This window comes from Hesperophylax consimilis, chromosome 8 (assembly GCF_061612785.1).
Source record: "Hesperophylax consimilis isolate HC1 chromosome 8, BYU_Hcon_1.0, whole genome shotgun sequence".
Lineage (NCBI taxonomy): Eukaryota > Metazoa > Arthropoda > Insecta > Trichoptera > Limnephilidae > Hesperophylax > Hesperophylax consimilis.
In genome coordinates, this window is record NC_142843.1 from 2,883,590 (window position 1) to 3,839,805 (window position 956,216).

A 956,216-nucleotide genomic window follows, 5' to 3' on the forward strand; every position below is an offset into this window, starting at 1 on the left:
CGAATTGAGTTAAAAGTTTCCCAGCACATTGTAACACCGGCTATTTTACGACTGGTACTGAAGGAAAATGGGTTTTTCCCAAACTTTAATTAATTTTGAAACACATAACATGATTTTGAAAAACAATGTATGACAGACATCAGAAGTTAGGCACGTCGAGCGGCGGATTAAAATCAGACTATTTAGAATTTAGAGCAACAAGTTTTAATCTCAATGATCAAATTTAAATATTATTAGTTTAGAAAGTTCTACTTTGGGATGTTCGATAATCTTACTCAGAATGATTTGGAAGGGAAATTTCATGTTAATCAAGGGATTGTAGAAATTATTCCAAAATTATTATAGTCTCTTTGAGGTAAAATAAGTTAGGTCATTCAGTCAAGGGCAACATAAGTTAATTTTATCGGTCACCATGAAACAGGCAGTCTTTATGGTGGTTTGAATGGATAAATCCTTCTAAATGTACTTTAGTACCACGTATTTTATAACTAACTAACTAACCAACCATAACGCCATTTCTTTATAAGGGTAGGCAGAGAGGAAAGATCGGGAATGGTTAGGGGAATGTTGTGACTCTAAAGCAGATGATGGAGGAGGGGAATGAGATGAGAACAGGAAGGAAGAAGAAGACGGATTCTCCACCAGACCGCATATTCATCACACTAAATCGAATCAAGAATACATAAAAAGATTCCAAATTCTAGGTAAAGAAACTACATTGATTTTGCAGTAAAACTCCACAACATCCTTCCCCCAGATATAAAACGAAAAGAAAAGTTTTTCTTCTTTCGTATGGTCATAGGGCAACATCTAGGTCAGAAAGCCAGTCTAGGGCCTCAGGCGTCGCCTTGCAGACGTGGATCTCTTCAATCCCGCCGGGGAATGATTGCAGCGGGCATTCTCTAACCAAATATTTGTTGGTCTTCACCGCACCGCATTCACACATCGTTGACTTTTTAAGGCCCCACCTGTACATCACGTGGGCACAGCAGCTGAGGGAGGACCTTATCCAATTGATGGCGGACCAGAGTTTACGAGGCAGTGAGAATGAGTATAAATCATGAATACAAATCTGGATGAAAGAGGTCAATGAAAAAATTAAATCACTTTTATCTGCCTCACCATAGGACGTAATGAGGAGCACTACGAAGTACATTTACTTACACAAATTTACTATAAAATTTTATAAAATGTGCAATGTTTTATATAGTCGCTAAAGTAAATAATTTGGGAAGTTCCTAGCCAGTCAGACCTGGTCACCAAGTATGGCTAAAGTAATGTCAAGGTATTGATAGTTTCTTCAAATCTCACTCTGCTTCTCGCCTTCCAGGTGGTGAATCAAACTATTTTTATTTTTATTTTATTACTATTATTTTTGTTGGTTTCTGGTTTTCACCGTTCGAGTGTGTTCTTGGCCATCATTTCAAATTATGGAAAGAGAGAACGCGAATTTATATGTTAATTTTATTTCATAATTATATTATGGAAGAAAAGTTCAGACTTCAGAGAAGAGATGCTTAACGGAGGAGAGGCAATTTAAGATAAGACTTGATAGAAGAGAAGATAATATTTGTTTAGAGAAGATGTGAACTAAAGTTCCCACTTTGAGAACACGGCAAGTACAATTTGAGTCAAGCACGTGAAAAAGGCGAGAAGTTACGGAGAAACGAAAAATGCTTGTAATAGGGGAATTGTTGGAATTATAGTTTTTTTAAAGTCAGTTTACGCACGTAAAAAGATGGTTGCTTTTTAAATATTTCTCAGTTCTGAAAGACTGAAATTTATTCAAATATGAAATTGAAAATTCTTATGTTTATAACTAACTAGTTGATGTGTGCCCAGCATTTCTCGGGGTAATGAAAGGTTTTGGAGTAATGTGTTGAAATTATGAATTCTAATGTACCTGAAAACTGAATCGTAAAGAATTGAAAAAGTATTTTTTAAAGTATTTGTTTCACTTGAACTGCCTTGTCTTCCTCAGACATCCTCGACTAACATAACACCCCCTTTTCACTCATCACGTACGCGTCATCTTGTCGCACTTAAGTATTTGACTCATTTGGTCTTGCCATGTCTTTATCGGACGTCCCTAACATCTTCAACCAGTCACTTTCACTTCATACATTATCCTAAGACCTCTTTCTTCATTCATCACGTATGCATCATTTAAGTATGCCATGCCTTTCTCGGACGTCCCCAATCTCTTCAACCATTCACTTTCACTTCATACATTATCCTAAGACCTGTTTCTTCATTCATCAAGTATGCCTCATTTTAGTATGCCATGCCTTTCTCGGACATCCCCAATCTCTTCAACCATTTACTTTCACTTCATACATTCTCCTTAGACCTCTTTCTTCGTTCATCACGTATTCCTCATTTTAGAATGCCATTCCTTTCTCGCACGTCCCCAACTTCTTAAACCACTCACTTTCACTTCATACATTCTCCTTAGACCTCTTTCTTCGTTCATCACGTATGCCTCATTTTAGTATGCCATGCCTTTCTCGGACATCCCCAATCTCTTCAACCATTCACTTTCACTTCATACATTATCCTAAGACCTGTTTCTTCATTCATCAAGTATGCCTCATTTTAGTATGCCATGCCTTTCTCGGACATCCCCAATCTCTTCAACCATTTACTTTCACTTCATACATTCTCCTTAGACCTCTTTCTTCGTTCATCACGTATTCCTCATTTTAGAATGCCATTCCTTTCTCGCACGTCCCCAACTTCTTAAACCACTCACTTTCACTTCATACATTCTCCTTAGACCTCTTTCTTCGTTCATCACGTATGCCTCATTTTAGTATGCCATGCCTTTCTCGGACGTCCCCAATCTCTTCAACCATTCACTTTCACTTCATACATTATCCTAAGACCTCTTTCTTCATTCATCACGTATGCCTCATTTTAGTATGCCATACCTTTCTCGGACATCCCCAATCTCTTCAACCATTTACTTTCACTTCATACATTCTCCTTAGACCTGTTTCTTCATTCATCAAGTATGCCTCATTTTAGTATGCCATGCCTTTCTCGGACATCCCCAATCTCTTCAACCATTTACTTTCACTTCATACATTCTCCTTAGACCTGTTTCTTCATTCATCAAGTATGCCTCATTTTAGTATGCCATGCCTTTCTCGGACATCCCCAATCTCTTCAACCATTCACTTTCACTTCATACATTCTCCTTAGACCTTTTTCTTTGTTCATCACGTATGCCTCATTTTAGTATGCCATGCCTTTCTCGGACGTCCCCAATCTCTTCAACCATTTACTTTCACTTCATACATTCTCCTTGACCTCTTTCTTAGTTCATCACGTATGCCTCATTTTAGTATGCCATGCCTTTCTCGGACGTCCCCAATCTCTTCAACCACTCACTTTCACTTCATACATTCTCCTTAGCCCTCTTTCTTCGTTCATCACGTATGCCTCATTTTAGTATGCCATGCCTTTCTCGGACGTCCCCAATCTCTTCAACCACTCACTTTCACTTCATACATTCTCCTTAGCCCTCTTTCTTCGTTCATCATGTATGCCTCATTTTAGAATTTTTAAATTTATCGATCTTTCTCGGACGTTACCGATTTTAACTACGATTCTCTGTATCTCATTCCCGACTTCTTCCATGCGAATCACTCTCTTGGTACTACTTACAACTAACTCCTGGAACTAATTAGAACTGACTTTGAAATTTTCAACGAAATCTAATGAATAGTATAAGCGTAGATAAAAAACATTTTATCGTAATTGCTCTGGCTGACTACTGTCGCCAACTTTTTTGTTATCTTCAAAGAAATAACATTTAAATTAGACAGGAAAGCCATTTCGATTTTGAATTTCGGTCTAAAGGTTTAAACCAAATAATAAGTGTTGTAAAAATAATATTTATTTATTTGTTTTATCCAGGAAGCAAACACACTGTGAAAACAAACAGTATTAACACAAACAGATCGGCGTCAATCTTTGCCAGCTCGCAGATATGGCTAATAAAAATAAACAATGATTTTAGATGATGCGAGATTTGTAACTTTTCCGGTCGGTTTTTTGCTTTTGGCCTGAATGGCGACCTAGATATATTTTTAACGGTTAATAATCCAGAGGGTCACAGTGAAATCGATAACTTCACAATACCGATGATTTTAGACCGAATACTTGAGCACGGTTGCGCTGTTGATAGCTAGACCTTTATTGATTATGCAATAAATAAGAAATCAATGTACGCTGGCAACACTAGCGCATCTTTCTATGAATTGAGATTCCTTAACGTCAGACGGTGTAATTTTTGACAGTAAAAAAGGAGTTAATTAGTTCGTGAGATTTTTAGTCATAAATAACAAACAACTTTAGTTTATTTATTGTTTTGGTATTTAATTCGTAGAATTCCATTTAATTTTTTAAATAAATTTAAAATAAATCAAATTTAATAATGTAATAATAATTATTAAGTTCTGCAAGTATTTCTGTTATTTTTACAGTTTTTAATGTGACAACTGTTTCGGCTTTTGAGGCCATTATCAAACTCTCTGATAATGTTCAAACCAAACAGTTTGATAATGGCCTCAAAAGCCGAAACAGCTGTCACATTAAAAACTGTAAAAATAACAGAAATACTTGCAGAACTTAATAATTATTAAAACATTATTAAATTTGATTTATTTATTGTTTTTGTGTTTAATTCGTAGAACTCCATTTAATTTTTTTATAAATTTAATTTAGATTAAATTTGATAATATTATTATTAAGTTCTGCAAGTGTTTTAGTTTTTTATTATTGTGACAGCTGTTTCGGCTTACAAGGCCATTTTCAAACTGTGGTTAGTCCACATTGAGACGACGTTTTTATACTATTTCAAATTTAAATTTTGAAGGTGCATACATTGATTTATTACTGGTTACACCGATGACATGATCTATTGTTGGTTAAACCAATCTATGTTTTCCCCTCAGTAAATGGTAATGGGTTCTTAATTATTTACTAATGACTTTATTGCTATGAATTATTTGGGTGCATTATACTGCTTGGGTTTTGTGAAAATACTAAGAAGTGGTGAGTAAATTATTTTCCGTACTTTATTAATTAGTGTTAAATTTGGGTCATTCGTTCGTTTCCAAGAACATATACGATGTTATAATAATAAAAACACATCCTCAAAATTCGCAGAACATCTCTTGGTGAATAATCATACCCCACTTAACAACAAGGGTCCTAAACCATTGCATATAGAAAAAAAGGGCATTAGATTAAATTTACTTGAACAATTAGAAATCAATAAACGATCGATCGATTGATCGCCTCTCAGTTGAATTAATTAAGCCTATGGATCGTGTATACGATTTCTTTCAATTCTAAGAGCTTCGTTAGTTTACCTCCATTCTTAATATGCCAATTATTTTGTATAACCAACGATATTATCCAAAAAAGTTTGCATATTGCAACTTATCCGACACCTTCGCCACGCTGCAAGCAGCGGTTTTTGTTTGCCGAATGTCGGAATCTATATATCGCTAACTGCCCTATCGTATTGATATAGGGTTTAATCTACCATGCTAGATACCCTGGTGCATTCAGGTAGGTACTAGACAAACCTTCAGAGGCCACGAATAACCCGACAATGTTTGAAACTCTGATGCCTCCTAATGAGATGTCAGCGATACTCTAATCAGCGTTTTACATACTGATCTTTGCTTTACACTATCATTATTTTGGTTCCATGGCAACTTTTGAAAGTGATTTAAAAGTTAACCTATTTAACCTAGATTTTTTCATCAGATATCATGACTTTATATCACTTTTCAAAAGTGCGTCGAATTGCCACTGTCCAGAGTTATCCTGGCTACTTTATTCCGTAATTTTGTACAGATCATTGCTGTAACAGAAGAAATAATATAATAACATCTTGAGTATAACCATAGATCAAATAAAAGCATCTGTCTTTTCCTTTGTCGTTTCCGCCAATCAAAAATAGATTCGGAATTCATAGTACCTTTCGAACAGTAAATACACATTCACAATCAGTTATTAACACTAATATGTGTATAGTTATTTTTAATTAATATTTTCAAAATAAAACGAAATCATAATTCAAAATAAAAACACGCAAAATTTCCGCATAATATGGTTACGTAAAATGAAAGACTACAGATTTCAAATAATGTCCGCCATTTCAAACTGTACGAAAATTGGTACCAAAATAGTACACGACCTTTTTTCATACCGAATCCACATGTAAAGACGGCCCAGTTTGGAAAATGTGTAAAAGAAGCCTAGTGTAAAACGCCCATTAGTTTCGCCCGGGTGAAGTACTACTTTCTGCTTGAAATGTTACAATATCCGTATTTAATAACCTTCCTCTTCGCATCTCTTTTCCCTCCCGTTCCCTTCAGCCTCACAACAAACCCTGCTTTCGAACAGTTGTGACTTTTGTACAGTATTTAGACTAGTAGTTCTGTGAACAGTCAGACATTGATAGAATTGTTCAATGGAGTAAAATAAATCGGATTGAGTTTAATGTTTCTAAATGTTTAATTTTGTCATTCACTAGGGCGAGTCGTACCTGGTATTACCGGTATATATTGAACGCCCGAAGTTTAAAACGTGTCTCGACAATGAAGGATCTTGGAATCATGTTTGATAGTAGGCTGACATTTTATACTCATATTGAGACGGCATGTGGCACTTCACTGAGAATTCTGGGCTTTGTTCTACGCACTGCAAGGAATTTCAGAGATAACCGGGTGCTTATAGTTTTATTTAATTCCTTAGTAAGGAGTAGACTTGAAAGTGAGTCGGTGATTTGGAGTCCACACCAGGTAAAGTATTCTCTCATGTTGGAGAGAGTTCAGAAGAAATTCTTGAGATTTCTCTCCATGAGGGAGTATGGCTACTACCCGTGGCTCTATCCCACTGACTTTCTTTTGGTATGCTCGGAATGAACTACTATCTACGGGTCAGGAGAGCTACACATTTCTTTAGACTGATTCGTGGATGGTTTGAAAACTCGGTCATCATGGAGAGCATTCATTTCTATGTTCCCGATGGTTATCTACGTCACCGACAACATAGACCAGGGGTGTCCAAACTAGATGGGACCCAGGGCCAATAAAAAAGACTAAATACATTGGTGGGCCGCAAAATTCGTCAGTTTCGGGAAACGTTCAGCGAGGAGCTTAAAAAAATCAATTCCTGTTTCTGTTCTGCCCTTGTAAAAGGGGTCTGATTGCAGATCACACAGTTCCAATTGATAATCAATCTTCACACTCGCAACTGCGATCGTTAATGGATGAGTAAAGAGAGCTATATCACTCTCAATTTTTTTTAAATCTGCAAAACGCCGCTCAAATTCGACGATTATTTCGTCCATGTATTTGAGGTGGTCCAAAAAATTACATTCTTCAAAATTTTTCATCTCTAAATAATGTTCTTTACAACTTGAAAAAAAAGAAAAATCATTTTGTTGTAGAGACGTTTTGAACAATTTCAGTTTACTTCTGAATCCATTCACATTTCCGTACATGTTGGCTATATTGAGGTTTTTACCTTGCAATTTTAAATTTAATTCATTCAAGTGTTGCGTCATATCAGTTAAAAACGCAAGATCAGCCAGAAACTGAGGATCTCGCATTTTATCTTGTAGTTCAGAAGTGTCAGATGATATCTCATTTTTTAGAAATAAAGGTATTTCTTTTCTTAAGGCGAAAAAGCGTTGCAAGCACTGGCCAGCACTTAGCCATCTGATTTCCGAATGCAATAGTAAATCTCCATAGTTTGCATCGATTTCACTTAAAAAGTCTCTAAATTTTCTATGTGTCAATGCCCTGTTTCCACCTCTAATCAAATTGGTTATCCTTATAACAACTTTCATAGCATTCATTTGACGCAAAGATTTTCCACACAAGGCTTCCTGATGTATAATACAATGCAACAACGGGCAATCAATGCCATTTTGGGTTAGAAGTCCCGCGAATCCTGTCACTGTCCCGGTCATAGCTTTTGCCCCATCGGTCACAATACAAGAACACTTACGAAATCCTCCATATTCTACTATAGTTTTGTTAACCGCTTCAAATATATCACTGCCTTTAGTTGTTCCATGAAATGGTATTAAATCCAGCATTTCTTCCGTGATTGTAAAATCTTTGGAAATGCAACGTATAAAGATTATTAATTGACTGACATCGGTCTGGTCGGTACTTTCATCCAAACATATTGAATAGTATTCGCAATCTACAAAGTAATCACATATTTTTTTTGTAATATAATTACCCATGTCCTCTATTCGTCGCGCCACCGTTTGATGAGATAATGCAACAGATTCAAACTTTTCCGCTAATTTCGGCTGCATAAAGCGTTTAGCCATTTCAACTGCGCATTTTTTTATAAAAACTCCATCACTAAATGGTTTTTTTGCTCTGGCTAATTGTAATGAAACTTCATATTTGGCAGCCAAGCTTTGTTCATTCTCAGTACTTACTTTTGAAAACATACTTGTTTGCTGTATTAGTTTTTTTTTGTACTCAGCCACCATAACTTTTCTTGCTTCACCGACATGTTTTTATACTTTTCTTCATGTAAAGAAGTATAGTGTCGCTTAACATTATATTCTTTACTTACAGATAAAACTTGCATACAAATCAAACACTGAATTTTATTGTTATTGTTGGAGATAAAGTAGTCTAACTCCCATTTCGCATTGAATGTACGATTTTCTTCACTTAACTTCCTCTTCTTTGTAGACATGATGAAAAGTTCAATATACTCAAACACAAAGCGAACAACGTAATACCAAACTTTAAAATAATGTAAAAGTCTTTAATAACCTGAGAGTAACCTTGCGCAATCAAAACTTTCATTGCGTTGAATGACAAGTGACAAACAAATGCCCAATGAACGATGCTCGGTAGGTACCTATTTTGAGTTCGGGGAATTCCCCGAATTCTCGAGTCAATAGTGATGTGAGCGACGTGATCGAACATACCCAAAACGTTTGAATTTCGTCGCGAGAAAAATAGTTTGCTCATTAATGTATTTAAAACTTCGAACAAAGAAGATAATGAACTAAAATCTGAATAATAATTGCTTTCATACAAAATGTGACAAGAAATAAATAAAGTAACTAAGTTAAAGCAATTATTAATTAAAATAAATATAGTTTAAAAAAACTAAAAAACACGCTTTTAAATAATATCGAACTAAAAACTTCAAAATAATTTTTAAAATAAGCTTAAAGCAATAATGAATGAAAAATGATAGTATTATTGTTAAAAAGCGTGGGCGCTTTGTGCCATATTTTTCGTATATCGTGCGCCCGACGCTTTTTCACAATAATACTATCATTTTTCATTCATTATTGCTTTAAGCTTATTTTAAAAATTATTTTGAAGTTTTTAGTTCGATATTATTTAAAAGCGTGTTTTTTAGTTTTTTTAAACTATATTTATTTTTCACTTTTTAGTTTCGTATGCTACAAAAGCGTGTTTTTTTTAGTTTCTTTAAACTATATTTATTTAATGGTAGTTTCTTTATTACCGACTATGGTTCTAACAGGTAACTTTTATTCCGGAGAGGGAGCCTGAGAAACGGCTACCACTAGGGCCGAGGAAGGCAGCAGGAGAGTTACATACAAGCAAGCAAACAAGCAAGCAAGCAAGCAAACAAACATACAAGTGAAGTTAATATAAAAGCGTGTTAATAAAGTATTATTATATGCAGTGGGTACACCTACAGACCTCTTTGTAGTCGGTGTAACCGAACCGGACTTTTTTTTGAAGTCGGTTAAAAAAAGGTTCAATGGGCCTCAATAATCAAAACCGCGGGCCGCATGCGGCCCGCGGGCTGTGGTTTGGACAGCCCTGACATAGACTATTTTATCTCCCGCCCTGCAGAACTAACTTCCCAATGGTCATGCCTGTGGGGAGAGCAATCTTGCTGTTGAACAGAATCAATTCGGATATCGACATGTTTTGCATCAATGAAGCTTCCTTTAAAAGGCAAGCTCTATTATCACTAGTATAGTTGATATACACACTTTTAATATTAATCTAATTACTTATTACTAACATATTTAAAAAAGCATTGAAATTAACAATTTTTTGATGTTTTTGAAATAAATAAATAAAATTGAATTGAATTGAATTGAACAGTACACGGAGAAAAATTACCAATATTGAATATCGCTAATTTTGTTGGAATCTCTTCACATTATTCGAAATCCAGTTAAAAACAGGATTACCCGTCCTTAACGAATGAATTGATAGGTTTCCTAATAAACTAAAATACGAATGTATAATCACGATGACGGAACATGAGTTCATAAAAATTATTATACTATATTATCAAGGCAAATGCAGGTGCATGAACACGTGTTCCGATATATTAGGAATTTAATAGAAGTTTATCAGGAAACGGCCTGGCATCCCGTTTTAAACTGGATTACCGATAATTTGAAGAGATTATTAATAAATTAGCGATACAATTTTTTCTCCGTGTGTACTTATAATATTTGTAATAACTTGACTTGACAGCTCGCAACAGTCGAAAAACTCATGTGCTCTGGCGGAATAAAAAGGTACTATTAAATACAGCTACCATGTTGATGGGAAACATACAATATAATTAAATTAAGAATATCGAAACAAAACGCAAACGTCTAGCCCTTTTCTTCTACATAAGATTACGTGGCGTCAATTACACAGGGCATTTAACCGTGAATTTCTCAAAAAGTGACAGTCTCCTCTCACATGAGGACATTTACCCCACTTTGAATTTCCCTCGGGGTTCTTTTGTGACTCCTTCGCTCTGTGTGTGAACTTTCAACCTTCAACTCGCTACACTTTTCAAAGGAATGATTATTTCATCGCCGGGAACTGTTTACGAAAGCGTCGGCGATCAAAACAAACCTCTCTCCACCGGAAGGGGTTTTTGTCATTTAAGTTTGATAGAGTTCTACATCACAAAACGGAATTTTTTTATCATCAAATGCATTATGGAATAAAGAATTTATTATATTATTATTATTATTATTATATTATAATATACTGAGTAAAATAGGAGCTAGTTTTATATACGAATATCTACATTATTAATTTTTATCCGTCTAATCAAATATGCTTTTGTGATCATTAGTTTTATTTAATCATTGATACAGAAAATAAAATGGTAACAGTCGCATACACACGGAGAAATATTAGTATTGCTTATGAATTAAAAATCTCTTCAAATTATTGGAATTCTGGCTAAAAACGGGATTGTAGGCAGTTTCTTGATAAAATTTTAGTAAATTCGAAGTAATGTCAGAACACGTGTTAACGCACCTGCGTGTGTCCTGATTTGGTTTCCTTTTGGTTCCATCATAACTCCTGTTGAGATGAAAATTCAACACACTTTTAAAAATTGATATAAAGTCATTAGAAACGATGAATTTTTTTTTAATCTAACCTAACCTAACCTAACCTACTTAACCCAGTTAATAAAGTTTTTGTTTCATCACTTTCCATGACTTTATATAACTTTCTAAAGATGTGATGAATTATCATTGTGATGGTTTATCCTGTCACCGTCGTGATTATATATATTGATGAAATGCGAAAATGTTAGAATTTTTATGAACACATGTTCCAATACCGTGATAATACATTCGTATTTTATTAAAAGTTTGTCAGAATTCATTCGTTAAGGGCCTGCAATCCCGTTTTATTGAATTTAACCGGATTACTAATAATTTGGAGAGATTCTTAATAAATTGGCAATAAGTTCTCATTTTTCTCACCGGGAATGACACTACCATTGAGTTATTGCTATCTAGGTATTTACATTTTGTAATTTTTATCAATCTTACAATTCCAATTTTTGAATTAATGTCATTATCTTCAATTTTTAATTCCCGTATTTATTGGCGTGATTGCAAAATTCTACCCGAATATATTTACAATCTAGATGGTGTCTCGGATACAAGTTTCCCATTTTATTTACATGCGACATCTATTGACTTTCGAAGAAGCTTTTACACCTAATTGTAATCATTGGAGAAGATAATACAACAGCTTTCAGTGAAAATATGAAACAGAGAGACTCAGAAACTAAAAAAAGGGTAACGGACGCAACGGGGACTTGAACTCTGGTCTTACCATTGTTGGCACTCTATCAATTGAGCTATTGTCACCTAATTAAATTTCTTAATTAGTTTTATTCTATGCGAATACAAGAGTTACATTTTCCATTGTCAGTTACAATGATACCTCACAATAATAAGTTTTTCAAGGCATGAGGCAAAAGCAACAGAACATTATGGTTGTGATATTTCTAGATATTCAGATAAACACACTGACAAACAGTTGAAGGCATTTTAAGTCCCTTCATAAACACAACAGGTCAGCAGATCTAGATGTTACCAATCGTTTAATCGAACTTTCTCGGTCAAATCGAGCTGTTTACTATGATCGCTCTTTTCGTGTAGCTGGCCCACTCATTTGGAATAAACTTCCCCCAGCCCTTACCAATATACAAAATTTGGCTGAATTTAAACGGGTTTTAAAAACAAAATTATTCAAAAAATCATATTTAATAATTTAAAATCATTTATATTCTCATGAATCTAAGCTTCTTTTTTAATATACTATAAAAAGCCAGGTTTTGAAGTTTTCCGGTAATTGTTTGGTTTCGGTTTCCTCCTTCTTTTATGTTTAATGTCCACCTTATATAATATTTTAATGTTTTCCTGTTTTATATAATATTTTAATTTTAAAGTTCTTATTTTTCGTGCACTGTCACTGTCTTTTATTGTTATCCTCTACTAAAATAGCACTGTTATTGTTAAATTTTATTCTCTGCTTTTGTGTAAACCGTTTATTCTTTATTTCATATTATGTAATTATTTTTTTTTAAAAGGAACACAATAGGAAATTTTATTTTAAGTTTATTATAGTTAAGCGCACTTGAAGTGAAACAACACAAAACTGCGCTATATAAATGTTATGTTATTATATTATTATAACAGCACTATTGCAAAAAACAGGCATCACGCACCCCTCTCCTACTTCTTAACCTTCCCACATTATTTATCTCTTATAATATATATATAATTCTTAATGTAAGTTGCCCAGTAGACTTCCCAAGAAAATGTAATCATCCCAGCCCTTGAACATCTCGCTCTCCCCAGTCCACCCTAGTCCATCCCACCGACCCACCGATATTGTTTTTCTCACCCTCATCACTTGTACTCACCTTTATACCTTCATCTCACCCTCTCTCTCCCTTTCGGACTAAATTTTACATAATATGTCGTAGTCTTCAGGCCCTGCGAAAACAAAGGACCTTAAAAAAATAAACCTGCTTTAGAATGTGCGAGAACTTTCAAATTTTTGTTTAGAACTGCTTAACATGTTTTCTGAAATTTATTCCAATCTAGTTTGTTTTAAAAATCATATTAATTTTTTAGGATACTTTTAATTTAGTGAACTCCGCAAACCCTCGTTAATAACCTAACCTTTTATCTGAGATAAATTTTAAAATCCCAAACTCGACAACTAACGATAAATCAATTTTTCATATTCATTAAGCTCTGCTAATATCAGACAAAACGCTTTTATAATCAGAGCGTGTAACTTATTTAATAAGAATTTTAATAAATTATTATAAGCATTAATTACTCGCCTGAAATATCCATATAATTTGAAAAAATCTCCCGAGCAAAAATAAATGCTGCCGCCGGGAATTGAACCCGCACCTTCTGATGTCCGGTCAGGTGCTCTGGACCGCCGAGCTACGTCGGCTTATTCCCAACCCGCCAAATAATTCAGTATGTACAAGTACTTCAATCGACAATTACTGCTTATTATATTTTTTCACCTGTAAACAACCAAATTTATTTTTATAGAAAAGGCTTTGTTTGTGCTGAATTTCCCATTAGATGGCGTCGAGATATATTATATCTACATTTGTTGGTGAAATATTTTGACTTGTGGGGGGGGGGGGTGTTTCACCACTTCTACAGGTCTCTTAAAACCCACGTTCACTTCTTCCTCTCCTCAAAACAGCATCATTAAATTTGTTATTTAGCATCGCTAAAGTGTGGAGTTAATGGTAACCCAACGGTCATTGGCTTATTATTGCCTCCACAATGTCCTGCAATATTTTGCCGCAAATACTTACTGTAAATAATTTAAACAAGATGAAATGAATAAGTGTTTGCTAGAATTGGGTGATAGTTTGCGTAGGAATGAACAAGGTATTGAAAGAAGGAAATCAAGATGACCAATCCCTACCACTATATCTTTGCAGACAACACAATCACAATATAGGGAGTCTCACCGCGAATCTTCGAAGGAATTATCGCCACAACAAAACGATTGAGTTCTTAAAACAATATTATGCCCTTCAATTAAAATAGATTATTCACACAAAAAACGCCAATAACTTGTTTCCAAGATGGTCTCAATCCTTCTTCTGTTTTCAAAACAAAAGCACTATGGTCTTGCAATTGTTCCAAATTTCAAATACTTTTCCAGCAATGTGATGGTTAGGAATAAGTAAGAACTGGATAAATGACATCCCGGTAGGAACTAAGCATATTCTCAATTGAAAACCAAACATTGGTATTAATTTTATCATTTACTTCAAGATTAATCAGTCTTTCTAGAATTTTAGATTATGTGGCCCTTTTTAGAGGAGTTCATTGACTCTCATGTGCAATGCTAAATAAACTTGCTAAATGCTAAAGTTCATGAGAAATGTCCGGTGATTCGAATCTGCGACCAATTTGGAATTCGAAATTGAGTTCCAATCTCCTTTTGTTCCGAGAATAGAATATCCCGCTTCCGCCACTTTCCGGTGCACACTCGGGAATGTTCACTAATTCCTATCATTGCGCATTGGTATAGGCCACATTGGATGGGAACTTCATTTGTATTAGTTATTACAGCTTGTGATAGTTCAAGCTACAAGGCATTGAAGGCACTTGTGTAGACAGATCTTAGAGCTAATAGAACTATCAGACAGATGTCAGTAGTATACAGGTTTGCCCCTCCATGTTCAAAACCCAGGTGGGCTACAAGTTAGGTTTCTAACAACGGAGAGATTTTGAAAGAATTTTAAGAGAACGTTGGCTTCCAGACTATCCTACATACATGTTCATAATCAGTGGTGGCTCGTGAATTTCGGGTATGATTAGAGTGTCAAGTTTGAAAAATTCGACATTATTGATGTTGTTTATTCCAGATTTTTCTTATTCCCTTTTTTCCATCAAGATTTTGCAGGTAGTTTCATTTTGGCCGTACAAAATACCGAATTTTAGAAAAATAAAAACCGACTTTTTCTAATAATGCCATTTTTGTAATATTAGCACTCTAGTGCACCCAAAAGTCACGAACTGCCACTGCCTAGTTAAAATAGTTTTTAGTTTAAATAAGTACAGTATTTCATAATTGTGGAGAGTGTGTTACTTTTTACAACGATCGTGTACAACTCAATTTTGAACAATTTGGCGTCGTTTCTTATTATATACTATTAAATTGCCAATAACTAGTAACTAAATTAAATTGATAAAATATAGCAAATTTTTAAATTTTTTTTTTTTTTGTGACATACATAATATTTTTTTATGACATATATAATAATGTTTTATTCAGATTCCAACTTAATAAATATCGATTGTAAATGTAGATTATTGACATCTCGCAAAGATTAGCTCTGGCGATATGAAATCAGCGAAAATTCTGGAATTTCTATAGCAAAGCAACCATTTTCAGCTTACAATATTATTTTCACCATGAGCTGCAGAACCTTGAAACATTTTTGGTGTCAAAAAGTAAGACAAAAAAAGATAAAAAGTAATAGTATACAATATATTTTGTTTTATATTATTTTTCAATATAAGGCATTGTTAATAGTATTGTTAGTATTTTAAAACTCTGGCAAAACCGGGTACTTTGTAAGTAACTACAAGAAAATTTTAATAGTACATTATATCCATTTTAATAGCACATTATATCCATTTTAATAGCACATTATGAACAGAAAACTGAGTGCAAGCTTGATGATGTCAGAACTCGTCGACAGAGAATTTTTAAAATAATTTAGCTAAGATATTTTAAGAGGAGATCCATTGTTGTTCTCTAATCTTTGTTCTTCGTCTCATCATACAACAGACTTTCACTGCCTAGGGAATATAATCACAATCATATTACCTTTGAATACCAAGAAAATTCAAAATACCATAAGATTATATAATCTACATAATTAAACCACGAAAAAAAGTGAAGAATAATAACCGAGGTAAAAATAGAACGATGAAGAAAGGAAAAAACGTGTAATTAAAAAAAAAAAGAATTGAAGAAGGAAAATTCTAGAAAGTTCAGAAAGGATAAGCGGGATTTAACATAATATAATTGCGTTAATTAAACTAATATCATTATCCATGAAAAAATAACAATGTAATTTTTTAAATTGAAGAATGAAAAACGGCTGATCGAGGGGGGAAATTGTCACCGAAAATGCTTCATTAAAGATGAAGTGGAATTTTTTTTCGGATTCACTGCCTAAATTTAAAAGTTGCATCATGTCAATAATTTTATAAACTTTTCAATGCGCATACACATATACACACACACACACACACACACACATATTCACATACATTTATACACTAAACACCTCACCTGGTAATTTCTGATTATACATACCACATATGAGACATTACAAAGAAACAAATCACAGGTACACACATCATAGGTGAAATATTTAATATTATAAATGTAATTTTTAAATTTGTAACCGACTACTGTACTAAAAACTATTAATGAAATACGACAGAAGGGGTAATTCCACAATTTAAACCACAAGTAAATTATGTGGAAATAAATAATTTTTATTCTTAAAATCTTTTAGGTTCATTGATCAGTCATGATAATTTTACAATAAGTCTTTGCTTTTACGATATATAACAAGGTGACTTTTTCTATCCCAGTTGAAGACTTAAGTGGAACAAATCGAGGGCCTTTTCATACAAAACTTAAATTTGGGTTTGAGGACAAAATGCTTGACGAAAATGAAAAATTATGTTTTGAATAAAAAGGTATGGCAAATCTTGTCCGGATATGGACTACTATATTTATTTGTGTTTTAAATTATAAAATAGAGGCCAATAAATAATTAAATTTTGGATAATATTAGAGGCGTCTTTGGCATTTTTTATGAGTAAAATTTAATGGTAAAAAAATAACCTTACCCAACCTACTGTTTTACTATAGTGAAACATTAAAAAAAAATTGTTGTTTAGGTAGACATTTTAGTTCATTTACAACCATTTTTTTATTTCAACATAAAGCGGCAGTTTGTAATTTGAGTTTACGCTCATAAAAATATTAGTTTTATTTAAAAAAATATATTTCATCATATTTACACAGTAGGTACACAGAGCAAAATTATGTTTTCAAATAATTATTATTAACTTGTTGCTTCTGAAGACAAAAAATATATTTTTTTAAAGCTCTGTTTTTTATGATACAAAACCTAAATAAATATAGTAGCACAAATACGTAGTAGATATTTCCTGCATGTTTTGAATATAAAATAATTTTGTAGTTCGGTTAGATATTTTGGCCTAAAATCAAAATAAATTTTGTATGAAAAGGCCGCGCAGTCGATTCTCTTAACAGCTACATGAGGAATAGGATGAGGTATTCGAATGCAACGTTATGTCAGAATATTAAAGCAATCGTTGAAAAACTTCCGTAGATATAAGATTTTGAACAAATGAACATTGACATTTTTATTATCACTTTTTTTTTTATATTAACTCCACACCCTGGGAGGCCCTGAAGAAAATAATTTCCCTCAGGGCCTATGTCATCTCTGGGGATTCTGTGTGGAGGGTCTTTTTGTGGAGAGGAAGGAGTGAACATGGGTCTTGAAGAGTCCCATGTTGTAGGAGGGAGGAAACACAGAGGCCGGCAGTTCGTTCCACAGCCGAGCTGTTGAACTTAAGAACGAATCGTAGAAGCGACCCGTTCTCATGTGACAAATGTCAACTGTGTACAAATGTTGGGCGCGCGTTTGGCGTGTATCCCGACTACGCACCGGTGCCGAAGGGATCAATGACGCTAGTTCCTCAGAGCATCTTCCATTGTAATATCGATAGAACAAGGACAGCATACCTACCTGACGCCTGTGCTCTAAAGATTGCAGTCCGTCTGTTAAGATTGGGGAATCTATCAAACGGACCGCCCGTTTCTGCACAGAGTCAATGGTTTTTTTCAGGTATTTAGGGGCTCCGGACCAGAGATGGATGCCAAATTCGACAGTAGGGCGCACTTGCGATTTGTACAGGGTCAGCAGTTGTGTACTATTAAAGTATCTGCGGGCCCTGTACAGTACGCCCAGCTTCCGAAAGGCCAACTTTACTCTGGCTTTGATGGAGCCCCCGTACCTGAGCTGGTCACTTAATTTATGTTAAAATTTATGACTTATTAGTGACTAGCGACTTACAACTAAGACTTACAGCTAGAAATTATGTGCTGGAACTTATAAGTAGTGACTTACATCTAATCCCTATGGATAATGACTTACAACTATTACTGTAACTAAGACTTATAACTAGTGATTTACAACTAAGACATATTTGTAACCTAGAAAAAGATGTCCATTTACATGATTTGGTTTACGACGAAATATTAATTAACTATTAGTATCTAAACATTTTTTATTTTGTATTTTCTCGATACATTCAACATTTCAACGATCATTAAAAAAATCTGTTGCGGGTCTGTCTGTAACTCTAGTTCAATGAACTCGGACTTGTTTTGAATTTAAGTGTCAATTTAAAAATTGGATCTGAGTGTGTAAAGAAGCACCTATATTAAAAATAAATTATTTGAATTGTAATTTTCAAAAAATTGAACTGATGTATAAAGAATTGAGACAGGCGAAAAAGTAGCTACATTTTTTACTTTGACTACACACAGGAGGATCTGGGAAAAATAATTTTCCCTCGGGGCCTATGTCATCTTTGGGGAGGATGTGTGGAGGGTCTTTTGAGGAGAGAGAAAGGTAAACATGTTGTAGGAGGGAGGAAACACAGAGGCCTGCAAATGGTTTTACAGCCGAGCTGATGAACCCAAGTCAACCGTGTACAGTTTGTCGTGTTTTCCGACTATGCACCAGTGCCGAAGGGATCAATAACGCCAGTTCCCCGGAGCATCTTCCATGATAATACAGGTAGAACAAAGGACAGCATACTTACTTGACGTCTGTGCTCTAAGGATGGCAATCGGCTTGGAAATCTCTCAAACGGATTGCCTGTATATTGGTAGATTTTTTAATCTCTATTTTTCGATTTTATATCCGGGTTAAATCTTCCCCATAAGAAAAACTAAACCTTTCCACACACTTTTCCACAAATGATCATCTAGTCAATCAACATTATGCAAGTGCATTTTATTAGCAAAATAAATACAAAAAAATACAAGAACAACACGTCAACTCACCAGAGATCAAATGGGAAAATAATTCACCGACTCCAGATATGTTCATATCAGAGGGTTCGGCTCGGTAGAACTCGTAACAGGGCCTATAAATCCTACTGATCCATAAACATTTATTTATTTTTTTATCTGTAGCAGTATTATTATTTCTGTTAATAAACTTACAGCTTCACAAATCCTACAATTAGAGTAAACCCCATCATTTTCCACTACTTTCTTCAAATACTGCGTTTTGCCATCGCACGGACCATTCTAATATTCTTATGCCAATGCAATACGCACACAACATCGAACATGACCTGCCTAAGGTGATTGGATTCGCTTCACTGAAGTCGTGGTCCCGAACAAACTAATAATAGCCCCTCCACACACGAGATATTTCCGAATGGCTTCAAATTTAGTGCATAGATCACTGGAAAACGTTTCGCGTGACCCTTTCTGACCTTTATCCTTAACACGATTTACAGAAACGCATTCTTCAAGAAGAATTGCGGTTTACCTGGATAACACTGAAAGGAACTACTAATTATAACAATGATTGTATTATTTCTCTAGTGCCGTTTTCGTGAGAAAATCACGTTAAGGGCGCTACTTTAAACTTTAGTTTATTTATTGTTTTGGTATTTAATTCGTAGAACTCCATTTAATTTTTTGAAATAAATTTAAAATAAATCAAATTTAATAATATTATAATAATTATTAAGTTCTGCAAGTATTTCTGTTATTTTTACAGTTTTTAATGTGACAGCTGTTTCGGCTTTTGAGGCCATTATCAAACTGTGGATATGTCCACACGGCGACGACTTATTTATATGATTTTATTTATCCCCACCCATTTAAATTTCTATAATGGTCAAAAATGATTCATTAGAAATGGAATAACCAAAATATTTGGGAATCCAGCAGTGTTTGCACACCTGTTAAAATTAATGACCTAAGGGTTTTCTTAATTGTTGGTATGTGGGTGATTATGTTAAGGAATTAAATTGTTTGGGTTTTTTGAAAATATTAAGCAGGGGGGAATTGATAATTTTTGTTTGATTATTAATTAGGGTTATGTTTGGATCATTAGTTCTTTTATTTATCTCTAATTGTTCTAGTAAATTTAATCTAAAACCTTTTCTTTCTATGTGTAAAGGTTTAGGCTCGTTGTTGTCAAGCGGGACGTGGTTTTTCTCCAAGAGGTTCTCCCTCTGGCTAATTTGTTCGCTTTTGGAATCAGCTCATATTATATGTTTCATATAAATCATTGTGTTTCCTTTCCGTCATGGTGAGAAATATGATCTAAACGGTGTTAAAAAGAGAAAACACCACGCTTTATATTCAAATCTAAAAGTTAACCACAGAAAAATTAAAATGTATCTCCATGAAACCAAAGTTTCCGACACAATCTGAAAAAAATGTTTGAAACTTTGTGAATTTTTTTTTTTTACATAAAACGACATTGAATTGGGGTGAAAATAACGTTCAAAAAACTTTTAATGTTTATATTCAAAATGTCAATATTTCAAAAAAGTTTATTTCTAATAATAATATTTGAAATCGTATTTCATTACCTTTCAAAAACAGTTTTTAGTTTTCTGACACGTTCAGAAATACTCAATTTTATTTTATCGCAAAGCGGACATACTTCTCACCTTCTAACAGAGTATGCCAGAGGCCTGAGGGGCTATAAATTTATACAATAAACCTATTCGCTTAGACTAATAACTTACTACTAGTGGCTTATAACTAAGATTAATATCTAATTACTTACAACTTTAGACTTATAACTAGTTGGCTTAGAACTGAGATTAATGGGTATAGAATACAACTAAGACTTATAACTAGTGACTTAAAACAAAAACTTATAACTAGATCCTGAAAGCAGGTTGAGGCAGCCGTTATTAAGCAGAGTGAGGCATGCGGGAACCACGACCTTTTCCATACTATATAATACTCTGGCCGTCAGTAAAGCAATTTAGGCTCATAGCGCACTAGCGGCTAGGCCGCAGCGGCCAGGTCGCGGCGGCCATCGAGATAGATACATTAATATGAAATCGCCATAGGGCACGCGAACCTGGCCGCACGCGGCCAGCGGCCACTCCAAGCCACAGCGGCCAGCGAGATCGAAGCGACGCATTTGCGGCCCGTGTTCAGTCGCTGGCCGCTGCGGCCACTGAGATCTATTGCATTGTAGTTAAATCACCATTGTGCGCGCACTAGCCGCGGCGGCCGCACGTATTGTGGAACTACAGCGTGATTTGTGATCATCGCGATGTCTTTCGATACGGAAAGATTTATAACCGAGATTGAGACAAGGAGGGCGTTGTGGGACATGTCCTGTGAAGACTAAGCCAACCGAGACTTAAAAAGGATGATGTGGGAAGAGATCATAGAAATATTTGCTAATGAAAAATTAACAATAACAGAAAAGGAAGAGAAGAAAATTCTATCCAATCACCCGAATCAGACTACTCTCAGGCCTCGCATGATTCAGAAATAATTGAAAAGTTTTTTAATAATTATTGAACAACTGCACCTTTGATTATGATAATACAGTACTTAAATACTTTTATGTACCTACTTGTTTCACTTATCTACCTGCATCCTTTTTCATAAAACAGACACTGAGATAAAGAAATAATTTGAATAAAAGTAGATAGGCATAGGCTTACCTTAAAGTTACAACAAGTTTTTCCTTGCAGAAATGCAGGGGCGAAATTTAGCTACAGTGCCGGTGATTGATGGACTTAATTTTCTTAACAGTTCTTCGAACGAAGACTTGCTCATCCGCAAATAATTAATGAACTTGTCATCATATTGCTGAAGGTCGGTGAAATAAGTATGAAATAATCCCTTTGTTCGCCTTTCACGTAGCAAGGGATGAACCCAATATTTTTTCCTTTTCTTTTTCCGCTTCTTACTTATAAGATACAAAAAAGCGCGCTGTATGTGCAACTGACGATCGTAGCCGCGGTTTTGGCCGCGTTGCAAATCGCAACCCCTGCGGCCAGGCCGCGCGTCGTAGCCGCGCTGCCAGGTCGCTAGTGCGCGTTGGCCGTTAGAGTTAAGCAGTTTAGATCATAAAAAAAAAACTGATTTATAATATCAGTTTTTTCAAAATTGCCTCCAACAATTGCGTTAGGTTAGGTTAATATTGTTAAAGACTGGATATTTATTTTCATTTGAGTGAATAATAATTTTTTTAAATGGAAGAACTTCTTGGTTAGAACATTAAATTATAATATTTAACAGCTCAGTTGTCAGAAAAATGCGCTGGCAAGGCAAGTTTTGGGTTTAATTCGATTTTGCGACTGCGTTTGAGAGTGATTAATATTGTTGATTAAATATTACAAGTTGAGTTTTTACTCAATAATATATAACATTGTTTTTATTTTATTTTATGAAATTCATGGTATATAATTGACATTTAAAAGTTATAATAATTGAATATTCATCCTTGACTTTCCCCATCTTCATGTTTATAGACCTCATCTTCATGTTTGTTGATTGTGATTTCATTATCTTCATGTTTTCAGACCTCATCTTCATGTTTGTTGATTGTGATTTCCTTATCTTCATGTTTTCAGACCTCATCTTCATGTTTGTTGATTGTGATTTCCTTATCTTCATGTTTTTAGACCTCATATATATTTTTGTTCTTGTTTTTGTTTGTGCTTGTACTTCATAATTGTTGGAATAAGTTTACCTAATCTTATTGCAGAATAAGACCATAAGTTTGAATCTCACAATTTAATTAATTCATGACCCAGCCGTATCTTACATCCATTCATTATTTGTTGTAAGAAATTTTTTTTTTAAATAAAAAAAATCTATGACATAATAATATTTGACACTTGATTTCGTGCAGTAACACTGATTTGTATGGACAATTAAGGTGGACTGAATAATTAAGACGTTTTAGATCGCAACATCAAACAACTTCACAACGTTCAAATTAAAAAGGGTGCGTTGAAAGCCTTTCTCGACAGAACTTGAATATTCATATTCGACAACATTTAGGACACTGTCCCGACATACTCAAAAGCAGTGGGGGTTTTCTCTGCGGAGGAGCAATTTGCAGTGAACCCCAAAACAGTAGGAAATACGAAAAAGACAAACATGGCTTTGACAGCAAAATTCATTCATAGGAGCGGAATGAAATATTTCATGCGAAAAATATTCGATATTAATTTCAATCAATTTGGGAGGCGGTCCGGGAACAATTTATTGGATAACTAACACCTCTGCCATCGGTAACCCCAAGTGGTTCGCTACGTTTGGTGACTAAGCAGGAGTGCCCGGGTCCTTCGGGTGTCCAGGATGCGCCTGCCCATCAGTTTGCATGGCGTGCCAGATAAGGAGAGGCTGGTTTGGAGAGACCCTTTGACCTCTCTCGATCCATCGCCTTGCACCGCTGTGGGGGGATTATATTCATATGTCCGTCGCTCCTGGATACACTGATCCTTGGATTCCTACCCAACCCTCATACCTTTTAACTTCCCGCAGCACCCCCAAAGATGTGTGGGGTTAGTGTAAAAAAAAAAAAATACAGTGTGTGGCAAGCCTACGCACGGCGGAAGTGAAACTTTTTTTTATTATTCTCTCTCTCTTTTCATTTCATTCTCTCTTTTTTCTGTCTATTGACATATTTATAAGTAGCATATGATAAAAAAAATTAAAAGTTATAAAAATATGGGATTCGAACCCGGGTCCTGCATAACGAGTGTCGAACGCTCTGCCTCTAGACGGCGAGGAGAGATATTTCTCGCGACGCGGCGTTATCGGCCTTGATTAGTAATTTTAATGATTCAAAATAAAAATAATTAATCAAAATACCGAGCGACTCTACCGCCTCGATTTGTAAGCTATATTTCGACCAAAATATCATATAGGTACCGTAAATTGAAGTAAAGGTAAATTAACAAATTTATGTAATTTTTTACTACATTATTACAAATCGTTGATAAAAAAAAATAATAAATCAAAATACCGAGCCACTCTACCGGCTCGATTTGTAAGCTACATTTCGACCAAAATATCAAATAGGTATCGTAAATTAAAGTAAAGGTAAATTAAAAAATCTATCTAATTTTTTACTACATTATTACAAATCGTTGATAAAAAAAATTAAAAGTTATTTAAATATGGGATTCGAACCCGGGTCCTGCACAACGAGTGTCGAACGCTCTGCCTCTAGACCGCGGTTATTAGGTATTCGACCAAAATATCATATAGTCAAAATATCTAAAAGTCGCAGCACGAGAGCATTTTTGTTTGTTTTCACATTTGTCACATGAGAACGGGTCGCTTCTACGATTCGTTCTTAAGTTCAACAGCTCGGCTGTGGAACGAACTGCCGGCCTCTGTGTTTCCTCCCTCCTACAACATGGGACTCTTCAAAACCCATGTTCACTCCTTCCTCTCCAAAAAAAGACCCTCCACACAGCATCCCCAAAGATGACATAGGCCCTGAGGGAAATTATTTTCTTCAGGGCCTCCTGTGTGGAGTTAATATATAAAAAAAAAATTATGACTTTTAAAAAAAATATTATTAAAAAAATCACAAAAAGAAAAAAAAAATAGTTAAAGCGGGGATTGAACCTCGATTCTTCACGACGACAATCGGGCGCTCTGCCTCTAGACCGCGAAGCTGAGTTTGGAGAGTGACCTAAAGTAGGTATATAATATTGGCTAGGCTCCTATAGCGAAATGATCACGGTTTTTCAAGACGGTCATGAGTTGGTTTTACTCCGGTCCTCGAAATTGCATAACGCGCGTAAAGAAGTTTCACTTCAAAAAATCTCGTAGAATGATAGGTTCGTACCTCTCTACCTCTAGGGCTAACATAATTTTGTCGCGGGACACCATCTTAGGGTACTAGCATTTTAGAATAATATTTGGATGATTAGTAAAGCGCCGTTTTTTTGGGGCGCTGTACAAATACGCTGTATAAATAATTCATTTCTACAATGATCTATGTTATTACTAACTATAGACTAGTAAAAATATTATCATAAATACATGAAACGAAAATAATTTTAAGTCACTGTAATGATTTTTTTTAGAAAATATATCAATAAATCAACTTAAAACCAAGCATTTTCGTTTCATTTACTTAAAATGTCAAGTCACAATGTGTTTGCTTGTTTTGAAAAACAAAGTAAATATTATCAATTTACGTAAACAGATTGCAATCACCGGTTCGTCGATCACTAATACAAAATTATTTGTACAATGCATTCAATTGATGAAGGTGATGCTAGAATTTACATATGTGACTATTCTTATTTATTTAAATTTTGTACAGGCAGCTAATACATTTGCTAGACGTCACTTTCGAATAATGGCGAAACGCAATAAAAAATGAGAAATTTTTATCGGATGCAGAAAACATTTTTTTCATTATTTTTGTTTAGTAAAAAAATTGTTTTCATCACTTTTCCTAGATTTTTAGAAAAAACATTTAATTTTCGTATATCGTCATCTTATTAGGGGAAGGTTCTAGCTGAAAATTTGTTCAAAAATGACCTTCGAATGCAAAACCATTTTTTTTCTCATTTCTATAACAAAAACAACTTTCAGAATCATCAGTTCTAACAAAGTTTTTAAAGCTTCAATTTATTTTACAAGGTTCCAACAACACTTTGAACTTTTTGCAATTGCCATTTTGTTGGTTTCTGACAGTTGATCGTTTTTACAAGGCGCAGTTTAGTTCGGCACTTTAGTTGGATAGGATTCTAGAATTGTCAGTATAAAAAATAGAAATATTCTAACTTCACTTTACCACGTTCAGAGGTGTCAAAGATGATCTCTCATAATCTATTAAACATTTTCTGATTTTGAGGTTCAATTTTGTGTAAAGCATTTTAGTTTAACATATTTTAAAAGAATATATTTAATTATAACGTGCCCCTGTCTTGGAATGACATTAGGGAAAGGTAGTTAGAACCTTATGCAATGAATGATTATGGCCAAGATGGTTGTGTTGTATATGATTATATCTGCACTTTAGGTTTGTTTTAAAATTGTAAGTATACTAGTTGCGCGTGAGGTCTTAAAAATTGAATAGCCTTAAAATGTGTACCCTTCACCCCCCCTTTGCCCCTTGTCCCCTTTCCTTGACCCGGCCAAACGACAAGAAACATTATTATCGTTGCATCTTGGTCCGCGAACATTCGTGTCATTTGTGAATACCCGCATATGTTGAACTCGGCTGTGACTATTTTTTTTGAGCACACATCGTCCAGTGAAACGTTTTTACCCGCCGCAGTGAATGTCACTGTTTTGTTTTGTGTCAAGTGAGCGAATGTTAAAAAAATGGAATTGCCCTTAATTGTATGCAAGCTGATAAGTGCAAATAAAGGAACCAGCGGCTAAGGAGGACGAGACCAGAGTAAGTCTATGGCCTTTCCCACTCATTTCCTCTTGCAAACACTAAGGCAATTCAATTCGTTTTTGTTTTGTCTAAAGTCTTTATCGCACCACCGCAACCAACCCCGCACAATTGCGAACGAAGGATTTGCGCACCACCATATACGTCCTATTAAAAAATATTTTTTTAGGTAAAATTAATTTAAATAATTTACACAAAATTGAACATTAAAATAAGAAATTGGTATAAAAATAGTGAGATATCGTCATTTGCAAACTTTGACATTCATATCTCTATTCAACTGAGGTGACGATGTGGTAAAAAAATTTAATAGACTTTTATATCCTCTCTAAACTTTGATAGTATCCCTATTGAGAATGACCACGAACCGCCACTGCTCAAAAGCATCCCACCGATAGCTCCATCGTAACCTTTCCCTCTTTCTTATAAACGACTAGCTGATGTTTACCCGGCGTTGCAGGATATTATCCTTAAGAGATAGACTAAAAATTATATTAATTCCTCTAAAAATTTTCTATAGTCCTTTTTCAGATATACAATTGCGTAATACATTATTTTGATGTATCTCTTAAGGTTTAGCCAGCGTTAGCAATTTAGTGCCCGAAAATATAATTTTTCGACTTGATTATAAAACATGAACTTTTCTCTACTTTTTATAAATATAATAATAATAATAAATTTATTTCACATAAAAATCATACAATAAAACATGCGGAAACTTTGACTAGCCAACTAGGAATGGATCCTGTTTTAGGCCAGTCAAATTGACAAGTTTAGTTCATATTATAATTTAGTACTTAATATAAAACAAAACCGGTAAATTAAATAACAGCCAGATAGTAGTAATAAAAATACAGATCACCACAGGAGTTTTAAGGTAGAAAAAATGGGAAGGGTAGTTTATAAGTTTATAATATAGTTGGATGATTAGAAAATAATCGATAGCATTGATAAATAAAGTAGAGATTAATACAGAATTGACAATTGTGTTCAGAGGTGATAAATATGTGTTTTTGTATTGTATGTACTTTAAAAAATTATGTGTCAATGTTTTGACAATAATGTACATATATATTTTTTATAATTTTTTTATAATGAGATTATCTATTGATCAACATATCTTCACTTTTTACCCTCCCTAAATCAAGGAGCTAGTCATTGACCAATTTGCGCAAAAAAATTGTACTTTTCGTTTTCCAAGCATTAGGAATGATAATAATATGCATGTATCATATATTTAAAGCTTCCAAAAGAAATTATCTAAATGATGGTGAAAATTCTATCAATACCTGTTGCATAATTTAGAAGAACTAAGCACACAAACAGACAGGCGCGGATAGCGACATTATTTTATAATATTTTAATACACAATTGAAAGAGAAAATACTGTAGTTTTCTCAGCGGTAGTATCACTCGCATGCACTGTTCTGTACAGTATCTACCACCGGGTCAACTCGCAATATTAATGCTTTGACTCTGCGAGACAAATTGGGGTTGTATGGTTATGTTACGTGATCTATTACACTTAAGACGTAAGCCTTCGTCCATTGTAACGAGGCGCATTATTATATTTTATTTATATCACTATAAATTCTACCTGACGTAAATCATTTTTTAGGATATGATGTGATGGGTTATATTACAATCTCCGTTTAATAAACTAAACCCAGGATTAGGAAGATGTGTGAAGGGTTTAGGAAAGCGATTAAATTTTACAAATTGATATATTGTTTTAACCACTAAATTTATTTAATCTCTTGACCGTTATTCGGATGACCGAAAAAGAAGAAAAAACTATTTATATTTTGAAATGTGATTTGAGATTTTCACGTATTATGGTGATTTATTTTTGGGATGTTATTTCTTCTTCTTACTTTGGATTTTTATCGATGTCCTGGGAAGACCAACAACACATAGAGCACACCTAATTACGGAGGCGATCGAAATTAAATACCATTAATATCAATGAAGATGACAGGGCTAAGTTTAATAGCTTAAAACTAAACGCAAAACACCATTTAAACAACAACAACAATACGGAGAGTGCACACGCATTATTTTTATCCTAACAAAATCATCTAAAGCAGTCATAAAAAGTATTAAATTCAAAGTGTTTCACCTAATTATATTAAATTAACACTGGCTTAAAGTTTACTAATTGTCAGAAAAGCATATAGTGCATTAAAAGTTTATAAAACAAGGATTAGTGTAATCAAGTGACAGTTGTTATAAGCCCCCCGCGCCCGCACCTACACCGCCCGCGCCGCCAGCGGTAGTACTTACACGCCCTACCAAAAATCCAGGGGTTCACAACTGTTTAATAAAAAACTTGTTATAACAATGGCTTTGAGTGATAAAGTTTCGCAGTACATTACCAAAGTAAATGCGATAATCAGTGGATTGATCTCAATCGTTCATGAGCCTAGCAATAAATTCTCCAAGGAAAATATCGTAAAAATAATACCAAAAACAACCGAACTTATGGCTACGATTGCAGAATTGGTAGTCGATTTTGGAGTAATGCAAGGAGAATTAAATTCAATGAAAAATAATACGCAACTCAGCAGCACCAACCCGATTGACATTAATATGGGTGATATTGTCACCGAAATGGAAGATAGGGCCATCAGATCTAACAACTTCATATTATATAACGTTCCCGAGAGCTTGTCTGATGAAAAGGCAGTCATCATTACGGAAGATAGAGACAAAGTTTCTTCGGCTATAAAAGCTATCGACCCGTCATTAGATCTAATCAACGTCAAAGTATTCCGACTGGGTGCCAAGAAAATTGCCAACAAAAATCGTCCAATTAAATTGGAATTTACAAACAATATCGCACCGAGAACTCTCCTACGTAATAGCACCAAATTTAAAGACGGAATCAAAGCAAGTAATGACTTAACCATCCTCCAAAGGAATCAATTGGTGGAGCTTAGAAAGCAGTTATTGTTCCGTCAAGAGAATGGTGAACCAAACCTTACCATAAAGTACATAAACTCCAAACCAACTATTGTTACAACCCTTCCAAAAAACGACACAATGTAAACAAACTGAAGTGCTATTACCAAAATGTCAGAGGCATGAAAACTAAACTTAAGGAATTTAAAATACATGCCCCAACACTGCCACATGACATCCTCATTCTTACGGAAACCTGGCTGGAACCATCCATCAACTCTGCTGAGCTTGGTCTACCCCACCATCATATTTACCGGTCTGACAGAAGTCAACAAACCAGCGCTAAATCTAGAGGCGGTGGCGTCATGATAGCTGTCAACAAGATACATCCTTCAAAACTTCTGAAAACCAAAAATTCTAATGTGGAGCAAGTTTACATTTTACTATACGGCAAAAATCAAAAAAATATCATAGGCAGTGTTTATATTCCGCCATCATCAGATATAAGTGTATACAAAAGTCATTTCGAGGATATTGAACAACTGTCGTTTAAATTTCCAAATAGTAAAATCACTATCATCGGTGATTACAATTTACCAAAAATCAACTGGGGTACCCGCGACAATTCTACATTATCTCAAAACTCTAGCTTAACTGACACAGAAAAAGAAATAGTTGAATTATGTGATTTCCTTAACCTAGTTCAATTAAACAATGTAAAAAATGACAATAATAGATTACTAGATCTTGTTCTTTGTACCGACTTGTCAACTGCGGTTGAAAAGTCACTCGATTCAGTTCTTCCCCCTGATTCTCATCACCCACCTTTAGATATTACTGTATTATGTAACCCTATAAAATGCCAAATTAAAAACCAGACACAATATCCTAACTTTAACAAAGCCAATTATGTTGCAATACGCGATTATCTATATAACACTGACTGGTCTATACTAGAAGGAGGTAATCTCGATGAGAATATTAAAGCCTTTTACGATCATCTATATAAAACCATAGAAAACTTTGTCCCAATTAGTTATAAACTATCTTCAAATTTCCCTCGCTGGTTTAGCAAGGACCTCATTAACATAGTAACTGAGAAGAAAAAAGCGCATAAAATTTACAAAGAAACAACAAATCTTTCTGATTTTATAATTTTCAGCAAGCTGCGAAAAGATTGTAATAAATTATCAAACATTTGTTATAATAATTACATTAAGAATGTGGAATTTTCGATTGGTAACAATGTAAAACATTTTTTCAACAATTGTAAAGCTCAAAATAACAACAACCTTGGCATACCTGAAACTATGCACTATAAACTGAAAACTTCCTGTAAAATCAAAGATATTGTCAATTTGTTTGCAGATTTTTTTAAGGATGTATATGAAACAGATATCCCTGATGAAGACATTCCAAACTTTGAGTCCGATATAAATTTACAACTATCTCAGATACATATTGAGATTAAAGAAATTGCAGCATGTATCAAACTACTGGAACCTAAATCGTGCTCAGGGCCAGATAAAATTCCCCCCGTATTTCTAAAAAACTGTGGGAGTAGTGTCTCTTACCCTCTGTACCTACTATTTAATCAATCACTTTTAACAGGCAAGTTCCCACAAATATGGAAAAATAGCTTTCTCACTCCTATATTTAAAAGCGGAGACAAGTCTTTAGTTGAAAATTACAGACCAATATGCATACAATCGTCAATACCAAAAATTTTTGAAAGGTTAATTCTCCAAAAAATATGTTCTTGCATAAAATTTAATATCTCATCATTTCAACATGGTTTTATCTCTGGACGATCTACCTTAACTAACCTTACACTGTATGAACATTTTATCTCTGGTGCTCTTGCTAATAGAGAACAAGTTGATTCAATTTACACGGATTTTAGTAAAGCCTTTGATAAGGTTTGCATTAAAATTCTTATAAATAAATTGTCTAAATTAGGAATAAGTGGTAATTTATTATGTTGGATTAAGAATTATTTATCAAAACGTGTACTAACTGTCTGTATTAAAGAACACTTATCTTACGAATTTGAAGCCACTAGTGGTGTGCCTCAGGGTTCGCACCTTGGTCCAATATTGTTTATACTATTCATAAACGATGTCACTTCCATATTCACTGATGTTAACATATTATTATTTGCTGATGACATGAAAATATATAAAATCATAAAAAATATATACGACTGCTTGTCCCTCCAATCCAATTTTATAAAATTCGTAGAATGGTGTACCATTAACAAACTTACACTTAACATAAAAAAATGTCAAATCATGAGTTTCTTTAGAATTAAAAACCCTATCAAATATAGTTACTCTTTTAACAATCACAGTTTATTGTCAGTACCTGTAATAAGGGACCTTGGAATAACCTTCGACTCTAAACTACTATTTACCAATCACATTGATATAATAACGGGTAAAGCAATGAAAATTCTGGGCTTCATTGTAAGAATTTGTAAAGATTTTAAAAATATCCAAACATTTAAAATACTATATACAACTCTGGTTAGGAGTCATTTAGAATACAATTCCCCCATATGGAACCCTTTCTACAAAAGCCATGCAAACTCCATTGAAAGAATCCAACGCAAATTTCTCAGATCAATTAATTTCAAATTAGGTATTCCCGCGGTTGACATAAACTATGAATCTTTATTACAAAAAATGAGACTCTTATCGTTAAAAGATAGAAGAATACTCAATGATCTTATTTTTTTATTTAAAATAAACAATAACTGGTTTGACTCCCCTGAATTGGTCTCATTAATAAATTACCATGTACCTAGTAGACCGACTCGACTCAAAACACCTTTCCACTGTGACAATACTATGACGAACGCAGAAAAAAACTCAACCATAAATCGCTTGCATATTTTAGGCAATGAATATGCTAATATTGATCACGCTGCCGGTAATCTGTCTTCATACAAAAGATGCGTTAAACTAAATTTGTTTGCTAGTACCACGTAAATACATCATGTAAACATAATATGCCTACCAGTACTTCTAAAACCATTAATGCACTTGAAATCATAAGTACTTGTAAAATTTATCATATCGGTTAACATAATCCAGGATTTATTACTTTTTATATTTAAATCATTGTCGGTACCTTGAGATAGGTATCTTATTGGTACATTTTATTGTTTTATTTCAATCTTTAAATTTTTATTTTTATTTTTACTTTTTCCTAATAAATTATGGTTTGTACTTTAATACTTTATATTTTAAACTATTCACTTTACAATTTACTTTATATACATTATAGTTTTTATACACTACTTATTACCTTACCTTTTACCTATTTTCTTAAATTTTACTAACATTTATACTGTTATTCTTCTTGTTGTTGTACTATTATAAGTATGTCAATTATGTTAATGGCACGTGTTGTGCCGTATATGTGTAAATAAATAAATAAATAAATAAAAAATATGTTTTACAAATAAAAGAAATACTTTGTTTTAACCACTTTTTATCAATAATAATCTATATGTTTCATAGCCAATGATTTTTTCGTCAGGATAAATCATCAGGATAATATCCTGACAAAGAAGTCATTGTCTTTGAAACATGTAGATTATTATTGATTTATTGTGGTGGAAACAAAATATTTCATTTATGTATAATCAAAATGACGCCAAAAAGTAATTTTACAACTATAAAAGAAAAAATATCTTACTTTAATACCAGCTCTTAGAGGATTCGAGTTGGCATCACGGTATTACATTTACATACAATCTTACACAACTCCCCTGATGATGGACACTGTTGTCCAAAATTTTGGCTAAATAAAGAGATAGAGCAACACGGCATAATACCCCAAATATCAACTATCTTTCTTCAAGAAAGTGTTCTTCAACAAAAACTAATACTATTCAATGATTTGGAACATTATTATAAGCAATAATTAGTCGCCTGAAATATCCAGACAAATTGAAAATATCTCCCGAGCAAAAATAAATGCCGCCCACGGGAATCGAACCCGCACTTTCTGACGTCCGGTCAGGTGATCTGGACTACTGAGCTACGTCGGTTTATTCTCAACACGCCAAATAATTCAATATGTACTAGTACTTCAATCAACGATAAAAACTGAATGTCAACCTATCTGTCTTTATTATTTACTTTGCTTCTTCTTTCAAATAGCGATTAATGATTAGTTATGGTAACACATATAATACTTATTTTTTCTTTAATTTTGAAATATTTTGTATTTGTATGTAGAATTACTATATGTTTGTGATTACTCTTATGTTTGCTTCACTCAAATGTAAATTGTTAACCTCGATACAGGCTTAGTCCTAGTAAGGTTGATTTTTATGTGAAAAAAACGTGTTTTATATATAGTGAGATGCAATAAATAAATAAAATAAAACGATTACTGCTTATTATATTTTTTCCCCGTAAAAAATGGGATAATAAATTATAATAATTTGTTATGCTTTGTGCTATGCAAAAAAACCTTTTCTTATAAACATCAGTTCATTAGATTGTGAAATGATTTGAAGAGATAATTTCTACTTTGTCGTGGCGGCTCGTAAATGTTGAGAGGATTGAAAAACATGGAACTTATGATATTTTTGAAGATTCTGTTTTGTGTGTGCAAAGATTTTCAGGAATTTTCAGCAAAGTGTGGGAACTACCGTATGTGAAAATGTTCATGATATTTTTTTATCACTGGATTTTTTAAATATCTGGCCCATAGACTAAATTAGACTAGACAGGGCATATTCATTTAAAATTAACCCCAACACAATTTTGGTTTGGTTCACATGCACATTTATGAAAAGGCCCACGCATTATGTCGCAATGCGAAATGGGCACTGTGCATTGCGTTTTACCTTTTGTTGGTCTATTTTGCTTCTCAGCTATGCTGGGCAAGTTCATTTTTTCAATCACAAAAATAACCGGGTTCCAAATATTTAAATTTGAATTATGTCCATATTATAACACCTCTGACAACAAATTCTCCGTGGTTTCGCTTACGAGTTTGAACGCTTGTACAAGGAGTTTAAACAGAGTTGGGTTGCTAAGTTCATCTCCATATTTGTGACCCTACGCTACGTGGCGTTATTTTTAAAATGAATTTAACTAGACAGGGCTAATCTAGTATAATACATCAATGATCTGGCCATATAAAACCGTCTTGTTCCTTCGTCAAAAGTTTAAATAGTTGCAAGCATCTATCAATCTATATATACATAAAAATGAACGTTTTTTTTGTTTGTCCCGTACGCGTTCAGATACCATTCATTCGATTTCACTGAAAATTTCAAAGTTTGTTCTTATTAGTGCCAGCAGTGTTTAGAGAGTGATGTGAATGATAGAAAAAGTTGGAGACGCTCGAGAAAGACTTGACGCATATCTATGCACTGGAACGAGACACAGAGTCGAAATCAAGTCGTCATAATGCAGTTTTTCAACAGTTATAATGTGGAGATCATGATATTACATGATGTGAATGGTGAAAAAAGTCGGGGATGCCAGAGAAGACATGAATCAATTAATAATTTTTGGTAAAATGAGTCGTCATATTTGGCTAATTTATATAGCGCCGTTTTCGTAACAAATCACCTCAAGTGATGAAAGAAGAAAGAGGTGTGACCAGAAGTGACTTTGAAGTGAATGTTTGAAGAGATCGAGGACGCTAGAGGAAGACATGGCATCACCAAGTGAAAAAATACATATTACAATACAATACACCCAGTTTTCAGGTACTAGAATTCACAAGCTCAAAAACTTTATCCCTAACCATTTGTAAGTATCGGGGTAGCGCCGAATACATTATACATTTTTACAAATAAATTGCGAAACTATACCAACTTTCATACACGTGTGCGTGACCCTTTTTTCGATCAAACATTAGAAAGTATTATTGAAGGGCACACGGAGAGCAGTTGCTATATAATCCGAAATAATTGCTTTCGTTTCAGTACGAGTGCCTGACGTGCAGCACATTATCGCAGCTTTATCGATGGCTTTGCCAATACTTTAACTTTATTTCCCAATAACCGACACAGACTGAACCTTTTCGTGTACATCGAGCATAAGGATGCGTCTACAAAGCGCCAAGTGCATTAAAATGACACCTCACCACAATCCAAAAGATTTGGAATTTCCCAACAAAACAATGTTATTTTATCGTGTGACATTTTTACTCGGGGTCTTGAATTTGTTTGTTGGTGTGTGGTGTCTGGCTGTTACGCCGAATGTGTCAGATATGAAGGTACCTACCGAGCGTCACAACGTCAGGGGGCGCCTGCATCGGAAAAGTGGAAAAAAGGCGCGAGTCGCACAGTTCCTCCGGCCCGGGCAGGGGGCGCACGGCGCATGCGCGTCCCGGGCAGCCCTACCCACCCACCCTGCCCCACCGGCAACAATATGCGAAGACCTGTGGATTGTAATAACATCTCGCCAGTTGCGCCGTGGCATCCAAGCGGGGCGGACGCACGCACGTTCCTCTCTCCGAAGCAACAGTTTATCTGAACCGCACGAGTATAACGATATACATACATAATAATACATCTGGAAGTTTTGCAAAGCGCTTTCTGTTGGCGGCGCGTCTTGCGACCAACTTGATAAGAGGAAGTCGGCTGTGGAAAGAGGCAAAAGGCATTTGTTCGAAAGTTTTTTAACTTTCGTTTTCTTCACAATAAAAAAGAGTTTTAATTATAAAAAAAAAAAAAAAATTTGAAACCATATAGTGAGTTATTTTTGGGGTATTATGCCGTGTTGCGCTACCTCCTTCTTTAGCCAACGTTTCGGACGGCATAAGAGTGTTAATCATCAGGGCATATGCCACATCTGAGATGCCACATCTGCCCTGATGATGGACACTGCAATGATGTCAGAATCGTTGGCAAAATAAGGAGGAAGTGCAATACGACATAATACCCAAAAATAATCATATTTGATACCTATCTAATGAATACATGATCAATGAATTGCATTAATTGTAATTATTCAGAATCCAATTAAGCACGTACTTAATTACAACTCTTTTTTGTTGAAAATGTTTTTCAATTAGCATAGCATCTGCTATTATTGACATAACTGCGTACAAAAGCCTTCTATTTTCACAATCATCTTTTAAAATTCGTGATTACAAGTTAGTGTAAAGTTTGAATAAAAAGAATTTGAAATAGTAATGTGGTAAATAGTGTAAACAGCAGTTTGTTTGACAGTGAATAGATAGAATGAAGTGATGATTTGGTTGCAGTGATGTTGGGATAGTGAAAACTGGACTTTTCCAGGCAGGAGGATCGTTCCGTTAGTGCGGAGACTTATTTCTCGTTTAAATCAGCCGGCAAGTATCCTTGCACTAGGTAAATATGACAGATTTTTTACAATTTTCTTTTTCAGTCCATTTTTTTGTTTTAAATCAAGAATAAAGTCATCATTATATCATTTTATCGTAACAATTACTATATAAACTATAATTCTACAGCACATATTTGTTCATTTTTCTCTTTTGTTTACGGGAATGAATTAATTCTGTCTTCCCGACATCCAATAGAGCTAAAATTCGGCAGATAGACTCGTTGTCGATGACAATGCACTCTTTTATGGTGAAAATCAATATATGTTATACAGACATTTCCCTGAAATTGAGTAACATTACTTATATTAATTAATAAACCAAATAAATGTTGGACCTAACTCCAATAACCTAGTTACGATATAATCATTTTTGTTTGCTTAAAGTAGCAGCTATAAAATCGTAATAGAAAATATCTGATATTAAAAAAAAAAACTGAATAAGTGTTGATAGTGACTATTGCCATTCGAGCAGCTTTATTTTTTCTTCACATATAATGAGATTCAAATCACAACATCCAAAATGAATTAAGTGATTTCTGCTAGTACGCCCACGATAATAGTGGTGACCGGATAAATCATCAAAATGATAATTCATCACATCTTAAAAAACTTATATAAAGTAATGAAAAGTGAAGAAACAAAAACTTTATTAACTGGGTTAAGTAGGTAAGGTTGGGTTTAAATTTTTTTTTTCATCCTTTCTAATGACTTTATATCACTTTTTAAAGGTGTGTTGAATTGTCACTGTGTTGAGTTATCATGGAACCGATAATAGTATGTACTTACTTGCTTCCTAAAGACAATGGTGCAGTTTTGTTAGAATTATTTTTTTTTCAATCGGTATATCGACTGTTACTAGGAAAAAATGCAGTAATCATCGTATTAAAAATGTACAGGTTGGCAAATTGCTTAACTGTAGTTTAACAGGATAGTACTTAAAAAATAAATAATTATATACAAAAAAGCAAAAAAAAAATCAAAAAGCTCACTATTAATAAATATTATTATTAAGAGCTAACATTTTTCCGATTTTATATCCGGGTTAAACCTTCCCCACAGGAAAAACTAAACCCTTCCACACACTTTTCTACAAATGATCATCTAGTTAATCCACATTATGCAAGTGCATTATATAAGCCAAATAAATACAAAACAATACAAGAACAACACATCAACTCACCAGAGATCAAATTGGAAAATAATTCACTGACTCCAGATATTTTCATATCAGAGGGTTCGGCTCGGTAGAACTCCCAACAGGGCCTATAAATCCTACTGATCCCTCAGTATAAATATTTTTAAAATCTTTCGTTATCCTACATGTATTCAAAATGTCCGACTTTTGCATCTTTATATGTACATTTTTTGATAGATCTAATACGCCTAATTTTTTAATGGGAGAGCTAGGTATAATGCCAATAGCCGAAATAACAAATTGAAATAAAAAAATAATAATATTATTATTAAGAGCTCAATAGTGAGCTCATAATAATAATAATATTTTTTAGTGAGCTCATAATAATAATATTTTTTAGTGCGCTCATAATAATAATATTTTTTAGTGAGCTCATAATAATAATATTTTTTCAAGAGAAGGAAGGGTTGATAGTTGTCATTTTAGGATTTTTATTAATTAATGTTTATGTTATGATACATGATTTAATAATTGCAGCATAAATGTTGGTCTAGTCGTTTTCCCTCGCTGTACATTTAGGACAACCTTGCTTAAAAATATTGAAAACAATTTTTTACTACGAATAAGATGTTAGAAACCCGACCACTTTCTCGTGTACGCTTTATGGGGTAGGAAAGAAAATATTGATACATAAAAAATAAATTTTCACAAAATTGAATGGTGACCGCCTTTTAAAAATTCATATAATTGTTAATTTGTTCAGAAAATTGACTAATTATAATACTATCGTTTATTTAAATATAATATGCATACTCTATCCATTATTAGGTAAAGAAATTACATATAGTACGTGCACGATTTCAAAGTATTTTTAAAGATGCAGATTTTTATGATGATGGAGTACATTATAAGCTATTTGTAAACTGCTCGCCAATTTATTTATTTTAAGTAAAAACACCTTTCACACTTAAGGTATACAAATATGAATAAATAGTTATATTCATATATAAACTGATTTCTATGAAGAAAGGCATACAAATACAATACTGGATCGGTGGTTCAATCCAATATTGCATTTGTATGCAATTATTGAAATCATTGAGTTCATAGATAGACAAAATTATTTATTCATATTCATTTTGCGTAAGTACGGGCGAAACAAAAAAATTATCTTAATTATTTAAAGCACAAATTGCAAAATTGTTTTCCCTTAAATAATCAAATCAGCGCCCTCTATGAAAGAGCAGATTATGAATTATTTTGAGAATATCAATTTTAATAATAAGTGGCAATTTTGCTGAAAGTTGATAAAGGTACAGGCGTTCGTGTAAAAATAAAACTGTTTAAAACCTTGTGGTTTCTTAAATCAAAACGGTACCAACTAACTTATAAAACGCCCCTCGTGTATCGATATTTATTTGTAACTTCACATTCAAATCATAACGTAACTGTTAAAGGTTTTATCTTACTTATATTTTAAGCGAATCCATTATAAACTTAACTCCTCCGGGAAGAGAATGATTTCGGAGTAAATCTAATCTATAAGGCCTACAATACAAGCCCCTATTAAGTCTTATATTATTTACAGAGATTAGTAGGTTCTTAATCAAAAATACTTAATTCGGTTTTATGACTGTATGTCTCTGGTTCAATGATTAATCTAGACAAGTCGAATTTCGTGATTTTGAAGACTTTGCGCTTTTTCCATTTTCAGGAAAGCGTTATTTACTATGTAAAAAACTAGATAAATATTTTTTATTTTATTTTTCTATATATACATTACAGTGTCTACCAAATTATTTACTATAATATCTATAATATATATTTTTTAAACAAATTGTTAATATGGCAGGTATTGTTTTATTTTATTTTTATTTTTAAATTATTTTTTTATATTAAATTTGTTCATTCGAAGGTAATGTTCTGATCGGCTCTCTAATATGTCAACAAGAAATTTGTCAATTTTTGTTTTTGATAGGATGGATAAAGAGGCCAATTCTTCATAAATACTTTAAGCTATACAACTTCTAAAATATCCTACGATTTTTTACTGGTCTGCGCTAGTGTAATATTATTTTTGAAATTGATAATATTTTCTTTTGAAATTTGAATAAATTGTTTTGAATACATTCATATACTAGCATACCTCTTCAAACACAAAACTGCTTTTGATAATGTCCAAACTACTCATGATACTAGAACGAAAGGACATAATCACTTACTTACCCCTTTCGGTAAAACAACTTTTGGCCAGAGAGATTTTAGATATTTTTCAACAAGGCTTATAAAATACCTTTCCACTAGCCATTAGACTGAACACAATTTATTTGAAATTCAAAACAGACACCGAGTCTTCAACATCAAAATCATCAGCCAGGACAGATATTTTTTTTTATAAAAAACCCCTTTATAAGATTGACCTCTGTCATTTAATGTAATGAAATATTGTTATATATGTCATCTGAGATTATAATAAACTTCCATTTATTATTTCACTAACTATTTTATCTTAACGTTTCCATATACATTTATAATATTTTTATCCCTGTATGATAACCTACACTTTCTTTTATGTCTTCCGTGTTTAAAAATGTATACAACTTTTGTAATTTGTAAATGTAAATACTCATTTATGTATCCAATACGTCTGTCTCGACACAGGTATATCCTAGTGAGACAGATATCGGAAAATACCTGTAAAACAACTTTATATTGATAAAAATAAAACAAAATATATATATGTAACCGTAGATAGCATATCCACTTGTGATTCCCTTTTTTACAAGGTCAATAGGCTTATGGTACCCCCAAAATATATATGTTTTCAGGCGGAAGGAAATGTTGAATAAATCTATTTTTCAAAATTCTATTATTTCTAGAAAAAACCTGAAAAATCTCTCATAAACAATTTTCTTTATCGAGAGAGAGAAAGTAGATGAGAAATAGGAAAGACAGGAAATGGTTGGCTTTTTAGATATTATTAATTTTTATATCTTAAATATATATAGAAAATATTAACAGGTTTTAGATGTAGGATTTTCAGATACTTTTAATACAAACGACGCGAAATACCGCTTGCGATTGCTTCGTTCCTTTCCCATCATAATTCGTGTATCTGCTCGCACTTGTTTTCTAACGTGTGTACACAGCATTAGGCACAATTTAATGGTTTGGGTAAGGTTTCATGGGTAATATCTATAACCATATTTAAAAAATACTATTTCCGATGTGGTGTACCTAATTATTATTTTTTTTAATTTGTTTGATACATATAACTTTGCAGCTAAAAATTCAGAATTACTTTGTCAAAAGGTGGTATCCAACTTAGCTATACAGGGTGTTAAGGGACGTACATGACTAACTTCAAACAGTGATTATTGACATTATCTGACGTAAAAAACGTAAAAGAAACTTTGGTGACATGTGATTTTTTTCACCTTTTTTAATTTTTTTTTTTCATAATAAAACAAAAAAAACTTCTAAATGTCGTTACTGGTCACTCAGCCTAGGAACAACCAAAAAAACCTACCCCGATCCAAACTGTGTAATATCTACTAATTTTTTTAAGTTTTATGTTAAAATAAACATTTAATTTGCATTTTTAGACGAAATAATGTCAGGAATCACTATTTAAAGTAAGCCAAGTACGTCTCTTAACACCCTGTATTTAGCTTGTCTATTTACTTGGCTTAGGTTTAATGATTGTGTACTTGGAATATCAAAATGACATGCGAATTAAAGCCATTTCTAGTAGCTTTGATTCATGGAACCTGTAGTTTACCAAATCATTTCTAAAATATCTGCAGATCTTTATTTACAAATACAATAAAAATTGTACTGTCACTTTTTCGGTTTTACTGTGAAAATTGTTTAAACATGTTTTAGGCATTTATCTAAAAATCTTTCCTTACGTAACCCAACCTAAGCTATTTCAATTAATTCTAATTCAAAAGGTATTTCAGTCGTTTGATGTTGAAATCGATACTAAAATATATCTGTAAATGATGAGGTATTATTACATCTTACGTAAGGGTTGTTGATTACGACATCCTTGAAGACTGAACACTAAATTACAAAAATAACCAGTGTTTGCGATCGATCGGCAAATCAATGCATGATTACTTTGAGCTTAATTAGGATCAAAGTAACTAGCAATAAGGAACTTCAGAGAAAAACACGATGGATCAAAAATATATTCTTATTGATGCAATAGATTAACGAACCCCGATGCTGAAGATAATATAAAAGTTTTATTACAAATAATTAAATTTACGTACGATAAAGAAATGTTACAAAAAACGTTACACAACTGCAAAAAATTGGCCGCTCCCTCACGGGTCGGTAAGAAATCAACATAAACTGCGTGCAGAAGGTGTCAAACGGAGAAAAATTAGTATTGCTAATTTATTAAGAATATCTTCAAATTATTGGTAATCCGCTTAAAAACGGGACTGCAGGCCTTAACGAACGAATTTACAGGTTTCCTGATAAACTTTTAGTAATTTACGTGGTTTACTGGATTGGTCACCCTTCTTTGGAATAGGATGAATGACCGCTAGTAAGACCAAGGAGGTATGTTGTGAAGGGTTTGAAGGGGGATGGAGATTGAGAAGGTGAAGTACCTGGCTGTTCACTAATTAAAACCATTTCAAGCAACATAACAGTGTTGTAGCTACCTTAGGCATGGCTCTGGTGAAAAAAAAACCTTCAAAATTACAACGTTGCTTGAAAAGCAGAAACCTTACAACAAAAAAGAAACAAAATGGCCATTTGATGACTGAATGGTCAATGTACATGTGAATTTCTGCGAAACAGCTGGGCCTAGGCGTGGCCATTATTCGTCTAATTGATTCGTCAACAATAGATTTTAATCGATCCGTCAACATCAATTATTCTGGAGTTCCAGCCCAGAGGTGGCTACCAAATTCAAATTTTGGACATACGTGATATCTGTATAGGGTCAATAACAGCTGGTCAATATTACAATTCGCCTAGCACTTAGTATAAACTTCAATAGACCTCCGACACTTAAGCCTGTCTGAGATAGGTACTCAATCCAAACATCTCAATGGTATCTTTGTTATAAATTTTCCTCCCATTAAAGTGTACTTACTAGACCAGTGGTTCCAAACCTATTTTATTACACTTTTCAAGCAAAATATTAAATATTATATATAATTAATAGTTCTTTATTTAAAATATGTTCAAATGTTATTGTTCAAATGTTTGACAGATGCTAAGAAGAATTAATAGAGTGAATATTTGTTTCTGAGACAACGTGCGTGGTTTCACTGAACTAGGTCCAGCGGACATACTTGAGCGGCCCGTTCATATACATACTCAATGGACACCCTTTTCATAAGCGGTGCTACACTTTTGTTCGATAAGTATAAATAACGTGTTTTATATTTTTACAACAGCATTTGGTCGATGTCGTAATTTTTCAAGTATAAATGTTCCATGTTTTTACATAAACTGTTGTAAATATATACATGTTGATAAACAACAAACATAGTTGAGCAGTTTTCAATTGTAATAAAGCAAAAAAAAAACAATTTGGTGGAAAACTAATATCTCTAAATAGTATAGAATAAAGTCGCTACCCGCGTCTGTCTGTTTGTGCGCTTAGTTATTCTAAACTACTCAACGGATTTTGAAAAGGATTTCACTATCATCTAGAAAATTTGTCTGGAAAGTTTATATTTATAGAAAGTAGATAAAATTCGATGTTTATCGTAGAATTCAAAACCACAAAACTTTACTTCAAATCATTCACAACCCCCAGCAATGCCATGTACAGTACATATCAGCTAGTATGTACATAAAATTTCGTTCCTTAACCGTATAAAACGGTGCACATTCAAAATAACAACCACAGCGCGAAAAAAGAAAGCGCCACAGGCGAAATTTTTATTAAACCTAAGATTAATTATTATTTTTTTGATAAATTAATGTTTTTAAGACAAGATTTTATTTATGCATAGCACAAAGGATAACAATTATTTTTATAAGTAATAATTGTTCGCCTGAAACACTCATCCACATTGAAAAATAAAGTTGGTTGTTCTCAGGTGAAAAAAATGTAACAAGCAGTAATTGTTGAATGAAACACTAGCATATATTGAATAATTTCGCGGGTAAGAGATAAGCCTCCATAGCTCAGTGGTCAGAGCTTTCGACCGGAAATCGAATGGACACGGGTTCGAGTCCCGTTGGCGTCATGTATTTTTTATCAGGAGATTTTTTCAATGTGGATGAGTGTTTCAGGCGAACAATTATTACTTATAAAAATAAACCTAAGATTAGTTTATTCTTATCATTCAGAAAATCACATTACAAAAAAATTGTCAAGAAATATTTTTAAACATAAACCTATAAATTGCATCAGATGTAGATCTCAACCAAAAAGCACTTAATTATCTACAATGTTTATAATTAATCAAGTGCACAAAGTTTGTCTTTCGCCCAAATTAGTTCTAAAATCGCTCCGCACAGCACTTTTAATTCTCGATCGCCCTGCAAGCTCCTTAAATCGCCCACTGGTGGGCGATAGTACCTAGGTTGAGAATCATTGTACTAGACGGTCATTAAAATTTATTTATACTAATAAGCAATCTTGAAATAGACGAGTATAAAGCTTCATCCAAGAGATAGGTAATACCAATGACGTGCAATGCTCTATGATCAAAGCTAGGTTGTGTGTATTTTTTCAAGTTCGAGAATAAATAATAATTGTAAAGTAATTAAATATTTGAAAATTTCAATTTTTATCATCATTTTGACGTGATCAACTAAATAAACGATCATTCAAGTTCGTTACTTTATGTTTTAAATAGTCTTCATGTACGGAGAAAAATGAGTGTCGCTAATTATTTAAGAATCTCTTGAAATCATTGATAAGCCGGTTAAAAACGGGATTGCAGGCCTTAACGAATAAATTAATGGGTTTCCTGATAAACTTTTAGTAACTTACGAATATATTTTCACGATGTCGGAACATGAATACGTGTTCTGACATCATGAAATATTCGTAATTTACTAAAAGTTTACCAGGAAACCTGTTAAATCATTCATAAGGTCTGCAGTCCCATTTTTAACAGGAATACAAATAATTTAACCTAATTTTTAATAAATTAGCAATAAGTTTTCTCCGTACAGTTTACCAATAATTTTAAAAGATTCTTAATAAACAAGCAATGGTAATTTTTATCTGTGTGATTCGTTTCTTTATCTTAAGGTAGGCACAGCATTTGAGTGTTGAACGCCACTGGGTAAATACACACAGCATTTCCAGAGCAAATTCCTGATTAAAAAATACTCATATAACTATCAATACAACATAAAACAAAATTATATTGTAAACAGTGCAACCATAAAGTAAACAATCTAAAAATATGTTTAGTACTTCGTTTAATTCTATAATTTTCTTCTACAATGGTAAAGAAATCTGTTTATTTAATAGAGGTTTTATACAGTTTTATAATAGAGGTTTTTGACCGATGATTTACTTTCTCCCTTCTTTTTAATAATAGGTTCGACTCCATCTATAGATTTTTTTCTTCTTTCAAGTAGTGATGAGTCGTTCATGAACGAGCCTCACAATTGATCTAGCACTTTTTATACTCGAACGACTCCTGGTAAACTGCACCACGGCTCAATTGTCTTCACGTCTCTTTTTTGTCAGGACATATTTTAGGAAAAAACGCCACTAAAACACTATCCACGTATTCATTGTTATTGACACCTGGACTTGGACATACGTACTATGTACCTACACATAGTAACTACCTAGCATCTTATTTTTCTCGTGGTAAGAATCCTACGATCATCGGCGAGCATAGTTGAGGGGGCGAGATAAACGGCTCCTGTTAAAGTGAGCCGTCGTTCAATTGAGTCGACACTTTAAGCCGTACAAAAATATTGAGCTAGTACCGTGGCTCCCGTTCTTTATATATTTTGACTACCCCAATTTTAAATATCTGTTTTATCCAGCCATAAATCTAACCATCCAAATTCCTTTTACAAAAGACCTAAAATTTTCCTTAATTGGGGTCTATAATCTGTTTGCAATTAACGGCTACCGAAAATAACAGATATTATCTTTTTATAAAGATTTCCCGTAAACCTTTTAGATCGTGCCGGGCTACCATTGTTGGCGGAAACTTGGAGGTACGTGGCCACGAGCCATATAATACCTTGCGATGGAGGCAAAGATATTGTTATTCGGGTGTTGCAAATGCTACAGAAGGGGTGATCATTCTTTTCAAGAAAGCTACACATTTAAAATGGTTTCAGAGGAGAGCGTTATGCTATTCTTTTTATTTTTTCACGATAATTTGGAATGTTTACGGCTAAAAGTATTATCGTGATTATTTTTTGGGTTGCTATGCCGTGTTTCGATTCCTTCTGCTTTAGCTAACGTTTTAGACAACGTCTCCATTATCAGGACATATTAGTAGGTTATGGTGAGGTGTATGTTTATGAATGTAGAAGGGATTCCGTATTGCGCGCGTTAATTACCTTAGAGCCGGTATATGAGAATAATAATTAGTTACATTATTGTGGTTTTCCGCGTTTTGTTTTGGTGTAGCCGTTCAGTACCGAATACCAAATTGGGAGGCGGGTATGGGCACCGCCGTTGAGGGAACCATTTATTGGATAAACATCTCCTTTCATCCCAAGTGGTTTGCTACGTTTGGTGACTTAGCAGGGATGCCCGGGTTCATGTGTGAGGTTTTTATGTCTGTCAACTGCCACTGCCCCCCAGATTCCTACCCACCCTTCATACACTTTTCCTTCCCAGATCTTCTTCCCCTTCTTTTCCTTAAAAAGAGTCTCCACACACCATCCCCAAAGATGACACAGACCCGGAGGGAAATTATGTTCCCCAGGGCCTCCTGTGTGGAGGAAATATAAAGAAATATACATCATTACATTTTATTTGTTTCGTAATAAATTAATTCAAACATTGAAAACAATATTATACCATCGTTTAAACCATTGTTAGTAAGATAACACCTTACTTAGTTGACACATTAAATATCCTATTGTCCTGTTGTACCTAAACGTAAGGTTCTGTACCCAACATTCTGATGGTGAACTAGTTACAAAACTGAACTATTATCCACTATTGACTTTATTAAACATATTAGGTAATTAAAAATTTTGTTACTTTTAACAAAGATATTTTTAATAATTTACAAACTTCATCCGATTTATTGTTTAGTTATTTGTACTATACTTTTGTTTGTAGTAAAAGATCAATGGTTTTGTTGCTTGTGTGGCACGTAGCGCCGTCTTGTTGAAATTAAACGTTGACCAGATCAATACCATCCAATTCCGGTCATACAAAATCATTAATCATCTCTCGATAGCGCAATTCATTCATCGTAACTGTTGCTCCAGCCTCATTTTCGAAAAAGTAAGGTCCAATGACTCCGCCGGACCATAAACCATACCAAACAGTCACATTTTGAAGATAGAGAGGCTTGTCAACAATAACTCTTGGGTTGACGAAGCCACCGAGGTGGAAATGAACCTCATCACTCAAGATGATTTGCATTTGATTCACTCAAGTGAATTTTAATAATTTCAATCCATTGTTGAAGCGCGTATCGTTCCATTTTTATTAATGGCGTAGTTTCTACTTGTGTTCAAATGTCAAAAAATGACAGCTTCAAAAGTAAAATCTACCGAAATAACGGGCTATTCAAAATAACAACATCTCTTATTGGAAAACCCTATATTTCTAAATTTCATAGCATCTCGAAAATCTTCTCAAGAATCAAAAGAATCAAAAAAATCAAAAAAATCCAGTTAAAACACTGCGCCTGAAGTGATTTCTTTTTACGAAAACGACGCTATGCTAATTATTATTATGAGCCGAGTTCAAACTCCTGGATATTATGCCGAAAGGCCAAAATCCATTATTAACCCTAGTCCTAGCCCGTCAGTCAAGTTCGTGACAGGGCCGGCCGGATCGGCTCTAACTGGAATAAATGTCAAATGTCCCACTGACATGTCATGAGTTATGATTTAAATATAACACGAAGGTGTCCAGTTTGCAAATTTAGGTACTACGGAAAGGAAAAAGCGAGGAGGTGTAATAGCAGTTGACAGGTGACACTTTTAAGATGAGATCAAGAGATCAGACTGAGTGTGTTTTGGAAATAAATATTATGTGTCTGGAATATTATATTACTCTTAATTAGTACCATTACAGCGTTACAATGTACAGCATCAGCGCAGATATGTAGATTTTGGTAAAGTATGTATTTATGCTTTGCGATGTTTACTTTGTTATGCAATGCATAATATAAACACTACTATTGTGTATAATAGGGCAACACTATTAAGTTTTAAAAATAAACGTGTATTGTTGGACCCTCTGGTTGCCGCAAAAGTAACCTTGTACAACCTTGTGCGTGACCCAAATGTGAAAGCTAGGTACCGGGGTTGTCGTGGAGGACAAAACAGGAAAAAATATCTATGCAAGAAGGAACAAGACTTTAAAACTAACAATAACTCTAATAATATTAACTCTCTATTAGAACAGGGTATTCAAGTGGTCATACCAACTGACAAACGGAGCGTCCTAGCTTCTGAAGCCCTACGCGATTCTGATAAATGTGACAATCTGAACTTGAATAAAATTCGATCAGAACGACATGCGAATTTTAGAAGCAGACGGCTTGCGGTGGGTTCCTGGAATGCACGTTCTCTGAACAACAAGTTAGAGGAGGTGGATGATGTTTTTAAAGATCAAAAACTCCACATACTCACCATCACAGAAAGCTGGCATGAAAACAGTGAATCTTATTCAATCAAAAGACTTCAAGCTCTTGGGTATGTCGTTCTGGAGCAGGCTCGACCCAGAGCTACGGAACACTCTAATAGTATATCACACGTAAATCATGGGGGTGTCGTGATAATAGCCCGACAAGGACTGCGGCTTACCAGGGTCAAAAATGGCACATTCAGTACATTTGAGTACATTGGCTGCCGTGTTTCTTCTGCGGGATCGTCATTTATACTATTAACGCTGTACCGACCCGGTTCGAAAACGATCTGTGTAGAATTTTTTAAGGAGTTTTTGCGTTTTTTGGAATGGGCAGTGGGTCTTTCCGAAACTCTCATCATCACGGGTGATATAAATATTCACCTCGAGCGCGAGACATCACCCAACGCTATCAAATTCATTGACCTACTGGATAGTTTTGGACTCCGGCAATGGGTCAACGAACCAACTCATGATGCTGGTGGAATTATAGACATTTTTGTATCCATGTGTAGTAGCCCACCACTGACCGCTAAAGTCTGTGATAAAGGCTTATCAGATCATCGACTTGTCCGCACCGAAATTCATTTCAACCCGCCAAAAGTGTCCTATAAAACAATAGAATCGAGGGAATGGCGTAAATTTAATTTCGAAAATTTCCTTGAAGATCTCAAAAATTCTTCTCTATGCATAGAAAGCAACTGGGAAATTAAGACGACGACAGATCTAATCGAGGAGTATAACACCACTCTTTCAAACTTATTAATAAAATATGCTCCAACCACCTCGAAAACGCGGAAAGTTCGAAAGTCTGACGGCTGGTTCGACGAAGAGTGCCGAAGCCAGAAAAGGCGAATGAGGAAACTAGAGAGGTCATATAGAAGAAACCCAGATGTTACTACACGAGATCAGTGGATAAATGCTCAAAATGAGTACAGAAGCAAAATAAGTGCCAAAAGATCCGATTATTGGATCAATAAAATTGACTCTGAGCGGAAAAATCCACGACGTCTCTGGAACTCGGTCAAAACTATCATCGCTGGTAATACTGTTCCAACTGCTACAGAAATTACACCGCAGGCCTTTTCTAAGTTTTTCTGTGAAAAAATAGAAACCATACGCGCCTCCACATCTTCTGCCCCTCCGCCAAGATTTACAGCCAATTCCACAAGGATACTGTCATCTTTTGAACCTACAACGCTGGAAGAAGTAGGAAAGTTGATCCTTAGTTCGCCAAACAAACAATGTACTCTTGACCCTATCCCAACGTGGCTTCTCAAGAAATGTTGCAACGTGTTATCCCCTTTCCTGGTTCACGTGTTTAATAAGTCCCTAAGCACAGGTGACTTCCCGGAGCCACTTAAGTCTGCTGTAGTTACCCCAATTATTAAAAAACCACAGCTTGATGCCGACAACCTGGGTAATTATCGACCTGTATCAAATCTGCCTTTCGTAGCTAAACTACTAGAAAAAATTGTGGCTTCTCAAATAATCTCCCACTTAAATCTTAATAAATTAATCACAAATCATCAATCTGCATATAGGAGGTTCCACTCAACAGAAACCGGATTACTTCGTGTCCTGTCAGATATAACCCTTGCCATAGAGTCAGGTAAGTTAGCACTTATTTCACTTTTGGATATGAGCGCTGCATTTGATACCATTGACCACGACTTTCTCATTAAGAGACTAGAAGTAACGTTTGGCTTACATTCTAACATCAAATATTGGCTAGAATCCTATCTATCCAATCGCTCGCAAGCAGTAAAGGTTGGAAATAAACAGTCCAACTTCTCAAAACTCTCTTCAGGGGTACCCCAGGGATCCGTTTTGGGTCCACTTCTCTTCATTCTTTTTACAAATGACGTCGCAAAAATTATCGAGTCATTTGGCCTTTTATCTCACTGTTATGCTGACGATCAGCAAATATACTTTTACTGCTCACCAAATGAGATCGACGGCCTAAAAATTCGCACAGCTGAGTGTCTAGAAGCAATCAATCTCTGGATGTCCTCAAATAAACTTAAGCTAAATCCTTCAAAAACGGAGTTTCTCTGGGCAGCCACACATAGACGCCAACATTTAATAGAAAACTCACCAATCGCTATTTCCGGCAACGACGTAACTGCTAAAACAACCGTCAAACTTCTGGGAGTTTATCTGGATTCAGACCTTTCTTTAAAAAGTCAGGTAAATAAGACCGTTAGCACGGGGTTCTTCTACCTTAGACAACTTAAGTCAGTTCGTAGAAACCTTTCAACAGAGGCAACTAAATTACTTGTGAACTCATATATAGTATCACGTCTTGACTATTGCAACGGCATTTATGCAAATCTTCCTAAATGCGAAACTGATAAACTACAATCAGTGTTCAACGCCGCAGCAAGGCTTATCACCGGGGTACCCAAGTTTTCGCACATTTCGGAACACCTCCGAAATCTTCACTGGCTGAAGTGTCCTGAAAGGATCCAGTACAAGCTATGCTGGATGGTGTTTAAAGCTATCAACGAAATGGCGCCACCGTATATTACTGAGCTATGCATTCCGGAAAATACTGGTCTAAGGCAGTCAACTCTTAGATCAGCGACATCATCTGCAATTGGAAGGTTGAAAGAGCCTAAGCGAAATCCGAACACTAAGTTTGGTAATCGTGCATTCGGAGTATCCGGCCCCAAGGCTTGGAATAAACTTCCTATGGAATTGAGATGTATAACCAGCCCAACAGAATTTAGATCCAAACTAAAAACTCACTTTTTCAGACACTCATTTCCATAAATCCGTCATTCTATCCAAATATTTCTTTTTTTTCATTTTTTTATACCGTAATTGTTACATTATCTAGCGATTCCGTTCATTCAATTTTGCTATTGACTTGCCTACCAGTGGACAATGGACAATATCAGCGGGAACATAACAAGTTAATCGGTTTAATTGTTGGCAGATGAATCATCTAAATGCGTTTAAGATTGGCGATTGATTGATTTTATTCATTAATTTAATTCATTTAACATATAATATATCCAGCTAACAATAAATCCACCCTAATATAATAGAACTTCCTTCTTCTTCTGGCGTTAGTAAGATTAAATTGTTAATTTTAATTTTAGTTGTAAGTTGCCAAATATGTAAATACTCGTGTATATGTCGTTAAGATAGTAGTTATAGGCCTTAGTCGTAAGTCACTAGATATAAGTCTTAGAGATAAGTCAGTAGTTCTAGTATTAAATATTTAAGAAATATATTTGTACAGCGCCCTTGAGGTGATTTCTCACGAAAACGGCGCTATATAAATTAGCCAAATATTATTATTATTATTATGTGGAAGGGTTCCATGAAATATTTATAGTTACCTATGTAACCTAGTTTTTGTTTCATCACTTTTTGGAGGTGTGTTGAATTGTGAGGTATGGAACTGGCAGAGGAAGAATGAAAGTATACTGAATGCTGTAGAAATGAGATCCCCGAGGCGTATGTGTGGTAAAACCATGTATGATCGTGTGAGAAATGTCGAGATAAATGTAAGGCTGATGTAAGCGTTATGAGTAAGATTAAGAAAGGGACAGATGGTTTGGGCATGTAGAGCGTACAACGTAAGTAAATAGAATACTTGACGCAAATATGAACGGTAGAAGAAGTTGGGAACGTGAGAGGAAGACATGGCACGATCAAGTGAATCAGATACTGCAGACGGGCTATGATAAGAGTCAGAATAATATATAAGTATGTATGAGGCGGTGTATGAATGGAGGCAAGGAGCGTGTGTCAAGATAAAGTTGTTTGGCGGTCCGTCCTCTCTGTCTACCCCTGCTGAGAAACGGCGTGATGGTTAGTTAGTTAGTTAAGGCGATGCACTACGTCGTGTAATATTTGAAATTGAGCCGCTATCAATAACAACCCTTACATAGATGGCGATAAGGTTTAAATTCCCGCTTAACACCATCCACCTGTTTTGATTTATGCAAGAAAAAAACATGGCCAAAAAGTGCCTTTTATTTTATTTTGTGGATGTTCAGAAATAAATATATTGTTTTTCGATTATTTTATAAATTACTTAATTTGCCACATTATAAAATAAAATTATAACTGAAAATGGGTTCGTAAGTAGGAGATTTTGAACTTTAAAGCAGTTTTCATAGGCTTTATACATTATTTTTTTCTGGGCTTATAAAAAGACTTATCTAAAAAATACTAGATTATTTAAAAGGCCAAGATGTATTCTACTCGCAGTATTTAATTAAAGCATCTGAAACGTTTCTAGGCGGCAAGTGTATAATAAAACTTTACAAAAAGCAGGTTCTCTGTTGCAGTTCACTCCTAAGTCGTTTTTCAAGATGCCCAAACACGTTGACAGTTGGTTAAATATAATATGAATTCATTGAATCCTACCAAATATAATGTTTTCGATTACGTAAAACGTGACTAATACCATGAAACCTTATATCATAATATTTTTATAGTTCAGGAGAGCTGTGTTAGTTCTATGTTCATGTTGAAGCTATAAATCATCGTCAATGTTGATGTTCAAAACATTTGTGTTTTGAATTATCAAATATATTAAATGAATTTATGTTTAAATATAACGTATTATTACATATTCATATTATTACATTTTTTTTTTCGTAAAATTTCTTTAAATTGTTTAAGTATTTTATTACCATTAGCTAGAGTTAATAGCCGCTTTAATGTTTTTTACATGAGCAAAAAAATCAGTAAGGTTGTATGAGGTTATCCAGTTTTTTTTCGATTTCTAAAATTTATTAATGTAAAATAAAAAAATATGTATTTCACATGAAATTTATTAAAATTTATGAGAGAAAACCAAGGCGCACAACTCATGCCGCTGGAAGCTCTAGTGTAACTCGTGTTGCCATAATAATGTTTTGTCAGAAGTTGGGGTAATTATTCGTATTATTGGGTATTTATCTAAAGTTTTGGCCTGTTTCGGATTTTGTAACACTCTCCAAAACTTTGGCTGAAGAAACATGAATTGCAACGTGGCAAAAAGAAACAATCAAACACAAAAATAACAACGATAATACTTTTGGCCCTGATAATCTTAAATCACATCTTAATTAATGCCGTTTATTTTCACATAACCTCCTCGTTGCTCTCTTTCCATGGCTTTTTATTAAAACCTCGGCTTTGGTAAAAAATAGAAATGTTAGTTCCAGAGTCAAAGAACTTCCCGCTGTCGAAGTGTATAATAGAGGTGGGCGAAGCGGCTCAGTTGTGAGACAGATCACCAGTTCCATCTCTATGTAATGATCCGCTTCGGTGAACCGGCTCGAAAGAACCAGCTCCGGTCCCCCCGTCATCACTCTTACTTTAATTTTAATATTTCATTGTTACAAAAGTGAATCCCAATATCATTGGAATCCTATTTTAATGACAATAAACTAGTAGTTTTGTGAACGGTAGACCTCCCGTCAAAAATCGTACATTTATGATTTTCTCTTATTTTAAATCAAAATCAAAAGTTTCCTTTGAAATCATAAGTTTTGTGTGCTGGTAGTTAAATACTTAGATATTCTAAAATACGACTGAAATGTGCACGCATACTATGAACCCGTGTATAATCAACCCGGATCAATAGTGACCCGCGAGCCGTGAGAGCTGTTGAACAATCACACGGATCTCCGTTCACCTTGTCGCTGGCTCACCAGCTTACTCGTTTCCAATGACCCGCGAGCCGTGAGAGCTGTTGAACAATCACACGGATCTCCGCTCACCTTGTCACTGGCTCACCAGCTCACTCGTTCCCAATGATCCGCGAGCCGTGAGAGCCGTTGAAAAATCACATGAATCTCTGCTCACCTGGTCACTGGCTCACCAGCTCACTCGTTCCCAATGACCCGCGAGCGGTGAGAGCCGTTGAACAATCACACGAATCTCCACTCACCTGGTCACTGGCTCACCAGCTCACTCGTTCCCAATGACCCGCTAGCCGTGAGAGCCGTTGAAAAATCACACAAATCTCCGCTCACCTGGTCACTGGCTCACCAGTTCACTCGTTCCCAATGACCCGCTAGCCGTGAGAGCCGTTGAAAAATCACACAAATCTCCGCTCACCTGGTCACTGGCTCACCAGCTCACTCGTTCCCAATGACCCGCAAGCGGTGAGAGCCGTTGAACAATCACACGAATCTCCGCTCACCTGGTCACTGGCTCACCAGCTCACTCGTTCCCAATGACCCGCTAGCCGTGAGAGCCGTTGAAAAATCACACAAATCTCCGCTCACCTGGTCACTGGCTCACCAGCTCACTCGTTCCCAATGACCCGCGAGCGGTGAGAGCCGTTGAACAATCACACGAATATCCGCTCACCTGGTCACTGGCTCACCAGCTCACTCGTTCCCAATGACCCGCTAGCCGTGAGAGCCGTTGAACAATCACAGGGATTTCCGCTCACCGGGTCACCGGCTCATCAGCTAACTCGTTCGCAAAACGTGAAGATCGGTGTGTGCGAACCGGATCTTACGGATCCGAATGGAGATCCGGTCGGCTAAGCCGAGTCGTTTGCGAACGGCTTATTTCTAGTGTATAATAACTGGAAGGAAACAATCTGTTAGAAAGGAGTGAAAAAGCGTGGCGCATTTTTAAATATTCAGTTCGCTGTAGTTACCATGGAAACATAAATAAGAAAAAAGGTCAAATAAAGTGTACCAAGTCGGAATAATAGACTCAGTGAAGGGTGAACGTGTGACTAGAATATCTTAACAAAATACACTGTATTATACAAACCCATTTGAAAAATATGAAAATACAATAAAACCTTATGCTATTTTTGAAAATGAATAATTTAAAATGCCTTTGTATTAAATTATTTCAAATATATATTATTAATTTTATAATATTATAGCAACCTAAAAAGAATTTAAAATTAAACAAACACATTCCAACTTAAATAAAATTTATTTTTCGGAATAACTTTATTGAGTAAAACCTCAAATTGTAATATTTAAATATTGAAGACAATATTAGTGATTTCTAAACGAAAATCTGAAACAGAAAAGTCCCAGATGTGACCGTTTCCTTTTCTGATTTTTCTGTTTCAGATTTTCGTTTAGAAATCACTAATATTGTCTTTAATATTTAAATAAAATTGTATAGTATGAAAAATATGGGAGAATTACAACCAGTTCCACATATATTTTTGGCACTGTGCAGTGTGGAAGTTTGGCAAGTTTGTCAGTTTGACAAGATTGGCAGTTTTGAATTGTGTAGGAAGTGAATTGTAAATGATGGCCTGATGTCTGAGGTGTTTTTGCCCAAAGTTTATTTTAGGTAATTGTAGTTGAGATTGTGCATTACGAAAGTGAACACATTTGCATTGGTGTAGAAATTACAGACAGCCAAATCAGTGCAAATTTCAAGTCATCAATTTTCACCGTTAAAGAGCCTATTTGCTGATAAAATTAAATTCAAATGCTTTATGGTTGAGTTAGAACACAACTCTATACGTTACACACATCTATTCTGCCAGGTAGATTAATTTAAAATGCATGTCTCGGGTTTTGTTTTTTGCAAAGGTAGGTCAAAACAAGAACAAGTCTTCACCGGTCATCGAACCATTGCCCTCCATTTAAGATTTGGCATAATATCTTGCTTGCAACCAATAACCACGAGGCCTTTTTTATACCTAGACCTCTCGATCAACAATAAATTATCGATGCTTCGATACCATCAATTAAGTCGCTTCTTCGACTCGTTCTTGAGTTCAATAGCTCAGCTGCGGTTACGATTTGCCGGCCTCTGTGTTTCCTCCCTCCTACAACGTGGATATAAGACTCATGTTTACTCCTTGTTTTCCTCAAAAATGACAGTGAGTCCCTGAAAGAGTTATTGTAAAAAAGACGAATGTCTGAATGTAATTTCTCTGTTTACTTTAAAACGGAAAAACAAATCAATTACCAAAAGGTATCGTTCGTGAAAAAGCAGAAAAGAAACGCACACTTCTATGTTAATATTTTGTTGCAAACAAAACTTCCTGGAAAAAAAACAAACCTCAAAATGACAGTAGGACACAAACAGATGTTTTAAATATGCATTTTGAAAACAACGTTGAGGATTTTCGTATGTTTATATGTGGATATACGGAGAAAACTTAAGATATAATATATGGCTAATTTATTGAATCTCTTCAAATTAGTAGTTACCCGGTTTAATTGATAAGTTTCCTTTCGATTAATTCTTAATTTTCGAGTTTCATCATTGTGTTATTATCAGGGCAAATGCAGGTGATTGAACACGTAATTTACGCATTTCGTCTTTGTATACTGGCAAATGCATGTGCTCGAACACATAACTTTCGCATTCATCATTGTGTATTATTAGGCCAAAGGCAGGTGCTTGAACACATAATTTTCGCATTGCGTCATTGAATACTATCAGGATGTTCAGATTTATTACGAATGTACTAAAAGATTAACAGGAAACTGCCTGAAATCTCGTTATAATTTTTGAAGTGAAACTTCTTTACGCGCGTTATGCAATTTCGAGGACCGGAGTAAAACCAACTCATGACCGTCATGAAAAACCGTGATCATTTCACTAGAGGAGCCTAGCTAATATTATATACCTACTTTAGGTCACTCTCCGAACTCAGCTTCGTGGTCTAGAGGCAGAGCGCCCGATTGTCGTCGTGAAGAACCGAGGTTCGATCCCCGCTTTAATTATTATTTTTTTTCTTTTTGTGATTTTTTTAATAATAATTTTTTTTAAAGTGATAAAATGTTCTCGTGCTGCGATTTTTAGATATTTTGACTGTATGATATTTTGGTCGAATACGTAATAATCGCGGTCTAGAGGCAGAGCGTTCGACACTAGTTATGCAGGACCCGGGTTCGAATCCCATATTTTTATAAATTTTAATTTTTTTTTATCACATGCTACTTATAAATATGTCAATAGACAGAAAAAAAAGAGAGAATGAAATGAAAAGAGAGAGAGAGAAGAATACTAAAAGTTTCACTTCCGTCGTGCGTAGGCTTGCCACACACTGTATTTAAAAAAAAATCAGGAATCATCAAGTGGAGAGCCTCACTTCCTCTGAAGGGAGTGGGTGAGGAGGAGAAGATTGAGAAGTAGGTTGGGAAGTACCGGTCCATTTAGATGTTGTCATCAAATACGGCTAAAGTTATTTAAATCAACATTTCGATTCTGAATGGTGGTTTTTTACCAGGATGATACTGAAAGTATACTTTTTTGTTTTTTGTTTTTGTTTTTGGGGTGTTATGCCGTGTTGCGCTAACTCCTTCTTTAGCATAACACCCCAAAAACAAACAACAAAAATGCTTTTGGCCGTGAGAATCTAAGAACTTACCTGAAAGTATACTTGTATTCGTTTTCGGATTCATCCTCGGGAAGTGAAAAGGTTCAATTACTTTAATCAATTCGTATACTTTCCTAAATCTGGAATCCCATAAATACAAACGTTTTCACAATAGTAATATTTATAAATCTGTATTCACAAGTCACCAATCAAAACAAGGAATTCAATATAAATCGTATTGTCAAATGTTTTTCGAGAGATCTGTTTGTTCAAAATAAATCTTTTTCATAATTTTATTTTATTTTATTTGGGAAACAAACAGTTATACAAATATATTTTAATAAAAATAATTTTTACCAAGTTGCATAAACCAGTAAAGATTCCACAGAAGATTCATTTTATATATAGGTAGAAAAACATATGAATATAAATAATACAATACAATATAAATACTAACTAGTAGAAAGGGAAAATCTCCAAAAAAAATAAATATAAAAAACTACAGATTCAACCCATACAAAAACAATACACACATTAACACTACTAAGTTTCCCGCAACGATCAAACGCTACTCTCTTAGGAATGCTATGAATCCTGCGAGGCTCGTATTGAACACATCGATATTTGTGCATAATCTATTAAAGGTGCTACAGCTTCTTCTTATAAATACATTTTCAAGATAATTAGTATTGCTCTTGGGAATATAAAATGTGTCCGGAGATCGAGTTACTCTTAATGGACATCTGAAATGAATATTTTGTAAAAGGTATGGGCTATCAATAAAATAGTGGATTATCTTATATAGCATTACTAGGTCTCTGATATCTCGGCGTTGATCAAGAGTTTTAAGGTTCATGGACACATTGTTTTCATCATTTCGCATGCGATAAGAGACATCTTTCAAAAACTTTTTCTGAACTCTTTCTATGTTTGATTTATATGTAGAACTATGAGGGTTCCACACTGTTGATGCATACTCTAGGTGGCTTCGGACGTAAGATATGTAGAGAATCTTAAATGTTTGTGGATTTTTGAAAACTGAACATTCTCAAAGTATAAATCCAAGTATAAATCAAGTATAAATCCAAGCATTTTCAAAGCCTTCGACGTAATATGCTCGATATGAGATTGAAAAAGAAGCTTACTGTCCATTAGGACTCCAAGATCTCTAATCACATTTACCCTGTTTAAGAGTTTGTTTTTAATTTTGTAGGGATATAATATTGTGTGTTTCTTTCGAGAGTAAGATTTGACGCTGCATTTGTCTGCATTCAAAAGAAGGTAATTTTTTTAAACAATATTCATTCACCTGAGAGTCAAGGTCATGCTGGAGTTCTATGCAATCCATCTTAGACTTTATGATTTTGACTATCTTTTTGTCATCAGCATATAAGTATAGCTGAGAATTACGGATAATTTAATAAATAATGAATATGTTACATTCTAAATCGAAATTACGATGTTTTATTAAGCGTCGAGAATTTCCGAATGAATTTGTCTTTGTTAAATAATAATGATTTTTGAAGTCAAGCTATCATTAAATAATCAAACATGCTCATTTGACTGTTTGTGCATTAATCCTATTTAATTTTTTAATGATTATTTATTTTACAATCTGATTTGTAAAGATTTTTGTGCTTAAATAATTGCTAGACAAAATGTCAGCAAAGTATAATCAAGTCATACATTTTGTTATAAAAAAAACATTGAAAACAAAGTACAACTACAGTATAAACAAAGTACACATAAAGTAAAAAAGTATAAACAAAGTGCAAACAAACTGTAAGTAGACGAAGTAAAAACAATGTTCAAACAGAGTATAAGTAGACGAAGTAAAAAGCGAAATAGGCACAAACAAAGTATAAGTTAACGCTATCGGTTGCGATAAAATAAGTATCTCAATGATTAAACTCATACTTCCGTATGCACTCAGCACTATAACAACCATTATTAACCAATCATTACGGACAGGTATAGTTCCAGCACTGTGGAAAAATGGTTTAGTCACACCAATTCCGAAAAAGAAACCAATTTCAAGTATTAGTGATCTCAGACCGATTAGCATATTACCAGCATTATCCAAGGTACTCGAAAAAGTTGTGTTTGAGCAAACAGTAGTCTACGCTGAAACATGCGGGATTATACCTCGTCATCAATCGGGGTTTCGTAAAGGCCACAGCACTACAACAGCTCTGCAATGTATTACAGATGATATTCTTGCCTCCACTGATGCAGGCAAAGCCTCGATACTAGTTCTGCTGGACTTCTCTAAGGCATTTGACTTACTGAGCATTCCATTACTTATTGCAAAGTTGCGTTACTTTGGTTTTGACGATGAAGCAATAAAATGGTTTCAAAATTACTTCAAAGATAGAACTCAGCGCACAGTTTGCAAGGATAGTAATGGGACTCTAAAATATTCATCTGACATTATAATAACAAGAGGGGTACCCCAGGGATCGATACTAGGGCCATTGCTTTTTGCTATATATACCGCTGACATGATGCAATCTATTGAACACTGTGGTTCGCACATGTATGCTGATGACACACAACTATATTTATCGTTTGACGTAAGTAAAACTCATGTGGCAGTGGATATGGTAAATGGTGACCTACGTAGAGTTTGCAGTTGGGCAAAGGAGCACGCGTTACTTCTCAATCCTCAAAAAAACTGTTGCTTTATTAATGGGAACTAAGCACAAAATATCATGCGTAAAAAATGGAGGACATGTTGTAAAAATACATGAAACCACCGTTCCCTTTGTTGATGCTGCGCGCAACCTTGGAATAATGGTGGACGGTAGATTGAGGTATGATGAACATGTTAAAAACAGGTCACAGTGGTGCTACTCGAGGCTTCGTCTATTGTACAATATAAGAGATAACATATCAGTGAAACTACGCAAGATTATTACTGATAGTCTTGTTCTCTCAATATTGGACTATGGAGACTCAGTTTACGGTCCATCTTTATTGAAAAAAACCCAAAAACAAGTACAACGAGTCCAAAATGCATGTGTCCGATATTGCTATAATGTCCCGAGACGCGAGCATATCTCGCCTTACCTCTATCGGCATCGAATACTGAATATGTCGAACAGAAGGAAGTTACATCAAATGTGTCAACTGTTCAACTTGATGAATTCAAAGGTTCCTTCCTATCTGTTTGACAGACTGCAGTGGTCCCGTGACTCACATGCACATAGTACACGCCAAAGAGACCATTTACTTGTTCTCCCCAAACATAAAACTGCTGTTTTTGAGGGTAGTTTTAGCTACTCATCGTCAAAACTTTGGAATAAAATACCACTGCCTATTCGAACAACAACATCGTTGCAGTGCTTTAAGAAGCTCTGCAGCGAATGGTTGCTGACAGCACAGTCAACCGCACAACATCATCATTGATCGAATTTAAAATGAAAGGGACACCTACTTGTGATTATTATTTATTTTTTATTTTTATCTATGTATTTTATGTAAATTTAATCCTGAATTTATATTTTATTTTATTTTAAAGAAATTTGTATTTATCGATTTATAACACATTATATTAAAGGCACTGCTGAAAACCAGCTACATTCCCGGAGAAATCCGGAATGTACAGCTGAGCAGTTGCCCTTTTGACAATATAATCATCTAAATGTATGTGTACAAACTATATGCAAACATGTAAAAAATTATTGTCAAATAAACGTTTTTATTATTATTATTATTATTATTATAAGTAAACAAAGTAACACAAAGCACAAACAAAGTAAAAGTAGATCAAGTAAAATAAAGTACAAACAATGCATAAGTAAACGAAGCAACATAAAGTAAAAACAAAGTAAAGTACAGTACAAACAGTGTTTAATTAAACGAAGTAAAATAATGTATAAACAAAGTATAAGTAGACGAAGCCAAAACAAAATATACCTAGACAAAGTACAAATAAAGTATAAATAAACACAGTAAAACAAAGTACAAACAAAGTATAAGTAAACACAGTAAAAACAATGTACAAATACAGTATAAGTAGATAAAGTAAAACAGAGTAGCCACAAACAAAGTTCTCCACAACACAAGTAAATTCTTAGCGCGGATGATAATATAGGCCAGTAACTACATCGTTTATAAAAAATATGAACAAAGTATAATAAATATGAACAGGTACATTCTAATCAACGTTAAAAAAATGTGTTCACATTTCAAAAAGCACACTTTTTATTAAAAAAATATAAACGAAACATAATCGTAGTATCAAAACATGAAACAAAATCAATCCAAATTTGAAACCGTATCCATTGTGTATTTAAATTTCATTGCAAAATAATTAAAATGAACAAAGCATGTAAATTAGATTTTCCAATTAATCATCCATAAATTCACATTATGCAAGCGTAATTATTCATCGACGGATATTATATTATTATTCAATCTCTTATTGATGCTGTACTCCTGGGAATTATTCGAGTTAGATATTTCCCTCCATCTTGCGTGCTTGGGTAAGATATTAATACAAGACCAATAAATTATGGAAATAATAAAAGAAGGAACTTTACAACTTAATGTTCTGGAAGAAAGTCTATTTAACTCTTTACGTAAGGCCTTTGGTGGGAAGGGTTTTGTTTATTGCTTTATTACAATGATGAGGTGGGGGCTTTATAGTAGAAACGAAACAGTTTATAACCGTAAGCATAAAAAACCCTCGGTAAATCTTTTAGCAAGCTTACAATTTTTTGTCTGTACATTACAACTGGGACTTGGATACGCGATAACGCAAGTTCATCATTTCAGCAGAGATATTGAAAGAAGGGTAAATGCAGGTAACTCCATTAATAGAGGACTGAACGCAGTTGGCGCTAACAAAAAAATTGTAGAAAGAAGCGAAGCTAGCAGTCCACAATGGAGTGATGGTACCTACCCCGATGTATGGAAGTGAGGCATGGAACTGGCAGAGAAAGTATGAAAGGAGACTGAATGCTGTAGAAATGAGATCCCTGAGGCGTATATGTGGTAAAACCTTGTATGATCGTGTGAGAAATGTGGAGATCCGCAAAGAGTGCAAGGTTGATGTAAGCGTAATGAGTAAGATTAAGAAAGGAACGCGTAGATGGTTTGGGCATGTAGAGCGAATGAGCGAAGAAAGGAGTGCAAGAATAATATACGATGCAAATGTGAATGGTAGCAGAAGTCGGGGACGCCCGAGGAAGATATAGCACGATCAAGTGAATCCTCGAGTTGGGCTATGTCAACAGTCAGAATAATAGAACAGTATGTATGATACGATGTATGAATGAGGCAAGGAGTGTGTGCCAATCAATAATAGAATATGGAATTATTGCTTGGGGAGGAGCAACAAACTCGGCTATCAATTACATAGAAACCGCACAGAAAACGATCTTAAAGGTAATACATACTAAAAAAACATAGACTGACTGATACAGACCAAATATTCAACAGCTGTGAAGTACTAGATATACGCCAATTATACGTTAAAACACTACTAAACTACATTTTTGACAAAAAAATAAATTTTAACATACACAAAATAGCACTAACAGACCAGTTAGACAAGCGTACAAAGAAAACATAAAAACTCCGACAGTAAATTCAAGCTTTGGACAAAGACACTACCAATACCATGCAATAAAAGCTTTAGACAGTTTAAAACTTGAAATTAAAATTGAGGAAGGTAAAAATAAATTCACACACAAAATTACGAAATGGATTAAAGAACAAAAAAGACAATATTACCAAAATTTCATAGCATTAAATAAAAATAAAACCTACACGTAACACACAAAACCAATATAAACACACATCACTCACAAACACACAAGATTTATTTTTTAATTTTAAATGTATTATTATGTAAGTATTTCGTATTTTTAATTTTAAATTTATTATTTTCTTTTTAAATGTATTATTTTCTCTCTAAATGTAATATGTAGATTATATTTTCATATTATAAAATGAAGGCCTCAGCACGGGCAAGCCACCCAGTGAGGCCTACATTACTGGAAAACATAAATTGTAAAAAATAATGTACCAAATAAAAAAAAAAACACATAGTTGTTTGGCGGTCCGTCCTCTCTGCTTACCCCTGCTGAGAAACGGCCTGATGGTTAGTTAGTTAGTTAGTTAAGGAGAGGAAAGAAGGATAAATGTATGAGGGGTGGGTAGGAATCTGAAAATCAGTGTGTCTAAGAGGGGGAAACGGCGTGATGGTTACTTAGTTAGTTAGTATTGCAGTAAAGGCTAAAATACAAGATTAGTTATTAGTAGTTATCGCGACCTGTCAGGATTTTGCAACAGTGTGACCAATACTGACAGTTACAGGGCACACGGAGAAAAATGATCCTGCTGAAGTGATAGCGTGCCAACTTCCTGATAAAATATTAGTCATTCAGAATATATCGAGAACACTTGTTCTTTTCCTAATACATATGACGGAATGCGACGGTATCAGTATGTCAATATCAGTATTTGTATGAACACGTGTTCCGTCGTCCTCATAAAACTTTCGCTTTTGACTGATACTTTGTTAGGAAGTCTTTCTATTTCTATTATAGGCCTGCAGTCCCATTTTTAATAGGAAACTAATAATTCGACTAGATTTTAAATAAATTAACAGTATTTAATATCAGTAAGTTTTATGTTTTGCATGTTACAGGGTTAAAGTATTGGACATTTATAATAATTCAGTTATGGACAGAATCAAAATCTGTGCTGTTATTTTTTATGTTTTATTGTAAATGTATATGTTACTTAAAACTAATCGCTCATGTGGATATTACTCTGCATTCTGTAGTATATAATTTTATAAAGGTTTTATTTTTAAAAGTATTTACTTTGTGGCTTCCCATAATTATAATACAAGCACATAAATTTGTTTTAAGCCAATTTATTTTTAATAAATCTCTAATGATTTCAGAAGCACCCGTGTTACAAATAAAGCGGTTAAATATTAATTTGTGGTTATATTGTATTACTTTTTAGTTAAAAATTTAATAGTGACAACGTTATATCGGTTAAGATAGTTTAGATTAGCAAGGAAATTAGTTTTGAAAGTAGTTTAATTTTAATTGCAGTCATCAAATAAGATTTGGTTGTGAAATTTCAGGTTAGCAAACGTGGTTAGGAGAGTTGATGAAATAAACCAAGTCAACCGAGATTGGGATGATTTTTCACAAAAACGACGCAATTCGAATTATCCAATTAATATTTTTACTAACCGACTCATTCTGTATTATTTTTTACTACTAACATTTTTACTTTAAACTACGAGGAGTAACAATTTTTCCAACTTGTATTAAACTATGAAGAGGTCGTAACAATCTGTCCAACTTGAATCAAACTATGAGGAGGTAATAAAAATCTGTCCATCTTGTATTAAACTATGAGGAGGTAGTAAAAATCTGTCCAACTTATATTAAACTATGAGGAGGTAGTAACAATCTGTCCAACTTGTATTAAACTACGAGGAGGTAGAAACAATCTTTCCAACTTATATTAAACTAAGAGGAGGTAGTAACAATCTTTCCAACTTGTTTTAAGCTACGAGGAGGTAGAATTTTTTTTCCAACTTGTATTAAACTACGAGAAGGTAGTAACAATCTGTCCAACTTGTATTAAACCATGATGAGGAAGTAACGAACTGTCCAGCTTGAAATTCAAACTTTTTATTATATCTCCCTGTCTTGTCACACTATGAAATTCACAAGAAAAAAATATTATTTTTTTTAAATAATTTTTCTCAGGGCCTATATCATCTTTGGGGATGCTGTGTGGATGGTATTTTTTGGGAAAAGAGCGTGAAGAAGTTCTGGGAAGGAAAAATGTATACAGGGTGGGTAAAAATCTAGGAATCAGTGTGTCCAGGAGCGACGGACGAATGACCTATCCCTCCCGCTGCGTCGTAAGGCGATCGGTCAAGAGAGATCAGCTGGAGAGGTCGTAGGATCTCCCCAAACCAGCCTCTCCCGATCTGGCAAGTCACGCAGCTGATGGGCAGACACATCCTGAACACACCTCACCCGATGAACTCGGGCACCCCTGCTTAGTCACAAAATGTAGCGATTCACTTGAGATGTCCTATAGTCAAATTAGAATCCATGATATAAACTACTCATCGATAGCATATAACGTATTCAAAACAAATTTATAAAATATTTTTACCTACAAATTCAACATTAACTTGGAGTTTACATTTCAATATTAAAAACAAAATCGAAAAGTAACTCATTTAAAATCTTTACGAAGATTTTTTAAGAATTCATTGACTGTTTCAAACTTTTTTATTTAATTTTGATTATACCTGTACACGCCATAGGGTATTTTCACGATTTAATTTTTTATTTTCGAAAAAAAAAACAAAACATTACGACTGTTAAGGTATTTTTATTTTATTTTCATTTCGACGAACAAATTTTCCATAACGATTTAAAATGTGCAATTTTAAATTTGCCACCAAAACAAAGTGTTGGTGAATTCGGCGGCGTTGAAGTCACGCCGGGCATCATTGGTGACAGCCGTATTACCAGCAAGTGGAGGCTTCTATGTCGTAATGACGTTGTAGCCTGTTGGAACGGTTTAGGAATGTGCGATTTTTCAAATCAGTAATTATGAATTCAAATATGAATATTACATATTTTAGTACAATGATTAGAATCAGAAAAATAAACTTTAAATCTTCCACACATTGCTTATGGTATTCTTAGTTTGTGAAAATACCCAATTCCAAACGCTTGGTTACAAAAAATGCATCATTTAAATGGCCAATTAACCGTGCTTTTCATACCTTCAATAATATTTGTCTAATCTCAACATCGGAATTTTTTCGGATTCACTGTCCATATTTAAAAGAAGCACGATGTCAATAATATTATATGTTCAATGAGCATACATAAACATACACAGACACATACACATACACACACATACACATACACATAGACGCGCGCATACACACACACACACACAAAGTACACGTACCAAATTTCAAAACAATACAAGAAAACATATCATGATATATTCAATATCTTTTATCACTGTAACCAATGGTGACCGGATAACTCATCAAAATGATAATTTATCATATCTTTAAAAATTTATATAAAGTCATGGAAAGTAATAAAATAAAAACCTTGTTAACTGGGTTAAGTAGGTTAGGTTAGGTTAGGTTTAAATTATTTTTTTTCACCGTTTCTAATGATTTTATATTACTTTTTAAAAGTGTGTTGAATTTTCATTGTGTTGATTTATCATGGAACCGTAACCAACGTATTTTTTATTCCTATAATATAAAATAAATAGCTTAGTGCATACGTACTTTACAGCATATTTATAAAAATATTAATTTTACCGTTTTATCACAATGTTCACATATTTAAAAAAAAAATAATTTGAATCTAATTAATAATAATTCATGTTATAACATTACATACAAAGAATTGTGGTTATTAAGAGAAATTTTATTTGCCTTAAGGCCCGTAGTAAGCGTTCAAAGATGGTTTGAAAGGGAGATATGTAAATACGAATGTTGGAGGAAGCGCTCTAATATTAAAAAACCATAATAGTTAAGCGAAAATGGGGAAAATATTTAAAAAAGCACAACTCGTTTGAAGTAGAGCAAGAATCTCTTGACAAATGCTTTAGTTGCATTTAAAGAAACACTGTGATTTTTTTCATGCCATATTAAATAACAGAACAAAACGTGTTTTTAATCATTTTTTTAGCTTACTTTTGCGATTTTTTTCTATCGAGGGAATTTCATGTAATTAACGTTTCGGCATTACAAATGTAAAGATAGTGTCTTATATATATTTTTTTGGAACTTAAATTTAAATATTAAAAAAGAAGTTTGTTATAAATAGGGAGAAATTGGGTATGCGGGAGCTTAATAAATCATTTTTCCATCGCTAATCGTGTCTATTTAAAACACTTTACGTCTTTGAAGAGTCTAGTACTCAAATGTCAGAAATGAGAGTATTAAGTATTAAAGTCAGAGGCGGATTTGCAGTCTTGGCCGCCCTAGGCCCCAGACCATGTAGCCGCCCCTTTCTCAGTACCCATCATAAGTGCGGCGAGGGCGGCTGCAGGGCGTGGGGGCGCGCTGTGTGCTGTGTGTGAACACGCTCTTGCATATCGCTATTTCGTACGTACAATATTTAGGTACTTAGGAAGAAATTTCCTGTTATCATCTGTATCTTTTTTGTCACGATTGGCCGCCCCTAATATCTGGCCGCCCTAGGCCCGGGCCTACATAGGCCTAAGGGCAAATCCGCCTCTGATTAAAGTACTATATCTTACGTATTAATTTGATGGAAAACATAATTAATTGTGTTAATAAATTCTGTTGAAAGTCGAAACTGAACCATTATTACATCAACGCTCTAAATTACCTTATTGAACATTAAAATGATAAATTCCCTGTCAAAAAATATTTGTAAGATATTTATTAGAATTAATGTAAATCATAAGTCTTTCTTTAATAACATCGCCATAAATTGGAGTCAAACCAATCTGCAGGCATATCTATCTAATTCCAGAGAAGATTGAATACTTTACTTTACGATGGCAATCCATTACTTTTTTTTAATTTCAATTTTTATTTGATATAATTTTTATTTTTATTTAGAAAACATATAGTGAGTTATACACGTTAATCAATTATATAATCAATATAAAATAAAATAAGTTACTTTTAAAATTATTATAAGCAATAATTATTTGCCTAAACAACCCTTATAAACTGAAAAAATCTTCCGAGAAAATATAAATGCCGCCCACAGGAATTGAATACGAATTTATATTTTTTATCGGAAGATTTTTTTCAATTTATACGGGTGTTTAAAGTAAATAATTATTACTTATAATCATTTGTTAGCCTTTGTGATTTGCATAAAAACTTTTTCTAGTAAAAACCTATTTATCTTAAGTCAAAATATTTCTCCATTAAATGAAGATATAATGTCTCGAAGCCACCAAGTAGGAGATTTAATGTCATGTAAAAATAAATTTATAAATAATTATTCAGTTAAGTTCCATTTACAATCTTTGTTTTGCATGGTTATTTATTACGAAGCAAGACGATATTAAAAGTAATGTTGAAACGAAATTAATTAATGAAAAGAAAAAACGAACAATGTAGAAATAACTGTTCAGATAGAATATTGTAAGGTTAATTTGATTTTGATCAAAGCACGGGTAAGCCACCCAGTGAGGCCAACATTACTGGATAACTATGAAATGTAAAAAACAATTGTACCAAAAAAAAAAAAAAAAAACATAAAAAATGTTTTAAGGTTTCAGTAGAAAACATCAATATCTCTTTGGGTATTGTATGATTTGCAGATACGTCCGAGTAAAGAGTTTTCTAGATTTTGGAAAATCACTCGATCGATAGCGTATTTTAGAAAAAAGAGACTGACATTTACGGGCGTTCGGTTTTTGATTCGGCCGCACTCATTCTCACATTAAATGGAAATTAATAAATAAATAACATTAGACGTGCCTTTCAACAAATGTTCCATTTAGCCCAACCGCCCAGCGCTCCGCCTCACTTACACTTGCCTTAAATCGTAGATCTCCATCCCATTTTGGATACGCAGTTTTGTACGAAAATATGTACCCCCAAATTGTGAAAATATTTTGTTCATACTCGCTCCGTTATTCATTATTCTCCGTTAGTGGCTTTGGAATTCGATAGAAGCTCAATCAAGTAGCGATTAAACATACTAGTTGATTGCAGGAAGTTAAAATTAATTCATAATCATATTCATAAATATTAAATATATAAAAAATCATCAGTTTTCTATCAAATTGGCATAGATTTCACTTGTGGGACTTATACTTACAGCGGTCAGTTTTAAAACATAAGTGTTGGATATGGGTAGTTAAAACTGTTACTTGAATGCTAGAAAATAATTATTTTATGAGAAAAATTAAAATACATTTGACACTGTTGATTAGGCAACTGACAGACCAGGAATGGATTTAGCGAGCAAATCCAATACTGATATAGTATTCAAGACGCAGATACTAAAATAATACAAAATAAACATAATTTTGAATACGAGAAGTTATAGAACAAATACGGACTAAATAGCAAACCTTGTTTAAATGAGTTGTAAATTCGAAAATTTCACCATCAATGAATATTTTTAATTAAATTTTGAAGTTCCTAGATGAGAAAAATCTATTAGAATATATTTCATTTCGGGAAGTTACTGAATATTTTGAATAGCTCAATGAAAAAATATCTTCTTGAAAATTGTTTTTCTGAAAGGTCAAAGCGAGGATATTCCTCACAAACTTCACGCATTATTATTATACAAAAAATAAGCCAGGTAAAAACCAGATTTTCATTAAAAAACCACATAAAGCTCATTGTTGAAAGGTGTAAGTTTGCGAAAGAATCCTGGGTTATTGATATCAAAATTCATTCCAAAGAAAAGTCAGAAAGTTTGACGTTAAAATATTCCGCGTGGTTTGCAGGTGGCAGGTGACTCCTGAAACAACTTAAAAATTCGGATTTCGCATAAATTATTTGAAGTTTTCGTTATGTTGAAAGGAGTTCTAGTATTTTGTGTCCAGCGTTTTCAATAACAGACAGTTCACTGAAAATTTCCCCTGTCAGCATTACTTAACTGATTTTTTTGTTTAAATATTCCAACATGAAAATAAAACGGAAGAATTATGATTTAATTATGAGAATGGAAGAAATTCTGTATAATTTAGTCTTGAAATATTAAAAAAATTGTAACATTTCTAGAACTGAAGCAACGGAAAACATAACATTGGATGTTAAGCGATGTTTATTGCTAAACAAAAGTGGATTACATTTTTATTTAGGTGTTTCTAAGGTATTATTTAACTAGTTGCAATTTGAGAACGTATAATTTAACTAGTTGCAATTTGAGTAGGTGTAATTCATTCCATGGTTATTTTTTTTCTTTTCTTTTAGTTTATAGATTTTTTTAAATATTACAATTTTCAACTACCATACTAGGCTAATGCCCGTGTTATGGTAGCCATACAAATTATACAATGTGAAAAAAAAATTACAAAGTGTTAAAATAATATAAAGGCGAAGATACAATATACAATTTTTTCAATTAATTTTTTGAAATAGTTTTAGGAAGTCTTTAGAAGTTCTTTAAAGAATTTTCACCCCTTTCAAACATCCAGCCTTGAACACCGATAGTAAAAAGGGATATCTTATTAGTTGATTTTATATCGGTCCTAAATGCGTTGTATATTTTAGGGGCGATGAACCAGAACTGTCGTTGATCGAATGAAATTTCGTATAAGTCTAATTCCTTCCCTGAATAATATTGATACGTTAAATTCACGCCCTTGTAATTTATTGTATACCATATTATACATGTCGTACTTACTATTATTTGCTTTGTTGGTGACGAATTAAAAAAAATTTAGACCAGAAATTTTCTCAACCAGGAATGGAATCGAATTTTTCTTCAAAAATCCACAGATTATGAAATGGCGAGTGGAGAAATCAAATTTTGGACGGTAGAATGTAATGAATTAAATTTCTACTACTAATGGGGTGTATAAAAAAGTTGAGGTTTTGTTTCACCAACCGTCAAACTAATTTTCTCAGTCAACTTCCTTGTCTGAAATTTTATCTGAAGTTCTGAAACTTATTACTTTTTTTTTTTTTTTTTTTTTTATTAGTAAAAAAAAGATACACGAATTACATAATATAACAATTACATCATATAATTACACAATATTATTATTTATTAATTACATAATATAAATATTTGATGTACCCCCATAAATAAGCAGGGCTTGTGTGTATGGGGGTGTTGTTATATTTGTTTGTATTTGGTACGATTCAGTTCAACTGTTCGGAATACTTTTTAAGGTGGCTTTTGAATTCGTTTATATTTGCATTCATGTTTCTAATTTTTTCTGGTAATGAGTTAAAAAATTTAACTCCGAGATATTCATGGTTGAACTGTCCTATTGTTTTTTTACATTTAGGAGTAGAAAGTATTGACGTTTGTCTAAGATTTCTGTTATTTTTAAAGGGTGCAATTTTATTTTGAATATTGTTTTTATAAATTTGTAATGTTGCATGGTAGAAGTATAATGCACTTAATTTTCTGACCTTAAATTGTTTGAATAAAAGTTCGGACGAATATGAATAGGGTTTTTTTAATATGGTTTTTATTATTAGTTTTTGTGATATGTAAATTGTTTGAGTTTGATTTTTATATGTACCGCCCCAGCCTATAATGCCGTATTGTATAATTGATTGACAGAAAGCGAAGTATGTGGTTCTTAGTAAATTTTCGTTTAAAATATCTCTTAAACATCTAAATATATATGTTAGTTTCCTTATTCTGTTGTTCAGAATATTTATATGTGGGGACCATTTTAAACGCTGGTCTATTGTTATGCCTAGGTATTTAATATCGGTCTTGCTTTCTATGTTTGTGCATAACATATTGCATTTGTGGTTTTCTGTATTTTTCACAGAGTGGATAATTATGTTTATTTCTTTAGGTGTTTCTTGTTTTTTAATGAAAAATGGTAAATAATAAGTTTTTTTAGAGTTTAAAGTCAACAGGTTTTCATCAAACCATAATTTTAGTTCATTGATATCTGTATTTGCCATGTTATTTAGTTCTGACCAGGTGTTTGCTTTTAGTAGTAGGACTGTATCGTCAGCGTAAGAGACAATGTCTCCATATTTGGAAATATTGAATATATCATTGACATATATAATAAATAACAATGGTCCCAAAACCGTGCCTTGGGGTATTGAAAAGTCGCTATATTTTGAATCGCTGACTTGATTGAGTAATTTTACTTGTTGAGGTCTTTTATATAAATAACTAGTTATCCATGCTAAGACTTTTCCACTAATCCCTACTGATTTTAATTTACTTATTAATTTTTTATGTGACATGCTGTCGAAAGCTTTTTTGAGGTCTATAAATATGCCAAGACATTTTTTATCGGAATCTAGGGCCGTATATAAATAGTTGGTTATTTTTGCTATCGCGTCGTGAGTACTTGTATATTTTTTTAATCCGATTTGGTTAAATGTTTCTAAATGTTTCATTCTTTCTTTCACAAGGGCACGTCATACTTGGTTTTACCGGTATACCATGAATGCCCGAAGTTTAAAACGTGTCTCCACTATGAAAGATCTTGGCATCATGTTTGATAGTAGGCTGACATTTCATACTCATATCGAAATGACGTGTAGTGCTTCACTGAAAATGCTGGGCTTCGTCCTACGCACTGCGATGAATTTTAGAGACACCCGGGTTCTCCAAGTGCTATACATTGCGTTGGTTAGGAGTAGGCTTGAGAGTGGGTCGGTGGTTTGGAGCCCACATCAGGTGAAGTATTCCCTTATGTTGGAGAGAGTGCAGAAGAAATTTCTGAGATTCCTCTACCTGAGGGAGTATGGCTACTACCCGTGGCTCTATCCTACTGACTTTCTCTTGGGCATGCTCGGTATGAACCATCTACGGGTCAGAAGAGATGTGCATATTGTATCACACTTCTTCAAACTGATTCGTGGATGGTTAGTAAATCCGACTATCATGGAGAGTATTAGTCTCTATGTTCCTGATGGTTATCTCCGTCACCGACAGCATAGACTGTTTTATCTCCCGGCCTGCAGGACCAACTTGCCAATGGTCATGCCGGTGGGGAGAGCAGTCTTGCTGTTGAACAGAATTAATTCGGATATCGACATATTTAGCATCGGTGAAGCTGCCTTTAAAAGGCAAGCTCTATTGATGCTGGTATAGTTTATACACCGTTTACTTATTATGTAATACCATTTTACAAATGTACTTAAAAACGAAATAAAATGTAATTTTGTAATGTTTTTAAAGGAATAAACTAATTGAATTGAATTGAATTGAATTGAATAATTAATTATTTTATTTTCTTCTAAGAATGTCCAAATTTGTTTTTTTACAATTTTTTCATATATTTTTGATATATTCGAGAGAAGTGAAATCGGGCGATAATTTTGTGGATCTTTACGACAGTCTGTTTTATAAATGGGGGTTATAATTGCTCTTTTATAGTTATTGGGAAATTCGCCATTTGCTAGACTTAGGTTTATTATATGTGTTATGGGGTGAATTAAGTATTCTTTCATCGATTTTATTGTTTTAGTATCTATGTTATCAAAGCCGGGGGCAGAATCTCCTTTTAGTTTCGAAATAGTTCTGTCAATGTCGATTTCTGTGACTGGGTGAAATTTATTAATTTGACATTGTGTTATTTGTTGTGGATTAGATAGATTGGTCTTATTTATGGATTTTGCTAGGTATTTTCCCACGTTACTAAAATAGTTATTTAAAATATTACAACATTTTTTTGTGTCATTTTGTACGTTATATATTATTTCCCCATCTGAGATTTCTGATATGTGCTTATATTTTTTCTTTTACTTACAATTAAGACATTAATATTTAACATCTGCATACCACTAGTTTAAAAAATTATATATTTACTAGCTGTACTCTGCCACGCGTTGTTGCTGCAAGGTTTAAAAAAAAAGTTTTTACCTGTCACAGGTAACATCTATATAATATAGTTATATACAAACACACGCGACTTTAAATGCAATGTTGTGTCAAAATTTCAAAGCAATCGGTGAAGAAATTTCGGAGATTCAAGATTTTGAACCAACGAACATTTACATTTTTATTTATTTAGTTTAAATCGCCATGTGTTGTGTCGTCTCTAAATGACTTGCCTATACGAACCTTTGCTTTTCTTTGTGGTTCCACGCAATCCCCATTACTTAATAAACGTGTTTTAAATTTTACACAACTGACAACCAACCTTTTAAGATACATTAATGATTGTTTGTGGCGTAGATCCCACCTGCATTGCCTGTCCAACGAACCTCGGGAAAGCTTTATTTTTGTCTAAAACTGTTGTTTGTTTCAAATTCGGAACTATATTGTCCGGTGAAATAATCCGCTACAAACCAAGGTATCTCATTTGATGTTACCACAAAGTTGTTTGGATGCTGCAACTGTTCTATTTAAATTTGTATGTTGGTAAAATCAAAGAAATAACATCTCTGAGAGGATATTAAAGGCACCGGTGTTTAGTTTGTTCCGTAAATCATTGTGTATCCCTGAGCCAAATTGCGCCAAGAATTCTTACGTTACTCGGAAAAAACAATGGCATTGGCATTCTGTTACAATTTTCACTATCAAAGATATTTTATTTTCAAACAAACAATTCAACCTTTTTACGAAAACCGCATTAAAAAGTTGGAATTTCGAACATGTTTTATACTTGCACAATCATTTAAAATTGTCTCCCGAAGTTATTGCACTTTACCCTGGACACCATGCATATAAACATTAGGAAGGTCACCGTTTACACGAGATTTCAAAAACCGCCCCTACACCTTTACGTTGGAGTTTCAAAAAAGTTATACGTCTTTTATACTTGTACTATCATATAGAATCATCTCCCGAAGTTAGTTATTTTAAAACTACTTAAATTACTTACAATCAGTTAAAAATGGTATGGTTAAATTACTAGTTTCCAAAAATATTTTTTCACAGTGACGTAAAATTTCATTGTTGTATCGAAACATAAATATCTTGCCTGTGCAGGCTTTACTATGGGACAAAATATTAATTCAGCATATTTCTGACTCTGAATACAAATATAAATTGTAACATAAACACAACACTAGGTTCACAAAGAATAAAGACATGCTTATTCCAAAATATAGCAATGAATACGGACAGCAAACCTTAGAATATAACGTGCCCAAAATGTCCAACATGTTGCCGAGTAACATAAAACTTAATTTCCAAATAGATTCAGATATTTGCTGAAAACATGGTTCATAAGTAGAAATACTTTATACTTATCATCACTATCAATCAATAGTTTTATTTATTAGCATTAAGGTTTAGTATTATTTTAGATTATGTGTGCCAATAATAATAATCTGAATATCTTATTAGAAGCAACAGCATTATGTATATTTATAATTTTTTATAAATTTCCGACTTTATGTCCGGGTTAAATCTTCCCCATAGGAAAACTAAACCCTTCCACACACTTTTCCACAAATAATTATCTAGTCAATCAACATTATGCAAGTGTATTATTTAAGCAAAATAAATACAAAACAATACAAGAACAACACGTCAACTCACCAGAGATCAAATGGGAAAATAATTCACCGACTCCAGATATTTTCATATCAGAGGGTTCGGCTCGGTAGAACTCCTAACAGGGTCTATAAATCCTACTGATCTGAAATTCTTTTTATCTCATTTCCTAAATAATTTTATGTTTACATATTTACATTATAATTGAACAAACTACTTAATTGTAGTTTAATGGGAATAAAAAAATAGTGCACTTTACCTCAGACGCTTATAATATAAAGAAGACCAGAACGATGTGCGTTTTTTCTTTTATTCAAAACTACCTATAATCTTTACTATAACCCCGCTATTAGAGTGTTATGTCGCCTTAAGCAAATCTCTCAATATTTTCACAAATATTTTGTTAGATAATTGAAAGAAAATTTGTGTTTTCAATTATCTATCTTAATGTTTGTAAAAGTTAAGAATGATTTATATTTTCCGAAATGTTTAGTGTGTTTGAACTTGCGCCCTTATGCTTCTTGGAAACTGAATTATATAATGGAGTTTCACAAAACAAATACAAAAGCAATGAACTCAAAACTCATATTTCGAGAATTAGAATTATATAATAATATTATTTCCTTTGAGGAAGACGTAGGATATTTAGACGGCTGACATCTTTTGTATATCAATTGATCGGATTGTGAAAGTGGGAAGCTAGGGGGTGTCTACCCTTATCAACAATTATTTCATTATGTTAATGGCGGGGGAGGGGGGGCGACGCTGTGAAGGGGGTTCATAGAAGTCGCCCGGGGAACCGATCGTAATATCCTTGGTAAACATTATTATGCTCCTAAACTACTTACGTGTTGAATGACAGGAAGAGTTTAATTCAGTTTTGTATAAGGTTGTCAGGGTGAATTTAACTGATTTTATTCATTGAAGAAGAAAATAAACTAAAAATGAAACAGAAAATAAAAAGATTACGGTCGCCACCAGTGACGGCTCGTGACTAAGTTCGAATAATTCGACATTATTGTTTAATACAAAAAGATATATTATTTTTTCTAACTCAGCAAACTTATTTTGTGGCACCATTTTAATTAAAAATTAATAAAATACTTCGTTTTAACCACTTTTATTGTTTATTACCAACATGTTTCATGAGCAACGCTCACTTCTTCAGGGTTTTTAATAAAACTAATTATAAATAATTTTTAATAAAACTAATTATGTTTATGTCTATTATTTATAATTAGTTTTATTAAAAACCCTGAAGAAGTGAGCGTTGCTCATGAAACATGTTGGTAATAAACAATAAAAGTGGTTAAAACGAAGTATTTTATTAATTTTTAATATATTATTTTATTTTTTGTATGAAGATTTTCAGAAAATTTTAGTTTGGCAGTGCACTTTTTTTAATATTAAAACTCAAAACACACCCAAAAGTCACGAGCCGCCACTGGTAGCAACTGGGGATCGAACCTGGGTGGATCTATCTAACACTCTTACTTACTGAGCTATTTTTTTTCGATCTTATATCTCAATTTGGGAGGTGGCGTTAGGTACCGCCGCCCCGGAACCATTTATTGGACAACTAACATCTCTACCATAGTGGTTCTCTAAGTTTGGTGATTTAGCATGGGTGCCCGGATTCATCGAGTGAGGTGTGTTCAGGATGCGTCTCCCCATCAGCTGCGTGGCGTGCCAGATCGGGAGATGCTAGTTTGGAGCTCTCCAACTGGGCTCTCGACCCATCGGCTTAGGCCGCAGCTATGGGATAAATTCATACGTCCGTCACTCTTTGATACACTGATCCTGAGATTCTTACCCATCCCTCATACCTTTGACCTTCCCAGTACATCTTCTCCTCCCTTTCCTTAAAAATACCCCCCACACACAGCATTCCCAAAGATGACATAGGCCCTAAGGGAAATTATTTTAACAAAGAATATTGTGGGGTTAATTTAAAAAAAATTAAGAATTAATATCTAATTTTTTTTTTTTTTAATATTACCTAAGTCCACACAGGAGGCCCTGAAGAAAATAATTTCCCTCAGGGCCTATATCATATTTGGGGATGCTGTGTGGAGGGTCTTTTTGTGGAGCGAAAGAAGTGAACATGGCTCTTGAAGAGTCCCATGTTGTAGGAGGGAGGAAACACAGAGGCCGGCAGTTCGTTCCACAGCCGAGCTGTTGAACTTAAGAACGAATCGTAGAAGCGACCCGTTCTCATGTGACAAATGTCAACCGTGTACAAATGTTGGGCGCGCGTTTGGCGTGTATCCCGACTACGCACCGGTGCCGAAGGGATCAATGACGCTAGTTCCTCAGAGCATCTTCCATTGTAATACCGATAGAACAAGGACAGCATACTTACCTGACGCCTGTGCTCTAAAGATTGCAGTCCGTTTGTTAAGATTGGGGAATCTATCAAACGGACCGCCCGTTTTTGCACAGAGTCAAGGGTTTTTTTCAGGTATTTAGGGGCTCCGGACCAGAGATGGCTGCCAAATTCGACAGTAGGGCGCACTTGCGATTTGTACAGGGTCAGCAGTCAGGTCAATATATCAATTGAGAAATAGGTTTCTTAAAAAAAATATTTTCCTTTTATTTTGTCAATTAGCATTTTTAATGTACATACAGGTACTTGTACATACATACATAATGACATAAAATATTAGCGGTAACAAAAAATTCCTACAAAACTGTGCATGGGTTTTATAGTATGTGTATGTAAAACAGTGGTGGTTAATTAAAAATAAAATCCCACAGATATATTAATGTGATTTAATGACTTTAGAGGAGTTGCTGCGCTTTCTGCTTTTTCTTCATACATATATATAAAGAACATGGCATGTTTTAGATATATAAAAAAATATCAATAATGAATCATTTAGATATTCGTTTATACCTAGATTGCGTGCAGTTGGCGATACTTTGTAGATGTGTTCAACTGCACGGAATATAGTTAAAGAAGGATATAATAACACACCTTAATAATAAATATAATTAAGGTTAGCATTATACTATTCTTTTGTATGTATGTTATTATATATATTTTTTGTATTCATAATAATTTAATTTTACTATTACTGTTACACTCAATTATTTTGTAAATCAGTTTTTGAAAGCCCATATGGACGTATAATATAAATAAATATTTTTCTTATGTAAGTTGTCGTTTTTAATCAAATATTACGTAATAAATCTCAAGTTTTTACACTATTTGACAAGTTCTGCTTCTTTTTCCAACTACCTGACAGATTACCTTCGTTACTGTAATAATAAAAAATATCGTGAAATCTATTTGAGCAAATCGCACGAACCTAAGAGTACCGGAGAGTAATATTTGCTTTAATCGAATATCGTCGATGGATTATTGATTGCATCGTTATCGTAAACTTGCAAAAAATAAGTTCACGAAAATATGACAAAAATTAATGTGAATATTACAGGTACAATATATTTTTCAACATGAGTAGGTTTCAATTATTTGCGAGAGCTACAAGTTTGCCTAAAAAATGAATAGTTAACCTTCGCCCACGACCACAAAAATAGCATCGGAGTTATAGCATAAAGACTTCATAAAAGTGATATACTACCTACACAGATCTATTTTTTTTTTTTTTTTAAGAAAGACACACATTCCCAGGTTACGAATAACCTGACAATATTTGAAAATCTCCTACTACCACCACAGTAAGCCGAAAATGTTGCTTGTGTTGTGATGGAGGACTTAGCCAGCCGAGGAATTGAACACACTACGCCTGGGTGAGACCCAAACGCGATGTCAACTCGGCCACCGACCGGTCGATATAATCTATGCGTTAATAGATGGCGCTAATTTAAATATTTTGCGAAAAAACTCAGTTTTTGAGTTAGGCTTTAAAATATTAAGCCGAAAATACAACATTGTTTCAGTGATTCAATCCAATATTGTATTTTTATGCCTTTCTTCGAAGAATTGAGTTTTTATACATACAACGGGTATTGAAGGCAACGAGCCGACTGACAAACTAGCAAGGAAAGGGGCGAAAGCACCACTTGTAGGATCAGAGCCGGCCGTAAGAGTAGCAGCTTGCCACACAGAATTACATATTGATAGGTGGGTCAAATCCCAGCACCGCAAAGAATGAGAGAGGGCACCTGGAATGAGACAATCCAAAGTACTCATAAAAGGTCAAGACCCTAGACAAACCAAGAAACTATTCGATATGGACAGAAACTCGTTGAGGGAACTTGTAGGACTTCTAACGGGACACTGCCATCTCAGGAGACACAAGCAGATATTGGGAGTGGAAAACACCAACAGATGCAGGAAATGTGAAGAGAATGAAGAGACTTCAATTCACCTTTGGTGCCAATGTCATGCCCTGGTGGGAACTAGGCTCAGATACCTGGGGAGACATACAGTAGAACAAGAAGACATAGCCACATGACCAATGACAACCCTGGTGAACTTTATTAAAGGGACTGGGTTGTTGTTAAAGGATTGAGGTAAAATGGGATATAGCACAATGGGCCTATGGCCTAAGTGCTCACGGGAACTACGTGTAAACCGTCTTAAAAAAACATACAAAATCATTTATTCACATTGATATTCCGTATGCACATGTCCAAACAAATAATTTATCTTAATATGTAAAAGCATTACTTGCAAAAAGTGTTTTTTTTGCAAAATAAATAAATTAGCGCCATCTATGAACGCGTAAACTATAACATATGTTTCGTTTACCCTTAAAATAATATTGTCATTTATTTTCTCCCTTTCAGGTTCAATAGTTATTCACAGATCATATATATAATTCCATTACCACAACACCATCCAATATACTAATTTTAGTTTTATGTCTGTAATTGTAACTCTGGTTCAATGAACTCAAATTCGTATATAATTTAAGTGTCATTTTAGAAATTGACACTGATTGATCAAGTCTTATAGTACCTACTTATTAGTTAATATTTTAACTAACTCTTCTGATATTACCTATTCTTTAAACGATTAACGAATAAAGAATAGGTAATATCAGAAGAGTTAATCTTATAGTATCTACTTATTGGTTAATATTTTAGTTAATCTTATAGTATCTACTTATTAGTTAATATTTTAACAAACTCTTCTGATATTACCTATTCTTTATACGATTAACGAATAAAGAATAGGTAATATCAGAAGAGTTAATCTTATAGTATCTACTTATTGGTTAATATTTTAGTTAATCTTATAGTATCTACTTATTAGTTAATATTTTAACAAACTCTTCTGATATTACCTATTCTTTATACGATTAACGAATAAAGAATAGGTAATATCAGAAGAGTTAATCTTATAGTATCTACTTATTGGTTAATATTTTAGTTAATCTTATAGTATCTACTTATTAGTTAATATTTTAACAAACTCTTCTGATATTACCTATTCTTTATACGATTAACGAATAAAGAATAGGTAATATCAGAAGAGTTAATCTTATAGTATCTACTTATTGGTTAATATTTTAGTTAATCTTATAGTATCTACTTATTAGTTAATATTTTAACAAACTCTTCTGATATTACCTATTCTTTATACGATTAACGAATAAAGAATAGGTAATATCAGAAGAGTTAATCTTATAGTATCTACTTATTGGTTAATATTTTAGTTAATCTTATAGTATCTACTTATTAGTTAATATTTTAACAAACTCTTCTGATATTACCTATTCTTTATACGATTAACGAATAAAGAATAGGTAATATCAGAAAAGTTAATCTTATAGTACCTACTTATTAGTTGATATTTTAATTAACTCTTCTGATATTACCTATTCTTTATACGATTAACGAATAAAGAATAGGTAATATCAGAAGAGTTAATCTTATAGTACCTACTTAATAGTTAATATTAAACAAAAAATATTTTATTGCAGTAATTTTATCTAGCTTCCAACCAAAATAATATATATTTCAATTATTTTTTTCCATCTAGTACACCACTACAAAGATTAACTCTTCTGATATTACCTATTCTTTATTCGTTAATCGAATCACATGCAAAGTACTCGGTTATAGGTAATTCACAGGCAATTTAATATAATGCCTAAAAACATTCAGAAGGAAATGTTAACACGCCAAAAAGAAACTCGTAAAGCCATTTTCGGTAATTCCTTTGCAAAATACACGTTTTATCTTTAGAAAACAAAGTAAAAATAAACAAGTTATCGTAAAATAACATTGCAGGGAAAATACGGGTGGTTCTTTTTTGCACGGTTTTTGTTCATCTTGTATTTATTTAAAAAAACGTTCTAAACTCAAGCAACTATTTTAATAGTTATTTTTGAGATACTAAATATTTGGCGGTAAAAAAAGTAAGGTTAGGAAAATACTTGACGTTGGAGGTTAGGTCACGTTAATTTTGAAAGAAAAAAGGCGGAAAATCAGTTAGGATGGAATAAGACATGACAATGGAGATTGAAGAAAAAAATCGTTAAAAATCACGGGATAGTCTGAATTCTTGATGTTTCCATAATAATTCAACACAATGAAAATTCATCGCTCCTTTAAAAAGTGACATAAAAGTGATGAACTATTATGGAGATTGCCGTGTTTAATTCGTCTGAGAATGCTGCATCATAATTGTCTGGTAATCAATACGTTCCAACACCATCGAGGTGAGAATTTATTGATGAATTTGATTCCATTACCACTCACTGGCTTACCGTAACCAGTATTTCCATTCCAAGAGAAATTGGAAATTCGAATTTGCCGGCTTCAATCATTGAAGTCCCAAACTTGCTGATACATAGGGACACTCAAGTGTGACGTACAAAGGAAGATGAATTGAGTTAAGACAGGGTTTAAAGGACTTACAGACTAAAGTTTCAAAGGCATGTCTACGCTATGTAAGATACCGTTTGGGTGTCAAAGTTTTCTTTTATTAATAATTTCTTCAGATGGTACATATCATTATTTACATTTAAATTTTCAACCTAATTATTACTGGCCTGTCTGCACCTAGCCTCAATGCATGTAACAACAATTCAATGAATAAAGAAACTTTAAAAAAAAGTGTTTTTTTTTAAATAATAGGAATCTACTACGAGTATGGGGTATGAAGGAAGCTAATTCAATAATATAATAAATGTGTAGGGTGACCTCGTTTTAACCCTCTGATGGGCATGTGGTCTGGCCAGGCCATTTAGATTATTTACTTTTTGGCAAGTGCATCGAATGGTGCTATTTCCGATAGGTTACTTAGTTGGTAGAGTAAAAAGATAAAACTTCAAGGGCTGTACCACTGTATCAAGATCAAGGTGGATCTGCGATTCAGATATCAACTACTTGCTCACAGGTCAAATATAACCGCCGAATAACAAAATACGGCGGTATGTTCTCTCCGCAAACTCCTCCGGGACACAGCATTATTATTAGGAAAAATAATTGTACATCTGATTTCAACTGAATAGGCCTGCAGATGTCGTATGTCGAATTTTGTTACACGGCCGTACATCCATTCTGCATACTTTACTAGGGAGAAATAATCGTTTACGGGATCAAGTTTCCAAGGGACGAACTTGCAGGGGGATCAACTCTGCTGGGGATCAACTATTGAGGGAATCAACTGTCAAGGGATCAAGAGTTAAGGAATAGATTATGACTGTAGACGACGGTTACTATATAGCCGTAGCTTGCTAAAAGTAGGCTCTTTGAAACATATATATTAAATGAAATTACAAGTGAAAACATGTTTTTCATAACAATCCTTATGTAGAATGTAGAATCAGGTTTCGTTGTTTATTCGTTGGTAAATATTTTTCGACCTCCAACATAATATAATTTTCAACTCCCTCTCGTCCCAAAATAATCACGTGAAAGCTCCATCATTCGCTTAGCGATGGGTCTGCATATATTAGGAATTAAATAAAAAATTATTATTAGAATTAATGCGATCAATTTAAAACACATATATTATTTTTATTGATAAAATAATCACAAACGAGAATTATGTTATGTAGAAACAATGGATAAATATTTTTTTCGATATCATGGCGTCGCTGATTTTTACAGAAACTAAATTCGGTGCTTTTTCTTATTCTCATTTTTTAAAATCCAAATAGAAAAGTTTTCCGCACTCGCAATCGAGCGATTAATTCGAGACATAATTCGATATATTCCGTGGGTTTTTCGATTATCAATATGTTAGAATATGTCCATCACTAGTTCCGCTTAAGAGGTCTTCGGGGGTAAATATAGATATATACTTCGGCACGTATTCGGCGAATCGAAAATCTATCCGGAGATTCCATTATACCATATCAATCTCGTGTCCATGTAACCTAACCCTCCCGCAAACTCCAGATTAAGGGAAGTATTTTCACCCCTTGCGATTGGTTGCTGAACATTTCTGTTAATAATATTCGATAGCTTGTGTAGCGTTCAATAAACATACAGTCCTTGGTGTTTGTGGGTTTTGTTGCTTACCTAATTGACCCAGGAGAAATCGAAAAAAAGCAATCAATATAATATTACACGTAGATAATATTATGAAAATAGTGGAGAAGATCACAGAACGCATGAACGGTGAAAAGTTAAATATTTTTTATAGTATGAACGTTTCCTATGTACTTTAGTAGTCAGTATTCAGAAGAAGGTGTTTGAATTTAAGTTAACAACTATCCAACATGAAAGTGTTGCAGTTTGGTTAATTATCTCGTTTTTAATTATGTCATTTTCATGTGAGGAGCAAGACTTGAAAATGATTACATCCTTCATACATTCTTATTATTCAAGGCTGGCAGTGAGCTGCCGAGGCCTTCAAATACTGATCACTACATGGAAGAAATACAATTGGACCCAGGACCGAGCCTTCGGGAACTCTTAACTCAAAGTTACTAAACTACAGTTTAAGAAAGAAATTGCGTCTTTTCGTCCTGATAGTTGGATTAGAATCTATCATTACGAAAACCAAATTCCATATGAATAAATAACATTCAGCAAAATCAGTATTTTGCTTTGTCTACCGTAATGCACTCATTCCAAGAATATATTAAACCAAACCCCAATTTACCCGCTTCATGCCTATAATAAAATCTGATTTATAAAAAAATGCTCCTACCGTTAAATGAATTTTTCGGTATATTGATTGATTTTTCTCGAAAAGACCAGCACGTTTTCTCTAAAAAAATCATTGTGTCCAAATTTAATGGGTCTGTAGTTCTGTGGTCAACTTTCATGTGTTGATTGTCAATTGATCAAAAGTCCTTGATTGGACTTTTTAACAAGTTAGCTAGATTCAATCAATAATAGGAAATGTACTGTTTTCGTCGAAGGTTTAGGTATTTTCTATTCACCAAAACTTATCCCACTGTTTTTGCACACATGCCTAGCATATTACAAATTCACATTTCTTCTCATAGGGTTAGCTGTAAGAAATAGGTAGCACTATAAGCCAAACCCATTAAATACGAGGGTTTTTTGGGTGAAGTAATAAACTAGTTCATTATTTCGACATTTTGACTTGAACAGTCCGAGTTGATTTATCTTGGGATATTTCAATTTGGGAGGCAGGTGGGGGTACCGCCGCCCCGGGAATCATTTATTGTATTTATTTATTTATTTGTTTGTTACAAAAATATTACAGCATAGATTTTGACTGTCCAACTAGGAAGGTCTCCCGTTCTAGGACAGTCAAATTGACAGTGAATATACTTAATGGTGAAATCACCGACACAATTTATTTTGAGAGATTACAAGAGTGAAAGCGAGGATACATGTATCCTTTATATTACTATATTTTAATACATAATAAAATAAACAGTAAAATAAAATGAAAATAATAGAAATAAAATTAAAATAAAAGAAAATAAAATTAAAATAAAAATTTAAATTTGTAATAAAAATTTAAATTTGTAAACAGAAGAAATAAATCAGGCGCTTGTATCACATAATTATCATACAATATTTTTTAACATCGAAATAAGACTATAAGACTTAAGAAATAAATCAGGCGCTTGTAACACATAATTATCATACAATATTTTTTAACAGTATTTCTGACTCCAACCTGCCTAAGTCTAGTAACCATAATAATATAACCAACACCTCTTCCGTAGGTCACCCCAAGTAGTTCGTTACGTTTGGTGATTTAGCAGGGGTGCCGGGGTTCATCGGGTGAGGTGTGTTCAGAATGCACCTACCCATCAACTGCGTTGCGTGCTGGATCGGGAGAGGCTGGTTCGGGGAGACCTTTTGACTTCTCCAGCGGGTCTCTCTTGACCCATCGCTTTGCGCTATAGCTGGAGGGATATCATTCGTCCATCACTCCTGGATACACTGATCCCTAGATTCCTACTCACCCCTCATACCGTATTTTGTCCCAGAACTTCCTCTCCTTCCTTACCTTAAAAAAACCCCACACAGCATCCCTAAAGATGAAATAGACATGGGGAAATTATTTTCCTCCTATGTGGGGTTAATGTAAAAAATAGTAAAAAAAACTCACCGTGTCGAACGACCCGAAGGCGGTTCCAGTTCAACTTAGTTTTGTCCGTAGAAAAACTCGATGATTGCATTGGTGATTAAATCCAATATTGTATTTGTAGATCTTTTTGAAAGGGTTCCATGATAATTCAACACAGTGACAATTCAACACACTTTTAAAAATGATATAAATTCATTAGAAAAGGTGAAAAAAATAAACCTAACCTAACCTAACCTACTTAACCCAGTTTTTTTTTTTTGGTTTTAGGCATTTCACCCTGAAAAGAGTGCTTTGTGCCGGTAACAGTTAAAAATAAACCCAGTTACTAAAGTTTTTGTTTCATCGCTTTCCATGACTTTATATAACTTTTTAAAGATGTGATGAATTATCATTGTGATGATTTATCCGATCACCATTCATAGGTAAAAAGATTCCAAAAATATATCTATTTTCTGAATAAATAAATATATTTTCTGACAGCCACATTCAATGCAGTGTGTACGTAATTTTATAGAGTTATTCTTTGCTGAAAACGCATTAATCTAAAGAAGAATTCATAATGTTCGTAGTTATAAATTATAACTACAAAGACGCTGGAAACGAGAGAACAAAATCTCCTCTCGTTTCCTATATCCGGAGGAAAACTCCCTGAAATTGAGTTTTAGGTAGACAAGCCGTCGAAAATGTACACGAATTATGAGAATTAAAGGGAAGGAGTTTGAAAAGGGGTTGTCTTCATGATGAATTTATCCTAACATTTGTCAACTTCATGATAAAATAATAAAGGTTCTATTCAGTGGCGTGGATAAACTCACGGGTCCTAAGGCAGTTTGTAAAATGGACCCTACCCAAATCGCTTTCATCCATTCTGGTGTCAATTATGGTTACAAGAGATTTAGTTCAATAATTTAAGTTTAAAAATAAGATTAATCTGGTCTGAATAAGTTTGTTTGATATTTGTTGCTGAGATACTATTACAGCCACTTAGATAAAATAACCTTCGCTGACTGATCCAGGGAGAGGATTGAATCAAACTATATTTGACGTAGTTGATGTTGTTTTATTGACCGTGTGTGAATATTTCAGACCTGTGGTTAAGCAATGTCAAGTAAATGCCAGTGATTGCTTCGTTTCGTCAATATAAATGCCACAGGTAATTGAACCTCAAAGGGTATTAGCATCAAGCATGGTTGCCGCACAGTGGGTGAAATTATAATTCTATTGATATCTAAATAAAAATTAAATATTATTAATTTTTTAAAGTGAATGCCACACAGGAGTCCCGACTGCTTCGAAACTGGAGCCAGTGAGACTAGCATTCCCATTCGAGGTATATTGTGAGGCTGAAGGTAGTGGCGCGGGGAAGGAGGTGAAGAATAGGAAAGTGGAGAATAAGAATACGAGTAATTTTTAATTAATTAATTGTGAAACAACACAAATATCAAAATAAAATTCGATCAGATTCGTAGTCGAGAGCTTTATCCCTCGACCAAGCAGGCCGACGAATATGAATACAGCTTCAGTACGCAGCATAACACTTCCACCAAATTGTCTATACTTACACGGCAATACCGATCGTCCGTTTAATTTAAAACAACCGCGAACCAAATGCATGCGTTTTATCGGCTTGCCATTAATTAACGCGTATTCTAATTAATTCTTATGTTACTGATATAACTGAATACGTTTCCATGGAATTTGCAAGCATGAGTTTTACCATTTATTCAACGCTATAACACACTGTGCGTCGGTCCATTGACACGGAATAATCTTGCTCAAACGTTCAAGAAAATAATGGGGAGCGTTGGTGTTTTAAGATCAATTTAAAACGAAATCATTATAATGTTTCCGTTGAGAGCTTATTTGTAGCCTCTCGTTCCGATACATGCGTTTTATATGAGAAAGACGGAGAGATTACAACAAAGCTATCGGCGGTATGCCTTTGGAAATGCTGTAGGAATGCGCACATAGGTAAATATTTACATAAAATCGCGGCCAAATCATAAAAATTATCAAAAGCTATTATTATATCATATTTATATTACTTTCCACAACATCATACCGCCGCAAATTTCTGGTTTCCATCTTCTCATCAGACATATACGATCGTTGAAACATAACTGTATTAGATTTTGTACGCCCGCGTAATTTTTCATAAAACGTGAATGAGATTTATTTTTATTTGCGAAGAGTCAGTCAAATTACGTCGGCGCGTGGAGAAATTTACAACACACGTCGCGTTATTAAAAAGCAACCGTTATAAAATTCTCTCACATGTAACATAAAAGGTAAATTCATGTACGTATTCAGTTTTCCGACGTCCAAAAATATTTATGTCAGAATTAAGCAAATTGCTTTCTAATGTTTTCATTCGAAATTTTGTGTTAAATTTTTGAAATGTTTTCTACGATACTGTGGAAATTGAATTAATAATTCAAAGTGGTTGAAAGGCTGTGCGTTTTTGTCTGAAAATCACCAGCATGTAAATATTTTATCGCATTTGAAACTGAAAATGTTAACCTCAATATCTCCATACAATTATTGCAGGGTTTCTAAAATTCGTAACATATATAAAAATTCATCCTGCGCATTGACATATGAATATTAGTAAACCTGCCCTAAGTGATTAAAAGCGTATTATCCCCACTCCCCATACCGGTTCCATTGGAGCCGGCTGTGCTCGCGTATGGCCTCAAGTGAAATTTGAAAACGTGACGTCATCATTCTTGTGCGAACTATGGTCGAGGCATCATCGGTTCATTTTACGAAATACCACTGCAAAATGTTGACTTGTGATATGAAAACTTGTAAAAATAGATGTGAAAAAGAGAATAAACCCAATTGTCGTATTACATTCCATAAGTAAGCATTATTTTACTTTATTTTAAGCTTATTCACACCGTATTATATGGATCAGTTTTAGAAACATGTACTATCGCATCACAATGTAGCGATTCTCAAGTGTGCTCATCGTTGTTTACTGGGGTAAGTAAATTATGAAACATTTGTAAAAGTGTCTTAACTAAATACTCTGAAACTAACTACGACTCTGAAAATAGAAGCTGCCTTACTTTGCCGAATTTGGACTTCGCAAATTAGTTCATAACGTGGCGAGTAATTTGCGCTCCCATGTAAAAATGTATATTCATTCAAAAGCAGATTTTACTTTTAAGAACTAAATGGTGATATTATAATGCGAGATGCCTATTTACTGTCAGATTGATTTATTGACGAATCACAGTCAGCCTTACCCCCTTCGTTCTTCAACAGTTGATTTTACCCCTCGCCACTATCTTCTCGTCTATTAATTCCTATGTCTGTGATCCTGCGTATGTTTGCACAAGCAAAACTCGAAAAGTAGTCGACCGATATCGCTGAAAATATTAAAGTTTGTTTTATTAGTGCCGGGAGTGTTTAGAGACTGTTTTGAGTGATAAAAGAAGTCGGGGACGCCCGACTAATACTTAACGCAATATCTATGCACTTAAATGAGATACAGAGACAAATTAAAGTCGTTGTAATTTATTTTTTTAACAGTAACATTGTGGTATACAATAGTGAATGGTGGAAGAAATCGGAGACGACCGAGAAAGTATTGGCAAATCTAGTCGTGCTCAAGTACCTACATTTTATTGATTAATTAGTGTTATTTCTAAATTTATTAATTTAATTATAAATCGTAAATTCATTGGTTCCAGATTGGTAAATAATTTATGTATCGCAATGGTGAAAGACCACCATTCAAAATTGATAGGTTGCTTGAAATGGATTTGGCCGTGTTTGGTGACGAATTTGAACAGCTAGGTACTTCCCAAACTCTTTTCCATACCTAGTACCTTCGGCCTCACAAAATACCCCACCTGTAGATGCTATAGTCCCACTGGCTTTAGACAGTTTGTAACTCTTGTAAGGTACTCACTTTTTCTATTTTTAGCTCACTAATTTAATTGTGTAGACGCTGTGATGCTACTGTAGGTTGTGTGGATTAAGGAAGATGGGGAATAGAAGGTTGGGAAGTACCTGGCAATTTAAATCTGATCAAATAAAGCGGAGGCATTTTTATTTTTTATTTATTTTTATTTTTTATTAATAATTTTTTTTGTTACATGCATAAAAATATAATTACAAAAATCAAGTATTACAAAAACAAGTATTACATTATTAAAATTATTATAGTATTACAAAAAGCATTTCATTCACGGGTAAAGAAGGTACTATAAAAAATAAAAAAGGTAGCTTTAAGATAAGAAAAATAAAATGATACAATTAAATAAAAAATATAATAGAATAGTATGCATATATACCAATAAAAAATCCCACATAGGCATCGCCAGTTCGTGGGTATACTTATTTTGTTTAGTGCAGTTTATAAAACAAATAATTCCGTTTTTACAAAATTATAATTAAGAAGAAAAGGTTAAAAAATATGAAAATTAAGGATTTGTAAATTTACAAAAGGTAGGATGTTATAGAAGGTAAGTATTTGTGTCAATGGTAGTGATCCAAGTATTAAAGCAACGTTTCAATCCTGAATTTTGGCTGAATAATATAGACCCCGACCTTAAGTTTTCCACTTTATATATTATCCCTCGATTTCTACAATACTCGATAGCTAACCTCATATATGGGTAACCTTATTCTAAGTAGTGCAATCTATGGGTGAGCTCATGCACTTATATCACAATATTGGATGATGCTATTGTATATTTCTGCACAGCATCTATCCGCGGAATGAAATGGAGAAATCTCATCAACCGGAATGGTTCTCCCTTGTCTGCGTAAAACATTTAGATTTCATAATAAAGATCATATCATACATCCCCCACAAAGGGACTTTGTGATAAATTAAATAGCTTTCAGTCTATCTACTCTTATGCTCGTGGGCGGAAGGAATACACGTGAAAACAACCCACAACATTAATTTTACTCCTCCTTACAACGAGATTTTATGTTACACTTTTATTAACTGACCAAAGGCTTTTTGATTTATTTATTTATAAATAAATTTTGTGGTTCTGTGCGCCTTTCGGCAGCGATATCCTGGCGAAATATTACAGAGAAATAGTTTTTTTTTTGTCTTGCTTCGATCGAATGCGATCATCGAATTTCAATATTCGTAAAATTTTAACTGGTCATCGGGAAGTTGTGACAACATTTTTATTATTTGTTTTAAATTTTATGTTTATTAATGTCAGACGGAAGGTAAACGTTAGAAAATAACAACAAATAATAAATGTGTTCAACAATATGAAAACATATGAAAATTTTGTAAAATAAAACAACACAATAAAGTTTGAGTCCAGTTAAAACAAAAAAATCGACGGCTTGCTAGTCGATAGCGTTACCCTTCCGTGGTCGAGGGGTAACGCTATCGACTAGCAAGCTGGAGGATGCGGGTTCAAATCCCGGTGTGAGCAAGTAATTTTTATTTTTTTTATTCGTGTTTTACAAATTACTCATTAAAAATAATATTTAGTATATTTGCGGTACGTTCCAGAGTGGAATATACTATCAGTATCACCCTCGTGTAAGACCACCTTACACTTTAGAATTGAAACGATGCTTGAAACGGCCTTGGCCATGTTTAGTGACCAGATCTGAATAGCCAGGTACTTTGCCCTTCCTCTTTATTATCTCCATCCCCTCCTCACCACCATCAGCTTCACAACATACCCCAATTGGGGATGCCATAGTCTCATTGGCTCCAGACGGTTGGGAGCAGTTGGGACTCTCAGTTGGGAAGTTATATTTTATTGGACACATTCGCCCAAGAGGTTGGGATGGATAGGAATATGGAAAGTTTCGGCGTTTCATACATAGTCATAGTAGATTTGATTAGTTCTTTTATTTTGAACTTGAAATGAACCCTTTTCAATTTCACTGGAATTTTATTTTCTGAACATGTTTTAAACATGCAGTAGCGTTAATACTGTGTTTCCATCAACATTATTTTCCTTTTCTTCACCAAAATTTTCGATTCTATCTTCACATAATATTTTGAGACCAGGTATATAAACAGGTTTTGTAATGGGCGTTTTACACGAGATTTTTTTTTACTGATCTAACTAATCCCTAATAGAGACTATATCGGGACCAACATGAAAAATTCTTTGCCATATTCAATTTTGCTTTTTTTTTGTTTACATTAACCCCACACAGAAGGCCCTGAAAAAAATAATCCAGTCGGGACCTATGTCATGTTTTGGGATGCTGTGTGGAGGGTTTTTTTTAAGGAAAGGAAGGAGAGTAAGTTCTGGGAAGGTAAAGGATGTGAGGTTTGGGTAGGAATCTAGGGATTATTGTGTACAGGAGTGATGGCTATGTGAATATATTTCTCCCACTGGGGCGCAAGGCGTTGGGTCGAGAGACGAGTTGGAGAGGTGAAAGGGTATCCTTATATGTTGGGACGGTACTAAATCAGTCATTTTCGTTTACCGTTACCGTAAAAAAAAAATCACCAAAAAAACACGCAAAATTCATTATACCGTACAGTAATAATATACGTCATCAATTTTTAATAAACACATTTTATAATATTTTGAACATAAATCGAAATAGCATTAAACATTTCCACATATTATTGTCACGTAAACCATTGACAAACTACAGATATTAAATAATATCCGCCATCTTAAAATGTACGAAAATCGGTACCAAAATAGAAGGGATCCTTTATATACAGAATCCATTATATAAAAATACGACCCATACGAAAACAGGACGAAAAAAAGTATTTCGTAAAAGGCTGATTAGTCCCCACAATCTTGTGCCTACATCGCAGTTACAACTTCAGGTGGAAGCGTAAAAAAACCACTTCATTTATAATTACTGTACTCTATAAGATCACTGCATATCCGGTAAACTGCATCCAATAAATTTAAGCTGGCCGGTGAATGATTAATAGGAAAATTTTTAATAAATCATAATTTTTTTTTTTTTTATAAAAATTTAAATGTATAAATTTTTTGTTATATTTATAACCACCATATTGGGCTCATGCCCGTATTATGGTAGTCATAATGAGTTAAATTACAATGTTAAGATTTACAGAAATATCACGTTGTGAAACAAAAAGTAATTAAATAAATACAAAATAAAATAAAATAGACAAAATTTAATACAATATAAGGATGTAGAAAAATAACATTTTGTAAAACAAAATATAATAGGTGAAATAAACATAAAAAATGAGAGAGAGAAAAAAAAGAAAACATTTTTAAGGAAAAATAAGTCTCGATATATATATATGTTATAAAATTCAATGTTCGTGCTACTGAAACACAGAAACGAGTCCCGGTACGATCATGGTGTGGTAGCCCTCTATCCCCCATCCATGAAGAAGGTTTTGACTTGAAGGGCGTACTTTTGAAGGGCTGGAAGTTTCGCTCTCTGTAAATTTCTAGAACAGTCCAAAACATTCAAGATTATTCTAAAGCATTCCACAACATTCCAGAACATTCTTGAGTAATCTGGTATGTTCGGGAAAATCCTGGAACCTCCCAGATCATATTGAACTAAAAACGGAATTACAGGCAGTTTCCTGAAAAACTTTTAATAAATTCGTAATCGTGACAATACATATTATAAACTAAATATTATAAAACAAAGTCACTATCCACGTCTGTCTGTTGCTCTTAGTTCTTCTAAACTATGCAACGGAGTTCGATATGGTTTTCACTATGATTTAGAGGATTGTTTCCGGGAGGCTTATAAATATTATATATGGATGTTATATTTGTTTAAAGTAGAGAAAAGTCAAGCGACGCCCGTTACACGTCAGCTAATATAAGCTAAAGGCAGAATGAAGCTTTTTGCCGATAATTTCATCGGGATATTCTCTCTCTCATTTGTTAATAAATTGTAGGTAACTATTCAGGTTCCTTGTTTGTTCAGCACTCAACCGATAATGTTGGATCACTGAGTAATCTTGTACGTACATTGTTAATCAGGCAGTGTTCATATTTGCAATTGATAGCTGTATTATATCTTCTACGTATACTTTACACATCGATGGAGCGATGATTTTTTCCTGGAAGCCGATAAGCGTAACTTAACCCATAACCTCTCAGGCCTCTGGCATATTGACCGTTATATTTAGAAAAGACGCAGTCTGATGGTCGGTAAATTTGTTTGTATTTGCGCCATGGAATATTTATAAACGTATCCGATAGCTAAAACTGTTTTTGAAAAATGATGTACGCTTTCAAATTTTATTATTATTAATAAACATAAAGTTTTTATTTTACGAAAATTTCGAACGCAAACAAAAATAGTTTTACTGTGAAATTGTCATTTCACTTTCTTGTCGTTTCATATAAAAATAATTAAGGCGATGCACTACGTCGTGTAGTGTTTTAAATTAAGCCGCTATCAATAACAACCCTTACGTAGATGGCGATAAGGTTTAAATTCCCGCTTAACACTATCCGCCTGTTTTGATTCATGCAAGAAAAAAACATGGCCAAAAAGTGCCTTTTATTTTATTTTGTGGATGTTCAGGCATAAATATTAAATTTTTTTTCGATCATTTTATAAATAACTTAATTTTCCACATTATACAATAAAATCGTAACCGAAAATGGGTTCGTAAGTAGGAGATTTTGAACATTAAAGCAGTTTTCAAAGGCCTTTACTTTATTTTTTTCTGGGCTTATAAAAAGACTTATCTAAAAATTATTCTATTTTTTCAAAGGCCAAGATGTTTTCTACTCGCAGTATTTAATTAAAGCATCTGAAACATTTCTAGGATAACCAAATTTTCAAACCAAAAACACATGATTTTGTATTACTACGTATGGCCTCGCCTTAAGTACTAAAAATCACAAAGTTTTTTAGACAAAGAATTGTCACTTTGAACACAAATCATTTCAAAATTTGTCATACAAGATGGTAGCCAAGCAATTTTTCCTTACCCTTGTTTTGGCTTCAATGTCATTCATACAAAACCGCACTAATGCTTTGTCGAGAGCCTTTTAGGCTCATTATACTTTAATTTAACAATTAATAATATAATCACAAAGCCAACCACGGTACAGCCCGTAGCGCGCGATTTGTTTTGAAGTGTCACGTGATCAAGTCAGAGCCATCGAGCACTGACAGTTTGCAAATGGCAGCGATTGTAGTTGCTACTCGTTACTGCTGAGTTATGTTGTTTGTCGCAAGCATATTAAATAAACAATTGACTATACTACCAGTGGGGACTTACTTAGCGATAGCACTGACATACTCCTAGACCTGTAATAAACGGCCTTGCGTAATCATCTGTCAAAACAAACTAAATATTACTTTAATTGATCGTCGTCTAGTTTAGAATCCTACAAATTTGAATCAAGTTCCAAAGAAAAAGTCACCCAACGTGATTTTTGGACTTTGAGAATTTGAACAATTCATCAAATTTCAACGTTCATTTTTGGGTTCTGTGAAAGTCTTATTCAAGTTCTGTTATTATATCATTATAAGCTAGTTACTTGACAGAACTGAAATAATAACATAACTTGAAAAATCTTTCACAGTACGTGAAATTAATTTAATTAATTTCGATATTTGAAGAATTATTAAAATTCTCCGAAACGGTTCCATGATAACTCAACACAGTGACAATTTAACACACTTTTAAAAAGTGATATAAAGTCATTAGAAACTATGAAAAATTTTTTTTTTTAACCTAACCTAACCTAACCTACTTAACTCAGTTAAAATAGTTTTTGTTACATCACTTTCCATGACTTTATATAACTTTTTATAGATGTGATGAATTATCATTGTGATGATTTATCCAGTCACCCTCCGAAACAACCCGTCCTTATTAAACCTATAGGCTATTAAATAAATCATTTTGTTCACCTACGTTATCAAATCTACTGTCATTAGTAAAAATGCAGCTGGAAATTTTAATGGTCACATTCTGATATGCCTATGATCTGTCATGTTTGTCAACCGATTATAATAAAAAGTACATGATCACAGAATGTGATCACTGAAAATTTACAGCTGCATTTTTGCTTATGACGGCAGATATCCTTACGTCGAATTGACGTCTTAAGGATTAATTGGTAATCACTTTAGTAATGAATACACCCATAAAGTGTTTACTCAAGTAATGTGTCACAATTAAATTAGCAGATTTAGAGAGATTCGTTTTTATTTACTTAGTAATGTCTCAATCCAGATTGATTATGATAGATTCAATAGATTACGACAAGAACTAAATAGCGCCGCGGAAAATATATATTAATGTTTAAATTATAGCTTCTCTGTGAGATGAAATATATCTGAGCAGTCGGATATCTGAATATTTTTAACCTTGAACATGGATAAAATATACCTACAGTTAGATCAAGGTTCAATAGTATGTATTATTGTGACAATTATACTACGGTTTCAGGCTACATTTCTGTTACAAATAGATTACACACCATTGGTAAATCTTATGCCATGTTAGATGATGTTTTATAATATCTACGCCGTTACAGAAACTGAATTATCAGTAGAGTGGTTTATGAGTTGGTTATCCAGCTTTTTATTTGAGATTTAAATATTATAATATTGTTGTGAGTTTTGAATGAGAATGGTTTTTTGTAAAGTTTAGTATCAGAGTAAAGGAGAAATTTTTGCCCAAATGTTGTATTTGTGGTTGCTTGTTGGATATGTTTCTAACCCTGAGTTCTAGTGTATCTAATGTATATGTTAGTTGTTATTTCTTGTGTTTTGTATTTATGAATGAAAAGGGATATTGTTTTAGAATAGCGATAAAAATCAGGATAGAACATAAATCAGGAAGCAAAGTTTTCCTCAAATCCTAAAAAACCTCCATAAATATTTAGCTTGATATCATTGATGGAATTCGGCTGCAAAAGAGAGCAATTAGCTCATCGCCGGTTGAGACCCATCGATCAATCAGCCATGGTGTCAGGTGTCTGGTAGGTGACAGGTGACAGACTGGTCATCACCGAGGGTGCGTTATCTCCCCAACCGCGGCCCACAATCACTCAAGTGGCAGCTAACGGAACAAATTTTGCACGCCACTTTTCTGGCGGGGCACTAAAGAAAATAATATATTGATGCCTAATGTATTTTTTTATTTATAAATTTAACACCAAAATGGAAACAGCAATATAAATAAGTTTATTTCGAGGAATCAGTCTAGTCATTCATCTGATATGATATCATAATTTCAATATGAATCCAAAATGGCGCTTTAGTTTTCATGTATTTATTAATGCCCTTTTTAGGGGTTTTTGCATATGAATAGTATGCAGATAGGAAATATTGCCGAATAACAAAAGACGAAGTACAGAGTAAGTACAACAGAATTAATTCTTTGGGAGATTATGTGTCCAGATGATCATCTGTCTGTGGATTTAGAGTCGGGTCGCCGGCAAATGGAGGATCATCTGTCGGTGGATCAAGAGTCGGGTCGCCGGTAAATGGAGGATAATCTGTCGGTGGATCAAGAGTCGGGTCGCCGGCAAATGAAGGATAATCTGTCGGTAGATCAAGAGTCAGGTCGCCGGCAAATGGAGGATCATCTGTCGGTGGATCAAGAGTCGTGTGGCCGGCAGTCGGAGGATCATCTGTCGGTGGATCAAGAGTCGGGTCGCCGGCAAATGAAGGATCATCTGTCGGTGGATCAAGCGTTGGGGTTCGCCGGCAAACGGAGGATCACCTGCCAGTGGATCATGTGTCGGGTCACTGGCAAACGTATATCCATCAACCCACACACAACTCATTTTAGTTTTTAGTGAACTTTATTTTAATTATTTCTGACTAACGTATTACTAAACTCTCAAAGGTTTCTAAAATAATTCATCGGGAAGTTACCAATTCACTGTCTGAAAAAATAAAATCTGGTACTTACAGCTAATTTTATACTTGAAAAACGTTATTGAAAAATTTCAAACCGTGTTACAAAATGTATTTTGATTATAAGGTACTGTTTTCATTAATCATAAATATAAATAACTAACATCCACCAGTATTGGTCTAAAAAAATATGCATATTATCGTTACAAATTTGTCGGAATTAATTAAAATGTGAGCCTCGAGCAAGCCCCTGTTATTTGAGCCTCGTGTCGCCTTAATGCTGGATTTTTGAATAGACGACTACTCAGTTTTTTGCGTTTCCTTCCTTATTCCCGTCACACCTTTAGCAGAGCATACCCCTAGATGAAATAGGCCTATAAATTACCTCACAACGTCCTGTGATGAGTTGACATAAAATAGATTTATTTTCATGGTAAGTGAGTATATTTCAATTTATTTTTTCGATTGGGGCTTCCTACCATCTGCATGGGGTACCTGTATTCAAAAAGGAACATTTTAGATTGATATGTAATAAAATAATATCCTCAGTGCCATTCACAGAGGATATTATGTAAAATAGGAAATTACATTTTCCTCCGAATTCAATAAACCCATTCAAATTTTTTGCACCTTGCTTTGAATAACGTCGTCAAACCATTCCCTGAATAGAATATTTGTATTTATATATCAACTTGTAGGGTAACTTTTCAATGTAATATTTTTTAATGGCTTATGGGAAAGTCAATGCTCAAAATAATCACCCGATGAACCCGGGCACCCCTACTAATAAGTCAACCACTTGGGGTGACCTATTTAACGGGTGTTGGTTATCCAGTAAATGTTTGCCGGGGCGGCGGTATCCATACCCGACTTCCAAATTGTAAGTTATTCAAATATCTTATTGCGTTGCGTACATTGCGTACGTGGGCCCAGTGTGTGCCTACCTTAATTCGGTTACAGTTAATGTTGCACATTAATATTGGTCGTAAGAGGATGAGTCAATAATAACTTCTAATGACTTAATGTAGATTATAATACTAAGGTTATAAGATCTTGGTTTTCAGTACTCGACGGCTTCACCAAAACTAAACGTTGAAAACCACATTAATACAACTAATTATTTCACTGAACTACTGGCCCCGAGAGTATGAGTATTGTATGTAGAAGTGGTACCGCAACACGGTACCACTTCTACATACAAAAACTCACCACAATCTGGACATTTGCCCTGACGTTGGACACTAAAACGCTACCCAAAACGTCGACTAAAAAAGGAGGAAGTAAACAACAGCGGGGGTAGTAACCCAAAAATTAATCACGATAAAATACTATTAAATTTTGCCTAAAAATCGATTCAAAGGACACCCTTGAAAAATGAAAGTCAAATAAGTACAATAATTAAAAAAATAAATCATAATGTTTCATAGCTAAATAAAATTCACGGAATAACGCAAAAAAATGAAAAATCAATTAAAAAACAGACATTTTTGTAATTTTAGAATATTTGTCGAAATGATAGGTACCTATAATTTACGAAAATTTTTTCAATAAGCAATCTTTTTCGCGTCTTTCCTTTCTCTCCTGATTCCGATACAAAATTGATGTTTTTATCATACTATAGGAATTGGCTTTTTGGGACGAATTCTACAGGGATGTCAAAACACTCCCAAGCGACCCCATTTCAATGAATATTTTCTCATCACAGAATTTTTACAAGACAGATATTTTTTGAGTAGGTATTGGGAGATATATTTTTATAGCAGCACTCAAAATATTCGTTTTGCTAAACAGGTTTTAGAGCACCCTTCGAAGAGTCAATAATTCAATTTTAAAAGGGTTTTTATGACTCGGTTGCAGGCTTTTCTTAAAATATTTTACTATAAGATGATTTTCAAAATAAAATGTCAAATAATAGATACGTGATTTTAAACATACTTTTTCACTGATTTTAATAATTTACCGAGGCGAATGGTATGTCAGACCAATATTATTGTAGTGTTGGTAAATATATGTAGTTTCAATACCACTCAACACATGTCGTTAGGGTGTGTAGATTCAAGGTAGGATATTTAGTTTACTTAGTTTTAAGATTGTGGTAGTAGTAATACTACATGACAGAGGTAACATGTCGGACGTTTGCCAATGACGCTGGCCAATATACAGGCGAGCATTTCAGTCAGCGATCTTTATCTTCAGAATAACTTAGAGCCTCCTATAAGAACGGATGTTAAGTCCAGTTAGATATTCATTGTAAATATCCCACGATAAGAAACATACCCGCAGTATCAGACGAACCGAAGTAATGATTGAAATCTCACGATCATCAAGTGAATTGCAAATTAAGGAGACACCACAATAATTATATATTGTAGTAAAATACACACTAAGCATCAAGTACTGTATTAATATATCTATATTTAATTTAATCAAGTTCAAGAGAATTTTTAGCGCACTTAATTATTAACGATTTTCACAACAACAACAAAAAAAAGTATGTCTTCATTTTCGTTTGTAAGATAGCTAAAATGTGTAGGTAACATATGTTTAGCCATTTTCAGCTTCTGCCACAAAGTCAGTGACATTATGTTTTCATACACGTGTAATGGGGTTTGAATAAAAGTCGACACCCTATACCTACCTACCAAGAAAATCAAATAAAAATTACGATTTTTTTCCCAAGCGATGATGTTTTAAGTCCTTATTCTTACCCCGTGGGAGGTGATTGATTTATCGTAGGTTCTACGATAAAATTTCAACGTTATGTCACCTTCCGCTGAGTGTCGCTGGCGTAGCTAATGAACCGGAAGTCAGTTTGAAATTCTAAGAAAATTATTGACATAATTTTTAGGAAAAATGCCATCTTTTGACTCACCTACGTGATGGATTACGCGTAGGGGTTATTTTTTTGTTAACTTTGTAAGTAATTTAGTGAACGCTTTTTTTATTAAAACCATACACATGTTTCAACATAAACAGAACTTTATTAAGAAAACGGAAAGCAAAGGTGATGGCGTTTTACCAAATAATATAACCCCTAATAAGTATCTGAGATCCTCGAGTTTATCATAAGGCAAATTCAGTAATATACGAATACAGATTATATCCTAAGCCTCGATAGACCCCGCATTTTTTAGCTGACTAGGAATGTTTTTCGGATATTTGCTTTTGAGATATAAGGGATTGAATCTGTGTTTTTATTTTAGTAATAGTTGTTGAAATTCTAATGGACTTTTATTTTTATTTATTATATCAAAACGAAGACAGTGAAAAGAAACAATTTTTTTTTCTTGTGTCAATAGTCTTTTCGACTGAATCAGATATGATTCCTACTTCTGATATTCCTGCCCCAAAAGGAAATTCTCTAGAGGTAACCGTCCATTCTCTGCTTCTAAGCCCTTCAAGCCGTTGGAGTTTGTGCACCCTTAGAGGGATTATCAATCAAAAATGTATCATGGATTGAACTGTCATCCGTGTAACAATGAATTATTGGTGCATATGACAAAAGGTCATTAAAGTTAGAGACGGAACCGATCCCTGTGGGACGCCAGCTAAAGCATGTGTCTTAGAGTATTTACGAGTATCTTATTTCCATAAGAAAATAAATAAGATATATGTGATTAATTGGAAAAATCTTGGTGGTTTTATGTAATTTGATTTATTGTAACATATCTAAAATCCTACTGATTTTATCCTTTATTCAAGATGATATAATTTTATAACATTTACCCGACACCATATCCTGCGAACTATCTTAGTCAGTGTCACCATCTTGTACTATTAGATCGTAATACTTAAAAAGAAAACGGATATCCGATGTTGGGTCGCTTTACATAATATAATACTCTAGTCTCTTTTTGAAAGTCCGTAAGTAATGGCGTGGAAAATATAACAACTTCTCTCGCGTGAAATGTTTCAAATATTATTATTGCGATATTTTAATAAGGGTTTTCAAATTGGCCTTTACTCCGGTCCGAAATTTGTAAATTATTCAAATTCCCATCAAAATGTTCTTGTAAGTCCATCTTTAATCTACAAAACTTATTTTATTGTTAAATAAGTCTTTTAAGTGACAAAGAATATTTTTCCAAGGCAAGATTATCTTTATTCAAAAAGCCGACCAAAAACTAATGTTATAAGGTTACAACGTTTGAACATAGGTTATTTTATTAAAATACTTGTCGTAATTTTGCTTTAATTTTTTTTGGATATTTGTTTTCTTAATATGTATTGTGTTCTTACAGATGTTCTCACATAGGCGAGAACAATTTAGTTATAAAAAAACTTAGTTATTATACAAAATGGGTAAAAAAATTACAAAAACATGGTTAAATTTATCAATAATAAATATTCCTTCTGAAACTGTCTATATTTTTGACGAAAATGTCTACTTCAACGCACTTTATCTTACGAAAAATTATAGTCAATTAATCAAGTCGACTCATTTGGGTCAGAGGGCTAGTGTGGCAGTATTATTTTTAAATGTATTCAGTTGAAATATGCGAATTGGGAACATTGATTTCAATATTGCTTAGACTGTTGTAACGAGATGAGGCTGAATTATTACATAAACATTATATTAACTCAATCAATTTGCCTTGTAATATTAATCGTATTAATATTGAAGTATTCAAGATGTACGTCGTATGATCCCAGATGATCAATTAGACTACATCTGAATGATAACAGTCGCATAATTTTTCTATAGATTCTACGATGTTTACATATTTACAGTAATGTGGATCGGTAAAAATAATATTTATGTACCTGTGCATTTTCTGTACTTACAGAAAAGACTGAAGGTGTTAGGTGTAAGGTGTTTGGACGGGAACACGAAGAGATTTGAAAAAGCTTTTAAAATTATATGGTTATGATCTGGATTCTACTAGAAATTTCAGTGATACCGTAGGCAAGCAAATGTATGTTTTTAAGCATTTTCTCCAGTTAAAAATGTATTCCCTCGATTTATAAATTAAATACTACAATTGACACGGGATTCACAGCCTCCTTATCCCCTTTTAGTTTCTCCTGAGTAGGTACCACTTGTGTCCTACCCATTTCCCTGTTTGACATTTTCAATTATGTCGTTGCCTTTGGTACTTCCTTTTCCACTCGTTTTTTAGAGTCCTTGTTTGAGGCCGATCAAGCAACAATATTAAAACTATTAAGAATAACTTATTGAAGCATATAAACCTGTTGTAATATTTTATCATCGAAGAAGATAATATCAAAAACTCTCAATAAAATATGAAAGAGACAAATACACAAAAAATAAAAAAGTTACAATCGCAACTAGGGCTTGAACCCAAATCCTCTGGCCTGTCCTACCAACGAATCTTAGAGATGCCCCGTCCCGTTAAGACTAGAGTAGAGATTCTTAGCCTTATCTAGTACACCGCCCACTTTCCACGTTTTAATAATCTACTAGTTTAGTCCTCTATCAGTGGACAAACCACGTTTTCCGTTTTTAATGGTGGAAGTGGGTGAATTTTAACTTTCAATTTTGAAAGTAGGACCAGACAATCTGGGTTCGAGCCCAGATGCAATCAATACGTTTAAATTTTCTGTTTCTTTATCTCCTTTATATTTGCAGGGAGAGTTGTATATATTATCTTTATTAATTTATTTTTTGATCTTGATTTAATTTATTTTTTGATCTGTAATTAACGTTTGCTCATGGTTATATTAAAAATCCCAGAGCACATCTTCGCCGCTTTATTATTTAAACTCTGAAAAAAAACACATGATAGTATTATGATGGGTATCTGGATAAAAAACGATTAGAAAAATAATTATAACATCGTACGCCACAACTCATATTAAAAAGTTTTTACGGTGAAAGAGGGTAAACTTCACAACTCAGAACTTTAAATGCTTTTCAAAGACTTTTTTTTCATCCCGGCCGCACTTGCGGGATAAGTTGAAAGTATCCAGATTATCGGGGAACGGAAGGGATGGAATGCCGGGAGGTTAGGGGGAAGGTATTATGACGTTTAATGAGCGGGTAGAAAGGGAGGATAATCGAAGATTGTGAGGAAATTTTGAGGCTTTTGAGGGTTCAAAGAAGATGGAAATGCAAATAGGGGTCTCGGAATAAATTTAGAAGTTCAATTTCTACTGTTAATGAATTTTAAATTTGTACAAAGATATTGGAAATACAAGTATTATAATACAGAGCAACACTAATGATGTATAATAATAATATTAATACTTGGCTAATTTTTATAGCGCCGTTTTCGTGAAAAATCACCTCAAAAACGCTGTACAAATATGTTTGTAGCGATGCTACGAGAATTTTCTGGAACGCTCGCCAGTACAAAACGCATTATAGCGGGAACACTCTAGACACAATGCGAGCGTTCGGCGGTCACAACACAACATTCTTTCATTGTCTTCTTACCAGATCCCCCAATATTTATTAAATAATTAATACTAGAACTACTCACTTAAAATAAGTGACTTAAATCTAAGACGTATATCTAGTCACTTACGGCTAAAGCCTTCAACTACTATCTTAATGACATATGTAGAAACATACAACTAACACATTAACAATTAAATTTTACTAGCACTAGAAGAAGAAGGAAGTTCTATAATATTAGGGTATTTTTATAATTAATTTAGAACATGGGTGCAAAATGCGCCCAATGAGTTAGCTGGATATATATATCTTAAATGAAAGAAATAAAAAAAATGAACGTATTCTGTTCTCACTGATAGTGTCCATTGGTAGGCAAGTCCAAAGCATTTGATTATGCTAACACCATCTTATTATATGTTATTTAACAATATGACAAACGAAGCACGTACCTACGTATCTCATGGCGTGCGTATTAATGTCATTTTACAAACAAAACATTTTAAAATAATACATTCTCCAAAAGTATGCCAATACAACTGCAATATTATTTAAAAACATTCGCAGACCCATGAAAAATAACAAGATATTATAATTGTAGGTTTGATAATTATTCCATATAAACTGAAAAGCGTAGACCCTCGATGAATCACGAAATCAGACTTTACTTTGCAAGATAAATCCTAAGAAATTTACGTAAAAAAGCCAGACGCGCAACTGAAAACAGTTTTTTATTATTTTTTTGATTAGTTTCAATGGAAAAGTTTGTATATAATGTAGGTATAAAGTATAGGTATGTTGTATTCCCACGAACAGTTCTCCAACTCCTCGTGGAAGGGGATTTTAGAGAATAAGTTCTTTATATTAAATCAGGGATTTATTCAATACTTCGCGTATTACAAGAGTAACTTCGATGGTCGACCTAACTAGGAGCTGGCTAAATGAGATCTGCAAACACCATGTTTGTCTGGAAGCAGCCTAACTGGCCCTATTGACTACTGACTACTAGCTGCCATCTTGCGGACTTCCAAGCAAGCTCTTTGCACTGCCCTCTATGGGTGCATCTGTGAAGCTCTTAGCTAACTCACTTCCCAACAGTAAAATATGAGTATAAATTAAAATTCTTCACAGCCCTTCTCACTAGGGTTTCCTGTTCCTACCCGAAACGGCCTGTACTGTTTAAACTTTTGTATTTGGTTTCAAGTTGTCTTTAAATCATCTTCATAATGTTTATAAGTTAATAATTATATGTTTTTACCTTTGTTTTAAATATATTCATTTCCGTTATTTTTTGTTTGATTTGGTAGAGCATTGTATAGTTTCGGAGCATTGAACTTAATATTTCTCTGTCCAAAAGATGTATTCGAACTGGGATTAACCAGTATATTTTGGCTTATTACTCTGGCTGAGTATTTATGGGCAATGGAGTATTAAGAAATGTTTTATACTTGAAATTTTTTTAAATATTTTTTCTGTCGGTGTTCTAACCGGAATTTTCAGAACTGTCTTTAGTGCTCCTTTTTGGGCTATGTTGAGCCGCTCTGTGTGGGTGCTCAAGGCATTCAGTTATCCTGTACTCTATTAGTGATTTACACCAAGCATAGTACACTTTTTTAATGTCGTTTATGTTGAGGATATTACAAATGTTTAGAAGTAATAGTGAGTTTTTTTGTAAGTAAATCAATGTGTGAGTTCCATCGGAGATTATCATCGATTTCAATTCCAAGATATTTGATGCTTTTGGAGTGTGCTAAAGTGTGACAGAGGCATGATATACCTTTATTTAATTGATAAATTCCTTAGCATGTGTGTAATTTGAGATTACAGTCACCCGACAGCTGTCCTCTGGCTATTATAGAAATTTTTTTTCATTAGTTTGACAATATGGTACACACATAATTTAGTATTGTGAAATTATTTTCGATATATTTTTTAAAAAGGTGTGCCATTATTATTTGCTGTTGAAAGTTTAAGGTGACTAAGTAATTAACAAAGGACATGCGATGTGTCATAAAGAGATATGTTGTAATTTATTTGAGTGATGTGTTGATCAATGATAGGTGTTTTCTGTTCCGTGATCGTGTTTAACAATTTATATAATAGATCATATTTATATAAATATGTAAAACAAATACAATATTTGGAAAAAGAAATTTCAAATACATGGCGATTAAAATATACAAAAACCTACACGACAAAACGAGACGATAACAAATCTGTACAAATTTAGAATCTTTGCTAAACATTGGATCATCAACAAAGGTCATTCAATAATAAACATTAGTCAACTAACGACAACTCGCAAGTTGTTGCAAATACCAACCTGATTTAAATTTAGAATCTTTGCTAAACATTGGATCATCAACAAAGGTCATACAATAATAAACATTAATCAACTGACGACAACTCGCAAGTTGTTGCAAATACCAACCTGATTTAAATTTAGAATCTCTGCTAAACATTGGATCATCAACAAAGGTCATTCAATAATAAACATTAGTCAACTAACGACAACTCGCAAGTTGTTGCAAATACCAACCTGATTTAAATTTAGAATCTTTGCTAAACATTGGATCATCAACAAAGGTCATACAATAATAAACATTAGTCAACTGACGACAACTCGCAAGTTGTTGGAAATACCAACCTGATTTAAATTTAGAATCTTTGCTAAACATTGGATCATCAACAAAGGTCATTCAATAATAAACATTAGTCAACTAACGACAACTCGCAAGTTGTTGCAAATACCAACCTGATTTAAATTTAGAATCTCTGCTAAACATTGGATCATCAACAAAGGTCATACAATAATAAACATTAGTCAACTGACGACAACTCGCAAGTTGTTGCAAATACCAACCTGATTTAAATTTAGAATCTCTGCTAAACATTGGATCATCAACAAAGGTCATACAATAATAAACATTAGTCAACTGACGACAACTCGCAAGTTGTTGGAAATACCAACCTGATTTAAATTTAGAATCTTTGCTAAACATTGGATCATCAACAAAGGTCATACAATAATAAACATTAGTCAACTGACGACAACTCGCAAGTTGTTGGAAATACCAACCTGATTTAAATTTAGAATCTTTGCTAAACATTGGATCATCAACAAAGGTCATTCAATAATAAACATTAGTCAACTAACGACAACTCGCAAGTTGTTGCAAATACCAACCTGATTTAAATTTAGAATCTCTGCTAAACATTGGATCATCAACAAAGGTCATACAATAATAAACATTAGTCAACTGACGACAACTCGCAAGTTGTTGCAAATACCAACCTGATTTAAATTTAGAATCTCTGCTAAACATTGGATCATCAACAAAGGTCATACAATAATAAACATTAGTCAACTGACGACAACTCGCAAGTTGTTGGAAATACCAACCTGATTTAAATTTAGAATCTTTGCTAAACATTGGATCATCAACAAAGGTCATACAATAATAAACATTAGTCAACTGACGACAACTCGCAAGTTGTTGGAAATACCAACCTGATTTAAATTTAGAATCTTTGATAAACATTGGATCATCAACAAAGGTCATTCAATAATAAACATTAGTCAACTAACGACAACTCGCAAGTTGTTGCAAATACCAACCTGATTTAAATTTAGAATCTTTGCTAAACATTGGATCATCAACAAAGGTCATACAATAATAAACATTATTCAACTGACGACAACTCGCAAGTTGTTGGAAATACCAACCTGATTTAAATTTAGAATCTTTGCTAAACATTGGATCATCAACAAAGGTCATACAATAATAAACATTAGTCAACTGACGACAACTCGCAAGTTGTTGGAAATACCAACCTGATTTAAATTTAGAATCTTTGCTAAACATTGGATCATCAACAAAGGTCATTCAATAATAAACATTAGTCAACTAACGACAACTCGCAAGTTGTTGCAAATACCAACCTGATTTAAATTTAGAATCTTTGCTAAACATTGGATCATCAACAAAGGTCATACAATAATAAACATTAGTCAACTGACGACAACTCGCAAGTTGTTGGAAATACCAACCTGATTTAAATTTAGAATCTTTGCTAAACATTGGATCATCAACAAAGGTCATTCAATAATAAACATTAGTCAACTAACGACAACTCGCAAGTTGTTGCAAATACCAACCTGATTTAAATTTAGAATCTCTGCTAAACATTGGATCATCAACAAAGGTCATACAATAATAAACATTAGTCAACTGACGACAACTCGCAAGTTGTTGGAAATACCAACCTGATTTAAATTTAGAATCTCTGCTAAACATTGGATCATCAACAAAGTTCATACAATAATAAACATTCGTCAACTGACCACAACTCGCAAGTTGTTGCAAATACTAACCTGATTTAATTCTGTTAAATATTTTTGCTTCCAACTTATCAAAAAAATGTATCCATCGAAATTAACCTTATCGAAAAACTAAATAATCTCGACAGGAAATCCATCGAGACAGGTACGATAAAAAATAGGTAACTAATAAATAAAATAAAATAATAAAAAAATAAATCCTTCAATTATAATTTCCCGCAAGTTTTTACGGGTCTACGCTTTTCATATATAAATTTATGTTTCGCTGACAATTTAAAACTCTGTACTTATTAGTTGCAGGAGTGTTTAGAGAATGTTTTAAATGGAAGAATCAGTCAGGGACGACCGAGAAAGACTTAATGCATTATAGTTGCACTGAAATAAGGAACAGAGTAGAATTAAAGTCGTTATATTGTAACTTTTAATCATTAATTGTAACTTTTAAACATTAAGAATGTGGATTTCATAAAGACATCGCATGATGAAATGAATCGAATACTTCGTTTGGAAAATATTTGGCGTACGTGGTGAACGAAGAGAGGGATGCAAAGAAAATGTATGACGTGGAAGTGAATAGCAGAAGTAGTCGAGGAAGCCCGGAAACTTTTTAAATTCTTTACAATAATATTATTTCCACCTTAAAAATGCATACAATTTTCTAGTACACTAGAATTCACAACCTCAAAACCTTACTCCAAATCATTCACAACCACAAGCAACGCCTTGTATATGTCAGCTAGTAAATTATAAATTTTACTGCTTTTCTATAGTTCTTAGATACATAATATTATACCGAGCTCGATCTTTCTTCATGTTATTGGTATTGTCCTTCCCGGAATGTCTCTTTGGGAATAAAATTCATTTAATAAGATTTACAACTGTAATATATATAGATGGTAACATTTTCGTAAGTGTATAACCATGTATATAGTTCAATAGATTTTCGTCGATGCTTCACCGAGAATTCCAAACTGGAAACAAGATTTTACCAGTAAATTACTTCATTCAACCGGTATCGAATTTCAATTACGAGATAATATTGACCCAAGAAATGATTTTGATTATTGTTTTATAGTTTAATGGGTCTAAGTCCAATTTGAAGTTACGCAACTTGTATAACCTTTTAAGAAACAACGTTATTTAGGCGTGGAACATTATAAATGTAACATATATATTATTAAGGCGATGCCATACGTAGTAATGCAAAATCATGTGTTTTTGGTTTGAAAATTTGGTCGCCTGGAAATTTTTCATATGCTTTAATTAAATACTGAGAGTAGAATACACCTTGACCTTTGAAATAATCGAGTATTTTTTATATAAGTCTTTTTATAAGCCCAGAAAAAAATAATGTATAGGCCTATGAAAACTGCTTTAAAGTTCAAAATCTCCTACTTGCGAACCCATTTTCGGTTATGATTTTATTGTATAATGTGGCAAATTAAGTTATTTATAAAATGATAGGAAAAAAATTAAATATTTATGCCTGAACATCCACAAAATAAAATAAAAGGCACTTTTTGGCCATGTTTTTTTCTTACATAAATCAAAACAGGCGGATAATGTTAAGCGGGAATTTAAACCTTATCGCCATCTACGTAAGGGTTGTTATTGATAGCGGCTCAATTTAAAATATTACAAGACGTAGTGCATCGCCTTAATTTTAAAACTTGAGAATGGAACTAAACAAAATTTATTTACGTATATTTTTTTCATTTATTTCAAAAATAGTTTATCTCTACAGTAAAAATGTAAAGCTTTGTTTGTTAAAAATCTTAAATATCCGAATTTTTTTGGAATAACGAGTAAAACCAAAGCAAAGGCAAGGATGCCGGGTTCAAGTCCTAGATGTGACCGTTTCTTTTTTTTTAATGTTCTGTTTAAAATTTTTGTTTACGAATCGCTAGTGAATAAATATTACAATTTGAGGTTTTACTCATTAAGTTATAAAAAAAATAATTAACCTATACTTACAGAAAAAATCAATAGATGTCGCACATTAAAATAAAAATAACATATTATCATTTATCTAAGACGCTGTCTAGATTGCATTTAGTTCGGGTTGAATCTTGCGATCATACCTAAAGATACCAGTGAATAAAAATGTGCGGTGAAAAAATGAAAACAATGTTGGTAGTTATTATTCGAAGTATGATACAATTAAATCTGAACGAAGAAGATAGGGTTCCATTAACTTAGTTGGTAGAGCGTGCCTAGGAAAGGCAAGGATCCTGGGTTCAAGTCCTAGATGTGAACGTATCTTTTTCTGATGTTTTTGTTTCAAATTTTCGTTTATGAATCGCTAATATTGTGTAATAATCGCTAATGTCTAAGTTCATAAAACTGGGAAGACTTGCAAGACGGTGGCTAGGTCATGTGGAGAGAATGACCGAGCATCAAGAACCAAAGTCCCTGCTGAGCTCAAGACCGATAGGGAGAAGTAGCCTGGGAAGGCCAAGGTTAAGATGGAGCGACAACGTCCTCAAAGATTTGTCTGCCTTGGAGCTTTGAAACTGGAGAAAGCTGGCGCGGGACCGAGATGAGTGGAGGAAGACTCTTGAGGAGGCCAAGACCCACCAGGGGTTGTAGAGCCAAAAGTGATGATGATGAATATTGTTTAATGCGTAATTATTAGTTTCAGTACAAACAGAGGTAAGTTTCAGTACGTATACTGAAATTTGAAAGTTTGTTAGTACTTTTTAATGAAGGTACTTCCAATTAATCAAAACCTTAATTCCATCCACGATTTGTCGGGTCCTGGTTTGCGATGGAGGTTAGAAAACAATCGATTGGTGGAACTATTAAGTTGAATGTAAACAGGTGGCATGCGGGTTACCAGTTGCCAATAGGCTGAGGGTAGTGACCACAACTTCACCAAACTATACAATTATTCCGATCCCTCCTCGAAACTAACACGGATTGGGCCGATCTCTAATTCAAATGGCTTTAAATTAAAACCTCCAATAATCCAATTTTCGTCGAAAATGAGTTAAGTACTGAAATGTACTAAAGATAACCTACATTTTTTCTGTTAAAATATTGCATCTTCTAAACCTACGGTCAAGAATAAGTTTTTAAGAGCATATATTATATTATCTCCTTAAGACGACAAAATACCCTAAAATAATTTGAGAATATTAACGACGTAAGTGAAGAAGGCGTCTACAAAAATTTTCGGCGCGCGGCCTAGCGTATTGGGAGGACCAAAGGTCGAATTTGCTTTGGCATAGAAAATTGATCTTTCTGCGGGGTTCATTTTAAATTCTGATAAACTTATTACTAAAATTTCAGCTGTTTCTAAATTAATATTTCGTCAAGATACTCATTCATCGTCTAGAAAAATAAAATCTGGTGCTTACCGTTATTTTTATTGTTGAAACGTTGGAAAGATGAATATAATTTATCTTTCTTATCTTATCAATACCAACCTCAACATTTTTGATCTTGGTCTAAAGCCAGTCAACGAATAGTTATAGAATACCTTCGCTAGTTACAATATTGCAGATCAAATAATGCGGCTACAGCAGAAAGGTATGCAAATATGCTTGCAATGGATTCCATCTCACGTAAGAATACATGGGAATGAAGAAGCGGATTTGTTAGCAAAAGAAGCATGTGGACACATGTATGACTGGAAACCAGATGCCGAAGATTACTGCCAAAAAAATAATTTAACATGTTATATGATGTGGAATCAACATTTTGAGACTTTATCTACCAATAAGGGTATATGGTATAGAAAACTCCAAAAGGAACCGTTATAAAAGCCCTGGTTTACTGAGGTTAATCTGAAAAGATCAGAAATGAGAATAATTTTTAGATTAAGATCCGTACATGCACTAATGGGAAGTGTATTGTGTTTGATAGGCCTCTCTGATTCTCCAATGTGCTCAATATATGTGAAGAAATTGAAGATGTCCAAAATACATTAAGAGGACATAAGACGTCAAAATAATATCAGTTATGGGCGTTTTTAGTGGGCGCGGCTATAGCCCTTAGAGTAATACTATAGCCCAAAACATTTCGTTTACGCCCCGCGTTGGTCAAAATTTCGCACAGTGCGACATAGTTTGATTTCACACGGACAAGTTTTATAATTATAAATTTAAAATGATAATAATAATTTTCATTATTGTTGGCATTAGTTAATGAATTGCATAATTTGCATGGTGTTTTGAAAATCGTGGTATCTACATACAGTATATAATCATCTGCAGTATGCAAGGCATCCCAAATAATCATAAATCACAAATACTTTTTTGTTATTATTTTTTTTCTTGATAGAACAATCCCGATGAGTTAAAAAACTCACTGTAGGACGGGAGGAACTTACAATACATAGGTGGGAGTAATTAGGTACAATTTTACATTGGTATTTTGATATCAAAATTATAAGTTTCACATACGAAATAGTACAAAAATAGAAAAATAAAATATTTTTACTAATAAAACTTTGACATAGAAAATAGTTCGTACATTACAGTTTTTTTATATCTCAGATTTTAGATTTTATTTCTTGCTAGAGCAATCCCGATGAGTTACAGAACTCATTGTAGGACGAGAGGAATTTACAATACATAGGTGGGATTTAATGGGTAAAATTTTATGTCAGTATTTCGATATCAAAAAACCTTCACCGTCCAATGCTTTGTTTTTCTTTTGAAGTGGAAAAAATATGTCATCGGAAACCAAAATGAATGTACTTCTTATACTCCAAATTGAATAAGCTCAGGAATCGCTGGAAGTTTATCGAGTGCGTATACATGTATATACCTACATATTTATAGATATATAAAATTAATTAAGCTGTCATTTTACAATTATGTTCTGTAGAAAATTTAGCCCAAAAATTTACTTTTAAGTGTTTATTTATGTAGTACCGTCTCAATTCCGTTAAGCATTTTCCTTGGTGCCGTCATTTTGTTCGGGATAAAACTCATTTTGTCTTCTGTTTTCCCATATTTAACTGAAACGTACGTATATATTAGCCAAAAGATTTATTATAAATTGGTTCAATTTTACCTTAAATTTGAAAATCATTTCAACGTAAGTAAGTGCAGTAACTTGGGGAGATAATTGTACAATTCTATCTACAACAAATGATCTAACAATCTAAACTTAAAAGATGAATAACTCTTTTTAATATTCGAATGACTTTAGGTACTTTATAGGTAACATATGTCTAATTGTCTGTATGGAGAAAAACTTTCGATGTAGAGTATTTGTTTTATGGAAAAAAAACTTTCGAATTTCCAAAATTTTATACCGGTCACTTTGTATAATACCTTATACTAGGGCAGACCCAGTTAATTCTTGAAAAATCTGTTTGCATTTTAAAGTAAAGCAATTTTTGGTTAAAATATTATATTAGGTATTTATGGCATGTCTGAGTTCTTCACAATCAGTTCCAATTTTTCTGTGCCCAAAAATTGGTGTGACTGAAACCCAAATAATATAATTTATATGTAAAAAGAAACTACATTGTTTATAATTATTATATTTGAAATACTTTTTATATGAAATAAGTTTGACTTGATAATCATTTTTAGGTGTGACAATTACAAATAAAAATCGCACATAACAGCGGAACTTTTTATTCAAAAAAATATTTAAGGTAATATTTAACTATTAAAATAAAGAAACTTAAGAATTAAAAAACTTCTACCAAATAAACTGTTTTCATATTTTTTTAACAATGTCCAAATTTATCTGAAACATGACCACTGTGCACATTTTAAGTATAAACAATTGAAAAAAAAAATGTTTTCTTTTATATTGGTGAAACATAAAAAAAACCTTTACTCACTTGACGAAGGAGTTAAATTATAAAAAACAGAAAATTTCACTAATAGATTTAAAAGTAATCGTTTGATTAAATAAATAAATACGTAAAAGAAATCACCGTACATTCGGGCCGGAACAGGGACGACCTTTCCGGCTTGAGCTCTGGCCGACACTGAGCTGGAACGGTCTAAGTACTTCAGCACCTGCACACGAATACAGTTGCGTGCGTTACAGTATTAAAGTACTTACGGCTGTGTTTCCTTTAGCGGTATAGAAATTGGAAATTTCAGAGTGTTATATTTTAATTAATTCTTATGAATACATTGATAAAATTTCTAATGTTTCTAGAGGGATTCGTCGGGAAGTTACTAATTCATCGTCTACAAAAATAAAATCTGGTGCTTGCCGCTTATCCTACAACATTTTACAATTAATAAAATGTACATACCTTTTTACATAGTATATTTAATGATAAGGTCCTGTTTTTATTAATCTTAAATATAAATAACTTGCATCCCTTCGAATCCCTCTAGAAACATTTAACATTTTAGTAATAAGCTCATCAGAAATAATTAAAATGTGAGCGTCGGGGCAAATCCCCGTTATCAGGGTATTGTGTCACCTTAACAAAGTGCATTAAGTATGAACAACAGAGAGTGACAATATTGATGACCTCGGACCCATCGGAAGTTCAGAATTTAATAGCCTCAACAGAGTTCCATGCCATTTCAAGAATCATGAAATTTATTCGATCATGTAAATTGGAAAATATTTGAAAGTGTAATCTTGAACAAAAGGCACCTTTTAAAGAACTTATAAATTATAATTACAATATTTTAATATTGTAATTTTAAAAACAGATGAGGCAAAAAATGACAACATTATGTGAGTCAGAAGCCTCGTTAATAAATAAGAAATTAAAAAAAAACCTTCGCTAGTTCGAAAACAAACCGTATTATTTTAAGTAAATTGAATCTTAAACCGTTCGCCGGTTTCGTTGAGTCAAGCGGTCTGTATCGATTCTCGTGAAAAGTACATTGTTTGCTCGATTCAATCGAACCAAAGGGGGTGGAATTGAATCTTCTTCAAACACACAATTCCCTGATGCAAGCTCAGGGTATCGATTCTCCAATCCAGGTCGCTAGCAATGGCCGTCGAAAGTACATACATTGGTCGACATTCTTAATCTCGAATCATACATAGTACTTACATATGCCAAACGTCAAAAGTCATTTCACTCGAACAACGATTGGAATTACTTCGTCGAGAATCGAGACCCAGCTTCTAGAATTTCATTCTGCAAATTTGAATTTATCTTATTCCCAGAAGGCTTTCATTAAATGCAGAGCGGAGCTCCATTAAAAAAGAAGCGGAGTTAAAAGAAAGTCAGATGTTTGGTGACTTAGAAAGTGTGCTCAGGTTCATGTGATGAGGTTTCTCCAGATCTTAGCGGCGTATGCGTCTGCCCACCAAATTCATGGGGGGCCGCATTGGGAGAGGTCTGTTGAGGTCTTTCACCTACTTAACTGGACTCTTGTCTTATACCGCAGTGGGAGGGATGGATTCATACGTCTGTCACTCCTGGACATGTTAATCCCCAGATTACTAATCACCTCTCATACCGTTTTCCTTACCAGAAACCTACACACAGCATACCCAAAGATGACACAGACTTGATGACCAAAGTTGAGCTAATATAAAAATAATATATTTTTTAAATTCTTTTGTCGGCCCCTGTGGTTGAGTGGTTGCAATTCTTGGTTACGAATCCGCAGGTCAAGGCTGCAAGTACATTTTATTTCATACTTGTGTTATTCCCTCGTGAAAGACCACTATTCGGAATCGAAAAGTTGCTTGAAATGGCTTTGGCCGTGTTTTTTTCTACCTTCCTCTTTCCAATCCCCTTTCACTCGCCTCTTCCTTCTGCCTCAGAATATAGCCCAAGTGAGGATCCGGCTCTAGACAATTGGGAGCAAAATTATAGTGTTAAGATGGTCGATGATAGCTACCCTTTGATAGGAGAGGGCAGACGAAGAAGGAGAAGAATACAGTGAGAAAAATCCAAGAAAACCGATTATCGTGGTATTCAAACTCTCAGCTCTGAAAATCTTGATAAAAATCCGATATTTGAATACTCAAATTGTAAACACACTGGTAAACGGCATTGATAAGTCCCACGCAATAAAATTTTCCTTGTTTTCTCTGAAAAATAATTTAAAAATATTTACACAAATAGTAAATATTGTTACATTATCTTTCTAGTACTTTTTCTCGTAATCCCATGAAAAGCGAAGTTGCCAGTGAAAACACGTTTGATATGAGATTAAAAATGTTTTTCACGAAATTAATCTTTTGAAAAACATACAACTTGCAGTCTTACAGTCAACAAATGTTATCTACAAAAAACATAGCAATAATTCGATGGCTTGAAATCGAACAATGCTATCTACAAAAATACATTTCTGGACTAATTTATTATGTGTAGGTTTGTTTTTAAGCCTTCGCATTATTGTAATGTTTTTTCTATACAATTTACTGACTATAAGGCCGAGAATTATTTGTAGATAACGTTGTTTGTATTTAAGCCCTCGAATTATTGGAATTTTTTCTGGACATACTACAGAGTTTTCCAATAAGAGGTGTTATTTTGATATTCAATCGTAAAAGATCAATGGTTTCGTTGCTTGTGTGCCGCCGAGCGCCGTTTTGATGAAAGTAAACGCTGTCCAAATCAATACTATCGAATTCCGGCTATAAAAAAATATTAATCATCTCTCGATAGCGATCCATTCACCGTAACTGTTGCTCCAGCCTCATTTTCGAAAAAGTAAGGTCCAATGACTCCGCCGGACCATAAACCGTACCAAACAGTTACACGTTGAAGATAAAGAGGTTTTTTAACAATAATTCTTGGGTTTTTCGAGCCCCAGATGCGACAATTTTGCTTGTTGATGAAGCCACCGAGGTGGAAATGGACCTCATCACTCAAGATGATTTGCATTTGATTCGCTCAAGTGAATTTTAATAATTTTAATGCGTTGTCGGATCGTGTATCGTTCCATTTTTATTAATGGCGTAGTTTTTACTTGTCAAATGTTAAAAATGACAGCTTCAAAAGTAACATCTACCGAAATAGCGGGCTATTCAAAATAACACTTCTTATTGGAAAACCCTGTATATTTGACCCTAAGGCCTAGAATTATTCGTATGTTTTTGTAGATATCGTTGTTTCGGTTTAAATCCTCGAATTGAAGCTTTCTTATCACTTGTCTTTATAAGTCGATTCCTTGATAGATTTAATGTATACTTTGATGTGCTTCACTAAAACACAGATATTTAATGAAGGAGCTCGAGTCTATATCGACGAGAAACATATTTTTCATTTTTCAAATCTGCCAAATCCATTAGGATTTATTCAGGTGAAGCATTTTCGTTGATAACGGGTTCCATATGTATCTATTTAATGCAAAGGTCGAGGTTCTACTAAAGGGGAAGTTTTTTAAAATCAGTAAGGGTAGCAACCCCAATTATATTAATGACTAAACATCTTCACATACATTTCTACAATTGTTTAAAGAATGGCAAACGACACATATATTTTTAATCTCAAGCACAAGCTTAAACGATTTATAAAATATTTAAGTATTAAAATTACCCCATTAATTACTAAATTATGCAATACCTTTAAAATACCAAACAGCAAGTCCCGAAAACCCTTCTGGATGGAAGGAGAAAGGCTTCTCCGATTACCATTGCTCGAGGAGATAAGGGGAAACTTGCATAGCAATTGGCTGACGTATCACATGTCCATCTCGTACACGACCCCACTGAGGGACAGCCTTGATTCTCACTGCCTGGTCATGGTGGTCCTAAGTGGTCCTGGTCTCTGACTCGCCATCAATAGGATAAGGTGTTCCCACAGCCGCTGTGCCCACATGATGCATATGTGGGGCCTTAAATAGTCGAGCCGGTTTATGCGGTGCATGGCAGACTACCGAACGTGTGGTCAACGAATGCCCACTCCGTTCATTCCCCGGCGGGATTTATGAGGTCCACAGAGCGACGCTTGAGGCCTTAGACTGTCTCACAGACCTAGATGTCCCTCTCTGACCCCCACCATATGGAAAGAGAAGAAGACTCAATTACAGATACCAAATTTAACGAGTCGAAACAATCCAAAGCCAATGGGACCATACACGGATAAAAATGAGTATTGGTATTCCGGTTAGAAATGGGATTGCTGGTCGTTTCCTGATAAACTTTTATTAAATTCCCAATACATCGGAATACGTGTTCACGCACCTGCATTTGCCTTGATAATATACAATGACGAAATGCGAAAATATTAGATTTTATATAAACACGTGTTTCACATATTCGTATGTTACTGAAAATTTACCAGGAAACCTACCAATTCATTCGTTAAAGGCCTACAGTCCCGTTTGTAACAGGATTACTAATAATTTGACGAGATTCAAAATAAATTAGCAATTTCAATATTAGTATTTATCTCCGTGTACCATCAGCGATTTTTTAAGGGTTGTGATGATGAAGGAACGTTGGAGGGAGAGGAGACGGGAAACAGGAAGGTTGGAAAGTTGGAAAGTACCTAACTGGGCTATTCTGGGCGGATCAGTAGACATAGTTTTATCTATTTCAAGCAAAGTTACAACTTGAATTAAACCATTCGATGGGCAAAAACCGATAGAAATAAATTGGAGTCAATCTTCAATTTCCTTAGAGAGTAGGGTTACATTATCCATTTGCTTTGAACAAAATCGAGCAGCTGTCAATTAATAACCGTAATAAAAAGTAATAGCTGAATTCTATAGCCCATTATTGGAAAATATCACCTTAAGGGCACTATACAAAGTTAGGAAATATCCTAAAACTAGTACATTAAACTATTTGTATGATAGCCACCGAATACTGTTGGCGATATTAAAACTGTTCCCTGTTTAACGTAATGGTATCCATTTCGACAGTACAGGAATCAGTATTTATTTTAGATACCTATGTCAATAAAAATTGGATTACCAATGACTAGATATTAACATTATTTATTAGGTACACCTACATAAGTCACTCTTGACTGCAAACTTTCTTTCCATGACAACATTAATGACATCGTAAACAAATCACACTACTCTGCTTCATTCATAGAATAATTTCTGTCTTTAAACATATAAGTACATTTAAAACTCTTTACTGCTAGTTGGTTGGCCCTCACCTTGAATATGCTAGTGTCATTTTCTATGCTGTCCACATTTGTCACATCGAATCCATACAACATCGCTTCATACGAGGAATTGCTTGGAGGATGGGACTTAAAAGAGGCGAGTACTCATGATGAAATTGAACACTGAAAACACAAAATTGAAACTTTAAACATTTCTTCTTTAGAAAAACGTAGAAAGACTCTGATCTTATTTGCATATTCAAAATCATCAACAATATTACTGACACACCTGCTTTGTTGCAACTCATCCAGTGTAACATCGCTTCCCGTAGAGACCGAAATAATTTATTGTTGTTCCTCAATCAACATTCCACTAATTATGGTTACCATTCTACTTTATCCAGAATGTCGAGATTTGTCAACTCACCGTCAAGTCAAAGCAATGAATTTTTTGGTGTAAGCCCAAATGAATTTCGACAGTCGAAACGTAATGCGTAATTTTTAAAGCCCTTTAAACCTTCTTCATGCATTGTAATTGTAAATTTTTTGTAACACTTGTAATTGTCTTCCATCTGTACTTTTTATATTATATGTATATTCTCAATGCTCATCATTTATATATGCTCTCTTTTCAATGCCATCTCTGTTTCTTATTCGTGTAAAAAAGATTATATTGTTAATGGACTATATGTCCGTAAATAAATAATTAATTCATACGATTTTTTCACTGTTCCTGTCTCAAAATTTATAAATTAATTTTATTTTAGCCCTTTGTAGATCCAAATTTACAATTTATTATTATCAATTACATACATATATTATTATATTTTTACTATTTATTGCACTTTCTTTTGTTTTATATGGTTTCTACAATACAGCATGAATCTATCAATTGATGTAGACTTCATGGTTACATAGCATTATATTATTGTTTCTTTTTATAGTAAACAATTTTGTGTATTGGCTTTGTCCTTTTTTGGCAGCCTGATTTTCGCGTTCGTGTGATATTCTTGATTTCGACATGCATAATTTCGACGGTTAATTAATAATACCGGTTGGTATTGGTAACATTGATTTAATTGTGATCGGTAACAATAATGGGATTACATCTTTTTAATTTTGATTTCGGCAGGGTGAGTTGACTAATTATTTCATGACCTTTGTTGATGATCCAACGTTTGATCAAGATTTTTGACTTGTTAACATTTAAATAGATTCGTTTTGTGAGGCAGGTTATTGTGTATTTTAATCGCAGTGTATTCGAAATTTTGTTGTTCAAATGTTGTATTTGTTTCGTGTGTTTTGTGTAGAAATGAGTTCAAAATGTTTTTTTGTGTAAGTTTATCAAACATCTAGTAGTACATAGGAGCACATAACAACCCGAAGAAAGATATGTATTAGTTATAAGATATGTATTAATACAAAAAAATAAATTATTAATGATTTCTAAAACAAATTTTTTTGCCAATTACCCGGTCTTTCCCGTCTAATGAAATTTTAATTCCTACTTTGAATAACCCTCCCCCACTCTTACCCCACCCCGCTCCTTCTACCTCTTCTTTCTAGACCTAATTTTAATTATAACTTTAGTATACTTGTGCTCCTGATGAAGTGAACTTGGTTCATGAAACATGTTGAGATTTTGTATCGAAATAAAGTGATGTAAACAATGTTATTTGTGTTTTAATAAAAAATAAATAATGCCATCACAAAGTGAAAAGCAATTAGAAGAAGTTTTTTTCGAAAAATTATTTTTTTGTACTCAAAGCATGTTCTTCTGTGACATTGTACATGAACTCTCTTAGTAAAAAAGCGAATACACGAATTTTTTTTGAACGCATAAAAAAATCACTAATATTATTATCTATAAATATTGACATATTTGACATTTGGCCGGAATGGAGGGACGTTGAGTCCCCGAAACATCGATAGGGAGATAATAAAATATATTTCAATACCCAGAAGGAGATAACACACAATTTCAAGGGTTTGCTCAGTTTATTTTATTGCCTACGATGGGAATTCTACCCTCGGAAAATGGTTAATATTCCACACTTAATATATTATTTACGCTAGAAATGCCTTTCAATTTAATACAGTTCAATTCAATTAAATTCACTTCAATTTAATTCGAATCGATTTTCAATTATATTCTAATCCAAGGCTGCCCAACCCCAGGCCCGCGGGCCACAATGTGGCCCGCGAACGAATTATAAGTGGCCCGCGTGAACCATTTTCAAAAAACCCGCCAATCCGCCAATTTGAAAAAGTGTCGCGGGCCCGCGGTAAAACAAACAATGCAGCTTGCGCGGCGCGGTCACCAGTGTTGCCAATGAAGGCGATTTATCGCTATTTAGGCTACTCAGAACGAGAATCAGCGACGAAAAAATCTAACCAGTTGAACTTACTTTTTAAACAAAAATACACCGGTTTTTGATATAATATTTTATGCGTCCCGAAATGGAATCTTGTAGCCACCCCCCCTCCCCATGGAATTCGAAAAATTGTTGTGGGGAATCACATATGATGTTTTTGGGTGCGCGGAACTTTTTCTCAGCGAAGTTCGGTAACAACCCCCCCCCATGGATTTCAAATATTTTATGGGGAGCACTCATTTTGAATTTTTTTTGGGGGGAATTATGTTTTATAGAAATTCTCTAACAACCCCCATGGAAATAGGAACCGTCAGGTATTCAGTGGCCCGCCAGTGATTTAAAATCGTCAATTTCGCCCAACTGTTAAAAAGGTTGGGGAGCCTTGTTCTAATCGATTTGATTTGATTCAATTCAAATCAATTCAGTTCAATGCAGTTCAATTCAAGTCAATACAATGTAATGCAATTCAATTCGATTAATTTCAATGGCATTGATTCGATTCGATTCTAATCAAATTAATTCAATAATATTATAATCGAATTGATTCGATTAAATTCAATTCAATTTAGTTCAATGTAATGCAATTCAATTCAGTTCAATGCAATGCAATTCAATTCGATTCATTTCAACTCTATTAATTTCAATGCCATTGATTTAATTCGTAGATTTGAATGGTAACCACTGTCGTCATTGAATTTATCCCATTAAGCGCGCGCTCTGTCTTTCTTACACTTGCCTGATATAGTAGTAAATCGCCATCCAATAAAATCGTAATGAAAATTTCATGATAATGGTGAAACATAGTTCTGCATATAAACGAAATTTAAGCAATCTTTTGTCTGACTGTTAGATCACGAATGTTGTCATAAAACTTAACTTCTGTTTGATTTTTTTATGTTTACCCATCTGTTTGTAGCTTTAAGTAAATATTTTCATAGCTGTCTTTCAATTCAATTCAAATCAATCCAATTCAGTTCGGTTCAATTCGATTCAAATCAATTACATTCAATTCAATTCAGTTTGTTACACTTCATTCAATTCAATTTCAATTATATCAATTCGATTATATTATATTTGTTTTGATTCGATTCAATTCAATTCAGTTCAATGCAATTCATTCAATTCGATTCATTTCAATTTGATTAATTTCAAGTTGTTAGATTCGATTTTTTTCAATTCAAATCAATTCAGTTTAGTTCAATGCAATTTGGTTCGATTCGAATCGATTCGATTCAATTCAATTCGATTTGATCCATTTGTTGTATGTTTGGGTATATTCTAAAGTAGTAAGTATACGCCTTATGTATATATTTTCCTTTAAAATATGTTAAAACTTAAATACATCATGTATCAGGTAAAAGGTAAAGTGAATAGGTAGAAATACGGGTTCGAGAAAGAAAAAATATTTTGCTGGTTATGAACGAGTTGTTCTTTGAAGTAGATAGCGCTTGTGATGCTACGTTTATTGTTGTTATTTTATTAGAGTGCTAACTGGTAAAAAAAACTACTTAACAAAAACTAACTAAACTAACATCAGGGCTTGAACAACAAATATGAAAATTTTGTTTAGTATGGTTTGTGTAGCTAATATGGAAAATTTGTTTATGTTACACATTTAATAATAAACCTGTTATATTATTATAACGTGGAACGAGTGGCTTTGTGGATGTTCATAAAGAAAAAAACACAACTCATTGTACAACTCTGAAATGAGAGTATGTTACTTTTAGAATGTTTACACCTAAATTAAAACAGGCAGTGCGGCAGTTTAGGATCGCAGGGTTCTAACGCAAATAAAGATTGGAATGCTCATATGCCCACCTGTATGCTCGACTAATATGCCCAACTGTATCTCATAAACGGCTAATGTACGAGATAGAGTTTCGTGTCACTAACAAATATGATAATGTCATTACCGAAACCAAGCTTAATTTAAAACACTAGTTTTTGTAGTTAGGCCCCTGTGATCCTAAGTCCCAGAGTGGTAGAACATATTTGATGCTTAAGGCGATGCCATACGTAGTAATGCAAAATCATGTGTTTTTGGTTTGAAAATTTGGTCGCCTAGATATGTTTCAGATGCTTTAATTCAATACTGCGAGTAGAATACATCTTGGCCTTTGAAATAATCGACTATTTTTTAGATAAGTCTTTTTTTAAGCCCAGAAAAAAATAATGTAAATGCCTATGAAAGCTGCTTTAAAGTTCAAAATCTCCTACTTACGAACCCATTTTCGGTTATGATTTTATTGTATAATGTGGCAAATTAAGTTATTTATAAAATGATTGAATTTTTTTTGAATATTTATGCCTGAACATCCACAAAATAAAATTAAAGGCACTTTTTGGCCATGTTTTTTTCTTGCATAAATCAAAACAGGCGGATTTAAGCTGGAATTTAAACCTTATCGCCATCTACGTAAGGGTTGTTATTGATATCGGCTCAAATTAAAATATCACACGACGTAGTGCATCGCCTTAATAACAATTTTGGTTAAAGTTTGTTGAAATTTTAGATCTTAGGAGGCGTGTTTCATATAAATTTACAAATTATTGCAATCTTTAAAGCACATGCGAATAGTAGGTATGCTGTCCTTGTTCTACGGGTATAACAATGGAAGATGCTCCGAAGAATTAGCCTCATTGATACCTTTCACACCGGTGCATAGTAGAGAAACACTCCAAACGCGCGCCTAACATTTGTAAACGATTGATGTTTGTCACCTGAGAACGGATCGCTTCTACGACTCGTTCTTAAGTGGAACGATTTGCTAGCCTCCTGGTGATTTTTCACAAAAACGGCGCTTTAAAAATCCTAATATTTTTATTACAACTTGAGTCTTTTTAAGGCCCATGTTCACTCCTTCCTCTCGTCAAAAAGACCTTCCACACAGCATCCCCAAAGATGACGTAGGCTCTGAAGGAAATTATTTTCCACAGGTCCTCCTGTGTGGACTTAATGTAAAAAAAGATGAGAAAAAAATTCGGTCGAGATTAATCACAAAAATAATTTGAATGAGTATCAAATTATTACTCATTCCATTGATACATCAGTTAACCCCTGCGTATTGTAAGTATATTTCAAAATACATGGATTGCTGATTTTTTTCACTACTATCGCGAATAAAAATTGGCGGTTTTCGTTTTTAAATTGCTGACAGATGCATAAACACTGTAACGCTCTCCGAAACATTGGCTATGGAAGCAGAAAGCGAAACACGTCATAATAACCCGAAAATAATCACGATAATAGTTTCAAGACGATCAAAGTTGTTTGGATCAGCTGATAAATATTATCACAGCTACGTGATAATATCATTTTCTTCTACACGTGTCGATTGTGAGAAACAGGAAAATGTTGTTTTGTTGTTCGTTGTTTATTACATTTATAAGTAGGATTTACATATATGTTTTACTACGTTTGTCTCACTACCGATACCCGGTCTCGGGACAGGCTAGTTTGCAAATATTTTATTTTAATAATAGGTACCAACATTTAAGGCCCATTTTTATGACATGTTTGAAGTAAACATATTTGATAGATTTATGTAATTCAGAGTGGTTTTGGTATTTGGTGACAACAATAGAGAACTAAGAGAAATTTTAATGTAGCTTTGTGTGAGTTGACTTTGTAGTGCACGACTTTTGTTGATGACCCAATGTTAAGTCAAGATTTAAAACATGTTTAGATTTTTTCTTGTCTTGTTTCATCGGATACATTATTGTATATTTTATTTGCAATGTATTTGAAATTTCTCTGTCCAAAAGTTGTAATTGTTATAAGTATTTGGTTCGTTGGTTTGAAACCGTGCATTTCGTTAGATTTGTGTATTTTTATTAAACTTTACTTGTTTAGTTTTTAATCAGACGAGTTTAAAAGGTTTTTGCGTAAATTTTACGAACATCAGATCTATTCATTAAAATTTGTTGAATATATTGGAAGCTTGAAGATGTGTTCGGTGTTGAAATTAATCTATGTAATAGATTTATTATGGTGCCGGGATAAAACAGCCATGAATAAATGTTAACAATATTTTATATCTCACACAAGTAATTAATCAAAATAGACACAGCAAGGATTATTTAAGTAATCGCTGCGAGTTGTTTTTATTAGCACGTTAAAGATATTATGTAAGTAGTAGACTGCCTGAGTACCTTCCCTCTGTTGCTTATATAAGGTACGAATGCTTAGAGAATCATCCAGCGGGTAGGTAGATGGGCAGTACTAATGGTGTTTGCTAGTAGGTTCCAATGCGATTCAAGTTGCACCTAAGAACGTTCCCGAACATTCTAGTTACTATCGCTACAATATGTTGCCGCCCGTAACGCTGAAGATTCTAGCGGTCGCCCAATGCGTGTAGGAATAGCGCGGTAGTTTCAGATAGTCTGGCTTGACCTCTAGGCAACGGCTTAGGTGTCCAATAGTTTCTACGACGGTCTAGGGTACCTAAGTACCGGTGTCGAGGAATACTGTGTACTAAGTAGTCCCCGACACCGTCCGATTCGAGTAGTGGCGTACCACTACATATATATATTCAGTGCTTGGTGTTATTGGGACTTGTATAACTTTAATGATTAATTTTTGAGCCGTCGATAATGAATCTATTGCGCATAGTGTTTCACCTCCCCATGCGATTATTACGTACTCCATGATCGATTAACAAAGATAATAATATTACACAATAGTAGTGTTGCAACGAAACTCTCAGCGGTAGTAAAATGGTTATATTTTCTCTCTAAACGAAATAATATGATGTCATTAACATTTAAATCATGTTGACCTCGAAATGAATGCATTTGGGGGTAGGGCGTTGTTTAAGTAACTACCCAGCTCGCTATTCCATATAATAATGGCTATTCCATTCCACTCAGCGGGGCAGAGATCTCTGCTCCAATGGTCTTGTTATCATCCCATTCTACAAGTACATGAATTCTGCCTTATACCCCCTTTACAAATCGATCCGCTTTTCATGGAATGGACATATAATTATGTCAAGATGCCCATTATATACTAATAACTGCTTGAAAAACTTAATAATATGGCGCGGTTTGACTTTTAATACAAATATTTGAATCTTTATTGAACGTCTATTTTCGTGTATGAATACAAATCTTGGAAGTAAAAATTAACCCATTTCCCTGTATCTGGTCGAAACTCGTTGTCGATGACAATGCATTCTATCAACTTTTTGTAGCAATCACGCGGGTGGACACATACGCATTTTTCTGAAATTCGATTACAGCAAATACAGGCAATAAATGTCGATCTTATCCAATCGGGATTTGGCTCAGTTGTCGACTCCAGTTCCTGGGGATGAAGGATCAATCCTCAGTCAAACGATTTTTTTTAAGAAATTTGAAAATACATGCACACGGAAAAAAATGAGTATTAAATTCTTTCTTTAAAGGCCTGCAGTCCCGTATTTAACCGAAATACGAATTACTTGAAGAGATTTTTAATAAATTTGCAAATATTTTATATCAGTATGTTTTCGCCGTACATCATAGCAAAAATCTATACTATTATGAATTTAAACACCTTTAATTTTGCTCCACTATTTTAAGTTAGCGGACTTTTACGGTTTCACCTTATGCGAATATCTTCAGCCAGGTACAATTTGAACTAAATCTGTGGTATATATAGCATGGTTCCATGATAACTCAACACAGTGACAATTCAACATACTTTTAAAAAGTGGCATAAAGTCATTAATACGATGAAAAAATTATTTTTTTTAACCTAACCTATCCTAACCTACTTAACCCAGTTAATAAAGTTTTTGTTTCATCACTTTCCATGACTTTATATAAGTTTTTAAAGATTTAATGAATTATCATTGTGATGATTTATCCGAAGACCATGTAGCATGTGTTAGAGATAAACGTTATTGGCGTCATATTTGGAATGATTATAAGTTTTTTTGTTGTTGATTGATGGATCTGTAATAAAACGAAAATGTACGCAAAATTCTCATCATATAGAATGTAATATTAATTAATTAATTTTCTTCATATGATTTTCCTGTCAAAATGCACCAAGCTGTCTGCTTATGGATTCGTATCAGAAAACATGATGAAATGTCATACATTACATCGATCAAGCGTATCTTATCTTTTCTCGGCTTATCAATACAGATAAAGGCATTTTCGAGTGTGGCCGCACTTAGTAAAACTAATTTTAGCGGAAAAAGTACGCACTAGGAACCTTCGTAATTAATGTTTACTTAACTGTGGCCTTAATAATGTGACAGGAGGTGAAAGATTTATAGATGAGAAGAGGAATATGAATTTGATAGACAACGTTTGGCCTTTATTTGATTTGAAAATAACGTCGTATTAATATTAAGTATGTAAATACAAATGTTCTTACTTATAAACGTGTTTTAAATTTTACTAGACTTATAAAAAACTATTTTTGTATGTTTGTATGTTCATCAGTTGTACAAAATTTTAAAAAATATATACTAAGACTGTAAGCGTTCAAGTATAGTTTCAAGCGGAGTTTCAACTTGTCAAATATCAAAAAATGACAGCTTTAAAAGTAACATCTACCGAAATAGCGGGCTATTCAAAATAACACCTCTTATTGTAAAACCCTGTATTATTATAAATGAATAAATTATGAAATAACATAAATTCAACATTGAATTGAACACGCAACTTTCGAATTGCTAGTCGACTCCTCTACCACGTAGGCCTTTCTGAAGTAAAATATCTATATTATAAAATAAATATACATAGTTTGCAATGAATCTCCAATACCTACTCCCACATTCACTCAATGTTAAGTTCAATTACAGATATGTTTTCGTAGGCAGCCAGTCCTTGAAACCCCATGAGAAGAATTAGGAGGCCAATGTAGGTTAATGCGAGATGTCACGGTCAGCCAACCACCCCCGCCTCCATTTCATCCCTTGTGGATTCAGTTCCTTCATTTCATTCTATCGAATTACCAGATTAATCTCATACGTCATCGCATATGCTGGATACAGAGTTAAACTTCTGTAAAAGTGTTCGAAAGATGGTATTGATCGTTTGCACTTGTAAGCTGACGACGCGTCTGCTAAAGTTTTCATGTTATTGGTTATATATTATATGATTAGGTGTTATTTTTTTTTTAATGATAATCTAATGTTTACGGACAAGTTGTTTATGCAAAGCAAAAAGGATAACAAATTATTAAAAGCACTAATCATTAGCCTGAAACACCCATACAAATTGAAAGAAACTTTCTACATAAAATAAATGCCGCTGACGGGAATTGAACCTGCATCCTCTAGATTGCCGGTCAGCTGCTCTATCATTGCGCTACGTCAGCTTATTCTAAATCCGCCAAACAATTCAAAATGTAGTAGTATTTTTCATCAAAGAATTAATGCTTATTAGATTTTCCACATGAATACAACCTCTTTTCATATAGTTTTTAATTAATTTTAATTTATCAACCCATTTATTCTACGCAGATTCTTTCAATTTGTATGGGTGTTTCGTGCCAGTAATTATTGCTTTTAATAATTTGGTATTAGGTTTTATTCACGAAGGAGTAATTATTTTCATTAAAAAAAATACAACCATAAGTATACATATTTTTCCAAACTTTTTGAAAAATATTTTTGTACGAATATTTTTACCTGAATTTTTTTTTGAAACGATAAAAAAGTGGTGACAAGTAACGTCATTTGTAATACATTTGTCTAATAAAATGCGTGTGTTTTTATGTCTTTTTTGCCATCAATAAATTTTGTTATGTTCGTATCATAATTTTGATACATAAAAACATTTTTTCGTTTATAATAATAAAATTTGAAAGCTTATTTTATCACCTTTCAAAAGCAGTTTTTTTTAGTTTTCGAATACGTTCAGAAATAATCCATTTAATTGGATTTTATCGCAAAGCGGAAATACTTTGACTATATGTCAGGAGTTTTAAAGACTCATGTTCACTACAACTTCTCCCCAAAAAGATTCTCTACACAGCATCCCAAAAGATGACATAAGCTCTGGAGGAAATTATTTTCCGCAGAGCCTCCTGTATGGAGTGAACGTTAAAAGAAGTAATAAATAATATTACATAAGTGCAATATTATCCATATATTTCTATGGTATTGGAAAGGAATTATCGGAATTTAATGAAAAACCGATAAAGGCAATATTGTCTGCACATAGTCGTATAATGGCACCCAAGCGCGGCAATTCGCTCATAAATAAGGACTGCAATACCTGCTACACTTTTAACCAGTAAATACCGACTTAATCCCTCTATTTTTAAGTTGAATTGTATCGTTTAAATATCCACATAATACCTGCAATGCATTACGTTTTCAACATCCGTGGAACCATCAGCATTGGGGGAACCAATGTCTCTAGAAGGTGACCTGTACAGTAAACTGAGATTAATTACTATTTTTTTTAAATAAAAATCTCTCAATGAATTTGATGTTAAATATTTTTTCGAAACTAATAAAAAAACTATTAATTTTATTGGAATCACTTAATGACTAAAACCTCAAATTGTTATATTTATTTATTGACTTGAATTTTGCAATCATTGAAAATGAGAAAACTAAGGTAACGTTGTTAAATCTTATTCGAAGATACAGTTAAATATGACCGAATGAGATAGGGCCCCATTAGCTCAGTTGGCAGACAGGCGTCTCGGCAAGACGAGGACCCTGGTTTCAACTCAGATGTGACCGTATATTTTTTATTTCAAATTTTCTTTTAAGAAGCGCTAATTTGTCTTCAATAATAAAATAAAATAACTGTTTTTCCTCGCTGAAATTATTATTACCAAATAACTTTATGCCTAAATTCTGTGTTTTAATCAAAATTCCGCTACTGGTACAACTGAACCCGGAGTCGGGGTCGTCGTTACATTCCCCGATTTGTTTATGCGCTTATAGTTTAATTTATATAAGATTTAAAGACATACAAACATAAGAGTTTAGAAAACAAATAAATTATCTGTCGTTGAGTATTTTTTTCATAAACCTAAGACGCAGATAAAGGTATAAGTCAAATAAGTACAACTCTCTCCAGTGTGTCCTACATATAATTGTTTTTACAATTTTTTAGTGGTATATTATAAACAGGTAAAATACATATTATGGTGATGTATTGTAAACCAAGGTTAAAACACATTTTGAAAGATAATATTTTTATTTTTTCTGCTTCTACCTGAGGAGGTTGGAAAAAATAGTTCGTTCTAGAACTCTCGACTCTTGCTCGGAATAAGGATGGTTTTCCTTGGCCAAATCAATTGGGACAATTCCTGAGCCGAAAGGTTCCATGGCTTCCGGTCGTTTATTTTCTTATGAAATGACTTTTCAATATTTTGGGCAGATTAAAATATAATCTTTTGTGAATCTAGTCACTAGTTTTATGTGGAAAACTGATTATCTAGTATTTAGGAATATATGTATTCAATTTATGTTAGTTGATTTGATGGAATCAATCTGCCCGTCAGATATGTAAACGAAATTTGAAATATTACACCTATATTCTAAGTGGTGACCGGATAAATCATCAAAATGATAAATCATCACATCTTTGAAAAGTTATATAAAGTCATGGAAAGTGATGAAACAAAAACTTTATTAACTGGGTTAAGTAGGTTAGGTTAGGTTAGGTTAAATTTTTTTTCATCGTTTCTAATGACTTTATATCACTTTTTAAAAGTGTGTTGAATTGTCACTGTGTTGAGTTATCATGTTCTAAAACCAAATAGTTTTAATTTAATTATTTCATTTGAGAAATTATAATGTAAGTTTGAAACTAGTCAGATTTAAATTACAATTAGGTAAGTAGTACTCGTACAGTCTGTCGAAATAAAGTAGGTAAAAATAGACGCCGCTCTGATGTTTGAAAGGGAGTCTTATGTTACTTTAAAAAAGTACTATGGTTATAAATACATATAATAATAATAATAACATGGAATTTATATAGCGCAGTTTAGTGTCATTTCACTTCAAGTGCGCTTAACTACTCGTATAACAAACTTTTAAAAAAAGGTAATGCAGTATTAATGGTTCTTAAAATTATTCCTACAGTGTGCCTTACCCAATACAGATCTAATATTATAACACTAAATACACTGTTTATACAAAGAGATGACCAAACTTAGAATAACAATAACAGTAGGACAGGACAAAACACGAATATTAAAACTAAAACATAACATAAAACAGGAGGCAGTTTGTGCTCAGAAATGAGAATTTTCTGAGCAGACACTTTAAAAAGGTACAATAAGGAGACAACCGAAACCAAACAATTACCGGAAGTTTTAGAATATGGCTTATTATAAAATATTGAAAAGAAGTTAAAATTTATAAATGGTAAGATTTTTTAAATAATTTTGTTCTTAAAGCTCGTTTAAATTCAGCCAAATTCTGGAGATTAGTAAGAGCTAAGGGAAGTCTATTCCAGATGAGAGGGCCTGTTACACTAAAAGAACGATCATAGTAAACATCTCGATTTGACCTAGAAAGTTCGATAAGACGACATATATATCATATATTGATATTGATCAAACGGAGTTAGTTAGGTTGTCAGAATTGTGCGGTAATTTCTGAAAGGAGATGATTTCAGATCATATTTTAAGGAAATGTAATATTGATGGCTTGAAGCAGTCTTTCTAAAAAGTGGGCGATAACGCCCCCTTATGGGTGCTAGAGGCTTTTGGGAAGCAGTAGAAGGTACACAGAAAATTAGGGGGTACTAAACAAATCTAGAAGGGCGACGGCAGATAAATTATATCATACGGAATCTAGTTGAATAAGATAATAATAGTTTGTTTTACTTCCTTATAACAAAACTGACAAATTTTTTAATTAAGTAAAACACTAATAGGTAATGGAATTATATCTTTTCTATCACCGTTATTGGTTCCTCAAAGTTTATATGAAAAACTGTATCGGACTATCCACTTTCAGTTCGTGCTGTGTTTGTGGCAATCAAGTTCTAACAAGTATTTGTTAAACTAGGCGATTTTTACAACCCTCCATGAATTGACATGATTGTCTTACATGTTCTAACTTGCTCATTTATCCTATCCATATAATAATGCGTTTAAAAATTATATTTGCAATAACTGTTTTTAAGATACGCAGCAGATGGTAATGTAAAAAGATGTGTTAAAAAATATGGGGGCACTAGATTTTTTTTAATCACAAAGCTGGCGGTCATCGAAATAAGTTTGAAAACCTGTGGCTTAAAGTATAAATATTGTATCTCCATAAAATATAATATTGAGAAAACTGAGTTTAAAGAATTGCAAACCCGGAAACATTAGATTTTGTGCTGTAAAAGTAAGTTTTATGTTACATATGAAAGCATCTGTAACTTATGTAAATTCAAAACTGTGGTATGGACTTTCGATTAGCATAAAAAAAAAGTGGGTGTGTCAAGCCTACGCAAGACAGAAGTGAAACTTCTAGTATTCCTCTCTCTCTATTTTACAGTATAGTAACCAAGAAGTATACTAACCAAGCAGCTGATGCTTGGCGTGGCGCAGTTCGCTGGTGTCTGAGAGAGAGGAAAGAAGAGAAGAGAGAGAAAGTTCGTGAGCGGCTCCCCCACCTCAACAAGCGCATATGGTGAGAGAGGGACAGTGAACGGTGAGCGGTGGTGGGGGTACCCGCATTTTCGTGTCGATCCTAACTCGGTTTTACTCCGTCCCCGAAAATCCATTACGCGCCTAAAGAAGTTTCACTTCAAAAATATATGTTAAAAAGATACAGTCAGGGTTTCCCAACCTTTTGTACTCTAGAGCAAATTCTAAAATATCGGTAGGGTGGCGGGCACCACATATTTTTAATCGACAAACTCGGGGCAGCAATCGCAATCAAAATGAAAACAACGCGGTCCCAGGCAGGGAATGCTATTTGCACATCACTCCTTGCACACGCCGAAAACTCGAAGTGAGCCGGTGATCGCCGAACCGATCGGGACGGTACAAGCAAGTGAGTACTGTCAGTTTGGCTGTCGGGGCCATGCTTATTGCTTTCACTGACAGACAGAGCTGGCAGAGTCATGTGCCATGTGTTTTGGCGCCTTCGACGTTTATCGGCTCAGTTCGTGGCGTTCGTTCATTGCTGGTGTGCAAATAGAACTCCCCGTTCCAGGCTAGCGTGAAGAGTGCAGTCTGGCTCGCCTCTAGACAAGTTGCGACAAGTACTGTCAGCAAAGAAACCACTCATACATACAAAATCGCACTCAAAAAATTAAAACTCTAACAAATAAATAAAAATAATTCACATTTTTAATTAATGTTCATGAAAAAAATATTTAACGGTCAAATAGTGGCGGGCACATACGAATCGTGCACGGAGTTGGGAACCCCTGAGATACAGTATATCTGTGCCTCTGAGATCTTGTGTTTTTTAAATGCACAAATGCATACATCAGATTAGATGTTTGCAAATTTAGAAAAAATCATTAACAAAACTATACGAAGGAAGCGCACACTAAAGAAAATTTAATTTGTCATTTTTCCTGTCGAGTAATCAATCATGTCAAATTCGGGATTCAAACATAACCACACATTTGAAATAAATTGAAATAATTATTGTTCTGAAATTGGTTTTAGTCGGTGTTGCCAAAGTAATTAAAACTTTTAGTTTACTCTTTTCCCAATAAAAATAGATTAACATCGAATTACTAGATATTGTAAATGAGTAATTTTGAACGGTTGCACGAAATTGGTTTCGGATTAACGATTTTCAGGTCCATAAACCAAAAATTCGCAGAAATGGCTAAAGAACCAACTAATTGATTTCCCGGTAATTAATATTTACATTTTCAAATTCAGTTTGAGCTAAAATTGTTTTGACGAACTAATATTTTTGTTCTGTATGACTAGGCGGCCACCTACATTCCGTCAAAGAAAAGAAACGGGTATTTTGTGAAATTTAATATCGGATAAATTTGACTGACACATGGATTAGGATCATGATATCAAAAAAGAAATAAAAAATTACTATTGTGATAAGAAAAACTCTTAGGACGGGTTGTTTCACATAATTTGAACAATTCTTCAAATTCCAAAGTTAATTTTCAATTTTGATTTCAAGGTTCTATTCAAGTTCTGTTATTATTCTATTCGTGTGAAATAACTGGCCAATTATGATACGATAATAGAATACGAATAAAAGCTCTACATAACTAGACAACTAACTTAATTTTATGAGTTTTTCAAATTCTGTGAAAAAACCCGTCCCTAATAATCAAGATTTAACTTGATGGACACAAAAGACAAATATGTACAGAGTACAATTTTGTAGACACTATTACCAACTCTTAATGTTCATGTTAGACACTTTTAGATCTATATGTTTATTTATACTGAATTTCTTTACTTGTTAATATAAGTTTGTCTTTTCCGTGTATCTACGAATTTGTTTACACAAAAGTAACAGAAAAGTTTAACAAAAGAAACTGTAATTTAAATAGCAAAAAACCCTCGCTATTGTAAACAGGTTCCCATTTTTATTTACAGCCTACAATTTTGTGATTAATATGACCAGCTCTTTACTGTTCACGTGAGTCACTCTTTAGAATCATCTGTATGTTTGTTTACTCTCATTTAATATATTAAAAAAAATATTAATTTTAAGGAAAAGTCTTAACCTTTTGTGTCCAATATCACCCAAAGCCAAATTTATAACAATAACAAAACATACTTTGAAGAATGTAGAAAACGAGCCATGCACCTGTAAGTGTTAAACGTGCTTAAAAAATATGATAACGAGTAGTGTGCAATTAACGAGACCACAATACTAAATTTAATATATATAAAGCCAGTTTTCAAACATAAAACCAGTTCAAATGTTAATCCAAATGAAAAATAATACGTGGCTCGCTTTTAATATATACTCATCCATTTGTATATCTGATATTACATTCATGAAATGATTTAGATAATTTCTTTGGGAACTTTTGCTGTAAGTAAGTTGTCAGAATAATTGAGACGAAGTTCGCTACAATTAGAAATCAATAAGGAAATGCGAACGATTTCTATTATGAGAAGCTTAAGGCTTACTTTGTCAAAGTTTTTGTGTTATTTGGTAGCTAAGTACTTACCAGAAGAAAGAGACGTAACTTATTCAAAAGAATCTGAAAATTTGTTACAATAGGACGTGTTTTTCTCACCTTATAAAAAAGTTTTAATTTTCTTTCAAATAAAGAAAAAATACTAACTAGTTTCTTATTTTCTCTCGTTTTGCTAGTTCCTTGGAAATGGGTCTCAGACTTTGCGAAACCTTGAAAGGAAAACACAACAGAGTTTTTCAAATTTTAACTAAACACAATAGACACCGCATGGTGGGTCACGGCATTAAATTCCGTTACAACAAAATAACACGTTCTGTCAATTTAATTTGGCATCCTAATATATTCTTATACATGGGTCAATCGATCATTTTACACGACCGGGTCGATCCAGACTCACTGGCGAAGTGATCGGGTACTTACACCTAGAAAAATGTCAAAGATAGATAGATAGCCTTGCCGCTATCCGCCACGCCGCGTGTTGACGTTTGACGTAGGTAAACCAAAGATGTATAAATTATGTAGACTTTTTCGAGTATCGTTCTCAAGACACAGAAATAAAGATGATATGAAAAGGACTGATAGAAATTATTCATCAGCACGGGAGATCCCAATAATATATAAATGTTACAAAAAGGGAAGATAAAAAACATTTATTTATTATTATTTTATCACTGCTGTTTCAGGTTCCAGTAACCGGAGACTTACATGGATAAAATTGAACTTAATTTTTAAACGGTTACCTTTAGAACTGGTTCTCGGCGGCAAAAAAGTTTACCGATATGTTCATTACTTATATGTATAATCGGATTATTTTTTTTGTCGCGAAAACGAGATTCAAGACGCCCAATCTACAAATGTATAATCTATGGTCCCCCGCCACGCTTATCACCTGTACTGACTGAGCTGACAGTTAATCGATTAAATGATCCAATCTTTTTTAAATAGTAACCCGGTGATCGGGTTAAAATGATCTGGTATTTCATGGATTATACCGTTATACCTTAGTTCGTCCTGCACTTTCTAGTTATTTGTTAAATTGTTTTATTTTAACCACTAAGAATTAATTGCGTAAAGCAGTAAAAATTCTCTGTAACTGTAAGTGCTGAATTATTCGAATTTGTACAGTTTTAGATAGGAAAAGTGAAGGAACGCGCTGTAGGTGACGAGAAACTGAGCATTTTGCTGGCAGGAACTTAAATTGCTAATTCAATTGTGCCTCGAAGGTGGCGTTTGAGAGGGTATCACGTGTATTAGAAGGCAGCTCAGTCCAAAGAAGTGATTACTTCACACCGTAAAGGAAAGTGCTAATAACGTGGAGTTGTTGAGTGGTATGGTGGAACTTTAGTGGTTCTTTCTTCACTTACGCGGGGATAGGATACATTTGCTTACTGATTCATTGAAATTACCCTGCATAATGCGGAACTTTAGTCCAACTTAAGTAACCAGAGTGTGACTCCAGTCTGATATACACCTCTCAGCGTTGTTCCAAAGAATATGTATTTATTATCAACGTCCTGGGGTTCTAGCACATTAACTTTACGATAGGCGTAACTATCAATGATTTCATACCAATATCTCGAGCACGGTTGCGCTGTAGACAGCCAAATCAATTTTTATAACGCCATAAAGGAGAAATCAACATACGCTGGCAACACTAGAGGAATCATCAATGAATTTGAATGACAATCCAAAACGTTAAACGTCATAAAGTTACGTACAAATATTGGTTGTTTAGAAGAATTAAGCGCACAAACACAAGACAAATGCAAAAAAGCAACTTTATTTCATTTAGAAACTAGGTGTAGTTTACGGCTAAGGAAGAAGGTTTTTGAAAGCTCGTATAAACTGAGACTCTTGTTTTAAAGGTCAAATTTGCGAAATTTCATTGATCTCGGAATAAAACTGTAGATTTGTATAAAATACCAGCTCATGTGCCACACCGGGAAACTCTTCTTATATTATACGGTGTGTCCGGGGGAGTGGCGGCTCGTGACTTTTGGGTTACTAGAGTGCCAACATTACAAAAAATGACATTATTGATGTTGTTGCATCTGAAAAAAGGTTTTTATTTTTTTTCGAAAATTTAATTTTTTGTCGGAAGATTTCCAGGAAATTCGCACGGCTAAACTGAAGGTTTGTGAAAATTTTCATACAAAAAAAAAAATATATCGTTTTCAGCTGCAACAATATCAGAAATGCCATTTCTTATAATATGAGCACTCTAGTACACCAAAGTGCACTAACTTCAGAAGGTGGTTCTACATGATGGTAGAAGAAAAAGAGATAAATAACTTTTTTCCCCGTACTAAAATATTTATCCATAGAAGAATATTTATTTTCCGATACAAACAATTCAACTTTTCAAGCTAAAAACTACTTTAAAACGTTAGAATTTTGAAAAAAGTAATTCATATTTCTACTTCTAAAATCATATAGAATTACTCCCCAAAGTTAGTGAACTTTACCCCGGACCCACTGCATTACATGGTTATAAGTGCATTATGATTAAAGTTCAGATAACATAATATAAAATACACAAGTGAATATAATATACTGCACATTGCATAGTGCAAGAACTAAACAAAGATAAAAGGGGAATAAGTGTTTATATTGTAGATGAATAAAAATATGTAAAATGTAAATTATCTCCTACATTAAAATATCATTCAAGTATCTCTTGAATACGGGTTAACTTATATTAATTGTCTATAATTTAGGTGAATTTGTTTCCAAGTGTATGTAGATTAGAGTTGAGGCGTATTTATCGTGCCCAGTAAAAGTGCCGGGTATTTCCATGCGATACTTTGTACTTGTGACAGATCTCCAAAATACCTGGTTCCAAAATACTCATGAGTATTTTATACCGGGACTAAATATTTTTAATAGGTACTTTTACCAGGTATTTTTGATAGGTATTTTTGATGGGTATTTTTAGTAGGTATTTTTGATGGGTACTTTTAGTTGGTATTTTTGATAGGTATTTTTGATGGGTATTTTTGATGTTTATTTTTAGTAGGTATTTTTGATGGGTATTTTCAGTAGGTATTTTTGATGGGTATTTTTAGTAGGTATTTTTGATAGGTATTTTCTATGGGTATTTTTAGCAGGTATTTGTGTTTTCCAGTGTAGTTCTGTAACAACCCCTCCCCCCTCCATGGATTTTAAATATTTCGTGGGGAGCACTCATTTTGAAAAATTTTTTTTGGGAATTATGTTTTGCAGAAATTCTCTAACAACCCCCCCACGGATTTCGAATAATGAAAGGGGGAATCAAGTTCAAGTAGAATATTTGTGGGGAATATGTGGGCAGAATTATAGAATTACTCATTCTGAATCAATCCTCAGAGGTCGGGATTAAATACTTCTGACTATTTTGTCACCGGTATTTTTACCAGGTATTTTCCTGTACCTGTACTCATTGTACCCACCTCTAATGTAGATAAGAAATTGGTGGGTGTATGTGGTAGTTAGTCCCAGAATATTGCAGAAGTTCACAACACTCGGAATAATGCTGCAATAAATTAATAAATCTGTTCTGTTTCCGGGCTTCTCACAAACTCTCTAATGAAATAAAATTCCGGCTTCAACAAAACACTTTTAATGTGATAGATTTACAATGGGCTCTGATATTCAAGCGGTTGGAATAATCTGGAATCCGACCTTGAACTTATTTACTATCCACTTGGTCTAAACGCCATCTATGGGTAACCTATTAGACTAATTTAGTGCCATCTATGAGTGAGCTCTTGCACTAATATGAAGGATATTACAATATTCTGTCTTTCTTTGTTGTCTGCTTTGTTCCTAGCATTGATCTAAAGGACACACATTGTTACAAAATGTCTGACACAAGTAACGCCACATTTAAAGTCTCGACAAAGTGAGGGCGACAGCATCGCCCACGGCTTTACAAAATGTCGGCAACATGTGCTTGATGTGTGGCGGTAGTGGCCAAGATACTTGAATAGTCCAGTATAAACTTCAATATGTATAAACACACATTACATTATTTATGTCAGTGTGTTTGAAAACAGAGTAAAATGTAACTACCTCTCAAATTAATGTAATAATATGTATCTACCTCTTTCACTGATACTCCACTATTCTCTTCTTAGTCTTATTCTCTTATTAGTCTTATAGACTACTAATAGTGCGATCTATGGGTGAGCTCTCACATTAATATAAAGGATATTAAAAAAGGGGCATAGCATCTTGGTCTTCCTGGTGAAGAAGCCGGTGAGTGAGTAGAAACTTTGATTAAAATGGGTTTATCTTTGCTCATATCTCAACTGCCAACGACTAATCTACTTTCCTTTTCATCTCCTTTCCCTTCACGCTTCGCAACATCCCTTAAATGAGGATTCCATAGTATTTATATGTCCGGGCTACTGGAATTACACTTGTACTGTACTACGTATGCAAAAACAGTACTTTAATAATCATCAGGCCTAATTCATCTTTGGGATGCTGTTCGGCGGGTCTTTTAAAGGAAAGGATGGAGAGGAAATTCTTGGAAGAAAAAAGGCACGAGGGGTGTACAAATTGGGGGCTGTGTGTCCAGGAGTGACGGAAATACGAATTCATCAATCCCACTGCGGTGCAAGACGATATAGTCGAGATAGCCTGGCTGAAAAGGTATAGCCATAGCTGCTGGGCAGACACATGCGCCACCAAAATCTGGAAAAACCTCACTCTACTAACTTGGGCACAGCTGCTAAAAATCACTTGGGGTGACCTTGTCAAAGGTGGTGGTTATCCAATCAATTAAAAACAAGTTAAAGGTAGCTCTCCGTTTAGGGTATTTCCACTGTTTTTGTTTTGCTGAATTAATGAAAAAGATTTTTACCTTGACGAATTATTTTTTTATTTTTTTTTTAAATTTATTTAATATATATATATATAAAGTGGGTACAGGATATAATATGAGTACATAAAGAATATATCTACATTACAAAATATATTTATGTTCGCAATCTCACCAATGAAGAAACTGGTTCTTGTGCTTGGTGAGAGAGTTACACTAATTATAAGAAAAATAGAATCATTATGCTATAAGTAAGTATATATATATATATATATATGATAGGAACAATATATAAAGAGACAAAATCTAAATACAGTGGAGATGAGTATAGACTGATAATAAATATCAATGAAAATCAATGTGACTGATAATAAATATCAATAGTAAATAAATTTACTATAACAATGTTGTTGCCAGTTTAAATCGTTTAGAAATATGCGGTATTAGATCGTTCTTAAAATCAAAAAATTATACATTTTAAGAACGTCGATCACATTAAAAAATATATATCTTCGATAATCCATAATTTGAGAAAATACCCGTTTAATATCAAAAGTAAGAGAGTGAAGTGGGGACACACTAATCCATCATTTAATGTTTTGATCCCAGATTAATAAATCAATATTCAACTACTTGTAAAATTGTAAATGAAATTACAAGTTTCAGCGCTGTCAGTCTGAGGCCCGCAAATTTCCGATATGAAAATTGCTCTAATTCAATTATAATCTTAAATTAAGTGAAACTTACCCAAAGCTTATTCGAATTACAAACTATAAGCTTTTAAGCAGACTTTGCTCGTGTCTTTACAAAATCAGCGAACCCTATCTTGCTTCGAGAGTACTCCCTTAAATATCCGGTCATTTTCCACCAAGGTTTTCTTTCGCTTTTCCGGTGGAAGCTAGTAGCAAAATGTCACAAAATGGAAAAGAACCTTTGTTGCAAATGGCGGGTCAAGTTCATAATTACAACGAGGGAAGTGGATGTAACTACTCCTTTCATCGTTTCGCTAAATGTATTAAATACTTGAAAGAAAGAAACTGGTCGCGCAAGACGGGAATTCCTTTTAATTAAAACTCAACCTGTTAGAACCGATCTATAAAACACAAGGACCTATATTGGCACTTAGAAATTTTAATTGTAACTGCGGCTATCGACGATATTTGATGATATTAAAGGATGAAACAATAGTGATTATGAGGTAAAAGATTTTTATTTTATTTTTTATTTTATTTATTGTTTGTTTGTAAATATTACATAATACAATTAATGAACTTAAAATGTCCAACTAGGCGATTGCCCGTTTTAGGACATTCCAATATGATAATGTTTTTACATGTAAATTATGGTATATTATAGTGTTGACTATTCTGTTGTTAAAAAAAATACATATGTATATTCATATTCTAGAATACTTCCAGTTATATCACGACATATTTTACTATTATTTAGCTGACATAATAACTGAATTAACATAACATAAGCTGAATTAATAGATAAAAATATGTATTTTCTAATACAGCGTTTTGTTTTTTTAATTCTAGCATATCAGTAATGAACCTTTCTTGCGAGGATTCAATGTCAGTTAATCGTTTTTTTAGAAGGTCTTGCTGATCCGCTAAAAATTTAAATGAATCAAGGATTTCTTTGTTTTGTGCGATAATCGAATCATATTTTTGTTCCACAAAATCCATTATTGTTTTTTTGAAATTGTTTAATTCTAAAATAAACTTTTCTGACGTAAGAATGCCGCTTGCGCCATCTATGGTTGATGAAGGAAATTTCTCTGCGTCTGTTGACTGTTGAGTTAGATGTTTGGTAGGTTTGCCGGTAGATGGTTCTTGATCGATTTTTTCATCACAATAATTCATATTTCTGGTCTTTTTTTTAGAAAAAGCTTTAGAGCATTTTTTACATTTCCACTGAGAATTACGAGCACCACGTATGTTTTCACCAATCTCTGCACAAACAAGATGATAGCCATTATCACAGACAACACAAGATATGAATTCGGCTGGACTGTCAATATTTTTGTCGCAAACGATGCACAGTGTATTCATGTTGAAATAAATTGATTTCGCCGTGAATAAAATTGATTGAATGATGTTTAATATTGATAGTTTCAACACAGTTTAGGCACTTTTGTATTTTTTAACAGCTGGCTCGTTTTAGTACAGAATGACAGATTTATTTTTATTATTTGGTTTTTTTTTTTGACAGTTAACATGCAGTTTCTTTGTGAAGACAAAAAAACATGAAGAAATAGCACTTCACAAGATATAAATGCACTGATTTGGAGCGCGGTCTTTGATTTCTAATAGTTTAGATCTTTGAGTTTAGTACACTTCAATTTTATGTTGATTTTTATTAAATTATAGCAGACGTAAGAATATGTCAACACTAGACTCAGTAGGTAGGACTCATATGATGACTAGGACTCATTTTAACAATTATGAACAATAGAGGGTTACCGAGGCAACCCGCCGTAAATAATAATTTTGAATACATTAAGTATTTTTTTATGTTCTTTTTTTGACACGGAGATTATGTAGTATTTACGTAAGCACACAAGGCCAATAATAATAATTGGATGACTTGTATAGCGCCGTTTTTGTGCAAAATCACCTCAAAGGCGCTGTACAAACTTATAATACATTTCTACAGTGATCTATGTTATTAATTAACTATTTATGTAGAAAGTATACAGTACAATACTTACCTGATAGGTCACTTGAGATTAACACTTAATTAACATTATCTAATTGTTTATTGGCGAAATTTAGATACAGGATTTAGGACTTAATTGAAAAATTGAATATAACTGGACTTTCTCTTAGGAATGGTATATTTAATCTAAGGGTACGACAGCTTAAAAGGGTAAGTTTTTAGTTTAGACCTGAATTTTGTTGGACTTGTTATGGATCTTAGTTCCGGAGGGAGTTTATTCCAAGCCTTCGGCCCAGATACACAGAAAGCGCGATCACCAAACTTAGTATTTGGCTTGCGCTTAGGTTCTATCAGTCTGCCCAATGGCCCATTATGCAGTATTCCATGAATTACGTAATTTATTTGCAAAAAACAGAAGTCACTTTGAAAAGAACAACTAGATTTGTCGTTGGATGATCTGCAGAACAGAACAGAACGTTGGCACTTTACATAAACCGTCATTTCATCATCATCTTAAAATTCCTACAGCTGAGGAGATACATATACATATCGGTATCGGTAGTCAATGTCCACCGAATTATTCACTGAAGAATTCACTGGGTGAGAACCGGCGGCTGTCGTATATGGAGGAATAATAAAAATAATATAACCTGGATGGAGGAATTTCCCAAGATCGCTGACGAAGAAATTGAGTTCAACAAAGGGCGATGGAGTTTGGACTAGATTCCATAACACAATATTGAAGATCGAACCGGGAACAAATCCCAGTGGGAATGGGAGATTTTTACTACATAAAGCGTAATTTTATTTAATGTAGGTACTTCTGAAGGTACCTAGTAAAGTAGGCAGACAAAAAATACACTGTACCTCATTTATCTACGCCTCTCAAGGGCTGACGCGATTGCCAATCGGCTAATTGCTCAGCAGTTATATGATATATGTTTTAGTTCAGGAGATATTTTCATTTTGATAGAACCCTACATTTAATTTTTGGGGGGTGCACAGAGTGGTAGCAAGTGGGGGGGGGTGGAAACTTTTATAATATTATTCCTTGCTGTAGGTACTTTATGTACTACACTTAAAAAAATTTAGCTTTCCCCTAATTTGTTCCAGTTAGAATCGATTTTTTGTCTTCTGGGCTTTTTTGTCTACTGGGCTGTATTGATGCTTTCCACTTTCAACGGCTGTACGACTGTGCATGTCTCTATAATATGTGACAATTTCATGTTAAGAGTTCTACAAGCTCTCTCGGTAGGTTCAATCAATTCCGCAAAGCTCTTTGGCACATTTCGGGTTTGGACCTTAGATCTATAAATCTTTTTGATTGCTTGTAACATCAATTTGACAATAGTACTTCTTGTTTTATCCATCAGGGACAACCTTTGTTTATTGCAAACGATCATAATAATTTTATTCCCACTAAGCCAATCAGTACAACTTTTAACCATTAACTTGGATGAACTAAAACCTCAGCTAAGCATTTCATGTTACATAACAATAATGTTCTAAAATATAAATAACAAGCTGAGGTGTACCCGGCGTTCCTCGGAAACTTGGGATAAGGAAGGATTGGAATAAAGTTTTGAGGTTCTGAATTCTAGTGTACCTTCCAACTGGGGGCTTTTTTAAAGTGACAATAACATTATTGCATCATAAGTTTTATCGAGAAATCCACATTTTCACTGTTACAAAACTACATTACGTCGACTTTAACTTGACTTCATATCTCTTTCCAGTGTAGAGATAATGCGTTAAGTCTTCTTAGGACGTTCCCGACTTCTTTTATCATTCAAACCACTCTCTAAACACTCCTGCCACTAATAAGAACAAACTTTGAAATTTTCAGCGAAATTGGATGAATTTTATAGGAACGCGTAGGGAACAAATAAAGAAGCATTCATTTTTAAACATTTATACAATGTATAAATTCAGTACCTACTTAAAGTGGTAGATAAATAGGCGATCGACTTTCAAAAATACGTCTCGAGAAACACCGAAAGCACGCAACAATCCAATTAAACTTGGAAATATAAATGTCAACGAACTTTGGCTTTAAAACTTTTATGTTAATAATAAAGTGCCTATTTAAATACTCAGATCAAAACACTAATTTATTAACCGATTTCCTTTCCTTTAGGGAGTAATATTTTTTTTTGCTATTTGTTTTTGTTTTGTGGGAACTAATTAACTGTCATGCCATTTTTTCGCAGGGATGAAAAACGAGGATAGAATTTCGCTATCTTCTGGTAAACTTTCCTTCTTTCAAACAATTTTTATTTTATGTGAATTTCCCAACTGCTCCCGACTGTTCGAAGTTAGTGGGACTATAGCATCCCCAAGAAGGTTGGGAGGTACCTGCGTATCATATAAAGCAATTTCAATTATAAATAATGTATAAAAATAAACTATTTATATCAGGCACCACTTATGTTTAGTATTCTTCCAATTCATATTAAGTCTATCTATTCCTTAGTTAAATTTAAAAAGTATGTTGATGTTTGTATTGATATTTTTCATCCTCGTTCTTTCTTAAATAATAAGATTTTATGTAAGTCCCATTTGCTAAAAACTGAAAGTCACCCTATTTGTCTTTATTATCTACTTCATTTCTTCTTGGGGATAATGATTAATGATTAGTTAGGCTTCAAATACTTTTACAATATACTGTCAAATTACCCATCTAGTAATTTATCTATTTTTTTTATTCTTTTTGAAATATTTTGTGTTTGTACCTAGTATTTATTTATGTTTGTGATTACTCTTTGTTTGCTTCACTCAAGTGTAAATTATTAATCTCGATACAAGCTTAGTCCTAGTGAGGTTGTTTTTTATGAGAAAAAACATTATTGATGTTGAGTGAGATGTAATAAATTAATAAATGGCGGTCTTTAAACAGGGCGATACTAAGAGTACATTCTACGTTAGATCCAAAATTATACTAGCCTGAAAATAATATACTTACCCGTCATACGCTTTTCCTTTTTTTATGTGAATACCGTACAAGAGTCCTAACTGCCCTTTACCGTCTGAAGCCTGAGAATGTGAATGTAGTGGGAATGGGAATGATATGGGCAGTAGGAAGATTGGATCAAGCTGTTCAGAACTGTTCACCAAACACGGCTAAAGTCATTTTAAGCAACCTTTTAATACTGAGTGATAGTCTGTGAAGTTACCCAATTTAATCAAATAAAATTTATGGTTTCGAATCGGCGAAATCCAGATTGCTAGTCGAGAACTTTACCCCTGAACCACGGAGGCCGTCAAAATCTTCCACGTTAGATCCATAGATAAATAGCATTACTCGTGAAATATTTGAGTAAAATAATTTCAACGTGATCTAAATCCATTAACACCTTATTTCTATTCAGGATAAAAAAAATGAGAAATTTAGTTGTAAATAGGAACCACAAGCATTAACTTTTCTTCTGCAGAGATTGAGGTGATCAATCTACCCTTTCCAGAAATGAATCCTTGGACAACCTAGCAGGTTCTAAACCAACCCTAAAGATGATCATTTTATTATCACTGCCATTCAGGAAAAAAATGTGTCATTTTCCCTCCCTAAATATTGTGTCAAAGTTTGATAAATTGCGAAAAATGTCTGCAGGGATCTCTTCACCAGCGGATAACGATGTATTTTTACAAAACGTCAAACAAGTTTAACGTCTCATGAATGAATAAAGATAACATTATTTTTTCTTCAATCGTCCCCTCATTTAGTATGGCGATCCCCACGCGGATAAATATATTTACATAAGATGCGCATTGCGCAGGTGTAACGTGAAAAGACACTAATGCAATATAATTGGAGTCGCAATATAAATCTGAAATGGAAGGAATTAAATCTGAAATGGAAGGAACAAATATGTCAAGTAGTAAACAATATTAGAAAATTAATATATATATTTTTAAGAATTAGAAACTTTCTGTCGATAAAAAATCTATATTTAATTTACTATACCTTAGTTCAATCCACTTTACAATACGCTATTATTAGTTGGGGATCCGCGTATAAATATAACCTTCTTCCAATTGAAATTATACAAAGAACAATTATTAAAATTATATTAAAAAAATCCTTTGACTACCCAACAGAACGCCTGTTTGAAGAATTTCAAGTACCTACATTTAAAGACCGAAGATATTAAAAAATATTAAAGGACGAAGATATTAAAAACTCATTAATCCAAATTATAAAAGACAAAGATAAATATCAATTTTTAAATGAAAACAGAACGCGTCTTAGACATGTTTTTCTATGCCCAAAACTAAATACGTCTTTTGCACAGCATCATTATACTTACCAGGGAAGAACTTTTTTCAATCGTCTACCAGAAGAAATCAGAAGCATTAATGATAAAACCCGAATACTGCTCTCTGTCAAGAGACACTTTAAAAATATTCTGAAAAAAAAACTACTGTCACTTAATTAATCTCACAAATATCCTTAGTTTTCCATAACTTCCTTTTTTTAAAATTTATTATATTAATATATTATCCTTCACTACTATCAAAAAAAATACTACAGCAAACATACATTTATGTACAATGAATTATTTTAAGTACTAACTAACAACAACATTTATGTACACTCCCCTTCCATACACAAGCAAATGCTTTCAATGGAAGAGTAGTAAAAAGACCCAAGATATAAAATGAATTATGTACCATGTTAACATATTATTAAAAAAAAAATAATAAATAAAAAAAAAAATGAGAATCGGTTTGTGGTTTAATTTTGGACCAAATCAATTTTCGACTTACCCTTGGTCTTTTCGATCGATATTATGGAATTGAGGGACACAAGCTTCTGTAATAGACGCAAATTAAACATACTGAGGGAATACTTAACTTGTACACTGCACAGGTTTTCTTAACAGACTGCTGATGTATAAATAAATTCTTACAATGTCACTGAATTTAGGTACTCTAGACTTTCGGACAGGGACAAGTAATTGAGTAAAAGGTAATTGGGTGGAGGAATGTAAGAAACATTTGTTAAAGGGAGATGCATACAGGGTGTTGAGAGGCATACTTTACGTTTTAATTTTGGCCTCTTGTGACTTTTTTATATTTTTAATTCAAATTTTTTTTTTTAAATCTTTGAAGTATCGACACTATCCGTCAGCCGATAAACCCTCACACGGACCCTAGCTGTCCAATTCCTATTATTTTCTATGTTTTTGTAGAACATAAAAAAATATTAAGAAGTCACCCGAGACCAAAAGTTCATTTACATTTTTTTACTCCAAATAACGTCAGTAACCACCGGTTACAGAAAGTCAAGTGCGTTCCTTAATACCCTGTATAGTTGCATTAACAAAAATTTTATCTATTTTTTCGGAATAACTTTATTGAGTAAAACCTCAAATTGTAATATTTAATTATTGAAGACAATATTAGCGATTGCTAAACGAAAATCTGAAACAGAAAAATCAGAAAAGGATACGGTCACATCTAGGACTTGAACCCAGAACCTTTGTCTTTCCGGAACACCGCTCTACCACTGAGCTAATGGGACCCTATCCCCCTCGGTCACTTTTAACTGCATCATACTTCGAATAAGAACTACCAACATTGTCTTCATTTTTTCACCGCACATTTTTATATGCATTTATATGCAGAAAAGTCAATAGATGTCGCACATTGAAAATAAAAATAATAATATAGGTTTATCTTAAAAGACGCTGTCTAGATTGCATTTAGTTCGGGTTGAATCTTGCGATCATACATAAAGATAGTTGCCAATATGCCAAGTTGCCGTTCCAAGTTCGAACCGAAATACACAAAAGAGTCGAAGAAACGACCCGTTCTCATGAGGCCAATATCAACTGTAAACGGGTGTTCCGCTCGTATCCGTCGAATTTCGCGCACGTGCACCGGTGAATAGGGAATCAACGCTGCTTGCTCCTTCCAACAAGCTCTATTGAAATACACGTAGAACAGACTTATTATTTATTTATTTATTTATTTATTTAGACGCCGTAAAAGGCTTTTACAATATACATGATTTATGTTTACAGTGGTTCACAGGAGCGAAACAGTATTATGTTAAACAGAATAATTACTGAGAAATTATGTTGAAAATTAAACAAGAATAACATCTGGTATACATAGGTACAATAGCATTTTTATTTTCAATCCGTACAGTAGTTTAGTATTGAGGTTATTGTTACCTTCAATATTGGATTTGGTTGAATTTGCTGAGAACTAAGAGTTAGCTCTATTGAAACAGGGCTGTCAGTAAGACATCTCATAACAATTTTGGGAAAAATTATAGTTTTGATTAAGTATATAAAATTATTAGATAACACTCTTCTGTCTGATATCTGATGTAAGTGCATAGTTTAGGTTCTGTGATAACTTATGAATAGAATGGTATTATGCCTAATAACTTTGATAATTACGACAGAGGTATGTTATTATAGCCTTCTTATAACTATATTCCGTGCAGTTGAACACATCTACTACTTCTGAGAAAGCATTGCCAACTGCATGCAATCTAGGTATAAGCGAGTTTCTAAATGACTCAGTCCTGATATTGTTATTGAAATTAAAAATAATTTTGGATCGAGTGGTTCTAGTGGGTATATGGAAGGTAATTAGGCTTAATATATCAGGGCTGTCTATAATACCATTGACAATTTTAAAAATAAAAGTCAAATCGGAAATAAGTCTTCTATCTGAGAGTTTAAGTAAGTTTAATTCTTTCATCAAGTGATTGTAATTTATTGATTCTATAGGTAGACCGAGTTTATAGTTAATGTATCTTAGGAATTTATGCTGAATTTTTTCAATAGAGTCGGAGTGGATTTTAAAGTAAGGACACCAAATAGGAGAATTATATTCGATTTGACTTCGAACAAGTGAGGAATATAAGATTTTTAGTGTTGAAATATTTTTAAAGTCTCTGCCATTTCGGAGAATGAAGCCGATGCCCGAATTATGCCTAATTTGCATCTGTACATTAGAGATGGCGATCGGTACGTTAACGACGGATTGTTAATCAGACGGACCGCCCTCTTTTGCACAGAATCACGTAGGCTTATGAATTATTTAGGGGCTCCAGCCCAGAGGTGGCTCCCAAATTCAATTGTTGGACATACTTGAGATTTGCACAGGGATAGCAGCTGGTCACGAACCTTAATACAGATGTTCGTAAAGACTATATTGGTAAATCACAGGTTTTTGTCGATAAACTGTCAATCATTAGTTGTTAGTTTTCAGGTTTTTGATTTGGCCACATAAATATTCAACATGAATATATTATCTTAACACTACACGGAGAAAATAAGTATTGCTGATTAATTGAAATCCTAATAAGTTATTATAAGCAATACTTAGGTCGAACTAATTATTGCTTATAATAATTTGATAACCTTTGTGCTATGCATAAAAAAACCTAGCCTTATAAACATTAGTTCATCATTTAAAAAAAATAATAGTTAAAATCATGTTGAAAACAGGATATCATGCCGTTCCCTAATAAACTTTTAGCACATTCAAAATTTTAACGGAACACGTGTTCATGCACCTGCGTTTGTACTGATAATACTCAATGACGAAATCCGAAAATATTTGAATTTTTTTGAATATATGTTTTTTTTCCAACAAATCCAATTATACTATTCCCCCAATAAAAACCTCAATGGTACAAAGACAATTTAACTTTCTTGCTCCAAAAATATTCAATAATTTAACGTTAGAAATAAAATCAATAGCCAAATACGACAGTTTCAGGAAAGCGCTCGGGGATTTTTTGATGTGTGTTTGTTATAGTGTTAGTAGCCTATTCCAAGTACTGAGATAGAGGTGTATAATATATTGTTTATATGCGTGAGGATGCGTCATATGGGTGTATGTATACATGTGTTGTTATATGCATATAGGTATGTCTGCTGCTATATACACATGTGTGCTTGCATGCACACATATTAAAAATTATATACATAATTATGTACATTTTTACAATCTAATGCTAATTTACTTCTTTCTCCTTTCTAATTTCTATCTTCTACTTTTTATTACAATTTTTCCAAAATTTTAGCTTCATCTATAGTTACTAATTTCATATGTTTACACTAGATTTCATATTTCATAGAAAGTAATTACACTCAATTGGTCACCATGAAATAGGCAGCCGCCTAGTATGGTGATTCATTATATCTTCTTTATGTAAATTTCAAAATAATGTAACATGTATTAAATAAATAAAAAATAAAAAATAAATAAATGTTCCGACATCGCCATACAATTTTTGTGTTTTACTAATAGTTTTTTAGGAAACCTGTCAATTCATTTATCAGTCCCGTTTTTAACCGGAGTACGAATAATTTGAAAATTATGTTTCGGAAGACTATTTGCTTAAATAATATGCTAAACGTTTAGAACTCTGAAAAAGCATTGGTTTTTACGAACGTAAAAGCCCTTTCGTTCACCATTAGTTATTTTTTTAAATAATTTGTAACAACAAGTTTAACACTTAAGTGTGTTAACCCTTTTTTACGTAATAATTTTTGTGAAGAAACTCAATTTTCTTCAAATTTAAGTTATTTTCAAAATTGGAACTGACTGTGTGAAAAAGAATTTAGACAAGCGATAAAGTAGGTACCTACCAATAATCTAATATTTTAACTAAAAATTATTTTAACCCTTTCACACCCGCATTATTGTTTCCACATATATAAAATATGTAATGCTTGATAATACATTGGAAAAATTTTTGATAATTTTGGGTATTTAATTTTTTTTGGAAATTATTCTATGTTTATTTGGATTAACATTGGACGTCAGACGGCAAAATAAACATAAAACAAAAGTATTACAAATAACTGTTTCATGTCAAAAATGCACATTTACACTGTAGTGATAATCTCTAAGGTTTGAAACAAATAACATTTTAACTTAAATTCATCCAGAAATAAAAAAATAATCAAGGATAATAATCTTTAAAAATTCGCCATACTAGTCGAAAATATGTCCGTCACTACCAGTGTTAATTTGAATCAACGTTGAAATTCATTTACAATATTCTGGCAAATTACTGTGAACAGTGAATTGAACTGATGTTATTATTATACAACACATATTGATGCGTTAAAATATTTGTAATTTCGTTTAGAAAATATTGATATCTCACCTTAAATGAAGTTATCAATGACGGCAGAAATTCGATGAAACTCACACACAATCAGCATATCTCAAAATATTTATCGTTTTTGTGGCGGAAATAAGGATTTCAAACGAGCGGAAAAAATAGACGCTACAGAAAAGACTACAAGCTATAAGAAAACAAAAACATGGCATTTCTAAATCGCTACCGTTACGGTAAAAAAATCAAAAAGTTCGTGTTATTTTGAACTAACACTGGGGCTGAAAGGGTTATGTTGTCTTTTCAAAATCGGCCCGTGATTATTCACGGGGCTGCGCTACTGGGTACCTACTATATCGTTAAATATACTAATTTTGGTTTTCGGTGCTTGAAGTGAAATATTCTTGCGTGAAATTATTCAGTTCAATTAACTCAAATTTGCTTTGAATTTAAATGTAATTTTCAAAATTACAACTAAATGGGTGAAGAATTCAGACAGGCGATAAAGTGGGTACCTACCCATAATATTAAAAAATATATTACTATAGGTAATCATCAATTTCAAAATTGGAACTGATTTGTCAAGAATTAAGACTATACCGTGATTCTTCGCGGGTTCTGCGCCAGCATAATACCAAATTTGATACCCTTTATGTGCATGGTATTTTAGCAAATCACATTTAAAATAAACTCTGAATGATACCTGACTTGAAGTATATTTCACATGATCATTGAAAATCTTTTTAACGTGAGGCTCCATCAATATTTTTTGTATATAAAAAGGTAGAGAGCTATCGCAAACCTTCATTTTTCATTTCTATTGAATTAGATTCCATTTGTAAATCAGTATTTCAGTACTTAGCAATATAAATATATGATTCCTCTCAAGACTCGCATAAAATGATGATTTGATTAATAAAATGTAAGGAAATTCATTAGGTCGGAATAATTGGATGAAATATTCCTTGAGATCTTCTCACGTCATCCCACTGCTCCTGCCAGATGACCACTATGAAGATTTGATATGAGGGTAGGTAGAACGGTCCCTTTCTTTATCTTAATCAATCTAACTGACTCACTTATAAGTTGAAATGAACACGCCAAAAACGCACCTTCACTTATGTTATCGATTTAATGATGCTTGATCCCGCGACAGTTGACCTTCCGACAGTTTATCCCCTGACACTTGATCCCCTACACGGAAAAATCATAAAAAAACATTGCTAAATTATGAAGAATCTCTTCAAATTATTCGTTATCCGGTTAAAAACGGGATTGTAGGTCCATGACGAATGAATTGATAAGTTACCTGATAAACTATAAGTAAAATACCAATGATTCGTCACAATGTCGGAACACGTGTTAATAAAATCCTAACATTGTCGCATTTCGTTATTATATTAAATTGTTAAGAAAAAGAAAAAGAAAAAAATGTAGGTGCATGTGCACGAGTTCCAATATTATTACGAATTTACTAAAAGTTTATTAGGAAGCGGCCTGCAGTCCCGTTCTTACCCGTATTACAACAATTTGAAGAGATTTCTAATTAATCAGCAATACTCGCCTGGACAGTTGATCCCTCCGAAAATTGACGCTCCGACAGTTGATCCCCTCAACAGTGGATCCTCGGATACTTGCTTCCCAAAAGGATTTATCTGTTGTACTTCGCCATTGGTAAAGTAAATATGCAGAAAGGCTATACGACCGTACAACATAAGTCGATACACCTATATCTACAGGTGCCTTGATTGTAAATCCGCTGTACAAATATTTTTGCTAACAATAATGCCAGAGACACAGTATTGTTAGCGAAAATAATTGAATAGCCGATTTTCACTTTAGTTATACGGTCGTTTATCCTCTCTGCATAATTATTTTACCAATGAGAAAGTGTAATAGAAATAATCATTTGGTGAATCTAGTGTCTGGGGGACCAAATGGCAGAAGGATCAACTTTCCGGGGGATCTATTGTCGGGCAGTCAACTATCGGAAGATCAAGAGTCGGGTCACCATACTATCATACATTTTTTTAATAGAAAATTAATGCTGAGTATGACATACGAGCTTTACTGTGTCAAATAAAGAACAGGCTTGTTAACTTAACTCACACTATTTAAAACAATTTTTAGAATCCATACAGGCATGGTAATTGGTCACCCGCCATTAACAATCTCCTGTCTGCGCATGCGCTGATTTATCCCCCATCCCTATTTCACTCAATCACACTAAATACTTAGGCCCTTTTCGTACAGCAAAACGCAAGTATCCGTTACATATGTTGTGTATTCACTTCACAAACAACTTTGTTGCTAAATCCGTACACTTCACTACTGAAATCACTAGACCAGTGTAGCCACAACTCTGAAAACGTAAAAACTAGCTTAAATAACCTCACTCAGAACTGCTGTAGTTGTCATTTTGTTTGTCATCATGACTGTTTTGTTTCTTACGTTGCTCTTAAATTACCGCATTGTTTAATATTATCTGATACAAATGAGGATGAGACCATCATATTTGCTAGACTATCATAAACGGGATATTCTCACAGTCAATTCTAGGTAGTATAACCTCATACGCGTACGATACAGTACTCATTGAAAGTGATAATACATGGGAAGGAGTAAAACAAAAAGCAACAGAATACATAAATCTACTCAAATACTGGTTTGACATAAAACTACTATCCCTAAATAGCGAAAAAACCCATGTATTGCCATTCGCAATAAAATCAAACGATATTCCACAAAATTGTGACATAATTATACACGACAACTTTAAGGAACATAATACAAATCACTGTACAATAAATTGTTCCACACTACAAATTACAAATAAAATTAAATACTAAGGAAGAATAATGGACAAAAACCTTAACTGGAAAGATCAAATCAACCTTACCATTAACAAAATAAGGAAATTAATTTATATTTTTCTGAAACTGCGTAACTTTCTATCATTGGAAAATTTAACTTCAGTCTACTACGCATTAGTACAATCGAATCTTCAATACGGTGTAACCAGTTGGGGATCCGCATACAAAACTAATCTCCTACCTATTGAAATTGTACAACGTCTGATTGTTAAAATAATATTGAAAAAACCGAGAGATTATCCAACTCAACTTATATTTGAAGAATTTAAAGTACTAAAATTTAATGATCTTATCATTAAATTTTAGTAACTATCCACAATACATCCAACCATCCAATCTCTCATAAACACTCGGCATTTCATTCAATGTTACATATATTAGTTTCCGTACCACTGTCTAACACTAATTTTACAAACGAATTATCTCTTATTAAACAAATAGCGACAAATTATGGCTATGATCCAAACTTAATCAATAAAATCCTAAATAAGAAACAAAAACAAATATCGACAAATAAATTTCTTTACAAAAGTACCCCGATAAACAATGACACCCAAAACTATCACTGGCGTAGGATTCTATTCATAAATAATTTTTCTAACCTAAGTGTTAGGAACCTTCCTTCAGATATAAAACCAGCTTTCTATACAAACAATAACATCGGAAGATTTTAAATTAATACTAAAGATAAAGATGATCAGTTAAGCCATTCGGGTATCTATAAACTAAAATGCAACGATTGTCCTGCTTTCGATATAGGGAAAACAGCACGAAATGCCAATGTCAGAATAAAATAACACTACTTACGATGTTTAAATGGCAAAGGTTTCTCTAAATTCGCAAACCACTTAATCTCAACAGATCACACATTTAATAAAATCACATGTACTTCCATGTTACATAAAAACAGTTTAGGTATTAAATTAGACAATTTAGAAGCTTTAGAAATTAGGAAATCATTAAATACAAATATGTCGGAATTTTTACTTAATAACCAAAATAATTTATCCAATCAAAAAAATACACCCTATAGCCCAATCTTTAACTTGTTTCCGGCTATTCACCTCAACCCATGATACTATATATTGTTGTTCTGAGATGTTTAATTAATACCCACTATTATTATTGTGTTTAATTTCTATGATAATGTAAAAAATCCTTTATAATCTATTACCATTAATTGTTTGTAAATTTACTTGTTATTACATGTATATTGTTGTCTCCCTTCCACTTATTGATTATCCTTTGAATCGCTTTCAAATAATGTTATCTTTGTCTAATTATATTCTTTCTCCCTCTGTCTGTCAACCTATATATAACCAACAACTCTGTCTTAGTATTTAGTTATTATTATATCCTGATGAAGCTTGGTCTAAGCGAAACCGGTCGATGTGTAAAATAATAAATATTCGTGGTTAAATACAACGTGTTTGTTTTATTTTAAAAAATAGAATTTATTGTACTGATATGTTATTTCTTGCATAATTTTTGTAAATTTTTGAAATGTGTTATTTATTAATTTTACGCCATAACAGGTATAATTTTGACATGATGAATAACATGATAAAGAAATAATAAATATAAAATTACAATTGACAAAAATACATATAACAAACAATTTTTTTAATACATTGATCAGATAAATTTACAATGAGACAACTAAGGTTCAAGAAAAGGATTTGAATAGGTTTTTATTATGATCCACAAAATTCACCAAGTTAACATTAAACATGTCAGTAACGCCTAAGTATTCATTTACCACAGTGTGAAACTATTAGAAATGTATAAGGTTTTCCAATAAGAGGTGTTATTTTATTATGTATGTAAATTAAATTTTTATTTATTTTATATACATAAACACACACTTGCCCCAAACAACACATCATTTCTTATCACTTATCACTTTCTTATCACTTCTTTTATTTTATTATGTATATAAATTAAAAATGACAGCTTCAAAAGTAACATCTACTTAAATAGCGGGCTATTCAAAATAACAACTCTTATTGGAAAACCCTATAGTTGTGCTTATGCATACTGCGATAGAACAGAGTGTTGTGTCGTGTTGTTCTTGTAAGTATGTGTAAGTTTATAAGTTTCAGGAGTTCAGAACAGTCTAATTTAGAGTTTAGTATTTTAAATAAGAAGGTTAAATCAAATATTATAATCATAAATCATATATTTTATATTCTAATGTATTAGTATTTAATAAGAAATGATAATTTGCAAAAGTACTACGGACGTTCAATAAAAATAAAGATAATTTGCTGTTTAGCATTCATAACACCACCGATTGCTGAAACCACAGACCAAAGAAAAGAAACTCTTAACCTAAATCAATTCTTTCGCGTCATTTCGCACGGCTGACTTCTGCTAAACGAGAGGTGTTTAGTGGGTTCCGTAACGTGCTAGGAATAATGGCAGTCAGCACTATTTCTACTCTTCGCTTGAACGAATCACAGCATATTTTGATATCAACAAATTATTGGCATTATTAATCAAACGCGTGCCAAACTAATTTTCCGCATGAGAACGGGTCATTTTCTCGGCTCGCATGTAGTGTTGTTTTCTATAAATATTAATAAAATTAATTTAAATATTGAAGATATTAGCGATTCTCAAACGAAAATCTGAAACGGAAAAATCAGAAAAATATACGGTCTCATCTAGGACTTGAACCCAGTACCTTCGCCTTTAACAACGAAGCTAATAGGACCCTATTTCCTTCGGTCTTATTCAACTGTATCATACTTCGAAAAAGAGCTACTAACATTTTCTTAACGCATATGTTGTTGGCTGCTATCTTTATAAACTACTATTTTACATTGATGAATAGTTCGGTTTTGGGCTGATTTCCAGCTTTTGTGTTTCCTCCTAGATAATGGGTCTCATAAAGTCCCAATTTCATCCACTACTACTTTAGGAGGCCCTCTGCACAGAATCCCAAGACGGTTGTAAGTAAAACTTTCCTGGGAAGACCCAAAACGCTTCGAGCTCGCCTAATTACGGAGGCAAGTAAAATCCGCAAAAACTTCATTATATTAATTAAACTTACTAAAAACTTCATTAAGTTCTTGGTATCTAGTACTTGAAGGCAACACCAAAACTAAACGGCGAAAACCACATTAAGTTAACTTTTCTTAAATTTTTTTTTTAATTAACGGCAATATAAAGTAAAGTAAAAAATACAATATTAAGTAAAATAAAAATATAAATTGATGTAGTTTAAAACAACAACCAACAAAATATAAAATAAATTAAACAAAAAGTATTTATGTTTGTTGTCTGTAGGTTGCTTTGGGGTTACTTCATAAATTTAATGATTTCCTCATCTTCATGTTTAGTTAGCCATAATTTGATGTCTTTTTTAAAACTTTTCTAAATCCATGGTGTTTTTAATTTCAATAGGAGGGGCATTATTTAATTTTATAGCATGGAAAGAGTGTTTTTTCTGGCCGAACGATGTATTTAATTTTGGAATGTTTAGTAGATTTGAGGATTTCGTCTTTGTAGTGTAGGTGGTTGTTCAGCAAGGTACTCATATTTTTCTTTGAAATTGAGTAGTGCTTTTTTGAGTACAGTTTTATAATGCTTTTTTAAAAAAAATCTTTTGATGGAGTTCTTATGGATACTTTCAGGATTATTTTTATTATTACTTTTTGTGTTTTAACGAGCTGCTTCATGTGAAGGTTCGAGGCAGATCCCCATCCAATAATCCCATACTAGCAGTTAAAAACCCGCTCCGCGGGTTTTTTTCTGCTAGGCCCTGCGGGCGGCTCTTGCTTGGGGTTCGCCCATTTTAAGTGATATTAACAACAGTTACATTTAATAGATAGATATTAGAACATTCACAGAGAGAGGGTGAGTATATATATTGTTAAAACACGGAACAGGAAGGAGTTAATTAATAATAACATTCTAAATTTACGCATAATAAGAATGACAGTTGTTTGAATAAATGAAATTTTACGTATTTGTGATGGATTATTTCAAATGAAACACTATTATTGACTACATGTCTACAACTGATATTAACTGTTATCGTACCTAATATAATTAGCTCATAGGAGACTTGCAGTGCTTAAATATGTGTTACAACCGTCAATGTCTATAAGTTGAATCAATATCGTTTAGTTTGTCACAATTAAAGAGAGTTTTAACAAAGTTGACTTAAATAATAGATTATTACATATTGATTAATTGTACCCGTGTTTATGAATAAAAGGAGGGTAATTGTGCGGTGACATTAGCAGTCGGTTTAATTAAAAGGTGTTAATTTTACTCCAACTGGTGGTAATTCTTTACCTACAACTGTTACTGTATCTAATAAAGTTTAAAGCTAGATTATATATACACCTTCATCAGGAGAGTAAAAATCTATATATAAAGGTAGATTATTACAATATAGCGCCCCTGAGGTGATATCTCACAAAAGCGGCGCTATGCAAATTGTCCAATAAATAAATAAATATAATGTTTACATTTTATTGTGTATACACCGAAGTCAAAAATTAAATATAGATTGCAATTCAGAAAGAAGAAGTGGAAGGAGGGGGAGGAGTAAGAGTAGGCTGGGTTTATAATAATTAGGAATTACAATATCGTTAGACGGGAAAGACCAGTTGAGTGGGAAAATATTTAAAAGAGAGTTTATAAAAAAATTCTTGTTAATTATATCTGCTTTTATATTAATATGTTTCCTCATTTCAAAAATTTCAAAATTATTTATCGTGAAGTATTTTAAGACCTGAAAAAAACAAATAGCATATAACCATAAAACAATATATTCATAAGACAAATAGCATTTAATAACGGTTATTCTAATAAATTGATAGTTGAAATACTAAATAAAAAAATTAAACACATTCTCTTCAAACGGTCTTTCTAAAGATAGAAATAAACAATGGCGTAGAATTCTGTTTGTGGATAACGATACTTCTAAAATTATATATATATAAACAATCCTGGTACCATTCAACTGGCGTTTTACACTAATAACAATGAAGAAATATATTCTTAATAATAATGATAGCAAAATTCAAACAAAAAAAACAGGAGTTTAAAAACTCAATTGAGATGATTGTAATTTCTTTTACAAAGGTAGAACCAATAGAAACTTTGAAGTCAGAACTAAAGAATATCGCAGGGCTATAAATGGAAATAGTGAATCTGAGTTTGCAAATAATCTTTTAAATAATGATCACACTTTCGATAAAAATTCAGGTCTTAAAATACTTCACTCAGGATATAAAGCATCGCAAATAAATCATTTTGCAATTTTAGAAATTAGAAAACATGCCAATATAAAATCAGATATAATTAATAAGAAAAAAAATATAAAAAATAATGATAAATGCCATTACAAAGTGATAAGCTTCCAGAAGAAATCTTCTTATAAAACGCTTGTTAATGGTAAGTATTTGGTTCGTTTTTAAACCGCCAGAGGTGCGCTCTGTCGGCCATCTTGAAGAAACGCGTGAATTTTTATAAACGTCAAACATAATCACGTAACTGTGGAGAATTTTCATTGTAATGTAATTAATCCAATGGATTATGAACTTTCTAAAACATATTTTCTTCGATATTATCCAAAAATTATATGAGCAGAAACGATGCTTATGAAGAAATCTCGTATTATTATGAGGCGATCCTATTTTAGTATGGAATTGTGTCTTAATATTCAAGTTACCCGAAACAGACAATTTAAATTTGACCAATCAGAGGGCCTACACCGTCCAGACGCTGGGACAATAATACTATCAGATTCTATGCATGATTGGTACAGAGCATAGTAGACTTTACATAGATCATTTTTATTTAGTATATTGTGTACGTTTCTAAAGTAGTACATGAGCTTTGTAAGTTTCTTTGTAATGCTATTTATGTTAGTATCCCATCGAAATTTTTCATAGATTTGAACGCCGAGATATTTAATTTATATTTATATAATTTATAACTAATTATTATACTGAAATACCGGACTATTGACGCCCACAACACCTATTAATTAGATGTTAACACTAAACGGAGAAAAATGAGTATTGCTGATTTATTAAAATCTTGTTTAAAACGGGATAGCATGCCGTTTTATAGTAAACTTTTAGTACATTCATATTATATTCTAACACATGTTCATGCACATGCGTTTATCCCGATAATACACAATGACCAAATGCGAAAATGTAAGAAGAATCTTACTAAATAAATTATTAAAAAGAACAAACTTTAACACTTTTGAAATAATTTGTATAGGTAAAGTGAAAAAAAATATTGCGAATATCTTCATGTTTTAGGTAATCCAGTTAAAAACGGGATTTCAAACCGTTTCCTGATAAACTTTCAGTAAATTCCTAATATATCGGAACACGTATTCATGCACCTGGATTTGCCTTGAAAATATATAATAACGAAATATTATGATTTTCAAGAACACGTGTTCCGACATCGCCATAATACATTCGTGTTTTACTGATAATTTATTAGGACGCCTATAAATTCATTCGTTAAAGGCCTACAGTTTTTAACCAAGAGATTCTTAATAAATTAGCAATATTTTATAAAGTAAGTTTTTCTCAGTTTATATTTCGTTGTATAATAAAATGGATTAAAAAATTAATCTGTGATGATACTTCAATTTTCATAATGAATTATCAAAATAATATATTCAATGGATACAAGTATCATAAATAAGTGGGCATTATTTAAGCATGAAGATTGTTATCTTGGAACCAAACAATATATATTTTGTTGATAGAAAAGGGAGATCAATGACTGTCTAGAACAGTTTGATGTGAACAATCTCCCTACTAGACTTTGTTCAGACGATTGGAGTGAGTATCTCAGACAGACGGAGTCTTCAAAGAAGTCCGTGTAAATTTGGCTTTAAAAAAGCTGTGTGTTCTGTACAGTGCTTGCAGATTGTTTGATAATGACCAGCTGTTAATCCTATATATATCGTACGTTCAATAGCACTAGTATAGTCACCTTTGAACTGACGCACATATTTGAATCCTTCTGGAATCTTCGCAAAGACATTAACATCTTACAATCTAACTGATTACTAACTGTGTTCGTACAAACAGGTCTCCAACTCGTCTTGGAAGGAGTTTATAATTAAATGGTTCTTTTAGATTAATCAGGGATTTATTAATACTCCACGTATTATAATGGTGACTCGATAGTCGATCTAACTAGAAGCTGGCTAATTGGAATCTGAAACGGTAAGTTTCTCTGGGAGCCTTCCCACTGGCCCTGGCGACTACTGGCCTCTGGCTCCATCTTGCGGACTTCCACGCAAGCTCTATGCACTACCATCTGTGCGTGCTTCTATGAAGCTATCACTTCCCAACACCTAACAAAAGTGTTTTGTAAAGATTTTAATAACCTCAGCCAAGGTCCTGGGTTCAATTCCTAGAAAAGAGTGTATCTTTTCTGTTTCAAATTTTCAATTGAGAATCATCGCTAATATTGTCTTCAATGATAAACATTATTGTCTACATCAGATTTCGAAAACCTCTGCGCAAAGCCCGGGCAACGCCGGAGACTTAATCGTATTATTTAATCTACTCTGTAAATCGTTCAAGTTGCAAGGTATATAAAATTGTTTAACGGAAAATAAATGTAAATCTAAACATTTTAAATATTGCAAGTTAGTTTATAAGTTCGGGGAATTTAAATTTCCCTATTTTCTCAAACGCTCGTATATTTTACACAAAAGGAGCTAAGACTAGTATACGGAATAACCGCCGTTTTCCCATAAAATGAAATAAATCAAAGGGATTACAATACTGGGGAATTATTCTGTTCAGACATATTCATGATATTATATTTCATCCTTCGGGACGTAATGTCTTAGCTAGCCCTTTGTGAATTTGCCGAGATGTGTTCGCCGTAATCTATGAATAATATTACTTTGTTCGTGAAATTCTTTGATTAATGATCTCATCTTTTCTTCTCTTAAAATAATACGAATATTTTAATTACAATACGTTTTTTACAAATGAAAGGTTAGTCTGGGGCATTGACTTTTGAAACTTTGATTCCCACAAAATTTCGATAAAAATTAACAAATTGGAAGACATAAGTGTAATTTAACATACCAATTTCGAAGAAAATTAACAAATTGGAAAACAAAAGTGTAATTTAACATACCAATTTCGATGAAAATTAACAAATCGGATGACATAAGTGTAATTTAACATACCAATTTCGATGAAAATGAACAAATTGGAAGACTTAAGTGTAATTTAACTTACAAAATTTCGATGAAAATTAACAAATTGGAAGACATAAGTGTAATTTAACATACCAATTTCGATGAAAATGAACAAATTGGAAGACATAAGTGTAATTTAACATACCGATTTCGATGAAAATTAACAAATTGGAAGACAAAAGTGTAATTTAACGTACCAATTTCGGTTGTCGGTGCATGAGCGAGTGATTTGAAAAATTGAATTCCTACGTGATATGTAAAATTATTTAAGTTAATTGAAAATGTAATTTTCAAAATTGTGACTGAGATCAATTCTGATAACCACTATTTTTTTTAAATTTAAGCTTGGAAAAGATACGACTTTACACACAGAGGACACTTTATTAAAAACTAGCTGACGTTTACCCGGCTTTGCTAGGGGACTTATTAATATAGGTTCGGGCTAATGTTTTGAGTTTTTAATAATCTCATAAGGTTTAGCCAACGTTAGCAATTTAAGCGCCCGAAAATATTTTTTTGACTTGATTTCAAAACATTGACTTTTCTCTACTTTCTATAAATACACGATGCATTAATTATACAGGGTTTTTCAATAGGATGTGTTATTTTGATATTTAATCGTAAAAGATCAATGGTTTTGTTGCTTGTGTGGCATGTAGCACCGTCTTGTTGAAAGTAAACGTTGTCCAGATCAATACCATAGATTCCGGCTATAAAAAATCATTAATCATCTCTCGATAGCGCAATCCATTCACCGTAACTGTTGCTCCAGCCTCATTTTCGAAAAAGTAAGGTCCAATGACTCCGCCGGACCATAAACCGCACCAAACAGTAACACATTAGAACACGTAAAGAAACAGTAACACATAAGAAACACATAAGAAACAGTAACAGTAACACACCAAACAGTAACACATAAAGAAGTTTTTCAACAATAACTCTTGGGTTTTCCGAGTCCCAGATGCGACAATTTTGCTTGTTGACGAAGCCATCGAGGTGGAAATGGGCCTCATCACTCAAGATGATTTGCATTTGATTCACTCAAGTGAATTTTAATTATTTCAATGCGTTGTTGAAGCGTTTATCGTTCCATTTTTATTAATGGCGTAGTTTCAACTTGTCAAATGTCAAAAAATGACAGCTTCAAAAGTAACATCTACCGAAATAGTGGGCTATTCAAAATAACACCTCTTATTGGAAAACCCTGTATATATGAACGTTCTGGAAGGGTTTGTCTAAATGATAGTGAAAACCCTATCAAAATCCGTTAAGTGGTTTAGAAGAACTAAGCGCACAAACATAAAGAAGGGGATGGCAACTTTGTTTTATACTATTCAGAGATTTTTCATATTGCATGGTTAATAATTGCAGCTTAATTATTACTTTTATTAGAACTCTCTAATTTTTCAACAAATATAATTATATTGTAAAAAAATTGACAACATTTTTTTTGAAAGGCAATGAGATTAAAAAATCCTACAATTATAATATTCCATGAAACATTACGGATAGTTTGACGGCAATTTAAATAATTTTCTGTTCAAAATATTCTGCTATAAGTGGCTACTTTAACGCTGTCTGAATTTTCCAAACAAACACAAGAGTTCATTCATTGAACCGTAGTACACAGTCACAATCGAAATTAGATTTATTTTTTTTTTTTTTTAAAGTAAGACCAACATTCCTGGGTTACGAATAACCTGACAATATTTGAAAATCTCCTACTACCACCACAGTAAGCTTAAAATGTTGCTTATGTTGTGATGGAGGACTTAGCCAGCCGAGGAATTGAACATACTACGCCTGGGTGGGACCCAAACGCGATGTCAACTCGGCCACCGACCGGTCAAAATTATCAGTATGAATTCTTCATACACAGGTTCCATATCCACGCACATAGCAAGACATCTCTTATATAATTATATCTCTAATTATAAAACCGTGATTGACATATCCCTTCATAAAAAATGTCCTCAATTTTATACCCCTTCGTACCAAATAAATGTTTTATGCATCCCTCCATAAATCATGTCTTCAATTATGATGATAATTTATTTATACTCTTTAAAGATAGAATCGTGTTAATATTTATTAAATAAAAATAATAAAATCCTCTTTTCTGCACCCTTCTACTTTAAAGTCATGTATTCTACATCCTTGTGTACATGGTGTTCGGAAACTCGTAGAACTCTTTCCGAGTCGATTTTGTACAATAACTCTCTTTGTTTTGATCTTTTGTTTTCGAGTAAATTTAAACAAAAAAGGTCGCTAGGTGGTAAATATCTGATGTTTAATGTCTTTTAAATGCGTCAAAGCCTAGTCGATCCGAATTCAAAAGTTTTTAACCCTTTGGTTGCCGGAAAAAATGGGAAAAATAAATAAAAATATTAATGCTCAAATTTAAGATAAAGCTTTTTTGGGTTTTCTATGTGATGTAGATTCACCATTTTCCCGCTTATACTGCGAGTTTCCGGACACTGTGTATATTTTAATATCATGTCTTTTGAACTTTTATGCATACAAAAATCGTGCGTATTTATTTATTTCTGTGCTTGTACTAACAGTTTACGGGTAAATAGATGATAAGTGCAAGTAATGTACAAAGAAGTTCCTTATAAAAACATGGTAATAGGCTAACTAACTAACCATCACGCCGTTTAGACCGTGAGAGGATGGACCGCCAATCAACTCGGTCTTGGCACACACTTCTTGCATCATTCACATTCATACATTGTCTCATACATACTCTTCTATTATTCTGACTTTTGACATGGCCTGACTCGAGTAGGTACCTGATTCACTTAATCGTGCCATGTCTTCCTCGGGCGTCCCCGACTTCTGCTACCATTGGCATTCGCATTATATATTCTCCTTATACTCCTTTCTTCGCTCATTCGCTCTACATGCCCAATTCATCTATGGTCCCTTTCTTAATCTTACTCATTACGCTTACATAAGCCTTGCACTCTTTGTGGATCTCCACATTTCCCACACGATCACACATGGTTTTACACATATACGCCTCAGGGATCTCATTTCAACAGCTTTCAGTCTACTTTCATCATTTCTCTGCAATTAGAAAAGGATGTGTACATAAGGTTAAGAGGTATTTTTATGTGAACATTATTAGGAATACCTGTTCTAAGGTGTTCTAGTGTTTTAGAAAAAGTGTTATCGAATATTAGGTGAGTAGCCCTTTAAACTAAATCATAATACTATATATGTATAGAAATAGTGACAATATAGTAAAAATAAAGAAAAATTATACTCTATGAAGTAAACCTATTGAGGCTATTAAGACGAAAAGAGAAAAAATACAAACTATACAGGGTGTTAAGAGTCGTACTTGACACATTTTAGGCAATGATTCCTGACATTATTTCAAATAAAAATACAGTCGAAATCTTAACGACGTAAGTGAAGAAGCCATGCACAAAAAAATGCGACGCCCCGCCCAGGTGTATTGGACAGACCTAAGGTGGAGTTCGCCCTCGCAAATCTCTCAAATAAAGTCGGAATCTTAACGACACATGTGATGATCATAACGACATGGTGCCAAAAAATATTCGGCGCGCTGTCTGGCATAATGGACGGACCTACGTTCGAATTTGCCCGAGCAGGCCAAGAAAGAATCATTCCGTGGGGTTTATATTAATTACTCATTATAAACGAATAACTAAAATCTCAAATACAGAGTTTTCCAATAAGAGGTGTTATTTTGATATTCAATCGTAAAAGATCAATGGTTTCGTTGCTTGTGTGGCACGTAGCATCGTCTTGTTGAAAGTAAACGTTGTCCAAATCAACACCATTCAATTCCGGCCATCAAAAATCATTAATCATCTCTCGATAGCGCAATCCATTCACCGTAACTGTTGCTTCAGCGTCATTTTCGAAAAAGTAAGGTCCAATGACTCCGCTGGACCATAAACCGCACCAAACAGTCACACGTAGAGGATAAAGAAGCTTTTCAATAATAACTCTTGGGTTTTCCGAGCCCCAGATGCGACAATTTTGTTTGTTGACGAAGCCACCGAGGTGGAAATGGGCCTCATCACTCAAGATGATTTGTATTTTAATCTCAAGTGTATTTTAATAATTTTAATGCGTTGTTAAAGCGTATATTGCTCCATTTTTATAAATGACGTAGTTTCTACTTGTCAAATGTCAAAAAATGACAGCTTTAAAGTAACATCTTCCGAAATAGCGAGCTATTAAAAATAACACCTCTTATTGGAAAACCCTGTATTTCTAGAGGAATTCCTCGGGACGTTACTAATTCGTAAAAAACGTTTTATAAAATTTTCAATCCGTTTTACATAAAATATTTCATTGATTAGATGCTGTTTTTACTAATCGTAGGTATCGATATAATAAATCTTATCGTTACGAATTCATTGGAATTACTTTAAATGTGAGCCTAAAGCAAACCCCCGTTATTAGAGTCTTGTGTTGCCTTCAGTTGAAAAAAAAATGTCACCGAAGAACTAAATTTTATTTGAATATTTTAATCCAAATAATGCAAGGAATCACTTGTTAGTGAGTCAGGTATGTCCCTCGGTAAAGACAATAATCAATGTAATTATCAAAAATATTTATTATTTACTTTTTAAAGTAGATCTAATTAAATAATTTAAATATTTATCACATTGTGTTATATGTTTGATTTGGAGTAAATAGGTTTTTAAAAATTGTATACCTTCAATTTTTATCCAGACTAAGATTTTAAAATTTGTATTTTGAATATTTTTAAATGTAATACTTTTCATGCCTTTTTGTATATAATAACAAAATATGCTACATGAAAATTTATGCCAAATGTATCTTTTCATAAAAAATATGCGTCAGGTCAAGTAAGTATGTAGGTAAGTTTAGAAAAGCGGAATAGAGTATAATGAACACACTTTTATAATGTAGTGTTAAAACCCGTGTGCCCTAGCACCTTGATAAAATACGTACGACATAAATAAAAATAAATTAAGTAAGACACTTTAGGTTGAAGCATAATAATAAAATATGTCAAAAAAACACGTTGTAGTAATTTATTACAATTTTCTAGAAAAACACAAGAATATTTAGCAAAAATAAAATCCCTCGAGTGTCACAAAACAGGGCAAGATAATACCTTTTTGTTGGGGCAATTAGCTTCCTTCATAACATTGAGATGCATAATTCATATTTAAACATAAAAAGTTGTGGAAATTTGTTTTCTTCATATTTTCTTGCCACTATTTCACTCCGGCGCTATGACAGTACTTAATCTCCGTTTCCCCTGTAATTTTCGCCGGCAGTTTTAAAGCTGCGTAAAAAGATTCAAAATAAAATTTCATTAGGTCGAATAAAAACACGAGGTCAGTAGAAGCACTGCGCCCCCCAGATCCACTGAATACATAATCCATGGAAGTGTCATATCTGAACAGATTGGAAAGAGGTTTTTTTTTTTTTTTTTTATAGTGAATACCTCACAAGAGTCCCAACTGCTCCCGTCTGGAGCCAGTGAGACTATGGCATCCCCAATTGGGGGATGTTGTGAGGCTGAAGGTAAGTGGGGAAGGGAAAGAGGAAGGTGAGGAAGTACCTGGCTATTCAGATCTAGTCACTAAACACGGCTAAAGCCATTTGGAGTAACGTTTCAATTCTGAATGGTGGTCTTACACCAGGGCGATACTGGTAGTATCTTCCACTCTGGAACGTGCCGCAAATATACTATATATAATTTTAACTAATTAATTGTGAAATAACACAAATTAATCAAATAAAATTTATTTGCGCACGCCGGGTTCGAACCCGCGACCTTCGGAATGGCAGTCCAATGCGTTACCACTGAACTATGCCGGCCGTCATAGTGCATAGGTGCAGCTTATTAAGAGTTATAATAAATAAATAAAAACATTTCGAATAATTGGCCCAAGGAAGAATAATGAAGGCGAAATAAGACTCTTTTAACGGAGGTTTTCTCGACGCTCACATTTTAATTATTTCCGGTGAACGTATTACTAAAATCACAAATGTTTCTATAGAGATCCCTACAGATGTAAGTTATCTATATTTAAGATTAATAAAAACAATAGATTATCATTAAAAAAATTTAAAATTAATTAAAATTTTATAAAACGTTTTTCAACTATAAAAGCACCAGATTTTTTTTTTCTAAAAGGTGAATTAGTAACTTCCCGAGGTATCCCTCTAGAAACATTTGAATTTTTAGTAATACATTCATCAGAAATAATTCAAATAAACCCTACGGAATGTTAGATTTTCTAGACTGCTAGGGAGATGTCGACCGTAGGTCCATCCATTGTTTTTACACGACTGAATTTTAGAAATTTGATAAGGGAAATTCAACCGTAGGTGTGTCCAATATACCTGGGCCTCGCATTGCATTTTTGTATGCACGGATACTTCAGTTACGTAGTTAAGATTCTGGCTTTATTTTAGTGTTAATCTGCTCAAGAAATAATTTAGACATTTGAAAATGTTTGATTCATCGCCTTCGAAGTGTACATAATCACCGCAATTTTTATTTAAGATGGAGGTCACATTATGCATATTTTTACATAGTGCATGATACGAAGAAAGAAAAACACACCCACAATACATTTCTTTAGGTCCTTCTATTCAGTGGGCTGACCAGTAATCTGAAAGGGAATACGCGAGACGCCAACAAGATACATTTATAATGAGAGTGAGAGATGAATTCATTAGGGTGCTCCCTCCTCCCCCCCCCCCAGGGCTGTGGGGCCACCTCAGGGCCTTCCTGCGGGGAAAAGGTTTATCAGTGTCTGATTTTTTAGCTAAAATTTTCTCTCCTCGATCAGAAATTTTAATTTTTTTGAGAAGCCATTATAATTGCTTAAAAATATGCTGACCGTAGGGGAAATAGCGAGCGATTCACAGAATTTGTTAATAGATATCAATATTTTGATGCACTCTTTTTATAGCTATTTTTATTTTTTTAATGTTCTTGAACATCGTCATAAATTGTATTATATACTAACTGACGTTTTCCCGGCGTTGCTTGGGGTCATGAAGGGTTTGGAGTATAGTTTTGAGATTGTGAATTCTAGTATACCTGAAACCCGGGTGCATTTTTGAGATAGAAATAATATTACCGTAAAGAATTGAAATAGTTTACTTTTTTAAGTATTTCACTTTAACTGCCTTCTTCTAGGACGTTCTTAACCATTTCAACAAAAAAATCATATTCAAAATACATAAATGACCACCTCCTCAACAAGTACGTACTTAAAATCCCATTAAAAAAAAAAGCGCGCAAGTTATACCAGCAAACGAAAAACGCAAATTTTTATTCGCTAGAGATTCTACGAAGTATACAATCTCTTATGCGGCACATAAGAGATTGTATACTTCGTAGATTCATTAAAAAGAAGTCTTAGAAAGTAGATGCTAGGCTGTCGGGCTCTCGGAGCAGCCTGACGCGTTTTGGTCGGTCTCGTCGTTCTTCGACAATTACAAGGGATATTTCATATATTCCGCCCTTAAACGTGTAAATAAATGTTCCTTACTGTACACAAGTTGCTTAAGTGTACTAAAAACTAATTTTAATGTGACCAGTGTGGACATATAGCGACTTTAAGAATAGGTGACAAATAATATTGTTAATCCTAAGATGTGTGAATTCCAGTGTCTATAATACGAGACCAGTGTTTTGAACATTCACCAGATGTGATCATCCCTTCGGCCCTTGCCCCTTGCCCCTCGTCTACCCGCACCAATACTGCAAACCCCGCTGTCCGACGCATACAGTGCCGTTATAGAATGTGGGCCATATGACATTGCTTAGGCCACAGAATCATCGTTTCTCGGAATCTACCCTTAACCCGTACAAGAAGAGAGTCATTTGGCGACTCATGAAACCCCTGCCGCAACCTCCGCTCCCCACCGCTCGAGCCCTTCCGCGCGTGGAATAATGACATCGGAAATGAAGGATGAAATCGGACTGAACCCGCGCTCTTTGGTTTGCTGTCTACATGGAGTGTTTTAAAACAATTATACAGTGATAAAATATCTATTTTTAGTGGTAGTGTATTTGTTTAGCCATTCTGGAACAGTTTTTTCTTTGGTTGAGTTTAGGATAAAGTTAAATGTTATATTAATGTTATATTAAACGTATAAATATGTATTTTTTATGTGTGTAACGATATGTTAAGTTGTATAAGTAAGATTTTTAAGTAGTACTTGGAAGGGAATGGCCGACAAAGATGTCGATGAGGTTCGCTATCCATCACATCGCCAACCCTTCGGTGGCGCAAAGAGGAGGACGGAACGTGATCAATGTCAAATTGGCACATGGAACATTAGAGGAGGAATGGAAAGAAAGATGAACGAACTGTGTGATACAATGGTGAGCAAATGTTTGGACGTACTGTGTATAACAGAGAGTATGAAAAAGGGTAGCGGTACAATGCAGCATAATGATAGGCTCGTCATTTGGTCTGGGAGACCAGATACGGAGAGGGCTTGTCAAGGTGTTGCAGCGCTACTGTCTCCCAGAATGATTGAATGTATGTTGCAGTATGAATGTGTTAGTCCGAGAATAATGTGGATCAGATTCAAAATCGGTTTGACAAGGGTGTTTCTTGTTATTTGCTACGCCCCTGTTAATTCTGAAAGCGATGAAGTGAAAGATGATTTTTGGACTGGTGTGAATGATGTAATGAGACTAACAAATATGAACAAAAGGATTATAATGGCAGGCGATTTGAATGGGTTGGTGGGAATTAGACGTGACGGATTTGATTCGGTCTAAGGTATGTTTGGGGATAAAAGAACGAATGACAACGGGTACAGAATACTTGAAGTATGTTTAGAGTGGAACCTGTTTGTGTCGAATACTTTCTTCGATCATAAAGGTATCCACCAATATACGTGGGAAAGAGGAAATGAGAGGTCGATTATTGATTTTGTAGTAATTGACTCTAGGTTGAGAGCTGTTACCGAGGACACAAGAGTTTTCAGAGGGGCTGAGGTCGAAACTGACCACTTTCTTGTAGTGTCAAGAGTAAACCTCTTTCGCGGTTGGCGCTCTAAAGTGAAAACGGTACTAACTCCAACAAGAGTCAAAATAGAAAAACTACAAAACGATAATGTGAGAAGTAAGTATGTGAATTGTGCAGAGATAAGATTTAATGCGAAGGAAATGGATGGTCTAAGCATAGACGAAACATGGAACCACCTAAAAATGTGTCTTTGTGAATCTGCTAGGGAGGTTTGTGGAATAAGTACGCAAGGTAGGAAGAAAGGTGATGCGTGGTGGGATGATGAGATCAAAGCACTGGTCTCAGAGAAGAAGAAAGCATGGTTATGTCTGATTGCGACTGGCAGTGCTTCCAGCGAAGAGAAGTATCGAGCGAAAGAAGTATATAAGGAGTGTAAGAAAAAAGTAAGAGTTGGAGTGAAAGAACGAAAGAAACGCCTGGAAGAGGAAGAAGGAATGAAAATGACAAACCATTTCCAAGAAAACATTAAGTTGTTTTGGAAAGAAGTCAAAAGGTCCCGGAGTGGCCCAGAAAACGGAAGCATGAAAGTGATAAAATCAAAAGATGGAAAAATGTTGACGAATGAGGAAAAAATAAAAGAGAGATGGATGAATTATTTCGAGGAAGTCTTCGAAAACGAAGTGAGTGACAGTGATTCCAGCGGTGAATCAGATATGAATGACGATGGAGTGAATGTTACCGAAATTAGCATGGATGAGATAGAAAGTTCGATTAAATGTATGAAGAATGGTAAGGCTGTCGAGTTTGACAATATTTCTGCTGAATATTTTAAAGGAGGTAGCCGTATAATTCTCACATGGTTGTGCAATCTTTTTAACCAATGTTTAAAGGAAGGTTATACGCCTTTAGATTGGAGAAGGGCTGTGATCATGCCATTATACAAAGGTAAAGGGTCACGTATGGAATGTGGGAATCATAGGGCTATTAGCCTGCTAAGTTCAGTTGGCAAGCTGTATGGTAGAATTTTGATTGAAAGAGTAAGAAAGGAAACAAAAGATAAAATATGGGATGTGCAAGGTGCTTTTATGAGTGGAAGGGGGTGCATGGACCAGATCTTCTCATTGCGTATGCTCACTGAAAAGTTTCTGGTAAAAAACCAGAAACTTTTCTGTGCCTTTGTAGATCTACAAAAAGCATACGACCGAGTCGACAGGAAAAAGCTATGGAAGGTGTTGTCCAAGTATGGAGTGAATACAAATCTGACTCAGGCAATCGCGTCTCTGTATGAGGGAAGCGTTGCATGTGTTAGGGTGAACGGTGATTTTACGGGGTGGTTTGATATCACAAAAGGCGTTAAACAAGGCTGCGTAATGTCACCATGGTTATTCAATCTATACATGGATAATTGTATGCAAGAATTGAAAGAGGTGGGATTGGGCGCGAATTTGAATAATTTGAAAGTATGTTGCCTGTTGTATGCTGATGATGCGGTGCTGATTGCTAATAGTATAGAAGATCTACAGTCTCTCGTGTCTAGAATGAACGAAGTATGCATGAAGAATGAGTTAATGATGAATGCAAGTAAGTCTAAAGTAATGGTGTTTGAAAGAGAGAGTAAGAAAACAGTGTGCAATATAATTGTGAATGAGGAATACTTGGAGCAGGTGGATGAGTTTGTGTATTTAGGAAGTATGTTTACGAGAGATGGGAAGGCTGACAGAGATATTGAAAGAAGGGTAAATGCAGGTAATTCCGTTAATGGAGGACTGAACGCCGTTGGCGCTAACAAAAAATTGTCCAAAGAAGCGAAGTTAGCAGTCCACAACGGAGTGCTGGTACCTACCTTGATGCATGGAAGTGAGGCATGGAACTGGCAAAGAAAGGATGAAAGTAGATTGAATGCTGTTGAAATGAGATCCCTGAGGCGTATGTGTGGTAAAACCATGTTTGATCGTGTGAGGAATGTGGAGATCCGCAAAGAGTGCAAGGCGGATGTAAGCGTAATGAGTAAGATTAAGAAAGGGACGCTTAGATGGTTTGGGCATGTAGAGCGAATGAGCGAAGATAGGAGTGTAAGGAGGATATATGATGCAAATGCGAATGGTAGCAGAAGTCGGGGACGCCCGAGGAAGACATGGCACGATCAAGTGAATCAGATACTCGAGTCGGGCCATGTCAAGAGTCAGAATAATAGAAGAGTATGTATGAGACGATGTATGAATGTGAATGAGGAAAGGAGTGTGTGCCAAGACCGAGTTGTTTGGCGGTCCGTCCTCTCTGCCTACCCCTGCGGGGAAACGGCGTGATGGTTAGTTAGTTAGTTAGTTAGTTAGAAAGTAGAAAAATAATTTTTGATAGAGTTGGCTATGAAATTTATTTACTAAAATATAACTTCTAACTCAGAAGTCAATGATCAGCCGTCCACTATCTTTCAAAAATAAGTTATGTTTGTGGCTTTTATTTTGTATTTTTATCCACACAATATATAGCATATAAAGAAAGTTGTCGTCCAATAATATTTATAAAATTAAGGCCACCTTGAAAGGTTGTATGTAATCAAAACTGAGGTACAGATTAATAAATAACATGTTACAAAGCGTTCTTAGTTAACTAATTTAATTACACACACGAAGAAAAAAATTATTACTGCTGATTTATTAAAATCTTGTAAAAACAGGCTAGCATGCCGTTTCCTAATAAACTTTTATTGCCTCCATAATATATCGGAACACGTGTTTATACACCTGCGTTTGTCTTGTTAGTCCACAATGACGAAATGCGAAAATATTAGCATTTTTATGAACACATGTTCCGACATCGCCATAACACATTCATGTTTATTGATAGTATAAATATAACGTGCCTTATATTTTTCATAGACGTTTTAAGGCGTTTATTGTGCACTAAAACTACAACAAGGAATTATCATGATATTCAAAGGAGTGTAGGGTTATATGATTGCAAAAGAACATATATCGGGGCATGCAATGTTGAGCACATGGACAGAGAAAAGAGCGTGTTTTAGCTTCAAATTGTTAGGAAACCTTTCAATTCATTCGTTAAAGGCCTGCAGTCCTGTTTTTAACCGGAATACGAATAATTAGATTAATAAATTATCAATATTTTATATTTGTAAGTTTTCACTGTGCAGTTAGAAAAATATTCTCGGGTATATGAATATCTATAATTATAATAATAATAATAATTGTATGATTTATATAGTGCCGTTTTTGTGCAAAATCACCGCAAGGGCGCTGTACAAATATATAATACACTTTCTACAATGATCTACTAGCTACATATGGATATAATATACAGTACTATTCTTACCTGGTAGATCACTTGACATTAACACTAAATTAAAATGAATGAATTGTTTATTAGCAAAATTTAGACACAGGATTTAGGACATAATTGGAAAATTGGATATAACTGGACTTTCTCTATTTAATTTAAGGGTATGACAGCTCGAAAAAGGTAATTTTTTTAGTTTAGACCTGAATTCTGTTGGACTTGTTATATCAGTATAGATTATGTAAGGGCCTTTAATGGGCGTAAATAAGTACATTTGAGATGATAAATTCTATCTTCGGAAAAGATGTACTCAAAAACGATAGATCAAATGATAAAAAGTTGTGCTACAAAATCGACTCCAAATGTAGATTCACCAGTTTCCAGCTTATACTACTAGTGTTCAATTCCTTTGCTGGATAAGTCCTCCATCACAATACAAGAAACATTTTCCGCTTACTGCGGTTGTAGTAAGAGATGTTCAAATATTGTCAGGTTATTTGTAACCCGGAAATGTTTAAATTTCTCTTTTAGAAAGAAAGAAAGAAAAGAAAATATCCGACCTTTGACTCTTACTTTTGAAGTACAGATAATATTCAATTCGGCTTTGGGTTGACATTTCCTAATTTATCATTAAAAAGCTCATTTATCTTCCAACAAAACAACGCAAATTCAAAATAATGTATTTATTTAAATTTTCAATCATGTTTTTGCACCATTATTTCTCGGGCATTGTCCCAAAAAGAGGTCTGCCCGTTTAACTAGCGTTGAGCATTACGAGAATTCAAATTTGTTTTGAAATTAATTTTGACATTATCATTCAATCATTTACATTCAGATTTGAAATAAAGACGAATTACAGTTTCAGAAAGGAGATGGTCTATGATTAATCATGAAATGAGTTTTGTATACAACAGTTAATGGAAAGTATAATATTACTAAAACTATATATACATTTACTATCTACACATTACTTCATTTGCACTCTGGGTTTCCGTCTAGGAATATAGTTTGCGAATCAGATCAGAATGTTTTTTATTGAAAAGGATTCTGACTTTTCCTTGGTCTTTTCAACCCATATTATGGCCTTGGGAAACAATGCTGGTTATCACTGCACGAGCTTTCGTAATAGATTCGAATTAAACGCACTAAAGGAACATATTCACTGCACCGGTTTTCTTAACAGACAGTTGTTGCAATATCACTGATGTAAGTATTTTACACTGTCAGACAGGGCTAGGAAATTGGGTAACAGGTAATTGGGTGGAGGAATTCAGGAACATCTATTAAAGGGAGATGCATAGAGTTGCGTCAACAATCTTGCATTGCTTGAATCATATTCTTCTTTGATGTGAACTGCGTCACGTTTTTTGATCCACTTCATCGTACAATAATTCCCTCGAGTTTCACCGAGTTTTTCTTTCATGCACTTGTTTATTGTATTAAATTCTATCTAATAGGTGTAAATCATCTAAACTTTCCTATCTAAATGTTCAGCATACATCAACCTCGCATTATTTTGGATCCTCTCATGCAACGATCATTCAATGTATCGACTGAGCTTAGAGAACTCCAAGTTTAACTCGACCGTTTTACATTTCATCTGTTAAACTCTTTTGTATGTTCCGGTTCATTTTAAGATAATGGCCGTTTTGATTGTTTAGTAAAGTTTTTTTTTCAGATGTTAATTAATCGTTATTTTTATAAGCAATAATTGTTCGCTTGAAACACTCATCCACATTGAAAAAATCTCCTGATAAAAAATACATGACGCCAACGGGACTCGAACCCGTGTCCATTCGATTTCCGGTCGAAAGCTCTGACCACTGAGCTATGGGGGCTTATTTCTTACCCGAGAAAATATTCAATATCTGCTAGTATTTCATTCAACAATTACTGCTTTTTACATTTTTTCACCTGAGAACAACCAACTTTATTTTTATATGAGAAAGGCATTGTAAGTGCTAAATCTCTCACTAGATGGCGTTGATACAAATTGTATACATTTTTTTTTTTTTTTTTTTTTAGGTGAAATACTTGGACTTGTCAAATATTAATTATTATTTTTTTGATAAATTAATGTTTTAAAGACAAGATTTTATTTATGCATAGCACAAAGGATAACAATTATTTTTATAAGCAATAATTGTTCGCTTGAAACACTCATCCACATTGAAAAAATCTCCTGATAAAAAATACATGACGCCAACGGGACTCGAAAAAAAAAAAAAAAAAAAAAAATGTATACAATTTGTATCAACGCCATCTAGTGAGAGATTTAGCACTTACAATACCTTTCTCATATAAAAATAAAGTTGGTTGTTCTCAGGTGAAAAAATGTAAAAAGCAGTAATTGTTGAATGAAATACTAGCATATATTGAATATTTTCTCGGGTAAGAAATAAGCCCCCATAGCTCAGTGGTCAGAGCTTTCGACCGGAAATCGAATGGACACGGGTTCGAGTCCCGTTGGCGTCATGTATTTTTTATCAGGAGATTTTTTCAATGTGGATGAGTGTTTCAAGCGAACAATTATTGCTTATAAAAATAATTGTTATCCTTTGTGCTATGCATAAATAAAATCTTGTCTTTAAAACATTAATTTATCAAAAAAATAATAATTAATTAATCGTATTTATTTGGACTTTCTTAAGAAAGCACGCCTGAAGAAAGTTTGAAAAAATAATTGTCATTGAGATTGTGACGTATTTTTGGACGAATTTTATGATTCATCCTATAAAAAAAGATAAGTATATAAGAGAATATTAGTATCATACTTAATTATAAAGTTTTTTAAACATGTTTTGAATTTATTGACGGGCGTAAATGAATAAAAAAATAAATAAAAAATAAAAAATATTTTGCAGAAATATCATGTCGGAAAAAATCCTTCAAAGAATGCGGACCTAACCACGTAATGGATTAACAGTTAACTTAGTAAAAGAAAGCAGAAACTTACATTTTCAAAGCCACAAGTGGAGTTCCCCAAGGATCTCACCTTGGGCCAATTTGTTTTTCATTATTTATAAATGACATTGTTAGTGTACAGGTTCTAGTAGTCATCAATGATTTGAACACATAAAAAACGATACTTAATGTACTTGCTTTACCACTGTAACTATGTACCACAAATAATTAATATTAGTGTATACATCACTAACATTTATTTAATATAAGAGTAAGTGTAAATAAATAATACCCCTCATGCACCTAATTTTGACTGCGTTGAATCTATTTTCAACATTTTGCTTTTGGTTCTATGTTCCACAGTCATGCATTAGGGCTAGTGCATATGCACAAAATTTTATGAAATGCCAGCCTCAATTCTTTTGACAAAATTTAATTAGCAAATACTACATTCAACCCCATACTAATTAATTTTTCTGCATTCACCCTAATTGTCAATGTTTTTAACAGCCCCTGGTCTCTCGAAAACAATATTACTATTTCCATTTGGCACTCATCGACTTGTTTCAAGGAATGACAGGGTTACCTCGCTGCCTAGGATTGCGGCTGATATAATTACTACCCTGTGGACTGCCAGCCTCGTTTCCTTTGAGGACTATTTACAAAGTTATATTTCAAAGTTACTGCGCGAGAGTTTGACGTTCCAATTTTCCGTAGTCAATGGAACTATGTTAACCTCATCTGGTGAATGTTGTGAATTGTGCTGCTGAATAATGTTTAAGTAATAAAGTAGACGGAGAAGATCAAAAATTAAAAGGCTTTTCAGAACTAGTCACTAAACATAGCTAAAACCAATTCAATGCATATTTGGACTCTGTATGGTGTTCTCGAAGGAAGACGATACTGAGAGATTCTTTCACTTCGGATTGAGGTGCTAATTAAATTTCCATTTCACTTATACATACTTCAGAAAAACACAAACTCATCATCCTTTCCATTTCACGTATACATACTTCCGAAATACACACACTCATCATCCTTTCCATTTCACGTATACATACTTTCCAAATACACACACTCATCATCCTTCCCATTTCACGTAAGCATACTTCCGAAATACACACACTCATCATCCTTTCCATTTCACGTATACATACTTTCCAAATACACACACTTATCATCCTTTCCATTTCACGTATACATACTTTCCAAATACACACACTCATCATCCTTTCCATTTCACGTAAGCATACTTCCGAAATACACACACTCATCATCCTTTTCATTTCACGTAAGCATACTTCCGAAATACACACACTCATCATCCTTTCCATTTCACGCATACATATTTTCCAAATACACAAACGCATCATCATTGCCATTCCACCTAAACTTACTTCCCAAATACACAAACGCATCATCATTTCAATTCCACGTATGCATACTTCCCAAATATACAACCTGCTCCAATTTTTCATCATTTACAATTACACTCCGTACTGTTTTCGTAGCCTCTCTTTCAAACACCATTGTTGTAATGTTTGAAATAAATTTGAAATAAATCAAACAATTAAATTTCGCAACATAGGAGCGTAAGAGCGTACCCACTCTTATCATATTGCTAATGCGTGTGTAATAACCATCCACAAGAAGTTCACCCTTCAAATCAACCCTTAAACAAATCTCATTCAAAGTTGTAGCAACGTTCCTTATTCTCAGTATCACTTAGTTCTTCCTAGTAATGAAAATGCGGAAGAATTTTCACCCACAAAGTGTTTATGATATCAATCTCATTGGTCCTTGGGGCGTTATGGAATATTCCCTTACTCCAGGATGCGATGGCGTTCTGCGTATTCATGGTCACATCAAAGCAAATAATACGCGAGATAAGGCAAAGTGGATTTTAAGTGAATGTAAGCAGCCATTGCTTGGGAAAGCGGCACTTCGCCTAACGAGCGTGTCGTGGCATAAATATCATTTTCCTTGTGTCATATACGATTAATTTTTCTTCCCGCTTTCATATAGATAAAGGGTTGGGGCATATTTTCGAAGAGATTGAATGAATATCTTAAGTTTAGATCTCTTAATACACGTATATATCACATTAAGCAAAAGATATTCGCATTATAAACATCTGTGACTCACCGTAATTTATTGTTATCATGTTTATTTGAAGAACTCCATTTTAATTTAAAAAAACATTAATATAAATGTATATTTTTGTATATTTTCTTCTTTACTTTTACCCGCTAAACTGTTTAAGAAGTTTGTCAGCAGGTCAATTTCACAGTATTAATTATAACACTAATGCGCACATATATCTAAGCCACAATATAGAAAATATACACCGAAGAATAACATTTGAAGTGATTATAATTAAAAGGAACAAAATACTCACGGTTATACATACTGGGGACGCCCACGCCGAGAGTACCTGGAGGACCTGCTGGTGGACGTGCGCTGCTCATCATATGCACAAGTCAAAAGAGCCGCACAAGACAGGGAAGAATGGAAGAGGAGATTAGATGAAATTGCTGCAAACCAATCCCAGGATTGAAACCAGAGAGAGAGATACACACTCAAAGACACATACATTCTTAATCAAACTTTTAGGCATGTTTATACAATTACATACATACAATTAATTGATACTAATGTATTTGTAAACAATATCAACATGAAAATTCTAGTAACCATTTTTAAATTATTTTTTTGAGTTCAGTGCAATTTGGTTTGCTTTATATAAATGAATTGGCATCTTATTAAATGTAGGTTAAAGATAAGTGATGTATTTAAACAATTTTTGGCGTGGAAATACCTTCATTTTTGCTAAATCTGTTATGTGTAAGATCTTCTTTTTCATCATATAAGGAATCCGAAAAAAGGTTTTGGCCATTAAAAACTGTTTTTATTATTTCGATCGACGTAATTTATAATTACACAGCAGAACTTGTTTATAAATAATCTGTTTTAAGGTGCAATGTAATACACAGTGATCTTTGAAAAAAGGTGATGCACAATATTGCATTATTTTGCACATTTCTGTATATTTTTTGCTGTTTAATTTTTAACAGTTCACTTCGCAACTCTAAACCATTTTTCTGCGCTGAATACTTTTTTTATTAATATTTTCATGTTAAATAAATTCAATTATAAATATTACAAAATACATACAAGTATGATTATTTCTTGATAATAATTTTGACAGTGTTTAAAACGAGCAACATAAATATCCCCAATAATATAAAATGTCTTTAGCACTCTTCTCTTATTATAGAAAAGCCTTTTATTTTCACAGCTTGAATTATCCCAGAGAAAATAAATTAAAATTGTGGATTGATTTTACCCTCGAATTTCCGCGTTTTTTTCACGATATCATGAAAATTACTAAATTTGAGCCTTTTTAATTTCATTACGTTATTATTTTTGCAAGTCTTAAACATTATGCGAAGGAATTTATATAATTTAAAACCTTTACGATATGTGCAAAAAAATTATAAAATAATTTTCACCTCCGAATTTCAAACAGAAAATGGGACAAAACAGCCTTTTCTTTAGTTTTGTTCTTGTATTATATTTTAGGTATATTTTAACATTGTTGTAATATATTGTACAACGTTCAATGCCAACCTTTCAAGGGGTAATAGGCCTGCTCACGACTAATCAGTACATTTAAATATTGGTCAGTTTTTTAATGCCTAACTACAAATTTCCATATTGTACAATTCTAATTTATGTCGGACAATCCTAAATAATATTGTTATTATTATTTTTTTAATGATAAGCTAATGTTTATAATACAAGGTTTTTTATGCATAGCACAAAGGATAACAAATTATTATAAGCAATAATTAGTCGCATGAAATATCCATACAAATTGAAAAAAGTAAGAATGATAGAGTAAAAATAATAATATTTGAAAAGTCAATTCACCAACCGATGTAGATATCATATGTCTCGACGCCATCTAGTGGGAATTTTAGCACTAACAAAGCCTTTCCTACAAAAATAAAGTTGATTGTTTACAGGTGATAAAATATAATAAGTAGTATTGTTGATTGAATTACTAGTACATATTGAATAATTTGGCGTGTTGGTAAAAAGCCGACGTAGCTCATTGGTCGTGAGCACCTGACCGGACATCAGAAGGTGCGGGTTCAATTCCCGTCGGCGGCATTTATTTTTACTCGGGAGATTTTTTCAATTTGTATGGATATTTCAGGCGACTAATTATTGCTTATAATAATTTGTTTAATGTTGTTATTGATCAAATCCCAAAAATAAAGTAGATGCGCTTACCGTTTAAAATCCTTTTCCAAAGTCATCAATTAAAAAAAAAAACATCTTAAAATTTATATTTTGACAAATTGACCACTCTGGCCTGGCATGTTATTGCAGAAACAGCTCATTTTTAAAATGGTTTAAGATTTTTCATATTTTACTTTTACACACGAATAGACTTAATTTGACAGTTATTCCACAAATAATTATTCATCCTTGTTAAATATGTTTTTTGTGTGGACGACTATGTAGCTTCAATTATGCTCCGTTACCAGCCTCAGAACAGACTTTGTCTAGTGAGGAGGGTAATGAAAAAAAAAACATCTGTACAGAACCAACCTTAAATAAACGCCCGGGTTGCCGGCACTGAAACTGAAACTGAACTGAAATACTTATACTATTATAACGAACACAGAGATTAGAGAGTATTTACAAGTTGACAGTTTGTAGGTGAGAGAGACTGAACTACCTGCTTTACCACATTAAATATAGTATTGTCAGAGTTACCACTATTATTATCCCACAATCCTAGACTTGTAGAAAAGTCAAAAGTCACATTAAAATAAAAACGGATATACTTCAAGACACTATCTAGATTCCATTTAGTACGGGACAAATCCAGCAATCATACATAAAGATATCAACCAATAAAAATATGCGTTAAGAAAATTAAGACGATGTTGGTAGTTCTTAGTCGAAGTATGATACTGTTAAATATGATCGAAGAGGATAGGTCGGATTAGCTCAGTGGTAGTACAAAGCCCCGGCAGGTCTGAGGTCCTGAGTTCAATTCCCAAATGCGACCGAATCTTTTTCTGAACTTTCTGTTTAAAATTTTTGTTTCAGAGTCGTTAATATTGTCTATATACTTATACACAATAATACAATTTTTCTGTCATTCTGGTGTTGTATTTTTGTCGCCAGTTGTTTGCAATTCTTGTTTTGAATTTTATTATTATTATTTTATGTATTTTGTGTGTAAAAATATAAATTAACCCTATGTAATGACATAGGATATGCATAAATAATGCAGAAATGTGTGCTCCTGGTATTTAATACCCATCGATATATATATATTTTTTTTTATGTGACACCTCACAAGAGCGTCCCTGCCTGTGCAGTGTACAGACAGGATAACTATGTCACCACCCGGTTGGGCGGCGTTGTAGGAAGGGATTTGTTAATGCGGGCCTTGAAAAAGCTCGCATTATAGGAGGGAGGAAAAACAGATGCCGGTAGCTCGTTCCACATACGAGCCGACTTACACAAAAACGAGTCGTAAAAACGGCCCGTTCTCATGAAGCCAACGTCAACCGTGAACGGGTGTTCAGCTCGTGTCCGTCTAGTTTCGCGCACGTGCACCGGTGCATCAGGAATCAATGCTGCTAGCTCCTTGGAGCAGGCTCCATTGAAATACCTGTAGAACAGACACAGCATGCCTACATTGCGTCTATGCATTAGAGAAGGCAATCGGTCTTTTAACAACGGATTGTCAATCAGACGGATCGCTCTCCTTTGCACAGATTCAAGCAGGTTTATTAAGTATTTTGGGGCACCAGCCCAAAGGTGGCTTCCAAATTCAATAGTTGGGCGGACTTGAGACTTGTACAGGGTCAGCAGCTGGTCACTGTTGAAGAATCTCCTAGCCCTGTACAAGACGCCCAACTTTTTGGAGGCCTGATTTACTCGGGCTTCTATGGATCCCCGATACTTGAGCCGGTCTGATATAGTAACTCCAAGCATTTCAATGGAGTCTTTATTGGGAAGAGTGCTCCCATCAAATTGCACCAGACAGTCATTGATCTCCCTCTTTGCCGAAATCAGACACGCTTGGGTTTTTGTGACGTTGAAACTGACCAAGTTGGCCTTACCCCAGGCACGAACCATCTCGAGGTGGTGTTCAATTTTTTGCTTCAAAACTTCCCGAGCTGTTCGGACATCATAGGTGGAAGGGGGCCTGTCAAAAAGATAACCCTCGTAAACTCTTTATGTTTACTAACCCCATATCATCTGTGCTCCTTATATTTAGTACCTATTGACAGGCTTACGTTAATTAACCCTACTTCATCTGCGCTCCTAGTATTTAGTACCTACCGACAGGTTTACGTTTATTAACCCCATGTCATCTGTGCTCCCGGTATTTAGTATCCACACAGCGGCAATGTGGAAATAAACGAAAATTAACCCCATGTCATCTGTGCTCCTGGTATTTAGTACATATCGACATGTGGACGTTTTTGTATTTATTAAATATTTAGCGCAGACCCATGAATAGGATATCATAATAACAATTTTGAAAAAGACACTTAAACTTAATTTTCTATTGAATTATCATATTATTACAGAAAGGTAACTTAATCGTTTATCTGAATTTTTCCAATAATAAGTTCCAATTTTGAAAATTACACTTAACCCTTCAAGCCTCGAAAGGACATTACTAGCCACAAACATCACATTCCATTAGAGGTTAGAAATCGGCAGGATTTTTTGATTGACAGTTGAAATATTAAAAAAAACTCTCAATTCTTTAAAAATTATGGAAGTTTTTTTGTTAACATTTTCATGTTTGATATTAAAAATTTATTTTTTTAAGAAATGTAAATGATTATTTCAAATCGAGCATTTCAATCCAGTTTCTTAAATAATATTTATTTTTATAGCAAAGAAATATATCTCGGGAGCATTTAAAATTCCATGAAATTTCATCTTGTCATTGGAACTTGTAGGTTAAAATATTTTAAATCCTGAAGGATAAAATGCAAAGTAAATGCAATTTATAGGGTTCATTGAACCCACCCGGTTACAGACACTACCGAAATTAGTATTTTTGATAAACTTTACTAGGAAATACTTGACACTGTGATGGTACTGACAAATAAGATTAAAGATAATACGGATAAGAGAATATTGACACTATATCAACATTTACCAGCTTTTCTTCTTGCCTTAATCATATTGACTTACGTTTGACGAAATAATCGTCTCATCACACATTCAAACAGATTAAGTACCTCTAATCAAACATTAACACATTCGAGGTAAACTTTTAGTGTAGTAGTGTACACTTCTTGATTTTTTTTTGTTCCTTTTACATATTTTTAAAAATTTTAACTACTATCCAAAACTCTTCAAATCTATTAATTTGAAAACCAAATATATCGTTCCAAAAATATATTCTAGCTACGGAACCCTTCAAAAATCACGAGGGAATAATTTAAATGATGTAAAAAAATTGAAAATGTATTATTTTTTTTATTTATTTATTTTATTTATTGATTTTATTTTAGTAATTTGTACATTTAAGTTTACAAATGACTAATTTATTGTTACATATAAATATACTTTTTTTTTTTCTTGCTTGATGTGGCTCCTACACAACATCTTGAATTTTTCAATTGGGGCAGACTTAAGGTTTTCCGGCAGCGCGTTATAGTATTTCATCCCTTTATATAATATACTATTCTGGGTATCGCTTTGTCCTTCTTTGGTAACCTGATTTCATTGCACGTTCTAGTTTTATGTTTGTGTATGTCCTCGTTGTATACAATTTTATTCGAAAAATATTTGGGTAGCAGGTTGTTTACTATTTTGTGTAAAAATATCATCGTGTTCAAGGTCAACATCTGTTTCACCGTTAGCCAATTTAGTTCGTTTAACATTTTATTTACTTTTGAATATCTATTTCGTCTGAGTATTGTTCTCATTGCCCTATTTTGGAGAATTTGAAATTTATTTTGCTCTCAGTAAATGTACTATATTTATTATCTAAAACGGCCTCCATAGTCGAGGGGTAAGGCTCTCGACTAGTAAGCTGGATGTCGCAGATTCAAATCACGGCGTGCGTAGTAAGTTTTTTGTTTAAAATTATTAAAAATATTGTGTATGTTTGCGGCACGTCTCAGATAGCAAGATTCTATCAGTATTTCCCCGGTGTAAGAACACTATTCACGATTGACATGTTGCTTTAAATAGCTTTGGACGTGTTAGGTGACAAGATCTGAATATCCAGGTTCTTCCCCACCTTCCTTTTTTCTAGCTCCTTCTCTTTCCCAATATCTTACATACATATCTTAACATACTCTAATTGGGGATGCCATAATCTTACTGGCTCCAGATGTTTATGATGAGTTGATACTCTTGTGCGGTTTCACATAAAAGAAAATAACTCACAAAATTCGTTTATCTAATGCACAAACTTTAAAAAAAATAATTTTTGTTTTATGTAGATTCTTCAAATAATTACGCTTTCTTCACAACAAAACTCTTATAATCAGAAACGACTGTACAGGACAGCCCGGTGGCTAACGTCCTGTCTATTATACTGTCAAAAATTTTCCGCTTCTCGAAACCTCACGGCTTCTCGTACCTTGGTACCCACCATGGAGAAATCTCTCGGATAACTAATTCTATAACCTCTATGTCCTTTGATATATCTACACTTGCCAGCATTTTATAAAATTATTTAATTTTTTTTCGATATCATGTTCTTGAAATTGTGAAAGTAAATTAATACGAGAGAATCACAATAATGTTCGTAAAAAACACTTCAAGTTAAATTTTGTTGCATAAAAAATTCTTACGAAAATGTACAATTGAACAACACAATATGTTGTCTTGAGTGAAAACTTCAAAAGATATGATAAAAAAGTCATTTTAAATCGAGGTGAACTAAAATTTGTCAGCAGAATATTATGAAAAAATTGTAAGTATCATAGTTTCGCTATGATATTAAAAAAATATCAAGTTAATCGATTTTGAATACTATTTATAACGCGTAAAATTCGACTTGTCCTTGAAATGATTATAAAGTTTTCTCTGAAACTTTAATTTGAAATAACACTTATCATCTTTTTAAATATTTTTTTTTACAATAAAAGTTTTTTAAAATACTGGATATTTAAATTTGCTTAAAATCTGTGACACGTTTCATCATTATTAGATTTATTCTTATCTTTAATATTTACTTTATGTCATCAAAATTTGGGTGAGTGAGTTTATGTTTTATTGCATGTTTGCCAAAAAATCTCTACTATAATGTGTGTTGCATTCGTTCAGTTGATATATTTTTGCCTTCGTGTGAAGTTGGGTACAGTACCTATCCATTTTCTATCAAGAAAAAAAAACAGCGAATTTTCACTTTTTCGATTTGTACGAATGGCCGATTAACGTTGGCTAAAGAAGGGGAAAGCACGACACGGCATAATAACCCAAAATTAATCTTTATAATTTTTTTTTTCTTGGGCGTTACAATTTATCAAAAAAAAATTATCGGTTTACAAAAAACCAGACAGTATTAGAGTTTTTCTTTCAACTTGGTTTGTAATTGAAATTGTTGAAATTGAAAGTTGAAATTGTTGCTTGTGCCATGATGGAAGACATAGGTAGCAGAGAATCGAACCCGCGACGCGCTGATGCGAACCCAACGCTCTAGACCGCTCTGCCAAAAGTCGATATAAGGTAAGGTTAGTACAACGTGTGAAAGTAAAATTTAAAATAAAATAAATAAACGAACGACAAGACTCAATTAATGTATGATTATGCTAACGTCTTCTGTCATAACCTTGAGATAATTATCACAGCCTTATTTAACAAGCATTAAGGTCGTTCCAGACGAGGGATATTGTATGGAAACGTATGTGGGCGTTACCTATCTCACGATATCGCTTGCCATACAATCGTCAATAATACGTCGTTTAAGTCTGAGTCATCGTTCGATTTTCCTGCCAAATCCAAAAGTGTGAACAATTGTTTCAAGTCGCTTGCGATTTTTAGTCCCTTAATTATTCCCTACCCGAAATTAGTCCCTACGACGTCCCTAGTGTGTTGTTTATTAATGCGTACATAGTACCTACTATCATAGCATCTACTTCAATGAAATAATGTATTAAGTGGTCGGATGATATGATGTTCAGATTTATGGATCTATACCAAAGCTATACCTGTCTTTGGAATCAGAAACCAGAAGTTTACAAAAATAAAAACACCCGTGACACTGCAATTAATAATATTATTTTTGAAATGTTACTAGTAAATTACCAGTTATTATTATTAAATAACAAGTCTCTGAATCTAAATAATTATTATTATACCTTCATAACAAATTTTGGGGCATCAACTATTGCAAAGAAAACTTCTTTTATAAACAATGATATCGTATTTTTGGAACTCTGTGCATTCAAGCCAGACTTGAAAAAGAATCCCCGTTGCCAGGTATCTTAGCGTAATTTGTAACCTTGTTTGTGCCGTGACAGCCGCGCACATAACTATGTCCTATTTTTGGATTTTTTCTTGAATCTTATATAACAGTATGTAGGGTAAATTATAGGGGGTTTACATCTTCCGAAAATAATGACAACATTACTTTTACCCATATTCTTGTGAGGCTGGTATCATTGTAAACCTGCGCGCGATACCACGCATCCATACTTAGATTATATTATAATCCATTTTCTAGTACACGTACGAAGTTTTTGCGCTTTTTTATATTCTAATATTCGTTCCGTAAAAGGTTAGAAATTATAGGAACGCACGCAGCGATAACTTTACTAGACGCCATCTTGATTAATAATATCGGTTCGAGTTAAATTGAAACGTCTCAACGATATCTTGTTCAATTTTTGTCGTTCAACTAAAATCGCTTTGTCTGAACGGGGTAAAAGTCGTCATGACGAGTATACAAGAGCAGACTCGACCAGTGAAAAATTACGAGTGTTTTAATAATAATAATAAGTTTTTTACTATCTTCCTTTTTGTATCAAATATAATGATATCCTTACTGGGATATCCCGTGGTGAGAATTTCATTTATATAAAGTTAAAACTTTGTAGTATAGAAGATTTAAAAGTAATTATAAATACGGTAAGTAGTGTTTTTTTCTTAAATAATTATGAATACATTTATTGGCGTTTTTTTCCGTTGAGTGGTGTCGGTTTCAGTAAATTTCTGATCACCCTATGTTTTGATTATGTCATTATTTTTTTTTTTTTTTTGAAATACTGGCATACAGAGCTCCGAAAAGGCCAAAAAGGCCCCTTTCTCTTTCATCGTGAGTTTAAATTGGCTGTAGGAAAAATTTCATTATTTGTTATGATTGTAGATTTGCGAAGCTAAAATTATTTATAATTTATTTGTCTCAGGATCATTGCTTTTCAAAACCAAATTCTGTCAATTTTCCCTATTTTAATGTAAATTTTTTTGGACAATTTAGGAGAGACAATACCGTCAAAAATTAACCTTACGAATGTACACAGTTATTAAACTTGAAACTTCACGAAATTTTTCAAAAATGTATACAAAAAATGCTCATTTCAAATATAGAATATATAATATATGTTAATAATTGATAAAAATAAAATGATTTTCTGATTATAGGGAGATACCCACCGAAAATATCTGTAAGATCAGTTTTGATTTTGAAAATGATACTTAAATAAACCAAATTTGACTTAATCGTGAAAAAAATTCACCAGGAATAACTAACATTTCACACACATACAGCCGGAAAAAGTGTTTTTGATAATACTCGTACGTGTCGCCGTGGCCTATATTATATTCGTTGATCTGCTAATATTATAATTTATATTTCCCCTCTCCTGCCGTGCCTCGCACTTAAATTGTATAGCTTCCATGTGCAGCCTGAACATAATATAATTTATAAATAGTATATTTTTACGACTAGGAGAGATGAGGTGGTTTTGCACAAGAGCGGCGCTGTATAAATAGTCCAAATATTATTGTTATTATTATTAATAAAGACTAGATATGATGGACTCGCCGAACGTCACAGCCGTGCTGCCAAGGTCTGTTATCTATGTGAGGATATTATGTCAGCGCTCTTTAATAGCAGCAGACACATGTCAGCACTTTTTTAGCAGCAGACACATACCTTTACGGATGACGAACCTTGTGCTGGAACTGTTGGTGGACGCGGTAGTCTCTCTCGCTGCAGTAGCTGGTCCAGTTTCTTCACCACCTAGGATTCTTGCTGCAGAGTCTCCATTTTTTATCTTCGTCGAACGTCACAGCGGTGCTGCCAAGGTGTGTTATCTATGTGAGGATATTGTGTCAGCGCTTTATTGGCAGCAGACACATACCCGGATGGATGACGAACCTCGTGTTGGCACTGTTGGTGGACTCTCTTGCTGCAGCAGCTGGTCCAGTTTCTTCACCACCTAGGATTCTTGCTGCAGAGTCTCCATCTTCTATCTTCGTCGAACGTCACAGCGGTGCTGCAAAGGTGTGTTATCTATGTGAGGATATTGCGTCAGCGCTTTATTGGCAGCAGACACATACCTGGATGGATGACGAACCTCGTGTTGGCACTGTTGGCGGACTCTCTCGCTGCAGCAGTTGGTCCAGTTTCTTCACCACCTAGGATTCTTGCTGCAGAGTCTCCATCTTATATCTTCATGTCACCTGTTCCTGTTCTTCATTCTATTTTGCTTAACTTCACTTTATTTTGGTAATATTTATATTTTTGTAATACCCGCATCAACTGTAAAGCGTACCTGAGGTGATAACTCACTAAAGAGGCGCTATAAAAATTGTCCAATTATTATTATTATTATTTATACACGCCCACTGATATTAACATATTCTCCGTGTATGACTACCTTTAAGCTTCTCTTCTTTACCTAATTTTTTTTGGTTCGTTTTCCGAATATTCGGTATTATTATATTAAAGAAGCTTATTCCGTTGGCTCATGATAATTTTTATTTTAATATAACACAACATGAGTTTTCACAGACAAAATGTTTTTTTTTACTGTTGATAATCAAAGAAAACGCTACATTTTGTTCGACAACCTCAGTAAAACCATAATGCCAAAGCCTGGTGACTTAAGCAAAATAGCCACCAGCCGCCACTGCATAAAGTTCTCATAATGATGGAATGTAAATCCGGTAGCAGAGATGAAATTGAGTTATTTTTTTTCAATTTGCAAACGTAATGTCAATTTAAATTCTAAATAATTTTCAAATGGAACCTCCTCGATTAAAATCATCAACATTTATGCCATTTCATGGTGTGCCAGTGATCGCTTGTGAATAATTCTAAATGTTTAAGTAAGTTAAAAAATATTTATCATCTATCTATAATAATTCTGGATGGTAAAAGTTATCTATCTTTATGAATAATTCTAGATGGTACAAATCAAAAGTTATATCTCATCTACGAATAATTCTGGGTGGTAAAAGTTATGCATCATCTACTAATAATTCTGGATGGTAAAAGTAATGTATCATCTACGAATAATTCTGGGTGGTAAAAGTTATGTGTCATCTACTGATAATTCTGGATGGTAAAAGTTATGTATCATCTACTAATAATTCTGGATGGTAAAAAGTATGTATCATCTACGAATAATTTTGGGTGGTAAAAGTTATGTATCATCTACTAATAATTCTGGATGGTAAAATTTATGTATCATCTACTAATAATTCTGGATGGTAAAAGTTATGTATCACCTACGAATAATTCTGGATGGTAAAAGTGATGTATCATCTACTAATAATTCTGGATGGTTAAAGTCATGTATCATCTACTAATAATTCTGGATGGTAAAAGTTATGTTTTATTTACGAATAATTCTGGATGGTAAAATTTATGTACCATGTATGAATAATTCTGGATGGTAAAGGTTATGTATCATCTACGAATAATTCTGGATGGTAAAATTTATGTACCATATATGAATAATTCTGGATGGTAAAAGTTATGTATCATCCACGAATAATTCTGGATGGTAAAAGTTATGTATCATCTACTAATAATTCTGGATGGTAAAAGTTATGTATCATCTACTAATAATTCCGGATAGTACAAATTAAAAGTAGCGTATCATCAGGTGAAAGTGAATGATAGTAATAATTGAGGAAGTCGGAATAAGACACGGCACGATCAAGTGAAGCATATATTTAAAAAATATATATTTCTTAACAATAAATATATTATTTCCACCTTAAAACTGGCACCCAAGTTTCAGGTACACTAGAATTAAAACTTTACTACAAAAAATCATAATCCCGAGAAACGTCAGGTACACGTCAGCTTGTATTCTCTATACCAATGGTATTCATGTTTTAATTTACCATAGAACACTTTGCCATCAAGGTTGTTTTTGAAATATGAGAGTTTATGTTAATTAATTACACAAAGTTGATTAAATTACGAGCCTAAAAACACTTACTTTACTCTGAATTCGTTAAAAAAATACGCCTGCGTTTTTATTATTCCCTCAGGGACTTGGAAACTAAGGCTTTCCCGCTGAAACAGGAAGTTAGGGGAAAGAGATGCGTCCCCCACTTTCAATCCAATTGTACAAAGTCGTGGAGTGGTCCTCACAGTTGACAAGATCGGCAAATGATAACTTGAACATTTGGTTTCTCTTTTGAAAAGGATCCAGCGTCATTTTGAAATGGTCTTTTCTAAACCCATTTTTTTTAAACTTTAAGTAAGAAAAATATTTTTTTGATTTTGATTGTATGTGATTGTAAACATAATTAAAAAATAATTGATTAAAATCATCATTTTTAAATATTTTTTCGAAGCATGAATCTAAGAATCAATTGTTGTTGTCTATTAACCCTTCCAGCGTTTGATGGTCATATATGACCGAGCGTTAATATTTATACAAGTTTTTTTTATCTTTTTTTTATGATGCGGAAACACATTATTTTTTGACAACATAAATAATAATTCTTTCCAGTTTTTCTCAAATATTTATACTGGAATCCATTAATAAAATCCTAAAAATAGCCAAAATGAAAAATTCATATTTCGCGCCGCTATCGTAACAAACGGTTTAACTTTAAGCATTATTTTATTTATTTTTTACTATATAAACAAGATAAAAGTGAAGGTACAATTTTCTTACGAATTTCCAAAATATTTTTCCCAAACCAATTGTGTTTAAATATCGAGTAGTCTCTATTTTTCTATGATTGGAGTAAAAAATTTGATTTTCGTTTTTGACAACATTTTTCACGTTTGATATTAAAATTTTATTATTTAAAAATAGTAATATTTATTTTGAATGCATATACCGTAAAGATAATTTAATTAAGTTTCTAAAACAGTATTTCTTTTTACGTAAAATTAAAAAAAAAGATGTACTCGTATATAGCGCATTTGAAATACACAGAAAACATTGCAAATTGAACAAATGTGATGAAAGTATCGAAGGGTTAAAGCATTTAGTTTTTGTATTACCATATAAATAAAATACCATGAATATGATTTAACACCACTGTTTCGATATCTTTTGGAAATGTTATCCGTGAGTTTCTTGTTGACGAAACGAATGAGAAAAAGGAATGGAAATGACACTGCGTGAGGATACCACCAGGACTTTGGAATGTCCTACCTTGGTGATGGTCTCCTTTTTTTCCCTCTGAAGCAAAAAAAAAACTACATGTCGAATTGCTTTACTCTCCACGCAACGCGGATTTAAACTTGTAACTCGTTGTTGGGTGCGCTATAGAAAATGTACTGAGCAACAACTCTTCGTCTCCCGGTGACAAAAGGGATTGGACCGGTGTGAAAGTTAGGTATGGATTAAATTAAAATTTTAAAATTAATACTTGCCCGAACAACCACTATTTATTGACATAGTAGACACTGACCAGTTTTCACTTTTAGCCAAGCTTTAGACAGGACCTTGAATCAAATCAGCCTCTTCTCAAATCAACTTCTATGAATTTTTTTTTATGATTCAAAAACATTTTTTTTATGATTCAAAAACATTTTTTTGAACTTCAAAAAAATGTTTTTTTTTTTTTTAATTTACTAAAACATTTTAAGATGTTTAAATAAAAATAAATGGAAAAAAAATTAAAACGATTTTTTTTGTAAAATCCCATAAAATTTAGGAGGCTGCTTTGAATGAGTGTCCCGTTCTTGTAATGTAGGAGGTTTTGATTAAATCGACATTTTAACTTGGATGAGAATTTAATAAACAATAAAAAAACATTAAATACAATTTTTTTGCTGTATTTCATACAAGTTAAGAGGTTGATTTAATTCAGTGTATAATTTAGGTGGATTTTGCCACATATATTATGTTTACGCGGCTACTGCACGAGTCGGTTTTGCATTTATGCCCAAATTTGTAAACATGCGATGGAGTATTGATTGTTAGTTCTAAAAGAATTAAAGAAAAAAACTACTTTGCTGAGAATATAAACTAGCGATAATAATATAAGCTTCAAAGGAGATTGTCTCTTCATTGACCAAATTAGTAGTCAATTTGGAACGGGATAGTAATTATTTTGCTTCCTATTTGACTCTTAAAATTTACTATTATTTTTAACAAGCTTATTGCCACAAATATTTCATTTTTCGACTCATTTTCCAAACAATTTTTTTTTCAAAAAAATCAAAAATTTATCAAAAAAATAAAGTTCTCTTGTTAAACATTTTAAGGATAGGAAGGAGAGAGAGTTCTGGGAAGGTTAAAGGTATGAGGGTTGAATAGGAATCTATGGATCGGTGTGTCCAGGAGCAACGAACGTATGAATATAACCCCTTCCACCGCCGCGCAAGGTTGTAGAGTTATAGTTGGAGAGGTCAAAGAGTCTCCCCAAACCAGCAGGCTCATCCTGAATGCTCCTCACCCGATAAACCCGCGCAACCCTACTAAATTACCAAACGTAGCGATCCACTAGGGGTCATCAATGGCAGAGGTTTTAACCACTTCTCAACATCAGTTCGAGCTGAAACTCAGCAAATAGACTTGTTGTCAATGAAATTTAATTCTGTCAACTTTTGGTGGCAATCACGTACACACGCGGACATATATGCATTTATTTGAAATCTCGACATTACTGCGGTTAATATACGAAATAAATATCGGTCCCACCCTATCGGCATTTGGCGATGTTGGTAGAATTGTCGACTCCAGCTCCAGTTGGGTAGGAAGGTTCAAAACTCAGTAAGACGAATCTTTTATGTTTTAAAATTCAAATATTGTTGTAAAAAAACCTTTGTTTTTAACAGTTAATTTTAACCCATGATTATGATTATTGATTTTGCCATACAAAATATAACTTTATGATATTTCACGTCACGATAAAGGTTAAAAAAATAAACGTTTTAAATATCTCTCTTTTGAATGCAGGTAAGATTTGGTTTATCAATACATATTTCCTTTAGTTCTTCCGTCGTGTACTTCTCAACACAAATTCTGAAGGCTTTTAATATCGAGCCACAAATAATGTAAAGCTTTCAGAGTGTTTACTCTGAAGAGGTATCAGTTTCGAGAATTCCGAGAAGGGGATTACCAAATCCAAGGCGAAATTACTATTTTTCAAGTTGACAAATGTCTCGAATTCGTTTCATTTCGAGTGATGAAAGAAGGTTCTGTTTGCAGGGGAAAGGGAGTTCATAACAATAAGAGGGGTAAATAATACGATCCGTAACTGTCTTAGAAAGGTTGATGTTATGGATTACTCCCCAGCTTCCACCATTCATCTTCGTGTTCTCCTGCTAGTTTTTTAAGAAATATTATTTTATTGAAGGAAAAAGTGAAACAGAAAAAAAGATAACAGTCTCAATTAGGAATCGAATTTGAAACATAAGATCTACAAATATGACTTTAATTCAGAATTTACTAAAGTCATCAATATTTTCTTGAGTAATCTGTTGTATTTCTTCATTGAAAAATGATTTGTTTATGATACAACTTAACTGCATTATATAAATGTGTATATTTGTAATTTTTAATACATTTCTTTGTGTATATTTTAATAATAATGAAAGAATTGTTTAACGAAAATTTAAAAAAAATAAATAAAATTACGTATAACTATTAGGTCCAGTGGTCGAGTGGTTAAAGACGTTGTCCCGGTAAGACAGAGATCATGTTTCGTTTAGATTTAATAGTATTATCTTCATCTTGAATTATACATTACATTGATACACGGAGAAAAATGTGTACGGCTGATTTATTGAAATCCTGTTAAAAACGTGATTTCAATCCATTTCCTAGTAAAATAGGTCAATTCAGAAAATATCGGAACCCGATTTATAAAAGTTTTATTGCATAACTATGAGTAATGGGAAGTTATAGTTAGAGAAAAATGAAAATTGCTAATTTATTAACAATCTCTTCAAAATTATTCATAACTTGGTCAAAAACGGGATTTCAGGCCGTTAACGAATGAATTGATAGGTTTCCTGATAAAATTTTAGTAAAATACGAATGTATTATGACGATGTCGGAATAAGATATAATAATATATTCTGTTGCTTATATTTTTGTTGATTTTTCGTTGATTTTTGTTTATATTCGGTTTCTATAATTATATCAAATTTTCTTATGTTACAATATTTTGTAGTATTTTATAGTATTTTTGAAAATATTCTTTTTCCATTTTTGTAACTAGGTATATATATTATTATCTATATATATAAGCACATAGACTAGCTCCCCAGTTTGACCCGAGAATATTTCTCTACAAATTGGGTAAACAAAAAAAAGTGATGTCTTCATAAAATGTAATATATTTTTATCTCTTGTGAATATTTACCTTTTTTTCTAAAATAAAAAATATTAAAAAAAAGTTTTCAGAAAAATCAAAAATTTTTCGCAATTTCGTCATTGTACGAGGCATATCCAGAATGTAAGTGTACTGAATTTTTGTAGGTTACAATTTTCTTTATTGAAACACAAAAATTACATGGTTACCGAAGTACATATATAAGTTATTTTTCGACATAGTCGCCATTCCTCTCAATGCAGGTGGTGAAGCGGGGTATCAACTTTTTGATGCCTTCCTCGAAGTATTTCCCGCCAACCCCTTCGTCCACTTCTCCACCTCCCCCTTTACCTCCTCGTCTGTTGAAAACCTTTTTCCACCCATGTACAGCTTCAAGGAGGTAAAGAGATAAAAATCTGAAGGTGCTAGGTCAGGGAAATGCGCGGGGTGGTTTAGGACATCCCATTTAAACGAAGCAAGCAGTTCCTTCGTTGCGTTGGCCGTGTGTGGTCTGGCATTGTCGTGCAGCATGCTGACTCCCTTTGTCAGCATGCCTCTCCTCTTGTTTTGAATCGCCTTCCGCAATTTTTTTAGGGTCTCACAGTATCTTGCAGAGTTGATGGTCTCCCCTTGAGGCAGATATTCAATCAAAAATTCAATCAAAATTATGCCTTGACAGTCCCAAAACACGGATGCCATAATTTTCTTGGCTGAAATTGTGGTTTTGAACTTTTTGGCGGAGGGTGAAGAGGTGAGTACCATTTTTAAACTCGCGATACCACTTGCAGATACTCGTACAATTCATAGCTTTATCAACATATGCAGTTTTCACCAAATTATAAACCTCCAACGGAGGTTTTCCCTTCCAAACGTGATAACGGATGACGCCGCGTATTTCGCACTTGGCGGGAGATTGTATTGACATTTTTCACGAAACGTGGTGTAGCGTCGACACTTCTCAACGTACTGACCTTGAACCGGTCTCGTTGCGGAGGGGAAGAGTCAGGCTACATGTAAGTGTAGCCAACATGTCGAAAATAAAATTCATTCGGTCGTGAGAGCCTCAGTACACTTACTTTCTGGATACGCCTCGTATATTATCAAAGAAAATGTAGGTACATGAACACGTGTTTCAAGGAAAAGGCCTGCAATCCCGCTTTTAACCGGATTACCAATAATTTGAAGAGATTCTGAGATCGTGCATAGATTTTTATTTAACTTTCTCATATTGTAGTCAAAGTATTTACATTATTCCACTCTTCGTTCGTATTCAAAACGTCTTGATCTTTTTTTAATGGACCCTTTTATGCATAAACCACCCAACTCACAAATTGATTGAGTTGAGATAATCGCTCTTAAATTTTTGCAGAATTAAAAAAATATATCATTCAATATGAAGATAATACTAATAAATCCAGGATCTCTGTCTTACCGGTATAACGTCTTTAACCACTCGACCATTTGGACATAACAACTTTTTAAGGTTATACCCATCAAAAGTTGAGTATAATTTAGACTTTTACAAAAATGCCGATTGGTATCGCATATAAATCAAAATTGGATATGTTTATCCGAGACACTATCTGGTTTACAAACCAATTGTTTATAACTTTGTAATCATTCGAAAAGATAGCTGCATACCAAAATATTTTTACATAAGCCTTTCGTAGTTACAAATATTCAGGATTCCGCACAATCGGGTTTTTCACAAACTATGCATACCGTTAAAAATGTCTAAAGATTAAATATTAATTTTTGTGATTCTGATCATAGTACTAAAAATGTGTTATTTTAATACATTCATTAATAATAATCGATTAAAAAAAGATCTAAAACCGCACATTCTTAAACAGTTCCAATTGGCTACAGCGTAATACGATGTAGAAAATGCTATGGGGCATCTGTCTCCAGCGTTGGCCGGTGACAGCAACGCCATATTCACGAACAAAATGAACATGTCGTTTTGGCAAATAGGCAAATCGGCACAATTTAAATCTCTTAGAAATTTCATTTGTCACGACAAAAATAAAATAAACGTTCATTAGAAAAATAAAAGTATCGTTCGTTATAATCTAAACGTTGATTGATAGTGTTAATTTAATTATTTTATGAAAATAAACTTTTACAAGTTATGCTTTAATATATCAGGATGAATTCTTTTTGTTTGCATACGTTACATATTGGATTTCGATGATACAACCTAAATCAACCAACTTGAAAATAATCTAAATATACTAATTTCACATGAGTGATAATTTATTCTCAAAATATAAACATAATATAATGTCTTTTTTTTTTTTTTTTTTAAAACTTCCGATTTAGTTGTCCGGGTTAAGTCTTCCCCAAAAGAAAAACTTAACCCTTCCACTCACTCTTCCACAAATGATCAGCTAGTCAATCAACACTATGTAAGTGCATTGTATAAGTAAAATAAATACAAAACAATACAAGAACAATAACACGTCAAATCACCAGATATCAAATGGGAAAAAAAATTCACCGTCTCCAGATATTTTCATATCAGAGGGTTCGGCTCGGTAGAACTTCTAACAGGGCCTATAAATCCTACTGATCCCTCAACATAAATATTTAAAAAATCTTTTGTTATCCTACATGTATTCAAAATGACCGACTTTTGCATCTTTATATATAAATTTTTTGATAGATCTAATACGCCTAAATTTTTAATTAGAGAGCTAGGTATAATGCCAGTAGCCGAAATAACGAATGGTAATATTTTTATAGTCTGAGAATGCCAAATTCTTTTTATTTCATTTCCTAAATCTGTGTATTTTCTTATTTTTTCACTAACAGATTTTTGAATATTACAGGAATTTGGAATAGCAACATCAATGATATAAGTTATTTTTTTAATTTTGTCATGTAAAACTATATCGGGTCTATTATGACTAATCGCTCGGTCTGTTAGTATAGTTTTATCATAATATATTTTATAAAATTCGTTTTCTAAAAATGAATTTGGTTCGTATTCATAATATGGTACTACATTACGGCAGTCAATCAAGTTATGTTTAATTACCAAATTTTGGTGAATTATTTTTAAAACTTGATTGTGCCTAAATGTATACTCGGACGGTGCTAATATAGAACATCCCGATATAATATGTTCTATAGTTTCCGGAAAAGCCAAACATTTTCTACACAAATCATCAATTTGATTTGTATCTTTGATTATATGCTTTCTATAATTTTTAGTATGACTCTATCCTGAATTGCAAGCATAAATCCTTCTATTTCTGCGCTCAACTCTCCAATACTCAACCATTTGTTTGACTTAATTTTGTCAACATACGTTTGGTTGAGATAATTGAAGTGTTTTGCGTGTAAAATTTTATTTGACCAGGAATCTAATAATTCCTGGTTGGGATTTATAAAAATGTTGGCATTCTCATCGTATAAATTTAAAGGTGTAATATTTCTATCTGCCTTGCAAATTATTTTGTGCATTTCTGAGCTATGAGCTTTCCTATGGAAAAAAGTTCTTAGCATTTCTACCTGATTATGTTTCAAAGAAGTTATTTTGACTATACCTCTACCTCCTAAATTTCTAGGTAAATTAACTCGTTCTATAGCTGAATTTGGATGATGGCAATTAAACTTTGTTAGCGTAGTTCTAATTAATCTTTCTAAGTTATCTAAATCTGTATTAGACCATTTAATTATGCCAAATGAGTACGTTAATAGAGGTATTGCCCAAGTATTTATTGCTTTTACTAAATTTTTAGCAGATAGATTGCATTTTAAAATTTTCCTTATCCTAGTTTGAAATTTAATCCTAATATCATTTTTAATACTACTATGGTCTAATCTATTTGATTGTGGGTATCCTAAATACTTATAAACCTCATCCCTTTTCATACTAGTAATTTGGAAATTTCTAAATATACTCTCGTCCCCATCTACAATTTTGCCTTTCTCTATATGGATCGTTCTACATTTATCTAAACCAAATGTCATTTTGATATCATCTGAAAAGTTTTTAACTACCTCGATCATTTTCTCTAAATTTTGTTCAGAATTCGAAAATAATTTTATATCATCCATAAATAATAAATGCGAAATTGTACTACTCTCCCTTGTATTACCCTTAACTTTTATTCCAAACTTGCTTTTAATTAACATTTTAGATAGAGGATTCAATGCTAAGCAAAACCAAAGAGGACTCAATGAGTCTCCTTGAAAAATCCCTCTTTTAATTGAAATGCCCGGTATTACTATTTTCTTACCTTTTAAATTGATAAGTAAATTGGTATTCCAAAAGGACATAATATTTTCCAAAAAGCTAATAATAATGGGGTTAATTTTATATATTTTTAATACTTTGATCAGCCACGAGTGCGGGACACTATCGAAAGCCTTTTGGTAGTCTATATAGCAAGTATGTAAATTACGTTTTCGAGTTTGAATCTGTTTTAGAATTACAGAATCGATAACTAATTGTTCTTTACATCCCATATCTTTTCTGCGACAACCTTTTTGTTGTTCAGATAAAATATTTTTTTCATCTAAATGAGTATATATTAAATCTGTTAAACAAGAGGTTAAAATTTTGTATATTGTCGGTAAACATGTAATGGGTCTGTACTGAGAAGGATTATTAATATTTTCGCTTTTGGGTAACATATAAGTAATACCCTTAGTTAGAAAATTTGGAAAATTTTGAGGTTGACTGACAAATTTTGAAAGATTTTTTGCCAAAAGAGGATGTAAAGTAGTCAGACGTTTGTACCAAAAATTATGTATCCAATCGCAACCCGTGGCTTTCCAATTATGAGTATTTTTAATAATTTTGGTTAACAATTCAACCGATATATTAGAAAAACTCATTTGTTCAATACCTGAAAAATTGAGTTCTTCATTTTCTATCCATGGAGTTGACTCGTTATGTTTTATATCTTTACTCCAAATTTTAGTCCAAAAATCGCGCATATCTGATTCAGATGGTAACGGAATATTATTATTCGAAATAATATTTTGTTTATCGTCAAGTTTGGAATAAAATATTTTTTCATTTTTCTGAAATAATCTATTATTATTATTTTTATTATACGTATAATTATATCTTTTTAATCTACTAGCTTTTACGCCTAATTTTTGTTTTAATAAATCCAATAAATCATTGATTATATTTTCATTATTATGACTATCAATGTTATAACCAAATTTTCTACCAATTTCATCTACATGTCTCAAAATTTTCCTACTTCTATTTCCATTTTTATATTCTATTACTCTAGCTATGTTACTTCTTAAAAATACTACATCATTTTCTAATCTGATCTGCCATTCTGGTTTACTATAACTATATGATCTATCGTCAGAGGATGATAATTTAATTCCTAACTTATTACAAACAGTAATCGCACTAGCGTATACTATTGTATGAAGATCTAAAAAACTAATTTCGTCAAATATGATTTTTGGTAAAATTATGTTATTTAATTCAAAAATTAATTTAGATAATTTCTTTGACGTATGCAATTTCGGTAATTTTGGTCTAACTGTTGGCTCTACATCTATATATCTGTTTATATTATTATGAAGTAAGTTAGCTAATTCTACTACATTTTCATCAACAAAGTTTAAATTTGCAATGTTGATTTCCCTAAGATTATAAATAACGGCTAATAAATTTACATAATATTATGTCTTTATTACTATTTACTTAAAATAATTTCTTTATTACTAATCACATAACATAATGTCTTTATTAATATTTACTTAATATAATGTCTTTATTTTTAATCACATAACAAAATGTATTTACTAATATTTACTTAATATAATGTCTTTATTACTATTTACTTAATATATGTCTTTATTACTAATCACATAACATAATGTCTTTATTAATATTTACATAACATAATGTCTTTATTACTATTTGCATAATATTAGGTCTTTATTACTATTTACATAATTTTAGATCCGTTTTAGCTACCTACATATAATTCACGCTTAACACACATGTTATATAATTATGTTTCTATTTCTCACTGCAATGTACTTTCTGCATCTCAAAATACATGTACCTACCATATTATTAATTCCTTATAAATAACTACAATAATGCACTGTACAGTGTACACTCCTTTTCCGACCACAAGCTAAAGCTTCCATGGAAGATAGTATTCAAATCTCACAATATGTACAAACATAGTGTAAATACTATTTTATACGTAGTACTTACCTTATTTCTTCAATAAATCTTATAAAATAAATATTGGAAATACCATATAACTCACAGTCATTGACCATTGTCCGTAAAATGGGAATTAAATTACACAAATAGATTGATTGCCAAAACAATTGAATCACAGAAGTCTCTCACTGAAACTTCTCACTTAAACTCTTAGCAAGCATTTACAGCGTGACTTACAAAATTAGAACAAATTAAACAAACACTTCATCTTAAACCACTCTGGACCGAAGCTAAATTAGTTACCAAGTGAGGGCTCATCTGTTGAATTAAATTTTGTATGAATACCACACAAAAGTCTCAAAAGCTCGATGCCAGTGTGGCTATGGCATCACTATTTGATTGGCCCGGTCCTGTCCCTATCAGTGACACACAGTCCATAAAGAAATTAATAGAAAATAAAATAATATATTTTTTTGTCAACATGTAATTTCCCACAAATCTTTTAATATTGTAACAACAGTTCAAAATCGACAAATTATTTATAATAAAATCAATTTACCATACTCGAACTAATAACTCGAATAATTTTATCATGCTCGAACTTGTAAAACTCCACATTACACATTGATAGATTAAGGCGACATAAGACTCTAATTGAGAGTTTTTCACATTTTAATTATTTCTGTTGAATGTATTACTAAAATCTCAAATGTTTCGAGAGGGATCCCTACGGATGAAAGTTATTAATATTTAAGATCAATTATAACAGGACCTCACAATTAAAATATTTCATTTAAATGGGTTGGAAATTTTATAAAACATTTTTCATCTTTAAAATTAGCGGAAAACATCAGATTTTATTATTCTAAACGATGAATTAGTAACTTTCCGAAAGATCCCTCTAGAAACATTAGAGATTTTAGTATAAAGTTCATAAGAAATAATAAATAAATAATAAATTTTAAGGTACAGTCTCTTCTTAATGCATGTCACTGTTATCTATCATACACTGTGACATTCGAGTGTGTAGGTTTATATTAGCTTTACGCGTAAGTACACGTAAACAAAAAAATATTACTATAAGCGGTGATTAATTAAGTTGTTTTTATAAAAAATAATTGTACAAAATAAAAAAAAAGTTATTTATTTATTTTTGGCTTGGCTGACAAAACGGAATAGTTTACATTAAATAGACAAGTTTACCATAGACAAGTAAAGTATTTTATAAGTACCTAAATACATGGTATTTTGAGCATATTATATCATAGGTAAGTTGTTTAGGATCATAATAATACATAAAATCATGAACTAAGCATGAAAGATACAAGTAGGTACAACACAAGTAAGTAGTTAAATTATCATACGGAGAAAACTCCCTGCTTGTAAATATTACTAATTTATTAAAAACCTTTTCAAATTATTCGTATTCCTGTTAAATACGGGATTGTAGGCCATTAACGTATGAATTGATAGGTATCCTAAAAAAACTTAAAATAAAACACCGATGTTTTGTCACGATGTCTGAACACGTGTCCGTAAAAGTCTTCATATTTTTGCATTTCGTCCGAATATATTATTTAGACCAACGCAGGTGGATGAACACGTGTTCCGATATTATTGCGTATTTACCATCACTTTATGAGGAAGCCGCTTACAGTCCCGTTTTTAACAGGATGATTAATTAAAAATAATATATCGTGTATTTGCGGCACGTTTGTGGAAGAATTAGAATTGAAAGGTCACTTGAAATGGCTTTAGCCATGTTTGATGACTAAATCTGAATAGCCAGGTACATCCCCATCTTTCTATTCCCTATCTGACACGCTCCCTACATCGTCATCCTCACAACATATCCCAATTGGGGATGACATAATCTCACTGGCTCCAGACGAGTTTTCTCCAGAAAGTTATAACTTATTATTTATTTGCACTTCTCTTGTAACTACTACAAAATTTGGACTTCTGCGTGGAGCTATAATCTCACTTTCCCCCACAGACATATGAATATATAGACTAGAAATTAAAGGTGAGGGGTAAAATCAACTGTTGAAGAACGAAGGGGGTAAAGCTGACTGTGATTTGTCAATAAATCAATCTGACAGTATATAGGCATCTCGCATTATAATATCACCATTTAGTTCTTAAAAGTAAAATCTGCTTTTGAATGAATAGACATTTTTACATGGGAGCGCAAATTACTCGCCACGTTATGAACAAATTTGCGAAGTCCAAGTTCGGCAAAAAAAATTCTTCTATTTTCAGAGTCGAATATTTTGTTTACGTATTTAGTTAAGACACTTTTATAAGTGTTCATAATTTACTTCCCAGTAACAACGATGCGCACACTTGAGAATCGCTACATTCGACCAGATGTATCTTGATGTGATAGTATATGTTTCTACAACTGATTCATATTATACGATGTGAATAAGCTTAAAATAATGCTTACATATGGAATGTAATACGACAATTGGGTTTATTCTCTTTTTCACATCTATTTTTACAAGTTTTCATGTCACAAGCCACATTTTGCCGTGTTATTTCATAAAATGCCTCGACCATAGCTCGACGCTAGTTCGAACAAAAATGATGACGTCACATTCTCAAGATCCACGGGAAGCCATACGCGAGCCCAGCCGGCTCCAATGGAACCGGTATGGGGAGTGGGGAATAATACGCTTATAATCACTTAGGGCAGGTCTACTAATATTCATATGTCTATGCTTTCCCCTTAAAAACTTTTTTTTTTAGTTAAAAAGTATCCTATTTTCTTGCTATAAGAAATCATGAATATTTACAGTTCCAATGACTCTATTTTGCAAAAGAGAGAAAACATTTGAAGTACTTATAATGGAATATCGGAAATGTATTTGCGAATGGAACTATCGATATTATTTATTGTGGCAAATATATCCTCCCGTTCAAACAAATATTATATATGTCAAAGGAAACCGGTGTCCCCAAACATATTCTTATCTCAACAAACAGAAATAGGCACGTTTGTTCCCGGAAAACCAACATAAATGCAAATACAAGCGCCAGTGCTCTGATGTTTTATTGGTGAGCTCGAAATACGTTTCTCTTCTAAGTCTGAACTCGACTCCAATTTTCATTATAATTTTGAAATTTGCCCATTTAAATAAAATTAATATTTAAATTCACCATTCATTTCTCAATAATTTTAAATGATGGCCAAGAACACCCTTGAAGGGTGAAAGCCAGAAATAATGTAAAAAAAAAGGCTTCTTGCTTTTAGGGGTCAGTGTTTTTCTAAAATTATTTTTGGGTATTTAGCCGTACTGGACTTCCTTCTTCTTTTGGCACACGTTTCAGACAATTTAACAGTGTCAAACATCTGGGCAGAACCTTCAACATTATCAAAACCGCCAATATTTATATTATTAGTAGGTTAGAATATACCTGCATACAGATTATATAAAGGAGATAAAACAGATGCCTGTCAATTGTTCCACGTAAGAGCGATTTTACACAAAAATGAGTCGAAGAAACGGCCCGTTCTCATGAAGCCAACATCAATTGCGAACGGGTTTTCATACAAGGGGAATCAATGCTGCTAGCTTCATATAGCAGGCTCCATTATGATACCTATAGAACAGACTCGGCATGCCCGCATTGCGTCTGTTCATTAGAGATGGCTATCGGTCTGTTACAATGGATTATCAATCCAACAGCCCTCGTTTGCACAGAATCAATTAGCTTTATCACAATAAGCATTGTGGGGCTCCGGCCAAGAGGTGGCTCCCAAATTCAATTATTGAACGTATTTAAGATTCGTATAGGGTTAGCAGCTGTTCACTATTAAAGAATCTGCTAGACCTGTACAAGACGACCAGTTTCTTAAAAGCCAGATTAAAGTTTGTTGATTTCATCATGTTCCGTGTTTGTTGACTACTTTTAATGATTTCTTCATCTTCGTGTTTGTTGACCGTAGGTTGGGATTATATTACTTCATATTTTTTTAATGAATTCCTTGTCTTCTTATTTAGGTTCTTATCCATATTTTAAAATTGTTTTTAAATTTGTACTCCTCTACGGTATTTTTAATTTTATTTGGATTTATAATTGTATACCATGGAATTTATGGTTTTTCTGGCCAAAAGGCGTATTTAATTTTGAGGCCTTTGGTAGATTTGAGATACAGATGAAGATACTCATATTTAATTAAAAAAGAGTTTTACAAAGTTGGGCAATGAAGTGTAAAGAATATCGGTAAGGAAAAATTGAACTTATGTGCACTTTGCACACTCGGCACATTGGTAAATGATAACAAAACACAAAAAACCAACACAAAGTGTATTGAAGAAAAAAACACAAACAAATCAAAACAAAGTGTATTGAAGAACAAAACACAAAGAAACCAACAAAAAGTATATTGAAGAACAAATCCCAAACAAACCAACACAAAGTGTATTGAAGAACGAAACACAAACAAACCAACACACAGTGTATTGAAGAACAAAACACAAAAAAACCAACACAAAGTGTATTGAATAACAAAACACAAATAATCCAACACTAAGTGTATTGTAGAACAAAACACAAACAAACCAACACAAAGTGTATTGAAGAACAAAACACAAACAAACCAACACAAAGTGGCTTGAAGAAAAAAACACAAACAAACCAACACAAAGTGTATTGATGAACAAAACACAAACAAGCCAACACAAAATGGAGGATAACATTATTTAGATTGCAATAAAAAATATGACTGCTTTTTAATTTTTTTAAATATCACTAACCAAAAGCTGGGATATTTTTACATGGGATTTAAAAAAAATATTATTCTAAACATTTTACTTCTTCGTTTTTTTTCACTTCGCTTTTACATAAAAATATACTATTTTATTTTATATTTTGAATGTAATGGCAAAACGTCTATTTTTGTACCAATCATAAATATTAAGTAAACTCTCGTCAAGTAAATTTGCTCGCATTTAAGTAAAATATTAAGAAATAATTCGAGGGAAATTTTGTTCGTCGATCTAAATAAAGAAATACATTTTTTTTCTATGGGAGTGAAATATCATTGAATCTGTTTTGTATCATAAAAAAATGATAAAATATATCGCAAAAATAATTAAGGGAATTCGTTTTACACTAATTTTAGCATATTTTTTCTGTTCATTTCACCAAATATTCACCCAAAATCTGCAAACAAATCGTAAAGACAATATCAATCCTTTCTTCATGCAATAATTTTATCAGTCTAATGCTACGTATACATTCGCGAGCCGAATTACAGAACAACTTATGATATAACAACGAACTACAAACCTCAACTTATAGGAAAGGAACAAAGCAGTTGCTTCGTTCCTTTCCCGTAATTCGTGGCTCGGTTCGCATTTCGGTTCGCAAATGTATACGTACCATAAGAGTCGATACCTTTTCCGTTCAAAGCAAAGCAAAACATGTTAATCTAAACGATACATAAAACAGAACAAGACACATAAAATAAAAAAATGTAACGGTTGCAACGAAGAATCGAACCCAGGAGCTCTGCCTGACCGGGACAACGCCTTTAACAACTCGACCATTGAGATCTGACTATTTCACATAACTTTTATAAGTGATCCATTTTTTAAATAAAAAAATCAAAAATTTCCTTTTTTTTATCTAAACACTTAACTTGAATTACTTATGACGAAAAAAAGAAAAATTTTATTAGACAAATGTATTAGAAATATAACTGCCACCTTAGTTTAGTGTTGATTCATATAAAAAAAAAAATTAAAAATTCACTCATAAATTTTTCACAAATTGCGGTCGGAACCTTTGGTTTTATAGAGTGTACATTTTTATTTAATCTGTGGTTTGTTTCTATATTTGAATGTAAAACTTGGTATTTTTAATTTCTAACAGCGTTTAATTCATATTTCTAACTAAAACGGTTATATTCAGCTGGTTCGAAAATCAAACAAACTGACTTCGGATAATAGCTGTTTGTTAAAAAAATCGAACAAATTTGCCTGAAAAGTTAACAATCTCAATCTCAATCTTAAAAATCAAGTATTTTCCTTATAAATATAAGATTAATTATCAGGTTTTGTTGATCCTAGGTTCGATTCTCAGCTGCGACCGTTACCCTTTATATATTTTCTGTATCTTGCTCTGTTTCGTGTTTCATTTAGATTGATTAATATTATATTATTCTTCAATAATTAAACCTATTAATGATTCATCCAGTAAAATGTATGTCTACGCAGTGGCGGATCCAGGGGGGGGGTCACGGTGGTCATGACCCCCCCCTGGGTCCCAGCCCAGGGGGGGGGGGTCATGACTACCTAGGTCCTGGGCCCATCCAGGACCTAGGTGGACCACTAATTAAAATTGTTAAACATAATGTTTTTATATATTTTTTGTCACAATATAAATTTTATTTAAGTACTTTCAATATTTAATTAATTTAATATAATACTTTGTTTGACGGCAAACGCATTATTCGGGAACGAACGCATCGAAAATTCGAATGTTACCGCGTCACCGCGCACCGCCACCGGCGCGCGCTTCGGCCGCCACCTTTCATATTATTATGACACATTTCGTGTAACCACGTGTGACGCTTGCGCGCGCTTTGTTTCGACTAACGTCTAGCGTCTAGCAAAACCTAACCTCAATCGGAACGACTAAACTTTATTAATAAAGTGTTTACTTTTATTTGTTTACTAAGTTTAAAAAAATAAGTTCCAATATAAGTAATAATGTTCTTAAAAATTGTTGCTGCAAATTCAATTCATTACAAGAAATGGTAAGTAATCTAATCAGTTTCTTCATTATGCCAGTGTATGTGTGTTTAAACTCAAATGTTATTTGTTAATGTTCTAAGGCTGGGGTTAGACTCGTAAGTTTTTTTCCTGTAAATCGCTCTTGAAGGCGAGTTTGGCCAAATTCCCAATGTAAACGACACCAAAAGTCACTTAACATAATTTTAGTAAGTTACAGAACTTATTCTTTCGGAAGTTTTTTGACAGGTCTGGACAGGTCTAACGCGCCCGCGCGAATTACCAGCCTTCCTATACTTCCTAAAGCAATTCTTAAGGCGAGACACAACCTCGTTCATCGAGGTTTTGCCCAAGGCTAACATTTTAATTTATTTCGGCGAAATTATAATTGAAGCACCGCGTCATGGCAACAATATTTATTTCAAATTACTTGCCTCGTGCAAATCAGGCCAAAATATGACGGTGCAAGGCGCTCGGTTTTAAAATTTATAAAGCACAAGAATCGAAATATTTCCAGCGTTTATATTCCTCTTAAATATGGAAGTACAGTACTTACATTTATTAATAACATTTGCTGCACACGATTGGTCCTAAAGGAGTTCAAATTTTTAATTCATTCGGCCTCACTATTGAGAAGAGCACGCTGGAAGGCATTATTCTACTCTTCGATAGACTGGATAGACACTTCATACCTACAGTGAATATTACAGTGGAACGATTCAAATTCTTTACCAGGAAGCAAAGAAATAACGGTCAACAAGCTGTTATTATTTGTCTATTTTGTCGTGACAAGCAAAGTGTTACAATAATAATGTCGAGTCAAATTCTGCAAATGCAGAATGCTACGGATATGGTTGGCGAGTGGAAACGTTTTAAGCAATCATTTCTTTTATATATGATGGCGAATAACTACAACGAGGAAAAGGAAATTCAAAAAGTTGCAAGATTCCTACACACAATACTATGTTGAAGACACACCTGACACCATGTTATATTGTGGTGAAATAAGAACACGATTAATAATTGTAATCTGTACTGTATTGGTTGACAATTGACATTACACGAGCCTACGCCGCCCGGGCTTGCGGAGCAAAAGACAATCTTAATGATATACCTAGTGTTACCATATCCAACAATACCTACTTTTTACTTGTATATATAGGAGTTATTGTTGGGTTATTCGTAACCCGGGAATGTTTGTCTTTCTTTAAAAAAAAAAAAAAACTTGACCACGACTACGTGACCCCCCCCTGGCGCCAAAGCTGGATCCGCCCTTGTGTCTACGGCTTTCTAATAATCAAAGGGCTAAATAAATTATGTTATCTTGGTGTGGTGTTTTCAATTAGTGATCTCCAAATAAACTGAACAGCACGCCCAGGTAACTACTTATAAGGAATAAGGGAATAAGGCCATTAAAATTATTTTCCTCTTTAGTATCTTCTTGAAATAAAATATTTATCGCTGCCAGGGAAAACATCAACGACAACATGTGTAGGGGTGGATTAGGGGGAGGTGTTCTGGAAGTGTTAAGAGGAAGTGGGACCACCCCCAAGACGGCTTGTCTGTACAAAAAGAGACAATTTCAAGGATTAGTCTTTATCCTAATGAGTGTTTTAATATTTGATAAAAGAGCTTAGGGCTTAAAACAAGGAAAATGTCATTATAATTAATGTTTACAAGCGTGGATTTACGTTTAAGTAACCGGTAAATATTTTAACCGGCACATCATGTAATACCTGAAGTACTAAATTTAATTTGCCATTTCTTGTCTTAATCGAAAAACTGAACACACCGTTTTATTATAACATTCTAGCAATAGTCCACAATGTCTGGAGCCATGTGGTTTACGGTAATCTCAAATCGAAGAATGTTCTGAGAAGCAATTAGGGAGGGGAAGGAATCGAAGAAGGGAATGTACCTAATTAGTCAAACCAGTCAGTGGATGAATTGACATCGCTTTTGGATCCCATACAAGAGTCATGAGTTCAATTTCTCGCATGGTTAAGTCCTCCATCACGACGCAAGTATTAGGGGTAGTAGGAGATATTATCAGGTTACTTGTAATCTGGCATTGTTTGTCTTCTTTTTTAAATAAAAAATATCACATTACATTGCTACATTAGACATTTTTGCTAACGGTTTGCGTTTGCTCTTACCCGATTTTGAACCCCGTGTAATGTTTAACAATGAAATGCGTTGAAAATATAACTAAAATTAATATTTTTTTAAATTTTAACGGGAACGACGCGTAAATCCTAGTTATAGCGTATAGATTAATATAATGGAAAATTATACAGACGATTAACGGAAGCCTCTATTCTAACTGGTAGGCGAATTCTTAGCTTTTTTATGATAAACTAATGTTTATAAGACAAGGTTTGTATGCATAGCACAAAGGATAATAAATTATTATAAGCAATAATGTAATGCCAATTCAATTGATTCAATCAATCAATTCAATTGATTGATGTACTAGTACATATTTATTTTTATTCGAGAGATATTTTCAATTTGTATTGATATTACAGGCTACTAATTATTGCTTATAATAATTTAGAATTCTTAGCTTTTTAGTAGTCCTGTTACCTATAATGTACAGGTGATTGATTGATTCCTGGAGTTATTATGAGCAGTGGCGGTTCGTGGTCTTTTTAACAGGGGGTTCAGAAATTCAAGAGAAGATAAACATATCTAATTAAAATTTACTTACTGTTGTCCTTCGTCAAATAGTCGAATACGGCAGCAGTCACACAACTTAAATAAAGTTTGTGGGAGGGGTACCTACATATTATTGTTTTTAAATCACTTTACACTAGACACAATTACTAGATAATGAGAAAAGTTTTATAGGAATTAAATTATATTTATAATTATTAATAAAGGAAAGATCATTTACTCCAATTTTACACCACGATGGGTCGCCTCCAATAACTCAAAAGGGGAAGCAAAATAACCGATTGGTTTCCTCGCAACCACATAACCAAGTACACCTCGCGTACCACTCACGTTTAAAAACTCGAGTGAAGATTTCTCGGTTTTCGCGGCACAAGCCTGGTTTAATGAGAGGTCAGGACGCGGAGGCCCTTTATTTTTAATTTCCAACCTTTTTTCATAAGTATTGGCATTATTTTTTTATATAGACAACACTGTATTCCGCCATTGTATAAAAAAATTATGACAAAATATTCGCGGCAATCAATAAACGCAAACGCATAACTAAACATATACGCAAACGCTTTCATTTTGAAATCCGAAAGAATACTGGAGATGGAGAACTGGAGAAGACAAAACACAAAATTGCATAACTAGCGACGGCAATGGGGCGTTTGCCGAAACTTTCGCAAATATAATTAAGGAATATAACGACTTATCTAAAAAAAAAAAAATACGAAAACAGAAATCAAAATCGGTCTACTTCAATAGGTAGTAGATTTACAAATGCCATAAGCAAACGGTTGGAGAAATGCAGAAACAAGAAAACAAAAATATGTACAAAAATGACTACAAAGTTAAATACCATAATATAACATAAAAAATAACACTAAGTCAGTCCGCGAAGTGCTCGGGTTTCTTCGGTTACATTCGTCAATGTTCGGAGGTCACGTGATATCACAACGCGTGTTCGACGCACACAATTTGTCTTAGTTTTGCAAAGAAAGACCAAATTTTGTATATGTCACCGTTATAGGGTTTGTACCGGCTAAAATTCTTTTGTATGAAGAGTTTGGCGCGGATTTCAACTCGCACAAACTTGGAATATGTATCGTATTTTTCGGTGGCGCGGGTTTTGAAGGCGAAATTTTAATAGCGTGCTATCTATAATGTGCTTATATTATTATAAAACAAATTTGTTTTATTTTCTCATCTTTTTAATGGGGGTTCGCCGCACAAACGCACTTTAGAGAAAACCGCCACTGATTATGAGTGAAGTATGTTGACATAAACATATACTAAAAACACTTAAAGAATCAGTAAGTATTGGGCAGGTGGGTCGGGGGGGGGGGTGATTACTCGCTGAAACATTTTTTTAACTTAAAATAAGGTTCGAAATTACGAGTTAGTCAATGTTAGTCAGGTACGTCTTTCTACATTCTATTCCTAAGATAGTAATTTATTGTTCATAAAAATAACAGCAATGAGAAAAACAACGAATACATTATATTTCAGAGAAAGAAATATATATGTTTTTGTTTATTAATGTATTTAGAATTAGCGGCACAAGTGGCATTTATATACATGCCAGTTTGTGGCAGTCTTAGTAAAATATAGAAATAAAAGAAAAAAGAAAAAAAATAAGATAACTTAAGTAAACACGACAAAATAAAAAGAATAAAAATATGTTTAAAATAAAAGTTTTTTTTTGCAATCAAATATCAATGTATATCATGGTCACCCTACATGTTTACTACATTATACTGGAATTAGATTAATAGATGTCCAATTCGTATAAACGATAAAAATTGTGCTATTTTTATTATTTTTTTAAATTATTAACCTCAACACAGGCTTGTCCTAGTGAGGTTAAACATTCTGATGTTTAAAAAGATACAATGTAAAGAAAATTCAACAATAGATCAATATAAAATTCATTAAAAAATGATGAAGGAACAAAAACAAAAAACCTGTTATGCAGTGACTACAACAGTGCTAAAATGTTTAATTATTACAGCTTAGCTTTACATTTCAATAGAAAAAAATTAAAACATCAGCTAACAAAGCATAAGAGTTAGCAATGGTGCGTAATCTATTTATAACACAAATTTAGCCTGAAACAAAATAAAATATTATTATTTTATATTGAAAATTAAACAAAATGAAACAATAAACATGTTTATTTTTCAGACATTATATTATTCTCTGTGTTGTGGAGGACACTTTTCAAGGGTATTTTCATCATTCAGTACGGTGGAAGAATTTAAAATATTAATTTAAACACATTTCAAATTTGAAATATTAAATACATATAAAAGCAGCACAATATCAACGTAATAAAATCTAGGGTAAATGTTGATTCAGTAGAATAGAAGACTATAAAATATTTATATTAAAAAAAGAAAATATATACGCTGTATAAATATTTTCAACATAATAAAATTAAGAATATTCAAGACCGAAACATTTTCGTAATAATTTCCAATGACCTTGAGAAATGAAAAAAACATTATTTTATTTTATTTATTTATCTTTTTTATGTGAATACCGCACAAGAGTCCCAACTGCTCCCAACCGTCTGGAACCAGTGATACTATGGCATCCATAACTTGCGTATGCTGTGAGGCTGAAGAGTAGTGGGGCGGGGATGCAAATGGGGAAGAGGAAGGTGGGGGAGTACCTGGCTATTCAGATCTGGTCACAAAATATGGTTGAAGCTATTTCAAGCAACTTTTCAATTCTGATTGGTGGTCTTACACCAGGGCGGTACTGAGAGTATCTTCCACTCTGGAAAATGCCGCAAGTATACCATATATTATTTTAAAGTAATAAATTGCGTAAAAAGCCGGATTCGAACCCGTGACCTTCGGTTTGCTAGTCGAGAGCCTTACTCCTTGACCACGGAGGCCGTCAAATTAATACCTTCTGGTGTCAGCGCTTTTTTAGCAGAAGACACATACCTGGACGGATGACGAACCTCGTGCTGGCACCGTTAGTGGACTCGGTGGACTCTCTCGCTGCAGCAGCTGGACCAGTTTCCTCACCACCTAGGATTTTTGCTGCAGAGTCTCCATCTTCTATCTTCGTGTCACCTTTTTTTTATATACATACATTGATAGTTACATAAAATATTAAAAATGTTAAAAAAATATTGAAATAAATGTACATAATTTAAAAAAAAATCCCACGAAGGCGAAGCCTGGGTGTGGGTTATTATAAGTATTTTTATCTTATTTCCATGGTTTAAGTGGAGATACAATATCAAATATAAATTTAAGTTATTTTAAAAGAGTAACTGTAGAGATGCAATACAAGACATGCGTTCCTGTACTTCATTTTACTTAACTTAACTTCACTTTATTTGTGAAATTTTTTTGTAATACCTGCATCAACTGTAAAGCGCCCCTGAGGTGATATCTCACAAAAGCGGCGCTTTACAAATTGTCCAATAAATAAATAAATATGTAAATAATCCTGCGAAGTTCATTAACTTTCCATAAACGCTTTTCTCAGTACTTCGGTCGACCCAGAAAAAAGTTTTGCCTTAATTTGTATGGTGTATTATTTTAGACCCGCATCTGACAAACGTTAAGATATTTTATGTATCCTTATTAATGAAAGATAAGAAAAATTTAATTTGTAATTGAATATTCAATGATCGTATTATTATTTTGTAGGTATCTTCGAAAATACTATTATAACATTATCGCCTACATAACATAAACCCCGAGTACACGTGTTGTTTAGGAAACATGTTTAATGTATTTTTTGATAATCCAATCACAAAATTAAATTTGCGGCCGGTAATATTGGTAGTAGAACTGTCAAAATACAAATATTTCAAAATTATAATACTATTTAGACAGAAAGACTTTTTCAAATTTTGGTATTACAATATATCGATATAAGTAATGCAATTAAAACATAAAAAATATGAACGCAAACAGAAATAAAGTTTGTAATGTCGCATGCCGGTGGTTTTTATCCTGTAATCTATAATCAGTAATTACTAAGTATATTTATTTAAAAATCTTATGAATCTTGACAAATATTTTCATTTTTCTTAATTTTTTTTTACATTGACCCCACGCAGGAGGTATTGAGGAAAATAATTTCCCTCAGGTCCTATGTCATCTTTGGAGATGCCGGAGAGTATTTTTAAGGAATGTGAAGAAGTATATTGTGGAATATTGCGTAAGGATATTGCGCATTTCTTTCATATATCTATTTGTAAAATAATATTCTTACGTATATATTTTTCCCCTATTTATAAGTCAAAATATTTGTATATGTTTTTAACTAGTCTCTAGTCTCCTTCAACGGAAGCAATCTTCCGAACAGGCCTTCCATTGATATGCTTGGTGTAACTATAAGGCTGGCCGCATACATACGTTTTCCGTATTCGATTTCCGAATTCGTTTTTCGTATTCGGACATCCGAATGCACGGAATCAGTAGAAAATACATTAACGGCCCTCGCTACTAAATGTTTCTAGCGCGAATTCGAATATCTAACTCGCTGCACCTGGCAGCTGGCCGGTGCGTTCCATTCAATACAAGACACGCACAGAGCAAAACAAATTATTATTAATTAAAGATATTGTGATTATGAAAATTATGTTAAAATATATTTTAGAATGTAATGCAATATTACAATAGCTTGATTCATGGAGGAGGTTCTCAGTAAAAACATTTAATATAAATTTTTATTTGGATTTTTTTTTTGATAAATACAATTATAAAGAGTTACAAAAGGCTTCCCTTTGTTCCAGCCTGGTTTCGCAGTGCGGCGGGGCACTGTTAATACTAAATTGTATAGTTTAATTTGAGGTCACGGGTTCAAAAGCCGGCGAGGACAAAACAAATTTAATTTAATTTATATAAGTATGTCATATTATAGAATTAAAATAAATTTTATATAGTTACATATAATGAATCTGTACCTCGTTTAAAAGTGGAAGATACGTTCAGTATCACCCTGGTGAGAGACCATAATTCAGGATTGAAAGTTGCTTGAGAACGGCGTAGATATGTTTAGTGACTAGATCTGAATAGCCTGGAACTTTCCAACCCCCCATCTTCCCTATCTCTAAAAATGTAGACCACATACATAAGGAATATAAATGAAATTTCTTTTCAGGACACTTCAATGAAAATGTTATTGATCTTCTTAAAAATTCTTACATGTTTTGGTTTTAACTGAAACCAATTTTACTTTACTTCTTTTCGGTATTATGCACTTTGAATTACTCAGGATTTATAATAAGCATGCAGCGATTATGTCCAGGATCAATTAATTCGGGTAGCATGCAAAAATTGTAAAAGCGATTCAGCTGTTCAACCATATTAGTCTGCCGAAATTCGTCATCCCGTAAAATTTTTTCGATTTTTATCCGAGTTCAGTCCATACAACAAACATACAAATAGCTTTTTTGTTACATGTAATTGGCCCTGAACCTGGTAAAACCAATCGTGAGATGTATTTACCAGAATTTCTCCATTTTTGCTAACATAATTTTTTTGGATTTTACTGCTTCTTATATGAGCATGCTGCGTGCTGCGAAAGGACATTTAATTTCAATCATGGTGTATTCAGAAGAAATTCCATCTGGTGTCGCACCCATATACGGATACTCTTCATGTATGAAAAGACCACACTTTTCTATGGTAATGCTTTCTAGTTCTGCAAGCTCCTTCAGGACATTGTATTCATGTTTGACTTTGACTTTGGACAATACCCTCAACACTACATCACTTGTTCCTGTATTCTCTCGGAAAACCAAACTGATTGCTAGAGAGTATATTATATGTTTCTAAGAATGATACCAATCTCGACATAGCTAATCTCTCTATTACTTTTGAAAGAGTATTGAGTAAGAATATAGGTCTGTAATTATTAACATCTAGACGATCTCCATATTTAAAAAGGGGAATTACTTTAGCTTTCTTACAATGAGAAGGGAACATCCCACTCTCGAAGCTAATACAGTGTTTTCCAATAAGAGGTGTTATTTTGAATAGCCCGCTATTTCGGTAGATGTTACTTTTGAAGCTGTCATTTTTTGACATTTGACAAGTAGAAACAACGCCATTAATAAAATGGAACGATACACGCTTCAACAACGCTTTGAACTTATTAAAATTCACTTGAGTGAATCAAATGCAAATCATTTTGAGTGATGAGGCCCATTTCCACCTCGGTGGCTTCGTCAACACGCAAAATCGTCGCATCTGAGGCTCGAAAAACCCAAGAGTTATTGTTAAAAAGCCTCTTTACACTCAACGTGTGACTGTTTGGTGCGGTTTATGGTCCGGCGGAGTCATTGGACCTTACTTTTTTGAAAATGAGGCTGGAGCAACAGAATGGACAACAGTGAATGGACTGCGCTACTGAAAAAAAATTAATGATGTTTTATGGCCGGAATCGGATGGTATTAATCTGGACAACGTTTACTTTCAACAAGACGGCGCTACGTGCCACACAAGCAACGAAACCATTGATATTTTACGATTAAATATCAAAATTACACCTCTTATTGGAAAACTCCTGTATTTACAAGGTGAGATATGAGACAAGCTAATTCGGATACATGCATTTTATACACCATAACACTTAAAGAATCAATACCGCACGAGAAAGACATTTTTAAATCATTTATCACATTTGTGACTTCAGAAATGCTAGTTGGTTTAAAATAAAAATTGTCCCCTGTAACGTGAAGTTCAGATTTAAAATTATTCACCAGACACATATCAATAGTTTTATTAGCACTGCACAAATTACTAGCGAAGCTTGGACCAATGTCACTGAAGAAGTAATTTATATGATTAGTAATTATATTTGGACTCTCTTCTATTGAAGTAATAATACTATTAATTTTCAATTTTTTAAGGTAGTTTGTTTCTTTAGTTGTTTAGTGACTAGATCTGAATAGCCAGGAACTTTCCAACCCTCCTTTTCCCTATTTCTAAAAATGTGGACTACATACATTAGGAATATAAATGAAATTTCTTCTGAAGACACTTCAATGAAATAAAATGTTATTGATTTCTTCGAAACAATTCCTTTTTACATGTTTTGGTTTTAGCTGAAACCAATTTTACTTTGTTTCTTTTCGCTATTATGCACTTTTCTAAATACTCAGGATTTCTAATAGGCATGCAGCGATTGTGTCGAGGATCAATTAATTCGGGTAGCATGCAAAAATTGTAAAAGCGTTTCTTGACATTATCAAGCTCGAAGTCATATTGGGTACGTAATTAGTGTCGCCAGTATCCCGTTTGCAAAAGTATGCCCGTTCCTTGCATAGTGAGTGGTCTCCAAATACATGTTTTGGACCATTCAATATATCCAAATAAAACTGTTTTATTTTTCCTAATTCAAAGTCTTCCGGTACGTTATTGCACAACGTACAGCCGTTCTCAGGCGTAAAATACGGCTTGACACAATCTTCCTCAATGCTAAGGGATACTTCTAACAGTGATTTAAGTTTTTTGCAATAATTTCGAAGTAAGTGATTTCGGCATTCGATCTTTTTGACTGAAACATTTTTATACGATGTGCTTCTTTTATTTTATTGTAAGTGCTGGAATATTTTATATACTTTTATATTTTAAAAACATCAAATTGTTTATTACTATATTTATTAGAAACCCGAAAAAAAGTTAACAATAAATTAATTCTTAATAATATGAAATTGTTTATTACCTAGAAACCCGAAAAAATGTTAACAATATATTAATTCTTAATAATATTAAATTGTTTATAACCTAGAAACCCAAAAAAATGTTAACAATAAATTGATTCTTAATAATACTATTTGACACTACACAGCTTCGACGGAAACGCACAGATGAAACATAAAAAAAGGCGACACACTATTATAGTCCCTACGCGCAACGCATAGAGTGGAATATTGTTGAAACGTCTCATGGAAGTGTAATAATTACGCGGAATTTCGAACTTTGAAAAAATATTGACACGACGGACCGTAGAAAGCGTGCATTCACGGCCACCTCATAGAGCCGAATGAGTAGGAGAATTCTTCGATGTTCATTATATAGTATTTAACGAAAATAAATTGTTAGTAAAAACATATATCTCGACAGAAAAATGTATTTATGATAGCCTAGAGTGGCTACATTATCGATATTTTGACGATTAATAACTTAGATTGTCGTTTGAATCTGACAATTCATAATTCTTCATACAACGATTGAGATCGCTAGTAAGGAAGGCCCTTAACTGCCGCACACGTTCGTTTTAGTTCCGAACGGAACAAATTCCTTACGCACGTTCCGAATGCGAGCCGGCGCGTTCGGAGAAACCGAATGGAAAAAACCTAATGACGTCATGTGGAACGCAGCTATTGCATACAGTTTGTTTGTGACGACGCAAACGTTCGGAAATTTCCGTTTAGTAATTCAGTGTTGCCAACGGATCTTGACCTAATATCGCCGTTTCTCATACATAAGGTAGCGTAAAGTAGGCGAATTTGCTGTTAGGTGGGACATGTTTAAAATTGATGTTTTTACGTGAAAATAAAAATTTCGTGGGGGGGGGGGCTAGAGAATTTCAAAAAAATAAATATTGTCCCCAGAAAATAAAAAAAATTCATTGGGGGGGGGGTGGCTAGAGAATTTCAAGAAAATATAAAATTTGTCCCCAGAAAAATAAATTTCAAGGTGGGGGGGTGGCTAGAGAATTTCGGGACATATTTAAAATTGATGCTTTTGAAGTAGCTTAATTGGCGACCAGTCGCCTTTTAGATTTTTTCGGCGCCGATTCTCGCTCTGAGTAGCCTAAATGGCGATATATCGCCCTTGTTGGCAACACTGGTACTGACGTTTATACATTCCGAATGAAGAAAAACGAACGTTTTCGCTAGTCTCACGGAATGCCGAATACGGAAAACGAAATCGGAAATCGAATACGGAAAACGTATGTATGCGGCCAGCCTAAGTGACCAGCTCAGGTACGGAGGCTCCATCGAAGCCAGAGTAAAGCTGGCCTCTCAGAAGCTGGGCGTACAGTACAGGGCCCGCAGATACTTTAATAGTACACAACTGCTGACCCTGTACAAATCGCAAGTGCGCCCTACTGTCGAATTTGGCAGCCATCTCTGGTCCGGAGCCCCTAAATACCTGAAAAACCTGGACACACCTCACCCGATGAATCCGGGCTAAGTATTGATATGAATCCTGCTAAGTCACCAAACATAGCGAACTACTTGGAGTGACCTAAGGCATAGGTGTTGGTTATCCAATAAATGGTTTTTAGAGCGTTAAATAAGAGCGTAAAAACTATTACGCATTTTTTCGGGAGCGTTTTGGTAAATCTTGAATGCCCACTGAAAGCGCGGTATTCTCCCTTTCTAACGCTGCTGAAATTATATTTACCACGTAATACAAAATGAATGCACACTCAAAGCGCGGTATTCTCTCTATCTAACGCTGTTGAAATTATATTTCCCACCGTAATACAAAATGAATGCACACTCAAAGCGCGGTATTCTCTCTATCTAACGCTGTTGAAATTATATTTCCCACCGTAATACAAAATGAATGCACACTCAAAGCGCGGTATTCTCTCTATCTAACGCTGTTGAAATTATATTTCCCACCGTAATACAAAATGAATGCACACTCAAAGCGCGGTATTCTCTCTATCTAACGCTGTTGAAATTATATTTCCCACCGTAATACAAAATGAATGCACACTGAAAGCGCGGTATTCTCTCTTTCTAACGATGTTGAAATTATATTTCTCACCGTAATACAAAATGAATGCACACTGAAAGCGCGGTATTCTTTCAATATAACGCTGTTGAAATTATATTTCCCACCGTAATACAAAATGAATGCACACTCAAAGCGCGGTATTCTCTCTATCTAACGCTGTTGAAATTATATTTCCCACCGTAATACAAAATGAATGCACACTGAAAGCGCGGTATTCTCTCTTTCTAACGATGTTGAAATTATATTTCCCACCGTAATACAAAATGAATGCACACTGAAAGCGCGGTATTCTCTCTATCTAACGCTGTTGAAATTATATTTCCCACCGTAATACAAAATGAATGCACACTGAAAGCGCGGTATTCTCTCTTTCTAACGATGTTGAAATTATATTTCCCACCGTAATACAAAATGAATGCACACTGAAAGAGCGGTATTCTCTTTTTCTTACGCTGCCAAAATTATGTTTCTCACCGTAATACAAAATGAATGCACACTGAAAGAGCGGTATACACTCCTTCTAACGGTGTTGAAATTATATTTCCCATTGTAATACAAAATGAATGCACACTCAAAGCGCGGTATTCTCTTTTTCTTACGCTGCCAAAATTATGTTTCTCACCGTAATACAAAATGAATGCACACTGAAAGAGCGGTATACACTCTTTCTAACGGTGTTGAAATTATATTTCCCATTGTAATACAAAATGAATGCACACTCAAAGCGCGGTATTCTCTTTTTCTTACGCTGCCAAAATTATGTTTCTCACCGTAATACAAAATGAATTCACGCTGAAAGCGCGGTATTCTCCCTTTCTAACGCTGTTGAAATTATATTTCCCACCGTAATACAAAATGAATGCACACTGAAAGAGCGGTATACACTCTTTCTAACGGAGTTGAAATTATATTTCCCATTGTAATACAAAATGAATGCACACTCAAAGCGCGGTATTCTCTTTTTCTTACGCTGCCAAAATTATGTTTCTCACCGTAATACAAAATGAATTCACGCTGAAAGCGCGGTATTCTCCCTTTCTAACGCTGTTGAAATTATATTTCCCACCGTAATACAAAATGAATGCACACTGAAAGAGCGGTATACACTCTTTCTAACGGTGTTGAAATTATATTTCCCATTGTAATACAAAATGAATGCACACTCAAAGCGCGGTATTCTCTTTTTCTTACGCTGCCAAAATTATGTTTCTCACCGTAATACAAAATGAATTCACGCTGAAAGCGCGGTATTCTCCCTTTCTAACGCTGTTGAAATTATATTTCCCATTGTAATACAAAATGAATGCACACTGAAAGCGCGGTATTCTTTCTATCTAACGCTGTTGAAATTATATTTCCCATCGTAATACAAAATGAATGCACACTCAAAGCGCGGTATTCTCTTTTTCTTACGCTGCCAAAATTATGTTTCTCACCGTAATACAAAATGAATGCACACTGAAAGAGCGGTATACACTCTTTCTAACGGTGTTGAAATTATATTTCCCATTGTAATACAAAATGAATGCACACTCAAAGCGCGGTATTCTCTTTTTCTTACGCTGCCAAAATTATGTTTCTCACCGTAATACAAAATGAATTCACGCTGAAAGCGCGGTATTCTCCCTTTCTAACGCTGTTGAAATTATATTTCCCATTGTAATACAAAATGAATGCACACTGAAAGCGCGGTATTCTTTCTATCTAACGCTGTTGAAATTATATTTCCCATCGTAATACAAAATGAATGCACACTCAAAGCGCGGTATTCTCTTTTTCTTACGCTGCCAAAATTATGTTTCTCACCGTAATACAAAATGAATTCACGCTGAAAGCGCGGTATTCTCCCTTTCTAACGCTGTTGAAATTATATTTCCCACCGTAATACAAAATGAATGCACACTGAAAGAGCGGTATACACTCTTTCTAACGGTGTTGAAATTATATTTCCCATTGTAATACAAAATGAATGCACACTGAAAGCGCGGTATTCTTTCTATCTAACGCTGTTGAAATTATATTTTCCACCGTAATACAAAATGAATGCACACTGAAAGAGCGGTATACACTCTTTCTAACGCTGTTGAAATTATATTTCCCACCGTAATACAAAATGAATGCACACTGAAAGAGCGGTATACACTCTTTCTAACGCTGTTGAAATTATATTTCCCATCGTAATACAAAATGAATGCACACTGAAAGAGCGGTATACACTCTTTCTAACGCTGTTGAAATTATATTTCCCATCGTAATACAAAATGAATGCACACTGAAAGAGCGGTATACACTCTTTCTAACGCTGTTGAAATTATATTTCTCACCGTAATACAAAATGAATGCACACTGAAAGCGCGGTATTCTTTCAATATAACGCTGTTGAAATTATATTTCCCATCGTAATACAAAATGAATGCACACTCAAAGCGCGGTATTCTCTTTTTCTTACGCTGCCAAAATTATGTTTCTCACCGTAATACAAAATGAATTCACGCTGAAAGCGCGGTATTCTCCCTTTCTAACGCTGTTGAAATTATATTTCCCACCGTAATACAAAATGAATGCACACTGAAAGAGCGGTATACACTCTTTCTAACGGTGTTGAAATTATATTTCCCATTGTAATACAAAATGAATGCACACTCAAAGCGCGGTATTCTCTTTTTCTTACGCTGCCAAAATTATGTTTCTCACCGTAATACAAAATGAATGCACACTGAAAGAGCGGTATACACTCTTTCTAACGGTGTTGAAATTATATTTCCCATTGTAATACAAAATGAATGCACACTGAAAGCGCGGTATTCTTTCTATCTAACGCTGTTGAAATTATATTTTCCACCGTAATACAAAATGAATGCACACTGAAAGAGCGGTATACACTCTTTCTAACGCTGTTGAAATTATATTTCCCACCGTAATACAAAATGAATGCACACTGAAAGAGCGGTATACACTCTTTCTAACGCTGTTGAAATTATATTTCCCATCGTAATACAAAATGAATGCACACTGAAAGAGCGGTATACACTCTTTCTAACGCTGTTGAAATTATATTTCCCATCGTAATACAAAATGAATGCACACTGAAAGAGCGGTATACACTCTTTCTAACGCTGTTGAAATTATATTTCCCATCGTAATACAAAATGAATGCACACTGAAAGAGCGGTATACACTCTTTCTAACGCTGTTGAAATTATATTTCCCACCGTAATACAAAATGAATGCACACTGAAAGAGCGGTATACACTCTTTCTAACGCTGTTGAAATTATATTTCCCATCGTAATACAAAATGAATGCACACTGAAAGAGCGGTATACACTCTTTCTAACGCTGTTGAAATTATATTTCCCACCGTAATACAAAATGAATGCACACTGAAAGAGCGGTATACACTCTTTCTAACGCTGTTGAAATTATATTTCCCATCGTAATACAAAATGAATGCACACTGAAAGAGCGGTATACACTCTTTCTAACGCTGTTGAAATTATATTTCCCATCGTAATACAAAATGAATGCACACTGAAAGAGCGGTATACACTCTTTCTAACGCTGTTGAAATTATATTTCCCACCGTAATACAAAATGAATGCACACTGAAAGAGCGGTATACACTCTTTCTAACGCTGTTGAAATTATATTTCCCATCGTAATACAAAATGAATGCACACTGAAAGAGCGGTATACACTCTTTCTAACGCTGTTGAAATTATATTTCCCATCGTAATACAAAATGAATGCACACTGAAAGAGCGGTATACACTCTTTCTAACGATGTTGAAATTATATTTCCCATCGTAATACAAAATGAATGCACACTGAAAGAGCGGTATACACTCTTTCTAACGGTGTTGAAATTATATTTCCCACCGTAATACAAAATGAATGCACACTGAAAGCGCGGTATTCTTTCTATCTAACGCTGTTGAAATTATATTTTCCACCGTAATACAAAATGAATGCACACTGAAAGAGCGGTATACACTCTTTCTAACGCTGTTGAAATTATATTTCCCACCGTAATACAAAATGAATGCACACTGAAAGAGCGGTATACACTCTTTCTAACGCTGTTGAAATTATATTTCCCATCGTAATACAAAATGAATGCACACTGAAAGCGCGGTATTCTTTCTATCTAACGCTGTTGAAATTATATTTTCCATCGTAATAAAAAATGAATGCACACTCAAAGCGCGGTATTCTCTTTTTCTTACGCTGCCAAAATTATGTTTCTCACCGTAATACAAAATGAATTCACGCTGAAAGCGCGGTATTCTCCCTTTCTAACGCTGTTGAAATTATATTTTTCACCGTAATACAAAATGATCATAAGAGCATAACTTTCATGAGACTGTGTCGGAGTGGGAAGTATACCTAAAAAATATCACTCAAAAAGACTCTATGGTTGTTTGTTGTCTGTGAAGAATTCTCCCGAAATTGCCTGAGGGTTCATATTGTTAAAATATAGCTTTGTTTACATTACTATAAATATTTAATATGCGAGTTAAGCCAAACATCGTGTTTTCCATCTTTATTTTCTTATAGCTCTGTCTTTGCTCTCTCTTCGCTCTTTCAACAGAAATAATTAATTTCTCCTACGCGTAGTTGGTATTATTTTGGCTGATTGATTAGAATATAACTATAATAATAAATTTATCAAATGTTTTATTTTTTAAAACTGTATATTAAAGTCGAATAAAACAGCAAAACATTTTTATTTTTAATTTAAATAATACCACTACGTAACACTTTTATTTTTTATAATCATGCCGACTGGATTTTGTTACAACCATAGCTTCTTCAGGGCTGTACGATACTGTATTCATATTTTAAATCTACACTAAGTAACATTTGTTATCAATAAAGCTTTCACATAGGGTTGCAAAAAATTGGACTGAGCTCCAGTGGATGAGGCAGTGGGAGAATGTATGGGGAAAAGAGTGATATTTGTCAATAGGGAACAACCTAAGTATCGGGCTTTTAATTAGGTTAATTTGATTGTTGATGACCTTGCTATTAATGTTTTTGGCTTACCGTAACTCTAGTACCTCCAAATTATCCAGTCTTATCCCTATTTCTAGTTTATATTCCCTTTGCCTTATTTATGCTATGGTTGAAGCGAAACCGGTCGGCAAATTTATAAAAATAAAAGTGGTGTTTACTAAGTGATTGTTTCATGTAAATTATAAGTTCACATCACAAAGTATTTGCTTCATATGAACACATAAGCATTTTTTTACATTATTTCCACACATGTAGCCCTGAGGAAAATAATTTCTCTCAAGGCCTTTGTCATTTTTGGGGATGCTTGTGGAGGGTCTTTTTTTGGGGAGAGTGAGTGAATTGTAAACATGGTTCTTGAAAAGACCCATGTTGTAGGAGGTATTAAACAGAGGCCGGCAGATCGTTCCACACCACAGTTATTAAACTCAAGAACGAGTCCTCATGAGATAAATATCAATATGTCAACTGTGTACAAATGCTGGGCACGTGTTTGAGGTATTTCTTGACTATGCACCGGTGCCGAAGAGATCAATGACGCTAGTACCTCGGAGCATCTTCCATTGAAATACCGGTAGAACTAGCATTTCTGATGTCCATGCTCCAAAAATTACAATACACTTATAGGGAATTAAAACTACTTAAAATAATAGTGTTGTTACAAATCGATTTAAAAACAAAATTTTGTCGACGATATTTTAAAAATTTGGATTTCGATTTTTTTTATTTATTTATTAAAAAAGTGGTTTCATACTTGGCAAGCTTACTCATACCTTAAATAATAACTCATATCATCGTAAAGTTATAATCATGGTTGTACTGTCGACTAATACTTCTTATACGTTAATCAATAATTCATACACATATTACACCAATATTAATTTTATACTCGTGGAGAAAACCTGACAAAGAAGCTTATTATTTTGTTTACAAAATTGGAATTCCCTTACTTAATCCTTTATTTAATATTTAGCTAGCTAGGTTACCTGCACTGAAGTAATTCACTTCCTCCGCCCACTTGAAAACCGCAATTTTACGTTCAGCAACACGAGTTTCCTCACTGCAAAAATGTATTTTATTATATTTACCGTAGATCCGTATGAAGTCTGGGAAATTTTATTTGAAATTTTCTTGCATTTTTCCTTTGAGAAGAAGAACGGAGATGTATTACTGGGGTAATTACCACTTGAAGGTGGCTCGATGCAAACATAAGATCTCTCGGCTTTTTTACACAAAACCTTGCACTGATCCTTCAGAGCAGCCGCTGGTTTATACTTTCAACATGAAAACACGCGCTATACAGGATATTTAAGGAAGCACCCAACAGACTTTAACCAGCGATTTCTGATCTTATTTGGAGTAAAAATAACACGTGTCATTCTGCTGTCCACGTGATATATACAGCATGGACAGTAATGGGCGTCTTATGGGCGGGACCCATATGAAAAAATCTTCGCTTTACACGATTACTATTTGTATACTTACCATTACATGCAGATAGTTGCCACTGGAGTAGAAATAATATTTTGGTACGGTACTAAATCATCGGAAAATGCAAAAACATTAAAAATAACCATAGATTCAACAAATCATAAAAATGCAAGCGAAATTTACAATACACGTTCGTAAACAGTATTGGCGGCTCTTCTATGGAGGTCTTTTGGTCAATGACCTCCGAAAAATATGCTGCAATAATATAAAATTAAAAAAAAAGGATTTATCTAACAACCCGTTTATTAATTAAGCGTAAAATATTGATACGGATTCGTATAGTAATAGTGCCATCTAGGGTCCAAATGAAAAGCTATTGCATATACCAACCGTGGGTCACTTTAAATTCGGTCCCCCAACTACATCCGTTCTTCTTCTTTGCCATGCAGATAAAGGAGGTAAACACTATCAATTCTGACGTATGCTTAGTACCATAAAAAAATTTTTTTTTTGGGGTTGGTTTCCATCTTGAATCATCATCATCATCATCACTTTTGGCTCTACAACCCCTGGTGGGTCTTGGCCTCCTCAAGAGTCTTCCTCCACTCATCTCGGTCCCGCGCCAGCTCTCTCCAGTTTCGAAGCTCCAAGGCAGATAAGTCTTTGAGGACGTTGTCGCTCCATCTTAACCTTGGCCTTCCCAGGCTCCTTCTGCCTATCGGTCTTGAGCTCAGCAGGGACTTTGGTTCTTGATGCTCGGTCATTCTCTCCACATGACCTAGCCACCGAAGTCTTCCCAGTTTTATGAATTTTGTGACGTTTAGCTCCTTAAACAGAGTATAGAGCTCATTGTTATAACGTCTGCGCCAAAATCCATTTTCTAGAACCGGTCCGAAGATGCGCCTCAAAATTTTTCTTTAAAAAAATCCAGTGCTCGCTCATTCTTCTTAGTTAGAACCCACGTCTCGGCTGCGTACGTAAGCACTGGTCTAATTAGTGTCTTGAATATTAGTTATTAAAATGAAAATTAGGTTTATTATTGTTGACGTAATTTGCATGGATTCATTTAAAATGTCAATTTCTGTGGATATCGTATTGAAAGAAATTGCAAACAATTTATTGAATCATGACAAACATTTTCAAGTGCCTGTGTCAATTAGTTTCTGTTACAGGAGATAAAAATAAAGAAATTAAAAACGCTATTTTAAAGCGAAAAGTGTAAATAGTTAGATAAATATTCTTAAATTTACAAAAATGTAGTATCGGCTTTAGAATACGTTTTTATAATATTAACAACGCATTAGCAATATGTAATAACAATTTATATTCTTTATTTTTCTCCCACTTCTGGACCCCTAGAGCCGCCTCTAATAAACAGTGATAAAAACACATTACATTGGCTTTTTATCAATATTTTAATTAAAAACTAAATAAACATTAAATATTTCCAGATAAAATAGTTACGTAAAACGGTGACAGATGACATTTTATATATATTAATGTCCGCAATTTTTAACTAGAAGAAATATAACACGTACTTTTTTTCCATTATGAACACATAAATTAATACGAGCCATATGGAAACTGGACAAAAAAGAGCATCGCGTAAGTCGCCCATACATAAAAACAGTGATCCCAATGAAGTTTTACAACATTTAAAATTACATTTTTACATTTTTTTGTACCTTTGAAAGTATGTATATCTTTACAATGGATTTATATTGAGGTAGAACTTGCAGACAAGCAGCCATGTGGTAGATTCGCGGGACTACCTATCTATTGTCTAAATATATGTATTATGCCAAATGTGTTTTGTTTGAAATAAATAATCTTATACCTACGATTATATTAACATATTAAATACATTTATTAAATCAATTGCAATGCATAGTAAAAAAAAACAAATTTAATTTGAAACACGTCTCTGAAGGTTGGTTGAAAAGCGTAGTCATTCTCTCCAGAGGCATTAGCATTGATAGGTTGGTCCTCCTTCTTGGAAAAAAAACCTGTAATGCATTGCTTTTGTGAAGTTATCGGGGACACAAAACGTAATAAGTTCCAGAATATCAGGATTTCAAATGTCTCCGTTGAGCAGCTTATGTGCTACTACCACCATTGCAATTTTTCTCCTAACGCCTAGAGTCTAGGCCCTAGACGATCAAGTCATAGGATTCCAGCAAGAAAGTCAGAGGGATATAACAAGCCTTTTAAACATTACTATATCATCTCCCCGAATCGTAAACTAATAGAGTCCTCTTTAGTCTTTATATGTACACAGTTTAACATCATGAGCAAATAACAAAAAAATAACGAATTTTATGAACAGTACTGTGCCATTAATAAACATAGAAAATAATAAAGGTCCTACATTAGACCCTTTAGGGACCCCAGCATTTGTGAGGTAAGGTTTAGAAGCGACCTGCCCGTAAACTACGTACTGTTTTCTATTAAACAAATAATTATGAAAGATCATAAGCATTCGGTGTTATATATCAAATTTTTCAAGTTTGCCGAGTAAAATAAAGTGATCTACTTTGTCAAAAGCTTTAGCAAAATCATTATACGAAACTTCAACTTGTTTGATGTTGTCCAAGATATTTGATACGTAATCTGTGAATACCATTTAGTTAGTTATTGTAGATCTGCCCTCTATAAATTCAGCTGCTGTTTTATGAGAAAATGTCTAACCTTACAATAAATATGTTTGTGTACGATAATTTCATATAATTTGGCTGGTGCTGAAAGAATCGCCACAGGTCTATAGTTGGATACACACAATTTATCGCATGTTTTTAGTAAGACTTTTGAGATTTTCTATCGTCCAGGGAATTTTCCAGAGTTTAAGTGTGACCTTTGAGATTTTCCATCGGTCAGGGGATTTTCCAGAGTTTATTGTGTCCTTAGAGATATTCCATGAGTCAGGGAATTTCCCAGTGTAAAGTGTGACCTTTGTGACTAAAGATATTGTAATTTTATTGTTTTGTTTTAGTGATCGACTAACTGCTGGGTGCAATCTGTTAGCCATAAGTTGATAATAGTTTGTCAGATGTTGTTTGTTTTCACAAAAAACGGCTCTACGCAAATCATCCAAATATTTCCATTATTTTTAGAAATATCTGATCCAATCTCTATTAAACTCTTCTCAGATCAGCACAAATTTTAATAAAACATTGTGTCAACAATATTTTTCATCATATTTATAAAAATCAATAATACGGAGAAGATTTGCGATAACATTATGAATCCCACTGAAAAAACGTTTCAAATGAAAACAAATTTTAAATAATGATCGTTTGAAAACATTTTTTTTCGTTTCAAGAAAATAACATACCTTACCTTAAAGGGTGCTATCAACTGATTTTATACAATATTCTGAGATTAAAAATATATTTATTTTATATTTTAATACAATCATTTCGTGGGAGGGATTTTTATTCTGTAACATTCCTTATTTATAATCATTAATGCTAGTGGCAAATTCACTTCTAGGAATTGATAGATACCTTAATTCTACAGTAGATTGTTGAACATCTAGAAATATAAATAAAGCCAATATCGACTTCCGATGCTTATCAATAATTTACCTTTTCGAATGGACAAAACAAAACTGATTTATTATTTACTCTTTGCCTGTTTTTTTAGGTACCTAGAAACTAGCGACAAGGGGGTATATTTGTTCACCCTTTGCCCCACCTTACCTATTTTATTCTCCCTATGTGCCTACAATTATTCTGAATCTTATACATAACTAGCTGTACCCCGCCACGCGTTGATGTGGCTTATCTGCGCAGATAGAGAAACAATAGCGGTTGTTGCTTTTACGTCCAACAGATGACGCTGTTTAAAAAAAGTAGTTACGTTTTTACCTGCATCAGATGACATCTATATAATATAGGTATATAAAAACACATGCGTATTTGAATGAAACGTTGGGTCAAAATTTCAAAGCAATCGGTGAAGAACTTTTGGACATTTAATATTTTGAACAAACGAACCTTTACATTTTTATTTTTATTGATAGATAGATAGATTCGGTTTATCACTCGGCTTCGGTCGAGTTTTACTTTAATATCAACACATGACTATAAACGATGTTTTTTACAAATATTTTTTTTTCAGCACATATTTTAGAGAAGGAAGCAATTCTTCTCAAATTAGGTGACTGAACCTTTTTTTTACTTCGAATTCTTACCTTTTTAATATGATTTATTTTATTTGATAAAATAAAAATAATATTTGTTTTTTTCAGTTGACTGGATTTTAAATATACTAGTCCTAGCAAGTGGTCGTACGTGACGTCATCGTTCTAGTATATTCTGTCTTTTTCGTTTTCAAATAACACATATGTTTGCCAATATTATATTCTATTATTCTTAATAATAATAATAATATAGAATGTATGTATCTGCATACAATTTACCATTACCATTAAAAATTGTGCAATTGATTTGGGTTCAAAGATCATCTTTTCTCAACCTCTGCAGGTTGTGCAATGCAATACAACCATATTTTAAAATAACCAAAAAATAAATTTGAAAAATGATTAGAAACATAAATTAGTCAAACTAACAATATATATACGCCATAAGCTTCCCATGCGGTGGCGGAGAAGTACTCTGAAATAGTGGTCCCGTCCCTCCAGGAATATTTCCGTAGCGCTGCAACATCTCGGCAGGCGGAATAGTTGTCGATATGCGATTTTAAGCTTATGCAATTGTCATGCAGTGTAATTTGTCCACAGTTCCATCGATGTACAGAATGCGTTAAATAGTATCCTTTTTGACGTTTTTTTAGAATTTAAACAGTTGTTTTCATTGGTATGGGGTTTGAATGACGCTAATTTAATGTTTTACGTAGTGTTAAAGTGAGACAACATATAATGTCCAAGTTAGACTTAATATAGTTTTCCTCAAACCGTTGTATCAATCCTTGAACTACATTAAGGGTGAGAACAGAGTGTTACAGTTAAGAGAATTGTTCTAGAACCACGTTACCTGCTCTCACACTAATGACTAAATAACATTGGCGCAGCCTGTAGGATATAACTCTAAAGGATCATCACTTGATGTAAAAACAAAAGAGGTCTTAGAGTGCTTGGAGGAAAATAAAACTTTATAAAAAAACAATGTTGTTTCATATGTGAGACGCTCAGCGGAAAAGTGGCACAACCAACAAAAAATCATAATCAGTGAAAACTTCAGATTGTTAAAGATTTAGTCATATCTGGGTTACGATAACCTGACAATATTTGAGAATCTCCTACTACCATTACAGTAAGCGGAGAATGTTGCTTGTGTTGCGCTGAAGGACTTAAAGACCCGAAGAATTGAACACTCTACGCTTGGGTGGGACCCAAACGCGATGTTAACTCAGCCACCGACCGATGATGATCAAATGATGCCACCGTGGCCAGTTTTGACTGATTTCAAAGGATGGCGATATATAAATCATTCTTCGATTACTAAATTAGTGACTTATCTTTAACAATCCGATGTTTTCACTGATTATGATTTTTTATTGGTTGAGTAACTTTTTCGCTGAGCGCATCATGTTTTAACGTGAAGTTCGGGCGAAGCCGGGTAGTAAGGCAATATTTCATAAATAATATATTAAATAAGTTTGTTTGTTTGTTTCCAGGCGTGGTGCGGGATGCCGGCGAGAAGGGGGCTGCTTGCCCCGCAGAATACCTTCCTGGACACCATCGCCACCCGCTTTGATGGAACACGTAAGTCTTTATTCATTCTACATTCTGTTTATGTACGTCACTGCCACGGACACTGTATACACGAGATAATTATACTGGGCATCCGGGAGTAAAGTACGGTAACTTCAGGAATAATTCATTCTACATGATAGTACAAGTACAAAAATTTAAGTTTTAAGGTAGTTTTAGAAAATAAATTCCTCTATGGGAAAATAAACATTGATTTTTCGAAAAAAATTGTGTATCTTTTTTACTTCTACCATCATGTAGAATCACCTCCCGATGTTAGCGCACTTTACCCCCGAACACTCTGTATGTATTTATGAACAAAAAATTTTACACAATTTTCAGATATTATTTTTATACTGATGAATTTGATTGTGTATCATGTTCCTAGAAATATCTTTGGCTGCGACAATAATGTCAAAAATATGTTTATAAATTCCCTCAAACCACGCGTATACAGTTTGGTAACAAATTTTGCAGAAGTACCAGATATTTTTAATAGTCCCAAAAAAGGTACACAAAAGTATTTCATCACATATTAACAGTTAAAATATTGTTTTATTTGGCATCATTGTTAATTTTAGTTCATTTAAATCATGTTAGTATGTTTACAGTGCTTTGTTTTGTAAAATTTAAAAAAAAGTCAAACCCCATAAGACAAAGTTTTTATTCTATATTCTATATGAGATAAATATGTTTTTTCTTTATGGTTTGACTGAGGATTGAAACTTCCTCCCGGGAACTGTGGAGACAACCACAGTAATAAAATAAAATAAAATCACAGTAATAAAATCTGAGCCACATCCCAAGCCCAGAGCGACATGTTCGTGGAAGCTGGTGACAGCTTGTCTGACCAACGAACATATGTTTGATACTAAACTCAGTAAATCTCAAGTATGTCCACTGGACCTAGTTCAGTGAATCCACAAGCGTTGTCTCAGTAACCTATCTCCTCTTTCAATTCATCTATGTGCCCTTGTGCATCGCGTCGTGTGGATTATGGGTATTCTTATAGAATGCGGGACAATAGTACAAGTTTGTTTAATGGATACTTTAAATCCATCAATGAAATGGCCCCACCCTATATCTCTGAACTATGCTTCCCGGAAAACACTGGTCTGAGGCAGTCAACGCTTAGATCAGCAACATCAGCAGCTGTAGGCAGACTGATAGAACCTATGCGCAAGCCAAATACTAAGTTTGGTGATCGCGCTTTCCGAGTATCTGGGCCGAAGGCTTGGAATAAACTCCCTCCGGAACTAAGATCCATAACAAGTCCAACAGAATTCAGGTCTAAACTAAGAACTTACCTTTTTAAGCTGTCGTACCCTTAAATTAAATATACCATTCCTAAGAGAAAGTCCGGTTATATTCAATTTTTCAATTAAGTCCTAAATCCTGGATCTAAATTTCGCCAATAAACAATTAGATAATGTTAATTACCTAAGTGTTAATCTCAAGTGGAATACCAGGTAAGTATTGTACTGTATATTTTCTCCATAAATAGTTAAGTAATAACATAGATCACTGTAGAAATGTATTATAACTTTGTACAGCGCCCTTGAGGTGTTTTTGCACAAAAACGGCGCTATACAAGTCATCCAAGTATCTGATAGTATTATTGTCCCAGCGTCTGGACGGTGTAGGCCCTCTGATTGGTCTAATTTAAATTGTCTGTTTCGGGTAACTTGAATATTAAGACACGATTCCATACTAAAATAGGATCGCCTCATAATAATACGAGATTTCTTCATAAGCATCGTTTCTGCTCATATAATTTTTGTATAATATCGAAGAAAATATGTTTTAGAAAGTTCATAATCCATTGGATTAATTACATTACAATGAAAATTCTCCACAGTTACGTGATTATGTTTGACGTTTATAAAAATTCACGCGTTTCTTCAAGATGGCCGACAGAGCGCACCTCTGGCGGTTTAAAAACGAACCAAATGCCTGGCGCAAATATTTAAATATGCAGCTAACAATACTTGACTACTTACCATTGACAAGCGTTTTATAAGAAGATTTCTTCTGGAAGCTTATCACTTTGTAATGGCATTTATCATTATTTTTTATATTTTTTTTCTTATTAATTATATCTGATTTTATATTGGCATGTTTTCTAATTTCTAAAATTTCAAAATTAATTATTTGCGATGCTTTATATCCTGAGTGAAGTATTTTAAGACCTGAATTTTTATCGAAAGTGTGATCATTATTTAAAAGATTATTTGCAAACTCAGATTCACTATTTCCATTTATAGCCCTGCGATATTCTTTAGTTCTGACTTCAAAGTTTCTATTGGTTCTACCTTTGTAAAAGAAATAACAATCATCTCAATTGAGTTTTTAAACTCCTGTTTTTTTTGTTTGAATTTTGCTATCATTATTATTAAGAGTATATTTCTTCATTGTTATTAGTGTAAAACGCCAGTTGAATGGTACCAGGATTGTTTATATATATAATTTTAGAAGTATCGTTATCCACAAACAGAATTCTACGCCATTGTTTATTTCTATCTTTAGAAAGACCGTTTGAAGAGATTGTGTTTAATTTTTTTATTTAGTATTTCAACTATCAATTTATTAGAATAACCGGTATTAAATGCTGATGCTGAAATGTATTTGTCTTATGAATATATTGTTTTATGGTTATATGCTATTTGTTTTTTTCAGGTCTTAAAATACTTCACTATAAATAATTTTGAAATTTTAGAAATGAGGAAACATATTAATATAAAAGCAGATATAATTAACAAGAATTTTTTTATAAACTCTCTTTTAAATATTTTCCCACTCAACTGGTCTTTCCCGTCTAACGATATTGTAATTCCTAATTATTATAAACCCAGCCTACTCTTACTCCCCCCCCCCTCCTTCCACTTCTTCTTTCCCAATTGCAATCTATATTTAATTTTTGACTTCGGTGTATACACAATAAAATGTAAACATTATATTTATTTATTTATTGGACAATTTGCATAGAGCCGCTTTTGTGAGATATCACCTCAGGGGCGCTATATTGTAATAATCTACCTTTATATATAGATTTTTACTCTCCTGATGAAGGTGTATATATAATCTAGCTTTAAACTTTATTAGATACAGTAACAGTTTTAGGTAAAGAATTACCACCAGTTGGAGTAAAATTAACACCTTTTAATTAAACCGACTGCTAATGTCATCGCACAATTACCCTCCTTTTATTCATAAACACGGGTACAATTAATCAATATGTAATAATCTATTATTTAAGTCAACTTTGTTAAAACTATCTTTAATTGTGACAAACTAAACGATATTGATTCAACTTATAGACATTGACGGTTGTAACACATATTTAAGCATTGCAAGTCTCCTATGAGCTAATTATATTAGGTACGATAACAGTTAATATCAGTTGTAGACATGTAGTCAATAATAGTGTTTCATTTGAAATAATCCATCACAAATACGTAAAATTTCATTTATTCAAACAACTGTCATTCTTATTATGCGTAAATTTAGAATGTTATTATTAATTAACTCCTTCCTGTTCCGTGTTTTAACAATATATATACTCACCCTCTCTCTGTGAATGTTCTAATATCTATCTATTAAATGTAACTGTTGTTAATATCACTTAAAATGGGCGAAGCCCAAGTAAGAGCCGCCCGCAGGGCCTAGCAGAAAAAAACCCGCGGAGCGGGTTTTTAACTGCTAGTTATTATTATTATTATTATTATTATTATACCAAAAGCAGCCTTTATCTAAATATTTTTTTACATTACCTCCATACAGGAGGCCCCTCAGAGCCTATGTCATCTTTGGGGATGGTGAGTGGAGGGAATTTTTACACGCATATAAATGAGTACACAAATTAGCCAAATAAAATTTACGTGCTCCGGGATTTGATCCCGCGACCTCGGCATTCAAAGCCAAGTATCGCAATCACTCAACCACGGATTTCGTCATTATAATTGTGAATTTAGTCGTCTTCAAATATTTATCATTTACTATACTCAATTTTCTCTCAATTTGTACATTACAGACAGGGCGATGCTATTTTTGTATAAGGGATGCTATTTTTGTATAAATAGGGCACAATAGTCTCAACTGCCCAGAGCCAGTAAGACTATTAGGATCCCCAATTAGGGTAGGCTGTAAAGCTGAAAAGGATTGGGAGGAGAAGGAGATAGAGAGGAGGATGGTTTTGAAGTTCAGACGCTTTGACCTACTATATGCCGGTATCAATGACCGTAAAAATTATATGTAGCCATAGACATATGAATATTAGTAGACCTGTCCTAAGTGATTAAAAGCGTATTATTCCCCACTCCCCATACCGGTTCCATTGGAGCCGGCTGGGCTCGCGTATGGCTTCCCGTGAATCTTGAGAATGTGACGTCATCATTCTTGTTCGAACTAGCGTCGGGCTATGGTCGAGGCATTTTACGAAATAACACGGCAAAATGGTGGCTTGTGATATGAAAACTTGTAAAAATAGATTTGAAAAAGAGAATAAACCCAATTGTCGTATTACATTCCATATGTAAGCATTATTTTAAGCTTATTCACATCGTTAGTTCGTCAGTTGATACATAGGCTGCGTTATTTCTCACTCTGCATATTTCAGTTTGTTTATACATTTTTATTACAAGTTAAGTACGAAAAGTTAAGTTCGCGGATAGTGTTTTGCGAGGGCTTCCGCCCTATAATATTTTTTTTCCGGTTCTCTACCGACAAGATATAAAAAAAAACAATTTAAAAAACAAGTCTCACAAGTGAAACACGCACGTCAAACGTCAAACGCGATCTTGTACACTATTATATTTAAAAAAAACCACTATTTTGTGCAGTGTAAAAGAACTAAACCATCCTATCCGCTCTTACCGTTTAACGGTGTATAAATAACATTATTTAAGTGCAATATTGTGTTATAAAAATATATATTTACAAATGCCACAATAATTAATTTGAAATAGCGTAATAATTACAAGTTCGCTAAAACCAACACCGAAGAATATAAGAGCAAAATTCGCCACTCCGTATAAGAGGCCCATAGCAACGTGGGTTAATGCACCATATCCGATACTGTACTTGCCAGCGCCCGTGGTTCGATCCTTACACCGGCGAATCTTTTTTTTTAAAATAAACTTACCATCAGCTTGCCCGCCAACAGGCGTCGGTATCAGTTATCAAAGGAGCTGCGGAGTTTGCCAACCAACAGGCGCTAAAAATTAAACATCCCGTGTCAATAAATTATTTTATATAAATATGTCTTGTAAACACTGTAAGAGTGAAATACTCTCCGGTGATGGCATTAAATGCTCTACATGTCTGCTTAACTACCATTTCTTCTGTGTGAACATGAAAGAAACTAACTTTAGGAAGATGGGTGTTAAGCGTGATACCTGGATCTGTATTGACTGCAAAGATGATCTGAAAGTCAACCAATCTTCGAGCGGGAACAGAGTGTCTACTGCTTCTCCTGCGTGCGGTATGAAGTCGCCTCAGAACCCGGATGTCGAGCAGATAATGCTTATAGTTCGACGATGTATTGCATCAGAGTTCGAATCTTTTCACGACAAACTCAACATTCTACCGGAGTTAAAAAAGTCCGTAAACTTCATCTCCGCTGAATACGAGGACCTAAAAAAAATGTTCTCGGAATCACTAGCCACCATCAAAAGCTTACAGGCCGAAAATACGAGGCTTCACACAGAAATGCGTAATCTTAACACGCGCGTATCCCAAATTGAACAGATGGCCAGAGAAACCAATGTAGAGATTCAGTGTGTTCCTGAAAATAGATCTGAGAACTTAGTATCCATCATCAAACAACTTGGAAGCGTAATTTCCCGTCCCATTGCTGAATCTGAAATACTTCACTTACATCGGGTCCCCAAGGTCCATCCTGAATCCAGCCGACCCAAGTCAATAATAGTGAAGCTTCCAAGCGTGAGGGTAAAGAATGAAGTGCTGGCTGCAGTTGCCAACTTCAATAAAAAAAACAAGACGAACAAACTAAATTCTACACACATAGGCATCGATGGCACGAAATCACCAATTTACGTCAGTGAACATCTCTCTCCCGCAAATAAGGCCCTGTATGCAGCTACTAGGATGAAAGCCAAAGAAACACATCATAAATTCGTATGGATCCGAAATGGACGGATCTTTGTACGAAAAAATGAAAACTCTGCTCACGTACTGTTGATCCGCGATCATGACTCCTTGGATTCTCTCACCTAAATTTCCCAATTTAATTTATCTGTAGAATGTATAATCTATCAAAATCTTAACAAAACAAAATGGAACTGAATTTTTTTTATCAAAACGTTAGAGGAGTCAAAACTAAAACAAATGATATAAAAAATGAAATTTCAATCAACAATTACGATATAATCTGCTTCACTGAAACATGGTTAAATTCATCAATATTTAGTAATGAATTGTTTGACGAGCGTTACCTAGTTTTTCGAAGAGATCGCGAATCCACTAGTTCAGCATCCAGAGAAGGCGGTGGAGTTTTAGCAGCAGTCGATAAAAAATTAATAACAACACGCAAATCATCTTGGGAAAGTGATGGAGAAGATTTATGGTTATCAATAAAACCGCACGAATATTCTAACTCACTTATCTACATTTGTGTATTATATATTCCTCCCAATTTATCTGTTGATGATTACTGTAATAGAATCAAGAATATTCAGGATATTTATCTACAACATAGTAATCCGAAATCTAAATTTATAATTATCGGCGACTTTAATTTACCTGAGATTAAATGGACACCAGACATAGCATATAACAACAAAACACTAGCTCCGTCCAACTACACTAGTCATAAAGCTCACTGTGTTGTCAACTTGGCCTCAATGTGTAACCTTCACCAATTCAATTATATTCTTAATGGAAATTCTAATATTCTTGACCTACTTTTTTGTGATGAAACTAATATTAATCTGTCTAGAACAACAGGGTTATCAAAAGTCGACAATCATCATCCCCCTTTCGAAATGATTTTAAAATTTGAAAAACTGAAATACTTAAAAGATAATCATTGCCCTATTAAATACAATTTTAAGAAAGGAAATTATGAAGCTTGTCGTCTAGATCTGTCAAATGTTAATTGGATCTCACTTTTCAGTAACTCGAATGTCAACAATAAGGTACAATTATTCTACGATACTTTGTGGGATATTATTGATAAACATATCCCGAAAAAAAAAACACAAATAAGAAATCACTACCCCAAATGGTTTAGTCAGTCTCTTATTAAGCTCCTCAAAGAGAAAAATAAAGTAAGACTGCGGGCCAATAAATATAAAAACCCGCTAGACTATGCTGAGTTTGGTATTCTAAGAAAAAGATCGAAAAAAATGCAAAAAGAATGCTATTTATCATATATAAATTCTGCTGAACAAGGCATAAAAGTAAATGTAAAAGCTTTCTGGGCATACTCAAAATCGTTGCGTACTACCAATTGCATTCCTAAATCAATGCACCTGGATTCTATATCTGCAGATAATGGACAACACATTGCCAATCTTTTCTCTAATTATTTCGCATCCGTTTATACTCAATCTAATCCCTTGTTATATACTGCCATGCCAAAAGTTTCACAAAACAACCAATTTAATCTTGGAAAAATTAATGTTAGCAAGGAAACCATTAAATCTTGTTTAGAAAAAATCGATACATCCAAAGGCCCAGGACTTGATAAAATACCTCCCTTGTTTGTAAGATGTTGTTCCAGCTCGCTGATTAACCCACTTCTTTTAATATATAATGAATCATTATCTTCAGGAACTTTCCCAGACTTGTGGAAAAATGCACATATTGTTCCAATACATAAATCTGGTGATAAATCTTTTGTGAAAAATTACCGACCAATCAGCATTTTATCTTGTTTTGCGAAAGTCTTTGAATCTATAATATATATTTCTGTATTTTCACACTTTAAACCGCAATTATGCATCAATCAACATGGGTTTGTTCCCAGCAGATCTATAAATTCAAATCTTCTTGACTTTTGTGATTATGTTTGTAATGCTTTCAATGAAAGAACTCAAGTAGATGCCATTTACACAGATTTTCAAAAGGCATTTGATAAAGTTAACCATTCTATTCTACTACAGAAGCTTGATCGAATAGGTATTCACGGTGATCTTTTTAGATGGCTTAAGTCTTACTTAGAAAATAGAACACAATTAGTACTTATTAATGGGTACGAATCACCTCCCATAATTGTAACATCAGGCGTACCCCAGGGGTCCAATCTTGGCCCACTGCTTTTCTTAATCTTTATTAACGACCTTGGCCCCATGTTACGCTGTGATTTTGTTCTATTTGCCGATGATCTCAAGATTTACCGCAAAATTTCCACTGATTGTGATCATGTTAAGCTTCAAGAAGACCTTTGCACACTAAATAGCTGGTGCATTCAAAACGATATGTTTTTAAATATTGAAAAATGTTACATTATTACTTTTACTCGTAACAGAAAACGAAAGGATTTTGCATATTCCATTAATAATGTACGATTAAATGCAGTCACCACTATAAGAGATCTAGGAATCACTCTTGATTCAAAGTTTATGTTTGATGTACACATAAATGATATTATAAGTAAATCAATGAAAATGATTGGATTCATTCATAGAATATCGAAACCATTTAAATACCCCCAATCCATTATAACATTATACAACTCGTTGGTCAGAAGCAAATTGGAATATGGGAGTGTTATCTGGAACCCACATTATATAAAATATTCTAAAAGTATTGAATCTGTGCAAAAAAAATTCCTAAGACTGTTATCATATAAACTTGGATTAAATGCCTCACTCAAATCTTATGAAGAACGTCTACTAAACTTCAAATTTACGACATTGGAAAAAAGAAGACAATTTGCAGACTTAATATGTTTATATAAAATTATTCATGATAAACTTCTTACCACTAATTGTCTGAGCAATATTCATATTAAAGTCCCTAATAGACATAATTTAAGGAGCCAAAATATATTCCATATTGATATATTTAATAATAATATTGCATATTTCAATCCACTATCTAGAATGTGTCGTCTGTACAATACAGTTGAATGCGACCTTATAGATATATTCGCAAACAGTCTCGCATATTTTAAAAAACAAATTAACCATCTTCTACCATGATATGTTATGGAGAACAGTTAAGAGATATATTTGCTTTATTATTTTCTTTACTTTTCTTCCTTATCCTTTCTCTGTACATTTACTATATTTTATATTTCATACTTAATATTCATGTTTTATATTTCTTTTTAATTATTATTATATTTGTATTTTTTTTTCTTTCACCACTAGCATCTCCGCCTAATATCAACTAAACCTTGTTTACGCATGCTGTGAACATTTTTAATTGGGGTGTTAATATATGTGCACATTCCCACCGAAATAATATAAATGTTATAATTGTTAACACTCTGTAAATGTTTCAAACAATAAATAAATAAATAAATAAATCGTATAATATGAATCAGTTGTAGAAACATAAACTATCACATCGAGATACATCTAGACGCAAAATACAAAGCCGTTTGCATAAGAATCAGGGATGTGCCTTTGCCTTTTGCGCTTTAGGTACCACGTGTTAGGTACGCGCTTGTTTCGTATGTACGGTACTGCTGGAACAAGAAGGAGTGCATATCACGCAAAGATATTAGAAGAACGAGATATGCTATGTTGGCCGCCGGACCGTAGCCGGAGTACTACCTAATTAGGGTACTTTGAACGGTATCGGGACGTGTACGCACAGAAATCTGTTCTATGTATTAGTGCGGATACCTTAGCGTAAGCGAAGGTGTGCAATAGTATTGGTGAACAAAACCGGCGACACTGGGCAAAACAATTCCACTCAGTACGAACTGCTCATAGCACATCTCGTTCTTCTAATATCTTTGATATCACGTAATGCGCTAGGTTATCGATGTGTGATAGAAAATCATGTTTTTTGTTTTTAATTGAAAAAATGTCATCGGACGGCAAAATGATGTCCAAATTTTTACTCCAAATACTCTTAGGAATTGCTGGTAAAAACTGTGTGTATATAATTTCATTTGTTTTTTTAGTTGTTTTACTTTTCTTTCTTAAATATTTCAATATTTTATTATTAATAGGAACATAGCGGTTGTGACAACCCTCCAACATTGGTCAAATGTAGCGATTCCCAAGTGTGCGCATCGTTGTTACTGGGAAGTAAATTATGAACACTTATAAAAGTGTCTTAACTAAATACGTAAACAAAATATTTGACTCTGAAAATAGAAGAAATTTTTTTTGCCGAATTTGGACTTCGCAAATTTGTTCATAACGTGGCAAGTAATTTGCGCTCCCATGTAAAAATGTCTATTCATTCAAAAGCAGATTTTACTTTTAAGAAATAAATGGTGATATTAAAATGCGAGATGCCTATATACTGTAAGATTGATTTATCGACGAATCACAGTCAGCTTTACCCCCTTTGTTCTTCAACAGTTGATTTTACCCCTCACCTTTAATTTCTAGTCTATATATTCATATGTCTGTGTATGTAGCAAATAAAAAACCCACTGCCGCGGTTTATAAACGTCAATGGTTCATTTTTTAAATACCAGAGGGCGTCACTTCCGTTTATAACAATCCCAAACTGTACAGTCATTAAGATAATCAGATGATTGAAGTTGTCGACTTTTGAGGTTTCTTCTAAATTCAAAAATAAATGTTGCTGCATTCGTAAAAAGTTGCAAATAAAGGACTGCTCCTCGAACCATCCAAGACCAGAAAGACATCATATGACGCCGAAATACTACAGTAATTATTGATTAATCAATGCTTTAAAGCTTTTTAAATTAACTTCTAACAATCAGATTTATTCCAAATTGAAATTAAACTTTCAAGTTCTTTAACCAACTGTGTATCTGAATCTACTTTTAAAATAACGTCAAATATTAATCCCACTTCTGAATTTTGGCTCGAGTAAACCTGACAAGAGAACTTCACCGGCAATTTCGCAAAAACAGTCGTAAATAAAGATGTTTTTATAACAATTGTTATCTGGGAATAAAACATTAATGGATCTCATTTCTTCGTTTCAATAATAAACACTCCGTCTCTCCGACTTTTGTAAAGGCTTTTTGTTCTGTTTATTTTAATATCTCAAGAACCAAGTTTAAAACTACTTTCAACTGTCGTAGCCCGAGGTTCTTCATCATTCAGATGTTAGAGAATGTTGAAATAACACTCTGAACTTTAAGCTATTTATCGAAAGCAACATTAATACTACATTATCATCAATTAATGGATTATTTAGTTACCTACTGCTTATATTATAAAAATGTTTATGGCGAAAATTATTATCCCTATTTATCTATTGGTTAAAAATATGACTATAATGAAGAGGTTAAATAGATTGCATAGTTGATTTATGTACTTGACACGTTTATCATCAAATATGCCATCCTAAAAAGACCTCCAGACTCCCCAACTACAGGGTTTTCCAATAAGAGGTGTTATTTTGAATAGCCCGCTATTTCGGTAGATGTTATTTTTGAAGCTGTTATTTTTTGACATTCGAGAAGTAAAAACTACGTCATTAATAAAAATGGAACGATACACGCTTCAACAATACATTGAAATTATTAAAATTCACTTGAGTGAATCAAATGCAAATCATCTTGAGTGATGAGGCCCATTTCCACCTCGGTGGCTTTGTCAACAAGCAAAACTGTCGCATCTGGGACTTGGAAAACCCAAGAGTTATTGTTGAAGAGCCTTTCTATCTTCAAGGTGTGACTGTTTGGTGCGGTTTATGGTCTGGCGGAGTCATTGGACCTTACTTTTTTGAAAATGAGGCTGGAGCAACAGTTACGATGATTAATGATTTTTTTATGGCCGGAATCGGATGGTATTGATCTGGACAACGTTTACTTTCAACAAAACTGCGCTACGTGTCACACATCAACGAAACCATTGATCTTTTACGATTGAATATCAAAATAACACCTCTTATTGGAAAACCCATTATGCCTATTGGAAGAATTCAATGTTGTTTCACATAAAGCCCGCGCATTCCCAATCTCTACCGATTTAAAACAAATTTCTGTATAACTTTTTAAGTTTTAAATTCCAAAAAGTATACGTTATTTTTGAAGATATCTATACATTTGTTATGTCGAAACGTTAATTATTTGAAATTCCCTCGATAGAAAAATATCGCAAAGTAACTAAGGAACATGATTAAAAACACGTTTTGTTCTGTTGTAAAATATGTTATAGGCTTGAAATTTACAGTGTATCTTTAAATGAAACTAAAGCGTTTGTCGAGAGATTTTTGCTCTATTTCAATCGTGTCGTATTTTATTAAATATTTTCACCATTTTCGCTTGATTGTTATCGTCTTTTTAATATTAGCGCGCTCCCTCTAATTCATATTTACATATCTCCCTTTCAAACTATCTTTGAACGCTTACATCGGGGTTGTAGTATTTCTTCTTTTCTCCATTCTTTTATTTGTTTAAAACAATATAAAATTTTCTTCTCTCTTGGCTATGACCGATATTTAATTTTTTCTCTAAGGCTTTGCATATGTGTTCGCAGGGATGGAAAATTCCTCCCCTACAACACATAAGCCTCCATGAAAATTGGACCCTTTTCTTTGATATCTACAGAAAGCTACTTAAAGCTCTCTTGTACTATATATCTTTATAGACATATGTACTTAACTAATTAATACGTTATTTACGAACTTGAACGCAAATATTTCCGTATTTATATTGTAATTAAATTCCATCAAACGTTGTGTAATTTTTTGATTTATGATATAGGATTTTAATTACCTTCATTTTTGTGGTAACCCCCTTGGTTCTGATCGAGGCGTCGAGTTTCACAATTTAATTGGTCTTTCCATTGCAAACCTAGACTTAAATGAATTCCCTGAATGAGCTAACTTTCCTATTGTAATTATTCTGATTCCCTGCACCCTAACAAAGTCGTAGTTAAACGCTGATAAAAGATATTATACATGTTTATTTGGACAGGTAATTAAATATAACTCAAATGGTTAATTGTTAGTAAATTTGATTTTGGTAAACTCTTGTGTCAGTTTGGCGCCACTCCTTTATGATTTTGCTGCTATAAGGTACATGTAAAGATTGATTTAGTAGGTTAATGTAATTAGTTAATTGCATATTTGACGAACTCGGAATAGCCCATTTGCTGGCATAATTTGGCTCCAAATCCTCCTGCAAGTAAACGAGATGATCGTGAGTCAACAAGAAATTCGCACAATCCTTTGACACGGCTCTTTGATTGATACCTAAGTTATCGCGTCCCAAAAAGCCTTCCACGTCATCATGCACTGCCTTCAAGTTTCCCCTCGAGTCCCGATACCCCCAAATTCCGACCCCTCCTTGGACTACAATTTACTTAGGGCGAACCGGTTTCGTCCTATATACAATCATATACTCACGGTTGGTGTGGACTTACGGGTCGTGAATCCTCATTCCACGTTTAAGAGAGGATGCGAGAGTGGTCCGGAAGACCTAAAATGCAAGCTGTATGCAGGTCCGCATCCTCCAGTAAACAGTACATACGAATAAATATATGTATACATACAGTTTAGGAAAGGTTTATAACTCGCAATACGAGGCTATCTACCTCGCATTCCAAGCTCGGATCTCGCACGAAGAGTTCTGCGAAACTCTAGGCTTGGTAACCGAATATATACGTAAGAATAAGGTTATACTAATAAATACTAGTAGAATAAGGTCTTATTGATAGTTTGTTTTGGAGAGCTATCGAACTCCAGGCTTTTTGTTTGGTTTTGACGTTTTTATTTAAGAGAATCGTCATCTCTATTTGGTTTGGTTAGTGGTCTTGTTGTAGGAGCGACCACTGCCTCCTGTTTGATGAACTGTATTTGTTTTAAATTTTACCTCCAGGTTTCAACATTAATTTTGTTCATCTTATCCCGTGATTTTCCAATTGTTTCAAGTAGTTGGTTGCCACATTAGAGAGTACTCGACTCTAAAATGTCTCAGGCAACTGATGGGGTTTTGTATGAACACCCAATCAATAACATTCAAATGTTTTGTATAATTATTCGATATAATCTTACTAACCCGTGATTTTTCAATTGTCGATTGTGAATGATGGGTATTTGTAAGCACGCAGCTTCCAGCTGTTTCAGGTAACTAATAAAATCCTATGCGACTATCTAATCAATGGTATTCAAATGTTTCATGTAACTTTGCGATATAAATCTTGCTAACCCGTGATTTTCAATTGTTGTTTGTGAATGATAGGTATTTGTGAATACGCAAAAATCGCTGCACATTGTACAATGACATCCTGGTAATTATCCTTATAACCCTGACAAATTATCTAGTTATGGCCAAGGTCGTTTTCAAACTATGCAGTTGACTGACCCAATTCTTCAGTGTATGCTTTGTTTTATCAACAAATTGAACAATGTAAACATCTCATCTGACCCACTAACCCAGATGTGAGATTTGTTTATTTTAAAAATTCCTTAGAAGTCACTCGTGTCTCTTTACCTTTATTGTGCGATATTAATTAAAATATTTATTTTTTTTTTCTTTATTGAAGTTAAACTATTTTTCATTTTCCGAATTTAGTAAATTTACTAGGTTAAATGAAGAATAAATATATATATATAAGTACACATATCTCGATTGTCAAAATATGTTAAATAAGAGTACATATATTAATAAATAAATATAAAATATATGATTCTACAAAGTCTTGAATATTAATAAATACATTTTTTTTTTTCAATAAAATAGATATGTCCTCAGGTAGGTATCTAAGATCGCTACCATTTCGATGTTCTGATTAAATGATAAATATATATATACCAGTAGGCACATACATTACTCATATATATATTCTTTATATACAATATATTACTTTATTTTTTATATAGATAAATACAAATATTACATCTATTAGTGTGTAATTCCTTTTTGTTGTTTTTTCTTTAATATTCAATTGATATACTTCCATTTCACAGCCCTTCTGTGTCTCCTGGGACCTGAAAATTATTTATAAAAGGAAAACTTACCCTAATCAAGGTATTTCCGGTTGGGTGGTACACAACAACCTTGATGAAGAAAACTACCTAATTAACTGTATTTTCCGACTAATTTCAAATAAACCCTTTGACTATTTATTCCTATATAATATTTTATTCTTGCTTGAATCATATAAATTAGCTGATAATTAATTTTTCTTCCGAACGAAATCCTAATCCAGAAAACCCGTTGATTTAATAACACCTTTCTAGTTTAGGCTTTTGAATGATAGCTGTTTCAAATACTTTTTTCGAAATGGTAGATTGATGTTTAGAATTCCGGTTAAAACGACAAACACTTTTAACACTGTCGCTATACGCACGATGGATTTTAATTGATCAATTTTTTTGATTCTAAATTTCTTTTTATTTATTTTTTATAAGAAAATTTTTTCCGAATTGCGCAGACTTTTAATTATCTCGATTCTTAATAAATTAGTTTCTTTTCCGAACTATTACTTTTAGAACAAAGGTTTGAGCATTTGTTGTTATTTCTTTTCGAACTGTCTAGATTGTGTTTATTTTAAACTAAGACGTAAATATTTATTACTATTATTATTATTTTTTTTCCCAAATTGATGTTAAATTATAATCTATTTTTAAATTTCAATTCACGAGCACATCCACTCTAGATGAACGACAAAACTCTCAATCGAATTTTAATTTCACTTGAAAGGAATAATTATTTTTAAATTTTGATTTAATTTTTAATTCAGTAATCACTTTTTTGCACTTCACTAAACACTTTTTAAGCACTGAGTTTAAATTATATTTATTTTCACTGTTTAACCAAATTAAACTGACTCAACAAAACTTCACTGATGGGATTTTCAAAGGAATTTAAACTGAATTTAAAATTTCTAACTTTTCACAAAACTTCCTAAGTCCAGGAACTTGTTCAGAATTTAAACTTAGACTTTTTCAAAATTTAACACTTAGATTATTTCACTAGAATTTTACTAATAGACGTAGTACTGCGACTTAAACTCCGTTTTCAAACTCTCGACTGACTGTCCGAAAACTGGTGTGTACCTTTATTTTACACCCTTCTCAGATTCCAAAAGACGTATCTGAATTTCCTCTGATGATCGATTCCATCTTTTACCAACTCGCAAATCCGAACATCCCTGCCATTAATATCGATTGTGCTTCCATAAGATGTTCTGCTTTCCGGCTCTGGGCGGTGGTTAATTTTTATCTCACGACTCTAAATCGATAGGGTCCGAATTGGGTAAGTCTGTGTTAATCGCCCAAGCTCCCTTTGTCCTCTGTTCATACAAAATGTAGTTAAAATCTCATGATTTTGCGTTCCTTTTTTTTCTCAATTCGCGATAGGTCCGTCCTCAATAACATATATATAGATCTCAATTTCATGCATCTCGTACGAAAATTGTTTAAATCCATGTCGAAATCTTTACTACGCATTTTTGAATTTCGATTTGTTTAAATTCTACTTAATTTTATTGTCACTTATATGAGCTTTTCCATTTCCACCCGTACTTTCTATCTTTATGTCGCAGATTTGAGTTTTTCCTTATCTTTTTGGATTTTCTTTTATCCGCGACGTTTTCTTGCACAATGTCTTCTTTATTCTTATGTTATTTCTCATAACTCTATAATTAATTATTTTCCAAGTCGTATTTATTTATTTCACGGATAAATTTGAATTGTATCACTTTTCTCCACTTGGATTATTCTTTATCTCCGTTCTTTACCCTTTCTTTTATCTTTTCTCCACTTTTCCCGATGTGTGTGGTCTCCAGGAAAATTTCATACTTCATCTATTATTAATTAATATATCATTTTCCACACTTCTATGGGAGATATACCTAATTTGACTCTGGGATATCTGTCACTTTTATTGTCTGACCCAATCTCCGCCCATTCTCCATCCCTCACTTACAAGATTTCACATAAATTATACGTCTGGACATATGTTTACGTCTCAGATTTTATGTACTACGGCCGTAAATTTAGTTTAATTTTAGAGCCATTAGTTTTAATCTCTTTCGCTTTAAATAAACATTCCATAAGGTCCACGTTAAAATTAATTGTCTCTCCAATCGTTTATTACCTTAACGTAAATAAAAATCATGTTCGGATTTCGATTGTTTATATTCCAAAATACACATGAGACCGTCAACCTTTTATCTTGTTTCGATCCCTCTGTAATCTTGTGTAGCTCTAATATCTATCTAACCTAATAATTATGTAAAATGTCTACTTTTCCTGAATCTAATCTATCGCTATATGTTTAGTTTTACTGTCTTCTTCTGATACTCAATTTTCATGTCCCTAGGACCTTTGTAGCAGTTCAAAATCTCTGTATTATCCTTCCATTCGGTCGCCGCACTTTTCTAAAATGTCTATTTTTTTTGCGAGATTTTCATTCAAAATTGATTTACCAATATGTCCGTTTCATCTTATTGATAACGATTAATTTCCATTGTTTCCAAAACTCTCACCTCTCTTTAGTACGATTTTTTCGAACTCGACACCCTACTTCTATCATAAATAATTGCACTACAGTTGAAAATTCCGCCAGTAACTTTCCTTCGCTTTTCCCGTCCTTTTTTATACTATCACGTTTATAATTTTTTTCATTGCATATTCGTGTGTGTGTTTTTCCAACATGAAAACTTCAAAGCACTCGATTACCATTGGTTCGCTACCTCCTAAATTTCTCAGTTATTGTAAACATTCCCAGGAGTTTGTCACCTTGAAAGTCGATGCTTACCCTAAAGTGCGTTCACCTCTAATTTCTGTGGGAATCGAAATGTCGTTAATTATCTATTTTAATGTCGGGTCCATAGTTCATTCCTTTGTCTTTCGTAGACACACGCCCCTCCGTTCACTGATTGGTTACTCAAAATTTTATAGCTCTTTGTTCAGATCTATTGGTTGACAAAATTCAATATTTATTTTTAGGCCTAGAAAGGGGGTTTTCTTTCTCGTGCTAGACGATTTTACGACCTCTCTGCTTTCGTCCCGGAACCTTGATTTAATTCCAACTATTACAGGTGTCTACTGCAAGCAAGCTGAATCAATTCTTTCTCCGCCAGATGTCGTTAGCATGTCCGTTTTCATAAATAATTTGTATATTTTTTTTGCAGCTATGGTTTATCTGTTTTTTCACTGTGATTTAAAGCCTTTCATCACAGGGTCTTAACGACTTGAGTTAAATTTCATCATTCAAATTATAAAAGAAAAAGATACTTATTCATAACACAAAATCGTATTAGACTTAAATGAATTTTTCCATGACCCTAACCTAAGCTAATCACTTTAACTAACACAAATGTTTTTTTATCAAATAAATTAACGGAAGAACCCAGAATCATCTATCTATCTTCATATATATATAATTATATATATATATAGCAAAATGAATATTTAATAATAAAATCGCATTTATATAGCGCAGTTTAGTATCATTTCACTTCAAATGTGCTTTATTTGTGTTTGAGTTTCTTTTTTTGTGTCGAATAGACTCAAAACTACTGGTACTATTACGTTGAAAATTTTAAAGTTTATTTTTTTAGTGCCAGGAGATTTTAAATATTTATTTGAATTGTAGAAAAAGTCGGGGACGACCGAGGAAGACATCGCATGATGAAATGAATCAAATTCTTGTGTGTGATAAAATGTGGCGTAAGTCATGAACGAAGAAACGGGTGTAAAGAGAATGAATAACATGGAACGGAATTGTAGAAGAAGTCGAGGATACATCTAAACCTTTTCCTCTTTAAAAATGCATCCAATTTTCCGGTGCACTAGAATTCACATCCGCAAAACCTTAGTCCAAACCAAACCATTCTCAACCCCGACCAACGTTGGGTACACGTCAGCCAGTTGATGAGAAAATTCAAACATTGAACTCTGAAAAAAAATATTTTTTTAAAAAATCTGACAAAAATCTCTCTCCTCCATATCCACTTGAATATAATCGTACAAATAATCATATGAAACTTTATTCTTATTATTTTTATCTTCCGAAACATTTATTTTTCTGTTTCTAAATGCGTAAAACTTTTAATTGATTGCTTTACTACCGTCACTAAATAGCATCTCTCGATATCACATTCAACTCAGATAAAATCACATTATTTTCCCAATTTAAAAATATTTTAAGTCAACTTTTCTTTGAACCCGTAAATAATTTGATAAAACTTCCGTTGTGGTTTTTAAAAAGTATAAACAACCACGTTATTAACCAACTAATGACATTGTTATTTAATATCCACGTATAAAAATATTTTGTGAGTTATAACGTGATGAATATTATTTCCACGAAAAAGATTAAATAGTACAAGATGAAAAATATTTCAAAGGTTTTATACCTAAAATAGAGAAATTCTGAAAAATATTTCAAAGGTTTTATACCTAAAATAGAGAAATTCTGAAATATATTTTTATAAGGTGTATTATTACAGTTTTAAAATAAAAGGTTCTTCCGCCTCTCTCTCTTTGGTTTCAATCCTGGGATTGGTTTGCAGCAATTTCATCTAATCTCCTCTTCCATTCTTCCCTGTCTTGTGCGGCTCTTTTGACTTCTGCATATGATGAGCAGCGCACGTCCACCAGCAGGTCCTCCAGGTACTCTCGGCGTGGACGTCCCCTAGAGTTTTTTCCCCCCTCTCTCCGTCTCCTCTTCCGCCTACCACCCCCATATTTATCTTTCAAAGCTTCTAGTTCCCGTCGTAATTTTATCATAAAATTCAACCATAGACTTGATGACTTTCGGCTTTCTTTTTGAAAACTAATTCCCATCACTCATATAGAAAAAAAACTCCATGAATCATACTTGCATATATGGTTCATAACTTATATAACATAATCATACTTGCATATTTTTTTCATAACTTAAGTTCATACTTGCATAACAGTGTAAATGGGAGTAGGTAGGTGTGTATTCGCAAAAACTTGATGGAGCTTTTGGCCTTATTATCAAATGCTGCAATTGTCTTACTTGCCCAATGTACCCATCCTGAATTGTCACCATGACTGGAATAATTACTGCAAAAAGAAGATGTCAAAATCAACCTTTTAAACTCACAGTATGCTCAGTGTAAATAAATACCTCAGACAGGAGGGATTAATGTGTGATATAAAGGAGACCACGGAATATAAATTTGTTCATCTTGAAGCTGGTACACTTTGTGGTTGGTGGGGACCAACAAAGGCTTACTCCTTTTTCTCTCATTTTCTAATGGGTATCTTGGGGTGCATTTAAATTTAAAAAAAACCCTTTACAGTAAAAATGTTTATGTATCTATTTATTTGTTTGCTTTTTTTAACCGAATTAACAGTAAGCATGAGATTGAAATAAAAATCAGAATCAAATCAATCATACTTGATGGCTTTCCGAAACAGTGTTCTCACTGTACCGAGTTCAACGCGATACAATTTTTTTCCATTCTTCAGCAGTTATCATTAGGTTACAGATGATAAACACTTTGAAACATTCCCGGAATGAAAAAAGTTTTTAATTTACTGTTAAAATTCTGCAGTGAAATTTTCTATTGTTCTAATATTTCTTTGGAATTTGTTTTCACACCAAAGTTTTCACTCATAAAGAAGGAACGTATATTTTTTTTCCATTTAAAATACCCTTTCTTATCAATTTCTTAAGTTATTTACAACATTAATTAATTAATTAAAGTTACCAATACTGAATCCGGGAAAAAGAAAAACACGTAATAATAAAAAAAAGTTGCTTGAGAAAAAACTTTTCTTGGTGATGTTTTCTGTCGGGCACGGTGCCCTCTGCACATTACTGTAGACCAGGTCTAGCACGGACGATCAATAAAGGCCTATGTCAATACGATATTAACAAAATCCGTCATCTGTGGTCAGTTAACGATATTTGCGAGTACGGTAAGAATATGATTTCTGACAGTCGGTGGACAAAAGCCGCTACTTTAGAGCAATTCCAAAGGTGTCAGATAAACTGACAATATGCACAACTTTTTTGATAATGTCGTTCGTCATGCAAAATAACTGACTTATTAATTAATGGAGTTGAACTAATCAAGTTCTTAAAATTGAAAGATATCGTACATACGATCCATAGACTTAATTAATTAATCTAATATGCCATCAATTGATTCCGTTTCAGATTCGAGAAACAAAAGCTATTAGTTATGACTAAATAACTCATGAAATAATTAAAGCTTTTTAGCGTGAAGTTATTATTTCAATTCGGCATCTTGACCATTTATTAGTATTTTCAATTTGTACGTAGTCGTCTGACATTTTGGAAAGTCGATTATTATAAAATGCCTACAGTGTTGCCAGCGTATGTCTATTTATAATATAATGCATCATCAATATCTGTATGATTATCAACCGCGCTACCGTGCTCGGGAAATCGGAATAAAATCATTGGTAGTTACGCCTATCAATCCGATACTGTACAGTTATCGAATTCACTAGAATTTTCGCTAGGCCACCTGATGGCAACTAAACATTTGCTTGAATATAATTTAAATATATTATCCAATCATTGTGAGTTTATGTGCTTAGAGAGCGGTTTCAATAACACACATTATTAGTATCTAATTAATCTGTAATCAAACATGGCGTTAATAATATCAATATTTAGAATATCAAATCTGAATGGATATTATTTAATCGAAGTGAATTTGAATAATATCCTTAACAACGTTTTGATGCGAATATTAGTAACCGCTTTCAACGGTTTTCTGATAAAATGTCGTTCATTTAAGTATTTAGAATATCGTATATCGTTCAGTGGGTTTTGCTTGTCGGTATTTATTTGTTGAAGCAACTAAATGCTTCTCCTTTAAGCAAATGTTTCTGCATTCCCCCACCCGACCTGTTACCCAATTAACTGTCCCTGTCTGATAGTGTGGAGTACCTACATCATTGACATTAGCAACAATTTATTTATACACGACCAGTCTGTTAAGAAAATCTGTTTACACGTTGCGTATTCGAGTCTATTACGGGGCATAATATCTATCGAAAAGACCGAATGGTAAGTTACAATCCCTTCCAATTCTTACTGTTAACCATACCTACCCCAATAGTTGTGTCAAATATTGATTACTAGTGTTATTTAGTCACAAAAAACCACAAACTTATTCGTATACAATATTGCGAATGAATTGACGAGACATTGTATTTGAGATAATCTTTTATCCGAATTAATGGTACTAACAGAGGAGTTGAGCCCACGACGCCTGGGTGAGACGCATTTATAAACTCAGCCACTAAGTTCAGTACATTATCTTTACATATGTCATCTTTGGGGATGCTGTGTGAAGTATATTTTTAAGTAAATGGATGAGAGGAAGATCTAGGAAGGAAAATGTTTAAGGGATGGGTAGGAATCTAGGGGTCAGTGTTTTTAGGAGTGACTCTTGTGTATCCATCACTCCCACTGTTGGGTCGAGCAAGAGAGTCCAGCTGGAGAAGTCAAAGGGTCGCGCTACTCAGCTGGTGGGCAGATGCATGCGCCACTAAAAACTGGATAAACTTCACCCCCCATGAAACCGTCACCCCTACTAAGTCACCAATCGAAGCGAACCACATGGATTGACCCATGGCAGAGGTGTTGGTTATCCAATGAATGGTTCCCGGGGCGACGGTACTCATATTCGAGTTTTCAAAATCTACCCTAAATTATTTATAATTACGGTAACTGTAAAAACAGTACCTACGTTAAAAAATTTGATAAAATTAATTAAAAATCATTATGTTCGATAACTCAATATGTACTAAGTATTCGTAGGGCCTTAATAATAATCAAATTAAATTTTACATAACTGATAAACAACTAGTTTGTATACATTAACGGTTTTATCAGTTATGTAAATTCTTAAGATTTAAAACACGTTTATTAGTTATATCCGCATTTATTCGGTTATCCGCTTTCATTTCTTGAAAACAATTGTTAAAATGTGAATGTTTCCAAGGTTTTCGAAAGGGTAATAAACAAGATTAAGAAAGGGTTGTTTTAAATGGTTTATGTAAAGAGGTACTTAATATCAACGGTATAAATAAACCATAAACAATAATCATACAAATTACAAAATGACATCAGAAAGTATAAAATGAACACAAAATTTATTAGGATAAAAACAATTAGGGTGACCGGATAACTGATCAAAATGACAACACAACACACCTTTAAAAAGTGATATAAAATCATGAAAAGTGATAAAAAAATCCGGGCATTACTTGACACCGGGCATTACTTTGGATTTGTTCCTGAAATCCTGGGGAGACCCAAAACTTATAGAGCACGGCTGATTACGGAAGCCATTGAAATTCATAAAAATCCCGTAAACATTAATAGAGACGATGGAGTTAAGCTCAATAGTTCTTGGTATCCGGTAATTGACGGCTACAGCAGAGCTAAACGAAGAAAAACCACTTTAAATAAAAAAATGATACGTTAATGTTAGCTCAGAGGGTTGGAGCTGGCAACACGGTATCACAACCTCATACTTAAGCTCCCATTTTAACACAACCTCAAATAACACATCTGCCCTGATGATGGACACTGCAACACGGCATAACACCCCAAAAACAAATAATAAAAATACTTTTGGCCGTGAAAATCTTAAATCATATTTAAACTGTTTGTTTCATTACTTTTGATGACTTCATATCACTTTCTAAAGGTGTGTTGAATTGTCATTTCGATGAGTTGTCACGGAACAAAAAATAAGATATATAAGTATATGCAAAACTTATAACTAGACTTAGGTTAAATTAATATTCATTGAATATATATGATATAGTATTTATAGCCAGTGAAAATTATTTTGGAAATGGTTGTTTATTATTTTATTTATAAATATCATTGTATTCAAGCATCTGTTTCACTGTTAGCCCATTTAGTTACTTCAATATATTAATTACTATTGAAAATCTATTTCTATTTCTTTATTAATAATTTTTTCACATTTCTCTATTAACAATAATTTAGCTTTCTCCACATGTCTTCTTATGAATTATCATACATATTGTCTATTTGGTATTTAATTTAAGTTTATTTATCCATCTGGATACACTATTCAGCTCATCATTTAAAATATTTATTAATTCTTCATAGTTATCTCCAATTATGTATATTAGTGTATCATCGGCAAATTGTCGTACTTTGCATTTAAAAAATATTTTTACCAACTCAATAACATAGATTATGAACAACAGAGGTCCGAGGACTGTTCCCAGTGGTACTCCTAATTTATGCTCGATTGGTTATTTACTTTTGTTACTTGTTTTATATTATTGTAGGATTATTTTAATCTTAATAAATAATAGGTACTATAATATGAGAATAGTATTTCAGTAATGAAACTGATTCCATCCCATGACAGCTTCTCAATACAGCCTTAATAATTGAACATGGAATATCTGAAAATCAAGTTATTAAATCAGACGTATTATGCAAATAAAGAACATTTCTACAGCGCGGCGCCAGAATGCCATTACAGATTATTCTTCAGGATTTGCACATTGCGCTGAGAAAATCTTATTTCCAAAGGAACGAAATACGCCAGATGGGACATACACTAAAAAAAACATTGTATCTTATTCAAATTGCGCTTCCCACGAATACCTACATCTAAGAATATTCTACAGTTAAAGAAGATTTGCAACACTGTTAGTTTCACAATAGAGTTTTCAATCATGGGGTCTAGAGAACAGGGACCCCAGGAATCCCGGACTTTTTTCAGTACCATAATCCCGATGCTGCTCTTATCTTTTCACGACCTTGTTTCACTACCTTGTGGGAATATCTGTTTTTATTGGGGGCCTGCCGTTTATTGCACCATATTCTTTAGACCTTGGAATACAGAATACAGGTCATAAAAAGATAGGATAGGTCACATTTGTAGCGTTTTTTCTTAGGTGTGAATATAGTTTTATTAAAGCCTGAAAAAATACGATACTGGGATTGCTCAGGCAGACGAGTTTTCACTTCTCAATTTTAGCTAGTAATAGAAGCATTTAGTCGTCTTGACGCAACGTTTTTGTAAGCTTATTCAAGGGTTTCTTTAACGGTAAATAATTTGGGCAACAATGGCTTTGGTCTTCAATTGAAAAAGTCACTTGCATGTCGAATAAATGAAAGTCAAAAAATCACATATTCAGACTCGTATTTTTCTTTTGATCAAATACAATATTGTTAGAATTTAATACCTTATCTACCCATAATTCCTGAAACATAATAATAAAAAAATCGTTTTGACTTCTTTTTTATAATAATTTAAATTCCCGGTGCCTGCAATATGTGTGTATTCCCAGTTCTGAAATAATTCCCATTATTGAAAGTCCAATTTCACACATTCAATATTGAGAAATTTATTTAACCATAAAACCCATCTTGTGTATCGCACATCTTCGATCCCTTCTGATTTTGATTAGCCGATTGTGCTTTGACTAGAGCTGGAGTGGCTCCACAGCGGGAAATTAATTCTCTCCACAGTCAGCGTTCATACAATTTTTCAAGAAGAGGTTCATTCGGTCCCAATTTGTAAAGCAAGATGCGGCGGGCGGATACTTCTGCTCCGGGGCGTTTAATCCAGCTAATGGGGATTTTTGTATATTTTTTCGTCATTGCTTACAAATCAATGGGGAACCATATAAATTCCCATGCCAAAGTTTGTAATCTCGAAGATGTATTATGCAAACGATCTGTATTAGGGTTTTGATACAAAGAGCTGACATACGAATCTAGACAAAAAATCTTTATGAATTGGGGTAACATTTTAGTAACAAAGGTTTTGTTATGCCTTTCTCGCTGAGAGGAATTCCCGTGTCGATTATGGGTTGGAAATCAAATTATTTAATTTTTCACTTGTAGCAAACACTTTGTGGGTATACATAATTATAATAATTAAAATAAAATAACTTTGTTTGAATACCACTTTATTGTATATATTTATAACCAACCGGTTTCAGTTCAACCCGAACCTTCATCAGGGTTAATAAAAACATATTAAATTAATTACAGAGGTGTATGGGTACTTATAGTTAAGCTGGAAGAGGGAGAGAGAGAACATCAACTTTGGTGGGGGTGGAAGACTTAGGTAGAAGAGAGGGGGTAAACATGGGTGCAGGGAATGGAAATATATTTAAAATGGGGCTGTTTGTTAAATCTAATTGTTTATTTAATAAATTGATTTTATTGACTTTAAGGGATTTTTTTATCTCGAGTGCTTCTAAATTGTTGAGGCGTAGACCTATCCCGTTTCTATGTAATACTTCTATACCTGAAGGCTTATCAAATGAGTGATTTTTATCTATTAAATGTGTTGCAAATTCCGAAAAACCTATGTTGTTTAAGCATCTCAAGTGCTCAACTATCCGCGTTTAAACATTTCTTGCAGTTCTACCAATGTAAAATGCTTCGCAATCATTACATTTAAGTTTATAGATGCCAGAATGGCTTAAATTATTTTCTTTATCCTTTGAGTTAATTAAAAGTTTACCTAGGTTATTATTGGTATAAAAAGCGGCTTTAATTTCTGTTGGAAATTTTAAAACACATGAGGACGAGAAATTATTAATGTATAAAATTCTACGCCAACCGTGGTTTTTATTTACTGCGATGTTTGGGATACTATTGTACAGGAATTTATTACAAAATATGAGTCTTTGTTTTTTGCAAGGATTTTATCAATTAAGGTATGGGTATATCCGTTATTTATGGCGATAGATTTGATTATAGGCAGTTCAATATTAAAGTTAACTTTAGATAGCGGAATAGTGACAAGTCTGTGGACCATAGAATGGAAGGCAGAATGTTTTTGCGAAATGGGATGGTTTGAAGTACTATGAATGACTGTATCGGTAAAAGTAGGTTTTCTATAAATTGATATATTTTTTTAAATATTTAAAGTAATTATTTAAGACATTTGCCATTCATTGACGTTAGAGTACATAGACAAGCCCTGAAGCCAAATTTGGGTTCCGTTTTGGTGGCCTGAAGGCAACCACATGACAACCTATTTCTTGAAAAAAAAGTACATCTTGTTTTTACTGTCGTCTAGCACTTGCCGGAATATCTCAGCAATTATGGTCAACTGTGCGATAAATATATAAATGGTAAAGATAATAATTACTAACATCGCATCATATTTCACAGGTATACCCTATTTTACTTAATTTTAAGCGAAATCATTTTATTATGAACAGTTTTTAAGACTAGTAACACTATCATGTAATTCAATCAAAACGTAATGTGTCCATAGAGCTATCCAATTAGAGGCACTATTGGGAACTAATATCTAGTCAAAACGGGTTTCACAATTGGAATGCGATAAGCGGTGCGTGTGGACTGGATTCGGTAGTTTTAGTTAGAGAGTTGGAGGCAAAAAAGTGGAACCTGTTTTTTCGCTATATGTCTCATCTAAATATAATACATCCATCAATGTGTAAATTATACAAAAATAGTTTAAAAAATACCATTTATTGTTATAAAATATTCGGTTTTTGTAACCAACCTTTTTCACGAGATCTGGGATTCAAGCACGTCTTTTTCAGTTCAGGGTCAGTTCCTCTCGCCGTAATGTCACCTCTGCAGTTTTAAGTTAAGGGCGTTAATCCACATTATGCTCCGTCATTTTTTTCAGCTAATGTTTCGCATAGCTTTGTTGAGTTTCCAGTTGAATATGGATAAAACGAGGAGTGAGTGACGGCCTCCGTGGTTGAATGATGGTAGTTACCTGGTTACCTGGCTTAGCTAATTTTATTCGGCTAATTTGTGTAATTTCTAAATTTATTGATAAAATAACGAAAAACAGTATATTTGCGGCACGTTCCAGAGCTGTAGACACTTTCAGTATCGCTTTGGTGAAAGACCACCATTCATAATCGAAAGTTGCTTGAAATGTCTTTAGTCATGTTTGGTGACCAGATCTGAATAGCCAGGTACTTCCCCACTGTCTTCTTCCCCGTCTCCTTCCACACCCACTACCTTCGGCCTCACAACATATCTGATACGGAGAAAACTATATGTATTGTAAATTTTCTAAAAATCTGTGCAAATTATTCGTTTCCCTGTTAAAAACGAGACTGGAGACCTATAAAGAATAAATTGACAAATTTCCTCAAACTATCAGTAAAGCAAGAATACGTTATAAGGAAGTCGGAACACGTGTTCTTAAAAATAATAATATTTTCTATTATATTTATTCGTACAAGGCCACCTGCGTGAATACGTATTCAGATATATTCTGAATTACTAATATTTTATTATGAAATGGTCATGCAGTCACATTTTTAACAGTATTTTCATTTAAAAAAAGCCATACTCATTTTTCTCCGTGCAATTGGAGATGTTATAGTTTCACTGGCTCCATATGGTTGGGAGCATTTGCGACTAGACTAAATCGGGCTTATCAAAGAATTGTATTAATTTTCCCTTTATAATTTGAAGTCCAGGTAAAATTGTCTCATTTTTCATTTTTAATGAACAACGGTGTGGGATTTTGGGAAAATTACAGAGAGACTGGACATGTAATGTTTTAAAATTAATTTTACTGGCAATTTCCCTCCGGCGTAATTCCATTCGAGTTTTGAAACATGTAGAATTAAAAACCGTCCAATGCCAACATAATTATTATTGTTCCCTCGATTGCGACAAATTAAACACTCTGCATGGCTTTTTAAAATTACATACGCTTGACATGCTAGAAACTGTGGGTTTGCTGTTTAGTAAGTTTTAATTGGATATTTAAGAGTGATGAAAATATTGCCATCTTGATTTAGTATGGCATCTGGGTGAACTGTTTTGCTTCTTTTCGGGAGCATTTAACCACTCGTGTTTAATGTTGAAACAGATCTGTTATTATTCACATCTCAGTTTCAATCCAAATTGTATTTTTATTTTGTTCCTTTCCTTTTCTTAAAGTCTTAAATTGAAAGAAACAAGAATTGAAAAAAAAGACCGACGCCAGTGTCATTTGTTTCATGATTCTAATTTTCTCCGTCATTGAGAGTTCATGTTATTTCACTTCTCGTATCAATTAGTCTCGTGAAAAGTCCATAAAATAGTGTAAGTATCATCCCACAGTGCATTATTGTCGTTTGGTGAATGTAAACAGAGTTTGTGTTGTAAGGATCTAATATTAATAGTGATTGTATAAAGCAACCTACGGAATGTTCAAGAAACCAAAAATAGTCCAAAAGAAACCAACGACCAGATTGAGGCTTCCTTTCCTCTCTCCTCATATTCCTTATGATAATAACACGATTGATTGATCTCAGTCCATTTTAAATACCAATCAGGTATCAAATAACCAGTTTGAATAGGGACAGCAAATGCAAGATTAGTAAACTGACTATCCAGTAGAATGATAGAACTCATGAGCGAAAGATGCAGCACCTCTTAGCTTCGAAACTCACGCAACTGGTACAAACTCAGTTCCAGCGTTGTTTTGGGCAGCAGACAGAAAATACCATTTTGCGATTCTTCATTCTTTAGCAAACGTTTTTGAAAGCGTTACAGTAACATTCGTTACAATGTCTATCATCAGGGCAAATGTGTAGATTGATGGTGAAGTCATACAGATTACATAAATTGTGTCATTCTATCAAATGAATGTCCCTAATTAGTTTTAACATATGTTTGAGACGTACATGAAATACAATGCTTTTTCGCTCGCTTTTACAAAACAAATGTATCATATAATTCCCCAATTACTCGTGCTCTTCAAACATTCAATAATATTTGTCTTAATTAAAACATAGACTTTTTTTCGGATTCAATGCTCAAATTTAAAAGTAGCATCATGACGATAATATTATAAACTGTTCAATGCGCTTACATATACACACACACACCCACAAATACACTCGCACACGTCACCCGGAATTTACTATTTATATTATGTACCTTATATGAGGCATTACAAGGAAACAAACCTTCAATATTTAATATCTGTAAATTGTAACCATACACTATATTAAAAAAATGGCATTAAAAATGTCCTTTAGTTTAAATGCTTTCTTGGCTTGGTCTCAGGTTACACAAGTAAACATCCTACAAACGTTTTTTTAGAGTAATTTTAGACACTTTTTGCAAACGCATTACAAATGACAATCGTGAAATATAAATTAAAATAGATTAAAAATTCCTTATTATTACGATTCTTGCACGCGGACTTACTAACTATTTTCTGGTAAAGTTTTGAGGTTCTAGTGAACCTCTCAACTGAGCGCATTTTAAAAGTGGAAATAATATTATTGTATAGTAATCAGTATCGTGCCATGTCTTCCTCGGGCATCCTCGACTTCTTCAACAATTCACTTCTAAGTCGTACATTGTCCTCAAAACGCTTTCGTTGTTCATCACTCATGTTTCATTTTACTTCATTTGCTTCATGGAATATCATAAAATTCACACTTTTAAAAACTATTTGATGTCGACTGTAATTCGACTTCGTATCTCATTACTTATTTATTTTCACATATTTATTTATTTATTTATTTTCACATATACGGCACAACATGTGCCATTCACATACTAAATTACAGAGAATAGTACAGCAACATAAGGAATGCAACAATATAAATGTAAGTATAACGGTATAATCAGTAAATAGTAGTAAGGTTAAAAGTATGAAAAACAGAGATATAAATAAAATATAAGTAGCAATCTGTAGTATAGTATTAAGTCAAAGTAAGAAATTATATGTAATAATATACAATAAAGTAGTATAAGCAAGAATGAAGTGCTTATAAAATGTCTGAAAGGCAATAAGGCCTAATTAATTAATTAATTAATTAATTACAGTGCAGAGATAATGTCTTGTTGATTTATCGATCGTCTCCGACTTCTTAAACCATTTAAACTACTCTCTAAATACACCTGGCAGTCATAACAAAAAAAAATCATCGAAATCAGATGAATAATATATGCATGTGTACGGAAAAACAAAGAAAAATTAATTTTAATATAGAACATAGATACATTGAAGGAATAACTCTTTGAAAATTACTAAGTTTTTAATGTAGTTCTACAAAATAATATGAATGTAACAATTTGCAAATATCGAGAGCATCATTTTGTAGAACTACGAGGCGTATCCAGAAAGTAAGTGTACTGAATTTTTGTAGGTTACAAATCTTTTTATTGAAACAAAAAAATTACATGGTTACCGTAGTACATATGTAAGCTATTTTTAGACATAGTCGCCATTCCTCTCAATGCAGGTGGTGAAGCGGGGTATCAATTTTTGATGGCTTCCTCGAAGAAGTTTCCCGCCAACCCCTTCGTCCACTTCTCCACCTCCTCCTTTACCTCCTCGTCGGTTGAAAACCTTTTTCCACCCATGTACAGCTTCAGGGAGGTAAAGAGATAATTATCTGAAGGTGCTAGGTTAAGGGAATGCGCGGGGTGGTTCAGGATATCCCATTTAAACGAAGCAAGCAGTTCCTTCGTGGCGTTGGCCGTGTGTGGTCTGGCATTGTCGTGCAGCAGGCTGACTCCCTTTGTCAGCATGCCTCTCTTCTTGTTATGAATCGCCTTCCGCAATTTTTCAAGGTCTCACAGTATCTTGCAGAGTTGATGGTCTCCACTTGAGGCAGATATTCAATCAAAATTATGCCTTGACAGTCCCAAAACACGGATGCCACGATTTTCTTTTCTGAAATTGTGGTTTTGAACTTTTTGGTGGAGGGTTAAGAGGTGAGAACCGTTTTTAAACTCGCGATACCACTTGTACACACTCGTACAATTCATAGCTTTATCACCATATGCAGTTTTAACCTCATTATAAACCTCAAACGGAGGTTTTTCCTTCCAAACGAGATAACGGATGACGCCGCGTATTTCGCATTTGGCGGGAGATTGGATTGACATTTTTCACGAAACGTGTTGTCGCGTTGACACTTTTCAACGTACTGACCTTGAACAGGTGTCGTTACGGAGGGGAAGAGTCAGGATACACGTAAATTTAGCCAACATATCGAAAATAAAATTCATTCGGTCGTGAGAGCCTCAGTACACTTACTTTCTGGATATGCCTCGTACATTAAAAATGTAGTAATTTTCAAAGCGTTATTCCTTCAATTGTATACATGTTCTGCCATAAAAAAATATGTCCACATGACAGCTGTATAACCTTCCGAAAGCATTGTCAAACAGATAATGTTGACATTGTATAAATTTCAACAAAACCAAAATAAGATTTATTATGAAAAAATGTTAACGCAACATCTCGGGTGGTTTTAATAATTAAATATTATAAACTATTTTTCATACCGACTTTTGAGAAAACCATTTTTAACTATTTCCAAATAACCTTTATATTGGATTTTTCGTCTTCATTGTATCGGTGGAAAAGTTCAATTAGTTTTACAAGTCTTTGATTCGAAGTCGGTAAATAACAATTGAACCGAAGGAAAGCTTTGTATTTGCGCTCGCTTCCTTTTTTGTATCTTAATTGGTTTTCTTATATCGATAAAATATCAATCGGTTATTAAAACTTGATTTTAAAGGATCAAAAATATTTCAATATTACTTGTCAGTTTCTTTTGCAAAATAAGATTAGCTAACGAAAAATCGCCCAACCTCATCACTTATTTAGTATTGAAAACCACAAATTGTCCCTCTTGGTAAAATTATTTGAAAAAATATATATTCGTCGCTTATTGCTTGAGACTTCATCACGCACCGTAAGCCAGTAAGGTAGTTAGCATACCTACACGGTCTATTGAAATCCTTTTACGGCCTCGGACCACTAGACCCTATTTCACTCCACAAGGGATTCCACAAGGGCTCTTGTCTGGCCCTATCCTATAAGACTTACTAAGCTCCTTGTAAAATTTAGTATCAAGACAAAATTACAAAGTCGTGAATTTCTCACATATATTTTTTTATATGTGAAATTCTTGATCTGTAGCATCCCCAGTTGGGATATCTTGTGAGGCTGGAGGTAGTGAGGAGGGAAAGGAGATGGGAAAGAGAGAGGCGGGAAAATCCCTGACTTTTGAGATCTGGTCACCAAACATGGCCAAAGCCATTGAGAGCAAGGTTTCATTTCTGAATGATCGTTTTTCGCCAGAGCAATACTAAGAGTATCTTTCACTCTGGAACGTGCCGAAAATGTACTATTTATTATTTAAACAAATACTTGATTTTTTTTAATGACAATTTAAATTACTTTGAAAAAAATTCTTCGAAATAATAACACATTCTTCTGCCTCTGCGTTTATAAATATATAACTATAAAAGCTGAGTAATATTTATCGTTTTTTGGGAACGAATTTAAATCAAGATATTAGAGATTTTCCCAAAAACTTTTCAATACGATATAGTAATGAATATCCTATCTCCTTAAACTAATAATATTATGGCCTTAACATTTCCAAAAGGATTTTCCATTTATATTCACTACCCCTCTAATAAGACCACTTGAGAACCGATTTCAATACCAATTGTTATTTTTGAGAGCCAAGTTAAAAGTACCTAAAGTAATGATGTTCATCGACTGGAAGTTCTGAGAACTGCAGACCCCGCATCCAAAAAAGTGTGTTTCTAATTTTCTGTTTTTTTAATAAATCAAAAACCAAAATTTCCTCTGAAATCGTATGATTTGTAAGTAGGTACTTAAATAAGTATAAACACAATGTTTATAATTAAGTAGGTATTCAAGTAAAAGCTATGTAATAATTTTTAATTTTTAAATCTGGAATTATTATACTACTAGTCCAAAGAGACGTCAGGTATCTCAATGACAATTATTTTCATCAAACTTTATTCAGACAGGTAGGTAGCTATCATGATATTGAAAAGCTCAGTGAAAATAAGCCATCCATTCAAAGTAAGGCCTACTTAAATTATTAAGTGGATACAGAAGATTTTCTAAAACGGAAACGGAACGTACAAACAAATGTAAAGAGAGATTGAATGCCAACGGTCGAGTTAAAACATGCCAACTATATTTTATATTAGTTTATATCAATCGTTGTAGATCTTATAATTAAGGCAAAAAATAGCTACAACATTATTTCATAATTTGAATAATTTTATTCGTAATACACATCCAAAATAAATATTTAACTGTACATTGGATCGTTTATTTGTTTTTTTTTTCTAATATGCAGTCTTACATGAGTGTATATAGTATTGTTTGTTATTTTTTTACAAATTAATTATTATTTATATATTAAATTTTTAGCTTGTTGTTAATTTTATAAAATAACTCGTATTGTGTCTGTAAATATCACTAATTAGTTGACTATTTGTTTACATTACAACCAATTTAATATCACAAATTAGTTGACTATTCGTTTAAATTACAATTAATATAATTTTCAAATTAGTTCACAATTCGTTTAAATTACAATTAATGTAATCTACAAATTAGTTCACAATTCGTTTAAATTACAATTTTTTTAATCTCACAAATTAGTTGATTATTCGTTTAAATTGCAATTAATGCAACTTTAGTTTACATTTCATTAAAATTACAATTAATTTTATATCATAAATTAGTTGACTATTCGTTTAAATTACAATAAATATAATTTACAAATTAGTTCACAATTCGTTTAAATTACAATTAATGTAACCTACAAATTAGTTTACAATTCGCTTAAATCACAATTAATGTAATCTACAAATTAATTCACAATTCGTTTAAATTGCACTTTTTTAATTTCACAAATTAGTTGATTATTCGTTTAAATTGCAATTAATGCAACTTTAGTTTACATTTCATTAAAATTAAAATTAATTTAATCTCATAAATTAGTTGACTATTCGTTTAAATTATAATTAAGTTAACCTTTCTTATAAGTTGAATATTCGCTTAATTTACAATTAATTTAATTTTAACAATTTAAATGACTGTTCGTTTAATATATCAGTTCACTTATAAAACTCTTTCACAAGGAGCTAGTTTGCAAAATTTACAATAATCTTATTTACTTTTTCACCAAAGCAAGTAGGGTTTGCGGTTGTATAATTTTATCTTGGTCTACCCAGACTAAAAATCTATTTAACCGTTTTGTAAACGCCTCATCTATTCGTACCTAACGGCCATTGGCTTTATGGGAACATAAATTTAAAATTTGAATTAAGACTACAACGGTGGTAAAAATGCTCCAACCAATTTGTAGCTTCCGAATGAGTGTGCAATATAAATATATTCCAAGAAATGTGGAAATCAAAATATATTCCAAGAAATGTGAAAATCACAGTTGAAGATGATGAGGAATTAATTGAAGCTACCGTGTAGAAAGTCTATCGTGAGTTTGTGTGTAGTTTTTATGATTGTGAAAGTACAAAGCGCTTTTGCTTGCTGTTAGTAATTTGTGGAAATTTCATAGTCACTTATTTACTATGATTTGTGGCCAACCATAAGTTTTCAAGGAATTCTGAGAAATTCCTTTAATTTTTTGTCAGCATTTTAAAACGACCTGCCAAATAGAATGCAGTTTTGTTAAGACAATTCCGTTGGAAAATTTTCGTGTTTGAAAGAATAACAAAAAAAAAATAATCTCACTAACTTGTGCTACCTATAATAAATTATGTGCATGTCGTTTAACAAAATTCAAATAGTTTTTATTTTTCCAATAATTTCTTAAAAGTTTATGTGACTAGTTTTATTGCAAATGATGCAAACAATAATATTACAAAGATGCAATTTTTCTATATTGTTATTTACAGTAAAAATAATTTATCATTTTTTATTGGAACAACTTTTCTTTTATGCTATCAATGTAATAATATCACCAAAGAAGAAGATAATACTAAAAATACTCAACGAAAAAAGACATATAAAAAAGATAACAGGAAAGATGCTGGATTCGATTTCCAGTTGAGAAGGTTACCATTTTATTTTTCTGTGTCTTGTTCTGTATCGTGTTTCGCTAAGATTTATTAGTATTATCTTCTCCTTATACTCCAGAGGTAAGAGTGTTACTGAGGTAACCAATAAAAGTAGCAGATATTCTCAGGTCAGCTGTTCCACAGAACTTGAATAGAACTTTGACAGAACTTTTAAATTACACGAATCGTTCGAGTTCTGTGAAATGACTCGAACATACATGAAAATATTATATATAAATGAAATGACATGAAAATATTATATAGACTCTTATTGCCATTAGAAAATCATAATAAAATTGCACGAATCATTATGCAACTGAATTTTGCGTGCTTAGTTGCATTGTTGAAAATCCTATGCATTTTTTATATATCTTCCGGTGTCGTATACTTTATTTAAACTTTCATTTTTCCTTTTACATAAGTTTGTTTCAGGTCTACTATTAATGTTATAATGATAATAATTGGATGATTTGTATAGCACCGTTTTTCATAAAAATCACCTTAATCACTGTGCATTTGCACATAACATTTTTTTACAATACTCTATCTTATAACTAACTATAGACTAGACAAACTATTACCAACTCATGGCTAACAGATCGCATCTACCGGTTCGTCGATCACTAATACAAAACTACAGGCTTTTCCAATGAGAGTTGTTATTTTGAATAGCCCGCTATTTCGGTAGATGTTACTTTAGAAGCTGTCATTTTTTGACATTTGACAAGTAAAATCTACACCATTAATAAAAATGGAACAATACACGCTTCAACAACGCGTTGAAATTATTAATATTCACTTGAGTGAATCAAACGCAAATCATCTTGAGTGATGAGGCCCATTTCCACCTCGGTGGCTTCGTCAACAAGCAAAATTGTCGTATCTGGGGCTCGGAAAACCCAAGAGTTATTATTGAAAAACCTCTCTTTCCTCACCGTGTGACTGTTTGGAGCGGCTTATCGTCCGGCGTAGTCATTGGACCTTACTTTTTCGAACATGAGGCTGGAGCAACAGTTACGGTGAATGGATTGCGCTATCGAGAAATGATTAATGATTTATGGCCGGAATTGGATGGTATTGATCTGGACAACGTTTATTTTCAACAAGACGGCGCTACGTGCCACACAAGCAACGAAACCATTGATCTTTTACGATTGAATATCAAAATAACACCTCTTATTGAAAAACCCTGTATATGAACTATATATTTGACCAATGAACGTGATGCTGCGTTAGAATGTATTCATATTATTTATTTATAGTCTGTACATGCAGATAATGTATAGGACCATACTTACCTGAGAGGTCACTTGAGATTAACATTGTTTATTGTTTATTAGAGAAATTTAGATAGAGTTCGCAGGCAGAAAACATAATTAAAACACATTTAATGAATTGAAAACACCATTTATTCAGGAATACATTTCAAAAATATATACGTGTATTATTTATTAAAAATATTTGTGACAAAAAATTTAAAAAAATAACACGGGAAAAGTTTTATCGTAATATTATTTATATTTTAGAGAATCTCAGCAATAATCTCGAATCTGATGTATTTTCTAATGTATACGATATTAAATCATTACTCAATATAATATTAAGGCGAAGCTTAATGCTAAATCACTATTTTGATTAATTTTTATAACGAATTGGTGTACATTATGAATACCAAAAATATGCTCTAGATAAATTGAAGGTTTTTCTATCGTTTCGCTTGAGTAGAATACAAATAAAAAATAAATTACTCAATAAAAAATATAAATGTAAACTACTAAAATAAATATTTTTTTAACATTAATGTATGAACGCGTAAAGAAAACAACTTCTTTAAATACAGTATTATAGCTAAGAATATCTAAGAGAGTTTCACTTGATAAACTTTTTTGCTTTCTTATTAAATTATTTACAAAATAAATAAAAACCAGTTTTTTGCTTGAAATCGAACGACGAATCGAATGCCTATTACCTACAATATAAGGTATGCCAAGAATATACACATTTTGGCTTGTAGCTTCCTCTTAAGACGCAATTAAAATATAACATGATTTTTAAATTAATCGTTACCATATTATGAACGTCATCAGTCCGTATTGTAGACAGGATTACTTAAATTAAATTAATTCTGTCAAAAGGATCAAAAAGATGTTTTGCAAAAAATTGATAACCCACATCTAAAAGAGCCAACTGCCGAGTGGCGGGCTGCGGTTGTGTTTAATACCTAACTGCGAGTTTCTTTATTTTTATTGGCAATAAAAAATAATGACCTTAATAGCAGTGGCGCGCCGTGGTTTTTCAAATGGTAACATTTTCGTAGGTATATCAAATTAATTTTGGTGTTAGGTTCTCTGGCGGCCTTTGTGGTCGGGAGGTAAGGCTCTCCAATAGCAAGCTGGAGGTCACGGATTAAAATCCAGGGGTGCGCAAGTAAATTAATTTTAGAAATAAATTAATGAGTAAAACAACAAAATTTTATTTTATAAGACCACCATTCAGAATTGAAACTTTGCTTGAAATGGCTTTGGCCAATTTTTGTGACAAGATTTGCCAGGTGGCTAATAACCCCGCCTTCCTCTTCCCTATCTTCTTCCCTTCCCCGCTACCTTCAGCATCACAACATACCCCAACTGGGGATGCCATAGTCTCACTGGCTCCAGACAATTGGGAGCAGTTGGAACTTGTGTGCGGTTACACATTAAAAAGAAAAATTAAACACTGTAGGAAAGGCAAATGGTTTTTGTAAAGCTGTTTTTTGTGTAATTAATTCCTTGACGTTAATTTTTTTCAATGTGCTAATCAATTAATGTTGTTTATAGTAAAATGTACGTAGTTATTAATGCTTTTGGCGTTTTCATGATGACTCATAACATTATATTTTGTTTAGCTGTGCTTATTTTAGTATGTTGATCCTATTAAGTCTTCAATGATCATGGTGTTAATTTTTTTAGTTGGAAAGTGTTAACTTTTTTTAATATGTTGATGTAAATTGTTTTATAATTGCTTTGTTACTTGTTAAAAAATCATATATTTTTAGCAAACTGTAACTCTAGTATTGCTTGTAAAACCCAGATCACGTAGCGCCAAAATATTAATTGAAATCGTCGGAATTGCAAAATTTTACAGTGCACGGACATCGAACCTACATACCTACGTATGTCTCCATTTCCTGTATCTTAATGCTTTTAAAAACAGACGCTTGACAGAATTTACTAATTGGTATAATGAAAGTAATTTATAACTTTAATCGATTTGTTCAAATCGGACAAAATTCAGTTTTAATCAATCATATTCATTTTCAGACTGTTACGTTTTCAGACTGGTACATTTTCAGACCGGTACGTTTTCAAACTGGTACATTTTCAGACTGGTACATTTTCAGACTGGTGCATTTTTGCTGAAAGCTATCGTGTTTTTTCATTTTTTAATAAACCTTATAGGAACCTTCACATAATTTAAAATAGTTCCGTAATTCCGTAAATGTAATGAACTCGTACGGTATTTGAAGACCACAGGGGAAAAACAAGTCAGTTAAAGTCCCCAATTAAAGTAACAATGCCATCTATCCACAATGCAAAATTGTTTACAGCCTTTGCTGTCAAAACTATGGCTATTTTCTTGGGTTCTTTAGGTATGTCTGGCAAAAACCATGAGCATCCACGCGTAAATAGACAAAATCACCTATGTCTATGATTTCAGGCTATAATACCCATCCAAAGTGAATGTATATTTTTTAATCAAAGTCAAATATCTAATACGGACGTGTGCTACTTCATTTATTTGTGTTTTAAATTATAAAATATAGGTCATTTAAGAATTTAATTTTCTCATGATTTTCGAGGCAACTGGCAATCCTTTGTGAGTTAGTAATAATTAAAAAAAAATCTTTTATTTACTGTACGAATACGGTGAAATATAGAATAAAAAGTGATTTTAAAAAGATATTTACAGTAACCACGTGATTCACGTAGGAAAACGTTAACGCCTAGTTGTATCTTCGCTTTTACAAACTTATTTTCTCTTTTCTTAAATCTTATATTCCTCTAGGATAATTTAAAACCTGTTAATTTGACTGTCCTAAAACGGGAAACCTTACTAGTTGGACAGTCAAAAGCTTCCTTACATAAAATGTAATGAATATTATTAAAAAAAATGTCATTTCTACTCACAAAAAGTAATTTTCAGAATGTTTTATTTTATTTTTCATTATATTAACACAGTAAAAAGAGTTAAATTATTTTGATTTTCTATAAATCATAATTTGAAATACAGGTTCAATGTTCAGTTTAGTTGGGTATTTTGGACTCTAATCAAAATTTAAGTTTTGTGTAAATAAGACCGCGCAGCAGTTCCTCTTAAACGTTCCTCCTTCTTGTTAAACTCGATGCTCGTTAAAATCAACGTGTTTTTACTTGCGAAGCATGCCACCTGTCTTCAATACGACCATCAATCAAAATGTTTGGGTATCCTTTAATATATAATAAATATAACCTTTCTTATATAACTTACCCGAGGCATTATAAATTAATCAACAGCTTACCTCCAATCCGTGGCATGTTGATTTTGGCCGGCCGCTATCATTAGGACAGTTATTGTCTTCGGGTATAGCGTGTCGATTACACGTATGATTTATGATTTACCGAACCGCTGTTTGCACAACTATTCCTGTATTAATAATGGCTAACCCAGCCCCTGGCGGCGTGACGTCACAGGAAAACGTGCTCTTATATGCGTTTTACACAAGGCTCTTTTTCATTATGATTCCCATATAGAAACTACAGGGTTTTCCAATAAGAGGTGTTATTTTAAATAGCCCACGATGTTATTTTTGAAGCCGTCATTTTTTGACATATGACAATTAAAAACTACGCCATTAATAAAAATGGAACGATACACAGTTCAACAACGCATTGAAATTATTAAAATTCACTTGAGATGCAAATCATCTTGAGTGATGAGGCCCATTTCCACCTCGGTGGCTTCGTCAACAAGCAAAATTGTCGCATCTGGGGCTCGGAAAACCCAAGAGTTATTGTTTAAAAGCCTCTTTATCCTCAACGTGTGACTGTTTGTGCGGTTTAAGTCCTTGGACCTTACTTTTTTGAAAATGAGGCTGAAGCAACAGTTACGGTGAATGGATTGCGCTATCGAGAGATGATTAATGATTTTTTATGGCCGGAATTGGATGTTATTGATCTGGACAACGTTTACTTTCAACAAGACGGCGCTACGTGCCACACAAGCAACGAAACCATTGATCTTTTACGATTGAATATCAAAATAACACCTTGTGGGACTTCTTCCTCTCACATGTGGCAACACGAACTTGAATTAATCCGCCGCTAGACGCAAGCGAGCATGAGAAGAGAAATCTTCATTCCGGTTTCAACGTTCGATCCTACCGCCAATCTCTCTACTTTGTCTGCCACCGTCTCCGCGTTCTGTAAAATTGTAATATTCGTCCTCTCGAATAAATTTAATTAATAGCGCAGACACTCATTTCAAACTCCCATCTTCTGAACACAATTTACGGTTCGGGCAGCCACCGTAAATTACAAATACACATACACACACACATTGCTACCACAACCTCTCGTTGGAAAACCCTGTATATCGTGACCTACATCTTCAAACAAATATTTTTTTTCATAATTACTACGAATTCATACAGAGAATTACTGCCATTAGAGAAAAATATTATTTTGGAACGGTAGATTCTAAGTCGACAAAAAATTGCAACATATTGAACATAATCGTAGATCACATGAAAGCGTCTGTCATTTGTGTTTGGGGTTGCCTTTAACAAATCATTTAAACTATACGCGTAATTCACAATGTCAAACAGTAATAAAAGTTCAAAAGCATTAATAAAAGTATGTTATAGACTTTTATAAGTATTTAAATATACCTATAACGAAACAAAGATGCAGAATTTTCACATAGTATAGTAATGTTAAAACAGTTACAGACTATAAATGTCAAATAATTTCAACCATCTTAAACAGTACGAAAATCGTCATCAAAATAGAACAAATATAATAATATTGACGACCCATATGGAAACTGGACGAAAAAAAGAATCGTGTAAAACTCCCAATGAGAATTGGACCCAGAAAATACTTCGAAAAGAAATCTACATTCCCAGACCTAACCTAACCTCACATTCATCTTCCTTTTTATCGCTCAATTGGACGATCCCTACATATGCTCAATCTGCCAGGTATCATTTAGAGAGGCATGCATAATGCAATCGTGAAAAGTTTATACAGCCAACATAAATATGAAATTAGTTGTTTATTTTGCAGATGTAGGAACGTATTACATGTTTAAACGTCAACAGTTAATAAAATAAATATCTTGAAATTTTATTCAATTAATCGAGGCCAATAAGAAAAAAATGGGCTTGCAAAAAATGATAGATCTTTATTTAAGTACCTACCAACGGCCGAGTAGGCGGACTGCGGTTTTCTTTCACGCTTTCGAAACCATTGGCGTGCTATTGCTTTTTGATTTCAGCCACAACGTTTATTTCTCTTGAACTGTAGTACCTACCTACAGACCTCTTCGCTAAGTTTAAGCTGTGATAATTAAGATTGTGCCTTATTGAGATTTTGATAATCAAGTATCATGTATAATTGAAAATTAGATTCAAAAGAACACTTGATTATCACAAACTAATTCGAAAAAAATACCCTAGTTCTCCCAACCATCTGAAGCCAGTGAAATTATGGCATCTCCAATTAGGGTGCGTTGTGAGGCTGAAGATAAAGGATTTCAAGCAACGTTTTAAATCTAAATGGTGGTCCTACACTAGGGTGATACTGAAAGTATCTTCCACTCTGTAACGTGCCGCAAGTATAGTGTATATTATTTTTAATTGATAAATTGTGAAATAAAACAAATTTATCAAATAAAATTTACTTGAACGCGCCGGTATTTGAACCCGCAATCTTTGAATTGCAAGTCAAGAGCCTTATCCCTCAACCACTGAGGCCAGCTCTTGATCGCATATTTGTCAATAATATTGCCTTAATCCTAAATTATTATTTACTGTCTGAGGCAAAGTTAAAGGAGGGTGTTTTTGTTGTCCGGACATTCGGAAACTAATGAAAGACAATCAGTTTGAAAAGGTGTAGAAAAAAACTGAGAAAGAGGCGTGGATATCATTAAAAGAAGTTGTTTTTATTTATTGTTTTTATTTTAGTAATTTGTACATTTAAGTTTACAAATGACTAATTAATTATTGCATACAAATATACTATGTTTTTTTTTCTTGCTTGATGTGGCTCCTACACAACATCTTGAACTTTTCAATTGGGGCAGACATAAGGTTTTCCGGCAGCGCGTTATAGTATTTCATCCCTTTATATAATATACTATTCTGGGTATTCGCTTTGTCCTTCTTTGGTAGTCTAATTTGATTGTACGTCCTAGTTTTATGTTTGTGTATGTCCTTGTTGTATACAATTTTATTCGAAAAATATTTGGGTAGCAGGTTGTTTACAATTTTGTGTAAAAATATCATCGTGTTCAAGGTCAACATCTGTTTCACCGTTAGCCAATTTAGTTCGTTTAACATTTTATTTACTTTTGAATACCTATTTCGTCTGAGTATTATTCTCAATGCCCTATTTTGAAGAATTTGAAATTTATTTTGCTCTCGGTCGTTGCACAGGAAAAGGATAGTTGAGCAGTAATTAAAATGTGGAGCAATAATGGAGTTATAAATGGTGATTGCAGTTTTTTCGGACAGTTTTTGGCGAATTCTTCCCAAAAAAGATATTTTTTTACCAATTTTCTTTTGGGTATATTCCGCATGTTTGTTAAAGTTCAGTTTGGAATCTATTATAACTCCCAAGTATTTTATATTGGTAACATTTTCAATAATTTCACCATCAATTTTGATTTTGCTTTCACTGGATGTCTTCTTATAACCAATTACCATACATTTTGTTTTTTTTGTATTTAATTTAAGCTAATTTATTTTTAGCCATCTTGATACATTATCTAGTTCATTATTTAAAATATGTATTAGTTCTTCATAGTTTTCTCCAATAATATATATAAGTGTATCATCGGCAAATAGTCGTGCATTTTGAAAATATTTTCACCATGTCATTAATATAGAGTATGAACAATAGAGGTCCAAGGACTGATCCCTGTGGTACTCCTAATTTATTTTCCATTGGTTTTGAAAATTTATTATTAATTTTTGTTACCTGTATTCGGTCTCTCAAATACTCTTTTATTAATTTAATGGCTAGAGTTGAAAAACCAATTTCTTTAAGCTTTCTTATCAATATTTCTCGATCTATGGTTTCGAATGCCCTTTGAAAATCCATGAATATTGCTAAGATAAATTTATTACTATTCATTCCTTCTTTCCATTCTTCAACGATTACATTTAACGCTGTTTCACAAGAATTATTACATCTGAATCCCGATTGTTCTTGGTATAAAATATTGTGTTCATCTAAGTATTGCAATATTTGTTCTTTTATTATTACTTCAAGTATCTGTTCATATTTTGGTAAGGTGTTTATTGGTCGAAATTCTTCACATTTTCTGGTATTTTTAACCTTTGGGACCGGTATAATGGTAGATAGTTTCCATGACTGTGGAAATTTTCCCTCTTCAATTGTCTGATTAATAATATTTAATAGAGTAGATCCAATTACTGGAAAAGCATCTTTTATCAGACTGATAGTTAATCCATCTGAACTATTTTTTGATTTAATTTTGTTTAAAATGTTAAATAAATATTCTGTAGTTATTTTTCTGAAGACCAATAATTCTTTGTTTGAGTTGTTATTATCATTTGTGGGGTTGAAAACAATGTTGGGTATTAATTTGTTAATTTGAGTGATGCTTTCTATGAAATATTTATTAAAGCTATTAGCCATGTTTTCTTCGTTTATATCTTTTGGGAAGTTTACTATTTTTATGTCGTTTTTGTTATCGCCATTTACTAATTCTTTAATGCTTTTCCAAATTTTTTTGGGATCCCCTTCTTCCGAGTTTATTTTATTTTTTATGTACTCATTATGCGTTCTTTTTATGTCTTTAGAGTATTTATTTCTCATTTTTTTGTAGTTATTCCAATCCATAGTACTATTAGTAAGGAGTGCTCTCTTGTAAAATGTATCTCTATCGTGCTGCATTGTGCGTAGTTCTTTTGTGAACCATTTATTATTGTTTCCTTTACGTATCTTCTGTTCTGGAACTACTTCATCAATGGATTTTTTAATGTTTAATATCATCTGGTCAGCTTTTTTGTTATATTCCAATTGATTTATTTCATTCCAATCAATAGTCTCTAAGGTCTGAATGAAGAGTTCTTTATTGTATCTTTTGTAATTTTTAAATGTTATTACTTGTGTTTCTTTAATGGAGTTGTAGTTTTCTCTGTCATTTAATAGAATTTGAATCATATTATGGTCGGTAATTTTAGGTTTATCTAATACATTAACACATAGGTTAAATTTATTTGAGATAACCAGATCAATCAATGTTTTAGAGGTATTAGTTATTCGTGTGAAATCTTTAACTAATTGTTTCATACCTGCAGTTTGAATAATAGATTTCAGTTTATTTGTGTATATGTCTGCATTTGCTTTAACATTTATATTAAAATCTCCAACTTTGATATTAATATTTTCATCTTGCAAATTTTCCATGCTCCATCTTTGAAAATATGTTAAGAAGTCGCATTTACTTGTGTTTGGTGATCTATAAATAACAGTATATACACCTTTCTTGATTCCTGATTTAATGCTGATGGCTAAAATCCAACAATTTTTTTCATATTGGTGATTTGATATCACTTCATATGGAACTTTATTACTTAAGAGAATCATCACTCCTCCTGTATGTCTGCTATGCGAGTCACAACGGATGGTATTATAATGATCAAATATAATTTCACTATCTTGGATATCTTCAGTCACATGTGTTTCACTCATCATAAGCATAAAAGGTTTCTTCTCTTCTAAAAGTATTTTGACCTCTTCGTAATGTGCTATGATGCTTTGTATGTTCAAGTATATAATTTCATATTTCTCGTAACTTTTGTTTATAAAAAAGAAATTCTGCTCATTTTTGCTTCTAGTTTTCTTTTATAAATTGGGCATTCCTTACTCATGGCTGAGTGACTACAATTTAGTTTCAGTCCTAATCTTTTACTCGTCATTATACAATTGATGCACTGAATATCCTCATCCATGCAATCTTTTACGTCATGATTTTTTGCGCATTTTGGACAAGATTGTGTGACTAAGTTTTTGGGGAACAATAAGGACCCGGATTATGAAGAAATTGAAAATAAAATGTTGAAATGTTTTAAAACCTTGGGGTGCTCCATGAGCTTGAAACTTCACTTTTTGAACTCCCATTTGAATAATTTCCCAGAAAACCTTGGTGCCGTAAGTGAAGAGCAGGGCGAGAGGTTCTACCAAGACATCAAAGAAATGGAACGGAGGTACCAAGGACGATGGGATGTGAATATGATGGGAGACTACTGTTGGATGCTCTATAGAGAACTTCCAGACATCCCACACAGGAGTTTTGAGGGAAAAAGATGTAGATATTATAAAGAACTATAAATCCTTATTGTATATACATATTATTTTTATCGAATTCTATTTAAAAATGTAAATAAACCATTAGTAATATATATATATATAGTTATTTTTTCATTTCAAAATGCATTTTTACCTATATGTACCTACTGCGGGTTTCGAATAACTTTCATTTTCATTTTGCGGAAAATCCCTACGTGCTGGAGAAAAACTGAGGGCATACTTGGACTCAGCGCACCAAAATACACACGATTCACCCATTACGATGAAAAAACTATCAAAAAGTGTCAATTGGCAGGCCTGTGTAATCTATGAAGATAACTCGGTACCGATGCGTCTTTCATACTTCCCATTAAACCACAAAGCTACTACAGTCATTCCAAAATTGTTTAGATTTGTCATTTACCTCGTACTAACTTATTTCCAGTGAAAATCAAACCTTACCCTTTAGACAGCTGTTGAATATTTGTCTACCATATAAGCCTGGAGCGTAATGAATTTTAATTAACATAAAGCTTATGAACGTCTTAAACAAAGCTACTTAGGAAATAGACAACTTTTGCAAACCTCTTCAACAATTCTGGCGTGTAATTAATATTAATATTCAAAGTTTGGTTTCATCATATTATAGTATATTTTAATCCAACGTTTTCGACTTTCTGGTAAGCTTAATGTATGATTAGTGGAAGTCTTTGCATTTCTTAATGTACGATTAGTGAAAGTCTTTGCAATTCTTCATGTATGATTAGTGGAAGTCTTTGCATTTCTTCATGTATGAATAGTGGAAGTCTTTGCATTTCGTAATGTATGAAATGAATTCCTCTGCCAATTCCATGCCTCACTGCCATACATCGGGGTAGGTACCAGTACTCCATTATGGACAGCTAGCTTCGCTCCTTGGACATTTTTTTGGTAGCGCCAACCGCGTTCAGTACTCTATTAATGGAGTTTCTGCATGTTACTCCGCTTGTCAAATTAACAATTTCAACTTGCCATACGACAACATAAAATAATATTATCGAATACTTTCCAAAGTATAATTAAAATAAAAGGTTTGACCATTTACCGGCACTTGTATTAAAATCTTGTTATTTTAATACGTAAAAATTGTATCTCCTAGTATTGTAACTGAATACTTTCTCGCTAACACCTATTAAAGCATCCCTATCGACGAATGCAGGACATTGTAGATCTGATTCTGGTTACGCAAATTATAAACCAACTAATAAGTGGCCGGCTTTCCGCTACCTACCAAATGATGTGCCACGGGCGGCCTATATAAGTCTACGTACGGCCTTGAACGAGCAGATATCCAGATCAAGCCTTAGAATCAATACCTGATACTGATAGTGAGATGTGTCGTCGCTTTCAGCGAGTTTAATTGTTAATTTAGATTTTTTCCATCTGAATATTGCCGGATACAAGATCCCGTGTCGCATTTCACGCGAGTTTATTATATTATTTACGTATAAATGTTTATTAATTATTATTATATTGTAACTACTGAAGAAAGGTCTTTGTTTGCGAACCCATGTGGAAAATAATTATAACAAACAAATCTATCCATTTTCTTACTACCCATAGTCTATTGCAATTTTAAGTCTTAAATTAATATTGCATTTATGTTTGCTTAAATTTCAATGAAAAAATTTTAAAAAAATCTTGTAAGAATGACGAATCCAATACTTTTCAAGTCCACGCGATTTCTATAAATTATGTATTTATTTAATGAAAAATGTATCAACACAGTTGCTAAACTAGCGTAACACAATTTTAAATACGTTATTTGTTTAGAATTGATCGGAAAAGTTAAATTTTGTCTGTGTTATTGCCGATTTTAAAAACAAATCGTAAAGAAAATTTATCGAAAAGCTTCTTATAAAATAAGCTCTTTAAAAATTTCACAAAAAATCTTTTGTCGTTTATTTTTATATTTTCTTAAGAAGGCTTGCTATAAAATCAGATTGCGATTTTGATCTGATTGTAGAAAAGTTTCGTTATAAAAACATTTTTACAATTTTTAAAAATACTTGCTTAAAAGCGAAAATATTCCTCGAGCAAAAATACATTACAATATTATAACATTTTTGACTCTACATGACTTCACCGTAGAGAATGCACCGTTTGATTGGAGATATAATAAAAGAGAACTCACGACAATCTAAATTCGGATTGTTGATAACTCAGGGCAGTGACAATTCAACACACCTTTGAAAGTGATGAAAAAAAACTTGATTAAATGGGTTAGGTTGTGATGTTTTGAATATCCACAAAAATAAACGATAAATAATAAACGAACGTGCTCAAAAAATTTTTTTGTTTAGACAACGACGGAAGATTTATTGACAGACAGGCCTGGAGTAAACAGATTCCCACGGGAAAGGAGAGACCGGAGGGACAGTCGAGTCTCGAACTTGGGTGCATTAGCAGCCCCGAGAAATGGATACAAATCAGAAGTGTTGTTTGAAATTACAGTTAATTATTGAATTCAAATGGTATTAGAGAATATTGCGGAATATTGAATTAAAGTGAAAGATTATTGATCCGGTGTTTGTGTGAAGTGAAAGTGGTTCGACTCAGTGAGAAAACAATTAATAATAATGACAATAATAATAATTGGATAATTTGTAGAGCGCCGTTTTGTAAAAACCCACCTCAGGGGCGCCAGGTGTTGTGCAATCGCGATTGTGTTATAAAGTTGTGTTGATTTAAACGTGATTTCGTATACATTTCGAACTAGATTGCTTGTCTTAAAAACATGAAAATAATAAAAATAATGATTGCGTTTTTAAAACAGAGTGAATGTACTTAAAGGCGGGAAGTGTTTAATCGGGCTAGGTTATTGATTTGGCGAGATGGCATTTATCCACGGAGACCGAAAACCAGAGAAACAAATATATCATTAACTGTGGGTTCGAATCCTGACAGATTAGGGAGGTACAATTTTATTTACAGGAATATTTAATTACCCTTTTATAAGCGTAGGGAGGAGGTCGAAAATTAAAGTGATTTAGCTATATAGTGTAACCAGGTAAGCTTCACGCTGAGAATGAGAGGTGACTAACTGGGTGAGTTTTTTTTATATTATTTATTAAATTCCAGAGGACCCCTTTTAAAAGACGGATACAACTAAGTTTACGACACCTGCCGCCCAAACAATGTTATCATTAAAAGGAATACCCTAGACGGATTGTCAATCAGCTGTGAGTGAGAGACAGGCCAATGACCTTTTCATATATAGGCCGAGAGGCGCGGTGTACAGTCAGTCAAAGGGGGAAGTTTTGCTAGCGTATGCCGTCCCGAATTGAAAGCGATCGGATGCAACCAGACGGAACAAAATGAAAACTTTTCTTCTGTTATTTGACTTTCTAATTTAATACTTTTCATCTATTGTTTGACTTTCTAAGTTACGAATTGGGATGCACAAAAACAAATCTAAAGTCGAAAGAGGGAGATGGTAATCTCCGAAATAAAACTACCAACCGAACAACTTTTCTCAACAGGTACCTTTCGAGAGGTAGGCAGCCTCTTTAAATTAAATGCAAAAATCAAACCAATTATCCGTTTATACCTACCTGAGAGGATAGGTATTCAGTAGGAGTTACCCATACCTAATACACGAGGATGCTAGTAACCTCATAAAATAATTACTAGAACCGAATATTAAAATACAGACAGTCCTCATCCTAAATTTGGCATTTCGAGTAGACCTTACATATATCTCACATGATAATTGGCTGAATGGGTAGGCACACAACCTATCGTTAAAAAGCAGGCTAAATGTCGACAAGATCGTCGTGTGTTATCTATGTATTGACCTAGAAAGGGATGTAAATCCCCGACGGCGTGGGAGTTACAATGTTTTCTAGAGGTGGCTCGTAACTTAGGACCTTACGTGTCACATTTTCGCGACTAGATTCGTGACAAGGGATGTCATGGCTTTCCCCTTCTACACTCAGTAAAGTAGGTTATCCTGGAGGTGTTTGAGATTGGGGCAATTCTGAAATTGGTGATGAGACCTGGTTTTCTTTATTCTGGCGTGAAGGTTGCCGATTTGGAACAAGGGGAGACCCGGCCGGTTGTGATATCCAGACACGCAGATATCGATCGCCTTGCTCAAATTATCATCCATCAGTTTTGTTTGGTAAGAGGAGGAGTCAATCTTAGCTTGAAAAAAAATCATTTCCTTTCCTCTCCTTCCCCTCCCAAAATATATACATGGATGGCGCCGACAACTAACACCATAAACTTATCGTATGTATATCACATATATAAAATCTAACACTTTATTATATTCACATTACCCTACGATAGATAGAATCGAGTAGCTAGTGGGGGGGGGGGGGGGGGGGCAGGCGACTTAGAAGATAAGGTTTATAAAATGGTTTTAAAACACAGCGGTAATGGATTCAACTCACTCTATCTCAAAAGAACCAAGGGATACCACACATACATAAATAACTAGGTTTCTAAACCGAGAAACAAAAAACCAACACAACGTTCGGTGAAGCCTTTTATACTGAACCGTCACGTGAAATGAGTACGTTCAAGGTCGTACGTCACGTAGACAAACTAGGATGTACACTCTTGAAGGGGTGTGTAATAAAGAAAAGACGGCAGGGAGGACCTTCCCTCCCCGGATATATATATAACCAAAGCCTTATGGAAAAGTTACCTACGGGACTTAAGGAAAATTATCGTAGAAAGAAGAGAAGGAAAAGTTTAAAGAAGAAAGGGCAGATCATTACAAGGTTTATAAGCTGGTTTTTTTTTTCATCACTTTTAATGATTATAATATATATTTTTTCAAACGTCTGTTAAATTGTCACTATACTTTGTTGTGATGATTAAGTATAATTATGGTCACTGATGTACAAAAAAGATACTCTCATCCGGTTTGACGAAGAAATGGTTGTTGTGAGAATATATACGTAACAATATAAGATGGTAATTAATTAGTCGGGAGTCGGGACGTCCTGGACAGTACCATGCAAACACGCCAAACACAAGAGTAAATCCATATCGCCAATTAACTGAGCTCTTCATTCTTCATAATAACTCTAACTCAAACATTGACATTTTTTCGGATTCACTGCCCAAATTCAAACGTGGCATCATGTCAATAATTTAAACTGTCCAATGCGCATACATACAGACACAAAAAAACACCCACACATACATTACACACGTCACACACACACCTATATACAATACACGTCACCTGGTAATGAAGGAATAAACATACAACTTAGCAGACTACAAGGAAATATATAATAGCTACTCAACATGAAGTATCTTATTCCTGTTTATTGTTTAATCTCTGTAAATAATGTATCTACTGTTTGTTTGATAAAAATATAGAAAGTCCAAATAACATAACGCATATAGGTATATATTATATGTACACGGTGTCCGGAACCTACTGGTACAATCGGAAAACAGGGAAATTATCATAATTTTTTATTTATTTATTTATCTGTTCCCAAACTTTACGTCATGAGGCTGGAGGTAGTGCAGAGGGGAAGGAGATAATGAAAGGGAAGGTGGGAAAGTACCTGGATATTCAGATCTGGTCGCAACACACGGCCAATTCCATTTTAAGCAACGTTTCAAATGAATGAATGGTTACTCCAGGGATACTGAAAATATCTACCACTCTGGATCGTGCCACAAAAATGCTACATATTATTTTTATTGAGTAATTTGTGAAATTAATCAAATAATTTTCACTTGCGCACGCTGGGATTTGAACAAGCGACCTTTGGAAACAGATGAGCCCAAAAAATACAAACGTTTTTCCTTATTTTGGCAACTAAAGAGTAAACAAAAACTTACGATGCCGGCTCTACGCTTTGACGTAAGACATTAAACAACTGACGTTAACCTCCTGTCGACCGATTTCTTTTATCAATTTATTCTAAAAAAATCTAATTTCGGGCTTGATTTACTCGAAAACGAAAGCTCAAACCAAAAAAAGTTATGACACAAAATTTATTTATTTATTAATTAACGTCCTTTTTCGGGGCTTCTACATGTGAATATTAAGAAATATACATCATTTATTGTACATAACTGAATTGCTTCATTAACAACATTTTATATTTGTTTAAAGATAAATTGAAGATGTCCACTGACTTGGTATAATTGTTTCCCTCCATTAGTATTCTGGGCAAAGGGGAATACAAATAGTAGTTAGTCCCAGAATTTCTGCACTGTAATAAATCCTGACTTTTATTATTACGTTGTGGAATCCGGAAGCTTATCAATTCTAACAATACCGGACTATCAACTAAATCATTTAAAATTTTATGTAGAAATAACAAGTCAGTGAAAATTCTACTGTTTGACAATTTGAGCATATTCATATAATTTAACAGAGTGTTGTAGTTCAACATAATTGCAGGAAGAACCATTTTAAAATGTTATAAAACGTAAGAATTTGAATATTATGATGTGGGTTCAAGACAGGAGAATTGAACTCAAGTTGACTTCTTACATATGTAAAATATAACAATTTAATACACTTTTAAAATTGACTACAAATATGATGAAGATTCACCCCACTTATAGGTACCACACACCGTGTATACTATATACAGGGCATTTCTTTAATCAGTGATGTTGGTCTCTAGTGACATTTTTTGTTTTTCAATAAACAAAGTAAATTATTTCACATGTCACCACTAGTCTTCTTACCAAGAATTTTATCAAAAAAAAAATTGTTAGATCTGAAATTTTACATGCAAGGATGTTTTCATGCAATTTGTAATTAGTCAAAACGTCACAAACCCCCGGATAGAGACAATCAAAATAATAACCGCAAATTGGTAATTTATTAACACATAGCGGTCAGGAGCGCAGGAACACAGAATAGTGAGCGACCGCCATACTAATGGGTCATAAGCCACGCGAGAGAATTATGGCTTACGGTTTTCCTCGTTAAAATTTTCCAGTCAAAGCTTGCAGAAAATTTACGCTCAACGATTTATGACCTGAATTATTTTCGAGAAGGGACATCCACTAACGAATTTTATTTGATCATTATTTTAAAATAGTGTATTTAGGAATAATTAATTAAGCTATTAATAATTTTTTTTGCTCTTTAACATACACGTAATGTTAAATTGTTTGGGATTATGTTAATGAGGGGATTTTTCTAAGAAATTACGCTATACAAATCATCTAATTTTGGTTTCCGTTTTTCCTACTATATATTTTATCATCTTAATTTCTTCAAAAGAATATCTCGATATTCTTAAATATGTTTCTAACATGATTCTAGACCAAAGTATGTCGTCTCAATTCTCAGGTTCATTTTTTTACTATAATTTTTCCAACGCGTAAGTGTTTTGTATCGAGTTCAATAACATTTTTTTGAAATATTAACTCCTATGTCATATTTGGAGAAGCTGTGTTTGGAGTATTTTTAAAGAAATGGGGGAGAGGAAGTTATGGGAAGGAAAAATGTTTGAGGGGTGGGCAGAAAACTGTTTGAGGGGTGGGCAGAAAACTGTTTGAGGGGTGGGCAGAAAACTGAGGATCAGTATGTCCAAGAGTGACGGATGTATGTATTCATCCCTCCTACTGTGGTGCTAGACGTAGGATATAGAAAGTACTGCTGGAGAGGTCAAATGGTCTCCTGAAACCGACCTTTTCCGATCCGGCCCGTCACGCAGTTGGTGAGCAGCAGAGATGTGCAAAATGGGTACCCAAAACCATTTGAAATGCAAAATGGAAATGGGTCAAAACTTTTCCATTTGAAAATGCAAAATACAAAATGGTTTTTAGAAAAGCATTTCAAATGCAAAATGCAAAATACCTATTTTCAAAATGCATTGAAAATGCAAAATGGTTTCTCAGGTCAAACAATTAAAATAATTATAAAATTTTTAAACAATTTTGTCGTTTAATAATGGACATCAATGTAGAACAAACATATTACATGGTGGTAAATCCAAAAACACCACGACTACAGATTATGAAACCACAAAAAATTTGCGCGGGACTAATGTTGCCAATGTAAAAACATAGAAACTGCTATCTAACATTTAATATTACAGCGTCATGGCCCCATGTTCAGTATTTGAATCAGTATTTTTTGTAATGGTATCACTCCATGGCTCCTACCAGGGAGCAACTTGACAAATGTAAATTATCTCTCATAGCGAGGTTGAGGACCGACTGATATTTGGGGCTTATGAAAAAAAGATGAGTGGAGATAGTAGGAAGTATGTTGCAAAAAAGCATTTAAAATGGAAAATGCATTGAGAAAAGCATTTAAAATGCAAAATGGTTTTTAGAATAGCATTTAAAATGCAAAATGGAAAATATCCATTTTGCATTTTGCATTTCCATTTGAAATGGATTTATTTGAAATAAAACACATCTCTGGTGAGCAGACACACCCACAACCAAGACCAAGACATAGACAAACCTCACTCCATGAAACTGAACACTGCCGCTAAGTCACCAATACCTATGACAGAGATGTTGGTTTTCCAATGAATGATTCCCGGAGCGACGGCACCCTATACCCGCCTCCCAAATTGAGGAACATAAGAAAATAAATAAATTGTTCAAAAGCGCATAAGAGTATAATTTTGACAGAAGTTTATTTACGCCAATTTGGTTTTGCTCTTGAGTAAAATATAAACTTGGTTTTGACCCACTTCTGACAAATCGAATTTTATGAAGTGATGATTAAATAATCTAAACATAGAAAGAGAGTATAATTATCAAAACATTACGAAATTTCATTGTCATCACACCTACTGATTTTTTTTCTCATTTTGACTTAACTAACTAACTAACTAACCATCACCCCGTTTAACCGCAGGAGTAGGTAGAGAGAACAGACCGCGAAACCACTCGGTCTCGGTATACTATACACTCCAAGCCACAATGACATTCATATATCGTCTCATACATACTGTTGTATTATTCTGACTCTTGACATGACCCGACTCAAGTATTATACTTTTTTCTTTTTTTTTGTATTAGGCAATTCACCCTAAAAAGAGTGCTATGCGCCCTACTGTCGAATTTGGCAGCCATCTCTGGTCCGGAGCCCCAAAATACCTGTTCAGAAACGGGCGGTCCGTTTGATAGATTCCCCAATCTTAACAAACGGACTGCAATCTTTAGAGCACAGGCGTCAGTTAGGTATGCTGTCCTTGTTCTATATATGTATTACAATGGAAGATGCTCTGAGGAACTAGCGTCATTGATCCCTTTGGCACCGGTGCGTAGTCGGTATACACGCCAAACGCGCGCCCAACATTTGTACACGGTTGACATTTGTCACATGAGAACGGGTCGCTTCTACGATTCGTTCTTAGGTTCAACAGCTCGGCCGTGGAACGAACTGCCGGCCTCTGTGTTTCCTCCCTCCTACAACATGGGACTCTTCAAGACCCATGTTCACTCCTTCCTCTCCACAAAAAGACCCTCCACACAGCATCCCCAAAGATGACATAGGCCCTGAGGGAAATTATTTTTTTCAGGGCTTCCTGTGTGGAGTTAATATAAAAAAAAATATCTTCATCGGACATACAGACTTGCTTCCCAGATGCCCAAACCATCTAAGTGTCCTTTTCTAAATATTACACATTACGCTTGCATCAGCCTTGCCTTCTTTGTGGATCTACACATTTCTCACAATCATACACGGTCTCACATACGATCTCATTTCTTTAGCATTCTGTCGACTTCCATCCTTCCTCTCCCAGTTCCATGTCTCACTGTTATACATCAAGGTAGGTACCAGAACTCCATTGTGAACTGCTAGCTTCGCTTCTTTTAAGAGTTTTTTTTGCTAACTCCAACCGAGTTCAGTCCACCATTAATGACGTTAATGGCATTTACCCTTCTTTAAAAATCTCTAAAAGTGTTCCCATCTCTAGTAAACATACTTCGCAAATACACAAATTCACTCCTGCTCCAAGATTCATCATTCGAAACTATATTACACACTATTTTCGTACACTCTCTTTTTCAAACACCATGACTTTAGACTTGTTATTATTATCTTGGCAGCGATACGAAAAAATTCAAAAAGAGGGCCATTTTTGTATATTTTATGTATTTACTTATACAGGGTTTTCCAATAAGAGGTGTTATTTTGATATTCAATCGTAAAATATCAATGGTTTCGTTGCTTGTGTGGCACGTAGCGCCGTTTTGTTGAAAGTAAACGTTGTCTAGATCAATACCATCCAATTCCGGCTATAACAAATCATTAATCATCTCTCGATAGCGCAATCCATTCACCGTAACTGTTGCTCCAGCCTCATTTTCAAAAAAAATAAGGTCCAATGACTCCGCCGGACCATAAACCGCACCAAACAGTCACACGTTGAGGATAGAGAGGCTTTTCAACAATAACTCTTGAGTTTTCCGAGCCCCAGATGCGACAATTTTGCTTGTTGACGAAGCCACCGAGGTGGAAATGGTCCTCATCACTCAAGATGATTTGCATTTGATTCACTCAAGTGAATTTTAATAATTTCAATGCGTTGTTGAAGCGTGTACTTGTCAAATGTTAAAAAATGACAGCTTCAAAAGTAACATCTACCGAAATAGCGGGCTATTCAAAATAACACCTCTTATTGGAAAACCCTGTATAACTAGAAATAATGGAGTGACTAAACATTTAAACTTCAATAATTATTCAAACAATTCTGAGACCTCCATTAAATAGAGTTCATTTGCACGGAATTTACCAACGAGATGTTGATTGTCCTGTGCCTTCAAAACTTACAGAACCTACCAAATTTATTAGTATAGGATTTCTCGAACATGTCCCATTTTCTCTAATCTATAAACTCAATGCTAGATTAGTCTTTCTGAGCGCCACTTCATCTATTCAGTGAATCAGTTTACTTCTGAGTGGACGCAAACAGACCAAACAAATTAAGAAACTTAAATGTGGGTTCAAAAGAAACTAAGCAAAATGCGTGGTTTTGTAAATACGTTTTACGATTCTTGAAAAAAGATGTATGCATGAAGTTTTTTTTATGTCGAGTGTTCTTTACTTTGGTTTACATAAACTGGCCTTGAGAAATTTAGAGAAATGAGTCGAAGCGATATATTTGTGACTTGCGTAAATTCACAACACTCGCCATTTTTTCGCGGGAACACAAAGCAACATGATATTAATGTGAATTTGATTTCACAAGACCTTCCACAGATTCATCGAATTCAAAATCCAAACGTACTTTTTAGAATTTATTTAAAAAAATATATTGTTTTCATGTTCAATTAAATAAAAATATTTTATTAATAGGTAGGTACCTACTTTATTGCTTGTATTAATTTTTCACACAGTCAGTTCCGATGTTTTTAAATTACACATTAATTCAAAGCAAATTTGAATTCTAGAGTTCATTAAACTGGAGTTACATACAGGCTCAGTTAAGTTGAAATTGAAATTTACTGATTACAAGTACTCTACAGTCTACAGTCTAGACTTCTATTTAATTACTACTCCTATATACAATTTTTCAAATTGGGTAATACCGCTAATGCACTTGAGCTATGGTTACCCAAATTTAAGGAGAGACGCTAATGCACTTGAGTTATAGTTACCCAAATTTTGGTAGAACCGCTAATGCACTTGAGCTATAGTTACCCAAATTTGGGTAGAACCGCTAATGCACTTGATCCACAGTTTCCCAAATTTGGGTAGAACCGCTAATGCACTTGAGCTATAGTTACCCAAATTTGGGTAGAACCGCTAATGCACTTGATCCATAGTTTCCCAAATTTGGGTAGAACCGCTAATGCACTTGAGCTATAGTTACCCAAATTTGGGTAGAACCGCTAATGCACTTGATCCATAGTTTCCCAAATTTGGGTAGAACCGCTAATGCATTTGATCCATAGTTTCCCAAATTTTGGTAGAACCGCTAATGCACTTGAGCTATAGTTACCCAAATTTGGGTAGAACCGCTAATGCACTTGATCCATAGTTTCCCAAATTTGGGTAGAACCGCTAATGCACTTGAGCTATAGTTACCCAAATTTGGGTAGAACCGCTAATGCACTTGATCCATAGTTTCCCAAATTTGGGTAGAACCGCTAATGCACTTGATCCATAGTTTCCCAAATTTGGGTAGAACCGCTAATGCACTTGAGCTATAGTTACCCAAATTTGGGTAGAACCGCTAATGCACTTGATCCATAGTTTCCCAAATTTGGGTAGAACCGCTAATGCACTTGATCCATAGTTTCCCAAATTTTGGTAGAACCGCTAATGCACTTGAGCTATAGTTACCCAAATTTGGGTAGAACCGCTAATGCACTTGATCCATAGTTTCCCAAATTTGGGTAGAACCGCTAATGCACTTGAGCTATAGTTACCCAAATTTGGGTAGAACCGCTAATGCACTTGATCCATAGTTTCCCAAATTTGGGTAGAACCGCTAATGCACTTGAGCTATAGTTACCCAAATTTGGGTAGAACCGCTAATGCACTTGATTCATAGTTTCCCAAATTTGGGTAGAACCGCTAATGCACTTGATCCATAGTTTCCCAAATTTTGGTAGAACCGCTAATGCACTTGAGCTATAGTTACCCAAATTTGGGTAGAACCGCTAATGCACTTGATCCATAGTTTCCCAAATATGGGTAGAACCGCTAATGCACTTGAGCTATAGTTACCCAAATTTGGGTAGAACCGCTAATGCACTTGATCCATAGTTTCCCAAATTTGGGTAGAACCGCTAATGCACTTGAGCTATAGTTACCCAAATTTGGGTAGAACCGCTAATGCACTTGATCCATAGTTTCCCAAATTTGGGTAGAACCGCTAATGCACTTGATCCATAGTTTCCCAAATTTTGGTAGAACCGCTAATGCACTTGAGCTATAGTTACCCAAATTTGGGTAGAACCGCTAATGCACTTGATCCATAGTTTCCCAAATTTGGGTAGAACCGCTAATGCACTTGAGCTATAGTTACCCAAATTTGGGTAGCTGCAGATGATTTTTATGAATTGAAATTAATTTACTTTGAACTTTCCGTAGGCAGCTAATAAAACCACAAGCTTGATTACGCTAAATAAGTAATATTCTAGATAATGTTTTGTATCATGTAGTTTGCATGTAGACATCATTTTAAATTGTCTTCTATAATTGAACATCTGTTTACATGTAAAAAATATAAATTCTTTATGTTTTTGACTAAAGGCATTTCCAGTAGACCATAGAAAACACACAGAATATTCAATATTGCTATAAATAAGTACAAAGTAAGATTCATTTTCGGTAACTAACATACAAAGTTCACTCATTTATAAATTTTGACAATTTTATTAAAAAAATTTCCTTTGTACGGTACGTGGGTGGGATACATTGATTTATTGACTTTAAAAACAATAAGCAGTTTTATTTTTCCGTATTTAACCTGTCCGGGAGTATGGACGGAATTGAACGTCAACGTGCGCTTTCGCCAAAGGAGTATGGACGGCCATTCACGTCAAGCATCGCAAACTAAAATTTGGCGCCACTTTGCTGTAAATGTGCATCGTACTGCCATCTGTGGACCTATTCCTACAACTTTACACCATTTTAAAACACTTAACTTCATTATCGACAGAGATATAGGCAGTTATTCATTTTTGATGACGTCACACATACAAATTCGAACGTAAACAGAAATCTGCAACTGTTGATTTCGGCGCGCACGTGTTTTGATGATTTGCTCGCGGATTTTTAATAGTTTGTTGGTATATCTAGGCAATACAGTTTAAATTTAATGTGTTTTGTGTTTTTAGTGAGATTATGAGTTCATAGCGAAGTGCACGGCATTGTGTCAACACATAATTTTTATAGTTTTGAAACTTCTAACCTTTCTTGTGACGTATCCTTGTGTAAAACAGTATGAAAATAACTTTTTTTGTGTTTTGTGAATTTTTAAGCATTCTGATCGACGTGTTTAACCTTTTTTCCTTGTTATTTGTATTTGTCAGCGAGAAATTATATTAATTTGTGGTGATTTTTCTTAACGAAATCATACTATTTAAATCTTCAAAAACCTACAACCTCTAACCTTTCTTGTGACGTATCCTCGTGTAAAACAGTATTAAAATAACTTTTTTGTGGTTTTGTGAATTTTCAAGCATTTTGATCGACGTGTTTAATCTTTTTTCATTGTTATTTGTGTTTCTCAGCGAGAAGTTATATTAATTTGTGGTGATTTTTCTAACGAAATCATACTATTAAAATCTTCAAAAACCTACTCAAGATGGATTTACGAGATGATGAAATCACTGATATTTTGATGAACAGTGACAATGAAGACGAAAATATCGAAACCATCGATGACCTGACATTATTCTCCGATGATTCCTCTTCTGATGAATAAGGAAACCTCAAAGAAAAGAGACAAGATACATGTGCTATGAGTGTGACGTTGCTCTTTGTGTACATCCGTGTTTCATAGATTTCCATACAAAAAAAACAGTATTAATTAAATACTAATTTATGTAGATAGCTTAAAATTTTCTCCATATACTTTCCAATAATAGTGCTAAGTGAAAATAATTGTGTTGCATACATTTTTTTACCGTTTTGTTCCTGTGCCAATGGTTTGTGACTCCTAAAAAACAATCCCGGTTTTTTTGCTATAAAATCTGAAAATGGTGAGTAAGATTTTTTTAACCATTTTTGGGTCATTGATACTATCATTATGCATACATTTAATCAAAAAAATATTTTTTTTATTTAAAAAAAAAAAACTCACTCCCGGGAGCACGGCCAGTATCACGAAACTTACTCCCGGAAAGGTTAATATTCGTAGGTATGATTTATGTAATGATTTTTTTTTTCGAATTCGCTTTGTACATTTCTCACAATATTTATTTATTTATTTGCAACAACAGTATAAACCAGTACATTGAAATATCGGTAATTAAAAATTACAAAAAAGTGAATAACAAATACATTTACAAGTGGGACAAAAATAAACAAAGTTTCAAATGTAGTTTTACAATGTTAAGTCTTGAATAATAATATTTCACGTTTAAATACGTTGTAGGACATGTGGAAAATATCCACATTTCCTGCTAGGCAGTTAATTAACCTAGTGATTCTTCCCAAGGACATCACCATTGGTAAGTTAGTTCTGCACCTAGGAAGAATCAAAAGCCTTTGTTGGCAGCCTCGCGCAAAATTATCCGGGACGTAGAATCCTACTTTAGCCAGAATTTCTGGTATTTAGGCTAAACAGTTTAGAAGCTTACACGCCATCAGAAGTAATGCAACATCCTTTCTGGAATTAAGGCTGCATACACACAGCATTACCGAGATAAATGCTGTTGGAAACAGCCATGGGTAAAAACCAAACTCTCTCATGTAGAAGTATCGTAAAAACTTCTTATGTATCTTCTCAACCATTAGTACATAGACAGTGTCCTCTGGCCCCCATACCTGAGATCCACTCTCGAGAATGCTACGCACCAAGCTAAAGTAAAGCAGCCTTATAACTGCAAGGTTGGTCAAGTCTTTTGAATTGTGCATAGCAAAACCCAACATCTTAGTGGCTGATTTACAGATCTTTTCAATATGAGCGTTAAATGTTAAGGCGATGCCATACGTAGTAATGAAAAATCATGTGTTTTTGGTTTGAAAATTTGGTCGCCTAGAAATGTTTCAGATACTTCAATTTAATACTGCGAGTAGAATACATCTTGGCCTTTGAAATGATCGAGTATTTTTTAGATAAGTCTTTTTATAAGCCTACAAAAAAAATAATATATAAGGCCTATGAAAACTGTTTTAAAGTTCAAAATCTCCTACTTACGAACCAATTTTCGGTTATGATTTTATTGTTTAATGTGGCAAATTAAGTTATTTGTAAAAGGATCGAAAAAAATTTAAATATTTATGGCTGAACATCCACAAAATAAAATAAAAGGCACTTTTTGGCCATGTTTTTTTCTTGCATAAATCAAAACAGGCGGATGGTGTTAAGCGAGAATTTAAACCTTATCGCCATCTACGTAAGGGTTGTTATTGAAAGTGGCTCAATTTACAATATTACACGACATAGTGCATCGCCTTAAGCGAATGTCGTACACAATTCCCAAGTCCTTGCAAGTCACCATGTGTTTCAGTAACGTATCATTCATTTTGTAATTAAAATATATGGTCTTGTGTGCTCTTGTAAAGCATATGACTGGACATTTTTGGAAGTTATTTGAAAGTTTTTGAAATTTCATGGTTTCTATACATTTTACCTATGTCACCAAGAAGCTACCAGATAGAAACGAATGCGGGTAATTCAGACGCACTTAACTCTTGGGCCGCAGTTCATAAACTAATCGCTTGGGGCGTGTGTAATATGACGTGTTCAGGTTAAGGATAGAGTGAGCTTAAAAGCCCCCGAGTAAGATCATAATTCAATTCCTTAACCTTGTTTACTATAAATAGAAAGTTAGTTTGTGAAACTAAATTTATTTGTTTCCTAAGAATTTATATTTTTAACCCCTAGGGCCTAGAGTCTAGGCAAAAAAATATCACGTGACCAAATATAAACAGATCGTTGTATTTTAACGAATTTCGAATTGAAATACTACAAAGCAGATGAATGACTGTAATAAATATAGTTATGTTACAAACGGAAATTTCGCTCGGGTAATTAAAAAAACTCTTTTAATTAATAAAAGGTTTTATTTTGCCTTAACCCCTTCAGTAATCATTTAAAAATTAAAAATGGAAAAAAAACACCTTTTTTATAGTTTTTTTTATCAATGAATTTTATTTACTCAAAATATATATCCTCATATAAAAGCCATTTCGGGCCCAAAATGGGACTGAATATTGATGTTGTGGTGCATAGTGTGAAAAAATAATTAAAAAATTTCTTTGGTATGAATTCCGAATTCTGGCCGCCCGAGTATACTCGGGCGTGGTCCTTAAGAGGTTAATCTCGAAAGTGTGTTTTTATAAAATAAATAGTTTATTAAGTTGAAGATACTCCAAGTATTGTATTGGTGAAAGACCATCATTCTGAATTGAAATGTTGCTTGAAATGGATTTAGCCGTGTTTGATGACCAGATCTAAATAGCCAGATATTTTCCCACCTTCCTCATCTCCTTGTCTTTTCCCTCCCCCTCCCCTCACAGAAGCCAGACTTTTGGGAGCAGTTGGAACTCCTGTGCAGTTTAAACATGAAAAATAAATTTAATTTTTTTTATTTCGTTGATTTACGTACAATATCGTATTTTAAAGTTTGATTGTAAGAATTCTCTTCTTTTTATTATTTATTTGCTTACATTAAAATACTAACAGATAATTTAATAGTATAATACGCATTACTTAAAACATAATATTACAATACTTAACTTAATATTATGATACTTAACATAGTATTATTATACTGAAAAAAAAACTGTCGTGTGTTGAAAATGAATTGTGTTGAAAATCTATATGTTGAACTGTCGTGTGTTGAAAATGTATGTGTGGATAATTTTGTTTTTGAGCTGTATTGTGTTGAAAGTGTATTGTGTTGAAATATCACCTTAAAATGTGCTCTGAGAAATGAAGTGCTCTCGGCAATCAACACTACAGACCAAGAAAAAACCTTGTAAATGTTAATTTAAAGCGCTTGAACTAGTCCGATTTTAAAGTGATTTTACCATTCATTAGATGAGACGGTTAACTACACTTTGTTTTTGAGTTTAGTTTCGATTACTAAATTTTAGTAGTTTTTATATTTCGATTAGCACGACAAAAAACGAAGCCGTAGCCGGTTTTTGTGTATGATTTGATTATTTTTTTCCTACATTAGATAAAACAGATGATTTTACAAAGGATTTTACTAAAAAACTAAATGTTTATCAGCTAATGACTCGTTAGGTTAGGTTAGGTTAAGTTAAAATGATCTTCTTAAAAAACTGAAAGCATGCCAACTTCTTGATGAAATATTAGTCATTCAGAATACATGTTCTTTTCCAGATATATATCAGGACGGAATGCGACAATATCAGTAAGTATGCCAATATCAGTATTGGTATGAACACGTGTTTCGCCGTCCTCATAAAATATTTTTGAATTTGTTAGGAACTCTTTCAAATCTTTCGGTATAGACCTGCGTCCGATTTTTAAGAGGAGAACGACCAATATAATTTAACCAGATTTTCAATAAATTATCAGTAAATTTCACCGTGTAAAACTTTTTTTTTTAAATTTATTTCTAACAAAACACATTTGGCATAATACATATATTTAGACAATAGATAGGTAGTCCCGCGAAGCTGCCATATGGCTGTTTGTCTGCTGGTTTTACCTCAATATATAATTTATATATAATGATATTATAAGTACTTTCAAATGTACAAAATTATTTTAATAGCCTTCCCAAAAAAAAAATTTAAAAAAAAAACATATTTCATATCATTCAAGAAAAAGGTCAAATTATTCTTAAAGTTAACAACCTCATAGGTACTCATATTTGGTATCATTCAAGAAAAAGGTCAAATTATTCTAAAAGTTAACAACCTCATAGGTACTCATATTTGGTATCATTCAAGAAAAAGGTCAAATTATTCTTAAAGTTGTAATGATCTGGCCTTTCTACTTCAAACTTTTCCTTCTCTTCTTTCTACGATAAATTTTCCTTAAGTCCCGTAGGTAACTTTTCCATAAGGCTTTGGTTATATATATATCCGGGGTAGGAAGGTCCTCCCTGCCGTCTTTTCTTTATTTCACACCCCTTCAAGTGTGTACATCCTAGTTTGTCTACGTGACGTACGACCTTGAACGTACTCATTTCACGTGACGGTTCAGTATAAAAAGGCTTCACCGAACGTTGTGTTGGTTTTTTGTTTCTCGGTTTAGAAACCTAGTTATCTATGTATGTGTGGTATCCCTTGGTTCTTTTGAGATAGAGTGAGTTGAATCCATTACCGCTGTGTTTTAAAACCATTTCATAAACCTTATCTTCTAAGTCGCCTGCTCCCCCTCCCCCACTAGCTACTCGATTCTACCTATCGTAGGGTAATGTGAATATAATAAAGTGTTAGATTTTATATATGTGATATACATACGATAAATTTATGGTGTTAGTTGTCGGCGCCATCCATGTATATATTTTGGGAGGGGAAGGAGAGGAAAGGAAATGAATTTTTTTCAAGCTAAGATTGACTCCTCCTCTTACCAAACAAAACTGATGGATGATAATTTGAGCAAGGCGATCGATATCTGCGTGTCTGGATATCACAACCGGCCGGGTCTCCCCTTGTTCCAAATCGGCAACCGTCACGCCAGAATAAAGAAAACCAGGTCTCATCACCAATTTCAGAATTGCCCCAATCTCATACACCTCCAGGATAACCTACTTTACTGAGTGTAGAAGGGGAAAACCATGACATCCCTTGTCACGAATCTAGTCGCGAAAATGTGACACGCAAGGTCCTAAGTTACGTGCCACCTCTAGAAAACGTTGTAACTCCCACGCCGTCGGGGATTTACATCCCTTTCTAGGTCAATACATAGATAACACACGACGATCTTGTCGACATTTAGCCTGCTTTTTAACGATAGGTTGTGTGCCTACCCATTCAGCCAATTATCATGTGAGATATATGTAAGGTCTACTCGAAATGCCAAATTTAGGATGAGGACTGTCTGTATTTTAATATTCGGTTCTAGTAATTATTTTATGAGGTTACTAGCATCCTCGTGTATTAGGTATGGGTAACTCCTACTGAATACCTATCCTCTCAGGTAGGTATAAACGGATAATTGGTTTGATTTTTGCATTTAATTTAAAGAGGCTGCCTACCTCTCGAAAGGTACCTGTTGAGAAAAGTTGTTCGGTTGGTAGTTTTATTTCGGAGATTACCATCTCCCTCTTTCGACTTTAGATTTGTTTTTGTGCATCCCAATTCGTAACTTAGAAAGTCAAACAATAGATGAAAAGTATTTAATTAGAAAGTCAAATAACAGAAGAAAAGTTTTCATTTTGTTCCGTCTGGTTGCATCCGATCGCTTTCAATTCGGGACGGCATACGCTAGCAAAACTTCCCCCTTTGACTGACTGTACACCGCGCCTCTCGGCCTATATATGAAAAGGTCATTGGCCTGTCTCTCACTCACAGCTGATTGACAATCCGTCTAGGGTATTCCTTTTAATGATAACATTGTTTGGGCGGCAGGTGTCGTAAACTTAGTTGTATCTGTCTTTTTAAAAGGGGTCCTCTGGAATTTAATAAATAATATAAAAAAACTCACCCAGTTAGTCACCTCTCATTCTCAGCGTGAAGCTTACCTGGTTACACTATATAGCTAAATCACTTTAATTTTCGACCTCCTCCCTACGCTTATAAAAGGGTAATTAAATATTCCTGTAAATAAAATTGTACTTCCCTAATCTGTCAGGATTCGAACCCACAGTTAATGATATATTTGTTTCTCTGGTTTTCGGTCTCCGTGGATAAATGCCATCTCGCCAAATCAATAACCTAGCCCGATTAAACACTTCCCGCCTTTAAGTACATTCACTCTGTTTTAAAAAACGCAATCATTATTTTTATTATTTTCATGTTTTTAAGACAAGCAATCTAGTTCGAACTGTATACGAAATCACGTTTAAATCAACACAACTTTATAACACAATCGCGATTGCACAACACCTGGCGCCCCTGAGGTGGGTTTTTACAAAACGGCGCTCTACAAATTATCCAATTATTATTATTGTCATTATTATTAATTGTTTTCTCACTGAGTCGAACCACTTTCACTTCACACAAACACCGGATCAATAATCTTTCACTTTAATTCAATATTCCGCAATATTCTCTAATACCATTTGAATTCAATAATTAACTGTAATTTCAAACAACACTTCTGATTTGTATCCATTTCTCGGGGCTGTCAATGCACCCAAGTTCAAGACTCGACTGTCCCTCCGGTCTCTCCTTTCCCGTGGGAATCTGTTTACTCCAGGCCTGTCTGTCAATAAATCTTCCGTCGTTGTCTAAACAAAAAATTTTTTTGAGCACGTTCGTTTATTATTTATCGTTTATTTTTGTGGATATTCAAAACATCACAAAGTCAACAACCTCATAGGTACTCATATTTGGTATCATTCAAGAAAAAGATCAAATTTTTCTTAAAGTTAACAAGCTCATCACACATCACCACTCTTTTCTTTTTTCTTCTTTGTTTATTTTATTTTTTACAGATATATATTTTTCATTCATTAGCCATATCTTAACATTTTTCATGCTTAAACTCTCGTATTCCTCAGAGGCATATTTATTTTAGAACTTATTAAAAATCACTAGTACACAGTCAGTACTCCAGCGTTCGGCTTCCATACTTATTTGATATTTTAGGTATTTTCAGGCCTTTTTCTGTAAGACGTGTGCTGTGACTCTTTATAAGTGCACCAGTGGCTCTTTATAAAAACGATCTTCCCAGTTAACATTAATGGGAAGGAACTAGAATATAACATTTAAAAAAAATATATTGGGAGCAGGCCCTAAGCAGAATATAATAATTGCACATTGTGTCTTTGTCTATATATAATAGGTGATACAATTTGTTTTATTATAGAGGTTTGAAAATTTTGTACATACTTAATAAAACTGAAATTTAAAATTGATAATGTAGGTTTAATTAAAACTCACTGCTGCCAAACATCTACTATTCGTTGTTTAACCTCGACCTCATGTCTAAATAAGAAACCCGAATATATTTCAGCCATGAATTTTTTGTTCCATCAGATTTTTGCGGAATCGGGATTCATTTGGTATTTCACTCTTCGAATTTTAAATGATTTACGGCGAGACCTTATTGATTTAACAAGAGTAAAATATCACCATAAAATAAACATTGGTCACAAAAAATTATTGTTCATATTGCTATTGTTAGCATCCAAGCTTTATTTGCCGATAAATCCTGCTATCTGAAACAACGCCTATCTCTTACGAAAACAATTTGCGGAAAAGTCGAAAAATCGCACGGAAACAACGGTAAATTGATAACAGGATGATAACAGTGATTCCAAAACTGTGAGATATTCTAAAAAACTGTGGAGGTAATGCATTGCCTCAGTAGCACTAGAAGGCAGTAAAGGCATGACAATTTAAACACTAGAATAGTGGACCTCCAGATCAAAAAAGCATATTTCTAATTTGGTCTTATTTAATACGCCTAAACCAAAATTACATCTCAAATCAGATGATTTGTGTGTAGCTGAATAAAAACCAACTAATTACAAACCAAAATGTACAACTTTTCCAAAGAAACGTCACTATCTCAATAATAATTTATTGTCGTTTAAAACTTGCTTCAGGCAGGTAGGTACCATCAATATAGGGCGTTCGGTATCATAATATTGAAAAAATGCGAACAAAGTCCAAATAAACACGACAATTTCAAATCCCGATAAAACGGTGACAAATTTACAATGTTTGTATTAAATATGTGTTATATCATTTAAAAAACACTCAATCGTCAAATATGTACTAATGTATTTTACAAATAATAATATAATTGTCGTGGGTATCATTACTGAAGCAATGGACATATTTTTTTTTCTGAAAAGACGGCGTTAGCGAAGAAGTTTGAAAAGTAACTGGTTATTTAGATCTGGTCACAAACTGATAACTTACGAGTATATCACTAAACACTACCCTACATCATCGATATAATAATAATTCGTCAAATAAGCTACATACATAGAAATAAGATTTCCCGAAGAGGGGTGGTGCTGAGCAAAAATATTTGAAAAGGGGCCGAACCAGATAAATTTGAGAATCTCTGCTGTAGCCCCTCACCGTTTCATTTAATTCCCGGTAGCAACATTTTAAAATTTATATTTTCGTGGGTGAATTCGCACCATAAAAGTGCTGAAGTTACGTTGTGAATTTTTCATTGGTTTTCTTGAACAATCTATTTTTTCAACCTGAGACAATATTAACCATTCTTGCTTCCATTACCGAAATTTCTCTGGAAATTATTTCAACTCCCTTCTATGGCCACGTGTGCTTTCGAAAACAAATAAACAAATACTAAACACAAAAACGACAAATGGCACGCAGAAGCGGTTCCTTGGTATGTGCAATTGTGCATTGCACTGCTTGTTTTCAGTCTTCATATAACTTACAACGACAGCTGTGCCCCAACCATCGATAGACAAACGTACGCTCCTGTCATAATTCCCGCCAGGTCAATATTTGACCTGTCTTCTAGTACAAGACTCCTGCGCAAGCGCAAAGGAGTCGTGCATGTTTCGTTGCACACAAAACTTTAAATCATCTGGCGGTATCGGGACACCTCGCTTCGTTGAAACGACGACATGAGCAAGACAGGTTGCTTTTGAGGGGCTAATCACGTATTGGAGCAGTACAGATACACAACTTATCCCATTCACTACCGACGCATGCGTGAAGCGCCTCAAAGGCAAATGAATTTTGCCACACGTACACTTCGGAGCGGCGGTACCACGCGCCACTCCAAACCGCCGCGCAGAAAAGTAAAGTCTAAAAGTAAGAAAATGGTTTACAAAGCATTCCACTGTGAAACATTCGACTATCTAGAATGAAATATACGTGTGGCAGAGCCTAAAGCGTCTGGAATATATTCATTTAGTAATACTAATTTACAATGTTAGCGCTACGACATTCATACATTGGCACTCGTGCGCGGTAAATTTAAACAGTTTCGCGAGATTTTCAGCTTTATATGTCCTTTACAGCGTTGTGTGTCCTTTACTCTCGAGATGATTTAGCGAACGCTGAGGGATCAGTTTTAATTATTAAATTATTTTACAAATGTAACTTAATGGAGTGAATGAATTGAATTTGCTACACCTATATTAAATACAAGGTAAATTTTAAAAGTGAAATGCACTGCTGGTAATTTTGCTCACGAGCCGCCTCTAATAGCAAGGACATTGGAATAAATTCTCTTTTTCTTAATCAAAAGCAGTAGTTATGTGCCTCACGACACTTTTTGCGACTGTTCATATTTCTTGAGAGTTTCAATTCATTCTGATGGTATTCGCGTGTGTCGAGTTTAACGGACGAAACATCTGTTGCCGATCGGTGAAAAGTTGTGGACACAACCCAAGTAAACAATGGCGGGTATTTTCACATCGAGAGACAGGTAGAAAATTTAGTTCGCCTTATTTTCGGCACGTATATTCAGCAGAATTCTGTATCGCCCGCGTGAACGTTATTTTATTTTTTATATTCATCATCTGCGAGTGGTTTTTGTCGGTCCGTGCAGATATGGGGAAAAATCCTCTAATCATCCCTGCATAAATTCAAAACGTGTAATGAACATAGGTCGGAGTTTTTTTGAATTTAATAAAAAATATCGTAGTCTATATTCTATTGTACCTTTCTATTAACAAAACACGAAAATTACAAAATCCTGGCTTGAACAGACATTGTAACTATTACAATAATATTATATCAACAATAGTCATTTTCAATTGCGAGCTGAATAATTATAAAGGAGTGTTTTTTCTGACAAGTCATAAATATATTTTATTTTGTTGTTCATGTAGTGTCATGTATGTGTCCTAATTCTGTTATGACTTTATTTTATTTTGTGTATCTACATCCTGTCTTCTTTTTTATAATATTATTTTTTGGTTAACACAAGAAGGAAATTTGGAAATTTATTTGATAACCAACACCTCTGAAAAGTGGTTCGCTACGTTTGGTGATTTAGCAGGGGTCCCCGGGTTCATCGGGTGAGGTGTGTTCATAATGCGCCTGCCCACCATATCGGATGAAGCTGGTTTGGGAAGACCCTTTAACCTCTCCAACTGGTCTCTCGACCCATCACCGCAGTGGGAGGGATATATTCATGTCCGTAACTCCTGGATTCACTGATCCCTAGATTAAACCAAACCTAACCTACTCTACTTCTCGTACCTTTTACTTTCTCAGAACTTCGTCTTCCTCCTAAAAAATACTTAAAATTATAAATAATAATAATACTTGGATGACTTGTATAGCGCCGTTTTTGTGCAAAAACACCTCAAGAGCGCTGTACAAACTTATAATAAATTTCTACAGTGATCTATGTTATTACTTAACTATTTATGGAGAAAATATACAGTACAATACTTACCTGGTAGGTCACTTGAGATTAACACTTAATTAACATTATCTAATTGTTTATTGGCGAAATTTAGATACAGGACTTAATTGAAAAATTGAATATAACTGGACGTTCTCTTAGGATTGGTATATTTAATTTAAGGGTACGACAGCTGAAAAAGGTAAGTTTTTAGTTTAGACCTGAATTCTGTTGGACTTGTTATGGATCTTAGTTCCGGAGGGAGTTTATTCCAAGCGCGATCACCAAACTTTGTATTTGGCTTGCGCATAGGTTCTATCAGTCTGCCTACAGCTGCTGATGTTGCTGATCTAAGCGTTGACTGCCTCAGACCAGTGTTTTCCGGGAAGCATAGTTCAGAGATGTAGGGTGGGGCCATTTCATTGATGGATTTAAACACCATCCAGCACAGTTTGTACTGGATTCTTTCAGGGCACTTGAGCCAGTGAAGGTTACGAAGATGTTCTGAAATGTGCGAATATTTTGAAACCCCGGTTATGAGCCGTGCTGCTGCATTAAACACTGATTGAAGTTTGTCAATTTGATATTTTGGAAGGCTGGCATAAATACCGTTGCAGTAATCGAGACGTGAGACTACGTAAGAGTTGATAAGTAGTTTTATTGCTTCTGTAGGAAGGTTTCTTTGGACAGACTTGAGTTGTCTTAGGTGAAAAAAACCGGTGCTTACAGTCCTATTTATTTGACTTTTAAACGAAAAGTCTGAATCTAAATTGACACCGAGAAGTGTGACTGTTGTTTTTGGGATGATATCGCTGCCGGAAATAGTAATAGGTGAATTGTCTATGAAATGTTGACGTTTGTTTGTGGCCACCCAAAGAAACTCAGTCTTGGATGGATTGAGCTTCAGCTTGTTTGAAGACATCCAACGAGTTATTGCTTCTAGACATTCAGTTATACGAATTTTGAGACTATTGATTTCATTTGGAGCGCAGTAAAAATAAACTTGCTGATCGTCAGCGTAGCAGTGACTTACCAATCATCTACACAGCATCCCAAAAGATGACATGACAGGCCCTAGGGAAATTGTTTTCCTTGGGGCCACCTGTGCGGGGAAGGTGTAAAAAAATTAAGCAAATGGTTGTAGTTTTGGTTTAATAAAAAAAAACTTTAAAAAATTATAAAATTCATTTTCGATAGATTAATAAAAAATAATGATAAAACAGTAGCGTTTTTGCGATCCTCAAAATGACAACTGTCTGTCCTGGCTGAATAAATTAAAAATATTCCCTACGCAGGCAGGCTGCTATTTGAAGTTTGCGTTGGTATTTTTTTAGAATTTTAAGAGTTGTACCTACTTACTAATCAGATTAGGATCCTTAAAAAATGATAATTAATGTTGTAATTTATGTTCGTAATGCTATAAACATATTTACTACAACCAACTAAGCAAGCCTGTTAAAGGTGACAAGAAAGCCAAAACTTCAACTTCCTCACATTCAAAATTGCAAGAGGAATATAATTCACCTATTTGGTCCCCATCATAAAATGATCACTCTAACAATATGTAACGAGTTCAGCAAAAATTTCGTAGTTACATAAATTTTAAGCTTAAAATTCCAATTGAATACATTAATTGTTCCAGTTTAAAGAATCAATTGCTTCTATTAACGCAGTTTGACAAGAGAGTTATTTCAGGCCTGGTTATATTACAGAGTCATAATGAACTTAATTGACAGCCCTGCCATCGTCGCCATTATTAAATTCCATGTATCGACTTGGAACATAATACAAAATGTAACATTATTCTGCAATACATATACAACGTACTCACTAACCAATAGGATGCTTGATTTAGGCAACCAGTTTGGGGGTACTATTGATTTATTTAGTGACACAATTTATAGAATGAAGTTATGTAGATAGTTTCGACTCCAATTTCTAACAACATCGTGTAACTACATAGCCCAACTACATGATGTACATAGCTACATGAGATAGTTGGTCATCACTCCTCAAATGCAACTGATAATCCATCTAAATTATTATTGACGCAAGACGCGTTATAGTAAGAGGTCGCATATCATGGCGTTGAAACCTGCGCTTCTGGTACATATGCAGTTAGACTGAATCATTCCGGCTGCTGTCCGCAGGGTAAGTTCGGTCTGACAACAATCATCCTCCAATAAAAGAGATCACTAAAAAGGATTGCGTTTTAAAATTTAATAATTCACTTAATTGTTATTATTATTATTAGATAATGAGCCGGCCACATTCTGTCTACTTTCACAATGAGTATAATACATGGTTTTCCAGTAAGAGGTGTTATTTTGATAATCAAAGAAAAATGCCATTTTATAATATAAATGATCAAATGTTTATTTTATTATAAAGAAGAAGGTATGCCGTTAATAGTAAAAAATAACACCAGTCAAATGACCACCACGACCACGCCTACAAGACCCCTTTTCATGTAATTTTCCATAAACAAATCGCAAAGTGGCTGCCTTAGGTCCTCGATAGCCTCACGAATTCCATCTTTGAGGTCTTGAATCGACGCTGGGCTGTTGGCGTAGACCTTCTCTTTCACGTGGCCCCAAAAGAAAAAGTCGCAAGGTGTTAAATTACAAGATCTCGGTGGCCAATTGTGATCACCTCTTCGATAGATAACACGGTCCGGTTATCTCAAAGATAGGTATAACCATAACTTTTCCCTTAAAAAATCAATGGTTTCGTTGCTTGTATGGCACGTAGCACCGTCTTGTTGAAAGTAAACTCTGTCCAGATCAATACCATCCAATTCCGGCCATAAAAAACCATTTTATGGCCGGAATTAAATACACATAACACCTCTTATTGGAAAACCCTATAGTAATTGTGTTAATTTATTTTTTTCAAATAAGTCAATAATTTTGTTTCTCTAAATGAGAATCCAATCGAGATTTAAATTGTATATATTTGTACCATCAAAGACGTTGTGAAAGTTTGTTCCATGCTACCACTACTCTAAACATTTGTAAAAAAGTTTTACCTGAGATTGGATGCAAACGGAGTTTTATTCATTTTATTAGCGTCCCGCAGATTTACATGTTTGGTGGTGGTGAAAATTTATTTATTTAATATTAACGGTATAAATAAACCATAAACTAATACCATAAATATGCGCAATTAAAATGGCCAGATAATCGGATCACCCCTTTCAATTCTTTCTTTGAATGTTGGTAATTCTAAAGTCAATCTTCATATAGCCGGTCTTTCAAAGGTCTAGATATGTTTGTGAATCCACTCTAGCGATATACACATATAAATTTACCTAATTATTTAATTAATACTTACCATTCCTCAAAATATCTATATGGAAACATATTAAACTGCTTACTACGGTTTAAAGCCAATGAATCCACCTAGATTTAACCGTTTATCACATATTTTTAGGTTCTATAAATTTGGGCTACATTTTTGGAAAGTTTACATATATATTCCAGGAAAATTCTCAAACATGTTTTTTTTATTAATTTTTAACATCGTGTCCGGTGTTATTGATTTTGCTCTTTTTACGAACCCAGCGATATGGGGTTCCCATTTCAAGTCTTGTGATAACCCCTTGGTGCTTCTTATTGCACCTTTTTTTACTATTTTACTCTGAATAAATTTCTAAAAACGCCATTGATGGGAGATAGCCAGCCTCCGTTGTGTAATATATAGCACATTCAAATACACTTAACGTCATCTACTTACACGACTGAATTTAACTCCTTACAATACATTGCACATAAGCAATACAACGCATTGCCTAGTAACCTAAAACTTCCGACAACGAACAAAAAAACATTGGCAAAAGCTCTTAAAAGCTATTTCCTCAGCAGTTTTATTAACGACTTACACATTCTTGTTTTGGAACTCCAAAATAACTTACGCATTTATTTCTGTAATTTATTTATGTTGTCTTGTCTTTAATCTAATGTTGTCTTTCCCGAAATAAGTTTTGTAAACTCACTGGAAATAATACATTATAAATTTGTTTTTTTTTTTAAATAAATAAAAAGATATTTGTGGCACGTTCCAGTGTGGAAGATTCTCGCAGTATTTCCCTGAGACCACCAATTGAAACGTTGCTTGAAATAGCTTTCTTCGCCAGCGTTTGGTGATACAGATCTGAATAGCCAGATATCTCATCACCCTCCTCCTTATATCTCTTCCCACCCCCACTACCTTCGGACTTACAATACACACCAACTTGGGATACCATAGTCTCACTGGCTCCAGACGGTTTGGAGCAGTTTCACAATAAAAAGCCAAAAAATATTAAAAATCATAAAATCTAATTAAAATGTCGGAAGCAATGTCTCCGCACTAAACAATCCACGTTATAAGACAGAGGCATGTGAATCCGTCAAAAACTTTTTTCATCAGACTGCAGCTTTAGGTAGCTTTTGTCGTTGAATAAAGGTTTTAGTTTGGTAGCAAACACCTGTAGGCCCTGACAGCCATAGGTGCTGTGTGTCAAATATGTAAATCCCTCGGGAAGATAATGTCCCGGGGCTGGTGAAGGTCTAGAGGCTGGGAGTTTGGGGTAGGTAAGGAAGGCGTCATTCTAAACACAATACCTACCCCTAACTTTGCACCCACTGTGAAGTGTAAGGGGATAAGGCCCACGGGGGATGCTCGGTTAACACGGAATTATGTATTCATTTCAAGTATAATATATGTTTTAACGACTTCCTTGGCTAAGAAGAAATATCAGAATGTGAGGCAAGTTTCAGACTCGAAACATCGTTCATAATGGGGTTAAATATTTTTACTGATTACAAATGATATTCAGTCTTTCCAGACCTCCTCTACGAATTGTATTTCTTTAATCGAGAGATAAACCAACCTCAGATAAACTGATTTCTTCTACATTAAAGTAGAAAGTTTTTTCGAACGCAATTTTTTTCATATTTACTTGAAAAAGCAAAATATTGAATCGATGGTTTGGAGCCCACGCCGGTTGAATCTAGTATTGCATCATGTTGATTAAGTTAAGGTTAGGTTAGATTAGGTTAGATTGATTAGATGGGGTATTTTTGAATCGATGGTTTATAGCCCACACCAATTGAAGTATTCCATCATGTTGGAGAAGGTTAGGTTAGGTTGTTTAGATGGATAATATTGAATCGATGATTTAGAGCCCACGCCGGTGAAGTATTCTATCATGTTGGAGAAGGTTAGGTTAGGTTGGTTGGATGGGGTAATATTGAATCGATGGTTTGGAGCCCACGCCAGTTGAAATATTCCATCGTGTTGGAAAAGGTTAGGTTAGGTTGGTTAGATGGGGTAGTATATTGAATCGATGGTTTGGAACCCACGCTGGTTGAAGTATTCCATCACGTTGGAGAAGGTTAAGTTAGGTTAGGTGAGGTTGGCTAAATGAGGTAATATATTGAATCGATGGTTTGGAGCTCAAGCAGGTTGAAGTATTCCATCATGTTGGAGAAGGTTAGGTTAGGTTAGGTGAGGTTGGTTAGATGGGGTAATATTGAATCGATGGTTTGGAGCCTACGCCGGTTGAAGTATTCCATCATGTTGGAGAAAGTTCAGAAGAAATTTCCGAGATTTCTCTAACCGAGATAGTATTGTTACTATCCGTGGTTCTTTTCTACCTACTTTCTCTTGGGCATGCTCAGAATGAACCATCCACGGTCAGAAGAGATGAAAACATTGCTTTGAAAACTTGACTATTATGAAGAGCGTTAAGTTCTTTATTCCCGATGTTTATCTTGTTGTTAAATAGAATCACTTTGGATATTACATTATATATTATTAGATATCACAGCCTAAGCCGCAAGATTTGTTCTGCTCTTATAAAACCTGCTTTATATGTAAGTCCATTTGTTTTTGTTACTAAAACTAATTATTTAACTGCTTATTAAAAATGTAATTTTCTAATGTTTTTAAAAGGAATAACAGAATTCTATTGGATTGAAAATCTCCTTATAAATTTGAATGCGTATTGATGTGAAGTTAATATTTATTTATTTATTTAGACGCCGTAAAAGGCTTTTACAATATACATGATTTATGTTTACAGTGGTTCACAGGAGCGAAACAGTATTATGTTAAACAGAATAATTACTGAGAAATTATGTTGAAAATTAAACAAAAATAATATCTGGTATACATAGGTACATTAGCATTTTTATTTTCAATCCGTACAGTAGTTTAGTATTGAGGTTATTGTTACCTTCAATATTGAATTTGGTTGAATTTGCTGAGAACTAAGAGTTAGCTATATTGAATCAGGGCTGTCAGTAAGACATCTCATAACAAATATATCGTGAAGATTATACGCTATATTGTGGTCTCATAATTCTGATTTTAGTTTATTAATTTTGGTAAACTAATTTTTAAGACAAGATTTTTTATGCATAGCACAAAGGGTAACAATTATTTTATAAGCAATAATTATTAGCCTGAAACACTCATCCACGTTGAAAAATCTCCTGATAAAAGATACATGACGCCAACGGGACGTGAAACTTACAATGCCTTTCTCATATAAAATAAAGTTTGTTGTTTCAGGTGAAAAAATGTAACAAGCAGTAATTGTTGAATGAAACACTAGTATATATTGAATTATTTCGCGGATAAGAGATAAGCCGCCATAGCTCAGTGGTCAGAGCTGTCGACCGGAAATTGAAAGGACACGGGTTCAAGTCCCGTTGGCGTCATGTATCTTTTATCAGAAGATTTTTCAATGTGGATGAGTGTTTCAGGCTAATAATTATTGCTTATAAAATAATTGTTACCCTTTGTGCTGATTTTAGTTGATGAAATTTCTACTGAATAACTGTTGAAACACGAAACATTTGAACGAATATATTTGATGACATGGTTCATATTATCGAGTGAATCACCATAGTTGTCGGTTGGTATCGAATCAATACAAACAGTTCTTTTCGACTCTTATGCAGTTATTTAGATCGATTTGTTGCATTGGCCAAAGAGACATTGCTGTAGCAGTTAATATAAGATGCAGTATAGGTCAAATAATTAATAAAGTTCAATTGATTACGATTAACTTATTAAAACTTTGAAGATAATACTAACAACTCCCAATGAAAATATGAAACAGATAAAGTCAAATAAAATAAAAAGGTTACGGTCGTGACGGGGACTCGAACCCAGATCCACAATTCTTACCGGGACTGGCCTCTGTGCCAGTTGAGTTATTGCCACATAACTAAATTTTGTTATTTTCATCAAATCACATGCTTCCACCTTGAATTATTGAAATTATCTTCAATTGTATCGGTGTGATGTTAATTTAGATTTTTTTTTAAGTTCATTCTTTAATACATCAGATATTGTCTAGACGTAAGTGTCAAGTGCCAAACTAAACGCAACGTTCTGTTATAACTCGACTATTTGTAATTTCATCTGTCTGTAGGTTTCGAAAATCTGTTGAATCCACTTTATTATTCAAGCTTTTTTTTTTTTTTTTTTTTTTTTTTTTTTTTTTTATTGGTTTTCAAGTTACAATCCCGTTAAACTTCAATAAAGCAGTTTGTCAACAGGATGTTAATGATCAATTACATACATACACACATAATATTATTACTATAACCATACAATTAACACAACTAAATTAATATAAACTATCTCTATTTAGTAACCATTGTTTCAGCATATATCTCAATCTATTTGTGGAATCGCAATTTTTTATATTAATGGGTAACATGTTAAGCATTTTTGGCACGTTAAATTCTAGGGTTCGCCGTCCGTATTTATTATTATATTTTGGAACAAGCATTCCGTCATTCTTTGTAAACCTTGTATTATATTCATGTTGCACTTTCCTTTTATAATCAGACTCAGATATATGTTGGATCAATATTTTGTACCATAATAAGGCCTGCACCGGTAATATTGTTAAATTTCGATACAACAATGAAATGTTTCGTCTCTGTGAAAAAATATGTTTTTGAGCTAATAACTTCACCATAGAATTTTGTACTGATTGCAGGTGGTTTAAATTAGTTTTACAAGAGTGACCCCAAGTAGTTAAACCATACCGTAAAGTTGATTCTGCGAGTGATAGGTAAATAATTTTTAAAATATTCACCGGAACGAAACATTTTAGTTTGTATATCCTACCCACTATCGCTCTCAGCCGCTTGCAAGTTTTGTTTATTTGTGAATCCCACTTGAAATGACAATCAACAGTCACCCCCAAATAAACGTATTCATTTACCAGTTCAATACTTTCACACATACATGGCTGTAGAATGTTTTGATGAATACATATAAAGTTATGTGAAATTATTTTAGGCATGATCTGAAATGAAGCATGTGGAGACCGTATGTGCATCAATTTAGTTTTCTTGGTATTAATGATTAGACCTGCGTCATGTGACCATTTTATCAGGGACGTAAAGTCATGTTGCATATATTTAATCGCAATGGATAATTGTTCATCAGATATGACAAGAGCAGTGTCGTCAGCATATACAAAGTGTCTTACATATTTAAATAATTTTTTCATTATTGATACAAATATAATATAAAGGGTTGGACCCAAAATCGACCCCTGCGGGACTCCAGCACAGATTTTTTTCCTCCCACTCATTTTTTCTAATATTTTTACACATATATGTCTATTAGATAAATAATTTTTAAACAAATTAAGTAGGTTACCTCTAATTCCAATTGCTTCTAAGATTTTTAATAATTTTTGTGGGTCAATTGTATCAAACGCTTTGGAGTTATCTATAAATAGTACTAAAACATGTCTTTTATGGTTTAATTCATTATTAATATAATTTGAAAAATCCTGTAATAAATGCTCTGTGCTTTTTTTCTTTTGAAAGCCATATTGTTTTTGGTCTATAATGTCAAATTTTTCTAGGTATTTATTTAATTTTAAGGAAATATATTTTTCAAAAATTTTTTCAAGTGCAGGCATTATACTGATAGGTCGATAGTTTCCTATTTCTGAGTGCTTTCCTCCTTTGTATATAGGTCTAATAATAGCACATTTAAGATCATTTGGCAATTCAGCTTCTATAATAAGTCTATTAACTAAGTGCGTTATAATAGGTCCTAAAATATCTATATGTCTTTTTATGTCGTACATTCTTATGTTGTCCATTCCCAAGGATTTTGAATTTTTCATTTTCTTAACAATATTTTTTATCTCAGTGAGAGTTGCCTTTGGTAAATACATACTGTGAGGTAATTCTATTTGATTAACATTGGATGCCTTAAAATCACATCTGTGTAACATTTGGCTTATACTATCTGAGAAATAATTTACATATTGGTTTGTTACATTTTCCACCGTCTGTTCCTTTAACACATATCGTGAGATGACTTCATCACAATTACTTTTAGTTTTTCTTCCCAACAATTTATTTATTTCATCCCATGTTTGCTTAGTATTATTGAAACTACGTTTGAATTTATCTTTAAAATAACAATTTTTTCTTTTAGTAATTAATTTGTTGACATTATTTCGCATGTACCTGTATTCATTTTCATAAGTTTTATTACAAGGAGAATTTTTCCATCTTCGAAACAATAAATCCCTTTTTTTTATTAACTCTAAAATATCTGTAGTTATCCATTTTTTGATCGCATGTGGTCTTTTGGTTGGTTTTTCAAAAAATGACACAGTGCTTTTTTCATATAAATTAATGAAATTATTTTTAATTTGATGATACAAAAAGGTACTTTCTTGTTCATTGAGTAAAGAATTCCAATGTATTTCTCGGATGTGATTATCAATATGTTTTTGGGACAAAATTGTTATCTTTTTCATGTTTTTTAATGGTTCTTTTTGCACATCATATTTAATATTAACGGCTGTCATATAGTGATCTGCTATGGAAATCTCGCATACACACGCTGATAGCGAGTCCATTTGTTTAAGCCCGTTACTGTACCTAACGTATATATGATCTATGCATGATTGTGTTATGCGCCCGCTAACAATTGCTTCACGCGTCACATCGTCTATGCATTTGATCAAATAATTGCTTGCAAGAATATTTTCATATGAGTTTACTACAGGATCATTAAAATTCATCAAGTTTATATTAGTGTCCCCAAAGAACAAAACATTGTCTCGAAGGCCTATGAAATCCGTCAGAATAGATTCAATTTCCCTGATAAAAGATAGTTTGTTAAGATTCGGTGGTCGATATATCGCTAATATACTCAAACTTTGTTTATTTGGAAGAGTAATTACACCAAAAACATTTTCAAAATAATTTGATTCTAGTGGTGATTGTTTAAATACCATACTGTTTCTTATATATAGCGATATGCCCCCACCTGATTTATTATTACGACAATAGTTGTAATTTGAATAGCCCGGAATCTCATACATATTAATTTGGTCAGCTTGTATATTTGTTTCGCTAATCATTAAAATATCTATACGCTCCCAACAATTTCTTAAATAAACATGCAAAACATCCCAATTCTTACATAATGATCTGATATTTACATGAATACAAATTAATTCCCCTACATCACTTTTTTTAATATTTATCCACTGTTGTAGATCGTTAGTTCTTAAAAAATCTACTTCATTATCTTCTTCTAGATAATTACTTAAAGCAATGTTTTATAAAATAATTAGTTCAAATTCTGTGCTATTAATATGATAATTTATTACAACCTCTCTGGTTACTATACCTAAGTATTTATTTGAGTAATGATTGAAAGGTAGGTTTACATATGTCATTTTTATATTTATTTCAATTTGAATGCAGTTTGTAAGAAATATTGGGTAATCTAAAATATTAACAATAATGAATTTCTTCAGAATGAGTACTGCAACACCTCTATTATTATTTTTGTTTATTGTCGTCTGAATATATTTAAAATAAGAGTGCTGCCGCTGATAAGCAATCGGCAGTGACTCATGATTTGTAAATGGCTTGTTTAACACTATGCCGTCAGGCTGAATATTTAAATTATTGATTTTAATTAAAATAGTTAATTTATTCTGCATTGTAATCAATTTTTTGTTTGGCAACTTTTAACATATAATTTCTAAACTTACATGCTATACTATTTGATAGGTGATCCGTAGGGAAATTTTTTTGTTTCTTTTGATTAGAATCCCAGCAGTTGGCACATTTGGGGGGGCAGTCCAGAGATTTGCATTCCCGGTATTGGTGAGCTCCGGCGCAGTGCATACATCTTGGATCCTTTATTTTATCTAGGCATTTATGTGCAGTATGGCCAAATCTTAGACAATGGTAGCATTGCGTTAAAGGGTAGCAGTCTTCAACATATATCCTCAAGAATCCTAAGTTGACACGTTTTTTTCTTATAAGGTAATCTCTCATGTTTCCATTTGTTTCGACAATTATATTGTGGGACTTATTTCTTTTGTTGTCGGTGATAGCTTTCACCTGAAATATATCAGGATTTTGATCTGTCATTATTTTAATGTCATCATTTTGGAGACTTAAGTCTGTTAAAAATTCTTCTTTTGTGTAATTTGTTTGTATTCCTTTGAATATTACACACGGTTTTTTTCTTTGTATTTCTTCTGCCGTAATGTCTTTTTTTGATATTTTGTTTATTTCATTTTTCAGTTTGGTTGCATCTTCTTTTTTAGGGCAAGTTATAATTAATCTGTTGTTAGTTATTTTTTTCATGCTGTTTACTCCGATGCCCAGAGCAGATATTTTAATTTTATTTTGTATTGTTTCCTTAAGTTGGTCTTGATTTTGGTTCGTATTTAATGATGTTATTATAATTGGAAAGTTTTTTTCTTCAATCTCTTCTTGGTGATAGTTGGTTTTTACTGCTGACGCGTACGTTACTCTTTCATTTTTCGTTTTTAGCATTTCCTTCAGCATTGTATTTTTTTCTTTCAGTTTTGCTAGGTCTATCGCCATATGCGAAATATTTTCCATAATAGAGCTCATTTTTTTCGAGATTTCTATTTTTGTTTCTTTTGTGATTCTTGATTCATCGAATAATGCGGTCATTTCAGCAATTTCTTTCTTAGCTTTGGATATGTAGTCATGCGGATCAACTTCTTCCTCCATCGCAACGTTTTATTTATCCTGTTTTGTATTCAGGTCTCAACGTGTTAGTGCGACTAACGTACAGTTACACGCGTCCGTTGCCTGCCAGGTTGCAGACTGTACTGCTAGCCTTGCTTTGAGAAGGTGGCTAACTTTGACAAAGCTTTTCAATATTATGGTACCTATCTGCCTGAACAAAGTTTGCCAAAGATTTGTAATTGAGATAGTGACGTTTCTTTAGACAAATTATGTAATTCCATACTTGCAAAATTTTTGATTTCAAACGAAATATTGCTTTTGATTTTGATTGAAAATTAGAAACATACGTTTTTGGACGCGAGGTCTACTGTTATCCGTTAGATCTCTCCAGTTCATAATCTTGTTTACCTTTGGTCTTTCATTTCAAAAAATGGAGTAGAAATACAAACAGTATTACAGAAGTGACATGCGGTACTTATGAAACATGTGACTCTTCAGAACATGTTGAAGTACTTAATCCGCGGAGTAATTGCTTGAATTGGAGGCGGCCTACAATTACCAGGCTGTTAGTTGCTGCCGCTGGGAACAATGCATGCATATAATATTCAGCCTGCCGGGCTTGCTCGTGCTTTTGTTATAATGCAAATCGCAACTATGTCAAACGACGGCCCCCGTAGTTGAGGGGTAAGGTTAGGTTAGGTTAGGTAAATTTTTTGAAATTAATCTGTATTGTTTCACAATTAATCTATATTAAATAATATATGGAATGTTTGTGGCACATTCCAGAGTGGCAGATACTCTCAGTATCACCCTGGTGAAAGACCACTATTCAGAATCTTGTTGTTTTGAAACGTTGCTTGAAATAGCTTTAGCTGTGTTTGATCTGAAGAGCCAGGGACTACCATACCTTCCTCTTCCCCATCTATTTCCTGACCCCACTTCCTTCAGCCTCGCAACACACCCCTATTTGGGGATGTTGTAAGATGATCTGGCTTTAGATGATTGAGAGCATTTGGAATTCTTGTGCGATGACCTACTCCTAAAATAAATACAAAAAAAATTGTTTTATTAACTGTGATTAAAATTCTGACACGAATATTATTTAAGGCTTTTTGCCCAAAGCGATCAAACCTTCAACAGAAATAAGAGGGAAACCAATAATAATGATTAATGATACTTCACCATTGTTTATTTATGGAAACAAAGAAATCCAGTGTTAATTTATTTGGGGTATTTTAAGAAAGCGGCACGAACTTAGGTAGGAAAATTTAACGAGTTTTCGTATTTACAAAATTTGGAATTATCAACAGAAATTTTATTGGGTAAATTGGTAGGGATTTCAAAAAACATACCATTATGTATTTATGACAAAAATCATATTATATGCCTGAGTGTGAAGTTGATATTTGACACTTAGGCATATAATATGATATTTATGACATAAATCATATTATATACCTGAGTGTCAAGTTGATATTTGACACTCAGGCATATCAATGATATTTATGACATAAATCATATTATATGCCTGAGTATCAAGTTGATATTTGACACTCGGGCATATAATATGATATTTATGACAAAAATCATATTATATTCCTGAGTGTCAAGTTGATATTTGGAAGCTCTTTCTAAGAGTCGAACGATAGTTAAGAAAAAAAAGATTTTAGTTTTCAACTCTATTTTATTCATTTATTGCCACTTTTTAATGGCTATTCAGTTGTTTTATGTGAAATATTTTATTTTACACAAATCTTAAAAAACTGAACAAACAGTTTGATTAAGAAATCTTTCATTTATCATATTTATTTGTTAACAATAAAATACTTAACATTTGTTATTTTTTAATGATAATCTAATGTTTATAAAAAAAGGTTTTATGCATACCATAAAGGATAACAAGTAATTATAAGCAATAATTAGTCGCCTGAAATATCAATACAAATTGAAAATATTTCCCCAGTAAAAATACAAACTAGTAACTTAAAATTTGACTCAATAGTATTATATTATAATAATTAACTTAATATTAAAATACTTAACTTAATTTTACATACATTTTTTGGAATAACTTAATGAGTAAAACCTCAAATTGTAATATATTAATTATTGAATACAATATGAGTGCCCTGGCGAGGCAAGGGTCCTGGGTTCGAGTCCTAGATATGACCGTATCTTGTTCTGATTTTTCTGTTTCAAATTTTCGTTCAGGAATCGCTATTTATTTTTATTATTCTTGGATATGTTAGTATTACAAAGGTATAGTCACAGACATAGGAATTAATAGACGAGAAGATAATGGCGAGGGGTAAAATCAACTGTTGAAGAACGAAGGGCGTAAGGCTGACTGTGATTCGTCAATAAATCAATCTGACAGTAAATAGGCATCTCGCATTATAATATCACCATTTACTTCTTAAAAGTAAAATCTGCTTTTGAATGAATAGACATTTTTACATGGGAGCGCAAATTACTCGCCACGTTATGAACAAATTTGCGAAGTCCAAATTCGGCAAAAAAATTCGGTTCTATTTTCAGAGTCGAATATTTCGTTTAAGTATTTAGTTAAGACACTTTTATAAATGTTCATAATTTACTTCCCAGCAACCAACCAGCTTTGTGTTTCGCGTCCAGACGTTTCTCGATGTGATAGTATATGTTTCTAAAACTGATCTATATTATACGATGTGAATATGCTTAAAATAAAGTAAAATAATGCTTATATATGGAATGTAATACGACAATTGGGTTTATTCTCTTTTTCACATCTATTTTTACAAGTTTTCATAGTACAAGTCAACATTTTGCCGTGTTATTTCGTAAAATGAACCGATGATGCCTCGACCATAGTTCGCACAAGAATGATTAGGTCACGTTTTCAAATTTCACTTGAGGCCATACGCGAGCACAGCCGGCTCGAATGGAACCGGTATGGGGAGTGGGGATAATACGCTTTTAATCACTTAGGGCAGGTCTACTAATATTCATATGTCTATGGGTATAGTGTATTATCCTCTACGCTAGGAGTTCACCTGGGTTGTGGATTATTATTATTATTGTTTTTTTTCGTATGATGGGGGGGTCAGAGGGGGACATTTAGGTCTGCGAGCCATTCTAAGGGCCTCAGGCGTCGCCATGTGAACCGCATCAATCCCGCCGGGGAATAAATGGAGCGGGCATTCGTTGACCACATGTTCGGTGATCTGCACCGCACCACATTCACACATCGCTGACTCTTTAAGGCCCAGCGGCTATGGGAGCACCTTAACCTATTGATGGCGGGCCAGGTTTTGCGAGGCAATGAGAACCCAGGTTGTCTCGGTGGGGTCCTGTATGAGATGGGCATTCCCACGTTGGCCGTTTGTCTTGAATAATTAATATCAAAATACTTGTAAAAGATGTAGGTATTTTAGTGCGATATTAAGGAGGTAGATATTTATTTTTAAGAAGATATTAAGATGGTTTTGATTTTCGAAATAGAGGTCTCTTTTTTAATATCTTCGGGTAATGCGTTAAACATTTCAGTATTTGTATGCCTCTTTGCTCTATCTCAGTACACATTTTTCGATTTATTAATTTTTATTTTGTATTGTTCTGAGCTACAATTAAGTAGACTACAATTAAGAAGACTACAATTAAGTATACTACAATTAAGGCGACACAATACCCTGATAACGGGGATTTGCCCCGACGCTCACATTTTAATTATTTCTGATGAGCTTATTACTAAAATCTTAAATGTTTCTAGAGGGATTCGAAGGGATGCAAGTTATTTATATTTAAGATTAATAAAAACAGGACCTTACAATTAAATATATTATGTAAAACGATAAGTACATTTTATTAAATGTAAAATGTTGTAAGATAAGCGGCAAGTACCAGATTTTATTTTTCTAGACGATGAATTAGTAACTTCCCGACGACTCCCTCACAAAAGATTAGAGATTTTATTAATGTATTCATAAGAATTAATTAAAATAAAAACACTCGCGAAAATTCAATTTCTGGCCAGATACATGAAAGTCGACCGCCAGTACTCCAAAAATCTGGATTGTGCGTAGTATATTTGTGTGCGCGTTGGTAAGGAGTTACTACGTAATGATTCAGACGCCGTCAAAGTTCCGGCCTGTAAGGTTGTGTGTCACCCGGCCCGTCGCTCCGGTCATTTCTTTTACGTATTTTTTTTATTTAATCAAACGATTACTTTGAAATCTATTAGTGAAATTTTCTGTTTTTTATAATTTAACTTCTTCCTCAAGTGAGTAAAGGTTTTTTATATAAATAATAAATATAAATAATAACCAATACAAAATAATACATTGTTAAATGCGTAAATGTGTAGGCTGTACTAAAGTATTGTCGTTATGTTATTATTTATCATTTCTAGCCCAAGTAGACTTTTTTACTATTAATCCTTTTTTTCACGACACTTGGCGACGCGGCTGTCTGTCCGGTTGTCACAACCAGCGGCACAGAATGTTATAGAGTGCCCCTTCACTAGAATCGTTTTCCTAGTTTTATTTATTTACGCCCTACTGGGCTTTTACATTAATTTCTAATTATACAGTCATGTTAGTTGTAACAATGGAATATCTAATAAATTGTGGTAAAATAAAAGGAGTTTTTTACTAAGGAGTGGTATTCTCTTATATTTCAATAAAGTGTTTGTGAAGAGTTCGTTTCATTACTAATACTTCAGGGCAATTACCGATTCGCGATCGTAATTATTCCGGTAGTCCCAATTTTTTTATATGTTTTATAAACTGGTCCCCTGATGTAAAATCTGAGTTTCCGACCTTGGCACACCTGTGCTCGCGCCGCCATTTTGAAAAAAACCGGCCGAAATCGCTCCAAAATCTAGTTTTTCCAAAATATCTCATTCCCAATGCAAATTTTGGCTAAATTAGCTAAATAATTAAAGTAAAACATAAAATTACCTACAACTTTTGTGAAAACAATTTTCTTCAATCTCTAATAGGTACCGAGGTAGAAAGTCGTAAAGGTGCGTATATTTTTGAAAAAAACAAGTTTTTTGCGCGACTAGCTTTGATTTTTTGTAAATATCTCGTTTCCAGTACAATTTTGTGTAAAAATTATTGATACTAATTTTGTAGAAAATAAAATTTCATAAAATAAATAGGTATATAATTTATGTGTTTTAATTCTAATACGTATCCAAGCTCTAATCCACCAAAACCAGTTAAATTACCCAATAACAAATTTTTGAAATTCGAAAGTTTTTTTTCCATAAAACAAAAACTCTACATCGAAAGTTGAGAATGAGATATTTTGGAAAAACTAGATTTTGGCGCGATTACAGCCGGTTTTTTTTTAAATGGTGGCGCGAGCACAGGTGCGCCATGGTCGGAAATTCAGATTATACATCATGGGATCAGTTTATAAAACATATAAAAAAATTGGGACTACCGGAATAATTACGATCGCAACCCCCTTTTTGGCGCTATGTGTACTGGCCTATAATACGGAATCCCCAAATATATCGACAACATTCTCACATTTATAACCCAGATAACATGTAGGTACGTTTATCATCAACAAATCAATACAAAAACCGACCAATATCATATAACAACAAAGGCAAAGGCATATGGCAACCAAGAAAAAAAGAACAGGTATCCGCTAGTAAGCAGGGTGAAAAAAATCAAAGGCAGAATAAAGAACACAGAAAAAATGTGCAATTAATGCTTGCTTCTAGACTCAGCAATATACCACCTCTATCTATATTACAGCAGGTAATTTATACACTTGTATATACCCGTCTATACGTACTTATACGCTCGTGTGTATAATTCCAAAATTTGATTGAAAAGTGAATTAACATAATGTTTCTAATATTGTTTTTTATTTCATCACGAAAATACTTAATATATCAATAATCCGATGCCGAAAGGACCGATTTCACCGGAGAAAAATTCTGAGCAAGTAATAACTGATTTAAACATATAATTTTATTATGAACGTATTGAAGTCGTAAAAAATTTTCAAATACATATTTCCCATACATATTGTTTTCAATTATATATCCGTAATAGAAATTTTAAACCGTTAAATATTTATGTTATATACAGAAAGCCTACCTCAAACATTAACGAATTCTTAATGTATCATGAATCTATTTTAAATAACTGTACAGATGATACCCTTATCTTTGGTGATTTCAACATTGACATTCTTCAAAAAAATAATACATCTCTTAAATACATCAACACGCTAGACTCATACAACTGTTTCATATGTAACACATCCTATCCTACACGAGTAACAGATACCTCTACTTCTCTAATAGACCATATATCATCTCAAACAGACACAATATTTCCTCAACTACTGCAAATATAGATGCCTACCTAAGTGATCATAATATTTTGATATTAGATTACCAAAACAGCTTGAAACATCACACTAATAATAGAATACATTATTTTTCAAACAACACCAAAACCGATAAAAACATGTTAAAACATATGTAGAATCCCACAACTTTCCACACGAAACCACAAGTAATGCCAATGAAATCTATAATAATTTTGATGAATACATCAAAACAGCAATAAAATCATCCCAACATAAATCTGAGTTACGCATAGGAGACCAACGGAGGGGTAATACTCCGTGGTTTGATGCAAAATTAAATGCACTTATCAAACAGCGCAACAATGCGTTTAAAATCTGGAAAAAAAATCAGCAAAGTGATATATTCACAGCACTGAGAAATAAAACAAGAAATCAAGTTACCAACTATAGAAGATATGCTAAAACCAAATACTACACGACTATATTTAAAGAAAACCTGCGTAATCCGCGACAGACATGGAAAATAATAAATGCAATTTTAACAAATAGCTCGACACCCCAGAAAGATGAAATTGAATGTCTTCTCATTAAGAATGAAGAAATAACATGCCCAACACAGATAGCTTCAACTTTTAACAACTTCTTTATATCAGTTGGGGAAAACTTAGCAGCTACAATTGCATCATATCCAGATGATTCTATCACTATAAACACGGATCAAAAAGCAATCCAGTCCTTATACATGGCCAAAACAAATAAAACAGAAGTTCTCAGTATCATCTCTCAACTAAAGTCTAATGCATCTCCAGGTTTAGATGGAATTACACCAGTGTACCTGAACTTTTGCAAAGATATATTAGCTGACCACCTTGTTTTTCTTATTAATCAATCCCTGAATAGTGGAATCTTCCCAGATCAACTAAAGATAGCAAAAATAATTCCGATTTACAAAGATGATTGCAAAAAAAATCCCTCTAATTACCGTCCCATATCCATCCTCTTTGTCGTCTCTAAAGTTTTTGAAAAGGTTATTAAGCTTAGGCTCACTAAATATCTCCTATCAAACAATTTACTCGCATCCCAACAGTATGGATTCAGAAACCAATCTAACACAAAATGTGCTGCCTTCGATTTTGTATACGCCCTCCAAAAGCATATAGACCAGGGTAAGCATGCTGCAGGCTTATTTATAGATTTAAAAAAGGCTTTCGATACGGTTGACCATGGGATACTACTAAAGAAGCTAGAACACCTAGGCATAGTAGGCACTCCCCTGAAGTTACTGTGTAGCTACCCCTCTAACCGACACTGTCAGACCTTTGTTGGAAAGGGGACAAGCAGCATGGGAACGATAAAATGTGGCATGCCTCAGGGCTCCGTACTTGGACCATTACTATTTTTAATATATATAAATGATATTGCTAAATGGGGACTTAAGGGTACAATACAACTCTATGCAGATGACACAGTGATTCTTTATCACAATAATGATTTAAACGAACTTGAAAAGGAAATGGAAAGGGATGTAGCTTGCCTGGCAAACTGGCTGAGATTAAACAAACTTAGCCTAAACAAAAAAAAACACATTACATACTGTTTGCAAATAAAAAAAATGTAAGTCTTAATATAAGTCTTGATAATAACCGCCTTAAAAGGGCTGATGTTACAAAATATCTTGGCCTTTTCATTGATTCACAACTCACATGGAATCACCAATTTAAACATGTTCTATCCAAAATTACTCCTATAACTGGTGTTTTATATAGACTTCGCGGGTTACTTCCTCCCTCTCTATTAAAATCGATTTACCATGCTATGATTCACTCACATCTAATATATCTCGCCGGAATCTGGGGATTTGCTACAAAAAAAATGATTTCAGAAGTCCAAGTCGTCCAAAATAGAGCCCTGCGAAATATTTTCAGTTTACCTTGGGACACACATGTCAAAGACATCTACAGAAACACCCAAATACTACCTTTTAATACCATTCCCACTTTTGAAATAACGAAAACTATATTACAAATAATTCAACACTCGGCACATTCCAACACTACACTCTATTACAATTACGACGTACACCAACACAACACAAGAAATCACAACAAACTACATATACAAAATCAAATCAACAAAATATGGACTAAGATCCCTGGAATACATAGCTCACACAAAATATAATCAACTACCCAACGAGATCAAATGTGCAAGTCAATGTAAAAAGACCCAAACTAACATGCTCAAACTTCATCTTATTTATAACTATCTGAAATAATAATGTTGTGTATGTCCCATCATATGTCCATTTAATACATACAGCTATATGTTTCATATAATGCGTATCATTCCCGCAATGAGTTTATTAACTCCTGGGAGTACAATGCTTTATATAATATACTATATTCTGTATTGTATATTTTTAATAAAAAAAATTAAAAAAAAAAAAAAATTGACGTAAATAAAGTAAAAGTTTTGTTTACACAGGAAGAGAAGAAACCCGTTATTCTGGAAGGAAGGAGAATAGAAGACATATTTTTTCTTTAACTGTATTAAATAGAATTTCGCAGCACGACTCTTTTTATGATTGTATTTATCTAACTTAGAGATAGTTGAGCGTATACTTCGAAATGACAAGTTCTGGGAAGAAAAAATGCTTATTAAATTAACTAATTTTTAAATGGATTGCATTCTTGTCGAACTTATCGATCCTGGAGTCACAAGGTCTATGAATGTTCGTGATCCTCCACATATCTTAGATATTGTATGTAAAGAACGTCAATTTGGAAAGCGTCGTTTAGATTTCGACGAAATGCTATTTATTGAATAATTATTTTCGTTTTTTATATAAAATTATTTTTACTATTTCTAACTTATATTATAATAAATGATGGCCTTTATACAAAAAAAGTTGCATCTTATGCTTTTTACATTACATAATTATTTGTTTTATGTAACTTTTTGTAAACGATAATAATTAATATTGAAAATGACTGATATTTTATTTATCTTATCAATATATTCAGATATAATTATGATCAGATATTATGAAAATGATTCGTGATTGAATACCGTATTGCTTTGACATCTGTCAATGAAGAACACGTCGGTTACGAGTCATAAGTTACTGCCTACCGTCTAGCAGTATGGTTGATGGTATCGACTAATTCATCAAACAAGTTTGATGAATTAGTCGATAAGAATCATAAAATCATGAGCTCCTTCTGCAATAGGTAACGTTTCTATAGAAATTTACCTAAAACATGCACATTCAACTTAATATTACTATTCACATAGTTTGAAAGACGCCCATTATTAAGCATTTCATGTTCAAACCTTACTCATGGGTACCATCTAGTGGATTTCATCGCTGCTCTGACTTCGAACTGTTTGTGGTGTCGGGTGTTCCCCGTTCCAACGTACTTCATTCCTCTGCACCCCGAAATATTATAATATTTAATGCGAAGCGGAGCGCGTGTGAAACTAATTTGCTTCGCCCACTTAAAGCGCGTTCACGCCCATAACTGATATATTTTTAGGATCTTATTTCGTCTTAAGCAGTTTGTCAACAGGATGTACATGTCCAATAACAATGCAAATATGTATATTATTATTAATTATAAATATACGTAATATTGTTTTTACTAATAAGATATTCAGATTATTATTATTGGCATACATAATCTAAAATAACACTAAATCTACATGCTAATGAATAAAAACTATTGATTGATAGTGATGATTAGTATAAAGTATGTCTACTTATGAGCCATGTTTTCAGCATATATCTCAATTTATTTGCTTTCAGTCATTTATAAATATTGTTTATTTTAATTTCCCATTTAAAATGGTTATCAACAGTCACTCCCAAATAATAAACAGTTTTGTCTTCCACTATATGCCAAGTAGGGTAGTTGTAGTTAACAGGTTTTTTGGTTTAGTAATGAATTCTTTTCGTCAGCTCAGATTTAGAAATAAATTCCTTTCTGAACTTGGCTTCAAACTTTACTCCAAGCTTTCACCACACTCGCTGAGACTGGAAAGTTGACAAGTGTACCCAGCCTCCTATACATATGCAGTAATTGTACGGACGGTAAATTGTCTCGTACAATTTCATTTCAAAGCTGTAGAAATTTTTTGTTATGTTCTTAAATCAACATCCTGCAGCAGGATCGACAGCAAAATCTCCCAACACAAATTCAAATGCGCAAACCATATAGTATGTTTTGAAGGTACAAAACATGTGAATGTTGTTTTTCAGAATTAGCAAATACTTGCAAGATTAGAATACCGTTTAAGAGTTTATCAATGATCAAAAAATCCTTTCAACAAGTTAATTTTATTGAATCTTTTGAATGCATTGGTAATATGGCTGCAAAGCATTTCGTACCGCGTTTTAAACAATTAATTATTCTTCGCCGTTAAAATATGTTCTGGTTATTTTAACGCAGCAGAAATTGTCGACATAAAATTCGAGGCAATATTAACTAGCAGTAAACAAAATTGTTTTTTGGTATTAAAAAGAGATATGGTTGATTTTTTTAACAGTGAAAGGACTGTATTTGTGTTAGGTAAATTATATATTTCCTTACAATGAAAATTCCTGTAATATTGTGTTGGCAGATATTTCATTAAATTCGTAATAAAATTTATTTTCAGCCATGTTATAAGTCCGAGTAAATCCGGCTTTATAACAGATGGCTTGTATACGGCTACCAGGTAATTCAATAGTAACAAGCTGCTTACGGTATGTATATCTCAAGTGCGCCCAACAATTGATTTTGGGAGCCACCTCTGGACTGGAGCCCCACAATACTTGATAGACCTACTTTATTCTGGGCAAAGGAGGGCGGTCCATCTGATGAAAATCCATTGTTAACAGCTCGATTGCTATCTCTAATGGACAGACGCCTGTGGGTTTTCTGAGTCTGCTGTACGGGTATTTTAATGGAGTATATTTCAAGGAGTTGGCAGCATTATAAATAAACTCGACGTACACGATCGGAACACCCGGTCACAGTTGATATTGGCTTCATGAGGACGGGCCGCTTCTTCGACTCGTTTTTGTGTAAGCTGTAGTAAAAAAGGTTTTTTACACATGTAAAGTGAAATTCTGAAATTATTTTTTTTTTGCGTCACCTCCCAAGAGCGCCTTGGTCTATACACTGTAAAGACAGGGAGACTATGTCGCCACCCAGTTGGGCAGAGTTGTGAGGAGGGTTACGTTAGGGGCTGTAGAAAATTATTTATTAATGCGGATCTTGAAAAGGCCCGGATTATATGAATGAGTAAAACAGATACCGGTAGCGTGTCCACATACGAGCTGACTTACAAAAAAAACGAGTAGAAACGAATCAACTGAAAACGGGTGTTCGGCTCGTGTACGCCAAGTTTCACGCACTTGCACCGTTGCACCGAAGATCAATGCTGATAAACTCTTTATAGCAGGCTACATTAAAATACCTGTAGAACATACTCAGCATGCCTACATTGCGTCTGTTCATTAGAGATGCAAATCGGTCTGTTCGCAATGGAATTTCAATCAAACGGCCCGCCTTCCTTTGAACAGAATCAGATAGATTTATCAAGTATTGTGGGGCTCCAGCCCAGAGGTGGCTTCTAAATAAAATTGTTGGGCGCACTTGGGATTTGTACAGGGTTAGCAGCTCTTCACTATTTAATAATCTCTGTACAAGACGCCCAGTTTCTTGTGCGCCAGATTCACTCGGACTTCTATAGAGTCCCGTTACTTGAGCCGGTTTGAAAAACTTATTCCAAGCAACTAAATGGAGTCCGACAAAGATGATATACGAGCAGTTATGCCTTTCCTTTCCTTTTCCTTTCGAAAAGTTCCGCGAAAAACTCCAAATTCATAGTAAAAAAGAATTTCTAAAATATTATTTTTTATAAAAATAAAAAATATTAAAATAGTAAAATATTAAATTTCAGGATCAATGAAAATCCTTGTCACGTTATCTTTAACGAAGTTATAGGTGGAGATATCCTGCTGTCAGCGATAACTTCGTTTGAAGCCAATAGGCCAAATCCGTGAGTTTAAAATCCAAAATAAGATTTAGTCCGCTCGAGGGGACACGTTACGCCTCGTTACGTTTTATATTTCTGAATCGGGCTTTCAGCGATGTTACGGGAATTTCAGGAAATGTCCCAAAGCTCTTTTCTGATGGAAACAAAAAGAACGAAAAAACTACATTTTCAGACAATTTAAAATAATTTAAAATAATCTAACCGAAAACCGGCCACAATAACACTTGCTCCGTGCAATTCTCAACTCTAAAATTCAAAATAGCGTTTTTCATTAAGAAAATAAGTGCTCAATCGACGTAGAAAGTCAAGGGCTTTCCGCCAATTTATCAGTTTCATAATATTAAAACTTAAAATCAACGTAATTATATGGTTTAGTGTTTTTGAAAGTGACAGTTCGGCCCGGTCCAAAGGACCCGGTCTTTAAGTTAGTGTTTTAGTACTTAAGTCAGTTCTAATCTAGTAAATAAGAGACCACCCAGAAGTTAAAAAACATTTCCCATCGAGTGAAATCTGGCACGGTCAATTCAGCATAGTTTTAGATTCCTTTTTTTGTGTTAATTTTGACGTTTATGTTTGCGGTAGTTTTTGACAGTTGACGTTTGTTTTCGCGGCTGTACCGAGTGAAGTTTATAATATTATTAACTAGTGCTTAGTAGAGGATAATAGTTATATGTTTACAAAGTGAACAATAACGCAGAGAAGACCACTCCAGAATTACCTTCCATCATCTATGGATCAACCGGACGATAACGTACGCCGAAGGAAGAAGAGAGGCGGCGCCCCCCCGCACTCTCCCACAACCGCCGCCGCCGAGATCCCGGGCACCAGCTGCAGCAGTCCCAGGCTAGAACTAGGTGATATTTCGGACGAGGATTCGGACAATTCTGAAGAATACTTTAGATCTGGGAAAGAAGCTCTAAGCGATGTCCAGATGGCGCTGGAGGAATTGCAGGACACTTTAGCTGAAAAGCAATGTAAGGTAAGCAAGGAGCAGCAACTAAAAATTGCCAGAAACGTAACCTACGTAATTGGTGCTGTATCACAACTTACATTGGACAGAGAAAAACTGAGAGCTGATCTGACTACTGCCCAGGCTGGTTTGAAAGTGGCCCAGGCGGAAAAACGTTCGGTTGAGGACTGCAACCGTCACCTCGCGGAGAAAATTCAGCAGCTAGAGGCGGACCTAGGACCTGTGATGCGACGTGTCGCTGAAGCTACTGAGGCGACCATGTCATTTGCGGACATCACCAAAATAAAAACTAAAGATGCGACTCCATTGCCGATCACTCGTACAGGACAAGCAGTAGGACCTACAAAGCCTACTATATGCGTTTTTCCTAAGCTGGATAGCATTAAAGACAGCGAGGAAACAAAACAAAATGTAAGAAAAACTTTAAAGCCCTCAGCTTTAGGTGTCCGAGTAACCGGCATGAGAAACATACGAAATAAGGGAGTAGCGATTCATACTGCCAGTGTTGAAGACCAACAAAAATTATTAATTGCGCTCACTAATACGAATTCAAGTACTTTAAGCGCACGACTACCAGCAAAAAGACATCCCAAGGTAATATTTTTCAATGTACCTAGAGAGTTATCCGATGAGAGCTTCCTGAATAGCGCTTTAGCTGGAATTCCAAACATGGAGCAAATGGACACTGGAGAGATGATTTCGAATTGCCGACTCAGCCATTTGGCTGGCGCTCGATCTGGCTCAACCTGTCATCGAGTGTATGAGGTTCCGGCTAAGCTACGTCATCTGTTAGTAGAACAGGAACGGGTATTCGTGGATTGGACGGTGTGCCGTGTACGAGATTTTATAGGGCTTACTGTGTGCTCTAATTGCCAGATGACTGGACATTCATTCAAATTTTGTAAGGAAAAACCAAGATGCGCTCACTGCGCCAAGGAAGGACACGGACGTGAATCGTGCCCAAGCGCTGAAGCCAAGCCGGTATGTGCAACATGCACGAGGTTCGGTAAGGCCGCGGACCACCCGACGGGAGACAAGGAATGCCCAGCTTATCAAGCAGCACTATCCAGGGACTTGGCAACCATCGACTATGGCTTTAAATAATTATATAGAAGATGACTGTGAAGTGGACTTTATAAGAACAAACAATTTGAATCAATGGGTAAAAATGAAACGTAAAAGTGAGATAGGAGATTTAATTTGCATCCAAGTTAATATTAGATCAATATGTAAATATTGGGATGTATTACATGTATACTTAAATAGTTGCTGGGAGTTTGTAGACATTTTAATGCTATGCGAAACTTCCATACAAACCGACCTTATTGATTTATATGAGATACCGGGCTACACATGCTATAACTATTGCCGCACTAACAAGTCAGGTGGGGGCATTCTACTATATGTTCGGAATAATATTGTATTCAAACAAAAACAACTAGAATCGTTTTATTTTGAAAATGTATTCGGTGTAATTACTCTTCCAAATAAAGAAAATATTAGTATTTTAGCAATATATCGACCGCCGAATCTTAGCAAACAATCATTTATTGGGGAAATAACATCTGTTTTGACAAGTTTCATAGATCCTCTCGATAATGTTTTGTTCTTTGGGGATGTTAATCTAAATTTGATGAATTACCAAGATCCTGCTGTAATCTCATATGAAAATATTTTAGCTAGCAATTACTTAATCAAGTGTATAGACGGCGTGACTAGAGAAGCAATTGTAGACGGACGCGTTACACGCTCATGCATCGATCACATTTATGTTAGGTACAATAACGGGCATAAACAAGTGGACGCGTTATCAGCGTGCGTATGCGAGATTGCTATAGCAGATCATTACATGGTCGCAGTTAATATTAAATATGACGAGCAAAAGGAACCTTTAAACATTGCGAAGGAGATTATTGTTTTGTCCCAAAAACGTATAGACAGCCAAATACATAAAATAAATTGGAATTCCTTACTTGATGAACAAGACAGTATTACACTGTATCAAAAAATTAAAAACAATTTTATTAACCTATACGAAAGATGCACAGTATCATTCCTGAAAAAACCGAATAAAAGACCAAACAGGATCAAAAATTGGATAACTACTGATATTTTAGAGAAAATTAAAAAAAGAGATTTGCTATTTCGAAGGTGGAAGAATTCACCAACCAATAAAAATTACGAAAATGAATACAAGGCCTTTCGAAATAATGTTAACAAACTAATTACTAAACAAAAATCATATTTTTTTAAAGATAAATTTAAAACATGTTTCAATAATACTAAAAAAACGTGGGATGAGATAAATAAAATTTTAGGAAGAAAAACTAAAAGCAATTGTGATGAAGTCATCTCGCGATATGTGATAAAAGATCAGACAGTGGAAAGTGTAACTAACCAATATGTGAATTATTTTTCAGATACTATATGTCATATGTTGCACAAGTGTGATTTTAAAGCATCTAATATTGATACAGTAGAATTACCTCACAGTATGTACCTACCTAAAGCAACTATCACGGAGATAACAAATATTGTTAAAAAAATTAAAAACTCAAAATCTGCTGCAATGGATAGTATAAGAATGCACGACATAAAAAAACATATAAATATTTTAGCCCCAATTATTACGCACTTAGTAAATAGACTTATTACTCAAGCAGAAATACCTGATGATCTAAAGTGTGCTATAATTAGACCTATTTACAAAGGTGGAGTACACTCAGAGATAGGAAACTATCGACCTATCAGTATCTTGCCTGCACTTGAAAAAATCTTTGAAAAATATATTTCTTTAAAATTAAACAAATACTTACAGAAATTTTCCATTATAGACAAAAATCAATATGGCTTTCAAAAGAAAAAGAGTACTGAAATATTATTACAGGATTTCTCGAATTATGTAAATAATGAATTAAATAAAAAAATGCATGTTTTAGTATTATTTATCGATAATTCCAAGGCGTTTGACACAATTAATCCGCAAAAATTATTAAATATTCTAGAAGCAATAGGAATCAGAGGAAATCTACTAAATTTATTTAAAAATTATCTATCTAATAGACATATCTGTGTAAAAATATTTGAAAAACTGAGTGGAAAAAAAAAAATGTACGCCGGTGTCCCGCAGGGGTCAATTTTGGGACCCACCCTCTATATAATATTTGTATCAATAATGAGTAAACTATTCTCACATGTTAAACACTTTGTATATGCTGACGACACGGCACTGGTCATATCGGATGAACAATTATATACTGCGATGAAATATATGCAAGAAGACTTTATATCTCTGATTAAATGGTGTCATGACGTAGGATTAATTATAAATACAAAAAAAACTAAACTCATGCACATAAGATCTCCACATGCAAAAGTTTCCATCATGCCTGAAATAATTTCTCATAACTTTACCTGCATCCATCAAAATATTGTGCAGCCCTGCTCATGCGAAACGATTGAGCTAGTAAACGAATATGTTTATTTGGGCGTGACTGTTGATTGCTACTTTAAATGGGACATACAAATACACAAAATTTGTAAACGGCTGCGGGCGATAGTGGGTAGAATATACAAATTGAAGTGTTTCGTTCCTGTGAATACCTTAAGAATTATTTACATGTCACTCGCGGAATCAACTTTAAGATATGGAATAACCACTTGGGGACATTCTTGCAAAACAAATTTAAATTACGCACAATCAATACAAAATTCTATCGTTAAATTACTAGTTAAAAAAAATATTTTTTCGCAAAGACGAAACATTTCACTTTTGTATCAAAATTTAACAGTTTTGCCGGTGCAGGCCTTATTGTGGTATAAAATATTAATTCAGCACATATCTGACTCTGAGTATAAGAGGAAAGTTGAACATGGGCACAATACTAGGTTCACAAAGAATGAAGGCATGCTTGTACCTAAACATAATAATAAATACGGACAGCGAACCCTTGAGTATAATGTGCCTAAAATATATAATATGCTACCTGGTAATATTAAGAAATGCGAATTTCCAAATAGAGTCAGATATTTGCTGAAAACGTGGCTACTAGGTAGAAATAATTTGTATTAGGCGATTTAATGTGTAAGTTTATTGTTATTGTATAAATTAAGGTCTAAGTTGTAATCTGTAAAAAGTTGTAATAAAAATCCTGTTTGACAAACTACTTAACTGTAGTTTAACGGGATATATATGAAATAAAAAAAAAAAAAATAAAAAAAGAATCAATAAACAAAAAAAAAAAAAAAAAAAAAAAAAAAAAAAAAAAAAAAAAAAAAAAAAAAAAATACTTTGAATGAATACGTGAAAATTAAAAAAAAATACCTCTTATAATACTGCAATAAATTATGAATAATTTTTTATTTTTTTAAATTAACTCCACACAGGAGGCCCTGAAGAAAATAATTTCCCTCAGGGCCTATGTCATCTTTGGGGATGCTAAGTGGAGGGTCTTTTTGTGGAGAGGAAGGAGTGAACATGGGTCTTGAAGAGTCCCATGTTGTAGGAGGGAGGAAACACAGAGGCCGGCAGTTCGTTCCACAGCCGAGCTGTTGAACTTAAGAACGAATCGTAGAAGCGACCCGTTCTCATGTGACAAATGTAAGCTGTGTAAAAATGTTGGGCGCGCGTTTGGCGTGTATCCCGACTACGCACCGGTGCCGAAGGGATCAATGACGCTAGTTCCTCAGAGCATCTTCCATTGTAATACCGATAGAACAAGGACAGCATACCTACCTGACGCCGGTGCTCTAAAGATTGCAGTCCGTTTGTTAAGATTGGGGAATCTATCAAACGGACCGCCCGTTTTTGCACAGAGTCAAGGGTTTTTTTTGTCGGAGAGACAGGATTGGGTCTTTGAAACATTAAATTCGACGAGATTATTTTTACCCCAGGAGGAAATACTACGCCATATCCACAGCTTTGCCTTTTTTCCGAGGCACAGGGATAAAGGGAAAAATACTCCAAAAGTTCAAGAACTTAGTAGATGGAGCGTCATTTCAAACGAATGTCTCTACCAATGCGTATTGGCTACGTTTGCAGAAAGTAACGATACAAGTAGTTAAACGTGACACTCAACGTTATAAACTTTAACGTTATAAATATTAAAATTACCTAAGGATTGTGTTATAATATTTCTTTTCTATTATTACAAATGTAAAGCCAAAAAGCCAAAATGAAAATTATTCTTAAAGTCCCTGTAAGAACTAGCACAGACGAAATTTTCAACAATTTTAACATCATGTCAGTCAAATCATTCTTCTAAAACAAAATTCCTTTATTTTCACAAATAAAAAACACATGAAATAATTACTCTAGGTATACTAGAAACACTAGATCTCAGAGTCAAAAACGTATTCAACAAACAAATACAACATACTACATTTGGGCTAAAAGTTTCCTGTAATATGGTATCAAACTCTACAGCAAAATTCTACTCACATTAAAAACTCACATCAATATTATAACACTTAAATCTCAAATAAAGCTGGATGCCGAACATAAGGAGATCATAAATAAGGTGACATCAAAAGGAATGTAAGAAAAAAGTAAGAGTTGGAGTGAAAGAACGAAAGAAACGCCTGGAAGAGGAAGAAGGAATGAAAATGACAAACCATTTCCAAAAAAACATTAAGTTGTTTTGGAAAGAAGTCAAAAGGTCCCGGAGTGGCCCAGAAAACGGAAGCATGAAAGTGATAAAATCAAAAGATGGAAAAATGTTGACGAATGAGGAAAAAATAAAAGAGAGATGGATGAATTATTTCGAGGAAGTCTTCGAAAGCGAAGTGAATGACAGTGATTCCAGTGGCGAATCAGTTATGAATGACGATGGAGTGAATGTTAACGAAATTAGCATGGATGAGATAGAAAGCTCGATTAAATGTATGAAGAATGGTAAGGCTGTTGGGTTTGACAATATTGCTGCTGAATATTTTAAAGGAGGTAGCCGTGTAATTCTCACATGGTTGTGCAATCTTTTTAACCAATGTTTAAAGGAAGGTTACACGCCTTTAGATTGGAGAAGGGCTGTGATCATGCCATTATACAAAGGTAAAGGGTCACGTATGGAATGTGGGAATCATAGGGCTATTAGCCTGCTTAGTTCAGTTGGCAAGCTGTATGGTAGAATTTTGATTGAAAGAGTAAGAAAGGAAACAAAGGATAAAATATGGGATGTGCAAGGTGCTTTCATGAGTGGAAGGGGGTGCATGGACCAGATCTTCTCATTGCGTATGCTCACTGAGAAGTTTCTGGCAAAAAACCAGAAACTTTTCTGTGCCTTTGTAGATTTACAAAAAGCATACGACCGAGTCGACAGGAAAAAGCTATGGAAGGTGTTGTCCAAGTATGGAGTGAATACGAATCTGATTCAGGCAATTGCGTCTCTGTATGAGGGAAGCGTTGCATGTGTTAGGGTAAACGGTGGTTTTACGGGGTGGTTTGATATCACAAAAGGTGTTAAACAAGGCTGCGTAATGTCACCGTGGTTATTCAATCTATACATGGATAATTGTATGCAAGAATTGAAAGAGGTGGGATTGGGCGCGAATTTGAATAATTTGAAAGTATGTTGCCTGTTGTATGCTGATGATGCGGTGCTGATTGCTAATAGTATAGATGATCTACAGTCTCTCGTGTCTAGGATGAACGAAGTATGCATGAAGAATGAGTTAATGATGAATGTAAGTAAGTCTAAAGTAATGGTGTTTGAAAGAGAGAGTACGAAAACAGTGTGCAATATAATTGTGAATGGGGAATACTTGGAGCAGGTGGATGAGTTTGTGTATTTAGGAAGTATGTTTACGAGAGATGGGAAGGCTGACAGAGATATCGAAAGAAGGGTAAATGCAGGTAATTCCGTTAATGGAGGACTAAACGCCGTAGGCGCTAACAAAAAATTGTCCAAAGAAGCGAAGTTAGCAGTCCACAACGGAGTGCTGGTACCTACCTTGATGTATGGAAGTGAGGCATGGAACTGGCAAAGAAAGGATGAAAGTAGATTAAATGCTGTTGAAATGAGATCCCTGAGGCGTATGTGTGGTAAAACCATGTTTGATCGTGTGAGGAATGTGGAGATCCGCAAAGAGTGCAAGGCTGATGTAAGCGTAATGAGTAAGATTAAGAAAGGGACGCTTAGATGGTTTGGGCATGTAGAGCGAATGAGCGAAGATAGGAGTGTAAGGAGGATATATGATGCAAATGTGAATGGTAGCAGAAGTCGGGGACGCCCGAGGAAGACATGGCACGATCAAGTGAATCAGATACTCGAGTCGGGCCATGTCAAGAGTCAGAATAATAGAAGAGTATGTATGAGACGATGTATGAATGTGAATGAGGCAAGGAGTGTGTGCCAAGACCGAGTTGTTTGGCGGTCCGTCCTCTCTGCCTACCCCTGCGGGGAAACGGCGTGATGGTTAGTTAGTTAGTTAGTTAGACATCAAATACAGACTGAAACCGAAAACACTCAACTGCACTAAAAACATCGCGAAATACAACATAAAGATAATAGAACATTTATTATTATTTCATATTACGGGATTGATATACTGGAATGGAATAAAGCATTACAGTGCCATAAGCATTGTAATGAGAATCGAGAATCCACGTGTTGATATGTACTTAGCCATAAGTTTGATTACCCTTTCTTGTTTCGGAGGCAATAGCAACAGAAACCGTGAACTTTGACATGCTTGTACAATTATTAAACATCTTCTAAGTGTATTTATTTATAATTATTTTCTTAGTATTTAATTACACGCCCATTGTTAGGCTTTCTACTTTTATTAATGGAACATGGTACATCTTGTATTTATATGTAAAAGACATCTTTCATTTTCAGTATTTATATTAAAATTTTATTTTAATATAATCTAATCTATTAATCTATCTCACTTCAATCAGTCTGTTTGGTTACAATGTCTTATCAAATTCGTGTCCCTGTGTCCCAGATATATTTTTATGGACGCATTGAATATATTGACATTTGTTTGTTTTTTGTAGGAGAGTAACAGTATCTCTTCACCAGAATGAGATACAGAGCTGAATTAAAGGAATTAAAGGTGAACAAAAGAAATACACATTTCAAATGTAGAATTCATTATAAATTAATTAATTTAAATAAAATAATTTGTTACCTTTTTGTCGCTTGCCTGAATTTTTCCCCAATCTGTTCGAGTTTTAAAAATGACACTTTAATTCAAAGCAAATCGTAGTTCTAGAGTTCAATGAACCGAAGTTACAGACAGAAACATGACCGAAATTTATATTTTATACTATCCACATTTGGTTAGTGCACATAATATTGTATCATAAAATAATATTGTGTAGTCCAAATGGAGCGTGAATGAATAAATAAATAAATTTATTACAAAAAATAAATAAAAGCAATGATAAAAAAACGGGGCACCGCTGTGCCGCTAATATGGGTGAACGATGTTGGAGACTTTTTTGTGAGCGAGGTTTAATACCAATAATGTTTGATGGCCAATCTTCCTTATTTCCATTATCTATCTTCAAAACAATTTGTGGTCTCTGAAGTTATTGCTGATGGTTACGTAGACCTCTAACATGAAATAATTTTCAGAATTGTTACAGGAAACCTCGACGTTTAGGTAACTTATGTTTTCCGCCCGACTAGACAATGTCGGTCCTCAGGCCGATAAGAGGTGTTATTTTGAATAGCCCGCTATTTCAGTATATGTTACTTTTGAAGCTGTCATTTTTTGACATTTGACAAGTAAAAACTACGCTATTAATAAAAATGGAACGATAAACGCTTCAACAACGCATTGAAATTATTAAATTTCACTTGAGTGAATCGAATGCAAATCATCTTGAGTGATGAGGCCCATTTCCACCTCGGTGGCTTCGTCAACAAGCAAAATTGTCGCATCTGGGGCTGGGAAAAGCCAAGAGTTATTGTTGAAAAGCCTTTCTATCCTCAACGTGTGACTGTTTGGTGCGGTTCATGGTCCGGCGGAGTCATTGGATCTTACTTTTCCGAAAATGAGGCTGGAGCAACAGTAACGGTGAATGGATTGCGCTATCGAGAGATGATTAATGATTTTTTATGGCCGGAATTGGATGGTATTGATCTGGACAACGTTTATTTTCAAAAAGTTGGCGCTACGTGCCACAAAAGCAACGAAACCATTGATCTTTTACGATTGAATATCAAAATAACACCTCTTCTTGAAAAACGCTGTACATCGGAAGATGTTCTAAATTTTGCGAATGGCGTCTTATGTCATAACGACAAGTAAACAGAATCAATAATCACGTTGACACATCAAGAAAGCGGAATAATTGAATTATTGGGAATTTCTTTTAAAAAGAAAGAACTATAAAGGAATAACTTTTATAAAAATACTAATGTATTTTCACGATGTCGGAACACGATTTCATACAAAACGTTTTTGCATTTCGGAAGGCGATGCCATACATAGTAATGCAAAATTATGTGTTTTTTGTTTGAAAATTTGGTCGCCTAGAAATGTTTCAGATGCTTTAATTAAATACTGCGATTAGAATATATCTTGGCCTTTAAAATAATGGAGTATTTTTTTAGATAAGTCTTTTTATAAGCCCAGAAAAAAATAATGTATAAGGCCTATGAAAACTGCTTTAAAGTTCAGGAGATTTAAAGTTTAGAAAACCTACGAACCCATTTTCGGTTATGATTTTATTGTATAATGTGGCAAATTAAGTTATTTATAAAATGATCGACAAAATAAAATAAAAGGCACTTTTTGGTCATGTTTTTTTCTTGCATAAATCAAAACAGGCGGACCTTATCGCCATCTACGTAAGGGTTGTTATTGATATTCGGCTCAATTTAAAATATTACACGACGTAGTGCATCGCCTTAAACAAAAAATTGAAACATAAAAATAAGAAAAAGATACCTAGGATCTATATAATAATAATAAAAATTTTCACGCAAACTCGTTCTGAGTCCGCGGTTAAGAGGTGTTCTCTTGGTTTTATGAAGACAAATCAGTAAAATATTTATGGATTGTTGAGGTTTCGCCTCTCACCAATACAAACCAACGCTTTGCGAGAGTCGGGCCATTAAGTTTACAATATCAACAATAGATCAATGGATTAAGTTTTTTTTTCTTTTCATGCGCATTAAAACACTCTTTGAAAATAAAATTAAAACTTTAGAAACAGCCCGCCAAAAGTGCGCAAAAGTCATTTTACTGACGTATGCCCGAGTGGTTTCAATCACTAGAATATAAGCAATGGCGTAGTCACCACCTGAGCAGACTGTGTTGTCACTAAGAAGCCCTGGTCTGCAAGGAGTACAATCCCGTTTTTAACCGGATTACTAATAATTTTAAGAGATTCTTAATACATTAAAAATACTAATTTTTTTACGTGTGGAAGGTAAGGAAGTAGTTTTAACGTCAAATCATCGTCCTGAACTTGAATAATTGATTGAATTGTACAGGGTTTTCCAATAAGAGGTGTTATTTTGATATTTAATCGTAAAAGATCAATGGTTTCGTTGCTTGTGTGGCACGTAGCGCCATCTTGTTGAAATTAAACGTTGTCCAAATCAATACCATCCAATTCCAGCCATAAAAAATCATTAATCATTTCTTAATAGCGCAACCCATTCCCCGTAACTGTTGCTCCAGCCTCATTTTCAAAAAAGTAAGTTCCAATGACTCCGCTGGACCATAAATCGCAACAACCAGTTGAGAATAAAGAGGCTTTTCAACAATAACTCTTGGGTTTTCCGAGCCTCAGATGTGACAATTTTGCTTGTTGCCGAAGCCATCGAGGTGGAAATGGGCCTCATCACTAAAGATGATTTGCATTTGATTCACTCAAGTGAATTTTAATAATTTCAATGCGTTGTTGAAGCGTGCATCTTTCCATTTTTATTAATGACGTAGTTTCTACTTGTCAAATGTCAAAAATGACAGCTTTAAAAGTAACATCTACCGAAATAGCGGGCTATTAAAAATAACACCTCTTATTGGAAAACCCTGTATTTATTTTACATAATAAATCGAAAAATATATTTTTTTATCCGTTGATCTTTGATTCGATGAATTCAGACAGACTTCAACAAATTCCAAAAATCAATATGTGTAACCAATGCTTGGAATAAAATGGTACTTGAACAACAACTTGGAATAACATGGGATTTCACAAGCAATATCCATGTTTTGAAACAAACCAACTGCACGGACGACCTGTTTACACTATTATTGTCAGTTAGTATTATTATTGGTAGTCGTAAATTGGAAGCTATTGTTTTTTCTACTTCAGAACAGATGGGAATCTGATGTATGTCTGTCTTACGTTGTTTTCTAGCAATATGCTCAAAAATGCTGATTTAACGTTATTCCGATATTTGCGAGAAGCGCTCCATTCGCAGTGAGTGAATTTAGTTAACAAATATTTTGCAAATTCCGAGTTTAGCAGAGATTACTAGGAATTTCTATGCATTTGCATGTATATTTTCATATGGAACTGCATATTACCGCCGTATTATCGCGTTAGCGCGTATTTCAATCTCCACAGTAATACCGTATTTTACTTAGGTAATATTACTGAAAACCTGGAAGTGGAAAACGGGAAAAAACACGGCATTTATCAAATACGATTTATTAAAATAGATACTGGACTATATATGGACTCTATCGGGACATCATCATAGCGCCTTGTCCAGATCGCCGTTCCTGGCAAGCGCTACTCGGATTACAAGCGCCCTGGTTCCAGCGTCTCTGACCAGCGCTTCTTCCACGCCACCATGACCACCACGAGGACACGCAGCATCCTCACTGGTCTACGCCGCTCCCGTTCAACCGCCTACAAGGTCCGCCGCACCTTCGGCCTTCCGTCAACACTGGAGTATTGATTCCCCAGATCGCCAGTGCCTGACAGTCATCGAGTCTCGGTCACCAGCGCCCGGCGTCGTCTCACTGACCCGCGCTTGACCAGCACATCACCGCAGCAACCGGAGTATCCAACATCTGTCCTACATCATCTCCTCGTCACGGCAACTGACTCAATAAACACAGTGACCTTCACCACACGCCTTTATTTCGTGCCTTCCACTGATCCCCAAAGGTATTTTGACAGGATATGTCATGTATTATTGAAATAAAGGTACGTAATGATGTCAACAAAATTGTTTCAACAGTTCGACATTCCAGGAAGATTGAAAATTTTGACTTTTTTTTCGAAAATTCGGTTTTTTGTAAGATTTTCGGAAAATTTCAATTTGGCAGTGTGCTGCACCGATTTAAAAGTATTCGACTACAACATCACAATATCAACAATAACAACAACAACAATACTGGATTCTCTTCATATTGGCACTCTAACACATCCCAAAATCTCGAGCCGCCACTGGTTTCAAGTATGCAAAAAATCAGTGCTAAAAATATTCCCGTTATCTCAAAAGAGACAAAAAGGCAAACACCTCACATAATCACAAAACCTGAGCAAATCAAATAGACAAATTCTAATATACCTGTATATATGTGTAATTATCAAAAGTCGGATCTCCCGCGACAATATTGCCGTTGAAAAATGTTAATGCAAACATGAAACATCGGGGCATTACCACTTTGTTTTTTGGTCTTCTGTGGCCCCGACCCAATGTTTTTGTTTTTGGCAAATGTTTAAAATAAAAAGTTTGGTCGCATGAGACCCGACTTAGTACCACCTTTGGACAAAGATGATGTTTTACCTATAAAGTTTTATGGCAAAAACTCCCCCACACGGATAAACCTTACTTATATAAAATATTGCTAATGTAGGTATTAAAAAAGAAAGGAGTGTAAGGAGAATATACGATGCAAATGTGAATGGTAGCAGAAGTCGGGGACGCCCGAGGATGACATGGCACGACCAAGTGAATCAGATACTTGAGTCGGGCCATGTCAAGAGTCAGAACAATAGAAGAGTATGTGTGAGACGATGTATGAATGTGAATGAGGCAAGGAGTGTGTGCCAAGACCGAGTTGTTTGGCGGTCCGTCCTCTCTGCCTACCCCTGCAGGGAAACGGCGTGATGGTTAGTTAGTTAGTTAGTTAGTTAGGTATTAAAAAAAACTGGTCAAAATATTCGTATTCCTGTTTAAAACGGGACTGCAGGCTTTTAACGAATGAATTGATAGATTTCCTAACAAACAACGGTAAAACACGAATATGTTATGGGGATGTCACGTGTTCATAAAAATTCTGATATTTACGCATTTCGTCTTTATATTTATTAGGATAAGCGCAGCTGCATAAACACGAATTTAGATATATTTTGTTGGTACTGATTTATTTTATTATGAAATGGCGTTCCATCACGTTTTTAACAGTACTTTAATAAATCAGCTATGCTCATTTTTCTCCATGCAGTATCAAACAAATAAAATCTTTCTGAATTAAATTCTACATTAAGTCCATAAAATCTTGGCTCAAGGTTAAACTCGACGTTCGTTATAATCTATGTGTTCATAGTTGGCGTTACTTTAATTATGTTATAAAAATACGCTTTTTGTAAGTTATGCTAACAATACTAAGACAAATTATTTGTTTGCGCCCGTACATACGAATTATAAATATGAATAAATAGTTTTGTCCGTATAAAAACTCAATTCTTTCATGAGATGCATGAAAAATTCAAAATTGGATTGAATCATCGCGATCGGTACAATATTGTATTTGATGCCTTTCTCGAAAGAATTGAGTTTTTGTAGAAAAAATAATATTTATTCGTAATTCGTCTTAATATTGTAAGGCAATTACTTGATAAAAGCGTAGTTTAGTTGAATAATTAAATTACGGCCATCTATTATTTAGTAGACTAGTATTTAAAAAAGCATCACCACAGACTTTACTGAAAAAACCCACCCAAATCATGAAAAGGAAATATCGAAGACGCTGAAAACCCCCTTTACAATACCTAGATCGCATCAGTACAGTATATCTTACTGAGAAGGACTAAAAACATAATCTGTATCTATATATTTATTAAAAAAAAAAGTGATTGGACGTATTATGGATTATAGTGTCTGAGAAGGTAGGTTTTCTAAAAATATTAAAATGGATTTTATTATCAACAATCGATAAGGTGAGATCTAGAAAGTTGAGTGTTGGATTTATACTCGGAGCTACTTCTACAGGAATTACACAATCATGGAATAGGTTAAAGACTTAACAGTTTAGAATATTTTAAAATAAAATAAATTTGGTAATTTCAAAGGTTAAAATCATGAATAAACAATTTTATGTAACTTTCAGTCCAATTCTAAGTGTGTTCCCCATTACTTCACTTATCCCACACTCCCCACCCCAACTCTCTCCCACAACTGTCGCACTGTCCCACTCTAGCATACTTTCCCTTTCTTTCTTAATAATATGTGTACTTTTGTATTTGATAGCATTATTTTATCCAACAGGCCTGGTGATTGTACCGAGGTAACGAAACCGACCGACTGTAAAAATGTATCAATAAAGTGACTTAAGACCAAGTATTTTCTTTTCATTTATTAAAAATGTCAAGTATATCCTAAATATGGATTTATATCTGTATATTAATGTTTAACATAAATTGAATTTAAGAGCCGCCTCTGGGCTGGAGACCCACGGTACTCGATAAACCTACTTGATTCTTTGCAAATTTGAAACTCACAAGTACACGAGCGAAACACTCGTTCACAGTTTATGTTAGCTTCATATGAATTTTTCATATCTACAACATATTAACTAAAAAAACGTGTTTTTAATAATTTTCGGAGCTTACTTTGCTATTTTTTCTATCGAGGGAATTTTATATAATTACCGTTTCGGGTTTCCAAATGTATAGATATTATCTTAAAAAATAATGTATATTTTTTATTGGAACTTAAAAGGTATTAAGAGAAACGTGTTATAAATCGGTAGAAATTCGGAATACTGGGGCTTAATTACGCATCATGGCTTGGTCTATTTCAGCATATCTTTCGCCATACACTACAAATGCGAAACTAAGTCGAGCGATACGCTGAAATAGGCCAAGCCGCGAAAATATAGCGCGCTTATAGCGTGGTCTTTCACAGGCTTAATGCGCAAAAGAAATCGCTGAAGAACAATGTAGCGAAGTGCGCTATATATATGTGTGTGTGTAACGCATACTTTAAGCCACATAATACACACTTTTTTTGCGCAATTTTGCTAACACCACCCTTAAAAAATACCCCCTCACAGCTATATACGTTTATCATGTACCACATGGTTTAAAGACATTTTGTTATGCAACATAAACTGAAGACTGAAGCGATTGAAGACTGTCTTCAAAATATGCGTTATTTATAAAATTCCAACGTGTGAAATATATATACATATATACACAGTAGGTAGATTTCACTGAAGGTGGTAATTTCTCGAATTGGTCGTAATTTTCAGGTAGATTAACAATTTATGTATTGATGTACCTATTTCAGGATATGAATGATACTGACTATTCGATATGAATTATTATTTGCTATAATCAGCACCAATTAGCCAATTATCATAGAGTGGCAGAACCGATAGCGAACTCGTGCCAACACATATATAGAATAATACAAACATATTTAAAAAATATATATTATTCCTATTAGTTTTACGTGTTACGATAAGGATGAAAGTAATATAGTTGATCAAGTTAACTGTATGATCGATAATGAATGACAAATAAAAAAGTTAACATGGTAAATAAGATTACAAATTATTTTAATAATGATAACTATGTGAAGAGTTATTATTATTATTACGCGTAACTGCTGTTTCTCCCTACGAAAGCATGTGGAAAGTGTGTGTAAAGCATGTGTGTGTAAAGTATGCAGCTGTGGTAAAGCCACAATAGATCTATTCGTATTACTTTCATACTCAGATGCTCTCAGTATCGCCCTGGTGTAAGTCCACCATTCAGAATTGAAACGTTGCTTGAAATGATTTTGGCCGTGTTTGGTGACCAGATCTGAATAGCCTGGTACTTCCTCACCTTCCTCTTCACCATCTTCTTCCCCTTCCCACGAACTTCAGCTGCACAACATACCCCAATTGGGGATGTCATAATCTCACTGGCTCCAGACGGTTGGGAGCAGTTGGAACTCTTGTGCGGTATTCACATTAAAAAATACATGTAGCTATTTATAGAGAAAATCAAATTGCTTTTGTTTTTATAACTAATGCTCGGAGACTTACATATGTTTGGTGTAAAGTTTTGAGGTTTTGAATTCTAGAGTACCTGACAACTGGGTGCATTTTAAGGAAAAAATAATATTATTGAATTGTAATAAGCATTTGTTTCACTTGATCATGCAATGTCTTTCTCGGACATCCTCGACATTTTCGACCATTCACTTCCAAGTCATACATTCTCCTTACACCTCTTTCTCTATTCATCACTTACATCTCATATTACACAATTTTTTATTTTTTTTAATGATTAACTAACGTTTATAAGACTAGGTATATACTCGACGCCATCTAGTGAGAAATTTAGCACTAACAAAGCCTTTCCTACAAAAAAATAAAGTTGGTTGTTTACAGGTGAAAAAAATATAATAAGCAGTAATTGTTGATTGAGGTACTAGTACATATTGAATCATTTGGCGGGTTGGAAATAAGCCGACATAGCTCAGTGGATACAGAGCACCTGACAGGACATCAGAAGGCACGGGTTCAATTCCCGTTGGCGGCATTTATTTTTACTCGGGAGATATTTTCAATTTGTATTAGTATTTCGTATGACTAATTATTGCTTATAATTATTTGCTATCAAAAATTAATTATTTGATTCATGTCTTCTACGGGCATCCCCGACTTTTCTACTACTTAATGAAATCCACATTGTTACTGTTAAAAAAAAACTATATCGACTAATTCGAGTTCGTATCTCATTCCTGTACAGATATAATGCATTACGTATAGACTAAATTAGACTAGACACGGCATATTCATTTAAAAATAACCCCAACACAATTTTGGTTTGGTTCACATGCACATTTATGAAAAAGCCCACGCATTATGTCGCAATGCGAAATGGGCACTGTGCATTGCGTTTTACCTTTTGTTGGTCTATTTTGCTTCTCAGCTATGCTGGGCAAGTTCATTTTTTCAATCACAAAAATAACCGAGTTCCAAATATTTAAATTTGAATTATGTCCATATTACACCACCTCTGACAACAAATTCTCCGTGGTTTTGCTTACGAGTTTGAACGTTTGTACAAGGAGTTTAAACAGAATTGGGTTGTTAAGTTCATCTCCATATTTGTGACGTACGCTACGTGGCGTTATTTTTAAAATGAATTTAACTAGACAGGGCTAATCTAGTATAATACATCAATGGCATTACGTCATTCTCGAGCGTCCCCGATTTCTTCCACAATTCAAACCACTCTCTAAACACTCCTGGCACTAATAAGAACAGATTTTGAAATTTTTGGTTGAAATTGGATGAATGGTATAGAAACACGTACGAGACAGACAAAGAAACATTCATTTTATTTGTAATAATTTTATTGATAATTACCATGTAAGGTTTTCTCACTTATTGTATTGTTTGAATTTGAGTAAAGATCGGTAAAGTGAGGTATTTCCAAAAGAATAATTTGGATAACTCAGAGGTTTCTTTTTTCCCTGCACAGTATTATTATACTCACTTTTTTTCCCTGCATAGTATAATTATACGAACTTTTATCCCTGCACAGTATTATTATACTAACTTTTAACCTGCACAGTATTAATACTAACTTTTTCCCTGCACAGTATTATTATATTAACTTTTTTCCCTACACAGTAGTATTATTCTAACTTTTTCCCTGCACAGTATTATTATCCCATTTTTTCCCTACACAGAATTATTATGTTATGTAATTGAACACGATTCAACATATCGAAGAATTTATTTATTTTTTCATTTACAATTAACGCCTTTCGGCTATCGCATATGATATTTATAAAAAAATATATTATGATATACACGGTGTCCGGAAACTCGTAGTACAAGCGGGAAACTGGAGAATCTACACCACATGGGGAACCCAAATAAACATAAAGTTTTTTGATTTGAGCATTTTCACAAAAAAAAAAAAAAAAACCAAAAAAATATATTTTTCGGCTATTTATTATTAGTATTATTCTAACTTTTTCCCTGCACAGTATTATTATCCCATTTTTTTCCCTACACAGTATTATTATGTTATGTAATTGAACACGATTCAACATATCGAAGAATTTATTTATTTTTTCATTTACAATTAACGCCTTTCAGCTATCGCATATGATATTTATAAAAAAATATATTATGATATACACGGTGTCCGGAAACTCGTAGTACAAGCGGGAAACTGGAGAATCTACACCACATGGGGAACCCAAATAAACATAAAGTTTTTTGATTTGAGCATTTTCACAAAAAAAAAAAAAACCAAAAAAATATATTTTTCGGCTATTTTAGGGTTAAAGTTTTTTCTGGTGTTTAGGGTTGAACAACAGATGTTTTAACCCTGCAGAGCAGAAATATTTTATGATTACACCGGATTAAATGAAGGGTGATTTCAAAATAATGCTTCAAATCCCAGTTTCTTCATTTGTTTTACTTTCAAATAGTTTTAATTAGTTGGGTACTTTGATCTTCAGTAATAATTTATAAGAATTTGATTAAAAAAAAAAATCAACTTCTTACTCGATTTACTCGATAACGAAAGCTCAAATAAAAAAAAATATACTACAAAATCGACTCCAAATGTGATGTAGATTCACCAGTTTCCCGCTTGTACTACGAGTTTCCGGACACCCTGTATATCTTAAGTAACTGACTTAATACAACATAGAAGGTAAGAACATGGTAAATGTAAACAAAAAAGCTACCAGTGAGATCCTGTACTTAATACAAAGATATATATATCAAAAATATATATTTAAATAATGTGATATGTAACTTACTTAACAGAAAAATGAGGTTAATATATGTAGATGGATGCTTAACAGTAGATATATAAAGGTAAAATTAATTTCTAGTTGACGATTATATATATCACAAGACTAAAAACCAAATTTCCTCTGAAATAATGTTAATAACAGCAAACGAATCATATTATTTGGTTAATTTATTAAATTAGCTTTGGGATTGTAAGAATTTTCATTGATTTCCAACTGTTCTAAAATATTGCGTTTACGGCATTATTTTGTATATATAACGGAGCTGGTATATATAATCCTTAAGTGAGTGATTTTCTCTACGAAATATCTGACAAATAATAACCCTATTTTGTTTTTATTTTTCTTGTTCGTGTTCTTTAAACCTAGTGTCAGTTTGTCCAACATTTAATAGCGAAAGAGCTATCACGCATAATAATAATTACACAGCGGAACTTGATTATTAAGGCGATGCCATACGTAGTAATGCAAAATCATGTGTTTTTGGTTTGAAAATTTGGTCGCCTAGAAATGTTTCACATGCTTTAATTAAATACTGCGAGTAGAATACATCTTGACCTTTGAAATAATCGAGTATTTTTTAGATAAGTCTTTTCATAAGCCCAGAAAAAAATAGTGTAAAGGCCTATGAAAACAGATTTAAAGTTCAAAATCTCCTACTTACGAACCCATTTTCGGTTATGATTTTATTGTATCATGTGGAAAATTAAGTTATTTATAAAATGATCGAAAAAAAATTAAATATTTATGCCTGAACATTCACAAAATAAAATAAAAGGCACTTTTTGGCCATGTTTTTTTCTTGCATAAATCAAAACAGGCGGATGTTTTTAAGCGGGAATTTAAACCTTATCGCCATCTACGTAAGGGTTGTTATTGATAGCGACTCAATTTAAAATATTACACGACGTAGTGCATCGCCTTAAAAGTTTTTTTTACAATTACCCCACATAGGAGGCTTTTAGGAAAATAATTTCCCTCGTGGCCTATGTCATATTTTAGGATGCTGTTTGGGGGTCTTTTTTAAGGAAAGGAAGAAGTAAAAGTTCTGGGAAGGAAAAATGTATGGGGGGTGGGAAGGAATCTAGGGATCAGTATGTCCAGGAGTGACGGATGTATTAATATATCCCTCGGGCTGCCGCGCCAGGTCGGCCTAAACTAGCCTCCTCCGATCTGGCATGCCACGCAGCTAATGGGCAGGCGCTTTCTGAACCCACCTCACCCGATGAACCCGGGCACCCCTGCTAAACCACCAAACGTAGCGAACCACTTGGGGTGACCTACAGTAGTGATGTTGGTTATCCAATAAATAGTTCCCGGGGCGACGGTACATAAATAAATAAAATTATTGAATATTCCAAAGAATAACTTAAAATCAAAATGGGTTCTACAAATAAAACTTGAAAACAATAAAAATAAAATACAACCCATAGATGAATTATTTCAAAGTCTCGAATTCGAAACTACTACAAACTTTGTAATTTTACTTAAATATTTATACCATGATCAGTCTCCATCTTGAAGTTGGGAGACCAGAAATCTGTAGCAAACTTTAATGGATGTTAATTTTGCTTCAATATTTGATCACGAAGTGAAATATGCTTCGTAAAATCTTGTCTAAAACGTAAAATAAATATAATGTCATTCATTTTTACTGTCGTCGATGAAGATAAAATCAATCACTCTAACGGGCGTTTTACACGACGCTTTTTCCATGCTCATCTCCATATGGAAAATATATCTGGACTATGAAACATCTTTGATTTACACGATCATTCTTTTTTTATTTATTTAAAGAAAGCAACACAAAAATATATATTACAGTAAATAATAAAATAAAATACAGAAAAAAAACAGAAAAGTTCCAATAAACTACTTTTCAGTAGTTTGTCGATGGCAACTTTTCACATAAAAAAATATCAAAAAAAGATAAAAACTTATTTTACGTAATGACAACAGTGATAACAATAAAAAAATAACAATTTTTTTTTAAATATAAAAACATATACACAACAGTAATAGTATCTACCTATAGTTTGTATTAGACTCTAATACAAACTATTTCTTTCAGCGAGCCAATTTTTCAACATAATATTTGTTTTTACATTTGTACATTTTTTTTATTTCAGCAGGTAACATATTTAAGCACCTAGGTATCATGTAGTCCAGTGTTCTTTGTCCATATTTGTTTAAATGCTTAGGTACAATTAGTCCTTCATTTATCGTAAAACGAGTATTGTAAGTGTGGTCCAGTCTATTTATGTATATAGGGCTATTCATATGCTGAAATATAATTTTATACCACAGAATTGATCTTATTGAGAAAATTTTAAGATTCTGATAAAGGTATGGAACATTATGCCTTTGTTCGTATAAACTTTTATGAGCTAATAATTTAACTAGTGAATTTTGTACTGATTGAACATGGTTTATATTTGTTTTACATGAAAGTCCCCATGCTGTGATTCCATACCTTATAATAGATTCAGCTAGTGATAAATAAATTATTCTAAGTGTACGTATTGGAACATAGAATTTTAATTGATATAATCTATTAACAATAGATGTCAGACGTTCACAGACTTTATTTATTTGTAAGTCCCATTTGAAAAAACAATCAATAATAATACCTAAATATACATACTCTGTGACCAGTTCAATATTTTCACATGTACATATTGCAGGAATACCAACATGTAAGCAATTTGAAGTGTGTGTCTTTATTTCAGGTGTAATAATATTTGCCTAAGCATTGGGTGATCTAATATGCATCAATTTAGTTTTTTTGGCATTTATAATTATACCAGAGTCGTGAGACCATTTCAAAAGTTCAATGTAATCTTTTTATAATAGTTCAATACATAATTTCAAATCACTGCGAAAAATCACCAATGCAGTATCGTCCGCATATACAAAGTGTTTTACATGTTTAAAAATGTACTTAATAAAAGATACACAAAAAATATATAAAATTGGGCCTAATATGGAACCTTGAGGAACGCCTGCTAATATTTTCCTTTGTTTACTTAAGGTGTTCAAAAGTTTTATTTTCATGCATCGGTTGCTCAAGTAATTTTCAAAGAGTTTTAAAAGTTTCCCTCTTATTCCTATGATTTCTAATATTTTCAATAATTTTTTATGATTAATAGTGTCAAATGCCTTGGAATAATCTATAAATAAGACTAATACATGATTTTTACTATTTAATTCATTATTTATTAGGCTGGCAAACTTCTGAATGAGCATTTCAGTGCCCTTTTTTTTCTGGAAGTCGTATTGATTTGTATCAATAATAGAAAAATCTTCTAAATATTTAATCAATTTCAGCTGAATGTATTTTTCAAGGATTTTTTCGAGTGATGGCAAAATACTAATCGGTCTATAATTACCCAATATAGTGTGATCACCGCCTTTATAAATGGGTATATATTTATACCTTTATATCTTCGTACTTAAAATTTTATACAGACAATTAGAAAAGATTTTTTTTTTCATTTGCCTTTCCCGTTCTAGGGGTGTATCTGTAGTCCGATCAAAACCGTGGTAACCGATTGGAACCGTGAATATTGTGACGTCATATAGTTGACTAACTATATCCACCAATGAAAAAAAAATAAAAGTCTATGGAATAAACCGGAGGCCCTACTGGATCGAGATTATACCATGATAGGTAGAATTCCATCGTTTCACCTTATTCATTAATGATTAAACCTGTATTTATAATGATTGTCTTGGTGAAATAAAGATGCGTAACATGTAACTGAATTTTTCATTTTCCTGTCGTGAGGTTTTGACATTTCAAATTTTTATTTTTTAATTTTATTTTTTTTTCTTATGCTTCCGATTTTGTTGTCCGGGTTAAATCTTCCCCATAGGAAAAACTAAGCCCTTCCACACACTTTTCCACAAATGATTATCTAGTCAATCAACATTATGCAAGTGCATTATATAAGTAAAATAAATACAAAACAATACAAGAACAACAACACGTCAACTCACCAGAGATCAAATGGGAAAAAAAATTCACCGACTCCAGATATTTTCATATCAGAGGGTTCGGCTCGGTAGAACTCCTAATAGGGCCTATAAATCCTACTGATCCCTCAACATAAATATTTTAAAAATCTTTCGTTATCCTACATGTATTCAAAATGACCGACTTTTGCATCTTTATATTTAAATTTTTTGATAGATCTAATACGCCTAAATTTTTAATGAAAGAGCTAGGTATAATGCCAATAGCCGAAATAACGAACGGTAATATTTTTATATTCTGAGAATGCCAAATTCTTTTAATCTCATTTCCTAAATCTGTTTTTTTTCTTATTTTTTCATAAACAGATTTTTGAATATTACAGGAATTTGGAATAGCAACATCAATTATCTAAGTTATTTTTTAAAATTTTGTCATGTAAAACTATATCGGGTCTATTATGTCTAATTGTTCGGTCTGTTAGTATAGTTTTATCATAATATATTTTAAAAAAAAAGTTTTCTAAAAATGAATTTGGTTCGTATTCATAATATGGTACTATATTACGGCAGTCAATCAAATTATGTTTAATTACCAAATTTTGGTGAATTATTTTTAAAACTTGATTGTGCCTAAATGTATACTCGGACGGTGCTAATATAGAACATCCCGATATAATAATGTTCTATAGTTTCCGGAAAAGCTAAAAAATTTCTACACAAATCATCAATTTGATTTGTATCTTTGATTATATGCTTCCTATAATTTTTAGTATTAATGACTCTATCCTGAATGGCAAACATAAATCCTTCTATTTCTGCGCTCAACTCTCCAATACTCAACCATTTGTTTGACGAAAATTTGTCAACATACGTTTGGTTGAGATAATTGAAGTGTTTTGCGTGTAAAATTTTATTTGACCAGGAATCTAATAATTCCTGGTTGGGATTTATAAAAATGTTGGCATTCTCATCGTATAAATTCAAAGGTTTAATATTTCTATCTGCGTTGCAAATTATTTTGTGCATTTCTAAGCTATGAGCTTTCCTATGGAAAAAAGTTCTTAGCATTTCTACCTGATTATGTTTCAAAGAAGTTATTTTGACTATACCTCTACCTCCTAAATTTTTAGGTAAATTAACTCGTTCTATAGCTGAATTTGGATGATGGCAATTAAACTTTGTTAGTGTAGATCTAATTAATCTTTCTAATTTATCTAAATCTGTATTAGACCATTTAATTATGCCAAATGAGTACGTTAATAGAGGTATTGCCCAAGACCTCATCCCTTTTCATACTAGTAATTTGGAAATTTAAAAATATACTCTCGTCCCCATCTACAATTTTGCCTTTCTCTATATGGATCGTTCTACATTTATCTAAACCAAAAGTCATTTTGATATCATCTGAAAAGTTTTTTACTACCTCGATCATTTTCTCTAAATTTTGTTCAGAATTCGAAAATAATTTTATGTCATCCATATATAATAAATGCGAAATTGTACTACTCTCCCTTGTATTACCCTTAACTTTTATTCCAAACTTGCTTTTAACTAACATTTTAGATAGAGGATTCAATGCTAAGCAAAACCAAAGAGGACTCAATGAGTCTCCTTGAAAAATTCCTCTTTTAATTAAAATGAACGGTATTACTATTATTTTCTTACCTTTAAAATTGATAAGTAAATTGGTATTCCAAAAGGACATAATATTTTCCAAAAAGCTAATAATAATGGGGTTAATTTTATATACGAGGCGTATCCAGAAAGTAAGTGTACTGAATTTTTGTAGGTTACAAATCTTTTTATTGAAACAAAAAAATTACATGGTTACCGTAGTACATATGTAAGCTATTTTTCGACATAGTCGCCATTCCTCTCAATGCACGTGGTGAAGCGGGGGATCAACTTTTTGATGCCTTCCTCGAAGTAGTTTCCCGCGAACACCTTCGTCCACTTTTCCACCTCCTCCTTTACCTCCTCGTCGGTTAAAAACCTTTTTCCACCCATGTACAGCTTCAGGGAGGTAAAGAGATAATAATCTGAAGGTGCTAGGTTAAGGGAATGCGCGGGGTGGTTCAGGATATCCCATTTAAACGAAGCAAGCAGTTCCTTCGTGGCGTTGGCCGTGTGTGGTCTGGCATTGTCGTGCAGCAGGCTGACTCCCTTTGTCAGCATGCCTCTCCTCTTGTTATGAATCACCTTCCGCAATTTTTTAGGGTCTCACAGTATCTTGCAGAGTTGATGGTCTCCACTTGAGGCAGATATTCAATCAAAATTATGCCTTGACAGTCCCAAAACACGGATGCCACGATTTTCTTGGCTGAAATTGTGGTTTTGAACTTTTCGGTGGAGGGTGAAGACGTGAGAACCGTTTTTAAACTCGCGATACCACTTGTACACACTCGTACAATTCATAGCTTTATCACCATATGCTATTTTAACCTCATTATAAACCTCAAACGGAGGTTTTTCCTTCCAAACGAGATAACGGATGACGCCGCGTATTTCGCATTTGGCGGGAGATTGGATTGACATTTTTCACGAAACGTGTTATCGCGTTGACACTTCTCAACGTACTGACCTTGAACAGGTCTCGTTGCGGAGGGGAAGAGTCAGGCTACACGTAAGTGTAGCCAACATATCGAAAATAAAATTCATTCGGTCGTGAGGGCCTCAGTACACTTTCTTTCTGGATATGCCTCGTATATTTAATACTTTGATCAGCCACGAGTGCGGGACACTATCGAAAGCCTTTTGGTAGTCTATATAGCAAGTATATAAATTACGTTTTCGTGTTTGAATCTGTTTTAGAATTACAGAATCAATAACTAATTGTTGTTTACATCCCATATGTTTTCTGCGACAACCTTTTTGTTGTTCAGATAAAATATTTTTCTCATTTAGATGAGTATATATTAAATCTGTCAAGCAAGAGGTTAAAATTATGTATATTGTCGGTAAACATGTAATGGGTCTGTACTGAGAGGGATTATTAATATTTTCGCTTTTGGGCAACATATAAGTAATGCCCTTAGTTAGAAAATTTGGAAAATTTTGTGGTTGACTGACAAATTTTGAAAGATTTTTTGCCAAAAGAAGATGTAAAGTAGTCAGACGTTTGTACCAAAAATTATGTATCCAATCGCAACCCGTGGCTTTCCAATTATGAGTATTTTTAATAATTTTGGTTAACAATTCAACCGATATATTAGAAAAACTCATTTGTTCATGTTCATTTTAGGCTTATAAGTAGGCTCCGAATAAGAATTGTACTGTCTATATATTGGCATATCTATGGTTAAATAGAGGACCAATGCGTTTCATACAAAAAGCCCGAATATATCGATCTATTCTCTATCCAACATTAGAACAACCCGTGGACGCGCATGTCTCCGCCCCTTCTCCCCACTCCTAAAAGGACGAGCGTTAACACATTCAGACCCACTATTTTAATAAATTAATTATTTAATTTATTTTCCTACCGATAAATAAAATTAAAAATTAAAACATTTTAATACATTCAAATAATGATGATGATAGTATTACAATACATATTGTACTTTATTAGGCATCAGATTTATCAAATCGGCTTAGAAATCAATCCAAAGTTGAAAATATCATCATTGCCATTAAAAAAAAAAAAAAAATTCCTCAGATGATTCATTTGAAATTTCAAAAGCTAACGAATTATCATTATTGTCCTCGAGTTCATCAACAATGTGATCGATATTCCAATTTTTTTTTTCGATACATATATAATATCATTGTCCGTTGAGGTTTGTGCACCACCTATAAACATAAAAAAACCGATCAACACCAACATTCACAAATTTTATACATATATTACCTATCTATATCCTTGAATTATAAAAATGCATTGTTGTAAATCGAATAGTCATACAAATAACACATAAATAATGTTTACCTGTCCTTTTTTGTTTTTCGTAATTGGTGATAATGAATTCGGACATATCGGCTGAACATCCATTTTATAGCAGGGTCTGAATGGGTTAATTTCTCTAAGCGCGGGCACTAACGACTAACGAATTGTCAGCGAAGATTGCCGGAGATAGCCGAGCGATGGTGAAGGAAAGGAGCGGGGGGTGGTATGCGCAGAACGAACCTAATTTGGTACTCCAACAGGTTGTTCTTAAGTTGGACAGAGAATAGTGAGTGGTTTATCTATTCCCTTTACTGTCAACAAATCATCAAACATACTAAACAACAGAACAGCAACAAAAGTTCACAATAAGTAATAAACACATACCATCTTACTTATTAAATTTTTACACGCCCATTCAACGTTGGTGTGGTTTAAGACCAAACAAACTAAACAAATACAATGGTAATAATTCATTAAGTTTATTGGCTAAAAGTCTAGTTATATCTAACATACTATAGTTACCTACGCAAAACAATGATAGACGACACATGCCAAATAATGTCAGCCATCATGGTCGGTACCAAAACGTCCTAAGAACACGTCGTGTTTTTCATCCCGAATCCATTTGAAAAGACTACCCATATTGAAATGGACGAAAAAAATATCGTGTAATGACTAAAGGCGAGTGACGTGGCAGCGCAACTAGTGGGAAAGAGTGGGAAGCATTTTTGATTTTAATTAGTTCAATTATATGTACAATTACATTTTTTTATTTGACAAATTAGAGAGCCATTACAAAATACATCTTTCTAATGAACACCGTTTGTAAACTTGAATTTGCATCTGTCAAAAATTTTAACTAAAGAAAAAGGTAAAAATTTAAAACATACAAGTTTCGCAAATTAATATAAGCAATAATTAGTCACTTGAAATATCCATTCAAATTGATAATATCTCCCGATTAAAAATATATTGAATTATTTGGCGTGTTGGAAATAAGCCGACGTAGCTCAGTGGTCTCAGAGCACCTGACCGGACGTCAGAAGCCGCGGGTTCAATTCCCGTCCGCGGCTCTTATTTTTAATCGGGAGATATTTTCAATTTGTATGGATACTTTAAGCGACTAATTTATTGATTATAATAATTTGTTATCCTTTGTGCTATGTATAAAAAACCTTGTCTTATAAACATTAGTTTCAGGTCGATCGGATGTCAGGAAGTGTGTTAATTTCCACGTCCAAGATTTGCATTAATTTATTCCCGAAAACAGAAGAGGAATTCAGATAGATGTGTTTAAAAACATAATAATTTTCTGATTATCGGTAGGTACCTTCTTTATCGCTTGTCTGAATTCACACAATCGTCAATTAAATATTTTAAAATATCGAAGAAAATTTGAAATCATTACGCAGAAATATTTCACATCACAGACAAACGAAATTAGTATGTTTAAAGAGAGTAACCTTGAAAATTTGTTTATTCTTGAATTTAAGTCAAATTTCGCTATGAACGTCTTCGTATAATGTTATATTTCTTGAAGTTTTCAAAATTGGGAACTTTAATTACTCCTTTCGCAGGTGATTCAATATTTTCGTACGCCTTTCTGTGTATTATCAAAGATTGTTATAAATAAAACTCACATAAACATCTGAAAACATATTGTATTAAGTTACAGTAAATAAATCAAATTTACGAAATTAATAAAGAATATACGCATATTATCCCGTATAAATAAATAAAAACGGATGTCACGGCAATATTACCTAAATTTTCATGATGTTATTAAATATGTTTTTTAATTTCCTCTAGAAAAAGTCAATAAACACTCCGTATAAATAAGAATCGGATATATTTATCCGACACATTATCTAGGTTACATACCAATTCTTTAGAACTGTGTAATTCTTCAAAAATATAGCAGCCAAAAATATAGAAATATTGGTTTCAAGATAATGTTGTTATTTCTGAATTTGAAATATGAGATCAACAAAAATGATGTTTAATATTAGATCTCAACGGTCGAGTGGTTAAAGTCAGAGATCCTGGGTTCGATTCCCAGTTGAGATCGTTTTCTTTTTATTTTTCTGTGTTTTGTTCTGTTTCATGTTTCGTTCAGATTTATTAGTATTAGCTTCTTCTTTAATAATTATTTTGAAAAGTTCACAAAATTTGAACAATTCGTCAATTTCGAAGTTGATTTCCAAGTTCTGTGAATGTTCTATTCAAGTTCTGTTATTTTTCAGTTCTGTGGGCTATAATGATATACAAACAGAACTTTAAATTTGATGAATTGTTTGAATTCTGTGAAACCTTCCTAAGCCTTTTCACAGGAACGTGTATCCAAAAAAAGTCGTAAAATATTTAATCGAGAAACTTCCTGAAACTTAGTTGCGTTGAAGCTTTCATTTCGGCGGGCAAATATAAACTTTTAGTGGGCTTCAATGCAGCGCCTCCTGAAATCAGGTCCGGCAGTTGCAAAAAAGGTGAAACCTTCAACGGTAAATTGTCCACATTCCTTGATTTTGATTGGTGCATTTGTGCATCGTGTCTTTATTTACCTATCTTTCAATGAGAGCATTATTTCAATGCACATTAATACGACTACTCCATTGTGGCAAATCTTCTGGCGACTATAAATATTCATTTTACGACATCCAGTCCTCATTTCGGAGACAACAACAATCATTAAACGTAGCTAAAAATAATTTTGTTTTATTGCCCTACACAGTGTACCCAGTATTCCACGTACACAGGCAAATAACACAGTATATTAAAAATTATTTTTTAATGCCCTCAATAAACCGCTCATTCATTTATAAATCATTTTTCATTTCTAATGGACAATGAATTTTTTGGTCACAAAAGTTGCGATATACTACATTTTAGCTTGGTTTTGCATAATTAATGGAGAAAAACATTTTTTTAAACCTCTGTCAGTAATATACAAGGCATCCTGAAACCAGTGATATAAGCGGGAAATTATCAATTCGTCTTAAAATCCAAATTCCAAACACAGTGTGGTTTCAATAGTTATACATCGATACATGAATTCAAATATTAACACACGTGGGTGTTGAGGTTATTGAACATCAATAGATGAATTCATATATTAACACATGTACGAGTTGAAGCTATTGAACATCATTCATATATTAACACATGTACGAGTTGAGGCTATTGAACATCAATACATGAATTCATATATTAACACATGTACGAGTTGAGGCTATTGAACATCAATACATGAATCTATATATTAACACATGTACGAGTTGAGGCTATTGAACATCAATACATGAATTCATATATTAACACATGTACGAGTTGAGGCTATTGAACATCAATACATGAATTCATATATTAACACATGTACGAGTTGAGGTTATTGAACATCAATACATGAATTCATATATTAACACATGTACGAGTTGAGGCTATTGAACATCAATACATGAATACATATATTAACACATGTACGAGTTGAGGCTATTGAACATCAATACATGAATTCATATATTAACGCATGTAGGTTTTGAGGCTATTATACATCAATACAAAAATTAATATATTAACATATGTAGGTGTTGAGGCTATTGAACATCAATACATGTAGGTGTTGAGGCTATCATACATCAATACATGAATTAATATATCAACACATATAAGTGTTGAGGCTATTTAACTTCCACAATATACAAATAATGTATTATTTATCTGATAAGTTTTAGCGTAATAAAAACACTCCTTTGGCTTCACATACTTTTACATTATATTCGAACAATCACATAATGATTTTAAATCTCACTAAAAAGGGGCCCAATCCCCCTTGATCGTTTTGAAGGAATCTGCTTGATCTGTGGGTGGTAAAGGAAGAAGAAAAAATCTAAAAATCACATAGTTCCCTCACATTTCACATCACAACGTTCACTTCCCTGCATTGATCAGTTGGATTCATCCGGATTGTATCATTTGTCAAAAGAGGTATATTTAAGACAAAAATGATTAAAATATATTTTTCACAATAATGTGACATACGTGTGGAATTGCAAATGTGCTAATTCATCATCATTAATAATTCTACTCTCTTGAGGGCTGGTTGACATTTTATAATCTCATGGTGCGAATTCAAAATTATTGTGCTGATCTGCCGTTTTGTCGCCGAATTTGAAGATCAATGAAAAGAACTCAATTGCAAGTGGGATTCTCTGGTGAGTCTTTCTGTTTATATGTATTTGGTGGCTGGTTTATAAGTTGTCTTCTCCTGCAGAGTGAATTCATTGATCAATCCATTTTTTTTCATAGGGATTTAAAATATTCCCTAATGGTCTGTGCTATTTACAAGCCAGATTATCACCAACTATATTCTCATTTCTAAGCACAAACTGCCTCCTGTTTTATATTATGTTTTAGTTTTAATGTTTTTGTTTTGTCCTGTGCTATAATCGCACTGTTATTGTTATTCTTTGTTTTGTCATCGCTATGTATAAAGTGTACATCTAGTGTAATATTATTAGATACGAATTGAATAAGGCTGTAGGAACTGTTCGAACAATTTTAAGAAAATGACCACTAAATTATTATTTTTAAGTTTGTTATATTAAAGAGCACTTGAAGAAAAATGACACTAAACTGCGCTTTATAAATGCTATGTTATTATTATTATAGTTATTAGTTATTATTACTTTACATTTTTTAACTATTTTTCAGAAATTAAAGGTTTGAACAAATTTTGGAGCTTTTTCTATGGTTCAACATATTTTAAAACAATATAAACCGCTGGTAGTGAAGTAACACCCTGAGCGATTGATTTTTTTCAAATTTGAACTAAAAAATTCCAACTTCGGACTCGATTTATTCGAAAACGAAAGCTAAATTTCGTAATTGTTTTATTAATAATTTTTATAATATTACGATAATAATGTGGAGTGACAGTAAATTATAAAATATTTTTCTAATAAAATGGGTATATTTTTTTTGCTATCCGTAATTTTTGTTAGAAAGAACGTAAAGTGAGCCAATTTTAATACTTTTTTTTTATTTTTGCATTATATATTACAAAATTTACCATATATTTATTTCTAATAATACAATTTTAAAGCGTATTTCATCACCTTTCAAAAACAATTTTTAGTTTTCGGATACGTTCAGAAATATCCTATTTATTTCGATTTTATTGAGAAGCGGAAATACTCTGACCTTCTGATAGAATTTGCCAAGCCCGGGGGCTATACAACATAAGTGATGATTTCTTTATATATGCAAACTCCACTGTGTTGGTACTTTAAATTAATTTTAGAGTAAAATGTCCTTGGGTATAATATCTAATAACTGCGTATACATTTCAATGCTTATCTAATCTCTAAATAGTATAAAATAAAGTCGATATCCGCGTCTGTCTGTTTGTGCACTTAGTTCTTCTAAACTACGCAACGGATTTTGATAGGATTTTCACTATCATTTAGAAAATTTCTTCCAGAAGGTTTACATATATAAGACGTGCATATTACACTTAAAAAAAGTAGAGAACAGTCGATATTTTCTAATCAAGTTGTAAAAAAAATTTTTTTGGGCGCTTTGCTCACATTGCTAACGCTGGCTAAACCTTATGAAATACATCAAAATAATGTAAAATAGAATTGTATATCTTAAAAGGGCGTACAATAAAGTAAATGATGGTGTATGTATATATCCTAAGGATAACCCCCAGCAACGCCGGGTAAACGTCAGCATGTTTATTATAATTAGACTTCCGAAATAATCTGCTGATTCATGAACTTTTCTTTTTGGCGTAACACGTAACACCCTTTCAGCATAAACGATCAAACAAAACAAACATCATTCCAGATTCCAGAATACACGTTACGAATTGTATTTTAATTTGTTTTTATTACTCTCCGGAGACGCTAAACTAAATGACACCAGTTTACCGTCTACAGCATAGACATATGAATATTAGTAGACCTGCCCTAAGTGATTAAAAGCGTATTATTCCCCACTCCCCATACCGGTTCCATTGGAGCCGGCTGGGCTCGCTTATGGCCTCAAGTGAATTTAGAAAAGTGACGTCATCATTCTTGTGCGAACTATGGTCGAGGCATCATCGGTTCATTTTACGAAATAACACGGCAAAATGTTGACTTGTACTATGAAAACTTGTAAAAATAGATGTGAAAAGAGAATAAACCCAATTGTCGTATTACATTTCATATATAAGCATTATTTTACTTTATTTTAAGCATATTCACATCGTATAATATGAATCAGTTGTTACTATCAGATCGAGAAACGTCTGGACGCGAAACACAAAGCTGGTTGGTTGCTGGGAAGTAAATTATGAACATTTATAAAAGTGTCTTAACTAAATACTTAAACGAAATATTCGACTCTGAAAATAGAACCGAATTTTTTTGCCGAATTTGGACTTCGCAAATTTGTTCATAACGTGGCGAGTAATTTGCGCTCCCATGTAAAAATGTCCATTCATTCAAAAGCAGCTTTTACTTTTAAGAAGTAAATGGTGATATTATAATGCGAGATGCCTATTTACTGTCAGATTGATTTATTGACGAATCACAGTCAGCTTCACTCCCTTCGTTCTTCAACAGTTGATTTTACCCCTCGCCATTATCTTCTCGTCTATTAATTCCTATGTCTGTGGTCTACAGCCTACAGGAAGAACAAATTCATTTAATAAAATCCTTCATTCTCTACCTGGGATTTTAGGATTCCAGGAAGTTTTCTGAAATACCCATGCCTTGGTTCTAGAAAGCGCTATTCACGTCATATATCGTAAATGTTGAGATTTGATTAAACGCGTTAATTTTATTTTTAATTGAATCTATAGATTAAAGTTGAATTTAATCTTTGCTTTAGACATTCTAATCCGTTTTAAGGCTTATTCAGTTAGTCTGATGAATTGTCTTAGAGAAATGTGAACAAAGTTTTAAAGGAAAGGGCAAATAATTGGCTTATAATTGTATTTATTACTGGCAGACATGTACCCATAAATTCTTAGTACATTGCCGACTTTTTGTACCATTTACTTTTTTTTTTCACATATTGAATCATTTGGGGGGTTGGAAATAAGCCGACATAGCTCACTGGATACAGAGCACCTGACCGGACATCAGAAGGCACAGGTTCAATTCCCGTTGGCGGAATTTATTTTTACTCGGGAGATATTTTCAATTTGTATTGGTATTTCGGATGACTAATTATTGCTTATAATTATTCGTTATCATTTACTTAATGTAATATCATGAAATTCACATTACTGTTATTGTTAAAAACAGTAATGTGGATTTATACAATATTCGTTTCCGTACGTAAGTACTTAGTACACGGAAGCTGGTTTATTCGGAATATAATACTACAACAATGCAAGTAAGATGTTGCCCAAAGGCCGTCTAGCGAAAGAATCGTGCTCTCTTCGCGAACACGCCAATATAACAGGTGACGGTAGGTCGCGGTTAAGTTCGGGTTTTACCGAACTTAACCGAACCTTTTAATAACCAAATACTACAGTATATATTATCATTCCAGTGCAGAGATAATGCGTAATAAGTCTTTACCGAGCGTACCCGACTTCTTCTGCCATTTAAACCACACTTCATTCATATGTGAGGCAGATACAGGTCCCGCCGCCTGGGAACCATTTATTGGATGACCAGCACCCCTGCCATAGGTCACTCCAAATGATTCGCTACATTTGGTGTGTGGTGCGTGCAGGGGCCCCATGAGGAGAGGTTTGTCTAGGTCGTATGTCGGATCGAGAGAGACTGGTTGAGGTAGACATTTTGACCTCTCCAGTCGGACTCTCTCTCGACCCATCGTCTTGCACCACAGTGGGAAGGATGAATTCAACCGTTCGTCATTCCCGGATACACTAACCCCCAGATTCCTATCCGCTCCTAAAGATGACATAGGCCCTGAGGGTAATTGTAGTGCTTGGTGATTTAGGTTCGGGCAGGTTCGGGTTCTACCGAACATAACCGAACGCTACCAACGGCCTCCGATTACATTGTCGGGTCGGGAGGAGCTCATTCTCTCGCTAGACGGCCTTTAGGCAACTTGTTACTTGTATTGTCAGTTTATTATATTCCGAATTAAACAACGTCCGTATATAAGAATCTACGACTATTAAATATATTACCAGATCCCTTCCTCGTTAGAATACTGGAGATTAAGGGCCCAGTATTCTATCCTATAAAACAATTATTCTCGCAGGCGCTCATTCTCTCGCTAGACGGCCTTTAGGCAACTTGTTACTTGTATTGTCAGTTTATTATATTCCGAATTAAACAACGTCCGTATATAAGAATCTACGACTGTTAAATATATTACCAGATCCCTTCCTCGTTAGAATACTGGAGATTAAGGGCCCAGTATTCTATCCTATAAAACAACGATACGTTACAGTAATTCTTTTCCTCGGGGCCTCCCGTGTGGAGCTAATTTAAAAAACACTCTAAACAATCATGGCACTAATAAGAACCAGCTTTGAAAGTTTCGTCGCAATCGGTTGAATGGTATAGGAACGCGTAAGGGACAAACAAAGAAACATTCATTTTTATAATTTGATTATCCGAACCTGTCAGAGTACCTAGTAGATATATAATTTGACTATCCAAACCTGTCAGAGTACCTAGTAAATATATAATTTGACTATCCAAACCTGTCAGAGTACCTAGTAAATATATAATTTGACTATCCAAACCTGTCAGAGAACCTAGTATATATATAATTTAATTATACGAACCTGTTAGAGTACCTAGTAGATATATAATTTGACTATCCAAACCTGTCAGAGTACCTATTAGATATATAATTTGACTATCCAAACCTGTCAGAGTACCTAGTATATATATATAATTTAATTATACGAACATGTTAGAGTACCTAGTAGATATATAATTTGACTATCCAAACCTGTCAGAGTACCTAGTATATATATAATTTAATTATACGAACCTGTCAGAGTACCTTGTAGATATTTCATTTGATTATCCGAACCTTTTAGAGTACCTAGTAGATATATAAGATGCATTATTTTCATTACATTAGGAACTATTTTTTACCTCTAACTCGTCCATAGAGAAACTTCATAGCCTTTGGTAATAAATATTGTCCTATGGATATTTTTACATTACTATTATTGAAATACAAAGTCTTACTATAAACCTAGTCTAACATTTTAGCCCTCTGACCCAAATATGTCGACTATATTTTAAGATAGCATGTGCTGAAGTAGACATTTTCTTCGAAAATTTTTCACAGATTAAGAAAAAATGTTCTGCTTTTGCGCTAATAATGTATTTTATCTATTTCTTGAGTCTATATTTGTCTCTTATCTATTCGTGTCTTTTTATATCGCTCTATTTGTCATTTGTGTGAGCTTTAATATAATTTTGTATTTTCATTGTTTATTGTTTTTTTTTTGGATCTTTGTTTAAATGAATGTATCCTAATTATCTCCGAGTAGATTTTAGTCATTGTATGTAGCTATTTGTGAACTAAATAATATTTTATAAATGGACTGTTCTCACGTAATTGTGTTCATCTGTAAAAACCCTATAACATGAGATTTCTACTGTAATTTATTACAATTTTATCATTTTTCATTGTATTTCTCATTGCACTTGTCATCTCAATTATAACACTTCAGCTATATTTGTGTATTTATATACATATTTTAGTTAATAATTAAATCCACCTACATTAATAATATTTCCTATATAATACAAATATTTTCCAAGGTATGGTGCATACTTTTGTTTTCATATATCACTTTTATGTGAAAGCCTTTTTAGGTATACCAATAAATAAATTAGTAGGATACATACAAATTTACGTAGCCCTTCACATAACACGCAGAGAAATATGAGGATAAAATAAAAACGGGATTGCAGGCCTTTTCTTGATAAACATATGTTCTTGCGCCTGAATTTGCCTTGATAAAATATAATGACAAAAAGCGAAAATATTAGAATTATGAACACCGACATTGTGATCACCGAAATTCGTATTTTACTAAAAAGGAAACCTATCAATTCATTCGTTGATGGCCTGCAATCCCGTTTTTAACTAGATTAAGAATAATTTATTGAGATTTTTAATAAATTAGAAAAATTTATTTTTCTCCTTGCATTCCCAAAGAAAATTAAAAAGGTCAATTGGGAAAAGCAGTGTTAGTAATAATGTTAGTTTTACAGAAAAAATACGCACACGTGTACACACAAGATACGGTTCAAATCTTTTTTCTGTGTCTTAAGCTAAACAACAAAACATTGGCTCACACTGAGCCAAAGTAATTATTTCACCACGTTCAATTGAAATTGTCTAACAAAGATTTCAAACGAATTTAATTTACTTACGCATTTGTTTAACAATCTCTTCCGCGTACACATTTCATCATTTCCTGCAATGTAAACAATAAACAAAAAAACTGAATAAACTGAGTTGGATTTAATGATCTGCCCAGGTAAACTCTATAGGAATATTAATGACTTCAAAAATATAATTCCTTGATCTGCATTTTTTACAGCGCGTCGAAAAAAATTACCGATTTTCTCAGATTTTGTAAATTTTTCATAAATCATAAGCTTTGGCAAAAGCTTCTGTGCTTTGCGGTATTAAAGAATATCTTTAATATCCACAAGTGGCGTAAAAGCTTACGATATAGCCTCTTCCTTCGCTCTAGAGTAGCGATGAGTCGTTCATGAACGAGCCGCACAATTGAGGTAGTTCTTTTTGATGAGTCCTATTTGTACGACTCCCGGTAAATCGTACCTCAATCACAATAATCAATGTTAGGCATGATAATATTCTTCTGCGTGAGTCCTATATCATATTTTACTACATCTAAACTATTTACTCCAGATATCTTCAGTTATCATATGTATTATTTTATTAAAAATTATTATTTCTTTTCCAAAAGTATCATTAAATCGCTGACAGCCCTGAATTATTAAAGCCAAATTGCGATACCTGCCCAGCTATTCCAAGTAGAATTCATTTTGAAGGTAGCAATAAACTCACTACTAATTACTCTATTGTAATATTTTGCTAGATTATACATGTTAAAAAGTCACTTTATACTATACATATTAATATTCTGTTCAATTAAAATATTCTCTGTTATTATAACATTCTATACCTTAATAGAATTTATTTAATATTGATTACTATCTATTGTCATAAACACCTGATACGTTGATTTATGTCAGTAACAAGAGTCGTAAGATCATTCATACGCACAGCATTCTTATTGCTCTTATGCTCTGAGTTCACGGCTCCCGTTTAAGTGAGCCGTTGTTCAATTGAGTCGACTCTTTGAGCCGTATTGGTACCGTAGCTTCCGCTCATAATAAAATGAGTCATGACCATCACTACTCTAGAGGCTGTGATTTGAGGAGACAGCCCTTCACTGTGGTACACCTACACAGTACACAGTGTGGCCATTATTACTGCCTTCCCAGAGCTTTACCCCGCACTTTGCATAAATCTCATCCCGTCAGCCACAATAATTGTTTTTCCTTGAGACATATCGATTTTCACTGAGCCAAGGGGACTGAGGACTGACAGGAATTAACCCACACAGGTAGTAGGTATTCTACATTCAAATCTTTTAAAGTTGCTCGAAAAGCGTACACAACTTAAAATTGAAGAAAAAGGCACAATAAGTTTGTATTTAAAAATGGCGAAATTTTGAGCTTTCAAAGTTAACTCAGAGAAAACATAGAGCAATGGTGTCTCGTAACCTCACACAATACATGATTCATTGCTGCAGTACTAACTGCCACGATATGATGTCACACGTTTATCGGCTAGCCGAGAATATCAACAATTTGATGGTATTAATAATAACATAGCATTTATATAGCGCAGTTTAGTGTCATTTCACTTCAAGTGCGATTTACTATAGCAAACTTAAAAACAGTAACTTACTATTAGTGGTCATGTTCTTAAAATTATTTACTTTTCTAATACAGATCTAATATTATAACACTAAATATACTCTTAAGTACAAAGTGATAACAAAACTTAGAATAACAATATAAGCAGGAAAAGACAAAACGAGAACATTAAAACCAAAACATAATATAAAACAAGAGGCAGTTTGTGCTCAGAAATGAGAATCTTCTAAGCAGACGTTTAAAAAAGATACAATAAGGAGGAAACTGAAACCAAACAATTACCAGAAGTTTGAAAATTTGGCTTATTACAAAATATTGAAAAGAAGTTAAGATTTATGAATGGTAAGATTTTTTAAATAATTTTTTTAGCCTGTTTAAAATCAGCCAAATTCTGTATATTAATAAGAGCTGAGGGAAGTTTATTCCAAATGGGCGGGCCTAGAAAGTTCGATTAGACTAGATTACTAACATATAGATCTGCTGACCTTAGAGTAAGCTGTCTATTGCTTAAGTTTTGTCGGACACATAGTTCCGATATAAAGGCTGGCGCCATTCCTTTTCAATGCTTTGAAGGTCATTAAGCAGATCTTAAACTCTATTCTTTCAGGGCATCGAAGCCAGTGAAGGCGATCCCTTAGAATATGGCGTATGTCTTCGGTACTATTCGGTATATTCCAAAGATTCAAAAAGTTCTGAGCTCGACATGCTCTAACTAATATAATACATTTATAAACACGTGAAATTTTGCTGTAGGAGACAACCTCATATCGATGTCATCAGCATGGATATAATGGGTTGAACAATTCATAAAATTCAAATTCAAATTCTGTGAAATGGAAAAATAAACGTTGTCGCAAAAAATACCTTTGTCACATTGTTTATCATTTTAAAAGCGATATCCATAATTAATGTAATAACATTCGTTTTAACTTATTATGCTTCCTCACTTTAAAATCCACTCCGATCCCATTGAAAAAAATCTGCATACATTTCTAACATGTATTAACTTAAAACTCGGTCTACCAATAGAAACTATAAATTACAACTACTTTATGAAAGAATTAAAAATATTAAAACTCTCGAATAGAATACTCGTTTCTGACTTGACTTTTAGTTTTAAAATTTTTATTGCGATTATAGACAGCCCTGATTTATTAAACCTAATCACCTTCAACATTCCAACTAGAACTACTCGATCGAAAATTATTTTTTTAATTTCAACAACAATATCAGGAATGAGTCATTTATAGTACGAGAGCCCACGACCAAAACCATGTCTCACAGCAATACGGTAAAAACCCTATAAAATCGTTAGATTGTATGATTCTGAACCCGACTAGGTGTGTAGTAACGGTCGAAAGTGTAGCAACTGCGTGGGAGGCCATTTCTGCTGTGTCAAAAAAAAAAGACAGTCGGTATTATAGCAATACGTCTGATAGTGAAAATGTACATAGATTTTATAATTGTATTACGAAAAAGTTTGTTTTCAGACATTTTGCGCGTAGCATATAGCCTGAGCGCATTTTTGAAAATGTCAACAAATTTAGCCGACCTGTATCATAGCAATACGGATAATTTTTTTTTTCAACTTTTCGTATTGCTGCCATGATTACCAAAAACCTGTTTTCAGACACCTTAAGTGTAGCATATACTCCCAAAAACGAAAATAACGTTTCGGAGTCGCCTGGCCGACGCCTCTGTTAAATGTTTTTTTAAATTTACAGCCTTCATAGATATTCAAGAATCTCCCTTGTCTATTATATGTACTTTGACAGATGACAGATGTCATTACTTATTTCTTTTGTAAAAGTTACTCAAGTGTGCTTTAAATAAAACCAAAACTATCAAATCAATCAGTATTTAATTTCAACAGCCTCAGCGCTTGTTACGCTCCTGCCCCTTTCTTACTATTATACAGCTCACTGTCTGTCTGATAGAGAAGGTGCTACACTTAATTTGTCTGATATAAATTTTTTGCACATGTGGACAACTTATTTTATCATGTCCAACAATTTTCAGACATATTGCTATGATACCGATCGGTAAAATTTGTTAACATTTTCAAAACGGTCTCAAAATTTAATGCGTTCACATTTCCGTCTGAAAATTGTTTTGTTCGCATCAAATAACCAAAATTTACTAATAAAAAAGATTTTCAGACGTATTGCTATGAGACATTTTTTTTGTCTCATTTTTAATTTTTTTAAGTGATTTTACGGGTTTGCGCTACACCACTAACGTCTGAAAAATATGTTTCCGGTATCTCAGAACTATCATTCAACTACAGTCTGCAAATCAGACATATTGCTATGATGCAGTTCGGTAAAATTCTTTGACAATTTTGAAAATTCGGTCAGATCAAACGCTACGCGGAAAATGTCTGATATTGGTATTTTCGAGTTCAGGATAATCGTATCTATCGATTTGATGCGGTTTTGGCCGTATTGCTATGAGACAAAAATTTTGGTAGTGGGCTCTCGTACTATTAGATACTCACTTGTACTTAGATTACATGCAGTTGGCAATAATTTCTCAGAAATTGTAGAGGTGTTCAACTGCACGAAATATAGTTACAAGAAGGCTATAATGACATACCTCAATGATATTTATAACTAAGCTAAGCATAATACTATTCTTTTGCTTTCAATTTATATATAACTAATAGCAAACTTTTATTTCTTGATTACTGTTCTACTAAACTATTACGTATATCAAATGTTTGTAAAAGTCCCTAGCAGCGTAGAATATAGAAATAAATAATTTATTATTATTCACGACAGTAAGAAAAATCAATTTGATAGTAAAATATCATCGCCTGATGAATTATCAAATAAAGAAGTTTTAAGCGAACTATTTTTCATCCAAATCATACATATTTATACCATCTCGATTATTATTACCACACAGCTTGGACATTTCACAAGTTATGTGAAAACTTATTCTGTTGGTATTTTGAGCTAACAGTTGTCCAGTATAGTTCACACTTATGACGACAGGCACGTAAGACGTCACTGGGTTGCATGTGATTTCACGGCCATGCGAATTTTACACTCACAAATCTGCACTAATGAAAAGTCTGAAGTATTTTTAGCACGTCCGCTCTCGGGAGAATCTGAATAAAGGAGCGATGAAAGGTTTTACGACACTTGGTGCGAAGTTTTGGTACAGCTTTTGTCAGAAATATATTCGGGACAAGAATAGAAACATCACATTTGTTCGTTGACCGGAAACAGTGGGACTGTGCTATCCCCATTTGTGGAGTGTTGCGAGAGTGAAAAGATGAGGAAGATGAAGATTGGGAAATATCTCGCCACTTAGATCTGATCACTAAGCACAGTTAAAGCCATTTCAAGCAATGTTTCAATTCGAAGGCGCTCTGGAGAAAAACTACACGGAAAATACTTACTGATCAAATTATTCGTATTCCTGTTAATAACGAGACTACAGGCCTTAACGAATAATTGACAAATTTCATAACAAATTATAAGTAAAATGCGAATGTGTTATGAGGACGGTGGAACACGTTTTCATAAAAATTCTAATATTTTCGCATTTTGTCATTTTAAGTTATCAGGACAAATGCAGGTACATGTACACGTGTTCCGGTATGTTACGAATGTACTAAAAATTTAACAGGAAACGGCCTGCAATCCCTTTTCCAACCGGATTTTAATAAATCAGCCATACTCATTTGTTTCCGTGTAGCGATCAACACGCAGAATCGAAATGTTGGGGGGATTTAGTAATGTTTATCAATGTTCATTTTTCAGTGATCAGCTGTTATAGGTAGTAATAGCCAAGAAATTATCGATATCCACATACTTATGCTCATTCCCTTATTCACGTCTAAAGCTTGTATGTACACACTAATATTCATGCTCGACGTTTTGGCTCGATCGAAAGCAGCTCGAAACAAGACGCCGTAGACACCACCAAGACGCTCAGCCAAATCGTAAAAATCTGTTAAATATCAGGAAAGGAACGAAGCGCATTTTGCTGTTGCTTCGTTCCTTTCCCATAACCCACGCCAATAGAATGAGCGTAAAACTATTGAGCTTGGGTACATATCTTAAACTTTACAAAGTTTCCCAAAACGTCCCGTTTACGGCCTCCATAGTTCAGTGGTTACGATCCTTGAGATCTGGGTTCAAGTAAATTTTATTTGATTAATTTATGTTCTTTCTCAATTAATTCATATCAAATAATATGGTGTAGGTGCGGCATGTTCCAGATTAGCAGATACTTTGTGTTTGGTATGCAATGCTTCAAGTTAGACGAAAGAAAATTATATTACCAAAGCAGTCGAAATCGTTAAACTTGTTTGAAGGATATTGCCATTTTAACCCGTCTTCTATTAATATAATGAATATTATAATAATCATAATAAACACTTTATAAACTTTCTTTTTTGTTTCTTCAAGACCCATGCTTTCTCCGTCCTCTCATCAAAAAGACCCACCACACAGCATTTCCAAAGATGACATAGGCCCTGAGGGAAATTATTTTCATCAATACCTCTTGTGTTTTAGGGTCATATATGACAATTCGTTTTTTTATCTTTTTTTCTACCATGCGGAAATACATATTTTTTTACGTTAGAAAGAAAAAACAATAATTCTTTCCGACTTGTCATAAATATTTATATTTGAATACATTAATAAAATCCTAAAAATAGCAAAAATTATAATTTGTACATCGCGCCACTATCGTAACAATCGATTTAACTTTAAAAATAATTTCTTAATTTTTTATTATACGAACGAGATAAAAGCGAAGGTACTGTTTTCTTACAAACTTCCCAAATAAAACAAATGTGAAAAATGCTGTTAATGTTTTCGATACCATTTTTCATGTTTAATATTTTTTTATTATTTAAAAATAATTATGTTTATTTTAAATGGCATCGGAAAGATTTTTATGTAGTTTCTAAAACAGTATTTGTTTTTACAAAAAATGTGTATTTAAATGTAAATGTGTGTATAATAACTGAACAAATGTCATAAAAGTACTGAAGGGTTAATGTAAAAAAATACCGTTCATACAATACTCGATTCTCATTTCAAATAGGCATAAACGATGGTTCATGATAAATAAATACATTTTTTTGTTGCTATTATTATATGTATTAAGTTTCGTTTTAATTCAATTCATCATTATTTAAAAATCTGCAATATTCGCCAAAACAACCATTTTCATTACGAACACAATTTTATAGCGTAAAAAACAAAATCATTCTGATCCCCAATGCATTAATTTGATGTTTGCTATAATGACCTCAGCAAATTTTCTGTTCGTATTTTCCACTTCGGCGCGTAAAAACGTTTTCATCAACAACACGACGCTTTTTTCTAGCTGGCCTGAGAACCGAGAACAATGTCGTAAAAGAAACAAAAAAAAACAAACGTTTGTCTTAAAATAATTCAAAACAAAACAGAGATATTTACCTAGGACGGTTTGTTTAGTTAACTCGGAATCTGGGAAACATTCATTTGAACAAACTAGTTTTACAATGTAGGCCAAAATTGTATAAGACGTAGGAGCAACGATGTCTTATAAGTCGCCGATCTTTAACTCTCACCGCATTTACTCATAATGAATAATATAGGGAGATAAGGACATATTACTGGAAAACGTGCATACTGCGTATACCGTCCGTAAAACGGCAGTATTATTAATTGACAGATTTTTAAATCGCCCAATCCCCAGGTAAGGAAAGTATTACGATCGCTGTAAGACGGAGATCGCGGATTTGTTTACAATCTTGTTGATTCCAGAAATATCGATCGGATTCGCAATGAAACTGTAAAAAAGCAGTAATACCCATTTGCAGCACTAATTGAAACTAATAAGTAAATCGAAATATCGGTTTACCAATGCAAATATGGAACGCATAATCAAATTGGTCCGATTTCGAAGTAATTCAAATTCAAGGAAATTACAAATGTCATCTGAAGAAACGTGAAGTTAGCAACAAAACGCGAAAATCGTCGTGTTTTTGAGGTTTCGAAAAAGTTGTGTTAAATTATTATGAGTAAAAATTTTAATCCGAATATTATACGGCCCTCTACCTCGAATCTTTACTCCTTATTCTTCCGTTAAAGCAGGTATTCTGTCAAGGCGTTTTAACTTGTGCAGTACAAATGTCAAAATGATAATATTCAACGCATTTGGCACTTTGCTTACACGTCAGAACTGTGGGTAGATTAAACTGCATCCCAATGGTATAAGCTAAACGTCGCTTACAATAATGCTTATTGCCAACTATTCTGCCTACCGAGATACTGCAGCGCTACGGAAATGTGCCTGGGGGGACGAGTGCACACTTTCAGAGCGCTTCTCCGCCACCACATGGGAAGCTTATAGCGCAGACTACGACAGTCAAATAACGCAATCATCACTACCATGGCTGCCTGGATGAAGTCCCCCTCTGTAGATGAGAGATGTTCAAATATCCTCCATAACATTTATCTTTTTTCACTTAAATTCGGCATTTTTGAGCCTATCTATGTATTATTCTAATTATTTATTAAATTATTTCAAAATATGCAATGTATTGCATTGCAGTATCCCTGCATACATTCTGGAATAAACTCTTATTATATTATTATAAGTAAGACTGACGGTGTTGAACATAAGCACACAAACAGACATACGCGGATAGCGACTTTTTGTTTTTGTTTTTATTAATATTTTTTCTGGTTCATAGGTACATTGGTATAATTTTACAATAAACAAAAATAATTTACAAAAGGAAACACTTTTTTTTATATAAACAGTTAAAAAGTAAAGAATAATACATTTAGCAGATTAACCAAAAAAATCCCACATAGGCATCGCCAGTTCGTGGGTATACTTACGTGTGTTTATTAACAGTTAAAGTTTTACTCACATACAAAGACTGGATTGAAAAGTATAAAAAAAAATCAGGTCAGATGTTACAGCAGGTCGGATGTTACGGCAAGTAAATGTTTGTATCAATGGTAATTATCCAAGACTCAATATGATTCATCAAACAGTTAAAAAGTAAAGTAAAACTCATTTAACAAAATAACCAAAAAACCAACCATTATTAAAGTTAAAAATTTTACTCACATACATACATTAAGAAGATTAGAAAAATATAAAAAAAGAAAAGAAAAATGTTAAGATACATCAGTTCAGATGTTACAGCAAGTAAATGTTTGTATCAATGGTATTTATCCAAGATTTTGACTTTGTTTTGTACTATTAAGTTTTATTTTCGTTACGTTCCGTAATAAAAAAACAAGTTAGAAATTTGTAACGTTTCCATAAAAAGTAGGTAGTATAAAGGGAAACTTGTTGAATTATCAGGCATTTTTCCTCCCCCAAACCAAAGAAAATATGCGTTTCTTTAAGACTCAGATGATCTCTTGTTTTTTTCATTTTTTGTTTCAAAATGTCTTCCTTACCGATATTTCTATTAATTTTCTGAACATTTACGAGTACACAATGCAACATACTTCGGCAATACATATACAACCAACTTTCAGACACACTTACTAACCAATAGGATGCATGATCTGGGCAACAAGTTTAAGGATATTATTGATATATTTAGTGACTCCATTTATAGAACTAAGCGTAATCTATAATTTATTGAATCTTACAAATTATTGTAGCGTTGGTAATGTAGTTTTAATGATTTGCCTTATATTTAGTATTTTTCTAGTCTCTATTTTATTTTATGTTACTGTTAAATGTTTTGCATATCAGTTAAACGATACCTCTTGCTTTAAAAAAATTGTGTGTAATTTTCGATAGCTTACTAGGTATATTATGTTCTTATAATCCTAGTAAAAGCCCAGCCGGGCGTAAAACCAAATAAAATAGAGGTTTTTGGTTGCTTTTATTCTTCTTTTCCACCCCCTGTAAGAAGGCCAGTACGTTATTTATAAGGCGATTTGATGTATATGATAGCTAAATACCACTTATTCCTTCAAAACGATCAGTTAAATACGTCAGAGCGATTCAAAATAATACTGACTGAAATTTTATTACTATTTGATACGACATTTATTTGGTACGTGGCCGACCCTACTTTATACAAGCGTGTTTGACAGCTTCCATGGGAAATGAATTCGGGCACTTCAAACACTTGGGTACCGAACAGGGGGAACACGGGTTCACTAATAATAATAATAACATGGCATTTATATAGCGCAGTTTAGTGTCATTTCACTTCAAGTGCGAGTGTTTTATGCTGTATCTTAGTTGCTTTTTACACCACATACTCTATAATTTAGGATACCTTAGAAAAACTATTTAGTTATCGATCTACATGTAAAAAAAAAAGATTTTGCATTTCTTGTTTTAGATATTAAATACTTTACAACAAATTCTGGAAATATAGTCCATAATATTATCCGAGTTCTGCACGTGGCGTGATTCCGCGATATACAAACTCAACCGTAAAAGTTGCATTTTAATAGAAAGGGCTGTGTCTTAATATTTCAGTCACGTTCGCTTTCCTACTATCACTTTTTACCTTTTTGCATTAAGGCGATGCACTGCGTCGTGTAATATTTTAAATTGAGCCGCTATCAATAACAACCGTTACGTAGATGGCGATAAGGTTTAAATTCCCGCTTAACACCATCCGCCTGTTTTGATTTATGCAAGAAAAAAACATGGCTAAAAAGTGCATTATATATTTTTTTTATGAATGTTCAGGCATAAATATTCAATTTTTTTTCGATAATTTTATAAATAAATTAATTTTCCACATTATGCATTAAAATCGTAACCGAAAATGGGTTCGTAAGTAGGAGATTTTGAACATTAAAGCAGTCAACATAGGTCTTTACATTATTTTTTCTGGGCTTATAAAGACTTATTAAAAAGACTTATCCAAAAAATACTCGACTATTTCAAAGGCCAAGATGTATTCTATTCGCAGTATTTAATTAAAGCATCTGAAACATTTCTAGGCGACCAAATTTTCAAACCATAAACACATGATTTTGCATTACTACGTATTGGATTGCCTTAAGAATCGCTTATATAGTCTTCAATAATTAAATCTTACAATTTGAGGTTTTACTCATTAAGTTATTCCAAAAAAATACATATTTATTCCAGACTTGTGAACAAATCTATAGATGTCGTACATTAAAACAAGAAAAGGATATATTTATCGAAGACACTGCCTAGATTGCATTTAGTTAGAGTTGAATCTTGCGAATGCTGATTATGAATTACTACCTATGGCATCTCCTTAATGAAATGATTAACCACTAACCAAAAGATGAGCGTTCGCATAAATGAACAGTACCTACTAACGGTAGCAACTAATTTCGAAGTTATATAGAAAGGGCTAAATTCTGGTCGCTTTCACTGCATATTTCGAATGTCCTTTCGCGATACTAATTTTTTCTTGCTGGGCTAAGATGTGTTATTTATCTGATTTATGAAATTATTTAGATAATGACTACTGAAGTACGATGAATATACTCCCCCTAATTATGACTAAAACAAATTACACAAGATTATGTCACTAACAATCTTTAATACTCTGCACTCTTTCGCTGCATCAGCTGGTCCAGTTTCTTCACCACCTAGGATTCTTGCTGCAGAGTCTTCATCTTCTATCTTCATGTCACATGTTCCTGTACTTCATTTTATTTAACTTAATTTCACTTTATTTTTGTAATATTTATAGTTTTTATCAACTGTACATCGCCCCTGAGGTGATATCTCACAAAAGCGGCGCTATAAAAATTGTCCAATAAATAAATTAATGAGCAAAAAAGGAAATTGGGGGACCCTAGTGAACCCCCATCGGATCTTATATGATTTTTTTTCATTCCGGGACGAAAAGGTTAAGCCAGTAGGAGGTTGAAACAAATAATGAGTAACCACCTCAAACGTGCTTCCTTACATCTAACTGGTATCTTCTCTCTCGCTAATCCTTGTAAATAGTTTACGATGGATATAAATTAACTATAAATACGCAGTTTACGCGATTACGGTCGATTACGTTATGAGATATTAGCGATTAATTTTGGCGTGAAGAATAAATTATTGGGCGTCGAACTATTTACGTTGGGTATAATAATCGCATCTGTTATAACCTCAAAATAAACACTTTTCATTCTCACTTAAAATTAAACAACTTGTTTCACTCTCAATCTTGCAAGTTCTAAATCACGTGACTTGGGAAGGGGATAAGAAAAATGTTTAAGGCGATGACGTTGCAATAAAATTCTAATTAAAAAAAAAAATCTTACCTAAACAAATTCGTGATGCAAATTAAATTTTATCTGTGGTTATTGTCACAAAACACCAATACCAAATTGATATTCATAAATCTATCAAATATTTTTGCTTACAACTTATCAAAACAAAGTACCTTTCAAAAGTAACTTTAAATTATAGAACTACAATTAAAGGCAATACTGCATACTGATGTCTCGTCGAAACTTGTTCCATTATGAGAAACCGATAAGTGGTGTGCGTAGACCGGATTCGGTAGTTTTAGTTAGAGCGTTGGGAGAGTTGGAGGTTAAAAAGCGTAACCATTTTTTTCGCTACATGTCTCATCTAAATGTAATACATCAATGCCTTTAATGTAGATACTTATTGTTAAAATAATATAGTTTTAAATAAGCCAGTTTCGGCAGAGGATATCCCTAGTGACACAAGTGTAGAAAAATATGTGTAAACCCTACTTATATAAATGTAAGTAAAAAAATATTTAAATATATATAGACGCGCTGTTCAAATCTCAAAGTGGCAAGCCAAAAGCAAGTCGATTGTAGTGCTTTCGATTTCGTATTTTTAGTATTAAACTGCCACACGTCGCGTAAGCTCGTGTGCTAACTCTAAGTAAATTGCATTCAAAAATAGCCAAATAGCCTGGTGTGTGATAAGCAAATATTTTCATTACTTTGCAAGCCCTAGTAAAAGTCAAGAAATAAGATTTAATTCGTAAATGCAAACGAATTATTCTATATTATAAAAAATACAATTATTTCCTAAAGATTTTCAGCGCCTTTGGAAAAAGTGTGATAGCAAATGTAGCAACACATACGTATAAGGAGGACAACCTAAAAGCAGTAAGTCGTCTCATGTGGTATTCCGTGTTCGTCTCGTAGTGTTAGAGTCTCTTGTTATCTCAGCCACACCCGTGATGTAGATTATAGTTTTCGACGCAAATATATTAAAAAGACCGTCCTCTATCATTTATTTCTGAATGTCTTTGACATACATGTGCGACGTTTGAAATGAGAATTTACTGGAAACAAGAGTATTTCTTACTTGGCACATTTTATCTGGAGTTTATTAGACAATAGCAAGTCTAGATGTATTATAACGTCATTGGTTTTATGATATTCAACATTTTTATTATTAAATAACTTTGTGGGCGTTTTACATTTTTAAAATCGTAGTTGTAACTATATATTATTTAAAAGTCCCATATCTCTTAATTGTCTGAGGGTAGCGAACTCCCGTTTAAACTCGACCGTTGTGTATTTCGTCTGTTTTTAAGGACGTTACAGTAACGTCATTGTAGGTGTGTCCGTTTCAAGAAGGTGACCATTTGATGGTTCAGTATGGGTTCTTTTTTCAAATGTAAAATCGTCGTGTATATTTTGACTTTCCTATTTAAGAAACGGGGTTGCAGCCCGTTTCTGAATAAACTTTTAGTAAATTCATAATATATCGGAACACGTGTTCATGCGCGTACATTTGCCTTGTATATAATGACAGAATGCGAAAATATTAGTATATTCATGAACACGTGTTACGACGTAGTGATAATATATTCGTCATTTACTAAAAGTTTATCCGGATTCCGGAAACCTAATTCATTAGTTAAGGCCTGCAATCCCGTTTTTAACCGGATTACGAATAATTTGAATTGATTCTTAATAAATTATGACGTTTAACGTTTAACGTAAATGACGTTTGGCGCTGAAAGTAGTTGTAATGATTAATTCTTAATCAGATATCTTTTAATCAGATATCTGCATTGGTTGAAATGTTTGCAAAATTGCAAATTTGTTAGCAAATCTCGAAAATCGAACAGAAATATACATTTAGTCGATTCTCCAATCCAGGTCGTTCGCAATCGCCGTCGAAAGTACATATGTTGGTCGACATTCTTATTCTTGAGTCTCGTCGACGGTACATACTTACAAACGTCAAAAGTCATTCCACTCGAACAACGAGTAGGTTGAAACACTCGTTGTTCGAGAGGAATGACTTCGTCGAGATTCACTGCCCTGACTGTAGAAATGTCAGGACTACTTAGTTTACGAATATTTTGGATATTTACCTAAAGGTTTTGATTTAATATATACTGCACGTGATGTGAAATAAACTATATTACGCCGACAGACGTGACAAAGGTCGACTACATAGCAAGCAAAATTAATAAAATCTCTGTTGTAATTACCATACGCCAAAACATAATGCCTGAATTTTAATTTAGTCAGTGCATCCTACGTACCTACTGGTACAGAATCTAGGCCATGTAATCAGGGTGACGGTTGGGGGTATGGGTTACGTATCTATTTCATCAAATAATATTAATTTAATAATGTACAGAGCTGTGATGGGTGAAAAGTTATAATTTACCTTAATTAACCAAGTATATACTAACAATATATCAAGTTTATTAATGTTTGTTAACACGCATGTCAGCCCGGTGCACCGTGGTTGGTCAAACAAAAACACAAGCTGCGGTGCTAATAGGGTTGCCAGATGTCCGGTTTTGGACCGGACAATACGGTTTTTCGAACGGCTGTCCGGTCTAGAAAATTTTGGAAAACCGGACAATAGAATGTCCGGTTTTTCGAAAATACGCGACATATATACCTCACTCAAGAGAAAACAAAAGCCAAACAAGCAAAAACCGTGAGCGATTCAAGACTTGCTCAAATCTGTTGAAAATGGTACAGTATGTGTGCAGTAATCCCGTCTCCAATGCCTTCGTAGAAAGAGTTTTTAGTGTAATTGGTAATGTATGGACTGACGAAAGAAATCTACTAGGTATGAATATCGTAAAAAGCGAATTAAGTATTTTCTTCATTTTAAATGTCAGTTGCACTGAATTTAAAGATACAATTTCAGACAATAAACGATTAGACAATAAACGATAGAATAATACCTACCGTCATTGATTACACAGATAGTGAATACGCTCCACATTAAAACTTCCAAAACATTAGAAAATTGCAAGTAAACACAACATAAAGTGTCGAAGTAGTTAAATCACTTCATCTTCGAAATATTCAATCAGTTAGATTTTTAAATTATCGTGTGTGCTGTGCAGTGCTGTGTTTTAAAAATATTAAAATAACAATTTTCAACTGGTAAACATACCAAACGCGCAGGCGCATTATCAGTCCGTCATTACTATCGCCATTGGTCGAAAGTGTCGTCACTTTTGAATAGTGCTAAACAGTTTGCGGGAAACAGGCGTTTGTGTATAAACTAATTACGAATAAAGTTAACATATTTTTAACTCTTTTTAAATAAATTTTAATATGGATTTAAACGAGAACTCTCTTAACTATATGACCAAGGCCAAGGATCTACTCTGTTCGCTGATAAAAATTATTAATGACCCCGGCAACAAATTTACGAAGGAGCAAATGGGTAAAATTACCCCGATAACAACGGATCTGTTAGGAACCACAGGATTGATGGCTGTTCGTATGGGAATGTTGGAAGGAGAATTGTCAACATTAAAAAGTGTAACGGATACTCAGTCTATTGTTACTAACCCGACAAATACTTCATCTTCAATAAATGATTTGCTCGCAGAGGCCGAGGAAAGAAAAACCCGGTCAAAGAACATTATTTTATTTAATGTTCCCGAAAGTATTTCAGAATCAACAACAACAATTATTAAAATGGACAGCGATAAAGTAGTTTCAGCGATTAGTGATATAAATAATGAATTAATACCGAGTGTGGTTAAGTCGTACAGACTTGGTGTAAAAAAGTCCAACAAAATTAGACCGATTAAGGTCGAATTCAATGACTCTGTCTCGGCTCGTGAGGTTTTGACCAGGAACGCAAAACTGAAAAACGGTATAAAGGCCAGTAACGACCAAACACCATTGCAGAGGACTCAACTTCTAGATTTACGCCAACAACTCGAGACGAGGAAGAACAACGGTGAAACCAATATAACTATCAAATATGTGAACTCTGTACCTAAAATTATTGAATGTGCGCCAAAAAACTGAAACAACAAAAAATAAAATGCTACTACCAAAATGTGAGAGGGATCCGCACTAAACTTCCCATGTTGCTGACTTCGGCGGCAACTATCAGCAGTGATATCTTCATTTTAACCAAAACATGGCTCGACTCAGGAATCAATTCCGCCGAATTAGGCTTCCCTAATTTCAACATCTACCGTATGGATAGGAATTCTAAAACAAGTGCCAAAACGAGAGGAGGTGGTGTAGCCATTGCTATCTCAAAAAATCTAAGTTCTTCAAAAATATCCACAAAAAACACATCCATCGAGCAACTATTTGTCAATGTGAACACTTCTAGAGGTAAAATAATAGTGGGATGTGCATACTTACCTCCGAATTCTGATGTCCAAAGCTACAGCAATCACTGCGACGAGGTTGAATCAATTTGTGCTAAATATCCTAATACTAAACTACTTCTAGTTGGTGATTACAATCTGCCACATTATGATTGGTGTAATATGAATTCTGTCAATTCTTGTTCTAATGTTAATATTCGTGTTATTAGAGATATGGCACTGTTCTTAGGTCTAACACAGTGTAATAATGTTCTTAATATAGGAGGTCGTACGTTGGATTTGGCACTGTCAAATGTGTCTGACATCTGTGTTGTGAGAAGTACCGAAATTCTATTACCTGTCGATGTTTACCATCCACCACTAGAAATATGCATGTCCAATCTTAAACCAATTCCTATCGTAAAAAAGGTAGTAGAAACTCGAAATTTCAAAAAAGCTGACTATGTTAAAATTTCAAATTTCCTTAAACAGACTGACTGGTCATTCTTCGATAGCGACGATGATATTAATGTACACCTTAAAAAATTTTACTTCATCGTTAATTCTGCAATTGAACAATTTGTTCCTTTAACGACTTACAGAGAAACTCTATACCCAAAATGGTTCTCAAAAGACCTGATAGACTTAATTTACCTCAAAAAATTATCTCATAAGAGATTCAAACAAAGTCGCCTGGCCATCGATTATACTGCGTTTCAAAAATTGAGGGCAGAGTGCAATAAGCTCTCCGCAAAATGTTACAAAAATTACATTAGTGATGTCGAAGGCTCTATCATGGACGACTCAAATTTCTTTTGGAAATATGTTAAATCCCAAAAAGAAAATGGTACTTACATACCTAGTAGTGTGTCATTCGATTCTAAATTATCCCAAAATCTTCAGGAAACTGTTAATCTTTTTGCTGATTTTTTTAGCGGCGTTTACATTAATGCAAGTGAAGACAGCAATATTTCGTGCTTTGATTTGGTTGAAACTCTTGATATATCTGACTGTAATGTAACCATAGACGATATTATATCTAAGCTGAAGAGTCTTGATTCCCGAAAATCCGCAGGACCTGATAATGTTCCGCCCAGGTTTTTAGTAAATTGTATGCATACATTGTCATATCCTATTCATAAGTTATTTACAAAGTCACTCTCATCAGGTGTATTCCCGGACCTTTGGAAGTTTAGTCTTTTAACGCCCATTTTCAAAAAAGGTAATAAGAGCGAAGTAACAAATTATAGGCCAATATGTATAATGTCTACTTTACCCAAACTTTTTGAAAGCCTAGTACTAGATAAGTTGATATCCCGAATCAATCGAACCATCTCTCCCCTTCAACATGGATTCATTAAAGGTAGATCTACTCTTACCAATTTGATATTGTACACGAATGATATTGTTAATGCCCTTAATGCATCACATCAAACTGATTCCATATATACTGACTTCAGTAAGGCATTTGATAAAGTAAACCACAAAATATTATTACGTAAACTAAAATTGTTGGGAATAAGAGGGAGCATGTTGGAATGGTTTAAGAGTTATCTATTAGGAAGGTACTTAGCAGTCAAGATAGATTCGTTTACTTCTTATACATTTGCTGCCTCGAGCGGAGTACCACAGGGATCTCACTTGGGCCCAATATTATTTTGTTTGTTTATCAATGATATTGTTAATATTTTTACTAATGTTAAAGTCCTGTTATTTGCCGACGATCTGAAGATATACAGAATAATCAAAGACGATGACGATCGCGCAATTTTGCAGTTGAACCTTAATAAACTATGTGCGTGGTGTTCTGTCAATGATTTGCAACTAAATTTAGGTAAATGCCAGATTATCAGTTTTTACAAAGGCAAAAATCCACTTAATTTTTCCTATTTTATGAATGGTGCTAATCTTCTTCGTGTATCACAGATTCGTGATCTTGGTGTTATATTCCACGAGAGTCTACAGTTTAACGAACACATCGATGAAATAACAAGCGATGCGATGAGAATACTAGGTTTTATTTTGAGAATGGGAGCAAATTTTAACAGTATGTCAACATTAAAACATCTGTATTGCTCGTTAGTACGAAGCAAATTAGAATACAATTCCACCGTATGGTCACCGTACTACAAGGTCCATTCTCAATCATTAGAAAAGGTACAAAATAAATTCCTTCGGTACATTAATTTTAAAATGAAAATTCCAATCGAATTTATAAATTACAATAACTTGCTTGCTGAAACTAAACTTCTTAAATTATCTGATAGAAGAGTGTTAATTGATTTGCTATTTTTATTCAAAATTATTAAATCTTTAATTGACAGCCCTAATTTGTTGGAACTTATTTGCATTAATGTTCCTGCTAGGCAAACTCGCAGTAAAGATACTTTTAAATTTAACAAGAACCTCAACACTAATTATTCTATTTTTTCACCAATTCCTAGAATTCACAACCTTGCGAATAAATACTGTGAACTTATAGATATGTTTGGTTTTGACAATTTTGTGAGCTTTAAAAGGCAACTTATTTCGATTCTATCGGCTAATAATTAACTTTTATAGCTTTAATAATTTTATTACATCTTCTCCCATTCGAAACCTTTCAAGTAAATTATATCCATATTTGTTTGTTTTTTATTTGCTCTACTATACACTTATAATTGTATGCATATACCTACTAACTACTTTTTATACATAACACTATGTTCCATCTCAGATCTTATTATTTCTTATTCATGTCGATATTGCTAAATTCTATTAGTTTTTGCTTTTTACAGGTGCAACTCTTATTTTGTTATTTTTTTTTTTTTTTTTTTTTTTTTTTTTTTAAATCTCTGTTATAATGTTCTTTACCTCACGAGTAAGTTACACTCTAATTTATATTGGTTTATCGATTTGTTAAACTCACAATTAATACTGGGTTTAAACACACCCACTTACTTACTTTTTATGTTGAACTTTCTTTTACTTACTATTTCATGCTTGGGTATATTTTATATTGAATCCATCTTATTAGTGTTTTGCTAATTTGCACAAAATTTTATTATATGTGTTGCTTTCTTACAATTAACTCCATTTATCTTCTTATGTTCAATTATTGTAATCAATGTAAATGTATATTTTCATGTAAAAGCCCATTAGGGCGTAAATAAAATAATAAATAAATAAATAAATAAATTATTTAAAGCAGGATCATCTAGTGGGAAATATGTTAAAAAGTGATTTAATGCTTACCGATAGCAATAATAAATATAAGTTTTAATGTTTACCTACTACGTGTTTCATTGTGTTTGCCCTGAGAAATTTTCGGTAATTTTCTCTGTTTGTTTTGGACAAAATAAAAGGAGAATGATTATCAAAGGACCCTTTGATTTTCGACAAATTGTACCTAAAAAATCAAAGGGGGGACCCTTTGATATACATAAAAAAAATCGGTTTTTTTATCTGGACTATCTGGCAACCCTAGGTACAAATATACTCAAATTGGCCTCAATATTTGATAAAATTCCATAGATATTTGAAAGAATGACAGCGATTGTTTTTAATATTTGTTTTTACTACTAATTTGTGTGTTGCTTTAAGCATATTGAATGAACAAAGTGATTTGACTATTTTAGACAGTATTTACCTAAAGTTTACTTAGCGACAGCACTGACGTAATTTGGCGATCTTGCGCCCATCTGTCGGCCTTGCGAGATGGAGGTATGACGTTTGGTTATCTATATAATCATTTTCATATCGCTTACATGAAAAAAGAGAATCCAAAAAAATGGCATGCTTTTCGTAACTGAAGACCAGTAGATAAAAGGCAACGAAGAAACGACTGGTCCAGACCCAAAATGTAACCCATTGGAAAGAAAAGGTGGAGGTTCATTTCATAATATCATAATACCAAAAATACTAACTTAAGTTGTGTGTCTCTCCTGTGTAACTCTGGTTCAATGAACTCTAGAACTCGGATTTGCTACGAATTTAAGTTTCATATTCAAAATATGAACTGTTTGTTTAATGAATTCAGACAAGCGATAAAGTACCTACGCATAGTATTTTTTTAAGAGAAAATTATTTTATTTATTTTTATCATGTTTAATTTGTAAAACTTCATTTTACTAATAGGGTTTTTCTTATTTATTCAATAATTTTATCATTCAATTTATAATATCGGCTGTGTAATTATGTTTACGCGTGCTGCAACAGCTCTGCGGAACTTGTTTATCAATAAACTGTTTTGTTTATGTAAACTGAATATTAATTTTTTTGAATACGCCAGTAAAAGAAAAAAAATAATATATAAATAATTTTTCTTCTTCAATGGCGCTACAGCCCATTTCGAGCCTTGGCCTCCTTTAACATGAGGCTCCACCGCCCTCTGTTCTCGGCCGTCGTCTTCCAATCTGCAACATGGAGTAGTCCTCTGGCATCTTTCCTGACATCGTCCTCCCATCTCAGCCTAGGTCTGCCCGCCTTTCGTTTGCCTCCCGGGTGTCCTGTTAGAACCTTCTTTGGTACACGTGTGCTTGGCATTCGGTGCACATGTCCGGCCCATCTTAGTCTTTGGAGCCGTAAATGAGTAGAGAGTCTGGGAGCTTGGTAGATGTCATATAGCTCCTTATTGTGGCGGATTCTCCATGCCTCTCCCTCTCGCAGCGATCCTAAGATTCTTCCAAGTACCTTTCTTTCGAAGGTGTCCAGCCCTTCCGCAGACTTTGCTGTCAGTGTTCCCGCCTCACATCCATAGGCCAAGACCGTATAGAATAAAAGATTAAGTGAATTTTAAAAACTCCTATAACTTTTAAGTGGTCGAAGAGTTTGCCTACCTGGGCTCCATCATAACGCAGGACAACGAAGACCCAGTAGAAGTAAGAAAGCGCATCACAGCCGCTAACAACACTTACTTCGCGTTGCTGCCAGTGTTCAAATCCTGAAACGTCCATAGGAAAACCAAAATAACCCTGTATAAAACAATTATTAGAATATATAAATAATAGGAACCAAAATCCAATTGGAGTGTGTTGTTAGGCTGAAGGTGTGGGGAGAGGAATGAGGTGGGGAAGAGGAAAGTTGGAGAGTACCTGGCTATACATAACTGGTCACTAAACATGGCTAAAGCCATTTCAGGAAACGATTCAATTCTGAATGGTGGTTTTACACCAGGGTGAAACTGACAGTATCTTTTTAAGTTTTACACGTGAACAATCCGTTGCCGGTCAAAGATCTGACGAATTTCAGGTTGTGAGTGTATCCCGCCGTTTTTAAATTAACTTGGTACACGAAAATACATTTGCCGCGAAGGCGGAATAAAATGAGGTCTTGGGCCGGGGGTTGCTCATGCATGTTTTAAACGGTTTTACCGAAATTATTAAAAAAATCTGTATCCTTAAGACGAGACAATACCTTAAAAATAAACCCAAAATCTTAACGACGTAAGTGAAGCTGCCGTGCACAAAAAAATGCGACGCGCGGCGTTGGTGTATTGGAGAGACCTGTATTACGTCTTGTGTGGCAAAAATTCCCGAGGTTTGGGCTCGGGGTTTCAAGGTTTGTTACTTATTCGGATTTGTATTCAATCGTCATAAAATATGAAACTCGCCATTTTTTATTATATATTTATTTTCAAAAATTAAGATAGAAGATTCCTAAAACAGCGAATTTAACATCGGCCGAAGTTATTGCTATCTTCGTCAAATATACTGATTTTGTGGCCTATCTAACATTCTCTCTTATCATATACCTCGCATATGGCAGAAATTTGAATATTGAATCATTGAAGACAAAAACGAAACTTTGAAACAGAAAATCAGACAAAGGTACGATCGCATCTAAGAATTGAACCCAGGACCTTAGATTTGCCGGGGCTCTGCCCCACCACTGAGTTAAACCGACCCTATTTACTTCGGTCACATTCAACTAAGAATAATAATAATAATAATAATTGGATGACTTGTATAGCGCCGTTTTTGTGCAAGATCACCTCAAGGGCGCTGTACAAACTTATAATACATCTCTACAGTGATCTATGTTATTACTTTACTATTTATAGAGATAATATACAGTACAATACTTACCTAGTAGGTCACTTGAGATTACCACTTAATTAACATTATCTAATTGTTTATTGGCGAAATTTAGATACAGGATTTAGGACTTAATTGAAAAATTGAATATAACTGGACTTTCTCTTAGGATTGGTATATTTAATTTAAGGGTACGACAGCTTAAAAAGGTAAGTTTTTAGTTTAGACCAGAATTCTGTTGGACTTGTTATGGATCTTAGTTCCGGAGGGAGTTTATTCCAAGCCTTCGGCCCAGATACTCCGAAAGCGCGATCACCAAACTTAGTATTTGGCTTGCGCATAGGTTCTATCAGTCTGCCTACAGCTGCGAACTACCAAAATTATCGCCATTTTCTTAGTTTACTGGCTGCTATCTTTATGTATAATCTCAAGATGCTTCTTGAACTAAATGCAATCTAGATAGAGTCTTGCAAAAATGTATTCATTTTTTTGTTTTAATGTGCTACATCTATTGACATTTTTGCAAGCAACACAAAATCAAAATTCTATACCCTCGTCCGCCGTATACAAAATTTGGGTTATGACCATAAAGATTTTGTTGATATCTTCAAAACATCATCCAAAAAATATAAACAAGTCATTACCCAATTTATTTCAAGAAGAACATCAAATTTATTATAATTTAACTATAGAAACTATACGTAGTTCTGTTTATCTTACCAATGTATTGTAATTTTCCTAGTGTTATTTCTTTCCACCTTACATGGTGGAGTATCTAGTTTCGATTTTATTTCTTTTTTGCATTTTTGACTTTGTTTTTTATTTTGAATTTTTTTTTAACTTACTTTGATTTTTGTTGTGCTTATTTAGATTTTCTTTGTAATAAATAAAAAAAAAAAACATTTAAAAGCCCAGCCGGTGTGAAATAAGAAATCAATAAATAAGTCTATGATATATTTTTTTAAATAAATTAATTAGGAAAACCTCAAATTGTAATATTTAATCATCAAAAACAAAGTAAGCGATTCTCAACCGAAAATTTGACTCATTATGTTATTCCAAATAAAAAAGCAAAAATTGTATTTATAGCAGATTTATTCTCAGTGGCAGGACCAAAAGTGGGTCAAAACTGAATAAATCAAGACGAGATGCAATACAATAAATACAAATTATTCCACCAAAAACGCAACGTTTCAGATACGAGAATAATTTGTTTTCTTTTCTGCATCGTGTAGCTGCTAAACCTACAAACAATATAAAATCACTGCTTCAGCGTCTAACTCCAATAAGTTTCTTCCTCGAAATTATTTCAGGAATCAGAGGAAATTTCCAATTCACAATGATGGGAATTCTGGCAAAGCTGTACAAAAATAGCTCTTAAGTGTGTACTCAAACAAATAATCACTCCATTCGCTTTCTGTGAAGATATTTTTAGACGTCGAAAAGGCGTTCTGGACTCCCAATTCAAGATGCATCATTCGCAAGTACCAAAATAACACGCAAGGCGACGAGGCAAATTGTGTTGCTTGTCAAGAACCATTTGCTATTGTTTTCCTCGGAAATAAACTGGCTAATTAATTACGTTCATTAATAAATATAACTTTAACGACGTAAAACGGTGATTAAACAGACATTTTTAATTGTTCTACTAATACTATTCATGTGCTAAAAACACTTTTAACGGGTTCCTAACAAATACAAAACAATGCGTTGGATTTTATTTGGTGGTTTTAAATTCCCTTAACCTGGGCGGTCGCTATACAATAATAAATGATTTAGTAGAATTTATAGTGAGGTCCAGAAATATTCTCAATTAATTTGAATAGAATAATGATCATCCGCTAACGCTATACAAAACTCAAGGACGCCCAACAATTGAATTTGGAAGATTCCTCTGGTATGGAGCCCCACAATGGTTGATAAACCTATTTGATTCTGTGCAAAGGAAGGCAGTTCATCTGATTGACAATTTATTGTTAACAAACCGATTGCCATCTTTAATGCACAGACATTCGGGCATACTGAGTCTGTTATACGGGTATTTTAATGGAGCTTTCTCCAAAGATACGTCATGATTGATCCCGGTGCACCGGTGCACGTCCGTGAAATTCGACCTTCACTTATCGTGGCTCCATGTTAACGGGTCGTTTCTTCGACTCGTTTTTTATGTAAGTCGGCACGTAGGTGGAACGAGCTTTTTTTCCTCCTTCATATAATCAGAGCCTCTTCAAGTACAGTCCCAATCTTAACCCGACTCACAACACTGACCAACCGGGTGGCGACATAGTTTCCCTGCATAGTTTCACTGTACAGAGATGTGTGAGATGTCACATAAACAGTTTTTTGTTGATATTTGACCTCAGAGTAAGTAACACAATTACATTAATATATATATAAAAATATAAAAAATATAAAATATATATGTATATATATATATATATATATTTTTTTTTTTAAAGAAAGACAAACATTCTCGGGTTACGTATAACCTGACAATATTTGAAAATCTCCTAATACCACCACAGTAAGCTGAAAATGTTGCTTGTGTTGTGATGGAGGACTTAGCCAGCCGAGGAATTGAACACACTACTCCTGGGTGGGACCCAAACGCGATGTCAACCCGGCCACAAACCGGTCCAATATGTAAGTATTATATCCACCACGAGCAGTTGTTATTGGGAATATGCACCACGAGCAGTTGTTATTGAGAATATGCACCACCGGCAGTTGTTATTGGGAATATGCACCACAAGCAGTTGTTATTGAGAATATGCACAACCAGCAGTTATTGGGAATATGCACCACAAGCAGTTGTTATTGAGAATATGCACCACCAGCAGTTGTTATTGGGAATATAAAATTAGTTAAATAACACTTAACTATTCTTAAGTACGGATGCGATGCTGTACGTACTAATTGTATTACACACTATCTCTAATTTTATTACACACTCGGAATTATCCGAAAACTCAACCCGTAAAAAAAAAATTTTTTACTATAAATAAAGTGCATTAAAAAAAAATGGATTGAACCGAGTAACCGGAGTAAACCGCTTTACCGATCTTGACTGACTTTTATTTCATATATTAACTGCTGTGATTGCGTCCGATTTCTAATATCCGTTTAGAAATGCGGGTATGTACCAAGGTTTTGACACCAAAAGTTGATATAACTCATTTTCATTGACAAAGAGTCTCTTCCGGGTAGCTCGATTGGAAAAAGTATTTCATTTTCTACTCCCAGTATCGGAAATAATTGTGGTGGTGATTATTTATATTATAAGTATCTTATTTACAATTAAAAGGATTCTTAAAATGCCTTCCGTGTAGATTTGAATAGAAACAAATGTCGCTGCTGACTTAATACATTTGGTTTTAGACCATTAAGCACGCGTTGTGTTTCTCTGCCTACGCATATATCGACATCCCATTTGAATTTCATAACAATGATGAAACGCAATTTTGTTTTGAAAATTTAAAGCCTAATTTGCCTGGCTTTTAGATCACATCGCATTTCTGTAGTTCTTTTTTTCTGTGCTTACTTGTAATTACTGTTTACACGAAGTTGACACCAGTTTATTTGCTAGAAGCCGTGCGTAATGTTCACTTAGTGTAATACGAATCTACAGAAGCATTCTCACAATACCCTGAACGATTAGGGTGACTAACGCCGAGATAATGTTGTAGGTATAAGTAGGAGAAAGCTTTAATATCGTCGTCACATTATAAAAGAAGACAAATGGAAAATTAGCCTACTGATAATCCTCGGGAAGATTGAAGAAGAAGGTGGTAGATGAAAGCACCGTACATCATGGCTTCGATAGTTAATCTTAGGCCCTTCTTCCACAGAAATACGCAAGTATCCGATACTAATGTTGTGCATTCTTGTCGCAAACAACGTACGGGTCACTACTGAAAACACGAGACCTGCGTCGCCACTACCTCTCGAAACGTCGAAACTTTTGTAGCTATTTTGTTCCTAGCGTTGATCCAAAGTAGAAGTATTGTTACCAAATGACAAGTGACGATGAGACTCAGTTTTGAGCATTTTTTTTTAAATGCTCCGCCATCTTTAAAGTCTCGACGACATGAATGGTGATGACTTCCACCGGCTGTCGTTTACGAAATGTCGGCTGTGTTCTCGGCGCAGATGCATGGTGGTAGTCGCCAAGATACTCGAATCGTCGAGTATCGGCACTTGCGTATCCCTGTGGAAGAAGAGCCTTATTTAGAAAGAAGACAAACATTCGCGGAATATAAATAACCTAACGACATTTGAAAAACTCCTACTACCAATACTTTGAGCGAAAAATGTAACTTGTGCGGTGATGAAGAACAAAGCCAGCATAGGAATCATAAACACACAATGCCTAACCGGTTCAAAGCAACGCGTTTAGTACAAGTGCTGTTTTTCCCAACTTTTGGGTGAAAATTGATCTGATGATAGCCAACCGCTGAAAAATAGGAGTAAAGATAAATTAGAGATCGTGAACAACAGAGTGAAGTATTTGCTACAGTTTTATTGAATCCTTGATCTGTTCTGCCTTTATATTTAACTGAAAATATAAAAATAAAAGCACATTGTTACAATCACTATTTTCTAGATACTTATTATCAGTTACTACAATGATAATACTGTAAATTTATCATTTAAAAGAGGAGTTCCCTTGCGTCAAATGGCCAACATGTGATATTTTAATGTTTAGATGTTTTAATGATAGAGATCTTGTGAAAATAAATTTTTGATCTCGAGACTTCCTGATTATTCTCAAATATAAAAAAAACTTTTTTTTTACCAATTTCAGTTTATGCTAATTTTTAACAAATTTTTCGGCCAAAAACCTTAAGCGTATTTCAAAACTAAATCTGCTACAATTTGAAATCAAAACGACAGACATAGTGCTTGAGATATAGCTGTCAAATATAACATTAAATTTGCAAATGTTGTTTTAGCGATTTTAGCCGTTTTTAAATTGGAAAACTGTTAAATACTTATCGGGAGTCCAGAAAATTCAATAAACCTGAGCCCTGGCCTCAATTCCATAAACCATAAAACTCAAAACTACCCAATTTCATGCAAGGGACAATGTTTAAATTTTATCTACTCTAAAACAGCATATTTACCCCTCCAGCATTTGAGGGTCTTATATGACCGGGCTTATATATTTTATATAAAAAAAATTCTATCACGCGTAAAAACTTAATTTTTGACGTTAATAAAATCCTAAAAATAGCCAATATGAATAATTCATATTTCGCGCCGCCATCGTAACAAACGGTTTAACCTTAAAAATTATTTCTTATATTATATTATATGAACGAGTTAAAAGTGAGGGTACAGTTTTCTTACAAATTCCCCAAAAATAACCAATGTGTTTTCGAAATATCGAGTTCTCTCAATTTTTCTATAACTGGAGTAAAAGTTTGAGTAAAAATGTGGTAAGGGTTTTTGACAACATTTTTCATGTTTGGTATTAAAATATTATAATTCAGAAATAGTAATATTTATTGTTTTGGTGTTTAATTCGTAGAACTCCGTTTAATTTTTTTAAATAAATTTAAAATAAATCAAATTTAATAATGTTATAATAATTATTAAGTTCTGAAAGCTGTTTCGGCTTTCGAGGGCCAAATTTCCAAATATTTTGGTTATTCCAATTCTTAATGAATCATTTTTGAACATTATAGAAATTTAAATGGGTGGGGATAAATAAAATCATATAAATAAGTCGTCGCCGTGTGGACATATCTACAGTTTGATAATGGCCTCAAAAGCCGAAACAGCTGTCACATTAAAAACTGTAAAAATAACAGAAATACTTGCAGAACTTAATAATTATTATAACATTATTAAATTTGATTTATTTTAAATTTATTTAAAAAAAAATCAAATACTAATGTTTACTTTATATTTATACACCGGAAATTTCATTTAATTACTAAAACAGTCTTTTTTTCGGGGAAATTTAAAAATACGATGTGTATTGCGAATTTGAAATACACAGAAAACATTGCAAACTGTACAAAAGTGATTAAAGTACTGAAGGGTTAGCGGAAAATACAATAGAAATATTATTTCCAATGTGAAACTAAGCAGATAGATATGGTCCCAGTCTCGAATGTAAACCGTTCAATATTTACTCGAGCTGGATGGGAATGATTCGATATAGAAGCGGGGCTCGAGAAAAATTCAATCAAAATCGGTAGGATTTCCTGTTTCCTTCCTCTGTCTTTTCCTTTCTGTTTTTTCTCCTGCAGAAGTTAATCTCCCAACTTTCCCGGTATACCTGGATAGGGGAACTACATAAGACGTAACATTGTGTCACTTTGTGTCTTTTACGGAATTTTTTGTTGAAACAGCATTGTTGAAATGAAGAACTCGGTTTTAAATCCTGGTGTGCGCAAGTACATTGTATGTGATTAATTTGTGGTGTTTCACTATAAATGAATAAAAAATTATACGTAGCATGTTTGCCACAGGTCCCAAAGAGAGAGATACTATCAGTATCGCCCTGACGGAAGACTATTGTTCAGAATTTAAACTTTATAGCCTTGATTAATGACTAGATCTGGATATCAACCGCCCTCATCCCCATCTCCCTCCTCTCCCCACTAGCTTTAGCTTCACAACATACCCGATTGGGGATTCCATAGTCTCACTAGCTCCAGACAGTTGGGATTCTACTGCGGTTTTCACATAATAATAAATACAAATAATAAAAAAAAATTATGTTTGTAAAACCGTTTACAATTTTATCAAACCGTGTTACGTAAAATATTGTAATGGTAAGGTACTGTTTTTTTATTAATCTTATATGTAAATAAGTTCTATGAATCGGTTTGAAAATAAAAGATATTATAGTTAATAATTCTTCGGAATTAATAAAGATTTGAGCCCAAAATCAAACGCCGTTATTAGAGTATATGTCGCTCCGTAGTAAGCGTTCAAAAAAAAGAAGAAGATGGTTTGAAAGGGAGATATATAAATTCGAATGTTAGAAGAAGGGCGGTAATATGGAAAAATTATAATAACTAAGCGAAAACTGTAAAACAATGTTTATTAAAACACGACTAGTTTAAAATAGATAAAAAAATCTCTCTACAAATGCCTAAGTTGCATTTAAAGATAAAGTTTGAATTTGTTCATGCCTACAACATTTTAATATACAAAAAAATCTTTGTTTAATAATTTTCGGAGCAAACTTTGCGATTTTTTTTTATCGGCTTAATTTCATATGATTACCGTTTCGGCTCTAAATATGATATTATCTTAAAAATAACATATTAGTGTTTAAGAGAAATGTGTAAATCGGTAGAATTTCACTAATCCGACGCCATCGTCAGCTAATATTGTGTGTTACCTTAGCGTTCGCTAAGTTTCGATTGGTAATAGCGACCTTAGCTGTCTCTCATGCAATACAAATTATGTCGAGGCATTAAACAAATTCGTTTCAGCATTTCCCAGACCCCAATGACATTTTCAATTCATATTAATATCTGTACTTTCTTATTTTGGTGATTTGATTCTATTCCTTCCCAAGAATTTTATTTTTTTTACAACAACATAATAGGAAAGCTTTTTTACTGTACAGCTTTATGATTGCTGCCAACGAAAATATTAAAGTTGAATGGAAACTTTGTAAGATTTAATAATTTCCGAGAATGTGCTTCTAAGCAAATGTTCAAAGCATACATTTGCTGTCATGGATTTTGATTGAAAAAGTTCTACAACAGAAAAACGTAATAACCTTGCTTTCACCGATAAATGCTAACTTTCAAAAATAATGTTATTCCTTCAGTAGTAGGTACCTTCTGAAATCCAGTGGTGGCTGGTAACGTTTTCCTGGTATCGATGATTGTTTGATGCCCGATTAGCATTTAAAATGGACTGTTTGTAAGTGATAAGTGTATCATTGATCTTAATCGATCGTGTTATTATCCCAAGGAAATACTAGTACAAAGGAAAGGAAGCATTTACCTGGTGATGACGTTAGTATCTTTTGAATCTTGCTGGTTTCTGGAAGATTCCGTGGCTCACGTATAGTTTATAGGTGTATAGCTTATACAGGGTTTTCCAATAAGAGGTGTTATTTTGAATAGCCCGCTATTTCGGTAGATGTTACTTTTGAAGCTGTCATTTTTGACATTCGGCAAGTAGAAACTACGCCATTAATAAAATGGAACGATACACGCTTCAACAATGCATTAAAATGATTAAAATTCACTTGTGTGAATCAAATGCAAATCATCTTGAGTGATGAGGCCCATCTCCACCTCGGTGGCTTCGTCAACAAGCAAAATTGTCGCATTTGGGGCTCGGAAAACCCAAGAGTTATTGTTGAAAAGCCTCTCTTTCTTCAACGTGTGACTGTTTGGATCGGCTTATGGTCCGGCGGAGTCATTGGACCTTACTTTTTCGAAAATGAGGCTGGAGCAACAGTTACGGTGAATGGATTGCGCAATTGAGCGACGATTAATGATTTTTTATGACCGGAATTGGATGGTATTTATTTGGACAAAGTTCACTTTCAACAAGTGGCGCTACGTGCCACACAAGCAACGAAACCATCGATCTTTTACGATTGAATATCAAAATAACACCTCTTATTGGAAAACTCTGTACAATCACCATTAATATTATATTATATTAACACGAATTCGGTTTATATTAACCATTATTGAAGTTTTGGAATGAAATTCACACTGTTTAATAGACTTTTCACGAAATTATTGATACGAGCAGCGAAATAACATGCACACTTAACGACGACGAGGATTCGAATCATAAAACAAAGGACGATTAATAACAAATGAATAAATAACACTGGCGTCGGTCTTCCAAGGTAAGACTTTTAGGAAAGAAACAAAATGAAATGACAATTTGAAAAGGACATTGGGGAGTGGTATAATCACGAAACTGTATTAATGTTAAACTTTGATTTTTATACTGCTCTCGAGGTTTTTTGTTTCTTGCCAAAAATTATTTCCAATTAAACATTTATTATAAAACAAATCAATTTGAGTTGTCTGTGGAGTTGTGCGTGATGTAAAATATTCCTGCGTAGTGAAAATTTTCTTTGGAAAAAAAATTACTATTGTGCAGTATTCACATAACAATATTACAAAAAATTCTTTTTTAATAAAAAATCAGTGAACATAATTATTTCGGTGGTGTCTCTCTCTGTGTCTATGTGTAATTCCAGTTCAATGATTTCTAAAACTTAGGTTGGTCTTGATTTTCAAAATTGGAACTGATTGTGGAAACGATTGAGACAAACGATACACCCATCAAAATTATTTTATTAATCAATTATAAAATTCTATGTTAGAAGAGTTTATTTCTTTTGTTTCAATTGTTGACAGACTTCGTAAATTTTAAAGTTTACTCACGGCGTTCATTCAATATGTAGTTTTTGATCGTTTCTAAAATTTACATCGTTTGATTTTAAAAGTTTTGGAAATTATTTTGAGATATATTATGTATTTTTAAATTCTTTCAGCTTCACAAATCCATTGAACCACAAAATTCACTGGTCTACGCTAGTAATATGAAAAGGCAACATTTCTATAGAAGTTATTGTAGTTTTCCAAGCTTTAGCTACTGTATTGGATAAGCGACCACGATATCAGAGTTTAGGAAGCAAAAGAGATTTAGGAGCAAACTCCCTAAGATTACCAACATCACCCTGAAGCCGGTATACATCTATTCTACCTACTATATTATATAAGAAGTATTGAAACTTCCTGAAATGTTTACTCCGGACTCACACCGTTAAGTGTTGACAGATACCGAAGATTATACAAATGAAAAAGAGTACCCTGGGAATCAAATTAACCACCCAAATTCCGTATAAATATGATCAATATAAATAGTATCAGTACAAGATATGAAAATGTGCCACAACCGCAACTTTAGCAAATGTGATCCAGGGGGTTTCACATTTAATTACATGTAATATCATAATAATCAATATCCATACAAATTGACAATGCCGCCGACGGAAATTGAACCCGCACCTTCTGTTTACGGGTCAGATGTTCTGAACCACTAAGCTACGTCGGCTTATTTCTAACCCGCCAAATAATTCAATATGTACTAGAATTTCAATTAAAAATTATTACTAATTATATTTTTTCACCTTCTAATTATTGCTTCTTGTTATCCTTTGCGTCATGCATAAAAAAAGTCTTGTCTGATAAACATTAGTTAATCATTAAAAAAAACATGTAATTACATTACATCAATTTAATTACAGTAAATCACATGTAATTACATAAATTTTCATTAAATCACGTTCACCGTTCACATGTTATTAAATTTAGTCACATTCAATTACATGAATTTAATTTTAATTACCCATAATTACACGTTATTACGCATAAATAGATTAAACAAAACTAACTAAATTACATTTAATAAAGTAATTTACATGTAATTATTTTGAATTTCATCACATTCTTATGTATTTAATTACATTTAAATGTTTGTAATCACATTAAATAAAATTACATTTAATTCAATTTTGTTACTTTTCAATGTATGTAATCACAGTAAATTACAAATGATTCAATTTAATTACATTTTAATGGGTGCAATCGGATTGAATTATATTTAATTCAATTCAATTGAATTTAAGTACATATAGTTACATTTGTTAATATTCAATTAAATGTAATGTAGATATAATATTTATAAATAAAAATATATTATTAAAGATAACAATCTTCTAAATTCGTCCGATTATTGACCATGTATTCATTAAAGTTTTCTTTGATTACAAATAATTAGGTATGTAATAATACACAAATTTTAGAATTATTATTATAATTATATTAAAATGACGTTTTGCAAACTGTGGAAATGTTGAATATGTTGAGCCTACGTTAACCCTTAATATTCCAGGCAGAAAATTCTTTGCAAAAATCATAACGGTTGCTGAGTTATTCTGCTTCACTAGACGTACAAACGGACGCTAGAGCTGGTGAATTTGTGGGAAAATCGGGTTTGAGAAAGAGGTTTGTCAAGAAATAGTTTATAGTTAATAGTCACAGAAGAACGTGGAATTCTTCGGTAAATCTTTCGTCACTCCTGCCTCCTGCTTGAAGGGGCCACAAGTAAAGGCTCTTTTGAATTTCAACGATGCTTTTATAGATATAGGTTATGTCAAAGTAAATAAAACTTCGCCTAGGATACTTTTATTCAAATTTATGAATGATTTTCCAAACGTAAGACGTGGCGAGAAAATTTGAGTTTGGATATTGCGGAATTTACACTGAGAGTGCTCTTCAAAATACATTGTCAAACAAAACAATACCACCAAACAAGTTTTTTGGATATTACATACTGTGTGTGGTCTTAGGGTATGTTTATAAAGGATTTTCCTTGCATATATTATATTGTTTCAAGGTTTCTCAATAATATCAATAATCATTATCCCTGAACGGTGAGTATGAGAGAATGAAGAATGTGTTTCAGTTTTTTCCGCGCGACGAAATATAAAGTTTTAGCAGATTTTGTCTCGCGTACGCGCGATAAATTGTACTTGCGCAGTTTTAGAGAATCCATATCTGCCCAACGAAAATATTAATAAATCACTTGAAACATCAGGTACGTGAGATTTGTTTTTGGGGTATTATTCCGTGTTTTGCTACCTCCTTATTTAGCCAGAGTTGCGGACAGCGTGTGCTTGTGTATGAAGATGCGATACCGTGTTGCTAGCTCTAACCCTCTAAGAGCTGACATTGACGTATAATTTTAAATTGGTTTACTGCGTTTAGTTCTGGTGTAGCCGTCAATTACCGGATACCAAGAACTACTCAGCTTAGTTCCATCGTCTAGAGACACTTAGGTGTCCAAAATGCGAAACGTTGACTAAAGAAGGAGGTAGCGAAACACGGCATAATACCCCAAAAACAAATCACTATAACAAAATAGGAGAGGTAAATTAAACCATAGAAATTAGTCATTCCAATGTATACAACCACAGTATGGTTGAATGGCATTGAACGCCGAACAGCTTTCTCAACAATAAAACTTAATTAAAACCAGAACTTCCTAACAACATTATTGTATTTAGTTTTCTGAACTTTTATTTATTCAAATAGAGTTCCACGAATTAAACATACTCTGTCTTTCTCGTAATCACGGTATAACTCTACTCATCATTACTGCGGATGAGTATACCGGCCGTATTACTGCTGTCAGATTTATATCGGCTGAATGTCTAAATTTGCTGATGTTTTCTCACGATGCTTGACAAACATCAATCTGTCGTGTTAATGAAAATGTAAAACAGCAGTATTATCCATTTGCAGCACTATCGGAAAGATTTTTTAAATCGAAATATCGATTTACACAAAGCAAATACGGGACGCATAATCGGAATGCAAATAAAAACGGTGACCGGATAAATAATCAGAATAATAATTCATCACATCTTATATAAAAAGTTATTTAAAGTCATGGAAAGTGATGAAACAAAAACTTTATTAACTGAATTAAGTAGGTTACGTTGGGTTAGGTTAGGTTAGGTTAAAAAACATGTTTTCATCGTTTTTAATGACTTTATATCACTTTTTAAAAGTGTGTTGAATAGTCACTGTATTGAGTTAGCATGGAACCATAAAAACATAGCAGGTCAATAAAATTACAAATGTCATCTGAATAAATTTGAATTAAGGAACAAAACGCGAAAATAAAAAATTTCCGTGTTTTTGAGGTTTGGAACAAAGTGATGCTAGTCTAAAAAAATCTTACATGAATATTATTATGAGTAACGATTTTAACCCGAGCAGTATACGGCCCTCTTTCTAGTATAGCTATACCAACGCTTTAGTAGCGTATTATGGCATCCTTGTAAGTTACTCTGAATATCAATATATACTTTCAAAAAATACTTACTTACAAACTAATAATTTAATACTTATACTTACAAACAAACAAAAAAATCACAGTGTAGAAATGTTACCCCCAATCTTTTACAGAGTTGTTTGGTTTTAAATGAAGATATTTAAAAAGATTCACTCTTTAATTTGGTTTTTTTTTGTGTCTATACGGACCGGGCTACTGCTGAGTTTGATAAATTTGTATAAGTTGATAAGTTTGTAATTTATCTGCGCAGTAACGAGATTTTCTACTACAGATATTGTAATCACGTCTACAAAATAAACACGTGCGTTAGATCCCCCTTTATTGAGTCGAATATTTCCCTAACCGTTTTTTTTTTTTAATTTTTGCAAAGATTTTCTACATGTTTTAATATGTGAAGTCAATGGTTGGTAGTATTAATAATAATAATAATAATTGGATGATTTTTATAGCGCCGTTTTGTGCAAAATCACCTCAAGGGAGCTGTACAAATATATAATACATTTCTACAATGATCTATGCTATTACTAACTATATATGGAGATAATACACAGTACCATACTTACCTGGTAGGCCTCTTAAGATCAACACTTAATTAACATTAAGATATAGGATTTAGGACATAATTGGAAAATTGGATATAATTGGACTTTCTCTCAGGAATGGTAAATTTAATTAAAGATTATGACAGCTTAAAAAGATAAGTTTTTAGTTTAGACCTGAATTCTGGATCTTAGTTCCGGAGGAAGTTTATTCCAAGCCTTCGGCCCAGATGCTCCGAAAGCGCGATCACCAAACTTAGTAATTGGCTTGTGCTGAGGTTCCATCAGTCTGCCGATAGATGCTGATGTTTCTGATCTAAGAGCTGACTGCCTCAGACAAGTGTTTTTCGCGAAGCATAATTCAGATATGTAGGGTAGGGCCATTTCATTGATGGATTTAAACACCATCCAGCATAATTTGTACTGGATTCTTTCAAGGCACTTGAGCCAGTGAAGGTTACGAAGGTGTTTTTAAATGTGCGAATATTTAGAAACCCCGGTTATGAGCCGTGCTGCCGCATTAAACACTGATTGAAGTTTGTTAATTTGATATTTTTGAAGGCTGGCATAAATGCAGTTGCAGTAATCGAGTGAGACTACGTAAGAGTTGATAAGTAGTTTTGTTGCTTCTGTAGGAATGTTTTTTCGGCCAGACTTGAGTTGTCTTAGGTGAAAAAAACCGGTGCTTACAGTCCTATTTATTTGACTTTTAAACAAAAAGTCTGAATCTAAATTGACACCGAGAAGTTTGACTGTTGTTTTTGGGATGATATCGCTGCCGGAAATAAGTGAATCGTCTATGAAGTGTTGACGTTTGTTTGTGGCTTTAGTGTCCTATTGACTTTTAAACGAAACCGAGACGTTTAACTTTGTTTTTGTGATGACATTGCTGATAATTAAAATAGAAATATATATAAAAAATAGTTGATGAATCAAATCAACATTCAATATTATCAATGCCATTATAGTTATTTATTTGTCCGAAACGTTGACTACAAAAGAAAGTAGCGCAACACGGCATAATACCCCAAAAATAAATCACTATAATACATGTGAAAATATCAAATCAACGCCAATTTGAATGTTACTTTCTCTAAAGGATAAATATTGTATTAATTATCAAATGAACGATGTCAGGATTCTAGTTTTCTACTTAAAACTGCTCTAAATAAATATGTGAAAGCAAACGTACTTATAAATTGAATCAGGCGTCACTAGGTTCAAACTTTGCTTCGTTGTATTTTCTATACGTTGTTTTCCCTTATAATTGTCTAATGTCTAATGAAACAAGATTAGTACTTTGTTATCCATTTAGAGTCTTTGAGATAAATTCTAGTGAAATATTCTCGTATTCTTGAACTTTATAAAAGGATTTAATAAAATATTTTTCACCCTTGCTAAACATTATCAGCCTTACTAGTAAGCTCTGTAAAAGTTTTATACAATTAATAAACAATGGTGTGCATATATAAAAACCTTACTAATTGAAACGTGAAATAGAAACTGACACAAATGAGTTCATATATTGTTAATCCACCCAAAGAGGGTTGTTGATCTGTTGTCTATTATTTTACAATATGCATTTATTGTATAATTACTTAATTAAAACTGACAAAAAATAACACAAATAAGTTGTAAATATAATGAACTATTCGAATATAATAGTAAATAAAATTAAAAAACATACGTGGAATGAAAGCTAGAATGAATGGTAGAATAAATGATAGAATTAAAGATATTTTTTATTAGTAACAACTCGAATCTAAACTTTTACAGTCTTTATACAAGGTGAAACAGTGAGATGTGATTTCTTATTATTAAGAATTTTTATAATTAATTAGGTTAGTTAGTTTATTAAAATCCCTGATAATGCGCTGTCTGTAGAAGTTAAAGTTGTAGTCATAGACTAAGAAAGTCGTCTAGAAAGTCATATTGGTTTTTTGAACAGCTTTAATTCACGATTACTTGTTATTATTGACTGTAAAACTTGACTGTATTGACTCAGTGTAGGTATTTCAAAAGCTTTACATCAAAGCACCCACTTCGTATTACTACACGTGTAACTTAGTATATACTAAAGCCCATTTCTAGAAGCCATAACGATAATGTATTGAGTATCCTATTGACACGTCTGCATCATAATTATTACACGTGCACGTATCTGATTTTATGTAATATAAGGAAAAGCGATTTATATGGTACAACATATATTCGCAAACTTCTTGAATACAAAGTGTTTCATAACAAAACCTCAACACTTCCAAAAAAGGTTTCCGAATGAAAATGCTAGTTCTTATTACGTTTTTTTTTTTATATTCTGGACGTGATACGTTTCGTTCTAAACAATCATTATGATAATATTAGAATATATGTCGTATAACTGTTACTGACCCATGTAAATAATAAACATATTGAGCAGAGACCGGAAAAATTGCAATTTGCATTTTTTCATGGTTAGAGAAACTTTTTCATTTTCCCCCCAAAAACAGCAGTTACCCAAGAACCCAAGGTAAAATGAACTTATTATGAGCACATAAAAGTATTTCTAAAATCTAAACAAGCAATCAATTTTAACAATCAAATTTCTAAATCTTAGGTTAATTCTGTTATTTTTATGGGCATATAATATGTTATGCTAACTATAGCCATATGTTATGCTAACTATAGATATTTGTTATGCTAACTATAACTTTATGTTACCTTAACTATAGTTGTATGTTATGCTAACTATAGCTGTATATTAAGCTAACTATACCTATATGTTATTCTAGCTATAGCTATATGTTATGCTAACTATAGTAAAATGTTATGGTAACTATAGCTATATTTTATGCTAACTATATCTATATGTTATGCTAAGTATAGCAATATGTTATTGAAAATGAAGCAACATGTTACTCTAACTTTAGCTATATGTTATGCTAACTATAGTTGTATGTTACGCTAACTATAGCTGTGTATTATGCTACCTATAGCTATATTTTATGCTAACTTGATAGTATATGTTATGCTAACTATAGTAATTCACCAATGATCTAAACGATTCTTCCTCCGCCGTCTACAGCACTCAAGGTTATCCAATTTTTAAATACAAGTGTTATTTGAAAGAAGGCATAATTTCCTTAATAATTATAAGAAAGTATAGCATAATTATATTTTAAGGATTTATTATCTGTTTTTTATTGTTCTGTTTATGTACTGTGTTTTTGTATGTCATAATCAAAATGAAATTAATGTTTCCTTATAAAAATTAACTTCGTTTAACCTAATTTCATTACACAATTATTCGTAACATAAAAATCAATTGAATTTTTTTTTACTTTTGCGAATTCAGCTTGCATTTTTCTTCTTGTTTTGGTGCAATGAAGTCCGCAAATTTGCGACTTTTTCCTTGTTTTTTGCCAGGGTTTCATCAGGTGAGGTGTGTTCAGGATCCCACCATCTGCGTGGCGTGCCAGATTGGGAACAGTATATCGATCCATCGCCTTGCTCCGCAGTGGAATAGAAATATTCACATGTCCGTCACTCCTGGACACACTGATCCCAAACCTACCTACCTACCCAACCCTCGTACCCTTTACCTTTACCCAAAACTTACTTTCTTTCATTTCCTTAAAAAAGACCCTACACACAGCACCCTAAAAGATGACATCAGCAGAAATTATTTTCCTCAGTGCATCCTGTGTGGGGTTAATGTTAAAAAAGTAATATTCTATCCTCGGTTTCTCCGCAAATATACTTGTTATATGATACCGTACAAGAGTTACAATTCCACGTAGAACTATGGTTTATCCATTCGGTGAAACTTTTAAGTTGAAAGGGATTCGAAGAATATTATTTTTGTCGAAAGGCAAAACAAAAGTTTTGAATTTAGAAATTGGATCTTTAGACCCTGTTCACGGGAATCAGAAGATATTGAAGGGTTTGCAAATAATTTCCGAGTTCCGGAAATATAATTTGAAAAACTTTTATTGCAAATTTAACTGAAGATTAACCTTGAGTTTCTCAACTTTCGTACAAGAGTACACACACTTTTTATGTAACAAATAACGTATTTTTCTCAGTCACTATTGACAAACTTTTTATATACCTACTTCTCGTTTTATTACAATTCGTATTCAACGAATTATGTCAAAATAAGTTAATATTTAATCAGAATTCAGTTCAAAAAATATATCTGCTCACGAAAACTACAAGTTTATTTTTAGTTTTTTGTGCTGTTCCCAACCGTCCGGAGCCAGTGAGACTATGGCATCCTCTACTGAGGTATATTTTCAGGCTAAAATGGGGATTGAAAAAAGAAGGTTAAAAAGTACGTGCCTGGCTATTCAGACCTAGTCATCAACACAGCAAAAATAATTACAAACAATGTTTTAATTCCGAATGTTGGTCTTTTTAATAGGGTAATTACTGAGACTATCTTCCACTATGTTGTGAAGTTGAAGTAGAGAAGGGAACGAGATGAGGCAGAGGAAAGTCGAAAGCCCTACCATTTTTTTTTATAGTTAATACCTCACATGAGTCACAACTGCTCCCGTCTGGAGCCAGTGAGACTATGGCATCCCCAATTGGGGGATGTTGTGAGGCTGAAGGTAAGTGGGGAAGGGAAAGAGGAAGGTGGGGAAGTACCTGGCTATTCAGATCTAGTCACTAAACACGGCTAAAGCCATTTGGAGCAACGTTTCAATTTTGAATGGTGGTGTTACACCAGGGCGATACTGGTAGTATCTTCCACTCTGGAACGTGCCGCAAATAAACTATATATTATTATAATTAATTAATTGTGAAATAACACAAATTAATCAAATAAAATTTATTTGCGCACGCCGGGTTCGAACCCGCGACCTTCGGAATGGCAGTCCAATGCGTTACCACTGGACTATGCCGGCCGTCAAATTTCATTCATTCATTTCCTCATGGTGGCCGTCATATAAGTATGAAAGAGACGGCGTGAGATAGCGAGAAGAAAGGACTATAAGCATTTGTGAACAGTTTTTCAATATCTCTTCTTCATCACCCGTTACTCGAAACAATACATGGTGTTCGTGTAATTTGTACACTGAGTTTAATTCTGCCATACCAATTCATAGTATAAATAATGTTTTAAAGACATTACCTGCAGTAATTTTCCCCCACAATATAGACTGGTTTTGTTCTTCTTTAAAATAACTGAGATTGTCACGTAGTACTAAGTACTTTGTTGCCACCTATCAGACTCAACCCGATTGTAACAATGACTCGGTATGACTTGACATCGTACGTACATAAGTGAGAGGAGTTGAATCATGTATTGTTGCCTACTACAATGAGGACTCAGTACCAACAGCGGTATTCAGCATTTTCTCCATAAAATTATTTCCTAACAGGTTCTATTAGATTTCCCCAGAGCTTTCTATTGCCATGGGTTTTTTTCCGCTGAGTATTTACCCTCAGCGCCAGCAAATTTAATTAATAGCAATTTTTCATCGCTTTGTATCGCAATAGTCGAGAACATTATTTATTTATTTAATAATTAACGCCCATTTTTCGGGGCTTTTACGTATGAATATCAAGAAATATACATTAATTATTTTACATAACTCAATTGCTTCATTAACAACATTTTATATTTGTTTAGAGATAAATTGAAGATGTCCGCTGACTTGGTATAATTGTTTCCCTCCATTAGTATTCTGGGCAAAGAGGAATACAAATGGTAGTTATTCCCAGAATTTCTGCACTGAAAAAAAATCCTGACTTCTAGAATTACGTTGTGGAATCCGGAAGCTTATCAATTCTAGCAATACCGGACTATCAACTAAATCATTTTGAATTTTATATAGAAATACTAAGTCAGTGAAAATTCTTTTGTCTGACAAGTTGAGAATATTCATTTAATTTAACAGAGTGTTGTAGTTCAACATAATTGCATGAATATCCATTTTAAAATTTATAAAACGTAAGAATTTGTATTATTTCAACAGACGGCCGGCGTAGTCCAGTGGTAACGCATTGGACTGCCATTCCGAAGGTCGCGGGTTCGAACCCGGCGTGCGCAAATAAATTTTATTTGATTAATTTGTGTTATATCACAATTAATAAATTAAAATAATATACAGTATGTTTGCGGCACGTTCCAGAGTGGAAGATACTACCAGTATCGCCCTGGTGTAAGACCACCATTCAGAATTGAAACGTTGCTCCAAATGGCTTTAGCCGTGTTTAGTGACTAGATCTGAATAGCCAGGTACTTCCCCACCTTACTCTTTCCCTTCCTCACTTACCTTCAGCCTCACAACATCCCCCAATTGGGGATGCCATAGTCTCACTGGCTCCAGACGGGAGCAGTTGGGACTCTTGTGAGGTATTCGCTATAAAAAAAAAAGCTTGTACATGTATATAATAATTACATAATATAATACTTTCTTTATTTGTTGCTCTCCGCTTATCAAAATTTTTATTCTATAACCTTCTTTCATTATCAGCCTTTCCACTTTCCACTTACTTTTAAAACCTTTAAAAAGAGCGTTAAAATATTGATACTTAATGACTTATTCAAGAAATATAAATTCTCTCACATTTTTAAAGGGATAAAAATAATAAGCGAGAAAAGGAGGAATCAATACATGGGTGGTCTCTTATGGTAAAAAGATACGTGAAAAAATCTTTCAAAAATGAAAACAGCATTTTTAACAGTTTTCAAAGATTGCAACAATAACATTTGGCTGTCATCAGTTGTTTTGTTTTGCTCTATCTAAAATTAATTTTTTACTATTCTTTTTTGTTTTCTGGCAAAAAAAAAGTGTAGTGTGTTGTGCCTTGAGGTTTCTTCTCCCTCCTGATCTTCCAGGAGTCACTTTTCGCTGCTGATTTCCAGATATTTATAAACTTTTTTACTTCTGTCATTTTTCATACTATTATTGTAGTTGTTTACTGTTGTGAATAATGGAGGAAGATTTCCCTCCTGGACCCCCTACAAAGCCCCCAGATCCCTCTCCAGACCCCCCAGACGGGGAAAATGTAGAAATTTCTGACAGTGATTCTGTCATCTTGACTTCGACCAAAAAAAGGAAATTTACTCCTTCTTCCCCAATAAAACTTGACTCGCCTTCGACTTCACTGTCCCCACCAGCACTTTCTCAACTTCCTCCAACAAACTTTTATTCTCCTCATTCCCGTGGCCCATTCATAGCATACGCCCAAAAAACTGAGCAAGGAAAAACCATCCACCCTCTTGAATTTGGCAAATTCCTATCAAATAGCAAGAATCTTTCAATCAAACCTGGAGGTGTAAAAGCCGAGGGTCGCTTCCGAATCTCCGTCGAATTCCTCTCAGGGCCAGCTGCCAACAGTTTCATCAAAAATATCTTCATTTCATCTAATTCAAAGTTCAAGGCATATATCCCTACTTTCAATGTCACTCGCATGGGCCTGGTCAGAGGTATCTCGACCGATCTGTCCATCGAAGAAATTCTGTCTTCACTTTCAACCCCCCAACACATTGGTAATCCCATAAAAGCCAGGAGGCTAAATTACAAGGACTCCTCTGAGGGTATAATTACCTGGAAGCCCTCCCAATCTGTTGTTATCACCTTTGAAGGTCAATCTCTTCCCTCCCATATATATTTATTCTTCAACTCATTACCAGTTGAAATGTATACATATCCCACCACTCAATGTTTCAATTGCTGCCGTTTTGGTCATACCAAAGCTGCATGCAGATCTCAACCCAGATGTTTTAAATGTGGAGAAAACCACGCAGCTGACCAATGTCCTTCTTCCTCCTCACCTAAATGTTTTAACTGCTCAGGCTCACATACAGCTATCAACACATCTTGCCCAGAACAATCTCGCCAAAAAAATATTAAAATTTCAATGGCCTCTCAGAACTTGTCTTTTCTGCAGGCTTCTAAATTATTCCCGCCTGTCAAAAAATCATTTGCTGAGGCTTTATCCAGCAACTCCTCATCCAACCCTCTTCCCTCCACTACAACAACTTCTTCTCGTTCAACTAAATTCACATACAAAAACGCTATCTCTAAACCGGCTCCTGGATACGATCAGCAACAACACAACTCACTGCTCTTAAATCCCAATGGTTCACCTATTTCAAATGCCACAAATGGTTGTGCAAATAATTATAATCCGTCCTCAATGAACTCTCTTAAACTTTCTGAAAAACTCTCCCAAGACAATTCTTCATTTATCCAAACTCTTATTATGCTTCTAATTGACCTTATTTCTTCTCAAACTAATCTACCGTCCAACGCTGCTACTATTATTTCCACATTAAAATCATTTATTCAAAATGGCTCTTCAGGATGTCAGAATACTTCAGTGGAATAGCCGAAGTGCTATTTCTAACAAATCTGATCTCCTTAACCTATTAAATTCCAACTTTATTTCTTTGGCTGCTATCTCGGAGACTTGGTTTACTCCATCCACCCACTTTAATGTGGGAGGGTATTCCTGTCTCCGCGACGATCGCCCGGAAGGTTCGGGCGGCGGTGCTGCCCTTTTTATTAAAAAATCCATATCATTTTCCCCAATAAATAATATCAAACCCCCCAATGCTGACTTCCAAATGGTTGCAGCTAAAATAAAGGACACATCCTTTATTTCAGTCTATCTTCCCCCAACAGCCCACTTCAATAAACAAACTTGGTTGCAAATTGTAAGTCAACTAAGCCCTCCTTTCTTTATATTAGGCGATTTTAATGCCCATTCCCCCGTCTGGGGTTCTGCTTTCTCCGACCGAGATGGTCGAAGTGTGATGGATTTCCTAGATCAATCCAACCTTTTCCTTTTGAATGACGGATCTCCTACTAGGATCTCACGCCCCAGCACAAACCCCAGTGCAGTGGATCTCTCGATATGTTCTACTAGTCTGGCTTCTCTCTCCTCGTGGGTGGTGTCCCCCGACCCTTGCTCTAGTGATCATTTCCCGATCATCATTACTTATCAAACTTCTTTCCAATCGGACAAGTCTCATATTTCGACAAAGATTAAAACGAAACACACCAAATGGGATGAATTTAACTCTCATATGGACAAGTTCCTACTAAATTCACCCGCCACCGATATATTTTCCGTCAAAGATGATTATAATAACTTCAAATCAATGCTCATAACTGCAATAAATAAATCAAATCCTCCCCCTAAAACTAAATCTCTCAAAAAACTCCCTCCAACTCCCTGGTGGGATGAGGAATGTTCCAAAGTAGTAAGAATTCGGAAAGCTAAATCTCTTTCCTATCGTTACAATATGACTATGGAGAACTATCTTATATACAAAAACGCTGAATCCAATGCCAAAAGGGTATTGAGGTCAAAAAAAAGATCCGGGTGGTACAACTTTTGTAGTTCAGTATCTCCGAACACTCCAATTTCGGAAGTTTGGTGTATGATCCGAAGATTTCAATCCTCCTTCAGTTCACCATCTCCTCGAGCGTCCCATTCTAAATGGATAGATGAATTCTTGGACAAAATTGCCCCCCCTTCTGTTCCTAACTTAGATGAAATAACGCCCATCTATAATACTCCCATGTCTAATCATTGGCTAGACTCTCCATTCACCTTAATTGAGCTAAAAAATTGTTTATCAACAGTCAAGGACTCATCTCCAGGCAGAGATGGTATACCTTACAGCATAATCAAAAATAGTAATGATAATGTTCTAAACCACTTCTTAAGCATCTTAAATAAAATCTTCCAGACTGGTATAATGCCTGATGACTGGAGTTCTCAAATAATCATCCCTATTTTAAAAACAAACAAATCTCCAAATTTTGGATCCAACTACAGGCCAATCGCTCTTTCATCCACCCTCAGTAAACTTTATGAAAAATTAATTAAAAACCGATTAGAATTTTTTGTCGAGAGTAAACAGCTTCTCTCTCCATCTCAATTTGGATTTAGGAAAAAAAAATCCACTCAGGATAACCTTGCCATCATCAGCACTGATATTAATTTATCAATTTCTAAACAGGAAGTTTGTCTTGCCGTCTTTATAGATATAGAAGGCGCCTTTGACAATGTTTCCATCCCAATCCTGAAAAAAAAACTTCTAGGCCTTGGCCTTCCCCCCATGTTTGTCCAATCAATTATTAATCTATTTCTAGATAGAAAAATTTTCATTGAACTTCCAGATATTTCTCCTCAAAGTAGGTCTATTTGGAAGGGTTTACCACAAGGCGATGTATTGTCCCCCTTACTGTATAATATATACACATATGATATGCATGTCACTATTCCCCCACAAATAAAAATTATCGAGTTCGCAGATGACATAGCTTTCTTCTTATCATCCAAAATCATCCCTCTTGCCGTCAAATATCTTAACGAAGCCATGAATGCCCTTTGCACATGGCTCACGTTAAATGGTCTTGAACTTTCAATCCAAAAGACTCAGTGTGTCACCTTCTCAAACCGCCATAAAAACCCCCCCGTTCAAATTTTATTTAAAAATTCTCCAATCTCCAACGCTTCTGAAGTAAAATTTTTGGGAGTAACATTTGATAGGAAACTTAAATGGTCTTCCCATATTAATAATTTAGTTACTAAATGCGAAAAAAATTTAAATATCATCAGATCATTATCTGGCGTTTGGTGGGGAGCTCACCCTACTTGCATTAAGTTGCTTTACAATGCACTTATTCGAAGCCATCTCGACTATGCCTGCCCACTTTTTAGTACTGCCTCAAAAAATGTACTTAATAAATTAGACAAAATTCAATCTAAATCTTTGCGAATAATAACTGGAGCGATGCAATCGTCACCCATCAATTCCCTTCAAGTAGAATGTTCTGATCCTCCTCTTTATTTAAGGCGTCAACTATTTGCTGACAAATTTGTTCTTAAATGTTTAAATTCTAAATGTCATCAGGTTATCCCCAGCGTCTCGTTGTTCATTGACTCAAACCATTCATCTACAATCAGAGCTTCAACTAAACCTATTCCTGACATCTGTAAAAATTTTAAGTCTCTCTCAGAGCTCCACATCATCCAAAATGATCTACTTCCCTTATACAAACTAAAATATAGTCACGTCACCCTATCCCCAACAATATTAGAAGGGATCGGAATCTTTAAAAGTCATTCCAATCTCCCGGCCCGAACTGTCAATAATATGTTCAATGACATTATTTTATCTAAATGGCCCAACTTTTCTCTTTTATTTACTGATGGATCCAAATCTCCCGACTCTCCTAACTGTGGTATAGGTATTAACGTTTACCACAATAATTCTAATGATAGAATATTTCATTCAATTTCAAATCAATTTTCAATATTTTCAGCTGAGTGCATTGCAATAATAGAATCTCTCAAATATATAATCAAAAATAATTTTGAACATTCCCTCGTTCTCTCTGACTCTCTTAGTTCCCTCCAAAAACTTAAATCCAGTCCTCTTCTTCATCCTGATGATCATTTTGTATGCCTTATTCGAGAGATGATAGCATCCATTCAAAGCTCTGGTAAATCTGTAACTCTGATTTGGATTCCTGGACATGTTGGTGTCATGGGTAATGATATTGCGGATGCCTTGGCAAAACAAGGAGCGTCCAACCCTGTTGTTACCCTCGTAAACCACATTCCCTTATCTGACATTTTTTCCATCATCAAAGAAAGATCCCGCAATGTTTGGTCAGAGTATTGGCACATTGCTAGTCAATCCAAGGGAGCCTGCTATGCCTCAATACAAAGGACTATACCATCAAAACCGTGGTTTCAGCAATTCCCTCATTTTTCCAAAAAAGAAATTTCTTCACTCATTCGAATGAGGATCGGTCATTGTTCCGTTCCTTCCCATCTTTTTAAAATTCACGTCCTTGACTCCCCAGATTGTACATTCTGTGGTCTAGAAGTGGGAACTTTAGATCACATATTTTTTGGTTGTCCCTCTCTAAACAAATATCCTCTCTTCTATCAAGCCTTAACTAAAATTGCCTCCCCTCCATTCAACATTTCATCTCTTTTAAGTCTGAACTCGACTCCAATTTTCATTATAATTTTGAAATTTGCCTATTTAAATAAAATTAATATTTAAATTCACCTTTCAATACACCTTTCTCAATAATTTTAAATGATGGCCAAGAACACCCTTGAAGGGTGAAAGCCAGAACTAATGGAAAAAAAAAACAGTTTTCAAATTATCCAAAACCGAAAATTAGATTTAATATTTATCTCTATCAACCTTTTGACAGATATAAGTATCAAATTCAGTCTACCTGATTTTGTTACTTACACATACTTCTTTTGAAAATGCACCAATATCTATCACCAAATAGATTAAGACGTATATTTTCGACAATTGACAATGAATTGCTTCAATTAATGAATTGATAAATAAATAAATGAATGAAATGGAATCTTGGAAAGGGAAATTAACCCACTTCCTGCCATCCGATCGCGCTGAAACTAAACAGATAGAGTCGTTATCGATGACAACTTATAATGTTAATTTTATTATTATATATTAGCGGCACTCACGCACACACACACGCATTTCTATAAAATTGGTTGACCTTATAAAAATTTACAGCAGTTAATATACGAAATAAATCTCCGTACCATCAAACTAGGGTTATCTATTGATAACGCGATTCACTCATTTTATTCAGTCCCTGAGTCAATCCTTAGTCAAACCAAAAAAAAAAGTATATTTTCAAGTACATCTATTTTGTCGAGTTTATTTGCCAAGAGAATTTTAATGTTATTTTGCGGGATTGTTATTTAAATTATGGGTTTAAAACGTTTGTATGAAATTATTTTATTGAATTCATCAATTTACGCCACGAAAGGTTTAAATATTCATACAGAAATTAAGTCAAGTGCTGTGTAAACACCGCTAAACTACAGTCGGCCGTATTCAAAGAAAGACGCGATCCGCAGAAGGTTAAAAGGAAATAATTAATAAATAACATTAAGTACATTGAACATGATAAAAAAATTATAGATGCCAATATACAGCCTAAACAATGTGCAAACATATTTAATTCCTTCTTTGCAAATGTTGGGAAAAATCTTGCGAAAAATATTCATAAACCTTCAAACCAAGAAAACCATAAAAATAAAAATATACAGAAACGTAATATACTTTCAATTTTTGAAACAACAACAGAATGTGAAATCTCGAAAATAATAGAAAATATGAAAGGAGGTTCGTCCCCCGGTTTTGATTCTATTACGACACACATGTTAAAAACTATGAAACCTCACTTAATAAAACCTATCACTCATTTAATAAACTTAAGTTTAACAAATGGAATTTTTCCAATGAACTACAAAACCACAATAATCTCACCTATTTACAAATCTGGAGATCCACATCAAGCAACGAATTATCGCCCAATATGTCTTATTTCTAATATAGGAAAGATCTTTGAAAAAATAGTAAAAAAACAATTGGTAAATTTTCTAGATAATAATAAAATATTACACAAAAACCAGTTTGGCTTTATAAAATCACTCAGCACACAAGATGCTATTGCTAACGTAACTTCATACATTTACGAATCATTAGATAAAGGTAAAAAATGTGCGGGTATATTTATTGACCTTAGAAAGGCATCCGATAGCATATCCCATGAGATGCTATTAAAAAAATTGAATAATATCGGCATAAAAGGCAACGCGATTAAATGGATCACCGACTATTTAAAAAACCGTCCTCAAGTAGTAAAAATCAATGGTGTTGTAATGTTTTTAACGGTCCTATGGTCAAAAACAAAGGAAAGAAGCCAGATAGATCTTCTTAACGAATTAACATTTTTTTAAGCGTTGGGTTTACAACTTCCCGCGGTTTATCAACCCTTTCATCTTAACGAATTAATATGTCACGTTGTGTCAATTTTTTGTTTCGACAGGGATTAATTCATTGAAGGATCCTTTTAATTGGTTGTGGTAACTTTGGTTCTTTTTAGATGAGGCGTGTTACATTCTGTATGGTTTGAAAATAAGACAATGACCGACTACCCTGATTTTAACTACCTTTTCCTACCTTGTTTGCTCGCCCAAACGTTTCCGGTTGCTGCAGTTGATAATGTGCTAATATAATGAGACAATTAATTACAAATTAAGTACATGAAATTCACTATAGACAATTCAATTCAAGATGCACAAGATTCTAAGTTAATGATTTGACTATGGATTGTTAGTTTTGTGAGTTATTTCTATGAGTAGGTATTTTCGGGAATAGCTAGAGACAAAACATGTGTTGCTTTCGATTGGTCTCCGTCCAAATCCCATCCATCAACGTGACCAGCTCGAGAGCAGCCAAGTTGATGGTCCAATCCCAACACCTCCAGAAATGAATTGAATATCGCTCAGCGACAGATGAGATAATGACATGTTTTGCCTCCTGCCGGAGGGTGATGAAGGTGGAATGTGGGTCCTTGGTGGTAACTGTTGATGTTGATGATGAATGATGAAGATTCATCTTATACCGTTAGGTACAAGGAACTGCTCCGGTCCGGTGGCATGATAGCCTGGTGTCAGGAACCATTTGGGCCACGTGGGTAGCGCGAGGTTTAGGTCGCGTCAACCTCCCCCAAATCGATGATGAGTTGAGCTTCGCCAGCATGCCGAAAATTAGGAGTCCACTCTACTAACCTCAAACATAAACATATACTGAAGTGGTTTGCATCAGCAACGTCAGGAGTTCGGGAGTCCCGTGAACACCCCTCTGGTTTACGCTCGTAAGGATAATGATGAATTCAGCTTCAGTTTGTTCGACTTCGCCTCTGCAGTCACGCTACTCCAAATAGCTCCTGGCTCCAGTCTATACAGCTTCTCGTTCCAGTAGAGGTAATGACACATATTTATCATATGTACAATACAGAACATACTTCAAGTCTTTCGTCCACACTCAAAATAGTCATGTCAATATTTAATTTGGATGAGGGCGTCCATCCGACATAACGAATGTTTCCTAGACGGGAGATTTTACCCCACTTCAAAGTCATGGTCATTCGTTCTATCGTTTGTTACCCTCCGTTCGCTTCAAATATCAAAGAATGGTAGAAATTGATATCCTCGACTTCCGGCGCTAAGGATCAGGGATACTGGAATCATCAGGTCGTGAATCTGAAATCATCCGATCTCCGTCAGCTCAAACGGTTTCAGTCGGAGTCAATTTCCAACCTAATTCTGGATGACTTCTCCTCCTTTAGTGGGGTAAGTACTTATTGAATTTGACAGGAAGGACGTCAGAAAGCGCCGAAACAACTTCATATTCGTCACGATCCCTTCGTTCTGTCAGCGAGAAAATCCTCCTCACACGCCAGCCAAGAATAGCATAGCCCTTATCCGCTTTGTTCCTTCGTCTACCAGCTAACTCAAGTAGGAAAGCCCATTAGCAATTTTCGTTCCCTTCGATTTGAACTCAGTGAAAGCGTCCTCTCACCAGCTGAAAATACTCGAAACAGGGGTCTATTCCAGGTGACTATCTAAGGCTGGTCCGCCAACACCTTCGACAGAAACCGGTGCTTTTACGGGAATAACTCAACCACACCAATAGCAGGGGAAAAAGCCGGCGCTGCTATACTAAAATAGACGTTATATCGGTATCCAGGGTTATCGACTTTGCTAACACAAGAGTCCCTATTAGGCAAGCCAAATTACAAATTTCGTTCCCTTCGCTTTTGTCGCTTTGGTAAGATAGGACAGCCTACGGAAAATTCGTATACTTCGTCCCCGTCAAACCCATGAAAAATTAAAATCTCGCTTGATAGAATAGGAATGCCAGACAGATGCACTCTCTCGGCGACTAGCCTCGATCCGCTGCGTTATTCCGATTCAAAAATGAATTAAAAGAGCGATGTTTGAATAAATTATATTTAATTAAATATATTTTATGAATTCCGTATAACCTAATCGTTAAATATTATTACTGGAGAATTATTAAATCATCTTAAATTGCAGAAAACAAAATTGTCTAGCTCATAAACAATGTCTATTGTTGAATGATCTTAAGCGGCTTCAGGGTAACCGCTCTTAGTCCTTTTGTAATCGCCAAGACCCGGTCACTTCAACGCATTAGGTGATTTATGGCCTCCCTTGCTAACAGGTCCGGACCTATAGTGCTCAAGTTAAATACCCTTACTTCAAAATACAATTGGATTATTCGGTTTACATTAAGGAAATAAGTGTTAATAATTAGATTATAATAGACTTACCGATACATCTTAGTGTCAACAATCCAAATAATTATAAAAAAAACAAACACAGTCACATGCAGAAAAACTCATGCTGTTAGAAAACCGCACCTTCTACACTAAATGATTTTAGCCGTGTTCGCGTCCCGACGATTAATTCTTGTTGACGCGCTTCCTAGTTTTTACTAACTCGACTATCTTAAAACGCTGACCGATCCTGATTATTCCTGACCGTCTCCCACCGTTTTCAAAACCTGACTATCAAAACTGACTACCCGCCCGTGCTCCTTAACCACGACTATCGACTTCCTCCTTCCGATCTTCAACGCTAACTGTCTTGAACCGCTTTTTCTAACCACGACTATCGACTTCCTCCTTCCGATCTTCAACGCTAACTGTCTTGAACCGCTTTTTCTAACCACGACTATCGACTTCCTCCTTCCGATCTTCAACGCTAACTCCCTATCCGCCCGCGCTCCCTAATCACGACTATCGACTTCCTCCTTCCGATCTTCAACGCTAACTGTCTTGAACCGCTTTTTCTAACCACGACTATCGACTTCCTCCTTCCGATCTTCAACGCTGACTGTCCCGACCGTCTCCCCGCGCTTTCAAATCCAGACTCCCTCTCCCCAAACCAACCCCCCAAATCACCATATGCGATTTCTAATTTATGTTCTTTTGAATTCTGAATGCTTTTTGTTTTCAAAAGACAGAAATGCACTAAAGGAACACATCAATTATGGCCCTAGAACCTGTCACATTAATTTTAAATCGTTTCAAAACCAATAAATTGTTACTTCTCCAGTAAAATGTCTAATCCTTTGTTCAAAGGATGAAACTTGACTACCCCCAGTCCAGTGGCGTGTTGGCCCACCAGCATTTTAGCTCGGCTTACTATTATTAACCACCATCACGGAGGTCTCTGACGATACAGTCATGTTCCTATTTTTTTTTTTCTCTACCCTAATAAATCTAAACACTTGTTTCTAAAGCAGCTTTAAGGCCAACATCTGGTAAACTCCTACTTCGTGAAATCAACTGAAAAATTCTTTCTAACCATAATAAATCAACAATAACAAAAATTTATCCCAGGGCGAGTCCATCACAGCTCCCTTCTGGAAAAATAATAGTGGGAGTAGATACAGAGATAAGCTATTGTCAGCTATTATTGTTCCATCACCCTTAGCAGCAGAACACGTTTGAACTCGCCAATAATACTTTTTTTTTCAAACCTTCCTAGGTTTCACTTGCTCCCCACTGCCCTGTTCTTGTTGCTAAAATTGTTAAAACTCCTAATCCCTTTTACCTTTTATTTTTTTTTTTTTTTTATATATATTTTTTTTCTACGAAAGATTTCCCAATCCGCCCCTGTCTCGCTCGACGTTCTTAGTATTTTTTTTTTCCTTGGCCGCACGCTATCAGTTAAACCTCTGGTAGGTCCGTTATGGGGCCCTTTTGTTAACTTTTTGTGTGTTCCTGCCGTTGTTAATTGTTTTATGACTGAGCATACAGTAACCAAGATCTTGAGAGTTATTTCGCACTAATTATTTGCATTTTTAAGCGTTGGGTAATTTGTTTTGATGTTTTAATTCATGTGGATAGGACTCCTTCTATATGAAAAATCTATTAGTGTACCTATATGTTTTGCGGTAATTCAGTTCCGTCTAATTAGAGTGGATAATCTCTTTACCAATTTAATTGATAAATTATTTCTCGTAAAACCGTGTGCCTTATTTCCTATTCCTCCTTACAGGACGCCTGATAATAATAATTATTATTATTGAATAATTTATATTGCGCCGTTTTCGTGAAAAGCTAACTCAAGGAACCTAATATTGTAGTAGCTACTAATATTTTGATAAGAGTTTTGTTGAACAACTAAGTCGTATTATGGGAAAGGAAGTGTGGAGGGGGAGGGGAAGGAAAAAGGGGTAAACTATACAAATGAAATCTCTTTCAAACTACGCTGTCTTACATTAGCCAAACAATAACGGTGAATGGTGATCAGAACTCAAACATTGACCTCAGCGTGTCTTAGGCTATACTCTAATAGCTGGCGACCCACTTCTTAAAGGTACCGTGACCTACCAGAACCCACCACGCCTGAAGGAAAACGAATTGAGACTTCCCAACACTTCCAGATACTGTTCCAGCGTATTCACTTCTGTGAACCTACTTTACTGTCTCTAAATGGGGAAAGTAATTTCATCCCATATCACGATGCTTACGCGAAAATGTGTCATGTAAGTTTCGTCTGATGAAGCCCTCCTTCCACGTGCTGTCAGACCTACACTTCACCTCTTAGAATCTGTTGTAATTAAGCCAAGATTGCGTTGGCTTACATCAGGTTCCAGGTCGACGCCATTGGAGTATTTGATAGAACTTTAACGGGTTTATTCCTACGGAATATCGCGCGAACATCTCTTCCACATAACCTTGCAGGAACCTCGCAGGTTACCTTCAGCTAGACGCCTTCAACAGCGAATTACGCTCCTTTCATCCCAGAGTCACTCATGTCTTCTCACCCTGTCTGTCATTCCCTTTTCCATTGCATAAAACCGCGAAAGGGTGAAGCTTTCAGTACGCCGCGCTGAACTGCCCAGTTTATGTTGGAGCCCCCGTCCTCATGATAGCGCAGGAAAAGAACCCATTTCGGCTTGCTAATATTTGTGTGATATTATTACAGCGAAACTATCTAATTCTCCAATTATGAAGTTTAATCGTTGGTCGAAAATCGGGACAGGGAAAGGTTTAGTAATGTTGATGACACTACCGAGGTAATTAATGTTGAATTGGTGGGGAGTCTGAAAATTATCTTTGAAACCATAGGTATAAATATGTTTAAACGTATACATATTTTTTTTTCACGAACTCTTTATTCAATACTCAAATTTTATTAGAATCTTAACACTCGTGTTTCTATTACGTTTCACGGATCCTATTATTATTCAACCGTTTTGAATTGAAGGCCCCGATCGATTTTACATTTGAACTGTGCTTAAGATGAGTTAAATTATTATTTTTATTAATTATGTTGATCCCTCCGTTTATTATTGTAGTACATGTATTTTGTTTAATTTGAGAGGAATTTAATTGTTTTATTTACAAAACTTTATCACTGATTCACGCCGTAATGTCCTCATCATCACTTTATTCAATTAGCAAGTTAGGTTATATCAAAATTGAATCAATTTATTGTAGATATTCACTGCACAAGGACACGGCCTTCTTCTCACGGAAGAATACCCGTTAGGTAACGAAACATAAATACTCTACCAGTGCCCACTTTTATTGTTCACTGAATCTTTTCTAACATTTCAAGATAATATAAATCTGTTCCGTCGACCCACTTATAAATGGTCAAGTTCATAATAAGTGACGTAATAAGCTATTATTTGGTTTTGTCCCCCCCGGGAAGAGGCTCCGGTCTAGTAGTACAATACATCTTTGTTATGATTTTACAACCATCTTGGCCCTAGGGTCTTCCTCACCGTACGTCTATTATTGACTTTAAAATGTTTGTTTAAATTGCACTTTCCCTTTTCGTCTCCCTTCAAAGTAACACGGGCATGTGCCTAGCATGGCGGTCGAAAAAATCCTAAATGCATGTAATAAATAATTTCAATGAATAAGGAAACATAAAAAAAGTTTTATCTGTTATTTCAGCCCTTATCGGAGGTTGGACATCAGCCTCTAGAATGAACTGGGTTTGTGTCTACTACTTGAAGAAACTATTTTCTCCCTCCACAATGTAATACCGTTAATAAATATGTCTTATCGGAGGTTGGATGACAATACAAATTTTTTCTTTCACAATTTTATTTAAAATTTAAATAATCTAATTTATTCCCTACTGATAAATACACGGATATTTTTATTACGGATACAATTTTATTTGAAGTTTAAATAAACTAATTTATTCTCGGCTTATAATTCACGGATATTTTTATTTCGGATATTTAGCATTTAAAGCAAATAACTAATGCGCTGGTGTTAGGTCTACTACTGAAGGAACTATTTTCTCCCTCCACAATGTAATACCTTTAATAACTATGTCCTATCGGAGGTTGGATAACATCATAAAATTTCGTTCGTATATTTTTATTTGGAATTTAAATAAATTAATTTTTACCCTACTGGTAAATTCACGTATAGCTCAACTATTACTGTAGAAATTCACTACTTTTCGCAGTTTTGTATTTAAAATACTGAACTATTAGCCCTGGCTTTTTATATATTTTTTTCCCATTGTCTTGAACCAAACAGAATGTAAAACATTTTAAAACCCCACCTCCTGGTCCAACGGCATCACTGTAATGTTTTTAACGGTCCTATGGTCAAAAACAAAGGAAAGAAGCCAGATAGATCTTCTTAACGAATTAACATTTTTTTAAGCGTTGGGTTTACAACTTCCCGCGGTTTATCAACCCTTTCATCTTAACGAATTAATATGTCACGTTGTGTCAATTTTTTGTTTCGACAGGGATTAATTCATTGAAGGATCCTTTTAATTGGTTGTGGTAACTTTGGTTCTTTTTAGATGAGGCGTGTTACATTCTGTATGGTTTGAAAATAAGACAATGACCGACTACCCTGATTTTAACTACCTTTTCCTACCTTGTTTGCTCGCCCAAACGTTTCCGGTTGCTGCAGTTGATAATGTGCTAATATAATGAGACAATTAATTACAAATTAAGTACATGAAATTCACTATAGACAATTCAATTCAAGATGCACAAGATTCTAAGTTAATGATTTGACTATGGATTGTTAGTTTTGTGAGTTATTTCTATGAGTAGGTATTTTCGGGAATAGCTAGAGACAAAACATGTGTTGCTTTCGATTGGTCTCCGTCCAAATCCTATCCATCAACGTGACCAGCTCGAGAGCAGCCAAGTTGATGGTCCAATCCCAACACCTCCAGAAATGAATTGAATATCGCTCAGCGACAGATGAGATAATGACATGTTTTGCCTCCTGCCGGAGGGTGATGAAGGTGGAATGTGGGTCCTTGGTGGTAACTGTTGATGTTGATGTTGATGATGAATGATGAAGATTCATCTTATACCGTTAGGTACAAGGAACTGCTCCGGTCCGGTGGCATGATAGCCTGGTGTCAGGAACCATTTGGGCCACGTGGGTAGCGCGAGGTTTAGGTCGCGTCAACCTCCCCCAAATCGATGATGAGTTGAGCTTCGCCAGCATGCCGAAAATTAGGAGTCCACTCTACTAACCTCAAACATAAACATATACTGAAGTGGTTTGCATCAGCAACGTCAGGAGTTCGGGAGTCCCGTGAACACCCCTCTGGTTTACGCTCGTAAGGATAATGATGAATTCAGCTTCAGTTTGTTCGACTTCGCCTCTGCAGTCACGCTACTCCAAATAGCTCCTGGCTCCAGTCTATACAGCTTCTCGTTCCAGTAGAGGTAATGACACATATTTATCATATGTACAATACAGAACATACTTCAAGTCTTTCGTCCACACTCAAAATAGTCATGTCAATATTTAATTTGGATGAGGGCGTCCATCCGACATAACGAATGTTTCCTAGACGGGAGATTTTACCCCACTTCAAAGTCATGGTCATTCGCTCTATCGTTTGTTACCCTCCGTTCGCTTCAAATATCAAAGAATGGTAGAAATTGATATCCTCGACTTCCGGCGCTAAGGATCAGGGATACTGGAATCATCAGGTCGTGAATCTGAAATCATCCGATCTCCGTCAGCTCAAACGGTTTCAGTCGGAGTCAATTTCCAACCTAATTCTGGATGACTTCTCCTCCTTTAGTGGGGTAAGTACTTATTGAATTTGACAGGAAGGACGTCAGAAAGCGCCGAAACAACTTCATATTCGTCACGATCCCTTCGTTCTGTCAGCGAGAAAATCCTCCTCACACGCCAGCCAAGAATAGCATAGCCCTTATCCGCTTTGTTCCTTCGTCTACCAGCTAACTCAAGTAGGAAAGCCCATTAGCAATTTTTGTTCCCTTCGATTTGAACTCAGTGAAAGCGTCCTCTCACCAGCTGAAAATACTCGAAACAGGGGTCTATTCCAGGTGACTATCTAAGGCTGGTCCGCCAACACCTTCGACAGAAACCGGTGCTTTTACGGGAATAACTCAACCACACCAATAGCAGGGGAAAAAGCCGGCGCTGCTATACTAAAATAGACGTTATATCGGTATCCAGGGTTATCGACTTTGCTAACACAAGAGTCCCTATTAGGCAAGCCAAATTACAAATTTCGTTCCCTTCGCTTTTGTCGCTTTGGTAAGATAGGACAGCCTACGGAAAATTCGTATACTTCGTCCCCGTCAAACCCATGAAAAATTAAAATCTCGCTTGATAGAATAGGAATGCCAGACAGATGCACTCTCTCGGCGACTAGCCTCGATCCGCTGCGTTATTCCGATTCAAAAATGAATTAAAAGAGCGATGTTTGAATAAATTATATTTAAATAAATATATTTTATGAATTCCGTATAACCTAATCGTTAAATATTATTACTGGAGAATTATTAAATCATCTTAAATTGCAGAAAACAAAATTGTCTAGCTCATAAACAATGTCTATTGTTGAATGATCTTAAGCGGCTTCAGGGTAACCGCTCTTAGTCCTTTTGTAATCGCCAAGACCCGGTCACTTCAACGCATTAGGTGATTTATGGCCTCCCTTGCTAACAGGTCCGGACCTATAGTGCTCAAGTTAAATACCCTTACTTCAAAATACAATTGGATTATTCGGTTTACATTAAGGAAATAAGTGTTAATAATTAGATTATAATAGACTTACCGATACATCTTAGTGTCAACAATCCAAATAATTATAAAAAAAACAAACACAGTCACATGCAGAAAAACTCATGCTGTTAGAAAACCGCACCTTCTACACTAAATGATTTTAGCCGTGTTCGCGTCCCGACGATTAATTCTTGTTGACGCGCTTCCTAGTTTTTACTAACTCGACTATCTTAAAACGCTGACCGATCCTGATTATTCCTGACCGTCTCCCACCGTTTTCAAAACCTGACTATCAAAACTGACTACCCGCCCGTGCTCCTTAACCACGACTATCGACTTCCCCCTTCCGATCTTCAACGCTAACTGTCTTGAACCGCTTTTTCTAACCACGACTATCGACTTCCTCCTTCCGATCTTCAACGCTAACTGTCTTGAACCGCTTTTTCTAACCACGACTATCGACTTCCTCCTTCCGATCTTCAACGCTAACTCCCTATCCGCCCGCGCTCCCTAATCACGACTATCGACTTCCTCCTTCCGATCTTCAACGCTAACTGTCTTGAACCGCTTTTTCTAACCACGACTATCGACTTCCTCCTTCCGATCTTCAACGCTGACTGTCCCGACCGTCTCCCCGCGCTTTCAAATCCAGACTCCCTCTCCCCAAACCAACCCCCCAAATCACCATATGCGATTTCTAATTTATGTTCTTTTGAATTCTGAATGCTTTTTGTTTTCAAAAGACAGAAATGCACTAAAGGAACACATCAATTATGGCCCTAGAACCTGTCACATTAATTTTAAATCGTTTCAAAACCAATAAATTGTTACTTCTCCAGTAAAATGTCTAATCCTTTGTTCAAAGGATGAAACTTGACTACCCCCAGTCCAGTGGCGTGTTGGCCCACCAGCATTTTAGCTCGGCTTACTATTATTAACCACCATCACGGAGGTCTCTGACGATACAGTCATGTTCCTATTTTTTTTTTTCTCTACCCTAATAAATCTAAACACTTGTTTCTAAAGCAGCTTTAAGGCCAACATCTGGTAAACTCCTACTTCGTGAAATCAACTGAAAAATTCTTTCTAACCATAATAAATCAACAATAACAAAAATTTATCCCAGGGCGAGTCCATCACAGTGTTAATAGTGATCAAGAGATTACAAGCTTTGGAATCCCCCAAGGTACAGTGCTTGGACCAATTCTATTTACTATATATGTAAACGATATTTTTTTTCAACCTTTACACGGTCAAATTACGTCATACGCCGATGATACAGTATTAATAATAAGTGATAAGACTTGGGAAAATGTAGAATTAAAGGCCACAGAAGACATCAACACGCTCAAGAATTTTTTCGACACTAATTTACTGTCACTTAATAATGAAAAGACATTTGTAATTCCATTTGCAATCCATACAAATGATACTCCTAAAAATTTTAACATTGTCATACATAATAATACTAAAATTCACAGCCAAAACTATTGCAAATCAAACTGTACAGTACTAAAAACAACAAATAAAATTAAATATCTAGGTGTAATTATTGATAAAAATCTGAAATGGAAGGAACAAATATGTCAAGTAGTAAACAAAATTAGAAAATTAATATATATATTTTTAAGAATAAGAAACTTTCTGTCGATAAAAAATCTATATTTAATTTACTATGCCTTAGTTCAATCCACTTTACAGTACGCTATTATTAGTTGGGGATCCGCGTATAAATGTAACCTTCTTCCAATTGAAATTATACAAAGAACAATTATTAATATTATATTAAAAAAATCCTTTGACTACCCAACAGAACGCCTGTTTGAAGAATTTCAAGTACCTACATTTAAAGACCTATATATTAAAAACTCATTAATCCAAATTATAAAAGAAAAAGATAAATATCAATTTTTAAATGAAAGCAGAACGCGACTTAGACATGTTTTTCTATGCCCAAAACTAAATACGTCTTTTGCACAACATCATTATACTTACCAGGGAAGAACTTTTTTCAATCGTCTACCAGAAGAAACCAGAAGCATTAATGATAAAACCCGAATACTGCTCTCTGTCAAAAGACACTTTAAAAATATTCTGAAAAAAAAAACTACTGTCATTTAATTAATCTCACAAATATCCTTAGTTTTCCATAACTTCCTTTCTTTTTTAAATTTAATAAATTAATATATTATCCATCACTACTATCAACAAAAATACTACAGCAAACATACATTTATGTAAAAAGAATTATTTAAGTACTAACTAACAACAACATTTATGTACACTCCCCTTCCATACACAAGCAAATGCTTTCAATGGAAGAGTAGTAAAAAAATACAAGATGTAAAATGAATTATGTACCATGTAAACTTATTATTAAAAATAAAAAATAATTACAAAAAAAAAAAAAAAAAATAAACTCTCGTTCAATTTATTATTTGAAATGATAGTAAAGTCTCTTTTGAGCACCTCAACGACCCTCTTCTGAAATACTCCAAAATCTTTGAGAGTCAAACTTTAACGCTGTTAAAGTCGAGCCTCTCAGAAACTAGTCGACTGACTTAAGAGGAACGGCTGCGCGACCTTTTTCATATAATACTTAATTTTGGATTCGAGGCCAAAATACCCAATTAAACTATGTATTTTTTTTAATCAATAGAAAATATTTAGTATGGACGTGTGCTACTTTATTTATTTGTATTTTTAATTATAAAATATAGGCTATTAAAGAATTAAATTATGGATGACTCTAGATGCAAATTTGGGAGACCATTTATTGAATAACCAAAACCTCTGCCATAGGTCATCTTAAGTGGTTTGTTTGGTGATTTAGCGTGAGGTGCCCGGGTTCGACGATTGATTTGTGTCCAGGATGCGCCTGCCCATCAGCTGCGTGCTGTGCCAGATCGGGAGAGGCTGGTTTGAGGAGACTATTTGACCTCTCCAACTGATCTCTCAAGCCATCACAATTCGTTGCGGTGGGAGGGATATATTTGTCACTCCTAGACACACTGTTGTTTAGATTCCTAACCAACCCTCATACCTTTTACTTCCTAGAACTACCTTTCCTTCATTTTCTTAAAAAAGATTCTCCATGCAGCATTCCAAAAGAGGACATGGGCACTGAGGGTCTTCCTGTGTAGTATCTAAAAAAATAATATTATTTCTAAGTTAATGATAATTATTTAAAAAAAATAATTTTAGTATATAAATCTAATCTATCTATCTATAAAAATAAAAATGTTAAAGTTCGTTTGTTCAAAATCTTAAATTTAAGTTCTTCCCCGATTGCTTTAAAATTTTGACTCATCTTTCGTTCAAATATGCGTGTCTATTAGGGTGGTTACAAAAAATCAATGTTAGAATTTTTTGTGCTGACCCCCCTAAAAGCTGCCAATTGGCTAAAAAATGAGATTGGTGAAGTTTCAGCTCAATTGGATAAGGTTAACCTGTGCCTCATCAAGGTTGAAGTTTAACTTTGAATAAAAAAAAAATATTTTTTATAAAATACCTAACAATATTGCAAGATTTAATTACATGTGCTGTCCAGATTTTGCTTTATTTATTTCCTCAATTGGTACATAAAAAGGGTGTAGTTAAAACTGTTTTCAAAGTAAATACAGCACAATCCAAATGGAAAATGATGGATTTACGAGAAAAGAAATGCAAAAAGGTATAAAAAACCAGAAGAAATAATGTTCAAAGTTTTATTATTTAAAATATACAAAAGAAAGCATTATGAAAGAAAGAAGTTATTCTTATTATTATTTACATTTACAATTAATTATCAGATTAAGGTGGTAATGGCTTAGATAACGTGGCTTTTGTAACAGAAACTGTCGTTGTTCTTCGTCTTTTGTCAAACAGGAATTGAAGTCTTGGATTAATTTTACTCCTCTTTCAGCTGTGTCATTGACAACCTTGAAACCATTCACTATTTTTTCTGCTTTTAAATAATGTGCATTTTCACACCATATATCCGTATTTAAAAATTCAAATCTTTTGAAAAAATTTAGAGTTTGATGAGAAACAAAAAAATCGATATCTTTGTCCAATAAATTATTCACTTGATAGAGACTGAGTTTTGCTTTCACATGTTTGTTCTTCAATTGGAATTAATTGTAGACTTTTTACAGCCATGCTTGTTTTGACACTTTTTTCTAAATTTTCATCGAAGAAAGAAAATGCGACTTGCTCCGAATTGAGGTACCACAGATGATTTATCATTTTAGACAGTGCCTTATCTGCAAGTTCTTTATCGATTTCTCTATATTTTACAAGAGATTTTAAAAATTGTAGGTCTTGGTTGGGGGCCAAAGTGGGTTTGAGGGCGTTAAACCACGATTTTACATAAATGTTTATTAAAAATAAACAAATGTCAGTGATAGCTTTTTTTTCTAAATTTGTTAATGTAAATTGATCCCTGAAAAGATATATTTTGATACAATAAATGGCCTTTGCATCCATCTAGCGTGATGAATGGCACCAGGAACTTTGAAAAAAGTATCTTTTGGGGGAGGTACGTCCTAACACAACTAACGAAAGTTGAATTGATTCTTTGTAATCATCCCTTGGCTGTTGGTTTTTTAATTGTTATAATTCATCTGAATTCCCTATTTTACGTCTAATATTTTTATCTTCAATAGTAGTTTTGTATTTTGTCTTGTCTAGCTTCGACCACCCAGTCTGAAAGTTTTTAAAAATATTTGAGTGGGGTCCAGTAGTTGTGCCCATTTATAAATCAAAAACTGATTTGAAAATAATCTTTAATTTCTAAAATATGGTGGCGAAATGCTAAATAAAGAAGATTTTGCTCTAATCATTGCTCCAACAAAACGCAGGTTCCGTTGAAGCGACTAGTATTTACCGCAGTGGTATCAAAACACATTGCCTGGATTTTCTCAACTGCCCCCCATTCTTCAACTGCTGAAAATACCTTTCAAGGGATATAACTATAAACCAGATAATAACCATTAACTTCCAATTCCTAAAAACATTTAGATATAAAGTAGAAAAAAAATATTGTTTTATGTTTTATTATATATTATATTATTTTATTAAATATGATGTTGTTTATTTTATTGTTTAATAATGTATAATGTTCAAAGGAAACAAAATTTGATCAAAAGTGTTTAAGTATTTTTAAATGAAGTATTTTTTTTGCAAAAAATCGTTTTTTTCATATTTAATCTCGATGAGGCACGGGTTAACATTATCTAATCGAGCTAAAACTTTTCAAATCTTATTTTCTATACAAATGGCAAATATTAGGGGGGTCAGGCCGGCATTAGGACGAAAATATTTTTTCACCTTATATCTTGTAACCACCCTAGTGTCTATATACCTATACCTGTGACGGATATAGGTATAGGTAAAGTAACACGCGCTATTGTTTATCTATCTGCACTGACAGACTAAGGCACCGCAAATTATTTTTGAAATTATTTAAATGGGCGTTAATACTAATTACAAACTACAGAATTAAGTCGAATATAAATAAATAAAAAAAATGCATGAAAATATATTTTTATTTATTTAATTTTTCAATATATTATATACATAGTAGGTAGGGCAAAATTCTTTTTTCATATTTACTATTGATTCTAAATTTCTAAATAATTCTAATTCCGTCTAAAATTAAACTTTAGGATGCACAGTTTACACCCGCGCTGTGCAAGCGGGTTCCCTTCAGAGCATCGGACCATCCCTTATATTTAAGCTGTGGACCTTTTATAACATAATCAATTATTCTTTGGCAATGAGTTTTATAAAGGTATAAGGGTATTTACGGAGGTGGAGGAACATTCACTTGTTGGGATGCACTTGGATTGCACTGTAGTTGTGGTTTAGCAAAACTTTATTTTTGCGATGCGTTAAGATGATTTTTATTGCTATGCGATGCGTTTTGGGTAATAATGTTCACCTCGCGTCACGGCTGTTGATTTTCGACTGACTCCCGGACACAGAGGAGAGGTATGAAGGAGAGGAAAACGGGGTTCAGGAACAAAATTCATTGCCATAAACAATTCTCTATGACACGACAATTACCCATTATTTGGCGTAAACACCTTATGTGTGGTGAAATGTGGCGTAGGTACGTGAAGAAAGAAGAAAGGGGTGTAACGAGAATGTATGTTGAAGTGAATGGTAGCAGAAGCACGTAATTTTTTTTTTTAATTCTTAACAATAATATTATTTTCACCTTAAAACTACACCCAGTTTTCCAGTACATTAGAATTTACAACCTCAAAACCTTCAAACCATTTAAAACCCCGAGCAACACCGGGTACACCTCAGCTATTATATAATAAATATAGTTTCTTGTATGTAGTGATTTGACCGCAACACTGCTCGTTCTCATGTTCCATAACATTCACGACCAACTTGTAGAAGTTCTAAGATTTAGCGACTACTTTCGGGTCCTCGTTCCATTTCTTAGTCTCTTGTTCCCAACCCAAATCATAACATTAATAAACGTGTTAATAAGTCTTGTAGCCTCAGACTTACTTGGAAATTAGGGTCCCACGTCGCCACTATAAATTTAAATTATTTACTGCCTTCGTAACTAACAAAAACGAGTCTTATTTTGTACCCGAGGACCTTTTTAGCCAGTTGAGGTTGCTTGATAATTTAACTAAAAACAGATTTTCACAAGCTGATATCTTACATCTATCCTTATTTCATTTTATTTATGCATATTAGCAAAAAAGAATGAAAAATAAACAACTAATAATGAACAATTAACAATGAACAATGAATAATGAGCAATGAACACTAAACAATGAACAATAAACGGTGAACGGGTAAAGACGAACCGGTAAACGATGAACGTTAAACTATAAACTATAAATTAAAAACTATAAATTATAAACTACAAACTTAAACTATAAACTAAAAACTAAAAACTTTAAATTATAAACTATAAACTATGAATTATAACTACAAACTTAAACTATAAACTATAAGCTATAAACTATTAACTATAATTATAAACTATAAATTATAAACGAAAAACGATAAACGATAAACGATAGCCTATAGATATTTTTAATGAAAATTTAGCAAAGGATTATACAATTTCAAATATATATATTTTATTTTGTTCCGAGTGAAGATTTCCTTGATGATAACAAAGCTCCGACAAAAGAAGGCACCAGAAGAAAAGATGCATGTCCTTAAGATATTACAAACATAGCGGTACACTAATGAATGACATTGGAAAATAACAGTTGGTGCAAAACCCTAATGTAAATAATAAATGAAAAAACCCTAAATAATAAATGTCCAGGTGGAAAAAACAGATGATTGGAAAAGACATCGAGGGCTTAAATAACAGTTTAAAACTGGCAATATTGAAATGTCTGATAGTGCCTTATTAGAGCAAAACAGATGAAGAATGTAAAAATTTTATATAATTTTGGAAAACGCATATTTTATCTAACATCCTATAATGTAAAACATGTATTATAATTCTGTTATCGAACCGATTTAAATAAAGTAATGATTTTGACTTCGACAGTTAACGCTTGACGAAGGTTAATGCATGCTAAAATATTGCCTACATTAGGTGGACTACCGGTGACTGAATACAGTGAATAATAAAATATCCTTTTTTTTAAATTCCGCAAAAAAAATAATTTTATGATTACTTATTTGACTAGAATACATTACAATATTATTCACTACAATTATATTGTTCATTTAATTTCAGAAGGAAAATTAATTTAAATACAACTAGACTTTTTTTAAATTGTCATTTTAATTTTCAATTTCATAAATTTTCTCCTTCTTAGCTAATAGATTGCTTGTCATATCATGTATAAATATAATCTTTAACTGTACATTACATGTTTTCATATTTTGAAGTGACGTTAGAATTAGTTCTGTCTTTGTGTGTATGAGTTTATTATTTATTTTATTTATTCGGAGACATACCACATTCATACAGTTTTCTTATTTTTAACTGTATTTTTTCCTGGACAGGATCCTGGATTTACTTCTAAAATCAATTTAAACCAGAAAACGTAAAAAGAATACAAATTATTACTATCCCAGATATGAATGTAAAATAGGATGATGTTAATTGTAAAAGATTGGTGTTGTTTTGTATAAAATGTAAATAATTGTTAAACTGGTAGACTAATGATTTAACCTTTACGTTTGAAGGTAAAATTCACTTATCACCCAATGGGGTCACTAAGGTCCCCCAATATATCATGGAGCGATCGTTTATATTCAAATTATTTTTGCCCTTTCCAGTAACACGGTGCCGTTTTAACCGTCCATCTCCCGGTTTCGCCGGCAGTCAATCTTTAAAAAATGCAAAACAGTAAAAGAGGTAGAGATGGCGGGGAATTTCGAATTGTGTGGGAGAGTAATTTTGCGAAATTCGATAATCAGGAATTCGATTATTCGGAATACGATATTCCGGAATTCGATAATTCGGAATTCGACAATTCGGAATTCGATAATTCGGAATTCTCCAATTCGGAATTCGATTATGCGGAATTCGACTATTCGGAATTCTCCAATTCGGAATTCGATTATGCGGAATTCGACTATTCGGCATTCGATTATTCGGAATTCGATAATTCGGAATTCGATATTTCGGAATTCAATAGTTCAATTATTTGGAATTCAATAATTCGGAATTCGTTTATTCGGAATCGACAATTTGGAAATCGATAATTCGGAATTCGATCATTCGAAAACCGATTATTCGGAATTAGATTATTTGAAATTTGATTATTCGGAATTCAATAATTCGGAATTCGATTATTCCGAATTCGATTATTCCGAATTCGATTATTCCGAATTCGATTATTCCGAATTCGTAAAGGGATTTTTTTTAATGCAGATCGATCATCGAATTTCTAGGATGAACTATATTATATAATATTAAAAATTACTTATTAAAGTTATAAATTAAAGATATGGCACAAACTCTCGTTTGGGCTGTATTTTTACGATGCGAAAGGGTTAAATTGATATAAACTTCAAATACTTTTGATTGGAAGTTCTGTAAATTGATAATATAAAGTAATAAATTCGACTAGTTCTACAACGAATATTTAAAGTTAGAACAGAAATTTAAATACAAAATAAATTTTTCGTGCTATTTTATTTAATATTAGAATGTCACTACCAGTCTGGGATACTTACTACATAGATTCAGCAACATTTCCAAAAAAAATACCATGCAACATGTCCTGTATTAACATTATAAACGCTTGTGTTTAATCAAAAATGTTTTTATTAAAATATCAAGCGCATAATTTTACTTTCATTGATTAGTACGGAAACAAAATAATTTTATACATTTTTGTGTATTTATAAATGGATGTCTACCGATATTATTTAATTTCAGGTTCATAAATATGAATATTTAATAAAATCAAACTGTCGAGTGTGTAAACGCGTCAATAGGAAAGGTATCTTTCAAAAATAAAAAGGATTTTATTTTGAACCTGTCCAAATATGTAGACAAATTAGTATTGCTTATTACTAACAATCTCTTCAAATTGTTACAGGCCGTTTCCTGACAAACTTTTTTAAATTCATAAAATATTGAAACACGTATTCATGCCTTGATAATATATAGTGACGAAATGCAAAAATAATAGGAGTTTCTTGAACACGTGTTCGGACATCGTGATAATACATTCGTCATTTACTAAAAGTTTGTCGGGAAACATGTTAATTCATTCGTTAAGGCCTGCAATCCCATTCTTAACCGTATAACGAATAATTTGAGGAGATTACTAATAAAATAGCAACATTGATTTTTTTTTACTTGTAGACAGTACTGTCCCAAACGTTTTCTAAAAAAGGGGAAGAGGTTACACGGTGTTGTAACCCAAAAAAATCACCGTAATATATAATTGATTGTTTCCGTGTTTTAGGGGTAAGGCTCTCGATTAGTAATCTGGAGGGTGCGGGTTCACATCCCAGCGTGCGCAAGTAAATTTTATTTACTCATTAAAAATAATATATAGTATATTTTCGGTACGTTCCAGAGTGGAAGATACTCTCAGTATCGTCCTGGCGTAAGACCACTATTTAGAATCGAAATGCATTTGGCCGTGTTTGGTGACCAGATCTGAATAGCCTGGCACTCCCCCACCCTCCTCTTCCCCATCTCCTTTCCCCTTCCACTACCTTCAGCCTTACAACATACTATAATTGGGGATGACATAGTCTCACTGACTCCAGACGGTTGGAACCAGATGTGAAGAAAATAAAGAGCATCTTAAAAATAAAATTTAAACCAAATAAAATGAGTATATACTAGTCTAATTTTATTCTTGAGAGAGAGTGGAACAATAAAATGTACTTAGCATTCCTGCCACTCTGAATTAAACCCTGAATCAAAACCCGTTATCTATTCTAAGCCCCGTAAATTAAAGTTTATCTTGCACGAGTAAACGGATGCGTCAGGATAAACGGCAGGTACAGAGTGCTAACGCTACGCCTGACAGTCAGTTCTACGAACTGGGGCTCTACGGCTCTACGACTCTATGATGCCACGATGCTACGATGTGATACGGTATAGTTGTGCAGAGATAACCCAGGTGGATCTTTTCCAGGGCTACGTTATAAATACAAATGAAAGCCATTTTAATACAGCCTTGATTTTTATTGTTGGAAAAATTGGTTGAACGTTGTTATTTATATAACTATTTTATTTTATATTATAGAAACAAACAGTACATGATTTACAGAGATGAAACAATATACAGGAATAAGATACTTCATGTTGGGTACCTATGATATGTTTCCTTGTAATGTCTGCTAAGTGATATGTTTTTTCCTTAATTACCAGGTGACTCGTGTAGTTTATAGGTGTGTGTGTGACGTGTGTAATGTATGTGTGAGTGTTTGTGTGTGTGTGTGTGTGTGTCTGTATGTATGCGCATTGAATAATTTAAATTATTGACATGATGCCACGTTTGAATTTGGGCAGTGAATCCGAAAAAATGTCAATGTTAGAGTTAAGACAAATATTATTTAGAGTATGAAGAGCTCGGTTAATTTTCGAATTAAATGCTGCATTTGTTTTTTAATTTAACGTGTGGAATAGCACTGTATGTCGTGTACGTCTCAAAGGTATGTGTAAGGTAGGTGACGTGTGTAGTATATAGGTGTGTCTGTGATGTATGTCTGAGTGTTCGTGTGTGTGTGTCTGTATGTATGCGCATTGAACCGTTTAAATTATTGACATTGTGACACGTTTGAATTTGGGCAGTGAATCCGAAAAAATGTCAATGTTAGAGTTTAGACAAATATTATTGAGTATGAAGAGCTCGGTTAATTGGCGAATTTTGATTGCTTACAAATAAATCTCTATTTTTTTGTAATAACAATAATAATTGGAAGATTTCAAATCGCTGTTCTCAAGAGCGATGTTTAAATAAAAATCTAAAAATCCATCCCTCCCACTGCTGTTCAAGACCAACTGGAGACGTCGAAGGGTATCTCTCAACCGGTCTCTCCCAATCCGGCCCTCCACGCAGCTGGTGGGCATGAACGTCCGTCGGACAAACCTCATCCCATAAACCCGGGCACTCCTGCTAAGACACCAAATGTAGATTGTGTTGATTTTGTCATTTCGTGTTATATTTTATGAAAAGTAAAATAGATGGTGATATCGGGGTTTTGTCAGTTTCAGTGCCGGCAACCCGGGTGCTTTATTCATTTTTTTTATTACAGGGTTTTCTACCCGCCTCACTTGACAAGACGAGGCAAGTTTGTTCGGATTAGATTAATTTATATTTTTCATAGTTATTTGATTACGGATAACATTATGAAATCTTTAACAATAAATTAATAAAGATAGGTAAGCAGCATTTCTAAATGTCAACGTAGATGATCAGAAGATAATCGTAGTATCACCCTAGATAAAGGTCACCCCTAATCAGTAAGAACATACTCTAGGTGGAAAACTCAAACATGAAAGGAAACTCAACTACATTTGGGTTTTGGTCTGGGCGTTTGATCAACGCCAATTGACATCAATTAGGAGGTCAACCTGTCAAAAAGTTACAAATGGAAATACAACCTTATTATTTTCATCCATAGTTAGCTTGCGAAACACAGTTTTACTAAGTAATTGCTTAGATTGATTGGAGGCAACTGAGAGATGGATTCGTACGTCCGTCACTTCTGGACTAATCTCCAATTTCTTACCCACCTTTATTTATTTATTTATTAACGGACATCGTCCAAATTACAAAATAATAACACGAAAACAATAAAAATGAAAAATACAGGATTAGACAAAGGTACATGAAAGCAAAGACATAAGGCAGATATAATATAAGAAAATAAAGTGACAAGTCGAATCAAGTCAAGACTACGCCGTGGGTCAGGACCACGGGACACTTATAATATTCCGTCACTTGTTTAGCGACCGGCAAAAATCATTCAGACTTATTCCAAAGAAGTTAAGGTTTTGACTTGAGTTGACCAGCCTACACATTCTGGACAATGGTGAATAATATCCAAAATTTGTCGAATGATGGTTGAGGAAGAGCAGTTCATTATTTTTGAGTCTGTGCGAGGGGATATTGAAGGGAATGAGTTGCAGTAGAGTAGGTGAATCAATAATACCATTTATAATTTTGAAGAAGCAAATGAGGTCATTTCTTTCCCGACGGACTTCCAAAGGTTAGAGGTTTAGAGTTAGTTCAATTTTATCATATGAGTATTTGCCTTTTTCTAATCCTAGCCTCCTAGAAATCCCTCTTAAGAACCACATAGATAGATTTTAATGATTTAGGCGGCCAAAATTATTTTTGGGGTTATTTTAGTTCTAAGTTCAATTAAAATAAAGAAAAGGTATATATTTATAAAAACATACATATATTTGTCAGGTTACAAAGAACAGTAATATATAACAGAGCTAAATTCACTAAAAAATACAAATGAATGGAAACAGAATTTAACAAGTTTTCTTTAAATATAAAATTACATTAAAAATCGGTATCTTCAGGTCCAGATGTCTCTACTGACTCTGTGTTTGGGTCACCAGGTAATAAAAGTTTAACCGTTTCAGGTAGAAATGCGTTACGTGAAGGTTTTCTTATTTGTCTCAAGCAACTAATGAAGGTATCTGAACTTAACAAAAGCCTATAATATACATCTAAGTTACATTCTTCCCTTGAAAACTTTCTGGCAAAGTTTAGCCGGTACGATTGGAAATGCTTGTTCCGGGCTTCTGCAGCTTCTTCCGATAGCTGTCCAATTGGAAGGATCCCCGAACTTTTTATGATTTGGCTTCCATGTACCAATATCTTGTGCATAGTTGGCGTCATTGGGTGCCAACCATACTGTTCTACGTACAATTTTGCTGTGTCGTACGCATACTTATCATATTTTTCAGCATCAATTTTATGGCCACCAGAAATAGTTTCTCAAATAACCTTGAATCTGTAAATCAGTTCAAAGTTAATACCTGTGATGGCTGAAGCCAATTCGGGGTTTTCAAAAAACCTCCAGCTTGTGTTGCCATCATTGGTGTTGCCATCATTGGTGTTGCCAAAGTTGGCCTTTGGCATGTCGATAAGCAAACCGGTTTCATTTCGAAACCTCTCCTGAATTTCCAACTTCTTTTGGGCTTCTAATGCCTTGTCTTCTTCGGTTTTTCTTTCCCTGTATTTTTTTACTGGCAGTTTATACGAAAGGTGTATAATGCTTTCTAAAATGCGGATCCGGGCGTGTAATACTGACAAGCCGAATTCCAAAGCTTGAGGGTTTACACTATTTTTCTTCGATAGATCATTAAAGGTTTTCGAAGTAGCTCCACAGATGTAGCACTGGGATGTTGACTTTGTGTCTGTGGCTGCGTTACACACCTTTCCGTCAATCATAGTCATTTTGAGTTGGTGCCCGAACGAAAACTCCTCTTCATTCAACGTAACAACTGTTTTGTTTAGTTGGTTAAAGGACTCCTGCACATATTTTATCTCTTCTTTAGTTATGTCCGTTGTTTCTTTTACAAATCGGAATCGAATCGGACGGCAAAACCTTGACGAAGAAGGAGTTGGATTCTACCAAACAATTTTACTGCCTTCTTTTCCACAAACAATGCGCAAAGGCACAAAGGAACTCATAAAAATTTTGGCATCGGAATCAGTCTCATTATCGTAAATTTGTTTAAATTTGGATTGCTGAGAACCGTCACAACCCCATTTGCAGATTATCATTAACGACTTCCTTTCTTGCTCGTTAAGCTGGATTATCACATCTTCTAGGTATTTTGATAATCGTGTTACGGTTAGATCCATTAGGCACTGTAGATTACTTTCCGTGCAAGTAGCCGTAATTCTTAGGGATTCTTTCGGCGGATAGCACTCTTGTTTTGCTTTCAAAACAAGATCATAGCAAGGAAAATGTTGTGGATTTGTTGCCCTTACTATCTCATACTGTCGTCTCGTAAAATCAGCTTCAACGAACATCTTAAGTGCTTGCAGAGGCGTCAATTGAGGTACCTCATCGTTGTTGGTAACTCTACTGTAGGCTTTTCTATATTTACTAGCCCGTGTTGGGGAGTTCGTAATATCTTTAAGCACTTTCGAGGCGGTCCTATGTCCCGTTGTCTGCAACACAGATGTAGCAGCGTGAACAATAACTTCATCACCTGCGGAGGCCCTTATTTCTTCCGTTTTTCTTCTTTTACTACGCTCACTTAGTTCTCCAAAAGACTTGGGTGGTCGACCTTGCGAGGAGGCTGATTCAATGGGAATCTCGAATGTTCCCTCTAACCATGATTGGTTTATTTTCAGGAAAACATCTTGGTGTTTATTTGCCTTTACCCATCGTTGCTTAATTTGTGATTTTACATAAGAAAATCTTTTTTTAAAGTCTTCTTTAGCCTCTTTGTTGTGCCCATAGCGCATAAGGAGAAAATTCTCATAATAGTCAAGTTTTTCATTTAAAGTTGGTAAATTTTGACTCTGTAGTTGGTCAAATATGTATTGACGAGTCACTACTTTAGTACCCGAGGTAGTAGGTAGACCTGAAACAAATAAAAAAACAATTTTAATACAAAATATCGCACACTCAATATTTCCTATATTTGACAAAGAGCCTTTCAAAAGGGCTTAGCTCAAAAAAGCGCGATTTTGCGCGGCTATTTCTTATGGAATTAGTTAGTTACATATATGCACTATATAGTATAATGAAAATTAATACAGGGACGGACTCATAAGTACACTAAAAAGGCACTCGAATTTAAATATATTAAAAAAAAAAAAATTTTGACAGAGTGATGTTTGTCGTTTTAAAAATGAATGACAGAGAATGTTAATTAAATTTTTCTGTAACGAAAACAAATTGTTCTTACCTGTATTATCGCAATCCATCACAGTTAAAACGGAAATATTAGCTTGAAATGAATAATGCACGTTTGGAAAGTTATAAGTTTAGGAGAGCGCCGAAACCCGACACGTACACACTTGTTCACTATCGAATTCCGACTGATCAAAGTCGACTCCCGCGCTTCCAAGGAGGGGGGAGAGGATGTTATATTGTACATAGAACTGTTGACTCGCCAATTAAATAGATACCTTACCATTATATTGATTTTAAAAAAAATACTTTTGGCCGTCTAAATCATTAAAATCTACGTATGTGCGATGTTGAACAGATTTAGTACCTTTTTCCTTCCCAGATCTTCCCATCCTTCCTTTCCTAAAAATACCATCCACACAGCATCCACAATGATGACATAGGCTCTGAGTGGAATTATTTTTCTCAGGGCTTTGTGTGTGGGGTTGATGTAAAAAAATATAATTTCTTCTGTCAACCCTATATTTTACCATTTAGCCAGATGTGCTTCCTGGTAAATGCAGATCATTCTCAAGAGTCCGGAAACTCTCCCTTATTACAGGAAACCCCCCTTCCTCTTACTATAGCAAGAATATTATACGTCGGACACACGAAATATACGACCACTTTAAATGCAGTTTTCCGAACACGTCCCCCTCCCCAACCCACCCCCGCTACACCCCCTCCCTAACGACTCATGTCGACTTGTTAACTACAACATTCATTTCGGTGCGAACAGACAAATAAAACAACTACTATGTGAGTTTCACCTGGAAGCGAGCGTGTTGTAGAATTCAACAGGTACATTATCCCCAAATGACGTGCTTAAGTGCTGAAAAATGAATTTCAGGACTGCGTAGATAATTCTTAAAACATTTTGCGCCCATTAAGCAAACTTTTAGCGTTTTATAGGTTTTATTTTGCGAAGGTTAAAGTCGTAAATAAACTAATGGCGAAAATTGAGATATTTAATATCTTTTTTTATGGCCAAAGTGTGATTTTTACATAAACCTCACACAGGAAGCACAGAGGAAAATAATTTCCCTCAGAGCCTATATCATCTTTGGGGATGCTGTGTGGAGAGTATTTTTTAAGGAAAAATGGAGATATAGTTCTGGGAATCTAAGGATCAGTGTGTCCAGGAGTGACAGACATATTAATTTATCCCTCCCACTGCAGCCCAAGACAATGGATCGTGAGACAAATTGAAGAGGTCAAAGAGTCTCCTCAAACCAGCATCTTCCAATCTGCCACACCACGCAGATTAATTTAATCAGTACAGAAATTTAAAAAAAAATGTAAACTTGTTTTTAAAAACACCTACTTAAATTTCGATGTTATTTTTGTGAATGAATGAATTTTAATCTTGTATATGGCAACAAACCGATTATTGCCAACCCACATTAGTCTAGTGTTGACGTATTTCTGTGCCTGCTAATCAAATAATTAACAAACCAACAAGTAGTGAAACAACTAAAAGTGGTCAATTACTATAAACCGGAGGTTGCGCAAAGGGACACGTACTTTTTATTTCCCAGAACGTGTATTCTTTATCTCGAAAAGAGGTTTTTTATTATATTTTATTTTATTATTTTTTATTATATTTTATACATATTCTTTCCCTGGGTCTCGTACCACAAATTGTGACATAGTAACCTAAAGATTATAGTATACAAGGAATCCATCACATAAGAAGCAAAAGTTCTACAAAGGTGTTGAACCAAATTAAAACAATGAAAAGTGCTATTTTTTGTGTGAATTCGCGCTCAAACGAATTCTAAAATGTATACGATTGCACTGACTGTGAAAAGTAATTTTGAGGTTCCTTCAGACTTCATATCTTGTTCGGTCTGTGATGAAGGATACCACATTATGTGTGCTGGTATTGTGGACAATTCTCGTAGAGGTGGTAAAAGCCAACAAAATCTACAAAATTGAAAATGTTAAAAAAAAAAATCAACCCAGTTTCTCTCCTTTGTAACTCAGCAGATAGACTCGTTATCGATGTTTTTTTTAAATCTTACCACGGATAACACGGGCAATAATCATGACAATATGTCTTTGTGAACATAAATAAATATATTAGTCGTACACCACTAGTTTTACGCCACAGTTGTAAGTCATCTTATGCCAGCATTGTGTAAATACCCACATGGTCATAATGCATGTATAGTTGTAAGTTAGTTGTCATAAAAGTTTTAAGTCACAAGCTATTAATTTTAGTTACAAACTACTTGTTATAAGCCTTAGTTATACGTCGCTAGCTATTAATCTGACTTATAAGTCACTATTGATAGATCGTAGTTATAAGTCTAGGAGGTAGGCAATATTTTAAATTTTAAATTAAGTTGTAAAGCACCTTTGAGGTGATTTTCTCACGAAAACGGCGCTATAGAAATGATCCAATCATTGTTTTTACTAATGCATCTTATTAATATTATCTTGTGGCGATCACACACATACACGCGTACATAATAATAATAAATAGTAGAATAATCCAATAGTCCCAATAAAAACCACGACGTCCCTTGGGCAACGGCAATTCTCGTACTTAGGACCTGAATTGACACAAATGTTTTGCGTAAATTGGTCAACGACTGGCTCCTTGATTTAGGGAGGGTAAAAAGTGAAGATATGTTGATCAATAGATAATCTCATTATAAAAAATATATATGTACATTATTGTCAAAACACAGATACATAATTTTTTAAAGTACATACAATACAAAAACACATATTTATCACCTCTGAACACAATTGTCAATTCTGTATTAATCTGTACTTTATTTATCAATGCTATCGATTATTTTCTAATCATCCAACTATATTATTAACTTATAAACTACCCTTCCCATTTTTTCTACCTTACTATCTGGCTGTTATTTACTTTACCGGTTTTGTTTTATAATAAGTACTAAATTATAATATGAACTAAACTTGTCAATTTGACTGGCCTAAAATAGGAGCCATTCCTAGTTGGCTAGTAAAAGTTTCCGCATGTTTTATTGTATGATTTTTATGTGAAATAAATGTATTATTATTATTATACTATAATTATTATAACTATAATTACTTGATGAAAAATCTAAATTTATTAAAACTCTCAGATCGAAGAATTATATCCGACTTAATATTTATGTTCAAAATTGTAAATGGTAGTATAGTCCTGATTTAATTAACCTGATTGAATTTCATATACCCACGAGAGCTACTCGTTCTAAAATTTTGTTTAAATGCAACAATATCAGGACTGAGTATTCCAAACACTCGCTTGTACCTATATAGGTTGCATGAAGTTAGTAATAGATACGCAGATGTGGCAGATCTATTTAACTGCACGCAAGGTAGGAACAAGAGGGCTATGCTATCAAATATTTTCAATCAATATTAATTTAATCTAATTCTACCTTATTTGCACTATAGAAACTTATGTACTTTGTACGTTGTATCTCTTGTTTACTTACTTACTTACTCTCTAATGTCATTTCACAATCAAATGCCACATATATTTGTAATTCTTTTTTTAAAATATTTCTACGATTTTAACTGTGACATGTTATCATTGTTTATGGTATATTTATACCGTTTATATTAAATAAATAAATAATTAAATTATTATTATTATGTACATATATCTTCTAAATTGGATGGCATTACAGCAGTAATATACGAAATAAATGTCGATCCTACCCAATCGGGATTTGGCTCAGTTGTTAGAGTGGTTGACTCCAAAAATATGGTTACGTGGTTCGCCTTCAGTTTCATGCTAGGGCAAGTCCATTAATTTATATGTCTATGGTCGCAAGGTAATCTAACAAATCACCACTGCCAAAACACCCATGCAATATAATATAATATATGTAATAGCACACTCTATCCTCAATATCAAAGTGTCACCTTAGATCAACTAGGGTTTCATCCTTATTGCTCTATTGTTGTTCACAACAAGAGATATGACAAGGGAGCGGAAAATCATGACACTTAGGCAAACTATTTCAAAGGCAAACCATTTCAATGTACACAATGAATGCGTAAATTTTAGAATGATACTGTGTCTAAGAAAACTAAACTATCTATTGTTCTGGAATAATATGTCCATGGACGTGGGTCGAGAAATTCTAAATGCATTAGCTAAAATGCATATTTTAGGAAAATAAAAGCAAACGAACCACTAAGTTAGGTACTACCGAGCTTTATATTGTTTTTTAGTTTAAATTATAAAATAAATACTTAACATTCATTGGCTCGATCGAAGAACAATACTTTTGGATAAAACAATAGCTGACGTGTTCCCGGTGTTGCTCGAGGATTTATAAATGGTCTTGGGTAAAGTTTTGAGGGTGTGAATTCTAGATTAACTGACAACTAGGTGCATTGACCTCTTCTACCATTCACTTCCCGGTCATACATTCTCGTTACACTTCTTTCTCCATTCATCACTTAACAATAATTATGTCTTCCTTGGGCATCCCCGACTTTTTCTACTATTTACTTTATATAGTGTCATGAAATCCATGTTTTAACTGTTAATTAAACAACATCATGTGGACTTTAATTATAGTCCACTTTTTGGGGTCCACTTCTCTTCATCCTTTTTACAAATGATGTCGCCAAAATAATCGAGTCATTTGATCTCTTGTCTCACTGCTACGCTGACGATCAGCAAGTTTATTTTTACTTCGCTTCAAATGAAATCAATAGTCTCAAGATCCGTATAACTGAATGTCTAGAAGCAATAACTCGTTGGATGTCTTCAAACAAGCTGAAGCTCAATCCATCTAAGACTGAGTTTCTCTGGATAGCCACAAACAAACGTCAACATTTCATAGACAATTCACCTATTACTATTTCCGGCAGCGATATCATCCCAAAAACAACAGTCAAACTTCTCGGTGTCAATTTAGATTCAGACTTTTTGTTTAAAAGTCAAATAAATAGGACTGCAAGCACCGGTTTTTTTCACCTAAGACAACTCAAGTCTGTCCGAAGAAACCTTCCTTCAGAAACAACAAAACTACTTATCAACTCTTACGTAGTCTCACGTCTCGATTATTGCAACGGCATTTATGCCAACCTTCCAAAATATCAAATTGACAAACTTCAATCAGTGTTTAATGCAGCAGCACGGCTCATAACCGGGGTTTCAAAATATTCACACATTTCAGAACCCCTTCGTAACCTTTACTGGCTCAAGTGCCCTGAAAGAATCCAGTACAAACTGTGCTGGATGGTGTTTAAATCCATCAATGAAATGGCCCCACCCTACATCTCTGAACTATGCTTCCCAGAAAACACTGGTCTGAGGCAGTCTTAGATCAGCAACATCAGCAGCTGTAGGCAGACTGATAGAACCTATGCGCAAGCCAAATACTAAGTTTGATGATCGCGCTTTCGGAGTATCCGGGCCGAAGGCTTGGAATAAACTCCCTCCGGAACTAAGATCCATAACAAGTCCAACAGAATTCAGGTCTAAACTCAAAACTTACCTTTTAAAGCTGTCGTACCCATAAATTAAATTAAAATACATAAATTAAAAACTTAAATTTAATATATACCAATCCTAAGAGAAAGTCCAGTTATATTCAATTTTTCAATTAAGTCCTAAATCCTGTATCTAAATTTCGCCAATAAACAATTAGATAATGTTATTTTTTTATTTTTTATATATACAATAATATTATTATTGGGTTTATAAAAACAGTTTATTTTTAAACAAGTTCTGCTGTGTAATTATTATTACGCGTGACAGCTGTTTCGCCCTCTGAAGGCATTAACAGTTTGATAATGCCTTCAGAGGGCGAAACAGCTGTCACGCGTAATAATAATTACACAGCAGAACTTGTTTAAAAATAAACTGTTTTTATAAACCCAATAATAATATTATTGTATATATAAAAAATAAAAAAATAAAATGGAGTTCTACAAATTAAACTTAATAACAATAAATAGATAATGTTAATTAATTGTGAATCTCAAGTGACCTACCAGGTAAGTATTGTACTGTATATTTTCTCCATAAATAGTTAAGTAATAACATAGATCACTGTAGAAATGTATTATAAGTTTGTACAGCGCCCTTGAGGTGTTTTTGCACAATAACGGTGCTATACAAGTCATCCAAGTATTATTATTATTCTGTATCTCATTCCATTGCAGAGATAATGTATGAAGTCTTCCTCGAGCGTACTCGACTTCCTTTGCCTTTCTAACCACTCCTGGCACTAATAAGAACAAATATTGAAATTTTTAGTCAAATCGGATGAATGGTATAGGAACGTGTACGGAACTTACAAAATATTTATTTTATATATATAGACTAGCTAAGGTCCCCCGCGTTGCTTTCAAAATCAGATGTAGATAGGAATTTTATTTTTATTTTGAACGTCATGTATGCAAAATTTCATCAAGAAAGAATTTGTGGATCATTTAAATCATTTATTTCAACAATACTCCTAAACACATCATGTAAACCTACAAATAGCTGTAATTTTCTGTTTTTGTTTCTTGTGTTTGTATGACTTGTTGCATAGCTTTTATCAAATGTAATTTTATTCTTATTTTTTATGTTTCAAAATATCTGTCAAATTAAAATTATACTACCAACCATGTAAAAGCCCTCTGGGCGTTAAATAAATAAATAAATAAAGAAGAATCATAATTTTGCTTTAAGGGACCGACAGACAGTGACCTTCCTCGTATTTTAAAGGTCAAGTGTTCAAAATTTCATCAATCTTAGATTGTAAAAACCAAATTAATTTATATAAACTAAATTTATACTAAATATCGTCCCTAAGAAAATTAACTTTATTACTTCTACCATTCATAAACACAAACTTAACTTCAATCTAAGTATACATCTGCTCTAATGATGAGCATTGTAGTGCTGTCCAAAACGTTTACAAAAGAAAGAAGAATCGTAACACGGCACAGTAACCTAAAAATTAATAACGACAATTCTTTTGGCTGGGAAAATTCCAGGTCATATCTAACGTTACCGATTATAATTATTTTTTTTGTAATTTCTAATATAATTCGTGTAATAGGGCAACAATACCTAATACTCCAATATTGCAACTAACGTACTTGTAAATATAATTTGAAACTAAATAATAGAATAATTTTGCACGATAGGGGATGAATTCAGGCGAGATACCGCTCCCCTCGGGTGATGATACGAGCTTTCGCTAAGCCCCGCACGAGCTTTTGTGAAAGCCACCGAAGGCTTTGGGATGTTGGCTCAGGACACGGGAGGCTCTGTGGGGATTGGCCTTATTTGACAATCTAACACCGGTATCCGTTATATCGCCGTATTACCTAGAAAAGGGCACGTTTCAGAAACCACGCAGGTTATTTACCTATTTTAAAACCTGAATTATGAACATCCTCACTACAGTGTACAATGACTCTGCGATAATATTGAAAGGGCATAGGTATTTTATCTGTAAGCAATTCGCTTAGTACAAAATTTATGATCTTATGGATGGGTAAAGTGCGTGTATATGTGTGTGTTTATCGCTGGCTTCATAAATTAAAACAATTATTGAAACAATCGAACTTTTATTGTTCACTTAAAGTTACAAGTTTTATCACTAAATTTATCGGAAATGTAGAGAAAAAGAAATAACTATCAACTGTCAACGAGGCGCGCGAGATTTCGAATGAATTCAAAATGGTTTCGTTGCACAGCTGACGGCGCGAGGTAGAGTTGCCAACTTTCAAAGGTTGCCAGCGGCCAAAACGAATATTAAAATAATGTGCCAGTTCTTGTTCTCTACAATCTTTTTTATGGTTGCTGCCCGGGTATATCGCCAATGTAAAGCAATTATTATTGTTTTTTATATGTGGTCTTAATAGAGGTGAAGTCACACGGAGGAGGTCCATCTTTGCTAAATGATAAAATTTAAACTATCGATTTTTCGAAAATTAATTAATAAGTTAATAAAAGAAACTTATATGCTTTCTCATGTTTCTCTTTATAATATTTGTCATATGTTAAACAACTACAATATATAACTGTTTTCCTGTTATTAGAATAAAAGAGTTTTTTATACTGTTTTATATTTCCTACATATTTTATATAAACAGCGCTGTGGAGGCGAACGTCCAATACCGAATGATTTTTTTTATAAGAAATAATATTATAAATGGTTTTTTTGTGTCTCAAATTAAGAAAAATCGTTCTTACTTTACAGTTTTTACATGTAGGAGTAACCTTCATTGTTATAATGCTACAAATCATTGACCGCAAACCCTAAACAAATCTTTAATCAATAAAAAACATTTTATCTGCAAAGATTGCGGTCGTATTCTATATTGCTATTTCTCCGTGACAATTGTAGTCAGTGGATTAATTTTCTAATTTATAAAAATAAGTACATCAAACTATTACATTTCGCCTTTGTTAGAAGTCGGTAAGCTTGAGTACAATTTTTCCTTCTGGAATACCAATTACAATTGTCATGTACAAGCTATTAAAAGAATACAAAATAAATTCTTAGTATTAAAATCAGTATTCCATCAATTCGATTAAGCTGGAAAATTATTTTAAATGATTTGAATATACTTAAATTATCGGACTGAAGGTTTTCACTTACTTAGTTTTTCTTTGAATGAGGAATACTTGGAGCAGGTGGATGAGTTTGTGTATTTAGGAAGTATGTTTACGAGAGATGGGAAGGCTGACAGAGATATTGAAAGAAGGGTAAATGCAGGTAATTCCGTTAATGGAGGACTGAACGCAGTTGGCGCTAACAAAAAATTGTCCAAAGAAGCGAAGTTAGCAGTCCACAACGGAGTGCTGGTACCTACCCTGATGTATGGAAGTGAGGCATGGAACCGGCAAAGAAAGGATGAAAGTAGATTGAATGCTGTTGAAATGAGATCCCTGAGGCGTATGTGTGGTAAAACCATGTTTGATCGGGTAAGGAATGTGGAGATCCGCAAAGAGTGCAAGGCTGATGTAAGCGTAATGAGTAAGATTAAGAAAGGGACGCTTAGATGGTTTGGGCATGTAGAGCGAATGAGCGAAGATAGGAGTGTAAGGAGGATATATGATGCAAATGCGAATGGTAGCAGAAGTCGGGGACGCCCGAGGAAGACATGGCACGATCAAGTGAATCAGATATTCGAGTCGGGCCAGGTCAAGAGTCAGAATAATAGAAGAGTATGTATGAGACGATGTATGAATGTGAATGAGGCAAGGAGTGTGTGCCAAGACCGAGTTGTTTGGCGGACCGTCCTCTCTGCCTACCCCTGCGGGGAAACGGCGTGATGGTTAGTTAGTTAGTTAGTTTAGTTAGTTTTTCTTTATAAAATTCTTAACTATGCATAAGATAGTCCAGAATTGCTTGCATTGATTAGCTCTCGGATTCCGCTACGTTATACTAGAAGTCGGGATTTATTCAGTGCAGAAATTTTGGGACTAACTACCATATGTAGGGGCAAGTGGTGTACCTTTGGACAATTTTTAATTTTTAATATTACATAATTTTTTTCTTTAAATTGACGAACGACAAAACTTTACTTTTTTTAAAATCTTATGATATAGTCAATTATACAACTTTAAAATTTTTTTTCATTGAATTTCCTTGAATGGTTTTTGATTTATTAGAATTTTAAAAAAAAGTGCATTTTTGTCCAGAGGTACAGTAAGTGTTTGTACCTTTGGACAGGGGTTACTGTACCTTTGGACAGTACATTGTACCTTTGGACCAACTCGATTTTTGCAAAGAAAACACAAACTCGTATTAAAGACATCTTTATTTATTATTGTATTAAACAGCTGTTCTATCTACTGTTTAGTGGATTCTAAGTATGAATTGTACAAGTCTTCAGAATTAATAGAATCGTCCGAGCCTTCAGAGAGTACAAAACATTTATGACAGAGAAAGTTGTCATCGTCTCGTTGATCTGGTATATTTTCCGAGTGACTTTTTGGTATGCACTGTTTATGAACATATTTCTTGCAAGAATCGCAGAAGAGTGCCCGGTTTTTATTTGAAATGCGTCCACAGATAAAACAATTTACTACTACTTCGTTTGAAATAATTTTTATCTTTTTCGAAGCACTTGGTGCGACTTCATTTTTTAAAACAGGTTTAATATGAACTTTCCTTTTCTCTTCTTTGATTTTAAACTTTTCGGCAATTTCATTTTTCTCGGGCGTATCTGTCAAAATCCTCGATTTTCCCTTCCTCCTTCCCTGATTTGTGACTTTTCTTTCAGGTGCTTTAGGGAAGGGAAGGATCAATTCGGGATTGATATTAACAATTTGCACTGCAGATGATGTCGATGGAAATTGGTTGTCTTCTATATTGTATAAAGTGGTTTTTGAAGGTGGTGATGTCAATGTATCTGGAATGACTGTAGTTTCTCCCGACGTCTTATCAAACTTTTGTGGTGTAGTTTCTCCTCTTGGCTCAAGAATTTCAGATTGCATAGGTCTGTCCGTTACAAAGGACTGAAGAAAATCTTCCTCTTTAAATATATTTTCATCTATGGGCCATATTCCACAAGATTTGAAACCACCTGTAATATTTAGTGGTGTAAATGCTTTAAAATACGCTTTCCCGATTAATTTAGACATATTGTAGAGAGATATCGGCTTTCCTGGATTAGTAAGCATCCAGTCTTCTGCAGCTTGGTAAAAGAATTTTTTGTACGGTCCAAAAACTCCCCTATCTAATGGTTGCATCCGGTGAGAAGTGTGAGGGTGTAATGTTAAAATTACAACACCATTTTCTCTGGCCTTTTCAATAATATCGATGGAAATATGTGATTCGTGATTGTCCATTATCAACAACACGGGGTTATCCTTAATGGGTTTCACAAAATTAATAAAATGTTGAAAATACACTTTAAACTGAGTCTCGTTCGACCAACCGCTGGGATTAGCTCCACCAATGCATCCAGGAGGGCCTCCATCAAGCATACGATGCTGTAAATGAACCCTTGGGAATATAAGCATGGGTGGAATGCTGTTCCCTATAGCGTTAACGCAAGCTATCATCGTCACATTAAATCCACGTTCAGCTGAAGTTAAGCTGCCAAGTTGTCTAATTGACTTAGGAGCTAAAACTCTAGATGGTTTGTGTACATTTGAATTTCCAGTCTCGTCAAGATTATAAATATTTTCAGCTGAAAATTTGTAGCGGCTCATCACGTCTTTGTAGTTGCTAAAAAAAGACGTAACATTTGCTTTATTAAAGCTTGAAGCTCTAGCCAAGCTCGTTGCTTCCGGCTTGCGTAGTGACAAATCAGGCCATCTTTTTCTGAATCCACGTATCCATTCAAGACCTGCTTTTTCATGCTGAATCCAAGATTCGGGAATAATCTTCTTGTTGGCTATTGCAAATTGAAAAGCAAGCTTTCTAGCTGTAAGCTTGCTAAGACCAAAGTGAAGATACGCTGCCTTTTCCAGGTAAACGTGTAGTTGTGATTCTTCTTCCTGGGTAAATACCTTCTTAACTGCATAATTTGGAGGAGGGATATCAAAAACTGCTTTAGGAGAACTTCTAACCTTGGAGACATAATTAAATAGTGTTGACTTTGTGATCTTCCATTTTGTAGCTGTCACTCTGATAGATTTTCCATTTAAAACCTCTTGCACAGCTTTCTTCAGACTTTCTGGGCAAACATCAGCTCTTTTGCAACCTGACTTGCTTCTCGGCACTGAAAAAAACACTTTCATACTTAATACTATAACACTTTTATATACTTTGAACGCGTCCAAAGGTACACGCAAAGCGCTGTCCATAGGTACAACAACCAATGATTTCCCAAAAAATTAAATCCATAAAATTTGAGGTTATGCATAGAAGAAGAGTGTAATAAAGTGGTTTCTGAGTAGATTCTGAGCTATATGTTACATTAACACACTCGGTAGAAAACATAATTACATATTCACAAAAACGAAAACAAAAATTGTAAAATACTTACTGTTTTCTTCAAAAAATATTCAAATCGTCACTAAAATTACACTAAAAAGAATTGGAGAGTTTTGACACATTAGTGTTGCCAGTTTATAAATGTACTATCCCGATTATTTTTATAGGGAGTTTTAGAAGATGTCTTGCCATAGAAATCAGAAGTGTCCAAAGGTACATGCGTCCATAGGTACAACGCTTGACCCTACTCCCCTTACCCGGAATACTAATGGAGGGATATAACATGTTTGTGTACAAGCTATTAATATAATACTAAATAATTTCTTACGCTTTCTTACTTTAAAATGGCTATTCTAGCAATTCTATTGAACTATGGACAAAAGAATTTTCACTGACTTTGTTATAGTTTATAAAAATCTTGATGATGCATGTGATAATCTAGAATTGCTTGCACTGATTAGCTTTCGGATTCCAGTACGTTATACTAAAAGTCGGGATTTGTTCAGTGCGGAATTTTTAGGTTTAACTACCATATGTTCTCCTCATTACCCAGTATATTAATGGAGGAAAATAAATATGACAAGTCAGTGGACATCTCTCAACTTCAATTATTAAATAAATACAACAATATTTTTATGTATAAAAAAAAATCCATATCATTTTTATATATATATATATTTTATATTTTTTTATGTATTTTTTTATTTAAATATATATATATTTATTTTTTTAAATTTTCTTTAAAAAAAAATACTTTTTAAAAAACTAGATAAAATTATAGTACCAGTGTATGCATTTTAAATAAAGATTACTATTTCTAAATATTTAAATGTTAATATCAAACGTGAAACGTGAATTTTTTTACTCCGATCATGAAAAAAATTGAGAGAACTCGACATTTCAAAAACACATTTGTCTAAACACATTCCCTAAGGAACTACACTTTTTTCTCGTTCATATTAGAAAATATGTTTAAAGTTAACCGATTGTTACGTTAGCGGTCCGAAATATGAATTATTAATTTTGGATATTTTTTGGATTTTGTTAATTGCCAGCATTTTAGTATATGAGGCAAACTGGAAGATATTATTTCTCTTTCAAACATAAAAAAAATTACGTTTTTCCTCATTATATAAAAACATCAATATAATATGGGCACTCGGTCATATTTGACCCAAAAACGCTGGAGGGGTTAATAAAGACTCTGTGTATTTGCATGTATTGTTTTCTTCGATAAATTCTAAAGGTTAGGGGGGGGGGTTAATCAGTTTTCCTGATCGTTCATAGGGGTAACAAGAATGAAAAGGTTAGGAACCGCTGCCTTAGGTCATATTTGGGGATGCTGTGTAAAGGGTTTTACCAAGATCTAGAAAATCCTCACCCCTGGAACCTGAAACCCCTGCTATTTCACCAAACATAGCGAACCACTTGAGGATATTTACTATAAACTCCTACAATATCTTGAAAAGTACTTGCTGACGAGTAAAGGCTATCGCCGCGACGGGGATTTGAATATTCCACTAAACGGAAAACTTTGACTCATAATTAAGTAATCAGAAGCTATTAATCGACAATATTCTATTAACTTCATAAGCTCACAATTAAGTCATTAGCAGCCTTCAATCGATGTGATTCTAAAAACTTTATAAACTCATCATTTCAGTCATTAGCAGCCTTCAATCGACATGATTCTAAAAACTTTATTAACTCATCATTTCAGTCATTAACAGGCTTCAATTGACATGATTCAAAAACTTTATTAACTCATCATTTCAGTCATTAACAGGCTTCAATTGACATGATTCTAAAAACTATATTAACTCATCATTTCAGTCATTAGCAGCCTTCAATCGCCATGATTCTAAAAATTTTATAAACTCATCATTTCATTCATTAACAGCCTTCAATTGAAATTATTCTAAAAACTTTATAAACTCCATTTCAGTCATTAACAGCCTTCAATCGACATTATTCTAAAAACTTTATAAACTCCATTTCATTCATTAACAGCCTCAATCGACATTATTATAAAAACTTTATAAACTCATTTCAGTCATTAGCAACCTTCAATGTACTAGATTCTAAAAACTTTATAAACTCATAATTTCAGTCATTAGCAGCCTTCAATCAACAAGATTTAAAAAACGTTATATACTCATTATTAAAATAACGTTTTCTTGTAGTTTCCTTTTAAAAGAACTGCCTCGGTAGAGAAACTTTGTAGATTCTTCAACCAACAAATGAACAAAGTTTGTGTGCAAATCGGTTATTGATCGCTGAAATGTTTGATGGAAACAGGATGCCCGCAAAACTGTTATAAATCTAGGATCCAGACAATTTCGAACCGCTTTTTGTTTACCCGCGATAGATTATTCATCTCTCAGGTGAGGAAGAAGTTAAACCGTGAAAAGAAATATCGGGGATAATATTATGTTGATAAATCCTGACGGCTCGTAGCCAACTATTTATGTGTTTCATTTACGGAAATAAACAAGTTAACCTCCGATGAGAAATATCATGAACTAACAGATAAAAACCCGTTGCGGCGGCTTGAAAATTTATCGGTTCTATTTGAAAAATGACAGAGGGCACCACTTGCGTTTACAACATTCCTAAGCTGTACAGTCATTAAGATACCAACATGTATTTATTATAATTGGGATTTTACGCAAGCAATGCAATATACTTGTTAAGTTTTTATCTCGCCATCGGAACAAACATCAAAATTAAATTTAAAAATATTATTTTTTTAAACTAAACTTTTGCATGGATTATGATTACTCGTAACTTAAATTAATCTTAATGTGCTAAATTAATTTGGCTCTAAATGTGTCAAAATTCTGTTAATTAATTCCCAAGTATATGTATTCATTCCATGACAGAATTGAACACGAAGTTCATTTTGTGAAATAATATGTTCCATCTAGCAAGCTTTGGAGGTACATGTAATGACAGCAAATTTATAGAATCGGGGCAGTCAAATCTTGTTTAACAATTTAATACAATAAAATAATATTAAATATTTTTCACTTTCCAAAAATTTCGATAAATTGAGTCTACTTTGTAAATGTACATAAATTATTTCTATTTTAGAAAAACCTATATTGAAATATTAATAAAGTGTAAAAATGTATTTTATGTACCTATATATTTAATTTATAATTTAGTTTATGACATACATCTTAATACTCATTATTTATTTATAATTTTCCGTTTAACTCAATTAAAATAGGCTAGAATTTTGAAAAAGAACTTGAATTTTAAGCTTTTCATTAAGTGTCCTTTATGACGTAACTTTATCACTTTATTAACGCTGTTTTATAGTAAAGATTATATATTAATACAGAACGGTTCCATGATAACTCAACACAGTGACAATTCACCACACTTTTAAAAAGTGATATAAAGTCATTAGGAACGATGAAAAAAAAAAATTTTAACCTAACCTAACCTACATAACCCAGTAAATAAAGTTTTTGTTTCATCACTTTTCATGACTTTATATAACTTTGTAAAGATGTGATGATTTATCCGGTTACCATCAGCTAAATATTATGTTCTAGCAACTTCTTGTTATTCCATTATGGGTTGGTAAATGTTAACATATTTTTGGGCTTATCATAAATCATAAATCATTAATCTATTAAGCTTGTTAATCCTTTAATACCTTCGTTAAATACAAAGTAATATATTATTAAAGCTAAGAATATTGGATTATGGGATAAGTTTCCACTATACACGTAGGCACATGACTTGTATGTAAGGTCTTTGTTAAAGGCAAAAGCTAGAACCTTTCTACTTGATCACTTGTAAGATCACATATTCTAAGAAGTTTCTAATCTTCTTATATTACACATAATCTTTCAGGAAATTGGACACATGAAACTTTACCGTTCCGGGATTGCCTTTCTAATATCTAGTAATTTATCCCAAACTTCCGACATGACCAAACATAATTTCATTCGCACAGTTCTATTTTCTTTTTCCTTTGACCCACAGAAAAATAGATAAATTCGGAATATTCCTAAGATTTAAATCAATTATGTAAGAAAGACATTTCCAACAAATTATCAGTTATTTTCACATTTATTGTCTGTAAAACTTTTCCTAAAAATATTTTTCAATCACGGAGTTTTCTTAAGTAAATAATTTTAAATCTGTTTTTTTGCGAAATCGTGCTATTTATTTAAGGCGATGCCATACGTAATCATGCAAAATCATATGTTTTTGGTTTGAAAATTTGGTCGCCTAGAAATGTTTCAGATGCTTTAATTAAATACCGCGAGTAGAATACATCTTGACCTTTGAAATAATCGAGTATTTTTTTATAAGTCTTTTCATAAACCCAGAAAAAAATAATGTATATCCCTATGAAAACTGCTTTAAAGTTCAAAATCTCTTACTTACGAACCTTTTTTCGGTTATGATTTTATTGCATAATGTGGCAAATTAAGTTATTTATAAAATGATCGGAAAAAAAATATTTATGCCTGAACATCCACAAAATAAAATAAAAGGCACTTTTTGGCCTTGTTTTTTTCTTGCATAAATCAAAACAGGCGGATGGTGTTAAGCGGGAATTTAATCCTTATCGCCATCTACGTAAGGATTGTTATTGATAGTGACTCAATTTAAAATATTACACGTTGTAGTGCATCGCCTTAAGTTATAATGCCATGTCGCACATCCTTCTTCTTTAGAAAACGTTTCAGACAGCGTTACAGTATCCATCATCAAAAGGATTTCAAAATATTTTCGAACTTGCTAAAATCCGGACGGTGACCGGATAAATCATCATTATGATAATTCATCACATCTTTAAAAAGTTATATAAAGTCATGGAAAGTGATGAACCAAAATTTTTATTAACTGGGTTAAGTAGGTTAGGTTAGGTTAGGTTAGGTTAGGTTAGGTTAGAAAAAAAAATTCATTCTATCTAATGACTTAATATCACTTTTTAAAAGTGTGTTGAATTGTCACTGTGTTGAGTTATCATGGAACCCATCCGGACAAATCGGCAATTACCAATCACTTAATTGAAACCCGTCATCAAAACCACACGGAGAAAAATGATCCTGTTAAAAAAGTGACAGGATGCCATCTTCCTGATAAAATATTAGTCATTCAGAATATATCGAAAACACGTGTTCTTTTCCTAATAGATATCATGACAAAATGCTACAGTATAAGTATATCATTATTAATATTAGTATTTGTATGAACACGTGTTCCGCGGTCCGCATAAAACATTTACTTTTTAACTGATACTTTGTTAGGAACTCAATTCATTCGTTTTAGGCCCGCAGTTTTTAACAAGAAAACGAATAATTTGACCAGATTTTTAATAAATTAATAGTATTTCATATCAATAAGTTTTCTCTGTGTTCTTCGACTTGTGCCTAAAGAAGGCCCAAAATGCATCGAGGGCGCCAAAATAAAGAGGCAATTAAAATCTGCAAAAAAACATAAATATTAATACTGGTGACGGGGTTGTAATAAAACAAAACGCAGAAAACTACATTAAGATGATCAACACTTGCGATATAAAAACACTTATTATTATAAGCAATAATAAGTCGCCTGAAATATCAATACAAATTGAAAATCCCGTCGGCGGAATTTATTTTTACTCGAGAGATATTTTCAAATTATATTGATATTTCAGTCGACTAATTACTGCTTATAATAATTTGTTATCCTTTGTGCTATGCATAAACCTTGTCTAATTAACAATATTTATCATTAAAAAATAATAAACACACTTCACCACAATCTACAGATCTGCGTAATGTTGGTGTCGTAACTTCAGGTCTCAGAAATGAACATCTTGTTTTGATATCCCTCTATTTTGACTATATTGGTTTAAAATTCCTTTTTATATAAATTACTTTACACAGTTCTTGGAACCTGGTGCTTTCTTTAAGCAATTGGTTTCAACAGTTCAAAGATATTTTCAAGACAAGATTTTTTTTTTAAAACAAAACATGTTCATAAATAATATTCTTAGTTCGAATTGTCATCATATCATAAAAATAGTAAATTAGAACACGGAAAATGCCATTTCTAAACAGCGCTACATGGCATAATTACCCGAAAATTTATCACGATAGTACTTTTGACCATGAAAATGTCAAATCGTGTCTTTAATTTTTTTCTTGTTGTTTTTAAAAACTTTCACCGCCTGCTGTACGCGATTAATATTGATTGAAAATAAAACTTAATTAGCTCGTAGGTTATTCATTAAAAAACTAACTATCCAAGCTTTAGAGAAATCTCGCAAAGCCCGATATCCCAAGCGACGTGGATCGTGGAAACTTCAATCTAATTAACGATCATAAAAAGTATTTTATATTCATGACTTTTAAACATTTCTTTTCTGGAGGAAAATTTCACGTTTAACTTTTCCGTCTAAATCTACGAGCTATAGGCGGAGATCGGAAATTTTTTCCGCTATAAACCGCCAAACGAAAATTGATAGAACGGAATGTTTTTGAAGATCTCATAAAATGCGTAATGCTTTAGTTGCACGGTTACATTTTCTTTAGTCCTAATTTTATTGTGATGTGTATATAATAGATATCTCTAAATATTATAAAATAAAGTCGCTAACCTTGTTTGTATGTTTGTGCGTTTAGTTCTTACTTCTACGCAACAGATTTTGATAGGGTGTTCACTATCATTTAGAAAATTTCTTCCAGAAGGTTTATTTATATGCGCATTATATAATTATAGTAGGTGGAGAAAAGTCAATGTTTTGTAATCAAGTCGTAAAAAAAATATTTTCGGATGCTTACATTGCTAACGCTGGCTAAACCTATTTTATTTAAAAAATAAATATTTACAGCAGCAGATGTAGGAAGAACATGTCGATTATATCGTAGGTCGCGGGTTCGAACGTGGCTGCGCAAGTAAATTTTATTTGATTTATTTGTGCTATTTCACAAATTACTCATTTAAAATTGTTTATGGTATATATTTTACCGTTGATATTAAATAAAATAAAAAAAATAGTACGTAGTATATTTGCGGCACGTTCCAGAGTGGAAAATACTTCAAGTATTGCCCTAGTTTAAGATCACCATTCGGAATTAAAACGTTGTTTGAAATGGCTTTAGCCGTGTTTTCTGACCAGATCTGAATAGCCAAGTGCTTCCCAACCTTCCTCTACACAATCTCCTTCCACTCTCCACTATCGTCAGCCTCACAGCATACCACAATTGGGGATGCTATAGTCTCACGGGAGCAATTGGGACTATTGTGCAGTTTCACACATAACCATGGATTTTTGGGTAGCTGCAGGTGCAATAGAACCACCAAACCTCAGAGTTTAAATCGGAGCAATAGAGCATTCTTTGTTCAACGGTCTATATCAGTGGCCACCTTCTTGGCTGACGATCGACGAGTCCGCTCGCTAATCTCCTAAATATTTCATTACTTGAAATCGGAAGACTGACGCTCTTCTGGACAGGTATTTCACGTAAAAAGGCTACTCGCTTTCTTGTGAAAGGATTATTCTAGGAACCCTGGTTTCAGCCGCTTAATCCTGCACGGCACGGATTTTGACTTCAACATCGCTACGAAACTGCACGATATCGCACAATAAATTTATTATGTAGCAAGTACTTTTTTTACAAGACTTTTTTACTGTTTGACTTCAGTGCATACTTACTCCTGATGAGGTGAACTTCGTTCATGAAACATGTAGGTTTTATATATATTAAAGTAATGTAAACAAAGTTATTTGTGGTTTAATATTTTATTCCAATGTTAAAAGAATGGCTAATAGGGCAAGTACATTGAATATTAAATGTAATTTATTATATTTAAATATTGAAGACAATATTAGTGATTTCTAAACGAAAATCTGAAACAGAAAAATCAGAAAAGGAAACGGTCACATCTGGGACTCGAACCCAGGACCCTTGTCTTTCCGGGACAATGCTCTACCAACTGCGCTAATGGGACCCTATTCCCCTCGGTCACTTTTAACTGTATCATACTTCGAATAAGAACCACTAACATTGTCTTCATTTTTTCACCGCACATTTTTTATTGGCAACTATCTTTATGTATGATCGCAAGATTCAACCCGAACTAAATGCAATCCAGACAGCGTCTTTTAGATAAACCTATCTTTTTTAGTTCGGGTTGAATCTTGCGATCATACATAAAGATAGTTGCCAATAAAAAATGTGCGGTGAAAAAATGAAGACAATGTTAGTGGTTCTTATTCGAAGTATGATACAGTTAAAAGTGACCGAGGGGAATAGGGTCCCATTAGCGCAGTTGGTAGAGCATTGTCCCGGAAAGACAAGGGTCCTGGGTTCGAGTCCCAGATGTGACCGTTTCCTTTTCTGATTTTTCTGTTTCAGATTTTCGTTTAGAAATCACTAATATTGTCTTCAATATCTAAATATTATAATTTGAGGTTTTACTCAATAAAGTTATTCCGAAAAATAAATATTCATTCTGGACTTGCAGAAAAGTCAACAGATGTCGCACATAAAAAATAAAAAAGATAGGTTTATCTAAAAGACGCTGTCTGGATTGCATTTAGTTCGGGTTGAATCTTGCGATCATACATAAAGATAGTTGCCAATAAAAAATGTGCGGTGAAAAAATGAAGACAATGTTAGTGGTTCTTATTCGAAGTATGATACAGTTAAAAGTGACCGAGGGGAATAGGGTCCCATTAGCGCAGTTGGTAGAGCATTGTCCCGGAAAGACAAGGGTCCTGGGTTCGAGTCCCAGATGTGACCGTTTCCTTTTCTGATTTTTCTGTTTCAGATTTTCGTTTAGAAATCACTAATATTGTCTTCAATATTTAAATATTATAATTTGAGGTTTTACTCAATAAAGTTATTCCGAAAAATAAATAATTTATTATATTTCATTTTTTTCCTTAACGATGAATGCTAAGCCTACATTTTACATGAACGTTATTATAATTCTTAAACTTAACATGTTCTTTTATTCTATCTGCTTTGTGGTTTTAAAAACTTCTCCATGGTCGAGGGTTAATGCTCTCGACTAGCAAGCCAAATGTCGCGGGTTTAAATCCCTGCGTGCGCAAGTAATTTTATACGGAGAAAACTTTCTTATTCGTATTCCTTAGATAAACTTTCTTTTTTAGGTATATTTTATTTAGTTACAAAATTTTACATTTTATTTCTAGTGTACATCTATTCTAAAATGACTTTAAAAATATTCCATTTCCATAAAATATTCTAATATTTGGACTAACATTTAGACATAACCCACGAAAAACTGCAAGACTTTTGGCTTCCTTAACATTTAAAAGGAGTTCATTGAACATTTTGAAACTTCTACAATAAATATTGTTATGTGTTGCCGATAAATTTGTCTTATGCTCCGTATACATCCGCGAACCTTATACTTATGCGAAAGAAACGAAGTAACCGCAAATGCTCGAAACGCCGCTTGCAGTTGATTCGTTCCACTATTATAAATACTTTTGGAAAAACTTCGAAATTTACCTTTTCTTTTGAATAAACCTCGTGTATGTAGATAACGTATAAATTAAATTATGTTTTACATAACTTTTGTAATGATTATAGAAAAATTACTCTAAAAAATACCCTCGCGATATTCAAATATTGAACCAATTATAATAAAATCATGCGTTATACGGTACATCGAAATGTGAATACATTTTGCATGTTAATTGTTAGATTAAAAATTATTTTTAAGATAAGTAAATATCTCATTAACGAAAATTGTGTATTTGAATATCTGAATTTCTTTCAATTCGTGCCATTAAATAATCTGTACAGTATTGTATCCAAAATAAAAATCATATACCTGTGTCTTCAATTCTCTCGAATGTAAGCTTACAGGACGAATTTGCCTCCTCAGGAAGAGTTCGCGAAATCTCGAAGCATCCTTTTCATATTTTATAAGTATTTTCCTAATGGCTCTTGGATTTATCTCCCCTTTTTCAATAAATGTATTCACAAAACTTCCAGCTTTACAGATTACGTTAGATTTAAAAGAATCATTCAAAGTTTTCGTATGCCTGGGACTTTTTCATATTTTTCGAATTTCTAAAGATTTCCTTCAACCTCAACGCGTAATGAAACTTTATAAAAGTTTCTCACTTTATTCTTGGTGCAGGTGTGTATTTTATAAACCAACAGAATCGAAAATCATGTCATCACCTTGGTGATTGGTGTATGAAAGGTTTGTAAACGTTGAAAAATGAATATTACTAATTTACTAAGAATTTTTTAGCAAATTTAGAATATATTATCCTGATGTAAGAACACGTGTGCATGAAAATAAAAATAAAAATTATCTATCAATCCCGATGAGTGACAAAACTCATTGTAGGACGATATTAAATTACAATATATAGGTGGGAGTTGAAAGGTACAATTTTATATTGATATTTTCATATAAAAATTATAAGTTTATAATTATATAAATGGGTTCGTAAGTAGGAGATTTTGAACTTTACAGGAGTTTTCATAGGCCTTATACATTATTTTTTTCTGGGCTTATGAAAAGACTTATCTAAAAAAATATACGATTATTTCAAAGGCCAAGATGTATTCTACTCGCAGTATTTAATTAAAGCATCTGAAACATTTCTAGGCGACCAAATTTTCAAACCAAAAACACATGATTTTGCATTACTACGTATGGCATCGCCTTAAGCGAAAAAGTACCATGGAAAATTATTGTAATTGCCATTTTCAAAACTGAAACTGATTTGTGGAGATGCCGTCGTCATCTACGGTTTTTTTAGTGGATTTTTCATCATGGGACATCACGGTGCGCAAGCGGCGGTACTGCAGCAAAACCATTCTAAATATGAATATTGTACAGAATTGTGTTTCGCGTGACGTCACGAGTTACCGTTGCATACGTTTTACCGAAGTTCACTTTTAAAGCTCTCATCTTGCAGTTATTAACTCTTTATGTAATATAGTACCTTCTATTGGCGACTCGTTCACCAATAGCGGACGTGATGATTGACACTAATCTCCAATTCCACGACAGACCGAGCTAGCCTAAATTGATTAATTATATTCCTGAAAAGTAACCACACCCCGCAAGGTATTGCCGTGTTCGCTCACCACGTTCTCATTTAAATATCAATATTATTTTTTATGTGTTATAATGTCAACGTCCATTTAATCTTCTATCAAAACAAATGCAAATGGCTAATTAAATTTCATAATTTGCAAAATAGTTCATAATAATAATTGATTAAGCTGTTGAAACGCTGTTCATATCGTTATATTTTAGTATTTAATTTTTTTAAATTTTTTTATTAATATAATTTTTATATTTCCTACTTACAAACAGTGCCTTCTGGGCTCCCTTAAGTTACATTTTTAAAACTTATAAAAAAATATATTGGGAAAAAATAAAGGGAAAAAAAATAATTTTAAATATACTTGTAAATAACTTTAATTTGATTTGGCGTTCTTATCATCCATGACACACCCATTAACAAACAAAAAAATTAAAAAAATGAAAACCTGATTCAATAATTTTTGTTGCCATAAATTAAAATAATTGCAAGTTCTTCCTCGGGGTTTTACCTTTTTTAATGCTGTGGGTATAGGGTAAACATAATTATTTTATTAGTTAATAAATAATAATAATAATTCTTGAAACAATATAATATATTATTTTAGGAGTAGTCGAGGTTTAAGCTCTTCTCCGATCTTCATAAGTAATTCCTGTTTATACAGTACAATTCCGTTTAGTTGAAATGCTTGTGAATAGTTATCCAACTTTGTAAAGTTAGTAATTGCCTGAGTGAGAAGTGGCTATGGGCTATGAATTAAAATAACTAACTGTAAATGGAGAGTAATAATTTAGCTAAGGAGACAGACTGACTTACTGTGATTGAATTTCAAAACATATTAATAACTTTTTTTGATATTCTGTGCCTGTTTCTCTAGAATTTTGAAAAGGCTTAATATTTTTACTATTTTATTTAATCAATTACATTTATTAAACAGAAATAGTAAAAACATCAGTTTTTTTCTTTCATTTTATACAAAATTGGACTGCCCCAGTATCAATGGTTTTTATATTTTTTTTGTGATATATTTAAGTTGGCATAATATTTAGTCCCAAAATTTTTGCACTACAATAAATCTTTTTTTAAAAGATTTATTTTATATTCTTTCAATATCTTGTACATGAACATTTTAATGTGCGTTCCATATGGAAGAATTGAACTTAAGAGGAAGCTACAAGCCAAAAATGTGTATATTTTTGGTATACCTTATATTGTAGGTAATAGGCATTAAAATCGCTTGACAAACGGAGTCTAGAAACGTTCGATTTCAAGTATAAAACTGGTTTTATTTATTTTATAAATAATTTAATAAAAAAGCAAAAAAGTTAATCAAGTAAAACTGTCACAGATAATCTTAGCTTTAATAATGTATTTTTTAATTTGTTTCCTTTATGCGTTCATACATTTCTATTGAAAAAAAAAAATTTTTTAGTAGTTTACATTTATTATTTTAATTGAGTATTTTTTTATTTGTATTCTACTCAAGCAAAACGATAGGAAAACCTTCAATTTATCTAATCGCATATTTTTTGTATTCATAATGTTAAGCAATTCTTTATAAAGATTAATCAAAATAGTAATTTAGCATTAAGCTTCGCCTTAAATTGAGTTCTAGTAGTTTACCTATTATTAATAGTAGAAATATATTTAGACATATCTTAAGTTTATTTTGTCACTTCTCTGTTCCTTCTCAATGTTTCTTGTCTCTATCAATGTTCAACAAGTATAACGATTGCCACAATGCCACTGGAAAGAAAACAATAATTCCAACGATACAAAATGACAGGCATTATCCAAATAAACTGCCGGCAAACAGCGAGATGCTGAAAATGTTTTTAGGCGAGGGTAGGAGCCATGAAATTAGGCGCTACAGGTTAATTGGCATGAAAAGGTCACGGAATCCACGCGCCTAATAATTACGTAATTTAATTAGCTTTCCTGGATAAACGTCAGAAAGTTTGGCAAGGTACTTTCACGTACACGTGCTGATAATGCCGAGGATATATTATTTAGCGGTTTCAATTTTTGTGCGAGTACCGCCCATCTGATTACAGTCGTATGGAGCCAGGGAGACCGTGGCACTTCCAACTGGGGGATTGTATGAAATGGGGAGGAAGGACACGAACAGGTTATTCGGGTCTGGTTACCAAACACGGCTAAAGCCGTTGCAAGCAACGTTTCTATTCCGAATGAAAACTGAACATATTGAACTATTTAACGTATTTGTAAGATACAAACAGCTTAGGTATAAAACACAAGAATATTTATTTATACTTATTTTTTGAACGATTAAAACCTCAAATTGTTTATTGAAATTTAATTATTGAAGACATAGACATATGAATATTAGTAGACCTGCCCTAAGTGATTAAAAGCGTATTATCCCCACTCCCCATACCGGTTCCATTGAGCCGGCTGGGCTCGCATATGGCCTCAAATGAAATTTGAAAACGTGACGTCATCATTCTTGTGCGAACTATGGTCGAGGCATCATCGGTTCATTTTACGAAATAAAACGGCAAAATGTTGACTTGTGATATGAAAACTTGTAAAAATAGATGTGAAAAAGAGAATAAACCCAATTGTCGTATTACATTCCATAAGTAAGCATTATTTTACTTTATTTTAAGCTTATTCACACCGTATTATATGGATCAGTTTTAGAAACATATACTATCACATCACAATGTAGCGATTCTCAAGTGTGCTCATCGTTGTTTACTGGGGTAAGTAAATTATGAGACATTTGTAAAAGTGTCTTAACTAAATACTCTGAAACTAACTACGACTCTGAAAATAGAAGCTGCCTTACTTTGCCGAATTTGGACTTCGCAAATTAGTTCATAACGTGGCGAGTAATTTGCGCTCCCATGTAGAAATGTCTATTCATTCAAAAGCAGATTTTACTTTTAAGAACTAAATGGTGATATTATAATGCGAGATGCCTATTTACTGTCAGATTGATTTATTGACGAATCACAGTCAGCCTTACTCCCTTCGTTCTTCAACAGTTGATTTTACCCCTCGCCATTAGCTTCTCGTCTATTAATTCCTATGTCTGTGATTGAAGACAATATTAGCGATTCCTAAACGAAAATCTGAAACAGAAAAATCAGAAAAAGATCCGGTCACATCTATATTCGTCTTAGACTTGGAAAAAAGTCAATAGATGCCGCACATTAAAATTAAAATAAGATACATTTATCTAAAGACACTGTCTAGATTCCATTTAGTTCGGGTTGAATCTTGCGATCATACATAAAGATAGTTGCCAATAAAAATGTGCGGTGAGAAAAATAAAGACAATGTTGGTAGTTCTTATTTGAAGTATGATACAGTTAAATATGACCGAAGAAGATAAGCTGCCATTAGCTCAGTTGGTAGAGCGGTGTCCCTGCAAGACAAGGGTCCTGGGTTCAAGTTCTAGATGTCTCCGCATCCTTTTCTAATTTTTCTGTTTCAGATTTTTGTTTAGGAATCGCTAATATTGTCTTCAATAATTAAATATACATTTGAGTTTGCATAAAGTTTAGTCAAAAAAGATCGTTCTGATAAATTTACTTAAAGTTTAACTATATATTACAACTCATATGTAGCTAAAGGGGAAAGGAAGAGGAATATAGGATAGGGATATGAGATATTCCCCATGTATTAATTTATGATCGTACGCGTAACTTCGTTTGAAGGTATTTGCTAAGAATGTATACATTATGAAATTAAAAAAATTGTGAAACGTTGATTCTGCATATGGGCAAATGAAACCAATCGGTTTTTCGTGTTGATGTTGACGATATGATTTTGTATTAGATTTGTAAGCTTAGGCGATTCCTGGCCTAATTTATAAAAAGAAATTAACATAAAATTAGATGAAAAATTAAACGTTTGTTTGAAACTAGTCGAAGTCGAATGGGTTCGGTTTAATTTATAAAGCGTAAGTTTTTGTTATTTATAATTTGTGTTTAAAAAATTGTTGGTTACCAATATAGACTTCCTCGAGGTTATTTCTCTTCATGAGGAAGTACAGTTAGTATCCGTGGCTTTATCCTACTAACTTTCTTTAGGATATACTCGAAATGAATCATCTACCTATTCATCTACATTGCCTTTCCTTCTTTAGAATGATCTGCGGATGGTTTTAAAACTCAGCCATCATTGAAAGCATTCATTTTTATGTTCCCGATGTTTATCTCCGTCACCGACAGTATTCACTGTTCTATCTCCCAACTTGAGGACTAACACCCCATTGGTCATGCCAGTGGTAAGAGCAATCTTGCTGCTTAACAGAATCAATTCGTATATCGACATATCTAGTATCAATGAAGCTGCATTAAGACAAGCTCTGTTACTTCTAAAATAGTTGATATACCCACTATTATATTGATGTATTTCTTAAATAAGTAATATCCTTGATATTAAAGTGTAAGAGCTCACCCATATATGGCACTAGATGTTTCTATTAGGTTACCCGTAGATGGCGTTTTGTTAAGTAGGTTCTGGTCTCAGAAGATCATTAAACAGAGGAGTATGTTCTCTACCATACTTCACTATTAGTTATACACATATTTTGTTACATAAACTTTGTTCAATTAGAACGCGCCAATCTAGGTAGTATCAAATTTCTAGAATGTTTATGCACAAATAAACTCAGGGGTGAAAGTTCGCAACCAGGTCGTGTGTCAGTATCATGATAGTTTTTTTAGGATGGTATCTCAATGTACATAAATAAAAGGCGGTGCATGGATTGATATTACATGTATTGGAAACCTTTTGGACATTTTGCTGATGAGCCCTAGCTCAACAGATCAACAGAATTATATAATTTTGACTTACCCCAAAGACCAACCAGTTTTTAGCTATCTGTATCTAAACTACGGGAGCCGAACATCGCGTTTTCTAATGCCCAACACTGCTTTTCTTGATGGGAGAAGCGACGGAACGTCCCGCACACCCATTCGGCGGCTGACGTAACTCCGTAGAAGCGTGATCCGTCTTCTGGAAAAGTGGATATACTTCTCCCGGCCGCATCCCTAAACCCCTATCTATAAGCGCGTAGCCGTTCCTGGGGATGCTGCAACCCATACAAAGGGGCTCTTTCTCGGCCCGCCGAACACGTGCGATGTCGGGATTCAAACTCCAAAAATCAAGAAGAACGAGGTTCCCGCTTGACAGCCATGCGTGGCACGAAATATTAATTGCGTATGATCCAATCCTACGCAGGATTGACCGTTACTTTACGGATTCCGTTCAATCGAATAACGCCGGTCGCATGGTTCGTCCGTAACAACTTCCGTCCAGCGAAATCACTATTACCCACTTTGGGAATGGTTAATTTTCGGTCGCAAAACGTTTCCCGCCGTGCCCGTAAGCAAAACTCGCACTCATCGGCGACAAAAAATGGAATTACATTCCGTACAATTAATTATTCAAAAACGAAAAGCACTGCGACCATCATCTGTACAGTCCACGAACCCAGTGGCGGCGTAAAGGGGGGGCGGGGGGGGGCGGTCCGCCCCGGGTACCAAGGACCAAGGGGTGACAACGACAACACACTTGTGCAGCCAAATAAGACCTGCGTCACACACAGCTATAAAAGTGCAAGCAGATATCTTTTGAACCGCAACGCTATAAAATATTTCTTCCTATGGTAGGGGAAGGAGTCAGATGAATTAGAGAGCTGCCACGAAGTTCCATTTGTTTGTACTGAATTGACAGCTGTCATCCGCCCGTTTAGGCAGCTCCGTCCCCTGTTCACCGCGGAGTGGGGGGTGCATAACTTTTCATATATCACCTCAGGAGCGGTTACGGCGTAAGATGTGTACTGTCTATGGTTCATCTGCGAATAAAAGCGCTAGGTGTGACAGGTCTCATGGAATTGTATGGAGAGCGATATTTGGCGTGCGATCATTTTTTATATTTTATAGCTGAGTCTGACGCCTACATAATGCGCACAAAATCTCCCTATAAAGACTGCCCACGAAGCAGTTCAATGGACTACATTGGAGCTCCTCAGATTCATTGTAAAATGGGGCTATTCTGAGTCAGTTCCAAGTTTAGCGCTGTGTCTAGTAAGATCAAGAAAGGGACGCTTAGATGGTTTGGGCATGTAGAGCGAATGAGCGAAGAAAGGAGTGTAAGGAGAATATACGATGCAAATGTGAATGGTAGCAGAAGTCGGGGACGCCCGAGGAAGACATGGCACGACCAAGTGAATCAGATACTTGAGTCGGGCCATGTCAAGAGTCAGAACAATAGAAGAGTATGTATGAGACGATATATGAATGTGAATGAGGCAAGGAGTGTGTGCCAAGACCGAGTTGTTTGGCGGTCCGTCCTCTCTGCCTACCCCTGCGGGGAAACGGCGTGATTGTTAGTTAGTTAGTTCTAAGATTTTTTTGACAATCTGTGTTTCGGTGGCTTCATGTGAAAGAAGCTTTTCAAAGTTAAAATTAATAAAATCTTATTTAAGATCCACAATGAGCCAAGCGCGACTAACCAATCTTTCGATTTTATCAATTGAAAGAGACAGGAAAATAAATGTTGATAATGTCATCGAATATTTCAGTAAAATAAAGTCTCGTAAGCATGTTTAGTATTCGGTGTTTTATTTTAAGTAGGGGTGCTCAATACAAAACCGCCCCGGGTGCTAATCTACCCTACGCCGCCACTGCACGAACCCACACGTTGACTGTCCAGACAAGAAGTGGTTTTTTTTCCGCCCGGTTCAGATGTCGCTCTCGGCGACCATACGCAAAATTTAACCAAAACCAATACCAGTGACAATCGCCCAGTTCCTAACTAGGTTAGAGAATCGGCGGGGATAAATGTGATGGTGCAGAACAAATTAATGAATAAAATATTAAAACAAAAGGAATCTAGCCCTGCATCATAACAGTTTAGCTGTCGAGTCTTGTAGGGACCGAGTAAATGATAAGTAAGATGGGAACCTCCAAGTCTAATTCACTTTACAAAAGTGTTTAACCCATCGTCAACCTGCCGCCAGGATTGGGGGGCTGCACTTTTTCGCATCGGTATATTGCACGCCCCGTTGGAGCGACTAAAACTTTTCCCACATACTTAGATAATTCACGTAAAAATTGTTTAATTTGGGAAAATATGAGATGCAATACTGCACAGTAATTATCCTTCTCAAGTATGCACAGATGTCACAAATAAAAATTAGTATTCCGATGGGTTAAAAACGCACTAAAATGAACAATTGTGATATTTTTTAAATGTGCAACTGAAAATCTGATGAGAAAAAACTGTACGACATAAGCTAATTTGTATATTTTGTTGTTTTCAGATAGCAACTTCGTGCTGGGCAACGCGCAAGTGCCGACAGTGTACCCCATCGTGTACTGTTCGGACGGGTTCTGCGAGCTGACCGGTTTCAGCCGCGCGCAGATCATGCAGAAGGGGTGCGCCTGCAAGTTCCTGTACGGCTCGGACACGATGGACGAGCACAAGGTGCAGATCGACACCTCTCTGCAGGACAAACAAGAGCTGAAGCTTGAGGTCATCTTTTACAAGAAAAATGGTGAGTAACTTATATATGGTCCACTTTCTGATAATAATCTACGTTATTATCTATAGCCTTGGATTATCGCCAACATGCTCTGAGGAACTAGCGTCATTGATCCCTTCGGCACCGGTGCGTAGTCGGGATACACGCCAAACGCGCGCCCAACATTTGTACACGGTTGACATTTGTCACATGAGAACGAGTCGCTTCTACGATTCGTTCTTAAGTTCAACAGCTCGGCTGTGGAACGAACTGCCGGCCTCTGTGTTTCCTCCCTCCTACAACATGGGACTCTTCAAGACCCATGTTCACTCCTTCCTCTCCACAAAAAGTCCCTCCACACAGCATCCCCAAAGTTGACATAGGCCCTGAGGGAAATTATTTTCTTCAGGACCTCCTGTGTGGAGTTAATAAAAAATAAAAATAAAACATTATTATCTCTTTGATGGGCGGACATAACAGTATAACTGGATTTTTTACCATTTAACGATTTATATGAGAAAATGTGTCTTTTGAACATTAAAAAACATTAAACATAATATGTTTTGAGTACTGGTGTAACTATACTGTTAATACCATTGATGCCGGCATACACAAGACACATTTTCTAATATAAATCGTTAAATGGTCAAAAATGCAGTTATACTGTTATGTCCGCCCATCAAAGATCTATAACCTTCGATTATCGCCAACATTACTATCAATAACCTTCGATTATCGCCAACATTGAAAGAGTCCAACACAAATTTTTGAGGTGTATTAATTTTTCAAGTTAGAATTTCTTATCAAAAGATTATGATTTTATTACAATCATTGAAATTGATGAAGCTCAATAACATTTTTTTTTGTTTCGATTTGAATATAATTTATACGAATATTGTGAATTATCAGTTGGATAGCCCTGATATGTTAATATTGTCAATTATCAGTTGGACAGCCCTGATCTGTTAATATTGTGAAGTATCAGTTGGATAGCCCGGATATTTTAGTATTGTGAATTATCAATTGGATAGCCCTGATATGTTAATATTGTGAATTATCAGTTGGATAGCCCTGATATGTTAATATTGATTCACTTTCATATTCCTATCGTTAAATCAAGGTGTGTATTATTGTGACAATTATGATAGGGTTTCAGGTTTCCGTTATAAATAGATTACACACAATTGGTAACTCTTATGATAATTTAGCTGATGTTTTTTAAATGCCTATATTGAAATATAAATCTGTAATTAATTATAATTTTTTTAGGTTCCATGCTAACTCGACACAGTGACTATTCAACACATTTTTAAAAAGTTATATAAAGTCATCGAAATACATCGAAAAATGAGTATACAAAATACATCACCCGCTCCGTTAAATTGAGATGTCAATACTTAATAATAGAAAAATCACAAAGAACAAAATTTCTCGGATTGATGAAAATGTTAGATGGTACCTACATATCAAAGGTATCACGGAAAAACTTACAAAACTTATGTATTTCTTTAAAAATCTAAGAAATGTGGTAAACATAAAGGATGTGACAAAAATCTATTACGCTTTATGTCATTCTCGTATTGAAAATGGAATTATGGGATGGGGATATGCTGTATCTAAGTATATACCCTGAACACAATTCAAAAAGGAATCATAAAGACCATACTTAAAGTACCCGTAAGAACGCTTTCGAAATTTTCAATAGTTTTGATGTAGAAATGTACAGCAAATATATGCTAAAAATATATTATTGAAACTATTCAAAAATACTGAATCCTCTACAATACCGCGTATTTATCAAACAAGGTCAAATCACAATGACATGAGAAATATTACAGGTCATAAAACCACATTCGGACAAAGAAATTACATTTATTTTACGACGATACGAATGTTTGAATGATTACAAATCAAGAATAAAAATCTGGCTGAAAGAGATTAATTAAAAATCTCTGAAAAAAACATAACACAATAAAACAGAAATTAATAACTTTAGTTCTCCACAGCACAGGTGCCCTAGTGAGGACTAAGAAATAAAATTTACTGTACATATATTTTATATCATATTTTGTGTGTAAAATTTTTAAATAGTCGCTTTAATAAAAAAATCAAAAATTAGATAAAAAGATGCTCTTCGTTTAATTGGCGTTATCATTTTTGACGCATCAAAACGCTGAGGCGGCAGCCAGTCAACTACCGTCAACTCAGCACCTTCGACACATCAATATAATTTATATCTTACCTTATTAGTGAAAGGCGAAACACCGCAAAACTTCTATAATCTTCAAGCATCGCGGTAGATATTCGGAATTAGAGCTTATGTTGCATAGGTTAACATTAAATTTACTGAAATCTATACAGAGTAAGCAATGTATGTCTTTCAGTTAATGCAATTATATAACTGTTTGAGTTTGCCATAGAATCGGCACGAATGTGCTAACACTGCTAACATACGTTATATCCCTGGCAAATTCAATAAATTCGCTCGTGAAACTTTGCCACTGTCGGGTTGCACGAAACCATATTCACATAAAAGCATTGCGATGCCACATGCACTAAAATCCCTTACAATAAATTATTCTAAGACTGGATGAACGGGTCCATTTAATTAATAGGTCGCTACTAGCTTAGTAATGAGAGGCTGCCATTAAGGCGACAACAGACACTAATATTTTAATTAATTCCGACGAATTCGTCACGATAATATATATATTTTGATCAACAACCACGGATGTAAGTTATTTATATTTAAGATTAATAAAAGAAAATTTTATAAGACGTTTTTCCACTATGAAATCTGCGGTAGGCGCCCGATTATATTTTTTAGACGGTGAATCAGAAACTTCCTGAGGTATCCCTCTAGAAAAAAATATGATTTTACTAATGCATTCATCAAAAATAATAAAAATAAACCCCACGGAAATTTTCTAGGCCTGCTAGGCCAAATTCGATAATAGCTTCATCCATTATGCCGAGCCGCGCACCGAATATTTTTTTACACGACTTCTTCACTTACGTCGTTAACCCTTTTACACCCGCATTATTGTTTCCACATATATAAAATATGTAATGCTTGATAATACCTCATTATTTCAAAAATTTTAGTATACAATTTTGTTTTTGAAGTGAAACTTCTTTACGCGCGTTATGCATTTTCGAGGACCGGAGTAAAACCGACTCATGACCGTCACGAAAAACCGTGATCATTTCGCTATAGGAGCCTAGCTAATATTATATACCTAGTTTAGGTCACTCTCCAAACTCAGCTTCGCGGTCTAGAGGCAGAGCGCCCGACTGTCGTCGTGAAGAACCGAGGTTCGATCCCCGCTTTAAATTTTTTTTTTTTCTTTTTGTGATTTTTTTAATACGAGGAAAAATGATAAAATGCTCTCGTGCTGCGACTTTGTCAGGCATACACATAAGAAGATATCTACATGATTTGTAATAATGAAGTAAAAAATTACATAAATTTGTTAATTTTAACCGAGAGTCTCCCGAAATGTCTAAATCCATTTAGTGAGACTCAAGACCGGCAGGTGTTCACTCGAGTAATTGGATAGAAGTAACGGTCGGTACCTATATGATATTTTGGTCGAAATATAGCTTACAAATCGAGCCGGTAGAGTCGCTCGGTATTTTGATTAATTATTTTTATGTTGAATCATTAAAATTACTAATCAAGGCCGATAACGCGACTAATTACCCTCGCAGACGTGCGTGACAAGTTTTTTTTAGTAAAAAACACAGCCGTAAGTGAGTTTTTCAAAATTTAGAAATATTTTTCAAATTCAGACTCCATACGGGTATGAGACTGTTAAAACGAATATACGGAAATATTTTGTAAAACGACAGATATGACTTCACACTGCCGATATATCTTCGATTCGACCCTATATAAAGCGTTAACGAGACGTTAACGTTTTATATAGGGTCTATTTTTTTTTTTTTTTCAATCAATAGCAAACTGGCTGTTATCACAAAATCTGTCACTTAACACAAACAAAACTGAACTTCTAAAATTTTGTCCAGTACAAGCTACACCTATAAACATAAATGTTAACTTTAATAACAATCATATCGAACCTTCTCAAACTTGTTCACTGCTGGGAATACAACTAGATGCAAATATAAACTAGAAAGAACATGTATCTAAAGTTGTTGCAAAAACCAGTAGCTTTTCTTTTGTTCTAGGCACCCTGAAAAATATCTTAAACATCGAGTCAGTAATCACCGCATACTATGGATACGTATACTCAATGATAAAATACGGAATAGTTTTTTGGGGAAACTCGGTAAACGCCAAAGATGTTTTTATCATCCAAAGAGGTGCCTACGAAAAATTTCAAACTCTAATCACCGGGATTCATGTAGACCAATTTTTAAAAATCTTAAACTTCTGACAGTGACGGACATATATATAATGGAATTATGCCTGTTAGTACGATCATCTCCAGAAAAATTCCCACAAAAAAACTCAACACATAAACACGCTACAAGGTTCACAGAAAACCTTTTAATCCCAAAAGCAACCAAAACTATTTTTCAAAAAGGACCACACTACATGGCCATTAAAATATATAACAACCTTCCACGTAGCATCAAACAAATAACCGACACACTTAAATTTAAATCAACACTAAAAACATTTCTTTTAAACAAATGTCACTACACCTTGAATGAATACCTTACATGAATAAATACCTGTTTTTAAATTTTTTATTTACTGTTATTTATTTTTATTTATTTGTTAACATGTAATTGTTGGGTTATGTGATATAATGTGTATTTGTTTGGTAAGCCAAAGTGGAATTCCAGAGTGGAAGATACTACCAGTATCGCCCTGGTGTAAGACCACCATTCAGAATTGAAACGTCGCTCCAAATGGCTTTAGCCGTGTTTAGTGACTAGATCTGAATAGCCAGGTACTTCCCCACCTTCCTCTTTCCCTTCCCCACTTACCTTCAGCCTCACAACATCCTCCAATTGGGGATGCCATAGTCTCACTGGCTCCAGACGGGAGCAGTTGGGACTCTTGTGAGGTATTCACTATAAAAAAAATAAAAAAAAAATAAAAAGCTGGAAGAAATAGGATGTAACCTATAAGTTATACCCTTTGTACTCTTTTTGTGCAATAAATATTTTTTTGAATTTTGAATTTTGAATTTTGTTATGTGATATTATTCATTTGCCGTGTTTGAAAACGAAAATTTGCGCGGGACAAGTCGATTGAGGAGTACACGTTGTATACGCGGTTCTCGTCGTGCGAGATACCTCTCCTCGCGGTCTAGAGGCAGAGCGTTCGACACTCGTTATGCAGGACCCGGGTTCGAATCCCATATTTTCATAACTTTTCATTTTTTTTATCGCATGCTACTTATAAATATGTCAATATTAGGAATCTAGTTAAACGTTTATTTGTTAACAACACGCCTATAAATAAATTTATGCTTTTTAAAACTATAATTTACAGCATTCTGAATAATAATAATATGAAATGAAAAGAGAGAGAGAAGAATACTTAAAGTTTCACTTCCGTCGTGGGTAGGCTTGCCACACACTGTATTTTTTTTTTTAGAAATTATTATATGTTAATTTGAATAACATTGGGCGTCGGAGGGTATTTTTTAAATAGTAAGGTAAACCGTACTAGTCTAAAATATGTCCGTCACTACCAGTGTTTATTTGAATAAACGTTGAAATTCATTTACAATATTCTTGCAAATGACTGTGAACAGTAAATTAAACTGATGTTATTATCTCATATCTCACCTTAAATTAAGTAATCAATGACGGCAGAAATTCTATGAAACTCACAATCGGCAAATGTCAAATTATTTATCGTTGTTGTGGCGGGAATAGGGATTTCAACCGAGCGGAATAAATAGACGCCACAGAAAAGACTACAAGCTATAAGAAAACAAAAACATGACTTTTCTAAATCGCTACAGTTACGGTAAAAAATTTCAGAAAGTTCATGTTAATTTGAATTAACACTGGGGCTGAAAGGGTTAAGATTCCTACTCTATTTTAGAGATTTGTTAAGGCAAATTCAACCGTAGGTCTGTCCAATACCCAAGGGCTGTGCGTCGCATATTTTTGTGCATGACTTCTTCACTTACGTCGTTATGATTCCGACTTTATTTTAGGGTATTGTCCCGTCTTAACCAATATTTAGAACAGTAGTGGGTTATTTCGTAATTTGCTGAAGTTGATGTAGTTAGGTTTCAACCCTTATGAATAATATAGGGGAGGATAACAGAACTAGAAGGCTACTTAATACTTAGATGTTGGGTAATTCGTTTTGTCCAGAAGTTCATTCAGTCATATGAGCTTATAGTGTTAACTGGGGGTACGGAAAACTTGATATGAAATGGTATGTAGTGAAAATTACTTAAACTGTGGAAAGAAAGCATCGTTTAGTATTTTACGTATTCCTGCGAAAATACATAATTTACCATTTATAATTGACTGAATAATTGGAATTTCTATCGTTTAAAAGCCCATAAAACAGAAAAATCATGGGGTCGTCGGAAGACCCACTTGTTTTGTTTGGCATCTTGGCCTGTCAAGAGTTAATTAAAGTAAGACAGTTAAATCAGGAATTAACGCCTAAAGGGCTTTTACATCTTTTTATGAAAAATTACAATGAAAATACACTTCTCTTCAAATTATTCGTAATCGTTAAAAACTGGATTGCACGACCTCAACGAATAAATTGATAGGTTTGATAATATATTTTTTTGTAAAACACGAACTCATTATCGTGATAAACACGATTGTTCGATCTTATTTTCTCGTAAAAAACTACAGTCCATTCGTCGAGTAACAATCGATTGGTACGCAACAAATGGAATGAGATGTATATTTATAAAGTGTTATTATTTGTCTAGTTGTTCATATAGATACATGTAGATTTATTAAATGCTGAAGCTTACAACAATAGATAAAGTTTAACAAAATTTAATGAAAATTTTAGGTCGTTTAATTTTCGTCTGTTTTCAGACAAGTTGGCATATTAAAAATAAGCATTAACAACAGATCATTTATCTGCTCTAAAGGAATATTGAGTTTAAAAATATACGAAGCGTAGAAATTTGCATTGATTTCTATCTACATTATGAACATAAATTTCATAGAAGGGCGACCAAACTATGGAGTTATGTTCTAGTAGGTTTCTAACTAAGGATATTTACAAATGTTTCCAATTGAATTAATCTTAAGAATAACTCACTTCAAATAAGTTTAAAATCATTTAATTTTTAATTACTTACTTATTGTAATAAAACAATGTACACTCCTCTTCCAGCCACAAGCTAATGCTTCTATGGAAGAGGGGTCCTGAAATAGTGATCATATATTGTAACAAATAAACAAAAAATGTACTAATATAATAAATATAATAAATAAAATAAATAAATAAAATAAATAAAATAAATAAAATAAATAAAATAAATAAAATAAATAAAATAAATAAAAAATAGTTTTATGTTTTGTGACGATTTTAATTGTTCCTAATATAAATGCTAATATTTTCATAACCTCTTTTCAATATATTTATCATATTATCTTACCTCCGTGGTCGAGGGGCAAAGTTCTCGACCTGTAATCCGGATGTCAAATGTTCAATTTCTTCTTAATCGTTCAGGCCCTTGGCATATTGATATTTCTAAAAGATGCTGTCAGAACGACGGAGTATTTTGATGTATTTCCGCTTATCTATAAAACTCAAATTAATTGTATATTCTGAACGTTTCCAGAAACTAAAAACTGTTTTTGAGAGGTGATAAAATACACTTTCAAATTTTATTATTGGAAATAAAGATATAATTTTTTAAATAAAAGGTTTTAAAAATGACTCATTTTAAAGTTATCATCTAAAATTGACCTTAAAATAACGATTTTAAAAATTCATGTTTTATTAGAGAATTGTATTATGAACATTACTGCCACCTCGTTTTTTTGTCGTTTCATATTAAAATAATTAATTAAAATTTGCATAATTTCCCAATTTTTTCTCAAATTGCGGTCGAAACTTTGGTTTCATAGAGGTGTGCATTTAATTATTTTGTCGTTAAATTCTATATTTAAATATAAAGCTTGGTGTTTTCTCTTTCTAACACCTTTAACATTTTTTGTATCACAACATTAAGGACGACACAACGATTTTTGTGAGACCATACGAGCTGTTCCGAAAATCGATCAAATTGACTCTACCGAAACAAACTAAACCGAACAAATTAGCCTGAGAAGTTAAGATTCTCCAATATGAGAGTAGATTTTACCTATAGCGGGCTCCAAACCACAGACCCATTATAATCAATCACGCCCACCACAGCCATTAAAACCCGGTAAATCTTTATTTTACACTTTTGCAATGCGCCCTGATTCTCGTCTTTACGCATATACATACCTGCAAAGTAAGACAGTTTTATCCTTTCACACGAAATGAATAAATCCTTTTTAATTATGCGAACAACATTCGTAATACGCCTTAGAGGCTTATGAGTGGACAAACAACAAGAAGCCTAAGGGTTGTTTCGCTGTAAAAGATGTCTCGCTTTATTTAGGAATGCTTATATTCCGACCCTTAGCGCTCTGTGGCCCCAATTTTACACTCGAGTAATATCTGAAAACCTTGCCACTAGAGCACCCTGTATTTGAACGCAATTCTGCTGGTTTACGAAACTATAAACTGTGTTTATTTTAAATTAATTTACTGCCAACAAGGTTCCTTATTAATATGTTTAAAGGCCGGATGTTTTAACGTGAATCCGGGGGGATAGATGACTGCATGAGGTAACAGAAAATGTGTCTCTATTTTATAAACACACAAACAATTATTGTCTAAAGAAGCGAAGAAAGAAGTCCACGATGGAGTGCTGGTACCTACCCTGATGTATGGTAGTGAGGCATGAAACTAACAGAAAGGATGAACGTAGACTTAATGTTGTAAAATAGATAAATCCCTGTGGCGTATCTTATGAGAAATTTGGCGATTCGCAAGTAAGTAAATTAGCAAGGCTGATATAAGCGTTAATAAGATTAAGATAGGGTCGCCTAGATGATTGAGCATGTGAAACGAATGAACAAATGAGTTTAAGGAGAATATGTGACGCGAATGTGAATTTTAAAAAAAGTCGGGGACGCACTAGGAAGATATGTACCAAACACTTCAGTCGGACCACGTCAAGAGACAGAATAACAGAAAGCTATGTATGAGACGATTTATGAATGTGTATGAAGCAAGGAGTGTGTGCCAAGATCGAGTTGTTTGGTGCTCCATCCTTTCTGCCTACCCCTGCGGGTAAACGGCTATATGGTTAGTTAGTTAGCTATGTTCAAAACAATAAACAACACTTTTTTAGAAAATTTACCATTTATAATACTTGCCGAACGGTTGGAACAACATCAAATGTCGTGTAGAATGTATAGCGATAAAAAATGGTAATTTAATATTTTTATTAGATAAAAATGGTAATTTTATATTTTAAATATTTGAAAATTGTAATATAATCTATTAATTATATGAAAATAGTTATATTATATATATATTTTTTTGTTATTTGTTTTTGGGGTATTATGCCGTGTTGCGCTAACTCTTTCTTTAGCCAACGTTTCGGACAGCATTGCAGTGTCCATCATCAGTGTCCATCATCGCCCTGATGATGGACACTGCAATGCTGTCCGAAACGTTGGCTAAAGAAGGAGTTAGCGCAACACGGCATAATACCCCAAAAACAAATAACAAAAATACTTTTGGCCGTGAAAATCTTAAATCATATATTATATTTTAATTTTTTCTTCATATGAAGCGGTTACTTTGTGATGTGACATTATAATTTAAAATTAAACAATAACTTTGTAAACATCACTTATATATGTAACTATAAGTGATTTTTACAAAGTTATTGTTTAATTTTAAATTATATTTTAATTATTTGAAAATTGTAATATAATATTTCAATTTCATGAACATGGTAATATAATATTTTAATGTATGTCTATTTTAAATTCGGTAATTTTCAATATCCTCCTGACATTAACATTGGCTTTGAAACATGTTGATTATTATTAATTGAAAGTGGTGCAAACAAAGTATTTCATTTTCTGTTGTTTGTTTTTGGGGTGTTATGCCGTGTTGCGCTAAATCCTTCTTTAGCCGACGTTTCGGACAGCATTGCAGTGTCCATCATCAGGGCAGATCCGGTAGATCCGAAGATGTGTAATTGTTGGTTTTTTTTTTTTGATTTTATGGATTCTTTCGTAATCCTCTAACTAGCTAGGGCTTATAACAATACCCTTCATGTTTCTAGCTGACTAGTACTGCGGCTCATTTGGCCTTATTACTATTACCATCTGATGGTTGTATTTACTTGACTGATTTTATATTACATTAATGAGTTTTATGAGGAAAAATTCTTAACTGGATAAAAAACCTCATACAAGTGACAAGAAAAAGAAAAACAATAAGTTCTGAACTTTTTACGCTGTTTTACCTTTGTGAATTACTGAATGTAAATATTTCATTTTTTCATAATTTGGCTGCATCCTTTTCGCTTCGGTGGTCTGTACATCTACCTGCGGTGAGAAAAAAGCATTTGGGGGAAAAAGCGTGTGGGATAAAAACATTTTGTTATATTAAAAAGGATACTTTGCGCTAGTAATTATCGTCCTCTTCTTCTAATTCTTCACTGGCGCAGTCGAGTTTGTGCTTATTTACTTGGAAGCGATACCGTGCCGCCAGCTTCAATCCACTACGAGCCTGTAAGTATTACAGTACAAGGGAACTGCAATAAACAAACAAAAAAATGCTTTTGGCCGTGAAAATTTAAAAACTTACCTATTTCATTTTCATATAATCAAAATGACGCCACAAAGTAATTTTGCAACTATTGAAGAAATAATATATTATATTGAATTGATTGAACGTTCTAATTATTCTATCCCACTCCGTTGAAATATTACAACAGTATCAAAAATTACTAATGTCAGCCATTATTGTAAAAAAATGCGGACCCAAACACCATAGACACCACAAACTGTGGAAAATAGGACGAATAATTTGATTGTAGTTCATGACTACCTTTTCGTTGTCCTGAGAAAGATTATATTTTAAAGATGCTTATTTATCCACGAAAATAAATAGTTCTTACGCTACCGTTTTCTTTGGTACAAAAATATCTTCACGCAGTTGGACATTCATATTTATTAGAGTGGTGTCTTTACGACAATGTTCCCAAACTTTGGGAGAGAGAGCGTTTATCATAGAAATAAAGTTTCATGTGAACTAAGCTGTGTAACTGACATAATAGAGTCATAAAATCACAATATTTCCAACAGCTACAATCATTTACAATAATAACCACTTCAGATGATTTGCTAAACGGTGCTGTATATAATTGAACCGAACATTTGTGATAGGTGCTAACCTAATCTAACCTAACCTAACCTAAATCGGTACTTGACAAACAGCCTGTGTTTTTTTATAGATGTAAAGTAAAATACCTTGATTATGCGGTAAAATGTATAAGTTACAAGCAAGGGCAAAATTGTAAATGTTATGTTTGAAATTAATTAAATAAGGTGAGAACATTTAAAATAGGATTAACATTTAGTTTTCAAATATTATGAGATTTTGCTAGTCCTCTTCCGTGCGCCCGTGTTATGGCAATACGTCGTATTTACAGGTACAGCATTTTGACTTTACAGCTCTCAATCAATTGCATTCGTCGCGTTACATCAAACGAACTTATTTTTTATTGTGCTTATCCAAGGAATTGACGATGGCATACCGTAATATCTGTATAAAGAACACTTCCGCAATGACAGAACATTGCAATTTAAAATACAGCATTCTGCTAGGACAACTCCACAAATACGCTGTTTTGCTGTTACAACTCCGTTTCCGTGCGGGAAGATAGGATGTTTGAGTTACAGCGTTTTGGCTTCACATATGCCATGTGCCCATCGCGTAGTGTGTCAATATGCTCTATCTCCACTAAGCAAGTTTTTAGATAAATGACAGTAGTAATAACTAGAGAATTATTTTTGTTGTTTGTTTTTGGGGTGTAATGCCGTGTTGCGCTAACTCCTTCTTTAGCCGACGTTTCGGACAGCGTTGCAGTGTCCATCATCAGGGCAGATCCGGTAGATCCGAAGATGTGTAAATTTTGGCTGTCGAGTTTGTGCTTATTTGTTTGTGGCCTGGGCCCGTCCAAGTGCGAAATTCCAACGGAAGTGGCGACATCTTGTGGTGAATTCTAGAATTAGAAAACCGATTGACAGCGGTTAGAATAGATGTACCCAGTATCAAGGTATAAATGCAATGGTTTTATATTGTATTATTATATGGTATTGGAGTATACTTAGACATGTTATTTGCGTTTAGCTTTGGTGTAGCCGTCAATTACCGGATACCAAGAGCTGTTGAGCTTAGCTCCGTCGTCTATGTTGTTATTAAATGGATTTTTGTAGATTTCAATTGCCTCCATAATCAGGCGTGATCTATAAGTTTTGGGTGTTCCCAAGACCTCAGGAGCAAATCCAAAGTAATGGCCGGTTTTTCAACAAAAATGCTTTTGGCCGTGAGAATCTAAAAACTTACCTAACTAGAGAATTACTTAAAAATTAAAAAAAAAAAACACCATGAATTTGTGTAAAACATATTGTGAATTCTTGATTATAGGTACTTGAAATATAGTAATCGTTTTATATTACCCACACTCAGGCAGTCAGTGCCTTAGTGGGTTTTCATTTCTTTTGTAAACTATTTGGTATTATATATTATGATTTATATTATCTATTAATATGTATAATATGTGTAAAGAAATGAAAAAAAATAAAGTTAAAAAAAAAAAAATCAAAAGCCCGGCTGGGCTTAAAACCCAAATAAATAAATAAAACTAAATTAAATTAAATAAAAATTTAATTTTTAAAAAAATTCTAAATATATTAAGTTCTGTAACAAAACTTTAAATGAAAGGTTGACCCTTGATTTAATCAAACCTTTCACAATTTTTTGAATTGTTACTACTTTTTTTTGTTTGCGAGGAAAGTAACAAAATGTCCAAAAAAGGAGAAAAGTCATTTATCTCAAAAATAGCTTTTTAGAGTTATAGCATATCGCCATTATAGGGCGCCGATGGAAGCGTTAGATAGTGCAGCAGTGTTAACAGCAGTGGGAGATATATATTTACAAGTCTCTCCTGTACACGCTAATCTCTAGATTTCAAACCATTCCTCATACCTTTTCCTTTCCAGAACATCCTCTCCCTCCCCTCCTTAGAAAAACCCTCCACGCATCATTCCCAAAGATGATATAGGCCCTGAAGGAAAATATTATTACCATTAACTCAGAAAGTGAAAAAAAATAAACTTCCGTCCTAATGAAAAATTTAGTACAAATCCGATTGTTGGTGTTTGCCAGTAAATGCAACCTGCAATAAATCGATTCAAACAGGATATTGCTCAGAAAAGTAATTGAATTTTCCACAAATGTGACCCACAGATGTACATTACATATTGATAATATTTTGTATCCCATCTGCACGCTGGGAAATGTGCAATTGCATAGAGTGGGGTGTTATTTTGTTCAGTTTGAAAAGCTGATAGATTTGATAGATTAAATGGTATTTTTCTCATATTTATTTTAGAGAAAAAATATTCATTTATGCCTTCATAGTCGAGGGGTAAGACTCTTTATTGACTATCCGTAGGTCATGGGTTCAAATCCCAACGCGCGCAACTAAGTTTTAGAAATTCTTTAATTTTTTATTATTCTTCACTATGCCAAAGCAAGTGACAACCATATAACGGCATAAAATACATAGACAGATATCCACAGTCAACTATATCATAGGCATACACACACTCAAAGGCACATAACATATTTAAACACACTCATAGGCATACACACAATCAAAGGCACACAACATACTTAAACACACTTATAGGTATACACACACTCAAAGGCAGATAACATACTTAAACACACTCATAGGCACACACACTCTCCAAGGTACATAACATACTTAAACACACTCATAGGCATACGCACACTCAAAGGCACACAACATACTTAAACACACTTATAGGTATACACACACTCAAAGGCAGATAACATACTTAAACACACTCATAGGCACCCTCATTCTCAAAGGTACATAACATACTTAAACACACTCATCACACACACTCTCAAAGGTACATAACACACTTAAACACACTCATGGGCATACATACAATCAAACGCATATAACATATTTAAACACACTCATAGGCATACACACACTCAAAGGCACATAACATACTTAAAAACATTCATAAAATATAGTATAATTGCTGCACGTTCTAGAGTAGAAGATGCTCTCAGCATCGCCCTGGCGTAAGACTTCTATTCAGAGTTGAAATGTTAGTTGAAATTGCTTTAGCCGTATTTGATGACCAGATCTGAATAGCCAGGTTATTCTTCATGTTCCTCTTCATATCTCCTTCCTCTCCACAATACCTTCAGACTCACAACATACTTCAAATGGGGATTCCACAGTCTCACTGGATCCAAACGGTCGGGAGCAGTTCAAATACAAATGCGGTATTAAAAAAAGTACCAACTTCAAATGATAATTAACAATAAATTAAATACTTTTCGAAATCAATTCAAAATTCGTGATATAGTCTTACTTCACGGAATTAAAACGATTGCTAAGCAATAAAAAATGGCTGGAAAATAAAAATAAAGAGAATTTTCAGATGCAGTATTACAAAACGACGAGATAAATCGATGGCAGATAGTGCACTCGAAATAAAATAAACTTTGGGTGAAATTAATCGAGGCTTTTTCAAATATCGACATTCTTTCTTGAACAAACAATCATAGGCCTTAAATAGATTAATTTTTGGGATACTATGCCGTATTGTACTATCTCCTTCTGTAACCAACGATTTGGACATCATTACAGTGTCTATTAACAGGACAGATATGTATATATACATATGTATACGCATTTGTTTATATATATTCATGTACCTACAAGTCCATACATGGAGTAAAATTACTGAAAAAAATATTGCGAATTTATTAAGAATCTCTTAAAATAATTAGTGATCCGGTTAAAATCGGGATTTCAGGCCCTTAACGATTGAATTTTTAGGTTTACTGATAAACTTTTAGTAAAATACATAAAAATAAAAATCCAAAATTTTCGTCAATGGATGTTGTGGGACGTACCTACTTCTACACTTACCAGTGACTTAACCAGTGATTTCTGACATTATTTAGAGTAAAAAACGTTAATGCAATTTTGGTCTCCGGTGACTTTTTGATGTTTTATTTTTAATTGTTCAAAAATATTTTTTTTAAACTCTTCTAATTGTCATCACTGATCACACAGCCAGGGATCTGCCCAACCCCTCACATCGACCATAGCAGGAAACGGTATGATTTACCGTTTGTAACCGGATTACCAATAATTTTAAGATATTCTTAGTAAAGTAACAATACTCATTTATCTACTTGAACAAATCTGACACTATAATGATGTCAGATGAAGAATGAGGTAACACGGCATAGAACCCCAAAAATAAATCACTATAATAATTTCGCAGTGAAAACCTCAAATCCCATCAATCATTGGGGCCTAGGAATCGAAAGATATTGTAAATCAACTTTATTTACATGAATACCAAATGGAGTAGAGGACACTTCTATCAGATTATATAACTAGCGCAGACTCACGAAAAATTGTGGGTATTAATTGTAGGATTGACAGACCTTTGAAAATACACGAAAACCGACAATAATTGTGAACATTAACCCTGTGAAATTTAACCCTTTAGGTTTCTAGCATACTGACCGTTATAATTCTTAAAGATGCTGTCGTAAAATCGTATACTTTAAAAAAAATCTAAATAAATTGGATAATTATTAACATATCTGAAAACTAATAACTGTTGAAGGGCGACAAATTAAGCACGATAATTTTACTATCAAAAAAGAACATGCAATTTTTTAAATCAAACATAAAAAGTTTTTAAAATGGCTCAACTCACGTTTTTTCGTCTAAACACTGGACTAAAATTACTGATAACGAAAAAAAATACATATTTTCTTAGACAAATTTACTATAAACATTACTGCCGCCCCACTTTTTTTGTCGTTTTATATAAAAATAATTTATTCAAAATTCAGATTTTTTTCTCAAATTGCGGTCGGAACCTTTGGTTTCATGGAGGTGTCCATTTTAATTATTATGTGAATAATTTCTATATTTGAATGTAAAGCTGGATATTTTTTTTATTTCTAACACCGTTTAGTTTATATTTCTAACAATGATAATAAAGTCTTACAACGATTTCCATGAGACCATATGAGCTATTTCGAAAAGCGAACAAATTGACTTTTCGGATAATGGCTGTTCGACGTTCGTTCCGCAAATCAAACAAATCGACTTTGCGGATAGTTGTTAATAATTTGCTGTTCGTTCCAAAAACCGAACAAATTGACTTTTCGGATATTAGCTATTCGTTCCGAAAATCGAACAAATCGACTTTGCGGATAGTAGCTGTTCGTTCCAAAAACCGAACAAATAGACTTTGTTAATAATATCTGTTAAAAAAAAATTACAAAATGCATATTATTATAGGAACCATGTTAGAAATAAAAATAAATATAAAACGGATAAAAAGATATTTGAAAGAAAATAGAAATAAAAATATTAAAAGTATGATTAACATGCATGCAAAATTAAACCAAATTATTTTATATAATTGTTTTTTTTTTTTTATAACAGCTTAATTTGGTACGCACTTATCTAGAAATGTACATAATTAAGGTCACATTGTCACATTTAAATTTACCAATCAACAATCACAAGTTAATTTTTAATTTTATCATAGAAGTCAATTAAGAACAACAAGTCAAGAACAATGAGTTAAATTTTTTTTTATTTTTTATGTGACACCTCACAAGAGTGTCCCTGCCTGTGCAGTGCACAGACAGGGGAACTATGTCACCACCCGGTTGGGCGGCGTTGCGAGGCGGAGTAAGGTAGGGGCTATGTTTTTGTTATTATTCTCTGGAAATTATTGTATTTTTTATTTATTTTTTGTTTTTTTCATTAAATGAATTGGAAATATTCAGAAATTCGATGAGAAATTTCAAGTTCGTACAACAGATAAACAACCCTCTTTGGCTGTACACAATGTATATATCTTTCCATGAACATTTTTTTCAGTTTTTATATCAGTAATATTTTCACATACACGGTCGTTCCTCAATTGCATAAAATTTTCACCACGTTTTTGGCCATTACTATTTTTGATAATTTTAAACATTAGATTTTTATAGAAAAATTCAAAATAAAAATCAATTAATTTACGTAAAACTTTTTTTTATTTTAACGTTGCCGTGCTCTTTCCATAACAACTTGGTCAAAAACGAAAAGATCTTAGGTACGGCTTTTCTTTAGAAATTATCGAATAGCCAGCTTACTAATTAGATTCTTACACGTCGGTTCAAAATTGGTGTGGTAAAGCCGGCCTTTAGCCTGGATTAAGACCATTTTAACCAAACAAGCTCTAATAATTCAAGTTTTTCACTGTTCTGAACTTACGCGACACGTAATATTTACATCGTGTTTATAAGTAGGTAGAGGTAGGTGTTTAAATCTAAATAAATATATACGAATGGTTTTTCATAATACTTTCCAAAATTTTTTTTGAGTAATGGCATTCAAAATGAATTCCCGTCAAAATGTTGCCATTTGGTACTTTTATTTTCCAATCGCCAAACTTCGTTAGTTGTGCAATTTAAAATAAATTACCCTCAAGCGTAAACTTTGTTTTAAAAGAATTGACAATTGTAACGTGACTGTAAGATATGAATGGATACATGCTTGACAAGTCAATATTAAAAGTGGTACCAAAGCTTAAAGAAAAGCATTTTTTGTATTTCCGTTAGGAGAAAGATTTAAAAAATATTGTTTATTAACTAAATTTCTGTCCAAGCTTCATAATTCTTGGATAAGTCTTTATTAAATGAGAATTTCTCCTAAAGACGCCATGCGCCCACGCCAGGGGAAATGATTTTAATGTCAATTTAATTAAGCAAAATGCCCGGCAGATTGCTTTTCAGATTAAATTCATGATTTCAATTAGGAGTATCATCATTATTCAAATTGAAGACACAAATCTCATTTGAAATGGACCGCGAGATCTCAAATATAATTCTTTCATACTCGGTTGAAATTTACAGAACGCCATTTAATTTAAAGTATTAATTCGCTCTAATTAAAATGGAAATTCTCCAAGTTACTCCGCGGTTAAAATTATTGCGGTTTCCGAGAAAATATGATTATTTTCTGACATTTCAGAAAACACTCTGCACCATTTAAATATATTCTAACACTATAAATGCTTTTTTCTTATTTTTCCGATGCCTCTCCTACAAGATAAATTGTCACTCTGCAGATTACAGGTCAGCAGTCTTACTTATAAAGATTCCCTAAAATGCCGTTGCAGCAGTGGTTTAGTTATAACAGGAAGAGGGTAAGAATACTTCTCAGGTTAAAAAAATAATATTCATGCCAGATTTTTCATTTTGATGTCACAGCTGTGATGACCGATCATGTGTTGCTCTAGAAAATCAGGTTTTCTAACTTCGGCAACCTCAGGCTGGTCTGGCTAAAGGAACGCTTCGTAAACCGTCTGGTTTGGAGATCATCTAACTCAGAAAGATAAAATAATCATTGAAACGCTTTTGATAAAATTAAGGGAAATTAATTTCCTTTTTGAGGAACGATACGGGTGTAACCTGTTCTTTAGTGAAACCATAAATTGATTGCTATAGTTTATTACACTGTCTTACTATTGTTGAACCGCTATAAATACGTGTCATATTTGCAAATTGATTAAACCTTAAATAAAGACTAATTATATAATATGGCAGGCCTGAAAGATCAATACTCCTGAAGGGTTTATGGGGTTGCGGAAACACTGCTCCACGAGATTAGGCGGGTGGATGACAACACAGATTTCACGGAACTCTTGTCAACGTCAGCGATTAATAAACATGGCCCACTCCTGCTCGTATTCCGCAGAACAGGGGTCGTAGAACTTTTTATGTTGGTGACAACTGATCGTGAGCACAAACAACAAATGATTGTTTCAAGACGATTCGAAATGTCCACCAAAATTGATATTTAACCACTCCAGCGATTTTTTGGGTATTGTTATATCTCTGCTTACTTGCAGATTTCTGTGTTGGGAACTCTTGAAAAATTAAAAGGTTCTTTTACTATAATTGCGTTTATTTACGTTACAATAATTTAGTCTGGATTTAGCTACACTGTTCATTACCCGAGGGTAGGTAATTCTCTGTTTCTAGAAGCTTGAAGTCTGACAATGATACCCCACAGGCAATTGCTACACTCTAGCGACATCTATCGGACTATGGAGTAAGCTTTATGACTGGTACCATCTATCACTTGAAAACCCAACTTATTACCAAACATCACAGGTATTATGCCAAGTTTGCAAAAATGTTTTTAGCGATCACTTGCCATAATGTGTCATATTTATAAAACATAAAAATATGGAATAAACGGCAATAATCAGTTCATATATGTTTCCATGTTAATATTTTGAGGAGTGATAGATCCGAAGAGTATACCAAATATATGTTTTAAATTATTCGTTTTTTTTCTATTATATATCTATGTTTATAAATACTTTTTTTGTTGGTTTGAATGAGCATTAAACCTTTCTCTCTAGGAACTGGTTTCTTACCTGCCGTGAACTTACATTTGTAAAAATGTATTTTAAAAAGTTGAAAAAAAAATGTTTTGACTGAGGATTGAACCTTTCACCCCGGGGACTGGAGTCAATCGCGCTAACAACTGAGCCAAATCCCGATTAGGACCGACATTTATTTCGCACATTAACTGCTGTAATATCATAAATGATGTGAGATTTTCACGGTGATTTATTTTCATAGTGATATATTTTTAGGTTATTTTGCTATGTTACTATTCATCCTTCTTTAGCCAACGTTTAGAAAAGCGCTACAGGTTCCATCATCAGGGCAGATGTGTAGATTGTGGTGAAGTGAGTTTTTATATATGTTAAAGTGATACAGTTTTGCACGCGTCATTTTCCTAGGATCGGTATTTCAGTATAATAATTAGTTAAAATAATGTGGTTTTCGGCATTTTGTTTTGATGTAGCCGTCAAGTACCGGATACCAAGATACCATTGGGAATTGAAACATTACTTGAAATGGCTTCATACGTGTTTGGTGACCAGCTCTGAATAGCCAGGTGCTTCACCACCTTCTTTCCTCTCCCCACTCCCTTCAGTATAATAATAATAATTATATATATAATAATAATTTACATTATTTGAACTCTCAGTTAAAATGTTGGCAATACGGGAAGTTAGTATAGGATAATGTTGTTACTTGGCAGGCAATGTTTACCCAGTTCTACTGTTTAATACCCTGTCCCTCCCCAGCCTTCCAGTCCTTGTTCATGCAACCACAACGTGACAGCCTTGTTCGAAAATCACAGAACAAGACATTCAATAATTAGTTTCTCTAGGCTCATTTAAACAATTTTCCACTAGTATATCATTTATTGTAGTACAGAATGTTTTGCTAAACATGCCTTTTTTGAAAAGTGCAATAATAGGAATTTTACACGATGATTTTTTTCGTCCAGTTTCTATTACTTTTCATATGGATTCGGGATGAAAAAAGGACGGGTTCTATTTTGGTACCGACGCGACGCGGACGCTCGTACAGATTAAGATTTTTTTATTGTTTCTTTACATTGTATCATTGTTTACATTAGAATTTTCAACCTCACTAGGATAAGCCTGTGTTGATGTTAATAATTTTACAAAATAATAAAAATAAAACGAATTGAGAGAACAATATTGTTAAAATGTTCCACAAATTGAATACCTACATGGTACTTACGAAGCTAATTCATTTTAATATTATCTAGTAAACATGTAGTGTGACCATGTTTGATATTTGATTGTAAAATAACACAATAAACTATGAATTTAAAAAGGACCAAGATGAAAAAAAGAAAAAAAAGAATAACATTATAAAACGACAAGGTTGAAAAAATATAAATATACAGCATATTATTCAATTAATTTTAAAATGATAAGGATTTAAAATCTATTTATTTCTACTGTGTTTTTACAGATGATCTCACTTACGTGAGAACAATCCAGTTATAATAACTCAGTTAATGCACAATATGAACATGCATTCACGAAATCTGCTCAGAGAAAGTTTTTTTTAATGTGCATACATCTTTACAATTATAACTTTATGAGTAGAACCTGAAATGGTAATATTTAATTATTGAAGATAATATTAGCGATTGTCAAACAAAATTTGAATTTGAAACAGAAAAATCAGAAAAATATATGGTCGTATCTCAAACTTGAACCCAGTACCAGGTTGCAAATGCGCTGCTCTATCAACTGAGCTAATCCGACCCTATTTCCTTCGGTCATATTCAACTGTATCTTACTTCGAATGTGAACTACCAACAATATCTTTTTTGTTGTTTGTTTTTGGGGTGTTATGCCGTGTTGCGCTAACTCCTTCTTAACACCCCAAAAACAAACAACAAAAATGCTTTTGGCCGTGAAAATCTAAAAACTTACCTACCAACAATAATCATTCATACTGTTTGCTATATTTATGTATGATCGTAAAATTCATCTCGAACTAAATGCAATGTAGATAGTTTCTTGGATGTCTAGGATGTATATTTGTGCCACCAAAATAGTTTTTTGTTTTGTTTTTTTTTTTTTTTTTTTTTTTTATTAAGTTAAAAGAAATTTTACATTTCACTTTCTTAACTTAAATAAGTACATACAAGTAGTTTTCTAATTTTGTTCTGATAAGTTAAGATTATTATCATTTTTTTTTAAACACATTTATACTCTCCGTTTTAAGGTTATCTGGAAGGAGATTGTATATTTGTACACCCTCGTGGCCAATGCCTCTTTTGCCACTTTTAGTCCTTACAGTATTTGTGTACAATTTGTTATGTTGCCTAGTATAATATTCGTTGATTGATTTGATTCTTCCAAGATTCCACTTCATTCGTTCACTCATTCATTCACTCGTTCATTCATTTATTCATACATTCATTCATTCACTCGTTCATTCATTTATTCATAGATTCATTCATTCAATTATTCATTAATTCATTCATTAAATGATTTAGTAATTTATTAGTTCATTCATTCATTTATTTAATCATTCATTAATTTATTCATTCATTTTATTATTCATTAATTCAATCTTTCAATCGTTAATTCATTCATTCAATCATTCATTTATTCAGTAAATCATTCATTCATTCAATCATTTATTAATTCATTCATTCATTCATTCCTTTATTAATTAATTCATTCAATCATTCATTCTGTCATTCATTCATACAATAAAGAAAATAAAATTGAAATACAAATAGATTGTTTTACGTAACTATATAAACAGAAAATGTTACACATTTATTTAGTTTTATATCTAAAAATATAACATGTGTTTATTTTGGTATGGAGAATTTCTCGTGTATTTTTGCTGATTTGTTGACGGCAAAGGCAAATTAATGACAAATTCTTTCACGTGATCTACGGTTATGTTCAAGGTGTTAGCATTTTTTTACGGTTTAGTACCGTCCAAAAATATTATTATTTCTTCTCAAATGATTAATGGTGAAAATGATGAGGTCTGTTTTAAGTTTTTAAGGCGATGCCATACGTAGTAATTCAAAATCATGTGTTTTTGGTTTGAAAATTTGGTCGCCTACAAATGTTTCAGATGCTTTAATTCAATACTGCGAGTTGAATACATCTTGGCCTTTGAAATAATCGAGTATTTTTTAGATAAATCTTTTTATAAGCCCAGAAAAAAAATGTAAAGGCATATGAAAACTGCTTTAAAGTTCAAAATCTCCTACTTACGAACCCATTTTCGGTTATGATTTTATTTGTGCCTGAACATCCACAAAATAAAATAAAAGGCACTTTTTGGTCATGTTTTTTTCTTGCATAAACCAAAAGAGGCGGATGGTGTTAAGCGGGAATTTAAACCTTATCGCCATCTACGTAAGATTTGTTATTGATAGCGGCTCAGTTTAAAATATTACACGACGTAGTGCATCGCCTTAAAAAAGGATCGTGTAAAACGCCCATAAGTCGGTGCCTTCTGTGAGTATCGACCTCGGTCCATCTAACTGCTAGTCGAGGGCACTACCCACATGATTTAAACATGGTGAAACTGAAAAACGAATTCACCGTTCGAACAAAACAATATTTTTTTAGTGAAATAAAACTCCGAACGAGAGTTTGTCAAAGCTTTAATTGAATATTCTGAGCAGGGCGAAAGCTTTTTTTATTTTCTGGTGTATTTTTGTGATCGTCGCGTTGTACCAATTGTGTTATATTGTATTTTTGTGCTTGAATCCAGAGTGGGTTTTAGGTGAAAATAAAAAGTATTCGGAACCGCCTAATCATTGTTTTTATCCACTCGAGTGATTTTCGGCATACTCTGCCGAGTTTGCAAAACTTCTTGAGTGATCGAACGCCATAATATGCCATTTTTCGCTTGACATTTACAAAATTTTAATATTTCTTTTATAAATCCTAAAAATATGGGATAAACGGTAAAGTATATGTGAATGTTTGGCTATATAGCATTTCAATCAGTTTATATGTCTTCATATTAAAATTCAGAGGTATGATTTTTATTGAATGAGGGAAGAAATTTCCAACTCAAACAACAATCATTCAACTCATATTTGCGAGCACTTGAGTGGTTAAAGTTTCAAATTTACTAAATTAACTTAAATATCGTTAGAGTGTTCAGTTTATTTGCACAAACAGTAAACAAATTAAATTTGGGAACCATATTTGAATGTCAAGATAGTTGACACAAAGTAGGAACCACTTCCAGAGTACTCTACCGCAACAATCCCAAATATTGTCATATTCCTAAGGTTAGTCAGGTATATTTTTTTTGTTATTTTTATTTTATAAAATATATTATATTTAATTACAAGATATTTACATTGGATTGGTACATTAAATCACCATTCTCAGCAGCTGCCTGTTTCATGGCGACCAATAAATGTGGTTATATTGGATAGAATGTTAACATATAGATTGAAGTGAGTATATATAAAAACCAGAAAATAAGTTAAAGTCAACAAAATAAAATAAACAGAGATCAGAGAAGGCAAATATATAATAAATTTTTTTAACGGAATTTTTTTTTTGTTTGTGTGTACCTATTGCAAATGGAACTACAAATTTTTGTTGTTTGTTTTTGGGGTGTTATGCTGTGTTGCGCTAACTCCTTCTTTAGCCGACGTTTCGGACAGCGTTGCAGTGTCCATCATCAGGGCAGATCCGGTAGATCCGAAGATGTGTAAATTTTGGTTGTCGAGTTTGTGCTTATTTATTTGTGGCCTGGACCCGTCCAAGTGCGAAATGCCAACGGAAGTGGTGACATCTTGTGGCGAATTCTGAAAGCACAGTATTTATGATAGCCTGGGGCCCATCCAAGTGCGAAATGCCAACGGAAGTGGCGCCATCTTGTGGTGAATTCTAGAATTAGAAAACCGATTGACAGCGGTTAGAATAGATGTACCCAGTATCAAGGTATAAATGCAATGGTTTTATATTGTATTATTATATGGTATTGGAGTATACTTAGACATGTTATTTGCGTTTAGCTTTGGTGTAGCCGTCAATTACCGGATACCAAGAGCTGTTGAGCTTAGCTCCGTCGTCTCTATTGATATTAAATGGATTTTTGTAGATTTCAATTGCCTCCATAATCAGGCGTGATCTATAAGTTTTGGGTCTTCCCAGGACCTCGGGAGCAAATCCAAAGTAATGGCCGGTTTCAATTAAGTGTTCGGCGATTGCCGATTTATCAGGGTGGCCAAGTTTACAAGTACGAAAATGTTCTGCTATCCTTTTGGAAATCGTCCGCTCTGTCTGGCCTATATAAACTTTGTCACAACCAGAGCAGCTGAGTTTGTACACTCCATCTGCTTCCAGAGGAAACTTAGTCTTTGCAGACCTCAGTAGGTCTTGGATTTTGGTGGTGGTTCCGAAGACAGTTTTGATGTTTTCTTTTCTCAACAGCCTGGCAATTCTGTCTGTCACATTGTGAACGAAAGGCAGGAAAGCACAGCTTTTTGAGTCTTGTTCAACTCTGTCTTCGTTTGTTGTAGATTTGGCTCTTAAAATTTGCCTAGTCTGACTTGCCGGGTAACCGTTGCGCTCCAGTGCATCGGTCAGTTTTATAAGTTCTGCTCCAAGTTTTGTTTCTTCACATATTCTGGTCGCTCGGGTCACCAACGTACGGATAAGTCCTCTCTTCTGCGCTGGGTGGTGGTGCGAATCAGCGTGTAAGTATCGATTCGTATGAGTTGGTTTCCTATATACGGTATGTCCTAGGCTACCATCGTGTTTTCGCATCACCTCCACATCTAGAAAAGGCAGGATTTTATCTTGGTTTTCCAGCTCCATTGTGAACTTAATTTTGCTGTGGAGAGAATTAAGATGGTCCAGGAATTCGTTAAGTTTCTCCATTCCATGAGGCCAAATGGCGAAGACATCGTCGACGTAGCGCCACCATACTTTAGGGACAGCTGAAGCTGTATCAAGTGCCGCTTCCTCAAACTTCTCCATAAAGAAGTTGGCTATTACTGGCGATAACGGACTGCCCATTGCAACTCCCTCCACTTGCTCAAAAAGTTCACCCTGAAACGCAAAGTATCCCGTTTTGAGGCAGTGTTCAAAAAGTTTGCAGATGTCTTCCTCATATATCTCACTGAGCATTGTCATTGAGTCTTCTAGAGGCACATTTGTGAAAAGAGACGACGTCAAAGCTGACCAAAATATCTCCTTCCTCAGTCTTAACCTGCTTAAGCTTACTGATCAGATCTGTTGAATCCTTAATAAACGATTCGGTTTTTCCAGTTTGCATCTGCAGTAATCTCGAGAGGTGTTGGGACAGTTTGTATGTAGGTGCACCAATAGCGCTGACAATCGGTCTCATTGGGATTCCCTTTTTGTGTATTTTTGGGAGACCGTACAGGGCAGGAGTTCTAGAGGCCTTTACAAAAAGCTTAGACCAATCCTCTTTTCTGATGCTAGATGTTTTGACTAGTTCCCTTGTCTTTAAGTCAATCTTGTTAGTAGGATTGTAAATACACAAAAAGGGAATCCCAATGAGACCGATTGTCAGCGCTATTGGTGCACCTACATACAAACTGTCCCAACACCTCTCGAGATTACTGCAGATGCAAACTGGAAAAACCGAATCGTTTATTAAGGATTCAACAGATCTGATCAGTAAGCTTAAGCAGGTTAAGACTGAGGAAGGAGATATTTTGGTCAGCTTTGACGTCGTCTCTTTTCACAAATGTGCCTCTAGAAGACTCAATGACAATGCTCAGTGAGATATATGAGGAAGACATCTGCAAACTTTTTGAACACTGCCTCAAAACGGGATACTTTGCGTTTCAGGGTGAACTTTTTGAGCAAGTGGAGGGAGTTGCAATGGGCAGTCCGTTATCGCCAGTAATAGCCAACTTCTTTATGGAGAAGTTTGAGGAAGCGGCACTTGATACAGCTTCAGCTGTCCCTAAAGTATGGTGGCGCTACGTCGACGATGTCTTCGCCATTTGGCCTCATGGAATGGAGAAACTTAACGAATTCCTGGACCATCTTAATTCTCTCCACAGCAAAATTAAGTTCACAATGGAGCTGGAAAACCAAGATAAAATCCTGCCTTTTCTAGATGTGGAGGTGATGCGAAAACACGATGGTAGCCTAGGACATACCGTATATAGGAAACCAACTCATACGAATCGATACTTACACGCTGATTCGCACCACCACCCAGCGCAGAAGAGAGGACTTATCCGTACGTTGGTGACCCGAGCGACCAGAATATGTGAAGAAACAAAACTTGGAGCAGAACTTATAAAACTGACCGATGCACTGGAGCGCAACGGTTACCCGGCAAGTCAGACTAGGCAAATTTTAAGAGCCAAATCTACAACAAACGAAGACAGAGTTGAACAAGACTCAAAAGGCTGTGCTTTCCTGCCTTTCGTTCACAATGTGACAGACAGAATTGCCAGGCTGTTGAGAAAAGAAAACATCAAAACTGTCTTCGGAACCACCACCAAAATCCAAGACCTACTGAGGTCTGCAAAGACTAAGTTTCCTCTGAAAGCAGATGGAGTGTACAAACTCAGCTGCTCTGGTTGTGACAAAGTTTATATAGGCCAGACAGAGCGGACGATTTCCAAAAGGATAGCAGAACATTTTCGTGCTTGTAAACTTGGCCACCCTGATAAATCGGCAATCGCCGAACACTTAATTGAAACCGGCCATTACTTTGGATTTGCTCCCGAGGTCCTGGGAAGACCCAAAACTTATAGATCACGCCTGATTATGGAGGCAATTGAAATCTACAAAAATCCATTTAATATCAATAGAGACGACGGAGCTAAGCTCAACAGCTCTTGGTATCCGGTAATTGACGGCTACACCAAAGCTAAACGCAAATAACATGTCTAAGTATACTCCAATACCATATAATAATACAATATAAAACCATTGCATTTATACCTTGATACTGGGTACATCTATTCTAACCGCTGTCAATCGGTTTTCTAATTCTAGAATTCACCACAAGATGGCGCCACTTCCGTTGGCATTTCGCACTTGGATGGGCCCCAGGCTATCATAAATACTGTGCTTTCAGAATTCGCCACAAGATGTCGCCACTTCCGTTGGCATTTCGCACTTGGACGGGCCCAGGCCACAAATAAATAAGCACAAACTCGACAACCAAAATTTACACATCTTCGGATCTACCGGATCTGCCCTGATGATGGACACTGCAACGCTGTCCGAAACGTCGGTTAAAGAAGGAGTTAGCGCAACACGGCATAACACCCCAAAAACAAACAACAAAAATGCTTTTGGCCGTGAGAATCTTAAAAACTTACCGGAACTACAAATGTATTTTTACAATTTAGTGATAGGAAAATAATTATAGTGATTTGTTTTTGGGGTATTATGCCGTGTTTCGCTACTTCCTTCTTTAGCCAACATTTCGGACAGCATTGCAGTGTCTATCATCAGGGTAGATGTGTAATGATCCCTGATGATGGACAGGTTGAAACGTTCCGAAACGTTGGCTAAAGAAGGAAGTAGCGCAACACGGCATAATACCCCATAAACAAATCACTATAATACTTTTGGCCGTGAAAATCTCAAATCATACCGAGAGGAAAATAATGTCGAAGAAAATGTTTTTAGAGTATAAATATTTTTAGTGGCTTCTAATGTTAGTCTTTTCGGTTATTATTAGTACTGTATCGTCGACGTATGAATCAATTTGCCCATATAATTAATGAAAGTACTGTATCGTTTGCGCATGAGTCAATTTGCCCAAGTAATGATTAAAGGTTCTGTATCGTCGGCGTATGAACCAATTTGCCCATGTAATGATTGAAAGTACTGTATCTTCGGCGCATGAATCAATTTGCCCATGCAATCCAGTTTCTTCTTCTATGAAGTTTTCAATTAAGCAAGCAAATTATTCGTCCTACAAAAAGTTTTAAAAATCGTTATCTACATTGTGATTTTCATACAAAAACTAATTGTATCACATTCAAAAAGTGGATCGTTTTCCGATTATTAAATAATCAAAGTGTGAACACATCTACTATAACAGTGATTCTAAAAACAAAATCTTATTTGCGTGACAAGTGACACTTAAAGCCATAGACTTAAACCTAATGAAATATTGTTCTGGCTGTCACTGAAACCAGAGACAATATTTTGAATTTGAATTGAAGTGGGGGCATTTTTGAACCCAACTTTCTTGTAAACTGTGAACAAAATGTCTAATACCCAAACACGTAGCAATAAATCAAACCTTGATAAAGAGGACAAACAAACTATGGATAAAATTTTTGATTCTTTAAAAAAGGATATAATTCAAAAAATTGAATGTCAGAATACGGAATCTATAAAAAGTATTGAGTACATAAGTGCTCAATATGACGAAATTATTAAAAAATTGGATACAAATAATAACCAAAATAAATCAATCCAAAACGAACTTGAAAATATAAAAAAAGAGCAAGTGGGAAAAAACGCTACAATAAAAAAAATGGAACTAAGACTAGATGAAATTGAATATACATCAAATCTGCACTACCTAGAAATTGCAGGAATTCCACAAAAAAATGGTGAACAACTGGAGGAAATTATAAAAAAAGTCGCATCTGCAGCTGGAGTTCAAATCAAACACGCTGATATAAACAATGTGACCAGAACTACAGACCGAAGACTTAATGCTCCGCCAAAAATCCTAGTAAAATTTACAGAAATTAAACTAAAAGAAATCCTTCTATCTAAAAAAAGAGAAATGGACCTTAATTTACTAAAGGATTTGACAAACGAAAAAGTGTACATAGGTGAAGTAATAAGTCCCTACAAAAAAGAGTTGCTTTGGAAAGCAAAGCAACTAGCCAAAGAAAAAAATTATGAATTTGTTTGGATCAAAAATGGGAAAATAATGGTTCGTAAAGGTCATGATCAAAAAATTTTGTACGTAAATCATCTGGACGACCTCGATAAATTAATATAACAAATCACTTACTTGAACACACCAAACTGAAATACCTACTGAGAACATGGATAAGGAAACAATAACTACAAACAAACCAGATGAACTGCTAACTCTTAAAAACAATTTTAATATATTAAATAAAAATATACGAAGTATCAACAAAAACTTCTATGAACTTCAAATACTAATTAAGAATCTAAAAATTAATCTTGATATAATTATCCTCACTGAGTGCTGGATAAAGGATAAATACTCACCCTTACATATTAATAATTACACCTCATATGCAACCAATTTGAATTACACAAAAAATGATGGTGTGATAGTGTACATTAAAGATGACACTAAAACTGAAGTCAATGAAATAAAATTCCCAAATGCAAACTGTTTGAAAATCAAAGTGGGTGATGAAACCACTATATTAGCTCTGTATCGATCACCAGCTACAACTAATATTAATCAGTTTCTTGAAACGCTTTCTAATGAACTCAATCTTCTAAAAAACAAAAAAAATGTCTTCCTCATCGGAGATATAAATATTGACATACTAGAAAACGGTCATCCAAATAGAACTGATTATCTGCAAACACTGGCCGCCCACGGACTTGAAAGTTTGATAAATAAACCTACGCGTGTTACAAATGACAGCAAATCTTGCATCGACCACATATTCAGTAAGACTGTTAAACCAACCAACTCTATCATATTCACCTCTACTATAACCGACCACTATGCAACAATTTTATCTATTACAAAAAAGAAAATACAAAGATCGCAGCCCTACCCAATTATCGTGCAGAAGACAGAAACCATATGGAATGAAGTAAAACAACAATTACTAAATACAAACTGGATAAACCTACTGGAGAACCTTGATACAAATAGTGCCTGGAGTAAATTCATTGAATATATAACTCATACCATCATGTCAAATACCAAATCAATAGAAAAAAAGATTTCACATAAAAATCAACATCTTAAACCATGGATAACCCAAAGCGTTATAAATTGCATTAGAAAAAGAGATGAACTACACAGGAAAGTTAGTTTAAATCCTTGTGATATTTTTATACAACGATATTATAAAAGATACAGAAATATTTGCAAAAATGTTGTACGCAATGTCAAAGAAAATTATTATAAGAAAAAAATAGACGAATGTAACAATGACCCACGCAAATTATGGAAGATCATTAATGAAATTACAAGTGCAAAATCATCCCATAACAAAAGCATAGATGAACTAACAATTGAAAATACCCAAATCTCTTTCGAAAAACATCCGGACAAAATTCTCGAATACGTAAACGAATTTTTTACAAATATAGGGTCAAAATTGGCAAAGCAAATCAGACATCCAAAAACTAGCATTTTACCAGAAGAAAAGGAAAGTATGAACCAGATAGATAAATTAAAGTTAACTAATGTAACCAATACTGAAATCAGAAACGCAATTGTATCCCTCAATGTTAATAAATCATCGGGAAATGATATAATCTCAAATAAAACAATAAAACAACTCCAAAATGAACTGACCTTCCCTTTGACATACTTGGTCAATCTGTCTATATCTACAAATATATTCCCCTCATGCCTTAAAAAAGCAACAGTTATACCTATACATAAAAGTGGTAACAAAAAGGATATATATAACTACCGACCCATAAGTCTCTTAAGCTCCTTTTCAAAAATCTTGGAAACTGTAATGAAGAAGCAAATTGTTCATTTTCTTGAACAAAACAAATTATTATCACCATCCCAATATGGCTTTAGGGAAAATCTAAGCACCAATGATGCCATAGAAAATCTAACAAGCATAGCCATAAAAAACATAGATGAAGGGAAAAAGTGTTTGGCTTTATTCATAGATCTTCAAAAAGCTTTTGACACAATAGACCATAAAATATTACTAACTAAGCTAAAAAAAATAGGAATGGCCGAAACAACAATGAACTTATTAGAGTCATATATAACAGGGCGAGAACAACAAGTACAAATTGGCAAACAAAAGAGCAAACTACTTTCTTTAAACTATGGCGTCCCTCAAGGAAGTGTACTGGGACCGATCCTATTCATTATCTATATCAACGATTTAACTAACCTTACCATTAAAGGAAACATAATCAGTTTTGCTGATGATACAGTTTTATTATTTCAAGAAGAAAATTGGACAGATACATTTAATGAGGCTGAAAAGGGGCTTAGTGCACTTCAAAATTGGCTTAAAATCAACTCGCTTACCCTTAATATAAGCAAAACAAAATATATAACATTTTCAATAAACGCAAGGAGCCAACCAATAAAATCACTAGAACTAAAACTACACGAATGCCATGGAAATAATATACAATGTTACTGCCCCGTCATCGAAAAAACACAAAACATAAAATATCTCGGAGTAATAATCGACGAAAATCTTAGATGGGACCTACACATCAAAGGTATTACGGAAAAACTCACAAGCCTTTTATATTTCTTTAAAAATCTAAGAAACGTATTAAATAAAAAGGATATGAAAAAGGTCTACTACGCATTATGTCATTCTCGAATTGAATATGGAATCATAGGATGGGGATCTGCTACACATACGTACCTACACAACCTGAATACGATTCAAAAAGGAATCATAAAGACCATATTGAAAGTACCAATTAGAACGCCTTCAATTGAAATATTCAATTCCTTTGACGTACCAAATGTACAGCAAATATATGCCAAAAATATATTATTGAAGCTCTTCAAAAATAACAAATCCTCTACTAGACTGTGTATGCATAACACTAGATCGAACAAAAATGATATAAAAAATATTCCAAGTTATAAAACCACATTCGGACAAAGAAACTATACATACTTTGCAACAAAACTCCATAACATCCTTCCCCAAGACATAAAACTAATAAAAAATCCTAATGAATACAAATCATTAATAAAAATATGGCTGAAAGAGGTCAATGAAAAAACCCTAATGAAAACACTAAAAACGATATAGAAGACACTAAAAACGACATAGAAGACACTAAAAACGACATAGAAGACAAATAAACCATATTTAAATAACTTTAGTCCGCCTCGGCACAGGACCCCCTAGTGAGGAGGACTAAGAAATACAATATTTTATACTTAATTTCACCATTATATTATTAGTATGTAACAATTATTTTATATAGTCGCTAAAAAAAAAAAAAAAAAAAAAAAATGATTGAAAGAAATAACGTTAACATAAATGGAAAAAAGAATCGGTCCAAGCACCGTACCGTGTGGAATTCCAAATTCTGACATTTTTTATAACTTAATTAATAGATTGATTTTTACTTCTTGTGGGAGATTTTTTAAGTAGTTGGAAATCTATTTAATCGCGTTGTGTGTAATACATATATTATTAAAATTTCTCAGTAGAATCTCATAGGATATGCTATCAAAAACCTTTCTGAGATCAATAAATAAATCAGCACATTTTTTTACCCTTTTCTAATGAATCATAAATATATGAAGTTACATTAGCAATAGCATCTTGTGTGCTGAGTGATTTTATAAAGCCATATTGATTTTTGTTTATCATTTTATTTTAGCTGTGCAAGTGATTCCATAACACAAAATAAATATTATAAACGCGTTTCTTCTGCTCTTGTAAGTAAACCACAACGTTGAAGTTCTGAATATTTCCTAGACTGGTGTTGTCGCGTAAAATGAGAAGCGTCTAGTCGCTGTTATTTCAAACGGATACACAATTCTCCGGAGAACGCGGCAAATGAATAAACCGTTGCTCAATTTGAATGTGATTTCTCTGTAGAATATGGAAAACTCCCGGACAGATAGTTTAAATGGAAATGCCTTACGGAATCTGTAATGAGGCGTCACCAGGAACGATGCTGGAACAGAGGACCGCCACAGTTTTGGGCAAATAGTACCGCACACATGGGCGCTAGAACCGAGGGGTGGTTCTTTTAATTTGCCTCTGTTTCCTTTGGTTTTTTGTTAAAGTTAAAAAAATAAGTTTAGTATTTATATTAGGTTTCTACGTGCGCCTTTCATCAAATCAGCATTTATTAATCATATTGTTATTATTGTGAGATTTTAATACTGCTCTTCCATAGAAGCATTTGCTTGTGGTTGGAAGAGGATTGTACAGTACATTATTGTAGTTATTTATCATTATTAATAATATTATAAGGACATATATTCTGTGCTGTAGCAAGTACATTACAGTGAGAAAGTAAATATATAATTATACTACAAGTTAAGTAATGTAAGTAATTAAAACGTACAGTGATCAGTAACTCATCAAAATGACAATTCAACAAGCCTATAAAAAATGCTATAAAGTTATAATACTTACATATTTAACCTATTTTTTGTTTCATTACTTTTAATGACTTTATACCACTTAAAGGTGTGTTGAATTGTCATTTTGAGGATTTATCATGGAACCAAAACGTACCAAAATAATATTATTACTAATAAAACGTAATATAATGTAAATATTTGGAGAAGAAATTGTCAATGATGGATATATGGATTATTGTCATATTCGATTCATGGATCCCAATGTGCGAAGCTAGCAAACCACAAAGGCGTGCTGGTACTTACCCTGATGTATTGAAGTGAGGCATGGAACTGGCAGAGAAAGGATGAAAGTAGATTGAGTGCTGGAGAAATACGATCTCTGAGGCGTGGTGATCTCTGAGCGTGATCTCTGAGCGTGATCTCTGAGCGTGATCTCCGTGCGTGATCTCTGAGCGAGAGGTGTGGTAAAACATAGTATGATCGTGTGACAAATGTGGAGATCTGCAAAGAATGCAAGGCTAATGTAAGCGTAATTAGTAAGATTAAGAAAGGGAGGCTTAGATGGTTTGGCCATGTAGAGCGAATGAGCGAAAAAAGGGGTATAAGAAATATATATGATGCAAATTTGAATACAAAACATGGCACGATCAACTGAATAAGATTATTGAGTCGAGCCCTATCAAAAATCAGAATAATATAAAAGTATTTTTATCTTTTTTCTATCATGCGAAAATAAGAATCTGTTTGACATCAGAAAGATAAATATTAATTCTTTTCAGTTGGCCTCGAATATTTATACTGGATGCCATTAACAAAATTCTAAAAAAATCCAAAATGAATAATTCATATTTCACGTAGCTATCGTAACAATCGGTTTAACTCTAAAAATGATTTCTTATTTTTTTTTATTTATACGAACAAGATAAGAGTGCAGTTGCATTATTCTTACTAACGAAGTGTTCTCGAAATATCGAGTTCTCTTAATTTTTCCACGATTGGAGTAAAAAATTAAGTAAAAATGTAGTTAACATTTTTCACGTTTGATAATAAATTTTTATTATATAGAAATAATAATGTTTATTTTAAATGCATACACCGGAATTAAAATTGTATCTAGTTTATAATAGTGTTTGTTTTTAGGGAAAATTAAAAAAATAAGATATTTATAGCTCATTTGAAATACACATAAACCATTTCAAACTGGACAAAAGTGTTGAAAATACTAAAGGGTTAAGATTAATTCATGTGGAAACAGTATTTTTTATAAGATTGTCTATAAAATATATTTTAGTGTTCAATGTTTGGTTATCAAGTGATAAATTGAACATGTCCTAACTTGGCATAATTATTACCCTCTATTAGTATTTTGATCAACGAGGGGTACATATTATGGTAGTTAGTCCCAGAATTTCTGCACTGAAAAAGATCCCAACTTCTAGTAATCTGGCATTGGTGGAAACTTATAAGTTGAACATAATAGTAGTGGGTACGCATACAAACACGAATAAACTTGGCGAAAATGTTCTTAAACGAAACTGTAATATCCTTAATATTAGTGTATGAGCTCACTCATAGATGGCACTAGATCATTCTATTAGGTTACACATAGATGGTGTTTGCTGTCAAGAATACTAGGAAAATAAATAAGGTCAAGGTTAAATAAGATCTATATTTTATTTTTTATGATAAACTAATGTTTATAAGACAAGGTTTTTACATAGCACAAAGTATAATAAATTAATAATAAGTAATAATTAGTTGCCTGTAATATTTAATACAAATTGAATTGAAATACTTTTTGAATTATTTGGCAGGTTGGAAATAAGCCGACGTAGCTCAGTGGTCCAGAGCGTCTGACCGGACATCAGAAGGCGCGGGTTCAATTCCCGTCGGCGGCATTTATTTTTATCCGGGAGATATTTTCATTTCCTATTGATATGACAGGCGACTAATTATTGCTTATAATATTTTTTTAAGATCTATATTGTTCCAACCGCCTGCTAATTAAGATATCATAGCCATTGTCAATCTATCTCACAATGAATGTCCAAGTGTTTTGTTGAAGCCGGAGTTTTATTAAATGAGATAGTTGCGAGAAAACCCCGGAACAACAAAAACGAAAGCGGGCGGAATTTGTTTTCGCACCGAGGCCGGGTTACCCCTTGCAACGGCCCTGTTAAAACGACTAAAACGCCTGAGCTCTAGATACGATGGACCACTGGCAGTACTGGCACTGTGCTGAATCTCTCGAGGGTCCTCTGTCAACTGCACTGAACCAATCCTGTCAACTGTTAAGACCGCTGCCATTTAAGTTAATTACTTTATGGACCACTGCGGAGGACTCGCTTTTTTAATTTAGTCACTTATTTTAATTATAATTTGCAGAGCACTTGTGCCATCTGTGCAGTTCACCTTAAGTGGTCTTTCATCATCGTGTTGGCTTTATTCACATTTATTTATAGCTATCGTATCCGGCTTTTTTTTTCTTCCATTTTTGTTCCCAGGACGTATTTATAAATATCGCCTTTTGAATAATTTACTGCAATAAAACTTTTGCGTTCTGTTCAACGTATTGGGTTCTGTAGTGGGAATGAAACGAAAACGTTTTGTATTTTGCAAAAATCATTTTCACTCAGCTAAATACGACTGCATAAATAATATGTTCGTTTTATTTTAATTAACAATCAAAAACTGGGATTTTCAAAAAATGTTGGTGTTTTGCAATCGCAGAAACGTACAGGAGATGATAATATAATACTTCTCAAACAAGTTCATTACGTAATAATACTTTGAAAAGCAGGCACACTATACTTAATATTATTTTGATAACTGAAGGTGAACTATATTTTTTTAAACATTATTTGAATTTGTTTTCGTGGATAAATGCAAATACACTTCTTGCCACTCGATCAAACTGAAACTCGGAGGGAGATTCGTTGTCGATGGCAAAAATTCTGTCAATTTTGGTGGCAATCACGCACACACACAAATATATGCGCATTTCTCTGAAATTCGATGACAATACAGCAGTTAATATTTGCAATAAATGCCGGTCTTATCCAATCGGGAATTGGCTCGGCTGGTACAGTTGTCGACTCCAGTTCTTGGGTAGGCAAGTTAAATCCACAAAAAATACACATATTTGAATATTAGAAGTCCGGGACGTCCGAGGAAGACTTTACGCTTTATCTATGTACCGGAATAAGATACGGAGTCGATTAAAAGCCAATATAATGTAGTTATTTAATAGTAACAATTGTAAACGGATAAATCAAGTACCCCGTTATTTTTAATATTTGGAGTAGACGCCTTATGACTGGCTACACTGATGAACAGCTGTTCCGAGTTTGGCTGACGAAATGACAGTTGACACACTACGAGGAGTATTCTGAGGACGGCGGTTGCGGTGAGACGTACGGAGGAAGAAGCTCCGCGGGTTGTGCGATCGACGCGATCATGTGAGGTTTTGCATCATTCACTGATTCCTTTATATTTTTCTTTTAAATTGGTTTGCTATAATTATAAATTTGTTTCATACTTGCGTATGGCGCCCATAGATTCTTAAATTATTATGTTTCACAATGTTATAAGAAGACATCCAGTGAAAGCAAAATCAAAATTGATGGTGAAATTATTGAAAATGTTACCGATATAAAATACTTAGGAGTTATAATAGATTCCAAACTCAACTTTAACAAACCTCAACTATCCTATTTCTGTGTAACGACCGAGAGCAAAATAAATTTCAAATTCTCCAAAATAGGGCAATGAGAACAATACTGAGACGAAATAGATATTCAAAAGTAAATAAAATGTTAAACTAACTAAATTGGCAAACGGCGAAACAGATGTTGAACATGATGATATTTGTACATAAAATAGTAAACAACCTGCTACCCAAATATTTTTCAAATAAAATTGTATACAACAAGGACATACACAAACATAAAACTAGGACGTGCAATGAAATCAGGCTACCAAAAAAGGACAAGACGAATACACAGAACAGTATATTCTATAAAGGGATGAAATACTATAACGCGCTGCCGGAAAACCTTAAGGACGGGTTGTTTCGGAGAATTTGAACAATTCATCAAATTTCAACGATCATTTTCAAGTTCTGTGAAAGTTTTTTTTAAGTTCTGTTTTTATTTCAGTTCTGTCAAGCAACCAGCCTATAATGATATAATAACAGAACTTGAATAGGACTTTCACAGAACCTGAAAATGAGCGTTGAAATTTGATGAATTGTTCAAATTCTCCGAAACAACCCGTCCTTAGTCTGCCCCAATTGAAAAATTCAAGATGTTGTGTAGGAGCCACATAAAACAAGAAAAAACATAGAATATTAATATGTAAAAATAATTAGCCATTCGTAAACTTAAATGTACAAATTGCTAAAATAAAATTAATATATAAAAAAAAAATTAAAAAAAAGTGAACGGTAGAAGTCGGGGGCGCCTGAGGAAGTCATAGCACGGTCAAGTAAAACAAAAAAAAATAGTTAACTTTTCCGATTCTTTAGAGTAATATTATTTTCACCTTAAAAATACACCCAGTTTTCAGGAATACTAGAATTCACTATCTTAAAACTTTCCAAACCATTCATTACCTCGAACAACGCCTGGTACACGTCAGCTAATATAAAGTATGATACAGCTTTTTCTCAAAATATTGAAAGAAATTGTTCTTACAATAAAAAGTGGGTGTGTCAAGCCTACGCAAGACAGAAGTGAAACTTCTTTTGTTAAACCGTATGAACCACAATCAATTACGTATTTCACTCGTATTACACTCACGACGCAGTATACTAACCAAGCAGCTGATGCTTGGCGTGGCGCAGTTCGCTGGTGTCTGAGAGAGAGGAAAGAAGAGAAGAGAGAGAACGTTCGTGAGCGGCTCCCCCACCTCAACAAGCGCATATGGTGAGAGAGGGACAGTGAACGGTGAGCGGTGGTGGGGGTACCCGCATTTTCGTGTCGATCCTGACTCGGTTTTACTCCGTCCCCGAATTACGCGCCTAAAGAAGTTTCACTTCAATATAATATATTTTTAAAAATAATGTACAATGTACAGAAATAGAATCCCACACAAGATCGCGTAGTGCGCTCTAGCGAACGGATATTTTATCAGAGGGAGATAGTTTTAATTTTTTTTTCTGTAAATTATTACATATTATCAAAATAAATAAATTAATTAAATAAATGTAATACAATTATCATAATATACGGATTAGATAATAATTTTAATCCAACACAATAACGCAAAGCGCGCTCTAGCGGAGTAATGTTTTATCACAGTGAGATAAGTGTTTTTATTATTTTGCAATATTATTTTCTTTTAAAAAATGTTCTGACCTACTAAAAAATAAGATATTGAATGAAAAAGGCGTTAAAAACAAAAAAATAATGTGCGATGGCCGAGAATCGAACTCGGATCAACTGCTTGGAAGGCAACTATGCTGACCATTACACCACCAACGCCAGTTGTCGGGATGAGCTAAGAAGCATTTATATGTTACTTCAAAACTTTGAAAATTATTACATATTATCAAAATAAATAAATTAATTAAATAAATGTAATACAATTATCATAATATACGGATTAGATAATAATTTTAATCCAACACAATAACGCAAAGCGCGCTCTAGCGGAGTAATGTTTTATCACAGTGAGATAAGTGTTTTTATTATTTTGCAATATTATTTTCTTTTAAAAAATGTTCTGACCTACTAAAAAATAAGATATTGAATGAAAAAGGCGTTAAAAACAAAAAAATAATGTGCGATGGCCGAGAATCGAACTCGGATCAACTGCTTGGAAGGCAACTATGCTGACCATTACACCACCAACGCCAGTTGTCGGGATGAGCTAAGAAGCATTTATATGTTACTTCAAAACTTTGACTAGATCAAATGAACTTTAATCGGTGGTGGGGGTACCCGCATTTTCGTTTCGATCGTGACTCGGTTTTACTCCGTCCCCGAAAATTCATTACGCGCCTAAAGAAGTTTCACTTCAATAATATACGTTCATAACAAAATACAGGATACATTCGGTAAATTAATACACACGACAAGAACAACAGGCAGTAATAATCAAACGTCGGAAAACACAATCCCCTTTCACAGAAATATGAAACGTATTTAAGCCTTCAACAATACACAACACAGCACATTGATCTTTGTTTGCCAATAATGCTGATTTTATGATAATAATTTATTTGCTTTCCTTGTTCGACAGCCCGGCTTCGCCCGAGATTCGACACATTTTTTCTAATAATATTATTGAGCAGTAAAAAAAGAGGTTGGACAATATTGTATCTTGACATATTTTTTTATATTATTAAAAAAAAAAAGTAAATGTAAATGACTTGAATTATACCAGAGCTTACCAATGGAGAGTTTTTCAGATTCATGTTCAGTTTTCTGCTTAAATTTTTTGAGAAACATTTATCACTTGACTGAAGACACTTTAAAAAATCAGTTGAAAAACGATGAATATTCACTATATATAAATATTTTAATAAAATTTAAAAAAAAATAATAAAATGTATCTGATTTTATTGATTTAATCTACAGTCAACCAAATGGTTCCATGATAACTCAACACTGTGACAATTCAACACACTTTTAAAAAGTGATTTAAAGTCATTAGAAACGATGAAAAAAACAATTTTAACCTAACCTAACCTACATAACCCAGTAAATAAAGTTTTTGTTTCATCACTTTCCATGACTTGACATAACTTTTTAAAGAGGTGATGAATTATCATTGTGATGATTCATCCGGTTACCAGAAAAAATGAGAGAACTCGACATTTCTAAAACAGGTTCATTTTGTTTGGAGACTTTCTAAGAAAACTGTAATAATAATAATAATAATAATAATTGGATAATTTGTATAGCGCCGTTTTTGTGAAAAATCACCTCAAGGGCGCTGTACAATTTATTTCCTAGGATCTACATTTGTTATTTAGACCAACTGTGCCAGCACGAGGTTCGTCATCCGTTCAGGCATGTGTCTGCCGCCAATATAGCGCTGACATGTGTCTGCTGCCAATAAAGAGCGCTGACACAACATCCTCACATAGACAACAAACCTTGGCAGCACCGCTGTGACGCTCGACGAAGACAGAAGATGGAGACTCTGCTGCAAGAGTCCTAGGTAGCGAAGGAACTGTACCAGCTGCTGCAGGGAGAGAGACTACCCCGTCCACCAACTGTGCCAGCACGAGGCTCGTCATCCGTTCAGGCATGTGTCCGCCGCTAATATAGCGCTGACATGTGTCTGCTGCCAATAAAGAGCGCCGACACAATATCCTCACATAGATAACAGACCTTGGCAGCACCGCTGTGCAAAATCACCTCATCCTAGTTTACCTTAGTCTCTCCAGTCACCTCCCAGCCTTTCATGCCACCTAGTGCATCCTCTCGACCCTTTCAGACTCCTTCCTGGCTCCAATACATTCTTTCTATTGTCGTGATCCGACGATTTCACACCTCTGTCTCTGTATCATAAGCAAAATCTTGAACCAAAGATAAAGTGAAGTTTATGAGTGTCATCTGTAACAAAATACATAAACAAAAACAGGAAATAAAAACAAAGACAAAACCTTTACTTTTATCTAGTTCATATAATAAATACTTTTAAAACTTAAACCGATTGTTACGATAGCGGCGCAAAATACTAATTATTCATTTTGGCTATTTGTAGTATGATAGTGGTGAGAATACTAGAAATTGCCAAATATCAATTTTGAAATGATTCTGCTGTTTTCCAAATCCGAGGTTGCGTGATTACCTTCAGTGTGAAATAACTAGAATTTGGATAATTCTAATTTAGTTTTTTTATTTTAACAAAACTCAATGAAACACTAAGGTTTTTGCAGAAATTAGCGTCGAAAGTGAAGTGTCCTTGACGAAAAAAAAATCTAAAAAAGTTAATTTAATGTGTTATCACATTGTGATCGGGCAGTTTTCGGCCGCGTACTAGTGCTGGTAACGGATGATTTTTCGCGTAATTTCGCGCTAACGTAGACCTCTAGAAAAATTGCGATAACTTCAAAAATATTTGTTTGATTTCAATAATTCTTTTTGCAAATTATTTATTTTATTTCATTTTATTTTATTATATTTAGAAATGTATTTTTCATCGTTAAACTAGTGCAGAATTTCACATAAAGTAGGAAAGTTTTGAAAAAAATAATTTTTTTTTTACATAACATCCTTTATTTTACAAATTATACACAAAAATTATTTCTAAATGTAAAATAAAAATTAGTATTGTTTTAAGGTGTGATATCTTTCAAAACTTTTGCTCCTGTGTAGGGGAACTTCACAAAATTTGCATATGAAGCATGTTTCACTACGCACCTTGTGCGCTGAACAGACACGACATTGCCTTTGAACAAATTTCTTCTTTCCCTTGCTTTCAATTTTGGCTATCACATGTTTGCGCTTGTTCATGGAAAGTCTTCCGGGAGGGTCACGAGAAGGAGCCCTTTTCCACGAAGATGTCGATGGCCCTGGATCTTCAGAAATAACTTCTTCATGAATCGAATCGGAAGTCCATTCGAAGGCAATGTCATATAAAAATCTTTTATATTTTATCTTTTTAGTTGTAATGGAGTTGTATACAACAAAAGAATTGAATAAGGCACAATTTATCATATACATTGCCACACGTTTTGTCCATTTCGTGGTTTTTCTCAAAATATTGTAATACGAAAAAATATTGATCGGCACGATTGACGCCTTTCATATACTTATTGTAATCAATAAGGGCATTTGGCTTGATAATCTTTTGTCGCGTCATTCGGTCGACGTTATGGCTCTCCTTCATTTCTGCAGAATGGATAGAAGATATGAGAGATACCTCTTTCTTGTATTTCCAAACTTGTAACAATATATCATTTTTCCGACGGAATATTGTATCTCCTTTCTGTAAATCCGTTTTTTTTAGGCATTCAGGTAAGCCTCTATTTTTTCTAATGGTTCCACAAACCCTTATTTTCTTTTGTAAAAGCGCAACAGTATTGTCGACACTATTATAATAGTTATCCATATACAAATGGTGCCAGACATCAGTATGTGGCGAAACTACAGTTTGGATTGTTGCAATCAATCGTAGTCCTTGCGCAGCGTAAATTTCAAAATTAAAGATATATCCTGTATCACTCTCGGATAATATTCTCACGAGAATCCCGTACTTTATGATTTTTCCAGCATTGTACACCCTGAAAAATAGTCTTTCTCTCCATGGTATTATGCCTTCATCCAATGAGACTTGCTGTTTTGGCTTGTAGATGTTTTTGAACTTTTCAACGAAGTGATTGATTATAGGTCTTACTTTTTCCAGACGATCAGATGGGTCAGTAATATCTTCATTGTCATTGAAATGCCAAGCGCGTCATATTTGGTTAAACCTATATCTCTTGACATTGTTTTACCGAAAAACGGCGTTTCTAAAACAGGATCTGTGGTCCAATATTCATTCCGTCTATCTTTCCGTACTAGCTCCATGAATATTATGAGACCTACAAACTTTTTCATTTCCGGAATGGTGATATCTTTCCATTTGATACCTTTGGTTTGTGATTTTAGTCGGTCGATGTTTTGATAATAATATCTGTTGGATTCGATAACCAAAAACTTAAAAAAATCGTCGTCTAAGAACAATTTCAACACATCCATCTGCGTTTTTGGAGGATTATTCGAGGTGATTCCAGGAATACCCAAAAAATATTCAAGAACTGGAGGATTATCATTTATAGACCAACCATTAACCTCTTCTTGGTCAGAACTGGACGAAATGGTTCTGCGGGTAAATGTTGTAGGCAGTGGAATAATATCTTCATCATTAACTAGATCGCTATCATCACTATCAAAATCACTTTCACGCGATATGTCGGATAAATTGTCGGCGTATATTTCTTGGTCACTATCTTCATTGTGGTGAGACATTTTTCTTATGGGATAAAACACAACATAATAATATAACTAACTAAAAAAAATAACAAACTTTCAATCACAATCGTGGTAAAAATGTCTATTTCATCGAAAATTTATCAAAAGTATTTTAACTTTTAAACACTAAAATAAAATGTAAATATGCACGTAATATATATATATATATATAATATCTATGTACTCGATATTTAGCTTTTAGCAACGTCTGACCACCAAAGAGTAGTGAAATAAACAAAAAAAAAATATTATTCTTCGTCTTAGTGTTGCATGTAGACCGTTATATGTACCGTTATCTTCGACTATTTTTGTGATGAATAACACTACCTCGGTACCCACCGTACACCCCATCTATTGTTCTCAAAAGGTTTTTACCTGCATGGCTACAACCCTACAGACGCTATATAGCGAAAACTCAAGTATATTGGAACCCGTATTTTAACGTGACCCGCGCTCCACTAACAATCTATCAAAAACGTATAAATACGTGATCCGCTCTCTAGCATTAATTTGCTAAAAACGTATTAATACGTGATCCGATTACAATGTGTTTGGATTTTAGTATAAATATTTGAGGCAAACTAGAATATTTTTTTATTTTTAATAAGTATTTGCGCGTGATAAAAAAAGATAAAAATTATTTTATAAAATATGGACGCTTGGTCATATATAACCATCAAACGCTGGAAGGGTTACAAAAAAGCAAGTCGGCAGTTATAGGATATAATATTACATGCATTTCATAAAATATAACAAGCATATTAACCCACTTAATTTTCTACTGATAAACTTTGATAATAAGTAAGATTCTACACTTAAAATAAGTAATTCCATCGAGCTTCAGAGTGCAGGTGCAGTGGAAAATGTTATCATCTTGAACTAATTCTGCATTTATTGCAACTGCACCCTCACCTAGATATTACTCTGTACTTGTTCTGTTCCCCGGGGACATCATCATCATCAATAAGCCAGGTTTGTAGAGCAAAGAACCTAACTATACGGAGTAACATAACTATGGGGGATGTTACACCATTATTATGTACGTATTATTATCTTCCCCTACTCATGTTCGTGTAACGTCGATAATATATTGATGGATCGCTTTTTGGTTTCCAAGCCATCGATGCTTTGGACATAAAGCCTTGGAACAACAAGGTTCCATCTACTATTTGCATGAAAATGAGATGTTGAGGTTACCTTTATATTCTCGTTTCAAAGTTTGAATCCTGAATAAAACACTAAGGTTTTTGCAGAAATTAGCGTCGAAAGTGAAGTGTCCTTGACATTGAAAAAAAAAATGAAAAAAGTTAATTTTGGCAAAAACGTCAGATGGATCCTTGGTATCCCAAGGGAACGACAGCTTGACACGGATAACTTTGCAGTAGGTGGCGTCGTTCATGAAAAACGTTGTAAATAATGTTTCGTCCATCACTGTTTTTACGTTTTTCCATTTTTATCGCTTTATTTCAACAACAAAAAAAAATTAAAATTGAAGAAACCCAATTGCTTTTTTTTGACAAACAAATAAATACACATGGATTCAAGTGATTTATTTTTAGGGTATTATGCCGTGTTGCGCTACCTCCTTATTTAGCCAACGTTTCGGACAGCGTTGGAGTGTCAATCATCAGGGCAGATGTGTAATCATTAAAATCTCGAAAATCTCAAATCATACCACTCATGGATTCATTACTTCTTCTTCGGGCCGCCTGCGAAGTTAACCATGTCGAGGTTATGTTGAAGTCATTAAGTTATTGATTGGCTTACTTGTGTAGGGTAAATTATAGGGAGTTTGCACCTCCCGAAAATACCTACCATATTATTTTTACCCACATTCTTGTGAGGCTGGTATCGTTGTAAACCTGCCCGCGATACCTCGCGCGGTAAAAAATATTGTTCTGTTTTTTCAGCAGTCTAGTCGTCGGGTTAACCCTAAACCTCCTCTAGCGTACGCGATTTATTTGTTCTTAAAATTATTATAAGTGAGTTTAGTTAAAATAAAAAACTAAATTAAAATTATCCAAATTCTAGTTATTTCACACTGAAGGTAATCACGGAACCTCGGAGTTTGAAAACCGCAGAATAATTTAGCCAACAATCCATTTAAACTGGCGATGATAACCAATCCTCCAAACTTGGTTGAATTTAAAAAAAAGTAAAAAGTTTGTTATCCCTTAAAGCCTCCGACATTTTGCAATGTACTCTTACAACATATGAAATTAAAAGTATAATTTTTTTAATGTAAACATAAATTAAGTTATTATTTTTTTTGGTAAACTAATGTTTAAGACAAGATTTTTTATGCATAGCACAAAGGGTAACAATTATTTATAAGCAATAATTATTAGCCTGAAACACTCATCCACATTGAAAAATCTCCTGATAAAAGATACATGACGCCAACGTGTTGTTTCAGGTGAAAAAAAATGTAACAAACAGTAATTGTTGAATGAAACACTAGTATATATTGAATTATTTCGCGGATAAGAGATAAGCCACCATAGCTCAGTGGTCAGAGCTGTCGACCGGAAATCGAAAGTACACGGGTTCAAGTCCCGTTGGCGTCATGTATCTTTTATCAGGAGATTTTTCAATGTGGATGAGTGTTTCAGGCGAATAATTATTGCTTATAAATAATGATAAATTAAGTTTTTACAGAAGCTTAGCGATGATTTTTGTCGTGTAAACTGTAAGTACCATTTTACAGGAAACCAAAAAACATTTAATTAGACAAATATATTATAAAAGTTACTGTTACTTCACTTTTTTCGTTTTATAGAAAAATATTTATTAAAATGCTTATTCCATTTTTTCTTTCAAATTTTTCTGGGGCGTCTATAATAAACTTTTGCATGAAAACGGAAAGCGCGGTATTCTCTCTTAATACTGTTTAAATTATACAGTTCCCGTAATACAAAATTAAATAGCATAACTTTTATTAGACCGTGTCAGGCTGGGAGATGTGTCTCACAAAAAGACTCCACGGGTGTTTGTTGTTTGTGTCTCTCAAAATTGCACAAAGAAAAGTCAGCGAAAATTACAAAAAAGCTAACACATCCGAAATGGTCTACATATTATTGCAATAAATTATTGCTTAACATTATTCTATGGTGATTTGAACCTCTAATATAAAAATAAACAAATTGTAAATCTTAGAGTGTTGCTTCTGTTAGTTTTGTTGTGTTTATGGTTCGCGTATATAAGTTATTCATCATTTTCCAGTTTGTTTTGTTAGAAATCTCTTCCTGTTGACTTAACCCAATTTTTAATTTATTTTTGAAGACTCTATTGCTTATTTTGTGTGTTTGATTACGATCGGAATAATATTAATTTTTATCCTGACTTGTGATAGCTGCGTCTGGAGTCACAATTATTATATGAGAATCTGTTTGTGGTGTTTTGTCGACTGTAATCATTGTTTGACACAAATATTGGGGTCGCTGTGGTTAACAGTTAGAATTGGAAAGGGATTCTGATTTACCGATGATCTTTTCGATCGATATTATGGGAGACAATGCTGATTGTCACTGCACAAGCTTCCGTAATAGACTTGAATTAAACTTGCTGAAGGAACATGTTTACTGCACCGGTTTTCTTAACAGACAATAAAAACTTTTTTTTTGATGTATAAATACATTTTTGAAATGTCATTGAACGTATGTACCCCACGCTGTCAGACAGGGTCAGGTAATTGGTTACCAGGTAATTGTGTGAAGGAATGAAGGAACATGTATTAAAGGGAGATGCATATAGGTGCGTCAATAGTGTCCCTTGTCCAAAAGTAGTATTCATTGAGGGTATAAATATGTTATGTGAGTATACAGTTCCGATTGTTCTATTTGTTTGTGTGGAGTTGTTATGAAGTTTATTTGTGTGTGTGATTCAAAAGTGTATCCGCGTTTAGTTGTTTTGTGCCAAGTACCTCAATTTTTGCAAATATGTAGTTGGTACCTAATTATTAACAATCAAATAAATATTTTCTCAAACGTAATTTTCACCCATTATTACACCTAAACGAAATTATGGACATTGTTTTATTCATGAAATATTAATAACATTTCATATATTGTAATTTTTAAAATTACAATATCAAACGTTGCTTCTTACAATATATCCTTACGTCGGCTTTTGAAGTAAATCCAAATTTTAAGTACAAAGAAGATAGGCTGAAAACGAATCAAAGCTTAATTACACGACTTAATTAATATTAGACATACGAAACAATTAAATCTTAATTAAGAAAATACGCTGCCATATTTTTGTTCCACACCTTTTAATAAGGAATATCAAATATATATCTTTTTAAATGAGAACATGCCGAAGCCGCGCAGTAAACCTAGCTATACCATACAATACGCGGATATCTGATTATTATTATCTTAATGGTGTACAGTTTGGCTGGTTGTAGACGGAAGTGGCGCCCTCTGTTATTTTAAAAAAGAACTGTCAAAGTTTTCAAGCTCATATATATATATTATGGTTGAAATTAAGAACCTAATTTCGTGTACATCTTCGACGCCGTGTAAACATTTTTTACAAAACCATTTTTGAACGTGAAGTTTTTGGCTGAGTAAGTTTTTTAACTTTTAATATTACATCCTTTTGCAAATTAGAAGTAGCTAGATAAACGTTATTGAACGTAGATATTAGATAACGCGGATAGTTACATGACGTCTGAACTGGGTGGCGTAATTCAAATAATATTCCCAAATAGAATGCTTACTATCACGTCTACTGCAATAATTAATATTCAGGTAGATGAAATGTGTCTCCGGTCCCGGCGGGACTATTTACTCCGCGTCTAGTGGAGTACAGTGCGGCCGGAATAACGCGCCTATCGATCACCAGTTCAATGACTACACTGTACTACAGGGCCGGATCTACCAAAGGAACGTAGATGGAACGAACCAGGGCGGAATATTAAAATAGGTGCAAATAATCGAATAACGATTTCCAAAATAAATTTTTATTTTAGATAAAAGAAAATTACATTTTCACTTATTTAACTAGAAATAACTAATACATTACATAACAATATTATTCCCTTTCAGTGTTTTCTTGAACGTTCAATGAACCTTTATGAAGGCAATTATATATATATTGCCCCCTTCGTAACCAATGGATTGCTTGCCATAGTGAGTATGTATTATGTTTAAATGTATGTATCGTTTTTTTTGTTTGTTTTTGGGGTGTTATGCCGTGTTGCGCTAACTCCTTCTTTAGCCGACGTTTCGGACAGCGTTGCAGTGTCCATCATACACATCATACACACATCTTCGTATCTACCGGATCTGCCCTGATGATGGACACTGCAACGCTGTCCGAAATATTTTACCTGTCAGAGGATTATTGTTTTATAATATTGTAAGTCAACATGTTATATTGTCTGATTCATTGTATAGAGAAAGAGTAAAAACATAACACAAGATTCACTCAAAATGAAGGACTGGTAGTTCCGAAATGTTCTAATAAATATGGTGAAAGAACTTTAAACTATATAGTACCCAAAATGTTTAACTTATTACCAATGACAATTAAAAATAATAACATGTATACTGCTAATGTTAAATATAATCTAAGGAAACGGTTATTGGATAATAATGATCTATACTGATGCCCCTGAAATGGAATTCATATTCTTAGAAAATGGAAAAACAATTATTTTGTAATACCTGACTACCTACCTCCATTTATGAAACTATTGATGTACTTGTTGATAATACTAATTTGTTCATACATTTATTTTTACTTGCTTATTATATAAGGCTTTTATGCTGCTATTTAAACTTTTCTGCGATGTAACCAATTTATGTAATTATGTACCGTTCAAATTGTATCTTATGAGTGTATAAATGTTGTCTCTATGTCCCTGCTGACAAACTACATAAGTAGTTTAGCGGGTTTAAATGTGAATTAATAAATTTAAAAAAAGAAGGTGAGGAAGTACCTGGCTATTCAGATCTGATCACTAAACACGCCTAAAGCCATTTCAAGCAAAGTTTCAATTCTGAATGTTGGTCTACACCAGGGTAATACTAAAGGTATCTTCCACTAATTAAAGTAAATTGTGGAAAAACAAAAAATTAATTAAATAAAAATTTACTTGCGCACGTCGGGATTTCAACCCGCGGCCTCCAGCTTGCTAGTCGAGAATATTACTTTTCATCCATGGAGGCCGTCGAAGACTAAATTAGCGAATCAGCATGTTTTCGTTAAAACGAAGAGTGTTTGTGGCGGGTAAAATAAATAGAGGAGATAGCAAATATAAAAAGCAACCGGTGCATAATCACACAACAAGATTCACTGAAAATAAGGGCCTCATTATTCCAAGAGTAACAAATAAGTATGGAAGCCGAACGCTTAAATATTTAATACCAGAGATTTTCAATAAATTTAATAATTCTTTTAAACCTCAGAATAATGAGAGACCCTGCCCCAAAAACACTAAGCGTTGGCTAATAAGCGACGAATCAATGTATCTCTGAACTTTATTATTGATGTATTCCTGAACATCTCAACGTACCTGCCTAAATAATTTGTATATAGGTAGGTACTTTGATATATATTATTTTGTGATATTGTTTATTGTATAATTTTGTGTCATACATGTATTAAAAATTAAAAAATGTTTATATATATTATTTGTAGAACCTACAGACAAGCCGTCATGTGTGACAGCTTTGTGGGACTGCATAAAACTTGTATGTTTAAAAATTTATAATAAATAAAAAAAATAAAAAAAAGCAATAATGATTAGCCTGAAACACTCATCCACATTAAAAAATATCCCGATAAAAGATACATGACGCCAACGGGACTTGAACACGTGTCCTTTCGATTTCCGGTCGACAGCTCTGACCACTGAGCTATGGCTGCTTATCTCTTATCCGCGAAAGCCGAGAAAGGCGAGATAAGCCGCCATAGCTCAGTGACCAGAGCTGTCGACCGGAAATTGAAAGGACACGGGTTCAAGTCCCGTTGGCGTCATGTATCTTTTATCAGGAGATTTTTCAATGTGGATGAGTGTTTCAGGCTAATAATTATTGCTTATAAAAATAATATATTTTATGTTTTAAAAAATTGTTTGTATAATTGATTGTGTATTTCATATATTTATATTCACTGCTAGGAATAAAAAACGTTGTTCATAGGCCCGATCTGCTACTGGATGCTGGGTATTGTAAAGGTGGGTTGTTACGTAGCAACGAGCCCTTCCTAATTAGCGAATTCCGTAAGGGTGCATCACTGATTACCCCGCCAGATGGCCGGCGATACGGAGCTTCTGTTTAATTATATACCCAGTCTAGGCACTGTGCATACTAGTGAGAAGGATCTACACCAGTCCATTGTTAATCCTGATAATAGACTTGAAATATCACCCCTTCAGAGAGGCAAACAAAACAAATATTGAGAAATGTCCTGAAATTATACTAGCGGTTACGGTTCAGAACTAAATACAAATACACAGTTCTTCATTACTGTAAACTCTTGTATTCTGTACTGAAATCCCTTTAATAAAAGAACTTCCAAAATTAAAAGTATTTCTTATCTATTAATATAAAACTAGCTTTTTGCCCGTTGCAGGCAACTAATGGGTAAAAATACTTTTGAATGTATGATTTGGCGTTGAATGCGGGTGGAGCGAGAGGTGTGTGCCTACGTTTATATTTATGATGTGATGTAATGCGTAAAAATGTGGTGAAAATATTAAATTAATATATATATATAACCTAACCTAACTGTGATTTTCTATAACAAAAAATTGCGCCTTTAATAACGCCTGCTCGCGTCCCCTTTAGAGTTACATCCCAGTATTCAAATAGTATTTGGGCTACGCTAGGTTTGTATAGACTGGTTTGCGATTTAATTCTAATACCTATTTTCCATGTTATTTTCTGTAACAAAAAATTGCCTCTTTAATAACGCCTGCTCGTCCAAAATTAAAAAGTATTTCTTATCTATTAATATAAAATTTACTATTATTCAAACAAATACGAGCATAAACTAACACTACAGAAATCGATTTTAAAAACTTAAAAGAGTCAATTTGAAAAGGCAGCAACAAATAATGTGTAACGCGCTTGAGATGATTTTTTTTGTTTTCTTAGTGAATTATTTTTTTTAATAACCGTACTCAGATGCACGGAAAAAATGAGTATTACTAATTTATTAAGAATCTGTTTTCCTTCTTTCCATACCTTGTTCATCCTTACACGTATAATCACCCAATTCCAACAAACATCATTCATTTCGTATCGTTTTAAATACATTTACAGTTCATCTGAAGTTGTAATTCGGAAGCAGTTTCGTATGCAACAGTTGTGTTGATTGATGTAAGTTACTGTTAACGAAATTTATAAATGTGGAAAAAGTGTACGTTTTTTCAACTTTTTTGTGTAAACACAAATAGTTTTTTCTCCGGCATCTTACCGGGAAGTGCTTTAAGTCAGAAATTCTTGTTAAAAATGTTTGACTATGATACCATTGTCATTTATTCATCGTTAAAAAAAGATTCGCCAAATTGTTTTATTTGAAATGTGTTTGAATTTGTTATATTTTCAAAATCTACCCAAATGATAATCCAGGGGAGGAATAGTGAAAACATGATAAAGAAAGCAGGCACAATCAGAAGAAGAGACTCGTGCATTACAAATATACATTGCCATAAAATTAAATTAAACTAAATTTACCAACAAAACGATTATTTGTTATGTTTGTTAAATTCAATAAAAATGGTAGAATCTACGGACAAGTTGCCTAGTTACACAGCGTGACTATTTTTTTTGTTAAAATTGTATTACAATGTTTTATAATAAAAATAATAAATAAAAAAAATACAGTGTGTGGCAAGCCTACGCACGACGGAAGTGAAACTTTTAGTATTCTCCTCTCTCTCTTTTCATTTCATTCTCTCTTTTTTTCTGTCTATTGACATATTTATAAGTAGCATATGATAAAAAAAATTAAAAGTTATAAAAATATGGGATTCGAACCCGGGTCCTGCATAACGAGTGTCGAACGCTCTACCTCTAGACCGCGGTTATTACGTATTCGACCAAAATATCATTTAGTCAAAATATCTAAAAGTCGCAGCACGAGAGCATTTTATCACTTTAAAAAAAATAATTATTAAAAAAATCACAAAAAAAAAAAAATAGTTAAAGCGGGGATCCAACCTCGGTTCATCACGACGACAATCGGGCGCTTTGCCTCTAGACCGCGAAGATGAGTTTGGAGAGCGACCGAAAGTAGGTATATAATATTGGCTAGGCTCCTATAGCGAAATGATCACGGTTTTTGATGACGGTCATGAGTTGGTTTTACTCCGGTCCTCGAAATTACATAACGCGCGTAAAGAAGTTTCACTTCAATAACTACTTCCACTAGATTTGAAAAAGAAAATATACCTCTCCGGTTCTCAATGAAAATTATCCAAAAATATATTCCTCTACGTTACTAATTTTACTTCCGTTTAATTTCTCAAATCCATTTCGCCATCGTGACTAATCATATTTCATCTCTTCATATTATATCGACTTAATTATTTTTATTTTTTGAAATGGCGTAATTAATAGGGGTGTGATTTGACGTAATGACAGATGAGGGACTGTGGGCCTTTTTGAGGGCAAGGGAGGAGAAGATGTTTGGAGAAAACGTCGGGGGAAGGGTGAGTTAATTACTCCAAATAAATTAGTTTATAATTATGAAACAAACCTCATGCTATTAATTATTTTCAAAATGTTAAATTAAATTATACTTATTTCAGCCAATGAAATAAATTAATGATCTCAGGAAGTCTTTGCTAATATAATATTTTTTCTGTTATGTTTATATTTTCATTATCATGAATATCATCGGCTTTATTAATGACGGGTTGTTTCGGAGAATTTTAACAATTCATCAAATTTCAACGTTCATTTTCGGGTTCTGTGAAAGCCCTATTCAGGTTCTGTTATTACGAGTATATCACTGTAGGCTAGTAGCTTCATTGAATCGAATAAAAATATATATCAAAAAGTTTAACTAGTATCTTATATGTACTGCTTTATTTATTTTTATATTAAATTATCATATATTTATAGGCCATGAAATATTATAATTTTACTTTCATCTTGGAGGCAATTTTTTTTGTTTTTTGTGAGTTAATTGTAGTTATAAAGAAAATAATTTTGCTTACTTACTGTGATAGTATAATGAAACATTATTTAAAAATGCAATATCGTAAAATAAGCTTTTTTGGAATGAAGAAGCGTTTTTGGATTTCCAACGTAAACCTGTCTTTGTAATTAAAATTTAGGCCCATCGAAATGTTTTTCTTAATAATTTAGTAATTATCTTATTCTAAATGAAGATTTTTTTAATAATTAATGGCCTTTATTTTACAATTTAAAATACAAATAAATAAAACAGCATATTATATAATATGTGCTGTTGTATTTATTTTTGTTTAGGATATTAACTAGATTTTTTCTACACCTTTCGATTAAAAAAAAATATTTTTTCAGTTTGGTTGTGTATGTTGGCCTCGACCAATTTTGGTTTTGTACGAAGAAGTCAGTGCAACCGTTCCTCTTCATAGTACCGAAAAATTTACAAAAAGCATTGTTCACACATTTTTTGAACAGTTATTAGTTTCCATTTATTTTTTTGTAAATTTTACTTAATTTGATGTCATATTAGTAATACGTACATTGATTATAATAATTTTGTAATCTTTTTTTGCTATAACAAATGATTTATATGTGTATTTAAAGGTTATTGTGTCGTAAATAAATAAACATATTTAAATAATATTCAAAATTCTCAACTAATCTATTGTTAGTAAAATACAATAAATTATATCATTCCTTCAGGGGTCAAGTTTTACTGAAAGTATAAAGACGGGTCGATTTACAGAAATTGAACATTTCATTTAATTTCAAAGCTAAATTTTCAAGATCTATAAAGGTTATATCAAATTGTTTCACACAACGGAAGTAATAACAGAACTTGAATTTGAAAATGTACTTTGAAATTGTTCAAATTCCGTGAAACAACCTATCTTAAATGTTTTACTACTCATTTAATTAATTTATTAAAAGATTTTCGAAAACTTATGTTAGATGATATCTTCTTTTTCACAACCCGTTTGTTCCCGTCACTCTTAAGTCAATATGTTACGTCATTGACAATGTTCATTGAAGTTTGACTAATGGAACTTCAATCGACCGTCAATACCTTCGATCCAGTTATTTTGTGGACGTCTGCGGTACCATCATCTAATGTGGGCGAATACAGCAATAATCTTTTGATTGATCTTTCCATAACTCTGGACAATCGCGATAAAACGCAATTATAAGTAAAACAAATGTCTTTCCGCGATAAAACTGTATTTCAAAGGGCTATATAGATAAAGCAATTGAGTAGTGATTGAAACAATCGCATATCGAAACGATCATTCCGCCGCGTCAATGTCGCTTGTCTAATAGGAAGTATAATTTGTCAATCGCTTCAATTACATTACATGTTGGGAGGGTATGGGTACCGCCGCTCCATAAATCATTTATTGGATAACCTACACCTCTGATATAGGTCACCCTAAGTTTTTCGCAACGTTGGTGACTTAGCAGGGTTGCTCGGGTTCGTGGGGTGAGGTTTATCCGGATCTTGGTGACTGATGCGTCTGTCCAACAACTACGTGGCAGTCTGGATTAGGAGAGATTGGTTAAGGGAAACATTTTGAGCTCTCCAACAGGACTCTCTCTCTCGGAACATCGATTTGTATCTTAGTGGGAGGGATGGATTCATGCGTCCGTCACTCCTGGACTCAATAACTCCCAGCTTCCAACCTACCCCTCCTACCTTTCCAACCTTCCTTTCCTAAAAAGACCTTCTACACAGCATCCTCAAAGATAGCATAGACCTCGAGGGAAAATAGTTTCCTCAAGGCCTCCTGTATGGAGCCAATGAAAAAAAAGTCTCAGTAAATGATCAATTAGCAATTATTATTCGCATCGAAGATTTAGATTGACGTTGATATATAAATTTAGATTGACATTGATATGTAGATTTAGATTGACGTTGATATATAGATTTAGATTGACGTTGATATATAGATTTAGATTGACGTTGATATATAGATTTAGATTGACGTTGATATGTAGATTTAGATGGACGTTGATATATAGATTTAGATTGACGTTGATATGTAGATTTAGATTGACGTTGATATATAGATTTAGATTGACGTCGATATATAGATTTAGATTGACGTTGATATATAGATTTAGATTGACGTTGATATATAGATTTTGGGCCGTGTAAGGTATGTTAGATGTTTAAACAGATTAATTAGTGAGCCGTGTACGGCTTGTAGGCCGAAATTAGTTGTAAAGGGCTTAAGAGAAAGTTACAAGACAAAAATGTGTATATTCTTGGTATACCTTATATTGTAGGTAATAGGCATTAAAATCGCTTGACAAACGGAGTCTAGAAACGTTCAATTTCAAGCACAAAACTGGGTTTTATTTATTTTGTAAATATTTTTTAAGAAAGCAAAAAAGTTAATCAAGTGAAACTGTCACAGATAATCTTAGCTATAATACTGTATTTTACAAGTTGTTTTTTTACGCGTTCATACATTTATATTGAAATAAAATATTTTTTTGTAGTTGTAGTTTACATTTATATTTTTTATTGAGTAATTTATTATTTTATTTGTATTCTTCTCAAGCGAAACGATAGGAAAAGCTTTAATTTATTTAAAGCATATTTTTTGGTATTGATAATGTACACCGATTGGTTATTTATTTATTTATTTACACATATACGGCACAACACGTGCCATTAACATAATTGACATACTTATAAAGATAATACCTACTTATAAAGATAAGTTATAAAGATTAATCAAAATAGTGATTTAGCACAAAGCTTCGCCTTAAGAAAGAAAGAAATGGGCGCCACCGGGTTTGCTGGACCGGGGACCTTCAGTAGATCTTAGATCGTAGAGCAGAGAGATCCGTGTTCAGGGGCATGAACACTGCCGTTTCGCTTTATTTTTTTTTATTCATTAATTTTATTTAAGCAATTTGTACATTTAAGTTTACAAATGTCTAATTATTTTTTACATATTAATATTCTATGTTTTTTCTTGTTTTATGTGGCTCCTACACAACATCTTGAATTTTTCAATTGGGGCAGACGTAAGGTTTTCCGGCAGCGCGTTATAGTATTTCATCCCTTTATAGAATATATGTTCTGTGTATTCGTCTTGTCCTTTTTTGGTAGCCTGATTTCATTGCACGTCCTAGTTTGATGTTTGTGTATGTCTTTGTTGTATACAATTTTATTTAAAAAATATTTGGGTAGCAGGTTGTTTACTATTTTGTGTACAAATATCATCGTGTTCAAGGTCAACATCTGTTTCACCGTTAGCCAATTTAGCTCCTTTAACATTTTATTTACTTTTGAATATCTATTTCGTCTGAGTATTGTTCTCATTGCCCTATTTTGGAGAATTTGAAAATTATTTTGCTCTCGGTCGTTACACAGGAAAAGGATAGTTGAGCAGTAATTAAAATGTGGAGCAATAATGGAGTTACAAATGGTGATTGCAGTTTTTGCGGACAGTTTTTGGCGATATCTTTTTTCCAATTTTCTTTTGGGTATATTCAGCATGTTTGTTAAAGTTGAGTCTTGAATCTATTATAACTCCGAAGTATTTTATATCGGTAACATTTTCAATAATTTCACCATCAATTTTGATTTTGCTTCCACTGTATGTCTTCTAATAACCAATTACCATACATTTTGTTTTTTATTGTATTTAATTTAAGCTTATTTATTTTTAGCCATCTTGATATATTATCTAGTTCATTATTTAAAATATTTATTAGTTCTTCATAGTTGTCTCCAATTATAAATATATTAGTATATCATCGGCAAATAGTCGTACTTTGCATTTTGAAAATATTTTCACCATGTCATTAATATAGAGTATGAATAGTAGAGGTCCAAGGACTGATCCCTGTGGTACTCCTAATTTATTTTCCATTGGTTTTGAAAATTGATTATTAATTTTTGTTACCTGTATTCGGTCTTTCAAATACTCTTTTGTGGCTACAGTTGAGAAACCAATTTCTTTAAGCTTTCTTATCAATATTTCTCGATCTATAGTTTCGAATGCCCTTTGAAAATCCAAGAATATTGCTAAGATAAATTTATTACTATTCATTCCTTCTTTCCATTCTTCAACAATTACATTTAACGCTGTTTCACAAGAATTATTATTTCTGAATCCCGATTGTTCTTGGTATAAAATATTGTGTTCATCTAGGTATTGCAATATTTGTTCTTTTATTATCACTTCAAGTAGCTATTCATATTTCGGTAAGGTGTTTATTGGTCGAAATTCTTCACATTTTCTCGTATTTTTAACCTTTGGGACCGGTATAATGGTAGATAGTTTCCATGACTGTGGAAATTTTCCCTCTTCAAATGTCTGATTAATAATATTTAATAGAGTAGATCCAATTACTGGAAAAGCATATTTTATTAAACTAATAGTTAATCCATCTGAACTATTTTTTTTATTTAATTTTGTTTAAAATGTTAAATAAATATTCTGCAGTTATTTTTCTGAAGATCAAATAATTCTTTGTTTGAGTTGTTATTATCATTTGTGGGGTTGAAAACAATGTTAGGTATTAATTTCTTAATTTTAGTGATGCTTTCTATGTTTAGTTCATGGATAGTTTAAAAAATAAAATGTCTTTAAGAGATATTAATTATATTGGGAAAAAATATTGTACAAGTAAAATAATAAAGAAAATACGTGTAAGCTGTGCTACCAAATCTAAACCTTGAGGGAGTCGTTTGTTAAGGATCCAGCTGTGGCGTCGGAATTCCTTCGGTCGACCAGAACCCTTGGAATTCTCCATAGCGTGGCATGAATGGATTTCAGCCCTGGTCGCCAGAGACAGGCATGAATATGTATGATGTGAGGAGAACCACTCACTTTCAGAGTGTGTGGCAACGTTTAGTATATAAAAAATAAAAATAAATTATGGTAATTGGATATAAAAAGACATCCAGTGAAAGCAAAATTAAAATTGATGGTGAAATTATTGAAAATGTTACCGATACAAAATACTTAGGAGTTATAATAGATTCCAAACTCAACTTTAACAAACATGCTGAATATACCAACGAAAATTTGAAAAAGATATCTTTTTGGGAAGAATTCGCCAAAAACTTTCCAGAAAAACTGCCATCACCATTTATAACTCCACATTTTAACTACTGCTCAACTATCCTTTTCCTGTGTAACGAACGAGAACAAAACAAATTTCAATTTCTTAAAAATAGGACCATCAGAACAATACTTAGACGAAATAGATATTCATAAGTAAATAAAATGATAATGGAACTAAATTGGCTAGCGGTGAAACAGATGCTGACCTTGAATATGATGATATTTGTACATAAAATATTTGTATATAAATGAAATTGTATACAACAAGGACGTACACAAACATAAAACAAGACGTGCAATGAAATCAGGCTACTAAAAAAGGAAGTACTATATGTTCATGTTGTGTACGAGACACATCAAGCAAGAGAAAATATTATGCATGTAATAATTAATTAGTAATTTGTAACCTTAAATGTAAAAATTACTAAAATAAAATTAATAAATAAATAACACCATAGTATTTATATATAGGTTAACAAATAAAATGTTATCAGATTACATGTTAAGCCTTAGTATTAATAGTACAGCCATGGCTATGACACAAAAAGCTGCAACGAGTTTAGGCTAAGACTAATTTATCGGCAACACAAAAACTATATTTTTCATAAAGGTTTAAAAATGTTCAATGAACTCCCCGTAAATGTTAAGGAAGCTAAAAGTGCTGCAGCTTTTCGTGTATTATATCTCAATGTCGTGAAGTCCAATTATTTGTTCGTAGATTATATAATATTATTATAGTAGTTTTAGAATATGTAAAATAAAATATACTATAAAAAAATCAGCGACGCCATTCGACAAGGTTTCCAAACAAGAATCGAAAGAACGCTTGTGATTTTATAGGAAAACATCTCATACTTTTTCAAAACAATAAAAACACTGTTTGGACGCAGTGTGGTTAATTACAGGCACGTGTCACATCAATCTTCTTTCAATGATAGGATAAATTAATTCAAATAAATCACATCACACTTATATAAATACGGTCGGTAAAATGGTCACAGTGAAATGTCGGTCATGTGTCCCGTACGTCCGCCATTTTAATAGTAAGAAAGCGGATATTATCACATAGAGTTGCCAATAAACAAATGAGATCCAAGACGATCAATTAATAACTGTCCTGTCAGATAATTCATCAAGTATTAATTTTTTTTCATGACAACATAACTATTGACAATTGTTATTCAACGTCTCCGGGGAACTTTATAGCGGAAAAATATATTTATTTTGATACATTTGCTTTCATTCAAATGAGTGCTCATAAAAACTTTATTTACCCGAAACATCAAAGGGTAAAATTCATAAATATGTTTTCTTCTTGGCTGTACTTACAATACACATAGGAAGGAAGCTACTGAAAAATAAATAACTAGACGAAAGCTTTATTTGTGTAATAATTATTGTTAAAATAAATATGTTTTCTTCTTGGCTGTACTTACAATACACATAGGAAGGTAGCTACTGAAAAATAAATAGCTAGACGAAGCTTTATTTGTGTAATAATTATTGTTAAAATAAATATTTTTTCTTCTTGGCTGTACTTACAATACACATAGGAAGGAAGCTACTGAAAAATAAATAACTAGACGAAAGCTTTATTTGTGTAATAATTATTGTTAAAATAAATATGTTTTCTTCTTGGCTGTACTTACAATACACATAGGAAGGAAGCTACTGAAAAATAAATAACTAGACGAAAGCTTTATTTGTGTAATAATTATTGTTAAAATAAATATGTTTTCTTCTTGGCTGTACTTACAATACACATAGGAAGGAAGCTACTGAAAAATAAATAACTAGACGAAAGATTTATTGGTGTAATAATTATTGTTAAAATAATAGAATATTGTCATTTTATTTAGAATCTAAAAACAATATTATCGTCAGTCACCTGCTACGCCAAACTAAACGCAGAAAACTATTTTTAATTATGCTGTGATACAACATCTACATACATGAGCACACACTTTGCCAGGTCGATTATACATCTGCCCTGATCATGGGCACTGTAATGCTGTCCAAAAGGTTGGCTAAAAAAGGAGGTAGCTGAACACCGCATAATACCCCAAAAATAAATCAGTAAAAAAAATTATATTGTTGAACTACTCAAATATTTATTTATTTATTACGCCCTATTGCGCTTTCATATAACGATTATAAATTAAATATAAAAACATAAGCATAAAATTAAATATTCTTGTTTAATTAAGTTATTATCAAACTAACTTTAAAGAACCCTTGAAATTTATAAACGAGTAAAAGAAAATTTTAAATAGATGATGTCAATACTTGAACATATGCATAAATTATTATTACTCGTTATTTACTTTAGCTAAAAAGTGCTAACTAATTTGGCTTTGAATGTGTCAAAATTTAAATCGAATATATCAGCGACATTATTAGTTCATTACCTTTCCTCCCCCATTCCGCTACAGTGCCAAAACCTGTCTCCCACTCTATTTGTCCTGTATATATATAAACACATATATTCTTGTATAATGCATTATATTTGTTCTACTTCCATTTTTATACTTGTTACTTTGTTCGACTTTTAAATTTGTTACTTAGTCCTGCTTTTTATATTTTAGTCTACTTTTACAAAATACTTAGTTGTATATTACCAATTCAAAAATCTGTGAACATTTTTAATTGGTCTGTTTCTTTTCCATCCTCCGCTGTATATTAAATTAACATTAAGACTGTTTATGTTCCTTAAAATAAATAAAATAATATAAAAATTACCCGGTCTATGTATTCTCTCCATAAAATAATTTAAAACGAAGATAGTGTTGTGAAATAATGTACATAGTCTATCTAGTATGCTTTGTAGGTAGCACAGACATAGGAATTAATAGACGAGAAGATAAAGGCGAGGGGTAAAATCAACTGTTGAAGAACGAAGGGAGTGAAGATGACTGTGATTCGTCAATAAATCAATCTGACAGTAAATAGGCATCTCGCATTATAATATCACCATTTACTTCTTAAAAGTAAAATCTGCTTTGAATGAATAGACATTTTTACATGGGAGCGCAAATTACTCGCCACGTTATGAACAAATTTGCGAAGTCCAAATTCGGCAAAGTAAGGCAGCTTCTATATTCAGAGTCGTAGTTAGTTTCAGAGTATTTAGTTAAGACACTTTTATAAATGTTCATAATTTACTTCCCAGCAACCAACCAGCTTTGTGTTTCGCGTCCAGACGTTTCTCGATGTGATAGTAACAACTGATTCATATTATACGATGTGAATATGCTTAAAATAAAATAAAATAATGCTTATATATGGAATGTAATACGACAATTGGGTTTATTCTCTTTTTTCGCATCTATTTTTACCAGTTTTCATAGTACAAGTAAACATTTTGCCGTGTTATTTCGTAAAATGAACCGATGATGCCTCGACCATAGTTCGCACAAGAATGATGACGTCACGTTTTCAAATATCACTTGAGGCCGTACGCGAGCCCAGCCGGCTCAATGGAACCGGTATGGGGAGTGGGGATAATACGCTTTTAATCACTTAGGGCAGGTCTACTAATATTCATATGTCTATGGTAGGTAGTCATTGGAATATTCAAATTATGTACTAATATGTAAATTATAAACTTTTCGTTAAAAGCAATGAATAGATTTGTGATTATTGTAGTCAATAAAATTTGGGTGGGTTGTATTTTTGTGTAGCGCCGTTTTTATGAAAAATTATCTCAACGGCGACGTATTAGGTGTAATGTTTAATCAGCGCCTTGGCATTTTGGCGATTCTGCGATGCAATCACAATCCTATGTCCGTTTTGTTTGAGTCAACTCTAATTGGGCGTCCTTTAATAATAATAATAATAAAAACGTTTATTTGACAATAATTTTTACATGTTTGCATATAGTTTGTATACATACATTTAGATAATTATACTGTCAAAAGGGCAACTGCTCAGCTGTACATTCCGGATTTCTCCGGGAATGTAGCTGGTTTTCAGCAGTGCCTTTAATATAATGTGTTATAAATCGTTTAATTTAAATAAAATATTTTATTTAATAATAATAATAATTCAATTTTTCAATGAATAATAAATTTAATTTAATTTTTAATTAATAATTTAAATAAAACATCAAAATTCAAACTAATTCAATAAATCAAATATAAAAAAATACAAATTTCTTTAAAATAAAATAAAATATAAATTCAGGATTAAATTTACATAAAATACAATAAAAAATAATCACAAGTAGGTGTCCCTTTCATTTTAAATTCGATCAATTATGATGTTGTGCGGTTGACTGTGCTGTCAGCAACCATTCGCTGCAGAGCTTCTTAAAGCACTGCAACGATGTTGTTGTTCGAATAATAGGCAGTGGTATTTTATTCCAAAGTTTTGACGATGAGTAGCTAAAACTACCCTCAAAAACAGCAGTTTTATGTTTGGGGAGAACAAGTAAATGGTCTCTTTGGCGTGTACTATGTGCATGTGAGTCGCGGGACCACTGCAGTCTGTCAAACAGATAGGAAGGAACCTTTGAATTCATCAAGTTGAACAGTTGACACATTTGATGTAACTTCCTTCTGTTCGACATATTCAGTATTCGATGCCGATAGAGGTAAGGCGAGATATGCTCGCGTCTTGGGACATTATAGCAATATCGGACACATGCATTTTGGACTCGTTGTACTTGTTTTTGGGTTTTTTCAATAAAGATGGACCGTAAACTGAGTCTCCATAGTCCAATATTGAGAGAACAAGACTATCAGTAATAATCTTGCGTAGTTTCACTGATATATTATCTCTTATATTGTACAATAGACGAAGCCTCGAGTAGCACCACTGTGACCTGTTTTTAACATGTTCCTCATACCTCAATCTACCGTCCACCATTATTCCAAGGTTGCGCGCAGCATCAACAAAGGGAACGGTGGTTTCATGTATTTTTACAACATGTCCTCCATTTCTTACGCATGATATTTTTTGCTTAGTTCCCATTAATAAAGCAACAGTTTTTTGAGGATTGAGAAGTAACGCGTGCTCTTTTGCCCAACTGCAAACTCTACGTAGGTCACCATTTACCATATCCACTGCCACATGAGTTTTACTTACGTCAAACGATAAATATAGTTGTGTGTCATCAGCATACATGTGCGAGCCACAGTGTTCAATAGATTGCATCATGTCAGCGGTATATATAGCAAAAAGCAATGGCCCTAGTATCGATCCCTGGGGTACCCCTCTTGTTATTATAATGTCAGATGAATATTTTAAAGTCCCATTACTATCCTTGCAAGTGCGCTGAGTTCTATCTTTGAAGTAATTTTGAAACCATTTTATTGCTTCATCGTCAAAACCAAAGTAACGCAACTTTGCAATAAGTAATGGAATGCTCAGTAAGTCAAATGCCTTAGAGAAGTCCAGCAGAACTAGTATCGAGGCTTTGCCTGCATCAGTGGAGGCAAGAATATCATCTGTAATACATTGCAGAGCTGTTGTAGTGCTGTGGCCTTTACGAAACCCCGATTGATGACGAGGTATAATCCCGCATGTTTCAGCGTAGACTACTGTTTGCTCAAACACAACTTTTTCGAGTACCTTGGATAATGCTGGTAGTATGCTAATCGGTCTGAGATCACTAATACTTGAAATTGGTTTCTTTTTCGGAATTGGTGTGACTAAACCATTTTTCCACAGTGCTGGAACTATACCTGTCCGGAATGATTGGTTAATAATGGTTGTTATAGTGCTGAGTGCATACGGAAGTATGAGTTTAATCATTGAGATACCTATTTTATCGCAACCGATAGCGTTTGATTTGATACTATGAATGTGTTTTGATATTGTAGTTTCATCAACTATTTGAAGTGAAAATGATTTTGCTACAGAGTGATTTTGTGTATTATAATGGTTGACTAAAATTGGACTATGTTCTAGATTTTGACTATGATTAATAAAATGATTATTTATGGCTTCGGGGTCATTTAAATCTGTTGGTATATCTCCGACCTTGTCTTTAACATGAAGACAATTTTCTAAAGATTTCCAGAGTTTTTTTGAGTCATTTACATTATTATTGATGTTATATTCAAAAAATGCTTTTTTTTCTTTATTCATGGAAGAGGTTACTAGATTTCGTAATTGTTTATAATAAGTGTAGTGTGAGTCTAATTTTGATTTTAAATACCTGATATACGCGCGATCTCGAATTTTCATCATATATTTAATGACATCTGTTATCCAAGGTTTGTGTTTGTCTTTAATGGTTATTGTCTGTTTTGGTGCATGCGTATCGTATATATTCAATACGTAGGCATTGAAGTGTGTGACCATACTGTCAACATCATTCAAAGCGCTTATGTGTTGCCATGGCCCGTTAGCTATAATGTTCTCCGTGGATTTACAAACCGCAAGTATAATATTTAACGTTCCCAGCGCTAAAAACCTCGACACTTTAATTCGATGTTTTTACTTAAGTGGGATTTATCTCGTTCAATAAAGATTCGAAATCCCGCTGTTACATTAAAAGGATCTGAGATTTTGTACCGGCTTTACACCGGGGAGCCCGAAGGATTGATCACTTAAATAAATTGACAGCTTAAGTTCACATCGCGCCGAACCGCCCGCTTTTCCAATCCGCCTCGCTTAATATTAAATTCATTCCTGCAATCAATTCCTTCAATACTTTTAATTTGAATCTGCAAAAAGTGGTAAATTTTTAATTACCCAAAGAACTTTGATGATTTTTTGATAAATTTCAAATAAGCTTATCAAATGTAATTTAATATCAAAAAGGGGAGATTTTTGGGTAATCGAACTGGGTTTTCCAGAATGCGACTTTTACATATTGCTCAATAAAATTTAGCCTTCAGGCCAGTTCCCACAGTTCGTATTTTCAAAGATAGCGTAGTTTTCCACATTTGCACATTTGACCCTACAATAAAACAATTCATTGGCCTGGTATTTTTATAAAAATATTGTCTTGTTTGTGTATCATTTATGATTTAAGAATTCGTGACATTTTACTTCAAGCGGCGGCAGCTTTCAAATAGAGCTGTTCGCTCTCTATTTTATGATCACCTAAGTTAAACCATTATGCCTAAAAATATTTGCCAATATCTTTCCCACCCCTGTCCCATAGTAATAAAAACCCCAAATAAAGTTTCATCTCCCTTAAAATAATTCCTTTAAAATATTTGTATTGTTTAAGTCACGTCTGTATTATTTAGGATAATTAAGTGCATTATCTTTTATGTTCAAGAAACAACTTTATTTTTGTAATATATCCTTCAAAAATGTTTAGATACCTTCCAGAAAAAAGGCAGTATTGCTATAACTAGTAGGTACAGGCGTACCTACGCAGGATCTAGTGTTGAAATAACTGGTAGGTACATGCGTACCTACGCAGTCAGTCGTGAGATAATTACTAGGTTTATGTAAACCTAGGGAAAACTGAAGAATAAAGGAAACTAGACCTTAATTTCTTTCAGTTTAAGTTTGAGCAGAGAAAAATAAGATCCTCTGCAATTATATTGTGATTTAATAAATTTATATGTCAAGAAGAAGAAGTGTTTTCCTGCATTCCATCTGACGGCGTGTTCTCGTACCACGATAGCAGAAACACGAACAATATTATGAGATGATCAGATTCTTTCAAATTTTGGACGATTGTGAGCGAAATTATGGCGTAACTTAAAATATCTTTTACTTTGAAATGTTATACATTTTTAACTTACTATTTGACGTGTACCTTGCGTTGCTCGGTTTGTGTTAAAGTTTAGGGTTGTGAATTCTAGGCTGCCAGAAATAGTATTATTGTATTGTAAGTATAATGTTTGTCTTCACATTCACTTTCAAGTCATACATACATGCTCCTTACACATTTTTTTCATTCATCACTTACTCCTCATTTTACCACAAATAATTATTTGATGCATGTCTAAAAAACAAGGGAAAAATTAGTTACAAGATAATATTTTTAATTCTTAACCTTCCAGCGGGCGCGTTGAGAAATTTACCTTGCCGTAAATTTTACGTCATCGAGTTTTCTCCATGTAAGTGTTGTTTTCTTACACAAATGTTAGGGAATATTTTTAAGGATATGTAAAATGATAATAGGCAGTGATTATTTGACTTTCTTAAAAAAAACGAAGCAACACTTTAAACATGTTAATATTTCAAAAAAATATATTTTATCGACCTATTTAGTCAGAATCAATATTCTCATCCTTTAATTGTTACAAACCACCTCAACTGAAGAATGGTTCTTGCATGTAATGGACTGGCAACGGCAACACTTCATTGATGCTGAGGATCTTTTCTTATCCAGTGCACATAACCGACAAACACCGCGTTTTGGAAAGCTTCTGTTTTCTTCTTCTGTTATCGGTTAAACTGCCCGACCGTAATTCACTTTGAGAAAAACATTTATATCTTGCGGTAAATGTTTGACATTTGATTTGACTCATAGAGCATAGCTCGAAGCTCGATGCTGACGACTAAGTGGTAATAGTGGGGGAAGCGATAAGGCGCGTCTGTCGTAAATTTTACGACAGCGCGCCCGCTGGAAGGTTAATTGGAAATATGAGATCGACAAAAATGGCTTATAAAAATAGGTCCCAATGGTCGAGTGGATAAAGACGTATTCCCGATAAGACAGAGATCGTGGGTTCCATTCTCAGTTGAGACCGTTATCTTTTTATTTTCTGTGTCTTATTCTGTTTCTTGTTTCGTTGTTAATATTATCTTCTTCTTCATTGAAATGTTTTTCAACCAGGTTGGTAGGTACAGTAAGATATTTAACTACCCGTGCGAAAATACTAAAGGAATAATTGTATTGCCAAGCGAATGAAGAACAAACAGTTGACATTTGTATTGTATAAAGATGGGATAAATCACAGTCGGTCTAATGAATAAGTGAAATATTTTTGATAAAAAATTCTAGGATACCAAAATTTTCATCATAATTCAAATAATACTGTCTATCACATTTTTTAGAGATGTTTTGGAAACTACAGAACAGTTTATTTGATGGGAATGGATAAAGACCGTAATTTGGATCAAGATCATTCTTTGATCTGTTCTTGTAAGCTAAGCTGGAGAAATCCCAAAACTATGTTACGATTTTGTCACGTTTTTATTTCTTAGACAAAAGGAAATAGGCAAATTTTCTCGAACATGCCTGTTTATTAGACCGGAGATAGGCTGTCTGCGTTTATTTTACTTGTTTTTATTAATCTGAGTGGTAAATATAAATATTTCTCGTAGCTGTAACAAAATATGCCTAGTGACCTATTGAAAATTAAACACACAGTTTTTAAAGCATAAAATAACGTTAAGCTGGTAAACTAAATCTCAATTATCCTACTAAAATAAAGTCGCTATCCGCGTCTGCCTGTTTGCGCGCATAGTTATTCTAAACTAAGAACAGATTTTGATAAGACTAACTAACTAACTAACTAACTAACCATCAAGCCGTTTCCCCGCAGGGGTAGGCAGAGAGGACGAACCGCCAAAACAACTCGGTCTTGGCACACACTCCTTGCCTCATTCACATTCATAAATCGTCTCATACATACTCTTTTATTATTCTGACTCTTGACATGGCCCGACTCAAGTATCTGATTCACTTGGTCGTGCCATGTCTTCTTCGGACGTCCCCGACTTCCGCAACCATTGACATTTGCATCGTATATTCTCCTTACACTCCTTTCTTCGCCCATTCGCTTTACTTGCCCAAAACATCTATACCTCCATTTCTCGATCTTACGCATTACGCTTATATAAGCCTTGCACTCTTTAATTTTGAAAGGTTTATTTACAGGCTTTTCCAATAATAAGTATTTTGATATTCAATCGTAAAAGATCAATGGTTTCGTTGCTTGTGTGGCACGTAGCGCCGTCTTGTTAAAAGTAAACGTTGTCCAGATCAATACCATCCAATTCCGGCCATAAAAAAATCATCAATCATCTATCGATAGCGCAATCCATTCACCGTAACTGTTGCTCCAGCCTCATTTTCTAAAAAGTAAGGTCTAATGACTCCGCCGGATCAAAAACCGCACCAAACATTCACACGTTTAAATAGAGAGGCTTTTCAACAATAACTCTTGGGTTTTCAAGCCCCAGATGCGACAATTTTGCTTGTTGACGAAACCACCGGGTTGGAAATGGGCCTCATCACTCAAGATGATTTGCATTTGATCACTCAAGTGAATTTTAATAATGTCAATGCGTTGTTGAAGCGTGTATCGTTCCATTTTTATTAATGGCGTAGTTTCTACTTGTCGAATGTCAAAAATACTTGTCAAAAGTACTTTTCAAAAATGACAGCTTCCAAAGTAACATCTACCGAAATAGCGGGCTATTCAAAATAACACCTCTTATTGGAAAACCCTGTATATAACACATGTATATTATATTGTATAAGTAGAGAAAAGTCGAGCAACGCCAAGTAAACATCAGATAGTATGAAACAATATTAGTAAAACATTTTGTTTTATTTTATTTTATTATATTTGGTTTTACGCCCAGCCGTGCTTTTACATGAATTTTAAGAACAGAATATATCTAGCGAGCTATCGAAAATTATACAAAAAAAATTAAGTGTGATATAACAGTAAACTGATAAACTTAATATGAAAAAAATATTAGTAAAATATGTAACAGTAACATTAAATAATAAAGAAACTAAAACAATACTGCATTATAAGACAATTCACTAAAACTACATTACTAACGCTACTATAATTTGTAGGATTCTACAAAGTGCTCGTATAGATTACGCTTAAATCTATAAATGGAGTCAATAAATATATTAATAGTAGGTACCCCCAAACTTTTTGACTAGATCATGCATCCTATTGGTTAGTCAGTGTGTTTGAGAGTTGATTGTGCATGCATTGCAGAAGAATGTTATATTTTGTCTTGTGTTGCTAGTCGACACATGGAATTTAATAGTGGCAACGATGGCAGGACTTTCAATTAAGTTGTTAATGACTTTGTTTAACACAACCAGGTCTGACATAACAGTAACAATAGAAACTATAACAATACCAGATATAATACAAATCACTAAAACTAAATTACTAGCGCTACTATAATTTGTTGGACTCAACAAATGGCTAGTATAGATTACGCTTATTTCTATAAATGAAGTCGGTTAATATAGATTACGCTTAATTCTATAAATGAAGTCGGTTAATATAGATTACGCTTAATTCTATAAATGAAGTCGGTTAATATAGATTACGCTCAATTCTATAAATTAAGTCGGTTAATATATCAATAGTGGGTACCCCCAAACTTGTTGCCTAGATCATACATCCTATAGGTTAGTGAGTGTGTATGAGTTATTTATTACCTTTTGCATGTCGGTATATTTATTCAATTTTCCCTGTAGACATCCAGAATGATATTAATAAAATTCAATACAGCCTGAAGGATTAATCTCAAAACGCCCCACGGTGTACCTACTTAGGAAACAACGAACTTGTTAGTTTTCTGAGGTCACAATCAATTTTCAAAATTTTCCAGGCACATCAAAACGGTTCGTTAAGTTCTTGATTTCACAAGGAACAAAATAACATTTTCCTTTATCGAATATTGTGTCACCATAAAATAATAAATTTTACGCAAGAGAAGGTTATAAAAATACAAAAAAGAATCTGTTCAAAGTTTGTTGTATTTGATAATAAGCAATTCAAAAATCGCTAGTGTGTATCTTGTTGGTATCATCGTTTTTCGTTAGCAACCATGAACAATACTAGTTAAGGCTGTGAGTCTGTCTGCAACTCTGGTTTGATGACCTTTAAAACTTGGATTTGCTCTGAATTGAAGAGAAATTTTCAAAATAGGGACTCTTTTTGTGAAAAATTCATACCTGCGATAAAATAGAAAGAACCTATTTATTACCTTTTATTCATTTACTAACTGAATTGTCCCGGCGTTGCTAGGGGTTATCCTTAGGAGATAGCCATATACCATTACAAACTTTTCTGTAGGTCTTGTTAAGATATAAAATTCCATGGCACATTATTTTGATGTATCTCAAAAGGTTTAGCCAGCGTTGGAAATGTAAGCTCACTAAAATATTTTTTTTCACCATTTGATTACAAAATTTTGATTGTTCACGTATTATACTATATGCTCGTATTATATATAAATAAACCTTCCGGGAGAAATTCTCGCTAAAACGCATTCGTAATAATTACAGTAGTGTTATCTAATCTAATTGTTTCCCGACATCTTTATTTGAGAGTTTTCTCGTGTTTAGAAAGAGGATACTGCAATAAGTCATCAGTTATTCTGAAGATAATTTCTTTATTTTATCTAACTAATGCACGTTTCCACGAAACATCTGACGGTATAACATCAATCCCTCCCACGTTATCGCATTTACTTCACCCGAAAACGCACATATTTACTCATCACGCGATACTCTATAACCAGTAGTGAGCGGTGGGCGAACTCCATAAACCCACACATTCTTTAATCTAATTACCCTAATCGGTCCTCGTCCTTCCGGGATATCTACCTAGCAGCTATTTACACCCTCCGTCTACTCCCGGCACCCCCGCATACCTCCTCAACGAAGCACAGAGCCGGTTCACTGAACATCGTTTAACTTAATTTCCCGATTATCGATGTGATTACATAAACACTGTTGAATTCTGCGCAAATTTGACCAGCTGGAATCCGAAAGCTCTTTTTGATTCACTGTGCTGCGCGCCGTATTGGCGAGGCCTTTTTTCTATTTCACTTCACTTTTGAATTCCGAACGATCCCGTAGAACAGTGTCTGTCAAACTTGTTTACTTCACGGCACACTGGCGAAAGGAATTTGTTCCGCGGCACTCCAAATAAAAATTCCTTTAAAAAGTAAATGTACTTTATTAATATGATTGGAAATTAAAGAGTAACCAACATTTGTTAAACTAACTAACTGACTAACTATCACACCGTTTCTCCGCAGGGGTAGGCAGAGAGGACGGACCGCCAAACAATTCGGTCTTGGCACACACTCCTTGCCTCATTCACATTCATACATCGTCTCATACATACTCTTCTATTATTCTGACTCTTGACATGGCCCGTCACAAGTATCTGATTCACTTGGTCGTATTTTATCATCAGGTATGTACACGGATGGTAATAACTTTACTAGTGAGAAGGATGCAATTGATTTTTAAAAAGAATTCTGTTAAAACGCAGCTTTAAATTAATTTTTAAAAACACGTTTTAAAACGGCTTTTACTTTATTATTGCAGAAGATATTGTTTCGTTGTGACGTTTTCATTTTTCTGGCATTATCAGCTTTGTTCTGCTCCCACCAACCATAGAGCATGAATTCAAACTACGCTTGATTTTGTACTTGAAACGGCACGCACCTAGGAAAAAATGCGACAAGTATATTGGTCTACAATACCACTGTAGCATCCCATCTGAATTATTGTACAAGTGTAATATTTATAAGTAACAAAACCCAAATTAAGAGAATGGAAGTAATTCAGAACAGAGGCATGAGGTCAATACTGTGTTGTAGCAGGTACACCAGAATAAAAACCATGCAACGTCAACTCAATCTTTTAAGTGTGTGGCAACGATTAGTTTATAATACCTTAGTGTTTATTTATAAGCTAAAAAATAAAATGTTACCTGACTATATTTCAATTCTTTGACATATAGTCGGGTAACAGTGCAGAAGAGTTAGAATTAATAGTGCAGTTCATTTATATCCTACGAGAAACTGCAACAATTTTAGGCTTCCTAAAACACATTTATCGGGAACACAAAACAATATTTATTATAAAGGTTTTTAAATGTTCAATGAACTCCCGGTAATTGTTAAGGAAGCTAAAAGTCTTGCAGTTTTTCGTGGATTATGTCTCAATGTTGTGAAATCTAAATTTTAGTATGTAAGTAGTAAATAATATTGTAGTAGTCATAGAAAATAATATATTAGGTATAAGATGTAAACTCTTATAACTAAATAAAATATACATAAAAAAAAATAAAAAAATAAATAACAATTAAGCCGTCATTGACAAAAGACTGGAGAGAAAAACCGCTGTTTACTCTCAATATTCGTAGCATATGTTCGCCGATTGTGTGCATTAGATCTTGTGAAAAAAGGGTGACTTGTGATTAATCGAATATCCTTCCCAAGTATGGGCCCCGCTGGACATCAAATAAAAGAATCACCAAACGTAAGTGCAGACATCTGGCGATTACTTTTTGTGTTGGTTGGGGTAGCGCCAATCTCCATTTCAAATTACAAGTATCCTGGAACAGAGAAAATGATAACGCCTTTCTCTGCCCCAAATTACGCTGACGTAATTCCAGCGTCATCGCACAGATGTATTTCTATATTTATATATGATATTAGCAAAATAGACCATAATCCACCAAACAACTAAACAATGATCGTCTTACTCATAATAGATGATACGGAGGAATAAGAACAGGTTAGTAGAAAACGTTACTCGTAATCACGCCCATGCATACTGCGTATACAAGCCGTAATACCACAGCATTAGTGGCTGACAGATTTTTAATCCGCCTGCCCCTCGGGATTTCGCGGATTTTGTTAACAATCTGGTTGATTTGACAAATATAGATCGGTCGCGCAGTGAAAATTTAAAAAAGCAGTAATACCCATTGGTATCACTATTAGAGGAATATTTTGAATAGAAATATCGATTTACCAAAGCAAATTTCGGAAAGCATTATCAAATAGGCCAAATTTCGAAGCAATTCAATGCATACCGGGTCATTCACAAATTTCATCTGAAGAAACGTGAAGTTAGCAACCAAACGTGAAATGTGCGAATGACCGTATTTTTGAGGATTGGAACAAGGTGGTGCCTATCTAAAATAATCTTTCATGAATATTATTGTGAGTAAATATGTTAACCCTAGCAGTATACGACCCTCTTCACCGTATACCTTATACCAGCGGCGTAATAGGGGACACACGACGCATAGGTGTACACAAATGGCTAAACACCACGGTACTAAAGCATAGTCGAACTACGCAACTCAGGCCTCATATCGGCACGGCGTGGCATAGAGTGGGTGTACTTGTTCCCTTACCCACAATCCCTATGTTGGGTTTATACCTGTCAAACTCTCCCATCCCTGTCTCGCGTAGATCAATATGATTTACTTGACATATAAATGTGTAGATGTTGAGTATATTTATAATTGAAGATGTTTGAAATAAATAGGAAATATTTAAAACGAACAGTTTCGAGGTATCTTCCTTCCTGAGTCTTCTTGTGGTACACTGGTGTGCCGCAGCACACAGTTTGGCAGACACTGCCGTAGAACAATTTATTATGTTACAAAATTGGTTATTTTCTATTGTCTTTTACAGACTTTGAGTTGGCCAGCAGATTAGTATGTAATTTAAACCCTTATTATTTTACTGTTTTGGCGAAGCCCTTTTATCTGGATTTGTTATAACCCTTCGTGAAATCTTTACGTTCTTCCAAAAAAACCTGATATCATGTTACAAACTGGTAATGTCTCTATAGCCTGGGCACCTAGTATTTTATAGCCTACGAGTTTACTAGTGTTAGTTAGGAAAAAAATTTGTATTGTTTTACTGCAGGTGTTATAACGTCTTTTTCTGGGCGGATTCTGGTTTTACTTAAGGATAAGGAACTGTCGTAACGTTACTATTATTAACGATTTTTATATTAACAGCGATTCAAGTTCTCTCTGATGACAGTAGAATTGTCTATAACCTTAAAATTAACTACTTTTACGTTAAATGCGATTCCAGTTCTCTCTCAGAGTATTTAGGGTATGTTGTTAGGCTGAAGATAGTTATCATTTAGGGTATGTTGTTAGGCTTAAGTTAGTTACTCTAGTTAATACTTAGGGTATTTTTTTAGGCTGAAGGTAGTTAGTTTAGTTAGTATTTAGAGTATGTTGTTAGGCTAAAGGTAGTTTCTAGTTAATACTTAGGTTATGTTATCATGACGAATGTAGTCACTAGTTAGTAGTTAGGATATGTTGTAAGGCTGAATGTAGTTACCTTAGTTATCATTTAGGGTATTTTGTTAGGGTGAAGGTAGTTACTCCAGTTTTCATTTAGGATATTTTTTAGGCTGAATTTAGTTACGCTAGTTAGTATTTAGGGTATGTTGTTACGCTGAAGGTAGATACTCTCGTTAGCATTTAGGAAATATTGTATGGCTGAAGGTAGTTACTAGTTGGTACTTAGGTTATGTTATCATGACGAATGTAGTCACTAGTTAGTAGTTAGGATATGTTGTAAGGCTGAATGTAGTTACTTTAGTTATCATTAAGTGTATGTTGTTAGGCTGAAGGTAGTTACTATAGGTAGCATTTAGGGAATTTTGTTAAGGTGAAGGTAGTTATTCCAGTTATCATTTAGGGTATTTTTTTGGCTGAAGGTAGTTACTCTAGTTAGTATTTAGGGTATGTTGTTACGCTGACGGTAGTTACTAGATAGTAATTAAGTAAAGTTATCAGACTGAAGGTAGTTACTAGATAGTAATTAAGTAAGTTATCATACTAAAGGTAGTTACTATAGCTAGAGTTTGTAATTAGGTTATGTTGTAAGGCTGAAGGTAGTTACTATTTAGTAATTAGGGTATGTTATTAAACTAAGCGAAGTTACTAGTTAGTAATTAGGGGATGTTGTCATGCAGAAGGTAATAGGGTAGGTAGTAGTAGACGGGAAGGATATGGGTAAGACGAAGACCAGAAAACTAGTGGAACCTAGTGGCTAGTGGTAATGAGTAGGAGAAGTAAGAAGTGGAAAATTTTTAGTAGGTGCCAATGCGGATTGGAAGATGCTCAAACGAATAACAAAACTTCGTCGACATCACTCGTAATACAGTTACTATATTTCAAATTAGCCAATATCGACATCTCTGCTTTAGGATTTTGTAATTGGCTGATTATACAGAGTACATAACTTTTGTGTATAAATTCCCGTACATTTTCATTAGAGATACAGTAAATATTTACGTTTTAATCACCGCCTGCTAATAGTTGCACAACCCGCCCACTTTCCCGTTTGGAATGTTTCACTGCACTGACAGTGCGCCAGGGAATCAAAAGCCCATATGCGTGAGGAAGCTCTATACTCTAGGGCTTTTTCACACATGACAGGGTATTCGTTCATTAAAAGACTTAACGTACATCAGCAAACGCGTGCTGCGGAAATTGTACAATTTTCCAAACGAGATCCTTTGAATAAAAATATGCAAATATACCTCGCATCCAAAAAGCTTTATTCGCTGAAATCTAGTTATTAAAGTTTTTTTTCGTTAGCTCCACGCTGGAGGCAATAAGGAAAATCATTTTCACCATGGCCTTTGTCATCTTTTTGGATGCTGTGTGTGTGTTTTTTTTTTTAATGAAAGAAACGAGAGAAAGTTCTGGAAAGGAAACCGACACCATTTGGGAGGCGGGTATGGGTCACCCGGGAACCATTTATTCTATAACCAACACCTCTGCCATAGGTCACCCCAGAGGTGCCCGGATTCATTGGGTGAAGTGTGTTCAGGTCTTGGCGGCGGATGCCCAGCAGTTGCATGGTGGTACGGATCGGGAGAGGCCGGTTTGAGGAGACTCTTTGATCTCTCCAATTGTTCTCTCTCGACCTATCGTCTTGAACCGCAGCTGGAGGTATGGAGTCATACGTCAAGCACTGGACACACTAAGCCCTAGATTTCTCCCAAACCCTAGTAATTTTTTCCTTCCCAGAACTTCAGACGTACTTGACTTATTTTAACCAGTGATTCCCAACATTATTTGGAGAAAAAAAAAAAAATTTTGGAATCCGGTGACTTTTTTTTGTTCAACTTTTAATATAAACAAAAAACAGTAGGTATTGAACAGTCAGTATCGGGTTGAGGTGTTGGTCGGTTACTAGGCAGAAGGTTTTTTTACTTAAAATTTAAGTAGGTATATGTTGTGTATGTGTGTGTGTGTGTGTGTGTGTGTGAGGGTGTGTGTGTGTGTGTATATGTGTGTGTGTGTGTGTGTGTGTGTGTGTGAGGGTGTGTGTGTGTGTGTGTGTGTGCTTATGCGATCGCGCAAGTGTACCTCTTTGCCTGAATTGTACAGTGTTTTCCAATAAGAGGTGTTATTTTGATATTCAAAGAAAAATGCCATTTTTAAATATAAATGATCTAATGTTTATTTCATTATAAAGAAAAAGGTATGCCGTTAAAAGTGAAAAATAACATAATTCAAATGATCCACGATGATGACATCATGACCACGACCACGCCTACAGGACCATATCCTTTTCATTAAATTTTCCATAACAAAATCGCAAAGTGGCTGCCTTATGTCCTCGATAGCCTCACGAATTCCATCTTTAAGGTCTTGAATCGACGCTGGGCTGTTGGTGTAGTCCTTCTCTTTCACGTGGCCTCAAAGGAAAAAGTCGCAAGGTGTTAAATCACAAGATCTCGGTGGCCAATTGTGATCACCTCTTCGAGAGATAACACGGTCCAGACACTTTTCCCGAAAAAGATCAATGGTTTCGTTACTTGTGTGGCACGTAGCGCCATCTTGTTGAAAGCAAACGTTGTCCAGATCAATAGCATTCAATTCCGGCCATAAAAAATCATCAATTCTTTAATTAATATTCAAAATAACACCTCTTATTGGAAAACCCTGTATTTTGAAGTCTTGTGAGTGTGCATTGATTAAGTTACGAGCAATTTTTTTCTTAAATGACGTTATTGAGTCAAAAAATTATGATAATTTTTATGTGTAAATTTTTTGATCTCAGAGCACAATTCCATTTATCGTTACAACCATAACCCTCCTTCCTTACATCCATGCAAACATTATCATGAAATAACTACACAGCATCCCCAAAGATAACGTAGGCCATAATAGACCCTTGGGGAATATTATCTTCTTTCTGGCCTCCTGTGTGGAGATAATGTAAAATATGAACAATACATTTTTTATAAAGAAGGTACGACAGAACAATGAGCAAAATTCAACTGCAAACTTAGGAGAAACGCGTATAACGAAATGTTGGCAGTGTTTTATATGAAAATGATTTGTATTCTACTCTCAAACGCTTTCTAAATAACTTTCCATGCTGCCGGAGGCAATTTCAATGAAAATAACAGTAAAAGGGAACTCGAGCCGGCTGTAAATTTAGCACGTAATTGAAACCTTTATGTGCTTCCGCATCCATTTAGAAAATAAAATGAGCATTTTAAACAGACACAAATACAACTACATAAAAACACAACTTACAAAAATAATAACGTGATACCATCGTGAGTATTTTTTCTATACGTTCATGACGAATACATTCAAGGTCAATTAATTTCTATATATTCCTGTCGAATGCTTCCACGATCAGTTGATTTCTATATATTTCTATCGAATACTTTGACGGTCAGTTAATTTCTTCCTGTGAATGCTTCCACCATCAGATAATTCCTGATTAATGCCGAATGCTTTCACAATCAGTTATTTTCTATATATTTAGAAAATATTCCTGTCGAATGCTTCCATAATACGTTAATTTCTATGTATTCCTATCGAATGCTTGCACGATCAGTTAATTTCTATATACTCCTGCCGAATGCTTCTACGATCAGATAACTTCTATTTATTCCTGTCAAATGCTTCCATAATCCTTTAATTTCTATATATTCAGTTGATCAAAAAATAACTGATTGTGAAATGCTTCCATAATCCGTTAATTTCTCTATATTCCTATCAAATGCTTGCACAATTAGTTAATTTTTATATATTCCTGTTGAATACTTCCACGATCAGTAAATGTATGTGTTCCTGTGGAACGCTTCCAAGATTAGTAAATTTATTTATTAACGCCTTTCGGGCTTTTATATAAAACTAGTATTAATAAATTAACTTGCTAGTGAGAATAATAATAGAAACAATAATATTTATTCCAGTATAGCGATAGAATTTAAAAAATAAGATCGTAAACAAATACAAAGAAGAGACAAGAGATAAAAGGTATTGATACCTGCCAGTGCCTAGAGTGAATAGCAAAAATCAACATTAAAAGAAAAAGCAAGGTACATGGTAAATATTTACAAAAACAAAATATTTACCTAAAAATTTATGCGAAACAAAATGGCAGAAATAATTCATTTTGTACATATTCCCGTCGAATACCTCCACGATAATTTAATTTCTGTATATTTCTGTCGGATGCTTTCACGTTCAGTTAGTTTCTATATATGGCTGAAGTATTGACATTTTGTCATAGCATCTTTTATTATAAAATTTCTCCTTCCATTGACTTCGTGTAATATGTAATCTGTTAATTGGACTTGGTATTTTAGTTAATAAATAAAATGAATAAATTTTCCTGTAAAATACTTCAATGAACGTTAATTTCTGAGTGCTAGGTAAACCAAATCAGGAGTTTGTTTCCCAAAAGGATAAAAATTACTGCTTTTCAATTCGCTTACTGCACACCGCGTATGCTTTATGCACATTTAAAATGCTTTTGTTAATCAAAGTTTTTTTATAATTTATTTCAGGAACTCCATTTTGGTGCTTATTGGATATCGTGCCAATCAAAAATGAGAAACGCGAGGTGGTTTTATTCCTCGCCTCTCACAAGGACATCACAAACACCAAGATGGCCGAGATGTCCACCACAGAGGACTTTGACAGCGGTAAGCCAGCCTTCCATTTTACTGTCGGTGTTGTGTTCGTTCCATTGTCCAATATCGTCTGCCTCAGTGTCCAATATTGTCCATAGCTCGTATCTGTCCCATGCGCTATGTGATTTGTGATTTGGCATTTGAGTTTATTGGTGATTGTCTTGTGTACTATTCCCTAACACTAACTTACAAGAATGGCTGCAGTTGTCATTCAATATTATTTTGCATCAACAAAATTGTTTCTTTTGGGTTAAAAACATCCACGTTAAATTACAAACTTTATTTTTAAAATCAACGTTAAATTATCACCAGCCTGTTTTTAAAAGAGGAGATTTTTTACTTCACTTCACTTCATTATAAAACAAATAGAATTATACTCACTTGTTAACGGGTGTAAACGCTAATTCTTTTCGCAAAATCGGGCTTTGTTTTGTTAAAAGCTATAACTCTCGGGAATTTCCCTGGGATCAAATTGTAAAACAGCGAAACGGAATTACGTGTACTAAATAGTTCTCACCATACAATGCATCACTCGAATGCAGTAGTGAAAACGAATAAAACCGATTGTACAAAAATTCAAATGCTTGACCAAATGAAAACCAGGCGAAGGACTTACTTTTTAAAAAGTTTGTAACTTTTAACGGAATATTATTAAACAAAAATATGGCTTTGTGTTTATCGGTCTATTTATAACAACACCTACAACTAACTAACTGTGCCTTTTTCAGGTTATAAAATCCTTAATTAGACCAGAACCTAAATTAACCTTACCTTGACCAAAACTTAGACTTTCTCATAAAGTCCTAATCTAATCCTTTCCAACTCAACCAATCCTAACCTATAAGGAGAAATACGACCATTGCTAATTTATTAAGGCTCCGTAGTAAGCGATTAAAGATGGTTTGAAAGGGAGATATATAAATACGAATGTTAGAGGGAAGGCGCTAATATTAAAATTGAAATACAGCATCAAATCTCTCGAAAAATGCTTACGCTGTGATTTTTTTATTATTACATATTAAATAACAGAACAAAACGTGATTTTACTTTGCGATTTTTTTCTATAGATGATTTCATACAACTACCGTTTGGGCATAACAAATGTAAACATATTATCTTCAAAAAGAATACGATTTTTTTTTAAACTTAAAGTGTTAAAGAGAAATATATGTTATAAATTGGTAGAACTTTGGAATGCGGGGTTTAAGAATCTCTTCAAATCATTGTTAATTCTGGCTAAAAAACGAGTAATGCAGGCATTACAAATGAACTAACAGGTTTCTTGATAATCTTTTAGTAAATTACAAAATGAAACCAATTGAAAATCCATATATTTTTGCATTGAGGTCTTTGTATCGTAATGATATTTGTTTTCATTCTTTGTATTGTTATGAAAGCAAATTGATAAAACATTCTTAAATTATTTATGAGCAATGTTATATGATTTGCTATGATAGTATATTCGTAATCTAAAAAAAGGTTATCAGGAAACCTGTTAAGAAGAAGTTACAAGCCAAAAATTTGTATATTATTGGTATACCTTATATTGTAGGTAATAGGCATTGAAATCGCTTGACAAAGGGAGTCTAGAAACGTTCGATTTCAAGCACAAAACTTGTTTTTATTCATTTTGTAAATAATTTTATAAGAAAGCAAAAAAGTTAATCAAGTGAAACTGTCACAAATAATCTTAGCTATAATACTGTATTTTTAAAAGTTTTTTCCTTTATGCGTTCATACATTTCTATCAAAAATATATTATTAGTTTACATATATATTTTATTGAGTAATTTATTTTTTGTTTGCGTTTTACTCAAGCGAAACGATAGGAAAACCTTCAATTTATCTAAATCATATTTTTGGTATTTATAATGTACATCAATTCGTTATAAAGGTTAATCAAAATAGTGATTTAGCACTAAGCTTCGCCTTAATTCATTCGCCAAGGCTGCAATCCCGTTAATAACCGGAATCACAAATAATTTGAAGAGATTCTTAATAAATTAGCAATAGTCATTTTTCTCCGTGTAACCAAATCCAATCTGCTCTGACGAAGGCACAGTTATATTATTAAATCCTTGTACACAAAGCTGGTTTTTCCGAATGAGTTTGTTTTGACTCATTGTGAGTTATGTTGTTTGTGCAATGTAATATACCATGCAATAAACAAAGCTTCACAGTTTTAAAAATACATGTCCTATTTGTGCCGAGTCGCTTGGTGCATCATAACACGAAGCAACGTACTGCATGTTAAATGTAAAATTCTTCCCGTTTGCTCAGTGCATGTCACACCAAACAGTGTGCTAATTAGCTAAGCATTTCCGCCACAATAGCTGATACCAATTACCCCTCTACATATAAACGCACCAAGGCACGTGAAAGTTTCACCGGGGCGGAAAAGCTCCTGGAATGGAAGAGTTCATATTAATCCTCACACATCCTACGCTACGAACGATTCTAAAGATAGACACACACTGGATCGACGTACGCTACGTAAGCAACGCATGAAGATATCTGGAACAAATTTGTAAATCATATATTTTCTATAGAAATAGATGATTTAGAAACACACTTGTCACACGCAACGCAAACCGACGCCTCAATCGCTGTGCCGATCTGGGCAGTCCAGATCGTCTAAAGATGAAGGAGGTGGCTTCACGCCTTCAACAAGTTGATTTTACATATATAAATGGTATTATCTACGCAACTATTGTTATATCTATGGTTGTTTGTTCTGACAGTTGGTTAAATAAAATAATCAAATAAGTAAATCTTCACCCTTTGAATCGCACAACATGACAAAGCACGGATTGCGTCTGTTGACAACTGAAACACATAAACATAACCTAAAAACTAAACTCTAAATCATCTGGCGTATTTAATAACTATAGACATTTGACATTTGTCATCTGGTCACACGCGTTGAGTATGCAGAACCAGTGTGCACGTTGACCTAGGAACGTACTAATGCGTTAATCACGTAAGTGGATCCAGTGTGTTTCTTCCTTAATTCTCACATATCCTACGCCCGAATGATTCTATACTACCTACAATAATTCATTAAATGAGCAGTGCCTAAGGTAATCTATTATTTATATGGGGGGTTTAATAACCTTATCTAAATCAAGAGATTCTTATTCGTAAGGCTTACTCAGTGTAATTATAACCTTATCACTACAAATTATACGTATTTTCCCAGTACTGGATTTACCTTTGATAAGGATAAGGGTAATCTACAAACGAAACGGGATCTACTTTTATAAAACTGGGAACATAACGTTATAAGATACATTATATTATACAACACTGCAGAAATAATTCAATAGACGTGTGGTGTGTCCGTGTTTCCGAAGTAAGCACAATTATTCCTCACTTCATGAGAATTTGATCTAAATTATTTTTGCTGTGCAGATACTCAATTTAATTGACCTATCAAAGCCTTAGGGTCGAAAGTTTTTATGTAAATTGGCAACAACCATTTTTTTTTAATTTGTATAACATAACACACGATATCTGTGATTTTTAGACTCTCAATTGTAGTTTTTATGCTGGTTGAGTTTTAGGGTATTAAGACAAAATACAGTGTTGTAAACATACTAACGTCCTTTCAGTACATCATCAAGGCAGATCACAGCTGCAAGACTATCTGAAAGAATAAGAAAAAAACACACATCCAAATCTCACACCCTTTATGCTTCAAATGCTTAGCAAAGGAGTCTTTAGGGTATTGTGCCGTACTACGCTACCTCCTTCTTTACAAAAAACGAATTACACACCTTCCTTGATGATGATATAACATAAATTACTGAACCCGAAACATTCACGTCTTTGGTGCACAATGCAACACAAACCCCTCATTCACAACCTAGCATGATAAAATAACCAAATTTGTTTAACTCTTTCATGTGAATATACCTAACCTAACCTAACACCTAACCATTTTACCCAATAATCGCATCTTCATATTTTCCGCAATCTTTTTTAATAACTCAGAGTAAATATGTATTTTTGATTGATTAATATTAATTTAATATACAAATGAAGATGCGAAATCACGATTTACCAATTGAAAACCAAAAAATCAAACGATCGTCTAATAACTGTAAATAACCAACATAAATAACTTTTCTCAGAATAAAGATTAATTCTCACAACAACAAAAAAACATTTAACACATACAACAACAACAAAAATCAATGAATTGTTTTAATTTGAATTTTATGAGAGTTTACAGCTATTAAATGATTGCGATTGTTTAATCGCGTCGTTTTGTCGTTTTGGAAACTCTCTTCTGCCCGCATCCAATGTGCCCTCCACACCCAGTAGGGTGGTGCAGTGTGCCCCCAATGTGCCCTCCACTCCCAGTATGGTGACGCAGTGTGCCCTCAATGTGCCCTCCACTCCCAGTATGGTGACGCAGTGTGCCCCCAATGTGCCCTCCACTCCCAGTAGGGCGGCGCAGAATGCCCTCAATGTGCCCTCCACTCCCAGTAAGGTGGCACAGAATGCCCTCAATGTGCCCTCCACTCCCAGTAGGGTGGCGCAGAAACCCTCAATGTGAAAAGTGTACTTTCGCTTAATATCCCTCGCATCAGTGTTCTGCAATGGTATGTTTTTTTGAAAAGGTAAATGTGTACATAAAAAATATCCCTTTGACGTTTCGCAAAAAGCACAAAGTAACATTATTAATTTACTCTGTGCTTTTTGTCAAACGCTTGACGGACGTCCTATTTTCCCAATTTTAAGTGACTTTCAACCGATTAAATACATTTTTCTCCTTATATGTTATCTTTTAGTCAAAAAGCAAAACGAAAATTTTTAATCAAATGAAAAACTAAAAACCTTTGCGTACATCTCTTCATTTGCTTCACAGTTTTCCGAATCCTGTAAGAAGATTATTAGTATAATATCGCACCCTTGGAACAACAAGGTCCCATCTGAAATTTTAACCAATATTGATTTTTTGCATCAAAATGCTTGCGATTTTTTACCGAAACGTGTCCAATTTCTATGGAAAGTTTGCAGATAAATTATGCCACAAAATTGTATTTAAAACATTTTATAACCATTTCTAAGAACAACAAGAATTTAATTGAAAATAAGTTGTAACTGCCATAGATAAAAAAAAATTATGAGCAACATGGTTTCATTTGCATTGTACCTCGAGCATAGCCCTTCTAAAACAATATTTTATCAAAATATACATAAAAAAAATACATTTATTTAAATGTGAATATTCAGAACGTATTTTATTTTAATTATCTCTGCGTTTAAGAATATTCTATGCAAAAAAACATGATTTTAACCAAAAAATTATTAATCAGATCCTCTTATTACGAGTTTAGCTAATTTTAAAAGTAACAAGTTTCTATTATCTTAATTTTTTTTGACAAACTTCTCGTTTGATTTTGTTGAATCTTATGAAACATGAAAATATGTTAAATGAATTAAATGTTTCATTTCGGTTCTGTAATATCCTGAATATTAGTGTATGAGATGAGCTCACCTATAGATGGCACTAGATTAGTGTATTAGGTTACCAGTAGATGGCGTTTAGCTGTCTAGTATTGCAGAGACCGGATGGAAAATAAATAAGGTGTATTATTCCAACCGCCTGCTAATTAGGATATGAAAGCCCATTGCCAATCTAAAACATTAAAATTCCAAGTGTTTTGTTGTAGCCGGAGTTTTATTTAATCATAGAGGTTGTAAATGAAATATGAGATTTCACAACAGGTTTCATTGCAAAGTAACTAATTTGCGATTACACAACAGGTTTCATCGCAAAGTAACTAATTTGCGATGTAACCTGTTGTGTAATCTCATATTACCTGTTGTGTAAAATGAGATTACACAACAGGTTTCATCGAAAAGTAACTAATTTTCAAAGTATTTAATCGTTTGAATGTCACAAGATAAAGCATGAGTCACAACGCCCGCACGCTGAATGTTGGTTCTCGTCATAAGTCATCAATCAACCTTACCTTTCAGCTAACTTGTTATACGTGTAAAATATCATCTCTATATTACTATTATATACTACCTCGCCCTTTGGATCTCAGAAACCTGCTTGTTACAGTACCACGATACTTCCAATATCCATTGAATAAGGCAAATCGATCAATACAAATTACTTTACAAACAATACATGCTCCCACATTCAAGAATTATTTTTATGACAGATGTTTAGTATCAAATTTTACGTATTGGAAAAACACCTGTATGTATTTAGCGGAATTCTTACCACGCCATCTTCTGTTATCCGGGGTCTTTTCTAAATCACTTATTTGACCAATGTAGCTTTTTCAAATAGACTAATACTTCGCCCTTTTCGCTATACCTTATTATTTGTATAGCGCCGTTTTATCAGCAAAAAAGTCAAAACTAATTCGGGAGCTTTGGATCACAGGGGCCTAGCTACAAAAATAACTCGTTCATACAGCCGTTTAAAAGATACGGTTGGGCATACAGAAGAGATACAGTTTAAGAAATACGTTAGTGCACGAGCACATCAATTAGTATATTAGGTTTCCCCTAGATGGCGTTAGCTGTCGAGAATAATAGGATAATAATTATGGTTGCAATTTCAAGGTCGGGGTCCAGATTATTCCAACCGCATGCTTATTAAAATATCAGAGCCATTGTTGAAATCACAGTAAAAATCTAAGGATGGGTTGTTTCGTAGAACTTGAACGATTCATCAAATTTCAACGTTCATTTTCGGGTTCTGTGGAAGGCCTATTCAAGTTCTGTTATTATGTCATTGTTGACTAGTTGCTTGAAAGAACTGAAATTATAACAGAACTCGAAAATTAACTTTGAAATTTGAATAATTGCTTGTTGTTATATTGATCATCCCTCTGTGAGAAAACTCCGGAGATACAACAGTTTTACTTTTTTTCATAAATGCGCAAATAATTGCTTGGCGCGTTGAATAATTTGTATTATTAATGCAACTGGGGTTTTCAAACGGAATTAATAATAATATAGTAATAGGAAACTGAGTGATGCCGTCAAAGGGGTTAATCCTTTGACTGGAAGGCCCGAATAAACTATTGCGGTGCATTTTATTTTCCCTTTTGGTCGCCCGTCCGCCACAAACAATCAACTGACAAGCTGTCTTTGCAATCTACAGACTCGCCGTTGGTAAGAAATACACAATTGTAAACCAATATATGTATTTATTGAATATTCCAAAGAATAAGTCCCCGAAACTCGCTAAAAATGAAAAGGTTTTTTTTCTAATATGATTAATTTGATGTTAAAAACGCTGATTCAAAAAGTGATTTCAACATTTTTACGTTTCAGAAGCATAATTATTTTATTTTGAAGAGTTTTATTTCAAATGTAAATTTTTTACTTGATTTTTATTTATTTTCTACCGGTTTTGACACATCCGTATCATTCACTAGCAATCTCATTTGCTACCGGTTTCGACTCATCCGTGTCATTCACTAGATAACTCATTAGCTACCGGTTTCGACACATCCGTGTCATTCACTAGCAATATCATTTGCTACCAATTTCGACACGTTTGTGTCATTCACAAGCAATCTCATTTGCTACCGCTTTCGACACATCCGTGTCATTCATAAGCAATCTTAAAACCAACTTAAAAATTATGCAAGTATATTTTTAAGATTGCTAGTGAATGACATGGATGTGTTGAAACCGGTAGCAAATGAGATTGCTAGTGAATGACACGGATGTGTCGAAACCGGTAGCAAATAATTAAAAATCAATTTACAAATGAACATGTGAAATAAAACTGTTCAAAACAAAATGTTTAGAAATTGTTAAATATTTAAAGCCCAAGAAATACAAATAATTCTTTTAAATTCCATTAAACCGCTATTAAATTCAATGATATTTTTTGCAACTTATTACTAAAGTTCAAGTGTAGAATGATTATTATTGCCTTATTCAATCAACCTTATCAATTTCATCCTGGCTGTTAGCGTGCTAGACCGCATTTCTGTAACCACCCATCCCTCTATAACCATCAGTTAGTTCCTCACCTATTCAATAGATTATAAAGCGAGCTCCTACCTGTACTAGTTTATTAGGTGCTCTAATACTGAGTCAATTATCTTAGATACTAGATATACTAGCTAAGGGAACCGTGTTTACTAGATATGCTAGCTAAGGGAACCGTGTTAACTAATAGTAACTCTATCCATGGATTAATTAGATTTTGCTAATTCCCAAACAAACAATTATTAATAAGCATCTCAAGATAGGATAATATAAGTTAGTTAGGTAATACAAGCAGAATATGAACAAAGCTAGGCGAATAATTAATTTAGTGTTGCAACTTTCTTAACTAATTAAAGCTATTATTGCTTCAAAGTTGAGTTTTATTTGACTTTATATATCAAGAAAAGATAGTTATGTAGGCACCATATGCAGATGAGTTCTGTTTAAAAGTATCCTACGTGAATTTTTCAAAAGGAAATAAATTAAGCACAGGAGGTGTCCTCCGTTGGGAAGTGTCCTACATCAATCCTCCATGAAAGACAACCTTCCAAAGAAAATTTGATGAAAAAAATATTACTAATTTATTAATTTATTGAACTTCTTAAAATTATTCGTAATTCCGTTAAAAATAGGACTGCAGGCCCTTAACGAATGAATTGATAAGTTTCCTGGTAAACTTTTCGTAAATTACGAATCTATTATCATATGGGAACACGTGTTCATAAAAATCCTAATATTTTCGAATTATATCAAGACAAAAGCAGGTGCATGAACACGTGTTGCGATATATTAGGAATTTACTAAAAAATTATCAGTCAACGGTCTGCAATCCCATTTTTAACAAGATTAATAAATATTAAAAGATATTCTTAATATATTATAACACTCATTTTCTTCATGTGTAAGATTGTAACCAGCAATTGGATTAAAGAAATATATATGTCATTTTGCTGTACGATGATATTTTTTTCAATTAAAAACAAAAAAATATATTTTTCTATCACACTACTACTCTGCTTAAAGGATAACGTGATACTCGTTCCGTCTCGTTCCAGCATCACCATACACCATAATGCATTAGTTTGCACCCAATAGCTATGTATTATGGAAAAAAATATGTATAATGGTGTCCGGGGGTAAAGTGCGCTAACTCGGGGAGAGGGGTGATTCTACATGATTTTAGAAGTAAAAATGAAAAACAACTATTTTTGTAATTCCAATGTTTTAAGGTAGTTTTTAGATTAAAAAGTTGAATTATTTGTATGGGAAAATAAATTTTCATCTATGGAAAAATATTTTTTATGGGAAAATAAACGAATGGAAAATGTATTTTTATTGGAAAATTATGTCACCGGACAGTAAAATATGACCTTTCAATTTTTTTTCAAAATGAGCGATAAAGTCTTTCGGGATTGTGTCGGGCTTAAAATCCAACACTGGAAATAGAAAAGTTTGTTTTTATGGGTTTTACTTCATACTAAAAAAATGACAGTGGGTTTATGCTACTTGTCAAAGAGTTTGGCCTTACAAAATCCCCCAAATTCAGAATGAGTTAGCTCCACAGGTTGCGGGTAATCGGAACCTAGTGCAGTAATTACATGAAACATTATTTTGCCAAATCCCATGCTTCATTTTTTCCACATGAAAAATTGGTTTAGTTGCAGGTAGAATTTTGACGTGAGCGAATCGAAAAAAATACCTCATTCATTCACCGAGTTCTACGTATTTTCAATTAAACGGTGCAATTTTAAGCAAAGCTTTAACTTTTTTTTACGTTTCGTTTGAATACGATACTAATTGAGTTAGAATTCAATACGGCAGTTGGTACTGCTATTTAAATGTAAGCATTCATTTAAAGCTGCGGAATATAAATGGATCAATAAGCTTCTTTGGGTTGTATTCATAAGCTTGGCTTTTGTTTGAAAATTGAAAACCCTGAGTCTGACACTGTTTTCACGAAAACAAATAAATTTTGCAAGAATTCCGACAGTTCTTCTGCATGCTACATAATAAATACTATTGCAACAGTGCTATGCGTAAAGTCACAGCCATTAAAAATGATATTTTTAATCCATGGTTTAACTTTAAAACGCAATAATTGCATATCGAAAATAAAGATAAAAATATGTTTAAGAAATAAAAACTAATAATCTTAGTAATATTACTTCTACACCAACTGAAGTCAATACGTGAATCTAGACATGTAGTCGTAGCTTTGGAAAATGTGTCGGAAAAATTGTACAACATCAGTCAATTAAAAGACAAAAATGGACTGTAAGTTTGTGACCTACACGGAGAAAATAAGTATTACTAATTTATTAAGAATCTCTTCAAATTGATTGTGATTTGGTTGAAAACGGGATTGCAGGCCCTAAACGAGAGAATTGATAGATTTACTAATATACTTTTAGCAAAATACGAATGTATTATCACGATGTCGGAACACGTGTTCATAAAAATATTTACCATTTTTCGCATTTCGTCATTATAAATTATAAAGGCAAATCCAGGTGTAATTTTAAGCAGATTACCGAAAATTTTAAGAATTTTTAATAAACTAGCATTACTCATTTTTCTCCGTGTATCTAAGCAGCTTGTGAAATTTAGCATTTTTGAGTCATTATCTAAAAGCACAGCAAAGCTGTAAAGATATGAAAAAAGATTACTCGATTGGTATTTAAATTGATAGTCAAGACATCCATGTAAGGTTTCAAAAGAGATATTTTATTACCTGTGATACAGCAATCAGTGAGAAAAATGAATGCATTCAAATATACAGACATGTTAGACATGCAAGGTTTAATAGCTAGGAGCCAATAAAAAAGGTTAAGACATAGGTACTAATAAAAATATTTTAAACAATAATTTAGTTGATCCAAAAATATGTTATGTTTAGGTTAGGTTAGGTTAGCAACCTAAAAATGTTACGAAAACATATGTTTTCAATTTAGATATTTTCTAAAATGGCAATGTTTTGCTATTAGTATCAGGAGCGCAGGAGTGTTTAAGAGATGGTGCTTAGTGTTGATGTTGGTGAGTTTTGTTGATTGAGTGGTCTGGCACACGTACACGTGTTTGTCCTTGTTTCCCCCAGGGCCCGTGAGACCGTCCGCATCGGCGGGGGTAGTGACTCTTGCTTTATCCCCTTTTGTGCCCGCAGCCGCGCTGCTCGGGGCGCGCTTTCGGGCTGACTCAAGTTGCCTACTTGCAGAGTCGGGTGCCGACCCCGAGGCACCGTCGCCCGCCAACATGGGTCGCCGTCGCTCGCGCGCAGTGCTCTACCAGCTCTCCGGACACTACAAGCCCGACAAGTGCAAGGGCAAATTGAAACTGAACAATGTGAGTATTGCGCTATCTTCCGCCAAGAAGAGATAGCTGATCAATAATTTACATGTGTGTTATGTCTTTACAAGGACCACTGCAAGTAAGTACAAGCGCAAACTGAAACTGAACATCTCTGAACTATATTTGAGAAGTCCATACCTGTCTCAATCAATCCTCTATATGTAATTTATTTGCAAAGATCACTGCAACTAAGAAACTGACCAATGTGAGTACTTTTCCACTTCTTCTCTGTTGAAGAAGCATCTGCTAATACATGTCTGTTTCAATACTCTATAATGATGTGTCTGTATAATGGCTTTAAGAGGATCACGTAAGTAAGAACAAGCGCCATTTCAGGTCTATATTAGAGCTACAAGTAGCGTGCCCCAGGGCTCGCGTCTTTGACCTATTATTTTTAAATATTTATGAATAGTAGGTCCAAAATATTTACTTTCGTTTAAATATTGATGACTTCTTATGAAAATGAAAATTGGAGTCGAGTTCAAACTTAGAAAAGATGAAATGTTGAATGGAGGGGAGGCAATTTTAGATAAGGCGTGATAGAAGAGGGGATATTTGTTTAGAGAAGGACAACCAAAAAATATGTGATCTAAAGTTCCCACTTCTATACCACAGAATGTACAATCTGGGGAGTCGACGACGTGAATTTTAAAAAGGTGGAAAGGAACGGAACAATGTCCGATCCTCATTCAAATGAGTGAAGAAGGTTTTTATTTTTGGAAAAATGGGGGAATTGCCGAAACCACGGTTTTGATGGGATAGTCCTTTGTATTGAGGAATAGCAAGCTCCCTTGGATTGACTAGCAATATGCCAATACTCTGCCCGAACATTGCGGATCTATCTTTGATGATGGAAAAAATGTCAGATAGGGGAATGTGATTTACTAGGGTAACAACAGGGTTGGACGCTCCTTGTTTTGCCAAGGCATCCGCAATATCATTAACCATGATACCAACATGTCCAGGAATGCCAAATCAGAGTTACAGTTTTACCAGAGCTTTGAATGAAGGCTATCATCATTCGAATAAGGCATACAAAGTGATCATTGGGATGTAGAAGAGGACTGGATTTAAGTTTTTGGAGGGAACTGAGAGAGTCAGAGAGAACGAGGGAATGTTCATAATTATGTGTGACAATTGCATCGCTCCAGTTATTATTACAATACTCTTATTACAATACTATTACAATACTCTTTTGGCATTGGATTCGGCGTTTTTGTATATAAGATAGTTCTCCATAGTCATATTGTAACGATAGGAAAGAGATTTAGCTTTCCGAATTTTTACTACTTTGGAACATTCCTCATCCCACCAGGGAGTTGGAGGGAGTGTTTTTTGAGAGATTTAGTTTTTTAGGGGGATTTGATTTATTTATTGAAGTTATGAGCATTGATTTGAAGTTATTATAATCATCTTTGACGGAAAATATATCGGTGGCATGTAAATTTAGTAGGAACTTGTCCATATGAGAGTTACATTCGTCCCATTTGGTGTGTTTCGTTTTAATCTTTGTCGAAATATGAGACTTGTCTGATTGGAAAGAAGTTTAATTAGTAATGGAGATCGGGAAATGATCACTGGAGCAAGGGTCAGGGGACACCACCCACGAGGAGAGAGAAGCCAGACTAGTAGAGCATATCGAGAGATCCACTGCACTGGAGTTTGTGCTGGGGCGTGAGATCCTATTAGGAGATCCGTCATTCAAAAGGAAAAGGTTGGATTCATCTAAGAAATCTATCACACTTCGACCGTCTCGGTCGGAGAAAGCAGAACCCCGGACGGGGGAATGGGCATTAAAATCGCCTAATATAAAGAAAGGAGGGTTTAGTTGACTTACGATTTGCAACCCAATTTGTTTATTGAAGTAGACTGTTGGGGGAAGATAGACTGAAATAAAGGATGTGTCCTTTATTTTAGCTGCAACCATTTGGAAGTCAGCGTTGGGGGGTTTGATATTATTTATTGGGGAAAATGATATGGATTTTTTAATAAAAAGGGTAGCACCACCGCCCGTACCTTCCGGGCGATCATCGCGGAGACAGGAATACCCTCCCACATTAAAGTGGGTGGATGGAGTAAACCATGTCTCCGAGATAGCAGCCAGATGATCAGAAAGAGATCTGATTTGTTGGAAATAGCACTTGGGATATTCCACTGAAGTATTCTGATATCCTGAAGAGTCATTTTGAATAAATGATTTTAATTTCGAAATAATAAAAGCAGCGTTGGACGGTAAATTAGTTTGAGAATAAATTAGGTCAATTATAAGCATAATAAGAGTTTGGATAAATGAAAAATTGTCTCGGAAGAGTTTTTCAGACAGATTTAGAGAGTTCATTGAAGACGGATTATAATTGTTTGCACACCCATTTGTGGCATTTGAAAGAGATGAACCATTGGGATTTAAGAGCAGTGAGTTGTGTTGTTGCTGATCGTATCCAGGAGCCGGTTTAGAGATTTTGTATGTGAATTTAGTTGAACGAAAAGAAATAGTTGTAGAGGAGGGAAGAGGGTTGGATGAGGAGTTCCTGGATAAAGCCTCAGCAAATGATTTTTTGACAGGCGGGAATAGTTTAGAAGCCTGCAGAAAAGACAAGTTCTGAGAGGCCATAGAAATTTATATATTTTTTTGGCGAGATTGTTCTAGGCAAGAAGTGTTGAAAGCTGAATGTGAGCCTGAGCAGTTAAAACATTTAGGTGAGGAGGAAGAAGGACATTGGTCGGCTGTGTGGTTTTCATCTGGTTTGAGATCTGCATGCAGCTTTGGTATGACGAAAACGGCAGGAATTGAAACATTGACATAATACGGACATTTGTCTAGTGTAGTAGTCGAAAAGCATGTAAAAAACTGTATTCAAATATATGTTATGAATAAAGAAAAAAAAAAAAAGAAAAAATCGAGTGGTGGGATAAGTATACATTTCAACTGGTAATGATTTGAAGAATAAATACATATGGGAGGGAAGAGATTGACCTTTAAAGGTAATAACGACAGATTGGGAGGGCTTCGAGTAAATTATACCCTCAGAGGAGTCCTTGTAATTTAGCCTCCAGGCTTTTATGGGATTGCCAATGTGTTGGGGGGTTGAAAATGAAAACAGAATTTCTGCGATGGACAGATCGGTCGAGATACCTCTGACCAGGCCCATGCGAGTGATATTGAAAGTAGGGATATATGCATTGAACTTTGAATTAGATGAAATGAAGATGTTTTTGATGAAACTGTTGGCGAGAGGAATTCGACGGAGATTCGGAAGCGACCCTCGGCTTTTACACCTCCATGCTTGATTGAAATTTTTTTGCTATTTGATAGGAATTTGCCAAATTCAAGAGGGTATATGGTTTTTCCTTGCTCAGTTTTTTGTGCGTATACTATGAACGGGCCACGGGAATGAGGAGAATAAAAGTTTGTTGGAGGATGTTGAGAAAGTGCTGGTGGGGACTGTGAAGGCGAGTCAATTATTGTGGAAGAGGGAGAAAATTTCCTTTTTTTGGTAGTCAGTCAAAATGACAGAATCACTGTCGGAAATTTCTACATTTTACCCGTCTGGGGAGTCCGGAGAGAGATCTGGGGGCTTTTTAGGGGGTCCAGGGGGGAAATCTTCCTTCATTATTCACAACAGTAAACAACTACAACAATAGTATGGAAAATGGCATAAATAAAAAAAGTTTATAAATATCTGGAAATCAGCAGCGAAAAGTGACTCCTGGAAGATCGGAGGGAGATGAAACCTCAAGTCACAACACACTACACTTTTTTTGACAGAAAACAAAAAAGAATAGTGTAAAATTATTTTTAGATAGAGCAAAACAAAACAACTGATGACAGCCAAATGTTATTGTTGCTAGTAATGAAAAAGTTATAAAGGCTTATTTTTTTAAGTAAATTAATTTGGAATGCCACCATGAATTAGTTAACTGTTTCAAAATTTTAACATTTGACATAATAATTGATCAGGATATTTTTTCTATCGATATCATTGTAACTTTTCTGATTGTATGAAATAGTTCCCATTAAAAATAAAGAAAGGGTGCAGGGACGCGATAAGACCGAGAGGCAAGTGTTCTGGCTGGTATGGCGTTGAAACGTAAAATGCAGGTTAATGCTTGAAATGTCTAGCGTCAAACGTGCAAAGGTTTAAAGGTTTATGAATGTCTCGCGTCTAGGGGTAAAGTTCTCACACAAGTTTTAACTCGAAGTTATCCGGGTAGATATTCCCATAGTAAGTAAAGGAGAAACAAGTAAACAAGGTGTTGCACGAACACCCTAACCCCTGAAGTACCTACTGAAGTTGGAAAGTATGCATAAAACACCCCTATGAGGTGTTCTCCTTTACGTCTGCAAACTCCTGCTACCGCCTGAAAACTTTATATTTCATTTGAAGAACAAACAAGCTCGAACATTTCGGGACCTTGATTTCTTAATAACTTTTAACGAATTACAAATACAGGATTTTCCAATAAGAGGTGTTATTTTGAATAGCCCGCTATTTCAGTAGATGTTACTTTTGAAGCTGTCAGTTTTTGACATTTGACAAGTAGAAACTACTTCATTAATAAAAGTGGAACGATACACGCTTCAACAACGCATTGAAATTATTAAAATTCACTTGAGTGAATCAAATGTAAATCATCTTGAGTGATGAGGCCCATTTCCACCTCGGTGGCTTCATCAACAAGCAAAATTGTCGCATCTGGGGCTCGGAAAACCCAAGAGTTATTGTTGAAAAGCCTCTCTATCTTCAACGTGTGACTGTTTGGGGCGGTTTATGGTCCGGCGGAGTCATTGGACCTTACTTTTTCGAAAATGCGGCTGGAGCAACAGTTACGGGGAATGGATTGCGCTATCGAGAGATGATTAATGTTTTTTATACCCGAAATTGGATGGTATTGATCTGGACAACGTTTACTTTCAACAAAACGGCGCTACGTGCCACACAAGCAACGAAACCATTGATCTTTTAGGATTGAATATCAAAATAACACTTACATGTTTCTCAAATTCTTGATCTTCTTTGTAATATATTGGTGATTTCGGTAACCAAATGATGGAAGGATATTTACGATCGAAAATTAGACAAAAATTATAAAGACAAAATTATTGGAAGAGAGGACCGTCGGGGCACGTAGGCAAATATTAAAGTTATTTATTTATTTTATATTATATAAACATACAGTACACGATTTACATAAATGAAACAATAAACAGGAATAAGATACTTCATGTTGGGTACTGTATATATGTTTCCTTGTAATGTCTGCTAAGTGGTATGTTTATTCCTTAATTACCAGGTGACGTGTGAAGTATACAGGTGTATGTGTGACGTGTGTAATGTATGTGTGAGTGTTTGTGTGTGTGTCTTTATGTATGCGCACTAAACAGTTTAAATTATTGACATGATGCCACGTTTGAATTTGGTCAGTGAATCCGAAAAAAAACAATGTTAGAGTTAAGACAAATATTATTTAGAGTATGAAGAACTCGGTTAATTGGCAAATTAGATGCTGCATTTGTTTTATAGTTAAACGAGGCACTGTATGTCGTGTACGTCTCAAAGGTATGTTAAAGTTAATAAGGGACAGAAGTTCGGCACAGTCAATGTAATTTTTTAAAATTCTTTGTATAAATATTGAGTCAGCTACTGCTCCTCTTCGTTGTTATAATAAATCTGCGATCCCCTAACAAATCGTTTTACGGAGAACATGAAGAGATAAATAAATCTTTTCGAATTCAAAGAGCAGAACTTACTTCTGTACTACTTACTACACTAATTTAAATGAAATTCTCATGTTTTCGGGCATCTATCGAAATATTTTTCCAGTGAATTGAATTCACAGAAATGAATCCAAACAAATAATATAAATTGAGAGATCATTAAAATGCATTTGGAGATGGGAATCTCAGATCATCAGCAGAATCATTCAGTGGACAGCTCGAGGCATACCTTATACTTGTTGAATTTTACTTCTCGGCTCATTCTGTACGAAGTGGATACCAATAGAATACTTAACACACTTGGAAGTATACTATTAGTTCAATTGCACATTTAAATATGCCATTTACTTCGGGAATTCTATTATAGATGTTACTGTTAACATGAATGGGGGAGCGAAGCTCGCAATCGACAATGGAGTGCTGGTACACTTATCCTGGTGTATTGAAGTAAGGCATGGAAATGGCAGACGAAGAACGAAAGTAAACTGAATGCTGTAGAAATGATCCCTAAGTCGTAAGTTTGGTAAAACTATATAATAATGTATTAATTTGTTTTATTTTTTGTGTTTAATTCGTACAACACAGTAAAAAAATATATTGTAAATGCAATTTTTAAATTTTATTATATTATTAAGTTCTACAAATATTTTGTTTTTTTTTTAATTATTTTAACATCTGTTTTGGCGTTCAAAAACCATTTTCAAAACGTGGTTAAGCCACTTTGAGACAACTTATTTGTATGAGTCTCTCTACCCCCACAGAATAGAGTAGAGAATAGAGTTGCCATAATTACTTTCTCACTACATCTGGTTTGACCGGCAATAAATCATTTTAGAAAGCATCAAAATTGAAAATGAGCGGGGATAAATAGAATCATATACATGGCCTTACCGCAGTTTGAAAATGGCATTGAACATCATTTTCTCACCGCACATTTTTAGTGGCTGTTATTAAATATAGGGACCTGGGTTCAAGTCCTAGATGTGACCATATCTTTTTCTGTTTCAAATTATCGCTTAAGAATTGTTAATATTGGTTTCAATAACTAAATATTACAATTTGAGGTTTTACTCACTAAGTTATTCGGAAAATGAATATAATTTATTCCATATTACATATGATCAGAGATGTGCAAAATGGGTACCCAAAACCATTTGAAATGCAAAATGGAAATGGGTCAAAACTTTTCCATTTGAAAGTGCAAAATGGAAAATGGTTTTTAGAAAAGCATTTAAAATGCAAAATGCACAATACCTATTTTCAAAATGCATTGAAAATGCAAAATGGTTTCTCAGGTCAAACAATTAAAATAATTATAGAATTTTTAAACAGTTTTGTCATTTAATAATGGACATCAATGTAGAACAAACATATTACATTATGGTAAATCAAAAAATGCAACGACTACAGATTATGAACCACAAAAAATTTGCGCGGGACAAATGTTGCCAACGCAAAAACATAGAAACTGCTATCTAACATTTAATATTACAACGTCATGGCCCCATGTTCAGTATTTGAATCAGTATTTTTTGTAATGGTATCACTCGATTGCCAGGGCTTCTACCAGGGAGCAACTTGAAACATGTAAATTATCTCTCATAGCGAGGTTGAGGATCGACTGATTTGGGGCTTATGAAAAAAAAATGAGTGGAGATAGTAGGAAGAATGTTGCAAAAAAGCATTTAAAATGGAAAATGCATTGAGAAAAGCATTTAAAATGCAAAATGAAAAATGGTTTTTAGAAAAGCATTTAAAATGCAAAATGGAAAATACCCATTTTGCATTTTGCATTTCCATTTGAAATGGATTTATTTGAAATAAAGCACATCTCTGCATATGATATAATACGCTTAGATGGTTTGGACATGTAGAGCAAAAGAACGAAGATAGGATTGTAAGGAGAATATATGGCGCGAATTCGAATGATAGAAATAGTCAGGGACGAGGATAACATGGTACGATCAAGTAAACCAAATATTTTAATCGTCGCAAGCCAAGAGTCAGAATTACAGAAGGGTTTGTATGAGACGATATATGGGTGTAAATGAAGCAAGGATTGTGTTCCAACGTTGATTTAATTTTATGAAAGCTTTTTTTTAATCATTGAAGGGGATAATACCAACAAATCTCATGAAAATGAAATAATTTACTGACTCATTCCCAGATCCTCTAGTATTACCGGGACTGGCATCTCTATCAATTGAGTTATTCCATCTAATTACTTTCCGTCATTTTCATCAATCTCATGCTTCCATTTTTTAAATTTGATTATTATCATTATCTTCTATTATGTCCTATACTTTTGTACGTCATCTTTAAAGGTGTGATTTCAAAACTATATGCCCAGTTGCAACTGTTACCTTTTTTATTTTCTTTGTCTTTATCTATGTTAAATAAATGCACTGTTTCAACGGGTAAATCACATTTATTATCCAATATTTCTTCTCCGTGGGGTAGATTTAGCATTCACATGGATGTGGTTCGACCCTGAGGGGGGTGCTTTGACCCTGGGGGGGGTTAAGCGCAAAGGTGGGAAGGGAGTTGAAAATTTTGTTTGAATGTGTGTTGGGATCTCTACTTATTATTTACATGACATAATATATGGCAAATAATATTGTTGTATTTTCAAGGAATTTAATCTACGAGTACTATTCTATTTTTTCCTAAGCAATGCTGTGGCCGATGGGGGTGGTAGTTGAACCCCATGAACTTCCCCCTTATATATACCCTTCCTTTATATTAATTTAACAGTGGGACACCTTGTTCTGAAGCTGTCTTTCTTTCAGTTCAAAAATTAGAAGGGAAAAAAAATATTCTGTCTCATAAACAAAAGAGATTGGTTCCTATGGTGAAACACGAAATTACTACTATCGATTTATTGATAAATCAACGGTTACAACAGATACATCTGTTGAAATTTGGTTGCATTATTATTGAGCAAAACTTTAATCACAGCTTCAAACTTTTTTCACTATAATCATTTGTATACAGACTTTTAAAATTGTACAATCTCTAAGGCGATGCTATACGTAGTAATGCAAAATCATGTGTTTTTGGTTTGAAAATTAGGTCGCCTAGAAATGTTTCAGATCCTTTAATTAAATACTTCGAGTAGAATACATCTTGGCATTTGAAATAATCGAATATTTTTTAGATAAGTTTTTTTATAAGCCCAAAAAAAAATAATGTAAAGGCCTATGAAAACTGCTTTAAAGTTCAAAATCCTACTTACGAACGCATTTTCGGCTATGATTTTGTTGTGTAATGTGGAAAATTAAATTATTTATAAAATGATATAATATTTATGCCTGAACATCCACAAAATAAAATAAAAGGCACTTTTTGGCCATGTTTTTTTCTTGCATAAATCAAAACAGGCGGATAGTGTTAAGTGGGAATTTAAAAATTATCGCCATCTACGTAAGAGTTGTTATTGATAGCGGCTCAATTTAAAATATTACACGACGTAGTGCATCGCCTTAATATTCTCACTGAGAGACGTTGACATAATCTACTTCAGTTATTAAGTAATATAATAAGATTTAAAAGCTTCAATAAGCTAATTCTAGCATGATTTTTAGCAATGGGAGACAAGTGTGTGAAATAACTAAATAATTAACTTGATGTGCTAACATACTCTGCATTTGTTCTAGAATCTTCTGCATTCCACTGACCCTCCCCTTCCAGAATATAAGACCTCGGCCATCAAGAAGTCTCGCTTTATAATCTCCCACTACGGGGTGTTTAAGACCTTCTGGGACTGGCTCATCCTGACGGCCACATTCTACGTGGCTGTGGTTGTTCCCTACAATGCCAGCTTCGTCAATGCGGACAAGCCTTCCGTCATCAGCGATGTGGTCGTAGAAGCTCTCTTCATAGTAGGTAATGTATACTTTCCACTCACTAAAACCACTAAAACAAGCTTCCTAATAAACGTATTTTAATTTTACAAAACAGATTAATTTAATTTTTATTATCCCCTCGAGCGATGGGTGAAAATTTACTGATTATTGTTAATTTATTAAAAATCTCTTCAAATTTTTCGTATTCCTGTCAAAAACGGGACTGCAGGCCTTTAACGAATTAATTGAATCAAAAATATGTTGTTTGTCCAAATGAGATCTACAACCCATCTACATTGTTATTTATTTTTTATTCGTACTAAAAATTAAGTTATTTAAGGTATTTGAAATCTTTATTGTGAATAAAAAACTTAATATATCACCAAGAAAAAAATCTACCCAGAAAAAACAAAGTTTTTACTATAATACATATATTTTTAAATGTCTTTTAGAACTTGAAAAAATGTTTTGACTGGAGATTGAACCCACCCTACCCATGAACTAATTAAGTTAAAAGATGTTTTGACTGGAAATTGAACCCCCCTACCCAATAACTAACTAACTAACCCTGATTGAACCCCCCCTACCCATGAACTAATTAAATCAAAAGATGTTGACTGGATATTGAACCCCCCCTACCCATGAACTAATTAAATTAAAAGATGTTTTGACTGGAGATTGAATCCCCCGCCCCTACTCATGAACTAATTACATCAAAAGATCCTTTGACTGGAGATTGAACCCTCCCTACCCATGAACTAATTAAATTAATAAATGTTTTGACTGGAGATTGAACCTCCCCTACCCATGAACTAATTAAATTAAAAGACAACCTTACCAACCTCACCAAATTCCGATCGCGTAGAATCAACATTTATGTCGTATATTAACTGCTTGCCACCAAAATTCGATAGAAAGCGTTATCATCGACAAGTTTATCTACCGTGTTTCAGCTCAATCATTTGTAGGGAAGTTGGTTAATTTCCGTTTCAAAGATTTGCATTCATTCATCATTACCGAAAATAAAAGTGAAATTCAAATAGACATATTTAAAACATAATACATATTTTTTTAATAAATAATATATATATATACATATTCACCAAGCAAGAATAACAAGTAAAGAAGATGTACTACATTTCAATAAAAATATTTTTCTTATTTGGTGTCACGAACAAAGCTAGTTGAAAAGGTATCCATTACAGTTAATTCAGTGGGTAAAATTCGATATTCCAATTGAATTCCATGAAAAAGTGAATGTTCCCTCGGGTGGTACGATTATTTTCCGACAATTTCCTTAAACAACTTTTGTATACGTTGTCTTGTTCTTAAAATTGTCCATTATCTGAAAACAGTAATGATCTTTCAAAGAGTTATTCTATTATATTCTTTCGGGTTTATTGTTTAATAAAATTTAAATATTAACATAATTTAACGACGTTTTAGGCTACAATTCTGCCATAAATAGATTACAAACCATTGATAACTCTTATGCTATGTTAGCTGATGTTTTTAATATGCCTCTATTGAAGTATAAATCTGTTCTAATTAAACACGCAGTGCATATCGTAACGAGGTCATTGCATAACAGTTTTTTTGTTTTTGTTTCTTCTTCATTTCCTTAATTAACTTTGACTAATGTATTTTCTTTTCTATGTCTTGTTTACTTACATAGTCTTATATTTTATGTTTTTTTCTTTCTTATTTCTATATTGTAAAATGACTGTCAATAACTATCATGTAGCACTTGTGCAGTTAATTCTAAATAAACAATTTTGCAGCAGAACAAGCTTTAGTCGTGGCAATATTAATATTTCACGGAGAACAATGAGCATTACTAATATATTAAAAATCTCTTCAAATTAGCCGTACTCTGGTTAAAAATGGGATTGCAGGCCTTAACGAATGAATTAATATGTTTCACGATAAACATTTATTAAATGACAAATATGTTCATCGATGTCGGAACATCTGTTCATGAAAATCCTAATATTTTCGCATTTTGCCCTTATATAGTTTGGGGATCAGGAGAGAGGCACGTAATGAAAGAAAGTTGTGAAGGTCACATGTGTTTATTGGTGAGTCAGGTAGCCGTGACGAGAGTTGACGCTGGACAGAAGAATACACCGGATGCTGGCTGTGATGGCAGGTCAAGCGCGGGTCTGTGAGTCGACGCCGGGCGCTGGATGCCGGGACTCGATGGAGGTCAGGCACTGGCGAAGAACGTAGGTCTTCAGGCACTCCAGTGCTGACGAGACGGCCGAAGGTGCGGCGGACCTTGTAGGCGGTTGAGTGGGAACGGCGTGACCAGTGAGGATGCTGCGTGTCCTCGTGGTGGTCATGGTAGCGTGGAAGAAGCGCTGGTCAGAGACACTGGAACCAGGGCGCTTGTAATCCGAGCAGCGCTTGCCAGGAACGGCGATCTGGACAAGGCGCTAAGATGATGTCCCGATAGAGTCCATGGTGGTACGGGCGAAGCCGGGTATATGTTGTCCTTCGCGCTAGTAAGAAGAGCGCGGTTGATCACTCGTTGAGCCTCGTAGACTGACGGCTGGTAGATAACTGACTGACTGACTGACTCGCTGCGTCGGGCATATTTATACTACACGGCCGACGGCGGCAGTAGGTAGGTGGATGGCAACTAAATCCTAGGCACTCGCACAAACTGTATGTTTCAGGAACCTTCGATAGCGTGGCAATTATGCATAGGCGGAAGACTCGAACCTTCTGGCGAGTTCTCGTAGTATCTCAGACTGAGTGCGCGATAGTATTGTCGCGAGTAGGCAAGTAGGTCTTGTAGTACGTAGGTTGTTTACGTTGCGGTTCGGACTGCAGGTTCATAATTCGGGAGTAGATACTAAGTAAGTAGGTCGAGCGGTTTATTATTAATTATTTAATTTAGATTTTTCTCGACGCTACAATAGTATATGTTACTGTATTTATTGAATAAAGTTACAAGAAGGCTATAATAACATATCTCTGTAGTTTCTACACAATTTTAAAAGGAAATTTTACTTTTGGTCACTGAATTATTATATATTGGCGTATAATGTATATAAATAAATAAATGTTTTATGAATTGACTAAAAGTTTATCAGGAAATGGCCTGCGATCCCGTTTTTAACTGGATTACCAATTGAAGATATTCGCAAGACTCATTTTTCTCCGTGTATCTTCATCATAAATTAAATAAAATTAACTTGCACACGTCGGGATTTCAACCCCGAATTCGCAGTCAAGATTTGGGTCAAGGGTTCGATGTTAATCTCAGATCGTCGAGTTTATCATTCGATCCAATTTGCATATTCCCATGATCTTAATGTGGGTATGATATTATTTTTCAGATATAATTTTAAATTTCCGCACCACCTACGTCAGCAGGAAGGGGGAGGTGGTTTCCAACTCTAAGTCTATCGCCCTGAACTACCTGAAGAGCTGGTTCATCGTGGACCTCCTGGCGGCCCTGCCCTTCGATCACCTTTACCTGTACAGCGGGGAGGTAAGTACATCAGCAACCTGCCACGTCATCCATGAAAACATGGCTTCTTAATTCGAAAAATCCACTTATATAAAACGGGAAAAAGGGTAATATTTTGACACATTGAAGACTTTTATTCGAGCCGTATTGTTAATCAGACAAACTGCCCTCCTTTGCACAGAATCAAGTAGGTTTATCAAATATTGTGAGGCTCCAGCCCAGAGGTGGTTCTCAAATTGAATTGTTGGGCATACTTGGGATTTGTATAGGTTTAGCAGCTGGTTTTTATTGAAGAAGCTGCTAGCCCTATACAAGAATATTCGACCTTTCGATCCTATACGATGTATTCAAATATCAGAGCTATTCAAACATTTGAGCAAGACTATTGAGCAAGTGTGTTGTTTTGGGGATCTTCAATATGCATAACGAACCATGGTTGTAGTGCTCAGGATCAACACTCGGTGGGGCGGCAGGCGGAATCTTTTGTTCTTTGCCACGGATTGAAGCAAATGGCTCAGGAGTCTAGAAAGACTCCCGATGTCCAGACTCACCGTTCCAATCTCTTAGACCTATTTCTAATCACTGTGCCATACGGATACAAAATTGAAGTCACAGCATTCCACACACATTCCCGACGGAATACCTGCCCTGGTATTGCAGAAGTGCGCAACATAAATAGCTTCAATTTTGACGAAGCTATTTAAAATAACACTGAAGTCTGGCTCTATACCCTCTGGTTAAAATTAAAGCGGTCATCCCAAAGAAAGGTGAACTCTCCAACTCAGCCAACTATCACCCCATAGCGATCACTATCTATAGCCCCATAGCGATCTATTCCATCCACGGTGATGGAATGTGTGATCAACAACAAACTGCTCACATACCTCGAGAAGACCAAAATTATTAACGACCATCAATATGGATTCCGGCGAAACCGCTCATGCAGTGATCTTCTAGCATGTGCGACGCATTTTTGGGGGTGGTGCCTGGAACGTTACGGTGAGACCCAAATGGTTGCACGGGACATTTCCAAGGCCTTTGACCGGGTTTGGAACAGAAAACTTGTCAACAAACTAACTGCTGACTACCCGCGCGTTATTGCCGACTTTTTGAGGGAAAGGTCAAATCAGACGGTGGCTGATGGCTTCACCTCTTTCTCACATTCAATAAATTGTGGTGTCCCACAGGGATCGGTTCTGTCTCCGACTTTGTTTTTGCTGCCCATCAATGACCTCTTGTCATGTTCACCAATTCATTGTTACGTGGATAACAGTACAGTCCTTATTAGTTATTTTTTCGACAGACCCCCTAAGGATACACAAACTCCAGATCGGAGGGCTTTGAAGCAGAGAATGGACGGTTAACTCGAGAGGGTTTCCTCTTGAGGTAAGAATAATCTGGTTGAATTTAAAGACCCAATAATGTCTGATTACGTCTAAAATACATTGAAATGATAATCTAGTCTCCTTTAATGGAAACAATTTTCCCAACTTGCCTTCTATTGATATGCTTAGTGTAACTTAGTGTAAAAAAACCCTTGCCTCTGTGTAGAATCGGGTGGTCCGTTTGATAGATTCCCTTCTCTTAAAAAACGTATTGCAAACATTAGAGTACAGGCGTGAGGTGGGTATGCTGTCCCTGTTTTACTGGTATTACAATGTAAGATGCTCCGAGGAACTAGCGTCATTGATTCCTCCAGTACTGACGCACAGGCGGGAAACACGCCAAACGCCCGACCAACATATGTATACGGCATTTGTCACATGAGAACGGGTCTGTTTTACGACTCGTTCTTGAGTTCAACAGCTCGGCTGTAGAACGATTCGCCGGCATCCGTGTGTCTCTCCAAGACCCATGTTCAATCGTTCCTCTCCTCAAAAAGACCCTCCATACAGCATTCCCAAAGACGACATAGACCCCGAAGGAAATTATTTTCCTCGGGGCCTACTGTGTGGAGTTGATGTAAAAAAATCAATTAATTGTGAAATAATACAACAACAACAACAAATACAACAACAACAACATTTAAAACAGTGCGCACGTCAAATAATCGCTCCACAAAAATCGCTCAAATTCATAGTTAAAATCTCACCAAAATCAAACAACCGACGGTTGGTGTTTACCTGTAAAACCAGTGAAGTGATTCATCCAATTTAGTTTAGTCTAAACGGCCTAGTCATTACAATTTTAAGTGATTAAAGTGACAATTTGAAGTGACAGTGACCGGCTTGCAAACTCAATCAAAACCTTTTATTACAACAAATACAAACGGACCTGTGCCCTCACAATTAATATTATAATTATTTATCGATACGTCACAGGCGGTCAGTAGCCTGGTGGTATAAACGTTTCGCCAATACTCTCCGTGGAATACGGGAAGTCAGTTCAAACCCCACAGTTTCCAAAAAAAAAAAAAAAAACTTTGCTGCTTTTTTTTTTCAACCGTATTTTTTTTGTTCTTTTAAATTTAATTTTAATCTGTATTGTAACGTGTAATATTTTTGAAACCCTATTAAAAAAAATAGAGCATCTAATTAAACAATAAACTTATTTTTAAAAATCCACAATGAGCACCACCAGAGGCAAGACAACCATTCTGGATAGCGAAGATAAAATTATACAGTTCCTAGAAAAAAAAATGGACGTAATGAAAAAAGACATAATGTCTCAAATAGCATATCAAAACACTGAAAACCAAAAAAACATCGATAGCTTAAAAAAAGATATGTCGGAAATTATAGAAAAAAAATTCTCTGCTGAATTAAAAGATGTAAAAAAACCTCAAGAACCAGCTGTGCGAACTCACCAAGACCATTGACTTTCTTTCACTAAAAATTGATGACTATGAAGTAGAGAGAAATAAACTCCACAAAAAAATCAAGGAAGTGGAAAAAGAAAACAAAAATTTAAAATCTGTTGTAAATCAATCTCTACAAAATTGCCTTGAAACATCGCTCGAAATCAACGGAATCGAAACTAAAAAAGAAGAAAATCCTAAAATACCTATAGAATCCATCTTTAAAAAAATAGGGTGTGAAGATTTACTAAATAATAATTCCATAATAAACATTTACACCAACTCACTAAAGAAATGTATAACAATAAAGATGGCTACAAAAGAATTGAAAGACAGGATCCTTTCCCAAAAAAAGAAAGCGGGATATTTCTCCGCCAAAGATATAAATCACTCCACCTCGATAAACCCTATCTACATAAATGAAAAGCTGACGCCACAAAACAAGCAATTACTCTGGCTAGCGAGAGCAACAAAATCAATGGCATACCAATATGCGTGGACGAAAAACGGGAACGTCCTTCTCCGTAAAAATAAGGATTCACCAATAATATATGTCAAAGATGCGAGCGACATTCCACTCCAGTAACCGTGCCTCACTTCTACAACTTCTTTGGATACCTCCCGGACTCAATAAAAATGGCCTCCTTAGAAGTATATAGCATCCCGGAAAACCATGAATGCGAAAATTATCAAGACCTAAACTCAATCTTCGAAGACACATCTTTCAATGTACTAAATATGAACATCAGAAGTATTAGGAAACATTTTGATGAGTTCTGTATCCTTTTAAACTCGTTATCTTTCCAAATTGATTTTATATCTCTTACCGAAACGCAAATGCGCGAATGTATCCCTTTCAGCCTACCAAACTATATTTCTTTTTCAATTCCAGCTAGACACACCTCTCATGATGGCATTACCATATTTTATAATGTACATTCTATATCTAATATTAACATTGTCAGCCCAAATTTCAAATATTCAAATGCTGTCCACGCAACCTTTACCTCTCAAGGAAAAAAGTATTCTATTTTGTCAGCTTACCGCTCTCCCTCATTATCCACAAATTTGTTCATACACGAAATTAAAACTTTTATTGACGAACATAGCTCAAATCAATTTGATTTTTCATTTTTAATGGGAGACATTAATATAAATATACAAAACGCAATACTAAATCCATCTGCAAACGAATACTTAAACTTACTGTACACCAAAGGTTACCTATCTTACCTGAACAGTACTACTAGGCCCAATCATCCTAATGATTCATGTCTTGATCACATATTTCTGAAAGCAAAAAAAAAATACCCAAATAGATCTGCTACCTTAAAAATTGACATTACAGACCACTATCCCACCTTCTACGGTCATTGCGTTATAAATTCTCCCAGAAACATCGATCCCAATAACCAGCAGGAAATAAAAACAAAAATTAATTACCTATCACTAGACATATCACTAACAACCGAAACATGGGATTCGGTGCTTTCTAATAACGACCCTAATATGTCTCTAAATAACTTTTATGAAATTATTCAAAACCACATTGAAAAATGTTATGAACAAAGAAAACCACCTAAAAGTAAACATAGACACATAAAACCATGGATCACTCGTGGTCTAATAATATCAATACATCATAGAAATAAACTATTCAAATCTTACAAAACTTACGAAAACCATTGCATAACCAACAATGAAACACAAAATTACAGCAAAAGGAACCATTATATTATATATAGAAATTACCTTAATACTCTTATAATATACTCTCTTAATGCAAACAACAGTACTATTCTGAACAACTCCAAAAAGCACAAAACGACTCACGAAAAACATGGAACATCATAAATGAGATCTCAAACAGGAAACAAAAGGATCACAAAATTCCCCAAAAAATTGTAACCGAACATAATATAATCTTAGAGAATGCTGAAGATATTGCAAACAATTTCAATCACTTTTTCACAAACATTGCATCTACCCTAATAGAAAATAACCCTTCTCTTAGCTTACACTCTCAGAATGTATTCTCAGACTATTTAGAGACTAAAAATTCTACCTCTGAACTATCTGAATTCATGGAAATTACAGAAGTTGAAATCTCAAACCATATTGATAACATAAGCGTTAGGTCTGCAAATGGTCCTGATAACTTATGTAATGCTACAATTAAATCCATAAAACAACATATAATCAAACCACTACATCATATATTTAACGCATGTATCAGTAAGAGTATTTTCCCGGATTTATTTAAACTTGCGAATATCATTCCAATACACAAATCAGGACCTCGATGTAAAACAGACAACTACAGACCAATCACCTTAACTTCTCAATTGTCCAAGATATTAGAAAAATGTATAAAAAAACGAATCATCGATTTTCTGGAATCTCATGCACTCCTATCAGCTAACCAATATGGTTTTAGAACCAAACTCGGCACTGACGATGCTATATTTAATTTAACCAATAGAATTTATTCTAACCTAGACTCAAATATTAAAACCCTAACAATTTTTTTAGATTTGAAGAAAGCCTTTGACACAGTCAACCATAGTACTCTCTTAAATAAAATATCCAACATTGGAATTAAAAATAAATGTCTCATGCTTTTACAAAATTACATTTCGAATCGACAACAATGTACAAAAATTGGAATGTGTTTGAGCAATTTTGATACAGTAAAACACGGTGTTCCACAAGGGACTGTATTAGGGCCGCTACTCTTTTTAATCTATATAAATGATTTATGTAACATTGTTATACCTGGTAATATTTTCTCATTTGCTGACGATACTGCAATAACAGTCCAAGGAAATACATGGGAAGACACAACTAATAAGGCTAACAAATGTATTACTATTGTCAAAGAGTGGCTAGATAGAAACCTTCTTACTTTAAATTATGAAAAAACTCTCTGTATTCCTTTCTATAACACACTGAAGTCAGCTCCCAAAACTAATCTTAATTTAAGATTTTATAATGTAAATTGTAACCCTACCGCATGCACAAACTGTAAAGAGATGAAATCAGGAAAAAATATTAAGTACTTAGGTGTAACCATAGATTCTCAACTAAAATGGACCAGCCATATAGAAAAAACTGTTAACAAACTGAGATATTTAAATTATATTTTTAAAAGAATGTGTAATATAGTTAATATAAAAACCATAAAATTAGTTTATGATGCACTAGTTCATTCATCTATTTCCTATGGAATAATTGGTTGGGGAGGAAGTTACAATAATCATCTCAAACCATTAGAAATTGCCCGAAAATCAATAATTAAGATTATGTACCAGAAAAGTAATAAAGTAATAATCTTATCCCTCCAAACAATTGTTTAGGGAAACCGATATTTTGGACCTTAGACAAACCTATAGTTTTCAATGTCTTAAATTTATCTACAAGCACCCAAACAATTTTATTAAAAATTCTAATCGTTCCAGTCGAAGATGTGGCGCCTGTGAGTATATTGTACCCCACTGTAAAACTAGACAGGCCCAGAGACACATTAGTTTTATTGCTCCAAAAATCTATAATTCAGTATGTTCAACCCTTAAAGAGACCACTCGTCAAAATCTTCATTCATATAAAAAATATATCAAAACTTGGCTCAAAACAGCCAAAATAGATATTTTTTTCTTATAAGTTATTAACAAAGCCATTAATTATACTTACAACTAATTAGCTTTAAGAGTAGATATATAATAAAGTCTGCTATGTGTTTGTTGTATCAATTAATACTTGTTGTACCAATTAATATTCATTGAGCACTTAAATATTTTTGGAATTTTAGTAAAAAGTAACTGAAATTACGGTAAAATCAATCACCATGTACAATATTTTATTTTTATTTAAACCACTGTTTTAAATATCCACATACAAATAATAATGCCCACGCACAGGCCTCGCCTTTGTGGGATTTTTTTTGTTACTCTCTTTTATTTTTTGTTATTATGTATGTACCTGTATATATATGTATCAAAAAAAATTTTCAATAAAAAAAAAAATAAAAAAAATAAAAAAAATCAAATAAGATTTTCTTGCGCACACCGGGATTTGAACCGGCCTCCATGGTCGAGAGCCTTATCCCTCGACCATGGAGGCCGTCTTGTCCGTACATTAAGTTTAAAATAATATCTCAAATATCCGGCATCAACACGGGCTTAGTACTTTTGAAGTAGTACTCAATATGATTTTACTTTACATATATTTTACTAGACCGTATTATACCTCTATTAATAGCCTATATTTATATCTATATTCATACATATATTATTTTTTTGCACGAATTTTTACAAAGAAGCCCGGTTATTTTATTTCCCCCCCCAACGTATATACCTGCCATTACAAAGCAAGCACTCAACGGAGGGCAAACATTCTGTACTCAGCAAGTATATTATCAGTGAAAAGCACGCAGCTAAGTTGACATTAAAGTTGCCCCTTTTGGAAAACGCGTCTCCAGAATTTATGAAACAGTCAACCGTGGTTGTTGCAACCCTCATTGGTATAACTAAGTATGCATAAGAAGGGAAACGAACCATTTTTTCACAATAAACAAAGATATACTCCAAAACTTCACTAATTTATGTAATAATAATAATAATAATAATTGCATGTTGGCTTAAAAGCGCAGACCCTTGAAAATCAGGAAAATTACTTGTCAAGATTGAACCTTAAAAATATAAACAAAAGAAATACATTTTTCAGTAGGTACTTTATCGCTTGCCTAATTCTTGATACATCAGTTCCAATTTGTCCTTTTCTATCAAAATAATCAAGGAATTTATAAAAACTTGACTTAATTGAAAGCCTTGCGAAGTCCTGTTTTAACCCGACCTTTTAATATGTTTTCGAGATAGTGTTAGTTTTAAGTCCTGTTTTATCTCGACCGTTTTACATGGTTTCAAGATGGTGTTACTGTTAAGTCCTGTTTTAACTCGACCGTTTTACATGGTTTCAAGATGGTGTTAGCGTTAAGTCCTGTTTTAACTCGACCGTTTTACATGGTTTCAAGATGGTGTTACTGTTAAGTCCTGTTTTAACTCACCGTTTTACATGGTTTCAAGATGGTGTTACTGTTAAGTCCTGTTTTAACTCGACCGTTTTACATGGTTTCAAGATGGTGTTAGTGTTAAGTCCTGTTTTAACTCGACCGTTTTACGTGGTTTCAAGATGGTGTTAGGACAGGTTGTTTCGGAGAATTTGAACAATTCATCAAATTTCAACGTTCATTTTCAAGCTCTGTGAAAGATTTTTTCAATTTCTGTTTTTATTTCAGTTTTGTCAAGCAACTGGCCTATAATGATATAATAACAGAACTTGAATAGGACTTTCACAAAACCCGAAAATGAACGTTGAAATTTAATGAATTTTTCAAATTCTCCGAAACAACCCGTCCTTAGTGTTAATAGTTCAGTTATTTATTCAAAAGATTTAATAAAACTATATGCACATTCTTATTCACATCTTTTCAATATTATTGTTAAAGAAAGTTTGAAATTAGAATAGTCATTGAGATAGTCACATTTCTTTGTACAAATTGTGTAATTCCCTATTTGAAATGAGAAAAAAATGATGCACTTATAGGTACTTACATATCTTTACATTACGGAGAAAATTTTGGTTATGATTTATTTATTAAATTAGAGACATAATTTTTTGCACGCAAGGTCTACATGAGGTCATATAACTATGTACTAGTGAATGTACAGAACCCGGCTTGGGATCAAAGGGACACATCCTTGTCTAGTTTACGTGTAATATCCCTCGATATCTGCGCTATGTGCATAGTTGCACATTTCACAACGTACGAATGAGCAACATATAGATATGTCCCGTTCCTCTGTGGGTTGCATTTCTAGAAAACTCAGTTACATTTCCGAGCTATATTCTGTGTGAATGCGGGTGGCTGGATTGCAGATTGCATGATTCCAAGCGCAAACACTTGCAACCGGATTTTTGCTTCAGGCATTTTTTTAATGGTGACATTTTTACGTTGTTTTATTTCTTTGCATTTGACTCAGTTAGGCAAAACAAAATTTGTGAGCTTTTGTGGATATCGTACCGATGGAAATAAATAAATAAATGGATAAATTTGAAATAATATATTGGAAAAGCATTTCTGAAAATTTTATTTTGGTTATTTGGGAAAGATCCGAAATGCACTGTTATTTTATTTATTTTACAAACTATTTAAACATTTTGCATACAAATTTTTTTTTTTATTTATTCACATTTAAACCCGCTAAACTACTTATGTAGTTTGTCAGCAGGGACATAGAGACAACATTTATACACTCATAAGATACAATTTGAACGGTACATAATTACATAAATTGGTTACATTGCAGAAAAGTTTAAATAGCAGCATAAAAGCCTTATATAATAAGCAAGTAAAAATAAATGTTTGAACAAATTAGTATTATCAACAAGTACATCAATAGTTTCATAAATAGAGGTAGGTAGTCAGGTATTACAAAATAATTGTTTTTCCATTTTCTAAGAATATCTAACTAACTAAATTTTGATTTAGATAATCCAAGTAATATTTACTTTTGTTCAGGAATCAGGCCGCGGGCACATACACCTGGTGAAACTGACCAGACTGCTCCGACTAGCCCGGTTACTGCAGAAGATGGATCGCTACTCGCAATACAGTGCCATGATCCTCACTCTCCTCATGCTGTCTTTCACCCTGGTGGCCCACTGGCTGGCCTGCATCTGGTACGTCATCGCAGAGAAGGAGAGGATCCGGAACGACAAGGACTGGGACCTGGGTAAGTGACAATTTAATCTGATTGGTATTGTTATCTTAATGACCGAACAGTTGAGGATTGTTGTAAACGGAAGTGGTGCCCTCTGTTATTTTCCAAAAGAACCGTTGAAGTTTTTAAACCGCTGCAGTGGGTTTTATCTGCCTGTTTCAATAATTCTGTAATGAGTAACCTAACCATTCTTCTTCTGCTAGTCGGTCAGTGCAATAAAGAATTTCAGCAATAAAAATTTTTCACTGTGAATGTTCACCTTCTAACTTGAATACTGTAATATCCTCGGTACTAGTATATGAGCTCATCCATAGATGGAACTAAATTAATCCATTAGATTTCGAGAATAATAGAATAATAAATAAGGTGGCAACCTCAAGGTCGGGGTCCAGATTATTCCAACCGCCTGCTAATTAAGAAATCAGAGCCATTGTCAATCTATCACAATAAAAGTCAAAGTTTTCGTTAAAGATGGAGTTTTATTGATGGAAGTTTGTCAGAAAACCCCGGAAATAAAATAAATAATAGTATTTTTTTTACAAATGTCAATATTTTCACAAAATGTCATAGTTAAAATTATTAACAAAGTTTGCGGCAAAACGATCGAAATCTAACAGGATACGTATGACGACATTCGTACCTTGGTTTTGTCGGTTAACAGTAAGGTCCGTCCCTGTCGGGTCAGTATGATATCAATAAATCCCAATTTAAATATTTAGCAAGATTTCCAAAAAGCATGAATTATTTTTTAAATAATTTGTAAAATGCAGCAGTGACCCGTGTGGTAGTCTACACAGCGCAACTTTGCACAAAATACCGGTGTAAGTTCTGTCAGAACCCGCCTACCAATCACAGGGCTTTTTAATTTTAAACGTTTTAATTTATTTTTTTCATTCAATATATGTAATAAAGCATATATATTCAGAATCAGTTTTCGTTGATCTATAGGAATATTATATTTGTAAGCCATTATTTATCTATTTCTAATTTCATGCCCGGCTGGGCTTTTACGAGTTATGTTTTTATTTATTACAAAGAACATCTAAATAAGCACAACAAAATCAAAAATAAAACAGAAAACAAAATAAAAAACAACCTTTAAAACAAAAACAAAGTCAAAAAAGAAATAAATTCGAAACTATGTAGATACTCCACCATGTAAGATGGAAAAATACAGACACTAGGATGATTACAATACATTGGTAAGATAAACAGAGCTTATGCGTATTATGCAGAGGTGTAGAAACAAATTTTGGAAATTTTGAATCTTATTGGAAAACCCTGTACTATAATCAAAAATACTAATTTCGGTTGTGTCTGTCTGTAACTCTAGTTCAAAATTGGAACTGATTATAATAAAGCGATAAATCGGTTACGTACTTACCTATTTTGTTATATTTTTTTCCAGATTTTTAATAATTTTTTTTTGAATTATTTTTAGGTTTTGGTACCAACCTGTAATCAAAAAATTTAGGTTCAACGAAACGAAAACAAAAAAACCTGTTATACCTACAGTGACCTTCTTAAAATATGAACTTCTAAAATGTTTAATTAGAACAGCTTTATACTTCAAAAGAGTCAAATTTAAAATATCAGCTAATATAGCATAAGAATTACCAATGTGTGTAATCTATTTATAATAGTATTATGGTAGCCTGGAACCGTAGTATAATTTTCACAATAATACATACTAGGGAACCTTGATCCAATATAGGAACATGAAAGGGAATCAACATTAATATTTTAAAATAAAATTATTTTAATTTTGTTTTTTTTCACAATTAGAAATTATTTTTACATGTGTGAAAGGTATCATTCATTGATGTATTATACTAGATTAGCCCTGTCTAGTTAAATTCATTTTAAAAATAACGCCACGTAGCGTACGTCACAAATATGGAGATGAACTTAACAACCCAACTCTGTTTAAACTCCTTGTATAAGCGTTCAAACTCGTAAGCGAAACCACGGAGAATTAGTTGTCAGAGGTGTTGTAATATGGACATAATTCAAATTTAAATATTTGGAACTCGGTTATTTTTGTGATTGAAAAAATGAACTTGCCCAGCATAGCTGAGAAGCAAAATAGACCAACAAAAGGTAAAACGCAATACACAGTGCCCATTTCGCATTGCGACATAATGCGTGGGCCTTTTCATAAATGTGCATGTGAACCAAACCAAAATTGTGTTGGGGTTATTTTTAAATGAATATGCCGTGTCTAGTCTAATTTAGTATATGGTATCATTAGATAATAAGTACAAATGAATACAATATTATATGTAATTGAGGTACTTTTCCATTCCCGAGAATAACCATCAAGCAGACGCAGTGTAAATGGATCAGAAATGAAAGTTTTGATCCACTCCAATGTTGATTGCAAAGTTCCCTAATGGGCCATGGGACCGAGGATTTAATATTAGAATCAGCATTGCTGACACTGCAGCTCAAAAAAGTCCGGGGAAGTTCAAACTGCAAACTTACCTGTCGCAATTCCTTAACTTTCAGGATTATGCCAACTGACTGCGTTTCGGGAACACTCTGCTACAAACTAACAAAACCCTATTTGTTATAGGTATTAGAGGGTGTTATTTATACTTAATTCTGTACACATTCGCATCAAGTATTCTCCTTTCTTCGTTTATCAGCTCTACATGCTCAAATCATCTAAGCGTCACTTTCATAATTTTACTCACTATACTTACATCAGCCTAGCATTCTTTGTGAATCTCCATATTGTTCACGCGTTCGTAAATCAAGGTTCTCATTTATTCAGCATTCAGTCTACTTTTATCCTTGCCAGCTCTATGCCTCACTGCTATACAAAAGGGTTGGTATCAGTACTCCAGCGTGGACTGCTAGCTCCGCATCTTTGGACAATTTTTTGATAGTGTTCAGTCCTCCGTTAATGAAGTTTCTTGCGTTTGTGCTTCTTGCAATATCTCTCGTAAACATACTTCCCAAATGGTTCAATGATAACTCAACACAGTGACTATTCAACACACATTTAAAAAGTGATATAAAGTCATTAAAAACGATGAAAAAAATTAAACCTAACCTAACCTAACCTAACCTTCTTAACCCAGTTAATAATGTTTTTGTTTCATCATTTTCCATGACTTTATACAACTTTTTTAAAGATGTGATGAATTATCATTTTGATGATTTATCCTGTCACCTTCCGTATTTGCTTTAGTAAATCGATATTTAGATTTAAAAAATTCCTCTGATAGTGCTGCCAATGGGTATTACTGCTTTATTTACATTTTCATTGCCTGACCGATCGATATTTGTCAAACAACAAGATTTTTAACAAAGTACGCGATCTCCGTTTTAATAACGTAGTAATACGTCCCTAATCCTGGGGGTTGGACAGTTTAAAAATCTTTTTTTTTTTTTTTAAAGAAAGACAAACATTCCCAGGTTACGAATAACCCAACAATGTTTGAAAATCTCCTACTACCACCACAGAAAGCCGAAAATGTTGCTTGTGTTGTGATGGAGGACTTAGCCAGCCAAGGAATCGAACACGCGACGCTCGGGTGAGACCCAAGCGCTATGCCCACTCAACCACTGACCGGTCTGTTACTAATACTGCGGTAACGTTTTCTTCTAACCTGTTCCTATCCCTCCGTATTATCTATTATGAGTAAAACAGGTACAGATTAATAACCACGGTGAGATTATGCAGCCTTATTTAACACCATTTGTGATGTCCTGCAAGTACTCATGTCTCTATATGAGGGAAGCGTGGCATGTGTTCACGTTACCCAGCTGCACTGTTCACGTTACCTGTATGAGATTTGGGCATCACTTTCAATAGTTTTTTTTTTTTATTTGTCGATTACTAATTATTCTTTACATTCATGTAAACTTCTATGCAGTTCGTAGTCCCCGTCAAAAATTAAGCTTACGTAAGTATTTTCATTTCGAGAATATTACATTGATGTTTCCCCAAATATTTTATGCTGACAGGCTTTCAATATCAGGTTATTACCATAAAGTCCCTCGAAAATGCTATGTAAATATTTAAACTGGCTTCGCAACTCATTGTTATTCACCGAGCTAGTCTGAGTTTGTTTTTCTATTCATTGTGTCACTAAGGGGTTTTTTTTACAAATTCGACTGTATTTTTTTTAAATCAACAAATTTTCAAACAGAAAATCATCCAAATTGTTTTACACTGATAATTAGACATTTTATAAGTTTTCGTTACTCTAAGTTTTATCACACCAGAGTTCAACTACTTGAATCCTGTAGGACTATACGACCACAGTAGGTACCTACCTATCCCCAATCAGGGAAAAATTGTACGGCTGAAGTGAATGAGGGGGGAAGGACATAAGAAAATCTTGTTGGATCGAAGTTAATAAATTTAGCCAAAGCCATTTCAAGCAGCAATTTGATTTAAATCAGTTCGATAATAAGAGTATGTACCATTCTGAAACGTGATACATAGATACAGATAATTCAATACGTATAATTTAATTTAATAATTATAAGTGAAATAACGCATTGGTATATTTATTTATCAACGCCCTTCTACATAAATAACTCACTGAATCCTACTTAAAAAGCATGAAATTTGTTTTATTAAAAACCACAGCTTTTGGTTTCTTTATTTAATATCAACGGTACAAATATATCATAAACAATTCTTTCATGTCACAGTTAAACAAAAGCCAAAAATAAGAGAATTCGGTCTAGAAAATTATGGAAAACCTGACAATAGAATGTCCGTTTTTTTTTTAAATTCGCGATATATGTACTTCACTCACGAGAGAATTTACAGAGCAAAAGCCGTGAGCGCTTTTGGCTGGTGGTAGCAAGACTTGAGGGAGAGGGGGACGCCAAAAACGCTCTTAAAGTTTACCAAAGAGCACTGGCCTACATTGCAAAGTGGTACCCTTTTGAAAAAAATACCTACAAAACTTTCAGTTGCTTGGATATTGAACGCGGAAGATTACCTACGCTAGATGAACTATTTTAAATATAGTCACTGTCCCCATGGAAGCAGCAAACTCCTCCTGAAAATCTTTATGAGGAACTGGCTGCATTTCAAAGAATTTTTCTTTCACTTGAAGGAAAATCCATTGATATGTGGTGTAGGTTTTTCAACGATAAATCAGCACCAAATCTGTTGAAAATGGTACAATATGTGTGCAGTGTTCCCGTCTCCAATGCCTTCGTAGAAAGAGTTTTTAGTGTAATTGGTAATGTATGGACTGACGAAAGAAATCTACTAGGTATGAATATTGTAAAAAGCGAATTATGTGTTTTCTTCAATTTAAATGTCAGTTACACTGAACTTAAAGATTTAATTTCAGGCAATAAACGATTATTTAAAGCAGTAGCATCTAGTGCCAAATATGTTAAAAAGTCATTTTTTGCTTTAAAGCAATGATAAATATAAGTTTTATTGTTTACTAAGTGTTTCATTGTGTTCACCCTCAGTAATTTTCGGTAATAATTCTCTGTTTGATCTGACTAAAATCAAAGGGGTTTATAATTACCAAAGGACCCTTTGATTTTTCGACAAATTGTACTAAAAAAATCAAAGGGGGGACCTTTTGATAAAAATTTTTGGCGATTATTTGAAATACTCCGTCGTGTTATTACGACCCATAATCTACATCAACATTAGTTCAACGTAAATTCAAAATACTGTAAACTATACATTCATCTATCAAAAATATAAGAAGATGAAAGTATTATCTAGAAATCTAGTCTTCTACAATGGCACCAATCAATTCCATTGATATGCTTGGTGTAACTCGAATCTCAGGCACGAGGACTTCCTTGAAGGACTGAAGTCAGAGTAAAGTTAGCCTCTCAGAAGGCGTACTGAACGATGCCCACAGATATTTAGTACAAAACTGCCGACCCTTTACCAATCGCAAGTAAGTCTGAAGCCTTAAAATACCATTGACTGTCCAAAATCGAACGGTCTATTTGATAGAATATAGAATACTCATGGAGGGAAATAATTATACCGAGTCTGTGGACATCTTTAATTTATCTTTTGACAAATACAATAGATTGTTACTGAGGCAGTTTAGTTATTTATAATAAATACGTACTGTATTAATATAAAATTTGTACCATTCATATGTAAAAGCATCTAAAAACCGCGTTATTAAACTAATAATAATAATAATTCCCCTAATAAATGGATTGCAATCTTTAAAGCACGGATGTCGTGTGGGTATGCTGTCCTTATTCCACCGGTATATCAATGGAAGATGCTCCGAGGAATTACCGTAATTGATCCCTTCGGTAGCGGTATTTGTAGCGGTAAACATTTGTAGACGGTTGACATAAATTTTTCACATAAGTTCAACAGCTTGGTGGAATGATTTACCGACCTCTGTGTTTCTTACCCCCTACAACATGGGTAAATTCAAGACCCAAGTTTACTTCTCCCTCTCCTTAAAAAACCATCCACAGAGCATCCTCAAAGATGCAATGGACCCTGAGGGAAATTATTTTTCTATTGGGACCTCCTGTGTAGCGTTAATATAAATAAAAGTCGACAAAACAATGTTGGGAAATGTATTTTAAGACATTACATAGAAAGTCAATAGATATAGGCACTATGTATACATACGGATTAACTAGAGTTGTTTATTTGTTATTTGATGAAATCCAATCAATCGCTAGGTCAATATTAAAGCTGGTTCCACGGCCAGTTCATATTCCGCTTGGATTTAGCGGATGAATAGAAGGAAACATTTGCGAGATTGAATTGTAATCCAAATCGTAGATAGTGATATGAAATGTGTGGCTTAGTGCCATTGTTTGAGTACAATGGCGGTGGTGGCGGTATATTGGATTATACAGCTGAAAAGTGTACAGCAAGATGACTTCTAAATAACAATATTTCATATATACATATTAAAAATGCGACATTCTCCGACACAAGCAAGCGAAAAAGAATACAAACATAAATTAGGTAAATAGGTACCGAGCCTTTGCTAATTCGAAAATTCACAATAGAAAATTTCAAAAATCTGAGAACGATACGATAGTGGCATCTATGGATATTTTAGTAATGTATGGCTCAAAGCATGCCTTCTGCATAATTTTAAAATTGGCTTCATTCTATGCGTTGCGTATATAATGCAAAATGTTAGTTTGGGGACAGATACTTTGGGCCTGTCCCCAAACTATACAAATCCCCGAAGTATGGGCGCGCTCGAAAAACTGTCCTCATTCTTTGCTTCCCACACATAAATATATATATATATATATATATATATATATATATATATATAGGTACCACAACATTTATTGCGTCCGTGCGTAATTCCGTCTTTGGGCGTCCAGCACTTCTAGTTCTTTTTTTTAGATTGTTTTTGTGAATATTGCATTATGTTTTACTCACAATAATTGCAAATATCCTATTTTTTTAATATTCATAATAATGTAGGTTTTGATGTTTATTACACTTTCATACATTTCAAGCGTCACGTACATACTCACGTCCGGGTGTATATTTTTTGTATATTGAAGGTTCCTTTTAATATAGGTTGCACGTCCGTTCACTCTAATTCAATTGTTATGTCTTACGTATATTGCTGACTATTCTAATAAAGGTTTCACGTCCATACTGAATAATTTATTCTGGCGTCCGAGTGTATATATTATTTGTTTGTTACATGGCGTTTTGAAGGTCGATTTCATTTTTACGTCTTCCGTATATAAGGCCCTTAAGACTCTTGGATTTGTTTTGAGAGTTTCAAAAGGTACATTTAGGCCGTTTTTATGCCCCTTATATTATAAAACCCCTTAGGATTGCATGACTTATTCTGTTATGGGAGATTTATTTCACCTTAAAAATAATCAATACAAATATTGTTTATTTTAATTCTTTTATATATCGAGACAAATAGACATCTATAATTTTTGCAATCTTTTGTTTATTTTGAATATCTACTTATGTGAGACTTCTTATCATTTTTACCAATGTATCTTATTTTATTATATGCTTTTGTTGTAACATTTTATTTTTTTCATTCTGTTTTGTTTTCTCTATTGTTTTAATTTTGAAGAATTTATAATAACTGCGATACTCAACTATTAAACTAGAATGTAAAAGTCTATTTGGTGTAATAAATAAATTAACAAATAAATAAACAACACAAAATATTTCTTACTCTTCTAGTGAAGTTTTCACGTTCATAGTGAATTAATTAATTACAGCATCTGTGGTTGAGAGGTAAGACTCTCGACTCGCAATCCGAATCCCGTAATCTGACGGTCAAACCCGGCAGGCCCAAATAATTTTTTATTTGTTTGTGTTATTTCACAATTAATACATTAAACATAATTTAAAGTGTGTTTGCAACACGTTCCAGAGTGAAATATACTCTCAGTATCGCCCTGGTGTGAGACAACCATTCGAATGGAAACGTTATTTCTAAGTTTTTGCCTTCCTTTTTTTTCTTTTTCTCTTCCCCATCTTCTTCCCCTCGTCAATACCTTCACCCTAGTACTCAGATTGGGGATGCCACAGTCTCGCTGTTCCAGAAGGGAGCGGTTGAGACTCTTGTGCGGTATATAAAAAATATATGTATTTATATATGTGTTTTATTTTTTTGGCATCCAGAAACACACCAGACCTGACAACAAACTGTCTATTGATAGTGAGAAGTTTGAATGAATATCTTGTTGCATCTTGTATACAAACGTACCTACTGGGCGCAGGCGTGTGACATTTTTTTTACAACGATATCCTTAGTAAAAATGTATCATTTCATAACGCGCCAGTTCGCTCCATTGCAGAGGGCGGTCGGACCTTTTTAGGACGGGACGTCAATTTACCGTCTACTGTAATCCATCTTACAAAAATGTCCACCCGCGCAGGGTGATTTTTAGTTCTGAGTGCTAAGTGGCATCGTTGTAAATGAACTAAATGTTGCCAAATCTAGCGTTTCGCTTCACCAAGGGCTCAAACAATACATAAAAATGTACAAATTCGCAAACGGCCATGGGGACGCAATACTATCGACGTAATGCGTGGACGCAGCACGGCCGTCGTTATGTATACAAAATAATATCTACTCGTGATCGGTCACGAGGATACAATACCATCGACGCAGCGCTTCTGTCGTTACGTATTCAATATAATAATATCTGTTTTTATATTTAACTTAATTAGTTCAACCTCAAATTGCAAAAATATATTGCAAATATTATATTGCAAAAATATATATATTACAAAAATATATTCATTACAAAAACTATTAATAACCTTACAAGAAAATACAATAAAAGTAATAAAAACAGGTTATTTATAAATAATACCTAGGAATGATAAGCAGAAACATAATATGTGGAGTTTATTAAAAAGAATTGAAAAGTACCTACACGGCACACACGCTCATGTAATCTATTTAAAGAAAAACACTGTAAAACCATTTCAAATAAAAATTCTTGTCTTAGAAGAATATGTTCAACATAATATGTATAATAACATTCTCTCTGATTCTATCTTCAATGTAACCAAAATAAATATAAACACTCGATTAATAATGTATTAAACGTGTACCAAACTGCATAAAATGTAATGACATATATTATGTAGTATTATGTTATAATAATCTTCTGTTTTAATAATCTCCTGTTATAATAATCTCATGTTATAATAATCTCCCTCTTGAATAACTTTATATTTTTTACAAAAAACGAAAGAATACAGGTCGAAACACATTATTAAAACCCGACGCGACCCGATGAAACGCGATGCGTGTTGAGTCGAATCAAATGTATTGTTTTCTTATGACCAGAAACACACTATGAACATCCGACGAGACGCCATGTCGGATGTTCATAGTGTGTTTCTGGTCATAAGAAAACAATACATTTGATTCGACTCAACACGCATCGCGTTTCATCGGGTCGCGTCGGGTTTTAATAATGTGTTTCCACCTTACTTCTTTTTAAACCACTTTATATTTATTTAACACAATATTTGGGTTCAATCCAAACCGGTCGACGAAATATAAATTAAAATAAAGTGGTTTAAAACAAAGTATTTTTTTCATTTGTATAATGTCAAGCCACAAAGTGTTTGCTTTCTTCGATAAATTTAATATTTTTTAGATAAATTTAATATTTTTTAGATAAATTTAAGTATAGTGTTTAAATTTTTAGATGCATTATAGAATAGTATATTGAGGAAATCTGTAATTGGTTTTTCAGTTAGGTAAATTACAGATGTATAAATGAACCACATTGTAAACTGTTGATTTCCCTGAAATAAAATAAATAAATAAATAATATCAAACAATAAGAAAAGTTATGAGGTGGTATTAGAGAATTTTAAATTGATTTTTTTTGTAACTGTTATAATTTTTCTCAGATATATCTAGGAGTAATTTATTAAAAAAATGTATACCGTTAAATAGTGATGTTGTGCTGTTGTAGTTCAAACTAGTGGTACGGTTAGTCCTCCAATATAAATAATTATTTTGCTTAAAATTAACTGTGGAATATTATTTTTTCAATGAAATCTTTATGTAATTGAAGTACTTAATGTACGAGTATTTTTGTCATAAATTTTTTTGAGAGGGGGAACTGGGAAACCTTGGAAAACATGTATTGTTGGATAGTAATATGGCTTGTTTAAGATAATTTTTATTAATATTTTTTGAATTGCAAATGGAAGTAGGCATGATTTATTTGCACCCCCCCCCCCCACCACAAGCCACGATTCCATATATTGTAGTAGTGTAGAATGTGCAAGTGCAAAATAAATATCTTTATATATTTTTAATGATACAGTATTTCTAAGTCGAAAAAATATAAAGATGAGTTTTCTCATTCTGTCTACTGTAGAGTTTATTTGACTTTTCCATTAGATGTTATTATCGATAATTATTCCAAGATGTTCACACCCTAAGCACCCTGATCAATTTTCTGAAGGAATCGCTTAGGTACCTGCTCACGCATTTAGTTCGAGTTGAATCCTGCTATCATACATAAAGATAGCAGCCAATAAAAATATGCGTTAAGAAAATTAAGATTACCTTTTATTTTTATTTTTATAGTGAATTCCTCACAAGAGTCCCAACTGCTCCAGTCTGGAGCCAGTGAGACTATAGCATCCCCAATTGGGGTATATTGTGAGGCTGTAGGTAAGTGGGGAAGGGGAAGCGATGGGCAAGAGAAAGGCGGGGAAGACAAAGGTGGGAAAGTACCTGACTATTCAGATATAGTCACTAAACACGGCTAAAGCCACTTGGAGCAAAGTTTCAATTCTGAATGGTGGTCTTACACCAGGGCGATACTGGGAGTAACTTCCACTCTGTTGATAATTCTCAGTCGAAGTATATTACAGTAAATATGACCGAATCGGATAGGGACACATTATCTCAGTTTGTAGAGTCACGGCCTGGAAAACCAAAGGACCTGGGTTCGAGTGCCAAATGTGACAGTGCCTTTTTCAGATTTTTCCGTTTCAGATGTTCGATTGAGTTTCGCTAATATTGTCTTCATTAATTAAAAATAATACCTAATCTAGATCGGCCACGGGTTCGAAATACTATCGATGTAATGCGTGGATACAGCACTACCATCGATATGTATTAAAAATAATATCTATTCGTGAACGGATGCAATACTACCAACGTAATGCGTACACGCAGCACGATCGTCGTTACGCATTAAAAACCACGCAGGATGCTTCTTAGTTCCGAGTGTCAAGCGGCATCGTTGTAAATTAACCCAATGTTGCCAAATCTTATGATTAACTTAACCAAACGCTCAAATAATATACAACAATGTACTCGCGAATGGCCACGGGGACGCAGTACTATCGAAGTAATGCGTGGACGCAGCACGCTCGTCGTTATGCATTAAAAACCACGCAGGACGCTTCTTAGTTTTGAGTGTCAAGCGGCACCGTTGTAAATTAACCCAATGTTGCCAAATCTGATGATTTACTCAACCAAACGCTCAAATAATACATAAAAATGCACTCATGAATGGCCACGGGGACGCAGTACTATCGAAGTAATGCGTGGACGCAGCGAAACCGTCGTTTTGTATTCATAATAATATTAAGCGTGATCGGCCATGGGGACGCAATACTATCGACGTAATGTGTGGATGCAGTACGACCGTCGATATGGATATAAAATAATATCTACTCGTAATCGGTCTCGAGGACGCAATACTATCGACGTATTGCGTAGACGCAGCACGATCTTCGTTATGTATCGAAAATTGTATTACTTCGTGGACGCGGCAAGATCGTAGAAATGAATAAAAACATACACTGCTCGATATATACATCGTGTAGCGAACCTGTCGGCAAAATGACAAACGTTCAATATTCGTTTCCAGACATTCTGAGATTTTTTCCTTCCACAAAAATTTTTGCCATACGATTCTACATGGGGTAAGCATCGTTCTGGCCAATTTTGACGTCAAAACATTGTAGCGTCCGTATATCGGACGCTGTAAGTCGGTGGACGCTGCAATGCTATGGAGTTTTTAGGGGTCGGACGCAACAAATGTAGCGGGATATATATATATATATATAACGTCTTTCTGCTTTTAAATGTGATACTTAAACGTAACTTATTAAACGTGAGTTAATAACAAAGCAAATTGAGACCCTGTTTAAGTAATACAATATTGGAAAGAAAAAAAAATCTAAAATTATGTACATTTTATATATATGAGATGAGGTATAAATTAAATGCTGATTTATAGGTAGTTGTGTAATAAGTAAATTATATTTCATTTTGAAAAGTTCTAAATGAGAATTGTGTAAATAACAAACAGCTAAAAAATAATAAGCAGTAATTGTTGATTGAAGTACTAGTACATATTGAATTATTTGGCGGGTTGGAAATAAGCCGACGTGGCTCAGTGGTTCATAGCGTCTGACCGGACATCAGAAGGCGCTGGTTCAATTCCCGTCGGTGGCATTTATTTTTACTCGGGAAATATTTTTAATTTGTATTGATATTACTGGCGACTGCTTATAATATTAGCTCTTAGGAGCGTTTATAACATCAACTACAATATAGAAGGTAAGATCATATTAATGTAAGAAAAAAGCTAACAGTGACATCCTGTACTTAATATACAATTATTAAAAATATATATTTACATAATATAATGTGTAACTTACTTAACATATAGGTGAGGTATATATATATATATATATATATATATATTTAGATAGATACTTAACAGTGGGTATAGAATAGGTAAAATACATTTCTAGTTGATGATTATATATCACAAGACAGGAAACCAAATTTCCCGAAATTATTTTATTATTTTACATATATAAATTAAAACAATATATTTTGCACTTTGCCAATCAATAATAGAATATGGAATTATTGCTTGGGGAGGAGCAACAAACTCAGCTATCGATTACATAGAAACCGCACAGAAAACGATCTTAAATGTAATGCTAAAAAAACATAGGCTGACTGATACAGACCAAATATTCAACAGCTGTGACGTACTAGATATACGCCAATTATACGTTAAAACACTACTAAACTACATTTTTGACCAAAAAACAAATTTTAACATACACAAAATATCACTAAAAGACCAGTTAGACAAGCGTACAAAGAAAACATAAAAACTCCGAAGGCAAATACAGGGTTTTCCAATAAGAGGTGTTATTTTGATATTCAATTCTGCTGACAAACTACATAAGTAGTTTAGCGGGTTTAAATGTGAATAAATAAAAAATTTCAAAAAATGATTTTGTTAAAGATCAATGGTTTCGTTGCTTGTGTGGCACGTAGCGCCGTATTGTTGAAATTAAACGTTGTCCAGATCAATATCATCCAATTCCGGCCATAAAAAATCATTAATCATCTCTCGATAGCGCAATCCATTCACCGTAACTGTTGCTCCAGCCTCATTTTCTAAAAATTATGGTCCAATGACTCCGCCGGACCATAAACCGCACCAAACAGCCACAGGTTGAGGATGGAGAGGCTTTTCAACAATAACTCTTGGGTTTTCCGAGCCCCAGATGCGACAATTTTGCTTCTTGACGAAGCCACCGAGGTGGAAATGGGCCTCTTCACTCAAGATGATTTGCATTTGATTCACTGAAGTGAATTTACATAATTTCAATGCGTTGTTGAAGCGTGTATCGTTCCATTTTTATTAACGGCGTAGTTTCTACTTGTCAAATGTCAAAAAATGACAGCTTCAAAATTAACATGTAACGAAATAGCGGGCTATTCAAAATATTATTACAAACTCTTATTGGAAAACCCTGTACAAGCTTCGGACAAAGAAACTACCAATTCCATGCTATAAAAGCATTCAACAGTCTAACACTTGAAAATAAAATTGAGGAAGACAAAAATAATTTCAGACACAAAATTACAAAATGGACTAGGGAACAAAAAAGACAATATTACCAAAAATTTATAACATAAAATAATAAAACCTACACGTAATACACAAAACCAATATAAAACACATATCACTCACAAACACGCAAGATTATATTTATTTCTCTTTAAATGTATTTTTTATATTATTATTTATATTATAAAATGAAGGCCTCATCACGGTTAAGCTACCCAGTGAGGCCAACATTACTGGATAACTATGAAATGTAAAAAAAATACTGTACAAAATAAAAAATAAAATAAAAATATCTGCATAACGTGTATAAAATTTTTAACTTCTGAAAAGAGGAAAAAAAGAAACGTTATTAAAATAAATTTATGATATTACAGGTTTTAAGGGTAAATCAAAAATATATATTTGTTATATATTATTTTGATTAGTTATTTATTTATTATTTATTTATTTATTTATTTATCAAAAGAAAGTACATATTACATATTGGATGCTTTGCCTGTCCAACTAGGAAAGTTTCCCGTTCTAGGACAGACAAATTGACATGTTTAGTTCATATTATTACTGAAATGTACATAATTACATAACAAAAACCAAAAAAAAGTTTCATTTTTCTCTGAAACTAAGTTGTGTAATAAAGAAAATGTATATAATAAATATAAGTACACATACATTGTTTTGTGAGAAGTAGAAAAAATTAATCTGGTAGCATATATTATAATCGGATTTACCGAATTAACCTGGTAACATAAAATATTAAAATTTACAGAGTATGAGGTAAGCGTTGTAACTAGAATGTGTAATAAATTATGTGCATGATTGTTTTCACTGAATTAAAACATGAATTCAGAACAAATTATATTATACGACAATACGAATATACACCGCGCTCATTTCTTGAACTACTGCTAAAATGTAAAAACAATAACTATATATATAGATAGAAATATAAACTATGAAACATAAACTATGAATATAAATACATAGTACCTGATTTAGTGCTACTTTGGTGAAATTGGTGCATTACTTCGTACGCCATATTGTGTTATGTATTTATTATAAATCATTACCGTAGTAGGTACCAAGTTTCACACAGAGTTAGTGTGCGACGTACAAATGTGATACGCTTTACAGTAGTGATGTACCTAATGAGCAGACAGGCTTCAGGGACGCATAACCATAAATCTTAGGTTGAAAAACATCAGAAGGTATAAAAACATCAGAATGGATGTCGAAAACATTGCGGAGCAATATCAGAACTCAATGAAGTGTGGTAGGAATTTTGGTCTACTGATCAGGAAAGTTTGGTGATTTTGTTTAACAGTTATACAGCATACGTTCACTTTCGACTCTATTATGCATAGTTATTTTTTATTTTGATTAGTTATTTTTATTATCTATGGTTATTTATTATTTTGATTAGTTATTTATTTATTACCTATGGTTATTTATTATTTTGATTAGTTATTTATTTATTATATTTATTTATTTATTATTTTTATTTTACAAATCAAAAATATACTATTTTTAATTAATAAATCGTGAAAAAAAAAATCATCAAATAAAATATAATTGCGCACGCCGGGATTCGAACCCACGCCCTTAGGATTGCTAGTCGAGAGCCTTACCTCTTGACCACGGAGGCCACGAGTCGTAGAAACGTCCCGTTTACATGCACCGACAATGCACCGGTGCCGAAGAGATCAATTACGCCAGTTCCTCGGTGAATTTTCCATTGAAATACAGATAGAATAAAGACAAGGAGTTAGAGAAAGCACCAGACGCCTGTGCTGAGTCAAGGTTTTTTTTCTTTAAATTATAACTGCTTTATTTTTTTTTGTAAAATCCCATCCAATTTAGGAGGCTGCTTTGAATGAGCCTTGTGATCTAGGAGGTTTTGACTGAGGCCCCCATTTTATAATTTAATAAAATTCTAATAAAATATAATAAGAAATAATAAATTGAAATTAAATTAAATAATACAGGCGATAATGAAAAAATAAAAATTAGCAAATTATATGAGGTACGGTTGTATATAATAAAGTGTGTATTGTAATGGTACTGCGAGGTACGGTTGTACATAATGAAGTGTGTGTTGTAATGGTACTGTGACATAAAATGTGTGTATAGTAATGGTACCGTGAGGTACGGTTGTATAAAGTAAAGTGTGTATTGTAATGGTACTGTGAGGTACGGTTGTATATAATGATGTGTGTATTGTAATGGTACTGTGACATAATAATATGTGTATAGTAATGGTACCGTGAGGTACGGTTGTATAAAAAAAAGTGTGTTTTGTAATGGTACTGTGAGGTACGGTTCTATATAATGAAATGTATGTTGTAATGGTACTATGAGGTACGGTTGTATATAATGAAGTATGTATTGTAATGGTACTGTGAAGTACGGTTGTATATAATGAAGTGTGTATAGTAATGGTACTGCGAGGTACAGTTGTACATAATTATGTGTGTGTTGTAATGGTACTGTGAGGTACGGTTTTACGTAATAAAGTGTGTATTGTAATGGTACTGTGAGGTACGGTTTTACGTAATAAAGTGTGTATTGTAATGGTACTGTGAGGTACGGTTGTATATAATGAAGTGTTTATTGTAATGGTACTGTGAGGTACGGTTTTATATAATAATGTGTGTATTTTAGTACTGTATATATTTTATTCTTTCACGTTATAATTTTGTTTGATATATTGCATTTTTTGTTCTTTAATCAATCTTTTAATTTTTGTATCTGAAATGTTTTTCGTTTCCGTCACTTTTTGTATCGCGAGAAAGATTGTTAAACGCTTTTATTGCCTGGCATTTGTGTCTTTTGTTAAAAGCTTGTGTTAACCGTTCGAAGTTTTCATATTTTTCTTTGTATACTTGTCTAACTGGTCTATTAATGATTGTTTGAATTTGTTGAGATATGTTTTTTTGGTCAAAATATAATTTAGTAGTGTTTTTTATGTATATTGGCGTCAAACGTCGATTTGGTCTGTATTACCTGTCAGATGGTTTTCTGCGCGATTTCCATAAGACCAATAATTGAGTCTGTTGCTTTTCCCCAAAAATGATTCCATATTCTATTCATTTAATAAGTTGTGACAAGCCTCTCCAATTTTTTCGTCAATCCTGGATATACAATAATGTTACATGTATGTATGTAGCTTAATCTCCTTCACAGAATAAACACACAAGGAGTGGGTGAGCAACATCAGACGCCAGAAGAATAAATGAAAGAGTAAAAGTGTCCAATCTTCATATACTTGATAAATAATATGACCCTAATCAACAAGATAGATAAGGAGAGGATGTTCACTACCATAAAAAGTTCATAAAGTTGGTTTTATGTTATTTTACTTAGTATATGATTTCATACTTTTTCGTGTACCACCTTGAAATCGGACAATGAATCTTTTTTATTACAAATTCGTGCCATAACTCCTCTTTTTCATTTCCTTTCCGCCCAAGGTACTTAAAAAATATGATTACTTAATGAAAGCAAAAAGCAAATAAACCATGATGATTTAATCGATGTGTACCCATCATTTTCTGTTTGATTCCAAAATCATCCTATTACACAAATGGAATGGATTTTCAATTCTTTAAATTGGCATACAGAAGAATATAATCCATCTTCGATTTAAATAAAAATTAATGTGAATGTTCCCTTGTTCAATACTTTAAATCTCCGAAAGTTCTCCCCCCAATTGCTTTGAAATTTTGACAGAAAGTTGCTTTCATTTGTTACACGCGTATCTACGCATGTGTTTTTATATACCTATATTATATAGATGTTACCTGTAACAGGTAACAGTGACATCTGTTGGACAAACATGTCTTTTAAACAGTGCCATTTGTTGGACGCAAAAGCAACACTCGCTATTATTTTTCTATGTGCACAGACAGACTGAGTCACAGCAAGGCGAAGCGGGGTGCAGCTAGTATAAAATATAACACAATACAATGAATTTATGCCGCCGTTCTTACAATTGTTGGTGGTGTAATGATCAACCTTCCAAGCAGCTGATCATGTCTCGATTCTCGGCCATGGCAATTTTTTTTTACATACTCTATTGTTTAAAAATTATATCCCGTGATTTTTCACGGGTCCACGCTAAAACGCTATATAGGATCGTTTCTAATTATTATTATTGTATTTTAAACAGCTAAAAGCCTTCTTTTTCTAAAAAACTGAATTCTCCAAATTTGACAATTTAGTATTGTATATCATTTCTCCTTTACCTACGAGTCAATATCACTTATAATATAAAAATAAATACTTATATTAAATATGTACAAAATTTGCAAACTGCAATAATAAAAAAAAATAGTCACACCAAACATTTATAAACAAAGAAAAAATCTTAAAATACAGTACGGTGCAGAGAGCCTACTTCCAATAAAAGGTCTCCTCTGGTATATTACTATTATGGACAATGCGGGAGAAAGCTTGTACAAAAAACCACTGGTACACGGGCACAACACAAGATTTACAGAAGGAAACGGGCTAAAAACTCCTCGAATTTTAAATAAGTACGGAGGCCGTACTCTTGAATACTTGGTACCTGTGATCTTCAACAAACTAAATAAAAACTTACAAATCGTGAATAATGAGAGACCCTACCCTAAAATCATAAAGCTGTGGTTAATAAATGATCAATCCATGTACCTTTGAACACCTCAATGTAAATTCCCAAACTCTTTGTTTTTAGTGAGGTGCATTAGATATATTATGTATTTACAATTACTCGTTAGAAATATATTTTTCGAATGTCTGCAATAAAATAAAATCTGTGAAATGTACCTACTTAGATATAAGACTTACTCATGTACACATAATCATACAATGTTATAGACATAGGCTTAAGATATTTTGATTCGGTGGATCCTGCAGACAAGCTGGCATGTGACAGCTTTGTTGGTCTACCTACTTTGTTAAAAAAAAAAAAAAAAAAAATGTTTTTCCCGTACGCGTTCCTACACCATTCATCCCATTTCACTGCAAATTTCAAGCTTTGTTCTTATTAGTGCCAAGAGTGTTTAGAGTCTTTTTTACATAAGATTTAATTAATTGGTGTTAAGTGCACCTGAAGGTAGCCATGATTTCACTGAACTTCTATTATAGTTTGTCGTATCCTAAGGGTTAGAGAATGGTTTTTAATAATAATAATAATAATAATAATAAAAACGTTTATTTGACAATAATTTTTTACATGTTTGCATATAGTTTGTACACATACATTTAGATGATTATATTGCCAAAAGGGCAACTGCTCAGCTGTACATTCCGGATTTCTCCGGGAATGTAGCTGGTTTTCAGCAGTGCCTTTAATATAATGTGTTATAAATCGATAAATACAAATTTCTTTAAAATAAAATAAAATATAAATTCAGGATTAAATTTACATAAAATACATAGATAAAATAAAAAAAAATAATAATCACAAGTAGGTGTCCCTTTCATTTTAAATTCGATCAATGATGATGTTGTGCGGTTGACTGTGCTGTCAGCAACCATTCGCTGCAGAGCTTCTTAAAGCACTGCAACGATGTTGTTGTTCGAATAGGCAGTGGTATTTTATTCCAAAGTTTTGACGATGAGTAGCTAAAACTACCCTCAAAAACAGCAGTTTTATGTTTGGGGAGAACAAGTAAATGGTCTCTTTGGCGTGTACTATGTGCATGTGAGTCACGGGACCACTGCAGTCTGTCAAACAGATAGGAAGGAACCTTTGAATTCATCAAGTTGAACAGTTGACACATTTGATGTAACTTCCTTCTGTTCGACATATTCAGTATTCGATGCCGATAGAGGTAAGGCGAGATATGCTCGCGTCTCGGGACATTATAGCAATATCGGACACATGCATTTTGGACTCGTTGTACTTGTTTTTGGGTTTTTTTCAATAAAGATGGACCGTAAACTGAGTCTCCATAGTCCAATATTGAGAGAACAAGACTATCAGTAATAATCTTGCGTAGTTTTACTGATATGTTATCTCTTATATTGTACAATAGACGAAGCCTCGAGTAGCACCACTGTGACCTGTTTTTAACATGTTCATCAAACCTCAATCTACCGTCCACCATTATTCCAAGGTTGCGCGCAGCATCAACAAAGGGAACGGTGGTTTCATGTATTTTTACAACATGTCCTCCATTTTTTACGCATGATATTTTTTGCTTAGTTCCCATTAATAAAGCAACAGTTTTTTGAGGATTGAGAAGTAACGCGTGCTCCTTTGCCCAACTGCAAACTCTACGTAGGTCACCATTTACCATATCCACTGCCACATGAGTTTTACTTACGTCAAACGATAAATATAGTTGTGTGTCATCAGCATACATGTGCGAACCACAGTGTTCAATAGATTGCATCATGTCAGCGGTATATATAGCAAAAAGCAATGGCCCTAGTATCGATCCCTGGGGTACCCCTCTTGTTATTATAATGTCAGATGAATATTTTAGAGTCCCATTACTATCCTTGCAAACTGTGCGCTGAGTTCTATCTTTGAAGTAATTTTGAAACCATTTTATTGCTTCATCGTCAAAACCAAAGTAACGCAACTTTGCAATAAGTAATGGAATGCTCAGTAAGTCAAATGCCTTAGAGAAGTCCAGCAGAACTAGTATCGAGGCTTTGCCTGCATCAGTGGAGGCAAGAATATCATCTGTAATACATTGCAGAGCTGTTGTAGTGCTGTGGCCTGTATGCATGGTAGAATAAGTCGGAGAATGACTTAACACATTATCTCTGCATGGAGAGAGATACAGAGTCGAATTAGAGTCGACATAACGTAGTTTTTAACAGTGCTAATGTGAATTTCATGATACTACATGAAGTGAAGGTTAAAAAACGTCGGGCATGTCGAAGGAAGACATGAATCAAATAATTATTTGTGGTAAAGTGAGACCTAAGTGATGAAATAAGAAAAAAAGTGAAAGGAGAATGTTTGACTTGGAAGTGAATGGTTGAAGAATTCGAGGACGCCAAAAAAAGACATGGCATGATCAAGTGAAGTTAATACTAATTACAATACAATAATATAATTCCCATCTTAAAAATTCAGCAGTTGTTAGGCACTCTAGAAATCACAACCTCAAAACTAATAATAATAATAATATCTTTTATTTAGGTAAGTTTACATATTACAACTATACATACATATTATGGTGTACATTGATTTGTAACTTTTATATTTAAGATTATAAAATTAACAAAAATGAAGAATTATTAATACAAACATAATATTGTGAAGGTAAATAGAAAATAAAAGTACAGTTGTGGTTTCTCAAATACCGCCTCACTAGGCTAGCCTGTGTTGAGGCAGAATTTTTCGTGTTAGTTCCTAATACCATTGAACATACCTATACTTGTATTAAGAAGTATTCGCTTAATAATGTGGTGACTTCAATAACTGCGAATTTGGGTGAATGCACCGGTAAAGGCCCTATTCTTATTTTTAATCAAAATTTTTACATTATCTTTGAAATTTTTATGTGAATCACATTGTTTTATGCTGTCTGGAAGAATTTTGTAGAGTCTTGTCGCAAAGTATTTAAAGTTTCGTTGACCAAACGTAAATACTATAACAACTATACCCTAAACCATTTACAAGTCTAGCCGGCGCCGGGTATTAGCCTATAAACCTAAAAATCACGTAACCCATCTATAAAAATAAAGCACGAACATAAAATAAATCTCAATTGAACAAGTATCGACAACTCGGAATGTAAAAATTCAGATTATTTATTCGACTTACCCCAAAGAAACATAAATCCTCCCTTGCGCCAACTCTTCCCTCTTCACTTCATTAATCATCCCCCTCCGTCTCTCTGCTTTACTCACACTTTTCAATTCACACTTTTCATTTCACCCTTTCCAGTTACCGCTGCAAGTTCGGCGGAGTTTTGCATCCATCGCCATAAGAAAGTGTAGGTTTTGTTGCATTTCGATAGTTCTGGAAATAATTCGTACAGCATTCTCGCATTCTCGGATTCAGCCGGAACTGGGACGCTGTTCCGGTTGGTGAAATTTATCTGTCTCGTCGTTCCGGTTTCACGAAACATATAAATACATACAGGGTTTTCCAATAAGAGGTGTTATTTTGAATAGCCCGCTATTTCGGTAGATGTTACTTTTGAAGCTGTCAATTTTTGACATTTGACAAGTAGAAACTACGCCATTAATAAAAATTGAATGATACACGCTTCAATAACGCATTGAAATTATTAAAATTCACTTGAGTGAATCAAATGCAAATCATCTTGAGTGATGAGGCCCATTTCTACCTCGGTGGTTCATCAACAAGCTAAATTGTCGCATCTGGGGCTCGGAAAACCCAAGAGTTATTGTTGAAAAGCCTCTTTATTCTCAACGTGTGACTGTTTGGTGCGGTTTATGGTCCGGCGGAGTCATTGGACCTTACTTTTTCGAAAATGAGGCTGGAGCAACAGTTACGATGAATGGATTGCGCTATCGAGAAATGATTAATGATTTTTTATTACCGGAATTGGATGGTATTGATCTGGACAACGTTTACTTTCAACAAGACGGCGCTACGTGCCACACAAGCAACGAAACCATTGATCTTTTACGATTGAATACCAAAATAACACCTCTTATTGGAAAACCCTGTATAATGCATTATCATTATAAATGCCGATTTACATTCTCTTTTGATATTTTTCTTTTAGTGTTATAATTATATTTTAATTTTTAATCTTTATTTTTTATTTTAAATTTATCTTTATTTTAATGTTGTTTTTCTTTTACTTTTTTTAAATGTATAAATTCTTAAATTATAAAATGGGGGCCTCAGCACGGGTAAACATCCCAGTGAGGCCAACATTACTAAATTGAAATATGAAATATTGTAAAAAAAATGTATCAATAATAAAAAAATTTAAAAAAATGCTAGGGAGTCTATACAATAATTGCATAGTAATATTGCAAATGCAATATATAATCGAACATATTAAGTTCAGTTGTCTGTAACGTGCTTTAATTATTTAATGAACTCAAATTTGCGTATTCAAATTACTGTAACTCAAATTTAAGTATCGTCATTTTCAAATATGGAACTTTTTGTGTGAAAAATAATTCAGACAAGCGATAAAGTAGGTACCTAGCAATAACATCATCTTTTTAACATTAAATTATTGTGATTGAGTTTTTCGTAATAGTAATTATAATATCCCGTGATTTTTCACAGATCTGCGTTAGAATTAATATAATAATGTGTAATGCATTCTAGGACCCGTCACTGGTCACATCAATTGTATTTTATATTTCTATGAATAAGGAATAAAGAGATATGAGATTTTTTTCAAATATATCTGTTTGAATTTCACTTTTGTTTTCGAGAAAATTTACCCAATTCCCGACATGTGATCGAGCTGAAACTCGTCAAACAGACTCGTCGTCGATAACAATGCATTCTATCAACGTTTGGTGGCAATCACATTAACACACGCCGTCATATACGCATTTCTCAGAAATTGGATGACATTTTTTTATTGAATAAATAGTTAATACATAATATCAAAAAACAAGTCCGGCTAAGCCGATTGAATTGGCTTGTCAACAGGTGCTTAAAGTTAGTTTCAAATACATTTTTTAAAGTTATAATTTACATCTTATATCTACAGAATTAACAATTTTTTCATACAATATTTCATACATATTAAAATAAATATTTTTTTTCCGATAGCCAATTTTTCACCATATATTTAACCTTATTCATAGATTTACATTGCTTTATAGTGTCAGGTAATAAATTAAATATCTTCGGTATGTTGTATTCAAACGTTCTCTGTCCGTATTTATCATTAAATTTCGGAACTATTAACCCGTCATTGCGCGTGAATCTAGTACTGTATTTATGTTCTAATTTTTCTTTATGCTGCGGGGTAAATATATACTGAATTATGATTTTTTGCCATAGTATAGCCTTAACAGGTAAAATTTTGGCACTCTGAAACAGCAACGGTGTATTATGTCTCTGTTTAAAAATATTAGGGACGACTAGTAATTTTACAATTGCGTTTTGTACAACTTGGACTTGTTTCAGATTGGTTGTACTAGTATTTCCCCATATGGTTAATCCATATCTTATAATAGATTCTGCCATTGACATATAAATTATTTTAAGTGTTTCAATTGATAGGAAAAAATTTAATGTGTACATTCTGCCAGCAATTGATCTGAGTCTTTTACAGGTTTTTTTAATATGTTTGTCCCATTTGAAAAAGAAATCTACTGTAACACCAAGATAGACATATTCTGTAACTAATTCTAAGCTTTCACATTTACAATTAGTCGGGATATTTTTATGGATGCAATTAAAACTATGAGAAATAATATTAGGATTGAATTGAAATCTGGCATTAGGTGATCTTATATGCATAACTTTGGTTTTTTTAGCATTTATTAATAGTCCTGCATCATGTGACCATTTACAAAGTTGATTAAAGTCAATTTGCATGAGTTCAATTGCAATTTTTAGATCTTTATGTGATATGACCAATGCCGTATCATCTGCAAATACAAAATGTTTAACAAAAGAGAAAAGTTTTTTCATTATAGTTACATAAATTATATATAGTGTAGGTCCCAATATGGAACCTTGTGGAACTCCTGCAGATACATTCTTTGTTTTACTAAAAGTATTATTTATTTTGGTACATATTTTTCTATTTCTAAGATAATCTTTAAATAAATTTAACACATTTCCTCTTATTCCAATTTTTTCTAAGGTTTCTAGCAGTTTTTTAGAGTTAATTGTGTCAAAAGCTTTAGAGTTATCGATAAATAACACAATAACATGTAATTTATTATTTAATTGATTATTTATGTAATTGGAAAAATCTTGCAGTAATTTTTCAGTATTTTTTTTTCTTTGAAAGCCATATTGATTGGGATCTATGATAGCGAATTTTTCAATGTAATTATTTAATTTATTTGATAAAAATTTTTCGAGAATTTTTTCTAACGCAGGTAGTATACTAATAGGCCTATAATTTCCCAGTTCAATGTGTTTTCCACCTTTAAATATTGGTCTAGTAATGCTACATTTAAATTCTTGTGGAATTTTTGCTTGCTTTATTATCGTATTGATTAAATGAGTAATTATTGGCCCAAGAGTTTTTATATTTCTTTTTAAATCAAACATTCTTATATTGTCAATACCTGTGCTTTTAGAGTTCTTCATTTTTTTAACAATGTTTTCAATATCAGTTATAGTAGCTCTTGGTATAAATAAACTGTGAGGCAGTTCTTCCAGTACAATATTAGTAGCTTTGTGATTGCATTTATGTAACATGTTGCTGATGCTATCCGAGAAGTAATTCACAAAATCATTTGACACAGAATCCTCAGTTCTATCTTTTAACATATATCGTGTTATTGTTTCATCACAATCGTTTTTGGGTTTACGTCCTAAAATATTATTTATCACATCCCAGGTTTTTTTTTGTATCATTAAAACAGTTTTAAATTTATTATTATAGTAGTTAGTTTTATCTTTATTTATAATTTTATTGACAAGGTTTCGTGATTTTTTGTATTCTGTTTCATATGTTTTGTTTGTTGGTGTACTTTTCCATTTTTTATATTGTTTATCCCTTTTATTTATTTGACATAATAATTCACTGCTTACCCATTCATTTTGCATAAGGTCGTGTTTTCGGGTTTTGCACTATCGTTTTAGAACTACTCTTGTAAAATTTATTAAATAAAGATTTTATTTTTTCATATAATGAAATACAATCCTTATCCTCTATAAGTTTACTCCAGTTATAATCTCTGATATGTCTATCAATATCCTTTTGTGAGATGATTTGAATATACTTATTTGCAAAGTCTACCTGACGTTTATGACATTTTATATTAATAGCAGTGATAAAATGATCGGCAATATTATTTTCACAGACGCAAGCTGTTATTTTCTTGCCTCTAAATTTGACAAATATATGGTCAATACACGTGCGAGTAATTTGTCCATTTGATATAGCTTCTCTGGTTACTACATTGATGCATTTAGTTAAATAATGGTTAGTAAGTAAGTTTTCATACGAAGTTACAATATTATCTTGTTCATCAAGCAAATTAAGATTTATATCTCCAAGTAAGATAATATTTTCCTTACTATTAATTGTCTCAAGATATGATGATAATTCCGTCAGAAATGAAGATTTACTGAAATTAGGAGGTCTATAGATAGCTATTATATTGACTTTAGTTTTGTCCTGGAGTATGAGCTTTCCTGATATATTTTCAAAATGTATTGATTTTAATGTTTTTAGTCTAAATTCAAATTTGTTTCTTATATACAATATAATTCCTCCTCCTGACTTATCAGTCCTGCAGTAGTTATATGCATTATATCCAGGAATATTGTAAATACACATACTTTCATTTTGTACAGATGTTTCACATAGCATCAGAATGTCAATATGCTTCAAACAATTAATTAAATATATATGCAATACATCCCAATATTTTTGTATAGATCTAATATTTAATTGAATACAAACAAGATTATCAGACGAATTTATGTTTTGTTTTTTTATCCAATCTTCTAAATTATTTACTGTACTACTTTCTATTTCATTATCATTATCTATATAAGAAAAATTATTCTGCGCCATTTAATTCGTGATGGTAATTAATTGTTTTCTTGTTTTGTTTAACAGACATATTTTGAGTATAAATTGAAGAATTTAATGTTAAATATTTAACAAAATAAAAGTGATTGTATTTGAAGCTAATTGGTACAAGTAATTTTTGATAAAGGCTTAATAAATATAAAATAAACTGTATGTTCACATCTAGTGTTATTTCAGAATATTTTTCATATTTAAAAAAAAATTTAAAAGCTGTTTTTATAATTATGAATGTGAAATATAGTACACAGTGAAAAAATGCATGTTTAAGTAAACAAAAAAATGTTTTTGAAGGTGACGTTATGATATTACTATTAAAAAAATAATGTAATATAATAATGTTATTTTTGTTAGTTAATTTGTGATTTTTTATAATTTTTATAACGATATTTATGTAATAAAATGTAATAACACTAAATCTATTTTGAGACAGGTTTAATCTTATTTCTAGTGAATATTCTATTTTTTCTTTTGCTAAAAAGCTCATTTTTTTATACACAATACATTTCGTTTAATCGTTTGCAGAATGCCTGATGTCAATATTCCAGTTCATTTTTTTATTTTTTTTATCACAATTTTTACATTTAGGTTCTTTATCTTTGTTAGCACAATCTTTGTAGGAATGATCACCAGCACAGTGTGTACACAATGGTTTGTCCTTTTCTTTATGAAGACACCTGACAGAAGTATGTCCAAAGCCCAGGCAGTGATAGCATTGCACTAGAGGATGGGCATCCTCTACTTGTATTCTCTGGTATCCCACATAGATTTTACCGGTATATACTAGCCTTCTTCTTATTTCAGTACTAACTTCTATTATGTAATTAGATGTGTTATTATATTTGTTTTTCAAGATCTTTTTTAACGTCATCTCAATTTCTGGTTTATCTATCATCACATCCTTGATATCTTCATTCTGTTCGATTATATCTTGTATTATATCATCCTTATTATAGTCATTAGCAATGCCCTTAAGTATTATAGTTGGTCTTTTCTTTTTAATTTCTGTAGCGCTGATGTCTTTGAACTCGTCTCCAATAGCTTTACTCATTTTTTCCGCATCGTACTTTGTCGAACATTTTATAAGTATTCTATTTTTAGATATCGCATTAACACCAATCACTTTTGCACCAATCTTACTTAAGTTAATTTTCTTCCTGATTTTATTTTGTATATTTTCTGAAGATTCGTCAGCATTGTTCGATGAAACTATTAATTTGTAATCACTTTCCAATGTTTTATTTTGGTTTTCAGCTACTTTGCCGTATCCAAATGTTGGTTCGACTATTTTTCCCTTTGCTTCAGATAACTGAAGAGTTAGATGTCCCATCCAGTTAAATATAGCACTTGTTTTTGTTGTAATTAAGTTAATTTGTTCTTTATTAAATTTATTCACTTTATCTTGAACACAATTCAATAAATCATCAATTGCCTCCTTCGCAGAATCCATGAATTGATGTGGATTCATATTGTTTTAAAGTAAAAAACACCGTTTTTTAATAAAAACCTTAATAGGTTCTAGATATTTAGGATAAACTTTAAATTTCGTTATGTTTCACTGTTTGTTAATTGTTTAATTCACTAAATTGTTGTGTCTTATTGTCCTTTTTTAAAAATACGAAATTAAATATACGAAATAAATTTCGGTCTTACCCGATCGGCATTTTGCGAAGTTGTTAGCACAGCCAACTCCAGTCTCTGGGAAGGAAGGCAAAAATCTCTGTCAAACAAAAAAAATTGTTTTCAAAGACATTCAAAATAGTTTTGAAAGAAATTTGAAATAGTTTTGAAAGACATTTAAATTTGTTTTGAAAGACATTTAAAATAGTTTTGAAAGACATTTAAAATTGTTTTCAAAGACATTTAAAATAGTTTTTAAAGACATTTAAAAATAGATACATTTTAGCAAAAAAACTTTGTTTTTTACGAGTTTATTTTTTTGTAATACAGATTTTAAAACGCCCACTGAAAGTATAAAATTATTGTCGTGATGATTATCAACAGTTGTCAGTTTCTAGCGTGTATCGCAATAAAAGTTTAAGGGTATGGAAAATGTTACAATGACACTTTATCCTCTTTTTCAAAGCTTTGGATCTCAATCAAACCCATTTTGATTGCTTTTACTAACATTGTTTTACAAATTTAAAACCCACAAACTTCTGCCAACCAGAAAAGAAGCAAAAATGTTACCATTCTGTAACTTTTATCATTATCAGAAAAACCTTTTTTGGTAACGATTTTTTTCAATTCGTATGTATTTCACCGTTGTACAACTGAAAATCTCTGAAGGTGTCATTTTAATATAGGCTTCTTGACGAGCTTTGGGGTAGAGTGCTATCGCCCATAACCGTCAGCTGTAATGAGAGACGTCATCTTATGCCTACAATCGACGCCCACTTTTCCATTTTATTCCTGACATTTTTGCTAAGGCAAAGGACTCTTGCATACGTACAACATACTCACTTGCCAAAGTTCTACTACAAAAAAATATGAAAAAGAAACATTCTCTAAAAGGTTGTTGTAATTAGTACTAATTAGTATATGTGTGTATATGTTTTACTATTCTTGGAGTAAAGAGCTTGACATTTTGATATTTGTTTATTTATTTTTCATAGTCTCAATTATACACCAAAATCGGTGAAAAATTAAAATTTAGAACACATACTGCAAATGAAAAATGGTAAAAAATTATATGTTAACAAGTAGAGCAATAACAAATACAGGATGTCCCAAAATATATACACACCTTAATACCTCATTCTTTCTAATTATTTTCTTCCAGTTCCAATCCATTGCTAAAAATGGAAATCAATTTGAACATTTCGGCTGGCTAAAAAAATTCTGTTTTCTTTAATTTCTACTTTTAATCTGTAAAACATCTAAATATATTTACTGTTTTTATAATCACGAAAAGTATGCTTACATTTCTTTGGGACATCTTGTAGTAGAAGTAAATAAATAACTTACCTGTATTGAAGATTTAAAACAATACTAAAGACAACAATATCAAATGAATATTCAATAGGTGTCGTTATTGTGTTTTGTTACATTTGTTACACTGTCTGTTAAGTGACGTTGAAAATGTCGATGGTCAGTGCAGCATCAAGTCGTTAACAGATGAATCGCTCTGTTTATTGGCGCGTTCTGATAGTCTCACCTGTAGATAGGCTATCTTTGTAACCATTCGTTTATTAGACCCAAACGGCTGACAGTCTCTTTCATGTAAATCCTAACCACATCTATTGAGAGACATTGAAACTTCAATATATGTATCGACAATATTGCTGCTGAATATTTTAAAGGAGATTTTAACCAATTTTCAAAGGAGGTTTACACGCCTTTAGATTAGAGAAGGGCTGTGATCATGCCGTTGTGCAAAGGTAAAGGGTCACGAATGGAATGCGGGAATCATAGGGCTATTATCCTGCTATGTTAGTTGGCAAGTTCTGTGGTAGAATTTTGATTGAACGGGTAATAAAGGAAACAAAGGATAAAAAATGGGATGTGCAAAGAGCTTTTATGAGTGGAAGGGAATGAATGGATCAGATCTTCTCATTGCGTATGCTCACTGAGAAGTTTTTGGCAAAAAATCAGAAACTTTTCTGTGCCTTTGTAGATCTACAAAAAGCATACGACCGAGTCGACAGGAAAAAGCTATGGAAGGTGTTGTCCAAGTATGGAGTGAATACGAATCTGACTCAGGCAATTGCGTCTCTGTATGAGAGAAACGTTGAATGTGTTAGGGTGAACGGTGGTTTTACGGGGTGGTTTGATATCAAACACGGCTGCGTAATATCACCGTGGTTATTCAATCTATACATGGATAATTGTATGCGAGAATTGAAAGAGGTGGGATTGGGCACGAATTTGAGTAATCTTAAAGTATGTTGCCTGTTGTATGCTGATTGCTAATAATATGGATGATCTACAGGCTCTCATGTCTAGGATGAACGAAGTATGCATGAACAATTAGTTAATGATGAAGTAAGTCTAAAGTAATGGTGTTAAGTTAGTAAAAGAGAGAGTACGAAAACAGTGTGAAATATAGTTGTGAATGAGGAATACTTGGAGCAGGTGGATGAGTTTGTATATTTAGGAGTATGTTTAAGATAGATGGGAAGACTGACAGAGATATTGAAAGAATGGTAAATGCAGGTAACTCCATTAATGGAGGACTGAACGCAGTTGGCACTAACGAAAATTGTCCAAAGATGCGAAGTTAGCAGTCCACAATGGAGTGCTGGTACCTACCCTGATGTATGGAAGTGAGGCATGGAACTGGCAAAGAAAGTAGATTGAATGCTGTTGAAATGAGATCCCTGAGGCTTATGTGTGGTAAAACCATGTATGATCGTGTGAGGAATGTGGAGATCCGAAAAGAATGCAAGGCTGATGTAAGCGTAATGAGTAAGATTAAGAAAGGGACGCTTAGATGGTTTGGGCATGTAGAGCGAATGAGCGAAGAAAGGAGTATAAGGAGGATATATGATGCAAATGCGAATGGTAGTAGAAGTCGGGGACGTCCAAGGAAGACATGGCACGATCAAGTGAATCAGATATACTCGAGTCGGACCATGTCAAGAGTCAGAATAGGTAATAGAAGAGTATGTATGAATGTTAATGAGGCAAGAAGTGTGTGTCAAGACCAAGTTGTTTGGCGGTCCGTCATCTCTGCCTACCCCTTCAGGGAAACGGCGTGATGGTTAGTTAGTTAGTTACAAACACATAAATCATTAGGAAAACCTATACCTTTTATCATTCTACTACATTATCGTCAAAATGAGTATCCAACTGATAAATTGATATGTTTTGTTGTTTAGGCTGGCTGCACACCCTCGCCGAGCGCCTGAAGGTATCGGTGGACAACGTGTCTAACAGTGAGAACTACATCACCGCGCTGTACTTTACCTGCTCCAGTCTCACCAGCGTTGGATTCGGCAACGTGTCCGCCAACACCAGCAGCGAGAAGGTCTTTAGCATTTGCACCATGCTCATCGGAGGTTTGTTAAATAATCTATTCGATTTTAAAATAATATTGTGTGGTTAATAATGTTGTATGGTTATGTAAAATACATGTATTTTACATAACCATAATATGTGTGACTTGCGTAATCGAAAAAAATACACTTTTAAAGTAAAATTATCCGACAAAAAATTTTTATTCAAAATTATCCACAACGCTATTGACATCGACTACCTTCTGGAAAATGTTCATTTCCTCTGTCCAGTTCGAAACACACGGTCAAAGAAACTATTCCACATCCCACCCTCAAAAACTAACTACACACAACATTCATTTTTCAGAAGGACTTGCACAAAATACAGTAATATATTTTCAGACGCCGATATTTTCCATTTGTCCTTAGTTCAGTTTACTAAATGCATATTGGAGAAAATTAAATCAAATTGTTATTGTGTCGCACACTCTCCCCCTGCTGTTTGCAAGATATCTAAGATATCTCCGTTATTTTCACTAAGGTATGTAAGCTATCGAAGATATCTCAGTTATTTTCATTATGGTGTGTAAGATATCTCAGTTATTTTCATTAAGGTGTGTAAGATATCGAAGATATCTCGTTATTTTTATCACGGTGTGTAAGATATTTCAGTTGTTTTCATTAAGGTGTGTAAAATATCTAAGATATCTCAGTTATTTTCATTACGCTGTGTAAGATATCTATATATCTCAGTTATTTTCATTAATGTGTGTAAATATCTAAGATATCTCAGTTATTTTCATTAAGGAGTGTACGATATCTGAGATATCTCAGTTACTTTCATTTAGGTGTTTTTTTATCTTTTTCTGTTATTTATGTTTTTTTCTGTATGTAACATGAATTTTATGTGGAAACTTCACTAGTTAATGCAACATGTAATTATTTATATTTTTATGTAGTCGTATGTAATAATAATTAATGCTATCACACGCTATCGCCATCCTGGCGGCAATTTTCAGAACTAACGACCCACGCGGCTTAGGGGCTGGCGGCTTGCCCTGCCATATAAAACTATCACTCTTTTGTCATTATCGAACCCCTGTCCCGCTCTGAATGAAGTAGCAGAAAATGAAAGCTCACCTCCCGGCTTGGGTAAGAGTCGATATCGTACCTTGAATGAGCTAGACCGAGGTTGATGTCGGTTGACTGGTACTCAAACCCCGCACCTCGTATTATATTGCACTGACACCCATCGCGTACTATACGAACACGGGGGCCCACTTATAATGTAGCACTATCGCCCAACGCTACTTTCCTAATTATATAGCAATATCAAATTGTAAAACTGTTATTTTCCTTAATAAACTAAAATAAAATAAAGACTAGCTTATTTTTGAGAGGTAAAAAGACGTTTTGCCTAATTTGGTTTACATTTGAAAGGGTGTCAATTAATTTTTCACTGTATTTAATTGTCTTTGAGACATGCTTTTCCCAAAATGTGTATATTGTCACAGAGGGCGTTAAAAAGGTGTAATTTTATGTTAAAAAAACCTGTTGTGTTTATCAAATCCAATGTTTTCCTATCTACGTAATAACGTATAACGTAATTACATATTTATTATCGCATGAGAAGAAAAAAAGGATTCTGTATGGTTTTCCGAAGCATTGGCTGAAAAGGGATAATCACGTAACCATCCTTTTCATAAATTTTGTTTTTTTTCTTTTGTGTTTAGTTTTTATCCCAAATACGTGCTAACTTAATTAGCAAGTAAAATGGATCGGTGTAATTATTTGCTGGGGCTAAATAATTAAGGTAAGGTCGAAATCGTAAAACGAATCCATTATTTAACCGTATTTAACTCTTCATGAAAGCACTTATCTGTCTCTTTCCGAAATCGAAAAACATTCATTAAGAAAAAGAAAATATCTCAGGGAAACTAACTCAAGAGGCCACGGACGATCGTAAAACCATAATTCAAAGCGGTATTGACAAAATCCGTCGTCTATGGTTAGTTACTTATTTGCGAGCACTGTCAGAATATGATTCCGACACTCGGTAGACAATAGCCGCTGCTTTTAGCGCGACCTCCAAGTTGTCGGATAAGCTTTCAATATGCACAACTTTTAGGATGATGCCGTTCGTTATGCAAAGTAACTGGCTTGATAATAAATGGAGGTAAACTAAGCTCTTAAAATTGAAATAAATCGTGTACACGAACTTAAAGAATTGAATTAAGTTAAAACATAACAAATAAAATAACAGTAAAGAAAGAAGCAATGACAATAGCCTGTTATGTAGTGACCTCATTTAAATAAGTGGCGTTAAAATGTGTTATTAGTGCAGCTTTATACTTTACAAGGGGAATATTAAAAGTATCTGCGATTTTAGCATAAATGTTCCCAAGTGTGTGCAACTTATTTATAACTGAGTTATATCCTGAGACTGTGGTATAATTGTCACAATAATACATACTAGAGGACCTTGATCTAATGGTAGGTACATCAAATTGAATCATCATTAATATGTCAGGGCTATCCAACTGATAATTTATCATTTTGTGTAAAAAGATAAGATCAAAAATATTTTTTCTATCACTTAACTTAAGCAATTTCAATGAATGTAATAAGAAATCATAATCTATTGTTTCTAAAGGAATCCCAAGCCTAAAATTAATACACCTCAAAAATTTACGTTGGACTCTTTCAATGGTATTAATGTGATTATTAAAGACAGGTGACCAAATTGTAGAGTTGTATTCTAGAATACTTCTAACGAGAGATGTGAACAGAATTTTTAATGTGTTGATATTTTTAAAATCCTTGGAAATTCTTATTATAAAACCTAACATTTTCATAGCCCTGTTAGCGATGGAAGTTATGTGAGATACAAAGCAGAGTTTCTGATAAAACATTATGCCTAGGTCAAGTATTTCGATTAAATTGATTAAGTCAACATTACACAATGAATAATTATACATTATTGGGTGTTTGATTTTGTGGAACCTCATAACTTGGCATTTGTTAATATTTAGTTGCAGTTTATTACTAGAACACCATTTGAAAAGTTGTCAAGATTATGCAGTCGTACACATCATTAATGACCCTAAATAACTTCATATCGTCAGCAAAAAGTAAAACTTCGACATTGTAGAAAATGCTGGTAACGTCATTGATGAATACGATAAATAATAAAGGTCCCAGGTGTGAACCTTGTGGGACTCCACTGGTAGCAATAAATTCATAGGATAGAGAGTCATTAATCTTAACAAAAAGTGATCAGATAAGTAACTGATCAACCATGCCAGTAAATTACCACTTATCCCATATTTTACAAGTTTATTGATTAGTATTTTGTGGCAGACCTTATCGAACGCCTTGGAAAATCGGTATATACGGAGTCTACCTATTTCCTGTTAGTCAATGCTGTATTTATATAGTTTACATATACTGTAAGGTTTGTGAGAGTAGATCTAGATGAGACAAACCCATGTTGGCAATTGGTAATAACGTGTTTAATATTAGAGGATATTTTGTTTAAGAGCTTAGGTATACTAGATAGAATACAAATAGGTATGTAATTGCATACATAATTTTTAGAACCCTTTTTAATACTGGAGTGAGATAGCTAGATTTCCAGCTATTGTGGAATTGACTTGTTTTAAGAGATTTATTGAAGATTAGGTACAATGGATAGGACAGACTAACATAGATTGAATTAATTCATCTAAGACGCGATCAATTGATTCCTTTCCTCGTGAGATCTCAAAGACCTCACCAGTTAATCAATATCTTTTTAGTCTCCAAAATACGTGCGGTCTGCCAAAGTATATTAAAGTTATTATTTCAATTTGACATTGTCAATTTATTAGTATTTTTAAGTTACACGTAGCCGTCTGACTTTTAGGAATTTTAATTCATAGATTGATGCACCTTTGTTGCCAGCGTATATCTGCTCTGTGAATATCGATCTGGCTATCAACAGTTCAACCGTGCTCATGTGCGTAATCATCGGTAGTTACGCCTATCGATCCAATATTGTAAAGTTTCACGGTGCTAGACCCTCTGATGAGATATTCAGTAACCTGCTTTATATTCTATCAAAAAACTGTTATTTAACAAGAGTTTGAAGAAAAGTTTTAAAACATACTTACACTTAACATATCAAAGACAAAATTCACAACATACAGTATAAAAAGCACGGGACAGCCAAAAAACAACACAAACACCATAAAAATACACGAATGTTTAAACACCAACATCTGCGATTGCCCTCCTCTAGAAAAAACTGAACAAATAAAGTATCTAGGAATCGTAATTGACCATAACCTTAGATGGATACCTCACATCAAACAAATCATAAATAAACTTCTCAAAACAATACACATTTTCCTAAACATAAGAAACATATATAAAATAAAACAATTGAAAACAATATTTTTTGCACTTTGCCAATCAATAATAGAATATGGAATTATTGCTTGGGGAGGAGCAACAAACTCGGCTATCAATTATATAGAAACCGCACAGAAAACGATCTTAAAGGTAATACTAAAAAACATAGACTGACCGATACAGACCAAATATTCTTCAGCTGTGACGTACTAGATATACGCCAATTATACGTTAAAACACTACTAAACTACATTTTTGACAAAAAAAATAAATTTCAACATACACAAAATAACACTAACAGACCAGTTAGACAAGCGTACAAATAAAACATAAAAACTCCGACAGTAAATTCAAGCTGTGGACAAAGACACTACCAATACCATGCTATAAAAGCTTTCAACAGTGTAAAACTTGAAATTAAAATTGAGGTAAATAAAAATAAATTCACACAAAAAATTACAAAATGGATTAAAGAACAAAAAAAGACAATATTACCAAAATGTCATAGCATAAAATAAAAATAAAACCTACACGTAACACACAAAACCAATATAAACACACATCACTCACAAACACACAAGATTATTTTCATTATATTATTTTTTAATTTTAAATGTATTATTTTCTTTTTAAATGTATTATTTTATTTTTAAATGTATTATTTTTTCTTTAAATAATATGTACCTAGATTATATTTTCATATTATAAAATGAAGGCCTCAGCCCGGGCAAGCTACCCAGTGAGGCCTACATTACTGGAAAACATAAATTGTAAAAAATAATGTACCAAATAAAAAAAAATTAAAAAAGTGTGGCAAGTTTGTTATAAATTTGTAAAAAGTTATAAGTTTGTAATAATTTTATAAATGCAAACCTATAACTATTTTCTGAAAATTTTCCTGGGCCCAAGGACAAACTAATTGGCTGTTGATTCTTATCGTCCGAAGAGTCAGATTCCAAAATACATTGCACGAAATGTTTTGGAATTTTATGAAACGAAAACATTTTGATTACAAAAATGTAGATCTAAACAATAAAGCACTAAATTGTCAAATTTAATTTTTACGGGACATCTAATGACTTTTTCGATAAGGCTATAATAAATATTAAAAAAATATGAGAAATAATTGAAGAGGATAATGTCAGTACTTCACAGAATGTAATGATAATGAGTAATTGGAAGAGACGTCAATTCCAGTAAGACTAGAGGAACTGGGTTCGAGCCCAGTTGCAACCGTGTCTTTGACTGTTCATATTTTCATTGAGGTTCTTCTGTAATGATTAAATATTACAATGAGGTTATAAGCTTCTATAAGTTATCCCTAGAGGTGGCAAAATTTCGTTTTAACTAAAAACGCGAAAAAATATTTATGGTTCGAAAATAGGGCATTTATTAGTTTTCTTTGCGTTTCAAGGCATTTGAAAGTGTCTCCAGTGATTTCTATTTCGCGAATTAACGCGAAAAACGTGATTGATGGCAATGAAAGTGACAAACTCTGCCTTTGCTGGGCCAGCCCTACAGACAATTTGGGCCCCTGTAAATAGTGTTGATGCAGAGCATTTTTTCAGTCACTACAATTTAGTACTGACTGACAGGCGTACGAGAATGAAGGAGCCCAATATTGAAACGTGCGCAATGCTATCATTCAATCAGTAATGTGCCTTTTCCATTGTTTTTTGTATTTACCTGTATTTCAAATATGCCTACTTTATTTCATTTTTGGGAGCCTGTCCTACATCTTTTTACAATTTTGTTACTATTTTATGTGTAAATATTTAATATTTTTAATTTTTACTGTACGCTAAATTTAAACGCTTTCCGAGAATATAGCGTATTTCAGAAGTCAAAGAACCATACAAATTGGAGAAGCTGATACAGTAATATTGAGTCCAGTACAACTAAAGAAGAATTGAGAAAAATGCATAAGGAAGGTAGTTTCATGTGAATGTGCAGGGAAAAGTATTATGCCTACTTTATTTCATTTTTGGAAGCCTTTCCTACGAATTTTTATAATTTTGTTACTATTTTATGTGTAAATATTTAATATTTTTGTACTGTAGGCTAAAATTGCCCTTTGACATTACACAAATTGTGCGAAATAAATTACGCCTATTGATGTTAATCGCAATCTGCATTTGTTGTGTTTGTGTTCGACCCGTACTTAGAGTTTCCTTCCTTATTAATTTAATATTAAAATTAATTACTTAAAATCTTTCACATGGAAATACTTGCAAATGAAGGTTTAACATATATTTTACCAAAAATACTTAAAATATGCGCTAAAAACATTCAGGAAATACGTTTTTTTTTATTTTGCTACAAAACGCTAAATTATGCCTCAAAATGCTAAAAAACGCTAAATTTCCAATTGTTAATGCTAAAAAATCTGAAAATTAATGTTAAATTTTGCCATCTCTAGTTATCCCTAATAAAATTGAATATTTATTCTAACCTTATCGAAAAAGTCAATAGATGTCTCATCTAAATAAAATGAGTTAGACTTATCCGAGACCCAATCTAGATTGTAAATATATTTAGAACTTTACAATCACCCCAAAAAGATGGCAGCCAAAAAATTGGGAAATAATTGAAGAAAGATAATGTTAGTGATTCAAAAGTGGAAGTTAAAGATTGATAAAAATTACGGAATTTAATGAGGTGGCAAATAGTTAAATTTGGTAGAGACGCCAGACTCGGTTAGACTAAAGATTTTGGGTTCGTGTCCCAGCTGCAACCGTTACTTTTTCTTTCTGTTTCGTCTTTGTCTGGTTTATAGATATGTTCATCGATTGTAGTTGATATTATTTTCTTTAGCGATTAGAAATGTTTGCTTTCGTTAAAAAATATCATTCCATGCAGAGATGTGCTTTATTTCAAATAAATCCATTTCAAATGGAAATGCAAAATGCAAAATGGGTATTTTCCATTTTGCATTTTAAATGCTTTTTTAAAAACCATTTTGCATTTTGCATTTTAAATGCTTTTCTCAATGCATTTTCCATTTTAAATGCTTTTTTGCAACATTCTTCCTACTTTCTCCACTCATCTTTTTTTCATAAGCCCCAAATATCAGTCAGTCCTCAACATCGCTACGAGAGATAATTTACATTTGTCAAGTTGCTCCCTGGTAGGAGACCTGGCAATTGAGTGATACCATTACAAAAAATACTGATTCAAATACTGAACATGGCCGACGCTGTAATATTAAATGTTAGATAGCATTTTCTATGTTTTTACGTTGGCAACATTAGTCCCGCGCAAATTTTTTGTGGTTTCATAATCTGTAGTCGTAGTGTTTTTGGATTTAACATCATGTAATATGTTTGTTCTACATTGATGTCCATTATTAAATGACAAAATTGTTTAAAAATTCTATAATTATTTTAATTTTTTGACCAGAGAAACCATTTTGCATTTTCAATGCATTTTGAAAATAGGTATTTTGCATTTTGCATTTGAAATGCTTTTCTAAAAACCATTTTGCATTTTGCATTTTCAAATGGAAAAGTTTTGACCCATTTCCATTTTGCATTTCAAATGGTTTTGGGTACCCATTTTGCACATCTCTGATTCTATGGCGTATAATTACAGATATTTGCAACAGTGAATATTTTCACAGTAAATATGCAGTTTTAGTATTTACAAATAACTTCCTTTCATTAAGTTTGAAATAATTTAAACTAAACTGCAACTTCTTTACATTTTCCCTGCACACTCACTTCCCTCTCAATCCCACTTCCCGCCAAAGAGCCACCTCCTCCCCCGACCCCCATCTCTTCTCCACCCCATGTCACTCCCCATTCCCTCCTGTCTCTTTGTGAGGAGCACTACACTTCCAAACTTCGCTCAAAGCCTCACTATTACTCGAAAGCCTTTCATAGCCTACCCACAAAAGAGCGAGCTTCTTTTTAACAAACCCGCCTTCCTGTCTGCGGTTTAATGCCGGAATTATCCGATATTTTTAAACCCTAATTTCATAGATCCTGGATAGATTAATTCCGGTATCTCGACCTGCGTTTGTCCTATTTTTGTAGGTTTGCTCCTCTATTATTATAACTTAATCCTCTGGAATCCCTCGACCCCGTTGATAGCATAAGTAATTTATCCCATTACAATACGAAAACCTTTTCTTCGGGCAGGTATTTAAATAATATACTACGTAAGGTTCCTTCTGGAATTATTCTTCTAGTCCATTATGAAGGTACGAGAAGCATATCCACAATATATTTTATGTTTGTATTTTTATATTCTCTCTAGCAAAGACAAAATGAACAAGAACGGAAGATACAGGTCTATTAAATAAATGAGAATGAACTTCTTTCAAAAATCACAGAATATTCAATTCAATAGGTTGTTCTGTCAATCATTAACTTATCGATTCCTCGAAAAAAAAGTGGTATCCTTTGGTATTTTTAATTATACAGTTTTCGCTTGACTGTGCCTTCATTAGTCCTGAGTAAAATCTGATTCAATGAACTCAAAATTGCTTTGAATTTAAGTGTATTTTCAAAATTTGAACTGATTATGTGAAGAATTCAGTCAATTACCTATATAATGTAATATTTCTACAAGAAAATTAGAATTTTTTTTGTATTCTGATTTGAAATGTGTTTCTTTTGTTTAAATTTGCTAGGGTAAATTTTGGAAAACAGATTTCGTAATGTTTCGAGTGTCTGCGCTTTTTCCATTTTCAAGAAAGCGTTAATTGCTAGGCAACTATCGAGATTTAACTCGAAAAGAAAATTCTGATCATCTCTCTAATTTGTCAAAAAATTAATAATTATTCTATAAAAGATAATAAACAAAAAAAATATTTGAAAGGCATGGATTCTGAGGGAAATAATTTATAACCACTTTCAGCTTCATAAATCCTACAATAATTTTATTCTGTATTGCTTTAAAATTTCTCTCTAATTAATTATCGATTTATTAAAATATTAAAGAACTGAAAAAAATTATAAAAATTCCATGAATATTTTTTTAAACCTATCAAACTTTCCAATTTTAGAAAGTGGCGATTGGGTCCATACCGTAGTGTCACATGTTACAAATCAGTTATCATTATCGTTCCGATGACGTTATAACTCGTCTGGAACTTTTAGATTTGTTTATGTGAGTCCCAACTGCTCCCAACCCTCTTGAGCCAGTGGGATTATGGCTTCGCCGATCAACGTATGTTGTGATGCTGAAGGTAGTGGAGAAGATAAGGAGATGACGAAGAATATTCAGGTACTGTTGTGAATGAACAACAAAACACTGTGTCTTTGTAGACAAAAAAAACTATTTTAATCTTGAACGCGTGTGTAGGACGGCCTGGAGGCTAACGTCCTCTCCATTTTATGGTAGTTTATTCAATTGGTTTATTAGTTATTTGTCCAAAAGAAGTCTTAGTGTGAAAATAAATGGCACCAATTCTTACACATTTATAGCCACAAGTGGAGTGCCACAAGGCTCTCATTTAGGGCCCATTTTGTTTATTATATTCATAAATGACATTGTATATATATTAACTAACATAAAAGTATTACTTTTTGCTGATGATTTGAAACTTTATAAAGAGATTAATAACGTAAATTATTGCATTATATTACAAACTATTTTTAGAAATCTTTTTGAATGGTGCTCTATCAACAAACTTGCATTGAACATAAAGAAATGTCAGTTCATTAATTTTTACAGAATAAATAATCCAATATTTTTTCTATTAAATTTTTATATTAAAAACTTAAATTGCGTCAGTGAAATTATTAACCTAGGTATATTGTTCGATAGCAAACTTACTTTTGTGTATCATATTAGTAACATTATCAATAAGGCTCTTAAGACTCTTGGATTTGTTTTGAGAGTTTCAAAAGATTTCAATAATTTTGGCACATTTATCATGTTGTACAAAACCCTTGTTAGATGCCAACTAGAGTATAACTCTACGTTATGGTCTCCCTTTTACAATATTCATTCCGATAACATTGAAAAGATTCAACATAAGTTCCTGAAGTATATAAACTATAAATTGCATATTTCTGTAGAAAACATTGATTACAACTACTTACTAGATAAATTGTCCCTATTAAAACTTTCAGAAAGAAGAATAAACACAGATTTAATAATACTACATAAAATACTTCATTACAAGATTGACTGTCCTGAGTTACTCCAATTAATCAGCAACCACATACCCAAAATATCTTGCCGAAATTTACTACCCTTTTATTTTTATAATACCAGGACACTGTCTTATCAAAATTTCCCGATTCCAAGACTTCACAGTCTTGGAAATAAATATTCTGATCTGGGAGATATATTTCATCTTAAAAATAATCAAAATAAATATTGTTTATTTCAATTCTTTTATACATCGAGACACAAATAGACATCTATAATTTCCGCAATATATATATATTTATTTTGAATATCTATTTATGTGAGACTTCTTATCATTTTTACTAATGTATTTTATTTTGTTATATGCTTTTGTTGTAACATTTAATTTTTTTTTCTTTTTTCGTTGTATTATGTTTCCTTTATTGTTTTAATTTTGTAGAATTTATAATAACTGTGATACTCAACTATTAAACCTTGTAGTGTGTAAAAGCCCATTAGGGCGTGTAATAATAAATAAATAAATATAAAAGCTCACTGGGCGTAAATAAATAAATAAATATTATGTACTCTGATTTTCGAAACCTTGCGGCTCCCCGTATCGGCACCCACCATGGAGGGGCGATCCTATAATGTACTACCGACATCTGTTGGATAACTATATAACCTCTTTGATCTATCTACACTAGAGCCATCTATGTCTTATAGCTCGAACTATCAGAGATGTTGAAAATTTTCTCACGAAGTATTTATCGTTTCTAAAAAAAATAAAATTGCTTTATTGTTTAGCCCTGATGCACGCCGTGGTGTTCGGTAACGTGACAGCCATCATCCAGCGCATGTACTCGCGCAGGTCTCTGTACCAGTGCAAGTGGCGTGACCTGAAGGACTTCCTGACGCTACACCAGATCCCCAAGGAGCTGAAGCAGCGCATGCAGGACTACTTCCAGACCATGTGGTCGCTTAACCATGGCATCGACATGCATGAAGTAAGGACTACAACATTATTCACAATAGACACCTACATATAACTATCGTTTTGCTCGTTGCAATCACATTACATTTTATTATTATTCCAAAACGTAGACCTGACCCGAACCGACTCCAATAACAACCACAACACAACCACAACAACAACCATAACAACAACCACATCCAAGACCCAACATAACAACTACCACAACAAAAAACACAACCACAATCACAACCGCAACCACATCCAAGACCCAAAATAACAACAACCACAACTACAGCCACAACCGCAACCACAACCACATCCAAGACCCAATATCACAACAATCACTACAACAACCACATTCACAACCAAACCCACAACAACAATCACAAACACAACCAAAACTACAAACATGACAACCACAACAACATCCACAAAAACATCCAAAATAACAACGACAACATGAACCACAACATACATCCGAGGGCTCATAAAAGATACCTACATAACTAGCGATTTGCCCGTTGCTCCCAACGGGGTGATTATTTTTTTTATTATTATTCCAAAATGCAGACCCACACATCAAAATGTGACGACATGAGACAACCCATCCTCATATTAAGTTTTTCAAATAATTGGTTCAAATTGACAACCAAGTTTTTCAAACATCGCAGCACTCAGATGCTCAAACCCTCGTTTGTTTTTTGGGTCATTGATTCCTTTGGCATCAGAACCCAACATGTACCATTTACCATTTTCACGAGAATAACACAAAGTTGTCCTCCATCACAACACAAATAACATTTTCCGCTTACTGTGGTGATAGTAGGAGATTTTCAAATATTGTCAGGTTATTCGTAACCCGGGAATGTTTGTCTTTCTTTAAAAAATATATGTATAAATATAAAAATCTTGATACATCAACCATATATTTCGACGTAAAAGGACAAACTCCATTATTTTCTTTCTGACTTACCCAGTGAACCGTTTTGACAATCGCATTAACAAAGACTTACAGATTACACGGGAAAGGTACATTATTTAGATTTCAACAAAGATCCCAAAGAAAGTGAAGAAGTGGGGACGACATTTTAAATAATACATTTACATCTTAATGGGATTTTTCCTCTTAAAATTTCAAAATCTCAGTTTTACAACAGAAAGGCCTTGTTAAAACCAAGCGAATAAAATAGAGAATAAATTACTTAGAGCAATCTTTTAAGAAACCAGAGAGGTTAACAATACCTTTTTCTTATTAATCCTTTCAAATCGGTTTATAAATAATCTCATTTATCAATTAGAAATTCGATATCTCCTTTTAATTTATTGTAATTATGCATAAAAACGATAATCATTTCCATTTTATTAATATTTTACAACTTCGTAAATTTTCCACAAAATGTCGGAAGTTTCTTTGACCAAAATAAATTCCACGAAATGTGATGTGATTCAATAATTATGGATTTCAACTCTCCGGCATGCTTTATTTTGTATAACTGTGTATATGTACTATCTATCTATATTTAAATAGCTGTATATGTATACGTACTATCTATCAATATTTGAATAGATTTATATGTACTATCTATATTTAAATAGCTGTATATGTATATGTACTCTCTATCGATATTTAAATAGCTGTATATGTATATGTTCTATCTATCTATCTTTAAATCGCTGTATATGTATATGTACTATATATATATATATATATATATTTAAATAGCCTTATATTTATATGTACTATCTATCTACATTTAAATAAAAAAACGTTAAGACGGATTGTTTCATAAAATTTGAACAATTCATCAAATTTCAAAGTTGATTTTCAAGTTCAGTGATGTTTCTATTCAAATTAATGATATAATTATAGAACTTGAATAGAACCCTCACAGAACTTGAAAATCAACTTTGAAATTTGATGAATTGTACAAATTTCGTGAAAAAACCCATCCTAAGTGTTCGTTTGTACAAAATCTAAATCTCCGAAAATTCTTCACCGATTGCTTTGAAATTTTTACACAACGTTGCATTGGAATACGTGTGTGTTTTTATATTTATAGATGTCACCTGTGATATGTAAAAACATTATTTATTTTTATAAAGACAGCGCCATTCTTTTGACAAACATGTTTTTTTGAAACGCAGCACCATCTGTTGGATGTAAAAGCAATACGCGCTATTGTTTCTCTATCTGCACAGACAGACAGACTGAACCACAGCAACGCGTGGCGGGGTACAGCTAGTACTAAAATAAAGGCCCAATCCGTGTCTGTTTGTGCGCATAGTTCTTCTAAACTATACAACGGATCTTGATAAGGTTTTCAGTATCATTTAGAGAATTTCATCCGGAAGGTTGCATATTATATTTATAGAAAGTAGAGAAAAATTGAGCGACGCTGGGTACTCGTAAGGTAGCTCTACTATCTCTATTATACTAAAATAAAGACGCTATCCGCGTCTGTCTGCTAATGCGTTTAGTTCTTCTAAACTACACACCGGATCTTGATAAGGTTTTCACTATCATTTAGAGAATTTCATCCAGAAGGTTGCATATTATATTTATAGAAAGTAGAGAAAAATTGAGCGACGCTGGGTACTCGTAAGGTAGCTCTACTATCACTATTATACTAAAATAAAGACGCTATCCGCGTCTGTCTGCTTATGCGTTTAGTTCTTCTAAACTACACACCGGATCTTGATAAGGTTTTCACTATCATTTAGAGAATTTCATCCAGAAGGTTGCATATTATATTTATAGAAAGTAGAGAAAAATTGAGCGACGCTGGGTACTCGTAAGGTAGCTCTACTATCACTATTATACTAAAATAAAGACGCTATCCGCGTCTGTCTGCTAATGCGTTTAGTTCTTCTAAACTACACACCGGATCTTGATAAGGTTTTCACTATCATTTAGAAAATTTCATCCGGAAGGTTGCATATTATATTTATAGAAAGTAGAGAAAAATTGAGCGACGCTGGGTACTCGTAAGGTAGCTCTACTATCTCTATTATACTAAAATAAAGACGCTATCCGCGTCTGTCTGCTTATGCGTTTAGTTCTTCTAAACTACACACCGGATCTTGATAAGGTTTTCACTATCATTTAGAGAATTTCATCCGGAAGGTTGCATATTATATTTATAGAAAGTAGAGAAAAATTGAGCGACGCTGGGTACTCGTAAGGTAGCTCTACTATCTCTATTATACTAAAATAAAGACGCTATCCGCGTCTGTCTGCTAATGCGTTTAGTTCTTCTAAACTACACACCGGATCTTGATAAGGTTTTCACTATCATTTAGAGAATTTCATCCAGAAGGTTGCATATTATATTTATAGAAAGTAGAGAAAAATTGAGCGACGCTGGGTACTCGTAAGGTAGCTCTACTATCACTATTATACTAAAATAAAGACGCTATCCGCGTCTGTCTGCTTATGCGTTTAGTTCTTCTAAACTACACACCGGATCTTGATAAGGTTTTCACTATCATTTAGAGAATTTCATCCAGAAGGTTGCATATTATATTTATAGAAAGTAGAGAAAAATTGAGCGACGCTGGGTACTCGTAAGGTAGCTCTACTATCACTATTATACTAAAATAAAGACGCTATCCGCGTCTGTCTGCTAATGCGTTTAGTTCTTCTAAACTACACACCGGATCTTGATAAGGTTTTCACTATCATTTAGAGAATTTCATCCAGAAGGTTGCATATTATATTTATAGAAAGTAGAGAAAAATTGAGCGACGCTGGGTACTCGTAAGGTAGCTCTACTATCACTATTATACTAAAATAAAGACGCTATCCGCGTCTGTCTGCTTATGCGTTTAGTTCTTCTAAACTACACACCGGATCTTGATAAGGTTTTCACTATCATTTAGAGAATTTCATCCAGAAGGTTGCATATTATATTTATAGAAAGTAGAGAAAAATTGAGCGACGCTGGGTACTCGTAAGGTAGCTCTACTATCACTATTATACTAAAATAAAGACGCTATCCGCGTCTGTCTGCTTATGCGTTTAGTTCTTCTAAACTACACACCGGATCTTGATAAGGTTTTCACTATCATTTAGAGAATTTCATCCAGAAGGTTGCATATTATATTTATAGAAAGTAGAGAAAAATTGAGCGACGCTGGGTACTCGTAAGGTAGCTCTACTATCACTATTATACTAAAATAAAGACGCTATCCGCGTCTGTCTGCTTATGCGTTTAGTTCTTCTAAACTACACACCGGATCTTGATAAGGTTTTCACTATCATTTAGAGAATTTCATCCAGAAGGTTGCATATTATATTTATAGAAAGTAGAGAAAAATTGAGCGACGCTGGGTACTCGTAAGGTAGCTCTACTATCACTATTATACTAAAATAAAGACGCTATCCGCGTCTGTCTGCTTATGCGTTTAGTTCTTCTAAACTACACACCGGATCTTGATAAGGTTTTCACTATCATTTAGAGAATTTCATCCGGAAGGTTGCATATTATATTTATAGAAAGTAGAGAAAAATTGAGCGACGCTGGGTACTCGTAAGGTAGCTCTACTATCTCTATTATACTAAAATAAAGACGCTATCCGCGTCTGTCTGCTAATGCGTTTAGTTCTTCTAAACTACACACCGGATCTTGATAAGGTTTTCACTATCATTTAGAAAATTTCATCCGGAAGGTTGCATATTATATTTATAGAAAGTAGAGAAAAATTGAGCGACGCTGGGTACTCGTAAGGTAGCTCTACTATCACTATTATACTAAAATAAAGACGCTATCCGCGTCTGTCTGCTAATGCGTTTAGTTCTTCTAAACTACACACCGGATCTTGATAAGGTTTTCACTATCATTTAGAAAATTTCATCCGGAAGGTTGCATATTATATTTATAGAAAGTAGAGAAAAATTGAGCGACGCTGGGTACTCGTAAGGTAGCTCTACTATCTCTATTATACTAAAATAAAGACGCTATCCGCGTCTGTCTGCTTATGCGTTTAGTTCTTCTAAACTACACACCGGATCTTGATAAGGTTTTCACTATCATTTAGAGAATTTCATCCGGAAGGTTGCATATTATATTTATAGAAAGTAGAGAAAAATTGAGCGACGCTGGGTACTCGTAAGGTAGCTCTACTATCTCTATTATACTAAAATAAAGACGCTATCCGCGTCTGTCTGCTAATGCGTTTAGTTCTTCTAAACTACACACCGGATCTTGATAAGGTTTTCACTATCATTTAGAGAATTTCATCCAGAAGGTTGCATATTATATTTATAGAAAGTAGAGAAAAATTGAGCGACGCTGGGTACTCGTAAGGTAGCTCTACTATCACTATTATACTAAAATAAAGACGCTATCCGCGTCTGTCTGCTTATGCGTTTAGTTCTTCTAAACTACACACCGGATCTTGATAAGGTTTTCACTATCATTTAGAGAATTTCATCCAGAAGGTTGCATATTATATTTATAGAAAGTAGAGAAAAATTGAGCGACGCTGGGTACTCGTAAGGTAGCTCTACTATCACTATTATACTAAAATAAAGACGCTATCCGCGTCTGTCTGCTAATGCGTTTAGTTCTTCTAAACTACACACCGGATCTTGATAAGGTTTTCACTATCATTTAGAGAATTTCATCCAGAAGGTTGCATATTATATTTATAGAAAGTAGAGAAAAATTGAGCGACGCTGGGTACTCGTAAGGTAGCTCTACTATCACTATTATACTAAAATAAAGACGCTATCCGCGTCTGTCTGCTTATGCGTTTAGTTCTTCTAAACTACACACCGGATCTTGATAAGGTTTTCACTATCATTTAGAGAATTTCATCCAGAAGGTTGCATATTATATTTATAGAAAGTAGAGAAAAATTGAGCGACGCTGGGTACTCGTAAGGTAGCTCTACTATCACTATTATACTAAAATAAAGACGCTATCCGCGTCTGTCTGCTTATGCGTTTAGTTCTTCTAAACTACACACCGGATCTTGATAAGGTTTTCACTATCATTTAGAGAATTTCATCCAGAAGGTTGCATATTATATTTATAGAAAGTAGAGAAAAATTGAGCGACGCTGGGTACTCGTAAGGTAGCTCTACTATCACTATTATACTAAAATAAAGACGCTATCCGCGTCTGTCTGCTTATGCGTTTAGTTCTTCTAAACTACACACCGGATCTTGATAAGGTTTTCACTATCATTTAGAGAATTTCATCCAGAAGGTTGCATATTATATTTATAGAAAGTAGAGAAAAATTGAGCGACGCTGGGTACTCGTAAGGTAGCTCTACTATCACTATTATACTAAAATAAAGACGCTATCCGCGTCTGTCTGCTTATGCGTTTAGTTCTTCTAAACTACACACCGGATCTTGATAAGGTTTTCACTATCATTTAGAGAATTTCATCCGGAAGGTTGCATATTATATTTATAGAAAGTAGAGAAAAATTGAGCGACGCTGGGTACTCGTAAGGTAGCTCTACTATCTCTATTATACTAAAATAAAGACGCTATCCGCGTCTGTCTGCTAATGCGTTTAGTTCTTCTAAACTACACACCGGATCTTGATAAGGTTTTCACTATCATTTAGAAAATTTCATCCGGAAGGTTGCATATTATATTTATAGAAAGTAGAGAAAAATTGAGCGACGCTGGGTACTCGTAAGGTAGCTCTACTATCACTATTATACTAAAATAAAGACGCTATCCGCGTCTGTCTGCTTATGCGTTTAGTTCTTCTAAACTACACACCGGATCTTGATAAGGTTTTCACTATCATTTAGAGAATTTCATCCAGAAGGTTGCATATTATATTTATAGAAAGTAGAGAAAAATTGAGCGACGCTGGGTACTCGTAAGGTAGCTCTACTATCTCTATTATACTAAAATAAAGACGCTATCCGCGTCTGTCTGCTTATGCGTTTAGTTCTTTTAAACTATACAACGGATCTTGATAAGGTTTTCAGTATCATTTAGAGAATTTCATCCGGAAGGTTGCATATTATATTTATAGAAAGTAGAGAAAAATTGAGCGACGCTGGGTACTCGTAAGGTAGCTCTACTATCTCTATTATACTAAAATAAAAACAAACACTTAGTTTTAAACCACTTTATTTCGAGTTATATTCGTCGACCGGTTTCGATTGGACTCAATCTTCTTCAGGACAATAAAATATAATACTAAATTATAATACAGAGTAAGTTATAAGGTAAACATAAAAGAAAGAGAAAGTATGTAGTAGAGGGAGAGAACATCAGAGACTGGTTGGTGGAGGGGGCGGGGAAGGGGGAGGGGTAGGGGAAGGGGGAGGGGTAGGGGAAGGGGGAGGGGTAGGGGAAGGGGGAGGGGGAGGGGAAGGGGGAGGGGGAGGGGGAGGGGGAGGGTTGGGGGAGGACCAAAGGAAGGGTGGGGGTTACGGGTTAGGTTGGAGCAAGGAAACAACTTTAAAATCGGGCTGTTGGTTAATTCTATCTGTTTATTTAAAATTTGAGAATTATTTTTCGTTGATTTAGAAAATTTCCAAAGCTTCTAAGTTATTCAGGCGTATTCCTATTTTATTTTTATGAATTATTTGGACTCCCGTATTTTTATTAAATGTGTGGTTAGTATTGATTAAATGTTCGGCAAATTCTGAGAAGCCTGTGTTTGTTAAGCACCTGATATGTTCTTTAACTCTAATATTTATATTTCGCGCGGTTTTTCCTATATAGGTTGCTGGGCAATCATTGCAATTTAGTCTATAGATGCCAGAGTGGCTTAATTGCTCCTCTTTGTCTTTAGAATTAATTAAAAATTTTGCTAAGTTATTGTTAGTATAGAAGGCCGGCCTTATTTCTGAAGGAAGTTTAGATATGCAAAGGGAAGACAATTTACTTATATACAAAATTCTACGCCATTGAGTGGCAGCATTATTATTATTAATAGTTGGGAGGGCATTATATAGGAATTTATTTGTTGTGATTCGGCGTTTTTTTTTTTGAGAGGATTTTATCAATTAGACCGGGGTCATATCCGTTGTTGATGGCTATTTGTTTAATTGTAAGTAGTTCATTAGAAAAATTATTATTAGATAAGGGGATAGTAACAAGCCGGTGAATCATGCTGTGGAAAGAGGAGTGTTTATGTGACATAGGGTGGTTGGAGGTATTATGTATTATAGTGTCGGTAAATGTAGGTTACCTACCCCTACCCCTACCCTACCCCTACCCCTCCCCCTTCCCCGCCCCCTCCACCAACCAGTCTCTGATGTTCTCTCCCTCTACTACATACTTTCTCTTTCTTTTATGTTTACCTTATACCTTACTCTGTATTATAATTTAGTATTATATTTTATTGTCCTGAAGAAGATTGAGTCCAATCGAAACCGGTCGACGAATATAACTCGAAATAAAGTGGTTTAAAACTAAGTGTTTGTTTCATTTTGTATAATGTCAAGCCACAAAGTGTTTGCTTTCTTCGATAATAAAATAAAAACGCTATCCGCGTCTGTCTGCTTATGCGTTTAGTTCTTCTAAACTACACAACGGATCTTGATAAGGTTTTCACTATCATTTAGAAAATTTCATCCGGAAGGTTGCATATTATATTTATAGAAAGTAGAGAAAAATTGAGCGACGCTGGGTACTCGTAAGGTAGCTCTACTATCTCTATTATACTAAAATAAAGACGCTATCCGCGTCTGTCTGCTTATGCGTTTAGTTCTTTTAAACTATACAACGGATCTTGATAAGGTTTTCAGTATCATTTAGAGAATTTCATCCGGAAGGTTGCATATTATATTTATAGAAAGTAGAGAAAAATTGAGCGACGCTGGGTACTCGTAAGGTAGCTCTACTATCTCTATTATACTAAAATAAAGACGCTATCCGCGTCTGTCTGCTTATGCGTTTAGTTCTTCTAAACTACGCAACGAATATTGATATAATTTTCACTCTCATTTAGAAAATTTCTTCCGGAAGGTTTATATATGTATATATATAATACGTGCATATTATATTTGTAGAAAATAGAGAAAACTTCAATTTTTTTAATCAAGTCGTAAGAAACATATTTTCTGGCGATTACATTGCTAACCCTGGCTTTAGCCTTATGAGATACATCAAAGTAATGTACTACGAAATTGTATTTCTCAAAAAGAGCTTGCTGAAAAGACCGTGATGGTATTATTTCTATTTCCTAAGGATAACCCCCAGTAACGCCGAGTACGCGTCAGCTAGTTAATTCTATAATCGCAATTTCATTTATCTGTGATTTTTTTTTATTTTACACGAAAAGCGTGAAATTTGTCATTTTCACGAGAATGACACAAAGAATTCTATCACGTTTACAGTCTGTATAGCTTTGTATCACAGACATATGAATATATAGACTAGAAATTAAAGATGAGGGGTAAAATCAACTGTTGAAGAACGAAGGGGGTAAAGCTGACTGTGATTCGTCAATAAATCAATCTGACAGTATATAGGCATCTCGCATTATAATATCACCATTTAGTTCTTAAAAGTAAAATCTGCTTTTGAATGAATAGACATTTTTACATGGGAGCGCAAATTACTCGCCACGTTATGAACAAATTTGCTAAGTCCAAATTCGGCAAAATAAATTTCTTCTATTTTCAGAGTCGAATATTTCGTTTACGTATTTAGTTAAGACACTTTTATAAATGTTCATAATTTACTTCCCAGCAACCAACCAGCTTTGTGTTCAGACGTATCTCGATGTGATAGTATGTGTTTCTACAATTGATCCATATTATACGATGTGAATATGCTTAAAATAATGCTTATATATGGAATGTAATACGACAATTGGGTTTATTCTCTTTTTCACATCTATTTTTACAAGTTTTCATACCACAAGCCACCATTTTGCCGTGTTATTTCGTAAAATGAACCGATGATGCCTCGACCATAGTTCGCACGAGACTGATGACGTCACGTTTTCTAAATTCACTTGAGGCCATAAGCGAGCACAGCCGGCTCCAATGGAACCGGTATGGGGAGTGGGGAATAATACGCTTTTAATCACTTAGGGCAGGTCTACTAATATTCATATGTCTATGCTTTGTATCAATTTTACGGGTTTTGAAAAGAAAGAGCACTTTTTTTACGTTAACCCCATACAGGATACCCTGAAGAAAATATTTTCCTTAAGGGCCTATGTCATCTTTGGCGATGCTGTGTGGGGGTCTTTAAAGGAAAGAAAGTTCTGGGAAGGAAAAATGTCTATAATAATGTCATAATTAATTACAATAATGGTGTAATTAATTACAAACAACAAAAACACACCTAGTCGTTTTCAGGATGCCAAAAAACGTTGGAGGTTAGTTAGTGAAATATAATACGAGTTCGTTAAATCCTAGCAAATAGTATGTTCTTGATAACATTAGTAAAATCTACTATCTGTTTTACTTATCAACTCAGCCTAGTAACCGCCACAACCCTCACATTGACCTTAGCTGTCCAATTCCTACTGATTTTCTATGTTTTTTTTTAATTAAGAAAAAACGTCAAAATTCAATTACACTTTCTACTCCAAATAATGTCAGGAATCACTGGTTAAAGCAAGTCAATTACGTCCCTTAAAACTCTGTATAAAAAGTTGTCCTAAAGTTAAAAGTTTCAAAAGTTGGTATTTTTTAAATGTTACTTGTGTTTGATTTATTCAGTTTAAATTATAATTAATGAGTTATTTTATAACTGTTGTCTAACATAAATAGTATTAAAGACTATATCTATTGTTTTGCTATAGTTATTAGTTCTAAGATCTTTCGTATTTTTGTAATTCGATCAAAGCTTAAGTTACAATAAACTAAAAAGCTCTAAAACTAAACCAATTTAATCGTTAAGTTTATATTTTTTATTTCGCTACGCATTTTATTTAGCACTAACATTAATGAACTCCTACAAGTTTAACAATAAAGACGCCTAATTTCGAAAGAATGTTCTTTAACTTAATTAAATATTTGTTCGTTCATAAACTGTTCTTGTTTATTTTTACAATTATGTTACAAACTTACTTTAAGGCCCCGTAGTAAGTGTTCAAAGATGGTTTGAAGGGAGATATGTAAATGCGAATGTTAAAGCGCGGAAATATTAACAAACGATAATAATTAAGCGAAAATTGTGAAAATATTTAATAAAAGACGACTCGTTTGAAATACATCAAAAATCTCTCGACAAATGTTTAGTTGCATATAGAGATACGAGTTTTGATGTTTTTCGAGTTACCAGAAGTTTCGGTCTAGCACTACGCATTATATAATTGCGATATTCTAAAATCCAGAACTATCACGCATAGTCATAACTCGAAACAGGGCCCATTAGATGAAGCTGAAGATAATTTAATTCAGAGCCATATTATATGGAGTCATGTCACAAGCAATATCTTCTTCGGTGTATCGATAAAACTGGTACTGCAAAAATATGTTTATAAGCTAATGCCATCTCACTCACTCGCCCTTACTGAAATTGTCCAAAAGGCGTAGGTGCCTCGCTCCGCTCGCTCCGTTGTAACCTCTCCCCTCCGCCTAAAATTGATGCACGTAACGGAAAGAGAGGTTACATCGGAGCTCTCAGCGACGGGACCAAAGAGGCATCCCTTGAGACGTTGTTGATTTGCACGGATCGAACCTTCTACAAGCTTCCATTTTTTCAAAGACAATAAGAAGCACTATTTCGTTCTCTTTCTGACATAAAGAAATAATTAATTTTAAGATGAGAGGAAGAGAGATATATGCATTTTAATAATGTGCGGTCGTTCTGGGACAAATATGGTCTTAGGAGAGTATAATGCGCGCACGGCATTTGGGACTGTTTGGGTCTTAGAAGGTGTGAGGCAGACGCATGAGGCAATGAAGCAATGCACGCTTCGCGACGTGTGGACGTGCTCTGCAAGGCGGTGTACTAGAGTTGGTAGATATTCTTGTGCCGGTTACTTGGAACCATCGACATTATTTATCTGAGGAACCGGCTATTTTTAAATCCAGTTTTCTTTTGGAATATTTATTTTAAAAACGCTACAAAATATTTTGAAAGTTTTAAGGAACCTGTTCCTTTTTCTTAAAATTTTTCAAGCCCCATCATGTTATTTTTATTTTTGAAAAACCGGTTCCAAAAGTAACTGAATAAATAACCGGTTCCACATCGGTCTCCGGTAACTGAAACAACCCATTTCTGGTTTCAACTATTTCTATTGTAGTGTACATCAGCCACATTATTTATGATATCAACTACTGTCTCTATTGATGCGTTCCGACGATTCAGTTTTAGTTGACCAACTTTTATTGAACGACAAAAACTGAACAAGATTTCTAATTAAAAACTTGACGAACTTTGTTAAAAGAGGGTTCATACTTCATACTTGTCATAATGCGTTCAAGTGTCATTCAATCGAGTGTTGATCAACTAAACTATCAACTACTTTGGTATATCTCCATAATAAGGAATTTGAGTTTATATTTGAATATGTTCATGTAAATCAAAAAAACATCGATTCTGAATATATTTTTTATATTTTTACTCTCAGAATTAATAAACCGTTCTTTAAAAATGATTTAAAAGCTTTACTGTGTACACGCACCGAATGAAATCTGATGTCAAATGTACTCCGTGTTAAGTTTGTACAGTGTAATAAATAAACATCTCTTTCTGTTATATGATAGTAAGAGGGAGAGGTCGCTATACAGTTTTGCATTGTGTAGTTGGGTATGTTGATCTTTTTTGAGATGACTTATGGTTGTCTGTTTAGTTTTATCGATTGTTTTAATTTACATCGTAGTATCTCCTGACATGTTAGAAGGGTTTTTTTAATTCAAATCCGTAAAATTGAAGCTATTCCATAATAAACGTAACTAAACAACTAGCGCGACTGCGACTAAAATCACCTACATGCCTATTTAACACTTTTTTTTAAAATGCGTAAGTAGGAACTCATTTCAAAATTTACGTAAAAGAAATGACAATAACCCCGCTGGCGAGAACCCGCCGTACTGCCGCGGCGCACAGTGGGCTGAAAATCGCCTTTCATAGACATAGAGACTTGAATTTTCAAGGGTATTTTTTTGGCTAGAAATGGATTCTGCTGATCATTACTATGCTATAAAATGTCGTACGAAGCAATTGCGTATACAAATGAAGGAGTTATAATTTTTTTAAGAAAAAATTGTATGGCGCTGACATTAAAAATGGGGCTATCTCTGAAATCATAGGGTTGAAAATTATATCCTTACACACAAATATACTACTATTTATTTGTATTTTTTTGACATACTTCGTATTGTGGCGAAACTTGTGATTTTTTTTTTAAAAATCCTCAAAGTTAAAAAAAAACTTTTTATGTTGAAGATTCATTTTAATGCTTAAATGCTTTACATACGAGTATGCTTTGTCTAGTTTACAATATTTTATTTACACTGCAAGCCTAAAAGCATTTAAGCATTAAAATGAATCATCAACATTAAAAGGGGTTTTTTTCAACTTTGAGGATTTAAAAAAAAAAAATCGCACCTTACGCCACAATATGAAGTATGTCAAAAAAATACAAATAAATAGTAGTATTATCTGTGTGTAAGGATAGAATGGCCAACCTTATGATTCCAGAGATAGCCTCATTTTTAATGTCAGCGCCATACAAATTTTTCTTAAAAAAATTATAACTCCTTCATTTGTACACGCAATTGCTTCGTACGACATTTTATAGCATAGTAATGATCAGCAGAATCCATTTCTAGCCAAAAAAAATACCCTTGAAAATTCAAGTCTCTATGTCTATGAAAGGCGATTTTCAGCCCACTGTGCGGCGTGAGCTACTTAGTTACATCGATGATACCGTGTAGACTTCAGTATAAGGGCTATTTCTAGCGATTTTTTTACGAAAGTAACAAATTCGAACGATAACATTAATTTAGTTAGACGGTAAACATTGATAAAAATGTTCTGGAATTCCTTACTAAAGAATCAATAAAATCTCCAAATAAAATGCACTAACCACAGAACGTTAAGAGCACGGATGATGCCACGCACCCTCCCGCTTCTTACAGCTAGGATTGCGATCGTTTTGGTGGGCTTAAAAATGGACTCAAATTCCTTATTATGGTGTACGCCCGAAACACGCCCACAAAGAATGAAGCGTGCGCCAGGTTGCCTCGTACGCGTGCTTGTAAGTGTACAGTTTGTAAGAAGTAATGACCCGTAAGAAGGCAGTGTTCCACTGCACACCTAACACGATGAACACATTGTCCCCCAACAAGACCCTAAAAGAATTTCCGGAGGAGTTGCGAGGTGACGTGTCCATGCACCTGCACCGGGAGATCCTGCAGCTGCCCATCTTCGAGGCCGCCTCGCAGGGCTGCCTCAAGCTGCTGTCGCTGCACGTGCGCGCCAACTTCTGCGCGCCGGGAGAGTACCTCGTGCACAAGGGCGACGCGCTCTCCTACATCTACTACATCTGCAACGGCTCCATGGAGGTCATGCAGAATGACATGGTGGTTGCCATTTTGGGTAAGTGTAATCTGATAATTAATAAAATAGATAGTCCCGAAATGTTATCCGTCGTTAGTTTAAACGTTCCAAGAAGGCATAGCAGGCCCACTGCGTTTCTTCACATAGAAGCCAATTACACTAATGCAGCAAATAACTCAACATTGCTACGAAAAATTACAACACTTACTACACATTTCTCGTGATTCTTTGATAACATACAAAACTAACTGATAATTATCTGATTCAGTTGGTCGTGCCATGTCTTCCTCGGGCGTCCTATACTTCTGCTACCATTCACATTTGCATCATATACTCTCCTTACACTCCTTTCTTCGCTCATTCGATCGATATGCCCAAACCCTCCAAGCGTCCCTTACTTGATCTCAATCATTACACTTACATCAACCTTTCTTCAAAATTGTATAATTGTATTGTGTATTCAATTTAAATTTAGATATTATAAATTTAACGTCTTATGAAAGCATTCAAATCCGTAGCCATGCACATCATTATAATAATATTGTGTTACTATTTGCAAATAAACAATAAACATCATTGCTAGTATGAAGACACTGGTTTTGCCCATTTTTTTCAAATGCAGTTCTTACTTACAAAAATAACCCAGAGACAAAAAACGCAGCGCAGCTCCGACCGATAAAATTGATTAATCATTCGATTCTCTTTATATTTCAAAATATCTCGCGGTTTTTACTTTCGTATCGTACCGAAGTTCTAGGATCTAAAAAATATCGTCAAATATGGCCGAATATATCAATTACAAATATGTGGTTCTACTCGTTTATTGATATGGTCTTATTAAATATTATGATAACATCATTACATTTCAATATTAAAGGCAAGCAATTTTACTTCGAATTAAATTACGAAGTTGAACTGGTTGCGAAGTAGGTACTCGGACGGTAGTGCTCAGTGATATTCATTCTATTCAACAATAACTCGAATTCAATGGATTCGGGCACCGACAAGCAAAAGCTTGAGGTCTGGGACTGCATCAAAGCTGAGTTCAACTACAACATGCCTGAACTTATAATTTTAATTGCTTTGTGAAATGGAATATAATAATGTCACAAAGATTGTAGTAAAAATATGGCTCATAGGTTAGAAAATACAAATTATTAATTTAAGCCTTACTCTCTACTTCTCCCACCGTCGCCAAGTGACGAGATTTTTTGACATACAAAAATCTCGAATATTGGATAAGGAATTTACCGACACAGTCATTATATTCTGTAATATTGATCACGATTAATAATCGTAAGCAATGTTGAAGCGTGCAATTCCGTACTTTTCCGCCAACAGAACTGTGAAATTTGTCAAAATGGCGGAGTTACTATCGGTTTAACGAGTTAAAAGTGTCGTAAAACAGACAGTTAAATTGATGGAAAAACGCATTTTGGTGAAATTTAACTTTACTTTTAGTTTAAGAACTATCTTACTGGTAGACATTAAATTGTTACAATAAAATCCTCCCAGTTAGAAACAATTAATGCAACAAGTGGAGTACCGCAGGGTTCACACCTTGGGCCAATTTTGTCTAAAAGTTGCGTCGCTGTTCGGTAAATAAAACTTCTAAAAGATGTTCGTGCTAATTTAATAAGAAAAAGTTAAATAAACGTACAAATTACATACGTGACAGTTGCAAGAGACATGCTTGCAGAAAGTGCATTGGATCTTACAAAAATGTTTGTACTAAATGACAAACGTATTTGTTCTCTAAATTTGAGATGTCTTTGATTTCGAAAACCTCTGTATAAAGCCCGGGCAACGCCGGGTACTTCAGCTAGTTTGTGAAACTACCTTCTCGACGCACTAGGCACAAGGGCCTATTTGTACCCTACATGGAGGTATTCGAGAACAATTTTAAGTCGCGGGGTGGGTGGAAAGATGTATGAAAAATGCCAAAATCTACTTAATTTTTTAATGTCATATCCCAATCCTAGTCTCATCAAATACCCAAAAAACTAATATTTAGTTATAACTGCATTATTAACACACAAATAAAAATTATAACTGTTCATAATGCACCACTTTGCATACAAATCATTCAACATTTTGTCATACAAGATGGCTGCCAGACAATTTCCCCTCACCCTAGATTTAGCTTCAATGCCATTCATACAATATCGTACTAATGCTCTGTCCAGGACTTTTAGGTCGATGCACCTTCTAGTGAAGAGAATGTGACTGCTAATACAAAAATAATAAAGATACCTATTTTGTTAACATTTCGTACGTATTTCATATTCTTTTACATGAGAATGTGACTTTATTTTTCTAACATTTCATCCGTAAATGTTTCAAATAAAGAAAAATACGGCGAAATTCCGAAATAGAGATAAATTCATATGGCGAAGACAGCCGACGGGAGGGGGGAGGGAAGGGGACAAAAGGGTCGTCCCTTCTAATCTCTGCCATTTCCCAAATCTCTCAGCAGATGAGCCAGTAAGAGCCGTTGGGCTGAGAGATAACTTTCCAAAGAAATGAACCTCTTCCGTCTAAATTTAACGGCGTGATTGCAAAGATGATAACGTTTATCTCGAAATATTATATACAGCAGGTGTTCCCAAACTTCAACAATATCATTTCGGTGAAGTATACATAATGTTCTAAAATTAAAAGATATATGAATCTTACTTTATTATGATTTTTATATTTTCAATTCGTATTATAATGACTTTTTATGCCACCGTTCTTTACCACTCGAGCGATGGGTGTTCGGCTTTCGATTTGGCCATTCGATTTAACTAATAATTTTCATTCCTCAAAATATTAATATCGAAATATGAACTACGGTTTAAAGAGAATGAATCCACCTAGATTTTACTGTTTATTTTATGAAACTTGCCATATTATGCCAAAAATCGTTCGTGTGGTTAAAATTGTTGGCTATATAATGTCAGCTTAGTTGGTTTTCCAAGCATATACATAATTTCTGCTGTAGCAATTTTTTTTTTCATTTATAATGTTTTTATTTTCGTTTGAACTTTTTTTATTTCAAAGTACCATCGTTAGTGTATTTTTTTTCGGGAAAAAAAATAAACATTGAAAATGCCCCATTAAATTTGCTTAAAATAATTGTAAATCCCTCCGCACACGGGTAGGTCACCCTGTCCAATTTATTTTATAAAGTTCCGGTACTACCTTGATTTACATAAGCCTCAATAAAATCACCTAGTGCGACCAGAGGCACCCTTTTTAGTATTGTGGGATTACGATGTCATTCGAAAATTGTGTCATAAACGGCCCTTGTTGAAAGTTATAAGGATGTGACGCTCAGATTGTGTTGTGATCTTGTCTTAAAATAGCTTTAATATAATATATGAGAGAACAGAATATCCGTTTTGCACTAATATTTTAAATACAATTTTTAAACCCCGGTTACCACAGGCAATAATAATAATTCATTATAAAAGTTTAAGGTAATAAGAAAAGTGGGACACGGTTAATAGGCATATTTTATTTTAAAAATAGTTTGTATCAGTTAGATTACAATGAGAAACAACTATTTCGGTAATCGAAAGTTGAAAATAATGCATTATAATTGCTCTTTCTTTTAAGAAAGCTGATAATTTGATTATTTTCTTCACACCATGTTTTGACATTATATTATCTAAATGGTTATTAGGAACTTTTTAATTAAAACCAAACTAATAACCTATTTTAGGTTCTTGGTAGTTGCGGTTTTCTCTAAAGTGCTCTAAAATTATATCTAATGCGAGGGCTTGTAAAATGAGGGAGCTCCGTAAAATTTTGTGAAATTGCTTTATAAATATAATATCTTAACTTGAATTTCTGAAACATAAGTGAAAAATACCATGAACCGCCACTGGTTGGTTCTCAGGGCATTTTTAAATAAGAGAAAAAAAAACTAACCTTAAAACTCCCACATCAATAAAAATGGCCGCCAAGTGAATAATCCTTTTTTATTTTAACGATATAACATTTCCTGAAACTGAAATACTAACTTCTCATTATTATCTATCTGATAAAATGTTTTTTTTAAGTGCGTGCAACTGTGTCCCACTTTTCGGCATATTTACCAAATGTAATATAAAGCATTAGTTCCACGCATTTCAATATTGCAAATACATATTTATGTATTTAAAAAATGCAAATTGATCGGCAATTTTAGTTCCATAAATCTCTAATAATTACGTGTCAAATGTGCGAGCATCAAAATATATTTGATTTCAACATCCTTTCAGGACTCGCTCTTGAGAGCCTCTGCTTCATAAATAAACCAATCACTCTGCTTCGAGATATTAGCGAATTTTATATATTGTGGAACAAAAATGGAACAAATAACAGAAAACAACAAAAAACCTTACCGATAAGTTAGTTTGCCAATCTGTAAGACCAAAAGACGTTTTTCGTATCTCTCAAAAAAGAATATGTTATGATAAAGAATAAAGAAGATTATTTATGATCGGTTCTCATAGATCAGAGGTTCCCAAAGTGGTCTATATGGACCCCCAGGGGTCGATATCGGCTTGCTGGGTGTCCATGTCAGAAAAAAAAATGTAGGGGTCCACAAGATTCAAATGGGGGTACATACGAGCCGACCCCGATTTACTTCAAGTTAACATTTAGGAGTTCCGTAAATGACACAATACACCTAACACAAATAACACAGTTTACGAAATACTAATAAGAGACTGAGAAATCACTTATTTAATATTTGTATGTTTATATTTCGTGAAGTTGTTTATTGAGGTATAAACAGAGATATACGTTCCTTTTCTCGTCAGAATTATTATATTGAAGCAAAACATTGCACATCAGAAGCCGCGAATTTTCCTAGATCCCCAACTTGTTTTTGAAAAACGTCCATGGTAACGTTTATCAACATTTAAATGTACTTCACACAGACTTAAAAACTAAATTTGATGACATTTTGAATATGGAAATGGAACGTCGAAGAATCGGAAATCATGTGACAAGAAGAAATGACCGTAATAAGCACCGACAAAAAACTTAAGGGGCAGTTCTGTAGGGCCAGCTACAGAAAGAAATTCCCGTTGCTTATCCTGCTTCATTTTCATTTGGTGTAATACTTCACAAGGGCGCCCCTGTCTGCACAATGCAAATACAGAGGAACTATACCACCACCCGGTTGTTGGACAGGCAAGGGAAGGGAATCTTTTTACCAAAAAATAAACGATTATTACATGGCACGTTAATAGTTTTAGGAAAATTTAATATTCGGCAGGCAGGGAGTCTACGGAAAAAAAAATTGGCAAGTGGTCGACGGGGCAAAAAAGTTTGGGAACCTCTGTCATAGATAGATAAAATAAGCCAGTTTTCCCTCTTTCCTGCGCAGGCTTTCCTTAGGTAGAATACTTATGAAATCGGACAAAATAAAGTGTTGTTTCCCTAGGTATAATAAATAAAGCATAATGGATAATGCAAGTTAGTTCATAACATTACCGCTATCATAATACATTGTGTATTAATTCTAGGTGTTAAGTATTTGATGAGTGTTAGCCTGGGTCTCGCTAATAATAAAAATTCTCGTTAATATAATAAAAAAATATTTTTTTAAGTTAAACCGATTGTTACGATAGCGGCGCGAAATATGAATTATTCATTTTGGCTATTTTTAGGTTTTTATTAATGGCATCCATTATAAATATTTGAGGAAAACTGGAAAGAATTATTGCATCTCTTTCTAAAGTCGAAAATTTTCGTATATCAAGTATTTTGATCAAAATACTTGATAATTACTTGGACGCCCGGTCAAATATGACCCTAAAACGCTTAAAGGGTTAAAACAAAGGGAAGTACAAAAGTAAGTATAGTGTTCTACCATATAGCTGATTTGTCTGATACCACTTGTCGTTGTTCGATAATTTTCGAAAATTTCGTTATTTTAAATTAAATTTTTGAAAACAGTGATCATTAGAGATTTTTCAAATTAGCATACCATATAGAAATGACCTTTTCACTTATGATTAATTATTCTTAAATCGATTATATTGAAGGAATAACAACAAAATATAAATGAAAAACACTATTTGTCCGATAACATTCATCACGGGGGTATAACTCCGATCGAAAATTGGAACCGTGAATATTGTGATGTCATATTATTGCCTAACCAATGAAAAACTCTTTAAGTCTATGGAATAAAATTTTAAGAGTTTTCCATTTGTGTATAGTATAATAAGTAGGCTCCGTATGAGAATTTTACTGTCTATGTATTGGTTTATCTATGGTTTTTAGGACCAATTTGTTTCATACAAAAAGCCCTAAGATATCGATTTAGTGAGTGGTTTATTTATCTGTACTCCCCCTACTTATCGATAGTTCTTAATTTTGGTACTTACATTACAAAAGGAATGATTATTTTGTAGGGAAGGGAGATTTGGTGGGGGCAGACATGAACGCGCACATACAGTCCTCCAGTTCGCACAGCAATAACGGCCAAATGGGTGGGGGAGGGGGGCAGGGGGACAACAGGAACAATGATGTTATCGTCAAGTCCAGCAGCGATGTCAAGGTAAGATTAAAAAATATAAATAAATAACCTTTTTATTACGAACATAGCTTCAAATAAGTATTGAGTGTTGATAAGTTTGAATAGATTGTAGGTATTATGAATTATGTAAATAAAATCTTTTTTAATCTCGTCAAAATGCTGCCATCTCTCTAAAAAATGAACCCAGCAAAAGCAATAATAATACACAGAAAATGATTTTCACAATAAGTACCTAATTGAAATTTTTGGGGTATACGTGTATGGCTTAAGTGCATAATAATATGTATTTTGCTGAGGTTCTCAGGTTCTCCCAATATTTCTTTATCATCTGGCTTCTACTAAATTAGGTAAGTAGTTTGTTATCAATAGCTATAATACTTCGAATTCCTTATGTGGTCATGATAGCCCACAAAATACTCAAGTATAGTATAACTAGGTTCGAACACATATTTCGCATGGCAATCATACCCAACAAAATACTTTTATACCCATTTTTTAGTCTGCATATTTATCAACTATCTCTTGCCACGATAACTAGACTTGTGATTATATTATGCACTATCAAAATATGCGAAAAATGCAAGCAAATATGCACTATCAATGCCAAAATATGCACTAGCAATGCCGAAATACATGCATAAAGTATACAATAAAACTGGGAATATGTCTTTTGGAACCAGTTTTTTTTTTAGAAGTTTATAAATTCATGGGGAGGAGGGGTAGCGGTAGTATGGCAACAAGAACCGGTTCCTCAAAAAAAGCCACCGAAATTCTCTACATTAATAAAATAAATAAAGGAAAACATTAAAAAAATAACCGGTTAAATTCTCAGAAAAGAAAAGAATATCAAACATTTCTTATTTGAACAGCTCATAATTTTAATATTTTATGGCAAAAATAAACATAAATGAAGGTAAAATGCCCAAAAATGCACATACCACCAAAAATGGATCAAATATGCACTAACAAACCAAAAAACTCAAATATGCACTAACCACCAAAAATGTCACTAATGAACAAAAGGGCTCAAATAAGCACTAACCATCAGTGTATCAATAAACAAAAAAGCTCCAATAAGCATTAACCACTAAAACTGTCTCAAATGTCTAGTAATAACATACCACAATTTTTTTTATAATTTTAGGCACTCACATATTGCGATCTAAAGTGCGTTCACATGGGGGGACTGGCGGAGGTACTTCGATTATACCCAGAATATCAGCAAGAATTCCTAAACGACATCCAACACGACCTCACCTACAACTTGAGAGAGGGTTATGAAGCTGAGGTGAGTCACATTACCACCATTATATGAATGATGACTCTTTTGTTACTACTTCTTGATGTGATACTAAAACAATTTCTTAAATAAGAACCTTTTTCTATTCTGTTGTTAAGCATATAACTTTGTAGTTTAATTTGAATGAATAATTTATCAATTATTGTTGTGCAACTTCTATTCAATAATTTATTTCTTTATCATACTTTTAATAGTAGACTAGATTGTGAGATTGAATAACACTATGATTTTTATTACTGATTCTCAAAACTAATTTTATCTTTGGTGCATTTAAATGTTGTCTAATAGTATCACTTAGATTCGGATTTGCTGAGATGTAGCGTTGTATATGCATTTATAAAGTGTATTTCAAATATTCCATCCGTCCAAACCAATCTAGGTTTCCATGACAGACCTGAAAAGCATCGGTCCAATTGCTGATACAGTACCTGCCCCCGAGGTCACCCCTCAACCGCAGCCAATCACTGACGTAGGAATATGTATATCTTATACTTAGCAATGAGTATATCTATGTTTTTCTCTAACGTCCCTCTAATGGGAATGCATGCTGTAAAATAGTAACATAATTCTTCCTGTCAACCAATCTTGTCTCAATCTCTTCCATGTCTTTGCAATCGCAATCATCTTAGTTAACTAGGCAGACTCCCTTATTTCTTCCAACACCTCCAGCTCCTGTTTAGTGGGTTGAATACCTCTTCCCCTATCTCTCCCGACTCCATCCACCGCAACAAGTTTCTGAGAGCTGTTATCATACTCATGGGACTTTCTGTTAATGTGAATACCGCACACCAATCTCAACTGTTCCCAAATATCTAGAGCCAGACTATGGCATTTCCTATACATACCCCATATTTTGAGGCTGAAGGTTGTGAGGAGCGAAAGAATCCGTAGTCGAGAGCCTTACATTTATAAAACCTTTGATTTCAAAATCCTTGTCTCCAACGTCACATTGTAAAGGGCATCTATCTTTTTCCAAAGTTGCCTAAATTATGATGTACAATATATGATATTTTATCTGTCTGTCGCCTATTTCAATATTAAACATGAATAAATTTATGATATATTTTCCTAAATCTGTCAATATTAATGTTAGTATGTAATAGCTACATATTACAAAAGTTCTGAGCAAATATTACATGCTTACTACATATCTATATTATATGTCAGTATTCTTTTTTAAATATATTTTGACTAGAAAGAAAGCAATCACTATCAACAAAGTAACTGATTTTGATATTATTTTTAATATATATTGCATTGGCTGGAAAAAACACTGAGGTGAAATAATTTCACAATAAGCACTTAATAAACCAATTTCGTCGAAATGATTTCATCAAATTAATAACGCTTAATTTAGTTTAACACAGCTTCACAATTATTAGTTACTTAGGTATTAGAAATTCATCTGTACAAAAAAGTAACATAATTATGTCAACATTTCATGAGCGATCCGAGCCGCGAATTACGGGAAAGGAACGAAACAACCGCAAGTGGTGTTTCACGTCATTTGCGGTTGCTTCGTTCCTTTCCCATAAGTCGTGGTTCAGCTCGGCAGTTCGGCTCGCGTGTTTATACGCACCCTTAGAGCTTTTTCAGTGTAATTCTCAGCAACTTTCAACATTCTCTAATAATTGACATTTTTAATGCAATGGAACTAAAATCATAAATCAACTTCTATAGATTGATAACTTCTGGCTTTATGTATGAAACAAATTGGACCTAATACCATAGATATGCCAATATATAGACAGTAAAATTCTCATTCGCAGCCTACTTATTATACTATACACCAATGAAAAACTTTGAAAGTTTATTCCATAGATTTTCAGAGTTTTTCATTGGTGGATATACAGGGTGTATCGGCACGTACCCGACAAACTTTAACCAGCCATTCCTTAGTACATTTGGAGTAAAAAATGTTATGGGCACTTTGCTGTCCGGTAACATTTTTTTTTAATAAAAAATTTATTAATCATATTTTCACCACATGTCACCAATGTTTTATCCTTTGTCAAAGTTTGAAAACCCATCTGGCAATATTTTGTTCGAGTTTCGTTGATAATGTACGTACGTACCTACGTTGGCGCGCTTTTACAATCACAACGAAATGGCACGGCACCATTCGTCTTATTTTTAACTATTATTATTTAGTGTGTACGAAAGAGCGAGGACACTTTTTGACACACTTGCTAATAACAGCTGTTGAACGCGAGAAACAATACAAATGACAGTGACGGAGTGTGGATTTTTTATTTATTTTTTCTTTTTAATGGAAAAAAAATGTTACCGGACAGCAAAGCGCCCATAACATTTTTTACTCCAAATGTGCTAAGGAATAGCTGGTTAAAGTTTGTCGGGTACGTGCCGATACACCCTGTATAGTTAGGCAATCATATGACGTCACAATATTTCGGTTCCAATTTTCAATCGGAGTTATACCTTCCTGACGATTTTAATCTTATTAAAAAAAAACATTACTTTTTAATTCATTTTAAAAAGAAAAAGAATAATTGCCACATCTCAATAAATAGAGAAAATGAAAAAGTTGTTGAGAATTTCAAAACTTAATGAAATAAAATGAATATAAAAAGTTTGGTTATCTATTTTATATGATTTACAGGCAGAATCTGAAGGTAATGGGTTGCCATCCCTGACGTTACCTTCCATCTCAGAAGATGATGAAAATGCACCTGATGATCACCACACCGCCCTGTCTCCGGCAAAGAAATCTCCCCTTCACACTCTCTCCACTTCGCCTTCGCGCCATCCCAAACTTAGTGCAAGGTACATTTGAAAATATAATAAATTTTCCTTCTCCGCTTATTGCTAAAAATGCCCAAATTATTTAAGTTACACTTAACCCTTCAAGTCTCAGAATGACATTTCTAGCCACAAACATCATATTCCATTATAGCCTCTGAAGGACAGATCTGACTGGGGCGTCGATACATTATTTTTATCTTTTTTTCTATAATGCGAAGATATATGATATGTTCATCATTGGAAAGATAAATAATTATTCTTCACAGTTTATTTAAAATATTCGTACATTATTACATGGATAAAATTTTAAAAAATTGTCAAAGTGCGTGATTACGAATTTTGGCATTTTTTCATTGACAGTTGAAAGTTAAAATTTTTTTTTTTTTTTTGGTGTGCAAACGGTATAAAAAATGAAGTAACAGTTTTATTACTTATTACTTATTACCTACACAAAAGGAATACATTTTATAAATATCGTATTATTTCAAAATTATGGATGTTTCGAGTCAAAATGTCCTGGTAAGTTTTTTTGCTAACATTCTCATGTTTGATATTAAAAAATTATTATTTTGAAAGATCTGTTTTTTTCACATGTAAATATTTCAAAGATATCTAGTTTGTAAATTAGTATTTCTTTTAACAACATCTTCAAAAATAAGTAATATGTATGTAGCACATTTTATATATCTAGGGAGCATTCCGAAATTCCAAGAAAATTTACCATGTCGTTGGGACTGGGTAAAAATATTTAAAAACCTGAAGGGTTAATTGGTACAAGAAACAACTATATCGGGGAAGATGGAAAAACATACACAAAATAGATTATTAGATTCATAGTTTGGCTTATTTAAATAATTTGTGTGTGAATAGATTGAAGCGGAAGCTTTCGGCAAATGTCACTTTATACTAAGAAAATCTAACATGGCGGCAAAACATCTTTTAACATGAGAAATTTTGAACTTTGATTGAAAAAAAATGGAACTTTAATGCATCTTTTATCATCTCCCTTGTAGTAATTAAGTTGAAAGGAATTATTATTCACATCATTTTATTTATTTATGGATTTATTTTTTTATTTTATTTCAATTATGATGAAATTATGATCGTGAAATGCCCTGTTCATTTTTTGAATCTTTGTCACTCAATATGAACAAGGCTAAGGACGGGTTGTTTCGGAGAATTTGAACAATTCATCAAATTTCAAAGTTAATTTTCAAGTTCTGAGAAAGATATTTTCAAGTTCTGTTTTTATTTCAGTTCTATCAAGCAACTAGCCTATAATGATATAATAACAGAACTTGAATAGGACTTTCACACAGCCCGAAAATGAATGTTGAAATTTGATAAATTGTTCAAATTCTCCAAAACAGGATAATTCTTAGGACGGGTGTCCTAAGAATTATTTAAAATACAGCATCTTTCTTTTTATATTAACTCCACACAGCTGAGGGAAAACATTGCCCGACATGTCATCTCTGGGGATGCTTTGTGGAGATTCTTTTTATGGAAGGGAAAGAGGGGTTCTTGATGAGAATGAGTAAAAAAAATAATCAATTCTCATCCAGAAAATGTAAGCCCCGTGCAAATGTTCGGCTCTCCCGGCTGTTAACCGTTGCCGAAGAGATTAATGATGCTAGTTTTACCAAGCAACTTCCATTAAAATACCGGTAGTACAAATATTGCGGATACTTTGTTTATATAATTAATTATTTGAATGTTTCATAGGGTGGAAGAACTGCGGGGAAGAAACCGATCAACTTCTATAACTCCTAGTACAACAACCCACCGAGAACTAAGGGAGCGGGTGGAGAGGCAGAGGTCCGTGGTGGTTCCGACTCCCCAAGGAGACGACTCTTTAGAGGGCCTGAATCTGGAGGTCCACAACACCAGGTCTTCAGTAGAGCGTCTAGACACTCAAGTCTCCAGCCTACATCACGATGTGGCGGCACTCAGCATGGAGGTAATACTAATCTAATATATCTAATCATATTCTAACCCTTCCTTAACCCTAAAATGAGGGAAAAAACATTGGGAACGCATAAAACGTATGATACGTCCGTTACAGCTGGCAGACCGCCGGCTACTACTGACAACCGCGCATCGTGGCACGGTGAGCGAAACCCCGTACCTTTCTCGCTTACTACCGCACCACTCGGCAAGTTATCAATGCATGCAGACATATGTGTATATTAACGAATTTTTTGACAAAACATTTTTTCTGTTGGGTTTAAATTTTTCTATTGGGTTCGATAAATTCTTATATATTTTATCCAATACATAAATGTAAAAACGAACCTGCTTTTAGTTTACTTGCAAAGATATTGAAATAATTATATACATGTCAAATTAGTTGACAAGGAAAGAAGTGTTAAAAAAAGCTTTAACCAGCACATATACGTTTGGAACCAAATTTGGTTTCCTAATAATTAACGGGTTAAAGAAAAGCTGTTACATTTAAAAAAATAACTAAATAAAGCAGATACTTAATCTGTAATAAATTTAACCTCATTAATTATATATTTGTTCTAGGTACGAAATGCAATTCAAGCCTTACAAGAAATGACGACCCCGATGCACTGGCACGCAGCTCATTCCAATCCCAACCTGCAGTGGACCCACGGGGTGACGGGCACGGCAAACGCCCCCCTTGTCCGCAGCTCCTCCCACCCTCCGGAGATGTTCTGCTGGGTGGATGAGCAAACCGGCGTACAAGAAACACGATCGAGATCCAATCGATCCACTCAAACAGAGAATGACGAAATGTACTTAATTCCGGCCGTGACGCAATACATAGCCGAAAACCCGACAACCGTTATGCTCTTACTAGGTTTAGATCCGAGCGATTTCACAACACTTCACGAAGAAAACAGACGAGCCCTTTGCAATATTATCGAAATAGAGGACATCAAACCATTAAGTACCATCCAAGAAACGTCGAGCCTTCAAGTCTCATCGGAAGATGTGTCCTGTTACACCCCTACACAAAAACTGAGCTTAGAAAAACTAGATTCGAATGATTCCAAAAAGAAAGTTAATGATTTTAAAAGGGAGAGCACGCGCGAACGAAAGAGCAGCAGTTTTCGGAGACACAGATTTTCCGCCGGCGACCTCGATAGCGAATCAGAAAAGTTGCTTCCAAACACGGCAACTATCACCGCCACGCGTAGTTTGAAATTTCACCCCACCGAGAGTTGAAGAAACTAAAAGTGTCTACGATTGTGATATATTGAATAGTTAATTAATATTGTTAATGTTGGCAAAGCAAGAATATTTCTAACGATAATCTAAGGTGGATAAACTTCAGTTTATTTACTAAAAAATTACAATTATAATGGTCAATTTCATACAGTACCTACATAATAGTGAGTACCCTTTAAGATTCAAACTATATTGTTAGAGTGATTGCAATTTCGCTCTCTCCTTGCATTTAAAAAAAAATAGAAATCAACCCATGTCACATTGTCTATTTTGTAGAATTGTAACTAATTAAAAAAAAAATTATTTATTAAACTCAAGCAAATAAGGGGAAGCGAGAGACGAGGGGTATTTATGGAAAATAATAATTGTATATCTTTTCGGGTCATATTTGTGCAGCAGTTAAATTATTTACGCTTCAAAAATGAAATTTCTAAGAAACAAAACATATGTTTTTACAACAATATGCAAATAGCAAATTTGGTAAGTACTACATAATATTTTTCATTCCAGTAAATACAACTCTAACTTCGTAATAAAGTTCGACTTGTTTCCAACAATATTATATGTATAATTTAACCTCGTTAAAATTGATAATATACAATTCCATAGCATAACGGGAAATTAAATATCTCTATCTAACTCGCTACTTATGGGAAGCAATGCAATAATTTTGAGTTATTTTTCAATTGTTACATATTTTTATTGCACAATATACCTCTAATTCCATCAAAATGCACCGATAAATTCAAGCCGTCAAAACAATACTGTTGGCCATTTTTTTTCGCACATACACAAGGTTGTTTAGTAGCAGTGGTGTACTATCCACTCGAGCGATAATGTATTTAAAAAAAAAAACGCCTTAACCGATTTCCAAATTTATTAGATTTGTATGTGCTCATTCCAAAAATCATACCTCCGAATATTAATATGGAAACATATAAAATGTTTGCTGTGGTTCAAAGCCAATGAATCCACCGTTTTACCATATTTTTAGGTTTTATAAAAAAATAATAAATTCATATTAATTTATAAAAATCACCTACCCAAATTTGGATAGCGATTGCTTTTTACTAAAGTTCAAGTCTATTTCATATTTGATCTGTGGTTAAACCGGTGACCGGATAAATCATCACAATGATAATTCATCACATCTTTAAAAAGTTGTATAAAGTCATGGAAAGTGATGAAACAAAAACTTTATTAACTGGGTTAAGTAGGTTAGGTTAGGTTTAAAAAAAAAAATTTCATCGTTACTAATGACTTTATATCACTTTTTAAAAGTGTGATGAATTTTCACTGTGTTGAGTTATCATGGATACGGTTAAACCATAAAATACCCAAATAACAAAAAAATTCAAATGAAATTTTCAAAATTTTATAAATCAAGATAAATGTTAAACTTCTAAGAACCTTTATCATGACAAAACTGATTTATGATTCCTACGCACAATGTTAATAATAACTACATTATTTCATTTTAAGGTAGATATTGACAAATAATGTGAATAAGTATAAATTATGTATAGATTTTTCAGATTTAAATGTGATTTCACTATAATCGTCATTCTTGTTGTATTCCTTTTCTCCAAACCCAACCCAAAACCATTTTGTAGTAATAATTCCAAAAATGGTTCTAAACTACCCTAAATAAAGACATTCAAATATAATATATTATGTAGGTACCTTATATTTCTTAATGTAGTTGTTTAATGAATTCAACTTTACCATTTCTCCATTGAAATCAATAAAATGACAAATTAAATGTTATTATAGTGGTTAAAAAATTGTGTGATAAATGCTTCTGACTTACGTAAATCTATAACCTTAGTATTGCCATTATATCCATAGACATATCAAAGTTGATTATATATACATATAACAAATGCAGTGAAAATTGTTCAATACGAAGTTCAACATAAAATTATAGGAAAATACAAAAAAAAACAAACTCTAATCTTGTATTCCTCGTCAAACCTCTTGTAAACCCTCATTATCCGTGGGGTTTGGATAGTAACAAAAATATCACCGCACAATCGTGAAACTGGTGAATCTACATCTATAATATAACTATAGGATTACTTAAACTTTTGGAGTCAGTTCTAAGCATTGAACACATTAAAGACATTAAATGGCTGATATTAACCCGGACTAGTGATGGACTTTTTTTTTAAATTGACCTAAAATTCCAACTTCGAAATTAAATTGATTTACTTGAAATAATTGAAATACAATTGATTTACTTGAAAACGAGAACTCAAACACAATAAGTTATACACCATAAAATTGATTTCAAATGAGGTGTCTGAATAACAGTTTCCCGCTTGTACTAAGAATTTCCGGGTACCATGTATATATGTGCGAAAACCGGATGGAAAAACATGTTAGCTATACTTGGAAGCAGTCATTATAGTGTGCAAGTTTGGTGATAGGATAACTCAACACACCTTTAATAAGTGATTTAAAGTCATCAAAAGTGATGAAACAAAAACTAGATTAAATAGGTTTTTTTCATCACTTTTAATGACTTGACATTACATACAACAACTACGGATGATGAAGGTATTACTGTATATCGATAGCTTAGAACACAGATATTGTATCTCCTATGAACCAATATTTGGAGAAAACTAAAGTTTTCAGTATCTCTAGGAATTTTACTTATTACATATTTGCAAATACCCTTTGGAATATTGTGATTTAGAAATGTCATATTCACACAAAAATACGGATTTTTCTTCGTATAGAGACAGATACGTCAAAAATTGAGATACAATATCTGTGCTCTAAACTAAACACTTTTTAATTTTTTAAGTACGAAAATGTAACTTGAACACAAAAATGATTGGTGCCAAGAAGACATTCCATTGGATTACCCAAAAATGGCAGACAATTTTCATTAAATTATTAATAGTTTTAAAATGTGTTGCAATTGCACAGAAAATAACAAAAATATTTTGCATCAATCTGTTTCAAGAAATAATATTGTAGTTACATGTTCAATATTTGTTCCAGTATATAATGTGTAGAATACGCAATAGAATTCAATAGGTGCATAGATTTTCGATAAAAAAATTATATATTTAATCAAAATTTCAAATTTTATGAAAGTTATTTCTGACTTAAACTGGTTGTTTGATGATTTATTTCATAAGTGTTTATAATTATTATTATTGTTGTTTAAACTGTTATGTAAATATTGAATTTTAAATAGTGTAAAAATCTTGGTTCTTATTAGGTTCACGTCTAACACTGTAAAAGAACATAATTTAACCATAAATATTTTTTTTCGTTAGGGCAAATAATGGTTTTTGCCCAGATGCTAACCTCCTGGATGCCTGTGAAAAATAGGTGCCCTAGACCAGGTGGACCGTCGTATGCCTGACATTTTGTAGAAAAAAAATTATATGCTTAGGTTCATTATGTTGGCTGCCTGCTTATTTATATGGAAAATTGCACAATATTGCATTTCGTCACATGTTTCTGTCCTGTAACGGTAGTTGAAGTCTTTTTTTTATAATATACAAGGTTTTCTGGAAACCTTTTGTTCAATGTCATCATAAATCGGGCTGTAACCGTTAGTTCCAATCGAGTCCTTTGACCCTAAAAAAAATCTAAAATTTATATATTAGAACAGAAAGTCTGTAATGATCTTTGTAATTGCTTTTATTAAATCATTTACAGCACAATTGGATACTAGGGATATATAATACAGCCAATGATGTAGAACCGGGAATATTCCCAGACGTAAAATAAATTATTATTTGTCCTTATTGTACAGCCCCACCATTTTCACACCTTATATATTATATCTTCGGTACTATTCAGTATTTTCCAAAAATTCTAAATGTTCTATCCTCAGCATGCTCTAATGAATATGACACATTTAAAAATAACATTTCATTGTAGGAATCTCCTACAGTGAAATGTTATTATTGTTATATGTTATTAATGTTATCTTAAGGGAATTTCACATTATAGAAGAAAATTCCCGCATTTTTCCCTGTTTCGGGAATATTCCTAAACAAAATCCCGAGAATTAACCCGTCACTAAATACAGCATTTAATTAGCTACAATGAAAAATATATTTTTTTAACCACGGTTGTTATAACCTTTTTTTTTTTGTTAAATTCGTTTTTAGAAAAATGGAAAAACACCACAGGGTAGACGTGCGCTAATAACAACCAAAATGTTCAAGAAGAACCAAAAATGAACTAAAATTTTAGGGAAATGAACTGTCTTACTACTTTAGGTGACTCTTCTAAGTGTATTATATGTAAAAAAACATACATTTATTAAACTACATTTGGGAAAAATCTACAGAAATCAAATAATATTGTCGCTGGTCGATGAATGCATATCAATGTGATGTTAAAGTGTAGTGCCTCATCTGTCAACCCCCAGAGCTGGTGTGGACGATGGGACGTGCGGGGTTAACAGATACTAGATAAAGGAACAATCATTTTTTCCATTATTACAATAAGATGAAATACTGTAAATAAAGATTTAGCACTTGATGTTACGTGTTTCATTACATTCTAATTCTCTTTTTCTTTTAAATAATTATATTTCTATTTTTTTAATGATAAACTAATGTTTATAAGACAAGGTCATTTATGCATAGCACAAAGGATAACAAATTATTATAAGCAATAATTAGTCGCCGACGGCATTTATTTTTACTCGGAAGATATTTTCAATTTGTATTGATATTTCAGGCGGCTAATTATTGCTTATAATTATTTGTTATCCTTTGTGCTATGCATAAAACCTTTCTTATAAACATTTGTTTATCATTAAAAAAATAATAATATTTGACAAGTCAAAATATTTCACCAACAAATGTAGATATGTCTCGATGCCATCTAGTGGGAAATTTAGCACTAACAAAGCCTTTCCTACAAAAATAAAGATGATTGTTTACAGGGGGAAAATATAATAAGCAGTAATTGTTGATTGAAGTACTAGTACATATTGAATTATTTGGTGTGTTGGAAATAAGCCGACGTAGCTCAGTGGACCAGAGAACCTGACCGGACATAAGAAGGCGCAGTTTCAATTCCCGTCAGCGGCATTTATTTTTACTCGGGAGATATTTTCAATTTGTATTGATATCTCAGGTGAAAAATTATTGCTTATAATAATTTGTAATTCTATTTCTACTTTTTCATTCTCTTTAACAACATATTTAACCTTTTCACTGCATTCCCGTTGCATACAGGACAATGCACCGAATAAAAAATAATAACGGCGTAGAAGGACAATAATGAAAAATCAATACATTATTGAATATTAAAATAAAAAATGATTTTTATTAATAAATTATTAACAGCTAATTATTAAAGAGTAGTCAGCTTTCTGCATTTTCATTAGACAGAATGGCTAATTTGTAAATGATAATTCGTCCAAAAAAATCTGAACTGGAGATAAAGTTGAGAGATATTTGCCTAGTGATCCTGGGAACGGAGAGACTGAAGGTTTGTATGGAGTTAATATCTTCGGGGTAAAAAGGTTCCACCACTTTATCTTTTCCTTCCGATGCAATTATTACTTCGCATTCCTGGCCCACAAAACCACCCTAAAAGTAAAGAAAACAAACAGATGTTAATAGAGACTACCTTGTATCCGTTCCAACATTTCCTCTCACCACTCCCTGTGCCCCAATTAAGCGGTATGGATCTCTTATTTTAATGTCAAACTGCACAAGAGTCCGAACTGCTCCCAGCCATCTGGAGTCTGTGAAACTATGGCATCACCAATAGAGGTATGTTGTGAGGCTGAAGGCAGTGTAATCAAAACAAATTAATCAAAATTTACTTGCGCATGCCGGGATTTGAACCTGCGACCTATAGCTTGCTAGTTGAGAGCCTTACCCCTCAACCACGGAGGTCATCTTTAAGATACTTCTTCCACAGGAATACGCAAGTATCTCAAATATCCGTTACTCACGTCGCAAACAACTTGTCGCGCACAGCCCGTACACGTCGCTACTGAAATAACAAAACCCACGTCGCCACCAATCATTGTTGGATTCTCGAAAAGTCAAAGCTATAATGCTTTCATAACCTCACTCACAACTCACAGCCAAACAGTTGCAGCAACTCTCAGTTTTATATCATGTCATTTTTTGTCGACTGTTTTGTTTGTTTCTATTATTGATCTAAAACACACGCAGTATTACAAAATGTCTGCCAAAAGTGATGCCATGTTTAAAATCTAGAAGATGTGAGCGGCAACAACCTCGCCCTTGTAGCTGCGGGAGACTGGTGTGCCTGTGTACAAACCTCCGCGCAAATCCATGGCGGTAGTCACCAATCGTCTTACTTGAATCATTCTTGAATCGTCAAGTGTAGACATTTGCGTATCCCTGCAGAATAAGGGCCTAATAGTACACAACTGCTGACCAGGTACAAATCGCAAGTGCGCCCCACTGTAAAATCTGGCAGCCACCTCTGGTCTGAAGTCTCAAAATACCTGAAAATTACTTTACTCTGTGCAGCAACAAACGGTCTGTTTGATAGAGTACCCTAACTCAACAGACGAATTGCAATCTTTGGACACAGACGTCAGTTGGGAATGCTGTCCTTGTTTTGTCAACAGTTTTTATTAGTTTTATTATGTTTTAATGCAAATATCATTTTAACCTCACCTGGAATTGAATCTGAAATTGTGATATGCTTATTTCTTTCTCCCATTGGAGCTTTACCCATTGAGGAGAATCTTTATCAGAGCACCAACAAGTATCTTCCTTCCCATCGAACATCAGCAATCTTCCAAACTGTGTAGCATCCTTATTCAATACTGTACTGACCCTTCAACAAAATAAATCGATGTTAATATTGTATTCAATTTAATCCAACTGTAGGTTGAACAGGCGGTTTTTAATTATTAATTATCGCAAAGGATTTCAATAGATAAATCTTACTTGCATTGAAATTTTTGTTTGTCCAACACATTGTATTCCATTTTGAAGCGCTCTAAAAAACCAATCATAATCTTAATTCCTCTTTCTAATACAGACAATACAACACAGTTTTAGAACAACGCCGTAAACTTGTTAAACAAAATATAACTTTTGAAATAGGTTACGTTATTTTGAAAGAGATATTTCAGTTCTATAATCTTTACCATAAATAAACCATTCACAATAAACCACTCTATCTTTACTTCTTTACCCGCGTAGCGTGTTGCCAATTGCCATCAATTCATGGGAAACCATTGGGCATAAATAAACCTGCCATTGGGCCATTGGCATAAATAAACCACGCCATTGGGAAACGTCAGAATACGTCAGAACTGGTCAGAACATAAATAAACCCGTCAGAAGTTGGAGGTATGTATTTTTATTAAGCTGTAGTAGTGGTGGGCTTAATCGAAATTTCCAACTCCGAAATATAAGGATCAAATTATGTTCACCGCAGCAAAATAATAAATATACCAAGCAGCTGAGGTCGTTCTCCTGAAAATCGATTCTTCTGAAACATTCAGAAAACAGAAAGAATTCCTTGAAGTTCAACTGCTTTTCCAGAACTTTTTTGGACCTACTTTTGAAGATATTTTATTCTTAAAAACGCAAACTGAACAATTTTTTTCTTTTGCCAAGGCAGCGTGTTGTGGTTAATACCAGCCCAGAGTCAAACAGTGCCTAGCGCAAGTAAAAAAAACTCAGAGGTGCTGTATTAGGCGTTATATTTATTGGCGCCTTTGCGCCTCGGCAAATCGGCGCCTGGAGTGGACTGCTCCAATTGCGCCCACATGGGACCAACCCTGGTTAACGCTTACATGTTGACCATAAATGAACCACTCACATGTTGACTTGGAAGCATGCCGTGTGAGCCGTTGGCTCGATGTCGAACAAAAAATTGTCGAGCGAGACGGTATACACGTTAAAACACATTCGAATGAGCGTAAAACTATCAAATATTATAACTTACCTTATGTACCCACACTCGTTCATGATCGGTGTTTATACGCTCTTTGGGACAACATGTGTACCACATCTCGCTCGATGCTTTTTTGTTCGTTAACGTTATGCTAAGTTCGATACGTGATATTGATATTATGATGAAAAAAATCATGGAAATTTTGTTAAATGTTACCGAAGAGACACGCCGATAAAAGTGTGTCTGAAGAAATTGAAATTGATCATATTTTTGAATATAGACAATCTTTTCGGGACAGATAATCAATAATTACATTGGCCTGCACGGGGAATAATATTCAAAATCACATTTTAGGGATTATTTATGTTAAGTGGATATGTCGTGAAGAAGTTCATCTGTACGGTAAAAATCAACGATGCGTATTGTAAATAGGTATATTTTAATGAAATTTTGGATAAAAGTCGTATTTTTCGGTAACTATCCGGACAAGGTGGACATCCATTTACGCATAAATTATTTGAACACTTCGAATCAGTTGAATAATTCGAAAAAAGTAGTAGGTTAACATTTCGAAATCGGTTTTTTTTATGGCCATCACTACTGCTAAGCAATTGTTTCTTTTTACTTTTGATCTATGCAATGAAAGCATCTGTCACAGTGCGGATAACGTCAGAATCTTTTGTTTTTATTATCATTTTCAGATAATAATATGCGATCTTAAAAAAAGTTTGATTGTCACGAAAACTTATTCTTAGAACATGGCTTATATTACTGGACCCATGCAACTTATGGGAAATAATGCACCCAATGTCATATATCTGGCACAGGTACCCTTGTAGTTTTTCATTATTTTATATTGGGTAAATATTATATTGTAATACTTGTGAATTTTCCGTACTCAAATAATATATTTTTACCTGTATTCTAGGATGCGCTCGGAGGCCCCTGTATGACTCTCGACAACATGTCCCTCCAACAGCCTATAATAATTAGCTATCCACAAGTAAACACTCTCCCCACCCAAGAAAACATCAATCAAGAAATTCGTGATCTTCCGCAATTAATTTACAACGATCTGAACCATTCTTCATTTCACCAGTTCGACAATTTGACGTTGCCAGAATCTGATACAATTGAATTAGAATCCGGCAACCCAAACACCATGCTGCCTGATCTCCCGCAATTGATATTCAATGCGTCTTTTGATACTAATATCTCTTACGCCAATGTCCAGGATGACTTCCTGCCTCTAGCTGAGAAACTTTTGGATGTTGTTGACAATTCTTTTCTCAAACCAGTAGACCCTCAACTTTTCCAAGAAGTGGTTAACGAAGAACCGGAGAAACACAATAAAATGGGTGGCACCATGTATCGTATAGCAGCAGTGAGTACCTGCTTAATTTTTTTTCGATTTCATGGCAACATTATTTATGATTAATTTTGAAATGGTAAGCCCTTGATAGGGTATTTGATAGTATTCTTTATTTAAATTTTTTTGTTTCAGAAATCTACATGTAGACACTGTGGGAAATTATACTTCAGCCAACATGTTCTCAGAAAGCACATATTGCGATATCACTCTTCAAAACACAGCTGCCAAAAATGCACTAAGCAATTTGATACTTCTGTGAGTTGCCTACTTATTTATGCTACTTTTACAATATCATTGTAGCCCGGGTAAAATCTGTTAAGTTTTTTTTGACCGTTCGATAAATTCTGCTATTATAATAATAATAATTGGATAGTTTGTAGCGCCATTTTGTGAAATATCACCCCAAGGGCTCTGAGCGCTATGTGAGGAATTAAATTGACCGGTCAGTGGTTGAATTGGCATCGCGTTTCTGTCCCACCCAGGCTTTGTGAGTTCAATTCTTCGGCTGGCTAAGTCCTCCATCACGATACAAGCAACATTTTCCGCTCTCTATGGTAATAGCAGGAAATTTTCAAATATTTTCAGGTTATTCGTAACCCGGGAATGTTTGGCTTTCTTTTTTAGAAAAAAAAAAGGTTCGGACAGAAAAAAATTATATCTTCATGAATTGTTAGTAAAGTGATTGCTAGATCTGTTTTATATATATATACTTAGAAATGAATTGGGTGTTGAATTTACCTTCACTTAGGCTTACAAACTACTTACAGAAGGAGCCTATTTACGTTCACTTCAACCTACAAGCTACTTATAGAAGGAGCCTATTTACATTCACTTCAACCTACAAGCTACTTATAGAAGGAGCCTATTTAATTTCACTTGATCCTACAAGCTACTTATAGAAGGAGCCTATTTACTTTCACTTCAACCTACAAGCTTATTATAGAAGGAGCCTATTGGTGCTTGGAAGGGTGTTGTATAAAATGTCTCAAATTTCAAACCATAACCTGCAAGCTTATTAGCTTATGGGTAAATTGTCTTGGCTTATAGGTAAACTATCTTAGCTTAAGGGTAAATTATTATTATATCATTAATAATTTATTATTGACTGAATTCTGTTTTAACTCCACAGTTTTTCATTTCATCTGTCTGTAATTTTTTTTGCATATTCAGTTTTAAAATGGTGGCCGTTTTAGTGGTTCAGTAAAGATTCTTTTTTCAAATGTGAAATTGTCTTTTTAAATTTTTTTATTATTATCTTTTTTTTTCTCAATATTATGGTACCTATCTGCATGAAGAAAGCTTGAAAAAAGAATGTTCATTAAGATAGTGATGTTGCTTTGGACAAATTAAACAATTCCTTATTTGAAATTAAAAACGTTACATAAAATATGTGGTTAATAATTAAGTACCTACCTACAAATCTTATGATTTCAGAGGAAATTTTGGTTTTAATTTACTAAATAACATAAAATTAGAAACATAATTTTTTTAATGTGAGGTGTACTGTTCACAGACCTATTGGTTATTAAAATTAAAATTCTAAAACCCAAGTTTTTTTTAACGTACCTAGTAGATAAACTAGCTTATTTTGACGGTAAATTGGCTTAGCTTATTGGTAAATCCGCCACCTGATCTGAACTTTGATTGATGGTGAATGTTATAGGAAAAGTTAATACTTCATGAGGTAGACCACTGGGAGTCTGGGAACCAATGCCCCCTTTCGGGGAATAAGGCTTGCAAGATGAAATTCAGCAGGAGGGCTGCTCTGAGTACTCACTTCTTCAAACACCATATTCCTGATGCTAGTAATGTAAGTCATAATTATAATTCTCACACTTTGTTTTTACATTAAGGCGATGCCATACGTAGTAATGCAAAATCATGTGTTTTTGGTTTGAAAATTTGGTCGCCTAGAAATGTTTCAGATGCTTTAATTAAATACTGCGAGTAGAATACATCTTGGCCTTTGAAATAATCGAGTATTTTTTAGATAAGTCTTTTTATAAGCCCAGAAAAAAATAATGTATAAGGCCTATGAAAACTGCTTTAAAGTTAAAAATCTCCTACCTACGAACCCATTTTCAGTTATGATTTTATTGTATAGTGTGGCAAATTAAGTTATTTATAAAATGATCGGAAAAAAATTTAATTTTTATGCCTGAACATCCAGAAAATAAAACAAAAGGCACTTTTTGGCCATGTTTTTTTCTTGCATAAATCAAAACAGGCGGATGGTGTTAAGCGGGAATTTAAACCTTATCGCCATCTACGTAAAGGCTGTTATTGATAGCGGCTCGATTTAAAATATTACACGACATAGTGCATCGCCTTAAGTTAGTTATTCACTTATTCTTATTGCGAAAATAAAATAATTACTTTGTTTATAACCATGAAATTTTTATATTTTACTAAAATATTTTAATTGTGTTTATTTTTTATTTATTTCAGAATAATGAAATAATAGCTGAAAGGGGGTCACACTTATTAGTTGCAAATAAAAAAGTAAGTACAAAATATACATTTGAAAATGATTCTCTCCTTCTAATGGAGTCATTATCAAACATACTAATTTCGGTTGTGGATCTGCGAGTTATTGTAACTCTGGTTCAATGAACTGAACTGTTTTTGGATTTGTGTCCTTTTCGAAATTGGGACTCTTGTGAATACCGCACAAGAGTCCCAACTGCTCACAACCATCTGGAGCCAGTGAGACTGGCATCCCCAATTGGGGTATGCTGTGAGACTGAAGGTATTGGGGAGGGGAAGGAGATGGGGAAGAGGAAGGTGGTTATTAAAATTTGGTAACCAAACATGGCTAAAGCCATTTGAAGTAACATTTCAATTCTGAATTGTGGTCCTACATCAGGGCGATACTGAGAATATCTTCCACTCTGGAACATGCCGCAAGCTTACTATAAATTATTCTAAATAAATAAATTGTGAAATAACACAAATTCATCAAATAAATTTATAATAATAAAAAATGCCGGAATTCAAACCCACAATCTTCAGATTGCTAGTCGAAAGGCCTCGACCACAGAGTTCGTCATCTGATTGTGTCAAGAATTCAGACAAGTGACAAAGTACCTATCTATAATATAATATATTTTTACCAGAAAATTATTTTAATTCTTTTTTCAAACGAGTACGTATTTTTTTATTTTAATTTCTTGGGGTATTTTGGCAAGTAAAGTAAAATTTCGTGATTTTCCGAGGGTATGTATGAGCTTTTTTTCATTTAAAAAAAACGTTATTTACTAAGCATATTTACTCACATAAAAACTTTTTATTTCTTAATAACACCCGGACTTGCAACAGCTAGGTAAAATAATATAGTACGGAATGATAAACCTGTGTCAACATCATTTTGGCACTGCAATGGGAATCAAACCAAAACCTCTTATGCTTTGTTAGACAGTAACTAAATTAAACGCTAATTATTCGGGATCGCTGGCCGCATTTAATACGATTTTTCTTTAAATAAAACTAAATGATTCACCTTAATTAGTATAAAAGGAAACTATCTGCATTTGGGAATATTTTAATTTAAGCATTCTTATTTTTAATTACAAAAAATGAACATTCGCTTTCGTTATTTAGGATTGTATGGGATGACAACCAAAATAATTTCTGTTGATGACATATTCTTATTTTTGGTATTCCTTGTACTATACGAGTGGCTAGAAGAGTTTTTATTACCTTTTACTCTATGCAAATTAGGTAGTACTGTAGCAATATCTTTACCAATATTATTACTTCCCTAAAAGGGAAATCGATGTTACATGTGGGTAGAATAATTGTGTGCACCAGTAATAAAACCTCTATTAACAACTTTAACATTTATTATATAAAATTCTGTTACTACACATATTGCTCTAGGAAGTTAATATTAAGCAAGAGACTCATTATAAAAGGTTTAATTCTCAAGGCGTGTCGAGTTAGATATTTCTCGATAGTTGACAAAATGCAAGTCATGACAGTTGAATTTACGAATGGATAAAATGATGCTATAATGAATTTAATGGGCGCCAGCTGAGATCACTTAATTCTGAACAAAATTTATATAATTAACAGAGTAATCCCTAAGATACTAAAGCAGTGGTTCTTAACCTTTTTGGAGGTACCGAACCCCACCAGTTACATATACGCATTCACCGAACCCCTCCTAATTTGAAAAATTAGGAGTAAAATGTCTATGGTCCGTATATAATGACTATGGTCATTTTCAGGCGGCCATCTTGACCGGTAATCGCAAGCTCTACCGCTGCGTGATCACCTGCAGCCAATGATGGACAAGCGGGGCATGTCACCACGAATCATATAAATCGGGGGTCTTGACCTCCACCGAACCCCCGAGACTGACTCACCGAACCCCTAGGGTTCGATCGAACCCAGGTTAAGAACCACTGTACTAAAGTATAAAAAAATCAATCTCAATTTGGAAGGCATCTTACGTATATCCTAAGTCCGCCAAGGTCGGCAAGCCTTCACAAACGTCCCGTGTCCCCCGAGTATCTCGCCACAACTGACGGAACAAATTCCTACGATGCACAGCGCTCTTCAGACTAGTAGTTCGCAAATCAAGACGGCAACTTGAGAATGCTGTCAGCCGCTACGGTAGGAACTAACAAGCAAGACTGCTATAGTACTATTTTGGCAGAACTTGATAATAAAATAAAATTAAATAAAGGTATTTTTTTAATTATAGATTAGGTTAGGTCAGTTTAGTTTAGTTTAGTAAAGGTTAGGTTAGTATATGTTAGGTTAGATCAGGTAAGGAGAGGTTAGGGTAGTTTTTTTTTAATACAAAAATATTTTTAAAAATGTAAAAAAAAACTTGCTCAAGTTATTTCCAGTGTTCTGCCAAAATAGTGCCTACTTAATATGCATGATTTAAATGGTACTAACATTACCTCTAGCCCCACGTGTAGTACATATCGGGAACACCAACATATGAAAATATCGTTGAGAGAAATTATTGGAAATGGTTGTCATCCTGTACAATTTTCATTTTACATAATTAAAAATTAGAATGTTGAAATTAAATATTTCCCAAATACAGATAGTTGCCTTTTATAGTAATTAAGGTGAATATAAAGGTTTTATTTAAAAATCGTAGTAAGCGTGGCCAGCGATCCTGAATATTTACCAATTAAATTAATCTATACCTGAGAACATGACGAATTTGTTTTCTTTTCAGTCAAACCTTACATGCAAAGTATGTTTGAAATCCTTTGATAAGCCCAGCCAACTGATCCGACACAACCGTATCCACTCTGGCGAAAAACCATTTAAGGTAACATCATTTAATCTGTAGTTTTCAATACAAAGTTTTACACAGTCAAAAGTATTATAGTGTTGCGCTGCTACCTCCATCCTGATGATGGACACTGTAATGCTGTCCAAAACGTTGGCTAGAGAAGTGTGATGTATGGTAAAAAGTTGGGTATTCAAGCGATAGATGGCACTAGTCAGAAAGCTTACTCCAGAGTCCGACAGATGTCGCTAGAGTGTAGCAAGTGCCTGTGGGGTATCATTGTCAGACTTCAAGCTTCTAGAAACAGAGAATTACCAACCCTCGGATAATGAACAGTGTAGCTAAATCCAGACTTATTTATTGTAACATAAATAAATGCAATTATTGTACAGAACCTTTTACTTTATCAAAGAGTTCCCAACACAGAAATCTGCATAGTAAGCAGAGATATAACAAGAAGGAAGTAGCGCAACACGGCATAATACCCCAAAAATAAATCACTGTAAATAATATATCTATTTTAAAATGTCTTTTAAAACTATTGGCTTGACAAAGGATTGAACCTTTGTATTCAGGAACTGGAGTTGAAATATTCTACCAACATCGCCAAATGCTGATTGGGTATCGACCGACAATATTAACGGCTGTAAACTGTGTAAAATGTCTTTTTTGTTAATTGTTTTTGGGGTGTTATGTCGTGTTGCGCTAACTCCTTCTTTAGCCAACGTTGGTGAAAACACGATGGTAGCCTAGGGCATACTGTATATAGGAAACCAACCCATACGAATCAGTACTTACACGCTGATTCGCACCACCACCCAGCGCAGAAGAGAGGACTTATCCAAACATTGGTGACCCGAGCGACCAGAATATGTGAACATAAAATCGGAGCGGAACTTACGAAGCTGACCGATGCACTGGAGCGTAACGGTTACCCAGCAAGTCAGACAAGGCAAATCATAAGAGCCAAATCTGCACCAAACGAAGACAGAATTGAACAAGAGTCGAAAGGCTGTGCCTTCCTGCCTTATGTGCACAATGTGACAGACAGAATTGCCAGGCTATTGAGAAAGGAAAATATCAAGACTGTCTTCGGAACAACAACAAAGATACAGGACTTACTGAGGTCTGCAAAGACTAAGTTTCCTCTGGAAACAGATGGAGTGTATAAACTCAGCTGTTCCGGATGTGACAAGGTCTATGTAGGCCAGACAGAGCAGACTATCTCCAAAAGGATTTCAGAACACTTCAGAGCTTGTAAACTCGGCCACCCTGACAAATCGGCAATTGCCGAGCATTTGATTGACACCGGGCATTACTTTGGATTTGTTCCTGAAATCCCAAGAAGAGACCCAAAACTTATAGAGCACGGCTGATTACGGAGGCCATTGAAAATTCATAAAAATCCCGTAAACATTAATAGAGACGATGGAGCTAAGCTCAATAGTTCTTGGTATCCGGTAATTGACGGCTACATCAGAGCTAAACGAAAAAAACCACTTTAAATTAAAAAAATGATACGTTAATGTTAGCTCAGAGGTTTGGAGCTGGCAACACGGTATCACAACCTCATGCATAAGCTCACATTTTAACACAACCTCAAATAACACATCTGCCCTGATGATGGACACTGCAATGCTGTCCGAAACGTTGGCTAAAGAAGGAGTTAGCACAACACGGCATAACACCCCAAAAACAAATAACAAAAATACTTTTGGCCGTGAAAATCTTAAATCATATTTGTGTAAAATGTCATCTGATTTCTGAGAAATACATATATGTCCCCGTGTGTGTGTGTGTGATTGCAACCAAAAGTTAATAGAATGCATTGTCATCGACAACTAGTCTTCAGAGACTAGAGTTTCAGCTCGATTGGATGTAGAGAAGTGGGTTAGTTTCCACTTCCAAGGTTTGCATTGATTCATTACCGAAAACAAAGTGAAATTCAAATAGATGGATTTAAAATATTATATTCGAATGCCCCTACACATCCTCACATGGTCATAGTCGTAGACAGTAACATAATAAATTATTATTGTGATTTCCTATGTTTTAGTGCCAAATATGCGGGGTGGCCTTTTCTCAGAAAAATTCTCTGGTACTGCACAAGTATACACATTCCAAATTGCGGCCCTACAAATGTCCACAGTGTTCTTCTGCATACTCTCAACCAGGCAAGTGATTTTCTTTAGTTGAATTTACCTTAACCACTCAGAACATTAGAACGTCAAAGGACGTAAATATGATAATAGCTGTCAAGACATTAGAACGTCTTTTCACGTTAATGCGCAAGATTTTACAAAAATCGATTTATTTCCATCACTAGTATACGGATTGCCATGATTTAAAAAACAGAGTATCGATAATGAATAACGCTACGCGTCTGTATTCAAGAATATCTATGGAATGTAGTGGTGCATTATAAGTCGATTGGATCTGTCATCTTGTTCGTTCATAATTTATTGCGTTTCTAAATAATTTATTAAAAATATTTTAGTTTGGACGGTTAATATTTTGAGGTGACTAATGATGGAGTTTTACCTACCATTAAAACTCTTATTATGTTGCCTTCCTCATCCAGAACATATATATTATGTGAGAGACGACATGTCGATTCTTGTCATAGTGGTCTGATCCTACTTCCTTTTTCCTGTTTTGGTAATCCTGGGATGACATCATCTACTCGCTCTGTGATTGGTTGTTTGTTTTGTCACCGGCAGTTGGCGTCTCGCGTCGTTTCATTTGTCAATTATAATCTCACCAAGCAGTGATTAAATATATGTTCTGGATGAGGAAGGCAACATAATAAGAGTTTTAATGGTAGGTAAAACTCCATCATTATGTACTGCCGTTCCTCATCCAGAACATATATATTAGTTGTATAGCGCCTTTCGTGGCAGCAGGACGCGTCCTAACGCGTCCTACAACCGCTTTGTGTTTTTTTTGTATTTTCAAGGGAAATGAGGCAAAATCCCTTAAATTATCCTTTCCCTTATTTTTAAAATCAATAAAATAACATTTTAACTTTAATAAAAATAAACTTAACAACCAGTTATTAGAACTTTATAATATGTGATTTGAGTGCAGTGTTTTAAAAGTGAATATTCTGAAATTTTGCTAAAAAATATTCAATATTCGAAACGAACGTCGATCGGTAAATGCACACCAGATGTTTTCAACCGAATTCTCGGAAACTCTGAAGGCAAGTGCTTTGCTAAGCCCAGGGTAATTTACTATCCCGTCGCTTTTTATTGCGGGCAGAATATACCACTTCAACAATCACTAGGAACAGGATTACATGGAGATGAATTATGGACTCGCCGAACGTCACAGCAGTGCTGCCAGGGTCTCTTATCTATCTGAGGTGTCAGCGTTTTATTAGCAGCAGACACACACCTGGATGGATGACGAACCTCGTGCTGGCACTGTTGGTGGATGCGGTAGACTCTTTCGCTGCAGCAGCTGGTCCAGTTTCTTCACCACCAAAGATTCTTGCTGCAGAGTCTCCATTTTCTATCTTCGTCGAACGTCACAGCGGTGCTGCCAAAGTCTGGTATCTGTGAGAGGATATTGTGTCAGCGCTTTGTTAGCAGCAGACACATACCTGGACGGATGACAAGCCTCGTGCTGGCACTGTTGTTGGACGCGGTGGACTCTCTCGCTGCAGCAGCTGGACCAGTTTCCTCACCACTTGGGATTCTTGCTGCAGAGTCTCCATCTTCTATCTTCGTGTCACCTGTTTCTGTACTCCATTTTACTTAACTTAAATTCAGTTTATTTTTGTAATTTTTATATTTTTGCAATACCTGCATCAACTGTAAAGCGCCCCTGAGGTGATATCTCACAAAAGCGGCGCTATACAAATTGTCCAATAAATAAATAAAAATAAAAATTATGTGAGAAGTGTTTGTTATCGCCTTGGTGACAGAACTGATGTCAATTGTGAGAGGTTATAGGTTCAAACAGATTTGTGAGAGATGGCAATGTCAAAGAGTTACCTCCTTCCATTACCTCCCTTCTGTAATGTTTTGCAAAAGTGTTCTCGCTCTTCCAATTTTCTCTTTCCAGGATCTTTTCAATGGGGCAATTTTCTAACCAGCTCAGTGATGCTACAGCAGACCTTGTACTCCCTGCTGATTTATCAATGCCAGCACTTTTTAGTACTGTTTTCACCCATCCTCCAATTATTGTTCTTGAGGCAGGTTTTGGCGGGCCCGTCGTTGAAATAAATAAATTTGGTATGGAATTTGATTCTTGTCTTCTTACTCTAGATAAGGTGCATACTTTACGGAGCCAATATACTGGATCTGTAGCTCGGTCTGAGGAAGCTTTAAGCTTCCATCCCGACTGCTGACGAGTAGTAGAATCAGTTTTAGATCCAAAAGCTGGCCAAAGTATAATATGGTCCCCATTGTCCACGAAACTGTCTGGTGTGTATCGTAACAGAGTAAGATCGTGCACTCTTCGTCCAGATGCGAGTAAAAGAATGACAGCGCATCTTCGAGAAGCCTCAAACAGAGTAACTGTTTCTGTAAGGTTTTCTTTCAACCATACAGTAACTTGTCTAGGGTCCCAGATAGGCAATGCTTTCTTCTTTCTAGAAGTATTAACTATACCTTTCATCACTTGTTTAACTAAGGTATGGCTGCTTAGCGATTCACACTCTGGGTTGGTTAATGTTGAAATGGCTGACTTATGAAGAGCAATGGTACTAGGAGCCAAGCCTTCTTTAAGTTTTAAATTGGCTAAAAATCTTGCCAACTGGGAACCTGAAGGATCAGCTATATCCACCTTATTCTTGACACACCATTGGCCCCACCTCTTCCATGCTAATTTATATGCGGTGACCGTTGAAGATCGCCATCCAGCATTGAGGAGGCCTCTCTCGTGTTCTGACCATTCATTGAGCGCTCCTCTCCAGCCCCAATCTTCCATACTTCCATCTCCAGTTTTTGAATCTGAGGAGGATGAAGACCTGTCGAGATATCCACCAGGTTGTCGAGTAGGTTGGTTATTTGTAAAGGTGGAGCTAGTGCTCTCGACTGGAGATCTGGCAGCCAGAACACCTTGGGCCACCTCGGTACTACCAATAGGTAAATACCGACACACTTGTTTAGATGTTCCAGGACTCTCGGTATCAAGCAGGGCGGTGGAAATACCCATGCCAGTGGGAAGCACCAAATCCTGCTGAAAGCATTGTGATATAGGGCTGCTGTGTCGGTGGGGTCTATGCATGCATAACTGTTTACAACATGAGCTCTCTTGGATGCAAATAGGTCCACCATGGGTCTGCCCCAAAGGCAGAATATCTGGTCGGTCGCTGTAGGTAGAAGGTGCCATTCTGGTAACAAGGTCCCTCGGGAAAGATGATCGGCGAGTCCATTGTATCGTCCCGCGAGGTAATACACTTCCATCCTTATGTTGTGCGCGTCCGCTACTTCCAGAATCTGATACGTTAACTGAAGGAGGTTCACTGATTTCGTACCTCCTTCGTTGCGTAGATATGCTAGTACCGTTCTGTTGTCCGATTGAATGAGACAAGTAGAATTGCTCAAACTGGCTCTCTGGTACTTCAATGCATGGAGAATAGCAAACATTTCTTTTAGGTTGCTGTGCCATTTGGTTTGTTGTTGTGCTGTTGTTGTGTTGTGTCCAACAGCCTGAGAGTGGGATGTCGTCTACCTGCGCCCCCCACCCGCTGTCTGCTGCGTCTGTCGCAATGAAGTGGCATGCTTTGGGGAAATGGATAAGGGAATGCGTACTCACGTTGTGCCTCCACCAATCTAGATCCTCCAGTACTGCAAGGTTTACAGGTACCTTCTTCCGGAGTGGGAGCTTTGTCATGGCAAGTGACTGGAGCTGCATCTGCCTGCAGTGCAAGCGACCCCTGGGAACCACAAACGCTGCAAAGTTCAGCTGTCCTAGGATGCTCTGCGCCTCCCTCAGGGACCATTCCTTCCTTGTCGTAACCTTTTGCAACGACTTCCATATTGCCCGGCACTTGTTCCTGGTTAGCATCTTCTGATTGAGGCCAGTGTTCCATAACACTCCCAGATATTCTATCGCCTGTGTCGGTAGGTGAACACATTTCTTTATGTTGATGGTCCAGCCGAGCGACTGTAAGAAATCCAACGCTACTAGTGTCTGCAGTCGGAGAGTTTCTTGACTCTGATGAGCCAGAAGAAAATCGTCCAAGTACACAATAACTCGAATGCCCTTTTTTCGAAGGATCTCTGCGATCCAATTGGTTATTGCTGCGAAAATTTGAGGGGAACTGCTCAAGCCCTGGGGCAAACATGTCATCTGCAGACATTGACCTCTGTACACGACACGCAGAAAACGTCGATGGGTCTTTGCCACTGGTATATGAAAGTACGCATGCGCCAGATCTACTTTTGTCATATAGTCTCCGGGTTGCAAAAAGTCGGGTACTTTGAAGTGGGAGATCAGGGAAAACTTTTTCCCTCGCACAAAATCGTTCAACACTTTCAGATTGATGATGGGACGATTGGTCCCGTCGCTCTTCTGCACCAGAAACATCTGGGAGAGAAAACCCCGATTCATGGGTGCTGGTTCCAGCACTCCCATCTTCAGCAACTCCTTTATTTGTATGTCCATTTCGGGTGTGTGTCTTGTGGTGAAATTGTGCAACCTCACCTGAGTGGGTCTGGACAATGGAGGTCTCAACCAAAATGGGATCCGATAGCCATTGAGGATTTTTAGGGCGAAGTCGGGGGCATTTGCGATACGCCATTGTTCTAAAGAACTTCGCAATTGCCCTCCCTGAAATCGCCTGGGCTGATTGTCAATTGTTTCGGGGACGACGGTGCGAGGTCTGCCCACGCCCCGTCGGCCTCCGAAATTTCCGTCCTCTGCTGGAAGAGGAGGAAGGGCCAGAGTGGTGACCGGGGTCTGCCCGCCGGTACTGATATGGAAATTGAGTGAAACCCAGATTTCCTGCAGAAGCACATTTAGTCTGTGTTCTGTTATTTGGCCTTGACACAGATTCCAAGTCAGATCTCGCAGACCCCAAGGGTTGCCTCGCAACCCTTGGGGTCTGCGAGATCTGAGCCCTGAAGACTTTGCTTGCCCCACCAAGTCTCTGCAACTGGGAGACAAGCTTGTCTTCATTAAAAAGGTGCGATACCGTTGGAGGAATTTTATCCAGGGCTGATTTCTCCAATGGAGTTTTGCACAACTCCAGGATACGATGGCGTCGCCGCTCAACGATTTCCGCCCGCTTCCCACAAGCTATCTGAAGGATTGCATCGTTTTTTGCAATACTTCCCCCAAGGACATCCTGAAATTTCTCCGCTAGGGTCTTCGGCGAAAGTTCGGTGTCAGGCTGACTGCTCCAGGTTAGGACGCTCTGTATAGAGTCCTGGATGACCTGCCTTTGTTGGAGCGCCACGTGAGTGATTGCTGCAAAGGCCCTTTCCATTCCTGTGAGTTGAGCACATGCCGGCGTGAGGGAATTGAGCTCGCAATTTACTTCCAACTCTTTGAATCCCGGGTCTGCTGCATATTCTTTTAATGCCTTTGCGTAGCGTACGTTACACCAACCGGGAGTATCAAAATTTTGCAGGCGCTCCACCATCTTTAACATAGCATCTGTCGGTGCTCCCATTAACGGTTCCTTTAATGCAACTGTGGGATCCGGCACACGAAAAATCGGAGCAGCGGATGTACCACAAGCACTGGTGCCTGGCGCGTCTATAGGGTTTGACAAAGACTCGCCGTCAATTTCGGAACCCTCAAACTCACTCGCGTCAGAATTGCCGGCGGCCGCGGCATCTCGCCTGAACACGAAACGCTGCAGATCGCTTAACTGGCGCGTCAATTTCTTGAGCATCTTCTTTTGCGATCTCTTTTTGCGCCTTTTGTTTTTAGGCCGCGAACAACCCGAACTCGAAGACGAATCCGAATTCTCGCTGCGACGTCTGTGTGTAGAGGAGGAATCGATATCCTCGCTACGGCGTTTGTGCGTAGATTTCGTCGGAACTACGGTAGACATTATGACGCAACAAATCTGACCGTTATACTGCGTTCTTCCCGCCAAATGCACAACGCGTAATCTACACAAAGCACTATTTTTTCTTTTCACGAAAAGGAAACACTCTCAAGGAAGTTATTTCACTCGTTTTTGAGTTATCTCAGCACTTATGTATTTGAAAAAACTTAGCGCGAGATAATTCGACCACATTCGAAAGAATTTCGATGTCAATTGACAAATGAAACGACGCGAGACGCCAACTGCCGGTGACAAAACAAACAACCAATCACAGAGCGAGTAGATGATGTCATCCCAGGATTACCAAAACAGGAAAAAGGAAGTAGGATCAGACCACTATGACAAGAATCGACATGTCGTCTCTCACATAATATATATGTTCTGGATGAGGAACGGCAGTACATAATAGTTTTTAATTATATTTCTTCAATATATAAAGTGTTATTTCTTTATGATACTCAGAAAAAAGTACATTTTTCACAGCTTTGAAATAATGGTCAGCGATTTTTACATATTTTGACGTTTTCAGAAAATGTATATTTAGAAACGCAAATATTTACGTATAACAATATAATACGATAGTGAATTTCATAATCTTTCCAAAACATCTTTTAGAATGAGGCTACGTTTCCCAAAACGTGAGTTATGAAGCTTTTAACAAAACTCGTAAATATCACAAATATTTTCACGTTTTGACAGATCGCAAAGGAACACAAAGTAAATAATAGTCTTTGTCCGAGAGGTTAATTATCTTTAAATATTTTAGAATCGTTCATATACAGAAGAAAAAAAAAGTATTTTAAAACATTATACCAACTAGATTGATAATTCCATCACCGTAATAGCATGTGCTTAGTTTGGTAGTCGTAACTTAGATATTAAATTTTTTATTTGCCGACATTCTTAAAATGACGATGACTGCATTATGATTCTTGTTTTTTATATTTTGTAGGTAATCTCCAAACACATTTGCGTCAAATTCACCCCAACACGGCGGGAAACCAAACGGGCAAGCGCTGTCCCCACTGCCCAAGCATATTCCAAACCAAAAGATGCCTCAAAGCGCACTGCATTAAATTTCATGAGGTACCTACTGTTTTTCCACAACAATTTTTTAAAAACTATGTTATAACGAGACAATGAATTCTATGCACTATCGAAATGGCGAAATATGCACTACTGTCAATGCCCAAATATGGATATATATGCACCAATAATAGGAAGATATGCACTATAAATGCCAAAATATAAAAGCCTAAAGTACAGGGTTTTCCAATAAGAGGTGTTATTTTGAATAGCCCGCTATTTCGGTAGATGTTACTTTTGAAACTGTCTTTTTTTGACATTTGACAAGTAGAAACTACGCCGTTAATAAAAATGGAACGATACACGCATTTAAATCATTAAAATTCACTTGAGTGAATCAAATGCAAATCATCTTGAGTGATGAGGCCCAATTCCACCTCGGTGGCTTCGTCAACAAGCAAAATTGTCGCATCTGAGGCTCGGAAAACCCAAGAGTTATTGTTGAAAAGCCTCTCTATCCTCAACGCGTGACTGTTTGGTGCGGTTTATGGTCCGGTGGAGTCATTGGACCTTACTTTTTCGAAAATGAGGCTGGAGCAACAGTTACGGTGAATGGATTGCACTATTGAGAGATGATTAATGATTTTTTATGGCCGGAATTGGATGGTATTGATCTGGACAACGTTTACTTTCAACAAGACGGCGCTACGTGCCACACAATCAACGAAACCATTGATCTTTTACGATTGAATATCAAAATAACACCTCTTATTGGAAAACCCTGTATATGATAAAATTATAATTTGGGAGGCAGATGTGGGTACCGCCACCCCGAGTTATTTAGTGGATAACCAACATCTCTGCCATAGGTCACCGCAAGTGGTTCAGTGGTGGTGAGGATTATCCAGGTCTTGGCGGCGGATGTTCTGCCCACCTACTGTGTGGCGGGCCGGATTTGTGGATTTGTTTGAGTAAAATCTTTTTACCTCTGCAGTAGGACTCTCTCGACGCATCGCCTTGCACCACAGTGGGAGAGATGGATTTGTACGTTCCCCAAATTCCTACCCACCCCTCATACCTTTTTCCTTCCCAGATCTTCCTTTCCTTAAAATAATCCTCCACATAGCATCCCCAAAGATGACATAGGCCTTGTGGGAAATAACTTTCCTCAGGGCGTCCTTTGTGGAGTTAATATTAAAAAAATATATATATTTATAAAAGTAAAAACGGAAATGGCTCAATTAACCTCTCAGACAAAGACATTTATTTACTGTGTGTTCCTTTGAGAACTGTCAAAGCGTGATAATTTTTGTGTTATTTACGAGTTTTGCTAAAAGCTTCATAACTCACGTTTTGGGAAACGTAGCCTCATTCTAAAAAATGTTTTGGAAAGATTATGAAATCCATTATCGCATTGTGTTACTATACGTAAATATTTGCGTTTCTAAATATACATTTTATGAAAATGTCAAAAATATGTAAGAATCGCTTACCATTATTTCAAAGCCGTGAAAAATGTACTTTTTTCTGAGTATCATAAAGAAATAACACTTTATATATTGAAGAAATATAATTAAAAACTATTAGTCACCTCAAAATATTAACCGTCCAAACTAAAATATTTTTAATAAATTATTTAGAAACGCAATAAATTATGAACGTACAAGATGACAGATTCAATCGGCTTAGATAATGCACTTCTACGTTCCATAGATATTCTTGAATACAGACGCGTAGCGTTATTCATTATCGATGCTCTGTTTTTTAAATCATGGCAATCCGTATACTAGTGATGAAAATAAATCGATTTTTGTAAAATCTCGCGCGTTTATGTGAAAAGACGTTCTAATGTCTTGACCGCTATTATCATATTTACGTCTTGTGACGTTCCAATGTTCTGAGTGGTTAAGCACTAATGATCAAAAAGGCTCAAATATACACCAACGACTAAAAAGGTTCAAATATGCATAATGTGCACTTTTGATGCATACTCGTATTATACAAATATTATGCAAATACAAAAATGCGTATAATCTAATGTCTAGTGATAATCCACAGGTGTTCCAACTGGCCAGATTCAGTTAAATTATGCCATTCCCATTTAGGAATGAGGCAGAAGGAAGTGGAGTAGGGTAAGAATAAGGTTGGGAAGCACCCGGATTTTTAGATCTGTTCACTAAACATAGCTAAATCCATTTTAAGGGTGGTCTCTTGTTTGCAGTACTTCTACCCTGGAAATCATCTTACAAAAAGAAACTCTATAAAAAAATTTTATGCATCAAATCCAATTTTTAGGTATAGCGGAGATATTTTATTTTATTTTTTACAGAACTCGGCGAAACAACACAAACCTGTGTCATTGTCTCCTGCGGATTGTTTAACATCTCCAAAAATGAAAGAACGATTGAATATTTTAGAAACTGCCCTGGAGAATAGTGGAGTATCAGTGAAAGAGGTAGGTACATATTATTACATTAATTTGAGAGGTAGGTACATATTACTCTGTTTTCAAACACACTGACATAGATAATGTAACGTGTGTTTATACATATTGAAGTGTATACTGGACTATTCAAGTATCTTGGCCACTACCGCCACACATCAAGCACATGTTGCCGAAATTTTGTAAAGCCGTGGGCGATGCTGTCGCCCTCACTTTGTCGAGACTTTAAATGTGGCGTTACTTGTGTCAGACATTTTGTAACAATGTGTGTCCTTAAGATCAATGCTAGGAACAAAGCAGTCAACAAAGAAAGACAGAATATTGTAATATCCTTCATATTAATGCAAGAGCTCACTCATAGATGGCACTAAATTAGTCTAATAGGTTACCCATAGATGGCGTCTAGCTATCGAGTATTGTAGAGATCGAGTGTATGATAAATAAGGTGGGAACTTCCAAGATTTCGAGAATAATAAATAAGGTGGCAACCTCAAGGTCGGGGTCCAGATTATTCCAACCGCCTGCTAATTAAGATGTCATAGTAAAAGTGTTTTGTTGAGCCGGAGTTTTGTTTAATGAGAGAGTTTGTGAGAAAACCCGAAGATACAACAGATTTATAAATGACAGCTACGGCAACTGTTTGGTTGTGAGTGAGTTATGAAAGCATTCTAGTTTAGACGTTTCGAGAATTCAACAACGATTGCTGGCGATGCATGTCTCGTGATTTCAGTAGCAAAGTGTATGGATTGTGCGTGACAAGTTGTTTTCGACACCAATATATAACTTGCGTATCGATTCCTTGCATATCCCTGTAAAGTAAGAGCCTCAAGGTTATTTTTTTTTCTATTTTGAAAGAATGCAATTTTTGCAGTGTATATCACGTATTTAGATGTTGTTTATGACTAATCTCTTTAAACAGTTATTATGTAATATGTTTTGTTTTTATTAATTTATATCTTTTTTTTTCAGAATTTGCCTAGAAGTAATAATGCATTATCTCCTCCAAGTGGAAAACTTTCAAAATCAAATAATCGGTAAAGATGACACTAAACTCGGTCTTTGAACGCCACTTTCTTTTTATACAAATAATATTTTTTTACGTTCTGTTTTCGTTCTGTTTTAGGAATCGAAAACAACAACTCCAATTACCAGAAATTGAATTAGCTCTCCCGGCTGCAGTGCCGCCATTGGTAAACGACCTAACTCAGTACAGAGTAACTAAAATAGGGGAGTCGGGGAGTTATTTAGTCACAACTTGCACTGGTTCAGAAATGCCTGAAGAAATATTCAACAACACAAATATCTCAGACCCAACGCCATGTTTTATAAACGATTACGACAAGAACATTACCGTGCCTGGAAAGTTTGTTTTTCCATCTGAAACACCCACTTTTATTATCGACGACAATCAACTCAACGTCTTTAATCCCGACATGGAAAATATAATATGTCTTCAAAATGGTGCCAATATATTAGATAACCTCACAAACAGTAGCGATACGGATTATTACATTACTTTAGATAATGGACAAGTTGCCGTTTTGAAGGGGCAAGCTATTCCGAACCAGCAACAAGCAGAAGAAACGAGAAATGATATATTTATGCAAGAAAATAAACAGACTGGAATACCAAATGTTCAGTCGCTGCTAAAACCTGCACATGAAACTGCTGCCGTGCAATACAGCGAGATCCATGCGCAAAAGGCCACTAAAAACAAAAAATCCGAGTAAGTAAAAATAAATTATAATATTAAATTAAAGGCATTTCTTTTTCAGGCTTATTAAAAAAAATGTGTTTATAAATTGATTCCTCTTTTTGCCACCTGCACAGTTTGGTTGGGGTGTTTCAAACTTCACATTCAATGACAATCAAATCGACAATCAGTGACATTTTGTTTCTTTTTCACATTAAAACGGTACCTGATAACCTTTCCGTTGCCAACAGGGGGTAGTCAAAATCTCTTAACACATTGTAGTCGAGAGCTTCAAACAATAGACTCTAGCCTATAGCGGGTGTTTTTCGCGATTATCGCAAAAATATATCGCTTCAGCTAAATCTTCACCAGAATGGCCAGACAAACTATAAGACATTTTTTAAGGGTAAAAGAAAATATCAATTAAATAAATTCCACTAAAAAAACACGTCTGTTTTGTAACTCTGTATATCATAACTAAAGCACGTGTATATTAGCGCCACTCTATCTTCACAAGTAATGAGTGCCGGGAATACATCCAATTGCTAAACAATTTTTGTGTTATCTCTCATTCAGGAAATGATTATTGTAATAAAATCCTCGGGATTATCTCATAAAAGTAAAGGTCCAATGAATTTATAACACGTCATAAAAATATAATAGGTACTCATATTCCCAGTACAACTAACAAACAATCTTTGAAATTTAACATGATAAAATTGCCTAATTATTGCAAGAGTATGTGTGTACATAAAAGAAACAATGACTTATCTTTTTTCGTTATATGTGTGTGTAGTTTGTAATGTCTTTAAGCGTTTAGATTAAATAGTCACGGGAAATAATAATAATAATTTTCCTTCCTCGCCTTTGAAGTGGAGCCGGAGTAAAGGGTATTTTTACCCGTCCCGCCGATAAGCACCAGTCGGCCGCGCGGGTAAAAATACCATTCCCGCTCATAGTGTGTTAAATTACTATCCTTCATGTAGAATTTTAAATAAATATTTTCTGTATTCCTAATGTTCTGTGTTCATGGATAATCTCCAAGTCACAATAAAATTTGGGGCTTCAACTTTATTGTAATGGGTTGACAATGGGCTCTGATATCTTAATTAGCAGGCGGTTGGAATAATCTGGACCCCGACCTTGAGGTTGCCACCTTATTTATTGTCCTATTATTCTCAACAGCTAACACCATGTAAGCCATGAGAATAATTTGCAATGAAATGGATGAATAATTGCAAAAAATAATGATAAAATGCATGGGATGACTTTGTCACCCCTCATGGCCACATAAGTTTTGTTTTGCATCTTGGCATGCCAAAGGTTTTCCAATAGTGATTGGCATATAAATCTTATTTATTTTATATAAAAAAAAAAAACAAAACAGTACATTGGTTACATTGATGAAACAATTTACAGTTATTAAATATTTCATGTTGGGTATCTATGTTATGTTTCATTGTAATGACTGTTATGCTTGATAGCTGATCACAATTTGATAAAAGCTGAAGCGGGCTTAGAATCAGCCTAACTGGAAACAATGCCAAAAATTCAACACCCTAACGGTGTAGATATGTAAGTAATTCATTTTCCTTTTTCAGGACGACCATGGGTAACAAGAAAATACTGAAGTGCTACAGGAATCCACCTTTAGAACACAAGTGTGAGTTGTGTCCGGGAAGTTTTGCCAAGAATTGTGACCTGATTCGCCACAAACGAACTCACACGGGCGAAAAACCTTTCTCATGCGAAACCTGCAATCGGAGCTTCTCCCTAAAATCGTCTCTCAAAGTTCATCAAATTGTTCACGAAAAAACTAGAAAACTTGCTCCAGAAAAAAAACGGGCTGTGAAAAAGCCAGCTTCCAATACACTGTTTTATCACATTCAATTCTGAAAAATTAGAACAATTTTATATTAAAATAATTTTCAAATTGGTTGTGTAGGTACTGAAAATTATAGCCTTTTTCTATGACTTGTAAAAAAATCTGGCCTACTGCATTATAAGTCATCGAGTATCTTTGCAAGTATATCTGCTAACGGCCTCTGCTATGACTTTTGTATCAGCATAATTTTTTTTTTGGTTCTTGTAAATATGTATTATGTTTAAAAAAAACAATGCTGATCTTATATACTTTTAATACTATAATTTACCATCTGTTTTCTATGCAAAAAATTGTATATTTCTTTACATATTATTAGCATATCATTATTATGAAATATATAATTTGTTGTTGATAAACTTTTCTTTGAACTAAGACTGAACTTGCTGTTACGAATTTTAATATGTAATTTGAATTTTTTTTTTTCATTTATGTTTTTATCACTGAATAGAATATTATACAAGCTATAAGTGTCCTTCTATGTTGTTTTGAAAGAAACCTAATGTAGCCACTAGGTTTCTTGAAAACCTTTTGGTTCTGGCCCATTTAGGACTCATATATGTAATGCCTGACATTGTATACGAGGCGTATCCAGAAAGTAAGTGTACTGAATTTTTGAAGGTTACAAATTTTTTTATTGAAACATAAAAATTACATGGTTACCGTAGTACATATGCAAGCTATTTTTCGACATAGTCGCCATTCCTCTCAATGCAGGTGGTGAAGCGGGGTATCAATTTTTTGATGCCTTCCTCTAAGTAGTTTCCCGCCAACCCCTTCGTCCACTTCTCCACCTCCCCCTTTACCTCCTCGTTGGTTGAAAACCTTTTTCCACCCATGTACATATGGGAGGTAAAGAGTTAAAAATCTGAAGGTGCTAGGTCAGGGGAATGCGCGGGGTGGTTTAGGACATCCCATTTAAACGAAGCAAGCAGTTCCTTTGTTGCGTTGGCCGTGTGTGGTCTGGCATTGTCGTGCAGCAGGCCGACTCCCTTTGTCAGTATGCGTCTCCTCTTGTTTTGAATCGCCTTCCGCAATAATTTTAGGGTCTCACAGTATCTTGCAGAGTTGATGATCTCCCCTTGAGGCAGATATTCAATCAAAATTATGCCTTGACAGTCCCAAAACACGGATGCCATAATTTTCTTGGCTGAAATTGTGGTTTTGAACCTTTTGGCGGAGGGTGAAGAGGTGAGAACCATTTTTAAACTCGCGATACCACTTGTACATACTCGTACGATTCATAGCTTTATCACCAAATGCAGTTTTCACCAAATTATAAACCTCAAACGGAGGTTTTCCCTTCCAAATGAGATAACGGATGACGCCGCGTATTTCGCACTTGGCGGGAGATTGGATTGACATTTTTCACGAAACGTGTTGTCGCGTCGACACTTCTCAACGTACTGACCTTGAATCGGTCTCGTTGCGGAGGGGAAGAGTCAGGCTACACGTAAGTGTAGCCAACATGTCGAAAATAAAATTCATTCGGTCGTGAGTGCCTCAGTACACTTACTTTCTGGATACGCCTCGTACATATTGCCATTCCATTTGATTGAAATAAATATTTTATGACAATGATAAAAAATGTCCTCATCGCATTTCTTGCGTTCTTTATTCTATGGTTTTTATGATCAAATAATTATTCAAACCAAAAAATAATTAAGGCTTGCTCACCATGCTTACTGTTCATATAAAACAATTTATTGTAGTTATGATTTTATATGTACTTTGTACATTGTTGCCAAATAATACCATATAAGTTTAATTAAAAATTGAATATTTAAAAAGGATCGCTGTATGTTTTTTTACCAAAATTTCTACTATTTATCGAGAACTAAAACAAAATTAAATAAAGAAGAATCCCAACTCTCTGGAGTCAGTGGGACTACGGCATCACCATTTGGGGAGGGGAAGAGGAAGGTGGGGAAGTACCTGGCTATTCAGATCTGATCACCAAACACGGCCAAAGCCATTTCAAGCAACCTTTTAATAAGGAATTTGAGTGAAAAATATTTTGACTTAAAAATATATTCATATAGATCAAAAAACACCGATTCTGAAAATACTTAAAGTAGATAAAGTAGAAAAAATATTTTTACTCTCAGAATTAATAAATTATTCTTGAAAAACGATTTAAAAGTTCTACTGTGCATATGCTCCATGATTGGTCGAACGAAATCTGATGTCAAATGTACTCGTTAACTTTGTAAAACGTAATGATTAAACGTCTTTCTGTTACAAGAGTACTTTGGTAATAAGATGGAAAGGTCGCTATACAGTTATGAATTGCCTAGTTAGGTATGTTGATCTGAGTTTTTGAGATGATTTGTGTTTTTATTTATTTGCATTATAAACAGTCTTTATACATGCATATGTGACAGTGATAAGAGTATTTATGTCATTGACCGATAAAATAACGACAAAACAAACAATAACAGAAAAATACATAACAACATACCTAATACAAACAATTCTGATAAAGCACATCTTTAAGTGACGAAAAGTGTTTTAATGATATATTTCCAAGGTTTACATTTAATGTTTAATGTACATCAATAATATCTTTGAGGAAGTGATTTATTCAAATACGAACTTACTAAAGGTAAAAGAGGAAATGTGATGATCTAATAATGAAAAATAAAAAAAAATCAATGAAATATTAAGTTTTTGGTTAAACATATGGCATAAGATGCAGTGCCATTTTTTTACAAATGCTGCGAATTTAGCTAGGTTCGTGTTAAACACATCGATGTTTGGGAATAATCTATTACATGTGCTACAGCTTCTTCTTATAAATGCATTTTCAAAATTAATACCATGCTGTTGTTAACACCTGTAACTTGTACTTAGAATAATGAAGCAATTACGCATTAAAAACATGAGATACAAAATTATGCATACCTTGCATTTGGAATTAAGAAGCAATTATACACTAAAAGTACATACATGAGAAGATAAAAATAATTCAGTGTTATTGTAAAATCCATGACTTGTGCCTAAGATTATGAAGCATTTACAAATTAAAAGCACATATATGGGAATATAAAAAATAAACAACAAAAATAATATAGTGTTATTGTAAAATCCATAACTTGTGTCTAGGATTATAAAGCATTACATATTAAATGCACATACATAAGAAGATAAAATATAAACAATAAAAATGGTAATATTTTGGTGGCGCATTTAAGTGGAAGTTTTATATAATTTTGTTTAAATCTTCTGTTTTGAGGATTGCTTTGATTTGTGAACCCTCTGATTTCCTAACAAGGATTCTGCAGTTCCGGACCCAGACGAATCGATAGTGGTTCAGCTTGGCCGCTTCCTTCGTCAGGTGCAGCAGCCGTTTAGAAGCCGATGTCGCTGCTGATTAAATCCCGTTTTCCTCGAATTGATACCAAGAAATCATCCTTTCTATATCTTGCTTGCATCTTAATGATTATTGGTTTACATTCCCCTTTATTGGTTTCCTTAGGTGCCACCCGAGTGACGAAATCTATATCTATTTTCGGATCGATATCGAAACCTGTTTTTTTGGCTAGATTGGATACAATGAAAATTAAATTCTCGCCCTTCTTTTCTGGAATGCCGACCAGCTCAATATTGGAGCGGCGCGCCCACTGGTCGCTCTGTTCCATGTCATCCTGAATATTGGCGATACAGACCTTCGGCGAATCAACTTCATTTTTCAGTAGGTCGACCAGCTTCATCTTGTCCTCAACTACTTTTCCACTGAAGTCAATGGAGAGTTTTATCTCGCTGACAGATCCCGCAGTTCCTTGACGGCGGCAGGCAAGTAGGAGAGCGCGGCCAGCTGGTGGTTGATCTTTATAAGTTGCTCCATTACGCAGCTGGATGAGTCTCCCGCGGAAGGGTTCGATCTTGTTTGGCGATTAGTGGCCATTTTAATGTATATTGGCAACGTACGAGTATAGTTAAATATTTAGAAAAATTAATAAATAAAAGTTGTACTTTTTTTATTGAGTTGAGCGGGATTTGAGCTGAGGTTCATAGAAACTTGGTGTAGATAAGGCGGACGCGTTAACCACTAGACCAAAAGCCGCTTCTGTTCTTCCGTGAGATGATTATTATATTAATAGTCTAAGTACTTTTATTTTGTGTATTTGTTTAGAATTATGTTGAAAAAAAAACAAAGTTTTTAGAATAAGGTGGGTTTTGAACTCGGTTGCTTCAACTTCTTTGCTCTCCTTAAAAAAACTGAACTGCACTGGACGACAATACGTAGATGAGCAGGGTTTCGGATTCGTCCATATGGTATCATCGCCAGCTATCAACTTTAAGACCTTTGGGTAAGATGATCGATACTCAACGTCTTATTTACCTACAATTTCAGAACAAGTTATGCTAAAAGAGAAGGCCTATTTCATATAAAATGTAATGCAAGGGGGACTTAATTAAAAGAAATAGATGTAGAGATAATAAATTGATGGATTTATCATAAGTAAATATTTTGAATGTAGAACGTCTTAACCTTCCCATTGCTAACAGGGATAGTAAAAATCACTAAATTCCTCAATGTATACTTTTAAATAGAGACCTTATGGGTCAATCCGCACCAAATCATCCAGAAAATTTTGGATTTGTCACCCACCATTTCAGATTTTGATGAAACTTTAAATTTTTAATCCTTCCATATAGATAAGAAAATATACCAAATTTTACCTTCCTACCTCAACTCGTTTTTTTTTTTATGGGCAGTTGAAGTTTGGGAAAAATAAGCGTTTTTACATATTCCGAGCACTCCGGAAGAGCTTGTACCTTCAATGAAAAAAAATTGTATCTTTGTCATTTATAGTGCAAATGCAATGAAAATTTTCAATATTATCAAGAAAACTATGCTGATTGCAGAAAAAAATAAATAAACCCTTTACATTTATCTACTTGACTTTAAAAAATTACCAAAAGTAATTTTTTAAGTAATTTTTGGGACGGAAAAGGTACTTTACAAAAAAGCAATATCTCGGGAAGGTACAGTGTTAATGAAGTAATTTTTTTTTTATTCATATCTACAAATAGCATAGAATCACATACAAAAATAAAATTCATGGCATTTTACTTGCTTCAATAAATAAAATCCATTTTAAACTTTTTTCACACTTTTTGTAATTTTTTTTTTATTCTTATCTACAATAAACATAGTACAACCTAAAAAAATAAAACGGTAATTATTTACCTACGACTACCGTTTGAGAAAATATTCCGTACATGTTAGGTTAGGTTGGATTAGGTAGAATTAAATCACAAACCAGTCTATACAAACCTAGCGTAGCCCACAAACTACTTGAAAACTGGGATATAACTCTAAAGGGGACGCGAGCAGGCGTTATTAAAGGGGCAATTTTTTGTAGTAGTAAAAACGGTAGTCGTAGGTAAATATTTACCAATAAAACTCCTGGTATTTTGTGTGCTTCACAGTGTAGAAACGTTTTTAAAATGAGAAATCTTAATCATACAGAATTGTTCCAAGTTTTTTAAAATCTAGATACTGTATTTGCAAATAAAAAAAGTCAAACTTATTCGGTCCTTTACAACATGCTGGTAAGCTTGCAATGTAAGCTTAAGGCACCAACAAAATAATGTACCTTGTTCCTTACCCTGAATGCATACACCATAGCAATATTTTATAACAAGATCAACTTTTTAACTCTTTTCAATACAAAGTTAACTCTTTAAAAAACAAATACAATAAAAATAAAACAGGCAATGTAGGATTAGGTTAAATGAAAGTACATTACAATAATATTGTTTACAAATAAATGTTCAAGTTCATTTTTTACTTTTATTCTTGATCTGACCCATAAGATGGTTGAACTTTTGATCAGCATGATGAACGTCTTTTTCAAGAAAGTAGTAAGCTCTTCCTGAACCTTTTGTTGTGGGAGGGTCAACGATATTAAAAATATTTTGTAGTGGAACAAAACAAATATCTTCTTTTTGATGTGGCCAGTAAAAGGATGGAGCTGGGCCAAAAGGATGCATAAACTTGATTGATACATCACACTCGTCTTCATCTTTGGAAACCACAAGTCCAAAAAACCAATGGTTGTCATATACGCAAGCTACATAAGAGTTTGTACAAATTTGTACCATACTTAGTTGCTCAGAGCGATTTCGTTCCCCACTGAAGTTAAAAATCAAAGCATAATCTGAATCCGAACTTATCCTTTTTGTGCCAACTTCATTTTCAGACAGAGGAACAGGGGAGTATAACTCCCGCATGACCTTGTAACCCTGATGGGAGGAGTTATTCAATACCCAAATTCTTATAGACAAAGCTGTTGTGGCTGAAAGCTCAGATCTCATTGGCTTAGAGCAAAAATTGTAGTTTGATCTCTCGCTCTCTACAATAGCGACTTGTGTAACAGAAAGAGAAGCTAAGCATGCTTTATGCTCCGATAAAAATTAACGGTAATTTCCAAGACGCCATTTCGTAAGTTGAAAAGTCAGTTGATGTTTTTACGTAAATATTTTGAATTTTCTTTCACCCATCTAAAAATAATGTTACGTGCTAGAATTCTTCAAGGTGATAAATTAATGCCGTGTTGTGTTAAAGTGTGTTATCCGGTCTATTGAAAGAAGGACCCGAACCCGTTGTAAAATACAGGTACTAACCTCTCGTTCTTTGATACAATGTTCCCTGATTTCTGAATGTACTTCATTGGCTAATAATTTAATTAATTTTCCTTTTCAGACCTATCCGTATTCCGACGCGATACAATACCACGTATTAGGATGCTAAAACTGCTAAAAAAAAGCCACGATTACATCATACAAGGTCATTTAAACCTCTCCAGAATTGCATCATGTAAGTATTCAGATTTAACCAGCATTTTCCATGATGTTTGCCGACGACAGAGCTGTGGAAATTATATGAAACCCTTGCAGGAGAATTTGAATAACTTCTAGTGCTGTGGCAATAATAATGAACACTTAAATTTGTTGAATATGTATTTTGTGTATATATTATTGTATTTTTGTGCAAAGTCAAATTAAATCCTATTAAGTTGTTGCAGTAAGACTGGGTTCGATTCCTAGTTGAGACCGTTACTTTTTATTTTTCTGTGTCTTGTTCTGTTTCATGTTTTGTTTAGATATATTAGTTTTATCTTCTACTTCAATGATAAATCAATGCTCAATACATCGGTTGTACTGACCCTGTTTTGTATTACTGTCCATTGTCTTTTTGAAAATAAAAAGTATTTTTATGTGTGCATAGCTGTGGGTTTTTTTTATTTTCCTTTTCCTGCATTCCAATATTTTTACTTTTAAAATATAATTTTTGTGGGCTATTGAATGAACGATGTTCGCTGGGTGTAGTTATATTGTTTATGGTTACACTTTTTTTAAATGGCCTTGAGTTTTATTTATGGTCCACGATATATTTACCTGTCTGGACCAAACGACCGTTTTATCTGTGGTCGTCTGTGGTTAAGGGGGTGACAAAATGGCGCCATACAAAAAGCCCGAAGATATCGATCTAGAGTGGTTTATTTATGCAGAGGAACAAAGCAGTGGAAACCTCGAGTGCCTGGTATTGTTTTAGCTTGTGAAAAACGCTGCTGTAATTGTTGCCTGCAAGTGAATAAGCTTTCTTTTCTCAGCAAGTAAAAATATATATTTTCTACTCTCGACCATACTCTCGACTGACAAAACTTAAAAGTTTTGTCTACAGTTGTGATAGTGTTGCCAGGGCCAAGTTGCAAACTTTCTCTAGTTAGAAGACGTTTTACTGTTCCACCTAATGTATAGTTTGTTATTTTTCATATTCCTATAAAAAACAATACATAGTCTAAAATAAAAATAATTAAACGAAATTGATAGATAAAAACAAAAAAATATATATACCACGGCATCATTCCTTGCCGCAAATAATATTTTGTTGCGCGTTGGAACCATACACACATGTCAGTGTCATCTTACACACTCTCGCTATTTGGTAATAACCAAAGCTGCATGAGGGGGTTCATATACGCGGTGAGTCACTACCAACTTTGAATAATTTGCTATCCAGTAAATTTGTTTTGTTCTAGTAGTTTTATATGTCCGTGATAAATACGAAACAACAAAAAAAACAATTTTCGGAAACGTAAGTTTCGAATGTAAAAATTATTCGGTTGTGCCATGCCATCACTACGACTCGTCTTCTGGTCACTTTTTTTCTATGGTTGTTATCAGTTATGGCGGGAAAGACATGAACTGTCAGAAAGTATTTTTGTTGTTTTTCTGTCTGTTTCATTTTAGAGTTCTTAGTCATTTTTAACAACTCTTCCACTTAAGACAGAGTTATTATTTGGTTTTAGTCTGATTTATTTTTGGGTTCATTCCGTGGATATTAATGTAAACAACCATGACTTTCGATTCAAATCTACTTCCCGATCTCCTACCAATTTACTACAATCGCTTCTTCCCGAATAACATATTCTGCCGCTGGCTTAGTTGTGGAAATTCTCCTCATCCACTTTCGCACCGGGAACTTTCATTCACACTAGCGGACGATGTTTATATTCGATATCTCTCCATCTCAAACCAAAAGGAATTGATCGCTCTATTTCAGAAGAAATGTCCCTACAAAATAGATATTGGCGGAGTTTATGACAGCAAGTGAGTACCTAATATTATTTTTCAATTTACATCATGTTAACGATTGACAATTGTTAATTGGTCGTTTACAGAGGCAGTTGAAGCAATTAATGGTACACTTTTCGAATTCCGCTGCATGCAAAGGCTCTTTAAAAAAACAACACTTGATTTAAATTTAAATAATATCTAATCGAGACAAATGTTTAAGTCGGGGTTCAAGTAGATATACACAAAAGAGGTTTTTAGGGTTTAGTTTAATAATTTATTTATGTTTCTATCTTCCAGACTACATATTAATTTCTCCTTATCTTTTTGTGCATAATCATTGAATTTCCTAACCTTCAAACTTAACTTTGATTGAGAAAAATGGAACTTTAATGCACCTTTTGCCATCTCCCACCACATAAATAGTTATTTCTTGTAGTAATTAAGTTAACCAAGTGCTATTTATATATTTATTGCGTATTAAACGTGCTGCGGAATTCGACAAGTTTATCCAATTGACAATCGAGATTCCCATTGACGTGGGGAATGATTGACGCAATTGGAGCAGTCCGTTCCGACTGTGCGCCAACTTGCCAAGGCGCTGATAATACCTAACACAGCGCCCTTGAGATTATTACTAGCACCAGGCGCCGTTTGGCTCATGGCCAGCCCTGATGATGTGTATTTTAACTGACACAGCAGTTGGATCATTCATAGCGATTGACAATCTTCATATAGAACCCTTTGGAATTCAGTTTCATCGCGGAACGAGATTTGTTTTACTTATTATATCGCGATTGTCCAGAGTTATGGAAAGAAAAATCCGAAGATCATTGTATTCGCTCACTGTAGTTCATCTTTCCGCAGACATCCACGAAGCAACTGGGGCGAAAGTATTGATGGGTCAATTGAAGTTCCGTCTATCGAACTTTAATGCTCATTGACAATTGTGATTGATCGTCTCCTACAAAGCCCATTTGAAATACAATCTGTTTAGGTTTAAATCATGTCTTATTATTGTAACTAGATATATAAATTGTAATATTACTTCCAGGCCATCGATGAGCAAGCACAGTTCCGTGGTGCTAGCAAGAGAGCTGGTGTTTGACATAGATCTGACGGACTACGACGATATACGCACATGTTGCCAGGGAGCCGATGTCTGTGAGAAGTGTTGGAAGTTCATGGTGGTAGCCTGCCAGGTTCTAGAAGCTTCTCTTAAAGGTAAACCAATCAAGTTAGATACAGCTGTAACATTGTGACTGACTACGACGATATACGCACATGTTGCCAGGGAGCCAATGTCTGTGAGAAGTGTTGGAAGTTCATGATGGTAGCCTGCCAGGTTCTAGAAGCTTCTCTTAAAGGTAAACCAATCAAGTTAGACACAGCTGTAACATTATGAGCAAGTCAGTTTGAATTAAAATGAAAAAGTTTTACCTTACAATAAAACTTATATTATGTACTTAGCTTTATTTAAAACCTATAAAGTGAGATAAACATTACCATTTTGCAGCCAAATCGACGTTTCTTACCAAGTTCGTGTGTAATTCTTAGTTTAAATCTCCCGCCAATGTCACCTGCTAGTTCCTAATGCATCCTTCAGGACAGCTGTAACATTATGAGCAAGTCAGTTTGAATTAAAATTGATATTTTTTTACAAAAAATTTCTCATGATTATATTATACACAGAAAATCTGTACAAAATCTTTTTTTTTCTTGTGATAGTATAGGTAAATCATTTTAAAGAAACCTTTACTTATGGATGGATCAAAAAAATAATATTTATTTATTCAAACGCCATAAAATGGTTTTTACAATACAATGATAATCGAGTTACAAGCATACAGTGGTAAACAGGATAATAATAGCAATAAATTAAAGCACAATTCATGTGTACACAAAAACGATATTGCAAGTGATTAATTTATATTAATTATCCCACCAATCTTCAAATTTTCATTTAACCTCTCAGACAAAAACATTTATTTACTATGTGTTCCTTTGAGAACTGTCAAAATGTGATAATTTTTGTGTTATTTACGAGTTTTGCTAAAAGCTTCATAACTCACGTTTTGGGAAACATAGCCTCATTCTAAAAAATGTTTTGGAAAGATTATGAAAACCATTATCGCATTGTGTTGTTATACGTAAATATTTCCGTTTCTAAATATACATTTTATGAAAACGTCAAAAATATGTAAAAATCGCTTACCATTATTTCAAAGCCGTGAAAAATGTACTTTTTTCTGAGTATCATAAAGAAATAACACTTTATATATTGAAGAAATATAATTAAAAACTATTAGTCACCTCAAAATATTAACCGTCCAAACTAAAATATTTTTAATAAATTATTTAGAAACGCAATAAATTATGAACGAACAAGATGACAGATTCAATCGGCTTAGATAATGCACTTCTACGTTCCATAGATATTCTTGAATACAGACGCGTAGCGTTATTCATTATCGATGCTCTGTTTTTTAAATCATGGCAATCCGTATACTAGTGATGAAAATAAATCGATTTTTGTAAAATCTCGCGCGTTTACGTGAAAAGACGTTCTAATGTCTTGACCGCTATTATCATATTTACGTCTTTTGACGTTCTAATGTTCTGAGTGGTTAAAATGCTTTTTTTTTTGGAATACCTTAATGAGTAAAACCTCAATTCGTAATATTTAATTATTGAAGACAATATTAACGATTCCTAAACTGATTAATTATTTTTCTGTTTCAAATATTTATTTAGGATTCGCTAATATTGTCTTCATAATTAAGCATTATTTTTTTCTTTCACTATTTTATTCATTCTACACTTTGTGAATTGAAAAATTTGTGCAAATTTTTATATTCCTAAAATCATTTTTTTAATCGATTTTAATTTCAATCATAAATTGTCACCACAAATAAAAAAATTGTGGAAAATATTGCCATCTTGCAATAAGCCCACCTTTATACTACTACTAGCTGTACCCTGCCACGTGTTGCTGTGACTCAGTCTGTAATAGCGCGTTTTGCTTTTACGTCCAACAGATGGCACTGTTTTTTTACCTGTCACAGGTGACATCATATAATATAAATATATAAAAACACATGCGTAATCAAATGCAACGTTGTGTCAAAATTTCATAGCAATCGGTGAAGAACAAGTTTTCAAGTTTCCCACCATAGAAAAACTTCACAAATGTAAATATCTATCGTATCTATCATAAAAGGCAACTGAAATTCTGGGCCTATTTTATAAAATGTGTAACTAATCTGTTGTACGTGGACGTCACAGCAATTGGGTTGCGAGCGGCCTTGCCCCATAAGCGGACATCACATTAGTTGTCTTGCAAACACGAGTCAATGAAAAGTGCAAGGGTACAGGGGCACCTAGAGTTAAATAAATAAATCATGTATTTACTTAGTTATACTCTAGAATAATAATGATACACCCAACTCTGGTAAAATATTGGCAATGCTGGCCGCTAGAGGCGCCATGGTAGCATGTTGACATTGCTTCCAGATAATGGCGGCAAATTGTCACTGCTATCTCAGGAGACACGCAGTTGTTGGGAGTGGAAAACACCAATTGATACAGGAAATATAAAGATACTCCAACTCATGTCCAATGTCCCACTCTGTTGGGAACAAGGCTCAGATTCCTGGGAAGACACATTGTAAAACCACAAGACAATAGCCACATATCCGATGACAACCCTGGTGAACTTTATCAAATGGACTCGGTTACTGTTAAAGGAATGAGTTGAAATGAGAGATAGCACAATGGGCCTTAGCCTAAGTGCTCATGGGAACTATATGTTAACCGTCTCCTCTATCAATTAAAATAGTTATGATAAATGTCTATAATGTGCCTTTCCAGAGGACTTTGGCTTCAGCAGTGTGTTGTGGGTGTACTCGGGGCGCAGGGGTGTCCATTGCTGGGTGTCTAGCTATGACGCCCGTTGCCTGACGTCGGCGGAAAGGTCGGCCCTGACTGACTACCTCAGCCTTCTCTCGGGTGGGGACCTGCAGGCCAAGAAGGTTCATCTCAACTCGGATAATATTCATTCTAGTATTAAGTGAGTACCACAATTGAATTGAACACTGTCCCAACACGGGAACACACTCACTAAGATATAACAAAAGCCTTTGTTCAAAATGTTACCCACATAAATAAAGACAAATTTACAGAATAAAACATGATATGTTCCCAAAGAAGTTTTTTTTGGTTCCCTACAAAACTAAAAATTCCTTAGAACCAACATACTTTTCCGCATAAGAATTTTTTGCAGAACCGTCTTCAAAAATAGCAAATCTATCATGATTTTCTATTTTATTAAATGGTGATGCCTGTGGGAAGACTCACTGGGTTAACCACTTAATAGTCGGTGTTTTTTAACAAAAATGAAACTAAAAACATCAGGTTATCTTATTTTTTATAAAGAGTTAACATAATTTAAAATTGACCAGTTCCAAAAAAAAAAACAAAACAGAAGCAATAAAAAATGTAAAAAAAGACTAACTAAAATACAAAATAAAAACAATAAAAAAATCTGGCGAGCGCAGTTCGTTTGTTTATCTTGTATAACGCAAACAAGTCAAAAGACGCGAGCAGTGTTCGGGTTGTCGCGGTACGATACACACGCCGTCCGCGAACACCGCTCGTTCAAAAGCATTAAGTGGTTAATTAACTGCCTCACAGGAAATGTGGATATTTTCCACATGTCCTACAGTGAATTCAAGCACAAAGTATTATTTAATCTGTACGTACGTGTAACCCTTTTTCCCCACTTATATGTTTATTATGCCAAATAATTCTTTAATCACTTTTGCAATGCAGTGGTTTGTATACTGTTTTTGCAAAATAAATAAATATGAACGAGGTTTAGGCCAAATTATAGCAAAACGGTTGCATATTTTGGTTGGAAATAACTGCTGTTTGTACTCTTGTAATAATTTTTAACAAATCTCTACTATCTATTAAGAATCTCTACACTCTTTCTATCAAACACCCAGAACACTGGCTCAATGACCATTACCGTAATACTTATATCATTTATTTATTTCTATTTCCAGACGAGCGGTAAAAATTTGCAGCGGCCTATTTGATGAGATCCTTAGTGACCAGCAGTTTATATCCACACCAGAAGGAGTTGCCAAGTTCCTGCGCCTCATCCCGGATGATAGCCTGGCCAGTCAAGTCCAGAAGGCCTTTGAAGGGCTTCCTGCAGACTCAGGAGTACGATGGAAAACCTTCCAACAAGTTTATATTGCCTTCTGGAAAGAGGTAAATTATACTTCAAACCAGAATTTTATCGTTAATTTTAAAATGCAGTTATTAATTTTTAAGTCCGCTGTCGGTGCGACAAATTCGCATTTTACCGTATAGGCCTCCTTCCCGTCTATCATACATTATTTTGTATTTCATTTCTGTTTTTCTTCCCGCTGACCTTTTCCCTTTTGGTCCAGTTTTTTTTTTTTTTTTACATTAACTCCACACAGGAGGCCCTAAAACAAAATAATGCCTTTGTCATCTTTTTCAGTGTTGAGCTGTGGGGAGGGTTTTTTTGATGAAATAAAGGAGTGAACAGTGGTCTTGGTAGGAGTGGTCTTTAAGAGACCCATTTGTGGGAGGGAGGAAACACAGATTCCGGAAAATCTTTCCAAAGCTGAGATATTGAACGTAGGATCGAGATTCAGAAACGATCCATTCTCATGTTAAAAAATGATAGGCGCGAGTTTGACATGTTTCCCGACGTTTGTCCAGGTCTTGCCAGTGGATGCGTCTACCCACCAGCTGCATGGCGGGCCTTATTGGGAGAGGCCGGTTGAGGGACACCCTTTCACCTCCCCAACTGGACTCTCACGACCCTTCGCCTTTCACCTTGTAGTGGCAGAGATGGATTCATGTGTCTGTCACTCCGGACTGACCTCCAGATTTCTACCCACCCCTCATACCTTTTTCCTTCCCAGAACGTCATTTCTTCCATTTCCTTAAAAGACCCTCCACATAGCATCCCCAAAGATGACACAGGCTCCGAGTGAAATTATTTTCCTGAGAACCTTCTGTGTGGAGCAGAATATATTTATGTATATATATATGTAATCTATTTCACAACTTTTCAGCATTCTGGAAACCGCAAGATAAAGCACCTGGTTGAAGAGATCCAGCTGCAGTGGTGCTACCCCCGCCTGGACGTCAACGTCACCAAGGGCTCCAACCATCTTCTGAAGGCCCCATTCAGCATCCACCCCAAGACGGGCCGAGTCTGCGTGGTGTTCCGGGCGGCCAACGTCGCCAAGTTCTCCACCGTCACCGTGCCGCAGATCGGAGACCTGATGGATGACCAGGCCCCCGATCATGTGCAGGCCAAGACTCTGATGCAGGAGTCGGTGGCTGCATTCCAAGATCATGTCTGGGCGCTGGAGAAAGAAGAAGCCAAGAGAAAACGGATGGCGGGTTAGATAAAAAATGCTCTGTATTTGTTTGTTATTATTTTTAACTAGCGTATTTCCCAGGCTTTACTCAGAGTTTTTCGAAATCTCATGCAGACAGTGACCTTCGTCTTGGTTCGAAGGTCAAGCGTGCAAATTTCATCAAGTTCTGAATAAAACTGTACATTTGATTCAAAATCAAATTCATGCCACTCGCCAGTCACAGACAACTCTTCTATATAAATAGATAACTTATTGGGTAAAACCTCAAATTGTAATATTTAATCATTTATAAAAATTGAATATTCATCCTAGAAAAGACAAAAGTTATCTGGTATTAAAATTTTAAAAACTAATGTATTTATCCAAGACACTGTCTAAATTGTAATTTAATTCAGGTAGAATCTTGCAATCATGTTTAAAGATACCAGCCAAATAATATGCATTAAGAAAATTATGATAATATTGGTTGTTCTTCAGTATCAAAGTATGATACTGTTAAAAATTACGGGAGTTGATATGGTTGAAGTAGCTTAGTGTTCAGAGCAATGTCCTGTCAAAGCAGAGGTCCTAGGTTCAATTCACAGATGTGACCAGATCTTTTTTGTCTTTTCTGTTTTGAGAGTGGTTAACATTGTCTTATTAATAATGTTAATCAATGACGTTACAATATATCTAGACTTGTTATTTTCTGACAAAATTAAGATAAAATGTGGGAAGTCAGAAACATTTTTCAAGTAAATTCTTAATTCAAACATTGTTCATGACATGCACGGACGTATATAAGGGGGGGGTCTTGGGGGTCCGGACCCCCCCCATTGCACCGCGCCGATTGTAGAATACGATAGTTTCTTAAGTCCGCCACAGTGCGGGGAGCGGGGGAATGGGCAGTGCCCCCGCCGCGGCGCGCCACCGCCGCCCGCGTTTCGGCCGCGCGCACCATACCAAGCTAGAATCTAGTTTAGTCTATTTTGTCTCTTCGCGTTGCGCAGTTGTCAGTTGTTTTAATAAAGAAAGAAGTGTCGCATTTAAAAAGTATGAAACGATCAAATCAGGTATCTCTTTTGAGTTTTTTTTCTAAGAAAGAGAGACCAAATCCCAATGAACTTTTATCAAAAGACAATGTGGAATCCTGTCATATTGAAGAAGTAGGAATAAATAGAGCGGGGCCATCCACAGATACTGATGACGATGAAGTGAAGAAAGGTAAGTCTCTTGTTTATTTTATTAGGAAGGAACCCAGTTACTAGAATTTTAAAAACTTTTATCCTGCTCTTATTTTTATTCCCAGAGAATTTCTGTAAACAAATGTTTTGCCGTGAGCATAAAATATTTGACAAATGGTAATTTCAGTGTATATGCGACGTGTACCTAAGTGTTATAAAATCATTTCGCCTTTTAACAGAAAGAAATACAATTATATTTAACTAACAACTAACTGGTGCCCGCGACATTGTTCGCGTAGACTTAATTTTTAGTTGAAAATTCTTATTCTTAACATAACTTTTTAGTTTATGAACCGATTGGAATGAAACATAGACTAAAATGTTAAACAAAACCGCATACAAATCGATTAAGCCGTTTCTGAGATTAGCGTGGTCAAACGCACAGACAAACAGACAAAATTTTTAATAACTATTTTATTGACCTCAGTAACATAATTATAGTGCGTATTAATTTTTTTTTTTTTTGTAAATATTTATGTACTTACAGAAACGGAACGCTTACGATTTAATTATAGTATGGATTAGAGTATTAGAGTCACAAATTATTATTATTATTCTTACAATTAAATATGACCAAAAAGCTGTTTGAAGATGGGTATGTGCTGTTGTTTTGTTTTAGTCAAATATGTCTTTGTTACAGCCAGGATGGATTTGTGTTCGGCTACGTCCGCAGCCGCAGCCAGGACGGGTTATGATATTGCGCTCTACGTATGTCATCCTCCAAGCAATGACGAGGAAAAGCTGAGAGCATTAAAAGAGCTTTGGACCCCTCCGGATACATTTAAATTTCCAGTCACTATCACTGGTAAAAAGAAACTTTCTTTTCAACGCCATTGGACTACCAGGTACTCATGGCTTGTATATTCAAACGTCATGCAGGGAGCACTTTGCAAAGTATGTGTTTTATTTGGAAAAAAGCATGGCGGTCGTGGTCAGCAAGAACTTGGAGCCTTGGTTAATAAGCCATTTACTTACTGGAAGAAAGCTTTAGAGAGCTTTGATCACCATGCAGATACTAAGTATCATAAATTTGCTGTTGAGCAGGCAGCAAATTTTGCAAGGATCATGGAAGGAAAAACGTTTGATGTTATAGAGTGCATGAATGCAGAAAACAGTAAAATTGCCGAAGAGAACAGAAAAAGATTGAAAGCCATTGTTGAAACAATTATTCTTTGTGGAAGGCAAGAAATAGCACTAAGAGGAAGTCGTGATTTTGGAGAAATTGGGATAAATGAACCCGAACATAATGATGGTAGTTTTAGAGCACTTCTTCGTTTTCGTGCGCGATCTGGCGATGAAGCACTTAAAAATCATTTACTAACACAAAACATTCACAGTAGAGCCATGTATACGTCACCAGGAATTCAAAATCAAGTGATTGAACTATGTGGTAGTGCTATTCAAGCGCAAGTACTTAATAGGGTCAAAGAGGCTGGTTTTTTTACTGTACTTGCTGATGAAACACAAGACATATCACGGCGAGAACAATTAGCGTTATGTTTACGATACGTACACTGCTCATCTGGGAAATCGGTTATACGGGAAGATTTTTTAGAATTCATCCACGTAGAAGATGTTTCAGCTCAAGCTTTGGCAACGACTATTATATCACATCTCTTATCATATAATTTGGATATGGATAAATGGATTGGTCAAGGCTATGATGGCGCTGCAGTGATGAGCGGCCGGTTACGGGGCGTAAGAACAATAATCGCAGAGCAATACCCGAGAGCGCAATTCGTACACTGTGTTGCTCATGTTCTCAACTTAGTTTTAGCGCATTCATGTGAGATACCAATAATACGTAACTGTATCGGAACCATTAAGAGCGTAATAAACTTTTTCCGCCTATCACCGCTTCGCGACGGACTTTTGTGGAAAATTGCGGATCAAATTAATTCATCTCATTCAACGCTTATCTCTCTTTGTGAGACACGATGGACCGAGAAACACGTGGCTGTCGAAAGATTTGCAGAAATGGTTCCCGTTATATGCGAAACACTTGGGGCACTTCAAGATGCTGCTAGTAGCGACGTCGCTACTCAAGCATACCATCTTCAAATCGCTATGGATAACAGCCAGTTTATTGTTTCTTTAGTTATACTGAGAAAAGTTTTTTCATATACAGCAAACCTTAACAAAGCAATGCAGAAAGTCAATGTCGATTTGACCAACATTTGCGAATATACAAAAAATGTAAAAACGACTTTACTAAATGTTCGGAACGAAAGTCAGTTCGCAATTCTTTTTGAGCAAGCACAGCAGATGAGTTCAAGCGATATAGTAATGCCAAGAATAACTGGAAGGCAAACCCTGCGCAATAATATTGCAGCAGAAACTGCCGAAATATACTACCGACGAAATGTGTTTTACCCTTTCATTGATCATGTTATTACAGAACTCGACGCTCGTTTTAAACCACATGAATCGACGATCGAAGGAATTCAAATGCTGCTACCTGAAAAAACCAGTAATTACTCCAGGATAAAAGAAAATCTTAACAAGATTACACAAACATTTCTGGGTGGGGAAAATAAAGGCACAATATTTCTGAGTGAATATGAGATATGGCACAATCACTGGAAATCTGTAGCACAAAAACCTGCAACTGTGATCGACACCATCGATAACTGCGATGATCAGTTTTTCCCTTTAATAAAAAAGCTTCTAATTATTTTAGCCACACTCCCAGTGTCCACTGCAACCCCTGAAAGATCTTTCTCTACATTAAAGAGGTTAAAAACTTACCTAAGAAATAAAATGGGCGACGAAAGACTTACTGGTCTGGCTTTAATGAGCGTACACCGAGATCTGGCGGTGCAACTTGATTCCGAAGAAATTATTAATCAGTTAGCAATTAAACGTAAAAGACTAAATGTATTACTTTAAAGTAGTGTCCGACCGAACTTTCGGTTTCGGTTTCGGCCTAGTTTCGGCCAAAAAACGAGTTTCGGCTTAGTTTCGGTTTCGGCCGCCATCCAGCCGAAACTACGGCCGAAACCGAAACTGAATTCGGGAGATTTCGTCCTGCGGTCGGACATGTTCGGTGCACTGAACTGCGAGCCACGAAAACACTTTTTATTTTCATTATATTCAAATAAGTATTATTGCATTAAAAATATTTTGTCATTGTAGGTAGGATGGTACTTTTTAATTTTAATTATATTGTAGTTCATTAAAAAGAGTGCCATACAAAATGACCAGAGTTTAGAGGAAATTATTTTGTTCTTAAAATGAAAGAGTATTTTTTGTTTAGTGTAGGTAGGTACCTAAAGAAATTAGTGCACCTAAAAAAGTAATTTTGTTTTCTACCTTTTATTTTATGTTATTCGTTAATAATGTTCACACAGGTAATACCTAGATACTGTTTATTTTTTTATATTATTTACGAAGAAGTTATAACTTATTTAAAAAAGCACAACCATTTATTTGAAATAAGGAATGATAATTTTTAATTAATAGTAGTTGTAAAACAATGAATCTCGTGTCAGTTTTTTTTGTTTGAGAGAAAACTACATTTATTTTCATGTATAACTTGAATTTACAATATTTTGTTAGTGTTACTGTAGGTAGGTAGGTAATTTTTAATTTTAATTATATTGTAGTTCATTAAAAAGAGTGTCATAATAATACGACCAAAGTTTAAAAGAAATTATTTTGTTCTTAAGATGAAAGCTCTTCATTTAGCTTGAGAGAAAACGCTTATTTTTTTCATACATTAAGTATTATTTGCATTAAAAATATTTTGTTATTGTAGGTAGGATGATACTTTTTGATTTTAATTTTATAATTGTAGTTCATTAAAAAGAGTGCCTTACAATATGACCAAAGTTTAGAATAAATTATTTGGTTATGTGATTAAATAAAAGGTGTTTCAATTTTAAAACAAATTATTTGTTCTTAAGATGAAAGAGTATTTTTGTTTAGTGTACCTTAACAAATTAGGTATAAAAAAAAGTTATTTTGTTTTCCACCTTTTATTTTATGTTATTTCTTTTTTTATGTTATAAACGAAGCGATTTTATTTAAATAAGGAGCGATAATTATGTTATGTTTATTTTTAGTTCAAATATCAGAGACTGGATGATTTATATATATAATATTTAAAAATAAAGGCTGATTGATTAAGACTGACTATTTTTTTCACGAAAACATGACCTTATATATATTTTTTTAATTTGCGGACCCCCCCCTTATCAAAGCTATATATACGTCCGTGATGACATGTATGACAAAATAGACATTTATAAAAAAAATATGTATGAACGAAATAAACGATAGGACCGGGTGCCTTTTTCATATTTAAGAGTTGTGTACTACCTCAAAGCCGATTAGAGTACAGACCTGTGAACCTGATAGATTTTGAGGTGTCAAGTGATCAACTTTGCCGTGCCATAATAGAGCAACGACAGTATGTTATTTTATCGCAAGTATATAAATAAACAAAGTGGTTAGACTATTTTAAACAGTAATATTTAATTAGCGACAGCGGCAACATTGTAATTTGGCAGTTACGCGCTGTACTCTGTTGACCTTGCATTTTCTCTTACGACGCATAAAATCTTTGGGCGGCAAACAATTATATTATTTATTATAATCGATAAGTAATTTGTGTGTACTTACAGATGAAATGTTATTTCTTGGCTACCGTTCACTGAGTAATTAAAACACTTTCTCATCACACACAATGGAGTTGTGGCCCTTTTTTAAGGCAATTTACTTACAGGTAGCACACAACCTTATGCGATGTGCGACAGCTTAGTACTAAAACTACGAAATGGAAAGCACTACAACTGACATACTTTTTGCTTACAACTTTGAGATTTCTACAGCGTGTCTATATATACAGGGTGTATCGGCAAGTACCCGACAAATTTTAACCAGCTATTCCTCAGCACATTTGGAGTAAAAAATGCTATGGGCGCTTTGCTGTACGGTAACATTTTTTTTTCCATTAAAAACAAAAAATAAATAAAAAATCCACCCTCCGTCACTGTCATTTGCATTGTTTCTCGTGTTCAACAGCTGTTATTAGCAAGTGTGTCAAAAAGTGTCTTTGCTCTTTCGTACACACTAAATAATAATAGTTAAATGTGAGACAAATGGTGCCGTGCCATTTCGTTGTGATTGTAAAAGCGCGCCAACGTAGGTACGTACGTACATTATTCAACGAAACTCAAACAAAATATTGCCAGACGGGTTTTCAAACTTTGACAAAGGATAAAACATTGGTGACATGTGGTGAAAATATGAATAGTATTTTTTGTTAAAAAAAAATGTTACCGGACAGCAAAGTGCCCATAACATTTTTTACTCCAAATGTGCCAAGGAATAGCTGGTTAAAGTTTGTCGGGTACGTACCGATACACCCTGTATTGTAACATCATTGATTTTAATACTGTCATAGATTAAACTAATGATTGTTTTTTTTTTTTTCAGCCGAAGACAGCATAGAATTTTAATCGCCATAGATAAACCATCCATAAATCAATGTATTCTTGAAGAATGAATAAAACCTTTCTTATATACTTAATAAATTATAGTTTTACTTACAACAACAAAAATTATTTATCATCCACTGCTTTTGGTCCAGGAGGTCTAGCACGGACGATCGATAACGTCTTATGTCAATACGATATTGACAAAATCCGTCATCTATGTTCAGTTAGCGATACTTGCGAGCACGGTCAGAATATGATTCCTAAAGTCGGTAGACAAAAGCCGCTACTTTTAGCGCGGCCTCCAAGGTATCAGATAAGCTGTCAATATGCACAACTTTTTAGATAATGTCATTTGAATTACGGAAATGAGAGATCTTGGAATTATTTTGGACGAAAAACTAAGTTTCACCAATCATATCCATCAAATTGTGAACAAAGGTATGAAAACACTAGGCTTCGTATTAAGAACAACTAAAAACTTTAATTCTTTACAAGCCATTAAACTATTATACGTATCTCTAGTAAGAATTCTAATTGAATATAACTCAGTAGTTTGGTCTCCATCTTACAAAATTCACATTAACATTGAGCGAATATAAAAAAAAATTCTACGTTTTATAAATTTTAAATTAAATATCCCTGTCGAAGACTTAAAATACAATTTTTTAATAAATACTCTAAAAATACATACATTAGAAGATAGACGTAAAATAAACGATTTAACGTTCTTATTCAAAATACTTAACTCTAAATTCGACTGTTGTGAACTCCTGCAACTTATAAACATACATACACCCACAGTAACAACACGACAAAATACAATATTCTACAGCAGCACACATAAGCGTAACTACATTGCCCACTCTCCGATACAACGACTTCACACCATGGGAAATCATTACTTGGGTGATGTTGACATATTCAATACCAACTTGGCAAGTTTTGTGGATCATTTAAAACATTTATTTCAACAATACTCCTAAACACATCATGTAAACCTACGAATAGCTGTAATTTTCTGTTTTTGCTTCTTGTGTTTGTATGACTTGTTGCATAGCTTTTATCAAATGTAATTTTATTCTTATTTTTTATGTTTCAAAGTATCTGTCAAATTAAAATTATACTACCAACAATGTAAAAGCCCTCTGGGCGTTAAATTAAATATACAAATAAATTTGGCTTATTAATGAATGGGAGTGAACTAACTAAGCTCTTAGAACTGCAAGAAATTGTATGCGCGATCCATAGACTTAATTAATTCATCTAAGACACGATCAATTGATTCCGTTCCAGCATCGAGAAACAAAAGTTGTTAGTTATGACTAATGACCTCATGAACTAATTAACTCCCCTTTTAATGTCAAAAAGTACATGTAGACTGGCAATGTATATTAAAGTTTTTATTTCAATTTGACATTGTCAATTTATTAGTATTTTTAACTTTTACATAGTCGTCTGACGTTGAATGTCAATTCACAGATGCGCCAGTGTTGCCTGCGTATGTCGATTTGCATTATCAATATCAGTCTAGAACTCAATAGTGCGATCGTGCTCGGGAAATTGGTATAAAATCATTGGTAGTTACGCCTATCAATCTGATATTGTAAAGTTATCGATTTCACTGTGCTTGACCCCCAGGTTTGTGACAAAAATGTAAGTAAAAATGTATTGCGTTGGATTAATGTGTCAAATAGAAAACAAACCCTATTTATTGTCAAAAATACCGGAGTATTTTTTTCACCATTAAACTTGAAATAAATCCCACAACGTTTGGCCGGAATCAGCACAATTGCCACTAGGCCACAAAGGCAGTAAAAATCAATACACCTCCCACATGTTTCCATATAAGCATTGAATATATTTCCGAATTAAATATTTTTGCAATGAATCCATACAAGAGGGGCAAGTGTTTCCAATAATCCCCTAATTGGCTTTGTTCTGGAAAGTCCGCAGTAGAAATAGCTTCAGTGTCTAAAGAAAGCTCCACAATGCACTTCAAATCTCTCCGTACGTATTTTTCAATTAATATCAGTGATCTAATTTAGTAATGAATACTAAAGTCATTAATCTAATTTAATAGTTAAATACGCGACAGTTCTGATAATGCATAATTTATTAAAACTTTTTAGTATTCACAAAGGCTTGGGAATCTTAACACATTTCATGAGGGTGAAAACAAGGGTCACATTTTCTCGAATTTTAAACTTCTACATCTTTCAAACTAACACATATTTTAATTAAATTTTTAATTACATAGTTCTCACCACACCCCAACTATAAAATTATTGTCTGAAATTAAAGCCTACTTTTGTAATTCGACTCCATATTTAGTGATGTTTTATGTGTAAAAAAATGTATGTATTTTAGTACATTACAAGAAAACTGTTTTCATTTTGGCACAAATCATTACAAAACAAACAAAAACTTCCGCATCTCCGGTGCGGTAAGTGTAAGGATGTCCGTTCTACGGGTTTAAATATAGTTTCCTTTTGATAAAATACTCTTCCACACAAAAGACAAGAAAAAGACTTGGTAACATTTTTTTGATATATATGATTGGAACCTTACAAAGAGATTGATTTAAAATATTTATATAAAATTATCAGACATCAATGGGCGGTTAATTTATTTTAATTTAATTGTTGGTGACTCATTTAATTAGTTTGTTATATGTAACAGGTTTTATAATGGCAACTTCGCAATGAGTTATAATGGCTCATTTTATATAATCTTTTTATTGAAACCGTTAATTATTTGACCTGACAGTTGTCAACCTTTGGTGGATTCCTTTCCTTGTGCCCTCGAAACAAGATGAACTGTGCGGGATCTTCAATACACGTACCATTTATTTGCAGCTGGGTGAGAATGGCAGCATCAATCATCGCAATCAAGTATGTAATAATGTGCAATATTGTAGAGAAAGTTCAACGAAAAACGGCATAACTAAATTTGGGTTGTTTCACAGCATTTGAATAACTCATCACAGTTAAAGTTCAAGTTCTGTCAAAGTTTTATTCAAGTTTTGTTATTATTTCATCATGGGCTTTCATTTCATATTAACCTATTCCGCTTCATCATATGATGCAAAAACAATAGTTGTCCAGCACCATCAAAATTCCGGCGTAAGTTAGCCTCCCAGAAGCTGGACATACTGTACAAGCAGTGGCGGCTCGTGTCGTGGGGGTCGTGTTTTGGGTTTACTAGAGTGCTAATATTACAAAAATGTTTTTTGTAATTCTTTGACATTCACTATGTAACAATTTCTAGACATTTTTTTATTTTTAATTAATAATAAATTATATTTTTAATTATTATAATTAATAATAAATTTTATTATAATTAATAATCGCTAATGCGACCGGTTTCGACACGTCCGTGTCATTAACTAGCTATTTTAAAACTAAATTTTTAAGTGCAGAAATATGGGAAGGATAGAAATTAACAAAAAAAAATAATAATTAATTCAAGCATTTATAGTTAATAAAATAATAGCACCTTGCAAATCACCTCTATTGACAATGTTCCCCGTTATGTTGACTCCTCCCTCCGTTTCCCTCTCAACCCCCTCCCCCTCCCTCAAATCCCCTCCCACCAAAGAACCAAACTAAATAAAACTCCATATTTCTGCACTTAAAAATTTAGTTTTAAAATAGCTAGTTAATGACACGGACGTGTCGAAACCGGTCCCTAATTAATAAAATTTATACGTAACAAATGTACATTGTGAATAATAAAACTCATTAAAAACAAAAAATTACAAAAATGTCATTATTTTTGGTGTTGTAGCTGAAAATGATTTTTTCTTTTCTTTCGATTTTTTGTATGAAGATTTTCAGGAAATTTCAGTTTGAAAATCTTCGTACAAAAAATCGAATTTTCAAACAAAAATTAAAAAATCGTTTTCAGGTATAACAACATCGATAATGCCATTTTTTGTAATATTAGCACTCTAGTACACCGAAAAGTCACGAGCCGCCACTGTATACAAGGCCCGCAGATACTTACCACACAACTGCTAACCCTGTACGAATCGCAAGTGCGTCCCACTGTTCAATTTGGCAGCCACCTCTGGTCTGGCGCCCCAAAACACTTGGAAAAAAAACACAATTTGTGATAATAAAAATGTTTGATCCCCTATCTTAACAAATAGATTGCAATCTTTAGAGCACAGGAATCAGGTAGGAATGCTGTCCTAGTTCTACCGGTATTACAATGGAAGATGCTCCGAGGAACTAGGGTCATTGATCCTTTCGGCACCGATGCATAGTCGGCAAACATGACAAATGTGCGCCCAACATTTGTAAACTGTTGACATTTGTCACATCATGAGAATGGGTCTTTTCTATGACTCGTTTAAACGAGTAAAAATAAAATAAAAATTTTAATGGGACTTAAGTCCCACGTTCAATCCTTCCTCTCCTCAAAAAGACTCTTCACACAGCATCCTCAAAGATGACATAGGCCCTGAGGGAAATTATTTTCCCCAGGGCCTCCTGTGTGGAGTTAATGTCACAAAAAGGTTAAACTGGGCTGTAAAATGGCCACTTTAATAATATAATAATTCATTTAAGAGTGAATTCAGGTTCCTGCTATCAATATATATCTTAAGAGGAAGCTACAAGCGAAAAATGTATATATTCTTGGTATACCTTATATCGTAGGTAATAGACATTAAAATCGCTTGACAAACGGAGTCTAAAAACGTTTGATTTCAAGCAAAAAACTGTTTTTTATTTATTTTGTAAATAATTTTATAAGAAAGCAAAAAAGTTAATCAAGCGAAACTGTCACAGATAATCTTAGCTATAATACTGCATTTTTGAAAAGTTGTTTCCTTTACGCGTTCATACATTTCTATTAAAAAATATATTTTTTTAGTAGTTTGCATTTATATTTTTCATTGAATAATTTATTTTTTTATTTGTATTCTACTCAGCGAAGCGATAGGAAAACCTTCAATTTATCTAAAGCATATTTTTTGGTATTCATTTCCATTGATTATCATCTATCATCTACTTCTGGTTTGCTTTATTCTTTTATATCTTAACTGTATCTTTAAGTGGTTCCATGATAAATCAACACATTAATAATTCAAAACACCTTTAAAAAGTGATATAAAGTCATTAGAAACGATGAAAAACATAAAAAAATAAACCTAACCTAACCTAACCTACTTAACCCAGTTAATAAAGTTTTTGTTTCATCACTTTCCATGACTTTATATAACTTTTTAAAGATGTGATGAATTATCATTTTGATGACTTGTCCGGTCACCCTTTAAGTACACTTCATGTTTATCCTTTGCTTCTCACGAAATTATATCTATGTAATATATACCAACTATTAAGCTATTATGTATACATTACTGCCGCCATGGATGAAACCACAGTATTCTCCTTGAGTACCACAAGAACGATGACGTGTTTTTATTTATGACGGTATAAAAATACTTTCCTAATACATGCGAACACCTCAGCAAGGTTCTCTTAGTAAGGTGTTAACAAAACTTGTGTAAACTGTATATAAAGAAATAAAAATGTAAAATAACAATAAAATCATCTTTAAATACTTTTCAGACATGGAACAACAAGAATCTCTCTCGCTGTAGTATGGAATTAGTGACATGCCCCTCCTGCTCCATTCAAATATCAATAGTTCACATGGACCTGCCACAGCTGTGCATTGAGTCCTCGTATGGTAAGAACCTCTGTGCTACCTTCTGTAATATTATTTTTAGATGGCAACACTTAAAGCCCCTACAGATGACTCAATTTTGTTGGTTCAACCGTTGTGTGTCAAGCGATGAGTATTGCGTACAGACGACGCAATGGTTGGTTAAAAAAAAGACAAACTTAACTCATATATACAGTGATTAAATATGATTGTAGTTATACTACAATCATATCCCACAAGCAACTTAAATCCTTATATAAGGTCAAAAACTTCATCATTACTCATGCCTGACCATTTATTTATTTTTATTCATTCACACACAACTACTCATAACGGCTCCTTACGCAGACTAACTAAAGTTGGTTCAACTGCTTAACCTCGCTACTAACAATCCAACTTGGTTGAACGGTTGAGTGGTTGGATGGTTGGATGGAGGTTACCATTCGACTTGATGACCACATCTCATCCAACGTATCTCCACATGGTTCAATTTACATTCAACGCATCCAAAGAGATTCAACTCAACCAAATTGAATGGTCTGAAGAGCTCATTATGATTTCCACGTCATAGACAATAATTTAAAAGTTAGTAGATAATGTATGTATGATGTATGTATATTATACAAAGTAATATATTTTCTATGAACCTTGATGGGTACCTATTCTTTTTAGACAGTCATAAACAATTTTTAACTTATGGTTTTTATGGCCAGTGAATGCATCGAGTGAGCAGTGCCCCTGCAGTGCCCTGACAGTCTGGGAGCCTTCGGGGCACTCACCTCCAACACACCTGTGTCTCCTCACCAACACGAGTGTGTTTACTAGTTCCACCCGTTCTGTCGGCGTATCGTTCGATCTCACCCCTCAAAACTATACTGGTTCTTTCTTCATAACGTTCATCTCTCAGAGTATGTATATTGAATATTAGTTACATTTTTTCACGTTAAACTCTTAATATTTCTATCGCTTTATTATGGGTTGTATCATACTTATTATTATTTCCAGGAAACCAAAATTTCGTAAGTGGTAAAATCGGACAAGAGGGGGAGTTAACATCTCCTGATTTTCCATCGCTTTATCCACGAGATTTTGGTGTCGAGCATGTTATATCATGTGCGCAAGAAGACTGCATCGTATTCCTCATCTTCATAGATTTCCTTATATCGCCATCTTCGATCATGGAGGTAAAAGTATTAATATTTTTCTTTCATAAATCTCTCATCAAACTTTTATTAAAAAATATATTTTTCTGTTTCTAGTTTTACAACTCGGACGGGAAACCAATACAACTTGTGTCTGGATTGATTGCGAGGCCAAAGCCTGTAATATCTACTGGTCCTTCTCTTATAATCAGATTCTTTGGGAATGGTGGAACATCAATGGGATATAAAGCCTTGTATTACTTTGTTAACCAGAATACGTGGCTTTCAAGCGTCAACACAGGTGACAATTTTTTTAAATATTTATACATGGTGACTATATTTGACAAAGCCCTTTGTGTTTTCTCCCTCCTACAACATGGGTCTCTTCAAGACACACGTTCACTCCTTCCTTTCCACATAGCATCCCCAAAGATGACGCAGACCCTAAGGGAAATTATTTTCCTCAGAGCCTCCCGAGTGGAGTAAAAGTTAAAAAAAAAAATCATACATTTCAGAATGCTAGTGAAATAACAGAATAGAACAAATAATAATGTTAACAATGTATTTTTGAAAGAGAATCTTGTTTATGACACCAATCACTGGCATGGCCAAATTCACTGTCCAGATTTGACAAAAATACTGTTTTACGAAACCTGCTGCCATATTGCCATGTTTGATTTACTACTTGGATTGAGTTCGTGGGGAGATAGGGCCAGTAGGTCCATTATGAAACATATTATATATATTGAAGCATATAAAGCCGCATACCGTGACCGTAACCGTGCAGACACAATAATCAGGCTCTAAGGTGTACGCTAGGACTGTTATACTGGTGCCGGTTCGCCGTGAATCTCTTGCGAACCATGTTTTTGGTAACGGTAACGTGTTACGGTTACAGCTCACAGGTGAGTACGCGCCTTTAAACGGTTTTTATCAATGCCTTGCCAGTTATTGGAGCCCTACCAGGTTTAGGGTCCCTCACCTTGTAAATATTTGAATATATGTATATATATATTATGTTATACATTTTTCAGATTGTGGAGGGGAAGTGGATAACCTGGGTGGGACCATCTACATGACGGGAATCCAAGGCTACTATGACTGCATCTGGATTATACAACCTGCAGCAGCCATATCACACTTCAAAACACACGTCTATCTAAAAGTTGTTGAATACACTGAAGGTACGATGCTTAGTTTTAACTTGTAGGAGTCGGACTATGGTTGTGGCTTCATCCTTTGCAAACATTATTCTGACATTAGTGGCCGCCTGGCTACCACGTCACTTCTTCCGAGGGGAAAAGAAACGATAAGACGTCGATTACATAAAGTGTATATTTATCTATCAACTGAACTACATGATCTGAATTAACGCCTTAAATACTAATAAATCTTTTATCCCGCTACTACCGCTGATGAGTTTGACCTGCGTTAAACTCCAATAATTTACATATTTGTAATAAGCATTTACTTTGTGGCTCGTCATAATTTACAATAAAAGATATAAATTTGTTTTAAACCACTTTAATTTTAATTGTACTCTACCGGTTTCGGAAGCACCCTTCCTTCGTCAGGAGAATATTAAAACTAACCTATGATACAAAATATTGACAGATGTATACACAAAAAATATAATTTAGGTGTTTGAGTGGGAGGTTAACAAAGGGGGACGGGTAATTGGGGGAATTCCAGCAATAACAGAGCGGTTTACTGGAAATATATCTAGAATGGGACTAAACGATAAATTAATTTGGTTATAGCGTTATTATTTAGGGATTTTTTGATTTCAAGAGCTTCTAAGTTATCTAATCTTTTGATTTTATTATTACGGTGAAGAATTTTAACCCCTGTGTCCTTATTAAAAGTATGATTAGTGGAAATAAGATGATTGGCAAACTCTGAAAAATTATTGTTATTTAAACATCTTAAATGTTCCGTGATTCTAATATTTATATTTCTGGTTGTCTTACCTATGTAGAATGATGGACACTGGACAGTCATTGCAACATAGTTGGTAAATGCCTTGTTGGTAAAATGCCCAATTACCCGTCCCCCTTTGTTAACCTCCCACTCAAACACCTAAATTATATTTTTTGTGTATATATCTGTCAATATTTTGTATCAAAGGTTAGTTTTAATATTCTCCTGACGAAGGAAGGGTGCTTCTGAAACCGGTAGAGTACAATTAAAATTAAAGTGGTCTAAAACAAATTTATATCTTTTATTGTCCAATAATTTTGTCCAAAAAAGTCTTCTGTTGAACTGAATGCACCATTAGCAGTCTTGGGAAATTGCTCCATCCAGGAGACAGGCAGCCGCCGGTTGTCACCCAGTGAATTCTATGGATCAGCATTTTAGCAGACATTGACTTCTTGAGTTCGATGAATTCCTTATAAATGTAGCAATAGTATGCACCGATACTCGTTTATTGACTTTGTATTTTCTGTCCTCGATAACAAAGAAATTCAATTTTGTAAACTACATTCATTATTTACATTGGCTCTCCATTAATTTGATTAATTTCAGGAGAGTTGTTAATACAACATGGTGTTACATCAGAGTCTCGGATAATTGAGAAGTTTGGTGACGACCACCACCAGCCTGTGGAGCATGTCACGCCCATCTCTAAAGGATTCTACATCTCGTTTCGAGGAAACCTGGCTTCGGAAAGCAAATTAGTTATTGCATACTCAGCCTTTGCTTACATGGGTAAGACTTCTTACATTATATCTTTACTTCTAATACATACACAGTTATGTTAATGTTCTAATTTAACACCAACAACCTAAACAGACAAACAAATCCGTATTAGGTCAGTTAGATGCCAGTTAGCAACGATTTCAAAATTCTTACAATTTCAAAAAAGGTTCAATGGTACAGCGGCTGTCCGTGAGTTTTCAGTGACCTAACATACGAAAAGTCTAGAACCACCCCTGTCCTAATGTCGCGTCGCCTCGTTTGGTACCCATAATGGATTTTGAAGCATGCAACTGTAATTTTTTTTTCTTTTACTATAAGCATAAGATATTATTTGACCATGTAGTGGTTGAACAAATGTGTCATTTATGTTCAAAATTAATAATATTGGTCCCAAAATGGTGCCTTGTAGAATTCCAAAAAATTGTAGGCTATTTGTCAAATAACTTTCAATCCATTGGACGATTTTTTCGTTGATCTTATTAGATTTTATTTATTTACGTGTGAGATTCTCACTTTCAAATGCCTTTCTTAGTTTTATAAATAATGTTACAACACAACTGTTGCCCCTGTTTGCCTGGAATTAGATATTATTATTTTTTGCCTTTGTTTTAAGTAGGTAATGAAGGCATATTAATTTGCAGATTGCCTCTCTGGAGTTGATTTGCTGTGTGGTAACAAGAGGTGCATATCAATACAGTTAATGTGTGACTCCTTTGACAACTGTGGAGATAACAGCGACGAGGCTGGCGACTGTAAGCTTGGTATGTTTGAAATTCTTTTAAATTATTAACATTTTGCGCATCCATATTGCACCAATTTACATAGTAAAATTATATGCAGAAGTAATTTAAAGAGTGGCTCACCTGTTGCACATTTGTGGCCAGCCGGGCGAGGTAACCACCAATCATATCGTTCAGATCAGCGTTTCCCAACCGCCGGTCCGCGAAAGAGTCGGGCGCTACGTATAATGAACCACTCACTAGCTTAATTCAGCCATCCTGCACAATGTTGACCTGTCTGCAGGTCTAAAATGTTGGGAAACACTGCTTTAGATCAATATTAAGAACAAAACAGTCAACAAAGAATGGCGAGATATAAAAATGACAGCGACTACTGTTTGGTTGTGAGTGAGTTTATGAACGCATTCTAGTTCTCACTTTTCGAGAAATCAACGGGTTGACTTTTTGCGACATGAGTATCTATCGGATACTTGAGTATCCCTGAGGAATATGGGCCTAAAATTACATGCAGTCCTGTTACATCAAATTAATATTACACATTGATTGTTCAGAGATTAAACCAGAGTTTAGTTATTTCAGGTTCATTTTAATTCTGAAATTCTGCAAGTTTGATTTTGAAACACATTTTTTACAGATGAAGTGAATAAAAACCCTAGTCGGTACTGGTGGCCAGTGCGTGGTACAGGCGGGGGCTCCGGCCAGGGCCCCTCTGGCGCCCTGCTCTCCCTGGGAGCAGCCCTAGCAGGGTCAGCCCTACTGCTGGCTGCGGGGGTGTGCCGCATGGTGCTGCGGGTACGGGCGCCCCCTTCCAGTCACGCCACGCACCACATGGACCACGCCAGGACCATAGCGCATCTGCTCAGTGAGTTTGCCAACCAGGGAGGTACTTACATCATCATTGGGTGTTCGCTTTCCATTTCTGGACGGAAACCAACCCCCTGATTCTTACATTAACCATTAGACCATTAACCACTCAAAATATCTCCTCTTTGCTGACGATATCAAACTTTTCAGAGCTATCAAAAGTTGTATCGATTCCATTCTTCTGCAGAATGATCTTAATTCTCCTGTCAAATGGTCGGAATTAAATAAATTACCCTTCAGCATCCAGAAATGCAATGTAGTTACATTTACAAGATCCAAAGATACATTTCTATTCCCATATCACACTAATAAAAATATATTAACACGCAAAAACGAGATTCATGACCTTGGGGTGATCTTCGAAGCAAATCTCTCTTTCAAATCCCACATATCTGACATTGTCTCCCGCACCAACAAAATGCTTGGATTTGTTCTTCGTAATGAGAGATCATTTACTAATGGAATTGCAATACGGAGAACATATGAAGCACTTGTCCGCAGCATCCTGGAATACAGCTCCAATATTTGGGCCCCTTCTGAACAAAACCATATCTTAGAAATAGAAAAATTACAAAAAAGGTTTATGCGTTACCTGTATATGAGGGAATATACATACTATCCATTCCTGTATCCATCCTTGTTCTTAACAGGAATGCTCGATTTCAATACATTAGAATCCCGCAGAAAAATATTTTTAGGCAAACACTTTTTTAAGTTAATCTCTGGTACAATACACAATCCGCCTATGTTGAAAGAGGTTAACTTTTATGTCCCTAACAATTATACTCGAGGGAGATCCCATGCACTCTTATATGCTGTGAAAGCGAGGACTTCTGCCTATCAGAATGCGCCAATAAACAGAGCGACTCAACTGCTTAACGATTCTGCATTAGCCATCGACATTTTCAATGTCACCTACAGACAATTCAGTAACTATCTTTTAACACATGTCACAAAATAGTAAAACTGCCTCTGTAAACTTTTTAATTTGTAATCTTCTCCATGATATTATAGTGGTGTATAACCGTTTTATGGAGAACATGAAAAAATAAATAAATAAATAATCCTTTTTTAACTATGACTTTGGACATTATGTATTAATAATTTAGCGCAGCCCCTTGGTTGTCAACCTCGGTTACCTGTTAAATTTCAAAACTTTTTTAATAATATTGTTTGCTATCCAAAATTACTGCCCTAATCGAAGGTAGACTAACGAAGCTATTAGAATTGAAAGACATTTTACATGCGATAAATTAAATCCATTCGAGCTTGAAGAAGTGGAATTCAAAGAGTTGTTTGAAATATCTCGATTTATGGCTCATTGACCGACTAACTCTCTTTTTAGTGTTTAGGAATCTCGACCCATAGACAATTCCCGCCAGTGTTGCCATTGTAGAGCGATTTCTTGTTTATTTTATTGTCAATATCAGCTTGGCTATTGACACATTCTCGGGAAATTGAAAATCATTATCAGATATTGTTAAGTTATCGATTTGACCGTGCTGGACTCCCCGGAGAGATGATTTTTTTAATGTGATTTAATAGCAATGGACAGTTTTATTCCTTGATGAGTTGAAATTATAATAACAAAACTTTTTAAAAATGTCTTATAATTTGTCCGCCCTTTCTGGTGAAGATTTAGCTGAAGCGATATATTTTTGCACTAATCGCGAAAAACACCCGCTGTAGGCTAGAGTCTATTGTTTGAAGCGCCCGACTACAATGTGTTAATATTTAGTTCAATCGATATCATATCCCCTGAAAATCGTTGTTCAAGTTCGTAGATATTTAAATAGTCATAAATATTTCAAATTTGTATGTTACATACAGAGGCAGCTCTAGGGATCCAGTTGTGGTAAGTCACTTGAAAAAAATGTGTGACTAATCTTTATTTGATATTTTGAAAAGTGCCTATATATTATTATCAATAACAAATTGATAATATAGTAAATTGAAAATAAATACATAACGGCAACTTATTTTTAAGATATTAAGTTTTAATGTAGTTGTGCACAACATTAAAGTAAATAAAATAAGAGTTTGATTCTATTTGACAATGATCTTTTACGTTTTTGTTTTGTTTCATTCTTCAGCTTCATTCTAAATCGATAACAACATAAATAATTATTCTAAAACATTCCCAAACTATCCAATTGAAAAACAACCATTGTTCCACACACTACAAGCGTGTTAAATGAAAAACCGACATCTGTTTATGTCACCATCTCTGTAAAACATATAATATTCACCGTGTTGTCTCCTCCACGGTCATGACCTAAGCGTCCCTAAACTTTCTTCGGAAGCTAATTTTTACTTCGACGAAAAATATAGTGCCATCTCGTTTATTCTATGGCGCACATGGGGACAGAAGATGCCAAAGGGTACATTCCTTAAATTGACACAGCGAATCGTGTGGACTTGTGAATGAAAGCTTCTATTACAGACAACAGATGTCACTGCTAGTCACTCGCCGCCACCGCTGTTTCGAGTTACATTTTGAATAAATTAAGAATAAGACCAGTTGTTTTGATGCGCATAATTGATTATTATTGTTGTCTTATAATTTTGGGGGGTCAACCACCAGTTGACCTGAGGGAAGACCCGCCACTGGTTACATATATTATTAGGGGGACTCTTTTTCTTCAGATATTGCCGAGCTTGATGAGAGAGATGATCCACCGACTTATGAACCACCCCCGGAATACAACCAGGTTGTTAAACCGGCGCACCCTCGGAGGAAACATTCCACACAAAGGTTACTATTTTATTCAGAGATGTGCTTTATTTCAAATAAATCCATTTCAAATGGAAATGCAAAATGCAAAATGGGTATTTTCCATTTTGCATTTTAAATGCTTTTCTAAAAACCATTTTACATTTTGCATTTTAAATGCTTTTCTCAATGCATTTTCCATTTTAAATGCTTTTTTGCAACATTCTTCCTACTATCTCCACCCATCTTTTTTTCATAAGCCCCAAATATCAGTCGGTCCTCAACCACGCTATGAGAGATAATTTACATTCGTCAAGTTGCTCCCTGGTAGAGGAGCCTTGGCAATTGAGTGTACAAAAAATACTGATTCAAATACTAAACATGGGGCCATGACGCTGTAATATTAAATGTTAGATAATTGTTTCTATGTTTTTACGTTGGCAACATTAGTCCCGCGCAAATTTTTTGTGGTTTCATAATCTGTAGTCGTGGTGTTTTTGGATTTACCATCATGTAATATGTTTGTTCTACATCGATGTCCATTATTAAATGACAAAATTGTTTAAAAATTCTATACATAATTATTTTGATTGCTTGACCTGAAAAACCATTTTGCATTTTCAATGCATTTTGAAAATAGGTATTTTGCATTTGAAATGCTTTTCTAAAAACCATTTTGCATTTTGCATTTTCAAATGGAAAAGTTTTGACCCATTTCCATTTTGCATTTCAAATGGTTTTGGGTACCCATTTTCACATCTCTGATTTTATTTTAATATTATGTATATAGATGAACCACAAAACCTATCAAAAGTTTTTCCCAGGTTTCCACTGCATACAATTTTATCAAACATCTCTCCATTTGTGAATATTTATTTTCCAATTTTTTTACCTGAAGGGCTCGAGGATATGGAGAAACAAAGAAGTGCAATATCTGTTTAATATATAATCCTGATAATCCTCTGGAGAAGGCAGACTGCAGAAGGCTGACTCCTTAAACCACTATTTGCATAATTTATATTTAATAACATCTGTACCCCGCAACGCGTTGGATCAGTCTGTCTGTGCAGTTAGAGAAACTAAAAAAAAAGCATGTTTTTATCTGTCACAGGTGACATAAATACATAATATAGGTATACAAAAACACATGCGTATTCGAATGCAAAGTTGTGTCAAAATTTCAAAGCAATCCGTGAAGAACTTTGGGAGATTTAAGACTTTGAACAAACAAACATTTACATTTTTAATTATATAATTTATTTCATTCCCTTTCTGTTTATACTCCATGTATTGCTTTTTTCTTGCTTATTTTGTCTATTTTTATTTCTCTGGAATATAGAATGTATTGCATTGCACGGTTCCATGATGACTCCTCAAAATTCAACACATCTTTAAAAGGTGATATAAAGTCATTAACCTTTCCTCATCTGTGGTGTGTATTTACTACACATTGCTTCTAATAACTTTAATAACTCTATAAATATAACAAATTCTGGGTTCAGATTTTAGGTATTCCTCCGTTATACATTTATGCACTGAATTAAAAAATAATATATTACATAGTTTTCAAATTCAATTAAAAATCAGAGTTTTTTGTTAAAAATCGGGAACAAATACACCAATACAATCAACCGTGTTATCCTAAATACGCGAAGAGTGTGCGAGGAAATGACACGCTATTGATGTCCCGCTTTAATTCGCTATGCGGGAACATGAGACATCCACACTTCTGCAGTTGTAGTTTTTGATTTAGACCATCGATACCTACGACCGCACAGCTGTATTTGTGCCAGCCGCCAGTCGCGCCGCTAGCCAGTTGGCCGCGAACTGTCGTTAGATGTGGACCCCTCGCACGTTTCTTTAGCATCTGCCGATGGTTTTTTCATGTTTTCAGCAATTAAATTACAATTATTATCACTTTTGATGTAAAATATAATAAATATAATCGATTAGCTATTAATATTCATACTTTTTTGATATTAAATCGCTTATTTTGAGATGTGTATTGACTACACAGCACCGTAACGCGTGTATTTTTTTAGCACAGTAAGGGAAAGGTTAAAAGTGATTAATCAAAAACTAGGTTAAATAATTACATATTCAACCTATTTAACCCAGTTTTTGTTTCATCACTTTTCATAACTTTAGTTATCCTGTCACAACATTTCACTACTCCTGGAATAAATTATTTTTAACACATTATTTTCTAAAATTCTAATATAGACATTTTCTACTGATTTACAGATTAATTGATCGGGATTCTTCGTCTCAACTTCAATATGGAGAAGAATCGACACCAAGCAGCTCATTGGTAAAAACAAATATTTTTTCTTTAATTTCTGAAACATTTATAATATAATCATTCATTTATTAATATTAATACTGGTACATATACTTTTTTTTAAACTTTGTAGGCAGCTGAAATGAAAAAGCAGTTTGTGAATTTGCCAGCCGAAAAGATTCCAGAAATTATGAGCAGTGCATCATTGAGGGTTCCAGATTATTCTCCTCCTGTCTCATTAGAACCTACTGGCCACAATGCCCTGGTTATAATTCCAGAAACTGCCCCTACAGTGTCTCTGGAACCTGCGAGTTACAATGCACTTGTTAGGATTCCAGATAACTCGCCTCCCGTTTCTTTGGAGACTACAGGTTACAATGAGCAGGATCTGGGACTTTCACTAACTCTCTCAACATCATCACATAAAGGTTGGTTGTTATGTGACTTATAATAGTATAATATGAGTAATATTAATTGATTTGAAGTTGGGTTAGATGTATAATAATTTAATCAAAAATTATATTATTTTGTTGGTTCAAGTAGGTACTTTCAGTTCCTACCTTGAGCTATAGGAAAAATAATTTCAAAGTAATTAACCATAATATTCTATTTATGAATTAATCAAATGAACTGAATCACTGAATAAATGTGGTGTGGCGTATAGCTAGTCATATGTGGTGCGTCCTAGAACACAGAAGATCAATACTGAAGACTTGTTTATTGTTATTGCCTAAAGTTAGGCAGCCGTCCCATGGGTCGGAAAGGTATCGACAATGCCTGAGTGCTGTAGAGTTGAGAAGTGTTGCGCAATGTACTCGTATGTGGCACGATCTCTGAAGACAACAGATAAGCTATGTAGCTTGTAGTTTAGAAAACTATCAGTACTTCAGATTTCTGTTTTCGCATTTATGCAGAATCATCGTCAAATTGACTGACGGGTACTTTTTTATATTTTTTTTATTATTCTTTATTTTGGCTTTCACCCATTAGGGGTGATCTTGGCCATACACTATTAACTTTTTTTTTATTAACAAATACAACAAATGACAGAATATAATTGATTATACACCATAAACAACATAACGTAACATAACATAAACGGTACAGAGCTGGTAACAGTAGGTAATCACAAAATTATAAAAATTAGAACCATATTAGTGTGCGTTTTTCGTTATTTAACCAGAGATTTTTCCAAAATTAGTAGCGTTTTTTTTTAAAACAGAACTATGAAATAGGCAATCTTATAAACAAATACAGCAAATGGGAGTAAATAAATGTGATTATAAAACATGAAGATAAACATAACACAAACATACCATGAACATAACATAACATAGGGACTCACGGGTACTATTGTAACAGGTAATTTAATATATTAATATAAATTGTAATTTAGGAGACGGCTTAATGGCGCATAAACATGTAAACAATATCAAACGATTGTGAATCAGGTCAGTCACCAAGTGACGATGATATTGTGGAATTTTTGTGACTTTGTATGTCAAAATATGCCTAAATAATAAAAAATTTATTAGAATATTTTAAAATTATTTTTAACTATATAAATGTTATTGGAAAAAATGGTACTTGGAAGTTCGTTATGTGGTGTCGCTATAAATATTGAGTGCCTAATGAAACCTGGTTATGTCAGCTGTATACGGGAAGTTGATCGCATCGCTCCCTCTCACCCCCCGACACGTTTGCACTGTTTGCAGGTCCGAATACAAATATATGGATCGGTGGGCTGTCAGTTTTTGTCGATTCTTTACCGACCCGTGGGACGAAACTCTTAATCGAAATGTATTCTATGAAGTACCACTGACAATCCTAAACATTAAAAGTGTTAATATGTTCATTAATAAGAAAAATATCATCAAATATATGAGTCGTGTAATTTCTATACCCGCTATATCAACTTTCATTGATTTGGAGAAAACCGCAAAAAACTGTCACATCTCTAGCGTACATAAGTAATTGCATTACAATTTTTTATATAATGAATTGGAGTAATAAAATTTCGAAAAGCATTTATTTTTCTATATATGTCTAGCAATAATTAAGAAATTTCGATAAATAAAATGGATAAAGCGGATTTTGATACTCACTTCATATATATATTCGTGATATAGAGGCTTTTGAAAGTCAACTGAGCCGACATGGCGGGTTTAGAAACACACGCGTAGATCATTTTGACACACGAGCGTGGCGTCAGAGCGGCGGCCATATTGTATTTTGGCAAAATAACTGCTTGTGATTGGTTGAATCCGATATAGCGCGTTTTGATAGTAACTTTCTGTATGATATAGCGGATTTGGTTTCTCACTCGCAGTTTTAACATGGTTTTTGGTTGTGATAAGGAGGGTTTTGAAACTCAATTTTAGGCTCCTCTTGTTGCTCGCAAAAATGTGAACAAGATGTCATGCTCAGATCATTTTGTCAAAAAATCGGATATAGCGGGTATAGAAATTATAGGATTCATATCTTAAGAGTGTCTCAAGTAGTACACCTTTACGGAATGTGAGAAATGTTATAATTCTTGTTGAAGAACGTATTTAGCAAACTTTACCTCTTTTTAATGTACATATTTAATTTTCTTTCAAGCTGGAAATAAGGATTCAAATTTCATGTGGCTCGCTTCCACACCCAACAAGCCTGCAACCGGACCCGCGTCTGTATCCAACATCAGTGCCGTGTCATTTGATACATTATACTCTAACAGCGGGCAGGACCTGACCATTCCTCCTCCGCGTCTCGTCAAAAGCCAATCTCAAGACAACATCCTGTGGCTTCGAAGTGAATTCGCCAAGAACGTGATGCAAGAACCCTTGCCTTCAAATTTTAGTTCGTTTGCTGGCGATCCAGTAATGGCGAATGAGGCTGATAAGGATTATAAACGTTCTTCTCACAGTCAACGATCTCTGGATGATAATTTCTTTGAGTATTCTTTACCATCTGCGGGATTTAGGAACGAACCTTCTTGTAGCACCACTGAAAATGCTAACGGTTGATTTTTCTGGCTTTGAGTTTGGCGGACTGTTAAAGATATTATTATTTTAGATGTGATATACATAGATTGAACTAATTACCGAGTTATACGTTTTGTATTTGAAAAAATAGGTTTGGCTGTGCTGGTTTATGGATAATTTAGAGATAATAAATATAAAAATAGCCAACCTTTGTTTTGAGTTATATTTTAACACTTACTTGATCACCATGAATGGTTTATTTATAACCGTGACGATATAAAAGTTTTTTAGTAAATATTTTCATTATGTAGATGTTTCGGATGCTGTACTTATGATATTGCAATAAATTGACCATGAAAAAAGAATCCCCTCACATTGAGTGACTGATGTTTTGAGTTGCAATGTTTTCAAAGGAATCTAGAATCTCATGCAAACAACAATCTAGTATAGAAGAAATAATATAAATATGTGTATAATATCATTTTATTTGTTTCATTCTTGAATTTATCCAAATTGCTTTTTAAAACAAAACAAACATAATGTGTCGAAATGACATAAATAAATATTGTATAAAAATTTTCCAAATAATTAAACATTTTACTCTCAGAATTATGTATCAAAACAAAAGATATTTTTGTTAAGTGACTAAATAAATTACCATACTGAGACTAATTTTTGCACAAATTGTTTTTCCAGACTGCTTACATATTTCAAAATTATGATTTATAACAATAAATAATATGTAATAATAATTTTTAATTTTCCCCATTTGAAGAAGATTGTTTTTCGAAGAACAGCAGAAATAAAACATAACTATGTATTTCCAATAAAATATATTTATTATTCTTAATAAAGGTTCACAGTTACACATTTATGAATCGATAGAATGACCAGAAAAACCACACAAATCAATATTTTTTATTAATTTGGGATTAGAATTTTTTTCTAAACTAAAAAACATAACTGGAAAAATCCATTTGATTCCTACAATAATTACAATATTACATATAAGGCTATACTTACGAGTGTGTGGTACACATATCATGTATGTAAGACAAAAACATTCAAGTATAATATATTTGTAATGTTGCCTCAACAGTGTATACATTATTAACAGATTGGAATGTTTTCATAACAATAAACTATTAAAAATTCAATTAATGGCCATAAATTACTTCTTAAATCCCTGTCATAATATTTTTTTCTGAATACAAAAATTACTTGGAATTGATTCCCTAAGAATGGATGCATCTAAAAATAACTAGTAGCGATCAAATATTATTTAAATATAATAAATGCTTTAGAGGAATTTCAAGATTAACAGTAAATTTCTAAAAGTTAATGTCATAAAAAGTTCAGTACTTTGTGCTGCTGATGGAATAATATATTTATATTTTTCATCCTGGCTGTTGTAATTTTTTTTTTAATTTTAGCGCTGGCAACATTCTTCATTTACTTTTATCTATGGTTTGGTGAATATTTTTTTAAAAATAAACAAATATGAAACACTCTTTTACATATTACTAAAAATTAGTTGTTAATTTTAATATTACTGAAACACTTGAAGTATCAAATACCATTGGCAATGAAAAGTTATATGCATTGATTAGTATGTGAATTGATAACCAGAAGTTTATACGTATTATGTAAAAATAATAAAGGCAATAAATTGTCTTTGGCAAAAATACAAAATGCTTCACTGTTTATCACTAGGGCAGACTTTATTCTTTCAAATTAATGTTGTGTTGTTAGTGTAGAAAAAAGAAAATAAAAATCACAATTTTTTTAACAATGGTAAAATGGCACTCTACTTTACAAAATCAGTCAACAACAAATTATATTAGTAGCTTTTTTTTATATAAATTCACGAGTTATGTAACCCAAAAACTCTACACTTCCCCCCAAAAAAAAGATTAATTCTTTTTAATATTTGTGTCACCAAAAGATAGGACATTGGCCATTTTACAGCACCCCAATTACATCATATAAGGAATAGGCACCTAAAATAAATACTTGTATTGACAGTGAGGATTACATAATATAATTATATATGCACTTAAAATAAAATATGTATAATAACTTTTGAATACTTATTTTTATGTTAATATTCAGTAATATAATCTCAAATTGTGGATTTGCGTAGTGGGTACTCTCTTAAAATCCAAAAAAAAAAGATATTGGTCAAATTGATAATTATGTATAAAAATCTAAAATAATGTGAAAGGGACAAGTTGGAAAATAATGTAATAATATGTAATTGTGCAATACAAAATAAAGATTTGTTCTGTTTACAAAATAATTTTAAAAAGTATTGTTTGAATTATTAAATGTAAAAAGTTGTGCAGATATTAAAAATGACAAATGGCATAAAATTTTGATCAGAAGGGGGTAGAAATGGTAAGAAAATCGATTTACATCTCTCCTTCAAAAAATCATCATCACAAAACAGAAGAGGTAGCGGGATCCCCTATACGGCGGGGGTATGGTCCATGGAGTTCTTCAGTAAATTTGTTGACATTCTGCAAAACAAAACAAAAATGATATGAACTTAATGTAGGTAGGTTATTTTACTTTGAGAAGAAGTTCCTATACAGCAATGAATAATTTAAAATCTGCTCATGTTCTATTTTCGAATCGGTTTATATATATTGGTAAAATAAACAAGAGAGAACTGTCAATGAAACGGAAAAAAAATTATGTGTGTAATTAATCCTTTGTAAAATCTTATCATTAAAGATCAATCTATTATATTATTTACTGCTGCACTATGTGGAAATTATTGAAAGAAAAATGATCTGCCTTTAACCATTTAATAAAGCCATAATAATTACAGTTCCTTTAGCAAACAGTGCATTGTGAACACGCATTCGACGAACCATCATACATTATCAATATGCAAATGCAATTCTGATTATCTAATTGCTGTTTTTAGGTCTGTAAGTTAATAGTCTACCGGAATGCAAATTACTCATGATATTTGATAATAAACTTTGTCAAACTTGCGCATAATAATAATAACCATGTTGAATTCCGCTGAACGCTTATACACATCACATCATCATCAAGACTGGCCATGAGCCAAACGGCGCCTGGCGCTAGTAATAACCTTAAGGGCGCTGTGTTAGGTATTATCAGCACCTTGGCAAGTCGGCGCCCAGTCGGAGCGGACTGCTCCAATTGAATTGCATCAATCTTTCCCCACGTCAATGGGAAGTCTCGATTGTCAATTGGATAAACTTGTCGAATTCCGCTGCATGTATATTCAAAAAATATATAAATAGCACTTGGTTTCAACTTAATTACTACAAGAAATAACCATGTGATGGGGGATGGTAAAAGATGCATTAAAGTTCCATTTTATCTCACTCAAAGTTAAGTTTGAAGGTTACGAAATAAGCATAAATTATTAAAATAACCCAAACTAAACCCTAAATCTCTAAATTTTAAGTTAAAATCAAGTGTTGTTTTTTTTAAAGAGCCTTTGCATGCAGCGGAATTCACTAACTTTACTATAATAATATGTGGTCATACATTCTCATTAGTCATAATTTTTAACACAAAAACCAGACGGATCTTATCAAATGTGTATGTATTGCATACACCTAATGTTGTGTCATTCACATCAGATTAACCTTTTTTCAGCCCACCCCAGGCAATTACGCAAGCTACCCAAAGTAGCACAGGTAACGTGAGGCATATTTATAAAGATAATGAAAACTGTAAGCTAAAAGTAAGGATTAATTTCCTGTAAGATTTGATTCATCAACTTGTGACGAAAATTGGGTAATCCTATGACATTTTATAATATGTTTATCACATCTTTTGTCCAATTGGAGCAGTCTAATGCTTCCCCTAACCTTGAGATCGGGGAATCACTGATTTATATCAGCTACAAACTCAAAAAGGCGGATCATACAGTCATAAAACAATTATTTCAAAAATAAACAGTCACATTATCTTACAGATATTTTAATTGTGTGTGCCTTTCCATGTGAAGATAAATAAGATAATGTAATTAAATCCAACATTTCTGAATTTATGATAAGCACCCACCACTCAACATCTATTGTTGTTTTGGTGAGTGTTATCATTTAACCCATTGACCACTGATTTGTTTTGGAATAATCGCATCATTAATCACGTAATGTAATATACCTATAGAGGTCAAAGGGTTTAGGCCAATCTTTCTCTCGTAAATATCGACAATGGATTGCGATTTGTAAAAACTTCATTTTTGAATTTTCTTATATTTATTTTACACTAACGGAAATCCATGAAATGAATTAAATTAAACTAAAAAGAACACACAGATAAGTATATATGTATTTCTTATCTAATAAATTATAAGAGCTTCTGAACTATTGCAATGCAATTATTCAATATTGCATGATTACCAAGCCAGGACAATGTGCTAGAACTTATACAGCAGCTCATGGGACTTTTTATGGCAACAAAACTAATCAAAAAATACCAATTTCGGTAGTCTGTGCATCCTGTGTAACTCTGATTCAATGAATTCAAATTTGCTTTGAATTTAAGTGTCATTTTCAAAATTGGAACTTATTGCGTGTGGAACTGAGACAAGCAATAAAGTACCTTTCCTATAATATAATAAAAAATTATTCTTACCGTGTCATTTTCGAAATTGGAACTGATTAGTTTAGAATTCAGAATATCCCATGTTTTATCATGGGTCTGAGCTAGTATAATGATACAATTATTGTGTCTGTGGATATAGTAAAAAAAATGTATGTATAATGACAAACAATGCCCATCTAACTTTTTTTATGCAACAATGACACCTGTCTGTGAAAATGAACAATTTTACGCATGACAAACAATGCCCACCTAACCTAGTTTATTACAATGGCTGTGTCGGCCTTGAAATTAAATAATTTTATGCATGCACTTCATCCTGTAAATTTTGCATACTTAAAAATGGTGGAATGAAATCAATAAAATTTTCAAATTATTAATTAAGACCTTGTACACCAAATTGGGGGTGGAGTTGAGCCCCACAGGTCCCCGGCAGTGAATTCTTGGTTGGTATTTGCATTTAAATACATTATCAAAAAGTCGCTAATTTCTTTTTTGTTACTAAAAAAGTTATTCTAAATGAGGTTTTTTTTCTATTTATTTTTATTTTTATGATAAAGCCATTATATTTAAAGAGTTAATAACGATAGTAAAATAGTATTTCGATATCTCTAAAAATGACGAAGTTATGAGCTTTCAAAATGAACTTGAGTAAACATGTACAATCGTGTCTCGTGTGATGTCACGATTTAATACAATTCATAATTCAAAAGGCAGTGCTGCATTACTGCCACGCAAATCATTTGTATGTACTGTGACATCACACGCTTGTCGGCCTGCCACAAATTTCAACATTTAAACACGCCTGGTCAATTCAAGCAACGTTTGGATTCAGAATGGTGGTCTTTTACCAGGGCGATACTAAGAGTATATATTAAAAACCGATCAGTTACAAAAATAAAACTTACTTTTTGATCATGTGCTTGTAGATGGGAGACGGGATAACGGTTACGGTCACAATGACATCGCCGTCCCCGATGATCTTTGCAATCTCCTTGTCTTTCAGTCCGACCACGTTCTGCCCATTGACCTCCACCAGCTGGTGGTCGATGAGCAGTCCGTTCCTGGCGGCCGAGGAGTCCTTCACCAACCCGGTTATCTCTCCGTCCTTGAAGTGGAAGCCGATGTGACCCACGGAATCCTTGTGGAGGGTCAGCGTGCGTTCAAATGGTCTGGAAAATATGTATTATATTAATATGTGAATTTTTGCTTTTAACTGAAATGATTGATGATTTCTTTAGCAAATAAAACATTACGTAATACTAAAACTGACTTCTTGACTTGATTCAAATTTATTGAATTAACACCCTTTTTAGGGGCTTTTACATAAGAATAGTAAAAATAATACAGTATTTATTATTCACTAGCTGTACCCCACCACACATTGCTGCAGCTCAGTCTGTCTGTGATAGAGAAACAATAGTGCATGTTACTTTTACGTCCAAGAGATGGCGCTTTATTTTTATTTTTAAAGCATGTTCTTGCCACAGGTGACATCTATATAATATAAATATTTAAAAACACACGCATATTCAAAAGAACTTTAAGATACGAGATTTAAGATTTTGAACAAACGAACATTTACATTTTTATTTATATAGATAACTAAACTACCTCGTAAAGATCTTTTGTATTTGTTAAGTGATAAATTTAAGATGTCCACTGAGTCAGTATAATTATTTCCCTCCATTAGTATTCTGGGCAATGAAAAATATACAAAATGGTAGTTAGTCCCAGAATTTTGCACCGAAATAAATCCCGACTTCAAAAAATTAGTAAAATCTTTGTCAAAGGTTTATTATAGCTTATAGGTATATCCTATTTTTACAGTTAACCCAATAAACAATATTTAAAAAAAAAAATACATTACATATTAAATATGGACAATAAAATTTAAACAGTTTAATTCTTGAAGTATTTGAGTTCTGATGCTAGGTGAAAATAATTTATTCTAAATTCAAATATTGCTGCTCAGCCAGTATCTTTGGGCATTTGCGGGGTAAGAAGGGACTGCGGGCATGTTACAAACTAGTTGGTACTATGCACAGTAAATAAATTCGAAACTGTCCTCTTTGAAATCTCTTTATATTGATGTTTATTTATTACTCTCAATGTTACATTGCAGTGGAAACTTTAAATGACAATATATTACGTCCTTTGGTTGTCCTACTATACACAAATAATAGCCTATTTTATTATTTAAAACAACTGTCTTCATCATTTTTTGTCTCAACTCGGTTTCAATTTTTCACATACAAAAAGCCTAACACATTTTTAATCAAGTGCGTATTGTGTTCCGTCACGCCGTTTGCTTTTTACGTGCCGTGTGCTAACCAATAGTATGGTCAGAATTTGAACTGTGTAGTTTAAATTCACACACGTCAGCTATAACGACGGAGTGCCGTGAGCCACACAATCGCACAAAAAACTTTCGTCCTGTCAAAACCAATGTGTATACTATCGCCGGTTTTTATCAGAATAATCGCTTAATACATATTTTATCGCAATCCAATTAAAAATAACGAGTGCTACCGCACCACGATCACCGTTCCAGTGCTGACAGATGATTCTCGAGATGCAGATTTCATTCGCCACCCGGTAAGTTGATTGTGAATTAACCTTACGAATTGTGTTTTCGCATTCGCCTGTCATAAGCCATAGGCTTCATCCATGCTTTATCTGTGTGGAATAGCCCTTTAAATTACGGCTATCCCAACCCTTGTTCGTTCCTCAAACATATTGCGTATTACATATTTCTTTATAATCAATTCATTGTTGTCTCTGTGGTCAAAGTTATATGAAGTTATGGGAATCCCGATCTGAAAAGAACAATGAGACGAGTTTAAAGTTACCTGTCCCTGATGGAAAGACTGATTCCATTAACGGGAGCATTCTTCAATATCTTGTGTGCCTCATCCATAGACATCCCAGCGGCGGCCTTGTTGTTAATCTCCAGCACCTGGTCTCCGAAGCGCAGTCCAGCCATGGCCGCCACGCTCCCCTTCATGACCAGGCAGACAAACAGCCCATTGCTGACGGCTCGGAGCCTCAGTCCTATCTTGCCCTTGTCGTCTTTGCAGAGCACTATTTGGCGGATGCCTTGCGTCACAAACGACTTCTGGAGGGCTACAGACTGCCCTGACAAGGGGGCCACCATGTTTCCCAGCACATTTGGTCTGCCGTTATTTGTCGCCTGAAAGAAAAAATTATAAATTTAAACCGGATTGGCGCTATTGAATCATTTACGAAATTTTGACATTATGACTTGTGTGCGACCGTTGTAATTATGTTCTTTGAGAATTCAGTCGTTAAAGTCATAATTCTTGGCTCAATATTAGATCATACACATACATTTCATTATTCTGGCACTGCTTTAAGATTTTATTTGTTTATCTGTAATATATCATATCAATGACTATTATTTGCTTACACATTGCTAACATTGAAATGGTAAACAAAAATTATTATTTTGATACTAGCTGTACCCCGCCAAGCGTTGCTGTGGCTCAGTCTGTTTGTACAGATATAAACAATAGCGTGTGTTGCCTTTACGTCCAACAGATGGCGCTGTTAAAAAAAAAAGTATTTACCTGTCACAGGTTACATCTATATAATATAGGTATATATCTCCCGCAAGATTGCAAAAGAGAAGAAAATATTGTTGGTTTGAGACACAGACATATGAATATTAATAGACTTGAAATTAAGGATGAGGGGTAAAATCAACTGTTGAAGAACGAAGAGGGTAAAGCTGACTGTGATTCGTCAATAAATCAATCTGATAGTATATAGGCATCTCGCCTTATAATATCACCATTTAGTTCTTAAAAGTAAAATCTGCTATTGAATGAATAGACATTTTTACATGGGAGCGCAAATTACTCGCCACGTTATGAACAAATTTGCGAAGTCCAAATTCGGAAAAATAAATTTCTTCTATTTTCAGAGTCGAATATTTCATTTATGTATTTAGTTAAGACACTTTTATAAATGTTCATAATTTACTTCCCAGCAACCAACCAGCTTTGTGTTTCACGTCCAGACGTGTCTCGATGTGATAGTATTTATGTTTCTACAACTGATCCATATTATACGATGTGAATATGCTTAAAATAAAGTAAAATAATGCTTATATAAGGAATGTAATACGACAATTGGGTTTATTCTCTTTTTCACATCTATTTTTACAAGTTTTCATAGTACAAGTCACCATTTTGCCGTGTTATTTCGTAAAATTAACCGATGATGCCTCGACCATAGTTCGCACAAGAATGATGACGTCACTTTTCTAAATTCACTTGAGGCCATACGCGAGCACAGCCGGCTCCAATGGAACCGGTATGGGGAGTGGGGAATAATACGCTTTTAATCACTTAGGGCAGGTCTACTAATATTCATATGTCTATGGTTTGAGATAATTTTTCAATTTCCGTTTAAATAAAAATATTCATCATTATGAAATCAAAAACACACGCGTATTCCAATGCAACGTTTTTTAATAAAACTTTTTGATTAACCTATTAAGGTAACAATTAAACCTAAAGCAACAATTTCTCGGGATGACAACATCGCTAGCGTAAATCACGGGGGTATCGTGATTTTAGGTCGCCAGGGCTTGCGTTTAACAAGGGTGTCAATTGGTGCATACCGAACCTTTGAGCACTTGGGATGCCGAGTTTCGTCTGCAGGAGCATCATTCATTTTATTTACCCTATACCGGCCTGGTTCAAAACAAATCACTTTGGACTTTTTTAATGAATTTTCGTGTTTTCTCGAGCGGGTTGTGGGACTTTCCGATAATATTTTCATAACAGGTGACATTAACATTCACTTAGAGCGTCTAGAATCACCAAATACTCTTAAATTCACTGATTTATTAGACTGCTTCGGATGCCGTCAATGGGTTAATTCCCCAACTCACGATGCTGGCGGAACTTTGGACATTTTTATCTCAAAGTCAAGCGGTCCGTTTCTGGTAGCGGATAGTGTGGATGTAGGACTATCAGACCATCGACTTATTCGCGCAGAAATCGATTTTAACCCACCGAAAATTCCTTACGTTACTATCACATCAAGAGCATGGCGCGGTTTTAACTTTGACGACTTCCTGTCAGAACTAAAAGCTTCTCCGCTCTGTACACATAGCGCATGGGAAACAGAGTCGCCAACCAAACTAGCAGCAGATTATAACACCATCCTTTCAACCCTTTTAAATACATATGCTCCAATTTCTACAAAAACTCGGCGTCTACGAAAATCTGATGCCTGGTTTGACGAAGAATGTCGGAGCCAGAAGAGATTGATGCGTAAATTGGAGAGGTCCTACAGACACTCGGGGGTTACATCACGGAACGATTGGATACAGGCTCAAAAAGAGTACACGATCTTAATCCGTTCAAAAAGGTCTGAATATTGGACAAATAGGATCACTTCAGAGCGTCAAAATCCACGTAGTCTTTGGAACTCGGTTAAGACAGTCATTGCTGATGTCCATGCACCAAATACAATCGACATAGCTCCGGAAATCTTCTCCAAGTTTTTTCTTGACAAAATTGAGTCAATACGAGCCCTAACAACCTACGCTCCACCACCGTATTTTACTAAATGCAATAGAGAAAACCTTTCTGCCTTCAAACCTACATCCCTAGAAGAAGTAAGGAAATTAATTCTTACTTCACCGAACAAGCAGTGTTCGCTCGACCCTATTCCAACGTGGCTACTGAAAAAGTGTTGCAATGAAATTGCTCCCTTTTTAGTTCATCTTTTCAATAAGTCACTTAGCACGGGTGACTTTCCAAAATCCCTTAAATCAGCTATCGTAACTCCATTATTAAAAAAACCACAACTGGACGCTGAAGATCTTTCAAATTACCGACCTGTTTCAAATCTGCCTTTTATATCAAAAATATTAGAAAAAATCGCTGCCTCACAGGTCATATGTCACTTAAATTCAAATGAATTATTAACTAAATACCAATCTGCATACAGACGGTTCCACTCCACAGAAACCGGGTTACTACGTGTTTTGTCGGACATAACTACTGCCATTGAGTCGGGTAAACTGGCACTTCTTTCAGTCTTGGACATGAGTGCTGCATTTGACACGATTGACCATGACTTTCTTATTAAACGATTAGATGAATCATTTGGTTTAAACTGCGATGTTAAGACCTGGCTGACATCGTACCTGGCCAACCGTTTACAAGCCGTAAAAGTAGGAAAAAACCAATCAAATTATGCAACCCTTTCATCTGGAGTACCCCAAGGGTCCGTTCTGGGTCCACTACTCTTCATCCTCTTCACAAATGATGTCGCTAAAATAATAGAATCATTCGGCCTTCTATCTCACTGTTACGCTGATGACCAGCAAGTTTACTTTTACTGCTTACCAGAAGAAATAAACAGTCTAAAAATTCGTATAACTGAGTGTATAGAAGCAATTACTCGCTGGATGACCTCAAATAGATTGAAACTGAATCCCACAAAGACTGAGTTTCTGTGGACTGCTACAAGCAGACGTCAGCATAACATTGAAAACTCCCCAATAACCATTTCTGGAAGTGACATCACTCCAAAAACGTGCATCAAATTACTGGGTGTCAATCTGGATGCTAATTTTTCCCTTAAAACTCAGGTGAACAGAACTGTAAGCACGGGGTTCTTTCAATTAAGGCAAATTAAAGCAGTGCGGAGAAACCTGCCAACAGAGGCGACTAAATTGCTAGTCAATTCCTATGTTGTTTCACGTCTAGATTATTGCAACGGAATATATGCAAGTCTCCCTAAATGTCAAATCAACAAATTACAATCCGTTTTCAACGCCGCGGCAAGGCTTATCACCGGAGTATCTAAATACTCCCACATTTCAGAGCATCTCAAAAATCTGCACTGGCTCAAATGTCCTGAAAGAATCCAGTTCAAGGTATGCTGGATGGTATTTAAGTCACTTAACGGAATGGCTCCGGCTTATTTATCAGAATTGTGTATTCCAGAAGATTCCAACTCCCGACAGTCAACCCTTAGGTCAGCAACGTCATCAGCTATCGGAAGGTTGAAGGAACCAAAGCGCACACCAGATACTAAGTTCGGTGAGCGTGCTTTTGCCGTGTCAGGACCTAAAGCCTGGAATGGACTGCCACATGATTTGAGAATGATCGCAGACTCGACAGAATTTAGGTCTAAACTTAAAACGCACCTTTTCAGACAGTCGTATCCATAATTTCAGAAACCTCCACTTTCACAGTTGACGGCAATTTAAATTTAAATTAACAAAATGTAAAAAATACTAAAAATAAAATAAAATAAATAAAAATAATAATTAAAAATAAATAAATAAAAATGATAACAACTAACAATTTGTAGGCTTTTAAGACAGTTAAAATACATTTAAATTAAAATAAAAACTATAGCAGACTTAAGATCATGCGACGACCAGTGTTTTTTTTGATGTATTTTCCTCTGCGTGCAGTTCTATCTTTTATAAGCATAAACTTTTTAATATAAGTGTGTTTGTTGGAAGTGACTTGCCAGGTAAGTATGTTTTGGTATCATTTCTAAATAACAAATGTAGATCCTAGGAAATAAATTGTACAGCGCCCTTGAGGTGATTTTTCACAAAAACGGCGCTCTACAAATTATCCAATTATTATTATTATTATTAGTAAGTAATTATACTATAAAAGGAATCTATCTGCATTTGGAAAATTTTTTATTTTAGCATTCTAATTTTTTATTACTTAAAATTAATATTCGCTTTCGAGATGACAGCCATTTAAAATAATTTCCTTTGTTGACATCTTCTTATGTTGCTATTCCTGATACTATACTAGTGGCTAGAAGAAACGTTATTACCATTTACTCTTTGCAAATTAGGTAGGTACTGTTTTGGCAGAACTGAAAACAAAATAAAATATAGGAATTTAGGCATGTTTTTTTTAAATATATATTTTTTTAAAGGGTATGATGTTAGGTTAGGTTAGTATAGGTTAGGTTTGGTTGGGTTAGGTAAGGGTAGGTGAGGTAAGGGTAGGTGAGGTTAGGTAAGGGTAGGTTAGGTTAGGCTTATTTACATACAAAATTATTTGAAAAATTGTTAAAAAAAACTTGCCTAAATGCCATAATTTTATTTTATTTTATTGCCAGAGTTCCGCAGAAATGCAGAAGTTATTAGAAATGGTTGCTAAGTAATTAAAAATTAGAATGATAAAATTAAAAATTTCCCAAATGCAGATAGTTGCCTTTTGTTGTAATTAAGGTGAGTCAAAAGATTTTATTTAAAAAAATATATCACATTAAGCGTGGCCAGCGATCTATAATTAAATATTTACAAAAACACACAATATCTGACTAATAAAAGGTAGGTATAATTAGGATTAAAAAATAACAGTAATGTGTGGATTAATATAAAGCCTATAAACCGGATGCACAGTTACTTTACTATTTTTACTCAAGAAATAATATTATTCAAGGTTAATTGATACTTTCCATTTCATAAATCTAAGCGGGAATTAACTGAATTCCTCAAACCAAGCACACAAATGAAACTAAGGCCCAGTTGTTTTGCAGAAATCCATGTGTGACAAAGTCATCAAATGGTCATTCAGCGCCATTTTGCCTTTTGTAAGGTAGTTGAAAGGTTTCCATTAAATGCTGATTCTAAGTCGGCTTCAGTTTTCAAACACATTATGATCAGCAGAAGAGGACAATTATCATGATGTTAATCTTGTCAGCTTGTTACAATTAGAAAGCTGAAGCGCACCTATGACAATGTTACATTTGAATTTCTGCAAAACAATTGGATCCAATTGTTTTTCATTTACCGAGATAATGGAAAATTACAAATTATTATCCTGAGGAACGTAAATTGCGCATTTATCATATTTTGTCTTTGTGGTTCTCCATTCTCTCTACCTGTCCAATGTATTTAGGATTAGTTGGGTGGTAAGTAATATGTACTTACAGGAACCATTCGAGAATACTCCGGCATGTTGAGGGCAATCATTTCCTGCGAGAGTTCCAGCCCCATGTAGTCGGACAGGGCGGGGTACATTACCCCCAAGGCGTTGCCCCCGGGCACCAGGGCTGACTGGTAGGACTGCTGCTGCTGACTGGCCTGCAGATGGCTGACCTGAGCCTGCACCATGTGGTCCACCTTCATGTCCTCCAGAGACGGGTAGAGAGCCATTCTGCAATCGTCATCAAAATATAGTCTTACCCAAAGAAAGGTTATGATCCGTAGTGCTTCTAACAATAACCCGTTAACCTTTTCCACTCTGACCATTTTTCTCAATATTTTCGTGGCACCCTATCTGGTAATTCGTGTGACCATTGGTACATTTGGTACATTTTGCATAAAATAGTTGTTAAATCACACCTTAAGTAACTAAAAGATAATACGTTTGATTTCAATATGTTTTATTTACATAATTTCTTTTATTGCGTAGCGATAATTATGTAAAGTATGGGAATAATATATAAAGAATCCAATGTAAGTCCTTGTAAAAATTCCTTTCTAATTGTCCTGTACCGCACAGGGGTTGACCGGTGACTACCTGGACCCGATTGGCTTAAGTTTTATGGCTAGTACACGGTTTCTTATTTTGCATTGGTTATATTATTTTAGATTCCGACCCTCATTCAGGAAACAAAAGATAGACCAGCCCACAACACATAAAATAGATAATAAATTTGGCAAAAATTCTACACGGTGATTACAAGTTAGAGTTTTGTACATACTATAATTAGGTATAACTAGTAACTTACATCTACGACTTATATTACTGGCTTACAACAAATTTTTACAATTATTACTAGTGACTTACATCTAAGACTTATATATAAATAACTATGCATAATATAACAATGTCACATTTTAAGTATATTTATCACAATAAAAAACTCACGATTCGGTCCAATGTCATTATAAATTTATCTTTCTTACTTATTATATTATTACTAAATCACCATCACTCGAAGCATTCCCCCACATGAAGTGCCGGTTTGTTATCACAATTTTTACAGTGATACATTGTTCATTTTCTTTGCCCTCCCCCTCTATTAGAACCGCAAACAACGCAATCCCTGTACTTTTTCTGCGCATTAGGCATTAGGTATTACATGTAGATTCAGGTGATTAAACTGCTGTTCTGGATCTACCGAATGTCTTCCTTTCCTTGTTTTTACACCTTCTCTATATTTTCCAACCAGTTGAATTATTAGCCTATCCACAAATTGAAGATGACTCATCGGCTTTTCATTGTTTTTAAACTTTTTTTCCTTGTACAAGATGTAAGCATTTACCACCGAAACTTCTAAGCCCCAAAAAAAGAGATTGCGCCACCATTATAATGTTTTCCCTAGGAAGCAGTATAGAAGGTTGTTGCGGAATCTCAATATTCTCTTCATTGCTATCTTCACTGAAATAAGCACATCTCTTTCTTCTGGGCGGCATAAAGTCACTTCCACTATCTGTATCACTTGGGTTGTTACCCACTTCTTCACTATCACTTATTATCACATTACCATTGTCATTGCAATCAATATTATTAAATGTAAAAAGGTCCTCATCATCAATACTAGCGATACAATCACATTCCTAATTATAACTACGCAGTAAAACTATCATTATTTTCCGTGACGGTTAAATAAATATATATTTTTAACTACGTAAATTATATAGAAATATAATAGTTCCACAATACGAAAAAATATGGTCACAAAAAGTGGGAGTAATCTCGGAGAACCGTCGTAAACGCAGGACAACAACTGACTGTTTCGAAAATATTGGAATAAAACAAGCATTCAGTACGTTAAAATAATGCATCTATTTTTCCAAGAATATATCTAATTAACGGTAAATTTAAATGAATAAATGTTGGTTTAGACAACATTTTGCGTCCATTCTTTGTACTTATCGGAAATAATAGTTCGTAGAATGTACTTAGGTACATAGAAATTAGTGATTAAACTTATACCTGCACCGGGCCAGACCCTCTGGCCGACGGAGCTGTATACCGAAATCGTATGGGCCAGAATGTGTGGCCTACAGAGTGGAAAAGGTTAAAGCATAATTCCTTAGGCCGCCCAGACACAATCTACAATTTCATCGTTCGGAATGCAATAATGTGAATTTTTACAAATGTGATATTTTAATGCCATTTGATTCGTAATCATTTTCTTCCATAGAATGCCAAATATTTGTTAAAAATGTTCGTTTTTTGGATAATTTGCAATACCGCTTTCAAGCACAATACCACTTGGTATCGTGGATCGATTTTTCTCTCTCTTGAACAATTTGTTTCATGTGGAACGACGATATTATCATGTTTTGACAAGTGCGGACTCTAACATTGATGGATCGACAGAGGTGTTGGTTCATTTCTGAATATTTTGATATCCATATATAGGATTACAAAATAATGTGATACTATAATTACTGTCAATATTATCAGTGGTGTGCTGGGGGTTTGTTTACATGGTGGATGTTTATTTATGTGGAAGTTTATTTAATTCTTATCATTAATAACATAGCAGTCAAGTACTAAGAATACTTATGTAATTACAGTACTCTCTTACTAATCCGCCACCCCAAAAACCGGGTAAGTGTCCAATTAGGGAAAACGGCAGAATATAGTGCAAACAGGTATTTTGCAAAGGCAAACTCTTCGAAACTAAATCGATCTTTCATAAAATTTCCATTTCTAAATAAATCTATATGAAATTCACTTTTGCTTTCGTTAATGAATGAATCTTGGAAGTGGTAATTAACCCACTTACAGACATCAGAATGAGCTGAAACTCGGTAGATAGACTTGTTGTTGATAAGAATGCATTCTATTAACTTTTGGTGGCAATCACGCATACACATGTGGACATATACGCATTTCTCTGAATTGAATAACATTACAGCAGTTGATATATGAAATAAATGTCGGTCCTATCCAATCGAAATTTGGCTATTGATATAATAAATCTATTAATAAAAATAGATGTATTATAGTAAAAATGATGTTTTTTACAGGTTGATTTTTTTGATTTAGAAAAGGTGTCTTGTTTACGCTTACAAGAAAACTCCATTTTGTAAACTTATTAAAAAAAAAATTTGGTAGAACCAAAAAAAAACAAAAACCCAATGACATGCGACAGTTGCTAAAATGCACAGAAAACTAACCAAAATGTTTTAAAACAACACTCTCCATATCGCTCACTGAGAAATGCCAACTGGGAATATCAATTTATCTATACACATAGAGCGTGGATGTTGGCAATTGTTTTTAAATTTCTCTGAAACATGAGCGGCGCCCATGAACTCCTCAGAACTCTTTTGCGAAGCGGAAATACCCGAATACATTTTTTTGTCACGCCGAGATGGCACCACTTTAGTTGACAGTTTGTATATGGATAATTCCAGCAGGTAGAATATAGAAGCCTATTTCGTCCGATCTGGAGTAGGGTATAGACTGATATAATGTTTTGAGCGCACAACCCATTTTTAGGAGTACGAGCCGCCACTGCACAAGAAGCCCAACTGTTTGGAGCCAGTGAAACTATGGTATCCCCAATCAGGGTATTTTGTGGGGCTGAAGAAAACGGGGAGAGGAGGGTTGGGAAGTACCTGGCTATTCAGACCTGATCACGAAACATGGCTAAATCCACTTATTATTCTCATAAATTATTGAGGTTGTGGGACAGGAAGGTTGGGAAGTTCCTGGCTATTCAAGGCTACCAAACGTGGCTAAATCCATTTCATGCTGTGTTTTGAGTATCTACCTATCTGTGATGCTACAACTGAATAATTCTCATAGATTATAAGCTTGGTCATTATTTTGCTATTAATTGGGGCATATTTTTCTTTCAATTTCTCTTTGTGTGATTCATATTTGTTACTCGTGTGACCCGGATATTATATTATAATTGGGTATATTATTTTCTATATAATATTATATAGTTAACCCTGTTCTCTATATAATATATGCATTGCTTTACATAGTCCTCTATGCAATACTGGTAGATCGCCCCGCAATGCTTCGCTATTGCTAATGTCTTTCTCGGACACCTCCGACTTCTTCCACCATGCACTACTGTATACCACAATGTTACTGTTAAAAAACTACATTACACCGATTTTAATTCGAGTCCGTATCTCATTACGGTGCAGAGATATTACGTTAAATATTCCTCGGGCGTCCCCGACTTCTACCATTTAAACATCTCTAAACACTCTTGGCACTAATAACAACAAACTTTGAAATTTTCAGTGATATTGGTCAACCACTTTTCGAGATTTGCGAGTACAAACATACGCAGTCTGAATTTTTATATATTAAGATTAGACACCAGTTAGAATTTAACTCAACCATTTGGAATGCATTTTATAATATAAAACGTTATCCTGCCACAGACCGCCTTCTATGTAGGGAAGATAAAATATGTGATTGTATGTATTTTTGGTTGAGAAATCTGAAGAAAAAAATTAAATTCGTTGAAAATTTTTTTTGGGTCCAAAACTACCTATATTCCAAGCTACCTAACCAACCACACACATTCACGAAATTTCATTGAAATCGGTTGGGCGGTTTCAGAGATTAGCGTGTACGAACATAGTGACACGTGATTTTTATATGTATTGCTTTACATATTTTAATTAAGTCAGTAGTTCTAGTATAAATTATTTAAGAAATATATTTGTACAGCGCCCTTCAGGTGATTTTTTACGAAAACGGCGCTATATAAATTAGCCAAATACTGTTATTATTATTATTATTGCTTTAAATTGTTCTCTATATAATATAATATTAATCTTTGTAAATATCTCAAAGCCAAATATAATATTGAAAATTATAATTGAAATAATAGACACACTTCTACAATCAACTACTATCAACTTTTTTACTTTGGAATTTACATTGACAGTGGCGAAGTACGTCTAAAACTTAGCTGCACACTGCAGTGCGCCTCAAGGTAGTCATTATTTCACTGGACTGCAAATGTAGCTAGTAGCACTATAGAGGTTGACATCTTCAATGCCAGTTCCACTTCTTAGATCGTGACGGGATCAATCAATGGTAGCCTGTTCCAGGAATATTTGCCCAATACTTTGTCTACAAAGTTGAGACATTCTTACTTGACATTCTTCTTATTGTAAATTTTGTACCCCAAAAACTATTGTTCAATTTTGATGTCATTTTCATGAATAAATTAATTGAAATGACAAATTAATGGTTCTACGCTTTTGGATTTCGTATCATATTTTTATTTTCACTTACTACATTTAACAGTACTTTCTCAGTAATCTGCAGCTCGATTATCTGACAACTAATATAATTCGCCAGTATTTGTATGTCAAATTCAGTAGTTCGACTCGGTAGGCATAATGTTCTTATCAGGTCTTTGTGGAAAATGACTCAATTCAATTCATAATCATGTCTATTATTAGTTAGATACATCAATATGCAAGATATATTATTTTTTAATATTAGAAACCACTAGACTAGCAGCTAAAGAAAAGCCTTCATGAAAAGGTGTTTGTAGTGAATCCTGCTTGTTTCCGTGGTTAATTTTTTTATATATGACATTAATAAAATTAGTCACAAGGAAAAATAAGTAAATGCAAGCAGGATTGAGGAAAAACTCGATTAATAATATACTCATGCTTATTACCTCATGGCATAAGAAAAAAATATCCTGCAGTGAATCAAACAAAATAGTTGGATAAGGGACCTACAATTCAAAATAGTTGGATAAGGGACCTACAATTAAGGATTAAAATCCCGCACAGTTTTCGATCACACTGGATTCACACAGGGTTTTTCGAATCCCGCCGGGTTCACAAACCTGTTAAAACAGTTTGCACCAATCTTGCACAAAGTGCCGTAGCTAAATCAATGTTCAGAACTGAAGACTACTTATTTAATTTATCCAACATAAATCGGAAAGATGTTTCTACAATTATGAGATTAGATTTTCAGCTGCATAATTCTATTACACATAGAGCGTAAAATTATTACTTTGTAATAAAATCCCGCAAATCTGGCAGATTGTGCAGTAAAAGTGCAGGATTGCGGGATCCCACTTAGCGGGTTGCAATCCCTACCTATAATACCGATCATGTTCTGGAATTTATTTTTCTTTGGATTTCATATAAACAAAACTTTTCTTTTTTTTTTGCTATCCAGTTTAAGAGTTGAGGTTCCCCCAAGATGCCTAATCCAAAAAGAAGTAAATCTAATAAAAATGAAGTTACAACAATAAAGCGTATGATACTGTATTGTTGGATATTTTATAATAAAAAAGGAATTTTGAGGAAAAGGCATTTTTTTAAATTTTGTGCAATATTATGAAAAATAGTAATTCCTGGGCATATCCCCATTTAATTTCGTTTGGCATCAGACATCATTAACATTCCTTCGAATGACAAGGTGACTCATTAAATGGAATGTTGATAAGGGATTTTTTGCTCTTTTCTATTGTTCTTTGCATCAAATGAGTCGAATCAAAAATGCTAAAAATACACTTACTTGACAAGTGGACTGTTAACGTCTGGAACGTGTAAAACAACGAATGCCGCACACTACTGGCTTCGAATATGAATACGGAAATATAATTCGCGAAAGAGAAGCACGAGCGAAAACTGGTATAACGAGCCAGCAAATACGTATTTTGATAAAGATAAATAAAATACACAGTACACACAAAAAAAATAATATGTCAGTTTAGTATTGCCAGATTATAAAAATTGCCTGAAAATATATAATATTTAATTTTGAATGGCGGCGTTAAATATTGTAGAGTATGTGTAGAGTCAACATCATTAAAACAACACTTTATTTTATGATTTTAATTTAAATATCTGATGGAGAGAAGTATTTAAGTTGGGGGTTAAATAAACAAGGTCAAAATAGGTTTTTACGGTTAAGTGTTGGTTACTTTAATAATCTGTGCGTATTTCCTAACCTTTATTGATAAAAATGGAACTTTAATGCATCTTTTACCGTCTCCAACTACATAAATAGTTACTTCTTGTAGTTATTAAGTTGAAACCAAGTGCTATTTATATTTTTTGCAGCGGAAGCGGAATTCGACAAGTTTATAATTTAAAAAATGTAACCAAAACTTATAAAAACATTAATTTTATCTTGTGGGTGGTTTTGGTTTAGTAGATAGTTTGGTCTAGATAATTGATTTATGATTTAGTCTCCGGTCGTCTCAGGAGTTGATTTATGGTCTCAACTGGTTATGCTAAAAAATTGCACAAAAAATATATTTATTTTACTTTTCCAAAATTGGTCTATAAAAATAAACGAATAATGCATTTTTCTAATTTAAATTAAATAAACAAACCTGAATATAGAAGAAAGGCTTATTCTGCTCGGGCAACTTGGTAAACTCTGCCAACAGAATCTGCAGCGTAATGGCCGCAAAGAATGCAAATGAATTTTGACGGATAGAGGTCGGCCATATCACGTAGGCTTTGAGTGAGGTTATGTTTACTGGCCAGTTTTGTTGAGTCAGTCAGTTGAATATCGGGAAAATAATCGTCATCTCTGTCGCATAAGCGTAGAACTATAGTGGACGCGTATTTAAGTTTTTAGTGGACGAGTAAACAAACAAAACGGCAAAATGTTAATCACTTTTAAAAATTTACAACAGCAAACATTTCAAATCGAAATCGACGGAACCGAAACGGTAAAAGCTTTAAAAGAAAAAATCGAAACAGAAAAGGGTAAAGATTATCCCGCGGACAACCAAAGGCTAATCTATGCCGGGAAAATTCTTACTGACGATAATTTTATCGACAGTTACAACATAGATGAAAAGAAATTTATTGTCGTTATGGTGACGAAGCCAAAAACCGGAGAAACCGCTGCCGAGGTTCCCCCCCCGGCTCCAGCGGAGGCCGCAGCCGGAACGGCAGCTATCGAGGTCCCCCCGGCGCCCGCAGAGGCTATCGAGGTGCCCCCAGCGGCCGAAGTGGCGGCTGTAGACGCCGAGCACGAAGAGCGGGTACGCTGTCTGATGGACATGGGCTACAGCCGGCCGCAGGTAGAGCAGGCTCTACGCGCCTCTTTTGACAACAGCGAGCGTGCCGTGGAGTACCTGGTGACAGGCATCCCCGAAGAGCTTCTAGCCGAGCGCCTGGAGGAGGAGGACGAAGATCCCTTGGGCTTTTTGCGCGGCCAGCCGCAGTTCCAACAGATGCGGGCCATCATTCAACAGGACCCCTCTCTGCTCAACACCATCCTGCAGCAGATCGGTCAGACCAACCCGGCACTGTTGCAGGCCATCTCTCAACATCAGCAAGCTTTTGTGCGCATGCTGAATGAGCCAGCAGACGGGCGTCCCGGAGCGCCAGCTGCTGCGGCCCCTGCCCCTGCAGTGGCTGCCCCGGCACCTGCCGCTGCGCCCGCGCCCGCCTCCAGCCTGTACATCTCCCCTCAAGACAAGGAGGCCATTGAGCGGCTCAAGGCGCTAGGTTTCCCGGAGCATATGGTGATCCAGGCCTACTTTGCGTGCGAGAAGAATGAGAACTTGGCGGCTAACTTCCTTCTGTCGCAGAACTTCGACGATTAGCCCCGCCGCCCGGAGCGTACTGTAAATATAGACTGTAACAACCTCCCGCGCGGCCAGTGTTATGAACTTAACAAGCATGTTAAAGTTGGGTTGTCTTTATTTCATATTTCAGTTAACGGCTTCAGTAATGGGGAAATGTGTTGTGAAATGTTTATGTCAAATACCTTCCACTGTAAGACAACGTACAAAGGTTCTAGCCGGCGAAACTAAGATGGTTAAGCGCAATTTATTATTGGTAATATATTTTTTAAATAAATCATTTTTATAATTCAATCCTTATTTATTTGTGCCGCATTGGGGCTTTAAAAAAACTAGAATGTAAAGCTTTTTATGCAGGTAGTCCTCTGGCCAAACGAGCTCCTACTTCGATAGCTATGGGGCGGTAGTTAGGCATTAGTTTTGTTCACGTCTTCAGCTAAACGTTGGTTCTTCAACTTCACACAATGCGCAATAATAATATATTGAATACTTAAATATATTTTTTCAAAAATCCAATAAATTTTTATTTATACTGATTTTGGTTGTTTACCTTTATACGATTTTTGTTTCGTTTCTTGGAAAAGATTATTCAATAAAAATAGAATATTATGAGAAAATGTTACATTTCAATCTTCATTTCTATAGCATATTTTTTTCACAATAGATGGGAGGGTAAATATACAGGATTGCTGGCTACGCTTAAGTACTTACTGTAAATGACTGTCATCCCATACAACGAAAACGAATTTTCGTTTTACTTTATTGAAAATTAGAATGTTAAAATTAAATATTTCCCAAATGCAGATACTTGTCTTTTATAGTAATTAAGGTGAATTACTTAGGTTAAATGTGGCCAGCGATCCGAATAATTACTCATGGGTGCTAAGGATACATTTTGCCATTCAATCTGTGTTGTCCGGGAAAAATAAACTAAATAGCTGGAATATGCTTAGTATTGCCCGGCACCTTACAAAATATTTTGCATGGTTGATCTGACAATCTAATTAAGGAATTTATAAGCAATATACACTTCAACTTTCAAAACGCTAACACAATAATTACATTTGACTGGCTATTTTTTTTAGAGGCGGCTGTGCAGTGTAAATGGTCTATGCATTTGCTTCAGTTCTGAAGTTGCTTGTACAATTCCTGTCAGAGTGCAGAAATAAATATAATAAAATAATTGGATTTTTTTTTTGTACACTTTGGCCACTGCCAGTCTGAATATTGTGGTGTTGTTTGTTAATAAATTGACGAAGCTTACAAAAAATATAACATTACCGTTTTAATAACGATTACCAGATAATGATTGAACAACCAAATCCAATGGTTATTACTGAATTTAGAACAAGGCAGGATTATGTTTACCATTCTTGGTGATTCAGTCGCTGCTAGAGTGTCCATTCTGCATTGCAAATGAAATGTGTATCTTTTTGAAGATTTAAAGTTTCCACTGTGCGTTTTGGGTTGGTATTTAATGCACTTTCATGTTTAACCAAAAAATCCCTTTGTTATTACCATGCACACATTCGTTACTAATAATGAAACTTATCATCACAAAAATGAATTACTTTATTATTGGTCGAGCCATTTTGAGGTTATTTTAATTCGATTGGTGGATAATCAATTATCAAAAATACTATCTAATTTCAGTTGTCTGCCGTTATGCGTAACTCTGGTTCAATGAACTTCTATTTGCTTTGATTTTAACATTCATTTGCAAAATTGGAACTGATTTGTCAAGAATTCAGAGTATACAGAGTTATTAATAAAACCAACCATAAAGAAAAATGGCAAAAGTATGTGAAAACATATACGATGAAAAAAAAAAATCAGTATCTGATGAAAACAGCCAGTTATCAGGTAGGTAATATATTTATTACCCTGGCTAAGTTTTGTGGGATTATAAAAAAAACTAACTCATGCAATTCAAATTTAAGTTATCGACTTTGAAAGGCGACATCTTGTTATTCCACTGCTATTCTATGTAGAGCGTTGAGTATGCATTTGTAAACAACTTTAAAGTCTTTGTCCATAAATTTAACAAGTGGGCGGTTTAGCTAGCTATTATTGTTTTTATATATGTCTGAAAATTCATTGAACTGAAAAATATTTCTTTTGTTCCTCTTTGAGGCAATGAGCCATCTCACTTTAACCGTACTTTTACAATTTCTCCAATTAAACACACAGTAACTACACCATTACAGTACGCTTGCATAATAAACAGCAATTATAATTATTCTTAAATTGGTTATTTGTAATTTTGTAAAAAATGTAATAAAGGCAGTGATTCATATATAATATGGTTTAATTTTCCAAGTTTCCATTGTCCTCCGTTACAAAAATAAATAACTTCAAGCCATCATGGAAAACCAAAAACGCATCGAGCGCTAACTATGAAGGCAGTTGAAATCCACCAAAACCTCATTAATATTAATAGACGAACGGGCTAAGCTTGATAGTTCTTGGTGTCGGGATACACCAAAACTAAACACCGAAAACCATGTTAATTTCACTTATTACTATACTGAAATACCGGCTCTAAGAGGATTAACGCACGCAACAAAATCTACACATCTGCCCTGATGGACACTGCAACGCTGTCCGAAACGTTGGCTAAAGGATGAAGCACAACACGCCATAATAACCAGTGGCAAATGTAATACATACTATAAAAGCATTAAGTTAAATTCAACCGGCACGAATTTTCGTTCTTTGTATCACGTGGTGCAAGCGAATTCCATATCGAGAAACATCACCTGGGAATTAAATCAATTATCTATACACGTAGAGCGTGGATGTTGACCATAGTATTGAAATTTCTCCGAATCATGAATGGCGCTCACAGATGCCTCTTAAACTCTTTAGCGAGATGGTGCCTCTTCACAGTTCGCATACCGATAATTCCAGCAGGTCGAAAGAAGCATCAAAATTGCTAGTTGCTAGTATTCATTACCACGCCTTTACCTGACCTGACATAGGGGTTAGGAATAGACTGGCAATATTTTTAGCTCACTACTCATTTTTGTGACTACAAGCGACCACTGATAACAACCCAAAAATTAATCACAGTTACTTTAAGCTTCATTTACATTATTCTCCATCATGCAAAGGAAGTCGTCTGAGAAATAAAACTGCATAGTGGTTTATATATATTTTTTATTATTTATTCATGTTAATAAATACACATATAATGATTATGGTAAAACAACTCTTACAGAATGAGGTGATTTCATATTTTTTCAGTGGACATATTAATATATCAGCATGGAAGCAACAAGGAACATGCACATCTGGTAAAACACTTTATTAATAATCATTTTTTGTAACAACTTTGAAAAGAACCTACCTTGCATAGATTGTGTTCTCCATATTACATATATTTTATTCCAAGAGACAGAACTGCTCTCCAAACAAAGATTGAATAATAGAAATATAACATTAAAATAATATGTATATTTCCTAATAATGAGAACCTTTGAAACCCTGACTTGACAATGGTTTTTTACACATACACAAAGATGGTCGTTTCTACCAATTTCATTCAATATTTTTATGTTCATTCCAAAAAGCAACTAAACTAAATTCTTCAGGACAGATAATATATAATACAGAAAGAATAATAATTATATCTAAATTAAACAATGTTACTTAGTTTTTTATTATATGTTTTTTTGTATACGCTGACCAGTTCTGGAACAACCGTTCCCCTAATAATCACGCCCCCACCCCCACTTCAACATCCATTGTTTTGTAATGTGTTAGTATATTTTGTCCTGGAGAAAGGAACAGTTGTTCCGAAACCGGTCTGCGTATATAAAAAAAAGAATCGTTGTTCAAACAAAGTAACATTGTTTGATTTATTTATAATGGATAACCACAAAGTTATATGTAGCTACATTAAAAAGATTAATGGTGTTTTATACTAAGTCATATCAAATAAACTTGCAATATTTTTATAATTATTGTTTGTAAGCATGGAAAAACATTTTATTCGTAAATATTAAATGTTTAAAATATTCCTAGATTAATAATATAATATATCTCATCATTTTTTTACATTCTTACCTACTCAGTTTAGTAAAATAAAAACTCTTTCAATTCCATAAAAACCTTTTCCGCCATCTTTAATAAAATGTATTACACTTTCCTAATTTATTATTTATATTGTAAATCTCCAAATATTATTAGGTAGTACTTATTTAAAAACAATTTTTTTTCCAAATGGTGCAAAAGTTGGATGGCGTTTACAGAACATCTGCCCTTATATGGTGGTTTTTCAAAAATTATAGACAATAATATTATATATATGCTAGAAGCAACGGGTATAGGTACAACAAATGCATTAAAAAAATAGAGTTCATCTTACAGCGAATAATTGTCTATGTGCAGACTCTAAAAGCACCAACTTCCATTATTCGCACCTAAATTTCGTTACACACGACACCGAGGACTGTGCATATTGAAAGAGACAACAATTAACCCCTAGAAAATGAAGAATATTCAAATGTAGCCACATTCAAACAGAATCAGAAAGTCACTGGAAACTTTATAATTCTCAATTCCAACAGTTCTGTTCGGAACTAAGCATAGTCCTATAACATAAAAAGCTAATATTTTTACTTTGATCATTTCTTGAAAAATAATGAAAAACATTTTAATTTTTAGACTGCATAATCGTAGTACACTGCAAGTTAGGCTCAATTTACTTAGACTGCATGTTGCAGTCAGTCACGTTGATAACAAAACAATTACTAGGGCTGGCCCTGTGCAGGCGCAATTGGAGCTCCAGAAACTGTCTTGCCAAGACGCCAAACTAACAATTAATACTACAGCCTTGAGGTTTTTACTAGCGCCAGGCGCCGTTTGACTCAGGGCCGGCCCTGTACATAACGATAAATGTTTTTGGTAAAACCAAATATTCTGAAGGACAAGTTCCAGACAACGCCCTTTGGACCTATCAATTCCGGAAAAGCCTTAAGCGGGCACTAGTTGACTATGTGTTAGGTAGTCTGCAACACACCGTAATCGTCTAGTCTTTACAGTGCTGGTCGTTTCAACGCAATCTAACACATCACGTTTTGACACAATTTAATGTGTTTTATAATGAATCACATATGCGACATCCGCTGATGGATCGCATATGTGACAGCCGCGTATCAGGTTAAGGCCCTACTGTGTTTCATATTCACATTCCACTCGATGCCGCTTGAGTTTTCACCTGTCTTCTAAAATCAGATATATTTGCTGGAGTCTCTCTCCTTCCATCCAGGTTTTCGGGATTTCAAGCGACATGCAAGAGGGTGAAAAACAAGAATATACAAACGTAAAGGGTTATTTAGCAGCGCAAGCTTACCTAACAGGTTATTTATTGTAAAACGTGCAAAGCATAGAAGCAGCAATATAAAGTTACACACTCACTTCCGAATTTAATAATATACCATTTGGTTGCTGTAACTTTTTATCAATGCAGAAATGAACCAAGGAAACTGCATCGGAGATGTGATCTGTCTTGACCCTTTTAAAATAAGACAATCTATCTTTACAGTTCTGGAAAGAGATCAGAAAGATTGTAGATACTTACATTTACAAAAAATTGCATATTTTCTTGAGAAAGGTTGTTATATGAACTGTAATGCATAATCTCTCAGGTTTACATCAGGGAATTAAAAAACAGGTATATATATTAATCTCACATTGGACGTAAAATGTCATCTTCATTAGAAAATCGTTTTGAATGCTTAATAAATAAAGGTAGGTTTAATCTCATATATTCATTATCTTTACAATTAAGAAAAACAAAGCAACAATCATTTAAATAATAACAAATTCTCACATTATATAATCAGGAAATGTAGGGTGACTGACATTTAATGTGAAATTGCGATATCAACATCTGGAAATAGAAAGATTGAGTGGAATATATGTAATCAGCAAATCATCATGCACCATTTATCAGGCACAGAATACTGTGGGTCCTGTATTCTTTATGCCTACTTTTTACGCATTTTGCATCAAGTAACAATCACCTTGCATATCATTACTTATGTGAGCATATTGAGGCATAAAGTTATTACATATCTATAAAACACATATGTACCAATAATTTGAAGACTTGGTACAAAAAAAAAACATGCTAATACTAATTTGTATGTCTTTTTGTAGATAATGTTGTTGGACTTTTAAGCCCTCGAATTATTGGTATGTTTTTTTGTAGATAACATTATTTGACCTAGGCCTTGAATTATTTGTACGTTTTTTGTAGATAACATTGTTTGACTTTAAACCCTCAATATACTGTATAAAAAATGAAAGAGAATATGTATTTACAATTTGTATCAATATTACCCTATTCATGGATAAATTTACAAATAAAATTTCATATCTGTTATTCTTTTAGTAGGTATATACATTCAAACCGAAGCAACAACTTTTAGTTCTAAAAATATTTATTTTAGCTTTGTATAAACTTTTGCATAAGCTTTGTAAACAACTGGCGGCTCCAACACTTCTTCAAGGTTCCATGATATTTCATCAAAATAAAAATTCAAAAACCTTAAAAAGTGATTGATTGATGAGTCATCAAAATGATGAAACAAAAACTAGGTTTAATAGATTCATCACTTTTCACGACTTCATATCACTTTTTGGAGGTGTGTTGAATTGTCATTTTGATGACATACCCGGTCACCCTTCTTTAATGGTGGGGAAACTGTACTGAAATCTCACTACCCGGAGAATACATAAAACTTCCACATCAAAGTCATCCACCTAATCAGATGTCGAAACACAAAATAAATTAAAATCTCCATAGATATATACCAATTATATAATATAGAATTTAAAAAAAAAGCAATATCTTCATCTTAATTCAATAATCGCGATTCTCGCCCGAAACTTTCTTGAACTAAAACAAACGGTCTAATAATATTCGTTACGAGGGGATTTAAAAGTTTGTCCCTGAGCTATACGAAATCCTGATTGCTCCTAGGCAATCAATTTCTTTCTTGGTCCTAACCAAGAAAGAAATGTACCCAAATGCTTAAAGGGTCATCTTGGAATATCCTAGTGTGCTCTAAGTATTGCACACTGAGAAATGCATGCAGAACGTTTGCCTGTTACTTAGGTATTTCATTATCTGGTGGGGATTGTTCAGTATCCCCCGCGACGAACCGCCACTGCAATACACTTAGCATAATATGATATGATGCTCAGCTGAAAACTCCCCTAAAACCGCATTTAGATAGATTTTCAAGTCTGACTAGTTTGAAGTTGTTACTTTCAGCTTTCTTTCAGCACCCTTTTTTGGAAATCGGCAAATTTGAAACATCACGTCTTATATTATTACTTGACGGTTAATTGGAAATTTCAAAGATCCACAGTTCATGATGGAAATAAAATTGTGATTCCAGACAAATAAAACTAGGCAAATTTCAAATTTGAGTTTTTGCTGCTTCAAAAACAAGCAACAGATTTTTGTGCTTTATTTACGGTTATGTAAAAATTATATCAAAAATAGGCAGGTTTACAAAAAAAAATCAATATCATTAACACGGGAGTTTTTAGTGAAACAAGCAGAGATAAACTTATTATGTACATCCACATTGTACTCATAAAACGTCAGATTTTCATGATCGCTGGAATAGATTTAAATTTTGAGTAAAAAAAAAAAAAACCCTTTAGGAGAACTTGTAATCAAGCATCGTATTGAACGAGTCACACATTTTAGGGTTAGCAGTATTCAAAATCGAGATACTCATTTCGAAATCATCGATTTCTTTAAAAATCGAAACATTTAAAAATTCACTTCAAAAAAATACATTTAAACGAATTACAGTGAAACTCACTTACGAGGTTCGCACCCAAGAAGTTTTGATTTTCGGTACTTTTGCATGAAATTAAAAAATTGCCTAAATTGCCCACCTAAGGTTTTTCCATACAAGAAGTTTTTGTTTCCGTTGCCTTAAAAACCCTTATAGAGAGATTCACTGTAGTAATAGAAAAATTTCGATACATTTAGTATGTATTTCAGTCGTCGTCATAGTTAAATATCTCGGTAGTACCCGCTAAGTTTGAATGTGGCAAAGCCGTATACATTAAACATAATTTATCGATGATCTAGGTTAGTAGTACCGCTCGCGCAGTTGGTTTCCCTTTCTGCGCTTTATTGGAAGAACAATGACAAAATAGGACAGACTAAGATAATATCTAAATCTTCAGAATGCTCGAGATTCTCCACAACGATTATTTTCTCCAAATTACGAGAGTTTATAAACTACATATTCAACTCTGCTGTTGTAGTTTTCCTTGTAGACTGGGATAGACCATATTATTATTTAATAAATCTATAAAAAATAGACAATCAGCAGCCCAGTGGGTAGGATGCTCAGCTGGCTGGATGGATTGAGCGTGAATCCCAAAGGACGTTCATACCAACGTAATTACTTCACTGCCTTTTCAACAGGAATTATGTTTAGTGAAAATGTATGGACTATCAATCTTAGGGTAAATATGTATTGGCGTTGTGCTGTTAACTCAGTTATAACCTCTCGGTCTTTCTAATAAATAATGCATGTATCAGGAAGAGGATAAATCTGCCGGACGAAGGAGTGTTGGGAGTTTTGAGCTTGGGTTGATGGATGGGGTGGAGGCTAGTGCTGCGGCCTTAGGCTTTTCTTCCACAGGAATACGCAAGTATCAGATACTGATGTTGTACATTCATGTCTCAAACAACTTGACGCGTACACGTCGCTAATGAAATTGCAAAACCCGCATCGCCTCCATCTCTCGAAACGTCAAAACCAGCCTTCGTAACCTCACTCACAACTGCTGTAGGTGTCATTTTTTGTTGACTTTTGTTCCCAGCATTGATCTAAAGAACAAGCATTTTTACAAAATGTCTGACACAAATGATGATGAAACTATCATTTCTGCTAGCCTATCATATTTATTAATTGCTCTGACATTTTTGAAGTCTCGACAATTGGATTAGTAACGACTTCTACCGGCTGGTCGCGGGAAACTGCCGTCACCGACTAGTTTACAAAATGTCGGCAATGTGTGACCGTGTACCTCTACGCAGATGTGGCGGTATTCTCCAAGATACTTGAATCGTGGAGTATCGGATACTTGCTTATTCCTGTGGAAGCAGCAGGAGACTGTAGTGCCGATCATTTATGCATCTAAAAGAAAGAGAGGTTACAATGGAGTTTTTAGCGACAGGACCATAGCTTCAGTTTTTTTTTTAAATCTTTTAAATATTAAACTTGGTGACAGATTAATAATCTATTTTGGCTGGACGGGTTGGAAGAATTAAGGAATATGCAGAGTGATCCCCAAATATCTTGTAGGCAACAATCCTTTGTGAGAACATTATAGCCCTCCGAGACAAGAAATTGTATCTTCTCTTCAGGATGGATGGAAGAGCGTATCAGAGAACGGCGGAGCCGGCCTCGGAGCGCGGCTGCGGTAGGCTGGGTGCGGGGGTCCAGATATCACGGCGCGGGTCGTAGAGCTCGACGGAGGCGGTGGAGGCACGCGCGCGGTAGAAGGCGTCCCCCTCGTGCAGCTGGTCGCCCCCGGCCACCAGCAGGCGGCCCTCCGCGGCCACCACGGCCGGACTGGCGCGTCCCACTGACATGCAGCTCACCACTGACCATACATCCTGTACAATTTACATTACTATTATTATATTGTCATAGAAATCAGCATAAATTTATTTTCAAAAAGCTTTTATTGTTTTGCTAGCTGAAGTCCCCAGCATCGTCTGGACTTTACGTAGAGAAAAATGAATATTTATATGAAAATCAAACCCACCGCAGACATTCTTCTTTACATAAAAAGATTTAACAGTAATCATCTGGCGGTTAAACGGTATTTTCAAAGTTCCATTACTCATGATCGAAATTATATTCTGAGCTGAACATAATTACACCGATCTAGAAATTCCAGACAAAAGTTTTGCAAATCTCACGACTTTTACCGTTTGAGAGTTTTTGCTGCTGTGCAAACAATCAAATTTCAGCTTTATAGTTATGAAAAGTGGCTTTTATTATTATATTAGATTATGTAAAATGAAACAATTTATAAAATATAATTTATATGCTGTTATACAAGTAATTAATACGAGTAGTAGTACTAATTTATACGAGTGATGAGCATTACAGTTTTAAAAATTATTTGTCAACAATCTCTCTCCCCCCTACAGCAGTAAAACATTAAAAAAAAATTGTTTCGCATCACCGGCGTTTTCAGATGAGAATAGAATGAATTTTAAAAGGATAACATTACCTCATCAAAATTGTAGCGCTCCACACTAGAGAGCACCTCCTGTGACTTGCTGTTACCCCCGACCACATACAGATATCCGTCCAACACAGCGACGCCAGCCTGAGACCGTGCCGTGCTCATATTGGCCAACGACCTCCACTCGCCCGTGACGGGGTTGTATGCCAGCAGCGAGCAGAGGTGTCTTTCGGCGTGGGTACAGCCACCAACCACGTAGATAAGGCCGTCGTAGGTCACAACACCCATGCTAAAGCGTGGCTCGGGCATGGGAGACTCGGGGGTCCAGGTGCCGCGGTAGGGGTCATAGCACTCCACCGAGGCGCCAATATCCTCGCCTACCCAGCCGCCCAGAGCATACAGGCAGCCCCGCCAGGCAGCCAGGCCGAACTCGCAGCGGGATACGCTCATGGAGGCCATGGGGGACCACTGATCCAGCTGTATAAAATGTATCAATTTGGTTAGAATAACCATTAGGCCATTTTTAACAAAGGAATAGTTTATAAAATTATACACAATTCTACTACTATCATGTGTGCAGTTTTTTTTTAAACACAACCGAACTGCCCCAGCAACAATCTTTGGTATTTATTAGGTGATAGATTGAAGAAGTCCACTTACTCGGTAAATTATTACCTTCATTAGTATTCTGCGCAATGAGGAGTACATATTATAATAGTTAGTCCCAGAATTTCTGCACTGAAAAAAATCCCTTCTTCCTGTAATCTGGTATTGGTGGAAACTTTAAGTGAAATGTCAAAGTAACGTAAATGGAATGCATAAAAATTATAGAAACATGTAAAAACTCAGGCAAAACTGCCGAGAACATAGTGCAGATATTGATACTTAATACGATATGTAAATGAGTATAAGACCTGTGGATCGTAAACTTCTCCGTCGGCCAGGATCTGACTGCCCTGCTCCCCGCCCACGGCCCACACTCGCCCCCCGAGGCACGCCACCCCGGGCAGGATGCGGCCCGTGCTCATGGGACTCAGATGCTTCCATTCCCTGGACACAAGACACCTTACCGAGGTGACATACAGTCAAATTATAACAGTTCAAAGACAAGAAGGGATAGGGGAGGTTGGTCCATGCAGCATTGAAAACAATGCTTACCTACCGCCTACGAAAAAACCCAATTACATATTATTATTCAATGAGCGGGCAGCGTTCTGCTGATGAGCTCATATCTAATTACATAATGAGTTTAACAGTAATTGAGTTGATTTAAATTTTAACAACAAGATAATCCTTTCTTCTCTGTAAATAATAGTCCAATCGAGCATTCTATTGATTTATATTAAAAGCATCGATGAGATGTGGATGTGGATTTAATATTTTAATAAATTGAATATTAAATTTAATATTGTCTTCAATATTAAATTGAATTTAATACAATTTAATATTGTATTCAATATTAAATTTTCATATTGAAGACAATATTAGTGATTTCTAAACGAAAATCTGAAACAGAAAAATCAGAAAAGGATACGGTCACATCTAGGACTCGAACCCAAGACCCTTGTCTTTCCGGAACACTGCTCTACCACTGAGCTAATGGGACCATATCCCCCTCGGTCACTTTTAACTGTATCATACTTCGAATAAGAACTACCAACATTGTCTTCAATTTTTTCACCGCACTTTTTTATTGGCAACTATCTTTATGTATGATCGCAAGATTCAACCCGAACTAAATGCAATCTAGACAGCGTCTTTTTTAGATAAACCTTTTTTTTTTTTTTTTTTAATGTGCGACATCTATTGACTTTTCTGCAAGTCTAGAATGAATATTTATTTTAAAAATTGAAGACAATGTTGGTAGTTCTTATTCGAAGTATGATACAGTTAAAAGTGACCGAGGGGGATAGGGTCCCATTAGCTCAGTTGGTAGAGCACTGTCCCGGAAAGACAAGGGTCCTGGGTTCGAGTCCTAGATGTGACCATATCCTTTTCTGATTTTTCTGTTTCAGATTTTCGTTTAGAAATCACTAATATTGTCTTCAATATTTAAATATTACAATTTGAGGTTTTACTCAATAAAGTTATTCCGAAAAATAAAAATTAAATTTTCTGTATTTACTTTACTAATGTTTAGGTCAATAATTAAATTGTAAGACTGTATAGACTCTTGTTGTTAAATAGAATCACTTTGGATATTGATATATTTAACATAGATGAAGCAGAATTTAGATGGCAAGTTTTGTTGCTGCTAGTATGTATTTACCCCCTTGAGGATGAGTTTATTTTGGATTTTTCACAGCTGATAGACGGCCGCTTACGGTCATTAATGGTCGTCAGTTATGAAGGGTTAGGAGCGCTGTTATCATTACCAGTAAGGCACTTAATGTTTTTCTTATGTATCTTCTAAAAACGAATTGAAATTTTAATTTTAACATTCTTGTTAAAGTATTGAATTTGAAGAAAGATTTATTGTCATCAGAGAGTTTGGAATATAATCTCGCAATTTACACAACTTCCTAATCTGTAATTTGGTGTTCAGTTGTTACTGTGGAGATGTTGATTAAAACTCTCGAATTTGTTAACGATAAATTTATTGCGAGAATAATTTTTAACAGAGGATTCAAACAGAACTCGCGGTGTTTTGACGGTGGGGAGTGGTCAATCGTAGGGTTAGGACGCTAGATACAGAATGAATTATGCCAGTCACGGTTAGCAGCTCTAGCAGTGAATACCAGTGGTATAAAATATTGTCAAGGAAAAATATTTGTAATGCAAATTAAAGCAGTCCTTCTACAAATTGATAGAAATAACGTACCAGGTCTGCAGATCAAAGTACAGCACGGTGTCAAAGGTGATGTCGGTGGCGCGCTGAGCTGCCCTCGGGGGCTCCCGGCAAGACCCCCCCAGCAGCAGGAGACGGCGCCGGGCCCTCTTGCGCGCTATCGCATCCAGCTGCACCAGGGCCCCCTTTCTCGACACCTGCAAAAAAATTGTTTACAACCATATTGAAAAATAATATTTACACTAATTGTGAGAACATATTATATTTCGTTTTTTTTCACAGTAAATTATCAATTAAGTCTACTTTTAAAGCCTGAACGAAAGAGAAATCGGAAAATGACTAGATAATATAAAATGAATGCTAATTTCAATAGAATTTTGGAGGTAAAGGAACTTGTGGGGATTTCGTGGGTATTATGAACATCTCTTCATCTCTTGTGGGTATTTTAGAACATATGCGAATCGATGGAAATTTGGTAATGCAGGTTTTTAAATACCGGTAAATTGTATATCAGGTGTAATCATGGATTTATTTTTGCACTTTGGTTCAATACAATAACATTAGTGATGAGATGCTAACATTTAACTTAGTGTTCTTCAATATTAAAAGCAGGTAATGTATATAAATAAAGCAGTTAATATTCGTTTGTTCAAAGTCTTAAATCTCCAAAACTTTTTCACTGATTGGTTTGAAATTTTGACACGATGTTGCATTTGAATACGCATGTGTTTATATATACCTATATTATATAGATGTCACCTGTAACAGGTAAAACGGTTTTTTTTTTTAACAGCGCCATCTGTTGTAGGTAAAAGTAAAACGCACTATTGTTTCTCTATCTGTAGTCACAACAACGCATGGCGGGGTACAGCTAGTCTTAAGAATAAAAAACGTCTCGACTCCTAAACTACCATTACAAAATACACCGCCGGTTGTGACGTCACTGGTCACGTCCATAGATTTGGTGCGTTTTCAGGATATCCGAAAAATGAAAATATTCAAAAAATTATTTTAACTATTAAAACTAACTAAACAATAAAAAAATATACTGATATTTATGTTAGAAAGTTAAAAAATAAATAATAAGGACTGGAGTTCCTTATTGTAAGTGTTGTAGTGATGTTCGACATCAGCATTTTTCTTTAAACCTGTGTAAGTAAAAAGACTTTTGGCAAAGTCTAGGTGCACCGATATATTTACAAATAAAAAAAAATATTTACCAGGTCAGCGCGATGGTTGCGCAGTGCCACCCTCAGTGATGCATCCCTACACCTTAGCACAGCTCTATCGAGAGCGGGGGCCCCGAGCAGCACCAGCCGGACCGATCGCAGCACCTCAAACACGTGACGCCGCCGCTCCGAAGGGTCGTGCTCCACCCAGCGCATGGCCGCGTCCAGCACCTCGCTCTCTGACTCTACACGCAGCTGGTCTGAGGACAGCAGCCGCGCCAACAGGCTCGCCGGCAACTGGAGGAGCTCGTCTCCTTCGCTGGCCACCGAGAAGTGCCACTGGATGTGCTCCAACGCCGCGGTGGCCAGATCGGTGCAGTTGTGCGCCTCAGCAAACCTGACGGAATATGAAAACACTGTGTACAATCTGCGTGATTCTAAATGCATAGTTATGAATGGTACATACTTGGAGCAAGTGGATGAGTTTGTGTATTTAGGAAGTATGTTGACAGGAGACTAGAAGGTTGATTGACATTGATAGAAGGGAGAATGCAGGAAATTTAATTAATGAATTCAGTAGAGGCTAACAAATCTTCTTGATATATAAAAATGCGTATGTTTGTGCTTCCAAAACATTGTAGAGGACCGATATGGCTGAAAATTTCAAGGTTTATTCTTATTAGTGCCAGTAGTGTTTAGAGATTGGTTTCAATGGTAGAGGAAGTCAGGGACTGCAAAATTATGTCCTTCTATAGATCAAAAAAACCGATTGTCTTCGAATACAAACCTAATAATATTTGCTTAACAACTGTTACATCTGTTAAAGACCTTGGCGTCTCTCTTGATAGCAAGCTTTCTTTTCGGGATCACATAACTGCAATCGTTAATAAATCCCTTAAGCTACTTGGTTTCATCACTAGAATCACTTCTGACTTCAAAAACGTAAATACCCTTAGAACTCTTTACTGCTCCTCGGTTCGCCCCCATCTTGAATATGCTTGTGTTATTTGGTCTCCTTTTTATGCTGTCCACATTCGACGCATTGAATCTGTTCAACATCGGTTCTTAAGAGGGATTGCTAGGAGGCTAGGTTTAGAAAAAGGCAAATACTCATATGATGAAATTGAACTAACTCTAAACCTCTCTCCTTTGGAAGTCCGTCGGCAAAGAAGTGACCTCATTTGCTTCTTCAAAATTATAAATGGTATTATTGATTCACCTACTCTACTGAAACTCATTCCCTTCAATATCCCCCGCACAGACTCAGAAATAATGAACTGCTCTTCCTCAACCATCATTCGAAAAATGATGGATATTATTCACCATTGTCCAGAATGTATAGACTGGTCAACTCAAGTCAAAACCTTAACTCTTTGGGGATAAGTCTGAATGATTTTTGCCAGTCGCTAAATAAGTGACGGAATATTATAAGTGTCCTGTGGTCCTGACCCACGGCGTATTCTTGACTTGATTCGACTTGTCACTTTATTTTCTTATATTATATCTACCATATGTCTTTGATTTCATGTACCTTTGTCTACTCCTGTATTTTTCATTTTACTTTATTCGTGTTATTATTTTGTAATTTGGACGATGTCCGTTAATAAATAAATCTCAGCACCGGAATAAGATAGAAAGTCAAATTAAAGTCAATGTAATGTAGTTTTTTAACAGTAACATTGTGGTATACAGTAGTGAATGGTGGAAGAAATCGGAGGTGCCTGAGGAAGACATAAGCAAAAGCGAAGCATTGCGGGGTTCACTAGTAAATATATATCAAAGGTAGCAGTAAGGCTAGGAGTTTAAGAATTTTTATATCAGTCCTGATGTATGGCAGTAAGGCGTAGAACTGGCAGAGAAATGAATTTTACTAGAAGAAGAATTATTCTTACATATAGATTCCGATGGCATTGGAGGGGTGCAGTTCCCGGATGAGGAACTCTTGGCAACCGGCGACCAGGTCCCGCAGTTGTAGCATGTCTGCCGCCGCCAGCAACTCCTGTACAGTGTCTCTAGACAGCATTACCTCACCTGAACACAGACATTTTAAATTGGTTAGTATTTGACAAGCTACAAAGATAATAAAAAACAATGACAAACCGGTAAAAGTGAATGTGAGAGTGTCTCAGAAATTACCTGCTTCTGTTTCATGATTTTTTTTTCAGGCAAAGAAACCCTAAACCCCAAAAGTAACCCTACGAAAAAAATGTCAAATTAACCTGTTAACCGGGGAGTTCAGTTTTGAATTACGAGGCATATAACGGGCGCGAACTCCTTCACTAGGACGTATCAATACAACACGCCCGGTGGGCGTAATTTCATATTTTAATTTTTTTTTATTTATGCATCAAAAAAAATAAAAACATCGAATTAAAAAAACGGAATATTTACAAATAATTATAAAGATTACAAAAAATATAAAAAAGGTTATAATTACAGAACAATGAATAAAAGCACACAGATAAAAGAAAAACATTGAATTAAAAAAATTAAAAACTCAATTTCCGTGTGATATGCTCGGAAATATAAGTCCCGCTCGTTCCAGGGAGCAACATATATTTCAAGGACGTATTCATACGTCCTACCAGTACCCGATACTGTTTACGTTTGACGTATTTATACGTCCCGCCCGGTTAACAGGTTAATTGGTTTCTAGTTATATTTAAACATATTGCCAGTTGAACTCTCGAGTTATTTTTAGATATTTTCAGACAGAAATGTAATATATTATCATCGTAATAAGCTGATAAAAACTAGTATCCATGATCACCTTTTGGAGTGGGGCGACTTGGATCACAAGGTTTTTTTTTTTACTGTCCAAAACCACAAACATTTTTTTAATAGTATATATTTTGATAGTTTAAACATGTGCAATAAATATTAATGAATAAAAATTCTACCTGCGTACGTTTGTAACATACGTTTTTTGTTTGTTGTACGTAGTCGACCGGTAACATTGAAAATTTCAACGATTATTCATATTAGTACCAGGAGTGTTAAGCGCCATCTTCTCCTTCTCCCCGACTGCTTCTACCATTCAAGATGGAAGAAGTCGGGGAGGCCCGAGGAATACTTAACGCAATATGTCTGCACCGGAATGTGATAAGTCGATGTAATGTAGTTTTTTTAACAGTAACATTGTGGTATACAGTTGTGAATGGTGGAAGAAGTCGGAGACGCCCCAGAAAGACATTAGCGAAGCATTGCGAGGTCCATTAGAATGACATAAAATTTTTAAACATAAATTTATTTACTAACAGACCGTGTCTAATTTCAACACATTACATATTACACGAACTTAACCTCACAGACAAAGACTTTTATTTACTGTGTGTTCCTTTGAGAACTGTCAAAACGTGATAATTTTTGTGTTATTTACGAGTTTTGCTAAAAGCTTCATAACTCACGTTTTGGGAAACGTAGCCTCATTCTAAAATATGTTTTGGAAAGATTATGAAATTCAATATCGTATTGTGTTGTTATTCGTAAATATTTGCGTTTCTAAATATACATTTTATGAAAACGTCAAAAATATGTAAAAATCGCTGACCATTATTTCAAAGCCGTGAAAAATGTACTTTTTTCTGAGTATCATAAAGAAATAACACTTTATATATTGAAGAAATATAATTAAAAACTATTAGTCACCTCAAAATATTAACCGTCCAAACTAAAATATTTTTAATAAATTATTTAGAAACGCAATAAATTATGAACGAACAAGATGACAGATCCAATCGGCTTAGATAATGCACCTCTACGTTCCATAGATATCCTTGAATACAGACGCGTAGCATTATTCATTATCGATACTCTGTTTTTTAAATCATGGCAATCCGTATACTAGTGATGGAAATAAATCAATTATTGTAAAATCTCGCGCGTTTACGTGAAAAGACGTTCTAATGTCTTGACCGCTATTATCATATTTACGTCTTTTGACGTTCTAATGTTCTGAGTGGTTAATACAAGGAGAAATGTTGCAATACAGGATAATGAAAAAATTAATGCTATGACAAAAATAGGACACATTAACAATAATGTCAAGTCAAGACAAGAACAAGGTTTTGATGGAGTTCATGACTTTTAGCACATATCGGTATAAAATATTACTTGCAAAAATCATTAAAGCTAACACCAAAAAATTCATGGTCCTGACTTGAGTTGACAAGTCTGGCCATTCTAGACATCGGTGAGGGGTATGCATAATTTGTGGAGAGTTGATTGAGGAAAAGCAAATCATTATTTCTGAGTCTACGGGAAGGGATATTAAAAGAGATGAGTTGCAACAAAGTCAAACTGTTAATAATTTTGAAAATGCAGATGAGATCTAAGTCCTTCCTGTCGGATTAGCTCAGTGGTAGAGCAGTGCCCCGGCGAAGCTAAGGTCCTGGGTTCATTTCCTAGATGCGACCGTTTAATTTTCTGATTTTCGTCTCAAAATATTGTCGTCAATGATTAAAGAATATATTTGGTTTACAATAAACTATGCAAGAGAAAGCGACCTGTGTAGATGAAGTCCACGATGAGAGCGAGGGCGTGCGATGGCACCGTGGGCAGCGACACGGCAGATCGTTTCTCCTCCGCCAGGCCGCTCCCGAACATGGCCGAGAAGTAGGCACTGCCCGCCGACAGCACGAGCCGGTGCGCCTAAAAACAAACAAATAACGGTGACCGGGTGTCTCATCAAAATGACAGTTCAACACACCTACAAAAAGTGATATAAAGTAGGTTAAATAGTTTTTGTTTCATCACTTTTAATGACTCTATATCACTTTTTAAAGGTGTGTTTAATTGTCATTTTGATGAAATATCATGGAACCACAAATAACACTTAAATTAGTGATAAGCAAAAGAAATTGCTTAATTACTTTGGTGCTGCTCTCTTCAGGCGATGGAAGAAAAATGTTGTTATCTACTGCCAAGATGATTTAGACGCACACTATCTAAGGATTTTTGATAATCTTGTCGTTTTCCTATTAGAGTTGTCATTTAAAAAATATAATGAAGAAATATTAAGTCAAATAACGCCCAACTGTGTGCAATATTTTGTTACAAGTGTATAATAGTTTTGCAATTTAAAAAATCTATGTAAATAAAAATTTTCATGTTCGTTTGTTCAAAATCTTAAATCTCCGAAAGGCCTTCACTGATAGCTTTGAAATATTGACAATGTTGCTTTCAAATACGCATGTGTTTTTATATAGATGTCCCCTGTGACTTAAAACAGTGTCATCTGTTGGAAGTAAAAGCAACACGCGCAATTGTTTCTCTATCTGCACAGACAGACTGAGCAACAGCAAAACGTGGCGAGGTACAGCTAATATTTCTTAAAATTACTCTGCTTCAGTAAACTGGGCTGTGTACCACAAATCTCAGTAGTCATTTGTGAAGTATATTGATGATATTAAGTTAAATAGCATCCCATTGCAAACAAATATTACAAAATATAGGTGAAAGTCTGCGTTGATAATATCTGGCTAATTTATATAGCGCCGTTTTCGTGAGAAATCACCTCAAGGGCGCTGTAATGATGTAGTAAGTTAAATAACATTGCATTGCAAACAAATATGTATTATAAAATACAGTTGAAAGTCTGCGTTGATGTAGTAAGTTAATAATATTGCATTGCAAACAAATATGTATTATAAAATACAGTTGAAAGTCTGCGTTGATGTAGTAAGTTAAATAACATTGCATTGCAAACAAATATGTATTATAAAATACAGTTGAAAGTCTGCGTTGATGTAGTAAGTTAAATAACATTGCATTGCAAACATATATGTATTGTAAAATACAGTTGATAGTTAAATAACATTGCATTGCAAATAAATATGTATTCTAAAATACAGTTGAAAGTCTGCGTTGATCTAGAATTCTACGCAGAAAAATATGGGCAAACTTCATCTTGTATGATATCTAAAGAAGCATAAACTCATGAACAAACAGATTTTCTGCTTTATAGTTTAGATAGATGAATAGACACCCCCGAAATATGGAGCTGGAGAAAAATGATCAGGATTCCATGGATAGCCATGCACACAAATGTGTCCATTCTGGAAGAGCTAGGCATCCAAAACAGACTTTCACATGCCTGCAATGGACACGTTACTCACCAAACTGAGGACTCCAACTCGGAGAAACCCAGTCACTGACACAGTGTTTGGCAAGAGATGCAGAGGAAGGTCACCAATACGCTGGAGTGACTAAGTATCACAGGCGTCCGGTACGTCGGTATCCTTGGTTCTTCATGCAGGTCAGGTGGAGGATCTCTGTCCACCAAAGATATTAGAAGAACGAGATATGCTATGTTGGCCGCCGGACCGTAGGCGGAGTACTACCTAATTAGGGTACTTTGAATACTGTCGGGACGTGTACGCACAGAAATCTGTTCTATGTATTAGTGCGGATACCTTAGCATAAGCGAAGGTGTGCAGTAGTATTGGTGAACAAAACCGGCGACACTGGGCAAAACAATTCCACACAGTATGAACTGCTCATAGCACATCTCGTTCTTCTAATATCTTTGCTGTCCACCATGGAAATTGGGGTGTGAGTCACGATCCTCAGCAATTAAGGATCGACTCAAGAAGAAGTTAAGATGTATTTTAAAATATATTTACATAAAAATGTACATAAAAAAAAAAAAAAAAAAAAAAAAAAAACATTAGAGTGACTATAAATAACACACAATTTTCTTTTCTTTTAATATTTGAATTAATGGAGGAATTCGCTTGCAGAGGATTAAACCCTACGCTTTGGACTAATAGACTACAACTGAACTTACCTTGATAGTAGTGTCCCCAGAGATTAGCTCTACATCGCAGAACTTGCCGGTCTTGCGCAGGGAGTTGAGGTTGCCTATGACGCGGTGGGCGTAATTTTTGCACATATAGGGCCGCTGCCCTGAGCCGAGTGCCTTTGCCGGCCCGTCCACGTTCCCGTTCAGCCCCGACATACCACCATCTGCCACTCCGTCTATAACTTCAAACAAAAAAAGTACATGCATATTAAATAAGGAATTATCTAACTTAAGCTTAACCGTTTGTGTGCTGGGCCTTTTTTCATAATATGTACTAAAATTGCGTATTAAAAAACGGGGAAAAAATTATTACAATCCTACGTATTCTTGCTGAACATATTTTTGCTTTGAAATCACGGCTCGCTGTTTTTGTAATTGAAATAAGCGTTTTTAATATTTTGTTTAAATAACGCACACCACACGCACTACCTCGCACGCCGAACCCTCAATGGGCACTAAAGAAGCGAAAATCGTTGTAATATCGACAATACGCATTCAAACGGTTAATCGGATATTAAAGAGCGACGCTAAAGTCGCAATTGAGGTGACTTGGTCACGTATTAAGGATACCAAAAGACCAAATTTCACTGAAAATATTGAAAGCGATTCCTAAGGGAAGACATCCCGTGGGTCGCCAGAGAAAGTTGGGAGAAGCAACTCCATAGGTTGGGGCTGATATGGACAGAGGTCACTGAAGTAGCGTAGGTCAGGGATGCCTAGAGACGCCTTGTTGAGGAGATGGGTCCCCGAACCAAATAGGACATGAACTTAAAGAGTGACTTCCGCACAAGATACTGGTGGCAATATGAATTCTAGAGGGAAGACATCTACCTGACTACCCCAGAAATAGTTGGAAATAGGTGGAAAGCAGTGGCAGAGGCCGTGCAAGGAGAGAATGTGCCTGCAATAGGCAGAAACAACTGAAGTAGTGCAGGATAGTAATGTGTAAGTTGAAAGACCTCATTAAATAAATAATAGGTTCACAACCAGACTAACAAAAGGAGAATAAAATGACAAATTTAATGATGAAGATTCATATGCATTGAAATAAACATTCTTCTTCTATCGTATGGTTTGGGTCAAAGATGGACATCAACATCCTGAACCAACCTCGTGTTGTAATAATAAATTTACATTTACCATCAGACGATTTTCGGAAACATGAAACAATAACAAAAAAAGGAAACAATAACAGATTATCAAAATAATAAATGAAGTAAGTATTACATATCCACACAAACGAATCGCTGAGCACTAATAGAACAAATATTTCAGAGAAGACGTATTTCAAATAACCTTGATAAGTTTTCGGTGGTTCCTTTTATTATCAAAATAAGTCTCGAATTTATCTTTTAGTCTTATTATGTGCTTGAGCAAATAATATGTCAAATAAAGATAAAGTAAAAATCAATTTAATTTAAAATAAACATTAAATTATTCTGCAGTTGTATGAACTGGTGGTAGATTTCAAATAGAACTGGGGACTTTGAATTGTTAGTAATAAACAGCCATTATCTATTTAATAAAGTTAGAGAGCATTAAACTATTGCCTATTAATGTCTGATAAACATATTATGACATATGCACTGTATAAATTATTAGAAATAAAATGTTTCAGCAAAATGTTGAAATATCCTTTCCGTGTTTCTGTTATTTATGATCACCAAAACTTATAATAGCTTTACACTTTCCAAAGTTGGGCAAACGAATAGTTTTGTAAACTAATCAGACCCACCCACTTCAGTTACAGAATCAGCCAGGTGATTCAACTCCATTTTTATTACAGTGTGGATAACGAAATATTTAACAAAAATGTATACAATGGAGAAAAAGATATGCCGTATGAAACATTAGTAATATGCAGTCAGGTACCGTAAATGCAAATGTTTATTAATTAAGTGAAAGGTTCTTCAGTCAAAATTTCAATAAACTATCATTAAGGTGTCTTTAAAAGAGTTAACAATTTATAAATATCGCAATTTTTAGCTAATTTATTTCGGAGTTCTGCAAATAAGTTGAGTAATTATTATACAGCTATTCAGAATAGTAATAATAGTAAACTAACCATATTATTCAGCAAATGAAATCCCAACTCTTATAGGAAACGTACACTTCAACCTAACTTTGAAACAATTAAATTATCGAGCCTTTTATTTTATTAATCATAAATTAATAATTCAGTTAACAGTTGGAGACAAGATAATGGCTCGGTGTTCTGAGTAATTAATGTCAATAAACCAAATTGTTGACGTTTAAAAGTCATTAATGAAAATGGTAGGCAAATCGTCATTATATATTTTTTCTATGGCTTTCCTCCTTTGCATCATACCGAAAGTACACGTTGGGCCATAACGTTGGGCCAACGTGGTTTTTTTATGGGCCAACGTATTGGAGCAAAGCATTGGACTATCATTGGACCAATGCGCTGGCCCAAAGTGTACAAGACCACTTAAAGTAAGTTGGTGAGAGAAGATGTATGGAAAATGCCGAAACCTACCTAAATCTTTCATAACATTTCTCATTCCTTATCTCATCAAAAACACAAATACAATTATAATAGTTCATTTTGCACCACTTTGCATATATATCACTTTAAAAGTTGGTCATACACAAAGAAATTAGAAGAACGAGATTTGCTATGTTGGCCGTCGGACCGTAGGCGGAGTACTACCTAATTAGGGTACTTTGAATACTAATCGGGACGTGTACGCACAGAAATCTGTTCTATGTATTAGTGCGGATGCCTTAGCGTAAGCGAAGGTGTGCAGTAGTATTGGTGAACAAAACCGGCGACACTGGGCAAAACAATTCCACACAGTATGAACTGCTCATAGCACATCTCGTTCTTCTAATATCTTTGGTCATACAAGATGGCTGCCAGGCAATTTCCTCTCACCCTAGACTTGGCTTCAATGCTACTACTACATACAAAATGCTCTGTTCAGGATTTTTTAGGTCCATGCATAAAAATCTTTCAGGGTCCATGTGCCAAAATAAAATATAAATTTGTCTATTCTCCGTATACTCTATGCTCTATAGCACTCTATAGAGAGTGGTTTATTTATGGCTCTATACTTCAATCCTGTCATCGGGAACTTCGGAAATAATTAAAAATTGTCTCTTCTTCGAGATCTTTCTAACTCCTACAAGTTATAATTATTTAAATTTCTCACTGGAAAGTATTTCAGTATTCCCGATCCTGATAAGTGTATTCCATTACCAATTTTCACAGTAAGTCACGTTTATTTTTAATCACATTATTATTTGATAAAAATCTTTCTAATCACTGCATGATCATTTTAATTTTTACGTGCAGGTTTATTTATTACTTGCACGAAGTTCAGTTAAAATACAGATCCGTTGACATGAACTTCAAAATCGTTATAAAACAAACGCTTTACTTTAAAACAAAATACTATTATTTAAAATTTTGTGCTTATAAATTACAAAATTGGTTAAAATTGTAAAACTTTTATCGAACGTCTATTCTCGAAAACGTCACCCACGAACACTTGTGTTATCAATTTGTTTAGTGATGAATTATCATCATTAACGTTTTTTACACAAATTACTTATGTCTAACCATTGACATAAATACATTATGTAAGTTTTTAGATTTTCACGGCCAAAAGCATTTTTGTTGTTTGTTTTTGGGGTGTTATGCCGTGTTGCGCTAACTCCTTCTTTAGCCGACGTTTCGGACAGCGTTGCAAAGAAGAAGGAGTTAGCGCAACACGGCATAACACCCCAAAAACAAACAACAAAAATAAATACATTATGTTCATACTAATCGAACAAAATATAAAGCACGTTCCTGTTTCTAGATTGAAAGCAGAGATGTGCAAAATGGGTACACAAAATCATTTGAAATGCAAAATGGAAATGGGTCAAAACTTTTCCATTTGAAAATGCAAAATGCAAAATGGAAATGGGTCAAAACTTTTCCATTTGAAAATGCAAAATGCAAAATGGTTTTTAGAAAAGAATTTCAAATGCAAAATGCAAAATACCTATTTTCAAAATGCATTAAAGATGCAAAATAGTTTCTCAGGTCAAACAATTAAAATAATTGTAGAATTTTTAAACAATTTTGTCATTTAATAATGGACATCAATGTAGAACAAACATATTACATGATGGTAAATCCAAAAACACCACGACTACAGATTATGAAACCACAAAAAATTTGCACGGGACTAATGTTGCCAACGTAAAAACATAGAAACTGCTATCTAACATTTAATATTACAGCTTCGGCTATGTTCAGTATTTGAATCAGTATTTTTGTAATGGTATTACTCAATTGCCAGGGCTTCTACCAGGAAGCAACTTGACAAATGTAAATTATCTCTCATAGCGAGGTTGAGGACTAACTGATATTTGGGGCTTATGAAAAAAAGAGAAGTGGAGAAAGTAGGAAGAATGTTGCAAGAAAGCATTTAAAATGGAAAATGCATTGAGAAAAGCATTTAAAATGCAAAATGCAAAATTGTTTTTAAAAAAGCATTTAAAATGCAAAATGGAAAATACCCATTTTGCATTTTGCATTTCCATTTGAAATGGATTTATTTGAAATAAAGCACATCTCTGATTGAAAGCAAATAACGAAATGTTTAAGAAAAGAAGGTAATTAATCGGGATCGCTGGCCATAATACGTTTTTTTTTTTTTTTTAATAAAACCTTTGATTCACTTTAATTACTATAAAGGCAACTATCTGCATTTGGGAAATTTAATTTTTCACATTCTAATTTTCAATTACGTAAAATGAAAATTCGCTTCCGTTGAATGGGATGGCAGCCATTTACAATAATTTGATTAAGCGTGGCCAGCGATCCCGAATATTTACCGAAAAGAATAGCCACCATGAATATTTGTGAATGAATGAAATGGCTAAAATAACATTCATAGTTAGATGAAACGGAAAGCATTAGAAAGAGATAGCTGTTCAAAGAATATGGGTATGGGTAAAACAGCCATATTATTATGAACGCCAATCGTTTCTGGATGCGTGCCTCGCGACACCAGTTGTGAGCTTAAAAGGCCCATTGACGGGCTACAAACATTTTTGTATGCCTCGCAACATGCTCGCCTGCCTATGGGGTGCTTTTCCCCTACTTCTCGACAAACAAATGAGCGAGCAGAGTAGTAAAATATGAAGTATTTTCTGTCACTAAACCTAGGACAACCGTCCTTCATACACTTATGTGTTTCTGCGTTCGCTGTCTCACTTTATTTTATTCGACATTTAACATTTTTGGGTAGCGAAAAGCATTGTGAATATTGTATTTATTGAAATGATAAGTTTCAAATATTGCTTTTTGCGAATGAAAAAAAACTCGATCTGATTTTTTGTTTGTTTGTTAATGATCACATTTCAAAAGCACGGAAGGCATTTTTTTTTCACAAAAAAGAGCCTAGAGCGACGTGTTTGTGGCAGCCGGTGTTAGCTTGTCTGACCAATGGACTTGTGCGTGATACTAAACGTAGTAAATCACAAGTTTGTCCACTGGGTCTAGTTTACTGAAACTTCCCTTTTAATGTCTAACCAAGCCCTGATCAAGCGCATGTTCTCAAAACAGTTTTAGAACCCTTTAATTTTTAATTCATTATTTTCAATCACTCTTGAAATTGGGTCTTGGATTGACAAATTACAATAACTCATCAATAAATCATTGAGCAATTCAGCAATCCTTTTGGAAGTTGATTTTAAGACGGGAACTTGTTTCAGAGTGAGAATGGGCAAACTGCAGCTTGATCAGTGCTTGGCGGGACACAAGGGCCGAGTGTGGAATGTGGCGTGGCACCCCCTCGGGGGGTCCCTGGCCTCCTGCGGCCAGGACAAGACCATCAGGCTTTGGGGCCAGGAGGGCCTCCGCTGGGCCAACACCACCATCTTGGCTGACGGTCACCAGAGGACCATTAGGGAGGTCGCCTGGTCTCCTTGCGGCAATTTACTCGCATCGGCTAGTTTCGATGCCACCACTGCCATCTGGGATAAGAAGATCGGTAAGTTAACTTGGATTTGTTTGATTAAGCAGTGATGAAAATATTTTGTTCCAATATATATGATTAACAGGTTCACTGCCAACTCCGCCATTTGGTGGAGTTCCTTTCAAGAAACTCCACATCCACCAATTGGCGTGTGCGTCAATATAACTTCCAACGCTTCGTGAAAATCCGGCAACTGTGTCAATGTGTTGTTTTTATGCCCTGTGCTTGAATGAATCAAAAATTGTTGTCCGTATGCGATTTTTGCCTACTCACTCTATTTTTAAAATTATAGTGTGTTGAATATGGGTGACACAGCTTTCCAAGTGTACATATTGGAATTTTCCAACCCTTCTCTGTCCAAGGCTGGCAGTGAACCTATTAAATTAATTGATGGTTGAATTCTACTTCACCAAAAATAAATCATTGTTATTCCAATGGGGTTGGGGTGGCTAACTAACACATAAAATTAAGGGGTCAAAATAATAAGACTTTCTTGCAAATTGGTAAAACAATGTAAGGTCATTTAGGGTTATATGGTATATCTGTTTTCTGAAGTCGAATGATAAGCCTAAAAAATGCTATATGCAAGTAATGGATCTGTTTGAGTGCTTTATTTTTGCTTCAACATTCGCTGCGATACATATAAAGACTAAAAATGATTTGTTGTGGACCAAATTCTGTAATTTTAACAAACAGATGAAATAATGGATCAACTCTAAAAATTCAAGCTATTTGATTAAATCTAGAATTGATCAATTAGCTGCCACGTAAATGTCACTTCTGTGCATTTTATATGATTGTTGACATAGTTTTCTTATGATTGCATGATTTCAACATAAATAAGTGACTCAAATATTGGCTTTAGATGATTTAATTATTGTTAATCTACTATATTCATCACTGCAACAAAGTAAACATCACCTGAATATGCCGCTAACATTTGACAATATTTCCAGGAGAGTTTGAGTGCAACGCCACCCTGGAGGGGCACGAGAACGAGGTGAAGAGTGTGGCGTGGGCGAGCTCAGGGCAGCTGCTGGCCACCTGCTCGCGGGACAAGTCCGTGTGGGTCTGGGAGGCCAGCGGGGAAGACGACTATGAGTGCGCCGCCGTGCTCAATGCGCACTCGCAAGATGTTAAAAAGGTAACTATACCATTTCTGATTGTTTTATTTTCGTATCAACTCCCCACGAACTTTGAGTTATCCACCAAAACCGATCTCATCTTTGGTTTGTTTGTGGAAGGTCTTTTTGAAAAAGAAATTAGTGAAAATAGTAAATGCTTTTGTGCTGTGAAGCTAATCCAAAAGTTAGCAAATCATTCCACAGCTTTCGTTTATTCACAGGAGGCGGGTATGGGTACCGCCTCCCTGGGAACCATTTACTGGATAACCAACACCCCTGCCACAGGTCACTTACGTATGGTGACTTAGCAGGGATACCCGGATTCATGGGGTGGGGTTTGTCTAGGTCTACTGCGTGGCAGGTCGGATCGGGAACGACAGGTTGAGGGAGACCTTTTGACCTCTCCAGCCGGACTCTCTCTCGACCCATCGCCTTGTGCCGCAGTGGGATGGATGGATTCATTCATCCTTCACTCCTGGACGCATTGACCCCCAGATTCCTACCCGCCCCTCGTACCATCTTCCCTGAACTTCCTTTCCCTAAAAAGACCTTCCACACAACATCCCCAAAGATGGCTTAGGCCCTGAGGGAATTTTTTTTCCTCAGGGCCTCCTGTGTGGAGCTAATTTTAAACAAAAAGCTACGATATAATAAGTAGGGAAAATGGTATGTTCTAATGTGGCAAATGTCGACCTTGTTGGAAATGGTTTTTTTATTTTTTTTTATTGAATAAATAGTTAATACATAATATCAAAAAACAAGTCCTGCTAAGCCGATTGAATTGGCTTGTCAACAGGTGCTTAAAGTTAGTTTCAAATACATTTTTTAAAGTTATAATTTACATCTTATATCTACAGAATTAACAATTTTTTCATACAATATTTCATACATATTAAAATAAATATTTTTTTTCCGATAGCCAATTTTTCACCATATATTTAACCTTATTCATAGATTTACATTGCTTTATAGTGTCAGGTAATAAATTAAATATCTTCGGTATGTTGTATTCAAACGTTCTCTGTCCGTATTTATTATTAAATTTCGGAACTATTAACCCGTCATTGCGCGTGAATCTAGTACTGTATTTATGTTCTAATTTTTCTTTATGCTGCGAGGTAAATATATACTGAATTTGACCAGGTGACCAGGTATCTCATCAAAATGACAGTACAACAAACCCACAAAAAGTGATGAAACAAAAACTAGGTTAACCTCTCAGACAAAGACTTTTATTTACTATGTGTTCCTTTGAGAACTGTCAAAACGTGATAATTTTTGCGTTATTTACGAGTTTTGCTAAAAGCTTCATAACTCACGTTTTGGGAAATGTAGCCTCATTCTAAAAAATGTTTTGGAAAGATTATGAAATCCACTATCGCATTGTGTTGTTATACGTAAATATTTGCGTTTCTAAATATACATTTTATGAAAACGTCAAAAATATGTAAAAATCGCTTACCATTATTTCATAGCCGTGAAAAATGTACTTTTTTCTGAGTATCATAAAGAAATGACACTTTATATATTGAAGAAATATAATTAAAAACTATTAGTCACCTCAAAATATTAACCGTCCAAACTAAAATATTTTTAATAAATTATTTAGAAACGCAATAAATTATGAACGAACAAGATGACAGATTCAATCGGCTTAGATAATGCACCTCTACGTTCCATAGATATCCTTGAATACAGACGCGTAGCGTTATTCATTATCGATACTCTGTTTTTTAAATCATGGCAATCCGTATACTAGTGATGGAAATAAATCGATTTTTGTAAAATCTCACGCGTTTACGTGAAAAGACGTTCTAATGTCTTGACCGCTATTATCGTATTTACATCTTTTGACGTTCTAATGTTCTGAGTGGTTAAAGGTGTGTTTAACTGTCATTTTGATGAAATATCATGGAGCCGTTGTAAATATCATTACAGAAGATTCACTATCTGTGTAAAAATCATCATACTATCAGCACTGGTTTTAATTAACGCTTTATATTATAATTTGGCAGTTTTTATTTCAGTGATAATATATTTTATAGTTTAACCCTTTCGTCCCGGAAAGAAAAAAATCACATTGGATCCGAAGCGGGGTCACTCAGTCCCCCAATTTGTTTTGCTTATTAAAAGGTGTTAATGACATAATTCGATGAAATTTGTTTTGGTTATAATTAGAGGGAAGTATATATTACATATTTCAGTAGTCATTATCAAAATCGTTTCATAAATAAAGTCATAATTAATGTTCTAATGAATTTAGACCATAACGCATATGTTTTCAAAGAAAACAGAGAAGGCGGGTACGTAGCAAGCATCGCGCCTCGTTTCCGAATCTCGACTGCCGATTGGCGATTAAGCGTCGACGTGGGTGGCTAGTTTCTTGCATAGGATGGTCTGTAAATGATGAATATATTTTTTTATTATATATTTTTTAAACAAATCTACCACTACTAAACTGGTTACGGATGTTATTGCGAATATTATAGCATATTTAGATATTAATGAAGGTATTAAATTCTTTATTCTCCTAATTTATGATTTGATATATTATATTTACATTTAGGATCAAATCGTAGTGTTTACCTTACGATAAATGATGGGTTCGTTTGAAGGTATATTACGGGCGTAAAATTGACAATTAAAAAAATATATATATACATATTTATATATTCAGTTAAAAGTTTTTCATTTAAGGACACTTATATTTTTAACGGTGAACGGTTTTGAACCGCAGATGACACCAAATCAACGCGATCATCTGGGAACGCGTCCTTCTGTCAAGGTTCGAAATAAAACGGATTAAAACAGTGAAAAAACAAGGTATTTTAAAACTGTTATAGTTATATTTTATTGTAACCTCAGAAATACCTGTTTTTGGTGTTTTTTTCTGTGAATATCCCACAAGAGTCCCAACTGCTCCTAACCATGAATGTGATTTGTTCCGCGGCACACCAAATAAAAATGCCTTAAAAAAGTAAATGTACTTTATTGATATGAATAAAGGAAATCATAATCTATATCTAATCATTTCATGAAATAAATATGAATCTCGAACCAAATTTACAACTTATGTAAAGATGCCATAATAAGCTGCGAAAATATGCAGTTAGATACCGAGATGGAAATTCCGACCCTTATTTCATTAATAAAATCAAACGACTAAATTGCAAAATTTAATATCTAACTAATCACGCCGTTTCCCCGCAGGGGTAGGCAGAGAGGACGGATCGCCAAAAAAACTCGGTCTTGGTACACACTTCTTGCCTCATTCACATTCATACATCATCTCATACATACTCTTCTATTATTTTGACTCTTGACATGTCCCGACTCGAGTATCTGATTCACTTGATCATACCATGTCTTCCTCGAGCGTCCCCGACTTCTGGTACCATTCGCATTTGCATCAAATATCCTCCTTACACTTCGATCTTCACTCATTCGCTCTACATGCCCAAACCATCTAAGCGTCCCTTTCTTAATCTTACTCATTACGCTTACATCAGCCTTGCACTCTTTACGGATCTCCACATTCCTCATTCAAATTTAATATCGTATAGAATAAATGTTTTACACCCCTTTAAGAGTATTTAAAAAACACCATTGCCAAAGTTTAAAATGTACTTACCAGTCTGAAGATGTAACAGAGAGAAACTGGTTCGGTCTCACAGATTATAATTATTTACGATAAAGTTAGGAATCATAAACTAAAACACAATTATTGCTAACACACGTTTGCGATAAACTTTTTAAAACCATACTGTACTTTTTTCAAACTCCTTGTTTACACTTTCCTTCAAAATTTGAATATAAAATAAATGTCTTTGTCTGGTCCATGTGTTTTTCATGTGAGAAATAGAGACAGATATAATTTTAATCTTGTTCATAAAATTTGTGACACACACCGGATGTATTCCAGACAGGCCGACATCTTGGCCCGGCAAAAGAACATCTTAGTATAGCAAAAGGACATACGAAATATGCAGTGTAAGCGACCGGAATTTAGCCCTTTCTGTATAACTTCGAAATTAGTAGCTACAGTTAGTATTGTCCATTTATGCCGACGCCCATATTTCAACTAGTGGTCAATCATTTAAGTGTTGCGAAAAGGTAAAAAGTAATGGTAGGAAAGCAAACGTGACTCAAATATTACGACACCGCCCTTTCTATTAAAATGCAACTTTTACGGTCGAGTTCGTATCTCGCGGGATCTCGCCACCTGCATAGCTAGGCGAATATTTTTAATGGAAGGGATACGAGCGGGGCAACTACAGCAATGTTACTGAGCTGAAGTGAGACGGAAGGGGGAGTAAATTTCCAGAATTTGTTGTAAATTATTTAATATCTAAAGAAATATAAATGCGATATGTTTTTTTCAAATGTAGATCGATAACTGAATAGTTTTTCTAGGATTACCTAAATTAAAGAGTATGTGGTGTAAAAAACAACTGAGATAAAACATAAAACACTCTTTTGTGTACCAGTGTTCCCCCTGTTCGGTGCGCGAGTGTTAATAAAACTCATTTTGGGAAAGACAACATCAGGAAATTATTTTTACATAAGAATATGAATTTAAAATGGAGTTCAATCAAGAGTGTGCATAGATTTTAAAACAGACTTAACAAAGTTAATTAAAAAAATGTTTCGTATATACATTAAGAAAGATATACAGAAATTAGAGAGTTCCAAAGAAAGATTGTGTAAACGGTTTGTAAAGCTGTTGAGAAAATATCATTTAAGAGCTTTTGCCAATGTGTAAAATAATTTTTTTTATCTCTTATGGTAGTATATTATTAAAATTATAAAATTAATATGTACATAACAATTTTATATGAATCCAATATGTAGATATTATGTGTCTTATAAATTTTCTTATGTTTCCAGGTGGTTTGGCATCCAACACTAGATATTTTGGCTTCCGCTTCTTACGACAATACTATAAAGATATTCAGAGAGGATCCTTCCGATAACGACTGGTTCTGTTCTGCCACTCTCACTTCCCACCAGTCCACTGTGTGGAGTTTATCCTTCGACAAGACGGGAAGTCGCTTGGCCAGCTGCAGCGACGACCAAACCGTCAAGATCTGGCGGGAATACCTGCCCAATAACGAGGAAGGCATCGCCACACCAGACAACATATCCGTCTGGAAGAATGTCTGCACCATCTCCGGTTTCCACACAAGAACTATCTACGACATTGATTGGTGTCACGAAACTGGTTTAATAGCCACAGCTTGCGGAGACGACATCATCCGAGTCTTTAAAGAAACTGAGGATTCTCAGCCCAATGAGCCGACGTTTGAGCTGGTTTGCTCGGAGCACGGAGCACACACCCAGGATGTCAACGCAGTGAAGTGGAATCCTAAGAATCCTCAGCAGCTAGCTTCTTGTAGCGATGACGGAGAAATTAAAATATGGACCTACGTAGACTAATGTATTTTAAGGATTTAGTGCTAGAAATTTTATACCGATTATGTTTAACTTTGTGTTTTTATACTGTTATATTATTATGTATGTATAGTAAGTGTTTAGATAGTATTATTTTGTAAAACATTGTATAGGCTTGTAAATAAAAATGGGATTACTTGTTTTTCTATTTTTTTCTCACATATAGAACATCTGGTAAGTAACAAGGTCTCAACGGCTCGTTTATAATACAATATCCCTTTAATAATAGGAAGAAATTGATATACTGATTGTCGCACTAACGTATATGTGATTTAGTATACCTTTTACAATCAATTCTTAATATTTTGGAAATGCAGACAACTTAGGGCTAGTTGTTTCACAGAATTGGAAAAAATTATCAAATTTCAATTAAATTCAAGTTCTATGAACTAACTGGCATATATTGGAATAGTAACAGAACTTAAATATTAACTTTAAAATTTAATAAATTGTTCAAGTTCTGTGAAACAACTTGCACTAACAGTTGCATTTTATGGCACTGAAACACCCATTAGAGCAGTGATACTCAACCTTTTTCTTCTGCGGGCCACATTCATATGTTTGTAAAGCTACGCGGGCCGCAACACTATACTGGTCAGTGTTGCCAACGGTTTGAGCTTGATTCCCCCTTTTACTATTCGAAATCCATGGGGGGGGGGGGGGTTGTTAGAGAATTTCTGTAAAACATAATAATTCCCCAAAAACATCATATGTAATTCCCAACAACAATTTTTCGAAATCCATGGGGGGGGGGGGGGTAGCTACGGAATTCCATTTTCGAAAATTTCCGGCCGCGAAAAATATTATATCATATTATATTCTTCGTTGGTAGTAACACTGGTAACCATTTAACTTTAGAACTGTCAAAATTTTATGTGTTGCCACGGGCAAAATTATTTGCGCGCATATTTGTCTGTCAATTTTTTGTTTTTTAGAGATAGATCTAGCGTGTGCAGTTATGGTGTGTAGTAGCAACACTCTTATAGAATATTATATTATATAGATAGTATATTATACTTATACTATCCTCTTCGAGTTTCAACGTCTGTACGTCAAAGTCGCAATTAATCTCAAATTAACGTGATATAGAATGCCAGATTTTGTAAATCATGTTCCTGATATTAAATGTATGGAGGGCCGCACAAAATAGCTCAACGGGCCGCATGCGGCCCGCGGGCCGCAGGTTGAGTATCGTTGCATTAGAGCATAGACTATGACTGGGCGTGGACAACCCAAAACCAAGTAACATAAAAATTTATCAAACTAATCATTTTAGGAATTCGATGAGAGCCCTTCTGACCTGTGGAAAAATTCTTGTAAAAAGTCTAAACTTCCCAATTAGACAATCAATTAGGAAAATGGCTCATATCCAAAAGAAAGAGGGCTTCTCTCTCGGCATTGTTGTGCAGAAACTGACAGAATTCGCACCAGCGCCCCTGGCAGAGAAATGGGACAACACTGGGCTTCTGATGGAACCTTTTACTCCCAAGTGAGTATTAAACCATACCAAAAGCAGGGTACTCACCTAACCGTGTGACCTGTAACGTATCTGATACTGTATCAAGTGAGTACGTAGGCACGAGTCTACTGCGAGCCGCTCGCGCGTGGAGCGCAGTGTGCTCGCAGTGACCCGCCGACGGCGGTTTCACTGCGAGCACTAAAGGCGGATCCGGGAGCTCGTAGCTGGATACGCGGTTACCGTGGACGAGCCGTACCCACTTGCAGATTGATACAGTATCAGATACATTACATGCTACACTCTAGGTGAGTACCCTGCTTAGTACTTCAAACTTCTGACATTTCCCACACATTCTGATGGCAGCATGCTACACATAAATAAACACAGATGCTACACTAGCGGCATGAGTTGTTGGCCTTAGTTTTCTTTCATACATTTTAACAGGTTTTATGTGAAATATATTCTTTATTTTACGTTAATAAATTGTAGAAATCGAAATAAATAAAAAAATAGGTATTTTTGCTATTTGTTTTTGGGGTGTTATGCCGTGTTGCGCTAACTCCTTCTTTAGCCAACGTTTCAGACAGCATTGCAGTGTCCTACTGATTACGGAGGCCATTGAAATTCATAAAAATCTCGTAAACATTAATAGAGACGATGGAGCTAAGCTCAATAGTTCTTGGTATCCGGTAATTGACGGCTAGACCAGAGCTAAACGAAGAAAACCACTTTAAATAAAAAATGATACGTTAATGTTAGCTCAGAGGGTTTGAGCTGGCAACACGGTATCACAACCTCATACATAAGCTCACATTTTAACACAACCTCAAATAACACATCTGCCCTGATAATGGACACTGCAATGCTGTCCGAAACGTTGGCTAAAGAAGGAGTTAGCGCAACACGGCATAACACCCCAAAAACAAATAGCAAAAATACTTTTGGCCGTGAAAATCTTAAATCATATTTGAAAAAATTAGGTAACCAACCTGCTTTTTTTGCCATTAAATTATTATATATATATAGTTTTTATATATAAATGTGAGAAATTTTTTTTAATTTCTTATTTGTAGATTTCATTTTTTATGTAATCAAGAAGATTTTATTTGCTAGGATTTAACAAACCCATATTATATTTCACAAACTTTGTCAACATTTTTAGGCATCCTGAAAAACGACTGAAGAGTGTTTTTGTTGTTAATTACATATACCAACCCAACCTACTTTGTTGAACATTTTTTATCAATATTAATCAAAATACAAATTAGAAAGCGCAAAACACAGCCATCAAGAACTAAATAGATTCAATTTACCGCCATTGAAAGGAATGTCAGCGTCTATATACTACACTAGCGGCCAGCGTTGTTGATACTGCCAATATTTTACTGGAATTGGACATAATAATTTTTTTTTAAAGATACAAACATTCCTGGGTTACGAATAACCCGACTATATTTGAAAAATCTTCTCCTACCACCACAGTAAGTGGAAAATGTTGCTTGTGTTGTGATGAAGGGCTTAGTCAGCCTAGGAATTGAACACACTACGCCTGGGTGGGACCCAAATTTGATGTCAACTCAGTCACCGACTGGTCAAATATTAATATCATGTTGTTTTTTTGCTATAACTAAACCATAACTAAACTGTGGTCATAAATACCCACTCACTAGATCGATAACTTTGGGATTTTTGTATGAAACAAATTGGTCCTAAAAAACCATAGATATGTCAATATATAGACAGGGAAATTCTAGTTCGGAGCCTACTTATTATACTTTACACCAATGAAAAACTCTGAAAGTTTATTCCATAGACTTTCAGAGTTTTTCATTGGTGGATATAGTTAGGCAATCATGTGACGTCACAATATTTCGGTTCCAATTTTCGATCGGAGTTATACCTCCCTGTTTATGACTAAACTTATCATAATAATCATAGATAAAAATCAAAATCATAAATGAACAGATAAATTTTAAATCAGATGTGTGAGTTTTATGAATGTGAATCTGTTTAAATATATATTTTGTTTTTCACAACCCTAGTACCTACCCTTATTACGGGTCATGGTCTTGTGGGGGTTTGTACTTTGTTCATCATATTATATGTTTTTAGTTTATGTTATTCATTATTTTTGTTTTGTTTCAGAATAATTAAAAAGATCCTATTAACAAACGACCTGACTGAAGATGTGATGGTTGAAGCAGTAGACCTGAATGTCGACATGATTATTTCCTACCATCCACCTATATTTTCCTCCATGAAGTCTGTTTCCCAAAGGTAAAATAATAATGAACTTACCTACATAATTCCTAAAAATTACTTTCGAGATTCCGAGCCTTTTTTCTTCACAATACAATAAGGAACTGCAGTCCATTATATATGTATATATATATATACATATATATATTTTTTACAATAATGAATGACCTTCTAACTTAAATTCCAGTATATCGACGCTGGAAAGGCAAAAGGGCATAAGTGACAATTTAGTCAAAAATTAGTTAATCATACAGTTATGATAAGAATTTTTCTCTAATCACAACTTATTTACATATTTGTTTATATATACGCCTAAAAAGGCTTTTACATAAAAGTGATACATGATGCAGTGTACATAGGAGAATATCTGTATTATTCAGGAGATACTGACAGTAAATAGATTTAATGCATTGTAAAGTAGGTACAAAATACACAATTGTAAAATTGTGATAACAAGTATAATGAGAAAATATTAAGAAATAATAAAAAAAAAAAAACTAAATAAAAAAAAAATATATATGAAGCAATATTAGTAAAACATAAGAGTAACATAAAGTAAAAAAGAAATTACAACAACACTACATAAAAGACAAAACAGTAAAACTAATTTACCAACGCTACTCTAATTTGTAGAATTCGACAAAGTGTTGGTATAGATCAGAGGTCGGCAATCTTATTTGCCAAAGAGCCAAATATGTACATTACAACGATTCAAAAAAAAATAAGAGCCAATTATAAAAGCATTATAATACTCAGTTAAGTATTTTAATAATAAGTACTACACTATTACGTAATTATGATGTATTACCTATTCAAATATTAAGTTGAGATATAATTATTTTATTTCAAACAAATAAACAGGAAAAATGAGAAATTTCTTACAATCAAACTGATTGATCAGTTTTGTAAGATTTAAGTAACGTAAAATATTGTACAAAGAAAAATTAAAAAAAAAAAAATTAAAAATATTATATATTAAGCCATGACAATGACAATCATAATAAGTACTTAATGCGAACCTTGCCCTTGAATCTCTTTTGAAAGTTTGAGTAAGTCAGGTTTGCAGGTTGTTGTTCTAATTTTAGGCACGATTCCAGGTTGTCATCAATAAGACGACTTCTCAGTTTACTCATGATAAAGTTCATGCTTGAAAAGATTGTTCGCATGAATATGTAGAACTGAAAAGGGATAGTACAGAAAAAGCGAGTTTTTTCAGCTGGTCATAAGAGTTGGGAATACTATTCCAAGCGTTGAATATGATCATGTCTTCCTTCTCAAGGTCTTTTAAGGTAGACCACTTGTGTTGTGAACTAAGCTCACATTTTTTCTTCTCCAGTATTTATAAATCAACACAAAGACGTTCAAATTTAGAGCTCCATATTTAGTAGTGCTTGTCAATGAAAGAATTGTTTTCTTGGCGATGCTTCCCTTGCAAAATCTTCAGCAAAGAGGGATAATTTGTTTTCAAATGAAACGAAATCTTCTAACATCGAAAAAAATGTATTTCCTTTCCCTTGTAGTTTATGATTAAGTTTATTAAGATGAGACGTAACGTCTACCATGAAATAAAAGTTTTGAATCCACTTATCGTCTGTTAGTTCTGGATAGTTAACACCCTTCTCAAGGAGAAATGCTTTGATTTCTAGAAACAGCAATTCGAAACGCTACGTTCCCTCTTGATAACCAACGTACCTTGTTATGAATCAGAAGATCACCGTACTCACTCTCCATTTCAACTAAAAATTCTTTGAATTGGCTGTGATTAAGAGCTTTAGCTAAAATGGAGTTAACAATCGTAATCACCAATTCCATAACTTTACAAATTTCTTTTGGAAATGTCTGCGCACAAAGCGCTTCTTGATGAATGATGTAATGGTAAGCAAGTATCTGGTGATTATTTTTTTCTTTCAAAAGAGCAACAAACCCCTTTCTGTGGCCGGTCGTACTTTTGGCCCTGTCTGTTGAAATCGACAAAATTTTTTCGAGAGAAATTTGATGTTTATCCATACATCCAATTACAGCGTTTGCGATATCCTCTCCACGCGTCTGACCTTTGAGTGGCAATAATCCTAAAAGTTCTTCTTTAGGACCCGTATGAGAAATAAATCTTACAAAAAGCGAAACTTGCGCTGTATCATTTATGTCACAAGACTCGTCAACTACTATTGATAAAGCCTAAACCAATTGTAGATCTTCGATTTGCTGGATGGTTATATTCGAAGACATTTTAAGTGTTCTATCTTTCATTGTTTTGGCAGATAACGGTAACTCTCTAATTTTTTTTTAAATTTCTGCCTTGTTCTTAAAATCCCGAAATAGTTCTTCAGATGCCTTTACAAAACAACTTTTAATGTATGTGTACGGTTTCCCTCTCTTAGCAATCTCTCGACTAACAACAAAACTTGCCATATTAACATTACTGAAAGATTGCATTCAGTTATTGAATACAGATGTTAATGTCTCTTGAGTCTTCCGGAGTTCCTCAACTGCTTTCTTCCTTGCATTACCGACAGGATATTTATTGCTAAATGAAGTGTGTTTATTTTTAAATGTCTCTCCAAATTTCACTTCTTGTTATGCGCCAATTTTTCCTTACAAATAAGACATGTCGGAAGGCCATCTAAGTTTTGAATAAACGCAAAAGTCTCGGTCCACTCAACTCCAAATTCACGGTTTTCATCCTCCGTTTTTCTTTGCTTCTTTTTGGTAGCCATGTGAAATAGGGGACCTATAAAAAAATCCCAAAAATATTTTTTTCCGTCACCAATACTAAATAACTATTATATTATAATATAATTTTTTTCCGACACCAACACTAAATAAATAACATTATAATATAAATGATTATCATATACATATATCAAATAAATATTAAATTAATGATGTACAAACCTGAAGAATGTGCAGCTGGATGGAAAAAAACCCATGTAACACGTGCGCGACAAACGCGACTGGCGAGGTGACTGCTATCCAACGCCAACCAGACTTATTGAAACGCGAGAAGAGTCTCCCTCGCACCGCGCACCCCACAGTCGTCACCCGCCTATACCATCGGCGCGTCTTGCGCGCCTTTCCGTGAACTTTTGCGCGGGAGCCGCACTTAAGAGGCTAAAGAGCCGCATGCGGCTCCGGAGCCGCACTTTGCCGACCTCTGGTATAGATTATGCTTAATCCTATAAATGGAGTCAAAAAATAAATCAATAGCAACCCCATACTTGTTGCCCAGATCATGTATCCTATTGGTCAGTGAGTGTGTCTGATAGTTGGTTGTGTATGTATTGCAGAAGAATGTTATATTTTGTCTTGTATTTCTAGTCGGCACATGGAATTTAATAGTAGCAGGAACGATGGCAGGACTATCAATTAAGTTGTTAATGACTCGGTGTAACACAACCAGGTCTGAAATAATTCTCCTGTCAGACCAGTGGCGGATCCAGGGGGGGGGTCACGGTGGTCATGACCCCCCCCTGGGCCCCAGCCCAGGGGGTTCTTGACTACCTAGGTCCTGGGCCCATCCAGGACCTAGGTGGACCACTAATTAAAATTGTGAACGCCTAACCGGACTGGCACTTCTCCACGTTCATAAAAACGTACCAATTGAAGTAGATGAGGTGATAACGCGTTTCGGGAGAAGAAGTAAACGAAAAATTGATTTTGTTATTTAAGATGAAGCTATACGTTTTTTTTTATTTTATTTTTATTTTTTTATTTAGTAACTATATTACATTTTTTTAAACATTTTTATAAGAATTATATATATTTATATGATTAATTGATATAGATTTTTATAGTCCTCCTCACTAGGAGATCCTGTGCTGAGGGGGACTAGGTTTTGAATAATTTTTCAGCGACTTCTATGGTTCGACTTCATGTTTTGGGTAAGGTTTTCCAGAAACTTCTACGACGATGTTTTTAATAGGCTAGTGAGTTCTTTTTCCGGTAGTTCCTTAAGCCAAGATTTAATGTCCTTAATGTAGTGATTTTTGGTTTTAATTTGTTTGATACTAAGTGGGAGTTTGTTATATACCTTTATTGCTAAAAAATTAGAACTTTTTTGTCCAAAGGTAGAGTTACACTTTGGTATATTTTGTATCTCTGTTTCTTTGGCTCTGGTTTTATGTAAGTATGTGAGGTGTTTACTTCTGAATTATTTTTGAGGTGGTGTACCTGAATGTTTTTGGCATAGATTTTCTGTATACTTGGAACGTCAAAATGCTTAAAAATTTCTGTTGTTGACGTCCTTATGGGGACCTTTAGTATGGTGTATGTAAATTTGATAAAAATACATATACCTAGTTTTTAAAAAGTATGTATTAGTTACATTTTGTTAATATACACGGTGTCCGGAAACTCGTAGTACAAGCGGGAAACTGGAGAATCTACACCACATGGGGAACCCAAAAAAACATAAAGTTTTTTGATTTGAGCATTTTCAAAAAAAAAAAAAAAAAACCAAAAAAAAATATTTTTCGGCTATTTTAGGGTTAAAGTTTTTTCTGGTGTTTAGGGTTGAATAACAGATGTTTTAACCCTGCAGAGCAGAAATATTTTATGATTACACCGGGTTAAATGAAGGGTGATTTCAAAATAATGCTTCAAATCCGAGTTTCTTCATTTGTTTTACTTTAAAATAGTTTAAATTAGTTGGGTACTTTGATCTTCAGTAATAATTTATAAGAATTTGATTAAAAAAAAAAAATAAAAAAAAAATAAAAAATCAACTTCAAACTCGATTTACTCGATAACGAAAGCTCAAATAAATAAAAAATACTACAAAATCGACTCCAAATGTGATGTAGATTCACCAGTTTCCCGCTTGTACTACGAGTTTCCGGACACCCTGTATATATATAAATATATATATATATATTATATTTCACTTAATCAAGTTTCTTTTTATTAATATATGTAGCTGGGAGCAGTTCCTTGATAATGTCTAATACTGATATTTGTTTGCCGGGTTTGAACCCGCGATCTCCGGATCGCTAGCTGGCAGCCTTTCCCCTCTACCATGGAGGCCGTCGAAATTTTACTTTTTGTTTTAAAATAATATATATTGTATTCGTTTTAATTATGCTCTTTTTGGAATAAATTCAGCATAGGTAGATGCAAGTTATTTATTTTCACCGTTTTTTTTTAAAGTCTATGTATCCATAAATTGATGTATCTAATGTAGAATATTTTCATTTGAGAAATTTTAGGTTGACGAATATAATGCTTAAATTCAGTATTGGTAGATCAGAGTTAATATTTTATAAGAATAATTTTTAAATATATGTAGCTGTGAGCTGTTCCTTGAAAATGTCTAATACTGAGATTTGTTTGCCGGGGTTCGAACCCGCGATATCTATTGTATTTGTTTTAATTATGCTCTTTTAGGATAAATTCAGAATAGCTAGATGCAAGTTATTTATTTTAACCTTTTTTTAAGTGTATGTATCCATAAATTGATGCATCTATTGTAGAATATATTTAAACCTAGCTGTGAGTTGTTCCATCATCATTTCTAATATTGAGATTGGTTTGTTGATTTGTTTCCAAAAAATTTATTTGTAAATAAATTTTACAAAAATTTTAGATGTGGAAATTTGATAAAGTGTATGTAAATTTGATAAAAGTACATATACCTAGTTTTGTAAAAGAACGTATTAGTTACATTTTGTTAATATATATACATATATTATTTAACTTAATCAAGTTTCTTTTTGTTAATATTTATATGTACCTATTAATAATTCACTTTCAGAATATTTTTGTTTGGTTTGTAAATAAATAAAATCAATTCAAATTTTATAAATATTTACTTTTATTAGCGTTCCCCATAGTTTGAGGATTGTCGATAATATTGACTACGCTGCCGGCTCGGCCGCTGCTGGCAAAATAGAATGGACGGTATTCATCCACCAGGTAACAAGGTATTAACAAGCGTATGGAAGCATCGGCGAACGGAGATCTCGCTGGGCGCTTCCGTATTGCAAGTACCGCGTTATGGCAACAATATTTATTTCAAATTACTTGCCTCGTGCAAATCAGGCCAAAATATGACGGTGCAAGGCGCTCGGTTTTAAAATTTATAAAGCACAAGAATCGAAATATTTCCAGCGTTTATATTCCTCTTAAATATGGAAGTACAGTACTTACATTTATTAATAACATTTGCTGCACACGATTGGTCCTAAAGGAGTTCAAATTTTTTAATTCATTCGGCCTCACTATTGAGAAGAGCACGCTGGAAGGCATTAAGGCGGGAACACATTATTAAAACCCGACGCGACCCGATGAAACGCGATGCGTGTTGAGTCGAATCAAATGTATTGTTTTCTTATGACCAGAAACACACTATGAACATCCGACATGGCGTCGCGTCGGATGTTCATAGTGTGTTTCTGGTCATAAGAAAACAATACATTTGATTCGACTCAACACGCATCGCGTTTCATCGGGTCGCGTCGGGTTTTAATAATGTGTTTCGACCTTTATTCTACTCTTCGATAGACTGGATAGACACTTCATACCTACAGTGAATATTACAGTGGAACGATTAAAATTCTTTACCAGGAAGCAAAGAAATAACGGTCAACAAGCTGTTATTATTTGTCTATTTTGTCGTGACAAGCAAAGTGTTACAATAATAATGTCGAGTCAAATTCTGCAAATGCAGAATGCTACGGATATGGTTGGCGAGTGGAAACGTTTTAAGCAATCATTTCTTTTATATATGATGGCGAATAACTACAACGAGGAAAAGGAAATTCAAAAAGTTGCAAGATTCCTACACACAATACTATGTTGAAGACACACCTGACACCATGTTATATTGTGGTGAAATAAGAACACGATTAATAATTGTAATCTGTACTGTATTGGTTGACAATTGACATTACACGAGCCTACGCCGCCCGGGCTTGCGGAGCAAAAGACAATCTTAATGATATACCTAGTGTTACCACATCCAACAATACCAACTTTTTACTTGTATATATTATTATCAAAATTAAATTATAACTTCTTGTAACTGTAACTGACCGGACCTAAGTCCTCCATCACAACACAAGCAAGCATTTTCGGCTTTCTGTGGTGGTGGTAGGAGTTATTGTTGGGTTATTCGTAACCCCGGAATGTTTGTCTTTCTTTAAAAAAAAAAAAAAAACTTTCCACGACTACGTGACCCCCCCCTGGCGCCAAAGCTGGATCCGCCCTTGTGTCAGACAGTGTTATTAGATGCAATTGATTACATTAATTATGTCAGTTTGATGAATAATCCGCGTTTACTTGAAGACCACATTATAAAATGTCGGCATCTTGTCACTATTGTTATTGAATTGGACTAATATGTAAAAATTCAGCCGTTTCTGCAGTCAGTTAAATTTTCCCTTTAATTAATTCCTTTGCTATTTTTGTTTACTTTACAGCTCAAACTGAGACCGACTCATAAAAGTAATTCTGTCTCCTTTTGTATTACGGTGAGATATGATTTGAGCAGTTTTCGAAAGAGGCTTTGTATTTGCATCTAATAGTTTACAATACACTCCAAAATTAATTGTAATACATTCCAAAAAGTTATCGATCCTAAAATTTTACGTATTTGCAAGATTTGTCAAAGTGCGAATTTTTTATTGATAATTTTTATATGAAATGAAAAAAGGGAAGTGACAATAATTTTTTTTTTTAGTGTGTGTTGTTTGTAATTTGTATTTATTTATTGGACTTTTTGTATAGCTCCGCTTTTGTGAGATATCACCTCACGCTTTACAGTTAGTTGATGCAGGTATTACAAAAATAAAGTGAAGTTAAGTTAAGTAAAATGAAGTACAGGAACAGGTGACACTAAGATAGAAAATGGAGACTCTGCTGCTAACAAAGCGCTGGGACAATATACTCACATGGATAACAAACCTTCGCAGCACCGCTGTGACGTCGAAGATTGAAGATGGAGACTCTGCAGCAAGAATCCTAGGTGGTGAAGAAACTGGACCAGCTGCTGCAGCAAGAGAGTCCACCGCGTCCACCAACAGTGCAATCATGACGTTCGCCATCCGTCCAGGTATGTGTCTGCTGCTAACGAAGCGCTGACACAATATCCTCACATGGATAACAGACCTTGGCAGCACCGCTGTGACGTCGAAGATTGAAGATGGAGACTCTGCAGCAAGAATCCTAGGTGGTGAAGAAACTGGACCAGCTGCTATAATAAAATGTTATGTTTTCAGGACATGGAAGGAGCGGGTAGTGAGCCAGTGCCTTGAGAACAGGATAGCTGTGTACAGTCCTCACACCACCTGGGACGCAGTGGTGGGGGGGGTCAACGACTGGCTGGCGTCAGCTCTGCCCGAACACACCCGGAGTCCGGTCACTCCTGGACCTGAAGACCCTACTACGGGGTGTGGAAGGTGAGTGCTTAAAGCTTTCGATATGATGTACTAATTTTTTTATGAACTGTGAAATAGGGTGACTTTATTAATTTTCAACTCTGAAACTAAATAACTTTTTTATAAAAAACTTTTGTAAAGGATAATTTTATGTCATTTGCACACATTTAAAGTATCAAAATATATTTAATAAATTATGTTTTTGTTTGGGGAGTCAAGAAACAACACTGTGAGAAGAATTCATAACATTAATTTATTTAGTTTTTTCTCTGTCTGAAACTATCTATAAAAAGGTTTCATAATTCAACTGACAATGTGTGGAATATAAATAGAAACCAACTAATTTGACAGTTATTTTCAAAGCGTCGTTGTATCCACATTTCCTGAAAAAAAAGAGATGGGAGTTTCTGGTAGCGAGAATCATGCATATTTTCGCAATGATCAAAGTCACCCCATTTTATAGAATTATGTCTGTTTACAAACGGTAATCTCCCTAGTAGACAGGGCTTATATAAAACTTTTTTTTTAAATTTCTAACTAATTAAATTGGTTCCAGAATCTGTATCTTGAAGTCTGACATGGCTCTCTCTAAAGCTGTGGAGCTTGTGAAAAAGCGCTGTGGTCTGAACCACGTACGCCTTGCCCTGGCGCGGGGGGCTTCTCTGTCCTCCCTGGTGTCCAAGGTGGCCATCTGCGCTGGCTCGGGGGCAACCCTTCTAAGGGGTGTACCTGCCCAGCTCTACATCACAGGTCGGTACAATGCATCACTTTGACCATAGATCATTTTTTTAAATTTTAAAACTTAGTATTGAAACTATATATAATAAGATACATAATACACACATGTAGATTTGAATGGAAATCGATATCGACACAAAATTAAACAATTTGCCAAATTTAAAAGTTGATTTTCAAGTTATGTGAAAGTTATATTCAAGTTCTGTTTTAATTTCATTTTTTTTTAAGCAAATGGGCCATAATAGTACAATAACAGAACTTGAATAGAACTTTTACAGAACTTGAAAATTAATATTGAAATTTGATGAATTGTTCAAATTCTGTGAAACAACCCGTTTTAACCCATTTTGGAAGTGAACTTTATCTTGCCTATTTGTTTAATTATATTATATGTTTGTATTTCTTGATGCCAGGGTTCACCATCAGAAAATCTTTGCTACTTCACACTTTAGTGCATTATTATTTTAATCTTAATAAATAATATGTATGTATTATTTTTCCTCAGGAGAGATGCTCCATCATGACGTGTTAGACGCAGTTCACAACGGTGCCTCTGTAATCCTGACCAATCACTCGGACTCCGAGAGAGGGTTCCTCCGGGAGTTTCAGCCGATCCTTTCTCAGCTACTCGAGGACCAAGTCCAGATCGTCATAAGCGAAAAGGATAAAGACCCCCTCGATACAGTTTAATAAATAACAACTTTAATAAGAATAAGCTTTATTAAATATTTCTAAACATGGTACAATTTGTTTTTATTTATAATTTCAATTGCGATTTATTCGTAAGGGATTGACTAGAAATTACACCTACCATTAGTCAAAAGGAATGAATGGCGAGCGATAAGCTGATATAGATCAAGCTTACATATATTGAGGTTATATCTATTGTCTGTGACTACTTCTTGATTTTCGTTGTATCCATATGGATTAACTATTCTGGGGAAACTTCTTATGGATTATATACTATTTTACAAATGTATGAACACTTTATCTGGTAAGACTGTACAACCTATAAAACATAATTTTGCATAAAACAAAGTTATCACGAAAACATCAAAGTTTGACCGGTCGGTGGCCGAGTTGACATCACATTTGGGTCCCACCCAGGCGTAGTGTGTTCAATTCCTCGGCTGGCAAGTCCTCCATCACAACACAAGCAAAATTTTCCGCTTACTGTTGTGGTAGTAGGAGATTTTCAAATATTCTCAGGTTATTCGTAACCCGGGACGTTTGCTTAAAAAAAAATATATATATAGAATCAGCTGGTGAAAATTTTGTATCGGCACTCCAAGAGTTAAATTCCCAGGTTTTCTCCCTCTCAAAGCTTGAGGGAATATTACTCCATATCTGGTGCATAAACGAGGACAGGATTTTGCAGTATGTGAAAGTGGATAGTTCAAACGGCAGGGCACGTTGTTGAAGAGTGTCCACTCTATCAGTTCTCCGGGGGCATATTGATGCTGCATGATGCGACGCCGAATACAATTGAATGACTGAAGAATCCGTTTCCCTATGGAGCCACCATCACATTAATCTCAAGAAGAAAACCTCATAAATCAATGGAATTACCACACCGTAACCGTTTCATAGTATATTTTCACTTTTTAACTTGCACTTTCCATTTAAATTTTGTTAAACTGAGACACTGATTACTTTTTGCTACACCGTTTCTCATTATAAAGTCTTAATATTTGAGGGGTACAGAGCGAAGTTTCTATAACTTTCAAAAAGGCATTGGTTTTATCCACGCTGCGAGTATTTGGCACCCGTTGAAACGACAAGAAAAAAACATCCTTGTTTTGTGTCGACGAACAGAAATAATAAAATATTTTTTGTTCAATAGAATGTTTATCATCGAGCCCTAATCTGTAATAGCGGTAATATAATTCACCGACTGAAGCACTGATCTTTTCTATTTCCGACCATTTTTGGGGAGTTATTCCAAACAGTACGGCTATCTGCGGTCCTTCCAACATCATTACAACTTTGCCATATTTGTCTGAAATTTTAATAAGCGCTGTGGAACGAGTGATTCCTCTAAACGTGTTTATCTTGACAGATTCTAACCAAAAACGCGTGATGGGGCCCCAGCCATACGCGTGCATTCGCAAGCGCCGTGCAAATGTCACTTTGGAGGGGTCTCGGCTTTTGAAAATACTTGTTAAACCGGCTGACATGTTTATTTTTTTATTTCACTGCAGAGTTTAATTTTTTATTCACAAAACCATAACATTGAAATGACAGTTGACAGCTGTTTGAAACAACAATCCAATCCAGGTTCCCGCGCCGCAAATAATAAAGTTGCTATCTTCAAATATGTATTGCCGCGCTGTATAAATATGTTGGTAGGTACTGCGGGTACCCAGTTCTGCCAAACAATATATTTTTTTAAATAAACTCCACGTACATAAGTAAAAGATTACTTATTTTTATTACATCCATGATATTACTTGATATCGGTGCCGGAGAACTAGTGAACTAAAATCATCGTAACTTTATAATGCAATATTATAACTACCACTTATTATTTTTATTATTTTTTTTACTTCTAACGGGTGCCGAATGAAGCAACAAATATCTATTTCTTGAAAAAAATATAATGGTAAGCAATGAATGTATTAACTCAACGCTGATAAGATTCATTCATATTATTAGTAGAAAATCTCGATGCTGTTCTTATAAGGAAAGTAATTTAACATTTTATTATTGTAGATTATTTCTTGTTGAAGCTACAATAGCATTATCAAATTTACGGTAATGTGCATTCAATGGAATACTTATTACTTCCCATCCATCCCCTACATCATCTCTTTCCCCTCCCCATTCCCTTACCCTCACAATTTATCCCAACTGGGGTACCGTAGCCCTACTGGTTCCAGAGAGATGGGAGCAGTTTGTACTCTTGTAATCAACTAAAAAAGTTTAATTGCCGATAAAAATTAATTGCGGTTAGGGCTGGAAAAAGGCGATTACTCATACGATGAACTTGAAGTAAAATTAAATCTATTTTCTTTAGAAAAACGCAGGAAGGACTCTTGGATTCCATCTGCATTTTCAAAATCATTAACAGTATAATCACCTACTTTGTTGCAACTCATCCCTTTCAATATCCCTTCCCGTAGACTCAGAAATAATGATTTGCTTTTCCTCAATCAACGCTCCACAAATTATGGATACCAGAATGGCCAGACTTGTTAACTCAAGTTAGGACCTTGAGCTTTTTGATGTAAACCTAAATGATTTTTGTCAGTCAGTACGCAAGTAATATTTTGTATTTATATGGCTGAAGTCGTGAACTTCATCATAACCTTGATCCTGTCTTGACTTGACATTATCTCTATTGTTTTTTGTCTCATTTTTGTCATAACATCTTTTATTGTAACATTTCTCCTTTTCTCAACTTCGTGTAATATGTAATGTGTTAATTAGAGTTCCATGATAACTCAACACAGTGACAATTCAACACACTTTTAAAAAGTGATATAAAGTCATTAGAAACGTGAAATTTTTTTTTAACCTAACCTAAATAACCCAGTTAATAAAGTTTTTGTTTCATCACTTTCCATGATTTTATATAACTTTTTAAAGCTGTGATGAATTATCATTGTGATGATTTATCCGGTTACTGTTAATTAGACATAGTCTATTAGTAAATAAATTTATGTTTAAATAAATTAATAAATTAAACAAAAAAAATCGAAAGGTTTTTTTGGATTCTCTATCATGTGATGTTGATCAGGGCCGGCCGGCCGGCCCGAAGCCAATCGGTGTCTGGCGCTAGTAAAAACATCAAGGGCTCAATGGCGTAGTATTATCTGCGCCTTGGCTCCTTGCTCCTTGGCAAGTCGGCGCCTAGAGCGGACTGCTACATTTCCGCCTGCTCAAGTCCGGCCCTGATGATAAATTCACCAGTTTCCCGCTTGTATTGCGAGTTTCCAGACACCGTGTATTATGATAAAAAAAATAAGTGAATACCTAGATACTCAATTCAGCTACTATTTATACTATGGTAACTTTGGTATTTTACCTTACAGATTGAAAACAATTTTCTTTTAGACACTCATGTTTTAGCAAAGTTAAGTAAATGAAAAATTTCCATAAGTAAATGAAAAGAAAACAAACAGCGTTTTTATTCGATATACAATACATTGTTTATTGTTAATAAGTAGTTAAAATAATAACATTAGATCGAATTTGTATGTATAATAGAACATTTTTATTTAATTTTTTCATAATATTAATTTTTTTTGTTTCTGCCTTTCTTCGGTCACAGCGGTTTGATTTGAATAACATCACTTTCTCATTATCGGTACCTATTCCATTTTTAAATAATGTATACCTATGAAATATTCCAAAAAACACTTTTATGTTTTATTATTATGTAGTTTACTCTCTTTCTTATTTTGATCTTATATTTTGATTGTTGTTATTTATTGGTCAATGATATAAACATTCTTAACATTGTCAAATATGATGTATAAAGACTGAATATAACGCTAGTAAAAATAAAGTAGATTAAATGTTTTAATGGTAGTTGTGGTTATGGTTCCAACTTTACTTAGAGATGAACTTGGATTTTATATTAAGTTTTTGATTAGGTAGTTACACAATATGTAAATTTTAAAAAAATGTATGTCAACTTATGTATGACTGTATCTTTGAGAGAATTTGAATACCAGAAATGACTGTATTAATGGGATTTACAAAGCTTTATTATGAGTGGGTTTTCTATAATTATAATTTTTAAGGATCAAGGAAATCCTCTTATTTTAATATCACGATGATCACACGTCTTCCGCGAACCTGGGGCGGCCCTGCTCCTTCGACCACTGGGGCGGGAGGCTGCGCCCCCCGGCCCCTCCGCCACCGCCCCCGCCCCCGGACAGCAGGCTCTCGCGACAGTGCGCGGCGCGCGGCCTCTCTTCACGCTCGTGTCCCGCGAACAGTGCCAGTGTATAAAACACCTCTCCTGTTATGTTCAGGTGACTAAACACACCGGGACGGACTTGCAGTGAGTTATTTCTTATTTTAGATCAATTAATTTTACCGTTGGACGGCGCTATCGACCGCTCTCGATAAGAACAGGTACCTACCTGGTTTATTACAATGTAGTAGTATTTTAATATCTCTCCACTAACCTAGCCGTGTGCAGCCGTCACGGTAGCACTCCACTTCTATCTCAATAGCAGCTTCCTCCTACCTCCTCTTCGTCGGGACGACGTTTCAACTCGACTGCAATCTGCAGTGTTCAATTGTTCCGCAAAAAACAAAGCAACTCAAAAACTAAACTAAAGTATATACATCCAATATCAGAATAATATTACATATGTTTCATTCATAAATAATGAATATAAAGAGTTTTAAAATACACCTTTATGTATATGTACCACTATTTGACTCAAAGATTTATTTTTATTCCTAAGTAGGTAACTAACCTCAGATCATCCGAGTACCTAACCAACATGTATATTATTATTGATGTAAACATTGTTTCAAATGGTAAGTAAGCAAGTAGTTACTATTGTTTATTCACAATATGGGTAGGTACCCATCTAAAGTTCTAAAGAGTGTTGAAGGTCTAGTTGTCTTAGTGACTGCACACTGCACATTTACGTAATATTTAAATTTTCTTGCTTTCTCAAAGATCCGTACGGTATACGGTATCATTTGGCAATTCCGTTGTCCGCAATTCGCTGTTTGAAATAATTATTATTACCACGAGCACTGTTACCTGAGAATAAAAAAGGGGGCACACCAACTATCTTTCAAAACCATCATATTATAATAATATGTTTCCAGTTGGAATATTATACCGAGTTGAATCTCTTGTCATTATTATTTTTTCCAGTTGGAATAGGCTCAGTTGATGGAATAGTAGAATTAATTCGAGTCTATTACGGATTTACCGATATTCTGACGTTTTCTGATGATTGCATTATTTGATATACGAATACTGTTGTTCTGTACTTACTTGTGTATGTATGTATGTATGTCCATATGCAATGAATAAGTACCTAGCAAACCTCAATATTACGAAGGCAGCGTTTGCCGTGGGATGTGTTTATTTGTTGTATTCAACTGCCATCTGTCTTGTGATATTCCGGTAAGTGTATATAGGTATATGCACATTAACATATTGTAATTGTAGAATTTAACATATTATGACGTTTATAAATAGATCGAATATAAATATTTAATTTATCAGAGTAGCTATCTAAGCCATTCTTTGGCATTTGATTTGAATACAGATAGGGAAATAATGCATCAGTAATGAAACTGACGGGCAATGAGGCAATAGTTGGTTTTACGTCGCTGAATTGCATTTCGTAATAGCGAATCGGATCGGTGCCACAAAACAATTCCAAAAATATACAATGTTTCGTTATAAAAAAATACAGACGTAAATAAGTACTATTTCTCAACAAAACTGCCAATTTATTTTGCATTCAATTCCTACAAGTAATAGAAATGTTATGTACAATGGACAAACACAACAGACGAACCCTAGGTAAGGAATTATTACGAACTGTCTGTGCAAAGTGTGCAGTAGTATTTTTTATAAACTTTCTTTCCACTCATTGGCACTTTCCACTCATTTCCACTCGTTGTCAGAATCAATAATAGTGACGCCCCCGACTGCAAATATTATACGTTTGCACATCTGTAATCTATGCCAAAGCACGTCGTTGTCAGAATTAAAAGGTTACATCATGTCAATAATTTATATTTCATCGAAAGTGACACTTCACTCCACAATGTAGGTACTTACAGTGGAAAATTTGTGAGTTGAAGCACAGAAACAACCGAATGATGTGCTTTGGCGGCGTTATGAAATTTGCACAAACCATTTCTAAAAAAAGCGTTAGACACGAAGCAGAACCAAATGGTAAAATGTTTTTAATTTGTTATTCAAGGAAATTCGTGAAACTTCACTTCAATGTTCAATGCTATGTTAATGAGTTTCGTTATCTCTGGTAGGAGTGGTAGGTACCTACTAGTTACCAAAATACGATGACACATTATTTTGTTATCATAAAAAATGACTAAAGAGGCCTTGAGAATGAAAGTACCTAGGTACCTACCTACAGATTTTCTTTATAGGGGTCGTTTCACTAGCAACATTTATAAGGAATATTGATGTGCATAAAAAATCGGAGCGTAGGTACCTTTTATGTTTGGATAAGCCCGTTTCAACGATAATAAAATATATTTTTTTAATAAGTATTTTATATTATTAAATTTAGTCTACTCTCACCCTGGCGGTGGCTGGTTAGAAATGCGCCGAAATGCAATTGAAATAATAATATAATCAATTTGTTTATTATCATCTTATTGCAAAAAATCTAAATTTAGCACACATCTTTGCACTTCGTTCTACAGTAGAACTATCACCAAATGCTTTCACTGTCACCACGGTGAGAGATCAGTATTCACAATAGAAATGTTGCTGGAAAAGTCATTAGCTATATAAAGTAACCAGATTTGATTAGATAGGTAATTTCCAAGATTATCTACCGCCCTCCCATTTCCTCACACCCCTTCATTCAATTCCCCTGTTAGGGTTGGCACCTTATTGTCTAAGGTTAGTGCTCCATTATAATATATTATGTTGATTACAGAAGTATACGAAGGAAATAAATAAGACATAAATATTTACAAATGCAGGCAAGCAAATCAATTAACTGGTAAGTTTATGATACATTCCACAAAAAAAGTAAATTGGTTCTTCGCCGCTTGTTAAGTTCAAATAATGTAGTTTTTAAATTTGTATCTCCTTTGGTAACAAGCTTTTCGGGAAAAAAACCTTTCAACAATGGTCTGAATTTATCAACATGAATATTGTATAGCAGACATTTGGCATATTTTTTTTAAAATTATGGGTATTCAATTACAAAGTTAACATTAACGATTGTGGCAGACATATTTTTTTATTTCTTTTTAAAAATAAAACGTGTTTTCAATCACAGTAATTTCTTTTGTAATTTTATTATATAGTCGGACGGCCTGATACGCAATCTAATTAGTTTTGTGTTTATCGTCCCGTGTTCATACATCTCGTGATTGTGATTATTTTTTCTTTGGGAGTTCCTTAGACATCATCCCTATGTTAGTTTTAAGGCGATGCCATACGTGGTAATGCAAAATCATGTGTTTTTGGTTTGTAAATTTGGTCGCCTAGAAATGTTCCAGATGCTTTAATTAAATACTGCGAGTAAAATACATCCTGGCCTTTAAAATAATCGAGTATTTTTTAGATAAGTCTTTTTATAAGCCCAGAAAAAAATAATGTATAAGGCCTATGAAAACTGCTTTAAAGTTCAAAATCTCCTACTTACGAACCCATTTTCGGTTATGATTTTATTGTATAATGTGGAAAATTAAGTTATTCATAAAATGATCGAAAAAAAATTAAATATTTATGCCTGAACATCCACAAAATAAAATAAAAGGCACCTTTTGGCCATGTTTTTTTCTTGTATAAATCAAAACAGGCGGATGGTGTTAAGCGGGAATTTAAACCTTATCGCCATCTACGTAATGTTGTTATTGATAGCGGCTCAATTTAAAATATTACACGACGTAGTGCATCGCCTTAAGTATAAAAATATATACTTACATTCAAATGTATTGTTTGCTTCACCGTCATAAAATAACAAGTCTGTTATCCGTGTGTAAGATTTCAGGGCAGGCCCTATTCGTGGGGACGATTGGAGCAGTTCCCTCCGGGCGCCGAATTGCCAAGACGCTGATAATTCCTAACACCCAACAGTCCTAAATCATCTCCCTTGAAGAAAAAATACATAGGTATCATCTGAATATTATTGATACCGTGAATTTGAACAATTCGAATATTTCAAAGGTAATTTTCAAATTCTGTTTTTATTTAAGTTCTGTTAAGAAACTAGCCCATACTCATATAATAACAGAACTTGAATAGGACTTTCACAGAACCCGAAAACGAACGTTGAAATTTGATACATTGTTCAAATTTTCCGAAACAACCCGTCCTTATGACTGGAACAGAACCTTCACAGAACATGAAAATCACCTTTGAAATATGACGAATTGTTCAAAATTTGTGAAACAACCCGTCCTCAATGTTCGTTTGTTCAAAATCTTAAATCTCCGATAGCTCTTCACCGATTGTTTTTAAATTAGGACACAGCGTTGCATTCGAATACGCGTGTGTTTTTATATACCTATATTATATAGATATTCAGTTGGACGTAAAAGCAGCACGTGCTATTGTTTCTCTATCTGCACAGACCATAGACATATGAATATTAGTAGACCTGCCCTAAGTGATTAAAAGCGTATTATCCCCACTCCCCATACCGGTTCCATTGGAGCCGGCTGGGCTCGCGTATGGCCTCAAGTGAAATTTGAAAACGTGACGTCATCATTCTTGTGCGAACTATGGTCGAGGCATCATTGGTTCATTTTACGAAATAACACGGCAAAATGTTGACTTGTGATATGAAAACTTGTAAAAATAGATGTGAAAAAGAGAATAAACCCAATTGTCGTATTACATTCCATAAGTAAGCATTATTTTACTTTATTTTAAGCTTATTCACACCGTATTATATGGATCAGTTTTAGAAACATATACTATCACATCACAATGTAGCGATTCTCAAGTGTGCTCATCGTTGTTTACTGGGGTAAGTAAATTATGAAACATTTGTAAAAGTGTCTTAACTAAATACTCTGAAACTAACTACGACTCTGCATATAGAAGAAATTTACTTTGCCGAATTTGGACTTCGCAAATTAGTTCATAACGTGGCGAGTAATTTGCGCTCCCATGTAAAAATGTCTATTCATTCAAAAGCAGATTTTACTTTTAAGAAGTAAATGGTGATATTATAATGCGAGATGCCTATTTACTGTCAGATTGATTTATTGACGAATCACAGTCAGCTTAACCCCTTCGTTCTTCAACAGTTGATTTTACCCCTCGCCATTATCTTCTCGTCTATTAATTCCTATGTCTGTGGCACAGACAGACTGAGTCACAGCAACGTTTAGTATTGAATAACGTATTATGTTGCGTTTGCGTATTATAAATTTGCTTTGCTTTATTTTGTAGTATTGTTTGGAAAATGTTAAAGATGGCGAAACATCAATAAGCTTTTTCTACGTAGCCTTACTGGGGTAATTTATTTTGAACAGTTTCAAATACATTGTATTGTATTCTGCCTCATGTGTGCCAGTAGGAGTGGGTGCACTATTTAACCAACCAAAATAATGTGTTAACTATTGTTGAGGGATTGAACTCTGAACAGTGAAGTATCTAAGCAAGCCAGTATAATATGAACCCAACTGTCCAGCCGTTAGCCGTTAGCCGTTCAACCGTTCAGCCGATCTGGTAACTCGAAAGCGGATTAACCACTAACCAGTCGATGCCTCTGACTGATTTTGTTGTTTCCGGTTATTAAGTTAGAGATTGCGCACGCAATAGAAAGATATACACTTTATTCTAAAGGCAGTGCAAAAACTTTCCTATGTTCCTGACTTTTAATTTTTCATAACGCGGCTTCACCGATGTTTGATAACACCTTCGGAAGGTGAACAGCTGTCACGCGTAATAAGAATCACACAGAAAAAATGATTGTAATAAACCGTTTACTTTTAAATTAGATTTTAATAATACGTACCGATTATTAGATATTAAAAAAAACTTTTAAGTACCTACACTAAAATGGAGTTCTATAAATTAAACATGATTACAATAAATAAATGATTATGACAATCAGTTCTTGTGCCACTGTTTAGCTGCAAAATTTGAGTCGATTTCTTTTTTATCAAATTATTGTACCACAAATTAATCATACATTTACGGTATATACATTGTTTCTTATTTTATTAAAATTTGGGAAGATACAAGGAATAAAGAATCTCTTCAAATTATTGGGAGTCCTTCTAATAAATTAGCAACACACATTTTTCACCACGCAAAAAAAATGAAATCTATCTGCCATTTTAGAAATTTCATTAAACTGCACCATTCCTCTTGTCATGCTATACTGTGCTAGAACATCTGTTTTGCCGGGTGGTAGCAATGAACAAAATTCATGCTAGTGTTGGAAATTTCGCGTTTCAATTACGGTAGGTGTTTGTATTGTCACAGTGGGGGGCTAATGACCCTTCCACCCCCTGCCGTTTGTTCCAGCTAGTATAATATACTAACAGTTAAACAGTAGCTACGCCACTGTCACATTTAATCACCATCTTTTTTCTAACATGATGTCCAAGACATGATTTCCAATGTTTCAAATGAAATATTTAAAAAAAATATTTAGGAAGTTTTTATTTTTATTTTTTGGAACACCTTAATGATTAAAACCTTTAATTGTAACATTTAATCATTGAATACAATAATAGCGACTCTCAAACGAAAATTTAGAGCAGAAAAATCAAAAAAAGATTTGATCGCATCTATGAAATGACAATCCTTGATTCAATTTTTAAATGCGACCGGATCTTTTTCTGTTTCATATTTTCGTCTGAGAACCGCTAATATTATAATATAAGATTTTCACGGCCAAAAGTATTTTTGTTATTTGTTTTTGGGGTGTTATGCCGTGTTGCGCTAACTCCTTCTTTATCCAACGTTTCGGACAGCATTGCAGTGTCCATCATCAGGGCAGATGTGTTATTTTGATAAATGCAATTTGCAATTTGATAATTGCAAGCCAGAGGTCTTGGGTACATTTTCAAAATGCGACCAAACTCTTTTTTGATTTAAAACTGTTTTAAAAAAATCATGTTTTTACTTGTCACAGGTGACATTTAAATAATATGGGTATATCGAAACACACGCGAATTCGAATGCAACGTTTTGTTAACATTTCAAAGCACTCGGTGAAGAGCGTTCGGAGAATTAAGAAATTGAACAAACGATCACTTACATTTTTATTTATGTGGATTATTTTGGTAATTGTTGCCAAATAATAATTTCCCCGAATACAAATGAACAGTAAGTAGGTAAACAATGATGGATTAGCATAATTGAAGTGAAATTACTCGCAGCATTATTATAATTTTAAAAGGCAGCGACTTTCTTCTTACGCGATGCGAGACATGCCGGAACAGTGGCCAGTTAGTTTGCTCCAACAAACAAACAACTAGCCCCACTTCTCTATGGAAATATCAATCATATCCGAGTACAGCATTGGCCCGACGCGCGATGCTCAAGCGCAGACTGATTGTCTGCTGACCGCATAAGTTCGAAATCAACGGTAGATTCACCACATTCTCTCCATCCCTATCGTTTTTCGCTAATAGTGATGGACATATTCGAAACATTGTAAAATTATACATTTATGTCTCGAATTAATAACTTTATTTTTTTATATCCCAAGAAACGTCTGTAAAAACTGCTGTCGTTTTTATTATCTACCAGACCCGTGAAAAAACCAATAGGTAATAATTATTTCAATTTTGAAAAACACAATTTATATTATGTTATAGGTAGGTACTTTATCGTTTGTCTGGAATTTGTTCAGTTTCAATTTTGAAAATTACACTTAAATTTAAGTTCTAAAGTTCATTGAACCTGAGTTACAAACATTAATAAAAATCTTCTTTTTGTGCATTGAGGAAAATTATTTACTTCAGGGACTATTTTATCTTTGGGGATGCTGTGTGGAGGCTCTTTTTAATGAAAAGAAGTTGCTCAGTTTTATAGCTTCCATGAACGGTGTACCCAGCTCCACCCCCCTCAAATTCTTAATTCTAATGTGATCGAACATCTCCATTAGATTCACTACTGTAATTTGTTAAAATAAAAAATGATTTAATCGATTAAATTAATTGTATATTATATAAATTTCGTGTGAAACGTCACTTACAAGGAAACTTACTGAAAAAAATGAGCTAATTTATTATTATTTTTTTCAAATTATTGTTAATTTGGTTAAAAACGGGATTGCAGGCCATTAACTATTGAATTAATAGGTATCCTGATAAACTTTTAGCAAAATACGTTTAATTAGCTCATAAAAATCCTAAAATTTTCGCATTTCGTCATTAAATATTATCAAAGCATATGCAGATGCATGAACCTGTTCCGATATACTAGGAATTTTCTAAAAGTTTATCAGGAAAAGCCTGCAATCCCGTTTTTGCAAAGCCGGATTTCCAATAATTTGAAGAGAATCCTCAATAAATTAACACTTATTTTTCTCCGTGCACGAACCTTATGCGCGAGATAAACGGACTCCAAAGCGTAGATCCGCCGGTAGTATTGGTACCTAAAGCAAGAAAACCGCAGAAAGATTACACTAAGGCCCCAATAGCCCATTATATCATACTTGTACGTAACATTATCTATCTAGTTCATTGTCTTGAAAGTACCTACTCCAGTTCAACTGTGATGTGCGACTGGCTAAGTAGGACGCATCTAGAACCGCTTTGGACAACAATAAATTACATAATGTATTCTCTTTATTGAACTTTGTAAACCCAATGTTCGAAACTCATTCTATGAACTTTTTGATCGTTTTGCTGTAGATAGCCTATTGTCATTATTTAAAGCTTGGTTGGCACATTTACATTTGTACATTGTACATAGGTACTTGATTATATTATGTTTTATTATATTGGGGACTTAGTCAAGGTTCTTATATCTTAAATATATGACTTAATACGGGTTTTTTGAACAATTCTTTAAATTACAAATTTAATTTTCTAGTTCTGTGAAATATTTTTTCAAGTTCTTATATGATTATAGTTCTGTCAATCAATTATCCAATAATGCTATAATAACAGAACTTGAATAGGACTTTCACATAACCCGAAAATGAGCGTTGAAATTTGATGAATTGTTCAAATTCTCCGAAACGACCCGTCCTAAAGGCGTGTAGGAATTTGAACAATTCATCATATTTGAAAGTTAATTCATGTTCAAGTTCTGTGAAAGTCTGTGAAAGGGCCTCCTGTGTAAGGTTAATGTAAAAAAGTACAATGAAACAACCGGCCCATGGTGAAATAATAACAGAACTTGAATCGAACTTTCACAGAACTTGAATTTTAACATGAAAATTGATGAATTTACTGTTCAAAAACTGAAACAACCCATCATAGTCTGCTCTCTTACCCGTTCGTTTATTTTGTGATCCCCAGGTCACTCTATGGTACTTTATCAAGTACGTACCTAGAATCTAAGTTAGATTATCTAACCCTTGTTTTGGAAAAGTTTTGATCGGCTTTTGAACAAAGCAACTCTTAAATTTCTCAGATTAAAGCACACCTAATAAAAAAAAGTTAATTTTATAATACAATAGAATTGGCTACGTATTTAAATTATATTTGATCTCCTTGTGATAAGTGCATTCCTAACAGATAAGTATTTTATTCAACTTTCATTAGCTATCATTTTTAAATAGTAGGTTAATGATTCCAGCTGATGTTGTTTTGAAAATAATTAGTCATTGCAACTACCGAAGTGCATTGGCAGATTCCAACTAGAGTCGTTTTAGCATCCGCCGGCTTAGCTTTCCGTCTCAGATTATATTTTATAGTAAAACTCATCTATTCCTGGGAACCAACAGACACAGATTAGCTCGGTTTATCTTATTCGCCTTAGCGTAAATTGTTACTTTCTTCCGACTAATCGGATTAATTTTGCAGATACTGGGGCACAGTTAGGTACTTTTATTAAAGTTTTTAGCCATAAATAATGTAATAAACAACTTTTTTTAAATACAGGTGTAGTCACTTATTATGTTACAGCCGATATGAAATAACTAAAAATAACTAAGGGTATTTTTCTGTGGAAATGGAAATTCATTTGTAATCCTTTGAATTTCATAATGGTTCTTTCTTGAAGTAACTACCCACACAACACAAAAGTGTAGGTCAACGTATTTGTAGGTCAACGTATTTGTAGGTCAACTTAGTACATCTGTGGTTAAATAAAGGGTCTACCTTCCTACCTGATATAATTTGTGAGACACTGTTGACGCCACAATATACATCTCCCCCTAACACATGTTCCTGCATTCTCCCAACCTTATTCCCAATTGACATTTAAAAAATATATTTATTAATTATCAGTCTGTTAAGAAAACCGGTACAGTGAACATGTTCCCTCAGTGCGTTTAGTACGAATCGACCCCGCAGTGTCCCTTAAATACATAATATCGATCGAAATGAAAAAGGTTAAGTCAGAATCCTTTCCATTCTAACTGTTAACCACATCCACCCCAATAATTGTGTCAAACATTGATTACTGTCAGCCACAAAACCACAAACTGATTCACATACAATATTGCGACTATAGAGAGTCTATATTACCATTTAAGAGGAAGCTACAAGCCAAAAATGTGTATATTCTTGGTATACCTTATATTGTAGGTAATAGGCATTAAAATCGCTTGACAAACGTAGTCTAGAAACGTTTGATTTCAAGCACAATACTAGTTTTTGTTAATTTTGTAAATAATTTTATAAGAAAGCAAAAAAGTTAATCACGTGAAACTGTCATAGATAATCTTAGCTATAATACTGTATTTTTTTAAAAGTTATTTCCTTTACGCGTTCATACATTTCTATTGAAAATATATATTTTTTAGTAGTTCATATTTATTTATTTTTTGAGTACTTAATTTATTTTTTATTTGTATTCTACTCAAGCGAAACGATAGGAAAACTTTCAATTTATCTAAAGCATATTTTTCGGTATTCATAATGTACCCCAATTCGTTATAAAGATTAATCAAAATAGTGATTTAGCACCAAGCTTCGCCTTAATGTCGGTAGTACCAACATCTCGTACCTACAAGATTGTTTGCAATTTTTATTTAATATTCGTTTTATCACTCCAAATTTTATTATTTAGTAATGGAACCTTTGATTTGTAGACAGTAGTTACAAACATGCATAGACTTTTAGCTGTTAACTGCTCAATCACAAAAAAAAATTTTTTTAGGTTTCTTCTCGGGAAAATGATTGTAAAGTTGGTACCTACTTCAGGCCAACAACAAAGGAGGATTTTTTGCGTCCAAATTCTTCAGGCCTTGAAAATGCCAGGTTTCTGATGAAACGATAAAACTATCCTGAGTTTCATCGTGAGTATTTTTTGGGTTATTTATTTACATATTTACTATTATTGGCATTGACAAAATTATATTTCATAATGTTTTCCCAACTTGTATTTCCCGTGCTGGGGAATAAATTTTACATTTTCCGTGTTTTATTTTATTTTATTCAATTTACATTGTAATATACACTAATACCTATTTCACTAGTTAGGATTTGTGCTACAATTTTTTGTATTTCTTAACTCGGCGCCCTTGGGGTGATTTTGCACAAAAAACGGTGCTATACAAATCATCCAAACATTATTATCTTAAAGCTAATATAGGTAATTTGTTTTGATTATACTTATATAATGAATGAACTCAAATTTACTTTGAATTCGAGTGTCATTTTCGAAATTGGAACTGATTGTGTTAAGAAATCAGAGAGGCTATTAAGTGCCTACTTATAAAATAATGTTTTGACAGAAAATTATTTCAATTGTCATTTTCAAAATTGGATCTCATGTGTGAAGAAATCAGGCATGCGATAAAGTACCTACTTACAATATAATTTTTTTATACCAGAAAATTATTTTGATTCTAAATTTGAAACGTGTACTTACGTATTTCTATGGTTTAAATTTCTTGGAGTTAATCTTGACAAGTAAACGCTGATTTCGTGATTTTTCAAGGGTCTTCGCTATTAATAATAATTTGTTACAATATTTGACAAGGGGTAATGCTCCCGACTAGCAATCTGCAGGTCGCGGGTTCAAATCTCGGCTTGCGCAAGTAAATTTTACTTGATGAATGTGTGTTATTTCACAATTTATTAATCAATAAGAATATATAGTATACTTGCATCGTGTATCATCTAATATTTTTTTTATTAATTTTGCTAAAAAGCCATTTGATCGCCACAAAAGCTTTGAGTAGCAGTCGGTCGGTCCGTCGGTAGTTCCGTAGAGCAAAGTGGCTGCGTCCCCCTGCCCCGCGCGCCCGGTGCACCGCCGCCCCGCCAGAGATCACCTTATTAGGAGACGCGGCCGGGACAAGTCCTCACCACGCACTGAGTCTTAGGCAATGCCACTAGGGTACCTACCTTTGGAAGAGACAGTATAATGTCGATTAACAGGGAAGATTCAAAAAACAAAACAAAAAAATTAATTAAAAAAAAAAACTCAATGGCGGGAATATATTTTTAATATATGTTTAAATGTTAATATTTTACAAGAGTCCCAACTGCTCCCAGCCATCTGGAGCCAGTGAAACTGTTTTATCCCCGATTGGGGTACGTTGTGAGACTGTAGGTATGGGGAAGGGGAAGGAGATGGAGAATATGAAGGTAGCGAAGTACCTGGCTATTCAGATCTAGTCACCAAACACGGCTTAAGCCATTTCAAGCAACGTTTCAATTTTGAATAGTGATCTTACACCAGGGCGATACTGAGAGTATCTTCCATTTTTAAACGAACCGCAAATATACTATAGTATTTTAAATGAATAAATTGTAACACAAAAATGAATGCTCGAATCACGCTAGCCTCAATCTTTATTCCTATGAAAACTTGAAGTAAATTTTTCTTACAAAAGTTTATAGTTTACTTTGTTTTTGTAAAAAACACATTTTAAAATTTTAAAAACATGGTTTGACTGAGGATTGAACCTACCTTTCCAGGGATCGGAGTCAACCTTGTTACCGACATTGCCAGATGTCGATCGTGTACTGACATTTATTTTTTAAATTAACTAATAACTATAATTTCATCCGATTTCAGAGAAATGCATATATGTCGGCGCGTATGTGCGCGATTGATGTCAACACTGATAGAATGCAATGTCATCGACAACGAGTCTGGCTGCTGACTTTTAGGTCGATCAGATATTGGGAAGTAGGTTAATTTCCACTTCAAAATTTGCATTCAGTCATTAGCGAAAACAAAAATTCAAATGGATGTATTTAAAAATGAGTCGCTGCCGGATAACTCAGCTGTTTATTGTACTTTAAATGCGTCGAAGTGTGGACCCGGCTCCAATAGTTCCTTAACCCTTAGCTTTCCGATAAATTATAAAAAAGTAATTTTAAAATTTTAATGTAATTATTTTTTTGTAAAATGTGATGTAGATTCCTCAGTTTCCCGCTTGTAGATACTATAGTTCCCGGACACCGTGTATAATCGAACAATGGAAAAGTAAATTTTGAATAACCGGGATTATTTTTATCTATCCCAGTAAATCGAGAGTCTACATCTCGTTTCTTGGCGGAGAGTTCGTATTTTTAAATGCTCCGATATGGCTCTGCCGCCGAGAGCTCGTCCCTCTTCTCTTTCCGTCACAGGCATCGCTAATAAGAGAGAGGGAGAGGCTGCGACGGACCTACCGGCGGTAGGTGGGTGCAACATGCGACAGTGCTGACCTCTAGCTGTGGCAGTGACAGGAAACTGGGGACTCACAAAGCTTTTCCTGTCCTTTTGTTTCCCGATAGTTTAAATCCATTGCAAAATAATTGATCGCCCAATTATTGAGTTTAGATTTATGTACCAGGAACTTCAGGATTGTACAATGTTTATTTCTGTGACAATTGAACACAAAACTTAACAATATATTGATTTTCACAACGTTTTACATAAAATATCTATGTGTGCAGTCAAGAGTTGCTATTACCTGCAGATAATGTGAATACAACCTTTTTTAAATGTTCTTTGATAGGTTAGGTAAGATTTTGTCAATCTATAATATGTTCATTCATAAGTATTCCTTGTTTTCAAAAGTTACCCACATATTACAATAAAGTCCCGTACGGCTAGATAGCAGTTTATCGATGGGTTCTCAGTATTATATAGATACCAAATATCAAAACAAAAGTTAATGTAAAATAACGAAAAAGGGCACTGCTAAAGAAGGACATCATAGAAGAAAAATATTCGTATTAAAAAATGTTTAAAATTCATTTTTGCAGCAAGCACTTCTTTCTGAAAATTGCAAGTCCATGTGTTTTTTTATTAAATCGGGTACACTTATACAGTATCGCTAATAATTCATTAAGACTTTCTTCAAATTATCTCTAATCCGGTTAAAAACGGGATTGCATTAATTACGAATGAATTAACGAGTTTCTTGATAATCGTTTACTAAATTATGAATATATTATCATGATGTGGGAACATGTGTTTCGTCGAGTTATATTATGATTGATCGTGTTATATTATGATTGATCGTGTTATATTATGCATGATTGTGTTATATTATGATTGATCAACCCTGAAATTCTCGCCAAAATAAAATTTTACGTAGGTACCGACTAGAACTACGAGGCAAAGTGCTACATTTTTCTGTGACAATTTTAAAACCAACTATGAAGCTCATACACCTATAAATAGACTACATCATTTGGGCAATAAATTTGGGAATATTGTAGACATGTTTAAAGATTCCGTATTAGTTATAAAACGAAATCTTTTTAATCATTTTACTGAGATGTATGAATTCACAACTCCGTAGTGAATACACTTTTGTTTTTATATTTATATGTTCCGTAATACATATTTAGCTTTCCGTAATCCACACTATTAATTTGAATTTGCTTTAATTTAATCAAAAATCATAATTTATTGTAAATTATGTAACACAACTGTATTACTTGTTAACTACTTTTGTAAAAGCCCATTAGGGCGTAAATAAATAAATAAATATTATTCATGATTGTGTTATATTATGATTGATCGTGTTATATTATAATTGATCGTGTTATATTATGATTGATCGTGTTATATTATGATTAATCGGGTTATATTGTTACAGACCGTGTCAATCAATCACAACAAAATCACGACGGATTTTTGTGAACACGTGTTTCAAAATCGTGATAATATATTCGTAATTTACTAAAAGTTTATCAGGAAACCTGCAAAAAAAGAGATTTATGAATCCCTATGCCCCTATAATATCGGGACGTAATTTTAGTAAGGTTTTACTTGATAATATAGCACAATATTCCCCACAGTTAAAAGAAACTCAAACGGTGAGGTCTGGTGTCATGTAATATGCACATTTTAATTTATTTTCTATTTAAGTTCATCGTAATTATTATCATCAATGTTTGAAATACCAATCGAACTTTTTTCACCTGAAAATATTAATAAATAGTAAGCGGAAATATTGCTTGTGTCGTGATGTAGGATTTAGCCAGGTGAGGAATTGAACTCACGACGCCTGGGTGGGACCCAGACGCGATGCCAACTCAGCCACTGACAGGTCAATAACTACTTATGGTCAATATGGTAATAACTACATACTAGTATGAATTACAAAAAGGTTCCTTGTTTTTTTTGTAAACTAGTTACCAGTTAAGCTACTATGGCTTGCTCCTAAGTACAGTATATTTATTTACACTGTAAAACTTAACGTAGTATGATGTAATATTATAATGATATTAATATTAATAGTAACATTCATATTGCCCGTTAGCCGAAAGAAGAAAGTAGACAATCACGATTCCCATGCATAAAACATATCTTTATAAAACGTAATAATTATAATACCTCATTCAAACCCAGTAGATAGTTAAATTTTCACCAAGTAACAACTGTCTGGTACATAATAATACTATAATTTATTTTTGAATAATTGACTATCAAAAGTAATGGAATTAAGTTATTTAAATAAAGCATTAAATTCGTGTTGTATAATTTATGCGGAATTATATGGACACAGCATTAATTTGACAGAGAATAAAGCAAAACACGCATTTTATATAAGGAAATCCGGATGATTGACCGTCGACGACTGTAAATTGAATGTTATTTCGCGGCGTCGCAATACATAATTCCAAATTTAAAGATACTATTTTTTATTTTTTAAATATGGTGTTAGAGTAATCTATTGTTTTTATAGCCTGTAAAAGATAAGTAGGTACTTTGTCTCCCAACGACAAAATATTCCGCAGTAAATTAATTTTGCATAATAACAATTTGCGATGAACATAGTGTTGTGAGTACCATTTCGGAATGATTATTCGAAGAATCGAAATCATACCAACACGTTGTATGCCAAATTTTTAAAACGTGCTCTCATGCTGTTCAGAGCACCAATAATTACATTAGCTTATCGAATAAATCAAACACTTTGTGACATAACATTATATAATATATAAATGAAATATTAAATTGCTTTGTTTTAAACCACGTTTTTAAACAAAGTTTATATGTCCACGAAGACGTTAAAACATTTTTTTTCATTTATTTAAGTGAGCTTTACCCTAATTATGGAGTTTTTCTCCGAAGACTAGAATAAAATTTGAAGACAAATAAAGATAAAAAAATGTTAGGATAAATTAATATGTTGTATAATAAATAATTGATATGTGATAAGTGAAAAGTATGAAACTTTTTTTATTTATAGGGGCTATTTAGGCAACTGTTTCGAACATCACTTTGCCCAGATTTCAACCGCAGTTTGTTATCGAAAATAATAAATCGCTATAGGAAGTTCAAAAAATTAGATGTCCTTGACAGAGACATAAAGAAGACTCGACCATATTAAAGTTTTGCTGTAAATTCAATATTTTGACAGAATCGTGCTGAATAATGTCGTGCTATATCAATGTGTGTTCTCTGATATATTCGGGCAATTAATTCGAAACATTATATTATAAGCAAGTATTTCGAATATGCCCATCACTAAAGTAAAGTATTTTTGTCGTTCGTAAAGTTCAATCATGTTCTAAACTTGAAATAAAACTGATTCTAACGTTTGGTAATTTTGACGTAGGCCTTAAAAGTTTTGATCCATTCAATCAGATATTGCCAGAGTAAAGATGCTGTAAAGATGTGCTGTTGACTGCAGCTGCCAGTGATTCGATTTGGACTTCCTGTTCGGGATAAAAAAGTGGTCACAATGTAGCGGCTGTACCGACGCCCAGTACATACTGCAGCCAGTGGTATTGGAGGCTGAACGCACCGAATACAAAATATTTTATTTGTCGTTGAGAAAGAGAATTGAAGTAATTTCTAAGAAATATTTTTAATTAACTAAAATTCTATTTGCTTTTCTTTAACTTTTGAAGGTTATAGGTACCCATCAATGTAATATATAATTGAATAAGAAGATTATATTTTCAAACCTAAACAAAGCAGAAGAAGACACAGAACATAATAAAATAACGTTCTCAACTGGGAATCGAACCAAGGATAGAATTAAAATAGTTGCCTTAGAGCAAAAAACTTTAAGGTTTATGGTGATGGTCTGGATTGTAAGCCACACAGACCATCAGGGAATAATTAATTCCCTATGAAATGGGTTGATTACAAAATTCACTCTGCAGGAAATGTAACAAATTATCATCCAGCCACCAAATACAAAAAAACAGAAAACTCACCGAATATATCACGCGCATTGAGATTGGCAGCGATTCCTTAATCTCCAAATTCGGCAGCGGACGGCAGTCAGCACAATAACACTTGCATTCGCACCATGAAATGATGATCTGTCACGACAAGCTCTCAAGAGAGTAGAATTAAGAATAATTTGAATTAACACATTAAGGACGGGTTGTTTCGGAGAATTTGAACAATTCATCAAATTTCAACGTTCATTTTCAAGTTCTGTGAAAGATTTTTTGAAGTTCTGTTTTTATTTTAGTTTTGTCAAGCAACTAGCCTACAATGATATAATAACAGAACTTGAATAGGACTTTCACAGAACCCGAAAATGAACGTTGAAATTTGATGAATTGTTCAAATTCTCCGAAACAACCCGTCCTTAAATTCTAAAAGTACTGTCACTTTCTTATGACAAAAATATTTAAATCTTTTAGTCTTAAATCGACCAAACAGGAATAATGGTGCGCTTTTTTGTCAAACAATATAATTCAGATGAATCCAGCTGCTTAATGCACAGATGACTGTATTTCATTGTCACTTACCTGCAGAGCAAATTCTATACAGTCACTGACCAGAGATGTCTATCCTGTCCACTATTTTTAATTTTAATTTTCAAATTTTAAGTTAAATGATTTTTGGTATACTGCTTCTCCAGTTTACTTTGTTGATTCCTTATTTAAATTTCAAACTAAACAAAATTATCGACAAAAATGTGAACAACAAAATTCGAAGGATAGATGGTAAAGTGGGGGGGGGGGTTGAAGTTGTAAATATTAATTAATTTTTAATCACGCTTGGAATACTAATTTTAATTGATATAGCTTCTAAGATATATAATCGTTTACCTTTATTACGTTGACGTGAAGAATTTTTAGTTTTCGAATATTAAAGAAAAATGTGATTTTTTTAAATTTCGTACATACCTACATAGTTTTATAATTATGTTTTTTTCTTTGAAATATCTATCTTTAAGTTAATGTTCTTAAATTATGAGTAATTTTATTACTACGCTGTAATAATTAATTGAACTCAGATTGAAGTCAGATAACTATAAATGCACATACATGATGATACACATAATACCTACTAGGTATATTACCTATTAATAATAATAATTAATAATAATTGCTCTTACTCATAATTCCTGTTACAACTTAATCCGTCTTCCCACGGATCGGTAACCAATCGGCATAAACCAAAATTTGCAGAAAATTTTCACACTGAATTGAGCTGCAGACCGTTACCTTAATATAGCGAACTTAATTTTCTGCGCAGGGTCTTACAGCACTCGGTTTAAGCCGATTGCTTACCGACCCGTGGGACGACTGAATTAACTAGGTACTTTATTTTACCTGAGTCTTGTAACATTACTTGAATTTTATGACAACACTTAAAACTAATGTATCTATAACACTCGAAATGAAATAACTCAAAACTGCGCTATACAGGGTGTATGAAAACAAATAGTGCGACAATCAGGGCAGATGTGCGAAACACGGCATAATACCCCAAAAATTATTTTTTATTATGCACTTAAATAAAGTTGCGCAAAATTGGATGTCCAAAATGAGCTTTGCTAAGAACAACATCGATGACCACATGCCAGAAATTTATCTTCCTGATTCCTAATAAAAAATGTATGTTTGTCTTAGTTTTTACAATTTAAATTTATATAGGTAATTCTTAAAAAACACCCAATGGTTCTCGAGCCATTGATCTGTCGTCTGTATCTGGCTTTGATATCAGAGTAAGTACTTACCTAAGTAATAAATATATATATATATATTATGCTGTAGATACTGAGTAGGTATAGGTAACGCAACGAAAGAAGGAAGCAATAAAAATGCTTAGAATTGATGTATTGGTCTATCTGTGTGAACGTCAAGCGCCGCCCACTAACGCGATAAGGCTCTCTGTCTTGCTTACGCTCACTTATTGTAACTAGTTAGAAGAGAGGCAAGTTTTAACAATACCGTTACGGGGTATACTTACGGGGTGTCCTATTCATTCAGTTCGTAATTTGATTTAAACATACGTGCACCTACATATCGCATGTGAAATAATTACCAATTTTTGAATTTGAAATAATAAATAGTTTTCATCATTTTTAATTCGAATTAGTAGATTTACAGAGTGTTTTTAAAGTGTGCAAGTGAATATTTATTACGACATCATGGAGTCCTGTTACAAAACGGGACGTGGCAAATCACTGAATGGACAAAGTCGTGAAATTTTATTCCGCGTGTTTAATTATTTTATGCATAATATAAAAAACGGTGGTCAATTTTTAAGCATGACTGACTTATATGATTTGACGTCTAAGGCAACTGGAGTATCGCAGACTAGTATTCGACGTATCGTAACTATCGTAACCCATTTGAATTCAATCCTGAAAATTATCACATTAGTTTAGAAAAAAAAATGATAAACTTCAATATTTCAATAACGATGTCGTAAAACAATATAAGTTTTATGTGACCGACTTCAACACGCTTTTGCTTAGGACGGGTTGTTTCGGAGAATCTGAACAATTCATCAAATTTCCACGTTCATTTTCAAGTTCTGTGAAAGATTTTTTCAAGTTCTGTTTTTATATCATTGTAGGTTAGTTGCTTGACAAAACTGAAATAAAAACAGAACTTGAAAAAATCTTTCACAGAACTTGAAAATGAACGTTGAAATTTGATAAATTGTTCAGATTCTCCGAAACAACCCGTCCTTAGAGTTCTCAATTGTGAAATAATCATCAATGGTTTTTTTTTTCAATCTTAAATCGAAACACGCTGTATGTAAGTTTTGCATCTGTGTGAGTACTGTGATGAAGCCAACTTAACTTGCGAGACCTATACCTCATCCGTCCATCGAACAGTTACATAGCTATCAACCATTGAAAAACGTAAACTTACATTGTACCTTCCTCGTAAATGCTTATGGTAGGTACCTGAATTGTAATCTGCTAAATAAACAAAGTATGATTTCTGTCATTTGATTGTCATAACTCTAATATCATGGATGGGTTTGCTTCTTCGCTTTTTTCATTATTTGGAGGCAAATAAACAGCAGCCTAAAAATTACAAAGATTTTTCCAACGAAATTGCATTTTCGGTAGGTATGCATGAACGATCTCGGAATGTGATTTTTGAAGAGAATCAGCTGCGAATGAAAAAAACAGCTATAATCTAGGAAGATAAACCGTGCGTAGGTACTTTAATGTACATAATATAATATAAGCTGAACATTATTTGACCCGTTTATAAATTTAGTTAAATAAGCAGGTTTGGTGCTTGACCACTGATTGGTATTTTTTTCATGGGGTGTCTTTATCATTCATGTTCAGCGCCAATTTCATACGACAGGAAGAACAATAACGATTTTTCATACCTTAACCCTTCAAGCCTCGGAAGGACATACTAGCCAAAAATTACATATATCAGAGGCTCTGAAGGACAGATCTGACCGGGGAGTCAATACATTAATAGCTTATCCCTTCAACCGTCGGAAGGACATACTAGCCAAACATTACATATATCAGGGGCTCTGAAGGACAGATCTGACCGGGGAGTCAATACATTAATAGCTTAACCCTTCAACCCTCGGAAGGACATACTAGCCAAACATTACATATATCAGGGGCTCTGAAGGACAGATCTGACCGGGGAGTCAATACATTAATAGCTTAACCCTTCAACCCTCGGAAGGACATACTAGCCAAACATTACATATATCAGGGGCTCTGAAGGACAGATCTGACCGGGGAGTCAATACATTAATAGCTTAACCCTTCAACCCTCGGAAGGACATACTAGCCAAACATTACATATATCAGGGGCTCTGAAGGACAGATCTGACCGGGGAGTCAATTTTGTAAACAATTTTGTTTTCAAGATCTGTTTGAACTCTGCGTTCACCAAATTAACTAGAGTCATCATAATGTGTGTTTCGGTGTTTTTTGGTATTATCACTCAAGAGTTCCAACTGCCCGGAGTCAGTGGGTTAACGACTACCTCGTTTATGGTAAATTGTTGGGTTAGGGTTAGGTTAGTAGAAATGAACAAGTATAATAAGAAAGCATTTTGAAGTTTTCGTAGAACCCGATTATTCAGATCTGGTTACCAAAAGACAAGTTAATTTCAAGTACGTTTACATTTCTGAATTATTACCAGGTACTGGGTGTTTATTTTACGATGGACAACGAACGGAGAAAACTTACTTGAAACTAACGAAAGAATTGATGGGTTTCCTATTAAACTTTTAGTTAAATAGGAATGTATTATAGCGATGTCGGAACGCGTGTTTATAAAAATCATTATATTTTCGCATTTTGTCAAGATATATATTATCGAGGCAAATGCAGGTGCATGAACACGTGTTCCGATGTATAAAAATTGTACTAAAAGTTTAACAGGAAACGGGTTACAATCCCATTTTTAACCGGTTATTAATAAATGAGCAATACTCATTTTTCTCTGTGCGGGCGTAGAAAATTTGTATAAATAGTAATAATTACAATTTATAAATGCATCAATGTATTAAAACATGCACTATGCAATTATATGCACATTTCTTAAACGTATACCTGATCATGCATCAGTTTCTACGAATGCTGCTCAACTTTGTAATGGCTCGGCGAGTCTTTTTGTAGAGCGGTTTACTTACTGTTTACACGATTCATTCGTGCAATTTATTCAGTCAACTACCATTAACTTACTCATAATAGATAATACGGGGGATATGAACGTATTAGTAGAAAACTTTACTCATAATCACGCGCATACGTACTGCGTATACCTGACGTAAAACGGCAGTATTAGTAGTGGAAAAATTCTTAAACCGTCCGACCCTAAGGAATAGTAACCTATTACGATCGTAGTATGGCGGACTTTGTTAATAATCTGGTCAATTGACAAATATCAATCGGTTGCGCAATGAAAATGTAAAAAGCAGTAATAACCTTTTGCAGCACTATCTGACGAATATTTTAAATCTAAATATCGATTTACCAAATATAAAGCAAATACGGAACGCACTATCATCGAATTGGCAGGATTTCGATGCAATTCAAAATAGACCGGGAAAATGGCATTACAAATGTCATCTGAGGTATGAAACAAAGTGGTGCCAGTCAGAATATTATTAAAGACTTAACCTGAGCAGTATAAGGCCCTCTTCCTCGTATATCTATACCAAAAATTCAGCGGAGTGTTAGTGTTTCTTTATATGTAAGACTATCTACTTAATAATAACGTAAATACATTATTTTATTTTCCTTGATTCTTATAAATCATTGATCTCTTCGCACCGGTGCAAAGTCGGGTGTTGAAACAAGCACTTGCCCAGATCACAATAAAAAAATACATCAAATGTTTGAAAATGTTGGTTCCGTGGATCAGAACACACAGCAAAAACACACCCAAGTCGTTTTTCAAGATGCCAAACAAAGTTGACAGGTCATAGTTGGTAGAATGATTTGGTTAAATCATAGAAATTAAATGTTCGTAATTACGTGAAACGTGGTTTCAACCATTAAAATTTTAAGGTTAGTTCATCAAAGCTGTTTTAGTTCCATGTATCATTCTGTGTTCAAGTTGATGTTATAATCATCGTCAATGTTGATGTCTAAAACACATTTTTGTATTGTTTTTACCTTTCTAAACCATCAAAGACAGAGTAGCCGCTTCAATTTGTTTTTAATGTCTAAACAAAAAAACGGTAAGGTCTTATGTGGGATATCAAATTTATTTATTTTCGGTTTCTACAATTTGAAATGTAATCCATTAAAATGTATGAGAGAAAACCAAGGCGCACAACTCATGCCGGTAGGAGGCGCTAGTGTAGCAGGTTGCCATCATAATGTATAGGAAACGTCAGAAGTTGGAGGTATTATTAATATTATAGGGTATTTTCTAATATTAATTATGAACTTCTGAATTATTTTTGTTTTTTTTTCTTAAACTTCCGATTTTATGTCCGGGTTAAATCTTCCCCATAGGAAAAACTAAACCCTTCCACACACTTTTCCACAAATGATCATCTAGTCAATCAACATTATGCAAGTGCATTATTTAAGCAAAATAAATACAAAACAGTACAAGAACAACACGTCAACTCACAAGAGATCAAATGGGAAAATAATTCACCGACTCCAGATATTTTCATATCAGAGGGTTCGGCTCGGTAGAACTTCTAACAGGGCCTATAAATCCTACTGATCCATCAACATAAATATTTAAAAAATCTTTCGTTATCCTACATGTATTCAAAATGACCGACTTTTGCATCTTTATATATAAATTTTTTAATAGATCTAATACGCCTAAATTTTTAATGAGAGAGCTAGGTATAATGCCAGTAGCCGAAATAACGAATGGTAAGATTTTTATAGTCTGACAACGCCAAATTATTCTAATCTCATTTCCTAAATCTGTGAAATTTCTTATTTTTTCATTAACAGATTTTTGAATATTACAGGAATTTGGAATAGCGACATCAATGATATAAGTTATTTTTTTAATTTTGTCATGTAAAACTATATCGGGTCTATTATGACTAATCGTTCGGTGTGTTAGTATAGTTTTATCATAATATATTTTATAAAATTTATTAGTTGTATTATTATTTTTATTAGATTATTTTGTAGAGTCCAATTTTCTGCGTTATATTATTCTTTCCTAATGTAAACTGGTTCAGGAAGATTGTGTTTTAGGAAAGGAGTGTTTGTACTATAAGAAGAAAAAAAACTAACAACAAAATATAGAAAGAAAAACGTTTTAAATGAAGGTAGGATAAGTATACAAAGATATTAATAACATGTGTTTTAATTACAATATGTATGTAAATAATACAAATATGTGTGAAATTAACACTATTTACGCGTTATATAAAATATCTCATAATAAATCTTGCTTGCATAGTTATATTTCATCGGTGCATGAGATATAATTAAACATAGTTTAAACAATATACAAAACCAGCTAAACATTGTAAATCTCACATTTCAACAATGTATACATTTAACAAATAATTGAACATAAGAATAAGAAAATATAATTTAATTGAATAATTTTAACAAATTATTAAAAACATCAATTACTCGACTAAAATATCCATACAAATTGAAAATATCTCCCGAGTAAAAATAAATGCCGCCAACGGGAATTGAACCCGCACATTCTTATGTTCGGTCAGATGCTCTGGACCACTGAGCTTCGTCGGTTTATTCCCAACCCGCCAAATAATTCAATATGTACAAGTACATACTTCAATCGACAATTATTGCTTTTTATATATTTTTACCTGTGAACAACCAAAATTTATTTCTGTATGAAAGGCTTTGTTAGTGCTGAATTTGCCACTAGATGGCGTCGAGATATATTATATCTACATTTGTTTGATCTTTATAATAATTTGTTATCCTTTGTGCTATGCATAAAAACCTTGTATTATAAAAATAAGTTTATCATTAAAAAATAAATGAATAAATTTAGGGATTGTTTGTTTGCCATTGGCTCTAAGAAGACTTTTTTGCTTCAAAATTGCGATAAGGATGGTTGAGTTTAATCCGAAATCAATTTATCATTTATTAGTACGTGTCTGCTTAAATTGTTATGTTTTTTCTAACATCATGGCTACCTTTTTATGTATCACGATCCCTTTCCTTTTCCATCGCAATAAATCATACTGGCCGTGGGTCAACTTAACTGTAGGCTTCTGTTTTCTATACCAGTCCTTGAAATGTTTGCGAGAGTTGTGCTTATTCTCGGTATATTTACAATTTTTTATATCATAAATACATTCCTAGATTAGGTACGAATAAGGAACGTTTAATCACACCATATTTTTAACTTGATAGCTGACGTGTACCCGGCTTTACTCGGGGAATTATGAATGGTTTGGTTTGTTGTAAAGTTTTGGGGTTGTGAATTCTAATATACCTGACAGCTGGGTGTAAGATAATTATATTATTGTATTGTAATTAGAATTTGTTTTACTTGATCGTGCCATGTCTTCCTTAGGCGTCTTTGGCTTCTTCAACCATTCCTTTACAAGTCATATATTCTCCTTACACCTTATTCTTCGTTCATAACTTTCGTCTTATTTTACCACAAATAATGTTAGGCACCTGAGACTTTTTATACCTTTCACTTCATGTAGTATCATGAAATATACATAGTTACTGTTAAAAACTAAAACAACCGTCTATTTTAAAATTGGAACTAATTTGTGAAGAATTCATACAAGCGATTAAGTACCTACCTACCCATATTATAATATCTGAATTGTAATTTTTAAAATTGTAACTAATTTGTGAAGAATTCATACAAGCGATTAAGTACCTACCTACCCATATTATAATATCTGAATTGTAATTTTTAAAATTGGAATTGCGACAAGAATTCAGACAATTTTGATAACTTACATACCTAACTTTTTATTTTTTACCTAAAAAACTAAATTATTTTTTATCGACTTTAACTCGACTTCATATGTCAATCCAGTGCAGAGATTCGGGCGTCCCCGACTTCTTATACCATTCAAACTGCTCTCTAAATACTCCTGGCACAGATAAGAATAAACTTTGAAAGTTTTATCGCAATCGGATTAATGGTATGAGAACGCGGTACAAACAAAGAAACATTCATTTTTACATATATAATAAAAGATTACAAATAATATCGTGAATATTTTTTTTACCTTTGTAGTAAAGATATGATTTGACGAGTGCATGATCTTTTCAAGGTAAACGGAAGCTTCCTGATACGTTATACAATAATGATTACGTATTTTTCTTGGTTATGATTAATGATAATGTTATTATTTTAATACTAGCTGTGCCATGCCAAGAAACGAATGCAAAGTTGTGTCAAAATTTCAATAGGTGAAGAACTTTCGGAGATTTTAGATTTTGAACAAACGAACAATTATTACATTTTTATTTACATAGATAGATAGTTAGATAATATTGGAGTGGCAAATTCATTGTTGTTTTTGCACTGTATTAATAACAATAAACCGTCTTTCTTAAAAGTATGTAGATATTGATGTTTTCAAGAAATAAGACTTAAAAAATTGTAGTTGTTGTCGGACAAAAGATTGAAAGTAGGCACCACCGAACGGAATCAAACAAACTAATTTCGGTTGTGGTCTACGAGTGATTGTAACTTTGGTCCAATCAAATCGTATTTGTTTTAAATTTAAGCGACAAAGTACCTACATATACTCTTTAACAGATTATTATTTTAATTGTCAATTTGAAAATTGGAACTAATGTGTGAAGAATTCATACAAGAGATAAAGTACCTACCTACCCATATTATAATTATCTGATTTGTAATTTTTAAAATTGGAACTGCGACAAGAATTCAGACAATTTTGATAACTTTTTATTTTTTACCTAACCTAGAAACTAAGGACGGGTTGTTTCGGATAATTTGAACAATTCATCAAATTTCAACGTTCATTTTCGGGTACTGTGGAAATCCTATTCAAGTTCTGTTACTATATCATTTTAGGATAATTGCTTGACAGAACTGAAATAAAACAGAACTTGAAATTTTTTCGCAGAACTTGAAAATGAACGTTGTAATTTATGAATTGTTCAAATTCTCCAAAACAACAAGTCCTAACTGTTTTCAAAGATTTGTGCTGTAGATATTTTTTTCGCGAAACTGTTTTGCAGAAATTGTCATTGTTCTGATGTATTTTTTAAATAGACTTTCAACTTCACAAATCTCTTTCTTAACCAGATTACGAATAATTTGAAGAGATTCTTAATAAATTAGCATTATTCAATAGTGTACAATAATCCATAACCTCAACTATCCGCAATTTCTATACTTAAACTAACTATGAATTTTGCTGACCACGAGAAAAACTATTTGTATTACACTCGGCGACTGTTCTTGGGACTAGTTTGATTGCCCGTACTAATGACAATTTTCTAACTGTACAACTATACCAACTACCATCAAATGAACAAGTTTAGCCTAGTATCGTTACACTGTTCCCTGCCTATAGTCCATAGCGCCCATGGCTTATTGCAGGTAATGTATCTATATACGGCACTCTGCACAAGTTGTCTGTACCACTTCACTGTGGCGTGCGATGACAGTTCCAAATGATAAATTTCAAAATTACATAACTCAAGATAAATTAACTTTGCAAAAGTGTTAGATTACGTTTACGTAATTACGTTTTACGTGTTATATACATGTGTGATGTATGATAGTTTAAATCATTATTACTTATATATGTACATACATAACCAGTGGCGGTTCGTGGTCTTTTTAACAGGGGGTTCAGAAATTCAAGAGAAGATAAACATATCTAATTAAAATTTACTTACTGTTGTCCTACGTCAAATAGTCGAATACGGCAGCAGTCACACAACTTAAATAAAGTTAGTGGGAGGGGTACCTACATATTATTGTTTTTAAATCACTTTACCTAGACACAATTATTAGATAATGAGAAAAGTTTTATAGGAATTAAATTGTTTAATGTTTTTATAGCACTCAATGTAGGTACGTTGCTAATTATTATTGTTTTTTAGAGAAGAATAATTTCGTAGAATATATAATAGATATTTTAAAACATCAAAAAAAACAAATAAAGGTGGCACGAAATAAATTTAAAAATAGGTAGTAGATTTACAAATGCCATAAGCAAACGGTTGGAGAAATGCAGAAACAAGAAAACAAAAATATGTACAAAAATGACTACAAAGTTAAATACCATAATATAACATAAAAAAATAACACTTAACTTGCATCCCTATGGTTCAAAGGTTAAACGTCGGCCGCGAAGTTCTCGGGTTTCTTCGGTTACATTCGTCAATGTTCGGAGGTCACGTGATATCACAACGCGTGTTCGGCGCACACAATTTGTCTTATTTTTGCAAAGAAAGACCAAATTTTCTATATATCACCGTCATAGGGTCTGTACCGGCTAAGATTATTTTGTATGGAGAGTTTGGCGCGGATTTTAACTCGCACAAATTTGGAATAGGCATCGTATTTTTCGGTGGCGCGGGTTTTGAAGGCGAAATTTTAATAGCGTGCTATCTATAATGTGCTTATATTATTATAAAACAAGGATGTTTTATTTTCTCATATTTTTAATGGGGGTTCGCCGCACAAACGCACTTTAGAGAAAACCGCCACTGTACATAACTGCGTATAAATTCACGAACAGAATGAAAGTATATTGTAACGGAAGTTACAATAAAACACACACACTGATGTGCATTTGCATTAATTTAACATTGCTTTAAGTATAAAATATATTATTACTCCTTTTGCTTATTCTAGTTTCGTTCTTTTAGAAATTATTTTTGTTTTTAAATATAAATAATATATAAATTAAATATACAAACGGGGTATCCTGTGACCGTTTCCACAAACAATACGTCAAACATAACCTCAAACATTAGCGCAAACATTTTTGTTTTCGTCCACATTCCTTCTCCTCCCTTTGTTAAAACAAGAGGGGGGCGGTGGGCGTGGCCACAGAGATTTTGTCATTATTTTGTAGATGTCTGACGAGGAAGACGAGTGTGCTCTCAGTTTTTCGCTGTAAACTGTTAAGATGAGTTTTGACAATGAAGACGTTCTTTAGCAATCGCAGAAATTATTGCACCAGGGAGGAACACAGATTTTGGGTTTGACCGTACCTTAACTGCGAAATTTAAATTTATATCAGGAATTGAAAATAGAAGATTTGGTATAGGTAATTTCTTCCGTCACATTACAATTTCTCGCAACTGGGGATTCATATACAAGCCTGATGTGACATGAGAATCTCGAAACAGCGGCTATCAAAAAAAGTTCTGGAGATTTATTGGGCTCTTTAAAATAGAATTAAAAGACTCTATTTAAAGAAGACTTCATGATAGAAACAATAATCTATTGAGAAATTATTTATTTACAATATATTAGACTCATAATTACTAAGCTCGTTCAGTGAACATACGCCCCAAAAACTAATGCAATTTATGCTCCGTGACAGATCGGTGGTAGTCAACAAATGAAATAATCCCCACAATTCGAATACAAGGATTCGAATGTTTTCCATCAGCCACGGAAAACACAAATATTGGATTTTCGAACAAAAATGTGGATGGGAACCCTTTTCGAATGTTTGAGCCAATGTTTGTGATAATGTTTGATTATTATTTTTAATGTTTGGATTATGGACACGGGAATGAAGAATATAGATAAAATATTGCAACCTAACAAAGATTAACGTTATGTTATGTTTTTCCACTTTACATTTTTCTTGTGTAATGTTATGTTTTTCGTCTATTATTTCGTTTATTATTATAATTTACCTCTTGTATATTTTGAAGGTTTACAAAAATTACTTCAAAAAATTAACGTACTAAAAAAACTTGGCCAAATTTACAATTTACAAAGCAAAAAAAATCACCATGTACCCAGTTAGGACACATTCTTTTCAACATTTGTAAAAAATAATTTAAAAAAAGTAATTTGCGGAAACGTTCGCTGGAGACGCGGCTTCAGAGGAAATTAATAAATCAGGCCTATGTCATCTTTGGGTGTGCTATGTGTAGGGTTTTTTGAGGAGAGGAAGGAATTGGAGGTCTTGAAGAGACCCAAGTTGTAGGAGGGAGGAAACACAGAGGCAGTTAAATCGTTCCACAGTCGAGGTGTTAAACTCAAGAACGAGCTGTAGAAACGATCCGCTCTCATGTAACAAATGTCAACCGTTTACAAATATTTTGTACCTAAAAATAAAAAGAAAGGATTATGTTTATTGTGTGTAGAAAACATAATAATGAAAAATAATTCTAAACATTCCTAAATGATTGCGCTCAAAGCACTAGTTTCTCCAAGCACTGGTGAGCTGTTAATTATCGCATTTATTTTACACAAAAATGTTATATTTTAGGTAGCTAAAACATAAAATAGATTAACAAATACCTACACAATAAGAGCTTTTTGACATGTTGCCGGCTGCAGTCTGCAGGTGTAGATGCCATCAGAAGAAAAACAAATAATCGTTGTTTTCTTTTCAATGTAAATCTCCAGCACGCCACTGGCTTGGACGTTATGGCAATAGACAGTCCGACTGCATACGAGACGTATAAATACACACACAGCCATACTCACACGCACACAGACAAAGTAGACTTGACCCGCCATAAAACAGTTTGACGTATTACCTAGGCGCATATTCGTCGAAATTTCTATCGTACTTTCACACATGATTTTTAAGAGTTTTCTTATATTTTAACCTCGTTTCAATGATCTACATATTAGTTTTTTTTGTTACATTGAATTATTAAGTGCGCTCAAATTTGTACAGACAAAATTATGGACGGTAAGCGAAATTTTTCGACCAGGTGTTCAGAAGATAGGATCGTATGTGAGATCTCGCTCCTCAATATCTTTAGTGGGAAACTTAATAAATAAACATTGTTGTTTATGTTTCTCGTAGAAGTGGATGAAACGTTCATCCGTCTTCATTTTAGTTGTGAGAAAATGATAATATTTAAGGAAGTAAACAGTTATTTATCTCTAGGATTGTTTTTTCTCACTAATGCCAAAATATTTTCTGATGCCATTTATTAGTGCCGGATAACCATGGATTGTATGAAATTGGAAAAAATAATTAAAAATATGACCGGATGTTAACTCGGTTAAACGAGTACTAACCCGTAGAGTCAATTCGTTCCCTCTTTGGAACGGAACGTATGATTTCATGAAAGCATTGTGTCTCTCTTACTGTCATAGTTAAAAGTATGAACTAAACGGTGTGAGAAAGAGAAAACACTAAGCTTTATATTCAAATTTAGAAGTTAACCACAGAATAATTAAAATGTACACATCTACGAATCCGACCACAATTTTAGAAAAAAATCTAAAAACCTGTTGAATTGATTTTTTAAATAAGACATAATCTAGGATCAAGATGGCCGTAAATTATTTTGTGTATGAATTTATGATAAGTTACGTGGATTTCCATCGAATGAACTCTAGATTATCACTAAATCCGGCTGTATTGTCAACACCAGTACAAAACATCGAATATTCTTTGTTTGTCTCAATAAAATTGGTCCTTGCGAAACGAAATCGAGGTCACCGTACATGGAAGTATTGATTACTGCAACTAAACATTTCTTAAGTGAAAATAAAACTGGACTGCACCTATAGAAACTATAACTGAAGAGTTTTTCTACTCTCTACTCTCTCCATCTCTCCTAATCTCTTCGGCTATAGAGGTGACTTGCAGTCGCATCACTGACGTTTCAATTTATCTGTGTAGGTATAGGTGAGGCCGCCCACCGGCGTCACCTTCTAAGTCTGACAGTCATAAAATCACAAAAATGGGTTGATCGATAATTTATTATCAAACTGTGCATGGAGTTATTAAATCATTACAGCATGACACAAATATTTTTATCAGAGAGTCAGAAGAGGATCAAAAAACGCATTTGAAAAGATTCGTATTTCAAAGTATGTTCAATCATTATACTCAAGGTTTTGATAACGTACTAAAGTTTTCGATATTTTCAGTGTAGGACGAGCTGCGCTAGTTTTAAGCGCGCTGTTAGCTTTGCCGAAAATAATTCACCATTGAAAGTGTTGTTATTTTAGAATGATTAGTTAGTTATTTAGTTAGTAGTTAGTTATTACTTATTTTAATTCGTTTTTTCATTATTTTTATATGCTAGCAGACACCCGTAAAATAATTACGAGATATTATAATAGTAGGATTTGTGAAATATGTAAAATATTTGCCTTAGAATGCCCTTTCAAAAACAATTTTTGTCAATTTTATTTATTGTAGTACTATAATAATTATATATCTATAAATCCCCGGTGTTGCCCGGGCTTTACGCATTTTTTTTAGAAATTATATGTAGACAGTGACCTTCCTCTCGTTTTGAAAGTCAAGTGTGCAAAATTTCATCTTTTTTGGAATAAAACTGTAGATTTGTATAAATCCACGCAGCCCCCACCACAGACTCTTCTGAATATAAATAGATTATATTTTATTGTTAAAAAAATTAAAATCTGTCATAAACCTTAACAAAAGAAATGCGCATTTGAAATATAGAATTATTAATTAATCAATAAAAACAAGATAATTTTCCGATTACTCGTAGGTACCTACTTTATCGTTTATTAGAATTATTCTTTTACAAGTCGGTTCCAATTTTGATAATGACACTTAAATTCAAAGCAGATATAATAATAATAATAATATTTCCAGCTGGACATAGCGGTGTGTGCAATGCTCTGCCTGCCATAAAAGTTTACATTTAAGTTAATACATAAAAAGAAAATGAATAAAGAAATAAATAAAAAATGATTGACATTGATGAGCACATTAGGACTTAATGGTGGCTTGAGTGAAATTCTCCATCTCTGGTGTAGAGGCGCTCCCTGCCACTGGGCAACGGCCTGGACAAGAGTGTTGTACGATCTCTGGTAGCGCTGACTCGTCCCGGCTATTCTGTGGCGCATTAAAGCAGCGAACCCATGCACCCTTCCTTCGGTGAACATCTGTGAGGCGCTGCATCGCCAGGGGAGGCCAAATAGGGCTCTCAAATATGAGTTCATGGAACCAGATATCACGTAGGAATAACTAACGCATACCGCAGACAACTGAGATGAGGATCTTTGATGATTGGCGGAGTGCAATTAAATTTAAAATATTTTTTTAGAACTCTATACTAAATTTTAAAAATTGGATAAACATATTTAATTCTAATAAAGACTACGTTTAGAGATTTTTTGCATTGGCATTCCCAATATAGTTGCTGCTAAGTTATTTGTGTCAAGCAGAATTCGTGTTCTTTTTTTAAACGATCGCTTATAGAGCAGAATCCAATTATTCTGACAACAGCTGGTTCAAACGTAGGAACTAAACGCACAACAAAAGAAAGTACCCGTCTAATTTTTAGTATAATTACAATAAGTCACTTTGGCTGCTAGTTATTGAAGATGATTTTCATATCAAATTTCCCATTGTTTTAATCTTTTTACTGCCCATTGTCTTTCAGAATGGTATCCCATCCTAAACTCACGCCTGAAACTAATAAATCCATTTAAAATCGGTAATAATTTTAAATTTTACCACTAAGCATCGTCTGTTTATGCAGTAAAAGTGAGAGCTAAATAAAAACATGGAAATTATGGAGGGCACTGTATTTGTTAAAATTGCTTTAAATGCCAACGCCAAGAAAGTTCAAAGGTAATAGAATTAACTTTTTTAAAAACAATATACTGTTCAAGTACATATTTTTAACAGTACATAGATGTATATAAGTACTTACACGGTTTTTATTACTTTACGAAAAGAAATATACGTCGTATAGATATATACTGCATACTCTCAGTATTCCCCTGGTGAAAGATTACCATTCGGAATTGAAACGTTGCTTGAAATGGCTTTAACTGTGTTTGGTAACCAGATCTGAATAGTGCTTTCGAGTCCTTTTTATGTGAATACTTTTTTTTTATGTGACACCTCACAAGAGCGTCCCTGCCTGTGCAGTGTACAGACAGGGGAACTATGTCACCACCCGGTTGGGCTGCGTTGTGAGGCGGAATAAGGTAGGGGCTGTAGGAAGGGATTTGTTAATGCGGGCCTTGAAGAGGCTCGGATTATAGGAGGGAGGGAAAACAGATGCCAGTAGCTCTTTGCACATACGAGCCGACTTACACAAAAACGAGTCGAAAAAACGGCCCGTTCTCATGAAGCCAACGTCAACCGTGAACGGATGTTCAGTTCGTGTCCGTCGAGTTTCGCGCACGTGCACCGGTGCATCAGGAATCAATGCTGCTAGCTCCTTGGAGCAGGCTCCATTGAAATACCTGTAGAACAGACACAGCATGCCTACATTGCGTCTATAATCATCTAATACTGCACAAGATCCCAACCGTCTGGAGCCAGTGAGACCATAGCATGTTGTGGTGCTGAAGGTATTGGAGAGGGAAAGAAGGTGGGGAACAGGAAGTGTGGGGAATTACCTAGCTATTCAAATCTGGTCGCAAAAATGGCTAAAGCCATTTCAAGCAAGTTTCAAATGTGAATGATGGTGTTACACCAGGGCGATACTAAGAGTATCTTCCACTCTGAAACGTACAGAAAATATTTTTTTTATTTTTAAAATTAATATCTTGTGAAATAACGCAAATTAAACAAATAAAAATGGGATGTTAAACCGCGACCTCCGGATTACTAATAGAGAGTCTTGCATCTCGACCACGGAGCACCCTCGACGTTCCTCACTCCCTTCTACTACCCCTCTCTTTACACTTCAGCCTCACAACATATCCCAATTTGAGATTAGTCCCACTGGCTCCTATTATTAGGATAATCTGTTTTTAAATGTAGACAAATGCAAAACCCTGACTTTCTGCAGAAATAAAAATCCTGTTTTATTTGAATATTCCATTAACAATACAGCTTTAGAAAGAGTCACGGAAATGAGAGATCTCGGAATTATTTTGGATGAAAAACTAAGTTTCGCCAATCATATCCACCAAATTGTAAACAAAGGCATGAAAACACTAGGCTTCGTATTAAGAACAACCAAAAACTTTAACTCCATACAAGCCATTAAACTGTTATACATATCTCTAGTTAGAAGCATAATTGAATATAACTCAGTAGTTTGGTCTCCCTCTTACAAAATTCACATTAATAACATTGAGCGAATACAAAAAAAATTTCTGCGTTTTATCAATTTTAAATTAAATATCCCACTAGAAGACTTACAATATCATTTTTTATTAAACACTCTAAAAATACACACATTGGAAGACAGGCGTAAAATAAACGACTTAACTTTTTTATTCAAGATTCTAAACTCTAATTTCGACTGTTGCGAACTTCTGCAACTCATAAACTTACGAATACCTACAATAACAACACGACAAAATACACTATTCCACTGCAACACACATAAGCGCAATTACATTGCGAACTCCCCAATACAACGGTTTCACACTATGGGAAACCAATACTTAGGTGATGTCGATATATTTAATATTAACTTTGCGAATTTTGTGGATTACGTAAAAGACCTATTTCAATACTATTCCTAAATGGAAGTTATATTTTTGTAAACCAGTCAAATCGCTGTATTTTTTAATTTATGTTCTTGATATTTTTAATTTTGTTTCTCGCATATACTTATGTAATTTTATTTTTATTATTTCTTTCTTTTCTTTCTTATGTTTCAAAACTGTCATTAAATTTGTACCACCCACATGTAAAAGCCCTCTGGGCGTTAAATAAATAAATAAATAAAAATAATCACATACAAAGGTAGTAATTTAGTTTACGAACTTGGCTATTTTTAAGATTTGCAGCGAGATGATTGCATGGAATATTGCTTTCGAAAGGTCATAGGTAGGTATACCTATTATATGCTAAATCAATATTATATATTTAGTTATTGCATTATTGCAATTGATTTCATTTCATGACCCTAACAGAGTCACGTCAACTAAAAATACATATCACTGCAACCATAATGTCAATACCAATTTGTTTATACACTCCCTTATACCACGCATAGGTACACAGCTTAGGTAACGACTACGCAGAAGTAGCAGATATTTTTAATGGCACCGAAAGAACTTACAAAAAAACAATTCACATATTTTTTTAAAATAGTTATTATCAAAATTTTGTTTCCTGTAGCCTGATTGTAAATTTTTATTAACAAAGAAATTTATTTATTTTAAGATACAAAAGAAAGTACAAATTACATATTAGGAAGCTTTGCCTGTCCAACTAGGAAAGTTTCCCGTTCCAAAAAAATAGTTATATTAGTATGTTTACACTGTGTAATTGTTTGCAATCCTTCGAAATATAGTTTGGTTCTGTATTTAAATTTAATTGTACGGTAATTATTAAATAAATAACAATATAATAAATAAGAAAATGTTGAGTTATGTCGTGTTTCCTGTAAAACTATCGAATTCGGGAGCCAAACATAACCTCACATCCGAACGTATATGATTAAGTTTCGAAGTCGACATTACCTACTCAGTGTTGCCACGATTAAGAAAAAAATATTCCCACTTTCAAACTTCTACGTTTTATCGTCAAACCGTACATAAATTATATTATTATCTGTTGTAATGTTGGTATGATCCAACTGTTGTAATGTCCCTCCCACACGGGGGGACTGGTACCTAATCAGCCGCCCACCGGAACCAGTGTGACGGAGGTCTAACCTAATAATGATATTTTGAATAAACTCAAACGTGTTAAAATATATGCGACACAATTAAATTATTTTCAACGCCGTGTTCACTAAATTACTGCAGCACGAAGCCATATCTACTTTGAATGTTTGTTAAATAAATGTCATAAGTTTGTTAAGTCAGTTGCATTGTGCCTTACCATAATTGAATTTAATTAGATAAATATTACTTTATTCTAAACCGCTGAAGGCCGAATTAAGTGTTAGATTAATTCTTAGAAGCATTGTGAATCAGGAAAACCCTTCATAATTATGACAGGGTAATCAATAACCATTTTTAATCCAACGCAGATACTCTCAGTATCGCCGGAGTGAAAGAGCAATATTAAGGCGATACACCACGTCATGTAACATTAATTTGGAATCGAAACGCTAACAGTAAAATTACTCATGTATATTGCGATAAGATTTAAATTACCGCTTAACACCAGCCGCCAGTTTAGACTCATGCAAGAAAAAAACATCGCCAAAAATGTGTTTTATTTCATTTTGCGAAGTTCAGACACAAATATTTAACTGTTTTACGATACTCTTATTTATTTTATTTATTTATTCTTGCCTAATTTATATAGATCAGGGGCGCTGATCAGCAACATCATCAGCTGTAGGTAGAAAGGTGGAACCTAAGCGCAAGCCAAATACTAAGTTTGGTGATCGCGCTTTCGGAACATCTGGGCCGATGGTTTGGAATAAACTCCCTCCGGAACTAAGATCCATAACAAGTACAACAGAATTCAGGTCTAAACTAAAAACTTACCTTTTTAAGCTGTCGTACCCTTAAATTAAATAAACCATTCCTGAGAGAAAGTCCAATGTCCTAAATCAAGTACATAAATTACGCTGATAAACAATTAGTTAATGTTGATCTCAAGTGACCTACCAGGTGAGTATGGTACTGTATGTATTTTGTTTTATTTGAAAAACCAACAGTTTAGTTTGGTTATTAATAACATAGATCGTAGTAGAAATGTATTATATATCCATCCTATCCATACCTATATTTTTTAAACTCTTATATTTTATGTAACATATTTCGTCAACTCTGATATTTTTTTATGTAACCTGTATTTTGTTAACACTGATTTTTTTTAAATGTAATCTGTATAACTAAAAAAATAAAGATGTAAATTATTATAGGTAAAAGCCCTTAGGCGTTTAAATAAAATAAAATAAAATAAAATTTGTACAACGCCCGTGATTTTGCACAAAAATGGCGCAAATGGTGAAAATATAATAAAAATTAAAATATTATTATTATATTTTCTAAAGAACTTAATTTTCCACACTATACTATAAAATCATAACGGAAAATGGGTTCGAAAGTAGGAAATTTTGAACTTTAAAGCAGTTTTTATAGGCCTGATACTTTATTTTTTTATGGGCTTATTAAAATACTTGCTCAAAAAATGTTCTATTATTTCAAAGGTCAAACAAAATGTGTTCTACTTGCAGTATTTAATTGAATCTTTTGAAATATCACTAAAGAGAGCAAATTTTAACCAAAGTAGATGATTTTGCATTACTTCCAAATCCGAATTTAACATATTTCCCTTGGTGCGTATCTATTATCTATTTTTAAGAAAATCATATTGTTCGAAGAGTTTTTTATCGACTTGTGAAGTATAAAGAGTTATCAAAAAAATGCTGTACTACGCCAAAATGTGTTCTACTCGCAGTATTTAATTAAATTATCTGAAATATTTCTAAGCGATCTATTAATTTTCAAACCAAAAACAAACGATTTTCAATTATTTCGTAGTGTTTCGCCAAGAGGAATTAAGTCAAAAATGTGTGCATTCTTAGTGTGCTTTATGTCACCTCGAATATAGGTAATCCCTCTCATCGGCCTCAGTATTGCGTAGGAAAAACAGAATAGTACTCGTAAATTGCATTCCTGGAAAAAAACGAAAATATTTTCTAAATTTCTTTTATCAATGTAATGTATATAATAAGTTGTAGTAATAGAGGTCCTTCAGGATCGAACCCCCGTCCCTAGGGTCGAACCCGAAGTTGTAAATGCTATAGCTACGCCCTTGATTCTTCCTACTACACAATACTTACCGGATAGACACAAATTATTTCTAAATGCATTTGTTATTTTATAAGTGTACAATAATCTTCTTCGTGACGTTAATATTTTTATACTATTATGTTGCTGGGGGTTATCTTTAAGGCGATGCCATACGTAGTAATACAAAATCATGTGTTTTTGGTTTGAAAATTTGGTCGCCTACAAATGTTTCAGATGCTTTAATTAAATATTTGCGAGTAGAATCCATATTGGCCTTTGAAATAATCGAGTATTTTTTAGATAAATATTTTTATAAGCCCAGAAAAAAATAATGTATAAGGCCTATGAAAACTGCTTTAAAGTTCAAAATCTCCTACTTACGAACCCATTTTCGGTTATGAATTTATTGTATAATGTGGCAAATTAAGTTATTTATAAAATGATCGAAATTTTTTTTTTTTTCTATAGACCCCCTGCCGAATATTGAATTTTCCTAAAACTATTAACGTCCCATGCGATAATCATTTATTTTTTTCGTAAAAAGATTCCCTTCCCTTGCCTGCCCTACAACCGGGTGGCGATATAGTTCCTCTGTTTTTGCATTGTGCAGACAGGGGCGCCCTTGTCAGGTATTACACCAAATGAAAATGGAGCAAGATAAGCAACGGGAATTTTTTTCTGTAGCTGGCCCTACAGAACTGCCCCTTAAGTTCTTTGTAAGCGCTTATTCCGATCAGCTCTTCTTGTCATATGGTATCCGATTCTTCAACATTCCATTTCCACAGTCAAAATTGTCCTCCAACTTAGTTTTGAAGTCTTTGTGAAGTGCATTTAAATGTTGAACGTCATTATTACCCTGAACGATTTTCAAAAACAAGTTGGGGAACTAGGAAAATTCTTCCAATGTGCAATGTTTTGGTCAAATATATTTATTCTGACGAGAAAAGGAACGTAGACTCTATTTATATACCTCATAAACAACTTTTCGATATATAAACATACAAATATCAAATAAGTAATTACTCAGTCTATTATTAGTAGTACCTACGTAAACTGTGTTATTTGTGTTAGGTGCTTGTGTCATTTACGGAACTCCTAAATATTGAGTTGAGGTGAATGGGGGGCCGCTCGTATGTACCCCCATTTGAATCTCGTGGACCCCCAAATTTTTTCTCGCTAACATAGACCCCCAGCAAGCCGATATCGACCCCTGGGGGTCTATATAGACCACTTTGGGAACCTCTGATTTAGAGGTAGAGATGCAAGATCACTTTTGAATTCTAATTTGAATGCAGAAATTGCAGCGTCAATGTGAAGTGTCATAACTGCTTCACACATTGAAGCTAATTGGCGATATTGTTAGATGACACCCGCATAAATATTGCATGGGACAATATATTATATCAAAAGATAATAATTGCTTCCGTGACAAAATATGGCAAGACACCACCCGTAAAGAGATAAAATGTACTCGTTAGATTAGAAGCTTTATGGTTTTGACCTCAGAAGTTGAAGGGATCATAAACTGTATGATACATACAAACATATCACTGATAGCTTTGTTGTAAGCAGTAACATCTCGTTCTTTCTCGCACTAGCGATGCTTATAACATAAAGAGATTTTATATTTATTTGATTATTTTTCGATCTTCTTATGCCCTTGCTGTTTTTACATTGAAATGTCTACAATTTTGTGCATAAGGGTTATACAATGGTTGCAAAAATAATAAATGTAGTGGTATACAATTGGATGAGTTAAAAAAATAATAATTATATCTTGAAATTATCAGAAATTATATTTTCACATAAAAATATTGTTTGTATGTTTTAACATCGAATTCGTTACATTAAAAATGTCAATATCATTGGATTCATTTGCTAAACTGTGTTTTATCTGTGGTGCTAAATTGGCGAGTTTGCTACATAATTTTTTTGTGATATTGAAATAGGTATTGGTACTCTTAAATTGACCAGACATTCAGACGTTTGCCACAGTCGAGTTTCGAATTTACAAAGTTGAAAAGAAGCATAGGTCGCTTGTCCTAAAACGATCCTCAATTGTATGTATTTTTAAGGCATTTAATTTAAAAAAATGTAGTTAATTTGTTCAGAGTGGATATGTAACTTAAAATTAATAAATGTGAAAACTTTCGCTGAATTTTTTCAACAATTTTAATGTGCTTTTTATGGTGATTTGACGAAATAACGGAATTATACTATTATAGGCAGGACGTATCAGATATTATTGTAATTTACAACTAAATAGCAGGAAATCATAGAAGATAGATAAATGATTATTGAGTTGGGTATAGTTGAACCTTTCCGCGTTTTCTCGAACCTCGAGCATTGCTGAAAATAGAAGCGGTTATATTAAGGCAGTACGTGACCGCCATGGACACTGTGAACAGGTGAGATACCTCCCAGGTATATCAGGTAACCCCACCTTCCAGTGCTGGTGGGCGACACTCTACAGGGCCGGTCCTTAGACTGGACACTTCCATTTATGTTAATTATGAAAAATTAACTGTTTTTTAATCAACGAAATCTCTTTGCACAGCTTTTTGTGCCTAAAATTATTTTGAACTCGCTACGTCGTTTCCATCGCGAATTATGGACATTTGAAAGGCGTTTCCATTCAATCTTAAAAAAAAACAAGAATAGACGCCATATTGTTTTTCCATATTACTTGATAAAATTCCAACGAGAAAAAAGTGTATGCATCTTGGCAAATAGATAGGTACCTACTACCTGTACCTAATGTAATAAGTAATAACTGATAACTCAATAATATTATTATTCTTCTTGTCATATGAAACAGGCGTAAAACATCAACGAGTGGTCTAATTGAAACCCATTAGGGTTTTAAACAAATACTTACTAAAAATTACTCCACGGCTACACCGGGTTGCAAAGCTACTGCTACAAAAGGTAATCGATCAAAATAAACAATGAAAACCTTTTTTTTAACTCTAACTAATTTAACGAGGTCATATTAAAGATACACGTGAAGAAAAATCGTCATAAAAATAAATTAAATACATTACACAATGTGAAGTGCATGATTCTGCGAGCCTATTTATAATGACATACGTTCATTATGGCATCTGTATTGCATTATATTTATAATTAATCATCATCATCATAAGGCCATACATACTGTAATTATTATGAACTGAATCACAATAGCGACTGGGACATCTCGTGCTCGGGTAGTCTAGTGTTTTCATTTTCGAGAACTTTCTTTTTCTTTGGACAATGCTCGTCGAACATTATTCATTCGTTTTCTATAGGCATTATTGACATTCTAGCGACGGATTGCTGGAGAGTGCCACACGCATTCCCTGAGAAAACACAATTGAATAAAAGTGTATTAAGAAAAATGTTTTCTGAACTCGCCACGCAAACCGCTTACAATCAGAATTCGTCAATTCAAGAGGATGCATTTACGAATGTTTCTGTTTTGGACATTGTGAACAACACATTAACTACATAAAGAGAGGTTATAACGGAGTGAACATTTCAGAACCTTAATAATTTCATAAATGACAAGTGATAGAGTAAGCCGAAAATTGAAAAGAACCGGTTCTTTTTTATTGAATTTTTGTAACGTTTACTATGGTGATTTTATTTTCTTTTCGAGGAACCGGTTCCAAAAGTAACTGGATAAAGAACCGGTAAAACAGGAGGGATTATAACATTGCAAATTTGGTAAGAATATGTTTTTTAAATGAAGATCGCCAATTAATGGAATTAGACCCTAGTGCTGTGTAAGGACGCGGGGAACGCGAGTGAAATTCGAATTTTGGATTTTTTAAATTATCGAATAAAGTAGTGTTTTGAATCTGCCGTCCAAAATTACATGATTTTAAAATATTATCTTTAATTTCTCAAGATATGATAAAAAATCGTCAAAATTTTCCTGTTTTTATGTGTTTTGTATTGGGAATTTCGTACAAAAACATATTCCATCAAGGAAAGCACGTATTATTTTGTATTCTTAAGACAACACCAGAACCTCATTTTTGACGGCTGTCAACACATACTATGCGAAAAGTAATTAAACGTCTGTAATAACAACGAGAAAAAACATTGTTTTGACTTTCGTCTTTAATAACAACGAGAAAAAACATTGTTTTGACTTTCGTCTTTAATAACAACGAGAAAAAACATTGTTTTGACTTTCGTCTTTAATAACAACATGAAAAAAACATTGTTTTGACATTCGTCTTTAATAACAACAATAAAAAAAATGGTTTTTAATTTTGAAAGCTGCTATGTTTCTTTGAACAGCAAAGGAAAATAAATGCATGCCTCTAATACCTCGATTATTGTTAATTCTCCGTCTTTCTCACAAATTATATATATAACAAGAAGACATTTTAGAATGGAGCTCTCAGCGGTAGACTCAAACTTGCTAATCATAATTTTTACCTATACGAGTACATAAACAGAAATGAAAACATCGGAAAAAATCGTAATGTTAATTCGGATGTAATGTGGATATTTTTTTATATGATAGGGGTACGATTCGAGGTTCCGGACTGATCAGAGTAGGGTCTCGGTTCCAGGTCAGGGCTGGCTCAACCAGGCCAGGGCCAGGCCATCCTAGGCGGCGCCCGGGGCCGGGCCTAGCCAGGGCGCCCACGGCCCCCGAATGGGGCCCCCGCCCACTCCACCCGCTTACAGCCAACGGGTATAGACGTCACCAAGCCCAAACAATCTTACCGTACCACGTGTTGACAAAAACAAAATATCATATCATAAAACAAATATCAAAATAGAATATCATTATGCTATAAGTAAGTATATATATGATAGGAACAATATATATAAAGAGACAAAATCTAAACACAGTGGAGATGAGTATAGACTGATAATAAATATCAATGAAGGGAAAAACAGGCAATTATTTAGTTAATTATTTCTGAAATAGTAACTTCAGTTTTAGTTTAAGTATGTTAATATCCTTCAATTTCTTTATTTCAATCGGAAGGTTGTTGAAATACTTTTTTCCTAAATATTTATATGTAGTTATTTTGCATTTGTTTGGTATTACATTTTGGAATTTTAATATTGTATTGATATCTTTTAGATAAGTGGGTTTCAAATTTTTTAATTATATTATCTTTATAAATTTGGATAATTCCATTTTTTTAATATATCTTCTACTCGGGGCACCCCGAAATCTGTAAATAGCGTTTCTGTTGGATACGTAGAGGGTTTCTTGAGGATTACTTTGAGGATTAGCTTCTGGACCACTTTGATCGGGGTTAGAATCTTATTGTATGACCCCCCCATCCAATAATTCCGTATTGAATTTGTGATCTATTCTAATGTTTCCTTAAAACTATAAATGTATTTATCTACAAATATTTTCTTACATCATATTGAGAAGTTTAATTGGTAGAACCTACAGAAAAACTGCCATATGACAGCTTTGTGGGACTACCCTAAATTCTTACAAATGTTTTATTTACTAAATAAATATTAAAAAAAAAAAGTTTCTTTGCCCTCGCCCATGTAAGGTTCGAGCCCCAGTTGCGACCGTTAACCTTTTATTTTCTGTGTCTTTTTTTATCTGTTTCATATTTTCATTGTTGATATTATCTTCTATCGGCCATTTGAGGAATAATTTCTAAAGTAGGTACTTACCTAAGGTAGGTAGTTACTAAGGAAGGTACCTAGTTACCCTGCCTAGTTTGTTCATCGTATTATGAGGATGCGCCTTTATCCACACGAAGAAAAATGAATAAAACTTATTAAGAATCTCTTCAAATTATTCATAATCAGATTAAAAACGGGATTGCAGGCTCGTAAAGAATGAATTGATGGGTTCCCTGATAAACTTTTAGTAAAATACGAACGTATTATCACGATATCAGAACACGTGTTCATAAAAATCCTAATATTTTGCATTTCGTCATTATATACTATCAAGAAAAATGCAGGTGCATACAATGTAATCCGCTATATTAGGGTACGTATACATTTGCGAACCGAGACGCGAACCGTAACACGAATTACGGTAAAGGAACAAATCAACTACAAACTGTGCTTCGCGCCATTTCCGGTTGCTTCGATTCTTTCCCATAAGTTGAGGTTCGGCAGTTTGGCTCGCAGATGTATACGTAGCATCATGAATTTACTAATAGTTTATCAGCAAACGGACTGCAATCCCATTTTTAGCCGGATTACCAATAATTTGAAGATATTCTTAATAAATTAGCAATACCCATTTTTCTCCGAGCACATTTCAAAACTTAGTTTACTGTATTAATTTTCAAACCATGCAAAATAAAAGAGGACACATTGTAGTAATAACAAGCCATTCTTACGTTTAATAAAGTTTAAGGTCACGGTTATAGTATCTTCGCAATATTAATGAGAACCATAAATAAACCACTCTCGTGCGAACCCTTTCTTTTTATTTAGCTGTTAAATTTATTTGTGAAATTTATGACTGTCCCACGACAAAAAGCAAAGATTTAAGGCTTACAAGAACCACTTATCAGGAACTCCTAAATAACTAGTACCTACCTAAATTTAATTTAAAAAGCAATTAAATGTTTATTGACTAATTTGAATTCCATATGTCACAATTTATTAATTAAAATTAATGTATTACTGTAAATTAATGTGATACTTTCAGTATCGCTTTGATGAAAACTACCATTCAGAATCGAAACTTTGCTTGAAATGGCTTTTGTCAAGTATTTTCCCCCTCCATCTTCCCCATTTCATTCCCCTCCCAACTACCTCCAGCCTCACAATTATACATACCCCAATTGGGGATGCCATAGTCTCAATGGCTTCAGACGGTTGGGAGCAGTTGGGACTTAGCGGCACTCACAATATATTTTAATTTTCTAAAAGCGTTGAAGTTTTTGAGGCCTTAAGTATGTCTAAATGTTATTTAGTACCTACCTACGTTTTTTAGTAATTGTGTTTGCACCACTAAAATATGATGATTTTCTGTTTATCAAAATGCTGTTGTTTGAAATGTTAATTATGTATATATTCAACAACAAAAAAGATTAATAGAATTCGCGTCGTTTTGTCCGACACATCAATCAGATGGTACAATTTACATTCGATAAAAATTCAAATTATCTACCGTCTCTCCCACAATATCGCCAACAATCCTACGTTTTATGACACTCGTAGGAACAACGTGATACCTCAAACATACGCGTGATATCTAATATTATCAAATAAGCCGATCGAATAAAAAAATGTATTGCACGACGTTATAAAAAATGGATTTCGTGCAGTCGGTATGATATTTTTTATCTCTCTTGTCGCAATATCCGATCGAATGCATTGCAACGGTGATCGGCAGAATAAATAGTGCACGACATTGAACCGAAATGTCGAAAGTAGTTACCTACAAATACAGCATTTGGGAATCACAAAACTGAATGCAATTCAGTTGAAAACCTTCGTTATAATTTAAGCCTAGTCTTGTCTAAGAACTAGTTTTAAGGGGTACCTACTTATTTTAGGTTCATGACTTAAATAGATATTTAATATCTAAGTCAGGTAGCTACCGATAATGTATTGCATACTGTAATAAAATTGGTGTAGGTACTTTTTGTGGAATTTTTCATATTTTTTAAATGTGTTCCATTTTAAAATACACGACACCAAAAAGCAAATCAATTTGTTTTGACAGGAGGATTCAACTGAAATTTTATAATTCCCGCCATTGGGAATGTATTCTAGAAATAATATACTTGAGAATAATTTACTCTAGTAGTGTGGTAAATAAGTGAGGGCCACGCAAACTGGTGATATTGAAGTAACCGGCAATTATATTTGAATAAAAATGGCCAAGTATTGCGAGGAGATCAAAATATTGTTTTTTTTTAGGTTATTGATTTAGTTTGTTTTGATGATAATTTAAGCCTAGTCTTGTCTAAGAACTAGTTTTAAAGGGTACCTACTTATTTTAGGTTCATGACTTAAATAGATATTTAATATCTAAGTCAGGTAGCTACCGATAATGTATTGCATACTGTAATAAAATTGGGGTAGGTACTTTTTGTGTAATTTTTCGTAATTTTTAAATGTGTTCCATTTTAAATTATACGACACCAAAAAGCAAATCAATTTGTTTTGACAGGAGTATTCAACTGAAATTTAATAATTCCCGCCATTGGGAATGTGTTCTAGAAATAATATACTTGAGAATAATTTACTCTAGTAGTGTGGTATTTAAGTGAAGGCCACGCAAACTGTTGATATTCAAGTAACCGGCAATTATATTAGAATAAAAATGGCCAAGTATTGCGAAGAGATCAAAATATTGTTGATGATAAGGTTCACTAGAAGGGAAAATAATTCGTCGCGGCTTAAGATAAATATTTTTAATTTTTAAATTGCTTTGGAAACTCCTTACAAACAAAAGTTTAATTCTAATAATTTTTAATTTCTGTCAATCAATTATACAATACGGCATTATAGGCTGGGGCGGTACATATAAAAATCAAACTCAAACAATTTACATATCACAAAAACTAATAATAAAAACCATATTAAAAAAACCCTATTCATATTCGTCCGAACTTTTATTCAAAAAATTTAAGGTCAGAAAATTAAGTGCATTATACTTCTACCATGCAACATTACAAATTTATAAAAACTATATTCAAAATAAAATTGCACCCTTTAAAAATAACAGATTAGACAAACGTCAATACTGCCTACTCCTAAATGTAAAAAAACAATAGGACAGTTCAACCATGAATATCTCGGAGTTAAATTTTTTAACTCATTACCAGAAAAAATTAGAAACATGAATGCAAATATAAACGAATTCAAAATCCACCTTAAAAAGTACTCCGAACAGTTGAACTGAATCGTATCAAATATAAACCAATATAACAACACCCCCATACACACAAGCCCTGCTTATTTATGGGGGTACCTACATCAAATACTAATATTATGTAATTAATTACTGTACTATATTGTGTAATTATATTATGTAATTGTTATATTATGTAATTCGTGTATCTTTTTTTTACTAATAAAAAAAAAAAAAAAAAAAATTTAAAAATAAAAAATAAATACAAATTATGATACACAACAAAAAGTTTCAGTACCCATAAAGATTTGCCAAGATTAACAAAGATGTTGGGAAGATCGCGTCAATCGGAATTCTGAAATATCAACTAGGCATTGATAGAAACGCTCGTTAACATCTCATTATCATTTCAGTTTCAAAAAATATCCAACTATTTCCTAAACTGTGTATTTATTTCCAGTTTAAACACGAGCTGCCGCAAGCCGAGTACATCGAACGATCGATCCGGCAACCCGATTAGGCCCCATGCGTAAGGGGCTGGCCCGTTAGCAGCGCCAGGAGCCCGAGTAGCCCGAGCAGCGCCAGGAGCCCGAGGAGTCCGACGAACCAGCAGCCAGCAGCCAGCATGCTGGTCAGCAGGGAGACGGGGGCCCCAACGGTGAGGAGACAGGAGTGGAGCAGCGACCAGGAGGGTTTGCAGCAGCACGCGCAGCTAGAGACGACACACTGGAGCGCACCGACGCAGTCCTATGGAAAGGTCAGGATCTTTTTAACAAAAATATCTCCAACATGCATCAGCAGACAGAAAGAAGAATTTAAAATTATACAACTTAGCCCATAGACTAAATTAGACTAAACACGGCATATTCATTTAAAAATAACCCCAACACAATTTTGGTTTGGTTCACATGCACATTTATGAAAAGGCCCACGTATTATGTCGCAATGCGAAATGGGCACTGTGCATTGCGTTTTACCTTTTGTTGATCTATTTTGCTTCTCAGCCATGCTGGGCAAGTTCATTTTTTCAATCACAAAAATAACCGAGTTCCAAATATTTAAATTTGAATTATGTCCATATTACAACACCTCTGACAACAAATTCTCCGTGGTTTCGCTTACGAGTTTGAACTCTTGTACGTTAAGTTCATAATAATAATAATAATAATAATTGGATGACTTGTATAGCGCCGTTTTTGTGCAAAATCACCTCAAGGGCTCAAAATCATCTCCATATTTGTGACGTACGCTACGTGGCGTTATTTTAAAAATGACTTTAACTAGACAAGGCTAATCAAGTATAATACATCATGACTTAGCCCCATGCTTAATACGCATTTAAAAAAAAATAACACTGTACTTCAATTAATTACCACAAGAAACAACTGTTTACACCGGTGGAGATGGAAAAACATGCACAAAATAAGTTACCAGGTTTTTAGTTTGGGTTATTTTAATAATTTATGCTTGTTTCTTAACCTTCAAACTTAACCTGCGACAAATATCGTATCATAAGAAACGCTTGGTTGTCTAAAACTGTCAACACTCGAGAAATTTTAAACTTTGATTGAAAAAAAGGAACTTTAATGCATCATCTTTTACATAAATAGTCATCTCTTTTGACCCTGAAACCAGTATTATTTAAAAAAAACTTGCGTATTGAGCATAAGGCTGAATTCTGTAATTTTACCCTTAAGCTTTGCGTATATTCTTTATCTTATTTCATTTTAAAACACACGAGTATTTCAGAAAATCTATAATGAATCCACTTATTTTTTGTTGTTGCTGTATTTATAAACGATGACATTATAATGACTAGAAGATGTTTTGCTATTTTAAATATTTTTTAGAACAAATAGGTGGAAACAACCAAGAAACAACCGACTAGTTATTTTTTTAAATGTGTAGGTACTGCTGAGTTCTGTTTACAAGATGTAGGTATTTTGTTTAGTCATTATGTAGACCGAAAACATTGACTTAAAAAAAAATTCTAACTATTTTTTACTAAGTTTTTTATTTCGTTTATGGTGGGCTAAATCTACATCCAAATTCTGATCTTATGGAAGCTGACAGATTGCTGTAGCAGTGAGATCCTTGAAACATTTATGTGGTGGTGTTTCACATGCAAGTCGGTGGAAGAAAAGTCAATGTAATTATTTTTTCGGAAAATTCTAACGATACTTGTTGCAGGAATCTTATTCATGTTGACTCGTGATATAGACAATGTACAAACACCCAGTCCTTTTAATGGATGTGACAAAATTTAACGGGTTAGTGTGTGCAAATTGAATCAATCAAATTACAATTAAATTATTTTACTATGACGCCGTTTCCCCGTAGGGCTACCTAGAGAGGACCGAGCCTATTGTTGCAGTACACTCCAGGAACCTTTGTTTGCCACTGCCGAACTCAACTATCACACAAATGTGAGATCAATCAAACTCATAGGTTAGACATTAGACGTATAATAGTCCATTAACATCTCACATCCGACATTCCACTTCTCGTATCAAATTGCACTTAAATCTCTATTACAGCAAGAAAGTTAATTGCATCCGATCGTCAAACCGAGTAAATAATTGCTGTGATGCTGTGAAATCAGAAATTATAACAATCATTGTAATCAATATTTCCGTTAAAAAAAAACAGTCAGATGAGAATAATTTGAGATGATTGCCACACAAGAAAAGCCACTCTCAATCTCACCATTGAAACATGAAACTAACTTACTACATATTCAATATTTTAAAACAATATTCAATATTAAAACATTTTTTAATTGTAAATCAATCATACACCTTAATGGAAATATGCGAAAAAGTTTTATCTGCCAACCGACCAAACATAAATTAACCAAAGAGAGTGGAGTTTACTCTTGGCGTTACCCCAGTGAAAGACCAGCAATTATAATTGAATCGTTGCTAGATATAACAGTGACAGAATGGACATGACAGGACGGACCATCTCCAAAAGGATCTCAGAATATTTGTGAGCGTGTAAACTCGGCCGTTCGGACAAATCGGCAATTTCCGAGCACTTAATTCTTCTTCTTCTTTCGTATGGTGGGGGGTCAGAGGGGGACATCTAGATCTGCGAGCCATTTTAGGGCCTCAGGCGTCGCCATGTGGACCTCATCAATCCCGCCGGGGAATGAATGGAGCGGGCATTCGTTGACCACATGTTCGGTAGTCTGCACCGCACCACATTCACACATCGCCGACTCTTTAAGGCCCCATCTGTGCATCATGTGGGCACAGCGGCTATGGGAGCACCTTAACCTATTGATGGCGGACCAGGTTTTGCGAGGCAGTGAGAACCCAGGCTGTCTCTCGGTGGGGTCCTGTATGAGATGGGCATTTCCCACGTTGGCCGTTTGCCACTCAAGTTTCCACCTATCTTCTGGGGTGAGAGGTAGTCGGAGGAGCCTCTCTCCTTCCGCCCAGAAGGGCTTTCGGGACTTCAAGCGGCATGCCGGGTGGGAGACGACATCTTCGTGTAGAGGTATTGCGCTTTTTTGCAGCGCCTTCTTGTATTCCCTCAGTGTTGCAATTTCTCGCCTGATGTTTGGCGGGGTTATGTTTGCAAGTACGGGGAGCCAAGGGAGAGGAGTAGATTTTAAAGTCCCGCTGATGGTTCGCATTGTGGCATTAAGCTGAACGTCTACCATGGAAGTGTGGGCGCTTCTAGCCCATACTGGAGCACAGTATTCAGCCGTTGAGAAAACCAGGGCAATGGATGCTGTTCTGAGCGTGTTGGCGTCGCATCCCCAGCTAGTTCCAGCTAGCTTATTAACTAAGTTAAGCCTTGTCCTGGTTTTTTTACCCACTGTTTCCATGTGTTGCCGGTAGTTCAAGCTCCTGTCCAAAGTAACTCCGAGATAGCGGGGGTGGGGGTCATGGTAAATATTTTTTCCATCAAACTGAACACAGAGTTTGGCATCCGCTTGTGAATTGCTAAGATGAAAAGCTGTCGCAACTGTTTTCGACCCATTTGGCTTTAGTCGCCAATTGAGGAAATATTCTTCCAAAGCCTTTAGGTCAGAATTGAGGATATCTTCTGCTGCTTTAAGGGTTTTGGCTTGAGCTGTGACGGCGATGTCATCTGCGTAAGCAAATTTTCTGCCTTCAGTGTGAGGGAGGTCTCGAGTGTAGATGTTAAATAGCGATGGGGCCAGCACTGAGCCCTGGGCAAGGCCATTATTGAGGGGTATTTTTTTGCTTTTTCGCCCTCCTAGAAAAACCCTGAAGGTACGGCCAGTTAGCAGTTGCTCAATGAGTCGTACTGTGTTGCCATCCTCTATGGTGCACTTAATTGAAACCGGCTATTATTTTGGATTCGTGCCTAAAGTGCTGGAAAGGCCCAAAACGCATCGAGCACGCCTAATTATGGAGGCAATTAAAATCCTCAAAAAACACATAAATATTGACAGGGACGTGCGCTAAGCTTAATAGTTCTATATATCAGGTATTAGACGGCTATACCGAAACTTATCCCATAAAACCACGTTAAGAGGATTAACGCTTGCAACGCGTTATCATTGCCATATACATAAACAACCACAATCTACACGCCTTGATGGTGGACACTGTAACGGTGCGCGGTGTTGGCTAAATAAGAAGCACAGAGAAAACACGGCATAATAACCCAAAAATGAATCACGATAAATCCTATTACCATGTTTAGTGATATGATCTGAATATCCAGATACTTCCCCACCTCCCTCTTCCCTCCTCATAGAAATGCCGCAATCTCACTAAACGTAAAAATATTTTTTTCGTAAATTTAGGATAGCACATATAACAATGACAGCCAATGTATTGGGGATAATATTTTGCTATTGGTATGAATGAAAGCTAAATGTGTTTTTTTGTATTCGTTTTTATTTTTTTTATTTTTGTATACTGTCAGCATGTCTGTTCCCATGGGTGAAATATGACAATACTGCATATATAATATTTCCTCAAAGAATGCATGGGTTGGAGAAATAGGAAAGCACAAATGGTCAGCGTGGCTTCAATATGACTGTATAACGGTCGATAATACATAATAAAGAATAAAGTAGCAGTTGCATTGTAGTATGATTAGGCACTGGGTACTACTGTATATTGTCTGTTTGTAAATGTCGCATAATAGCAGCTAATTAATTCAATCTGAGTTTACGAGGCCGATAATCTGAAGCGACAAAAAAATACTGTTGAAATTAAAAATATACATATTTTCGGAAGCTTTTATAGTCTAGAGCATATTTCGTGTACTTCTTCAAACGTCAAAGGTGGCAAAAAATAATATTGTATTCGGTACTACTAGGCTCGTCAGAACTCATTTTCAAAGCTATGAATATTCGGCGGCCGAATATTCGCGCTTCGGCCGAAAGCGCTGCCGAATATTCGGTATTGGGTCAAGTCACTATTCATTGCATCTCTAATATATACCATGATATCGTCGAAACACATTTATGTGTTAACACCGATATTTCATCAGTTTTTTAAATATTTGGAACATGGGCCAATATGATGATTGATCTTCTCTATTTTAAAATTATTCAATAGGACATAATACTATCATTTAGAGGAAAGGGTGAAAAGTTATGTCACACGTCACTTTTATGTCTTACTGGAAAACGTAACGATAAAGCAGCTCGGTGTCAAAATAATTTTTTTTTAAGTAAATAGTAAAATTTTCAACACTTTTAAATGATGATCCGAAAAGTGATTTCGAAAAATATATAATAATTACCAAAATACCTCGTCCTGCCTCTGCATGAGATCGCAGTACTATAGTGCATCAACATAAATAAATAATGTTACTTTCCAACTTGCAGTTTCCTACCTGTCAAAGCATCCGAAGTCACTTTGTTCTGAAGCACTTCTGTACCCCCGGGACAGTGAAAACAACAATGTACATTCCGTGCGTTATCCTTGAGAAGATAGTGCATTATTATCATAATCACGTTGAGTTCTTTGATCGACGTCAAACGAACATCATCAATAAGTTGCCGTTTTCGTTTTAGACTTTAATGACCATCGGGCTATCGACGACCTTAAACAAATACCATCGTTTCGAAATCTATTATTTTGGGAAGCTGAAGTGTATTCGTGTGAAAAACTCTGAGACATTTTTTATTATCATAGAATAGAAATGTTTGTTAACTACAAAAAAAAGTCTTTGCACAATACTTTCCCGAATTAGGACGATGCAAATGATGCGAATAAAATTCACATAATTCTATTCATTTTTTTGGTAAGTTGTCCAAATGATAGTTTATATCCTCGAAACTACAATTTATAAAAAATCCACTCGTAAAAAAGTTAAAAGTTTTACTGTAATGTTATTAGTTTTCAATTTTCGACCTAGTTTCAATTTCAAATATTTTTATTTATTTTTTGGTTTGACTGATTGAACCATCCTCCACAGGGACTGAAGTCAACCGCGCTCCGCGAAATCCTGATTGGGTAGGACCGCTTAACTACTGTCATGTCGTCCAATTACTGAGTAATGCGTATATGTCCGAGTGTATATAACAAAAGTTGATGGAATCTATTGTCATCGACAACGAGTCTATCTGCCGAATTTCAGCTCGATCGAATATCGGGAAGTGGGTTAATTTCCACTACCAAGAAAACAAAAGTGAAATTCAAATAGATGTATTTAAAAATGTGACTTATTGTTTGTTTACAAATTGTTTTCAAAAACCTTGCGCCTTATTTCCTCTCTAAAAAATATGTATTGTTGAAGTAGAATCTTCACAAAGGATGTTGATTGAAGATCGCATCGTATTAGGATTGTGTATTTATTTATTGGTACTTGAATGTTGGTAATTTGTTACCAACATCTCCAGAGACACGTTTCGCGTTCGGCCCGTATAAGGTGGATACGGAAGTACGTCAACCCCGACGGCTCGTGACAGCAATAAATGACGCGCACTTCATACTCGAGTTGCCGGCGTTTTTGCATGGCATTGTCTCGCATTGTGCCGTAAGGTGTTGTGTCAGAAGTTGCACGGTGTGGCGTGCAACGGCACGGCGTGGCGTGTCGTGTCGGCCATCTTCCACCTTCCGTCAACTGCCATCTCGGTCTGACACCTATCTTCTCGCGACTTCTTCATACAGGGTTTTCCAATAAGAGGTGTTATTTTGAATAGCCCGCTATTTCGGTAGATGTTACTTTTGAAGCTGTCATTTTTTGATATTTGACAAGTAGAAACTACGCCATTAATAAAAATGGAACGATACACGCTTCAACAACGCATTGAAATGATTAAAATTCACTTGAGTGAATCAAATGCAAATCATCTTGAGTGATGAGGCCCATTTCCACCTCTTTGGCTTCGTCAACAAGCAAAATTGTCGCATCTGGGGCTCGGAAAACCCAAGAGTTATTGTTGAAAAGCCTCTCTATTCTCAATGTGTGACTGTTTGGTGCGGTTTATGGTCCGGCGGAGTCATTGGACCTGACTTTTTCGAAAATGAGGCTGGAGCAACAGTTACGGTGAATGTATTGCGCTATCGAGAGATGTTTACTGATTTTTTATGGCCGGAATTGGATGGTATTGATCTGGACAACGTTTACTTTCAACAAGACGGCGCTACGTGGCACACAAGCAACGAAGCCATTGATCTTTTACGATTGAATATCAAAATAACACCTCTTATTGGAAAACCCTGTACATGTTCGCGCAAAAATGGGATGTCAATGTAAGCGGGTGTCATGTTCTGATAGCGAAAGATAGAGAGAGACTGCTAATGGAAATAGGTAATATTGTAAAAATATTACTTCAAATCAAAATTAATATTTACAGATCATCAGAACGTGATACCCTAATGTGAGGGGACTACGAACTCTTTTGACATTTTGATCTTGTAGATACTTGTTACTTTTGGCACTTCTTAAGCCCCCGCTACCCAATTTCTACCGATTTATAACAAGTTTCTCGTTAACTCAACTCTTTAAGTCCCAAAAAAAAAGTTATTTTTTAAGATAATATCTATACAGTTGTTATGTCGAAACGTTAATTATATGAAATTACCTTGATAGAAAAAATCGCAAAGTAAGCTCGGAAAATTATTTAAAAAACGTTTAATTCTGTTATTTAATATGTTATAGGCATGAACAAATTTACAGTGTATCTTTAAATGCAACTAAAGCATTTGTCAAGAGATTTTTACTCTATTTCAAACGAGTCCTGTTTTATTAAATATTTTCACCATTTTCGCTTAATTATTATCGTTTTTTTTTAAATATTAGCGCGTTCCCTCTAACATTCATATTTACGTACCTCCCTTTCAAACCATCTTTGAACGCTTAATACGCGGCCTTAATTACCCACCGACTCATATCCGAAATTTTGTGTATAACCAATCAAAAAATTGCTTTTCCGAATATGTTCTTATTCGAAGCATGCTGATTGATTAAACAGATGATTACGAGGGGTGGGGGGATTAAATCATGGCGAGTGCAAATAAACATGAAAAAAAATCCTTTCCGGACCAATTACCGCAATTATAACATTTCATACAAAGTTTAATTTCTTTAAAAATTTCCATATGCGTGACACATTGAAGAACATTTCTGGGAATTCGTTAGGTAAATAAGGTGCAACATTCCTGTCTCGGTTGTGTGTCTGACCTTGATTTTTCTCAGTAAATCTATGATTTTATAACAGTATTGTTTGTGTCTGTTTGATACTACTATATGACCGGTCAGTGACTGAGTTGGAATAGCGTCTGAGTCCCGCCCAGGCGTCGTGAGTTAAATTCCTCGGCTGGCTAAGTCCTCCATCGCCACACAAAATGCATTATTTTCCGCTTACTGTGGTAGCAGTAGGAGATTTTGAAATTATTGACGGGTTATTCGTATCCCGGGAATGTTTGTCTTTCTTCAAAAAAAAGATATGTGTATAGATACAGAAAACTTTAAATTGATTACATAATTTTATTTAATCATTGATCAACAACTCTCAGTGAAAATATGAAACAAACAGACACAGAAAATAAAAAGGTAACGGTCCCAACTCTGACTCGAATCCGGATCCTCTGGTATCACTGACACTGGAGGACTAGACATTTTCATGTCTGTTAGTATTTTTTAAATTTATTAGTTTCAATTTATGCAGAGTTTCTGCATGATTATGACATAAGTGGTCATTACAGTATATTATAGTATAAAACATATCGATGAATTTATAGGTATAAAGCAAAATATATATTTTAAAATTTTTCTTTACTCATAATATAAGTTATTATACATTGTTTTTTTACAGTGGGTCAAACATTTTGGGAACGATACAAGAGAACTGTCGCTGGACGAAAGCTGTTTTCGTTGTAAGAATTATGCATTTTCGGTGTGATGAGTAATGAATGTGAATTTTTTGTCGTGTTTTTTTCATCAAATCCTCTTTCCATATTTATATGAAAATTTTCTTTGTGAAAAATTGTATACTCAACGTATCTAATAAGTATAAGAATGGTCACAGTTTTCACTGTCCTCCTCACAAGGGTTTCCTGTTCCGAGGCCGTTTGTTGTTTTTAAAGGTATTTTTGTATTGAGAATCTAGTTGTCTTTAAATTATCTTCATAATCGGTGGCTGAGTTGGAATCGCGCCTGGGTCACGCCCAGGCGTAGTGTATTCTATTCCTTGGCTGGCTAAGTCTTTCATCATGACACAAGCAACATTTTCCGCTTACTCTGATGACAGTAGGAGATTTTCAAATATTGTCTGGTTATTCTTAACCTGAGAATGAATGGACATGGACAATGGAAAAAATGGAATGGAAAAAAAAACAATGGACACTGGAAAAAATCCCAGAGGAATGGCAAATAAGCATAATATGCCCAATTCACAAGAAAGATGACAAATTAAAATGCGAAAATCATAGAGGCATATCACTTCTATGCACAGCATATAAAATCTACACCATGATACTGAAACAAAGAATTGATAAATATGCAGAAAACCTACTGGGAGAGTATCAGGCAGGCTTCCGCACCGGTAGATCCACAACAGACCAACTGTTCACCGTCAGACAGATCTTGGCAAAGTGCTGGGAATTTGACATAGACATACACCAACTATTCATTGATTTCAAGCAAGCATATGATAGCATAGATCGGGAGTGTCTATATGACATACTACTACAATTCCAGATTCCACCTAAATTGGTTAGGCTCATAATAGCCACAATTTCAGACTCAAGATGTCAGGTCAAAATAGACGGAGAATTGTCGGAAGAATTTACAGTATCACAGGGACTTAAACAGGGGGACAGTCTGGCTCCCACTCTCTTCAACATTGTGCTCGAACATGTAATACGAAAAACACTAATAGACACTGGCTCCAATATTTGTTTCAAGAGCAGTCAAGTTGTCGGATATGCGGATGACATCAACATTGTCGGAAGATCAATTTCAGCCATTAAGGAGGTCTTCGACCCTTTAGAAACAGCGGCGCGGGAAGTAGGACTGCGAGTTAATGTTGACAAAACAAAAATGATGGTACAGAGCAGGAACCCCTCACACAGAAGAAGAAGTAGTGCACTATTTAAAGACAACTACTCATACGAAGTGGTCGATCAATTCACCTACCTGGGCTCCAGCCTGACAGAGAACAATGAAGATCCAGCAGAAATCAGAAGGAGAATCACAGCAGCCAACAAAACATACTTCTCTTTGCTGCCAGTGTTTAAGTCACGTAGTGTCCACAGAAAAACGAAAATAACCATATATAAGACCATTGTAAGAACTGTATTGGCATATGGATGTGAGGCGCTGACACTGACGGTAAAGATGGCTGAAATGCTGGATACTTTTGAAAGAAAGGTGCTGAGAAGAATATGTGGACCCGTGAAAGAGGGCGAACAGTGGCGTATCCGGCACAATATAAAATTGTACGATATATATAAGGCCCCTAGCATCTCTGCACACATGAGACTCCTCAGGCTGAGATGGGCTGGGCATGTACAGAGAATGCCGGATACACGCGTCCCAAAAAGAATTCTGGCTGGTCACCCAGGTGGAAAGAGAAAAGTGGGAAGACCCAGACAGAGGTGGGAAGATGAGGTAAGAGGAGATGCAGCACAGCTTCTCCAGGTGACAAACTGGAAGTCAGCCGCTGAGGACAGGAGGAGTTGGAGGCGACTGTTGCAGGAGGCCAAAGCTCGATATGGGCTGTAGCGCCATCGAAGAAAAGAGAAGAAGAAGAAATTCTTAACCTGAGAATGTTTATCTTTCTTTAAAAAAATTTTTTGCAAGTTGATTACAACTCAGTTCTCTCAGCCATGGTTTGATTTATTATCTTCGTCAACGATTAAATATTACACGGTTCATAAGTTTTAATATGTTATTCCGTATAAAATTGAATAACTTTTATTGATAATGAACTGATTTTTATCAATATGATGCAACCGAAGTTAATTTTTAACTTACGCAATTATTTAATTAGAAGGTAGCTTCATGGTATTATTCCTGGCTGACATTTTAACAGATTATTACGCTGGTAATTAATTTATGAATACAACAAGAACAGCGAATTAATGATGATAATGAAGCTGAAAGTGCCCGATGTACGATGAAGTCGGAAATATTTTTTGCTCTACATTTCGCGACTAGAAAGTTGCCATTCTTTGTGTTTGAATTGGGTAATTTCTCTATTAATTTAACGTGAGGCGTTGTGTGCAATATGGTAAATTGCATGTGCAACGAACAAAGTTTGCGAGGAAGTGTTGAGAGGAACTTGATTGGATTAATGGTGATGTTAGGAAACTATGGACAAATTGGTACATGAAAATGTTAATGTTGAACAGGAAAGATGGAAAAGAGTCAATTTATAATAATACCGCACAATATTTCCAAATGCTCCCAACCAGAGATGTGCTTTATTTCAAATAAATCCATTTCAAATGGAAATGCAAAATGCAAAATGGGTATTTTCCATTTTGCATTTTGCATTTTAAATGCTTTTCTCAATGCATTTTCCATTTTAAATGCTTTTTTGCAACATTCTTCCTACTATCTCCACTCATCTTTTTTTCATAAGCCCCAAATATCAGTCGGTCCTCAACCTCGCTATGAGAGATAATTTACATTTGTCAAGTTGATTCCTGGTAGGAGCCCTGGCAATTGAGTGATACCATTACAAAAAATACTGATTCAAATACTGAACATGGGGCCATGACGCTGTAATATTAAATGTTAGATAGCAGTTTCTATGTTTTTACGTCCCGCGCAAATTTTTTGTGGTTTCATAATCTGTAGTCGTGGTGTTTTTGGATTTAACACCATGTAAATGATTTACCATCATAATATATTATGTTTGTTCTACATTGATGTCCATTATTAAATGACAAAATTGTTTAATAATTCTATATTTATTTTAATTGTTTGAATGAGAAACCATTTTGCATTTTCAATGCATTTTGAAAATAGGTATTTTGCATTTTGCATTTGAAATGCTTTTCTAAAAACCATTTTGCATTTTGCATTTTCAAATGGAAAAGTTTTGACCTATTTCCATTTTGCATTTCAAATGGTTTTGGGTACCCATTTTGCACATCTCTGCTCCCAACCATCTGGAATTAGAATCTTCAATTTATGTTGTGAAGCTGAAGGTAGTGGGATGGAAAAGGATATGGGGAAGACGAAGGTGGGGAAGTATCTGGCTATTCAGATCTGGTTACCAAACACTGCTAAATCCATTTTAAGATATGTTTCATTTCTGAATGGTGGTCTTTGACCAGGGCGGTACTGATAGTATCTTCCACTCAGCGTGGGCAAATATGCTATATATATCATTTTAAATAAATAAATTGTGAAATAACACAAATTAATCACATAATTATTTGCTGGGATTTGAACCCGCGACTTTTGGATTCCTAGTCGAGAGCCTTACAAGCTCAGATGCCGTCAACAGGGGAAATATTAAGATAAGGTTGAAAGAAAAAAAAACAACACAATTATATGTAGGTACATAACACCATTGACTATAAAAACCCTCTTCTTCAATGTATAACAGAACATAATATCAAAATCAATTGGTTTCACGAACTGTTTGTAATTGTTTGAAATAATATTCTCAAAATCATTGATTTGTAACTACGAAAACAGGTGCCTACCCGCATGAATTTTTTTTATTATTAATTATTTAATGAACATTGGGTACTGAAAAATAAGTATCTACCTAGCGGATATCGGGCCGTGAATATTCACGCATACACGTTGTTTGCGTAATATTTGAATTACGTTGAAATTGTGACATAAATTATTATTTATAATGAATATAGATCGAACATAGGGAAGTGTTATCTACTTCCTACGTGACGTGAAAGAAAATTCCCCTATGGAAATAAAAACAGCACACATTTAAAATTTACCGTAATCGCGGAAAAACATGATCTCGAAAAATGTTAATTGTAATGGCTGACAAAGTAGAGGAACGGATTCGGGATAGGTGTAATTTCTCGTCTTCGTATTGCAAAATGGTATTAGAAAATCTCTCTCAGAAGATTTCATCACAACAACAAGAGAATGACATTAAAATATCGGTGAAAACTATATTTAAAACAAATTGCCTAAAAACACGATCAATATTCAATAGCCGGGCATCTTCCAACGAATGACATTCATCAATTCAATGGTAGATATATGCGGGAATCTGTCACAACTCTACGTGTTTGGAATAAATTAAGGTATATTTTATTGTAGATGTAGCGGTAAAGCCTGTCGCCGCCATTTTTACCATAAATGGATGCGCTTTTTCTTTGACGCTCCATAACCATGCGCTCTTTTTTGAGTGCCCTGATTACTGTGTCGCTTACATCACTAGGCTGTATGTTTCAGCAACAAACTCTGCGAGCCATAACATTGTAGAATATAATATATATCAACAATCCACAGCATGTCTAATAATAATTGCCTATTATAATTTGTAGACAGGGCCGCTTTATCCAATAAACATTGCAATTCCCAGGGTCTACACATTTTTTCGGTCCTACTAGGCTAGCATTTTTCAATTCCCGATGCTGCTAATTAACGACATGCTAAATATATCCCTACTGTAGAACCAAGGTCGTGAAACAAAAAAAAAAACATATTCCCGGGATCTAAGCGCTGCACCGGGATTACCGGGATTTTTTAAATTTATGTAATTCAACAAAATCTTGGTTTTGTGGTTCACTTTTTTAGAATTAATGTCAACGATAATCACGTAAAAAATTGAACAGTTAATGGCATGTACGACCTTCGATAGTCTTAAAACGGCCCTGTCTGTAGGCAGGTAAGCACCTACCTGATCAATCAGTCTTCGCCTTTATCCCGCCCAGTGCTGGTTCATTCAATTAAGTTTCCCAAACTTATGAATATAGATTTGAAAAAAATCGTTTATCGAAAGTGAAGCAGATTATGCCATCAGTTAGCGTGCCCCATCGTTCAACTTTCAAACAAGTTTTAGAATCCATCCAATACATATTCGGTTTATCGCATCTGTTCTGTGTTTATCACTATACAAATTGAATCCACTATATTTAATTTGACTGAATTAATTGATTTGTATTACTTTCTTTATCACGATAATAGACTAATTTATTATTTTCCCATACAGATTTCTAATTTGAGTTTAGTTACAAGAAATGAATCGATCTACGTTATTTTATCAACAATGCTCTGAATTCAACAACCGTTTTGCGTCTTTCTTTAAATTTCTGTGTGTTCCGTTTCCGTTTCAATATGGTGACCGTTTTAATGGTTCGGTAAAGTTTATTTTTTAAATTTGAAATTGTCTTATTTATTTGAATTTTCTTAATCGCATTTTTAAATATTATGATAACTACCTGCCTGAAGAAAGTTTGAAAAGAAATTTTCATCGAGTTTTTTAGGACAATTATATAATTTCTTGTATGTGATTTGAGATTTTCACATCCAAAAGTATTATTGTGAATTGTGATGTATATTTTGGGTACTATGCCGTGTTGCGTAACCTCCTTCTTTAGCCAACGTTTCGGACAGCATTACAGTGTCCATCATCAATCTGCGCTGATGCCCTGATGATTGACACTATGGCTTAATATCACAAAAATAAATCACTATAATGTATAATTTCGTATTTGAAAAAAAAACTAAAAATACATGGTTTAAAGTTACATAAAATACATGGTTGAAAGTTACATAAAATACATGGTTAAAAGTTACATCAAATACATGGTTAAAAGTTACTAAAAATACATGGTTTAAAGTTACATAAAATACATGGTTAAAAGTTACTAAAAATACATGGTTAAAAGTTACTAAAAATACATGGTTTAAAGTTACATAAAATACACGGTTAAAAGTTACATAAAATACATGGTTAAAAGTTACTAAAAATACATGGTTTAAAGTTACATAAAATACATTGTTTAAAGTTACATAAAATACATGGTTAAAAGTTACATAAAATACATGGTTAAAAGTTACATAAAATACATGGTTAAAAGTTACTTAAAATACATGGTTAAAAGTTACATAAAATACATGGTTAAAATTTACATAAAATACATGGTTAAAAGTTACATAAAATACATGGTTAAAAGTTACATAAAATACATGGTTAAAAGTTACATAAAATACATGGTTAAAAGTTACATAAAATACGTGGTTAAAAGTTACATAAAATACATGGTTAAAGGTTACATAAAATACATGGTTAAAAGTTACATAAAATACACGATAAACTCGTTGTAAGACAGATCCTGAGTTCGATTCCCAGTTAAGACGGTTATATTTTTTTTATTTTCTGTGTCTTGTTCAGTATAACTAACTAACTAATCATCACGCCGTTTCCCCTCTGGGGTAGGCAGAAAGGATGGACCGCCAAACAACTCCGTCTTGGCACACACTTCTTGCCTCATTCACATTCATACACCGTCTAATAAATACTCTTCTATTATTCTGACTCTTGACATGGCCCGACTCAAGTATCCAATTCACTTGGTCGTGCCATGTCTTCCTCGGGCGTCCCCGACTTCTGCTACCATTCACATTTGCGTCATATATTCTCCTTACACTCCTTTATTCCCTCATTCGCTCTACATGCCTAAACCATCTAAGCGTACCTTTCTTAATCTTACTCATTACGCTTACATCAGCCTTGCACTCCACATTTCTCACACGATCATACATGTTTTTACTACACATACGCCTCGGGGATCTCATTTATAAAGCATTCAGTCTACTTTCATCCTTTCTCTGCCAGTTCCATGCCTCACTTCCATACATCAGGGTAGGTACCAGCACTCCATTGTGGACTGCTAACTTCGCTTCTTTGGACAATTTTTTGTTAGCGCCAACTGTGTTCAGTCCTCCATTAATTGTTAATATTATTAATAACTTCTTATTCATACTTTATCATTAAATAAACTTTTATTTACATAAAGATAAAGTTCCATTAAACAACCAAACGAGCGTAATATTAATGAGTATATCATTATATAAGAAATACCTGAATGATTTTTTATGAAGCTTATTATTTATTTTATTTAGGAGCATCGTGCAGGAGTGATTACATTTTTTTTTTCATTTTCTTCCTTTTATAAATTACGTATTACCAACCTGTTCTGTTAATTTATATTATTTTTATGCCATCTGCACTTAAAACTGGTTTATATATTTTTTCTCCTTTCTTATATTATGTACCATATCATATGTATTATGTATATTATCTAAATGGGAAATTATATGTAGCATGCATTATGTTATTTTTTTTTATGTTTTTGGTCATTTTTTTTGTTTTAAAAAGAAAAACCTTCTGTCAGCACTGTATTATGCAGTAAAACATGTAAACTATGTATAATGTAAAAGCCCATCAGAGCGTTTAAATTAATAAATATATTACATTGACCGGTATAACCTTCATTAGAAGTTAAAGAAAATGTTGTTTCTGAATATTCATTCCAACTTTAATAAAAAATAGGTATCCAATATAAATAAAAATCGGATATATTTATCCGAAACACTATCTAGGTTACAAACCAATTCTTTATAACTTTGTTATCATTCAAAAGATAGCTGCCAAAAATATGGGGAAAATTTGTTACAAGATAATATGGTTAGTTCTGAATTTTTAAATATGAGATCGACAAGTATGACGTATAATAATTAGGTCCCAATGGTCGAGTGGATAACGACGCTGTCCCGGTAGGACAGAAATCCGGGGTAAGATTCCCAGTTGAGACCGTTATCTTTTACATTTTCATGTGTCTTGTTCTATTTCATGTTTAGTATGATCTTCTTCTTCGATGAAAATTTAAGATATTTAAGAACACATTATTAATCCAACATATATCATGATCTCCAACCTCCAGAGAGCTATCAATAGGTGACTCCATCCACGCAGCCATGGCCCTGAGAATAGTATTGCTAATAAATCATGTGTTTGTAATAATAATATCCACAATATCGTTTGTTTTTTGTAAGTAATTTCATTCAACAGTAGTTTGTTTACAGTAGGTAATTATTAGCGCTAAACGATCCTTTGTTCGAGTGATCTTCATCATTGTTCAAATGCGTGTCTTCGAACATTCGCCTGTTTCCCGTAACAAACCGTGGCTTTATTCCGAGAAGCGCCAAGTCCTCTTTGTGGACAAGTTGACATTTGAGGACAGAACTGGCAAGTTTCAGTAGTTGGCGAGGATTGAGGCAGTAGCCAGAGAGGCAGGAACCAAACTGGACTCTTGTCTTGACTGGGTAAAGTAGGTACTAGGTACGAATGTATCCGGTCAATACTCGCTAATGACTCCTCTTTCGAGAGGTGTGGGTGGTTGTTCAATGCTTAACGACTATTGACTGCTGATCGACGCCACGGAATCGTTACCGTAAAGTGGTTTACTTTGACTCTTACGGGGTAACACTATTGCCCTAAGCCGTATCTATTTTACAAAAAGGTTAAAATTTAATAGGTTAAAAGATTCATAAGCAGGGGAAACAAAATGCGTATTTTATTTAATGAAGTTCATTCCGACCATTTTCTAAAGAACTTAATTTTTCACATTTCAAATTAAAATCACATTCGAAAAGAGATTCATAAGCAGGGGAAACAAAAGAAACATCGCCAAAATGCGTATTTTATTTTATTTAATGAAGTTCAATCCGACCATTTTCTAAGGAACTTAATTTTTCACATTTCAAATTAAAATCACATTCGAAAAGAGATTCATAAGCAGGGGAAACAAAAGAAACATCGCCAAAATGCGTATTTTATTTTATTTAATGAAGTTCATTCCGACCATTTTCTAAGGAACTTAATTTTTCACATTTCAAATTAAAATCACATTCGAAAAGAGATTCATAAGCAGGGGAAACAAAAGAAACATCGCCAAAATGCGTATTTTATTTTATTTAATGAAGTTCATTCCGACCATTTTCCAAGGAACTTAATTTTTCACATTTCAAATTAAAATCACATTCGAAAAGAGATTCATAAGCAGTAGATTTTTTAAATTGAATGTATTTTTTTTGGTCCGATGCTTTATTTTTTTCTAGGCTTATAAAAATACTTGATTATTTCCAAGGCCAAGATGTGTCCTAATTAAAGCATCTATAATGTTTCTACGCCATTAAATTTTCAATAAAATAACACCTGAATTTGTATGTTTTATATTACATCGCATTGCATCGCCTTCGTTATTTTATTTTTTTTTAATATATATTTTAATCTCCAAAATCATGTGTTGTAGAATTTTTAGCACGTGTGATAATGTGTCATTTGCGTTAATATATTTTGCCAGTGGTGCGAAAATTGCAGAGAATTCATCGTTGCCTCATTCATTGCATCATAGGTACCTATAGTAGTTTTTGTGTACCTAACTAATAATCTATTTCCACAAAATAGTTTTTGCATTTGTGATAGGTTTACTGACAAAATTATTTAAATAGATACCTAATTACAAGTATCACTTCATAATATACTTCACTTTACAACAAACTGTTCTAAATATCAACAAGTTACTACATATAGCTCTGTAACTACTTTCATTGTAAGGTTCAAAGATGGTTTGAAGGGGAGATATATGTAAATACGAATGTTAGAGGTAGTGCGCTTATATTAAAAAAAACGATAACAATCAAGCGAAAATGGTGAAAATATTATTTAATAAAACACGACTCGTGAATGACGGCGAGTGACGATTGTTTGAAAGGGACTTATGTAAATCCGTATGTTAGAGAGAGTGCGCTAATATTCAAAACGATTGGAATGCAAAAACGTAAGCGACTGCTGTGAAAATATTTAATAAAACACGACTCGTTTTAAATAGAGCAAAAATCTCTTGACAATTCTTAAATTGGATTTAAAGATACACAGAGAGTTTTTTTTATTCATATAACACGTTATATAACAGAACAAAACGTGTTTTAAATAATTTTCAGAGCTTAATTTGCGATTTTTTTCAATAGGGGAAACTTTATATAATTAACGTTTCGTCATAATAAATGTAAAGATGTTATCTTCAAAAATAAAATATTATTTTTTGGAACTTAAAAACTTAGAGTGTTAACGAGAAATTTATTATAAATCGATAGAAATCGGGTATGCAGGGGCTTAAGTACTTATTTTGTTCTCTTGTTATAATATACAATTATTGAAGTTCTTTGTACAACAGAACTCTCTAGGATAACTTGTATTGTACCTGCTTATATCTTTCATATTCAGTTTATTATGTGATGTGCTTTACCTACACTTATTATTGTACCCCTGAACAACTTACCTATAATAATGTATGCGTGTTCGCTTTCATGGCGGGAACAAATCAATTAAATGTGATAATTTTACGAGATATTTCCGCTGGAACAAAGATACCCCATAAGAGTCGAAGTAATGCTATTTTGCGGTATTATTGTCCTCGCCTGCGCCATAAAGCACGTTTAGCTGCAGATTTTTTTTCTCATTTGGGGGACACGAAAGACGAAAGGCGTTCGCCCAACAGTCAAGGCATAGCGTACTAACTTAAACTCGGACTCGCCTGTCTTATCTGCAGTTTCAGGCGTATATGCACTTTTGCCTGTTAGCAGGGCTGGCATGACATTATTTGAAGGATAATGTTATTATCTTGTGTCGTGTACTGTTAATTCCATCCATTAGCAATACTCTTGGATGATCGGGAGAATTTAATAACACTTCGGATTGTTCTGCGATTACGGGTAGTAATGTATTTACAATGAATATCTAACTTTCTGAAGCGGAGAGAAGCTCTCTGTAGATCGGCTATATTCGCAACAATTTAGGTATTAAACCCAAACGTCCGACAGTTATCTCTATCATGTGGTACTACTACTGGCACCTATGGAGACACCTTAAAACTATATATATTTAAATATCCTAACTTAAAACTACACAGTCTAACGACATCAGCGAAAATTGCCGTGGTAACTGGGATTGGGACGTGGAATTGGGACACTTTATGAGACGTATTGGCTACAAGGCGTTAAAGCTTTTTGACCCATCTGAAGGAGGCTTAACAGCTTATTATATAGGTAGGTACTGTACATCATTCGGACAATTTACAAGCTACAAATTTCATATTTTATCATCACCGTATCACAAGAAAGTACAATCATAAGTTAACACTCAAATATTCCCCTTTCGAAGACACAACCTATGTCGAAGAATTTATTTATAAATTCGACGAGGGCATCGTCTATCTAATTTTCATTTTATTTTATTTTCAATGTGCGCAACAGAGGGTTAAAATAAAAAAATACAAATATTAAATACCGACCGACAAATTATGGTGTAAGTACTAAGTATTTAAAACAACAATAACATAAAAATAGTAGATAACAAAGTTTGGGTCAAAGTTTGGGTCAATGAGTCAAGTGAAAACAAGAGATTCGAGAAATTTTGTGAAGTTCTGGCAGAGGGTCGAGAAATTTAGTAAACATGTCCGGAATCTTCCCGTCAGTGGATGTTATGTATGTATAGTATATTAATCTTAATCCTTGATCTGTAGACCAGTAAAACAGTAGACGCCTAGATAGGTGATCACTATAATCATTACTATTTTGATGTTTTGTATTTTTGTGTAGCGCCGGTTTTATGAAAAATGGTCTCAAGTGTGATGTGTTAGGACTGTCAGGTTTTATCAGCGCCGTGGTAATTCGGCGCCCGGAGCGGACTGCTCCAATTGCGCCTGTATATGGCCAGCCCGGCGCATCTGCTCAAGATGTTGGGAAAAGGTTAAGTTTGTTCTTTGGAAAGGAATATGGAAAGTTTCGGGTTTTCTTATAGATAGATAGTGTTTGATTATGTATGTATATACAAAACTTATTAATTATATGAATTGCGGGATATTTTAGTGTACTTACAAGGTTAACAAGGACTGTAAATGTATTAAGAGGAAGCAACAAGCAAAAATGTGTATATTCTTGGTATAACCTTATATTGTAGGTAACAGGCATTAAAATCGCTTGACAAAGGGAGTCTAGAAACGTTCGATTTCAAGCACAAAACTGGTTTTTATTTATTTTGTAAATAATTTTATACGAAAGCACAAAAGTTAATCAAGTGAAACTGTCACAGATAATCTTAGCTATTAACTGTATTTTTTTAAATTTGTTTTCTTTATGCGTTCATACATTTCTATTGATAAAATATTTTTTTTGTAGTTTACATTTATATTTTTTATTGAGTAATTTATTTCTTTATTTGTATTCTACTCAAGCGAAACGATAGGAAAACCTTCAATTTATCTAAAACATATTTTTTTTTGTTTTCATAATGTACACCAATTCGTTATAAAGATCGATCAAAATAGTGATTTGGCATTAAGCTTCGCCTAAGTCCTGCTAACTTCGAGAAGTTGGAGCTTTGGTACGAAAAAAATCTGCAGTCATAAATAAATCACAAGTAAATCTAGATCTATAGTTTATTGAATCGCTGCATTAAGTTTTCTGAATCTGCATGAATTACGTAATTATTAGAGAACATTGGAGTCACCTAGTTTGCATTCAATTTAAATTAGCCAATAAAAGCGTAAGTCCTGGCATTTTCGACTGAGGCACAGAGTGAACCAACTAACATAACCACAGATAACAACGATACATAGACAGTTGGTAAGTGCCTACTCACCTACCTCGTGAAATCACGGTCAGAAAGTAAAAGTTCAGCGTGTTTTATAAATTGTCAAGACATTGTCATTCAAATGCAATAACCACAATCTAGTATACCTACTTCTATAGCTGGCTAAGCGGTTAAAATTCAAGATCGTGTAATGAGTTGGTAGGTGCTTATGTAGCTATGTAGTTACATTGTTCAGATTTATATAGATTACAATCCGACATAATGTTCAAGGTTTTCTGGACAAAAACATTAATTAATTTTGCATTGTGCATGCAGTAATGATAATATTATTATTATTTGTGAGCTAAGTTTAGATAAATATGACCTAGGGCGATGAACTTTATTATGACGAAGTGGTAATATAATCAAATCAAAACAAGGTTTATTAATTTAGTATTTTTAAATTGATGTCTTTCCACTATGCGGCAGAAGGCAAAGCAGAATATTAGGTGGTTATGTTTTTATTTTTACAGTTTATTATAAATGTAGGTAGGTACCTACTATTGTAAAAGTAAAAGAGAAAACAAATAAGCAAAATATTAATTAGTTAGAATGACTAATATTTTTTAACGAATATTCGTAAATCTTGAATTGAACTATGCCTTCCGATGTGTTCCGGTTGAAAACCAAAACGAAATCGATTAATTTAATTTGACCGAATGGATTGATGATTAATTAAATACGTTCAAACCTCTCGTACATCTAATTTACTTACATTTTCCGCCACTTATTTTCAGTTGCATTAGTGCTATTTTGCATGAATTTGGCACTGAAGCCAAATCTAAGGTGAGGGGAAATTGCCTGGCAGCCATCTTGTCTGACAAACCTTTGAAATGATTTGAATGCAATGTGATGTATAATGAACAAATATACTTTTATTTTGTTTTCGGCTTATATAATTTTTGGGGTATTTGATGAGACAGGGAATGGGATATGTCATTAAAAAAATTATGTAGGTTTTGGAATTTTTCATACATTTTCCCCGTCACCCCGTGGCTTCAAATTGTCCTCGAATATCTTAGTCCAGGGCTTTTCAGGTGAACGCAAACTTACTGAATGCAAATTAAATGGTTTCCGGTTTGATTATGTTTGGAATTCGACAGGAACATTAAAAACTTCGTAGGTACACATTTATTAGCATGCAGGATGGTGTTCCCATGTTGTTTTTCAAGTCTGATACAATCAATTATTAACGGGACTTATTACCATCAATTATTGCGACCTTTTACAAATGTCCCGCATTTGGCCGATTCAGCACGGACACTGAGGCATTGCTAGATGTGAATGGGAGTGGTTTATTTATGATGTGAATGAAAAATCAGTGATTAACGTTTACTTTCACTGCTTTCAGATGGTGGCCGGAGTGGCGGTGCGGTCTGGCGGGCACGCCGTGCACGCGCGCCGCCAGGTGGAGGTGATGAGCGCGCGCGCGCCCGGATCTCTACGCGTGCTGCGCGCAACAGTCACCACCTCACATTCCTCCACCTCAACCTCCAGTCAGGGACATCGAACCTTCGATGACCTCAAGGTGACTATTCGATCATATCGTTTCCATTACGGTTTTACCTGATACTTACTCTCAATTTTTTTTATTTTTTTTTATGTATCTTCACTTTTACTCATTTTCTCTATTCTTAAATCCTGTATTCCTCTAGGATAATTTGAAACCTGTTAATATGACTGTCCTAAAACGGGAAACTTTCCTAGTTGGACAGTCAAAAGCTTCCTTGCATAAAATGTAATGAATATTATAAAAAATAAATAAATTAATTGCTATTTAATATTTTAAGATGTTGGTGAACCCATTGGACATTAGCTCCCAGAGAGATCGTTCCAGCATAGGTCGAAGTGGGGCTTTGGGAGCGCGCAGACCCCCCTCGCGGGTCCGCCCCACCCCCGCGCTCACCGCACAGGTCACCAGGGAGGCCAGAGAGGGTCTGGAGAGGCTCACGTCGCCCTCCATCGTCGCTAACGGCATCTCCAAGCTGAGCAACTCCAGCAGTGTGGACATTGTGGAAGTGAGAAGTGACAGTGACAAACGTTCCATCCACTCTGACGAAAAGAGAGACTCTGGAACAAAGTATAAAGTGAATTATCCCGATAATGAATCGGAAGAAAGTTTCTACGACAGTTGCCCGGAAAAAGACAGTATCTTCAAAGACGAATCGGAACAGCTGGAAGAGTGGCGGAGATCCTCTAAGATAAGGAGATCCTTACAGTTCCCACGGCGGAGTCCCTCTCAGGGAAAGTGCCTGGACTTGCCCGACAACTGGGGCAGTGTCAGCAGGATCAAGCGAGAACTGGAAAGCGTCCAAAACATTGCTTTATTTCCGAAAACCTTATTTCACAATCCATCCCTATTTGGTCCCACGGAAAACTCAGTCATTCGAGAAGAAGAAACTGAAAGTATAAATTCTGAAAGCATAGACACTTTCCTCGTAAAACCGAGCACTCTCAAGACCAAAAGTTTCATAAGTCTGGAAACATTGAATGAGGTCAGGGGGCGTTTAAAAAATCTTTCAACAGAAGTCGAAGGAGAGAGTAGAGTTCATCCGCAACCAGCCGAGAGAGACGATGGTATTGAAGCTGAAATTAATCCTCCTAAAGCTGAAGATAATTCCCCAGCTGAACCCAAAGTCACGCGAGTTCGTTCTTACGTCTTTGGGATGGAAGCCATGCTCAATGCTCAGAATGAAAAGAAGCAAAACTATCCCGGCGGATCCAACAGTCTCGAGTCCAGAGTTTCCAAAATCTCTAGTGCCTCTTCTAATCGCAATGATGACTGGTATATGCGGAGAAAGTCTTACGGTTTTGAAAAAGTTGCTAACAAAAGTGAAAACAATTCTTTGACGAGTCATGATAAAAACAACATCGAATCCTCAACTGACAGCGGGATTTGCCAATCGTCTGAACTTGTCAATTCTATATCTAATGGCGGCATGAACAACCGAAGCACAGTTGTGACTCTTGGCCAATCTGAAAAACGAGAAACATTTGAAGACTGGCTGCAGAAAAACCGAAAATCTTTTGCGTCAAATAAATATAAATGTATGCAAGATGAAGAAGGAAACGAAGGCAACAACCAGAGAGACTATAACCGCCCCGATTCTCAATACCCCGATATCATGTCGGTGCATGTCCCAGTCAAACCAGATGAGTCCATGGCAGGGAACAACAACAAACAGTTGTTCTTCAGGAAGTTGTCAGAAGGAACAACCCTCAGCGTGGAAAGCTCCTCAGTGGAAAACTCAACGAAACCAGAAGTCACTGCTCCATTTGCTTTTAAAAGACACACGATTGCCGTTGATGGTATTAAAGAAATAAGAGACTTGTATGAGCCTAAAAATTCGGTGACAAAAACATTCTTTTCCACTGCGAATTCTGGCCTTAAAATTGAGGAGAACAGTGAAGATAGCACCGAAAAGAAAAGTAAAAAAGTCGAATTTTGTAAAACTGAAGTACATTTTACTGCAGAATCAGGTCGCGTCAACATTGTAGAATCTGACGGAAAACCACCATCCACTAATAACTTTAGGAGAAGGCGGCGAAGCAGTGGTGCCGCTGCTGTCAAGGACGATAAGAATAACAAACTTCCTATAACCCGGTTCGGTGATAGTGTAGAAGACAATAAAGTTCTGGGAATAGAAGATCCCACGGCCATTTCTAGTGAAAAGATGAAACTCAACTACGCTGTCATAACAGAAATAAAATCAACAGCCAAAGATTCACAAAAACTCGCAGAGAAGAATGAATGCCCGATAGTCCAGATCAACGGAGACTTATCAGAAGGCGACCAGCCTCGTGGAATTTTGAAAAATAAACCCATAAAGCCACGTCCTTATCTTCTTGGTGAAGATCCAGAACCCCCCACAGAGAGCGAAGTGGCTGAACAAAACTTATGGGGAGTTAAACTTCGACCCGTGAAACGTACCGAGGAACCTTCAATTTGGAAGTCTTCTGTTTTACTCAATAACGATCCAATCGATGAAATCCCAAATGACTGCACAATCAAATCTCTGGGCTATAGCGAGAATTCGCTAAAGTCAAACAAAGAAACATGTATGTTGGCTTCCGTCAGTGAAGTTAGCAAAGTAAACAAGGGTCTGTTAACGAGTTGTAATAAAATAAATTTGAGTAAGTGCGCTCCCAATATTGAGGCTAAAGGCTATTCAACCAAAGTGAACTTTGGAAATGGTGGTGATGCGGTTATAGAGACATCATTCCGCCAATCTGAAAATAAACATGATTTTGTCAAATCTGAGGGTAAGTTTATTTAACGACGCTTACTGGTTCTTGAACAAAATTATATTTACTTGCTTATATCACTCATGACATACATAGCTTATCATAAGAAGAGCCGGGAAAAGAGTTGTTTTAGTTGGAAAATTACCAAAAAATTTTAATTTCTGTACTATTGACAAATAAGCATTTTTTCTAATTAAAAAAGTGGTAAAATGATGCAACAATAAAAATGTCGCCTTATTGTGTGTGCACTAGCGATGAGTCATTCATGAGTGAACCGCACAATTGAGCTAGCTCTTTTTGATGAGGGGGAGCTGTATCGGGCGAATACAGTATTCTCATCGCTCATACGCTCCAAGCACACGGCTTCTCTTTAATTGTGCCGTCGTTCATTTGGGTCGACTCTTACGCCGTACGAAAATATTGAGCTGGTACCGTGACTCACGCTGTTAATGAAATGAGTCACGACCCATCGCTAGTGGGCATACTTTTAACTTTTTGCATTTGTTGATTTTTTTTGTTTGAACAAATATCTAATAAACACCAAAAAAATGTACATAATGCCCCAAAACCAGTCTGTTAATATGTAAACCGAAATTAATTAGTGAACTTGAAAACTGCACAGGTCATGTGGCCCATTGTTGCTTTGCATGTGGGAAACTGCGGCACTAACTCGCAACTCGGTGTAACAGGTGTCCAAATTAGGCCATTTGCATATTTCCCCCCATTGTGTTATTCTTTCAAATGTATGATGTATGCATGCAGTCACAAGGTTTCAGGAAATGAAGTGCACAATATAATAAATTAATAAATCTCTGTGGGTGCCTGTAAACTGACTTCCAACTACCTGGCCGATGTAATTCACCTAACATTTCTGTGGTTTTTTTCAATATCTTCTCTGCAAATGACGATGATGTGGTTTATGAATACAAATGATACATTTTAACATTTTCAGATTGCTTAGTTCGATCAAATCAACGGCCAACTAACATCTCCAGCATTAACCGTATAAACTCATCTGACTGTAAAAGGACTGGGGAAAACATTACGACCAAAATATCCATAGACTTGTCTCCGACCAAACCGACTGCCATTAAGCGTAATAGAACATCCATTGATGATCTGTTCCAATTGAAATCGACAGCGTTAGTAAAAAATACAGTTTCCAAAGCGGAAACCTGTAATACCAACAGCAACATGGTACTGATAGGAGAGAGCGACAGATGTTTTGTCAAAACCGCTTACAAGAGCAAACTGTGCGAGTTGCGCAAGATGTATGACAATAGGGAGTGCAGTGAGGACAGCGCGGATGAGGAGGTGCGCAGCCTCATGGGGCGCTCCGGGGGCCTGTCCTGGGGCAGCCTGCGGGGCGCGGCGGCCGGGGGGACGCAGGGGGGCACCGGGGGAGGTGGCGGAGGCAGCCTCTCTTGGAGCCGGCGACGTGCCCAGCGTACCGTACTGCCGCAGTGTGCGCCACTAACCGCTATCCGCCACGACACTAAACCACTCGCTAACAACCCCATTAACAGTTCCCAAACTCTCATCAGCACAGGTAAAATAACCAAATCAAACAAATTCAATTTCACGTAGATTGTGTTCAAATATGTTTGTTAGTTGTTAGTCTGATGCTACAGTTTCATTACTGTACAGGTACAGACCTGACAGTAGTAATATCAACTTATTAATCATTGTATAAAAGTTTAAAACATTCAAAGCATGGTTTCATCGAGGAAACTTAATACTCATCCATTACTATCAGCATGCTCATAATACCACATATTTCATCGAGGAAATTAATCAAATTAACGGTGGATGGTCATGAATGGTTGCAAAGACATGCAATATTGCACCATCCTTCTCACATATACAAACACACATACACAACCACACAACACATGCAACAACATGATAATATTATGTTATATTACATGACTCCAAATGAAAATGAGTTTATTCCTCAGACCGACAATTAGTCTCGGACATAATTGCTCCCTTACGTAACTTTACGTGCACTAATTGTTTGAGAGTGATTTCATTAAACTCGTTAATATTATCATAGTGCATGCTTTTATTGTTACACTTGCTGCCAGCTGTTAATTTTTTATTTTATTTTTAGGATACAAAGAAATATTTGATAATGGCAGGAACCTTAATGGCCGCCCTGACAGAACTCGCACATCTACACTGGCCTTGCAACAAAATGTCCAAAAAAATCACATTGTCACGGAGAAGAAGCAAATCTTCGATAAAAGTGTGACCAGCCTGAATCCGGCTAAAAAAGAAACCTCAATGAATATTAAAAAGGACTCTATACAAGCAGCGGAAGACAGGAACCAGACTACATTCGCTGATTCTATTTCTACTCCACGTTCCTTGATGCCAGCTCGGGGATCTGCCAGGAAGTTGAAACAACACGAACTTTCTTACTTTGGAGTCACCGATTCTCACTCGAGAGAAACATCAGCAACGAAAATTAACACTTTCGAAAGTAAAGATAAAAACACTAAAATTTCTAATACACCAGTGATGAATACGTCTTACACAAAATCTAACTATACAATGCCACTAAACACAAGTTCCGAAGTGAGAAAGTACGAACCTCGAACTGAATCGCCGATATATGAAAACCTTGTCATTAATAACACTAACACTGAAACAATACCGACAAAGGTCAAACATCCCGGTGAATCCATTATCGAGGAACTAACTAAAGCTGCAGATGAAATACTTCAAGCATTAAATGGATATTCGGACGAGGAGTCAAGCCACGTCAGTTCAGGAGACGACGGTGATCTGAAGAACAGAAATAAAAAAAGATCTATCAAACCTTTGGAGACAATATCTGAAACATTTACTCACAGAGCCAAAACGGTAGAAACTAAAGCCGTGCAGGCAGATTACGGAACTAGAGAAAGGACCCGATCTCAACTGGCCACAAACAAAAAAGTTGGCAGTAAAAACTCTTCGAATTCAAGCATTGAGAGCATTGTGAGGGATTCAAAGATCTCTACTCATAGAGTGAAAAGTAAAGTAGTGGAAAACATTGCACCAGAAAAGCCTCAGCGTAAGAAGGTATCCTCTGTTGAAGCAGTCAAGGCCCGAAGACTCCACCGAGCCAACAGCAGAGACGCTCTGTACCAGATCCACGGAAGTTCCTCGGAAGATCTGCCTGGGAATATGGTGGATGTTGTCAAGAAGAAGTCATCGAGGCGAAGCAAGTACGGAGACATGAAGAGCAACTCAAACACGTCTATTAATATTCATTCGTCATCTACTGTTATAGATGAAAATAAAGATAACAAATATTCATCCAGGTGAGAAAAATATTAATTCCAAAGATTTTTTCGCACGGTTAATTAAAGTCACTCAGACAGTAATTCTGTTATACTGAGGTGAGATTGGGTACTATTTTTATGAAAATGTTTTTTTTTTTTATAGAACACTCTCGACCGTATTGCCGGAAATTCGCCACAAAACAGCTGTTTCTACTATAAAAGCTGTTGAAAGAAATGGAACTAAAGATAAAACCAGTAGCCGAACTAAATCAAGCACTAAAGAGAGGAGTCGTCGCCGAGAAAAACTACAAGAAGGAACCATCTCTTCCCTCAACCGGGTGAAGGTTCTACATCGGGAGAAGTCTCGGAGTGCCGACACATCCCTAGACCGCGAGACGGGACACCAGAGAGAAAGAGTCAGAGCTAAAGACACCGCATCCTACCACGGTGATGAATCTTACGATCCTATTAAAGTGCGCCACTCTTCTTCACGCATCGCCTCCCAAACCAAAACTCATAAGGAAGAATCTCACGAGAAAGTTAAACCCAAAGAATCATCATCCATTCACAGGGATAGAACACTTCGCAGCGATAAAGATGGATCTCTCGATAAAATCAGAGTACGCGATCCGTTAGATCACGGACACAGAACCCACGAGAAGACAAGAGCCAGAGACACTTCATCGCACAGAAGAGATAGGTCACACGACAAGGCAGCTAAAGAACTCGCCCCACACCACGGCGAAAGATATGATGAAAGGGCAAGGGCGAAAGAGCATTCCTCACACCACCGGGATAGAGACAGGTCCAAGGATAAGCGCAGAGAAAGGGAATCCTCCACTCTGAACCGGGATCGCTCCCAAGACAGCACCCGGCTGAGGACACCGGAAATTGCTAAAAAGAAGACTCTTTCATCTGGTAGCAGTAATCTTGGTACGTTGAATATTATTACATATATCACCAATGTAGATCCGTGAAAAATCATTGGATATTTTGATTGTAGGATTTATGTATTTATTAGGAGCCTTTCTAAAATTAAAATTGTCAATTTTAGAGAAAGCAGAAATTTACCTTTTTGAATGAACACCGTTAGTAAACTTGAAAAATTACGAAATTTTCTCAAACAATTAAACAAAAGAAACACACATTTAAAATATACAATAATTAATTAAAATATTAACTTATTTTCCCATTTGATCTCTGGTGGGTTGACATGTTGTACTTGTATTGTTTTGTATTTATTATGCTTATATAATGCTCTTGCATAATGTGGATTGACTAGATGATCATTTGTGGAAAAGTGTGTGGAAAGGTTTGGTTTTTCTTATGGGGAAGATTTAACCCGGACATAAAGTCGGAAAATTTATTGCTTGTCTGAATTGTCAGCAAAACCAGTTCAAATTTTTAAAACAACTCAATTCAAAGCAAATTCTAAAGTTCATTAGACGGGAGTTATAGACAGAATCACAATTGAAATTACTGTTTTTTTTTCAATATTTAGTCAATTCGCATTTGGGTACATAATAATTTATTCCAGTAAAGATAATGTTGAATAAGAGTGAAATGAATATTAATTCAAAGATCTGCACCAATTCTGTGGCTCTCGGGTAAAGGCGTACATGTCATTAAAAGTGAATTATTCAAGAAACAAAAAACAAAGTTTGATATTTTTCTGAGAAAAACGTTCCTACGTTATCGACTGATGTACTTCGAAGGAATCTTGTTGATTTAGTCACATTTCTAATGATGCATATTGCAAGTGTGTTGGATGTTATACCAATTTATAAAAAAAATATCTTCCTTAGGGTACTCAGTTATATCCTTTTACCCAAATGTTGAACTACAATACACAACTTATAATTATATGTTAACTAGTGGATGTAAATAAAACTTCAATAATCAATAGCTGCTGCTGTAAGTCAAGCGTGAATGCAAGCTATTTTCTTTATCGTTTTTTTTTGTAGTTGATTTGCATAAAATATCTTGAATTATTTCCCTTTACTCAAACAAACAAAACATTTTTCTTTCTAACTCCCTTTTCGCATACCCGCATTCCACTTATAGAAAGTAAAGCCGTTATTCCTCTTTACTCAAATGAAGATAAAAAAATTTGCATGCTTTAACTCCATTTGAGTAAAAATTGGAGATATATCTCTTAACTACTCCGTCCTCAGCCATATTCTGTTAGAAGGTCGGAGTATTTCTGCTTTGCAATGAAATTTAAATAAATGGAATATTTCTGAACGGATCCGAAAACTAAAAACTGTTTTTGAAAGGTGATGAAATACGTTCTCATATTATATTATTAGAAATAAACAATTTCTTTTGTAAACGTTAAAATTTTGAATTCAAACATTAAAAAGGAAAAAAATAATGACTCACTTTACGTTTTTCTAACTAAAATTACCCACAATGAAAAAATATGTAAAACACACTTATTTTATTAGACTAATGTATTACAAACATTATCGTCACATCATTTTTTTATCATTTCGTATAAAAATTATTAATAAAAAATTCATAAAGTTTCATAAGTTTTTTTCATGCTGCGGTCAGAAACTTTGGTTTCGTAAAGGTGCACATATTAATTCTACTGTAGTTAACTTTGAGATTTGAATATAAAGCGTGGTATTTTTAACACCATTTAGATCGTAATTTTCACCACAACTTTAAGGAAGATAAAACAATTTCCGTGAGATCATATGAGTTGTTCCCAAAAGCGAACAAATTAGCCTAAAGGTAATTTGAGCAAAAATTATATAGATGGAGATATACTCCGTAACTCTGAGAGCCACGGAATTATAAAGATACAGATATACACCTTAACCCGAGAGCCACGGAATTATAAAGATACGGATATACACCTTAACCCGAGAGCCACGGAATTATATAGATAAAGATATACCCCTTAACCCGAGAGCCACGGAATTATATACATAAATAGAGATATACCCCTTAACCCGAAAGCCACGGAATTATATAGATAGAGATATACCCCTTAACCCGATATAGAGATATACCACTGTTAAAATAATGAAAAAGTTTAAACTTACAATAATACTTATATTATGTACTTTTTTTATTTAAAACCTATAAAGTGAGATAAACATTACCATTTTGCAGCCAAATCGACGTTTCATACCAATTTCGTGTGTAATTCTTAGTTTAAATCTCCCGCCAATGTCACCTGTCAGTCCGAAGGATGATAGAGATATACCCCTTAACCCAAGAGCCACAGAATTATTTTATGTAATCAATATCACCGTTAAAATAATGGGTACATTTTTAATAAAAATAATGATTACGGTATTGCCATAAATAATAATCTTAATCATTGTTTGATGGCTAAATAGTTGGGGCGAGCAGTCATGGCCACGAGAGGGAGTCGGGGGGCCCCACGCACACCCCCATTCATGCCAGGCCCACACGCACGCGGACGGAGTATGTACCCATATACATGTGTCACATACTGTGACATTTAAACTTACCCAACCGTTGCCTTCCTTTGTTCAATTCCTTCTCCCAACATCACCAAATTAATGAGGGAGGAATGGAAGACAATTCTATAATGAATAAATAAAACTAAGTATTTAGTTCTCTGAACAGATATATGCTAAGGTTTAGTTAGGTATATAACTACATATAATTTCACAATGTTTTTTTAAGAAATGTAACAACCCGTAACATGTTACATATATCATTTGTATCAACTACTAACAGGTAGTTTTGAGATGACATCTCTCACCTCATTGAAATGCGTACTTCAGTTAACCTTTAAAGTATTTTCTAGCATGTTTTTTTAACCTTTGTTTTTAAAATTTACATACTTGGCTTAAGGCATAAATATTGTATCTCCAATTTTGGTTCAAATTGAGTTAAGTACTGAAATATACTAATAATAGGTGAAGTGTGCAAACTTCGGGAGGTGATTCTACATGATGGTAGAAGTAAAAAAGATAAAAAACTTTTTTTCGAAATTCCAATGTTCATTTTACCTTACAAAAATATTTTTCTATAGAAGAAGATTTATTTTTCCATACAAACAATTCATTTTTTTACCTCATAACTACCTTATCGTGTATAATCAACGCCCCAAAGTACACCCTGTATAGAGGCTTACCTCTCAACGGTCTCCATGGTCGAGCGGTAAGGTTCTTAACTAGCAATCTGAAGGTCACAAGTTCAATCCCCGCGTGCGCAAGTAAATTTAATTTGTGTTATTTCATAATTTATTCATTTAAAATAATGTAGAGTATACTTGCGTACATTCCAGAGTGGCAGATACTCTCAGTATCGCCACTATTCAGAATTGAAACATCGCTTGAAATGGCTTTAGCCGAATTTGGTGACCAGATTTGAATAGCCAGGTACTCCCCACTCCTTCCCCTCCCCACTACCTTCAGCCTCGCAACATACCCCAATTATTGTGAATGCCAGTCTCACTGGCTCCAGATGGTTGGGAGCAGTAGGGACTCTTGTGCAGAATTCACATAATTTTTTTTTTTAAATTTGGGTTTTAATATTGCATCTCCTAAACCTACCGTTCCAAAGATATAAAAATATACGTAACTACTAAAATAGATTGTAAATCTTCCAGGCAATGTTTTTAAGAGCACAAATATGGTATCTATAAATAATTACACCATAATAATATTGTAATTTAAAAATAGATGAGGCAAAAAATGACAAAGTTATGTGAGTCACAAACCACGATAATATATCTGCATGAAATTTTTTTGTTTACTAAAGGAAAGTCAATGCCAAAACATTGTATTTACAATAGACTCAGATGCAATAATAATTATTGAACTAAAATCTTTAAAAAAATCAGTTTCAGTTTTCTCAATATTATTATATGGAGATACAATATTTTAAGTCATCGATACTACGATAATGTTACTTTGTTGTACAATGTTAATGCTCGATGAACAAAGAGGTCAGTAGCTTATTGAAGAAAATATTAAAGTCCGGTTTAGTTCCTTATTTTGTGTTCATCTTCAGTAAAGCTAGTAAGCAACTAGGATTTCTAGGAGAATGTATTCAACTAATATTCTAACAACATTAACGCGCTTGCTATTATTTTGAAATCCTGACGCTCTCTAATATTTGGTTTTTGTTTCAGGCATGATAAAAGTTTACGATAATGCCCCACTTCTCCGTAGTTGAGTATAAAAGAAGAATAAATTAGTATTACGGAAAAAAATCGCTTTGTATTAATTATGACTTTATTTTATTATTACACTAAATCATACTTCAAATTAATTTAATTAATCAAAATGAGAATTCATATGCATTTAACTCCACTGCTAATTCTTTATTATTTAAAATAAAACTCATACGAACAAAACTTAAAAATATTGTGTTTATAATATGTAAGTTATTGTGTTCAATATGCTGTTCCTATATAAAATTACTTTTGTATAAAATGCCTTTGCAAGGATAATAAAGTTTTATTTTAAACCAAAACTGTTTTATTAACCATTTTAAATGGAGCTCTCCCCTAGTGTCCTGAAGGTAAAAATCTCACAAACAGAAAGTATTGTTATCAGATTACCAATTGGATATGCGGACGCTCAACAGATGCAAATTTTTCGTATCCGATGGGTACTTTTGGCGCTTGAGGAGTTGATATTTACACCATGCGCCTATTGTTGAGAAGGCACTGATAAGATTCATTTAGTTGAGACGGTTCCGCTAAGCAGGACATGTTTGTAGAATATTTATCAAAAATTAATCTATCATCAGCGGCCTGGTTGGCATCGCGTTTGGGTCCCACCCAGGCGTAGTGTGTTCAATTCCTCGGCTGGCTATGTCCTCCATAACAACACAAGCAACATTTTCCGTTTACTGTGGAGGTAGTAGGAGATTTTCAAATATTGTGAGGTTATTCGTAACCCGGGAATGTTTGTCTTTCTTTTTGTATAATTTTATTTTTTAATGTAGCAATGATGGAAGATGGCCAGCCATCAAAGAGGCTTCTTTATGATTAGCCTGAAGGAGTATTAAATTGGAAAGGTATGGAGGTCAACCCACATCCTTCGAAATACAGCAGGAGTGCAGCCAGAAAAAAAATTTAATAAAATTAATTAATAATTAAGTAACAATTATTTTATATTTTATACGGTCCCATGATATTTATTATTATTATTTTATACGGTCTCATGATATTTCATCAAAATGAAAATTCAACACACCTTTAAAAAGTGATATAGTCATTAAAAATGATGAAACAAAAACTAGGTTTAATAGTTACCTATGTAACCTAGTTTTTGTTTGATCACTTTTCAGTTAAATAGTTACCTATCTAACCTAGTTTTTGTTTCATCACTTTTCATGACTTTATATCACTTTTTGTAAGTGTGTTGAATTGTCATTTTGATGAGATACCCGGTCACCTGTTTTTACACATTCTTCTAAGTCAAGAAACTTGGTTCTTACTTGCTTCACGCTTACCAATGAAAGTCTGGCCATAATGCAAAATTAAGGACGGGTTGTTTCGGAGAATTTGAACAATTCATCAAATTTCAACTTTCATTTTCGGGTTCTGTGAAAGACTTATTCAAGTTCTGTTTTTATATCATCGTAGGCTAGTTGCTTGACAAAACTGAAATAAAAACAGAACTTGAAAAAATCTTTCACAGAACTTGAAAATGAACGTTGAAATTTGATGAATTGTTCAGATTCTCCGAAACAACCCGTCCTTAGAGTATTAGCTGAAATGTTCAACTTAAAACACAACTGGTGCCAACCTTACATGGTTTTCATGTTATGACTGTCTGTAGTGTGTTCAGGAGAGTGGTATATTTATGGTGTACAGGCAGGAGAGCTATGCCGCCACCCGGTTTGGCAGCGTTGTGAGTTGTGTAAATGTCACATTTATGAAAAAATATGGGCTTGGCAGACGAAACTATTATAATAGACTGCAAAATATGTGCTTCGCAGATGAAACAAATATAATATACCTACTACTGACTGCCAAAACACAAAAGGCTGCAAATTGGGGTGTAATAAATTTGAAAACATATACACAGAACTGTAACAATAATTTTAATATTTTAAATTTATAAAACAATATACATAACTCTTAACATCATAGAATAGTCCCTTAATCACTTAAAGCTTTCAATCTAAACATAGTTGTTAGTTTTCTATTTTCAAAGTTTAATCGACTTTTACTGGTTGCAGTTTTAATCTCACTTTTTCTTGAAACTCGGGTGGAAGATTGAAGATTTCCCTTTCAACGTAGTCAGGGAAATCTTTTAACGGTTCATAGTGACGGTGAACAATTTGAGACCCGATCGCCATACATATCATCGCGGCTATGCTAAACCTGATGTATGCACCGACAGGCACTCCGACGGGCATTTCTACTGTATTTATCACGGTGCTTGAATAGTATTGGAGACGAATTCCTTCGCTTGGCGTTTCTTAACAGTTTTGTAAAAATTGGTGCCGTTAGGACTCCAATGGATCATTGAAAATTCTAAGGCAGCGCCGAAGAGGAAGAACCCCGGCAAAAACCGATACACGCCCAGATATGCTTTTCCAGGCCACTTGTCTAATGCCCTTTGAATCAGACGAATTTTCATTACGTGTGATGTAAGAAATGCACAAAGTATAACACACTATAAAAGAAAATTGCAGATGACATAACAATTCAATATTAGAACATAACCTAGAATCAAATAATGACAGCTGTACGGAAAGTTCTATGGTTTGATTAAAAAAAATTATTACACGAATATCAGATATATACTAACCAAATATATTTTATGTAAATGCTATTATGGCCCATTTATGGCCTTAGTAGTAACTACACGAAGACTATTTTTCTATGCATAATTTTTTTTTTCGCCAGTTAGGTAAGTACTATCGAAGTCTATGGTATGATATTTTGATTTGTAATCTATTCCGCAGGTGGCGCAGATGTAAACACTCAGTGGTATATCTATGCACTCAGTTGTGCTTCAGTTTGAATGTCAAAATATTAGAAAATTCTGTGACATCGTGACTTGCTGTGCGCGAATAGACGATGTCAACAATTTTCAAGGTTTCCCAATATCACGCGTAATTCGCAACGGAAATAAATAATAACATTACCCGCGCTCAAGTAAACGTAGGAAACTCAATCCGAAATAGAGTGCGGTCGCGTTATGTTCCTACTTTTCTATTCTAACGTGCTGTGATTTTTTTTTTGTGATATTTTTGCAATGTGAGTTTTGGACGTTGCTAAGTGTTGAATTTCAATAAAACGCATATTGTACACTGTACTTCGCATCACAAAGAAAATCTGAGTCATTCAGGATGACATTCTTTTCGAATATTTTCCGTCGCATTAAAAATTGGCGTCGTCCCAAAGCCCCCACGAGCATTGAGGATCGCCTACTCTGGCTGCTGCGGCCCCACCTCGCCACGCTCGAACATGTCCTGCTCTGGAACAACCCGACGCTGAGCTTCGGCTTTCTGCTTTTCATAAATGCGCTCGTTTGGTATGTCATATTTTTACCTAAATTTTATCTTAATTTAGCTTGGATGGCTGTTCAATTAATTGTCAATAGGTACGCATGTTTTTCTCTAAAATTGTAAACATAAACAGAACGTGTATTATTTTTTACCGATTGTAAGCTAACACGTTTTGCATATTTTTTTTGTTTTCGTTTTTAAATATGTTAAATATATAATATCGTAAATAGTTTTAAAATTTTAAGGTAATATCATTATCGTAAACATTTAAAAAATGTCTTTGGCATTTTTTAGGGGATTACATTTTTAATGAAATTTTTTAAATAAACAATGGAGAATACATATGATTTTTAGATTCTCATGACCAAAAGTATTATTGTGATTTATTTTTGGGGTATTATACCGTGTTGCACTTCCTCCATCTTTAGCCAACATTTCGGACAGCCTTATGTTACAGTGTCCATCATGAATTGTAGACCTGCCCTGATGATGGTCAGTAACGCTGTCTTAAACCTGAAGTAGGAAGTGGTGCAACACGGCGTAATACTCCAAAAATAAATCACAATAAACTAGGTAAAGAGTTTTTTGAGTCATAATTAGGTATGTTGAAATAATTTTAGTGTGTTTCATCATTTTTGTTATTTGTTTTTGGGGTGTTATGCCGTGTTGCGCTAACTCCTTCTTTAGCCAACGTTTCGGACAGCATTGCAGTGTCCACCCCACACCCCAATGAATAGTGAACACCCCAAAAACAAATAACAAAAATACTTTTGGCCGTGAAAATCTTAAATCATATTTGTTTCATCATTGTTTGAACTATTATTTTACAAGCAATAATTATTCGCCTGAAACACTCATCCACATTGAAAAATCTCCTGATAAAAGATACATGACGCCAACGGGACTCGAACCCGTGTCCCTTCGATTTCCGATCGACAGCTCTGACCACTGAGCTATGGTGGCTTATCTCTTATCCGCTAAATAATTCAATATATGCTAGTGTTTCATTCAACAATTACTGCTTGTTACATTTTTTCACCTGAAAACAACCAACTTAATTTTATATTATTGAACTGACCACATAAGAAACGTTGGCTAAAGAAGAAGTTAGCGCAACACGGCATAACACCCCAAAAACAAATAACAAAAATATTTTTGGCCGTGAAAATCTTAAATCATATTTGTTTCATCATTGTTTGAACTGACCACATAGCCAACCATCCTATAAAAATGCATTACCTCTTACCATCCCATCTACAGATTATAGCTATGGGAATTCTTATAATAATATGTATTATGCAAATACTTATGTAATAAAAATAAGTGACGCAAATATATACCCTTTTTGCACACTTTGTCCTGATAGCAACAAATTAAGAATAATTGAACGGGTTTTAATTTTATAATTTTATTATAACTAGGGATGTATTTAAGATAAAGTAAGAGATATTCTTAGGTATTCTGGTGATTCTATTTCAGGCGAGCCAACTTTTCCAACAGTTATGATGTTCATCAGCAGTGTAACATTGTCCAAAACGTTGGCTATAGAAGGAAGAAGGGCAACACGGCTTAATAACCCAAAAATTAATCACAATTATATTTTTGGCTGTGAAAAATCTCAAATCATTTCCAGCTTTTAGATTTTACTGTCCCACATTTGCTTCCACCCACAGACATATGAATATATAGACTAGAAATTAAAGGTGAGGGGTAAAATCAACTGTTGAAGAACGAAGGGGGTAAAGCTGACTGTGATTCGTCAATAAATCAATCTGACAGTATATAGGCATCTCGCATTATAATATCACCATTTAGTTCTTAAAAGTAAAATCTGCTTTTGAATGAATAGACATTTTTACATGGGAGCGCAAATTACTCGCCACGTTATGAACAAATTTGCGAAGTCAAATTCGGCAAAAAAAAATTTCTTCTATTTTCAGAGTCGAATATTTTGTTTACGTATTTAGTTAAGACACTTTTATAAGTGTTCATAATTTACTTCCTAGTAACAATGATGCGCACACTTGAGAATCGCTACATTCGACCAATGTTGGCTCGATGTGATAGTATATGTTTTTACAACTGATTCATATTATACGACGTGAATAAGCTTAAAATGATGCTTACATATGGAATGTAATACGACAATTGGGTTTATTCTCTTTTTCACATCTATTTTTACAAGTTTTCATATCACAAGCCACTATTTTGCCGTGTTATTTCATAAAATGCCTCGACCATAGCTCAACGCTAGTTCGAACAAGAATGATGACGTCACATTCTCAAGATTCACGGGAAGCCATACGCGAGCACAGCCGGCTCCAATGGAACCGGTATGGGGAGTGGGGAATAATACGCTTTAAATCACTTAGGGCAGGTCTACTAATATTCATATGTCTATGCTTCCACCTCAAAACATTCGCAAATAGGAGATGCTATAGTCTCCCTGGCGCCGGACAACGGACCCGTTGTATTATGTCACATAAAACAAAATTGATGAATATATCATTGAAGAAAAAGATAATACGAATAAATTTAAACGAAAGATGAAACAGAACAAAACATAACGGTCCCAACTGGGAATTGAAAGATTACTTGGGACGGGTTGTTTCAGAGAATTTTAACAATTTTCAAGTTCTGTGAAAGTTCTTTTCAGGTTCTGTTATTGTTTCAGTTTTGTCAAGTAACTGACCTATAATGGTATAATAACAGAACTTTGAAAAGACTTTCACAGAACTCGCAAATTAATGTTGTAATTTGATGAATTGTTCAAATTCTATGAAACGACCCGTCATTAATAATCTTAATGAATACTCACAGATAAATCATAAGTACTGGCTTACGCCCTCTAGCTGGGAAAATGAGATGAATGATGATTTATCAATTATCCTTGTTTATTATCCATTTGAATTTTTTATTTATTTAGTGATAATACATTACAAAATAATAACAATAATACATATATTATTAACTCATTTCATGAAAGACAATATTAATAAAATAAAAGGAACTTATTTTTACATAAGAAAACGAATTTAAAAGGGAGTTCAATGAACAGTGTACATAGATTTTAAAACAGACTAGAACAGACCATTTTGATTAGAAAATATTGTTTTCATATGTTCAGGGCCGGCCCTATGCGGGCGCAATTGGAGCAATCCACCCCAGGCGCTGTATTTTCAAGGCGCCAAGGCGGCTGATAATGCCTAACAGTTAAAACGGCATTATTATTGATTGTGGTTATCATCTACCTAGGCATCTACTGGTTTTGACAAGGAGTACCAAAATTTTAATCGCGCCAGGCTCCGTTTGGCTTAGGGTTGACCCTGCGTATGTTTTTGGTTAATTTGATATCATGTGCATTAAAATATTGTCCTGATTGAAATAATCGTTCTAAAAAGTAAGCAGGTGACGGGGGCAATATGTATATTCTGTCCCAGAAAACAACTTTTTTCCATACATAAATCATAAATTTTAAACCCGACACTGATTTTTTTCATCAATCAAGTGCATAAAATTATGCAAATCAAACTTTTTTATGAATGTTTTTTACTAGTAGGTAATCTCTTTGCATACTCATAAAAATCATATTTTTCTATGAATCTGTATAGATACAATGGTAATCAGACAACTCAACACACCTTTAAAAAGTGACATAAAGTCATGAAAAGTAAAAACTGGGTTATTTTTCTCATTGCTTTTAAGGTGATGCACTACGTAGTAATGCAAAATCATGTGTCTTTGGATTGAAAATTTGGTCGCCTAGAAATGTTTCAGATGCTTTAATTAAATACTGCGAGTAAAATACATCCTGGCCTTTGAAATAATTGAGTATTTTTTAGATAAGTCTTTTTATAAGCCCAGAAAAAAATAGTGTATATGCCTATGAAAACTGCTTTAAAGTTCAAAATCTCGTACTTACGAACCCATTTTCGGTTATGATTTTATTGTATAATGTGACAAATTAAGTTATTTATGAAATGATCGGAAAAAAATTAAATATTTATGCCTGAACATCCACAAAATAAAATAAAAGCCACTTTTCGGCCATGTTTTTTTCTTGCATAAATCAAAACAGGCGGATGGTGTTAAGCAGGAATGTAAAACTTATCGCCATCTACGTAAGGGGTGTTATTGATAGCGGCTCGATTTAAAATATTACACGACGTAGTGCATCGCCTTAATGACTTTATATAACTTTTTAAGGGTGCGTTGAATTTTCATTGTTTTGAGTTATCATGGAACCATGATACAAACCCTAATACAAACTTGGGTCTGATTTCTTGTCTTATATAGGATACAAACATGGGTCTGCTTTCTTGTCTTATATAGGATACAAACATGGGTCTGCTTTCTTGTCTTATATAGGATACAAACCCTAATACAAACTTGGGTCTGCTTTCTTGTCTTATATAGGATACAATCCCTAATACAAACTTGGGTCTGCTTTCTTGTCTTGTGTATTGCATTGTTTTTTCGGTGCTTTGAGAGCCTATCCTTTAATTATTATTTTGTTAGACAACTTAAAAATATGTAAGCTAAAAAAAAGTAAAATTATGCCAATGGAACATGTTAACACATAATACTTTTTGTGTAAATGATAAAATAGAAATAAGATATTTATAGTAGAGAAAAATTTAGCTGAGTAGGTGCATTATATAGTATTACAATGCAATAACAAGGATGATCAATTTCTAATATTTTTGTAAACATAACGATAAAAATTTCTTATCATAAAAACAAATACAACATACATCACATGTTTCTATAAATATTGTATTTTAATATTGGAGAAGTTGGAATGTTTCTTTTCACAGAATTCTCTTTGTGTTGTGTGGCTTAAATAATTGTTGGAGGGATGGGGGTAGGGGATGGTCGGGAGTATCTGACTTGAGCTAAGCACTATATATAGCTAAAGCCATTTTAAGTAATATTTTGGCTCTGAATGGTGGTCTGGTCCGGTATCTTCCAATTTGGAATTTGGTGCAAGTACACTATATTTTAATTTATTTGAATTCTATGTTTGTGAATTTAACAAGGTCAAGGATTTCAGCCTCTGTAAAACAAAATGCAAAACTTGTTATTATTTTTGTAATGCAATAAAATATACACACTAACTAACTATCACGCCGTTTACCGCTGGGGTAGGCAGAGAGGACAGACTGCCAAAGAACTCGGTCTTGACACACACTCCTTGCCTCATTCACATTCATACATCATCTGATATATTACTCTTCTATTATTCTGACTCTTTACATGGCCCGAATTAAGTATCTGATTCTCTTGATCATGCCATGTCTTCCTCGGGCGTCCCCGACTTCTGCTACCATTCACATTTGCATCATATATTCATTCGCTCTATATGCCCAAACCATCTAAGCGTTCCTTTCTTAATCTTACATCAGCTTTGCATTCTTACATGATCAGACATGGTTTTACTACACATACGCCTCAGGAATCTCAGTATTCATGCATTTTATCAGTTACAGTGCAGTATTTCAATACGAATGTAATTAATCACAATTATTACTACACTCGCAAATCAAAAACAGTCCGTGTGGGCATATTAATGACCAAAACACAATTTGGTAATAGAAAAAATGTAGGCCACACTTTGCTGGCCATTCACTTTCAATAATAATATTATTATTATTTCCAACACTTCCTCGACCTTCTATTCCCCACCTCGTCTGTAATCTACTTGTGTAGTTTCTATTGTGAAACTTGCCAATACATAATAATTTGTCTGCACAGAATATATTACGCAATTGTTGTTATTATTGAAAGAAAAAAAATTGTTGCGTAAATTTTTTTTGTTGTTTTTTATATTTTTTTTTAAATTGATTTTTTCCTACTTATTTTAGACCAAACCGGTTTCACCTCGCTGTTGCTACTTCACATTGGTGTACTTAAAACATATGTCAGTATATTTTTATAAGACAGGTGTGTTATGTAATTTTTTATTAATCCAACCAGTTTAACCAAAACCTCCTAGATCACAAAGCCGGGACACTGAATAAAATCTGCCTCCTAACTTGTATGGGAACCTCCAAAAAACGTTTTTTAATTATTTTTTTTTTAAATTAACCAAAACATTTTAAAATGGTTTAATACAAAATAATAATTTGAAAAAAAAAATTAAAACAATTTTTTTTAAAATCCTATATAAGTTAGGAGGCTGCTTTGAATGAGTGTTCCGGCCTTGTGATCTAGGAGGTTTTGGTTTAACCCTGCTACAGACGTCCTCAACCTGTTATGTTTTAAATCTATGCTAGGATGTTTATAAATATCTCCATCTCTTAAAACAAATTTGCTATCAGTGTCTGTTTGTGCTGTTACTTTTTCTAAACTATGCCCCGGATTTTGATTTGGTTTTACATCTATATTATATTTATAAAAAGTAGAGGAAAGTCAATGTTTTGTAATCAAGTCGTAAAAAGATATTCTCGGGCGCTTAGTAATTTTTAATAATGTACTACGGAATTGTACATTTTAAAAAGACCTAGAGAAAAGTCTGCGATGGTATTTGTCTATTTCCTAAGGATAACCACCAGCAACATAATATAATATCCTAGATATTCGCAGTATCACACCAGTGAAAGACCACCGTTTAGATACGAAGAGTTCGTTTAAAATGACTTGAGCCCTGTTTAGTGACCTGGTTAATACCTGGCTACTCAACTTTCCTCTTTTCCTCTCCCTCTTCCCCGAGTTTCACAAATATCCCAAATTCTTTTATGCACTAATCGCATACAAAAGATTAAATGATGTCCCTAGCTGAATGAATCTTGTCCGATTTGACATAAATAAGTGATAATATAAAGTACAATAAAAATATATAAATTTGTTTTAGACCACTTTAATTTTAATTACACTCTACAGGTTTCGAAAGCACCATTCCTTCGTCAGGAGAATATTAAAACTAACCTATGATACAAAATATTGACAGATATATAAAAAAATATATATATATAATTTAGATGTTTGAGTGGGAGGGGTAATTGCGGGAATTCCAGCAATAACAGAGCGGTTTACTGGAAATATATCTAGAATGGGACTAAACGATAAATTAATTTGGTTATTCAATATACTAGCGTTATCATTTAGGGATTTTTTGATTTCAAGTGTTTCTAAGGGCCCGTTCCCACTTCCGTTTTCAAATCGGAGGCGAGTCCCGTTTTAAAAACGGACGGCCAATGGCCCTGTTCACACTACCGTTTTAAAAACGGATCCGTTTTAAAAACGGACCATACTCTACGAAAAAAAATAATTGTCGATTCAACAAAAACATGTTATTTGCTCATTATTCAGTAATGGTGCGCAATGGACGACGATGAAGCTCTTGTTGTCATGTGGTACTTATTAAATAGAAGGAAAAAAGTGAAAAGAAAATTTTGAGTACACCCAATCATAGCCGAATGATTTTCTGTAGGAATTTTCCAAGTGTTAATTGGTGAGTTAAGAAGTGATGAACTAAAGTTCTTTAATTATTTTAGAATAATAATGAATGGATTATTTATATAGCGCCGTTTTCACCATGAAAAATCACCTCAAGGGCGCTTAATGGCTTAAGAGAATGTCTATCACTTCCTTTAACCATCTACTGGAATGAGTTTCAGAGAGCTTAACATATCAAAATACAAAATTGAGAAAGTGCATTTTTCCTGAAGAAAGGCTATCGAAATTTTAAAGTAAGAAAACAATAAACACTCAAATATTTTTTATTATGTGTTTATTTAACTAATACGCTCTTCCGTGCATCTCATTAAAGCTTTAAAATTTAAAAAAAAGTAAACTTAAATAAAATAAAATAAAAATTTTGATGTACAAAAGTTGTGTACACCAAGTGTTTTGTTTTTATTTAGTTAAAGATAAAATATTACCATACTCTTTCTTCGACCAGTGGTATTAAATTTTCGGGATTTATTTCCTTATCCATTATTGTAGTTTTGATTTATTTACTTAACAAAATAACCAAATACAAGCACGCAGCGTGCCTGCTTCCTTGCGACAGGGAGCGGGCGGGGAGGGGTCGGGGTTTGGCGGGGACTCTGCCGGAACGACTGGACGACAAGTGTGAACAGCTCCATACAACACTATGAGCGAGCGTGTGCCGACACGATTTGAAAACGGACGCGCTGCGTAGGCGAGCCATCCGACAAAAAATGTCGGATCCGTTTTCAAATCGTGTCGGACAAGTGTGAACAGCTCCATACATCCACTACAGCCACTAGGGCATCCGATTTTAAAACGGGACCCGCCCCCGATTTGAAAACGGAAGTGGGAACGGGCCCTAAGTTATCTAATTTTTTACTTTTATTATTACGGTGAAGAATTCTAACCCCTGTGTCCTTATTAAAAGTATGATTGGTGGAAATAAGATGATTGGCAAACTCAACAAAAATTACTGTTATTTTTTTTATTTATTTATTTATTTTTTTTATTTAGTACAGGTGATGATACAATGACACATGTACATATACATAAAAAATCCTTTGACTGCCCAACTAGGAGGAATTCCCGTTTTAGGACAGTCAAAATTGAATTAGTATTCATGCACGCATACATATTTTGTAAGAACAAAAACAAAAAAGGAAAAAAATATATATTTAAACTTAAACATCTTAAATTTTCCGTGATTCTAATATTTATATTTCTGGTTGTCTTACCTATGTAGAACGATGGACAATCATTGCAACATAGTTGGTAAATGCCTGAGTGGCTCAATTTATGATATTTATCTTTAGTGTTTTTTAATAATTTACCTTAGGTATTAACGGTATAGAACGCGGGCTTAATTGTGGTTCTAACTGAAGAAGAATTGGATATATATATTTCTTGTATGTATTAGTAGACTTAGGTTTAATTAATAGTTTTTTTTCAAGTCAGGTCTTCTACTGAGAGTTTAAGTAATCTTTGTCTGAGAGGTTAAATTCTTTCATCATGTTGTTGCAATTTATAGTTTCTAGACCGAGTTTATAGTTAATATGTATATCTTAGAAATTTATGCTGAATTTTTTTAATAGTGTTTGTATTTCATTTCCTTTTCATTATAGTCTGTGAGACTTAGAGGTCAGAATTATTCTGAAAACATTGCACACCATGTACATTATCTGCAAAATAAATTACATTGTATTTTCTTATCTTATCTTTTAGTTTTTTTTTTTTACAAGTTCGGCATCAGTCTGCGTCATTCTGTATTTTGCAATATAATCTGCTATCCGAATATGATGCTGAGGTAATACACCGCAGGATGGACATTTCCTCTTTTACGATACTATTCTTAACTATAAAGCAGAAAATCTGTGTCTTGAAGCAAGACAACTCTTGCGTCATGAAATTAAATTAGGCCTTTTTTTCAGCTCGCAATTTCTTTTTGATTATGAGCTAAGGAGCTTTGTAAGTAGTTCTGTGAGCAGAGTAGACCTCGCATCGAAAAAGTATGTTTCTAATTTTCTCTTATGAGAAAATTTTAATAGAAATAATAGACACCAATGTCAATTTTTTTAGTTTGCAATTTTCATTGACAGTAACGAAATATATCCAAAACATTTAAAGCTTTCTTTACACACTGCAGTGCACTTCAAAGTAGTCATCATTTCACTGGACTGCAAATGTAGCCAGCCGCACTGTAGGGGTTAATAAATCGAACCCAAAATCTCCCCTGAAATCATATAATTTGTAAGTAGGTCACTAAATACCTACCTGCTTAATTATAAACCATACATTTAAAAAAATTCAAATAAGGATTTATACAATTTGTCCAAAAAAATGGCAGTATCTCAATGACAATTCTTTTTTCAAACTTTCTGCAGGCAGGTAGCTACCATGTGGATTGAAAAAATGCTAATAAAAAAGTCAAGTCCAACACGGCCATTTCACATTTGAAAAAGAATCTTAACTGATACATTAAATTGGATACCATTTAGAACCGAAAATGAACAAATTTACAGACAGACAAAATGCAGAATGGTTGATTTAAAATAGGACAAGATACTGTGTTTTTCATCAAACCAGTAAACACTCTTGTTCTCCTGTGTATTAAATTTTTCACAATGATTTCTCTCTGCTATTTTCAGGACAATACAACTATTTTCAGCTAGCAATGTCATTTTCATCACAAGTTATGAAACTTAAATACCTAATTAACGCGAAGCACTACGCAGCAATAGAAAATCAGTGTTTTTGGTTTGAAAATTTGAACGCATTTTGGCCTTTGAAATAATCGAGCAAAAAAAAGGCCTATAAAAACAGCTTTACAGTTCAAAATCTCCTATTTAAGAACCCATTTTCGGTTATGGTTTTATTGTATAATGTAGCAAATTAAGAAGTTTTGAAATATTTGTGGCTGAATTTCAGAAAATAAAATAAAATACTTTTTGGCAATTTTTTTTTCTTGCATAAATCAAAACAGACGGCCGGTGTTAAGAGGGAATTTAAACATAATGACCATCTACATAACGATGTTATTGGTGCATCGCCTTAACTCCAAAAAAAAAAGACAAGAAGCCATGTTGTTTATTCTAAATTTTATTAATTGTTCTTTAAGAAAAATGATAATGTTTTCTCATTATATAAAAACATATTATTTAAAGCTAGTATTTTTACTATAAAATTGGATACGTTGTGTAATTTCTTTAAATATATAATTCTTTAAAATTGAATCCGTAATTAATTTGATTGTGTTCGATTAAAAATCAGTGATCCTGACATAATTAGAGTAGCATTAATATGACGGATTGTCTATACAAGTGACCCAAATAGAGAACAATGGGCATTATTATCTGGCAATAAATTAAATCATTGTACAAGTAGTCAACAGGAAATAACCGTGATGAAAATAATTTGGCCTGCTGAAAGTCACATTATTTTTTCTTCTTGAATTTTTGCATAAGTTCTTAACTAAGTACCTAAATAATTAACCATCATGCTATTTTTTTCTGCTGGAGTTTGCAAAGAAGGTGAACACCACACTGTTTTTTTTTTACACGCACTCCTTGCTTTATTTACATTTATACATCCTCTTTTGTTATTCCGACTCTTGGTATGTCCCGGCTCTAAGTTTGTCCACCATTTGTCTTTATAGTGATTTGTTTTTGGGGTATTATGCTGTGTTGCCTACCTCCTTCTTTAGCCAATGTTTCAGGCTAAGGCCTGCAAAAACTAAGTTTCCTTTGGAAACAGATGGAGTTTACAAACTCAGCTGTTCAGGTGGTGACGAGGTTTATGTAGGTCAGACAGAATGGACAATCTCCAAAAGGATAACACTTCATTGCTTGTAAACTCGGCCACCCTGACAAATCGGCAATTGCCGAGCATTTGATTGAAACCGGGCATTACTTTGGATTTTTTCCTGAAGTCCTGGGAGACCCAAAATGGAGCTAATCTCAGTAGTTCTTGGTATCCGTTAATTGACGTCTACACCAGAACTAAATGCAGAAAACTACTTTAAAATTATATGTTAATGTCAGCTCTTAGAGGCTTGGCTAAAGAACGCGGTAGCACAACACGGCATAATACCCCAAAAACAAATCTCTATAATACTTTTGGCCGTGAAAATCTCAAATCATAACCACCTTTTGTCTTAATATTTTTTTTATTTTTTTTTATTTAATATTTGTATGTTTTTTACAATAAATATACAATTATACATATTATACAGTGTTATCAAGGTAAATAATAATAGCTTTTCCTCACCATAAAGAGACGAGGCTCTTGTGTTTGGTGAGTGAATCCTAGCTCAATTATATGGAATCATGTAAGTAAGTAAATAATATATTTGCAAAACCAAAGGGATATAAATATAAAAGACAGATAATCTATACATGGGGGTGTGTAGGATGTTCTGGAAGCTAACGTCTTCTCTGTCATGCTCTCAAAACCTCTGTTGTAGAAGTCTAGCTTCTTGCTCACCTCAGTTCTGAACTGGAGGGGTAAATATATTTTAGTATGCTAGGAACATTTTCAATGTTTCAAAATATCATGCGACTAAGCTGCTAGCATCTCCGCTAGGGATACGCTGGCACTGGACGTGTACAAATGTTAGATATCTCAAAGAATTCGCTGGCATTCAAGCGGTTAATACGGTTTACGGGAATACTTACTCGACCGAGTCATTAGGACTTACTTCTGTTTACTGTATCATCTGAATCTGACCAGTACTGACTGTACTGAGCACATTAGCCGAGCACTCGGCAGGTGTAATGCAAGCATTAGGTTGAGACAGCGGAAATAATATTGTTGAATTTTTCCTTATAACTAAATGCTTGAAGATAAGAAACTTTGTCAACATCCTTAGTCTGATAATATTTATAATTCATGGAATTTTCACTAAAGCAAGTTACAATATGGTTGTATTAATTGACAAAGTTCGTGTACAACATTGTCATTTTATGAATTATTACAGATCGATGGGTTGATATTTAAATTTTGTCGCATTAATTGAAGAATAATTTCTCTTCATTTATTGAAGGTATAGGGAATGTTGATTTTAAAACCGTTGAACCTTGCAAAATTGTCATAATTTTTTTATGATTATACTGAATTCTGTTAAAGGCATTATATGTGATTTTTTTTTTTAAAACCATCACTTCTGTCGTAATATTTTAAATATTTTATAATATCAATCCCTTACAAAAGTTCCACTGCCTAGAGCCAGTGGATTTATGGTATTCCCATAATCTTTTTATTTAATCACATCCAATTTAGAACCTGTTAACCCGTAGGAGCCTGCAAGAATATTCAATAAATAAAAATACATTTTTGTTGATTTATTTATTTTTTTAAAAGAAAGACAAACATTCCCGGGTTACGAATAACATGACAATATTTGAAAATCTCCTACTACCATCACAGCAAGCGTAAAATGTTTCTTGTGTTTTGATGGAGGACTTACCCAGCCGAAGAATTGAACACACTACGCCTGTACCCAAACGCGATCTCAACTCAGCCACTGACCGGTCAACATATTGGCAATACCACCCTTGATAAAGTGACTTTGATTGGTTTTTGTGTTAACAAACCCAGTGGAAGTAATATTCAAAGGCAAAATGAATGCGTATGAGATCAACACTTCGTGACGTGCGTGGGTACAATTCTTCAACACTGCAATTGCGGGGCTCTGGCTCCTAAGGGTTAAAGGTAAAACATTTTCCCTCATTCTCGGGAACAATGCTTAAGGGGCCGTTCAAGTATTATGTAAGCAATATAGGGGGGCAGGGGGGTCTTTGCTTTGCTTATTTTTGATGACATGGGGGGGTGGGGGTCGAGATAGTGATTACGTCAGCACTGCTCAGCAGTAGTTATTTTTTTTTTACACTTTGGCAACCCACACATTGTCTATGTTTGAAAACCGAATACATATTCGGGGATTCCCACAAATAATTAATACATTTAGGTACTCGCTCAGTTTGTTTAAATGAATATTATGTGCATTAAAGTCCTCTATCCTAAGTCTATTTTATAAGTGCTGCTTATGAATCAATAAAAAAACAGAATACATTAACAGAAAAATGCATATAGGTACCAATTTTTACGTAAGCATGGGAGGGGGGGGGGGGGGGGTAAGAGCTTTGCTTACTTTTGGTGAGAAGGGGGAAGAGGGGGTAAATAATTGTAAAAAAATCTGCTTACGTAATACTTGAACGGCCCCTAAGACAGAAAGACGTTGTATAAGTTGTAACGGAGAGAGACAAGAAACGTATCGTAATCACTGCTTATTTATTGTAGATTCTTTTATAAAAATAATTTGTTTCTTTCAGGTTGCTCCGAGTCAGCGGAGTCCCCGTGCTGGGCATCGTGGGCTGCGTGCTGACGGGCGCCGTGGTGCTGGACTCGGTGGCCAGTGCAGGACGCAGCCGGCTGCGCGGCCGAGGAGGCGGTGAGCCCTCGGGGAGCGCAAGGGGCCCTGCAGTGGCCCCCGCCCCGCGCCTACAGGCCGCCGCCCACTGGGTCGCAGAGCACTGCGCTACCACATACGTGTATCTGAGGGATTTGCGTAATGAGAACCATTCCAAGGTATGTTTTTATGTCTTTAAATAGTATAAAATAAAGTCACTCTCTGCGTCTGTCTGTGCTTAGTTCTTCTAAACTATGCAACAGATTTTGATAGGGTTTTCGCTATCATTTAGAGAATTTCTTCCGGAAGGTTTATATATATATAATACGTGCATATTATATCTGTAGAAAGTAGAGAAAAGTCGATGTTTATCAAAGAATGATTATATCTTTCTATTACAACAGTCTTTATGTAAACATTGCTTATTACCCTGCAATACCAAAATATTATTTATATACAATTGAATTTGACCCTAAGTCACCACCTACACCAGTCATACTCAACCTGCGGCCCGCCGAGCTATTTTGTGCGGCCCTCAATACATTTAATATCAGGAACATGATTTACAAAATCTGGCATTCTATATCACGTTAAGTTGAGATCAATTGCGACTTTGACGTACAGACATTGAAACCCGAAGAGGATAGTATAAGTATAATATACTATCTATATAATATAATATGGTATAAGAGTGTTGCTACTGCACACCATAACTGCACAAGCTTGGATCTATCTCTAAAAAACAAAGATTTGACAGACAAATATGCGCGCAAATAATTTTGCTCGTGGCAACACATGAATTTTTGACAGTTCCAAAGTTAAATGGTTACCAGTGTTACTTGTTACTACCAACGAAGGCGGAAATTTTCGAAAACGGAATTCCGTGTACCTACCCCCCCCCCCATGGATTTCGAAAAATTGTTGTGGGGAATTACATATGATGCTTTTGGCTGTGCGGAATTTTTTTTCAGCGAAGTTCTGTAACACCCCCCCCCCATGGATTTGAAATATTTTGTGGGGAGCACTCATTTAGAATTTTTTTTTGTGGGGAATTATTATGTTTTACAGAAATTCTCTAACAACCCCCCCCCCCCCCCCATGGATTTCGAATAATAAAAGGGGGAATCAAGCTCACACCATTGGCAACACTGACCAGTATAGTGTTGCGGCCCGCGTAGCTTTACAAACATATGAATGTGGCCCCCAGAAGAAAAAGATTGAGTATCACTGACCTACACCAATAAAAATGTCATTGAACTCTGTTATGACAGAACTATGTATAGATACTGTAAAAATTTCTCACTACCATTATCATCTTTAAACACCTATGGCACCACTTACTCAAATAATTCCTATCATTTTACCAGATATATCCATAAATACAAAAACATCATAGCTATAACCTCAAGTGAAACTAACCCCTCACACATCAGTGCTCATAACCACAACAAGTCATATGTACACCACTTACCCTCAACTCCAACGCTCTGATTATACATGTAATCCATTCCACCATTATAATTATCTACATAGTTATAATCAAACTTTCAACTAGATTCAAAGAACACATGCGTTGCTATAAAAATAATAAAATTGATTCAAAATTCGCAGCTCACCTCTTGGAGAAAAACCACGTCCCGCTTGACAACAACGAGCCTAAACCTTTACACATAGAAAGAAAGGGTTTTAGATTAAATTTACTAGAACAATTAGAGATAAATAAAAGAACTAATGATCCAAACATAACCCTAATTAATAATCAAACAAAAATGATCAATTCTCCCCTGCTTAATATTTTCAAAAAACCCAAAAAATATAATTCCTTAACATAATCACCCACGTACCAACAACTAAGAAAACCCTTAGGTCATTAATTTTAACAGGTGTATAAACACTGCTGGATATCCAAATATTTTGGTTATTCCAATTCTTAATGAATCATTTCTGAACATTATAGAAATTTAAATGGGTGTGAATAAATAAAATCATATAAATAAGTCGTCGCCGTGTGGACATATCCACAGTTTGATAATGGCCTCAAAAGCCGAAACAGCTGTCACATTAAAAACTGTAAAAATAACATAAATACTTGCAGAACTTAATAATTATTATAACATTATTAAATTTGATTTATTTTAAATTTATTTAAAAAATTAAATGGAGTTCTACGAATTAAACACCAAAACAATAAATAAATAAATCTCATAGTTTCATTGCATTTAATAACCATTATGATTGTAGATATTCTATGTATACTTACTTGTTTAATTAATGTTATTCTCTCAAGAACTGTAAAATTCACCCTCCATAACACAGGGTCATCCCTAGCATGGAGGGTGAAAAATCACAAAAACCATATGTACCCTCTAAGTCTTGTATTAATAAAATAAATAAATAAATTCAAAACCTCGAAACTTTACTCCAATTTATTCACAACCCCGAGTAACGCCGGGTACACGTCACCTAGTTTATAATATTATACTTTATGCTAGTTGAAAGTTGACCAAAGAGGTGAGGGTAGCAGTCCACAATGGAGTGCTGATAACAACTCTTATGTATGGCAGTGAGGCATGCAACTGGCGGAGGAAGTATGTAGCTAGACTGAATGTTGTAGAAATGAGATTTCTGAGGCATACGTGTGGTACAACCATGCTACAAATGTGGAATTGCAGAAATAATGCAAGGCTGAAGAAAGCATAGTGAACAGCTTTAGAAAACGGGGCTTACAGGAGAATATATATACAGGGTGTATCGGCACGTACCCGACAAACTTTAACCAGCTATTCCTTAGCATATTTGGAGTAAAAAATCTTATTTGCACTTTGCTGTCCGGTAACGTTTTTTTTTAATAAAAAATTTATTATTCATATTTTCACCACATGTCACCACTGTTTTATCCTTTGTCAATGTTTGAAAACCCATCTGGCAAATATTTTATTCGAATTCCGTTGAATAATGCACGTGTGTACCTATATTGGCGCACTTTTACAATCACAACGAAATGGCACGGCACCATTCGTCTCATTTTTAACTATTATTATTTAGTGTGTGCGAAAGAGCGAAGACGCTTTTCGACATACTTGCTTATAACAGCTGTTGAACACGAAAAGCAAAGCCAATGACAGTGATGTAGTGTGGAAATTTTTAAATTTTTTTTTTTTTAATTGAAAAAAAAAAATGCTACCGGACAGCAAAGTGCACATAAGATTTTTTACTCCAAATATGCTAAGGAATAGCTGGTTAAAGTTTGTCGGGTACGTGCCGATACACCCTGTATATAGAAGATGTTGGGGATACCCGAAGAAGGCATAGCATGATCGAATCATGTCAGAATAACAGAAGAGTATGTGTGAGACGTTGAATGAATGAGAATGGAGCAACGAAGGTGTGCCAAGACAGAGTTGTTTGGCGGTCCATCCTCTCTGCCTATTCCTGCGGAGAAACGGAATGACCGTTAGTTAGTTATTTATTATACTTGAAATGTTAGATAATTTATAATTATTATTATTATTATACTTGCAAAGCTATTTCGTAAATTCTTCATTTGTTCTGTAAATTTGGCAAAGTTGAGATCTTTATATTACTTTACTAACATTACTTTTAGTACACGAAGACAGATTTGTAATTTCCGGTGCCAAATTATTTCAGAATTCAAGGCCTAAATAATTCTGTACTCAAAGGGTAAAAGAGAATGGAAATTTTGTTTATGGTTAACTTGTTTTTATTAAAAATTTATAGAACTTATCCCAAATCGTATCATTTATTACGTATTCCTATCAAAATAATAATGCATTCATAATATTATAACATTCTTCTGCAATACATACACGACCAACTATCAGACACACTTACTGACCAATAAGATGCATGATCTGGGCAACAAGTATGGGGGTGTTATTGATTTATTTATTGACTCCATTTATAGAACTAAGCATAATCTATACCAACACTTTGTCGAATCCTACAAATTAGAGTAGCGTTGGTAAATTAGTTTTAATGATTTGTCTTATATGTAGTGTTGTTGTTATTTCCTTTTTTATTTTATGTTACTCTTACGTTTTACTAATATTGCTTCATATTCAGTTTTTTTTTTATTTAGTTTTCTTTTATTTAGTTTTCTTTTTTTTTAATCATTTCATAATATTTTCTCATTATACTTGTAACCACAATTTTACAATTGTGTATTTTGTACCTACTTTACAATGGATTACATCTATTTACTGACAGTATCTCCTGTATAATACAGATATTCTCCTATGTACACTGCATCATATATCACTTTTATGTAAAAGCCTTTTTAGGCGTATATACAGGGTGTATCGGCACTAACCCGACAAACTTTAACCAGCTATTCCTTAGCACATTTGGAGTAAAAAATGTTATGTACACTTTGCTGTCCGGTAACATTTTTTTTCTTTTAAAAACAAAAAATAAATAAAATTTCCACACTCCGCTACTGCCCACAGTATAGGGGTAAAATAATTGGCAACGCCGCGCTACTGTCATCTCTTTCACACATATTCTGTCTCAAGTCCCGTGTGGTTCCCGCCACCCCGTCTCGTATCAGTGGTCAGTGCTGTTTTGGGAGTTCGCATGTCATCAAGTTTCTAGTTTCGTTTTTGTTTTGTTATCTAAGTTTTTACTGTTGAAATATGCCCCTCAATTATCCACCTGCCGAGCAAGCAGATATTGTTTTTGTTTATGGATTTTGCAATGGAAATTCACGAGCAGCCGTAAGGGAGTATCGCATGAGGTTTCCTGGAAGACGCGTCCCACACCATGCTACCTTTGTCCAGGTTTGTACCCTATCAATTGTTTATTGAAACTATTTACATTCATTGATAATGCCAAAAAGCGCTTTTGAAATTTAAACTGGGAACATTAAAAACATAACAAGGGGCCACCAACTTTAAAAATGTAAATTGTACTTTAGGTGATTTGTGTTCAGTGGTCACTAAACGGCGTTTTAAAAAGTTAATTAATTTTAATCTCTAATAAATGCATCATTCACTGCAATTGAATTCACTCCCTTTCTCACCATGGGATTATTTAAATTACTTGAATTCAATTTCACCCCTGTGAATCCAAGATATCAACCGTACCTAGTTAAGAAAATTATAATTTAAAACACTTTGTTATACATTTTACTATAAAAAAATGAAATAAATGAAGAGAAAACGTAAGTTTTCTGATATGTGCCTAAAATAAGTGTTCTTTAAAAATAAAATGAGTGAAAAAGCCCGCGATTGTTTATTTGACATTATTACTGAGCTGAATAATAAAAGCAGTTGTTATTTGTTGTTTTGTTTCAGATGTATCAACAATTGCGTGACTGTGGCATCGGACGGATTGAAGGCGCCGGCGGAGGACACAACATCGTTCCTGTGGCAGTTGAGGAGAGAATCCTGAACTTAATTACCGAAGACCCCACGCTGTCCGTGCGTCGGGTCGCTCTGATGATAGGACACAGGGAACACATGGCGGTATGGAGAGTTCTGAAGAAGCACGGGCTCAAACCTTTTCACTATAGGCGCTGCCAAGGCCTCATGGAGAATGACCACTTTTCCAGAGTCGTGTACTGCAGAAGAATGCTGCATAATGTCATAAGAGATGCAGACTTCATGAAAAACATATTGTTTACCGACGAAGCACAGTTCACTAAAACAGGAGTGCTAAATGTGCACAACTTGCACCATTGGGCTGAACAAAACCCCAAGCTTGTTCGGGAGTCGTCGAGCCAGGACAGATTTTCCATCAACATGTGGGCAGGAATCCTGGGAAATCAAATACTCGGTCCAATCGAGTTGCCTCCCAGACTAAATGGACCGATGTATTTGGAGTTCTTACAAGTGCAACTGGGCGAGATTCTGGAAGATGTGAACCTCGAATTACTACGGAGAATGTGGTTCCAGCACGATGGAGCCCCACCACACTATTCGATTGCCGTGCGGAACTACTTGGATGTCGAGTTTCCTGGTCGTTGGATAGGCCGTGGAAGTCCGGCCATTGCTTGGCCACCAAGATCACCCGACCTGACCCCCCTGGATTACTACCTGTGGGGGGCTCTCAAGGAAAAAGTGTATGCTAAGCCAATAGCCTCAAGAGAGCAACTGCTCGAACGAGTGATGGAAGCCGCTGCAGAAATTAAAGCAAATCCTGCAAACTTAAATAATCAAAATATAACAAGACTACACGCTTGCATCGAAAATAATGGTAGTCACTTCGAACAAATGCTCCAATAAAAAAATTAACATAAACTACATGTCCGCATTTTCATTTATTATTTATTGGTAAAATTCTCACAATGTCATTCATTTACACATCAATATTACCTACATATCAATATTTAATAAAATCTGTAGAAGAGTATGCCCGTCGGCATTCAACAAGTTTTTCGACAAGTGTGTCGAAAAGCGTCTTCTCTCTTTCCTACACACTAAATATTAATGGTTAAAAATGAGACGACTGATGCTTGTAAGCGCGCCAATACGTAAAAACAACGAAACTCGAATAAGAATTGCCAGGTGGGTTTTTTAATCGCTTTAATCTGACTTTAAACAATAATTAAACACGTAAAAATTATTTAATATAATATTACAGTACAGTACTTTGAACCTTCGCAATAAATTTATTTGATTTTAAGTTTAGTTTGTAGAACTCCATTTCAATTTAGAGATTTTTTTTATTTTAACAGTCTTATTAAAAAATTTATAAAAACAGTGTGTTTATAAACAAGTTCTGCTAGTTGTAATTATTATTACGCGTGACAGCTGTTTCACCTTCTGACGGCATTATCAAACTTTGGTAAAGCCACTTACAGACGACGTAAGTGATAACTTTCTTTTTTTATTATTCTGGCTTTATTGATTTCCGAGTAAATTGTCGTAAATTATTATTTGCTAATCCCAATATTATTTGCTAATGCTAATAATTAAGTGAAATTTTAAACAATGCAATAATAGGATTATTGCATTGTTAATTTCACTTAATGTCGTTGGTATTTCCAACTGATGACTCAGGGGTTTATTTCCCTGAATAATTAAGTATTTTGGGGTCTAATTATTATGCATTTCATTACATCCGATAATTTAAACAATTTTTATGTTGAATTGGGGTAAGTTTTATGGCTAAGGGAAGGAGTGGAAGGTGAGGAAGTACCTGGATATTCAGATCTGGTCACCAAATACGGCTAGTCATTTCAAGCAACGTTTAAATTCTAAACCTGGATATTCAGATCTGGTCACCAAATACGGCTAGTCATTTCAAGCAACGTTTAAATTCTGAACCTGGATATTCAGATCTGGTCACCAAATACGGCTAGTCATTTCAAGTAACGTTTAAATTCTAAACCTGGATATTCAGATCTGGTCACCAAATACGGCTAGTCATTTCAAGCAACGTTTAAATTCTGAACCTGGATATTCAGATCTGGTCACCAAATACGGCTAGTCATTTCAAGCAACGTTTAAATTCTAAACCTGGATATTCAGATCTGGTCACCAAATACGGCTAGTCATTTCAAGCAACGTTTAAATTCTGAACCTGGATATTCAGATCTGGTCACCAAATACGGCTAGTCATTTCAAGCAACGTTTAAATTCTAAACCTGGATATTCAGATCTGGTCACCAAATACGGCTAGTCATTTCAAGCAACGTTTAAATTCTGAACCTGGATATTCAGATCTGGTCACCAAATACGGCTAGTCATTTCAAGCAACGTTTAAATTCTGAATTAATTAATCAATTACGAAAAAGCGTGGGGTTAAGAATATTTTTTTTAAATTATAGTTGTAATTTATTGTCGATTTTTTAAAAAAATTGCGATATTTTAAATAAAATTTAATAATTATTGTTTAAATAAATTAGCAATCTGGCAGCATTCATTTGCAGGTGGTCAATCCAATGCAGTCATGACGTTTGTGTGAGTGCTTTCCTTTGTCTCAGTGTGTTGCGCAGCAGTTTTATATGAACCGTTTTTTGATTCATCGGGATTGTTTTTAAAACTATACATTCTTTGTACCTTCAAATTAGTGGAAATAAACTTAAGTGTGTCAAGCTGCTCGTTATATTCCGGTAATTCTGGAAGGCTTTTAACATAAGCAATAATATTCATAAATCACATTCCGCGAAGTTGTAAATAACTAAATTTATTAAAAAATATACGTTGTAGGATAGCCTAGCAAGTAACATTTTGACAGAGCACTTACGGTGATTTAAAAAACAACGGCGCTGTTCAAATAATCCAATTATTATTATTGATAAGTACCTAAGTGAGGAAAATTGTTTTTAAAAGTGCTCAGAATTATTGGACTTCGATTATAAATTCAGGAAATCTACTAATTAGTTTCTTAGTTTCAAAATTAGACTATTTAATACGTGAAACGCGTAAGAGGTGAAACCAAAGCATTCCAGAGGTGAAACAATTTAGATACAAAAATAAAACTGATGTGTACAATACAAGAAGACAATCAGTGATTCGCATACGAAAAATGTGAATAATCATTATTGTTAAATAAAATATTTCTTTTCTGGTACTGGATTATGTAATACGGGCTTCGTTCGCAGCAACACGCGAGAGTTGCGATGTTGCTTTCAAATTTTGACAAAGGATAAAACAGTGGTGACATGTGGTGAAAATATGTTTAATTAATTTTTTATTAAAAAAAAACGTTACCGGACAGCAAAGTGCACATAACATTTTTTACTCCAAATGTGCTAAGGAATAGCTGGTTAAAGTTTGTCGGGTTAGTGCCGATACACCCTGTATATAAATAAATATGCTGGAATCATGTATAATGTCCAATGTAGAGCCACTAAATAATACTCAAAAATTGATCCTTAAAGTTTGTACAAAAAAATTCTGTTATCCATCCAACTTACTTTATAAGAAATGTAACTTTATGTATATAAAACAGCTATATATCACTCAAATTTTTTATCAATATCAAATTTGCAGAATGAACACAACAAACCCATGCAACTAGAATTGGCTCTACATTGAACTTTGTGGCGGTGCATACTAAAACTTCTTTTTGTCAAAGAAACTGTTTATATCAGGCACCACTTATGTTTAATATTCTTCCAAATCTTATTAAGTCTACCAATTCAAATTATACAGAATGAAACAAACACTTAGTTTTAAACCACTTTAATTTCGAGTTATATTAGTCGACCGGTTTCGATTGGACTCAATCTTCATCAGGACATTTTATAATTTTGCTTTTTCAGTCGTACTCACTGCTATTAAATTATCGAAGAAAGCAAACACTTTGTGGCTTGACATTATACAGAATGAAACAAACACTTAGTTTTAAACCACTTTAATTTCGAGTTATATTAGTCGACCGGTTTCGATTGGACTCAATCTTCATCAGGACATTTTATATAATTTTGCTTTTTCAGTCGTACTCACTGCTATTAAATTATCGAAGAAAGCAAACACTTTGTGGCTTGACATTATACAGAATAAAACTAAGTGTTTGTTTCATTCTGTATAATGTCAAGCCACAAAGTGTTTGCTTTCTTCGATAATTTAATAGCAGTGAGTACGACTGAAAAAGCAAAATTATATAAAATGTCCTGATGAAGATTGAGTCCAATCGAAACCGGTCGACTAATATAACTCGAAATTAAAGTGGTTTAAAACTAAGTGTTTGTTTCATTCTGTATAATGTCAAGCCACAAAGTGTTTGCTTTCTTCGATAATTTAATAGCAGTGAGTACGACTGAAAAAGCAAAATTATAAAATGTCCTGATGAAGATTGAGTCCAATCGAAACCGGTCGACTAATATAACTCGAAATTAAAGTGGTTTAAAACTAAGTGTTTGTTTCATTCTGTATAATGTCAAGCCACAAAGTGTTTGCTTTCTTCGATAATTTAATAGCAGTGAGTACGACTGAAAAAGCAAAATTATATAAAATGTCCTGATGAAGATTGAGTCCAATCGAAACCGGTCGACTAATATAACTCGAAATTAAAGTGGTTTAAAACTAAGTGTTTGTTTCATTCTGTATAATGTCAAGCCACAAAGTGTTTGCTTTCTTCGATAATTCAATTCAAATTAGTTAAATTTAAAAAGTTGCTTAAGATGTTTGTATTGACAGACGATTGTCTTAATATTTTTTCATCCTTGTCCTTTCTTAAATAATACAATTTTATATAAGTCCCATTTGCTGAATACTGAATGTCTTTATTATCTAATTTGTGTCTTCTTGGGAATAATGATTAAGGCGATGTACCACGTCGCGTAATATTTTAAATTGAGCCGCTATCAATAGCAACCCTTACGTAGATGGCGATAAGGTTTAAATTCCTGCTTAACACCATCCGCCTGTTTTGATTTATGCAAGAAAAAACATGGCCAAAAAGTGCCTTTTATTTTATTTTGTGGATGTTCAGGCTTAAATATTTAATTTTTTTCCAATCATTTTATAAATAACTTAATTTGCCACATGGTACAATAAAATCATAACCGAAAATGGGTTCGTAAGTAAGAGATTTTTAACTTTAAAGCAGTTTTCATAGGCCTTTACATTGTTTTTTTTCTGGGCTTATAAAAAGACTTATCTAAAAAATACTTGATTATTTCAAAGGCCAAGATGTATTCTACTCGCAGTATTTAATTAAAGCATCTGAAACATTTCTAGGCGACCAAATTTTCAAACCAAAAATACATGATTTTGCATTACTACGTATGGCATCGCCTTAATGATTAGTTATGGTTTAAATGTTGTTACAATATACTGTCAAATTACACATCTGGTAACTCATCTAATACACATTTTTCTTTATTTTTGAAATATTTTGTGTTTGTACGTAATATTATTTTATGTTTGTGATTACTCTACGTTTGCTTCACTCAAATGTAAATTGTTAACTTCGATACAGGCGTAGTCCTAGTGAGGTTGATTTTTATGAGAAAAAACATGATCTATGTTATAGTAAGATGCAATAAATAAATTCTAAGTATTGATAAGTATCTGGGAAATTATGCTAATACAATTTATTGTTAGGGTTGCCATCCATCCCGATATATTGGTATATTTTGTCACCGTTATCGAGCCCTCTATCTGGATGTTCCGACAAAACCTATAAAGTCCTGACTAAACGTCGTTTACTACCAATCTTCTATCTATATAATTAAAAATGTAAATGTTCGTTTGTTCAAAATTAATCTCCCAAAGTTCTTGCATTGATTGCACCGATTGCATTGAAATTTTGCATTAGAACACGCATATGTTTTTATGTACCTATATTATGTACATGTCACCTGTGAGACGTAAAAACAGCACCATGTGTTGGGCGTAAAAGCAACACACGCTATGGTTTTTATATCTCACAGACAGACAGAAATAGTTAGTATTTCAATAAACGTCCGGGTTGGCGGCATTAGATGAACCTTTTTGACATGAACCTCGACTCAGTTCGCGTGGCACGTTGTTTGTGTTCTCCCCGTCCCGACGACAAGATCTTTAACCAACCTTAATGGCAACCCTATACATATAGTGACAAAGAAATGATTTTTTTTTTGTCATGCATCACAAATCTGACAGTAATTGTAGCCATCGTAGGAAATCTGATAAATAAGTTTTGATGTACATATTATGTAATATCATTATTATCGTAAAAGTGAGAACTGAATTGTCAGTTTTTTATCTTCATATTCATGTTTTTAAATATGTTTGTGGAGTTTATGTAATTATTAAATAAAAATCTTAATGGTGGCTAAATGTTTTTCTATGTACATGTTATTGATGGTACTTCTTGTGTGTGATATATCAAATAAGATTTATTTACTAATATTATTACTCCTTCCACAAGAAGGCAATTGGTCAGCTTAATGTTTTTAGAGATAGATAGTTTACAGCCTTTTCTCTCAGCCTTGTTGGGGGCATAACATACAAGTACCCATAAACGGTGACCGGGTATCTCATCAAAATGACAGTTCAACACACCTACAAAAAGTGTGTTTAATTGTCATTTTGATGAAATATCATGGAACCCCCATAAACGTATGCATATAACGAGGGCTTAATGTCAGACAACATTATCTACAAAAAAATATACAATTAGGTCTTAGAGGAAAGGCTACGCTGTCTTTTTAATATAAAACTTAAATTTGGAATTGAGGTCAAAATACTTTACTCAAAATACTAAGGATTTGAATAGAAACACAACTTGCGAATGTCGTCGGACAACTGACTGGTTGGGCCAGTTGTTTGCGTATTTATTGGGTTTGAATTCAATCATTTCTACACGTGTTAATATGGAGCAATTATTCTTAAATCTAAACATATACCAAGGTCCCACGGTTTGTCGTGCGAGTAATTCATCCTTGAACTGGCGATTTGACACGTGGTTCGAATACAATAATTTCTACACGTGTTAATGTGGAGCAATTATTCTTAAATCTAAACAGAAATATGATAAGCGTCACAGCGCCGAATTAATTACTAAGGTTCCACGGTTTGTCGTGCGAGTAATTCATCCTTGAACTGGCGATATGACACGTGTGCAATGATTAAAAATCTTATCATCGAGACAAGCCTCAAAGGAGTCGGCATCGTAAAATGTGTGACATCAGACAAATATTTATTTTCTTGGTTATTTAATAATTATTTAGGTATATCCATCTGCTGTCCGGTACACATAGCAAATATGTATATGTTCTGATTTTTTTTTTGTTATAAATTATGACATATATGAATTGAATATTAGTATGTACGTTTTGTAGGTAATTTTGTTGTAGATAACTTGGTTTGACATTAAGCCCTCAATATGCAATTGAATATTTTGATGGTTGGAAGTAAATAGGTAATCTCAGTAGGCCATTGCATTTAACTGCTAGAACAGACCACAGACTGACTGCCTTTGTGAACAAACAAAGGAGGCTACCATATAACAATGAACACCATAAAACACTATTTTCTAGGTACTGTTTATATTATGTATGTGTATTTTTGTTTACATTAAGCAAAATAACAAACAATTGGGTATAACGTACACCTCTATGAAACCAAAGGTTCCGACCGCAATTTGAGAAAATTTTATTGAACTTCATGAATTTTTTATTATTTTATGTGAAATGAAAAAAAATGGGGTGATAGTAATGTTTATAATACATTTGTCTAATAAAAGCGAGGTGACAGTAATGTTTATAATACATTTGTCTATTAAAAGTGAGGTGACAGTAATGTTTATAATACATTTGTCTAATAAAAGTGAGGTGACAGTAATGTTTATAATACATTTGTCTAATAAAAGCGAGTTGACAGTAATGTTTATAATACATTGGTCTAATAAAAGTGAGGTAACAGTAATTTTTATAATACATTGGTCTAATAAAAGTGAGGTAACAGTAATGTTTATAATACATTGGTCTAATAAAAGTGAGGTAACAGTAATGTTTATAATACATTGGTCTAATAAAAGCGAGGTGACAGTAATGTTTATAATACATTTGTCTAATAAAAGCGAGGTGACAGTAATGTTTATAATACATTGGTCTAATAAAAGTGAGGTGACAGTAATGTTTATAATACATTTGTCTAATAAAAGCGAGGTGACAGTAATGTTTATAATACATTTGTCTAATAAAAGCGAGGTGACAGTAATGTTTATAATACATTGGTCTAATAAAAGCGAGGTGACAGTAATGTTTATAATACATTGGTCTAATAAAAGCGAGGTAACAGTAATGTTTATAATACATTGGTCTAATAAAAGTGAGGTAACAGTAATGTTTATAATACATTGGTCTAATAAAAGTGAGGTAACAGTAATGTTTATAATACATTGGTCTAATAAAAGTGAGGTAACAGTAATGTTTATAATACATTGGTCTAATAAAAGTGAGGTAACAGTAATGTTTATAATACATTGGTCTAATAAAAGCGAGGTGACAGTAATGTTTATAATACATTTGTCTAATAAAAGTGAGGTGACAGTAATGTTTATAATACATTTGTCTAATAAAAGCGAGGTGACAGTAATGTTTATAATACATTTGTCTAATAAAAGCGAGGTGACAGTAATGTTTATAATACATTGGTCTAATAAAAGCGAGGTGACAGTAATGTTTATAATACATTGGTCTAATAAAAGCGAGGTGACAGTAATGTTTATAATACATTGGTCTAATAAAAGCGAGGTGACAGTAATGTTTATAATACATTTGTCTAATAAAAGCGAGGTGACAGTAATGTTTATAATACATTGGTCTAATAAAAGTGAGGTAACAGTAATTTGTATAATACATTGGTCTAATAAAAGTGAGGTAACAGTAATGTTTATAATACATTGGTCTAATAAAAGTGAGGTAACAGTAATGTTTATAATACATTGGTCTAATAAAAGTGAGGTAACAGCAATGTTTATAATACATTTGTCTAATAAATGTGTTTTTTTTTTGTAATCATTAATTTTAGTTCAGTGTTTAGACGAAAAAAAGTTGAGAAAGTTGAGCAACATAAAAAAAATTTGTATTTAAACAATGATAGGTTTATTTTTAATAATAAAATTTTTAAACATATTTCATCACCTTTCAAAAACAGTTTTTAGTTATCAGATACATTCAGAAATATTCCTTTTATTTAGATTTTATCGCAGAGCGGAAATACTCTGAACTTCTGACAGAAAATGCCAGGGGCCTGAGGGATAAAAAAAAAAAAAAAAAATTGAATTTTTTTTTTTTTTAAATTTTTCACGGACAATTCGAAATGGTGGTCTCTCACCAGGACGATACTGATAAATCTGACGACTCTTAAAAGCAAACTACTTTTTCAATGATTTGTTTGTAATAATTTCAGTTCTGCTTCCTGGTGAGCGTGAGCATCAGCACCCTGTGGCTGGTTGTTTGGTTGGGGGGCTCTCTCCTCGTACACGCCGCTATCTCCGCAGCCCTGCTCGCTCCGCTGGCCCCTTCACTGCACGCGGCCCTAACTGCCGCGCTGCATCAACACGCAGGTTAGACACTAAAAAACAAATTTAACCCTTTCACCCCAGAGGGTATTTTTTAAATAGTAACTTAAAATAATCATAACACAAAAGTAATACAAATAACTGTTTCATGTCAAAAATGCACATTGACAATGTAGTGATAATCTCTAAGGTACAAACAAATAACATTTTAACTAAAATTCATTCATAAATAAAGAAATAATCTAGGATAATAAATCTTTAAAAATTCGCCATACTAGTCGAAAACATTTCCGTCACTACCAGTGTTAATTTGAATGAACATTGAAATTCATTTACAATATTTTGGGAAATGACTGTGATCAGTGTATTGAACTGATGTTATTATTATAGAACACATCTTAATGCGTTAAAATATTTGTAATTCGAGTATAAAATATTGATATCTCACCTTAAATTAAGTAATCAATGACGGCAGAAATTCAATGAAACTCACAATCAGCAGATGTCAAAATATTTATCGTTGTTGTGGAGGGAATAAGAATTTCAACCGAACGGAAAAAATAGACACCACAGAAAAGACTACAAACTATAAGAAAACGAAAACATGGCTTTTCTAAATCGCTACAGTTAAGGTAAAAAAATTCACAAAGTTCATGTTAATTTGAATTAACACTGGGGATGAAAGGGTTAATAAGACAAACGTTTTATAATAGTTATTGTCTTCTTTTTTCCTTTATATGAAAATATTTATAAAAAAATAATTTTGATAAATACAGGGATTTCCAATAAGAGGTGTTATTTTGATATTTTTCCTATAAAAGATCAATGGTTTCGTTGCTTGTGTGGCACGTAGCGCCGTCTTGTTGAAAGTAAACGTTGTCCAGATCAATACTATAAAATTCCGGCCATAAAAAATCATTAATCATCTCTCGATAGCGCATCCATTCACCGTAACTGTTGCTCCAGCCTCATTTTCGAAAAAGTAAGGTCAAATGACTCCGCCGGACCATAAACCGCACCAAACAGTCACACGTTGAGGATAGAGAGGCTTTTCAACAATTACTCTTGGGTTTTCCGAGCCCCAGATGCGACAATTTTACTTGTTGACGAAGCTACCGAGGTGGAAATGGGCCTCATCACTCAAGATGATTTGCATTTGATTCACTCAAGTGAATTTTAATAATTTCAATGCGTTGTTGAAGCGTGTATCGTTCCATTTTTATTAATGGCGTAGTTTCTACTTGTCAAATGTCAAAAATGACAGTTTCAAAAGTAACATCAACCTAAATAGCGGGCTATTCAAAATAACACCTCTTATTGGAAAACCCTATACATTTCAAATGCGTTTTTTGCAAATTTTTCCGGAGCGTCTATAGTAAACTTCTGTGTGCAAATTGAAAGTGTGGCGTTCTCTGTTTCATAAATCATACATCTCACCGTAATACAAAATGAGAGCTTGAATTTTATGAGTCTGTGCTGGGAGAAATATCTCCCAAAAAGACTCTACAGGTGTTTGACGTCTTCGAGAAATATCTCCCAAAATTGCTTTATGAGCGGGAGCACACAGAGAGCGGTCAGAGTTCTGTGTTCTAGTGACCGTTGACCGCTCAAGAGTTCCAAAGCACACAAACGGAGTTCAAATTCTCGCGTTCTAGTTTCGTTTGGGTCTTTGCATATTTATTTATTTATTTATTTATTTACGGACAAATAGTCCATTAACAACATATTAATTACACGAATAAGTTTTATAAACAGAGATGACAGTGAAAGGAGAGCATATATAAATGAGGAGCGAAGACAATAACAATGACAATAATAATATAAAAGTAAGAATGGGAGATAATAATAAGTCAAAGCATGAAGATGGTTCAAAGGGCATTAGAAATTAGACATTGCGTATTGACTGTCGAAAGTCATTTAGGCATATACCACAAAATTCAATGCTTTGACTTGACAGTGAGTTGACAAGTCTCGACATTCTGGACAAAGGAGAATGGTATCCATAATTGGTAGAATGTTGATTGACGAACAGCAATTCATTATTTCGGAGTCTACGGGAAGGGATGTTGAATTGGATAAGTTGCAACAAAGCAGGTGAGTCTGTAATACCATTGATAATCTTAAATATGCAAATCAGATCAGTGTCCCTTCTACGTTTCTCCAAAGAAGAAATGTTTAAAGTTTGTTCAACTTCATCATATGAGTACTCTCCTCTTTCAAGACCCAACCTCCAAGCGATTCCTCGTAGGAAGCGATGTTGTACGGATTCTATGTGACAGATGTGGACAGCATAGAAAGGAGACCAAATAACACTAGCGTATTCAAGGTGAGGGCGAACTAACGAGCAGTAAAGAGTTTTAAGGGTACTTATATGTTTAAAGTCAGAGGTTATTCTATGAACGAAGCCGAGTAGTTTAAGTGATTTGTTAACAATGTTGTTAATGTGCTCACGGAAAGAAAGTTTGCAGTCTAGGGTGACCCCAAGATCCTTGATAGATGTTACAGTAGATAAACAAACATTGTTTAATTTATAATCAAACTGAATAGGTTTTTTGGTTCTATAAAAGGACAAAATTTTACATTTATCAACATTAAGTTCCATGCAGTTTATTTTGCACCAATTATTAAACGAGTCAATATCACGTTGAAAATGTAAGCAGTCAAGGTAGGATTTAATTATCTGAAGAATCTTATTATCATCCGCAAAAAGCCAGAAGCGTGTATGAGAAAAAACTTTGGTGATATCGTTAATAAAAAGGTTGAAGAGAAGCGGGGCCAAATGAGCTCCTTGGGGAACGCCGGACGTTACGTCAATGTTAAAGGATTCAAAGTTGTTTATTTTAACCCTTTGTTTTCTATCGCTCAAGTAAGAGCGAAAGAATGATAACAACGGGTTTCTAATGCCTATAGCATAAAGTTTGGCCATGAGAATCGAGTGATTTACTTTATCAAAGGCTTTGGAGAAATCAGTATAGAGTACGTCAACCTGAGTGTTATATGCAACATGTCACTAGAAAGTTCATCATCCGATGAAGAATTATTGCTCTTGTGGAGCTTAGCAGCTTCTAAAAAGAAAAGGAAGTATTGGGTGCACCCAATCAACACAACGCGAGAAGAACAAGGCGAATTTACTAGTATTTTTAGGATTTACTTAAAGATGAACAACGATTCTATATTTATTTTCAAATGTCGATTAATAGTTTTAATGAATTGTATAACATCATACAACCTGATATCGAAAAACAAAATACTAAATGGAGGAACTGTGTTTCATCAAAAGAAAGGCTGGCTGTATTTTTAAGGTATGTATTTATTTATTAAGGATAAGAAAAGACATTAGAATATTTAGAAATAATAACAAAATATATAAATAAATAATTTACATCACTTAAATCGTATAATAAACTTTCCCTAACCAATTCAATTAACTTTTCCGTGTTTGTAACCTCAGACATCGCGGCGTTCTGGCGTTCTCTGCCTCGGCGGGAAAAAGAACTCTTAGAACGCGACGTTCCGTTTTGACCGCCGCGGTCTGACTGCCCGCTGTGTGCGTTGTTGTTATAGTATCAGTACATTCTAATGAACGCGGAACTCCTGACCGCTCTCTGTGTGCTCCCGCTCTATAGGTTTACCTAATCTCACTAACTTTATCTTAAGTTGCTCACTTTGTTTTGTTATTTAGCACCTTGAATCACCTGCTGCTCTTCTGTTCAAAACGGCAATTAATTTATAAAGAGTAACATATTATATGCTATCAGATATCATCAGCGTACTATTTCAGGTTGATGACTTCAAAATGCAATATCTGAATATTATAAATGAATTTGAAACCACTGTTGGGTGTGCGTTTGATCATAATATGTATTAATACAGTAAGAGTATAATTTATGTTTACAAATAATACTTATTATGAATGAATTAAAGGGAGTATAATTTATATGACATGTTGTACTTCCCTATTTAATAATAATAATAAGAAGTTGTAATGAATAAACAATTATTATCTGTGTGACGTAGTGTGATATGAGAAGACCAATGACCTAGTTGCCAATTGTGATTAGATAGAAGAAGTGGGATGGGAATTGTCCTTGATTATATCTCTCCAGCACAGCGTCAGGCGGTACAGAATTTCTTATCATTTTGAGTGTAAATTAAATCTTTCGAAGACCCAAATATTTTTTATCTTATGCAAAATAGCGTGTTATTTGATCTTTGGGGTAAAAAACCATACCGTACTTGAGTCGTGTAATTTCTATACCCGCTATATCAACTTTCATTGATTTGGAGAAAACCGCAAAAAACTGTCACATCTCTAGCGTACATAAGTAATTGCATTACAATTTTTTTTATAATGAATTGGAGTAATTAAATTTCGAAAAGCATTTATTTTTCTATATATGTCTAGCAATAATTAAGTAATTTCGATAAATAAAATGGATAAAGCGGATTTTGATACTCACTTCATATATATATTCGTGATATAGAGGCTTTTGAAAGTCAACTGAGCTGACATGGCGGGTTTAGAAACACACGCGTAGATCATTTTAACATACGAGCGTGGCGTCAGAGCGGCGGCCATATTTTATTTTGGCAAAATAACTACTTGTGATTGGTTGAATCCGATATAGCGTGTTTTGATAGTAACTTTCTGAATGATATAGCGGATTTGGTTTCTCACTCGCAGTTTTAACATGGTTTTTGGTTGTGATAAGGAGGGTTTTGAAACTCAATTTTAGGCTCCTCTTGTTGCTCGCAAAACAACAAGAACAAGATGTCATACTCAGATCATTTTGTCAAAAAATCGGATATAGCGGGTATAGAAATTATAGGATTCACTTCCTTCTCAGGATAGATATTATATGATGATGGACACTGCAAGACTGTCCAAAACATTGACTTAAGATGGAGGAGGTGAGCTATATGCTACAATACGCTTTATTATCCAAAAGTATAATTTTGTTTCATTGCCAATATTTGTTAAATGTTTTAGAGGCTGACCATTTGGTTGTACCCAAGCTTAATCAGGACTGCATAAAAATATTATCCTTGGTCGGGAAAGAGAAACAGAAATCGTTTGAAAACGAAAAGGACTGGATATCTAAAGGGAACTGCTGGTTTCGGAAGAGTCAGAACTACCAAGAATCAGCGAAACTGGTGACTTTTGAGGGAAGCCTATGTCCAAAGCTGAACGCCAGAGGGCTTATGGAGAAGAAGAAAGTATAACATTTACTAACCCCATTTTACAGCCCTTTTGATGCTTGAGTACAAGCAAAACATGGCCGGTGTCTTAAAGATTAGTATGTATGTTAACACATTTCTGGGGGGTTAATTTTTGCATAGACTCCGTCTGAATATGAATCTGTCTCCGGGTGAATTTCTTTAATTTGTTATAAATCGCTATATCTTCGAAAATAATTAAAATATTAAAGTAAAAATTTCTACGTAGTAACTCAGCTATTATGGTCCGCCGATCTGTATTTGCCCATACCTCCTTTCCTTAAATACGCCCGACATCTCTCACTCGCTTACACTTAGGAGTTGAGTGGGTGCGGAATAGAGATAGAGATTCGAATCGGGTTTCGCGGTCATAAAGACCCTCATTTCAGGAATTGAATTATTACAATAACAAATAATATACTATCCTTTTGTTGAAATACCGATGTAAACGAAAGACACGAAGATAAATATATATAAAAAGAAGACTTGCATTACGATTCGATAATTTGTACATATAGTTGGGACCTTTACAAAGAGATTGGTATATAATATTCATAAAAAAACCTTAAATAATTCCGTCTTTTCTGCCATTGAAATGAGGCCGGCGTTAAGCATCAATCGACCAAACGGTTAGAACTACCTTTCCCGGCCAAAGTGTGTTAATAATGGTGGTAAAATGAAACTACTATTTAATATTTTGCAATGTCGTTACCACAAAGTATTTACTGTCTCTGGTAGTAAATTATGCTTGCACATATGTAAATATGTGATGATTTCCACCAAACTAGTAAGGGTAATGAAATCGACAAAAACTGAAGATCCTGTGCAGAAAAGTAAAGTTCACTACGGTTCGCAGCGCAGCCGTTGTGGGACTTTTCTGTGCAGGGTGTTCGGTTTTTGTTGATTCATAACCCTTACTGACCAATGGGATGGGGGACTCAGTTTCAAAGTGATTATTATTTTTTTGGTAAACTAATGTTTAAGACAAGATTTTTTATGCATAGCACAAAGGGTAACAATTATTTTATAAGCAATAATTATTAGCCTGAAACACTCATCCACATTGAAAAATCTCCTGATATAAGATACATGACGCCAACGGGACATGAACCCGTGTCCTTTCGATTTCCGGTCGACAGCTCTGACCACTGAGCTATGGCGGCTTATCTCTTATCCGCGAAATAATTCAATATATACTAGTGTTCAGAGATGTGCTTTATTTCAAATAAATCCATTTCAAATGGAAATGCAAAATGGGTATTTTCCGTTTTGCATTTTAAATGCTTTTCTAAAAACCATTTTGCATTTTGAATTTTAAATGCTTTTCTCAATGCATTTTCCATTTTAAATGCTTTTTTGCAACATTCTTTCTACTATCTCCACTAATATTTTTTTCATAAGCCCCAAATACACTGGTCAACACATTTTTTGTCCCTTTAACGAAAGTAGCCAAATCTGACAGGAAATTTCACACTGATTTCAGATATGTGATTAGTTTTTTTCTATCACGTCAGGTTTTTATGGGTTTTAAGTTTTACTAAAATGTGTATTAATTCATTTTTATTCGTGAGTTATCATTGATTTTTTGATTTTTGACTATCCATTCCATTTGGTCATGCTGCAAACATGAAAGAGAACTATGAGAACATGAAGCTGCTGTTAACAAAAAATAAATTCGTAAAATACGAATGGAAAATATGTGGTGATCTAAAAATAATAGGGCTCCTACTAGGACTGCAAGCGGGATACACAAAGTATTGTTGTTTTCTGTGTGAGTGGGACAGCAGAGACAGGATAAACCATTATGCCAAGAAGGACTGGTCTACTAGAAAGCACCTTAAACCTGGCACGAAGAATTTTCAACATGCTCCCTTACTAAAATCTAAAGATATCTTACTTACACCCTTACACGTTAAATTGGGATTGATGAAATTTTTTCAAAAGGCTTCTCTTAGGATGGAAATGGCATGATTTACTTAAAGCAAAAGTTTCCTAAGGTCAGCGACGCAAAAATTAAAGAAGGAATATTTGTGGGACCACAAATAAGGGAGGTCTTGACTGATCCGAATTTTATAACAGTGTTGAGACCAGTTGAGCTAGCCGCTTGGTCAGCCTTCAAGAATGTTGTCGAGAACTTTCTTGGAAGTCATAAAAGTGAAGACTATATCAGCATTGTGTCTGAAATGCTCATAGTCTATAAAAATATGGGATGTAACATGTCACTAAAAATACACTTCATTCACTCTCATTTAAATTTTTTCCCTGAAAATATGGGAGATGTCAGTGACGAGCACGGCGAACGATTTCACCAGGACATTGCGGATATGGAAAAGTGATATCAAGGAAAGTGGAGTCCATCTATGCTAGCAGACTATTGCTGGACCCTGCAGAAAGACTCTCAAAATACTCACAAGCGCAAATCAGGAGCAAAATTAATTAAATTAGTTTTTAAATTTTGTTAAGTAAGTACCCGTCATACTATGGAAGAATTATGTAAAAATACTTTGTTGAATAATAAAAAAACCTGACCTATTAAAAAAAAAAATTGTTTCATTTCGTGTTTATGGATACTAAATACACATAAAAAAAATTAGCTATGCTTAAGGGACAGCACTTAAAAAAATAAATGTCTACCAGTGATATCAGTCGGTCCTCAACCTCGCTATGAGAGATAATTTACATTTGTCAAGTTGCTCCCTGGTAGGAGCCCTGGCAATTTATTGATACCATTACAAACTTGCTTAGTTAATTAACTGCTAAGTTTCTATGTTTTTACGTTGGCAACATTAGTCCCGCGCAATTTTTTTGTGGTTTCATAATCTGTAGTCGTGGTGTTTTTGGATTTACCATCATGTAATATGTTTGTTCTACATTGATATTAAATGACAAAATTGTTTAAAAATTCTATAATTATTTTATTGTTTGACTTGAGAAACCATTTTGCATTTTGAAAATAGGTATTTTGCATTTTAAATGCTTTTCTAAAAACCATTTTGCATTTTCAAATGGAAAAATTTTGACCCATTTCCATTTTGCATTTCAAATGGTTTTGGGTACCCATTTTGCACATCTCTGCTAGTGTTTCATTCAACAATTACTGCTTGTTACATTTTTTTCACCTGAAACAACCAACTTTATTTTATATGAGAAAGGCATTGTAAGTGCTAACTCTCTCACTAGATGGCGTCGAGACAAATTGTCTACATTTATTGGTGAAGATACTTGAACTTGTCAAATATTGATTATTTCAGGAGATTTTTCAATGTGGATGAGTGTTTCAGGCTAATAATTATTGCTTATAAAAATGATTATTATTATTTTTTTTTTACATTAACCCACACAGGAGGCCCTGAGGAAAATAATTTCCCTCGGGGCCTCTATCATGTTAAGGAAAAGAATGAGAGGAAGTTCTGTGAAGGAAAAGGGTATGAGGGGTGGGTAGGAATCTAGGGATCAGTGTGTCCATTAGTGTCGGGCATATGAATATATCCCTTCCACTGCGTCGCAAGGCCTGGCGGGCTGGCGCATCCTGAACTCGCCTCACCAGATGAACTCGGACACCCCTGCTAAGTCACCAAACGTAGCAAACCACTTGGGGTGACCTATGGCGGAGGTGTTTGTCATCCAATAAATGGTTCCCGGGGCGGCGGCACCCGAACCCTCCTCTCAAATTAAAGATTTTGATATTACATTATATTTTATTGTTGGTTTTTATGGCGTGTCTAACTGCTTATGAATCATTTGATAAAAGTTTAAAAAATCTTTGTGAAAAGTAATTTCGATCAAATCCTGCCGATCTTCTTGAGATACCATTTGTCTTTTAGACGATCATAGATGTATGTTTTACGATAAAATCATGGATTAAGAGATAATAGTATTTTTACATTAGAATATTACTGAGCTGTTTTCTGCTTACAATTTTTACTTAATTAAATGTATATAATAGAAATACACAATCATAAAAAATACTAATTCTAGTCGTTTGTTTGTTGAAAACAACTAAAATTAGTATTTTTGAAAATTTAATACTATAATTAGTATCACATTTTTTTTATCACAAATACTAATTTTAGTTGTTTGTGATGATTATATAAATTAAATGTATATAATTATATAAATGTATATAATTAAATTATATACATTTATAAACTATAATAGTATATAATTTATAATTATATACATTTAATTTATATAATCTTCACAAACAACTAAAATTAGTATTTTTGATGATTATATACATTTATAAAAATTAAATGTATATAATAGAAATACACAATCAAAAAAACTAATTTTAGTTGTTTGTGCGTCTTGCAAAACTCTGGTTCAATAAACTCAAATTTGCTTTGAATTTAAGTGGTTTAATTGTGTGAAGAATTCAGACAAGCCATAAAGTACCTACCTACAATATAATATTTTTAGCTGAAAATTATTTTAATTTTATTTTCAAAATTGAAACTGATTTGTCAAAATTTCATACTATCCTGTGATTTTTCACTGGCTAGTTAAAATACTAATTTCTGAACAAAATCTTCTTGAATGTTTTTATTGAGATATGTTTAAAATTTGAAACCTTTTGTTTACCTTTTAACCAACTAGCCTAACCTAACCTAATCCACATCCGGTTGTGTTTGCAATGTTAACATAGTGTAATGGTAATCTTGTATTGTGTTGCAGTGGAATCTGATGGAGAGATGGAAGGCTTCCTGCCGGAGATGTCCCCACTGGCCCTCCACGAGCTGCACCAGGCCGGGGAGCAGCCGCTGCAGCTGCCCTCGCTCTCCTCCGACCTCTCCCTCCCCACAGGTACTACTACTACCACCTACTGCACCCTCCTAACCAATCAGTTCAAAAACCAAAACTAGCCAAACCAAAAGTTTTCTTTTTTTTTTCGGTCCCTACGAAACTAAAATAATACAAAAAATTTCCTTATTTGCAACCCTCATAACTTTTTCCCACATAAGTAATCATCATCTTCATCATCGGCTCTACAACCCTCGGGGAGTCTTGGCCGTTTTCAAGAAAACCTCCCTCTGCCGTCTACTGACATCTCGCTGTTTCCTTATTTATTTATTTATATTATATGCCCATACGGGCTTTTACAAACATGTCATATACACAATAATTTAGTGGAACAGTAATCATGACGTATACACCATTTAAATTATATGGAACCCATGCAAATAATATTATTATGCTTATTATAGCCTTCTTGTAACTGTATTCCATACACATCCACTATTGTGCTTATGCTTAAGCCTGCTGTATTCACCTCCACATCATCCAGTCAGTTTAGGCTTCCTAGCACCCCTTCAAATCTATTAAATAAGAGCCCCTTCAGTGGTCCTTTTCTTTCATTCTTGCTATGAGTCCTGTGTAAAGACTTGGTCACACGGAGCGATTACAACGCTGCTTCCTTGCCGCGGCGAGTAATCGCCACTTGATGTAACCGCTATGAGACAGTCACCCGTAGCAAATAAAACAGCAAAGGTAGTAGTGATTGAAATATCCTACATGAAAAAAATAGGAAAAGTTCAGATTAGACTATGTGCAACCCCAACTGCCAAATTGCGCACTTATCACAATCATCATCACAAACAGAATGTGTTCTAATCGAATCGCGCAAGTGTTTAAACGCTGTTCATTAAGTTATTTGCAGCGAACACCCTGTCATACAAAGCGATTTCGACGTTACTATTCAAATATCATTGTAATCGCTGACCGAGTATGACTGAGGCTTAATTATTAATATTAATTGATGATAAAAAATTATTATTGTTATAAACCCTCAAAATAAGTATCTTTCTTCAATCCTTTGAAAACTTTATAAGTTTATATGTTATTTTTTCTTCAGTATTATGTACTATTAATAATAAAATTAGTTATAAGTATATACACTGTAAACTAAAGTTCTTATCTGACAAATAAAAGTCAAATAAACACACTTATCTACGACGTATTAAAAATAAGTGCACTTATAAATACGTCTATGTAAGTTTCTACTAGAAATATTTCAGATACATAATATAAACATTCGATAAAATCCCTTTAACCAAATATTACCCTATAAAAACCAATCAAACGTTTCAAAATGCAGTTTGGATAACCTAGTTGTAGGAATGTGTTTTATTTTCATAGACATAAGAAACCATAGACATGCCGATAAGGGTGAGGGGAACAAACCAAGTTTTTATTTTTTTATTATTGTATGACAGATTATTCATCAAATTAAAATAAAATCTTCTCATTCTGGACACTCTTTAACATCTGGGAAGATTATAATACATCCACTGTTTCAGAAATCTCAATCAACACCACCAACATTGTGTCATGCTAAGTTGTGCTAGAACTTAGCATGACACAATGTTCTGTTCTGCTGTGTGGTATCTTGACCAAGTCGTGGCGACGACTACGGCTGAAGTTTTCAGGCACGTATAAGCCATAGCATTCCAAGAGGAATGGGTTATCAATAGAGTTATGAATTATATTAAAACTTAAAGTTGCGAGGAGCGGAGAGGCGGCGTAGGCATCACTCTTTCAATGACTGGTCAATAAATGAATCCGACAGTTTACCGGCAACTCGCATTGTACTGTCACTTTTAAGTCTTCAACAATAAAATCGGCTTACGAATTACTAGTCCTTTTTAATATGGCGTTAGCAGCAGTATTAAACGTTATTGCAAATTCCAAATCCCGCGAAAAAGTTCTGCTTGTTTCCGTAATCAAATATTTTACTACAGTTAGACACTTTTACAATTTAGTTATCATTTACTCACCGCATTAACGAACATGTGCACGTGTAAAATATATTTAAGGTTGTCTAACAATAGCTCTTATCATAGAAATAATACAATCATCTCTTTTAATTTTAATTAATTTATATTAGTTATTTCACAAATAAATAATTTAATTAGAATAATTCTTAGCAGGTACATTATTATTTGGGCCTAATTGTAGTAGATACTTTCAGTATCCGATGGTTGCTTGAAATGGCTTTAGTCGTATTTAGTGACCAGATCTGCTTAGCCAGGTACTTGTCACCACTAACTCCAGTCACACAACATAGCCGGGAGTGGGGATGCCATAGTTCGCAACCCCCTAAACATATTAATTTGTGTGAATTATTTCACACATAATTTAATTTAAATTTAATACATAAACATCTAAGATCTTACTTAGCCAAGAATAAATTGTTATCTTTAATTAGACTTTTGAAGAAAGTTATGTTTCTTAATGGTTATACTAATTTTACCGTGAATAAATAAATAAATAACTTATTATTTTTAAGCAGTAATTATTTGCCTGAAACACCTATATAATTATTATTGTTTAAAAATAATGCGTTATCCTTTGTGGTATGCATAAAAAAACCTTGTCTCTTAAACATTAATTTATCATTAAAAATGAAAAAGTTTTACCTTACAATAAAACTTATATTATGTACTTAGCTTTATTTAAAACCTATAAAGTGAGATAAACATTACCATTTTGCAGCCAAATCGACGTTTCTTACCAAGTTCGTGTGTAATTCTTAGTTTAAATCTCCCGCCAATGTCACCTGCTAGTTCCTAATGCATCCTTCAGGCGGCGCCAGTAGTGGGGACGCCACCAATGATGCTATAATTTCATGTTTCATTAGATCTCATCAGGCAGCCCTTGCCTAGGTTTTAAATAAAGCTAAGTACATAATATAAGTTTTATTGTAAGGTAAAACTTTTTCATTATGTAGCATAGGCTTTATTTAAAACCTATAAAGTGAGATATTGTTTGTTATCGCCTGGTGACATTATGCTAATGTGAATCAAATATAATATTTAAATTTATTTGCTAAAAAGAAAATAGGGGCAAGATTTCCAGAAATCAGCTAACCAGTTACAGAGGTTGAAAAAGGTCAGCAACAGATGGGTCGGTGTTGACTCGGCCAGCCGATTCTGCAATTTCCCTTCTATAGAACCTGGCAAAGGTATTGGGACTTCTCCAGTTACCACGTGACAGTATATCGTCCAGCTTATAATTCTGCAGCCAGTTCAGAGATGCCACTGCTGAACGGATGCTGCCAGGTGGATCCTCTACACCAGCATCCCTGAGGACTGTCCTAATCCAACCTGCAATTACTGCCCTGGAGGCCGCTTTCACTGTCCCACAAGTTGTAATAAATAGGCTAGGTAGTATCGCCTGCGCTCTCCGTACCTTTGACAGTTCTATGACCTTTTCCGTCCAATAGACAGGGTCTATGTTCCTAGACTCCGAGCGAGCCAGTCTCCACCCTGATTGTTGCCAGTCTGCCGAATCTGTCTTGCCACCAAACACTGGCCAAATGGAGATGCCTTCACTGTCCACTGACAATCTTTCAGCTGTGCAATGGAGCAATGTGAGATCGTGGACTCGGCGCCCTGATGCCAAAAGCAGGATGGTGGCTGCTCTCCTTGATGCTTCAAAGAGAGTAATATGTTGAGGCAAATTCTTCTCCAGCCATGATGATACAATCCTCGGGTCCCAAATGGGGGGTTTTGAAGGCCTTAATCTAGCTAAAGATATCCCTTTTAATATCTTCTTCACTATCGGATTGGAGCTCAGCTCTCTATTGTCTTCGGGAGAGCCTAAGGTACACACCACTGACTTGTGAACTAAAATGGTACTCAGCGATAGCTTTTCTCTGATGTGTAGATCGGCTAGGAACCTGGCTAAGTCTTCAGCTTTGGGACGCGTGGCATCGAGCTGATTCTCTGACGCCCAGCGCTGCCACCTCCGCCATGCCGGAGCATAAGTGCGAAGGGTGGAACATCTCCACCCGGATCTAAGAAGTTCCTTCTGCTGACTTGACCATCTTGTTAGGTTTTTGTCCCACCCCCACAAAGCCAAATGTCCAGAGTGAAGGACTCTACTCTCTTGAGGAGGGGGGTTGTTGGTCCTGGTGTCTATCAGTGCTTCTCCTAGATTGTGAATCGTAAGAGGTGGACCCAAGGCCCGACACTTCAGATCCGCTCTCCAAAATGCCCTTTCCCAACGAGGAGCCACTACCAGGTATAATCCCCTTGCCCTGTTCAGGTGGCAAAGAACCCTCGGCATGAGGCACGGGGGAGGGAAGATCCAAGCCAGCTGATAGTCCCAGTCCCTGCTCCAAGCATTGTGGTAGTCTGCCTTGTCGTCCTGAAAATCAAGAGAAACATACCTTTGAACCACATGCGCTGTCCTAGAGCCAAATAGGTCTATCTCGGGTCGTCCCCATTTTCTGAATGCTACCTCTGTGAAAGAGGGTAGCAAGTGCCATTCGGGTACAGCACGATGACGAGATAGACAGTCCGCTACTTCATTGAAACGACCGGGTAAGTATTGTGCTGTCATGGAGACACAGTGTTTATCCAAAACATCTAGCACTAGTCGAGTACAGCTCAGGAGTTGAGTTGACCTGGTACCACCCTCCTTGCGGAGATAAGATACGACAGACCTGTTATCCGACTGGATCAGAAGACCCGAGCCAGATAGCTCAAGCGCGTGAGGAGACAAGGCAGCCAACACGGCGAGCATCTCCTTTACATTGGAGTGAAGATTCAGCTGGTCATCAGCCCACACACCGCTGAGAAGCTTTTCGTCCAGCTGGGCACCCCAACCCTGATCAGAGGCATCGGTTGTCAAGTAATGCTCAAACAGCGGCAGATGTATAGGTGACGTCAGGGTGAGCGATCGAACCCACCATCTCAATTCCCGAGCGGTAGCTGCCGGAATTGGTGATGACTCCCAAGGGTGGTAGTGTCTGAGTCCTAAGCACCCTTTCTGTATGTACCGGCTGTTGAGTCTGCCTCTTGGAACTGCAAAACTAGCAAAGTTTAAAGAGCCCAAGAGGCTGCGCCCCTTATCTAGTGACCACCTACCCGTCTGAATAAAACCCTTTAACAAATAAGATAGGGCTGAAACCTTGTTCTGAGGGAGAGACTTTTCATTAGTTAGAGTATTCCAGCTGATACCAAGAAATTGAACTTGTTGTGATGGTTCTAATATTGACTTATCAAATTGTATATGCCATCCCAAGCCTTGCAAAAACTCCACCATTTCAATAGACTGGTGTTTTAAAGTAGGCAGGCATTGGTTTACTAATAAAAAATCATCCAGATACACTAGAATTCTCATCCCTCTCTTCCGCAGTTCCTGCGCTACCCAGTTAGTGAAGGTTGCGAATGCCTTAGGTGCGGTGGCCAAGCCAAAGGGGAGGGATGTCATCTGCAAGAGTTCATTCCTATAGATAAGTCTAAGGAAACATCTATGCTGCTCACTCACAGGTACATGAAAGTAAGCATGTGTGAGGTCCACTTTAACCATCCAGTCATTCGGTTGTAGAAAAGTAGGAACTCGATAAACATTTACCAGACGAAATTTACTGACAGTCAGAAAATTGTTTAAATACTTTAAGTTAAAGACCGGCCTCTTTGAGCCATCTGATTTGGGGACCAGAAACATGTTAGAAATAAATGAGGGAGTGGCAGGTGCCGACTCTAAAACCTTAAGGGCTTTGAGTTTTTCTATTTGTTCTGTCATTGCCACAGAAGTCTTAGTGGCGAAAGGGGAGTTAAATAAATCAATATTATTATTTAGTGGAGGTTTTGATGAAAATGGAATTCGGTAGCCATCTAACATCTTAAGGATGATAGTAGGGGCACCAAGGTTCCACCACCTACCGGCGAATGAGCGCAACTGACCTCCTTGAAAAGAGGGCCCGCTGTTAAAACCTCTTACGGTCTGGCTTCCCTGCTCTTTCCTTGGGCCGGAACCTACCTCGGGGAGGGAAAGCTTTAGCGGCCCTACGGGCTGGTTCTGGACCTCGACTCTCAGGGTGCTCCCTTCTCGCGATGGTTCTCCCCTGCTGTACTCTAGGACGAAAGGGCTGCGAGTTCTGCACAGTCGCAGGTTTAACGGGAGGAACTGGTCGCGACGTGCTAGGCTGAGGAGCGAGGCACTTCTTCACTCCCCCCAACTTATCCAGCTGGGCCGACAGGAGGTTCGGGTCAAAGAGATATTCCGATGTGGGCGGAATCTTCCGTAAGGCATCTCGGACGTATCCGTCGCTGATGCCTCGCAATGCCCCCTCTCGTCGATACTCAATGTGGCTAGCCCGTTTTCCGCAGACCATCTGCATGATGTCTTTGGACACCTTCTGGGACTCAGACCCCGCCGCGAAGAGAGACTGCACCTTCTCGAAAAGAGTGGAAGTGCTCAGCTTCGTGCCCGGTTCCGCACTCCAGTTGACCAGCTATAAAACATAATTCCCCACAAAAAAAAATTCAAAATGAGTGCTCCCCACAAAATATTTGAAATCCATGGGGGGGGGGGTTGTGTTATGGAACTACGCTGAGAAAAAATTCCGCCGCACCCATGGGGGGGGGGGGTGGCTACAAGATTCCATTTCGGACGCAAAAATATTATATCAAAAACCGGTGTATTTTTGTTTAAAAAGTAAGTTCAACAGGTTGGATTTTTTCGTCGCTGATTCTCGTTCTGAGTAGCCTAAATAGCGATAAATCGCCTTCGTTGGCAACACTGGTGACCGCGCGCAAGCTGCATTGTTTGTTTTACCGCGGGCCCGCGACACTTTTTCAAATTGGCGGATTGGCGGGTTTTTTGAAAATGGTTCACGCGGGCCACTTATAATTCGGGCCTGGGGTTGGGCAGCCTTGCTATAAGCTATACCCTTTGTACTCTGTCTTTTTGTGCAATAATTTTTTTTTTAATATTGAATTTTTATGAAATTGCACAATGAAAGGGCACATCTCTGATTTTCTAGGAATATATTTGTATTTTTGTATCGCTATGCAACCCCATGTGATAGTATTAGTCGGCTCAGTTAAAAACACATCCAGATCCTGCGCAGAAAAGTCTCACAATGGACTGCTCTACAAACTGTTAACTCACTTTACTTTTCTGTGCAATGTCTGGTTACTTCATTGTACAAAATGATGTCGTACTTTATTCAAGATGTACTGAAATCCTCCTGTTGCCAAAATGTTTATCCTGTGGTTTGCCTCTGGCTTTTCGAATTTATACTCGGATGTTGGCTTGTGGCATGTCTACTGTTTTTTTTTATCTATATTGTTTATATTATTGCCAGCTGCCCAGATGTTGTTAACCTCTCAGACATAGAATTTTATTTATTATGTGTCCCTTTGAGAACTCTCAGGATATGATAATTTTTGTGTTATTTACGAGTTTTACTAAAATCTTCATAACTCACGTTTTGGGAAACGTAGCCTCATTCTAAAAAATGTTTTGGAAAGATTATGAAATCCACTATCGCATTGTGTTGTTATACGTAAATATTTGCGTTTCTAAATATACATTTTATGAAAACGTCAAAAATATGTAAAAATCGCTTACCATTATTTCAAAGCCTTGAAAAATGTACTTTTTTCTGAGTAGCATAAAGGAATAACACTTTATATATTGAAGAAATATGTTTAAAAACTATTAGTCACCTCAAAATATTAACCGTCCAAACTAAAATATTTTTAATAAATTATTTAGAAATGCAATAAATTATTAACGAACATCTTGACAGTTTCAATCGGCTTAGATAATGCACCTCTACGTTCCATAGATATTCTTGAATACAGACGCGTAGCGTTATTCATTATCGATACTCTGTTTTTTAAATCATGGCAATCCGTATACTAGTGATGTAAATAAATCAATTTTTGTAAAATCTCGCGCGTTTACGTGAAAAGACGTTCTAATGTCTTGACCGCTATTATCATATTTACGTCTTTTGACGTTCTAATGTTCTGAGTGGTTAAACTGTAAAACCTTTTCAATGCAATCTATCACAAGCCACGTTTTGACACAATGTAATGTATTTATTGAAACTTTGTGGATCACATATGTGATATCTGCGTACGGGGATAACCGCTGATGGATCACATTTGCGACAGCCGCGTGGATCAGGTTAAAGATTGTATTTGATCTAAAATATGTAATCTGTTGTCTAGATGTGGGAGCTGCTCTGAGGTACGCAGCGGGCGAGGCCAGTAGCAGCGAGGATGAGGGGGATGGGATGAGGGACAGCCGCATCCGAGGAGGAACTCCAGACCCTCTCTCCACTGACTCCACCACCGACAGTGACACTGAATTTTTACTGACAGGTAAGATTATAGCAGTTTTAAAGTATTAGTTTAATCATATTCCTTGAATCACAAAATTATTGTTTCTGCTTTTAATTATATTATCCTTTATTGTTTTTAACCTTTTTTCACTGTTGATGCCGGAAGCATGAGAACGATTCATTCTCACTCTTTTGTGAAATGGAAATTATGTTGAAAGCGCTGCAAGTTCATTCTTATAACCATAATTAACAAATCCCTTCCTCAACCGGTCCCACAGCGTAGCTCAGCTAGGTGACGAAATAGATCCCCTACTTTAACACAGTGCAGTCAGAGTTCTTGTAATCTTACTTGTAGATGTCACATTAAAAAGATTGTTAGTTAGAAAATGACAAATAGACTGATTTTATTATTGCATTATGTCTATATCACTGCAAAAAAATTGCTATATGTTTCTTAACCTGTGGTGTCCCAGGAAATTCCAAGCTCAATTTCCAAAGGCTCAAATTCCAAAATCAAACGTCAAGTGTCCACTTAAATTTTTTTGTGTCGCATTTTATAAGTATATGATAACAATTCTTCCAGATTTTGGTAGTTTATACAACTGTTGTTACTAATAATATTATTTTGTACAAGAAACCTGTAAATAAATAATGCTAAAAATATAATTATTCATTATGACTTAAAAATTTTGACATTTCTTACGAAGTTAATTTTCATCACTTTTCTTAGGTGAAATATTATAAAAATTACATCAAAATAATGTAGATAAAACTATCTTTCTGATGATACCTCAAATCTATTATTTCCACAATCAATTTATATCAAAAATAATGAAAGAAGACGCTTTGACACTAAAAACGCGGCAAATATTTCGTTGGCATTCCACAGAAAAATTCTTTGTAAAAAATCTGAAAAGCTAGAAGTCATTCCGGTATTTGCTGCGTAAAGAACGAGAATAGCCCAAGCGATTGTGACCTTGTTCTTCATACAAATTCCTTATACAAAAGGGTCAAAATCGCACATAATTTTTTTTTTTTTTTTTAATTCGTAGATAATGTGCCGCACTCACATATGCGGTCCCGGGATATGACGGGTTAACACAAATTTTGTTCTGATGAGTGGATTTTAGTACAAGAGGTTTAATCTCAAAATAGCCAAATGGAGTGCACTTAAATTAAATTGCAAAAATTATGAATTTTTTTTTTGGTGTGTCGGTGAATATTTGTATTGTATTTTTAGCTTGTGAAATTTGTGTGGATTGGCTTAACTTTAACATTTTATTTTCCGTTTCTAGATAGAACAAAAAAGGTCAAGATAGTGAAAGCGACCGGAGCTGGCGTGTGGGCACCCTCCGCCCCGCCCCCCAAGGACTCCGACTCGGACGAGTTCGAACTCATCGACAAGGACGACTTATAGTTTCCGCAAACAGCCGCATTCAATTTACACTTTACTCGAAAGCATTATTAGCGATTCGGTATTTTGCATATTTTGCTATTCTACATACCTATCTTGTGCTGCTCATTTATAAACCGGTAAAATATTATTAAAATCGGTGGTAATTCACAAATATTTTCATCTATCGATGTACCTATTCCTTTTATTTCGGCATTGGCCTGGCTTCATCGATTGACCAATAAAAAAATTTCACTGTTTCTAGAATTTTACAATCGTTTGACATTTAAGTGAAAGGTTTTTGAATTTTATATCCTGTGTGTTTATTTGGGAGGTTTTCTAGTCAGTATAGCGACTTCCGTTTCTGATGATGGTTTAATGCCAAGAATTCTTCTCGAATATATACATGACATGCAAAATTCGAAAATCATTCATTAATGATGGGATAGATAATTGATTAGCGCTTAAAAATGGCCAATAGATTCGGAAATGGTCTATATAGCTCCTGTAAGCACTCAGGTAATAGGCCCATTTTCCTATCTCCTGTGTTTCAGCTTATTCCTTTGACAGTAGCTCTTTTAACCCCTGGGGGTCGGACCCCTACATTTGCAGTGTTGAAGAATCATGCCCACGCACGGTACGAAGCACTGCAATTGCAGTGTTAACTTTATACGCTCATTTTATCTTTGGACATTACTTTAGAACAGGACTTGGAACCACGCGATGTGATGTGTGATCATATTTCTTTGTGAATTGCCACCTTGGACACTTTTAATATGTATCTAGTAATAGAAACTGCATCTAGTTAACTCACTTCACATTTTAAGTGTCAATTTAGCCATTTAATTGCATCGATTAATCCTCTTATTTGGTAAGACGTGTCTTAATCGTTATTATTATATTATGATAATGAAAATTGCTTCAATTGTAATTAGGTTTTGACAGAAAAATGTGAAGATGTACATTAATTATTTAAATCATTTTGACTTCTCCAAATTAGACTTTGTTAACTCAATATTCATAACAAAGAAAGGCGATTGAAGATAAGTAGAAACGAATTTTAACTAATGCAATTCTCCATAGCTAATGATGGAATTGGCCTGAAAATATTTTCAAATGTTTATCTAAAATTCAGACACGGTAAAGATATGAAACTTTCATGACATCAGAGCAAGTTTGTAAAACTGAGTTGGCAAATGTTTATTTTGAAGCAGTCGATTGGTTGGTATTTTCCACCCATTTTACTTTTATAAGTAGGTACCAGGCTGCGCCTTTGTAATGTTAAAAATGACAGATGTATCCATTTCTTAAAAATTACCCTTTAGCAGCACTCCCCATCCTAAAGTACTTAAACTGTGAATTGATTATTCATTGAAATTTTATGGCAATTTGTTCAACTCGCAATAATAAGCGAATGTGGATGTTTCTTTTATATTATTTATAATAATAATAATTTACTTGTAATGTTTATTCATCTAATAAATTGTTTACTGCTATTTAATGCTGGAATTCAGTCCTCTTACGGTTAAAAATTACATTTTTCACTTTGTATTTTTATTTAATAAAATAGGTGGCTCCAAAATATCGAAATGTAATTAAAATGATGAATGAATACTTGATTCTTATATTTTTACATCATTCATTACTGGCATAATGCAACTAAGAATATTATGTTGGCTAAAATTTTCATTGTTCATCTTTTTTAAATGGTTTTTTTTCAGTAAAGCTTCTTTCAGAGCGGGTATCTTATTTCAACAAGCGTTCAAAAAACTCAGCGTCTGATCGTTTTACTCCCGGTCTGAACTAGACATAAATCTTTTAACCTAAAAATAGCAATAAAAGTATTCTCTTTTTTATTTTATTAAATTTTGCGCCACCCTAAATTTAAAATTCATTTATCTTAAATAGTTCAATGGTTGCTATTGTACAATATTTATGTGTTGTATTGAGGAAAAAGATCTTTTGAAGGCAAAAGGTTGGTGAACCGGCTGGAATCAAGTGACGGTTTGTTTGCCACTGATTTGATAAAAGCCGAAACATTTATATTATGTAAATATCTATTTTATATTAGAATACAATGATCAGCTCTGAAAATCTTTCTCATGCTTTTCTTTTAGTTTTTACTCGACTAACTTGAATATTTTAACATTTTGTAAAATAATAATTATTTTTAATAGATAAAATTTCGTATATATTTGAACCCTTTTTGACTTCAGCCAATTTCAGTTTTTAAAAAATGAAGAATTATGTTTCTGTCTTTTTTCATTGTCTTTTATATGATACATACGAGGGTGCGTATAAACACGCAGCCGAACTGCTGAGCTGAACTACGACTTATGGGAAAGGAACAAAGCTATTGCAAATGGCGCGGAACATCGCTTGCGGTTGCTTCGTTCCTTTCCCGTAATTTGTGGCCTGGTTTATGCATTTTTTCTGTCTATACGCAGCATAATATTGCATTCTGGGGTAAAGGTTTAAAATTTAACTGTTACAGGTAATTCTAAAAAAGGAAATAGAAAATTAGAAATGCAATGATTAAAGTCAGAATAAGTGCATTTTTGAATCTGAATGAGTCCAAAATGGTGAAAACTTTTCAGTGTTGGATTTTGGCATTTATGAGAAACATTGCATTGATGGAGAATCAATGCATGAACGTAGGAATGAATGCATTTCAGGTGAACTGTGTGATATTTTCAATAAGATAGTAATATGGATATGTACCATCCTATGTATTTCTACGTCGCTGGTTTAGGAACATTATATTTCTGTATTATCACAATTTAAATCTTGTAAGATACGATTTTAACTTAAATAATTCGAGTCACTCATTTTTATATATTATTTTATGACAGTTAAACTGTTGTCTGTGTAAATATTTATGTTTCTCGATGTGTAAATAAAATGTCTTCAAACATTTGCTCAACTTTTTCTTTTTAATTCATTACATAATTCATGCTTTGGCAAAGCTTACATAAAACACATGATATACATACATACGCACCAGCGCTAAAATCAGAAAGCATTATACCATTGTTGTCTATGCCTTAAAAAAATTCCAAATTTTAAAAATAATTACCACACTTGCATATGCTGAATAAGTAGGAACCAAAAACAAATTGATGTAATTTTTATACTCTACCTGGCAATCTTTTACGACTTAATTATTATTATTGGCAATTTAATATACTGGCAATCTGTTACAACTATTATTTGTGCTTTTCGTTTATTTATGTGTTTTTCCAATTTGTGTCCTAAACCATGCCTAAACCAGTCAGATTTATAGTTCTCACGTGCAAAACACCCATTTTCACAATTGTCAAAAACCACATTTGCTTCATATGTAGTCAGTAGGACTTATACAGGGTGTAATACTATAAAAATATATTGTAGAGTTACATTATTCATATTTTGGTAAATTTAAAAATAATAGGTTCACAGTTAATATACACTTCTAATAGAAAAAAAACACTGCATTGTTATCGAACCAATAACAATGACAAGTAAGTATTTCAGTTTCAGAAACTGAAAATAATGTATTTTAATATGTACTTATTTCATTAAAAAACTGATACTTCTGACATCTTTTCTTCACGCCATGTTTTGACATAATAATATTAAAATAGTTTTTTTACTAAACCCAAACTATTTTTACTAAACATAAGAACCTATTTTAGGGTCGCAGGTTCATATTTTGGTTTTTTTTTTTAAATACAATATTTTCTATTTCTGGAAATTGATTGTAAGTGTTTTTTCTTTCAAACGTGCATATTAAGTGTGTTCCTATTTTCTGTATATTTACGAATATTTTCAACGCTTTCTCAATTTAATGTATGTAACAATGGCACTCTTCTTTACATGTATTGTAATATCTTTGTTTAAAACAAAATGTCTGCTTTCTAGTGTCATTTTTTCCGTAATTTCTGGAGTGCTGGATTTGTTATGGGAAATAATGCTGTGTTACACCCTGTATAAAATATATTTTATGACATAATACCTCTGTCACATATTATACACAATGAATGTTTATATTTCAATAAGTAGCATTGCTTGAGCTTTGCTGGAATTTTGGTATTTAACCATTTCTCCCTCAGCTGCAGTATACTGTAGTCAACTGGAGGAACAGTATCAATCTAAATTTGACAGCTCTTAACCTATTATTATTGATTTGGAGACCTTCTGCGTAGTGCTTAGCTTCTGTAAGCACCTAAGACTGGTTCGAACCAGGCTAGTAACTTAGCCGGGTGGCGAGTAATTTAGTTCCCAGACAACAAATTTAAACTAGTAGTTTAGTCGAGTCAACTGATTTTTTCGAGCACGTAGAACCCGCTGCCACATTTAACTGCTCACTGGCTCAACCACTAAATAGTTCGAACCCGTTGTTTTCGTAGAAAAAAATGTCATTTCGTTGGAGCCAAGATACAGCTCTAAAATTTGTAAGACTATATTTTCAACATGAGTGCCTGTAGAGCGTTATGTTCCCACTATATAAGCATAGACAAATTAATCAATCTGCATATGCTGATTTGGAAAACGAAATGAAAATATCTGGATTTGTTAAGTTTGTTTGTGGCAAGTTACTCGCCACTCGATTAAATAACTAGCCTAGTCCGAACCAGTCCTCCCACGTTTCACTTTATTCCCCCAACAATGGGTTATCATTAGGTGTTAGGCCATGTCTCCTGGTTCCAAAGCATGGTATTCAACTCCCCAGGTATCTGAACCTTCTTCCCATTAACACGAGACATTAGCACCATAGATAAATCAGTCTTGTTTCTTCCCAGCTACACAAGCACAAAGACTAAAAACTTGCTGTTAAGAGCTGTGACATTTATGTTGATAATAAATTGGAATTACTATTATTAAAAAAAATTGTGATGTGTGTTGATAATATGTGTGGTGAAATCAGGGGTGTATCTGTGATGGAAGAATAACTTTAAGTAAATATTAGTTTTATGTTAACAAATTAATCAATTTAGGATTTAAAAGTAAAGTCAAAGCAGTTTCAGATTGATTGATATCATGAATATATCAATATTTTAGAGGTACATTCATATTTAAGTATTAAATTAATGATACTATTTTATTGTATAACATAATCAATGTTTAGAATACAAAGAAATAAAATGTGTGATTTCTTTCCCTATGTTTGCATTTCTTTGTTGTTCTTTGAGTCCCACCAGGGGCTCTATTCCTGAATCGAGGGCGCTCGTAATCGCCGTCGAAAGTACGTACGTTGGTCGTCGTTGCTATTCCCGAAATTTGTCGAAGGTACATACTTTGACGCCAAACGTCAAAAGTCATTCCACACAACAACTACTGGGTATAACCAGTAGAAACAGGGCAGCGAGTGGTAGGTTGTTGGCGTTTCTATGGAATTGGCTGTCAAAATCTAGTCTAGCTGTCAATTTTTGTTTTACCGCGCGAACGTTCGGACCCGCAAAGAGGTTTATAAAGTTATACAATCCTATTACAATTTTACAATGGCTAATTTACCAGTGATGTTGGCTACAATTCACCATGTTGAGCAATTTTGAATAACGAATAACTGTTGTCTGTTTGACAGTCACACCATAGAAATCCCAAAAACATCAGGAACATAGACAATATTGACAGGGATGCCAATATAATCATCTCTTCTACCAACTTCGACCGTTCGACGCTCAAGAATACGTAAAATTGAAACATTCGAAAAAGTTAGTCGCGACGACTTGTAGTTTTTCACTCGAAAACGGCGCATACGAAAACGATTGATCGTTTAACTCCAGAATCGCAGGCCAGGAACTTTTGTGTCAAAGAGACTCTTCACAATTTGGAAGGCGGGTTTGAGTTCCGACACCTCTGTCATAAGTCATCCCAAGTGGTTGTCTACGTTTAGTGATTTAACAGGGGTGCCTGGGTTCATCGGGTGAGGCTAAGAACCTAACCTTTTCAACTGGTCTCGACCCATTGCCTTTCGCCGCAGTAGAAGGGATATATTTATGTCACTCCTGGACACACTGATTCCTAGATTTCTACCCACCCTTCAAACAGCATCCCCAAAGATGCTGAAGTGAAAATGCTGCGTGAAGTTAATGTAAAAATAAAAAAAGCCCGCAGTTACTGGGACATCCAAGGCATTCCCATTTCAAGAATTTTGTGAGGCTGAAAAAAGTTATGAATGAAAATGTAAGAGTGTTTGGAAAGATATGATCACTACACATAACTAAAGCTATTTCAGGCAATGTTTCGATGAGGAACTGCAGTCCATTTTTTTTATTAACAATAATGACCTAACTTAAATACCTGTTTATATTTTTTTATTGTTACTTAATGTTAGTTAAAATTATTTTTCGCGTCTCCCGAAAACGCGTCAAATCTATGTTCGTGACCAGTGTCGTCACCAAACCAGTCTCCAAAAGCCTATTTTTTTTTTTCAACCGGCATTTTAATTTGTATGGGGGTTGAGACGTTACTGTATCGAATCAGAGTGCGAAAAGGAATCCATGACCGCACCTGATAAACAATTTTTATTTGTGTTTAAAAACCTGCATAAAAATATTTTCACTGGTAAATGTAGACCCGAGTTGCCAATGCAAAGAAATAATTAATTAATTAAAATAGTTCTAAAATAACCACAAGAGATGAAGAGATTTTTCAAATTCCACACAGGTTCCAATACCAGCAAAATCAAATTGAAATTTTTATAGGTACGTATACATATTGACATTGGGTGCAAGTAATACAGGTAGATGTTGCATGGTGACCGGATAAATCATCAAAATGATAATCCATCACATATTTAAAAACTTATATAAAGTGATGAAACAAAAACTTTATTAACTGGGTTAAGTAAGTTAGGTTAGGTTAAAAAAAAAATTTTCATCGTTTTTAATGACTTTATATCACTTTTTAAAAGTGTGTTGAATAGTCACTGTGTTGAGTTAGCATGGAACCATGTTGCATATATAAAACATGGTAGTAGAACGAAATGTTATATGCAACTGTATATCACTATGGGATAAATTGAAAGCTAGGAATATACCTACCTTATTTATAAACACACTATCCCGATGGCACTCCCAGCAGGAAAATGTTGTACGGTGGACAAGTACATACTCCCAGCCGATATATTTGCGGTCAGGAGTAAGGCAAGGAGGGTGTATGTCCCCAATTCTATTTAATGTATACATGGACGAGTTGTCAAGTCGCCTGGACATCAGAGCGGGCTGTCGTGTTAACAGTATATGTATGAATCATATAAGCTACGCGGACGACATGATCCTCCTAGCTCCGTCGATCAAGGGATTAAGATTACTGCTAAACACTTGTGAAGAATATGGAAAACAGCATAATATGATGTACAACCCGAAGAAGACGGAATTGATTGCGTTCCACCACGGAAAAAGTCAAGATACAAGTAAAATGCTCCCCGTATACCTTAACGAGGCAAAAATAAATACATGTTCGAACGTGAAATACTTGGGGCACATTATTAATCAAGACCTATCGGACGATGGCGATATCGATCGACAAAGCATAGTGTCTAATATGATGCCCGCAGATTTTGCAAATGCAGCAATACTGTTAAAAAAATACTGTTCAACGCATTCTATACTGGCCTGTATACGTGTGAGACATGGTGCCACTACCGAACTTGTTCGATAGAACGACTCCAAATTCAATATAATGACGCCTGTAGAATAATATTTGGATACCGAAGATACAGCAGCGCATCGAAAATGTTCACGGAACTAAGACTGAATGGATTTGCCGGCCTGATGAGACACCGGGTCACTGGAGCCAGGATGCGGCTAATGGCCTCCGCCAACACCTTGGTGACCACAGCCTACCAGCACCGAGCGCCACGCCTGAGTGAGCACTGGGCCCAAGCGCACTCAAGACCACACCCTGCATAGTTGTCCTTATTTGTTAATTTATTATATCTATTATACAAAAAAAAATGTATATCTATATGGGACGTGTGGGATTGCACTAACCTCCCCTAATAAAATACCTGAAATAAATAATACCTGGAATAAAATTATTATTATATACATGATTGAAGCTTAGGTAGTAATGCTCTGTGAACACCTCACTAGGAGAACCTGTGCCGAGGTGTTCGCATGGGTGTTATTCTGCCGTCAGGTGGAAACACAATATCCTCCTTGGGAGTCTCCACCGTAGTTCCACCCATGGTGGCAGTATTTTACATTGTTAGGTGAGAAGTTAGAAGCTGTGTTGACATGTTCATCACAAGATTATATAGACACAATGCAGTAGTTTAAGGTGAGTTACGTATCGACATGTTCTGTAGACACACTGTAGTACAAGAGTACAGATACATTGTTCAAATGTAGAACATGATTTAAACTTAAATTTTATATTAATCTTTATTATCTAGTCATTTTCGGATGCTCTCTTTCGTTCAGGCTTTAAAAATAGACTTATTTGAAAATTTTCTGCAAACGATTTCGTTTGTAGTATATTTATAGTGCATTCTCACAATAAGGAAGTTGAGTCCATTTTTTTTATTTTTTTTTATCAATGTTCGCATTCAAACTTAAATACTGGTATTTTTTTATTTTTTTTTAAAGTTTGTTTTCATAATTAAATTAATTCTCAAAGTTTAAATTTTACTAAGCCCGCCAAAACGAGCGGAATCCGAGCGCAAGAGGCGGGGTGTGGTGTGACGTCATTCGAACTGTGAAAACCACGTCGCATAAGCATTTTGTATGGAAAAATTTGTAATTCTTCAACAAGGAATTCCAGTAATTTTTTTACCAATGTTAACCGTCTATTAGAATTGATGTTATTAAAAAAAAAAAAAAATTGATTAAGATTTCATAGTTAAATTAATATTTTAAGTTAGAATATTTGCTTTTCCCGCCCGGTACGGTACTTGTACGGTATTGCCGTCGCTACTTGTTGACGTTCCCCGCGCGAATTCAGGACCACCGCACAGAAAAGTAAAGACCAATAGTAAAATAACGGTTTACAGCCCAGTTCACTGTGAGACTTTTCTGGGCGGCCGGCGGCCTGAAGTGTATCACATGCTATGTGACATGTATAATAATAAAAACTTCTAAGTTATGCAATAAACAACATATTATTATAAAGCACTATACGAATATGTATCTTTAGAAATCCATTTCATATAATAATAACAACAAATACGTACATATATTTGACAAACCCAAATAAACCTTTGGCCTATACACCTCTCTCATCTAAACCGACCATCTCTCATGTAATAGAAAGAGATGCACCATAGGTGATCCGTTGTACGTACATGTCACGACACATGTGACGTCAGAATTCTTTCGACCAATCGTGGAGCGTATACAGTCTATTGCTATTGAATGCTTTTTCAAGAACGTTTAACTAATTCTAAGAATAATAATATAGAAATATATTTATATATTTAGAATCGATATTTTTTGATCTACATGAACATATTTTTTATAAGTCAAAATATTTTTTACTCAACTTCCTTATTGTTGTAAATGTTATTTGCAATAAGGTTGGAAAATCAAGAAATGCCCAGAAACCACACATTTTCCACACAAAAAGGTTCTCCCCGCAAAAAACAAAAGTCTTACGATATTCCCCACAAATTGGGGAATTCTTAAAAAATTGGCAAATTTGATGTGTATTTTGTAGACCATAAGTTTATTACTCACGTAGACTGGTTGTGATCAATCAGCAGTTCAGTCGTACCAACCAAACGGTGTGTTTTAATCGTCGTTTAATCGTCATTTAATTAATAATTACGATTTATAAATTCTATGTACACGAATCAGCGTTTATATGAATATTTTTATTTTAAGTAATAATATATTTTACTGTAATTCCTTAATCTGAATGGTGATCTCTCATCATAGTCATACTGGAAGTTCTTCCACTCTGAATTTGTCCAACTTGAGGTGAAAAATTAAATTGGCCAATTTTTGTTTTTCGAAATATTTATTAACATAACATCAAGATTATGTAATTAACAACTTCACAAAATATAGTTATTTTTTTAAATACGTAAACATACTTAGAGTTAAGCACAGCTGGCAATATGAGGTTACAATCTTGAGTCAATAACTTCCTCCTGCATTCATAATATATAATAATATTATTATTTAATATTGCTTAGTCATTTGTACCTATAACATCGAGAATTAACAACAATTAAAAGCTGCGAAGCGCCGACAGCCTAGTATAATAAAGTGAATAGTTCATAAAATAGAGATTTTTATAAGTTCAATATTTAAAATGTCATAGATATTACAGAATACATAGATCAGCCATCTGGATATAAAAATTGGTTAGTTAAGTACTTAAGTTAGGTACTTATTTAAGTGTTAAACTGAAGGTTTATTAAACCTTGAATGTTGTAGAGTTCTTCCACGGGGATACGCAAGTATCAGATATGTTGTATACTCAGATCGCAAATAACTAGCCATGTACAATATCGTCGCCGCTAATCATTGTTGCATTCTCGATACATCAAAACTAGAATGCTTTCATAACCTCGCTCACGCCCAATAGTTGCTGTCATTCTTTGTTGACTGTTTTTTTCCTAGGATTAATCTAAAACACACGCATTGTTACAAAATGTCTGACACAAGTGGCGACGTGTTTAAAGTCTCGATGAGAAGTAACTCGGAACAACCTTGCCTGGATGGTTGCTGGAGACTGGCGTCGCTGACGAGTTTATAAAATATCGGTAACTTGTACCTGTGTACGAACCTCCGCGCAGATGTATGGCGGTAGTCGTCAAGATACTTGAATCGGCGAGTATCGGATACTTGTGTATCCCTGTGGAAAGTGGCCTTACAGTAAGCACGCAAAGCATTGATATTTATTGGATGAGACCTGTCATCTTTCGTGATGCCTTGCGGAGGGTATTTTAAGGAGAGGAAGAGTGGACCCGAGTCTTGAAGAGATCTTCATTGCAAGATCAGAGAGGAGGAAACCTCTTTATTACATTTAGTAAGACTTATCCTACGTATTCCATTTCTTTGATAACAATAAACCGTTTAAATTTAGCATTAGAGTTAACTTTGTACTTCAGCATTATCACATTTGGTTGTGGAAGCATCACTCTTCAGACTAGGGCAACTTTTGGTAAACTCAGAGCTGTCAACAGCTGCGACTGGTGAATTCTGGGACAACCCTTCATCGATCGCACCGCTGGCTTCCTTAGCATCATCATCTTCACTGTCAGGGCTATCCTCATCCAGTTGAGGGTCATCAGCCTCGGAAGTTTGCGAGGATTTCTTGCCGGTCACGCTGGTGGCCCCCTTTCTCATCGGTACCACCTGCATCAACGCCTCCGGCCAAGTCTTTCCTTCTGATACCCGTAGTAAAATTTCAAAAACTGGAATTAAAAATAATTTAAATACTTAAGTAAGAATTCAATTCACATATTTATTTAATTGATTAAGCCCCTAGTACACATTGGCCCAACGTGTGCAGGACCACTTGGCGTATATTGGCCGTTGCACGCGTTGGCCGCTGCCGATTATTGTCGATTTTCGGGCACACAAAAAAGGATCTTGGCACCAACATTGGCCCAATGCGTTACTAAGGGCTTTAGAATTTCTTTGGTTTGTTATGAACATTACCTAACTACAAAATAATATTTTCAGTGATAACTTTTAGTAAAATAATGGAATGAAATTTTATTAATTATCAACCAGGGGGTATAACTATCGAAAATTGGAATCGAAATATTGTAACGTCATATGATTCCAACTATATCCACCAATGAAAAACTCTGAAAGTCTATGGAATCAACTTTATTATTTTATGCTTCCGATTTTGTTGTCCGGGTTAAATCTTCCCCATAGGAAAAACTAAACCCTTCCACTCACTTTTCCACAAATGATCAGCTAGTCAATCAACACTATGCAAGTGCATTATATAAGTAAAATAAATACAAAACAATACAAGAACAACAACACGTCAACTCACCAGAGATCAAATGGGAAAAAAAAATTCACCGACTCCAGATATTTTCATATCAGAGGGTTCGGCTCGGTAGTACTTCTAACAGGGCCTATAAATCCTACTGATCCCTCAACATAAATATTTAAAAAATCTTTCGTTATCCTACATGTATTCAAAATGACCGACTTTTGCATCTTTATATATAAATTTTTTGATAGATCTAATACGCCTAAATTTTTAATGAGAGAGCTAGGTATAATGCCAGTAGCCGAAATAACGAATGGTAATATTTTTATAGTCTGAGAATGCCAAATTCTTTTTATTTCGTTTCCTAAATCTGTGTATTTTCTAATTTTTTCATTAACAGATTTTTGAATGTTACAGGAATTTGGAATAGCGACATCAATGATATAAGTTATTTTTTTAATTTTGTCATGTAAAACTATATCGGGTCTATTATGACTAATCGTTCGGTCTGTTAGTATAGTTTTATCATAATATATTTTATAAAATTCGTTTTCTAAAAATGAATTTGGTTCGTATTCATAGTATGGTACTATATTACGGCAGTCAATCAAGTTATGTTTAATTACCAAATTTTGGTGAATTATTTTTAAAACTTGATTGTGCCTAAATGTATACTCGGACGGTGCTAATATAGAACATCCAGATATAATATGTTCTATAGTTTCCGGAAAAGCCAAACATTTTCTACATAAATCATCAATTTGATTTGTATCTTTGATTATATGCTTTCTATAATTTTTAGTATTAATGACTCTATCCTGAATGGCAAGCATAAATCCTTCTATTTCTGCGCTCAACTCTCCAATACTCAACCATTTGTTTGACGAAAATTTGTCAACATATGTTTGGTTGAGATAATTGAAGTGTTTTGCGTGTAAAATTTTATTTGACCAGGAATCTAATAATTCCTGGTTGGGATTTATAAAAATGTTGGCATTCTCATCGTATAAATTTAAAGGTGTAATATTTCTATCTGCCTTGCAAATTATTTTGTGCATTTCTGAGCTATGAGCTTTCCTATGGAAAAAAGTTCTTAGCATTTCTACCTGATTATGTTTTAAAGAAGTTATTTTGACTATACCTCTACCTCCTAAATTTCTAGGTAAATTAACTCGTTCTATAGCTGAATTTGGATGATGGCAATTAAACTTTGTTAGCGTAGTTCTAATTAATCTTTCTAAGTTATCTAAATCTGTATTAGACCATTTAATTATGCCAAATGAGTACGTTAATAGAGGTATTGCCCAAGTATTTATTGCTTTTACTAAATTTTTAGCAGATAGATTGCATTTTAAAATTTTCCTGATCCTAGTTTGAAATTTAATCCTAATATCATTTTTAATACTAGTATGGTCTAATCTATTTGATGGTGGGTATCCTAAATATTTATAAACCTCATCCCTTTTCATACTAGTAATTTGAAAATTTCTAAATATACTCTCGTCCCCATCTACAATTTTGCCTTTCTCTATATGGATCGTTCTACATTTATCTAAACCAAAAGTCATTTTGATATCATCTGAAAAGTTTTTAACTACCTCAATCATTTTCTCTAAATTTTGTTCAGAATTCGAAAATAATTTTATGTCAATTAATTTTATTAATTTTATTATTTGTATAATAAGTAGGCTCTGAATGAGAATTTTACAGTCTATATATTGGCATATCTATGGTTTTTGATTGCCTAACTATATCCACCAATGAAAAACTCTGAAAGTCTTTGGAATAAACTTATATATGAGAATTACTGTCTATATATTGGCATATCTATGGTTTTTTAGGACCAATTTGTTTCATACAAAAAGCCCGAAGATTTCAATCTAGTGAGTGGGTGAGTGAGTATTTATGGAAACAACTGTATCAACTGTGAGTGGTATATCTATGAAGTATAGGTTCGGTTAGATGATATTTTGAATGATAATGTGGCATTGTAGAATAGTTATAATACCTCCAACTTCTGATATTTCCCATACATTCTCCACAAATAAACAATACATAAATAAATTCTGATGTATGTATTCTACACTAGCGCCTCCTAGCTGCGCGACGTCTGCAGGTTGGTTTTCTTTCACACATTTTAATGGATTTTATGTGAAATATTTTCTTTATTTTACGTAATAAATGAAATAAATATTTTAATGGAGTTGGGCATATTGTCAATATTCTAGAGCAGAGGTTCCCAAAGTGGTCTATATGGACCCCCAGGGGTCGATATCGGCATGCTGGGGGTCTATGTCAGCGAGAATAAAACTTGGGGGTCCGCGAGATTCAAATGGAGGTACATATGAGCGGACCCCCATTTAACCTCAAGTCAACATTTAGGAGTTCCGTAAATGACACAATAGACGTAACACAAATATAATAGACTGAGAAATTACTTATTTGATATTTGTATTTTTATATTTCGTAAGGTTGTCAATTGCGGTATATAAATATGGTCTACGTTCCTTTTCTCGTCAGAATTAATATATTCAAGCAAAACATTGCACATTGGAAGCCACGAATTTTCCTAGTTCCCCAACTTGTTTTTGAAAAACGTCCAGGACGTTCAGCATTTAAATGCACTTCTCACAGACTTCAAAACTATGTTTGAGGACATTTTGACTAAATGACTGGAAATGGAACGTTAAAGAATCGGATATCATGTGACAAGAAGAACTGACCGTAATAAGCACCGACAAGAAGAACTTAAGGGGCAGTTCTGTAGGGCCAGCTACAGAAAGATATTCCCGTTGCTTATCCTGCTTCATTTTCATTTGATGTAATACCTCACAAGGGTGCCCCTATCTGCACAATGTAAAGACAGAGGAACTATACCGCCACCCGGTTGTTGGAAAGGCAGGGGATGGGAATCTTTTTACGAAAAAGAGAAATGATTATCATATGGGACATTAATAGTTTTTGGAAAATTCAATATTCGGCAGACAGGGGGGGGTCTACGGAAAGAAATATATTTGGCAAGTGGTCTACGGGGCAAAAATCTTTGAGAACCCCTGTTCTAGAGTATTTGACCATAATAAAAATAAAATATAAATTCAAAAATAGTATGTGAACTTACCATGGTCTATTGTGAGCACTTTTCTTGATTTCATATTTAAATATTTATCAATTGGTAACCTGGCGTGCTGAATGCCTTGCTCCACTGCTATTTTATGGCATAGACCCTGAAAATATTAATGTTTTAAAGATAGGAATAGATTAAGAAATGGACAGGACAGATGTGTATGATGTTCCATCATCTCAGCCTGCCACTGCGATTAAATGAGTTCATAACAAATTGTTATAAGCAATAATTAGTCACCTGAAATATCCATACAAATTGAAAATAAATGCCGCCGACGGGAATTGAACCCGCACCTTCTGATGTCCGGTCAGGTGCTCTGGACCACTGAGCTACGTCGGCTTATTCCCAACACGCCAAATAATTCAATATGTACTAGTACTTCAATCAACAATTACTGCTTATTATATTTTTTCACCTGTAAACAACCAACTTTATTTTCAATTTGTATGGATATTTCATATGACTAATTATTGTTTATAATAATTTGTTATCCTTTGTGCAATGCATAAAAAACCTTGTATTATAAACATTAGTTTATAATTTAAAAAAAAAAAATAATAAATGATTTCATGATCAGTGTTTTATACACATCAATCAATATTATCAAAATCAGCCACAAATATGTTGGATTTTCTCATACACAGTTCAAAGGAGTTAACCAACCTTGGAGTTATAAGGCTGCTTTACTTTAGTTTAGTGCGTAACATTCTCGAGAGCGGATCTCAGGTATGGTGGCCAGAGGACACCATCTATGTACAAATGGTTGAGAAAATACAAAAGAAATTTTTACAATACCTCTACATGAGAGAGTTCAGTTTTTACCCATAGATGTTCCCAATAGCATTTATCTCAAGAATGCTGGGTATCTGCAGCCCTAATTCTAGGAGGGATGTTGCATTACTGCTGATGGCTTATAAGCTTCTGAACGGTTGGCTATCAATACAAGACATTTTGGCTAAAATAGGATCTCCCAGATAAATTCACACGAAGCAGAAATCATAGTCTTTTGATTCTTCCCAGTGTAGAAGAAACTTACCAGTGGTGATGCCCTTGGGAAGACTAGCTAGGTTAATTAACTGCCTCGCAGGAAATGTGGATATTTCCACATGTCCTACAATGAATTCAAACACAAAGTATTATTAAATCTGTAACTGTGTGTACATACATGTAAGCTTTTTTCCCACATGTGTTTGTATATATTTTTACTATGCTAAATAATTTTGTTATAATTTTCTTAATCGCTTTTGAAATGTAGTGGTTTTGCAAGAACTATTAATTTTCAACACTGGCAATTTCTAGGATTGCAACACTGGGAAGAATGCGCGTACCAGTGAACCAGGCAGTGTATTTGGCAAGTTCTGTAGGATAATTATTCTGTCACTAGTGCTGGGTGTTATACATGTAATTCCTACATTAAGACGTCTCGTATTTTCTGAAACCTTTTGATTAAATCGCTATGAGATTCGTGTGTTAAATAAAGTCAATCTTTATTTAAAAAAAATCGTTTAATTTAAGATGCATCCCCAGTAAAGTATTAACCACATGATACTCCATATGTGCAATAGTTTGTACATTGTTTTGCAAAATAAAATAAATAAATAATGATTTGTCTCAACTTGTGTGCATTGTGGCCCACTAGCCCTCCAATAATATATATTTGTCTCGCCTTGTGTGCATTGTGGTCCACAATGTCTTCCAATAATATAAATTTGACTCACCTTGTTTCGATAGCTCTTGGAATATGAGAGGATGCCACCAAATAATGAAAGTCCTACCTTTGATCTTGGTGTCCTCAATGTTCCCTCTCTCTCCCAGCATGAGAAAACTCCATGGCGCATAGCACTTAACCCGGAATTGCAACCTAACAACCTGTTAACAGAGGCGCTGCAGAAATTGTACTGAAGGTACTTCCCATCTCCTGGTGACAAGGTTATAGGACGGGAAGGCAGGGAGTAAATTATTATAACACTCGGCTATATGCCCGAACAAACCTGTGTACGCACACAATAATATACATTTGTCGCACCTCGTGTACACTGTGTTCCACAAGCCTTCCGATAATATACATTTGCTTCTCCTTGTGTGCATTGTGGTCTACAAGCCCTCCAATAATAAACATTTGCCTCACCTTGTGTGCATTGTGGTCCACAAGCCTTCCAATAATATACATTTGTCTCACCTTGTGTGCATTGTGGTCCACAAGCCCTCCAATAATATACATCTTGTTTGGTTCAACTGCCTCTATAACATTCTCGGATTCACTGGACAAGTAAACTAATTGCTCCTTAGCGAACACATCTAAATAACCATTTTCTTCAAACTTTACCTGAAAAAATAAAAAGAATACACACTTAAATAAATTAAAAAAACAATGATACCACAATGATGAACTGATATCATAATTTTGTATAAAACTACTTACATCCCAATATTCATATCCATTATGCCTTGCCATTTCTTTTTTGGTTCTAGGCCCAAAGCTACACACGGTAAAGTTCATAGGGGACGGAGACCTTCTATTGAGCGAGTAGCAGCGGAGGATCTGCTTGATGACTTTTGCCCTATCCTTCTCTATCATGAGGTTGTCGAAACTGAGGTCAATTATCATCCCCGAGGTACAGCTACTATTTGCAACTTTGCTGTGTTTCAAAGCTTTCCTGCTCGGCCCGATATCAATATTGTTAACTTTTGCTTCGAAGCGTTTCAATTTAGCTTTTGCCTTTTCTTTCGCTCGCTTTTCGTTTTTTCTAGCTTCCCATTTTTCTTTCTTCAGCCATTTTCGCATCTGGTTTTTCGTGAACGGTCTCTGTCCAAAGAAAAATTCAGTTTCTTCCGCAGTGTAATTAATTTCTAAGGGATTGTCATGTGATATTTCAATACCATTCTTTTCGTCGATGATGTCCGTTATTTTAAACATATTTTCATTTGGCAAAATGCGATGTTTTCCAACAGAATTGTCATTTTTTTCTAAGTTACCTGGAGGGGAAAGCTTGACACGTTTGGCATCGCTTTCACACTGAAGTTCACCTTCACTAAGCATGATGACACCAAATAACTACGACCTGTGTTTTATTTTCGGTCGTGTTTAGTGTTTTCCAGAATCAATCCTCGTTGTAATCAACGATCAAAATAAATATAACCTCTAATTTCTACCCGCTCCCGCTAATTGTTTCTGGTTCACTTTTGACTTTTGACAGGCATGCAAAATAAATATTTGACGTTTCATTTTCATACAAGCTCAAGGTGCATAATGACCAGGTTCGAATAAAATGTCAAGCAATAATAGCCGTTAACGTCATAAGCAAAGGGCTGTTTTTGCTTTGAAGTTTTAAATAACATCCCAAAATATTCTTGTAGACGTCCATACCAATATTTATTTATTTTTAAACGTCCTTAATGGTACATGATTTACTGCGTAAATAAACCGCCCACATACAGGGCAAACCGAAGGTTTTTATTTTTAAAAGAAGAAAAAATAACAATATATATAAATATATCAAGTATGTTCGTACATGCATACAGTAATTAATATGACAGTTAAAAACAAAATAAAACTAAAAAGGAGTATTCGATATACCTACTCGTAGGATTGTATAGAGACAAGATTTAATAAAATAAAAAGGACAAGAAATGATAACGAGCAAATAGGTTTAAAAATTAATTGCCTTTTGAAACCACAGAATTATTAACATCAAATACCTATATCAATAAGTACACAGCGTTTGTTTGCAAGTTGATGAATTTTTGGAATTGGTGAAAAAATAGAGTAGTTAGTATCGAAATAATAATTTAGTATTTATTTATTAATTTCCAACCTCCAACGAGTCGAAGTCTTTGATGGTTCTGATTATAAATCCCAGTGTCTTCATACCTTTGGTAGTTATTTGTTGCATTTATGTGATTTACAAAATTCAATTGAGTGTCAAATATAACTCCAATGTCCCGAATTTCGTAGAATTTCTCTAAAATTTCACTTGCTATTGTGTATATGAATAATAGTGGGGTCTTTGTTCGAC

At 34.1% G+C, this 956,216-nt stretch overlaps 16 protein-coding genes across 23 annotated transcripts; 9 read left to right on the forward strand and 7 right to left on the reverse strand.

Moving 5' to 3' along the window:
• Positions 1-36,919: 36,919 nt before the first annotated feature.
• Elk (Eag-like K[+] channel) lies at positions 36,920-659,669 on the forward strand. The gene is made up of 17 exons (XM_089634754.1): positions 36,920-37,114; positions 235,699-235,786; positions 473,738-473,971; positions 553,633-553,770; positions 564,896-565,074; positions 574,453-574,681; positions 577,986-578,140; positions 587,494-587,711; positions 593,415-593,434; positions 619,545-619,724; positions 630,942-631,141; positions 645,352-645,601; positions 651,958-652,103; positions 653,227-653,374; positions 656,016-656,166; positions 657,871-658,105; positions 658,675-659,669. The coding sequence occupies exons 2-17, from the start codon at positions 235,711-235,713 to the stop codon at positions 659,338-659,340; spliced, it is 3,225 nt and encodes a 1,074-aa protein (XP_089490880.1). The 5' UTR covers positions 36,920-37,114; positions 235,699-235,710; the 3' UTR covers positions 659,341-659,669.
• Positions 659,663-666,628, reverse strand: LOC149421411 (nuclear receptor 2C2-associated protein). 4 transcript variants are annotated; one of them, XM_089634752.1, is made up of 5 exons: positions 666,470-666,622; positions 666,267-666,318; positions 665,991-666,153; positions 664,789-664,919; positions 659,663-663,784 (listed from the first exon to the last, which is right to left on the reverse strand). In XM_089634752.1, the coding sequence occupies exons 2-5, from the start codon at positions 666,305-666,307 to the stop codon at positions 663,775-663,777; spliced, it is 345 nt and encodes a 114-aa protein (XP_089490878.1). In that variant the 5' UTR covers positions 666,308-666,318; positions 666,470-666,622; the 3' UTR covers positions 659,663-663,774. The 4 variants fall into 4 exon arrangements, with proteins under 4 accessions (XP_089490878.1, XP_089490877.1, XP_089490876.1 ...); XM_089634751.1 differs by lacking the exon at positions 659,663-663,784 and having other exon boundaries at positions 663,839-664,919; positions 666,509-666,628; XM_089634750.1 differs by lacking the exon at positions 659,663-663,784 and having other exon boundaries at positions 663,839-664,919; positions 666,517-666,620.
• A 1,240-nt stretch (positions 666,629-667,868) lies between these two features.
• Positions 667,869-690,697, forward strand: LOC149421412 (uncharacterized). Its single transcript, XM_089634382.1, has 12 exons — positions 667,869-668,051; positions 668,153-668,608; positions 668,729-668,851; positions 670,260-670,406; positions 671,045-671,098; positions 673,797-673,892; positions 675,910-676,027; positions 682,817-682,950; positions 685,220-685,345; positions 686,303-686,367; positions 686,457-687,059; positions 688,628-690,697. Exons 1-12 carry the CDS (start codon positions 667,983-667,985, stop codon positions 688,920-688,922), a joined length of 2,286 nt encoding a protein of 761 aa, XP_089490508.1. The 5' UTR covers positions 667,869-667,982; the 3' UTR covers positions 688,923-690,697.
• Positions 690,698-697,117: 6,420 nt separating this feature from the next.
• LOC149421413 (uncharacterized) lies at positions 697,118-725,419 on the forward strand. Its single transcript, XM_089634705.1, has 16 exons — positions 697,118-697,533; positions 698,552-698,721; positions 701,368-701,566; positions 702,564-702,774; positions 703,614-703,947; positions 713,356-713,480; positions 716,166-716,286; positions 716,976-717,170; positions 717,268-717,446; positions 717,522-717,705; positions 718,439-718,588; positions 719,931-720,113; positions 720,746-720,865; positions 721,479-721,706; positions 724,355-724,463; positions 725,320-725,419. Exons 1-16 carry the CDS (start codon positions 697,280-697,282, stop codon positions 725,417-725,419), a joined length of 2,862 nt encoding a protein of 953 aa, XP_089490831.1. The 5' UTR covers positions 697,118-697,279.
• Positions 725,420-726,627: 1,208 nt separating this feature from the next.
• LOC149421414 (uncharacterized) lies at positions 726,628-730,318 on the forward strand. The gene is made up of 3 exons (XM_089634756.1): positions 726,628-726,732; positions 726,836-727,130; positions 729,304-730,318. The coding sequence occupies exons 2-3, from the start codon at positions 726,845-726,847 to the stop codon at positions 729,708-729,710; spliced, it is 693 nt and encodes a 230-aa protein (XP_089490882.1). The 5' UTR covers positions 726,628-726,732; positions 726,836-726,844; the 3' UTR covers positions 729,711-730,318.
• A 65-nt stretch (positions 730,319-730,383) lies between these two features.
• Positions 730,384-749,979, reverse strand: LOC149421415 (syntenin-1-like). The gene is made up of 5 exons (XM_089634755.1): positions 749,780-749,979; positions 743,224-743,449; positions 737,117-737,457; positions 735,173-735,436; positions 730,384-732,187 (listed from the first exon to the last, which is right to left on the reverse strand). Exons 2-5 carry the CDS (start codon positions 743,446-743,448, stop codon positions 732,136-732,138), a joined length of 882 nt encoding a protein of 293 aa, XP_089490881.1. The 5' UTR covers position 743,449; positions 749,780-749,979; the 3' UTR covers positions 730,384-732,135.
• A 702-nt stretch (positions 749,980-750,681) lies between these two features.
• Positions 750,682-754,112, forward strand: Rad23 (UV excision repair protein Rad23). Its single transcript, XM_089634383.1, has one exon. The coding sequence runs from the start codon at positions 750,882-750,884 to the stop codon at positions 751,830-751,832; it is 951 nt and encodes a 316-aa protein (XP_089490509.1). The 5' UTR covers positions 750,682-750,881; the 3' UTR covers positions 751,833-754,112.
• An 848-nt stretch (positions 754,113-754,960) lies between these two features.
• Positions 754,961-775,071, reverse strand: LOC149421417 (actin-binding protein IPP). The gene is made up of 9 exons (XM_089634757.1): positions 774,881-775,071; positions 772,801-772,997; positions 770,519-770,663; positions 767,906-768,044; positions 766,065-766,410; positions 764,878-765,041; positions 762,971-763,106; positions 762,102-762,533; positions 754,961-761,475 (listed from the first exon to the last, which is right to left on the reverse strand). The coding sequence occupies exons 2-9, from the start codon at positions 772,969-772,971 to the stop codon at positions 761,242-761,244; spliced, it is 1,767 nt and encodes a 588-aa protein (XP_089490883.1). The 5' UTR covers positions 772,972-772,997; positions 774,881-775,071; the 3' UTR covers positions 754,961-761,241.
• Positions 775,072-775,912: 841 nt separating this feature from the next.
• On the forward strand, positions 775,913-785,896 carry Ciao1 (cytosolic iron-sulfur assembly component 1). The gene is made up of 4 exons (XM_089634384.1): positions 775,913-776,046; positions 778,546-778,823; positions 779,765-779,952; positions 784,820-785,896. The coding sequence occupies exons 2-4, from the start codon at positions 778,553-778,555 to the stop codon at positions 785,366-785,368; spliced, it is 1,008 nt and encodes a 335-aa protein (XP_089490510.1). The 5' UTR covers positions 775,913-776,046; positions 778,546-778,552; the 3' UTR covers positions 785,369-785,896.
• On the forward strand, positions 775,913-798,961 carry LOC149421419 (NIF3-like protein 1). Its single transcript, XM_089634386.1, has 6 exons — positions 775,913-776,046; positions 786,660-786,872; positions 788,988-789,119; positions 797,312-797,491; positions 798,027-798,220; positions 798,714-798,961. The coding sequence occupies exons 2-6, from the start codon at positions 786,667-786,669 to the stop codon at positions 798,896-798,898; spliced, it is 897 nt and encodes a 298-aa protein (XP_089490512.1). The 5' UTR covers positions 775,913-776,046; positions 786,660-786,666; the 3' UTR covers positions 798,899-798,961.
• Positions 798,962-803,114: 4,153 nt separating this feature from the next.
• On the forward strand, positions 803,115-885,709 carry LOC149421420 (uncharacterized). Of its 5 annotated transcripts, none has more exons than XM_089634758.1 (9): positions 803,115-803,219; positions 851,140-851,436; positions 874,109-874,285; positions 874,548-877,020; positions 877,955-878,551; positions 879,116-880,313; positions 880,438-881,207; positions 883,628-883,715; positions 885,397-885,709. In XM_089634758.1, exons 2-9 carry the CDS (start codon positions 851,305-851,307, stop codon positions 885,416-885,418), a joined length of 5,457 nt encoding a protein of 1,818 aa, XP_089490884.1. In that variant the 5' UTR covers positions 803,115-803,219; positions 851,140-851,304; the 3' UTR covers positions 885,419-885,709. The 5 variants fall into 5 exon arrangements, with proteins under 5 accessions (XP_089490884.1, XP_089490887.1, XP_089490888.1 ...); XM_089634759.1 differs by having other exon boundaries at positions 803,123-803,293; XM_089634760.1 differs by lacking the exon at positions 803,115-803,219 and adding an exon at positions 804,295-804,311.
• Positions 885,710-887,316: 1,607 nt separating this feature from the next.
• On the reverse strand, positions 887,317-887,639 carry sloth2 (ubiquinol-cytochrome c reductase complex assembly factor 6 sloth 2). Its single transcript, XM_089634388.1, has one exon. The coding sequence runs from the start codon at positions 887,637-887,639 to the stop codon at positions 887,436-887,438; it is 204 nt and encodes a 67-aa protein (XP_089490514.1). The 3' UTR covers positions 887,317-887,435.
• A 14-nt stretch (positions 887,640-887,653) lies between these two features.
• On the reverse strand, positions 887,654-888,122 carry sloth1 (sloth 1). Its single transcript, XM_089634387.1, has 2 exons — positions 888,035-888,122; positions 887,654-887,899 (listed from the first exon to the last, which is right to left on the reverse strand). The coding sequence occupies exon 2, from the start codon at positions 887,861-887,863 to the stop codon at positions 887,654-887,656; it is 210 nt and encodes a 69-aa protein (XP_089490513.1). The 5' UTR covers positions 887,864-887,899; positions 888,035-888,122.
• A 107-nt stretch (positions 888,123-888,229) lies between these two features.
• On the forward strand, positions 888,230-939,977 carry LOC149421423 (uncharacterized). Its single transcript, XM_089634763.1, has 6 exons — positions 888,230-888,763; positions 902,498-902,753; positions 917,385-917,541; positions 927,388-927,516; positions 935,685-935,837; positions 937,093-939,977. Exons 1-6 carry the CDS (start codon positions 888,579-888,581, stop codon positions 937,212-937,214), a joined length of 1,002 nt encoding a protein of 333 aa, XP_089490889.1. The 5' UTR covers positions 888,230-888,578; the 3' UTR covers positions 937,215-939,977.
• Positions 931,484-934,767, reverse strand: LOC149421424 (uncharacterized). The gene is made up of 3 exons (XM_089634679.1): positions 934,747-934,767; positions 933,481-933,955; positions 931,484-931,860 (listed from the first exon to the last, which is right to left on the reverse strand). Exons 1-3 carry the CDS (start codon positions 934,765-934,767, stop codon positions 931,592-931,594), a joined length of 765 nt encoding a protein of 254 aa, XP_089490805.1. The 3' UTR covers positions 931,484-931,591.
• Positions 939,978-947,136: 7,159 nt separating the features above from the next.
• Positions 947,137-955,377, reverse strand: LOC149421425 (tRNA (guanine(9)-N(1))-methyltransferase Trmt10A). The gene is made up of 4 exons (XM_089634765.1): positions 954,623-955,377; positions 954,380-954,526; positions 952,195-952,300; positions 947,137-948,537 (listed from the first exon to the last, which is right to left on the reverse strand). Exons 1-4 carry the CDS (start codon positions 955,238-955,240, stop codon positions 948,215-948,217), a joined length of 1,194 nt encoding a protein of 397 aa, XP_089490891.1. The 5' UTR covers positions 955,241-955,377; the 3' UTR covers positions 947,137-948,214.
• Between the last annotated feature and the right edge of the window lie 839 nt (positions 955,378-956,216).

Excerpts from the sequence above, each read along its gene's own strand:
- LOC149421417 (XM_089634757.1), bottom strand. The coding sequence starts at position 772,971 with ATGTCGGGGCTGAACGGGAACGTGGACGGGCCGGCAAAGGCACTCGGC. Across the intron at positions 770,664-772,800 it reads CTGGGGACACTACTATCAAG|GCGCACCGGCTCGTGCTGTC; the intron begins GTAAGTTCAGTT and ends GTTTGTTTTTAG. Across the intron at positions 768,045-770,518 it reads CGTGGACTTCATCTACACAG|GTGAGGTAATGCTGTCTAGA; the intron begins GTCGCTTTCTCT and ends GTCTGTGTTCAG.
- sloth2 (XM_089634388.1), bottom strand. The coding sequence starts at position 887,639 with ATGCCCGTCGGAGTGCCTGTCGGTGCATACATCAGGTTTAGCATAGCC.
- LOC149421419 (XM_089634386.1), top strand. The coding sequence starts at position 786,667 with ATGAGAGCCCTTCTGACCTGTGGAAAAATTCTTGTAAAAAGTCTAAAC. Across the intron at positions 797,492-798,026 it reads CCTACTACGGGGTGTGGAAG|AATCTGTATCTTGAAGTCTG; the intron begins GTGAGTGCTTAA and ends AATTGGTTCCAG. Across the intron at positions 798,221-798,713 it reads TGCCCAGCTCTACATCACAG|GAGAGATGCTCCATCATGAC; the intron begins GTCGGTACAATG and ends ATTTTTCCTCAG.
- LOC149421411 (XM_089634751.1), bottom strand. The coding sequence starts at position 666,307 with ATGGAATACAATGTGTTGGACAAACAAAAATTTCAATGCAA. Across the intron at positions 666,154-666,266 it reads AAACAAAAATTTCAATGCAA|GGTCAGTACAGTATTGAATA; the intron begins GTAAGATTTATC and ends ATTTTGTTGAAG. Across the intron at positions 664,920-665,990 it reads AATTTCAGATTCAATTCCAG|GGTGGTTTTGTGGGCCAGGA; the intron begins GTGAGGTTAAAA and ends CTTTACTTTTAG.
- Elk (XM_089634754.1), top strand. The coding sequence starts at position 235,711 with ATGCCGGCGAGAAGGGGGCTGCTTGCCCCGCAGAATACCTTCCTGGAC. Across the intron at positions 593,435-619,544 it reads AAATCTAGTCTTCTACAATG|GCTGGCTGCACACCCTCGCC; the intron begins GCACCAATCAAT and ends TTTGTTGTTTAG. Across the intron at positions 652,104-653,226 it reads AGTCCAGCAGCGATGTCAAG|GCACTCACATATTGCGATCT; the intron begins GTAAGATTAAAA and ends TTATAATTTTAG.
- LOC149421420 (XM_089634758.1), top strand. The coding sequence starts at position 851,305 with ATGCTGGTCAGCAGGGAGACGGGGGCCCCAACGGTGAGGAGACAGGAG. Across the intron at positions 851,437-874,108 it reads CGACGCAGTCCTATGGAAAG|ATGGTGGCCGGAGTGGCGGT; the intron begins GTCAGGATCTTT and ends CACTGCTTTCAG. Across the intron at positions 874,286-874,547 it reads GAACCTTCGATGACCTCAAG|ATGTTGGTGAACCCATTGGA; the intron begins GTGACTATTCGA and ends TAATATTTTAAG.
- LOC149421415 (XM_089634755.1), bottom strand. The coding sequence starts at position 743,448 with ATGGCTCTCTACCCGTCTCTGGAGGACATGAAGGTGGACCACATGGTG. Across the intron at positions 737,458-743,223 it reads AGTATTCTCGAATGGTTCCT|GCGACAAATAACGGCAGACC; the intron begins GTAAGTACATAT and ends TTTTTCTTTCAG. Across the intron at positions 732,188-735,172 it reads TACAAGCACATGATCAAAAA|AATGTCAACAAATTTACTGA; the intron begins GTAAGTTTTATT and ends TTTGTTTTGCAG.
- Ciao1 (XM_089634384.1), top strand. The coding sequence starts at position 778,553 with ATGGGCAAACTGCAGCTTGATCAGTGCTTGGCGGGACACAAGGGCCGA. Across the intron at positions 778,824-779,764 it reads CATCTGGGATAAGAAGATCG|GAGAGTTTGAGTGCAACGCC; the intron begins GTAAGTTAACTT and ends CAATATTTCCAG. Across the intron at positions 779,953-784,819 it reads ACTCGCAAGATGTTAAAAAG|GTGGTTTGGCATCCAACACT; the intron begins GTAACTATACCA and ends TTATGTTTCCAG.
- Rad23 (XM_089634383.1), top strand. The coding sequence starts at position 750,882 with ATGTTAATCACTTTTAAAAATTTACAACAGCAAACATTTCAAATCGAA.
- LOC149421413 (XM_089634705.1), top strand. The coding sequence starts at position 697,280 with ATGACTTTCGATTCAAATCTACTTCCCGATCTCCTACCAATTTACTAC. Across the intron at positions 713,481-716,165 it reads GCATCAATCATCGCAATCAA|ACATGGAACAACAAGAATCT; the intron begins GTATGTAATAAT and ends AATACTTTTCAG. Across the intron at positions 717,447-717,521 it reads CGCCATCTTCGATCATGGAG|TTTTACAACTCGGACGGGAA; the intron begins GTAAAAGTATTA and ends TTCTGTTTCTAG.
- LOC149421412 (XM_089634382.1), top strand. The coding sequence starts at position 667,983 with ATGGCTTATATTACTGGACCCATGCAACTTATGGGAAATAATGCACCC. Across the intron at positions 671,099-673,796 it reads TATTAGTTGCAAATAAAAAA|TCAAACCTTACATGCAAAGT; the intron begins GTAAGTACAAAA and ends TTTTCTTTTCAG. Across the intron at positions 686,368-686,456 it reads CTTTCAAAATCAAATAATCG|GAATCGAAAACAACAACTCC; the intron begins GTAAAGATGACA and ends GTTCTGTTTTAG.
- LOC149421414 (XM_089634756.1), top strand. The coding sequence starts at position 726,845 with ATGAAAAAGCAGTTTGTGAATTTGCCAGCCGAAAAGATTCCAGAAATT. Across the intron at positions 727,131-729,303 it reads CTCAACATCATCACATAAAG|CTGGAAATAAGGATTCAAAT; the intron begins GTTGGTTGTTAT and ends TTTTCTTTCAAG.
- LOC149421424 (XM_089634679.1), bottom strand. The coding sequence starts at position 934,767 with ATGCCACAAGCCAACATCCGA. Across the intron at positions 933,956-934,746 it reads TGCCACAAGCCAACATCCGA|CTGGTCAACTGGAGTGCGGA; the intron begins GTATAAATTCGA and ends TATGTTTTATAG. Across the intron at positions 931,861-933,480 it reads TAAAGCTTTCCCTCCCCGAG|GACGACAAGGCAGACTACCA; the intron begins GTAGGTTCCGGC and ends CTTGATTTTCAG.
- sloth1 (XM_089634387.1), bottom strand. The coding sequence starts at position 887,863 with ATGAAAATTCGTCTGATTCAAAGGGCATTAGACAAGTGGCCTGGAAAA.
- LOC149421423 (XM_089634763.1), top strand. The coding sequence starts at position 888,579 with ATGACATTCTTTTCGAATATTTTCCGTCGCATTAAAAATTGGCGTCGT. Across the intron at positions 902,754-917,384 it reads GTAATGAGAACCATTCCAAG|TTCTGCTTCCTGGTGAGCGT; the intron begins GTATGTTTTTAT and ends TAATAATTTCAG. Across the intron at positions 935,838-937,092 it reads CACTGAATTTTTACTGACAG|ATAGAACAAAAAAGGTCAAG; the intron begins GTAAGATTATAG and ends TTCCGTTTCTAG.
- LOC149421425 (XM_089634765.1), bottom strand. The coding sequence starts at position 955,240 with ATGCTTAGTGAAGGTGAACTTCAGTGTGAAAGCGATGCCAAACGTGTC. Across the intron at positions 952,301-954,379 it reads TGGACCACAATGCACACAAG|GGTCTATGCCATAAAATAGC; the intron begins GTGAGACAAATG and ends TAATATTTTCAG. Across the intron at positions 948,538-952,194 it reads AGTGCTCACAATAGACCATG|TTTTTGAAATTTTACTACGG; the intron begins GTAAGTTCACAT and ends TTTTAATTCCAG.